The following is a 1,042,253-nucleotide window of genomic DNA, read 5'->3' as shown; positions in this document are numbered from 1 at the left end:
CGTTTCCGTGTGCAGCTCTGGCTCTGGCTCTGGCTCTGGCCAGAGCAGCAATGTCACGCTGGCCACGTGACCCGGAAGTGTCTCCGGACAGCGCTGGCCCCTGGCCTCTTAAGTGAGATGGACGCACAACCCCAGAGTCTGTCAAGACTGGCCCGTACGGGCAGGGGTACCTTTACCTTTACCTTTATGCACCCATTACCATACTATGTGACAGTGACAAAAGGAGGATTTTAGCTCTCAAGATCTACTGGTGTGTTTATTTTTTAAACATATTGTTATGAGTTTGTCTGAAGCCTGGACCCCCTTTCTAATTCCTGCATGACAAAAACTGAATTTAGCATGTTAAAATCCGGAGATTGCCTAGGTAAGGTAAAGGTAAAGGACCCCTGGACGGTTAAGTCCAGTCAAAGGCGACTATGGGGTGCAGCGCTCATCTTGCTTTCAGGCCAAGGGAGCCAACGTTTGTCCACAGACAGCTATCCGGGTCATGTGGCCAGCAGGATAAAACCGCTTCTGGTGCACAGAGGAGCGTGACAAGTGCCAGAGCACACGAAAACACTGTTAACCTTCCCACTGCACTGGTACCTATTTATCTACTTGTACTGGTGTGCTTTCGAACTGCTAGGTTGGCAGCAGCTGGGACAGAGCAATGGGAGCTCACCCCGTTGTGGGAACAGCCAACCTTCTGAGTGGCAAGCCCTAGAAGCTCAGTGGTTTAGACTTGGCATGTCCAACTTCAAATAAGCTGCAAACTACTACCCAGTATAAAAAACTGGCAGTGATCTACCCATAGTCATTGGGGGCAGAGCTTTTGCCACTTCTTTAAGTGTTTCATCTTGAAGCGCCACCTGAATAAAATATGGCCTGCTATGCTCCAGAGTTAGTATAATAATGATAATAATAATAATAATAGTTATACAACAAATTATAAAACTACAGTAAAACATGAGCGTCAGCTTCTTAGCTTTAGAGTAAGAAAACGAACCATATAAGCATTGCCATTCCTCAGCCGAGTTATATCCAAGGCATTGCAATGAGCGGTACAGCATAGCTAAAAGGGTATTTGGGAAGAGAGTAAAGCCAATGAACTGTCTGAGCAGAAAGCACAAAGTCTATCAGGAACCTGTCCTGGAGAAAGTGTAGGATTGGGTTGCCAGCATCGAGTTCTGTCCAGAACTGCCTCACAAACTTGCCGCTGTCTCTGGTGCAAGGCAGGGAGAAGCTGCCCTTGCATTTATGTAACTGTGTGTTAACTGGCTTTAAAGGGCTTTTACAAATACTTGTGGTATGGTGGCCTTTTTTTACATCCCACATTATAAAAAAAGTGTGCTCTTCTGGTGGCACTGAGGAGGCCATGATTGTTAAATTTGGTGGGAACCATGTGCCAACAGTTGGGCAGAGCGTTACGCTTTATGCTGTATGTTTTTCTTCTTCTTCCAAAGATGTACTCCTTGCTGTCTGCCTCTTGTCACGTTGCTCTGCCTGGCTGGGACAAAAAGAGCAACCCAAGAGCTTTGGAACAAGCTGTGACCCAACGACCAGTACAAGGTATGGTAGGAAATACTTAACTAGGGTTATGATGCTGGTTATCTTATAGGCCAGGGATGGGGAGCCTGGTGTCCAGCAGGATGTATGTATGATTTGCGGGGGGGCGGGGTCTTGGGCTACAGGGTGGGCAATTTCAAAAGTCAATATAAGGGCTTGTGCCCCATTGTTTGGGGTTCTCCCTCCTGCATGTGGTGAGTGGGGACCCTGTTGCAACAGTTCCTTTAATAAAGATCAGGCTTACTAGTTGCTTTGCTTCTCAATGTACAGTGGTACCTTAGTTTACGAACTTAATCCATTCCTGAAGTCTGTTCTTAAACCAAAGCATTCTTAAACCAAGGCGTGCTTTCCCATAGCGGCAGGGGACTAAATTTACAAATGGAACACACTCAACAGGAATCAAAACATGTTCTGCTTCCAAGGCAAAGTTCACAAACCATAACACCTACTTCCAGGTTTGCAGCGCTCTTAATCCAAGTTGTTCATAAACTAAGCTGTTCTTAAACAAAGGTACCACTGTGTTCTGGTTGGCCTCTGTTTTCTCCTACTGATAGAGAACCCACTTAAGGACTCTATACGGGATCCGGAATACTGTACCCCATAAGGGAAAGGGAGCAGCTGTAGTATGCAAAGAAGAGCTGGTGGCAGCAGCGGAGCTAAACGCTCGGGTACCCGGAGTGGCACACGTGTACCTGGGGGGGGTCAATCCCCCCAGGGGGTGGTTGGCACGGCAGCAATCTGCCCGGGGGAGATTTTGTCAACCGCCCCCCCCCCCGGGATGACACCTGGGGTGGTTCGCCCGCCCCAGCCCCCATTCCTACGCCCCTGGCTGGTGGGGCTAATACTCGATCCCCTCAGGCTGCATCACACATTGATTGGGAATAACCCATTTTCCTTTATATTGTCACAAGCCACCGAATCTCTGAGTGGTGTGAGAGTCCAGGGGTTCCAGGCACCTTCGCAAGGTCTAAGTTTCCTTTTGGAAGAGTACCCCATCCGTATGCTCCACTATCCCTGCTGCATATCCTTTGATGACAAAATAAAGGACTCCCATTCACAGTAGTACATGCACACACACAGTGATTTCTATACATTTCTCTCCATTAGACAACCTATGCTGGGTTCCCAGTGCCATAATAAAGCAAGGAAACCCCACTTTCTGGAATATATAAATTCACCAAAAATTAGCCAGAAAAATGGGGGGGGGGTTTGTTTCCAAAAGGTGGTGATCCAGGGATGGAGGAGAGGGGACCTGACTCATGGCAGAAGGAGCAGGGAGGCCATAATCCTCAAGATGTACCATCACATACTCAGGATTAGGGTTGTCATATTTTGAAAACAATGTCTGCGTGAAAATCAGCTAAATGTCCGGGGAAATCCGGCAATTGTTGTCAGCAGTGTTGGTTTTCCTGATTTCCCTAAAAATAGCTCAAAAATGTCCAATTTATTTGGAAGTTTGCAAAACAAAACAAAACAACTCAATTTTTCTGTCTAGATTTTCACTTTTTGAAATATGGCAGCCCTACTCAGGATACCCCTCCCAATTTCCCAAACAGGTGCTAGCAGCTATGACAAAGGGACCAGACTAGGTGTTATCAGAAGGAAATGAGACCAAGGAAGAAGAAATAAAGATGCTGAGGGAGGCCTTCCTGACAAAAGGATATGTAGATATTTTCATTAACTTGTGAGAAGTGAGTACTTGAACCATGCATGATTGACAGGGACATGTCTAGATCTCAGATTTCTTCCTGACACCATACCTTTTCTGTGAGATACCTATGATGTTTTGATGATGCATGTTTTATTGGAAATATGTTGTTGTTTAGCCGTTTAGTCGTGTCCGACTCTTCGTGACTCCATGGACCAGAGCATGCCAGGAAATATAGGGAAATAAAGGACTTTAAAAAATGATGTAACCACAATTCTAGGCTTCTTGCTGTTTCATAGAATCATTGAATCATAGAGTTGGAAGAGACCACAAGGGCCATTGAGTCCAACCCCCTGCCAAGCAGGAAACACCATCAGAGCACTCCTGACATATGGTTGTCAAGCCTCTGCTTAAAGACCTCCAAAGAAGGAGACTCCACCACACTCTTTGGCAGCAAATTCCACTGTCAAACAGCTCTTACTGTCAGGAAGTTCTTCCTAATGTTTAGGTGGAATCTTCTTTCTTGTAGTTTGGAACCATTGCTCCGTTTCGTCTTTGTTGTAGTCAGAAGTCTAGTTCTAAGAATAAAGTGATCAGGCCTGCTGGCTGCTGTTTTTGCTTCCGTCTCTTGGCTGAAGTCTTTTGCTTGTGACCTCCGATCTGGACCCGGATTCCCTCTAACAGAAATGAGGCACAGCAGAGACTGTGCTGTCTTTAGGATATATGGTTTATTTACACACACATATAAGACTACAATGGAGTTTACAGCATTGACACCCCACAATATTCTTGCTTTTCCCATAATCGCAGCATAGGGTTCAAACAGAAATCAAACATGCTCCAAAACGTGGCTGTGACCCTCTCTCCAGCTTGATGATTTTTACAGACTGCAACATTTCTGAAAAAAACCCAAGCCTAAACTCTCTGAAACTCCTTCCTTTTGTCTTCTAACTAACTCTGTGCTGAAGGAGGGGCCTCTCTCTCTGGCATACCTAATGGCTCATCATTTTCCCTTTGTTCTCCTTAATGGCCTATCCTAGGCAATCTCCAGGGATGCAGGTAGGTAGCACTGTGGTCTAAAATTTTCAGGCATGTCCAACCAGTCCATCACGATTGACCAGTAGATTGTGGGATTGATCTTGGTCGATCATGGGATTAATTTTTTTAAAAAAATAATATTTATTACCTTTTCCAACAATTTAAACACTACAAAAAATAAAAACAATACAATACAAAAAAACCACTACATTACACTAACAAAACACTAAAATTCAACTAACAAAACAAACACAGTTTAAAACACATCAAATAATTTCAATATCTTATCTTTCATTCACTTATTTCCGCAACCTCCTCACACCTCCCTTTTTGTATTCCACTTCTATTAATTTTTCCAGCAATTCCTTTCCATCTTCCTCTATTTTTAATCCTATAATTATCTTAACACATTCTAACCTTATTTTCCCTTTAATACTCTATTAATCTATTTATCCTTAATTTCTTATAACATTTCTACTAAAGCCATATAACTTCATTCCAACATTTTCCTAACATTCATTAATTTTACAGTATTTCCGTAAATAGTCTTTAAACTTTTTCCAGTCTTCTTCCACCGACTCTTCTCCCTGGTCTCGGATTCTGCCAGTCATTTCCGCCAATTCCATGTAGTCCATCAACTTCATCTGCCATTCTTCCCGAGTGGGTAAATCTTGTGTCTTCCAATATTTTGCAATGAGTATTCTTGCTGCTGTTGTTGCATACATAAAAAATGTTCTATCCTTCTTTGGCACCAATTGGCCGACCATGCCCAGGAGAAAGGCCTCTGGTTTCTTCAGGAAGGTATATTTGAATACCTTTTTCATTTAATTATAAATCATCTCCCAGAATCATCTCTCCTGACAGTAAGAGCTGTTCGACAGTGGAATTTGCTGCCAAGGAGTGTGGTGGAGTCTCCTTCTTTGGAGGTCTTTAAGCAGAGGCTTGACAACCATATGTCAGGAGTGCTCTGATGGTGTTTCCTGCTTGGCAGGGGGTTGGACTCGATGGCCCTTGTGGTCTCTTCCAACTCTATGATTCTATGAATGTCTTAATCCTTGGGCATGTCCACCAAAGGTGAAAGAATGTACCTTCAATCTCATTACATTTCCAACATTTTTTTTCGGGCAAATGGTAAATTTTTGCAAGCTTGACTGGTGTCATGTACCACTGTAGCACCCTGCTTGTGGTTAACGCTTAGCTGGAATGAAATATTCAACGCAGCAATAGAGAAATTAAAATAGTAATTTATTTGCCAGACAAATAAATATGAGGCACAGTGGTATATGGTTACCAAGCTCTGGCCTGGCCTCTTGCCATTCTGGCCAGCACTTATATTTCCTTAATCCAGCCCCCTTGCTCCTCCTGTGGCTGCCTCTGTCCAATCAGCCTGGTTAAAATTCCTATTGGCTGTTTGCTAGAACCAATCACAAAAGATACACCCATTTCCTCTTGCCTTTTATGGAAATCAAAAAGCTATATATTCTTCTATCTATAAATGACAAATAAGTAGTAATATATCTTACATGTGTCTCAACAAGGAATCTTAATTACCAGCTCACCTCTTGCCCTCCTTGCCCTATTGCCTTCCAAAACAGATAATTAATCTTGAATTTTTATCTTATGCATATGTCAAGGATTGAGTTCACATCAACATTGAGAGATCTCCTTCATTTGAAGGTTTCTAAACAAAAGGCCTGACAACCATATATCAGGAGTGCTCGATTGGCGTCTTCTGTCTGGCAAGGGGGGCTGGTGGCTGACTTAATTTCAGGATAGTTACAACTCTTACAACTATATGAAATAAGAATCTAGCATTTCTTAAATCCTTTGCATAATTATATTTAAACTAATATATTTAATACATAAACAACCTTTTAAAAGGAAAAGAAATCTTAAAAGGATCTTAGTTTAAGAAAGAAACAGCTTTAGAAAAGATTTCCCAAAAATGTTCTCTTTCTGCCAGCTAGATGCTTTTTCACTGCTCTTGACCTTTTTAACCTTAGGAAGAAGATATGGCTCATTTTACTATTTATCCACCCTTAATTTGTAGGGTCAGTGTAACCTTGGCTGTCAGCCTGTAATTCCCTTTTTACGACTTTGAGAGTTGTTTTCTGCTATAAATCAGGGGGGCCCTTGTCTAGGAGTAAAAACATCTTGCCAAGGTTTTTAGGCAGCTGGTCTTCTGCCTGGCATGAAACAGAACATTTTTAAGCTCATTCTTAAAATACAAGCCCTGATTAAACATATAAGCTTTAATAAAAATGCAAGCTTATGATTAGATGCCTCACCACCTGTAAATCATTTTCAGTTTTCTCTTAGTTTTCTCTAAGTTTTCTCTTAGGGCATTACATGCCGTAAATTTCATACCTGTGGTCCATAACTGTTCCCAGTCAGCCATCATTATGTTATGTCCAACATCTTGTGCCCATTTAATCATAACTGATTTCACCATTTCATCCTGAGTGTTCCATCTCAGCAACAAGTTATACATTCTTGACAAATGCTTAGTTTTTGGATCAAACAATTCTGTTTCCAATTTTGATTTTTCCACCTGGAAGCCAACTTTTTTGTCCGAATTATATGCCTCCATTATTTGGTAATAATGAAGCCAATCTCACACTTTATTTTTCTATTTTTCAAAGCTCTGCAATTTTATTCTATCTCCATCCTGTTCCAAAATTTCCCAATATTTCGGCCATTTGGCCTCCATATTGAGTTTTTTCTGTGCCTTCGCTTCCATTGGTGACAACCATCTTGGGGTTTTCTTTTCTAACAAATCCTTATATCTTATCCAAACATTAAACAATGCTTTTCTAACAATGTGATTTTTAAACGCTTTATGTGCTTTTACCTTAAAGGTAAAGGTAAAGGTACCCCTGCCCGTACGGGCCAGTCTTGACAGACTCTGGGGTTGGTGCGCCCATCTCACTCAAGAGGCCGGGGGCCAGCGCTGTCCGGAGACACTTCCGGGTCACGTGGCCAGCGTGACAAAGCTGCATCTGGTGAGCCAGCGCAGCACACGGAAACGCCGTTTACCTTCCCGCCAGTAAGCGGTCCCTATTTATCTACTTGCACCCGGGGGTGCTTTCAAACTGCTAGGTTGGCAGGCGCTGGGACCGAAAGACGGGAGCGCACCCCGCCGCGGGGATTCGAACCGCCGACCTTCCGATCGGCAAGCCCTAGGCGCTGAGGCTTTTACCCACAGCGCCACCCGCGTCCCTCGCTTTTACCTTATCATACCACAAATATGCATGCCAACCAAATACATTATTAAAACCTTCTAAATCCAACACGTCAGTGTTTTCAAGAAGCAGCCATTCTCTCAGCCAGCAAAAAGCAGCTGATTCATAATATAGTTTAAGGTCTGGCAGGGCAAATCCACCTCTTTCTTTAGCATCAGTCGATCATGGGATTAAATTAAAACTGCAAGTGGAAACAGGATAGATCTGCTTGGCTCTTGTTTTGTTTAAACTTGCAGTGGTGGTGTCCAAACTTTTTTCTTGCAGTGGTGGTGTCCAAACTTTTTTCAAAGAGGGCCTTTTTTAGGATTGAAGCTTTTTTTAGGGTTGAACTTTGAACTTGTTAGGATTTTACCCCAGGAAATAATTTATGATTAAGGACTCTATTGCTTGTTTTAATTTGCCAGTCTAAATAGAGAGAATGTATCGCAATATGATCCGATGTGCATAAAAATAAGTTGGAAAGCTTTTATCAAGTAAGTAACAAGTGTCAAAACCTGATGAGACCCCCCCCTGCAACGCATAAGCACCCCAAGGATCTCCGTCGCTAAACAACCTGGATGTCCCCTCTGCTCTTTTCATGCCTCTGCGTCTCTCGCGCTTCTCGCTCGCGCAGGCGCTCTTCCTTTCCTCCCTCCCCGCCAGGGGCCCGGGTTACATCCGGGAACCCTGGGAAGTGGGCGGGGCATCCCTGACCGCTCTCCGCCGCCGAGCAGCCGAGGCGTCGCGGGCGTTGGAGCCGCAGGGAGGAGCCGGAGCTGCCGGGCCGGCCAGGGCCCGCCTTTCCCGACCCCCGACATGGCGGTGAGCCCCTGCCGCTCCTTCTCGGGGGCCGCGGCCAGCGGCCGAGGGGGGGCCGAGCTGGGCGGCGGGAGGCGCCGTCGTCTTCGCCAGCCAAGATGGCGCCCGCCTCCCGCTCGCCGCGGGGCCGGGGGGGGGGGAGCCGCCGAGCCGCCTCCGCGGAGCCCCTCCGCCTTCGGGCCCTGGAAACGTCCCCGAGTTCGGCATCTCCGTTTCCACGTCACTTGGGGTTTTGGTTTTATGGCGCGAGGGAGGGGCGGTTATTGGTTTGCGAGTCTTTTCCCTCATTATTATGTATTTTCCGTTTTTAGCTTGCATTTCTATGTTGTGAACCGCCCCGAGATCTGTGGTAAAGGGTAGTATACAAATTTAATTAGTAATGATATATTCGCACATGTTTCTGAGAGGTTTCCTCTCCTCTCCCCACTCCTGTTGACTGTTTTAGATCGCAAGGTAGTGGCACCGTCTCTTGCCCTCCCTAAAAAAAGTCTGTCTGAGTGGTACAATATTTGATATTAGGCCCTTTTATCAGCGTGGCTGTTATTTGATGGCTCGGTTCCATGTGTTTTTGCACAGAAAGGCCCGCTATGTTCAGTTGGTCTTCTTTCCAGGTAAATGCATGAAGGTTCTCACGGTTCATGCTCACCTATATATAATGTTTTTATTAAACACTTTGTAAATAAGGAAAGCAGGGGAGAGCTAGTTAAATTAACAATGATAAGTTAAATATAGAGTCTGAGGAAAGGGATTATTTTGAGGGTGATGATATATGGGGCTTTGGGGAGAGCCCTAACGTGAGTTGGGGTGGGAGAAGGAAATGTGCCATTATGTGGTAACTTGAAAAATTGTGCAACTTAAACCTCAGCAGAACTGACAGAATTGTTGTTGTTATTGGATCCCTAACAACTTGATCCTTTTATGCTTAATAACATTACTGAGTTCAATGGCACTCACTCCAGCTTTGTAAGGAAGCCCCACAGAAGTTAGTAGTCTGGGGGTTGGGCAGGACTTGACTTGGTGGGGACGGTGGAGAAGTTGCCCCCCCCCCCCGCTGCTGATCTCTCTTGGACCTGGAGTGAGATTCTTGTTTCTTGTGTTTCCTGCAAAGGAGGGGCAGAGTGCTCTCACTCACTGACCTGCGTGGAATTTCATGTGCTTGCCAGTATGTGGCTTTGTGTCATCTATGTCTATCAGGCTAGTGCTTAAGCACAGGGATGGCATCATACACAGCAAGGGTTCTTAACCTGAGGTCCATAGATGCACTTCAAGGGTCCTGTGAACCAGGCACACCAATATGATTTGTTCCCAATTTAATAAGATAAATTGTATGCAAAACTTTGTGCATGTTTATGGGTAGGGTGTCCATAGCTTTCATTAGAATCTCCAAAAAGGATTGTAACCACATACAGTGGTACCTCGGGTTAAGTACTTAATTTGTTCTGGAGGTCCATTCTTAACCTGAAACTGTTCTTAACCTGAAGCACCGCTTTAGCTAATGGGGCCTCCTGCTGCCGCCGCGCCGCCGGAGCACAATTTCCGTTCTCATCCTGAAGCAAAGTTCTTAACCCAAGGTAATATTTCTGGGTTAGCGGAGTCTGTAACCTGAAGTGTATGTAACCTGAAGCGTATGTAACCTGAAGCGTATGTAACCTGAGGTACCACTGTATATAGGATTACGTCGCAGCATGTCCCATCAGAACATACACTGGGACTTGCTTCTGAGTAAGCATTTATAGGGTCCAGCTTCCTGGAACCAACTTCCAACAGTGCACTCTTCCAACGGGCACACTAACCACTGCACCACAGTGGCTCTCACTGGGGTGAACCTTTTTTCTTTCAGTTTGCAAAGTCATAGCTTCTGTGATAGGTGGAGCTGCCGGTAAGGGACATTGTCTCACTCTGTCCATTCATGCCCACGTAATGTGATTATTTTAAAAATTCTAATGTTTTTATTTCTGTAGAGGAAAGCATTCCCCTGTAAATGGTACAGGAGCACTCATGCAAACATTTAAAAAAGTAGGGGGATGCTCCACCATTTCAATATCATTGGTTTCTTTGAAGGTTTGCCCCCACCTCAAATTACCATTGCAGTTATAGTGTGTTACACATTCCCAAACTTAAATCCCACTGTGCTCTCTATACAACCTGTTTTGCTATGGCTGGTTGCAACCCTCTAAATACCACTAATTTCAAAAAGAACGAAATAAATTCTCTACAATTATAAAAATAGAAGGTGGTGCTGCATTGGGGGGGGTGGCAACTAGCTTTTTTTTCTATCCCAGTTTCTAACACTGCTGCCCTTCATCTGTAGATCTCAGGGCAGTTCACAGCATAAAAATACAAAGTATTATATATTGGATTTAAATGTGCTTAAAATAAGACTCTATTTGGAAAGTGCATGTTGTAGGTAAGTTGCTGTAATGCATTAAAATATGCCTCAAACTGTGCTGCATTGACTTCTATTGTTGGGAGTAAAGACCACAGTTGCTGTGCCTGGTGGCGATAAACAGATGGAAAATTTAATAGGCCAAGGACTGATGTGCCATTCTCTTTGAAAATTTACTAATCAAAACATCTAAAATCACCTGAGGTACAGAAAAGAAGCAATTCAAAGAAGGAACTATGGGTTGCTTTATCAGTATATGTTGACATAGATGTCACTGAGGAGGAACATCATTTTTGGATTGGCTACAGAAAATCCATCTCATTCTTCTGCAGTAGAAAACATTGTAGTGCTTGAATTTGGGTATTTTAACACCCTATCTAGTGGCTGTGGACTTGATTTCCTACTAGTGGAATATATAGCTTTGACAATTCAACATTAACTAGTTTCTGGATGTTTGTGATGATTAAAAAATAGTGGTCTAGAATGCTTCAGGCAGTTAAGTTACTTTGCGATAGAGTGGTGGTGAACTATGTAATAATAACAATATTTCATTTCATCATAGGCTAGTGATACAGAGCAAGAGGCAATAGCCCCAGAGAAATCATCTCCTGATAGAGAAAAGAAAAAAGATGCATCTAATTCTCCTAGAACTTCAAAACATCATTATTCAAGGTCACGTTCACGATCAAGAGAGAGAAAACGGAAGTCAGGTATGGAAGCCTCTAGCTGTTAAGAGTTTTCCCTATAAAAACTTGCTGGTGCATAAACTTGTGATTTAGTGGTAGTGTGTAGTTAGGCTGCTAACCTAAGCATGTTTACTTAGAGGTAAAATTGAATTCAGTTCAAATTATTGCAACTTCCAAGTAAACAATAACGTTTTAGATTTATGTGCATGTCCTTTTGAGTTCTATGTTTCAACCTCTTAAAAATGTGAAATTTCTCAACACTTTAAGCTTCAGCATCATGTTAAGGGTTGAGAGTTGGAGTAGGTGAGGAGCAGAAAGGTAACATAGATGTGAAAATGCTATTTCAAATAATAATTATATTATAATATTATAATAATTTATTATTTATACTCTGCCCATCTGGCTGAGTTTCCCCAGACACTCTGGGTGGATCCCAATCAAGTGTTAAAAACAATACAGCATTAAATATTAAAAACTTCCCTAAACAGGGCTGCCTTCAGATGTCTTTTAAAAACAGGATAGCTGCTTATTTCCTTGACATCCGATGGGAGGCCGTTCCACAGGATGGTCGCCACTACTGAGAAGGCCCTCTGTCTGGTTCCCTGTAACCTCACTTCTTGCATTGAGGGAACCGCCAGAAGGCCCTCGGTGCTGGATCTCACTGTTCGGGCTGAACGATGGGGGTGGAGATGCTCCTTCAGGTATACTGAGGCCGAGGCTGTTTAGGGCTTTAAAGGTCAGCACCAACACTTTGAGTTGTGCTCAAAAACATACTGGGAGCCAATGCAGATCTCTCAGGACCGATGTTATGTGGTCCTGGCGGCCACTCCCAGTCACCAGTGTAGCTGCTGCATTCTGGATTAATTGCAGTTTCCAAGTCACCTTCAAAGGTAGCCCCACGTAGAGTGCATTGCAGTAGTAAGTGGGAGATAACTAGAGCATGCACCACTCTGGCGAAATAGAAATGTAAACCATTGAAATATTTTAAGTACTAGGTATGACTGGGAATGGCATGTCTGTAAAGAATGAAAATCCTTTTCCAAGCACCTTTACTTGACAATAAATAATGTTTTATTCCTTAGATAATGACGGGAAAAAGTACAGAAGTCGGAGCAGAAGCAAAGAGGTAATTAATACTTTGTAGTGCTTAGGTAATTGTACAAGATGTATTTAAAAGTACATCATAGCATGTGTAAATCTTAGTATATAAATGTCTTAATGGTAAGTACAAAAAATGCTAATTCAGAAAAATGTGCTTGGAGAGAGAAGCATGACTGAAGCCATCATTATGTCAAAAAGGTAACAGTTGACAAAAGTTCACTGACAGATTAACTGTGGAAACAGCCACAATAAACATTTCTTTGGAGAAATAGGATTGGTATATTTGATTCTCACAGAGCTTCCATTGACCAGAGTTCTCCTCAAGAATTTGCAAAGGTGTTCTCCCTGCCCCCAATCTTATCCACTTAGTTCTTAAATATCCACTTAATATTTTAAGTTTTCCTATGGTGCCAGTGCATTTGGCAGGGTTTGTAAAAGTAAATCAAAGGCAAGGGCACTGAGATGAGGCAGTGGTAGTGATAACATTGTTAGGTAAGCCAGTTGCCTCCAGTGGTGAAGTAATATCAGTGGAGGAGCCCTAGCAGTAGCCAGAAGGTTAGCCAACTTCTGATGGGGTAGTGTTAGGCTAGAGAGAGATGGGGCCAGTTCTAATGTGGGGCCAGGGACCTTTTTCTCTTTACCCAATGGAAGCTCTGTTTTAAAAAGAAATTAGAGTATTTGTGAAATTGATTATATTGTTTAGATCACATGATAACATTTCTATAATAAATCATACTCAGCGTGCTAATGCGCGAAGAGACTGAACTGAAGACGCTCCAGACTCAGATAGCAAAATTATAAGCCTACTTCATGATAAGGTAACTATTAGTCATTCAAACTCATATTTCCCTTTAAAAAGCAACTTAAATCGGTTATGGGATATTATGGTGGTTTTAAATACAAAGTGTATATTTAGAAGACTGCTCCATTATGTTAAAGTAAGAAAATCTTTCACTAAACGTAAAAAATTATGTGTAGAAGGAGGATTACATGTTAAAAGTTTGTTTTAAAAGGCTGGTTTCTTTATGTACAAGTTCTTTATGTACAACCTGTACACATTAGCTTTTAAATTCAATGGGGAGTAACTGGCGGTGATATTTGAAACTGCTGTGGATGTCTTAAAATCTGTAACATTTCAATAGCTGTTGAATTAATGCACTGACTTTTATGGTTCTAGTGAGACAATTGAAAGGAAGAAGGGCAGAAGGGTATGGGCATTGCACCTGTGTGGAGGCATGCCCACCGCAGGAAGCTCACAGATTGCCTCTACCTTGTGGAGGGTTCATTCCATGTTTGCGGGCTGGCTTGCCCATTTCCTGTATATAATAAGTGGACTCTTTGCACTATTTGTTTTACAACAAAATTCTAATGATCTTTCTTCAGTGGTTGTACAAGTGACTGAAAAAGTAGCCCAAATGGATCTAATTGATGTTACGAACTACTTGAAACAAAAACTCACCACCTACTATGTCTAAGATGAACAAGTAGTAAAATCTCTATAGCGTAGGAAGGTGATATTTCTTTGCGTAGCCAACTCTCTTTGGCAGTTGTTGATGGGCAGTATTGTCTTTCATGTGCAGTATTGTCTTTCAGTGGGGTTAGTTGCACCTGGAAGAAACAAAGTAGTAATTGAAGCACCTAGGATTTACCTTTACTTCTACCTTTGGGTGTGAGTTTGGGGATTTAAAAAATAATAAAGACTCATATGGTCTTTAGAGTAGAAATCTATCCATATACAATTAACTTACAAAGAAAGAAAGTTACTGAGATAATAAGAAATTTGGGTAAACTGGCCTTATATGGTAAGAGATTTCTTCAAAGAAAATAGCACACAGACTGCTGCAGATTCAAAACATGACAGTTGGTCTTATTGGACCTCTATAGTGTAAGACTTTAGTGTGGAGATACTTATTTATAATACTTAGAAAGTTGGCCAGTGCATGTACTTCCAAGCTTTCTTATTTGCTGATGAGCTTGTACGTAAAACGTTTAGACAGTTCTCCTGTGTATGCTTATCCCATCCAGCTTTTGAGCATAGGGGTGGAAAAACATGGTCACTATGCATGAGGTAATCAAACACTAGAGAGGCTGCTGTTCTATCTAATGCTGTGAAACTGGTAATGGTGTGAGTTGCTTTAACAACACGGTACAAAAATGTTTGAAAAGTGTGGGATGGGAAATGGGAGGAGGAATGATAGCGAGCATCTGCAACATTGTGTAGCTGATGGTGTTAAAAGCCATCACAGTTGTCTGGGCCACACTCCTAAGGTTACTAATGTTGCATCACAACATATCATTCTTTATCTGCTGATGCCCATACTAACTCTCTTTGTTGCACTATTTTCCTGAAAGAACCAACTTCTTCTTAAAACAGGCAAGAAGACATGGGTCCAAAGAGAAGTCCTCGAAGAAGCACAAATTTGAAGACCATAACGACAAAGAACACTCTTCTGATAAAGGAAGAGAGAGCTTGGGCACTTCAGAAAATGGTGAGGAACGGCATAAGCGCAAGGAGAGGAAATCCTCAAGGGGACGAAGTCATTCAAGATCTAGGTCTCGTGAAAGGTATACTTAACAATTTCTACTTTGGAAATGCTTCAGTGTTCTTTATGCTCTTGTTCTGTTAGACGTGCCCAGCTACACCTTTATCCTTTGTTGCAGCATACCTGGTGCAACATCACAGATGTGCCAGATCGGTAGATAGATAGATAATACTTTATTCGGCTATAAGCCCACAAGGTAAAACAAATCAATAGATAAAATAGCATTTTACAATCTAAAATATCAACTAAAATATTTCAACGCATAATCACTTTCACATTATTTACAATCTCTAGATGTACCGTGTTATGGCCTTGAAGATCAAGATGGTGCATAGAGTTTACTGGATTTTTAATAGTCATGCAGCATTCCATGAAGTCTTTTATATGAAAGAACTGAAATCAGGAATCTAGCAACCTGTAATGTTCTATAAGAGTCAATGTCCTGGAGTAGATAAGCTAGATGTAATTCAGGTGGTTTAGCAGCAATTTCCAGAATGATTGAACTCAGGATCCTTGATCGGGGAGCAATGTATAAGGGGCAATTAAACAAGATATGATAGAGGGATTCTATTGATTTGTTGTCACATGCCAGATCGGTTTTTTGTATGGGTTGGTGTTACTGTTTGTAACTTTTTTGATTTTGAGGATCAAGTGGCCAGTGTTTCAGCTGTTTTTCCTCCCCATATGTAGGATTTGTTTACTGTAACCCTTTTGCCAAACCTTTAGGTTATGCCACAAATTTGTTTTCCAGAATGAAAATACTTAGTAGTGTTCAGGCCACTGACTTCATTTGAAGTGAAGTTACACTATTTGTAGATGAGCCCAAAACTGACAGCTTTTTGTGACCTCTCAGTAGAAGATAATGAGCAGGTTTCCTTTGCATCTTGTTGCTATTAAATGTGAATAATAAAGCTAGAAAATGTTACCAGAAGTTTGGAATGTGTTTGCAGGCGTCACCGTAGTAGAAGCCGTGATAGAAAAAAGTCACGATCTCGAAGCCGAGATAAAAAGCGACGTGTAAGATCACGTTCTAGATCAAGATCTAGACACAGGCATCGGAGCAGGAGCAGAAGCAGAACTAGGAGCAGGAGCAGGTATGTTAAGTTCTTTCTTTTTTCCTTGAGATAAAAATTATAGGGTCGGTGCTAGCAGTTGGAAGTTGGACTCTGAAGAGCAGGTAGATACAGTTAATTTATGGTCAAACAGTCAAATAATTACATGATAAAATACCTTTACCTGCAGAGAAAGAAAGAAGAGACCTGAAAAGCCCAGAAGATTCAGTAGAAGTCACAGCCGAACTCCAAGTCCACCTCCTTTTAGGGGACGAAACACAGCAATGGATGCACAGGAAGCATTAGCTAGAAGGTACTATGATTTTTTTGGCCTTAAGTTTATAGAAGCCAAGAACTTACTCTGTACCTTTTACTGACTTAGAGTAGAAGCACAGCATGCAAGCTTTGAGGGGGGGACCATTGTCATTCTCTACACACCCCTGCACCAAATTTTAACATTAAAACGAGAGCTATTTTAGGCACTGATACCTGGATGAAGTCAAAAGCATAGTGTACTCACAACATTTTTGCTTGATGTATTTGCACTTTTATCAATACACAACTGAAAAGTACCTTTGCTATAGTGAAAGCTAGAAACATACAAGACAGAACTACTCCGTTATGTTCTTTGAGTTGGAGGGTTCTATGAATGCCCTTCAGGAATAACATAACAATTGTTAGTATAAAAAACAAAGGGAAAAGAGATCAATGTGGGGGAAAATAATAACTTTTGATCAATTGATTTATTTTGCATATTTCCTAGATTGGAAAGAGCAAAAAAACTGCAAGAACAGAGAGAGAAAGAACTGGTTGAAAAACAGAAGCAACAAGAAATGGCTGCTGGTAATTCTGTTTTTATGAACTGCTAGAACATAATGAAGAGTAGTGGAAATATTTATAGCTTCATATTGGAAAGCTATAAAAAGAAGAAACCTCATTTGTTTTATAATAAAGCAACAGAAACTTCTCTATTCAAACTTTTCTCTTTTTTTGACAGTCCCTAAAAATAGTTGCATCACCAGACAAATGCTTAGTTAGAGAAGTAGCAAAAGTTGTCTAAGGTCTTTCAATTGGCTAACTTGTACTTAATGCCCATTAAGATGAAACTTTTACTTAGTCCATGTTTCTGAGATTAAAAAAAATTCTGGAAGCTTCTTCTTGTATAACATGTTAATGTTCATTTTAGCGGCTGCTGCCACTGGCACTTCTGTCATCAATGTTGCAGCTCTTCTGGCCTCTGGAACACAAGTCACTCCTCAGATAGCTATGGCAGCTCAAATGGCAGCCCTGCAAGCAAAGGCCCTGGCAGAGACAGGAATAGCTGTTCCAAGCTATTATAATCCAGCAGCAGTAAATCCCATGAAGTTTGCTGAACAGGAGAAGAAGCGGAAAATGCTGTGGCAAGGCAAAAAAGAAGGGGTATTTTTCTTTGTCTAATTATTCCACTTTGTGCCTTGGGAATTGTTGACAACAAGGACATAACTTGTGATATTCCTGCATTGCAGGAAGTTGGACTAAATGACCCACGGGGTCCCTTCCAGTTCTGTGATTCTGTGATACAATGGGCACAAGCCACATGTCAACAAGAGGGGCCTCTTAGTAGCACACAGAACATTTAGCCATCTAATAGTCATACTTGGCAGTGTAACCATTGTTTTATTTTTTTAAAGTCTGGTATGTTCAGAATTCTAACGAGCATCTGCCATCGTAATCTCAAGTGTCTTAAGGTCTACAGAGCCAGTAGGTGGTCTAGTTGACATGTTGAATAGCTGTCAAAAAAGACTTTCTATGAGAAGTTCAGAAGGGGCACTTGTCCTAAGGGTGCTGGGATTAAAAATATTTGCTTAATCTTCACTAAACCAGCAGTCCTGCAACATTCTTACTTACATTATTGAAAGTTTTAGGCTTGCAGCCAGATTTTTTGTTTCTAGTTCCAGTTCCAAAGGAAACGTGTTAAAACAAGAGTGTGTGAGAAATACTTTAGGACCTCTTGCTTATTAGTATATTTAAACAGTTTCCCCCATTGTATCATCAGATCTATAAATCAAAATGAGTTGCAAATTTACCTATGTGTTATATATGTATGTAATAAATCACTTTGTGTTTGTATAGGATAAATCACAATCTGCAGAAATCTGGGAGAAACTGAACTTTGGAAACAAGGACCAAAATGTCAAATTTAGAAAATTAATGGGTATTAAGGTATGTGAAATGTAGAAAAACTCATAACTGAAATTGCTTTCAAGTAAGAGCTCAGGTTAAACGACTCTCTCGAAGCGGTTCAAATCAGCATATACAGCAAGACGCCATTCACCGCAGATTCTGGCCCAGAACTAGGTGGTCAGTTTAATACATTGCCAGTTCAGTAGGCCTCCAGTATAATCAGGGGAGGTATATGAGCCCACAAAACCTAACTTCAAAATAGAAATTTAATTAAGTAATAATTAAGAGTGAGCCAGCAATAAATCACACAGATTATGTGCTATTAAATGTAATACACTTATATGAACACAAGTGGAGTTAACTCTTTATTAGAAGAAACAGTAACTGCTCAGGAGTACCAAACCCATTGAGCACAGGAACTCTTCTTCGGAAGGTCTTCCACATGAGACATTTGTGGGGACTGAATGTCCTCACCTTCCCATAGCTGGTTAAGTCTCTTCCTCTCCCAGATCTTTCCCAAGCAATCTGAGATGGTGGCGGTGTGCTGGCCTTCATTCCGCCCACTTCATGTCTCTCCTGGTGCTGGGAGACCGGGGGGGGGGGGCGGCTTGTTGCAGCAGGAGGGGGAGATCCCCCCCAATACTTTTTCAACAGTGACTCAGATGAGTCTGCTGCTTCTGATTCTGCACTTCTCTCTGCCACAGATTCCCTTCTCACTAAGCCCTGTTGCCTCTTCAGCTTCTGACACCTCCTCCCAGTCTTCTCCCTCTGACCATCATCGCACCACCACTAAACTGGGGGTTTAGTTTGGGGGTTCCCCAGCTGGTGCCTCCCCCTATTCCTCTGCATCCAGCCAGTCCATGACAAGTACTAGATAAGCTGTAATATTCCAAGGAAAAGTAAAAATGTGTTGGGTTGACCCAAGGGAGATTACATCCTTAAACGTTAAATTCTTGGCAAATTCTTTTGCAAAATGTTTCTATAAACCTACACCAAAATGAATTAATGACGGTTGCGTGTGCTATATATCCTTGAAACTAATAACATATTTCCCCAGGCATTTGCACTCTGCATTTACTTGCTCTGGAAATTCCAGCTGCAGAAAAGATGCTTTAATGAATGAATTGCCAGAATAATAGATGACTAGTTTAGAGGACATATCTGTTAACATATTTTAATAAAAATCATAATATATTATTTCAATTCTAGAGTGAAGAGGAAGCTGGTGGTAGTAGTTCGGTGGATGAAGAAAGTTACAAGACTTTGAAACAGCAGGAAGAAGTATTCAGAAATCTAGATGCACAATATGAAATGGCAAGGTCACAGACACACACCCAAAGAGGGATGGGATTGGGATTCACATCTTCGATGCGAGGAATGGATGCTGTTTGAAAGAACGTGATCTTAAAGCCTGGGACTTTGTCAAAGATTATTGTTCAGATATTGGGTCCTTGTTCACCAAAGGCTAGCATTCTAGCTTGCATGGGGTGTTGCATTGACTTTAATTTATTGACATTACAATTTTTGTAAATATCAGATCAGTGATAACTGGTGTTCCATGTTGTAATCAGGTTATACTCACTTCCATTATACTTGACAGAGCTGTAGGAGGACATTTTTAGTTCTGTATTTCAAAACAGAACAGGTGAGGATAAACTCATACATGGATATTTTGTGTCCACTGTCTTGTGTACTTTTGTACTTTAACCTTGTACAGTTATTTTCAACTCTTGAAACATAAAACACATTGTGTAGGTGTTACTCTAGCAGACTGGGCCAGTGGGTGCATAATGCAGTGCAAAAACCTGGTTAATAAAAATGTTTTTTTCTCAAATAGTACTGTTTTTAAGTTCAGTGGATGAATTGCTCAGAGCTTAATTTTATACAATTCATTATAACTTTATCTCTAGAAAGAAGCTTACTTCAACATAACTAGAGCAGAGCAAAATTGAGTTTTCATGAGTTCCTGCATTATGCTACTGCAAGCCCTTGCTCAGGAGATACTCTCCTCTAGGCAGAGTTCTCACTGGACTCACTCTAGTCTTATTCCAACCTGCCCAAACAAGTGGAAGTAAACCATACCATATCTAACAAGATGAATGTTACCATGTCCCGTGCCTGCTTATTCTAGCAGTAGGTTTTGATAAAAGCTTTTGGCAACGTAAAACTATCACCACCAGCTCAACATTTGCAATGTGACCTGTATGAAAAACATGTTTTTCATAATATGCTGTGTGGGGGCTTTATATCTTCTAGTTAGGCTGTGCAATGTAATAAAAAAAGTTGCATAGCAACAGAGTATGTTGCACTGCAACTTTTGAACTGTAACTTTTGTTGCATGTTAAGATTCTAATGCCCATGTAATGTGGCATGTCTCCTCAGTTTTAGTGAGTAAAATATTTATTATTAAATAAGATTAGGATAGCTGTTGAAGAAGAGAACTGAAACTACCACTAGAAGTGTTGTAAAATCAGTAGGTAATCTCTTTGCAGAATCGCTTGTCAATAATTCTTGTTCAGTTATTGAGCCCTTGTTCCCCAAAGCTAGCATTCTAGTTTGCATGGGTGGTCTGGAACAGTAGCAGAATTTTGATACTGTCTGCCCCAGATTGACTTCTCATGCTCCTTTTCTCAAGTGGTACTCTTGCGATAGTTCCAAGGGCTTCATATGCTATAGAGTTACAAAAGTAAGTTTGATTAAAATTGAAATTGAAGCCCACAGACTTCTGTGGAATTTATTCAAAGGGAAATAACTGAAAGAGGTAGGGAGTGCTTGGTGATGGATTGCGTCAATGGACTACTGTATGCTTTTCTGTACCCAGAAATATAGATGTATTGATTAATTTGAATGGAAAGTGGCTTACAAACATAATTGTAACATACATAATAGAACACAAGTACAGCGTAAGTCATATCATGAACAAATCACCTGTAAAACTATTAACCAAACAGCAACTAAAAAATAAGCTAAACACGTTTTAAGTGGCAGTGGCTTGCCAGGGTTTCAGCCAGGGTATCTTTTCTACCTCGTATCAGAACATGCCTAGTGATTGAACCTGGATGGTCTGTTGCTGCCCTATGTTTTAATGAGGAGAGAGACCTGACAATAGTGGGAGAAAAGGAGGGTCAGTTGCTTGGTTCCTGCTTGTGGTGTAACCAGGTTCTTTGTGCTTTTTGCCATTCCTGAAAGTGGTGATGCGTTTCAGGTTTGTGGAAGAAAACTTCCAGGAACTGGAAAAATGAGATTGTAGCTACTCTGTTAGTGAAGACATCTGCTAGTACGTTGGAGAGCATGGATAAAAGGGGGACTCGTTTTCCTCCTAGCTGTGCAAGTTAGTAATTCCTACCCAAGCTACGCAAGAAACCTCTGCAAGAGAAAGCACACAGGAAGAGGCCGAGCAAAAAGAGCTGCGCCTCCCCCCCCCCCATTGCGAGTCAATCGCCGCCAGCCTGCGCTGCCGGAAGCTTGAGAATCGGGCGGAAGTGCTTGGCCAATCCCAGCATGCATCGCTGCGCCCAGCCGCTCTCCCAGTGCGAAGTTCGGGCTTCGGGTACCGTCCGGCCTCGCTGCATTGTGGGAGTTGTAGTCGCCTGCCCGAAGAGCTCTGGCGACTGAAGGCCTTGCGCGCAACTGCGGCCCTTTCCGAGGTGAGGCCGGGGCCTCTCGCCGCCTTTCCTCTCCGCCCGGCGGCAACTTCTTCCGCAGCGCCTGGCCGTGCGGCCGGCGGGCCACGCGCGGCCGGCGCCTTCCCTCCCCGACCTAAGATGGCGGCCGAGGTGGACTTCGGGGACCAGGAGCTCTTCCAGCAGCTGGACGCCGGCGAGGCGGCGCCCATCCCGGCCGCGCAGCCGCCCCACGCCCGCTTCGAGGAGGCCGGGGCGGAGACGGAGGAGCTCCGCCAGCGGCTGAGGGAGTGCCAGGAGACCGTCAGGGAGCTGCAGGCCGAGAATATCCTGGCGGGGGAAGCAGGCCGGCCTGGGGGCGCCCAGAGGCGGCAGCCCTTCGAGGCCTTGGGCCTTGCCGAGGGGCCCCTCCGCCTCCCGGCCGTTACGGGGCCGAGCGGAGCCTCCTTCAGAGGGGCGGGGGGGGGGCGCCGGCGCCCGCTGTGCTCTTGGCATCTTGTTACCTATCTTCGCAAAGGGGTCCCAGCCCTTGTAACCCCCCTCCCACCCCATTTGTAATCTCGAACTTGCCGTGGGTTCAGTTCCGTGGGCTTCGGCTGTAGTTGCAGAAAGTGTCAGGGACTTCTACTAGCCTCTTGCAGCAGCGACACAGTCCGGCCCCCTGGAGCACGAGAGCTTATTCCGCAAGTCTCTGTTTTCAGGGTTGGCCCGGCCCAAGACGTTTTGCTGCCTGAGCAAAAAGATACTTAAGTAAATGCTAAGGTACTTTGCATTAGCAAATGTTTGGCTGCCCTGTGTTGGGAGTTGTAGCCCAACAACATCTGGGCACCAGGCAGGCAAAAGTTGCTCTAAAGAGTGATCTAATTTAGTACATTTGTTTTACTTTTATTTCATAAGCTGCTTTGGCTGTGTGCAGTAAAGCTAACCAACTGAATATATTCTATAAGCAGTGCTAAGAAGGTTGAAGCTGCCAGCCTTACCTAATAATGTATTTGTAGTTTGCCTCCATTCACTGGTACTGGAGAAATTATTTCTGGCACCGAAAAAAGTTTCCACCCCACATCACTGTGCTTCAGGGAGAGCAGGAACAATGAAACTCTCACCCTGTCCTGCTCCTGTTGGAGTGTATAAGACACAAGACTGGCAAAGTTATGTTGACACTTTGGACAGAAACTCCCACAAGCATTTCTTCTCCTTTATGGCAGTAAAAATGCAATAATAAATTGAATTTATTCAATTTGCTGCCCCCTCGAGTTGACCAGAATTCCACTCTGCTGATCCTGTCTGTCTTGTGTTTGCTGCAACATACTGCTATGCACTTGAAAAGTTGTCTCTTGGAACTTTGCTGTGATTTTTTTAAATTTAATTTTATACTACTTCATCCCATACCACCCCACCTATTTTATCTTCACAACAACTTGTGGGATAAGATAGACTGCAAGAGAGAGTGGCCGCCCAAGATCACACAGGGGCCTTCATGGCTGAGTGTGACTTTGAATCTGGGTCCTCCCAGTCCTAGGCCTGTACTCTGAGCACTATGTCGTGCAGTCTGCCTCACTGACTTTTTAAATTCCTTCTATTCAAAGTGGTGTATGGTTCTCCCCTGTCCCCTTTTCTCCTTGGCTGCAATCCTGTGAAGTACATGAGGTGCTGAATTATCCAGGTTCACCTAGCAAACATTGTAGCTGAGCATGGATTTGAACACCCAGCACTCTTATATTACACTGGCTTGTCATCGTCCCTCTGCAAATTATTTTGTGGTCACACACACACAGAGGACACATGACAAAGCTGGGGTGGGGAGAACAGCACCTGTTGAATATATCACTTGTCCAGCTTTTTAAAGGGTACCAGATTTCAAAGAAGAAGGCACTGTTCATAAGCATGAATTGTACCAGGGAGGAGTACAGTTCTTTTAGCAGAACTGTGGCATAAATGTCAGCAGCCCTAGAAGGATGTGGCCTGAAGCGTTTGACAAGGTATTCATTCAATTCTGCCATCTTCAGGCTTCCCTTGTGATGTCTTCCTTCCTTCATGTACATTGAGTACCATGAGTGGGTTTCAGCAACTCTGTGATTCACAAGTGGGGAGGCTAATGTACTTTCCTTTAACTTTCATACCTACTTTTTATATGTCAAATAAACTTACATCTGGAGCTCTGGTTCTAATTATTATTGACTGAGAGTCCAGAACAGGGGCAGTCATAAATTATTCCAGAGTCATTATTCTGAAATAGTAGCATGACTTGAAATTCCTTAACAAATATTTAACATCATGAACTCAGAAGAAAATTGAATATGCTGACTCGACCAAGGTATGTGTAAATTGCTTCATCATCTGTGATGTTTAGTACATTGTTTAAAAGTAGATAGGCTCCAAAGAGGCACTTTAGATATGTGTAAGGATTTGGGCATGCCCTGTGTGATTCCAACCCACCCACACAATGCCAAAGCATAAATTGCTTGTGGAACCCCTTTCAAGTCCCAAACTGGCTTGCCATGTTTTAGATGTATGATGTAATTCATACTTTATGTTAGTACTTTTAAAAATGTTAGGTAGTTTTTAAAACATGGTTTGACCTGCTCCATTTATGGGGTGGGGCACAAAGCCTCCTTGAGCACGTTAAGCTAGCAGCATGGTTTTATGGATTCTGGGTGTTTACTTCAGATGTAGCAGAAAATACCTGTCATTTCTTTGTATTGAGTGGTCACGAGGGAAGAGTGCTTACACTTCTTCACTAATATTAAGCTGTAGAATCTAATAATAATAATAATAATAATAATAATAATAATAATAATAATAATAATAATATATTATTTGTACCCCGCCCATCTGGCTGGGTTTCCCCAGCCACTCTGGGCGGCTTCCATAGAAACCAAAAATACGCTAAAATATCACACATTAAAAACTTCCCTGAACAGGGGTGCCTTAAGATGTCTTCTGAATGTCAGGTAGTTGTTTATCGCTTTGACATCTGATGGGAGGGTGTTCCACAGGGCGGGCGCCACTACCGAGAAGGCCCTCTGCCTGGTTCCCTGTAGCTTTGCTTCTCGCAATAAGGGAACCGCCAGAAGGCCCTCGGCGCTGGACCTCAGCGTCTGGGCAGAACGATGGGAGTGGAGACGCTCCTTCGGGTATGCATGTAATCAAAAGAAAATAATTTTGGCTTAGTATGCACTATTCTTAACAAACTGTGGTAAGGAGAAAAGTTTATTACTAAGAATGGGGGTGGGGGAGAGAAATAAATAAATATACATATTAAGGTAAAGGACTCCTGGATGGTTAAGTCCAGTCAAAGGCGACTATGGGGCTGAAGCGCTCATCTCACTTTCAGGCCAAGGGAGCCAGCGTTTGTCCACAGACAGCTTTCCGGGTCATGTGGCCAGCAGGACTAAACCACCTCTGGCGCACAGAGGACCATGACAAGTGCCAGAGCACATGAAAACACTGTTTACCTTCCCACTGCAGTGGTACCTATTTATCTGCTCACGCTGGCGTGCTTTCGAACTGCTAGGTTGGCAGCAGCTGGGACAGAGCAACAGGAGCTCACTCTGTCGTGGGGATTCGAACAGCCAAGCTTCCAATTGGCAAGCCCAAAAGGTTCAGTGGTTTAGACCACAGTGTGACCTGTGTCCCTACATATATTAAAGTATCTTAATGTGGTCAGAATACTTCCAAACTATGTCAAAGGGGCATGTGGGCCTGTCTGAACTGCTACTACCTAATGTAATGGTAGCTTTATGCTTTCTTTTTTTAGTGGACTTACCATTGACGACTCTAAACTTGATGGGCCTTTGTTACAAATTTTATTTATGAACAATACTGTTTCAAAGTAAGTATATATATATTATATTGGTTAAGTTCAGAATACTTGTACCGTGGGTGCCTTCTAGAGTATTGAGCTTTGAGTGGTGGGTCAGAACCCACTAGTCTACTGTCCCCCAATATAAGGTGTGTCATGTCTGTAACTGTGTACCCCAATTTTTAGGGGGGGTTGTGTGTATGTGTGTGTTCAAATGAGAACTGGAAACATTGGGTGGTTGGGTAAATAAGTCATATGTGGGTTTTTAAAAAAAGTTAAATTAAAGTTCCCACATAGTAGGTTGTAGTCCCTAGTCTAAAAAACGTTGAACGCTATTGCCCTACAGATATTTAAAGAAAACGTATGCAACATGAAAGGAATTTTGAATTTTTGCAGTGCTACCAAAACACTGGATAGGACAAATGCCTGTACCTTTCCCCTCAAAGTTTGATCTACAAGCTCTTCCTTCTGCAGAATTGCAGAACAAAATCCTCAGCTTGAACAGTGTGTAAGAGCAGTCTGTGAGAGAGGTGCTTTATAACAAAAAAAGACAGCATATCTATTTTGAAAATTCTTGTATAGGCAATATCATCAAGAAATAGAAGATTTTATATCTTGTTTAGTTCAAAAATATGAGGAGCAACAAAGTGCTGAATCTGACAAGACCTACTTCAATGTTAAGCCGCAGGTATTTATATATTAATGAAATGATCTAAACCTTTTCTTTTATTGGTATCCATTGTTACTATTGTAGTAGACTAGCCCTAACAGCCTATGTTATTGATGAAAAGTGTACCATGTTTCCTTAAAAGCATAAGAAGAGAAGCACATAAGCTACATTTTCCAGAAATAACATGTTTCTATTCATATGACTGGTCTGTCAAAAATGTCCTGCTGCAATGTGCTAACTGGTCATGTTCTTCAGTAGCACAGTGTATGATGCCACTGCTCCATGTGAAGACAGGCAATACTGAGTCAAACCATTGGTCCACCTAGCCCAGTATTGTCTATTAGGACTAACAGTAGCTTCCCAAGGCCTCAGATAGGGGACTTTCCCAGCCCTGCTACCTGAAGTCCTTTTCGCTTGAGATGCCACTACATCCAAAGCAGCCACGGAGCTATGTCCATCCAGTGTGCACTCAGAGCACCTGTGCACACATGGCCTTCCCTGTTCACTTTGTGGAAGAGGGCATCGCTGTGCTTATAGGAGGTTAAGCTAAAGACTTCAGAGAAAGCAAAGAGAGTAGATTTTTAGCTGAAATTTGAAGGGATGGTGGGGAGGGGGGGAGAGTTTCTTGATGGAAGAAAGTTAGGATATAAATGCAAGAATTTTTTAAAGAATCATGTAGGCTGGGGAACTTGTTGCCTTCCAGATATTGCTCAACTCTGGAGTTGCCCATCATTCCTGACAATAGGCCATGCTTGCTGGGACAGATGGCATTGGAATCCCAACAGCCTCTAGAGGGCACCAGGTTCCCTATTCCTGATACAAGTGTTCTGGAAGTGAGTTCAGGCATAATGAGTTATATAGGAAAACACTCATAATTATATACTTTGTTGTTTGATAAATATAATCTTAGTTTCGCAAAATGTGATTTGTCTTTCTATTAGCCTTCTAGTTTTATGTTGGAAGAAGACCATAAAGTGACAATCTCAAATACATCAAAAAAAATCAAGGAGGCCTTTAGTGTAAGTTACGCCTTTGCTTTGTGGTGTATGTGCTTGAATCCTACATTTTAGATTTCCGAACCATAGCATTAGAAAAGGGTTGACAAGATGCTTAAAGAGCCATGTAATTCTCACTGTATTTAATTATTGTTAAGTTGTTGTAACTCATATTAATTGGCTGGGCTTTTTTTAGTTATGGGTGTGTAAGATGTAAGATCTTGTTTGTAAAACCTTAAAACAGGAGAACCTTTATTGTAATGTACTTAATTATATCAAAATATATATTTGTGAAATATTTAAGTACATTTTAAAAAAGGAATGTTGTCTTTCAATCTAATAAAATGCTGACACTTTTTGACTCTTTCTACAGGTTGTAGGAAGTGTTCTCTATTTTACCAATTTTTGTCTTGATAAACTGGGGCAGCCTATATTAAATGAAAACCCTCAGCTGACAGATGGATGGGAAATACCCAAGTATCCTATTTAGTTTAATGTCCTCCTCTTTTCCTGCTAACAATGCAACTTAATCCAATCAGTACTAAACCAGATTCAATCTACATATTTTGAGTCTATTAACTACGTAATTGTGATGTCATACGTTACAGGGCATGCCCTTTTTGGTGAAACATTATTTCTGGTGATTGGATTTCCTGCTCTGCTTAAAGATGCTATTGGACTTCCATGCTATATTTCTCAACAGTGGAGTCAGGCATCTGACACGCTACACTGATCAGGCTAAACCCTACTATTAAAAGATAGCATGCTTTCAACAATGGTGGAGCCATCCTTTCAAGCGGAATCTTGCCTTCATGGTATTGATTATGAGTCTCATCTTACCTTTCTTAAGCAAAAAACAAACAAAATTAAACTTTGTAATAACAATTTATACCAAAACACTTCTGGGTCATAGCCATCATGCATACACAGACACGTAAACCTCAGTTGTTCTGTTTTCTACAATGGCAATTCCTTATTGAACTCTTAAGATACCAGCAAGTTTTCACGCAGATTCTTTCTCTAGATGGACAGGAGATACAAGTAAAGCCTAAAAGGTTTGTATTTCTCTAAATCTATGAAAATTTCTAGTTAAAAAACTGAAATGTGCTGTGGTTGATAAGTAATGGATATGACTTAGAATGAGAGCAAAGTGCAGATTAAATTGCTGACATAAAGAGCACCCTTCATGATGTAACAGCTTGCCACTTTTAAAGCATTTTGTGATATTAAGTGTGAAGTGCAGCCTCTTATGACCAAAAGTATAGGGGAAGAGGGAGCTGGAATGTTCTGGGTGCTTTGAAGACCTTATTCAGGCACATCCAAAATAACTATAGCAGTCTTTGCCAACCTGGTGCCCTCCAGACGTTTTGGGCTACAGCTGTCATCAACCTCAGCCAGCACAGCCATGCTGGAGGACACCAGGTTAGCAAGAGCTACTCAGACCTTGCTGTCCATCTTCCTGCTCATAACTCTCGTAAAACTCCATTCCCCCCCTTTAATTTGATAGAAACACAGATAAAATCTGCTAGGAGACAGGCTTATTAACTTTCATTAAGAATTAACTAGATGAGTCCTCAAGTAGGGCATTAGAATAATAGATTGAGCCAACATTTCATGAACAATTAAAAATAAAATTTTACTCCTCGGCTTTATAATTGGAGAGGGCCATGTGCCTTGACATATCTTAAGATAGACTTTTAAGTAGTTCATGCAGTGACCCATTCAGTTTCCTCTCACACTTCCTGATTCTCACAAACCATGGTTTCCCTTCAAACCTGAATTGGAAGCCACACTTTAAAATGGGCTTCCGTGGTTCAGGCACACCGTTTCCACCTGCTTTGGGTGTCATGGCAAATTGCGCTCTGGTCTGTGGGAGGGGTTGCAAGAGAAAGAAGGAGCACAAAACCACAAAGTCCATAGCAAGAAGTCCAACTATTATGTCTTGGATCAGAGCACTTTTTTCTTTTTCTTTCCAGCATCCAAATTTCCACTACATACTACTTTATTTATTTGTCAGGCTGTTGTAGCATAGTCACAAAATGTTTAAAATGTTAAGATGACATTGCTGTTAGTATACTTCCTCCTGCATTCTTCTGTGCTGTCACAACTGGGTTTGGTATATTAGGCATATGGGTGACATTTTAAAAAGGCTGTTGGAAATATGTAATGGACCCACATATTTGTTAAGTCAGTATTAAATATTAGTGTTATAAACTGTTTACTTTTATAAAGCAGGCCAAAATCTCACTGCTTCAATTGTGGCTCTGAAGACCACCAAATGAAAGATTGTCCACAGGTAAAATATTCCTTCTGATGTTCTGTCCTCAGAGCACATTGATAATCAGATATAGATTAATTTGAAAGGATTCAGTTGGGTTTTGATAAAGCTGTATAATCCATTTGAATATTGTTGATATGTTTTATATCTTAAGACACATATTTTGCTACGTATGTCCCTATTAAAATATTCTAGGGTCTTTTAAAAAACAAGTTTAAACAATTGTATTCAGCAACATATATCCTCTGTAAGGCCAAAACTTTTAAGTATCAAATAGTCCAACTCTGTATAGTACTAGGCAGACTGTTATTCCACAGGTGAATCAAGGGAATTTGTATGTGTAACTTGGTAGCTGGTATTGTCCTGATTTCCCCCCCTCTAACTACATTTTAGCCACGAAATGCTGCCCGTATAAGTGAAAAAAGGAAGCAGTTTATGGATGCTTGTGGGGAAGCAGGAAACCAAAACTTCCAACAGCGGTACCATGCAGAAGAAGTTGAAGAAAGGTTTGGAAGGTTCAAACCAGGAATAATTAGGTATTTTCTCTCTCTCAGTGAATATAAACCATCCTTTCCCAACCTGGTGCTCTTTGAAAGCTTTGGACTACAACTCATATCAGCACGGACCAGCATGCCTGTGCTGGCTGGTGCTGATGGAACTTGTACAGTGGTGCCCCGCAAGATGAATGCCTCACAAGACGGAAAACCCACTAGACGAAAGGGTTTTCCGTTTTGGAGGTGCTTCGCAAAACGAATTTCCTATGGGCTTGCTTCGCAAAACGAAAATGTCTTGCGAGTTCCTGCGGGGTTTTTTCCCTCCCCCCCCCTTTTTCTAAGCCGCTTACCCGATAAGCCGCTAAAAGCCGCTAAACCGCTAATAGCGCTAATCCGCTAAGCCGTCAATGGGCTTGCTTCGCAAGACGAAAAAAACGCTAGACGAAGAGACTCGCGGAACGGATTAATTTCATCTTGCGAGGCACCACTGTAGTCCAAAATATCTGGAAGGCACGAAGTTGGAGAAAGCTGAAAACATGGGGGCAGGGACTGGATGGCTCAGAACTCCTGCCCTCAGGTACCTGATTTTTACTAAATCTAACCAAATATTGAAAAGACCTTTAAAAAAATTTTCTCACTCTCATTTCAATATTTGCTACTAGCACCAAGATCTGCACCTGCAGTGGCTCCACCCAGGTCTGCACCTAAGACTTCAAGGCCCACTGCAGCGGCCTCATGATCACACCCAAGACAAGCCAAGTGCAATTTTTTATGCTGAAAGAAAAAGCAAGGTGTGGACTACAAGTAAGGCGAGCTGCCTGCCCCACCTAAAACAGTTGAAGTTGCAGCAGGAAAAGACTTAGACACAATACTCATAGAAGAATTTGCAGCACAGCATATTTCACTTAAAACCATGATTATGGAGACATGTAAGGAGCTGATAACCCCTTTGGAAAGAATGGTAGATGCAATAATGGAGAAATTTGCTGGCACCACCGAAACCATCTCAGCAGCAATTGATCTGGTACACTTAGATGAAAAAAATTGAAGCGGCTCCTCGGAGAAAATAAGGATACAAAATCTAAGCTGGAGGAGGTGGAAAACAGAGCCCGAAAGCTTACTTTACATGTGAGAGTCATTAAAGAGGGGGCAGAAGGAGACAGTATTATGGACTTCATATTTCAGTGATTCAAAAGTGTGATACCCACCTAAGAGCTACTCAGTGCTTTTTTTCTGGGGGGAACGCAGGGGTACACATACCCCTAAACATTTTGTGAATTTAAGTTTGGCCTCATTGAGCGGCAGTATTTCAATATGAGTAGGAAAATGAGAGTACCCCTAAACTTTTTTTTTTTTAAAGAAAAAAGCACTGGAGTACCTTTGGGGACAAGAGAGAGCTCACAGAGCACTATCAGTCTGTGAGGCACTGTTAAGTGCTTTCACCAATTCAAAAAGGACAAGATTTGGATAGCTTTTAACAAATGTGAAAGGAAGAATATGAAAATCACCCAGTTACAGTGCTTCACAATTTATCTCTGGAAACAGAGAATAAAATAGAATTGTGTCCAGTAATGTTCAAGTTGCAAGAAGCAGGAATATGATATTACTGGGCTTTTCATTTCCATCTGGTAGTCACTACAGGAAATTCAACATTCTCAGCAGCAAATCTCAGAGAACAAATCTACCGGCAGCACTAGTTCCTGAGATAGCTGAATATCTAGAACAACAAGATAGCAAAGATCCAGAAAAAGAACCCAGATAGAAGGTGTACATCGTATCTCAAATAGTGCGAAATAGAAGAATGGGCCAAAGGAGGAGCGGCAGTGTTCACCCGTCAGAAAGATCTCTCCACTGTCAAACAACCAGAAAAAGAACCAAGAAAATAAAACTGCTTCAAGGATTGCAAAGTGTTAAAAAAGAGTACTTGCTGTAATTTCGGAACCCTTAGCAATAAAGCTTCATCAAGACCTGGGACCTGGCATGGGAGGAACATGGGGAAACCCAGCCAGATAGGCGGGGTATAAATAATAAATTATTATTTTTATACATTATTATAACAATTAATGGAAAAGAACATACTCATGAAATTCATGAAAATCAGTCACTTATACGTAACAACAAATATATTCAAGCTGGACACAACTCTGCAGCTTTCTTATATAATTCCGGCGTGACCTTAAGTTTTCCATCAGGATACAAATCTCTCTTGTTTGTTTTCTTAAAATGTAGCAGACAACTTCCCCAAATAGGGTTGTTCAGCCCCTTCATATTTCTAACAGGATTTCATTTGTCCTATTGCAGTGAGGAACTTCAGGATGCACTTGGTGTCACTGATAAGACTCTTCCTCCTTTCATCTATCGAATGCGGCAACTAGGCTATCCCCCAGGTTGGCTCAAGGAGGCAGAAATGGAAAAATCTGGACTAACACTCTATGATGGAAATGGTAAGTTTAGTGGTGAGAACGGCCCTCAATACCTTACTGCAAATGTGTTTTATTTTTTCGTAATAAGAGGATACCTGTCCATTATTTGGCTTTTGACTTTGAAAAGTGTTCCACCTTTCTGGTTTCTGACTGTAAAGAAAATAGTTAAAATATTGTTGTTTATTGTTACAGCCTGTTATATGAGATGTTTGCCTATTGATTCTTTCCAATAATAATTGAAATTCTGTAATACCATTAGATTATCTGGACCCAATTCAATTCAAGGCATTGAAACTACCTTGGCCAGCCTGGTTTCTTGGGACAGGAACTGGGTAGTGCAACCTTGCTGATTCTTTTTGACTTCAATACTATTGACCACAGCATCCTTCTCAAACAACTTGTGGGTTGGAAATTGGGGGCACTGTTGTACAGTGATTCCATTCCTACCTTCAAGGCCGATTTTAGACAGCAGCAATGGGGGACTATTACTCAGCACACTGAGCTCACTAGTGGGGTTCCCGGGGGGGGGGCGGTCAGTCTCTTCTCCCCTGTGCTTTTTAACATCCATACCAGTCACTGGTAGATGTCACCAGGCCGTTTGGAGTGAAATGTCAAGTGTGCTGATGACACCCATCTCAATTTCCATGTTCCATCTGAATCAGGAGTGCCAGTTCAGGTGTTTGAGCACTGCCTGGAGGTAATGAAGGGCTGGGTGTGAACCAATAAATTGAAGCTGAATCCAGACATGAAAGTAATCTCTGTTGTCAATTCTAAAGTTCAGCAATAGGGAGATGCATGTACTCCCTTGGAAGAACCAGGTGTGTAGCTTGGTGGGTACTACGTTATCCTTCTATGTCATTTGAGACCCAGTGTTATGTTGTTCCTTGATAGGGATAACTTATCACAGTGATCTATGGTCACATCCCAGTCCAAGATCATTCGGAAGCTGCAGCTAGTGCAGAATACACTAGTGAAGCTGCTGGTGGATGTATATACATTCTGGCTGGCTTTGAAAGATCTGCACTGGTTATCAGCCCACTGTGGAGCCCAATTTAAGCTGTTGGAACGACACATAAGATTTTCAACAGTTGGTGAATACACACCTTTTTACCCAGTGCTTTGGTTGAGTAGATGTCTGTCCTCTTGTTCTGTGCTGTTCTAATATTGGGTGTTTTTCTCATTTTATTTTCTGATTTTAATGTACATTGTATTTATTTGAAACCTGATACTGTACTTATTTGAAACCTGAAACACCCCTCCCCCTGGGATTGTTTGGGGTGGATTGTAAGTCCAAATACGATAATAAACAGTTATTATATGTGTGATAAGACGAGTGTGTGGCTTAGGGCACCCCCCCCCATGTTTTCAGAAAAAGTTCCATTGTTACTAAAATTCATTGGAACAATCTATGGATGCATTGATTGAGATTCCTGCATTGTGGGGACTTCGACTTAATTGCTAGATTTGTAGTCAATGAAGTCCTACTCAGAGTAGACCTGTTGGAATGAGTGTGCCTAAGTCATGTTCATTAATTTTAATAGGTCTTTTCTGAGTAGGACTAGCATTGACTACAACCTTAAATAAGTACCGTAACCATTCGGAGTGGACATATTAAAACCTGGATGGCTTATCTTGGGGTTCTGGTGGAGTGGTGCTAAATTTTTCAGTTCTGAATATGTGGTGCATAAAAAATGACTGGTTATTTCTTTTGTGATTAATTATACAATGTTGTTTTGCTTCTTATCACAGAATCTGTGCATTCCAGCACCCTGTTGTCAAAGTGGTTAGAAGCAACAAGCGCTCACCATTATATGTGCCAAGTCCTCTTTTGTCAATAGTATCAGTAACTATTTGTGGTGTTTTGTTACAGCATCTCCTGGTGGTGAAACAGAAGCAGAAGAATATTACCAACAGAATTGGCGTGTCACTTATGATGTCTCTAAGTTGATAAACTATCCAGGTTTTAATATGTCCACTCCGAATGGAGTAACAGATGTAAGTGACTAGTTTTACACTTTCATCACCTCCTTCCTCCAAAGAGTGACATACGAATTTCTTTTACACGTTATCTGTATCTGACAGTCCTTTCAAAATTTATTTGGAGGGACTCCCTGCTTCCACATGAACTGCCCTGGCCTGTATCTGAAGAAGTGTGCATGCACACAAAAGCTCATACCAAGAACAAACTTAGTTGGTCTATAAGGTGCTGCTGGAAGGAATTTTTTTAAATTTTGTTTTGACTACGGCAGACCAACACAGCTAACTGCCCTGGCCTTGAGATGGTCCTCAAAGGCCCTCTCCTCTGGCCCACCATTAATGCAGATCTGGTTGGTGGGTACCATGGACCGGGCCTTGTTGACAGTGGTTCCTCAACTCTGGAACTCCCTTCCTGAGGAGGGGTTTCTTTCATGCAGACCTTTCATGTGCGTTTTAGTCTGTTCTACTTTTTAACACTAGCTTGGTATTTCAGCTCCCAATGTTTTTATATTCTAAGCTGTATTGTCTTGTTTTTAATTTGTATTGATATATTATGTTCTCACCTGTTGTAAATTCTGTGTTTGGAATACACATTTATTAAATATTTTTCTTGCAGTTCATTCTTTGCTTTCTTCCTCTTTTTGCTAAACACATATATGCAAGCAAGTTTTCTAGTCCTGCACATTGATCAGCATCTTCTTTTACTGTATTTATATTCCTGCAGGAATGGAGGATGTTTGGTTCCGTACCCCTTCAGCCCAGTCAGCAGAAGGATATCTTTGCCCACTATCTTTCTACCTATCTTTCGGTGACTATATTTAAATGTGCTTGTGAAAGTTGTGTGTATTGATGTTTCCAGTTAACAATCATATTTCTAGTTCTGCATAGAATTTTCTATCTTATGATAGTAAAAAGCATACATAGGTAAGAGGAACATGTATAGGTGTACATTTCTGTAGATTGTTGCCATGTTTGATACTTGTCTTCTGGTGTCTTTGTGTCATATTTTGCTCATTAGTTTCAATTAGTTACTTTTCCATTAGCCTGTCTCTAGGAACCCTTTCAGGGTTGAAGAGTGCAATAGGAGTTATTGAAATCTGTTAACATAAATCACATAAGAGCTAGGGTCCCTGATGGGAACATATTTTCAAGATATGGCAGTTGGTTGCTTTGAACTCTTTCAAACCATTTTAACCACCTATGATAATGTGAATAAAGAGTGTGCAGTTCAATAATCAGAAATATTAGTGGGCAGATTTAAATTTAGGGTTGTATCCAGTGTAGTGGAATCCAGTGTAGCATAAGTTAGAGGAATACTTGTTCTGCTGATGTAATGTTTTGCACCAGCAGAATGTTGTGCAAGAGAGTGCTCAGCAGGTTGCTGATAATGTGCTGCACAATAGATTCCTTGGTTATGCAACATTAAAACTTGCCCATCTGCTAGTGCAAGAGCTTTATGCTAGCAGACAGAGAATGCTGGAGGCAGTTCTTAGTATTTATTTTGCAAAATAGCAATACATACATACATTTTAAAACAAACCTAAATCCAAGCAGTGTACAGTATATAAATTTCCAAGTGCTTTCCAGTTCTTTTGGTACCTTTAGAATCATTGGCCAGACTTCTGGAAGTCAGAAGCAGTAAGGAAAAGGGATGGAAATTGCCTTTGTTTAAATGCTTAAAAAAATAAACATTGAAAGCTCAGAGAAAGTGACCCTGTGAGGCCTTCTTCTCCATGGCTGTGGCCGCAGAGCACATGAGCACCTTCCATGAATGTGTCTTCATAATCATGTTGAATACTCTTAATCTCTCTTGTTCCTTTGTGATGCTTCTTTAGTCAAGCCCAAAGTCCAGCAATAAAAGATCTTCATCTCACCAGAACGCTCATCATCCAAAAAGACAGAAAGGAAACAGTGCTGAAGTATCGTCAGCTGACATGGAGATGGATTCTGGTAAGCCTTTCAATACTAATAAACCTGTGCAATAAATATAGTTCATAAAATAGCTTTAAAACTTCCTTCTTCCCATCCCTATTAAAAATTATGATCCACCACACCTGTATACCAGCTTCCATTGAAAACAAGATAGGGATAGGGATGCTTACTAACAGTTGCTCTTTTTCTGATTTCAGACTTTGAAGCTCCACACAGTTCTCCTGGTTATGATAGCTTCCAGTTCCAACCTCCACTGCCTCCAGGGTCACCACTGAACGCCACTCCTCCCCCATTGCCACGTGGGACCCCTCCGTGTACTCCCCCCAACATTACCCCTCCCCGGCTTCCTCCATGTATTCCCCTACCAGTTACCCGTGATACTCCACCTTTGACTCCTTCCAGTGATTCTGCTCCACTGAGAGCAGAGGGCTCTGCTATGGATGAAGACACTTTGACTCTGGAAGAGCTTGAGGAGCAGCAGCGCCTCATTTGGGCAGCCCTGGAGCAAGCAGATAGTGCAAACAGTGACTCTGACATACCTGGAGAGAATCCTTTAACAGGAAACTCTGTAGCCTCATCACCGTCTCGAATTGAGTCAGACATTTTCCCAGAAGAAATAACATGCAAGAAGCTGGATGTATTGGAACTTGGGACTTCAGACAACAGTGAACAGCTACTCAAAGCAGAAGAGTCTGAAAAGAAACAGATTTCAGGTGATGAACTGATTGATTTGACAGACAATGAAGAACCGAATCCCATGGATTCTGAAGGCAGTGTTGAGAACTGCCCCTCAACCTCAGTGTCCAGGGTAAGCCACAGTGACTCTCCTGTGGTCATCAGTGCTGAGGTGTCCAAAAATGCCAGCCCTGTCCCTGACATGAGCAAATTCGCTGCTGGGATAACACCTTTTGAATTTGACAATATGGCTGAATCTACTGGGATTTACCTCCGAATAAGAAGTGTGCTAAAGAACTCTCCTAGGAACCAGCAGAAAAGCAAGAAGGCTTCCTCCTAGGTGCCCTATTACTACTGCAGCACGGTTGCACCCAAAAGAAATCGACTGGCCAATTAACTTTGGATACTACTCTGTACTTACTTTATAAATAATGACCAAGTAAGAACAGACACATTGAAAGCTCCTGCTTTGTTTTCCTCCTATAATTATGTTACTTGTTTTAAAAAGTGCAGTGTACAGAGCTTCCATTTTGACTTCAGAGTCTGTTGTTGCCTAAAACCAATGTTTCTGCTAATACAAGAAAGTGCTACCAAGTGAGTTAACTTTTCTGAAAATGTTTCCTGAATATGAGTTAATCTTTCTGACCCTGTTTGACTTGTGAAGTTAGAGCAGCGGCAACTGGAGGATTTTGTCTGTGCTTTCTGCATCACTGTAAACCAGTTTATTCTCAGTAGTTTTTGAAAGGTTCTCAACCTTTTACATGGTTTCCCCTTCATTTAAAATAGAAAAATTGTAGCAATGAAATGGGAATAATCAGGGGTTGTTTCACAATTATCCCTGCCCTTTTTGAAGAGTTTTATAAGTAATTTATGTGGGTCAGATTTTTTTAGTACTACCTTCTTTCTTCTTTCTTTTTAGTAATGTCCCATATTTGAACTTGCTGTACATACATATTGATGCTTCGGTACAGAGGTTTAATAAAAAAAAATTTAATAACTTTTTTGTATGTAAACGTTTAGATAGACTAGAAAAACCTACCGCTGGAAAACTGAATATGAAAATCCTGTTGTGGTTGAATCTTATACTCCCCTTTTCTGCCTTTAAATAAATAAATAAATAAATAAATATTAAAGCAGAAGTGGGGAACCTTAGGCCTGGGGGGGCGTCAGTTGTGCCTTCCCAGGCCTCGGCCCTTGGGACTCTACTCAAGCCACGCAGCCCTCCCCGTTCCACATTTCTCACCAGCCCTGCTGCACTCCCTCCTCAAGTGCTTTTGCATGTTCTTGAATGGTAAAAATCAGCCTCTTGCTTGCCTGGATGCACAGCTGTGTGGTGTAGCCTACTGTACAAATGTAAAAATCACACTGTTTCTCACCTCCTTTGGCCCTGCCCGCCACAAGCAGCCCCCAGGTGGTTGCTCATGAGGAAATGAGGCCCTCAGCTGGAAAAAGCTGAATGCCCTTCTCTAAAGTTGCATGCCTACATATGCCAAAAAATTAATGAATAATTAGATGCTTGTACATTTGCATGCTCCCTTTCTTTTGCCATGAAAATGAAGGTGTGGCATTGCATGGATAGTCTCTCAGGAACACACTGCAGGTTTGTGTGCAGCTGTCCCTTCAGTGCCCTTTTCCCTCCTTGCACAAAGGCTCCAATGCAGGCACCTTGGTTATTTGGAAGACTGGTGTCCTCCTGGCCCTTGGAGGAACCTGCCCTATGGTTCAAAATGTAGCTGAGCTAGCTGTTTTCAAATATGGACATGCTGTGCCATGTCAAATTAGTTTTTTACTTCACTTGCTTAAAGGGTTCTCCAATGATGTGTATGGTCATTCTCAATGGTATGTGTGAGGCCTCCACCACAATCATGGATTAGGCAAGACGGGCCTAGAATCCGTGGAAGTGCTGTATTCTTCCTACTCTTTCCCCTCCCTTTGCCTGCCTCGCTGAGTAGAGATTCCTTCTTCAGCTAACATGGTTTTCCTTCATCTATTTTCTTACTCTTTATTTCAGCCTTTATAGGAAATTGTTCTCCATTCCTTTTGCCCTAAGCCCTCTCATCCCTCTGAGAGGGCAAATACAGTCATGGGAAAAAGAAAGTACACCACCTTTGAATTCTGAGGTTTTACATAGGACATAATAACCACCATCTGTTCCTTAGTAGGTCTTCTACTTTCCCACTAACATCTCCTTGCTGGAAATCCACTGATGGCTACAAAGGCTGCTCTATCTCCTTTCTCCAGGCACTATAAAATTCACATATGCCTCAGCTGAGGCAGCATTTGAAGGAAGGCTTCCAAGAGAAGGGCCCAATAGATACATTTTACATTTCTATTGCATCTTCTCCTGCAAGGAGCTCAAGGTGGTATACATGGTTCCCCGCTCATTTAATCCCCACAACAACCCCGTGGGGTAAATTAGGCTGAGAGGCAGAGACTGGCCCGTGTGTGCTTCATGGCTGAGTGCAGCTATGACTCCTGGTCTCTCGGATCCTTGTCTGACACAGAGCACTATCCTCTAACGATCCACGTACCATGAATGCTCCTCCTTGGATGAGAGTAGGACGACTCCAGGCCCGTCCTGGGCGTGTCTTGGGTTTGTGCCATACCTTCCAGTGTTTTTTTTCCAGGGTGGCAGGTAGCTCCTTCCATTTGCCTCAGTGTCTTGCATTTGGCACTTCTGTTTCTTCGGCATTCATCAGGGGCTCTGAACAGGGAATTGAAGATGTACTGATTAAGTATTATTAATAAGAAAGTACATAGTTTTTAATTGTATCCATGTTTAATTGTTTTTCAGATATTGTTTTTCTTTTGTATGTTTTTAGTTGTTCTTGTTTCTATCTGTAAGTTGCTTTCATTCCTGTCAGGGGAAAATGGCAGCGGGGTATAAATAAATATATTCTTAATATCATGCATTCTAGGTTACATGACCGACCTATCACTGAAAATAAAATAAAAAGCAAACTCTGAGAAGTGCTTGCATCTGAAGGGTTAATTGGCTACATTACAGGAGATTTTAAATGGGTGGAGCAGTTCTAACTTTGTTTGAACTTGCCCATGCTATCACTGGTTTGTGTGAACTGTGGCCTACTTTTGATTGGCAGCCGCTTTCTTTGGTCTCCAGTGCAAGCCTTTCCCATAGAATGCTCTAAACTGGAGATGCCAGGGATTAAATTGAGGAATTGGGGGCGTTCACTCTTTGATGGAGTTGCTCAGCTAGCAAACACAATGCTAGGAAAGAGGCCTGAGAACCATGTAGCATATGTGTGTTCGTGTTTTCCTGCAGATCTTTTGAACTATGTTTCTCATCATCCCTTGAGAAAGTTTTCTGCATGCAAGACATAGGCTCCACCATTGAGTTACTACCATTCTGTGCCAATCTTCATCTCATGTCTGAACCTGCAAAGTGCAGGAATTAAAATGTTGGCCTACTTTGTAGCATAGCAGTTGCTGCAAAGGTTATTTGAAAATATATACAAAATTATTTGAGTGCTTGAGTAATTAGCATCCCTATAGTTTCATTATTGCTCCAAGGCAACTTAAATTTAGATATTAGGGAAATTAATTTCTATCTGTTGTCATGTATGTGTATGTTTATTTTTAACATTCTGTCCAGAACTCTTAAATAGTATATTACCAAAGCTAGACTTTGTTACTCTTTCTGTGCACATACATAATAGTACTGTTATTTTTTCTGGTTTCATTCCTCCTGTCTTTTCTTGCTTTTTAAAATATTTGTTCAGTTTCACATCTTTTACAGTTCTCTATTACATAATGAACCCTTGTCTATTGCAGTGAGAGACCTTCATGGCTGACTTTATTAACAAGTGTGTATTTTCTCCCTTAGGCTGAGGGTGTGTTCTATGGCAATCTAGGCCAGGTAATTAAAGTGAGTGAGTAATAATGCTTGATCTAAGTAAAAGTGATGTGAGCCTTGAAGCTTTCCCACACAACTTTTCTAATGCCATTCATACCTGGCTGATAGCTCTCCTACCACATAAACTTGATGGTGATTTATGCAGACCTGTTGGACTACTTTAAATGATTTGAGCTGTAAATGGCAAAGGTTCCAACCCAGCTAAAGTGGTGACTTAAGTCCCTTTGAAAGAAAGGGGGCTTAAGTTACGGTCCATCCACACTTTTGCCATGTGCTTTCTACTATTTTGTATTGGATCTATTATCACAGGTCTGAGAACTGTGGTTTTTTCCTCCACCGCTGAATTGCATCTTAAGAAATCCCTGAAAAACAGCAGAAAAATAAAAATCAAGGAACACTACTATTAAAAGAGGCAGCATAACACATGATGGGAATGGGAGGGCACCAGGTTGCCAAAGGCTGGGCTTTGTGTTTTTTCAGCTTGGAAAAAAAGATGTCTACAATGGGGATTAACGGGTTTATAAATTTATGTGTGGTGTGGAGAAAGCCAATAGACATTCCTCTATCCCAAAGAACTAGAACTTGGGGTCACCCAGGGTAATGAATGGTTTGGAACAGACAAAAGAAAATAGTTACTCAAACTACAAAATTAATGGATTGAGTTGCCCCATGGAGTGGTAATGGCCATTAACTAAGGTGGCTGGATGTGGAGAAAGAAACAACTATATAGAACCTCTTGAAGGGCCAGGCTTTGGACTCTCAGGCACTGGTTAGCCACAGCAGACATGGCCTTTTCCTTTCCTGCCCTTGATGCCTTCTGATTAGCATTTCTTGGGGAAGCAGGATGCAGTACTGTTGTTGTTTAGTCGTGTCCGACTCTTTGTGACCCCATGGACCGGAGCACGCCAGGCAGTACTAGATGAACCTTTATTTAGTCTGATCCAGCTGGGCTCCTTTTATGTGTTCTTGAAACTTCCATTTTCAGTAGGCTTGCTCCCAAATCAAAGGGTGTGCAGGATTGTAACGCGAATAGCTTGCAACAGGTGTGCGTGTTGCTGATCTATATTTTATTCTTCTTCTAAGTCCATTGCATGTGTTTATTCACCCTTTCAAAGCCTCCAAGTTTCCCTTTCAGCTTCTTCAGGGATGAAGGCATTCTGTCTCGTTGCCAGGAGCATAAGAATGAAGCCTGTGCTGTGCATTGTGGAACAAAGAGCTTTGCTGTCCTGGCCTGTCAATGTGGCAGCACTTGCCAGTACCATATTGACTCCAGGAGTGAAAAGAACATCTGCTGAGGGTTGCATAATATCATTCACTCCCACTTTTGCTGAAGCGCTTACACAGTGCAGATGTAACCAATATTTAACAACACACATTAGAAAGCGCTCGCCGCATCTTTTAGAAGAAGGAATTGCCATGTTGTTCGATCAATTGCATTGCCAACTTACTGCTTCTTTGCCGTGCACAAGGTCATAATGTGCTTTTGAATGCAATCAGTGTTCTGGCTCCCTTTTTACCAAAAGGTAATGGTGTGTGCGTGCGTACACGCGCGCGCACACATCGAGAGCAAATGCTTTGAAGCAAAACTGCTCAAATTTATTTTGGAAATGCTTATCCTGTTTTCCTCTTAGAGGCACAAAGACCCATACAATAAATAATGCAGTTCCTGGTGTACTTTGAAACTCCTCTCATCTTTCTGCTGTTGCTCTGATCCAGTGTTTATTTTCCCCATGGCTCTGCTGCCAGCTTACCGTATTTTTCGCTCTATAACACGCACCTTACCATAACACGCACATAGTTTTTAGAGGAGGAAAATAAGGAAAAAAATTCTGAATGAAACAGTGGATGTATCATTTTTGTGCTTCATGCTGTGGCCACAGACATGTGATTTGACGGTGAGTTTGGGGTAACCCAATGCAAAAATCCTGAGAATCCATGTGGACCTGTGCTTTGTAACCACGTTTTTGCACCATTGTGGCCCCAGGCAACAGTGGGTGCGTGATTTTTTTGGTGCAGGCTGTAGCCATAGACATGCTATGTGATCTGATGGTGAATTTGGGGTGACCCTGAGGCAGAATGCAGGAAAGCAACAGCCTCCTCTACAGCTGTCCCTCCTCCGTGACGCGGGATCTGATTTTTGCCTGATTTTTGCCTCTGCACTCGGACCAGTCTGCTCCAGGGACCACACATTCACTCAATAACACGCACAGACATTTCCCCTTACTTTTTAGGAGAAAAAATGTGAGTGTTATAGAAAGAAAAATACGGTAATTTGTTTTAGTTTGAGCACCTCTGGAGATTCAGAGTCCAGCTTTGCAAGCATCATCTGGCTCGTGAGGGGTTGTTTTCCTGCAAATGACTAACAGAATATGTGTTAACTACTAAAAACATTTATGGGTCCATAACTTTTGTGGACTTCTTTGGAAGGTTGCCCTGAACCAAGTAATTTCCTTAACTTCATGCTATTGTTCTTCCATATTTAGTAATGTCAGACAATTAAATGTGTTACATTTTTCTTACTCCTCTGTACACACTAAATAAGAATATTTAATTGTTGCACAGCTATCTATAGAGAAGTGGCTACTTACTGCTTTGTCATGAAGATGGTGACTACCTGGAAAGATGAAGAAACAAATACATTTTGTCTCAAGAAAAAAATATCTACAATTGTTGCTGATACAAAAGGTAAAATGGATAAACACAGAGAGTATGCTGGTGCCCCTCTGAAACCGTTTAAAATGGACCAGCAATAATGATATTATTCTGTGGAGTTGAACATTTTGAGAGTGTTACAAGAGGAAAAAAAATGAAGATTTAAGCAGCATCCATATATGTACTTGCTTGAATATTAGTCTCCCATAATTATTTTGTCCAAAAAGTACATAATCACCCCCCAAAAAACAGACAGGAATAAACCTATCCTGATCCCCCTTTTGTTTGTGTGTTGAAGAATTGCACTCTGTAAACTCTTGTTGCTTATGCTAGTTATACAATATCTGTAGGCAAAAAGAGGAACAAAAGGTGGCAGAAGGTAGTTGCATTGCTATGGGGCTTGCGGGGTGGGGGGCGGGGGCAATTCTCAGTCTTCAGATTCTGCTTGGCCAATTGCAGGGGGAAAGAGCAGGGGGTGGTGATGTATATATCTGCGCAAAGAGCGCAAGACACAGGAATTTCATGGCCATGTGGCCACTGAGGATAAAGAGACTGCTCCCATTTTATCTGTAGCTGTGGGTTTTCCATTGTTGTAAGTGACAAAGAGCTGCCTCCCTCTGAAACTGTTTATTGCATATCTTCTGCTTTTTCACCATCACTACTATAAATAAAAAGCATACTGTATTGATCCTACTCATTGTCACTGATGTAGATGAATAAAAGTAAAGCATCCCATTAAGGTGTTTTTCTTAATCAGCCCAGAACCATACTTAGAAGGAAAAGGGTTAATTTAAAAAACCCTTACTCATGGTGTCTTCATGTGGCATGAATTTCCACGCTAACTTGAATTCTAGTGCTATAGTTCAATATGGCACACCGTAGCTCATGTCCCTAAAGACCAGTTAAATAATCAATTTTGCCATTTTCTTTGACAATGTTGCAAATGTTTTCCAATAGCACTTGGTGTGTTTTAAGGTGGGAATTCTGGCTGATGAATCCTCCTGCCAATTTCTCCCTGAAGAACAAAGTCATTGCTTTTATTTAAAAAACCAACACCTACTATTCTCCACGTAAGTCAGTGGATTTTTGCAAAGAAATGTGCCCACCCTGCTATCTTCTGCTGTCTGCTACTTTGCTCTGCTACTTTGCTTCAGCTGAAATAAGCCCTATAGAATTCAGTAGGACTGACTGCAGGGTAAGTATGTGTCAGATTCCACTTGTTAGCCAGCCTGTCTGCGATGAAAATATTCCATTCAAATCAATAGGATGTACATATGGCTTGCTGATTCGTTGTGAGAAAAGCAGGAACGGATGCTTTACAAAAAGAGGTTGTAGGGGAAACAGAAGCCTCACTGAAATAGGATGTGGCTAGGGTTGGTTGGTTGTTTCTCTATGAAGGAAAGTGAAAATGTAGGAATTTTTAAAGGGGAAGAGAGAAAGGGTGGGGAAGAAGCTATATTGATATAGCTAATTAATTTATATTTAGGATTGGGTGGGCCTATGAGGAAACAAAGTGGAAAAAAGAAGGGGATTTTAAAAAAAGCGAAGCATAAGTAGCGAAAGGGGCGCTACTCTGAGGAAGCAGGGAAGCGAGGGAAGGCCGGCCGGCCTCTGGCTCCGCGGGAGAGGGGCTGCTGCTGCTGCCTCGTCTGCGGAGCCCAGAGGGGCAGGTCTGGGGGAGACTCCTGTCGGAAGCCCGGGAGACTTGCTGCCAGGTGGTGTGGACAATCCTGGACTAGATCGGACTTGGCCTTCACCTGGATCAGGCCGATGGCCCGTCCCGCCCAGCATCCTGCTCCCCCAGCGGCCAACCAGACCTCTCTTCCCGCAGCATCCCTGGCTCCCTCGCCGTGAGGCACCAGAGGGAAAGGGCCCCGGCGAGCTCCCCGGGGGGGGGGGTCGGGATCCGCGGCGGCCCGAGGGGGGGGCGGGCTGGGCGAGAGAGGGAGCTCCGAGGCAGAAGCGGGGGCTGCCAAGAGCCCGAGGCCCCGGGGCGCTGGCGGGGAGAAGGGGCGTGGCAAGGCGGGCCTGGCGGCGGCGGAGCAGAAGGGGCCAAGAGCCGCGCAGAGCGGCGCGCGCAGCACGTGAGGAGGCGGAGGCGGCATCGGCGGCGGGGCTGGCCTGGCTCCGCGTCTCCGCCCGCCCGCCCGCCCGCCTTGCGGAGCCCCGGCAGGAAGGCGGAAGAGCCAGGAGGCGCCGCTGCCCGGAGGGAGCCGAGGGCGCTGCCGGCGCGTCTGGCGGGGTGAGGCCGGGGGGGGGGTCCGGGCTCGCCTCTCTCTCTCTCTCCTCCCTCTCCGATACGCGGGCGCGGGGGGGTCCCCTGCTTTGTCTGGGCTTCGAGGAAGGGGCCCCCCCGCCGCCGCCCCCCGTCTGCTCCCTGCCTGCTTCGCCCGCAGAGGGACCTGCCGTCTGGTAGCTGTGCCCCCCCCCCCCCGCAGCAGCCTCGCCGCTCGCCTTCTTTCTTTCTTGGTTCTTGGGGCGGGGGGGGGATCTGGCTGCTCTCCGCTCCTCTTGAAGGTGTGCTGGGTTGGAGCAGGAGGGCGCTCTCCCTTTCTGGAAAAGGGCTCCTCTCCGTCCAGGTGGGCGAGACTCTTTGTCAGGAGTGGCGGGGGGGGGGACTTGGGGGATCCTCGCCCCCCTTCTGTGGTAGCAGCCTGTCTCGCTTTTGCCAGGCGTCGCTGGAAGGGATAACCTGCTCCTTTTGCAGCCCCGGGGGTTGACTGCTTTGTTGGGGTAAAATATGATATTTGAGGCGCGGGGAGGGGGCCGACTCTGCTTTCCAGCTTGGACTCTTATTTGTCCTGGGAGGGTCGGGATGAGGAGCTTTCTTTGCCCTCCCAGGTAGCAGCAGAAGCCGATCTCAGCCAATTAAAGGGTTAATTGGTAGGTCTGGAAGGCTCCTTTGCAAGCTTGGGGGAGTGGGTGGTGTTTTGTATTTAGAGCCCCTGATGTTTTAATACTCAGGTTAAATTTTTCGTTCGTAAATGGGGGGTCTATTTATGTTTTTCAGTTGGCATGGCGGCTTGCGTCTATGGCTGTTGAGCTAATAGGATTGTAAAAGGAGTGTGGCAGAGGTTGAGCATAGGTCGGGCTCTGCATCTGCTTCTCCAGACTGGATTGGAAAAGCCCTGCCTTGCCCCTTGGCCAGCCTTGTTCTCCATGCAGACTTTAGGAATGTGTGTCTGGAGGGGTGTGGGCTTCAAAGCTGCCAAGTTCTCCCTCTCAGCCTGCCATAATGAGGGTGGGAGAAGCAGGTCCAGCCCAAAGCATTTTGGGACCTGCGGTGGACCCCAAAATGGAGCCTCCCTCCCTGCCAAGGAAGAAGGGGCGAGGGAAGAGCTACATCAGAAGCAAGGGGTGGGAGATCAACATCGAGATCTGCTGCCCTGTGGATCCTACCACCTAAGGCAGTTGCCTCGCCTGGCCTCATGGTTGGGCTGGCTCTGAAGCATTCCTGAGCTCTGCCTGTCAGTCTGCTAATGGAGTCACACAGACTGTGCTCAGTCATCTGATCTGCTCTTGCCTCGGGTGACAGCAGCAGGTTTCTCTGGTACCCAGGCAGCGATCTGGCCGGAGAGAGGGAGACGACTGAGGTAGACCAGCATTGGGAGGTGGAGGCCATCTGCTTTGTGCTGGAGACCCTGTAAGGTTTCCAGATTACTGCTGTTAGCAAGGAAGGCGCTTCCTCCTTGATCCCCTTCCTTCCAACACAAAAGCTCTTGTAAACCGAGAGGCAGGCAGTTTCATTTGAACTGGGTGGAGAGATGCAGCAATCAACTGGTGAGCAGTCTGCTGCATGACATCACTGGTTGGGTGGAAGTGTCATTGGCCAAACGAGCAGAGTAAGTACAGAACTTCCTGCCACGAGTGTTGAGATTATAGATTTCCTTATAGAGCAGCTAGAAATGTATGCTTTTACAATTGGAAATACCTTGATTGCAAGGAACAGCATGTTTAGAATGCTATATTACCCTTAAGTTGTTTCTCAGAGACAATGTTTATTACCAGCGACTGATTTTTCAGTTTTCAGATTCATTTTAAGCGATTAATCACCTTTGCTTGGTGTGTGAGAGAGATGTGTGTAAAGTGAAATTAGCCCATGACCAGGACTTGGTTGCATGGACAGCTGGCTAGAATAGTTATCCTTGCCAAGCATTTGGTGGTTTAAGAATCTTTCCGTTGCTGATATGCATCTAGAGCTTAAATATCCCGTGATTAAAAAAATTAAGAGTGGCATGCTTCTCCCTCACTCTTGTGCATGGTGCAAATAAGTTTCTTCATGCCTCTGTATATGTAGCTTTTGTGAAAGGGGAAAATATCAAACAACTCTGATTAAGTTCAAGTACGTCTTGTAACTTCTGCTCTTTGAGGTTTTGTGTTTTAGCATCTTTGTGACTTTTAAAACTACAATATGACTGTGAATCCACATTTTAGTAATAAATGTAGGAGAACTAAATTCTGTAGTAAATAAAAGCAGGTAAAACATACTGTATTCTGCCATCATGTTAATTTAGCCTTGTAAAAAATGATCTAGCAAATTATAATCCTGTGTGTGAATGTGAGAGAAGTCGAAACAAAATTAAAAAATTCTTTGTTTCGACTACGGCAGACCAACACGGCTACCTACCTGTGTGAAAGAGTGTGCATGAGAGCATGCACATGTCTAGTACAATGAAAGGGTTGTGTTTTGTTTCTGTTCAAGTTTGAAATGGAATTGTAGGTTACGTAAATGGGAGCATATTAAATGTCCCTTTCATATTGCCCATAATCCTATAGTATCTTAATCTTTAAAATCTGTAAATACTTAACTGCTGTCATACCTCTGACTATGTGAATGTACCAGAAATGTGCAGTGACCCAGAGTTGGAAAGTAAGTAAGGGAACTTAATTTCCTTTAGGATAGTATTGTTTTCCTACTGTTGGAAGGGTTTCCTCTATTTGTACAGTGGAACCTTGGGTTACGTACTGTCCTCCTTACAAACGCTTTGGGTAATAAGCTCTGCTAACCCGGAAGTAGCTGCTCCTCGTTGCAAACTTTGCCCCAGGATGAGAACAGAAATTGCGCACTGGCAGCAGCGGGAGGCCCCGTTTCCGCTTAAGAACAGACCTCTGGAACGAATTAAGTTCGTAACCGGAGGTACCACTGTACTTCTTAAAGTAACAGTAAAATGGCAGCTCATGCAGCCTGTCAAAATTGTTCTTAGTGTCCCAGGCAGCATCAGATGTGTAATAGCTTTTCATTTTAAAAACAAACAAGGGCCAGATTTTTGTTCTACTGAGGGTTGCTGGATCTATTATTGAAAATTAAAGTGTGGAAATAAGGGGATAAGCATGATATCCATGGGGCTGTGATGCTGTAAAGGGTCAGTCCTAACCAGGCTTATGATCCAGGCCTGCTTCGGTATGCCTGTATCTGGGGCCAAGAGATACCATACTCATAACCGGCTCTTCTAATTTTATGTTTTTATACTTGAGTCCAGTTGAATAAAGGAAGGATGCATAGTTGACTTAGTACAGTATTTCTAAACTGCCCAACTAGAATAACTGGAAGAGAAACACATCTAAATAAAATAATTGCACACTGTTTTCAAAGTAGGGTTAATGTAACCAAAGGCATTCAAAGCTTTGTATTTTACATATAATTTAACTAGTAATTTTAGGTAAGGGAAGCTGATTAGGGTTCTATCTAGTCAGTCTGTTTCTCCCTCTTCCTCCTCCCAGTTTGCTCCTCCATGCCATGGAATAACTAGCATTGTTTAATCATTGAGCTGGTGAAATCATGAGTGTAGAGTTTTCTTAATAAGCTGAATCCCTGATGACTGTATGTGTCATGTTTTCATGAAGGGCAAATGGGCATTGACACATAGACCCACCTCTGAGTACCAGTTAATTTTCACCCCACCCTGCTAATGAAGGTCTTGTAACTCCTGATGATCCCATTATGCTACATGAAAGGGGGATGGAATTCAAATTTAAATCCCCTTTATTGTACAAACAAGTAAAGTATGATCAATAAATACTAAGGTATGATTCCAAGTTCATCAGGACAAGGGAAGGCAGACTTTGAAACATACAAGGCTTGCTTTTTACTAGAAAACTGTGTTCAGCAATACATTTTTAATTTATCAAAATGAATGTATAAAAGATCAGGATCTCTTAATAGTTGAGGAGAGACTACAGTACATTTTCTTACCTAAGTCAGAAGGGGGTGGCTTGCTGGACCATACCAAGGCCCACTCAGTCCTACCTCCTTTGCAAGAATCCCAGTAACCAGCTGCTGTTAGGTAGTCCACTAACAAACTGTGGGCTACCTTCTGACCTCTCTGCATTAAGAGTTCTTGTAGATTTCTAACATCCTAAAGGCCATGAATAAGATGCCAAGAAATACAAGATGCCTTACAAATATCTCCTATCATTCTTCGTCTTAACTTTAAATAGTCTATATCTGGCCTATCATATCTCCTCTCAGTCAGGGGGTTGGACTCGATGGCCCTTGTGGTCTCTTCCAACTCTATGATTCTATGATTCTCTTTTCCAGGCTAAACATACCCAATTGCCTTGTAGCGCTTGGTTTCCAGACCATTGAGTGATGAACGTCAATGAAACTTGCTTGTGAGTAAACCTGTGTAGACATGGGTTAGCTGCTCTGGAGTCTTTCCACATCTGCAAGTGGACCCTAAAAAGCTAGATACTAAAAGTGTGTCGGGGTTAAACTATAGGTATATTTTGGGACTTCATTTGTGTCTAATTTACTTGAGTCTTCTTTGGGGGTTTCATTGGAAGCAGTGATCTAACACAATTAGAGGGCTTGGCACACAAGCCAAAAAATGTCAAAATGGCCAGGCTTCCCTTCCCTAAACTGAAGTGTTCACCAGCCAAAGAGTTTGTCTCCTCTTATGCTATTCCTTTCATCCTGCTTGGTGGTGGCTGAGGAAAAAGCATCGCCTTGGTTCCCTGTCAATAAACTTGTCTTGTCCTTTATTTTGCTCTCCTTTCCTTGTATATCTTGAAAGGATGAACAACGTTCAGTTCAGTTTAGTTGTTAAAATGAGGGTGCAAGTTCTCTAGTGCCTGGGAATTGGCAGAGGGAGGTGTGTGACTCATGAAAGCCACCTTTGTTTATACCCTTGGCGTTCCTGTGGGGAGTATTTCCTAAGTTGTTGGGTTAACATGTTTCCAGCTGCCTCAGCTGGAAAAGGGCTTTTGGGTATTTAAATGAAGTGTTTGCTTGCAGCACATGGGCGATGATCTCAGCTTCTCTGAGGCATTTTTTTGGCTAGTGGGGGAGTTAACTGTGAACAGCACTCTTAGCTTGCCTGATAGTGGTGTCTCTGGAGCATGGCAGCCAGCCCTGTTTCTGGCACTAGCTCCACACAGGTTTCTGCTCAAGGGGCTGGGATGCAGAGCAGGAGAATATTGGAAAGGCAGTAGAACACAGATCTTCTTCATCCCACCCACCCCCTTCTCGTTCTTCACCCTTATTAGCTGTTTCAAGTTCTAATTAAATTGGTTGCTTGCTCTGCATCTTGAGTGGTTCCTGACGTCTTCCAAACCCTTCAAAATTGTGCTGGAATATTAAATTAGAAACAGACATTATATATGCAAAGGAAGCCTGAAGAATTAGAAATTTTCTTTTAATCTTTAAGGGACTAATTCTTCCCTGTTGTTCATAACCTGAGAAATCTGGATCTAATGTGAGGGGGTAGGTACTGTTTTTGCACTTTGCAGAGTGTTTTCTCAGGGAGGAAATGGGAAAGGAATTTAAAAATTCACCCTAACTAATGGAGCTCTTTAGCTATTTTTATTAATAGAATATGTTCTTAAAATCACCTAGGAGAAGGCTTTGGATTCATCCGGAAATCAGTATGTTAGGGTTAATTTGATGCAGGGTGCCTGAGGGCTTGGTTCATCCTTCTTGACCCTGCTCTCTGGGAGCTGCAGGTCAGTGGTCAGTGTGGCCACATCCAACTCTTTTTCTCACATGCACACACACACACACACACACACCTCCTGAGGTAATGCGTGCGGATCAGATCAGGTGGCGAGGTTATGGAAACATATATAATTTTATTTGAATGTAACCTTTCCGCAGTTCAAACCATAGTCAAGGAGGCTTACAGCAAGAAGAAAATAAATAACTACCACATAATGAAAGTAGTCAGACAATAAATAAAACATTAAAAAATACCCAACCAAACTGAACAATTTCCACATAAATCAAAAGAAGGTCTAAAATAAAGATACAAAAAAGCAACAGCAACAACGCCCCCCCCCCCCAACAAAACCCCAGCCCAAGAGTCTGTTCAGCAGCCTCAGCTTTTGTAGCTGGAGTCAGTCCCAGGCCAGGCAGAAAAAGACCTGCAAGGCAGGGAACAAGCAGGTTTTCCAGGACTCACAGCCAGGATGCCATGTCCTCCCTCCTGGCTCATCAAATGATTGATTTTATGACTGATAGGGATACGCATTCAGGGTTGGGAATTCATATCCTCAGCACTGTGTCTACTTTTATCTTTTTGCCATGCCACCAAAATGAGAGGGTAGGAGCTTGTTGTTGTTTAGTCGTGTCCAACTCTTCGTGACCCCATGGACCATCTTGTCCTCTGTCGTCCCCTTCTCCTTGTGCCCTCCATCTTTCCCAACATCAGGGTCTTTTCCAGGGAGTCTCCTCTTCCCATGAGGTGGCCAAAGTCTTGGAGCCTCAGCTTCACGATCTGTCCTTCCAGTGAGCACTCAGGGCTGATTTCCTTAAGAATGGATACGTTTGATCTTCTTGCAGTCCATGGGACTCTCAAGAGTCTCCTCCAGCACCAGAATTCAAAAGCATCCATTCTTCGGCGATCAGCCTTCTTTATGGTCCAGCTCTTACTTCCATACATCACTACTGGGAGAACCATGGCTTTAACTATACGGACAACAAGGACCTGCAGACAAAAACCATGCAGGGGTGGCCCAGCCTGTTTCGCCTCCGGAGGCTGAAGCCCCCCACGCCTCCCTTAACTGGGTTGTGTGACAGCATCCACAAAGCAGCAACAGATTCTGGCAAATTGAACTGGTGTTAGCAGGTCACACTTTACTTAGACTTTTAAAAACATCTGCTGTTTTATCTCCCCTGTTAATTAAAGGTGGGAATTTTCTCAAGTTGCTGTTTTGAAATAGCACAAAGATTACTTTACAGGCCCATCATCAACCATCTACAGCAGTTCAAAATGTTTTTTTTAAAAAAAAAAATCACAAAGTGGAGGCCTGCAGAAGTCAGGCAGCCTTCCAATGTGTCACAGCTTACAGCTCCTGCATATACTGTAGATGTTTTTGGAGGCTCACACCAGGGCTGGGCAACACTCATAACTCAATGAGATTTAAAATCTTTTCTCATTGATTTTATCCATGTCCATGAGCTTCCAAACCCATCACTCTTTAGAGAAAAAGAATATATGTCATTAGCTTCCCAGTCCTGAGAATCAGAGAAAACACACACGTTGTTGCCTTCATTGCTGCAGAATTGAAGATGGAAAGACGGGACCAAAAAGCAAACCTTAGTATTTGGTGATGATACAAGGAAGACTATTTCTTAACTGACTTACAGGCTGACTGGTACCTTTGCACATGTTTATTCAGCAACATACCAGCAAGTTTGGAAAACTCAGCAGTGGCCAGAGGATTGGAGAAGATCAGTCTACATCCCAATCCCGAAGAAAGGCAGTGCCAAAGAATGCTCCAACTACCGCACAATTGCACTCATTTCACACGCTAGCAAGGTTATGCTTAAAATTCTGCAAGGCAGGATTAAGCAGTATGTGGACCGAGAACTCCCAGAAGTGCAAGCTGGATTTAGAAGAGACCAAACCAGAGACCAAATTGCAAACATTCGCTGGATTATGGAGAAAGCTAGAGAGTTCCAGAAAGACATCTACTTCTGCTTCATTGACTATGCAAAAGCCTTTGACTGTGTCGACCACAGCAAACTATGGCAAGTTCTTAAAGAAATGGGAGTGCCTGATCACCTCATCTGTCTCCTGAGAAATCTCTATGTGGGACAAGAAGCTACAGTTAGAACTGGATATGGAACAACTGATTGGTTCAAAATTGGGAAAGGAGTACGGCAAGGCTGTATATTGTCTCCCTGCTTATTTAACTTATATGCAGAATTCATCATGCAAAAGGCTGGGCTGGATGAATCCCTAGCCGGAATTAAGATTGCCGGAAGAAATATCAACAACCTCACATATGCAGATGACACAACCTTGATGGCAGAAAGTGAGGAGGAATTAAAGAACCTTTTATTGAGGGTGAAAGAGGAGAGCGCAAAATATGGTTTGAAGCTCAACATCAAAAAAACGAAGATCACGGCCACTGGGCCCATCTCCTCCAGGCAAATAGAAGGGGAAGAAATGGAGGCAGTAAGAGATTTTACCTTCTTGGGCTACATGATCACTGCAGATGGTGACAGCAGTCATGAAATTAAAAGATGCCTGCTCCTTGGGAGAAAGGCGATGGCAAACCTAGACAGCATATTAAAAAGCAGAGACATCACCTTGCCAACAAAGGTCTGTATAGTTAAAGCCATGGTTTTCCTAGTAGTAATGTATGGAAGTGAGAGCTGGACCATAAAGAAGGCTGATCGCCGAAGAATGGATGCTTTTGAATTCTGGTGCTGGAGGAGACTCTTGAGAGTCCCATGGACTGTAAGAAGATCAAACGTATCCATTCTTAAGGAAATCAGCCCTGAGTGCTCACTGGAAGGACAGATCGTGAAGCTGAGGCTACAAGACTTTGGCCACCTCATGGGAAGAGAAGACTCCCTGGAAAAGACCCTGATGTTGGGAAAGATGGAGGGCACAAGGAGAAGGGGACGACAGAGGACAAGATGGTTGGATGGTGTTCTTGAAGCTACCAGCATGAGTTTGATCAAACTGCGGGAGGCAGTGGAGGACAGAAGTGCCTGGTGTGCTCTGGTCCAGGGGGTCACGAAGAGTCGGACACGACTAAACGACTATAAACAACAACAACAAATCTATTCAGATGTGCACATGGTTGTGCCTGCGGGTGTTTTTCATGTCCACTTGTTTTTTAAAGTGCTCAGGGATACAACAATGTCTTTAGAGAGATGTCCCCCCCTCCACATGTATGTTTGTTAATATCAACTTCAAAAGTTGTTGATGAATAAAGTTCAAACTACCCAGATACTTGGGAAGTCTTTGTGTTTATGTGCATGGGCAAAGAGAGAGCCATCCTGACTGGGCTGTGAGAGATCACTGGGTGGTTTTGAGCCTAAATTACCTCACAGGGTTATTGTGAGGATAAAATAAGAGCCACAAACACTGTCTTCAGCAGTAAATAAATATAATAATTATAGAGACTTCATATTGTTGTTAAAGCAAGCACAATAGGCAGATTGTGCCGGATTTCTCCCGGATTTTGCCGGGAGGAGGAACTGTTTTCATATTCTTGTTGGAATGAATTAAATGCTGCTATGATTAAGCAAGGGACTAAAATATAAATATATTAAAAAGTCAAACAATAATAATCTGATTCAATAAAAAAAGTCACAATAACTTTAAAATAAATCACTTATATCAAATAAAGCAATATTCAGTAATCCCTGTATCGGGAAGTTTTTAATGTTTGATGTTTTACAACGTTTTATATATGCTGTAAGCTGCCTAGAGTGGCTGGGAAAACCCAGCCAGATGGACAGGATATAAATAATAAAAGTATTATTATCCATTAGAATTTAATAGTAAACAGTAAATTAAATATCAGCAAATAATAATCAAACAGTTTACGATTATCAATTACAAAAAAATTACTAAACTATAATCAATAAAAATAATGGCAAGTCACAGATGACAACCTTGAGTTAGATTAAGAACTTTGAGAACTTAAAAAAGAAAAGTCACTTTATCCAGGGCCAGTCTACATATATATTAGCCTATTTTGACCTCTTTTTCTTAATGGTGACATGGACCATTCATAATTTAGGGATATTCTTGACAGCTGTGAGCAGGGCAGTGGGGTGGGGTAAGTGAAGACAAGCTACAACAATTAACTATAACGTTCACTGCTCCTGCTCAGGTGGCACAGAAAAAGCATTTTGGTTCCTAAAATTCATTCTGATTGTGCAGATAAAATATAACTGATAAAATTATACAGAATGGGGTATTAGTGTGTGAAAATAGTCAAGCTCCAATGATACCCCCGGCATGCACCTCTAGGTGGTGGGGATGTCTTCACTTGGTTGCAAGTGGCCAATAATGCACCTGGCACCTGCCTAATTCAAACACTGGTGCAGTAACAGTATCAGCATCCCTCTCTGCAGCCTCTCTTGCTCTGCAGCATACATCCCAGCTAAACCCTTCATCCCTGCTTCCCGGTTACATCACTCCCAACTCTTAACTTCATAACTTCTAAGATCTCCTTTTCTAACACGTGGAGAGGCCTCACATTTGCATTTTCACACCCATTTCCTTTGATCTTGTGTAGTGGGAACACACACTGAACTCCCTCTGCTCTGAACTCCCTTGTTGTTTATTTCCCCCATATGGTCATCTCACAAAGAAGTCTGTCTGACTTCATTAACACTTGCTGATTGGGTTAGGATTATAATGTCCAATATACAACCCAGGACCCAGGAAGTGTGCCTGCTTAACTTGCTTTTACATGTGCTGTTACAGAGGATGATGAGTGGTTCCATCACACCTTATTACCCCTGATACCACACTTGGGTCTAGCTATTCTACATACCGCTCCTAATTAAATCCTAACATTAATCAGACACAAGAATTTAGCACCCACGGATATGTTCTATTGAGGAATAGTTAATGGGAAAGTTTTGCAAACAAGTAAGTTTTGAGCATGCTGTGTTCTGCATATTCTTGCACTGTGTGTCTGTATATGTTGCCAAGATCAAGTTTTATTTGTCTCTGGTTTGCACATACCTAACCAAGAATGCCATATTGTGGACCCATGCACATTGTATCTGGGAGAGGTGTGGGAAGAAGTATTAATAGAAGACAAGCACAACCTGAGTTGGATAAAAGTAGGCCACAGCTTTCTTAGGGTAGGCATTGGGCAGGAATCCAAGTTATCTACCAGCCTACCTGCTGGTTGATGAGCTTTTTCAACAGCCAGGGTTGACGGTTGCTGAGGTCTGCCACAGCAAGGATATGATGAACCTCCCCTGGCTGCTGGGGGGGGGGCACGGCCTATCCGACTCTGGGCTTCAGGACAGAAAATGCCACCCACCAAGAGGGTATCCTGTATATTGGGAAGGGCAGTAGCTCAGTGGCAGAGCAGAAGGGCCCAACTTCAGTCCCTGGCGAGGCTGATTGGCTCCCTTCAGTTGCCAGCCTGGCTGCAAGGCATGCAAAGCCCTTCACACCAGCCATAAGTTCCCCTTGCAGCTGTTTGGGGCTACAGTGGCTGCTCCTGGGTGCAAAGCAATTGTGTGCCACTGGGCTCTCCATGTATGTTAGCATTGTAATAGTAGTCCTAGATGGGTAGCTGAAAGGCAGGCAGGAGGTTGATAACCTCAAAGTTAATTTTTCAAAATTAATTTAACACCAGTATCAAAAATTAAGTTAAAACAACAACAGATCAGGAGAATAGTTCCTACATGGGGTAAAAGTGCATTTTATTATTTTTTCATAATTTTTCAAGTGCTGTTAAAAATAATATTCTACTTTAACTTTCTGATTCTTTTTTCATATCATGTATAAAAAAGAAAAAAAAGTATTTGTTCAATGCTCAGTTTTTGGTTTTCCAGATACTTGTATTACGATGTGTGTTTTAAAATGTGCCCAAATAGGAATGCACATTTCGACGAAAAAATTGTTCCTCTCATGGAAGGCAGTGGTGTCCATGTGCATTCCAGTAAGCATCTCCTGATCCATCCGGTGATATGAGAACAAATCTGTTTAATTTAATTGGGGTTGTAAATGTAAGATGTAGGCTGCCATCAAATGAGAGTGTTTCCTACTCAGGCCCCTCAATGATAAATGGAACTTGAGCAAAAACCAAACATTTGAATGAATGAGCCATTTTTTTCAATGGGGCTTGCATAGGAGAAATGCTTGGTGGATTGTTCCCATACTTCACCTCTCTGGTTCAGTAGTCTGCCATGCTTTTGAATGTCTTAATGCAGGCATTCTTAGACGTACCATGAAAAAGTTTTAATGTTTTTCTATGACTTAGAATATATCTTTTGACAGTACATTTTAAAGAGTTTGCCTCTTTGAGATTTCTCTTTGAGATTTCTCTCTTTGAGTTTGCACAGGGATTTAACACATAGCAATTTGAATATAGGGACGCGGGTGGTGCTGTGGGTTAAACCACAGAGCCTAGGGCTTGCCGATCAGAAGGTCAGTAGTTTGAATCCCCGCAATGGGGTGAGCTCCCGTTGCTCAGTCCCAGCTCCTGCCAACCTAGCAGTTCGAAAGCACGTCAAAGTGCATGTAGATAAATAGGTACCGCTCTGGCGGGAAGGTAAACGGCGTTTCCATGCGCTGCTCTGGTTCACCAAAAGTGGCTTAGTCATGCTGGCCACATGACCCGGAAGCTGTACACTAGCTCCCTCGGCCAATAAAGTGAGATGAGCGCCGCAGCCCCAGAGTCGGTCACGACTGGATCTAATGGTCAGGGGTCCCTTTACCTGTACCTATTTGAATATATATGTACTGTATCTTTGTTTGTCCCAAAAAATAGTTCTTGTACAAGCAGGCCTAGGGTGACCTATGGTGGCATAAAACTGTTTCAGTATTAAGACCTCCCCCCCCCCATCTTTAGCAGACAGAAGATTGTACAGTAAGCGGAATATTTAAGACTGTGGATTTGTCTGCTCAGAGTTCCCATTTGGAGGCAACATGCTGGGTGGATTCAGTGTATGACTATTTTCTTTGTTGTCCTGGCTCCACATACATTTTTACCTTATATGTAAATCCTCGAGTTACTCTGTGGTTTATATATAATGAACTACAGTTCTAGCAAGAATCTGGAGGTTCCTGCTTTGGAATAATAGCAGAAGACACATAATAAATGGAAACCCTAACTTACTAACAAGCATGTTAATTAGCTGTGGTATTATTACTGGCTGTTGCTATATCAGCTGTTAAAAATTTGAGTTTTAAAAATGGAGAAGTCTGATCTTTTCTCCTGACTTCATTTTTTTTGTCGTGTGCTGGTGCTCAAAAGTCTGCTCTTCACTTTTTTCCTGCTTCTGTTGCTGCTGCTGCTGCAATGGGGGGAAAACAATCCAGAGTCTGGCTTGTTGTTTCATGGAATTTGGACTCATGGTGTCCCGTCCCCCCCCCCCCCCGTCCAGATAGACCTTGGCTTTCATTTGTGGTTTGTTTGGAGAGTAACAAACCACAAGCCCAGATTCCACATAACAACAAATATAACATGGAGTTTGGGGCACCAGCATGCTGCTTGCTCACATTATACCATTATTTTAACTGTAGTATAATGTAATGCATAAACGCAAGTTGTTGTGTCCAAATCTGCATGCCATAACACATAACAGTGTGTTGTGAGCTGTTGGCTAACGCAGTGTGCAAATTGTACTGCCTTAGACCAGTGATCTCCTAAACTATCTACCGCCATGGAATTCTTTCCACATCAGTTTGCTTGTGTACATCTGTTGCAGCATTTCTGCAAACAGCAGGGGATTTCAAGACATGTTCTGTCTGAGCTGTGTTCGTCTTAGAACTTGCTCAGGATCCTGTTTGCAGCTATTTGCTGCAGGGGGGCTCCTTAGTTGTGATCAAGCTATTTTTAAGAGGAGCTTTTAACCATGACTTGTTTCTACACTGAGAAACCCCTGGGAAGCTTCTGAGGAGCTCTTGGATCCGCTCGCTTAGAGGGATAAAATTTGTAGCTTGTATGAAAGATTCATGTTATAAAACCATCCAAATGCCATTTATTTGTGTTGCACTAAGAAAATTAATTTTGTAAAGATCTTTGAGGATTTATTACAAAAATGTTTATCAAATTTGTTTTTTTAAAAATAAACATTTTAATTTCAGTTACGGTACATCTTTTTAAATTTCTGAGATGCATAAAAACTTTTATGTTAGTTACTGAACTAGTAAATAATAACTTTATATTGTGAATTTTCCTGCTGTCACGCTGGTTATGTTAGGATTAAAAAAAATGTTTTAGTGTAAAGGGAAAAGGTTTTGAAAAGCACTCAGTTTTTCTTTGATAAACTTAGGAAACTGCACTCCACTCCTCCAGTGAGGAGCAAAGAGGAACAGAAAAGGGCAAGCACTGCTTGCAAATAAAGGAAGTGAGCTGATGTTAATTCGTTTTTAAGTAACAGAAGAGTTGACAGCATCAAATGGGGGAAACTATTCAGAACCTAAGGGCAGATGCTGAAATATCAAGTCACCTTTAATATTGGGGAAAGAACACCTAAACTGTCTCTAAAGGGCAAGATCTGACAAAAGTACAGTGAGGGTGGCAGCTCAGGTGTGTAGATAGCTGAGTATAGATGGCTTACAGGTGAAACTCGGAAAATTAGAATATTGTGGAAAAGTTCATTTATTTCAGAAATTCAACTTTAAAGGTGAAACTAATATATGAGATAGACTTATGACATGCAAAGTGAGATATGTCAAGCCTTTATTTGTTATAATTGTGATGATTATGGCGTACAGCTGATGAAAACCCCAAATTAACAATCTCAGAAAATTAGATTAAATGAAATCAGCAAAACAAGGACTGCAAATAGAGCAATATTGGACCTCTGAGAAGTAGAAGCTACTGAGTAGATATATACTCAGTACTTGGTTTGGGCTCTTTTTGCATCAATTACTGCCTCAATGCAGTGTGGCATGGATGCTATCAGCCTGTGGCACTGCTGAGGTGTTATGGAAGACCAGGAAGCTTCAATAGCAGCCTTCAGCACTTCTGCATTGCTCGGTCTCATGTCTCTCATCTTTCTCTTGGCAATGCCCCATAGATTCTCTATGGGGTTCAGGTCAGGCGAGTTGTTGGCCAATCAAGCGCAGTAATCCCATGGGCATTGAACCAGGTTTTGGTACTTTTGGCAGTGTGGGCAGGTGCCAAAGGCCTGCTGGAAAATGAAGTCAGCATCCCCATAAAGCTCGTCTGCGGAAGGAAGCATGAAGTGCTCCAAAATCTCCTGGTAGATGGCTGCGTTGACCCTGGACTTAATGAAGCACAGTGGACCAACACCAGCTGATGACTTGGCTCCCCAAATCAACACAGACTGTGGAAACTTCCTCCAGACTCTGGGTCCTTGGTTTCCAAATGAGATGCAAAAGCTGCTCTCATCAGAAAAGAGATTTGGGGAGCCTTGTCATCAGCTGGTGTTGGTCCACTGTGCTAAAGCTTCTGTCAGTCATTCAGTTGTCATTGTCTACAGGTGCGTACCTCCTTGGGCTCACTGACCCCTCCCTGTTCCCTCCTCTCACCCTCCCCACTCCACCCATCGGAACGTCTTCATCCTTCCTCTTTCTACCTCTTTATGCCACTCCTGTGGATTCTGAGGCCAACTGGCCACCACTTTTGGAGGCCTCCTCCTCTCCATGCGGCTCCTCTTTCTGCCCTTGCCAACTCCTCATTCTAATTGGTGGTGGCAGTGGATCCCTAGGTTGGCTGAGGAGGAAGAAGGTAGCCAATAGAGGCACTGACCAGCCTGTGGATCTGGATCCCAGGGACAGGGCCCTGAGGCTGGCAGGGGAAAGAGCCAGCAGACTGCTGCAGCCACCACTTTTCACGCTGTAGTTCACACTCACGTGAACTACTGTGTGACGACAGGCAAGAGCAAATATATTGACATCATTATGGCAGAAGTTATAGTAGAAGTGCAGTAGGTTTGTTGTTTTGACTTGTTTCCCTCTGTCAGGAAAAAATATTTTCCTGTCTTATAACCATACACAACAATATTGTATAACCGTTTATTTATTTTAAACATTTATATCCTGCTTTTTAGTCAACAAGCCCCAGACTAGCTTTCATTAATACTGCCTTTCTGTCAAGCACTCAAGACATAACACACTTTAAAAATACTTATGTAGAACAACAGAGTCCTCTCAGGCCAGCTGATGATCTTCAGGAGCTGATGACACAAACTCACCTGGGCTTCCTATCTTCTGCCTTCCCTTAGGGCACGCAGGTTTCAAGTTGCCCCTGGGAAGGTAGGGGAGGGACTCCTGCTCTGGAGGCTAGGACCCAAACCAATGGATTCAAGTTACAAGAAAGGAGATTCTAACGGAATCCCTTGGGACGATCTCCTTTGGGATGTTGTGGACTCTCCATCCTTGGAGGTTTTTAAGCAGAGGTTGGATGGCCACCTTTGAGATTTCTGCATTGCAGGGGCGTCAGGCTGGATGACCCTGGAGTCTCTTCCAACTCTACAAGTCTATGATTCTATGAATATATAAGTATTATATTGGGAATTATAGCCCCTGTTCTTCTAAAGAAAGCAGTAACAAGGCTGGCATCGAGGAGCTTTTCCTTCTTTTCCCTGGAATGGCAGAAGCTGGAGAAACATTCCCCCTCTCGTCTCTACTGAGCCTGACCAGCAGTGGCATTCCAAGGCATGTTCTTGCAGACATTCCTGAATGCTTGGCTATGAGGTCAGAGACAATGAAGTCATAATACAAAAGGCAGGAGTGAGGAGAGAGCCCACCCCCTCATGGACTTAACTGTGCACTCTGGTGCTGCTAATTAAAGAGCACAAGCTGAGGGAATTCAGGCTGCAGCACTTGAAGCTTTCCTAAGCCACTCAAGGATTTGATCCCCTGGAAGCTGTCTTAGATATTAGTGTTGTGAATAACAGAAATAAAGCAACCATATCTCAGTTTGGGTAGGTAACTTATAGAATGACCAGAACTTCAGGCTTTAAATAGACTTTTTGTTATTTCATATCTCTGCATATGGTTCAACTGTTACTTCCACAAAACATCGCCTTGTGGCAGAAATCCTTAAAGGTTGCAACTTTTTAGCTGAATATGACCTGCTGCAATAATTCCACTTCTGCTCTTTTGACACCCCGGACTCTCTACTGCTTTCTGTATCAGAGAAGTTCCATCTGTCTTATATTTTCCTGTGCATGTAATATGTTGCTGGGCTTAAAATTTAATTTCCCAATAGTTTGCTTCCACTTAGCGTTGCTTTTGACTGCCAACCTTACTGTATTAAGACTGACAAAAATTAGATGCTCACATATTAATGTACAAGCCCACCAAGCAGTTAAGATCTGGGGACGGCCTGTTTCATGTGCCTCTTCTGCCTGGCATAAGAAGGGGTGGGGAAGCAGAATATGACCTGCCTGCTTTTTGAAAATAGTGTGAGAACCTCAATGGGGAGTGGACCCCTTTTCCCTAAAAACAGCACCTGGTGGGCATTTGATACCTCGGACTTGACAGACTTGTGGGGAGAGGACTCTGAGGCTGCTCCCTCAATTTAGGAAGCTGCATTATTTTCTAAGCGAAGTCAAAGCTGGCTTGTATGGCTGTAGTTTTTATAGGTGTTCCTGTCTTCTTTCAGACATGTTAGGTGACCTAACATGCATTTGTGAAAGTGTATTTCACATTTTTTCCACCTTTTTAATCCCTCTTTTTCGTATTAAATCAGTTTTACTCTTAATGCATTGTTTAAATGAGCTTCATGCAATTCTTTTTCCTAATTGCCTAGGAGATGTTGAGCTATCCTACAGTTTATGGAGTTGATGACTCCTTTGAGAAGACAATACACGGAGTTGGTTTAGCTCCTGGACTAGTTATCATTCAATACTAGCATTTGAATGAAGAAAGAGTGGGTGAAGGGAAAATTGGTGAGTGGGAAAATCCCTAGTATTCTGCTGGCATGGAAGGAAATCTGTTCCAAGGCTAAGGAGATGAGACATTCCAAAAAACAAACCATCCACTTCTTATCATCACAAAGAAATCAGCTGAATCTGAACAGCAGCATTACTTCCTCTGACCCCAGGTATCATGTTCAACATAAGTGTTCAAGGTACAAAGTTCAAAGTTTAGTTTTATTGCGGCAAAAGCCAGCGACACAGGTACCTGAATCAAGGTACCTGAATCAAACTGTTTTCAGTGATCCATTTGGTGCATTATGTTCTTGTGGGTTTGACAAGCAAAACTGAGATGCATAATTCTATAATTCTGTGAAGTTGAAAAAGCTAATGAAAGTGACTTCAGCTCGTAGCCATCTGCACCCTTATCTGGACAGGAATAGCCCAACTCAGGCTTCCTCAACCTCAGCCATCCAGATGTTTTGTGACTACAATTCCCATCATCCCTGACCCCTGGTCCTGCTAGCTAGGGATCATGGGAGTTGTAGGCCAAAAACATCTGGAGGGCCGAGGTTGAGGAAGCCTGGCCTAACTGCTGTTATCTTATGCTCTGGTGATCTCTAGGTTAGATTACTGCAATATGTTATATGTAGGGCTGCCTCTCAAGATGGTTTGGAAACTTCAGCTAATGCAGAATTCAGTGGCCAGGTTGCTCACTGGCACAAGATGGCTAGAGCATCTTACATTGATCCTGGCCTGACTGCATTGGCTACCAATTGGTTTCTGGGCCCAATTCAAAGTGCTGGTTTTGACCTATAAAGCCTTAAATGGCTCAGGACCACAATACCTCTCTCCATATGAACCTACCCAGACTCTGAGATCACCCTATGAAGCCCTTCTTTGTGTGCTCCCACATGAAAGGTCTGGAGGGTGGCAGCATGAGAACAGGCCGCCTCTGCAGTGGCTCCCAGGGAATGCTCTCCCCATGCAGGTTCAGGCAGCGCCTTCATTATATACCTTCAGGCACCAGGTGAAAACGTTCTTCAACAGCCTGGCCTTTGGCTGATTGACATCCAATGCCCTTTTAAATGTGTTGTGGAAGGGGGAATTACTGGGTTGTCTTTGTTCTTACTTTTGTTATCTATTTTGTGTTTTTTATATTATACTTTTATGTTGTGAACCATCCTGAGACCTATGGGTGTAGGTTGGTATACAGATAAAGAACAACAACAGCCTAACCCCTACACCAGCAGGTAGCCTGCTGAAAGATTTTGTTGGCGTTTTGCTTGCTGTGCTGATCTATATGTTCAGCAAGATCTCTTGGCAAAGCTCGCCTTAGACTGCATCATTCCGGACTGCCAGGATGGGGTGGCATTTCTAAATGTTGCCTTATGTTTAAACAAAAAAGCTTATTGCATGTAAGAAAACTAGCAGCTTAGTGAAAGTGAGATGGTGAGGGAGAGAAGGGAAACATATGAAAAGAAAACAGAAAAGCAAATAGGCAGTTTGGCTAAATGATGCAAAAGCAAAGCTTTTGGCAAAATGGCTTTGATTCTCTTGCTTGTTTTGGATGGTATAGTAAGGTAATTTTTGCAGGCAGTGTGTTGTAGTGGTTAGAATATTGGACTAGGTAGGGGTCAGCAAACATTTTCAGCAGGGGGCCGGTCCACTGTCCCTCAGACCTTGTGGGGGGCCAGACTATATTCTTTTTTTTGGGGGGGGGAATGAATTCCTCTGCCCCACAAATAGCCCAGAGATGCATTTTAAATAAAAGGACACATTCTACTCATGTAAAAACACGCTGATTCCCGGACTGTCCGTGGGCTGGATTGAGAAGGCGATTGGGTCGGATCCGGCCCCCAGGCCTTAGTTTGCCTACCCATGGACTAGGACATGAGAGGCTCAAGTTTGAATCTTGGGCCAGTTATTGTCTCTTCCAGACTAACCTACCCCACTGGGCAGTTGTGAGGACAGGAAGGAGGGGAACCACGTACACCTCCTTGGGCTCATGGAAGTGAAAGGTGGGATATAAATGTATTAATCAGTCCCTGGTCTTGGAGCTTATGTTAACCTTTGCTCCTTTTAATATTAAATAATACTGAGGATGTGAGCTAATGTGTAAAAGGGCTGCAAGGAAGGGTAACGAGAAATGGGACAGTGCATAGAGATTTATGTCTAGGGTTGGACGGTATTTGGATCCTCTTCAGACCTTTGATTCTGTTACGCTTAAACAAGGATAACTGGGTTTGTTCAACATGTCCCTGAACTTTGGATTTCTCAAAGCTGCAAGGAAAGTGTATGGAGACAACTGCTTTTTGTTTGTATCTGGTGCTGGCTGCTGATTGTCAGATGGCCCAGAGAGACCTTTGGCCTGACTCCATAGGATTGCTGCTGTGCTCTTAGAATTAATGAGATAGCGAGGGGCATTTATCCTGAACACTGACATTCAATTAAAATAATGCTGTAGAATGCGGGTTACCATGCAGAACATCTAAAGTTTGGACCCTCTAAAGGGAATTTGAGGGGAAAACCTGAGATTCTGAATATAAGGTTTCATTTTAGCCCTGTAATTTCCTTGATAGCCATATAAGCATCAATGGAAATCAATTAAGTTCCTCCCCTTTCCTTGTGACTGGGCTATGGTTTATTCTCTTGTTGATTTCCCTAGCAGATGAACTGTTAATGCTCTGCATGCCAGTTATTCTCCTCGCCCCATAAGCACTTCTTGTGGTCAATCTGCTGGAATTATCATTTGAAGGGTTTCAGGGGGTGTTTTAGCTCAAGGGATTTACACTGCTGGCATTAGACTAAATGAATTTTAAGGGCCTGTGAAATACCAGGGAACAGAAGTGCTTCCACATGGAGAATCTGTTCTTGGGGACCATCTATAAAGTCTCTTATGCTTTTAAAGGCCTTTTTCATGCATTTTCCCTTGTCACTCTATGCACTATATTAACAAGTGGCCGATCTCACAACTCACCCCTTGACTGCCTTCTTGCAGCAGGGCAAGCCAGGGCTGCAGGATTGTTGGAGCTTAATGGGCAATGTGCTGCTTGAGTGCGCCTGCTGTGCTCCTCCCCTGGTGTGAGTGGGAGAAATGGACCAGAGAGCTGCCATTAAAACTAGGCTACCTACCTGTGATGGCCAGATCCAGCACCCTGGTTTGTAGCTCCCTAGCAAGCCAGCATTCATAAACCAAGAACAAACTATGGTCAGAGGCAGGGGCAGCACAGTCCATTTTGCCACTGTAGGTGAAATAGGAAGTTGCCCCTCTCTCTCCCCCCACCGCCCCACCAAAACTGGGGTCCTGGCTGCTGCTACTTTTCCTCACTTCATGTTGTGGTGGAGTAGGAGGCACTGGCGCCACCGTAAACATCTCCTGCCCCCCTGCTCATCACCAGGTCATCCATGCACACCCAAGTCCTGACTTTAATATTATTTTGTATAGGGCTTTCTCAGTATATGTGTCACTTCACAGAATAACATAAGCAAAAGAAGATGGGTCCCTGCCTGTCCTTCAAACTCTGCTAACATATTTATTTTTGGTATATAAATTCCATTATAATTTATCTCAGGATGATTTTACAGCATACTTAAAGCAAAAACATACAGTAAACCTGTTAAAAGTACCAATAACAATCAATGCAACACACAAGGCAAGTAGCAAAGTTAAAAACTTCATTTCCAATGTTTCAAAATACAAAATGCCTTGGGGAATAAAGAGGTTGGGCACCAGCAAGCCTCCTCAGGGTGAGGAGCCCACAGCCCCCTCCTTTGCCGCCCCCTGCATTGCACCAAGTCAGGATAGCTAGCCTGCCTTGCTAGCAGCCAAACCACGGGTGGCTAAAGCTGTCTGGTTTTTTAGTTTTTAATGTGCTGTCTCCTGATCTCTTACCTTCTGAATTTCTTATTTTAACGCCTATTGTAAGCTGCCTCAGGCATTTTAATGGAAAGGCAGGAACTAAACGTTTTAAATAAAATAAATGATAAGAGAGGTAGCACTTTACAGTTAGCTTTTGGCGGTGGGCATATTGCTATGGAGGACAGCAAAGAGGAACAGGGTCATCTTAAGAGAAAAGGGCAGCTGAAGGCCACAGAGTTGACGGAGGGAGGGTCATGCAGACAGATATAATGGGAAATAAGGGTGCAGAGAGAGGAGGGGGAAAGTCCCAGGACGGTTTGGGAGGCTTTGATCCAGATTTTGTGCTAAACAGCAGCAAGTCCCTGAACATTGCACAAAATGGTAAAAGAAGCTGCCTGTTTTTGTTTCCCAATAAATATTCAAACAAAAGTTTGAAACCCATCTGGGGGCAAGAGGAGTGGAAGACGTGTGCAGAGTTTACTTCTGTTCCTACAGAGGAGCATTCTGTCCTCTTACAATACATTTCCATGCCAGGCCAGAGTATTGCTAGCAGTCCTAGAGGATGACCTAAAAATGCTGCAAGCACAGAGACTCGTGCTGCTGCCAGGACACTCTGTGTACACTGTAGACCAGGATCTGCATTCCATAACCTGTATGTCAAGTTCTGAGAAAACAGTTGAGCAACCAAGTTGCTTTTTCGAAACCATTTCAAAACTTCTCTGCCTCCTCTAAGTGCTCCTTGTAGGTGATTTAATTGTTCTCACCTCCACCACCTGTAACCACTAGCACACAAATGATGCCTCTCTCAAGGACCTTTTGGCGTGAGTTGTGTGTTGACAAACAGCCAAAGATACATTTAGATCACCAGTGCATTGTAAGTTTTTAAAAGAAACAATCCGCTGCCTTCTTGTTGCAGTTAAAGGAAGCCAGTCCTCAACACGTAGTGAGGAATGCTTGATTAAAATTGATTTGGGAAAAATAATATTGCCACTTGTTTCCTCCTGTAAAGCCTTAGTGGGCCTCTAAATCAAAGCTATTCACTTTTCCTAGAAACTGGGAAGGAGGAGGAGCCTCCTTTATAACTCTGGCTGCAGTGCTGGGGGGCTGCATGGGGGCCTGTAGAATGTCTTGTGATCTTCAGCCAGGAGTTCCCGTAGAGAAGAGGTGGGTGTCTCTTCATTAGCTGCCAAGGGATAATGCTATGCTGAGCAACGCATCATGAGTTTTGTTGTTGCTTTTGTTCAGCTCTTTAAAAGCTTTGATTCTTCTACAGGCCACATGTGCCACCTCCCTCCCCTCCCCTCCCCTCCCCACCCCACCCCACCCCACCCCACCCTCCACTCATTTACTCCCCTTTGCTTGCTGGTGCCTTTTGCTCTGCAACATCACAGCACTTTATAAATACATAGAATTGTCTGAACGTCTCAAATAGCTGAATATTTTCTATGATAATGTTAGTAATATCATAAAGGGCTCTGTTCTCTCCCCGCTCCCGAAGCAACCTTTAGATGAAATGTGGAAATTAAGTTTCAAAAAAATCAACTTGTTTTTAATATGAAATAGCTTCCAATGTGGCAATAGCCAATCTTGCCCTGCAAATGTTCCTTTATTCTTGCTGAGGCTTGTGGGCTTTGTGCCCAGAAGTTTCTTTACAAGTCCTTTAAGAGCAAAAAGTACATTTTACCTTTAATTTTTTGTTTCTCTAATATATACACAGGTTTAACTTGGAGGCAAACGGCGTAGAAACCCATATTGCATCCATGTTTGGGAAAAGATAGTTACTGCAGACAAGAGGGGATCAAACGCTGACAAGAAGATGAGTATGTTAAAACCGAGTGGGCTTAAGGCCCCCACCAAAATCAGCAAGCCTGGAGGCACATTACTGAAAACAGCTGCATCAGCTGCTCCTGGTAAGGAAGATGAGCCATGTGGCTTTTCCTTTTTTAACATTTTCTGATAAAAATGTAATGGTGCACATTTCTGATGCATGCTTATTTTTAATAGCTGCTATGTAGTGGGATGAATTTCTAAAGATGTTTTGCAAAAACAGGAGTCAGTTGGATGTTTGGGTGGGTGTGGGTGGGTGTGTGTGTGTGTGTGCGCGCGCGCGCGCTCTCCCAGCTCCCCTCCAAACCTTTGGGACATGATATCTCATTTCACAGGGAGGTGGGGGGTTGACCTCCAGCCAACACTGCATTATACTGACCTGACTATATAACCTGGTCCTTATTGGTCTGATGGGACTAGAAACTCTGATTAGGTGATGTGACTGAAGTGTGGATACAAAAGCAGACATACATAGCTTCAGAATAAATATGTCTGACTCTCTCTGCTGTGTTTGGTTCTAGCCCTGTCAGAAAAGACAGCAGCCTGTGAGAAGACGCCAACTGCACCCACTTCAGAAGCACAGGAGGAGTTTGTGGATGACTTCAGAATCGGGGAGCGTGTTTGGGTCAATGGGAATAAGCCTGGTTTTATCCAATTCCTGGGAGAAACACAATTTGCTCCTGGACAGTGGGCAGGGATTGTTTTGGACGAACCCATTGGCAAGAACGATGGCTCTGTGGCTGGAGTTCGCTATTTCCAGTGCGAGCCTCTAAGGGGAATTTTTACAAGACCCTCTAAGCTAACACGGAAAGTAGTGACTGAGGATGAAGCCAATGGTACGCAGGCCTCTTCTGCTTCCCGGGCAACTTCGCCAACCTCTGTGTCAGCTGCTAGCCTCGTGTCTTCACCTTCTGCAGCAGCGCACCTGCCCCCCACAGGTATCCCCCACAAGACATCACCTCCTACTGCTAAGGAACTCCCCACTTCTCAAATTACCAATCTTTCCAAAACGGCAAGCGAATCCATATCAAACCTTTCTGAAGCTGGCTCTCTGAAGAAAGGAGAAAGAGAACTCAAAATGGGGGACAGAGTTTTGGTAAGTTTGTTTTCTTTCCACTAACCAACAAACTGTGCCTCCACAGTTGAAAGCTTTCCTCTGTAGGCCATCAAGAGCTGAGGCAGGTGGCTGTTGCGGGGAGAGACTTCTGGGTGGCAGAGGCTGCAGGTGAATTGCTGTGTTCCCTACCCAGAGTGGATTGCCAGGGGCCAGCTCTGTTGTTTAGGACTCACGTGAAGATCTTTTAATTTATGAAAGATTTTTCTCATATATAAATGAAACAGCCATCTGTGGCCTTTTAGAAGTGGGTGGGATAAGTAGGCAGCCTCCACAAAGGACAGGCAATTAAGCAACATCTCTTTGTCAGGAGAGACTGCATGATCCAGGCTTACCAAATGCAGATATGGCAGGACCACCTGCCTGTCCAGCAGAGGCTGGTTGGAAGGAAGTAGGATCATGCAGCAGGCAGCCTCTGAGTTGGGCAAAATCTTTGGGTTGTATCTGTTGTGTCTCCTGCTCAGAGTAGATCAGTTGAAATTAATGGAGATGACTAACAGGTCCATTAACATCAGTGAAACTGCTTTGCGTAGGTCCAAGCACTGGATACAACCCTTTGGGCTCACAGGAACCTTTTGATAGTTGAAACAACTTAATTGCAGCAGCACAGTTTGAGAATTGCAATCTCGTGCCTCCCCAGCATTTCACATCTTGTAGCTAAGAAGTCGAGTTCATGTGATTCTGTGGCTAAATTGCAGGGATTTAATCAAACCATAGAAGTCCCTAGAATTAAACCAAAGGTAGAAGGACCATAAGTCTATGGCGTGTAACCCGCTAGTTCAGAAACTTGTCAGAGCAAAGTCTTCTCCTGGGTCTTAAAAGTTTTCCCCGCTCTCATTCAGTATCCTGTGACCCAGACATTCTCCAGCTGCGTTTGCTGTTCATGCTTGTGGGCAGTTAAGGCCAATTGGTGTTGGCAGTTGCTGGGGAAGACCAGTCCAGGACCTGCTGCTGCAAGTCTGAATGACGTTCTTCCTCAAGGCAACATAAATGCTGTTGGGCTTGCCCAGTTCAAGGAAAAAGCTCATTTACCTTGCGCACACTGACAGCAGGAACATTCCATGAACTCTGTCTACAGTACTTCTTGTTACTTTCTTAGACAAGTTAAGTGACTCTGTTTGCCTGCTTGTCACAGCTCTGCAGACCTGGCAGTTTCTCCCCAAAAGGCACAACTTAATCTGAGACCTGTTAGATACAAGTAGATGCCTTGACTGGGCTGTCAATGGGAAGAGCAATCTGGAAAGCCTTTCAGGGCCTGTCATTTGGGAATCATTTTGGTTATCATTCTCATCATGGCCTTGGCCTGTCAAAAGCAGTAAGGATCCATCCTGTCTAGAATTACAGCTTTTGTTTATATAGGCTCTTGCGATGGCACCATATTTTAGAATGGAAATAAGTGGGTTTGAAATGAGAATTTTAATGTCTGAATTTTAACACATGTATAACCTGAGCAAGAAAAAATCCAGTTTAATCATTGAAAGTGTTCCTATACATATCTGCTCAGAAGTAAGCCCCATAAAGGTCAATAGGATTATCTGCTACCAGGTAAAAGTGTGTAGGATTGCAGCCTTAAGTCCAGTTTCCCACTGATACTACTACATAGATATCTTAACCAGTGGTGTAAATCTGATCATTTTAATTTGCAGTTAAATTGCTACATTATTTAGAATAGAATACTTTGTTTAATTTTTTGAGATAACATGATTTCTTTATTAGTTTTCAGTAAGAAAATAGTTTTCAGTGCTTTGATAGGTAAGTTTGCAGGTTAGCTTTATTATTTGAGCTCCTTCCCCACCAGAGCAACTGTTTCATCTCCTATTTGTAATCTTTAACTTGTAGTAGCTGTACTCTCTCTCTCTCGGTGATCCTGCGTGGTCGAGGAAGATGGTCTTCCATGAACACAATCTTAGTGGTGTGTCCGTAAATGACTGTGGAGGACGGTTCTGGATCCACACATCCTTTCATAGTGTGGACATAGTTTACGGGTGGGAGTTGATCATGAAGACGATTTGTCAAATGTGCCTTCCTCTTTGCTTGTTTCTCCCTTTTGTCCTGAATTTGTGCTTCTTCAAAATCTACCACACCTTTTGTACAGGCTATTCTCCATGAGACTTTTTTTTTTTTTAATGGGTTTTGGAAGACGCCTGTGCGCTAATTTGTTTTATGTGTGGAGATCAGTGCACACTGATCCATGCACAGTCTTTGCAGAAAGGCTCTTTTCCAATAGCATGAGTATCACAACGATTGGTATTCTCTTACTGCTGCAGCCTTCATGCACCTTCACAGCCGTCATAACATACCGCTAGTTATCTTTCACCTGTTTTGCCATTGAGGGCTTTTGGGATACTTTTGGGGGACTGCCTGTTGCCCACACCTCGCTCCCCTGTTATAATGAACACAGAGCAAACAGCCCAATGAGATGGTTCTCATTTTCAGTTTCCATTAAGGAGGATATTTGATGACAGATGTGAGCCTAAGCATTTGTGGCTTTCCTTCAGAGTTGGTTCTTGTCAAAGGAAGAGGGATGCTTCTGACCCAATTTGGTGAATGTACTTAAGTTCTCTTAACGTGTGCTTCTATAGTCAAAATATAGCTTACCTGAGAGGACCTTGTACAGTAAAAGGGTTCTGAGAATATTGTTGCTTCAGGGTGTATGGAGTTCCAGCCAAGTGATACTCTTCTAGAAGATAAGGAGCATAGAAAAGTCAGTGATATGTCTGCTTTTGCATTCAGCAACCAGATGAGGCGTTTGTCCTTCTTAGAAGCGAATGGGCACCCATATTTGATTAAAGCATGTCCAAATGGAAACAATCTAAAACATTTGCCTTTCCTGCCATTGTATCACAAGCACTTCAGAGCTTTTGAAAGGAATAACTCTTAATACTGTGTGTTTTTCAACATCTTGTTCATATGAAGTTTCTGTAGTTTGCAGAAAGAAATGGAACTGGTTTTATTTATGTCTGGCGGTGGGGCATCCAAGAAGGGCAATGCACGGCTCAGAAGATGGTGTGATGGTCCAGAGCAGAAGTTTCCACTTAGGGATGAAAGAGGGATAAGGAAAGTGTGCAGCTATGCACAGGCATTTGGTTCCCAAATATATTTTTGGGTAGACCAACTAAAATTTCTTAATATTTTGAAAGGAATGTCTAGCCCTTGTGGTTGCATCTGTAGGTTAAGAGTAAAGGCAATAACGGAGCAAGTCAAAGGATCACAACTGGAATTAAGAGCCTAAGAAGAACTCTACTGGATCAAGACAAAGGCATCCTGTGGCCAACCAAGTGCATTGGCTACCTCACTGCTATCCCCAAATTCTAGACTAAGGAACTGTTTTTCACTTAAAATGTTATTTCAGTCTCTTATATCACTGTATGAAGACTGAACTGAACACATTAAATCTGCAACCAGGCCATAGTGCATGCATACTTCACATAAGGTCTTGTTGCAGAAGCTGGCAGGGCAACAGGGAAATGAACAGTTAAATCATTTTGTGGCTTGTTGGATTTGGATACAGTTCTGTGGTCTCTAAACAAGATTGCTCCTGATGTAGGATTTACAGTTGGGTCTTGTATCGCTTTGACATAGCTTGATAAAATCTCCCATTGCTACAGATGAGTTCTAAAGCATAAACTTGTGCTGCCAGATGTTCACAAAATGTTGCAAAGCAGATTTCCTTGCTTGGGTGGGGCTTAAAAGGAGGCAGCTTTTGGTTTTATTGTGAATTGTTCAGCTCATCTCTCATTTTATTGATCTTCCTCAGAGTATGGATAGATAAGGCAAAGTCCACATTAAATTTCACAGTTGTTGTGCACAGCAAAAAAGGTGGTTTATGTACAGATTAAAATATAATGGAGCTTTGGCGATAGTAACTAAACAGCAGTAACATTTGTACTATAGTATCACATCAAACATATAATTTTTAGATCAGTAATACAGAAAAAAATAGCTGTTACAGGATAATTTTGGTAATGTTGAGATTGATGAGTGACATCTTCTCTTGTTACATTGATTGTTTGTTTGATTGATTGATTGATTGTTAAATTTGTATAATGCCCTTCACCTGCAGAACTCAGGACAGATCACAACATAAAAATACAGTACAAGATAAACACTCTGGAGGCTTAAACCACTGTGTGTGAGAGTCCCCCCATCCATGCTCTAGTGCTCTAGTATTTACACATTCATTCGTCATTCTCTGCTCAGTCCATTTTGTGCTTTAGATAAAGTTGGTTCTTGTCTGTCAAATGCATCATGGCCCAATAAACCCATCTGTAAATCTAGCATTTTCTTGGTTTAGGTGTTTTGCCTGTGCCCTGTTTTTGTGCATGGGACTATTCCAGAAGCCTAGGATATAGGCTTCAAATTTCTGAACTCCCTGGATGCCTGGGATATAGGGCCAGCCCAAGACATTTTGGCATCTCAAGCAAACCACAAAATGTTGTCTCCTTCCCTGCCGGGGAAGATTGGGTGAGTGAAGATCTACATTGGAATCTGCTGACCCTGTGGATCCAGTCACCTGAGATGGTTGCCTCACCTTGCCTCATGAGGCCCTGCTAGGATAGTTTTTCTCTCTCAGCCTTGTTCACTCTGAGCCAGCGTTTGAAATTTGGCAGGTGCCAGGCACATTTGGCACCTGACTGTCATCCACTTGCAACCAAGATGGCACCTGACGTCTCCACCATCAGAAGGTGCATCCCTGGGCATCCTTGGATCTGGACTGTTTTCATTGCCTTCTTGCATTCTGCATACCACACAGTCAGTTTTGTGTTCTGCAGGTGAAGAATTTTAAAGACACTTGTTTACATTGCTAGGCTTGTTCATGCCATCTGTTCTCCTCAGGAAGCATTTTATGTGCTTGTAGAAATGAGAGATCGAGTCCACATCTCCTTTGAGTCCACATTGTGGAAAATATATGCTACTTTTGAATGAGACAAATGAAGTTTAATCATGGTGTTATCCATGCTTGTGATTAAAAACACGACTGAGTACCAAACTAAACTCTTCCTCTCATCACCCCAGTCTGCAAAATAGTCCCAGTGATTTGCCAGATCAGCTGCTTTGGCTCATTACTATTTTATATCACCCTTTCTGAATTATATGGGGTTGTCATGCTCTGCTAAAAAAAGATTTGGCAGTTCTTCTTATGCTCTTCAATTTTTTAGCACACTCCCTCCATTTGAGTGAAGGACACTAGTGCAGCTATTTTAATCATGTTGCAACATTGCCCTTGTTTTTGCTAAATTTGTCAAGTGGACTTTCTAGAAAAGGGGAATAATACCAATAACAATACCAGTAACAATAATAATACTTTAATTGTTTATACCCCACCCATCTGGCTGCGTTTCCCTGCCACTCTGGGCAGCTTATGACACATATAAAAACATAGCAAAACATCAAACATTTAAACTTCCCAATACAGGGCTGACTATGTGGTCTGGAACTAAGTTTTCCCATTCAGCAAAACTAAAGCATAGTAGCATGTCAACCAACTATACTATTTTCGAGCTAAGTACAAGCAATAGATTATGTTTCGTATTTTTTTCTGCAAAAACTGTTGAAATTTAATTGACATATTGCTCCAGGGCATGCTGCGGTCTGAATGCAGGCTCCTGTGGTTTGGGCTCTGGCCTATTCTTCTAGGGAACAGGCAGCAATGTTGGGCTGAAGTGTAGACAGGACTCTTGAATTTTCACGAGATTATCAGATCCTCTTTCCCCCTCCCTGGCTGGTTTGTCTTCAGGTTTGTCATAAATTCCTGTTCCATACATTGACCACTTCTGCCTTATTATTTCTTAAGGTTTAGAGCATAAATTATACCACCCGTATCAAGGGTGAGAAAGCCATAACAATAACAACAACAACAAGAACAACAAGAACAGCTTATTAAATAAATAAATTTGAGGATTCATCTGAGGAACACATGGCAGTTTATAACATAAAAACACAAAAATACATAACATAGCAGCAAACAAAAACAATACTCCCCCCCCCCCCGGCTTAAAAGGCCATAGATTGTTTAATTATCCAAAGGCCTGGGAGAAGTTGTAACCTGAATCAAATTGTGCACACAAAGGTGCTGTGAACACAAAGTGCTCCTGACACCTTAATTTAACGTGCACTTTAAAAACAAAACTTAATTTATATTCTTGTGTATAAATTTATTAGAAGCTCTTAGTATTAGGAAAGTTTGTGTTGGTGGGTTGGCCTTCAAATTTCCTGTCAAGGTTAAAAGGGCCGTTTCTGGTCTATTGTGCTTGTTGACAGTTGTAACAGGTAGCTTCCTCTGCCAAAAAAGAAATGAAATGTCCAAAATAACTAAGCTGAATGAAATATATTTCTTTGAGGAACTAGTTACTATTTTGAATTTGACATGTGCTGAGAATGGCAGTTCCTGACAATTTGTTGTGGATGCATCTGCAGTGGTTCAGTCTTGTCTCAGTTGTGCAAATGTACAATGGAAGCTTCCAAATATACAAGTGGGCATTTTGCTTCCATCCCTGCTACAGTTTTGTTTCTATGGCACAACAGCTTCTGGAGGCCAAACAATGGTTTACGAAACTTGAATGTAAGCCATGCTTTGCAAACCCACTTCAAACCATGGTTTCTAATTCTGGTTGCTGGTTGATTGAAAACCTGGTTTGCCAGTTTGGTCGTCTTGCCAAACCAAGATGCATAATCTGTTGTCAAAGTCTCTGAGGAGTTGTGTGAGGAACAAAGTAACCAATTTGGAAGAATTGTTGGGTGTGCATTGGAGAATGCATGGTAGTAGGTTAAAAATTAGCTAAATATGAAAATGCAATGAAAATGATTAGAGTATGCAAAGTAAATCTTGTGCTTCCAATTTAGTTTTGGTACTTATTTTTTAAAAGGAAATTTCTTTTGTTAAAAAATCCTTCTTTCTCCTTGCAATCAGGTTGGTGGAACAAAAGCTGGCGTAGTCCGTTTCCTGGGGGAGACTGACTTTGCCAAGGGAGAATGGTGTGGCGTTGAATTAGATGAACCCCTAGGGAAGAACGATGGTGCAGTAGCTGGAACAAGGTTAGTTCAAAATCCAGGAAGCCCTGGGAGGGCATATCACTGTCTCTGTGCTTTCACACAAGGGCTCTGCACCTGTGCTGAGCCAACTTCTGTCTGTTCCAGCACCCTAGCCAGGGAGCTTGCACTCACTCCACGTCCTACTCAAGAGAAATCTCTTTTTAATCTCAACTGCACATGCATCAAGGAGTGGAATGAGCAGCTACCCACATGGTACTGCTCCAGCTGCAGCTTAGGGAACTTGCTTTCTGTGAGTCACCTTCAAACTCCTATTTTGATAGTGAGCCTTTCCTTTTTCCTTAGTTTTCTTGTTAGTAGAACCCCCCTCTTTTTCCACCTTTCCCGTTTCACATCTTATCTATCTTGTGTCCCACATTCCCCCCATGGCGCAGCAAGTAACTTTTTCCATAGATGCGAGGCAGGGGGAGTGTCAAGGGAACATCACCATGGGTGAAAGCTGCCATTTCAGACCATTTGATGGCTTCCCATGTGACAAAAATATATGGTACCCCTTTGGAATAAGCATGCATAAGATGTAGCAGCACATTAAATGGATACCAAAGTAAACAGGAACTGATATTTGGCCCAGTTCCTAAAGGAGGTAATACTAGAAACTGTGGGGTTAACAGAATTTTCACAAGGTTTCCCAACTCCTTCCACTGTACAACCATTCCACCTGCCTCCTGCACAGGAGCCATCTGCCCCAGGTGGAATCATGGGCACTTACTCCTTACCCATTTTCCCCACTCCCCTTTTCTGGTACAAATGGCTTCTTCAGATTTTCTGCATTTCTGTGGCCACACACCATCCCCAAAACTTGCCTCCTGCATGCAGGTCGCTCAGAAGGGTCTCTTAAAATAGAAGTGTATGAGAGGTTATGAAAAGTGAAGGAAGGAGAGTGCAAACTGTTCACTAATCATTTCTGGAAATGCTGAATAGTGAGCATCAAGGTGATGCTAATTTTCAAGCTCTCCCCCTAAGTCGTGCAACGCAGAGTCAATCTTAGGTAGACAAGGAGGACCTATTACAACAACAGGTAGGTAGCCGTGTTGGTCTGCCATAGTCAAAACAAAAAAAAATCCTTCCAGTAGCACCTTAAAGACCAACTAAGTTAGTTCTTGGTATGAGCTTTCGTGTGCATGCACACTTCTTCAGATACTATTACAACAACAACACTTTATTACGATCGTAGACCAGCATAAGGAGGGGTACAATCATTTAAAACCTTTTTTAAAAAACAACAACCTAAAATGAGTTAAAACAGAATATATATATAAAATCTGCTGAATTAAAAAAATAGTCTCTCCAAGCCATAACAGAGCAATTGCATTTCTTCATATACTGCTGTCGTCCTATTGACTGTATGGCAATTTAACATGTAAGCATCTCACTGAATTGCTTCTGACCCAAGGTATTTATGACTAGTGCTGACATGTGTGTGTCTTTGCGAATGTTTGCATGCACAACATATTTTTACATACTTGAATAGAACTATACATTAGCAATTATGTTTGTCTGTGGAGTATGGCTTTCATTAATGGTGTTCTCCCCTCCCCCACAGGTACTTCCAGTGCCAGCCCAAATATGGTTTGTTTGCTCCTGTCCATAAAGTTACCAAGATTGGCTTCCCATCAACTACACCGGCAAAAGCCAAGGCAGCAGTCAGGAAAGCCATCCCAATGCCCTCCAGCTTGAAACGCAGCCCAAGTGCCTCTTCCGTCAGCTCACTGAGTTCTGTGGCCTCATCAGTAAGCAGCAAGCCAAGCCGTACAGGACTAGTAAGCTTACTTTCTGACTGCATGCTTTACAGAGATTGGCATTGCATGTGGCCTGTGCTCGGCTTCTTGGGAAAGACACGGCCCATTTTCCATGGTCCATTTTCTTCTGTTTTGTCTTCGCTTAAAGCATGCATGAAAAGAATCTTAGCTAGCCCTGGAGAATAGAAAAGTTAGATTATTTTTAAGCTCATAGACTTAAGGTTTAACTCAAACTAACAGTTGCTACTTAAAATAAGAAAGAGGCATATGCTTTAATTATGAAACAAATGGGTTTCTGAATAACCTGCCTGGGATCTACACCATAACTTCCCCTGGAATGCATTTTGTGGTAAAACAGGGCGGAAAGCTGGAGCCAGTAGGGCTTACTTCCAAGTAACAGACCTAGGCTTCAGTCTTAAATGCACTTATTAGCCAGTTAAGTCCTTTTGGACAACTGGACTCAGATGCAAAATGGGGCTGCACTGTTAAAATGGTACCATAGCTTCATTCATTCCTTTTTTCAGTTCTGGCTCTCCTTAGTTTAAAGAGAAATTATTGGTGTGTGTGTGTATATATATATATATATATATGTGTGTGTGTGTGTGTGTGTGTGTGTGTGTGTCTGTGTGTGTCTGTGTGTGTGTGAATGGTGTGTCTTTTTCTTTTTTGTATTTCTACACACTTATTTTCAACACTGTTTTGAAAACAGTTTTTTCCTCCTCTTTGTTACAGTAATCATGGTTATATGTAACTTCCCAGTTGCTGAGTATTCAAGTCAGAAGTATTTTTGTGGGCTGAAGCCTCTTTCTTTAGTTTCTAAACCATGTTATAAGATCTGGACACAAGAAAAGTGTAGAGTTTGTATTTTCTTAAAATCTTATATGCTGTAGATAAAATGCTTAACCTTAATATCTAACTTTTAATATTCTAACCTTTGGTCACCTGCAGCAAATGGAAATTTGCAGCTCTGCCAATTAGTTTATACTGATGGATTAAAATTAAGCCAAACATCACAGAAAGTTTTGTTTTTGTTTCATATTACCATTCAAATGACCATTTTTAATAACTTGGTAACAATGATCTATTGCAGTTTGTTATTCCATGCACTATTCCATGCCACCTATTAGAACAGATGGCATTGACAACATATGGTTTTTAAAAAACCATTAGAACCAATATATTTTTGTTAATAAGATGGGTAGAATTGTTAATAGAACTAGCATTTAGCCATTCGGCAAAGTGAATGTGACAAACAATGTGAGTTTTTAATAAAAGGGTAAGTGCTGCCTAATCATAAATAATTCCTTGCTTCTCTGATTCACTATCTGCTGGGATTTGTGGTGATGGAATCCCTCTTTGCAGTGTCTTCTGAGCAAGGGGCAACTGTTAACTAATCACAGAGCCTACTGAGTCAATTTGAGCAGGTTAATTCCAATTTCCACCAGGATCTTAAAAATGGCACTCCCAAAAATTCTATTCATTAGTCCACTTAAGATTCCTTCCAATTTTGGTAGGGTAGATGCTTCAATAAAGACAGCAAGAACTGGTGATGCATATTTTCTACCCAGAATTGGGACCCAAGAATATTTTTTTCCACAAGGCATTGGCAAACTGCTTTTTGCTGCATGTGATCCTAGGTTGACTTGAATAAGTGAGAGAATTCTTTGGCTTAACAGGAGGACGCTCTTTATATTTAGCCAGCAGCCAGGCCAAAGAATGCTTAGCAGCTTAACAAGCTAATCTGCTCTTGAGGCTCGCATCTTAGGTTGAGGCCAGCCCTTTGTTTCTCTTTGAACCCTCTGCTTCCTATCTTCCCCTTGCTGCATTAAGAGTCTAGCTGCACAGGTATGTTTGCTTCCTTTCTTGAGCTACTAAAATGAAAAACTGAACAGGAAAGTAAATACTAGCTTTCTCAGGCAAAAATTTCCCTATAAGGTATACCTCACTGAAGCTGGTGAGCTGGCGGCCAGGTATCTTCTTCCCCCCACTGTCTGGTTCCACGGAGTAGGCACACCCTGTCCCAGATCTGCTACTGGTGTGAATGACCCTTGAAGGGCCAGCATGGAGCTATAGCAGTTTTGTAGAGCTGGTTCCACTGGGTGCCAACGGCATGCCTGGCCGCCTTGTGTGGCTGTTATGACATCACTAGCAGAAGACTGGTGCCAATGTCACATCTCTCCACTCCGTCAGCCTCCATCCCAAGGCCACCACAGCACATTCATACTATGTTATGTTTACACAGAACAGGAATCTGGGACAGTTACTAAGGGCCATTTCCCACATTACGTGCCAAGGAAACACTGCATGCAGGTAGCCATCAGTCACAGCCCGTCCTGCCCCTCTGAAGAGTTTGGCAGTATGATATATATATTTTTCCATACTTTGTTTTCAGCCCCACCCACCCCCAAAACTATATGCTATACCTGTTAACACTTCATGCATCTGGTAAAGTGGACTTTGCTTCACAGAAGCTTTTGATATAATAAAATTGTTGATGTTCAGGGTGTAGCAAAACTTGTCATTTCTTCTGCAACAGACTAAGACTCTTCTGAGAAATGGCGTACCCCTAAAAAAGTAGTCACAAGAGAGCTTCAGCTCTCAATTTTCTCTGTGTTCTAGATATACTTGTTTGATGCAGCAACGTCCCAGTGGTCAGAAGCCATCTATTCAAACTCAAGCTTGATTGTTTCTCTTTCCAACATGCCACACCCACCACGTCCACACAGCATTGATGTTGATGTTGATGATGATGATGATGATAATTTATTTGAACCCTGTCCATTTGATTGGGTTGACCCAGGCACTCTGGACGGCTTCCAACATATATAAAAACATAATAAAACATTGAACCTTAAAAAGCTTCCCTATACATGGCTGCCTTCTGGTGTTTCCTAAAAGTTACATAATTACTCATCTCCTTAACATCTGATGGAAGGGCGTTCCACAGGGTCGATGCCACTACCAAGAAGGCCCTCTGTGATGGAAATCATGTGCTGATTGGACAAAGAGAGGCAGTGATGTTGGCCCCACGGCCGCTGCTCCAATGCAGACTTCTTTGCTGCTCTTGCTGTTGGTAATCTATCAAACAAAGCACATACCAAAAGCCAGGGAAGCATCCTGTATAGGCATGCACTTAGGACTGCTAATTAAGCTGTCCACTTCTTTGGACTAAAGTGGTACCCATTGCAGAATGTGCTATCTACCCTCTCACTTCAGACCAAATCAGTCCGTTTGTACTGTGGTGGTCTTGAATGACAAACATACACATGGTTTGGATCTTGTGAACTGTTTATAATCTAAGGGTGGTTCTCCTATCCCTCACTTCACCTCCCCATTGCCTGTTTTTGCCCCATGATGGAAGATCTGCCTGTAAACGTATGCATACTCATGCTGCTTAGAGAGGCTGGTGCCCCTCCTTGCGTTGCTTGCCAGTCCCACCTGCCCCCACCTCACTTACCTTTACTCACTCAAGCCCCATATCCTCACAGCTCCTCTGTCTCTCTCCATTCCTGTTTTATACAAACCTCTGCTATTGTTTAAAACTGACATTCTAAAACATGCCTTTTCTTTTGCTCCCCTCCTCTTCCACATTTAAGATTGTGGTGAAGCACTACAAATCCTCCAATTGTGGCTGCATGATGACAGTCTTACATTTTTATGTATATAAGAAGAAATGATAGATTGACTCTGTATGCTGAGTTAGTGTGCTTTTAATGCTTTTAAAGGTGGTAGCTAGGCTCTTAAAGATGCATGTCTTATCCTTGAAGTTGACAGAAACATCTTCACGATATGCAAGGAAGATTTCAGGCACCACTGCTCTGCAGGAAGCACTGAAAGAGAAACAGCAGCATATTGAGCAGCTCCTGGCTGAGAGGGACCTGGAGAGAGCAGAGGTTGCTAAGGCCACCAGCCATGTTGGGGAAGTAGAGCAGCAGTTGGCATTGGCCCGAGATGGCCATGATCAGGTAGGCCCTTTACCCATTGAAATGTGGATTGTTCTGTTTCCTAGTGCAAGAGGATGGATAAGTAAAAAGACTCTGCCAAAAACTGAGAGAGAAGTTTTGCTTGGGTCTGTTAAAGAGACTCCTTCATTAACATGGAAAAAAATGACCCGAACCATCCAACCCCAAACACTTTCTGCACTGGCCAGGATAAACACATTAATTCTGCATTAGCTCAATTTTGATAAGGCATGTTGTTACTTTCTTGATGCAAGCAAATTCAAGGCGTTAAACCACATATACTGATTTTAAGTAATCAATCAATCAAAACTTTATTAGCAAAGCCAACAGGCCACAGCTAGACAAGAATTAAAAATAAAAATAAAAATAAGAATAAAAAGGAGAAAAGAACAAGCAAAAGGGGGTCCGTCAGATGAACAAGTCTGTCACTCAGATGGTGGCCCTCAATTTCACAGCTCTCTCGATGTACCTCGCGACCTTCTCTGTTATCTGACTATCCGTATCAGATAAGAGAAAATACAGTGTAATGTCTGGTGAACGGCCGGGGTTGGAGAGAATAAGTGGAGTAATAATCTCATTCCTTAGGTCTTTGTAAATAGGGCAGGATAGAAGGACATGGGACACTGTTTCCGTGTTACCATCTCCACATGGGCAGAGTCGTTTTTCAAATGGAGTCTTTTGGTAACGACCTTCGAGTACGGCAGAAGGAAGAGCATCCCATCTAGCCAATGTAAAGGCACGTCTGTATTTTGGGATGGTTAATTTAGACAAATATGAAGCTGGGGAGTCAAAATGAGAAGGGGGAAAGTAGGTATACCATGGGCACAGTTTCTTTAAGATGGTCAGGTTGTTTTGCCGTTCAATGTCTTTCAGGCGCTGGCCAATTAGACTCTTTGCTTTAATGAGGCCCATTGCTAGTAGGGACTGTGAATGCAAACCGCATGTAAGGAGTTTTTGATGCACAGTTTTGAACCACTTGCTTTTGTGAGAGTCTTGCATTACTAGAGGCAGTAGACCAGGTGGGTTTAGATTAAGACGAAGCCAGTAGTTGAATGTTCTTTGCCAAGTCTGAGTTTCTACAGATGGAAGGCAGGCCTCGAGTCGTAATGCTGCGTTTGGAACACAGGGGGGGACGCCGAATATCTGCCTTAGAAATTTAGACTGAACAGTTTCAAGACTGGAGCAGTGGTTCCCCGTCCAGATTTGTGCCCCATACAGTAACTGCGCCAAAGGTTTTGCTTGAAAAACTTCAAGGGCTGCTGGGATGTATCTGCCCCCCTTTGTGTAAAAGAAGCGGGACAGCATCTTAATACTTTGAGCTGCTTTTTCTTTGGCACATTTTTGATGGACATCCCAGGACCCGGTCGACTGGAACACGATACCCAGATATTTGAAGGCTTTAACCTGTTCAATTGTCTGGTTATCCATCCTCCAGCTGTACTGTCTGTGTTTCCTTGCAAAAACCATAATTTTGGTTTTCTGATAGTTTATTGCCAGTTGCTCTCTCCTACAGTATGCTGAAAATTCACCTATGAGCCTATTTAAGCCTATTCTTGTTCGAGATAGGAGTATCGCATCATCAGCATACAAAAGTACTGATATTGATTTGTCAGCCAGTTTGGGGGCGTGATTTTAAGTAAATGGGTGGCTTGTCTAATATGCATCTTTGTTCATCAGCGAATACTGGAAATGGAGGCTAAGATGGACCAGTTGAGGGCTTTGGTTGAAGCCGCTGACAGAGAAAAGGTGGAACTGCTTAACCAACTGGAGGAAGAAAGAAGGTATGCTAAATTTGTAATTTGAACATATGCAGAAAGATGTATTTTGACATTTTAGAACAAATTATAATTCTTGGTACTCATTGTGTGGCATTGAGTAAATCATCCTTGTAAGTACTTGATGGTGGTGCTGATGGAGAACAAAAAGATTGTGGTGCTGGTGAGGAAGAAGAGAAGAAACGAGGCTGGCTAGGTTCCTTTTCCATCTTTGCTGTTGATTTAGTGTGTAACCTCCAGAAATTTCCCCTCTCTGTATCTGTACTACAGGCTCAAATCAGTTTTATTCCACTTTTAGCTGTAAAGGCTTTCCTCAAATCATCTTGGGAATTGCAGTTAGGTTAGGATGATTATTTCTTTAGAAATCTCTTGTCTGTCTTCCTTGGGAGGAGGGAATATGTTGTCTAATTTCTGTTCCTCATTTCTGTAAAAACTGGGAATATTAGCATAGCTAACTTTGCAGGGTTGTAGAGATGAACCAGATAAAGGTGGGAGGTAATTTTGCATCTGAAAACAGTTTTGTAAATGTACTAATACTCTTCAGAAAGTTTTTGAGCAGACTTACTGCTTTATATTTATATTGTACAGCAGTAAGGCATAAACTATTGCAAGTCATGGAAATTCCAGTTCAGTGACTGCTTTAACTTTGTCCCTGGTTGGCCTTGAGCAAGTTGCCAAGCAACCTAATAGTACCAGTGTACTTGGCTGGTACACATTCACTGAACTGGCATTTTGCAGCTCAAGAAATACTCAGGGCTTCGGACGTCTAGTATTTCCTCCACTTCCACGTACCCTTGTAACTTGTAACTTGTAACTGAGCAGCCTCAGAAGCAGAAAAACTATGGAGTCATCAGAAACTGCTGATAAGTGCAGATTTGAAATTGAGTCTCTCTGCATCCCACTGACAAACTAGCTGAGATTCCTGGACTATATGACCCTTGGGTCCCTTCCAACTCTATGATTCTATGAAACCTCTAGAATTCTGCTCCTGCTATGGGTCTTGTTCACACCTTGTGTTTACTGTAGAATTTTGAGTAACTTCAGAGAAATGTCATGCAATGCTCACACACGATGTAGTAAATAGGATTTTCATCACATGCAAGGGCTTTCCTGTGGGAAGCTGTGGGAGGTATTTTGGTGCCCAGCGCAAGAAGTTCATATGGCTAATTAATATAGAGAACAATCTACTGTGAACTCCTGTGAAAGACAGTTTGAAATGAATGAGTTGATTGTTAGTGTTTTTGCATGGCCTTTGCTTGTTTCCATGATGGTTCCACAAGAAAACTTCCCGGTGGGTTAACATAACAGTCTAGGGGGCCATCCATTCTAGCATTCTGCTCTCACACTGGCCATACAGTTGCCTTTGGGAAGCCCACAAGGAGGACATAAGAACAATAGCACCCCCCCACACTTCTGATTCCCAGCAGTTGGTATTCAGAGGCGTAATGCATCCAAAAGTGGAGACAGAACACACCCATTCCAGTAGGTTGTCAGTTCTCCATGTGACTAATCTCTGCTCATAAAGGTAAAGGTAAAGGGACCCCTGACCATTAAGTCCAGTCGTGGCTGACTCTGGGGTTGCGGCACTCATCTTGCTTTATTGGTCGAGGGAGCCAGCGTACAGCTTCCGGGTCATGTGGCCAGCAGGACTAAGCCGCTTCTGGCGAACCAGAGCAGCGCACAAAAACACCGTTTACCTTCCCGCCAGAGTGGTACCTATTGATCTACTTGCACTTTGACGTGCTTTCGAACTGCTAGGTTGGCGGGAGCAGGGACTGAGCAACGGGAGCTCACCCCGTCGCGGGGATTCAAATCGCCGACCTTCTGATCGGCAAGTCCTAGGCTCTGTGGTTTAACCCACAGCACCACCCGCGTCCCAATCTCTGCTCATAATGGCACCCAAAATGCGGTCTCCGCCAGTCGTCAGCAGCAGCTTACCTCTTTTCACCCACTTCACCCTTTGTTGAGGCTGCAGCAATGAAGAGCGGTGTTCTCATCGGAACTGCTCCTTTCCTCTGGAAATGTGTTGGCTATGAATTTCACTGTGGTTAAGGTAAAGAAGATATATTTTCCCTGTGAACTCCCACATGCTTCCAGGGATTGCCAAAGACATAGATAAACATTTCTCTATATTTAAATGGCTTTGAGTTGTATAAATTTCCAGAGGTGTAACAACAAAGATGTGCTGTGTATAGACCAGCTGTGTAATACAATCCACTTGTTTGCCTCAATGGCCTGTTTTGGAGGATGTAACATATACCAAGGGAAGAATTATATCTAGAACAGTTGAAAGAACTGACACACCTTTTAAAAATAGCATGGTCTCAGGCACGTCCTTTGAGCAGTTAGGTGGACACCTGGCATCCAAGTGGTCAAGAGGAGGTCCTAGATGTTCTCCTTCAGCAACAACCTGTGTTTGAAGAGGGCATTGACTGTTCATATAATCATCTAGTCCAACCCCCTAAAATGCAGGAATCTCAACTAAAGCACCCATGACAGATGGCCAGCCAGCCTCTGCTTAAAAACCTCCAAAGACGGAGAGCCTGCACCCTCCTGAGGGAGACTGTTCCATTGTCAATCAACTCTTACCGTCAGAAGGTTTTCCCACATGTTTAGTTGCAATCTCCTTTCTTGTAACTTGAAGCCATGGGTTCGAGTCCTACCTCCCAAACAGGAGAAAACAAGCTTGCTCCATCTTACATGTGACAGCCCTTAAGATATTTGAAGATAGCTATCATATCTCCTCCTAGTCTCCTCTTTTCCAGGCCAAACATACCCAGCTCCTTCAAACATTCCTCATAAGGCTTGGTGTTATGAGACAGTGGAAGAGGATTGGCCCTCTGATGTCACCTGACATCAGATGTCCCCCTGAGGCTGCAGAAGTAATGGATGCTGTCTGCTGTCTGCATGCCCCAGCTGGAATTGCCTTTGTTTTCCATAGTGGGAGCAGGGATCCGTTGCCTCCTTCTAATTTTATAGTACTGCTAGTCTGTACCTTTCCATGGCCAGGAGACTGTCACTTGGTAATGACAATGCAGAAGTGACTTTCTCGGTGGTGGCACCTACTCTTTGGATTGTGCCCCTCCCCCTCGGTAGCTCTAATTCTTAGACTTCTTTCTTTTGTGTAGTGCTCAGTTTTAATCTATGCTATATAGTTTTATTCTTCTTTTACTTAGTTTCTTTTGATAGTTTTTTTTAAATTCGATAGTTGTATACTTTATGTTGACCACCTAGAGCTATTTTATTACATGGTATATAAATTTGAATAAGTAAAATAAAGTAGCTGTGATGCTTTATTCCCTCCCCCTCAAAAAAGTGAGCAGATCTTTTTCCTTCTCTTCTTCTTTGCAGGAAGGTTGAAGACCTCCAGTTCCGCGTGGAAGAGGAATCCATCACAAAAGGCGATTTAGAGGTAAAAGGCCTCCAGCTCTGCAAAGCTGATCACAAAGGGTTAGGATTATTCTAGCTACTACTATTGCAGATTATAAACAGATGAAAATTACAGGATTTTATGCTCTGTGGTTGACAGTCCAGAAATACACAAGACAAATAGAGATACTGTCATATTCATTACTGGAATATATTCTAAAGTTGTGTAGCTTGTAGGAGTACTGATGGGTTTTTTCCCCTAATTCTTCATCCTGCATCTGAACAAGTAACTTAGTTTCATCCATATGTTTTTAGTTCCATCATTTATATATTTTGCAGGCACCACTCCAAAATATTTATTACACTTGCAAACTAAAAATCCAATGCTAAAGTTTTTAAAAGTTGCAGTGTATAGCTATATCCTTACTGAAATGAATGCTGAAGTTGGTATATTTTGGTATGTACATTAAGGCGCCAGTAAATAGCCCAGTCCATCATTTATAGCAGATATCACTCTGCACTTCTAGACAATGGCTTTAGTTTCTTAGACTATGTTCTATTCAAGTACTGGATAAAATGTGGATGCTGAGCATCTTCTTGCTTCATTGCCAATACATGCATTTTACCAAAATCTGTAGGCACGTTGATTTGCATGTTGGGCTTAAGCAGAAAACCTCCGTGCTTACATTGCTGTTTTGGCTCTTAATTTATAACGTTGGCTATCTTGAAGCTTCTTTAACATGTTCTTGCTTAGTCTGAAAAAACCAGAATGTTTAGTCGCTGCCTTTCCCCCTGTAATATGTGCAATGCAAAATTCAAAACTGACTTGCAGAGCCACAAGTAGTTTCAATCTGGAAATGCTAACCTTGTATTGAGATGTCCATTTCAAATCTTCTTTAGTACAACTTTTACATTAGTCTTTCATACACTTTATCTAGAATTCATGGAACACTCATTTACTCTTTTCAGCCTATAGTCTTGTGTCCTTTTTGTGTTATCAGTATATACAAAAACCCCCAATAATTTTATTATTTATTTCAATAACTTCTACCCATCCTTACTTTTTGTGGACTTAGGTTAATAAACGGTGGAAATGTATTAACTCTCTCCCATTGAAAAGTGGCTGTTCCCTCCCCATCATCACCACAGTGAGAAGTTTTAAGTACAGTGTTATATGAAGTTGACCTTGGAAAAATCTTAGAAATCAGTTTTGCTGGAAAACACTTCGGCTACATGCCCACTTTCTATTCTGGACATAGCATACAATTCCTGTTTATGTATAAGTTCTAAGAAAAGATCACACTGTGAACCTAGCCCCCCCCCCCTCTTGTGCATGTGTACACATTTGCACGCAGGCACACACACCCCTACAACAGCCTTTGGCAACCTGTGGAACTTCCGTATCCAACAGTTTCCATGGGTGGGTGTGCTTGTGGACAGTCCCTCAATTTCAGGTAATTCTTGTATTATGGGGTCACTGGGAGAAGAGGAAAATCATTTCAAAGAGAAAGAGGTGCAATTCTATAAATCCATCCCAGTTTGAAGAGTCTGAATGTACCAACTTTTTTCACTGTATTTAAACTGTAGTGTTAAGCATTCCCATGAATTCTCTTTGTTTTAATTTTGCTGATAGCAAAAGAGGCAGATTTCTGAAGATCCTGAGAATGTAAGAGGACATCTGAATGTGTGGACATATTCCCCCCAACCCATTTTAACACAGACAGTTTACCAGTAAAACTTCTTTTTGATGATGATGTATTTAAACCACTAATGAAATAATCTGCTGTTGGGGCCTAAGCTTCCCTGTTTGTGTGCATGTAGTTGTGAGAACCACGGCAGCATTCTAAATGTAGGATCTTGTGTAATTCTTGTTAAAAAATAATGCTATATTCATAGATTTGGTTTGTGTTTTATACCCAGTCCTCAAGCTTCACACAATGCCCTTAATTCTAAAGCCTTGTGATCTTTTTTTTGTAGGCAGTTAATCCTGGGTTCTGTTTAAAACCAGCAGAACGCTCAGCCTCTACCAAAATTCTGTTGGCCAGCCTAGGAGCTCTGACATATGTTCAGTGGAAGGCAGTTCAGGAGATGAGACTCCCATGTTCCATGAGAAGAGAGAAAGGCAAAAAGGAGAAGATAAAAAAATTTAACCTTCATTTAGCATATCTCCCACCTGTTCAGTTTTAAATGTTTTAGAGAAATAGTTTCACTTCATTACATGGAAGATTCTCTTCCCTCCTTGACTTGTTTTGCTTGTTGCAAAAGGAAAAAAGTTAGTGGCTTTTCTAAGATCCCCAGGGACGCAACCAAAACAAAACAAAACAGAAATATGAAGCTTGTTTTCAGCTGTGCGTTCTTCCATGTTCCATTTGCACAGAGCTAAGTGTAGAAGTGTGCATGCACACGAAAGCTCATACCAAGAACTAACTTAGTTGGTCTTTAAGGTGCTACTGGAAGGAATTTTTTTATTTTGTTTTGACTATGGCAGACCAACACGGCTACCTATCTGTAACTGGTCTCTTCTGTTCTTCAAAATCAGGCCATAGTGTGTTCACATAAATCTGCATGCAATCTGTCCCTTTCCCCCTTTTCTTTTTTTTGGATACTTTGTGCTTTCCTCATGCTCTGACATGCTGGTTGCCTCCTTTCACTTTTAATGTATGGTAGCAGGCATCTTGCCGCATAGGCGTCTTTGTTTTTCAGGGAAGCTTGCTGAAGTGCTAGCTGTTGGCTTTTTATCTGAGCGTTTGCTAAAAGTTTGATGCCACATCTTATAGGGTTCTCAGCCTCCCAGGACAGGTGATTTGGAATGATCACCACCCCATTTATTCCAGTTTGTACCTGTAGAAAGGTGCTAGAGCAGAAATATTTTTCCTAGTTGTCTGATGCTCCTTTGCATTTACAACACCATAATTGTATACATTTAGGGTATGAAGGTTTTCATGGTATTGAAAGGAAAAACTGCCTTGTTGACTTACAATGTCTGAAGGCCAAACTGCTATGAGAAGCACAAGGCAACAGCTAGTAAAAAGCTTGTCAACTCTACGCAGAAAGAAGAAAGAGTCCTGGAGTCCACTTTGCATGATGAAACCTTATTCCAAAATAAATTAGTTACGTTTTTAAGGTGCTAAAGGACACTGATTTTTCCCCCTGCAACCGACCAATGCAACTGCCCCTCTGGGAGTTTTTATGCAGAAATAAAGTTATAGATTTTATACTGAGGGCCCAAAATAGTGGGTGAGATATTTTTTGTAACTGCAGAGATGCAGGCCTCACACTTCAAAACTAGAGTATATTTTTAAAAATTATTTTCTTCCATACTCCCAATTTTGTGTATGTCCATATTACTTGCACCAAGTAAGATACAAGGGCAGCTGCTTTTCTTCTAGAGATTTCATCCCTGCCTCTTTCTGATTTGTATCAGATCTCAAGAAATGGGAGCCATTGATGTAAAACTGAAAACAACACTCAAAAAATTAGCTGTCTTGAGAAACATCCCTTGGCGGAAAGCATAATTCAGCATAATCTCACATTTTCGTGAGTAAAATAAAAACATTGTACAGCTATCATTTGCCTACAGGCAATTTTAAAACAGAATTTAGAAGAGAATGCCATACATGGGACCAAATAAACCCCACCCCACCCCACCCAAAACCCCAGTAGAACAAGATAATTTCTTCTTAACAGTTCTTGGTAACTAATTTTTGGATTTTTACCATGGAAGAATTTGATTTTCCCAGGGTGCTTTTGTGCCTGTCTGCAGGGTTGCCTTACAAGCTCAGCAGTATGCGTATGAAGAAGGAGAACAGGGACTGATCCAGTGACTCGTTTAGATCCCGTTTTTCTTGCTCCTTTCTTTATCTGGGAAACTGAAGAGTCAGACACTGCAGTGATTTACATCTAGTCCAGGGATGGTCCTATCGAGAGGACCATCTTTTTCAAGGGGACACTGTTGAAGGAGGTTACCTGAAGGGCTGTGTTTGCCCATACGAACTTGCCTGAGTCCTTAAGCAGCTTCAGAGGCACTCTTTGGGTCCCCTCCGTGGGCCATACCATTGGCACATACTAAGCACAGGGCATTATCAGCAGTGGCACCGCAGTTATGGAATTCTCTTTGGAGAGCTCAAGTCAGCCACTTTATTTCCTTTCCTGCCTTTAGATCAGGGTTGAGTAATCTGTGGCCCTCCATATGTTGTTGGAGTCCAAGCCCCACCAACAGTGGGAGTTATAGCTCAGCACCCTCTGGAGAATCATGGGTCAGCCACCCCTACTTTAAGTGAGCTGTTAAGAAGTATTTATTTTAGTAGGCATTTAGAATTTTAAAAAACTTGCCTTAATTGCTCTGTTTCTACCTCCTCTTTAGTGTTACTGGTTGTAATATTGTTTAAATTAATTGATTTTAATGATATGTGGCTTCTTCATTAGTTATACACAGCTGTAGAAAAGTGCTATTTAAATGGCAGGTAATAAAAAGAAATACGTCTCATCCAATTTTTTGGGTATACTTGGAATGGGTTGAGACTGACTGATCTTTTCCAGTTGGTATACTAGAGATTGTGGCTGCTGGTTATCATGGCTGTTATTGTCCCATCACTGCAAATGTATCTTGTACTGAGCTATGGCTGCTCTCTGGTGAAATTTTTCAGAGATCCTCCGCCAACACCATGTTTTACTCACTTTCTAACTTCCGTTGGTTGAAATATTCTGTGCTGCAAGTGGTAAAAAGTTAGCCATACCTCATTGTTAGCCATTCCTCATTTGTTTTTTACACATAAAAAACAAGTTCTCTATTAATTAATTGAGCTCTTCAAATCAATTTATTTGAAACATTTATACCTTGCGCTTCTGGTGTAAAAATACCACTCAGGGCAGCTTATAAAATAAAATACTGCTGTTTCATAAAATAATTACAAAAAAGGGACAGTGTCAGTTGTTGAAAAACCAAAGAAACATTGTCTGCCTCATCAACAAAAAAGCCTGTTTAAGAAAAATGGCATTTGGTAAGTGGTGAAGAACAGGAGGGGACCGACTGCCCATTACAGGACCTGCTGTTCCATAATCTGGGTGCAGCCACTGGGAATGGCCCCCTTTTGTCTCACCCAACTGTGCCTTCAACAGCACGACACCCCCTTAGCCCCCCTCGGGACCTGTCCCCCAATCCCTACATCATTAGCTGCATGTTCAGGACTGGCCTTAGGTGCTCACAGCGAAGGCACCTTAACAAGCAGCTTCTCTTGGATCTGGCTAAGCCTGCCAGGCCTTCAGGGAGGGCAAGATCCAACCAGACCTTCCAGATTCACACCCAGTAATTAATTCTGGAGGTGACTCATGCTAGTCATGAGGTAAATAACTACTAAATACTTTTGTCATCTATATATAATGCAGGGCTTCCTTGGAGAGCTCTCTTATGTGCCTGTACTAAAAGCAGATATTGCTTACAAGTATTCTGAGTTAAATGTCAGCAACTGAAGGCTTCAGGGCTTCTTAGGATGCTGTCCAGCCATTCATTTGTCCACCTTGCAGCAAAAGAGGTGAGCAGAAAATGGCTTCTATAGGCAAAAATAACTTCTCAATGTTCAACAAGGAGTTTGGTACTTGTTTCGACCAGCAACTAGGTTTTCCTTGCAGTCCACTTCAAGGATGGTTATTGATGCCCTAGTACATCACCCCTCGCTGGTGCTGGTTCCAGGTTTGGAGGGGCCCTTGGACAAGGTGCCGTGTAGTGCTCCCCTCCCCAAATGAGCCTGCCTCCTCCTGCTCATGGCTGCTGCCACTGTGCACTCCCATGTGCCTCTCTGGGCCCAGAAGGAAAGGAGAAGGCATGTGGGGGTTCCAAGGCCTTCCTGGAGGGAACCTGGGACTTATAGTGTCAGTGTGAATGTTTTGATCTTCCACAGATGGCAGCACCTGTTTATGGTCAGGATTCATAGGCATGTCACATGATACCTGTTCAAGGCAATTGTGTCTCTTCACATCACAAAATCCCCAAATCCTCCTGCATCACTTTTTGGTTTGAAGCAATTTCCAGCTCTCTGCCTTGGGGAAGGGGGCCCTACCTTTTACCACTTCTGATCAATTTTGTAGCAGTTCTTTTTGGTGGGCATCCTGTGGTAATTCACTAATAAGATGCCCCGAGAAACCCTAGATCAATCTTTGGAAGGAATCCAAGTTACCTTTAGTCACCCCCCCCCAACACTTAGATAAATCTGGAACTTAATGCCAATTCATACAATTTCTGCGGTTTGGGTGACAAGTGAATCTCTAATCTTCTACTCTTCTCTTAATAGTAGAAACTATTAAGTACAGCAAGACCTTGAGCAGAAAAGCTTGTAAGTCTCTAGGGATGCATTCAGACTTGTCCATAAGCAGAAAGTGAGTGGATATTTTGCCTGCTACCACAAGCCTTTATTTATTTTTTAAAGCCAGTCAACATTTCACAGTGAGCACCAGCAGTCTTGCAGTGGTGAAGGAGGGCTTCAGAGAGTTGTAGGGCTTCAGAGAGTTGAAGGGCCATCAAGTCCCCTGCTTGATGTAGGAAATCCAGAGTGAAAGCATCCCCAACAGATGGCTGCCTAGCCTTGTCTTGAAGAGGTCCAGCGAGGGAGAACCCCACATAGTTCATTAGTTCCATTGCCCAACTACTCCTGCTGTTTAGAAGTCAAGCCAAAATCTCTTCTCCAATAATTTAGTGGATCTAGTCCTGCCCTCTGGAACAGCACAGAACAAGTCTTTGCCCCCAGGTATTTGAATCGCATCTTACAAAGCATTAACTATTCTAATTTGTGCTGATAATTGTCACACTGATAAATAACTTTGGCTGCATGACTTTACCTTGCCATTTCTTCTTCTTTTTCTTTTTCTTCTTCTTCATGCTCCTTTGTCTCTCTGTGTGCACATCTTTTCTCTCAACATATCAGCCATTTGTCGTCACACACTTTCAAGTCGGTCTTTCTCACCTGCAACATCACCTTGTTTGTTTTTTCTTTTTTGGTTTTGTTACCCACGTGCCTCTTTTGCTGCTCATCACTGGTAGAAGACAACTGGTGGCACATCCTGCATGTAGCTCCTCTTTCCTCTTGTGCTGGCATGTGATGGTGGCACTGTTGTGTTCTCTTCCTTTCCCTTTTTACTAACAGACGCAGACCAAACTGGAGCATGCGCGCATTAAGGAGCTTGAACAGAGCCTGCTCTTTGAAAAGACCAAAGCTGAGAAACTCCAGAGGGAGTTAGAAGACACTAGGGTAATGAACTTCACTGTTTTAAATGAACAAGACCTGATTTTGGTTTTGGGTTTTTTCGTGATGGGGAAGGTTCCTGAGGCTGAAGCTGAATGGGCATAAGATATCTGGGGAGAATACCGGATATGTCACCCTGTCTTCTACTGCCATTACACTCTTAAGAGTACAGTGGTGTTGGGTACAATTAAACATACAATTAATTTCTTAAAATGGCTTTCTTACTGTAACAAAATCCAGGTAAGATACTTTCAAATGAAAGAGTAGAGAATAACACATCCAAAAGCACATCCACAGTGAGTGAAGACCTTGCAATTCTACACAGTTGTTCCTCAGCCGATGATAAAATAGTTTGTTGTGAAGACTAATTTTGATGTTTTGGTTCAGTTTAGTGGTGATTCTTCCTGCAGTGATTGATGTTGTAAGGAAAGGGCTTTAAAAGTTCTTGGATAGCTCAGTGCCGCTTTGGTTACTTGTGGGGCTTGTACGGAAACGTGACCTTTTGTGAAGAACCTGAGGGGATGGAGTTGTATCGTTATGCATTTCTACACACGCTGCCATTTGTCTTGGTTAGAAGCAGCAGCCCCACTCCTTAAGCTGTTTCCAGTAAGAGCTCAGTAAAGTTAGATGAGGCAAACTTTCCCCCTACACCCTTGGTGCTTCATCTGAATCTGGATCACTTCAGACAGAGTTTGAAAATATTTGTAGCTGTGCCCTGAACTTCTGTTTTGTACTTTTTAGCAGACATAACACAACTTTTATTTGAATATTTTGCTTTGAAATGGAATAGTTTGTGGCTAGAACCTGAAGCATTCCTTTAACTTTGAGCCTCTGTCAGTTAGACATCTCACTTCTGGAGGTCAAAACCTGATTCTTAACTTCAGGCATGTCAACTTGCTGCGTCCTGCTCCAAAACCTACTTGCAGCTTATCAAATCATCTTTCTTTTGCATCTGAATAAGACTCTTAACCAAATGGATCATTTTCATCCCAGTCGGAAATGTGCTAGTGTCCAAATATTAGCACATGACGCTTGTTCAGAGTCTCATGGGGAGAGCGGGGGCGGGGGGGAGGAAAGACTTGGCAAAGTTTAGAGTGAGCTTGGGTTTGGATGGAGGTAGCTTAGTTTATAGGACTGGGAAGGGAAACTCTTGTCTGTCTACCACAGCCAGGATTTTATGAAAAGCTTGATTTCATTTATTCTAGATGCTTTACATCCTTCTTCACCATCCAGGATGATTTGGACTAGAACACTTAATCAGTCCTATGCAGCACGTACAGTCATACCTCATGTTGCTTCCGCTTCAGGTTACGTCTTTTCAAGTTGCATCCCATGGCAACCCAGAAGTACCGGAACGGTTACTTCCTGGTTTTGCCGCTCGCGCATGTGCAGAAGCGCTAAATCATGCCACTCATGTGCGCAGACATGGCACTTCTAGATGCGAACGCTTTGAGTTGTGGACATGCCTCTGGGACGGATTACGTCCGCAACTCAAGGTTCCACTGTATGCGTTTTTAGTATAATCCTAAAAATGTAAAGGAAATGTTAGTCTAAGGCCCCTTTTAGTACGGTTGAAAGGGCCATGACCCCATTCTGCCTCCAGCTCCAGCCAGAGCTAGATCTGCCTTGTCAAGTAAAATGTGCTGCCATTCTAAGCTTTTGACTTAACCCGTTTTGTATTATCACTAACTTCAGTCAGATAACCTACAGATCAGTTGGAGCTAAAGTGTAATTTTGAATATACCTGAGAACTATGTGCTTTTGGAGGCAAAGACTTTTTAAAAAGAACAACTAAATGATGGTCATGAAGCTGTTATAGGCACATGTTCAGTAGCTTTTAATTTATCATTCCTTGACTTCAATTTGCAATATCACCAAAGGTGGAAATTTAAAATAGATTGCCAAGATTTAGTTAACCTTCCAGAAACCCTCCTTGGAAGTGCTAGAAAAGCCAAGTTACTGTCCTGAGGAAGTGACCAGCAAACCTCTCCACTCTTAAATGAAATCCACTGTTTTAACCATTTCTGCCCTCTTTTTGTTTTTTTTAATGCTTCTGATGCTAGGTGGCCACTGTATCAGAAAAATCTAGGATAATGGAACTGGAAAGAGATCTAGTACTGCGTCAGAAAGAAGTAACTGAGTTACGAGCAAGATTAGAGTCCAGTAAGCCAGTCAGCAACGTGGACACTTCTCTCTCACTGCTGCAAGAAATCAGCACACTGCAAGAGAAGATGGCACTGCTAAGCAAGGAGCATCAGGATGAGGTGAAGTCACTGAAAGAGAAGGTTGGAATCAGTGAAGAGTCATGCCATAAGGAAATAAAAACCTTGTTGGCATCCAATGAAAAGATGTTGAAAGAGAACGAGTCCCTGAAAATGAAGCTGGATGCTGCCCACAAGGAGAATTCAGATGTGATTGAGTTATGGAAATCCAAGCTGGAGTCTGCCATTGCTTCACATCATCAAGCAATGGAAGAGCTGAAGACCTCTTTCAGCAAAGGAGTTGGGGCTCAGACAGCTGAATTTGCAGAGCTCAAGACCCAGATTGAGAAGATGAGAGTGGAGCATCAGCGCGAAACATCCAACCTGAAACTAAAGCAAGAAAACGAGAGGCTGCATCTCCTGAAGGAGGTTGAAACTCTGAAAGAGAAGCTGCTGGAAGTCACAGAGGACAAGGAGAGAAGCTTGGAGGCCTTGAACACCAAATTAGAAAGTGCTGAAGACCAGCATTTGGTGGAAATGGAAGACACTCTGAACAAGTTACAGGAGGCCGAGATAAAGGTAAAGACGCTAGAGGGGCTCCAGGCCAAGTGCACAGAACAAGCCAAGGAGATTGATAATCTTAAAGCAAAGATCAAAGGCACTGAAACAAAGCTCTTGGAACTAGATGCTCTTCAGATGGCAAGTTCTGAAGGTAAACTGGAGCTGGAGAAGCTTAGCAAGGAGCTTGAGGCAGCTGAAAAAAAGATACAGAGTTTAGAGAATGACAGGAATAATGAAAGTAGCCAGGTTTGTACCAACATCCATCCATCCATTTATTTTTTTCATTTTTAAAAAACTTTTATTTATGCTGTTTTGTGGTAGTCTGTTCTTAGAGAAAGGGTGTTATGAAATATTATTTAGTGATGAGTTTTTAAAAATCCAGACATAAAACATATCTATCAGTGGGCAGACAGAACAAAGTCCTTCATGCAGTGCATAAACTATGTCGTTGCTGCCACAGGACGGCTGTCAGGGCCACCGCTTATATGGCTTTAGATGGAGATGAGGCGATGTCTTGAAGGATAAATGTCAATGGCTACTAGTCATGATGGCTAGATGCTGCTTGCTGGTTCAGAGGTCGTGTGCCTTTGAATTCCAGTTGCTGGGAACCAACAGCAGGAAAATGCATTTATGCCGATGTTTTGCTTATGGGCCTGCTGTGGGCTTGTGATTGGCCACTATGGAAAAATAGGATGGTGGGCTAGATGTGTTTTTATTTTGAGTACTATTTTGGTATATGTATTAACTATTCAGGCAGCAATGAGCACACTTCCTGTTTGTATTGCAACCTACCAGAGTTTTAATCCAGTCTAGAAATCTGCTTGTTGCAACTCCAGAGTTCAGAGTCTGCCTGAACTGCTTATTGGCTCCTGGGAATTCTGCCCAGGGTGAGATGCAGAGGAAGTGTTGGGCTCCGATGCTCCCTCCATCCTCTGCCTTGACCGAGAAGCCATTTTGGCATATAAGCAGTATATATAATAATATTATAGCAACAACAGAAATACTTTATCTCCCTATGAGAGAGGTGGAAGATCTTTAAGAGAGAGAGGTTGTTTTTCTTGAATTAGGAAAAAAATAGGTTTTGATTTTCCTAGTTATTTATTGTTCTTAGTTATGCAGGGCTCCTAGTGGTGTTTTGTGCAGCTACTGAGCATGTAGACCCCTGCTTAGCTTTAGCAGTGCTCTAGCACCAGGTGCTCTCCGGATTTACAAGTTCCAACTAGAGCAAATAGCTAGCAGGTTTCCTTCTTGCACAATTAAACACTGTGCTTGTAATCACAAAACCCCCTCACATGATAACTTAGATACTAGCTTTTACATATTTCCTTTCAGGCATCAATTGTTTTTTAAAGTCCTGTGGAATTGCAGATTTCCTGCAAGTTGAACAGTTAAACCTTTATCATTAGAAGGCTGTTCATGACCTATGCAACTGACCATAATTTCAATCATGGGAATGAATGTATGTCCAATGTCACAAATGCTTATTGTTTCACAGTGTGATCAAAGCAAATACTTGCACAATCTTAAGATCAGAAGTAGGCCCCATTAATTTCAGTGGACTAGCCATTTAGTATTTAGTATTGCCTAAAACTAAGACAATTTTAAAAATTCAGTAATCATGATTATATTCCTAATGCAAAAATAAAAATATACATGATACTTCTGAACACAATTCTAATTTAGTTTACATACCATTTTCTGTTTAGTTTATATTCATGCATTTTGTTTATTTTTACCTCCTTTTTATTATTATTTAATACTTCAACAAAATCCTTTGTTTTGTCCTTTTGTAACTCTTTTATTTTCACACAACATAATAATCCTTGCTAGGCTGTTAGTCTGGTCAAAGAACTACAAGCGAAAGAGCAAAAGATTCTTGATCTTGAAAATCACTTGGGTGAAGTAAATCAGCTTAAAGATTCTTTGGGAAAGGAGCTTGAAGATTTGGTAAGTAGCTGGTGGAAATTTCACCTGCACCCCCTGAGCTATGCTTTGCGGCTTTTATAATTGGGATTTATTGGAAATTTCAGATCTAGTAATTTTTACATCCACCTGTGTCTTTGGCAAAATTGGACAGGAAACTATTAGCTCTCTTGTTGATTAAAACTCTGTGGCTTGAAATGTTGCCTTGTAGTAAATCCTAAAAACATAATGAAGTGCCTTTCTGCACCATCTATTGGATTCCACTGGTATGTTTGTGTCTGGGCAAGAGCCATGTCTTTTGTTTCCCACTCGTTGCTCATGGTCCACACGTTGCTGGTCTGCCTTTCTCAGGGTCACTGCAATTTTTGGAGTATTAAAAGCTCAATATTTTATTAACCTAGGAAGCTGCATTGTATAGAGTAGGACCACTGCTCTTTCTATGCTGTCTGCAGCACAATTAGTTGCATGCAAAACATGGGTCCCAGTGCTGGGCTGCAGCCCCTGTGAGCATCTGACAGAAAGCAAAGACATATCCATTAGTGGCTGACACTCCACACAGACGCTTATATCTGAAAATAGAAGCAACGATGTACTCACTCCTCGTGCCTCCCAGTCTATTGTGCACTTATTGATAGGTGTGATGTTGGACTAAGTGGCAGTTGCCACAGACCAAGAAAAGTGTTATAACAACACATGGTCCATAATGTTTTTTTTCTTTATAACAGCACACCATTCAATAGGGTACAGGCATCTGTCTGTGCAATAGCCCACATGTTACAGATTTGGGAAAACCCAAAGCTGTTGGTTTTAACACAAAATAAGGAGGAGTTCTGCTTCCCAGATGCTCTCTCAGACTCAAAATACACCAAGTCAGAGTTTTCTCCATTGGTCTGTAGCAAAGGTCATTATGTTGTCCACAGTTTTCAGGTGACTTCATGTCTTTTTCACATGCCCTGTAAAGAAGAGTGAGGTGCTGTGAAGATCCTGTGTTGTTGGCTTAAAGGTGTATTGAACCAATTACAGAATATCTTTTAAAAAATCAATGTAGTGCATTACCATATTAAGCCAAATGGTTAAATGTGATTTTTTTTCTACCTCCCAGAAAGAAAAATTTACTGAGGCTGGTGATGAGGCAGAAAGTATACAAAAATCTATGCAAGGTATGATTCCTAAGAATGCAATTAAATCTTTTTAAATGAGTGTGGCAGACAGACAGAATTGCTTCCTTTTATCATACATGCCTTATTCTAAATGTAATGTGACATTGTTTAAAAATCTAACCAATGCTAACATTTTATTCCCATAGAAACTGTTGAAAAACTAAACCAAAAAGAACAACAATTTGCACACATGTCATCTGAACTGGATCAGCTGAGATCTAACTTGGCAGGTAAGAGAAGGTGACTAGGTTGAAATATTGGGTTTTTTAATAGTACATTTTCATGTGATGTTCCAACCATTACATGTGGCACATTTTATTTTATTCATAAATTCTGGACAAACAACAGGAATGTTACAGGTTTATTTTTGGTAATTTTATCCTACCTTTAATGCAACCTGAAAGACAATTCTAAAAACAGCATCAAGAAATCCACCACAGGGCATGTGGCATCTGGCCTCTTGAAAATGAAGCCTAGATCTTGAAGTTTAGCCTCCTTGCTGCTTGGACATTTGCCGCCCCCCTAGATCCGGACAACGTTGCTGGAAGGTCAGATCTGGGCTGGACTTGCTGGTACCCCTCCCTTTCCTAGTGGTCGGCTCCCATCCACCCTCTGAGACGGGGCTTTGCAAACTATCTTTCATGCTAGTAGGAGAAGCCCCTCTCTGATTCTGTCCTGCCTCCTTTCTTTTGCAGGATTTCTCCAGAGTTGCTTAACTCCAGATAGACTTTTGCTTTTGTGCTATTCATCCTGTTGGTCAAAGCTTTTGTTGTCGTTTACATTCAATTCCAAGTTTGAAACTCCACATGTAACTTTCCATTTGAAGTCAGCTGCATTCTTGGAGATTAGATAGACAGATAGATCCTTACTTTACATTAAAGTTTATGCTTTCCATCTCTTATGTCTTCAGGGCATGTGGTTTGTTTTTGAATATACTGTTTATGTACTTGGTTGATCACTTTTCTTCCTTCTTCAGCCATGGAGAAGAAAATGAAAGAAAGAGAAGAGAGAGAGCGCCAACTGATCGAGGCTAAAGCCAAACTCCAAAACGATATAGCTGAAATAATGAAATCCTCAGGAGACAGTTCTTCACAGCTTACAAAGTTGAATGATGATCTCCGGCAAAAAGAGAAGTAATTTACCTTTCCTGGCACTTTCTGCTATCCTTGACTTGGTTGCCAGGAGCTGTCCATTTTCTCTGATTTCGTTTTGAGGAGGATGAGTTCATCTTACCAAACTCTCTTTAGTTGTGCATCTGGCTCTTGGGTTATAATACTTCTAAACTGTTCCTCATGTGTGGTGCTGTTGATTTCAACCCAAGGAATGTGGGCAACATTAACCAAGGAATTTTGTTTTGTTTTGTTGCATGTATTTTGGCTAGTAAGCAAAGCAAACCTTAGAGCAAGGTGGGTGGGGATCTCAGTGGCAGATCACCTGCGGAAGTCAGTTCTTGGCATCTCAGGTTCAGAAAGCTTCCTCAAGTTGAAGGTCCTTCCCAGCCCTGCCTGGAGATCCTGGAAGCAGAACAGTCTGCATGCATGTCATTAGAGCTGGGTGATATTTCAGTTCATCGTCTGAAACTGGAATGAAATTCAGATTGCGATACTGGTTTCAGACATTTTGAGCTAGCAATATATCACGGCTTCCTAGCCACTGCCAGCACAGTGCATTTAACTCCCAGCTGGCTGCCTGCCTCTACTGTGCTGGCAGCGGCCGGTGAGCCGCAATTTATTGCCAGTTCAAAGTGGCTGCTCACCTGCCTGTGTGTTTGCCTTTGCCTGAGCAAGTGGGCTGCCTCTTTCCTTTCGGTTGGTTGCTCTTCCTGCAGCCAGGCAGGAGGGAAGAGGCTGCCAAATGTGCAGGCAGGCGGATGGAGCGCCTTCTCAGGCTCCCCTTGGCTGAGGCCAGGCTGCAGAGGGAGGGAGCAGGAGCTCCTTCGCCTGAGCAAGCAGGCAGCCTCCTTCCTTCCCTCCTGCTCGCTCCTCCCTCCACAGCCCAGCCGCTTTTTCAGCCCTTCTCAGTGTTATTTCAGACATCATGATATATCACGATGGTTAGCTGGTGATATGTCACAATGTTGAAGACCAGATATTGCCCAGCCCAACATGTCATGTACTCTAGCACTGGGCTACATTCCCTCCCAAAGATGGAGTTAGAAGGATATTCAGCAGCACAGGTGGGGAAAGACCTTTGGATCAAGACCTGTAGAGCGGTATTGGGTTAAATGGACAAACGGTCTGCTTCAACAGAAGAAATATTTATCGCTCAGCAAAATAGGTGTCCCTTGTGCGGACATGCTGGTTGCCAAGGAATCTAGGGTATGGCCAGGAATGATTTCTGCATGCCAAAGGGGTAAGCAGGAAAGTCTTGTTTGTTCGTTTTTTAAATCCCCACCCTCCCAATCTGAAAGCAGTCCAGAACTGCGAACTGTGTGTGCATTGGGGACAGAGAGCTGTGTGCAGGTACCACCTCGTCACCCAGCCAGGGCTGAAAATTAAACTGAAGAGAACCAAATGGCTTGTGCTTAGCCTTAGCTGAAACAATGAAATTTGCTGCCATAAGCAGTGGCGGGAGACACCAACTTAGATGGCTTTAAAAGGGGCTTGATTAGACAGATTCATGGGTGATAAGGCTATCCATGGCTATTAATCTTGATGGAGGACCAGAGGTGGAAGCCTCTGGATACCAATTTTATGTATTTATTTATTTCATAAAATTTATACCACTTGACTGTAGGAAAAAAACCTCAAATCGGTTTACAAAAAATAACCACTAAAGTTTTTACAACCATAATTGTGTCAAAAAAGGGTTTTCTTGTGTGTGTTTCTTTGTGGCTGATTAGCTGCTCTCCCTGTGCAAAGGTCAGAGGGGGCAGGGTTTCTGTTGAGGCAGGTGATTAGCTGTGGGAGGAGCTTATCAGAGCTTGCAGGGCAGCGGCACGCGCAGTTTGATCAATCTTTTAGATTTAGGGGAGCTAGTCTCAAACGTTTGTTGGGGGAGACCTAGGGTTTTTTGGGGGGGAGTTATTTGTCCTGTCTGCACGCTTCTTATGATGGAGGACCACTGTAGCCACCCCCAACGACACGTTCTCAAGATGGAGGGTGAGGGAACAGCTGCAGTCGCCTGCGGTTCCTGCGCAATGTTTGCCATCTTGCCAAAGGTTGCAGGCAGCTTTACCTGCAGCAATTGCATGTTGATTGCCCTCTTAGAAGACAAAGTCCAGCAACTGGAGGAACGTGTAGCTACGCTCCAAAGAATTAGAGAGCTGGAGCTCTTCTTGGAAGCAACAGAGCACACCGTCTCCACCAAGGAGGAGACAGGGGACTCCCCTGAGAAGGAGGCTAGTTCACCAACACAGGAGCCAGATATATGGAGAAACGTGACTCAAAGAAGTAGGAGGCCCAGGGTTCGCTCTGATTGTTTAGAAATACACAATCGCTTTGAGGTCCTCTCCCCTAGCATGGAAGACGAAGAGCAGACTCCATTTGAGGATCTCTTCCTCATTACAGTCGATCAGGTATATGAAGACAAGCAGCAAAGTCAGTCCTCAGGGAATGTGCAGGCGACCTTGGAACGGACAGCTCACGGAAGAACCCCGACCAAACCTAAGAGGAGGCGTGTAGTGGTGATAGGGGATTCCCTACTGAGGGGAACAGAAGCAGTGATCTGTGGGCCTGACAAGATGTCTCGGGAAGTGTGCTGTCTCCCCGGGGCTAAGATCCAAGATGTAACTGAACGACTGCAAGGAATCATAAAACCCACTGACAAATACCCCTTCCTCTTGGTTCATGTGGGAACCAATGACACTGCAAGCAATAGCCTCCAGAAGATCAAAAGAGACTATGAGGCTCTGGGCAGGAAATTGAAGCAATTAAATGCACAAATTGTCATCTCATCTGTCCTCCCAGTTGAATGACGTGGCCCAGGGAGAGAGGGAAAAATAGTGGAAGTGAACAGCTGGCTTTGCAAATGGTGTAAACAGGAACGGTTTGGATTCTTAGATCACGGACTGCAGTTTCTTGAAGATGGACTTCTGGCAAGCGATGGGCTGCACCTCACAACGGTTGGGAGGAATGTTTTTGCCAAAAATCTCAGAAACCTCATCAGGAGGGCTTTAAACTGACTAATGTGGGGGAGGGAGACAGTGCTCCTGAAGGTAGGAGTCTATCAATTGATGAAGATGATCATCCAAATGTCATAGACCAAATGGAGCAAACAGCACGCAGACCTAGTGGTGGGAGGAAAAAATCCTTAAATAAGAGACATGGGGGAATGATTAATGGACTTCAATGTCTGTACACTAATGCACAAAGCATGGGAAATAAACAAGATGAGCTTGAGCTCTTGGTACAGCAAACTAAATATGACATAATAGGCATCACTGAAACCTGGTGGGATAAGTCCCACAACTGGAATGTAATAATGGAGGGATACAATCTATTTCAGAGAAACAAACCAGACAAGAAAGGAGGAGGAGTGGCGTTATATGTCAGGGATATGTATACCTGTGAAGAGATCCAAGGTTTAGAACGTCAAAGCCAAAGTGAGAGCATTTGGGTCAAAATTAAGGGAGAGAAGAATAACAGTGACCTCATTGTGGGAGTTTACTATAGATCCCCAAGCCAAACGGAGGACATAGATGATGCCTTCCTGGAACAGATGGCCAAACATGCAAAAGGAAGGGAGATAGTAGTAATGGGGGACTTCAGTTACCCGGATATTTGCTGGATGTCAAATGTCAGCCAAGAGCATAAGGTCAAACAGATTCCTCACTGGCCTTGCAGACAACTTCGTTGTCCAGAAAGTGGGAGAAGCAACAAGAGGAACAGCCATTTTAGATCTGGTCCTAACCAATGTTGATGACCTGGTTGGTGGGGTAGAAGTGGAAGGATAATTAGGTGCAAGTGATCATGCTCTTCTGAAGTTTACTATACAGCGGAAAGGAGCAGCCAAGCATTGTTGTTGTTGTTGTTTAGTCGTTTAGTCGTGTCCGACTCTTCATGACCCCATGGACCAGAGAACGCCAGGCACTCCTGTCCTCCACTGCCCCCCGCAGCTTGGTCAGACTCATGCTGGTAACCTTGAAAACACTATCCAACCATCTCGTCCTCTGTCGCCCCCTTCTCCTTGTGCCCTCCATCTTTCCCAACATCAGGGTCTTCTCCAGGGAGTCTTCTCTTCTCATGAGGTGGCCAAAGTACTGGAGCCTCAGCTTCACAATCTGTCCTTCCAGTGAGCACTCAGGGCTGATTTCCTTCAGAATGGAGAGGTTTGATCTTCTTGCAGTCCATGGGACTCTCAAGAGTCTCCTCCAGCACCAGAATTCAAAAGCATCAATTCTTCGGCGATCAGCCTTCTTTATGGTCCAGCTCTCACTTCCATACATCACTACTGGGAAAACCATAGCTTTAACTATACGGACCTTTGTTGGCAAGGTGATGTCTCTACTTCTCAAGATGCTGTCTAGGCCTGTCATTGCCCTTCTCCCAAGAAGCAGGCGTCTTTTAATTTCGTGGCTGCTGTCACCATCTGCAGTGATCATGGAGCCCAAGAAAGTAAAATCTCTCACTGCCTCCATTTCTTCCCCTTCTATTTGCCAGGAGGTGATGGGACCAGTAGCCATGATCTTCGTTTTTTTGATGTTGAGCTTCAGACCATATTTTGCACTCTCCTCTTTCACCCTCAATAAAAGGTTCTTTAATTCCTCCTCACTTTCTGCCATCAAGGTTGTGTCATCTGCATATCTGAGGTTGTTGATATTTCTTCCGGCAATCTTCATTCCGGCTAGGGATTCATCCAGCCCAGCCTTTCGCATGATGAATTCTGCATATAAGTTAAATAAGCAGGGAGACAAAATGCAGCCTTGTTGTACTCCTTTCCCAATTTTGAACCAGTCAGTTGTTCCATATCCAGTTCTAACTGTAGCTTCTTGTCCCACATAGAGATTTCTCAGGAGACAGATGAGGTGATCAGGCACTCCCATTTCTTTAAGAACTTGCCATAGTTTGCCATGGTCGACACAGTCAAAGGCTTTTGCATAGTCAATGAAGCAGAAGTAAATGTCTTTCTGGAACTCTCTAGCTTTCTCCATAATCCAGCGCATGTTTGCAATTTGGTCTCTGGTTCCTCTGCCTCTTCTAAATCCAGCTTGCACTTCTGGGAGTTCTCGGTCCACATACTGCTTGAGCCTTCCTTGTAGAATTTTAAGCATAACCTTGCTAGCGTGAGAAATTAGTGCAATTGTGCGATAGTTGGAGCATTCTTTGGCACTGCCCTTCTTTGGTATTGGGATGTAGACTGATCTTCTCCAATCTTCTGGCCACTGCTGAGTTTTCCAAACTTGCTGGCATATTGAGTGTAGCACCTTAACAGCATCATCTTTTAAAATTTTAAATAGTTCAGCTGGAATACCATCACTTCCACTGGCCTTGTTATTTGCAGTGCTTTCTAAGGCCCATTTGACTTCACTCTCCAGGATGTCTGGCTCAAGGTCAGCAACCACACTACCTGGGGTATATGAGACATCCGTTTCTTTCTGGTATAATTCCTCTGTGTATTCTTGCCACCTCTTCTTGATGTCTTCTGCTTCTGTTAGGTCCTTTCCACTTTTGTCCTTTATTATGGAAATCTTTGTACGAAATGTTCCTTTCATATCTCCAATTTTCTTGAACAGATCTCTGGTTCTTCCCATTCTATTGCTTTCCTCTATTTCTTTGCATTGCTTGTTTAAGAAGGTCTTCTTGTCTCTCCTTGCTATTCTTTGGAAATCTGCATTCAATTTCCTGTATGTTTCACGATCTCCCTTGCATTTTGCTTGCCTTCTCTCCCCCGCTATTTGTAAGGCCTCATTGGACAGCCACTTTGCTTTCTTGCATTTCCTTTTCATTGGGATGGTTTTCGTTGCTGCCTCCTGTATAATGTTACGAGCCTCCATCCATAGTTCTTCAGGCACTCTGTCCACCAAATCTAATTCCTTAAACCTGTTCCTCACTTCCACTGTGTATTCATAAGGGATTTGACTTAGATTGTATCTTACCGGCCCAGTGGTTTTTCCTACTTTCTTCAGTTTAAGCTGGAATTTTTCTATAAGAAGCTGATGATCTGAGCCACAGTCAGCTCCAGGTCTTGTTTTTGCTGACTGTATAGAGCTTCTCCATCTTTGGCTGCAGAGAATATAATCAATCTGATTTCGATGCTGCCCATCTGGTGATGTCCATGTGTAGAGTCGTCTCTTGTGTTGTTGGAAAAGCGTGTTTGTGATGACCAGCTTGTTCTCTTGACAGAACTCTATTAGCCTTTGCCCTGCTTCGTTTTGATCTCCAAGGCCAAACTTGCCAGTTGTTCCTTTTATCTCTTGACTCCCTACTTTAGCATTCCAATCCCCTATAATGAGAAGAACATCCTTCTTTGGTGTCACTTCTATAAGGTGTTGTAAGTCTTCATAGAATTGGTCAATTTCAGTTTCTTCAGCACCAGTAGTTGGTGCATAAACTTGGATTACTGTGATGTTAAAAGGTCTGCCTTGGATTCGTATCGAGATCATTCTATCATTTTTGAGATTGCATCCCAGTACAGCTTTTGCCACTCTTTTGTTGACTATGAGGGCCACTCCATTTGTTTTACGGGTTTCTTGCCCACAGTAGTAGATATGATGGTCATCCGAACTGAATTCACCCATTCCCATCCATTTTAGTTCACTGATGCCCAGGATGTCAATATTTATTCTTGCCATCTCATTTTTGACCACCTCCAACTTACCCATGTTCATGGTTCTTACATTCCAGGTTCCTATGCAATATTTTTCTTTACAGCATTGGACTTTCCTTTCGCTTCCAGGCATATCCGCAACTGAGCGTCCTTTCAGCTTTGGCCCAGCCGCTTCATCAGCTCTGGATCTACTTGTACTTGCCCTCCGCTCTTCCCCAGTAGCATGTTGGACGCCTTCCGACCTGAGGGGCTCATCTTCCAGCGTCATAACTTTTATATGCCTGTTGTCTTTGTCCATGGAGTTTTCTTGGCAGGGATACTGGAGTGGCTTGCCGGTTCCTCCTCCAGGTGGATCACGTTTGGTCAAAACTCTCCACTATGACCTGTTCATCTTGGGTGCCCTGCTCGGCATAGTTCATAGCTTCTCTGAGTTCTTCAAGCCCCTTTGCCACGGCAAGGCAGTGATCCATGAAGGCGCTTTCTTTTATACATTTTGGCTGATTTGGCCGGAGTCAGGTACCATCGGTAAAACATTTTAATCAGATTTTCTTTAAGAAATTCTTCCAGAAATTCACATGTGGTGAATTTTATGTCTACCTTCCAAAATCTTTCCCACGCCTCCATTTGGATATTATAACTGAAGTCCTGGGCCCATCGAACCATAACTGATTTTACCTCCTCCTCCTTGACTTCCCACCCAATCAAGGATGCGTTTATACATTTTGGATAAAAGTTTTTCTTTCGATTGAATTAAATCTTTCTCTAATCTTGATAGCTCTGTTGCAAAACCTTTTTGTTTGTCTTTTCTAAATATTTCATTATGTTGAAAATATTGGAGCCAGTTAGTTGTGTTCAGATTTCAAATTTCTTTAGGCTTAATTTATTATCTTTTTCTTCCCGAAAGGTTTTATTTCGTTTTTTTCCTCTGGCCCCATATTTTTAATTAACAAATTTGTGTTTTTTTACAGTTAATTTGAAAACCAGCCACCTGTCCAAATTCTTTTGTTTGATTTTTATTTATCTCAGTCACTTTTGGTAAACTTTCTTTGGGGTTTTCCGTAGTAATGATAAGGTTGGCTTGTCTAAATAAGAATGGCTGAAGAACAACAGTAGGATGGGACTGACTTCCTGCTCGTGGGCTTCCCAGAGACATCTGGTCAGCAGCTGTGAGGACAAGATACTGGACTGAATGGGGCCCTTGGTCTGATATAGCAGCCAGGCTCTTTTATTTTGTTTGCTTCTGTTTAGCTTGAGGCTTGAAGCTTCCTTGAATTCTTTGTAAACCTGTATCTAGTTTACATCTGTAAATTACGGCAAGGGAATGCAGAGGGAGGTAGAAAATGGAAGCATATGCTCCTCTTTGCCCTACTGCTCCTCTGCAAAACATTTTCACATGTACACTTGTATGATCAGTGGGTAGTGATACCTGCACTGTCTGCTGCCATTCGACCTGAAATTCAAAAGTGTGTAAGCAAAATTCAAATTGTTGTTGTCCTTTGCACCCTAAAAAAGCAACATGGTCACAGTATAAAAACAACAACGATGCAGGGCTTTTTTGTGGCAGGAGCTTGGGGGAACTCAGTTCCGGCACCTCTCAGGTTGGTGTCATTTTTTAAAGGAAGATAATGCTTTTGTGCTATGAAGCACAGGCTTCCAAGAGTTGCAGTGCTGACTCTCTCTTTTTGGTTATGATTCATTTTAGGCAGCTAGAGGAGCTTCAGCTTCAGCTCACCAAGGCAAGTGAGAGAGCTTCTCAGCTGCAGGAAAATTTGGAGCAGGCGACACGTAAAGCTGAAGAGGAGCAACAGGAAGCGCACAAGAAGCATCAGGCTGAACTGCAAAAGATGCAGGACAAATTAAGCAACCTGGTAAGAGCAGCTGCATGGGCATTTCTCCAGAGCGGCCAGGGCTTCAGGGGCCAGGAAGCAACTATAGGCCAGCACAAGCATTCTTGCTCTCTACTGATGGCTCAAGTAAATAGTGATGCTGGGAATAAATGCATCACTGATCCTGCTAACTCAATTTCTCTCTCTTTAAAACATTCAAACCTAATTAGCCGTTCTGTAGCTTGAGATATTTATGTTGCAAAACATTGCTGCTTTATCGCTGATGCTGACTCTTCATCTCTTTGAAACCATTACACCAGTGTTACTTACTTCAAGCTCTCTGTCGTGCGTGCGCGCACACGCACACACACACACACACACACACACACACAACCTATTTTACACCTAATAAACCACAAGGCTTCAAAGACCCTGCTTACGCTAGATTTAGCACAGCTATTCTTTCAACTCTAATTCAAGAAAAATGTGCTCTTACATGATGAGAAAGCAATTGCAGAACACCATGGCTAGCTGTATAGGAAGGGAGCAGGACACTGTGCTGAACTGTATTGGCTCTCTATATTCACAGGAGAAGAAAATTTTGACTGGCCAAAATCAGTATAAAGATCTGCAGACAACGCACAAAAAAACACATTCAGAGATGGCCGCCAAGCATGATGCAGCCATCAAGGAGCTTAAGCAACAACTTCAGGAAACGCAACAGCTATTGACAACAGCACAAAAGGTGAACAGTGACTTAGAAAAACAGACCAAGGAGCTGAAAAAGGAAGCAGAGCATGCAAAGGTGTGTATTTCTCTGAATCAGGTAGCCAAAGTTTGGACTTTTTTGGTGGCTCAATTACACTGTCCCAAACTCTCTGCATTTGCTTGATGCCTCTTTTAAGTCAATATATGTCCATAGCTGACTGGCCCATCGAGCTGACATGGGAAAGGCATCAATTTTTGAGCCACTCACCCATGAGGGAGCTGTATGACTGGTACCTTGTCAGACTGAACTTTGGCTTCCCAAGCCTAATGGAACAAGCAGGGGCATTGCAAGGGGGGTGCAGGGGGTGCGGTCTGCCCCGGGTATCAAGCCGGGGCAGGGTGTGACAAAATCTCCCCCGGCGGATCCGCACCAGGTTGCACCTCATGGCCGCACCAAACGAATCATGCCTCCTGGCCAGGCCTCAACACCAGATCATGCCCCCCGGCCTGGTTGCTGCGCCGAACCGTGCCTCTCGGCCTGGCCACAGCCCCAAATTGCGCTTCCAGGCTGGGTTGCAACACCAGATCATGCTCCCCAGCCGGGCATGATCGCCCTGCCCCCTGGGTCGGGCGTTGTGGGATGGCTGGAGGAGGCAGGCAAGCAAACAACGGGGGGGGGGGATGGGCGCCATGTGCCCCATCCCGTCCGTTCCTATGGGTAGTTTGCCCCCCCCCCCATGGGCAGTTCGCCCCACCCTCACCCCGCACCAGGTGCCCGAGAGGCTTCCTCCGTCACTGGGAACAGGAACTCCTGTACAGTTTGCAGAGAGGCTTTGATGTTGACGCTTCCAAAATGAAGCCTGACACTGCCTTATGGGTTACTAAATCGCATAAAGGTCAATGCTAATTAGCTAATTTATATCTCAAGAGGTGACCAACACTTGAGCATTAGGGTTTTTGTATTTGTTCATCAGGCCAGTGTAATTCTCAGGTGTTGGCTACAGATTTTATGTCCTTTCTTTCCAAAGAATTAGATGCAAGAAAGGAAGTTAAGACCTGCAATCATGGGGAAAATTTATAAAATAAAAATAAAAATGATCAGATAGAAAGAGAAGCTGCTTGGAGGATGCAATATGCCCAGTATTATTACTTTTAAAATTTTCAAGAAGGACAAAGTCTTCCCAAGAATAAATTTAAGTGCAATTAGGCCCAGTTCAATGACATGGGAAGTAAATGTATTCTAGATCCTCTGTAATTTCTCATTCCCTTATTCTGTAGGTAACTGACTTTACTTTTTTTAAAAATTCTTTTCATTGGATGCTTAAAAATCCCTTATCCCATTTGAAGTGGCAAAACAAGCTTTAGAGGTGGTGGGTTTTACTGGCATTTCTTACTGCTTGATACCCTGCAAAAAGCTGTCCGTGTTCCACATTGTCCTTAGTGTGACTTGAATAGCCTAAATTTTATTTTTTGCATTTCCTTGACATTGTTCCTTGCGTTCATCTCCTATTCATTGCCTATGTGCTTTGAGCTTTACGTTTTATTACACTGGTAGCTGCATATGTATATGTTGACACACAGGCCAAAGGGCTATGAGCTGAGGTCCAATACTATATGGTTATTTGCATTTAATTACTACAATAAGGTACATATAAAATGCTCTCCACATAGGGGAGAAAAGCTTGAAATACAGCTGTAAATTGCCATGTTCTAAAGGATGGATTTGCATTGTCACCAAAGCTGATATAAATTAAACTTTGAGACTACTGAGCTTTCCCCCTTGATTTGACATTTCATTAATACCACCATTGTAGGACTTTAACACCTCAGAAAAAATCATTTTAAATTGGAGCTGAGTGAATGACAGCCAGCTCACAAACTGGTGAAAATGCCTTTTAAAGATGGGACACTTTTAACATTAGCTATCATAACAGAATCATAGAGTTGGAAGGGACCTGCAATGCAGGAATCTTTTGCTCAAACCCATGACCCTGAGATTAAGAGTCTCATGCTCTACCAACTGAGCTATCTGCTTCTCCTTATGGAGCAGTTCAGGGAAGTTTCCCCTGTCAGAATGCCATCAGTCAGTGGTTGTGCCCTCGCTCATTCACCAGCTCAGCCTTGTTTCTTTGGGTTTCATGTTCATTGACAACTTGTCCAGGCACAACATGCACAGTTCTTTCCTCTCAAAATTGGAAGGGGGGTTATATTTCAGCTGCAAAGAGTAGGCCAAAGATTGTGCCATCGCTACTGCTCATGTTGAAATATAAATCTCGTTTTGACATTGCAGCAGATGTTGAAACTGAGCAAAGGATCTAATCTTGCTGCCTTTAAATAAGTTAGACTTTTACCTGCCTTGGCAAACACATGATTACAGCTTTTGTCTAGCTAGAATCCCCTTCTATATTCCAGCTGCTGCATTGCCTTAAGCACTCATTTGATAGTTGGGCTGTGTGATCATTTGTGAGCTCAAAAGTTTATTAAAGACCATGCAACTTGTGAGCTTAAGACATTTCAATATAATGGCATTTGTTTAGCATTCAAAAGGATTTGGAAGTATTCAGCAGGGCTGTGTGTGTGTGTCATTATATACTTTTGTTTTTAAAAAACAACAGTAACGCTATTTGTCTTTAATCCACACTTTGCACTAGTCTGCTTGACTTCATTTTTTGTTTTTTGTTTCCCTATTCCCCATCCTTTGTTTCTTTAGTCCTTAACCTCTGTGTTAGCAGCAGCCAGAAAAGAGATTGAACTAATGTCAGAGGAGATGAGGGCTTTGATATCAGAGAAAGAAACCTTGGCACAGGAGGGGAATGCTTTAAAATTAGAAAAAGGTTCCTTGTTATCAAAACTTGTAGAGTTGGAGTCCAAGATTGGGTTATTAAAACAAGATCAGGAAAAGCTTTGGACAGTGAATGAAGAACTTAACCTGGAGAACAAAAAAATCATAAAGGAGAAACAAGAAGCTGAGAATAAAACGCAGCAGGAAAAAACTAAAAATGATGAATTAATTTCTGAGAAAGGAAAGTTGCTCTTAGAAATAGAGGCAGCCCAAGATGATCTTCTTAAAATCACTAGAGAGAATGATGCTCTACGCACCTCAAAGGTGGCTCTCCTCCGCCAGGTGGATGAGCTCCGGACCCATAGAGATGCCTTGGCACAGGAATGTCAGAAGCACGTCTGCCAAAGGGAAGAGCTCCAGGATTGTCAGAGAAAGCTTTCTGAGGAAAATGCTGCTCTTCTCAAAGATAAGGATGACGTCATTCAGAAGCTGAAGAGTTCTTATGAAGACATGGCCAGGGATCAAAAGGAGCTGCTTGAAGAAGTCACTTCCCTGGCTGCTGAGAGGGACTTGCTTTTGGGGAAACACTTGGATCTCGAAAACCAGAATGTGGCTTTGAAAAGAGAAAGGGATAATCTATTGCAGACTAGCCAGGATCTACAGTCGGATAAGGAGGCTCTCCTGAAAAGCCAGGAAGAGCTGCATAAAAGCTTAGAGCAGGCTCTAGATGAAAAGCAGAAGCTTGATGTGAAAAGTGAAGGCCTGCGCACTGATCTAGAAGCAGCAAATAAGGAGCTGAAAAAGGTTACCAAAGACAAGGTTCAACTGCAGGCTGCTCATGCCAGCCTTTCAAAGCTCCTAGAGGAGTTCAAGGCCAGTAGGGAGTCAACAGACTCTGAATGTATTCAGTTGCTGCAAGAGAAGGAAGCCTTGTTTTCTGCTGAGAGGAGACTTTCGAGTGAAAGAGAAGAGCTTTTGAATGAAAACAAGGCCCTTTCTGAAAAGCTGTCTAATGTCTCTGAAAATGCCACTCTTACCGAGAGGATGCTGAATGAAAAGCTAAGCCAGATGAGCGCAGAGAAGGAGTTGGCTTCTCAGAAGTCCTCAAAGCTCAAGAAGCAGAATGAGAACCTTCTGAAGGAAAAGGCCATTCTGGAAGCAAAATGTGCTGAGCTTCTGGCAGAGAAGCAGTCTGTGACCAAAGCCCTATGCGACTTGAAGAGGAAGCATGAATTGGACATCTCTGCAAAGAGGATGCTCACTCAAGAGAAGGCCAGACTCCAGGGCAGTGTTGAAACTCTGAAGCAAGAGCTTGACCAAAAAGCAGAAGAAAACCAAGAGCTTGCCAGCTACAAGTGTGAGCTGTCCAAAATCCTGAAAGAGACCCAGAGTGCCAAAACAGTGTTAGAAAATGAGTATTCTGCTTTGCTTCATGCCAAGCAACTGTTAGCAGCTTCATTTAAAAGTAGTTCTTCTGAGAAAGAGCTACTGAGCCAAGAGAAGGTTCGGTTGCAGGAGGAATGTCAAAAGTTGAATAAAGAGTTCAAAACAGTCCATGATAATCTGATAATAGAACGGGACAGTAGGAAGCTGGAAAAAGAGTCCTTTGTGGTAGAGAACACACAGCTTCATAACAGTGTCAGCCAGTTAGAGAGTGAGAAGGAACAGCTAACATCCAAAAACAAGGAGCTGTTGGCTGAGAGGGATAAGCTGAAACAAGAGAAGTTAAAATCTGAATCTAAGCTGGAGGAAATTATGAAGGAAAAGGAGATCCTTAGGGTCGAAACAGATCAACTCGCATCCAATATTGAGAAGTTGAAGGGTGAATTTGTGGCATTGACGAAGTCCAAAGCTGAGCTCCAGGAACTGCACAGCTGCGTCTCCAAGATCCTAGAAGATCTTCGTTCCAGCCATGAAACATCTGAACTGGAACGTGTTAAACTTCTTCAGGAGAATGAGATTCTGCTTTCCGAGCAGAAACATCTGATCACAATAAAAGAAGAAATCTTGAAAGAGAAAGAAAAGTTCTCTGAAGACTACTATAAGCTTCATGAGGAGGTAACACTTCTAGCACAGGTCAACAGTGAGCTGTCAGCCAGCCTCTTGGCATCTCAGAATAAAAACCTGGTGCTCCAGAAAGAAAAGGATGAGCTTATCTTGAAACTGAAAGAATTCGAGAATCTTCAGGCACATGCGGTAATGCAAAGATTTGAGGTATCAAGACACTTGATAAATCAGTCGAGTATAGTTACTAACACCCAACACTAACTTCAGTTGTTTCGGTGTCTGCACTTAATTTTGCACGATCCAGCACCTTGGCTCAGTCTGAACACCCTCCTTAATTATCTTGCTCACAGAGAATTTACCTCTTTGTGAATATCAAAAAAAACCTCTCACCTGCTGTAAGAATCAGGCAGGGGAGGAGAAAATATCACACCCAACTTTCAAGGGCCTCACAGCTATTGAATGTTGCAAGGCAATTTTTCAGTTGTGAATAAAAAGGCAGGTTTCCAGATCTGCGGGAGCTTAAAATTGCACACACATGTATTGGCACATGTAACCTTCTTAAATGTACACTCAAATTGTTATCAAAAAATTAGTTGTTAAAACTTCCTCCAAAGCCTTCTTACTCTTAATTGGATAAAAGGCAGCAGAACACTCACTGTCCAAGCAGAATTGCTTCTGTGACAAAGGATTTGGCAATGTCTGTTATCTTTTTATTCACAGTAGGCTTTGCATTCTCTACTAACTGAGCACAAAATGGAATTTTGAGACCTTCCTCTCTGGGCTTCATAAACCATAAAGTTTTTATTCCAAGGACTATTTCAGATCATCTTTCTTGGGTCTGAAGCTTTTGCTTTGCTCCCCAAAATACATCACAGTACTAAAAGCATATATTTGCCCCATCTCTTAACTTCAGTGTTTTCTACCAAATTCAGATGCAGGGCTGCTGTCCTGCTATCTCAGTACTATGAAAGTGCAAAGAGGACAAATGACAAATCTGTTGGTAGTGAATATTGCTGGAACTACTTTTTTTTTTTTTACAAAATTTAAAAGGATGGCATAATTAGGGCTACCAGTCTCACCTGAAGACTGACACTAGCATGGGACTGTAATTTGTGCATGGAATAAGATGACTGATAGATTTAATTCAATATATTTTGCAAAGTTCTGGAATGCAAACACAGGTAGAAATGGAGTGCTTGTGATTACAACTAGCAAGCGGCTTGCAGTCAGTTTATGTGGCCTCTACATGCGGCTAAAGAGAAATTCCATTGGCTTGAGGAACAATCTGTGGAGTAGGCAATCTATAAATTTGTATCCAGAGTCTGGCATGGTTTTGCACAGGATTTGATGTGGCTTTTTATCTCGTAGACTGCACAAACAGCAGAAGATGCTTTGCAGATAGTTGAGCAGGTGACCAAAGAGAAGGAAGTCCTTCATAAAGAGAAGATGGAAACTTTGACATCCCTGGAGGATTCCAGGCAGGCTAATCAGAAGCTGCAGAAGGAGGTAAGCAAACCCAAATCCTGGCTGTTTGATAAAATGTGTGTCACTCAAAGCTGGAGAGCCTGGTTCTTAAATCTCTCCTGCAGATAGCTGGGTATCCAAGGGCAGGTCAGTGAAATGTTTCTGAATAGTGCATCCAGTCACCATGAGATGGAAGGGGCCGTAGCTCAGTGACAGAATGGGTGCTTTGTTTGCGGGAGGCCCCAGGCCCAGTGTCTGGCATTTCCATTTTAGAAAAGGGGTCATATAGCAGATGATAAGGAAGAAGCCACTGCCATTCAGAGCAGATGTTACTGGGTGGACTGCCCCCGGGCACAAGGCAGCTTCTTCGTTATCAAATGACAAATGGCCAGAGCCTAAATCCTAGTAACCTTTGGTAGAGGGAATGCCACTCCCTTTTCCCTTTTCTTGCCCCAGTGTGCTGAACATTATAGAGAATGTGTATCTTCTGGTGGTATCTGTAAATAATTTTACCTAGGAACAAATGAAGTTGGTTTATGTAGTGTCAGAGGTCTCCATTCTGTTTACTCTGAGTGGTGACAATTCTCCAAGATCTCAGGCAGTTTCCCATCCATGTCTGGTTCTGGACCCTTATCTTGGGAGCATGATGTAGGAAACCCATAAAAAGGAAAGCAGTGCACAGCCTCCAATTATTTTATTTACAATCTGATTTCCTTCAGTATTGTCTATTGGCCACAAACAACACTTAAACTTGAAAGCCTCCCTATTACTCAGTTCACTTTCTGGACTGTGGAGGGTGTGTCAGCTGCCCTGACGCCCCACAGACAGTGGCGTTGCTCCTGGACGGAAGGAAGTCCTGGAGCTGTGTTTCCCCAGCCTGGTGTTCCCTGTTCCCTCCAGCAGCAGCCATCAATGCTACTGGAGATCATAGAGCACTCAGGACCTTGAAGTCAGCTAATGCCAATGGTTGATTGCTAGATAGCTGAAAATTAAAATTAAAATCCAGCAGCTCTGTAATTCTTACAGAGCATCTGGAGATTATCTGTTACATAATAAAACACAATGCTGAGTGCATGTGAACAGACTGGGCTTACCAGCTGCTAGCAAGCTCTTACAGGGAAAACGAAACCGCCATAAATAAAGGCTTGAGGTCAGTTTGGACCAGAAACATCAGATTCATTGAAAGGATGGTAGTCTCAGCACCACCAGCTCAGTGCTTCTCTCTTTGATTCCCTCTGTTTAAGGTACTGTAGCAGCTCAGGGTAGAGGGCTTTCTTTTGTCTGGGCACACTCCATCCGTCATCTGCTGCTAAATGTGTAGGGATGTCAAATTAGGGTTGTCTGCCTTTCATCGTTGCTGCCAATTAATGTTTGATTAATATCTCTCCTTTGATGGGGCTCTTAATTCACAGAAGTTTTATGGTAAAACTTCTTTGCAAGATGGTTTATCTAATCATAAGCTAGCTGGTTTGCTAGTTTGGTGGAACTTGTAGCTTATTAAGCTTAATACATTTTACTTTTGGAAGGTGCCAGAAAGGATTTTACTGCCAATACTGTACTGAACCTGTTTTAAAGCAGACTCTGAGGTGTGTCACAACTTTAAAAAATGGAAAAGTAATTGAAATACCAATGCACTTTGGGGTGTACAACCCTCTTGTTTTCTGACAAGTGTAGCTATATTAAAATGATTCCAAGCAGGCATTACTTACCTTAGATTCAGAAAGGTTCTCTCTGCAAGTCAGATTAAAACTATAATTCTAAGGCAGTAATGCTTATGTGAGTTTTATCCTGCTCCCCTAGCAATGTGTTGGGACTTTGATTAATATATTTCCCCATTTGCCTTTATAGTCCTCTCCTTTGAATCATATTTAAAGCATTCAGCAACCCTAGATTTTGTTCTCCCTTACTTTTGATGGCCTGAAACCTGAAGCAGCCCTGTTCTGTACTGTTTAGTATTTACTGTTGGTTGTGCCTTAGGCAGTATACTGTTGTATGGCCAGATTGGGCAAGGTATTGAACAAGGCATTGGAAACGCATGACACAGTCTCCTGAATCTTTCAGGTTTTTAAAAAAGAAGCCACAGGGTTCCTAATTGGCTGAAGATTGTTACACTGTGGGACGCAGAATGCAGGGTTAACCTCTTTTCTTATACTAGTTCCCTAAACTAACACACACGCACACCCTAGACTGCTATTTTCACCATTTTGAAAAACAAGTTACTTTCTGTAATGTGGTAAATAACAACTTGCAGTTTTGTTTTTTTTAATAATAAAAAATGCCCGCCTATTGCTACAGTCTCAGTCCAATTCATGTAATCCTCCAGCTGCTTTTAAAAGAAAGCAAAATAGATGAGAGCCCCCTCCTCTGGTACAGAGCAAGCCAGTGTTCTGTAGAGACCTGGTGGTCGAGGGATGACCAGCAGATTGTCATTTAGGGACAACATGAAAACAGCCCCCTCCCCCGCAAGGCCCTCCCTCAGGTAATTCATGGCATGGAAAGAATAATGGCCTTGAAATGCCTCTTTAAAGATTAATGCTTACCAGTCTTTCCTGGATTCTCCCTTTTTAATTTGTTTTGTACACAGATCAGTTTTATTTGTGCAACAATGTTGTGTTGTGTACTTTACCTTGTTTTTATCTAAAGAAAATGATACTGTTTTTTGTATTTTTATTTTTCTGTAAACTACTTAGCAATTTTTACTATATTAAGCAGTATTAAAAATGGATAAATAAATGAAATGAAATGTCTCAGCCCCCTTGGTCCTTTCAGTCCCCCAGAATAGGAAGCCAAGTCTCCTTCTTGTTTTCTTTTCTCCTCCAAGTTGGATGCCCTTAAAGGAAGTGCCGTAAAGAGCAAGGAAGAGCTGAGCAAGTCTCAGGAGCTCCTCAAAACCGAGAGCAAGAAAATGGAAGAGATGAGAAAAGAACTGTAAGTGTTTAACTCTCTTACTCTTTATGTGAGACTCCGTTTATTATTCGTGAAAACAAAAGGTTTGTTCATGGTGTATGAGGGATGTTTTCAGTTGTTTAAAAAATAGTGGAGAAATTGTGTAGCGAGAACCATTCTTCCTTCTGAAACTTATGAGGATAACAAAGAATGACTAATATCTTTATTTAAAGGCACAAACTTTTTTGTTTTTAACGAGGGTCCACTTCATCAGATGCATGGTAACAGTTCCTGCGTCAGGAGACAGCAGTCCACAAAAACCAGTGTTGAGTCTTTAAAGTGCCACAAGACTCTTTTAAAAAAAGATACAGTGGTACGTACGCTTCAGGTTACATTCGCTTCAGGTTACAGACTCCGCTAACCCAGAAATAATACCTTGGGTTAAGAACTTCGCTTCAGGATGAGAACAGAAATTGTGCTCCGGCGGCAGCAGGAGGCCCCATTAGCTAAAGTGCTGCTTCAGGTTAAGAACAGTTTCAGGTTAAGAACAGACCTCTGGAATGAATTAAGTACTTAACCTGAGGTACCACTGTAGTGGTAAAAATTATGCAGTTATGGGTCAATGAAAGTTACTGGGCGATACCGATTGTTAATACAAATCATGTTATGTCGACTGCTGTGTTTGTGTTTACTGATTTGAAAGTATGCGTAGTTTGGCCACCTGGGGGCATGAGCACTTTCCAGATAGGGGCTTTTCCTCTCTCCCCACATTGTGCACACACAAAGCTGATCTCTTTCTTTTTTTCATTGCTCTGCTTGTTACTAATCATGATAACAGCATTACTGGTATTGCCTTAGACTTAGAGGAACAACCCCAAGCATAGATACCAGAGAATGTGGAATGCTTAATGCTAAGTGATAAGGGATTTTGTTTGCAAAAAAAGCCTTTATTTTTAATTTCCAGCAGGGTGGTGATGATTTGTTTCATTTTGTGTGGGATTTCCCGCCCCCCCCCCCCATATTTTGCATGAGCAGAAACAAACATGTTGGTTTTTCACGACTAGCTGTGGGAGAGATGCAGGTTCAGCCAAGTTTTGCAGTCTCTGTGGCAGAGAGGGAGGCAGGCTCTGTCACGCAAAGCACTCTATGCTTCAAATTCAACTCACAGTGGTCCCTCGTTTCTCTTTAAAACCAAGCCAACCCCATATTTGCATATTTGAGAAGCTATTTGATGGTGGGGAGCTCTTGATTTCCAAACCAATTTATTTGCTCTCAGGAGACATCAAGAGGAGATAATTATTTCCAGGGTTGTGTGCCAGGAATGAATGCTGCTCTGGGTTTCAGAACAGAACAAGTGTGACTGAATCAGTCAGGGTTCAAAACTGTATAGAAAAATGTTATTTAGATTTTATTGCAAGATGCTGAAGGTGGGAGATTACTATCAAGTTGGTTGATGCCTGTCCTAGAGTTATCCTTTATCTATGTGGTCAGATTTTTGGTAGAAATGGAAAGAAACCCAGGCCACAGAATTCTCAGGAATGTACTTAGAGTGTGCTCCAGATTCTTCTTTTGCAGCAACCATCGATAGAACTTTCCCATGCTGAATGACATATTTCAGACCCATGGATTGGAGGTTCTTCACTACCCTGTTAAAGCATCTCTAGCTGCTCTACACGGAACTCTTTTGACGTGTTAATACGTGCAAGAAATATGCCTTTGCATGTTTCACACAGCTACAAGTGCCAAGGAACTGAAACTGGCCTTGGCTCCCCACCCAGTGGTAAACATGCTTGCTACCACATAACGTTTGGAGTGGCTCTCCAGGGTTTTTTTGGGGGGGAGGGGACACCTGTATCTGAATGCTGGTCTAGCCAAGCCAGTCTTGGCCATACTGGGCTGGATGCACAACTGGTCTGGCTCAATAGAAGGCATGGGTTTCTCAAAATCAAGTCATACCAGACGAACTTCATTCCTTTTTTTGATAGAGTTACAAACTTGTTGGATCAGGGAAATGCTGTGGATGTAGTGTATCTTGATTTCAGTAAGGCCTTTGACAAAGTCCCTCATGATATTCTTGCAGAGAAGTTGGCAAAATGAAGGAAGTAGCTGTTAGGTAGAATTGTAGTGGGTTGATTGACAGAACCCAAAGCATGCTCACTAATGGTTCCTCATCATTCTGGAAAAAAGGGACAGGTGGGGTACTGCAGAGTTCTATCCTGGGCCCGTTGTTGTTCCATGACTTAGATGAAGAAATTGAGAGGGTGTTCATCAACTTTTGAGAGGGTGTTCATCAAATTTGCAGATGACACCAAACTATGAGGTACAGCTAATGCTACAGAAGACAGAATCAGGATTCAAGATGACCTTAAAAGGTTGGAGAACTGGACCCAAACTAACAGAATGTATTTCAATAGAGACAAATGTATTCCTGCACTTGGGCAGGAATAACCACAAATATAAGATGGGGTACACCTAGCTTACTAGCAGTACATGTGAAAAGGATCTAGGGGTCTTAGTAGACCACAAGCTTCACACATGTCAACAGTGTGATGCCACAGCAAAAGGGCTTAACAGAAGTCTCGTGTCCTGATCAAGAGAAGTAATCGTCCCATTTTATCAGACCGCACCTGGAGTCCTGTGTCTAGTTCTGGGCACCACAGTTTAAGAAGGATATTGAGAAACTGGAACATGGAGGGCAACCAAGATGGTGAAAGGTCTGAAAACCAAGCCTTAGGAGGAGCAGTTGAAGAGGCTGGAAAAGAGGAGACTGAGAGGAGATCTGATGGACATCTTCAAATATCTAAAGGACTGTTACATGGAAGATGGAGGAAACTTGTTTTCTCCTGCTCTGGAGGGTAGGACCAAACCAATGGATTCAAGTTGCAAGAAAGAAGATTCTGGCTCAACAGTTGGAAGAGCTATTTGACAATAAGAGTTGTTTGACAGTGGAATGGATTCTTCCACCTTCTGAGGATTTTTAATCAGAGGTTGGATGCTCATCTTTCATGGATGCTTTGGTTGAAATTCGTGCATTGCAGAGGATTGGACTAGATGACCCTTAGGGTCCCTTCCAACTCTACAATTCTATTATTCTTTCTCCAAAAATGTCTATTAGTGGGCCTCATTCTTACTCTCCAGCAATCCAAGCATCACTCAAGACCACTTATAGAACAAGTGCATGGTTGCTTTTTGAGGTGACAAACCAAAACAGCTAGAAAACTCTTAGATGTTGGAACTCCTAATGCAGATGATCTCAGGGCTCTTCAGTGTTGCTGACGCTGATCGTTCACCATAAAACATTTTAAATTTGAGCTGGGTGGCTGAGTCTTTTGGTTATGACCCCTCTGTGGATGGAAATTAACCCAGGAGCACACTAGATGGTGTGCTGCTTGCACTGTACTGATTCTTGATGCTTCCTGCACTGCTTCTCTCTAGTTCAGTGGTTCCCAATTAGCTAATTACTGAGGACTCCCTATTTATCAAAAGCCAAGCCACAGACCCCCTGCTTTAGAAAATTTTGGTAACTATGGTAGTTACCTCTGCAAAGCAATTTTTTGAACAAAATATGAGGTGGCCCCTAATAAGCAAAGGATTTTAGGTACATAGTAAAAAACAAACAAACAAACAAAACCCAGGGCTGAGTGATACCTGGTTTTCAACATCGGAATATATCAGCAACTAAACATCACAATATTCCAATATATCACAATGTCTGAAATCAGGCGTGGGGATGAGGGAGGGAGCAGCCATAGAGATCGGATGGGAGGGGAGAGGAGAGGAAGCGGAGGCACCTTCATCACGTGGTTTGAGTCGGAGGGCATAGGGATGGAGCCTTCATTGGCGGGGCAGCCAGTGAAGTTGCATATCCTCTGTGGCTGCTGCTGCTTTCCTGCTGACTGAGAAAAGCTGCTCTACCTCAGTGCTAGGGGAAGGGAGTGCCACTGTGCCTTGACGTGAGGGCCATCAGCTGTCCTGTTCTCCGTCAGCATAAGGGGAAGATAGTGCCTCGCAATCGGTTGCCCTGGTCTCCCTCAGCATGAGGGAAGGCAGCTCAGATCAGCAGCGTTATCGGCTGAGATAATCATGTGATGTCGGCAGTGCCTTGAAATTGGCTGCCCTGCATACATATTGCTGTGTCATTTTGCCGAGTCAAAATCGTTAACGCGGTGTGATTTCAAAACCAATTTTGGCCGATATATTGAAAAATTGCACAGCGCTAAAACAAACCATAAAAATCATGATATTACCATGCAAAAATGACAAAAATGTAGTTCAGGGGGATGCAAGAGATGGAGCTGTGGACCCCCTGGGTGCGTTCCGTGGACCTCCAGAGGGCCCTGGACCCCTAATTGGGAACCAAAGCTCTAGTTGTTTGCCACTAGGGGATGATTAGCAAGCAAGCAGTGTAGTAGTGCAAGCCATAAATGTCCTCATATACAGGCAGAAGGCAATTTGTGGGCTTTTGCTTCTTACCCTCCAAGGTACCTGGTTGATCTTGTAACACAACTGACTTATTTTATTTTATTTTCATCTCCCTCTTTCTTCTGGGTGGCTGTGGAATGTTTGCCATTCACAAGCAGCAGAGAAGCAAAAAGCTGGGAGAGGAGGGAGAGAGTTAGGAGTGGGGAGTAGAAAGCACTGAAAACCCACCAAAATTAGCCCTAAAACAACTCTTGACAATAACATAGCTGCCACTTTGTGAGTATTTTTCACTCTCCAGGTCGCACCAGACGATAAGACGCACCTAGTTTTGGGGGGAGGAAACAAGAAAAAAATAATTCTCTAGCTGTTCTGGCTTCTGGGATAGCTGCTGAAGCCTCTCCTGGGCAGCGGGATGAAGGCTCCCCCTGCCCGGAAGAGGCTGCCCACGGGTAAGCTGCCCTCTGTACCTTCCCCCATCTCCCACAAGAACCGCACGCTCTTTAAAGGGAGTGCGGTTCTTGGGGGCTTTTCTGGGAGGTGGGGGAAGGGACAGAGTCGTGTGTTCTGTCCCTTCCCTCCTACTTCCCACAAGAGGAAGGCAAAGCCTTCGTCCCGCTGCCCTATGGAGGCTTCACGGGGGCTATCCAAAAGCCAGAATAGCTAGAGGGAGCGCTGTAGCTTTGCGCGAAGCCTCCGCAGGGCACGGGGAGCCTTCATCCCCGTGCCCTGCGGAGGCTTCGCGGGCTGTCCCAGAAGCCAGAACAGCGAGACGGAGCACTGCGCAGCGCTGCCTCTCTCTGTTCTGGCTTCTAGCTTAGCCGTGCAGCCTGCATTCGCTCCATAAGACACATACACATTTTCCCTTACTTTTTAGGAGGGAAAATGTGCGTCTTATAGAGCGAAAAATACGGTAAACCGTATTGCATATTTCACCCTGCACCTATTGCAAGATTGTTGAGCGGGGTTTTAATTAGAAACAAATTGCTGCAACATCTGGGGGCTGGTTGTGTGTGTGTTGTTGTTGGGGGGGATTGTGGCAGTCTGCTGCCTGAACTCTTCTTCAGTTTCTCTCAGCTCACACCATTCATGAGAGAAGAATCTTAACATGGTTATACTTGACCCAGCCCACTTACAGCTATGATAAATGTGTGTATTTGCTTTTTTAAAAAATGTTTCAAATGGCATGGAAAGTAATTCATTTAAAAAGAAGTGATTTCACACCTAGCATCCACTGCCTTCCTTTCGAAGATCGATGCTGGACAGAGGAGGGCATTTGGGATGTGGGTTGTCACCTTATTAAATATCTCATCAAGCATGAGATTTTCTCTCCCTTCCTTTTTTTTTTTTGCAAGCTGCAAAGCTGATTTCTCTCCCACTGTTCCCCTCCCTTGCCCTTCTTGTTCCTATGGTAACCATGCGCTCTCTGTCTTCACAGAGAAGTACTAAAGCTGGTAGAGGCTGAGAAGTCCCAGCAGCTTGCCGTCTTGCAAGAAGAGAACATTAAACTTGCCGAGGAGCTTGGCAAAGGGGAAGTCACCAGTCACCAGAAGGTATGTCCTTTCACGTTGACTTTCCAGAGGTGGAGTTTGCTGTAAGCGAGTTTTTAAGAGCTAGCCATGCTCTTCCATTCGTGTGTGTGTGAGAGAGAGAGAGACAGAGAGATATTTCGGCACATGCTGATGATTGAGGGAAATTGTCTTTCAGGGTATAAATGCCAGGAAAGCAGCAGCAACAAGGCAACGAGAACTTAAAATGAATTCAGTGTTTATTGTGGTGTGATCTTTTGTGGGCGGCTGAAGCTAGCAAAAGTCCACCCTGACAGGAAAGCCAGTCTATCTCCAAGGTGCTACGTTTGTGGCTCTTCCATTGGGTTTTAAAGTATTTGAGCATAATATCTTCAAAGATATCCAAGAAAGGGGGGAAATTGCATAATGCCCAACAAATCCCTTGCAGGAGAGAGGAGGTTTGATGGAAAGAAGTGTTGATTGTTAACAGGGGTCTACATCTATTGGCTTTAGAGATTGGTCAGCCTTCCTGTCAGTGGCTTTCCTTACATTAATATCTCTATAATGGGATTTTCGTCACAGTGACCTTCTGAAGCTGCTTGCTGAACCCCCGCTCCCAAACCAACAACACACCCCAGCACTAATTTGTAAAAGGGATGTTTGAGCAAGTGAGCAAAACTGTTTTTAAGTATTGAAAGCTGTGCTTGATTATTTTGAATTGGAATGTGTGCAAATGAGATTCATTGTGCTTGCTATGAGATTTGCTTGGGATAGATGTGTGGTCATTTAGTAGCTATATAAAATCTACTTCATACCATTTATTAACATATACATATAGTATGGGCCTTTCACTCACAATCTCTGTTGAAATGAATGGGAGTTGGCCAGGATCACACACTTGGTGCTGACTCAAGGGATCTGTGTTCTGCTTCAGCCTTTGCACATCACACACAAGCAACTTTCAGCTAACTTCTAAGTCAGGGATCTAAGAAAAACTCTGCAATGGCCCCAACACCTTAGAGAGCATATTATGTTCACACAATCTGTCATCATCTTTTCATCCTTCTCCTCATTGGGTAGTAAGTGTATTCATTGCAGAGGTAACAAGACGATCCAAAACCTGTAGTCAGAACCAAGTATCTGGGTACATCTACTTAATATCTTTCTAATTTTGCCGCCATGCATCATGTTTTGAAGTAATTTGCAATCATATTTTGATTTGGGTTAGGATTTTTGTGCGAGAGGAATGAGTAGGAGACAAGCATGGATTCTTCTACAAGCTTTAATTTGCAAATATGAGGACTAGGAACTTGGTTATTCAAAAGAGAAGCAAATGTCCTCAGCAACCTAGGGATATGCAGAATGCCCAAGCTTTGTCATTAGTATCGCTTTGGGCTTGAAAACTATATCAGCAGTAGTTGGGAAGCTGAGAAGAAACTGGGACACTGAGGAGGCAGAGAGCCCGGGCATTACATTTCAGCCTCTTACAGCAATTCTTGTCCTTTTGTCTCTTGGGAAAACCTGCAGGGGTCCCTGGACTAATTAATGTGAACTAAAATAGTATGTAGACCTTATTGCAACCACAGGCTCCGATGCTGGACGTGTACCAACAAAGCACTCTGGGTATGGCTTGCAGACATACATTTTTTAAAAAATTGAATTTTAAATTTGATTTGTAAGCAACTTTAAATTATTGGATAAAGAGGGGGCACTAATAATGGGTATCTGCCCAAGGCATGGTAGTCATGGAGCTAAATACGTGATAAAGCCTAGTGTAGCTAATTAGCCCAGATCAGCCACTTCTGCAAGGCATCCCAATGCTCCCTTTCAATACAGGAGCACCCCCAGCCCAGCAGAAGCGAGTAGCTTACCAGAAGCCGGAGATTATACGAATGGAAGCTTGGTGGAGCAAAAATAGAGCAAGTTCTAAAATTTCAATACCTAGGAGTTATTTTTCAATACAATTTGGGGTGGAAAGCTCAAATTCAACACCTACTTAACAAGGCCAAAACTCTGTCATATGCGCTCCTCCGATTCTTTTTTTCGGATGGAGCTTTGCACGTTCCCTCGGCCCTAAAGGTGTTCAAGGCAAAAGTGGTTGCCGTGCTTGCTTATGCTGCCCCGCTTTGGGCTGTGATGACAGATCTTGCTCCTCTCGAGACACTGCAAAATCAATTTCTACGTCGGCTCCTAATGCTCCCTCTGTGCGTAAGCAACGCAGCCTTGCGACTAGAATTGAAGATCGCATCCTTAGAAACTTGCCTGTGGAAGCAAGTCTTCAATTATTGGTTATCATTGTGGCATAGACTACCAAACCATTACCTTGTCCAATGCTTATGGCGAGATGAATTATCTAGCCCTTGGACTAGTAGAATTCATGCCAAACTCCTGAGTTATGGAATCTCTCCTTCAGATTCCCTAAAACTAGACCAAATTACTGCTCAAAGACTGATCCGCCAAAGACTGGATGACATCGATCTACAGCGAAATTATATGCTGGGGGGAGGTGTTTGTTCGCCTCAGAACATTGGTATCACATTAACCTACTGCGTTCCATCATACCTCTCCTCCCTTTCGACTGTTGCCCAAAGACTGGCCTTCACCAAAGCGAGGTTCAACGTTTTTCCCTCCAACGTCCTGAGACATAGATTCTCAAAGGGCCAAGCCCCCGCCATGTGCGAATGTGATAAGGAGACACCGGAGTCGCTCCAGCACATTATGTTCACTTGCCCCCTGTTTAATGTGCCACGGGCAAATTTGTTGGGATCAATCATACAGAAACTAGAGGGCACCCCATCAAAATTCCACCTTGCCCAAATCTTGCAGGATAAGGATACTCATATGACCCTGAAAGTGGCAAGGTTCCTGGTCGCTGTCCTTACCCAAAAGCGACGCCAAGGGGCACTACAAGCTAACTAAGGCGTAGTATGCCATTCTATTCTATAGTATTTTATTGTTATAGTGGTGCTTTAGTGGCTGTTTTCCCCACGTGCACAAGTTGTTATTTATGTCTCGTTTTTACCTGTATGGGCCTATGGCCGTAAATAAAATTACTTACTTGCTTACCAAGTTGGTGGGTAAGGATTGCTGAAGTGGAGGCAGCCTAAATCTACCTCTCTAACTTCTTAAAATTCAAAATCACACCAGGAAGCACAATTTGCCAGTCCCTTCTCCTGCACAGGTCCTCTTGCAATAAAAAGAAGTTGCTCACCTATCTGCATTTCCGTTGCCCCCATTACATAAGGCTTCGGGAGGGGTTTCCAGGTGGAAATTGGTTAAGAGAAAGAGCTTAACCCAAAGTTAAATCTGGTCCAAGGATTTTCTGCCTCTTCTTCACCTTCCCTTGCTGCATATGACAGTTGTTGGCAGAGAAGTCCTAGAGTAAAGAAATCTGGTAACTGGAATTGGAGTGTTAGCTTAGGAAGAATATCCACCTACCAAGTTAGGGTGCCAAGGAATGTGAATTGGCTAGCCCTAAAACGTAAGTGAAACATGTTCATTTGCTAAGGTTTTTTCAACAGTGTTGTGAGCAACCCTGGATGTTCCTTGGAACCTTATCAAAAAGATCAGTAATGGCAGCCAAGTCCATTGGTTTATCATTACCACTATAACTCAGCAAGATGTTCTAGGGCGCACTGTTAGCTCACACAGAGCAGTGATGAAACCTGACCAGCACCCATGTAAACTGAGTGTGTGTACGGTTGTCAGGCCCCTTGGGCCTGAAGTCTCCAGGTACACCCACCGCCCCCAGCTGGCAGGCTGCCCTACCCAGGCTGCCTAAGCAGGTAGGAAGGAGTGATCCCCTTACTTCAGCTGGACCTGGGAATACAGTGGTACCTCGGGTTACATACGCTTCAGGTTACAGACTCTGCTAACCCAGAAGTAGTACCTCGGGTTAAGAACTTTGCTTCAGGATGAGAACAGAAATCATGCTCTGGCGGCAGCAGGAGGCCCCATTAGCTAAAGTGGTGCTTCAGGTTAAGAACAGTTTCAGGTTAAGAACGGACCTCCGGAATGAATTAAGTACTTAACCCAAGGTACCACTGTACCCCCTTTCACTAAGATTTCTGACTTAAATTCCAATGAGTGACCTATTTGCTCATTTGTTGGACCTTGTGTTTTTTGTTTGAAAATAACAACGACTGTGCCTAATGAGATCAATGAGGCCTGATCCATGACATCTCCAGGAGCCGCCCCCAGGTCTCAGGTTTGGCCCTGAAATCTCAGGAAGTGGGAGGCTCCTGCCCTGGCAGCCATGCGTGTGTGCCCTAAAAGAACTCTCTGGTTCTATGGCAGAGAAGCCAGTGTGGAAAAGGTCCCTGAAGACCTCTGCTTTAGAATGTACATCAGAGAAGGGCTTGCATAAAATTCAGATGGCCAGCCTTTTATTTGTCCAGAGGAAGTTAGAAAGCAGTAAATGAAAACTGTCCAGAATGAGCTTATTTTTCGGAGTGAGATTTAATGTCTTTAAAACTAGCAAGATGAGTCTTCCACTTACCTTGCAGGTATTTTTGATTGGTACTGCTATGATAACAATATAAATTCTGGCCAGTATCTGTTAGTGAATCTGTATATGCCTGAGGCATTTTGCAGATTTAACTGGTATTGTTTCATCAGAGTTTTATATTTACATCTGAAGTTTGTGTATTTGAGTAGAGGAAATATGGGTGTTCTCTTCATGGCTGCTTAAGTAATTAGCTGCTTTGTAATTAATTAAAGGATATTCAATCATATATTAGACCCTTACCTTGGGAAAATTTTCTGACTTGTAGTATTTCAGATCTTTGTGTGGCAGCCCTTAATTTAAAATTAGGAAGTTTTATTACTTTAAAAAATTAATCCTCCATTCTACGTATTTTTTGCTGAAAGAATTTCCCATAATCCATTTGGTCCTGCTGGGGGTAGCATATGCAATTTTTTTCGGTTGATGGGGGCAGGGAGAAGGGCTACTGCCAGAAATTCTGAGCAAGAAGCAAAGGTCTTTTCTTGGATATATTAAAAATAAATTATAAAATAAGTATGTCATATTCAGAGCTTTTGTGGTGGTTATTTATATCACATAATATGTAGAGATGTGGTGTTCCTAAGTAGTAAGTACATGTAGTCTGGCTGCACCATTTGGGTGGGAGAGAGGGAGTTGATACTTTCTCATCAAACACTGTGTACAGCAGACCTGTTCCTCTGTGAAGACTGACCCAGGTCTAGGGCATTATGAGGATTTTCAGACTGTGCTGAGATTAAACTGGCAGATGATTATTATTATTATAGTTAGTAATTCATTAATATTCTTCCGTGCATCAGAGGCAATGTACAGTAGAAAGAGGAAAACAAATACATGTTTTTTAAAATCAAAAGAATACAAAATAGACACCCATGGCAGAGAACCGTTCATCTAGCTGGGAAAACCCATTGGAACAATTGTCTTCAGAAGGTGCTGTCCAGAGGAGACCTCTGAGGGCTCTCCGTGACAAGCTATTGCCAAAGATGCCCCTTGAAGTCAATTGGGGTGGGGGCATGGCATTGGTGGGTAGAGCAACAAATGTGAATTTTACCTTTTTGCAGTAGGTTACATCTCTGCAGCTTGCAGGAAGGAGATTTCATGGGCTGCCCTTGTTTACCTCCGATTTAAGCCCTTGTATCCTCCATCCTTCAGAACAAAGGCACTTTCCCTTCCAAATTCTTCTCCTTCCACCTCTGGAGTTTCAGTTTTCTTGCCTCTACAGCAAGCCTTGAAATTGAGAGCAGTAGCATGTGCAGCCTGCCTGTGCGGGGGAGGCAGATGAGCTGTCCTCTGAAGCTGTCACTGAAAATAGCTATATTAGACTTCAAGCACATTCTTGGCACAATATGATGTCTGTTCTAGGCCAAACCTCCCATGGTTTGCACTTTCCTTCTCTCTCTTGTGGTCTAAGAGAGAGAGAGAGGGGGGGGGAGAGAGAGAGAGCACATCAACCTCTCTTGGGAACTGAGGGCCAAAGCTCAGAGCTGAGAGACATGGAGGGGAATGGCTATAGCTATGGAGATCTGGGGGCCAGGGGGGGATGTATGTGTGATCTGGCTGGCTGCTGTTGTGGGATTAAAAGGGGCAGAGGAGGACTCTCCTGTCAGGATTCAACAAATCCCTCTGGTCAAAGAGAGCATGTGAAGAGGGGAAAAAGAGTTGGGGAAGAGGCAGTGTTGCCTCATGCACCTGCTGAAAATAACAAATTTCTGTGAAAATGGCTTAAGTTGCAGAGGATCCCCCCTTTTTTCACCTCTGGAGAGAAGACAATCTGCAAATTAGGGAAAGTTGCAGGATGTTTGAATTAGAATATAGCACTGTTTGATTCTTAAATGGTAAATGAGACTGATTTTCTCTTTCAGCTGGACGAAGAGAGATCTGTCCTTAATAACCAGTTGCTAGAGATGAAAAAGAGGTAAGCTTTCTCACGGGGGGGGGGGTGTTTGGGTGTGTGCACCTACAGACAATTGGGAAAAATAGGACTAAATAAACCCACAGTGAAGCTGTTTGATTCCATCTACCCTTCTTCAGTTGAAATAACCCAGGACTGCACACTTCAGCTGTTAACAATGCATGTGGAATACTAAATACATGCAAAAAGTTTCATCCTTCTCATCACTAAAATTTGTGTGAAAAGGCTTGACCTTAAGAAGCATTTAACATTGCTTAATCTAGCATGTACCATACTCTGTTAGATGTTCCCTTCTATTCTCTGCATTTCAGCACCTAGATAATTGTGCCATTTTTAGCACTAGAGTATTGAATCGCTTGTAACAGATCTGGAAACTGCGCAAAGCCTCCCCGTGGATCAGCTTCAAAAGTCTTCATTAAGTGGTTTTGTCAAAATATTGCTAAACTCTACACCCACTTCAGGCAAATAACTCTTAACAGTTTGACTTTAAACCTCCCCACCCCAATGGCACATTAGTCCATTGTCTCTTTAGATAGACAGAGGCCAACAACTTATAAAGCTAGAAGTGAAACATCATTTCAACATTGACATTTTAACACCTTCAGGGGATAACTAATTTAGAAAAAAAGCATCCTAGCAAACATAAATATTCTGGATAGAAAATATACTGGATAGAAACATGAATGAGTTTTATTTCTGAAGTATGCTTACAGGGTGCCTTGTAGTTCATGTAACTTTGTAGTGATTGAGACAGTTAAATTAACCAGGGACTTTCCAAACAGTTCATTTTCAAGGCTCAGGAATTAGCAGTAGGTTTTCTGCCTAACCTCTCAGGTTTTGTGATGCAAAAACAAGAGATCTTTGGTCAGTTGATATAGAGAGACCTCATGGAGTGAGCAGTCTTGCCCATCACCCTTTCACCCACAATAATTCTTCTTCTCCTGCCCCCAAAATTGTCTTTGTGAAAGTAGGTATTAGAACAGCCTTTTCCAAGCTGGTGCCCTCTGGATATTTTGGACTACAACTTCCATCTGCCCCAGCCAGCGCAGCCAAGGGTCAGCAACAGGGAGCAGAGCAGCCCTCAGGGTACCGGGAGGGTGAGAGGTGAGGTGGCAGCGAGGTTGTTACCATTGGAGCCCCTGGGGCGCTCCCCCCCCCCTGGCTTTGCTCCTTTCCCTCTCTCCCTGGGTAAGCCAAAGTGACGCACGTGGTGGGAGGTCAGCTAAGTGCCACTGATTCCTATTGGTTGTAGTTCAAAACCTCTGGAGGGCACGAGGTTGATGAAGGTGGAGTTAGAGAATTTTGGGACTCTCTAGCTAAAAGGGGGCTCAGTGTTGCTTCAGCTCATTAGATCCATTGTGGATTTGCTAACTGTCTGACTTGTCTCTGAGCCTGCGCTATTTTCTCAATACTCATTTCACTCCTCTCTCTTCCCTTTCCTACCCTTGCTTCCTTTGCTATATCTGTGTGTCTTTAATGGTAAGACTAAAGAAAGTCTATCCACGTTACAATAAATAACTTTTTTTTCCTTGCCAATAAAAATTGTTGTACATATTTTTCGGCTGCCTTTTTGTTTCCTTAGTGTCTTGCTTTTTTGTTTCGTTTTTTGTTTCGTAAAATACTCAGCAGTATTAAATCTTTTTTTTTTTTACAACAATAACAGAATCCACTTCAGTGCAAATTTAGTTCTTCCTTTACTGTATTTTGCATTTCTCTTCCATGTTTCTAACATGTGGTTCTTGTTATCTTGCATTTTTAAAGCTTGCCCAGTATCACATTAAGGTACTTGCTTCATTATTTGAATTTCTTGGTTTCTTTTGTGGCAAGCGAAGAATCTGGGTGTGGTTCTAGCTGGGGGTTATTGGAGTCACCCATGTGATCTATTTAGTAGCTGCTTCTGGGCACAAACCACTAAGAATGTCTCCTGCACAAATCTACTTCACTCGGTGGAGCAAATCCCATTCATTTCAGTGGAACTTGCTCAGGAGATGCTTCTGGTGGGGTGAGCCCCTTGCAACCTTAAATGTCACTAAAAAAAATTGGTACAAAACATGGGAATTACTGTACAAAATGGTCATGAGCCCTGCCCTAATAAACCAATTGGAAACTGTTGTTAAATGGGTCTTTTGAGCCATGAAATTATACTTTTCAAGTTGATAATAACTGTGCTCCCATCCTACAAGAAAACGGATGAGGTTTCTCAGCATGACTGAGCTTTCAAATTGCTGGGTGTGGGGGTGTGGGTGTATACATACATACACATACACACAACTAAATAGAAATATACCGTATTTTTTGCTCTATAAGACTCACTTTTTCCCTCCTAAAAAGTAAGGGGAAATGTTTGTGCGTCTTATGGAGCGAATGCAGGCTGCACAGCTATCCCAGAAGCCAGAACAGCAAGAGGGATTGCTGCTTTCATTGCGCAGCAATCCCTCTTGCTGTTCTGGCTTCTGAAATTCAGAATATTTTTTTTCTTGTTTTCCTCTTCCAAAAACTAGCTGCGTCTTGTGGTCTGGTGCGTCTTATAGAGCGAAAAATACGGTATATAGTTTGTCATTCAAAGCACATCTTCCAATTTAACCATAGAATGGCCACATTTTTTAACCCAAGGATAAATATTGGCAGAGGTTTTTCAAGCATTTTGGTGCCAAGGCAGAATTTCCAAAAGACTATTTTCCCTTATGTTAGTAAAAACATAATAAAATGATTATTTGCTGTACCTTACCTTACTGCGGCCAGGTATGGACTGTCTCATTTTGCCTGATGCTAAGATGGGACGCAGGTGGCGTTGTGGGTTAAACCACAGAGCCTAGGACTTGCCAATCAGAAGGTCGGTGGTTCGAATCCCCGCAACAGGGTGAGCTCCCGTTGCTCAGTCCCTGCTCCTGCCCACCTAGCAGTTTGAAAGCACGTCAAAGTGCAAGTACATCAATAGGTACCACTCTGGTGGGAAGGTAAACAGCGTTTCCATGCGCTGCTCTGGTTTGCCAGAAGCGGCTTAGTCATGGTGGCCACATGACCCGGAAGCTGTATGCCGGCTCCCTTGGCCAGTAAAGTGAGATGAGCGCCGCAGCCCCAGAGTCGGTCACGACTGGACCTAATGGTCAGGGGTCCCTTTACCTTTACCTTTAAGAGCCCAATGGTTCTGGGCCTCTGTTATGTATCATGGGGGTTCTGTGCTGGCAGATCCAGTTGAAGTGTTTGGAGGTGTATGCAAGAGGCATTTTTCAAAGTCAAGGTGGAAGGGAACAAATGTGAGAGGTGTCTGAGAAGAAAGGGCATTTGAAATGTGTATATATTAGGCCTGTCACCTGATTTGAAATAGTTTACCTAATTAATTATATGGGTTCTAGTTAATTGCTTAAATTTTCATATGTGTAAAAAAATGCTCTGATGCAGAAAGCATGCTTTTTAGATGATGTGTGCATGCATTGTAGCTGTACATCATCTTAGAAAAAGCATATATTTGCCCTTGTCTCTCACATTAGAGAGAGACCCTCAGTTAGGATGGTACTTGCCACTTCCATAAGTAGTTGTATTATAAATAATAATATAAATTTGTGTGTGTGCGTGTGTGCACCTTTTTAGTCTGTCCACAGTTTTTAACTGACTAAGCACTGCAGCCCAAGTAATTACTGGCCATGTGCTTTCCCACTTGCAGAAGGGCTTGTGAAATGTGGAAGTGTGGAATGTCACTAGCCAGAAGAACAGTTTGCATGATAAGCTGTGAACACCTCCAAAATTAGGTGCATTTCTCACACACACACCGAAACACAATGTTTTCTGTCTAGTGCAAAGGCTGGCATCTTAATAATCCTGGCTCTTCTTTTCTGCTTTTCAATCAAGTTCCTAGTCCCCATGGTTGTCAGGAGAAGCTTATACTCTTCTCTGTGTCCTCCTGCCATTTCCTTTCTTCTCAAATTGTGTAAGCCAGTGCAAAAATGATGCAAAACTAGCCCAATATTGTGAATACAACTTGCTTTTTGTGTGTGCAGAGTTTACCTATATGGACACACTTTTACTTACACTCAAGCACATACCCTGAATGCACACAGTTCAGCGTTATACCCAGTGATGCACAGACGGCCCCAGTAATTATGCAAGGCATGCTGCTGTTAGTTTTAGCAGACCAGTGGTCAATGCTTGACATATAGGAGCTGTCACTCATGTGCTCAACAAGCATTCTGCAGAATCAAAGGCAGACTTAAATGCCATGGAGCTTTTCTGGAACAAAAGACAGCCTTTCTGATATTTAGAAGAGACACTCTGGGCAGCTGTTCGGGGCTGTGGCTTGATTCTGTTCAATTCCTTCTCTGTCTTAAAAAACAACAACCCTGACCCAGCTGTGGTGTGTGCCTTCATGTCTGTACATCCCAGATTCTCCAGTTGCTGCTTCCATGACTAAGACTAAACATCTGCATAACTTCAGATAGAATTCTGTGATGTATTATCACTGTTGTTTGTTTGTTTGTTTTTGCCATATTTCTTGGGCTCCTGCAAGGACTGTGCTGTATTTCACCCGCTGGTTATCGTGGTTCTCACTAACTGTAGATACCATGGACACTTAACAACCTTTGGTTTAGGGCTATTGATTATCCCTTTCTTCAGTTTGCATTTTGCTCCATCTGGATGTGCATGAGATACTCTCTTGCTCTCTCTTTCTCTGGCTACCTCTGCTCGATTTTAGTTTCCTCCAATAGCAATTGTTGGCTGTCTTTAAAAACAAGAACAAAAAACAGGCCTACTCTCCCAGTAAAGGGATTGAACCAATTTGTAGTGTCTCCCATTCAGGCCCTATTTAAATAAGTAGGAATTGCACAGTAGCATCCCATTATTTTGAGTGCGCCTTTTAGAGGCCTTGTTTTCTGTGACTGCGTTCAGAAAAGTAACAGGGCCCTGCCTCAAGGGTTGATATTGTTGGTCATCTGCTGAGGGCCCAGTATGAACCCATTGACACGAGCCCCTTGGCTCTTCACCATGGCAGCCTTCTTGGCAGTTCACCTGCCTCTTCCTCTGGCCCCTCAGCCGTGGGGATGAGAGGCGGCAGGAGCAGAGGCCGCTGCCTGTCAGCCGATTAGGCCTCTTTCGGGCAGGCAAGCAGGTGGCCGAAAGGAAGCGGGAGGAAGAGCAGCAGCCAGCAGCAGCCCAAGCCATTTTGCTGCCTGAGGCAAAGGGCAAGGTGGTGCATTCCCCATTCTGTGCACAAAACCTGACTAGACTGGTAGTTGGCTCTTACTTCAGCATTCATGGTGGAACCGCAGAGCAGCAAGCTAGCTTAGGGGCCGCTGGGCAGACCACATGGCACACATTTAAAGCCACCCCCCCCCAAGCAAATGCCTCACTCTGCCTCCTGGAAGGGCCAGTCCTGGCAGCAGCAGTTGCTCGCTGTGGTGGTGAGAAGGTCAATGAAGGAGCCCTGCGGAGTCAGCTTGAATTGTCGGGGAAAAGACAGAAGGGGCCCTTAATGAACTGCACAAAGTGTCTCTTCCTCTCTTCTTAGCCAAGTCATGGTCCTGGCCTGTGGCCTTCTGAAGACAGTAGTCAAGGGGGCTGTCAGAATTGCTACGAAGGGCAGGGCCCACTGTGATTCACGCGTTGAGTCAGTGATGCAGAAATATTGGAAGGCCAAGGCATTTAAATTCTTGTGTTTCAAGTGACTTAACAAATCTGAAGGCAACTTTGTTTTCTCCACCAGTTCCCTGTTTAGTGGCAGCTCCCTTAGTAAACTTAGGCTACGTCAAGTGCTTGTGCCTGGATTTTCAGACTGCCTTCTTCATCTTTAAAAGTTTCTTATCAAAACTAGTGGATGTCAAATGCTTAAGAAGAAAGTCTTTAAAGCCTCAGCTGCCAAGCCTTTCCTGAATGCTGAGAGAGGTATACATTACCACCACCACTACCACCATCCAAATGCTACAAAACCAATTTTAAGATGTAGGCAAATGTAAATAGCTTCCAGCCGCACAGCTGGGCAAGAGTGTTCTGAAGGCCCCTCCGCCAACTCCTTGGTGGGTTTTTCCCATAGCCATCTATCATGCTATTTGCTTAGGAAGCCACTTGTTGCAATGCAAGCAAAAAATAGAGGTGTTTAGTGTTTTTATATGTTGAATAATAATAGTTTACAACCCTTTGAACTGTACATTTGTGTTTTAGTTTGTTACAGACCAACCAACCCTCTGTTAATACGCTCCCAGTTACTCTGGGTCAAAAAGTTCATTCTCTGGAAATTTGGATGTTAACAGAAATTAGTGAGGACCAACTGATAAGTCCAGCTTCACCCCTGCTTTGCATGACAGCTGTGTAACTGAGCTTTGCATGCACTTTTCGTTGCTTGTTAATAATGGTTCCAAGAAGTAACAAAAGTCTGAAATTAGGCTCACTCTATGCAACCTTCCCCCTCCTTTTCAGTTTTCTATCTCCCAATCCTATTAACATTTTTCTTTAAATTCAAATGGATACAATGATATGCAGATTCTGGCATGAATCTATATAGGTAAAACTTTTCACTTTATTTCTACTGCTGTAAAATCCCAAATAATTTTGCCAAGTATTAAATCTCAGTAAGCAAAGCTAGAACTGAAACTTCTGATAAGAACCTTTTCAACTTCTATAATAGTTTTAAAAAATCCACCTCTTCCCCCCGCCCAACTTGGCCTTTTAAGCAATACTAATGGAGCAAGTCTTCACCTAACTCATGAAACCGTTTGACTCTCTCTTTTAGAGAATCTGACTTAAAAAAAGAAATTGATGAAGAAAGAACATCCTTGCAGAAATCCATCAGTATTACTAGTGCCTTGATCACAGAGAAAGACGAAGAACTGGAAAAGCTCAGAAATGAGGTACTATTTTTAGAAGCACCGTCTGCTGACTTTTAGCTGGTTTGCAAAATATACCCTTCAGTTCGGGTGATGAGGTGGGCTGGTATGGGATAAGACATATAAAAATACAATATAAAAAACCTTTCAAATACAGTGGTACCTTGGTTTATGAACTTAATCCATTCTGGAAGTCTGTTCTTAAACCAAAGTGTTCTTAAACCAAGGCGTGCTTTCCCATAGAAATTAATACAAAATGGTTTAATCCGTTCCAGACTTTTAAAAACAACCCCTAAATCAGCAATTTAACATTAATTTTACTATCTAACAAGACCATTTATCCATATAATGAAAACAATAATCAATGTACTGTACTATGAAATAAATAAAACAATATTGTAGATGATAAAAATGAAAATTAAAAAAAATTCTTGTCTGCACTGATGAGAGTCATTGTTTGGTTGGAGGGCTTTTATCCATTTCCGCAGTCACTCAATCAATCAATCAGTAGCTGAACTGGGTTCCACACAGTTCCCACCCACCCCCCACGCTGCCTTGGGAAATGCTCCCTAGAGCGTGCGTCTCCCACAGCAGCTGGGGGCGGGGAGTTGCACGCCTGCCAACCAGCTGGCTGGCGGGCACGCAGCTTGCCTCCATCATGGCTGCGGGAAACGCTCTCCTTCCGCAGCAGCAAAGTCCATTGCCCACGTACATGCACCGGGTTCTGCCCAACTTTGGGAGGAGGGCTGGCATGCGCTCATACATCATGCGGCGAGAGGAGGCCCAGTGGGGTCCGTCACAGCTGGGGAGGGGCAGCCATAGGAGGGCCCGTCACAGGTATGAGTAGGCCTGGCAGGGCTCAGCGCAGCCACTTCCCTACCCAAGAAGTGTGCAGAAACACCCAGTCAGGCAATTCTAAATTTTCTTGTGCAAATCTGAGGGATCAGAAGAAAAGAATATTCATAAAAGTCTAAGCTCCTGAAACACCTGAAGGAGCGTTATACCTGAAAGATGGTCTCCACCCCCATCGTTCAGCCTGAGATCCAGGGCCTTCTCGATAGTGGCGCCTGCCCTGTGGAACGCCCTCCCACCAGATGTCAAGGAAATAAGCATCTATCCTATTTTTAAAAGACATCTGTTTAGGGAAGTTTTTAATATTTAATGCTGTATTGTTTTTAACACTCGACTGGCAGCCGCCCAGAGTGGCTGAGGAAACTCAGCCAGACGGGCGGGGTATAAATAATAAATTATTATTAATAATAAAAACAACAACAACACCCTTACAAACATGCTGAAAAAGAAATGAAAGCGATTGTAAATTCTCAGCACACACTTTTCAATACTTCTGGTGTATAATTTTTTTATGTAGTTTCCTTGTGCAATGTTCAAATTTTGCTCAAATCTGAGGGATCAGAAGTATGTATATATTCCTTAGTTCAGGAGCATTCCGTAAATATTTACGCACACAGCCAGAAAAAAAAAGGAGCGCAGAGGTATTTGTGGGCATGGAAAGGGAAGTAGCAGAAAGTGATTATGGATCCTGAAAGGTTCCCCACCAAAGAATGGGGCCCTCGGGCTGAAAAGGATTCCCTCCCCTGAGCCACCACATCCTCTCTTTGTTTACCTTTTGCAGGTGACCGTGCTCCGTGGAGAGAATGCCACTGCCAGGAATTTGCATTCTGTAGTTCAGTCTCTGGAGTCTGATAAGTTGAAACTTGAACTAAAAGTAAAGAATCTGGAGCAGAAGCTCAGAGAGAGCCAGAAACAGCCACGTGGCTCCTCAGGTAAAACCAGCTCTGGTCTGCTTGCTGTATCTTCACTGTGCAGCTCACTGAAAGTGAGTTGGCTGCAGGGTATATGGCACCTCGGATCCCATCGGATGACAGAGTTAAGTCCCTTCATGTGGTGGTAAAAACCTGCATCCCTTAAGTGACTTATTAGTTCAGTTAGGGGTGAGATGCCACATTACGTAGGTGGTTGGTGTTACCGCTTGATAACCTTTGGGATGTGAAAGGGCCATCACTGGATTCCAGCAGCAACAGAATCCTAAATAACTGTCTTATATTCTGTAGTACTCAAATATGTTTCTGTGTCTTTGGAAACAAAGTAGGAGAAGCCCTTTGGGGTTGTAGCTCTTCAGAGGCCCTTTGAACCTAATATTGCACTCAACAGTGAGAATGTTACCACATGGTAGTAGTTTAACAACTTGAGTGGATGTGTAATTTATAGACCTGAATTCCCTTCCCTCCCAGATGTCCACTCTGCAACCATGACCATCTCCTGTTCTAACTGGAGAGCGAACACAGATTACCATTCTCCCAAGGGTTGCCACAGTGAGCATGTAAACATGGAATAAACTGCTCAGAATGTATGGTTGTCACATGTACATTTGCACCTATTGGCATAATGATACTGCTGGTCAGTTCCCTGCCTTAGAAAAGTAGGGCTACTTCAGTTGTTCATGCATGGATTTTCAAACAATAGATTTGAAGGCATCTGGTTTCAGATTTATAACTTGCAGGCTTTAAAACTCTGGAACCTGAAATAATGGTGCCCATATTCATTTATCAAAGCACCCTCAGAAATAAGCAAGGCATTCAATAGTCAGAGACTTTGATTATCAGTTTAATGCTGATATTGCCATACTGTTAAGTAGCATGAGACTCCATGCACCTAGTAAATTCATTTAACAGAGAGATGGGATAATATGGTTTCAGATAATTGGGGAGGAGTGTTTTTTCCTCATATTGCCATCCAATGCATCACTCCTGTTGCATGTCTGTGTTTAAGTCCTTTCACCACCACACCACCCACCATGTAATATGCTCTGCAGTACTAACTTGTAGACCAACTTGGGTTTGCATCAAGAGTATCACTTGCAGCCAGAACTGTTTTCTGGTTCAACCATGTTCCTTTTGCAAAATCACTCCAACTTTGCTGCATTTGCTCCTTTGTTAAAAGGAATATGGGATTTGTGTGTGGTTTAAATTGGTGCTTTTACTTTTCCTTGAACAATCAAGTTCACTTATAACAAAAATTGTATTTTATTTATTGTTAACTCACTCTAGTAAGCTAATCACTTTGAGATCTGATTATGATTTCAAAATACTTTGAAAAATAAGTCGCAGAATGCAGCATTTTATAGCTGAGGAATCAAATAAAAACATATGGAGCACCAGGTTTAAAAAAGATCTAAAATAAAACCTTGTAAAGTCTTTACATGGTTCAATAAAGATGGCAGAGTATTCCCTGGTCACCCCAGACATCACTTCCGAAGGCAAGAGGTTTGGAGTAGGGTTTTCAAACATTGTCCTAATATATGGGCAGGTTCTTGCAGAACCAAGTATCCTAGTCCCTTCATGCCATTTTGAGCTTTAAAGGTAAGAATGAGGAGCTTGAAATGTGCTCAGAACCAGACCAGTAACCCACGCTACAGTTTCAAAGCAGGCATGAAGATTTTGTGTAGCCTCTAGGGGCAGTCTTAGGTACAGCTCACTACATTACTCCAATCTGGAAGTTTTAATCAGAGTATAGATATGAGGCCAGATTTCCTTTTCTTTCTCTCCCTCTCTCATATCTCTCCATTTTTCTCCCCACCCCCCTGGTTCTCTCCTAAATTCTAGTTGTATCAGCACATAAGTAATGATTATTTGCTGGAAATATTTTCATAAGTGTTTTTTTCTTCTACTTTTCTAAGATGACTCAGCCAGTGATGCCCTCCAGGATGAAAATAACCAAGAAAGCCAGGTATTTCTTATACCCTCTTGGCCCCATGCAGAAATAGACAGTTGCAAAGCAGCATTTCACGGGTTGGTTACGCGTACGATTAACATGGGATGACTTCTACCTCATTTGTTTCTCATGGGGGGGAAGAAAAATGATGTCTTACTTTGCGTAAAGAAAAGCAACCTGTGAAAGAGCGATCGGCAGGGCAGCATCCCAGAGATGGGGGTGCCTGTCTGGCTGAGTGAAGGATGAGCCACTGGTGGGGGTGAATAAGGTATGGCTGGATGTGGGAGCTGCTCAGGTGTACTTAATTTCTGGTAGTGGAACCACGTCTCTTCCCTTCCGACCCTTCTCTGGGCCCAGTGACTTAATCTATGTCTCAGGAATAAGAGCTGGGCCTAACATCAGCAGTGAGATTTGTCGTTTCTCAGATCAGAAAGTATTTGAGTAGAATTATTGCATTATCAGACATTATAAATTGCCTCCAAAACCTAATAATAATAATAATAATAATAATAATTATTTATACATACATACATACATACATACATACATACATACATACATACCCTGCCCATCTGGCTGGGCGGCTTCCAACAAAATGTTAAAATACAGTAATGCATCAAACATTAAAAGCTTCCCTGAACAGGGCTGCCTTCAGATGCCTTCTAAATGTCAGGTAGTTGTTGTTCTCTTTGACATCTGGTGGGAGGGCGTTCCACAGGGCGAGTGCCACTTCCGAGAGGGCCCTCTGCCTGGTTCCCTGTAACTTGGCTTCTCGCAGTGAGGGAACCACCAGAAGGCCCTCGGCGCTGGACCTCAGTGTCCGGGTAGAACATATCCATATCAGTTTCTAATCCTGCCCCATAATATGCAAAATCACTGCACCCTGATTCCTTTTATGATGGATCCTTTCCACCCATACTGGAATGAGGAGGGGCCGCAGCTCAGCAACAGACCACTTTTGTGGCATGGAGAAGGTCCTGGGTCCAGCTCCCTGCACCCATCATTGGCTTAGGCTCTGCAGAGCTGCTGCAAATCAGAGCAGACTGACTACCAAGCATCTGTCTTAGGTAAAAGGCAGTGAGTAGGCCTGGGTGATATATTGACATATTGCCCAGGACCAGTATGAGGGCCAGACCGCGATGGTGACTTCACTCAGTGGTATATGGCTGGTGAAACTGCCGCTGCTCCTGAGCCCCTCCAGCACCCAGCACAGCAAAGGAGAAACAAGCAGTAACCGGGTGCTGGAGGCAGTGCGACTCAGGAGCCACGGCGGTTTCACCAGCCATATACCACTGAGTGAAACCGACATCATGGTTGGTCCCTCATACCAGCACAGAGGGAGAATCAAGCTGCATCAGTGAGGCTCCAAGACAGCTTGTTCCTCCCTATGCGTCATTAAACTGCTTGGCTGAGGAGAGCCAGCTGTCCTCTCCTCATTGGCTCTCCTCAGCCAAGAAGTTTTATGGAGCCCCGGACCCACCACCAGCTTGCACGATACATTGGTGGGGTAGGGGCGCTCCTTAACTGCTCCCACTCCCCAGCTGCTAGTGCGCAAACGGGAGAAGGACTGGGGCTCCCTCAGCTGGGTGGGGGGCAAGCAAGCGGCCTCTTTCTCCAAGGAGAAGGAGGTTGCTGGCCTGCCCCTTTCCCATTGCCAGCAAAGGCAAAGGAGCCCTGCTGGCAGAGCCTGTCCGGGCTCCCTCCATCTTGGGGCGTGGTCTGGCTCACTCGGCTGTCAGGCGGGAGCCTGCCCACAAGCTGAGCAGCGGACTTAGGCCAGCTGCATTGGCCCCGACCTGCAAGGCTCTGGGGTGAAAGAGCCTCAGCTCCTGTGGTGAGAGCTGTGGCAGTTTACCCAGCACCTCAAGGGATGGGGCCAATGCAGCTTTTTTTCAGCATTGTGGTACTGTATATCGCCAAACCACAATGTTTGACTGGTGATGCACCGCAACGTTAAAAACCTAATATCACCCAGCCTAGTGATGAGTTTCATTAGGAACTGATAGCTACCAGCTCAGCAGATTTTACAGGCTTCTTTTTTTGGATACAGCAAGAGTGACTGTATCCCACTGTCTCCCTCACACACACACCCACAAAGGCCGACATGCACACACAGACTCAGGGCTCACACACACCCTCCAACATTTCTCTGATGAAAATAGGGACATCCCATTCCATATAATCTTACTATTTATACCCCATACATCTTACTGGGTTGCCCCAGCCACTCTGGGCACCTGCCCATATATATAAAAACATAATAAAACATTAAACATTAAAAAAAACCCTTCCTTATACAGGATTGCCTTCAGCTTGGGGGGTCACATATCTCCCTGCCCTCCAACATTTCTCCAATGAAAATAGGGACATCCCAAGGAAAAGTGGGACATTCCGGGATCAAATCAGAAACCGGAGCAGCTTCTCTAAGTCAGGGACATCCCTGGAAAATAGGAACACTTTGAGGGTCTGACACACCACACAAGAAGAATAAACCGATACACAATGGTCTCCTGCTGACTCAGGGACAAAGAGCACACTCGTCCCCATCGGTGTGGAAAGTTAATTGAACCTTTAGAGAAGCCCAGCTCTGCAGAGCAGAGAGAGAGCAGCTGCGCTGGGAAGAGAGACCCTCCTGAAATCCCTGGAAAGCCCATTTTCCAGGCTGCAGCTTCATCACCCAAACTGGGGTAAAAGGTTGGAAGGGCAAGCTTAGATATTGCATCTGCTGGGACTTCTTCAGTGTAATACACTTCACATAGGCTTAATTATAACTATAGTATAATTAACATACTAATGCTTGCTTGCTTTCTCTTCCCCCCCCACCTTCCCTTGCTTTCATCTGCCTCTGGGAACGTTTTTCTCCAATCAGCATATGGTTTGTTTCCACTTTCTCTCCTTTTTTAAATAGCTTTGTCAGTTTCAAGCTTTTTGCTGTGGGCAGTTCTCACTGTCTTATCCCTTGTGCAGCTGCCCCATAGTTCTCCTCTGCTTTGCCTTCTGTAAGAGGAATAGTCCTCTCTTTAGTGCAAAGAGACAGACGGGTGCTAGCTATTCAAGCTTAGGGGCACAGGCCCATGGCACAAGGTTGCAGAAAAATGGCATACACTAATTGATATGGATAGATGCATATTTAGGGCCACTTTCAGGGTGGGGGGTAAACCCCAGCTCTTACTTCCAGAGCTTACCCTGAGCTATGGGGTGCCCACAGGATTTTCTAGACCCAGTGCAGGTGGCTGCAGTCGCACTTTGCAGTGCACCCAGTGGTCCTGCAGGGCAGCGTAAACTGTATATAAAACAACCCAGAGAGACAGGACCCATGCAGAAGACCCAGGGTTTTGTTCTCCTGGACCACCCCTTGATTGTACCCAAGTAAAGGAGGAAACCTGCACTGTTCTGGGAACTTTTACATGAATAAATTGACCCCTGTCCTAGAAGGATACCCTGGGTGTTGTGAGCCAGCCTTTGGGATACTGAACCACCAGGGTTAACTATTAAGGAAATCTGCCAGAGGACAGTACTTGGGGGTGTCATATATTCAAAGAGATATCATGGGGGGGGGGAGACCCATCGGAATAAACAAGGGGCAGTTTTTTAAAAAATATTGGGAATTCTCCGACACAAAAAGGTTGCAGCTTTGGGGGCTTTTAATTTAAGCAAATGGATTTTTTGGCCCCAAAACAAAAATTAGTCATTTTTTTAAAAAAATATAAATTACCTTCTTAAAGCCAAGCTTTGACTGCTTTTAGTGCTCCCCTGCTGTGATGCCAAAAGCCTTGTTCTGCCCCACAAAGACCAGGTACACACACACACACACACACACACACACACACTTTTCTGTTTTTTCCTGGGTGCTCCCACAGGTCTTCTGATGCGAAACACTTTTCTTTTTGCCCCCAAAGTATCCCAGTAATTAAAAAAAAATCATTTACATTTTTCTTTTCTATTTTGCTGAGTGCTCCCATAGTTTCTTTGATGCCAAAAGTTTTTTTTGTGGCTCGCCAGTCATACAAAAATTAAAATTGGCCACATCCACTTTTACACTTCAGCTCTCAGGATTGTTGGTCAATGCTGCTTATGGCCCAAAAAAGTTTAGCTACCCCTGGTTTAAAGACAAGGTGACTAACAGAAGATGTGACAGAGGTCTGTAAGTTTATGTATGTTGTGGAAAGAGTGAATAAATAGTGTGTGGGGAAAGGGATCCTCCATGCTCCATAAGATTTGAATATGGGGTAATCCAGTAAAATGAATTGGCAGTAGATTCGGTACAGACAAAAGAAATTACATCATACACTGCAGAATTTATGGAATTCACTAAATCAAGACACAGTGGTTGTCAGTGACTTGGGTGACTAGAGAGATTTGTGAAGAGCAGAAGCAGCTCCTTGTCATGGTGGCTCCATGGAGCCTCTGTGTCCCGGGCTGCTGCCTTCATCCCCTGCTGATGTCCTTCTCAGAGGCATCTGGTTCTCTAAGCATATGGAGTGTATACTGGAAGGTTTGATCAAGTCCCTCTCCAAAGACTCCCGAGTGAGCTTAGCTATCACAGGATAAGTTGACAGGTCTCCTTAGAAAAGACCCAGAAGCAGACAACCAGGGGGCTGGAAAATGTTCCAGGGGGCTGGAAAAATTCCCCTTTATGAAAGGTTTTTCGTTTGGTTTAGAAACAAGGGAGGGAGCACAATAGGGGAGTATAAAATTATGCATAGTGTTGAGAAAATGGAAACAGAATCTGTCATGATACTAGAAACAGGTCATCAGAGCAAAACATGTTTATCTAAGAGAATTGCTATCCTGTGCATTACGGTTTTCCAGCTCTGATAATTCACTCCTCTACATACCATGAGGTTTATTAATATTTGTTTAATGCTTAAAAGTGTTATATGTTTAAAAATAAAAGTTACAAGCATTCTATCTATGTATAAATTAAGTCAGCACAATTTCTTTCTGTGCCCAATTTCTGCCCTATTCATTGCTTACATCACATGCTGTAATTTTTAAAACCTTCAACTTAAATATTCTGAGTTTATAATCCTGTCTCTTCTTTCTTCCACCATGTACCCTTCAGATTGACTTTCTAAATTCAGTGATCGTGGATCTTCAAAGGAAAAACGAAGAACTGAAATTGAAAGTGGAAATGATGTCTGAGGCAGCACTCAACGGCAATGAGGAAGAAGCTATTAATTATGACAGGTTGGTTATATCAGCTGGAAATCTTGGTAGCATTTTAGAATTGAGGCTGTTGAACTGGCCTCATCAAATGCCAGCCAGAAATTCCTGAAGTATTACTGTGGTTTTCAAACTGTATACTTGCAAGTAACCCTATTGAAGAACCTTGGCACTGCAGAGGATCCTGGGCCATCTGCAGAGTGCACACTCCGTTCATGGGGCTCACAGAGTGAGCATTTTAGACCTCCCCATGGCCACTAGGTCAACTGAGAGATGACCTCAGACACCCCCAGGGCCTCCCTGCAACTGTGCATCACACAGTTATGGTGGGCAGGCTGTCTTTGGGGAGTTACTTCACCAGTATTGACCTTCTAATTGACAAACACTTGGTAAGCTTCTGAGGAACCTCTGAGTGCCCAGAAAGGATTTTTAAATGCTATGGCTATGTCACTACTAATTCACATCATGCACCTTTATTTACTGTTCATCTTTACTAAGCTGAGTGTCATGATTAAGCCACTGTTTTCATGGTGCCAGTGTGGATAGAGCTTTGACTTCCTCCCGCCCAGTGAATTTGATTCCCACATACAGATGGCAGGAAGTGAGTTAACAGCTACCCCATCTGAGACTCGCTGAAACTTTGACCCACAATTGTCAAGGATATAGACATTTAAGATTTTAACCCTGTTTCTCTTTAGTGAATGACTCCTAGACTAGTCAAGGACATGGGACAATCCTCTTTTAAATTAGTCTAAAACCTTGGTGTGAATTTCAGACTGTTTGTATCCCTATTACCCCCCCCCCCCTGCAAATACATTGAGATATGAGAAATCTCTGCAGTTCACAACAAGCAGTAATGTATTTCTGTGTAGGTTTCCAAGGTAAAGTGTGGAAAGCTTCTGCAAAAGGCAGATGATCTTGCCTGCTGGCCCAAACCCTCCCAAATCAGTTCAAAAGCAGGAAGTGTTTTGATCTAAGGCAGCCCTGTTTAGGGAAGTTTTTAATATTTAATGCGGTATTGTTTTTAACACTCAATTGGGAGCTGCCCAGAGTGGCTGGGGAAACTCAGCCAGATGGGCGGGGTATAAATAAATTATTATTATTATTATTATTATTATTATTATTATTATTATTATTATTATTATTATTATTATTATTATTTCCTATAGATTTCCTGTCTCTTTAGAATCACTGTTCTCCGTAAAAACAAAATGAAATTCTAGTCTTACATATCAAATTTTGATCTTGGCAGTGAGGAAGAAAACCAAATCAAGAAGAAGCCTCGCCTTTTCTGTGACATTTGTGACTGTTTTGATCTCCATGACACTGAAGATTGTCCAACTCAAGCACAGGCGTTAGACGAACCTCCACATTCGACTTACCATGGCAGCCGAAAGGAAGAGCGCCCCTATTGCGAAATCTGCGAAGTGTTTGGGCACTGGGCTACAAATTGCAATGACGACGAGACCTTCTGATGCAGGAGAGGACCAGGGAAAAGAAACTTTGCTCTGTGCATTAGTCGGACCATGTCCACCCCCAGCCATTGAGGGGCTGATGGTGCCGGAAAGAAAAGGACAGCCACCCTTGCCCTCCCCCACCTCTTCACAACCAACAGACATAGAGATATTTTGGTCTTCCATAGCAAAATAACTTTATACCGCCCTAGGTTAAATGAAAATAGAAATAAATAATTTACTAGGCAGATTGCTGCCATTTTCTTTTCCAACTTCTGGGTTTGCATTATCTTTAAAGAGGAACTTCCCATATGTCATGTTGTTTAGCTGTTAGGGGGAAACAGCAACACTCTAGTTATGTTTTAGCTTATTTAAAGACCTTAAAATTATGCTGTTAATTTTCATATTTGCACTATGCTCTTAAAGCTGCAGTTGTACGTTTTTAGATTTTGTAAAGTTTTCAACACTGGAATGAGTTAAGAGATGAGCTCTTCTTTATTATTTTCAACTGCTCAGTTATCTCTTGTTCAAAGAATATGTGAGCTCTGGTGCACTACCTAGAGATCAGTAGTGCCTTTATTTCAGCAAGATTTCTTAATGGTGTGAAATTTTGTTTAGAAAAATATCATGAAGCAGGTAAGCCAACAAGCTACTGTGCAGAAACTTTTTATAACAAAGCCTCTAAGCTGCGCACATGGACGGACCTCCCTTTCCACGTTCTTTCAGCTTCTGTAGAGTTGTACATAATAAGTACATATATAAATATATTTAAGAAAAAGGTTTATATTTTGAAAAATTATTGTTGTCTTTAGTGCTTCTTTTCATCTGAACTCCTCAGAGGACCTTTGTGCACAGCACAGTCACTTGATTTAATAACTTTAGATAGCCTCAATCTTGGGAGATTTTTTCTGACTGAGTTTATTTTGTGTGTGTTTGCAAAAAAAGAAAAAAAATCAGCAAATTTGTATCCTGTAAAAGGTTTTTATTAAAGCCCATTCACAAATCAAGACTTTTTAACTGAACAAATAATTTATTTATTTCCCCCTTGGTCTGAATTTAGTTCCAGATGAATGTAAAACAGAAAATTCAATATTTAAGAATTATGAATTTTCTAAGAAGCAAAAAAAAAAAAAAAACTTATATGAAATGAAGAAAATGTAAAACCAACAGGCTTGTGCTGTTATGGGTGAAATCGTGCCATGCATTGAAGTGGATGTAAAATTTCTGATGGAGTTAATGCTGTGGGCCACTGAACCCAAGTCAAGGTGACACCGCTTAAGCTGGTTTAGGTCTCTCTTCTTTTGAATGTCTCAAAAACAAATGTAAAAAAGAGAAGCTATATGTTCCCTGCTCTCTGTACATTAGAGGAATTTAACTCTTGTATAACTTTGTGTGTGTGTATGTGTGTGTGTGTGTGTGTGTGTGTGTGTGTGTGTGTATATATATATATATATATATATATATATATATGCGCACCTCTGATGTATTTTTCCTCCAGATTACAGACAGTATTTGGCATATGAGTACAATTTAATGTAATTGTTGGAAATTTGGAGTAATGAATGTATAAAAGGGTTAGGGAAAAAAGCAGGGAAATCAGTATTAAACTAAACGGAGTGTACTGTAGCTTTAATAAAACGGTTATTCTCTTGTCACCTGTGTTGTTTTTCTTTTTCTTTGAGATTACAAAACCCAGAATGCCAAACTGCTTACAAGCCATTTGGGCATATAAGTGGGTAAGTAAACAAATAAAAATTCTGCAATGCACAGGTTGAACTGGGACCATGCCCAAGAAAGTGTTAAGTCGGCTCTGTGACAGGTTCTGCTCTTTTTGTTTGTCGTCATCACTTAATGCTAAACATGTTTTTTATCATCTTATTAGGGTGCAATGGTTTTTCATCAGGTTTGCTAAGGGAAATTTGGGTGTGAGAAGCAAGTGTTCTTACTTGTGTCTCAGGCAGGTGTAGGTAGCCAGGTGCCTTCTAGATGTTGTTGGACTCCCAACTCCCAGCAAAATCTGGATAGTCCCAGGTCAGTTATCCCTGCTCTAAGACAAACCTTTGAGAGTTTTAAACTGCAGTCCTATACACACTTACCTGGAAGTGAGCCCCATTAATGCAGTAGCACTTCCTTCTGAGTAGACATGCATCAGATTGCACTGATAAGAGGTGGGAAGAGAGAGGTGGGAAGCTAGCCGCTTAAGGTTCCAGTAGGAGCAAGAAATACCATGATGTGAACCCTTTATAAGACATCTGAACCTAGAATCGGGAAAATGTTTTCCTGCTCCAATACCTGATGACTTCCCAAAAGTAGGCCTATATCATCCCCTCCCCTACAATGCACATGTTGACACCATTTATGACTCAGGCATTCTATCCAATGTTCCCAGCCCTTATTTTATGGATATACCAAACCAGTGTATCTTCTTGGCACTGCCTTAGACAATTTATCATACTTCTGTATCTGTTTAATAGCAGGTAACTGCACTCACTCTCCCTACTACTACTGCTGTCTTCATCTATGACTTTTCAGTACATGCCACATGGAAAAAAATGTGTTGCATGCATGGCAATTTTCTTATCCTTCCAAAGAAAAACAGATTTTTTCAGAGAAGCAACATTAAGAAAGTAAGGTTGAAACCTAGTTGCTCAGATGCCCCAATCCAATGAAACTAGCAGCAGATCTTTTTAAAAAGAATAAGGTTATTTCTAAACTTTGTGTGCGAACATATACACTTTATAATATATATAGTTTATATATTATAACTGCACTTTATAATATATATAGTTATCTTATTGAGTTGATTTTATATGTGTATATTTTTTCATTAGAAAAATAACCACTCCAGTGCAGTTGAAGCATCTGACAGCTGGGGAAAAGTTTTTTTAATTTCCCTAGATACCCCCAAAATACATTATTAAAACCTGAATTCTCGTATTAAAACCACAACTTGCAATGGTACACATCTTCTTTATTAAGTGATCCACAAGTTAGTTTAAACCTCTGAAACTGGTCTTTGGTTTTCTGGAGAATTTGTAAACAAAATGAAGCTCTACCCCTCTCAGGCAAAGGTATATTTGTGCTTCGTTCCTCTGCCAGTCTTACTTTGTCAGTCAGCTTTTCCATGAGGGCCATACACCACATTCTTCACCCAGCATTCAAGTTCACACCTTTTAAGTCCTTCCAGAATGTGGCTATAACTCTGTGTGCTGCCACTAAAAGAAATCCAGTTAGTGGTTTATCCACCTAGTCCTGGTTCTCATTTAGACACATATTCAGTAACACAAGCTCTGGAGACTTTGTGACATGCTGAAGGGAGAGGTTTCTAATACTTTTGCTTCCCCAGTGCCTTCTGCATCTGCCACCAGCACTACAAGCTGTAAGAGACAACATCTGTGCAAATTCTCTTGGGTTTTAAAAAATAAAACTGGCTTATAGTTTATATAGCAGAGTTAAAAACTTGGAAGCTGGATCTAACCAATCCTTCCTCCACCACCTATGTCTCATTCACACATCACTATCATTGCTTAAAAGAGTAAATAAAAGACACGTCCCATTGGGAAGCAGAAAAAAAATGGTTCTTTACTTACATTTTCTTAATATTTACAAATATGGCTTTGAATTCTATGCCTTACATGGGGAGCTAGTTTCTCAAGCCTGCCTTGTGTGTGTGAAAGAGAGACCAGAGTGTGTTGTTGTTTAGTTGTTTAGTCATGTCCAACTCTTCGTGATCACATGGACCAGAGCACACCAGGCATTCCTCTCTTCCACTGCCTCCCCTCAGTTTCGTCAAATTCATGTTTGCAGTTTCGAGAACATTGTCCAACCATCTCGTCCTCTGTCATCCCCTTCTCCTTGTGCCCTCAATCTTTCTCAACATCAGCATCTTTTCCAGGGAGTCTCCTCTTTTCATGAGGTGGCCAAAGTATTGGAGCCTCAGCTTCAGGATCTGTCCTTCCAGTGAGATCACAGAGTGTATTCCCCCCATCTGTTAGTCTCAGCTCACCCTCTGCTGACGGGAGGTGTGCAAGGTTGCTTGGACCTGACAAGTTCTGCCCACAAAGAGACTCCTGGCCTCTGGGGCCTAACATCTGGCTGCTTCCACAGCCAGTTCCATACCAGGAGTTTCAACTGCAGATGGGCAGGGGGGTGGTCCTGGGTGGCAACACACCTACCTGTGCAAGTGTACACAGGCACATAGATTGTAGCTTTATTTCTGCACCACTTTTGCACAGTGAACATGTCCATCATCCCAACAGCATTAGAACAGCAGAGCATGGTAGGGCAATAATGCGCAATAAAACAATACATCAATCTCTCAGTTTCCAAATATATTAATCCTTTCAACAAAAACCACAATAGTCTTGTGGCCCATTCTCTTGCTGCCAACCTTCAGGGGTTGCGGTCCTGAGTCAAATTTAAGGCTTTATAGGTCAAAAACAGCACTTTGAATTGGGCTAGGAAGCTAACTGGCAGCTGGAACAGTCGGGCCAGGATGGGTGTTGAGATGCTCAAACCGTCTTGCCTCAGTGAGCCATGTGGGCTGTTGAATTCTGCACCAGCTGAAGCTTCTGAACTGCCTTCAGAGGCAGCCCAGAAAGAGATCCACCTTGAGACCTGTGGTCAGATGTGGTTCTTCAACCCTGCCTACCTCTCTGGGCTGACAAGGAAGGCTTTGGTGCATCTCACTGGCACCTTCGGTTGAACCACTGGCATCTCTCAGACGATGTAATTGTCTGAGCTGAAGATCGCCGTGATGTGCTCCTTACCAGAGCTATGACGAGTGCTGACGACTGATGGACAGATCACCGGTTATTATGCTCCACGATGGCTATCCTCAACGCAGGCTTCAAGGAAGGAAACCAAGGCGCAAAAGGAACATTCAAATGAACAAAATGAACACTCAAGCCCTTCAAGATCCTATTAAGCGGGATTGCTTCCAAACGACTCTTAAGGACCATCTGCTTTCGGAATTCCCTGATAACATTGAGGAACACTGGACCAAGCTACAAACATCCATTATTGCAGCCGGTGAACCAACTATTGGATACCAAACCAAGAAACACCAGGACTGGTTTGATGAGAATGACAGTGAGATCGAACACATTATTGACAAGAAAAGGAAGGCCTTTCAGATCTGGCAAAGAGATAGAAACTGCGCTACTAAGAAAAAAACCTATGCCAACGCTAAGGCTGAGGTTCAAAGAAGAACCAGAGAACTAAAGAACACCTGGAGGATAAAAAAAGCTCAAGAGATCCAGCACTTAGCTGACACTCATGATGCACAGAGTTTCCTTAAAGCCACAAAGACATCTATGGGCCAATAAATCATGGCATATGCCCCCTACGCTCCACAGATGTGTGCTCTGATACACCGATCAAGAACAAGTTCTGCGAGGAACTAGACCAGGATGTCTTGAGCTTGCAAACACCTTCTCGGTAGTAGCGCCCACCCTGTGGAACGCCCTCCCAGCAGATGTCAAAGAAATAACTCTCTGACTTTTAGAAGACATCTGAAGGCAGCCCTGTTTAGGGAAGTTTTTAATGTTTGAAGTTTTATTCTGTTTTTAGTGTTCTGCTGGGAGCTGCCCAGAGTGGCTGGGGAAACCTAACCAGATTGGGGGGGGGGGGTATAAATAATAAAATTATTCTTATTGTTACTATTACTATTCCTGCTGAAAGAGTTCATCACAGCTGGCATAACTGCAGAGGCCCCTTGGTATTGGGACCTGAACAAGAACGGACAAAGGCTACCTGAACTGTGCTCATACCACAGCCTCTATGTCACGAACATGGTATGCTCTACCAAGGCAAAACACTCAGTGTCCTGGAGACATCTTTGATCTCAGGTCCCTGGCACCAGCTGGACTGGATTGTCACCAGGCAATTGCACTGAACTGTGTTAATGCCACACGGAGCTACCACAACACTGACTGTGACATGGTCACACCCTGAAGGCGAGCAAAGAGGATTTCTAGCCAATCTAAGGTTCTGCACTTTGGCAGGAAGAAGCAGCTGCACCAATAAAAGATGAGGGACACTGGTTTGCTGGTAGGGAAAAGGATCTAGGGATCTTAGTGGACCACAGGCTTAATATGAATCAACCTGAGAGTGATGCAGCAGCAAAAAATGCTAATGCTATTTCAGGCTGCAACAACAAAAGTGTCCAGATCAATGGAAGACAATAACACAATGAAATTCAAAACAGTAACAATTTATTGTGCATTTATTCAAAATCCATTAAAAAATATTTATTTTTATTCCATTCTCTTCCAGTTCTTTTTCTTCTTGACATGTGGAGTTACACAGGGAATAGATCATATAACCTAAGGAATGGAAAAACCCAAAATTCTGTGAGATCTTTTGAGGCAAGATAATGTTAACAGCTTTCAGATCTTTCTCTGTCCCCTGCCCTGTCCTGTCTTTTGTCAAAACAAAGGTGTCAACCCTGTGCCCAGAGCCCCCCCCCCCTTGGCCTCCCTGAGGTGGTCCAAAGGAAAGAGGAGCAAGGCGCAAGGCATAAGGCACCAGCTGGGCTGCAGGAGTTGCCAGAAGGAGGCCTACAAAATGTCACCCAACCATCCTAGCGACTCCACTCTGCATCTGTGTAGGGTTTACTCTGGAGCCTATTCTTCTCCTGAAGCCATCCCATGAGGCAGTGGAGGTTTAGAATCAGAGTTCTCCTCGATGGGCTCCCTTCCAGGGGGATGAGCCCGATCGGCCCCTGGCTTCCCTCTACGGCACGTGCACAAACAGCTTTCTCTGGATCTTGTCCGCTCCATCTGCTGGAGCCTGTCTTCTGACACAGGGGAAAGTCCCTCACTCACCGAGGGTTTGAGACCCATTGGCTTCCCTCCCCTGGTTCCCCGGCCTCTTCTCCCTCTGACTGCTGCTCCTTGTGCCCCCTCCACTACCTCCACTCCCTGGGCTCTGAGACGTCTTCCCTTCCTGCTTCTCCAGCTGCTTCCTCCCACCATTCCTCTGTGCCCAACCAGTCCATGACATCGTTCCACCCCTTAGCCTCTGTCCCCACAAGGCAGCTTCCCCCTACCTGATCTGGTCCCACAGCCACTGCTTCCCTTCTGCTGCCATAAAAAGATGGAGAAGGAGGTCTTGCCGGCATCGTTCTGTCACCTGCAAGAGAAAAAAGGTAAGCAGGTCACCAGGAGTGCCTGCTTCTCTCACAGATGAAACAGGGCATCTCTAACTACAGATGGGCTTCTGAGAAAGTCTTACCTGCTGAGTGCATTTGGATGCTGGCCTCTCTCGGGTGTCCAGTGGAGCCCGAGGTCCGCAGTACCTATAAATCTTCAATGATGATGTCATCTGGATGGAAGAGAATGAGAATGAGAACAGAATGAAAATGAAAATGAAAATGAAAATGAAAATGAAAATGAAAATGAAAATGAAAATGAAAATGAGATTTTCCCACAGGCCTTTAGTCAAAGGTTGCTGTCTCCAAAGTGTGGGGCTTACCTTCTTCCGGCTTCAGGCAGAAGCAAGCCAGGTCCGGCCAAACTACTGTCATCTGCAGAGGAAAGAAAAATCGGGGTCAGATGGGAGCAAGAGAGCACAGAAACAGCACCAAATCAGGAAGGATGGGTCTCCCTCTGTCTTGGGCCCAATCCCTTGTTCCAGAGGACCTCCCTGGGCCCTGCAGCCTCCTGGGCAGAGGTGGAAGGGCAGCAGCAGGAAAGGGGGCAGGAAAAGCCTCTGGCCTCATCCTGGCCCCCAGGGACACACCCCGCATCATCTGCGCTAAAGATCACTTGGGGATGTGATCTTTGGGGGGGGGGGTTGAAATTAACCAAAGAAATGAATAGAAGAAGGCAAGGTACTTACTCTGAGGTTGGGGTATTTCCGGGCAACGGCCAGCAGCAAGGAAATGCTGCTGGCCGCTAGTTCTTGAGCCTCCCCACTTTCCCCAGGGCATATCCTTGGAGGTCCTGCAGGAGGAAAGAGCATCTCAGAGTCAGGGGCCAGTCTGGGCCAAAGCAGCCCCCACTGCCCCCACCACGGAGTCCCTGGCACTTCTGGACCATGAGGGTTTGCCAGCTTTGGTCTTGGACCAAATTGGGGGCCAAACAGGCTCTGTGCCCCAGAAATGGGGCAGTCCATTGGGTAAGAGATGGGGGGGACAACCCTAAAACCACCCCTGATGCCATTGGGACACTTACGCTGAGAAGGTGGAGGAGGGTGCCAGGGTTGGGGGCTTCCATAAGGAGACTCCCCAGCAGGAGCCGGAAGTGCCTCTTCAGTTCCTGCGGGAAAAGAGAGAAGGGAGTGTGAATGCTGGGTTGGATTCTGCAAGTGTGTGAAGAAAGAGAGAAGAGAGTGTGAATGCTGGGTTGGATTCTGCAAGTGTGTGACAAAGAAGAAGAAAGAGCCTGTGAAGGGAAGTCAAAACCAAGGACATACTTCTCTCTCCTCCTCCTCAGCCCCATTCAGCACGGCCTCCAACGTCCTGTGCAGGATCGCACTGATCATATCGCAGCTGAATTTGGGCCTCATGGTGCTGCAGAGATGAAAGGGAGGGGGTTAGAGTCTCCCTTGCCCCTTCTTCCTCCCGCCTGCTCTTTCCCCCTGGAGTTCTGCCCCCCACCCACAACCCCATCCACGCCAAAGACACCACTCCAAGGCAAGGGCCAGGGTCAGGGGGCGATCTCTGAAGTGCCCCAAGGGCCCCAAGATGTCCCGGAAGAGAACAGAGGAGGAAAATCAGCTCTGACCCCAAACACCAGGCTTGGCTTTGCAGGGGAATGGCAACCCCATGCCCTAAGCCAGCAGGGTCTTCCTCTACGCAGATGCACAACCCTTTCCACCCACACCCCCCATCACTCACCAGAATGGCTTGGGCCGTCTCCTGCTTGGAGCACTTCAGGGATTGCAGCCCCCTGAGCTCAGCTGCCTGGCAGCTCTTGATGGCCCCCAGGAGGTAGAGCTGTTCATCCTCCAGCAGCTGAAATGCAAAAGTCAGGCTGTCAGTTCCTCATGAAGGGAGGGCTTCTCCGCATCTGAGAGTGCAGAGTGGGGGGCAAAGGGGGGGGGCAGGTCTGAGGGATCCAGTCCCTGCTCTTGTTTTCTCCAATACTCACCCCCTGGGGCTGGGATGCGGAACCGCATCAAACAGAAGGACATGGGAACAGGTGAGTCCTCTTTTGCATCCTTGGACTAGTTGCCCCCCATGCCCATCCCTGCCCTCCTCTGTCCAAAAAGGAGGGCCACTTGCTCACCTGGCGCCACAGGCTGCTCTGGGTCTTGCTGGGGGGCCACCAGACTTGGCATCAGACGTGGCAGCGTCTGAACAGGCGCCTTAAGCACCTGATCCTAGAAGAGATGAGCGGAAAGAGCAACTCAGACGCCGGCCGCTCCAATTCTTGGGGGGTGTTTGTGTGTGAGGAGGGGCATCTGGAGAAAACAGTGAACCACTGCCGAATTTGCAGAACAGAAATACATATGTGGAGCCTAATCAATCCTTGTCTGCCCATCACGACCAATTCCTTCCATCTCTCTGCAGTTCAGTGACCTGAAGGGGCATCATCAGAGTCTGAAAGAGGCAGCCCAGAGCATGAAGGGCTGGCAGCGAGAGAAAGGAGGTCCCAAGCGCTACGGCATGCCAGGACCCAGAGGGCCCGGTCCCCTCATTCATGCAGTCAAGCAGTGTATAAATTCCATGAAGCAAATGAAAGAAATAGGGAGAGGGGAGAGCTTTGGGTCATTCTTAACATTGTTACCGGAAGTTTTGGAAAGGGTGGCAGGGGGTTTCCCCCTCCAGCAGGCACCATACCCCCCTCCGTACCCCAAATCAACATCTTCACTTCTGCAATTTCCCCACAAAACACATCCTGACACAGTCCTTTCTTTTTTCTATTCCAAAGGCTCCCATAAATAAGGGTAGAACATTTGCCCTAATGAAGGCTGAGCCTTTCGCTCAACCAATCTGCTCAGACTATCCAAAGAACTGTCCAATAGCAACCAGTGAGTGCCACGAAACAGTGCCCTCCAGCACAAAGCACTGAGGGCCCAAGGAGAAGGGGACGACAGGGGACCAGATGGCGGGACAGTGTTCTCAATGCTACCAACATGAGTTTGACCAAACTGCGGGAGGCAGTGGAAGACAGGAGTGCCTGGCGTGCTCGGGTCCAGGGCGTCACGAAGAGTCGGACACCACTAAACCACTAAACAACAACAACAACAGAACAAAGCACACAGGCACTGCAGCTGCTGACCAGCTGTGGCCTCTGCTCTACAAGTAGGAATTCCCACTGGGAAAAGGGGAAAGTCAGAACCAGCCATGAAAACCATTCTTGGTCCATTGAAACTAGTCTTTTAGGTTTCAGTCAAGGTCTTGAACTACCAACCCAGCTGTACGCTTGTGAACGCCATCTCTAACTCCTTGAAAGATTCCAGCAATGGTGTCTCTGAAAAATGTGACACACCACTTGGGAAGGCAGGTGAACTAATACCAGTGTCCTGGAAGAAGCAAAGATCACCAGTGTTGAAGCAGTGATTCTTCAACACCAACTTCGTTGGATTGGTCATGTGGTTCGGATGCCTGACTATTGTCTTCCAAAGCAACGACTCGATTCCAAACTTAAAAATGGATGGTGTAATGCTGGTGGCCTACAAAAGAGGTTTAAAGACTGTCTCAAGGAAAATCTTTAAAAATGGAGTATAAACGCCGACAATTGGGAAACACTGGCCTGCAAGCGCTCCAGTTGGAGAACAGCCTTGACCAAAGGTGTCATGGGCTTTGAAGACACTCGAACTCAGGACGCAAGGGAGAAACGTGCTAATAATAATACCCCGCCCTCCCCAGCCAAGGCCGGGCTCAGAGCGGCTTACAAGCAATAATAAAAACAAGATGAATGAATACAACTTAAAAACAAGATTAAAATACAACATTAAAATATTGAAACATTAAAATATTAAATTGTAGCCTCATCGCAAGAGGAGAAGGAAGGGAAAAAAGAAAGAGAGGGAGGGAGGGAATCAAATTGGCTCCAAGCCAAAGGCCAGGCGGAACAACTCTGTCTTACAGGCCCTGCGGAAAGAAATCAGATCCTGCAGGGCCCTGGTCTCATGAGGCAGAGCGTTCCACCAGCCGGAGCCAGAGTTGAAAAGGCCCTGGCTCTGCTTGAAGCCAATCTAACTTCCTTAGGGCCCGGGACCACTAGGGTGTTGCTATTTATGGACCTTGAGGCTCTCCGTGGGGCAGACCGGGAGAGGCGGTCCCGTAGGTACGAGGGTCCGAGGCCGTGAAGGGCTTTAAAGGTCAAAAGCAGCACCTTAAATCTGACCCTGTACTCCACCGGGAGCCAGTGCAGCTGGAAAAGCACTGGGTGAATATGCTCCCATGGCAGAGACCCCGTGAGGAGCCTCGCTGCAGCATTCTGTACCTGCTGGAGTTTCTGGGACAGCTTCAAGGGCAGCCCCGTGTAGAGCGAATTACAGTAGTCAAGCCTGGAGATGACCGTCGCATGGATCACTATGGCCAAGTTGGGGCGGGAAAGGTAAGGGACCAACTGCTTGATGCGGCGAGGGGGGGGGGGGGGGATGTCGCCTAAGAGGAAGGCACGCTTGGCAAACCCTCACCGGGATCAACTCCTGCCCGGAAAGCTCTGTCCCCTGCACTGTGGAGGGACGTGGGGATCCCGAACTGGCCTCCGCAGTCACGTACTGTGTTAAAAGCGTGTTTATGGAAGACGATCTTCCTCGGCTACGAGGGCTCGTCAAAGAAGAAGAGGCGGCGGCGGCCCGGCCCCTTGGTCCCTCCCCGTCGGTCTGGGGCTCCACCTGCCGCCGGCGCTGGGCTGGGCTGGCTGGGCTGGGCTGGCGGCGGCGGCGGCGGGCGGAGCGAGAGGGCGGCCGGCGGGCGAGGAGCGGCCATGGCGGCGCACCTGAACTCGGGCCGGGTCAACCTGATGGCGCTGCGGGAGGCCGGCCGCAAGGAGCTGCGCGAGTTCCTCGACAAGTGCGCCGGATCCAAGGTCGGCCGGGATCGCAGGGAGGGCCTTTCCCGCCTCGCTCTTCCCCTTCCTCCCCCCCCCCCCCGCCGCCCGGCCTGCTCCTCCTCCGCCTCCTCCTCCGCCTCCTCCTCCTCGGGAGTCCGCTGCCAGGCGCCGGGCCTCGGCCTGCTTGGGGCCCCATTCGCGAAGCCCCTCGGCGAAGGAGGGAGGACAAACGAAGCGCACGCCGGGCGAGCGGCGCGCCTGCAAACCGGCAGCACCACGAAGCCCACGGAGAAGAAACCTCGCAAGCTGAGGAGAGGAGGCGCCGGGCTTCGGCGGGGGCGGCCGGGCCGGCCTGAGATGGCCCCCCCCCCTCGGAGGCCTCTCCCGGGCTGGGCTTTGGGCCGGTGCTGCTGCCTCCACGTCCTTTCTGCAGTGAGGCTGCTGCGGCCCCTTGGCTTGTGCATCCCGCCTTGGGCCTCGCCGCCCCCCCCGGCCCAGGCCTTTCAGCTGTCTCCACCTTCCCGATAAGCTAGATCAAAAAACAAAAGGCTTATCAATTAAAAAGAAATATTCCGAGCACACACAGTTTTTCATTTTAAATTCACTTAAATTGTCACTAAAATGGGCTTTATTTCTGTTGCCCTAATGCTGAAAACATTTATGAAAAAATTTAAAATGCCGTTTTAAAGCCCCCCCCCCGTAAAACCACTACATCTGGGGTCTAAAAATACCACTGTACGTAAATTCTAATGAGCCTAGTTAGCTTTATTTCTTAAAAAACATGCACAGAATTTGGCTGTAAAATGGTGCATACCTACAGACATGCACTAGCCTTCTCACAGGGCCTTAATACCTCAATGAAGCTTACTCTGCTAAGGTTATAGATTCAGGTAGCTTGCCATGTTGGTCTGACGCAGTAGAAATATATAAAAATAATAATAAAATTGTCCAATAGCACCTTAGAGACCAACTAAGTTTGTTCTTGGTATGAGCTTTCATGTGCTTGCACACTTCTTCAGATACACTGAAACAGAAGTCACCAGACCCTTATATATAGTGAGAGGGTGGGGAGGGGGGTTGCTCAGAAGGCGGGTGGGAGATGGGTCATTGCCTGATAGGTAAACCTGTTGACGACTGTTAATGACTGTAATTGGTCTTACAGGAAAAAGCAAAAAATAGCTTTATACAGTGGTACCTCTGGTTACAGACGCTTCAGGTTACAGACTCCGCTAACCCAGAAATAGTACCTTGGGTTAAGAACTTTGATTCAGGATGAGAACAGAAATCGTTCTCCGGCGGTGCAGCAGCAGCAGGAGGCCCCATTAGCTAAAGTGGTGCTTCAGGTTAAGAACAGTTTCAGGTTAAGAACGGACCTCCGGAACGAATTAAGTACTTAACCCAAGGTACCACTGTAATGTGCTTTGTGTAGCTATTTTAGTATTATTATTATTAAAAAATTATTGCACCCTGTACCTGTAGATCTCAGGGTACTTCAAAACATAAAACTACAATATAAAGAACACAAAATACATATTAAAAATAAGAACAAAGACAACCCAATAATTCCTCTTCCACAACACACTTAAAAGGGCATTTTAACTAACAGGATGTCAGTTAGTCAAAGGCCTGGTTAAAGACGAACATTTTTGCCTGGTGCTTAAAGGTGTATCATGAAGGCACTAGCTGAACCTCCCTGGGAAGAGCATGATCTTTCAGATGTACTATCAGAATCTACTGCTTAATGTTTTCATACATGCCCACGCAGTGATGGGGTTTGCACATAACACTAAGCCAAACCATGACTTGGCACAACCAAACCTGCAGGTTTCCAGGGAGAAGATGGCAGCTACTTTGCTCTTCCATCCTCTGGTCTTACAGTTGCTTCAGTGCTGTGAGCTAAGCCATGATTTGGCTAAGCCATGATTTGGCTTAGCGCTGTGTCTGAACCTGAGCCTATAGTTTATTTTGACAAACCATAAGCTGTAGCGAAGGTTTGTTCTCGGGCAATGGTAAAAAAGCAAACAAAACCCCAATCACCTGAAAATTGCTGTCTGTCTTAAATGATTTTTCTGTCTGTTTAGCAATTCGAATGCACTGGGCTAGATATTGACATGAGCCAACAGTGTGACGCAGCAGCTAAAAAAGCCAATGCAATTCTGGGCTGCATCAATAGGAGTAGAGCATCTAGATCAAGGGAAGTAATAGTGCCACTGTATTCTGCTCTGGTCAGACCTCACCTGGAGTACTGTGTCCAGCTCTGGGCACCACAGTTCAAGAAGGACACTGACAAACTGGAACGTGTCCAGAGGAGGGCAACCAAAATGGTCAAAGGCCTGGAAACGATGCCTTATGAAGAACGGCTAAGGGAGCTGGGCATCTTTAGCCTGGAGAAGAGGAGGTTAAGGGGTGATATGATAGCCATGTTCAAATATATAAAAGGGTGTCACATAGAGGAGGGAGAAAGGTTGTTTTCTGCTGCTCCAGAGAAGCGGACACGGAGCAATGGTTCCAAACTACAAGAAAGAAGATTCCACCTAAACATTAGGAAGAACTTCCTGACAGTAAGAGCTGTTTGACAGTGGAATTTGCTGCCAAGGAGTGTGGTGGAGTCTCCTTCTTTGGAGGTCTTTAAGCAGAGGCTTGACAACCATATGTCAGGAGTGCTCTGATGGTGTTTCCTGCTTGGCAGGGGGTTGGACTTGATGGCCCTTGTGGTCTCTTCCAATTCTATGATTCTATTCTATGATCCTATGATACTATATATGGAATTCAAAATTGTATTACCTTTTGTTTCTTATTGCATTACACTGTATTAAAAATACAATTAAGATCAATGTGAATACTGATGTGAAAAACATAATTAAAGATCAAAATGGATATTTAAATGTGATGGGTGTCATGGACCTCCTGAATGAACTGTGGATCACAGTTTGGCAGCTCCTGTTCTGTAGCTTACCTTCAAGGGGGAAATGAAGCAGGAGCCTAGGTTCAGAAGTGTAGATGAAGGGCAGTCTAGAAATACAAATAATGAAGTTTCTCTGCATAGAATTGTCAGAGACTTTCCCTCTACCCCACTCACTTCTGTACATTGGATGTAGCTTGAAATGTCAGCTGATTCTCTGCTTTCCTCTTCATAGGCCATTGTGTGGGATGAGTATCTTACAGGTCCATTTGGGCTGATTGCACAATATTCACTTCTAAAGGTAGGATTGGGCAAGATTTTTAAAAAATATTAAGTCTGATTTTTGCCATAAGTAGAGTGTTTTCCTATTGAGAGTTTTATCCAGTAGGTGTGAAGAAAATGTTTTTGGTGTCCTAGGTGGGTAGTTATTCCACCTAAACACCAAGTTTAAAAAACACAAGGATAGATGCTCCCAGTAGTGAGTTGACCATAAATCCATTCTTTTCTCATATATATAAACTTCTAAAGACTAAAATAAGATTGCACATTATTATTACTTTTGTCTCCTTCCAGGAACATGAGGTGGAGAAAATGTTCACTCTCAAACCAGGCCGCCTCCCACCTGCAGATGTCAAGAATATTATTTTCTTTGTCAGACCAAGGCTAGAACTCATGGACATAATTGCTGAAAATGTGCTCAGGTAGAGTAGCTCTCCAGACCTACCTTTTTGCTTTCTGCAGTCTGAGTAGAAACTTCATGGTTACCTTACTTGTTTTCCTTGACTGAAAAGTTACACCTGAACTCAGGTGACATCACTTATGAACTTGGTTCAGAATATTGAAGGCCAACTTCTCACTTTAACTGGTAGTTTCTGTATTTCTTAAGGTATCTCCTTGTATCCTTTCTAGTGAAGACAGGGTCCGTTGTCCACAGAGGGATTTCCACATCCTGTTTGTGCCACGCCGCAGCTTGCTGTGTGAGCAGCGACTGAAGGATCAAGGAGTTCTGGGCTCCTTCATTCACAGAGAGGAGTACAGCCTGGACCTCATTCCATTTGATGGAGACCTATTATCCATGGAGTCTGAAAGCGCCTTCAAAGTCAGTATTGGGTTTCTTTGCAGAGGGTAGCACAGTGTGGGGTATATTTCTAAACTGGCTGCTGATAGCCCCCAGTTGGCACCCCAACGCTCAGTCATAGGAGTCATTGGTTGGCAGTGGCTTTGGCTTCCTATTGACTTGAGGTCTAGACAGGAACCAGATCCTCTGCATACCCCACCACCTCAGTGCTATAAGGAAAGCAGCTGTTCTCTGTGTTGTACGACAAGGTCATGAGCTTCAACTGCAAGGAAACAGATCTGGGTTTCCTATTAAGAGGCTCACTTCCTCCTTCCCACGCATTAAGCACTGTTTCAGAGGCCCTTCTCTTGAGTTTTGGTAACCAGGAAGAGAGCTGCCTTCTGAGGGTTGATTATTGGTTGATCTTCCTAGAGCCATAGGTGAAAATTTCACCTAGGCCTTCAGCTGATTTTAGTGCTGCTCTGTTAAGGTGTGTTAAGTGTTTTTTTTGTCATACTGTTTTTTTATATAAACTGATTTGAAAAAATTAATTTAAAAGTGGGGTATGTATATTTTAATATGACAAATACTATGGAAACATTGACAATTAATTAGCTGGTGGCTGCCTTCTGCTTGGAGGTTTTTAAAAGGAAGCTGGCCAATATATATAGTACAGTATATAGTAATCAATTACAGCAAAGTCTGAACTCACATGCGTGTCCACCACTCCCATGTATTCATACACACACTGTCAAAGAAGATTGGGATCTTTTGCTAGCATCATAATGTGTGTCTGTTTATGAACATTTGTTTGCCTCCATTCCTGCCTAAATAAAACTGACACCTGATACTTTTTGTTTGGGGCTGGTGATCCTAAAGACCTGTTAACTGCCAGATGGGCAAGCCAGTAATTCTTAGAGGCAAACAAATGGCTTTACAGTAAGATTATTGAGAGACATTGACAAAGAAAGCTTGCTTTATTATATGAAATGAAATTGAGAGAATATATAAATGCTGTTTCAGACAGTAAAATTACAATTTAAGCAGGCAGCAACTACTTAGCTTACGCACCTTGTCCCTACCTAGTCTCAGCCTACAGAAGTGAGTGTGACAATTTTGGCAGCAGGACGCACACTGCCAGTAAGTTAAGAAAGGGAGGGGAGAAAGAGTATCCCTATCCTTAACTGTCCTTAATATGTGTGTGTTCATTTCTTGTGATCACTGAATGAAGGTCTTCTGTGGAGCTAGGAGAGCAAGCAGAATAAATTCCGTTTGACACACACACCTATTAGCACAAGGAAGCACTTTGTCATCTGTGCCAGTTTTCTGATCCTGTTTATTTAAAGTACAGTGTTTATAGGATGCCTTTTTATTTTCAGCTTATTGCTGTAAGCTGAGGATACCACCTGCATCCTAAGTTTCTTACCATGCTTTCTTTGTCTTTTTTTAAAATATAGGAGTGTTACTTAGAAAATGACCAGACCAGCCTCTATCACGCAGCAAAGGGGCTCATGACACTCCAGGCACTTTATGGAACAATCCCACAGATCTTTGGGAAAGGGGAATGCGCAAGGGTAAATATGATCTAGAACGCCTCCCTTGTCTGCCATTTCACTGTGTGAATGCCTCTTTGTATGGACAACAATCGCTTTGGAATTGCTCTAGTTTTTCCTTTCTTTTCTTAACCCTGCTTATATATAAAGAGGCATGTGGTCTAATGTCTAATGAATCCACACACTCTGTGTTATAGTGAATGGGTGTGTGGGTGTATGAGGTGTATATGAGAGACATGAAGAAGATGAGGCTGCAGATTTTGGTTATTCTGCCCCTGTCCTTGGAGGTTGAGGAGCAGCAGTCAGTCTGTCACTCTTGCACAAAGGGGATGACAGAACACCAATCTAGAGCTTGACTCACCACCGCAGGAAGTGAGAGGTGCATATTCAAAGATGTCTGCAATGTTTGATGTGTTACTTGCTGCTTGTAGCCTGAGTCATAATCTTCCAAACGCTTCTTTCTTCAGCACGTGGCAAATATGATGATCAGGATGAAGCGGGAGTTTTCTGGGAGCCAGAATCCAATCTTCCCAGTCTTTGATACCCTCTTGCTGCTTGACCGCAACATAGACTTGATGTCACCTCTGGCCACACAGCTGACTTATGAGGGGCTTATTGATGAGATATACGGAATTCAGAACAGTAAGTTAGCAGCTGTGACCAGGATGTAACAAAATTTCTGAGTAATTGGTTCTCAGATGGAAAAAGACCCTGTCTTAGACCAGTACATACATCTTTATTTTCTCTTCTCATTGTAGTGGACAGTTTCTTCTTACCGGTCACATCCTTTCCTTAGTCAGGGAGTAGGTAAGCAGTTCTGTTCAGAGAAGGGACAACAATCCCCAGTAACAGGTTTTTTCTCAGCTTCCTCACGATACGCCAATTGGTCTTTCGTTGTCATTGTCCCCTTTCTTTTCCCCCAGCCAAGGAAGGCTACTTCTCTTCCTTGTAGGTCTTCTGCTTTTCTTTCTTTCTTTCTTTCTTTCTTTCTTGCTTGCTTGCTTGCTTGCTTTCTTTCTCAGAGGATTTTTCAGGGTCTCCCCCTCTCGTGCCCTTAAGCAGCATTTTAGAGACACTGGGGATGAGAGAATGACCCCAGTTCTCCTCATCTTGTCTATTGCAGAACCTGTGGCTCTCTAGCTGTTGTTGGACTGCCCCAACCAGGATGGTCCAAAAGCACCTGGAGGGCCACAGGGCCCCCACCCCACCAAGTTTTCTAACAGCAGTTTAGTAACTCTCATTTATTTTACCTGACTTAATGGGAAAGTATTTTGCTCTTTTGTCCAGTGGTATTATCTGGTATGGAAAGTGTTCCACAAGTGGCAGCAGAGGAGAAGAGGGGAAATAAGATGCTTCTCCTGGATCAGTTTCAGTTGGGAAAAATGAAAACTGGCGCCCCTCAAGAGCCAGCTTGGCACTTGCCAAGTGACAGCTCAGTTTCCTTATTTCCCAGTGTTTATTCCTCTGTGTGTTGGAAAGCGAAGTCAGCTCTGTTTTCTTTGGCTTGTATTTTGGCAGCTTACGTGAAACTCCCTCCAGAAAAGTTTGCCCCCAAGAAGCAGGGGGAGGGTGGCAAGGATCTCCCCACAGAGCCCAAGAAGCTGCAGCTGAATTCTGCTGAGGAGCTTTATGCAGAGATCCGGGACAAGAATTTCAATGCTGTGGGCTCTGTGCTGAGCAAGAGAGCCAAAATAATCTCAGCCGCATTTGAGGTAATCGACCTGTGTTATCTTATCCCCACAGATGAGTCCAGATTCAACTGGCTTGTCCATTCAGCCTCAGAAGTCTTCCATATACACCTTGCAGTTGCAGGATGCTGGTCAAATCAGTAGTCAGATCTGCACTTTTGCTTCAGCACCAGTCTTGATCAAGGCTGTGTGTTCTGTAAAAACAATGAAAATTTGTGCCTGTGCAATCCAAACCCCGCACCAAGAAGAAGAACCTGAATCAGCAACATATATGTGTTATGCATATAAGTATATAGATCTACACAATCTATACTTCCACATTTTGTACCCTTCTAGTTTTACTGCTTATGAAGAGAGACAATAAGTTATGGAAGACACTGAAGCCCTCCCCATTAGCTTCTGAGAATTCAGAAAGCACACTTTTGAACATGTCATTGCAGTCATAAGACATGGAAACTTGCTTGTATATTAATGAAAGCTGAGATTCTTAGGGAACTGAATCCTACCCCAATTCCATACTACCAAGGCATGCGTGTGGACTTTCCTATGCATGTTGGAATTAGATGTATCTTCTTGATGTCACGTATCTCATGGGATGGTGTAGCCATATAATAATTTGGGCAAGCGGCTTTGTCCTTGCAGTCACAAATGTGTGTCCTTCCATGTTGTGCAGTTTCAGGAAATTCCATCATGCCTGGCCTAGTATGATAGTACATAAAAGCATAGATGACTTGAGTTCTGAGCTGTGTAATCTGGTCACATTTTCTGCATTTCTTTCTGCTCCTTTAGAAGGCCAGACCAGCTGCACTTGCCTATTGAAAGAGGAACCATTTAAAATTGAGTGCTATAATTGGCACTTTTATGTTGGAAGAACAAGAGAGAGTGCAAGGTTGTCAGATATAATAGGTGATAATGAAACAGCAGCTTGTGGGTAGCAAAAGGCTTATTAATGGCATACTTCATTATTATCTTCCTGCCTGGGCTTGCCATTCATATAGTTTACACTTCAACCAAATTCCACTTTTCAATAAATGTGTTTGGATGTGTAGTTCTTTCTTGTTGGTCTGATAGAAACTGGAAGTGGAATACATACATCTGGATTGTCCTTATTAATAGGTCATTAGACACCTCTGGCAATCTAGTCCTTAGAGTTAAGCTCTGTGCTTTTCATCGTTACTGAGATAACAAGATTTATGTCTCTTCAGGAAACATCCTTATGGACTCAGATAATTTCTCACTTCATTATGTTGGACCAATTTCTTTATTTGGATCATTTATAACCTGCTTTTCAATCAGGGTTCTCAAAATCAAAGAGCAAAATTTAGAAACAAAATAAACGTAAAATCAATAAAATGCAAACATCCAAACAAAGGGACAATTTGTAACCATGAGAGTGCATGGTGGTCATTAAAGAAGGCACGTGTGTTCTAGTAGTTTGGCAAGGGCGCATCTTGGACTTAAATAGAGGTTTTCTTTCCACTCTGTCATGAGCTCGGTGTGAATTACAATGTCTCCTGCTGGTTTCATATTTGAAGTTCATAATATCCAACCTGGTCGCACTCACCCCAGGCAGCTCCTGATTCAGCACAGTTTCCACTGCCCCACAGGCTCTTTTGGTGTTAGAAAAGGAAGAATGTTTTTATGATGTGTAAAAAGATGCCAGTTAGTTAGAAATGGTTAGATAGGAAATTGCTCATGCTGCCAGAGCTTGCCATTCATTTAGCAGTTTTACACTGCAAAACTGATTATGCAACAAAGAAAGATTATTGGATGGGGAACTGGATATTCTCTCATCAGAAGCGTAACTATTTTTTTCCTTAACTGAAAATAGTGAACATTGTAAAGGAGACACATAAGATTTCCATGTTCTCTTGGGGATTGACTCTAAACTGTTATCTGCTGGGTCTGTTTTCCTAGGAAAGACACCATGCTAAAACTGTTGGAGAGATCAAACAGTTTGTCTCACAGCTGCCACACATGCAAGCAGCAAGAAGCTCTTTAGCTAACCACACTTCTATTGCGGAACTCATCAAAGATATCACTAGTGAGTTTTTACTTATTTATTTATTTATTCACTCACTCACTCACTCACTCACTGCCTTTCCCCCAGATGGGACTCAAGGTGGCTTACAGAATATTCCAGCTATAGCTGGATAAGCTGCCAGTGGCCAGATATCAGCACTGTTCTTGACTGAAAACTATTTTCAAATGCAGCATGTTCATTTACTGTTTTTTATTATTTATTTAAGCATCAGAAGACTTCTTTGATAACTTAACAGTGGAACAAGAGTTTATGTCAGGAATAGACACTGACAAGGTAGGTGAAAATGCTCTTAAAATAGTTCCCCCCCCCATTGTTATCTAGTATCTCTTGGAATAATGGTGGGTGTTGTTTTTGCTAAATGGAACCTGTTTCTGTTCCACTGAATCTTCTGGAAGCTAAACTTCCTTGGTCCAACATCCTCAACACCAGCTGCAGGTGCAGTCCTTCTGCCCCAGATTGCAACCACTCTTATTGATGAAGAAAAACTGCTCACCAAAAATTGCATCCTGTTTTGTGGCTGGTTTCACTTTGATGCAAATTGTTCTTGACATTGTGATGGAGGAGGTTCCATGCCCACTTTTACATCCCTACGAATAAGAGCTAAACATTTTGTTTCGCTACCATTTCAAAAGTTGGTGTAGTTTTGTTGGTTTGATTTTTCTGTTTAGGTCAACAACTACATTGAAGACTGTATTGCCCAAAAGCATCCCCTGATCAAGATTTTAAGACTCGTTTGTCTGCAGTCAGTGTGCAACAGCGGACTGAAACAGAAGGTCCTGGATCATTATAAGAGAGAGATTCTCCAGGTTAGCCAAATCAAATATAGATCACTCTTGGGAGAACCTTATGCATGATTGTTTAGTGGGGAAACTCAAGTCATCGGGCCAGCTGCTGGTTAACTCATCTCAGTAATTAAAACCTAATGTCAAGGTTGATGTACAGTGGTGCCCCGCAAGACGAACACCTCGCAAGACGGAAAACCCGCTAGACGAAAGGGTTTTCCGTTTTGGAGGCGCTTCGCAAAACGAATTTCCCTATGGGCTTGCTTCGCAAGACAAAATGTCTTGCGAGTTCCTGCGGGTTTTCCCCCCTTCCCCCCCCTTTTCCTAAGCCGCTAAACCGCTTATCAGCTGATCCGCTAAAAGCCGCTAAAAGCGCTAATCCGCTAAGCTGTCAATGGGCTTGCTTCGCAAGACGAAAAAACCGCTATACGAAGAGCCTGACGGAACGGATTAATTTCGTCTTGCGAGGCACCACTGTATTTATATTCTATTGATAGGGTATATTTTGTATTTGCATAGCATTTCTTTAAAGGATAATAATTAAAAAGAGAAACAAACATGGTTAATAGTTTATTGAGATTTTGCAGTCTGCTAGTTCATGCTGCCCTTTTCCTCCCCTGGAGCAAGTGAGAGCAACAAGCCAGGCAACCTTGACTTATCAATATATGAACCATGGTTGTGGTTTTTTCCTTTTGTATAAACCATGATTGCAAAAGCAGGAACAGTGGCTTCATGTTCGTTGTTTATTCAGGAGAAACAAACCACAATTCCAGGTTCAGACATAATGATAACTTAAGGTTTCATGGCTCACACCGAGGAAGGAGCAAAGCAAGAACTTTTTGGGACTGTGTACACTGCCTAATCCTGACATTGCCATTGACCCATGACTTACTGTTACATGCAGATGAGGGCATTGCATTTTTAAATTGAATGTTACCTCTGCAGGATTGGGTGGCACAGAAGAAAAACTTAAAAATATCAAGAAATGTTGTTTTTGCCCAATCTATAGCTATCTATCTTGGTTCAATCTAGACTTGCTCAGCTCCTGTTTTTACTTTTCACTGTGTTCTTAGCTTTAAATCAAATGGTTTATTGATTGAAATCTTGGGCTACAGCACTATGTAGACTTACCTTGGAGGAATTCCCTTTGATCACATTGACTCCTACAACATACAGTCGTACCTTGGATCCCGAATGCCCTGGAACTCGGATGTTTTGACTCCCGAATGCCGCAAATCCAGAAGTGATTGTTCCAGTTTGCGAACATTCTTTTGGAACCTGAACATCCGACAGGCTTCTGCAGCCAATCAGAAGCCACAATTTGGTTTTCGAATGTTTTGGAAGTCAAACAGACTTCTGGAATGGATTCTGACTTCCATAGTACTGTACAACTGTACACATGATTATACTGTCAATGAACCCAAGACTGGTAATGCTAAATCAGTCCATGGTTTTGAACAACCTCACTTTGCTTTCTTGCAGATAGACCGTGCATCTCTTAAGCAGGTCAAATGACAATCCATACATATTATATAAAATACAATATGGTATAGTATCATTGACGCTCCCCCCAATGGTTTTCAGTACCATCCCCTTCCTCTATTCTCTACTTGCCTCAGTTCCTTTTCTGTGTTTTATTAAATAGTAAGATAGACCTATAACTTGTAACTGCTGCCACCCTCATGACTTCCACCCCCCCCCCAGCATCACACTGAACATAGTGGAATGACAAGTACTTTCAACTGTACAACTGGGATAGCGCTGTAATACTTTTCCCTTTTAGTGTGTGATGTCTTAGTCCTCGCAACTTGTTATTGTTTATACTCTTTCTTTTCTTCTTTTTAATATCTAATTCATTTGTAACTGAAAATCCATAAAATATAAATTAAAAAAGAAAATTACAATACCTTCCTCTTCTTTGGCGAGCCCTCGTACACGGTCTTAAAAGTAAGTCCGTAGGTGACTGTGGAGACCAATTCTGGCTCCACACGTCCTTCCATGTGGGGACATAGGTTTCTGGGCAAGAGTTGATCACGGTGAGGGTTCCTTCCTCTTAGCACATTTCTCCCTTTTGTCCTGAGTTTGAGTGTCTTCAAAGCCCATGACATCTTTGGTAAAGTCTGTTATCCAACTAGAGTGCTTTCAGGCCAGTGTTTCCAGTTGTCAGTGTTTATACGGCATTTTTAAAGATTTGCCTTGAGAGAGTCTTTAAACTTATTTTGTTGACCACCAGCATTACGCTTTCCATTTTTAAGTTTGAAATAGAGCGGTTGCTTTGGAAAACAATAATCAGGCATCCGAACAACTTTACCAGTCCACCAATACAACCAATACTAAGCAGCACACATAGGAGCCAACGACTAGAGGCTATGAGGGCTCCCCCCCCCAAAAAAAAAAATTTGAAGAGGTGGGCCCTCCAGAGTTGATGGGCACTGCTATTCACATGGTGTGTGTGCACTGTGTCATGTGATTATGTGGGACAGGACTTACCTGGGCCCCCACAATATTTTATTCAAGTTGGTACCCCTGACAACACATGTTCTTTTTACAGACTTATGGCTATGAACATATACTGACTTTAAATAATCTAGAAAAGGCTGGACTCTTGAAGACCCAGTTAACCAGTAGAAACAACTACCCAACAATTCGGAAAACTCTGCGTCTGTGGATGGATGATGTCAATGAACAGGTAAGTGCTTCATCACACAGTTACGGCATTGCTAAAAAATTTATGAAATGCACTGTGGTGAGAAGCTGCTCTTCATTGATCCCACTTCCTTCCATCCTTCCTGCAGAATCCCAACGACATCTCTTATGTATACAGTGGCTATGCTCCTCTAAGTGTGCGCCTGGCACAATTGCTTGCCCGTCCAGGGTGGCGAAGCATAGAAGAAGTGTTAAAGATGCTTCCAGGACCACACTTTGAAGAGAGGCAGCAATTGCCAACAGGGCTTCAAAAAAAACGTAGGTATCTTTGGACACACAATTTGTGTTGTAATAGTGTGCTTAAAGGCTTGCTAATGACAGCTGCAGCTTCACCCGCAGTACAGTGGCTTCTTGTTAACACTGGGGCTCCAGTGCAAACAAAGGCTTCCTTGTTCCTAGAGGGTGCAAGTTTGTATGGACTTTTTAAAAAAATGGCCATGCAATTTCAACCACTCTTCTTGCATGTTGCAGCTCATATGGAGCCCTGGATCAGATGCATGGGTTCAGCCTCCCACAACTCCCACGGATTTCAGTGCAGTGTAGGCATTCCCAATGGGTTGGGCCTTGTATCTGAGTGATAGATGTTGCATATTTAGTCGCTGTTGCTTCATTCTGCCTAGGTTAGCTTCCCTCTTCCAAACTGCAGCATAGAAACCTTCTTGTCAAATAAACAATCTAAAACCAAGCTTGGGGAAGTGAGGGCTGGGTAGGTGTTGTGTGGCATAAAAAATAAACTCAAAGTCAGTTTTCCCCTCTCTACCTTGTAAACAATCCAGGTCAGCATGGAGAAAACAGAGTCACTCTGGTATTTTTCCTGGGTGGAGTGACGTATGCTGAAATTGCAGCTCTCCGCTTTCTGTCTCAAATGGAAGATGGGGGCACAGAATATGTCATTGCAACAACTAAACTCATCAATGGAACAAGCTGGGTCAAATCTCTAATGGAGAAGTTGGAGCCTCCGCCCTTTTAGAACGAGAATCTGCACAACGATCAAGAGACACCATAACTTGATAGGTGTAATGATAAGAAGCAGAGAAGAGGTATCCTGGCAGTGCGAATGGAAGCTGGCCTTGCTGCTGGATACAGGCCAGAAAGCGTGGTGTTCTTGCAGACTCTGTCCATAACTTTGCAAGAGGCTGATGCCTCTCTGAAAGAGGGAACGATAAAAGAAATGAAATGCCTTGAAGATGGTTCCTTACGTTGCTTTCTGAAAAATAAGCTTGGGAGGAAACTTAAATAATGTGGCCTGTGCTTTGACTGGGCCCTGCAGTGCATCCACTATCCTTATTCCCAGGTTATCTATCTATCTGTTTATTGCAGTTTCTAAGCATCTCTTTGGGAATTAACATATTCCACAATTCCATACATCTCTCAGGAAGATTTCCCTGATACTTCACTTCACCCCCTCCATCCTTTGTACTGTCACTTTATTTTTTGAGTTCTGCCTCTTAATGCCATTCTTAAACTTTCTCGGCAAGCGATGTTGTATAACGTTTGTAGACCTGTACATGGCTATGTCTCCTCTTAGGCCACCATTCTGCAAGTCCTATTGAAAGCATGTTCTAAAACCCTGAATATGTAAGTTTACAAATGGCTTCAGTTCTTTGGTCCCGACCATTTATATGATGCTGTTGGTAGCACCTCCATTCTCTCAACCCATGCTTTTCTTTCCACACATCCCGAGACATACAGCAACAGAATCTGATCCCCCCCTCTCCTGCAATTCTCTGCAGAAACGAGGGAGTTCTCAGTTTTTCTTGTGTGCTGTAAATGTATCTAGATCTCTGTCAGCTTTTCCTTAAAAACTTACTTAAAAGCTTTACATTAAGTATGTTTGTAACCTGTACAGTGAATGTAATGGGTGGGGATTGCAAAAAGATCCAGGATCATTTTGGTGTGCCTCCAGTTTTTACTGATTCTCTCTGAAGACAGCAGTGGTCAGATTAATGCTGATACCTTTTTGAGGGTGTTGGAGTTCTGCATGTGTAAATTCAAGGAGACAAATGTTGATTATAAAGATGCAGTTCCAACGGTTTTCCATTGTGTGTATATGTTGTATTAGACATACAAATAAGTATTAAATTGTCTTTATTATTCATCGAAATAAGTTCTCAAGACAAAGTCATCTCGGATATTTAAATTTCAGGGCATGCTGTTGCAGAGTGTTGTGGTCAGACTTGTTTAATCTTGGTAAAGAAACACAGAGAGATGGTGGAACATGTAGGAACTTTTACACGTCTTGGGTTGTGGAGGGACAATGATGGATCATGACTTTTGTCTCTGACAATTAGGGGATAGTGGAGAAATTTGATTCAGTTTGTATTTAAATGCAAATCAACGTAATTCACACCTACTGAAACATAACCAACCTTTGAAATTTGCACTTCTTCAGCCCAAGTAATGTGTACAAAAAAAAATGTACTGGTGGAAAATGTGTATCAAATGCATATATTAGTGAAAATAACATACAAAAACTGCATTAAATTAGGGGACACTGCTTTGCAAAAATGTGTATATTACTCAAAATTGCATACAAAAAAATTATATTAAGAAGAATTTGCACTAAATGCTGACGAAATGTCATAAACACTTTTTAAAAATCCTCAAACTGATTGTGAAATGTAGAAAACTGAAGATGGGAAAAATGAGAACTGAGAAAAGCCACAATGGATGGATTTGCCTTTCTCCTGATAGTTCACCTGAACATCCAGGTGCTTTTCTCAGTCATTGCTCCTGGAGACTTGCTTGCTCTTAACTTTTAAGTTGTGTTGCATGTCATGTTCTAGCACATTCTCTTGGGTATTCCAGAGGGAGAAGCATTCTCACAAAGCAAATCCAGTGTTGTAGCACTGTTCCATCAACTCAATTTTTGTATGAGCTTAAAAGTTCCCTAAAAGTTATTTTTTTTGTGCCCTGAAACTAAATTAATTTGGTTTCTTTTGCCTTCCGTGGAGTCAGGATTTCCCAATAAAGAATGGGCAACTATAAAGATAAACAAGAAAAGTAACTACTAGAATTTATAATTCAAGCAAAACATGCAAGTGCCAGATTCGCAAGGAAAATAGTTCTTTCTGCAATTGTTAATGTGTACTAATTGTTCTGTATCAGAAGCACAAGTAAATGAATCTCCTTCAGAATAAGTACGTAATACTTTCACATTAAGCTTCAGTTATTGCTGTAAAGGCAATTGTGTCCTCATTGCTTTCTTCAAATTTCCAGGGTCAGTTTATAGATTTGTACATGAGGAAGAGCTTGCATGTTTCTGGGGAAAAGCTGGCATTTTTCACCATATCACTGGGGGAGTAATTGCATCCTAAATGGCTTCCTGAGTAGCTTGATTTTGATCTGTTTGTGGAGAAGGCCTTGCTTATCCCAAGGATAATAATTCGATAATGAGGGTGCCTGATTAAATTTAGAGTCCATTTGCTAAGCTATAATGCATCTCAGTGAAACATGTCACTTTAAATAGAGATGCTTTCATCTGAAATAACCAGGAGGAGGCAGGCAGCATTAAGGGTAAAAAATAAACTTTATTTTTAAAGTGTAGGTGAGTGTGGTACTTGTCTGATAAAGGGTGTGTACAGACACAATTTGAGCAGTAAGCCTGCTGAGAAAGCACTTGCCATGTGGTGTTTAGAGGAAAGATATCTTGGACTGAGCTCAGGAAACCAGACTTGTGTTTACAGCAGAAGTCGCCTTTAAATGTTGCTGTAATGTTCTGGAGAAGCTGTGACAATTTTTCTTCTGTGCAAAATGGACTTCTAAGTGTGATGTGTATATAGAAGATTCTGGGTCTGACACTTATAATAATTTATTATTTATACCCCACCCATCTTTCTGGGTTTCCCCAGCCACTCTGGGCAGCTCCCAACCAAATAATAATAATAATAATAAATTTTATTTATATCCCGCCCTCCCCAGCCGAAGCCGGGCTCAGGGCGGCTAACAACACTAAAACAGTACAACATTATAAAACATTATAAAAATTAATTAAAATCAAAATTGATGGCAACCATAAACTAAAGTTTTGTAAAGATTGCCAAAGGAGGGAGTCAGGCTGCGCCCTGACCAAAGGCCAGGTGGAACAGCTCTGTCTTGCAGGCCCTGCGGAAAGATGTCAAGTCCTGCAGGGCCCTTGTCTCTTGTGACAGAGCGTTCCACCAGGTTGGAGCCGCAGCCGAAAAAGCCCTGGCTCTAGTTGAGGCCAGCCTAACCTCTCTGTGGCCTGGGACCTTCAAGGTGTTTTTATTTGAAGATCGTAAGTTCCTCTGTGGGGCATACCAGGAGAGGCGGTCCCGTAGGTACGAGGGCCCTAGGCCCTATAGGGCTTTGAAGGTTAAAACCAGCACCTTAAACCTGATCCTGTACTCCACCGGGAGCCAGTGCAGCTGGTATAGCACCAGATGAATGTGATCTCTAAGCGAAGACCCCGTAAGGAGTCTCGCTGCGGCATTCTGCACCCGCTGGAGTTTCTGGGTCAGTCTCAAGGGCAGCCCCACGTAGAGCGAGTTACAATAATCCAGTCTGGAGGTGACCGTCGCGTGGATCACAGTGGCTAGGTCAGGGCGAGAGAGGTAAGGAGCCAACTGCTTAGCTTGGCGGAGATGAACGGTGCTGGCACTAATTGCACCCCCGCAAGAGATGGGAGTTGCCCCCTCAGTCCCATGTCATCCCGTCCCAGCCAGAGGACCTCTGTCTTCGAAGGATTTAACTTCAACCGGCTCCCACGTAACCATCCAGCCACAGCCTCCAAGCATCTGATCAGTGTGTCTGGGGCCGAGTCCGGGTGGCCGTCCATCAACAGATAGAGTTGGGTGTCATCAGCATACTGATGGCAGCCCAGCCCAAAACTCCGGACAAGCTGGGCGAGGGGGCGCATAAAGATGTTAAAAAGCATCGGGGAGAGTATTGCACCCTGGGGCACACCACACACCAAGGAGTGGCGGGATGACAATTCCCCCCCAAGCGCCACCCTCTGTCCCCGACCAGAGAGAAACGAGTGCAGCCATTGAAGGACTGTGCCCCGGATCCCCACGTCGGCAAGGCGGTGGTCCAGGAGTTCGTGATCGACCATGTCGAAGGCTGCTGACAGGTCTAGAAGAATCAGCAGCCCCGACTCGCCTCGATCCAGCTGCCTGCGGAGATCATCTGTTAGGGCGACCAGAGCCGTCTCGGTCCCATGACCAGCGCGGAAGCCGGACTGGAATGGATCCAGAGCCGATGTTTCATCCAGAAACCTACCAAGCTGTTCAGCAACCGCTCTCTCAATCACCTTACCCAGGAATGGAAGATTCGAAACCGGGCGGTAATTGGATAGATCTAAGGGATCTAATGATGTTTTCTTTAAGAGCGGGCGCACCACTGCCTCCTTCAGTTCCCCTGGGAATGTCCCGGTGCCAAGGGACAGATTGATGATATCCCCCAGGGGGGCCCGCACCTCGTCTGGACACGCTCTAATCAGCCAGGACGGGCACAGGTCGAGAGGACAAGTGGTGGGCTTTCCAGCTCGGAGGAGTCTGTCCACATCGGCTGGGGATATCCAGTCAAAGTGGTCCAATACTGAACCCGAGGACAGTCGAGGGGCCTCCAGTTCCTTTATTGTATCCAAATTGGCAGGGAGGTCATGGCGGAGCAACAAGACCTTCTCCGCAAAAAAGCTCGCAAATGCCTCACAGCTGTGTGTCAAATTGTTATTTAAATTTGGCTGTCCTTCGAGGGACGTTAAAGACCGAATTATACTAAATAATTGCGCCGGGCGAGAGCTAGCGGATGCAATGGAGGCCGAGAAGTAGGACTTCTTAGCGGCCTTCACTGCCATCTCGTAGGTTTTCATAAAAACCCTAAAAGATGTTCTTGAAGCTCCGTCACGGGCACCCCGCCATACTCGCTCTAGCCGTCTGAGGTCCCGCTTCATTTTCCGGAGCTCCTCGGTAAACCAGGGAGCCCGGTTTCTGTGGGGTCGCAGAGGGCGCTTAGGTGCGATCTCATTGATGGCTGCCAGGAGCTGGGTATTCCAGGCCTCAACAAGCTCAGTCAATGAGTCGCCGGGGGAGAAAGGTCCCGCAAGGCTTGACGGAATTTATCAGGGTCCATCAGCCTCTGCGGGCGAGCCCAAATTGGCTCGCCACCCAAGCAGGGTGGGGGTGGAACGTCAATTAAAAACACAATACAGCATTAAACATTAAAAACTTCACTAAACAGGGCTGCCTTCCGATGTCTTTTAAAAGTAAGATAGTTGCTTATCGCCTTGATGGGAGGCCGTTCTACAGGGCAGGTGTCCTACCGAGAAGGCCCTCTGCCTGGTTCCCTGTGACCTCACTTCTCACAGTGAGGGAACTGCCAGAAGGCCTTTGGCGCTGAACCTCAGTGTCTGGGCAGAATGATGGGGGTGGAGATGCTCCTTCAGGTATACAGGACCGAGGCTGTTTAGGGTTTTAAAGGTCAGCACCAACACTTCGAATTGTGCTCGGAAACGTACTGGGAGCCAATGCAGATCTTTCAGGACCAGTGTTACATGGTCTTGGTGGACATTCCCAGTCACCAGTCTAGCTGCCGCATTCTGGATTAATTGCAGTTTCCGGGTCACCTTCAAAGGTAGCCCCACGTAGAGTGCATTGCAGTAGTCCAAGCGGGAGATAACCAGAGCATGCACCACTCTGGCAAGACAGTCTGCGGGCAGGTAGGGTCTCAGTCTGCGTACCAGATGGAGCTGGTAGACAGCTGCCCTGGACACAGAATTGACCTGCGCCTCCATGGACAGCTGTAAGTCCAAAATGACTCTCAGGCTGTGCACCTGGTCCTTCAGGGGCACAGTTACCCCATTCAGGACCAGGGAGTCCTCCACTCCTGCCCGCCCCCTGTCCCCCCAAAACAGTACTTCTGTCTTGTCCGGATTCAACCCCAATCTGTTAGCCACCATCCATCCTCCAACTGCCTCCAGACACTCACACAGGACATTCATTGCCGTCACTGGATCTGATTTAAAAGAGAGCTGGATATCATCCGCATACTGATGAACACCCAGCCCAAACCCCCTGATGATTTCTCTAGGTGGCTTCATACAGATGTTAAAAAACATGGGGCAAGAGGATGGAGCCCTGAGACACCCCACAAGTGAGATCCCAGGGGTCTGAACATTCATCCCCCCACCACAACTTTCTGGACACTGCCCAGGAGGAAGGAGCAGAACCACTGTATAACAGTGCCTCCAGCTCCCAGCCCCTCTAGACATTCCAGAAGGATGTTATGGTCAATGGTATCAAAGGCCTCTGAGAGATCCAGCAGAACTTGGAAACAGCTTTCACTTTTGTCCCTAGCCCGCCAGAGATCATCAACCAGCGCAGGCAAGGCAGTTTCAGTCCCATGATGAGGCCTGAATCCCGATTAGAAGGGATCCAAATGGTCCACATCCTCCAGGCATGCTGGGAGTTGTTCAGCAACCACCCGCTCAATCCCTTAACTTCTACAACAGATGCTGCATTAAGGGGAGAATTAGCCTCCTGTTTTTAGCACACAAAAATTGTAGGTTGAGAAACCAACCTCAGGCTAACAAGTAGATAGATACATTCCTTTACTAAACAGAACTTAAGCAAGTACAGTATTGCATTCTCTTTCCCAATCTGTTTAGAAAAGATGTCAATTTTCAGGGATAAACCCCAAGAAAATAAGTTATTCAAATTAATTGATTTCAAGTAACAATTTACTACATGTATGCCTTTACTATAACTGATGGTTTTATTGTTTGCAATTTATGTGTAGTCGATCCAAGGCACGTGTATTTTAAAAAAATCTTAATGTGTTATTGGTTTATGGCAGGAAACATAAAGCTGTTGGTTTAAAACCACATAATTTATAATATAGTTTTATGGTGGGAGGCATGGCTGTTCTGAGATGGGAGGTCTGTGTGCCCTGTCTCACTGCTGTCATGAGATAAGATGCCGTTTATTCTCGATTCAGTAATGCAAATTGAGCTATATTAGGACTCTTAATAAAAGAATCAGCCATGGGCCCTGTGCCAGTCTCTCTGGACTCAACCAAGAAATGAGATGTTTGTGATGGGAATTGTCATCCAAAACATAATGGAGATGCCTTTGCTCTGATGCAATAGGGTGCTGGGTGGTCCAGTCATCTTGAGAAAATCAAAATGGTAGCAACGTCACAATCACACCATCATCCCAAGTGGAAAGAACCAGGCAGCTGAGTGGGCTAAATTACAGCAACTTTACCATCACGGGTCACCCACTCGTTTTTCTTAAACAAGGGGATTTGTGCCTTTGGTGTTAATCTTCAACACAGAGGATCAGGGGTGCCAACTTGAATAAAATATTGTGGCGGCCCAGGTAAGCCCCACACAATGCGGTGTACACACACTATTTGAATGGCAATGCCCATCAACTGGGGGGGGGCATGGCCCCCTCAAATATTTTATTGGGGAGGGCAAAGCCCCCTAGGCTCCTAGGAGTTGGCTTCTATGCACAGGACCATTAAAAAGATTGTAACAGGAAATGTGCAGGAAATCATAAGCTTCCTGAAACATTGGAGCTGAGGTGGAGGTATGAGGCACCCTGATAGTTATCTTTCCTTCTCCTTACACCTGAGCCCATGGCCAATAGTTGTCAATACGTATTAGAGGACTTTTTAGTTTGGATTATGCATACTTGTTTTCCTTCTACAGGGTTGGTGAACCTGTGACCCTTCAGTTGCTGTTGAACTATGACTCCCATAATCCTTGACTGCTGGCCATGCTGGCTAAGACTTAGGGGACACTGAGCCCAACAACATGTGGAGGGCCACAACTTCCCAGCCCTTGCCCTTCTGGTTTCTGTGCCTGTCTGAAGCAGCTGCAGTATATAACTGAAATCATTCACACAACTGTTACTGAAAATTGTGGACGGGGAGAACCAGAAACAAAAGCACAATTGTAAGTGGTGGGGGGCGGGAATGACAGTTTATGAAATACAGTACAATGCAATTTTCAAGACACCCAGGCTGCGTGCATTAAACTTTCACTTAAAAAACCCACTAGGGATATTTTTGTGTGACAATGAAGATGAACAAAGGAGTTCTGTATATCCTGCGGTCCTGTCCCTGACCACACCTAGTCCATTCCTACTTAAGCTGCCTTGTAAATACAGCGTCATTATGCCTGCCTCTCCAGATTAACAGACTCGGAAGAAGATCCAGCTACATCACAAGCCAGACGCTAAAGGGAGAGACCAGAAACAAAGGTGCAGAGCAACTTTAAGTAAATGCCGTCATTTGCCCAGGGTAAGAAACTTCTTCTAAATTAGTTTATATCATGTAAAATATTTTAAACTTGTGGTCTGATAACTATATTGTTTTCTTCATATATATAATAAAACCTTGCATGAGATCAGCAGACATATATTGATATTAAGAATAATTAAACAGATAATTAACAGATTATTAAACACAGTTTTACAAATTTATCTGATCATTGCTTTTAATAATTATTGCAGGTGCTTGGCATTATGGAAACTCAGTTCACTTCCAACAGCTTTCATATTGTGTGAGAAAAATAATCTTCCTGGATTAGCTTCCTGGCTTTATTTTTCTGTTGTTGAGACAAACGTGTATTTCTTTAGTCTATGACCCTCTCAATGTGTGTGTGCCTCTTAAAAAAAAACCCCTTCCATATACAAACACCCTGAGAAAGAATAGGATTTTTTTATCTTTATACTGAATTGGCTCATCAAATCTTAATAATGGCAAAAATGTGCAGTATGGAATAGGGCAGCCAAGCATATAAGCTCCAAAGCCCTGGGAACTGAAAGGGTGCAGCGCCCTTACTTCCCCAAAGTTTAAGGACCACTGCAGATGGCTATGTTGCAGTAGTGCTGTATATCAATTTTACCACAATGGATTTCCCACTTTAATGCTGGTTATTTGGGGCAGATAAAAAGATGCAAGCTAAACAATATGTACTCAACCCTAAATCAAAGCAAAAGTTTTCTGCCAGTCTGTCCATTAGATGCAATTATAACATTAAATATTAAAGGAGGCTCCCTCCCTTTGGAGGAACAGACTGCTTTTTATTGGTGCATTTAGGTGGTATTAATGCATTATCAGCTATATATTGAGAGGTTTTGTTCTCCAACTGCACACAATCCATTTGTGGGGGCTAATTTCCTCATGTTTGGCTGACCCCTTTGTGTAGTAATCATTTGTGTAGATGACATATTACTTGGTCTCAAACTCCTAATTTAGATTTTGCAGAACCACTTTCAAATCTGCCCAGAGTACTGCGACCATCAGCGGCCTGAGCACAGATATCTAGCCATTAACCAACTTAGAGTGTGGTCAAGCCCCGTTGAATTCAGCAAAACTTACTTATGAGTTAACGTGTATGTGATTGCTCTATTATATATATCGGCTTAGGTCACTGTTGTATATCACAAGATCAGTTTCTGCTTTACAATACAACTTTAATCCTACTTTTGTTTTGTCTCTGTCTCCCTTGCAGATCAGACTATTCCCATGCATTTATTTCCACCACATTGCAAAGCCAGAATCATGCAGGAATCGTTTGCTGTCCATTTCCTGAAGGTGCTGAAGGAACTCCTAGCTTTTGTGCTGTTCAGTTACACAGTGCTGTTAGGGGCGCTGCTGTTGGCTGGCTGGACCACTTATTTCCTGGTGCTTAAGTGACAGCTCATGTTTTCCACCAGCGGCTTACAGATGGAGCCCAGATGCACTGTCTATCCAACACCCAATCAATAAACACAATTCTATTTCTATTCTAGAGACTCGACAAGTTTATTTTGTTACCTGCTTAATTATGTACCTTTTAGATATATAAAATGCACGGCAAATTATTTTAATTATTTTTTGGTTGATTGATTGAGGTTATTTATATTCTGCTTTTCCACAATGAATTGTACCCAAAGCAGTTTCACAGCAAACAGTAAAAAACACTGAAATGAAGAGCGTTGGAAATATACAAATATATAAAATACAGAACATGTGAGTAAATTCTATCAAAATAACAAAAACAAAAAACAATTTCACAAACATTACCAAAAAAATAATAATCTCCAAACAATATAGGCTTAAGTACATAAATACATACCTGTTGCCTTTCTCCATGGAGTTTTCTTGGCAGGGATAATGGAGTGGCTTGAAGGTTCCTGCTCCAGGTGGATCACGTTTGGTCAAAACTCTCCACTATGACCTGTTCATCTTGGGTAGCCCTGCACGACATAGCTCATAGTTTCTCTGAGTTATTCAAGCCCCTTCGCCATGGCAAGGCAGTGATCCATGAAGGAGGAGGAGGAGGAGGAGGAGAAGGGGACAACAGAGGACGAGGTGGCTGGACAGTGTTCTTGAAGCTATCAACATGAGTTTGACCAAACTGCAAGAGGCAGTGGAAGACAGGAGGGCCTGGCGTGCTCTGGTCCAGGGGGTCACGAAGAGGCGGACACGACTAAACAACAACACCACATAAATACATAGCAAAACAAGTTAACCAACAATAAAGGTTCTGGTCTTGCTGCACTCAAAGGAGCCTGGCTTAATTAAATACAATTCAAATGGCATACTGCTGGCTTTCAGGCTACAGCTGCCTCCCATTTCCTTACTCCAGAGGAGGCTGACTGCAGCAAAAGGCAAATATCAGGGAGGGCAATGATGGTAAGTCTCTTCTCCAACCTTCTGGAGGTATAGACTGCTGGTGCAGATCTTATTGTGCTTTTTGCATATTGTTTCAGGAGTCGGTATTTCAGTTAGAAGATCAATTACAAATTTATCCTCTGAAATTCATCTTCTTTCTCTTGTCTCTCCATGGGAGTACTACTATAAAAACAGAAGCTAGTTGATCAGGCTGTAACTAGGTTCAGATGTTGACTTTTTAAATTATGATTTGTTACCTCACTTGGAGCACACTCCTGGTTTTCTGCTTTTAGTTTCTCTCTCTGATACAAAATCTCTGGCACAATGCTGTTTGGAGAAGGATTAAACCCCAGTGCAATTGTTCTCTTTAAAAATAAAAGCAACCAAGTTACCTGTGGGTCTTGTATAATTTATGTTGTTCAGATTGGGATTGTTTGCAATAAATCCTCAACAACTGCAGAGCAGAACATAAGATAAAAGCGTATCACTACACCTTGTAACAGCAAAACAAAAACAAACACAAATAATAGGAGGACTTAAAAAACAGAATGTTCTGAAGGTATCTACATGGGATACCTGAAGTAATCAATGCAAATTGATATTAAAAATATTTTTAGGAAAAAGTGACAACATTTAACCTTTCTGTTACCTATTTAATAGTTTCTCAACTGCTACATTGTTTATCGTGGTAAAAGGTCTGCTAAGATTGTTACCTTAAACCCTGAAAGAAATTATATTTTGGGACACAATCTATGAGGAAATGAAAAAAATTACGAAAAATTACATTTCACAAAAAACCCGGAATCATTCCTTCTTGGGATTCTAACTGACAATATTCCAAAAGAAAGATTAAAATTATTTTTCTATGCAGTGACGGCAGCTAGGATATTAATGGCCAAGTACTGGAAGGGTAACCATATACCAACTAGAGAAGAATGGCTACAAAAGCTGAGCCAGTACTTGGACCTCGCTAAGTTGACTGAAGCCTTAAGGAGCAGGTCAAATAAAATAGCCCAGAAGGAAGGGGAATCCCTAAATACCTACCTATCAAGTCAAGGTTCAACAACCAAGATTTGGTTGTGTTTAGAATAAACCCGTAAGTGGGGAAATGTCTCCTTATACCAAGATGAGGAATTTATTGAAATATAGAGATAATGTTTTAGTTATAGGAAATGAACCACTGTGAGGTCGATGGAAGTCAAAAAACCAAAAGTATAATAAAAAGAGATCTCCCCCAGAAGGGTCATTATCTCAGTAGAGAAATGAAATTCTGGGATGCCTATTATAGTTACGTTGTACAGTATTATGCTTATGTTCTTACTTTTTGCGTTTGCTCTGTTTTCTTTTTTTTTTTATTCAATTGAAATGTTTGTATACTTTGTTTCGTTTGTATCTGCATAATAATTCAATAAAAATTTAAATTGAAAAAGAAGTAGTATTTTAAACATCTAATTAAATATTGTATAAATCTGATCACCATGAAACTAACACTTAAAGTTAGCTATTCTACTATAGGTTTTAATTTGCTTAATGTTCATCAAGCCTTTCAGTTTATATTTAGGGAAATGTTCATTACGATTGTAATGGTGTATAATGTATATGTGTTTACAAGTTAATGTTTCTGATGATCAGAAGGGCTGAGATCTGGTCTAGATGCCATTTTATGAAATGTTACGTTTATTAAAGTGTAATACTGTACCTGCAAGCAATGCTGGAAACTGCAGCTGGGCAGTGTGCTGTTATATTCAGGCTTCCCACAGGCAGGATCTGGTTGGTCACTGTGAGAACAGGATGCTGGACTAGATGGGCCCCCTTGGCCGGATCCAGCAGGCTCTTCTGATCTTCTGAAAGCATCACACAGGCATGTGCAGATGGGACCTTTATGGGACTGTAGGTCCATGACTTAGGCCCACTCTGTCTGAGAGACTGTATTCCCCCATACAATCCTGCCTTCTCTGGGCGCACTGGGTGGGGACACAGGAGAGGGCCTTCTCAGTGGCTGCCCCCAGCCAGAATGTGGAACTCCCTCCCTGGGCAAGCTGAACTGCCTTCCTCCTCCTTGACCGGCACTTGGGAGAGTTTTATTGTTTCAATCGGCTTTTGGTAACCAACTGTTTTTGAAGGAAAGGGCTGGGGCTGTGATGCTTTGGTTGCAATGATCTGTATGTGTGTGTGTTCTATTAATGTTTAACTGTTTTTCATTATTGCTTCCTCCCTATGTTTTCATCTGTTTGATCTGTAGATGTGTTTCCTCTTGTGAGGGTTTTTGCTTGTTGCTTTTATTTGGGGCGGATTTGTCATGCTGCTCTTCGGCTTCTGGCGATTTTTCATATTATTTTTTTCATTTGTCTGTGCTTTTTCTGTTTTAATATGTCAGCTACTCTGGAAGTCTGAGACCTAAATATAGAGAATAAACTTCAGGCAAACTCTATTAACAAATCCGGGTCTCTTATCAGCCGCCTCTCTCGGGCAGCGCCAAAGGAAAGGCGCGCTTTTCCCCTCAGGGCGCAGCCAGGGCGGGGCGGGGCGGGCGGCTCGCCACGCGCACGCGCCAGGGGGGTCTCTCCCGCCAAAAGGATCACGTGCTAACACGCAAGCGGCCCTCTCGCCCCCCCCCCGCTGCTGACCCCGACGCATGCGTAAAAGCTCGTCCAAGGGCTTCGGCTTGAAACCTCCTAGAGCCAGAAAAATAACATAGTCACAAGGGCTCAACTTCCGGTAAAGAAACAGCCGCTGGGTCATTTCAACAGATGGACTCTGCAGGACCAGACGAAAGGACGCTCCGTTCCCACAGCCGTCGACGCCAATTCCATCTCGCTCAGGATTTCCAGCAAGTGGGACTCGGAGGCGCGTCGTCGCCCGTGGCGGCGGGCGGGGAACAAGCTTGCGATGTCCATAGAGGAGCGCCACTCTACCCTTTCGCATCTCTGTAGCGCGCACGTTCTCCTTCCTGCTCTGCGAAGACATAAACAGACTCAGAACCGTTCCAGAGCGGAAGTGACGATAGAAGGCGGCGGCTTCCTAATAATGAGGATTTTTGTCGTCGTTCTAGCTGTATAAATCCCTCATAGACCCAGCCGGGATCAGTCTCTGAGGAAGGCAACGGCGCGAAACGTGAAGACCGGGACTCCCGCAGAAGAAAAGGGGCGCGGAAGGCTACGTCCCTCCTTACGAAATATCTCTATGGCATTAGCCGTGGCGCTGGTGATGACGTATTTCTGCTGCGCCTTGACTGAACCAAGATGGCGACGGCCTTGAGTAGCCGGTGGCTGCGGAGCTGCTACGCTTTCTTCAGGTATCTGGGAAGGAACCAGCTTCCTCCACTTCGCTCTGCCGCCCCCGCAGCTTTGTCTCCCCCCAGCCGCGCCTTTTGCTTCAGTTCACTTCCATAGCAACGTCTGCCTGGGATGAATTCGCTCCCGGAGGTGCTGCCGACTCCTATAGGAGCGGCCCCTGCAGTGAATTAGTAAATCCTCGGTAGATAATTGAAGCGAAATTTGATCTGGATACCCAACTAAGTACAACAGAACCCAGTTTGTATTCACTGTACAAATCTCTCTTTTAAGTGTTGCTGTTGTGATTTTTAACTGCTCGTTCTGGACGTAGTTTGCCTGTATTGTTTTATTTGGATTATTTTGCTTGTATTGCACCGTGAGCAAATAAAGAAATCAATATTTGCATCTTCAAAGGTACAAGGTATCTTTGAAAATGTTTTATAGTCTAAATCCTGGAGGAGGTAGACTGTTTTGCAGTGACAGATGTACAGTTGAATTGAATTTTATTATTATGGTCACAGACCAGTTCCAGCTCACTAACAATATCAGGAAAATCATAAAACACAACAGGAATACATTGATGTGTACAGTTAAGGAGTTCCTGCTCAGTTTCCTAACAGCCTGGCTCTTGAAATGAGAGGACTGTAAGCAGGATTTGGCTGGCAGTGGACTCCAAATATGGTGGATCTTTGCTCATTCGTCCTCCAGAATTCATATTGCTTATAGCACTTGTACCTAAGATGGATATGTTTTTCCCCCTAGGCACAGTTTTCCCATCTTGGCAAATGGTAAAGCTCGTTGCATGTCAGGATTGAGGGGACCATGGAGCAAAGTGGTAGCACTGGGGTTTGGAGTAACCTTGTCTGCAATTCCTATTACACAGGTAATCCTCTGGGAAATATTTATCGGTTACAATGCCAGGACCGAAGGTTCAACTTAATTTTTAAATTCTTTGGTAGTCTCTCTTTTTTAAAACAAATCATTTCCCTTCCATTTGGGGTTTAATTTTTCTTCTATTTACCCCTCCAGCCTTTCTGTCCTTGTTACTCTTTTATCTGGAACTTGCTGCCTCCTGACATCTGTGTCTCTACTTGTTTGCAGCTGTTTAAACAGTACGTGAAAATGTGGCTATTTGTCAGGGATGGGCAGGAGCCAGAGGAACGGGACGGGGGTGATATGTGAGCCGAGGGAGGCAGAGACTGGTGGTGCAAGAGGAAAGTCAGGAAGAGGAGACAGGGCAATGAGAGACAGAAGAGCTGCAGGAGGCCTCGGATATTGGAGAGACTGAGGTGCTTCTAGAGACAGTCATGGTTTTGGAAACCCCACTTTGTTGTCTCCACGCTCAAGGAGAGGCGTGTAGTGCCTGGAACAGCTAGAGCTGCTGTTGAGGAGGATCCATGCACTTCAAGTTTAAGACAGGAGGGGATGGGGCCACACTGTAGCTCCAACTGTCCAAGACAGAGCACAGGACTGCTAGTCGTAGACAGCATGAGTATTCTTGTGATGTAACCAAGTGCTTTGCTAATAAAGAACTAAAAATTCAGTTGCTCATCCTTGTTGGTCTGGTTCAACACTGTGCTCTGCCTCCACAGTTGGAGGCATAAATGCTTCTGAATACCAGTTGCTGGAAACTACAAAAGGGGAGGGCTCTTGTGCTTGAATCCTGTTTGCTGGTTTCCCACCTGCATCTTGTGAGCCACTGTGAGAACAAGATGGCCCATTGGCCTGAACCAGCAGGCTTTTCTTAGGTTCTTATTATAAGCATACAGCACCTAGCTGCTAAGGTATCATTACTGCTTTATTTTTTTCTCATATAATTAACGGAGAAATCACAACATTTGGCTTTTCCCAATGCATTTTCTAGTTATTTTATTTGGTTATGGAAAGGTTTTAGTTTTACCAGAAGGTAAAGAACTAACAGTTCATCTATTGACAGCTGCACAGATCGCCATTAGTTATACCTGGGGAAAACCCAATGCTCTGACTTCAGATGAGTGGAGAGCTAAGGTGTGAGATATTGGACATATGAGAAATCTGACAAACTCAGAACAAAAGAAGAAAAGCCTTGGCAGTCTGTTCAGTGAAAAGTAGAGACTTTTTAATTATGTAAATATGGGATAATGTCAAGCCACATACTTTATTAGGAATTGCCTGAGGATAAGTAAACATTGTACTAGGTTTCAATAATTAGTTAACAGGTTTTACTCACAGTAGACCTACTGAAATTAATGGACATGTCTAACTTAGGTCCATTAATTTAAATGGGTTTTATCTGAGCGAACACTGGTTTTACCATTCCAGTTGTTTTAGGTCATTTTTTTCTTATAAGTAACAGATAGTATTATCATTTTGGTATCATTTTATATATTTTACACATTCGTATATATATTTATACTTTTGATTGGTGTACTCACTGTTACGCTAATAAAATATTTTTTAAAGTTAATGACTTCTGGCTTTTTTCTTTTTTGCCAGCAGCCATGTCAGGTTTCCAGATTCTGAAGAGCTATTATTTTGAAAAGCAAGCTGGCAAACGCATAATATTTGTCTTTCAGAAACATGATCCAAGCTCACTTAGCAATGAAGCGTTAATCCGAAGAGCTGTGTCTTTAGTAACCGATAGCACTGGTACCCTTCTCTCTCAAACAACATATGCGTTAATTGAAGCTCTAACAGAGTATACAACGGTAAGATGCTCTGTCTCTGAACTTCTGAATTCTGTAGCATAACACAAACTTTTAGTTAACTGGGTGCTACTGAGTATGGGTTGTTTCCTGTTGCAGGCAGTTTACACGTTGGTGTCACTGTACCAGAAATACACACACCTCCTTGGGAAAATGAATTCCAATGAGGAGGATGCAGTTTGGCAGGTGATCATCGGTGCTCGAGTAGAGGTAAGGAACCAGCAAGAAACCTGGGCTCAATGCATCTTTTTCAGGAACCAGTATTCCAGCATTGATATTCTGGATATGGACCCCAAAGGCCTGATTTCAAATTCCTTACTCCATTCTCACTTGAAACACAGCTTTTTTTTTTTTTAAAGGAGGCTTAACAGTGATCGGATATACAGCTGTAAGTTCAAATGAGAGTGGTTGTAAATGAATTGTGCCAAATCAGAAGTTTGCTTTTATTTAACCTAACCTGCTTATAAAATGTTTATTTTTGGTGGAATAAGCAAGTTCAGATGCTGTTTCTCATTGTAGCTTTTGTCTTTAGATGACTGCGAAGCAACAGGAGTACCTCAAGTTAGAATCCAGGTGGATGACTGCATTGCGCCTTTCAGAGATGGCAGCAGAAGCAGCGTATCAGTCTGGTATTATTCATTGAAGCATATCCCCATCACTGAATAGCTCCCCACTGTTGTCCTTTCCAAGGCATTTGCATCTTAGGACAAGTTGTATTCACTTGAATTGTCTCTCAAACACTTTGGTCCAGAAGAGTGTACGTGTAGGGGTGTTCCCACACCTGATTTTGGAGTTTGGTTTGTACCATAGAAGCCCCCCCCCTTCCAAAAGCATATTGGAGATGTTAAAAGAAAATAGCACAACATGCATATATGTGTTTCATCAAATGCAGACCATGTTTGGAGAGATCTTTTTAAACCAGCCTCAGGATTTGTTGTCCTGTGATGTGGTGAAAGAAAATAATGGAAGGAATTCTGCAATACGGGTGCAAGGAAAGTCTGCATCTGCAACCATGTATGCCTGCACGTTGCTGTCATATGACAGCCATGTCTTAATGTGAATGACATGTGCCCATCCATGAACACCCTTGAATCTGTGCCTGGACCCAAGTCCAATCAGTGTTGTGGTGTAAAACTGCTGATTTTAACCTTACTTTTTCAGGAGCTGATCAAGCATCCGTTTCAACACATAACCACATTCAGCTGGTGAAAACCCAAGTGCAAGAGGTGCGGCAGCTGTCGCAGAAAGCAGAGACTAAGCTGGCAGAAGTTCAAACTGAGGAGCTCATGAAACTGACAGAAGAGCCACCGTTGTTGCCAGCCGGTCGACAAGCCAGTGTGGAGGAAACCGATGAAGAAGCCTACCTGCGTGAAGACTGAAGTGTTGCTAGCCCTGAGGATTTTGCCCCCAACTTTGATGGGGGAAGGAGGCACTAAGTTGAAATACCAACCTTGTTAGCTGCAGGTTTTGGACATTGGAAGTTGTGTTTCTGATTTGTGGGAAAGTGTTTCTATTTAAATCAACTATGCAAATGTGAAGGTAGCCAGCTGAGGGGTCCTTTCTTGGCTGTGGAGATCTATTGTTAGAATGGCTAATGAAGATGATTCCTCAAACTCAAACAGGTCCTCAAACTCTCAAAAGCCTGGAGCTAATTGTACCTTCAATTTCAAAAGGGTTGGGTTTTTTCTTTGAAACTATTTACTTGGGTTGTAAAGGAAATGAAGTCATGCCAACTATTATTGCACCTGAAATTTCACAAGTTGCCAGAAAGTCAGTTTAAAAGATAAATGTCACTTGTGTGTGTATATGCTCCCCCCTAATTATGTGAACTTTAGCAACCTCTTTTTAAAAATAAAAGTTAGCGGGACTTCTTTTAACTGTAGCTAAAGGCAGTTTCTTAATAGTGGACTGTGCAGACAATCGTCCCAGTATGGCACAGGTGATCTACATGTTAGCACACAGTAGCTGAAGTCACACAAGGGTGTCTCATTACATAACCACAACCAACAACAGCAATAATTTAATCACTCAATTCAGATAGCTGCACCCAGCAGTGGGAATAATCTGTTGTCCTAACATTATGGAGTAAAAAATTCAAAAGGTGATGGGGAGAATAGGTTGTGCAGCATCTATCACACTACTAAAAGGCACCTTTCAAGACAAGTGATTAAAATTTTCAGTGCAATCTTGCACATTCAATATGACTTACTCATAAGTGCATTTAATCTAACTCCAACAAAACTGTGTTTCAAATCAAATATACCTCTTAGAGCTTATAAGATATAGAGGTGAGTTTTATCTTGCTCAAACACAAAGTGAAGAGAACCCTTTGGAATGCTATGTGAGCCAGGTAATGCCAAAAGTGAAGAAAGAAAGGCGGGCTAGGCTTTTTTGTAAAGGCAAATCACTTCCTGTGGTCAGATGGAACTGTTGCACACAAACATTCACTTCTCATTGCTGCACGCATCATGGCTCAAGAAACACACCACAAGTGTCCTTTCATCTCCTTTTTCATACCACCATAATTGAATGCCCCTTGCTATCAATTACAGCCCTGCATGAACACACTAATTGTAAAAATAATAACACATTTATGCCTCCCCAAGAAAGACACCATTCTCATAGATTGCAAACTAAATTTAATGTTCTATTCTCCACCCACCAGCTACCAACTTTAGGGAACCATAAATCAGATTGCATCAGAAAAGAAAGTAGTCACAGTTCTTTTTTAAAATACAGGACCCCTGGCCATTAGCTCCAGTCATGACCGACTCTGGGGTTGCGGCGCTCATCTCGCTTTATTGGCCGAGGGAGCCGGCGTTCAGCTTCCGGGTCACAGGAAAGGTATGCTAAAAGGAACAGCCGAGATGTGGGCCTTGTCAGCAATGATTTGGATTTCTGCTGTTTGACAATGCATGATGCTTTTTTGGAGACGACAAGGCAGTCCATCAAAAGAAAAACTGCAGCATGGAAGGCCCAGAGATTTTCAGGAGAGGAGAATGCAAAAGATGTAGCTTGAGAAAATGTAAGAAGGGGAGAATCCAACTTAGCTGATGACATTGCATAATAATAATTTTTAAAAATCAATACAGAAATTTGAACAACAACAATAATATGAAAAGATGGGTCTATGTGTGCTTGTAATGCACAACACCCTTACAACTAAGCCCAGGAAAGTTACCTGCCCATTAACATCTTTACTAGCCTGTTCACTTACCCTGTTTATGTAAATTTATGGAGCTGACAAGACTAAAAAATGGGTGATGGGGAGAAGAGAAAAAACACGGTTTTCCAATTTATTAACATCTTCCCCCTCCCCCCACTAGCTGGTCACCTGGAGACACTTCACACATGCAAGTGATCAGCTGCATTGCCCATTTTCTGTTCCCTGTCTCCCTGCAATCTTTAATTTTAAATGCTGCATAGACATTTCTTCTATCCATTTTTCTCTGTTGTCGCATGGGAGTTCAACCCCTATTCTTCCAAATAATTCAGCATTGGTGTGAAAGGGAAGGAAACGAAGCAAGCCAGGATTATTTGCAGTTCCACCCCCAACACAGAGTACTTTTCCTGCCCAAATTCCAGTGAGAAAAATGACTACTGAAACATGAAAACCATGAAGACATGTTATGGCTCTTGGTTAGGCATGAATATATTGTGCAACATGTATTTTGTTACAGCACAGTGACTTACCCCTTAGGTTAATACAGAGGTTACCGTAAAAGACGATTCGGGGTTTCTATCTTCAGAGTCCAGCTACCCAGGCCTAGTGAAGCACTCTGCACCTGCCTTCCTCCAGATGCTTAACTACAGCCCCATCTTCCTTGACCCCTGTCTACTGCTAATGAAGTGCAAACATCTGGAGGGGCCTCAAATTGGGAAGAGAAGCACCTGAGTTTGGAGAACAGCTCAAAATACCCCTGGACTTTACGCCAAGGCCAGGGTGGCTTGCTACAGTAGGAGACTCCAGTGGTCTAGCGACACTACACATTTTAACAACTTTAGCTGTTGTGGGTCCTCTCTCCCTGAGAATTATGGGATTTGTACTTTTACAAGCTCATCCCTCGTCTGGAAGCCATGAAAATAATTAAACATGTTTTAAACTGATCTAAACCTGTGTAGAGGAGACATGTCTTGATGCCAGATTAGAAGAAGACACACCCTGGGGTTAGTCTGATGGGGAATGTTATTAATTGTGCTTTTTCTGTTAAAGAAAACATCCTGCCTTTCACCATCATGTAACCCAGGGTATCCACTGGTGCTCTCTGCTTATAAGAAGAGTCTGCTGGACCAGGGCAATGGTCAGCATCCTGCTCTTCTGGGAAGCCCATGAGCAGAACTGGGTACCATAGCAGTCTCCTCATCTGTAAGTACCAGCAACTGGTGCTGAGAGGGACGTTTCCTCTGACAATAGTGGAAGAACATAGTCACTATGGCTGGTAGTCTTTGATAGCCTTATCAGGCACTGAACAGACTGAACCTGCGTAGCTCCATTTTGTGTGCCCTCAGACCACATCCTGCAACCAACATTCCACCAGAATATTTGAGACTTCACATATTCGCTAGTGAGACATTTACAAAGACTGCCAAAAGTATTACACTGGTTGCTTTACCTTTGACCGTAGTGCTTCAAGACAGAAAATACGATTTTTTAATGTTTTCTCTCAAGTTGAAGTTTTTTCTCTTTATGGACCAATGCACTCCTGATGAGTGGGACGCAGGTGGCGCTGTGGGTTAAAGCCTCAGCGCCTAGGGCTTGCCGATCGAAAGGTCCGCGGTTCGAATCCCTGCGGCGGGGTGCGCTCCCGCTGCTCGGTCCCAGCGCCTGCCAACCTAGCAGTTCGAAAGCACCTCCGGGTGCAAGTAGATAAATAGGGACCGCTTACCAGCGGGAAGGTAAACGGCGTTTCCGTGTGCGGCTCTGGCTCGCCAGAGCAGCGATGTCACGCTGGCCACGTGACCCGGAAGTGTCTCCGGACAGCGCTGGCCCCTGGCCTCTTAAGTGAGATGGGCGCACAACCCCAGAGTCTGTCAAGACTGGCCCGTACGGGCAGGGGTACCTTTACCTTTACCTTTTACTCCTGATGAGTACTTCCAGTCAAGGTGAAGCTGGTGCAGCAGGTAACCAAAGAAACAGAAACAAGAGACGACTTTATTTTAGGATGCAGGGAGAGCCTGGCCACAGCCATTTACTCCAGTACCAGGGAGAAGATGCTACCAGGAAAAGCATGAAAGCAAACCCTCCCCCCCCCCCCACTCCTCCTCCGCAGCAGCTGCCTCTGGGCATGGCAGGTTGCTAACTTTTGAGGACATCTGTAAATAATTTCGGGGGTGGGGGTGGGAAATCAGTGCAATAAAATTATTCTACAATAAACTATCTTAAAAAAAAAGGGGAAAGATATCTGTTTATATCAATTTAAGCCAGCTCCTATCAAAGTCTCAGTCTGGTAGTTTTACTGCACTAGACACATCCTAATCTATCCTATAGTTTCTGAGTTACTGACGTGGCACATCGGAGGTTGTCGTCTTTCAGCAACGTCCACATGACCCACAGCTCCGTTGGGTTCAGTTTGTGTATAATCATCAGTTCTTTGTACAGGCAGGGATCAAAGGGATTAAAGGGCCTCTGGATTCCAAAGGTCTTAAAGCCAGGGTGGTGCATTGGGATGATCCCCATTTTGGCCAAGCACATCCCAACAAAGACATCGTCTATTGGGAACAACTCAGTGTCCTCAACCGTCACCTGCAGCTGCTGCACCATCAGCCGTGACATGACATAGCCGCCGCCGCCAGCATAGTGTGGATAGAAGGATGCCGGATACATTGACTCTGGGATGAAATACTTGGTGTTGGTGTTCCTGATTGGCCGGGCTTTGCTGATGACATCCCCAGCAAAAAGGTATTTGTCAGGGTCCAGATGCTCAAGGAACTCTACAATGTTGTACGTGTTCACAAAGACATCATCATCGCCCTTCAACACAAAGCAGGCATGGGGGCAGTCCTCTGCCACCCACCGAAGGAAATGCAGCTCCTTCAGTGTCAGGTTGAAGAAGTTATCAACAAAATCCCACTGGAGGATATCGTCAAACTCCAGGTTTTCATAGGCCAAAAGCTGGTGGAGGGAGTGAGCCTGAACTTTGATCTCTGAGCGGCCAAGCAAGAACAGGAGCCTCACCAATTTCCCACCAATAATGGCCTCCTTCCCCCAGGTGCTCCTGATGGCTGCGCGGCGGTCTATGTTCACAGGGGTGGACTTGATTGCTAGCAGGAGGAAGGTCTCTGCAGCACATCTGGAGGGCTTCAGCAATGTCGAGAAATTCCGGCAGTGTTTATAGGTTAAGAAAACACGGTGAACCTCAGGGAGGGAGGGAAAGGAATTCGCGACCATCATGTCTGGCAAGCATTTGCTTGATTTCACCAACTTGGGAACGCTCACGTTTGGCCTGCGCAGTTCTCTGTTTGCCAAAGACGCAACCAGCTTGGCATCTCTCCTTAAGTAGACCAAGCATGCAAGTAATAGAGCTGGTAAGATGTACACCGAGAATCTTCTCATCCTGGTCTGCATCTCAGCTAATGTCGGAGAACTGAACCCCTACATGACAAAGATGGAGGACAACTGCGAGGTTACTTTTCCATGTGCTCTGTATTAAGTTAAGCAAGTGAGCACATAATCTGTTCTGTCTGAAATATTATGAGCACAGGTGGGATTCCTACTACCTTGATAAAATCACACAACCCCACACCCAATTACTTGGGCTGTCAATCCGATTAAATAAATCTTAGCAAATAGTATGAGTTTCAGCAAATTAATTGAACAAATATGAATCTGAGCAAAAATAATGCTAAAGCAACAACACAGTTCCTTGCTGAAGAGAGGGAAGCAGTAGTTGCCAAATTCATTTATGGGTACTTCATATTGTTAGGATTATACGTATGTCAAATCTGCTACAGATTAATCACAGAACACTATGTAATCAAAGGTTTTTTTTAATTGGTTAGATTAATCAATTAAATATTGCAGACCTGCTTATTACCTCAACACCCTTGTAAGTTGTCTTCTTAAAGCCCTTGCTATTGTTTTTACCAGGACATAATTTCTCAGTGTTTCTACACTAAGCGGGGCATTCATTTTGGGTGAGCCAACATGACTAGCTCCATGCAGGCATCAGATTCCAAGAACTGCCACTTTCATTGCAACCCACCAGACACCTAAGAAGCAAATGAGTAGTTCTCATGACTGTAAAAAGACACAACTGAAGACATAGAGGCAGTTGGCTCAAAACAAGGACTCTTAGTAGGATGGAGCGGAATCCAATTCACAAACGGTGTTTCGTGCAAGTGAGGTTATACCTATGATTTCACCATAGTGTAATACACACCTTCCCTGGCTCACATGGAGCTGTGCCTTGCAAGTAAAATCAGTGGGAAGACTTACTTGCAGAAGAGCTCCATCTGTGTACTGCAAAAGACATGAAGCTCTGGATCAGAATCCCTCTCTCAGAGGCACACGCAAGCTCCTAGTTCTGCTCCTATAATCTGCACTCACTTACCCCCTCCCTCAGTCACCACTCACCACAACTATGTTCTTTTCTCCTTAGCTGACATTTCTCTAACTATTTCTGCCCCAAGAGCATCGGAATAAAGGCAAGTGGCTGCCCAGCTACCTAAACATTTGCTGATGCAAACTGACACGGATGCCTCCAAGTTGCCAGCTGGTTGAAGAAACTGATGGAAAAGAAAAATGATGAAAATAAGCAAGAGGCAGTTACAGATCTTCAGGTTTTGAGTTTTCTGGGTGCAGAGCAGAAGAGCTCCTTCCCCCAGCTGGCATGGTGCAAGTTCAACCACACAGATCAGCTGCTGTGGACCACACAAGAGTCTCATTGTGAAACCAGGTGGTCCACGGAGCTGCTCCCAACAGCCAAAGGAAGTCTCAATTAGCATCATTTACAAGCAGTTGACTATTAGCAACAAAGAGCAGGGATTGCCTGAGTACCACCTAAAGGGGCATTGGTCGGCTGATCTAGCACCTGGGCAGGAAACCAGGGTGTTGTGTGGTGGCCTACTCTGGTTAGAAAAGAGGCAAGCCTGACTTCAAAACCTTGCGGCTGAATGTGGTTCCTAGTTGCTTATTAAGCTTTAATACAGAACTGAAGTGTGCACACTTCTGCCCCATGAGATGCCCTACCATCACGTCCACCCAAAAGTTCATTTTTGTGCAAGTAACTACAAAGTGTGATGCCTCATCGCCAATCCTGGCTGACATACTTCTAAATAAAGGTCTGGCGCTCCTTCCCTGGAGACTGTGCTGTACTACATGTCCTGCTGTCCTGAAGCCTTGTCTCTTTTAGACTGCCCAGTGCAGCAATCCATAAGGAAGTGTCATTGGCCCAGTCCGGTGGAACTCTCTGCCACTGGAGAGTCAGCAGGCACCTCCTGTGCCAACTTTTAAACACCTGCTGAAAACTTTTCTGCCAGGCCTATACAGATAATTAACAGCATGACTCCAAGCATGGGCTACTCGTGTCTGTTTTTAATTTCCTTTTGTTTTTAACTTGTTTTAAATTTTTCATGATGTATTTTTATAAGAAATAAATAAAATGATAAATCAGTGTTACCTTTTTGCAAGCTGTCAGCCAAGCCTAAATTTCCCCAGCTGCTTCCAGGTGAGCAGGCTCAGGGCAGAAAAACAAAACCCTCGAAAAAACCTGCGAGAAAAGTCTCTGCGCGTCCCGGGTGGGCCGCTGCAATCCTCCGAGAGCGCGGAGAGCCGAGGGGAGCCGAAGGTGGTGGCCGGCCGGCAGGCAGGCAGGCAGGCAGAAATCCGCCAGGTCCAGGTCGGCAAAGGCTCTCCGCTTGTCCCGCTGGCCCCGCGCCCCCGGCCGGCTGCCTGGCCCTTCCTCCCAGGGGCGGGAAGGCGCGGCGCCGCGCGCGGATCGGGGCTCCGGCCGCCCTCGCCCTCGCCGCCGCCTCCGGGGAGCCGCCTTCCCCCGGCCAGGGCGGAGTCCCGCCGGACTGGAACCAGCGCTGCGCGGGGCAGAATTGAATTTTGTTTTTCTCCATCCCTAGGCTATGTACCCATTAGGCCTTGAAAGAATATTCAAAGTACATTCTTTCCCTGAAAGAATTCTGGGCAGTAAAGTTTACCCCAAGCCGAGCTACAATTTCCAGTGACTCTTAACAAACTACCAAATTAATGTACTATTCCATATTTGCTAATTAATAAGGATCACAGTGCTTTGTAAATGGCAGCCATTCTGCACGAATGAAAGAATTTATGAGGAATACACGAACATTGAAGAATGCTGGAGAAGGAATTGGGGGCCCAAGGCTTTGGAGGAAGTTTTAGTCATGGGCAGGTTTGTGGAGGTGCAGGTGAGATGACACCAGCACCACGGATGCCCCAGGCAGGAATACCATCTGCATGGACCGGGGGGTACTCAGCACCTCTCTCTTTTTAGAGTATTTTATTGATTTTATAATAAAATGGCATTGATCAACTTCCAACAAAACCTGCAGTCTTACATGCATAAATTAGAAAATATAGAAGGGACACTGTCAAAACTGAATCTAACCCTCTTTTTCTGAGCAGTAGGACCGCCCACAACTGCCATCACATTGCAAAGGTATCTCACCTTTGAAATGAAACGACAGCAACCCCACGGACTTATGGTGTCTTTATTTGCAATATTAGGGTTTTTCCAGACTGGCAATTTTTGTGGAGGTGCTGTGCAGCAAAAATAATGCACGAGTGCTGGATTTAAGCAGGAGAGTGTGCAAATTATTCCATTTTATTAGTTGTTCTGTGATACTGCTGCACTGTTACTGGGGTCTGGAGAGGCAACAACATCAGGACAAAAAAAAAAGCAACCCCAGAATATGTATGCTCTGAAAAGATACAGAATTTCAGGAGGAAGTTATGGGACACACACTGATTGGAAATGAAGCCATATGCCTGCCCCAAAACGTTTGCATGTGCCAGCGTGACTGAAAGCAGAATCATGTATAACCACCCTGACAAATCATGCACAATAAAGAGCACCTTGCTCAGCTGGCTATGGTGTGGTGCTGATAGTGTCAAGGTTGCAGATCTGATCCCTGTAAGGGACAGCAGCCCAGTTTATTGTGCCCCCTCACTTTTGCCCCCCTTCTCAAGGCTCTGTGAGGAAACCTCTTTTCCTTCTGCAAGGAGAATGCAATGCCTGCTTCCGGGGGCCTCTGGATGTGTGGTGGGCACGGAATGGAGAATCGCCTCCATGGAGGACAGAGAAGGGAGCTTTGAGTGTGTGGAGAAACTGGCCTCCTGTATGGGGCAACATTTACGTTTCTTGCTCCACCCACTTTTGACTGGCCCCACCCACCACCAGCACATGGCCCTCAGAAGGCTGTCCAGGAGGGAATGTGGCCCCCAGGATACAAAAAAACAAAAACAAAACCCTGCCTGGACGAGGAGAAGCAGCAGTGTGGAGAAGCTGAAGAGGAGGGAAGAAGGGAAGAGATTGTAGAGCAGAAAGGAGAGTGGAGGCTCTAAGACTCTGAAAAGTCCTATGACAGAAGCTGTTATTAAACTGGCGACAGTTAACTGACATTATTCATTGAGTAATCAAACCCCCAGTTGCCAGGGAACTAGCAGGAGTTTCAAGTTGGGTCAAGTGTTGTCTAATTTTGTTCCTGAAGTGGCTCACAGCGTTTAACTCTTACAAGGTAAATAAATATTGTTTTATTAGACTCCTGAGTGATTGGAGGGGTAGATTTCAATTTTATCTCTTCAGGGATTCCCCTACACACCTGTCCATTGTAGCTCTGAATCCCCAAGTGTCCAGTTCTCCCCTCAAAATAATGTCTATTTCCCACAGGGTCTCCTACCACTTACAACCAACCCATAGCAATATATCCAACATGGCAGGTTGTAGGTCAGCCCCCTTGGCCCCTAATTTCGAGTGCCTGATTTTGACTGACAATGAAAATATTTCCCCTGCATTTTCAACTGTTTATTTTAACCTTTGCTTGGACAGTTAGTTATTCTGTTCCTGCGGCCAGTTCTGTGCCAACAAAATACTCAAGACGCCAACTTTTGTTCGGTTTTTGTTTCAAGGTTCTTGTTATGTAGTGAAGTTTCACCCTGGGCCAGCAGGGGGATACTGTATATAGTTTTCACTCAGGTCTGTAGATAGTTTTCACTCAGGTCCACGTCAGTTATTTTAGGCGGGAACTCTGGGCTCTTGTTGCTACAATGTTGACAGCCGGCTGCCTATAAAAGCAGGCCGGCTGAGCTGTTTGCAGTCAGTTCTATTCCAGCTTACAAAATAAAGAGCTACTTGGAGAATCGCTGTGTCGTCTGCTATGTCAACCCACAACTTAACACTGGCGACGAAGGTGGGATCGATGGACATCAGAGCACAGCCAGATGCGGCCAGCCTCTGAACTGAGCTGAATCACTGAGCTGAATCACAGAGCGAAATCACTGAGCGAAATCACTGGACAGAACCAATTCAGAGCTGACTGTTCTGGCTAAGAGCACTGTGTTCCATCCATCGCCCTTCACGCTGGCATCGGAATCATGGCTTCACTTGTGCCTCTACCGCCGTTTGCGCCAGCCTCTGAATCATGGGACTCCTACCTCGCTCGGTTCGACTGCTACCTCCAAGCCAACGAGCTGACAGCAGTATCAAAGGATCGGAAGCGGGGCCTATTCCTCAGCCTCTGTGGGCCTGAGGTGTTTAAGACGGCCCGAGCATTGGTTGCGCCTGAAGCAGTCCAGGCAACACCATGGGACACGATCCAAGAGAAGCTCCGCAACCACTACGCATCAAAGCCGTCCAAGATTGCTGCCCGCCATGCGTTGTACCAAAGGAACCAGGCAGAGGGGGAGTCAATCAACAACTACACCACCGCCCTGCGACAGGCTGCAATGCACTGTGAGTTCCGAGACTTAGACGATGCCCTGATGGATCGAATCGTCTGCGGGGTCCGGGACATCCATCTGCAATGGCGTCTCCTCACCAAGCCAGACCTCACGCTACAGAAAGCCATTGAGGAGGCTGTGGCCTCAGAAGCTGCTGAACGCTCCGCCCAGGAGATCCGCAAGTCCAGCAGCCCGCGTCTTGCTAGGGAGCCAGTTCCGGTGCATCATGAAGAGGCCAGCAGTGATGAGGCATCCTCCAGTGAAGACGATGACGTGCACCAGACAAAGCGGGAGCGCAGGAAGTTCCAACAGAAGTCCAAGGGCCAACCGGAATGTGCCGGCTGCGGAGGCAACCATTCCCGTGCCAAGTGTCGATTCAGAGACGCCATCTGTAGGAAGTGTTCCAGAAGGGGCCACATCGCTAAGGTCTGCCGATCGGCTCCGTCTGACACCCCCCCTTCATCGACTCGCAAGTCCAAGTCTTCACTCCAGTCTGCCAAGGAAAGTTGTTTCGCTCTCACCAACTGCCGCTGCCCGTCTGGAACCACGATTGGCCAAACCGACTTGCCTACGCGACGCAAGCTGAACGTCACGGTGCTCATTGAAGGAGCTCCATGTGACATGGAGATCGACACCGGGTCTGCCCTGTCCATCGTGTCATGGAGCACCATCAAAAGACTGGTACCCAGAGTGTCCAAAAGGCAACTCGACTCTCACCGCGTACACCTGAGAGACTACCAGGGAAACGACATTCCCGTGGTAGGCGTTGGCCGGTTCCGGATCGCCTTCAAGGATTTTTCGGGCCTGCTCCGGTTGGTGGTGGTCGAAGGTCAGCGGCCAAGCCTCCTAGGGCTAGACTGGTTTGATGCCCTCGGCCTGGAAGTCACCGGCATCAACTGTATCTCTAACGCAGAGACTGAGGGTCTGGTCAAAGACTTTGCCGAGGTTTTTGACGGCACCTTGGGGCAATATACAGGTACGCCCATCTCCTTTAGCCTTGATCCACAAGTCGCCCCCATCAAGCTAAAGCCACGCCGGGTTCCCTTTGCTCTCAAGGCTAAGGTGGACGAACAACTGGACAAACTGATCGCCCAAGGAGTTTTGGAGCCGGTTGACCACGCCAAGTGGGAAACCCCCATCGTCACGCCTGTCAAGCCCGATGGGTCGGTGAGAATCTGCGCTGACTACAAGTGCACGATCAACAAGGCACTTCAGCAGCACGCTTATCCGGTTCCTGTTGTCCAACACCTGCTGCATTCCCTGGGTGAGGGTAAGGTCTTCGCTAAGCTGGACCTTGCCCAAGCCTATCAACAACTGCCAGTCGATGATGCCACTGCTGAAGCCCAGACGATCGTCACCCACCGGGGGGCATTCCGTTGCCGCCGGTTGCAGTTCGGGGTGAGTGTGGCTCCTGGCATCTTCCAAAGCCTTATGGAGCGTCTCCTGCAAGGGCTTCCGGGCGTGGTACCATATTTTGATGACGTCTTGGTGTCTGCAGACTCACACCAGCAGCTGTTCGAGCGCCTCCGTGCCGTGCTGACCAGGTTCCAAGAGGCCGGGCTCAAGGTAAAGAGGGAGAAGTGCCAGATTGCCGTTCCACAGGTAGAGTTCCTGGGCTATCTTATCGATGCCTCCGGCCTTCACCCGACCACATCCAAGATCCACGCTATCCAGCAGGCCCCCACCCCAAAGAACAAGACGGAGTTGCAGGCGTTCCTGGGGCTGCTGAACTTTTATAACATGTTCCTGCCCCACAAAGCCACAGTGGCTGAGCCTCTTCACCGACTCCTTAGCACTAAGACGCCTTGGGCCTGGGGTCATTGGGAGACGGCGGCCTTCAACGCGGTCAAGGCTCTCCTTTCATCAGACAGTGTGCTGGTACAGTACAGTGAATCCAGGCCGCTGGTCCTTGCCTGCGACGCCTCACCTTTTGGCATCGGTGCTGTCCTTAGTCACCGTTTTCCAGACGGAAGAGAAGCACCGCTCGCCTACTTTTCCAGGACGCTATCTCCGACGGAACGGAATTACAGCCAGCTCGACAAGGAGGCACTGGCACTTGTGGCTGGAGTGAAGAGGTTCCATGAATACCTCTATGGCAGGACTTTTGACCTCATCACTGATCACAAGCCACTCCTGGGCCTCCTCGCCGGTGATCGTCCAACTCCACCGGTCCTCTCGCCACGCATGCTGCGATGGACTGTTTTCCTGGCTGCCTACCACTACCGGCTCATCCATCGCCCGGGGAAATCGATGGGCCATGCCGACGCCCTCAGCCGTTGCCCTCTTCCAGCATTTGTGGAAGACCCGGCTCCAGCTTCATCGCTCCTTCTGATTGAGGATCTTCCGGCAGCGCCTGTATCGGCTGCCACTGTGGCCTCCGTGTCTGCCCAGGATCGCACCATCAGCCGGGTGCTCAACTGGGTGTGGAGGGGGTGGCCACAAGGGCCTTTTGCATCGGAGTTCCAGCCCTTCGCAACCAGACAACATGAACTCTCAGCTCATCGCGGCTGTCTGCTGTGGGGAGACCGTGTCATGATTCCCCAGGGACTCCGTCAGCGCGTCCTGGAGGCTCTGCACATTGGCCACCCGGGAATTGTCAAAATGAAGGCGTTGGCTCGGTGTTACGTCTGGTGGCCTAATATGGACGATGCCATCACTGCCTGGATGTCCACCTGTCAAGCGTGCCAAGAGTCGAGGCCTGCACCACTGGCAGCTAAGGGACACATCTGGGAGACGCCAAAGACACCCTAGTCGAGGGTGCACATCGATCTGGCTGGCCCCTTTCACGGCCGGACCTTTATGGTAGTGGTGGATGCCTATTCCAAATGGCTGGAGGTCGCCCTGATGCCCTCCACCACTACCGAAGCTGTCATCCGGGTGCTGCGAGGCCTGTTTGCAACGCATGGGTGTCCTGATGTCCTTGTCTCTGACAACGGACCGCAGTTCACGTCAGGCATGTTTGAGCGGTATCTTTTGGGACTGAGCATCCGCCATGCCCTAACGGCACCCTTCCATCCATCCAGCAACGGGCAAGCGGAAAGAATGGTGCACTCGGCAAAAGAGGCACTGGCGCGCCTGGACCGGGGAGACTGGCATGAGCGGGTCGCCGAATACTTGTTCGTGCAACACATCACCCCTCATGCGGCCACAGGGAGGAGTCCTGCTGAACTGCTTATGGGCCGCCGCCTCAGGTCACCGCTCGACCGGCTACACCCGGACTTTGCCGTGGCTGAACCCCCAGGCTGTGCCAACGCGCCACGGTCATTTGTCCCAGGAAACCAGGTCTTTGCCCAGAACTATGTGGGGGACATTCCTTGGGTGCCAGCCACAGTAGTGGGAGTCACTGGACCTCGCTCGTACCAGGTGGCACTCGAAGACGGACGCTTGTGGCGACGGCACATAGACCAGCTTAGGCACAGGGTTGGGGACTTGGACACTACCGAGGTGCCCCCAACTGCGCTTGTGGCTCCAGAAGAGACACGTACAGATGGCGAGGCCCCACCTACACCTCCCTCGCAAACTGCCAGCGTGGAGCCGAACCAATCTGCTTCAGAGGGTCTGCCAGACTTACCACAGACTCAGACCACTCCACTTGCGGAGGCTCCACCCACAGCAGCGGATCCAGGGAAGTTGGTTCCAACGCCACCTAGGGTCGCACCACAGCCTCAGCAAGAACTGTGTGGCCCTCTGGACTTGCTACCAGTCCCCGGCGGTCTGGCAGAGTTCCCAAGCGCCCAACTTATTTAAAGGACTATGTTGTTGGACATGTATCACTGTTGGTCTAAGTATGGGAAATGTAACCGATATGCTTTTGTGCCTAATTGAACCATTACGCGTAGTGCTGTATATAAGGAAACCATTACGATTGTAACTAATGCCTTATCTCGGTGGGGAGGGGTGTTATGTAGTGAAGTTTCACCCTGGGCCAGCAGGGGGATACTGTATATAGTTTTCACTCAGGTCTGTAGATAGTTTTCACTCAGGTCCACGTCAGTTATTTTAGGCGGGAACTCTGGGCTCTTGTTGCTACAATGTTGACAGCCGGCTGCCTATAAAAGCAGGCCGGCTGAGCTGTTTGCAGTCAGTTCTATTCCAGCTTACAAAATAAAGAGCTACTTGGAGAATCGCTGTGTCGTCTGCTATGTCAACCCACAACTTAACAGTTCTGTCGCCAATCTTTCCTGATATATTGGCTTCAAAAGCAGGGTGGTGTGGGGATGGTTTTTAGCAGCCATTTAGAATTACGGCTACCATCTTGAACTCTGATGAGATGGGAATGTCCTGTAAGTCAGCCTTTGCCAACGCAATGCCCTTCAGATGTATTGGGGGTGATGCCACTGGGTTGGCAAAGGCTGGAGCAACCAAGTTCCTGGGACCAATACACAATAGGTATAAGTAAAATCCCAGTATATATGTATGTACATAGTTCTTTTTAAAAGTGGGGCTGCCATAGAACCTATGCCAGCAAACGCTTTTGGATTTACTGACCTCTGCTCCTTACAAAATAACACTAATATGATCAATTCACTCCACAATAAAGATGAGAATTTATTCTGCAGTTTTATTAAGTTCAAATTCCTTAAAGCATCACTGAGATCACTCAACGTGATTTTAAAAAGGGGGGAGGGATCCAAGACAGAATTTGTTCACCAATCATTCCAAATAACGCAGGAGTTTTTGAAGCACCAAACCTTTCTTTCTTGCCGAGTTCACACAACTACATCTTCCATTATGAAAAACACAATGGACCATAAATAAATCTGTTTAGTTGTTTTCCATACACAAGTAACAATTTGTTTTATTAGGGGGGAAATCCCTTTACAAAGCACCAAGAAACAGTTCCTTCCACCTCCCCCCTCACGCGCCCAAAAGATCACACGGTAGGGTTATTTTAAAGAAAGGAAGTTACTCATATTGGCCACCAAACACAAAGGTCTTGGGAGTTTCTGGGACACAGGATAGGCAGCCGGCAGCCTGTATACTCAATCCAGCCCACAAAAGGGCTTCTCTTCTGGCCCTGGTGTTAAGCCTTAATCTCATGGACTCTCCACACCTATTTTTCTCTTCTCCCATTTTCTCCCACGAAAGCCAAGGTCACAACCATTTAAAGCTCATGGCTTCTCTCCAGCTCAAGTAATCCCAGGAGCATTCACATACTCCCCCTGCAAAGCTACAGTTCCCAGAATTCTTTGGGGGAAGCCATGTGATTTAAACAGATGGTGTGGTTGTGACCTGATTTTAAGATAAAGGGCTCTCAAGCTTCCTTTCCAAGTCCACCAGCAGCTAATGGAAGAGAGGTTCTGCCAGCACTCTCCTGCTTACACACCCAATTTCCTGGGCCCTACTTGTAAACCAACACAGGCAAATGGGGGCTAAGTATCCAAAGTCTGTATGGGATATGTTCTGCCAAAGCTACCATTGCTGTTGCCAGTGTGGAAGAAAAGGTTCAAGAGCCAATGTGATGCCCTCCAGATGTTGCAAGGACCACAGCGCTCATCACCCTTGACCACTGGGCTACGCAGGCTGGGCTGAGGGGAGCTGGCATCCGTCAGCATCCAAGAGCGCCACACTGACCTTCACTGGTGACAATGTCCTCCTTTAGCCCACACACAGTTAAAAATGGGGATTTAAAAGATTAGTGACTTTGCCGTTTACTTCCACGCTCAGGATCCGCAATGGGTTGTGCATGAAAATCACATTGACCTGCTTTCTTCAGATCTGTATAAAATTTTAAACCAGGAAAACTGTTTCAGGAAGCTAAGTGCATAGTCATGCTTCTAATTCCAGCATCTCCCCTTTCTCCAAAAGAGACTGTTTGAGGGCTGGGAAGATGAGGCATTAAATCCTGGTGCCAACCCAAAGTCCTGGGGAACTGATGGAACTATCTGCTAGTCACTGCTAGCCGGTTCCACTGGTTCAAGATGTGTCTAAATGAGAACTGCAACCTTTCATATTTTAGCAGGAAAGTCAAGTATTATTTCAAACAGTGGCAGCAAATCTGTGCTCTGTTCCAAAACAGACTTTGCCAAACTGGTGCCCTCCAGGTGTTTTTCTGGCTGGTTCTGATGGAAGCAGTAGTCCAAAAGTAGTCTTAAAAGTTAATCTTAAAAAGAGGTATTTCTAAAAAATAAAAGTTTTAAACACAGACCCAGAAGTCAATCTCTTTATTTAAAAAAGAATAAGTAAAAATAAAGTGAATCCAGCTGTTGTGAACACTTCCTTGCATCTGGGAAACCTTCCCACATGCAATTGTCAGTGACAGATCAATCCCCTGTCTCCTGCTGAGGATTGGGGGATGTGGTCTAAGGAAAACACCCCCAGTTCTTCAGAATGCTGCTATCTAAGCCTACTGGGCACTATCACCACTGAGAATGCACTCTTTCTATCACACTCAACATACCCATTGCCTAAAAAACCTCAAGTGAAGAGCAGTGGCAAGCATGAGAAACATGCCCACAGTCTTCTAATCTTCCCACTGAAATGCCACCAGTAGTTTCCTAGAATCTTGAGCAGTTTTAAACCATAACCAGGAATGAGAACATGCAGCCCTCCAGATGCTGCTGAACTACAATTCCTATATTCCTATAATCCCTGACCATTAGCCATGCTGGTTGAGGCTGATGGGAGTTGGAGTCCAACAGCATCTCGGGGGAAACAGGTGCCCCACCTCCAACCATAATCAAATGGTATATATGCCTACCACCCTATTGCCTCGATTTTAAAAGATAAAATTCAAACCAGAAGACACATTTTTTTAGTGTAGATCATTTAAAAAGTCTCTGTACCCAGCTGCATCTAAAAAGAGGCAAGCTAGATCTTCTAGGCTGGAAGGAAAGCAACGCCGATACACCAAAATTTGCAGGGCTGCCCTTCCAGAAGCCTTTTCATGAAGCACTTGGCAAATCAAAACAGTGTTTCTCCTTTTTCAAAAGAAACACCATTGCTTAAATAGTTTCTTTTGCATACAGCGTCCATATACATATTATATACACAGTACAAAACCATACACGCACACACACGCACACAAACACAGAGATGGGGAAAAGGCAGGTTCCTTCAGAAGTTCTGGAGCTCAGGAATGTCTCGGTAAAGGTCCAGGGTCTCTGGATTGGAGAAGATGCCCCGCTGAGCCACTTCCTTCCCGGCGATAACGTGTTTGACAGCAACTTCAACTTTCTTCCCATTTATTGTGTACTGTGAAATTAAGCAGATAAGGACATAAGAATTGCCTGCTGCCTTAGGCCAATGGCCCTCCTAGTCCAGTGGCCAACCAGATGCCTGGGGGAAACCAGAACATGACCACAAGAGCCCTCCTTCCTTCTGCAATTTCCAGAAACATCTGAAGGATTGCTGCCTCCAGCTGCGGAGGGAGAATTTGGCCATCATGCCTAGCAGACACTGCTAGGCAAAAGGTGATGCTGTGCTCATGACTCCAAGACACCAAATCACAAGTTAATATATGTAACTGAGTTACTGCAATGGTATCATTTTAATTATACTGTATTATGGTTTCAAGTGTTTCGTAATACCTATAGCATTGCCTGTGTATGCAAAAGGCCTGACTGGCTAACCAGCAATAAATGTGCTTGCTTGGGATGCAGACTGTTAAAAGTTCGGCATCCCACATCCAGTTCTCTCCCAGTCACCATCCATATGCCTCTGGAAAGTCCACACTCTTCCTACACACTGGCTCACGAAGAAACAGTAAGCTCTCTGCTCCCAAAAAGGAGGTCAGTGGCAGGTAAATACTTCTTTGCAGTTCCAGGAGTTATATTTGACAAAAAAAGTGTAGGTCAAAGTAGAGAGGCAGGAAACAAAACAAACAAACAAAAAGAATGGGAGGAAAGCAAGAACGCAGCTCTGAGTGCTTTCCATTTTACTTCAAAATGTGATTAGAATTCAGTTATACATACCTTCAGAGTGTTGGCTACTTAATGATCTAAACTAGGACTCATAGGTAACCAGCTGTCATATAAACACCCCAAAGCCTCCTTTTACTTTTTCGTTTCAGTTTATGGAGCCATTTGAAGCTGATCTTCCATAGCTTTTTTTGCAGAGGGATGGGAGGATACAACCAGAGATGAGGACCAGACCCACCCCACACACTGGGCCATATGCTGCTGCTTTTCAGGGAGGCAGGCTGGGGCAAAGTGTGGCTTAAAGAAAAACATGCTGGTACCAAAAAGCTGAAGACAATGGCTTCTATAATGTGGGTGAGTGATTCTGCCACACTCATCAGCTCACCCCAGGCTGGCAAGACACTATAACAACCCCATTAAAGTACCTACTGGCTAGACCAACGTGGTGCCCTGCAGAAGTTGCTGGATCACCAAGATCATCTTGAGGAGTGCTGTTAGTTGCCCTCCATGTTAAAGAGGCCCGACTGGCCTCAACTGGAAGTGGGGCATTTGGTGCTGCTGGCCTCATGCTATGGAACACGGTTCATGCAGAGATGTGGCATGAACTTCCAGGCCTCTATTGGAGACTTTTTCATACTGATTAATTAGCCAGCCACTTTAATTATTATTTATATTGCTTTTAAATGGTGTTTCGTTTGTTGTACACCAAGATCTTTAATATGGCGGCAGTATAATAAATGCTTCTATAAACGAACAAACTTACTCCATGGGCCAGTGGGAAGGCAGGATGCAAGTTGCAGTCCAACAACTTCCCAAATGCATTTATATATATATATATATATATATTCAGTCATTACCCTAGGGCTCCATACACACTATACCATTAAAACACCATTAAAGAATTCTGGACCCCGTAATTAGTTAAGGATCAGTGAGAATTTTAACTCTCTGCCGAGAATTCTTTGAGGGGGGGAAAGTGCTTTGAATCTGGTTTAAAAGGTGTCGTGTGTACACAGCTTGAAATTCGGGGCCATCCAATGAAGCTGAATGTTGGGAGACTTAGGACAGGCAACAGTAGGACTTTGTCATACAGTGCATAATTGAAACAATGGAATTTGCTTCCACGGGAGGCAGTGATAGCTTGGACAAAGTCATGGAGAACAAGGCTATCACTGGAAGGGTCGTAGCTCAGGGGCACAACGTCCACCTTGCATGCAGAAGGTCCCAGGTTCAATTCTCGGCATCTCCAGGTAGAGCTGGGAGAGACCCCTGCCTGAAACCCTGGAGAGGAGCTGCCAGTCTGTGCAGAGAATACTGAGCTTGATGGACTAGTGATCTGACAGTTTCCTACGTTCCTGCTCATGAAAGTCAGAAGTAGATCAAAACTTCCTTCACGGGCCTTACTTGTCTCTGTGAGCCTTCAGTTGTGAAAAAATTAGGTCACAAGCTTTGCAAGATATTTTGAGGTGTTTTTTTTTTTTTAAGCGAGACTTCTTGCAAAATAAATAAAAAACCTATCATTTTAGAGAACAGAACTGTCCAAAATGCTTTTTTGCGGGGAGCAGCTTTTTGGCACACCAGAAAGGCAATCTTCTCATTTTATACTTATCAACAACACCCAAGAGTTCTCAGTATATCAACAGGACGCACGTATATTTATAAACCAAACAGAGGTGTTTATTAGGGGACTTTTTTGCTGTTTAAAAAAAGGAGGAAAAAGAGGAAAAGGCTTATTCAGGAAGAAAAGCACACACAAGTTGCTAAGCAACACAGACAAACTATAAAACTCCACTCCACTTTTTTAATTAAAAAATAAGAGACTAAAATTTCCAGGCATGTGTGGGCTTTGAAGAGAGATGACAAGTGCTCCTTAATGACTATTCCAATGTAACAATGAAAAAAAAATATATAGCTGCAGCAAGTAGTAAGAAAAAAGGATTGTGCTGACATACCGGAATGCCTTCAGTTTCCAGAATGAGGCTGGGAACATGCCGGGCAGAGAGTGCGATGCGGATCGCTTCCCTGATGCGTTTCACCAAATCTGGGCTGAACTCCTGGTTGGTGGCCATCTTTAGGAAAAGGATCACCCTTTCTTCGCCGTCTTTGTTGTACTGAGGGACGCAGAGGCTGTCCGAAACCTCCTCAAAAGCTTCCACTGAAGAGGCAAAGGAAATGTGGCAGGGAATAGTAAATATGTGCCCATTATAAAGCCAGGCCATGGTGGCTTGCAGGGGCAGCTGACACTTTAACCAGGTAGGTGGCACCAGAGCCAATGGCAGGCACAGCCAACTTGGTCTAGTTTTGTCCCCATTTTCCTTCGTACAGAGGGAATGAATGGTCTCAGCACTCTTAACTAACTGCAGTTCCCAGGATTCTTGGGGGAAGCCCTGAGTGTTCAAAGCAGGATAGTACCTCTTTAAATGTATAAGGCAGATGAGGCTTTTATATTCTTAATTGGTGTGGAGTAGTAGTTAGAGAGTCTGGTTAGGCCTGAAGAGATCCCACTCGGCAAGATTGGCCACTCACTCTCTCTCAGCCTAAGTTACCTCACAAGTTTGTTAAGAGGAGAAAATATTGGTGGGGCAAGGGGAGAAAGGAAATCATGTATGAGCTCCTTGGAGGAAAAAGTTGATTATTTTATGAAACAAGACTAAAATAAGATGTATTCACAGTAAGAAATAATTCCGGTCACTTAAGCTGCGGTTCCCAGCTTAGACCCCAACTACTTATGTAAACCACGCAATGAACTTGACTGGCTGGGCAGAATACAAATATGATTAATTTGCTGGTCATAGGTGCAGTATGAAATCCAGTGGTAGAATAGAGGGCATTTATTTATTTATTTATTTATTTATCCATCCATCCATCCATCCATCCATCCATCCATCCATCCAGATTTATATACTGCTTAATATTTTTAAAAAGTGATTTACATAAAATGCTGCCTTTATTAATAATAGCAATAGAGGCAGACTTTAAAAACAGAATTGAATTCATAAAGTAAATTATAACACAACTGAATGCCAAGCCATACAAGCAGGAATTGGAAGTAGGAGCTTCTTTGATGCTTATCCTGCTTCCTCTTGAAGAATCTCATAATACCTCAGATGAGATTCCCACTGGGCAGCTGAATAGAGGAGGAATGGGGCACTCTGGGCATTGCTGGAATCCATATCCCATCAGCATAGCCCTGGGATCATTTTATAAAGAAGGGCAGGGTGTAAACTTCACAATAAATCATGAAGCGCCTCTCATTTACCCAAAACAAGAGTTTTCCTCAAGCAGTTTTGCAAATTATCCTGTGCAGCCCAGTGGCTTTCAAACCCAAGTTCCAGGAGACCTTGGAAATGTATCTCAGGTATCTTCATGAGATAATCTACAATGGCATCTCCAGATAAAAGGCTTAAGTAGCAAATGATGAGAAAGAATGGCTGTCTGAGATATGAAAGAGCCTTCCCCAACCTGATGCTCTCTAGATGTTTTGGACTGCAATCCCTCATCACCCCTGATCTGACTGGGGATGATGAAAGCCCAAAAACATTTGTAGGGCAGTATTTCCCAACCATTGCCTTCAATACTTGATGCCAGTCAGAGCAGACAATACAGAGATGGACAAATTCTGATGATGATTAATTATATTTGTTGGTTGCTTTTTTTTACAAAGCGACCCAAAGTATCTTACATTAAAACCAATTAAGGACATCCAATAGAAATCTAAAAATGTAGCTATACAGGTAAAAGGCAGGACTTGCAGATCCCACCCTGCTAAAAGAGGGCACAATGCCACCCTTCAAATTACGTCTTTGCTTGCCTCCTATGGGTGGGCATTCCAAAAGCAAGCAGACATCACTGAAAATGCCACTCAAATAGTCTGAGCCGGTATAAAGCAGCTTCCTCTCAGGGGAAGTCTCAATGGCTGCACTCACACATCATACTAAACCATTGTTTGCACACTTTGACCATGGTTTGTGCAACCAAGCATGAGTGGTTTCTTAGGTGAGCAGACAGGCCAAGCTTGTTTCTCCAAAGCTTGGTTTGATTTCTAGCTACTATTACTTTGTGCCTGGGGTGGGGTGCCCAAAAAAAACCATTATTAAGCAAAACTGTTAAGTTTGGCCATAAAGTCAAACCATAGTTCAAACAAGCCAAGGTTTGTAAACCAACAAGAAACCTTGGCTTCACATTGTGATTTGTTGGCAAAATACAAGCCATAGTTAGTCTATGGGCTGGGTTTGCAAATTCCAAATGAACAACAACATAGCTTTGTGTGTGAAACAAGCCACAGTGCAGGGCATGTGAAGAAATGGCAACTCTTAGAGACTAAGAGACTTATAGAGTGCATGCAGGGTCCAGTACTCTACGCCTTACAGATGAGGCCAATCGTGACTTGGCTTGTTTGGGCCTCTTCAGATCCTTACAGCACCCACACACTGCTCTCTACCTTGTTGAATGAAGTCAAGATAGAAAAATGAGAAATCAAGTTAGCCAATACTGTAATTAATGGGAGGAAGAAGAGTGGATAAATATTAAATTGCATACCTATGTTATAGATCTCAGAACTCCCAAACCTCACACCACTTGGATTCAGTGTGCCATCACTGGGGGGAGGAAACAAGTACAAATCATAGAGGAAAAGCATAATCATTATTAAAGCATCATTAAAGCATCATCACAGTCTGATGAAAAGAGACAAAAAAAGGGAATTTATCATGGTTCTTAATAAAACAACTGTGTCAAATAGGCAACAAAAAATGATCCTTGGGCTTGGATTCCAAGAGGCCGCTGTTTGTTAGATATCCATACCCATTAGAACGTTTTATACAGACATAAACAACAAACAGGCCCACAAGAACTGTAAAGGTCTAAATAGGTTTAATGACTGTGGGTCCTACCCAAAGAATTCTGGGGACTGTAGTACAGCAGGAGCAAGAGATGCAGCTCCCTGGCACAGCATCTGCCCTGTACTCAGAAGATCCCAGGGTCCATCCCAGGCATCTTCAAGAGGGTGAAGAAGCCCTCTTCCCCAAACCATGGGAAGCCACTGCCAGTACACAATACTGAGTGTGATGGACCAGTAGCCTGATTCACTATAAGGCAGCTGCCTACACTCCTACACCCAAGGGCCTTTTATAGACAGGATGAGAAACCTGCGGCCCTCCCAGATGCCGTTGCACTGCGAGGGCCACAGCAGACTATCGGCTACCCTGGCTGGGGCTGATGAGAGTTGGGAGCCTGCCTTAGATGCCAAAGCAACGTGCTTGGCATTGGTTTGGGTATCATGCAACTTGACGTGGGGGAGAAGGAGGCATTTGCTGTTTTGCCTCGGGCAACAGTATGCCATGGGCCAGCCCTGCATCAAAGGAAAGGTTGTGCCACCTGACGAAGACCACGGGATGCTGAAACAGAGGAGAGGGGGAGAAAAGAGTGGGGGGAGTCTCTGAAATTTCCTGGCCCACCCAGCCTCAGAAACGCCAGCCAGTCAGCAGAGCCAGACTGACAATGTGTCCCTATATTCCCAGCCAACAAGTGCGCAGCAGCCCCTCTGCTCACTGCCACGAAGCATCCCTCACATATGGTCACGCCAAAGTGATGGGCATACCTGCGGCCAAGCATGACGATGCCTCCTGTCTTGGGGTTGATCTTGCAATAGTCACCGTGAGCCCAGACACCTGTCCAGGAAAACCCACATGGGGGGCAACCAGGTCAATTATCAACAATCCAGGCCTGGATGGCACACAAATCTGTTTTCACATTCACAAGAACAGTGGAAATTGATGGAACAGATTAAAAAACTAAATAATACAATGTTTTGGGTATAGGGTATAGGTATAAATTCAATTAATTTTTTTTTTACAAGAACACAGAAAACTAGAAGGTTTGTAGGGGGATTCAAGTGACCCTCCTTTTAACTTATTTTTTTTACTGAATAACCCAGTGGTTCTCAAACCTTTTCCTCTGGACCACACTTTCAGAATAAATATTTGCTTGTGCCACACTGAATTTTTTATTGATAAGAAATACATTGGAACACAAAAAGAAGCAAACCCTAGCAGTGCTTGCTTTATAACATAGAACACAACTACTTTATAATATGATCATGGGACATCCAGAAAGTAAAAACAATGCAACTGCATAAGAACACAAGTCATTCCCAAAATATACTGTATTTTTCCAGGTATAAGATGAGGTTTTTTGCTTTAAAAAATTAGTAAGAAATTGGGGGTCGTCTTGTACATGGAACATGGGCACCTGGGGGAATTTTTAAAATATTTAAGCATATGTCCAGGATTTTGGCTTGGGCGGGCTGAGGCGGTCCCTCCTGCTGCCGCCCCCCCTCTCCCTCCCCCCCCCCGGGCTGCATGCTGGCGACTGGCTCGCCTCCTGAAGACCCCACTGGCTCAACCACCGGATCGAGAGCAGCTGCCGCCACCGCCGCTGAGAGCTGCCTCATCTGCCTCTCCTTGTCCTTCCTTCCTCTTCCCCCTCTTCCCCTCTCAGACTCCCACCCTGCCCCCACCCTGCTCACCACCTTCCTCAGCTGAGTTTGCTGGGCGGCATCGCCCAGCGCAGAGCGGCCGCTGCCTTCGCCCGGCTCTTCCTTGGCGTCCTGCGTGGGAGCCTGCTTCCCTGCAGCAGCAGCAGCTGCCACCATGGGGAAGCGTGAGGTCCCCCCCCCCCCAGTCGCTGCCTTTGCTTCTGAACCATGGGGCACTGCATGCTTCTCATGCTGGAAACTTTGAGGGCAATCGCCCCCAATAAGATCAACAACTTGCTGTCGCCAACCAAGATTTTCACTTCTATTTTAGGGTTTCATTTTCTTAATTTTGGGTTCAAAAAAAATAGGAGTCGTCTTATACATGGAAAAATACGGTAATTATAAACAAGCCTCTTACATATGAACCTTAAGTCTGTATGAGAGGTGAGAGCCTGCTTTTGCTGGGTAATCTCCTTAATTTTAGGTCTAATTTAAGACAGACAAGCTCTTATCTCCTCGTCAACACAAATAAGCCTTTGTCTTTTCTGATCTTTTGCATCTGTCAGAGTTCCTGCCACACCCTTAGAGAACCATTGGAATAACCTTTCAGGAACCGTTGGCCCTCCATATGTTCATGAAATCAGAGTTGGAGAAGATGGCAGACTTGGGGGAGCAATCTCAAGTGCTCTTCCAGGCCACCCACCAATGAACAGGACCCAGGGACATGGTATCGCACCAGGAGCCCCAAACTGAATGGCTGAAGGGCTAGAAAGTCCACCCCACCTCCTGGAACAAACAAGGGGACAGACAAAGGGGTAGGAGAACCGCTGAGCCCGGGGGAGAGCGCCATATGCCAGCTTCCAAGTGGGGCCTAGGGAAAGTAGGGTGGGAGCCAAGAAGGGGCAGAGAGGCCCCCACCTCCCATATCCCACTCCAATCCCAGACCACTCCCCACCAAGGATCCAAAGTCACCAGCTCCAAATATTCTACAGAAATGAATTTTTTCTTTTTGAATTTTTAACCTCATCTTCCATTTTTCACTTGACTTTGATTCTTGACTTTTGTATACTTTCTTCTCCCTTAATCTTTTATATTTTTACACACACACACACTTTTTTCTTTTAATTCTAAACTTCTTCTTCTTCTTCATGTCATCCTACCCCTAACCTCCCCTTTTCTTCTTTCCCTTCCTTTTTAATGGACAAATAATAATAATTTTTAGCATTATTATTATTTAACTCCTGAAAATCATAGTTGGAAGGGACCCGAGGCCTTCTAGTCCACCCCCCGCAAAGCAGGAATCACAGCTAAAAATGGCGCACCCCCCCTTCGTCCACCAGTGACTGCCCCCCCTCCAGCCCTGGGAGCCTTTCCCAGACCTTGACTTTGAGAACAGCAGAAACAGCTGGGAAGAGAGGAGTTCAGGGATAGTTTTTAAAAATAAAATTTTGAGTTGTGTATCCTTGTTTCTCAACTTGACCATTTGTGGAATTTTATGCATTGTAATTAAATGTTATTTTATTGATTATAGATTAGTAATTCTTTATGGTAATTGATAAGTGTAAACTGTTAAATTATTGTTTGCTGATGTACTATTGGATTCTAATGGATTATTGAATATTACTTTATTTGATATAAGTTGTTTACTTTAAAGTTTTTGTGACTTTTTATATAGGATCTGATTCTTACTATTAACGTTTTTTGTTTTATTATTATTATTGTGTGTGCTGGAGGCTTCCCAGAGTGGTGAGGGTAACCCAGCTAGATGGGTGGGGTATAAATAAAAAAGTGTTATTATTCCTCTTCTTAAAAACCATTTCGAAAATCCGACTTCAATTTAAATTCAAGCCAGTGTTAAAAGCCAGGATAAAAATGCAGCAATCCCTGCTCAAAAACAGGTGAGATATTGCAGCAGGAAAACTAAGGACCTCAATAATAAGCTAGAAGATGAGCTCTGGAGCTTCTGGTGAATGATGGCAACTACACACAGGATGCGTACAGCTAGGAGTGGAAAGGGAAAAAGCTTTGGGTCACTGGAATGCAGGCAGTGAAGGAGCCTGAAGAATTTTTGCAGTGAAGGAGCAGAGAAAAGGGGAAAGCAGGGGGTTGGACTCGATGGCCTCGAGGGCTTGGCAGGGGGTTGGACTCGATGGCCCTTGTGGTCTCTTCCAACTCTATGATTCTATGATTCTATGAAAGCCATTTTAAAATGGTGCTTTCTGCCACTTCCTTTTTGAGGAGCCCTAGGAGCTGCTGGCAAGAACGTCCTGCAGTGGAAGGGGTTGTCCAGCCCACTTGGCTGACCCTTTCAAAGAGTTTGACTTCCTGCCAGCGGAGAGGTGGGCAGTGACACCCCATGTAGGATCCCCTTCTTCCCTATAGGAGAACCTGCAGATATTTAAATACCTGTGTGTTTTTTAAAAAACCCTAAGAGTCTTGCACATTTGCTTAACAGACTAACACAGACAAGCTCTAAAACAGGGGAGGGGACTTGTCACCCTCCAGATGTTGCTTGACTTCTGCTCTCATCATCCCTGACCATCGTCCTTGCTGCCTGAGACCAGTGGGAGATGCACTCCATCAGCATATTCTAGAACGTAGCAACAACAGAACCCCAGAAGACCATTTTTGCAGCACTCTGCTGTTTGTGGGCACAGGACTGCAGCCTCAGTTATCAAATCAACAATGAAGACCCATTTTTAAAAAGAAATCAAACCTGTTTGTGATCCCTGATGGTTTCTGAAGTTGTGAGAAAGGAGCACCCCAGAAAGATGAAGAGGTCTGCCCGTGCACTTGCAGAGAGCAAAGTGAGGGGGTGGGATGGTGGGCAAACAAACAGGAACCCCACAACACTCATACTTTTGGGCTTACAATTTCACAAGCAAATATTGGTACCCACAGCAGTTCTCAAATGCCATGCTCAAATATTAGTTCTGCAGGCTTTGTAAGTGCAGGACCAACAATGTGCCCCCACAACACACACAAAAAGCACCACCTCAATGCATACCTGGGAATCTTGAGAAATAAGCCTTTCTGTACTTGTTTCCATTCTCGTCGTTCCAAAAGTGCGTTGGCTGGCAGGGCATGGGCTTGGTGCAGACCAGCTCTCCGCTTTCCCCCAAAACTGGCTTGCCTGTTTTAAGGATCAAGAACAAAGGTGGCTCGTTTCCCTCTCTCCAGCCCTTGGAATGCACAGCTCAAGTATTTTATCAGGCAATTGATCAGTTCTTCCCTGTTACAGCTTCTTTGGAGGTGGGATAAGACCTGGTCTGTCATCACTTAGCCCAGCCCTCCCCAACCTGGCACCCTATGGATGTTGCCAGACTAACTTTCAACATCCCTGAGACCGCAGGCCATACTGCTGTAGCTCAACAACTTCTGGACATCAGAAGGTTGAAGAAGCGGCGTAGCATGAGTTGTCAGCACCCGGGGCAAGGCAAGTAATTTGCGCCCCTAACCCCTAACCTGCCGCTGCTGCCAGCTTCTTCTTGCTGCTGCCTGGGCTGGTTGGGTGTGGTGCTCTCCCGCGCTCTCTCTCTGCTCCGCACCGCAACGCACGCCTGGCACCCTCCCCCTCCACAGTGGGCGGCGACCTGGCAGCTCGGATCGGATTCACACAGCCAGCACTGCAGTGAGAGAGAGTGAGTGAGCCAGGTAGGGGCAGAGAGCTGCGAGTGCGAGCGCGCCCCCCCAAATGTTGCGCCCGGTGCGGCTGGCCCCCCCTGCACCCCCCACGCTACGCCACTGGGTTGAAGAAGACTTAGCCTAGCCACTGTGGCTCCATCTGCACTTTACTTAGAAAGCAGGGTCATACAACTTCAAAACAGTCACGGCATCCCCCAAAGAATCCTGGGAAGTGTCTTTTTTTAAGGGTGCAGGGAATTCCTACACCCCTATTCCCCTCACAGAGCTACGACTCCCAACGTTTCCTGGGAAGGAGGCTTGTTAAGCCACTTTGGGAACTGTAGCTCTGGGAGAGGGATAGAAGTCTTCTAACACTGTTCAGGAGCACCCTTAACAAAATAGTTTCCAGGAGCCTTTGGGGGGAAACCACAACTGATTAAAGTGGAATCATACTGCTCCAAACATGTAGTGCAGACGGGGCCTTGGATCCAACAAAGGCAAAATGGGAGAACTAATTTCTCTCTACATTTCCCACAATGAACCCCAAGCTGCTTTGGAAGTCGAACATTTTGGAAGTCAAACGGACTTCCGGAACAGATTCTGTTCGACTTCCAAGGTACGACTGTATCGTCATCCCAGGACACATTCCAGCCAGGCAAAAACACCCAGAAAGGGAAGAGAAGGACAAGTGAGGTGGGCAGCCTTGGGAGAGTCCCGAGGGCCAGAGAGGGCCACACACAGGCTCCATCCCTGCTATAAGGCTCTCCATAAATTCTGGTGATACCTTTTCTTTTTTTAAGCCCACATTAAACTACGTGGGGGTCTGCAAAGAACCTTCCCCAGCCCAACCCCTTACAACCGACAGCAGGGATGAGAAAAGGGCCCCCATTTGCCCTGAGATCCTGAAGTTGTCTGTGCTGTCAGAAGCCCTTCTTCTCCAACCACAGTTCTGACTTGGAAAACGTGATAGCAAGAGCTTGGCTGGGGGAAATACCGTCATCGTTCCAGGCTTCCACTGCCATTCCCAGATTCCGTGCCTGGATCTCGCCTTTATAAACCGGAATGGACACATTCTGACCCATAAAGCAGGAAACTATATCTGTGCCTCCTGAAACGAGAGGGGGGCAGAACGGACTTTCATAAGCCCATCTCTCAAAAGGGTTGAAACCTCTTTAAATACATCCATTCCAATGTTGCTGAACTGCAACTCTCCCTCATGCTTAAAACACCTTAGTGGTACAATTACTCTGAAATGATGGTTCGATTATTATCTATTTTTTTAAGAATAATTTTTTATTAACCGACCAATCACATCAAATCAAACCAAATTACATAAATTCCAAATTACACAGCCGAATTTAAAATTTTTGTTTGGGGTACCCATATTTCAAGTTCCGAAGGGGATCCAATCAACTTCTTGCTTCTTACTGCTGTTTTAATGTCCACAAATCTAATCATACGATGTTCACAGTACTATCCAGTCCTTTCTTGTTTTTCCACATCTCTTGTTGTTATTTTCATATATTTTTCCTTTCTCTTTGTGACCTCTGATAGTCTCCACAAGCTGGTTAAAACAGTTTGTAATCCTGCGTGGATATTTTTTTTTATTTATCCAGTAGCCATATCCAGACGTTTTCCATATAACATCACTTCCATACATCAAAACAGTCTTAGCGTCATTAATCTTCACCAATCTGCCTCCTTTCTCAAACCTCTGAGGAGATTCACCAGGAATGCAGTCTGAAAACAAGTCCATTCCTCCTCCCGGCTATAAATCCTTTGGCAAGATGGCAACTCTGAATTAATTGCTGCGCCATTCCAAAAGCTCTTATTGCTTCTCGATCTCCATAAAGCATACTTTTGGTTAAAGTTTATCTCCACACAGACCTTAATCATCCTGCTTGGGTCAGTTAAACCGACGGTTCTAATGAGGAGGGGTTCTTGGTAAATCACATAGAAGGAAAGTAAAAAAGGTGTCCCCCCCATTCAGTCCTGTTGCCGACATACCCAGGCTTTGGTGTATCTTCATCGTAAAATATTCCTGTTGCTCCAACCCGTCGTCTTCTTTTGCAGAGGTCCCTTAAATAAGCAGACTTCACTCCCCTTCTTCACTTGAAATATGTGCATTTGCTTCTTTTGTAATTAATTATTCCAAACTGCTGCAGCTAGTGCGCGATCAGAGACAGCGTCCAGGAGAGCCGAGGTCCACACGGGGGCATTCTGCCTAGTGCCCTCACCCCCTTCTTTCAAATTTGGGGGTGATTTATGGGCACAGCAGGCAAGGGCAGTGTTCCCCATTTCCTTGGGGCAACAAGGGAGGCTGCCTACTCCCATAACAGCCTCTTAATTACCCCGTGTGGGTTGGAGAGATGGTATTGTCGGCCATCTTCCAATGTGCCCCTAGTGGACCCCCGATGGTTCTATTATTATCAATCTGCATACGCTTGGAATTGACCCCACTCCCAGGTCATTGAGACTGTGAAAGTGTGCTAGGCCTGCAGCCCAGAGGTTGACAGATCAGAACTGTCCTCTGCTGGGCTGGTAACTTTTGATGGACTAAAACTCAGTGGCAGAGAACCTGGTTTCCAGAGTTTAAAAGAAATAAGCAGATCAGAGAGTAGATGATGGGTTAAGACTCCACTCTACTCAACAGCCAGCAGCCAGTCAAGGGAAGATAATGAGCAAGATGGATCAATAGTCTAACACTGGTTTAAGGATACAGATGCAGACTGTATTTGCAATGGATATGAAACTCTGTTTTATAGACAAAACTGTCTGTCATTGTTTCTACATAGGGAGTTGTTTCCTTAATTGTTTCTATTGGTGTTCTCACTGTGAAATCTCTCTGAAGTGCTTTAGTGGGAAGTGATCCGTAAGTGGAACCAAGTAAATAAGGAAGCTTCTGTTTCTCACATCCACTAGCATAGGCTGGCTTCAGTAGAGAGCACTAGCAGAGAGTACCAGCATCACCACTCCACGGGCTGCACCCCCAGCCCACCACGACAACTGGCCCTGCAGCCCAGATGAGGTGAGCATTCAATTTGAATAAATACAGTGAAGGTGAAGGTGAAGGACCCCTGACAGCTAAGTCCAGTCGCAGATGACTCTGGGGTTGCGGTGCTCATCTTGCTTTACAGGCCGAGGAAGTCCGCAGACAGTTTTTCCAGGTCATGAGGCCAGCATGACTAAGCCGCTTCTGGCACAACGGAACACCAAAACCAGAGCAGCGCACGGAAACACCATTTACCTTCCTGCTGGAACAGTACCTATCTATCTACTTGCACTTTTTGGCATGTTTTTGAACTGCTAGGGAGCTCACCCCGTCATGGGGATTTGAACTGCTGATCTTCTGGTTGGCAAGCCCAAGAGACTCAGTGGTTTAGACCACAGCGCCACCCGCATCCCTGAGTAAATACAGTACCTTCTATCATATGTGGTGGTCTTATAAGAGAGGCTTTCTGGGAAATGATTTACAATGAATTGAAGAAAATGTTGAATGTAACAATAAAAACCAGAAACTTTTCTTATAGGGATAGTAGACACTGAGATACCAAAAGACCCCCCAAAAATTGTTTATGCATGCTACAACTGCAGCTAGAATGGTTTTTGCCCAGAGATGGAAAGAAGATGTAGTACCAACCAAGGAAGAGTGGCTAATTAAATTAATGGATTATGCCAAAATGGAGTATAAATAGTAAAACTTTAAAATAACCACAAAGGTGGGGGGGAGGGAAGTCAAATACATGTGTATTAGAAATGTATGCGATTTGTGTTTTTGTAATTCATTTGTCTGTAAATTTTTGAAAAACTGAATAAATGTAAATGCTCTTTACCCCTCAAACCTTCTTCCAAATGTTGCTGCTGCTATTGTTATAACAACTAGGAATTGGGAATCCTTGTCAATCAACACACAGATCCACCAGCAATCCCCATCCGACTTCTGCCCACCTCTGGGCCACACAAGACAATGTAAGAGATGCAAAATAGTACCCAAAATGGTGACTGCTTAGCAACCACTGCATCCTCCTCCCTCTAACTTTCTAACCCACTAAACATTCAAGGGCTCAAGTTCAGAAAACCCCTACCTGATATGGATCCCAGCAGAACGCTGCTCTTTATGTGCTTGTAGACGTACTCGTAACTTTGAGGCTTGAGGGGTGAGCCAGTTGACAGGATGGTGTGGAGCGTTTGGAGGTTATGAGTTTCACCTTGGAACAACATTACCAGGCAGAGTTACACTGTTATTTCCTGGCCAATTATCAACCCCGCCCCCGCCCCTGAGTTTCCTGTTAACTTCTAGAACATGGGCCACCAACACAGGCAGCTGCACTACAACTCCCATCAAGCCTTACCATGGCCACACTGGCTGGGGCTGCTGGGAGTTGGAGTCCAGTAACATCTGGGAGCGCTGCAGGTTCCCCACCCCTGATGCAGCAGTACTGAGCTAAATGGACCTACTTCCTGCCTTGGTGTAAGGTTGCTTCCTGTGTTTCCACAATCCATGGGCAAAGTAACAACTCCCAGTACGTTTCCAAGCACAATTCAAAGTGTTGGTGCTGACCTTTAAAGCCCTAAATGGCCTCGGTCCTGTATACCTGAAGGAGCGTCTCCACCCCCATCGTTCATCCCGGACACTGAGGTCCAGCGCCAAGGGCCTTCTGGAGGTTCCCTCATTGCGAGATGTGAGGTTACAGGGAACCAGGCAGAGGGCCTTCTTGGTAGTGGCGCCCGCCCTGTGGAACACCCTCCCTTCAGATGTGAAGAAAATAAGCAGCTAACTTATCTTTAAAAGACAACTGAAGGCAGCCCTGTTTAGGGAAGTTTTTAATATTTAATGCTGTATTGTTTTAACACTTGATTGGAAGCCGCCCAGAGTGGCTGGGGAAACTCAGCCAGATGGGCGGGGTATAAATAATAAATTGTTATTGTTATTATATTGGGGAACAATATTGCCTTTGTGGAACTAATTAGAAATGGGAGGGAAGCAAAGTGGTTCAGTTCCAGAGGCAAACAGAATTCAAAGAGTATCTTGGTGCTTACATGGTTTAAGGTTCTTCTCTTCCAGCACCGCCAGCCATTTGGCACCTGTCCCAAGGATGGTGATACTGCAAGTAAAAAAGGAACAATTGTCACTCACTATGGTCATTTTGCTATTTCTTATTTTACAATAATGGAATCCCTTCTCTGGAGATGCACCTGGTGCCAGGCGAGGCTGTTCTTATTTACCCAAGCATTTGGCTCTAAACCCGAGTTCATCTTTTAGCTGGGTGGAGTAGGATGGGTCCTTTTTATGTTATTGCAATATAAGCACTATTAACTATTCTTTTGCAAACATTTTGATGTATTTTAATTAGGGTTTTTTAATCATTGTAAGTCATTTTGTAGTAAGCAGCAAATAAGCATTTCCCAGGTCAATAAATAATAGTTCCTGTACGCCTGAACTGGCAAACTATGGTTACTGGAATCAGAACCACCTGGGTTTTAAAAGCTCTGGCTTTAAGCTCTTCATTCCAATCCTGGCATCCATAGTTTGCTAGTTCAGGACTTAAGAAGCTATGATTCAATAACTCAGAAAGCACTGAACTGCGGTGGGCCAAGAAACTATGCCAAAATTTGTACTTTGTCAAAGTATCCATAAAATAGATGAGACGAGTAAAATGCAACCTAAAAAGAGAGCGCTGAAGAGGGTCAAACTGCAGTAGTTTAAACTGCAAAGCTACCAGGTTTCACAATCTGAGAGTCTTATTTTGTTTTGCTTTTTAAATCCTTGCTTCTAGCTTTTATTTACTGTGTTCCAGACACAGTATTTTTAGCTATTTATAACAGTGAATAGATGTATCATTATCTCTCGGAAGTTCATATGAAGTTTTGCAAACACCATTCACCATAAGCAATCAATGTTTGACCTGACCTTGACCAGTAATTTTAATAACAGCAGCAGGTGAAATAAAAACCACCATTGCAGTGAGGCTCTGCTGCCTCTACCATCTGCCTGAGGGAAGTCATTCTCTTCTTAGGAAGTGTGCTGGCTATGTCCCAGTCCCTCCTGGTCCCTACACTTCTCACATTAGAGCGCTCTGCCACCACCAGACAAAAGAATCATTATTCACCAAGCTGCCCATCATCAAACAGTCTCAAAGAGTTCTCTGGGGTGTTAGGAGAGTGCAGTGCTAGAGCTCTAGGCATGGAAGCTCCACCAGTTCCAAGCTCAATCGGGAAATCACTTCTCAATGACTACTGTAAACCACCACTACCCAAAAGCTACATTTTATTTACCTTTTGCTGAAGATGCATTCATATTGAAGAACACAGACATGAGTGGGTTTCCTTTTGTTTGCACACTGGAACCATTTACTAAACCAAAAAGTTATGTAAAGGAATGTGTGCAGAAGAAGCAGTGTGACTTTGAAGTAATGTCACAGCATTGTTTTTTCACAGGTTCTTATCAAGTGGAGCAAAAGCGGAATGAAGGCACGAGAATGTTCCCATGCAACCATTAAAAAGGCTTTGTCAAGTTCTCTTGGAGCCACCTGGAGATCAAGACTAACACTCCTGAAGTATCTCGCTTTCTGCGTACTTCAGCAGTTTATGGCACTGTTTCCCAACCAGGGGCTCCAGGATATTCCAAGGGGGCCATAGGTGAAAATCACGTGAATGGGGGGGGCATAGCATGAGGCATGGGGGGCACAGAGGGAAGTGAGAAGAAAATCAATTTTTAAAATAAAGAAAATCCTGATTGGCTGGCTATCCTCTTGGCCAATTACAAAAGGGTAAGGGGACGGCCCACCAGGGACTAGAGCTCCTTTTTCCCATGTGTGTTTCCTTGGAGCAGTCCTGGTTTGTTTCTGGGGGAAGAGGGCGATTGCTGAGACTCACATTTTGACTGATAGAGTCCATCATCCAGAACCCCCAGGTCAGGTAAGTGGGGTGGTGGGGTGGCAATGGGTAGGGTTGGGTGAGGCAGAGCTGCTTGTTGTTGCTGCCAGTGCTGGGCCCGGTGGCAGCCTGGGCCTGACTCTGCAAGGTGCAGGATGCAAGCCACCCCAGCGCCTAGCCAAGTGAGGTCATCTGGCGCTGCTGACTTGCATCTAGTAAACAATTAAGTCTCTACTCAGTGGGCCTTACTCCCAAATAAGAGTGTGTGAGGCTATAATGTTTTATCTAGGCAGCCAGGGCTCCTCCGGGTGACAAGATCTTTTTGCACCAGGTCAGTGAGGAACGCTTGCTTTTTAAAATTCTCCCTATGCTCTGTACAGAACTCCCTATGCTCCTTTGGACTGTATCTGTAGGTTTTCCCCTCTGTGTCAAATAACTGGGGTCAAATAAGTGTTGTTCTAAACTGCACACATCCATGTGCTGCCAGGTGAGATGCTCCCAGTCAGGCAGGCTAACCCCCAAATCATTGCCAACAAAGGGGTAAAACAAGGTTACTTCTTAGTCCTGTATTTATTCAACCTTTTCTTAAACGACCTTGCACCCTGTTTACATGGGGTGGATGGCCATTGCCCAAAGCTCAGCTCCATCCACGTTCATCGTCTCTCACACAAGGGCTGGCCTGAAGCGACTGCTGTGCCGCTGCCAGGAATATGGTACAGCCAACAGACTGGAACTGAACTTTGCAAAACCTAAAGTGCTTGTTTTCTCATGATCTTGGAAGCCTCATAGGTGGGAGATCAGTGGAAACCCGTTGGAACAGGTTAAAAACTTTAAATACCTAGGCATCTACTTCCAATATAACGCTTCCTGAAATTACCATTGTAAGCTCTTATTATCGCTTCCCCATGTTTCTGCTGCATCAAACATTCTGATTGACCTCTGGAGCTTGTAAACAGCTTAGAAACCGAAGCATCTTTTTTAAACAAACAAACAAACAAACAAACAAACAAACAAACAAACACAAGTAGTTGTTTCAGGATAACTTACGGGTGTTTTTTTGTCTAAAGCAGAACCCATCTCTACCTACCCTAGTCGGTCAACCAAATCCCAGAGGACATTGGGGGATGGAACGAGCGGCGATCCATCATACAGAACCACAGATGCACCAACAGCGAGAGCAGAAACCAGCCAGTTCCACATCATCCAACCAGTCTAGGGAGTGTGGGGAAATGCACGTTAGCTTTATCCTAGATAGTCATCTCCCTCACCTATTTCCAGACCTGTGAACCTAATCTCGCACTTCTTCTCAAGGACGCAGGTGTGGAAAATGTATGTGCCGTCATGAGACCCTGCCTACAGGTAATATTCCAAGTGCCACGCAAAGCAGGGTGCACTCCAGACTGGCCGTGCCACGCTCTGACATTTCATCAATTAAGTCTTTCCCCCAATAACCCAGTCCGTGGGGAGGGCCGTGGTTCAGAGTGTCTGCTTTTCATGCAGAGGGTCCCCCAGTTCAATTCCAGGTTTCCCCAGGTGGGGTTGGGAATGTGCTTCCTGAAAAGCTTCATTAACTAGAAACACCAAAACGTGGGATCCCCTCCAAAGCTGTGCCAAAGATTTGCAGTCGTTTTGCAGCGAAAAACCCTGCATTTTGCAGCAGCACCCAAACTGAGTAACTGATCCATCAAACTAGGGTTTATAGTTAACACCCCAAAATCCAGCACTGTTAGTCTGGAGTGAATCAGACAATGTTGGGTTTGGGGCTGATACCTATGCCCCCTGGTTTGAGTATCAATTACTTGGGTTTAGGGGGCACTGCAAAACGCAGGGGTTTCAGTGCAAAATGCAAGGTTTTTGCTGCAAAACAACTGCAAAACTTTGGCACTAGTTTAAAGTTATTTGGAAAATGTTGGAGTGTTAACAACAAACCCTGGTCTGATATACCAGATTTGGAGGGCGCTGCAAAACGTGCTGTTCTCACTGCAGAACGACTGCCAAACTTTGGTACAACTTTAGAGGGGATCCCAAATTTTGGGGTTCATAGGTAATGAAGCTCTCCTGAAACCCTGGAGAGCCGTTGCCAGTCAGTGTGGACAATCCTGAGCTTTCTGGCAGCTTCCAATTTTGCAAGGGATGTAGCTCAGGGGTAGAGCAGCTGCTCTGCGTACAGAAGGACCTGGGTTCAAACCCTGGCATCTCCAAGAAGGACTGGGAAAGATTCCTCAACTCTGAGGAGCTGCTGCTAGTCAGTGTGGGCTGCACTGAGCTTGGTGGGCCAATCTCTAACTCAGTATAAAGCAGCTTCCTCTTTAACCAAAAAGTGCCTCAATTCATCGGGCAACAGCTCACATGCTGCAGGAGGCAAACACCATTTCTCACAAGAGGGAATGTCCCCCAAATGCCTGCCACAATCCACATGGGGGGCTCAGAAAACAAATGTGCTTTTTTGCTTGTCTGAGCTGCCCTTCGCTCATATGCAAAGGTTAATGGATCAAATCGGTCAAAACTCAGACAAAATAAGACTGTTGCTTGATTTTAAAAGTGAACTTTTGGGATTGAAAGGTTAGCCATGTCATGCAAAAGCAATTTTATCTGGAGCATGAAGGATCAAAAGGCCAGGTGAACGTTCCCCACATTTGCACTCCCCTGCCAAATAAATTACCTAAAATAAGCCAATTTATGCACAATTGCATCATTATTGCTTATCTGGGTCACAGAAGTCATTCTTTTCTTTAAGAAAAGAATAAACATGGCAAACCCCATGCAGGCTGTGTTGAAAGTCTTAGCAAAAATACAATTAACAGCACTTACTGTTGTGTAGTACATGATGTTGTCACTGCTGGACATGTTACCATGGAGGAGGTGCTCTTTCAAATGCTGAATTAACGTCCCCTGGTTTAAAAGAAAAAAGACGGACATACAAAGCAAGGTGTAATGGTTAGACTGGGTGAACTATGAACCAGCCACTATCTCTCAGCCTAACCCCCACCTTGCAGGGCTGGCTTTATCCAAAGGATGCCTCAGGTGCAGCTACAGAGCTTGTGCAACTCAAACTCAAGCTGGAGACCTGTGAGTAGGATCCAGCCAAGCCATCTCAGAGTAAGTCCAGCAACTGCTATGGGTCTACTCTGGGTATGGCTTAGTTCAATATTGCCACTGAGCATGAGACTCTTAATCACAGGGTTGTGGGTTCGAGCCCCACATTGGGCAAGAGATTCCTGCATTGGAGGGGGTTGGACCACTGATGTAGGAAGGGGTGTGTGGTGGGTGTGGGCCGCCCCGAGTGTCATCACTGAGGAGGGCGACAAAATGACAAAAAAATGTGTTTTTAAAATAAATAAAAATTTGGGGCTCACAACACCTTTTTTTTTTTTTAAAAAAAATAACATTTAAAACTAGTTTAATAACTTCATCTGACAATTAACATAATCCGTATTGAAACTTTTTAGTTCAGTCAACAAACGCAACGAAATGGGGCTGTGAGTGGTTTGACCTGGTGGCAGAGAGAAGGAGGGTGGGCGGCCATGCTGCTGCCTACGCTCCTTGGCATTGGCGCTTCGTGCCCAGATGCAGTAGCTCCACCGCCGGGTCATGTCTGAGCAACAGCTTCCCCGCCCGTCTCCTTCCCTGAACTGTGGCGCGTGGGAGGGCATCTTCTGCCCCCTCCTCCCTCGGGGGCGCACCCCATGCACCCATCCCAGGCAGCGCGAGCATGTGCTCCACCACTGGGCTGAACTAGATGACCCTCGTGGTCCCTTCCAACTCTACAATTCTGTGACTCTATTATATCCAAGTTCTGCTTCCTACCTATCCTCTTTACAACCTCGCTTCTGATGGAAGTATTGGGAGAGGGTTTTAAGCAAATCCAAATATGCACTGGTAAAAATAGGGTCTACAATGATTGCCGGGGGGTGCGGTGTGAGGACCTTTTTCAAACAAAGAATGTAAACTGTGCAAACCACAGGGATGGGGAGAACGAAGTAGCAAACAAGGAATGTCCAGAGTCTAAAGTGGTGCAGCCCGTACTGCCACCGCAGGCCTCTTACTCCTCAGTTCTCCCAGGTGTGCAGATGCAGCCCAAGTCCACCAAGCAAAATCCACCAAGCAAATTCAGTCTGATGGAAGGTGGGGGAAATGCCTCTCCTGTCACTTGTTAACCGACAACCTACTGTGCAGAGCCTCCACAAGCCCAAACAGCAACATGACCTACCCCTGCGGAGTGAACCATGCATTTTGGAGCTCCTGTTGTGCCAGATGAATACATGATGAAAAGAGGATGGCTGAAAGGAAGCTGTTCGAACTCCAGCTGCGGGGCTTGATCTCCCTTCCCCGCTGCAAGAAAGTCTTCTAGAAAGACGCTGAACAAAGAAGACATGGAGGCGAGGGAGAGAGAATCAATATCACTATCAAACCTCTGTGACATTTATTTTGTATTTATTAATTTATTATTACTTTTCTCAAAGCGGCACCCGTGCTTCTCCTCCTTCCCCCCTGGATCATCACAACCACCTGTGAGGTAGGCCAGGCAGTGGCTGGCAAAGTCACCCAGGGCCTTCCATGGCTGAGAAGAGACCTGAATGCTGGTCTCCCAGGGCCTAACCTGACACACTAGCCCAGGAGGGGGGAACCTGCCTCAACCTGAGGGCCTCATTACCTTCTGAGCAATTTTCTGGGGCCCATGGTGTATTTTTAATCATTCTGTATGTTAACAATACTTTGCAGCTGGTTTTCATGTTTTGTAAGCCACTCAGAAGTCATCTGGATCTTGGCATTAAGCTATTAATAATAATAATAATAATAATAATAATAATAATAATAATATGCCAACAGCTACTCTGGGTGGCTTCCAACACATTAAACATCAAACACTAACAACAACAACAACAACAGTTTATTATTTATATACAGTGGTGCCCCGCAAGACGAACGCCTCGCAAGACGGAAAACCCGCTAGACGAAAGGGTTTTCCGTTTTGGAGGCGCTTTGCAAAACAAATTTCCCTATGGGCTTGCTTCGCAAGATGAAAATGTCTTGTGAGTTCCTACGGGTTTTTTCCCCTTTTTTTCCCCTTTTCCTAAGCCGCTTAACAGCTGATCGCTAAAAGCCGCTAAACCGCTAATAGCGCTAATCTGCTAAGCTGTCAATGGACTTGCTTCGCAAGACGAAAAAACCGCTATACGAAGAGCCTCACGGAACGGATTAATTTCGTCTTGCGAGGCACCACTGTAACTCACATTATATAACACACACACTCTTTCTCTCAATTTCTTGGCAAATTAAGTGCCACAACCCCAGTAACGAAAGAAGCCAAAATAGCCTTTTGCTGCTCCAAAAAGCACTTCTAACTAGTCCATTGTTTTCTACTCTCTCTCCAAAATTTGAGCAAACCCTCAAGAGCCTGTCCCTTCCGCAGCTCTTGCTGGCTGGCTTCTGAGTGGGCACACAAAATGACCCCCCTTGCAAATATCTGAGAAGCCCACCAGTCAGATTCACAAACCAGAAGACTAAATTCTGCAGCCTCCAATTAAATATAAAGTAAAATATATTCTGGATTCAATGACAACAATTGCTTTTTAAAAAAAGATTGATAAATAGATGTACATTTCTCCAGTCCACTTTATACCTGTGCGAAATTTTGGAAATGTCTACAGATTCTCTTGAGGAAACGTATGGGATCACCACAACTTTTTTTAGATCTGGGAGTCCTGAAAGAAAGCAAAAGTTCAATGGTTAAATGGAGAGAAATGACAGCTGTTTCCACTTTTAAAGTGTCTTCCTGTAACCATAGTTTGCTCGACAGTGACCCAGACCACATGTTAAATATTACTGGAGTAGCAATGAATTTAGTTTCTCCTTTTCCACCTCTCATGTCCTCTTCAGTGGAGAGTCCCTTATTTGTTGAACCACAGTTTTCCCTGGTTTCAGAACTGGGAAACCGATTTCCACACTCCCTACCAGCCATGATTGCCAGCTTGACCCTAGTTTGCTGTTTCTCGACTCCTGGTGTCACAGGTTAACTCAGGTTTAACAAACCAGAAAATGTCTGCTGAAGCCAGACATGCAAGAGGAGCAAAGGAAGAAAAGTGGGGAGCACCTGGGATCATTAAGAACATAATAAAAGCCCTGGTGGGTCAGACCAAAGGCTGAACAAAATGCCTATGGGAAGCCAAGATACAGGATGCAAGTGCAATAACTCTCCTCCACTGCTACCTTGCAGCAACTGAAGATAGTCGTGCCTGATCCCTTTCTAAAGCAATTTAAGTTGGTGGCCATCACCACATCTTGTGGAAATGATTCCACAATTTAGGATCGCTCCTTCCCAATAGAGGAAATGGTTATTTAGATTATACAGGAGGCTTGTTGCTGCCAAGGGCACAAGCAGGCACTGTTCTGCATGGCAATCTGTTTTTGTGAAGCCCACATTCACTCCTTTGTGCTCCCCATGCTGGCTGGGCATTTGGCTTCCCTTGTCACAGCCTGCCATGCACAGCTACCCATATGACCAGTCTCCCAAGCTCTGACCCACCAGTGGGCCAAAGGACAAACCTGTCTTAGGTCTGCAGTCCAGGGCTTTGCACAGCACCAGGTGCTGAAGTCCGTCAACTCAGGCAAGGCATAAGAAACCAACCAGGCAGGGCTGGCTCAAGACGTTTTGCTGCCTGAGGCAAAGGACAAGATAGCACCCTCCCACAAGTCACATGCAGAAACCAACTGGATTGGCAGTTGAACCTTACCCCAATACTGGTGGCAGAAATACTGGTGCCTGAGGGCAGCCAGGTTGTGTAGGGAGAGCACAGAGCAGGCCCCAGGGCACTCACAGCTCTGTCCCCTTCCTGTCCTTCAGCATCTGCTGCCTGAAGCAGCTGGCTCACTCTGCCTCATCATAGGGCCGGCCCTGCAACTAGGACTTTAGCAGTGGTACCTATGCAGCCACTTTCAGGCACCAGAGGGCTGGGCAGTGTTGTATACCTCAGGCGCAAAGCTATTAATCTCCATTAATGAAGGGATGGAAGAGAGAAGCAATGCCCCATATTCAACAATTCCCACAAGTGTGCAAGGCAGCCAGTACCCTTTACGACGTTCTGAAGCTTTTCCAAGTGATTGTGTTTTTTCCCGTTGTAAATGACAGCTTCAACAGAAAAGATCAACTTGGGCTGAATTTGGGAAAATCTGTCCAGCACACCCTGAAGGAGACAGACAGACATTAATACAGCCATTAACAGGAATAAGTGAGAACACTGGTTTCCCCCAGATTACAAAACGCTGGGACTCTTTAAACATTATCCTTGTCGCAAAAGAACTATTAGCCCTTTCAAATATAACATTAAAGCAGGAATAACTAACATGGCGCCCTCCACTTGTGGACTACAGATCCCATTCTCCTCCCCTGGTTTACAATGATGTGCATGAGCAACAGCTGATTTTCTCCCTCCTCTGCTGCTGTACAAGGAGAAAATAAGAAGCCTTTGCTTCTGCTTTTAAAATGACAAGAGTTCCTTGCTACATCCAAATGTGGATAAACCCTGGTTTGTTCAAAAGGAGCAAACTGTGGTTTATGGTAGCTTGTTTGGGCAGGCTGTTTAACCCAAGAGTAGCAAACAGGAGCCCTCCAAAGGCTGCCGGACTCCCAACTCCCTTTAGCCTCCACCAGCCTGGTCGGTGGTGATGGGAGCTAGAGCCCTGTCTCCTCCCCCCTGGTTAAAAAGATCCAGGGCGGCTTCTATGCCAGGGGTGCACAACCTGCGGCCCTCCGGAAGTTTCCCATGAGCCCCAAGCAGCATAGCCATTGATCAGGATGAAGGGAGGTGTAGTGCAACAACACCTGGAGAGCTACAGGTTGTGCTCCCCTGTTCTGGCACTGAAAAAGTTCTATGGAGAAAGCTGAACTCACAGCCTCAGGCAGGGTGGGAAGAGGATGATTTTGTGCTTTGCTAAATACTGGTGCCGTGAAAAAGTGCCGCTCTTCTCGTTGAGCTAAAATAAAAATAAAATTGTGCAGCAGGAGGGGACAACAAAGCACTGCAGAATGGGGGGGGGGAGATGGGTTAAATTAGTCACCATAAATTCTCTCATTTAGCATATTTTTTGTCCCATAGGACGCTCCGTCCCATAGGACACACCTAGTTTTTTTGGGGGGAAATAAAGGGAATTTTTTCCCCTTTATTTCCCCCCCAAAACCAGGTCGGGGAAACCGAACCAGGTCGAGGAACAGCGGGATGGCAGCGCTGCGCCTCCCTGCTGTCCCCCGAGCTTGTGGGGCTGGCCGATGTCTGCCCGGCGCGCGGGGCGCTCTGCTTCAGGGTGCCCCGCGCGCTGGGCGGCAGGCTGCTATCCGCACCGTGGGGAGCTCTGCAGGGAACTCCTGCAGGGCTCCCCACGCTGCGGATGTCTGCCCGGCGCGAGGGGCACTCTGCTTTAGGGCGTTTCTCGCGCCGGGCGGCAGGCTGCTATCCGCAGCATGGGGAGCCCTGCGGGGAACTCCAGCAGAGCTCCAACACGCTGCGGATGTCTGCCCTGCGGGGGGGCGCTCTGCTTCAGGGTGCCCCGCGCACCGGGCGGCAAGCTGTTATCCGCAGCGTGGGGAGCCCTGCTGGGAACTCCTGCAGGGCTCCCCACGCTGCGGATGTCTGTCCGGCGCGAGGGGCGCTCTGCTTCAGGCTGCTATCCGCAGCCTGGACGGCCCTGTGGGAACTCCCGCAGGGCTGCCTAGGCTGCGGATGTCTTCCTGAAGCCTGGAGTGCGCACCGACCCCTCTCGCTCTCCAAGCTTCAGCGAAAGCCTGCATTCGCCCCATAGGACACACCCAGATTTCCCCTTCATTTTTGGAGGGGAAAAAGTGCGTCCTATAGGGCGAAAAATACGGTAAGTTACAGTTTCTTGAACAGCCATGCCTTCGGTTGATGAAAATGGGGTTATGCTGCCCTCCAGTGGCCAACTTCAAAAAGTAAAGAGTGTTTATATTATTTAATATAAATAACTTAGTCATACCTCTTCTTGCAAACGCTTCATGTTGCGTTTTTTTGGGTTAAGAACGCGGCAAAGCCGGAAGTGTTTACTTCCAGATTTCACTGCACAGTTCGCACATGCACAGAAGCAAAAGCGCTCTATCGCGCTTCGCACATGTGCGGACTTTTCGGGGTACAAATGGTACCCCGGAACGGATCATGTCCAAAACCAGAGGTACCACTGTAATACAAAAAATTCTGGCTGTAATTAACATTACATTTCCCACCCAAAGTGTTCAGCGCAGCACATGTTATCCCATTTCTATCTCTCAGGGCTTTTGTGTGGTAGATTAAATGCAAAGGAAATGAGAGATTCAGGACCTCCCACCTGACAGTGATTGAAAGCCAGGCCTCCTCAAACCAAATTCATCACTTTTTTAAAAAAGTGCTTTTTATTGAATTTTGTGACAACACATAAACACTCAAAACATAAACAAAAACAAAGGAAAAACTAAAAAGAGAACACACACAAAAATAAGTTACAAACATATAACCATAAATCCTAAAGATCTTACAAACGGACTCATATTATCTCCTTTTCTGTTCCCAATCCTTATTCTGTTCTTACAGACTTCCTTCCTCCTCAATGCCATTCTGATTTTCCTTTTTTGGTAAACTGCTTCTTTCTCACTTCATCATTACTATCTTTCTCCATATAATATACTTGTAACTCTTATTTTATTTTGCAAAAATTACTCAAAGCAAGTCCAGGTTTTTATTTGAGGACACAGTTTTTAAAGATACTCTTTATACATTCCCCACTCTTTTTGGGATTTTAACTTGGACTGTCCCCTAATTGTGTCTGTCATTTTCGCCAGTTCGAGATAACTGAATAATTTATCCTGCCACTCTTTTTTAGTTGGTATTATATCACTTTTCCAATTTTTGGCAATTAATATTTTTGCTGCCATGGCTGTGTATAAGAATATTTTCTTATTTCATTTAAGATATCTGATTCTAGTATGTTCAATAAAAAGGCTTCTGGTCTTTTGCAGGACCCCTCCACCTGATTACACCTCCAACACATTTTAGAGCTTGCTTTGTACATTTTGGATATCTTACTAGGTGTTATACAGCATCTGAAAAACATCTTTAAAATATTTTCTTTTAAAGATTTTCTTTTAAAGCACTGAATTTCCAACCTTTGTTCCATAACCTTTCCCATGCCAATAATTGAGTAATTTCCCCAAAATCCATTGCCCACTTGATCATTACCTCTTTTATTTGTTCATCTTTGACCTCCCCTTCCAAGAGGAATCCATACATTTTAGAAATTACTTTCCTCTTATTCTGTATTAATTCTTTTATCTATCATTGACTCTTCTTTTGCAAAACCTCTTTTTTATCTAATTTGAATATTTCATTTAGTTGATGGTATTGAATCCATCCTGTCATAATATTTCAGCTCCTCATAATCTTTCAGTTTCAATTTGTTACCTTTTTCTTCTAACAGGTCTTTATACATAGCCCAGGTTGTTTCCATATTTTTCCTCTTGACTGCTACGGCCTTCAAAGGCGATAGCCACCAAAGGGATTTAGGTTTTACTAAATCTTTGTATCTTTCCCACACTTTAAAGGTTTCCTTATAATATGGATAAGGAAGCCTCTATTGACTTTCACCTTTTGATAACCCAACTATGCATGCCACCCATAACAATTGTCAAAACCTTCTAAATCCAATAGGCCAGCATTTTCCAATGTTATCCATTCCTTTAACCAATTTAGACAGGCTGAATCATAATACGTGGTACCTCAGGTTAAGAACATAATTCGTTCTGGAGGTCCATTATTAACCTGAAACTGTTCTTAACATGAAGCACCACTTTAGCTAATGGGGCCTCCTGCTGCTGCGCGATTTCTGTTCTCATCCTGAAGCAAAGTTCTTAACCCGAGGTACTATTTCTGGGTTAGCGGAGTCTGTAACCTGAAGCATATGTAACCTGAGGTACCACTGCACAATTTCAAATCAGGTAATGCCATTCCCCCTCTGTTTTTACTATCTATTAGTAGTTTCTGTTTAATTCTCCGTTTTTTATATTGCCAAATAAATCTTGATAGGTTTTTTGCCAGCTTTTAAAGCATCCCAATCACCAGTATCATTTTAAATAAGAACATCATCTTGCGAAGTACATTCATCTTTAACTGCTGAGATTCTACCGTGCAATGATAATTTCAACCTGTCCCAAATTTCCAACTACTTTTTAATTTATTTCCAAATTTTTGAATAATTGTCATTGAAAAAATTACTGTTTTTGTTAGCCAGATTCCCAGATATTTAACCTTATTTTCTATCGTTAATCCTGAATTTATTTGTAATTCTTTTTTTCCCTTGTAAATACATGTTTTTGGCTAATATATTGTTTTATTTTTATTTATTTTAAATCCTGTCACTTTCCCAAATTCAACATTTTTTCTAATATTTTTTGTATACTTTCTTCTGGATTTTCTGCAATTATTATCAAATCATCCGCAAAGGCCTTTATTTTAAAATAAAATAAAACAACAAATTCATCACTTTTGAACCAATGTAGCAGAGTGCCGGTTGGGAACAGAAGATGACGATGATCACCCTCTGTTATTCACTGTATGTGCTGGTCGCTTTATGCAGAAATAAAAGTCTCAAAGTGACCTAACCTCATGTTAAAATACAAGCAAGCAAAATTAACTAAGAGGCAAATTAAAAATAAAAGACCTGCCCTCAGCACTCTTATGGGTGAGCAGTACAGCAGAGGCTGATTTAACCACCAAAAGTTTGGCAAAATAAAAATGTCTCAGACTGGCACCTAAAAGCTGGTCACGACAGCACCAGGTGCCTTTCCTCGGGAGCAGCATCCCGGAAGGGGCGACGGTTCCTCGGAACAAGAGCTGCAAGGAGTTACTTACGTTGATGCCAAAGTCCGGCGACGTTGCGCTCCAGATGGCGCCAATGCTCGCTGCGGCCAACATTGCTTCTACCGCATGGATGCCGTTGGGCAAGTAGCCTAGGAGAGGTTTAGGAATTGCAGTGGTTACAACACTGGAGGAAGCCTGCGCCCAGGTGGCATGACGGCAAGCGAGCCCCCATTCCAAGAAGCCCATCGTGCTAGAACACTTCTTGTCATTTCTCCAACTTGGGTGAATCAGATTCCCCCACGTGCAGCCGGTGGGCAGGAGGGAGCCAAGGTGGCGTGTGAAACCCAGAGCTCTAGCAAGGGATCTTGGCCAATGTTTGTCAAGCAAGAGGCAGGTTGGCCCAAGAGGCGCAGATCCCAAGCTTTTCCTCTCCTCCTCCCCTCCTTCCACAGCCTATCACTGCACCTCAAACAGCATAGCATGCAAAAAAGGCCACAGATGAAAGGCAGATCATCTGCTTTACATGCAGAAGGTTCCAGGTTCAATCCCTGGTATCTCCAAGAAGGGCTGGGAATGTCCTTCCATCCAAAACCCTGGAGAGCGGCTGCCAGTCAGTGTGGACAGTTTTGAGGGAATTTAGCAAAGGATGCTTGTTTTCCAGTCATTCGTTTCTGAGCTGCACCATTAAGTTTCATTTTATTGTTGTAATTTCAGTCGCTTTAATATTGCGTGTATAAATAGCTGCAAAATATACTACCTGGCCAAGTTCAAGGTGTTGCTATGGATATATAAAGCCCTTAATGACTTAGGAGGGATGCAGGTGGCGCTGTGGGTTAAACCACAGAGCCTAGGACTTGCCGATCAGGTCGGCGGTTTGAATCCCCGTGACGGGGTGAGCGCCCGTTGCTCGGTCCCTGCTCCTGCCAACCTAGCAGTTCGAAAGCACATCAAAGAACAAGTAGATAAATAGGTATCACTCTGGCGGGAAGGTAAATGCCGTTTCCATGCGCTGCTCTGGTTTGCCAGAAGCGGCTTAGTCATGCTGGCCACATGACCCGGAAGCTGTACGCCGGCTCCCTCGGCCAATAAAGCAAGATGAGCACCGCAACCCCCGTTGGCCACGACTGGACCTAATGGTCAGGGGTCCCTTTACCTTTACCTAATAACTTAGGGCCAGTTTACTCCCAGGATCACCTCTTATGTGCCTGTTCTACCACCTCCATCTGAGGAACTTTCACTTTTGCCAAGGCGACAGGTTGCTTATCTCGCTTTTTGCAAGGAGTCATTTCTTTAACGCGGCAGACCCTGAGCTCTGGAACTCCCTGCCTATTGAAATTAGGCAGGAATCATCCCTGTACTGTTATAGATGCCTGTTGAAAATTTCTGTTTCAGAGGGTCTATCCAGACCCATGATTTGGTTACATGTGGTTTTAAAGTTGTTATGGTTTACTCTGTTTAATTGTTCTTAAATGGTCTTGGGTACCTATAACTGTTTTAAATATGTTTATTTTACTTTATTTTTAATGGTACTGTATTGCTCACAGATGCATTTACTGCCCCAGAGTCCTTTGGGAAGAGGGCAGGATACAAATTTAATAAATAACATAGTATTTAGTTATTTTCCATTTATATCCCACCTTTTTCTCTAAGGAGCTTAAGGCAGTGTACATGGTTCTCCCCCCCCCCCACAACAACCCTGTGAGGTAGGTTAGGCGAGAGGTGGTGATAATAAACCAACAAATGTATTGGTTGTAGAAGGAAGTGGGGGTTGTGGGCAAATTTGTGCAGTTTTGTAAGTCAGCTCATAATTCCATTTTTGGGTTAGTTGAATTAGGTAGAAAGTAGAAAGCTGTCTTACACCAAGTAATTCAACACCCTGAGTGAGGACAAAATTGGGGGGGGGGTGCCAATATTTCTTATTTTCACAGTAATTCCTTTTGGTACAGTTGCTTTTTAAGGGAACATTCGAGCCAGTATCTTTATAAATGTTAATGTTGTTATGCCCTGTGCAGGGGAACAGCCCACACTGCCTTAACCAAGTCAGACCAGGGCTCCATCCAGTTCCATATTCACTACACTAACTGGAAGCAGCTATCCAGGGCTTCAGGCAGGGGAGAGTCTTGCAGCCTTACCTGGAGACAGGCTTGGGGCCTTCTGCCTCTGACCTGTGGGCCCCACCCCACAGCAGGAGATGAATTAGGTCACACCCCTATCTACATCCTAGATGTGTTGACATCACACCTATGCCTAAATTACACCTTTTTTTCTCCCAACTAATCCCCAGGGCAGATTGGGGGAATTACAGGGGCCAGAGGAGTTTGCAGGACCCTCCTCAAAAAAGCCTCATCTGGAAGAGAAGCAGGCTAGCAGGGGAGAAAATGGGAAAGTACCATTTCCTGCACTTCCAGTTTAAAGTTCAATCTCCAAACCAGTTGCACAGTGAATTCATTTGCAGGACTTCCTTTTGTGAGATTGCTGGCATTGGCAAAATTGCTGCCTAGAGCAGGAACAGGCTGCATTCAGTGAGGGTATGTGTTGTGCTTAAGGGGTAAATATGCAACAAAACATGTTCTTTCAGGCCCCAAGGAACATTTAAACACTTCTATAATCTGGGGAATTACGGTAGCCTCATTGGGGAGGAAGTGGAGCTAGCAGGCACGAGAATCCCCTTTCCAGCGCCTGCTTCTTAGTGTGTCTTGTCAGGCCCACAACTGCACAGCTTCACCAATACAGGTTGGAAGTGGCCTCAAGAGTTTGGGAAATGGTCACACGGCTGAATGGGCGAGGTCTTTGAAACGGTGCTCCCTGAACGCTTGATGCAGATGTTGCAGAAGGGGTAGGTTTGACACTACACAGCCACCAGCGTCCCATATACCATGTGGAGAGGACGCATACAAAGCAAATCCTGAATGATGATTGTCAACATCTGCGTAAGGTGTTAATAATAACTCATGCTCTTTTCATGCTCAAATTGTACTCTAAAAGGATTTTGGGAGGGGCTTGGATCTTATTCCAATTGCATGGAGCCCGGACAGCCCCGTGGTTTTCCACGGATCTGAGGGCAATGAAACAATCGTTGAGACGGCTAGAGCGCCGGTGGCGGCTAACTCACTCCGAATCTGACCGGACACAGGTTAGAGCTCAACATCGAGCCTACCAAGTGGCGATAGCGACGGCGAAGAAGAATTTCTTCACCGCCTCTATTGCATCTGCAGAAAACAGCAGCAGGAGACTTTTTCAGGTGGTTCACAATTTAGCGGAACTACCTACAACATTGGGGCCCAGTACGGGCCACATGTTCTCCTGCAATGATTTTGCAAAGATTTTTGCAGATAAAATCGCTCAGATTCGGGAAGAAGTAGACTCCACCGTGGGAGCAGTGCCGGGGCGGGAGACTGCTAGAGTCCTGTCTAGTCAAGTTCCGTGGGATCAATTCCAATCTGTTACCTCCGAGGATGTGGACAGGCTGCTTGGACGAGTGAAACCAACCACCTGTCTCCTGGATCCTTGCCCATCCTGGCTTATAAAAGCTAGCCGGGAAGGACTGGGCGATGGGCTTCATGGGGTGGTGAATGCTTCCCTCCGTGAGGGAGCCTTCCCAGACACGCTGAAAGAGGCGGTTATTAAACCGCTACTTAAAAAACCATCTTTAGATGCAGCCACGATGGCCAACTATCGCCCTTCTGGCGGTTCCCTCATTGCGAGAAGCAAAGCTACAGGGAACCAGGCAGAGGGCCTTCTCGGTAGTGGCGCCCTCCCACGAGATGTCAAAGCGATAAACAACTACCTGACATTCAGGAGGTTACTTGCATTTAAGTTATGAATTTCTGTATGGAGATTTCTGTGTGTTAAGCTAATTGGCAAGATTGCTGGAGGTCCAGTACTTTGCATTCCAGCTCTAGGGCCCCCTCCCCATGAAAGGCACTAGGCAAAATAATGTAACCCCACCCCAGTTGTGAATCTGAATGATTAATAAACTTGACCTGGGTGTGCAGACTGAAAGGGTCCCAAGTCATTCAGCCCACCTCCCATCCCAAATCAGGACCAAGTTTAGAGCTTGGTCAGAGGACAACAAAAGTGGACCCTGAGAGCACTTATGCCTGCCAAAATACTTCAAGATTAGAGGGATAAACACCCACCATCCATTTCTCAATGGTGCTTGGATATTTATTTGGACACATGGTCTCTGTATGATTCAATTCAATTCAGTTGGATTGGATCAAGGGTCAGCAAACTTTTTCAGCAGGGGGCCGGTCCACTGTCCCTCAGACCTTGTGAGGGGCCAAACTATATTTTTTTGGGGGGGGGATGAACAAATTCCTATGCCCCACAAGTAACCCAGAGATGCATTTTAAATAAAAGGACACATTCTACTCATGTAAAAGCACCCTGATTCCCGGACCATCCGCAGGCCGGATTGAGAAGGCGATTGGGCCACATCCAGCCCCCGGGCCTTAGTTTGCGTACCCATGGATTGGATTGACAGGTCATTGTTGATGTGACCCAAAACAGTTTCTTTTTTCTTTCTGTAATATTTGGAATTAAAAATAATGTGTCTTAAGAAGGAGGAGGAGAAAAGTTGCAAAACCTTTTCTGCGCAATCAGAGAGCACTGTGCAACTGCGCTCCTTTTCACCCACCTGCATTGCTCAAGAAGTGTTGTGAGGGAGGCAGGTAACAGCAGAAATGCTTGCAGCACTGGGGCATCAAAAGCCACGTTGCCTCACACGACAGAGGACATTTAAGCTGGCTTTTGCAACAGGCATGCCAGCACCCCAGGTAGAACAAGGGACAAGATGGTGACGCAACCTCCGCCTTCCCTGGTGTTCATATGCTGCTTGGAGTCAGGTCCCAGGTTCTGGTATTAGTTTACAAAACCCTTTGTAACTTGGGTCCAGGATACCTTAGGGACCGCCTGATGCCATCTATCCCTACCCGATCACCTAGTCTTCACGGGAGCCACTGTCAGTGGTCCCCCATGGCTCAGATGCAAGGCTCAAATCCACTGGAACCATGCATTCAATGCTGCGTGTCCAGTTTTAATGAGCTGTATTTTAATGAGCTGAACTGAGTGGGTCATTATGAGTCATGAGGGTGTGGAGAATGCGTGTATGAACTTAACAACACTTAGTTTAATTTTTGGCTGCTATTTTGTTAATATTTTTTAATGGATTATAAACACTGCCTTGATTTGTTAATCAGATAATATGATTTGCTTTAATTCTGCTGTTTCACTTATTTTTTAGTCATTGCTTTGTTAACAGAGTAATTGTTTCATGGATGATTTGTTAATTATTCTATATTATTTATGCTGTATTTGTGATGTTTATTACATGTTCTAGCTTGTTATTATTTTTTATTGTTTGTAAGCCACTTTTGGATTCATTTGAATGAAAATAAATGTAATAAATCAAAATCAAATCAAATCAATTTTTTGGAACTCTCTTCCAGATGACCTCAGGCAGCTTCCCCTCCCTGTTGAAATTCCAGCACCTACTGAAGATTTTTTTAAAAATCCAGCAGACATTCTAACTGAAATCTGATTTTATAGTTTTAACAGATTTTTGCCCTTTTCTGCATTGCATCTTCTGTATACTGCTTGGAGATGGTTGTAATTAAGAGGCATATTAATTTCTTAGATAACCCAAACAAACATCTGGAGGACACCAGGTAGGCAGAGACACATCTGTAAGAGGCTACTGTGATGCTTTGAGCTCTGCCAAAGGGCTGTTTTGGGGTTTCTTCTGCAAACTTAGGTATTCATCCAACTTTGTGGATGGTGCTGTTTTGGCTACATAAGGTTTAGCACACAGAGGCTGTTATTTGTATATTATACAGCAAAGAAAGGGGATATGTGGTCCTCCACATGTTGCTGCACTACAACTCCCATAATCCGCAATCCACTAGGCATGCTGACTGGGGCAAATGGGATTGGGGAGTCCAATTGCATCTAGTGGGCCACAGGTTCCTCATCCCTGCTGTACAGGATAATAAACAAATGCAACTGTAATTGTTTTAGTTTCAGCGCTTCAAAAAGGGAGGGAGTGGGGCAGGGGAGAAAGGTGCCTATTCTGAGAATTGCATAAGATGCAAGTCAAGAGTCAGAAAGACTTTTAGTTGATCTTTGTAACCCAGTGAACAGTCCTGTTTCATGCTGACCAATTTTGGAAGTGCAGACAGATTTGTATGGTCCCTGGCCTTGTCAAGAGGGGTCAGGTTCTGATGCAAAGAAAAGAGCGTGATTTGTCAAAGCATCCCTATCTTCCTCTATTGCAGGGATGGGGAACTGGTGGTCCTGCAGATATTGCTGGACCACAACTCCCATCAGCCCCCAAGCACTGCCCACACCGGCTGGGGCTGATGGGAGTTGGAGTGCGTTAAACATCTAGAGAGCTGCAGATGCTGCATCACTGCTCCATGCTGGTTTCACTCTTTTCCCCTCTGGAGCTGGAAGTCTGGGAAGCCTCCAAGAGCCAGGGCTCCAAGATTTCACTTTATCCCAAGATAAACACAAGGCATAAAAGGTTCCTTCATATGCATGTATGCACAAAATCAGGGGGGGCTGTGGCTTAGCATCCCAAGTACCCAGTCTCTGTTTACCTAGAGGATGGGCATTTGAAAAGGGAGGCTGACTCACCGACAACTCTGTCTCCTGTTTGCACACCCATCTTCCTCATGGCTGCTGCGAAGAGAGCGACCTGCTGCCTCAGCTCTTCAAAAGTCACCTTGACAATCTCCTCCTTGCCTTCCTCTGTGGAAGGAGAAGGGGAAAGTTTGAAGGACGCAAGCCCCATCATTAGCAAGTTCACATTGGGATGCAAAGAACACCAGACAGGTGGACGGGCGGGTGGGCGGCCATTGCAAGGAAAGTTTTCTTTTGCAAGACTTGGGCAGTGTCCAGTGGGCAGCTGCAAAAGACTGCCAGGGAGGTGCAGCGGTTAGAGCGCTGGTCTAGAAACAGAAGAGGGTAGTCACTGATTGTCTCACCACCCACGGATTTGTCTACTCCCCCTTTTAAAGAAGTCTAATTTAGTGGCCATGACATCACCTTGCGGAAATGATTTCCCTCGTTTGGGATTGCTCCTTCTCACTTGAACAAACTGAAAATATTATCTAGTTTACCTAAGAAACTGCCTTGTGCCCAGAAAGGCCATTGGTCTATCTAGGTCAGTATTGTCTACACCAACTGGCAGCAGCTCTCCTGGGCTTCAGTCCCTCCCGGCCCCACCTGGAAATGCCAGACCACACTGGTGGGGCAGGAGAGGATGGCACGGGTGGCAGGAAGATTCAAGGACAATAAAAGAAACATTTAAGCATTTCAGTGTAGGGTAGTCAGGAATTTTTTTTTTCAGCTGGAGCTCACCGGAGCTGAACTCCAGAACCTCTCAGGTGGGCGCCATTGTCATTCTAAGAGAACAAGGGAGAAGTTCATGGTGAGCTCTGGCACCCCTTTTTCTAGAAAAATAGCACTGAGTGTAGAATAGCACAGTATCAAAATAACTATACAGTTTAGTACAGTATACTACAGTACAGCAGTGGCTTTCAGTCAGTGTGCTGTGGCCCCCTGGGGTGCCTTGAATGATAGTCAGGGGTGCTGTGGGCAACGCTGGCCTCTGTCCCTCTTTCCTCCCCTCTCTCCTCTGATGCTCTCTCGCATCTCTGCCTCCCCAAGGCTTGCACAGCTGCTTGTTGCAGCAGCCCTGGCTACAAGCTCCCCAGGCGAATGGGCCTGTGGGGCTGGCCAGGGGGTGCTGATTGCCAGGAGCTGAGGCAGCCTTGGAGTAAGCAAGCAAGCGGACGAGGGAGCCCAGCCAGCCATTCTGCCAGCCCTTGCTGTTGGGAATGGACAGACTAGTGGGAAGCCGGCCAGGCAGGCAGGCGCTGCACTGGTCCTTCTTGTGCTTTCTGTCTGCAAGGCCTGCCTGGGAGCCTCTCCACCTTGCAAGCCCGGCTGCGCCCGCTGCTGCCTCCCAAGGTAAGGTGCTGGCCTCGTGTTCACTTTTGGCCAGTCTCTGTTGGGCCACTACGGCTGGGGCATCCTCTTCCCAGGCCCCTGTGGGGCAGTGTGAGGAGGCCTCTCTTTGGGGGAGGGGGGCAGCTCAGAGACCAGGGGTGGCAGCAGCGGCTACCTGGAGGACTCCCAAGGAGAGGAGAGGAGGCTGAGGGAACCCTCCACAAGGGAGGGTGTTTGAAAAAGGGTAAGAGGCTGCCAGCTCTGCCGGCAAAGGGTGACCTAACTCGGCTCCTGGGCTTGAATGATGGTCAGGGGTGCTGATCCCACGGCGTGCCGCAGAAAGGATGTAGTTGGCCAAGGGAGCCATGGACTCAAAAAGGTTGAAAACCTCTGCAGTACAGTATAGTATCAAAGTATTTTTTTTTTATTTGCAGAATCAAAAAGATACATTGGCCAGGTCTTCTCTGGTTTTGGCAGCCATTATGCCAGCCAGAGCGCAGTAAGGAAGGAGTTGGGAGAGCGGTGACCTTGCATGGGCCCTTGGACCCCAGCTGCCTTCAGCTCAGAGGGCAGGAATGGTGGGAGAAGCACCAGGCTGGGAAAGGCTGCGAGGGGCTGAGGTGAAAGCGCCTCAGCTCCCATGGTGAGGGCTGCAGCAGTTTCACCCGGCACCTCACCGGCTGGGGCCAATGCAGCTTTTTTCCAACAGTGCGGTTTATTGCCATGATGTTGAAAACCCAACACTGCCCAGCCCTACTCTGGGCAGCTTCCAACACATATAAAAACATAACAAAAGAGCAAACACTAAAACTTCCCTATACAAGGCTTCCTTCAGGTGTCTTCTAAAAGTTGCATAGTTATTTATCTCCTTGACAATGTGGGTGGAGATGCTCCTTCTGCTACAAAGGGCCAAGGCCATTTAGGGCTTTAAAGGTCAGCAGCAACACTCTGAATAGTGCTTGGAAACCTTCTGAGATAGCCCATTCCACTGCCAAACAGATGAAATACAGCTCCCACCCTCCCTGACCACTGGCCACGCTGACCAGGGCGGGCAGAAACCCCTGGAGGGTCAGAGCTTCCACACGCTCGGCCCCAAAGCTCAGCACAAGCAGCTATTCTAACCACAAGGAGGGGAGCACCAGAAGCGCTACAAAAACCTTGCTTGTGCAGCATTTCAAAGGAAGTGGTGGAAGCTGCTGCAGAGGTCTCCAGCTTTCCCAAAAAAGGGTCTCAAAACACTTGGCAAGGACCGTCACTGGTCCTTCTGGGTGCCAGACTGCTTAAGCCTGCTCTGACATTCAACCTGGAGCTATAAAAACCCCACGCCAGCTTAGCCCTTAAATCTCCTTAAGCAGAATAAAGAACCAGGAGGTGGAGGAGGAGGGAAACGATGGAGCCTCGCGATACACCCCTGCATCTTGCACACTTCGAGGAGGCATCAAAGAGAGCCTGTGGGGAAATCCTGTTACCTGCTCATGATGCAAATCCAGCTCCTTTAGCAAAGCTCTCAGCTTCCCCTGCCTCTACACACCACACTTAAAGCACATGGCTACCTGTCACAACCCCACCCAGTAATCCTGGGAACTGTAGCTTGTTACAGGTGGTGTGAGGGGTCAACCACAGTTCCCAGGATCCTTTGGGGGGAAGCCGCATGCTTTAAGTGTGTGATGCAGAGGTGACCCAAGTCCCACAAGGCTGCGTGACTCCACCTACCACCCCAGGATGCACAGTCTCCTGCTCCCACTGGGCTCCTGAGCCAGCAGGGAGACTTGCCAGGGTGACAACCAAAGTAGCATCCAGGACCAGCCCAAGTTCAGAGTCCAAAACTAAAGGTCAGGCAAGAGGCAGAACAGTCCACAGTCAGGGTCCAAGCTAGCGACCAAAACAGAGGATTGGGCCTTTCTCCAGATGGGGCGGGTTTCCACCTTCCCTCTGGCTTGGGACCCATTTGGCCTTGATGTCAGAAGCCAAACACATCCTGGATGGGGTGGTCCCTCATGGGCCTCATCAGAGGATGCCAGATCCTCACCCCCAGGCGGCACTTCTCCTAGCCTGCTTGGTCTTTCTCTCAGGAGAACCCCCCTAGCTGAGACATGACATATGGCCTGACTGCCACCAATTGCCCCTGAGAAGTAGGATCGTTGAGTTGGAAGGCTCCTCAAAGGCCATCTAGACCAAGCCCCCGTGCAGATAGGCCACCGTCCCACAGCAACCTTGGTAAGTGGTCATCTGCTGGGCTGCAACCCTTAAATGATTCGGAACTGGTGTGCCTAGGCAGGTTTCATGGGATTATTTGCAAGTCTGCATTAAGATGAAGACTCATCCAGAAAACCTGTCACCATCCGTGATGGGTTAATGGCAGCCTTCGCCAACCTGATGTGCCCTCCATTGGGCAGCTGGAACTGGTGGGAGCCACAGTTCAGCAGCACCTGAAGGGCACCAGGCCGAGAAACACAGAGTTACAGGAAGGAAAAAGGAAGCAGTGCCCCCAAGAAACTGTGGGAACTAGGAGTTCTGCAAACAGGCTGGTTACTTAAGACAACCAGTCTCCAGCAGGTGGGAGAAAAAGCCCCGAGGGGAGAGCAGGTTAGGCAAAGGGCTGCCTGACAAACTAGTTTGGGACAATTGCAATCTCTCTACAAAGCCTGCAGGGCAGGAAAGAGTCTCTATGGCAGTAGGCAGAAGCGTTTGGCAACAAGGGGAAGCCCAGAGCAAGTCTGCCCAACAGACACACTGCCAGGCTAATCAATATACTCTGCCCCCCCCCCAAATTGGCCTGATTATTTTACCACTCCATGAAATGGGCTGCAAGTCAAGCAGATAAAAAGAGAGAGAAAAGGGAGTACAAATTCAACTAAGAAGAGTCTTCCAGAGGCAAAAATTACAGTGGTACCTCGGGTTAAGAACTTAATTCGTTCTGGAGGTCCATTCGTAACCTGAAACTGTTCTTAACTGAAGCACCACTTTAGCTAATGGGGCCTCCTGCTGCGCTGCGCCACCACCGCACAATTTCTGTTCTCATCCTGAAGCAAAGTTCTTAACCCGAGGTACTATTTCTGGGTTAGCAGAGTCTGTAACCTGAAGCATCTGTAACCTGAAGCGCCTGTAACCCGAGGTACCACTGTATAGAAAGAAGTGTTTTGCAATGAAGAGAAATATTGGTAGAAGCACAAGGTTGACGGCTGCAAGTGATACTTCTCTGGCTGACTGTTGCTAATGTTTAGTTTACTGTTCTTTAATAGTATGAATGTGCGTGTTATTATAAATAAAGCACAATAAAACGACAGGGGCAGAAAATAGAGAGAGAGAGAGAAGAATCACAGGTGTCACAAGAGCAAAGATTCACAATGACTACTTACGTGCAGCATAGAGCGCAATTTTATCGTTTTCTTTGTGCTTTAAGAGGTTTTCTGCATAGTTCAACCTGCTGCCTTTAAACCACTCTGGAACATCTGCAATGCCCTTGGAAGGGTCAATCACCTGGTGGAAAAAAGGCCGGACATCCTTAGGAAAGAAGAGCTTCATGGTCCTATCTGCTCCTGGGGTGGAGAAGAGTTCCCACACTCCAAAATCCAGGCTGGCTTGTTTCCCCATGACCAGAATCCCACGTGAGAGACCACCGTGCCCAAGGCCCACGCTGCTTCAGGCATCTTCACTGCTACACAGCCGCTCTCAGTCTGTGGCCTCCCTGACAGTGGGGCTCCTGGAAGCCCCAGCCAGCAAAGCCAACAGGACAAAGCTTTAGTTGCCTAGTTAGCAAGTTTTCTTACCTGCCCTTCACACGAGGTCCCAGGCCAGCTTAAACAAAAACTACCATTTTAAGACAGATTATTAAAAGAATACTGCTTCTATTTTAAAACACACAAAGCCTTTCCAAAACTGAACAGAGCGATATAAATTCCGCAAGGGATGATGGGAGCTTCACTCTGACAGCATCTGGAGGTTGGCAGGTTGGGAGAAGGGCTGGTCTAGGGTTGCCTCATCCCCTTAAAAAGTCTTGTTCCAAAGTTGCCCCTTTTTTATCTCGCATTCAGTCATTTGGCCCCAACCATGGAAATGGTTGCTTGCCCTGCAGTGGGGGGATAGCAAGCAACCATTACAAAAGCCCCACTTTTGCCCTGATTCCGCCTTCAGGGCTGTGAACTGGACACTAACATACTCACTATACAGTTAAAAGCAGTATCGTGCCGTGTTAAACTGTCATGGCTTCCCGCCACCGACCAGGCAAAAATCCTGTACAGTGGTGCCCCGCAAGACGAACACCTCGCAAGACGGAAAACTCGCTAGACGAAAGAGTTTTCCGTTTTGGAGGTGCTTCGCAAAACGAATTTCCTATGGGCTTGCTTCGCAAGACGAAAATGTCTTGCGAGTTCCTGCGGGTTTTTTCCCCTTTCCCCCCCTTTTTCTAAGCCGCTAAGCCGCTTATCAGCTGATCCGCTAAGCCGCTAAAAGCTGCTAAACCGCTAATAGCGCTAATCCACTAAGCCGTCAATGGGCTTGCTTCGCAAGACGAAAAAACCGCTAGACAAAGAGAATCGCGGAACGGATTCTTTTCGTCTTGCGAGGCACCACTGTAGTTTGTTCAGGGTGCTGAGTGCTGTTAGAGGACCCCCACCCTATTCCCCTGACAGAGTTCCATGAGAAGAGGGCAAGGCTGTAGTTAAGGGGGGGGGGCTAGCCATGTTCTCAGCCCTGGGTGAAGCCTCTAGAGGGGCACCAGTGAGGCTCCCAGCTTGCGGGGGGGGGGGGGGTCCTCTGACCATGCCCCTCCTTGTGGCTGCTGAGCAGCAGAGGGACGCTCATTTGCAAGGGGAAGCAGGAAAACCTTCCTCTTTCCCCCTGTCTGTTTCTGGAACTGTGTGTGAAAGAGGAATCCTAGAGAAGGTTGCTCTCCAAGCAAAGTTGAAAAGGGAAAGTTTTGTTGCTTTCTTTCTTCTTCTTTTGCTTCCCTCAACATCTCAGAGATCAATTAAAAATGGTGAAGAGATCAGAACAACACCTCCTGCCCCTTTTGGGAACAGAAGCACTTTGCTTTTTTTATAAATATTTATTTTGGTTTTATATAATAAAACAGATATTACAATCGAACACAACAACAACAAAAAACAATAAAAAACAGCATAAAAAACACAGTACAAAAACATATAACAGAAAAAATAAAATAGAACAAAAATTAAAGAAAAATTAGTTTTTTGATTCTTATCTTTATACCCCTCTTTCCTGACTTCCTCACATCTCCCTTTCCTGCATTCCCCTTTACTCAATCAAATTTAGCAGCTCCTTACCCTTTTTTTCAAATCTTAGTCAATATTATACCTTCCAACCTGTTATGTCTTCTATTTTCCCTTTCTTTTTAAATACATTCTTACATATTCTTTATAACTTAATCCCTTATATCCTTTGTTTAGTTTCGACATAATTTTACTCTGGTCTTACCCTTTTTTTCTTGAAACATTTTTACATATTTCTTTTTACTATGTCACTGATGCCATATTTTCTTTATATCCAACATCATTTTAACATTCAAACATTTTACAATGTTTTTGGAGATATTCTTTGAACTTCTTCCAATCCTCTTCCACCGACTCTTCTCCCAGGTCTCGGATTCTGCCAGTCATTTCTGCCAGTTCCATATAGTCTATCACTTGCATCTGCCATTCTTCCAGAGTGGGCAAATCTTGTGTCTTCCAATACTTTGCGATGAGTATTCTTGCTGCGGTTGTTACATACATAAAGAGTGTTCTATCTTTCTTTTGCACCAATTGGCCGACAATGCCCAGAAGGAAGGCCTCTGGTTTCTTAGGAAAGGTATATTTAAATACCTTTTTTAGTTCATTATAGATCATTTCCCAGAAAGCCTTAACCTTTGGGCATGTCCACCAAAGGTGAAAGAATGTTCCCTCAGTTTCTTTACATTTCCAGCACCTGTTATCAGGCAGGTGATAAATTTTTGCAAGCTTGACTGGGGTCATGTACCACCTATAGATCATTTTCATAATATTTTCTCTTAAGGCATTACATGCCGTAAACTTCATATCGGTGGTCCACAACTTTTCCCAGTCAGCAAACATAATATTATGACCAATGTCCTGTGCCCATTTAATCATAGCCGATTTAACTGTTTCATCCTGAGTATTCCATTTTAACAGCAAGTTGTACATTCTCGAAAGTATCTTAGTTTTAGGTTCTAACAATTCTGTTTCTAATTTCGATTTTTCCATCTGGAAGCCTATTTTTTTATCCAAATTAAAAGCCTCTCTAATTTGATAATAATGTAACCAATCTCGCACTTTATCTTTTAATTTCTCAAAACTCTGCAATTTCAATGTGTCTCGATCTTGTTCTAGTATCTCCCAATATTTCGGCCAATTGGCCTCCATATTGAGTTTTTTCAAAGCCTTAGCCTCCACAGAAGCACTTTGGAGTATTGCTTGCTTGTGTCTTCTCTCTCTCTCTCTCTCGTGTGTGTGTGTGTGTGTGTGTGTGTTTGGATCTAGAGGACAACATACATGTTTACACCATGTGAATACATAAAGAGGGCACTGCTGCATACAATCAGCTACAAAAACTGAGTCCTCTTTATACTGAAAATAAAATACCTGTAATGAAAGAAATATGATGCTGAAATATGAAGCACTTTGTATTTATCCCTTCTTGTAATTTGGAAGGAAAATGTAGCCAATCCACGTCAAATTCTTTAATTGCAATGGCTCAGCAGCCAGCATTTTTTAAAGAAAACTTGTTAAGTATTTATTCATTTTATTCCTTAGACTCACAGGCATGGCCAAACTTGGCCCTCCAGATGTTTTGGGACTACAATTCCCATCATCCCTGATCACTGGTCCTGTTAAGATAAGGATGATGGGAGCTGTAGTCCCAAAACATCTGGAGGGCCAAGTTTGGCCATGCCTGCCTTAGAGTCTTAAACTGCATGCCTTTACTACTCAGAAGTAAGTCCCACTGAATTCAATGGAGTTTACTCCCAGGTAACTGTGTAAAGATTCTGCAATCTTATACTGCAATCTTAAGCATTTTTACTTAGAAGTAAGTCCCACTGAGTTCAATAGGACTCTCTAGCATGTGCCTGATAATTATCACAGTTTCTATTATTATTATTATTATTATTATTATTATTATTATTATTATTATTACATACAGTCATAATACTTCTTAGAATTCATCAAAAGATCTATTATTCTCTGAGAAGATCTACTTAAGGTTGAATGATATATACACAGACAATTTTACTATCTCTTCTCCAGCCTATTTCAAACTATTTTTTATGCCCTTTATGAACAAACGTGTTGAGTTGTGTGTGTGTGTGTGTGTACACACACAAACACACGTGGGAGTGTAAGACAAACTGGGTCTTTGCCCAGGTGACAGAAAGCCTAGTTTCGGCCCTGGAAGACTGTTAAACCATCACTCTGGGAACTGTAGCTCTGGGAAGGGAATAGGGCCTCCTAACATCACTCAATACCCTTAAACTACAGCTCCCAGGATTCTCTCAGGTTATACATCTGTGCTTTAAATGTATAGTGCAGAGGGGGCCCCAGCCTCCAACTGAAAGGCCTTCACTTCAGTTTTCTTTCTCCTGCATAAGCCCAGAAAAGAGAAAAGGGTTCCCCACCTCTCCCCAATATTCTTGTTTCTCACTTTGACGTGGTGGACCGGATTGACAACTGGCATCTCTCCACATGCAATGCACCACCTAATCTTGCTGCCAGCGCAAGCCAGGACTGGGCTGGTGCTTGAGACAGAAGGATGAACGTGACTCCATTCTTAGTCAGGCAAAAATCTCTCACATCACTTGCTACAGGGCATCGCTTTAACTCGAATTGCTCATTGGCCCACCTGCAAAACCAGTTCCACAGACAGGACTTTCTCACCTACATGTCCTCCCTCATTTTGGGAACTCAAACCCTCTCCCCAAAAGGACTCACCCCATATGTCCTGTTTCTTTCTTTTGTTAAACATTTCTTTTGGTTTTTAAATACAAATACAATAACCGTTAAACACTTAACCAGAAGTACATCTAAGGGTGCTTGTTTTAACCAATGTCTTTACACATACACATTCAACATTCAAACATATTACTTAATGTAACCGCTCCACTGAGAAAAATATCCCATTTCTTAAATGTGGTTTGAAGATCCACTTGCATCAAATTGCTTGTAGCAGATCTGATGCTGTTTTAAAATTAAAGGTCACACTGATTTTTTAGTATTAGTGGTTACTTTACTGCTGCTTTTAAATTGTGTTCTTGAACTGTTTAATTAGATTCTATAGATTGTTTGGCTTGGCTCAAAGATATTAAATTTTCAAAACTGTATCATGAACGTAATATAAAATATGAAAAAAGAAAGCAAATTGTACAAAACAGAAAACCAAGGTTCACATCCATACCTCATAAAACAAAGAACGTTATCAAGAGACTACACAATGAATTAGATGCCATAGCAAAAAAACAACCTGATACAGAGAGAATACAAAAAAAATATATATATAAATACCAAATAAAGCCATATTTCATCAGTACTTGCCATCCCTGTGCTTGGCCTGTCATGTAAGTAACATATGGTTGCCAAATGGAGGCAAAATCCAGAAGTTTAGCTGTACCCAAGATACATGCAATTTATGAGTCAATTTCTCAGAAATGAGAATAAACTTTACATTATTGAACAAAATGTTTACAGAAAAGCCTGATTACTTCTTCTAGACCTGTGATATGGTCAAACAAGCTAATAGAAAAAAATTAAGAGGTTTATATTTTAAATCCATATTCGATCCATCAAAAACTGATAAAAGACATAGTTTTTTAACTACTGTTTTTAAGCCTATGGTATATTATTGAAATGTGTATTTTGATGCAAAGCACCTGGAGGGTGGTTGCTCTGAAAGGCAGCCATGAAATGTTTTATATACGTAAAACACTGCACGAAAAACTTGTTCTCTGCCACTGATCCATGAATGCCCCACTGTCCTGTCACTGCTGGTCTCTTTAACCTCAGGGGCAGGTGGGGGAAACCTTCGGCCCCACAGGTGCTGCTGAACTACAACTCCCACCAGCAGTTTTCCCCTTGTGCTTTGCTTTGCAGGCACAGCTCCAAGCCTTTGCCCCACCTGGTCTTTAGCACTAAATCAGAACACTCCGTGGAAAAGCCTATTGCCCTTTGCTCCAATTCAGCGCTAAACTGCAGGTTTCCCCAGTGGAAAGCGGTGGGGCAAATGGGGGTATGAAAGAATTCTTAGTCACTTAGCAAAATACTTGTTCCACTGGTGAAATGTTTTGCACTTGTGGAACACTGTTGTACAAGCAGGTTGTGGTTAACTTTGTCACACAATGTGTTTCTACTGTTGTGCAACTGTTGCACTGGATTTCTCTGTCGTGCAGCATTCAGACTCACACTTGCACTAGCAGAGAATGCTGGATGCAGTGCAAAATCTTTGAAATTAAAAACTGTGCTTTAATCATTACTCCTGTGTGTGTGTGTGTGTGTGTGTGTGCGCGCACGTGTATGTCTGTTTGGTGTATTTTAGCTGTGCTTTAGCTACAATTTTATTATGTGCACTGCTTCTAAGAGCCTTTAGACTGAGAGGCTTGAAAATCTTTCCAAATAATAATAAATAAAGCAAGAGGATCAGATCCCTAATGGCTTACCTCATCATAAAGGCGGGAGAAGACAATTCCACTAAACTTCCAAAATTCTGCCCAGAAATCTGCATAGTGATTCACCGACCAATGGTACAATTCATTGTAGTTGGCTGTAGGGTAAATAGAGACATCTTTATTTCAATGATAATCTATAACACAATGTGCAAGTGATCTGCAGCCTAAGATTTGGCTGCCTAAGGTTAATTGTTTCAGATTTTGCCATTTTGTTGTTATTGGGCTGTTTCCAATTTTATTCTGTTTCATTTCGATAGGACACAAAAATAATGTGTGTGTGCCCTATCTTCTTATAAACCGCTTTGGCTATCCTACAGAAAAGTAGGATATAAATATGAATCTTACTTCTTATTAGGACGTATGAGGAGTTAGGGGAGGAGTAGTACTATCTGGTGGGGGGCATACCATGTTCCTTCTGGGGTAGTCTGTCCACCCTGGTTTAGTTCATTTAGTTCAGTATTGTCTCTACACTGAACAAACCTCTGGTCCCCACCCTGCACTCAGCTCTCACCTGTGGCTCCTAGAAGCTTGCAACAGTGGCCACACCCTGGGAAATGGCTTTGACTGGCCAGCTAATCCAGGTGTGAGTAGCTGATGGGTCTCAAACCCTCAGTGACTTAGGGACTTCCCCTGCATAAGAAGACAGGCTCTGGAGGATTGAGTGGACAAGACCAAGAGTGGGTTGAATGGTCAAGAAGGCGGTTTCTGCACGTGCTGTAGAGGGAAATACAGGGCAGATGGGGCTCATCAACCACCTAGAAGAAAGAAAGCTCTGATCCCAAACCTCTGCTGCCTTACGGGGTATCTTTGGGTGAAGAAAAGGCTCAGGAACAAACCCTACACAAATCCCAAGTGCTCATACTGCTTTAAATGTATGCGGTTAGTGAGAAGGTCCTTTCCCTGCCCAACTCAGGGCCAATCGATATAACACATTATGATAGCCCCCAATAACTGGACAATTAGTCAAGGAGAGAACTCCTAGCCCAAGCCACAGACTGAGATGCTAATTGTCTTTGGGCAAGGAGTCACATAGGAAGTTACCTTATGCTACGTAAGAACACTGGTTCATCTAGGTCCATGGTGTCTCTACAGTAACTCTCCAGAGTTTCAGATAGGAGCTTTTAGCCAGCCCTAGCTGGAGATGCCAGGCCACCACAAGACTTCACCATTTCACGATTCCAATCTTGGCTGAACTGGGAAAGCCACCTGCTTCTTTCTCTCTTCTTTTAATAAGTCATTAGCTCCCATATTTGCTTGCTGATAAATGGTTAATATTGCCTCCTCCCGTCAAGATACCTGAGGATCTTATGGAAATCAAGCAGGACCGGGTGTCCTTAGCCATTATAAAAGGTGGAGGTCAAACAAACAACCCTTTTGCTGTTTTCCTAGAGAGCAAAAAGCTAGAGAAGGTGGACTGCAGGCAGGTGGGGGCAGGACAATTAATCTTTGGCTCTGATGGTCTGGGAGATATGCCCCAGGTCCGCCAAAGAGCCAACCTCCACATTTGCGGGCCTTCAACCTGCTAAATACGAAGCACAAACAGAAGGTGCTAATTTACTCAGTGAAATGAAGAGGAAAGATGCTACAGAGATGAAAAAGCAACAGGGTTTCGAGAAGTGGAGCTCAAAATGAGCTCATCACCCAGAGGCCACCAGGCTGTCCTCACACTGCCTGAAAATGACATGACAGTTTTAACTTAGTTGTAAGGCCACGGTTTAATGGAGAAGCAGAGAGAAACAACAGCCCTCCACTTTGGATGGCAGGTTTTGGGTGCCACAGACATTGCATTGGCTCTTGAAGACACACCAATTTAGACAAGCATTCTCCTGACCCAAACTTCTTGTTTTAATTGCTGCTTTTACTGTTGAACTGTTTTAATGGTAGTGTGCTATTGCATCTTTAATTGTGGGTGTTTATTTTAATGTTCTGGTGGAACTGCTTTATTGAGTATTCTAATTATGTGTGCTTATCTTTCTCGTAATTGGTTTTAAAACCAGTAAACCTCTAAAAAGCCACTTTGGCAAGTAAGCAGTATATGATATACAGTGGTACCTCGGGATGCAAACATGATCCATTCCGGAGCCCCGTTCGCATCCAGAAGCAAACGTAACTAGAGACAGCACATCCGTGCACGCGTGCGTCGCTTTTACCACTTCTACGTATGCTTATGGCGTCATTTTGAGCATCTGTGCATGCGCGAGCGGCGAAACCTGGAAGTAACGCGCTCCGTTACTTCCGGGTTGCCATGGAGTGCAACTTGAACGCGCTCAACACGAAGCATATTCAACCCGAGGTATGACAGTAACACAAATGCCATAATGTGGCATATGGACAGATCTGGACCAGGGCAGAATCCATTGCAAAGCCCATTGGAAGAAGAGCAAGTTCTTGTCCGATTCCGCTCACTTTAAAAGGGCTTGCACAGAAGAGCTTCCCACTAGATTGTGAAGGGAAGGGCTGTAGCCCAGGGAGAGAGCATCTGCTTTGCATGCAGAAGGCTTCAGATTCAATCCCCAGCATCTTGAGGTAGGGCTAGCAATATCCTCTGCTTGAAACCCTGGAAAGCCCTGCTGGTCAGTGTAGGGCCACTGTGAGTTGGCAGCCGTCCGTCTGGAGAGACAATGAAGTGCACCTCCAGGGATGAAGTCAAACTGCTGCAGTAGCAGCACCCAGGTGACCTATCCGGGGCAGAAGCCTGGGCAGTGTGCATGGAGGTCCTGGGCTGACCGGAGGACAAGCCCCCCCCCCCCCGGGCCTGGCTGATGCGGTCCAAAGGAAAGCAGAGCAATACATTGGACACCAGCTTGGCTGCAGGAGCTGCTGGAAGGAGGAACACAAGATGCCATCCAACCACCTTAGGGACTCCTCTCCAGATTTGTGTAGCGTTTACTCACTAGTCTATACTACTCCCGAAGATATCCCGCAAGACAGTAGAGGTTTGGGATCAGAGCTTTCCTTCTCCTAGGTGAGCTAAGCTTCCCAGGTTGACAAGCCCCATCTGCCCCGCATTTCCCTCTACAGCACGTGCAGAAACCGCCTTCTTGACCATAAAACCCACTTGTTAAATATTTATTTTATGTATATCCCACCTTTCCTTCAAAGGTCTCAAGGTGGTGTACACACCTCTCCTCCTTTCCATTTTATCCTCACAACCTACCTGTGAGGTAGGTTAGGCCATGGGGCAGAACTGGCCCAAATCACCCAGTGAGTGGGGATTTGAATCCAAGTCTGCCAGATCCCAGTCCAACACTATGGGTGGGTGGGGGTGCTGCCCTGCCATGACAAGATCAGCCACCTTCCCCCACGAAAGCTAACGGAGCAAAGGTGCACCCACTGAAGCTTAAGAGACTTAGACCTTCCCTCCACCATGATGACAAAATCATTGTTGAATCTTTGGCAACTGTACTCTGTCCTTCAATACTGCGCCCCCCACTTTAATATCATGTTTATATTTGTTCGTTGCTTTTCTCACAGAGCGACCCAAAGCTGCAGCCAAGGCTGAGGAAGATGATAGTTTAGCCAGCAGCTCCCGTTAGGACAGCTAAACCACAGCTTAGGTCTCTATACGGGGGATGTTGTTGGCTTGTTTTGTTCTGGTTTTTATTATGTACTTTGTGGTCTTATTCTGTATTTTATATGCCATGAACAACCCTGAGATTTTCAAGTGAAATACAAATTTAATAAATAAAATTAAAATTAAATATCACTGTTATCAGATACTTAAAATATTGGCCCATGTATTACGAGTCCCTTCAGTACAGGCAAGGCCATTGGTGACTAGAGTTAAGTTGCCCATCACCAGAAAAACAGAACAGAACTGTTTGCCCAAGAAAACTCTCTTTTCAGTTACCTGGTAACACGGTTGTCACATCTACATTTATCACTGTAGAATCATAGAATCATAGAGTTGGAAGAGACCACAAGGGCCATCGAGTCCAACCCCCTGCCAAGCAGGAAACACCATCAGAGCACTCCTGACATATGGTTGTCAAGCCTCTGCTTAAAGACCTCCAAAGAAGGAGACTCCACCACACTCCTTGGCAGCAAATTCCACTGTCGAACAGCTCTTACTGTCAGGAAGTTCTTCCTAATGTTTAGGTGGAATCTTCTTTCTTGTAGTTGGGATCCATTGCTCCGTGTCCGCTTCTCTGGAGCAGCAGAAAACAACCTTTCTCCCTCCTCTATGTGACATCCTTTTATATATTTGAACATGGCTATCATATCACCCCTTAGCCTCCTCTTCTCCAGGCTAAACATGCCCAGCTCCCTTAGCCGTTCCTCATAAGGCATCGTTTCCAGGCCTTTGACCATTTTGGTTGCCCTCCTCTGGACACGTTCCAGTTTCTCAGTGTCCTTCTTGAACTGTGGTGCCCAGAACTGTGGTGCCCTATGAATCTTACTTTTTTTAAAAAAAATAAACAAATATCTGGGGGAAATTGTTCCAAAGAAAATTGGAGAGGGGGACTGAATACCTGAATAAATAAATATTTTCAGCTGCCCAGCTTCCCTGTACTACACCCTTTATTGGAGCCACCAAATGCAGACAGGTACAGGGTTCACATTTGTGACTGAACAAGACAGGAGAACCGCTGCAACTCAAGGGCTTGGGATGGCTTTTCAACAATGACAGGTTCTCAGAATCTGTTGCCAGGCCTCAATCAGGCCTACATGAGTGCAAGGGGATGGCTGCTCCGCAGAAATGGGAAAATACTCTGTACATGCTCAGAGCATTATAAGCCCTATTTTTAGTACTTCACAACGGTTTCTTTAAAAGGGGCATGGGTCTGAGCTAGGAACAGAGATGCTAAGTTAGCACATTAAAGTGAAATTGTCAAGGCCAAATGCAGAAACGTCTCTGAAGGGAAGAGCACCCATAACCAAGTGGTCCCCCAGGCCAGCCTTGAGATGCGCCCCAGATGCTTTTGGGCTGCGCCCCCCCTCAGCCCCAGCCAGCCTGATGGGAGTTCTAGTCCAAGACATCGGGCGGGCACCAGGTTGGCGGGCACTGCTCTGCCCAGCAGCTCACGGAAACCCCAAGCGAGGCGTCGAGGCAGCAGTCCGCCCCCCCCCCGAAGCCCAGCCACCCAGAGATAGACTTCCTGGCAACGCGGAGGCTCCATTTCGCCCAGGGGCCAAGTGGCCGGGGCGAGACCCGGCGCCCGACGAAGGGGCGACGCTTCATCTGCGGGACGCGTCCTTCTGTCCCTCCGGCGGCAGCCCCAAGAGCCAAGCCTCGCAGCCTCCCCGGCGGCTCTGCATCGCCCCTGATGCCCAAGCCCCGAGCTTGCGCCCAAGCGCCAAGGCACCATCCCTGCAGCCCCAGCAGAGACTCACCCAGGGGAATCCCGTAGGCAGCAGCTACCGCCGCCCGGAACTGGTCCATATTGGTGTTGCGCTTGGAGTCCGGCTCCCACATCACCTGCGATTCCATGATCTCCGGCGCCCCAGACATGGCGAGGTCGCGCTTAGCTCAGGCAAGGGCTGCTGCTGCGGCTGCTGCGGCTGCTGCTGCTGCTGCAACGCACCGGCTTGAAAGCCTGCTGCTTCCTCGCTGGGCGAGTGACTGGGGGGCTCCGCCTCCTGCAAGCAGCTTTTCAGGGACAGCTCACCTCCCATTTCCCCGGTAAGCTTCCGCCAGGGCTGATGATGGAGGAGGAGGAGAAGGAAAGAGTGCAGGCACGGAACTAGGTCTATTTTTCAATGCAAAAAAGGGCGGGGTATGGAAAGCGGTGCATTCGCAGCAGCAGTAGCTGCCAAAGGGATTAGCGTAAATCTATCTATATGTATGTACCTTTATAAAACCGGATCTATGACTGTAAGTATATAAATTGTGCAATGCAATGTGTATTTACACGCATATGCCTGTGCATCTCATGTACCTCTCTGAATGTGTGATGTATGCATATACACACACATCTACAGAAAAAGAGGTGCAAAAGATTTTAGCTTACATCTACCTCAACTTCTCTGTTGTTGATCAGAGACAGCTACAGCCAAAGTGACAGTAAATACAAGCAAACCCCACCCCCCACCCCAGTTGGGGAAGTTGGAATTAAAAGCAAGGGAGCTTTATTTAGGGCAGGCATAGGCAAACTCGGCCCTCCAGATGTTTTGGGACCACAATTCCCATCATCCCTGACCACTGGTCCTGTTAGCTAGGGATCGTGGGAGTTGTAGTCCCAAAAACGTCTGGAGGGCTGAGTTTGCCTATGCCTGATTTAGGGCATTTCTTCTGCACTCAATGCTTACATTGGCTTTGGACCAGTTTAACTGATCACGGTTCTGCCCCCAAAAGAATTATAGGGATTGTAGTTTTGAAGGGATGTTTAAAGGGCTCAGATGGAGGCAGCCACCTTGCTGAAGTGAAACACCTGGATGGGAGACCACCCTTGAAAGATGGAGCAGAAACAGAATTTCTAAAAATCCTATGGAAATATGCTATGTGGGATCAGTGGCAGCCTGGGTGGTGAGGCAGAGCCAGACTCCTGCTGCTTACCTGGGCGGGGTGTGGTGGGCCAGGCAGGAGGGTGTATTCAATGCTAGTAGACTAAGCTTACCTGATTTTTTTCAATGAATCCGGGGACACTTTGAATAAATACTACATGTTCAGGACGTTGATGCTGCAGCGATGGCACTTTTACCCCTCTGGAAATGACTCCTAAGTGCAGCTTTAGAGATCTCTGAGTGTCCCCTTTCCCTTGTAAATGCATCTCCCAGTTTCCTCCTCAGATCCAAGAGTGACTTCAGGAGTGACTCAGCTGTCCTGCAGGTGCGCCCTCAGGCTCCAGGCTGGGGTGCAGCCAGTGCAAAGGTGAAGCAATATTAAGAAATAGTGTGTCTCTGCAGCTGCCAAATCTCCTGAAACCCAAATCCTTGACCACAGGGAGGTGAGATTATGAGCACAAGGATAAGCACACTGAGAGAGGCAGCAGAGCCTGGTGGCCCCAGTAATTTAATAGATATTGAGCCTCTTCCTTTTCCTGATCTATTGTACTTTCACTTGGCCCTACAGGACAAAGTGAAGTGTGCTGAGAAATGGGGCGATTCAAACTTGAAAATGGGGAGAGAATCATAGACTCATGTAATTGTGGAGCTGGAAGGGACCCCAATGGTCATCTAGTCCAACCCCCTGCAACGCAGGAATCTCTACTACAGTGGTACCTCAGGTTAAGTACTTAATACGTTCCAGAGGTCCATAAACCTGAAACTGTTCTTAACCTGAAGCACCACTTTAGCCTATGGGGCCTCCTGCGGCCGCCGCGCCGCCGGAGCACGATTTCTGTTCTCATCCTGAAGCAAAGTTCTTAACCTGAAGCACTATTTCGGGGTTAGCGGAGTCTGTAACCTGAAGTGTATGTAACCTGAAGCATATGTAACCCGGGGTACCACTGTAAAGCATTCACGACAGATGGCCATCAGCCATGGATGCAAAACTCATGAATGGGGTCTGTGACAAAATAGCTTATGCCAACTTTTGGCTCCTTTCTATAAGATTTAACTCCTTCCCCTGAAGAACCTGAGGAAGATGCTAAAGCCCTGAGATTTTATGTTAAAACCAAGACCTGGAGACCCAGCCTCTGAGCATTCACAGAGTATCATTCCTACACCACAAATATGTACCTTTTCATACACATCTAAGTGGTTTGAGTGGGGAGGGTAATGAATGTAAAGGCAGGGAATGAGGTTTCCAGGATGATTTGACAACTCTCTCCCATGCTCCTCCTATTTTTCTGTAGAATACCGGTAATAGTCAGACTGCTCTTCCTCTCTAGGCAGCAATGCTCTATGGTAGTGGCACCTAGACTATAGATGAAATTTTAGTCAATAATTACAAGAGATATGGAGTGAAACTGCAGGTAAGAACTCTGGAAGCTTTTCATGTGACCTAGCTGGATTTTAATGTGTAGTTTCTCCTACCATGATTGGCAGCCATCCTTCATGTCACCCCCCGCATGTGATGCCTTAGTACACAGATGTGCAGCATGGCAGAAAACACATGCATAAGAGCAAAGCGGTTGTCTCAAATACCCCCCTTGCTCCAATTCTGACATTTGGCCAAGAGGATATATTTCTTGTTGGCCCAATAAAGTTCTGACTAGGTAACAACCTCATCTAAGAATGTGGCCAATATATTTACCTGCTGTTTGACAGATCAGGCTTTTTCTTGCACATGTCATGATCAAAGTGATCATCTGGTTAATTTTGTTATTAAATTTGCTTTATCTTGTTATTTTATGGCTTGTGTGTTTGAATCACTGCTGACTGTGATCCTTTTAGCACAGTTCTCTTAACAAACAGCTCAGTCATTTGGTGGGAGGGCAGATTAATCCCCTGTTTCAGCACACCACAGTCAGATTAAGCAGCCATTGGCTGACGCTTGACTGGTTCCACATCAGCCCAGCGCCAGGAGCATGCAACATCTAGGGAGCAAGGCAGAAGCTGACACAAGACCTGGCCAATTGCCTGAGATGTTGAAGAAACTCACCCCGGGAAGACCAATGAGCTGGAAAGCTGAAAGGAGGTGTGACCAATCAGAGAGGCAAGCTTGATGATCGGGCAGAGGATGGTAAGCGCATGTATTTTCATTCCCACATAGGCGGATGTGAAAAGGCAAGGCTGAGCACTCAGGGAGGTGTTTGCAATCACTTTGGCAGCAGTCACTGATTGCTGCAAAACACACACAACCCACTGAAGACAGAGGGAAGCAATAGACTTTTATTTCAACACAAGTCACACAGGTGGATGGATGTGAAAGGAGTACAGTGGTACCTCGGGTTAAGAACTTATTTCATTCTGGAGGTCCGTTCTAAACCTGAAATGGTTCTTAACCTGAGGTACCACTTTAGCTAATGGGGCCTCCCGCTGCCGCTGCGCCTCTGCCACATGATTTTTGTTCTCATCCTGAAGCAAAGTTCTTAACCCGAGGTACTATTTCTGGGTTAGCGGAGTCTGTAACCTGAAGCGTCTGTAACCTGAAGCGTCTGTAACCCGAGGTACCACTGTATTTGGGGCCAACAGGGTATTAGCAAACACTGTTCAGTGGCTACTGATTGCAAGTACAGCCAGCTGAAGTCAAATAAAGAGAAACTTTATCATAAAGCAGGATGACCAAGGTTGTGCCTGGCAAAGGAACAGAGACAGTATGACATAATGGTTGAAGCTTTAGACTAAGGTCAGAGAAACACAAGTTCTAATTCTCATTCTGCCACAAGCAAATATTGTATGGTGGCCTTGGAACTGTCAGTATATTTCATTCTAGCCTAACTCACGGGGGCGGGGGGAGGGGTTGGTTGGTGAGAATAAGATGGGAGGTCAGGGTAGAGAACCATGCACACTGCCCTCAGTTTCTTGGGGGGAAAGTCCTAAATAATAAGAACCTTGGTAGTTTACTGCCCAAGCCTATACATGTCTACTCAGAACTAAGTTCCATTAAATGTGGCTTACTCTCAGGGCAGTGTATATACGATTGCAGTCTTAGGCTTTATTCATTCCATTCATTAGTGCCTTCAGGTTCAAGCTCTCACATCACAACTTACAGAGAGAAATAAAAACACTAGAATATCAGACAGAAAATGATATGTTGAATGGATACAGGCAAATAGAAAAAACGGAATGATATCACCTAGGCTCCCTTAAGGTAAAGCAATAGCCAAACATTTTTAAGGTTCTTTTAGAATCCCAATCCAAAGCGAGCGGACTTCTACAGGCAATTATTTTATTAAATATGAAACGGAACAGAATTTTGTTTTGTTTTTAGATCCTATCTTTCCTCCAGTGAACTCAATACAGTACACATGGTTCACCCCCAACCTCATCTGGTGACTGGATCAGGGTCACCCAATGAGCTTCATATGGGATTTGAACTTGCGTCTCTTTGGCACTAATCAAAACATGTTAAGCCTTCCAAGGAACCCTTTCCACATATGTTTGACTGCAGAGGAACAACTCTGCATCTGTCTGTTTCTTTTTACAAATTGCTGCCCATAAAATACTGTATATTGAAGCCATTACTTTCTGTACACCCAAGCAGGGTTTTACTACATATAGCCTGGTGCAGACTTTGTAGAATTGCAGAAAGGTTGGCTGCAGCACATCTCAAAGTGGACATCTCCTGAATGGTAAAAACATAGCTGCTGCTACTACTACTGTTGACAATTTCCTACCTTTCAATTGCTGGAGTACTATTAAAATGCAGGAAATTGTCAGTAATCTAGTTTATATTTTTTATCATCATGAGAGGGCATATTTTGATATATAATATTTTAGTATATAATATTTTAAAATATACAATGCCACCTGCATCTGCTTTGGAATAGTTTTAAAGATGCTTTTATTATTTTATTGCTTGGTCTTGGACCTTTTTTGAATTGACAGACAATATGGACTGGATTGACATTTGGAGAACGAAGAACCCCTTGGGAAAAGAAGGAACATTCTTCTCTGAAGCCCAGCTGACTTGGACAAGAATCGACCAAATATGGATAACTAGAGGTCTGGCACCTAAGTTCGGAAAGGTGGAAATCTGCCCAAAAACCTGCTCCGACCATAACGCACTGAAAATGGACATGATACTATTACCAACCGGCTCCTTTAGATGGAAGATGAATGACAATTTGTTCAGAGATCAGGAGACTATTAAGAAGGCCCAGAAAGCATTGAAGGATTACTTTCAGATAAATATGAACACTATGGTGGAAAAAAGAATTATTTGGGACGCAAGTAAAGCTGTGATGAGGGGGTTCTTGATACAACAGAATGCTGTAAGGAAGAGGATACAAAACGACAGAAAAGATAAGATTTTGGAGAAAATAAAAGAACTAGAGAAGAAGTTAAGATTAAACCCGAAGTCACAGCCGATCTTGAGAGAAATCAAACTCCATCAAGCACAATATTCTAAACTGATAAACCAGGAAATAGAGTGGAATATTAAATTAATGAAACAAAAAACTTTTGAATCGGCAAATAAATGTGGGAAACTGCTAGCTTGGCAGTTGAAGAAGAGACAAAAATTAAATACAGTTACAAATTTGGAAGTTGAAGGAAGAAACATTCAGAACCCCAAGGAGATTAGAAAGTGTTTCCAGAAATATTTCAAAAAATTATATACTCAAGGGCCGCAGGATGAGGTTGAGATTAAACAATTTTTGGAGAAAAATGGACTTAAAAAATTGTCACAAGAAAATAGATCACTCCTGAACAGTAAAATAACACGCCAAGAGATTGAAAATGCCATTCAGAACATGAAATTGGGCAAATCTCCAGGACCAGATGGGCTGACCTCCAAGTACTACAAGACATTAAAAGACTATTTGATACAACCACTGATGGAGGTCAGCAATGAAATTATGGAGGGGAAGAAGGCGCCGGAATCGTGGAAAGAAGCCTTTATCACATTGATACCAAAATCAGAAGCTGAAAAGACACAACTTAAGAACTATCGTCCCATCTCCCTTTTAAATGTGGATTACAAAATATTTGCAGATGTTTTGGCAAGTAGATTCAAAAAAGTATTAAATGAAGTAATTCATAAAGACCAGGCAGGCTTTCTCCCAGGTAGACACTTGTTTGCTAACACAAGGAATATCATTGACATTTTGGAACTTTTGCAAACAGATATAAATACAAAAGCAGTGTTAATTTTTATAGATGCGGAGAAGGCCTTTGACAATATTTCTTGGAAATTTATGAAGGGAAATTTAAAAGAAATGGGAGTGGGACGGGGTTTTGAGAATGGGATTGATGCAATATATTCAGAACGAAAAGCTAAATTGATAGTTAACAATGTGGTTACAGAAGAGTTTAAAATTGACAAGGCTGCCCCATTTCCCCTTTGCTATTTATTTCGGTTCTGGAGGTGCTCTTGAATATGATCAGAGGGGACCGGTTGGTGGAAGGAATACAGGTCGGAGCGAAACAATATAAACTTAAAGCTTTTGCAGATGACCTAGTTTTGACCCTGCAGGAGCCAGAATCTAGTACGAAAAGAGTGTTACAATTGATTCAAGACTTTGGTCGGGTGGCGGGATTTAAATTAAACAAACAGAAAACGAAGGTGTTGGGAAAAAATCTGACAGATATAGAGTCGGAACGGTTTCAGAGAGAAACAGAATTAACTGTGGTTAAAAAAGTAAAGTACCTAGGGGTAAATATAACAGCAAAGAATCTGAGTCTATTTAAGGATAATTATGAAAAATGTTGGTCTGAAATTAAGAGAGACTTGGATAGTTGGACAAAATTGAAGCTTTCCTTGTTAGGCCGAATTGCTGCTGTTAAGATGAATGTATTGCCAAGGATGTTGTTTTTGTTTCAAACATTGCAGATTGTGGACAAGACGGAGTGCTTCCGGAAGTGGCAGAGAGATATATCTAAATTTGTTTGGCAGGGCAAAAAGCCCAGAATTAAGTTTAAGATACTAACTGACGCGAAAGAAAGAGGGGGCTTTGCCCTGCCAGACTTAAAGCTGTACTATGAAGCCGCAGCTTTCTGCTGGCTAAAAGATTGGCTACTTCTCGAAGACACTGACGTATTGGACCTGGAAGGTTTTAACAACGCTTTTGGTTGGCATGCATATTTATGGTACGATAAGGTTAAGATCAATAAGGTCTTTAAGAACCATATTGTCAGGAAAGCAGTATTTAATGTCTGGACAAAATACAGACATTAAAGACTTATTGGAAAACAAAACTCCGAGGTGGCTTTCACCTCTGGAAGCTAAGGCCCGAAAAAGACCCAATATGGAGGCCAAATGGCCAAAATATTGGGAAATATTAGAAAAAGATGGAGACAATTGGAAATTGCAGAGTTTGGAGAAAATGAAGGATAAAGTGCGAGACTGGTTACATTACGCTCAGATTAAAGAAGTCTTTAAAAATGATAAAAAGGTAGGGTTCCAGGTGGAGAAATCGAAGTTGGAAACAGAATTGTTAGAACCAAAGACTAAGGTATTATCAAGAATGTATAACTTGCTGTTAAAATGGAATACACAAGACGAAATGGTTAAATCGGTTATGATAAAGTGGGCTCAGGACATTGGGTATAATATTATGTTTGAGGACTGGGAAAGGTTGTGGACCACTGGGCTGAACTTCACTGCATGTAATGCTCTGAAGGAAAATGTAATGAAAATGATATATAGATGGTACATGACCCCAGTTAAACTTGCCAAAATATACCATTTGTCTGATAATAAATGTTGGAAATGTAAAGAACATGAAGGTACATTCTTTCACCTCTGGTGGACTTGCCCTAAAGTGAAGGCCTTCTGGGAAATGATATATAATGAGTTGAAAAAGGTATTTAAGTATACCTTCACCAAGAAACCAGAGGCCTTCCTTCTGGGTATTGTCGGCCAGAAGGTGTTAAAGAAGGACCGAACATTTTTTATGTATGCAACAACGGCAGCAAGGATACTCATCGCTAAGAGCTGGAAAACTCAAGATCTACCCACACTGGAAGAGTGGCAGATGCAGCTGATGGACTATATGCAACTGGCCGAGATGACTGGTAGAATCCGAGACCTGGGAGAGGAGAGGGTTGAGGAGGACTGGAGGAAATTCAAGATTTATTTACAAAAATGTTGTAATTTGGTTGAATGTTAAGAAGGATGCTAGATCATAAATAACTGCCCACCACTGAATTAGATCTGATTTTGACGATAAGTGAGATTAAGGAAAATATAAATTTTTTTGGAGAATTGTTAGATTTTATTTAAATGAGCGGAGATAAGATTGTAAACAAGTGGGTAATTTGCTTGGAAAAATTTTTTTTTTTGTAACGATGTAAGTGGGAGCGGGAGACGTGAGGGAGTCCAAAGAAGTGATGAAATTATGTTATAATATAAGTAATGTTGTTTATTATTTATGCATTTGTGTTCAAAAAACTTTAATAAATATGTATTAAAAATATATATATATTATTTTATTGCTTGTTGTGGCTACCTTGGGCTCCTTTGGAAGGCCAGGATATAAACTGAATAAATAATAATTCTGTCTCTCACATGTATCTGTTGCACTTGAAGTGCGAAGTATTAAATCCTTCCCTGACCAAAGCAGCAGGACATTAACAGATGATCAAGCATAGCTTTTAACCTCCTGAAGGTAGCTTTGTCAGTGTACGTGCAGCCAAGAGCATGTGTGCATGGTTACGCATTACTATTCTACCCCACATTGGGCGATGCTGATAGGGGATAGAATGGTAAAACAGTTGCCTGTGATCAGGACCCTAAACAGAGGTGGCACATCTCATGCAGCAGATTTTTGACATTTGCTGCTACAATAGCAAACCCTCTGCCCACATCAAGGTGCATAGTAGCCAAAGTCAGCCAAATAATTTTGGCAACTGAGATAGAAAATTTCAGAAGTCCCTCTCTGGACACAGTGGCGTTGCGTGGGGGGGGGCCCGTCCGCACCGGGCGCAACATCTGCGGGGGGAGGGCGCGCTCGCCGCCTCCGGAGTCGCCGAAGAGCCTCGGGCGCAGGCTGTAGCAGAGCCCCATGTCTCGCGGAACTGACGAGCTGTGCGCGCGTCCGGGCTGAAGGCGTCCGGCAGGCAGCGATTCTCAGCGCTCGTCGCGGTCCCCGCGCGTCAGGGCCGCGGAGGGCGCGCCAGGCAGCCCCTCCTCACAGCCCCCCCACCACCGCCGCCGCCGCTGCTGGGCCATGTTGCATTTTCCTCGCCTCTCTGCCCTCTTCCTCCTCCGGGCAAGCGGCAACTCGCCTCAGATCACCTGACACGGACCCGCCGCCGCCGCCGTGGCTACCTTACCGTAAATACCCCAGCCCAGGCAGCAGCAAGAAGAAGCTGGCAGCGGTGGCAGGTTAGGGGTTAGGGGCGCAAATTACTTGCCTTGCCCCAGGTTAGGGGGTGCAAATTACTTGCCTTGCCCCGGGTTAGGGGGTGCAAATTACTTGCCTTGCCCCAGGTGCTGACAACCCACACTACGCCGCTGTCTGGACAGTAGCACCACAAAAACAATACATTAAATCAACAACCATCTGCTGCCTGAAGCTTCACTTTGCCTGATTTGAGGAGGTGTTTGAAATATTCCAGTTTGAAAATATCAATACTGTAGCAGAAAACCTGCTCCTGCACATCTACTTCTGAGCAGAGGTGCATAGTATTATACTTTTAAATTCCAATCCTATACTCACCTAGGAATAAATAGCACTGAAGCCTTTTCACTTACCTACCACCAGCTATTTTGGTAATTTTATTGATATCTTATATTCTGTTATGTTCCACACACTTATTGGTTTCTTTATGGACTTGTTTTGTTTGATATGATCAATGTTATTACAGGAAAACTCAATAAAACATTTAAATTTAAAAAGCTATAACTGAAGTAGTTAATTCTGACCTTTGAGTAGATATGTTTAGAATTGCACTGTTAAGATGAAATCCTGCATGTACTTACCTAAGAGTAAGCCCTGATTAAATCAGTAAGGCTGACTTTTGAGTCATGTAAGATTGCATGGATTGGCTGCAGTCCTATACTCTTTTATCTGGGAATGTGTGTCAATTAAGACAGTGGGGCTTACTTTTGAGTAGACATGCAAAGAATTGCACTGAAATGCTGTACCCATTTGCTTGGGAATAAACCCTGAATCAGCACGTTTTATTTCTGATAACATCTACTGTATCCACTTATCTGAAAATAAGTGCCATTATTCTGAGATAGGTATAAGTATAGGTTTTGTATTTAGGAAGGGCTGGAACAGGCATCCAACCTTTGGCCCTCCAGATGTTTTGGACTACAGTTCCCATCATCCCTGACCACTGGTCCTGTTAGCTAGGGATCATGGGAGTTGTAGGCCAAAACATCTGGAAGGCTGAAGGTTGGAGATGCCTGGGCTGGAAGCTCAGTGATGGAGTATCTGCTTTGCCTGCAGAAGGTCCCAGGTTCTGTCCTCCTGGCATCTCCAGGTAGGACTGGGAATGTCCCCTGAGGTTGGGTGGCCACCTGTCATTGGGAGGGAGTTGGGTTAGATGACCCTGAGGGTCCCTTCCAACTCTACAACTCTACGATCCTAAACACTGGAGAGCTTCTGCCTTTCAGTGCTGACAATACTCAGCTAGGTGGACCAAGAATCAGACTCTGTATGAGGCAGCTTCCTATGTTCCCAGGACTGCAGCATATCAATAAGATCCTGTGCTCATTTACCTGAGAATATTTGGGTTACTTCTGAATAGGCGTGCACAGGACTGCATGTTAGGCTGAAATTCTAAGGCCCACTGAAGTAAAATGCAGGGCCAGTGCTATCACTAGGCCTACTAGGCAGCAGCTTACAGCTCAAGACCTCAGCTTTATACAGAATAGTTTATATTGTGTCTTATAAATAACTTGCAAATTTCAGCACTTGACCTGAAGGAATTAGTAACAAAATTAGTAAAGGAAAAGGCACGCACAGTGAGATTTCCATGAACCTGAAATCAAAACTTTTAAGAGACTTAAATTTTAACATCACAATTCACAAAATTATTCAAAATGACTTGTGCGCCAAAAACATTTTATTTTGTATTTGAAGATAATCAAAGGTTGTTGTGTTACATATTATTGAAATTTAAAATAAACTTAGCAGTTTTAACCTTTGCACTTTTATTTTTTTTTCTACAAGGCATCCGTTTTTGCAAACTGGAGTTTTTATTATTATTATTATTATTATTATTATTATTATTATTATTATTATTATTATTTTGGTGGGGTGCAAGTAGGTAGCCTTGCCTAGGGTGCAAAGTAGCCTGGCACCACCAACACGGCCCACAATTCCCTTTTTAGTAGTTAGGTTGAATTTCTACACAGTTCCCAGGGAGTAAGCCCCACAGAAGATAGATTTGGACTCCTAGAAGGGTAGAGTTGGAAGCGCACCCAAAGGGCATCTAGTCCAACCCCCTGCAATGCAAGCGGGGGAAACCCTGGCTGGTGGCCAGCCCCACTTCGGCCGGTTATAAATGACACATTCAAACAACAACAACCAGGGGCTTTGGTGTGAAATGAACCGTAAAAAAAGAGAGTTGTGAAGTAACACAAGGCCGGTGGGGGTATCAAGGGCAAGGCCGGCTGGACTCCGGGTCCGCTCCTCTCTGAGGAAGGAAGCCGCCATGAGGGGGCGCTGCCCCGCCGAGAAGGAAGGCGGCCGGGCCGGGCCGCGAGGCGGGGCGAGGCGGGGGGAGCGCGGCTCTGAACGGCCTCGGCCGCCCTCACGCTCGCCTCGCCGGCGCTCGCCGCTACGAGTAGGCCGCGGCTGGTGGCCGGCGGCGGCGGCGGCGCGCGCGAGAAGATGGCGGCGCGAGGCGGGCGGCGGGCGCGGCTGCTGCTGCTCCTTTTCTGGCTCTGGCTCCTCTTGCTGGTGGCGCCCGGGGCCTGGTCGGCGCGGGGCCGCGGGGCCGACAAGCAGAACAGCCTGCGGAGGGCCGCCAGCGGCGTCTACCAGGGCGTGAGCGGCCTCTTCGGCGAGGAGAACGTGCGCGCCCTGCAGAAGGTGAGGCGCCGGGGAGGCCTGGCCCGGCCTGGCGAGGGGCAGCCCCGTCGCTCCCGGGGGGACGCGGATCCCGGTTTAATTTCAGTGGATAAAAAGGGGGCAGGTGCCCCGCGACGGGGGGCGCGGGGGGTGAGAGGGGCAGGCAGGGACCCGGAGAGGCAACACCCGTGTCCTCTGGGCTTCTGTCTCATGGCAAGATAATAATACTGCTGCAAAGATGACACTTGCCGAAGAATGAGGTGGAGGGAATGTCTGAATGGGTTGGGGAAATTTGGTCCATAGCAACCACCATTAAGCGGACTCCTTTGCAAAAGAATACACAGGAAAACAGCCTGACGAACAGCATAGAAAGAATACGCGTAAACCGGGCTGGGCGGAGAAGCAGCTGTTCGTGCGTGTTCGCGCGCGCCAGGAATTCAGGGGCGAATGCTCCTTTCAGCCTTTCTGTCACAGTATTTGTTTATGATCTTCGTATTTGGTTCGTTTTTGTAGGCTAATAAAATGCAGTTTTTTAAAAAAATGGTAGCAGTAGTGATGGGTAGGGGTGAGCGGTAGGGGTGATTATTGGAGTTGGCGCTTGTCCTTGGCAGAATATAGTAAAAATAGGACTGAGGAATAGGAGTAAGGAATAAGAATGCCTTTATGATACCATCACTGATAAAAAAATTGACTAATAGCAATGGGAATAAGGAATAATGAAAGAAGAAAGGACCAGGAATGTTTTTCGACCTTGTTTTCACAAAATAATAATTGGAGTAGGCAATAGGAATGGAGTTATGGCCCTGTGGTTTTGCCAAATGAGTTGAACTGAAATAGTAATGGCGAGACTTAAATATTCATAAGAATAGGGCTGGGGGGGGGGGTCCTGAAGGGGTGTAAGCGTGATTAACAGCCCAGCCCTATCTCCTATACCTGTATACCTAGAAGAAAGCCCTGTTGAGTTCAATGGGACTTGCTCCCAGGTGAAGGGGGGACAGCACTGCAGCCTATGTATGTAAATAAGTATGTAGCAAAAATCATATTTTCTGTTGGACTTTGACATGACAGCACAAATATTTGAAATTAATAATGAATGTCTTTATTATATGATTTATTAACTGCTTAACCCATTTTTTAGTTGTGTGTCCGTAAGGGGAATTTTAAGTATTTTCATTTTTATAAGTTTTGTTGCTGTCCAAAACATGTTTTGTGGGCAGCTTAGAAGAATATAAGACATAATCCTATTTTTTTATGAGACCTCTGGCTGTGACAAACACTCAGAACTGAAATAAATAGCAGTAGTAATAGTTTTATGACCTTGTGGTTTTGACAAATAAGTTAACCTGAACCAATTATGATAATGATTTTAGTAAGTGCATTTATAACAACAGTAGGGGGAAGGGGGCAAAAGATAAAAGAGGAATTGATACTGCAATTCTATACAGAGGTACCTTGGTTTTTGAATGTTTCGGAAGTCGAATGTTTCGGTTTTTGAACATTGAAAACCCAGAAGTAAATTATTCAGTTTTCGATCAAGCCTTGGAAGTCAAACATGCAACAAGGGTGAGTGTAAGATCTGGAGACCTAGCTGTTGCCTATTGAGTCTTGGTTTTCAAACGTTTTGGAACTCAAACGGCCTTCCGGAACAGATTACGTTTGAAAACCGAGGTACCACTGCAATCCTCAGAAGTAAGCCCTAAATAGCTGTGCATAGGATTGCAGCCTGATAAATGATAAATAATATTTTCTTAGTGACCTCTAGCTTTTTACCTAAACGGATCTGAAATGATTTCAGCATGGTGCCTTCAATAGATTAATTGAGCTGAAATATTTGTTGTGAAGTGCATAAGACAACTAGATGTTCTACACAATTTACTGTACTAAATAAATAAAATCCAATGGTTTTATCTGAATGACTGCAGTCCAGTCTAATAAACAAATCAATATACTGTAATGATCTCTTATAAAAGGTGGGGAGGAGATGCTATGTGTTTCTACATTGAAAGTGGTCAGGACTCAAGAGCTGGTAAATGGTGGACCTTACAAGCCAACTTCTGCTGGGTCACCAGCTGGTTGCAGGTTTTGTTTGTTTTTTTGCAGAAGATTGTAAATTAGGCAAATTTCAATCTGATTGAGCAGAATATATTTTAAAATCCATTCAATTGGTGCAACTTTTCTTCACCTCTTTATATCAAGCTACACCTGTCAAAAATTCCCTCTTGCACACAAATAACCTTCCACTGGTTTGACCTGTGTCTTGGTTGGCTGTCAAAATTCCTTTTCCTATCCAACTCTTGTGGTGCAGGGGCACTGTCCTTCCTTGCAATTCATGGGAGCGTGTTAGTGGGACATCTCTCTGGGCTGCAGAGACCAAAGAACACATTGCTCACATATTCATATTGCAGGAGCCCAGTGTTCTTTTTTTCCCTCTGCTGGAAGAGCTCCTTGGGGTTTGAGTAGTGGAAAGCAGATAAATAACGGTGCAGAAGTGGCCATTTTCCCTGGCTTTGAAACCTGGGGAGGAGGATTCAAAATGGGAAAACTGAGGAAGATTTTGGTATCCTCCCCTCCTCATCCATTTCCCTCCTCCCAGCAGCTTCTCTAGGAGAAAATATATCCCTTAGACTACGGTTATGGGTGGTTGCAGGGCCGTCTTTAGCATATGTGCCGCCGGGGTGCAGAGATCCGCCCAGCACCCCCAAATTTAATTTAGCCCCCAAATTAACTTTTGTTATGCTTATGTCAGACACCACACTTACGCCTTATGTCTTGTTTACAAAAGAAGGGAGGAAAAAGAAACAAACTTTTTTATTTGCTCATTTATTTGCAATACACTTATACTCAAGTATACAGTACCACCACACTTAGATTTATAAGTATTGTTTTGGCATCTACTTAGGAGAAACATCAGTCGTGTCAAAGGTGCTGCTGACCCCACTGCCGCATAGTAGCACAGCTGCGGCAGCTCAATACAATACTGTAATGGGATAAGGGGTTGCTTGTGCGTAAGCGCTAAAACGCTCCCAGTTTTGTAGTTAGTTTTAAACTCTCCCTAACCGGACAGCCATAAGTGCGTGGCTGCCTTAATCACTGGCAGAATCCGTCAGTGGGCGTTTCCTGAATTTCTTCCAACATAAAAGTTCTTTGACAGAAAGTCTCCTCCTTGATTCCCTGCGCGACAGCTTTCTGCGCAGAGTGGGCGTTCCAAGGGGAGGTCCTGAGCTCTCACCACTGGTCTCGCTTGAAGCGTCTCTGAGCCTCACCTCCGACGCTGTCTCCTCCTTCCCTCCTTCTTCAGCGGAAACTCTCCCTCTCCCCCTGCTGGTTCCCTCCTCAGCATCCGAGGGTCTCCCAGCATCCGAGAGCCTCTCCACCACCCTGAGCTCCGATGGCAGTTCCCTGACATCCACCTCCCCTCCAGGACCCCCCTCACCCCCTGTCCTCCCCCTTTCTTTGGGTGGTGAGGCTGGGAACCCCCGGAAAGAATCTTCCCCATCTTCTGATGACTCGAAAACTGCTCTCCACCTACTACTATCCCGTCTTCCTGAAAAATCTTCCCAATCTGATTCCCCCTCTTCAGATTCTTCTTCCTCTTCCTGCCCAGAGTCCGGAAATCCCTCAAACTCCTCTTCATCATCGGTGGTGCCAAATTGCTCCTTCCAGAACCTAGCTAAGGGTTTGGGCCTCCTTGGGAACCTATGGTGAAACTCTCCCTAGAGAAACTCATCCTTGATGGTTTCCGCTGGTACCCATGCATTTTCTGACTCCGGTTCCCCTTCCCACGCCACTAGGTACTCCACCTGTTTACCCTTCCACCTTGAATCGAGTATTTCTGCTACATGACTGCTGCGCTCCCTCTCTTCTACTTGTAGTGCCGCGAGAACCTCTCCCTCTCATCCCTGAAATTCCCACCCTTCCCTGTATGGTGATAGTAATGATCTATGAAATACAGGATGTAGTTTCATGTTGTCCGGCAGGTTGAGCCTAAAGGCCACCGGATTCACCTGTTGTGTAACCTCGAAGGGTCCCAGCCGTCTCGGTCTCAATTTCTTGCAACCTCCCTTGAACGGTAACCCTTGTGTTGACAACCACACCCGGTCCCCAACCCTTATGGTCTCTCCTTCCCTCCTGCTCTTATCTGCCTGCCTTTTGTACACTTCCTTAGCCCTCTCTAAATTCAACTTAATCTGTTGGTGTATTGCTTCCATTTCTTCTACGAAATGTTCCGCCGCCGGTACACTCCATCTTTCCTCCCCTCCCCCTGGAAAGGCCCTAGGGTGACAACCATAATTGGCCATAAATGGACTCATGCCCGTGGACACATGCTCGGCGTAATTGTAGGCAAATTCGGCCAGGGCTAATTTTTCTACCCAGTCACTCTCCCTCTCATTGACATAGCACCTCAAGTATTGTTGCAAAATACTGTTTGCCCTTTCCGCTTGCCCGTTGGTTTCTGGGTGTCTGGCCGTCGAGAAATTGACCTCCACGTGCAGTAGGCTCATGAGCTTCCTCCAGAACCTGGACGTGAATTGTTTTCCTCTGTCAGAGACCACCCTCAAGGGGGCGCCATGCAACCTAAAAATGTGTTCTACAAACAGCCTGGCAGTTTCCTCCGCCGTCACCGCATGTGAGCAAGCTATAAAATGGCACATCTTAGTTAACAAGTCGACTACTACCATGACCGCCGTTTCCCCCCTAGATTTGGGCAAATCTGTCATAAAATCTATGGACACGGCCTCCCATGGCCTTTCTGGTGTGGGTAATGGTTCCAGCAACCCCGCTGGTGTTGCCCTCTCTCCTTTGGCTCGCTGGCAGCGGTCGCACCCTCTGACATATTCCCGTACATCTTCCCTCACCTTTGGCCACCAGAACTGCCTGGTGACTAGCAACATGGTTTTGTGTTGACCAAAATATCCCGCCGTGGGGCTGTCGTGTAATTGTTTGAGTACTCCTCAATTGCCCCTCTGGTATATACAACGCCCCCCTGTAGTACAGCGCCCCATTTTTTTCCTCAACCCCCCCCCCCGGGTTTTCCCCTGCTCCCCTGAGCTCTCTGAGCTTGTTTTGGGCGTACTCGTCGCCCTCGGTCCCCTCTACCAGTTCTCGTTGCCCAACCGATACTGCTCCACACACCCAGTGGTCCTTGGGTATCACATGTCTTTCTTCCGGCGCTCCCTCTCCCTCCATATATTCTGGCTTCCGGGAGAGAGTGTCCGCCCTTACGTTTTCTTCCCCCGGTACGTAGCGAATTTCAAAATGGAACTTGGAAAACTCCTGTGCCCATCGCACTTGTCTCTGGTTGAGTACCCTTGCCGTCCTCCAGTATTTTTTTTTTTTATATTAATTTTTTTATTAATTTTCCAATTTTAAGACAAAATAACATACAAACATCAACAAATAAAGACATACAAACAAGTATAATTTCATATCCTCATTTCCATAAGCCATCTTTCTCGGACTTCCCCATACCTCACCCTTTTTGCATCCTTATTTTATAGTTTTTCAGCAACCCTTTACTCCAATTAAATTAAAACTTAATTTCTTTCTCAGTTTCATATTAATTCATCAAACAGTTTCAGCTGTAATTCTGCATCTTCCTTTCCCTTGACATTTTAGCACTCATCAATTTTAAAACAGTTCTTTAGATAAACTTTAAATTTCTTCCAATCTTCCTCCACTGTCTCTTTCTCTTGGTCACGGATTCTGCCAGTCATTTCTGCCAATCCCATAAAGTCGATCACTTTCGTCTGCCATTCTTCCAGTGTGGGTAATTCTTGTGTCTTCCAATACTTTGCTAGAAGAATCCTTGCTGCTGTAGTGGCGTACATAAAAAAAGTCTTATCCTTCCTTGACACCAATTGGCCGACCATGCCCAAGAGAAATGCCTCTGGTTTCTTGTAAAAGGTACATTTAAGTACCTTCTTAATTTCATTATAGATCATTTCCCAAAAGGCTTTAATCTTTGGGCAGGTCCACCAGAGGTGAAAGAAGGTACCTTCAGTCTCATTACATTTCCAGCATTTATTATTGGGCAGATGGTAAATCTTCGCAAGCTTGACTGGGGTCATGTACCACCTATAAATCATTTTCATAATATTTTCTCTTAAGGCATTACATGCCGTAAATTTAATACCGGTGGTCCATAACTGTTCCCAATCAGCAAACATAATGTCATGACCAATGTCCTGTGCCCATTTAATCATGGCTGATTTAACTGTCTCATCTATTGTATTCCACTTCAGCAACAAATTGTACATTCTTGATAAATTCTTAGTATTGGGTTCTAGCAATTCTGTTTCTAGTTTCGATTTCTCCACCTGGAAACCCATTTTCCTGTCTTGTTTAAAAGTCTCCAATATTTGATAATAATGGAGCCAATCTCGTACCTTGGACTTTAATTTCTCAAAACTCTGTAGTTTAAATTTGCCACTTTCTTGCTCTAAAATTTCAAAATATTTTGGCCATTTAGATTCCATATTAAGTTTCTTCACCTCCTTAGCCTCCATTGGTGATAACCACCTAGGAGTTTTATTTTCCAACAAATCCTTATATCGAATCCATACATTGTATAATGCTTTCCTTACAATATGGTTTTTAAAACCTTTGTGAACTTTAACCTTATCATACCATATATATGCATGCCAACCAAATCTATTGTCAAATCCTTCTAAATCCAGAATGTCTGTATTCTCAAGAAGTAGCCAATCTTTCAACCAGCAGATAGCTGCCGATTCATAATACAGTCTTAGGTCCGGCAGGGCAAACCCCCCTCTTTCTTTTGTATCAGTTAATATCTTAAATTTTATTCTGGGCTTTTTGCCCTGACAGACAAATTTAGATATATCTTTCTGCCACTTCTTGAAGCAGTCTAGTTTATCCACAATTTGTAATGTCTGAAACAAAAATAACATTCTAGGCAATACATTCATTTTGATCACAGCAATTCGCCCTAACAAGGAAAGCTTCAAGTTCGACCATATTTCTAGATCTTTCTTTACCTCTGTCCAACATTTGTCATAGTTGTCTTTGAATAGGTTCACATTTTTAGATTCATATTAATCCCCAAATATTTAACTTTCTTTGCCACCATTAACCCAGTTTCACTTTGAAACCTCTCTCTTTCAACATTTGTTAGATTTTTTTCCAAGACTTTAGGTTTTTGTTTATTCAGCTTAAATCCTGCCACCTGACCAAAAACTTGAATTAGTTCTAAAACTCTTTTTGTACTAGTGTCTGGCTCTTGTAAAGTCAATACTAAATCATCTGCAAATGCCTTCAGTTTATATTGTTTGGCTCCGACCTGAATTCCTTTTACCAGCTGGTCCCCCCTAATCATATTCAACAGAACCTCCAGGACTGATATAAAAAGTAATGGGGATATTGGGCACCCCTGCCGTGTCCTTTTTTCTATAAGAAGTTCATCAGTAACCACATTATTTACAATTAACTTTGCCTTTTGTTCAGAATATATTGCACCTATACCATTTTCAAACCTTTGGCCTACCCCCATCCCATGGAGATTCTTCTTCATAAAATTCCAAAAAATATTATCAAAAGCTTTCTCCGCGTCCACAAATATTAAAACTGCCTTTGTATTAATATTTACTGTCAGCAATTCCATAATGTCAATTATATTCCTTACATTATCTGATAAGTGTCTTCCTGGGAGATAGCCTGCCTGGTCCTTATGAATCTCCTCCACCAACACCCTCTTCAATCTTTTTGCTAAAATGTCAGCAAATATTTTGTAATCCACATTAAGTAATGATATAGGGTGGTAGTTCTTGATCTGATTTTTTTCAATTTCAGTCTTTGGTATAAGTGTAATAACAGCTTCTTTCCACGATTCAGGTGCCTTTTCCCCCTCTAATATTTCGTTACAAACCTCCTTCAACGGTTGTATTAACCATTCCTTCAAAGCTTTATAATATCTGGAGGTTAGTCCATCTGGTCCTGGAGATTTACCTAATTGCATATTTTGAATGGCATCCTCTATTTCTTGGTCTGTTATTTTCTCGTTCAAAACCAGCATACTTTGTTGCGAAATTTTTTGTAATCCATATTTCTTAAGGAAATATTCTATATCCCCTTCATTTTCCGGCCCTTGTGCATATAGTCTTCTGAAATAACTCTGAAAACAATTGCTGATCTCATTTGGTTTAAAAACGTTCTTTCCATCCACCTCCAAACTTGTGACTGTATTCAATTTTTGTCTCTTCTTCAATTGCCATGCTAGAAGTTTCCCACATTTATCTGCTGATTCAAATGTCCTTTGTCTCATTTGCTTAATTTTCCATTCAATCTCTTGATTCATCAATTCCATATACTGCATCTGATAAAACTTAATTTCTCTCAAAATCTCATGAGACTTTGGTTTAGATCTCAATTTCTTTTCTCCTTCTTTTATTTTTTCCAAGATCTTATCTTTCTTCTTGTTTTGTATCTTTCTCTTTAAGGAATTCTGTTGTATTAGGAAACCTCGCATCACGGCCTTACTTGCGTCCCAAATCACTCTTTTTTCAACGTCTGTCCTCAGGTTTATCTCAAAATAGTCCTTCAAAGTTTTTTGGGCCTTTTTGTAAATCTCATCGTCTCTAAATAGGGTGTCATTCATTCTCCATCTAAAGGAACCAGCTGTTGTTAATTTCATTTCCATCTTTACTGCGTTATGGTCGGAGCATGTCTTTGGGCAGATTTCCACTTTTTTTATCTTTGGAGCCATTCCACTTGTAATCCATATTTGGTCAATTCTTGTCCATGTCATTTGTGCCTCTGAGAAAAACGTTCCCTCTCTCTCAAGAGGGTTTCTTGTTCTCCAAATATCAATCAAATCCATATTTTCAGTCATTTCGAAAAAAGTCTTAGGTAATCTCCCATCCTTAGAGACCACCTGTCTTTGTGCTTTGTCCATATTAGTAGAAACCACGCCATTCATATCTCCTAACAAAATTACATTATAATCCAAGTAATCCATTAATGTCTCATGCAATTTCTTAAAGAATTCTGCCTTCCCTTCATTTGGTGCATAAATGCCAATTGTCAAAAAATTTTCTCCTTGGATTTGTATCTCAGTTGCCAAAAATCTTCCTTGTTCATCTTTGAAAATCAATTTAGGGGCCAATTTCTCCTTTGCATAGATCACCACTCCTCTTTTCTTAACTTTATCCGAAGAAATAAATTCCTGCCCTAATCTTTTATTTATAAGCAATTTTCTATGTGTCCTTATCACATGGGTCTCTTGTAAACAAATCAAATCCAATTGTTCTCTTTTCAAGATGTGAAAGACCTCACGCCTTTTTCTGGGAAGGTTCAGTCCATTACAGTTCCAACTTATAAATCGCGGAGACATTGTTATTTAATCAGTTACCTCCGGCTGCTCCTTGCAGCTGTTCTTCTTCCGTTGGTGATTTAAGTCCGAATGTCAGGTTTCCAAGATCTGTTTCAGAGGTCAGTTCTAGTACTCCTTTCTGAAGGTCCTCCTCATTTCTATCCAGGAATTGTTCTTTATCTTGTACTGTTCTTATTTTAACTTTCTTTCCTTTGAAATTAAAGGACAAGCCTTGTGGAAATTCCCACCTAAAAGGTATGTTGTTCTTTTTCAGCAGGTAGACCAGGTTCTTATAATGAGTTCTTGCCTCCAGAATGTATTTTGGAATGTCCTTGTAAATTTGCACAAAATCGTCTTTGATCTCAAGAGTTCTCTGATAATGCAGATTTAATATTTTATCTCTTTCCTCTTTAGATCTCAAAGTTATCAGACAATCCCTTGGAATCTTCCTGTTTTGCCTTCTGCCCAATCTGAAGGCAGCTGTTATCTTAAATTCTTCTTCCTCTAAGTTTACCTGCCAAAATTCTGAAAATTCTTTTGTGAGAAAGTCCACTAGGTTGTCCCCTTCACTTTCAGGGACCAGTCTTAATCTTAAATTCCTCTCCTTCCTCTGCATCTCCCACAAAGACAAGGCCGCCTCATGTTCGTCCAACTTCTTACAGACAGGTGCTAATTTTTCCTGTGTAATATCTGCAGTGGATTTAGCTTCTTCAGCAATTTTTCGAATTGTAGCGTTTTCTTCAATCAATCTGTTTATAGTTTCTGTGTTGGATGTAATGCTTTTGGTGTTTAAGTCTAATTTTGTTGTGAGTTCTGTCAGCTGTTTGGTATTTTCCGTACTCTGCTTTGTCAAGTTTTCTAGGGATTCATTTATTTTAAGTAGTGCTTGTGTCACTGAATCCATGAATATATTTATCCCTTTTTCCTGCCCAGCTGCGCCTGTTGGCAATATGCCTGATATTGAGCCCCTTTTCTTTTGTGCAGCTTTAGCCTTAGATCTTGTTGCTATCTCTTCTGCTGAGCCGCTCATGTCCCAAGGTCGTTCCCACAGGAGCAGCTTTTGAGTGGAAAAGTCCAGTGACTTGTTTTTTAGAGTCTATGTTACAACTGTTACCTTTCAACCCTCTAGAGGGAGCAATTCAATATATCCAATAAGCAAAAGAAACAAAGAAACCAAAAGCCCCCAGAGAGAGAAAGTTTTTAACAACAATCTTCCAATCTTCTAATTGCAACAGACTGTCAATTTGTTGTTTCAATGAAATCCCAAAGTTGTAACAAATAAAGTCTCCGCTTTGCAGCAGATCTTATCTGACAGTCCCCTGTCAAAGTGCTTCGCCCAGGCAGTCTGTTCCCAGAGTCAGAGACAGCAGAAAATTTTCCCCTTATATTTTCTTTCATGCAGGTTAAACCGAATTCCCTTTTCTTCCCCCTTGCTCCTGCTTGCTGGGTGGGAAGTTCAAATTCAATGTCAAAGTTAAGCAGTTCAAACAGTTCAAAGTTGCTTTTCCTTCAATTGCAGCTTTCTAATTCCGTTGCTTTAAATGTCATGCAATCCGGGGGAGGCAGACTTCCTTTATTTGCCGTCCCCGATTTCGGCCAAATTTCAAGCAATTTTTTATAATCCCAGTAAGTTTTCCAATCCTACTTACGGGTGTTCAATTTCAGTCCAAATTTCAGGAAGGAATCGGCGCTCTCCGCCTATGGCGACGTGGCTTCACTCCACGGGCTGGGTAGCGACTCTCAGCACCGCACGCACCCCCGATGCCACTCCGGAGCCTTTAAAAAGGCTCCTTTACAGTAAGGGGGGGCGCAAATGGTGCCCACCGAGTCTCCTTGTTCACAGGCTTCCGCGCCTGTGATTTTAGGGGTCCCCGCTTTGCCGTAGTGGTCAGACCCGATCTCGTGAAGTAATCCTCCTCCGGAGATCGAAGGGAGGACCGCCATTAAGCGCTGGCGCCGACCGGAAGTCCCCCGTCCTCCAGTATTCCAGGTTCTTATGGTCTGTGCACACCTGTATCTTGTGTTGTGCCCCTATTAGTAGATGTCTCCAGCGTCGAAATGCTTCATAAATGGCCAGCAGCTCCCTGTCGTACACTGTGTAGTTCTGTTCCGACTTGTTCAACTTCCGGGAGAAGAAGGCACACGGTCTCCAGTCGGACGGATCTCTTCCCGGCTGTAGCAGTACTGCCCCTACTGCTCGGTCTGATGCATTGGTCTCCACCCTCATTGGTTTCTGCAGATCCACATGCAAGAGCTGTTCTTCCGAAGCGAACGCCTTCTTTAGTCGGTCAAACGATTGCTGCGCCTCTTCCGTCCATACGAACTTCTTGCTACTGAGGCAATCGGTGATGGGTGCAGTTAAGTGGGCAAAGTTTTTGATGAATTTCCAAACCCCAGGAATCTCTGCACGTCCTTCCTGGTCTTAGGTGTCTTCCATTCCAGTACCGCTTGTACCTTGCCCGGATCCATGGATAATCCTTTGTCGGACAACCGGTACCCCAGGAATTCCACCTCTCTTGTATGGAACTGGCACTTCTCCAGTTTGACCCATAGCTGGTTCGCCTGTAACCTGCTTAGCACTTCCCGGACGTCTCTGACATGCTGCTCCTCGTCCTCTGAGTAGATCAACACGTCATCTAAGAAGGCTACACAGTTCTTGTACAACAAGGGTCCTAGAACGTGATGCATGAAAGATTGGAAACATGCTGAACTCCCTTGTAATCCAAAAGGCATAACGAGGTACTCGAAGGCCCCCAGGGGGGTAAACATGGTGGTCTTCCATTCATCCCCCTCCCTCATTCTGATCAGGTTGTAAGCCCCCCTTAGGTCCAGCTTGGTAAAAATCTTTCCCTTCCTAACCCTGGTCAAAATGTTGTCAACCCTGGGCATGGGGAAGGCTACTGGTTCTGACACCGAATTGACGGCCCCAAAGTCCAATACGAGCCTGGGCTTATTAGTGTCTTTTTTGTCTACAAAAAACACTGGAATGCCCCCCACCGCTCTCGACTCGCTTATGAAGCCTCTCTTTAGGTTCTTGTCTATAAATTCCCTTAACTCCTGCATCTCCCTGTCCAACATGGCGTACAGTTTGCCCACTGGCAGCTGAGCTCCCGGGAGTAGGTTGATTTGACAGTCAAAGGGCCTATGAGGGGGTAGTCTATCTGCTTCCTTCTCACTGAAGACGTCACGCAGGTCGGCGTATTGCGGTGGTATCTCTCCTTTTTCCCCCACCGCCAGCCCTGCCAAACTGGCCATTGCCATCCCCGGGTTCCCCCCCCCCATGGCAGTGTTCCAAGCAGTGAGCTGACCCGAAAGAGACCGCCCGCTGGTGCCATCCCACTAACGGATCATGTAGCGCCAGCCAGCTCATTCCCAATATGACGGGTGGTCCCGCCAGGGTGGCTACGTGAAAGGCAATGACTTCCGCGTGCCTGGCCACCCTCATTCTCATGGGGACCGTCTGTTGGGTTACTTCTCCCCCCAGAAGTTCCCTCCCATCAATCGTGGTGACTTGCAAAGGACTACTTAGGGGCAGAGTCTGTATCTGATGCTCTGACGCGAATTCCTTACTCATGAAATTGCAAGAGCTGCCTGAGTCTAACAGAGCTTTTATCGTGAGTGGATGTCCGTTGGGTAGCTCTAGCACCACCCCTACGGCGATGGCTGCTCAGGGGGGTTCAGGCTTGGGCACGTTCACTGGTCCTTGGCCTGGCTGCTGTGCCCTGTCGGCAGCCAGGCGTTGGCTTTTACCTGCTCCTTAACCCCCTCCTCCTCACTCCCAACAGCCCCCACCATTCCTTGCCATGCCTTTCTTTGAGGGCAGACCCTGGCAAAACGTCCTGGCTGTTGGCAGAGGAAACACTTTTTAGCGGCTTTCCCCTCCTTCTTCCACCCTTCGTTTGAATTTGAAGCCCCGCGCGCGCGCGCCTCCAATTTCCATTGGCTCCACTGGCTGGGAAGACTGTTCTGGCATCTCAGGAATGCGGAAATCATTCCAACACTCTCCTCTGCCTTCCCGCTTCTCTAGAGCCCTCGCTTCCTGTCGTGCGCCAATCGCAAGTGCTGCCTTGGTCAGCTGATCCATCGACTGCGGGCGGGGCGTGCGGGAAAGTTCATCTTTCACTGCAGGGGCTAGGCCTTCTTCGAATAACATCTGGATCGGGTCCGAAGTCAGATCCCACCCCAGTCTGTGTATGATCATGGCAAATCGGGCCCAGTACTCTCGGACTGATTGATTCCCCTGTTTGCACGCCATCAACTGCCTGCGTACAATGCCCTCCTCAATCTGGCTGGAAAACATCAAGTCCATAGCTAAAAAAAATTTCCTCAAGTCTTTCAAGGCGTCATTATCCGATGCCATCAGGGGTCTAACCCATTCTCTAGCCCCCCCTTCCAGGTGTCCGATCACAAAGGCTACTCTCGCCCCCTCGTCGGCAAAGTCATCATACTGCAGGTTCAGTGCATACTGCATCTCTGTCTTAAAGGCTTGGTAGTCCTTTGGATCACCCCCGAATTTATGCACCAGTCCCGGTACCTTCCTTGCAATGGGGGTGGGTTTCCCCTGTGCATCCTGAGCTCGCCTTTCATCGAGTCGCGCTGCTAGCAGAGCCAGCTGGTGTTCCAAATCTCTGTTTCTCTCCTCCAGAGTTGGTCCTCCTCTGGCTCCCTCCGCTCCTCCGACTCCCGTTGGGTTACTCATGATGCCCTTCCTTTGCACAAACAACGTCAAAGACTGATGGATTGCTGTAATGGGATAAGGGGTTGCTTGTGCGTAAGCGCTGAAACACTCCCAGTTTTGTAGTTAGTTTTAAACTCTCCCTAACCGGACAGCCATAAGTGCGTGGCTGCCTTAATCACTGGCAGAATCCGTCAGTGGGCGTTTCCTGAATTTCTTCCAACATAAAAGTTCTTTGACAGAAAGTCTCCTCCTTGATTCCCTGCGCGACAGCTTTCTGCGCAGAGTGGGCGTTCCAAGGGGAGGTCCTGAGCTCTCACCACTGGTCTCGCTTGAAGCGTCTCTGAGCCTCACCTCCGACGCTGTCTCCTCCTACCCTCCTTCTTCAGCGGAAACTCTCCCTCTCCCCCTGCTGGTTCCCTCCTCAGCATCCGAGGGTCTCCCAGCATCCGAGAGCCTCTCCACCACCCTGAGCTCCGATGGCAGTTCCCTGACAGTAACACAATATTTTGATGTAAGAGTTAATTTCGTGTGCACGGCCCCATTGTGAATGACAAGCGCCACTGCTGGCGTAGCGCGTCTTTGGTAAATGAGCGCACAAAGTCAAAAGTCCTTTAGTGAAACGGTAGTTATACATTTTGGTAATATCTAGGTACAGTATATATGTATTTTGTTTTTCTAGCTTGATCAAAATTATTTACTATTGTGTAACAGGTAGATAGTTAAGCGCTTAGGCGGCTTCAGTGGCGGGTGCCTGCTAGAATTCAGCGTCTGGGTGCCCCACACCCCTTGCACCCTGGGTGGTTGCATCCATGACTTAGTCTTAGAGATTGAATTGTGAAAGGCAGACAGTAAAGCTTTCTATCAATTCTCTGTAAGAATGGAGAATGTAGATGCAGCTTTTCTCAGCAATGGTTGCTGAAATTCCTTCCTGGGCTGCTACTTTAAGGAACCAATGGAAATCTCTTTAACTGGAATGTGTTTTTTTTAAGTGAAATTGCACATAAAGGTTTCTCCTCCTTCAATTCCTTTTCCATTTTTGTCATGCCTTTTAGGTTGTAAGCCTAAAAGGGGGGACTTTATTATCACTGACAATTTTTGTAAATCATTCTGGGGGACACCCCCCTTTTATTTGCTGAAGGGCAGGATATACTAAGTCCCTTAAATAAATACATAGGTGGAGGCATTGAACCTCCAAGCCTGCTGCACCTATAAGAAATGGAAGGATTCCTTTGAGCTTGAACCTGGAGGACAGGAATTGAAGTGTTTCGGACACTATGGAAAAAGGGAACCCCAACTAATGACTGTGCCTCAATCTAGAAGACTCGTTTCTGTCTTTGACATATACCCACACTATTTGTATTTTTGCTCCTTGGCAGTACTTGCCTGACATCCTGCCAAAGCAGCACAGAAATTGATGCTTTTCCTTTCGTGACCTCCCTTTCTGCGTGATAGTGCTGTTTGACTGCAAAGCTTAGCATTGAAGCCAAGATGCTGTCACCATCTCTTTCTCTTGTCCACGGAAACCACAGCAGAAAGGTCATGTTTCCAAAAATGATACCTCTCTATGGGGAAGAGAAATTAGATAGGCGGTGGGTAGTGTATATAGGAAATATTATGAAATAAGGGATACTTTTTATCCTTTAAATGAAATTGTGCTTATTGTTACGTGAGGGAACACACTGGTTCATTTTCCTTCAGTGCCTTTAGAAAAATGGAAAATGTGCCGCCTCCCCTTCCTATTCATCATAAGCTGATACCTGAGAGTCTCTTCAAAGTGCGGGTCTTGAAAACCAACTCACAGAATCATAGTTACAGGTAGGTAGCCGTGTTGGTCTGCCGTAGTCGAAACAAAATAAAAAAATTCCTTCCAGTAGCACCTTAGAGACCAACTAAGTTTGTTATTGGTATGAGCTCTCGTGTGCATGCACACTTCTTCAGATACCTGATATCTGATTGTCAGGGAACTGCCATCGGAGCCAAGGGTGGTGGTAAGGCTCCCCAATGACGCTGGAGAGGGAACCAGCAAGGAGAGAGGGAGAGCTTCCGCTGGGGAAGGAAATAGACGTGACACCAGGGAGGAAGGGGAGGCTGAGGGAGCTTCGGAGGGAAGGCTCTGGGACTGTTCCAGCGAGACCAGCGGGGAGAGCACAGGACCTCCCCTTGGGACGCCCACTCTGCGCAGAAAGCTTCCGCGCAGGGAAGCTAGGCGGCGACTTGGCGTCAAAGAACTTTTATGTTGGAGGAAATTCAGGAAACGCCCACTGACGGATTCTGCCAGTGACTGAGACAGTCACGGAGTACTGACTGTCCAGCCAGGGGAAGGTTTTAACCAAACTACTCAGCTTGGAGCAGTTTGCGCCTTACGCACAAGCAACCCCAAACCCCATTACACTGATGCTTGAAAGTTAAACCCAGAAAGCAAGATTTTGTTGGAGTTGTCCTACTTCTTGCTGCTTCTGAAGAATTGCATATCAGACCCACATTGATTTATTTCTCTGCCAAGGAATTCCTGTGTATTAATCCCATGTAAGGCATTCTGCCAGTTCTTGTGGGGTACTATCCAGGCATCTCTTCTTGGGCAACTGAGTGTATACACAGAATGTTCTAACACTTCCCTGTGATTGTGCATTGCAGGGGAACATCAGAAATTGTTGGGCAGGGGGAGCTTGTTAGCCATAGCTGATAATTTCACCAACGAGCCCCAGGATTTAAAAAGCACTGCTCTGTAGCTTGCAGTTTCTGGCATGTTCTATCTGAAGTCATGTACTTTTATTATTAAGTAGTTATTGTGCAACATAGTTATATTCTGCCAGTGGCATGGTGGATAGATGTAGGGATTATGCAGCCCCTATCCACAGGACTTTGCAGTCTTCATAGACAGCAAATTGAGGTGTAATATGGAGAGCTCAGATGGGGACGCAGGTGGCGCTGTGGGTTAAAGCCTCAGTGCCTAGGACTTGCCGATCGAAAGGTCGGCGGTTCGAATCCCTGCGGCGGGGTGCGCTCCCGCTGCTCGGTCCCAGCGCCTGCCAACCTAGCAGTTCGAAAGCACCTCCGGGTGCAAGTAGATAAATAGGGACCGCTTACCAGCGGGAAGGTAAACGGCGTTTCCGTGTGCGGCTCTGGCTCGCCAGAGCAGCGATGTCACGCTGGCCACGTGACCCGGAAGTGTCTCCGGACAGCGCTGGCCCCTGGCCTCTTAAGTGAGATGGGCGCACAACCCCAGAGTCTGTCAAGACTGGCCCGTACGGGCAGGGGTACCTTTACCTTTACCTATGGAGAGCTCAGAGATTTAAAAAATGGGTTGTGTGGTAAGGATGGAGAAAGCTGAAAATGAAGAAAGCAGTAAGAGAGAGACATCGTTGGAGGAGGAGGAGATGCTGCAATCCTGGGAACATAGGAAGCTGCCTCATAGCGAGTCAGATTCTTTGTCCATCTGGTGGAGCAGAACAGACTTGGGATACATACAGTTTATAAAATGAACATTAAAGGGTGGGATCTGTGATAGATCTTTGCATGTGGAAAGTCTGAGATTTGGTCTCTGGGTAGGGCTGGAAACGGCCTATGTTTGAAGGCTGCTGCTGATCTGTACACAATTCTCAGCTGCATGGAGATGCACAAGTGGGAAGGAGGAGCAAACAGTAGTGGAAATTACAGTTCGTTGGTTGCCATCCGTCTTTCTTTGGAGACGATGGAGGAGTGCACTTTTAAGGGTGAGGTCAAACTGCTAGAAGGCTACAGCATCTGCTGTGGCTTTAGAGACACGTTTTGTTGCAGTTGGGGCAGATGGAGGCATCTGGTTGTGCTGCTGCAGATGCACGACTTGACTGTCTCCAAGCACTGTGGTCTGCGAGGGATTCCCACATGGTGGGGTTGATGATGCCAGCCTTCATGTCATGTTTGCAGACATCTTTATATCACAGAGTAGAATATGGCAAATGAGCTAGGGCAGAAGAGGGCAATGGAAATTGGGTTATGAGGGAGGAGCTAAAGGCCTCCCCTAGGTTAAAAAATGTTTTTCCAGATCTGGGAAAAAACTAGTTTGGACACCTTTTCCTTGTTGCATAGTTGTTTGTTTTTATTTGCTGAGTGGGTTTTTTTTTTTTTTTAAAAAAAATAGTAACTCCCAGCTGCACCTGAATTGGTACCAGCTCATCTTGGGTATGTGGACCAGTCCATAATCCAGACATGGGAAGAATCCTAAGCATTGGAGAGTAGCATTCTTCTGGCATAATTGGTTCATCTAACAGTAACATAGGAGTGATAGATATTGAATACTTGGTTAATTTTCACAAGGCTTTCTTCTAGCTCATTTACCAGGGTCATTTTAGAGCAGTAGCTAGTGTGCACAGAAGGGTTCTTTTTTAAAAAAACAACCACACTCTAGGAGAGTGGTTTAAGTGAAGCATAGTGTAGCCCTTCCAAGAGAAATCTTGCAGAATTGTGATGGAAGAAGAAAAATCAGAGGCAAGATTTTGTGGCATGCCGGAAGCTTACCAGCCATTGTTAGTTGTTCATTCATTTAATCTCCACCATAGGTCACAAGATACTGGAGACCTTGATGACACATATTTAATTCAGAAGAATGATGGGAGTCCATTGGGTTGGGTTGGTAATGAATAAAGCATGTTTATAATTTTATTTCACTTTCCCCCACTAATATACTTCACAGTTTTGTGCTGTTTGCCTGAAATTGCTGTCATTTGCAAAATAAAATAGTGACATGTGCATATCATTAACCTTCCTTAAAAATCTTAACAGTTGCACATTGGAATGGCAGGTATTTCTGTGAATGCGAGAATCCCAAGAGTGCATATTTCTCAAATTACCTGTAATGAATTGGTTGAAAGTTGTTGTTTCTTTTGGAATTGTTTCAGTTGTAGACTAGAAAAAGCAAATATTTAAAGCCTAATCTTAGCTTTGCTTCAGTCCATTGTAATCTACAGATTTCAGCATGCCTAAGTCATGTATAGCATCAAGCTGTTAATGTGCAAAATGTATATGTCATGTATAGCATCAAGCTGTTAATGTGCACACGAAAGCTCATACCAAGAACTAACTTAGTTGGTCTTTAAGGTGCTACTGGAAGGAATTTTTTTATTTTTTTATTTTGTTTTGACTATGGCAGACCAACACGGCTACCTATCTGTAACTGAAAATATGGATCAGTTATTGTCTCCCAACCCTGTGAAGTATCTCCCTTCTGGGTTCCTGTCTCAGTGGCACATGCTAGCTTGCATCAGGTCCTAGGTTCTGTCTAGAGCATCTCCATTTAAAAAAGATCTCAGGTAGCAGAACCAGCTAAGATTTACTTGCCCAAGATTTGGGAGAGCAGCTGCCAGTCAGGGAACACTACTTTTGGACTAGTTTGATCAACAGTTTGACTCTGTGTAAAACAGCTTCTGGGTTCAGCCCCAGAACTTATTTTCAGAACTTGGGTCCAAACCTAGAATAAGTGTGCCTCTGATCAAGTGCAGAGAACACTTCTCCTACCACTTTCAAATACTGTGCTTGCCTTTGCATCTGTACATTTGATTTAAGGTTAAGAACTGTATGTAAGAGCTGGGGTGATAAATTCTTCAAGTATTGTAAGTGGAATAAAACTTCTAAGGTTTGTCTCTGCTCTGTTTTTCCAGTTTTTCTCCAAACTGACCGAGCGATTTGTATATGGTGTGGATGTTCTAGTAGATACATTTTGGAGAATATGGACTGATCTTCTGGATGTCCTTGGGATTGATGGTACGTGTGAAATGCAGAGTTGGTTTTTCCTTCATCAGTGCTTCTGTTTAATAAACTCATAGGTTCTGGAACAACTCTAAGGTAGGTTTTCTAAATATGAAGTAGTTTTGAAGCAAAATGGTATGTACAGTTCCTTAATTCGATGGAAGAAACATACGGTAAATAGTTTGATTCTCAACAGTGGTAAGTATGGGCACCAACATGTTAAAGTTGACCTGCTGGGGTGGGGGAAGGTAGGGATCTGGTCTGCCAGGTGGAAAGGTTCCCTTCCTCTGCTGTAAGGTGATTGTTGTTCTCACTCAGGCATTAACCAGGATGGTTGAGGGTCAAAAGAGCCGAGGGTCAACCTTCACATCTCCTTAGATCCTGTCCACACCATCATCATGCTGCGCTTGATGAAAAGCATCCATAAGATATCTTGTTTGCCACCTTGATCTTCTTTGGGGGGGAAGGCTGGGATAATAAATAAATAGAGATGGATTATTGCTTAAGATGCAGGATTGAATACATTCTCTGAAAAGTTAGCATAACTCAATCGGACATTAGGCAACATCCTTTTTCCCTCTGAAAGGGGCAAAGGAAAGAAAACTGCCTTGTGGTTTATTTGCTTCTTGTAATTGCTCAAGGGAAAAGAGGAAGAAGCCCTTTAAAAACCCTTTCCCCCTTACTTGATGAAGTAAATTGATGTAGTCCCTACAGAATAATTGTTGTGATAAAAGTCATTAAGATATATTTATGTTATATATAATCCCTTCTCCTAAGACAATGCATTTTGTAGGTGCAGTATGTCAAATTGCTTACATGGAGCTATGGGGGATTTTAATAATAATGCACTGGTGTTTAATAATAATGCACTGGTGGGGAAAACTTGAATAATAATGCACTGGTGTTGGGGTGGGGGAAACTTATAGAAAGTTCATCCGCTTCTGTCTCGGTTATTATACATTCTTCTGGGTGGACCTGGGTTGGGACATTTTACATGCTTCAGTTAGCTGGGCAGCCAGTCTTTCTGTTTAGGTAGCTTTAGTCCTAGTTTATCTGCATTTGTTGGGAAGTAGAAAGTGAGCAAAGGCTTTTACTTGTGCAATAAAACCATCCTTTGAGGCTGCCTGAAGGGTTTTGTATCATAATTTGAGCCCCAAGGTCCCCAGTTCTTTTATTGTAATGCCTGGATTATTCCAGTTATTGTCTAAATATCATTTTCTAACTATGTACACTTCTGATAATTCTTTCTCACTTTGCCGTACTGTGCAAAAAGCCACCTTGTTCCCCTGTTAATTATTGCAAGATCCAGGCAGTCGTTGCCATCCCTGGCTTAGTGTATGGTCTTGCATTTTTGAGAGCCTGGTGCTCTAGCTATTAGCTTCCAGCTTCCAATCATCATAAGTTATTTCTGGATGCTGTAACATCGTTGTCACTCCTCACACATTAATTCGTTTGAAGGGGGAAAGAGTGTTAAAAGGAGCCCTGTTCTCAACATCAAGCATAGGCTGCTCCCATGGGCTCATGGTTTCAGCTGAAGTGGGCAGCCTTCATGTGTTGGGGAGGCTTTTCACTTCAGACCTTTCCCCAGTGCATGGACAGCATGGAGGCAAGGCTGGCAGGAACAAGGGAAAAGGGTGTGCAAATTTAGCTTTAAAGTTCCTTCACGCATGAAGAGAGAATGCCTGAACAGGGCTCACTGGAAACGCTCTTCTGGGTTTGTTGGCCTCTTCTCTGCTACATTCTTTATTTCCTATGCATTCATGACTCTGAGCCCTTCATCCTGGTCTGCTGAGAGATCTGCTCCTGCTATATCCCTCCTAACTTTACTCTGTTCTTCTACACAGCTAACTTTCATTTACCACTTCTCATACTTTGGGTAGGAGGGGAAGGACTTCACCCTAGTCTTCCTCAGAGCATCTCCCTCCCTCAGTCAGCCAACTCTCTTCCAAGGATGGGACAGTTGGTTCTGCCAATATTTGAAGAGGTAGAACCACTGAGACCCCATACCCAGCTCATCAACACTTCCCACACACTCCTCCCTGGTCAATGCTGGGGCTGCTGGAATTGGGACATTGCATGGCCCAGATGCCATGCAATGAGAAGCAGTACTGCTGCAGCTTGTGGAAGCAGCTGCCCCAAACCATAGCATGAACCTCTGTCATCCTGTTCCTTGGACAGTTACAGTTGCTCCATTCAGTTGTAGCTACATTCATAGTTCACAGCTGAACCAGGGACCACACAGCATTCTCCAAGCTCTCTCAAGTTTTATGTGTGAAGTTTTAGTAGAGCAGCAGTAGTAGTAGTAATTTTCGTCAGAAAAAATATAAAGTGGTTTGCAAAGAAAAATATGTAAATTAATAAACATTAAATGGAAAACATCAAAATCTATAAATAGTGCAAACTATAAAATGTCAAATTCCATAAGAGAATTTCCACTCACTTAATATACTTTTAAGAACTCAGCTAGATTGGTAAAGAAAAAGTGTTTTATATGTGATATAACGCTGTGACACCAGATGGCGCTGTGGAGTCCAGTCTTTCCCTACCAGATTTCCCTGTATGAGTTTACAACAGGTTTAACTGAACTGCTTCTTTGACATGTCTAGATCTAGCCTAGCACTCACTATCCCCATCTACTAACACACCTGTACATCAATCAATCTGAAGACAGCTACCTACACTCCTTAACAGTTATAGATCCAATTATCCCCTGAATACATATACAAAGACTGCCTAACGCTAGAACTACACAACCTGTACATATCGGTACAAAATATAAATCACAGTCCTTATCTGGTATAGGTGTTAGAAACAAAATACAGATGTTGTGGGGTGGGTGGGGATCACATAGTTAAAATATGTAGCTGGGATAGAAGCCTTAGCAGTTCAGTCATGTGCCTATCCATTCAGAAGCAAGTCCCATTAAGTTCACTGGAGCTTTCTCTCAAGTAAATGTACACAGCAGCATAAATAAGCTTTCTTATAAGAATGTTATTTTATCTGACTTCCTCCTTCAGGAACTATGGGCCAGTAGTTACAACTACCCGTGTAACAACAACAACTCCCCGTCAATGATAGTGTACAAGTAAGCGACTTGAATAGGACTTTATGGGAGGGATTCAGTTGAGCTATGGCAGTCATTCCATCGGAACAAGCTGTTCAGCTTGCTGGGTGGAACAATTTCCCCTCCTCCCCACACACTGTTCTGGGGGTTCCCCCGACCCCCACCTCAAGCTAAGTGCAGGCAGGGGGAAAGTCCATTTGTGTTGGCTTCCACTAGTGGGACCCATTACTTTAATCCCATCCTGTGTAAATGCAAATAATATTACACAAGAAATTCTCTTGGGGGGTGCAGAGTGCTGCTTGTAACTAACGCCAGCTGTAAATGCATCTCCTTAAGAGATTGATTATGCCATCCCATGACAGGGTTGGAGGAAGGGCATTTTATGTTTGCCCTGTCGAAAATTAGGAAATTTAGTTTCCTGGATTGCTTCAGTGGAAGGAGAGTACCACCAGGGAAGTGGGAATAGGTTGTACCTCAGTCGTAGAGAACATTCTTTGCATGCTGAAGGTCCCAGATTCAATCCCTGGTATTTCCAGGCAGAGATGGGAAATACTTCTCAGGCATTGTAGGCAGTAGTGATCTAGATCAGGCATCCCCAACCTGTGGCCCTCCAGATGTTTTGGCCTACAACTCCCATGATCCCTTACCACTGATCTTGTTAGCTAGGGATCATGGGAGTTGTAGTCCACAACATTTGGAGGGCTGAAGGTTGGGGATACCTGATCTAGATGAACCAATAGTCTGACTTGATGTAAGGTCCCTTAAGATCCATCTCTTCTCCCTCTCTGATCTCCATTCCAAGAGGTCTTGCCCAGAATACCTCTTTGCTCCCCTTCAAATCCTTCCTCAAACCTATTTTTCTTGTGAACTCTTTGGTTTTAATCCTATAGTCCTTTCCCTTCACTGCAAAAAACAAAACAAAAACCCAGCATTTTCTTATCTTTATCCTTGCTTTTCTCCCTCCTCCACTCACTCATTCTGTGTCCCTCAGTATCAAAAATTAGAGGGAAAGCTCCTTGCGGCAGAAATCTGTCTTTTTATTTTCCTCTTTTAAAAATTTGTTTCCTGCAAGGTTTTGGTGTATATAAATAATAATTTCTTTTGTATCGTTGGTAAGCATTACAGGAGGTGAGGCAGTGTATTATTCCCCTTCCGCCATCTTTAGAAACTACTGTATATGTTCAACTCTTTCATTCTTCTGCTGAAATAGTTTTCTGCTTTTAAAGCAGCATTTAGGAGTTTTCTCCTTATGCTTTTAATTATGGTATTATTCATAGCTGTATCTACAAAGGTAGTGATTATATCAAATAAAGCTTTCTCTGTTTGAATTTTCAGGTTCCAACTTGACCCATTATTTCAGCCCTGGGTCCCTCGCCAACAACCCCACCCGTGCTCTTTTGCTGATTGGCGCCATCTTGCTTGCTTATTGGTTTGTCTCTCTCCTCCTTGGGTTCTTCTTCTATCTCTTACATGTGCTGTGTGGCCGCTTCTTCTGGATCGTGAGGGTCGCCCTCTTTGCACTTTCTTGTGTGTACATCCTTCAGAAATATGAAGGTGAGCCAGAACATGCTGTCCTTCCGCTGTGCTTTGTAGTTGCTGTCTATTTCATGACCGGACCTGTTGGCTTCTATTGGAGGAGGAACAGCCACAGCACCCTTGAGGAGAAGATTGACCATCTTGACAGCCAGATCCGACTCCTGAACATACGTCTTTCTAGGGTGATCGAAAACATGGATCGAGGAGGTGACCAATGAAACATGGTTTATCTCACTTTCAACACCAGCTCTCTAGGAAATCACCAAGCACTGTCTCTAGTTCATGAAAAGTTAGCAAAGCAACAAGCCAACATGGATAAAACAATGTGCAACATTAAGCCGTTAAATGTTAACATTAGTTTATCTAGACAATATACTGAAAGAAAAAAATGCACTTGTAAGATAAGATTCTTTAGCTGTATATTCAGAGATTTTCCTCCATGAGTAGAATTTTATCCGCTTACTTTTTTCCAAGCATTTAGAACATATTTTGTAAAAGGTTTTTATAAAGGCATATTGAGTAGTCTATTTAAAATTAATTAAAAATTAAAATGAAGTTTATGCAGATTTGACATTTTGAAGAGAGAAAGCTTAAAGAATTCTATCAAATGCTTTCGTTATGAAAAATGTGGGGGTCAGCTTCTCATTTTTATAATTTAATCCCCCCCTCCCCCCGCTCTCACCAATGACTTACTTTCATTACCTCAAGTTGCCTTTTTATATGATTGCAGTGGAAGTAATTTCTTCTGATTAGAACACAAGATCACACACCATGGGTCTTAGTGGCAAGGCAGGGCATCTGTGGGACACAAAGTGCTCTTTAAAGAAGAACTTGTGGGTTTTTCTGTGTTTTTCCCTTAGCTGGCCAAATTGAAGCAGGGATTGGGAACCTGTGGTCTTCCAGACTTTGGTGGGCCATTGACCATGATAGCTGAGTCTGGTAGACATTAGAGTCCAGTAACATCAGCAGGGCCACAGGTTCCCTATCCCTGCTGTAAGAGTTTCTCCCATGGACTTCAGCAGAGAGCAGTTCACGCAGAAGGCTGCATTCTTCTCCTTTGTAGTGAATGCAGTGAATCCACTCATGCAGGATCTCCATTAGCAATGTGCAAAGGTGCACACCTCCAGAACCTCTTGCAAAAGCCCTCTTGCCACAAATACAATGGGAATTAAAAGCATTCCTAATACTCCTACCCAGTGGTTTTTTTGAGGTGGTATGTGCTGGTACAGCATACCACGATCTCTGTTTCCCAGCCACCATCTTGCCACTGCTGCCGCTAGCCCACCCCCACCCCCGCTTGTTTGCTTGCTCACTCGCTCCCCGCACTTGCCTGGCTTTGGGAAGGAGGGAGCAGGACACCAGGATCCTGACAGAGCCTTGTGACTTCTGCCTCATTCCCAAGCTGGGCAAGCGCTTCCTGGGCTTGGGGAATGAGACACGAGGTTCTGTCAGCATCCTCGTGCCCTACTATCTTCTTCCAAAAGCCAGGCGGACGGGATTTAAAAAGGAAACTGGAGGGCCTTTGGACCCTGTCAGAGCCTCCTGCCTCTGTCCCAAAGCCAGGCAAGTGCTTCCTGGGCTTGGGGGAATGAGGCGCAAGGTTCTGCCAGGATCCTGGAGCCCTGCTGCTTCCTTCCCTTAGCCCACTTGACTTTCCTTCCTCCAGCTATTTCTAGGCAGTGAGTACCAGCACCTTATTTTCTAGGGGGAAAGCACTGCTCCTCCTAATCCCCACCTATTTTAATGCCACTTAAGCTGGAAATAACTAACAACAAAAAACAGCTTTAGTTAAATAAAAGTGACTGGAAATGAAGGCATTGTGCACAGTGGTGGCAGTGCAGAGTTGGCCTTTGCGATAAAATATTTTCCAAGCAGAAGGAATGTTAAACAGAAATTATGCACCACTGACTTTAAAAGGGGTGGGGGGTGGGGTTGGGGGATCACGTCAGGACCCTCTACATCAGGCTTCCTCAAACTCGGCCCTCCAGATGTTACTGGCCTACAACTCCCATGATCCCTAGCTAGCAGGACCAGTAGTGGTCAAGGATGATGGGAATTGTAGCCTCAAAGCATCTGGAGGGCCGAGTTTGAGGAAGCCTGCTCTACATGGTTTCTTTATTTGTTGGGGGAGCAGTGTATAAAATGATATTGCAAAGACATTGGCTGCTGAAATCTTTCTCAGGACCATTAAGTGGCAATAAATTAAATTAAATAATAACACTTTCAGGAAGATCTGGTGCTTTTTTTCACTTGAAATCTGCTTCTATACAGTGGGTCTCTGATGAGGATGCTTGCATTCAGACTGCTAAGATCATAACCAAGGGATCAGCAATAGTTTGTCCAAATAATGATATGGGGTTTGTGCTGTGAAACATGCCTATGAAATAGTGATACGGCAGTCAAGTGCTCTACAAAAAAAGTGACCTTCTGTTGCCTCAGAACCAAGTTCTATCCACTGACCCTTAGCATTTGTTTGTAAAAACAGTGTTTTTAAATAGCATGCTAGACAAAAAGCAGGAAAGCTTGGAAAGTGCTTTGCCAAACCCTGCCTACATGTGTCCATTCATAGAATGCATATAGAACTGAGTAGGATTTGGCTAAGCTACCCTATTGCTTTAGCTGGATAATACCAGAGTTGCTAAAAGTTTTGTATGTAAACAAACTATACATGATATATAGATATTTAAAAATCTTGCTGTTTATGTTGACACAATTATTGGCATTTCAGATTTTAAAAACCACAAAGAGCCACCAGATATAATTTTTTTTAAAAAGATTTTGCAGCTTATGCCTGTAAGTCAACTATCAATATTTGTGTCTTCCCTCCCCATCCCTTGCTGATTATTTGCTCTGGAGTAAGTGTCACAATGGAACTTGATTCTGAATAAGTATACAGAGGACTGCAGCCAGTCTCTGCAATCAAATGCTCATAACTACTGTTGGAAAAATATACCCTTGGTATAAAAACTGGATTTCTTTTTAGCTGAGAAAACCTCTATAAAACCCCTATTACCCCTATTGCTTAAAATTAGTTCACCATGGCTATAGTAAATGCAAGAAGAATGTATATATTTTTATACACAAAAACATTTCACTGTATAAGGTTATTGTTGAGAGAAATACTGATGTACATAGTTTGCACACTATGCTTGGACAGTATAAGTAAAACTGGGTGTGTGTTTTCCTAGCTTACCCCCTTCTCCATTTATGTATGGTCTGTTTTTAAAATTAGAGAGGAGCACAAACTATTGTCCAGTGTACTTGAAAAATGTTCTGACCATTATTACAAAATGCAGCTATTACACTTTTGAAGGTAAATGTGATGTTATAGTAACAGTTTTCTCAAGTTCTATAGGATACAAGCATTGTTCTTCCTGTAATTGGCTCCTTTGTTCTGTTTCTTCGTAATCTCATCCCATGGGATGAGTCAGACTTCTCTGCTTTGTGCTGCTGCTATATCTAGAGGCACTTAAGAGAAGAGAAAGCACCTATATCCTCATTTAACCAATGTATACACTGAGAGACAAGAATGTTCAAGGGGCAAGCAGCAGGGCAAGGCAGTCAGTCATTGGCAGGAATAAAATCATAGGCTTAAATACACATAATCACTTTTCAATTATCACTAACACTCCTTTGGTATTGCTGCCTACTGTGATTCCTTCAGCATGGATTTGGGTTAGAATTGCTGGGCTGCCTTGCTTATTCCTCTACAAGCTGTCTTCTTGCATTCACATCAAGAAGTTCCTCACAAAGGAGCCTATTAGGGTCAAAATTAAAAATAGCCAAAACCATATAAAGTCATAATGAGTAAGTGTAGGGAGAACATTCCAGATGTCTTACTAGGAGGCTTGTGTATGTCCCCTCTTTCCTCACCCTTGTTGCACTTCTCTGGTGTGTTAATATTCTTTTCCCTTCCATGGCTGTTAAACTACATCTGTGCTAACCATGTGGTTCTAAGGCATTCCTGGTTAGGGCCAAGAGAGACAAAGCACAGCGCCAGGGATGGGGAACTTGTTGCTTGCCAGATGTTGCTGGAGCACAACTCCCATCATCTCTGTCCACTGGCCATTCTGGTTGAAGCTGATGAGAGCTGGAGAACAACGGAATCTAGAGGGCCACATGTGCTACATCATGGCTAAAGCAAACTGCAGAAGGAAGAGGGCAATTCACACCCTAGAGCAAATGATGAGTGAAGGCGACACTGTGGACTTCTTGCCTATGGTTAGAAGTTTGGCCCAGTGAGACACAACAAGATGAATGTGAACGTGTGTTGAGCTATTTGCACTCCCAGTGTGGAAGAAACTATTGTGCATGTTTCCACCTTTGATTTCAGCTTGATAAATGAACTACGGTAACTTAATTCCTTGGAAGCTACTACTTGAGAACCTCATGCTTTACTCTACCAGTGGTTCACAAATGTAGTGGAAACATCAATCTGTGTATCAGCTGTGGTGATAAATAGAACAGAGTTGCTGTTTCCTGAATGTACTGCTTTTTAAGAAGTGATATTGGATGTTTAAGTACTGTGTACCGAAACTACTGTAGCTTAGTGGCACATTCTGCCCTCCCAAGATGTAATCTGCTTAATGTGGACAGTTCCTCTGCTTCTGCTGTAGCTTTGTTTTGATGAAGGTAAATATTTGTTTCCTTGTGACTCATGGACCATCCCAATATTCTGTATTTGGCAGCTAGTGATCTATCTTGACCTATCTATCTATTTTCCACTCTTTTGGAGAACATGAAGTTATACTGTGTTCTGCATGTGAATTTAAACTTGGATGATTCCATTGAGCTCTGATGACAATTGCCATGTTAGAAATATTTTTCTGTTGTAAAGCAAGGGGAGAAATGTTGATTGTGACACTGTTTATCAGCACTGAATATAGTGACCTTGTATCCTGTTTGGACTTCTGATCTTAAGTATTAGGTAGTTTTAAAAAGTCTATATACCAAAATTGTGTGTTCTGGTTTTTTGTTTTTTTTTTTAAATGGTCTGAAGAAAATGTGTGTATTATTTTAATTATGATCTTTAGGGAAACACTAGGTTTCGCTCACAATAATGTTGAGTAGCCATAATGATCTCAAGCTTTTTTTTTTTTTTTTTGCTTTTTTTTTAAGAAACTGCTATTCATGTCCTTATTTATTAACTGACCACCAGCTCAGTGTACTACTATTTAGTGGACTATTTGTAGACTGATTTCACAACTGAATTATGGTGTTGTGACCAATTAAACTTTAAATGTTTACTGTAACTTTGCAATGCAGTGGTTGGTCTTGGAAGATTTTATTCCCATGATTTTGGGGATGCATTGAAGAGAACCCTGGGGCACTTTGGAAGCTTATCATGGATTCATCAGTAAAGGTGGGCATAATTATGTGACAGGTGACCAATGCCCATCATTGACCTTCCTTCACGGTGTCTAGTTGCAGGGGAGTCTGGTGCATTCTAGTGTGCTCTTTCTTGATGGCAAGGAAAGGAGTTGAGCACAACAGGTCTAGTGCCTGCTTTGCATTAATATGCAACATAGAACATGTTCCAGAATCCTTTGCCACACATGGGCTTTGTGGAGAAGCTCCCCTGAAGCTTTTAAGACACAACACAAAGGTTATTGTGTTTCTCCCATCCTTGGTATAAAAACAACAAGCCACACACTAGATTAGTAGCATCCTAGAACTTGAATTTTTGAGAGACAGATTCTGTTCCTTGTGGAGGTCAGATCATGTCTATCTGGCCCAGCCCTCATTGGCCATACAGTTTCCCTCAAAACTCACAAGCTAAATGGGATGGCAGTAGCTACCACCAATCTGTTTTTCCAGTGTTAGTCCTTCTCAGAATATGGGCATGACTGAGCTCCTGTTGCTCGGTCCCTGCTCCTGCCAACCTAGCAGTTCGAAAGCATGTCAAAGTGCAAGTAGATAGATACCGCTCTGGCAGGAAGGTAAATGGCGTTTCCGTGCGCTGCTCTGATTTGCCAGAGGCTTAGTCCTGCTGGCCACATGACCCGGAAGCTGTACGCCGGCTCCCTCGGCCAGTAAAGCCAGATGAGCGCCACAACCCCAGAGTCGGCCGCGACTGGACCTAACGGTCAGGGGTCCCTTTACCTTTAACTTAGATTCATTAATTTCAGTGGGTCTACTTAGCTGGATGCTATATGTAATATACAGTTTCTGGTAATCCAAGATACAGAACCTTTGAACCTGGCCACTTCCTTTTAACCAATCTCTGCAATGACAACTTATCATTCTCTCTTCCCCCCCATTTATGAATTTCATAAATATGGAACTATTTGAAAGAAATGCTTCCTTTGTGCAAGGAAAGTGGTTTGCTCTCCTGCACTACCTTATAACCACCTTATGCCATAATCACCCACCCAAATCTTTGTCTGTATTAGGTAACTATTCAGTTTCTCTCTTTTATAGGTTCTCCAAACCATAATTTTGGAGGCTGTAGGAATGGTTATGTCTGCATCCTTGTTAACACCAGATCACTCAGAAAGCTAAAGTTGCAGGAGGCTTGGGGTGTCTGCACCTTGAGTTTTATGCTGCTTCCCCATCAAGGAGTAACCATTATTGCAGCAGAATAGGATTTGCCAGGTAATTACCTACCATCTAACCTTCCCCACTCCCAAAGCAACCTTTTGACAGATGGGTAGGGTGTTGGCAAAGTGCAAAGGCATTTGTTCCTCCTTAGGAACCAGGACCGTGGCATCAACATGGCAACTAAAATTTAAACAAAAATAGAACTTGCCTCTTCATCCAGGACTTTTGGAGATGTAGACATCATAAAGGCAGTACCTTATCTATTAATTTTTGCAATATTGGCAATATTGGCCCTTCCTCACAAAGGAGCCCAGAGCGGGAAAAGGTGATAAAAACACCAAAAACATATTAAAAACCATTCCAACACAGGTGGAGACTGAGAAAGCTCTCCACTTAAAAGGCTTGCTGGAAGTGGAAGGTCTTTAGTAGGTGCCAAAAATACAAGAGACTTCACTTGTCTAAAATTCAAGGGGAGGGAATTCCAAAAATCAGGCGCCACAGCACTAAACACCTGACTCCTACATTGTGTGGAACAGACCTGATGAGACGGTATCTGCAGAGTGTGGTGATCAATTGGATCTACAGTATAAGGGTAGGATGATACTTTCCTGACCCACCCAGAAATTGCTTTATGATGAAGGGCAGCATATTGTATACAAATAAGTAAATAAAATAATAATCTTTAAATGAGTGCTTATTCCTAGTGTGCTCTGGATTGCAGCCGCGGCATTCCCACTAGAGATGCAAATCACAGTGGTTAACAGCTAACTCACAGTACAAAACCCCTTCACCTCAGAAGGCCCTTTCAGACTCTTGTTATTTTCTAGTGGCTTTCAATCACATGCTGACACATTCAGGTTGCACAATTACAATTTTATTTAGAGTTCTTGCAGGACAAACCTGCATCTCCACAAGGTTGAGCTTTTTCCAGTAAGGAAAGTGACACAATAATAACTTGCTGGACACAACCTCACTGTCAAGCCTTCCTATGAACAAATCAGGGCAAATGCTCAAAATAAATAATAGGCATAGGTGTGCACAGCACATTTCATTAGTGGGGTGGGGATGACAAAACAAGCGGGGAGGTAAAAAAGGCAAAAAACTAACACAACAACCACGAGAATTAATCAAGAAGCCAAAACGAGATTTTTTTCCTGCATAAGAAAAGACTTGTGTCAAGCTAAGCAGAGGGCCAAGGGCAGAATGAGTCCTCCTTGCTTGTGAACTATAAAACACAGCCCCTAACCACCACAGATAAAGTGGTGAGCAGAGTTTGGAGGGAGACAGAGCCATGAGACAGATGCAGGCAGCATAAAAAGGCTGGGGTGAATGTACAGTTTTGACCCCTTACGACCACCACTATCCATCCCCCCCAACCACGACTTCTAGAGACATACACGGGAAAAAGCAGATTTATTCCAGATCCATTCCAGCTTTTTTATTCTGCCCGTGTCTTTCTCTGGCTGTTTGCCTTGATCCCTGGTTTTTCTAAACATTAGGATGTGCCTGGGCACTCCTGCGCATGCCTGTGATAGCAGGTTGTCTGGAAGTACTCAGATTATCTTTTGTAGTACTTTATTGATCATTGAGGCTCACAATCCTAAAAGTGTGTACAAGACAAACCAGTCACAATGATTATGAAGAGTCAAAAGTAAAGGGGAAAGATTGCTTGTCTACATGTATAGAAGAACTGAGTGTATACCTTTGCTAGTGCAATCCTACCATGTCTACTCAGAAGTAAATCCTATTGAATTAAATGAGGCTTATTCCAAATTGAAGGGGGCTAGGATTGCAGTTATTGATTGAACACAGTGGGGCTTAGGCTGCAACCTTAACTTACCTGGGAGTCACTCTCATTGAATTCAACAGGGCATGCTTCTAGCAGACAGGGTTTATAGGACTGCTCTGTTACTACTGAGCAAAGATATGAACTCATTGTCAAAATATATTTGCTGAATTCTGTCCTACATATACACAAGCCAAAAAAAAAAAAAGTATTTACATTTGACTGTTCCTAATAATTGTGATATTTCTTGATGTTTGCTTGTTTAGAGATTTCCCTATTCTACTACAGAAATACTGTATGGTTAAACTAAAGTAGTTCTCAAAGGGTGGGGCAAGAGGGGGTGGCAAATTTCAGAGTAGCACTTCAGAGTAGCATTGTGTATACCTATAGATATATATAGATATATGATTTGCAGGAAATGGTGGTGATGATTTATACCCTGCCCACTTGGCTGGGTTTCCCCAGCCTCTCTGGGCAGCTTCCAACATTTTGAAAAACATAATCAAACATTAAACCTTAAAAAGCTTTCCTGTACAGGGCTACTGTCTAAAGGTTATATAGCTGCTTATTTCTTTGACATCTGGTGGGAGGGTGTTCCACAGGGCGGGCGCCACTACCGAGAAGGCCCTCTGTAGCTTTGCTTCTTGCAGTAAGGGAACCGCCAGAAGCCCCTCGGTGCTGGACCTCAGCGTCCGGGCAGAACAATGGAAATGGAGACGCTCCTTCAGGTATACTGGGCCGAGGCCGTTTAGGGCTTTAAAGGTGAGCACCAACACTGTGAATTGTACTCGGAAACGTACTGGGAGCCAATGCAGATCTCTCAGGACCGGTGTTATATGGTCTCGGCGGCTGCTCCCAGTCACCAGTCTAGCTTCCATATTCTGGATCAATTGCAGTTTCCGAGTCACCTTCAAAGGTAGCCCCACGTAGAGCCCATTGCAGTAGTCCAAGCGGGAGATAACCAGAGCATGCACCACTCTGGCGTCTGCGGGCAGGAAGGATATATAACATTTCCAAATGAAGGCAAGAGCATCAAGCGATACTGAGGACAATCCTCGTTGTGTTTTCCAACGCAGCTTCATCAATCGCAAAATTCGGGGTGGCGCGAGCACCTTTTTCTTCTGCAAGTGCGGCCCCGAGAAAGAGCTTGAGCAGGACTCATCCAGCCGGCTTCACAGCAAGCAGCTCCCCCGCGAGCACCGGGGAGGGAGCCACGGGCACCTCCGGCTCGGCCTCTCTTTCTTTCTGGCCCCAAACGCGGCGCCCCGCGGCCCCGGGCGCTCCATTGGCCGCCCCAGCGCCGCCCCGCCCACGCGAGCTGGGGCCCGTTCTCGCGAGACCGGCGGCCCCGTCCCTCGCCGGAGGCGGAAGCGGCGCGCTGGCCGGGCGTTTGGCGGTGCACGTGGCGGGCCAGCTGCGCGGCCCCGAGTCGCCCCGATGGGTAAAGCGCGCCCAAGGCGCAACTGGAAGGCCCGCCGCCCGGAGAGCCGCGGCCCGCGGGGCCCCCCGGAGCCCGTGCAGCTGGAGCTGGGCGGTGAGTCGGCGCCCCCGGGCTCTCCTTCCCGCCCCCGCCCCCGCCCCCGGGAGGCTCGCCTGGCGCCTTCCTCCCATGGGCTTAGGTGCCAGGCAAAAGCGCCCCTCTTCTCCCAGGCCTTTCGCTGCCTCAATAATTCTGGCCCCCCCCTCGGGTCCCCAACTCCCGCCATCCCAGACCACGAGTCCGGCTAGCTGGGGGGGGGCATGGCTGTTGTTGTTTTTTGCTGGTACTGTGGTGTAGATGTTTGTGCCTTTGTATTGTAAACCACCCTGTGATCCTCAGGTGCTTAGAAATGTAATAAATTATTACTAATAATACAGTGGTACCTCTGGTTACATACTTAATTCGTTCTGGAGGTCGTTACTGGTCTTACTTCAGACACTCCTGGAGTGTCTTTGCCTGGCTGGACTGCGTCCTTGAATTCTGATAATGCGTCTTGCTTGTCTGGTTGGGAGGATACAAAGGGCTGTGTGTGCAGAAAGTAGCCGACTGTGCAAAGGCTAAATTTGCATTCATTGCTACGCCCACCTTTAAAACTACAAGAGGGGAGAGTGGTGTTGTGCTCAGGTCCTGCTTGCATGCTTCCTGCAGTAATCTGGCTGGTCACTGTGAGAAAATACTGGACTAGATGGACCACTGACCTGATCCAGGAGGCTGTCCTGATGTTCTTATGTCACTAAGCTGAACAGGGCACACACTGGAGCAAACGTGCACAAGATTGTGCTGAAAATACTTCAAGCTGGTATGGGGAACATGTGTCCCACCAGATGCTGCAGTCCCAGCAACATCTGAAAGGCCACAGGTCCCCCACTCCCCGTTTCAATATTGTGGTGACCAAAACAAGCCCTTCTTTCTGTTGTTCCAGATGAAGCCATTTCAAAAGGGGTGGATGAGAGTAACGCCCTGGTCCTCCCATCACAGAAAACCAAGGATAAAAAAGTAACTTCTGAAAAGGCCCCAGAAAAGAAGCCGCTGACCAAGAAGCAGAAGAAAATCCTGCAGAAGGTTTTGGAACAGAAAGCAAAGAAGGAAAAGGTATGTTTTGGAGTGTGGAGGCCAAGAGAACACCAAGGAGACATGTGGCCCGTGGCATCCTCTGGGAGGGCTGGGAGTATCCGCTGTCTGAAACCCAGGAGAGCGCCTGCCAGTCAGTGTAAACAATATTGAGATAGATGGACCAGCGGTTTTAGGATCATACAACATAAAAGAAAAATAGGATAAGGCAGGAAAAGGAAATCAAGCAAACACTGGTATTGGTTCTTAAAGATGCAATTTTTAAGATAATACCCTTCTGGGAGAGGAGGAACCCAGTGGAGCTGGCATCTCAATCGAGCCCCTCTGCCGGTCTCTCCCTCTGCTCCCCTTTTTGCAGGGTGAGGGAAGTTCTGTGGCATCACAGCATATACAAAGCACTCTTCATTTTGCTTCCCACTGTATTTGAACTGTTAGGAAAATCTTACACACCACCCAGTATTAGCGAGGCCTGTATTTACACCATACATTTGAAGCATATGATACCGCTTGGCTTTCCCCAAAGAATCTGGGGAGCTGTAGTTTTTTAAGAGTGCTGAGAGTTGTTAGAAGACCTTCTTCCCATCTCAGAGCAACAATTCCTAGAGTGCCCTGGGAAGAGGAGTTAACTCTCCTCTTCCATTTTTGAGAACTGTAGCTCTATGCAGGGGGGTCTCCTAGCAACTCTCAGCGCCCTTAACAAACTACAGCTCCCACAATTCTCTGGAGGAAGCCATCACTGTTTAAAGTGCTCTCCTAGTGTGAACGCCTCCTAGGGCAGACTTGCTTCATACAACTCTTTCTAATCCTAGCGGGCAGAGTTGCTGAGAAAGCTGAGTGAAGTCCAGGCTTCTGAGGCCGAGATGAAGATGTTTTATACCACGTCCAAAATAGGGACAGGGGATCGGATGTACCAGCCTAAACGGTAAGTTCTGGGTACGTCCAGATTCTTGCTCTTGTTGCAGTGTGGGCGTACTCTTCCCTTCTTTGGCCTGTTTGTGATTCGCAGCAGGTGTGGGGTGTTCTCCCCATGTAGCTTCCCTTGAGATCTCCAGCTTTCAGAGTGCATCTTCTTAGCTGGTGTCTCTGGTTCTATAAAGCAGGATGGGCAGCCTGTAGCCCAGGGGCTGAATGCAGTCCCTGCCTCGTTCCATATGGCCCTCCAAATGCTGCAGAGAGCTGGAGGGGTGGGGAACAGAGAGAGAAAGTGAGGGATGGGTAGGGTGGAGAAAGATGGGGACACACACAGAGAGAGACGGGAACAGAAAGAGACGGGTGAAGTGAGAAAGAGTATGTGTATGAGAGGGAGATGGCACAGAGGGTGTGAATAAGAGACGGGGAACTAGAGAAAGAGTGAGAGAAACAGACAGGGTGGCAAAGAAAGTGAGTGAGGGAGTGGCAGAGAGAGAGAGAGAGAGCGCACACTGTGCAATGCTGCAGACTCCACCCACTTCTTCCTCCAATTTCCTCCACATTTGGCTTTGGCTTGTGGCCCCTGACAGAAAAATAGTTCCTTATCCCTGCTGTGTTGCATCTCAGGATCTTAGATGTGCTTTGGGGTGGACTTGTCTCGTGTGTCAATGTGACATGGGTGTTTCAGGGCAATCCAAGAAGTGAGTGCCATTCATCCAGAAAAAATTAAAAGCGTTGGTGGTGCAAACAGAAAAAGATGCAGACCTGAACTGGAGGCAGAGTCTGAAGAGGAGTCTGAGATTTCGTCAGAGGAAGAGGAGGAGGAAAAGGAGCCAGAAGAGCAGGCAGAAAAGGCAGCCCCAGAGGTTCCTAGCACTATCCTGCTGCCTGTGGAGCCAAAGAAAGCCATTGCATCTCCACCCAGCACACCGAAGCAACATTTTCATGCTCCCAAGCCATCATTGGGGCCTACTGTGTTCATCCCAGTGGACAGATCCCCCGAGATTCAGGTCAGTTTTGAATGCGAACAAGCCAAAAATGCACCCTGTTGCATCACAAGCAGCAGCAACAGTGGGTCACCCATACGAGATTCATGACACTTTTCTCTGCAGAAGTGCATGCAGATTGCATGCACAAAATGCCTTTTAGTATTTGTGTTAACAATAAACGGGATGTTTTGAGATGTGGAATCTTTTGATTTAATTGTTCTTGGGCACATGATATTTGTGACCTTGGAGCTGGACAGATGCTGAACATTTGGACCTAAAGAGCTCATATTTATTTATTTAGTTCAGGTGCCCTCCAAAGTGTTGATGGACTCCAGCTCCCATCAGCCGCAGTCAGCATGGATAGTTAGCTGGAAAGATGGGAAATTGTAGTCAACATGATCTGGAAGGCCCCTCAGTGGCTACTGCCTGTATTGGTGCATATATATCCTGTCATTCATCCACATCATGAAGCTCAGGGTTGTGGGCACTGGGTTGCCAAACTGTCTCCCATCCAGGCACTAACCAGACTAGGCCCTGCTTAGCTTTATCAAGGTGTGTACATCACTGCATACGGATGGGAGGTGAAATTCTCCTCATTACATGGTCAGATAATGCTGAAGACCAGCTTGCCAAGTGGTTATGCCCACCCTCTCAGAATGGCATGCCCATCTTTGGCCTCTTAAATTTCTTGTCACAGAGAGGAGAATTTCCCCCTTCACACTTGAACCCCTGGCAGAGATATAGAGAAACAGGAAAGCAGTTTTTTTTTTTTTTTTTTTTTTTTTAAAAAGCCTCTCTGAAGGATGGAACAGGCAGCTGTTTCACCAAGTGGTTGTGATTATTGTTTATTTCATTTAATATATGTCTCCCACTTTTCACCACGGAAGCTTACCACTTGTTTATCCTTTGGTAACACTCTGCCAAGTAATGAGGTGAATTTTACCTCAGATTTATGCACTTGCCTAATGTCAGAAATCTGACATTACCCACGGTAGTGTTTAAAATTCTTGGGCATGGCAAAAAAACTAGATTACTGGTTTCCTTAGAGGATTAAATTCCCATTGCAGTAAGATACTGCTTGTATGTTGATTCGTAGGGCTGCAACCCTAAACACACTAACTGATAATTAAGCTCCACAGAACACAGTGGGACATACATCTGTGTAAACATGCAGAGGACTGCACCCTAAGCTTACACCACTGGAAGTTACTTTAAATTAATTGTTTGATGCCATTTTAATTCATTTTAGATCAGTAATTTGACCCTTTGCCTATGTAAAGATGTAACTTTGCTTTGAAAGGAAGCCAGGCTGAAGCTCCCAATCCTTGCCGAAGAACAAGTCATAATGGAAGCCATCAATGAGAACTCTATTGTTATCATATGTGGAGAAACTGGCAGTGGGAAGACCACACAAGTCCCTCAATTTCTCTACGAAGCAGGATATGCCAGGTATTACACCTTTTAAAAAAACACCACTTATTTTATGCCAAGAGGAAAAAATATCATTGTTCCTAGATTTTGGTGCTTTGACAAGTTGCCTTCTCCTTCGCCATGGAGTTCCCTCCAAAAACAATAATTGTACCCTGACAGTGATTGGCTGAGCTGGTGTGATGGCGCAGAATCTTCAGGTGTTCAGGGGGAGCTAGTAAACCCGTTTGTAGCCCAGCTTCTGTGCTGGAAAAGAAAGTTGTCTGTTAGGTTGGGATTATAATCTTGCACACAGGAAGATTGCAAACTAGAAGGAGGTCCCAGGATGCAGGATATCTGAGCAGCAAGGAGGCCAGAGCAAGGGTGATAAGTAGGCCGTGCCATGGGAAAGAGGAAAGGGAGAGAAGGGCGTGCAGAGAGTGAGGCTGAAGGAAACTTGTGAAGAAGAGGAGCAAGTGAAGGGACCAAGCAGAGAAGGGGCTCTGAAGGTTTATAGCACTTAAAGACAGGAGAGGCTGTATGCTTTGGAAGGGAAACAGGAATACTAGGAGATTCCAGAAATGGCTGCTTCTGCATGCAGAAGGTTGCAGGTACAATCCCTGGCACCTCCTGGTAGGTCTTAGAGAGAACCCAGCCTGAAATCCTTTAGAGCTGCTGCCAGTCATTATAGACATCACTGAGTTCAGTGGACCTTTCTTAAACATAAGGCCGCTTCTTATGTTTTCTTTGCTCAGGAAGCAGACTGGTTTAACCTGTTGCCCTGGGACTGCACACACTGATCTCAGCTCCCAGGAACAGCATCATGGCAAGGGCGAGTGGCTCAGCCAGCGAAGCAGATGCCACAACACTTGCTCTTGTCTTCTCTCCCCATTCCTTTTCTCTTTTGTCTTGTGCCTCTTGGATGTTGAGTCTGGACAGGGACTGTCTTACCTTTAAATATATGTATATCACTATGAAGATTTCAGTTGCTTTTATAAATGGCCTGGAGCAAAATAAGCCTGGAAAGCAGGGAGCAGAGGAAATAATATCTGGTGGGTCATAGAATGGGAGAAGCCAAAGAGAAAAGAAGCCTGGGGCTGTGCACTGTAAGCAGAAAGGAATTGCACAGGCAAAGGGTGGCAGAGGGGCATGGTCCAAGAAAGCAGAGCATCGCTGTGCCTAGATCAACCTGGCCCAACCAAGTGCCCACCAGATGATGGTGGATGACAACACCCATCATCCCTGACCGTTAGCCGCACTGACTAGAGCTGATGGGGGTTGTAGTCCAGCAGCATCAGGCTGGGCAAAGGCTGGTATTGGAGAGTGGAACTCATCAGTAGTGGCTTCTACTTTTGGCATTGTGACCTACCAACATTTTTGTGCATTAGTGAGAGTCAGTGTGTCACAGCTGTGAGGGTAAATCTCAAACATTAATTTGCACTAGTCAGCCAGCAGTTGTTGCTGTTTTGTTTCGATCCCAGCCTTCCTCCAAGAATCTCAAGGTGGCAATTACATGCCTCTTCACCTCACTGTTTTGTCCTTGCAACAACCTTGTGAGGTAGGTTAGGCTAAGAGACATTGATGGCTGAAGATCACCCTGTGAACTTCATGGCCAAGTGGGGATTTGAACCCTGGTCTCCCAGTTCCTAGCCTGACACTAACCACTGCACCTTCTTTGGGTTCAGGCTGTTAGTAAGATAAAATATAGTTCTTCCCTTGGATTCTTCTCAGTTCTGTGGAAGGAACTGAAGGAACAGGGGTTGTGTTGCAACATGATCTTCTCTCCCCCCCCCCATTCCTTTTTTCTTTCCTTGCTGACAGTAATAATCTTTCGTTCACTGCTCTTGTAGGCCTGGTGGCATCATCGGAATCACAGAACCACGGCGTGTGGCGGCAATTTCTATGTCCCAGCGTGTTGCAAAGGAGATGAACTTATCACATAGGTAAGCATACTTGCACAGACTCCAGAAAGTGTGCTTTAGATCAGCCTTCTCTCCAAGTGTTTTGGCCTGCCAACTCCCCTTGGCCCCAGCCAAGGTCTGTGCCTTCAGCCAAGTGATGGTTGGGGGAAGCCTCTGCTTCAGATGACATCAGAAAAGGTGTTGAGAAACCGGGAACAAATGTTGGCCAGCCCACTGTTGGGACGTGTTCAGAACTCAGGAAAGTGAGCTGTCACAAGGTGGAGCTGCTCATTCACTGCATCCCACTTCTGATTATTCCCCTGCTCCTTGACCAAGTAATAAAGTCATCCGATATCCTGACATCAATCACTCTGCATGTTCCCCCTTCTCCACTGCATGTCATTGGCTGGTAAAGTTGGGACATTGTGAACAACATGGGGCAAGTCTCAGTATACCTACCAGAGTACAGAGATGCTGTCCTGTGTGATATTTGTTGCCACCAGCGGGTGTTTTTACTGGGATGGTTTTTCTCAGGGCAGACCCCAGCCATTTAGGAGTCGGGGTCTGAGCATGCATAATAGGTGCTTTCCTTCCTGGCTGGAGTTCATACTCTGGCTCAGTGATCATCACCTGAGCCACCTCTAACTCCTCTCCTGCCACATGGGACCCATGCTCACATACAGTACTTGCTTTGATTTATACATAATAGCGCTGATAGGGCACATTATTAGCTGTAAAATGGCAATCCACAGAAAAGTATACCATATTTTTCTGTGTATAATGCTAGGTTTTTCCCCTAAAAAATAATGTCAAAAATTTAGGGACATCTTATACACGGATACATCTCCCCCCATTTTCTTAAATCAGAGTCCCCCAGAATAGGGGGTGTCTTATACATGAGGGCGTCTTATAGACGGAAAAATACGGTATATAGTGTTTTCTTAGCATAGCTAGTAAATGAAAACTGGTGATTTGTATACTTGTTCTTAACCAAAAGGCTGAGGAGCTATTGAAACCCAGTGAGTTTTTAAAAACAGACTCATAATGGCAACCGCTGTGCAGTTGAGCTTCCCACCTCAGTAGACACTTGTGTATTCTAGTGCCCAGCATACTTCCATTCTAGAAGTCTAGAAAGCCTTAGAAAGTGAATGGCTGTCCCTGCTTCATAGAGGACTCCCATGAAGGTGGGACACACAACAGGCCAGAAATATATTTCATACTGGAAAATGCTCCTGCCTTTCTCCTACCACTTTGCAGCGCCCAGGGAGACTGATAAAACGAATGTCTCGCCAGAAGAATTGAGTTCCAACCCAGGCAGTGCTCCGTTGGTTTGGTCAGCTTTAGCTGGGGTCTGATGAAGCAGCAACAGCCTTGCTGCAACCCACCTGGGATGGCCTTGTGCCCCATCTGTGGGCCCCAACCCACTGGCTGAAGGCCTGTGGTCCAACTCAAAATGCTTGGCTACACAGTGGGATGTGTTGTGGGGCGGGATGTTGTGTCCATGGGGCAGGCAGCTGTAGCTATAAGGAGGTGTGAGTTAGAAGGGAGTTGTAGCCAGGTCCCGGCGGTGTAACAATTCTCTTCGATGTTGAAAAGGCAAGTGCCATGGGTCTAAAATATTTTAGTGGGTCATACTTCCAAACACTGGAAAAGAGGACAGAGAGGAGTTATGATAGCCATCTTCAAATATCTTAAGGGCTGCCACATGGAAGAGGCAGCAAGCTTGTTTTCTGCTGCTCTGGAGGGTAGGACTCAATTCAATGGACTCAAGTTGCAAGAAAGAATCCGACTAAACATCGGGAAGAACTTCCTGACAGTAACAGCTGTTCAGTGGACCAGACTCCATCAGAAGTGGAGTCTACGTACTTCACTGGAGGTTTTTAAGCAGAGGTTGGATGGTCATCTGCCATGGATGCTTTTGCTGAGATTCCTGCCTTGCAGGGGGTGGACTAGATGACCCTTGGGGTCCCTGCCAACTCTACAATTCTATGACTGTGTGTGGCTCTAGAGCAGGGGTCAGCCACCTTTTTCAGCCGTGGGCTGGTCCACCATCCCTCAGACCTTGTGGGGGACAACTATATTTTGGAAAAAAATATGAACAAATTCTTATGCCCCACAAATAACCAAGAGATGCATTTTAAATAAAAGGACACATTCTACTCATGTAAAAACACGCTGATTCCGTGGGCCGGATTGAGAATGCGATTGGGCCGCATCTGGCCCACGGGCCTTAGGTTGCCCACCCCTGTTCTAGAGTGCTGGTTTGTTTGATGTTGGGTTGACCCCAGAGTTCCTTTCATCCTCTGTCCTCAGGGTGATTTCATACCAAATCCGTTATGAAGGAAACGTGACAGATGACACCAAAATCAAATTCATGACAGATGGTGTGTTGTTGAAGGAAATCCAGAAGGTATGGTGTGGTTCTTCCTTTCAGAAACAAAATGCAGCTGTGCCTATGCAATGCTACTTCTTAACACATTGACATACTTTAGACGCAGCCAGTTCCCAACCTGCTGCCCTCCAGACTTTCATTACTCTGGCCATCTGCCATGCTTGCTGAGGCTGATGGGAGTTGGAGTCCAAAAGATGTGGAAGGCACCAGGTTGGGTTTAGGGTGGCTAAGAGATAGCTCAGGGTGGAGCTGAACTGGTTGGGTTGTCATTGACTGAGTCACTAGGCAACAGGTCCCCCCCCCCCCCCCCCCGCAAAAAAACAACCCAAATTCAGATTCAGGAATGAGAGAAGGGTTTTGCACTTCCTTGTGAGGTCCTCAGAACCATGTTCAGTTTGAAGAAGTGGCTTAGGGGCATAGATGTTTTTGATTGCCACTCCCAACAGCCCAGCCTGCTTAGACCCACATGCAGGTTTTGAGCCACAAATTCCCCCTTAAAGATCAAATCAGTTGATAAGTCTGGTTGAATTTTGATGTGTGGTTGTGGTATTCCTCATACACCCACCCACCCTTTTGGTCTTCCCAGGATTTCTTGTTGTCCAAGTACCGGGTCATTATTCTCGATGAAGCTCATGAAAGAAGCATCTATACGGATATCCTGATTGGTCTTTTATCACGCATTGTGCCACTCAGAGCCAAGGTAAGGAGGGAAAGGGGGGTTACGTATCAATAGCATTCTAACATTTGATTATTTTGGTTTTTACAAATACAGTCATACCTCGGTTTACAGACGCTTCAGGTTGCGTGTTCTCAGGTTGCACACTGTGCCAAACCCAGAAGTACCGGAATGGGTTACTTCTGGGTTTCGGCACTTGCACATGCGCTGAAGAGCCAAATTGTGACCCACATGTGCGCAGATGCAGCGCTGCGGGTTGCAAATGTGCCTCCCACACGGATCACATTCACAACCCAAGGGTCCACTGTAATCATATGTGCTTGATCTTACATTCACGCACTGAAAATACTAGGACTCCAGTGCTCCTTAAACTGATGTTTCACAGCTGATGTTTCACAGTTTCCATTTGATTCTTACTATTTTAATACTTCTGTGCAAACTTTGCATGAAAAGAAGGCACATTGATGCTGAAAGTAAGAGAATGAATAAATAGCAGCACTTTAAATTTGGTCCAGGAACAGATAAGGTAGGGTTGCCAAAGTTGTTGAGCTTTTTGGGGGGAAATCTCAAAAATAGGTTTTGAGCATAATATGCTCATAGGCCTAGTTAATTTGTCATTCAGCTGCTACAATACTGTGGGCAGTTTCTGAACAGTCTTCAAAGATCTTACATCAAGTTCCTCCAGATTTGGCTACATCTTATCTCCACCAAGCAAAACTCCTGCCTTCTTGCCTGTGTTTTTGTTCTTACACATTGACAGAAAGGACATCCGCTGAATCTGATCATCATGTCTGCCACACTGCGTGTGGAAGATTTCACCACCAACAAGAAACTGTTTGCCAGTCCTCCTCCTGTTATACAGGTAACAGTGTGACATTCAACTGGTGATAGTGGTTGGATTTGGTGTCACGTTTTGTTCCAACACCAGAGGCCCCAGGGAAAGTGGCAAGCCTGGAGAGGGGAGCAGGGCTGGTCAAAGGATTCTGGACTGCATCCCCCAGACTCCATCCCCTGGACAGAGCTGCTGAGCCCTAAAAGGCCTGAGCACGGGCACTCCTCCTCCTCCTCCCATAGCCTCCCTCCTGGCATGTATCAGGGCTGGTGAGGGGAGGGACCTGGTTCTTCAAGGAAGTGTCCGTGTCTGGCCTGTGGCCCTGGCAGTCTGGGAGGTTCCTGTCTATACTTGTGGGTATAGGGCAGTATAATTTTTTTAGCAATAATTCCCTCAGGCACGACGGTCTCCAGCTCAGGAGTGGAGATTGCAGCTTTCTCAGAAGCGCAGCTCCTGGACTTCTCCTGAGAGTGGGCAAGCAGCAGGGTGGGATGCACAAGCTTAAAGAAAAACACTTTTGAGAACCATTTTAAAAGAGCTCCCATCATATTTCTGTTTTGAGAAGGCTTTAATCTCTGCTCATTTAAGAGCAGAGATTAAATCCTGCTGCCTTGGCTTCATGATCCTGTTCCCTGCTGGAGGCATAGAGCCAATGCAGGATTAAACCACATCTTCTTGCCCGTTAGCTGGCATCACGGGTGGGTGGGTGTGGTTTGGAGGAAATGGCCTCACAGGCCAAATTGGAGCCCCTGGCAGGCCAAAAGGGACCTGTGAGCCAGAGGTTCCCCAGGTCTAAATAGACATGCTTTGTCGTTCTGGGCAACTGCTCTTTCTTTACCTGTATTGTTTTCTCTGTAGGTGGATGCAAGGCAATTTCCTGTGGCAGTTCATTTTAACAAAAGGACCCCACTGGATGATTATAATGGAGAATGTTTCCGGAAAGTCTGTAAAATTCACCGAATGTTGCCATCAGGTAAGCTGACTGGCACAGACCTTTGTCTGTAACAAAAACCATAAAATTAGCTTTCAAATAAGGAACTGGAGTGATTCTCTTTTATGTCCTGGAGCAGGTTCAGAAAAGGGCAGAATGATCAGGGGGCTGAAAACAACACTCCCGGGAGGGAACTTGGCCACATTTGGGGCTTTTTAATTTAGATAAATAGTGAGCCGGAGGCGTATGATTACATACTTAAAGGTTAAGAGGTGGGTGCAGGAAAGAACACTTTATGGTTTCAGTACGCTGAAATTCTTTCTGAATTGCAAGAATATTTTAGTTGTCCCAACAAATTAGAGACTTGCCTGAACTGGAGAAAATCTCCTGAGGAGAGGGATTGGCAATTCAACCACTCTGTGAAGGGCATAGAGGGCCTCCTAACAACCCACAGCACCCATAAGAAACTATAGTTCCCAGAATGCTATGGGGGAAAGCCATGACTGTTTAAAGCGGGATGACACTGCTTTAAATGTATAGTACAGATGTTGCCCTGATGTGACAAAATTCTGTGACTTAAAACATTATTCAATGTCTTCTTCATAAAAACTGTCACAATTTATTTTTTTTATTTCAAAGCATAGACACTGGTGCTTCTTGCCACATTTCCCGCTTCCACAATGCCTGTGGCCTAATTTTAAGATATTTTATCTTCTTGCAGGGGGCATCCTGGTGTTCCTCACTGGCCAGGCTGAAGTACATTCACTGTGTAGGAGGCTGAGGAAATCGTTCCCTTTCCGCAAAAATGCACCCCAAGGTAACGGATGCCCTCAGAGAAACGCATTGGTATTTCTGTATTAAAATCCCAAATAATTGGCATGGTACCAACTCAATAAATGCAGTCTTGCAACTCTTCCAAAAAGCATATTTGTTAAAAGCATTCTCCAAGCCTTTGCACGTGGCCTGCCTCAAGTCCTTGAGGGACAGAATTTGTGTGAGAAGTTACTTCTCTGACAGCCACTGCTTTTCCTTGTCCAGTGGCAGGGAAAACAGCAATCCCAGAGTTGAATGATTTTGCGCCCTGGGTGCGAAGCATGCATTTGAGCAAGAGTCAAGTATAGCACCCTGGCAGGCCAGACCAATACTGGCTGTTAACCTGGCAGTGCCAAAACCTGGCCTGGAAGCTTGCATATCCTCCAGGTCAGGGAGAACCAATGGGTTGCGGAGATGGGTGAAGCCACCCTGGAAGTCTGGGAGGACGCCTTCAGTCAGGGAACTTTTCGCGCTGCAATTCTCCATGGCTCACCACCAAGGGCAGCAAAGCACAGATCTAGACATTTATGCCAGTTTCACACAGCAAACTTGTTTGGAACTGGCTGCACTTCCCCTTTACATTGCTCTATTAAAAATAAAACTGCCAATATCAAAATGCTGGTGACCACAGTTCGAGTCTCTGTACTGTTCTGGCCAGCTCAACTCAAAGAGGGTATTCTAGAGCTGGAAAAGGTTCAGAAAAAGGCATCCTGAATGATCAAGGGGTTGGAGCGACTCCCCCATGAAGAAAAGCTGCAGGGTTTGGTACTTTTTAGCTTAGAAGAAAAATGAGTGAGAGGCGACTTGTTAAAAGTTCATAAAATTCAGCATGGCATGGAAAAGTGGATAAAGAATATGTTTTTCTCTTAACTCTAGAACTTGCAAACATCCAATGAATTTTCTTGAAAATTCCGAATATATATAATTTTTAAGTACTTCAGAAATTACTGTGATGGAAGGCAGCCTAGCTTGACCCCTCACAATATCACTGGGGAGAGATGTAATTTTGTATTTGGTTTGTGACTTGGTTTTTTTGCTTGTGTTATTGAGGGACCTATACTTTGACAGGTGCTGTCACTGTACTGTTTTCAGCACCAGCTTGAAACCTATTTGTTTAGGCAAACCTAAAGGTGTTTTAATCATTTTTACTGTCAATTTTAGTTATCGTTAAATGTTTTTAATTATTTAAACTCTTTTCACTGATAATAAATATAGTAAACTGCTTAGAGGCTTTACTACAATCCAAAAGGTGTGAGCCTTTTTCTTAAGTAAAAATATTGATGTAGATGCTGCTTCCTTTCTTCTTCCCAGGAGGTGGTGAAGACAAGGAGGATTCGGTTGAAGAAATACGAAGATTTAAGAAATCCAAACGGAAAAAGAATGTGGTATGCTTTGATTGAGGGCTCCCAAGTGGAACCCTTGCATTTGGCACCAAATTTAAAAGGCACTGAGGAGCAGTTCAAGGCTCCTTTGCAGCCATCTCTTTCGCTGCCCCACACCTGGTGTGTGTGTGTGCGTGCGCATGTGTGTGCGCATGTGCACACGCACACTGGGAAAACTATTACAAGCCAAAATAGGGACAGATTCCTCACCACTTCCCTGCATCACAATAGGGACCCCCAGATTAACAGCCTTTTGACCCAGACGCATGAAAATGCTCCTTATTTCCAATACATTTGCCTCCTCCCCAGTCCCAGACACTTATTGGGGTCCCAAGTTCTCAGGGCTGGGTCAGATGCAGGTCAGCACTCAAGAAGAAGGTGCAAGCAGAAAAGTTAGCTCTTCATTGAAGAAAGCAACATACAAGGCAACAGTGCCAACGCACAGGACTGGCCCCTGTGAAACAGATGCCAGGACAGAAGCTCTTCACCTTCTACTTACCTCTAGTCTTCCCCCCAGCTCCTGGGATGCTGGTGCAGCATCTGTCCCTCCTCTGCTTCATCAGCAGAGTCTTCACTGCTTTCCACACCTCTTGCTGTTGCCTTTTCAGCATCCAACCATTCCTCCCCTCCTTCCCCCTCTGATCTGTCCTCAGTGTCCCACCACCACCCTGGCTCTGAACCTTCCTCCTCAGGCTTCCCTCGGGTTCCCTGGCTGCTGCCTCTCACCACTCCTCTTCATCCAGCCAGTCTCTGACAGAAATCCACCTCCCATCCCACTTGGACCCTCTGAGGGTCTTCCAGCTCTAACTCTCCAAGCTCCTCACATTCCTCCTCAGGATCCGACCATCCCCTCCATGACACCTCCATGGGCCTCATGTCAACCACAGGGGACCAGGTCTGTTTTGCAATAGTGTTTCAGAAACCACTGCCTCTCTGTGCCTGTATGTGCTCTGAATTTCAGCCTTCGAAAGCCATGATCCCTTTGTGCATTTCTCCTGATCCTTTCAGGTGCTGCCCAAAATAGATCTGGATAACTATTCTGTTATGCCAGTAGATGAAGGAGATGAAGACAGAGATGCAGGAGCTGAAGAAGATGCTGACGCTGCTTGCTCAGATCTCGACCTGGAATATGGAGATGATGGGTTGGAAGAAGGTTTGCCTCTTAATAATAATAATAATAATAATTTTTTATTTATACCCCGCCCTCCCCAGCCAAGGCCGGGCTCAGAGCGGCTTACAAGCAATAATAAAAACAAGATGAATGATTACAACTTAAAAACAAAAATAAAATACAACATTAAAATAATGGAACATTAAAATGTAGCCTCATCGCAGGAGGAGAAGGAAAAGAAAAAAAAAGAGAGGGAGGGAGGGAATCAAATTGGCTCCAAGCCAAAGGCCAGGCAGAACAACTCTGTCTTACAGGCCCTGCGGAAAGAAATCAGATCCTGCAGGGCCCCGGTCTCATGAGGCAGAGCGTTCCACCAGGCCGGAGCCAGAGTTGAAAAGGCCCTGGCTCTGGTTGAAGCCAATCTAACTTCCTTAGGGCCAGAGACCACTAGGGTGTTGTTATTTATGGACCTTGAGGCTCTCCGTGGGGCATACCAGGAGAGGCGGTCCTGTAGGTACGAGGGTCCTAGGCCGTGAAGGGCTTTAAAGGTCAAAAGCAGCACCTTAAATCTGACCCTGTACTCCACCGGGAGCCAGTGCAGCTTCAAAAGCACTGGGTGAATATGCTCCCATGGCAGAGACCCCGTGAGGAGCCTCGCTGCAGCATTCTGTACCCGCTGGAGTTTCTGGGACAGCTTCAAGGGCAGCCCCGCGTAGAGCGAATTACAGTAGTCAAGCCTGGAGATGACCGTCGCATGGATCACTATGGCCAAGTTGGGGCGGGAAAGGTAAGGGACCAACTGCTTGATGCGGCGAAGGTGGAAAAATGTCGCCTTAGCTGTTGCTGTAACCTGCGCCTCCATGGAAAGGGAGGCGTCAAGGATTACACCCAAACTCTTAACGGAAGGCAATGGCACTAATTGGGCCCCCGCAAGAGAAGGCAGTTGGTCCCTCATCCCCATGCCATCCCGACCCAGCCATAGGACCTCTGTCTTCGAAGGATTTAGTTTCAATCAGCTCCCACGAAACCATCCAGCCACAGCTTCCAAGCATCTGGTCAGTGTGTTCGGGGTCGAGTTGGTGTGGCCATCCATCAGCAGATAGAGCTGAGTGTCATCAGCATATTGGCATCTTGGAAAATATGCTAAGGCAGTGTTGGTTCAGTTTCTGCAGGGCCCGTGGGCAAGACTTCCTCAGTGAGCCTTCCTCGCTCCTGTCATCATCTGCTGCTGCCCCACTCCTCCTCATGCATTTCCCCACCCTGCCACTAGCTTGCCAGGCAGAAAGTCAGTGAGCAAGCGGGCACTGGCATTTTCTGCTCCTCCTCCTCCCCGACGCAGTTGCTCAGGTCAGAGGAAGAGGCTGGTGAGGAAGCGAGTGGGTTGCAGTGATGAAGAACAGGTGCAGGCTTAGGGGGGTCCCTTGCCAGAGACGTCCCTCGCTGGCAAGATGCCCAAATATACCAACCCCTGAGGCTGGCTTGTGTTTATACATCTTCGGACCAGACTTTATCATTGAGCGGTCATGGCATATAGAATCATAGAATGAGAGTTGGAAGGGACTGGGAGGGTCATCTAGTTCCAACCACCTGCAGTGCAGGAATCTTTCGCCCAACATGGGGCTCAGTTAAGAGTCTCATGCTCGGCCGATGTGCCCTAATTTATCCTGCTCTGTTCTGTTTGTTGCATTTTCTTTCTCACTCCAAATAAATCACACCATTTTTGCAAAGTTTCCCCAGGGTTCCCTGTGAAGAGGAACTGACAGTTAATCCACTCTGGGAATTGTAGTTCTGTGAAAGGAATAGGGGCCTCCTAACAGCTCTCAACACTTTGCAAACTACAGTTCCCAGGATTCTTTGAGGAAGCAAGGACTGTTCCAAGCGTTATGATACTGCTTTAAATGTAGAGTGCTGGTGGGGCTGTTGATTCAAATGGTGAAGTCAGTTGGACAGCCAGCAGACTGTTGCTTATTACTATTGTGTGTGTTTTTTAATTTTGTGTACAGGTGAGAACCCAGATTCCTCCCTCCCCCTTTATGTTCTTCCACTTTACTCCTTGCTGGCACCAGAAAAGCAAGCCAAGGTAATGATTCATTTCCCTGGCTCCTCAGAAAATGTACCCATGAGCTCATTCTCCCAGTATGGATCCTTTATAAAACATCCGTAAACCCATACACAAGAAAATGGTTTGGGCAGGTTTGCAGAAGCCCAAAAAACACCTGAGAACCAACCCAGTGAGGATCAAGCATGCTCAGTGGGCACAGAATGCTGAGTAGTAGGAATTGGCAGAAAGCTGGCAGAGAGGGGAATAAAATAGAATACCCTGGAAGGAGGGCTTGGCTGGGCAGAGCCCTGAGCACTGGATGCTGCATCACTTTGTTGTATGCCTCACTTGCAGAATTTATAAGTTGTGGGCATCAGTTTCCATATTCCTGGGTGATTTTTCTAGGATCTCCCCCCCCCCTTTTATTTCTGTACTCCAGGTTTTTAGGCCCCATCCTCCTGGGACCAGGCTCTGTGTTGTAGCAACCAACGTGGCTGAAACATCCCTGACCATCCCGGGCATCAAGTACGTGGTCGACTGTGGGAAGGTCAAGAAACGCTTCTACGACAAAGTCACTGGAGTCTCATCTTTCAGAGTCACCTGGACGTCTCAGGCATCTGCCAACCAGCGGGCCGGCCGAGCTGGGCGCACAGAGCCTGGCCACTGTTACAGGTCAGCTGACTTCCCTTCTCTGTAGGAACACAAGAAGCTGCCTTCTGCTGAGTCAAACCGCTGGGCCCTCAAGATCAATATTGTCTGCACTGACTGGCAGTGGCAATTCTGATCATTGACTGTAACGACAAATATTTGATTTGACTGGCAGTGGCTTTCCAAGGTTTCAGCCAGGGGCTGTTTTGCTAAATGCAAGTTCTTTTGGATTCAGTGGCAGTAGCACAAGTGGAGAGAAGTTCCTCACTTTTATTAAGTAGCAGACTTGGATGCAGAATAAAAAGCAGCAAAACAGTCTTTAAGCAGAATAATATAGCATATGCAAGTTAAAATACTTCCCCATTCAGCTATCAGGGAATGATAAGGGGGAGACTCCAGCAGCACAGTACACAGCACCCAACAAGATCAAAGCTTGAAGATCAGACCCCACCAGGGAGATTTATACCCCTTAGATCAGGCACAGGCAAACTCGGCCCTCCAGTGGTTTTGGGACTACAACTCCCATCATCCCTGACCACTGATTCTGTTAGCTAGGGATGATGGGAGTTGTAGTCCCAAAACAACTGGAGGGCCGAGTTTGCCTGTGCCTGCCTTAGATCCAGAGTTGCCAAGTGCTGGCTGGCCTAATATCTAAATTCCTTCCACCTGTTAAGCTAGGCAAATATACAGGGCCAGGGTTGTTAGTTGATCCTGCAGCTGCACCATTGCTGATAGGCACTCAAGCTTCAGCTACAAGTGGATCTTTCCACATCCCAGAAGCACAAGCAGCAAATCAAGAGCATAAAGCAAACCAAAAACCCTTGACAATAAGCATGGGGGAATAATTGTACGAACCAATTAACCTGTCTCCTCAGAATACAAAATTCGTCAGCATTCGGTTTCCTCTACAGAAGCCCTTCTCAGCCCTGTCTAGAGATCCCAAGGATCGAACCTGGGACCTTCTGCCCTCAAAGCAGATGCTCTGCCACTGGGCTATGGCCCTTTCCCAAAGTAAAAGGGCTGCAATTTCAGTGGGTAATGCAGAAGATCCCAGGTCCAGTCCCCGGTGGCATTGCCAGGTAGGGCTGCAAATGACCCCTTACCAGAAACCCCAGAGAGCCTCTGCCAGTCCGTGTGGACAGTCATGAGCTGGGGGGACCCATTGGTCTGCCTCAGTAGAAGGTCGTTTTTTATCTCCCTGTGTAAAAGAGCCCCCAACTGTTTACATTCTAGCAGGACATTATTTTTAAAAATTGCATCTTTAAGAACCAATACCAATGTTTGCTTGATTTCCTTTTCCTGCCTTATCCTATTTTTCTTTTATGTTGTGTGATCCTAAAACCGCTGGTCCATCTATCTCAATATTGTTTACACTGACTGGCAGGCGCTCTCCTGGGTTTCAGACAGCTAGAATGCAGCACCCCTGCACAATCCAGGAGGCTCACATCTCTAGCTGGTCTCAACAGTTGGGAGCAAAAGCTGTGTAGTAGTATATTTCTGAAGCCTTCTAGGCAGCTGCTAATCCCCCTGCCCCCGGCTTCCTCTCTTCTTTTGTTCTAGGCTTTACTCTTCGGCTGTCTTCAGTGACTTTGAGAAGTTCACTTCTCCTGAGATTACCAGGCGACCTGTTGAAGATTTAATCCTGCAAATGAAAGCGCTAAACATTGAAAAGGTGGGAGTCAGTTTAGGGCAGCCTTCCTTCTGCAACTTGGATTATGTCATTCCCGTCATAAGTTGGCCATGCTGCCTGGGCTTGATGGGAGTTGTAGTTCAAAACCGGAGGGCGCCGCATGGTGGGGAAGGGCTTTGAACTAGATGGGACACCAACATAGGAAGCTGCCTTATACTGAATCAGGCCACTGGTTGCTCCATCTATCTATCCCAGGGTTGTCAACACTGACTAGCAGCTTTTCTCTTGGCTTTCAGGCATGGTTCTCTCCCAGCCCTGCCTGGAGATGCCATTGGGGGCTCAACTTGGGATCTCCTGCATGCAAGGCAGATGCTCTGCCACGGAGCTACAGCCCTTCCCCACCAATCACCCGGCTCCTTTTTGAAAAATAGATTGCAGGTGTGGGGAGCGTTAACCCTTTGGTCCCACTATGGGAGCTTTCCCACCAGGCAAATTGCAGGTGCAAGGATCAAGTCAAAGGGTTAAATTAGCCTATCGTCACCAGTGGTCAGGGAGGAAGTAGACCCCCCACAGGTTTATGTTCGATTGTGACTCTATGTGGGCCATCATTCTGAAACCTAGAAACTGCCTCGGAGACAAAGCCTATTTAATGATTTTGTGTGTATATAATATTTAATTTTCTTTTTGTTAGAAAAAAAGAAAGCTAACTTTCGAAAGATTGCTATTCTAATTAGCACAAGAAAAAGGTTTAAATCTGGACTCCCTCGGGAGGTGGTGGCCTCTCCTGAGATCCTTGGAGGTTTTTAAGCAGAGGTTGGGTGGCCATCTGTCTTGGATGGCCCTGCATTTCAGGGGGTTGGACTAGTTAACCCTGGGGCTTCCTTCCAACTCTATGATTCTGTAATCCCACAATTCTGTGATTCTGCTGAAACCCCCAGGTAATATTGGCCCACCCTCTAAAATAAGTTGGTCAGCAGCCTGCCCCCCCCCCCCCCGCTATTTGGTGAATTCCAGCACTGCTGAAGTTGGAAGGTGGCTTGCAGACAGATGGGGATGGGCAATTGTTTATTAATAGCAGCAAATCCCCCCTCCCCTTTTGAATTATGCTGCTGGGAAGAAGAAATCTGTAGTGAGGTTAAGGTAGGAGTTTGTTGGGGTGGGGGTAGAACCAGGAGTGGATTTTTGTGTCGCAGGAGCTTATGCTACGTTCTGGTACTAAAACCAAATTTCTGCACTGGCCATGCATGCACACTGAGGCACCCCATTTCTTAACCAGTGTTCTGCACCTGGGTCTGGTCAGTGGATCTCTGGGTTCTAGTGGTGGTGATGATGTGAGTAGACCCCACAAGCCTGAAGTTATTCCATGCCCATCTTACTCAGTTCTTGGGCATCTCACCTGTTCATGCCGGGTGTGTCGTCATCTTTGTGTTTGCAGGTGGTCAATTTTCCCTTTCCTACACCCCCGCCGCTGGAAGCGCTAGTTGCTGCTGAGGAGCTGTTGATAGCCCTTGGAGCCTTGCAGGAACCCTCCAAATCTGGAAGGTAGACTTTTTACTGATTGTTGCTGTCTTTGTTGCTTTTTTGAAAAACCAAGTTGAACTATGCCGGTTGGTGGATTGTGCTTTCTCTCTTTTCTCCCATTGTGCAGAGCCATCCCTCCCATTGGATAGAGTGGGGTGGCCATCTTGCACCGTTCTTTTGAGCTACCATGAAAGAGCAGAAAAATTATGTTTTTGTTTTACAACTGCATAAATCATACCATTGCCTGTGGCCATCAAATCAGTGAACAACATGATAAACGAAATAAATAGCACACCAAAAATACAAATTCTAAAAGCAACATTTGGAGGGCACTAAGTCAAGAGAGGCCTGGTCTAGGAATTCACTCCTGTTCCCTTCTTCCAGGCTGAAAAAGTTGCAAGAAGCAAAGCTGACCTGCCCCATCAGCCCCCTGGGGGCCACAATGGCAGCCTTTCCTGTGGCTCCCCGTTACGCAAAGATGCTTGCCTTGAGCAAACAGCAGGACTGCCTCCCATATGTCATCACCTTAGTGTCAGCCCTGACGGTTCGGGAACTCTTTGAAGAGTTTAACAGGTGAGCGTTCCCCCAACAGAAGTGCTGGGCGTTGGCTCCATGTCTGTGTCTGCTGCTTGCTGCCCTTGACTCCTTTGGGAAGAATGGTGGGGTGGAAGGAAACAAACAAACAAACAAACAAACTTGCCACTCTCTGAACTGGTGGCCCAAAGGAATGGTCCCCTTTGGTCTGGTCCCGTTGGTGGTAGTTCATTGGCGGTAAAGAATTGCACCTCTGAAAGTTGTTGCAATTCCTCTCACTGTGCTGCTGAGGACACACAGCCCTTGGTCACCCTGTGATGAATAATGGTAGCCTCCAGCTGAGCACATGAGTTGTACATAAGTTGCTTCTGTTTTTTTAGCACAAGTCACAAATTTAATAAAACAAGTATATGTGGTAGAGATTCAGCAGTGTCCTGCACTGCAATCCTATGCATGTCTACTCATAAATTTGGAAAGATGTATCAGTCTATTTCTGTTCAGTGTCAGTTCTGCATGCACCCAAGCATAGTTCTGTCCTTTTTTTGCAGCTTTTAAAAAGCATGCAGGAAAAACTTGCATTTAAATTGTACACAGGTTCCTTAAAGTGCACACTTTGTATGCATTCTTTCCGTAAATTAATGCATTTTGTGGGCTTTGTCATTGCACTTCCCCCTAAAATATGTATTTCCGATAAAATACTGATTTTCGAATGCATTTTTTTGAACCCTAAACTAATTTTTTTGCATTGCAAAATTTGGAGAAATACTGATCTGATTGATAGCTGTGCTCCAATCCACTTATAAGTCTGGGGCAATTGAATTGGTGAGTTTGTGTCTACCAGATTTGCCCTCCATCCTTATTTGAAACCAGGCGCTTATTCCCAGGAAAGAATGTATAGGATTGCAACCTTAGAAAGTATGTGCACAGCCAGCACCCATGTAAGTTCATATACACCCTGCCCAGAGGCTTGGGATCTTCTGCTTGAGTTATGCCACGCTCTTGTTATGGATGTGTGTTAACCCTTGACCTTATGCCCACAGGAAGCTCTCTCACAAAGAAATGAAGAAAGCTTGGTTTATTATATAAAACAGGAGTAGCAGAAAATATATAAAAATGCTGCTTTAGGCAGCAGAGTTACAGCCTGAACAGGTAGCAAAAGACATACATACCTTAAAGAATAAAAGATTCCAGGACTGGATACCTTTTTATTAGTATTTAAACAACTATTATAGCAAGATGAAAACACAAGCAGGATTTGAAATATGAGCATCAGCATTAATTATTAAGATAAATTCAGTAGATTAAAATGGATGTATTGAATAGTATATGTGAAATATGCAGCATCTAAGGGTAAATATTGCAACCATGGAAGGGAGGGTGGGAAGTTCACAGATAAAGTAATATATGGTCCTTTTTGTTTTGTTTGGGATTTTTTGTGTGAAAAATCAATAAATAAGATTTACCCAAAATAAGAATAATAAAGAGTAAAAGATTCCCAAACTATTCTAAGAAGCCTACAGATGCACGGGCAGGACAGTTTTGTTCTAAACCCACACTAGAAGGGGGGGGGGTTACCTGTCCTTAAGGCGAAGCAGACAGGTGCTGAGTCCTGGGAGCGCTGGGCAAGTTCTGTCCTGTTGGAGGCATGCGAGCTAACAAACTTTGAATCGTGTTGCCAGGCATGCCAGTGGAAAGGGCAGGGGGCTGTGGACTGAGGGATTCCTACAATTTCCATAATGCCTTTCAGACTACGTAGTAAGAAATGGTTAAAACTGGCCATTGTGTTTGTTTAACCAAAGGCTGAAAGACAGAGGGCCATTTTCTGAACCTGGGCATCCCTGCTACCTGCCCTCCAATCACACAACCATTGAGGACCATTGAGGAGTATCCTGTACTTGGAAATAAATTTGTATGTGTTAACCTTTAAGTCAGATGTGTGAACTCAGGATATTCCTGAATGCTTTTCAGCAAGTGGCTGGAATCAGGCTTGATTCATGGTTACTGGAGTTCATCAGAGAGTGTCTCCTGTCATATGAGAGTCCTGTCAATCTTATATTTATGCCACAATCTACTGAGATAAACCATATCCTAAGTTCAGGTTCACACAGACCACCTCGCAATGGGAAGTGAGTTCTTTGCTGAGGGATCCTGGCTCATGCTGGGTTGTGCCTTCCCTTTGCTGCAGGCCTGCCACTGGCGAGGAAGAGCAGGAGACGCTCAAGGGGAAAAGGGCGCGCGTGGTGCAGATGCAGCGGATCTGGGCTGGACAAGGGCCCTCTCAGAAACTGGGAGACCTCATGGTCATGCTAGGTACGCTCTTCTGCTCTCCCTTTATCTTTCCGTATTTTTTAATTGTGCGTTGGTTTTGGCCGAATTCCTCACACGATGCTGCCCTTCTATTCCAGGAGCTGTGGGCGCCTGTGAGTATGCTGGGTGCACGCCTAGGTTCTGTGAGGCAAACGGCCTGCGCTACAAAGCCATGGTGGAAATCAGGCGCTTGCGTGGGCAGCTGACAACTGCAGGTAAATACCCCGGGAGCCAGCTGTTGTTTTCTGCCTCTATGGAATAAGCCACATTTGTCCTTTGTCGGGGGGACGCCAAAGAATCAGCTCTGTTCTTCCTTCCTTCCTTCCTTTTTTCTTTTCTTAACATTTAGTAATTTTATTATGCTGTTTTACAATCAAAAACACGCATGAAAACACAGGATTTTGGGATGTCCCGTTCTTGAAAGGCCTTCCACTTATGCAGTGGAACTTCCCTTCTCCATGTCTGCTTCCTGTTTCCCCGCGTCTGCTATGGTGGGCTGGGGAAAAGCCCAGAAGAGATTCAGTGGGCACTCTGGTGTAACAGAGGCAGGGAAGGTCCATTGCGCAAATAGGAAGAGTTTGTGGGGTAGAACCTTTTTTTTCTTTCTCCCTAATATAACACTCTATATATCTTAAGCATGATAAGTACAGTTGTACCTTGGATCCCGTACGCCTTGTGACTCAAACGTTTTGGCTCCTGAACGCCGCAAACACAGAAGTGAGTGTTCCGGTTTGCAAACATTTTTTGGAAGTCAAACGTCTTCCGCGGCTTCCAGTTGAGTGCAGACAGCTGTTGGGGCCTAATGTCCAGAAAAATACTTCTTGAAATGTTGCTTTCCTTTCACTCATTTTCCTTGCATTCCTTGTTTGCGATGTTCAAACTGAGCCAAAGTGTTTTGTGACACCTTAAAAAGACTCACTAATTGATTGTGACACTTATTTACTCCACATGTGCCCATCCAATTGGCAGAATAGTCACTACTGCAGGTGCCACATAATAACTTTCCCGCATTTGTAATAATTTGCTCGTGTGGCAGCCCCTTCACTTTGCAACTCCCTGCCTATTGAGACCAGGCAGGTGCCTTCATTGTATTCTTTTCAGCACCTGCTTAAAACATTCTTGTTTAGACAAGCCTTCCCAGATGCTTAGAAAGTTGAGGTAATTTTAATCTGTTTTAGTATTTATACTTTAGGATGTTTTAAAGTATGGTTGTGTTTTTATTTTTCTTTTACTGTTTTATCTCTTGTAAATCTCTTTGAATGTTTTTTAAATAATTAAGCGGTGTATACATTTTATGAAGTAAATATATTTTCCCCATGGGATATCTCCTCCCCTGAGAGCCTCCCCCAAATTTGAAAACAGGCCTTGCTTCAGTGCTGGGTTGCTGCATAAGCTGTTGTGAACTAATGTTGCTTTTCCTTCAGTTGTCCTTTGCTTTTGCCCATTTGTTATTTTTCTGAGTTTTGTACAGAGGCTGCCCCTCAGTCACAACCTAGGCCATGTTAACTTAGCCTGGCCTCCTGATTTTTGACCTCTTTCTTCCCTTTGCTGCAAGTGAATTCAGTCTGCTCGGACACCGGCTTCTTTGTCGATCCCAAAATGAAGCCCCCATCAGAAGCACAGGTGCTTTTCCTGAGGCAGATAGTCTTGGCCGGCCTGGGAGACCACGTTGCCCGGAAGATCCAAGCTGAGGAGCTCCTAGATGAGAAGTGGAAAAATGGTTACAAAGTACGTGCAGCTCAGTTTATTCCCTTTGGATCATTTATGGCAAGAATTGGGAACCCTTTTTGGTCTGAGGGCCACAGGCCAGTGGTGGCCAGTGGTCAGTTCTTCTCCTGACCAAGCACCTCAGACTGTGTCTCTGTCTTGGTGGCTTTCCTCTGATGTGAAGTTCTTTTTATTATTGGTCTGCTTTTACTATTGTCTTCAACCATATCTTAGTAATTTTGGGTGGACTGCCTTTTTCATTAATCACCGGTCTCCTGGTAATTTATTTGTGAGGAGTGTTTTGTAACTGTATTTCTTTTAAAATGACTTGAAAGAGTTTAATCTCAAAGGTGCCCTGTAAGTATTTTACATATGTTACTTATGTAATTTAAGGATTTCAGAGTGCTGCCGGGGGGGGGGGGTTGAGGTGGCAGGTGTTAGCAAACGCTATCCCCCCTGCCGTTCTGTTGGGTTGGACTAGATGACCCCTGGGTTCCTCCCAGCTGTACAGTTCTGTGATTGCTGAGCTCCACACTTGTCAGAGGGTAGAGCACTTTGTGCCCCTTAAGGCACCCCATAACTGTTCGAGTCAACAGCTAATCCAGTCAGCTTTGCATGTTGAATTAGCAAGGGATTGTGTGCGCACTCTGCCTGACCAGATCTACTTTTGTGGCTTTTTTTGCTAAAGCCCAAAGGTCTGCCCCTTTAGAACCAAGTACAAAATAGTGCTTGATTTGACAAGAGGCGAGGGCCAAACAGCGACTCGTGCAAAGATGCAACCAGAGAAGCTGTGCTGTTGCATTGGCCACAGTCGCTTGATCTGCCAGTTTCCGGGCAGAAGAACAAAACGTCTTTTGTTCCATTAATGGACCTTGTGCCTTCCTACTTTTGGAACCTTCCTGGTCTCTAAAATATTGAGTTTGTTTTTATTTGTTTTGCTTTCTTCCTTCTCCACACACTGCCGTCTCTTGCTGCACCTCGCCAACCCAGACTCCTCTTCTGGACGATCCAGTCTTCATCCACCCCAATTCCGTCCTCTTCAAGCAGCTCCCTGAGTTTGTGGTGTATCAGGAGATTGTCGAAACCACAAAAATGTACATGAAAGGTGAAATCAACTCCTTTCCCCTTTCTCTCCTCTTGAGAATAATCCTAAAGAATCAACCCAAAGGCTCCTTTATCCCAGCACCCTCTTTGCCTCAGTGTCCAGCCGGATGCCTCTGCCAGAAAGCTCCCTGCTGTTAACTGCCTGGCAACTTGTTCTGGAGACAGACTGCCTCTGAAACGGAGATTTTATTTACCTATCATGGCTCAATAGTTATTGATAGGTTCCTCCTCCTCCTCCTGGAGTTGCTCTAATGCAGCTGTGGGAAGCCTCCAGATGTCACTAAACTACAGTTCCCATCATCCCTGGCCATTGGCCATGCTTCCTGGTGCCTATGGGAGTTGTAGTTCAAGCAACATCTGAAGGGCCAAAGGATTCCCATCACCTTACTTGTGTGTCACATAGCATGCCTACAGAAATGAGCAGTTTAGGGTGGGATGTTAGAGCTTTGCAGTGGCTTAAATGCACTGACAATTATTTTTCCTTTTAAAGTTGAGATTGTATGAAGTACAACTTAGTGGCTTTTATGCAGTGTCCCTACAGACTCTTAGAGGAGCCTTAGAAGTTTTATCATAGGCTCTTCAATAAGAGAGATCAGTGGGAGCAGACAAGTGGCACACAAGAATGGACACTTGCGCTTGCCAGTAGTCCCAGCACATAGCTGTGAGAGAGTGCTCACAGGCCTGGACTCAGCACTTTATAGCTTTAGGCAACTGCCAGGGACCTTAATGGGGCCTACTGCGTTTTATTATTGTGTTTCTCTAACAGCAAGGTTTTAAACTGTATTTTAAATTGTGGTAACCTACCCTGGGACCTTAGGATATTACCTTAGGGCAGGTAATAAATGGGATAGGGGCTAAGCAATAATAATGTGGGGAGCCCTACACCAGGCGGCTGGCTCTGAGATACTGCCATTTTAAATTTCCCACAATGCCCTGGGGTGTTTGGCATTTCTCCAGGGCATTGTGGGAAACGTTAACAGCAGCTTCCTGGACCACCTACCATTGTTGCCAGGTAAACCTGCAGCACTTAAAAAGGCAGTTCAGTAAAAGCCACTCACAGCTCCCCAGAACTGTCTTTAACTGGTCACTTTTGCTCTCCTTAAGGTGTCTCAGCCATTGAACCAGAATGGATCCCGCTCCTTTTGCCTCCATACTGCCACTTCGAAAAACCTCTGGAAAGCCCTCCTCCTTTTTACTGCCCTGAAACGGGTAGGGTTCGATGCCACAGACCAAGTGTCTTCTGTAAGTTTCTCAAGAACAGCTTGGCTTTGATGGGAAGTGATTTGTTACTAAATCCACATTAGGAGAATACTGTCATCATGGCAACCGCAATATCACAAGCTTTTGCATTCTCCAGGAGTCTTTGGGGTAGCAGCCAGTGTTAATCCTACTCAGAGGAAAATAATAATAACCTACTGAAAATAATGGACATGGCATAACTTAGGTTTGGTATTTCAGTGTATCTACTCTTGAGTAAAACAATCCTTTCTCAGGGTAGGTCAGGGATAGCCAATGTGCTGCTCCAGCTCCCATCGGCCGCATGCAGCATTGACAGGGGTTAGGGATGATGGGGGTTGGAGTCCCAACAGCATCTGGAGGGCACCAGGTCAAAAAAGGCAAGTCTAGGAAATGGCTCACATTCCCATCAGGGTTTCTTAATATGAAAGCCCCAGAGTATACATCATGTCACAGTCTTCAGGCATAAGGGGGTGGGGAGCAGGGATAGGATAGCAGACATTCAGGGGGGACTTGTGTAAGGATCGGGTTGGGAACAAGAAGCAAAATCATACCTGAGCCCCCATCTGTGAAAACACAGAACTGGCTGGCACTCACCAGGTTTATTGCTGTTGCACAAAAAGCACCTGTGCTACAAAGGTTTTGCTAACAATATACACTTGAAATAGAAGTTCTGCTATGAGGATTCCCACTTAGGTATTTCTAGCTGCCATTCATGTCCTTCAACCCTCGCCCATGTGTAGGAGGGGATGAGTGCCAGGGCTGGCCCACCCGGGAGGCAGCAGCCTCAAACAGCAAGCTCCACAGGGGCAGCAGGTCCAGCCTCCAAGGAAGGCATCTCCCACTGCTGCAGCCGCCACAGGGCCAGCAAGAGCTGCAGTGTGCTGCTTGGGGGCCGGAGCTGCCTCTGCCTCAGCAGCCCCACCCCCTGCTTCCTCTAGAACAGCCTCTCAGCAAATAGCAGGCGCTGCTGGTCTCCCCCCTTTCTCCTCACCTGCCTAGCATGATTCAAAGCAGGGTCCTTCCCTGCAGTGCTCTTTGATTCCCACTTCAGCCATCAGGTAGGGTTGGTTTGATTGCTCCCTTGTAAATCTTCACTCTGCCCTTGTTTCCTGGCAGTGGTGCAAGGGGGGCATTTTGTGGTTTTCCTTAGGTGCCAAATGTCTTAGGCTGGCCCTGCACACAGACAAGAGCCAGCTTGCAATCTGGAGACTTCACCCCCCCCTTCCCTCCTGCCTACTCAGCCTTCTGCTGAGAGAAGCAAAATGAAGAGGATGAGTGTGGATTAGTGCCTTAACAAAGTTTGGTAACCTCTCTGCAGATCGGGTAGGCTGGCAGCTTCCTGCTGTAGAAGTGGATTACCCAGAAGGCCTTGAGTGCTACAAATATTTCACCAAGTTCTTATTGGAAGGGAAGGTAAGAACATTTTTCTCGACCTACCGTATTTTTCGCACCATAGGACGCACCTTGTTTTAGAGGGGGGAGAACAAGAAAAAAAAATCTCCCCCTCTCTGCCCAGCACCCCTTCAGCGAAGCGGCAGGAGGTGCTGCGCAGAGAGGGGGAGAATTTTCCCCCTCTTGTTTTCCCGCTCTAAAAGGTGCCGTTTAAGGTGCGTTCAGGTGGCTACCTTGGAAGCCTGGAGAGCGAGAGGGGTCGGTGCGCAACGACCCCTCTCACTCTCCAGGCTTCAGGTTCCTTTCGATCTGCTCTTTGGGGCTGAGGGGGAAGCCCACCACCAGCCCCAAAGAGCAGGTCAGGGAGCAGCGGAAAGGCGCAGCGGAGAGGCTGCTGCCGTAGTTGCACGTCACTTCTCCAGCTGGGAGAGAGTAAGTGGGGCTTCTTTAGCCCCACGCGGCTCTCCCGGCTAGAGAGGTGGCGCGCGGCTAAAGAGGCTCCTGCCATAGCCAGGAGAGGGTCACGGGGGGGGGGGGGGGGGCGCTGCTTTAGCCCCGGGTGCGCTCTCCCAGCTGGAGAGGTGACACGCGGCTATAGAGGCTCCTGCCATAGCCGCGCGTCACCTCTCCAGCCAGGAGAGGGTCGCGGGGTGCTTCTATAGCCCCGCGCGCGCTCTCCCGGCTGGAGAGGTGACACGCGACTATAGAGGCTCCTGCCATAGCCGCGCGTCTCCTCTCCAGCCGGGAGAGGGTCGCAGGGCTATGGCGTCTTCGCTCCATAGGACGCACACACATTTCCCCTTCATTTTTGAAGGGGAAAAAGTGCGTCCTATAGAGCGAAAAATACGGTAATTCCTTGTGTTTATATATATATATATGTATGTATATTACAGTATTTTCATTGCTGTTAGGATTCTTAATGTATAGATTTTGTTAGTTAAACATTTCACCTTTAGCTGAAATGTATTCAGACTGAGACTTGGCATAAAATAAGAAAACTTATGTTTATTAAAGGAAGTGCATTACTGATAGGAAGCAATTATATAGTCCTAGCTAGGTTTCTCCAACTAGGTTGGAGGCCATGCTTTCCTCTTTGCTCTCAGAAGATAGATCCCACCTCCCAGAGTGAGAGGAAGAGCAAGTGCAGGAACTTGTAAACAGGATGCAACCTAAGACTATCAGTATAAACATCAAAGAGATAATGAGAAGTCAGCATAGTGATGAAGGTATAGGGGTAGTTTGGGGAGCTGGAGATCAGATCGCTGCCTCTGTCTGTCTTAGCCCACACAATCCCCTCTGGGTGCTGAGTTGCACCTAAATGTCCAACGAGGATTTTGCAAGGCATCCTGCGAATTATATTGAAAGGTGGGCTGTGAGTACCTGAAATGAAACAATGAATTCTAATGCCATTTTCAACAAGCAAATTAATCAGAGCCTCAGTGTTTTACAGCTCATTGCCTTAAGGTTCCTTGAAACACATGGTGGCTCTAAAATTGAATATAAAGCTTGTTCCTTCTTTTAGGTTGTTAAAAAACTGGCTGCTTACAGCTGCTGCTTGTTGTCCAGTCCAGTGACAATGCTGAAAACGTGGTCCAAGTAAGTTGTTGTTTTCTGTACTGCTTTATATTTTTCAGGAAAAAACCACCTCATTAAAGCATTCAATAAAACAATCCAGAATAAAGCATTATTGAAGAAAGTCAAATAAAAAGTATACATTCAAAGCAACATAATTAACACAGGACTTGGTTTGCCGCAAGGGGAAAAGGAAGCCGGTGTTTCTACCACAGCGAACCAGCTGCTGTTTTTGGGTGTCAGAAAAGGTTATTTAACTGCAGCCCATGTTTTGTTAGCCCAAAAATCAAAAGCGAGCAAGGTCCCAGCGAAAGAGGATTGGCAACTTAGGTTGACGGAATATGCAGAACTTGCAGACTTAACACATAGAATAAGAGAGCAAGAAGAACACATATGTAAAAAAGAGTGGAAAACATTTATTGAACATATGGAAAATAGCTATAGTATTGTTTGCTTTGCTGGGCCCTTTAGGCCACCCCCTCAACCCCCCCCCCCCCGTGCAGGAACACGCTGGCTTAGCAGCCCCAGCAGGACTGATTGCTGCTCTTTGCAGTGCAACCGGGTGGAGAGTGCGAAGGCGACACAGCATCTCCTTCCCTGCCCCCTCCCAACCAGACAGGATTTTAAAAACCCTAGTTAAACATTTCCCACCCCAGTCGATTTGGGGCTGGATCTGCGTAAGGAATTCCTGAAGTCAGCTCAGATGGGGGGGGGGGAGTGAGGGGTGTACACAGCCATAGAAACTAACAAATTGCATTACCTGTTTATAGAACTCAGTATTTTTTGGTTTCTTAGAATAACTGAACAATGCTGGGTACTTTCATATAGTCTTCAATGCATTTCTTTGTCAGTTCACTATGCATTTGGACACCTCTTAAGATAATGCAATCTAATTTTGCATTATAGTTCCCAAGGTCAAGGTGCAGATTATCATCTGTTTGGCTACAGTTAGACATTATTTTGAATCAAGATAGCAGACTTGACCTTTCAGAACTTCACTGATTTAAACCACACTATTTTGGGGGGGAAGGCAGGTTGCTCCTGGAGAAACACGGCCCATGAGGCTGAAGGTAATAAATAAAAATCCAGGTTTCTTCTGGGACCATATTTTATCTGAGCAGGGGGAGAGTTTTACTGAGAACTGAGCCATTTGAGTTCCTTCAGAATTTTGAGCGTACATTTAATCTATGTGCTGATTTTTGCCTGTCTCCTTTGGGAATCCCTGCAGGCTGCAACCCAGGACAGAGTCACTGCTGCAAGCTCTTGTCTCTGAAAATGTGGATAACAGGGATGCTTTACTTGCTGCCTGGAAGAAGAACCCAAAATGTAAGCTTTTCAGATGTACGAGGAGCACGCTTCATTATTCTTGTGGATCTATTTTAACTTTATTTTTGAGCCACATCAACCTTCTACCCAAACTGTGTGTGAGTGAGAGTTCTCCCTTGGAAGTATGTTGCAACATCCTGGGCCTCTAGCCCCAGGAATGTAGACCTGTGGTCCTGCAGATGTGCTGGAACTACGTCCGCCCTCATGCCTGACCATTGGCCCATGGCGGCTAGGGCTTCTGGGAGTTGTAGGCCAACAGCAACTGGTTCCCCCTTTGCTGCTTGCAAACAAACAATCCAAAACTATTTCCTCCCAAATATTTCTGTGTCCAGTGTTAGAATTTCTAAAGCAACTTTTAAGAACGGCTCATGGAGGTAGGTCACCCACTGTACTCTGCTATGGTGTTTGGAGTCCGGGTGACGTCGCAGTAGCAATCAGTTACTTGTGGTTTTGAAGATGAGCACAGGAATTTGTTACCTGTCTGCCTGGAGCAGGCCTTCATAGTTTATATGCGATAGTAGGGATCATTGCTAGATATGCCACCATACTAGACAGTGGGGGCAGAGACTTGCTGTTTGGCCCTGGCATGACCTAACTGTGACTATCCAGCCAGCCAGCAGCATTGTTATGTCTGCCACACACCAGTTGGATTTTGCAGAGTACAGTACAATTTGCTCTGTGGCTTCAGGGTTTTTTTGATGGTTTATTTATAATATTTGTTAGCCCCCACTCCTTCCATCAGAACATTCCAAATTGGATTATAGAAGTGTGAAAAACAGAATAATCTGCACAACAACACTCAGACACCTATGAAGCATCATCTGTTAGTTGCTTCAGATGTCATGTGAAGACTTACCTCTTTTTGCCCAGACTTCCCTTGACCCATAAGATTGCACTCTGTTTCTGAAATTCTGTTTTTTAAGTGTTCACTCTTGATGGTTCCCCCCTGCCCTTCTCTTTTTAAAGATTTGTTGTCAGAATATTGCCAGTGGATCCCAGAAGTTACACACCAACAGGTATCTAAAATCTGGCCACCCTTGCCACCATGATCTTTCATGCAAGCTCCTACCATCCACCCTGTCCTGGAACCAGCGATGGCTGCGAAAACACAAGGAAAATCGATGTCTGTATTTGAATGGAAAGAGAGAGTTCATGCTCAAGGAGCAGGAAGCAGGATCAGTTTCCTCCTAAGGAGCACCCCACCCATGATCCATGCAGGCCCACTGCATTTTGGACTCCCACATGCAAAGGATTGGGGGTTGGATTGACTGTGAAGCTGTCATGGGTGGGTGTGTTTGTAACAGGAATTACCAACTTATGTTGGCTCATGGGCACTTTTTGGAGGCAGTGCTACCCCCTCCAGTCACTTCTCTCCACACCACCTGCTTAGCTCTTGTCAGGTTGCCTTTCCCTGTCTTTCCCTGTCCCTTCAGGAAGCTAGTGGTCGGGGATGGTGGGAATCAGATATCCAGATGTTTCTGGACTTGTAACTCCCATCATCCTTGGCTGCTGGTCATCCTGGCTGGGGTGGATGGGAGCTGAGCATCCAGCAGCTTTATACCATAAACCACCTTGTGATCTTTGGATGAAGGATGGTATAGAAATTTAATATATAGCAACAACAACCACCATCCTGGGTAGCTCATTTGGTTAGAGGGTTGGTGGTGCTGATAATGCCAAGGCATATTCCTTCATTGCAAGGGGTTGGACTAGATGATCCTTAGGGTCCTTTCCAACTTCACAATTCTATGATTCCATGACCCATTTCTGGAAAACTGCTGAGCCACCATTACTGTGCCTCATTTCTGTTGAACCCACCGTCATGGGAGCTTCGTGTATATACATATATATATATATATATATATATATTGACCTGTGTTTGTAAAAAAATAACAATTGTGTAATAGTGATATCAATGAATTTTTCTGGAGAGAAAGTCTGGCCTCATTATTGGTTTTTCTACTCCATTGTGTTTTGCCATCTCTGGACTCTGTCTCCTCTCTCTGTTTCCTGATGCTCAGGGCATCTTCCTTCTCCAACCTGGTGCCCTCCAGGTGTGGATACAGCTCCCATCAGCCCCTGCCAGCACAGGGGTTAGAGGAGTAATAATCCAAAACATATGGAGGGCACCAGGTTGGAGGGCAAGGCTAGTTCAGGCTGTGAGTGCTCATATAGCCAAAACGGCACCACCCCCATCCAAGAAAATAAGTTACGGGTAAGTGTGGGCAGGAGAGAACCCTGTGTGAAGGGTTGAGGGGCAATCCTCAGACCATCCAAGTGAGGATTAAGCGTTCTTAGCTACAGAAAGCTAAGTGACTGAAGGATTGGAACGGAAAAGCAGGTGGGGGGGGGTGGAATGAAATGTCTGAAATACTGAGCAGGGCTTCAGCTCCATGTTACAACATTTTCTTGTAGGTTTCCCTATTTGCTCCTCTTGTTTCTGATTCTCAAGTCTGCAAGTGCTGTTCCTTACGTAGGCCAGAACAGCACACAAGAGGTAGCTGGAGAAGAGGAGGCGGTTCCCCTTCCCCAAAAAACAATGTTCTTAATTACCACAAAATGCTGAGAAGTGAAAGTGGGGAAAATAGAGAAACAGCTGAGAGAGAGACATGGGCGTATTGTGGAGGAGGCTGTGGCTGGCTGGGACACTGAACGCCAGCTGTTCACACAGTTAAACAAAAATGCAGGAGTACAAGTGCTATCTCACTAAGAGGCAGTTCCTTTCAAATAAAAGGTGCAAAGTTGGGGCAGCAGCGAGGGGGGAGAAGTACTTGCCTGGCTTTTATACATGCAGGTCCTGCTATCTTAACTCAATGTATTCTCGGGAAATTGTTTGTTAGGCAAATATTCATGAAATGAGTCAATGATTTCCATCAGTTCCTATGGGGAAATTTCTAATGTGTTCCTGACACTGGAGTTTTGACCCCCCAAATGATGAAATTAGGGGAACCCTCTGAAACTTTTCAGAAGGCAAACAAGAAAGTAAAAAATGCTCTTATTTGTCTAATCTCCCACCATAACTTAGTGAAAGGACTGTCATGGACCAGCAAAACACAGGAAAGTAAGGCTTATTTAAGGCTGCTTCTTTCTTTACTATGCATAGGTCTGCCTGTTCAGCTGGTCTGGGCACTTCCATCCTCGGCTTTGGATAAGTGAATTTTCATGTAACAAGCATTTGGCTGGCGGGACCAGCATGTAAAGATGATTCCATGCGTGCCTCCCTGGGGAGAGCATTCACAAAGGGGAGAGAGGAGGACGCTGAAAAGGCCTATCACGATGCCTTCCCCCAAAGCCTGGACACAAGGAGGACTTGAGTCCAGGGGCCTTCTGCGTGAAAAGCAGATCCTCTGCTTCTGGAGTACAACCTCTAGCAGGATGTCTCATGGTGCTTCTGCTGTTACACTTGTTTTAGACATGCTGAGAGCCACTGGAACCACATTGTGGTGAAAACTATTTTATAAATAAAACACCAGAGTCAGGAGAAAAAGAAGCTGGCAAATATGTGGAAACGGGCTTTCCAGATGCTGCAGGAGTACAGATCCCACCATCCCTGACCGTATGCCATCTTGGCTGGGGCATCTCCCGAGTTTAAAAAAATCCCAATCCCTGGATTCAGGGAGTGCTCACAGCAAAGACAAGTCTCTTACTCATGCTTGGGGTTTTGTGAGCTTTTATGGTGCAACTGTTTGAAGCCATTATTTCCTGTCTCCTCTTAAGTTTTCTGCTAAATATTATGGGCAACCCCAGCAAGAGAAACTAGGTAGTTACAGTATAGGTAAAGGACCCCTAGACAGTTAATTCCAGTCAAAGGCAACTATGGAGTATGGCGTTCATCTTGCTTTCAGGCCAAGGGAGCCGGCGTTTGTCTGCAGACAGCTTTCCAGGTCATGTGACCAGCAGGACTAAACTAGTTCAGGAAACCGTGGTGGAAACCAGAGCGCACGGAAACACCACTTACCTTCCCATCACAGCAGTAACTATCTACTTGTCCTGGTGTGCTTTCGAACTCCTAGGTTGGCAGGAGCTGGGACAGAGCAATGGGCACTCGCCCTGTTGAGCTGATTCAAACCACCAACCTTGTGGTTGACAGGCTGTGGTCTAAACCGCTGAGCCACCCATGTGTCCTCTCTGTGCACCATACCTTTAAAGCACATAACTTCTCCAAAGAATCCTGGGAACTGTAGTTTCTTATGGGTGATAATAGCTCTATGAGGTTTAAACTACAGTTCCCATGATTCTTCTTCTTAATTGATCAATTAATTGACCTGCACTTCACTCTGAGGTTCTAGGGCAGGTTAGAACATGAAAACATTTACTTTAAATGTATGGTGTATGTACAGTGCATATTCCACTATGCAGGGGAAATATGGTCTTGAAAGCATTGAACAAAATACATATCAATATATCAATAGTTTTTTTAAAAAAAATTAAGATTGAGACCAATAGTGTGGAGTTGTATCTGCCCAAGTAGACCTTTGTGATTTGGGTAGAAGAATTTGACCACTTTTCTGCAGCATACAAACAATGAAGCAATACTATGCAAAGGTTCATTTTTCTTTTACTGTGCTCTTTAATAGTTGAGTATGCTAATGTTTAATTTATCTGACAGCCCCCCATCCCTGAATCCTTTGGCACACCATCAACCTTGAAATGAAAATGTATGGTTCTCTACAGGGTTGGACAATCTCCAACTGGGCTCCTGCTCCCAATAATTAAGAAATGATTAAATCAAATGGAACTCGGGTTAGCTTTGCTCTTTAGGGGGTGCCACAAGGTTCTGCCTTGCTAGGCTCTGGTCAACCACCTCATTGTGGCAGCACCCTGGGGAACGATGCAGGTGGCAGGCATGCTGTCAGGAGCTGGGCAGATGAGGAGGAGTGGAGACCACCTCCCCAGCCTGACCCTTTGATGGAGGAGGAAGAGGAAGATAGTATACATTTACAAAGGGGTTTGCGGGAGGTCACAGCTCAGAGGCAGATGAGGGGAAATTTGGGAAATGATGGGAGAGGCGGAGCAGCAGTTGGCTGACACATTGTCACTAGAAAGCATTCCAGACCCTTCATCTCCCAGAACCGGGCAAAAGTAGGAGAGCAAAGAGCTCAGAGGCAGAGGGCACAGAGGAGACGATGACCAAGGAGGAAGTGGGAGAGAAGGGGGTGGAGAGCCACTCGGGACAGTGCCATTATCCAAGAGGCTCTCTCTGTAAGGTCTGAAATAAAAAAGAACTGTAAGAAACTTCCTTGTCTTTATACTTTTCCGGCAACCAGCCAGGAGCCGCTGTCAGCATCCTGACACATGCTAGGATGTGCTCTGTGGCTTCCATGGATAAAACGTACACAAGCTGTAGAGAAATGTGTGGCAAAGCTAATAAAAATAAAAATACTTTTGATGCTGATTGGTTTATGTTTCTTTTTTTTATGACATCTTAAGGCAGCCCTGTTCAGGGAAGTTTTTAACGTGTGATATTTTACTGTATTTTTGGTTTTTATGTAAGCCGCCCAGAGTGGCTGGGGAGGCCCAGCCAGATGGGCGGGGTATAAATAATAAATTATTATTATTATTATTATTATTATTATTATTATTATTATTATTATTATTATTATTATTATTACTTGTCACCCAGAGCCCTTGTAAGTCGTGCATCTTGGCTTCATTATTTAAGTCTGCATGCTGCTGTTACTTCCTGCCTTAACACACTGTGGCTGTATTTTGTGCTACCTAGTGACCAACACCCATTATTTGCCAATAATAATAAAAGAATAAGAAAAGATTTAAATCTTTATAATGATGTGGCTGTTCTTAAGACCCTTTTGAGTTGCCTCAGACTGCATTTTAATTTCCCTGGTTTAGGGGATGGCATATTTGCAGCATTGCCAAAAGAAAAAACAAAATAACATGAGAGATAGTACTGACAGAAATTGAATCCACTGCGTGCAAAGAAAGGCAAAAGACCTATTCTATTTCATAACTTAAATGTAACAAATGGAAGGGAAAGAAAAGTGGAGATGCCGGGGATTGAACCCGGGGCCTCATACATGCAAAGCATGCGCTCTACCACTGAGCTACATCCCCGCGACTGGCGAAGGGGCCTCAGGAAGGTTTTACAATGTAAATTGGACTATTCCACCGGTCTGTTTCCCTCTTCCAAAAGGTTCCTCTTTATCTTTTCTTTTTTCGTTCCCTTTTTTCATTTCTGGCATTTCAATCTGAATTAGAGGCCCGGACGCTTCATGCTACGTCCTTCTCTAACCTCGAAGGAGCAAGGTGGAATCTAAAGCTGCAGAAGTCATGCACAGAAGCTCCAGTGCTGACGCAGCAACGGTTCCCTCCTCCTCCTCCTCCTCCTCCTTTTAATGCCATCGATGCCAATGCTTTTCGAAGGGCTTCCTGTCTTTGCAGGGTTTGCTGTTTCATGTTACTTACAACCAACCAACCAACTGCATATGGACCGTATGCAGCTATATGCCACGTCGGGCTGCACTTCGGGGTACCTTTCTCTGCTTTGCAAAGCTGCCAAAAGAAAGGAAAAGACTTGGAAATATTCTTGCTTGTTTTATCAGCGATTTGTGAAAGCCTTTGTTCCGGTTGTTCCTCGTTAGTATAGTGGTAAGTATCCCCGCCTGTCACGCGGGAGACCGGGGTTCGATTCCCCGACGGGGAGGCTGCAGATTATTTTCCTCCCCTGCAACATGTTAAGGATTATGGTGTTTCTCATCTTTCTCCTCCTCTCTAACCAAAAAGGCAGGCTGGCCATAAGTACCGGTAATATTACAGTATTATTATTATTATTGAGTCGTGCTTTTCTTCTAATTTTCCGTAGGAAGCATTGACTTGCAAAATAGATTATAAATGCAGAAAAATTGAAAAAAAGGATTGCTTAATTTGCAAAAAAGATAAAAGTAGTAGATTATGGGGGCATGAAATCATAGTGTGTTGGGTTTGTTTTATTTTGTGTGTTCATTTTGTACTTAATCCTGGGGAATTTATCTGCAATTTCTTTCCAGAGTTATTGTTACTTATTTACCCCTGGCAAGACACCGATTTTAAATAATCTATAATTATTTGAGCTAGGGAAGGTGCTCATGCATCAGAACTTTTTCCTCTTGTACCGCAGCTCTGGATCTTGGTGCCAGCCCTCAGCCCTCAAATATATACTAACTGGAGCTATAAGGAAGATAATTGCTGCTAATTAACAGCTTTTAATTATTGTGCAAGTAATAAAAAAGCTTTCCTGCCCTGTGTGTTAATTTGCTTAGCATAACATCACTCATTTCCTCCTGTTGTGAAAGTTCTGTGCTGCTTCTGGGATGAATATGATGGTGGTTAATTAAACTTATTATTTCCCATCTATTCTCCGAGAAGCTCAAGGTGGTGTGTACATGGAACAATCCTGTGATGTGAGGGAGCGTGGCAGCTCCAGTGTCACACGGTGAGCTTCATGGCCGAGTGTGGAAGATTCCCACCTGGCTCTGGGCCTAAGACCCCAGGGGCGCCTCCTCACCTGGCATAGCGGGAATCGTCAGAGGTTGAATTCTTCGACACTTTGGACAAAGTGGAAATTGTAGCACTGTGGACCCTCTTTTGCCTTGAGACCCTGGCAAATGCCCAGCATTACCATCCTCTGGTGCCAGGCCTGTGGACAGTCACTGCCATAGAGTCACAGAATTGTAGAGTTGGAAGGGACCCCAAGGGTCATCTAGTCCAGCCCCCTGCAAGGCAGGAATCTCAGCTAAGAATCCAGGACAGCTGGTCATCCAACCTCTGCTTCAAAACCTCCAAGGAAGGAAAGTCCACCACCTCTCAAGGGCGTCCGTTCTACCGTCAAACAGCTCTTTCCTGAGGTTTAGTTGGAATCTCCTTTCCTGTAATTTGAAGCCATTGGTTCAAATCCTACCCCCCCAGAGCAGGAGGAAACAAGCTGGCTCCTTCCTCCATGGGACAGCCCTTAAGATATATGAATATTTTCCAGGCTAAACATACCCAGCTCCTTCAACTGTTCCTCAATAAGGCTTGGTTTCCAGACCCTTGATCATCTTGCTTGCCCTCCTCCTCTGCACATGTTCCAGCTTGTCCACATCCTTCTTAAATTGTGGTGCCCAGAATTGGACACAGGATTCCAGGTATACTTCTGTTGAATCAGCCTAGAATAGCATTCACTTTTTTCCCTGCTGTTTCACACTGTTGACTCGTGTTAAGCTTGTGGTCCACCAAGACCCCAAGATCCTTTTCTGCTATTAAGCCAGGTGTCCCCCATCTTATATTTGTGAATCTGGTTCTTCCTGCCTAAGTGCAGAACTTTATATTTGTCCCTATTAAGATTCATTTTGTTAGTTCAGGCCCAGGTCTCCAACCTGAATCCTGATTCTGTCTTCTGTGGCATTAGCTGCCCCTCCCAGGTGGTGTCATCTGCAAATTTAATGAGTATCCCCTTTATTCCTTCATCCAAGTAATTGATAAAGACATTGAACAACAATGGGTTCAGGACAAAACCGTACAGCACCCCACTGATCACTTTTTCCTAGGATGATTATGATTATTTATTGAAATTATATGTCACCCAATACCCAGCAGTCTCAGGGCAGTTCACAGAATAAAATCACAATGTAAAACCACAAGATACGCAATCAAAACAACAACAACCTAATAAACCCCCCACAACCCAATAACCCTCCCATTAATTAGTACTCTTTGGATTCTGTCTGTTAACCAGCTACAAATCCACCTAACATTTATCTCATTCAATCCACATTTTTACCAGCTTCTTCACAAGAATATGATGGGGGCCATTGTCAAAAGCCATAATGAAATCGAGATACACTACGTCCCCAGCATTCCCTTGTTCTCCTTTTGCATACATTTAACCTTTAATTTGTCACAGACTCAGATTTCATTTTCATTTGACCCCAGTGTTTACATTTTTTCTCCCTCTACACACATGCCCATCTATCTATCTATCTCTCTTGTTGGTGTCCGTCTGGGAGACAATGGAGGAGTGCGCCTTTGGGGGTGAAGTCAAACTGTTGGGAGGTTACAGTGCCTGCTATGACTGTGGGACAGAGGTGTTCATCCTTTCGGACCAACTCCATCCTTTCTGCGGCTCCCCTGTGGCGCTCAGGAGCCCAGTTATGCACCCTTGCTTGCAGAGCTGGCAGCCTCTCACCCTTTTTCTAACACCCTCCCTTGTGGAGGGTTCCCTCAGCCTCCTCCTCCCCTCCCCTCTCCCCTCTCTTTGGGAGTTCTCTGCTCAGCCGCAGCTGCCTCAGCTGCCCCCAAGAGAGGAGCATCCTCACCCTGCCCCACAGGGGCCTGGGAAGCACCCCCTGGCCAGCCCCAGAGGCCCATTCGCCTGGGGAGCTTGTAGCCAGGGCTGCTGCAGCAAGCAGCTGTGCAAGCCTTGGGGAGGCAGAGATGCCAGGGAGGAAAGGAAAGAGGGACAGAGGCCAGCGTTGCCCACAGCACCCCTGGCTATCATTCAAGGCACCCCAGGGGGCCACAGCACACTGACTGAAAGCCACTGCTGCAGGGACTGATGCGGGAGAGAAGAGTTTTGTTGCAGCTGGGGCAGATGGAGGCATCCAGTTGTGCTGCTGCAGGCGTATCATGGCGTTTCTTCTGCACTGCAGAGAGTTGGACTAGATGAGCCTTGTGGTCCCTTCCAATTCTACAGTTCTGTGATTCTGTGATTCTATTATTCTCCCAGCGATCATTCCTCCTACGGTTACTGCTGTGAGCTGTCTCTCTCCAGGCACTGCACTCATCTGAAAAGGATTCCCACACAGCAGGGTTGATGTTGCCGGACTTCATGTCACATTTGCAGACATTTTTGTGTCCTTCTACTAGAACAAGTGCAACATGGTGCAACATGATGGCTCATGCTTGAATTCCTTCCCTATAAAAGAGCAGTGTGTCTAGACCTCTATCTATATGCATATCTACCAGCTGAAAATAATATTTTTTGCATCCGATCAAGCGGACTCTAGTCCAGTTCACAAAAGCTTAAGATCCATGATAAATTTGCTAGTCTAGGTTGCGCAGTAAGCCTCTTAGAGACATACAGTATCCAGCTAGCAGTTTTATAGCACAATCCTCTGCCAGAGCTCAAAGGGACAAAGGCTGCAGTCTGATACTCACCTGGGATTATGTGCCATTGAATTCAATGAGACCAGACCCTCCCAAGTGTCCCTATTTTCCAGGGACGTCCCGGTTTCTGATTTGATCCCAGAATGTCCCACTTTCCCTTCGATGTCCCTGTTTTCATTGGAGAAATGTTGGAGGGGAGGGGAGACTTTACTCTGAGTAAACACGCAGGGAGCAGTGTGTTATTAAGGGAATCCACACACACACCCCCCTTTTGCTGCCCAGGGCAAGGGAAGGAATGACTCCTCCTGCCATTCAGGTACAAAAAGCGGACCCAACTGGCAGCTGAACCTTACTCCCCTACCGGCCCCTGCAGCTGAGCTGAGACTTGCTTAGTTGGTGCGGCATATGCTGCACAGAGATGTGAGCAATAGGCTTAGACTTTCATTTTACAGCAAAATGTATACAAAGTTATATCCCTCCCCCCCGTGGAGAGGTTAAAAAGTGGGCCAATTAATACTAACAACAAAATAAACTTTAGGCAAACACATCATAGTGAAGTAGTACCAGCCGGGTAAAAGCAACATTTATCTGCCGAAATAGCTCAGTTGGGAGAGCGTTAGACTGAAGATCTAAAGGTCCCTGGTTCGATCCCGGGTTTCGGCAGACCTTGCTTTTTTTTAAAATACCTCCTTGCCTCCCCAGCTGGCATTTTCCTGCGGTCAGAAATGTCTTGTGCAGCGCAGTGCCTGCCCTTGCAAAAAAAGAAAGGAGGAGCTGGATGTTACAACTGCATGTTTTTCACATTGCATCTCAGGTTGGCCGGAGCGGGAGCATTAAATGCCCCCTCTCGCCGCCTTGCAATGCTTAAATTAACTAAGGACGTTTTCCTGGGACGGCGGGGTGAACAGCCTTAACAAAGAAACTGGTGAGATTTCGATTTTGCAGAGGCTTCGTGAACCCAGCAAATGACTGTTTCATCCTTTCGTCTGCTAGGAACTAACTGTACCTTTTGTTTGCGTGAATGAATGAATGAATGAATGAATGCAACTAAAATGCAGGTTTTGCATTCGCAGCTCCCAAGTCGCTCCTCGTGTTTGCAACCCCCTCTGCTTGCCCTCGCTGCCAGGCAGGGGCGCGCAGATCCACCCGACTGCAGTCTCAAGTGACGTTTTTCTGATCCCTGCGCCAAGCTCTTCCTCGTTAGTATAGTGGTGAGTATCCCCGCCTGTCACGCGGGAGACCGGGGTTCAATTCCCCGACGGGGAGGTTCTACTTTTCCCCCTGCCCAACACTCTTCACATTTTAAAAATTAAATTGGGGGGGGGAGAGGTGTTCAATATTCGGTGAAATGCAGCCCTTCGCCCTTTTTACAGTTAAAATATGCTGTTTGCTGGAGTGCGTGCTTTCTTCCTTTGCCTCCATTGCTCAGTCATGAAATGCTACCATTTGCGCGCGCGGACACGCGCCAGGTGCAAAGGTGTGCGAGCACATCTCTAGCTTTCTTGCATTGTTTCCCACACCATGAGCGCTGTTTCGTGGCCCTTCTTGAAAAGGGCTTTTGTGCAGCTAATGTGCTGCATGTTCTGCACTGCGCGGCAGATGCGCTGCAATGCGTTGCTTCTCTTTAGCGTTGCACAGCTTGGGCGCACACAGTGAGCGCTTAAACTTTTAATTCGGTTATGTACATTTTATTTCCTCCGCCGCTTTCTCCCCCGCCCCTTCATTTTTCGACATAATCTTCTTCACCACTACCAAATCCTAGGCGCTTTTGCGATTATATCATAAATTACAGCTCGTGATATTAAATTATTTTGCTATCCCATTTCGTAGGAAATGACATTGCCGCCCAGGGGATGTAGCTCAGTGGTAGAGCGCATGCTTTGCATGTATGAGGCCCCGGGTTCAATCCCCGGCATCTCCACTTTTTCTTCTTTAAACTTTCCAGAAAATGCTGCTGATTTCCTGCATTCGCAAATTTATCTAGAGGAAACAAGTTTGGCAACACTTGTTTTGATAACTGGACACTACTGAAGCATATTTACAGTGGTGGGTTTGTGAGGCTTCTTGCTCTTCCATAAATGTTTTGTGTTGATTTTTTTAAAATGTCAGGTTCAGACTGCAAACTTCTGAAATGCAAAAAAGATGTATTTCTTGCACGCACACCCACCCACCATATATTTAAAGCATGCCTGCCATTTCTGATCTTCTTGTCAGTAACCCCTTAGGAACTTCAAACAAACAAACAAACAAACAAACAAACAAACCACACCTCCTTGTGTGGTTGGGGAAAGCCAGGAGGTTGGGAGATGATCACTTACAATCTGGGGTGCAAATCTAACTTGATAAGAAGGTTGGCATTTGGGACAATCACAGAAGGCTCCCAATGCCTGTTTAAGTGCTTAAGAAAAACATGCAATTTTGCAAACTGGATATTATCAGCTTTATTGCCGGCGTATGGTAGAGCATTTGATTTACACCTGAATAAACAAGCTTTGGGGCAGAAAAAAAAGGAAGTTGGCATCCATCTGCCTTCAGAAACAATGATCTCCAGGGGTGAAGTCAAACCACTGGGCAGGCCCCACCAATTACATGACCAAAGCAACCCATTATGTAAAGCTGTGACTCCTCTCTCAGTGCCATAATTCAGCACTATGCACGCAGGCCAAACATGAAATGACAGGCAAGTCATTCAGAAGCTTCTATAGTCTATTTCGGGGGGGAGGGGACTTCTGTCCTTGCAGATGTTGCTGGACTCCAACTCTCATCTGCCCCAGTCAGCGTGGACAGTTGAATAGTGTGTTTCTAGAGATATGTAAAATGCTTTAATTAAAAGCTATGTTCAAAAAGTCAAATTTATAAGTATTTATATGATTTTCTATTAAACTAACACACATAACAGGTTAGAATGCTGAGACTCAAAGATAATAACAACTAGGTAGCCTGGGTAAATAAATAGGTAGGCCAAGACCCCTCCTGACCCTCCTTAAAATGAGTTCTGTTGGTTTTGATGGCTGGTGGCTGCTATATTCTGGACACATAGCATATGCTTTGTGGAGGACCCAGAGATAAATAGTTTGGGCACTGGGACAGTCACCCACACCATAAATTTAAAGAACATTTATATACAAAAGAGAGCAACCAAGATGATAAAGCATCTGAAAACCAAGCCTTATGACGAATGGTTATAACTTAGGTATTCTTAGCCTGTGGAAGAGAAGCCCAAGAGGTGATATGATAGCCATCAGAAGGACTGTCCCGTGGAAGATGGAGCAAGTTTGCATGGATTGTGAACCAATGGATTCAAATAACAATAAAGGAGATTCTGACTAAACATGAGGAAGAACTTCCTGACATAAGAGCCATTCAACTGTGGAGTGGAGTACCTGGGAAGGTAGTGGACTCTCCTTCTTTAGACGTTTTTGGACAGAGGTTGGATGGCCATCTGTCAGGGATTCTTGAGCTGGGATTCCTGCATTGTGGGGGGTTGGACAAGAAGTTTCTATGATTTATCCCAAACAGTCATGGCTTCCCCCAAAGAATCTTGGGATACTGTAGTTTACCCCTCACAGAGCTATAATTTCTAGCATCATTTAAACTACAGTTTGTTGTAAATAAAAATATGCCCTTTTTCCCTTATGGGGTATCCAAGAGGCCAACCAGAGAATATTGAGAAGCAAAGCAGCTAGTAAGCTTGATCTTTATTGATCTGTTGCAACAGGGTGCTCCCCTCTCACGCAGGAAAGGAGGAGGACCCAGAAAAATGGTGTGCCAGGCCTTATAAAGACTTTTGAAATTGCCATCCTGTAGATCAAGACCACCCCCAGAAACATCATACATACATCACAGAAGGGGCGTAACCTAAGACCACCCCTCAGATACATCCCACCTACATCACAGAAAATTTAATATTGTTTTTCTCCTGATGTTGTTTATCTCCTGTCTAGCAGGTTACTTGATTGGATTGCCTGAGGAGCCTGGCCAGTCTTTTGTAATGATAAATACTTAGTTCCTGGCCAGGTCACAGGCTCACACCCTATTCAAACAGACATATCCTTAAGACAGGATTTGTGAGGAAAGAGACAATGGGGAGCCTTTTCCAGTTTGACCTTGCAGAGAAAACATTTGGTACTTATATCCTGTGGAGCTTACCTTGTTCCTCGAGGTACCTTCTTTCTGCACGGCCGTTGCTCTTTCTCTCCGTCACTTGTCGCGTGTCCACTCAGAAACGGGTGGCCAGTCCCTCCCACGAAGTTGGCAGGATGTGCGCTGGAACTGTTGACCCAGGATCCCGAGCTGTTCGCCTTGCAGTGACGCCCTGGACCTTTTTGTCCCTCGATCTCGGGGAACGTGCTTATTCCCGGCCAACGCACCAGAAATATGTAGCCTTTTTAATCCATGGGTAGGAATAATTGTTGCACCCGAGCAGAGACAAAAGGAGTCAAACAACACCAAGGGGTTAATCCAGAGAAAGAGCGTTTTATTCTGCCATCCGGGGGGGGGGGGGGCAGAAGGCACCTGTGTGATTCAGTTCACAAAAGACAGGCCGCGCCGAAAACATTTTACAAGCAGGTTTTATCCTTTTTTCAAACCCCTTTTTCCTCTCCCCCTTCACAGATTCTTACATAGAAATGTTGCTTTTCGTTCTCTGGCTCTGTTCCCGGAAGTATGTTGCAAATCAATGTACCAGGACAAGGTTATCTGGAATCTGGGAAGCGAAAGCTTTTACTGTTCTCAGCTATGGGTTTGTTACAGCGTTTTCGTTACAGAGGACTGCTTAGCTCGTGCTTTTTGTCTTAGAGGAAAATGCAGTTTTTAAAATGCATACGCCGAGGTCTGGCTGGGGGGGGGGGGAATTCACAAACAGGTTTTTTTAGGGCTTTCTGGGGTAACCCTAACTGTACCCCTTCAGTTCCAGGTTGGCCTTCCTGTGCTGATCTATGTATGTGCTTGGTTGGTACACTTATGAACATTGCCATATATCTAAGACCATAAAATTCCTATTACAAGTTCTCCTCATTATTTGGCAAAATGTGCTTTAAATGTATGGCGTGGATATGACTGTAGCTAGTGAAGGAGACAAAAGTCTTGGTGTTAGCATTTGGGGAAACTGGTGCTGCATGCTCAGACCTAGACCCAAACCTGTATTTGTAAATGAGCAAATGTCAAAAACATGGTGAGAGTCTTATGCCACCTTAAAGACTAAACTGTTTGTATGTTTACTATAACAAGCCAACATGGCTAGAATTTGTCAACAGGAAAACAGTTTCAAAACCAGACGTGTCTGAAGCTCAGTTAGTCTCAGAAGTATTTTGGGTTTTTTATTGCAACTTTGGAAGGTTGCATCTGCTTTTGTTAATACAGCCCTGGCCTCCAGTTCACAGAGGCTCCAAAGGGAACCTCCATGAGCTACAAAGAGAACAATACAACCAGCCATGTGAACTTTTCTTTGGCCAGCCCTCAATCCAATCAAACAGCTGTTGCTGGGGCTGCTGCTGATCCTGTTTTTCAGCTTATTGGTGGCTTAGTCAGCTGTTCAGGCAGCTACTTCCTTTCAGGCATAAACAAAAAGGAGGCAAGAGGAAATGGCTTCTGCATGAATAAGAGGAGGAGTAGATTCTGGATCCTGTTGTAAATAAAAATATGCCCTTTTCCTTTATGGGATATCCAAGAGCCCATATAGAGTCCTTACATAGGTTCCCTATTGGTAGGAGAAAATAACAGAGGCCAACCAGAGAATATTGAGAAGCAAAGCAGCTAGTAAGCTTGATCTTTATCGATCTGTTGCAACAGGGTGCTCCCCTCACATGCAGGAAAGGAGGAGGACCCACAAAAATGCTGTGCAAGGGCTTATAAAGACTTTTGAAATTGCCCTCCTGTAGATCAAGACCACCCCCCAGAAACATCATACATACATCACGTGAGGGGTGTAACCTAAGACCACCCCTCGGATACATCACAGAAAAGGTGGCCTTAAAACAGAAATTTCAATATTGTTTTTCTCTTGTCCTTGTTTATTTCTTGTCTGGCAGGTTACTTGATTGGATTGCCTGAGGAGCCTGGCCAGTCTTTTGTAATGATAAGGCTCACACACTTATTCAAACACAGACATACCCTTAAGACAGGATTTGTGAAGGAAGAGACAATGGGGAGGCTTTTCCATTTTGACCTTGCAGAGAAAACATTTGGTCAGTTTAGGAATCAAAATGGTTCCAGGTTGGTCTTCCTGTGCTGATCTATGTATGTGTGGTTATGAACATTACCATATATCTAAGACCTCAAAATTCCTATCACAATCCAGACTCAGTTCTTCATGTCTGAGTCTTACACGTGTGCAGCAACATGAAATGGTTTAAATCGGAGCCCCACATTTTCAGGAGATAGAAGATCCTTCTAGGATCAGAACAGAGGCCCATCTAGTCCAGAATCCTGTTTTCATAGCAACCAACGCCAACCCAAGCACAGAAGCAGGGGATGAACACAACAGCGTTCCCTGTTTGTGACTTGCAACAAATTATATTGAAAGGCGCACTGCCTCCAATAGCGGAAGCAGTCCATAGGTGTTGTGGCTGGAAGCTTTCAATAGCCTTACAGGTAAAGGTAAAGGGACCCCTGACCATTAGGTCAAGTCGTGACCGACTCTGGGGTTGCGGCACTCATCTCACTTTTTTGGCCGAGGGAGCCGGCATACAGCTTCCGGAACATGTGGCCAGAAGGACTAAGCCGCTTCTGGTGAACCAGAGCAGTGCACGGAAACGCCGTTTACCTTCCTGCCGGAGCGGTACATATTTATCTGCTTGTACTTTGACATGCTTTCGAACTGCTAGCTTGGCAGGAGCTAGGACAGAGCAACGGGAGCTCACCCCGTCGTGGGGATTCAAACCGCTGACCTTCTGATTGGCAAGTCCAAGGCTCTGTGGTTTAGACCACAGTGCCACCCGCGTCAATAGTCCTCCATTAATACGTCTAATCCTCTGGCAAAGTCATCCAAGTTGGTGGCAATCGCTGCATCTTATGGAGTCAAATTCTGTAGTTTGAACTGTGCACTGCGTTTCTGTCCTTAATCTTCCTCCAACATTCAGCTTCCATCGGCTGGCCCTGAGAGTGGGAGAGAAACTTATCTCTGTCACTCAAATTACAAACAGGAAAATTAGCTTTTGAATGCCTGTTCCCGCAACTAGAAATGTAGGGTGCCAGGGACATAAAATCATAAGGAAGAACCCTGCGGCTTAAACCAAGTGCCAATCTAGTTTAGCACACTGTTTCCACAGTGGTCCAAGTCACCTATGGGAAGCCCACAATCAGGAGAAGAGCATAATGATATTTTGCTGTTTGTCATCCCGAGGGAGAAAGAGTACTGGACTCAGCACAACTCAGTAGACAGCTGTGCTGGTTTTTTGTTGGCATGGAGTTTTTACAGAAGGGAAGAATTCAAAAACATGATCTCAACCCACATGATCTCTGAAAAAAAACATGATCTCTGAAAAAAGGATCAGCAGTAGTCCCAGCAACAGCTGTTTGATTGGATTGAGGGCTGGCCAAAGAAAAGTTCACATGGCTGGTTGTATTGTTCTCTTTGTAGCCTAACACTCATTGCATGAAAGGAAAAAGGAACTGGGAAGGAGGAGGAAAAGCAAAGCACTGGAGCAAGTGACAGATGGATGAGGGCCTTCACTTGGCTTATGGTGGAGGCCAGATTTGTCTCAACCCTTGCTATATGGTTTTCCTGGGGGGAGAGGAGGTGCAGCAGAATAGGATATTCGTGTGAACCTATATTCACAACTGTGACTGGAGAAAGGAATGAATTTTGAACTTTGCCTTGGAGGGGGGGGGGGGCGGAGAGAGAGAGAGAGAGAGAGAGAGAGAGAGAGAGAGAGAGAGAGAGAGAGAGAGATATGTCCCCCTCAACTACTCCCTCCTTCCTCTCTCGCTTTTCCTTGAGGGACGATGGAGATGGTGGAGAGGCCCGTCTTTTTCCTGTGTCTTTTTTCCTCCACAAACCTCCCAGGAAGGTTAAGCTGCTGAGGCCATGGTCCTAGTGGGGGCATGGCTGAGGGATGAATTATTTGGCCCAACCTTGCCCCTCCAAAAGTGATCAGACTCTTGTGCTACTGACATTCAGGCGTAAGTTTATGTATATAGTTTTAATTTTATCAGTGTTTAATTGTGAATTTTTTTTAATGAACTGATTTTTCTGTTTTTGGCAGTTTTTTTTAATCTGTAAATTCCCTTGAGTCCCGTCAGGGGAAAAGGCAGGGTATAAATAAATATGTAATAACAAGAACAATATTATTATATACAGTATTTATTGCAAACCATTCCAGGCTTGCGAAAAATAACCCACTCCGGGTTTTTGCCTCAGCTTCTTCCTCACACATTGTTTTCTTTGCCCTTCCCCCAACCGCCAATTACAACTTAGCGCAGCTGAGGCGGTTTTATCCTTCCGCGTTGCCAGTTAAAAACCCCCCGACAAAGGCGGGGTCAAAGCTCCTGACGTCACCTCTGTTGCTTTTCCCCTTCTCAGCATACGGTTTGGCAGAGCGCACGCGCGGGGCGGAAAAATAGTCCTTACGTCGGCTGGCTGGTGGGGTTTTTTCTTTTGGCGGAGTGATCTTATTGTTCAGCGAAAAACCTATATAAAAGGAGGTCGCGGGCAGCTGCGCAGCTAGAACAAATCGCCTCTCCTCGCCTGGAATTTGCTGTCTGCTTGGACCGGCTCGAGCTCTGCGGTGAGATATTTTTCGTTAGGAAATAGGGCTCATTTCTCTCCTTTTTCCTCTGCCGCTTGGCTTCTTCGTTAAAGCTGCCTTCAGGCTAGGAGGAAGGGCTGTTTTCTGAAGGGTGCTTGGGCTCGTGAGGGATACTTGGGAAGCGGCTGAGGGGCGAAAGCGGAGGGAGGAGGGCGTGGTTTGGCGGGGCGGGAAGTTGGTACTTGAGGGGTCATCCGCCTTTAAGCGAGGGGGCACAATGTGGTCCTCAAGAGTTGCTGTCATTTCGACGTGTACGCATGCCAGTTCGGGTACGAAGTGGCCAAAAAGGCCTAAAGGCGCCGCGGTCCAAAATGGCCGCCGCGAGGAAGAGACGAAAAACAACACGGCGAAGGCCGTTAACGCGCCTGCGCTTGTGACGCAGCCAGGCACTGTGACGTCACGTAGCCAGGCGTCGGCTAGGGGTGCGCGCGCATCCTTGCTCTCTTTCTGCCTTGTTGGTCTGAAGGGGGCGGAGCTCGTTGCCATTGGCAAGCGGAGTTGGTATTGTTTGGTCAGTGGGTTGATTGCTGGCTTCTTGTTTTAAGTCTGGGCATCTTAAATAAAGTGAGACTTTTTCCAAATCTGAATTGTGCTGCTTCTCCCCCCCCCCCCACCTGCAGAAAAAATGCAGATCTTTGTGAAGACCTTGACGGGCAAGACCATCACCTTGGAGGTGGAGCCAAGTGACACCATTGAGAACGTCAAGGCCAAGATTCAGGACAAAGAAGGTATTCCCCCTGACCAGCAGAGGCTGATCTTTGCTGGCAAGCAGCTGGAAGATGGCCGCACCCTGTCTGACTACAACATCCAGAAGGAGTCCACCCTCCACCTTGTGCTGCGCCTGAGGGGAGGCATGCAGATCTTTGTGAAGACCTTGACGGGCAAGACCATCACCTTGGAGGTGGAGCCAAGTGACACCATTGAGAATGTCAAGGCCAAGATTCAGGACAAAGAAGGTATTCCCCCTGACCAGCAGAGGCTGATCTTTGCTGGCAAGCAGCTGGAAGATGGCCGCACCCTGTCTGACTACAACATCCAGAAGGAGTCCACCCTCCACCTTGTGCTGCGCCTGAGGGGAGGCATGCAGATCTTTGTGAAGACCTTGACGGGCAAGACCATCACCTTGGAGGTGGAGCCAAGTGACACCATTGAGAATGTCAAGGCCAAGATTCAGGACAAAGAAGGTATTCCCCCTGACCAGCAGAGGCTGATCTTTGCTGGCAAGCAGCTGGAAGATGGCCGCACCCTGTCTGACTACAACATCCAGAAGGAGTCCACCCTCCACCTTGTGCTGCGCCTGAGGGGAGGCATGCAGATCTTTGTGAAGACCTTGACGGGCAAGACCATCACCTTGGAGGTGGAGCCAAGTGACACCATTGAGAATGTCAAGGCCAAGATTCAGGACAAAGAAGGTATTCCCCCTGACCAGCAGAGGCTGATCTTTGCTGGCAAGCAGCTGGAAGATGGCCGCACCCTGTCTGACTACAACATCCAGAAGGAGTCCACCCTCCACCTTGTGCTGCGCCTGAGGGGAGGCATGCAGATCTTTGTGAAGACCTTGACGGGCAAGACCATCACCTTGGAGGTGGAGCCAAGTGACACCATTGAGAATGTCAAGGCCAAGATTCAGGACAAAGAAGGTATTCCCCCTGACCAGCAGAGGCTGATCTTTGCTGGCAAGCAGCTGGAAGATGGCCGCACCCTGTCTGACTACAACATCCAGAAGGAGTCCACTCTCCACCTTGTGCTGCGCCTGAGGGGAGGCATGCAGATCTTTGTGAAGACCTTGACGGGCAAGACCATCACCTTGGAGGTGGAGCCAAGTGACACCATTGAGAATGTCAAGGCCAAGATTCAGGACAAAGAAGGTATTCCCCCTGACCAGCAGAGGCTGATCTTTGCTGGCAAGCAGCTGGAAGACGGCCGCACCCTGTCTGACTACAACATCCAGAAGGAGTCCACCTTGCACCTGGTTCTACGTTTAAGGGGTGGCATTTAAACTTGCTACTTACAACCACCCAAGTAAACCTCACTGCACTTTGTTTCATTAAAGCTGTTGCATTCCCAAATGTACTTGTTTCATCATTTTAGGTGGCTGGTGATTTAGCATCAGTATGTTTCGGGGGGTGTTTGTGCTGAATATTCCATTGAACAATATCTGGCAAATACTTGGCAGGGGGCATAATTGTTTGAGTATCATGTCGACAAACTTTAACTTACATAATTGCCTTAAGCCAGAAGCTAAGGCAGCCTCAGCAAATGAGATTGCATTGCTGAAGTCATACATGCAAGCATTAAGAGTTCACTAATGACTGAAAGGCGAGAGGAGCACTGCTTATGTGGAGTGGTTTTATTTCAGCCAAACTGGAGAACTGTTGACCGGTAAATTGAATTTGAGATTCAGTGCTATTGAAGCAGGCAGTGGTTCTTGGCACTTAACAGCTATCGGCTCCTATGGTGGGATTGCAAATAGCTGGTGTAAACTGGGAAACAATTGGAGTCAGTCTCTTGTTAAATTACAGTTGTGGTTAGTTCAACTCTAACCCTGCCTCAATGGAAGTAAATTGGAAGCTGGCCTTTGGGGAAATGCCCCAAACTTGTATTTCAGTCTATTTAATAAACAGCAGTGACACAATAGGTTTTTCCTCCACTTAGCTGAACGGTTCAGCTCAAGTACCTTAAATTGCAATCTTGAGGCACTAGCTCATAGTGGAGTATCTTTTATTCCAGTTGGTAGGTTCTCATGCCCTTGTTCGTCACCTGTGCACTACATATGTCTCTAATCCATTTAGCTAACTTCTATGAGCTTAATAGTGCAGTAAAGTAAGCTAATCCAGGAAAGCTGGTTCATATGCCTGTCTGGGAACTCTATAAAATGGCTCCAAGGAGGTACAGAAACTGTGAAAGCTGAATATGGTGCCTTATGATCCAAAGCAAGACAATTTGGGCTTGGAAATAATACCAGGTGAAATGTTAGAAGCTCTCAAGTTGACAAGTTTTTATTGGTTTGGAGTCTCTAAGTCACTTGGGTAGCAGGGGGGAAACTTTCCAAAGCAAGTTTGCTTACCACTTAAAGTTATTTTTAAATAACACTATTTTCAAATACTTTTTCTTTGATATCTGGATATACTTGTTATAATTGACACTCTGCAGCTTCCTGACTGAGCATATAGGAGTGTCAGGATGCAGTAGAGGTCTTGCTGCCAGAACTCGTGACAAATCGTAAGTTACCTATGGTCATTGTAGAGTTTTCCTGCAGTTGTCCCACCCAGGAGCTCTTGCTACAGTCAGAATTGTGGAGTTGGAAGGGATCCCAGGATCATTCTAGTCCAATGCAGGAATCTCAACTAACTAGATCATAAATGACAAATGGCCATCCAATCTAAGTTCTTACTGAAATTTGGTCAGAATCTCCTGCACCACAGACATCAACATTTGATACCTCATGAGCAGTCCAAATTTTGTTCCTGGCCTGAAATACTGAATAGGTAAAGGTACCCCTGCCCGTACGGGCCAGTCTTGACAGACTCTGGGGTTGTGCGCCCATCTCACTTAAGAGGCCAGGGGCCAGCGCTGTCCGGAGACACTTCCGGGTCACGTGGCCAGCGTGACATCGCTGCTCTGGCAAGCCAGAGCCGCACACGGAAACGCCGTTTACCTTCCCGCTGGTAAGCGGTTCCTATTTATCTACTTGCACCCGGAGGTGCTTTCGAACTGCTAGGTTGGCAGGCGCTCGGACCGAGCAGCGGGAGCACACCCCGCCGCAAGGATTCGAACCGCCGACCTTTCGATCGGCAAGTCCTAGGCACTGAGGCTTTAACCCACAGCGCCACCTTGCGTCCCTGAAATACTGAATACAGCAATGAAAATAATTTGCCTTGCATTTGGCTCTGTGTGTTTAGGTGCTAACATCTCACAGGCCAATTCTTTCCTGTGCTGGAAAATAGCTCTTTGGTAATATGGGCTGTTGAGCTCTAATACGGTTTGACAGTAATCTGCAGGTAAAACCTTTTAACAAGTGTTGTGTTAAGCATGCATTCAATGGTGTAAAGGTAAAGGGGACCCCTGACCATTAGGTCCAGTCGTGGCCGACGGGGGTTGCGGTGCTCATCTTGCTTTATTGGCCGAGGGAGCCAGCGTACAGCTTCCGGGTCATGTGGCCAGCATGACTAAGCCGCTTCTGGCAAACCAGAGCAGCGCACAGAAACAGTTTACCTTCCCATTGGAGTGGTACCTATTTATCTACTTGCACTTTGACGTGCTTTCAAACTGCTAGGTTGGCAGGAGTGGGGACAGAGCAACATGAGCTCACCCTGTCGCGGGGATTCGAACCGCCGACCTGATCGGCAACCCCTAGGCTCTGTGGTTTAACCCACAGCGCCACCTGCGTCCCTCTATTCAAAGTGGCTTACAACAACAAAATCAGAAAAAAATACTTTAAAAGGGGATCATGGTTGGTTCAATGTCTCCCAGGGAGCTTTATGTGGAGGGAGGAATATGTGGAGGGAGGAATAGAACCCTGGTATCTCTGGTCCTATTCCAAGCACAACACTAATCAGTGGAGGAGTTAATGCACCAGTCGCACAATATTTGAGACTTGCTAAAGATGGCAACAGCTTGCAGAAAGTGCCAAAAGAGTGAGGTAATGGGTATGTGAGGATCCTTGACTGTCTGGCCTGTGTTCTTGATTCCTCTGGCTTGCAACACAAGGTCACTTGTCAGAGGCCACCTAAAGTTTAGCAGCTTAAAGTTACTAAGGTAAAGGTAAAGGTACCCCTGCCCGTACGGGCCAGTCTTGACAGACTCTGGGGTTGTGCGCCCATCTCACTTAAGAGGCCAGGGGCCAGCGCTGTCCGGAGACACTTCCGGGTCACGTGGCCAGCGTGACATCGCTGCTCTGGCAAGCCAGAGCCGCACACGGAAACGCCGTTTACCTTCCCGCTGGTAAGCGGTCCCTATTTATCTACTTGCACCCGGAGGTGCTTTCGAACTGCTAGGTTGGCAGGCGCTGGGACCGAGCAGCGGGAGCGCACCCCGCCGCAGGGATTCGAACCGCCGACCTTTCGATCGGCAAGTCCTAGGCGCTGAGGCTTTAACCCACAGCGCCACCTGCGTTACTGCTAAGCCCTTTTTTACTGCAAATCTCCCATGAATCTACCAATGGATAATACGGCTGTGATAAGGCTCTTTCAAGCTTTATATGTCAATCCTAGTATCATGTCAGCTTGAAACCTTTAGACATTGTAGCCAGTCAAGTGAATGAAATCTTAACCAGTAATGGTGGTAGCTGAGTTAATTTGTGGTATCAAAAGGACCAGTGAAATAATGTGTTGCTTAACAGGCTCAAGGGTAAACTGCATTTAAGAGATAAAAGTGATAATAGCCCCTGGAACATCATAAAAGGTAACCAAGATGTTACAAGATTTGCAAGCTACGTTAAGATGACCCAGAAAGTTCAGCTGATGTAAAGGAAGCCAATTCCCTCTTGATTATATTGAGTTCTACAAACACTGTGTTACAGTTGCTCAATTCAAGGTGCTGGTTTTAACACTAAAGCAGGCATAGGCAAACTCTGCTCCAAATGTTTTGGGGCTACAACTCCCATCACCTCTGACCATTGGCCTTGTTAGCTAGGGATGATGGGAATTGTAGTCCCAAAACATCTGGAGGGCCGAGTTTGCCTATGTCTGCTCTAAAGCCTTTTGTGGCCTGTGACTAGGATCGAGAGCTAAAGTTCTCCAAATTTAGAAACACTTCATTTGATTCCATTTATAAATACCTTTAAAGTGATTTAAAATATACCGGTACTAAAAAAAAGTAATAACATTTTCAAATGTAATAAGGATAACATTTGGATAGCCAATTAAAAGTCTTGTTGAAATTTTATTAAATATGTATACTGCCCTTCATATATCACAACATAAAAATACAAAATGAGAATACAAAATACATAATAAATAAAAACAAATCAATCCCCCTCCCACAAAGACATTTGAAAGGCCACAGAATTTTAAATCAGCCAAAGGCTTGGTTTCAGATAAATGTTTTCACTTGATACTGAAGATATGTAACTAAGGTGCCAAGCAAGCCTTCCCAGGGAGTTCATTCCACAAACAGATCTACTGCAGGAAGGGCCCGTTCTTGCATTGCCACCTTCCAGACCTTTTGTGGAGGAGGCACATGAATGAGGGCCGCACAGCATGATCACAGGGTCTAGGTTGGCTTGTATGGGGATAGGTGGTCCTTGAGGTATTGTCCTGAGCTTTTAAGACTTTATAGTTCAAAATCCGCACTTTGGATTGGGCCTGGAAACTAATTGGCAGCTGGTGAAGTCAGGCCAGGATTGGCGTTATGTGCTCAAAACGTTTTGCCCCCATGAGCAACTGTCCGCTGAATTCTGCACCAGCTGAAGTTTCTGAACTGTCTTCACAGGCAGCTCTGCTTAAAATGTGTTGCGGTAATCTAACCTAGAGGTTACCAGAGCATAGACAACAGAAGTTAGGCTATCCCTGATGGAAGGCACTCTGTGCCACTGACGCTGCCTGAGCCTCAAGCGACAAAGGATCCAGAATAATTTGTAAGCTGCGTACCCACTCCTTCAGAGGGAGTGTAACCACATCAAGAACAGGCAACCTCCCATCCATGCAGTCTAGGGGATTGAGCTTCAGTTTTTTGGGTCTCATCCAATCCAGGCAAGACAACAGTCCAGCATATTCACTGTGTGTCTTGCTGACGAGGTACTCTAAAACTCTGGATAACCCCACTCAGTGGTTTGGTGCTAAGCGACATACGGGATGAAATCCAATCCTGAGGAACCCCACATGGAAGGCTTCACAGGGCTGAAGAGCACTCACCAAGCATCACTCTCTGGAAATGACCAAGTAGGCCCACAATGCAGTGCCATCCATCTTTGGCAGCTGCTTGATTAGGAGACCATGGTCAACAGTACTGAAAGCAGCTGAGAGGTTGAGGAGAATTAACGGGAGCCCATTTTCGCTGTCTTTCTCAACAGAGGTGATCATACAAGGTGATCAAAGCAGTTTCTGCGCCAAAACACCAATTGAAATGAATCTAGAAATTCAGTTTCCTCCAAGAGTGCTCTAGAACCTTACCCAAGAAGGGGAGACTGGCCATTAGCTACTGTACTTAGATTTTCTGAATCCAGGAAGGGTTTGGCACTAACAAGATAACAGAGGCAATACTTGCTAGATGTGTAATAGGACAGAGTTCCAAAGGGCAGGTTGCTTGCGCCCCAGTGGCCCAGTATGGAAGATGGTATTGACAGGAGGCCGTCTTCCGCAGAATGCAGCAATTGATGGGGTATGTCTGTTTCTGTGTATAGATGTATGCACACTTAGCACAGATACTTCCTCTCTTGTCTATAGTAAACAGTTTTATGCATTCCATATACAGTCTTCCAATTTTTTCAGGGTGGGGGGAACCATAGCTCTCATACCCACTTTTTCCACACCTCTTTGTCTTAGCTTCTCAAGGCTCAGCTACTCTCCCCCTGCAATGGCAATGGGCAGTTTTTGGCTCTAAAAGCAAGCATTCAGGAAGTTGCAGTACCCTGCTCTATTGCAGGCTTGAGGGCTGATCTCTAAACCAGGTGTGAGGAATCTTTGGCCTTTCAGATGGTCCTGAACTACAACTCCCATCATCTCTGGCCACTGGCCATGCTTTGCTGAGGCTGATGAGTTGTAGTTTAGTAACACCCCGAGGGCCAAAGGTTCCCCCACACCTGTGCTAAGGGCCTGCAATCAGGAGCAGCTGTGTGCCCTGTGCCCTGCCCTCAGAGTCCACAGTAACATTGAAGGAACTTGCTCTGTTCTAGATTAACATAATAATAATAATAATAATAATAAGAAGAAGAAGAAGAAGAAGTTGTCTTGTTAGCTGCTTGTTACCTAGAAGCCTACAAGCAGCTTCTGGCATATTAAAAAACATAAATGTAGTAATGGGCTCCTCCAAAAAAACACAAAACAGCCACCTCATAAAGGCAGCAGTAAGTTTTGGCAGCCGACAAACTGGATAAATACCTGACCCTCCAAGCGTCCCTTTTCACCAGGGACAGTCCCAGATTTAAAAAAGCCACCCCAGTTTCTGATTTGATCCTGGAATGTCCAACGTTTCCCTATTTTCCTTGTAGAAATGTTGGGAGGGTATGCTACCCTAGTCTACCCAAAACCAGGAGAGGGGTGGGGAGGTTGGCTTTTATATCCAAGGAGGATCCTTCACCTTAAAGAGCTTGCTTGGAAGCGAGCAGGCAGCTACAGAACTCCGGTTCCCTGCTCTGTTTCCCACCAATTTGTCCACGTGTTTACACGGCATGTCACACGACCCACCGCAGGTTTAGTGGGTTCGCCTGGGGCGGCCAGCCTGCCAGCCTGAAGAAGCGCGCTCCTCCTGTGCTGCTTTACTCGGAAGGAAGCGCCGCTGCGTCCCAGGGCACTTACTCGCCGGAAAGTGCAGCGAGTAAGTGCGTCCCCCCGCCCGCCCGGCCGCGAGATCCCTTCCCAGCGCCGCGTCGGCGCCTCCCCCGCCCGGCTGCGAAGGGCGGCCCTTGCCGGCCTTTCTGGGCGCGACGGGGCGGTCCCGCGGGGAGGGCCCGGCCTCAATCCGGGACCGTAAATGGGGGCCAGCGCGGCGGCCGCGAAGTCTTCTCGGGTCGCCCGGAGGCACTTTCTCGCCGGCTCCTTCGGCGCTCGCCATGGCGCGCTGCTGCTCGGCCTTCCGCGCGGCCGTGGGGCTGGCCATCGCCGGCCTGCTCTGCCTGGGCTTCGGGGTCTTCCTGGTGGTCTCGCTGCCGGCCATCCTGGAGGAGCAGGTGGTCAAGGTAGGGGCGCGGGGCGGGGGGGGGCGAGGCGGGCACGGCGCGCTCCCGCGGGGCGCCGGGCTGGCCCAGCCGGGGGCGCGCGGCGCGCTCCCTGCCGCGTTGGTCCCTTCGAGGCGGGGGGTCTCCTTGGAGGTGCTTTTTAAAAATGCGCCCCGACATCTTACTTGCCTCTCGGGGAGACAACCTCCCCCTAGTCCTAAAATCATTCACATCAAACTAACAATTTCCCCTTTCCAGAAGTCTGGAAAGTCTGGATTTGCCAGCTGTTGCGAATCAGTGCTTGGTGGGTCCAGCATCCTCCAGGGATGGTCCAGCGCCTCTCCTCTCCTTCAGGGGGGAGCAGTAGCACAGCAGGAAGATCATAGCAAAAGTTTTCCCTGCTTTGAAGTTGACCCAGCTACTCTCCTGCTGCTACGATCATATGGTCCAATTCAGTATAAGGCAGCTTTTATGGTGTTTTTGCTCCTTCTGCCTTCAAAATAGAGTTCCCAGTTGGCCGGGGTTGGGGCTGCAGAGGGAAGAGAGCCTGATCAGCATGCACCTGAGGTAGCTTGTTTACCTGTCCTGGGAAGGATGCTGTTGATTGTCCCCATCTTATACATCCTGTGCATTTGAATGGAAATTGGGACAGCATAGTTAATTATCCTAAATGCACGTTAGTGACTATGCATGTGTGTTAAGGCTGATTGCAACACCGAATCTTAAAATGTTTATTTAAAATGCTCCTAATGACTGCCTCCTCCCCACAAAGGCAAAATAGAGTATGTTTGGTGTTTGTGTCTGTGGGGGAGATTTATGTTGGGATCACAGCTCAGGAGGTGTGGTGAACTCTATAAGCAGACCATGCATATCTCTTTCTGTCAGGAGCGAGCCAGCAATAAATCACAGAGTAAGTGAAGTTAACTCTTTATTAGAAGAAACAAGGTCTGCTGAGGAATGCCAGCAAATCTGATAGGTCTTGCCCCATGAGGCAGTTGTGGAGACTGAAGGTCCCTGCCTTCCCACAGCTACCTAAATCATCTCCTTTCCTGGGTCCTTCCCAAGCAATCCCTCTTCATACTTCTTCTGGTTCTGAGAGACAAATGGGAGGAGGGGAGCTGGTCACAGCAGGAGGGGGAGACCCCCTTGCTTCTTCACCATCCTATCTCATCTCTGCCTCTTGGCCACACTCCTCTCCTGCTTCAGCTGGACTTCTCTCTGCCACAGACTCCCTCTGCTCACTAACCCATGTTGCCTCTTCAGCTTCTAACACCTCCTACTCCCAGTCTGCTCTCTCTCCCTCTGACCACTTATTGTCATCCCACCACCATTTTTTGGCTCTGAGCCTTCTTCTCTTGGACATTCCCCAGCTGGTGCTTCCCACCATTCCTCTGCATCCAGCCAGTCCATGACACTTAATCTGAGAGAACTGTTTTAAATTGATTGCCCTCAATAGGGGAAATTTCCCCCAGATCCATCACAGGAGGGAAGGAATTGAGCTCATTTCCTCATGTGCTCCAGGCCCAGTGCAAACTGATTCCCCTTGGCACCTAGTAGTATTATCTTTTTAAGCATGTAGTTATTCAACTGCACATTTTGCATAACCTCTAGTTCAGCTGTATTTGCAATATAGCCTTTGAAGTGATCTGCTTATGAAACCTTCCTCTTAAACCCCTTTCTCCAAGATCTAAGAAATTCTGGTGCTTATTTCTGTTTGGGATGTGTGATGAGGGCAGGATTTGGCTCAACATTGCCTTCACAGACTGATGGTTATTCTCCAAGGTTTCAGGCAGGAGTTTTCTTCCCTTGCCTGGAGATGCCAGGGAGATGCTCTACCACTGAGCTGTGATGTCCTTGGTAATGAGGCTGGCTTGTGGGGTCCACCTGCTATGGGCTATCCACTCAACTCGTCCAAATAGAATAGACAGTTCCTTTTCACTCTGGATATCTGGCACATACCTCATGTAATTGTTCCTTTAACTGTGGGGGAAAGGCACACCCTGTAGCATTGTGGGTCTGTGTGATTTCTGCTCTGCAACAAGTAGAGGGGAATGTGGAAAGGGTTCCTTACCTAGAGCACAGTTCAGCCCAGATGAAAAAGAGACTATGTGTGCATGTGTGTGTCTCTTTATTCCTTTACCAGAAATTGGGTTGAAGCAAAATGCTGGAGGAAGATTTATAATGAGCATCTCATCTGGTGCAGAATGTTGCAAACTAATTGGGTTGTATGCCAGTTGAATGTGTGCTCGTATATTTGCTTTTTAAAGGCCCCTGCACAAAGCATATACTTGCTGACTATGATACAATTGTTGTCCTGTGTATGAATGACTAATAGTGAGTTTGAATGTCCTGTTTGCTAGATAATTATAATATTTTTGCTACTTGTATTGTGCTGTTGATTAGAGTATCCAGACTGCCAAAAATGCCTATCATAAGGTGCTTTGCAGGGCTGTTGTAATTTATTCCTGTTTGATAGATTGAAAGGTGGGAGTTTGTGTGTGCGCGCATTTGCGATTTGAGGCCAAGGCAGAGAGAGGCAAAGCACAGTGCACCAGCCCTCAAATCCCCATGGGGTCCTCAGCTGGTAAGCAGCAAATGCTGTGATTTCAAGTGTGCTGTGAGGGGGGGCGGGCTAGCATGGGTATCTGATGCAGGTCAGAGGGCAAGCTTCCTCCTTTGTGAGCATCCTCTCACTAAGCTTCTGTTCACGCCTCCCTCATGTTAATATCTGCTCAAAGGAAATCTATCCACTCTGCAAAAGCATTCATGACCCCTCACTGGCTAATTCAGGAAGAAGCAGGAAGCAGTAACTCTTAGGAAAAACATGATTATCCAAAACTTTCAGAATCTTGACTTTCTGCTGCAGAATTGGGGTCCTCATTTGCAGAAATAGTGCTGAAGATAGATTTGAAAAAATGAGGTCATGCTTCTGTTCTTTCTACTGCTGCCTCCATTTTCTGGGAACAGGAATTGTTCTGTCTCTGGGCGTTTTTCAGTTGTTGGTCCAACAAATTTGCACAGCAGAACTATAAGAATTAAATTGCTGTGTCAGGTCACCGAGGCAGAAAACCCACATACAAGGCACTCCAGGACACTGTTTAGTCTTGTCTGGTGTCAGCTGACAATTCTTCCTCCTACTCTTGAGAATTACAAGAGGTTTAAGGGCAGATGGGGACCAGTTGTTGACCTGAACGATACCCTCCGAAGATGTTATATAGCTGCAATGCGCAATGACTGTGTGCAACAAAAGAGAAGAAGAGCATTGGGGAAGTTTCCATAAAGACACTTGTGTTGTGCAGTGTTGTTTGGGAAGGGGAGAAATCGTGAAAAAACTTTCTGAGGTAGATTGAACACTCCCCTGTCCTCTTGAAACTTTTATTTTTATATATGTGTGAAGAGTCAATGTCAAAGTTTGTTTTACCACAGACTCGTCGTCACTATATATTTGAAGCATCATCACACCACACTAAACAGTCATGGCTTCCTCCAAAAATCCTGGGACCTGCAGTTTTTAAAGGGGGCTGTGCGTGTTAGGAGACTCTATTCCACCACAGAGCTACAATTCCCAGAGTTCCCTGGGAAAAGGGATTGAGTGTTAAGCCAATCTGGAGATTGCAGCTCTGGAAGGGAATGGGGAGCAGGGCTGAAACTGGGCTTCCTGCCACCTAGACCCAGTTTGGCACTCCCCCCCCCCCATGCATGTTTGTGTACATACACATGCATGCATACAAGCACCCCCCCTTGAAAGATTTATTCGTAAAGGACATAAAAGTAGGCACAATATCATTTGAATACAAAGGAATCTATGAACAATGGGGAAATGAGTATCTCTTCCACTAAAAACAAATTGTTTGTCAAAAGTAGAACTTCTGTGTGCAGCAATTGTCTATTTGGTCAGGTTTTGAATTGGATTATTTGGTCACACAATCATTAAAAGACTGCATTTCCATAAGATCAGCCAAGGCCCTCTGGTGTTTCCTTTTTAATTTTTTTTCCTCTTTGAGGAAAAAAACCAACCCTCTTGGTTCTGTGCAAGGAGTTTTGACATGTAAATTTACTCCCGAGTAAGCTTCAACAAGATTCCTTTCAGTTTTATTTTTGTTTTATTACTCATTTTAGGAAATGATAGTTTTGTAGTGATTTTAGGTTCCATGTGAGGTGAAGAAATGCTTTTTGCAAGTCTAAGGTAATATAATAATAATTTATTATTTGTACCCCGCCCACCTGGTTGGGTTTCCCCAGCCACTCTGGGCAGCTTCCAACAAAGACAAAAAATACACTAAAATGTCACACATTAAAAACTTCCCTAAACAGGGCTGCCTTCAGATGTCTTCTGAATGTCAGGTAGTTGTTTATCGCTTTGACATCTGCTGGAAGGGCGTTCCACAGGGCGGGCGCCACTACCGAGAAGGCCCTCTGCCTGGTTCCCTGTAACTTGGCCTCTCGCAGTGAGGGAACCGCCAGAAGGCCCTCAGAGCTGGATCTCAATGTCTGAGCTGAACGATGGGGGTGGAGACGCTCCTTCAGGTATACTGGACCAAGACCGTTTAGGGCTTTAAAGGTCAATACCAACACTTTGAATTGTGCTCAGAAACGTACTGGGAGCCAATGTAGAAAGGTAGAAAGTGCCTATCTATTACATTCCTAATGCAGCCGGGCTGACCAGAGCTTGCCAGGGAACTGCCTCTGGCAGGGAAAATGCTCACCCCCCCCTTACTTTCCTGTGTGCAGATCATGTATAGTCTGTAAAATCCCTCAACCTTCGCTATTTAAGCGCATTCAAAGTTCTGAAGGTATCATAGAATCATAGAATTGTAGAGTTGGGAGGGACCCCAAGGGTCATCTAGTCCAACTGATTCTCTTCCTCAGCTTCCTGTCCCTCCCTCTGTCCCTCAGAATTTCTTTCTCACACCGTAGCAGAAACCCACAGGGGGCTTCACTGGATCAGAAACCGTGGCTAGACACCCCCCCCAGCTACCGCTCTGATAGGGAGTTTCCTAAAACTCACCACCCATAACAAACTGTAGTTCTCAAGATTCTTTGGAGGAAGCCTTGACTGTTGAAAGTGGTACGAGTGCTGCTTTAAATGTTTAGTGCAGGTAGGATCCGGCATTTATTTGTCCTCAAGACCCCTTCAATTAATGTAGGATTCACCTGAGATCAGGCTACTCCCTGCACCACCCTCAAAAATGTTAAATTAGCATGGCAAAGCTATGTCAAACAGGTTCCTCTTTGGGCCCAAAGAAAATCTGGGAAGATGGCTTGAATATAGCAGTAGCGAAGTCTGTCTGAATGAGTGGATAAAAAACTGATTTAAATCTGTGTCACCAGGTATTTGTGAAATGTCAATGAAAATATTGCACCGCTGATACAGAACTTAGGCACAGCTGGTAGATATTATACCTGCTTGTAACCTTTTTTCCTGTTAAAGGCACATACTTCCACCTTCGATGGGAGTGACCTTGTATTTCTTTTTGGTAAAGTTGTTGTTGTTATTTCTTTTTATAGTAAGAATAATATATTTCTTGTACCCTTCCCATCTGACTGGGTTGCCCCAGCCACTCTGGGCGGCTTCCAATAAAGTATACACAGAGATAAAAATCTTTGGAATATTGGAGAAAGTTACTCCCATGTACAACTATTACAAGAGAAAGAGAAGCTGCAAACATTCAAGCTATATAGTGTAACTTTATTTCATATGCCATTTACGCATTAGCTACGTAGAACAGAGATTGCATTACATTATTTTTTTTGTCTTCACTATAAATGCAATTTGTCCTTTTACTTATTTTCTCTTCCTCTTTGTGCCAAAGTGCCAGTATAGTGATTTATTCTAGATCTTATACCCATCTTATTTTGGGGAGATATTTAAAGGTTGTGTTTCTTTTTCTTTTGTATATATATATTTTTTGAAAACTCCACACAACCACACACAGTCACACATGAGATGCAGCAGCAAAAAAAAGTTAATGCTATTCTAGGCTGCATCAGCAGAAGTCTAGTGTCCAGATCAAGGGAAGCAACAGTAGCACTCTGTTCCGCCTTGGTGATGCCACACCTGGAAGGAATATTGTGTACAATTCTGGGCACCACAATTTAAGAAGGCTATTCATAAGCTGGAATGTGTGCAGAGGAGGGCAAGCGAGATGATCAAGGGTCTGGAAACCAAGCCTTGAACGGTTGAAGAAGCTGGGTGTGTTTAGGCTGGAAAAGAGGAGACTAAGAGGAGACATGATAGCCATCTTCAAATATTTTAAGGGTTGCTAGTTGGAAGATGGAGCCAGCTTGTTTTCTCCTGCTCTGGAGGGAAGGACTTGAACCAAAGGCTTCAACTTACAAGAAAGAAGATTCCAACTAAACATCAGGAAGAATTTTCTGACAGTAAGAGCTGTTCGGGAGGAGGTTGTGGACTCTCCTTCAAGGGAGGTTTTAAAGCAGAGGTTGGATGGCCATCTGTCATGGATGCTTTCGCTGAGATTCCCGCATTGCAGGCGGTTGGACTAGACGACCCTTGGGGTCCTTTGCAATGCTACAATTCTATAAAGCAGAGCTGTATTAAATTGTTGGTACCAGTTTCAGCTGCTGTGAATGGAGCCACTCATCTTATCTAGTATACACTTGAGCTTTGCCTTGGAATGTCACAAGCTGTTCTTGTGTTTTATGGACCCCTGACTCCGCCACAAGCAGGCGTGATCTCTGGAGAGCGGGGGGGCGGGGGGCGGCCTTGATGGACTGCAGCTCTCATCACTGGCTGTGTTAGCTTAGGGCTGATGTGAGCTGGAACACAACAATCTCTGCAGGGCCACAATTCCTTGGCATATGAGTACGTGTACATATTGCAGCAGGCAATACGACCCTATGCATCTTTACTGAGAAGAAGTCCCACTGAATTTTTGAGTGGAATGTAATACTCCCAGGTAAATGTACATAAGTTATAAGACTGCAACTTTATGATGACATTTCTTACTTCTATTTCCAAAAAGAGCTTATGCTATAATGATTTTCTACATTGTTTGGTACAGAATAATAAATGTATCCAGCTCCTATAGAGAGAGGAGAGACCATACACTTGCACTGAGTGGTTCACAAAGTTAGACAATTTACTGTTTTAAATATGGCCACAATAGTTTCCCAAGAAAAGAGGTTTGGCGGCTGTAATTAAAGGAAACTCCAACTCCAGGGCCTAAGCCAGGCATGAGGAAGCTGTGGCCCTTCAGAGGTGCCTGGGTGCCAGCTCCCACCAGCCACCACCAGCGTGGCCAAGAGGTTGGCCTGAACCATAATCTGCAAGGGGGACTTCAGTTGAACAGTCCTTCAGCCTTTGGAAAACCACATGAGGCAATGGTGTTTGTGGAAGGAATAAGCTGTAGGTTTAATATAACTATAGTCCAATTATTGGCAACCCTATCCTTTACCTCTGCTTTTCAGGAAATAAACAGGAACTGCCTTAGTCAAGCCCTAAATAAATACAGTAGGGGGGGGGACTTTTAGGAAAAAGTATTTTGCAGCTGCCTAAGGGACATCTGAAAAATGGAGGTACAATGATAGGGAAAGCTGCAAGACTCAGGCAGGTGGTGGCATTAGACCCTGGGTCAAGCTGTGGTCAGAAGTCTCGTGTTAAGGCAGGAGGCTTGGGCTTGAGCAGCTGACATTGTCTTACATAAGCCTCAGATCAGCAGAAACACTTCCTGCTCTAATGCACAAATAGGAACCTCATTGCAAAATATTCCTAAAAGTAAGGGAAGGGGGGGTTGGCTTCCCCCTCCCTCCGCCCTTTCCTGCCTTCTCTTATCTGGATCTTATCTGCTGAGGCTGTAGAATGAGCAAAGGGATTAAGCCTAAATGAATTTGGTCAAAGTTGAGAAAAACATTCCTGTGAAGAAGGGAATTTGGGGACACAGAAATATAGAATTGTAGCGTTGGAAGGCACTGCTGAGCTCTCCCAGTGACCACATGACTATGGCTGATCAAATATTTTCAGTTGTGGTCTATTTAAGCACAACCAAATATTCTAGGAATCCAAGAATGGCCTTGTGCGGGTGGTGCTTGCCTGTGTCCTGGCAGGAAACCCTCTCTCTTGTTCTGCCTGCCAGAGTCTCTCTCCACTTAGCAGTAGACATTCCTTGCCTTGCATTCAAGCCACTTTTGCATCTACACTTGGGAAATAATAACACATCCTCCATTTAGATAGGGGACCTGTGGCTTTTCGGACACAGTTGGACTACAGCTCCCATGATCAGTGTTAGAAACTCAAATATATAAGCTAGGCACCAAAGGGCTCCTTAAACCAAGGCTACAGTCACCAAAACGGAAAGTCTTATTTTTCAAATGATGGACTGTCTCTGATTGATTCTCAGTTAAACATGTGGCTAGTTCAGATGACAACCTTAAGCCAGGTTGAGAACTTTGAAAACTTAGAGAAGGAAAGTCACTTGATCCAGGGACAGCCACATATATATTGGCCTATTCTGACCTCTTTTTCTTCATGGTGACCTCTTCTACAGGATGGGGTATTGGTGTGTGCAAACAGTCCCGATCCAATGATCCCCAGATGGTGGAAATGTCAGGTGCCATCCTGGGGCCCAGGCATCTTCACTTGCTCACAAGTGGTCAAAAGCAAGGTGCAAAATGCACCTGGCACCTAGCTAATTTTGAACGCTTGCCCATGATGCCTCACCATTGGGCATGCTGGCTGGGGCTAATGGCAGCTGGAGTCCAACAATATTTGGAGGACCCCAAGAACATAGGAAGCTGCCTTACTCCCAGTCAGACCATGAGTCCCTCTAGCTTATCATTGTCCACTGGTCTTACTGGCAACAGCAACTCTGCCGGGGTTCCAACTGGGCCTTTCTCTGCTCTGCCTCGGGACTGAGCCTGGCACCTTCTGCATGTGTCTAACCCTGTATTAAAACACCATATGCATCACAACTATGAGAGGCAAGAAACCAAAGAGCAACAGTAGCACAATGCCTTTTAAAAGGACCAACTACATGGTGACAGGAGTGTCTTAGGGGAGGGGTAGTACCTCTGGTGGGGGACATGCCATGCTCCTTCTGGGGTAGTTTGTCCACCTTTGGTCCCCACTCTGCACTCAGCTCTCACCTGTGGCTCCTAGAAGCTGTCAGCGTGCAGCAGTAGCCACACCCCAAGAAACAGCTTTCAATGGCTGGCTAAACCAGGGGAAGATAGCTGGTGGGTCTCAAACCCTCACTGAGTTAGGGACAACCCACTGCATGTAAAGACAGGCCCCGGCGGATGGAGTGGGTCCAATGATCAAGAAGGTGGTTTCTGCACATACTGTAGAGGGAAGTGAAGGGCAGATGGGGCTCATCAACCTGGGAAGGTAAACCATCTAGCAGAAGAAAAACTCTGATCCTAAACCTCCACTACTTTGCAGCTATGCTCATTTGTGAGAAAGGCTTTGGGAGTAAATCCTGAGGAAAAATCTGTACCCGCTGCCTTGTGAGACATCTTCAGTAGCAAAAAAAGACCAAGGAGTAAACTGTTTACAAATCCAGAGAGGAGTTCCTAAAACGGTTGGATATTACTGCAGAAATAAATAGAATGTCTCGTAAAAATCATGTTGTATCTTGTAAACATTTGTTTTAACAATACAGCACCGTTCCAAATAAAATCCAAACGGGATTGGAGTTTATCACCGTGGTCAAGAGTGTGCACCTCTTCGGCTATGTTGGTTCAGCCCCCCCCTTTTTTTTTGCTATTAGTCTAATGCGCAGCAGTCTTATAAAAGGTGCTTGGTTAGGTTACCTAACCGTGAAGTGGCAGCTTATACAATTACTTTTCCTGAGGACCAAATTGTTTTTGTAATCCTTGGTTTCTGAAGCTTTGTTAATACTTTCCCAACATCACACTTGTATAATACATTTGTTCCCTCTAATAAAATCTTTCGCAAGTTTAAATGATATCGTGATGGAAGACACACACTACCTTTGTGATTAAAATGTCCAAGGCAACATCACGCTCTGCATCCATCGGGATGACTCAGATTAAAACCTATTGAAGATAGAACCAATTTAAGAGAGTGGCTTTCCTGGGGCTGCCTAATGAGTTCATAGCAGACAAATTTCAAGTTGGGGAATTCATAATTTGTAGCTCAGTCCCTTTGGTCTCTATGTTATACCAATTCTTACTACTGCATTCTCTCTGGCTCCCTGCCCACTCCGTCGCTGGGCCCAATTCTTAAACTGCTTTGATTCCTGCTGTGGTTTTTGATTGATCAATTATCCGAGTATCTTCTGAGCCAGTGTGGTGTAGTGGTTAAGAGCGGTGGACTCGTAATCTGGGGAACCGGGTTTGTGTCTCTGCTCCTCCACAAGCAGCTGCTGGGTGACCTTGGGCCAGTCACACTTCTCTGAAGTCTCTCAGCCCCACTCACCTCACAGAGTGTTTCTTGTGGGGGAGGAAGGGAAAAGGAGATTGTTAGCCGCTTTGAGACTCCTTCGGGTAGTGATAAAGCGGGATATCAAATCCAAACTCCTACTCCTCCTCTTCTTCTTCTTCTCCTTCTCCTTCTTCTGATAACCAAATTACTGACTCTAAAGGGAACCAGCTGCCTCTCCAAGCTCTCTCTGAGCTGTCACACTCTCAAGAAACCTCATTTTCACAGCACTACAAACAATTTCTGTTCTAACTGGAGCATATATAATGAGTTCTCAAAGTTCTTCTCGCATCTCAAAAGATCAGGCTTCTGCCTCAAGTGGTTCTTGCAACTTGTGTTACATCCTAGAAAACACCCTTTAAAGCAGAACTTTGTTTGAAGCTGAGGATTTAATCTGGTGTGGAGAAAACCCGCAGTAGCATCTCAGGACTCGTAACATGTCCATTTTCAATAGGCTGTTTGTTCAATCCCCTGCACTGGCTAGTTATGAACCCTGACAGAACATCATGTGCTATTATGGCACATATGCCAGAAAACGTCTTGTGATTGGCACCGTTGGGAGTCAGAAGTGTTCTGTGGAGGTGGTTGTAGCTGGGGGTGGGGGGAGGATGTCCATTGGTGAGAGGAGTAGGGGATGTCCTAACAACTCTCTGCACCCTTCACAGATGACCGTTCCCAGTTCCCATGGCTGTTTTTAAAAGGGGGTACATTACTGCCTTAAATGCATACTGCAGAGCAGGCCTTACTTGCAGAGAAATAAGTAGAATGATATGGGCAATATTTTATCCCACTTGCTTAGAAGTAAACTTTTTCTCCCAGTGAAAAAGTTTTCTAGCCATTTAGTACAAAAGCACTAGGATAACTGATGTGAATTAGACCCTTATTTTTTCAAAAAACAAAAAACGTATAAATAAAATTATATATGGATATTGTTAGTGATTCAGTAACTTAGGGTTTCTGTATTCCCCTTGTAGCTCTGTTTCTTCTTTGCTGGGGGGAGTTGCACGCAGGTTCTTTGTTTGGACTTCCCAGAGGCACCTGGGGGGCAACTGGATGTTTTGGCCCGAGCCAAAAGGGCTTGTCTTATGTCCTTAGGCATTTATTCTCTCTTCTAGCATGGTTCCTTGCTCCCTCACCATGACATTTCTTGCAGCAGCCCACTTACGACCACCCTGTAAGGCCTGACCCAGGCAGGCGGATGGTGCCAAAATGGCTCTCCAGCAAAGGATCCTGTATTTGCAGAGTTCTTCAAACATTGATTTAAATATACTCTAACTAAACTGATAAGCGAGCAATGTAATTTTGCATTCTGGTTCAGGGATAGGGAACATGTTGCTGGACATTGGTCAGGCCGTCCAACATCTGGATGGCCACTGGTTCCTCACAGCTGGTTCCAAGCAGCCTCGCCTGAGTTGGACACAGGGCCTAAACACCAGCTCCCGGGGGTGGAGGGTGGGGGACTGGCCCTTCAGGGTTCAGAGACAAAGTTACTCATTAATTACAGAATTTCGAGTTGTGGCTTGCCTCATCTCAAGGGTACAAAACTTGGGCAGTGCATTCCTCTTATTTTTGAGATTAGATCAGATGCTAGCTCAAAAATTCCCAGAATATGTGCCAAAGAATGTAAATATGACGCAACACATGCTCTGCTGATGTGTTCCAGGAGAAATAAACAACTGTATTCTCTTTTACTTCCCTTTTGTCCTTCTTTGTTTTAATATCCCCTCCTTTCTTTATTACTCAATTGCCCTCCTTTTACAGAAACTGGCATATCTGCCTAATTCTCTGCTACCTTTTGGTTAAACAATATATTGGCTATGTGGCGCATAAGATACACACACTTAGGGCTTTTTTCCCAGCTATATGATTTTTTGTTTCTTTTTATTACTACTTTTTATCTTTACTAAATGTTGTTTTTCATGTTTGTATTTTTTTTGGTAATTGTAAGGTTTTAAAATTTGGTTTTAATGTTGTCTTTTAAATGGTTGCAACCCACCTTAGGGAGAAGGGGGAGTAATAAACAACAACAACCTCTGATGGAGCACATGTTTGTCATTACAGAATGTGCGCCTTGATCCCAGTGGCATGGCATTCAACTTGTGGAAAGACCTCCCGGTGCCATTTTTCTTTTCAATCTATTTATTTGAGGTGCTGAATCCAAAGGAAGTTCTTCAAGGAGGAAAGCCGGTGGTGACCCAACGTGGCCCTTACGTATACAGGTTTGGGCTCATTTCTGTCTGCTTCATCCCATGTGACAATCTTAATTTTTTTCTTGTCAATTATCCTGTATGTTGGGCATGAGGAACCTTTGGCCCACCACATCTGGCTGAACTACAACTCTCATCATCCCTGGGCATTAGCCATCTTTGCTGGGTTGATGGGAGCTGTGATTCAGCAGCATCTGGAGGAGCAAAAGTTTACCACACCTGATTTTTATCTAACTGGTGGTGAAGAAGCTTTTTTTAGCCTGCAGACCACATTCCCTGATGAGCAACGAAACCTGCATACATGGTTAAGGTGACACCCCCAGAAACTAAAGAATGCAAAGCAGTCTGGTCAAGAAAACTCTGGTCCATTGTTTAAGCCAGCCTGAATGTCTGCTTTTAGGGTCTTGTCTACTGGAATATGAGAAATTAAGAGGCTTTAGTTCAGCTGAGATTGTGTGCCAGAGTGAAGAAGATACAAGACTTGTTGGCAGCTCTGAGTAACCTTCATGAAACTCCTTTCACTCTGCTAAAGCTTGAGACTAGGTCCCTCCCCAAAAACAACTAAGAAAAAAATAAAGTTCATTTGATAGGAGCCTGCCCCTGACATAATTTACCATAACAGAATTGTTTAAGTGAGAAAAAGGGTGTGTGTGTGAGAGAGAGATAAGGGCAGACGAGAAAACAGGTCTATTTGGAGGTGCCAGATCAAAAAGCAGCTGCACCTCAGTCTTGGCCTGAACTTACTGCCTGTTTGGGCCATTCTGGATCCTGAGTTCACCTTTCTGACCTTTGCCCCTTAGGCCACAGAAGCCAATTCCTTGGGTTGCTGCTGGGACTGGTAGTTATAATCCAGTTTTCTTATTAATCTTTAGCTTCAGCTACTGTAAGGCTGGGAATTTAGTAAACTTGTAAATAGTTTGGACTGGCGGAAGATTTAGGAACATGATGTTCAGGTTTTACTGATTTTCATGCTTTATTTGTAGCTGTTTAACAATTAAAAATGATTAGTCTGTCTAATTCCCCCCCACCCCGTTTATATATTAATTCAAACATTCCCTTTATTCTTATATTTCACTTATTGCCAAGCTTGCATATGCTAATCATCTGTGAGATTTGTTTTAAAATAAATATTTCCAATTTATTTTGTTTGTGGTGTGACCCCTGTCCCATTCTGACTGCCAGCACCAGCCCTACCCAAAGATGCTTCTGCTTTTGAAGGAGATACTGTGCCACTGATCTGCTGCGCTTCCCTAATGCATGTTCCCCAGTACACCTCCTTGCTCACCCCAAAATCCAGACCATTTATAATCAACTCAGGCCTTTTGGCTCTTGTGGGTAGAATATGTGTCCTAGACCTAGAGTGTTCCTAGTGCCCCCACCAGCTGCCCTTTAATGGTTGGTAGCAGTGGCCCGGCTGTCTCCTTGGGACATGTTGCTTCCCATTGGGGAGGGATCATTGAAGGTCCGTAGCTCAGTGGCAGAGCACCTGCCTGGCGTGCATAAGGATCCAGGTTCAATCCCTGCCCTCTCCCAGTAGGGTGGGAGAGGCTTTTGTCTGAAACCCTGGAGAGCCGCTGCCTGTTCATGGGGACAGTGCTGAGCAAGAAAGACCAGTGGGCTTTCCGTATAAGGAAGCTTTCAAAGTTCCTATAATTTGGAGTTCCTTTGATGAACTTCCAAGCCGAGAACAGAGTTTAGAAGCCATCGAAACAGGTCAGTGGAGGGAGTGATGGAAGACCTTGAAAGCTTATCCAAATCTTGTGCAAAGCACTCAGCAAGGTCTGTTGCCATCTCATGCACAATTCCCCCCCACTGGGCTTAGCTGCCAGCATAATGCCAAGCTTGTCCTCTGCGTACGTTGTGCCTATAGTGGCTCCCTGGTGCACTTGCGGGTGCTGAATGTATGCATTGTGGCTCTGTGCAAAGGGAATGAAGCAAAAGCCTCTTAGCACAAATGTCTTTGTTTCTCCTTTGCCCAAGATTAGAGTCCAAGCGAATGGGGTCTCTTATCCCTTCTCCTGCTCAGGCCCCAAGATTGGATTTAAATGGCGCATAGCAAGCAGGGTTTTCTGCTGAGCTGCCTAATCCACCATCCTTGTGTTACCCGTCTGGGATTGCCAGCTTCCCTTGCTCTCGGAGGCTCCAGTTCCTTTTAAGAACTACTGGGCAGCTCTTGGCAGGCTTGGTCAGCTGCATGGTGTGAGGTCAGGAGCCCCACCAGTTGAATTGCTCTTTACTGTTCAAAGCCTCTGTCAAGCAAGGAGCTGGCAGTCCCCCAATGCTGACAGGTGGAGCCCCTGCAAGCATCTCATTGGCCTTTCAATGCAGTGAGTATGCATGTGCATGCAAAAGGTTGCACACGACTGGCACGCTTTTCTGTTAAAACTAACAGGTGGCTCTCATGTGCGAGAGCGTTGAAAGCTTCTGAGGATCTGTTGTAGTCCGAACGGAACACTTCTTCAGAAGTCTTGCACCATCATCCTCTGTGAAGTTGGTGGTTGAAATATATAATTGGCTTTTCCTTTTAGTTCTCCGCCCTTGGCCTGTGGATTATGCTGGGCCACTTATTAAAGGTTACATGATTGCTCCTTATTTGTTTCAGGATCAATGACTCCTTTTGTTCAAGGTATTGATCTGTCCCTCTGTTGAAATAGAAAGTGTTGGGAGGCCAGTGAGAGAAATCTGCACCCATAGCTATGTCTGCAGCACACCTAGGATTGCTTTAGAAGTGTCAGGGTGAGAAAAGGTAGGATTAATGGATGCCAACATCCGAGGGAGGTTATGAAAAAAGCCTTGCAACTTACAAAGCAGATAAATAGTGCTTTTAGCGCTTCATAACATTAAAAATGGTGCTAAAGAACCAGTGTAGTGAACTGTAGTGCTGGGGAAAGACCTAGGAGGCTAGGGTTCGAATCCCCACTCAGCCAGTCACTGTGTCTCAGTCCAGTTTCCCTCACGGGGGTTGTGAGGATAAAATAGGAAGGGTGGGGGAAGAACCACCTTGGAGGAGAGGTGAGAACAATGATGATAATCGCTGAAGTTTGTTATAATGGTGCTATCCAGCCTTCTTGTCTCAAAACACTGTAACTCCTAAGCCAGGGAGATCAGAACATGACACTCTTAATCTCAAGATTCCGGGTTCGAGCCCCGCATTGGACAAAGGATTCCTGCATTCCGGGAGGGTAGACTAGATGACCCTCATGGTCCTTTCCAGTTCTACAGTTCTATGACTTTTATGGAGTTTCTCACTGGTTTTTTTCTGCTTTGGGCCAGATTTTCCCAACCTGGTCTGCCCTCCAGAGATTTTGGGCTACAGTTCCCCTAATCCCTGACTGGTGGGCAAATGAGGACACTTTGTTATGTGTATAACTCTTAAAAAAACTTTCAATAAAATCTTAATAATGAAAAAAAATGTTTTGGAGTAAGAAACACACTCAGTTTTTAGATGCAAATAAGTATTGTATAGTCGTACCTCGGAAGTCAAACGGAATCTGTTCTGGAAGTCCAATCAACTTCCAAAACGTTTGGAAACCAAGGCACAGCTTTTGATTGCCAGGAAGCCACTGCAGCCAATTGGAAGCTGCGTAAGCCGTGTCAGATGTTTGAATTCCAAAGAACGCTTGTAAACCGGTTTGCGGCGTTTGGGAGCCAAAGTGTTTGACTCTCGTGGCGTTTGGGATCCAACGTACGACTGTATCTGGAAGCGTCATTCCCTCCCATGTGAGTAAAAGCAAGAGCGCCTCTTAAGACTCGGCTTACAGTTTTTAGGAGTACTTTTTATTGAAAAACCATGTTGTTGTTTTTTAAAAAAATCTGTTGCCCAATTGGAAGACACTTTAAAAAAATGATTTAAAGGGGTTTTTATTCAATTGACATAAATAGTGATTCAGTTTTTTAATGAACATAGGAAGCTGCTGCTGCTGCTGCTGCTGTTGTTATCATTAATTGTTTGCTAATAGAAGATCTCAAAGTGGTTTGCAATACTCATACCCTCTCCACACAAGCATAATAGATACATAAACACAAATACATGAACGTTATCATTGTACCTAAACGTCAGGGCTGGCCCACAGCATTTTGTTGCCTGAGGCAAACCAGAAAATGCCCCCTCCCTAAAAGCATCATTCCTACAAAAAGCAAACAGGATTTCATGACTTCATCCCATTCTTAGCTACCGTATTTTTCCCTCTATAACACGCAGATTTTTTCTCCTAAAAAGTAAGGGGAAATGTCTGTGCGTGTTATAGAGCGAATGTGTGGTCCCTGGAGCCGTTTGTCCCAAGTGCATGGCAAAAATCATATTGCGCCGTCACGGAGGAGAGGAGGCTGCTGCTTTCCTGCATTCTGCCTCAGGGTCTTACTGCCCACCCTGTTCTGTTTCGGTTGCTGTTTGCTCAGACGGAACAAAGAGCAGTGAAATCCCCTCCCCTCCAGGCAACCCCTCCCCTCCAGGCAAGTAGAGAGGAAAGCAGAGCGTCCGCTCCGGTGCTGCTGCTGCTGCTGCTGCGTCTGGGGACTCGGCAGGCAGCGGAAAACATGCAGATATGAGAGAGAGAGAGGGCTGGCTTGAGTGGGTGGGTGGACTTTTGCCTTCCTTCCCCCCCCCCCTTTAAACCCCTCTCCTGCATTCTTAGCCAGCTGCTTCTCCGCACACCCCTCTCGTGCTCCTTGTCCTTTCTATATTTTTCCTTCCCTCCCCACTTAAAACGTGGTTACAAAGCACGGATCCACATGGATCCTCAGGATCTTTGCATTGGGTCAGCCCAAATTCACCATTAGAGCACGTAGCATGTCCATGGCTACAGCCTGCCCCCCAAAAATCACACACCCACTGTTGCCTGGGGCTGCAATGGTACAAAAACGTGGTTACAAAGCATGGATCCACAGGGATTCTCAGGATTTTTGCATTGGGTCACCCCAAATTCACCATCAGATCACATGTCTGTGGCCACAGCATGAAGCACAAAAATGATACATCCACTGTTTCATTCAGAATGTTTTTTCCCTTGTTTTCCTCCTCTAAAAACGATGTGCGTGTTATGGTCAGGTGCGTGTTATAGAGCGAAAAATACGGTATATCACAAGCCCTTCAGAATTCAGGAAAACAATATGGATGAAGTCTATCCCAGTCAGCCATAACTTGGGCAGTACTGTATAGCTATGCTACAAAGTCTACGTAAGTGTGACATCACCACATGCACTCTCCCTGCAGTCACCCCCAAGCCGCTGGGAGGGGAGACCCACGCTCAGCCATCAACCCAGGCGTAGCACCAGTAGCCTCTGCCAAGCCTCCATTCGGCCCCCCTGCTCCCACGGGCAGTGGCAGCCACTGCTGCTGTCGGTCAAAGTGAGGCACACACCACTACCATCTTCGGCCGCTTGGAAACACTTGACAAGTGTACCCACAAACCCCCAAGTGTACCAAAGAACATGGTTTGTGCAAGCGTCTGGAGGGGAGAGGTGCATGCCCTTCCTTCCTTCCTTGCAGAGTGGGCCCTAGACCGTTCCTCAGGGGCAGATCTGCTGGGCAGGTAATGAAGCTCCCAGAGGAGCCCCAGAAGCGACTTCAGTCCGCATTGCTTTTACATTTTGGGTCAAGTGGACCCAGTTTTTGTTGCATGACTCAAACAGATTACTTTTTTGTTGCATATATTTCAACAATCCCAAAGTTTGAGAGTCAGTAGCACAGGCATTGTAAAGATGAAGTGTTGTGGTAAGTAGACTGTTTTGCTGAAGAGCTCTTAAATTCTTTATGCATATTGTCTCTAGAAAATGACATTGCAAGAAAGCTTTCATATGACAAAACTATGGAGTGTCTGCAACGTCTACAGCCTATTATGGAGGAAAGCCTTCCATGGTGGAAGCAATGCAGGTACTGATTTAGCCTGAGTCTTTCTGCCTCTCTCTTCTACAGGGAGCACAGAGAGAAAACCAACATAACTTTCCATGACAATGATACCATCTCCTTCTTAGAGTATCGGAGTTTCTACTTCCGGCCAGAGCTGTCAGTTGGGTTAGAATCTGACTACGTTGTCATACCAAATATCTTGGTGTCGGTAAGTGGACTCACAGTTGCTGTGATTATTATTTCTAGTTTCTAATTGTTTTTGTTTACCTGGGTTTAAACATATGCTATGCAGTGGGAGGAAAGGGAAAGGGTACAATGTGGTTATAGGTTTTCAATTCCCTGAATACTGGCTTTCCATCTTTGTCTTTTAAAAAAAGAAATAAAAAGAAATACCCAAACATCTAGTGCTTATGGTTGAGAAGAGGTGCGTGAAAGTATGCAGGCCATTCAGAGCAGCGTGTTGAATTGATTCATTGCTTACTAAGGGCTGAAGGAATTTTGATAATCCTACACTGGAAAAAGTCAGAAATGCCACCAGCTACATGCAGGGAAATCAAGGGATAGTCATGGATTGCATACTTAAAATTGATTTCCCCCCTTTCCCCATTCCCTGCCCTCAACCTTTCCTCCCCCTGAATTAATACCAGAGGCACACTCCAGTCTTACATCCCATAAAATTTACTTGTAGGTTGTTGAAGAGTAAGAATTATCTGCTCTAAAGGTAATATCTCTGAATGAGTCACTATTCCGGGTTTCCTGATTGAAATGAGATGAGCCAAGAACACTGACTCATACAGAGATGTGACAAATTGCCTCTTCTGAGGTCGGTTTCCCAGTTAATTTTATTTACTTTATTTTAAATTACTTACTATTCTATACATTCTAAGTATAACATATAAAACAACAAAGCAATACAAACACATCATTTTAGATCCACCAGTAAATTCAGAGACATTTTAACCTCTGCCTTAAACAAAGTTAACATCCTCTCTTACATATTTTTACCACATACCCAAATGATTTAATATCTATTTTAATTTTTATATTTCCTGGATTGGTGACTATAAGTTTCTGTTCATTTTATATCTATATCGACTGTTCTCATATATACATACAAATTGCAAAAGTCTGCAATCCTAGCTTCCCATACCTGGAAGTAAGCCCTGTTGAATTCAGTAAGACGTGCTTCTGAAGTAGAGATGGTTAACATTGTGCTGTTTCCACGGCATGTTTAGCTGTTGTTGTGGTGTGTGTTTAAATATGAGACATATATAGAAGGTGATTCGTGTATTAGAGAGTTTGCCTGGGGATCTGTTCCCAGTACTAGCCAGCAATATGTATCTGTGCCAGACAACATGAGCTCTTCTTAGGAGCATCAATGCATGATAACCTCTTCTTTCCATCTTTCACAACCAGGCTGCAGCGGTGATGTTGCAGGACATGCCGGCGGGCGCTCAGATGCTTGTCAGCGCCACCTTTGCTGCCTTCGGACAGGGTGCTTTTGTGAACCGGACGGTGGGAGAAATCTTGTGGGGTTATGATGAGCCGCTCATCGACTTCCTGAACAGCATCAAGCCTGGCTTACTTCCCTTCAAAGGGAAATTTGGCTTGTTTGCTGAAGTAAGTAAAATCCTTGGGAGGGAGCTTGGGTCTCTGAAGTTAGTGGTGGAGGGGTGCGGTGGAAGTCATGAAGGGCAAGGCAGAAATGAGAAGCGGATAGGTGCAACAATTCTGTAGCAGATGCCAAGAGAGAGGTGTGGGAAGCTGCTCCAGATCAAACTATCTGCCTGCCCTGCCCAGCCTCAAAGAGAGCTCTCCCCAGTCACCTCCCAACTAATCCTTCCAAGCAGAGGTGTCAGGAATTTAAGGCAAAATATAATTGGGCACAGTTTCACGCCCGTAGCAAAACAAAGTAGCTTAAGAGGAAGACTCCTTCCATGTTCCAGCACTTGTAGGGCTTGCCAGTAACATGTAACTGAAGAACTCCTTTCTGAAGCAGTCCAGGGCAGTGTGTGCAAAAGTAAGGCCAGTTTTGCAAGACATCTCCAGATAAGGAATTTCTGGAAGGCAGGGTTTGCTCCTAGCTTAGGGTTACCAGAAGCTCCTGGTTCCCAGGGACAGTCCATGGATTTTCAAATCTGTCCCTGGGAAACATGGCGGCAGCAGCCTCAGCAGCCCGGAGCCAGCCTGGTAGCGCAGTTGGCTCTGGCTGGCTTCAGGAGCTGCTCGCTGCCATGTCACAACACATCATATGGGGACTTCCGGCAAGGAAAAATGGCTGGCGCCATGGCAGCAAGCAGCTCCTGAAGCCAGCCAGAGCCAACTGCGCTACCAGGTTGGCTCCAGGCTGCTGACTGCTGCTGCCGCCGCCGCCGCCAAAGGGGAACTGGGGACGTCCGGCAGTACAGATCTCCTGCCCCCTTCCCCCTTTGTTTTGAATGATCGGGGGAGGCTCGGGAGTCACGGCTGGCTGGCCGTTGCCCAGTTTTTAAAAAACTCTGGGCATTTATGTTTCACAGGGTGTGAAAGAAGGGCTTTGCAGCACCTTTATACAATATGCATGTGTGCTTGGGCCCAGGGTCTTTTACCTCACCATCCCCACTACTGACTCCCTGTTGCCACTCAGCTTCAAAAAAAAAAAAAAAAAAAAGGGGGGGGGAGTGTCCCCGGATTCATTGAAAAAAATCTGCTAACCATATCCTAGCTACTACACCTTCTGTTGGCTGCTATGGCGTGTATCAGTGGCAACAATGCGGTGACTGGTTCAATGTTTCCATCTAGGGTGCCTCGTACAGAATCAGACTTTTGGTGCATCCAGCTTAGCAGTGTTTCTTCCAGTTTCCTCAAAGTGGTGCCTGCCAGATGTTGGATAGCAGTTACCGTCCACCCCAGGCAGCATGGCCAACCTTGGGAAATGAGGTCCAAATGTCTAGAAGGCACCAGATTGGGGAAGGCTGCTCTGTTCACAGAGGCATCATCCAAACTGGGAGCTAGTATGGCAGAGCAGCTAGAGTGTCGCGCTCGCACCTTGGAGACTGAAGCTCAAATCCCTGCTCAGCCATGAAGCTCACTGGGTGACCTTGGGTCATTTGCCATATCTCAGCCTAACCTGGGTTACAGGATTGTTGTGAGGGCAAAATGGAGAGGAAATGTGGAGTGTAAATGTAATGATAATGATAATGATACTGTCAAGGCCTAAGGTCAAGATCTCGCCCAGCCCAGCAACCTGAAATCGTTTTTGCTGGTGGTGTCAGGGATTTGTAACATTATTCAAGGCTCTGAGGTGCAGCATATACTCTACCTCTGAGCTATGGCCAACCTTCCTTGCAAACCCTTCTTAAGAGGGCAAGGTGGATGTCAAAGTGGCCTTCCTTCCTGTTCTCTGCTCCCTGATTTCCCTAACCCCAACCCTTCTGAAAAGCACGTGAGCAAGGCATGTTAATAATATATCTTCTCTTCCACTGCAGTTCAATAATTCAAATACAGGGCTGTTCACGGTGTACACAGGCATGAAGAACATCAGCAGAGTCCATATGATAGATTCTTGGAATGGGCTGAAAGAGGTAACTGCAAACTGCTCTCTTCGTGGAAACTCTTCTTCCATTGTCTCTCTTTAAAGGCAGACAGAATCAACCCATTCAGATCCTCCTATGCAGTCAAGATGTTTTGGCTCTGCCTTTGTCTTCCCAGTGCTGTTTGCTGCCCCATCAACTCAGAACAGAGTCTTCTTTTAATATGGAAGACTTGGCACAGCATAGGATTTGCCATTGATTCCCTCATTTTTTTCCTTTTGTAATCTCACCTGCTCCCATCAGATAGGCTGAACCATGTGCATCACATGTTGGGAATAAAAAACTTCCATGGAGACAGCTCAGATTCAGCCACAAGAAAAAGTTGAATTCTTCAGTTGCTGTAATCCAAGTGTGAGGAGCCTTTTTCACCCCGAGGGCCACATTCCTCTCTGGGAAGCCTTCCAGGGACCACATGGCAATGACGGGCCGGGGCAGAAACGGAAGCTGCAATTTAAGCACATTCTTAACTTGTGGACATCCAGCTTTACGTGCATGACCATTAATTAATTAAAATATAGTGGAAAGGTGGTGGAGTTCCAGGAGAAATGACTTTGGCAATCCCACCTGCCATTGAACCCAATGTGTTTTGACTATACAGTGGTACCACAGATTACATACGCTTCAGGTTACATATGCTTCAGGTTACAGACTCCGCTAACCCAGAGTGCTTCAGGTTAAGAACTTTGCTTCAGGATGAGAACAAAAATTGCGCGGTGGCGGCACGGCAGCAGCGGGAGGCCCCATTAGCTAAAGTGGTGCTTCAGGTTAAGAACAGTTTCAGGTTAAGAACGGACCTCCAGAACGAATTAAGTACGTAACCGGAGGTACCACTGTACATGATTTTGGCTTTAGGCGCAATCCTCGGAACATAAGCCCTGTATAAGTTGTGGGCTTACTTTATGGTCAATTATACCTTTGCACAGTAGGCTAGTTTCTGCACAATATACTCACACACCCCTCTCTATCCTCCGTCCGGACTAAAAAGAGTCATTAATCAGAGTTCAAAGATGCATCCTAGCCAATCTAATGTACTTGTGGTGTGAAGTGGAGCCAGTGAGGCTTGGGGAAAGTGGAGGAGTTGCAGGGGCCAAATGGAGAAGTCTGGAGGGCTGCGTTTGGCCCTTGGGCTGGAGGTTCCCCACCCTGGTATAAACTATACAAGTGAAGAGGGTCTGCATTTTTTAATATAAAAAAATAACAGTGCTTTGTGCAACACAATCCTCTGGAAATTTTCTCAGACACAAGTCCTATTTGTGTGTTCAGTGAGCCATGTGGCCAGGTAAGTGTCTCTCTTTTAAAGGCAGACAGAATCAATCCATTCAGATCCTCCTATGCAGTCAAGATGTTTTGGCCCATGTCAAATAATAGATTTAAGTCCTTTGCACAATCTGAAAGGGGTGCCTTCCACATTGATAAGACTGCGGGTCCTTAAATGGATGTATTCAGCTCAGATAACTTGAGATCGTATCTAGAGTGGCTGCTTTAGTTTTACACAAGCTAAGAAAAAAAATTCTGCACTCTTTTTTTTACAGCTTTTGTATGGTACTTTTAATCAGAGACCTTTTGCTTCCTAGTGATTCAGACCTCGGAAGAGTTTCCTGGTACAGTTTGTGATTGGCAAGGAAAGTTTCGAGTCAAGTTGTGTAACTGAATTAAAGGAAAGGTTGTGTGGCAGAAAGGTCTGGGGAATTCCTCAGGATAAGGCATGGGGAAGACAAGGCCATGGTTTGTAATGAAAGCCAGGCTTAACCTGTTTGGCAGGGAGGGTTTCTTGCTAGACTCAGCCCAGCTTCTGGTTATTCTTAGGGATCCATTTTCCCTCTAGGTGTCCTACTGGAACTCTGATCAATGCAACATGATCAATGGGACATCTGGACAGATCTGGCCTCCATTTATGACCCCTTCCTCACCTGTGGAATTGTACAGCCCTGATGCCTGCAGGTAAGCTGAGAAGAAATCCCTGCTTGTCCAGCAGGGACAGTGCATACGCCTCCAGGTATTGCTGGACTCCACATCAGCTCCAGCCAGCAAAGCCAGGCCTTGGAGATTATGGGAGCTGTTGTCCACAAATACCTGGAAAGCCACAGGATCCCCCCCCCCCAGTTCTAAACTGGAAGGATAGGAATCTATCCTGAGCTCAGTAGATAGACTTGCCAAGAGGACAGGCCATGACTCAGTGGGAGAGCACCTGCTATGCATGCAGAAGGCCCCAGATTCAATCCCTGGCATCTCTTTGTAGGCCTGGAAAAGACCCAGCCTGGAGAGCCACTCCCAGTCAGTGCAGGCACATTGCAGTGTTTCTCAGATGTCAGAGACCAAAGCTTGCTTATTTTTTGCGGGGGCCTGACACTCCCTTGCACCCACCTCTAGTCTGCTTGAGTTTCATCCTCCATCTCTGTATTATATCTTATAATCTCTCTCACACACCCCACTTTCCCCCTTTTAGAGGAAGCAGTGCAGAGGCTGACTTGAGGCTTCTGGTGCAGGATCCCTGCCTCTGGCTTGTTTAGAATATATATCCTGATCAGGACTGGCTCGAGACATTTTGCTGCTGTAGTTAAAATGCCCTGCTGCTGCCCAGCTGCTGCTGCCCAGCTGCTGCTGTCCCCAGCCCCCAGCATGCCCTCTCTGCCACAAGCCTTGTCATCGCAACTGTACCCTCACCTGCAGCCACACCTGTGCTGCTACCATGACGCAGCAGCAGTGGCAAGGGCAACAGCACTGTGTTGGCAGCATGGTGGGGATTGGATTCACCATCTGAGGCAAATGGCTTCACCTTGCCTCACCCACTGGCTGCTCCAATCTTGATGTACCCTTACTGCTCTGGGCACTGGGTGAACATAATTGCAGAACTTGACGCTCTCCAAAAAGGCAGAAAGTGATTAAAAACTTGCCTTGAATCATCCGCAAATGGGCTTTAGGCCTGTCAGCAGCTGCCCATGGGAAAAGTTGGCTAAGTCAGAGTCTCTGCTGGGAAGCAGAGGTGTGGAAACATCTCCTGGCTGAAATATGAGGTTGGCGTGTTCTTTCAGGGTTTTGCTTTTTTGGGAGGAAATCCTTTGATGAGGCTGTGGTCTCACACAGAAGAAGGTAGAGTCCCTGCTCCTACCTGGCAGCGTTCCTCTTGCAGCTGCACTCAGAAAAGGCTGCTCCCGTGTGAACGGTTGAATCAGGTGCGGTCCGTTGAGGATGTTGAAACTGGATTCTTGGTATTCCCAGTGGCCTATTAGGGGCTGCTCTGTATGGGACGGGCCAACATCCTAGAAGCTAGGTTGGCTGTCTCTACAAAAATAAATGACTCAGCGTTCTAGCTTGTTTACAGGCACAGTTCAAAGTACTGTTTTTGTAGTTTTTTGCTCTCTTTATTTTTGAACATAAAGCACTTTATTCATTTCATTTATTGCATTTATTTATATATTTATTAGGGACGCGGGTGGCGTTGTGGGTAAAACCTCAGTGTCTAGGACTTGCCGATCGCATGGTCGGCGGTTCGAATCCCCGTGGCGGGGTGAGCTCCCGTCTTTCGGTCCCAGCGCCTGCCAACCTAGCAGTTCGAAAGCACCCCCGGGTGCAAGTAGATAAATAGGGACTGCTTACCAGCGGGAAGGTAAACGGCGTTCCGTGTGCTGTGCTGGCTCGCCAGATGCAGCTCGTCACGCTGGCCATGTGACCCGGAAGTGTCTGCAGACAGCGCTGGCTCCCGGCCTATAGAGTGAGATGAGCGCACAACCCTAGAGTCTGGCAAGACTGGCCCGTACGGGCAGGGGTACCTTTACCTTTACCTTTATATATTTATTATATGATTATTTATTCTTTTCCCATTTATCTGATTCTTTAGAGTTTACATCACTAATACCAAAACATCTAACATGAAGTAAGAGGGGAGAAATGGTGTGTGTGTGTGTGTGTGTGTGTGTGTCAGACAAAACTAGAATTTGTTAGTTCTGCCTGCATTGGCTTTGGCTCCACTTCCTATGAGCTTCTCTGACCTCCGCCTTATCAGTCCTACCAGTCCAAATGGGCACCAGACACCATGACTCACTTCTGTTCAAAAGTGGCAGATAGATAGTACTAGAAAGTTTAGAAGGTGTACAAAGGGACCTGTTTCAGCAGATGCTGTAGTGGGCCTCAACATGTTCAACTTTCATCTCTGAAGTATGTCTTCTGGTGCTTGGATGCCCCTCATCTCTTGAAACCCCTGTTTTCAGGTCCATTAAATTAAACTACAGTAGATCCGGAGACTTCAAGGGAATACCAACGCTGCGTTACGTGGCTCCAAAGAACTTGTTTGACAATGGTACAGACTATCCTCCCAACGAAGGCTTCTGTCCGTGCCGCCAGTCTGGAATCCAGAATGTCAGCAGCTGTCAATTAAGTACGTCTAAAAAGTATTTTGGTCCCCGCCCCCAGCAGTCATCCATGTTGTCCAATTTGTTGGGTTGGGGGGCTAGAAGTGTTTAGACATCTCTTTCATTGTTCTGTTGCTGTTTGTTTTGCAGGAAAATCTGGTACTATAACCCAACCTTTGCTAGCCTGGTTCCCACCAGGTGTTTGGGAGATTCCAACTCACACCAGCCCTTTCTAGTATGGCCAGCAGTCAGGGATGATGGGAGTTGTAGTCCAGCAACAGCTAGAGGGTGCTAGGTTGGGAGACAGCTGCCATAGCCTCTCACATGAATGTGGAAAGCCTGCCTGATGTGGAACTGGAAGCATTGCCAATCTAGCTCAGAGTTCGTTTTCCCCTTTCATCTCGGCCAGACTCCTTTTCTAGCCCTCCTGCCCTAGATTTCTTAAGTGGAGTTGCCAGGGTTTGAACCCCTAACATTTGTATATAATTTATTTCCCAAGATTCGGTTGCAATAAAATCCCCAGAGCAGTTTACAAAAGCCAAGTGAGTGCAACAGCAGCTTCCTGTAAGATGAAAACTTGGATCGTTCCTCTGCCTTACAAAATGCTCAATATCACAAACTGTTATGGGAGAGAACAATGGCAATGCTGTTCTCTGTGGGGATTGTGTAATACGTAAAATGCTGTTGGGCAGACTTCATTGTGTGGACATGTTCTCTCAGTGTCGTATAATTGTTAGCACCTCTTGGGGACAGACATACAGGCTCAGAGGCTGACTTTGGGCTACTCACTCTCTCAGCCTAACTCCCCTCCATGGGGCTGTTAAAATGAAATGCAGTGGAAGAAGCCATATTTGCCACCATGAATGCCTTGGAGGAAGGGCAGGATATAAGAAGAGCCTGCTGGGCCAGGCCAATGTCACATCTAATCCAGCATTCTGTTCTCAGAGTGGCCAGTAACAGAATCATGGAGTTGGAAGAGACCCCAGGGGTCATCTAGTCCAACCCCCTGCAATGCAAGAATCTCAGCTAAAGCATCCATGACCAGTGGCTATCCAACCTCTGCTTAAAAACTTTCAAGAAAGGAGAGTCCACAACCCCCTGAGGGAATCCGTTCCACTATGAAACAGCTCCTACTGTCAGAAAGTTCTTTGTGATGTTTATTTGTAACTTGAATCCAGTGATTTGAATCCTACCCTCTGAAGCAAAAACAAAAACAAAAACAAAAACAAAAAAACAGGCTTGCTGCATCTTCCATCTGACAGTCATTCAGATATTTGAAGATGGCTATCATATCTCCTCTCAGTCTCCTCCTTACCAGGCTAAACATACCCAATTCCCTCAACTGTTACTCTTGAGACCATTTATCATCTTGATTTCCCTCCTTTGCACACATTCCAGCTTGTCAATATCCTCTTTGAATTGTGGTGCCCAGAATTGGACAAATGACTCCAAGTGTAGTCTGACCAAGGCAGAATAAAGTGGTACTATGTCTTCCCTTGATCTGGACACTAGACTTCTGTTGATGCAGCCTAGAACAGCATGAGCTATCAGATGCCTATAGAAATAATCTCCCCACTTGAGCCTCCCACCAGCCACTGGCCCACAGAGGCATTCGGCCTCCAACAGTTGAGTTAGTCATCATAGCCAGCTAGCTAGTCCTCCTTTTAAGCCATCAAACTTGGTGCAGTCTCATGAGAAAAGGCAGTGGCTGAGTGCCAGAACATCTGCTTTCCATGCAGATGGCCCCACATTCAGTCCACAGTGCCTTGAGGCAGAGCTAGGAATGTCCCCTGCCTGAAACCCTGGAGAACCTCTGCCAGTCAGTGGTAGACTGTTCTGAACTAGATGGATGACCTCGGGTCCGACCCCATGTATGTCAGAATGAGGTTTCCAGGGGCCAAGAGTGTCTTCTGTTGGCACTTTTGCCTTAGCTAACAGAAGGAAAATACATTTCTCATTTGCACAATTCATACTGGTAGCCTAATCTGGATGGTGGGTTTTTTGTGTTTGTGTGTTCATGGATCTTTGGTTAACTTGTGTTAATCAGTGGCTTTCCATTCACAGCCTCTCTCTTGGAAATATCACCCATTATTTACCCTAATCTGTAATGTTCTTCAGAATTAGGATAAGTATTTTCAAGCTGCCGTTAAGAAGTGGCCCAGTCCAGCTGTCTTAGGTGCCAAGTTGGTTAAAGAGTATGTAATACAGAGACCCCCTGTAGTGTGTGGGATTCTGAAATTTGTGGCTTTACAGTTTCAGGACTGATGTATAGGTGTGCAAAGAATGTGTTTTTTCAGCTGTTGAGTCTTGGTCCTCACTCATGCTTTAGGTGAATCGTTTCCTTTTAAGCAAATGTCTGCTTGCATTTTTTATTTGCTTATACATTTATTTTCCTTAAAAATGGGGGCAGGGGAGGGGGCTGCTCCAGGAATTGGTAATGAAGTTGCTGTCCACAGCCAGCTTTTGCTTCATCCCTGGAAAACCAGCCCCAGCTCAGCCCCAGGGAGGAAAAGCTGCAATCTATATTGAATGCAAAGGCTATATTGAATGCTGTGGGTTAAACCACAGAGCCTAGGGCTTGCTGATCAGAAGGTTGGCGGTTCGAATCCCCACGATGGGGTGAGCTCCCGTTGCTCGGTCCCTGCTCCTGCCCTAGCAGTTTGAAAGCACGTCAACATGCAAGTAGATAAATAGGTACTGCTTTGGCGGGAAGGTAAATGGTGTTTCCGTGCGCTGCTCTGGTTCGCCAGAAGCGGCTTAGACCTGCTGGCCACATGACCCGGAAGCTGTACGCTGGCTCCCTCGGCCAATAAAGCAAGATGAGTGCTGCAACCCCAGAGTCGGTCACGACTGGACCTGATGGTCAGGGGTCCCTTTACCTTTATATTGAATGCAGTGAAGGCTGTTGCCTCTGGGAAGCCTACAGGCAGAACGCAGGGGCACCAGATGGCCCTGCTGTGAAAACAGTTTGCTGGACTGGAATTTACCTTTGGTGTGAACCCACAGGGCTGCTCCTACATTTTATGTTGTCTTCCTGAAGGCCCCCACTGCTCTAAAAACATAGTCTCTCTGTATTTGCTCTCCAAATATGATTTTTGGCACTTTTTTGCTGTGGTCAAGGCTTGCATTCGGCACAGAAGATGCTATTCACAGTAATGTCTGATGTTTGTTTGTCTGCAAAATCATATATTTTTTCCCACCCACTTGCGTGTCACACAATCTCCGTCCTGCAGCTTTGCATGCAGAAGATCAATTGTTGTGATTGTTTTTTTAAGTGACGTTTCTAATCTTCATGATCATAAAGGGTGTGAAATACTGTTCATCGTGTCAAGTTCCTGGCTGAAATATTCCAAAGGCTAAAAATAAAAAAAAAATCACAGGATCAGGGATGAGTACAGGTAGCGAGATGATTCTATGCCTCAAACAGCTTTGTTTTCATCTGCTTGTCTTTGCTTCTTCTTCTTTAGATGCACCAGTATTCATGTCCCACCCACACTTCCTGAATGCTGACCCAGAACTGTTAGAGACAGTGGATGGCTTGCATCCCAACGAAGAGAAGCACGGGCTTTTTGTGGATCTGCACTCAGTGAGTGAACCATTCATCCACTAACTCTGGTGCTTTCTTGCTTGTTTAGTGGGCGTCACTGTGGTGATGGAACCGGGGGGGGGGGGGCTTTTTAGGTTAGAGAACAGGCAAGTCAGAGAAGGCGTGATAGAGGTGTATAAAATGGTGTACGATGTGGAGAAGGTGGACAGAGGGAAGTTATTCTCCCTCTCTCATTTTACTAGAACTAGATTGGGCTTGTGAAATGACACTTGCAAACCCTGCTGTATTTAATGTTATCAGGCTCTTAGATGTAAGCCTTCTGGTTGCCTCTTGATTACAGTAATATTTTATCAGCACAATGAGGACCCTTATCTGTGACCCACAAATATGGCCTGTTGAATGGAAGAGTAGATTGCATCACTTTAGATTATGGGGAGGTGAGGAGGGATACCATGCTTTTAATGCACCATCCTGTTAAACATAATGGAATTAGCAGCGTAGAAAATTAGCAGCGTTGGTGGGGGTGAGGAATTCTAGCCTGACTTGCTTCCTTCTGTTCTAGTTTTCTACATGCAAGGAGGGAGCGCGGTGTTCACATTTTCAAATGTCCCCATATGCAGTGATACAGTCCATTTACCATCACATTGTGCTACATGGGTGGACCAGGGTTATTTTTATGATGATTATTGCTACCACTACTACCCACCCTTCACCAGCAGGCAGGTTACAACAATTACAAATAGAAAAGTTAAAACAAATATTCTATTCCAATAGTCATGAACGTAACTTCTGTATTTTCTGTTCTTTTGAAATTGAACTGGGAAGTTACTCTTGGTACAAACCCAACAGCCTTCCCCTGATCTGTAGAAGGCAGTTTTACAATCTCGCCTGCTTGCACCTATATCTAATCTGCTCTCCATGTCTATCATCTGTTTGTGGCATATGGCTTGCCATGGATTCCATAGTACAAGGATATTCTTTATTATTGCACTGATTAAGGTCGCTTTAAAATCATAAATCAATTAGTGCAGTGATTTGTCTCAAAGGGTGGGGGCCGTCTCCGTCTCCTTGTGGGAGTGTGGGCAGGACACCTGAAGGTGAGGCATGTGGAGATACGGGGTGGCGGAAGAAAGATCTGTGGCAGACAGAGCAAGAATTGCTTTCTTCCTCTTGGCAGAGGTTTGAACATTGCAGTCATCCAACCTGTAGCTTTCTTGGCATGTCCAGTTAAAACAAGTATGGGGAACCTTTGGTCCTTCAGATGTTGCTCAACTACAACTCCCATCACCCCTAGACATCGGCCATGCTTCCTAGGGCTGATGGGAGTTGTAGTTTAGCAAGACTTTGACAGCCAAAGGTTCCCTACTCTTGAGTTAAAGGGACATCAGGTAGTGTCAGGGACTGGCTGGACCCTGATGAGTGGAGGCTGGATAAGGAGGAGAAAGGGGGTTGGAGACTGACTTGGAAGAAGGGACCAGTGATCTGGAGGAGCTTATAACAGCCAGGAGAAGAGAATCATAGAATCATAGAGTTGGAAGAGACCACAAGGGCCATCGAGTCCAACCCCCTGCCAAGCAGGAAACACCATCAGAGCACTCCTGACATATGGTTGTCAAGCCTCTGCTTAAAGACCTCCAAAGAAGGAGACTCCACCACACTCCTAGGCAGCAAATTCCACTGTCGAACAGCTCTTACTGTCAGGAAGTTCTTCCTAATGTTTAGGTGGAATCTTCTTTCTTGTAGTTTGGAACCATTGCTCCGTGTCCGCAGAAAACAACCTTTCTCCCTCCTCTATGTGACATCCTTTAATATATTTGAACATGGCTATCATATCACCCCTTAACCTCCTCTTCTCCAGGCTAAACATGCCCAGCTCCCTTAGCCGTTCCTCATAAGGCATCGTTTCCAGGCCTTTGACCATTTTGGTTGCCCTCCTCTGGACACGTTCCAGTTTGTCAGTGTCCTTCTTGAACTGTGGTGCCCAGAACTGGACACAGTACTCCAGGTGAGGTCTGACCAGAGCAGAATACAGTGGCACTATTACTTCCCTTGATCTAGATGCTCTACTCCTATTGATGCAGCCCAGAATTGCATTGGCTTTTTTAGCTGCCGCGTCACACTGTTGGCTCATGTCAAGTTTGTGGTCAACCAAGACTCCTAGATCCTTTTCACATGTACTGCTCTCAATCCAGGTGTCACCCATCTTGTATTTGTGCCTCTCATTTTTTTTGCCCAAGTGCAATACTTTACATTTCTCCCTGTTAAAATTCATCTTGTTTGTTTTGGCCCAGTTCTCTAATCTGTCAAGGTCGTTTTGAAGTGTGATCCTGTCCTCTGGGGTGTTAGCCACCCCTCCCAGTTTGGTGTCATCTGCAAATTTGATCAGGATGCCCTTGAGTCCATCATCCAAGTCATTGATAATGATGTTGAAGACCGGGCCCAAGACAGAACCCTGTGGCACCCCACTAGTCACTCTTCTCCAGGATGAAGAGGAACCATTGATGAGCACCCTTTGGGTTCGGTCAGTCAGCCAGTTACAAATCCACTGAGTGGTAGCATAGTCAAGACCACATTTTACCAGCTTCTTTACAAGAATATCATGGGGCACCTTGTCAAATGCCTTGCTGAAATCAAGGTAGGCTACATCCACTGCATTCACTTCATCTACCAGGCTTGTAATTCTGTCAAAAAATGAGATCAGGTTAGTCTGACATGACTTATTTTTCAGAAATCCATGCTGACTATTGGTGATCACAGTATTCCTTTACTAGGTGCTCACAGACTGTTTGCTTAATGATCTGCTCCAGAATCTTCCCTGGTATTGATGTCAGACTGACTGGGCGGTAATTATTTGGGTCCTCTCTTTTCCCCTTTTGAAAATAGGGACAACATTTGCCCTCCTCCAGTCTGCCGGGACTTCGCCTGTTCTCCAGGAATTCTCAAAGATGACTGCCAGTGGTTCTGAGATCACATCTGCCAGTTCTTTTAATACTCTTGGATGCAGTTCATCTGGCCCTGGAGACTTGAATACATCTAAACTAGCCAAGTATTCTTGTACTATCTCCTTAGTTATTCTGGGCTGTGTTTCCTCTGCTGAATCATTTGCTCCAAATTCTTCAGGTCGGGCATTGTTTTCTTTATCAGAGAAGACTGAGGCAAAGAAGGCATTGAGGAGTTCAGCCCTTTCTGTGTCCCCTGTTTGCATTTCACCATCTTCTCCTCTGAGTGACCCCACTGTTTCTTTGTTCTTCCTTTTGCTACGAACATACCCATAAAAGCCTTTTTTGTTGCTTTTAACCTCTCTAGCAAGCCTGAGTTCATTCTGTGCTTTAGCTGTTTTGACTTTGTGTCTACACGTGCTGGCTATTTGTTTGAATTCCTCTTTGGTGGTTTCCCCCCTTTTCCATTTTTTGTACACATCCTTTTTTAATCTTAACTCAGTTAAAAGTTCTTTAGATAGCCACCCTGGCTTCTTTAGGCACCTTCCATGTTTCCGTCTCATTGGTATTGCCTGAAGTTGTGCTTTTACTATGTCCCTCTTAACAAACTCCCAGCCATCATGAACTCCCTTTCCTTTTAGTATTACTGTCCATGGGATCTCACCCATCACTTCCCTAAGTTTTATGAAGTCGGCTTTCTTAAAGTCAAGAAATTGAGTCCTAGTATGCTTGGCTGCTCCTTTCCGCTGTATAGTAAACTTCAGAAACTTCCACTTCTACCCCACTAACCAGGTCATCAACACTGGTTAGGACCAGATCTAAAATGGCTGTTCCTCTTGTTGCTTCTCCCACTTTCTGGACAATGAAGTTGTCTGCAAGGCCAGTGAGGAATCTGTTTGACCTTATGCTCTTGGCTGAGTTTGACATCCAACAAATATCCGGGTAATTGAAGTCCCCCATTACTACTATATCCCTTCCTTTTGCATGCTTGGTCATCTGTTCCAGGAAGGCATCATCTATGTCTTCCGTTTGGCTTGGGGATCTATAGTAAACTCCCACAATGAGGTCCCTGTTATTCTTCTCTCCCTTAATTTTGACCCAAATGCTCTCACTTTGGCTTTGAGGTTCTAAATCTTGGATCTCTTCACAGGTATACACATCCTTGACATATAACGCCACTCCTCCTCCTTTCTTGTCTGGTCTGTTTCTCTGAAATAGATTGTATCCCTCCATTATTACATTCCAATTGTGGGACTTATCCCACCAGGTTTCAGTGATGCCTGTTATGTCATATTTAGTTTGCTGTACCAAGAGCTCAAGCTCATCTTGTTTATTTCCCATGCTTTGCGCATTAGTGTACAGACATTGAAGTCTATTAATCATTCCCCCGTGTCTCTTATTTAAGGATTTTTTCCTCCCACCACTAGGTCTGCGTGCTGTTTGCTCCATTTGGTCTATGACATTTGGATGATCATCTTCATCAATTGATAGACTCCTACCTTCAGGAGCACTGTCTCCCTCCCCCACATTAGTCAGTTTAAAGCTCTCCTGATGAGGTTTCTGAGATTTTTGGCAAAAACATTCCTCCCAACCATTGTGAAGTGCAGCCCATCGCTTGCCAGAAGTCCATCTTCAAGAAACTGCAGTCCGTGATCTAAGAATCCAAACCATTCCTGTTCACACCATTTGCGAAGCCAGCTGTTCACTTCCACTATTTTTCCCTCTCTCCCTGGGCCACGTCGTTCAACTGGGAGGACAGATGAGATGACAATTTGTGCATTTAAGTGCTTCAATTTCCTGCCCAGAGCCTCGTAGTCCCTTTTGATCTTCTGGAGGCTATTGCTTGCAGTGTCATTGGTTCCCACATGAACCAAGAGGAAGGGGTATTTGTCAGTGGGTTTTATGATTCCTTGCAGTCGTTCAGTTACATCTTGGATCTTAGCCCCGGGGAGACAGCACACTTCTCGAGACATCTTGTCAGGCCCACAGATCACTGCTTCTGTTCCCCTCAGTAGGGAATCCCCTATCACCACTACACGCCTCCTCTTAGGTTTGGTCGGGGTTCTTCCGTGAGCTGTCCGTTCCAAGGTCGCCTGCACATTGGACAGGAGACGCCTCATTGGAATAGCTGAGAGACGAAGGATTGAGGGACGTACCTTGTCCTAACGTGTAAGTGTACTTTTGAGAATAAAGAGTTAATTATTTCCTCTGGACCTTCCTTGGCTGACAGCACTATGGCAGGTAGTCCATCAGACTCAGGATTGCCTATGATGGGCAGGAGCTTTCAAAGGCACATGGATGGAGCACCTACGGCTTCCAGATGTTGTTGTACTCCACCTCTCCTCAGCCTCAGCCAACAATGCCAGAGGCCAGGGATGAGGGGAGTTGTAGTTCAGCAGCATCTGGAGAGTGGCAGGTTCCTGACACCTGGTATACATGGTGCATGCAAAATGTGTATTTTGTTGTTGGACTCCATCTCCCATCAGTCCAAGGCATTATGGCCAAGCAGCAGGGATGATGGGAGTTGCAGCTGGAGTGTTGCTACGCCTGGAGGAACACAGCCTCGCCTTCCTGGGACTAATGGTGTAACTCAGCTTTGTTAATGTTACTTGGCAACCAAGGTGATAGCAATTTTAATTTCACCCAGTGTAGCAATAAGATGGTTAGGAGAGAACTGGAACAGTAAATGTGTAGATGAGAGATTACAGTTAAAAACAAACCAATAGAAAACCTCCTAAACATCTTCCTAAGTGGGGAAAGAGTTGCAACACAAAATCTGTTATGTGCAACACAATTTTAAAAACAGAGAGAGAGAGAGAGAGAGAGAGAGAGAGAGAGAGAGACGACAATAGTTTTATTTAGTTTTATGAAACTAGCTTAAGTTATTTATTTAAATCATTTTTATGTTTTATTTTTATAAGTAACAGAACAATGGCAACACAAACACAGCTACATGTTGTACACAAAATAATTACATCAGCCATCTCTCACTTCAAAAGAAACTAAAATGGCCTGAACACACAAATTCAAACAGAAGCAAAAAAACAAAAACAAACCAGCTTTCCTTTTGCCCAGCAGGTCACACGAGGCCAAAGAGTCTCTCCCAAAGGATCTGAGGATTAGGAGGTCTGGGCTCCTTTGGATTGCTTCACATTTCCAAAAAAACAACCACCCCAACCTCTTAAGAAGTATATAATCTAGCTCAAAATATCAATTAGAACATCACCTTAGTTGGTTAGAACATGTTGTTGATAATTCCAATGTTGCAGGTTCAATCCCGTCTGGGACAGCTGCATTGCAGGGGGTTGGACTAGATGACCCTCAGGGTCCCTTCTACCTCTACAATTCTGTGATACAATAAAGACCCACATTTAAAGCAACATAATTAATAGAAGAACAAAAGAGTATTTTAAACATAAAAAAGAAAAAGAGATTACCAGTTTTTAAAAATACAATATAAAAATTCCACATGAAAAGAAAGTAACACAAAGAAATGACAATGTTACTGGTGGTTACAGTGTTGAACCCATGACCTGCAGGACCAGGGTTCAAATCCCCACTCAGCCCTGAAGATCGCTGGATGGCCCTGGGCCTCTCAATATCACTCAGCCTAGCCTACCTCACAGGGTTGTTGAGGACAAAATGGGGAGGGTAAGAATTGTGTTTGCCCCCGAGCTCTCTAGAGGCAAGGTGGAGTATAAACATCGCAATAAATAAATGAAAGTGCAATATATCCCTACTCATAATTTGATATTGCATTAGACCATCTCAGGTGTGTTGGATCTTGAGAAGAATGGTGCTTTTATTCAGCAAACATTGTCTCCAATTTTACATACTAGATTTTTACTTTCCTTCTTTTACTCTAAGACCCATCTGCACTAGACATTTTAATGTAGTCTCATACTGCTTTAAACAATCATGGTTGTCCCCGCAACGCAGAATCCTGGAAACTGTAGTTTATAGAGGGTACTGAGAGCTGTTAGGAGGCCCCTATTCCCCGCACAGAGCAACAATTCTCAGAGTAATTGAACAATCAATCCCTCTTCCTAGTAAACTCGTTTGGGAGAAGCCATGGCTGTTTAAAGTGGAATGATACTGCTTTAAATGTATAGTTTTGTCATAACTGCATATTCAGAGAGCTATAGCAGGTCTCTGGTGGAACTATATTAAGCCTAATCTTTGAGCTTTTACACTGGACTAATATAATAATATAATAATATAGGTTAAAGGAAAGATTATTTTTAACATGCTTCTGATAAGTTGTTTGATTTTTTAAAAAAACTAAATTATTTATTACACTTTGCATCCCAAGGCACTTGTGATAGCATTTTTGTCTCGTAACAATTATTACCTCATAGTTGCAGAAAAGCCAATGGTAAGGGCTATTTCCTGGGCCTTCTGCACTCCAAGCATGTTCTCTAAAATGGCAGGTTTGTGTTCTTTGTCAGGTTAGAAAGACCAGGGGTGGTGACAGTCGAGTAAGTTGTATTTTTATGTGTATTTCAAACAAATACATAATTTTGTATGTCCCTTTATATTATTTTGTTCTACCCCAAAGGGATTTCCCTAAAGGGATACAATTGTAAAAAATAGCTAACTTAGAACAGGATATACAACAGCATAAAAGCAGCCAGGGCCAGCCCTGTCATTAGACAGAGGGAAGCAGTTGCCTCAAGCAGCTGGTTTTCGAATTCCAGAGGGGCAGTAAATTATGTATATGGACTGCTGTATTCTACTGCCAAGGGCAGGCACTTCACAGGATTGTCTGCTTCAGATCCCAAAATAATTAGGCAGGCCTGCAGAGGGACATCCCTTTTGCTGTTCCACCTCAGGCAGCATGATATATTGGGCCCTAAATGAGGGTATTTCAAGCCAGAGCTGGACAAGTTGACAGCTCTTTATTTGAAAGAATATCGAAACCTGGACAAGGAAAAACATTTCCACCCGGCGCATCACAGAGATTTAATAATGGCCACAGACTTGGACAACTTTAGAAGGGGGTTGGACAAACTCCTGGAAGATAAGGCTCCTGGAACTCCTAGAAGATAAGGGGATTCCAGCTACAGTGACGGTTCACTGGTGTCTGTGGTGGTATCCTTCTGGATACCAGTTGAGTCAGATGTGGAAGGCAGTTAATAAGCAACAAAGAAAAGTAGTAGTTGCTGGGGAGCGCAAGTGAGGAGAGTGCTGTTGCACTCTTGGCCTGCTTTGGGGCTTCACTCAGTTGGGAGAGCATGAGACTCTTCAGGGTCGTGGGTTTGAGCCCCACGTTGGGCAAAAGATTCCTGCCTTGCAGGGGGTTGGACTAGATGACCCTCATGGTCCCTCCAAACTCTACAGTTTCTATGATTCTATGAATTGTCGGTGCCTGGCATCTGGTTGGCTGCTGTGAGAATGAAATGCTGGAAGGGGAGCAGGGGACTTTGGTCTGATTCAGCCTGACCCATAGTGTTCTTTGATTATCTTGTGTCAAGATAACAAAAAAAACCCTCTGGTGAATGACCTGTGTTTTCTTTGCCCCTTACAAACTGTGACAATTTGCTATGCAGCAGGCAAAAACCAAATGGCACCAGCCAATCAGCCAAATGGACAAAATTCCTACTGGGCCACTGCCTCCAAAGCAGATGATCCCATGACAGGCAATTGCAAGGTCAAGCGAACAACCCTGAACATAGGGAGGGAGGGTGGGTGATCCGATGTGCGCAGTGAAAAGAGGAAGCTCAGTGCTGCGCGCAGGGTATTTAAAAGCTATGGCTGTCAATCTCAAAATGGCAACATATAAATCTCCCCAGCAACAGATAGAACCCAATTGTAATGGTGGCTAACATTCTTTTCCCGCCCAGCAACAGTGGGGTGTCTTGTTAGCCCCCACCGCAACATGTGCTCTCCATGAAGGAGAACACGCTTTATCAAACTGCCATTATAAAAATTGATTGTGAAACCACACCTGGAACACTGTTTACCATTCTGGTTGCCCCACCTCAAAAGGAAAATGGCCCAAGGCATGTTGGCCAGGGTATGCTAAGTGTGCTGCAATATAAAAGCCCTGATGGAGTCAGAGGGGTTGCCTTTGGGAGAGGCTTCTTGTCATATATGAGTCACTGATCACTCTTCTCTTTAAGAAGGCAGATCTGCAAAGCAGCTCAGGTAGAAATGCCAGCACTAGCTTCCTCCTGACAGCAGGTAATTCTTATACCTGGACAGAAGTGGGAGTGTGAAGAGTTATGGGAGTCCATCAAGGATCAACGAGTAGATGTCTAGATGGTTTTTGCAGTAGGCTGGCAAAGGTTTCAGACTTGCTCTTAGCTCTAACAGACCCACCAAGTGGTCTGTCCCTATTTCCCAGGGATAGTCCCGGATTTACAGAAGCCTTCCTGGTTTCTGATTTGATCCTGGAATGGTTTTTGCTTAGGACATCTATTTTCATCGGAGAAATGTAGGAGGGTATGCATAGCTCACCTTATACTAATTTCTTCTCTCTCTTCCTCATTGTTCCATACCTGTAGGATAGGAATATTAATAGGTTGTCTTTGATGAGTTCTTTATGACAGTTTTTGTATTTACATCCTTAATCTGTACTTAATCAGAATTAGCTTTGGGCTTTGTTATGCAGGTCATTTCAGTGGCCTGGTTAGGACACTGAACTGAGCCATGGTTTGTTTTATACCATGGCTTAATTGTGAATGTGCCTCCACCACCCCCATGGGTAGCACAAACAAGCGTTTGTGTAGCTTATGTGCGGTTTGTTGTGCAAACCTGAGTAGTATGAAACAACACATGAACACTAAGCCTGAAAAAAGCCGAGCTTAGGTCTTAGCTCATCAGTTGTAGCCTTTCTGAAACAAACCATGATTTGGGGTTACATGACAAACCAGGTTATATACGTGGTACCTGAGAAGGGTTGGAAGATGGAGAGGGGAAGAAGCATGTTCACAGTGGAGTCATGGTTTGGCTTAGCATGTCACATGAACAAGGCTGCTGTGTGACTCCTGGGGTCCATCTGGCAACTGACTCTACCCCTTCTGCCATCTTTCTGGCTTGTCCTCCAGGCTGCCATTTTGCACCTGGCGAGTTGGTGGCCCTTGGGGTTCTAGCTGAGAAAAACACCACGCAAATCCCAGAAGCCTTTGGGAAATTTGCTCACCCATGGAGGTAATGAGGTGCATCCAACGTGAGTTTCTTTGGAGTAGACCCATTGCAATTAACAAACTGGTTAGTCATGGTCCTTAGTTTCAGTGGGGCTCCTCAGAGTGGGACTAACATTTTGCACAACCCACTGGCTTCATTGCAAACCCTCTAGCTTTTGCAAGCCACAGTCATGGTGATGGGCCACAGGTGAGCGTCATTGTAACATCAGGAGCACATGCTGGATTTTCTTATCTTTATGAGTGCTGGAATCTAAGGCATATATAAAAAAGGTAAAGGTACCCCTGAACATTAGGTCCAGTTGCGGACAACTCTGAGGTTGCACGCTCATCTCGCTCCATAGTCCGAGGGATTCGAACTGCCGACCTTCTGATTGGCAAGCCCTAGGCTCTGTGGTTTAGACCACAGCACAACCCGCGTCCCTAAGGCGTATGTACTCTCTGTCATATTGAAATAAAAGGGATTGTGCTTCTCCCTGCCACACACCCTGGTTGTGTCAACCATAAAACCAAGCACCACAGCAATAAATACTTTATTGAAGTAACTGTAATTAAGGAGATAAGATATTCAGTGGCTGGTGCTAGGAGGTATATTGCTTCAACAAGATAACTACTAGGCATAAAATGATTTTTTTTTGGGGGGGGGGTTTGAATTGTGTCTTGACTACTCTGGGTCAATGAACCTGGCCAGTCCTGCGGCAGAGGTTTTCCTCTGGCTGTCCCCACTGTCAGGGGTGACACGTCTGGCAGCCAGGGAGGGGCGTTTTCAGTATTGGCTCCTCATTTCTGGCCCATGCTTCCCAAACACGCGAGGGATATACCTGGAGTCACTGTGATGTGACTGCTCCTAACTCCCATCAGCAAGCATGACCAATGGACAGGTACAATGTGAGGAATAGTTCACAGCATCTGGAAGGCACCACATTGGCAGTGGAGGCTGGTCTATCAGGGCAAATGGGGCACTGCCCCACAAACTGGCCCCCACCTGCCTGCCACCCAGTGCAGAGGGAGGCACTGCCTATTAGCTTCCTCCTGCTTAGTCCAAGTGTTGCGCTTGTACTCAGCAGGGAGGAAGATTAGGACAAAAGTAGAATAGCAGGCTTTGCCTATCATTAGCTTTGGCGCCACCTAATGTTGGGCTCCCTGCCTCTCACCCTACCGGTCCCCATGGGCACCGGCTACCACTGCACATTTACTGCCTGTGGGGTAGAGGAATGTGACCAAAGATGTCAAGGTCAAATTCCTTCTCAGCTATGAAGTTCAGTGAGTGATGTTGGACCAGTCAGTATCTCTCTGCCTGACTGACTTCATAGATTTTCTTGTTTTGACAAGTGCTAGAATCTAGGGTATATGTGCTTTCTGCCATGCTGAAATAAAAAGTGTTGTGTTTCTCCCCCACTTCACTCCATGCCAGTTGTGCCAGCCATAAAACCAAGAGCCCTGGAAATAAAGACTTTATCAAACTTTTGATGGTTGCTTTTTATTTTGCTATACTGTGACTTCTTTTAAAAAGTGACTTAGTGTTTTGCTGCTGCTATCTCATTTCATTGCTTTTTTTTTAAGGCTTTCATTTGGTTTTGTGTGCTGCTGCTGCTGCTGCTGCTGCTGTGAATTGATTTTTAGGCTGTCAATCCTGGAAGAGCAGTGTAAAAGTACTTAAATGGGGGGAAAGTTTTTAAAAGATAAAATCCATCTCTTTCCTCCTAATGCAGTTGACTGGCATTCCTATGAATTGCTCCATCAAGTTGCAGCTGAATCTTTTCATGAAGAGAGTCCCCGGCATCTGGTAGGTAGCAGAGTTCTCCAGGTGCCACGAGCCTGCTTGTTCTCAACCCTGTGACCCTCTGCTCTCTCCATCTTGGCTGTTCTTCTCACCCAGATCCACCCCTTCCTCAGCCAGCTTTGGCCAGATCAGGTTGCTGGGGGTTTATATACTGTACACCTTAGCGCAAGGATGGATAACATTTATCAGCCTGAGGGCCACATTCCAATCTGTGCAGCCTTCCAGGGCCACATGTCAGTGTTGAGCAGAGGCAGAAATGGACAGAGCAGCGAATGTAAATTTTATCTGTGTACACTAGGCTAGTTTTTACACACCCATGCACACGCACACCCACCCCTGTATCCTCCATCCAGACAAGCAAAAGGCATTATCAGAATTCAGGGACCATATTCCAGCCATGCAAAAACAGTTGAGGTGAAAAGCGGAGCAGTTACCGTGGGTGTTTCTGGAGTGAGAGGGCGGCCTGGGAAAACTTCTCAAGCCATGCAGGGCCATATCTGGCTCCCTGGTCTGAGCTTCCCCACCAATGAGCTTTACAAAAAACCAAAGGTTTTGATGAGCGCATGCATGCATGCATGCGCACACCTCCCCTCTCTACTCATGCAAGCAAGAGGCATTAATCACCGTTCAAGGCCATACTCCATCCAGGTAACAGAATTCAAGGAGGGATGAATTCCTGGAGGAGCATTTTCCTTAAAACTATAAGATCAACTATAGCTTGCCTATACAGCAAAGGGATGTGGCTAGGGAAAGCTCCAAGGACCCAATACAGAGGCTTGGAGGGAAGCACTTGGCCCCTGGACCTGAGACCTCCCACCTCTGCCTTCGCATGTAACATTCAGCTGGGCCCTAAATCCAGAAAGGAATGTTGAACCAGCCGTCACACCATCAAAAGTTCTTGCAATTCTCATTGTTGTCCCCTAATCTTTCAGGCAAACAGGCTCAATCAAGACAGTCGTGTTACCTCTCATTTGGTTCTCAGAGGTGAGTTGTGAGAAGCTTGCAGTGGGCTGAATCAGGCCAAACACTGTTGCTTCCTCTTTTATTTTTTATTTTTTTAAAGTGGGGGTGTTTAAACGTTTGTTGGTCTTGCGTAAGCCAATTTTGTAATGGCTTATTCAACACTTGACTTCAAGTTTTAAATCTTTTCGCCATGAATCACGCCTCTGTCCAGAATAATCTCTTCTAGAAAAAGCTCCTCCACCCCACCCCTTTGTCAGAATGCAACTATTTTTGCCACTTTTGTTACTGTCTGGATTAGGCTCTGCAAAATGAACCAAAAGAGGCAGATGTGCATGTAACATTGTCTCCCCTGCCAATCTGGGGCCACCCTTGGAAATGCTGCCTAGACCCTGGAGCCCAGCACTACAGCGTGTGACAGGGGGACCTTTTCCAGTCCCCAGGCCTCCTTTCCTCTTGTGCCACCTTCCAGGGGCTGCCTGTGGTGGTGACCAGGGCCAGAGCCCTGTGTGCATCCTCTGAAGAGGGTGGCAACACAAGAAGAGGCTTTTTCAATGATGACCCCCCCTTTAATTAATGCTCTCCACAAGAAAGCAGGCCTGGCCCCATCCATGTCAGCTTTTAAGCATCCTAGAGTAGCATTAGCTTTTTTTGCTGCTGTATCACATGGTTGACTTATGTTAAACTTACAATCTAACTCCCTAGATACTTTTCACATCTGCTGCTGGCAATTCAGGTGTCCCCTGTGTTATATTAGGGGAGGGGTAGTACCTCTGGTGGGAGACACATTCTGCGCCTTCTGGGGTAGCTTGTCTACCTTTGGTCGCCACCTTGCACTCAGCTTATCACCTGTGGCTCCTCTAGAAGTTGTCAGCCAGTGACAGCAGTCCCATTCCGGGAATGGCTTTGCCAGGCCAACTAGACCAGGTGAGGGTAGACAATGGGTCTCACACCCTCAGTGAGTAAGGGACTTTGCCTGCCTGCGAAAAGAGGCTCCAGCAGATTGAGCAGACAGGACCAATAGTGGAGCCAAAGATCAAGAAGGCGGTTTCTGCTGTAGAGGGAAGTGAGGGGCAGATGGGGCTCTTCAACCCCATCTAGGAGAAGAAAAACTGATGCTAAACCTCCTCTGCCTTGCGGGATATCTTTGGGAGAAGAAAAGGCTAAGGAGTAAACCCTACAAAATCTTGGGTGGAGTCCCTCACAGGGTTGGATAATGCCTTCTATGCCTCCTTCCGGCAACTCCTGCAGCCAAGCTGGTGCCAAACGTTTTGCTCTACTTTCCTTTGGACCACATCAGTGAGGCTGGGGGGGGGGGGGATCTTGTTGTCCGGGCAACCCAGGAACTCCATACACAGGCTTGCGCTTCACCGCCAGAGGCACACTCCATTGTCTCGCAGGACAGACGGATGCCAGCAAAAGTAGTTATTCTCAACTTAAATGAGAAAATGTCCCTATTGAAATTCATTTTGTTAGTTTTGGCTCAGTTTTCCAATCTGATATAGTAAAGATTAATCATCAAAAGCTATTTTGTGAGTTGGAGAAAGAACTGGAATTCTGGGATTCCTAATCTATCTCTTGGTGTGGGAAAATACCCTAATCTAGATTCCTAATCTATCTCTTGGTGTGGGAAAATACCCTACCCCAAATTGAAATTATACTACTAAGCATTCCATTAGTTGTCCCATCTGAAATACTGTCAGAATACTACTACTACTACTACCACTACCACCACTACTACTACTAATTTATACCCCGCCCATCTTGCTGGGTTTCCCCAGCCACTCTGGGCGGCTTCCAACAAAATATTAAAATACAGTGGTCTGTTAAATGTTAAAAGCTTCCCTAAACAGGGCTGCCTTCAGATGCTTTCTAAAAGTCTGGTAGTTGTTCTTCTTTTTGAGCGGGCGTTCCACAGGGCTGGTGCCACTACCAAGAAGGCCCTCTTCCTGGTTCCCTGTAACTTGGCTTCTCGCAGTGAGGGAACCGCCAGAAGGCCCTCAGCGCTGGACCTCAGTGTCTGGGCTGGATGATGGGGGTGGAGACGCTCCTTTAGGTCTACTGGACCGAGGCCATTTAGGGCTTTAAAGGTCAGCACCAAGACTTTTAATTGTGCTTGGAAACGTACTGGGAGCCAATGTAGATCTTTCAAGACCGGTGTTATGTGGTCTCGGCGGCTGCTCCCGGTCACCAGTCTAGCTGCCGCATTCTGGATTAATTGCAGTTTCCAGGTCACCTTCAAAGGCAGCCCCACATAGAGCGCATTGCAGTAGTCCAAGCGAGAGATAACTAGAGCATTCACCACTCTGGTGAGACAGTCTGCGGACAGATGGGGTCTCAGCCTGAGACAGAGATGCTACAGTATTTTATATGGAATGAAAAAAATCACCTAGGGTAGCGGCCAAAGCTCTGTATTTTTTTAAAAAGCCAAGCAGTGGTGATATGACAGTACCTAGCAGAAAGGGTACACAACAAAATTGACTAAGTTAAAAGAATGTTTTAAAGAAGATCCACTGTTGGAGGTGGAAGAATTGATAAAAAAGAGATATGCTTAAAAATATGCTGTGTTTTAAAGTAAAGAATTGGGAATCTAAATTTGAAATTCTTCTCTCAGTATTAGCTACTATAAGAACCTCTTCCAATATTTTCAAATTAGAGGTGCGACCTCTCTGATATGGGGAAGTCAGGAAAGAGGGAAATTGGAAATTCTATTTATCTCTCATTTGGATAAAAGCATAATTCTGTAAACTTCTGCAAGATTCTGTAAACTTTAGTTGAACTTGGATCAGAACCAGGATACATATGTTAGAAAATGGGTGTGAGATTTGGATCAAAGAATAACCAGGCAACAATGGAACTTTATTTGGGACAATTTCCATTCTAATATAATTCCAGCAAACCTAAAGGAGAACTATTTTAAAACCCTCTGCCAATGGTATGTAATGCCTTTTAAATTGAATTTAATATACAAATTAGGATTGGATAAATGTTGGGATATGTGGATCAAATAAAGCATATACATATATATCTTTTGGAATTCTTCTCAAATAGAAGTATTCTAGAAATTTGTTCAGGCGAATATCTCTGATATGTTAGGAAATCATATACGCTAGGAACCTAAAATATTTCTGCTTGGTTATCTAAAAGATGCCATTCTGGAAAATGATCAAGAACTAGTGCTCAACCTTATAACTGCTGTTGTTTATAATATCTAAAAACTGGGGGCAGAGGGAGTATATATCTTACTGTATATGAATAGACTGAAAAAAATTGGTCCATAGTAACTGTGATTAAGCTAACATTACAAAATAATACATATAAACCAGCCAAACAAGTTCATGGGGAAATGAGTATTATTTGTAATGTTTTGGAGCCGTAAGTCCAACCTTATGCTGCTTACAGCCTGATGTATCAGTATTTTTTATGCTCTTTATCTTTGGTTTATTAGGTTTATTCATAACCTTATTTATTTTAAAATATGGACACCCATTTCTTCATTTTGCGCAGAGCGGAGAGATCGATGGTGATGTACTCACAATGTACCGTACCTTTATGGTGACTATCCCTGCGGTGCTGAACTATGCTCAGTATATCCTGGTCGCCCTGGGAGGTTTACTGCTTGTGACCGCAACTCTTCTTGGGCTCAGGAGCAAGGTAGGAATAAAACGACATCATTATTATCAATTGAATTATGTAAATTATTATTTCACTTTTCCATGTAAATATGCACTAAGCTGTTTATGACAAAAATCCAAATTGGTGCATAATTACAACATCAATAAAATAATAAATCAAATCAAAACTGAACCCCTGAAATCTTTGCTCCTTAAATCCCATGATTGACTTGCTTTCAAACTGGAAAATTCATATTTGTTTCAGAATGCAGGTTTTGGCTTTCCTTTTTATCCTCTCACCTTTTATAAAGGAAGGCCAAAACTCAGAGCCAGGCTGTACCATCTGCAACAACTCTATGGCGTGACTCTTGATGGATTTGCACCACCAACTGAGGGGGCAATCTAAGGGAATGGCATGCTTTCATTCCCATTTCCAATATGGGAAGTAGAATGGCAAGAAGAAGAAAAAGTCATATTTACATCCCCCCCCCAAAAAAAAGACTAGTTTTCTACAAGTTGGGAGGTTTCTTGTATTTAACATGGTGTGCATTCAAAGATGCTATTTCTGCACCAGCTGCTGAAGGTGGTACATTCCTTGAACAGCTGTCTGATGTGATTCTGTCACTCTTGAAGTTCAGCTGTATGTAGGAAGCTTTGCTTTTAAAAATGAAATAGGTCACCTGGCAAAGAAACAGAAAGTACCGGTAGTTGTTGTAGAAGGCTTAGAGGGAGATGTTTGAAAAGAACTTTATTCTCTTTGCAACCAGGAAGCATAGACCCCGGATACTCCTGATTCCACCCAAATACATACCTTGTGACTAAACGATATAATGACACTAGACAGGCAGTAATGAGATCTCAACTTTTTAGAGGCTGGAGAAGGGAGGTATAGAACCACACATTTCAGCCCAGAATTCTGCAGTTGAAATCTGCAGTATTTTTAAAAACATTAAATTAAATTAAAGGAGATGCCTGAAGTCTTTGTCCTATCAGTTTTTAATCCCTATCTGCATTGAAGTGAAAACAAAATAAAAAGATTCCTTCCAGTAGCACCTTAAAGACCAACTAGGTTAGTACTTGGTATGAGCTTTCGTGTGCATGCACACTTCTTCAGATACACTGAAACAGAAGTCACCAGACCCTTCTATATAGTGAGAAGGTGGGGAGGGGTATTACTCAGAAGGGTGGTGGGATTGGGTGATTGGCAGATAGCTGTGATGAGCCTGTTGACGACTCTTAACGACTGCAATAGGTCTTACAGGAAAAAGCAAGGGGTGATAAGGTGAAAAATGGCTTTGTCATGTATAATGAGATAAGAATCCAATGTCTTTGTTCAGACCAGGTCTCTCCATGGTTTTAATTTTGGTAATAAGTTGCAATTCAGCAGCTTCTCTTTCCAGTCTATTTCTGAAATTCCTTTGTAATAGAACAGCTACTTTGAGATCTTGTATAGAATGTCCTGGGAGATTGAAGTGTTCTCCTACTGGTTTCTCTGTCTTGTGGTTCCTGATGTCGGATTTATGTCCGTTTATTCTTTGGCGTAATTCTTCACCTTCTTTGGCGTATTCTTCACCTTCTCACCCCTTGCTTTTTCCTGTAAGACCTATTGCAGTCGTTAAGAGTCGTCAACAGGCTCCTCACAGCTATCTGCCAATCACCCAATCCCACCACCCTTCTGAGTAATACCCCTCCTCACCTTCCCACTATATAGAAGGGTCTGGTGACTTCTGTTTCAGTGTATCTGAAGAAGTGTGCATGCACACGAAAGCTCATACCAAGTACTAACCTAGTTGGTCTTTAAGGTGCTACTGGAAGGAATCTTTTTATTTTGTTTTGACTATGGCAGACCAACACGGCTACCTATCTGTAACTGCATTGAAGTGATTTGTCAAAAGGCTTGTGCATGCCATGACTTGAAAAGGCATTTCCAAGGATCTTTTGACAAGACACTTTGACTTCCTGGATTTCGCACATCATGCGCATTCACACTTTTTTAAAGTGCGCGGGAGGGAGCAAAGTTTGAGTGGCTTTGTTTAGAATGTGACTTGGAATTTTGTGCTGTACCAAAATAGTTACCAAATCAGTAGGGTGATGTAGCAATGAGTTTTCCCACAGGTGCCTTCTTCACTGGCAATGTTTTAAGCAGGGGCATAGAACCCAATGTTTATAACTCCCATCACCCCTGGTTATTGGCAATGCTTGCTGGGGCTGAAGGGGTTGGACTAGATGACCCTCAGGACCCCAACTTTACAATTCTATTATTCTGTGACTTGTGGAGGGTCACTGGCCCCCCACCCCTGATTTAAAGGTACTCTGTAAATCTCCTGGTCACCATCTGCCAAGGTTGGTGGTGCTACATTGTTAGCGTTGAAAGACGGATGACCAGTGATGTGAGTTCTTGCTGTCAAAGGGATATAGGTGTGCGCTAGATGTTCCATCTGATGCATGGGACGAAGTGGACTCTGGGCAAGCATCAGTTTGTTTGGAAGGTGCTCCAGTGATTTTGGCTGTGAGTTTTGAAGATAATACAAACAAGTATGTTAACGGGCTATTGGAGTAGGACAGCTTTCTCCACCCTGGTGCCCTCCAGATGCCCCTTCCCTGACCACTGGCCAGGCTGGCTGGGGCTGATGGTAGTTGCCATCCAAAACATTCCCACATTGGGGAAGACAGACCAAGAGAGGGGCTACTAAATTAGCTGCTTGCGATGGCGGATTGAGTAATTTTACAACAAATGTGATTCCTATTAGTAAGCAAGTATATTTTCTCGCCCTGTGCTACTAGAAATTATTTTCCTGTTTTTGAAAACAGGAAAAACCTGTCCCTTCAAAAGCTTGCAAATGTTCACAGCCATGTGAGAAAAACAGTTACCAGTTGAGTTGAGTTCAACATTGCTAGGATTTCCTTTTGGAATCCTTTTCATGTGTGGCATTAAAAATAATTGCAATCTATATTTGAGGTGACCAGGGGGTCGGGGAACTAGTAGCAGCAGCAGCAGCAGCAGCAACAACAACAACGTATTTATACCCCGCCCTCCCCGGCCAGAGCTGGGCTCAGGGCAGCTAACACCAGTAAAATTACAGTAAAAACATAATGGGGGGGCAATTTAAAATACAGGTTAAAGTGTGATTTAAAATGCATCCTCATTTTAAAAGTAGCCCATAGTTAGAAAGGAAGTTGTTCTTGCCCATCCCCCATTCTTTGAAGCTGCCTGAAGGAGCCTCTCCTGTCTGCTCTGTGCTGCTTTGTATAATTGACTTAAGTCTGTTCAGTTGCAAATCCCTTTGTTGCAAAATGTTGCAGGAGGCAAGCTTAAGCAACCTGTTCTGACATGGACTCTTAAAACCATTTAAATTGATAGCATTGTATCTACTATTCATTAGGTTTGCTTTGAAGTTGGTCATGCTCCTCGGAAGTTGAAAAGTGTGTTAGAATCACAGAATCGAAAGGGACTCTGAGGGCCATCTAGTCCACGCCCTGCAACGCTCAAACCCACGACCCCGAGATTAAGAGCCTCATGCTCTACCGACTGAAATAAACTTCAGAACTGTATTAATTTAATCTTACCCAGTTTTCGCCAATTTAGGGAATCTAGGCACTACTCTAGGATTGAACGTTAGGAAGTAATAAAATAATACATCTTATTGTAATTGCCCCTGCTAAAAAAATTGTGGGTTTTGCTGTCACCTGGTTATCTTGATCTGCTGGAAAAAAAGACACAGTAGCAAAGGTTGAGCCATCTGGTATGGATAGCAGTAGAGGGGTAATAACCTCACTCCTCAAATCTTTATAAAGAGTGCAAGCCAGAAGCACATGAGCTACTGACTCAATACGGCCATCTCCGCAGGGACATAAGGGTTTTCCTAGTGGAATTTTAAAAAATCGACCCTCAAGTACAGCTGATGACTTTGGGTGTTCCCATCCATTCTCCCTCCATGGGTTCTGGTGAGGTCTGGCATGGCCTGTAGGATCAAATTTGGCAGACTCTGCCACCACCTGACCAGTGCTGGAAGCCTGGCTTGCTGCAATAGGGAAGGACTACTCGGAGGAAAGGTGCACAGCTCAGTGATCCAGGTTCAGTCTCCGGTTGAAAGAATCTTGGGTGCTGTAGTCTTTCCCCTTTGTTGCCTCCAAGGCTTGGCAGCCTCTGAAGTCAGAACGCAGAATAGATGGGTAGATAAGTTCCTTGTTTAAGATCAAGAAGTGGTGGCGAGGATTTCAGCTCAGGATCAGAGTTGGGATTTTGATGTGTCTGTGTTTTTCTTGTTTTTCTTAAGCAGCAGGTCCCCAGGTTGGCTGCCCAAATACTTTCAGGCAGGAATGGGGGGAAAAGTCAAAAACAGAATGAAAAAGGCTGAACTTTGTAGGGGGGGGAATGAAGAGTTATTGAAACAAGCAGGGTGCTCAATTCCTGGGTCAGAGAGAGACTATACTGAGACCAGTCAGAAGCACATAACTCACTCATTCCTTGTGGTTTTATTGTTTGTTTGGAATGCCTCTGGTCATGTGCAGTGTGCCTTTGAGTTAATACACCGGATCGGGATCCTGGCTGTTTTGAAGGGAGAAGGGTTTCCAGGCAGCGGGGGGGGGGGGCAATTATTTCTCTCCACCTGCCCCCAACCCCCACTTCTCTTTTCACGAATAAAACACTTAATTTGGTTCCAAATAACTACTTGGTGGGTGTACAAACTCTGAGTAGGTTCATGCAGGCATAGATCACTTTTTTTAAAAAAATAATATTTATTAAAATTTTCAAGGATTACAAAAAGCAAAAGTAAAAACAATAACACCAGGCAAAAACAAAACAACACATCACAACAAGAGAAAAGAAAAAAGACAACTAATCTTCCCAGCTTATTTTTCATTCGCTTATTTCCTTGACCTCCTCACACCTCCCTTTTTTGTATTCTAATTCAATTATCTATTTCAGCAAATCCTTTCCATCTTTTCTTATTTTTGTTCTGTAATTAATCTCAATATAATATAACTTTACTTTCCCTCCTTTCACCAATTTTTTCTTTTTTTTCTTCTTCTTCCCTTAACCTTATTTTAACATTAAAACTAAAATGCTTGTGTGTGTTTGATTCCTTATAACATTTCTGCTAAATCCATAAAATATCAATCCATCATTTTTCTATCACTCATTAATTTTGTGATATTTCTATATATAAACTTTAAATTTTCCAATCTTCTTCCATCAACTCCTCTCCCTGGTTTCGGATTCTGCCGGTCCTTTCCGTCAATTCCATTCCATCAACCTGGGGATCTTATGTCCGAGGCTCTTAACTCTTTTCCATGTCCCTTCCGCAGATCTTCTTCATATCCTTTAATGCTTGGGTGCAAGTCTCGAGAGAGCTCCATCCTAACATTACTTTTATTCCTTCTGGACAGTTCAACCAAATTTCCATAGTTGAAGCTAGGGTTTGTACAGTGTTTCAGAACATATTTCAAGATTCCTCCAGATCCAAAGCCCCCCAAAACTTCAATCTCCTTCAAATCCAAGTCCATATCCCAAAAGTCAATTAATCCCTGGATAATGAGATCTTTCCAACTTTTCTTCTTCAGTCCAAGCCGGGATCCAATCCTCAGAATCTGGCTTTTTCTAAATTCAATCATAGAAGGCCTCGATTTATAGTCCTCAATTTGCTTCTGTAGAACTAAGGATCCCGCTTGTGTTATTTTAGGTTCAAAAACAACAACTTTCTCTTTTTCCTCCACCATTTGTTCTGCCAGGGTAGGTTCTTGTGCCAGGTCCTGAATTATTTCTGTGTTAGTACTCGTCCCATATTAGTCACTTTCTGTTCCAAATTATCCATTTTAAAAGTCATATCATCCATCTTTCCATGAATCTCTTCCAGCAAATAGTTCGTCTTGCATAATGCAGTCAAAATACAGTGGTGCCTCGCAAGACGACATTAATCCGTTCCGTGAGGCTCTTCGTATAGCGGTTTTTTCGTCTTGCGAAGCAAGCCCATTGACAGCTTAGCGGATTAGCGCTATTAGCGGTTTAGCGGCTTTTAGCGATCAGCTGATAAGCGGCTTAGGGCTTAGGAAAAGGGGGAAAAAAGGGGGGGAAACCCACAGGAACTCGCAAGACATTTTCGTCTTGCGAAGCAAGCCCATAGGGAAATTCGTTTTGCGAAGCGCCTCCAAAACGGAAAACCCTTTCGTCTAGCGGGTTTTCCGTCTTGCGAGGCGTTCGTCCTGCGGGGCACCACTGTAGCTTCTCCTATCCACATTTTGAATGGTCCAAGGTCAATCTCTGGTTCTCAGAATCCTTATCTTGCAGCTGGAGACCTCCCAGTTACACTCCTGTGACAATTTCAAAGGCTCCCTCTAGAGGGAAACAGTCTCCACTTGTATCAGTTCTTTCAAGCACAGCTCAGGCAATAATCATAGTTTCAATTTTCAGTTACTTTTTCTCCATTTTAAATGCAGAAGAGGACAATGGAAACAGTATCTTGCTCTTATTTTAGTTAGCTGTCAAATCCGTTCTGTCAGTAAGCTTTCCCAAGCGTCATCTGGCAGCCGTTCCCAGGTTCAGAGCTGAGGTAATTTGATCTTCCCCTCACTCCTGCAGGCTTACCAGGTTCAAAATTTCCCCCCTCTTCACCTGCTTCCAAGGGGTTTTTTGTACTTTTAACCGATGGAAATTTAATCCTTTATCAAAAGCTTTCAAAGACTTTAGCTTGTAACATCTTTGCTTCAGTCTATTTACAAAAGCGGAAGGCGGACTTCCTGTTTATGACCTTCCCACTTTGGCGCCGAATTAAGATACTTTAAAATCCAATTTTCCGTTCTACTCACGGGTAGTTGTTTAAAATCCAATTGTCCACAGGAAAAAGTCAGCGCTCTCCAGCAACAGCAATGCGGCTTCACTCCGTGAAAGAAGCGGTCGATTCAAGGCACCGCGCCGCTCACCCCACGTCGCTCCGGATCCCCTAAACAGGGTTTCCCCGCGAGTAGGGGAGGCGCAAAAGGTGCCAGCCGAATGCCAGGTTCACAGGTTTCTTCCACCTGTGATTTCAGTGCGTCTCCGCCTTCGCCGTGGCGGTCAGACCCTGTTTTTCACGGAGTAAGTTCCTCCCGATCGGAGGAGCTCCGCCATTGACGGAGGCGCCAACCCGGCATAGATCACTTGATTACTGTGTCTTCGACAAAAGGCAGCTGAATGTGTAAACTGACAGTTTTTGAAAAGTGGTGTGGTAATCATACGTATGATTGGCTTGGGGTCAGAAATGGCCAATTTCAGCAATTCCCAAATCACATGCTCTCATGAAGACACTGGGATTTCCCCCATATTTATCACCAGCCCTCACTCTTCTGACAAATTCCTTATCCAAAATACCATATTTTGTGTTTTTTATATTCTAATTTTATGTTGTGAACCACCCTGAGATCCACGGGTATAGGGTATACAAGTGCATCCTCCAGATGTTGTTGACCCCATTGCCCATCAACCCCAGCAAGCACAGCTCCCCTTTCCCCTCCCTGAAAATTTGGGGAAATGCTGGCCCATTAGATTCACGTCATCCTTGATGTGAAGAGATGAGTGATGAGTAGACATAGAGGTTTGGACCAAACTATAGTTCTTTACAGGGTTGGGAATCTGTGGCTTGTCAGCAGTTGCAGGACCACAGCTCACATCTCATCTGGCCATTGGCCATGTTGGCCGGGGGCTGACGGGACTTCTTAAGTTCAACAATATTTAGTTGACATTTATCTTGCACCTTTCTTCCAACATGTGATCAAAGGCAGCATAAATGCAATTTCCAGGTGGCACCCATCCCAGGCACTGACCAGATCCAAACCTACCATATTTTTCGCTCTATTGGACGCACCGAACCACAGGACGCACCTAGTTTTAAGAGGGGAAAATCAAGGGGGAAAAAATATTTTCCCAGAGCTTCTCGGGGCTGCGGGGGAGTCCTGGGTTCCCCCCCCCCCAGCCCCAAAGAGCAAAGAAGCCAAGACAGCGAGCGGGATCCATAGCCGCGCAACCTCTCCAGCCAGGAGCTAAACCTCTCCAGCGCAGCTAAAGAAGAAGACAAGGCAGCAAGCGCAATCCATCCCGCTCGCTGCCTTGGCTTCCTCTTTAGCCTTGCGCAGCATCTTTAGCCTTGCGCAACGGGATGGATCGTGCCCGCTGTCCACCGGGTCTGGACTAGATGACTCCTGCGGTTCCCTTCCAACCCTGCAATTCTATGACCTCGGAAGGTGTTGGGGGTCTCCACCACTGAAGGCTTTTAAGCAGCGGTTGGGGGACCATCTGCCTGGCGTTCTTTAGCTGTGATTCCTACATTGTGAGGGGGCTGGGCTAGATGACCCTCGGGTGCCCCCCCTAACTCTATACAGTCCTACAGTTCTGCGGCAGGAGATCCACAGCCACTTCACACAATGGCCACTCCCAATTTTCATCGGAGAGACACTGGCTTCAGTGTCTAGGTAGGTACCCCCCTACCTGCCACACTTTCCCCACCCCACTTAAGCTGAGGGAATTCCTGCCCAGAGAATCTCCCAGGTGAGGCAAGGGTTAAGATCTACCTCTGGTGGATCGCGCTCGCTGCCCTGGCTTCCTCTTTAGCCTTGCGCAGCCTCCCACCGGCTGGAGAGGTTGCGCAAGGCTTTTCTAGAGGAGGGAGAAGGGACTGACTGGCCGCGTCAGTCCCTTCTCCCTCCTGGGGAAAAGCCTGCAAGAGCCGCGCGAAGCTTGTGTGGGGCTCTTGGGGGCTTTTCCTGCCTGCCTCCCCCCTGCATTCGCTCCATAGGACGCACAGACTTTCCCCCTTAGTTTTTAAGACGGAGAAAATGCGTCCTATGATGCGAAAAGTACGGTACTTAGCTTCAGCAAGTTGGTGGCCTCATGTACCAAGACCCATCGTCCAGGACCCATCTTCTGCCCATATGATGTTGCTGTTGTTCACAAATCAGCCAGTTTCCTTCCTCCTTCCAGGAGTAATAACAGTTACTGGTTGCTGATCAAGAAAGTTATCAAATGTTCTGCTGTCCTGACTACACTCTAAATTTAGAGTTTTTTTGTCTTCCTCCCCGTGCATGCACACGGAAGCTCATACCAAGAACTAACTCATTTGGTCTTTAAGGTGCTACTGGAAGGAATTTTTTTACATTTTAAAAAGTTATACATTAGCTATTTTGTGAATAATGTGTCCAGTTTGGTCCTGTGCAATACTGATTCAATGGACAAAATCCCCCTATGAAGGCATAGTGCTGGTAGTTTGCTCACTAAGGGCTGTTAAGTAGCCTTGCAGCTCCAACTTGCAGCTCCAACTAGAGTGCATTCCTTGATTTCCTTAGCTGATTGTTTTAATATTCATTAAACTTTTAAGCATGATTTTTTTTTTATCAGCTGGAGTTCTTCTGAGATGCTGCCACTGTTGGGCATTAAAGTATAAGAAGGTTGAATCCTGATTCTTTAAAGCCCACTTTGTTTTAAACAATAAGAATTCCTTCCAACTCAATTGCACAGCTATCTGTGATTCGTAGCCTGGATTATCAAGTAAAAAATATGACTATAGTAATTAAATGAAGCTCTAATCTCACTCAAGCCAGTTGAGAATGGTGTTCGCGTGAAATCTTCATTCTCTCAACAGACATTGAAAGATGGGCCCACTGAGATGCGGACCCAGTCTGCCACAAAATTTTCTAATCCTGGATCCAGCCCTGGCTATAAGTATCAGGGCCCACAGGTAAGAGCCCCCTAGATGGGAAGCCTTATCCTGAAAAAGCCGGGCATGCAAACAGAGAACTCTCTCTCTCTCGCTGCTTCTTGCCCCATTGGGAAATCTGAGCAAAGTGAATGTGGCAGAGGGACAAGTAGAGCCAAACACTTTGCCTGGACCCCAAGACGTGCAAATGCCTGAGCCAGCCATGATGCATGGCCAAGTTCTGTCTGCCTTCCTCTCTCTCTTGCCGCTTGGCTGGCCATCTATAATAGTGGCCTACCTTGTAAGCTGGTTGTGTGGATAGACAGATTGAAAAGCCCCCTGTGAGCTAAAATAACATACAGGGTGTGGGTGTGTGTGTGTATAACTCATAGGGGAAGCTTGCAGACTTATAACTCTTGCCTTAAATTTCCAAAGGGAGAAGATTTGAGTTTTTAAAGCATTGCTTTAAAAAAACAAGAGAGAGAGAGATGTGAACAAACCATTTTTGAATCTGGCTTGAGAACCAACTTTAAAAAAAAAAAATCCTAAGTAACACTTGACATCTCTTAATAAATCTAAGATGGAAATCATCTTGTATCTAGAAAACCAAACATTTTCTACCAAACATTGAATAAATTAGACTCCATAAATTAGTTCCAGTGATTACTTTGATCTTATTCTTCAGATGAAATTATTATTTTTTAAAAAACAAGATCACCCCTCACTTAAATGATAATCTTCTCCTTTCTTCAGATAAATAACCAAACAGACCTAGTAGTAGAGCATAAAACACTGTTTAAACCAGACTGATTGTTTTCTAGGGAAAGCTCTTTTTATTTTGGAGTAGTAATAAGGGGTCAGGACCTAAAGGGACCGACCCCATCTCCAAAGAAAAAAACATCAACTCAGCAGCTCGGAAGGAAGCGAAACTATAGGTGGATACATGAAAATAAAAGGTAATGTCAACTATTGTAAAACCAAAGTATCTTCATTCTGTTTAAAACCTTCTTGGTTTCAAACGGCTGCTTCAGTGGTTGGGTGCTTTTAAAATGACGTAGGTGCAACGGTGGGCATCTTGAGTTCCACCCAGGTAATCCCTCTTGCTCACAACAGCCTCCTGGGATCCCCTTCCTCCAGCACCCCATACCCTGCTATTGCCCACCTCATTTTTCTTGAAAATAATAATGATGATGATAAAGCTGGATCCAAGTTTATGAAGGCCTGCTTGGGATTTTGGGAAGTAACTCTTTGCTATAATTCCAATGTAAGAAATACATTCCGGATCAGAAATCCTAGTCCACATTGTTTTTGAAGGTGTCTTTTGAAACTATCTACGCACAGCTCCCGAAGTTTGGGAGCTTTCTGCCTCCCAACATGGGGTTTTTGTTTTAGTTACCAACAGCCTTGCTAAGATTTGTTCTCCAGGAATTTGCCTCAATGTTGTTGTTTTTTAATGCCATCTAAACAAGGTCCATTATCTTACAACGGTGAATCTTATCAGGTATGTATTGTGCTAAGAAGTTGCCTACTCTTGGTTTGTCTGGAATTACCGCCTTTTGGCTTTACTTAAATTCTAGCGTTATTGGAAAGATGAAATATAAGGCAGCGAAACAGATAAAGCTGTTGGTTTATTCTGACCAGCTGCTGTAGGTGTGAAGGTAATGTGAGCTTTAGATATTTGTGCAGTTTGCATATTCTTACACAGATGGAAATTAGCCTGATGGAGGGATGTATCAATTCTGCCTCATCAGTATCTTGTTCAAAGGTGCCCTTGTGTGGTAAAGGTTGGTAATGTGAGGGGAAACTTCAGTCACCTCAGTGTGGTAAAAGATTGAGGCTGTGTTTGGATGTAACACTGGACTATGGTGAAGTGACTGGGGCTCAGGCTTGGCTACTCTTCCCCTTTCTCCTTTTCCAGCATGGCTAGGTGGAAAGTGGAAGCTTTCACGTCTGTGTTTAGCTGCAGCTTAGCATTATGTCCAAACCTGGGCAAGCCGAGGCTAGTCAGCTATGGCTTACTTCAGCCTTTATCACCCTGGTGCCCTACAGAATTTTTGGATGACAACTCCTATCATCTCATACTACTGGCTATGCTGACTAGGCATGATTGGAATTATAGTTCAGAACATCTGAAACAAGCAAATTTCAAAACTGTAGTCTTCGAAGCTGGCATGTTGTTTTGTTTTTAAAAAACAGAATTAAAATTAATCACAGTGTCTGGACACAACACTAAACTATGGTTCGTTTAAAATGGAAGTGACAGCTCATAGCCACACTGAAGAGGAACAGAAAGGGCACACGCCTGAGGCTCTTGCACACGAACACTTAGTTAGCTGTGCTGTTAGTGTTGCATGCAAAGCAGGCCAGATTCCTGCTGTGTGGAGGTGTGTTCTGGTAAAATGTTCACTTTCTGCAATGGATGTGGTACAGTGGTACCTCGGTTCTCAAATGAAATCTGTTCTAGAAGCCCATTCGGCTTCCGAAATGTTCAAAAACCAAGGTGCAGCTTCCCATTGGTTGTAATAGCTTCTTGCACTCAGCAGAAGCCGCGCCGCACGTTCGGGTTCCGAAAAACGTTTGAAAACAGAAGCATTTACTTCTGGGTTTTTGGCATTCAGAAGCTGAAATGTACGATAACGGAGGCGCTTGGGAACCGAGGTTCCACTGTAAGCTGACTCTCCACACCAGGATTTATAAGAAGGATCAGCCCAATTGAAGCATATGCGAACTCTCCTTTCTGACAGTCCAGGTTCTAACTAGACTTTTCTTGCTTCTTTCAGAGAGATGCTCGAGCAAAGACTCCACAGATGCCAAATCTACCAAACCGCCAAATTCAGGATTCAGAAACTACCCCTCTTCTGCAAAAGGACTCAAACACAGTTCACTCCAGCATTTTTCCTGATACTTGATACCTCTGTTCCTCTTTGCCAAGGATCCTTAATGAGCTATTAGCAGTATATGTGGCCTGGGTGTGGGTGGGCCCAGCAGAACAAACTCAGGTGTATTTGCACTGACTCTGGAAGAGTGATAGGTGCACATGGTTCTCCTCTTCTTACACTACAGTAGCTTTCCAGAAAGCTGACCCTTTTGAAAAAGTAAAGGTGGTTATCTCCATGCCCTGAGATTTTAGTGCCTTCACTCCCACAGAACCACCTTCCCATTACAACCTACCAAAAGTTTCATGTAAGAATTAAAATTGGGTGGGTTTGGAGAGCAGGGTGGAATTTGCATCTGTGGAAGCTACATAGGCAAGATGTCAGAGTCTCCTCCTGATTTTATCCTGAGCACAATGCCTTGCACTCCACAAGCAATTAAATGCTGTTGTCATTTTTGTATGTTTAAACCCAGCTGGAAACATGATGCATCCTTCCTTGCTCAAACGACACTTGGTTTTCAATGCACAGCATTACAGAAGAAACACTCGGTTCTTCTCCACATCAGGGTTGCTGAGGGTTGTAACAACACGGTGCTAATTTTGGGGTGACAGAAGGGAAAGTGCCTTTATCTTAAGATTATTCTGGGTACCAGAGCAGCACAGTATCCTTGACTTAGCTGACCACCACCAAAGTGTTTCCAGTTTCAGACTTCTAAGACTTTCCACCTTATCACAGCTTTGCTACTGGAAAGGACCTGTTTTTAACAACTGTTGCCAAACACCATTTCATCCTATTTTCCATGCCATAGTATACAGAGAATATTCCAGATGTGTGTCTTTTTTCAAGAGAAAAATTAAAGTACTCTGAGTCTTTCATTAAGGTGGTTTCTTAGTGTGTCAATGCAGGGTTGTGAAGAGGGGAAGAGGGAGAGAAGCATTTTAGTGTTGGCCTGTCAAAACAGTCTTAGCGTGTGTGGTGGGGGTAAGATTTCATAAATGATGAGAAATTTTTATTTGTTTGATTATTTATAGAAATGCTTATAAATCACAGTTTTGGGATGTGGAAGTGCTATACAATTATTATATATACAATACAAAACCTCATAAAAACTGAAATCGCATATCAAGCAGCCAACTTATTACAGGAATCTTTTTTCTTATTAGTCTTCATAAGCCCTGACAGTATAGAAAAGTTTTCAGCAAATATTTAAACATTAATACAGAAAGTGCCTGCTGAATCTCCATTGGTGAAAATGTTGGGGCAAAGTGGGGGACTACTATGCTTGGCCGTCCAGTGGTGTTTGACTCCAGTTCCCATCGTGCCTGACTGCTGGCTACATTGGCCAGGACTGATGGGAGCTAGAGTCCAAGAAACGCCTGGAGGGGACCCCCACAAATTCCCCATTCCTGTGGAAGAGGATTGGGAGCATTAGGAGGAGCACTTTAGCACTTGGCCACTGGGCGGAGATATTGCTACATGGTAGTAAACAAATGTTCCGTGAGGGAGCTTTAGCTACATCAGCCAGATCCCCTCCCTCCTAGTTTTAATGTTTAATCTGGGTTAAGGGAGAGTGCTGCCCTTGATAAACCTGGGCACAGTGAAAAAAGCATCATGCTGGATTTCCCCTGTGTGGTTTGAATAGCATCCAGCCTCTCTCTCTCTCTCTCTCTCTCTCTCTCTCTCTCTCTCTCTCTCTCTGTGTGTGTGTGTTTTGCAGTGGAAGTCCAGTCACTTTCACCTGCTGTGGTCAACCAGCTGCTTTGAAGTCAACCTGTCTGTGAATCATTAGCCACTTAGAACATTGCAAATAATCAATTGCATATATTCTGCAAATAATTACTTGCATGCTATAGTCTGCCTTTTCCTCCAAAGACCTCAAAGTTGCATGCATGGTTCTCCTCTGCCCACAGTTTTTTCCCTCACAGCAAATCCTGTGATGTAGATTAGGCCGTGATGGGCCCAGAGTCCTGGGGGGAGCTTCCCAGGCAGACTCTGCTTTGAGCCTGGTCACCTCTAATCCTAGTCCGCATTCCCACCATACCTTTAAAGCACTGTGAAACAGCTGTGGCCTCCCCCAAGGGATTCTGGGAGCTGTAGCTTGTTAAAGGTGATGAACATTGTTATGAGACCCCCTATTCCCTTCATAGATCTACAGTTACCAAAGTTCGTGAGAAGAAGGCTTGGCTGTTAAACTACTCTGGAATTGTAGCTCTTTGAGGGGAATAGGGATCTCCTACAATGTTTACCAAACTATAGCTCCCAGAATTCTTTGGGGGAAGTCATGCCCAGGCGGATGTGGCCCTAGCCTAACACTCCCAACTAGTGTATCACACTGGGAAGGTTTGAGTCTTCCAGCAGCTATACTCTTCGTACACAATTGCATAGTGTTAGCACCAACCATGAACTAGAAGTACAGAGTGTATTGTTGTTTATCTTTGTTTATCCCTACTTGAAGGCAATGGCTGTCAGGCTGCCATGCAGAAACCTGAAGATCCTGTCTTTTTTGTTCCAGAAAGCTGCACAATATTACAATATTTTTCCACTCCTTTCAACGAACCCAAGGTGTGACATACAAATTGGTTCTCACCCTCCCCAGCAACCCCAATTTAGCTCCAAAATAACCCTGGAGTAGTTTTTATTTTATTTATTGAGGGTTAAAGGTTAAAGGTAAAGGGTAAAGGGACCCCTGACCATTAGGTCCAGTTGTGGCAGACTCTGGGGTTGCAGCGCTCATCTCGCTTTATTGGCCGAGGGAGCTGGCATACAGCTTCCGGGTCATGTGGCCAGCAGGACTAAGCCGCTTCTGGCGAACTAGAGCAGCACACGGAAACGCCGTTTACCTTCCCACCAAAGCGGTACCTATTTATCTACTTGCACTTTGAATTGCTTTCAAACTGCTTAGGTTGGCAGGAGCAGGGACTGAGCAATGGGAGCTCACCCCGTTGCGGGGATTTGAACCGCCCACCTTCTGATCAGCAAGCCCTAGGCTCTGTGGTTTAACCCACAGTGCCACCCGTGTCCCTGAACTTGTACCAACTGAGTTCTACTAGGTCTAGACCCATTGACGTTAACTGGCCCAAGTTAGTTATCCCGACTTGAAAGCCTTCCCCTCATTCACTTGCCAGGGCAGGCAGGGTCCAGTACTTACACTGGCTGCACTTATGCTGGCTACCCCAGCAGATGATGTCATTGCTCCTGGTCTGGAAAAACTCCTGGAGCTGCACTTCTCTGCATTCCTCCTCCCATGCTCTCTCTGGCCCGAGGGACACAGCCATTCCTTTCTCCTGGGGTCCTGCCAATGGACCATGGCCAGTGTACTGCTTGAATCATGACTATTCATGAAACTCCAGTTATTAATAGGATGTAAACACTTCTTTGCTTTGTTTCTTCTTGTCATATGGACAAAAGAAAGTTGTCCTCTGATCTCTCTGCCCCCAATCTCAAAAGCTTTGGCATGAAAGCTAATAGCTCAAACCAGCCTGGCACAGCTGCTTGCAGCTGGCATCTCAATGCCACCTGCATGCGCTTGGCCTTCAAGTCAAGCATTAAGCAACCCTGGAAAAGTGCAGCTGACCGAAGGTGCTGGTGCAGGCCTGTAAATCATTGGAGCAGGCCACAGGTTTGTCGAAAGACTGCCAGCAGCCTCAAAGGGTCTCCACTGCCCTTTTTATACTTTTGCCTCCACTCGCCTGGTGCTTTCCGACTGGGGGAACAGATGAGGGGTGTGCAACAAGCTCAGTATGAAATTGCATGCATTTAAGTGCAAAAGAAAGGCTCAGTTCTTCTGTCAGTTCTGGTCTGGAAACAATTTGGACCTACTGGATTATTTCACACACACATCTGGAGTGGCTTTTCCTAAACTTCTGTTGTACTCCATCTTCCATCAGCCCCAGCCAACATGGCCAATAGGCAGGGATGATAAAAATTGTAGTCCAGAGATAGCTAGAGGACACCAGATTGCCGATGACTCTTTTGTGTTTTTTTTTGTGTGTGCACACATACACACACATGTAATATATAATATATAATAATGGATCAACATAGCTGCTGGCAGTTTTGGACACTCCTTGTGCTTGTGGAGGAGTTGTGGCTGTTGCGATGAGCTCTTGCATGTCAACATTCACCCCTGCACCACCGCCACTGAGCCATCATTTTGTAATGAGCTTTGTTCCCTGTGCCACTGTTTTGGATCTGACTCCCACTGGCAAAACTCAAGTTTCTCTGATCTACTACCCCCCTGCATTTTTTTACTAGAACCCTGACGTCTGTCATCCAGTTTTTGAGAAAAAGGAATTCTTCCCTGCCAACCCCCATACCCCAGCTCTCTGAAACAGAGATATTTCTAATTCCACTATTTCCTTCTGCTCCTCCTCCAGTTCCTCCTGGTTACATAATTCTCATTATAATTTTGAGATAATGAAAGTGGTGCAAAACAGTGTCTTGGGATAATGGTCTCCTGCTACTACCCAAATGTCAAGGCGAAGTCAATGCAGTAATCAAGGCCGCTTGTTAAAAGGCAAAAGGCAAAGAGGTGCTTGTTTCCCTAGCCAAAGGCATTAATCCCCCAGCTGATTTCCCCCAGTGCTGGCTGATTGATCGATTTACTGCAGTGTCATTTTGATCAGAAGGAATGCCAGAGTACAATGCAAATTTAGAAACGCAAAGCAACTTCAATCCCAAATACACACACACACACACACACACACACACACACACACACAAATGCAACATATCTCTTCACATTAATATAGAATGAAAATGCACAGAGTGACCCAGTGGCTCTTTAATTGCAGTGGGACACTCATAAAGACCCAGGCAAACAGGTAAGTCTTTGCCTGGTGCCAAAGTGGCACAAACGGTGCCAGTTGCACTCCCAGGGTGAAGTCGCATCCACAGTCTGCAGCAGAGGGGACAGTCGCTTGCCTCTTATACCTCAGCGTTTGTACAGGATGAACGCAGATGAGGCTACCTCCTTCCCAAGCCATCAGTGGCCACTAGGCATGATGCCTGTGTTGAACCCCCAATGTCAGAAGCAGTAAGCCTCTGTATACCAGTTGTTGGGAATCGCAAGCGAGGAGAGTGGTCTTGCATTCTGGTCCTGCCTGTGAGTAGACTGCTGGATCAGGCCAGTAGCCCATCTAGTCCAGCCTCCTGTTCTCCCAGTGGCCAACCAGACACCTGTGGGAAGCCGGCAAGCAGAACATGAGCCCAAGAGCAGCCTTCTCCCCTCCCACGGTTTCCAGCAACTGGACCTCCAAGGGGCCACTGTGAGAAGAGGGTGATGGGCTAGGTGGCCATTGGCCTGAACCAGCATGATTGTTTTTGTGCTCCTATGTTGAGACTGGCTACTGGCTCCCTTTGCCCCTCCATAGTAGGAATCCCACCCAGCCCAATGCAGCACACAAGCTGTGTATTGGGGGTGAGACCCTCTCCCTCTCAGTTCTGGCAGACTTGCCCAGACCTCAGCAGGCTGCCCTAGATGGCTGGTTTGCTGATTTGGCTTGGCAGGCCACTGGTTATAAAGTGAACCCATTTAAAATGCATCCAAAATACCATAGCAAGGGGTTAATGGACTAAGTGGCATTTCTGCAGCATTTGAAATGGCAGGCATGCAGTTCATTTAACTGCTTCTTGGTGGCAACACCCAATTCTCGGCTAGCCTTTCCTTTATGGGGCTGAGTTGGACTTTTGATTAATTGCTTTCTGCAACATCCAGCAACAAAGTGCAAAGAGGCTCTTGCTATAAGCTCAAAAGTTAGACAACTACCTCAGAAGAATGATAAAGCACAACAAAACTATTATCTTATATATATTTGCATAGGAGGAACCAGTAGACTCTCCACAATAGGCTGTAATGTAAGGATCACAAACACATACACAGAATTAAAAAAGGATGAGTTAGCTTTTTGAGGAGGGGGAGTGCTTTAATTGCTAGACTACTGTTGTTGTTGTTGTTTTTTTAAAAAAAACTGAATTTGCCAAACTGGGAAATAAAACCTAAGTTTGCAAAATTGCAAGTCATTTCTCATTTTTGCACAACTGCAAGTAACTTTCTCCCAGCCACATGAAGGTTGCTATAGAAGCCAATTTTCTGCTTAGCCTTGGTTTCAAAGATTCTTAATGTTTGTTTTCCTACTCTGTGAAAAAGCCTTTCAATTGTTAAAATATTTTGTATATTGTTATTAATACTTACACAGGGGTTACATTCTAGGGATCGTGCCTAAAGCCAAAATCACATGTCGTCAAAGCACTTTTGGTTCAATGGCATGTGGGATTGTCGAAGTCTTTTCTCATGGATGTCTGCCCCCTTTCCACCCTATTTTTATTTATTTTATTTATTTTGCCAAGTGTGTAAAGTGTGCAAGTTAAATACGCGCAAGTTACAGACTTACTGTAATCTGGTGATGTCAAAGCGGTTTACAATAGATAAAGTTACCTGTTAATTCATTAGATGTCTAACTTACACCTTCCTCCAAAGGAGCCCAGGCAAGTGGTATGCAAAGGCCTGCTTATGCAGGATTCACTGCTACTTGGCCCAAGAAACTTTCTACAATATAGGGCTTCATCTACTATATAGACCAAATCCTGATGCAGCTTGGCTCTCCCTCCCCAATAAAAGCTGGCTACTTTTAAAAAAGCAAAACAGCTACACCAGAGCGGACTACTTGAGAAAATCTTGTGCCATTTGGCCAAGTGAAGAATGACAGTGGTGAGGAGCAGCAGCCTCTCCTGCCTTTGATCCTTTGCTCCTCTGGAGCCAACAGAAAAGGACAGTGAACTGGTTTGCCTGCAGAAGGTCCCAGGTTCGATCTCTGCCATCTCCAGGTGGAGCTAGGAGCGTCGCCTGCCGGAAACCCTGCAGAGATGCAGTCAGTGTAGAGACAGTACTCAGCTGGATGGACCAGTGGTCAGACACAGTGTAAGGCAGGTTCCACTGAAGCCGCCTCATCCAGGAGTCTAGCCTGGAGCTGACATTACCTGTGTGTTCTCTCAGAGTGGGCGATGTGCTGCAAATCCATGGGTGCCAGTCACAAAATGGCTGCTGTGGCTGTAAAAATGTGTATGCATTTGCATTATGTTGTTTATGTTGCTATGTTGTGGGTGCCCAATCCTGGCAATTCAGTGAAATGGGGGCATGTTCAATGTGGGAGAGGCAGAGCCTGCACAAGCAGGAGTTGAGCAGGAAGAGCACAGAGGATTTTGCATAGAATCATAGAATTGCAAAGTTGGAAGGGACCACATGGGTCATCTAGTCCAACCCCCTGCAATGCGGGATTTATTTGCCCAAGGTGGCACTCGAACCTCTGACCCTGAGATTAAAAGTCTCATGCTCTGTCAACTGAGCTATCCCAGCTGCTTTTGAGGGGTTAGTTCCTGAAACCTTTCACAGAGGTACCGTGGTCACATTGGCAATCGCTGGGCACACCTTTCATGCTGGCTAATTGCCCACTTCTTAACTGGGTGCTCTGGGTATTTTGTAGCCCTTGGAACAGGGTGCCTGACCCCCATGAAGAGGCTAAGATGACCCTGTGCCCTCCCCTCCCCTCTGCTGTATCTTAAGATTCTGCAGGGTTTGTTTCATTGCTACTTAAAAATGCTGCATTGATTTTCAAGACATTAAAAACAAGGCTCTTCCACCATTCCCAACAGACCACAGATTTAGCAGGCAAAAGGGGATTTGTGTCACTTGCTGTGCTGGTCTGTCGCAACAGGTGGTGGCTGTATCTGATGGATGCCCCCCAACCTACCGCATGCATATTTCAACATGAAACGTGCTAACCACTGGACGAACCCAAAACAACCTGGTTGTTGTCATCGTGCTCCCCAAGCAGCACAAGTAAAGCACAATGTTAAATTATTTTCCAGAGGTGTTCACAGGTGCTTCATAGGTTCATGAGTAGCTATCTTCTTTTCATAGGTTCATGAATAGGTTCTTCTTTTCTTTTTAAAAACCATTTCCAACACTTGTGATGAAAAAGGAAAATATGCAAGAGTTTTTCAAGGTTGCACCACACTCAAGTGGGAACTGCTCTAAGTCGAAGCCTCCAGCCTTCTCTCCTCACAAGCCATAAAGCTGCACTGGAACCTCTGCTTCCATCCAAATGTCAGCTTCCTTTCAGGATTCGCTCTGACTGCCAATCTACAACAAGTTCAGTGTGTGTATGCCAGTCGATAAGGCCCTATGCAGCTCAGGACCAGGTTACTTGAGAGACTGCCTTATACCCAGTAGATTGCTGTGGTCTGCAGAAAAATCTCTCCTGCAAAAGCTTCCAGAGGCTCACTCCTCAGTAACTCGGAGCAGGACTTTTAGCGTGGCTGCTGCCCCTGTTCTGTGGAACAGCATTCCTGTCAAGATATGACACACATGCACTATCTGCACTTTCTGTAAACAGTTGAAGACATTTTTGAGTGTCTACTTCTTAGAGCTTTAGTCTTGTTTTAACTGTATTTGTTGTTTTAATATTTTTAATTATCTGTAAATCAGTTTGAGACAGTTATTTAAAAGGCAATTAATAAAGCATAAAATGTAGAGTTGGAAGGGACCCCAGGGGTCATCTAGTCCAAGGCTTGGCAAGTTTAATGGCCATGGGCTGGATCACTCCCATGGAGATCGTCCGTGGGCCGGGCCGGCGCAGCACAACGCCGATTTTCAGTGCAGCTGATTGAGTCCCCGCGCCGCACTGCACCAGTTTAGCGCAGTGCACAGGGGACTCGCTGAGTAGGTGGCTTGGTTCAGGGGCAGCTCGTGGGCCGGTAAAACGGTCTTCATGGGCCGCATCCGGTCCATGGGCTGCATGTTACCAACCCCTGATCTAGTCCAACCCCCCTGCAATGCGGGAATCTCAACTAAAGCATCCATGACAGATGGCCAGCCAGCCTCTGCTTAAAAACCTCTCATGGGAGTCCGTTGTTGAACAGCTCTTACTGTCAGAAAGATTTCCTGATGTTTAGTCAGAATCTCCTTCCTTGCAACTTGAATTGGTCCTCTGGTACAGGAGAAAACCAGCTTGCTCCATCTTCCATGGGACAGCCCTTGAGATATTTGAAGAGGAAAGAAGTGATCATGATAATAATAATATCCTTTGCACTCCAATTTTGTTCTCGTCACTTTCCTACGTGGAAGCAATTTCTATCGGCATCTTTACGATATCAGTGATCTTAGGACTATTTTTTGGGTGGGTTTCAACTACAAACCAGAAAATTCAGATTGTGCAATTAAAATCAATTTGGAGCTCATTTGTAACAACCCCACCTAAAAAAACCCCAAATTTTTGGTGATGATGAAGAAATGCACTGGAGAGTGTGGGATAACACTTGGTGCGATGTCGTCTAACCTCCCTGCATGCTTACTAAATAACCATTGTTGTCAAACCTCCTTCAAATTTTAAGTGAACAAATGAGGATGAATGATTGGTGCTCAATAAACCGTCTGGAAACAGCCTTAGTGATGGTTATGTAATATTGCTTACTAATGAGCATGGCAAGCCCCCAGGCAAGCCCCCAGACATGATGGACTTATAAAGCAACATCAGTTGGATCAAGAGCTCATCCCCCCAAACTGCTTCTTGTTCTCTGGTTCCAAAAAGTCAGATTACTATCCTCTTCACTAACTCTTAATACTTAAAGATCTCAGGAATGGGTTAATACGCACAAATGACATCAAATATGCATTTTGCTTACATGTATAAGCAGAAATTTAGATTTGAAATGTCACAGAAGTCAAATCCTATCCACGTCTCCCTAAATAAATGAATCAACTAATTTGTACTTCAACACAGATCACACCAAATCAGTTCCTCTTCAATATACTTGCCCCACCCAATTAACTTCCCAACAAATTCTGCTCCAAATCAGTTCAGCTCCCCTTCAGTTACCCCATTCATTAACCTCAGATCATCTTTAGAGAAAGTTATCTTAAATCATTGCCCCAAATGAAGATCCTACCAGTAATTCAATTCCCACCCCCAATTTATGTATCCACTCAGGGCACTCAGGGAAAAAGTGGGGAGTCTGTGTCCCATGGCCCATATCTAGCAGCACCCCTTATCAAAACCAGCAGTGCTCACCATTTAACTACTATGGTCACTTTCACACCATACATTTAAAGTACTATGATACCACTTTAAAGAGTCATGGCTTCCTCCAAAGAATTCTGGGACCTGTTGTTTAATAGTTGTTTGGAGACACCCCATTCCCCTCACAGCGCTACAATTTGCAGAGTGGTTTAACAAGCAGAGTTCAGAGCAGTGCTGCTGGATCAGGCCAAAGCACATTCTGGTCTCACAGTAGCCAACCATGAGGAAGACGTGAGCTCTCTCTGACTCGTAGGTCCAGCAACTGGTAGCCTCTGACCAGGGGCGGACTTTGGTCATCATTCATAATACAGCACCCTGTAAAAACCCAACATTTGGTGCTCCCAAATAGAACTTATCAGTTATGGATCTTCTCAGTTTTGTGCCCTCTCAGCTTGGGGCAACTGCCTACAATGCCCTAAAATCCAGCCTTCATAAATAGGGGCCATTGGTAGCCCTTCACTGCTGTTTTTCTCATTCAGAACCTCCCTCCTCCTCCTCCACCACCAGCTTCTGTAGAGCCTCTGGTTTCTCCAGAACTCAGCTGGCAAACTGCTGAAATAGGCAAAGAAATCAGGAAATGTAAAGAAGTAGAAGGCACTTTTTATCATCTGTGGTGGACATGCAAAGTGGCTAACGACTTTGGGGGGGTGATTTATAATGAGATTAAAAAATGTTTAAGGTGACTTTTTTTTTAAAAAAAGAAAAAACCCTCTTAGGGATAACTGGGTCAGAGTTTCAAGAAGACAGAAATAACCTATTCTTGTATGCCACAACAGCAGGAAGAGTACTTTATGCATAAAAATGGCAGAACCAGGAGATACCTACTGTATAAGAATGGCAGTTAAAACTGATGGAATATGCCAAATTGGCAAATTTAACTAGAGATCAAGGAGAGGCAGATTTTAAGGAGGAGTGGAAACCTTTTGTTGAATATTTAAAGAATTATTGTAAACATGTAAAAACGCAGGTAGGATTTGAATAAAGAACAGCAGTTGAATATTTATTGGATTACAGTATGGAAAAGATAAAGTATAGAATGTCTATAATATGCAGCACACTTAGAAATGACAGGGAAACCATGGAGGGGTGGTCAAATGTGACATGAATGTGTATTTGGAAAAAATATATTAATTTGTAAGCTTTTGAAACTCATAAATAAAAGTATTTTTAAAAAGGAATCAAAGAAAATACCTTTCTTCAAAGGTATTTAGAAGAAGATAAATATGTTTTGGTTTGTTGGGACTCCTTGTCCACGACAGATGGCTCTCTTGCATTTCCCATCTGGATAGACTAGATCTTTGCCATTTGCAATTTTGGAAAGAGCCCCCCACTTGAAGCAGAGTGATTCAGAAGGATTTATCTCTTGACAGAGAGGCCCCCTGTCATTGCAAGATGGCCCTGCAATGCGTTGTGGGTTTAATTTCTTAAATGCTGGCGCATGCATGGCATTTCCCTTTGAGCCATCAAGTAGTGAAGGGCAACCTCTCTGTAGGAACCTCTCATTTCCCTTTGTCAAGCAGCATTCCCTTCCCCGCCCCCGACACGCACTTGGGAAATGCCTTTTGATGGATGACTGGCAGGCTTTATGGGCTCACCATCTCCTGGTTTAATGTGGTGAAGCAGGAGACTTGGCTTTCCTGTTAATTAGCTGTCTGCTAGATTACTGGGGAAGACTGACCTGCTCTGAACCTTAGTTGGAAAAGTTTAGAGGCAACCCTGTTCTGTTCTGGAGCAGAGATGGCTAATATCTAATCAACGCTGTTATGAGCAGTGGTAAATTTTGTTCATTTTACACCCTGCTTAGGCTGAACAGTGTTACCCCCTCCTCTCTTCTTTAGACCAGGGACAGCAGAAGCCCAAGAGGCAATGTCAGTTCTTGGCAAGATCTCACCAAAATTTTACGAGATCTTTTGCGCTGCGCAAGATCTTGCCAGGAGCTGGTGTTGATGCCATTGCTTTGTGGGTGCCAACACACAACCCAGCTAAGGAGGCTTTGGCGAAGTAGTGGCAGCTAGGCAGGGTAGCACCTTCCTGTTTCACTTCAGGTGGCAAAACAAGATGTGCCACCCCTCCTTCAGACGGCTGCCAAATTATTTCCTGGCCCAATTCAAGGGGCTCTGGCTAATGTTTAAAGCCCTAAGTCACTTAGGCCCCAAATATCTGAAAGGCCGCCTGCAGGATCAGCAGTGAGTGGCAGGGAGCTTGGTAGATCCACTGCCCGCAGAAGTCCAGAAAATGGCAGCTCGAGTGAGGGCCCCTCCTAAGCTGTGGAAATCCACAAAGATAGTGCTTTTGCTGTATGCTGAAGACGCGCCCCTTCATCCTGGGCCTTCAACAGTTAAGCTGTTTTGTTCTGTGGAATTTACCTCTTTTGCTGAAACTATATACCATTCTGTTTTGGTTATAATAGTTTCCTGTGTTTTACTAGCTTTCGTAACTATACTAGATTGTTGTAACCTGCCATGGGACTTAAAAATAAACAAATAAGCAAGCAAGCAAGCTCTCTATGATAAATATCAGCCTCATGCAGAGGCTGAATTTGGATAAAATTTGAAGTGTGTGTGTGTGTGTATTCTTGTTCCAAAAACACTGAGGTTCTTTGTTTTTTGCAAGTGGTTTCAAGGCTTGCTTCAAAACCAGATTCAGATCTGTTACACTGTCTCAACTCTCACTCAAGAACCGCTGGAATTCGTATTTAGAACAAATTTGGGTTTCATACATACATTCCCATGCAGAGTTCAAGGATCAAGGAGATAAAAGTTCAAATCCCACACCATTCGTACAGTTCACTGGATGACGATCTCTCAGCCTGATCTCACAGAGTTGTTGTGAAGATAAAATGGGGAGCAGGGAAGAGCACCTCCACCTCCATGAGTTCTGTGAATGAAGGGTGGGGTACATATGCAATGAATCCTATTTACCTGTAGCGGGCTCAGTTCTGTGAGGGCAAATCCTTCTGTAGCCAAAGCACCACCATTTGCACCTTAGGAGGAGATGTCAGCAGGCTTTGGGAGACCTAAAATGCATCTAAAATGATCAAGGGGTTGGAGTAACCCTGCTATGAGCAAAGAATGCAACATTTGGGAATTTTTAATTTAGCAAAATGGCTAAGGAAGTGGGAACATGATAGAGGTGTTTACAATTATGCACGATGCGGAGAAGATGGATAAAGCCTTTCTCCCTCTCTTACAACAGAACTGCAGGCCGTCCAGTTTGGAAGTTTCAGGACAGCACTTCTTCACATAGGACATCGTTCAACTAGGGAATTCACTGCCACAAGGTGGCTTTAAAAGAGGAGTAGAGAAATTCATGGAGAATGGTTACAAGCCGCGATGGCTGTGTTCCTCCTCCCTGTCTCTGTGTACCCGTTGCCGGGAATCGCAAGTGAGGAGAGTAGTCTTCCACACAGCTCTTCATTGTGGCCTTTCCACAGGCATCTACTTGGCCACAGTCAGAACAAGAAGCATTCAGACTCGCATCTTTCACTGCCTCACTCTTGTGGGAGATGACTGATTTGGATGAGAGTGTGGGACATTCCAGGGGGGACCGCTAGGGGCGCATTGGAAGATGGCCGACAATAACATCTCTCTGACCCACATGAGGTAATTAAGAGGCTGATATGGGAGTATGCAGCCTCCCTTGTTGCCCAAGGGAATGGGGAACACTGCCTTGCCTGCTGTGGCCATAAATCACCCCCGGATGCGAAAGAAGGGGGTGAGGGCACTAGGCACAAAGCCCTTGGGTGGGTCCGGCTCTCCTGGACGCTGTCTCTGATTGCGCACTGGCTGCATCAGCTCGAAATAAACAATTAGAAAAGAAGCAAATGCACATACTTCGAGTGAAGATCGGGAGTAAAGACTGCTAATTAAAGGGATCTCTGGAATGTGGAGCGACGGGTTGGATTCAGATCATTAAGCAATCTGACGGCTGGAGCAGATCATTAAGCAAACAGTTTGTGAGCACCTAGAAAGGAATACTGTGATCACCAATAGTCAGCATGGATTGCTGAAAAATAAGTCGTGTCAGACTAACCTGATCTTGTTTTTTGACAGAATTACAAGCCTGGTAGATGAAGGGAACGCAGTGGATGTAGCCTACCTTGATTTCAGCAAGGCATTTGACAAGGTGCCCCATGATATTCTTGTAAAGAAGCTGGTAAAATGCGGTCTTGACTATGCTACCACTCAGTGGATTTGTAACTGGCTGACTGACCGAACCCAAAGGGTGCTCATCAATGGTTCCTCTTCATCCTGGAGAAGAGTGACTAGTGGGGTGCCACAGGGTTCTGTCTTGGGCCCGGTCTTATTCAACATCTTTATCAACGACTTGGATGATAGACTCAAGGGCATCCTGATCAAATTTGCAGATGACACCAAACTGGGAGGGGTGGCTAACACCCCAGAGGACAGTATCACACTTCAAAATGACCTTGACAGATTAGAGAACTGGGCCAAAACAAACAAGATGAATTTTAATAGGGAGAAATGTAAAGCATAGCACTTGGGCAAAAAAAATGAGAGGCACAAATACAAGATGGGTGACACCTGGCTTGAGAGCAGTACATGTGAAAAGGATCTAGGAGTCTTGGTTGACCACAAACTTGACATGAGCCAACAGTGTGACGCGGCAGCTAAAAAAGCCAATGCAATTCTGGGCTGCATCAATAGGAGTATTGCATCTAGATCAAGGGAAGTAATAGTGCCACTGTATTCTGCTCTGGTCAGACCTCACCTGGAGTACTGTGTCCCGGTCTGGGCACCACAGTTCAAGAAGGACACTGACAAACTGGAACGTGTCCAGAGGAGGGCAACCAAAATGGTCAAAGGCCTGGAAACGATGCCTTATGAGGAACGGCTAAGGGAGCTGGGCCTGTTTAGCCTGGAGAAGAGGAGGTTAAGGGGTGATATGATAGCCATGTTCCAATCTATAAAAGGATGTCACATAGAGGAGGGAGAAAGGTTGTTTTCTGCTGCTCCAGAGAAGCGGACATGGAGCAATGGCTCCAAACTACAAGAAAGAAGATTCCACCTAAACATTAGGAAGAACTTCCTGACAGTAAGAGCTGTTCGACAGTGGAATTTGCTGCCAAGGAGTGTGGTAGAGTCTCCTTCTTTGGAGGTCTTTAAGCAGAGGCTTGACAACCATATGTCAGGAGTGCTCTGATGGTGTTTCCTGCTTGGCAGGGGGTTGGACTCGATGGCCCTTGTGGTCTCTTCCAACTCTATGATTCTATGATTCTATGATTCTATGATTCTATGGATTCAACAATAAATCAAGAAGAATCATCATCAAAGGATTGGTATGTCGGAGCGAGACTGAAAAGGGGGGGGACTTTTCTTTTTTTTGTCTTATGTGAGTACCCGATATTTTTTTAAAAAAATAATTTTTATTCATTTTTCAAACACATAATAGAAACAAAACACAAAACAAAAACATACAAAACATTTAAACAAGTATAACTTCATAATTGTATTTTCATACACCTTCTTTCCTTCGACTTCCCCATACCTCCCCATCCCTGCATCCTTGTTTTATGGTTCTTTAGCAACCCTTTGGTCAATTTATCTTGATTCCCTTTCATTAAATTTCCTTTACTTTTTTAGTTACAGCTGTAATTCTCTGTTTCTTACCCCTTGACATCTTAGCATTCCTCAATTTTACAACAGTTTTTAAGGTATATTTTAAATTTCTTCCAGTCCTCTTCCACTGTCTCCTTCCCCTGGTCACGGATTCTGCCCGTCATTTCAGCCAGTCCCATAAAGTCCATCACCTTTGTTTGCCATTCTTTCAGAGTAGGTAGTTCTTGCATCTTCCAATACTTTGCCAGTAGAATTCTTGCTGCTGTGGTAGCATACATAAAGAAAATCCTATCCTTCTTTAACACCAATTGGCCAACCATGCCCAAGAGAAAAGCCTCTGGTTTCTTAGGAAAAGTCCACTTAAGGACTTTCTTAATTTCATTATAGATCATTTCCCAAAAAGCTTTAATCTTCGGGCAGGTCCACCAAAGGTGATAAAAAGTACCTTCAGTCTCATTACATTTCCAACATTTATTATTGGGCAGATGATAGATTTTTGCAAGCTTGACTGGGGTCATGGACCACCTGTAGATCATTTTCATTATGTTTTCTTTTAAAGCATTACATGCAGTAAATTTAATACCGGTGGTCCATAACTGTTCCCAGTCAGCAAACATAATATCATGACCAATATCTTGTGCCCATTTAATCATAGCTGATTTCACCATCTCATCCTGTGTGTTCCATTTCAACAGCAAATTATACATTCTTGATAAGTTCTTAGTATTGGGTTCTAACAATTCTGTTTCTAGTTTTGACCTCTCTTTCTGAAATCCTATTTTCCTGTCCTGTTTGAATGTCTCATTTATCTGATGATAGTGCAACCAATCTCGAACTTTGGGCTTTAATTTCTCGTAACTCTGAAGTTTAACCCTTTCACCATCATATTCTAAAATTTCCCAATATTTTGGCCATTTAGAGTCCATATTAAGCTTTTTCACTTCCTTAGCTTCCATTGGTGACACCCACCTGGGAGTTTTACTTTCCAACAAATCTTTATATCGAATCCAGACATTATACAATGCTTTCCTTACAATATGGTTTTTAAAGCCTTTATACACCTTTGCCTTATCATACCATAAGTATGCATGCCAACCAAAGCTATTATCATACCCTTCCAGATCCAAAATGTCTGTGTTCTCAAGAAGTAGCCAGTGTTTCAACCAGCAAAAAGCTGCCGATTCATAATAAAGTCTTAAGTCCGGCAGGGCAAACCCCCCTCTATCTTTTGCATCAGTTAAGATCTTAAATTTTATTCTGGGCTTTTTGCCCTGCCAGACAAATTTTGATATATCTTTCTGCCACTTCTTGAAACAATCCATCTTGTCCAAAATCTGCAACGTCTGAAATAAAAATAGCATTCTAGGCAATACATTCATCTTAATAGTAGCGATCCGGCCTAACAAGGAAAGTTTCAACCTTGACCATATTTCTAGATCTTTCTTTACTTCTAACCAACATTTTTCATAATTATCCTTAAATAAATTCACATTCTTAAATGTTAAGTTTATCCCCAGGTATTTCACTTTTTTCATTATTTCCAAACCTGTTTCATTCTGAAATCTCTCTCTTTCCTCCATTGTTAAATTTTTTTCCAACACTTTCGTTTTTTGTTTGTTCAGTTTAAATCCTGCTACTCGACCAAATATTTCAATTAATTCTAATACTCTTTTAGTACTAGTGTCTGGCTGTTGCAGGGTCAATACTAGGTCATCTGCGAATGCTCTTAGTTTGTAGTGTCTAACTCCGACCTGAACTCCTTTAACCAACTGGTCCTTTCTAATCATGTTTAACAAAACCTCCAGGACTGATATAAAAAGCAAAGGGGATATTGGGCATCCCTGCCATGTACCTTTTTCTATAAATATTTCTTCTGTCACCACATTGTTTACAATTAACTTAGCCTTTTGTTTAGAATATATTGCACCTATACCGTTTTCAAAACCTTGGCCTACCCCCATCCCTTTGAGATTCTTCTTCATAAAGCTCCAACAAATATTGTCAAAGGCTTTCTCCGCATCCACGAAAATCAGAACAGCCTTCCTGTTAATGTCAACTTCTAACAACTCCAAAATGTCTATAATGTTCCTCACGTTGTCTGACATATGTCTCCCTGGGAGAAAGCCCGTTTGGTCCTTATGAATCTCCCCTATCAACACTCTCTTCAGTCTTTTTGCCAAAATGTCTGCAAAAATTTTATAATCCACATTAAGTAAAGATATAGGGCGGTAGTTTCTAACCTGGTTCTTTTCAGTCTCTGTTTTCGGTATAAGTGAGATGAAAGCCTCTTTCCACGATTCAGGTGCCTTTTTCCCCTCCATAATTTCATTACAAACTTCCTTCAATGGTTGTATTAGCCATTCCTTCAACACTTTATAATATCTAGCCGTCAAACCATCTGGTCCTGGTGATTTTCCCAATTGCATATTCTGAATGGCACCCTCTATTTCTTGTTCTGTTATTTTCTCATTCAGGATCATTTTACTTTGTTCTGAGATTTTTGGTAGACCATATTTTTTTAATAAATTCTTCTATTTCTTGTTCGTTAACTGGCCCTTGTGCATACAATTTCTTAAAAAAACTTTGAAAACAATTACTTATCTCATTAGGTTTATAGATAATTTTTCCATCCATTTCTAGGCTTGTCACAGTATTCAATTTCTGTCTCTTTTTCAATTGCCATGACAGAAGTTTCCCACATTTATCTGCTGATTCAAAAGTCTTTTGTCTCATTTGCTTTATTTTCCATTCTATTTCTTGATTCATAAGTTCCATGTATTGCATCTGATATAACTTTATTTCTCTCAAAATCTCATGAGACTTTGGTTTAGACCTCAATTTCTTTTCTCCTTCTTTCATTTTTTCTAAGATTTTTTCTTTCCTCTCATTTTGCTTCTTCCTCTTTATGGAGTTCTGTTGGATTAAGAAACCTCGCATCACGGCTTTACTAGCGTCCCAAATTGTTCTTTTCTCCACTTCTGTTCTCAAATTTATCTCAAAGTAATCTTTCAATGTTTTTAGGGCCTTCTTATAGATCTCTTCATCTCTAAATAGGGTGTCGTTCATTCTCCATCTAAAGGATCCAGTTGTTGTTAATTTCATCTCCATCTTTACAGCGTTATGGTCGGAGCAGGTTTTTGGGCAGATTTCTACTTTTTTTGTTCTTGGCGCCAGGCTACTAGTAACCCAAATCTGGTCGATTCTAGTCCATGTCTTTTTTGCTTCAGAGAAAAAAGTTCCCTCTCTCTCAAGAGGGTTCCTTGTTCTCCAGATGTCAATCAAGTCTATAGTTTCAGTCATTTCAAAAAAAGTCTTTGGTAGTCTCCCTTCCTTTGAAATCACCTGTCTCTGTGCTTTATCCATGTTTGTGGAGACGACTCCGTTCATATCTCCCATCATTACGATTTTATAGTCTAAGAAGTCCATTAAAGTCTCATGCAACTTCTTAAAGAATTCGGCCTTCCCTTCATTTGGCGCATAAACTCCAACTATCAAAAATTTTTCTCCTTGGATTTGTATTTCAATTGCCAGGTACCTTCCTTGTTCATCTTTAAATATCATTTTTGGAACCAATTTTTCCTTTGCATAAATCACCACGCCTCTTTTCTTCACTTTGTCTGATGAGATAAATTCCTGTCCAAGTCTCTTGTTTATCAGCAGTTTCCTGTGTATCATGGCAATGTGGGTTTCTTGCAAACATATTAGGTCTAATTGTTCTCTCTTCAAGATGTGAAAAACTTGACGTCTTTTCCGGGGAAGGTTCAAACCGTTACAATTCCAACTAAGAAGTTGCAGAGACATTTTGTTCTTAAGTACCTGTTCCACCGACTGCTCCAAGCTTTTGTTCTTCCTCCGATGGTGGTGGTAAAAGTCCGAATGTCAGTTGGTTCTTTCTCCTCTACAGTTCCTTTCTGCAGGTCTTCCACGTATCTCTCCAGAAACTGTTCTTTGTCTTGAATTGTTCTTATTTTAATCTTCCTTCCTTTAAAATTGAAGGACAGTCCTTGTGGGAACTCCCATCTAAAAGGTATGGTGTTTTTCTTCAGCAGGTCAACCAAATTTTTATAGAGGGTTCTCACCTCCAAGATATATTTAGGGATGTCTTTGAAAATCTGTATTTGACAGTTCTGAATCACCAGTGCCTTTTGATAATGCAGGTTCAATATTTTATCTCTTTCTTCCTTTGATCTCAATGTAATTAGACAATCCCTTGGTTTCTTACCCTGCCTCCTGCCCAGCCGAAAGGCTGTTGTTATCTCAAATTCATCTTCTTCCCCCCATTCCTCTTGCCAGAAAGCCGCAAAGTTCTCTGTAAGGAATTCCACAAGGCTGTCCCCCTCACTTTCAGGAACCAGTCTTAATTTCAAGTTTTTCTCCTTCCTCTGGAGTTCCAGTAAAGACAAGGTTGCATCATGTTCATTCACTTTTTTTATAATCGGCCCAAACTTTTCCCTTGTCTCCTCTGCGGTATTTTTTGCACTTTCAGCGATCTTTCGTGTTTCAGAACTCTCTTGAATTAATCTATTAATAGAATCTGTGTTAGATGTTACACTTGCTGTATTCACATCTAATCTTGCTGTCAACTCTGTCAATTTTTTGGAATTTTCTGTAGACAACTTTGTCAGTGCTTCCAAAGATTGATTTATTTTAAGCAGTGCCTGTGTCATAGGATCCATAGAGGCTGTTGCTGCTTTTTCCTGTGCAGCTGGTATTGTGCCTGATATTGAGCCCCTTTTCTTCTGTGTTTGCTTTGCTTTAAGTCTAGTTACTATCTCTTCTGTTGGGCCACTCATATCCTCAAGGTCGTTCTCACAGAAAGAACTTGCAAGTGGAAAATCCCACTGTTTCTTTTTTTGATGTAACAGTTTCTCTTAAAACCCTCTAGAGGGAGCATTCAATTGTATCCGAATGGAAAGGAGAAACAAAGGAACAAGGAAGCATAAGGCGGTAAACAACAAGTTCCAAAGTCCACACTGTAAATCCTCAGTTTTTCAATGTAACCAAAAATTCAGCAGGCTACTCCCATTAAATTCCAGTAACTTTGTTTCAGACAAACCCCCACTTTGTATCCAGTTTAGTCTGACAGTTCACTTTCCCGGTGCCTTGCTTAGGCAGCCCGACCTGGGGGATTTGGCAGTGAAAGATCTTATTTTCTCCGTTTATTTTCACACGGGTTATCAATGTCCAACTCTCTTCCCCCCCTTCTCCTGCCTATCGGGGGGAAGTCTAAGTCTGATATCAGGTTTGACAGCTTAAAAAGAGGTATTTTCCTTTCAAATGCAGCTTGCTTTTTTCGTTGCTTTGTTTATCATGCAGCTCGGGGGAGGCAGACTTCCTTAGTTTATGCCTTTCCCATTTTCAGCCAAATTTCAAAATTTTAGTGTCCCGTCAATCTCTCAATCTTACTCACGGGTGTTGTAGTCAATTTTCAGTTTCAGGAAGGAATCGGCGCTCTCCGTTCATGGCGACGCGGCTTCACTCCGTGGGCTGGGTGATGACTCTCAGCACCGCGCTTGCCCCGATGCCGCTCCGAAGCCTTTAAAAAGGCTCCTTCACAGTACCGGGGGGCGCAAAAGGTGCCCACCGAATCTCCTTTGTTCACAGGCTCCGCGCCTGTGATTTTAGGGGTCCCCCGCTCGCCGTAGCGGGTCAGACCCGAACTCGCGGAGCAGTCCTGCCTCGAAACTCGAGGCAAAGACCGCCATTAAACGCTGGCGCCGACCGGAAGTGTGAGTACCCGATAACCCTTCCCACTAAGAAAGAATTGTCGCGATTACTGATCACAAGCAGGAGGAGTAAGAACTGTGTGGAAATTAATTACTAATTAAATATATGGCGTGAGGGAACATCGAGAAAGGAGAAGAAAGTTCTCTGTGACGCAGTCATAAAAAGAGATTGTTATGGCAGGCCTGCCCGCAGGAGGGGGAGGAGGACTATGGCTCGTTACTACATCGGAATGTGAGACCGGCCTGGCAGGGCCCCCTGAGAAAATTTATGAGAGCGGCAGGCCTGTGGAAACCAGGACAGACTGTGGGAAACGTTTTGTACGGAGGTGTTGAAATGATGTCTGTCTATTTTGATATGGCTCTTGGATGAGTGTAAAATCCACACAGGTTATAACAACGTTTGTTTTCGACCCGCTTGTGGAGACTATCAGAGATCATAAAGAAAACAAGAAGATGAGGAAAACAACAAAGAGAAGATGGAATAGAACTGTGAATACCATTTGGACAGAACTGTGTTTATTAAAGCAGCAGCAAGAGAGATGTTTGGATCCCGTTCGGAGCTCGAAGTATGGGTACCCCCAACAAAAAATTTAAAATTTGGCTGTGTACTTTGGAATTAATGTGATTTGGATTAATGTGATTTGATTGGCCTGTTAATAAAAATAATTTTTTTTAAAAAAAAAAGAGAGAGTGTGGGACATTCCAGGATCCCATCAGAAGCCATGTGGCTTCTATAATTCTGGGGTATCCTGAGAAAAACAGGATGGTTGCCAGGTATGTAGATGGGCCTTTGGCCTAATCCAGCAGGGCTCTTGCGTTTTAAGTTGCAAGGTTTGCAGAAGTCTCCTCCACCCCACAAAAGAGAAATTGCCATCTCAGGAAAAGATTACTTATGAATTTTGGGGTGTTAGCTTTCTACCATAAGCAGCTCCATATCCAGGTCGGCCGTGGATTGCAGCAGGCTGTTTTGCCGATGCTTTTCTGCTCATCTAGGCCCACTGTTATTGAAATCCCTCCCTTATTAGCCGACACAATATTTTACAGTGGGTTTATGCTATAGGTTCTGAGGTCATTAGAAGTACAAGCTGAAATAACACGCTCCCTTTTATCTTCCTGAGCATGAAAAATGGATCAATAACTCATTGATTTAAATTACAATGTTTCCCTCGCAGGATGCCCGGGAACACTAATGTCTATAGTCCTGCATCATGCAGTGGAGAGCGGAAATCTGTATCCTCTATAAAAATAGGGACCTGTCAGCTGCTTCAGTGAAAATTAATTTTAACGGGGGTTTGGGTTTTTGACACTCCTGATTCAGGGCACACGTCCAAGAGGCTTTTCTCAGACCCTCCCAGTGATCCTATTTTCCAGGGGCAGTTCTAGATTTACAGAAGCTGCCCCCATTTCTGATTTGATCCTGGATTGTCCAACTTTTTTTTAAAGGACATCCCTATTTTCATCAGAAAAATATTGGAGGGTATGGAGAGACGCAACCCCCGAGCCCAGGATATAAGTAACACTACAACCTATAGAAGGCATCTGAATGGAGTCTTGTATAGGGATTTTAAAAAAATGTTTACTGTTTTAGTATGTTTTTTTATATGTTGGAAGCTGCCCAGAGTGGCTGAGGCAACCCTGTCAGATGGGAGAGGTATAAATCATCATCATCATCATCATCATTATTAAATAGGACATCCCTATTTTCATCAGAGAAATGTTGGAGGGTATGTGTTCTTTTGTCCCACTGACTTCCCTGGGGAAACCTGCTGTTTACTGCTGAATTGGAATAAACATTCTGTAAAAATATCCCCAACTGACGCATGTTCCAGTTCAGCAGTAACCAGCGGGCTTTCCTAGGGAAAGCTGTGGGACAAAAGAAAACTCTTGAATCTGTGCCTATAAATCAAAGGAAAAACAGAAGTGAGGATGAGCCCAATATGTGGGAAATGAGGCCGCAGGGAGGTGAGGCTGGCCTCGACCAGAGCCAGGGCTTTTTCGGCCGTGTCCCCAATCTGGTGGAACACTCTGTCCCAAGAGACCAGGGCCCTGCGGGACTTGACATCTTTCCGCAGGGCCTGCAGGACAGAGATGTTCCTCCAGGACTTTGGCCAGAGCACAGCCTGACCCCGTCCCTTTGGTGATCCTTGTAGAACTCTGGCCCAGTGGTTGCCATTAATTTGATTCTGAATTGATTTTAGAATGTATTTTAATTAATTGACTGTGTGACTTTATGTACACTGTGCTATTTTTACTTGTTGTTAGCTGCTCTGAGCCAGGCTTTGGCTGGGGAGGGTGGGATATAAATAAAAATATTATTATTATTATTATTATTATTATGGCAATGGGTATAAACAGGTGGGAAAGTCTAATGGGGGAAATTTAGGATTCAAACTTGACTTGGGAAGTGAGAGCATATCTACATCACAGACTTAAGTAAGTCTCTTCCCAGGGAACCATTGTCTCATTGGAGGGTGAGGATCCATAACATCTGTAGTCCATAATGACATTCACTGCATCAAAATCCTCACTGAGGTACGCTTCCCAGATAACCTTATTTTTATAACTTTACAATCCTGTGCACACAGTGTCTATTCATGGTGGCCCACCATGTTCACTCAAGAGTAAATGTGTTATGGATTGCAACCTCCTATATTCATTTTTTTGAAACCATTGTTTTCTGCTGTAACAGTTGGAATATAATTAATTAACTGCATTTCATTTTTTTTCCTGAATTTTTTCCTGGCATTTGAGGGGAGTGGGGGACATGAGCAATCTACCTGAGTGAAGAGTGTGCCATTCATTTCGACGGAGCTCATGAAAGGGGGCCTCCTGGAGAACTGCATTGTTCTCTTTTATCAAAGGTTTGAAGGGAATGCATTTAGTTTAGATTTCTTTTCATGCAAATACTGGCTTTTAGAGTGTATTGCTATATATATTGGCTCCTTCCTACCCACCAGGTTGTATGGAACCTACAAGGCAGGACAGCCACTCAAATATACAAGTGCTTTTGACATTCTTAAATGACAATCAGGTCGTAAAGACATTATTGCAAAGCTATTTATATAGCTTCATAAATTTTTGCAATGCTTTGTCATGCCTGGGTACCAAAACACAGGGCCAGGTCCATTCAATTGTTCAGCTGTAGAACATGCAGACCTGCTGAGGACCATCTGGCTGGTTTGCCTAATCCACCAGCCTCTCTTGTTTACCTCTCATTCCTTCACTGGAGAACGAAGGCTGTTCTCCTAGCACAGCTTGTGATGGGCTTTTAAAAAACATTTATGTGCACAGCATGATGTAAACCACTCCCAGTGCTGCATAGAGCAGCCATTTCCCTACCTATGGCAGGATCCACAGATGAGAAACAGCACGGCATAGTTGTCAGGGCGGGGCAGGAGAAATTTCTCTCATGACCAGCCTTCTGGGGTTTGCACGCCAGTGGTAGCAGGGGTACCAACTATAGGAGGAGGAAGGGGCTTCAGCCCCCTCAAAATTGGTGGGCAAGAGGCTGAGCCCCACCCCAGCATCAAGGGGAAACATCCGTCGCCGGGTGCCATCCCGCACCCCAGCCTCTGCCCAGCAGCCCAGGAGCTGGACAGGGCCTGGGACGGACAAAGGCGTCACGTGGCCGAACTCCCTCAATGTGGGGGGAAATTGGTGCCCTTGAGTGGTAGGGATGGCCAGGGGAAAAAGTGAGCAGAGCAACAGGTGTGACCTTATGACTGTACAGTAGGCTATATTCCAGCTACACCAAGGGTGGCAAAACCTTTTCAGCCATATTGCCTTCTGGGCAACTTGGAGAGTGTGGAATAACCATTGCTTGGTGCAACATTGCAGGCAATCCTTTGCAGTGCCTGGAGACAGATAATCAGGTCATGCGTCCACAGCAGTGACCAGAGAAGGAATGGGAGAACTGCAGAGAGAAGAAATGCCCTGGTTCATCTGCCCCAGCTGCAACAAAACATGTCTCTCCCATGTTGGTCTCTCCAGTTACTGCAGGCACAAGCAACAGTTTGACTTCACCCCCAAAGGCACATTCCTCCATTGTCTCCCAAGGCAGATGGATGCCAACCAGGTGCAACTTTGTAGAACCTCCTCACAAACAAAGCTCAATAAATAGTTGCTGTTACCTAATCTCCCTGCAAACTTTGTGCACACAAATCAGGATGGCAGTTCAATAAATGTCTGGAAGAATCCTCATCTCTTAACCACTATACTAAGCCAGCTCCTACCCCAGTACCATCTTAATATCTGTGTGGGAACATGTTGCCATGTGAGTACTTCAGCACTGGACCTGTTATGATTCCTTTAATTGCAGAAGTTAGTTCATTTGTAATGCTCTGCACTCCTTTGCAGCGCTGCCTGCGGCAACAATGGCATTTACCACTCTGACAAAACCAGCCTCGTGAAGTCTGATGTATTCATCACTTAGTACCCCAGTCACTGCTCCCTGACTTCCTTGTCTGCATTACTGAAATTGTGAGGCTTCGGAGAATGCTTTGGTTATGATCCGTGGCCTGACCAGCATCCCTAAAGCTTTTCAAGGTTGCACTTCCTAATGCAAGGCCAGAGCTCTTTGCTATTCTGACAGGGTGCTAGGACCTCTTCCCCTGTCAGAAGCCTCATACTTGTGGTCTTTAAAAAATAGAATAGGTCTTCTATTTAATGCCCCCCAACATCCCACTGATTGAAATGTGGATGCTTGTTTTTTGGTTTAGCGCTCTGGCTGAAGCAGAGCACCGGACCAAAAACTGGACATTCCAGGATCCAATCAGAAACTGGGGTGGCTTCTGTAATTCTGGGGTGCCCCACTTAAACTGGGACAATTGAGTTGCATGCTGTTTTCAGTATTAATGCAATGCACAGGAGAACATGAGTAGGGCACTTCTCAGTACATTCCCTTCTCAGCAACATTTTGAGGGCCACATGTCAGTGCTGGTCAGGACCAGAGGGAAAAGTGGGAGTAGCAATTAATGTGAATTTTATCTTTGTACAGCAGGCTAGTTTCTGCACACATATTCTTATACTCTTCTCCATTCCACATCCAGACAAGCCAGAGGCGTTCTCAGAGCTCAAGGACTCACTTCAGACAAGTATAAGCATTTGGGCTGTGAAGCATGGCCAATGAGAGGGTATGGCCTGCAGAACCACATCCAGTCCCTGGCCCTCTCCCCATTGTGAGAGAGCTGGGTGGAAGCCACAAAGTAAGTGACAGAATTAAGCACCTGAAGTCAAGAAACAGTAGCTTGTGCATATAGCAGAATCAGATTATAAACTTTCACTTTCCATACTTTTTGAAACAGTGTTTATAACAAAAAACACCTCTCTTACACCCTTTATCTGGCCTGCAAAAAGAACTCAGTAGTCCCAGTAGAATATTCAGAACAAGCCTTGCCTTACAGCTATTCAAAGCCACAAAATTCAAAATGCAATTGTATCCTGAAAATTGCATGCATGAAATTGCAAATTCCATGGACACTTTTTGTATATTTGCAAAGACAATTCTCTCTCTGCAGATAGTTATTTCCCCCTCTCCTTTGACCTTCTTGCAGTGGATCTTATGCTGCAACTGCACACATTGCGCAACAGCATAGTCATTTTCCCCCTTAGCTGTTCTCGACTGAACAGCTGGTGGGTGGGAGAGGACCCCAAGAGCCAGGTGAAACAGGCTGTGAGCCAAAAGTACTGCCGAGTCCCTGGATAACATCACCTTTAGCTGCGGGTGCAGGGGAGAGAGCTAACTCCCTTTTTGCCAATATGGCTCTCACAATTCAGATATCTATCCAACTATTTCCTAATAGTCACTTTAGGCCAATCAGCCAATCTTCCTAGCAAAGGGGACTTCGACAGGACAGCCAAAGCAGTCTCCAGGAAACAGGAGTGGAAGTTGGCAATGTTTGCTTATTTGTCCTATGTCCAGAACAGAAATCAATCCAGTGAATATGATCAGTGTTCACTGTTGTTGTTGCTTTCAGTATACAAACCACTCATCATTTATTGTTTCCCCTGCCTACAATTTGTTTTATGTTTCCTTTGCACAGGAACAAATGATGTGGGAGAACATCATGAAAACATGATTTGCATAAATTACATAATCACACAATTTTGCCAGAGATGACAAACATAGGTTTTGGCGGAAGATGAACTGCAGAAGAACAGAAGCAATGCTGCAGAGCAGAATGGAAAAGAATTTCATCATACATCCCTACTCATAACATTATGAAGCAGTGATCATCACACCTCACCTTCAATTCATGGCTTCTCAAGAGAGTCTGTGCTCACATGTTTGGCTGTGAGAAATCAAGTTTTGAATCATTTACTGCTGTGCATGAGTCTGTGAATGAGTCCTCAGCAACCCTGGAGCTTGCTGATAGCACAAGGTGCATTGTGGTTCATAGCAGCTTCTGAAAGGAGATGTGTCAGAGATTTCTTTCAAGCTTCCTTTGCACTTTCTCAAGAAACACCTCTCTAGTCTTTTAAATCTTTAATCTCTGCTGTCACTGACAGGAATTTTATCTTAACTCCAGTCCTTTAAAGAAGATGTAATCACTTGTAAGATTAACAGTGGAACATTTTATTCTGCTGTTCTCATAACTCTCTGCTCCACCAAACTTTTGCCTGGTTCTACAAAGCAGTTGCCATGAAACACATCATTCAAAGGATGTGATATACAGAGCAAAGGAATAAAAAGGGGGAATCATGTTCTAAAAAAGCAAAGAGAGACAATAATCTTCCTAGCTGGCAAGCTGTACAAATAAGTTCTAAACAAAAAGTGCTTGTGTTCATTAAAAGAGTACAGCTGCATACTAACCATAGTTACCTGGGAGTAAGGCCCGTTGAACTGTCCCATTCTATTTGTCCCCCCCCCCCAATTCTTTGTCACACAGGACCCTGGTCTCTTGGTCCCACCATTTCTCTAAGCCAGGCTGTCAGTTGTATTAAAATGTACTCAGATAACCTGCTTGGGAGATGTGACCTGACTGAGTGACTCTGGCTCTTATTCATCAGGAAGAGCTGGAGGACACAGCCTCCAACAAACAGGGGAGAAAACCTTTAAAGACTGAGCTGTCTTTGTGGCTTTGATTCCTATCTTACCACCAGGGACTGAGGCCAAGTCTTCCATACCACCAGGAATCTTGGTAATTCTCAGTTTTGGCTTACTAGTAAACAGACTTACCACATTTGGGTCTTGTCATTTGGGCAGCCCAAGGCCTCCATACACTCTGCCCAGGCTTGTGCCCCAGAGAGGTCACTATGGTGCTCAGTGCCAGATTACCAAATAGGCAGAGTAGGCACTAGGCTATGGGCCCCACGGCTTTTTAAGGTCCCTGCAACAACAGATCAAAATAATACTGATTTGATCTTGAAAGAAAATTACAAAAACGTATTAGGAGATAATTTGCGAAAGGGGCCCCTAGATTTCGACTACCCAGGGGCCTCCACAGGGTTTAATCTGGCATTGATGGTGCTGCTAACACAACAGTTTGATTTCACCCCTTGAAGCACACTCCATTGTCTTGCGAGACAGACGGATGCCGACACCAATGCAAATAATTGCTCACTGTATGATCCTATTTCTGTACATTATCGTGCAGTCCTGGGTACCCACCACTTCAATCCAGAAAATTCTTACAGCTGCAGGAGACCTGATACATTGCGTGCATGCTGGATTCCTCATGCACAAAAGGTCATCTGTTTCTTTTAATGATAGGGCCTGATCCGCTCGCACACTACTCTCTGCATCAGCAAGCTGTTTCCATTGTGAAGGGATAGAACAACTTGGGCACCCAAGAGGAACATCATGGATGCACATAGATTTTGGGATAAGGTGGGGTTGCCATATTTCAAAAAGAGAAAATCCAGACACAATTTTTTTTTGTGGGGGGCAACGTTTTGGAGGGTTGGTTTTTGTTTTTGTTTTGTTTTGTTTTTCAATTATTGGCAAAAACAACACTGCTTACATGTGAAGGAGTGAAGACCAGAAGTCCCCACCTTGGTAATACTAGAGAGCCAGACTGAGGCCATTTTATAAGGAGCAAGCTAAAAAGGCTAAAAGCTATCTCTCTTCTGTTTGCAAAAGCATTCTTTGCAAATGCAGCAAGTGTGATCAGAACACTTTATGTCAAAAATTCATTAAATTAGTAGAGAATAATAAGATGGGGGTTGTGAGAGGGGTAAAGGTCACTTTATCATGTGTTAATAATGATACTCAGGTCTTTTTTCAGCCAGAACTCTCCAGACCTTGGTTCCAGGACCTCTCAGGTGGGTACCATTGCCATTCTAAGAGAACAAGGGAGGCATTCATGGTGAGTTCCGGCCCCTCTTTCTCTAGAAAAATAGCTGTAATGATACTTACTACCTACAACAGTATTTCAGAACACTTTAGTCAGTGACTTGGCCACACAATTTCCTTTTCCCTCCACCCCCTTTCTTAATCCCTGGCTTAGTTCTTTATGGTTCTTAAGCAGACGCAAGCCTTGTATACCCATCAGCGTCATTTTTTCACTCATATACTATCTCAGCTTCAGCATAATTTAATCAAAGATTTGCTTTTCTCTTCTCCCCCTCAGAGAGATACTTTTCCTGAAATTAGAAAGTTTCTAAGCACTGACCTATTTGCATACAGTTTTAGGAAACGCAAGATCTGAATACTCTGTGGAATTAACTATTTCTGTGAGCCTTGCTGTTCCATTGTGTAAAGCCTCCGTAAACTTGTATTGTATCTTGACAATGGACTTTGATGGGCAAATTAGGATGCTTTGTCCAAAGACACCTTGAAACACTCACTAAGTGGCACCCGTTTGCAGGACTGGCTTAAACTGGTTTGTCCTCTCTGATTCCAGGGCGTGTGGGCTAGAAAACACGCTTGTGTACTTCTGTTTGCAAGAGAACTCTGATTCCAATCTAGGAAGAGAGAGATTTCAGGGCTCCCCCCCCCCAAAAAAAATTTGTTTTTGTTTCTTGAAGGCTCACCACTCCCTCTAACAGCAAACTCAGGTGGTTGACTGCCAGCAGGATTGGAGTCAAAGTTCTGCCAGTGAGAAGCAGAAGGGAGGTACTGCATGCTCAGCTGAATCAGTGGGAGGGCCGTAGGCAGAAGGTTCCAGGTTCCAGGTTCCACCCCTGGCCTCTCCATGGGGGACCCTGCCTGAAGTCCTGGGGAGCTCCTGCCAGGCAGTGTAGACAACAATGACTCCAGACAGGACAGCTTCCTCCCTTGAAGTTTGCAAAAGAAGAACAAATATAAATAAAATAAAATAAAATAAAATAAAATAAAATAAAATAAAATAAGGGGACAGCCCCTCAAAACACACACAAAACAGCCAGATGAGGACTGAGCATAGGATTTAGAGTACCAGTATGAGCACAAACCAGGATCTGGTGGAGCAGAATGCCCAGCTGGAGCCTTACAGCTTATATGGCATCCTCAGGAAAGCCATGCTGGGCTGGAATAGGAACACCCATTTTACAGTGTTCCTATTCCATTCTGTTGTTTGTTCCACTTCTCTATCATAAAATGTATTGGGGACATTTTAAATTGTGAATGCAGTAAGCAACTTATTGGGGGGGGGGGTTACTTTCCAGGGATCGTACCTAAAGCCAAAACACCTATAGTCAAAACATATTGGGTTCAATGGTGGGTGGGATTGCCAAAGTATTTTTTCGTGGATGCTTGCCCCCTGTCTGCCCCCTTTTTATTTTTGCCAAGCTCTGAAAGCTGAATGTGCACAAGTTAAATGCACGTAAATTGCAAGCTTATTGGACCCAAATGTAGTCAAGAGAGTATGACTTGGATTGGCCAATGGGCTGCCTTCCAGTTCTTACGATTCTGCCTACATGATTTGGCTAGCAAGTGTACACCTCCTTTCCTCCTTGTTGCTCTGGGAAGTGAATCTGTTGGGTTGGCAAGTCAAGATGGCCTGCAACTACTGCTCACCAAATCTCTTTGGCCACGCTTTGGCCTTCTGTGCACTGGCGGAGGAAGGGGGGCGATCCGCCATGGGTGCCACAAGGCTACACAGTGAGAGGGGCCCTGCTGCACTGCTCTTCCTTTCCCTCCCCTCTCTCCCTCGCCTTCCCTCTCCATCTTTGGAGCAATGGCAGCGGTGGTGGGAGGGTGTGGGCCTGTGCCACCACCCCCTGAACCCACTCAGGCTCAGGCAGCGCCCTAACAGCCTCCGCCCGGAGGTAGAAGCAGGGGTTGGGAAGAGGTGAGAGCGAGCCTCCCCACTGGCGCTTTTGAGCTGCACAGAGCTGCTTCTCTCTTGGCTGCAACGCACTCCATAGCATGCAAGCACTTCCACTCCTGTATTCATGAGTTTTGTCAGGGACTGGGCAGAGGAGGAGGAATGGTGGAGACCACCTCCCCATCCCGACCCTTCCAGGAAGGAGGAAGAGGAAGGCAGTACAGATTTACAACAGGGGTTTGCAGGAGGTCACAGCTCAGAGGCAAATGAGGGGGAAAGTTGGGAAATAATGGGAGAGGAGGAGGAAGAGGAGGAACAGGCAGAACCAGAGCAGCAGCTGGCTGACACAGTGTCATTAGAGAGCATTCCAGACCCTCCTTCTCCAGAACCCGGCGAGCCTTAAAAGTAGGGGAGCAAAGAGCTCAAAGACAGAGGGCACATAGCAGGACCCGTAGAGGAGACGATGACGAATGAGGAAGTGGGAGAGACAGGGGTGGGGGTGGAGAGTCACTCAGGACAACGCCATCTCTCTAAAGATTGAAATAAAAAAAGGGCAGTAAGAAACTTTTTCTTGTCTTTATACTTTTCTGGGCAAGCAGCCGGGAGCCACTGACAGCATCCTGACAGGTTTCTTTTCCTGATGTGCTGTGTTTTTGAAGTATCTCAAGGCTCTTTGTTATGCTGAGAACAGATTAACAGGGTGACTCTTTCTCTCTCTGTGCTGTCTTCCACCTTTCCACCTCCCTGCTTAACTCCTGCCTCACTTTAAATCCTTTTTCACCCTGGAAAAATACCTTTGGGGGGCAGTTCTGATGGGCTCCAGCATCACTGCAATTCAGGGATTTTTTAAACATGGATTTTTGTGACGCACTTACCTAGATTTGGGAAGGTTTAAGATGGCAGCCCTCATCTGACCACACCACCCATAGGTGCCATGGTTGAGAGGACCTCAGCCCTCCCCCCCAAAATTGGGATGGGGCTAAGCACCCCCAACCTTGAGGGGCCAGGCCTTGCTGGGCTTTCCCACACCTGTAATAAGACCCATTGGGCTTTCCCATGCCTGCAGCAGCCCGCCCAAGGGGGGTTGTCGCAGGGGTGGGGTGCCTATGACACGACCTAAATCCACCATACTTGAGCAGTATTATAGCTATCCACAGAAGCAGCATGCAGGTATGAGAGGTTACATTCTCCCTTATTGCTCCTTCTTTGCATTATTTTTGAGAAACAAATAAAATGATGAGGCAATAAGTAAAGAGACGAAGAGCTGGAGTCTGAGGTGACAGGAACTGAGTTCCTTCCCACCCCTTGGAAAGTGGGATGGGGGCATAGCTGTCAGCTTTTCCCTTTTTTTAAGGGAAACCCTATTCGGAATAAGGGAATTTCCCTTAAAAAAGGGAAAAGTTGACAGCTATGGATGGGGGGGAGAGAAAGGAAGGATAGTTGAAGCAAAGGGGAGGACCGTGGCAAGTTGGCAGGACTCCCAGATGAGGAACAGGGGAGGGGCAGCAAATTCAGTGACCGCCCCAGGTGGCAAAAGCCCTAGCTATGCCACTGCTTCTGTGAATTAGCAACAGGTGCTGGTTGTCTAGGCCCTCTATGTTCAACGAAACGGAGCGATAAATCTGTCTAGATTAATGTCAGAAGCTGTAATTCAGTGGAAGCTATTTAAATTCACAAAAGGATGTTGCTCCAATTATAAGCGGCTGACGCGGATTATTAATAATTTCTCTTTAGTCATGGCTATCAGGGTTTCTTACAGACATTTTTTGGTAAGCGCTTCTATATTGGTTTGCTTTCCTGATAATAATAATTTGGGTCTGACTTTCCAACTGGATAATACAGGAAGAAATATACCCCCCACCCCACTTACCAAAAAAGTAAAACAAGAAACAATTCTCAACTATGAATCAATAAACGTAAAAGCTTATAGGACTTTGCTGGAGGGGTTTGTAAACCTTGAGTAGTTTAAATTCATGTCCTCTTTCATCAGGGGGGGTGGGGGGACACACCTGTGGTAATATATGTTTTTCCCTTCCTGCCTCCTCCACCCGCCTCTTCCATCCTCTCCATCGCCCTTGGACTCTTTCCATAATAACATTGTGATTTGTGGCAAAGGTAGTTGATTTCTTGCAGCATTGCCTCAGACTTAAAAGTTAATGAAAGCTTAAATCAAAAGCCTGAACATTAATGGCTGTTGCTCAGAAATGAGGCCAATGTGTAGCACTTTGAGAAATATCTTTTATAAGAATAGGAGCTGGTGCTTGATGTGAACTTGACACTTCTTTTGGAGTTAAATTGCTTCAAGGCAAGGGTGCTGAGCTCAAGACCCCGGGGGTCTTACCAGGCTGTTTTTGTGGTTCCTACCACACACTTGGGAGGCCTGTTCAGTCAACATTGAATAGGAGCGCTTCTGTAAAGCGACTGGAGCGTTTCAGTGTAAGGGAAGAAATACTGTGAGGGGCAAGTGTGAAAAGCACAGCCATGTCTCCCTGGTTCACATGCGAAGTAAGGAGTGTGGCGTCCATTGCACATGCACACTGTCAGACCCTCCAAGTCTCTCTATTTTCGAGAGACATCCCTCGATTTACAGAAGCCGTCCCAGTTTCTGATTTGATCCTGGAATGTCCTGCTTTTCCTTGGGCCATCCTGATTTTTATCAGAGAAATGTTGGAGGGTATGGTAGGATGTCCCTATTTTCATTGCAGAAATGTTAGAGGGTATGGAGTTATGAGAACCCCGAACCAAGGATATAAGTAACTATACAACCTTTAGAAGACACCTGAAGTTTTCCCCATGTATAGGGAAGTTTTTAAAAATTTAATATTTTATTATGCTTTTATATATGCTGGAAGCCAGACTGCTGGGTGGGGTATAAATAATAAAATTACAATTACAACTACAACTACAACTACAACTACAACTACAACTACAACTACAACTACAACTACAAGAAAGAAGATTCCACCTAAACATCAGGAAGAACTTCCTGACAGTAAGAGCTGTTTGACAGTGGAATTTGCTGCCAAGGAGTGTGGTAGAGTCTCCTTCTTTGGAGGTCTTTAAGCAGAGGCTTGACAACCATATGTCAGAAGTGCTCTGGTGGTGTTTCCTGCTTGGCAGGGGGTTGGACTTGATGGCCCTTGTGGTCTCTTCCAACTCTATGATTCTATGATTCTATGAATAGGAAATCCCTATTTTCATTATAGAAATCTTAAAAAGGGGGGGGGGACAGAAGATGAGAGGACTTATGCACATCTGAGCATTATTTAGCTGTTAACCCACTTTCCCCTGCTGTTTGAAATAGACCTGAGTTGTCCCCCCACATATAGTTTTGAATTTGTGTATGAGGAGCAATTTGATCTTTCCCTGTTTATGTCACTAGGCCTCCCCTTTTGTACTTGACCTCACCTTCTAACTGGCTGATTCTAGAATGCTGATACATTACTAACAGGGCATGTGCACAGATAGTTGTACCCCAGCCAGGAAGTGTGCAAAAAGCACACAGGATGTCTGTCAGGGGCTGGCTAGACAAGGAAGAGTGGTGGCAGGAGGCACCTGTGGTGGCCGGCACTTAAGGCTGCACTTAAGGGTCAATTTCAAAACATCCCACTGGAAAAACGGTTATGTCCCTGTGGAGATGGCAGTATTGAGTCAGTGGCTCATGTGCTTCTGGCTTGCACTCTTTATAAGGATTTGAGGAGTGAGGTTATTACCCCTCTATTTATTATTGTCCATGCCAGGCAGCTCAACCATTGCTACTGTGTCCTTTCTTTTAGCAGCTCAAGATGATCAGGTGACAGCAAAAAGCTGCAAGGTTTTTAACGAGGCAATTAGAATAAGATCTATTATTTGGTATCTGAAGAAGTGTGCATGCACACAAAAGCTCATACCAATAACAAACTTAGTTGGTCTCTAAGGTGCTACTGGAAGGATTTTTTAAAATTTTGTATCTGTTACTTGATTATTGACATAAACCTCCAAAATGTATTTTGTATAGTTAAATTTTTACCTCTATCTTCAGTACATTTTATTTTATTGCTTTAGCTAGTGGCTGATGCAAATAAATATTCTTCTGATTCTGAATTCTGCTTATCTGATGGATGTGCCGTGTGCTGACTGACTCCTTGATTACTGAGCAATAAAGCTAATTACTGCAAGTACTGTGCCTGGTTACAGCATCAGACAAAAGACAAAAGGAGGGGCTTTTCTGGCAACCTGACACAGTCAGGCAATTGTAAATTTTTAGTGCACCCAGTTTTCTGGTTTTGTGGGACTGAGGGAATAAAATAACGTATGTGCATACACGTGCATGTCTGCATGACCAGGCTCCTTCGTTCAGGAATGCACCGGGAATCGCAGCAAGCATGGCTGGAAAGGAAAATAAAGCCCTGAGGACGTCGGGGTCACACAAACAGCCTGTGGCCCTGAGTGTCCACAAGCCCCACATTGGCGACCTCTGCCTGAAGCACAGGAAGAGGGTCCCACTCCCTTTACACATACGCCACTTACTATATGAAATGTATATGTGAATGGGGCTCACACACTTCAAAACATTCCCTGGGGCTTCTCTCCCTGGGACTTCTTGCCTGGCCCCCAGTCTGAACTCAGCTATGAAAAGGATGGGGAGCCAGCCAGCCTGGCCTCTAGCCAAGGATGCTGGCAGTTATTAGCAGTGTGGTACAGCAGCAAAAAAGGCTAATGTTATTCTAGGCTGCATCAACAGAAGTCTAGTGTCCAGATCAATTATTATTTTATCATTATTTATTGAATTTATATACCGCCCTATACCCGCAGGTCTCAGGGTTAGGCAGGGCAGGGTATAAAAAATATTCATCATCATCATCATTATTATATTAGTTTATTATTCAGAGGTCAGATGCATGTGCTAGTCCATACTGCTTCAACAATATTTCATTCTGTTCCTACCATTTTATGTAACTGTATTTTATATAAATTATAAAAATTATTAATAAAACATGTTCTATTTACAAACAAAAGATTTAAACAGCTACCTCCTGTAGTGTTTTTGCCTGGCTAGATCTGACTGGTAATGCTTCCTGCTTGCCTGGGCGGATGACAGAGGGGTATGCAACCAGCCTAATGTACACGTGGCAAACCTGGCTGGGTCTTCTGTTGTTGTTGTTTACCATTCCTGCTCCTGGGCTCTTCATACTAGACCTGATTGTGCTCACTTCTGTGCCTTGAAGAGCTTCATCTGCTGATTCCTACTAAAGGCACAGTTGCAGATCCCATTTTCACACCTCTTGTGGGGAATGGGAAGCAGGGTTGCAATGAAAAGGGAGCTGCTGATGACCTTCTCTCCGCTGCCAAAGCTTAGTCTTACTGTCAAGGCGAATTCAAAAGAACTGCAGCCCTATGAAGATGGATGTCAGGGATATACAGACAGCGGAACTGGCATTGCCATGGTAGCAGACTCTGTCTGTTGGGTAACTTCCTCCCAACCAAACTTCTGAGTAGTTCAGCTCCTGAAGATGCTCCAAATTCACATAAGGCCATTGGCGTTCATGGCACCAGTAATTGCCCCAAGTGCCCCCCCCCCGAGTTTCACTGCAATTGTTACAGGAAGGATTTCTGCTGACTCTTCTTTTATTTTCTTCCTTTCCTTCTTTGTGTCTGGGTGTACATGCACCAATGTCACTTCTCTTTTGAGATTGGGGGTGGGGGAGACCAGACAGACATCCTTATCTGGTAATTAATTTCTGAGCCATTGTGCTTCCATGGCAGGTTTCTGATTTATTGCTCAAGGAACAGTTTGGGGTTCAAAGGGCACATCCGCTGTGTTTAATGCTCCATGATCTTTTACTCCATGGAGGAAGTAGCAGAGAATAAGGGCATTATTACCACCAGACTGGGCTCTTGGTATTAACATGATAATGCCTATATGAATTAGGTGTGCAGATCGCAGCAGCACATCTGTTTCTTTGCATCCTCCTAAAAAGTTGAACTCTTTTTTTTTTTTTTTGCAGTTGTAGTGGTAAAGCTTTTGGTTGGATTGTAGGCTAGAAGGGCTTTTTTATCTTGCCTTCATTTGACAACTTTGGAAAGGTTGCCTCCTAGTGAGCGTTTGCCAATATGCACAAATATTTAAATACAATCAGCAAACTGGTTGAGAGTCAGATTTTCCATCTGCTGACAAGGTTTAAATTGGGTAGACAGCTCAATGGAAAAATGGAAATTAATAAAGCAGCACTGTAAACATGCTACTTCACAATGACATGCTACAAGCAATAGACAGATCTCTGCCCTGATCTGCTTACAGTTTAAGTACTGTTGCATGCCACCCCAATTTGAGGGGATATTCATCAAATCTGCAGGTGACAGGATTGGCATTCAATATGACCTTAACAGGTTGGAGAATTGGGTCCAAACTAACAAAAAAGATTTCAATAGGGACAAATGTCAGATTCTACACTTATGCAAGAAGAACCAGTCACACAGATATAAGATGGGGGGGGGGCACTTGGTTTGCCAGTAGTACATGTGAAAAAGTCCTAGGGGGCTTAATAGACCACAAGCTTCACATGAGTCAGTAGTGTGATTCAGCAGCAAAGAAAAGCAATTGTTGTTGTCAGCTGCATCAACAGAAGTATAACATCCTGATCAAGGGAAGTAATAGTGCCACTGTCTTCTCCCCATTTAGAGTACTGTGTCCAGTTCTGGGCACAACAATTTATGAAGAATACTGACAAGCTGGAAGGTATGCAGAGGAGGGTTACCAAAATGATCAAGCGGAGATTGGGTGGCCATCTGTCATGGATGCTTTAGTTGTGATTCCTGCATTTTAGGGGGTTGGGCCTGAGGATCCCTTCCAACTCTACAACTCTATGATTCCATGGTATGTATGCAACTACTTTCTCTAAACTTGTTTTTTTGCTATGACCTATGCAGGTGTCAACTTCACAATCCTGTTTCATCAATTTTGGGCCAGTGTGCAACTGCAATGCCACACAAAGAAGTGACAGGGTACATTAAGAGAAGAGACTGATGGCCTCCAAAGGTCACATCAGCTTTGAGGACAGTGGAGTAGTACAGTCTGATGAGTAGTACTTAGCAGTAATGACATTTTGCACTTAATGAATTAGTTTGTAAATTGGAAGAAAGCAGTTAACCATTAAGCAAGGAGGGTGATGGCTGGGAATGGGAACAGGTCACTTCATCACTGAAAATCCTTCAGAGTTGTGCAAAATATTGCACAAAGCAGGCTTGAATAGAAGCTAAAAACACAAGCCTTTATGCACTATAAAGGTTTTCAAGGCTGGGTTCTCTTCCTTCCTATAGAGTCATAGAATTGGAAGGGCTTTGAGGGTCATCTGGACCAACCCCTGCAATGCAGGAATCTCAGTGAAGGCACCCATGAGAGATGGCCATCCAAACTCTGCTTAAGAACATCCAAGTAAGGAGAGTCTACCACCTCCCAAGGGAGATCATTCCACTGTCCAACAGCTCTTACTGCCAGAAAGTTTTTCTTGATGTTTAGCTGGAATCTCCTTTTTTGTAACTTGAAGCCATTTGCGTTCTACCCTCCAGAGCAGGAGGAAAGAGCAAGTTCCCTCTTCCATGTAACAGCCTCTTCGTGTGCCTATCTGACAAAACATGAATTGTTGGTGTGACTGCAATAATGTCCCACACAGAGAATGTTTTCTGTGTTTGCTTGGTGGATCAGTGGAATATTGCCTGACATCCCTGAGCACTGAGCTTGAACCACCAAGAAGAAAAGTCTAGGAAGAACTTTGGTCAGTGCAGGGTGTCAGTTGATCAGGAGCAACCAACCACTAATGCTTGTCAGAGGCAGCCAGCATGGCATATTGCAGATTGAGGGACTCCAACTCTCAGTGTCCCATGCTGGCTGGTGACCAGTGGCTGATGGGTGCCGTTGCTCATCAACATCTGGTGGGCACCATATTGGCTACTCCTGCCCTGTGAACCTGCAAACATACTGTCAGGGACTCAGCGGGAGCGCAGGGAGGAGAGGAGATGGAAAGCGAGGGGGAGCAATCCGAGGGCAGCGTAGGAGAATATGACAGCAGCCCGATAGATTCCATGAGCCTCTCCAGCGAATCGGAAGATTCACAGAAGGGGGCGCCGATGGGCAGGGCAAGGGGCGACCCAAGGGGGACACCCCAGAAGCAAGGGGCCAGCGGGGACTCCCAGAGCAGCAGTTGGAAATCAGGAACAGCTTCCCCACCAGAGCGTAGTGGGGGGGAGGAGTCCCAGGTGTCAGAGCCCACATATGCACCACCAGCGAGAGAAGAGGAGTCAGGGTTGACCACGCCTCCATCGGAGAGCGAGTTAACGGTTAAGAGGAAAGTTGCAGGCTGGGCGCGCGCGCCAAGTTCAAAGGTACAGGCGAGCGGCACAGAAGGTAGCCCGGATAGGGAACCAGGTCCTAAAGCCCGCCGGAAGGAGGGGCAAGAATCGTCAGGGTCAGCGTCAGAGGAGTCCAGGAAGGATGAGACCCTAGCGGGCAGGAGGGCCCAGAGGAGAAAGGAACTTAGGAAGAGGTGGAGCAAAGCGAGAGTCTTAAACTGGTGTGGAGGGGGAGGAGACTCAGACAGGACTTCGCCGGTCTAAGGTCAGGACGTAGAGCTGCACGCTGCGGCTTTAAAATGGAGACTGAATCTCAATAAAGACTTTTGTACATAACTACAGCCTAGCGTTGGTCCTCTGTGAGCTGGGACCTGGAGGCAGCTCTGACACATACCTAGCAAAGTTACTTTGGCTGGTTAGAGACCATCAGACTCTATACCCTCCAAGATATACACATCTGCATCTGTCACCTTGAGCCAATTACAACCTCTCAGCTGAACCTACCTCACAATACCTTCTACAGATAAGTGGAATGAAATTAAATTTGTAGCTGTAAGCTGCCTTGAGTCTGAGGGAAAAGTAGGATGATATAATAATGATAATGATAATAATAGTAATAGTAATAGTAATAGTAATAGAAACTGTGAATATGTTCAGGAACATACCAGAGAGTAAATCCTATTGAACTCAGTGGGACTTAGTAAAATGCTTAGGACTGCAGTGTAAGGCTGCCCAGCATGGTGTAGCGGTTAAGAGCGGTAGTCTCGTAATCTGGGGAATCGGGTTCGCGTCTCCGCTCCTCCACATGCAGCTGCTGGGTGACCTTGGGCCAGTCACACTTCTCTGAAGTCTCTCAGCCCCACTCACCTCACAGAGTCTTTGTTGTGGGGGAGGAAGGGAAAGGAGAATGTTAGCCGCTTGGAGACTCCTTAAAGGGAGTGAAAGGCGGGATATCAAATCCAAACTCCTCCTCCTCCTCCTCTTCCTCCTCCTCCTCCTGTTACCTGGGAGTAAGCTCCATTGAATACAGTGAGACTTACTTCTGAGTAGGCAGTGAAAGGCTCCATCTACAATAAAGGAATCAATATTCCACAAGTTTTCTAAGAAATGGCTTGCTGCTGAAGCATTACAATGAAATAATTTAAAGTGGATTGGTGACATTTTCCTTCAAAATGATGGGAAGGACTTTGTATGTCAGCTTCACCATTTCTTTCAATTGGTGCAGGTATTTTATTTTCCGTAGAAATAGGACTCTCTTTTTGCACATATAGACATCCACCTACCCACTTTTAATTGTTCTCCAAGACATGCAGGAAAAAGGAAAACCGGGACATTCCAGAATTAAATCAGAAACTGGGATGTCTTTTGTAATTCCGGGATTGTCCCTAAAAAATAGGGACACTTGGAGGGTATGAGCTCTTACCTGTCCCCTGCAAGCTTCTGCTTCCTAGGACAGTCACTTTTCTCTGCTCTGGCCTTGCCTTGATGGAGACAACATCTTGAACTCCTTGAAATAAGGTGCTCTTTAGAAGCATTATTCATAATGCCTCACCCCATCAGACATCTAGTCTTGAACTATAAAGCTGAGGCAGCTCAACGCTAATGTAATTAAGTGCCAAGTGTTACTCCAGACTGAGAGCTTCCTTAAAAGCTTCTCGGATGATAAATATCCTAAATGTACTGCAGAAATGTGTCTGTAATGTGTCTTAGTGAGTTCCAGAAAGTTGACCCAACCTCTCCTCCTGCTCTGGCTCCAGGGCAGCTCAGTTGCTGGTAACATTCTATGGCCGTATCATGTAACACATTGCCTGTGTGTCTCTCTCTGTGTTTTAAAACCTACCTTAGTTGCTCAAGTTCTAAACCTCTCTTCAAATGGAGGCTAAATGGGACCCCAACCCCAGAGCCAAACATACTGATGTGAAATATAATTTTTTTAAAAATTAATTCACAGGAACAAGTGTTTATGATCTGTAGTATTGTCCTACTACAGAAGATAGGATAGCAGATGTCCTAACAAGACCTTTACCAGGGGAGCATCACCATAAGCTATTAAGCAAAATAAGCCCAGTTGGATAATTTAATGGTTAATTTAATTTAATTTAATTTAATTTAATTTAATGCTTGTGGAGACGTGCATATCCTCCAAGATTTATCTGATGAAAATACGGATGTCCTATTCTAATAATAATAATAATAATTTTACCCCACCCATCTTACTGGGTTGCCCCAGCCCCTCTGGGAACAAGGAACTTTTCAGCGGTGACACCACAGCTGTGAAATTATCTCTCCGGAAAGGTCCAGCAAACTCATTTTTAGATACCCGCTTCCTTGAAGTGTTTTTTGCTGGGTTTAATGCTTGAGTTTTTATGAAAAGCACGGTATAAAAAAAGTAATACAAATGGGTGGGATGGTCAGCCTGGAAGGAAGGCTGTTCTAGCCCCCCCCCCCCGCCAGGGGTGGGTGTCACTCTGGTCACTTTGACACCAGCCATTGTGGAGGCCACCAAAACTGCAGCCCACCATGTCCTTTCCAGTGGCCCCCTCTGAAGACAGGCCTCCTCCTCCTCCTCCTGTAAATTTGTAAAATGAACAAAGAAAAGGAGGACCCCCCTTTTCTCCCCCCCCCCTCAGAATTGCCTTTCCTGCCTGTCGGCACCACTGGAGGGTGCAGAGAAAAACCAATGAACAACTCTTTGAGATGGAGAAGGTCAGGGGAAGGTCGCTGCAAGAAATCCCCACAAAACAAGGCTGACTCAACTTGAAACTCATCCAGAGTGCTGGAGTTGTGCTGTCTCCCTCAGCTGTGCTTCCCCTGCCCTCCCCACAAAAAAGGGGAAACTCTCAAGAGGGGACAATTTCTCTCTTGTGTTTCCCTTCTTTTGCCACATCTGAGAAATGCACTGGAAGAAAAGACGACTAAAATATAGATGCAGAGCTGAGCCAGCAGCAGCTGTGCTCAAGAAATATGGTGTAATCATCTCCATTCCTAGCCTGCCAAGAGCTTTGGCAAGCAGCACATTGTTGGATGCGCTCTTTTTCTCTTTGAGTAATTGCGTCCCATGTGTGCCCTTCCATGGAGTGCGTGTGAAAGAGAGTGTGTTGGGCATGTGTGTTTCTGCAATGGGGAGCTCTGTAGGAGTTGGTGCCAGCCTAGGCTTGCTCTGTTGCAAAGAGTTGGCCGGGAAGTGAGGGCCGGTTTCCCTGCCGCTGCCACGCCCCAACCGCTGCACCTCCCCAAATGGCAGGAAGTTTCTCTCCTTTTTAAGGATCAATTTCCTTCTGAGGAGCAATAAACAGTGACACGACAGAATATTTCCCCATACAATAAGGAGTGAGATGGGGTGCACACTCTCCCCCCTCCTATTTATATTAACACTGGAAGTATTAAATGAGGTTATAAGAAAAGAAGAGGAAATAAAAGGCATAACATTAGGAAGAAATTCATATAAAATTAGGGCATTCGCAGACGATATGATAGTGATGGTGGAGAAGCCAACAGATAGTATAAATAAGCTGTTAGAGATAACTGAAAAGTTTGGAAAAGTGGCGGAATTTAGGTTAAATAAAGAAAAAACGAAAATAATGGTTAAAAATATGGATGAACAATGGAAAAAGAATCTAGAAAAAAAGCAGATTACAAATTGTAAAAAGAGCAGATAAAGAGATTACAGGTGTAAAAACTGGGAAAAGTGAATTCAAGTTAAAAGCGTATGCAGATGACCTAGTGATAACAGTGGAAGTGAGGCATCTAATCATAGCCTGCATTTTTATTAAGGCTTGATCAGGGCCTGTATTTTAAAATGAGCTTAAAGATTTTCAAATGTTCATGCCAGGCAGAAGACCAGCTGCCTAAGAACCTTGGCAAGATGTTTATTCTCCTGGACAAGGGGGCCCCCTGATTTATAGCAGAAAACAATTCTCAAAGTCGTAAAAAGGGAATTACAGGCTGACAGCCAAGGTTACACTGACCCTACATATTACAGAAGATAAAAAAAGAGATAAACATAATTAAGAGTGGGTAAATAGTAAAATAAAACCATGTGCCTCCCATTAAACTTGAGCCATATTTTCCTAAGGTTGAAAGGTCAAGAGCAGTGAAAAAGGCAACTGGCTTGGCTGGAGAAGAGGTTTTCTTTCTATCTTATTTTGAGGCTGGAAACTGTTCCTTCCTTTTTTACTTTGAAAAGGTTTATTCTTCTAAAAAGCTATCTATGTTATGTATTAAATATATTGGCTTAAATGTAATTATGCAAAGGAATTAGAAGCTAAGAAATGTTAAATCCTTATGCTAGATTCTTATTTCATATAGTTGGAAGAGATCACAGGGGCCATCAGCCACCAGCCCAGCCCCCCTGCCAAGCAGGAAACATCATTAGAGCACACATATGGTTGTCAGGCCTTTGTTTAAAAGACCTCCAAGAGAAGGAGATCTTTCAATGATGATGTGAACTCAAGATCCTTGACATCTGTTTAAGATAAAAATTTAAGATTAAACCATTTGTTTTGGAGGGCAATAGGGCGAGGTGAGCTGGTAATTAAGGTTCCTTGTTGAGACACATGTAAGATATATTACTACTTATTTGTCATTTATAGATAGAAGAATATATAGCTTTTTGTTTCCCATAAAAGGGCAAGAGGAAATGGGTGTATCTTTTGTGATTGGTTCTAGCAAACAGCCAATAGGAATTTCAACCAGGCTGATTGGACAGAGGCAGCCACAGGAGGAGCAAGGGGGCTGGATTAAGGAAATATAAGTGCTGGCCATAACGGCAGGAGGCCAGGCCAGAGCTTGGTAACCATATACCACTGTGCCTCTCATTTATTTGTCTGACAAATAAATTATTATTTTAATTTCTCTATTGCTGCGTTGAATATTTCATTCCAGCTAAGCGTTAACCACAAGCAGGGTGCTACAGAAGAACCTAAAACTTCACTCCCTAAAGTAATAGAAAAAATTCAGAAATTTGGGGAAGTGGCAGGATTTAAGTTAAATAGGAATAAAACTAAATTATTAGTTAAAAACATGAAGGAAGAAGAAAGAACCGAGTTAGAACAAAACATTGAGACTGAAGTCCATAAAAAGGTTAAATATTTAGGGATTTGGTTAACATCAAGAAATATAAACCTATTTAAAAATAACTATGAAAAATTTGGCTTGAGGTAAAAAGAAATTTAGAAATATGGAGTAGAATGAATCTCTCATTGTTAGGAAAAATATCGGCGATTAAAATGCTATTAAAATGCCAAAAATGCTATTTCTTTTTCAATCAATACCAGTCATCCTGAAAGATGAATGTTTTAAAAAAATGGCAGAAAGAGATTTCAAAATTTATCGGGGGGGGGGGGGGGCAAAAGGCCAAGGAAAAAACATAAAAGACAGATGTAAAAGACAGGGGTGGGTTTGCCCTCCTAGACCTTAAATTGTATTATGAATCTGCTTGTTTGGTATGGATCAGGGACTGGATGAGATTGGATTAGCAAGAGGCATTAGAACTAGAAGGACATGACAACAGATTCAGCTGGCACGCATACTTATGGTATGGGAAAGGGAAGGTTCATAGAAGTTTTTACAACCGTATAATCAGGAAATCACTAATGAGAGTATGGGAGAGATACGAAGACTTATTGGAACCAAAGACCCTGTGGTGGCTTTCACCACATGAAGCATTACTGCTCAAACCACTTGGAAAGAAAGGAAAATGGCTCACATATGTTGATTTATTAAAGGACCATGATGGAAAATGGAAATTAAGAGATTACGATGAGATCAAAGACCACTTTCAGAGTTGGTTGCATTATCGACAATTATATGAAACACATAAAGAAGACAGCAAGAAAGGATTCAGTTACACAAGATCTTGGTTTCAAACGGAAGTGATCGAAGGGAAAGTGAAATTACTGAAGGCTGCATACAGCATATTATTAGAATGGGAGACAAAAGATTAAGAGGTAAAATCAGTTATGATTAAATGGGCACAAAATGTAGGTCACAACATTATGATGGAAGAGTGGGAAAAATTATGGAAAACTGATTTAAAATTTACAGATTGTTCCCTATTGAAGGAGAATTACATGAAGATGGTGTACAGATGGTACACGACACCAGTGCAGTTAGGGAAAATGTACAAAACTATTTCAAATATATGTTGGAAGTGTAAGGAAAAGGAGGGGACATTTTATCATATGTGGAGGGATTGTAATGTAATTTAAAAATTTTGGGAAATGATATACAACAAATTGAAGAAAATGTTCCATTTAACATTTGTTTAAAAACCTGAAGTATTTTTGTTAGGGCTTGTAGGGAAAGATCTGCCAAAAAAGCTGAAAAACATCTTCATGTATGCGACAACGGCCGCGAGAGTCCTAATAGCACAAGGATGGAAGACGGAAGAAACCCCAACTAAAGAATCATGGCAAGGAAAATTGATGGACTATGCAGAACTGGCCAAATTGACATATAAGCTACGGGACAAGGATAACTGTGACTTTAAAGATGAATGGGAACCCTTTACAAAGTATTTGAAGACGCAACAAAGTGAACTGGACTCCTTGGCTGGCTTTGAATAAACATTCACAAACTTTTTTATTGATGATAATCAGCTAAATAGTTTGAGGATCTATACAAATGTGTAACATGCAGAAAACAGCATTCACAGAGAAATCAAAGACTGGAACTGAGGGAAGCTGGGGGGGGGGGTTGTGGGGGGGGGGGAGCGAGGAAAAATGGGGGGGGGACAAGGATGATATGTTAACAGACACCAAGGAAAGTGGGGGCTTTGGACTCCCAGACTTGAGACTTTACTATCAGGCAACGGGTCTTGGATGGATCAAAGACTGGGTCACGTTAAATAAAACAGAGATTCTTGACTTGGAAGGATGGAACAACCGCTATGGAGACTTTCTGAATCATATAGTCAGGAAGTCCCTATACAAAGTATGGACAAATTACCGATGGCTCTTAGAACCAAAGATAAAGATACCCTGCTGGGTGCCTCCCTTGGAGGTAGTAGCGGTAAAAAGAACAAATATGGAAAAGGGTTGGCCAACATACCAACAGTTATTAATAAAAGAGCACAGTAATGTAAAATTAAAACCTTATGTAGAGATCAAGAATTATTGTAACAGTTGGTTACAATATCATCAGGTAGTGCATCTTTTTAATAAAGATAAAAAAATAGGATTTGAACAGAAAACATCAAAATTTCAAAGTGAACTTTTGCAACCAAACAAGAAAATTATATCGAGAATGTACAACTTACTCATAGAATGGGAGCTGAAAGATGAGCTAATAAAAGAAACAATGATTAAATGGTCACAAGATCTGGGCCAGACAATCTACTTAAACAGATGGGAAATGTTATGGAAAACTGATATAGACTTTACAGCTTGGTATTTGATAAAAGAAAATATAATGAAGATGTTCTATCACTGGTATCTCACCCCAGTAAAATTATCAAAGATTTATTAAAAAAAACACTCAAACCTCTGCTGGAGATGTAAAACAGAGGTGGGGACACTGTGTCATATGTGGTGGGGGTGCAAGGTGGTCAAACAGTTTTGGACTATGGTACATGGAGAGCTCAAAAAGATATTTAAGAGCTCAATTCTTAAAAACCAGAAGCATATTTGCTGGGATTAATATCCAGTGACATCCCTAAGGACAAAATTCCTGTATGCAACAGCAGCAGCTAGAATTGTAGTGGCAAAAAAATGGAAATCAGAAAAAATGCCTGAATTACTAGAATGGCGAGCTAAAATTTGTGAATTTGTGGAGATGGCAAAACTAATGGCATCAATTAGAGGCTGCTCTAATCAAAAAACTTACAAAGAATGGGAATGCATACAGGAATATATGATAAGATTTGGTTTCAGAGCTTAAATTTAATATGCAGTAGCCTGAAGTACGCAAGGATACAAGAGAATATTATAATACAAACAGAAAAACAAATTTAATAGCTGTCAACACAACAAGAAAAAACAGTGTGAAGAGAAGATCGCACATGGGTGAAGGGAAGTAATGGGTAAAGGGGGAGGGAGGTATAAGGCAGTACAGTGGTACCTCTGGTTGTGAAAGGGGTCCGTTCTGGAGGCCAGTTTGCAACATGAAAGGAATGCAACCCGCGTCTGTGCACGTGCAGGTCATGATTCGCCGCTTCTGCGCATGTGCGTGACGTCATTTTGTGCGTCTGCGCATGCGTGAGTAGCGAAACCTGGAAGTAACCCTTTCTGGTACTTCCGGGTCGCTGCGGGACACAACATGAAAACATGTAACCTGAAGCAAACGTAGCAAGAGGTATGGACTGTAATTGGAAAACTGTAGAGGACAAATACGTGTTTTAGGAGGTTAAGAACAAGGAAGTAAAAGAAGAAGATTTAAGTTAAAGAATAGTAAAATAAGGAAATTTGAGAAGAATTTAGTACAAATGAAAACATGAGAGTCACGTTATTGCTTCTGTCTTGGTTTATTTTGGTTGTAAAGTCCTCTGTTGTTAAGATTGTGCATAAAATCAATAAAATTATAAAACACCACCACCACCACAGAACGGCTGCCTGAACTGCATGCAGACACCTTGGCTGAATCGTGGCTTCTGGGCAAATGAAGATGACTCATGAGCTGGCATCTCTGCAGCACTGAGCTTTGTACGGCACCCAGGTACTCTGTAAGGAAGGTAAAAACTTTTCTTAAGAGGAGGTGAGGGCCTGGCACGAGGGGTGGGCAAATCTGTCCATTTTGGTTTCTCCCTATTTCTCCTTTTTCTAATCTTACAATCACTCTCCACATTTCCACATCAATTTGTGAATTCTTTTTCCCAGGAGAAAATTTGTCAGCATTTTAGTGAGAATTTCTATTCCACTTGCAGCTAGTATACCGCTAAGGGACACGAACTGAGAGATATGTTGAATTCCTCCCAAAGCTCCTCAAGAAATGGGTTATATGTTTTTAAATTAAATGAAAATCAAGACTTTGGCAACCGGTCAACACTTCTGAAATCCGAACTTGCTGCCCCTGAAAAGGAAGAGCTTTTTGACTTAGAAACTCACACTTGAGCACATTGGCAATGCCCTGCACCCCCCACTCTTTCCAGTGCTCTTGAAGCGGGCATTTTAATTTCTGTGTTTAATTCCTTCTTCCTTTTCAGATAAGTTGAGTGTTCTAGGGAAAATATTTATCCACATGCTCTGAAGAAACAGATTTATGATCCCGTTTCAATGTATTCTTATTGTTAGTTTGGGATTCTTAATCTGTTGCTGATCTGCTGGCTTCCCCTTTCACCTCCTTCTTGATGAATCATTTCAGAGGAGCATTTGGTGTGCAAATGATTCATAACAGTGCTAAATAAAACTACAAAAATGTCATGCAGGTGGCAGGAAAACACCAGAATTTGGAAATGCACTGCACTCACAAGAGAACGTGGCAGGATGAGTCAGTGGAAACAGCTCTGCAGCGGTAAATCTTTGGCCCTTCCTTGACTTCTCAAAGACAAAACTGAGGCCCTGAATGTACAAATGGCTGTAAACTGGTGGTTTCATCTAATTCGGTGGTGGGGAACTTGTGGCTTTGCAGATGTTGTTGAACTCAAAACTCCCATCACCCCCAGGCAGCCTAGCCAGAGATCAGGGATGATGGAAAATGTAGTCCAAAAATACCTGGAGGGACCATAAATTAGGCACCCAATCTACGCCATATCTGCACTAAAAAATTAAAGCAGTGCCATACCACTTTAAAAAGCACACCCTACAACATTTCTCTGATGAAAATCGGGACGTCCTATTTCATTGTTAATATCCCACCCATGTGACTGGGTTGCCCCAGCCACTCTAGGCAGCTTCCAACGTATATAAAAACATAATAAAACATTAAACATAAACAACTTCCTTATACAGGGCTTCCTTCAGATGGTTTGGGAGTCAGATAACACCATATCCTCCAACATTTCTCTGATGAAAATAGGGATGTCCTCAGGGAAAATGGGACATTCCGGGATTAAGTCAGAAACTGGGATGGCTTCTGTAAATCCAGGAAAGTGGCAGGAAAATAGGGATACTTCAAGGGTCTGAACAATCAAGACTTCTCCCAAAGAATCCTGGGAAGTGTTAAGGGTGCTGAAAGTTGTTAGGACCCCCCCCCCCCCATTCCTCTCACTGAGCTACAATTTCCAGAGTGGTTTAACAATCAATCCCTCTTGCCAAGGAACTCTGGGAGTTGTAGCTCAGTGAGAGGAACAGGGATCATCAATCAATGCTCCTTACTGCTCCAATAGAGAACTAGCCATAATATAAAATCCTAAAGATAAGAAGGTATAGTATTTCAGGGAATCGGTACTCAGAGAAATTGGATTAATCAGTCTTGCCCTTCCCACAATTGCTGTTGCTGACATATATACAAGGGGTGACCAGAAAGTAGAGTGAATCACCCCTGTAATGGGAACTGCCAGATTCGTGGAGACACTTGGGAGGCTTTCGTCTGTATCTCAGCTAACATATGCACATGTGTCTTGGCATTTGTTGACAGGCCTACGTTCATGCGGTAGTGTTTAGTAGCTGTTAATAGTGCAGTGTGTTGCGATTGAAAATGGAGCAGAGTCAATATGAAATTCTATTTCAGATTGGGTAAATCGGCATCGGAAACCCACAAAATGCTCACAATTGTGTACAGAGATGAAGCTGTAACTCAAAAGACAGTGTATAAGCATTGTATAAGCAGTGTATTAAGCATTTCCGTGAAGGGAGGCAAACCATCGAAGATGACCTTCGGTCTGGCAGACCATCGATGAGCAGAACGTTGGCAAATGTCGACAGAGTTCATGAGTTATTGATGTGGGATTGGCGTTTGTTCGTCTGAATGGTGGCGGAAGAATTGCATATTCTGCATGAAATTGTTACTGAGGTTACCAAGTTGTCCCATCCTCCATATTCTCCCGATCTGGCCCCACCGGATTTCTTTCTTTTCCCAAAACTGAAATCTGCACTGAAAGGGCACAGATTCCCAACATTTCACAATCCAAGCTGCTGTGACAAGGGAACCGAAAACAGTACAAAAAGAGGACTTCTCCAGAAGTTTCCAACAGTTCTACAAACATTGTCAATGGTGCATTGTATCAGAGAGGGCCTACTTTGAAGACCTGTAAGGTATGTATGTTCAAATATTTCTCGATGACCGATTTCTGTGACCATTCACCAAACTTTCCGATCACACCTTGTATATCAGCAAGATGCTGATATCATAAACTGAGAAGCAGCAAAGCCACTTGTTTCCTCCACCCCTCAGGATTGTCACCCAGAGAATGTTCTTTATTTTACAAAAAAAAAACACACACACACAAAACACATTAATATTAAAAAGCTACACTTATCTTGCATTCCCCTCATACAGAGTATTTTGCTTATGTCTAAAAGCTACAACTAACAACTACTGCAACTAACATTCAGAATACACTCAAGGGAGTTTTGCAGCAGGGGCAATTATTGCCAGGTACTGAAAGAGGTTTAGTGTTACTATGTTGGAATCTTGGCATCAAAAAGTTTGGCAAGTAGCACTTCTGGAAAAACTTCCGGAAGCAGTGTGTGGTGAATCAGAAGGAGCGCTGGTTGGGGAGCTCCATTGCTATGGGTGGCAGTTGCACAAAAAGTTGGATTTGGTTCTAAAATTCTTTTCAACTGACTTCATGGAGCTATTGAGCCATCTGGCTGAGTGTGTCTCCAATTCACAGCCCCTGTGAGCCCATATGGGAAAGCAATCTCTCTCCTGGCTGCACAATGTGTACTGCAATTTGTACACACCAGCTAAAAAAGAAAGCCTGTGCAGCAACATTCACCACCTTTGTGAGAGAAGAATGTGGAATTCTGATGTGAATAATTTGTTAGCAAAATCACTTAAATAATGCAGATGGAGTCCAGAGGAATCCTAGTAGCACTTTACTGAGGAAAACTGAACAAAACAGTGAGAGAACAAAGGAATGACGGCTTTGTATTTCTTATTTTAGGCCTGGAACAGGGCAGGAAGACATTCAAACGTATAAAGGAAAAGTTCCTCAGAACAACCTAGCCAATCAGAGCATGTGCCACCTCAGTTGAGATCATGCCACTCTGGCTGGTTGCTAAGCAGCACTTCCACCCACGCCCCTCTTGGTTAGTTGGCTTACTGATAACATAATTCACCCTTAAGTTACACATAGAATGAGTTCTGCTGTTACATTCAGACATAATTTCCCAAGGAATATGGCACAAGGGAACTGCATTTTTTCTTTCTCCACCCTCCATCTTCAAATGTCACCTAATAATGCTGAACTTGATAAATCCAGAGCAAGCACCAAGACTTGAGGAGGAGGAACAGGGAGGGTGCTTTGCTGGGACCATTCTCCACCTCTACTCCATGCAGCTACAATAAAGCCAGATTTGCACATGCTTAGGGTTGAAGAGCAAACAAGAGGACCCTATGAGGACTCTCGTTTTAAATACCCCTACTACAGGTTTATGTAGGCTATACAAGCTGCAATAAATTGATGAGGGAGGCAGGAGAAGGGAAGAGGAAAGCAAGTCTTCAACCACCAGTTATGTCTATGTCCCATCCAGAAAGTATAGCCAGAGTTTTCAAAAGCAGTTTTCAATCAATGCACCATTCAAAGCAAATAAATGCAGTTTGTCCCACAAGTAGAAGACTAGCACACTGTAGAGCAGAGTTGTACTGGGATTCTTTTAATGGTGGGTCAGACTCCTTGCAGCTAGAAGAGTAGCACAGCAGGCAAAGATCTGGGTTAGAACCTCTGCCCTTGCTGAGTTACGGTATGTTTCTGTATAGAGAGCTCTCTCTCTCTGTTAACATGAAGAAGCATTCAAAACTGGACTCCCCACATCTGCAGTATGACCTTAGTAGGAAGCTGCATAGTATCATAGGATAGGAATCTTTTACGTAATGTGGGGCTTGAACCCACAACCCTGAGATAAAGAGTCTCATGCTCTGCTATCCCAGCCTCCCTGGGATGTTGGGTCTAGGGGTGGGAAGAGGTGGATTTGTTGCAGTGCCTATTTGAGGAAAGTGTACATATAAATGCCTATTGCTATGTGCCACCCCAGTCTCCAGGCAGTGAGAGACTTGGAGGGTTTCAGTGCTTACCTAGAGTTCAGTTTCCTTGGGATGAAGGTCAGTGGAGACTGTGGTGTTTTTTGGATATATGATTTTTTTACACATATATACAACCTGAGCGAAGACAGAAGTGCCTGGCATGCTCTGGTCCATGGGGTCACGAAGAGTCGGACACGACTAAACGACTAAACAACAACACAACCTGAGCATGGGATGGAGGGGCTCACAGCATTAACACCCCAGCAGATAGATGTTGCTTCTCCATTAGGTTTCCAGGGAATGCCCAAAGTCCAGCACAGAGCAAACGTATCTTAGTGACTCCTGCTTTCAGCTCATTCACACAATTCTCGCTAATATTCTCTTGCATGTGAGCTAGGTGAGACAGATGAGGGAAAGGCCCAGCCATTTATTCCATGGCACAGAGCAACTTCTTTATAATAAATCATGGCACTTAACTAGCCAACCAAAGCCACGACCCTGACAAAGGAACTGGTTTGACCAATTTCCCCAAGCTTATCCAGTCTACCTTCACAGACAGAGGATCACAGAGTTTGGAAGGGGACCAAGGGCTTCATTCAGATCGACATCACTCCACAACTCATAAAAGTATATTACTGAAAACAGCATGGGGGGGGGATTCATTATATTACAGTAAAGTTGCATTAAAAGGTAAAGGTAAAGGACCCCTGACAGTTAAGTCCAGTCGCAAACGACTCTGGGGTTGCAGCGCTCATCTCGCTTTACTGGCCGAGGGAGCTGGCTTACAGCTTCCGGGTCATGTGGCCAGCATGACAGATTTTCATGAGGATTTTTTAAAATGCAGAATGCATTAAATGCAGGTTTGCAGAAATGTGGTGAGCTAAAGTTAAGATTGGAAATATTAGAAAAGAGAGAGAAACAGAAGTGGTGGTTCTATGAGCCGACAGACACCATTGCTTAGCGTGCAACTTTTAAAAAAATGTGGCTGGTTTTGTGTTTGCTTTGAAATACACAGAAACCACACATGACTTATTAAACACATAACTCATGCAGCCTATAGGAAACCAATGGCTCTTCCCTCTGGGACTGCAAACCGTGAAGTATAGACTTTTGAAAAGAAATATTCCTTTGCTACAGGGTGGGTGTGTATGTTCTTGTGTTTAGAGGAAATGGTGAGTTTTTAAATTCTTTCATCATGACAGAATTTCCTCAGAGGAGAATAGGGCAAAAGAATAGTAATAATACTTCTTGTTCCATGGACAGGGTTGCAAGTCTTGACCTGAAATAAGCTCCACTGGCTAGCATTTTCAGAAGAGAACATGAGGCAAGCCTGCCGGATCAAGCCAGTGACCCATCTAATGCAACATTCTGTTCCCCCAGTTCCCCCAGCCTGGGGGAAGCCTGCAAGAGCTCCCTCCCCTCCTGGTATCCAGTTATTCCAAGGCATAACCCCTCTGGCAGTGAGGGGAGAGCACAGCCATCGCAGCTAGCAGCCTAGGAATCCATGGATTTGTCTAGTGGTCTTTTAAAGCCACTCCTGTTGTTCATCATCACTGCCTTCTGTGGAAGCGAGTTCCATGGTTCAACTGTGTGTGAAGAAGTACTTCCTTTTCTCTGTCTTGAATTTTCTGGCATTCAGCTTAATTGAACGTCCACAAGTTCTAGTGTAGGGAGGGAGGGAGAAGAACTGTCTTTCAAGATACCTGATGAAGCTTGTATCATTATTATTATATTATATTATATTATATTATATTATATTATATTATATTAGGTAAAGGGACCCCTGACAGTTAAGTCCAGTCGCAAATGACTCTGGGGGTTGTGGCCCTCATCTCGCTTTATAGGCCGAGGGAGCCAGCGTTTGTTTGCTCCACAAACAGTTTTTCCGGGTCATGTGGCCAGCATGACTAAGCCGCTTCTGGTGCAACAGAACACCGACACCAGAGCAGCACAGGGAAATGCCGTTTACCTTCCCGCCGGAGCGGTACCTATTAATCTACTTGCACTTTTCGGTGTGCTTTCGAATTGCTAGGTTGGCAGGAGCTGGGACTGAGCAATGGGAGCTCACCCTGTCGCGGGGATTCGAACCACCGACCTTTTGATCAGCAAGCCTCAGGCTCAGTGGTTTAGACCACAGTGCCACCCACGACCCATTATATTATATTATATCAATTATATTATGATATTATTATGATATGATATGATATGATATGATTATATTAATTATATTTTGTTATATTAATGTTGGAAGCCAAAGTGGCTGGGGCAACCCAGTTGGATGGGTGGGATATAAGTTGTTGTTGTTGTTGTTGCTGGTTGTCTTCTCTTGCCCAGTCTGGCCCATTCTTTTGAAATGGTAAATACCTCAGCTCTCAAATCCATTGTACCAGACCTCATATGAGAAGTTCATCCATCAACAGTGTTTGAGGGAACCTGGAAGTGAAAAGAACTATTGGGAAATTATTTTCCCCAAGATCCTTCTACTGCAGAGAAAATATTTGGGGTCGTTTAAGTGAGTCAATATGGCTTCCAGATTGCTCTCCTGTACTATTTCAGACATGTGGTTTATGTACGTATATATGTGTGTTTACCTTGTGCACAACATTGATGGCAGAAAGTGAGGAGGAATTAAAGAACCTCTTAATGAGGGTGAAAGAGGAGAGCGCAAAATATGGTCTGAAGCTCAACATCAAAAAAACGAAGATCATGGCCACTGGTCCCATCACCTCCTGGCAAATAGAAGGGGAAGAAATGGAGGCAGTGAGAGATTTTACTTTCTTGGGCTCCATGATCACTGCAGATGGTGACAGCGGTCATGAAATTAAAAGACGCCTGCTCCTTGGGAGAAAGGCGATGGCAAACCTAGACAGCATCTTAAAAAGTAGAGACATCACCTTGCTGCAAAAGGTCTCTATAGTTAAAGCTATGGTTTTCCCAGTAGTGATGTATGGAAGTGAGAGCTGGACCATAAAGAAGGCTGGAAGGACAGATCGTGAAGCTGAGGCTCCAATACATTGGCCACCTCATGAGAAGAGAAGACTCCCTGGAAAAGACCCTGATGTTGGGAAAGATGGAGGGCACAAGGAGAAGGGGATGACAGAGGACGAGATGGTTGGACAGTGTTCTCGAAGTGGTTAACATGAGTTTGACCAAACTGTGGGAGGCAGTGGAAGACAGGAGTGCCTGGTGTACTCTGGTCCAGGGGGTCACGAAGAGTCGGACACGACTAAACGACTAAACAACAAAACCTTGTGCACTTATGAACACAGCCTAAAGAGCTGCTGGAAACGCACCAAAGAGGTGCCAGAACACACCTAAGTTCCAGTGAGTTTCAGCTGAAAAAAAGCCCTGTCTGTATGGAATTTTGCAGGTTAGGGCAGATCCCTGTTGGCACCTGGTGATTTGTTGGCAGGGCTTATTGCAACCTGGTAGGTGATGGGCAGTCTGGCAACATCTGACACAAGTCTCCTAGCTTTGCTAGTCACACCAGTAACTGGTTGCGTGATCTGAGCCCCAGAAGGTTGCAACCTGTAACTCACAGCTTGCCAACTCAAGCTTGTCTCCTTCTCCCTTCCTATGCCAGAATGAGGTGGAGACTATCAAGACCAAATTATTCTTGTCCAAACTTGAAGTCCAGGCCAGCTATGGATATGCAGATGGAGACAGAAGAGTGCTCTGTGTGAGTTATGTGGAAGGGGGGGGGGGGTGCGAGAAATGACATTCCCCCTGGTTGTTAGTGGGGTTGCCCAGTGGGGTAAGAGTTGGAATGGTGAGCTTAGAGGCACAAATAGTATTGTTGTGTTGGGGTTAGGGGCATGCACAGTGCTTTTCTTCTAGAAAAAACAGTGCTGGTACTGCGTACCCTTGCGTATTCCCAGGGGGGAAAAGGTGGCAACTTGGAAATGCAGGAGTGACTGAGATGAATTGGGTGGCTTCCCCTTGCTTCACTCCTGAGACACAACCCAAAATGGTCTGTGTCTCCCTCCTTCTCTTCCTCGAAGGAATAATCTATTTGAAAAGATTTCATTAAGCACAAATTGGGGGTGGGGTGGGGGAAACGGTGCCAGAAATAACCCTTTTTTAACAGCAGCTGGCTTTAAAAAAAATATTTTTCTCCATCGAGTCAAGCCTTTGACTAGCTGCCAAGAAGGCCTCTCTCTCTCTTAGACACACACACATGAATACACAACACCTCCCCCCCTGCAACTCCACTTCTCACTCATGTGAACGGCATCAGGCCAAAATAGACAAGTAGGCGACTGACAGTGTGTGTGTGTGTGTGTTGTGGGAAGGTTTCAGCTGGTTTGCTTGCGGTTTCTGATTCTCTAGAACAGAAATGGGCTTCTTGTCCTCAGCTCCTGTACTAGTCTCATAAACATGTCAGGCTGGAAGAATGAGCGGTCCTGTTATGAGAAAAGATTATGCTAAAGCGATTCCCCCAGACCCATTCAGGAAACATGAAAATAAATGGCTCTCTGTGGAATTGGGTAAGTTCCCCCCTTCCCTTTCCTCATAATCAGCCAACTATTCAGAGACAACATAAAATGCAGGACTTGCAACACAGAGACGGAAAAAGAGGGCGCATCTGGCCTTAAAGAAACCCAAATCTTGCTATCCGAGTAGAGGCTTGTTCTGGCCCCCTAGATGTCTGTTCTCACGCCTGACCCAGAGGCCTCAGAGAATGCACAGCATGCTCCAGAGACCAGAGACCTTGGTGAGCAGAGAGGGTCCCTGTGGAGGGTGGGCTGACTAAAAAATCAATCCTCCATGTGAAAAGGATCTAGGAGTCTTGGTTGACCACAAACTTGACATGAGCCAACAGTGTGACGCGGCAGCTAAAAAAGCCAATGCAATTCTGGGCTGCATCAATAGGAGTATAGCATCTAGATCAAGGGAAGTAATAGTGCCACTGTATTCTGCTCTGGTCAGACCTCACCTGGAGTACTGTGTCCAGTTCTGGGCACCACAGTTCAAGAAGGACACTGACAAACTGGAATGTGTCCAGAGGAGGGCAACCAAAATGGTCAAAGGCCTGGAAATGATGCCTTATGAGGAATGGCTAAGGGAGCTGGGCATGTTTAGCCTGGAGAAGAGGAGGTTAAGGGGTGATATGATAGCCATGTTCAAATATATAAAAGGATGTCACATAGAGGAGGGAGAAAGGTTGTTTTCTGCTGCTCCAGAGAAGCGGACACGGAGCAATGGATCCAAACTACAAGAAAGAAGATTCCACCTAAACATTAGGAAGAACTTCCTGACAGTAAGAGCTGTTCGACAGTGGAATTTGCTGCCAAGGAGTGTGGTGGAGTCTCCTTCTTTGGAGGTCTTTAAGCAGAGGCTTGGCAACCATATGTCAGGAGTGCTCTGATGGTGTTTCCTGCTTGGCAGGGGGTTGGACTCGATGGCCCTTGTGGTCTCTTCCAACTCTATGATTCTATGATTCTATGTAAGATTGGGAATATCCCCTACTCACCCAGTTGAGGATATTACACCACTCTTCAGCAAAGTAAGCGGCTCATGTATATGTCAAACAAAATTTTAGTAATAAAGAAAACTGTAACATACTGTCTGAGAGAAACTAAAAGAACATCATGAGACAAGAATGACAGCCAGTCTCTCTAACTGAACTTACCTAACTAAACACCCAAAAGGAAGGGCCAATTTGGGGGCACAACACAAAAGCCCTGCCCACCAGATGCCAGGCATTCTACTCATCACATTACTGTTTTTGTTTTCTTACACAGATCCCCTTGAGAGCTCTGGGAGCAAAAGGTTGGGCCCAGGCCAAGAAGCTGAGATGGGTGGGGAACCTCCGGCCCTTGAGCCAAATCTGGCCCTCTACTTATCCTTCTTAACTCTCTCCAGACCACACCCTTCCCTGGCTCTGCTTTGTACCCCTGAGTGTTTTTGTCTGGATGGAATGTGCCCAGACAACCAAGCGCAGGTGTGTAGAAACTGGCCTACTGTACAGTGGCAGAGCGTTGCTAGCTGGACAGGTGGGCATGCACCAGGGTGTGCATAGGGCACCATGGGGGGGGGATGCGGGCGCACCGCTGGAGTGATCCCCACCCACTGGAGCTAAGTGGAGCCACACTGTGCCACCTGCCTGGCTGCGCAGTGGGTGGCCCAGCCAGGCAACACAACCGATGCTGCCCTGCTTTGAGGGACTGGCAGAAGAGGCGCAGGGCTGGCTGGGTGCGTGCCTATTGTATCCTTCTCAAGCTGCCCTCCAGCTACAGGGCATCATGAAAAGGCTGCAACAGCGCACAGCATCCTGTCAGCCCTGCACCACTTTTGTAGGTTATCTTTGCTTTCTCTTTTTAAAAAATTGTTTGAATTACTGTGAACAAGTCACTGGCCATGTCTGCACCCTATGTTTAGAGCCCCATCATCCTGTTGCATGCCACCCGAATCTCTGAGTGGTGCAAGAATCCAGGGGTTCCAGGAGCTTACCCAGGGTTCATGTTTCCTCCAGAATGAGTGGTGTCTTTATTTAAACATATGCACAACCTGAGACTAAAATGGAGGGGTTCATAGCACTGACACTCCAAGATGGTCCTTGCTTCTCCCCTAGCCACAGCCTTGGATTCAAGCAGAAATCAGGCATGGCTCTGACCCTCTGCCTTCCCAGCCTGCTGCCTTGCTTCCAGCTTCTAGTTCACATCACTCAGCTCTGCAGTTTGTCTTTCTAACTATTAGCAAACTGAGGGAGGGACCCCACACATTTGTTCTCTGGTGCTGAGCCACTTTCTTTGTTATTTTAATGGCCCATTGCCTCACCAGGTAGCTAGCCTAGCTATTCCAGGAATTTGAATCCTTGCTTAGATTTTAACACAGAGCTTTCAAAACTGTGTGTTGCAACACATTAGTGTGTCAGCTGCAGTGTATAGGTGTGTCGTGCAAATGCTCCCCACGTTCTTCCTCGGGCTGGAAAGGGGTTTAGATTTTAATCTCTGGTTTGCAAGTAAAACTGAATTACTGTGTCGTGAAATGAAGCATGTCTAAAAAGTGTGTCACCAACATGAAAAGTTTGGAAGGTTCTGTTTTAACACTTGCTGGATTCAGGAATTAGAAGGGTCTTGGCATACAGGCTACGCCCCCCCCCCAACTCATAACAATACTATATCAATTCCCAGGATTCTTGGGGGGGGGGGGTTGAAGGGGAGAGAGAGAAGCCATGACAGTTAAGTGAGATGAAACTGATATAACTTTTAGAAGTTTTTGTATTTTAGTATTTTTTGTCTGACATGGCTGTGTGCACCTGGCTCAGGGAAGGCCTGCAAAGTAGCCATAATACTCAGTAGAGACCTGAATTTCAAAGCCACAACAGTCCTAAAACACAAAAGAGGCGGATTCATTTTCGTTAAAGGGACACTAGATGGCAAAACTAAACTGACAATCGGCTTCCATATATGCCCCAAACTCAAAACAACTAGAGTTCATTCAGAAAACACTAAACAAGTTCCTCTCCTTCTCCGAAGGGGAAGCAATCCTGGGAGGTGACCTCAACCTGAATATGAGAGGCATCTCCCTGAAAGACTCCCACCCTCCAACCCTATGGGCAACCTTCCTCTGAAGGAAACCCCCAAAAACAGGGGTCTCTATGACATTTGGGTGAAGAAAACCTGGGAGACACCAGCCAAACATTCCAGTCTGGGCGCCTGTAATAATTCACTTTTGTTAACATTGTTGGGTGACTTCCTCGAGTCCCCCTGGCTGAGTTTCCATATATGTCATTGTAGCAGTTTTCCAAAACTATTTTCACATAAGATTTACTTAGTCGATTAACATCTTTGTAGTATTCTACAACATCACTTATTTAAATCCTAGGCCAATCTGATGCTCGCAAGTAATTCTATTTAAGTTATGTTAACATGTTTAGCTAATTAGTCTTTAAATTTCTTCCATTCTTCTTGGTACTCCTTCTCCTTCTGGTCGCGGACCCTTCCAGTCAGGTCAGCTAGCTCCCAAAACAACGCTTCTATGTTACTGAATCTGATTGAACACAGCAAGGCAACTAAACTCCCACTGACAATTATGTCCCTAAACATCCCCAAAGCTTTTGATTGCTTAGAGTGGAAATACCTATTAGCAGTACTAACCAACATAAAATTTGGTCCCAACTTCTTACAAACCCTCAAACAAATATACTCCCGAGCCTCAGCAAAATGCATGACTAACAGTACGGACTCTAATACCATAGCAATCCAGAGGCACAAAACAAGGATGCCCACTGTCTCCCTTCCTATTCATCCTGGCTCTGGAACCTCTAGCAATCCGGATCTGAGCAGCCACAGATATCAAGGGAGTGGAAATAAAAGGCAGAACCTATAAATTAGGGCTCTTTGCAGATGACCTAATGGTCACAACACCAGACCCCATAAACAGAGCAACCTCCCTAATCAGAGAACTCAAGACGTTTGCAATGGTGTCAGGCCTACAGGTAAATTTTGCAAAATCTGAGGCTATGTTCTTCAACACCCCCCCCCATACCCAAAAAGAATTTGCCAACATCACCAAGATAAAACTTTGCCGCACCAAGTTCAGATACCTAGGGGTACAAATAACCAGAAACCTCAACAAATTATACCTCTACAATTACAACCCCTTGTGGCGACAAATCAACAAAGACCTGAGGAGATGGAACAACACCAAGTTCATGCTCTCAGACAAAATAGTCATGATAAAATTAACCTACTGTCAGGGACTCAGCGGGAGCGCAGGGAGGAGAGGAGATGGAAAGCGAGGGGGAGCAATCCGAGGGCAGCGTAGGAGAATATGACAGCAGCTCGATAGATTCCATGAGCCTCTCCAGCGAATCGGAAGATTCACAGAAGGGGGCGCCGATGGGCAGGACAAGGGGCGACCCAAGGGGGACACCCCAGAAGCAAGGGGCCAGCGGGGACTCCCAGAGCAGCAGTTGCAAATCAGGACCAGCTTCCCCACCAGAGCGTAGTGGGGGGGAGGAGTTCCAGGTGTCAGAGCCCACACATGCACCACCAGCGAGAGAAGATGAGTCAGGGTGGACCACGCCTCCATCAGAGAGCGAGTTAACGGTTAAGAGGAAAGTTGCAGGCTGGGCGCGCGCGCCAAGTTCAAAGGTACAGGCGAGCGGCACAGAAGGTAGCCCGGATAGGGAACCAGGTCCTAAAGCCCGCCGGAAGGAGGGGCAAGAATCGTCAGGGTCAGCGTCAGAGGAGTCCAGGAAGGATGAGACCCTAGCGGGCAGGAGGGCCCAGAGGAGAAAGGAATTTAGAAAGAGGTGGAGCAAAGCGAGAGTCTTAAACTGGTGTGGAGGGGGAGGAGACTCAGACAGGACTTCGCCGGTCTAAGGTCGGGACGTAGAGCTGCACGCTGCGGCTTTAAAATGGAGACTGAATCTCAATAAAGACTTTTGTACATAACTACAGCCTAGCGTTGGTCCTCTGTGAGCTGGGACCTGGAGGCAGCTCTGACAGTAAGTCCTGTCTCACATTTCAAAGAACCTCGCAACGTGAGAGGACGCAGCGAGGGGCGAAGATTGGTGCTTCGCGAGCTCACAAAAGCAGCACAAGATGACTACAGAAGAACGACTGGCAGCTTTGCAAGAAGCAGTGGTACAACTTAACGCAGAAATACGAGCGGCAAGGAGGAGAGAAGAGGAATCAGATGCTGTCTGCAAGGATCTGCAAAACAGGTTGGAAATGTTGACTAAACAGGGGCCACCGGCAGCCAAATCCGAAGGGATCGGGCTCGGGAAGAGAGGGGGGAGCCTGGTGTCGCATTTCGATGGGAGTCTGCAGCAATATCCTAACTTCAGAGCAGACGTAGTTTTTGCGCTAAAGTTGCTGGAGAAGGACTTTAGAGATGAGCAGGAGAAAGTAGGCTTCATACTAACGCATCTCCATGGAGAAGCTAAAGCGTGGTTGCGCAATCTGTGGAGAGATAATGATCCAGCCCTCCAAAACGCAAAAGCCTTCATTAAGGCGATGGACGCTTGTTTTTTATCAGAGATAGATGTGGATGTCGCTAGAAGAGAGATTCACGGTCTGAAACAAGGCAGAGCCACTGTAAGGCAATATCATTCCCGCTTTTTTGCATTGGTCAACGCGCTGGGATGGGAAAAGGACTCAGCGTCCGTCAGGGACCTGTTCTGGGAGGGGCTCAACGGGGCTGTGAAAGACGAAATCGCAAGGGGGGAGAGGCCACGGAGCACTCAAGAAGTGGTCCAGAAGGCGCTGACGATTGGGGTGCGGCTGGAAGAACGTCCCTGGAGCAAAGATGAAGGGCGTTGGGGACGCACGCCAGCAAGGGCACCTCCTTTCTTTCCCAGAGACTCAGCGCGCGCTCAATCCACGCCTCCACTGGGAGGGGGAGAGGAGCCGATGGAGATAGGTGGTGCCAAGGCTCAGTCAGCGACCAGAGCCCTCACACCAGGAGCAGCCAAGGTGAAGCCTCCTAGAGGGAACAGGAAGTGTTACATCTGCGAAAGTGCTCAGCACATGGCAAAAGAGTGCCCCCAGAGGCTCCGCAAGCACAATGCAGCCTCAGCAAAAGTAACAGAAGCAGCTCAGCAGAGGGAACCGCAGCAGGGAAACGACGAAGTCTGGCTGGAAGCAGAGCCGCTGGGGCCCAGCCAGACGAATCAGTGAAGCAGTCCCCAGGAATCTTACAGCCCACAGACCCCCTCCCACCCAAACCAGTGGTGCAGCTCACCGCAACACTCCAGCTTCCCAATGGGCTCACCATGGAAGTCCCTATTACCATTGACTCTGGTAGCAATGCAGACTTTATAGGAGTGGATTTCATCAAGCAACATAGCATAGCGCTCCTGCCTGCCACGATGCCCCTGAAAGTAGTGACAGTCGATGGAAGAGAATTGCTGGGGGGACAGGTGGTACAGCAAACGCCGCCAATGGTGATGCGCATTGGAAATCACCGCGAAGTCATCAGCTTCAATGTCACCCAACTGTCAGACACACCCATAGTGTTGGGCATGAGCTGGTTGGACAGGCACAGCCCGGCATTGGCATGGTACCAGCGTAAATTGACCTTCTGCTCCTCCTACTGCGCAGAACATTGCATCATGACTAACCAGGAGGACGAGGGGCAAGAGGATGACCCACAGCTACAACTGGGCATGCTGCAAGCGGTACCCGACAAGTACAAGGCGTTTTTGGAGGTCTTCTGCGAGAAGGAAGCGGACAAGCTGCCTCCCCACAGACCCTACGACTGCAAGATTGACCTCCTGCCGGGGGCAACGCTGCCGACCGGAAAACTGTACTCCATGTCTGAAGACGAACTGCAAGAGCTCAGGGAGTTCATAGATCACAATTTGAAGAGGGGATTCATCCGAGAATCCAAAGCAGTGGGGGGCAGTCCTGTGTTCTTTGTGAAGAAAAAAGACACGCCCCAAAAGAGGCTAGTAGTTGATTTCAGAATCTTAAACTCGAAAACCAAGCCCACGGCTTTCCCGATGCCCAAGATCGACGACTTGCTCGTGACGGTGAGGAAGGGACGCATCTTCACCAAGTTGGATCTACGAGGGGCGTACAATCTTATACGCATGCGGGAGGGCGACGAGTGGAAGACGGCCATGTTCACGCCCTTGGGCACCTATGAGTATAGGGTTATGCCCTTCGGTTTACAAAATGGCTCCCACTGCTTCCAAGCCTTCATGCATCACGTGTTAGCGGGGCTCCTCTACAAGAAGTGCGTCTGCTTCCTGGACGACATTCTGATCTTCTCGGAATCGCAGGAGGCTCACGAGAGAGATGTCAAGGAAGTCCTGCAAAGACTATGGGAGCACAGGCTTTACGCCAAACTGGAGAAATGCCAGTTCGACATGACGGAGGTGGATTTCCTGGGCTACAAGCTGTCCGACAAGGGAATCGCCATGGACAGCGCCAAGGTACGATCAGTACTGGACTGGAAAAGCCCGCGCAATCGGAAGGAGGTCCAGAGGTTTGTCGGCTTTGCTAACTTTTATCGCAAGTTCATCAAGGGTTTCGCTATGCAGACGGCGGCCATCACGGACACCCTCAGTTCCAAGAAGAAGAAGTTCATCTGGACGGAGCAGGCGGAGCAGTCTTTTCAGAAACTCAAGCGTCTTTTCGCTTCCGAGGAACAACTGCTGCATGTGAACCCCAGCAGACCCATGAGGGTGGAGACGGATGCCTCCGACAGAGCCGTGGGGGCAGTCCTGTTGCAGCAAGACCCGCAAGGGGATTGGAGGCCGTGTGCTTTCTACTCCAGGAAACTCAGCAAGTCGGAGCAGAACTACACCATCTGGGACAGAGAGTTGCTGGCCATTCATGCAGCCTTCAAGGCGTGGCGGCACTTCCTCATCGGAGCCAAACACACGGTGCAAGTTCGCACGGACCATAAGAACCTGGAGTACTGGCGCACGGCGCGGTTCCTGAACCAGAGACACATCCGCTGGGCGGAGTTCTTTGCGGATTTCGACTTCAGGATAGAATATATCCCCGGAGACAACAACATCATGGCTGATGCGCTATCCAGGAAGCCGCAGTATCTGGAGGAAGCAGCACCGGTAGCGGCCAAACACATTTTCGCACCCAAGGCGTGGGCATGTGCTTCAGCCACCGTAGACCTGGAAGCAATACGGCGCGAGCTGCAAACAGATTCCTTCGCACGATCCAAGATGGAGGAGGTGCGCAGCGGCACAGCGAAGGACGACGAGTTCCAGATACGCGACGGACTGCTCCTCCGCAAGGGGGCCATCTACGTGCCGGGAGATGAACTCCGCGCGACAGTACTGCAACAGCTACACGACGCACCCAGCGCCGGACATTTCGGCAAGGACAAGACGGTGGAATTAGTAGCCAGAGACTTTTGGTGGCCCAAGATGCGGGGAGAAGTCGCGGATTACGTCACGAGGTGCGACACCTGCCAAAGGGCCAAACCAGTACACAGACCGCCGGCGGGACTGTTAGAACCGCTACAGACCCCGTCCGAAGCGTGGGAGAGGGTGGCCTTGGACTTTGCCACTGACCTGCCCAGCTCGAGGGGCAAAACAGCAGTACTCGTGGTAGTCGACATGTTCACCAAGATGGCGCACTTCATTCCTTGCGCGAAGGTGGCCACAGCGGAACAGACAGCCAAGCTGTTCATAGACCACGTGTTCAAGGTGCACGGCCTGCCACGGTCTATCCTGTCCGACAGGGGGCGCCAGTTCATCTCGAGTTTCTGGCGGAAGCTGATGGGAATCCTGAACGTCAAGGTCAACCTAGCGTCGGCAAGACACCCGCAGACCAACGGACAAGCGGAGAGGGTCAACGCCGTCATGCAGCAGTACCTGAGATGTTACGCCAACCAGCAGCCCTCGACCTGGGTGGACTATCTGCCCCTGGCCGAGTTTGCCTACAACAACACACAACACGTGTCCACGGGGGTGACACCGTTTTTTGCCAACCACGGGCGACATCCCAGGACCTTCCCGGGCTTAGAGAAAGAGGGGGAGGGGGAGCCACAGGGAGCAGAGGCATTGGCAGAGGAGTTACAGGAGGTCCATGAACAGCTCCGTAGACAGTTAGACCTAGCAAAACACGTATACAAGATGCAAGCAGACAAACACAGAAGAGTGGGGGAGGACATACGGGTAGGGGACTGGGTCTGGTTAGCGGCCCAGGCAGTGCCGGCCAGATCCTTAGCTAAGAAGAAGCTAGGACACAAGCAGTTGGGCCCTTACCTAGTCGAGGCACAGATCAACCCAGTGGCTTTCCGTTTGACACTACCGGAGGGTTCCAGAATGCACCCGGTCTTTCATAGATCGGTGCTAACGCCCTACAAGGCACCTCACAGGTTTCAGGAGCCAGGGACAGCTCCCAGTCCGCTTAGAGACGCACCCATGACAGGGGGGTCGCCGAGGGCGGGGCCACTCAACGAGGTGACAGAGATTTTGGACTCGAGATGGGGGGAAGAGGGCGTCGAATATCTCATCGCAAGGGAAGGTGCCCCGGCCAGCGCCAACAGCTGGGTGCCGTACTACGCGGTGGAGGAGCACTACCTCAAAGACGAGTTCCACGCACTCTTCCCACACAGGCCCATGCCGGAGGATTATTTTGATGAATATCTTTTCACCCCCACACTCTCAGCCAGTACGTTTCAGGGGTTCTCCTCGGCTGAGGAGACGGTTCCAGAGACTACCTCGCCGGAGGGGTCGGTCTCAGACTTGGGTGCGGAGCGCTCTTATTGGTGGGACACTCAACCCGAGGAGGAGTGGCGCAGGAGACTGCTCAGAGGGCCCTGGCACGCAGACTACCCAGAGGAAATGGGGGAACAAGGGGGCATGGACGGGTTGGGGGAGGATCCTGGTTTCGAGCACGCCGGCAACGAGATGGAAGCGGAGGAGAGCGACGTCGATGTACCCGTCACGGACTGGCAGCATGCCAGGGGGGAAGACCGGTATCCGGCAGGCACCCCCATAGCATTGGAGCACCCGGAACCCACGCCAGAAGAGGGGGAGGGGGAAGGGGGGGCTTCGAGGGGGGGATGGATGTCAGGGACTCAGCGGGAGCGCAGGGAGGAGAGGAGATGGAAAGCGAGGGGGAGCAATCCGAGGGCAGCGTAGGAGAATATGACAGCAGCTCGATAGATTCCATGAGCCTCTCCAGCGAATCGGAAGATTCACAGAAGGGGGCGCCGATGGGCAGGACAAGGGGCGACCCAAGGGGGACACCCCAGAAGCAAGGGGCCAGCGGGGACTCCCAGAGCAGCAGTTGCAAATCAGGACCAGCTTCCCCACCAGAGCGTAGTGGGGGGGAGGAGTCCCAGGTGTCAGAGCCCACATATGCACCACCAGCGAGAGAAGATGAGTCAGGGTTGACCACGCCTCCATCGGAGAGCGAGTTAACGGTCAAGAGGAAAGTTGCAGGCTGGGTGCGCGCGCCAAGTTCAAATGTACAGGCGAGCGGCACAGAAGGTAGCCTGGATAGGGGACCAGGTCCTAAAGCCCGCCGGAAGGAGGGGCAAGAATCATCAGGGTCAGCGTCAGAGGAGTCCAGGAAGGATGAAACCCTAGCGGGCAGGAGGGCCCAGAGGAGAAAGGAACTTAGGAAGAGCAAGGCGAGAGTCTTAAACTGGTGTGGAAGGGGAGGAGACTCAGACGGGACTTCGCCGGTCTAAGGTCGAGACGTAGAGCTGCACGCTGCGGCTTTAAAATGGAAACTGAACCTCAATAAAGACTTTTGTACATAACTACAGCCTAGCGTTGGTCCTCTGTGAGCTGGGACCTGGAGGCAGCTCTGACAGTTGTGATCCAGCAATATCTTCCAGGGCCACAGATCTCCCTCTCTTGCTTGGCTATAGGTCTGGGGTGTTGGAAGTTCTGGGAAGCAGCACACATTTGTGTTAAGGTTGATGATGGGGTTTGCATGAGGAGGAGAAAGGGAAGGCACTGAGAGGTGAAGAGCCACAGCCATCTCACTTTAGCAGCCATTGCTGCCTCAATGTCCTGCCACCTCCCTCAGCTGGGAAGTGTGAGCAAGGGCAGAAGAGCCTCCACCTTTAACAGCAGAGTGACTGTGAAGAAAGAAAAAACAAAATTATTTTAATAACTTTATAAGTGATGTGACCTTGTTGCACAAATCGGTCTTTTCACCTGGTTTTTTAGGTGTTCTAATTTTGCTGTTATTTTTATTGCAAATAATTTGGTAATGATTTGTTGTAATTGTTGAGAGTGAATTTTTGTTTAATTATGTGTTGATATTTTGCGAGTTAATTTTATTGTGCACCATTATATTCCAATGGATCGTTGAGTATGATTTTATTTGATATAAGCTGTTTATTTTAAGTCGTATTTATTATTATGACTTATTAGTGGTGCCATGGGTGAGCACACCTGGCTGTTAACCAGAAGGTTGGTGGCTCAAGTCCACCCAGGGACAGCTGTGGGCAGGATTCCTGCATTGCAGGGGTTTGGACTAGATGACCTTTCCAAGTCTAGAATTCTATGATTCTGTTATTTCCATTGGATCAGATTGTTATAAGATATAATAATAATAATAATAATAATAATAATAATAATAATAATAATTTATACCCCACCCATCTGGCTGAGTTTCCCCAGCCACTTTGGGCAGCTCCCAATCAAGTGTTAAAAACAATACAGCATTAAATATTAAAAGCTTCCCTAATCAGGGCTGCCTTCAGATGTCTTTTAAAGATAGGATAGCTGCTTATTTCCTTCACATCTGAAGGGAGGGTGTTCCACAGGGTGGGCGCCACTACCGAGAAGGCCCTCTGCCTGGTTCCCTGTAACCTTACTTCTCGCAATGAGGGAACCGCCAGAAGGCCCTCGGCACTGGACCTCAGTGTCTGGGCTGAACGATGGGGGTGGAGACACTCCTTCAGGTATACAGGACCAAGGCCATTTAGGGCTTTAAAGGTCAGCACCAACACTGTGAATTGTACTCGGAAACGTACTGGGAGCCAATGCAGATCTCTCAGGACCGGTGTTATATGGTCTCGGCGGCTGCTCCCAGTCACCAGTCTAGCTTCCATATTCTGCATTAATTGCAGTTTCCGGATCACCTTCAAAGGTAGCCCCACGTAGAGTGCATTGCAGTAGTCCAAGCGGGAGATAACCAGAGCATGCACCACTCTGGCGAGACAGTCCGTGGGCAGATAGGGTCTCAGCCTGCGTACCAGATGAGCTGGTAGATAGCCACCCTGGACACAAGAATTAACCTGCGCCTCCATGGACAGCTGTGAGTCCAAAATGACTCCCAGGCTGCGCACCTGATCCTTCAGGGGCACAGTTACACCATTCAGGACTAGGGAATCCCCCACACCTGCCTGCCCCCTGTCCCCCAAAAACAGTACTTCTGTCTTGTCAGGATTCAACCTCAATCTGTTAGCCACCATCCATCCTCCAACCGCCTCCAGACACTCACACAGGAACTTCACTGCCTTCGCTGGTTCTGATTTAATATAGAGGTAAAGCTGGGTATTATTTGCATACTGATGAACACCCAGTCCAAACCCCCGATGATCTCTCCCAGCGGCTTCATATGTGACTTTGTATATTTTGTTGTTCCTTCAGCTTGTAAACCACCTTTTGTATATAATAAGACAGCATGCAAATTAAAAGTGAAATGAAACCTCCAACCTTTCTAGACTGACTTCCTAAGCTGTGTAGCTAAAGCGGGCCTCTGGAATTGGCCCATTCTGGGGTGGCATCACGGTTATAAGGATACCAGGAAGGTGTTGATTCCCAGCAGTGTGTGAGGCTTTCTTCTCTTCCCCTTGCAAGTTCAACACAATTTCCCCAGCTGTATTTTTTTATTGTTATGCAAGGCGGTACTAATGTTCTAACTAGATTTCACACCTTGGCTGGTAAAGTGGCCACTTAGATGTGGGGGTTGCATGCTTAACCCTACGCCCCACACAAGTGGGCTCAGTTTTGAAATCATCTTCATGCTGTTGTCCAGGGGTCAGCAAGCTTTTTCAGCAGGGGGCCGGTCCACTGTCCCTCAGACCTTGTGGGGGGCCAGACTATATTTTTTCTGCTCATTCCTGGACCATCTGCAGGCCGGATTTAGAAGGCGATTGGGCCGGCCCCCAGGCCTTAGTTTGCCTACCCATGCTGTTGTCTGACAAAATAGCTGTTTGACAGTGGAAAAGATGCCCACAAGTGGTGGTGGACTCTCCTTCTTAGGTGGTTTTTAAGCAGAGGTTGAATGGCCATTTGTAGTGTATGATGTAGTTGAGATTCCTTCATTGCGGGGGGTTAGGCTAGATGACGCTTAAGGTGCCTTCCAACTCTACAGTTTTATGATTCTATGAATGTCCAGGGTACCTCAGTGGTGCCTGGTGTCCATAGGGATGGATAGGGCAGAAGGCAAGGAGACTGTGGTGCCAGAGCCAAGTGACAGATGATGTGCTATTTATTTTATAGGCTTCCAGACTACTTTTATTTTGCTGCCTGCTGACAAATTGCACAATTAAAGGTTGTGCAGCCACCCCACCCCACCCCACCCAGACTTCTTGCAGGTATGAAAGTAATGGCGGCAAAATGTCCCAGAAAGGGAATGAATCCTTGACATGACGTCTGACAACCTCCATGCAAACAATTCTGAACAAACACTCAAGAAACTGGGTGTCACACAACCTCAGTGCTCAATAAACAGACTGTCTGGAAGTGACTGCATTGGCGCAGTGCCATTAACGTATCAGGAGTGAGGAAACTTCCACAGCTTGAGGGCTGCTTCTTCTCATCAGCAACCTTCTGGGGCTGCCTGCCGCTGGTGGGTGGGCCAGAGACAAAAGTGGATTGTGCAAGAGATTTGACTTGCCTTTCTGCTATACAACAGGCCACATTCCACCTATGCAAGTCACAAACTTTTCTACACAAGCACATATGCACCTTATCTCTCCAACCTCCAATAAAGCAAAGAAGAAGTATTGTCATAGTTCAAGGACACATTCCCAGGGGCAGACCAAGGGTGCAGGGCCAGGGGTGGGGCACAAAATCACAGCTCTCCACTCTGACTAGGAACCCACCTGACCATGTGTGTGCTCCCTGAGCTGCTCCTCCGCTGCTCAGGACAGCCAGGTGAGGCATGCAGGCTCCTCTGGATGCCTTGGCAGAGGAATCCAGTTGCTTATGTAGACCATCACTGCAGCCCTGCATGGCCCTCCCCCCCCTAAAAAAAAGTCAGTTGGAGGTGCTATTAGAAGTGTGATTCCAGTGGGGCTTGGAGGGAAGAAAGAGGGAAAGAGAGGGGCCAAAGGTAAGTGTAGATAAACCCAAAGCACATCAAGAAGCTACAGGATACCTATGGATGGTGACTAACATCATATGTGCTCAGCTTCCAACATCAATGGTGGGAGTGTGTTGGAGCTGGTGTAAGTGGTATTTATTTTATTTATTAAATTTCTATACCACCCTTTATCAAAGGCTGGTTTACAATATAAAAACCACAATATATCTTAAATAGTAACAAACAAAACCACCAGTCCCATCACAGTATTTATTTATTAAATTTCTATCATGTGCAATGTGCACACACCTAAGTCAAGCTTCCCCCTTTCTCACTCGATAGCTACGCCATCAAGAGATGACTTAGAAGTACAAATGTGGATCAGGGGGCGCATGGCACTTTTTCAAAGAAGTGAATTCATACCTGCAGCTGCAAACTGGCCTGGCTTCCTTGGAGGTCTTTAAGCAGAGGCTTGACAACCATATGTCAGGAGTGCTCTGATGGTGTTTCCTGCTTGGCAGGGGGTTGGACTCGATGGCCCTTGTGGTCTCTTCCAACTCTAGGATTCTATGATTCTATGATTCCTGAGAGAAGGGGGCGAAGGGGGTTAACAGAGTGCCTTTGTTCATTGGGACACAGCTGGCAGGTGACTGGTAACATTTGGTTGGAGTCTAGCGACTGCTCATCCAGGAGTGGGCTCTTCTTCTCTGTGTGTGTGTCAAGGTGGCAGAAGAAAGGACTCAATCTGCTGCAGCACTCAGATAAAAGAAGCCTTGATACCATTATGCCAAACATTTGCCACCAGACTTGCAAAGTTGGGCAAATAATTGCCAACAGGGATAGCCTCATTCCAGTTCTTGAAGGATTGCTAGCATTCTTGCACCGGGAAGAGCAAATGTTAGGTGGAGGTAGGGGGGAATGTTTAGAGGGCTGGTGGGGGGATGCAAGAGCCAGGCGGTGTACACAATACCTGCTGTCTTTCATCCCATTCCCTTCTCTAGGCAAAACTGTTGTGTAGGTTTCTAAAGTGCTACAGTCTCAGGACTGTAAAGATCAGGCCTATTTATTTACATTACAGTGGCACGCAAATTTTTTTGGGTTTGCACTGGATTACACTTTCAGAATGAAAATTTGCTGACGCCACACCAATTTTTTTATTGATAAGAAATAAAAACCTCCAAGGAAGGAGAGTCCACAACCTCCTCAGGGAGTATGTTCCACTGTCAAACAGCTCTTACTGCTCAAAAGTTCTTCGGGTTGGAAATCACCTTTCTTGCAACTTGAATCCATTGGTGAGGGTCCTACACTCTAGAGCAAGAGAAAACAAGTTTGCTTCATCTTCTATCTTCAATCTGACAGCCATTTAGGTATTCGAAGAAGGCAATCATATCTCCTCTCAGTCTCCTCTTCACAGGCTAAGCCAGTGGCATAGCGGCAGGAGGGGGGCACAAGGTGTGGTTACCCTGGGTGCAAAATTGTTAAGGTAAAGGGCCATTAGGTCCAGTCATGGCCGACTTTGAGGTTGCGGCGCTCATCTCGCTTTATTGGCCGAGGGAGCTGGATCCCGGACTCAAAACGAGGTACCACTGTATATGCAGCAGAGAAGGGGCAGTGATGTTTTCACACAATGCTCATTTCCTGTTGGTTTTCCTGCACCTGCACCTGCACCCCTCCCCACTTCTATTCATGAAGCTCTCATGTGAGCATATACTCTCATCTGACCATACGCAACGGCTGTCTCAAATATACACACCTCAGCTTAAATGGGAAGTGAACGTGGCTTATGTTTTCAAATCAGGTGGAAGCTGGTTGAGAGGGAATGCATCCAACAACAAGTGTAATGGTTCTAGGGGTTGCTCGTGCGTAAGCCAGTGCCAACACCTGGCTGGGTTGCCTGAGTGAACCTTTTCTGTCCAGACAGCCACTCACCCGTGGCTGTCTCAATCGCTGGCAGAATCTGTCAGTGGGCGTTTCTTAAACTTCTTCCAGCAAAGAAGCTCTTTGACGCCTAGTCTCCTCCTACTTTCCCTGCGCGGAAGCCTTCTGCGCAAGGAGGGCGTAGGCAGCGGAGGACCTTTACTCTCCCCGCTGGTCCCCGGCAGGGAGTCATGGGACCGCCTCACCGCTTCCCCCATTCTCCACTGGTGCTACGCTGATTCTCTTCCCCAGAAGATGGGCTGCCTCTCCCCATCCTGGGACGCTCTCTGGAATCCCTCTGGAGCTTGCTCTCTCCCTCCGCCACTGATGGCAGTTCCCTGACAACAAGGTTTCTCAAGAAGGGCAGGGCAGCAGCTGAAGAAGGAGCAAAAAGGGTTTTCTCGTGTGTGTGTTTCTTTGTGGCTGATTAGCTGCTCTCCCTGTGCAAAGGTCAGAGGGGGCAGGGTTTCTGTTGAGGCAGGTGATTAGCTGTGGGAGGAGCTTATCAGAGCTTGCAGGGCAGCGGCGCGCGCCTAGCGGCGCACACAGTTTGATCCATCTTTTAGATTTAGGGGAGCTAGTCTCAAACGTTTGTTAGGGGAGACCTAGGGTTTTTTGGGGGGGGAGTTATTTGTCCTGTCTTCATGCTTCTTATGATGGAGGACCGCTATAGCCACCCCCAACGACACATTCTCAAGATGGAGGGTGAGGGAACAGCTGCAGTCGCCTGCGGTTCCTGCGCAATGTTTGCCATCTTGCCAAAGATTGCAGGCAGCTTTACCTGCAGCAATTGCATGTTGATTGCCCTCTTAGAAGACAAAGTCCAGCAACTGGAGGAACGTGTAGCTATGCTCCAAAGAATTAGAGAGCTGGAGCTCTTCTTGGAAGCAACAGAGCACACCGTCTCCACCAAGGAGGAGACAGGAGACTCCCCTGAGAAGGAGGCTAGTTCACCAACACAGGAGCCAGATATATGGAGAAATGTGACTCAAAGAAGTAGGAGGCCCAGGGTTCGCTCTGATTGTTTAGAAATACACAATCGCTTTGAGGTCCTCTCCCCTAGCATGGAAGACAAAGAGCAGACTCCATTTGAGGATCTCTCCCTCATTACAGTCGATCAGGTATATGAAGACAAGCAGCAAAGTCAGTCCTCAGGGAATGTGCAGGCGACCTTGGAACGGACAGCTCACGGAAGAACCCCAACCAAACCTAAGAGGAGGCGTGTAGTGGTGATAGGGGATTCCCTAATGAGGGGAACAGAAGCAGTGATCTGTGGGCCTGACAAGATGTCTCGGGAAGTGTGCTGTCTCCCTGAGGCTAAGATCCAAGATGTAACTGAACGACTGCAAGGAATCATAAAACCCACTGACAAATACCCCTTCCTCTTGGTTCATGTGGGAACCAATGACACTGCAAGCAATAGCCTCCAGAAGATCAAAAGAGACTATGAGGCTCTGGGCAGGAAACTGAAGCAATTAAATGCACAAATTGTCATCTCATCTGTCCTCCCAGTTGAACGACGTGGCCCAGGGAGAGAGGGAAAAATAGTGGAAGTAAACAGCTGGCTTCGCACATGGTGTAAACAGGAACGGTTTGGATTCTTAGATAGAAGATAGACTTCTGGCAAGCGATGGGCTGCACCTCACAATGTTTGGGAGGAATGTTTTTGCCAAAAATCTCAGAAACCTCATCAGGAGGTCTTTAAACTGACTAATGTGGGGGAGGGAGACAGTGCTCCTGAAGGTAGGAGTCTATCAATTGATGAAGATGATCATCCAAATGTCATAGACCAAATGGAGCAAACAGCACGCAGACCTAGTGGTGGGAGGAAAAAATCCTTAAATAAGAGTCACAGGGGAATGATTAATGGACTTCAATGTCTGTACACTAATGCGCAAAGCATGGGAAATAAACAAGATGAGCTTGAGCTCTTGGTACAGCAAACTAAATATGACATAATAGGCATCACTGAAACCTGGTGGGATAAGTCCCACGACTGAAATGTAATAATGGAGGGATACAATCTATTTCAGAGAAACAGACCAGACAAGAAAGGAGGAGGAGTGGCGTTATATGTCAAGGATGTGTATACCTGTGAAGAGATCCAAGATTTAGAACCTCAAAGCCAAAGTGAGAGCATTTGGGTCAAAATTAAGGGAGAGAAGAATAACAGTGACCTCATTGTGGGAGTTTACTATAGATCCCCAAGCCAAACGGAGGACATAGATGATGCCTTCCTGAAACAGATGGCCAAGCATGCAAAAGGAAGAGAGATAGTAGTAATGGGGGACTTCAATTACCCGGATATTTGTTGGATGTCAAACTCAGCCAAGAGCATAAGGTCAAACAAATTCCTCACTGGCCTTGCAGACAACTTCATTAGGATCATTAGGCGCGAGTGATCATGCTCTTCTGAAGTTTACTATACAGCGGAAAGGAGCAGCCAAGCATACTAGGACTCAATTTCTTGACTTTAAGAAAGCCGACTTCATAAAACTTAGGGAAGTGCTGGGTGAGATCCCATGGACAGTAATACTAAAAGGAAAGGGAGTTCATGATGGCTGGGAGTTTGTTAAGAGGGACATAGTAAAAGCACAACTTCAGGCAATACCAATGAGACGGAAACATGGAAGGTGCCTAAAGAAGCCAGGGTGGCTATCTAAAGAACTTAACTGAGTTAAGATTAAAAAAGGATGTGTACAAAAAATGGAAAAGGGGGGAAACCACCAAAGAGGAATTCAAACAAATAGCCAGCACGTGTAGACACAAAGTCAGAAAAGCTAAAGCACAGAATTAACTCAGGCTTGCTAGAGAGGTTAAAAGCAACAAAAAAGGCTTTTATGGGTATGTTCGTAGCAAAAGGAAGAACAAAGAAACAGTGGGGTCACTCAGAGGAGAAGCTGGTGAAATGCAAACAGGGGACACAGAAAGGGCTGAACTCCTCAATGCCTTCTTTGCCTCAGTCTTCTCCGATAAAGAAAACAATGCCCGACCTGAAGAATTTGGAGCAAATGATTCAGCAGAGGAAACACAGCCCAGAATAACTAAGGAGATAGTATAAGAATACTTGGCTAGTTTAGATGTATTCAAGTCTCCAGGGCAGATGAACTGCATCCAAGAGTATTAAAAGAACTGGCAGATGTGATCTCAGAACCACTGGCAGTCATCTTTGAGAATTCCTGGAGAACAGGCGAAGTCCCGGCAGACTGGAGGAGGGCAAATGTTGTCCCTATTTTCAAAAAGGGTATAAGAGAGGACCGTCCAGACATCAATACCAGGGAAGATTCTGGAGCAGATCATTAAGCAAACAGTCTGTGAGCACCTAGAAAGGAATGCTGTGATCACCAATAGTCAGCATGGATTTCTGAAAAATAAGTCATGTCAGACTAACCTGATCTCATTTTTTGACAGAATTACAAGCCTGGTAGATGAAGGGAACGCAGTGGATGTAGCCTACCTTGATTTCAGCAAGGCATTTGACAAGGTGCCCCATGATATTCTTGTAAAGAAGCTGGTAAAATGCGGTCTTGACTATGCTACCACTCAGTGGATTTGTAACTGGCTGACTGACCGAACCCAAAGGGTGCTCATCAGTGGTTCCTCTTCATCCTGGAGAAGAGTGACTAGTGGGGTGCCACAGGGTTCTGTCTTGGGCCGGGTCTTATTCAACATCTTTATCAACGACTTGGATGATGGACTCAAGGGCATCCTGATCAAATTTGCAGATGACACCAAACTGGGAGGGGTGGCTAACACCCCAGAGGACAAGATCACACTTCAAAGTGACCTTGACAGATTAGAGAACTGGGCCAAAACAAACAAGATGAATTTTAACAGGGAGAAATGTAAAGTATTGCACTTGGGCAAAAAAATGAGAGGCACAAATACAAGATGGGTGACACCTGGCTTGAGAGCAGTACATGTGAAAAGGATCTAGGAGTCTTGGTTGACCACAAACTTGACATGAGCCAACAGTGTGACGCGGCAGCTAAAAAAGCCAATGCAATTCTGGGCTGCATCAATAGGAGTATAGCATCTAGATCAAGGGAAGTAATAGTGCCACTGTATTCTGCTCTGGTCAGACCTCACCTGGAGTACTGTGTCCAGTTCTGGGCACCACAGTTCAAGAAGGACACTGACAAACTGGAACGTGTCCAGAGGAGGGCAACCAAAATGGTCAAAGGCATGGAAACGATGCCTTATGAGGAACGGCTAAGGGAGCTGGGCATGTTTAGCCTGGAGAAGAGGAGGTTAAGGGGTGATATGATAGCCATGTTCAAATATATAAAAGGATGTCACATAGAGGAGGGAGAAAGGTTGTTTTCTGCTGCTCCAGAGAAGCGGACACGGAGCAATGGTTCCAAACTACAAGAAAGAAGATTCCACCTAAACATTAGGAAGAACTTCCTGACAGTAAGAGCTGTTTGACAGTGGAATTTGCTGCCAAGGAGTGTGGTGGAGTCTCCTTCTTTGGAGGTCTTTAAGCAGAGGCTTGACAACCATATGTCAGGAGTGCTCTGATGGTGTTTCCTGCTTGGCAGGGGGTTGGACTCGATGGCCCTTGTGGTCTCTTCCAACTCTATGATTCTATGATTCTAAGAACCTATAGATGCACACCCTCCAAATGTCCCTATTTTCCAGGGACAGTCCTGGATTTACAGAAGTCGTCCTGGTTTCTGATTTGATCCTGGAATGTCCCGCTTTCCCTTAGGACATCCCTATGTTCGTCGGAGAAATGTTGGAGGATATGGTGTTATACAACCCCTGAGACAAGGAGATACAACCTTTAGAAGACATCTGAAGGCAGCCCTGTAGAGGGGTTAAAAGGTAAAGGTAAAGGTACCCCTGCCCGTACGGGCCAGTCTTGACAGACTCTGGGGTTGTGCGCCCATCTCACTTAAGAGGCCAGGGGCCAGCGCTGTCCGGAGACACTTCCGGGTCACGTGGCCAGCGTGACATCGCTGCTCTGGCGAGCCAGAGCCGCACACGGAAACGCCGTTTACCTTCCCGCTGGTAAGCGGTCCCTATTTATCTACTTGCACCCGGAGGTGCTTTCGAACTGCTAGGTTGGCAGGCGCTGGGACCGAGCAGCGGGAGCGCACCCCGCCGCAGGGATTCGAACCGCCGACCTTTCGATCGGCAAGTCCTAGGCACTGAGGCTTTAACCCACAGCGCCACCTGCGTCCCTGTAGAGGGGTTATTTAATGTTTAATATTGGAATATATATATGTTGACTATATATTAATATATATTGAAAGCTGCCCAACAGCAACAATGGGGTGCGACCTCAGAAACCAGGGTTCAAATCTCCACTCTGTTCTGAAACTCACTGGGGGGGGGGGCTTGGGCCAGTCTAACCGTCTTCTCAGGGTTGATGCGAGGATAAAATGGAGGAAGGAGAGAATTATGTCACCTGGAGCTTCTCATAGGAAAGATGTCATATTATAAATGCAATAATAAAGAAAATCCCTTCTCAGCCATTAAGCGCTCTGTGGTCACCATCTCTCATCCTGACCTACCTGTCTGTTGTAATGATCTAAGAGGGAGGGAGAACCATGTATGTTGCCCTGCATAGGAGCCAATTCCTAGGGCCCTTTGCCCCCCAAAAAAATGTTTGAGGGGGCCACCCCCCAAGTCGATGAGCATTGCCATTCAAATGGGGTGTGGGCACTTCCCTGTGTTAACTAAATTGATGGGAGATCTGCACAGCTTTTCCTGAAGAGGCAGACTGACTTTGTCACTGGAGCTTGTTTTTGGTTTGTTTTTTCAAATAATTTTCTGCCTGAAGTTAATGTTTTCCGAGCCATTGCAAAGCCTGGGATTTCTGTTTATTCTCTCTCATCCCCTTCCCCTCTGTGTTAGGTTCTTTTGAGTAGTGGGAAAATATCTAACTCATTCTGGCGAATGATAAATGGTCCTTTCCGTATTCTAATTACACTGTGCCTCAGTCACAGCGGAGTCTAGTAAATCTTCTCCGATTATACACACTGCCTACTGTGCTTTTTTGAAAGGGGAGAAAAGGAAGAAGTTCTTCATTAGTCTGTTTTCTTTCTCTCCACACACCCACACACTACCCCACTCTTCAAGGACCATTCATATCAGTGGCAGCATTCCAGAGCTAGATATTGCTGCCTAGGGTTCTGAAAAAGTCACACTGATTTGAAATACTGAAGTGGTTATACCAATAGGGTTACCAATTGAGACAGCAGGTTCAGCCTTCCCTCTTCGTTGATGTGTTTCTTTCCTGATATATTTTCCTTCTCCCATTGTGTTGTGCCCCCCCCCCCCATTTCCTATCCATTGTGGGCATTTTTGTGCAGATCAGACTGTCTGCATGCTTAACAGCCTGGCAGAATGAGTGGTACAAACAGGGGAGCATAAAATTAGGCACAGCCTTCCGAAGGCTGGCGGCGGGAGGAGGTCTCTCCGCCCCACCGGCAGCCTTCGGAGGAGGTCCGAGGACAGTGGGGAAGACGCGCTGCGCTTCCCCGCTGTCCCGGAGATTTCCCTATGGGCTTTCGTCTTGCGAAGGAAGCCCATAGGGAAATTCGTTTTGCGAAGCGCCTCCAAAACGGAAAACCCTTTTGTCTAGCGGGTTTTCCGTCTTGTGAGGCGTTCGTCTTGCAGGGCACCACTGTAATGGGGAAAACTCTCAGATCTGTGCTTTTTAGGGACTGCACAAACAGAAGTGTGAACCATCTCTAAGGTGATAAGGAGATCAGGAGAAGGTGAGAAAGGCAAGAGGTTTTGTGGAAGAGCCCTTGGCAATGCAGGGCTCGTCCACAATCATCTTTTGCCTTGCATTTCCTAAGCACAGGTCTGCACTTTAAAACTCCATGTCCAAGTCCTTTTTTTTTTTGCCCTGGTGCTTTCTCCAGGAAAACCTACTCTTTGATGCTGAATCAGAACAAATGGTAGGTCAGGCAGATGGCCATTTACTCTGATTCGGCAGTAAAGGGTGGGTTTTTCAGGGAAAGTGTGGGGCCAAAAACCTTTTTAGGGCACAAAATAAAGCTGGGATGAGCCTGCAGTCATGAGATCCCAATTGCAGGAGAGTGTAAGTTCACAGAACACAGTAAACTAAACTGTGGCTTACCAGGACCCTGCAAATTCTGCAGGCTCCCAGAAAAGAGCTTGCAGCCATTTTGCTCCTCTCTGCTCCCTGCCAAGGCTTGTTACTGGTTATAGCTTGCGGTTACTGAGAAGAGAGTTTAACTATAAGCCTGGGTTCCGATGACACACTAAGCCAACTGTTGTCTTAGATTAGTCTGAAGCAGGAATAAAAAGAACCAGAGAGAAGCAAAGCATCTCTGAGCTCCTCTTTGGGAGATCACACATTTGTGTGAACCCGTTGAGTCATTGTTTTGGCTTACCATGCTAGGTGAAACAGGCAGCTGTGGAGATTCATCAGGATCCCTCCCATTCTGCTGTTAAAATGCATTTTGAAAGCTCAACTACTGAAACAAACTTTTAATTTCCAATGGTCAGCTGCTCTTGAAAGTATTTTTGCCAAATTATTCTGTTGTATAGTTTTTAAGGTTGTTCATTGGGTATTATATTGTCACTGCCTTTGTTAGACATAAAACAATTCATAGAAAATATGGGCATAAATTAAACACTAGTAATTGATGTTACTTTTCATCTCCATCTATCACTTAACTACCTGAGATCTTTTAAGTGGATCAAGGAGTTTGTTTTCACTGTACCTACTTGACTTCAGAGCGCGCCTAGGGGAATCCTTAACTGTGGCCAAATATACACCACCTTATTTGTTATGTAATAAGAGACACTGCCCTGGAAAAGGGCTCTGCCTATGTTACACTACTTTAGCACAGTTAGGGCATCTGCTTTGGACGTGCCCTCATGACCACCAACTTCCCTTTAGCAAGTTTGGGTGGGGATGGAATTGACTAGTGGTTAGGTTATTAGTTTTATATATAGCTTCGTACTACAAAATGCCCCAAAGTGATTTACAACTGAAGTACAAATACAATAATTAAAACTACATAAGCATGCTAACAACATATTCAAATTATTGTATCATAAAAGCATTCCTTCCCATCATAACCAACCCATGCAATTGAAGATGAACACCAAAAGAAGACAAGCATCCAATCATGTGGCTGTCCAAATGCCCCCCCCCAAGAAAAACATATTTGTGTAATGTTAGGTGGGCCTCCCTGGGGAGAGCATTCCTTAGAACAAAAAAGGCTCTCGTGTGTCGTCAAAACCCCGCTCCCAAATTCCTTGACTCACTTTTGCACTTAAAAATGAAGTTTCTGTACTTTCAAAGATAAGGTACATTTTCTTTCCTGCTTTGTTTAATTGGAGAGTAAGGAAGTGCTTCAATAAAACATTAGAAAATCCTGACTTTCTGGTGGCACCATAGAATCATAGAATCGTAGAGTTAGAAGGGACCCTGAGGATCATCTAGTCCATGGATAGGCAACCTAAGGCCCGGGAGCCAGATCCGGCCCAATCGCCTTATAAATCCGGCCCACAGACAGTCCGAGAATCAGGGTGTTTTTACATGAGTAGAATGTGTCCTTTTATTTAAAATGCATCTCTGGGTTATTTGTGGGGCATAGGAATTCGTTCATCCCCCCCCCAAAAAAAATAGTCTGCCCCCCCCCGAAAGGTCTGAGGGACAGTGGACTGGCCCCCTGCTGAAAAAGCTTGCTGACCCCTGATCTAGTCCAGGCCCCTGCAAGGCAGGACTATGCATACAGGGATAGGGGGATGGAACCTGCAACCTTAGCATTATCAGCCCAGCGCCAGCCAGCTGAGCTATCCAGGCTAGATACAGTCTTGCCTTGTTTACCTCAGGCAAGTAATGATTTAAAAGGATTCAAACCAGTTTGTGCCAAAGCTGTGAGCACAACGAAGAGGTGTGAACTCAAATTCACAGCTGCACATTTGTGAAATGCAAACACTGCGTTCCTTCCAATGAGCCTTCTGATCCTCGAATCCAAGACTGCCGCCACCACATAGAACATTTCTTCATCATTGAGCTACAAATAGTCCTGTGCCTGCGGCAGGGCATTTCACGGGAGAAAGTGACTGCTGAGGCACACCATACTTTTCATACACAACACACGTTCCCAGTCCTGCCTGGAGATGCCAAAGATTGATCTTGGGAACCTTCTGCAGGCAAAGCAGATTCTCTACCGCTGAGCTACAGCTCTCTGGATTAAACCAAAGGCTGCCTACAACTTGCATCCACGTGCCAACGGAGATGGCCGAGCTAAACTTGGAGGTGTTCTTGGCTCATCACTTTGAAACTAACCAGACACACTGCCCCAAACCTCACACTCAGTGCTGCATATTGTACTACAGTAATTTGTAGTAACACAACGGATTCTCTGGCAAGATTCTGGTGTTAGATCGTGTCCTCCCTAAAAGAGGGCACGTGTTGCAGTGAGACCTGGAGACCAACCTCCTGTGTTGTGGGTGGGTGAGATCGGACAGCCCAACAGCCGATTGGTAGGTCCCTCATTGTTGGGTTCAATCTGGCCAATGGGGCACAGTCCAAATGGATCGAGGGACCTATATATACCCATGCACGTGACCCAGAGCTTTCTCTTTCGGCTCATGCATTTGGAACACCCGCCCACCTCTCCCTATTTTTTAGGGCATTTTGCAATTGACCTTGCTGTGCCATCATGTGTCGTCTGTCATTGGGACAGGGGCACAGCAGGAATTTTCCCCACTTGGCTGTTGCCATTTGGGTTTCACCTGCCGCGTAGCAAATCATCACAACTTGTAAGGTTGTGGATAGGCACTGGTTCAGGTGATAGGGATGGGAGAACAGTCTCGCCATCCCTATGTGAATGGTATTCTGCTAAGGGAATCCAGGGACTCAACTGGTTTGGTCAACCCCTGAGAGGGGGTTGTGCCCGTGCCTGAGTCCAGGGGGGCATCTGGGTGGTGAACATCGTCTGTTCCCGGCTTTTCGCCTACCCAGGTATTCACCCTTGGCTGACCTATGCTGGTGCCCTGGGTCAGTGCTGCCTGCAAGGGTGCAGGGAGCTAGTCGAACCAGAGCCTATGCAACCGCTCACCTTCTGTAATCAATAAAGTTGTGGCCTAAATTCTGCCAAAAACCAAACTGTAATTTGAGTTAAGTGTGTCTTTAGGGGGGAGGTCTCTGGGTCTGAACATGCAACTTCTTTGCAATTATCTCCTTCACATTTAGCAAGAGTAGCTAAGACTATTTACACACCTGAGCAGCTGCTTGGGTTATTTGAGGGGTCAGGCCAGGTGCCCCTTCTTATCAGGCGTTTGGGCTGGATCTAGACACATCAAAGAAGCGTTTCAGGAAAACGCATTCTAAACTTTGTCTGAGAAATCCTGTTGGCAAAAACAGAACTCCAGAGCACCATCTGGTGTCACAGGGTTATAATGCATATCCAACACATGGAAAACACTTTTTCCTTCCCAATGTATCTGAGTCCTTGGAAAGAAAGAAATACCCTTCCTTGGAGGCACATTTTCTGACAGAAGTGGGCTGCAAATGTATTGCTCCATCCTAGAATCCATGTTTTATCTTTGTTATTTATTGAGCTGGGAAGCACAACACAAAAGGCAGCTTGTCTGATAAAAAGGCTCTTTGTGTGTGTATGTGTGGGGGAGTTATTAATGAGTCAGACTTCTAAAGCCCTTGTCTTAACTCAGACAGAGAAAGATAAGGTCCTTCTTGTGTCAGAAGTTGGGCCTGTGGCACAGTCAGTACAAAGCCTCCTTTTGTCTCTCCTCTGCTACATCGCCTGTGCCTTCATTTGGGGCATGGCAGGTCAGCACGGCCCCCTCAGACAGAGATGTCTGTCGGGAAGAGGGTTTGACACCCCCCTGCCATACATAAATGCACAAAAAATACCTTCTGTCTCATTTCACAGGTGGAAGAGAGGAGTTATTTTGGGAGAAAGCAGACAAACGGATGGGGGATAATTCTATCAACAACTATAAACTGAGAGCTAAATGGAAGACCACCTTCCAGAGCCAGTAACCAGGGTCACTTTCAGATGACCTGTTTATTGAGGATTCATCCTAAGTGATTTCCACGTAGTTTGCAGGGAGGTTAGACAATGTTGGCTATGTACTGATAATTTGTTCTAATTTGATTCCTTATTGCAAACAACCTGCAGTTTTTTGTGGGAGAGGTAAAGCAGGTTTGTTGTACACGACCCTCTGGTCAGCTGTAAGAATTTTAAGGTCTCAAATATATAATAAATATTCATAAATGCACACATATCTAAATATCTAAACCATGTGTCTGAAATAGTATAGGAGAGCAATCCTGAAGCCATTTTGACTCTCCCAATGACCTCAAATATTCCTCTGCATTAAGGGAGGCAAATGGTGAAATCCTTCCCATTGTCCTTTTTGCTTACAAATCCTGTCTTAAGGGCATATTTGTGTATGAATAGGGTGAGCCTGTGAGCTTGACTCAGGAACTAAAATATTAACTATCACAAAAGAATGCCCAGGCAATGCAATCAGCGACTATTATCAAGTATCCGGGCAGACAGGATTTCTACTGTAGACCCGCCTCCTATGATGTATGTGTGATGATTTTGGGGTGGTCTTTGGCTAAGGGGGTTGGGCAATGTCAAAAGTCTTTAAAGCTTCCTGCACACTTTTGTTCACGGTCTCTCCCTCCTTGGGAGGAGGGGAGGAAACGCTGTTGCAACAGAAAAATAAATGTTTGCCTTGCTTTCCACTGGATTCTGCCACCATCCATTCTTCTTTGACTTATCATGGACTTAGGGGACTCAGAGTCCCATGGGGAGTTGCGCAGCAAATCAAAACCCCCAATTTTTATTTCACTGTAATTCTGCAAATTGAATTTGGTAGTATACGACTGAATCCTACCCCCCAAATAGGAGCAATCTGAAAGCACCCCTGGTGTGGTGCACAACCAGAGTGAAGGGGCATTACGTGTGTGGCATGCTTGTGAGGTTTCCAAAGACATCTGGTTGGCTACTATTGAAAAAGGATTCTGGATGAAATGGATCTTTGGCCTGACCCAAGACGGCAATTAGGAACATAGGAAGCTGTGCCCTGCTGAGTTAGGACACTGCTCTGCTTCGCTCAGTCCTGTTTATGCTGACCTGCAGCTGCTCTTTCCAGGATTTCCAGGCAGAGTCTTCCTATGCCTTACCTGGAGACGCCAGGGATTGAACCTGAAACTTTTGCACGCTATACATCTGTTGCGTGGCGAGTTCCCGCCTCCCACCAAGGATAAATAAAGACACGAATTAGGCCACAACTTTATTGAATTCAGGAATGAGAGGCATTGGCTTAGGCATTGGTCCTATCGACTATCCGGCTCCAGCCCATTTGCTGGAGACACGGGAAGGGTTAACACCATAGAGGGGGAGTCTCCTGCTGAGGCACGTCAACTAGGAGCTCCCCCCAGTCACCGCTCGGGGGGGGGGGCGGGGGGCGTGCCTTTGGCCCACACCTCCATAGGCCTAACCGCCAATGCTGAGGAGTTGTGACGAGTTGCTACAAGGTAGGCGAAAAATCAAATGGCTGTAAATTGCCAATTGGGAAAAATTCCTACCGTGCCCCTTGCGGTGACAGACCGAAGTCCATAGCAAAGTCAGAAACCTACCTAAAGGGAGGGAGGGTGGGAAAACGTGGGGGCTAGCTGGCAAGAGAGGGCGAGCCCCGGCCGTGCCGGCCCTAAATAGGGCAGGCCCCGCCCCCCCAGCCACCCGATTGGCTGGCTGGGGGGAACGACGCAGCTGGGATTCCCCTGCTCTTGCGGGGGCTGCAATAATAATAATAATAATAATAATAATAATAATAATAATAATTTATTATTTGTACCCCGCCCATCTGGCTGGGTTTCCCCAGCCACTCTGGGCGGCTTCCATAGAAACCAAAAATACACTAAAATATCACACATTAAAAACTTCCCTGAACAGGGCTGCCTTAAGATGTCTTCTGAATGTCAGGTAGTTATTTATCGCTTTGACATCTGATGGGAGGGCGGGCGCCACTACCGAGAAGGCCCTCTGCCTGGTTCCCTGTGGCTGCAAACCAGCCCCCGCTCACGTGGGGTGGGCGTGAAGCCCACAACCCCACCTCCTGCTCAGGTTCGGAAGTGGCTCTCTCCCAAGGATGTGTGGCCCTTTCTATCACATGTAATGTGCACTCTTTTTCCTATTGACTCTGGTTACAGATTTCGCCCCCTGCCCAATGAGCAAATGAAGATCCTCTATTCAGTGCCATATCTATGGGGTGCTAGCTGAGGTTTTTTGCCCCAGGGGAAGTCTCCAGAGGGGAGCCACTGAGGCTCTCAGCCTGTGTGTGTGTGTACACCCAAGAGCACATGGAGGGGTGCCAATGTGGGTCTCTGACCAGGGTGAAATAAAGCCTAGTTTTGCCCCTACCTTATTCTGTGTTAGACCATTGGTCCATCCAGCTCTGTGTTGTCTCAGTGCTGTCCCCAGGATTTCAGGATTTCAGAAAGGGGGTCTTTACCTAGTGATGCTATGGGGATATTATTCCCCAACCCCCTCCCCTATTTATATATATTTCTTATTTGGCTGCATGCTTCTCACTCAGCCTACATCTCCGATTTCTGCTAACTCCAGCTAAAATCTTCCTATCACTTCCTCCCCCCACACAGACAGAGCTGACCTTTCCCTTTCCCTGGGAGCTACAGGACTGTCACCTCCTCCAAGCTCTGAGGAGGATCTCATTTGAAAGCACAGTTCCCCAAGACTCCATTTCCTGGCCATTAGCTGCCACTGAGGAAACATTAGCAGCCTATTCTGCACTTTTAACTGGCAATCAGCCTAACAAAGGAATGGTCAGGCAGTAGCCATAACATCATTCTTATGGTCATACAGAAACAAAACGAGTGCAGTTCTTCCAGGCTCCTGTTTAGCTCAATAGCTGAAGATATTTCTTTAATGGGTACTGACAATTACAAAAGGTTTGCTTAAAATGAGCATTGATAGCCATTGGGAAGTAGTGGCTACAAAACACATCTGGGTAGGTACTGAAAGAAATAATTTTACTATATTCAAGCTCCCATGGAGATGGAAATCTGAGTTTTTGCAGCTAGTGCTCAAGAAGGAGCCAAGCTTTGGGAGAAGAAAAGACTCAGAAGTAAACCCTACGCAAATCTGGAGTAGAGTCCCTAAGACAGTTGGGTCACATGGTGCCTCATATGCATCCTTCTGGCAACTCCTGCAGCCAATCTGGTGCCAAATGTATTGCTCTCCAACCAGCGAGGCTGAGAGGGGGGTCTTGTTGTCTGGGCAGCTCAGGAAGATCACTTCAGTGCTGCTAATGCAGCAGTTTGACTTCACCACCAGAGGTGCACTCCACTGCCTCTTGAGATAGACAGGTGCCACCTTCACCCTTCTTCTTTCTCCAACTCTTTTCATTCAGTTATATATATGCTCAGAACCAGTGATGTAGTGGCAGATTCTGAAGGGGGAGGCCCACAGCACTGTAGCTAAGCATCTGCCTTGCATGCAGAAGGGTCCCAGCACCTCCACATAGCACTGAGAAGGACTCCTGCCAGAAACCCTGGAGAGCTGCTGCCAGTCAGTGTAGAGAATACTGAACTAGATGAATTTTAACAGGGAGAAATGTAAAGTATTGCACTTGGGCAAAAAAAATGAGAGGCACAAATACAAGATGGGTGACACCTGGCTTGAGAGCAGTACATGTGAAAAGGATCTAGGAGTCTTGGTTGACCACAAACTTGACATGAGCCAACAGTGTGACGCGGCAGCTAAAAAAGCCAATGCAATTCTGGGCTGCATCAATAGGAGTATAGCATCGAGATCAAGGGAAGTAACAGTGCCACTGTATTCTGCTCTGGTCAGACCTCACCTGGAGTACTGTGTCCAGTTCTGGGCACCACAGTTCAAGAAGGACACTGACAAACTGGAACGTGTCCAGAGGAGGGCAACCAAAATGGTCAAAGGCCTGGAAACGATGCCTTATGAGGAACGGCTAAGGGAGCTGGGCATGTTTAGCCTGGAGAAGAGGAGGTTAAGGGGTGATATGATAGCCATGTTCAAATATATAAAAGGATGTCACATAGAGGAGGGAGAAAGGTTGTTTTCTGCTGCTCCAGAGAAGCGGACACGGAGCAATGGATCCAAACTACAAGAAAGAAGATTCCACCTAAACATTAGGAAGAACTTCCTGACAGTAAGAGCTGTTTGACAGTGGAATTTGCTGCCAAGGAGTGTGGTGGAGTCTCCTTCTTTGGAGGTCTTTAAGCAGAGGCTTGACAACCATATGTCAGGAGTGCTCTGATGGTGTTTCCTGCTTGGCAGGGGTTTGGACTCGATGGCCCTTGTGGTCTCTTCCAACTCTATGATTCTATGATTCTATGATTCTATGACCCAATGGTCCAACCTGGTATAAGGCAGCTGGCTATGTTCCTCACAGCCCTTACACTGTGCAGCCCATCACTCCTCTTGTACCCATACTCCGGTGCTACCACCCTTCGCAAAAGCTTGCATTTCTCATCCCAATCTTCTTCACAGGACATTGTAAAGATAAAATGAAGGGAGGGGGCAGAGATGTATTGCCCAGCCTGAGCCCATGGAACTAGGGGGTAGGGGTGGAAGGAATCTGAATAAGTAAAACAAATCCTGCGTGGATTTTTGTGCACACTTCTGGCCTTGAATTCATTTGTGTGCCGAGCACCGTCCGCAATGGCAGCATTTTATGTGCTCAAGTTGGTTTCAGCACAATGGGAGTTGACTTTTCTTTATGTCCATGGCATTTTTCCAGCCCAATAAAACCTTTGCAGCACCTCTTCTCTCTCCCCCCCCAATTTTTTTTAATTGATTTTCACAAAATTAAAAACACACAAACAAACAAACAAACAAACAAACAAACACAAATCATAACTTTATTAAAACTAATCTTCTTAACATTGTTAAGTGACTTCCTCGTATCCCTCTAGTTGAATTTCAATGCATATCATTTTAACGGTTTTCCAAAGCACCTCTTCTCTTTTATTGTGTGTTCTATTCCTCCTCTCTTTAAAATAAACAAGGACAGCAGAAAATCCAGCACACACAACACACCGCCCCTCCCCAAACCCAACCCTTCCATGCTCAGGAATGCCATCATCTTCCAAGGATTTCAAAATGAACTGTCGGCAGATTATTATTACTGTACTTATAAAATTTGTATACAGAAATACATCACCATGGAAGGTTTGGAGTATGGCTAATGGTTTGCAGGAGAATGTGGGAACAGAGAAGTGCTCTTTATGCTACCCTAGGAGCTCTTGGGGCTCTTGGGTCCAATATTTGTCTGCTTATTTGTTTAAATTATTTGCCGCTTTTCTACAACAAGCTGTGCCCAAAGCAGCTTACAGCAAACATTCAAATAATCGAAATACAGAACATGCCAGTGAAGTCAAAGGAACAAAAATCAATAACTTAGCAAACACAGAACAAACTGAATATTACATACCCACTCACACACCCAATCTAGGTTTAAGTACATAAACACAAAGCAAATCTGAAAGTTAACCAGCCATAAAGTTTCTGGTTCTGGTCCTCCTGCACTCCAAGGCCAGGTAGATGATATACAGCTGCCTCCACATCTCTCCTCCAGAAGAGGCTGACAGCTGCAAAAGGCAAATGTCAGGGAGAACAATGGTGGTCAGTCTCTTCCTCAGCCTGATTGCCAGTGAAAGTCTTATTGTACTGGTGGCTGTGCACTGCCACAGAGCTCAACGGGGAGTGCTCATGTGTGGACAAATGTGCACAAAAGTGCCCAAGGAAGAATTGAATCTGTGTGACCCACATGCATATTACGTGTGTATTAAATCAGTACATTATGTATGTACACAATGCAAGAACCGGGATCAACAGTGTTTCTAAGCCATGCCTTCTGGCATGGAAGAGGGGGTTGCATTAAGGCATGTTAGAAGGATATTGGAATGAAGTTCTGTGGTTTTAGCAGAAATGATATAAAGGATTAAGTAAAAATGGATTGGTAATTAGTGAAAGAGGAGAATGCAAAAATATAGTATATCAAGGTAAAAAAATTTTTTTTTAGGATGGAAAGGATTTGCTGAAATATCTAATCGAACTAGAATACAAAAAAGGGAGGTGTGAGGAGGTCAAGGAAATAAGCAAAGGAAAGAAAGTTATGTAAAGGTTGCATTTGTGTGTTTTTTCTTTTTCTTTTTTCTTTTTTTTCCTTTTTCTTGGATTGTTTGTCTTTTTTGTAATCTTCAAAATTGGAATAAATATTATTTTTTTAAAAAAAAAGGAAGAGGGGGTTGCAAATGCTCTGAAGGTTTAAAAATATGAAGAGAGAGAATGGCCTGTTTCCTTCCACCTCAAACAAGCATGTGATTGGTATATCAATTGTCCCCCAGTGGCCTGTATGGCCAGTGTGGTGTAGTGGTTAAGAGCGGTGGACTCGTAATCTGGTGAACCGGGTTCGTGTCTCCGCTCCTCCAGTCAGCTGCTGGGTGACCTTGGGCCAGTCACACTTCTCAGAAGTCTCTCAGCCCCACTCACCTCACAGAGTGTTTGTTATGGGGGAGGAAGGGAAAGGAAAATGTTAGCCACTTTGAGACTCCTTAAAGGGGGTGAAAGGCGGGATATCAAATCCAAACTCTTCTTCTCTTCTTTGTGTTGCCACCATAACTCCAAGTGCTGTGAGCTTCCAGGGGTTCCAGAGTCCAGTTTCCTTGGAATGAGGGACAGCGGAGACTGTGGTGTCTTTATGGTATATGGTTTATTTACAAATGTATGCACAACCTGAGCCTACAATGGGAGGGGCTCACCCCAGAAGGTCTTGCTTTTCCCACAGTCACAGCCTCGGATTAAATCAGAAATTAAGCATGGCTCTGCCTCTCTGGCTTCTGCCTGCTTCTAGCCCAGCTCTCAAATGCAGCTCTGGCTTTTGTGTTCCTCACTACCAGCCAGTTGAGGGAGGGGGCCCACCCATTTGCCCTCTGGCACAGAGCAACCTCCTTTCTTATACTAAGGACCATACTTAGGGTGACCACCTCACCTAGAAGCTTGCCTGGCTAGTTCAACAACAGAATACTCCATCAGATTTTAACCCTTGCTGGATGCAGGACCCCAGGGCATCATGCAGGCTAACCTCCTCCAAACTCACAACTCTTTGGTTTGCAACCCAAACAGGAGTACAGTACATCCAGGCATCTCCAGTGTCTGACAGTCTCACTCTTGACTCACCTTGCCTCTGAGTTCTGTCCAAAGCTTGCAATGACAGTGCAGTAAAAGACAAGAAGCAAAAGCCTACAAGGGAGAAGCCAGAGAGGATTTTCTTCCTCCCCTCATCTGAGTCACCAGAAGGAATTACAAACATGCCTGGCACTTATTTTATCTGGACGTGTGACCTTCTTCCAAATATTATTTCTCCCAAGGTTTCCTGGCCCCCTGAGAGCATTTTGCTTTCCACCCTTGTGATTTTAAAAATTACCACTGCTGACCCAAATGTCATCTTTCAACAGAACATTAGCCATGTCCTCGACACTCCCTCCATTCTTCTGTGAGTGTGGAGTGGAGGAGATACTGTTTCTGGCCCTGCCAAAGTTGGGAAGGGAACATGCTGCTTTGATGCGCCTAGCTGCATTTTACAGTGACGTAGCAGCCACAGCAAAGACCAGAGCTGCAACCTTCAGTCAACGAATCAGGTTAAAAACTTTTATTTAAAGCACATTTGAAGCTCGCTGCTTCCCCAAAGGTTCCTGGGAGCTGTAGCCAAAGGTGCTTGAAATTGTAGCTCTGTGAGGGGTAAACTGCAGTTCTCAGTTTTGAGGGAAGCCATGCAGCATGTATGGTGCGGATGCAAAGGTGTCCCCTTGTTAATTGGTCAGCTGTTTGCTTTCACAAAGTTAATAACTGTAATATTTTTTTTTCTTATATGGGCCTTGGGGAACACCTCTTCTAATTGGCGCGCCTGCTACCCCACGTGTGTGCAACATCTATAATCATGTAGAGCAGTGCATCTCAAAATGGTGGTCCACAGACTGGTGCTGGTCTGTGAGCCATTGGCTGTTGGTCCGCAGAAGCTCCACCACTGCCCAGGTTGAGTGGGATGCTTCTGGGACCAAATATGGTGCAGGTCCCTGGCACATTGCACGAGCAAGCAATTGCGCGTCACCACATCAGAGAGTCTGAGAAGCCCTAGTACAAAACATGTTTTTATTCTGCAACTGTGTCATGAGGAATGCATGTATGGCCAGGAAGGACTGCTGTCTGAAACCCTGGAGAGCCATTGCTGCCAGCCTGTGTAGACAACACTGAGTCAGGTGAACCAAAAGCCTAATTCAGTAGAAGGAAGCTTCCTACGTTGAATGAGTAAACTGACTACAAGTGACGCAAGTGACCATCTCACCCTGCACCCTGTGGCCCCAGGGGATCCCAGGGCAGGGCAGGCCTCCATCTCTGGGGGCAGAGAGGAGGAGGGGCATCCTCAGAAAGAGACCGCTGACCTTGTAAGCCCCCTTTCCACTGCCATGGATATCCCTGCAGTTCAGCTGTAGCCTTTCCCAGGTGGTGTACACACTCCAAAGCCCATTCAAAACAGAACTGTTAGAACCCAGCTTTAAGATACTTTCAAGAATGTATAACTTGCTGTTAAAATGGAATACATAGGATGAAACGGTCAAATCAGCCATGATAAAATGGGCACAGGACATAGGGTATAACATCATGTTTGCTGACTGGGAAAAGTTATGGACCACAGGTTTGAGATTTACGGCATGTAATGCCTTGAAAGAAAACATTATGAAAATGATATACAGGTGGTACATGACTCCAGTCAAGCTTGCAAAGATATACCATGTGTCTGATAATAAATGTTGGAAGTGTAAAGAAGCTGAAGGAACATTCTTTCACCTCTGGTGGACTTGCCCTAGAGTGAAGGTTTTCTGGGAAATGATTTATAATGAACTGAAAAAGGTATTTAAGTATACCTTCCTTAAGAAACCAGAGGCCTTTCTCTTGGGCATTGTTGGTCAGAGTGTGCAAAAGAAGGATCGAACCTTTTTTATGTATGCTACAACAGCAGCAAGAATACTCATCGCTAAAAGCTGGAAAACTCAAGAATTACCCACACTGGAAGAATGGCAGATGCAACTGATAGACTATATGGAACTGGCGGAGATGACTGGCAGAATCCGAGACCTGGGAGAAGAACTGGTGGAGGAAGACTGGAAGAAATTCAAGGACTATCTACAAAAATATTGCAAATTGTATGAATGTTAAGAAAGATGTAAGATTAGCAAAAACATGAGGTGGGTGTCACCAATGGAAGCTAGGGAAGTAAAAAAGCTTAATATGGATTCTAAATGGCCAAAATATTATGAGATTTTAGAATATGATGGCGAAAGGGTGAAACTTCAGAGTTATGAGAAATTAAAGCTTAAGGTTCGAGACTGGTTGCACTACCATCAGATAAATGAGACGTTTAAACAGGACAGGAAAATAGGATTTCAGAAAGAGAAGTCAAAATTAGAAACAGAATTGTTGGAACCCAATACTAAGAACTTATCAAAAATGTATAACTTGCTGTTAAAATGGAATACACAGGATGAAATGGTGAAATCAGCTATGATTAAATGGGCACAAGATATCGGTCATGATATTATGTTTGCTGACTGGGAACAGTTATGGACCACCGGTATTAAATTTACTGCATGCAATGCCTTAAAAGAAAATATTATGAAAATGATCTACCGGTGGTACATGACCCCAGTCAAGCTTGCAAAAATATATCATTTGCCTAGTAATAAGTGTTGGAAATGTAATGAGACTGAAGGCACTTTCTACCACCTTTGGTGGACCTGCCCAAAGGTTAAAGCTTTCTGGGAAATGATCTATAATGAAATTAAGAAGGTCCTTAAGTGGACTTTTCCTAAGAAACCAGAGGCTTTCCTTTTGGGCATGGTGGGCCAAGTGGTGTCAAGGAAGGATAGGATTTTCTTTATGTATGCCACTACAGCAGCAAGGATTCTACTGGCAAAGTATTGGAAGACGCAAGAACTACCTACTCTGGAAGAATGGCAAACAAAGGTGATTGACTTTATGGGACTGGCTGAGATGACGGGCAGAATCCGGGACCAGGGGAAAGAGACAATGGAAGAGGACTGGAAGAAATTCAAAATATATCTTAAAAATAATTGTAAAATTGAGGAGTGTTAAGATGTCAGGGGGTAAGAAGTAAAGAATTGCAGCAGTAAACAAAAAAACTTAAGAAATTTTTATGAAAGGGAATTAAGACAATGGACCTAAGGGTTGCTAAAGAATTATTAAACAAGGATGCAGGGATGGGGAGGTATGGGGAAGTCAAAGAAAGAAGGGTATGAACTGATGAGCTTGAAGTTGTATTGTTTTATACTGTTCTTTATTATTTGTGTGGAAAATTAATAAAAATTATTATAAAAAAAAAAAAAAGATTAGCAAAAACATGGCTCCAACAAACTAGTTATAAAGAATATAAATTTAAATTTAATTGGAAGATGAAAAGATAAATTTTGGATAAGTAATATTTTATGATTAAGCTTCAATAAGAGTATGTTAAATCCCAAAATTTGAGATATTAAATATTGGAAAATTATATTATATGAATTAAACTAAGTTAATAATTTGCTGGTAAAATTTATGAGTTTAGAAAGCAGGAACAAGGGTTGTGAGGAAGTCCAAAGATGAATATGAAATGTGGATATTGGAAAAGATTGTGTTACTATCTATGTATTTTATTGTTAAACTAAAATTTAATAAATATTACAAAAAAAAAAAAAAACAAAGCCCATTCAAAACGCATTTCCCCACACAGATAATTCCAGGGTTTATTAAGGGTTGCTGGGAATTATAATTCTGTAGGGGGTAAACTATAGGACACAGAATCCCTCAAAGGAAATGATGTGTGCTTCTAATGTGTTTTAAAGGTACAGTTATAAGAATTCTAAGGTTGAATTCCATGATCTCAAATATAAAATAACTGTTCATAAATGTACAAAGCAAACACATACATAAGTATATAAACCACGTGTGAGAAATAGTATAGTAGAACAATCCTGAAGCCATTTTGACTCACCCAAATTGACCTCAAATATTTCTCTGCAAGGAGGAAGGAAATAGGAAAAGCTTTCCAATTGTCTTTTGACTGTAGGGGCTTACACCTCCCTTTTCAAATACCGTCTGGCAAGTATCTGTTAGGCTGAGCACACTATCAATATACGGTAAGTAAGAGATTCAGGAACTAAGTATTTACCATCTCCAAGGAATAGCCAGGCTACCCAGAAAAGGCAATCAAGTAAGGCCTTATCAGGTATCCTGGCAGAGAGGAGAGAAGCAACACTCTCAAATTTCTGCTGGAAACCACCTCCTGTGATGTATGTTTTGGGGTGGTGGTCTTGGGCTACAGGTGGGCAATTTCAAAAGTCTATATAGGGGCTTGCACACCATTGTTCGGGGTTCTCCTCCCTCCTGTGTGTGGTGAGTGGGGACCCTGTTGCAGCAGTTTATTTCCTTTAATAAAGATCAGGCTTACTAGCCACTTTACTTCTCAATATTCTTTGGTTGGCTTCTGTTATTTTCTCCTACCGACAGGGAACCCACTTACGGACTCTATACGGGCTTTGGAATACCCCATAAGGGAAAGGTAACAGGAGAAAAGAAATGCACAAATGTGCTTAGCATCCTGCTTTTCCTGCATTCTACTTGAACTAGGCGAATGTTCCAATTTTATTTCTGGAATATAAGCATACACTGTTTGTGGCACTTTCACTAATAGTCACACTGAATCTCACTTTGCAGCTGGTGGTTTTGTTTTTTGTTTGACTGGATGGTGGTGATGAGGATTGAAAAGCTTCTTTCTTCTCCCAGGTCGGTAGCAGCTGAGGCCTAAGGCACACCAGAAAAGCTGAGAAAAGTTGTTTGCATTGATGGTGCTGGCACAATGACTCTCTCGTCAGCAGCCAGCTAGGAGACATAGCACTCAGAGCAGGGATTTAGATATGCATGTTCAGCTATTTTGGGGCAGGGCTGCATGTTTCAGTTCACAAACTGGAAAATTTGGAGTTTACACAGGGCCTGCTAAGCTCCATCTTGTTGACTGGAATCTGGAATCTGATTTACGTCTACAATAGGCACCGAGGGCCTGGTGTTCAGGAGACCACTAAATCTGAAGCTGGCTGGCAGGAGCCCACTGAACACAACCTCACAATACCAGGGACCATTGAACCACAGCTGGGACCCTCACAGACACCTTCTCTGTGGCCTAAGAGTTCTGTTTCCAGAGGGGACATTCTATCATATGTGGTGGGATTGTGATGTAATTTTAAAAATTTGAGAAATGATATATAATGAATTGAAGAAAATGTTCCACTTAATATTTGTTTAAAAACCTGAAGCATTCTTGTTAGGGATAGTAGGGAAAGACTTGTCAAAAAAGCTGAAAAGCATCTTCATGTATGCGACAACGGCCGCGAGAGTCCTAATAGCACAAGGATGGAAGACTGAAGAAACCCCAACTAAAGAATCATGGCAAGAAAAATTAATGGACTATGTAGAGCTGGCAAAATTGACACAAGCTATGGGACAAGGATAACTGTGACTTTAAAGATGAATGGGAACCCTTTACAAAGTATCTGAAGAAGCAACAAAGTGAATTGGACTCCTTGGCAGGTTTTGAATAAACATTCACAAACTTTTTATTGACAATAACTAGTTAAACAATTTAAGGATCTATACAACTTTGTAACATGCAGAGAACAGCATTGTGTGGGAGGGTGGGGGAAGGGAGGAAAATGAGGGAAAAAATAAGGATGACATGTTTTTTGGATAATATGTTTTGTTTAAATATTTAATAAAAACTTTTTTTTAAAGAGTTGTTTCCACACATCTTACATGAAGAGTCCAATGAGGCAGGGAGGAGCCTGGAGTCCAGCAGTGGTGCTGATCTTGAGGCCAGACGGCTGGCCTTAGGAGGGACTCCAGCTCTCATGAAGGGAGACACTGGATTCACTTTGCATTTAAAGGTGAATTTACCTACTTCATGCTTTCCGAAACAACTACAGTACTGGAAATCCCATTTGGAGATTTTACCAGGAATTTCCCCATGCAATTTATATAAGTATATAGCATATTTATATAGCATATTTATATTTATATAGCATATTTACATCCATAAGGCCTGGAAAAATCCACACCACTTTGGAGTAATAGTACCGCTCTATTCTGCCTTGGTCAGACCACACCTGGAGTCCTTTGTCCAGTTTGGGGCAGCACAATTTAAGAAGAATATTGAGCAGTGGGAATGTGTGCAGAGGAGGGCGACCAAGATGATCAAGGGTCTGGAAACCAAGCCTTACAAGGAGCGCTTGAAGGAACTGGGTATGTTTAGCCTGAGAAAGTGGAGACTGAGAGGAGATATGAGAGTCATCTTCAAATATCGAAAGGGCTGTCACATGGAAGATTGAGAAAGCTTGTTTTCTCCTGCTGCAGTGGGTAGGATCCAAACCATTGCATTAAAGTTACAAGAAAGGAGATTCTGATTAAACTTTTTGATGGTAAGAGCCCTTCAACGGTGGAATGGACTCCCTTGGAAGTTGCTGGCCTCTCCTTAGTTGGTGATTTTTAAGCAGAGGTTGAATAGCCATCAGTCATGGATGCTTTAATTGAGATTCCTGCATTGCCGGGGGTTGGTCTAGATAATCCTTGGGGTCTCTTTCAACTCTATAAACTCTATAAATACAAGCGGAAAGTGTGCACAAAGATGCAGATATTATAGGAAATGACATACAAAAATGCATTACATATGAGGAAACTGCTTTGCAAATATGTACATTTTAGGGAAAACTGCATAGAGAAATATGTATATTGGAATAAATGTACACATATAGATTAGTGTATTCAAATAAATTGCAAATTAGTGTCCTTTTTGGTGTCACATATTTTGTGATCTGCAGGTGGTAACTCTGTAAGAGGAGTTATTCAAAGTTATTCATATTTGCAAATGTGTATGTGTCTACACACACACACACGTTGCAGAATCCAGCTTTTCCAGCAGGGAATTTGGCGGTACACTTCGATGCCCATGCGTGGCTCTTAGCTGCACCATGGGAGTAAAGGCATGCTTGGAAGACTGGCAAAAGCAACTTGAGGGTGAAGCCATGCTTAGAGCAACCCTGCAAAGCATTTCTATTTGTGCTCTTGCTCTCCAGGTTGTCAGGGGGAGCTGGAGCAACACAAGCGCAAGAGCCAATCCTCTTTTGTTAGTGGATATGATGAACAGAACCTAGAAATTTTATTTTAAAGAGGAACTAGTTCTCATTCAAGGACATGTCCAAAAAAGGGACTAATTCCACTTCACAGTCATCCTTTTACAAATGAACTTTTTTGGTTTGTGTTTAGTTCACAGTTCAAGTTTATCCAAATGATCCTTGGGATTTTTTTCCTTTTCCTTTTCAGAATGCTATAAGCTGCTGTGCTGAAGTGTAAAATATACTTAAGAAGATCAAGAAAAACATGAAAACACACACAGTGGCATGGGAATAGTTTATTTCCCCAAACAATTACGGTGTTCGGGTGTAAATGCACAAAGAGTATAAAGCATACATAGGAGAATGAACTTGAAGATGAACTAGAAATCATCCAAATTTCTTCCCCAAAACAAATTTAATTCACGTTCAGTTCACCCAGCAGTTACAGAAACTAATTGCAGGGGTAGTTCAGAGATTTCTGAAGTAGTTCAGTGAACTTCGAAAAATTGAACTAGTACATTTGAAGCACTAACCATGAAGTGAATGGTCTCCCTCCCCTCAAAGGAGCTGTGTGGGGAATTTTGCTTCATGGTAATTGATCATGACAATGAAAGGGCACCACACTTAGAACACAGGGCATCTTCCAGTGGGAGATTTGCTCAGCCGTGTCAGTACTTCCAAAGGACATTTAGCTGAAACCAGGCTGTCTAAAAGCCTGCAAGGGGAGAATCAAAAACACTCATGATGGTCTGAAGGTTAAAAACGGAGCTCTTCACAGAGAGACACACCAAAAAGCTATTACAGGGCAGAAGATCAAGTTCTCTTTTCTGTTAGAATAATTTGATCATAAATAAAGGAAGGCATGTTCCGTCTTCCCCTTTCCTTGCTGTGAGAGGGTGTGTGGAGTTGGAGATTTTAAACATGCACATTATGCCAGGGCTGACTAGGTGTTAATTTATCCTACAGGGATCTAGTAGGGATAGTTGCTAACTGAGGCATTTGGTGTATTAGAGGAGGGGTAGTACCTCTGGTGTGGGACATGCCATGTTCCTTCTGGGATAGCTTTCCACCTTTGGTCCCCACCCTGCACTCAGCTCTCACCTGTGGCTCCTAGAAGCTGTCAGTGTGTGAAAGTGGCCACACTCCAGGATCAGCTTCGGCTGGACAAACAAACCAGGTGAGGGTAGCCAGTGGGTCTCAAACCCTCAGTCAGTTAGGGACGTTCTCTGCATGCAAAGACAGGCTCCGGTAGAGTGAGAAGATGAGACAGGTACTGAGTCAAGAAGGCATGTTGTAGAGGGGAAAATCTGTACCTCTTGCCTTGCAGGACATCTTCAGGAAGAGAAAAGGCTAAGGAGCAAACCCTACACGAATCCAGAGTGAAGTCCCTAAGATGGTTGGATGGTGCCTTGTACGCCTCCTTCCAGCAACTCCTATAGCCAAGCTGGTGCCATACATACTGCTTTCCTTTCCTTTGGACCCCCTCAGTGAGGCCGAGAGGGGAGTCTTGTCATCTGGGCAGCTCAGGGCCTCCAGACACGCTGCCCAGGCATGTGCCCTGGGGAGGTCACTTCAGTGCTGCTAACACAGAGGTTTGACTTCAACTGTTTCGGACCCACATTCCGTTGCTTTTTGTTGAGAAAGATGGACTGTGGCCAACTAAAAGTCTGCTGACAGCTTGCTCTTTATCCGAAAGACAAACTGCTGAGACCATTCTAGACTCAGAAGTTTTATAGGGTCATGTGGGATTCCATCAGCACCTCATCTTACCTTATCCCTGCTGGACTGATAGCTGCACCTGCAGCTCCATGGAAAGTTTGGGTACCTGGACTTTGTTTTCTTCATCCCTCCCCATTCCTTTCCCTGTCTTTACTGTCATATCTTTTTGGTTGACCTGAGAGACTTGCGCCAATGTGCATTTGTCAGCCACACAGCTGAACAGCAGCTACTTCACTATGTCAGAAGTTGTGTTTCTTGCCATTGTGCTTGCATATGTGAGCCTGAAAAATGGGTAGTGGTGAGCAATGCTCAGTGGAACCTCAGGCTCCAGACAGGAGCCAGGAGCGGGGGGAGCGGTCTGCACTGAGCGGGGGCTGGTCCATAGGGCAGCATGTTAGGAAGTCATTCTGCAAAAAAACAGAAAAAGGTGCTTGTAGCTCAGTGCAGAAGTTTTCTTTAAAGGTTAGGAGTGACACTCTAGGCTGATTGGTTACAGCTGGGGATGAAAATAAAAAGGAAGAAGTTGCAGGTTGGACTTCCCTGCAGGAAGAAAGAGTACCCACACACTGTGAGTTCATACTGTGGTGGGAAAGTGTCCGTAAATAGTTTTGTATATAGTCACAACTAAAATGCTTGTGAACCAGCCAAGAAATAAAGTAACTCCTGACTGCGTATTTTGCACAAGTCTCTTGTCGTCTGCCACCAGGAAGAAACTCTGCTACAAGCTGTTTAGATCTGTTTCATAGAGGCAGTGGCGTAGCGTGGGTTGTCAGCACCCGGGGCAAGGCAAGTAATTTGCAGCCCCTAACCCGTGGATTTGCGCCCTCTAACCCTTGGATTTGTGCCCCCTAACCCTAACCCCCAGATGTTGCGCCCGGTGCGGCCAGCCCCCCTGCACCCCCCACGCTACGCCACTGCATAGAGGAGCCACCACACCAGCAGCAAGCGCAGCGGAAGTGTGTGAGCAGCAACCTCCACTACAGCACAGGGGGTCTGCGGTTTTTTAGGCTTGCTGCCGTGCATCAGGGGTTTTGTTTACGGGTGGCGGGGGAGATTGCAGGAGGCTGTGCGGTTCCTCGGCTGCAGGGGGATGGAGCCACTTCCCGTCCCTGAAATCGGTGGCTGCTCTAAAAAAAGACCCTGGACAATACAGTGGTACCTTGGGTTACATACGCTTCAGGTTACAGACTCTGCTAACCCAGAAATAGTGCTTCAGGTTAAGAACTTTGCTTCAGGATGAGAACAGAAGTCGTGCTCCGGCAAAGCGGCAGCAGCAGGAGGCCCCATTAGCTAAAGTGGTGCTTCAGGTTAAGAACAGTTTCAGGTTAAGAACGGACCTCCAGAATGAATTAAGTACTTAAGTACTCTGGTTTCTCTTCAGATCGTATAAATCTTTCGCCTTTTAAGTACTTAACCCAAGGTACCACTGTACTTATTTTTGATTCAGATTTGTCATGGCCAATGGCTCAACAACTTTGGTCCGCCCTTGGGGTCAGTGGGGTTTGCTACACTGCTGTGTGCAGATGTTCCAATGGTCAAGAGGCGAGGCTCTGGATAGTTTGCTCTTCCCCCCACATAATTATGCAAATACTTGCAAATATGTATCATGCATGATGTATTGAAGCCTGAGAACACAAACTTTGTTACAGCATGTTTGTGTGTTTCGTGCATAATTGCTATTTCCCTCATAATCCTGCTATAAGGCAACTCCTGGTAAGGTAAACGTAAAGGGACCCCTGACCATTAGGTCCAGTTGTGGCCGACTCTGGGGTTGCGGTACACATCTCGCTTTACTGGCCAAGGGAGCCAGAGTACAGCTCCCAGGTCATGTGGCCAGCATGACTAAGCCGCTTCTGGCGAACCACAGCAGCGCACAGAAACGCCGTTTACCTTCCCACCGGAGCGGTACCTATTTATCTACTTGCACTTTGACGTGCTTTCGAACTGCTAGGTTGGCAGGAGCAGGGACCGAGCAACGGGACCTCACCCCATCGCAGGGATTCGAACCGCCAACCTTATGATCAGCAAGCCCTGTGGGTTAAACCACAGAGCCACCCGCAAGTAGCCTTGACTTTGTCCAGTTAAGTTTTTGTAAACAGTGCAAGCTTACAGAAAGGGCTGATCTTTGGAGCTCAGTCTTCAGTTTTTTAATTGAAATGGGATCTAATTCCCCATCCCACCCATTTTGTTGTATTTGGCCCAGAAAAGTAGGCTAAGTCAGGAGGATGCTGGAGAGCGTTTCAGTTGCTCTGCCAATCGCATTCCATTCATCAATGTAAGCCTTTCCAATTTCTGGAAAATTAATTTAGCATAGAATCTGGATGCTTATTGGCAGGGTTAGGGGAGGAAAACCATGACTGTTAAGTTTGGGAGTTTGGATGTCAGCCTAGCCTGCGAGGGCGGGGGCAGTGTTGAGTTATTAATTTGTCCCGCTCCCCCTGGCCCAAATATTTTTTCTCTTCAGCTCACCAATGTGGAATGTTGAGTAATGCATTTACTATGAAGAGTGTACATGTCCACATCATGCTTGCAAAGCTCACAGGCTAAGAGTAGAGCCCTGCTTCACGCATTTCATTTTTAGTGTGCACCCAACATTTCCATGCACATCTAAAAATGGAAAATGTGAACATTTGCTTGCAGACATGAGTATCATACAGGCATGTTCACTATCAGTGTTGTGGCTCCCTGATAGTGTACACTCAAGCATCGGTTTGGTGCTGTTTTTGTGTAGGAAATGGCCATGAGACTTCTTACCTTATGCCATGTGGTCTAAAGATGGAACCACGTGTTGCAAAGAACAGAAGAGTCCTGTGTTAAGTCAATCTCACTCACAAGGATAATGATCAGTTCAACTTGGTGGGCAGCTCTTTCCCTAAAGTACCAGATTTGCACATCATAATCACATCTTGCCATCTATCTAAAGCACATTTAAAGCACACACAACCAAAGACTCCTGTGAACTGTAGTTTGCTAAGAGTGGTTGCTCTGTGAGGAGTAAACTACGGTTCCCATGATTATTATTGGGGGGGCATACACTTCAAATGTATGTTGTTCATGCAGTCACAGAGCAAGATGCAAAACAGAAGTGACTGAAAACACCTAATGTGGAGAGTTGTTGGGTTGTGCATGTCTGTTTCTGATTGAACATAATGTATAAACAGGAGAATAGTCTGCTGACTTAGCCCAATGACCATCTTCTTCTCACAGTGGCCAACCTATTGCCTGTGGGACCTGAGCGCAAGAACACTTGTGCTTTTCAGCAGCTATTCAGTAGCACACTGCCTCTGACTGTCCAATGCATTGAAGCTGTAGTGCTTATGGTAATGGATGTATATGTCTTCCCCAGGCCCCATTTTCCTGGCCTAAATTCCCCTTCCATCTCCAGACCTTCTATTAGATTCCCAAAGCTGGAAAAATGCAAATATCTGTATCATGTCTGTCGGTGTCAGGGACTCAGCGGGAGCGCAGGGAGGAGAGGAGATGGAAAGCGAGGGGGAGCAATCCGAGGGCAGCGTAGGAGAATATGACAGCAGCCCGATAGATTCCATGAGCCTCTCCAGCGAATCGGAAGATTCACAGAAGGGGGCGCCGATGGGCAGGGCAAGGGGCGACCCAAGGGGGACACCCCAGAAGCAAGGGGCCAGCGGGGACTCCCAGAGCAGCAGTTGGAAATCAGGACCAGCTTCCCCACCAGAGCGTAGTGGGGGGGAGGAGTCCCAGGTGTCAGAGCCCACATATGCACCACCAGCGAGAGAAGATGAGTCAGGGTGGACCACGGCTCCATCGGAGAGCGAGTTAACGGTTAAGAGGAAAGTTGCAGGCTGGGCGCGCGCGCCAAGTTCAAAGGTACAGGCGAGCGGCACAGAAGGTAGCCCGGATAGGGAACCAGGTCCTAAAGCCCGCCGGAAGGAGGGGCAAGAATCGTCAGGGTCAGCGTCAGAGGAGTCGAGGAAGGATGAGACCCTAGCGGGCAGGAGGGCCCAGAGGAGAAAGGAATTTAGGAAGAGGTGGAGCAAAGCGAGAGTCTTAAACTGGTGTGGAGGGGGAGGGGACTCAGACAGGACTTCGCCGGTCTAAGCTCGGGACGTAGAGCTGCACGCTGCGGCTTTGAAATGGAGACTGAATCTCAATAAAGACTTTTGTACATAACTACAGCCTAGCGTTGGTCCTCTGTGAGCTGGGACCTGGAGGCAGCTCTGACAGTAAGTCCTGTCCCAGATTTCAAAGAACCTCGCAACGTGAGAGGACGCAGCGAGGGGCGAAGATTGGTGCTTCGCGAGCTCACAAAAGCAGCACAAGATGACTACAGAAGAACGACTGGCAGCTTTGCAAGAAGCCGTGGTACAACTTAACGCAGAAATACGAGCGGCAAGGAGGAGAGAAGAGGAATCAGATGCTGTCTGCAAGGATCTGCAAAACAGGTTGGAAATGTTGACTAAACAGGGGCCACCGGCAGCCAAATCAGAAGGGATCGGGCTCGGGAAGAGAGGGGGGAGCCTGGTGTCGCATTTCGATGGGAGTCTGCAGCAATATCCTAACTTCAGAGCAGACGTAGTTTTTGCGCTAAAGTTGCTGGAGAAGGACTTTAGAGATGAGCAGGAGAAAGTAGGCTTCATACTAACGCATCTCCATGGAGAAGCTAAAGCGTGGTTGCGCAATCTGTGGAGAGATAATGATCCAGCCCTCCAAAACGCAAAAGCCTTCATTAAGGCGATGGACGATTGTTTTTTATCGGAGATAGATGTCGATGTCGCTAGAAAAGAGATTCACGGTCTGAAACAAGGCAGAGCCACTGTAAGGCAATATCATTCCCGCTTTTTTGCATTGGTCAACGCGCTGGGATGGGAAAAAGACTCAGCGTCCGTCAGGGACCTGTTCTGGGAGGGGCTGAACGGGGCTGTGAAAGACGAAATCGCAAGGGGGGAGAGGCCACGGAGCACTCAAGAAGTGGTCCAGAAGGCGTTGACGATTGGTGTGCGGCTGGAAGAACGTCCCTGGAGCAAAGATGAAGGGCGTTGGGGACGCACGCCAGCAAGGGCACCTCCTTTCTTCCCCAGAGACTCAGCGCGCGCTCAATCCACGCCTCCACTGGGAGGGGGAGAGGAGCCGATGGAGATAGGTGGTGCCAAGGCTCAGTCAGCGACCAGAGCCCTCACACCAGGAGCAGCCAAGGTGAAGCCTCCTAGAGGGAACAGGAAGTGTTACATCTGCGAAAGTGCTCAGCATATGGCAAAAGAGTGCCCCCAGAGGCTCCACAAGCACAATGCAGCCTCAGCAAAAGTAACAGAAGCAGCTCAGCAGAGGGAACCGCAGCAGGGAAACGACGAAGTCTGGCTGGAAGCAGAGCCGCTGGGGCCCAGCCAGACGAATCAGTGAAGCAGTCCCCAGGAATCTTACAGCCCACAGACCCCTCCCGCCCAAACCAGTGGTGCAGCTCACCGCAACACTCCAGCTTCCCAATGGGCTCACCATGGAAGTGCCTATTACCATTGACTCTGGTAGCAATGCAGACTTTATGGGGGTGGATTTCATCAAGCAACATAGCATAGCGCTCCTGCCTGCCACGATGCCCCTGAAAGTAGTGACAGTCGATGGAAGAGAATTGCTGGGGGGACAGGTGGTACAGCAAACGCCGCCAATGGTGATGCGCATTGGAAATCACCGCGAAGTCATCAGCTTCAACGTCACCCAACTGTCAGACACGCCCATAGTGTTGGGCATGAGCTGGTTGGACAGGCACAGCCCGGCATTGGCATGGTACCAGCGTAAATTGACCTTCTGCTCCTCCTACTGCGCAGAACATTGCATCATGACTAACCAGGAGGACGAGGGGCAAGAGGATGACCCACAGCTACAACTGGGCATGCTGCAAGCTGTACCCGACAAGTACAAGGCGTTTTTGGAGGTCTTCTGCGAGAAGGAAGCGGACAAGCTGCCTCCCCACAGACCCTACGACTGCAAGATTGACCTCCTGCCGGGGGCAACGCTGCCGACCGGAAAACTGTACTCCATGTCTGAAGACGAACTGCAAGAGCTCAGGGAGTTCATAGATCACAATTTGAAGCGGGGATTCATCCGAGAATCCAAAGCAGTGGGGGGCAGTCCTGTTTTCTTTGTGAAGAAAAAAGACACGCCCCAGAAGAGGCTTGTAGTTGATTTCAGAATTTTAAATTCGAAAACCAAGCCCACGGCTTTCCCGATGCCCAAGATCGACGACTTGCTCGCGACGGTGAGAAAGGGACGCATCTTCACCAAGCTGGATCTACGAGGGGCGTACAATCTTATACGCATGCGGGAGGGCGACGAGTGGAAGACGGCCATGTTCACGCCCTTGGGCACCTATGAGTATAGGGTTATGCCTTTCGGTTTACAAAATGGCTCCCACTGCTTCCAAGCCTTCATGCATCACGTGTTAGCGGGGCTCCTATACAAGAAGTGCGTCTGCTTCCTGGACGACATTCTGATCTTCTCGGAATCGCAGGAGGCTCACGAGAGAGATGTCAAGGAAGTCCTGCAAAGACTACGGGAGCACAGGCTTTACGCCAAGCTGGAGAAATGCCAGTTCGACATGACGGAGGTGGATTTCCTGGGCTACAAGCTGTCCGACAAGGGAATCGCCATGGACAGCGCCAAGGTACGATCAGTACTGGACTGGAAGAGCCCGCGCAATCGGAAGGAGGTCCAGAGGTTTGTCGGCTTTGCTAACTTTTATCGCAAGTTCATCAAGGGTTTCGCTATGCAGACGGCGGCCATCACGGACACCCTCAGCTCCAAGAAGAAGAAGTTCATCTGGACGGACCAGGCGGAGCAGTCCTTTCAGAAACTCAAGCGTCTTTTCGCTTCCGAGGAACAACTGCTGCATGTGAACCCCAGCAAGCCCATGAGGGTGGAGACGGATGCCTCCGACAGAGCCGTGGGGGCAGTCCTGTTGCAGCGAGACCCGCAAGGGGATTGGAGGCCGTGTGCTTTCTACTCCAGGAAGCTCAGCAAGTCGGAGCAGAACTACACCATCTGGGACAGAGAGTTGCTGGCCATTCATGCAGCATTCAAGGCGTGGCGGCACTTCCTCATCGGAGCCAAACACACGGTGCAAGTTCGCACGGACCATAAGAACCTGGAGTACTGGCGCACGGCGCGGTTCCTGAACCAGAGACACATCCGCTGGGCGGAGTTCTTTGCGGATTTCGACTTCAGGATAGAATATATCCCCGGAGACAACAACGTCATGGCTGAAGCGCTATCCAGGAAGCCGCAGTATCTGGAGGAAGCAGCACCGGTAGCGGCCAAACACATTTTCGCTCCCAAGGCGTGGGCATGCGCTTCTGCCACAATAGACCTGGAAGCGATACGGCGCGAGCTGCGAACAGATTCCTTCGCGCGCTCCAAGATGGAGGAGGTGCGCAGCGGCACGGCAAAGGACGACGAGTTCCAGATACGCGACGGACTGCTCCTCCGCAAGGGGGCCATCTACGTACCGGGAGATGAACTCCGCGCGACAGTACTGCAACAGCTACACGACGCACCCAGCGCCGGACATTTCGGCAGGGAAAAGACGGTGGAATTAGTAGCCAGAGACTTTTGGTGGCCCAAGATGCGGGGAGAAGTCGCGGAATACGTCACGAGGTGCGACACCTGCCAAAGGGCCAAGCCAGTACACAGACCGCCGGCGGGACTGTTAGAACCGCTACAGACCCCGTCCGAACCGTGGGAGAGGGTAGCCTTGGACTTTGTCACTGACCTGCCCAGCTCGAGGGGCAAAACAGCAGTACTTGTGGTAGTCGACATGTTCACCAAGATGGCGCACTTCATTCCTTGCGCGAAGGTGGCCACAGCGGAACAGACAGCCAAGCTGTTCATAGACCACGTGTTCAAGGTACACGGCCTGCCACGGTCTATCCTGTCTGACAGGGGGCGCCAGTTCATCTCGAGTTTCTGGCGGAAGCTGATGGGGATCCTGAACGTCAAGGTCAACCTAGCGTCGGCAAGACACCCGCAGACCAACGGACAAGCGGAGAGGGTCAACGCCGTCATGCAGCAGTACCTGAGATGTTACGCCAACCAGCAGCCCTCGACCTGGGTGGACTATCTGCCCCTGGCCGAGTTTGCCTACAACAACACACAACACGTGTCCACGGGGGTGACACCGTTTTTTGCCAACCACGGGCGACATCCCAGGACCTTCCCGGGCTTAGAGAAAGAGGGGGAGGGGGAGCCACAGGGAGCAGAGGCATTGGCAGAGGAGTTACAGGAGGTCCATGAACAGCTCCGTAGACAGTTAGACCTAGCAAAACACGTATACAAGATGCAAGCAGACAAACACAGAAGAGTGGGGGAGGACATACGGGTAGGGGACTGGGTCTGGTTAGCGGCCCAGGCAGTGCCGGCCAGGTCCTTAGCTAAGAAGAAGCTAGGACACAAGCAGTTGGGCCCTTACCTAGTCGAGGCACAGATCAACCCAGTGGCTTTCCGTTTGACACTACCGGAGGGTTCCAGAATGCACCCGGTCTTTCATAGATCGGTGCTAACGCCCTACAAGGCACCTCACAGGTTTCAGGAGCCAGGAACAGCTCCCAGTCCGCTTAGAGATGCACCCATGACAGGGGGGTCGCCGAGGGCGGGGCCACTCAACGAGGTGACGGAGATTTTGGACTCGAGATGGGGGGAAGAGGGAGTCGAATATCTCATCGCAAGGGAAGGTGCCCCGGCCAGCGCCAACAGCTGGGTGCCGTACTATGCGGTGGAGGAGCACTACCTCAAAGACGAGTTCCACGCACTCTTCCCACACAGGCCCATGCCGGAGGATTATTTTGACGAATATCTTTTCACCCCCACACTCTCAGCCAGTACGTTTCAGGGGTTCTCCTCGGTTGAGGAGACGGTTCCAGAGACTACCTCGCCGGAGGGGTCGGTCTCAGACTTGGGTGCGGAGCGCTCTTATTGGTGGGACACTCAACCCGAGGAGGAGTGGCGCAGGAGACTGCTCAGAGGGCCCTGGCACGCAGACTACCCAGAGGAAATGGGGGAACAAGGGGGCATGGACGGGTTGGGGGAGGATCCTGGTTTCGAGCACGCCGGCAACGAGATGGAAGCGGAGGAGAGCGACGTCGATGTACCCGTCACGGACTGGCAGCATGCCAGGGGGGAAGACCGGTATCCGGCATGCACCCCCACAGCATTGGAGCACCCGGAACCCACGCCAGAGGAGGGGGAGGGGGGAGGGGGGGCTTCGAGGGGGGGATGGATGTCAGGGACTCAGCGGGAGCGCAGGGAGGAGAGGAGATGGAAAGCGAGGGGGAGCAATCCGAGGGCAGCGTAGGAGAATATGACAGCAGCCCGATAGATTCCATGAGCCTCTCCAGCGAATCGGAAGATTCACAGAAGGGGGCGCCGATGGGCAGGGCAAGGGGCGACCCAAGGGGGACACCCCAGAAGCAAGGGGCCAGCGGGGACTCCCAGAGCACCAGTTGCAAATCAGGTCCAGCTTCCCCACCAGAGCGTAGTGGGGGGGAGGAGTCCCAGGTGTCAGAGCCCACATATGCACCACCAGCGAGAGAAGATGAGTCAGGGTGGACCACGCCTCCATCGGAGAGCGAGTTAACGGTTAAGAGGAAAGTTGCAGGCTGGGCGCGCGCGCCAAGTTCAAAGGTACAGGCGAGCGGCACAGAAGGTAGCCCGGATAGGGAACCAGGTCCTAAAGCCCGCCGGAAGGAGGGGCAAGAATCGTCAGGGTCAGCGTCAGAGGAGTCGAGGAAGGATGAGACCCTAGCGGGCAGGAGGGCCCAGAGGAGAAAGGAATTTAGGAAGAGGTGGAGCAAAGCGAGAGTCTTAAACTGGTGTGGAGGGGGAGGAGACTCAGACAGGACTTCGCCGGTCTAAGCTCGGGACGTAGAGCTGCACGCTGCGGCTTTGAAATGGAGACTGAATCTCAATAAAGACTTTTGTACATAACTACAGCCTAGCGTTGGTCCTCTGTGAGCTGGGACCTGGAGGCAGCTCTGACAGTCGGTTTTCCAAGGGCAGGCTGAACAACCATGTTAGAGATGTGTTTGAATAGTAGCATGGAAGGGCTTGGGAACTTGGGGTATGCATATGGGTTCTGGTGCAGGGCTGAAAATACTGACCTGGCTGTTTTACGTTGTTGTTTTTTAAAATTTTTTGGCAGTTAAGAATTTTTTTTTTTTAAAGGCTCTTAGTCTTATTTATTTTTTATTTTTTTAAAAATATTTTATTTAGGATTTTCTTGTTTTACAGAAGTGTAATGCCTCGTATTTTTTTCCCCCATGTAACATTTTTACAAATCCGTTTCATTTGTTGAGGCATTGGAGGGAGAAAAAAAAAAAGGAAAAAGAAGGGGTGGAGGAAGGGAAGATGGATGGGGGGTGGGGTCAGGTGGTGGTGTTTCTATTATGCTTAATGTATGTAGAGTTTGGTGTCAGCGTTGTTTGTGTTGTTCACTTGTGTTCCTTTGGTGGTGAGAGAGTTTGGGGTTGGCCTAGGGTGTGATTATTTGTTTGTGATTGGCTGTGGTGATCTTTGTTTTCTTGTGTGAGTGGGGTGGGTGGGTGTTTTGGATCAGGTTAGCCATATTGATTTGTATGCTGTTGGTGGATTATTGTCATTGTCTTGTTGGGCTGTGTATGTGATAAAGGGGAGCCATATCGGGGTGAAGGTGTCTTCTTCTGTTTGTCCCCGTGTCAGTTTCAGTTTATTAGTTAATTTTTCCAGTAGGGCTGTTTCCCATACTATTTGGTACCATTGGTCCATGCTTACTCCTGACAGGTCTCTCCAGTGTCTGTTATGGTGTTTCTGGCTGCTGAAAGTAGGTGGGTTATGAGTTCTGTTTTATGTTTCTTTTATACAGTGCTATTAGCTAGTTTCAGAATTCTGTAAACCCTTGAGGAGTTTATAATCTAAATGTTGACAATCAAGGAGCCACCGAGGCGAAGATCTGAATGGGACAGACAAAGGTAGCAAACAAATGAAGAGAGTGACACGGATGCACATATATGAAAAATTGTGCATGTTTATTTGGAAGTGAGTTCAGCTGCTTAGTGAGGCTCATTCCAGGTGACAGCGCAGAGGATTACAAACAGAACATTATCATGAGGCTGATATATACTTTGATGCACCCCTCCCTATGCACTTTTGATCATTCCTAACACAGAAAAGAAGACATTCAGCATGCAAATGAGCAGTGCTTTTTTCTGGGAGGACGCAGGGGTACGCATACCCCTAAACATTTTGTGAATCTAAGTTTGGCCTCATTGAGGGGCAGTATTTCAGTATGTGTAGGAGAATGAGAGTACCCCTAAACATTTTTTTTAGAAAAAAAGCACTGCAAATTAGTATTGTGACCAAAACAGTCCACTTACTCTGGCATGACAAACTAAATTGCCTCATGCCTGGAAATGCCCATGGGATTTATTTTGGTTGAGGATGAAGATTAAGGTCAAGTTTTGGGAAAGGTGGGTTTTCAGAAGGAAGGATTTGAGCTGAAAATTCTTCTGGCAGCCATCTTGGATGTGTGTGGTGTTGTTTTTTCAGGCTGGAAGGGCAGATGGAGAAAGTGCTCAAGCAGGGGGTAGGACAGAACTACCCCACCCCACCCACCATTGCCCCCTCCCCCTCTTTTCTTCCTAACCTAACACAGTATGTAGCACTAAGGTCTCACAACAAATGAAACTGATCTGTAGAAAACACAACTTGAAAAAAGAGACAATGCACACACACATGTTAAACATATTTTTTATTAAAGATTTATTGGTTTACAAAAGTATGTGCCCTGCCTCTTTTTTCAAGTTACATTTTCTACAGATCGGTTTCATTTGTTGAGACATTAGTGTTACATTAGGAAGAAAAGGGGGGAAGTGGAGGAGGAGGGAATGGTGGGTGGGGTCGGGTTGCAATGCTTCTATTCTACTTAGTGTGTGTGTGTGGGGGGGTTGTGTCAGCATCACTTGTGCAGGTTCTCTTTACTATTCGCTTGTAACAATGCACATATTTTTGTAAACTAAAATCTTTAATAATTTTTTTTTTTAAGTAGGGGGTGGGAGAAAGAAAGCAGTTCTAGGGGGATTTGTCATCCCACTCATTGATGGAATGCAGAAAAGGTGGGGTCTTGCTGGGAGGGGGAACCTTAGTCAAGCAGCTGTTTAGTTCAGAAAAACATGCAGGCGAAGCAAATGAGGCCTCATTTTAGAAAACCTTGAAGTGGCCCTGAAGTGACTGCTGAGCCACAGTGCTCACTTTGGTTCTGATAGAGAGATTGAAGGTGCCTGTGGAATGACAATAATGCCAGACTCCAAGTTTTGTAACATCTGTCAACTCAGCAGTGCCTGATGGAGGAAAGAGAAAACCCACGTGGAGTCCTGCCTTAGAAGATGAGGAGGCAGTGGTTTAAAAGGCAGGACTCCATATACACACCGTCAGTGAAAATGGTTAGTTGCTAAATAAGTGACCTGCAAGCCGTGTGTGTGTGTGCTCGTCCCACAATTCCAGAAGAATGCATGCAAAAGTGCTGAGTTGGAGGCATAGCTTACAAGCTGCCAAGACTCTGAGCATTCATTAAACACACAAAATTCAAAATAAATGCTAAAGGATAAAGTTATGCAGAACAAAGTAATATTGGGGTATGGCCTGTGATGGGCTTCCATTCCACTAGAGCACGCGACTAATAAACACAAATGAGGTATTTTTTTGCCTTGTATTGTATAACTAATCTGGCTTTTAAAAAACTATTTAGCATAATTTAGTCTCCTTAAAAAGAGAGAGAGAGAGAGAAAGGCAAGCAAAAGACAGGGAGCTGCCTCCAGCCAGTGGATATTGTGTTAAGGTGTCTCTCTGCCTTCTAAGGTTTCAGAAGGTATCACCCACACTCAATCTCAAGCATATCTTTGTTGTTGTCATCAGGACTATAGATTACCTTTTAATTTGTTCCTACATGAAAGATGATGTTCCCAGGAAAGTGGAATCTATGCCAAGGATTACGTTCTGTGGGTTTTCTGCAGGTAATGTAGGTAACTTCTGAGGATATCAGGTTTGGGGTGTGTGGACGCCTGTCATTATCAATAGTTGAAACAAATAGTTCAAACAGTTCCTATGGCACAAATAAATACAGGCTTATTAGACAGGGATAAATCATGCATGCAAATCTGGCATGAAAATTGTTAAATGAGCTATATATACACAATTAAAAAGAATGTAATCAGAAGTTGGAGAGACTGCCAAAGACGCTCTTCACCAGGGACACTGATGATGTGGGGCTGGTCCTGATTTTCTGCATTCTATGGGATTGGGGCCAACACACATAGCCCTGGCATTGGAGGAGGCTCTTTTGTTTGGGATGGTGCACATCTGGGCCATTCAGCAAGCCTGTACCTTTAAAGCAGTGCCATGCCACTCTAAAGGGTTAAGGGCGCTGGGAGTTCTGAAGAGACCCCATTCCCCTCACAGAGCTACAGTTGCCAAAGTCATTTAACAATCAACTCTCTTCCCAGGGAACTATGGGAATTGTAGCTTACTGACAGGTTTAGGGTCCCCTAACAACTTTCAGTTATCAAGAAACTACACTTCCCAGGGTTCTTTCAGGAAAACAATGACTGTCTAAAGTGGTAGCATAGTTCTTTAAACTTACAATGCAGCTGGGCCTGCTCTCTGAATCACAGCCCCAGGTCCCATCAGAAATAGCAACTGTCAGGGTGCAGAGTGCACTGTATTACGTCAGCTGTGAAAAGCATTTTAAAAAATACAATACAAGGCAAGCAGAATGAAGTGTTATTTTGATCAAAAGCTGCCTCCCACTGTGAGAAGCTCTGAAGTTAATTGAAACAAGGCGATGCAAATAGTGTATTTTGACATTTCTTAAGCAGTATCTTCAAAATTGCAGATTCTTCCCTAACCCCGATTCTAATCCCACCCTGTTTGCTTCTATTTTTTGAGAGGTAGGCCTGTATGCATGGAAAGCAGCCATTATTTTTGTAATTTCCTATAATTAGTAGATCTAGCAGTTACTCCCCATCACTCAGCCTCACTGAGGTCCAGCTCCGAGGGCCTTCTGCCTGTTCCCTCAATGCGAGAAGTGAGGTTACAGGGAACCAGGCAGAAGGCTTTCTCTGTAATCATGCCCACCCTGTGGAACACCCTCCCATCAGATGTCAAGGAAATAAAAAACGATCTGACTTTTAGAAGACATCTGAAGGCAGCCCTGTTTAGGGAAGTTTTTAATGTTTGATGTTTTATTGTGTTTTTAATATTCTGTTGGGAGCCGCCCAGAGTGACTGGGGAAACCCAGCCAGATGGGTGGGGTATAAATAATAAATGTGTGTCAGACTCATGAGAACTAGTGTTCAAATCCCCACTCAGCTCTGAAGCTTACTGGGTGACTGAACACCTTCTTCTTCCACCAAGCCTTTTAAGGTAAGACCTTTCCAGTCTGCATCTGTATTAGAATTGCTTTTCAAACATTTCTAATATATTTTTATTGTTTTAGCACTTGTTTCCCACCCTGGGCTCCTTCGGGAGGAACTGCAGGATAAAAATTTAATAATAAATAAACACAACGTAAGCTTCCATGGGCCAGAGACTACTTTTCACAAAGTGAGGCCAAAAGCTTAAAATAGTGCAAGGACAGCAGGAGCGTGTCACCGCACAGTGGGGTTGCTTCAGAAATGAGAGGCTGCGAACTTTTTACCGTATTTTTCGCTCTATAACACGCACCTGACCATAACACGCACATCGTTTTTAGAGGAGGAAAACAAGGGAAAAAAAATTCTGAATGAAACAGTGGATGTATCATTTTTGTGCTTCATGCTGTGGCCACAGACATGTGATCTGATGGTGAATTTGGGGTGACCCAATGCAAAGATCCTGAGGATCCATGTGGATCCATGTTTTGTAACCACGTTTTTGCACCATTGCAGCCCCAGGCAACAGTGGGTGCGTGATTTTTTTTGGGGGGGGGCAGGCTGTAGCCATGGACATGCTATGTGATCTGATGGTGAATTTGGGGTGACCCAATGCAAAGATCCTGAGGATCCATGTGGATCCATGCTTTGTAACCACATTTTAAGTGGGGAGGGAAGGAAAAACACAGAACGGACAAGGAGCACGAGAGGGGTGTGCAGAGAAGCAGCTGGCTAAGAATGCAGGAGAGGGGTATAACGGGAGGGAGGAAAGGAAGGCAAATGTTTTCCCTCACCTACCCACCCAAGCCAGCCAGCTCTCTCTCTCTCTCTCTCTCTCTCTCTCTCTCTCTCTCTCTCCCTCCTGCATGTTTTCAGCTTTCCCCTCTGCTTGCCTGGAGGGGAGGGGCTTTCCCTGCTCTTTGTTCCGTTTGAGCAAACACAGCAAGGAAACAGAGGTGGGTGGGCAGTAAGACCCTGAGGCAGAATGCAGGAAAGCAGCCGCTTCCTCTTTTCAGGTTTCCCTTCTCCGAGACGCGCAATTTGATTTTTGCCTGCTTTTTTTTGCCTCCACTCACGCCATTTGGCTCCAGGGACCACACATTCGCTCAATAACACGCACAGACATTTCCCCTTCCTTTTTAGGAGAAAAAATCTGCGTGTTATAGAAGGAAAAATACGGGTAAGTCCATCCCCATTGACAGGGATTTGTAATTTGGAGTGCTCCAAATGTTATTTTGGGGTGAAGAGGTGACGAGATATGAGATCCTTTTCAAATTTCTTGATTCACCTGTGGGACCTGCATCAAAATGTTGAAGTGTGGATATGGAGCACTCTTGTCCAGCTAGTCAGCCATGCCCCTTTCCAGGACACTCCATCTGTTTTGTCTTTCTTTCCACACACACCCTAGGAGTTGGCTGCTGTTCCTCCAGACAAGTCATGAGCAAGAGGAGGGTGTGGGTATTGTTGTATCTCATATATGTTAGCATCTTCATGGTCTGAACATACAGTATCTTTAAAATGTCCTTGTTCGCATTATAACCACCGTCTCTGGCTCCATCTAAAAAAACAACACTGTCAGCCAAGGATGCTACTTTCCCCTTGCTTTATCTGATTTGTAGCTGCAGTGTGGGTTATGATAACATATATTAATGTTTGCTTTCCCTGACATCTCCAAGAACATTTTTTCCATGGAAAAAACCTGCTTTCTCACCAGCACACTTTAACCAACACTACCCATTCAAATAGCTACCCCAGTCTTCCACAAGCTGGTGCCCTCCAGATGTTTTGGACTACAGATCAAGAAACACACACACTGGCATGGGAATAGTTTATTGTGCCCAACAATTATTATCTTTAAGTGTAAATGCCCAAAGAGTATAAAGCATACGTAAGAGAATGAACTTGAAGTTCCATGCTGACTGGGACTCATGAGTGCTGCAGTCCAAAATATCTGGAGGGTACCAGCTTGGGTACCCTCCATCACTCCCACCTACCAAGTTCAAACCAACACTTTTCAGAGAATGCCTTAATTGGGCTGCTAGAGTCAAGGGTTTAAAAAGCTGTTAACATAATTATGAGACCATAATGAATTTCAGATGAAAGAGAATATACCGTAACCTTTAAATATAATAGATGGTTTTGGTTGGTTTTCTTTTCTTTCCCTCCAGAAGTTGCCAATAATTTTCCTTTGCCACATAATGTAATTAACTGGAAAGGGTACTGCTAGTATTATAGCATTCTGATGAGGTTGGGTCATCGGGAGCCATTAAGCAAACGTTCCAATGCTTGCTATTATCTTCTTCCCAGTTCATTTAAAGGTGCTGGAGAATGCTTTTAAGGCTCTCAGGACATAAGGCCCAGCATGCCTGAGACCACTTAAATCCACATGTTTCACCATGCCCATTTATGTTGACAGGGATCAAGGGCAGGTGCCCCCCTAAATCAAGTAAATAAACATACTTAACTAAAAGTAATAATAATAATAATATTTGAAATTGAAATGCTCGCTGAGCTCACTTGGATGATATTGTGGTGCAATCTAGCAATCCAGCCGGCAACCCAATTGAATTATAGACTTTGACTCCAAAGCTATACTATGGTACACCATGTGGAAGAAGAAAATCAGCTAAGAGCAGTTAAAAGAGCTGAACATAGCAGACCTAGTAAAAGAGGCAGAAATATTTTACCCTATGAGAAGGCTCTGCTCATCTCTTTTGCTCAGCCATGCAGCTCTTGTGCCATAGAGCAGTCATTTGAGAGAAGTAAAGACCTGGCTAAGGTCAACGATGGCAGGGGAGCATCTCAACGGACCATGTTACTGAGTGTGCACAGAAAAACTGCATTGGAAGAAAAGCAGGAATTTAAGAAGGAAGTGCTGAAAAGGTTTTCAGCAAATCCAATAAAACTTGTTTTAGTTTACATTCTTTAAAATGAGATTAAAAATGCGTGTTCTTTGTAATTTTGCTAAATATACTCATTAACCGCATTAAAGGTACTCCCTGATGTTAACTTTTTATTTAACTTCCTAGTTTTCAAATGACTGAACATTTTGACAGATTTTTCTGAGCCCTGGGGGTCAAAAGAAAGTAATTTAAAACAACTGTTGTTGAGACATTTATTCCAAATCTGCTGGACAGAACCAGACAGAGGATGATGGCAAGTGGGTGTCCTCCCCCCTCAAAAAATAAATAAAGCTGCATCTTCAGTTCTGCAAATGAGCACAGACCCTGATTGAGGGCCAAGACCCCTGGAATCCTGCACATGGCTTGGCAGGGATTGGGGTAGCCTGTAACAATACCAGCAGCTTGAATTTAGCCTGGTAGCAAATTGGCAGCCAGTGCAAATCCCACAAGCAAGGTGCTATATGCACTGGCGGAGGAAGAGGAGTGGGGGGGGAGCGCACCACCTCTGGCAGTGTGATCCCGGTGGGGTGCCAGCGCCACGCCCCTGGGATATGCACCAGCCCCACCCTGCTCTCCGCCCCCCAGAGCATGAAGCTCCGCCACTGGCTATATGCTGGCGCTAGCTTGGCCCCACCAGCAGCCAAGCTACCACAACCTGCACCAAAATCACCTGAAGAAAAACCCCCAAAGGCAATCCCACATAGAATGCATTGCAGTAATCCAATTGTGAGGTTACATGCATGGACAACTGTGGTAAAGCTATCTCAATCCAAGAACCATTGTAGCTCTCTTACCAGTTTAAGACACTGGAGTTATTGATCTCATTGTGGGGTGACGCTTTTTAGACAGATATATGTATTGCTTTACATTTTTCAAAATGTGGCAATCCAACCCAGCTGGGCTGCTTCTGCCGAGTGGGGCTCTGGATTTCTGCCCTATAGCCCTGCCCTGCCTTGGTTTCCCAGTACAGTGGTACCTTGGGTTAAGAACTTATTTCATTCTGGAGGTCCGTTCTTAACCTGAAACTGTTCTTAACCTGAAGCACCACTTTAGCTAATGGGGCCTCCTCCTGCTGCTGCTGCTGCTGCTGCTGCGCCACCGCTGCACAATTTCTGTTCTCATCCTGAAGCAAAGTTCTTAACCCGAGGTACTAATTCAGAGTCTGTAACCTGAAGCATATGTATCCCAAGGTACCACTGTACAAAGCGGAGTATCTCAGGCAAAGGTGGGGCTTTTCTGTCACCTACTGCCAAATCCTTCTTTAACTGAGAAGTCAAGGATTGACCCTGGGACCTGCAAAGTATGTGCCCTACCTCTAGGGACAGGAGAATAAATTTGATTCATTTGTATTTAAAAACAACCTATCGTACTTTTCCGTCTATAAGACACCCCCATGTATAAGATGCCCCCTATTTGGGGGGGGGGCTCAAATTTAAGAAAATGAGAAGATTTTGGGGCGGATGGGAATGCCAAACCAAATATCACTCACTCAACTGGCAAACGCTAACAAATTCAAGCAACACAAGCCGAATTGCTGAAGCGGCAGCCAATCCAAAGTAGCCCTTGAAGCATCTGCTTATTTGACAAAGCAGCAGCCAATCCAAAGCAGCCCTTGCAGCAGACACCATTCACCCAATTGCTAGATCCTGCTCCCGGATGCAACCAATCGCCCATCCCCCCTCTGCACTACCCGTGTATAAGATGGACCTCCCCCCCTATTTTTTACTTTATTTTGGAGTAAAAAAACACTCATCTAATACACGGAAAAGTATAGTACCTAATTTGCACTTTCCAAACCAATGCACGGACTGAAACAAAGTCATCCTTAGAAATTCAAATTTCTCTGCATTTTGGAAATCAGTTCTCCAGCCAAATGCATATACTAGTGTAAAGTGTGCATATACCTGTTAGATCACCTTGCCCCATAAATGCCCAGTGGGTTGCTTCAATCTGCAGAACTGGCACTGTTCTAAGTGCCACATAATATTTGTTCCACATTTTAAAGAAATCAATTTTTAGTATGGCAGCACTCACATTTTGGAATTCCCTGTCTATTGACATCAGACAGGCGCCTTCACTGTACTCTTTGGCCACCTGCTTAAAACATTTTTGTTTCAACAAGCCTGCACAAATAGAATGTTTACATGTGTTTTAATCTGTTTTGAGCTCATTTCTAATTTTAATTATTATTTGAACATTTTAAACAGCTGCTTTTAAGTGTTTTTACTCATAATATTATTGTTTTACTCTTTATGTAAACCACTTTTGAGGGTTTTTTTAAAAACAATCAAGCAGTATATAAATTCTATAAAATAAATAAATGATTTGTTGTTGTCGCTTAGTCGTCTAGTCGTGTCCGCCTCTTCATGACCCCCTGGACCAGAGCACGCCAGGCACTCCTGTCGTAGCTTCGAGAACACTGTCCAACCATCTCATCCTCTGTCGCCCCCTTCTCCTTGTGCCCTCCATCTTTCCCAACATCAGGGTCTTTTCCAGGGAGTCTTCTCTTCTTATGAGGTGGCCAAAGTCTTGGAGCCTCAGCTTCACGATCTGTCCTTCCAGTGAGCACTCAGGGCTGATTTCCTTAAGAATGGATAGGTTTGATCTTCTTGCAGTCCATGGGACTCTCAAGAGACTCCTCCAGCACCATAATTCAAAAGCATCCATTCTTCGGCGATCAGCCTTCTTTATGGTTCAGCTCTCACTTCCATGCATCACTACTGGGAAAACCATAGCTTTAACTTATACGGACCTTTGTCAGCAAGGTGATGTCTCTGCTTTTGAAGATGCTGTTTAGGTTTGTGTGAAAATATATATGCAAATATACAATACAAAAATTCATTGTATTAGGGGAAATTGCTGTGCCAAAATATGCATAGTAGGCAAAATATTGTACAAGTGTGTATATTAGGAGAGATTCTCACTAAAATGCCATTGAATTTTTCTGAGGACTCCTTAAAGAAAAAGTTTGCAAAGTGATGTGGAAATGTGAAGAACCAAACTCATTTTGGGAAAAATGAGAAATTGAAAGGGACAGATTTGCACACCCTCCTAACTGTTGAGCTACAGCCGCTCACAGAGCAACAAATTAGTCATGTGTGCCACCTGGCAATCACCCATAAGGGCAGATTCCTATCAGGAGATGCCAGCTGCCACCCACCCCACAAAGTATACAAATACTAATTGCCACACACTGCCCGAGTACAACTGGTGTTTTTTCCAGACCTGTGGCTTTATCAATCCACATTTCTGCTACTGTGGCCTGGACAGCTTGAACCACATCCCTCGTCTTTCATGCCAATGCCTCCCCCACCCGCCTGCTTTGCCTCTCCACTTAATGTTATTGCCAGTGACTAAGCCAAACAGAGATGACTGCCTCATGCCTTATTGCTTTTCATGCATGCTGGGTTCATTCGGTGATAAAGTCAAAGAAAGGGAGAGCGCTGCATATTCCCAGAACAAAAGGTCATCTGTTTCCTGTCAGGGAATTCAGCTCTGGTTTCATCTCTTTTTAAATGAAGAACAGTAATGCTTTTTTTTATCCGCCCTGTGGGGAAGGAAGAAGGAAAGTGGGGAGAGGGAACTACTAAATAAAACTTTTTGTGCCATGCCTCCTAAGATGGTAGGCAGCGAGGCAGTAACAAGTCCTGTGATGCACACACACCCCTGAAAACTTTGGGGTTCCCTTGAGCATGCTGATACCTTTCTCCAGGGCAGCCCAAGACATTTGGAGAACCACAACAGGACACCTGCCCCACCAGCGACAAAGAGGGGAGGGAAGATTTACATCAGGAACAAGCCAGAGGGGGGGAATCAGGGCTGAAGTGGGAATCAAAGGTCGTCATGTTGGGACAGTGGCCCCCGCTGAGTGGGTGCAGAGCCTGGGAGACCCCAGAGGGCACAGGGCAGCCCCCGCCATTTCCTCCATGGAGTGGGAGGAGACCAGCAGAGCCTCCTGTTTGCTGAGAGGCCACGGTGGAGGCAGCATGGGAAGGAGAGCATAGCAATGGCTGCTGCCCTTTCTTCTTTTAGCCTCATCTGAGTTTGCTGCTAGGAGTGATAATAATTATTAGTTAGGGTTGTTACTGTCATATACATCGGGCATGTAAATTTGCTGGGTGATGTAGATCACTCAGTTAAACAGAAACGGATCCTCTACTGTTTTTGTTAACTTGTGCAATTTTATTTTTACCAAAGCTTTTGTGTGAGCTGGTCTCATAAATAATTGTTGCAGCGCACAGGCTGCACTAAGGACCCTCCAAGTTGCTGTTCAATTGCGGGTGGATTCTGCAACATGTTCTTCACACAATAACTGTGCATTTGTGGTAGATTTATTCTGCTTTATTAGTTGCTCTGTGATACTTTCCTGATGCTACCACATTACTGCTATTGGGAGGGACTATGGCGCAATGAAAGTGGGACAGAAAAACTGTAACAGGATTTCATCAAGAAGTTGCAGGGTCTTTACTGATTGGAAATGAAGCCTTGTGGTTGCCCCAAAACTTTAGCAGGTGCAAACAGTGTGTATTGAAAGCAACATCATGTATGACCACCCTGATAGTACAAAGGTTTGGAAGCTGTCTTCTAGTCCCACGTTTGCTAAACGATAACTAAACCACAGGAATATGTAGTTATGGCAAAACTGATTATGTTAGATTCAAAGAAGCAAGACAAAATCACAACAGATTTCTTTGATAGATTAATAGAATCATAGAAATGTAGAGTTGGAAGGGACCCAAGAGGGTCCTCTAGTCTAACCCCAACTAGAAACCATTTATTGTATTTTGGCACAATAAGGCAATTCTTCAAGTGATGTGACTCATGTGTTGAATACTTTGCAAATGACCTCTGTTAATAATTACTATAAATTATAGCTCTTTGGTCATTTGCTTGACGTGTGGATGATAAAGGTGCAGAAGATAAGCAAACCCCAGCAGGCCGTGGGCAGGTTTCCTGCCTTATCTGAGGGGATTGGGCCACCTCAGGGACTGACATAAACAAAAGCCAGCTGAAGGAACTGGAAATTCTGAAGAAGAGCAAAAATGGATTCTGGAGATTGCCACAAGCAGGATTGCAAAACAGAGGAGGAAGAAGCTGGCCCACAGATCAAATTCTGAGGTAAATTTTGAGATCAACAGCCTGGTTTTCCAATACCTGAAGGCTAGAGCTGACCTCGTACAGGCACTGAGTACCAGGTTTACGTCGGCTTCAAAATTTACCTCAGAAAGTGATGTGTGGGCTATAAATCCACAGGGCTGTGACTCCTTCATACCGTTTTGCCTGTTTTAGGCCTGAAGGGAAAAGAAACATATTAATGGGCTGCTGCTGGACTTTCCTAATCCTTGGAGGAGGCAGGCACTGATTAACCTTTTTTATTTTTAACTTTGACTTTCGAATCTCATTCGGCACTGAGGTAAATGTGAAAATGACACACTTCGCTGCAGAGTAATTAGAACATGTTTGCGCACACGCAGACCTTCTGGCGGAGGAGGGCAGCCAGGCATCCTTTCCCCGCTTTTCCCCCTTTTGTATTATCATGATAATGAATGTTCTGACTGGAAGCTTGCAATTATGCTTCCTCCTTCCTTCCCTCTTCCCTTTTCCTCACCAAAGAAAGTCTAATTAATAATGAACAGAGCCCAGGGCTGCTGCCATATTTGTCCTGTGAATCTTTCCGCTTGGGGGGGGGGAGGCTTTTTCTGATGGTAGAGGCAGGGTCGAAGAGTAGTGATTAAAATCTTATTTTATGAAATTATAAAATGGTGACAAGACAAGCAAAGCTGTGCAGGTTTCCTCCTCTAATCACTAAACCTCTTTTTAAATGGATCTTGCAGCAACATCTTTATAAATGTGCTGATGGATCATTATGTAACCCAGAAGATCTATGCAAAAGTGTTTGCATACTTTTATAGAGATGGGGACAGTATAAGATTGTTAAGTACATATTGCTGGCTTTAAAACACAGCAAGGTATTTTTTATTTTTTGGGGGCTGCATCTCAAATTGCATTTGCTTGTTGCTGTACAGAACAATACGGCTGGATGTCTTTCCAAGTCACCTGCAGTCTGTCCACATCAGTGGGTGGAAAAGGGTCATGAATACCTGCATACTGTTTATGTTTTCAAATGGGATGGAAGCTGGTATGGAGGGGAAAGCATCAAAACACAAGATTTATCAAGAAACTACAGAATAGATGTTAATTATGGCTAATGCTGTGTGTCCACATGGCTTCATTAACCAGTGGTGAAAGTGCACTGCATGCAGAATAAATGGGAGTGGAGTGTTCATGCGTGTGTGTGCGTGTGTATAAATATGGTAACATACAGATCATTGCAATACAGTAAAAGCATTTCAGAACCAGCCTGTTCCTTTAAAAGCGGTCAGTTCCCCAAAGCCTGTTTGGGGAGTCTTCACCTGCCAACTGAAAGACGAGGGAGCTAGTCTAGCTTGTCTAGGGAGGGAGTCCCAAAGTCTGGGAACAGCCACCGAAAAGGTGCCCCCCCCCACGTCCCCACCAAGCATGGCTGTGAGGGGGGCGGGACTGAAAGAAGCGCCTTCCACAATATTTCATAGCCTGGGCAGGTTCATATGAGATAGCCTGGACCTAAGTCTGCAGTGCTGTATGTATGTATGTATGTATGTATGTATGTATGTGTGTATGTATGTGTGTATGTGTGTATGTATTTAATAAAGTTTATATACCACTTGATTGTAGAAAAAACTCAATGATTTACAAAACAGATAAAACAATAAAATTATCACTAAAAATTTACAACCATAATTTAAAACATACATACAAGTTAAAAGCACAATAGAATAGACTACAACCAATGAAAACTCACGAAAACTTTCTAAATATTTGAGAAGGCTTGTCTAGATAAGAATGTCTTTAGCAGCTGCTGTAAAGAATACATAAAGGCACTTGCCTGATATCAATAGGCAGGGAGTTCCAAAGTGTTGGTGATACCACATTAAGTGACCAAGTTCTTACAAATGTGGTGTGGGTATCACATGGCACCGGCAAAAGTGCCAGTTGTGCTGATTGAATCAGTTGAGTGGGCACATATGAAATAAGGTGATCTCAAAGGTAAACTGGTCCCAAGCTGTTAAGGGCTTTATATACTAACAGTAACACCCTGAACGTGGCTGTATAGCAGATCAGCAACAGGTGCAGACCTCTGGACACAGGTGTTACATGCTGACAAGGCCTCACTCCTGTCAGCAATTGTGCTGCAGCATTCTAACTGCACTAACTGCAGCTTCCAGATCAAGCATGCAGGGAGCCCCACACAGAGTGCATTGCAGTAATCCAGTCTTGAAGTGACCAGGGCAGGAACCACTGTGGTCAGGCTCTTCCAGTCCAGGAATGGCCCTAACTGTCAAAGTAGTCACAGTTGGTAAAAGGCACTTCTAGCAAAGTGAGGCTACCTGAGCCTCCAGTGACAGAGTGGGATATCCAAACAATGAACCTGCTCCTTCAGGGGGAGCACAACCCCATCCAAGATAGGCAATGGGTCAACTTCTTGGACATGGGAGCTACTCACCCACAGTGCCTCTGTCTTGCCAGGTTTAAGCTCAGCTTGTTCTCTCTCCCTCATCCAGCTCACCACTGCATCTAGGCCCAGGGACTCCACAGCCTCTGCTGATTCAGATGTTATGGGGAAGTAGAGCTGAGTGTCATCAGCATACTGATGTCACCTCACCTGAATCTCCTAATGACTGCTCCTAGCAGCTTCATGTAGATATTAAATAGCACTGGAGATCAGATTGTCCCTTGCAGTACCCCAGAATGTAGCTTCCAAGGGGCTGAAAAACACCCTCCCAGTTATACTCTCTGGTCTTGGTCCTGAAGGTAAGACTGGAACCACTGTATACGATGCCCCCAATTTCCATTCCCCACAGCCAGTTCAGGAGGATACCATGGCCGATGGTATCAAAAACCAGTGAGAGATCAAGAAGCAGGGGCAAGGTTGCATCCCAGCACTTTATAGATCATAAACAGCATTTTGAATTGTGCCCAGAAATAGACTGGTAGCCAGCGGAGCTGTTGTAACAAGGGAGTTACAGTATATGCTCCCAATAACCAGCCCTGGTCAAGAATCTGGCCGCAGCTCTTTGAGCCAGTTGAAGTTAAATTTGTATACTGTCTGTTGAATAGTGGGTAGACATGACAGACGACACAGCGATTTCTCCAAGCAGCTCTTTATTTTGTAAGCTGGAATAGAAACTGAACAGCAAACAGCTCAGCCGGCCTGCTTTTATAGGCAGCTGGCTGTCAAACACTGTAGCAAGAACAACCCAGGGTTTCCCGCCTAAAATAACTGACGTGGACCTGAGTGAAAACTACATACACAATACTCCTGGTGGCCTGAGTGAGAACTTCAATACATAACACCCCTCCCCACCGAGATAAGGCGTTAGTTACAATCGTAATGGTTTCCTTATATACAGCACTACACGTAATGGTTCAATTAGGCACAAAGCATATCGGTTACATTTCACATTACTTCCATTAGACCAACAGTGTTACATGTCCAACAACATAGTCCTTTAAATACGGTCTACTGGCCTTGTGGATTTCCTGGGCGGAGAGTTCAACAGCTTCTGAGGCCACGGCCTCCTCAGTGGCTTTCTGTAGCGTGAGGTCTGGCATGGTGAGGAGATGCCGTTGCAGACGGATGTCCCGGACCCCACAGATGATTTGATCCATCAGGGCATCATCTAAGTCTCGGAACTTGCAGTGCATTGCAGCCTGTCAGAGGGTGGTGGTGTAGTTGTTGATTGACTCCCCCTCTGCCTGGTTCCAGTGGTAGAACGCATGGCGGGCAGCAATCTTGGACGGCTTTGGTGCGTAGTGGTTGCGGAGCTTCTCTTGAATCGTGTCTCAAGGTGCTGCCTGGACTGCTAGAGGCGCAACCAATGCTCGGGCCGTCGCGAACACTTCGGGGCCACAAAGGCTGAGGAGAGGCCCCGCTTCTGCTCTACAGACCCTCTTGTCAGCTCATTTGCTTGGAGGTAGCAGTCAAACCGAGCGAGGTAGGAGTCCCAGGATTCAGAGGCTGGGGCAAACGGCGGTAGAGGCACGAGTGAAGCCATGGTTCCGATGCCGACGTGGAGGCGATGGATGGTACACTGTGCTCTAGCCAGAACGGTCAGCTCTGAATTGGTTCTGCTCCGTGATTTCGCTCAGTGTTTCAGCTCCGTGATTCAGCTTATCTCAGAGGGTGGCCGCGTCTGGCTGTGCTCTGATGTCCATCAATCCCATCCTCGTCGCCAGTGTTGAATAGTGGGTAGACATGACAGACGACACAGCGATTTCTCCAAGCAGCTCTTTATTTTGTAAGCTGGAATAGAAACTGAACAGCAAACAGCTCAGCCGGCCTGCTTTTATAGGCAGCTGGCTGTCAAACATTGTAGCAAGAACAACCCAGGGTTTCCCGCCTAAAATAACTGACGTGGACCTGAGTGAAAACTACATACACAATACTCCTGGTGGCCTGAGTGAGAACTTCAATACATAACACTGTCCTTCATCCATAGATCTCAGGATCTCAGTTTCATAACATAAAATTAGAATATATGGTAAAAACACAAAATATATAAGAACAATAAGAACAAAAACAAACTAATAATTTCCCCTCCCACAACACATTTGAAATCAAACAATTTAAAATGTCAGTCAGTCAAAGGCTTGGTTGAAGAGGAATGTTTTCACCTGGTGCCTAAAGGTGTATTCCTGCCAACCTAGCAGTTCGAAAGCATGTCAAAGTGCAAGTGGATAAATAGGTACCACTCTGGCGGGAAGGTAAACGGCGTTTCCGTGCGCTGCTCTGGTTTGCCAAAAGCAGCTTAGTTATTTATGCTGGCCACATGACCCAGAAGCTGTATGCCGGCTCCCTCGGCCAAGAAAGCGAGATGAGCGCCGCAATCCCAGAGTTGTCTGAGACTGCACCTAATGGTCAGGGGTCCCTTTACCCTTACCTTTAAAGCTGTATAATGAAGATACCAGCCAAACATCCCTGGGGAGCAGTGGCGTAGCGTGGGGGGTGCAGGGGGGCCCGGCCGCACCGGGCGCAACATCTGGAGGTTAGGGTTAGGGGGCGCAAATCCACGGGTTAGGGGGCGCAAATTACTTGCCTTGCCCCGGGTGCTGACAACCCACGCTACGCCACTGCTGGGGAGTGCATTCAACAAACAGAGCCATTGCAGAAAAGGCCCATTCTCGTGTTGCCACTCTCCAGACGTCTCATGGAGGAGGCACATGAAGAAGGGCCTCAGAGGATGATCTCAGTGACCAAGCAGGTTCATACGGAGAGAGGCGGTCCTTGAGATATTGCGATCCTGAGCTTTTCAGAGGCAGCCCCACTTAGAGCATGTTACATTAATCCAAATGGGATGTATCTAAGGTGTGTGCTACTGTGGCCAAATCAGACACCTCAAGGAACAGGCACAGCTAGCACACTTGCTAAGTGTGTTCACAGCCAGAGTTTGCTTCTTCCTTTACATCAGAGATCTGGAACCTGCAGTCCTCCAGGTATTGCTGGACTCCAGGTCCCATCAGCCCCAGGCACCATGCTCAGTGGGTTAAGGATGCTGGAAGTTGTAGCCCAACAACACTTGAAGGGCCAGACGTTATCCATCCCTGCAGTAGATCACTGGTCTTTAACTGGTGGGTTGAGACCTACTGCCAGGTGGCAGCCTAACCTAAAGTGGGTTACAACAGCATCGCCTCCATGCCATTATATTTATAACAATTAAGGCTGCAATCCTAAATTTGGGCCTGGGAGGGGAGCAAATCCTAATACTAGCTGGAAACAAGATCGGAGAAACACTCTGTATTCTTCTGTCCATTTCCTGATTAAAAAAAAAAAGAATTTATTTTTAAATGTTTGCCTTCCATGCTCTGCCATTGAACAATGGTCCTTCCCTGAAAAAATAGTAGCCTTCCTAAAACCACCTGGTGAGGTTGTGGAATGTGGCAGTCTTGTCTGCTGGTCCTGCATCCCTTCTGCTGTGACTGCACTGTGGCTCCAGCGAATGAGTTAGGAAGAGAATAGACACCCCCTGTCTGGATTTGCGAAAAGCCCCAGACTGCTCTTGACACATCCATTTATTCCCTTGTAGTTTTTAATTAGAAGTTAATGAAGCACCAAGACTCTTATCCTTCTCCCAAATGCTCTAGCCTTTCTCCAGGCAGTTTGCCTGCTCCCTTGGTTGTTTTGGTATCTTTTTGTTGTTGTTGCTATTTTTCCTACAATAACATTTCACCATAAATGTACCGGTACTCAGTGTTCTAAATACAGCCATGCCATAGATTTATATAAAGTTATTGTCCTTTCCCCAGTGTCTTCTTTAATAATCCATAACACAGTTTGCCTTTTTCACTGCTGCCAGATCAACATTATAACTGAGTAACTGTCCGCCTTGACCCCAATATTTCTTTCTTTGACAATCCAGATCCCATCACTTGTTCATCTACACCCACAGCAACCGATTGCAGAATCTGCCCCACACTCTAGGTTTGCATTTACAATCTCAGTCCTCTTTCTTGTTTTGTTTCTTGAATTTATTTTCATCCTTCCCAAATCATATTCATTATAACTAAAAATGTGTTTACGCACAATTGTAGATTCGCTGGAGGAGATGCCACAAAAGGCAGATTCATCTATTTTTCTCCCCTTTCATTCAATCGGATGTGCCAAGTAATAGCTCTAAATGCATTTGACTTGCCATAAATAATGTCACTAAGAGGAGCAAATTTCTGTTCCATGTTCTTCCCCTCCCTTCTGCTCCCCTGTTTGTCAGCCCTTATCTGTGCTTCCTTCTTTTTGGTACAATAAGGAAATCAGAGCCTTGTCAGTTGAAAGTTTATATGCCCTATTTATAGCGCTCCAGTGTCTCTGAGCTTTTATGTTCTTGCATGAGGAGCTCTTGTGCAAGCCAGAATCCTAGTGTGAGTCAGAGAGGAATACGCGTCTCCATAATAGCTGCTTTGTATTCCCCCTCCCGCTTCAGAGGCAAAGCATGCTCTCCCCTTTGATAGACCAGACTGATGCAGATCAAATGGTTTGTACGGCATTGGCACCAATCCGTCAGAGCAAGAGAAGGCTGCCCTCGAGTGCCAATCTATCCAGCAATCACTTCTCCTCCTCCCTCCCTCCCTCCCTCCGCAGTAGTTCACGACCACTTCCGCCCTCCATGATAAAAACGGCTGAGTCATTAGCTGCTCTAGGCCTCAGGTCATAACCATGCCACAGAGTCCAGCGGGCACATTCGTGTTAACACTTTTTTATATTATTATCTTTTGCACAAATGCTAATCCTTTTCTAGACCCATGCAATTACTGCTAGAACAAGGGCCATTTTATTTGTTACTCTCCCTGTGCACAGGCAGCTTTAAATAATCTCTCAAGGTGGCAGTTATTGTGTGGGGAAAAGCGCTCATGATGCCATAGGAAACCCCACTGTGAGCTCTGCATTTGCAGAGGGTATTATTATGTGTCCCCCTGCAAGCCCCCAACAGCAGCCCCATACATTGAATACAAACTGCTTTTGAAGCTTGGGGGCTTTCCTAAGTTGTTTTGGATGTTGCACGTGGTCCCACTGTTAGGACCTGCTGCATAAGCAACCCTTTACATTCACTCCAAAGAAGCAGTTCCGATTGTAGTCTAAACTTGAGAAAGTTGGGGGGGGGGTTATACAGAGACAGCTGCTAAGAAGGAAACTGCAAATTGCAGATGGCACGTGGGGTGGCCTGTATCTCATACAGCCCACCTTTGAATAACATGGTCTCTCAACCTCCTGCGCGCCTTTTAAGGCTTTTTGTATTGCATCATTGTTCCAAGATCCCCTCTTCTTCCAAACTCTGTCCCGGTTGCTTCTAACAGCTGCAGCATCAATATTCCATCTGTGGAATTTATGACTCTTCTTCCCCCAGTTTCTAAAGTACACAAAAAGCCTTTTCAATGCACAAGCTTATATATACAAATCCCCTCTCATAAAATGGGATTTCATTCATGACGTTAGTGGGTGTGGATTTGGAAAGCATTTTTCTCGCCTTTCGAAAAACTGGATTTTCCCCAGCGAAAGGGGCAGGAAACAATATGAGAAGAGAATTAATGTGCAAGCCAGGAGCAAGGCAAATAACTTGAGATATGAAGGCCTGGAAAGAAATGGGAGTGAAAATAGTTACCGGTACTTCCTCAACCACCTGTCCTTAACACCCCTTTTTTGAAGGGGGGCGGGTTTAACGTGTGTTTTTTTTATTTAATTTAATTTTATAATGTATATAAAATAGAGAGAACAATTATAATAACAGACAAAAATTAAAATATAAAAACAGTATCAGATTATCAAGTATAGTTCCAGATTTGCCAGGCTTGTGATGATGCCTGTTTTGAAAATGATGGTTCTGCTGTAAATGTCATAAAAGAATGTCAAATAACGTAAAATGTGTCTGGAGGTTCTAGTCCTTGATGAATTCTCAAATTATGCATAATTTTTTTTCCAAACAGCCATATTCCAGAGTGGGTGGTATCAAACATCCAGTGCAGGATTTGGGCTGCTTCCCATGGTGTAGCAATTACTGTTCGTTCTGCCAGGATCATATATAAGTCCATCTTTTTTACCATACTGGTATCATCAAAAATATCCCCTAACATTAATGTTGGACAACAAACAATAGTTTCTTTAGTAATATTTATTATTTCTGGTCCTTCACTTCTCTAAGGGAGCCTGCTGCACTATTTCTAACTATGAGACCATCTATAACTTGGGCTTACAAATGAATCCACATGGCTTTATAGACAGGAGAGGGAGGTGTGGCCATTTCTTCGGGGTCATAGATTGAACAAAGTCGGACTTCCGGGTTAGCGCGATCCGATTAATGGCGGATTCCCTCCGAGCTCCGGAGGGAATCGGCTCCATTGCAGACGGGTCTTACCGCGACGGCGACGCGGGGACCCTTAGAAACCGCAGGCACGGAAGCCTGCGGACCTGGTGACTCGGCGGGCACCTAAAGCGCCCCCCCGACCCACGAAGAGCCTTTTTAAAGGCTGCGGAGAGGGTACGGGGAGTGGCGTGGTGCTGTGAGTAGACCGCTACTGCAGTGGAGCGAAGCCGCGAGCCATGGCCGGAGACCGCTGACTTTCTTCCCTGAAATTTGGACTTTAACTAATCCGTGAGTAGATTGGAATTTGGACTCTAAAAACTTTATCCTTGAATTCGGCACGATCGGGGGATGTGCTAAAGGGAAGTCCGCACCCCCCCTGCCTACAGAAAATTTAAAGCAAAGATCGGAGAACTAAGGTGGAGAGTTCTTTCTTTGGTGTTTTGTAAAAGATAATATCTGCATGAATTTGACAGAAAGAAGATTTGCGCTGGAGAGTAAGAGTGGATTTTTAGAAGTTTTTGTTTGAACCTCCCCAGACCCGGGGGTGTCCTTTATGTGAGCTGGAGAAAAAGGAACGAGGAGTTTGACAGCTGTCAAAGGAGCTGTCAAACGGGCAGCGAAAGTTAAAAACTTTATTACTTAATACTTTTTGGACTTAATTTGTTACATTTGAACTAAAGTGGTTGGAAACAAAGTAGGGAAATAACAAAGTAAAGGACTATTGGAAAAGACTATTAAGTAACTAGAATCCCCCTAGGGGAAACATTGAAGTATTACAATGGCGGCAGATGGAAAATTACAGGCAGAGCTAGAAAGAATGTTTTTTCTTGTGGGAAAACTGCAGGAGCAGACCACGGTCATGAGTAAACAACTCATAACCTTGAACTCTAAAATAAATGACTCTGCTGTAGGCACAATGGACTTGACTGGGGAAAAATCTGCAGCTGAATCAGAAGAGATAGCTTTGGAACAGGGGGAGAGTGAGCAAGGGCCAGTACAGATGGAGACTACCAACCACAAGCCTACATTGTTAGAATACAAAGAAGAAGAAGACCCTTGGACTACAAATCTGCGAAAGATGCGAAAGAGGAGGGAGGAAGCCCCTGGATCATCTGGAATATCTGAATTTAAAAGAAATAAGAAATATGACTGGGGCTTCCTATTTGAGTATGGATTGGTTGATTTTCTGCAGCAGCTGATGTTAAGTACTTTGGATGGAAGAAATTCTGATGAGACCGAGCTGGTACTTCCTCGAAACCTGAGGACCAATGAGGAGGGTTACCAACAAGATCGGCAAAGAGGGACTGACAAGGACTTAAAGGCCTCAGATGTGAGGAATCCAGGCTAAAAACTGTTGTTGTGGATGTGGAGACATTTGGAAGGGACAGAAACCGGGGCTGGGGGGGGGGAGGAGAACTTGCTTTTAAATCTTTATGACTTTTGTGTTTGACTATTATGACCTATTTTTAAGATTAAAGGGAAATTCGTGGAAGGAACTCGAGTCGACCTTAGAAAAGGCTTTAATATCTATAAGAAAATTGGATAAGTAAAATCTGGCCAAGTAAATGGTTTTTTTTTTTTTAAAAAAAATACATATATACAATAATAATATGCAAAGGATGAGAGATATGAATTTGCTGAGTTAATTTAATTGAACTAGGATGTATGAAGGGGGGGTGGGGGGAGGTCAAGAACTGGGGTTAGGAAAGTAAGGTTATGAAACTTTATACGTGTTGTCTTTGTCTATGTGTGTGTATGTTTGTCTTGATAAAATGTGAAAATTTAATAAAAAATTTTATTAAAAAAAAAATAGATTGAACAAAGTCTCCAAGGGTCTGATGGGCATCAGCTGCTGTAAATGCAGAAGCTATGGGGGACTTCCGGGTTAGCGCCATCGGCAATGGCGGCGTTCCTCTGACTGAGAGGAACCCGCTGCGTGGAATTCGGGTCGTGCAGCCGCGGCAAAGGCAGAGGCACTTTAAAAATCCCAGGCGGATGAAGCCTGGGAACGTGGGATTCGGCTGACACCAGAAGCGCCCCCCCTACCCACAGGGAAACCCCTTTTCGGGGGTTCCGAAGGGACGTGGGGTGAGCGGTGCGGTGTTTTGAATTGACCGCTATTTTTACGGAGTGAAGCCGCATAGCTGTTGCCAGAGAGCGCTGACTTTTTCTTATGGACAATTGGATTTCAAACAATAACCCGTGAGTAAACGGAAATTGGATTTTTAAAGTATTTAAAGTTTTTTTTTTTAATTGGTACCGATCGGGGAAGGTCTAAACAGGAAGTCCGCCTCCCCTTTCTGTAAATAAACTGAAGCAAAGAACCTGTTAACTAAGGTTGTGGAGAATTTTATGTAAAGGACTTAAATTCCATGGATTGAAACTACCATCAATATTCTTTGTGGAAGCAGGGGACCCTGCAGAAGAAGGTTAAAATTTGGGAATTGAAGTGCCACTTCCCCGAGTGGTCTGTGAGAGCCCGCTGACGGTGAATAGACAAATTTGACAGCTGTCAAGTTTGCTGTCAAGATACAAAAGAAGGACTTTGTTTCTATCGCCCGTTTTTGTTACAACTTTACGTTCAAAAGGAAGGAAGAAACTGTTTCAATTTAACATATGGGACCTTTGGGTCCATGCTGGAAGGAGTGAAAAGAAACTTGAATCCCTCTAGAGGGAGCTTTGGGATATTGTTGCAAGGAAGCAGCTGGGAAATTGTTTTTGAAGATAAGGCCCTGAGAAACTGGTCTTTGACCTTGGACTGTTTAAGGATGGCAGTCGGGAAGGAAATTGAGTGCGAGCTGAACAGGACATTCTATCTCTTGGGAAAGCTGCATGACCAGATAAATGCTATGGCTATGAACGTAGCAATATTGGGAACAAAAATGGGTATTGGTAAAGAAGCTGACAAGAACTCGGCACAGGAACCTCTTCCAACTGAACAAATTGAAGAATCTGAAAAGGAGAATCTTGTCGTGACTAAAGTGATGAAAGGGGGAGCCGTAACCCTACAGAGGCAAATGGTGGACTACAACTTGAGGCCTTACATGATGGCAACTAGGAGAAACAAATTTTTGGAGATGGAAGCCTGGCTCGGTCTAGAAAGTGAAAGATGGAGAGATCACCCTATGTGGAGATCAAATGACCTTTGGGATATAAATCTGAGCCAGGTGGAGGTCGGAGTTTCGGGGGCCTTTGGATTTGAAAAGAGTGTGAAACAAGATTTGGAATACTCTATAGGCCTTATCTTTAACTATGGAAGTTTGGCAGGAAGGAATATGATTACTGTTGGGTTGGAGCTTCCCCAAGATCTGGTTTTCAACACCAAAGACTATCAAAAAGACTGGCAGAGGGGACACGAAAGAGACTTAAGAGCCTCGGACTTGAGATCTCCGGGTTGAGGGTTTTCTGAGATTGATGGAACTATTGCTAGGGGCCAAAACCGGGGAGGGGATCTGGTGGAAAAAAATTGAATTTAAGGTGTATATAATATAATTTGTCTTGTTTTTCTTTTAAAGAGAGATCGGGAAATCGTGGAATTGAATATTTCTTTGACCCTAGGGGAAATGTTTTAAGAATAAGTATAGATATATAAGTATTAATGGAAATAAGATTGAATGAAGTAAAAGTGGATGGTTATTTGGTGAAAGTAAGAATGGAAAATTACAGTATATTAAGATAAGATATAAGGATAAAGTTAAGATGAAGGATTTGTTGAAATATTTATATGAATTAGAATACAAAGAGGGGAATTATAGTATGTCAAGATAAATTAGCAGGATAAAAACCAAGTTGGAAGGATTTGCTGGAATATCTAATTGAATTAGAATACAAAAATGGGAGGTGTGAGGAAGTCAAGGAAATAAGCGAATGTAAGTAAGTGAGTTAAAGGTTTGATTTGTTTTTTTACTTCTTTTTCTTTTTCTGTTTTTTGATGTATTGTTTTTTCTCTTTTTTTTTCTTTGATGGTTTTTTTTATTCTCTTTTGTAAGCTTTAAAATCTTAATAAAAATTTATTTATAAATAAATAAATGCAGAAGCTATAACTAAACTGGACAGTGTTCTCAAAGCTACTAACATGAGTTTGACCAAACCGCAGGAGGCAGTGGAAGACAGGCATGCTCTGGTCCAGGGGGTCAAGAAGAGTCAGACACGACTAAACGACTAAACAACAACAATAGCTGAACCGACCTGCTTTGACAGCCTGGCATTATCACTTCAGGTTGCATGGAGCTGCTGGGCTTGGTAAGTTTGAAGGCAGGTGACAGTGTCCGCCTGGACAAATGGAATGGAATAAATGTGGAGGTATCAATGGTGTCTGGGTACGCTGCTAGCTCTAGGATTTTGAGGGCTCCTTAGCTTGAGATATAGGACGTGCAAGTTCTTTCAAGTGGCTGCTGCTGGTCTTGGGTGCTCCCTGTGTTGGAACAGTGGCCTCTTTGCCAACCTTGAGGCCCTGAGTGCCCCAGATAACTCAAAATGGACTTGGACTTTCCTGCCCTACTCAGATCATTATGGCTTCCTCCCAGGCTGTCTGTACACAAGCAACCTGGGGCAGTGAGGCATCAGGACTGCATAAGCACACAAACACTCTTGATATGCCTCAGTGAAAACAAACAGTAGCTGAAGTGGCTGTTTAATGTGTAGTAGCTTGCATCCTAGAGATGCCTTGAGTGTCAGGCTTTGTGATGCTTAAGGACTTGGGATCCCTCTTCCAAATCTTGCCAATTTCCAATAAATATGATAAGATGACAGGACTGTGTTTGGAGATTTCCCAACACCACAACTTGCAGCTTATGAGTATAATAAACTATGCACTGCTGAGATGTGACCATATTTCTTGTTTGCAGTTATTAAGAAATTAACACATCTCGTATTTTTGTGCATGCTGGCAGCCTTGTGAACACATCTGAAAATTTATTAAATTTTACCAGCCCACCTGCCCACTGCCTACACATACCTTATGCTAGCCATTTGTACTTAAAAGGGGGAAGACACAGAACCAAATTGTGACTCCATACACACTATGCTTTTAAAACACATTTGAAGCACATTATTGCCCTTAAAGGATTATGAAAAGGTGGTATACCGCTTATAGGGTTACGATTCTCAGCGACCCTTTACAAACTATAGTGCCCAGAATTATTTGAGGAGGGAAATTGTGCTATAAATGTCCTTTGAAGGCGTTCACAGCCTACATTTATGCCTGAGTTCCTGAAATTACCGTATTTCTTAACCCACCATAGAAAACCAGGTAAACTGCCCCTGCTGGGCCTGGATTTCCAGATTGGATTAAATCTGGAAAGGCCAAGGAATTTTGAGGTGTGTGAAGGAAATCCCATACTTCTCCTCCTCTCTGCTTCAAATGTATCTTTTAATTTGAAGCCTGGACAAAAATGTAAGACAGACTTGTAAATGGATTACCAGCCATGCTTTATTAGCTCTCCTTAATTCACCTCACAGGGCTCAGAGAAAAGTTATTAGCAGATATATGGCCAGTAATAAGCTAATTATAAATCTGACAGATGGGAGGTTTTGAAGAGAGGGTAGTTTTGTATGTGAGATAGAACTGTAATTGTGCATTAAAGATTATGAATTAATATTGATTTAATAAAGCTGCAGCAATTTATTTATGTGTCAGGAGATGGTTATTTATTCTTTGGACTGGGCTCATCCAATAAGCGAAATGTCTTCTGTGACTCCAGACCTTTTAGCTCTGTGGGTTTCCTCTAAATACCACTTTGTACTTTAGGCCATTCCACACATTACATGTTTGTTTTAAATGATAACCTGAGATGGATTAATTGTGTCCCTAAATGAGCAGATGTATCATACAGGTGCACTCTTAAACAAGCTGGGACTGACTGGCAATTCTTGCTTTGGCCATAACCTTGATGGCAAACTCTGAGTAATATCCAATGCGGCAATTATGTTTGCTCCAGCAACGTAAGTTCTTTACGTGACAAACATATGAGCATCCAGTTCAGAGATAATGGTCAAAGTGTAATTTGGCCACTCCCAAGTGTAATTCTGTACTCCCAAGTCTTTTCACACTCCAGATTTTAGTGGCGGAGCTGTCCGCGGGCCGGATTTAGAAGGCGATTGGGCCGAATCCAGCCCCTGGGCCTTAGTTTGCCTACCCATGGGAAAGATCAGCAGTTTGAAGAATGAAGGATACAACACCATGTATGGTTGGGACAATATTATTGGGGGGGATTACCACATGCAGGAAAGAACAATGATTACAGACTGAGTACCTCACTTGAAACTTTATAAGTTACTTAATATATTAACACAAATTGAAACCATAAGATTATAGCTGTTGTATAAAGGATTACTATCTTGAAGGGAATGTAATTGAAATTATTAACATTTGGGAATGCAGTGGGGGGAAAACACCCCAAAGAGGAACCCATCAAAACTATTCTTCTTCTTATTTTCTTCTTTTTTGGTGATCACTTGTAGCTGAGTAATAATAATAATAATAATAATAATAATAATAAAATTTTATTTATATCCCACCCTCCCCAGCCGAAGCCGGGCTCAGGGCGGCTAACAACAATAAAACAGTACAAAAGTACAGCACAAACAACTCTCTAAAATCATTCATTATAAAATTAATTAAATTCAAGCCACTGGTCACCATTGGGCCAGAGCTCTGCAAAGATTGTCTTCCGTGAACACGGTTTTAACAGTAGGTCTGTAAGTGACTGAGGAGGCCAATTCTGGATCCACATGTCCTTCTACAGTGGTGACATAGGTTACCAGGCGGGAGTTGGTCATGGTGAGAGTTTGCCAAACATGCTTTCCTCTTAGCACGTTTCTCCCTTTTGTCTTGAGCTCCAGTGTCTTCAAAGTCCATAATAAATAACAAGATGAAAGATGAAAAAATCTTTTTAAATAATTCCAGTGGCACGTTAAAGATCAACTAAATATAAGCTTTCAAGATATGAGCTTTCGTTTGTGATGCACACTTCGTCAGGTACTCTGAAGCAGAGGTCAAAGTCCATGACACCTTTGGTAAAGGCTGTTGTCCAATTGGAGCACTCGCAGGCCCATGTTTCCCAGTTGTCATTATTTATACTACATTTTTAAATATTTACCTTGAGAGAGTCTTTAAACCTCTTTTGTTGACCACTGCCATTACGCTTTCCATTTTTAAGTTCGGAATAGAGTAGTTGCTTTGGAAGACGATAATCAGGAATCTGCACAACATGACCAGTCCAACGAAGTTGATTTTGAAGAATCACTGCTTCAACACTGGTGATCTTTGCTTCTTCCAGTACACTGGCATCTTTTGAGCTTTTTTTATCCACCAGGTATTCTTTTGTTCTCTGGTTCTTCTTTGAACCTCAGCCTTAGCATTGGCATAGGTTGTTTTTTTAGTGGCGCAGTTTTTATCTCTTTTCCAGATCGGAAAGCCTTCCGTTTCTTGTCAATAATGTGTTCAGTCTCACCGTCATTCTTATCAAACCAGTCCTGGTGTTTCTTGGTTTGGTACCCAATAGTTTGTTCACTGGCTGCAATAATGGATGTTTGTAGCTTGGTCCAGTGTTCCTCAATGTTATCAGGGAATTCCGAAAGCAGATGATCCTTAAGAGTCGTTTGTAAGCAATCCCACTTAATAGGATCTTGAAGGGCTTGAGTGTTCATTTTGTGCTTTGGTTTCCTTCCTTGAAGCCTAAATTATATAATAGTATAATTCGGTATATAAATAATTGGTTTTAATAATTGTATTAATTGGAGAAAATTGGTGTTGTTATAATGAGGTTGTTATGGAACAATATTTAAAAATCAATAAAAATGTGCTAAAATGTATGGTGCGGATGTGATGTTTGATTCCTGTTTGAAATCCTGTTCAGCACCAACAATATTGAGCGAGGTGGGCCATTGATCTGACTAGCTATGGTGCTGATAACACCAGGGTTGCAGGTTTGACCCCGTATGGCGCAGCTGCATATTTCTGCATTGCAGGGGGTTGGACTAAGATGATCCTCAGGATCCCTTCCAACTCCACAATTCTGTGATTCTGTATGAGGCAGCCTCCAATGCTCTCTCCTTGGTGTCATGTGGGCGTGCAGCAGCCAGGCCATGTGATCAATAGGACTCTGCAGGAGTAGGGCCTACCTAAGTTTGTTCTGGAGAGGCAAGGCGCGGATACACAGGTGAGGCTGATTGGTAACTCACAGCACCTGGTGGCAAGAGCCAGGAAGGGATATAAGATCAGCATTTTCCCTTCAGCTCTTTGCCACAGCAACATGTTCCTTGCCTCGCTGCGTTTGACTCCTTGCTTCTTGATCCTCGGACCCCTGACTCCTTGACTCCTTGCTTCTTGAGCCTCGGACCCCTGACTCCTTGCTTCCTGACCCTCAGAACCTTGGCTTCTTGGCTCCCAGCTCTCTGACCCTCAGACTCTTGGCTTTCTGACTCCTGGCTTCTGGACTCCCATTCCTGCTCCCACCCTGCCATCTTGCCCCCGGTCCCAACACCCCCAGCCGGGTCTTCGATCGCCTGTGAACCGGACCGTGACAGTTTACTGTGGCCAACCTACGTCCGGGCCAGGGTGCAAGATGGACGGAGCCCGGCCTATTGATCTTGTCACAGTGCTGCAGAACCTCCACACGCAGGTAGCTATGCTCCAGGGGGAGGTTCAAGCGCTTTGAGTGGCCCCTGCTGGAGCCCTGGCCCAATCTGCTCCCCCCGTCCCATCGCCAGAGAGGTTCAGGGGGGGAGCGTGGGGCCCTTTGAGGCTTTGTATGCCAGTGTTGGCTGATGTTTGCCACCTGTGCAGCAGACTTTCCCACCCCACGGAGCCAGGTGTGCTTTATGATCAGCCTCCTTGTGGGCCTGGCACTTTCTTGGGTCACTCTAAACCTTGAGGCCGATCACCCTCTGCTGGGGACTTTGGACAACTTCATTGCCGCCCTAGAGGGCATGTTCGGGGAGCCAGTGGCGTAGCGTGGGGGGGTACAGGTGGGGCCGGCCGCACCGGACGCAACATCTGGGGGTTAGGGTTAGGGGGCGCGAATCCATGGGTTAGGGGGCGCAAATCCATGGGTTAGGGGGCACAAATTACTTGCCTTGCCCCGGGTGCTGACAACCCACGCTACGCCACTGCGGGGAGCCGAATCACGCCCAGGCGGCTGAGATGGCCCTGCAGAACCTCCAGCAGGGGGCTCGCCCAGTTACCGAGTACGCCTCAGAGTTCAGTCGGTGAGCTGCGGACACCCTGTGGAATGAAGCTGCCGGTCGGTTCTACTTCCATCAGGGACTTCATCCCCGCATTAAGGATGAACTGGTGCAGGTGCCCCCCCCCAGCCCTGATGGACTTTATCACGTGTGTTAACATTGACACGCGTCTGTCCGAGATTCCAGGATCAAATCAGAAACCGGGACAGCTTTTCTAAATCAGGGACATCCCTGCAAAATAAAAATAATAATAACAATTTATTATTTCTACCCCGCCCATCTGGGCCCTGAACCTCAGTGTCTGGGTTGAACGATGGGGGTGGAGACACTTCCTCAAGTATACTGGAAAATAGGGACACTTGGAGGGTCTGGTATTGGGCCAGCCCTGAGGAACACTAGGTTCAATCCCAGGCAACACTAGTTAAAAAGATCAGATAATCAGTGATGTGAGAGACAGTTGTCTGACACCCTTCAGAGTCAATGCCAATGAGTATAAACAATACTGGTCTCAACCAGGAATGGACTAAACTATCTATTCCAGCTCTTTTAGTTTCTAATTGTTGCAAACTTAATTTCAGTTCTCTACATTTATGCAGCAATCAGTGATTTAAAAAAACATGGAAATTATTAAGTATCTCTCCTAATACACATTTTAGGTGTGGTTTAAACTAGTAAACACATTCTTGTAAGTAATTTATCCTACAATAATGCATTTTATATATATTTTCACTGACATGTACATTTTCATACACATATTCTTCTAATACATACATTTGTGTTCACAGTATGTTATTTGGAGAACTGCATTGCAAAAATGGGAGACCAGCAAATTTCAAAGGCTAGATATGTTTTTGTTTGTGTATTGGTTTGACAAGTGCAAGTTTCTCATTAAAATGCAAACAAAGCTGAATTACTCCTCCATCCCTAACTTAGGTGAACAAATTATTTTAAGGCAGCTTCCTATGTTCCATTCCAAACCACAGTTTCCAGTGCTGTTTGGGAAGTAAACTATGGTTAGTGCACATTCAGAAGTGTGTGTGTGTGTGTGTGTGTGTGTGTGTAGAAAGGGAAGGAGGGAGAGAAATGGGGAGGACGAGGTGTGTGAACACCAAGCCTCTTGACAAATGGCCTGACCAAGTACTTTAGTATGCCAAAGTATGAAACAAAGCTGCATCTCATTAGAAGTGTGAACATTTGCCCTACTTTACAGAGGACAGACCCCTGTTTGAAAGTGTCCTCTATTTGATGGGCTGTTTAGTCTGAGCATGGTTGAAAGAAGAGAGCAGCAGAGGACATGAAGCTGTCATGGACTGGCTGGATGCAAAGGAGTGGTGGGAGGCATCAATGGGGAACCCCCAAGGGGACCTCCAGGGGACCGAGCCTCAGAGCCAGGAGATTGGTGGCGGGAGGAGGCTACATGGTCAGGAGGAGAAGACTGGGAGGAGGAGGTGTCGGAAGTTGAAAGAGCAACAGGGTTTAATGAGCAGGATAAGGAAGTAGCAGAGAGCAGTCCAGAATCAGGAGCAGAAGCAGAGAGGGGTCAAGAGTGGAGGCAGGTTGCTGAATAATCCAGAGAGTCTCCCCCTTCTGCGGTGACCAGCCCCCCCTTCAATGAAGAGAAATCAAGAGGGCAGAGCAACAAGACAAGACGCTGGGGAAGGAACCAGGGGAGGAGCCTTAGAGAGCGGTGGGAAGCCAGAGACCCTCAGTCCTGGCAACTGCTTCCTTGGGGCAAGATCTACTGAGAAGGGTTGCTGTGACTCCCAGGGGCTGAGATCCCTTTGCCCTCCCCTAAAGTATTTGAGGGGGCTGCCCGCCCCAGAGTTGATGGGCATTGCCATTCAAATGGTGTGCATGCACCTCATCATGTGATCGCCCCCCCCTTATTTTATTAAAGTTGGCACCCTTGCTGTGACCACTAGGACTGAGCTGTTTGGGTTTATTTGAATAAAGAGTTAACTTCAATGACATCGACTGATTTATGGTTTTATTGCTGACCTATGCCTCACTCCACCTTTGGACAAAAGTGGCCATTAGCAGTTATTTATTTATTTTTAATTTAGCAGGATTTATGTATTGCTTTAATCATCAAAACTTCTAAGCGATTAGCACCTGGATGGCAGACTGAGCAGACACACAAATCACTTGGTCTTTCCCACTATGGTGAGACATAATTGTGTTTCTATTTAAGTTATGTTATAGTAATGATTTCTAAATGTGTGCCCCTCTCTCTATGAATCAACATATGCACATTTTATGCAGATCTATGCCCTCTTCTTTGGTGATGCCTTTCTCCTTCTGGAGCAATGTGAAAACGGTCACCTTCATAACTAAGCACACAGACAGCTGGCCATGGGGGTTTGTGACATGTGGGGGTCCTTTGCGAACAAATCAATGTTGAAAGGTTTCCCGTAAGGCAGAAAGCATAGAAACCCCAGGACTGATTGATTTTAATGGCCTGATAGTTGTAATTAAAAGGATTGTTCCTTCATTTTCAAATCCTGCTGGAAGATAATGGCCATCTCTGTGTCTTTATTCATTTTATTTTTAGTTTTGATGTGTCTCTTAATTTTTGAGATTTTGATCTGGCAACAGTGACCTGGACAGCTGTCTTTAGAATGAGGGAAGAACTGAGACTGACATCTTGGTGATCAATAGTAGGTGGTTGTTTGGATATGAAATGTGAAGGAGCAGCTCAGAGTTTACACACACCTCTCAAAATACTTGGCTTAGCCCAGCGCGTTTGGCAGTATCACATTAATCATTAGTGCTTCAAGGCATATTTGGTCTTTTGCTCCTTGTTTTGTTTTTAATTAGTTTGTGTCCAATTATGCACTCTGTAAAACAGGTACTTATTTATAAGCAAAGAGAGGAATGACATGTGCCCACAAATGCAAATAATAGTAATTTGCCCAACTGTTGGCTTAACATTACCTGGGAAAGTTGCCTGATGTCATTCCTAAGGAATCTGGCTTTTTTAAAACTAAGTTTCCACTCCTTTTGAGCAGATCTGGCACCCAAGAGAATGTTAGAATACCATTCCCTTGCTTAGTACAGTGTGGTAATGGGGGAGACATGATCCTACAAACCACCCTTCTGCTTCACTGCTTCCTCTCACTGCCACTGCACTGCCTGGCTTAATTCAAAGTGCTAGTTTTGATTTATAAAGCCTTATGCAGATCAGGACCCTAATACCTCAAGGACCGCCTCTCAATACATGAACTTGTGTTTGTCCTCAGAGACCCTTCTCTGTGTGTGGAAGGTGGCAACACGAGAATGGGCCATTTCAGGGTTGACTCCCCATTATTGGAATATTCTCCGCAGGTACAAGGCTAAAATATTTCTGTTTATCCTGACATTTGACCATTAATGTGGAGGATAGTGATATTTTATTTTTCTTTTATCCTTTTTTGTTTGTTTTTATTGCTCATCTTGTACTAGTGTGGGTTCCTTTCTATGAATATGATTGAAATAGCATTTTTGGGCATTGTGTTTTATGATAGTTTTATATGTGGTTTTAGTGTCTTTTATGCTGTAAATCACTTTAGGACATTTGTGTGAGTGTGAAAAGTATTGATGTTTGGGAATTCTAACAAAAATGGAAATAGGAGCAAAAATTGTTGATATTTGCTTGTTCATTCTTGAGATCTTCTGTCTCTGAGCTCCTGCCCTTTCTTCCACAGTGACACGTAGAGGCCCATAGCTTCCGCACCCGCATCCTAGAACATTTGAAGATGGATGGTAAGAAAAATCTCACTAGCATTGAAAACATGCTGTGGGCTTCCCTTTAAATATTTTTCCTGCTGCCCAGTACAGCGAGACCACCAACTGAATTTATCCACTATGTGCGTGACATGTGGAGCATTGTAGCAAATTAAAATTTTGGCTCCTGTTGTGGGATGCTTCATCTGGAGCATTGTGGGGAAATTAATGTGAGGGGCCCACAGCACTGATCAAAAGATTGTCACTACCACGGGATCCCAACCGGGGGGGGGGGCACACTGCAACCCCCAGCCTTTCCCAACCAACTGCCCTCCATATGTTTTGCCCTCTGCCAGCCCCAGCCAGCATGGCAAAGGGTCAGGGATGATAAGTGTAGTCCAAAACATCTGAAGGGCTCCAAGTTAGCATGGCTGAGGTACCCTATCGGCATGGACAGAACACCTAGCAATTTCGTAATTTGTGACTTGGCTCTTGGTCCTTGCTAAATAGACAGCGCTCCAATGATGCAAACTGCATATCATGCAAAGTCAGCATGGGAATGCAAACTCAGCGCCGGCAAACACCAGCAAGGATAACCTTGGCTGGTGCCAACCAAAGTGAAAGGCATCGGCATGTGAGTGCGGCTGGAGAGACAGAGAGCCCACACAAAGCCTCTTCGCAGATGTGGGAGGAAAGGGGGGAGCAGGCATCTAAGGAATGTGCAGAGTGCTTTCTGGCTCGCTCCTCTGATCAGAGGCCTCTGGAGAAATATGCAGCTGCCCTCTGACCCGCACAGCCTCCGCTCTGCAGGAAAGGGCAGCTGCAGACCAGGTGTGTCAAAGAACATCTTGGCTCCGGAAATGAGGATTTCGTTTTTATTTTGTGAACATTTGCTGCACTATCTGTTCTCTAAGCAGTGCCTCTGTAGGGAGATGTAATTGGTAGCCATCTAAGAAGTGCAGGATCATGGTTTATAAAATTTATGAGCAGGGTGCGGTGGGGAGAGAGACATTTTCCCTCCCTCCCTCTTTCATAATGCGGGAACACCAGGTCACCCAGTGAAACTGACTGGCAGTATGTTCAGTCCAGACAAGAGAACCACAGAGGCAGAATGGGCCTGGCAGGTCATCTAGTCCAACCCCTTGCTGGATGCAGGGTTTCACTGCAGGATTTTGCTACATGCCCAGCTTCCCCTTAAACCCCTTGTCAATAGGCAAACAGCTTGGAAATAAGTTCAGAGCTCCTCCTGTTTACAGAGCATCATTCTGATTTACTTGCACGAAGCTCACCTGGATTCTAACTGGATGAGTTGGTTTGCTTCCACCCACCACCTTTCAACGTAATATCTGAAAAATCATTTGATGTGAGGAAGAGCTTTCTGCCACTACATAACATGTTTTGTGAAAATATATTCTTTGTTCCATCATACTGCTAAAGTCAGATACCATTAGGACTATAAAAGATGCTGAAAATCATGCAATTATTTGTGCACACAAAAATGGGACAATGAGTTGGCACAGTCACAGTTGTAGTGCACAAGGCTGAAATGTACAGCTTGGGATAAGTTTCTGCAATCTTGGTTGAATTTGATATGGCCCTTAATATGCCTGAAATACTGTCATTTGAACTTTGTGAGGCAGAAAGGAAAGATCTTCATATAGATAAAAACAGCTGTGTCCTAGGTCTCAGTTCAGTGAGATCCAACAGATCTCGCCAATGAGCTGCAGAAACTGAGCCCCAGAACACATCCCAGAATGCTTTGCAACACCTAGGATTCATAGAATCAAAGTATTGTAGAGCTGGAAGGAACCCTGAGGGTCATCTAGTCCAACCCCTGCAATGCAGGAATCCCAACTAAAGGATGAATGATAGGTGGCCATCCTGTCATGGCTTGCATTTTTAGGTACACCTTTGCTTTAAAGTGTAGAAATACTTTCTATTCTATTGATTCAAGAAGGTTCTGGAACTTTCTCTCAAGGTCATGCAGGAGCCTGGCTTTCTCTTTCTCTTCTCTTCTTGGTTCTGTCTTTTGTTCCTGTGTGGTGATCTGTACGTAGTATGTTTAAGTGCGAAGGTTTTGCTGGAACTGGATTTGTAAGGACTATGCCAATCCTGAACTATTTAAAATTTTAAAAGATGATGCTGTTAAGGTGCTACACTCAATATGCCAGCAAGTTTGGAAAACTCAGCAGTGGCCAGAAGATTGGAGAAGATCAGTCTACATCCCAATCCCAAAGAAGGGCAGTGCCAAAGAATGCTCCAACTACCGCACAATTGCACTCATTTCACACGCTAGCAAGGTTATGCTTAAAATTCTACAAGGAAGGCTCAAGCAGTATGTGGACCGAGAACTCCCAGAAGTGCAAGCTGGATTTAGAAGAGGCAGAGGAACCAGAGACCAAATTGCAAACATGCGCTGGATTATGGAGAAAGCTAGAGAGTTCCAGAAAGACATTTACTTCTGCTTCATTGACTATGCAAAAGCCTTTGACTGTGTCGACCATGGCAAACTATGGCAAGTTCTTAAAGAAATGGGAGTGCCTGATCACCTCATCTGTCTCCTGAGAAATCTCTATGTGGGACAAGAAGCTACAGTTAGAACTGGATATGGAACAACTGATTGGTTCAAAATTGGGAAAGGAGTGTGACAAGGCTGCATTTTGTCTCCCTGCTTATTTAACTTATATGCAGAATTCATCATGCGAAAGGCTGGGCTGGATGAATCCCTAGCCGGAATTAAGATTGCCGGAAGAAATATCAACAACCTCAGATATACACATGACACAACCTTGATGGCAGAAAGTGAGGAGGAATTAAAGAACCTTTTATTGAGGGTGAAAGAGGAGAGTGCAAAATATGGTCTGAAGCTCAACATCAAAAAAACGAAGATCATGGCTACTGGTCCCATCACCTCCTGGCAAACAGAAGGGGAAGAAATGGAGGCAGTGAGAGATTTTACTTTCTTGGGCTCCATGATCACTGCAGATGGTGACAGCAGCCACGAAATTAAGACGCCTGCTTCTTGGGAGAAGGCAATGACAGGCCTAGACAGCATCTTGAGAAGTAGAGACATCACCTTGCCAACAAAGGTCCGTATAGTTAAAGCTATGGTTTTCCCAGTAGTGATGTATGGAAGTGAGAGCTGGACCATAAAGAAGGCTGATCGCCGAAGAATTGATGCTTTTGAATTATGGTGCTGGAGGAGACTCTTGAGAGTCCCATGGACTGCAAGAAGATCAAACCTCTCCATTCTGAAGGAAATCAGCCCTGAGTGCTCACTGGAAGGACAGATAGTGAAGCTGAGGCTCCAGTACTTTGGCCACCTCATGAGAAGAGAAGACTCCCTAGAGAAGACCCTGATGTTGGGAAAGATGGAGGGCATAAGGAGAAGGGGGCGACAGAGGACGAGATGGTTGGATAGTGTTTTCGAGGTTACCAGCATGAGTCTGACCAAGCTGCGGGGGGCAGTGGAGGACAGGAGTGCCTGGCGTTCTCTGGTCCATGGGGTCACGAAGATTCGGACACGGCTAAACGACTAAACAACAACAACATGCCAATCCTGTAGAGCTGGATTTGTGAACTGTTATGCTCTTTTACCTTCAGTAAATAATACTGGATGAAGTAGATTTTCTCTGAAACTTTTTTGGAACCCTGCACTGTGTTTACTCTGCTAAACTATGGGTTGAGGTTTGCTCTGGATCATTATGGAGCAAAACCATGACACATCCAACCTCTGCTTGAAAACCTCCAATGATTCCATGGAAGACATGCAAGACTTCTTCAGCAGATGATTCAGGGCAGATATTTTTGAAGCTAGAGAGGTTGAAAACTTTTAGTCATAACCGAATATATGCTCTGCAGCACCTAAGAGCCTTTTAGTATGACTCAGCATTAAGACACCTGCCTGGATGCAAACTGTCCCTCAAATAAGTGGGATTTTTTGGGGGAACTTTGTTCACAGCACTGCTGTTAATAGAAATGTCGAAGTGTTCCTCAAGAGCTATGCCTGGTACAGATGGAGGCATTCATCAGAGCTAGGGCTTGGATGTATTCTGTGCTGTAAAATATTTCCGCATCAACTTCAGCCAAACTTCTCCAACGTGAAAGTCCAAGTTCTGTGGCCAGTGTCATTCCTGCAAATTTCACTTTTGCATAATGTATTCTGCATTGTCTACATTGTAAACTTGACAGTGCTGCATAATGTATTCTGCTCTTGCTAGCTATGGATAGGGGTTGGCATCTTTCAGCAGGTGCTAAGCACGGGTGATTCCTGGTTTTCGAGGCGTGTGTGTTCCTTGTGCACGATTCCCTCAGCGGGGCCTCTGCCCTGCACTTCCTCCTTGCTAGTGTTGCTACGGACTTGCCTTTTCCTCTGGCCTAATCCATACTGCAATCCATGCCACCTCCTGGAAAGATGGTGGGGAGGATTGACAAGGTTTATGGAGGCTACAGCTCTTTCTGCTTGGTCTCTCAGGGAGAGGAAGTGGCCAGGCACAACAAGCAAGCAGAAGCTGGGCCAGGAGGCTGCAGGCGTTGGCAGCGACCCCTCTAGGAGGCAGCGACCCCTCCTCTTGGCTGGAGACCAACCAAGCCCACCTTTAACTCCAGCTCAGCTACTAAGGCCCCACCTTCTCAGAAGGGTCCACCACTAACTCCAGACTGCCATTGCTGTTCCTCATTGCCCTTGTTTGTTCAGCTGCCCACCTACTAGCTGAGGGTGTGGATGCTGATGAAGAAAGCTGTGTGTGCATGTGTGCGCGCGTGCCTTTACCCTTGGGGGAAAGGAACATTAAGTAATTTTGAGTGCACGCATCCTGGAATTCACAATCCCTGGCAGATTGTCAGGGACTGGGCAGAGGAGGAATGGTGCAGACCACCTCCCCAGCCTGACCCTTCCAGAGAAGTAGAAGATAGTTCAGAATTACAACAGGGGTTTGAGGGAGGTCACATCTCAAAGGAAGATGAGAGGAAAAGTTGGGAAATAATGGGAGAGGAGGAGGAGGCAGAGCCAGAGCAGGTGGCTGACACATTGTCACTAGAAAGCATTCCAGATCCACCATCTCCCAGAACCCAGCGAGCCTTAAAAGTAGGAGAGCAAAGAGCTCGGAGACAGATGGCCCTAAGCGGCAGCCGTAAGGAAGGTGGTGCTGTTGACAAATGAGGAAGTGGGAGAGAAGGATAGGGGAGATTTACTCGGGACAATGCCATTATTCCAAGAGGCTGCATTCCCAAGCCCCTCTCTGTAAATATTGAATAAGAAGCAGATGGTAAGGACTTTTCCTGGTCTTCTCTGTTCCTGGCAACCTGCCGTGGGGGTTGGTTCCTCTGCCGCCTGACACATGTAGACTCTTATTCCTAACCCCAAACAAGCCTGAAGGTATATAGTGATGTGTGCACATGGAAAGGCACTCTCCACATGCTCAGAGGTGATATGTTCCCATCACTTCTCCTGCTGGACCACCTCTGGCATAAAAAAGCAGGTTCTGTGTGGCTCTGTCCTGTGCCTCAGAAAGTCAGTGTGACGATAGTGTGAGTAAGGCAAAGCTGTGCAACCTGTGGCCAGTGTCCCATGGTAGAAGTGGGGAGAGGGCTGTTGTGCTCAGAGTGTGTGCCTGGGCTTCCCAGAGGCATTTGCTGGCCACCATGAGAAGAGGATGCTGGCTTGGATGGCTTGTTGGCCAGGCCCAGCACAGCTCTCCTTAAGGCTCCATCGTCCCTGACCACTGCTTTGCCCATGTCTGGCTGGACGAGCAGTCGGTTCAATTTCCATAGAAAGCTTCCTGGGTGAACAATGAGCTAGTCATGATCTCTGAGCCCAACCAGGGCTCTTGTAAGAATAAAATGAAGACAGGGTCGATGGTACCTCACCGCAGCTCTTTGGAAGAGAAGGTGGGAGATGAACATAATGGTAATCTTCCTTCCTTTCGTTTCCTACCCATGCTTTATCATAAGGTCCCAGAGTGGTTTACAACAATAAAAAAACAATTATGGTATGAACCTAATAAGAATAAGAATACTAATACTGCCTGAAAACAACTCACTTCAGTAATGACATTTAAACCCTCACATCCGCAGCTTTGCTCCGTTTTCAGGGGGCGTGGAGAAAAATGAGTGAAGAGGAAAATGCACTTAGCGCATGTTCAGAGGAAATATGTACCTTTCTTCTAATTCATGTAGGGCAGCACTTGGCAGTCAAGCCAGTTCTAGGCCCGAGTCCTGGCTGAAAAGAAAAACAAGGCACTCACTCACTTCGCCCCGGGCTACTTTTTTATTTTTGCAGAGTGACAAAGTTCGCAGGGTTTTGTATGCTGGGTGGCTTTGCATCCTCCACGCCTCCTGGTTCCTTCACGACTGCTTAGCAATCAAATCGAAGCAAAGAGTGACACTTTGCGTGCATTCCACACACCAACAGACATGCACACATGCACACCAAGTCGCAGTGCTCCTGAAGTGGCACCTGCCCCTTTAAGAGAGGAGCCGGGGTGACGGCGGAGCGAGACTGTTGCTGTTGCAAGCAAAAGCGGAGCTGTGTTTTTTTGGCGTGAGCTGCCTGCTGCTGCTGCGGCGGCGGAGCGCAGCTATCAATCTTTCCGGCTCCCCACCCCTCCCCGGATCTCAGAAAGAATGAGGAGCTCAAACTTGGTGCTTTGCAAAGGCTCCAGCAAGGGAATCTGGAGGAGTTGCTCCTGCCGCCGCCGCCGCCGCCGCTGCTGCTGTTCCTCTTCCTGCTGCTTGTAGGTTCAGACATCTTAGAAAAAGAGGAGAGATTTCCGGGCACTCGGAGCAAGAGACACCCGGACTCGCTCGCTCCGCTTTTGGATTTACAAAACACGCCAGGCAGATGGGCAAGCAGGAGAACCAGAGGCGCCTTTTGCTCTTCCTCCCGGGATTGATTTAAGGAATATATTTTAATCGCTGTTTATCGGATTTGCTTTCTTCCTCGCTGTTTTTAAAAATATTATCTTCAATATTTTTTGTATTGCAACCTCGGAGGACCCCCCCCCCCCCTTCAAGCTTTCTACTTCGCTGATCTTTCTGAAACTGGAGCGAGAGAGGAATTTGAAAACAACACACACACACACACACACAAAAGGGATTAACAGTTAAAAAGCAGCGATGGAGGGAAAAGCAGCTGGTTTTGCAAGAAGGTAAGGCGGAGAAAGATTGAAGGGACGCCTCCTGGTCCCCTTCCCCAAATATCGCCCCCACCCCGCCCCACCCCGCTAAGAGGGCAGAAAAATGTGTCTAGATCAACGCCGATTCTCTCCCCGCCCCCAGTCTCGGTCGTTTCCTCACAGATGTCGGGAGTCTTGCCTATTATTATTATTTAAAAATATATATTTGGATGTGCAACGGAGATGACGATATCAAAGCAATGCATTTTTGAAAATCGGGCGGGGGGGGGGGAGATACTGCACGAGTTCCTGCGTGTAGGAGGAGTAACGGGGGGGGGGGGGAGAAGGCGAAGCAAATCACAGAATTCAAAACACAACAAAACACCCCCTTGTTCCGTCGCGGTCTCCTCCGCCTCAATTTCTCCTTTCCTTGTGGATCTGGTAGAAAATTCCCTGGAAGTGCTGTGTGCGCGGGGGGGGGGGGGGACGGGACCCTGGGAATTCCCTTCAGGTTGGACGGCGCCCCCTCCCCCGCCCGCCCGCCGAGTAATTTTAATTTATGTCTAATTTTGCGCGTGTCTTGGACGTGGTGAGATAGTTTTCCAGCCCCCGAACTCGGGGAGAGTCTTCTAGCGCCTTGATCCTGCCCTCTTCGACTTAAGTTCTGATAGATTCCAGCAAAGTTTACTTGCGAGCAAGGCTCCAGCCCGGCGCAGTTCTCGCTTGGCTGAAATCCGTGGGACTTGGCTCTTTGCTTAGGAGTCGACGGCGCACTCGGAAGAAAGAGTTTACACCCAGGTAAGCCTGGGTAGGATCGCAGCTTGGCAGTGACTCCGAAGCTGCGCTAGTTTACCTCGGTGCAAGCCTCCCTTGGCTGTGTGTGGGCGGCGGGCGAGGGGCAGATTGACCCAAGTCGGAATCCAGCCGGCTTTGGAGCCAAAGGCCAGGATTTTGATCCCTTAACTTGCGACTAAAAGTTGCATCCAAGGCTTTGGAGCTTGTTTCCAAGAGAGGCAGCGATCTTGCGCACGCTTACTTGAGAGTAAGACCGGTTGATCTTGGTATGGCTTACTGTTGCGTAAACATGGAGATACTGTAATGGGGTTGTGGGCCTGCAAGGAGAAAGAGAGAGAATGTACCAGAAATGCATTTAACTGAACTTGTGCTTGTTTTTCAATCTGGCTAGGCCATCCTGAGGGAGGAAAGTGACAAATGGTGTCCTTTGCGCTCCTGAGCTCAGGGAAAGAAAGTGGTTCCCCATCTGGAATTGTAAACACATACTAGAATTTCAGAATCCGGAGCAAATAGGTGCCAATTTGTGTGTGCTTTTGGTTATTCAAGAGTAGAAAATGCAGGCAGTTATGTGGCTGAAATCACAGTCCTTTGTGATCAAAACACGCCTGAGACTTCTCTCCTTTTTCCTCAACAACATTTGCAAAGGAAACTCTTCAAGTGGGGCTGGGGACTGACACAGCCTTCTACTCTTATCCCTTTCTTTCCTCCTCTGGTCACCCAAATGGTGGTTCCTTTTTGCTGGCCTTTTGTCTCTTCATGCTCTCCAGTTTCCTTGATGAGGGTTTGGTGGCAAGGAGCCACTGGGCTGCTTATTTTTCCAACCCATGGCCACATGGCAAACTTGTGACAGCAAAGCCAGAGATTTGGATTCCTGGAGTGAATGAGGAAGGGCTCTCCAAGGTTTCAGCTGGCATTTGGGCAACCTTGGTCCTTTGGAGGAGGCCCTGTCCTATCTCTCTTGCAGTCAGAAAGCTTCTCTGAGTAAACTCATCTTCCTTCATTAGTTTGTGTGTGCACCCTGTGGGAAAACAATGCGTTTGTGGTGAAACACAGCTTTGGTTCCTGTTTTGATAAGGCATTGAACATGCTTCTGTGTTGACTTCGGTGGTTGATATATAAATATTGGTTGGGAAAGTGAAGTTGGATTTCTGAGCATCTGTGTTTGAAGGAAGAAATTCAGAATGCTCTTGTGTTGATTTTTTGCTTTTGAGGTTTCTTCTTTCCCACTGTTCCTAACTCTGCTGCCTTTTTAAATTTTTCTTCTTGCTTCTTGGCCTGCACAAAGTACAGTTGGCAGGAGACTCAGTCCAAGACTCCCATCTTGGAGGCAGCTGCCCCATATCCCTAGCTGAACCTGCTGCTTGGAGGGTACTTCTTCAGGCTTGACACCCAGTGTGCCTTTTTTTATTTCCTGCATATGTGAAACAAACAACAAATGCACCTTCATCTTTAACTGGGTTGGCAAGCTTTTCCTCTCCCACGTTCCTGAATAGTCTAGATACGGTGTCTTGTCCCAGGGTTAATGAAGGCTTCATACAGTATTTTGTCTGCAACATTCTCTTCTAGAGGATATTTGTACAGTCATTTATGAAAGCTGCAGGCAGCCTTGAGTTGTGTGGGGCAGGAGTTGTGCTGTTTCCCAAGGAGCTTTATAGGCTCTTACCTTAGCCACACAACTCTTTATTGGGATTGGTTTCTGCCTTTTCTTTTCCCTGCATGTAAACACCTTAGCAAGTTTTGTCAGGGTGGAAAAACATACTTGCAGTCTCCTCCTTGGCCCCATCTGCACTATACATTTTAAACAATATCATATCACTTTAAACAGCATCCAAAATTTTTGGGGAACTGTAGTTTGTTAGGGGTGCTGAGCGTGGTAAGGAATCCCTATCCAAAGTTACAATTCGCAGAGTTGTTTATTAATCAACCCCTCTGATCAGGGAATTTTGGGAATTGTAGCTCTGTGAGGGGTTTAGAGGAGGGCTAGGCAGAAGGTAAGGATTTCTAGGTGATTTGTAGAGTATCTGCAAGAGCCTCTGATTCCCAACTGAGCAGCAGCAACAGCATCAAATCATCCCCAACATATCAACAATTAGGCTGTAGAAAAAGAATGCTTGGGGGGGGGGGAAACCAGGATTGGATTTTTGTTTGGGAAAATACATGCTAGCTTGGTTCTGGTACTGATTACTAACTCCTTGACTGAGTGCTCCGTTTCTTAATTTTTAGTGTAACTGCTTTGATCTACTACTTTCAGTGTTCAAAACTAGCCAGGCACCAGGCGCATTTTGCAACTGACGAGGGTCCATTTGCAACCACATGAGGTTCTCTGGACGCCAGGTTGGCAACTGGGGAAAGCAAAATGTCACTTAGAGAAGCATCTGAAATATTTTCCTTGAAGCTTGAATTAATTTTATTCTGAATTGTTTTATTTGATGTTTTAATGTGTTGTAAACTGCTTTGAGATTTGTTGTTTAAAATATAAAGCGGTATAGAAATGGAAATAATAAATAAATAAATAAATCTCATTGGGGTATGGAATGGTGCCTAGGCGTTCCCTTGCGGTGACTGCGGCCTAGGCTTAAGGTGCCATTTGGTGGTTAGATTAGATAGTTTCTAACACTGACTACTTTACACCTGACTACAACTGGTGGAAATCGGGGTTCTAGTAAAAAAGAAAGAAAGAAGTACAGTCGTACCTTGGAAGTCGAATAGAATCCGTTCTGGAAGTCCGTTTGACTTCCAAAACATTCAGAAACCAAAGCACAGCTTCCGATTGGCTGCAGGAAGCCCTGTCGGACGTTTGGCTTCCAAAAGAACATTTGCAAACCGGAACACTCACTTTGCAGTGTTCGGGAGCCAAAACATTCGAAAACGAAGCCGTTCGAAAACCCAGGTATGACTGTAGATCCTTGGAAGGTGGTGGATTCTCCTTCCTTGGAGGTTTTAGAAAGAGGCTGGATGGCCATCTGCCAGGCATTCTTTAGCTGTGGTTCCCACATTGTAGGGGGTTGGACTAGATGGCCCTGGGATCCCTTCCAACCCTACAGTTCTGTGATTCTGTGATTGTATTTTGTAACTCTGAGGTCTGGACCAATTGTCTTCCCAATATAAGCTGACTTCTTTTGCTGAGGAACTGTGCTGTTTGCTGTGGAAAATTGTGGAAAATTCTGGAGAATGTTTGGGACAGAATGCTCACTTCATGTGGAGCACTGGTGAGGTCTGTTTGGACTTTGCATTGTCCTGTGCGCTTCCTGTTCACACATTTTGGGAGCAGCCCAACCAGATGGTGTGGGCGAATTGTCATCCACAGAAAAACCCTTCCACCATTAACTGTTCCTCTTCACCCCAGGTTCCTTGGAAACCTAGTTTGAAACCACAGCTCACTTGTGATGCGCTCCTGGCTCAAAGGGAAACTGTTGCCCTCACAGCGGTATAAAGTACAGTCAGGGCACAGGTTGTTTCAGGACACCATGCAAATGACTGAACTTTTTCTACAAGTTCAGGTAATTAACCTTGGTGAGGTGCGTTACCTGCTGCAAAGGCACTGTTTGGTCTGTCCTTCCTTGAGTGGTGCCTCTTGGAGCCAGATGTGAAATTCTGTAGAAGCCTGCTTGATGCTGGTGACTTTTGTGTTCTGTTATTTTGCGAAAATAAAATAAACACATGTCATGTTTTGCAATTCCTAATCTGCTTTTATGGGTTTGAACTCTACTCTGACTCCTGCTCTTGTTTTGGCATGGAGCTTGCTAACAGGTTGCCAAAGTGCTGGGAAGAGACTGTGTCTATATATATTTATTAATTATATGGCTTCAGTATGTAAAAGCAGGAAGTTGGTGTCTGGACTTTGAAATTTATTGCTGATTCAGGTGTAATTTATGAATCCACCACTGCATCTAAGCAAATGTATGTATGTATGTGCAACTTATATATATGGTTTCCAGGCAATACAGTCATACCTCATGTTACGTTTGTTTCATGATATGTTTTATCAGGTTGCGTCCTGCGGCGACCCAGAAGTACCCAAAAGGGTTACTTCCAGGTTTTGCCGCTCGCGCATGTGCAGACGTGCAAAATGATGTCATGCACACGGGTTGCATTCTTTTCAGGTTGCGAACGGGCCTCCGGAATGGATCCCGTTCGCAACCAGAGGTACCACTGTATGCTCTTACAGTCCATATATACTTTCTTTATTCAAAAAAAGTAAGTTTGAACATAGGAACAAACATGCAATAAGTTTCAGTTCCCCAACAACCTCAACTACATCCAGTTGTGTTAGTAATAATCAGCACATATATTATAGCTGAGCTTTTTGTCTAGGATCTTATGAATAGATGTTACAGCAGGTTGAGTTAAGTGGGAAGCAGGTTGGGAATAGAGGCAGATAGTACTGGATCCAAGGTGGTGTTGGTCCTCATTCCCTAAGGTCTTACACTCCCTTTCCTCCCCTCCAGAATTGCTCATGGACTTTTTGGTTCCCTTTCCCCTGGCTGTTCCAAAATTCAAACTTTTTCTCTTTTTGTGTCGTCATGGGATGCATTGTTCTGTTGGTCCCCACACTTCTTGGAGGTGTGGCTTCAGATTTCTTCAGGAATTTATTTTTAGTTAACTACTAGCCCAGTGAGCTTTTAGCAACCCTTGAGGAAATGCCTATTGTTCACCATAAAGTAACATGCTGCATGGTCTCTTTCTCTTGGCATGGCCCCTTAACAATACAGTCCTGAAATAACTGTCAGTAAATGCTGGGGGCTGAGGTACAGAGGAAAGGGGTGTGTGTGTGGCGGTTTTAATGCAGGGGAGACGGGAAGCAGGTTGTGGCGAACACCCGGGCTATGAACCTGCCAAGCAGCAGAGTGAATGATAATTCTTTAACTTAGAGGGGAGGGCTATGCCCCTTAAGAGCTCCTGAGCAAACATTGACTAATGTGAAGGGAGAACAGCACTGCCAATTTGAACAGGACTTTAGAGAACTTCCAATTTGCTTTATGGCTGTGAAAATGAAGGCTATTAGAAAATAAAGTTGGAAGTAAAGATTTGCGCTGTCACATGCTCTCCCCCCCCCTGATGCTGAACATGCTTATGCTTAGTTTAATATTTCTGTACAAGTGTGAATAATTGGATGGTGAACACTTCCCCTCCCCCCTCCAATTTTGGCTTGTCTGTAAATTCCTTGCACCTGTCAGCTTCTGTTTGAACCGAGACTTCTAGAGGTCTCTTCCTTCCATCTGCCAAGTATTCCTCTCTTGTCTGAGCCCTCCTATTGTTTTCACTCAGCTGGAAGGGCATGGAAGGTTCTTTATTTTGCTTACGGTGGCCATCAGGTTAGTGATAGGCTCTTTCAAGTAGCATCTTTTAATAATGTAAGAAGAGCCATGCTGGATCAGGCCTAAGGCCTGTCTAGTCCAGCATTCTCTTCTTACAGTGGCCAAGCAGATGCCCGTGGGAGGTCCACAAACAGGACCCAAGTACAACAGCGCACTCCCCATTGGGGACCCCGAGGCAGTTGGTCTTCAGAAGCATGCTGCCTCTGTTACTGGAATGTTTTGAAATGGGACCAAAGCACAGTCCTGTATTTCAAGGAGCCTTGGAGCAAAAATGTCTTCCTGGTGGATGTGAGAGGTGCCTCGTGATGGACAGCCAGCTTTGTTATTCTCCAAGGATGATGTCAGTGATGATAGCTCCCTTGTGCAGATGATGGTCTAGTTTGGAGGCAGGAAATGCAGTTTACCACACAGTATGTATGACTCCTTCAGAGATGGTAGTAGTAATCGGTGCTTTTTTCTGGGGGTAAAGGGTACGCATGCCAGCACCCTTTTTCTAGAAGAAAAGCACTAGTGGTAATACATACAGTTTATTTCTTACTTTAGAAAATGCAAACAAAGAAACTGAATGGTACATGGCAAAATACAACGACATGCATAACAGCATATTTGAATATTTTTAATGTGTGATTTTAAAATTTGCTTTATTGTTTAAATTTAGTAAAAGGAGTCTTATGACATCTTTAAGGACTTAACAGATCTATTATGGCCTAACCTTTAATGGATGAACTTGTTCCATAACAGATTTGCTCCTATTTTTAAGGTGCCAGAAGACTCTTCATTGCCTTTGCTACAACAGAGCAATGCACCTATCCCTCTATAAATCTTTCAAAGCATCCTGGAAATTCAGTTGTAGGATAGTTTAATCACTAATTTAAAAATCCTGCCCATCAGACTTGCACAAGGCTTCTCTCCCCTCTTGATCAGGTTTGTCCTCCCTCCCATTTTGTTGTTGTTGTTTTCATTAACCATGGTTAGCAGGTATCTTTACCAAGTTCAATGCTGCTAGCCATGGTAGACTTTAAAGCAGGCGCTGAAGCAGGTTTTACACTTTAGAACAGGAGGAGAGGGATGGAGAGGCGTGTGGACCCTAGAAGGATCCTGGTAGTCTCCTAACCATGGTTAGGAGGTTGGACAGTATTGCATCCGCACATTAGCTTCCCTTTCTAAGGTACAGACCTGCACACACAGAGGTTTCTTTGCCGGCATCTGATTTTCTTTCTTCCCGAGTCAATGACTCACCGAGTGTCCTTGGTTCATCTCTCTGTGAGGGGAAAAGGAATAATTTTGTGCAGAAACTATAAACACTTAACAGTTTGTTTCTCTGGAACGCCTCTGCGTAGCCTGAAGTGTGTCTTAGCAATTACTCTCAGCAGTGAAGCAGTTGCTTTTGAGCAACCAAAAAATGTGTGTGTGTGTGTTTTTGTTTAAGGGGGGAAAACCCCTTTCAACTTCCTCTGACTTGTGGAAGGAGGGATTTTGGCACTATGTTCTAGCGTGTAATGGGTATAAATTATTCATGGTATACAGATAACATTTTATTTGTGGGACTGGGGAGGAAATGAGATCAGCACATGAACAAAATCTGGTGCGCTTTGTGCCTGCTGTGAATACTTCTTAATTTTTGTTCCTCCTTGGTCAGGCTATTCTTGATGCAAGCAGTCTCATAGTCAACGTTTTCATGTTTCTTATTTTTATTATTTTCCGTTTTTTAATAGACCAGCCAACCTCACAACTCCAATTAGAGACAATTGGGATAATTATATGCAAACTAAGACAATATATGAAAGCTTGTGCTATCAAACGGATAGATGTGTGTTTTGTCTTAAACTCTCTTGCTTTTAATTGATTCATTAATGGGCTAAAATAGATACTGCAGTATCTGTCTCGACGGAGGTGTTATCTGGAGGCTGTTTAATTGAGGTAATAAGCTGTGTTCTGCACACCGTAATGCAACCCAGCCACTTAAATGTTTGAAATATAATTTTTAATCCTGAGCTGGAATTGAGACAGCTGCTAATTAGAGCTGGTGTGGGTGCTGCATACTGGCAAATGTGTCTTGGCCATGAACTTACTTAGTGGCCTTAAGTAAGCCCCCCTCTCTCTTTCTCAGCCTTTTTGTCTGTCATTTGGGGATAATAATTCTGACCTGCCTTGGAATGTACCATGGTTGTCAGAAAATGCACCTTATGTTCCTTAAACCAGAAGTGACCCGTGGGCAGTCTTGGCCCACCAGGGACTCCAGTTTGGCCCATAAGGCTATTTCCCCCAAACTGCACCAGCTCGCCCATCACCTTATGGGCAGGAGAACAGGCTTTAACCCTGCATTAGCTTTGTGCTCTGCTCTTAGCAGGGAGCAGAACCACACAGATCAGGAAATAGGATTTGGTCCCCATGCATCAGCTGATGGGTGTGGATTAAACTCTTTCCCCTTAAACAGGGGATGGTAGTGACTGATTTTCAGGTGGGTGACCCCACCCACCTGACGAATTTGGCCTGTGAGGCAGATCCTGATAAAGAGTTGGCCCATGGAGCCAAAATGATCTCCTACCCCTCACTTAAATGCTTTGAGAGCAGTATATCTGTGCTCCTTATCAGCATTATTCCTGAGCTTAGTGCAAAATATCACAGTGCATCTTCCCACAAGAGCAGGTGGCTGTGTGAAGGACACCATCCCTTATGCACCACCAGCCTTGACTTCTTAGGAGTTTCCTATGTCTTGATCCAAGGTGCTGTTTCTCTCTCTCCTGACCTATCTCGATAAAAGCCACTTTTCAACATTCTGTCACATGCAGGTGTGACCAGTGAAGCCCAGGATGTGGCTGGTCAAATCAAGGGGCAGACTGCACAAGGGAGCTGGTGTGATGGTGGTGGTTGGGTCGAGATTGACAGTGGCAGAATATAGCTCCCATGATTCATTGATTCCAAGTGTGCTTCTTTGCTTCTTTCTTTCTGGATGATTGTCGGTCGCTTCTTTTGGGGAAGAGTAAAAGTGTGTTTTGGAACAGGGCTGTGGTGAGAGCAGAGCCTGCCCTTTTCCCAGCAGTGGACGGCCCAGCTCTTGTAGGCTGGGGCTCCCTCCTCCCCATGCCAAGTCCTCCATTTGTTCAGCCCACATCCATCAAAATGACTATGTGCAGTTTGCTAGTTACTGATAGTTCCTTTAAACTGCCTGGAACCAATGGATACATTTAAAAATATGCAAATACACTGGCTGCTAAGCAGATTTCTCTCAGGGAAAGTGGTGGGATCAAATGTAAAAATAAAAACATCCGTAGGCGTTTGACAACAGTAGCTATTAGCACAAACACCATTTCATATTTAGCACATCTTGTTCAAAATAATCATTTCTATAATCAATCAATCAATCAATCAATCAATCGGCTCTTTACTGGAAACTGTGCTCATTTGTATTCCAGAGTATCTGCATATTTTGGTTTACATGGGTGGGAGTATCACCTTCCCAGAATTTATTTTCCCTCCGCTCTGAAAGCCAAACATCTTCTGTGGTTAGGCAGAGTTTGCTTTTGATATCTAAGTGGATTTCTTTCTTTCTTTTTTAAACCAAAGCACCATAAAACCTTCACTGTAGAGTCTCTGTTCAGGGCAAGGTCTTAATGCGTCAGAGAACTCCGTTTTAATTGCCTGTTTTCTCCAAGCTCTGATCTTCTGGAATGTTTGCCTCCCAGCTACTCTTCCTTGAACTTTTCAAAAAGAAAATAGATGGTTAGTTCAGATGGATTAGTGGTGTTAGCCTTGGGAGGGCAAGTACATCATAACTCTTGAGAAATCCTTGCTCCCCCTCCCCCCGAACATATGGCTTGTGAGAAGTATGTTTTGTGTGGTGTCTTTGTTTTAGTGAGAACATGATGGTGTTGGGGAACTTGTGGCTTTTCAAATGTTGCTGGACTACAGCTGCTGTCATCCTTGACCACTGGATTGCTGACTGGGGATGATGGTAGTTGGCAGCCCCATAACATTAGTTGGGTTAATCTAATGCATTGTATGCGGAGCTGCCATTAAAGGTGACCTTGATCCTGAAAGAGCTGTGTTGACTACCGATAGAATATGGGGAAGAATTCAAGGTGTTGGAGATGACTTAAAGGTAAAGGTAAAGGGAAGCTACAGTTAGAACTGGATATGAAGAAGAAGAAGAGTTTGGATTTGATATCCCGCCTTTCACTCCCCTTCAGGAGTCCCAAAGCGGCTAACAATCTCCTTTCCCTTCCTCCCCCACCAAAAACACTCTGTGAGGTGAGTGGGGCTGAGAGACTTCAAAGAAGTGTGACTGGCCCAAGGTCACCCAGCAGCTGACTGGAGGAGCGGAGACGCGAACCCGGTTCCCCAGATTATGAGACTACCGCTCTTAACCACTACACCACACTGGCACTCACTGGAACAACTGACTGGTTCAAAATTGGGAAAGGAGTGTATATTGTCTCCCTGCTTATTTAACTTATATGCAGAATTCATCATGCGAAAGGCTGGGCTGGATGAATCCCAAGCCGGAATTAAGATCGCCGGAAGAAATATTAACAACCTCAGATATACAGATGACACAACCTTGATGGCAGAAAGTGAGGAGGAATTAAAGAACCTTTTAATGACGGTGAAAGAGGAGAGCGCAAAATATGGTCTGAAGCTCAACATCAAAAAAACGAAGATCATGGCCACTGGTCCCATCACCTCCTGGCAAATAGAAGGGGAAGAAATGGAGGCAGTGAGAGATTTTACTTTCTTGGGCTCCATGATCACTGCAGATGGTGACAGCAGTCATGAAATTAAAAGACGCCTGCTTCTTGGGAGAAAGGCGATGGCAAACCTAGACAGCATCTTAAAAAGGAGAGACATCATCTTGCCAACAAAGGTCTGTATAGTTAAAGCCATGGTTTTCCCAGTAGTGATGTATGGAAGTGAGAGCTGGACCATAAAGAAGGCTGACCACCGAAGAATTGATGCTTTTGAATTCTGGTGCTGGTTGCGGAGCTCATCTCGCTTTATTGGCCAAGGGAGCCGGCGTACAGCTTCCTATTTATCTACTTGCACTTTGACGTGCTTTCGAACTGCTAGGTTGGCAGGAGCAGGGACCGAGCAACGGGAGCTCACCCCGTCACGGGGATTCGAACCGCCAACCTTCTGATTGGCAAGTCCTAGGCTCAAACAACATTGAGCCTAAATACACGAAAGCTCATACCAATAATAAACTTAGTTGGTCTCTAAGGTGCTACTGGAAGGAATTTTTAAATTTTGTTTTGAGTATCTCCCACTTTAGCTTAATACACAGTAAGGTTGTTAATCAGGGCAGGCTTCGTCCCTACACTGAATGCTAAAGTCTAGTTGAATGGATTAGCAACAGTTTCAGGACCAACACTAATACTTCTTATTTCTTTGCACAATGCATAATTCACAGCCATGTTTGTTCATTTAGTTCAGGGATGGGGAACCTGTGACCCACTAGAAGTTGGACTGCAACTCCCACCATCCCATCCCATTGGCCATCCTGTCTAGGGTGTCCAGCTCAATCTGAAGGGCTTCTGGTCCCCCACCTCTGAGCTAGTACATTTATGTCCCGCCAGTCCGGACCAGCTTAGCTTCAGCAAGGCAGCTGCATCATCTGCCCTGAGACCAGGTCCTCGGCTGGGCAGTGTGGTGGTAAGCATTAAGCACAGGGTTCGAAATTAGCAGGGCACCAGGTGCATTTTCTGCCCCAAGATTCTCCATTTGCGAGCACCTCCAAAAGTCTGGGTGCCATTTTTTGCGCCTGGCTGACACTCAAGGATTATTGAAATGTATGTGCTTTGAAGCCTCAAAGTATATGTTAAGGAGTTTCGCAATAAAGAGTAGAGTGTTTTGAAAACTGAATTATGATACCAATATTTTTATTATAAACACCAAATTAAACATGTATTAACAGCTTCTGTTTAAAATTTGTCACTTATGTGATTGCATATTAATTTATGCTTATCACAATAATAAATAAAGTGTTGCCGACCCCACCACCCGGCAACTGGACATTCTGTTTTGGCGCCCACAACCCAGGTCCCAGAAGCCATTTGGCTCCTAGCCTTTCTATCCCAGCTTCTAACACTGAATTAGAGCGGGGGTGTCTTTTTAAAAGGATCACACAAATTCACATAGTCTGGGGTTATCAACACTTAACATGCTGCTCTAAATACCCAAACAAATAACTCTGAATGGCCATCACCTTTGTACCTCACTTGTGATCACCCAGAGGCTTCTGGAGGACTCTGCTGGACACATGCTAGACTAGATGATTGGGCTCCTTGGGAGCTTTTCAAGGGTTTCCTCAGTGAGGAGATGGCAGTGTTCGAAATATTTCCCAGAAATGCATTTCGCCTACTTGTACCAATCTTTTCTTGGGATGCAGAGCCATGGAAGAGGAATTAGAACACAAGACGGTGCTACGCTGGCTTGAGGTGGTTGCCTGACTCTTCATGGTAGGCCTGGCCTTGTTCAGTGTGTTGAAAGTGGCATCCTCAGTTCATGGGGAGGCCCCAAATTGGTTATGTTGATGTGCCTTGGATTGTGTGTGCCTTAAAATGCTCCCAGAACCCTTACAAGATGCAGGGGTTCCATGGCATGTAAATAATTCATCAGCAGAAAGTTTTCCCCTGAAGCGAGGATGTTTGAAACGCTTTGCATCATAGAGCTCCAAAATACTGTTGTTACATGGCAAATCCCTCTTTTAGACTTTCCCCTCTTACCATAAGAATTCTTTGTTTTTTCTCCACAAAACTCTCATTTCCCAAGAAGCTGCATCAACATAGATTTACCTCCAGGTCGCTGCTTGCTTTCCCCTCTTGTGTGCTGAACTTAGCCGATTTTTAGTGTTTTTGATTCAGCAATGCATTAGCCTGCTCCTTCAGAGGAAAATTGGGCAAACTTGCTAAATTCACATTTCCTTCGTGGTCCCCTGGGTGCTTTCTTTTTCATTCAGCATATTAAAAAGAGAAAAGAGAACCCACAACAAAACAAGCAAATTGGTAGGAGATGCCTTAAGGGGAATGGCAAGTGCAGGAAGTGGAGCACAAAGGAGCAGGTTGCAGGGGTGCCTCCAACTCCAGTGCAAAAAATATATAATATAATATAATATAATATAATATAATATAATATAATATAATATAATATAATATAATATAATATATACAACAAAATGATGGGATTTGGCTGCTGCTTCATAAAATGCTTCATGGCAATAAAACACTAAGCATAAAACTCACGGAGTAGTTTTCAAAAACTTGGGAAATACAGTGGATGTACAATGCAGAGGCTGCTTTGAATTAAAAATACAGTGGTACCTCAGTTTAAGAACAGTCCTGTTTACAAATTATTCGGTATAAGAACTGCGCAAAAACGGAAGTACTGTTCTGGTTAGCGAACTTTACCTCTGTCTATGAACGGAAGTTGAACGGTGGAAGGGCACCGGCGGCGGGAGGCCTCATTAGGGAAAGTGCGCCTCAGTTTCCAAAGAACGGCTTTGGTTTAAGAACGGACTTCTGGAACGGATTAAGTTCCTGAACTAAGGTACCACTGTAATATTTCTTAGCAATGTGTGGATATAATACTGCCCCATTTCCTTTTTCTTTCTTTCTTTTTTTAAAAATAATATTTATTAACATTTTAAAAACTGCAAAAGAAAGACAAAGAATTAAACAAACCAAACAATACAGTACAAAAACAAAAACACCACACAACACCAACCCCCAAACATTAAATTAACAAAACTAAACAAACACAATTTAAAAAACATCTTATCAGTTCAGTATCTTAACTTTCATTTACTTGTTTCATCGACCTCCTCACACCTCCCTTTTTGTATTCCACTTTAATTAACTGTTTCAGCAATTCCTTTCCATCTTCCTCTGTTTTCTGTCCTGTAATTTATCTTAACATATTCTAACCTTATTTTTCCCTTTAATATATAATTGTCTTAACATATTTTAACTATTTTCCCTTTAATACTCTAATAATCTATTTGTACTTAATTCCTTGTAACATTTCTACTAAAGCCATATAACTCTTTTCCAACATTTTTCTAAGACTCATTAATTTTACAATATTTTTATAAATAGTTTTTAAACTTTTTCCAATCTTCTTCCACCGACTCTTCTCCCTGGTCCCGGATTCTGCCAGTCATATCCGCCAATTCCCTATAGTCCATCAACCTGGTGATCTTCTGTCCGATGCTCTTAACTCTTTTCCAAGTCCCTTCTGCGAGTCTTCTTCATATTTATACATGAACTTTACTTTGTCTTCCACTGATCTTATTTTCATTTTCCTTCCTTTGAGGCTAAAGAGTAGATCTCGGGGAAACTCCCACCTAAAGATGATTTTATTCCTTCTCGACAGGGCAACCAAATCTCCGTAGTTGAATCTAAGATCCGAAAGGTATTTCAGGTCATCTTTCAAAATTTCCACTCTTGACTGTTGTTCTTCTAAGTTCCTCTGGTAGTTCCAACAGTCTCTTATTTGTTCTTCTCTTTTTTCCCTCCTCTTCCAAGTCCGAGAGCCCTCACAGTTTTAATCTCTTCTTGACCCAAGTCCCGGTCCCAAAAGTCATCAAATTCCTGTGTAAGGAAATCTATCAAACTTTCCTTCTCCAGTTCAGGTAGGGCTCTGATCCTCGAAATCTGATTTTCTTTAAATTCAATCATAGCAACTTATGGTCATCAAATTGCATCTGTAAGGCTGGGACTCTCTCTCTCTCCAATTGTGTTACTTTAGGTTCAACGGCAATAACTTTCTCCCTAGCCTTCTCCGCAGTTTGCCATGTCAAAGTAGATTCCTGTGTCAGTTTCTGAATAGTTTCTATATTGGTGTTCACTTTTTGGCCCAAATTGTCAATTTTGGTAGTTACCACATCCACCTTTTTGTGAAGCTGTTCCAGTGAGTCACTTATCTTACATAATACAACCACCAAGGCCTCTTCTGTCAACATTCTTAACCGATTCAAGGTCCCCAGAATCTCACAGGTTTTATCTTGCAGCTGGAAATTCCCCCAGCTCAACTCTTGTGACAGTTTCAAAAGCTTCCTCTAGAGGGAAACAGTTTCTATTTGTAGTAGTCCTTTTAAACTCAGTTCAAACAATAAAGTTAGTTTCAATTTTCTGTTACTTTTACTCCTTTTTAAATGCAAACGTAGACCACGGAAACAATGTATTCCTCTTATTTAACTAACTGTCAGTGAACATTCTAATCACGGTCAGTCCTGTTGGCAGCCCGTTTCCAGGATCAGAGAGGTGGTATATTAACTCTGTTCACTCTCCCCTGCAGGTATACTCAATCCAAAACTTTCCCCCCTCTTCTCCTGCCACCAAGGGGGGTTTAATATTTTTTACTGATAGAAATTTAGTCCTTTACGATAGGCTTTCCGAGACTTCAGCTTGCATCCTCATTGCTTCAATCTATTTAGAAAAGGGGAAGGTGGACTTCCTGTTTTAGACCTCCCCGTTTCGGCACCAAATTAACACGTTTAAAAATCCAATTCTCCGCTCTACTCACAGGTAGTTACTTTAAGATCAAATTGTCCACAGGAAAAAGTCAGTGCTCTCTGGCAACAGCTATGCGGCTTCGCTCCGTGGAAGAAGCAGTCAATTCGAAGCACCGCGCCGCTCACCCCACGTCGCTCCGGATCCCCGAAACTGGGTTTCCCCGCGAGTAGGGGAGGCGCAAAAGGTGCCAGCCAAATCCCACGTTCACAGGCTTCACCCGCCTGTGATTTCTAGTGGGTCTCCGCCTTCGCCGTGGCGGCCAGACCAGGATTCCTACGAAGCAAATTCCTCCCGATCAGAGGAATTCCGCCATTACCGGAGGCGCTAACCCGGAAGTCCAATACTGCCCCATTTCCTAGCTATGGTTAGGTGATCAGGAGCATTGCATAGGCTCAGGTGCTCCTCTTCTCTTCCTTGAATGGATGTTCTCACTTTTAGCTACAAATAACTGTGGTTAGAGTTACATGCAGTGAACTTCAACCATGGTTAGCACAATCCACTGCTTTCAGCTCTCCTTCTAATTGTGTTCCAAACTGCGATTTGGTGCTCACGTAACTATGCTATTGAAACTGAAAGTAGGTGGGGGAGAATGTTTTTGGGATGAGAGTGGTGGGGAGGGGTTGTCAAGCCTGTAGTGAAACTTCCATAACTTCTCAGTCCCACATGAATATTGCTCAATATTTAACAGGCCCTAATCCACTTCATTTCTATGTTTGCCAAAGCCAAACAAACTAGTAAACCTTTTGAACTGGTCAGATTATGCAGAAGCCTGCTGAAGGTCTGGTTCTTGTTGCCTGCTTGAAAACACAGATGTAAAAATCTTCTCCATCTTGTGTTGCCTCTCTTTAGATTGAGGTAGTAATCGCTGCTTTGTAAGCTTTAGCTCTATGGGAGCAGGAATAACCTGGCTGCACTCATCAGTGCTCTGGGAACCTGAAGCTTAGATTACTGCAATGTTCTTTACATGGGGCTGCCTTTAAAGATGCTTTGGAACGTGCATCTGGTGAAGAGTGAGGCCATCTAAAGTTTGACAGGCTTGAGATGAGCTGATCATATAAGTCACATCTTAACAGAGCTGTGCTGGCTGCCAATATGTTTCTAGGTCCAATTCACAGTGCTGTTTTTTATTTATAAAGTCCTTTGTGGGCCAGGACTCCAATATCTTTTGGAGCACCTCTTCTGATAAGAATCTACCCAGACTCTTTGGTCTTCACCTGATGCCCTCCCTCCGGTTCCACCTCGGAGAGAGTGGCAGCAAGGGGAGGGCCTTTTCGGTTGTGGCTCCTTCTCTGTCAGATACTCTCCCCAATGAGTTTCTCCTGGAGCCACTATTAACATTATTACAGTGTTTGATTAAAACTTATATATTCTCCCAGACAGTTGATGGATTATTACAGGTTGGTTGGTGGTCTGTTGTGCAGAATGTTCTCTGCTGAATATTTTTTTTCCTGCTGGGTTTCAGGGTTTGTAAGTCACTTTTGAGAGTTTTTGTAGTAAAGCAACAAAGAAGTCAAATTAATAATAATAACATTTCCCCCTTATCTCTGCCCCATTATGAGAATGGCAATGCAAGCCTCCTATACAACATTTTGATGTAACTACTGGAAGAATATCTGTGAAATGGTTATGAACTCAAGAAAAGGGTGACCTGGAACAAAATGATGTCGTGTAGAGCAATCCCTTCTCCAGGATACTCCATTTCATTTCCATTCCCACTCAATTCTTTTCTCCCCTGAAACAGCCACTATTTTTTGGTCAGTTGAGCATGCTTTGGCCTCATTTGGCATTCATTTGGCCCAGCATTTTTCCTGGGTGTTCACGTCCTAAATATCGGAAATGGATAGAATAATAATTATAAGATGATCTTGTACCATATAATTGCTATACCTGCTGTTTTGTTTTGTCTTATTCTTAAAAATTTCATACTTTGATATTTAAATTTTGGGTGGCCATTTTTTATTTTTATTGGCTATTTAGCACGAAAGAAATATTAGAGAATATATAAGTAAAACCTGGGGAGTCCCCATATTGAAAGAAGGGTCTCCATACATCTGCAAAAGATTTTTGTATGATGTTTTCCATCTGATGTGCCACTTTGCTTATAGAAGTTATGTCAGACACTTCTATTAATTGGACTGTTTGCAGTAAAACCTTCCTGGTTTGGGGCAATATTACTTTAGCTGCTGTTGTTATAACAGAGGCATGCAATTTATGATAGATGAACTGGGGTTACTACTGATATATCTGAGCTAAGCGGTTAGAGGTGGCTTGCTTGTTAAACCCACAAATCTGTTGGCAGTCTTGACAGCTTTTAAGAAAATAATTAATGAGCAGCATCTCCTACCCAACTTCTTCAAGGCTACACAGAGTTTATTTTTGCTCTCTTTGAGTAGCAGTTTTGTGGGTTTGGATGTTATGCCATTCTCTTCGGCTTGTGGAGACGTGCCTGTGAGTAGATCTGTCCAGGCTGGTTCAGAAAATTTGGTGGCACATGAAGTTCTCCAAACAAAAAGTCCTGAGCTGCTGGTCTTGGCTTCTTGGTTGTTGACCTAAGCTGTTGTTTTCTGGTATTGTTCATTCACTGTCCTGTAAATGAGAGTGTGTTTTGTGCCAACTAAGGATTTCCATAAGCTACTAAAATAGACTATTTGTTATCGCTTGGAAGGGGGTGGATCAAGTCTCACTTGGAGTGCAGTAGCTTGTTTGTTTGAGCTGTGGCCTTCATTAGCTAATCTTTCCAATGTTATAAAATGACCAGATTGAACTGGGGATGCTAATTAACCGAGTACTCTTGAGGCCCCTCAAAAGTGGAGAAAATAGAGGTGCTGATCCATGAAGAAAATCCATTAGTTTTTAAGGTATCCATAGACTTGCTTTTTTGCTGTAATAAATGAACACTGCTAGCCCTGGATTTGAATGGGACCTCCTATGTGCTGAGGACTCAGAACTGCCTTCTGGCACAGAAATAATAACACACAGCTGTCATGATTAATGGCCCTCAGTAGCCTTATCCTCTGTAACGGGTGTGGAACCTCTGGTCTTGGGACTACATGTGGCCCTCCAAGCTTTCTACCTGGCCCTCCAGACTGATCTCAGTCAGACCTCTTACTGGCTCTGTTCTGCATCCTTCTTGAGTGCTTTTTGCCTGGCTGCAATATGTGCTTGAACTATGATATGGTCTTGCTGGCCTGAATATAAAGGTGTGTAGGGATGTGTGGAAACCTTTGGCTTTTGTGGGCCTGGAAAGTGTCCTACTGCGCAAAGGTTGCTCCACCCACATTTGTTTCTGCATGCGGCCCCTGGAAGGAGGCCTAGGAGGGGATGTGGCCCCCGTGTTGAAAAGGTTGCCCCAAACCTGCACTGTTAGAAGTAGACTCAAATAAAATACTGATATTTTAGAACACAGTGATAGGTGCAGAGGCAAGAGGAGTCTTGATGGAGGTGATTTCTTTCAATAGTCTGCCCCATCAGCTCTCAGTGCCAGCAGAAGACTTCTTTGTGAAGAGGTGTTAGTTTTCTGGAGGTTTAGAGTGCGTTGTTATATTTGGGTGGGTGTGTTTTAATTACATTGTGTTTTAATTTTTTTATGTATCCTGCTCTCAGATATCTGCTTTAGTGAAGAGTGGGTAACAAATGTTTTAAATAAAGATGAAGTAAAGTTGGGGCACAAATGAATTAATTACGCCTGAAAGGCTCTGACTGAGGGAGTGGGCCACTGGGAGCCATTTTGCCATTGCTGTGAAGACGAGACGAGTGTGCGCCTTAGAGAGGGGAGGCTTTTAGTTTCAAGGGTTAGTATGTTTGTGTCTCTGGTAGCAACACGCTTGGGGGACGGGATTGTACTTCACAGAATCAGGGTAGGAAGGCTGCGGCTGCTTTTCTGTTCATGAAATAGTTAGGTTAAGGCAATACCTTTTTGGTAATGACCGTTTTGTTTTTTTGCTCATGGCAGCCATTTTCTGCTAGCAGCCATGACACTTATATCAGGGTATGGGCACAAACACCTTATATAGTTAAAAAATACCAAAATAGCACTGTGATTAGGTTTATTGAATTTATACAACAAACTGTCCTGGACCCATTTACAACAAAAATAAAATTAATAATAAAAAGCGTACTGAAAACAGAGTTAAAACAGAGTTAAAGCCATTTGCTAGTACTGCCAAAATGCCAGAGAAAGCAAAAACATATTTGCTTGGCATGAAAATGATGACAGAGTTGGTGCCAAGATGGCATCCCTAAGGGGAGTGCTCTGTATAGACAGGGAGCTACTGCAGAAAAGGCCCTGCTCTCTCTTCACCATCTTCCAGACCATACCTGGAGGTAGTGTGACAAGGACGTTCATGTCTGCCTCTCCCCATATGAACTGACTGGGACCCTGCAATCATCTTCTTTGTGTATCCCTTCCATGAGAAGTCCAGAGGGTGGCAAGGCAACATGAGAACGGGCCTTTTCTGTGGTTTGTGGAATGCTGTCCCCAAGGAGGATTGCCTTCCACCTTCACTGAATATCTTGAGATGCCAGGTGAAAATGCCCTTCTATACAGGGCTTCCAAAACTGGGTCTCCAGCTGTTTTTGGACAGTTCCCAACATCCCTGACTGCTGGTCTTACTAGCTAGGGATGGTGGGAGTTGTAGTCCAACAACAGCTGGAGACCAAAGTTTGGGAAACCCTGCTCTGTAACCAAACCTTTGGCTAATTAAACAATCTATGGTCTTTTAAATGTGTTTGTGGGAGGGGGCTATTGGTTTTTTGTTGTTCTTACTGTGATACGTATTTTGTGTTTTCATTTTGTATTTCTGTGCTGTAAACTGCTCTGTAATCTTGGATGAAGGGTGATATATAAATTTAATAAATAAAAACATTTTCACTGCTCTATTTTCATCCTGTGTGGAGGCAAGGAGTCTTTCCATCTGCAGCCAATATGCTGCAGTGAGTTTGCTCCGCTTATTTGTCCAAGTGAGTAAAAATGGAATTTTAATTGCAAAGGCTTGCAAGCAGCCTCCAGGGTTGCCAGCCACATTATTCTTGAAGGAAACCAGAACAGTGTCCTGCGATGCAGAAATTCTTGATTTTGTGCTAGGAAGTCCTTTGGATAGAGCATTCTGTGTTGGTGCCAATCTGTCCCAGGAAGCTTTATATAAAGCACTGCTGATAGGAAGGCTGAGTTGGGAGCCGTTCAGGAGACGGTTTCTGTTGATTCCAGTGCGTTTTGCAGTGACTGAGACCTCTTATCCCTTGATGGTGAGCCTACTCCATAACTGCTAGGTTTGCGCCTCAGGTAATGAGGAAGTGGTGGAGAGCAGTTGGAAGCCCCTGGTGCGCCCAGTATATGCTTGTGCAAGCAGGAGGGAGTTTAGAGATTCCAGCACTGTAATCTGGGTTTTACTGAAGAGACTGTTACTGATAGCCCTGGGATTTGGCATCTATATAAATACACAAGCCCATGTTCTGCTTAAGCTGAGTGGTTCATTTCAGTTCATTTGCCTTGGAAAGGGACAGGCAACACCCTGCCTGCGAACATTATTTTTCCTGGTGTTGGGTAATCTTTAAACTGTGTATCTTTCTCTCATATGGAGGCAAAACCTTCCAAGCTGGTGAAAGGAATGTGAGCATCAGAATGGCCTTCCTAGACCCACTGTCCAGTCTGTCCATTCCAGGGGTACAGATCCAGCAGTGCTCCAGATGTTTCTGGACAACAACTCTTGCCAGCTGCCCATGCTTGCTGGGGTTGATGGCTGATGGGAGATGGAGTTAGTGATGGCCATGGTTAATAGCTGTCAAAAGCTCTTTGCTGTGAATTTGTCTTGTTGCTTGGGAAAGCCATCAAAGCTGGTGAATCTTGGCCTGTGTTGTAGTCATGAATTCTGTAAGTTAATAATGGATTGCATGGAGATTTACTTACTTTTATCAGTTATGAATGGACTTCAAATGACCTCCTTGGGGTGTTCTGCAGTCAGGAGAAGGAAGGAGAAAAACACCTCCCCATGTCGTTCATAATCCTCTAATTTATTTATTTGTGTTTGCTAGTTGTCTCATAACAGTTTTACTCCTGGGGGAATATTGTAATCTTGCAATGGTGGCCTGGTGGCCCTGCAGGTGTTATTGGACCAGTGGCTTTCAGTCTGTTCATGGGAGCCCTGACGTTTCCCTGAAACATTTTGGAGACACCTGGCCTCAGTCTGCTGAAAGACCACTACTGATCCTTTCCTATGATAGCAGGTTGTTGTATTCTGGGATGCCTTTGTACTATGAATGTTGCTTTTACATTTTTATTTTCTGATGTGTTAACCAATGTTATAAGTTTTGTACATTGTCCATGTCCGCCCCCCCCCCCCGGTAAGCTGCTTTGAGACAGAGATTCTCTCAAGGTACCAAACTTGTAAATTGTTATTTATCATTAGTGATGTGTGAGAGCGAGATAAAAAGTTTACAACTATATTGTGCTTGGGTCTTGAGAGGATTTGTGAGCTTTAAAGGTGGGATGAAGACAACAACAACAATAGCAACCTATATTCTATCCATTTGGAATGTGGATAAATTATACATTTTTAAAAAATTGTACTAACATAACCATTGTACAGCAAGACTATGTGACTCTCCCATCCCCATTCAGCTGCATATTCAAAAGCAAAAATTAAAATGTTGGCATATTTCTATGGAGCTGATAGTTAAAATTTGGATTAAAAAAAAATGCACCTTCCTTCTAACCCTGCCTACCCAAGTGTCTACTTAATTGAATTAAACAAGAGGGGTTGTCTGTGGATGGGTAAGAAAGGTGCGCTGCTTGAAAGCAGTTGCAGAGAACAGAATAGCTTGCTTCTTGTGTGTGTGGCAGGGCTGGCTTCTAATTGAGGTTGAACAGTTAGAAATCCCTTTTGCTGGCATGATAATAAAACCCTGGAGACACAGAAGCCTCTCCAACTGCTAATGCTCTTTACTTTGACTTGGATCTATTGGGTCAGGAAAACTGAAGCAAATCCATCTACCTAGCAGTTCGAAAGCACATCAAAGTGCAAGTAGATAAATAGGTACCACTCTGGCAGGAAGGTAAACGGCATTTCCGTGCGCTGCTCTGGTTTTGCCAGAAGCAGCTTAGTCATGCTGGCCACATGACCCGGAAAAACTGTCTGCGGACAAACGTCGGCTCCCTCGGCCAGTAAAGCAAGATGAGCAAGAGAGTCGTCCGCGACTGGATTTAACTGTCAGGGGTCCCTTTACCTTTACCTTTTAGGACATCGTTATGATGTGCAGGGAAGGAGGGTTTATATATACAGGGAAATAATCTAAATATTTGAAGCCTCTGGACTTCCTGATAGTTTGTACTATTCAAAGGAGCAATATATTTGCTATTCAAAACTTTTCATTCTAATTTTAGTTACGGTTCCTCTTCTTAAGTAGTAGCAGAAGTACAGTAGTAGTTGCTATTTTGTAATAGATCAGCCTTCCCCAACCTGGTGCCCTGGATGTTTTGAACTACCGTGCCTATGCTGATTGGGACTGATGGGAGTTGGAATCCAACATCTAAGGCACTAGGTTGAGGAAGGCCGATAATGAACAAATCTTTAATGAACTACTGATAGAGAGAAATGTTGTTTTGAATTGGAGAGAGGTAAGGAATCTCTTAAGTACACTTGAGGAAATGGTAATGCACAGTTTTCATTCTTTCTCCTAGTGGGACTAGGATTTTCTTCAGAATGCCTCAAACTCTATGAAACTCACAGCTCTTCTCTGAAATGGTCATACCTTGAGAGAACCTCCAGGCTTAGTCACCTGGAAGATATTTTCAGCTCACCACAAGTAAGTGGTTGGCCATAGCTCAATGTTGGATCACTTCTGCTTTTGCATGCAGACGATCCCAGGTCCAATCCTAGGCACCCACCATTTTTAAAATAAAAAAGTGGATGATGGGAAAAGCGTGAAACTGCAAATAGCCACTGCCAGTTAGAGTAGAGAAAGGTGCCACAACCCTGGGATCATGCCCAGGGTGATGGACTCAGAGGATGATGTGGCTCTGGCTCTGTCTTTCGGGGAAGAACTGCTAGGACCATATTCAAGACCTTCCTGACTGGAGGATGCAGCCTTGCTGCCTCCCTCTGATTCAGAAGATGAGTCTCTCATGGTACCTATGTCCTTGCAACCCCATAGGAGCCAAACACTGAAAATTAAGGTGAGGGTTCTTTAACAGTCAACTAGCTGCTTTGGGAAGGCACCACATGTATAGAACTTCATTTGGAGCTAGGCATTTGCAGAGACCAAAGCTAATAAAATGACTTGAAATGTCCAAGGTGCTGAAGGGCTGGGGAACCTTGTACTCCAGCCTTAAACTCTTGATGGGACATCATTGGGCTTCCCTTGTGCTTTTAGACCAAGACACAGTGAAATTAGCCTGTTTTAATCAGTAATTCACATTCTTTCTGTCCACGAAAACCCTCTGTTTTCCTTGAGTGTGGTGGTGCTAACTCACTTTGGCTCCTGGGATATATATGTGGGAGTGTTTGCATGATTAAGAACAGCTTTAATGATCTTGTGTGTGGAGGGGGAGAAGGTTATTTGGACAGTGCTTTGTGATCTCTTCATTTCAGCTCCCAGTATCCTATCTCGTGCTTCTCATTTCTCAGGGCTATAAATAAAAGTGTGTCCGCCTGTGGTTACTTTTTTTAACAGGAGGCAACCCTGTAAGCTCTCTCCTGCAGGTCTGTTCAAGCTAGGATGTGAGGGGAATTCCTAAGAGGATTATTGTAGCTTACTCAATATAGGTCTTGAACTGGAGCTGTAGCTGAAAGACATGGAAATGAGAGTTACGTAACCTGGGGTGGAGGTGGGGAAATACATCCTTGCTGACTTTGGGGGGGAAACCCCAGTCAAGTGGCTGACCTGGCATCTGCACATTTTTTGATGGTGTTGCCTAAAAGCTTATGGCCCCCACAAATGTGAAATAATTTCCAATATGAGTTTCATTCATTTGCAGAAGCAACTGCATCCCTGGATTTGACTAGCAGTGACTGCTCTTCTTTTGTCTGTTCCACATATAACTTCTGCAGAACATTCAGCCTGTGGTCTGATCCTGTGGTCCATTTTACTGTCAACTGTATGTGTCTCTTTGACTCAGTGTTTCTGCTTTTGATGTTGTAAATCCCTGCTGAAGGGTGCTGTGTGCGCTAGTGGATAATATTACTGCACCAGCAGCAGCCACGGTGTAGCAAGTGTATTGACGCTGTGTTCTAGATTACTGTCAGAGAAGGGGTATGTTGAGGACAGCATTTGAGATTGCTGTCTTTGGATTTAATCTCTCCTCTGGTGGGTGCGCAGAAGGGGGACTATGGTTCTGGATGCAGAAAGGCAGATCCACAAGAAGGAGCAAAGCTGGTGATCTTGTAGTTACCGTACTTTCGTTGGTCACATATTGGCGCATCAACCCTGAATCCTAATTTCTCCTAGTTGCAAGTGAGGTCCTGACACTTCATTGGTACATAGCAGGACTTCCTATGTGGGGAGGATCCCAACATAGCACCTGTGGGTGCCACAGCATCTTCCTTCCCCAACCCCTTGATCCTCCCATTAATTAATTAATTTTTAAAACATAGGTTTTAAAAAGTCTCCGGTTGGTTAGTTGGGATGATAGCTCACTTTGGGGGCACGGGTTGCTTTTTTACTCTTTGTTTTGGGGGCATATATGAGTAATCACGTGGTTGTTTTGGGGAGGAGGGTTTGGAGTGTTGCCGGCTTTTCTCCCATCAGTGGCTGTTCTGTGGTGCATGCAACAGTTTCTTAGTCTTCCAGGCCAAAAAAAGTTTGAGGGGCCCCTTCCCACATACAGATTCCTCTGGCTAGCTGTTGTGTCTCCTGCTTCAGTTTTGCCTCAAAATCAGTTCTTTTCATTCTGAATCTGAATGAGAGATTTTCTTTCCTCTTGGCCTCTCTGCAGCCCAGCCTGTGGTGTGCCATCATCTCTCCACTAGGTCTGAGGCTCCCGACACCTGCCTCCTCTGTGACACACAGAATGGATTTTTATTTTACAAGTCCTTGCTGTCACAGATTGTGACAATCACAAGGCAGTCTGGGTGGCTTAGTGCCGTGTTCCTCGGAGAGAGTGCCAGAGGATTGGGGCGGGTGGTTGTGGGATAAAAAGCTCTGCAGGCTGTCTGTGCTTGGCAGGCTGACAGCACTTATTAGAGGTAACCTTCAGGAAATGCCACACGCAGGTCTTGGCTGGTGCTCATGCAGCATTTTACACCACTCTTAAGGGTTGCAGCCTCCCAACAGGAGCTCTTCTCTCCTGCTTTTCTTCTCTTTTCACTTCTATCATTGTCTTTCCTCCTGGATAGCTGGCTCTGGGATCCCTTTATAGCCATAAAGAATTTGGCTTCTGCTCTCTCTCTGCAACAGTCTCTCCCTTTGCACCTTTGGTTTCAAAGAAACCTTTTGTGCATTGCACAGGAACGAGCTGTTTCCTAAGAAGGGCCTGGCTGCTTAGGCCTTGCAATGGAGGGAATTGAGAGCACCCACTTTTCATGTACTTCGGGGGGGGGGGGAGCAGAATTGGTGGTCCTCGCCTGATCAGTATGGGTCCATGCTGTGGGTAGCAAAGGATACTGATGGCTGATTTACTTTATCTATTCCTGCCCTAATGGCACACATACTCTTTCCTGAGCCTTTTAAAATGTTCTAAAATTGATATATACATTGCTTAATGCCAAAATGGACTCCTAAGTGTTTTACAAAGCATGAAAACTCATTGCACAGACATTAAAATATAAACAGTCATAATTAAAAACACACAGTAAAGCAACCAGTAACTAAAATTTACAACAAAACAATTCAACTAAAACAACACTGCAATTACAACAGGAGTCTTTGGTCAAGAGCTCAAGGGGTGCCTGAGAGAGAGAGAGATCCTTCCCTTCCATTGCAAAAATACAATTCAAGGCAGCTTCCGACATTTAAATTACAATGCCGTAGAAATGACAGCATATTTTGTCACAAAACAAATAATATTTATTTAAAAATTAAACCAAAACCAGTATAAACAATAAGACAACAATGTATAAATCTTCCTCCCTCCCTCCCTCCCTCCCTCCCTCCCTCCCTCCCTCCCTCTGCTATGCCCCATGACTTGAGTCCAGAATATTTAAGGGGGGAAAGCAAATCTTCCTGTACATTTAAGGTCTTTGGAAGTTTCCCCATTCAGCCACAACACTCTCCTGACGACTTAACAGTCACAATTAATATCAGGCAGTTGCTCCCTCCCCTTTGAAGCTTCCTGTGTAGAGAAGCTCTTCTCTCTCCTAGACCCCCCCAAAGGTCAAGCTGAGATCTCATCAGCCTGTAAGGCAGAGGTGAGGATTTGTCTTTTATTTTTTACTTAGCCCTTTTTTGTGGGCAACCTGCCAGGAACTGCCTACCAGTGGTGGGCGGGACCAGAAGCAAAAAGTGAGTGGAGCAACAGGTGTGCCTCCAACCTTTGCACAATAGGCAACCCTCTAGCCAGGCTTTCTTTTGCGCATGCATGCGTACACCCACCCACCAAACCACCCACCCACCCAGATAAATGAGGTATTACCACAGTTCAGGGACAGATTCCAGCTAGGCCAAAGCATTTGGAGAGGGTGCAGGGATGCACAGGGAGGTGTCCTAGGCAGAGTTTCATGGGTCAGGTAGATGCCCGGGCAGCAACATTCATTCCACCATGTGGAGATTCCCCACACTGGCTTTTTTGGGAACTGCATAAATTTTATTTATTTATTTTAGTACCCCTACCCAAAACTGTTTTAAACTTGACTTGTTGTGTTTACTTGCCTTTCAAGATGCAAGAAGGCAAGCTGCCAGAATTACACACTGGATTCCAAGCCCCTTTGGTTAAGTTTCAAATCCAAACTTGGCCCTCAACAGCCTGCTAACATTTAGCAGGGTCCCCTTTTCCTCTCCAATAAAGAGGAAGGGAGGAAGCTGGCAAAGCGACGCAGTGCTTTTGTGCCCTCTGCAGAACTGCAGAACGTGTCCTGTCACACAAAGCCTCTTTGGTTATAGAGTGCTGGGAAAATCCACAGAGCAGCATTTCGGAAAGCGTACTCGATTATAGTAATATTTATTTCATGAGAGGAACTGTGAGTGAGCGACGAGGAGGGAGGTGGTGGAGAGAGCAGAAGGAGGCAGGGCCTGCCGGAAAGTCTTGATTTACATTTGGGTCCAAAATAGAACATAAAATAAACCCCGCTGTTCCCTCTTTTGTGGATTTAATGTCCCCGGCGCTCAGAATGGTCTCCTGAGTGCCCAGCTGTCAGTTTCAAAAGCTTGCAAGGGGTGGTGGGGTGGAGGAAGGGGGTGGGGAAAGAGGAGAAGAAGAAAAAGAGGTTGGGGGGAATGACTTGTGGTCTCCATGGCAACATACCAGACGACAAATGGATCAATGCTGCTGCTGTTCGCCATCTGAAACTCAAGCAGGCCTGGCTAAATCCTGGGCCTGTCTCTTGCTGGCAGGCCTTGCTGAGGGGGCCATTAAGGCGAGGGCACCTCGGGGCGAAAGTGTTCATGCCTCACTGAACTCCTCCGATGACGGGCGCTTGGCATCTTCTGTAATGGGGGTTACTTAGAAGAACCTTTCTGGAGTTTCACCCACCCCTTTCGGCAACTCATGGCTTTGCGTAGCTCCAGGACTCTCCTGTCGACTGCCTTGAGGCCAGGTCAGAAGTGGTCATGGCAGCATGGTATTAGTGACCCACCGCCGTTGGGGTTCTCAGCTGTGTTCAGGGGACCCAGGGATTCCTCAGAAGCCAAGGCGAGCAATGGCAGGCAATGTCCTCTGCAGCACCAGTGTTGCAGATGTGGGGTCACAGAGAGAGCACTGGGCTTCACGGGGGATAGCGGTAAGGCCTGGCTGGCAGTTGTGTGTGTTTTATTCACTTGTTGCAATGGCTTCCCTGTACTTTCTTTAGGGAGCTCAGGACTGTGTACCTGGTTTTGCTCCCTGCTCTGGTTTTATCCTAATAGTGACCTCGGGTTACAGACGCTTCAGGTTACAGACTCTGCTAACCCAGAAATAGTACCTCGGGTTAAGAACTTTGCTTCAGGATGAGAACAGAAATCACACAGCAGCAGTGGAAGGCCCCATTATGTGATACCTCAGGTTAAGAACAGTTTCAGGTTAAGAACAGACCTCCAGAACGAATTAAGTACGTAACCAGAGGTACCAGTGTAGTATGGTAGGCTGAGAGATGATGACTGGCCCATCATCCATTGAGCATTGTGGCAACTCCCATCAGCCCTAGATGGAATGTCTTGTGGTCTGGGGCGATGGGCAGCAGGTTTCCCCGTCCCTGGTTTTGTAAGTGCATTTTCTCCTCCATCTGTCAGCAGTCTCTGAGGTTGCTCTAGTGCGAGGACCCCATGGACTGTCATCAGTGTGTCTACCTGAACAGTGCTGGCATGCCTGCCTTCGGTTTAGATATGGATATAGTCATGTATTCATATAATTTTTGTCACTCTTAATGTTTCAGTGCTCTGACTATGCTTCTGCACTCCCTTTTGTTTTAGGTGAAAACAGGGGAAGATACAAATAACAGCTCTCCGAAGGGTTGTTATTATCCTTTCAGAATTTAATAATGTGACACCAGTTTTTTAAACTGGAAAGCTTGTTCTTCCCTTTAGGAATAGATCAATAGCAGGCTTTGTATCTGTGATCTGGAGGTAATTGCTAGTGTCAGGCAATGTCTAGTGTTGTTTTCTACATGGCCTTGGGTTGCTTTGTGGGACGTTTAGGATCATAGACAGTGCGTGAGATATTCCGTAGGGAAAAAAATGAAGTCTGAAGGCTTGGTGTAGGAAGGAGGAGACTTGCCTCTTCATCATGTTTTTGGAGAGAGGAAGAATGCAGTCTTTCAGAGACTTATGTCATAGCTGAAGCACATAATTTCCAGAAACAGCTTGCTTCAGGGAAATGGAAACTTGTAGGTTGGCTGCTGTTCCTAGGGCTACAGAACCCTCCGTTTTTCTTATAAATTAATTGCAGATGGTGAACAGTTCTGAGGCTGCACGTTCAGGGTTGACAAGAGAGCCTGCTCTCAAAGTCTGAATCTGAGTGATAGGATTGGCCAATCTGCCTGAATCTTGACAGTAATTTCCCATGCTACTGGTTGTGCAATTTTAAGGCGAAACCAGAAGTGCAGGAAATGGAACCCACAAAAAAGAGGCACTAAGTTGTGGGTGGGGATTTGTGCAAAAATTCTAAAGAAATTTCTTTATGAACATGGGAAGCTGCCTTTATATCAAGTAGACACTGGTACATGTAGTAAGTATTGTCAGTTAACTGGCAGTGGGGCTCTTAAGACAATATTTTCCCAGTCCTTCCTGGAAATGCTGGGGATTGAAACAGACCATTTGCTTGCAAAGCATATATTGAACCCCTGAGCTGTTTACCCCAGTGCTGGTGTGGCGTGAGTGGTCTTCAAGGAGGCAGGTTATGTTCTGTATGAGAGAGAGAGAGAGAGAGAGAGAGAGAGAGAGAGAGAGAGAGAACGTGTTGTGATGAAGGTGATAGGCATGTGGCTTGGGTGTACACATATAAGCATCAGAGCAAAGGTGTGTTCTGTGACCACGGCTACTTTGGCCATGACCACTGTGGACACACGGCCCTTGGGAGGGTTGGTCAGCCTTGGCTCTGGGGCCAAAGAGTGAGCTGCTCTTAGTATGTAGGATGCACAGAATCTTGCCTGAAAAAGATGGTTAGTGTTATTCTTTCTTAGAAATATCTCAGATGTTTGCCCAAGTGAAACTTCCCAATTTGACCCGAAGCTTCCAGTTTAGGCAAAATTTTATGGAAGCTATGTATGCAAGTGTTCTTCAGCCTTGGTCCCCCAGAAGTTTTTGGAATACAATTCCCACCATCCCTGACCATTTTCTCAGCTGGCTGGATAGACAGTCATACCTCGGGTTGCAGATGCTTCAGGTTGTGTGTTTTTGGGTTGCGCACCGTGCCGAAACCGGAAGTACCGGAATGGGTTACTTCTGGGTTCAGCGCTCTCACATGTGCAGAAACACTAAATCATGCTTTGCGTATGCACAGAAGCGCCAAATCACGACCTGTGCGTGCGCAGACGCGGCTCTGTGGTTTGCGAACGCTGCAAGTTGCGAACGTGCCTCCCGCACGGATCACGTTCGCAACCTGAGCGTTTACTGTAATGGGAATTACAGTCCAGCAACCCAAGGTGGAAGTAAGCAGCCAGCCTCTGCTTAGAAGGAACACCCCCCCCCCCCCGTTTAGGATTAGTGCAAGCTCTGGTCTGCCACTATTGCAACAGTTGCTATCCGTGTTAAGACAATCTCTGGTTAAAGCTCCCTTGGTTGCCTTCATTTTGGCAAACGTGTTCATTGTTCACTTCTTCCCCCCCCCTTCTCTCGCTTGCAACTTAATAATAAGCAGAGAGCCACGAGAGGATGAAATGAGCCTATTTTTTCCAGCTGTTCTGCGCTGTGGCTTTCTTCCTCCCCACTCTCCTGGATGTGCATTTTGCTTCTCCTGGGAGCCCTGAGGGTTAGTGAGAATTTAGAGAGCTGAAGAGTGCACACAGGATTTGAAGAGCACACTGCTGATGTAGTTGTTCTGGAAGTGTTGTTTCTGGTGGTGCAGAGGAACCTGGGGGACCCCCTTGTCTCCTCTCAAATTCAGTGCAACGATGGAACATTCATTGTCTTGGCATGGTGATGTTCCCTGTATGGCTTTGTGTGTACACAAATAATTGGAGTCTTGGAAGGTGGCCTTTTATAAGGGCAAGATAAGAACCTAAAGGTTAAGTCAAGAGGGAGGTCTTCAGCGGATAAACTTAAAGGTGAATATTTGCTTTTTGCTGCTTTTCCTTCCCAGAGCTAATAATAATGGGAGTAGGAGAGAGCAGCAACACCAAGCTGTGTTGCATGCAGTTCCTGAAGTTCAACATAGCCTTGCAAATAAATTTCTGGCTCACAAACTTCACAAACATTCACAAGCACTCCTCTGTCCTCATGTGGGTCATTTATGCTTGTGGCACCAGAGCAGGCAGCTGTGTAGTTGTTCTCAACTTCTGTCTTAACAATGGACCTTTTGGGATTGGCTTCAGTGGGTGTGATGGCATATCCAGCTGATGGATTGTCCCAGAAGCAGGAGAGTTGTCATGTGGGGTGGGGGTGGTAGCTAGAAGCTGCCAAGGAAGTGGAGAAATTGAGATACCTTAATTGGCTAAGGCAAGGAGTGGAGAGGTTCAGCCTTCGTTGATTGAGCCTCTTGGCTTCTGCAGCTGTCCTCCTCTCCAGGTGAGTTTGATAAAAAGTATTCAAATTCTAACAATGCTATCGCTTGTGGATCAAATTGAGTCAAAGGATTCTTATCACATAACATCTATTAATTGACCTACCAATGCAATGATGAATGTGTTATCAACAACCACGATTGTGTGTGTGAGTTAGAATGGCATCTGTAAATAAGTACCACAATCTTTCCCCCTCCCCTGCATCTCATTTTGTTCTGGTCTCAGTGTTTACAAGTCTCCCCAGTCCCCAACTGTGTGTGTGACTTGCAACTCAGGATAACACTTAAGACAGTCCCGACCAAAGAAGTTTGGCAAACCAAGTTAATGGACTACGCTGAAATGGCTAAATTAACTGGAAAGCTCAAAAATGAAGAGGACAAGAAATTTTAAAAAGAATGGGAAATGTTTATTATGTACAGTCATACCTTGCGATGAGTACATTTCAGGTTAAGCCAGGGGGGGCCGGCCGCACCGGGCGCAACATCTGGGGATTAGGGTTAGGGAGCGCAAATCCACGGGTTAGGGGGCGCAAATTACTTGCCTTGCCCCGGGTGCTGACAACCCACGCTACACCACTGGGTTAAGCATTTTTGGGTTGCACTCTGCGGCGACCAGGAAGTAAATGGAGCACGTTACTTCTGGGTTTCACCACTCGCACATGCGCAGACGCTCAAAATGACGTCATGCGCGGAAGCGGCAAAACACAGCCCACAGACGCGCAGTCGTGTGTTACGTTTGCTTCCGGATGCGAACAGGGCTCTGGAACGGATCCCATTCTCATCCAGAGGTACCACTGTGCTTACAAACATATTATAAACAGGTTAAAACATTGACAGGGTTTTAAGAGCACTTGTAATTTTAGAAATAATGTAAGAAATTTGAGGTAGAAAAATAATTTGGAGTAGAAATGATAAGCGGTTGAAAAAGAAAATTAAGGAACTAGGGGAGGGGGGAGGGGAAGTCACGGGATTCGGAGAATCCCATTTCATGGATTTGATACTGTTTTATCTACAGTTTTCTTTGTTTGTTGTTGTTTGTTTTTACTTTTGTTATTTTTGTTTAAAAAACTAATAAAATATTTTTAATTTTTTTCCATTTTTTTCCATTTTATAACACAACTAAACAACACAAACAGAAAAACAAACAATACAAACAGATTCTTGTCTTATCCTTATTTTTTCTAAACATTGTTAGATGAGCTTCCCCAAGTCCCCCTATCTGATTTTCATTTTACCTCATCTTTAGCAGTTTACATATATCATAATTTTAACCATTTTTAAAAATCACGCTTACTTTTACCATAAAAATCTCCATCTTTTATCACTTACAAATAATACTATTTTAAAATACACTATCTTCTACTTCTAACCCTACAGCCTATATCCACTTCCAAAGCTATTCTAAGATTTAAATATTAACATATTTTTTTTCAAATATTCTTTAAACTTCTTCCAATCTTCTTCCACCCTCTCTTCTCTCTGGTCTTGGATTCTCCCAGTCAGTTTGGCAAGTTCCATATAGTCTTATCATCTTCATCTGCCATTCTTCGATAGTTGGTAAATCTTGTTTCTTCCAATTCTTCGCTAGTAATATTCTCGCAGCTTGTTGTGGCATACAGAAAAAAAGTAACACCCTTTTTGGGGATTTCACCCCCCCCCCCCACTATACCAGGTAAAAAGGCTTCTGGTTTCTTAATGAATGTGTTTTTCAACACTATTTCAGTTCCTTATAAATCCTTTCCCAGAAGTGTTTTACCTTGGGGCATGTCCACCACATGTGGTAAAAGGTTCCTTCTTTTTCCTTACATTTCCAGCATTTATTATCATGAATATGATATATTTTTGCTAACTTCACTGTTGTCAAGTACCATCTATCCATCATTTTCATCAGATTTTCTCTTAATACATCACATGCTGTAAATTTAATTCCTTTTTTCCACAATTTCTCCCAATCCAACATGAAGACTTTTGTTTTTGCTTCAACAAACCACCATAGCTAGCCCACTAGAAATTATTTGTCCATTTGTTCAAAAGTTAAATTTAATGAATCTATATCTTGCCTTTTAGAAAAGCATTTCTCACAGGGTGGCTGACTAAAACAAATTAATGATTGATAAAGTAACATAATTAAAACCAAAACATTCAACCTCAATATCATGCAATACATTTCAGGCAATGGCAAATATTAATGCTGCACAACCATTTGCACCATAAAATCACAGAGTAATAGCACAGTAACAGCAGTCCAATACAGTTATGAAAAGTCACCACTAACTAAGTTTTTATTGCCTGCTTTAAAAAGTGTCAGAGCACCTGCATGGCATACAGAATGTCTCAGGTTCAGTGATCTTCAGGTAGGACTGAGAATGTCGCCTGTCTGAAACCCTGGAAAGCCAATTCCAGTCGATGGAGTCAGTACTGAGCCATGTGGATCCGTGGTCTGACTTAAGAAAAGCAGATTACCATGTTTCCTAAATATCTGCAGGGCACAATTCAACCAAGTTTGACTCAGAGTAGACCCATTTGGTTCATTAATTTCAGTGGGTCTACTGTTGAGTAGTACTAGCATTAGGTACAACCCAGTTAATATAAGTTTTTTTTTTGCCTTCTGACTTAAATGATGAGCTAATAGATGACACAGCAGTGGGGACATTTTTGCCAGTGGCATCCGTAGGTCATGCCCTGCTGGGCTTTGTCTAGGCAGTTCACGGCTGCTGGCAGGTAAGCAAGCCCACAGCTAAAAAGTGGCCTCTGGAAAAGTGGCAGGGTGGAGAGCGAGGGGGCCTTGATTCCAGAGAGCGATTTCTGAGCTCAAACAGAGCAGCCTGAGTGAGATTGCAGCTGTTGACTCAGCTGCCAAAGGGAAATCTGGTGGGGTGGGGAGTTGGGGGAAACAGAGGAAAAAACAATCTTGAATTCTGTCAGGGGTAGCAGGAGGCCTGGCTTGAGGGAGATTATTGATTACTGGCTGATCTTGATTTTTCTTTCTGCCTTTTGATGTTTAAGGACGCAGAACATGGTGTGGCAGTGGAGGTGGGGAGGGCCCTTTGAACAAATGTGGTTCATAGACTGAGGTGGGAGACATCTGGATTGGACCACTTCATAGTGCAGAGGGGTGTGTTATTAACAATTGACAACCTACCTGAGAAACAAATAAACAGTAACAAAAAATCAATAATATATCCAGTTAAAGGCAGGGCATGTAAAACCTAAACATATTAAATAATAGCACCCAGTCATGACAACCATATGACAACCATGAAAAAAGCATATTTCTCTAGACAGCATGTATATCTGAAACTTGTTCATAGAATCATAAGAGTTGCAAGGGACCCTGAGAGTCATCTAGTCCAGCCCCCCTGCAGTGCAGGAATCTCAACTAAAGTATCCATGACCATCACCATCTCCTGAGGGAGTTAGTTCCACTGTCGTTCAGCTCTTACTGTCAGAAAGTTCTTCCTGATGTTTAGTCGGAATCTCCTTTCTTGTAACTTGAAGTGGGTCCTACCCTCCAGAGCAGGAGAAAACAAGCTTGCTCCATCTTCCATGTGACAGCCCTTGAGATATTTGAAGATGGCTATTATATCTTCTCTCAGTTACAACAGTGACCCCCTGGACCAGAGCACGCCAGGCCCTCCTGTCTTCCACTGCCTCCCGCAGTTTGGTCAAACTCATGCTGGTAGCTTTGAGAACACTGTCCCACCATCTCGTCCTCTGTCGTCCCCTTCTCCTTGGGCCCTCCATCTTTCCCAACATCAGGGTCTTTTCCAGGGAACCCTCTCTTCTCATGAGGTGGCCAAAGTCTTGGAGCCTCAGCTTCAGGATCTGTCCTTCCAGTGAGCACTCAGGCTAAACATACCAGCTCCCTATTAGGGCTGGGAATATATTGATATATCATCCAAAACCAGTTTCAAGACCATATCATGAAATTGGTTTCATATTTTTGACCTGGCAATATATTGCAAAACGTGTGTGAGTGTGCGTGTGGATGTGCAAAAATCACAGTATGGGGAAAACTCTGAAGCCAGCCAATGCCTCCATCCTTATTTCAGACCTTGTGATACATGATTACAGTGGTACCTTGGTTTACAAACTTAATCCATTCCAGAAGTCCGTTCTTAAACCGAAACCATTCTTAAAATGAGGCGCGCTTTCCCTAATGAGGCCTCCTGCCACTGGTGCCCTTCCACCGTTTGGATTCTGGTTCTTAGACCGAGGTAAAGTTTGCAAATTGGGACACTACTTCCGGTTTTGCAGAGTTCTTTTACGAAATAGTTCATAAACAGGGCTGTTCTTAAACCGAGGTACCACAGTTTATTGCAATGTTTAGCTGGTGATATATCGCAAAGATGAAAGCTTGATATCACCCAGCCCTATTTCTCATAAGGCTTGGTTTCTAGACCCTTGGTGATCTTGGATGCCCTCTTCTGCACATGTTCCAGCTTGTCAATGTGCTTCTTAATTGTGGCACCCAGAACTGGACACAATATTCCAGGTATGGTCTGACCAAGACAGACTAGAGCAGCACTTTTACTTCCCTTGACCTGGATACTATATTTCCGTTGATGCACCAAACCTCTGTTGTGTGTCATTATGTTACATATTTTTGTGTTTTTATATTGTAAACCGCCCTGTGATCTTTGGATGAGGGGTGGTGTATGAAATTAACTAACTAACCATCTATCTAACTAAATTATATAAAATAAAATCCCACCACACAATGTAGAAATGATCAGGATCATGCTGTCCCTTGGAGCCCTGTAACTTATGTGTTACATTTTATGCAAGGACTAAATGCCAATGATTTCTATACCCTTCGTCCGCCCTGCACACTTTGGGAAACGTTGCTTTAAAGCAGGGGTCAGCAAACTTTTTCAGCAGGGGGCCGGTCCACTGTTCCTCAGACCTTGGGGGGGGGCTGGACCATATTTTGGAAAGAAAGAAAAAAACGAATTCCTATGCCCCACAAATAACCCAGAGATGCATTTTAAATAAAAGGACACATTCCACTGATTCCCGGACCGTCCAAGGGCCATATTTAGAAGGCTATGGGGCTTGATCCGGCCCCCAGGCCTTAGTTTGCCTATCCATGCTTTAAAGTATGAATGAATACTAGCCATGATGACTGTGTTCTACTTCTGCTAACGGAGGCAATATTATACGTAATTATTTATATACTGCTTAATGCCAAGATGGCTTCTAAGGAGATGGCAAAGCATAAAAGAGGAGATAAAACATAAAACAAATTGTACAACATTGTCAAAATGAACAATAATTAAAGATAGACCATAGTTAAAGCACACAATAAAACAATCTTATTAAAATATCAATGTCCATTATTAAAATACGTAGTAAAACCAACCCCATTAAAACAGGAGATCATGGGAATGCTTGTGTCTCTGTGTGTGTCTTCAAAAGTTTTCCCCTCACCTCCTTTGGATTCTTTCAATGATGATGATGATGATGATGATGATAATAATAATAATGAAGAACTGTGAGGGGGGAGATTCCATCAGGCAAGGCCTCTTTCCACCTGCCTTGCCCCACCCTCCAGTCTGTGCTTCTTATTTTGTATTGTATTATGTTGTGCACTGTGGTTTGCTGTTGTTTTATTGATTGGAGTTTAGAAATTACTTATTGTAATTGTTGAGTGGATTTCTGTTTAATTTTGAAATGCTGATATTTAATATTATTCTATATTATTTTAATGAATGTTGAATGTTATTTTATTTGCATATTGCATATTGTATTATACATATTGTCTTATTTATATGATGTTAGCCGCTCTGAGCCTGGCTTTGGCTGGGGAGAGCGGGATACAAATAAAATTTATTATTATTATTATTATTATTATTATTATTATTATTATTATTAAATAACAACAACAACAACAACACCAATAATAATAATAATTTCTTTTGAGCACCTGCATGCTTGGAGAGTTCTTCGCCAAGCACAAGCACAGGAGATTCAAATCAGGATTGGTATGAAGATAGCTATTAATAAAACGATAACAACAACAACTTAATGGATATTGTGCTTTAGAATGGTCAAAGATCTTAAATTATCTTTGCATTACTACCACCAGCTAGCGCTCTCTCTCTCTCTCTCTCTCTCTCTCTCTCTCCCTCCCTCCCTCCCTCCCTCCCTCCCTCCCTCCCTCCCTCCCTCCTCCTCCTTTCCTGAGATTTGCCCAAGGTTTACCAAAGCCCATGGGGTTATTGCTGCTAGAAGGAGGTTTTACAAATCTTTCAGGACAAATAAACCATGGCATTGTGCTGCTTGTGAATGAATTTATTAATCCAAACTATCTTATACCGACTAACAAGCAGCAGAAACTAAATGGAAGAATGCTGAGGCATGTTTTCCTTCCCCATCTCCCAGATACATTTTTCACTCAGATGCTTCCGGGATTTAGTGCTGACATTCCAGATCTTGACAAGCAGTTTTCTTTTTTGGGGTCTGTGTGGGTGGGTGTATGTGTGTGTGTGTGTTTATACTTGTTAAAGCTTCTCCGTCTGCAGATGTGCATTAAAATGCCAAACAGTTTATTGGTAGCTCTTCAGACATTTAGTGTTCTTCATGCATTCTCTTTGCTATATTTATATGTCAAATCAAGGTGGGATGGGAATCCTATAGCCCCCCAGATGTTGGAGTGAATCTGTAGATCTGCTGAAGATTGGAGCCTTTGTAGTTAAAGTTTTACTGAAGAGAAATGCATGAACGACCCGGACCCTGCAATCATCCTCTGAGACATCTTTGTTTGCCTCTTTCATGAGGGGCCTGGAGGGAGGTAACATGAGAAGGGGCCTTTGTGGCTCCTTATACAGCTTTAGGCACCAGGCAAAAAATGTTCCTCTTCAACCAGGCCTTTGGCTGATTAACATACAATATCCTTTTAAATGTGTTTGTTGGAGAGTAATAATAATAATAATAATAATAATAATAATAATAATAATAATAATATATTTATACCCCGCCCATCTGGCTGGGTTTCCCCAGCCACTTGGGTGGCTCCCAACAGAACAACAACAACAATAGTGATAAAACATCAAACATTAAAAACTTTCTGAAAGTCAGATAGTTGTTTATTGCCTTGACATCTGATGGGAGGGCGTTCCACAGGGCGGGTGCTACTACCAAGAAGGCCCTCTGCCTGGTTCCCTATAGCTTCACTTCTCGCAGTGAAGGAAGGGCATTATCAGTTTGTTTCACCCCCCCCCCCTTTTTAAAGCATTTCTTATTGATTTTTTTTGACATAAAATACAATAAGAATCAAACTAGTCTACAGAACAAGAATATTTTTTAAAAAAGCAAAAGACAAAAGAGAAAGAAGAAGAAGAAAATTCTAAAAGGCCATTTACTATATTTATATAATATATATCCTGTCATTTATTTACATACAGCGAGGATATATATTTTGCTCTTCCTCTCCTTCGACCTCAGTTTTGCCCTTGCAGGACTCATCAGGGAGCAAAACTAGAGTTGGCTTTCTGTGCCTACCATTGGTTCTTGTTTCTGTCTGTCACTTCCTCTGCCAGTCCCAATGAACAGCAGCCACACGTGGTGGCCAGAATGGCTGGGGATGATGGGAATTGTAGTTTCACAACATCTGGAGGGCCCCATCCTTGCTCCGGGAGTAAACGGCCGAGGTGTGCAATGTGGCAGAATTGGGCTGGCTGGGCTGCCAGTCCCCTCTCCTTGCTGCACAGGCAGGCGGCACCTCCAAATATTTCCCTACTGGCTATCATGGTATTTAGTTACAAATATCTTGGCTCATCTGTCAAGTGATGTAATTCGTGCCTCTTCCAAGCTGTACTGTTGATAAGCAAATTAAATTGCTCCCTCCCTCCATTTATCCAGCAGCTGCCTGTTTTTCTCTTTTTAATTTTTATTTCCCTCCTGAGGGAAGCCAATTTTTTATTTTCAAATGAGACTCAAGAGGCGGAGATGAAGTTCTCTGGAGTCCTTGACATCTTTATGGATGGCAGGTTGTTCTTTTTCTCCTCTGCCGATGTAATTGTTGTTTTGGGCTTTGTCTAACGTTACAGTGGTACAGCGTGTTGCTCTCTATTTTTAGCCTGTTCTGTATAGGTAATTAAGTTGTCCTCTAGCGTTGTCCCTCTGTGCTGGCGGTGCTGATGACTCAATATTGTGCAAACCCTTCAACGCAGGGCCTCTCTTCTATTGATGCTAGGTTTTATTTCTGTGAAATGTGGCAAAAATTATGGTGGGGGGCGTGTGCATGTGCACACATTTATTTAACTTACGGTATTTGTTTCCAAAATGTTTCTAGACTACTTTTCACCCCCAAATGAGGAGATTTCAAAGTGGGCTATGTTAAAAATGAAAATTTTAAATGCAACTCCTTACTGCCAAAACTTCCTGTGGCTGTTATAGGGGTTGTTTGTTTTGCTTTTTATGGGATAAAGCATCTACATTAAAGTTTTAAAATATATTGTAAGCCAGTTTGTAGACCTTTGGATAACAAGAGACTATCAAATCTGGTAATAATCATAACAATTTCACCCCACTTATGGGTTAGTGTGTGTTTCCTCTCCTGGTGTGTTTGATGCACGCTCCCCTTTGTGGTTTTTTTTGTGATTTTTGTTTAGTTTAGTTTTTTGTTTTGTATTTTTGGTTTAAATGATTTGTATTGTTTAAAATTGTGATGTTTTATGTGAACTGCTCTGAGAACTTTGGGTGAAAGGCGGCAGTAAGTAAAAAACAAATGAATAAACAAATCCAACTTGACGGCCTGGTTTCCATGTCACAGTAAGCCCAAACTATGACTTTGCAATACTGTGCAAATATGCAGGCTTTGCTGCCCCCAGAGAGTTAGTGAGAAGGAGAGAGCTTAAGGATGAGTCACTGTTCTCGGGACTCCTCAGCCAAACCTTGGCTTCATCCAGTGCAGTGAGGGTGTGAGACAAACCACAGAGGAGCAAAGTGGTTGCAGGCTCCTCTCGGTGGGCGCCTGTGCATGTATGTGCATGGTTCTGGTAAGCCGTAGTTTGTTTAAGGCAGCATGTTAACCAGGCCAGTCATTCAGATTTTTTAAAAATGGACTGAGAGCAGCAGCAGCAACAACAATCAACAGAGTGTGGAAACTATTGGCTGGAAAGGTCAGAAGGGATGGGGTTGGATGTGGAGCCTGTGGAACTGTATGGTCTGTGCCCTTTGGGGTTTTTTGCAGTCAGAGAAGGCTTTGCTTCTCATAGAGGTCAATCTGGGCATGGAAGGTTTGAAGCAGGCCTCCCTCAGTTGGTCGTATCTGATTGGCGCTGATCTTAACTTGCTGTTATGTAATATATGCTGCACATGGTGGACAGCTGGGCGCGTCTTATGATTTATAGTGGGCTTGTCAGTCAGTGCACACTGGTGTAACAGTCTGTGGTGGCTGAAAATCTAGATGTCACTGGCACTGGGAACACTCCTTGCCCTTGTTGGTGGCTGTTCAAAATGGCAAACGCCACAGGGAAATCTTGGGAGTGTGTGGATTTTAAGTAATTTTATATCACCATATCATAAGATTTCAGGGCGGTATACGATGTTAAAACAGAAAGCACAACCACATTACAGTGACTAGTTAATAAAAAATACAAATTAAGCTGCTGCAAAGGCCTGTTGGCATAAGAAGGTCTTCAGGCGATGCAGCGGTTACTTCTGTGGGCCAAATTGTCCCTCCTTTCCTAATATGCATGTGCCTAATATCTTCATGAGGTGAGGGGGGAAAGTGTGTTATGGCAATAGTTCTGCCCCCTTCCCACACCACCATGCCTCCACAAACATATTGCCCCTGAGGTAATGAAGTCCTTGGTGTATAAGACATGCAGTTCCTCTCCTACTCCTTTCTTAACTTCTTTTTGCAGATCATACGTGATTCGAAAAAAACCTCCCCCTCACTTACTATGCAAGTAAACCCCAAACCATGTTGATAGTTTTTCTTTCTCTGTGTGAGTGCATTTTTTTTATTTGTAATGCTAATGAAAAGACCTAATATTCATATTCTCTCTCTCTCTCTCTCTCTCTCTCTCTCTCTAATTTATAAAAATTTGCAGGATTTAATTCCTCTGTGCATTGCAGTACTTCTTGCTGTTCAATTATGAATGGGCGGATTATTAAACATGAAAAGCAGCTGCTGTTTAGCATGGTTGCATAGAGGTAGTAAACATGACAGATAATGAGGCAGCTTCTAATTTAATAATGTGAGTGCATGGAGGGCTTTCTCATTCAGAAGGGGTTATAGTCACGCCATCCCCCTTTTTTGCTTTAGCTTATTATTATCAAAAATGTTTGGCTCATTTTTATATACCGTATTTTTTGCTCCACAAGACGCACTTTTTCCCACCTAAAAAGTAAGGGGAAATGTCTGTGCGTCTTATGGAGCAAATGCGTGGTCCCTGGAGCCGAATTGCCCAGGGGCGAAAAGCAGAGCATTCTCTTTTTTTTAGAAAGAGGGAAGTGGGTGTTGAAACAAAGCGGCTAAGCAGCTGATCGGCAAGAGATCGGAGGGAGATAAGGCACGCTAGCGATAAAGGAGGCTGCCTGGAAGCGGGGAGGTAGACAGTGAACTTGCAAGGAGAGGATACAGGAATACTAAAACAAGCAATGAGAAGAGAAATTAGAAGAAAAGGAGGAGCAAAAAACTGCTCCAGCTAAGGAAAAGACACTAAGGCAAACAAGAGGGAAGGGGGTGTTGCAAGGAAGCAGCTGATCGGCAGGCGATCGGGAGGGAGATAAGGGACGCTAGAGATAAAGGAGGCTGCCTGGGAGGGGGGAGGTAAAAGCCCATAGATCCTCAGGATTTTTGCATTGGGTCACCCCAGATTTACCATCAGATCACATGGCATGTCCATGGCTACAGCCTGCACCAAAAAAAAAAAAAAAAAAAAAAATCACGCACCCACTGTTGTGTGGGGCCACAATGGCGCAAAACACAGATCCACATGGATTCTCAGGATTTTTGCGTTGGGCTACCCCAAACTCACCGTCAAATCACATATCATGTCTGTGGCCACAGCATGTACCACAAAAATCATACATCCACTGTTTCGTTCAGAATATTTTTTTTCTTGTTTTCCTCCTCTAAAAACTAGTTGTGTCTTATGGTCAGGTGCATCCTATGGAGCGAAAAATACGGTGAATATATTATTTTAGCAAGGTTGTTTCCTAGTGCTATTCCTGTCTTGTTTAAAATAAAGGCTGTCAACCAATTAAATCCTTTTAATAATACATTAATCATTTACAGTGGTACCTCGGGTTACATACGCTTCAGGTTACATACGCTTCAGGTTACAGACTCTGCTAACCCAGAAGTAGTACCTCGGGTTAAGAACTTTGCTTCAGGATGAGAACATAAATTGTACAGCAGCGGGAGGCCCCATTAGCTGAAGTGGTGCTTCAGGTTAAGAACAGTTTCAGGTTAAGAACGGACCTCCGAAACAAATTAAGTACTTAACCCGAGGTACCACTGTAATTCATTTAATCAGTTCTGTACACTACCAGAACCTCAATATCTGTGCTTCTTTGAGATATTTTGACGATGGTGAGATATTGAAGATGAGAAGTAACTCATCTTTCAGTGCTCAATGAATTGTTATTTCAGCTATTTCAGTTAATGAAGCCCCAGGTGGCCAGCAACTTACACCCCAGAACAAATGCAGTAAAACTAAACAATATGAAAACTGACCAAATATAAAAGCTACAATAATTTATAAAATGACAATTCAGTAAGGGGAAATTAACAGTTCAGTAAACATAATATACAGTTCATACAAATTGGTTGATTTTGCACATCACATTAAGCCACATTTTGTTCCGCATACAGCACAGAGTCCCATGAACAAGCAGATAAGCTGTGACTTGTTTCTACAAAGCTTGACTTGCACATTTTGCAGCTGCTCTTCACTTGTGCCTCTGCAGTGTGTTGAGCATCTTGAGGTGGGATGACTAAACAGACCAGCTTTAAGCAAGGCTGTTCAGATCGCATGTAACATGAAGCCCTTGTTAAAATAAGCCATGGTCCTTAAGCCAAAAGCAACTGACTGCTGGTAAACAAACGATGGTTCCTGGCTGGGTATGTACTTTCATGCATGCTGCACTTTCGTTAAGTGAACCATGGCTTAGGATAGAATTTGCCAGGGTGGCACCCGTGGGCACCTGCGCATCTTCAGAAACTGTTCCTGCTTCCCACAGAGCCCCCTCCATCCCCCCAACCCCATTGGGCTTGTAGCCAGTGGAATAGATTGTGGTCTGTACTTGGTTGTGGTGTGTGTGGTGCTCATAACAGCCTCTCATGTTTGCAAATGAGCCCACAGGCCCAGAAAGGTTGGTAACCCCGGCTTGAGGCTCATAAGAGCACTAGCCAATTAAATAAAAACAGCCCTACAACACAACCATTGCAATAAATAAGGACCCAGCAATAATTAAACCAGACTATCAGAAGGTCCTCTTGAGCAGGCTGATGCAAGATGCCATGCTCCCAAACTTCCTCATTATCTAGCCTGCCTTCCTCCCCCCTGGCTTTCTCCAACCTGTTGCCCTGCAGATGCCCTGAGCTCATCAAAGAGGCAGGGCAAACAAGTTATGAATTAAGTGTGTCTGGAAAATTGTACAAGAAAGACGTAACAGTAATAGAAACTGCTCCCCTCCAATAAATAAACCTGGAATTCAGAAAGGGAGAGGGGGGCTGTTTTATAATCTCAGACTGTTGTGGGGAGGCGGGCTTGTTACGTGTCTGTGTTATCGTGTCCCAAATGGGGATATGTTTTCTGGAATGTAATCTACTTGCTTAATTTCAAGATGATAAAATGTGTAGCTTAACTAACTTTTTAATCTGCTCTACACATAGTCTATTTTCTTGTTTTCCAGTTGTGGCATAGGCTGTATTGATATTTAGTTGCTGGATATCATGTCTGCATAGTGTTTACAGGAAACTTGTAAGCACATGAAAGAGCTCAATGGGGTGTGGAACAAGAGATGGGAGGGAGGGAGTGTGAGATGTTGGAGGAGAATTCAGTGTTAGATATTGGACAAGATTTGTATGCACAAAAGCCCTAAAGGCAAGAAACAGTTTGTTTCCCCCTCTCTGAATTTGCATGAGAATCTGCATTTATATATACACCTCTACATATAAATTAGCCTGTTTTATTTGTTTATTTCCAGTATTTATATACCACTTTTCATCAGAAAGATGAAAAACAAAAACAAAACCATTTCTAAACAGCTTAATATTTCAGGTGCACACTATGTGCAGAATAAGAGCAGTCACCCAGAGGGTGATGCTTGGCGAGTGCTCCTTGGCCCAGCGGAGTCTTCGGTGTGGGCTTCCTCAGGGTTCAGTTCCATCCCCATTGCTGTTTAACATCTGCGTAGCGATGATCTTGGCGCACTTTCATATCGGGAGCTAAGGTGTCACACCCAAGCAGTCCTGAGCGACCTTTGCACACACAACACTCTTTGTGTTTAAGAGGATTTGTTGAACTACAATTATGGGCAGAGAATGGAAACTTAGGACAGTGTTGTCTTCTTGGTTGCTGGTTATTAAATTCGAATTTTAATGTGCCGCTGATCTCTTTCAAGGTGTACGATGCTTGCCTGACAGTTAATGTCTTGCAGAACTTCAGTACTCCCAGTAGTTTCTCCCATTGATGAATGGTGAATTGGCAGCTTTTTGCCTTCTTTAGGCAAGTGAAAATAAAAATTTGAAGTAATTGAACTGGAGTGGTGTTGCTAGATGGTGGGTTGGCAGGGGGCTGACTTAAATTTTGGGGGAAAGTTTCCCCTTTGGCAAAGCAGAAATTAATTTCTCTTCTCAAGCAGGTTTAACCACATAGTGCACTATTGATCTTGTTTTCGTTTCCATTCCCTGAGGCTTCTGTAGTAACCTATGCCCTACATTCCTGCCAGACCAGAGCAGGCAGAGGCTGCTCTTGTGCTTCAAAAAATGCATGCCAAATTGATGCAATTGTAAACTCTTCACTGGAGATAAAAATTATGCAACACTGGCACTGCTGTTTCCTAACATGAGCCAGCATGATGCAGAAAATAAGGCTGTGTGCACACATTAATGTCTTGAAATGCAGTGAAGTATTTTTGCTTCATTTCAATTCGAATTTGCACATTGTTACACACATCACTTGTCTTTGATGTGTTTCCATGTCTCCTCCTTTCTGTCCCCTGCTGAGAGGGGATGGAATGCATTAGCCTGATGCAAATATATTGCTTGCTTTACCTGCCCCTCCACACCCCCCAAATGTCTACTCATAAAGCTTTTCCTCCCTCAAACCTCACCCCCTAGAAATAATTATTTGTGTGGCTGTCATCACACTTCTGAGTAAGTGAAAGCATATGATACCAGCCTCAACACTGGAGCCCCATGCATGAAGAACTAAGTCTAATTAAATAGGGCTTACTCCCAAATAAGCAGAGATAGGCTTACCGCTTAAGGGGGCAGTCCTAACCCCATTTACCTGGGAGTGAGCTCAACGGAATTCTGTAGGACTCAAGTCTGAGTAGAAATGGATAGAATTGCTCTGTTAGTCTTCTAAGGTGCCAGGAAACCAAACTGTTGTCTGTACTACAAGGCAGTCCGAGAATGCTATTGAACTGGGATCTCTGTTTTTAATGTACCTGCTGATTTGCAAGACATCTTTGGGAAAGAAAGACTAAGGAGTAAACCCTACACAGATCTGGAGTGGGGTCCCTAAGATGATTGGATGGCACCTTCTGGCCACTCCTGCAGCCAAGCTGGTGCTTAACGTATTGCTCTGCTTTCCTTTGGACCACATCAACGAGAGGTCTTGACATCTGCGCAGGCCAGGACCTCCACATACACTGCCTAGGCTTGTGCCATGTAGAGGCCACTTCAGTGCTGCAAACACAGCAGAAACAAGACGAGAGGCAGCAGTTACGAGTTCCCAGTCTCTGCAAGCCACAGCAGGTGCTGTGATTCTCCAGCGGTATAACTTCATCTCCAGAGGCACACTCCATTGTCTCTCGAGACAGATGGATGCCAACAACAACTGTTTTTAATGGGAAAGCATGTTTTACAAACAGCTACACACACGAGAGAGACAGAGGTGATGAGAATATTGGAGCCCCCAAATAAAATCAAATGTGGAGGGGGATTCAAGGGACTGGCTCCAAGCAGGGGCCATCAGTCTTTTGAGGTGCTAGCAAGGATTCTAGAAAGGCAAATGATGCTCCTCAGCGATACTCCCCCACTGACATCAGACATGTAGGACAGCCCCTGTCATAGCCATGTTAAATGTACACATGTGGGCTTCACAATGAATTGAATATGACAACCATTCTCAAATTGACGTGTAGCTGGTATGGAAAAACATGAGAGCATAAAAGAGCCTTCTGGATCAGACCAATGACCCTTCTAGTCCAGCATCGTGTCCCCACAAACTGCATGAAAACACTTTTTTTTGTGATTCAAGGACCCACCACCCACTTGAGGATAAGAAAGACACATGGACGCAGTATATTAGGTTAATGGGCTAAAAAAGGCCACAACTTTATTGATTACAGCATGTGAGAGGTATTGGCTTAGGCATTGAATTAAACGACAGAGCTTGACTCCATCCCCTCAGGAAGGGGTGAGTCTACCAAGGGTTAACCACCAGTAGGAGGAGCCTGTTGATGCAAATACAACTGTAAGCTCCCCCTGATGTCACTGGGGGCCGTGCCATGGCCCTAGCCACTAGCAGGGCATCGGACAGGATCCATGACCGCCGGATTCCTTTAATGGAATACCCATAAAGTGGAGGGGTAGGTGATGGCCACACCCTGCCCTCCAATACACCAACAACATATTCCAATGCCTAACCGCTAATACCAAAAGTTGTGATGATTTGCTACCAGGTAGGCGAAAAACCAAGTGGCTGGTGCCAATTTGCCAGTTGGATAAAAATTCCTACCAGGCCCCTTGGACAACCAAGGCGACCAACCACAGGTCCATAGCAAGGTCAAGAACCAAGCAATGAACTAAAGGGAAAGGTGGGTGGGTGATCCGTTGAAACCCGGCAGCGCAGTGAGGTGTAAGCTCTGCCGTGGCCGCATTTGAGCGGCTGAACCCTGCCCCCAAGCCTCCCCTTGATTGGTTGGCTGCTCGGGGGCGTGGCAGCAGGGACAGCCAAGCAGGGGCCAGAACGCCCCCTGCAAAACGTGGGAAACGGCTCCTGCTCACAACTCCTCCCCTCTGGAAGGAGGAGAGGCTTTACAAGAATCTAAAGGGTATCTCTAAAGCGCTGCTGACGTCGCATGCATGCAGATGCCAAACCCACTGGTGGGAGCATAATGGACCTGGAGCAAATGGTAATTTGTACACAGCCTAGGATGTCTGGTTAGCAGTTTGATTTCCTTCCAGCTCCTTATTTTAGACAACCCATGATCAGTCCCCCTAAATTAGGTATTTGTAGCCAGTGTCTTGCAGTATTGCCCATTTCTTAGTCAAGGCCTGGTTCACATGTAATGCTGAGCATTGCTTAGCACAAACAAGCAGGCAGGTGCACAGAACTTTGCTCCCTGTTAGTCCTAGAGCTGCAAACCATGAGTGGTAAGCCAAGGACAACATTTAGTTGTGGCGAAGTTTTGTTCTTGGCTTATCACTCATGGTTTGTTAGGTTTGGGGAAACAAACCATGAACTCTTATCACTAAGTCAAATCACTTGGTCCCTCAGTTCTGTCAGGATCTGGCATGGTTTGGCAGTCCCAGACAGAAGAAGGGGAGGACAAAGGAGAAGAAATAGAAGGTGTGGGGGCTTGAAGGCTGGTACCCAGAGGTGATGGAGGGAGGTGCTTTTGCTCTCCCCACCATCCCTCCTGTGTTGTGCAGAGAGGCATTGGGGAGTGGGAAGGACTTTGACCAGCCAGTGTGAGGGGATTAGCCTGAATAAAGAGCTTTTCCTTACTTTCAGGGAAGAGCCCTGTGTTTTGTGACATCAGCAAGACCAGAGGAGGACTGAAGCAGTTGCAGTTTTTGCTCTGTGCCCCTGCTTGTTCATGCTTAGCCATTCTTTTGGTGCAGTATTATTTACAAACCCGGCTTTTAAGTATTTTATTTTTTTAGCTTGTTAACAATCCTGGCTTCTACTTGCTTGCCATCATAGCAGACCACCAGAGTGATGTAAAAGTGCTTTTTTTGCATGTTGATGCATACATTTTCCACTGAGGTCATCCGTCATGTTTTAAAAGGGGATGTCCTCTTCATCCTGGAGAAGAGTGACTAGTGGGGTGCCACAGGGTTCTGTCTTGGGCCCGGTCTTATTCAACATCTTTATCAACGACTTGGATGATGGACTCAAGGGCATCCTGATCAAATTTGCAGATGACACCAAACTGGGAGGGGTGGCTAACACCCCAGAGGACAGGACCACACTTCAAAACGACCTTGACAGATTAGAGAACTGGGCCAAAACAAACAAGATGAATTTTAATAGGGAGAAATGTAAAGTATTGCACTTGGGCAAAAAAAATGAGAGGCACAAATACAAGATGGGTGACACCTGGCTTGAGAGCAGTACATGTGAAAAGGATCTAGGAGTCTTGGTTGACCACAAACTTGACATGAGCCAACAGTGTGACGCGGCAGCTAAAAAAGCCAATGCAATTCTGGGCTGCATCAATAGGAGCATTGCATCTAGATCAAGGGAAGTAATAGTGCCACTGTATTCTGCTCTGGTCAGACCTCACCTGGAGTACTGTGTCCAGTTCTGGGCACCACAGTTCAAGAAGGACACGGACAAACTGGAACGTGTCCAGAGGAGGGCAACCAAAATGGTCAAAGGCCTGGAAACGATGCCTTATGAAGAACGGCTAAGGGAGCTGGGCATGTTTAGCCTGGAGAAGAGGAGGTTAAGGGGTGATATGATAGCCATGTTCAAATATATAAAAGGATGTCACATAGAGGAGGGAGAAAGGTTGTTTTCTGCTGCTCCAGAGAAGCGGACACGGAGCAATGGATCCAAACTACAAGAAAGAAGATTCCACCTAAACATTAGGAAGAACTTCCTGACAGTAAGAGCTGTTTGACAGTGGAATTTGCTGCCAAGGAGTGTGGTGGAGTCTCCTTCTTTGGAGGTCTTTAAGCAGAGGCTTGACAACCATATGTCAGGAGTGCTCTGATGGTGTTTCCTGCTTGGCAGGGGGTTGGACTCGATGGCCCTTGTGGTCTCTTCCAACTCTATGATTCTATGATTCTAAAAAGAGGAGGGGGGTGGTGTACTTTCATTTTTAAAAAGCAACAAATGTTGAAGAGTAAGAACACCTTTTCTCTGAACTTATTTGGGCTGTCTGTTGACTGCAAAGTTTCACCAACTTGATTGATTAGCTTAAATCTTTTTTAAAAAACAAACAAACCTATTTTTGATAGATTTGAAAGATGCACTTGATTCTTTGGGTGTGCGTATTCTTTACCTTGCTCATTTTTCTTAGTATTGCTGCTAATTTTATTGTCTTTTTGGGTGTCAAATCTCTGAGGTTTTTGTCTACAGTCAAGCAATATATAAATTTTATGAAATAAGTAATTTTTAAAAAAATACAATTTTTAAACATCAGTTGAGAACGCACCAAGCAACAGAATGAAAACTGTATTCTGCTGGTTTGCAGTGTTTGCCTTATGCCTGGTTGCTTGGAGCGACACTTTACCCTCCATTGGTGACTAGGTGAGAAACTGTTGATATACTTGCATAAATTATCTGATCAACATGGAGTTGTTCAGAATTGGCACTGCTTTGGCAAGCTTGCAGCTGCAATGCTGTGACAGAAGAAAAGGAGCGTTTATGTGGTTCTCCTCTTCTTCTCACTGCCCCCTTCTTCATTCCAGTTGTCATATTGCATTTGTGAAGGAAGCTCTGATCAGAAACAGAGCTTTACTGCATCCCAGTGCCTCTGGCTCTGGGGCAGGTGGCAGCCCCCCAAAATAGGGACTGCTGTGTTTACAAGGATGCAAATCCGTCTAGACGGGACTGTCTGCAAACTCTCTCTCTCCTGCCGGTTTCAAGCCCTCCCTGGGTTCTGCTTGTTACGGTTGGAAGATCTGTTTAAAAACAGAGTAACCTGACGGTGAAAATGTCCAGCTGTTAGGGAGAAGAGAGTGAAGGGGGCAGCTTTGGAAGTGCAGCCCAGTGGCAAATTTCCCTGCCATGCTTACTGATTTGAAAGTGATTTGAGCTGATGTTTAAGGCTGTTTTCTGCACCTCCCCATCCCTGTGGCCTCAGTGTGCGTCTCTTCCAAGAGCCTTCTCCATCCTGGTGTCCTCCATATGTTGTTGGATCACAATTCCCATCACTTCTTAGACCTTTGGTCTATGGGAGTTTTGGCCAAACAACAACTGGAGAACACCAGGTTGAGGAAAGCTGCCTCAGAGTGCGTAGGCCTCAAGAGTACCTTTCAGTTGGCCCCAAGCATAGGGTGGCCTTGGAGGTCCAGTCTTTGGCTTCCTTGGTAGCCAAGCTGAGAATTGTGGTTGCTCGTAACCTGTTGGCTTTTGTCACCGGGGCGAACAAAGGCTAACTGACACCTGGGGCGGGGCAAACTGCACATGCGTTGCGCCGCTACGTACAACACATGCATGGCGTCACTACGTAGGGCACACATGCGGCATCGCTACATATAGCGCATGTGTGCGACACCGTGCATGCGTTATACGTAGTGGTTTGCTGCCGGCGCTGCCCAAGCACCATATGGAAGGTGGCAGGATCCTCTGCTTGCAGCGGAGGGATCCCACTGCCGTCCGTACGGCGCTTGAGCAGCACCGGTGGCAAACCACTACGTACAGCGCATGTGCGATGTCACTATGTACAGCGCATGTGTGTGACACTGCACATACATTGTATGTAGCGGTTTGCCGCCTGCGCCGCTCACATGCCGGACGAATGGTGCCAAGCAGGTGAGCTGCAGCCCCTCCCCGTTGCCTGCGCACGATGAGCAGAGAGGCTCACATATTTTCTCCAGCCGTAATAGGCAGCTAATGTTTGTGGTTGGCACCAGCTGTACTTCTCCCAGTGTCCTCTGGCATGCAGAGAATACTCGGCTGGGTGTGGTGGAAGGAACCTCAAATCTGACATTGTGTTGCATTCTGAAGGCATACTGATGTGACTGTTTCTGAGCTCTTCTGAAGCCTAAGTTTGAAGTTGAGGATAAGTCCAAACTCAGGAGCAAAATTGGTGAGAGTTCATTCTCCATACTCTGCCATACCTTGCAAAGTGCTTCGGATAATATTTTTGCGTTAAATTCTAGGTATGGAACAAACATGTTTGTTTGTATTTCCTGCACAGAAATGGCACAAAGAAGTGAGACAAATAGTTTTATTAAGATATGCAACACATTTTCTTTTTTAAGGGGAGAAGCTAGAGAAGCCAATTTAAATTCCCTCACATTTAGCTAGGTTTTTCTCTTTTTGTTCCCTAAATTCTAAATGGGAAAAGAGGAGCATAGGTTTGCTTGCTTGCTTGCTTTTATGTAATAAAAAATCAAAGCTGGAATAAATTCTAGCAACCTCATTTGTGGGGACAAACTGCTGGCCTTCACAACACAAATTGCTAAGTGATTTCTATGGGGATGTGCTGTGGCTACAGAGGATCCTGGTACATAGTTAGATCATTGTTCCATGTAACCCAGTATAGTCTACACTGACCGGCAGAAGCTTTCCAGAGTTTCAGGCAGAGGTCTCTCGAGATGCCAGGGATTGAACCTGCAACCCTTCTGCGTGCAAAACAGGATCCCCATTTTGGAGCTGTGGCCCTTTCCTAAACCAGCATCTCTTCCTATGTTTCGACTGCACACTGACTTAATGGAATCGCACCAGGAATTGAGTCAGGTCTCTGGTCTGTTTAGCCAAGTATTATCTACTCTGAATGGCAGCAGCTCTTCGGGGCCTTTGGCTGAGATCTTTCCTGTCACCTGGCACCTGATACTTTCAGCTGGAGATGGCAGGAGTTAAGTCTGGGATCTTCCGCATGCAAAGCATGTTCTCTTCTCTTGCGTTGCAGCCATCCCCCTGGACTAGCACTGCTGCTAATAGTCTATAAATATTTGACTGGCAAATACCAAGGAGTCGGAATTGTGTATAGCAGTAGAAGGATGAAGAGCCAGAAGTAATAGGATGGAATTACTGAAAGGAATTTCTTAACTGGCTTATCCTGGTTATTTATAGCACATTTGCTGCTGTGGTGTGCCTGGGTGCTGTGTATTTATCATGAATATGGGGCAAATATCCCCTGTTGTAAGAAGCAGAGGGAGGGGAGCTGTTTGTATAATTCGTTTTTGAGGATTCATGTTTCCAGTCAATCTAGGACCGGGGTGAGAAACCTGCGGCCCTCCAGATGTTGCTGGACTAAAACTCCCATCATCCCTGAAGCTTGAACATGCTGGTTGGGGCTGATGTGAGCTTGGGAGTTCAGCAACCTCTGGGTCCCCATCCCTAATTGAGGGAATGTTCACACTTGAAATACAAATTGGCTTGGGAGCAGTTTTAATGGCCACAGCCTCCTCCTGAAAATATTGGGATTGACTGACTTATTTTTAAAAGCTTGTTGCAACACACAAACATGACTCATGGATTTTGGGGTGGAAGTCATGAAGCATTTTTAAATTTTGCATTGTGGATGGACTTCCCCACCCCCACTATGAGGACTGAACTGCATTTGCAGAATGTAGTGTTTTTGTCAGAACTGCATCTGCGTTGTTGTAACTAAGCAAACGCTGAGAAAAGCTAAATGAGGCCTGTTGACTGGTGGAAGTGAGAGCCTTTTAGCCTGGGACTGGTGTGGAAGTCATGTTTTTGTTTTCTGGCTTTATGGGTCCTGCAGATGTAAGAAAGTGACCTCGTATATTCACACTCCTATCTGATGGCAAATGGTACCATCAACATTCTTTCCTGACTTACTGACCTCTGAACTGGGGGGAGGAACATTCTGAGCGGCCATTTTGAGTGTGCATGGCCACCTTAAAGTTAGATCATATAGAAAATGCACAATACAGTGGTGCCCCGCAAGACGAATGCCTCACAAGACGAAAAACCCGCTAGACGAAAGGCTTTTCCGTTTTGGAGGTGCTTCGCAAGACGAATTTCCCTATGGGCTTGCTTCACAAGACGAAAATGTCTTGCGAGTTTTTCCGACTTCCCCCCCTTCCCCCCCTTTTCTAAGCCGCTAAGCCGCTTATCTGCTAAGCCGCTAAAAGCCGCTAAGCCGCTAATAGCGCTAAGCCGCTAAGCCGCTAATGGGCTTGCTTTGCAAGACGAAAAAACCGCTAGAGGAAGAGACTTGTGTAACGGATTCTTTTCATCTTGCGAGGCACTACTGTATCACCTTCCCAAGTCATATTTTTGGATCTCATAATAAAGGAATAGCTGCAATATAATTATACCAACCGCTGGTCTGTTTGGTTTGATATCTCTATTGGCATTCTATTTGTTTTGTGTAATATAGAATATTCTTTGAAGCTTGGATGAGCAAAATCTATATGTGTGTTCTAATGCTACTTCTTGTTTTAATTTTGAAACATATGCACCAGTATTTCCAGGGAAGATAAAAAGTGACGTGTAATGGAACATAAACCTCGAGCTCTGCAATTCTATAGTGAAATATGCTAAGTGCTTTTAATGACATAATTGTCAGGCAAGGACAGGCAGGTACCTTGAGACTGTCTGGGAACCAGAAGCCTGGAGACAGCAGGAAGAGGATGAAAATGGCCTCTTCCAGCTGTGAGTTGCTCAGACAGAAAGAAGTAAGCAGAGATGTCAGCCTTCCTAATTCTTGGGTAGCGTTGGATTAGTCCGCCTGTATCACCTAACTTTGTAGACCCAGGAGCATCATGGAATGGAAATCCAATCTGAAATGGCTTGCAGTTAGCAGCCCCAGTGCAGGTGAGAGCCAGTGCCTGAGCTTCGGCAATGTTTGTGAATAGTTCCCCATTTAAGTTGGACCACCAATATAGCTCCTACATCCATTTTTAAAGGGAGTGACACAGAATCCATTGCTGTGCAATATCTGAAGCAAGGCCTTTGGACCATGTGCTTTTAGGAGTATGTGCAAATTACGTGGAGGTCAGCAGAGCACAGGAAAGAACCGTGCATATGATATGTCAACTGCTTTTCCCACCACAGTGCCAAGAATAGTCTATTGCCCTATGAAAGAAACAGAGAGAGAGAGAGAGAGAGAGAGAGAGAGAGAGAGAGAAAAGAGTCTTTGGCAGAGCAGAGAGTGCTTTTCAGGCTGGATAGCTTAGTTGGTAGAGCATCAGACTTTTAAACCCAGGGTTGTGGGTTTGAACCCCACATTGGACGAAAGATTTCTGCATTGCAGGGGATTGGACTAGCTGACCCTCATGGACCCTTCCAACACTACAATTTAATGATTCAATATTCCTTTACTGCAAGAAAGTTGGGCCTTGTCTTTGACATCAATTTCACCAGTGGAGAGAATGCAGAATAAAGAAAATAATCAAATCTAGCATGCAAAGGGCCACTTTATCTAAATTACATAATTCGGTATTTGAACAATTGGTATTAATAATTGTATTATAAATTGGTATTGTTATGATGAGGCTATTATTGGATTGTAATTGAAAACTAATAAATATTATTTTTAAAAAATTGCTTACTTGGACCAAACTTTCTATATTAGATTGCTGTAACATGAGGCAGTTCCTTGTGCTTGGTTCAGAAGCTGCATATAGATTTAAGGGTGGTACATCTAGCCTAGGCTTCCTCAGCCTCGGCCCTTCAGATGTTTTGAGACTACAATTCCCATCATCCCTGATCACTGGTCCTGCTAGCTAGGGATCATGGGAGTTGTAGGCCAAAAACATCTGGAGGAAGCTTGATCTAGCCACACAAACATTGCACTGCTGCTTAGGGATCTGCACTGGCTGCCTGTTTGCTACTCACCCAAGCACAATGTTTTATTTATTGACATATAAAGCACAACTTGGGACCTGGATACCTTCACTATTACAAGCCGAATCAACCTTTACGATAATAAACCTCTGGGAAATGGGCCTTTTCAGATGTAGCACTGGCCCCCTCGAACGCTGACCCAAGAAGAGATCTGTCTGTGGGATGCTTCAGATGTCTCCTAAAAACACATGTTTTGGATGCTTGGTGGTGTTACCCTGTCCAGTTGCTGACTTGCTATCATAAGTGATGAAGTTTTTACAATTTATTTATGGCACAATAATTTTCATCTATATTATTTTATTGTGTTTACTGTATTTTGAATTCATAATATATTTAAGCTGCTTTGGGATTTTGGCCGAAAAGGTTAAGTGGTTTTAAGTTTGCCAAATAAGAAAGAGGAATGTGTGCCTGCTAATGTGGCTGATCAGCTGAAACTGCAGATAAATGGCGACCACTGCTTGAGAGGGCTGATTGTGTTCATTCTGTGCTGGATGGAGAGGATACTGTGGCACAGTCATGGGGAAGGTGTGAGAGTAAATCCTATGATGGGGGGGGGGAGGTGGGACAGGATGGTAGAATGTTAATGTTGTTCCCCCCTGTCCTTTCCTCCAAGGCTCTCTTCTTCCCACCTCCACAGTTCTATCATCACAGCACCCCTGTGAGGTAGGTCAGACTAAGAGATGGTCAGTGACCCTTTGAGCTTCACAGCGGTGTCTTACTTGTGCAACATTCTGTGCACTGCTGCACGCTGTCTGTATGTGTTTACCTGCAAGTGTGGTGGTCAGAGAAATTGCCCCTTTGAATACTTTCACTTCCTTTTACACTCAAGTTTATTGCTGTTGTGATTGCAGATTCAGAAGTACTGTACATAGGTCTGGCATAAGCTTTAAAAAGAAAAGGTGGAAAAGGATGGGCCAGATTTCAAAGGACCAGGTTAGGCACAGCCCTTACTTTCTTTCCGAATGATTTGTGGAAGCCAAATAAATATGTGGCAGTAGGGTTTTGTTTTTGTTTTTTTGAAAAAGGTTGCATAATGATTAAATAGGCTGCAGAGTGCACCTTGTTACAGCGTTGTCCAGGTACAGAATTGTTCTTGTCGTTGTTCTCCTCCTTGTTCTCCCCCTCCTCCCAGGCCTGCGTGTAAGGAGACTAAGAATTGGCAAGTTGCATCCTGAAAGCATTGTTGCCTGTTTTTGTATTCATTGTCTGTCAATGCTTTTGTCCTGGATTGTCTTTTGGAAGGCTCTTGGGGGATGACTGAAATACAGCTGGCTTTCTTTAGAGCACAGCAAAGGCAAACAGTGAAAAACTGCCTTTCCTGGAGCCAGGAAGCTGGAGTTATTGTAAGGCACATAGCAGCCTGTTCTTTTTAATAAGGTAAAAAGGAAGAAATATAGGGTGGTGGGTGGGTGGGTGATGCTTGTTCTTTGGGAGCAAGGGGGAAAATGTACAAGAAGAGAAAAAAGGTACTCAAGGTGAACAGAAAGGCTTCAGTAGGCCTCTTTTTAAACACATAAAAAGCACTGCTATTTCAGTAACAGTTTAAAAAACAACAAACAAAAAGGGATCTGCTGAAACACAACCCTGATTGTCAGTGAAATAAGTGGAAGATCTGTGTCTTGGTAGCAGAACAGTTGCTTTGAACCAGGGACCTTCTGCGTGCCATCCCTGGCATCTCCAGGTAGAACAGAGCGTGTCCTCTGCCTGAAACTCTGGAGGGCTACTGCCAGTCAGTGTAGGCAGTACTGAGTTGGATGGACCAGGGGTCTGACTTGGTAGGATGTACCTTCCTATGTTGCCCTAACTCCTGAGAAGAGTGGGAAGAAAGAAAACAGGTCCCAGAGCTTCCCTAATGAATTGTCTGAAAGGCTTGGTGAAGGCCTGATGCTTTGCAGGGTTAGGTGCTCCAAAGCGCTTGATTCCATGAGTTTAGGTGCCCCTGACTCTGCATAGCACCAGGCTGTTAGAATCCTTCTCAGACATTTCAATACTGGGGAGGCCTAGGCCCGTCCTCCTGAAATCTGAGGTGCATCAAGGAAACCTAATGGGGGCTCCTAATTTGTAAGGGTGACCTTCCTTCTCTAGGTCTGCTGCCTCCCACCATGGTTGGCCATTATTGCTGGTCTCCCTGCTGCCTTGTGGCCATTGTTGTTGTGCCTTCTGTTGGCCTTCTAGCCCTGACTACACAGGTTTCATAAAGGTTGCCACATCTTAAGAAGCCCAAACAGACAGCAGTGACTGGTAGTTTTGACTGAGGGAGCACTGAAGTGTCTAATAAATTAACAGACTCGCTCAAGGGGCTGTCAAGGTGTAGCATTATTCCAGGAGCCAGCCTCCTTGATCATAAGGTTAAGAAAAGTTGATGGATAAATTAATACAGCTGACAGGTACAACTTTGGGCTCGGCCACACTTCTGCTTGTGCCATGCTTCGAAAGCATGGGTCCGAGTTGTTTCTCCCTTGCCTCGCTCCTTTTGAAGGGAAAACACACTCTTTAGCGGTAGATCAGAACAAATGGCAGGGTAGGGAAAACCTGAATTGCCATTTGCTCCTACTGAATGCTAAAGTGGTTTTGGGGGGCTGGGAGCAGTGGGACAAGAAGTGTGAATAGGCCCTCCGTGGTCAAATCTAAGCTGCATTAAATTTCGGAGGCCCCTCTTGTGCTCCCTTTGAGCCCTTGTTGTCACATGTCTAAGCCACAAGAATATATCAACTAGAGCAACTTCTGACAGAGGCATTTTGTTGCCAGTGGCAATTCCGCTTCATTTTATCATTCTGAATTTCTTTTCTGTTACCACTTCAGGATTTTGTTTTTCTTTTTAAAAAATACAACTAGGCTTTATTTTTGGCCACTGTGCACAGAATATAAACTTCTTAGTTCTATTTTTAGTCCTTTTTAGTAAGGCTAAATTGGGTGCACTGATGCCTCACAGACCAGATATTGAAGTGAAATGGCTTTGACGTCTCCAGCCAATTTTCCATCTCCGTGAAACGTGTTTATCCATCTTTGTCATAGCTTTTATCTTATAAGGGCTTGTTGTCATGTTTCCAGTGAAGGATGAAATGCGTTGAAAACCACGGTGTGGTCCTTTTTCTTTTGGTATTTGGGTATCGGAAGTATGCGGTTCAGTGACGATGTTCTTTTCAGCTTAGGAGTCAATGTGGAGCGGTGAATACAGTGAGCATCCTAAATGCACGTGTTCAGGTTCAACAGCTGAGGCTATGAACAGGTGACAGAGCAGTGCCTGAGTGTGAGCTGACCTGAAAACCATGTGCAACACTTGAATCTGCTACTTCAGGCCATGCCAGGCTCCACGTAGTATAGTGTTGTCAACTGTGAATAAAAATGTAAAAGTTCTGGAAATTTTGACCCAATGGGGGCAGGAAGGACAGATATTTTTGGGTGTGTGGGTGTGTGTGTGTGAGAGAGAGAGAGAGAGAGAGAGAGAGAGAGAGAGAGAGAGAGAATATACATTTTTAACACCCTTTACAGATTGAAAGTCACTTTGTTATTTTAGGAACATGAAATGTATTACGTATAATGTGGTTTGCCATTAAATGAAGCATTCAGTGTGTTCCTTCAGGTTTCTGGGTTATCGTTTATTTATTTTATTTATTAAATTTGTATACCATGCTTCATCCAAAGATCTTGGGGGTTCACAGCATCAAAATACAAAATAAGAACAAGAACAAAACACAGCTATAACAGCACCCCAAAACACATTTAAAAAGACATAGAATTATTTTTTATTTATTAAATTTTCTCAGGACTCTGTGCCACTCACCCCTCCACAGACCGTATCCTTTCGCACTCCTGCCCTTTGCTTTCTGTGTTTTCCCCGCTGACTGGAATGTGTATTTGGACTGTGTTGATGCCGGTTGCTTACCTGAATGGGGTATATGTATGTATGTGTTTGTGTAAATATCTGACTCTGACATTGCTATGTGCCCCCTGCAAAGTTTGGATTGAGGAAATGTAGCTCTCGGACTGAAAAGGTTCCCCGTGGCCGTTCTACATGTAGGGAGAATCCTTCCAATATGAACCTCTCTTCTCCGGGCTCCCCATCAAGAGTGCCTGTCCATCTAGCACAGTCTTGCTTACTCGATGATTGGCAGCCGCTCTGCAGGGTTTCAGGTGGGGTTCTTTCTCAGACTATGAAAAGCAGATGCTCGGCCGGGCTTAACCCTATTAACATCTCTAAGCCTCAGTCCCTCCCAGTAAAATGTGAGTAATAGTAACCTATTTTACTGGGCTCTTATGAAGAGGAACACAATAAAGATGGCAAAGCTTCTGTAAATTGAAAAGTTGTGTGACGAGTGCAAACTGTGAACCAGGAAATTGCCTTGATCCCACTCATTGATCAGGATTGGCATTGCTGCATATTCCCCATATCTTACTAAGGTTAGATAGAGATAAATGGAATAAATGTTTACCTCTTCCTCCGTTTCACTCTGCTTGCCCTGTTGCCTCTTCACCTGCAAATTCTTGATTGCAAGCTGTTTGGGACAGGGACCGTACATTTTCAATCAAGCATTTTGCACGGTGCTGGTATTATATAAATATGCATGTATTATTTATGCTAGCAAATAATAGAATCTTTGCATGCCAGAAAGATGCTTGCATTCCTGCGTACGTGTATGCATGCCACTCGCCCAAAGTACTAAATACAATTTCTGTGCTTTTGTAAGTTTGACTTCTGACTACTTGTCTCATTTGTACAGGCCAGAGATTTGCATGAGCAGCAAGTGCACCGTTAGATGTGTTGAGCGCAGGACTCAGGTCTCTGATACTAGGCGGCCCTGAATGTGTTAAAGTTACACTGTGGAACCTAGAGAGTTTCTGCTGCATCAGAGATCTGCAAGCTTGCAGTTTACATATATTATGTTGCTTGCTTGCACAGACAGCTCTTGTGTGTGAAGAGATCTCAACCCAAGGTAATGTTTGAGCCTTCAATTACCAAGTGCCACATGGTGATTGATTTTGATAATTGCCCCTCTCATCCTTAGCTTGTGACAAGTTGGTATTTTGCAGTGGGGAAGCTTGATTAAACCATCCTACCTCAGCTAATTGTTAGGAATGCCATTCTTGCTCATTCTCTTCTAAAATCCTTTTTATCAAGCCATTTGGGAACACACATGACTGAACAGTGTAATTTGCTGTCGGAACTCCTTGAGTTAATTGCTGGGATTTCCTCCCAGTCTCCCTGCAGCTCCCCCCCCCCCCCATCCCCTTAAACTAATGCTTTAAAAAATGGCTCACCTTCAGTTGGGGGCATAAATAAGGAATGTGTGAAGGGAAAGCATTTCGGTCATTAGAGGCCTAATGATCAAACTAGTAATGTAATCGCTGTTTACAACCCTTGATCTCACATTGCCTGCTTGCACCAAACATGTGTGAATGGACTCCATTTAAATATATACCTTTTACTTTAACAATTTTTAAAAGTTGTAAAATAACTTTCACAATACTTGCTCATGTAAAGCAGATTCTTATGAAAATAATCAGCTTTTGTTAAAACAGTTTTTAATGTTAAATTTTAGAGGATTGTACCCCAGCTTGGGATCTGCTGGGGAAGGGCAGTCAAGGAATATAATACAGGCGCCCCCCCCCCCACTTATACATAATTGACTCGTGCGTGACCATGTATATGTGCAGGGCTGGGAAATAATTGAATAAATAAGTTCAAACCTGAAAAGAGCTGAGGGAGAGAGCTGGCGAGTCCCCGTGGATGTCAGTGAGGGTGGAGGAAGCCCTGAAGAGAGCAGAGCCACAGCGGGGCTTTGTCAGCGGCTGCTGCTGCTGCTGCTGCTACTTTCTCATGCGTCCTCCAGCCTCTTGCAAGCCCCAGAGTTTTAATTCTAGTAGTGGATATATTTTGGTATATTCTTTTTGGTGTGGTTTGAAGAGAAAGCAGCTGAAAGAATGTTTAAAGGGGGTTTAGAGGATGCTCACCACTTAAGCAATTTTCACTTAGGTGCTCAGGGGCCTGGAACATACTGTATTTTTTGCTCTATAAGATGCACCAGACCACAAGACGCACCTAGTTTTTGGAGGAGGAAAACAAGAAAAAAAATATTCTGAATCTCAGAAGCCAGAACAGCAAGAGGGATCGCTGTGCAGTGAAAGCAGCAATCCCTCTTGCTGTTCTGGCTTCTGGGATAGCTGCGCAGCCTGCATTCGCTCCATAAGACGCACACACATTTCCCCTTACTTTTTAGGAGGGAAAAAGTGAGTCTTATAGAGCAAAAAATACAGTAACTCCCCCACAAGTGTGGGGACACCTTCAATAGTAATGAAGCAGCAGCAGACTTTTCATAGCCCATGCCTCCACCAAACTTTCTAGGTTTGTTCTACCCCTACACATTGATTGATTGATTGATTGATTGATTGATTGTATTTCCTCCCTGTTTTTAAGACAGCAGTTCTTCTCAAAGTGGCTCACATCAATTTAAAAATAGAGGGAGGTGACTTGCCACCAAACTTTCAAAATAAGACTACAAGGCACTGGGGGAAAGGGGAGTGGAAATAAAAGATTAGAAGAGGAAGACCACTATTTCAAGGCCTTTATATCCCATTCAGGCCAGGTTCAACTTCGTTTGCTGGTCTTCTTGCCTGAATACAATTGCTTGCGCTTATTCCCTTTCTTTAATTCTCTGTGGCCCACCTGGTGCCCCCCAGGTGGCCAAAGACTGCTCTATGTCATTGCTTTTTGTGTACAATTTAAGGGGTTGGATGTATGCATGCAAACTGGGTATAATTGCCCTTTGCAAATTTCCAGATTCTTTGATTATAAATGGCTTTGAACTCTTCAGTGCCTTTCAAGTTTGTGCCTCTGTCTCTTCAAAGCAGGAGCAAAAAAGAAGCTGGAAAAATGTGTGGGTCATCTGTAGGTATTAGATACATGGCTTTGTGGACAAAGAGTTATATTTTAAAATGTAAGTGTATCTAAATCTTGGTTTACGAGTGAGTATAACAGTGACTTCCTGCAGCTATTGTAGAGGAGGTGCCTCCCCTCCGTTTTAGTTTTAGAACAATGGCAAGTGGAGTTGTTCCAGGAGTATTGGTAATTATAGTATTATAGGAGGACTTCCGGGTTAGCGCGATCGGTTAATGGCGGATTCCCTCCGAGCTCCGGAGGGAATCGGCTCTGCTGAAGACGGGTCTTACCGCGCCGGCGACGCGGGGACCCTTAGAAACCGCAGGCGCGGAAGCCTGCGGACTTGGTGACTCGGTGGGCACCTTTAAGCGCCCTCCCCGACCCACGAAGAGCCTTTTTAAAGGCTACGGAGAGGGTACGGAGAGTGGCGTGGTGCTGGGAGTAGACCGCTACTTCAGTGGAGTGAAGCTGCGAGCCATGGCCGGAGAGCGCTGACTTTTTTCCCAAAATTTGGACTGGAAAACAAACAACCCGTGAGTAAAATGGAATTTGGACTTAAAAAAAATTTTTTTTACCTTGGAATTTGGCACGACCGGGGGATGCGCTAAAGGGAAGTCCGCACCCCCCCTACCTACAAATGATTTAAAGCAAGAACCGGAGAACTAAGGTGGAAAGATTATTGTTTTTGTGGTGTTAGACAAAGATATTTCCATGAATTTGACAGAAGAAGTTTTTGTGCTGGAGAGGGAGGACTCTTGGAAGTGTTCGGGTAAACCCCCCCCCCCCGAACCCGGGAGCGTCCTGAGCGGGTGCCGGAGGAAAAAGAATAAGGAGTTTGATAGCTGTCAAAGGAGCTGTCAAACGGGCGGTTAAAGTTAAGAACTTTGCTACTTAATAACTCTCTGAACTAAAGGTGTTACATTTGAATAGAGGTGGTTGGAAACAAAGTAGTAATAAACAACAAAGTGACGGATTGTTGGAAAAGGACTATTAAGCAATTGGAACCCCCCTAGGGGGAACTAGAGACATTACAATGGCTGCAGAGGGAAAATTACTGGCAGAGATAGAAAAAATGTTTTTTCTCGTGGGAATTTTGCAAGAGCAGAGCACGGCTATGAACAAAGAACTTTTGACCTTGAATTCTAAAACAAACAACTCTGCTGAATGCATAAAGGATTTAACTGATAAAGAATCTGCGGCTGAACCAGAAATGACATCTTTGGAACCGATGGAGAGGAAAGAAGGAGCGGAGAAAGTACAGGCGGAAAATACCAACCAGAAATTTATATTGTCAGAAAAGAAAGAAGAAGATCTTCGGATTATAAATCTGCGAAAGATGAGAAAGATGAAGAAGGAAGTCCCTGGAGTACTTGGAACACTGGAATTTAAAAGAATAAAGAAACATGATTGGGACTTCCTTTTTGAGTATGGGAGAGCAGCTGACCTTTTGCAGCAACTGCTTCTAAACATTTCGGATGGAAGAAAATTTGTTGTGACTGTGACAGAACTCCTTCGAGACCTGAGGACCAACAAAAAGGATTACCAACAAAATCGGCAGAGAGAGACTAACAGAGAGTTGAGGGCCTCGGATGTGAGGAGTCCGGGCTAGGAACTGTTTTTGTGGACATTTGCTTGGGAAGGGACGGAGACCGGGGTAGGGAGGGAGGGGAGAATTGAATTTCAAAATTTTATGATTTTTGTATTTGGCTATTGTGATCTATAATTAGTATAAGAATGGGAGAAATTCATGGAAGGGAAGTTAGGTCGACCTTAGAAAAAGGATTTAATGTTTATAAGAGAATTGGATAAGTTAAATGTGGACAACTAAAAAGAGCTAAGTTTTAAAAATAATAACAATATGTTTAAGATGATAGACAAGAACTTGCTGAACTAATTATTGGAATTGGGATGTATGAAGAGGGGGTGGGGGGAAGTCCGGGAAAGAGGGTAAAGAAAGTAAGGGTATGAAAATGTATATGTGTTGTTTTTGTCTTTTTATGTGTGTATGTCTTTATAAAATGTAAAAACCCAATAAAAATTTTTATATATATATAAAAAAATTATAGTATTATAGACACCATAGGTACACGGTGTTTTGGTTACCCTTTTTAAACATTTGGTCAGGAATTGCACCTCTTCCAGTGTCCTGCTTCAGATGTGTCCATACCGGCTTCCTCTTCAAAGGTGTGACCTGGGAACAAATGGGGAGAGAGACCAGTTGGAGATTGAATTCTGAGTTTCGGTGCTGGAAAATATTAAGCCCTGCTCATCCATGAAGTTCACTGGGTGACTGGTCTGGGAACTCACTCCTTAGGCCTAAACTATTTTCGTGAGGCTACTGTGAGGATAAAATGGAGTTGGGGAAACCATGTACAGCATCTTGAGTCGGGGTGGTGCGCCTTGTTTCATCACTTGGTGAAACAGAAACCTGCTGCCTCACTGGGCCGTGCTTCAGTTACCTGCATTGCAGCGGCCCCCACAAAGCGCCAGCAGCTGTGGCATCTGTGGCTTCCAGCAAAATCTTGCCTCTGCTGGCAGCGCAGGTGATGAGGCAGGCGGTGGAGGTGAGGGGGCCACCACCTCTTGTGTTCTGCTGCTCAAGGCAAATGCTAGTGAGCTTCTTTGACAAAGGGTGGGAGTAAAATACAGTGAATATTTGTGAAAATCCTGAAATATCAACAAATAAAACTTTTGTTAAAAGGATTTCTGGCGAAGCTCTCATTAGCATGCCATCAGTGTGTTTGTGTGCTTGTGTGTGTGTGTGTGTCCATTGGGTCACCAGTCACTGTCATGCCAAGGCCTTTCTCCATGTTTGCTCCCCACCCCACAGATACGCAGCAGGTGCTGCTGGGCTGCAGTCTTTTCACAAGTAGCCCCCACCTCTAAAAGGGTCTCCTAAGAGAGGCTTGCCTGGCACTTGCAAAGCTTGCTTTGTTCTCCCAGGTCTTTTAACTCTCAGTTGATGGCCGTTTTCAGTCCTTGCACCAAGTATGTACCTCTAGATGCCAAAGTAGACTTCTAAGTATAAAAACCAGCTACACATATGTTAAAATATAAAGTTCCATTTTCTTGGATTCTAATGCTGGTTTTAGATAGTTTTAGCCACTGTGGGATTTTGTTTTGGTAATTTTATTTGGTTGTGGGTTTCTGGGCTTGTGGTTGGGGCTGGGCTTACTGCTTTTGTGATTTTGTTTTTTTGTGTCTCAATTATTAACTGTATTTTTATTATTTTCTGTAAACCCAACTTGGTGGGATGGGTGGTCCACAAATACAATAAAAGAAATATAGATATGAATGAAAATGAAGTTCCCTGCACACATGGAAAGCACATTTTAAATGGATTTCCACACACACAAGAAGCTCGCATAGCTTTTGCTCTTGCCAGTTGCCTGGGCATAAACCAGGCTCTAAGTGTTGGGAGTACATTTTAGGTGTGCTATAAATATTAAAGGATGTGTTCTTCTGTGTTCTTCTGCTCCTTTCCCCCTCTCTTTCTCTCTTCCTCATCAAAAGCATTGATCCATGCCAGAGCAGGGTTTTCACAGGGAGGGTTTAAAACTGTCCCTTGGGGCTTTTGCTTTGTTTGTTTTGAAAGCCACCAGCTGGTTTTCCTTCTTTAGCACAAGCTCAGTCTTAGCCCATGAACACTTTTAAAATCTGCATGTATTTACCCGGTGTTGGAAAGGATCCTTGCACTGTGCTCTAGTGCTTATGTATTTGATGAGGCTATAAAACAGGGTTTTTGTGGTGTGTGGAATTCCTGTATGCTTTCAGCATTGAACACCAGCTTCTAATGGCTGGAAAAGGCTCTCCCCTGCAACACCCCCCAAATGCGAGAGCAGCGTGGAAATGTGGCAAGGGGATCCCATGGGCCCCTTACATGCTAATAGCTTATTATATAAGCGGTTCTCTCTGCATTTTACAGTATGAAAAAGAGCTCTGATATGGGCAGAGTAAATTGCATTGCCATAGGGGGAAATGACATATTGCAGAGGAGGTGGTAGGCTCATTGCCACTTTCATATGGAAATTAGGAGGTGTGATTTTGAAGATTGTGGTGCTGATTCACACAATATTATTTATTTATTTACAAACACTACCCTTGCACTTAAGGAGCTCAGGGTTAGTGTACATGGTCCGCCCCTATCAGTCTTATCCTCCCAAGAAATGAGTTGGATTAGCCTGAGGCTAGTAACTGAGGAAGGCCATTCAGTGAGCTTACTAGATGGAGGGGAATTCGAACTTGGTTCTTCCTGATCTCTCTAACACATTCTTTGCCATCCTTGTGACCTCCAGATTTACAGAAGAGCAATTACCGTATTTTTCCGCGTATTGGATGAGGTTTTTTGACACAAAAATCATGTAAAAAACCTGGGCTCGTCCAATATATGGATAGGGGCATGGTGTGTGTGTGTGGGGGGGGAGATGCCGCTGCACGCAGGGAGCGATCTGGGGGTGCTGGCTGGCGGCGCACAGCTTCTCCCAATGCCGCTGCACATGAGAAGCGCACCCAGTGGCATGGGGGAAGGTGCCAACCTTCCCTTGAAGGAGCGCTGCTTCCCTTGATGCTTTCCCTATCTAGGGACTGTTTCCTATCAGCAGCGTGGGGGGAGGGGGAGAGGCTCAACAACTTTGGGCCATCTCCCCTCATTTTCTTAAAATTGAGTCCCCCAACTGAGTCTTATACATGGGGCCGTCTAATAGACGGAAAAGTATGGTATACCCGATTGCACAAGTTCTGTCGTCATTTTTTAAAAAATGTTTCCAACTCCTTATGTTGCACACAAAAAGAAAAGAGTACCCTTTGACAACCTGGTACCTTGCAAGATATTTTTAACTAAATTCCTTGACAATGATAGGAGTTGTAATACACACCTGGAGGTTGCCAGGTTCGTGGAAGCTGCTCTGGTCACTACCCTTCTTGCAGAATTTACACGAAACCTCCATCTTGTTTCTGCAGAAGTGATTTGCAGATTTGCTGTATGTGAAACACTTTCCCAGTCCAGTTCATGATTCTTACTAATATGGCTTTTGGTGGCCAGTTTGCATGTGCTCAGTCTAACCTACCCTGCAGAGATGTTATGAGGTAAAATGAGAAGCCCATATAAACCCTGCTGAGCTCTTGGAGATGACACAGGATACAAATAAAGTAGGCAAATGACAATGTAGATTTTTTTTTGGGTAATCTGCTTGTAGAAGCATCTTTCCAGAGAGGCTTGCCCTGCACCATCTTTTTAAGGCACCAGGCAAAATCTTTCATTTTTTACTCAGGCTTCTGGCCCTTAATTTGAAGGGCTTAATGTTTAGTGGGACAGGATCTGTACATCCTGTCTTTTGTTTTTAAGTTTTTGTTCTAGTTGGTTTTAGTGTTTATTTTGTAAGTTGCTCTGAGTCTAAATAAATAAATTAATAAATAAATTAAGGAAGGAAGGAAGGAAAGAATGAATGAATGAATGAGCCATTCCAGCCCACCCTTGTTTTTTGGTTGAACCGCAGCAGCTATTTTGGACTGCATGAAGGGAGTACAGTGGTACCTCAGGTTAAGAACCTGATTCGTTCTGGAGGTCCGTTCTTAACCTGAAACTGTTCTTAACCTGAGGTACCACTTTAGCTAATGGGGCCTCCTGCTGCTGCCGCTGTTCTCATCCTGAAGTAAAGTTCTTAACCTGAAGCACTATTTCTGGGTTAGCAGAGTCTGTAACCTGAAGCGTATGTAACCCAAGGTACCACTGTAAAAGAGTTGGCAAATCTGTTAAAAAAAGAAGAAGTCGGGGTAGGAGGGGGGACCTGAAACAAAATGTTGCAATGTGGAATGTTGCTGTTCATCAAGCTTGCCAGTCAGCCATGCCCTTTCCCAGGATACTCCATCCCATCCCCCAAGGTTTCCATTCTCAGCAGCTAACTAGGGTTTTTTTATACTTCTGCAAATCTTGGGGCTCCCCTAGGTCTGTTGTCTGTTGTGCAAGGATGGTGCCATTTTGGAGAATGAGGTTATTATTTGTATATAGGATGAGAATTTGCTTGCTCAACAGTATCTTAGAGCAGGGCTTTCCGTATGGTTGCCCCTGTTCTGTGGAATGGCATCCCTCTTGAGATACCACAGGTGCACAACATCTGCACTTTCTAGAAACAGCTGGAGACATCATCTCTCCCCCCCCAAAGCTTTCTCAGCTAGATGTATAAATATCTGCCAAATATTCTTAAAATTGTTTTTAAACTTAGCTTCTGTTAATTTCTGTACTATTTTTGGTGCCTGTTTTTTATTTGTCTTTATTTTGTACATCACCTTGGGATGTGTGTGGAAGGCAATTATAATTAATTATGGGACCCACCTCCAAGAAAAACCTCCAAAAATAATATGCAGCAACCCACTGGAAAACATGGCCAAAACGTAAAGCAAATTATGTATGATCTAGTTGAGATTCCTGCATTATGGGGGGTGGACTGAATGAGCCTGGGAGTCCATTGCAGCTCTACAATTCTAAGATTCTATGAAATTTAGGGGTGTGGAAATAAAAGGTTTTTTGTTTCCTGTGCTACTCAAGAGTCAAGACACTGAAATTAGTTGACCTGGTTAAGTCAGTTTCATTAATTTTGGTAGGTCTTCTATCTGAGCAGGCTTTTGCTGGTTACAACCCATAACCCACCCACCCCTTTCAAACAGGTAGGCCTGCAAAACTGGAGAAAGAGAAGCTTGATACTAGAAATCGGTTAAGCTGCAGTGAAGGAAATGGTTTTTTTAAAGTGGGGTGGGGAGACAAGGCTTTGGGGCTGGCTTAACTATTGTTTTTGGAGCCCTCCCTCCCTGCACCTCCATCGGGCCCAGTAGTGGTGTGTCAATTCACCCACAGGCTCTTTGGACGGCAGCCAGGGTTACCATAGCTACAAAGAGTTATTACTCACTGCCAGAACTGAAATGGGAGGGGGGCGGAACTACTCATATTTTTGGCTGCAAACCCCCCCCCCCAAACCAAGAGATAGAGGGCTTTATTTTTGGTAGGCCTGCCTTGGTTGGGGTACTGAGAGAAAGCCGCGGGATTTAATGCATTGTTACTGATTGGGTTTCCAAGGATACAGTATTTTGATCCATGCAAGAAACATGCAACTGGTATTCCTAGAATTGTAGAGTTGGAAGGGACCCCATGGGTCATCTAGTCCAACCTCCTGCATGGCAAGAATCTCAACTAAAGCACAGTGTTAGAAATGCAGATATAAAAACTAGGTGCCAAATGGCTCCTTAAACCAAGGTTGCAGTCACCTAAACAGAATGTCTAGTTGCCATTTTTGGGCAAGACAGGTCTAGTCTTATTTTTCAAATGATGGACTGACTTTGATTGATTCTCAGTTATATATCCGGCTAGTTCAGATGACAACCTTGAGCCAGGTCAAGAGCTTTGAGAACGTAAAGAAGAAAAGTCACTTGATCCAAGGACAATGTACATACCGTATTTTTTGCCCTATAGGACGCAGCGGCCCATAGGACGCACTTTTTTGGGGGGGGGGCTTCATTTTTAGCCTCGGGGCTGGGAGTCCGGGAGCGAAGGCGAGGTTGCGCAACCTCGCCATTGCTCCCGGAGCTTGCTTGCGGGGCTGGGAGCTGGGGGCGGGGGAAGCCCGAGCTTCCCCCAACCCCAGCCCCCAGAACAGGTTGTTGCCCGCAAGTCTTGCGCGCCGGGGGAACTCCCGCCGGGCGCGCAAGGCTTGCGGACATCTGCCCGAAGCACGGGGAGTCCTCCGGAGGATGCCCCGTGCTTCGGGCTGCAGGCTGCCGCCCGCAAGCCTTGCGCCCGCGGGAACTACCGCCGGGCTCGCAAGGCTTGCGGAGAGCTTCCTGAAGCCTGGAGAGTGAGAGGGTTTGGTGCGCACCGATGCCTATCCCTCTCCAGGCTTCAGCGCAAGCCTGCATTCGCCCCATAGGACGCACACACATTTCCCCTTCATTTTTGAAGGGGGGAAAGTGCGTCCTATAGGGCGAAAAATACGGTATATATTGGCCTATTCCGACCTCTTTTTCTTGATGGTGAATGCTCCTGCTCAGGCTGCCTAGAAAAAAACAATTTGGTTCCAGAAATTCATTCTTATTGTGCAGATAAAATATAACAGATAGATTAGAGGTAAGAACATCACTTTGGCTCTCACTGCTGGAAGCTAAAGTGGTAAAGAAAAAGAATATGATAAAAGGGTGGACATCTTATAGAAATTTATTAAAACAAGAGGAATTATCTGGGAAATTAACAACATGGTTACAATATCATCATTTGAATGAAGTATTTAAGAAAGATAGGATGTGAGGGTTTGGGGAGCTGGAGAGAGACCTGTTGGAATGTAATGTAAAAGTGTTGTCTAAATTGTATAAAATATTACTGGAATGGGAGACAAAGGATGAGCAAGTAAAATCCTCAGTGATACACTGGGCAATAGATATCTATCATAATACAGATATGAAAGTTTGGGAATGATTGTGGAATGTGGATATAAAATTTAGCATTTTATGGTTTAAGAGAAAATTATTTAAAAATGATATAGTGTTGGTATCTATCACCGAGTAAACTGTCAAAAATTTATAAATCTAAATCAAACAAGTGTTTGAAATGTAAAGAGAAAGAATGTTTTTTTTATCTTATGTGGTGATCTTCTTGTAAGGTTAAAACTTTCTGGGAAATGATATACAATGAATTTAAAAGGATGTTCAAAATAACTTTTGTAAAAAAACCCAGAAGCTTTTCTTTTGGGAATTATAGGGACAGAAATTTATTTATGTATGCTACTACAACAGCAAGAATGCTACTTGCCCAAAAGTGGAAAGAAGCAGAAGTCCCAGCAAAGGAAGAATGGATACAAAAATCTATGGAAATATGCAGAAATGGTGAAACTTACTGGAAGAATAAGAAATCAAAATAACAAACTTTTTTGTTAAAGAATGGAAATGGTTTTTTGAATAAATTGCAAACAGATAAAAACATTAGCAGGATTATTGTAATAACCTGCAGTTTCATAAGAATATATATTTAAAGTAGTTACAGATAGGTAGCCGTGTTGGTCTGCCATAGTCAAAAAAATAAAAAATAAACAAATAAACAAATAAACAAATAAAAATATTTCTGAAGAAGTGTGCATGCACACGAAAGCTCATACCAAGAACTAACTTAGTTGGTCTTTAAGGTGCTACTGGAAGGAATTTTTTTATTTTATTTAAAGTAGATAATTAAATGAGCAAATTAAATGAATTTGGATATGTAGAAGATATTAAAAAATAAAATTAAGGAACTGCAGAAAGTGTGGAAGGGAAGTCAAACTTTGAAATGTTAAATTGATTGTAAAACTAATGAAATGTATAAAATTGAAAAGTATAAATAACCCCCCCCCCAGGTTTTAGTGTGTGAAAGCAGTCCAGATCCAGTGATCCCCAGGCATGTATCTCCAGATGGTGGAGATGTCAGGTTCTATACTGGTGCCTAGGCATCTTCACTTGGTCGCAAAATGTGCCTGGCACCTGGCTAATTTCGAACACTGCAAGCAGCCATGACAGGTGGCCACCTAACCTCTGCTTAAAAACCTCCAAGGAAGGAGAGTCCACCAGCTTCAAAAGGCACACTGTCTCAGAATGTTCAAATTCACTTAGCTATAGGATTCCCATGTGTCCTAAGAGCATTTAAGCCCCATCTGCACTGTACATTTAAAGCACTATCATGCCACTTTAAACAGCGACAGATTCCCTCAAAGTATCCTGGGAAGTGTAGTTCATTATGGGTGCTCAGAGTTGTTAGGCAGGCACCCAATTCCTCTGGGAATTATAGTTCTGTGCGGGGAATTGCAGTTATCTAATTAAAGTTTAAAACAGTTCTTGAAAAACAAATAAGACAATTACAAAATTTAAAAACCCAACTCATGACATTTCTAACAGAACACCGTTTGAAACAAACAGATTAAGGTCTGTTTAGGAAACTAAAAGCAAAAGAAAAAAAACAATGTGAATCAGAAAAAAGACGCCTGGGTGCGGGGTGTGTGTGTCAGCCTTAAGAGGTGCTTTTAACAAGTGTGTTTTACTCCTATAAGCACTTGAATTGTGTGTAACTGGTCTGCTCTTTGCTGAATTTGCGTCTTAGATGATAGTCCATGTTAATTTGTCGCCTTGAGCTAATGGGGAATCACAGGGAGACAAACTTGGGCTGGCTTGTTTTGTTTGTGGTGCCACCATAGATGGAGTCTGTTCCCTGATCACCACTGAGTCGCATTGAGCCCCAAGAAGTGTGAGGGGGGGCTGGGTATGCAGGCCTTTATCTGACTTCCGTTTCACCTGCCTGCTTTTCTTTGCCTTTCTGAAGGAGCAGATGCACTGGTGAACCAGATCTCCTAATTCCAGAGAGGCAGGCACATTGTTCCCCGAGGCCCTTTCTCTAGAAATAAAAGGACTCTCCTCAGCTCCACTGTTTCTCTTTTGGAGTACAACTGCTTTCCCTTCTCCAATTTCCCGCAGGCCCATCATACTGCTAAAATTGAAATATCAAGATGTCTGAAACAGCGGGAAGTCCTATCAATGTGTTGACAACCTGGAGGAGCAATTTTTTTCCAATTAGCTTTTATTTAAAGTAAAATAGGCCTGTCAGTTTAGCCTACAGAATGCATGTTAAATAATGTAGGAAGACCCTGCTTCTGATGGAGGAAATATTTTCCCCACCCACCTTGGATTAGGACTCAGTGGCAGTTCAGAAATGAATCTGTAATTAATAGGGAGGCCATAACATGGGGCATAAATCTTGAGCCATTAACAAAGCTGAGGACGGGAGTCGGGGGAGGCTGGCCAGCTTTGTGTGGCCTGCTTATTTCATTTTGTTCTTATGAGATTCCCTGCGTCTTCCTGATACATGTTAAGTGTGCAACGGACAGCATTTTGTAGGAACTTAAGAAAAGCCCTCTTCCGCTTGTGACTCAGAGGCATACTTCTTCTGGCAGTGAAGGTACAGAATAGCTGCTGTGGTTAGTAGCCTTCACCAGTTTGTCTAATCCTCTTTTAAGTCCATTGAAACTCATCGCCACCACTACATTCTGCAGAGCTTTAACTATATGCTTTGTTAAGAAGTGTATTTTCGTTTGTCAACTTTCAACTTCATTCTATGTCCCCAAGTTTTAGTTTTATGAAAGATGGAGAAAAGCTTTTCACTGTCCACTTGGGTGGGGCACAACAACAACAACAACAGCAACAACAACAACAACCTCCACTAGATGATACCACCAACATGTCTCCTCTTACTTGCCTTTACTCTAAACTAGCCACCCCCCTTGTAACCTTTCCTCATAGGGGAATTGCTGCAGCTTCTTGATCTCTAGCGGTTCAGTTATATACACCTGAGAGCCCACTCTTGCATTAGCAAGTCAGCTGAGCCTGGTGGCTCAGTCCAGCTAGTCTCTGGCTCCTTCCCTGTTTCTGACCTTGATTCAAAATGTATCCATTCTTTCAGATAAGTTCCCCCCTGTTCTGTTACGTTTATTGGCCTCTCATTGATCGTATGGTGCTTTTGTTTGGTTTTCGTTAGTCACCTTGGGAATACTAGTGTACTGACGATGTGGGATAAGAACCTAAAGAATAAAAATAAATCATATTTGGTAGAATCTTACCAACCACCAGTCATTGGTGAGTCCAACAGAAGTTCAGCGGAGGCAAGGTAAGGTTACCCTGGACAGCTTAGGCTGCAGACTCCATGAGAGCAGAGCTCAGATGCTGACTTAGCAGCAGCCAGCCCTAGACTGAGCCATAAATTGGGGCCCCAGATACCTCGCTAGCTAAGAGAAGCCTCTTGATTCAAAAGGGCCAGCCTGCTTGACTCTAGATGGATTGCTCCAGAGGAGGGTTTCCCCAAATGGTTGATATTGACCCCCCTCCGGTTGATGGGACAGTGCAGGGGGTGAAATAAGACCTGATGGGGTCAAAAAGGGCCTGAGGTAGAAAAGTCCATGAGGTATTGTGTGAAAAATCTAATTAGAACATATGAGCTACAGAAATAAAAGGCATGGACATGCGCAGAGTGTACTTCCCTTGCTAGGAGGAATCTCTGAAAATCATAAAATATTAATTTTTTACTTTTTCATGATTTCTGGGCATCAGTGATTAATAAATATTGATTATATTGCTTGACTTTATTTCAGTTACCGGTATATGCCTAACAATCTGGACCAGGCTCAATGATAATTTTATAATTTCATCAAGGGGCCAAAGAAAGTTGGGGAACCTTACAGTAGAGCTTCTGAGCTGGAGTCCTCTGAGGTATGGGGGGGGGGGGGACTGTGCTGCCCTTGGGCTAGAGGGGGGACTGGCTGCATGGATGCTTCATGCAGAAGTGCTTCCAGGCGGCTAAGTGCTTCTTACAGACAGCCCAACTGCCTAGAATTGAACCTGGGGCCTTTTGCAAGCAAATTATGCAAGCAAACTGGAAACTCTCCGCGGTCATTTGGGTATGGTTCTTAATCACACCATACTCAACCAGACATATCTGCTGAGCTCAGATTCTTTGTATGCTTGTATACTGTATACTGCTCTTTTCTTGGAGTTGTTTTTTTATTTTTAAAAAATAGTGTTTTCACTTTATCTGCATATAGTTTTTTTTTTTAAATAATATTTATTAAAGATTTTCAAATATAACAGAAAAAGAAAAACATCCAAATTTAAAACCTAATTTTCATTGGCATCTTTCCAGGACTTCCCCTCCCCTCCCCCTCTTGTATTCCAATTATTTCAAATAGATTCAACAAATTCTTACCCCAAATTTTAAAATTATTATCATTGGCCCAATTTTAAAAAAATATTTTCCCATCCCCTAAAATCGACCTGTTCCCTTCCACGAGTTCCCGTCTTTAATATGCAGTACAGATTAAGATAAACAGAAAGATAAAAAAAAGAATAAAATGTAATTTAACACCCTTTGGATTCCAAATTTCCCTCCCCCCTTTCCCGGTTGCGTTCCCAATGTCCATCAATGTCTACTGTCATCCTGGAGCTCCCACATCTAAACCACAGTCCTTCACCAGTCCGCTTTGCCGTCTTTTTATTAGTCTTTGCCATCTTTTGGTCATCTTTGGTTTCACATGTCCAATCTTGGAAGGAGTCTATCTTCCAACTTTGTCCAGTTCTTGTTATTCTTATTGTTCTTGTTGTTCTCTCTCCTCCTCTTTCCCCCCCCCTGCTCTCCTGCCCAATTGTTCTAATTCCAAAAAGCTTCTAATTCCTCTGCAGAGGCTTTGTTATTCAGGAACAAAACATTACGTCAAGTCCCTTCCATTCTTCAATAGATAAATCTATTGTCTCCTTTAGTGTGTAGACCTCTGTAGACAAAATAGTGTTCCATTTCTGCAGTTTCCCAGGCGATAAAAAGTCCTATTCAAATTCGATGCCAACAATACTTGTAGTGTCCCACAGCTCCTCTAGAGGGATTATAGTAACTCAGTTTCCTTCTCGATCACACCCAACAGTCAAAGTAACTTATTATTCCTTGTTTTAAACAATTTATATCCAATTTGTAACAAATGTGACCAGCAAAGTCCTCGTAACAAAGTTCTCTTTTTGTTCTTCCGCTTTGACAGCTCCTTTGACAGCTGTCAAAACCTCTATTTCTCCTCTCCCGGCGCTCTTTCAGATCGCTCCCGGGGTTTCCGGGGGGGGGGTTGCATTTTAATTCACATTCCACTTTTCTCCTCCAGCCCAGTCTTATAATTTTCCATCGCGAAGTTAATAACTTTATCAAAAAAAGGTTACACTCGATCTTAGTTGTCAAATCCTTTGCTTTAGCTCCTCTACAACAGGGGGGAGGCTGACTTCCTTTTTGCACCTCCCCCGCTCGCTCCGAATTTAAATAGAATTTCCCCCCTTTTTTAATCCAAGTTCCAATTACTCACGGGTTATTCTTTTAAAGACCAAATTTTCAATGGAAGAAGTCAGCGCTCTCCGTCGAATGGCATGCGGCTTCGCTCGGCAGGGGAAGCGGAGGACTCACAGCACCCCCCCCCCGTCACCCGCTCCGCAGCCTTTAAAAAGGCTCCTTCGCGGGTCGGGGGGGGGCGTAAACGGTGCCCGCCGAGTCACCATGCCCATGGGTTTCAGCGCCCATGGTTTTTGAGGGTCCCCGCGTCGCCGGCGCGGTAGAACCCAGCCCCTGCCGAGCAGACTCCCTCCGGAGCTCGGAGGGAGTCCGCCATTCGGCGATGGCGCCAACCCGGAAGTCTATCTGCATATAGTTTTTGAAAGCTACCATGTAAACTAGTGGAACAAAGGGTAAACATTTTGAAATACAAAACATTGGGTTTTAGTTTGATGCATTTGCCAAAACAAGGTTGGCTGCTGCTGCTGCAGGGAAAATGTGATTACACGTAATTGTGTTTGCAATTATTTACAAATGCAGTTACTGGGGAAAATGCAATTATGTGAGGTTTATGCCACAATAAATCTGTTAAGTATTTAAGGTGCAACAAGATTTCATTGTTTAGCTTTCCCCTGTTTTATTTCTCTGAGCCATTTGTATTTTCCAGATACTTTTATTGTATGATCATTATTAATGTCATTTCTCACCTACGTCTCCTTCCTTCGGAGCTGCTGTGGGTAATATGCTATTTTGTTCCCTGCCTTTTGCTTCAGAGTCATCTCCATGTGTGATTTGTAATAATACTGTTGAAGCAGCAGCCAAGAGGCTTCTTAAATAACCCAGAGTGACGTGAAAATGACATCTATCTATAAATCAGTCTGAACCGCAAACATCTGAGGAAGATTTGCACTTAATCCAATTTACTTCCATCTTGTGCTTTACTTAAAATGACACAAATGTCAAAATGGGACTTTAACTCTCCTTGTTGGAGCATCTCCTGGTGAGAAAGGAAACATACGGCAGATTCCTATGCACTGCTGGCTGTCAGATATTCATGCTTGGGATTTAAGCAGCCTTGCAAATACGTTTGCAAAAGTTACTATTCATGCAGACTATTTGTCGGGGTGGTGAACTGATTGTCTGTGGACTGAAACCAGCCCCCAAGCGGTTTCTTTGGCCACACTGACTATGGCAGAATCAGAATCTGCAGCAGGTAACATCATGGTACTTGGCTGGATGGAGAGGTTTAAATCTTTCTGTCTATCCTTCTGCTATATTGGCTGTTCTTATAGATTGGCGTATTGTAGGGAAGTTGAAAGGGGACAACTCTACCTTGCACTAGGAACTTTGATTGCATGGCGTCTGATGTTACTCCAACCCTTTGTTGGATTCAGATTATTACTTACTTCAAATATTTATAGTGAACTCTTCACTCAAAGGCCCCAAGGTGAGGAACACCCAAAATGGTAATAGAGAACTGAAAATAAAACAAAGCATACTTCAAATCATTATTACTGGTATATTCTACATGGCATCAGGGACAGAATAAAAGCATGCACAGCCCACATTGGTTTGAATGCATCCCATTCCCATCCATACAGAAGTCAGGTGTTTCTACAGGAGGGGGCGGGTGCCATGGGCTGCCGGGCTCCCTCCAGAGGGCGGGCCCAGTTCTGCCTGGAAACAGTGTGGGGTGCGATGCAGGTGGCACAGGGTCTGCAGGGCACCCCAGCTGCTGCCTGCCTCCTGGCCGTGGCTGCCCTCCAGCAGGCCCAGCACTTCTGAAAAAAGCAGGGTGGCTTACGCTGCCAGGAGGGCACCTGGAAGGGACACCCAGGAGGGGCATGGCTGGTGTGCGCTGGCCTGCAGATTTCCCTCCTGAGTCCCGGGCGCCCTCCCAGGGGTGCACCCCTTGATGTTTTTTCCGACAGCGCTGGGCTGGTGCACACCAGCTGCTTCCCTTTTGGGAGGGATGCATTTGCTCAAGTGGCGTACCCCCCCCCCCCACTTGGATACCCTGCCCCATGGAGGGGGTCACGTGCGTCACCCCACCCTGGTCTCAGGCAGCAGTGGGGGTTGCTACACTGGTGTGTTTCTGGATGTGATGAGCACTACAACACTGTCGGGCTGAAGCTTGGATTGGCAGGCTCAGACAGAGGAAAAGGAAGAAACAGAGGGAGGCTGAATTGTGGGAATCTGGGTTAGAGGATGCAAGATCTCCTTTCCACCCTGACCAGCTGATTTGGAGTGGGGAGCAAGGGTGCCTCACCCTCCTGCGTAGTGGAGAGCCTGAGGCTGGCTTTCTTCATCAGTGGATGGGAGAGGTTAAATGGAAAAGTGAAGCCTTGTCACCTAGAACCCTTGTCAGTTCAAGGATGCATTTCAGCCAGACTAAAACACTCAAGCACTTTCAGTGATGGGCGTGGCCTGGACAACAAGAAAGGAGGTGTCACCTGGAAGAATCCTAAACTGACCAGATAGAGGGCTACATTTAGCCCTTGGGCTGCATAAACATGATTGGGTGAGCCACCTTCCCCCTCCCTAGTTGCATCTCAAATAGAATTAAGACCACAGATTGTGATTTGCTGCTGCTGGAAATCTCCATAATGTGCTTGCTAAAGACTGTTTCCCCTCCCACTTGACCTATAATGTGTCTGGAATGCAAACGATTTCTAGTAAGCCCATCAATTTGTGCAGGGGCCAATCCCTCTTAGCTTAAATATTTCGTCACCTAACCTCAAATTTTGTACCCCTGCCTTCTGCAATCTCTCCCCCCCCACACACCACCCCCCCCCCCGTCAGCTCTGCCATTGCTCTTAGGTGCTGTTTTTGCTGCCTTGGTTGCAGAGTAGCTGCTGATGCAGCCGGAGGGGAAATGAATAGCTGAGTCAGTTTGGGAGGGGAAAAGAAGGCTCATGACACAAAAGGGAAGACCTATCTGCTGCTTCTGCTTTCTGCAACCTGATGGCTCCTAAAGTCTCCAGTTCTGATGCTCTAGGCAGGGCCACAGTTGCTCACAACCAGCAGTGTTTGGGATTGAGGGTGCAAATTTATTTATTTGGTGGAGGGCAATGCTTGGTGGCTAAGAAAAAGGAGTGACAGTGGTAGTGAGGAACACAGACTGTGGGAGGCAGGGTTTTTGTTCATTATGTCCAGTTTGTTGGCCTGGTTCCAGCCTTTCCCAAACTGGTACCTTCCAGATGTTGCGGGACCCCAGCTCCCACCACCCTTGGCCACTGGACCTGCCATGTGGCATACTTCCAGAGCAGTTTGGATTCCATGTCTTTTAGATGGACCATGGACCCAGACACTAGCTAATTGTACCAGCATGTCCTCTTGAGTACTACTCCTTCTTGGGACTGATGGGTGAAGTGATCCTTCACCAGACCTGAATCAAAGTAAGGTAGAGTGCTCTGTGAAGAAGAGCATGCTTCTTTCATGTCCATGATTTTACAGGGCCCACCCATTTCCTCTGATTGCACATTGTTTTCTCTGATTTTACCACTGTACTTTTATAGTGTAAGAGTGAGTAAGAAACTCACTTTAAATTTTTTTTTACTGACTATGTCTGTCTTGCATGCTCTCCTCCCCTTTTCCTCCAACCTAAAAAAGCAATTTCAAGGTATATGGAAGATAGAAAGTTGGCAACAAAATGACTTTGGGCAATAAATACATACACAAATATTTTTAAAGTCAGTGTATCATGTTTTGGATCTTAATGTCCTGTTTGCTGCTTGGTTGACCTTTCCTTTTGGCTTTTGTTTCTAAATGAGAAGTGACTTTAACCTAAAACATACTTCGTAAGTCATCTATATGACCCTGTGTTTTGCATGTTATTTTTAAATGGAAGCAGGCTGAGCATCTCCCACCCCACTCCACTCCACCTCCCTCTTTTGACTCTCAAGCCTCCCAGATACAATAACAGCTCTCAGAATCAAGATATCTCTCCCCCCCCTCTCTCCTCTTTTATTTTGCTTGCATCCTCCTCAGTAATTGAGGGCTGCTGTGAGTCATGTTGGGAAAGTGTCTTTCTCTCTCTCTGAAGATGAGGACTCCTCTAATAATAGGAACTAATAAAGATGCTTCACTTGGACAAGGGCTGACAGTTAAGCGGTGAAGGCATTGAAAAGGGGGAAAGCAGACCTTGCCCAGAGCCATGCACTTTTTTGTGGCAGGCAGACAGACTTGGGGGCGGAGTGTGGGGTGGTGGGGTGGCAGGAAGGCCTTTGTCTTAGTCATGCATGGGTTTGTGTCCCCGAAAGAGAAGCAGGCAATGTTAGAAACTGAGATAGCAAAGCTAGGAGCTAAATGGCAATTTACACCTAGGTTATGGGTGCAACAGCAGAATGTCTAGGCACACTTTTTATGACAAGAATACAAAGCTGGAAATGAATGAACTGCAGCTATAATATTATGTTCATTTTTCACATGGTGTGGTCTTTCCCCTGCCCACCCCCCTAATATTCTTAAGAGGGTCTCCTCTCCAGTCTTCACAGAGTAGCTGGAAGTGGGGATGCCGAAAAAGGTCCTCCTTTCCTTCCACTGCAGTTTTAATCTGAAATCTTAGGCGCAGTACTGCTCCCAGAGCTCAGAAACTACTTGCGCTAATGAAATTCCCTGTCGCAAAATGCGCCTAGAACAATGGGAGTTTTGAACACTGGAAGCAGGAAGTAGAAATGATTGGAAAACGTGTGTTGCGGGTGTATATTGGCCCAGTTTGCATGTTACAATAAACCATAGTTGCAGGTGAATGCAGAGATTGCTCCTGTTTTATTCCTTCCCTACTGTGTTTGACTTGAAATGGGTTTTGTTAGCTGCCTTGAGGCATTTGTGCAAAGGTGGGATAGAGATGGGTAAACAAGTAAAGGGGTTGTGGTGGTCATGTTGGTTTGCATATTTTATTGTAAGCATTCCTCTCCTGCCTTTCCGTTGCAAAAAGAAAGCAATGCACACTTTCTGTAGTAGATAACACCAAAGACTTACCATATTTTTCGCTCTATAACACGCACCTGACCATAACACGCACATAGTTTTTAGAGGAGGAAAACAAGAAAAAAAAAATATTCTAAACGAAACAGTGGATTTATGATTTTTGTGATTCATGCTGTGGCCACAGACATGTGATCTGACGGTGAGTTTGGGGTAGCCCAATGCAAAAATCCTGAGGATCCATGTGGATCCATGCTTTGTAACCATGTTTTTGCGCCATTGCGGCCCCATGAAACAGTGGGTGCGTGTGTTTTTTGGTGCAGGCTGTAGCCATGGACATGCTATGTGATCTGATGGTGAATTTGGGGTGACCCAGTGCAAAAATCCTGAGAATCCATGTGGATCCGTGCTTTGTAACCACGTTTTAAGTGGGGAGGGAAGGAAAAGCACTCAAGGGACAAGGAGCACGCGTAGGGTGTGTGGAGAAGGATGCTGCTAATAATGCAGGAGAGGGGTATAAGGGGAGAAGAAACACATGTGGGGGGTGTGGAGAAGGATGCTGCTAATAATGCAGGAGAGGGGTATAAGGGAAGAAGGCTCCTCTCCTCTCCCGCTTTGCTCCTTTAAAACAAGCAGGCTCTGCTTCTCTCCCTCCTCCCTGGCTCAGCTCGCTGAAAAGCTTTGCTGCTATTTAGCGAGCTGAGTGGGGAGGAGAGAGTTCAGAGAGCACGGATGATTTAAAGCAGCCAACCAGACAGGAGCCGCTTACACCTGTGTAAGCGGCTCCTCTCCCGCTTTGCTGTTTCAAAGCGAGCCACGGAGGAGGGAAGGAAGGGGGACCATGGATCCTCTGCTCACGGCTGCAGCAGATCCCCCCCGCCATCCGTAGGCATTCGCTCCATAACACGCACAGACATTTCCCCTTACTTTCTAGGAGAAAAAAGTGAGTGTTATGCAGAGGAAAAATACGGTAACTTTTAGCGCTTTTGTGATGATTATTGTGAAAATTTTTGTTGTCCAAGGACCAGCAGCAAGAGTCATAGAGAAACATATTGAAACCAGTATTTTTATAGAATGTTAGAATCGTACGGTTGGAAGGACCCATGAGGGTCATCTAGTCCAACCTCCTGCAGTGCAGGAATCTTAACTAGATCATACATGATGAGTGGTCATCCAGCCTCTGCTTAAAAACCTCCGAGGTAGGAGAGTCCCCCACCTCTCATGAGAGTCTGTTTCACTATCGAACAGCTCTTACTGTCAAAAAGTTTTTCTGGGTGTTTAGTTAGAATCTCCTTTCTTGTAACGCGAACCCATTGGTTGGGGTCCTACCTCCAGAGCAGGAGAAAACAAGTTTGCTCCATCTTCCAAGAAAGCGTTGGATTAAAAAAAATGTAAAGAAAACTTTGCCATATTGTATTCCTGGGCGATACTCAAAAAAGCAAGCAAACAGTCACTTACCTGTTCATCTGCAGCATTTAGGATTTGCCTCTTGGTCAATGTTTCTCAAACTTGGGTCTTCAGCTGTTGTTGGACTACAACTCCCATCAGCCCTAGCTAGCAGGACCAGTTGTCAGGGATAATTTTTAAAACTGCTCTAGGCAATTAGCTAGGGAAGCTTCAGAAAAATTGTGTTCACCACCTGCCTCCTCCCCTTGATTCTCAGTGTAGGATGCTGAGCATGACGGGCTATGGCGGTGGGCTATTTCAGAAAGTTTTTGGGCTCCTAAATTTTATGGAAGTGCTTGCAAGAATGCCCTGGACCCATTATGGACATTAGCATTTGCTTTCCCAAACCATACCAGTAGGTGCAAAACAAAATGGAAAAGGGGTGGTGATTTTGGGAGGAAGAACATCCTGAATTTAAAACGTGTGGGGGCTTTTTCTTTGGTTTGGTTGATGTTCTTCGAAATGGAGGAACACAACAAAAGCTGTGTAGCGATGCAGCAGAGTTCAAAGCAATCAAGGCACGTATTTTGCAGCTTTTATTCAGGATGTTCAATCATTAAAAATATTGTTTTGTGATCCAAGCAATTATGTTCAACAAAGGAATTTCTAGCAGGCGGCTTCCGTGACATTCCAAAGACATCAGAGATAGTTTCTGCCAGAAATACAATTTCTGTGTGTTAGGAAGGTGATGTGGGGGGAAGCATCACATTTCAGTGAGAGAATACCCCCCCACAGGTGCTTAAAATTGAAGGGAAATTAGAAAAGCATCGTTTATCCTAATATGCAAGCACAAGGGACCTGCAAATGGAGGATTATTACGAGCTGTTGGTGAAATGAAGGTGGCTATTGTGTTGTTGTTTAAATATATGTGAAGAATGCAGATCAGTTGGTAAGCATGGATATTTATCTTCCCTGTATGGTAAACTCATCATGTGCTTACAGTTTATTTTCTCTCCTGTGTTTCTCATATGTGGACACTGGTTTACACTGCAGTTATGTTTGTGTGCTTTGTTTTTTAAGCTGGCCTTGACCTCCATCTAAAGAAAGCTCCGTTCAGCCATACCAGTTGTGTTCCAGGGAAATAGTTGTGATGACAAACATCCTTCCCTAATTCCAGCTTGTCTGCCATTGCTTACTTTCTCATGCAGTGTGATTTTATGAAGGATTAAGGGGCCTTCTTTTGCTGGTCCTTCCCCCTCCCTTTCTCTGTTTGCATGGTGCTTTTTGAGAAAAAGAAATAGTTGGACCTGTACTTCTAAATTTGTTTGGAGTCTAGGTAACTCTGGAGGCAGAACCTTTCTACCGTTGGGCAGAATGAGGCAGCTGTCTCAAGTGGCGGGGGCAGGGGGCTGTAGCCAATACTAGTCCTACTCAAAGTAGACACATTAAATTTCTGGGCCTCAGTTAGCCATGTCCATTAATTTCAGTGGGGTCTACTCTGAGTAGGGCTAATATTGGCTACGTCCCAGGATGGCAGCCTGCCACGCTTCCCCTCGAGTCCCAACCTGCCCTGCTGTGTACCACCTAAGCTAGCCTGCTGCCCTCTGGTCAGTGAAGGATGCCTGTTGAGGTTCTGAATATGGAATTTGGACTTGTGAGGAATCTTGTAATTCTTGAGCAATCAAAGGTATAGAAAACCAGGCTGCTTCGTTTATATCTGTCCTGGCCAGTGCAGAAGCTTCTTACTGCCTGCCCGTTGCAGGTGCCCTTCTTGTTCTGCACCACCGTGGTAACTTTCTGCTCTGAAGCTTGAAAGCAAAGCATCCTCTGTATCTCACAGTCCCAGCCTCCACTTTAAGGCCAAGAGTATCAGTAATGCCAAGTTAAGGGCAGGTTTCTCCCTTGCCACCACAAATCACCATCCCCTCATCCCCAACATGCAGGTGAGTTTTTCCCAGGCTTTACACTTCAGTAGATTCATGTCTCTGGGATAGAAACTTACTCTAGACAGTTTGGTAATGCAGTTCTGCCTCCAGGATTGGGTTCATATGGGCAAGACTTTGCCTGGTTAATAGTAGTAGTAGTAGTAGTAGTAGTAGTAGTGATAATAAAATAATAATAATAATAATAATAATAATAATAAGAAGAAGAAGAAGAAGAAGAAGAAGAAACACTTTCCACATACATATCTCTAGGTAATTTGCAAAATGCATTGAAAACACCTTAAAATAGTTAAAAGACAACACAGAAAGAACACCAGATTAATTTAAAAGCAATGTGAAGTGGACACTTGTGGCAGAAACCTGTTCATCCCTCTAGGAAGGCTTGTTGAATCAAAAAAACCTTGGTTGTTTCTGGAAAGAGCAAATAGTGGGTGCCTGTCCTTTCTGGGCAGGAATGGTGGGCAGTGTCCACACTAAGAGCTGTGCTCTAAATTATTGTCAAGAGGGCTTCTGATACCTTTGCAACTTGAAAGAAAATCTCTTGCACAGACTACAGTGACTTATATGGTATATGAGGGATGTTGCGGTCTCTCAGGGAACCTGGTCCTGAGGTGTATAGGGCCTTTTTTGTTAGTACCAACACTTGAGTATGGCCCAGTGGCGGATTGGCAGCTAGTGCAAATCCCACCGGCAAGGTGTCCTGTGTTGGGTCTCCACAAGCTACTTAGCCACCACATTCTGCACTGTCTGCACCCCAAGACCAGCGTCAGGAGCAGCCCCACATAGGGCGTGTTGCAGTAATCCAGCCTTGAGGTAGCCAATGTGTGTAGCCTCTGTTGATTTGGCAGTTGTTTTATCCCTCAACCGACATGCATGTAAGCAGGCATGGAACTGCAGCCCCTCTGGTGCCCGTTTTTGTGGTCAAGAGGGGATGCTTTATCAGCGCAGACTGATTTTGTAGGCTGAGGAGGGGTTGGGTGGGGGAAGAGACATTCTTCTTCCTCTTTCTCAATGCTTCTGTATGTGCACACATTCCACTTTCAGTTGAAATCGATGTCTGTTTGGCTTGTTTTTCTCAGCTTCAACAGAGATCAGGAGAAAGTAAAAAGGAAGCAGCCTTGTTTGTGGTGGGGAGGTCTGCCCCTTGGTTCTGCTGCAAGGTTTGCAAAAAGGAAAGCAAAAAAAAATAAAATTGTGCTCTTGAACTAGGCTGTTTGCTTGAAAAGTGGGCTGAAGTTGTGTGCTTCCGATAAGATGGGCAGCAGCTGAGTGGTAGCAGCTTTCCCATCTGCCCTGCAGGCAGCGGTGGGCAATTTATGCTTTGTATAATTAAGAGTTAATGCCAGGAACCAAGCTTAATGCCTCTTTAAACAGCTGGCAGTCAAGGGCGCGCATGGAGACATTCGTTACTTTTAATAGAAAACCTGACAAAGCGAAGCGCGCGACCATCTCCAAGTAAAATAGGTTGTAAGTGTCCATAAAAAGCCAGCAGGTTGTAAAACTCTATTTGTGCATATATCAGGGTGGTCTCCACTTGGGTGCAGGGAAGCAAAAGCAGAGTTTGGACATTTCACATTCCTGCATCTTTATCTGTTCAGTAACAATGGACTGCAAGAGGGCAACCAAAATCAGGGACTGGGAAGGCATCCCCTATGTGGAAGGGATAAAAGAATTAGCTATTTTCTCTTAACTTTTTAAAATAAAAAAGAGAGAGATGACTGACAGTGCAATCCTGCGGTGTCTGGGTTTGAAAGAGGATCATACAAATTTCTGGTGGAGGATCAGTCTGCCATTGGCTTCTAATCAAGATGGCGGCTGAACTTCCTGTTGGCTGGGGGGGGGCAGTAGCTGGGGAGAAAGAGCTTGCTGCCTTCCAGCCTTTCTTCAGGGCAGGTTTATCTGGCAAGAGTGTTCTACAAGTAAAGAATTCATTGCCCCTTGGTTTAACATTGTAGTAAAGTTAAATAATGTATATCTGGGTAAGATAACAGAGGTTGGCAAGCGGTGGAGTGACTATCGAGTGATAAGAAGAGCTAGAAGTTGAGGGTGTCTCCTATTCAGTTCTTTTTGGAGTAGATCTGTTGAAGTGGAGGGAACTAAGGGTTCATGTTCATAATGGGTCCGCTCTGATAGAACGTAGCTGGATGCAGCCTTTTCTTTGGCTTGAATTCTTCTCAGGTTTGCTTGGGTCAGTTGAAACTAGGAAACTATACCCTTTAGATCAGTGTTTGTGTTGTTTGGCCACAGCTTTTTAGCATTTCAGGCAGGAGTCTTTCTGAACTCTGCCTGTGGATTCTGGGAAATGAAACCTGGACCTTATGCATGCAAAACATACACACGGCCACAAAGCTGTGGCCTCTTCCCAAAGTGGTTTTGACTGTGCTCTAACACACGCTTTCTCTCTCTCTCTCTTCTCCTCTTGTTTACCTTGCAGTCGCAGCATGAGTCGTCCAACACGTGCGTAATGAGGAGGAAATCTAGGATTCTTTAGTGCTTCGCATCACAGATTCTGGGGATCTCTCTCTATATATATCTACACAAGAAAAAGTGAGACCCCTCTGGACTTCTTCCACAATGTCTGGATCTACCCAACCTGTGGCGCAGACGTGGCGAGGGAGTGAACCCCGTTATCCTCCTCATGCCATGTCCTACCCGGTAGCCATAAGTCAACAGCATGTGGTGAGTGTGTGGCGCTCTGTCTTCTCCTCTGTTTAATCAACAAGCTGCATTGTATGGTGGTGAGGGGTTTGGAGCCCGGGTGTGTCTGACAGTGCTGGCCCCAGCTTACAGAGGGCTCTTAGGAGGTTGCCTTTATGCCGAGTCAAACCATTGCTCCATGTAACTCAGTAACTCATGTAACTGACTGGCAGCCACTCTACCGTATATCGGACAGGAATCTTTCCCAGCTCTACCATGATAACTGGCTTCTAGCTCAGCCTTCTTTTCCTTTCTTTCATCACCTGGTGAATCATGGGGCTGTTCCTTGCATGCAAACTTATCACTTCCTGCCAGTCTTGACCTTGACGGCCACATCTCATGGCTTTCTGAGCCTGTGTGTGCTTTCCTAGGCCAGAGGAAAAGATGCTGGGAGGAACTGGGTGGTGGTGGTGGGTGGCTGGAAGGCATGGCTTGAGGGTCTGCTGAGGTGCCAGTCCTTAGGAAACTCCTATACCAAGGTTAGGGAACTTCTTTCATTCCAAGGGCCACCTTCCCTTCTGGGCAGCTTTCTGGGGGCCGCATGTCAGTAGGGGGTGGGGCCAGAGGCAAAAGTGGTCGGATGAAGGAATGTTGATTTTTTTTACCTAGTTTCTGCACACAAGGGAGGAAAAGGTGGCCATTCTCACCACTCTTGAGCCAAGTGTCATAGGCCCTGTGGCACCAGGGGGGGAATTGCAGGATCAGAGGATGAGGACCCCGAGGTTGGGGGTGGGAAAAGTTCAGGTCACTGGAGGCCATTCTTGTTGCTGGTGTTATAAACAGTGGGGAGTCAGAAACTTTTCCCAATCTACTGTTGGTTGTTTGTTTGTTTGTTTATTATTTATGACCCTCCACACTGTTGGGTTAGACTGTGGGGAGAGGTGGGGCATGGACTCTAGGTTTGTGGATTTTAGTGAAGGACCCCCTACCCCCCCTCCAAGCACTGTTCACATTTCTTCTTTGTAGTGGCAGTAACCTTGGAAATCAGCATGCCCCATAAGCAGGAGCTGTGTCTTGATTTAGCAGCTACCTGAAAGAGATTAACACCCCCCCCCCCAGCAACCAGCAGCTTTGCAGATTGATGACAAGGACAAGGTCATTGGAACAATGAAGATGCCGTTGTCTCTCAAGCCTGTTGTTGCATCCATGCAGATAAGAGCCAAATGAGTAATTCAACCTGGTTTACACTGCTGACCCTTATCTGAAACAACATATTTGATTACAAAGGAGTGCCAGATCCCTTATTTTGTCTTGAATCTGCAACTCTTGTTTGAAAGAAGCTGGGTCAGGCGGCTCTGAGTTAGGGCGACCTGCTTGATCAATAGCCTCTTTTTTATCTTCTTAGAGAAATTTAAATGCAGAGAATTCTCTGTTTTTTGGTAGGGTTCCTGTAGCTATTAACTGCGTAAGACAGGGCTAAGGAACCCTTTCCAGACCAAGAACACATTTTGGGGGCCATATGCTGGTGATGGCCAGAAGAAAAAGAGGGTGCAGCAACAGATGCACAATTTACGTTTATACTGTAGCCCAGTTTCTCTAATGACGTGAAACAGCCAGTGGCCCAGCTATCTAGTCCAATATTCTCTTCTCATCGAGGCCAACCAGGTGCCTGCGGAAAACCAGCAAGCAGGACATGAGCAAGCACAAGAACATTCTCCCCATTTGTGGTTTCCTGGTATTCATAAACATTGCTGCCTCCAACAGAGCGCGGGCCGTCATGGTTAGTAGCCATTGATAGCTCTCTCTCCATGAGTTTGTCTAATTCTCTTCTAAAGCCTTCGAAGTTGGTGGCCATCATTGCCTCTTGGGAGTGAATTCCAGTGTTTGTTGCATGAAGAAGTATTGTATTTCTCAATCCCTAATCCAGGCAGGCAAGAGTTCGAGGACACATTTCAGCCAGGCGAAAACAATCAGGCAAAAACATTGCTGGTGGCAATCATTTTTGGAATGCTGGTGAGATGTAGCCTGTTGTAGCTGCTTGATAACAAGCGCTGAGCAATATTTAATAATAATATTATTATTAACAGATCAGTAAACGGACATGGATAGTTATCCTTGCAAGTTGTGGCTCTTTCCTGGAACTTGCTTTCCGCAAAGGCCGAACAAAACCCTTGAATGTTTTTGGAAGCAATGTGGGAGTTTTAGTTGGACCATGGTGATGGTCTGGGTTCGGGCTCTGGAGTGCAGCCAGCCAGCCAAGCTGGCAAGCAGGGTCAAAGATTCTAGAAGCTCAGCTTGCTCAGAGTAGCGAATTGCAGGGACTGAGAAACTGGGCCAGAGTCAGACGATTTATAGTTACAGGTGGGACTCCATTGGCTGATTAGGGTCACTTGATCCCCACTAGTACTGCCATTTGGACAAAGAGCTGGCAAGCCACCATGGCAGTGCAGAGGTGTTGTGTTCCTACCACTAGATTTTCTAGTTCCTTAGGAACATAGTTTGTTGCCTTCTGCCATGTCAGACCATTGCTCCATCTTGCTCAGCTTTTGCTTGTAGTGACTGGCTCTCTCATCCAGTGGTCTCTCCCAGCCCTACTCAGAGATGCCAAGGTTTGAACCTGGGACCTTCTGCGTGTAAAAGAGGCCCTCTTGGGACTGAGCTTCCCCTTGCTGCCTTAATAGGGAACGTCTGTTTGCCAAGGATGGAGCATTTCTCCTAAGTGGACCTAAATATGTCTCCACTGTTTTAATGTCTATTTCCTTGTGATGATACTATAGTCTTTGGCTCTTTGTAGCATACAGGTACGCACTGGTGTGCTGCAGCTCCATTTACTCTGTGCTGCTATAAATGATTCACAGAGAGCAATGTTGGCTTTGTACCTATTAGTTTGTGACGGATCCTATTGCTCGGCTGCTGCAGTACTGAACTTTTCCATTGCAAATGGCTTTCCCACTGATTAGGAAGAAGCAGGGAAATTGAACAGCTGCAGATGGTCTTATTTGGCAAACACATTTACTGCTGCACTTTCAGTGCTTCCCTCAGGGGACTAGAATTCAGTGGTCTGGGGCATCCTTTTGCATGCTGAAGGTCTTATAGTTAAATCCCTGGCCTCTCCAGTTGAAGAGAAGTCAAGAACCAGGTAACAGGTAATGGGAAAGACATCCCGCCCCCGCCCCCCGCATGCTGCCACAATTTGCAAATTACAAATTAAGGAAGGTGGATTTATTTATTATTTATTACTTGTTTATTGATAAGTATCAGGCATTGGAGACCTGCTGATGGTCTTAATCTCCAAAATTGTGCAACCATGGAATATACATATATAATGCCTTTGATTGGGTGGACAGTATTAGGATCAAAATATTTGAAAGTTCCAACAACTCTTGGAACAATTAAGTCAGTTAGAAAGATATGGAATATATTGGCTAATAAAAATAAATTTGATCCATTTTCACATGCTAAAACTTACTCTCTGGGGAAATCCTACTTCAATAATTGGAAAAAAGATGGTAATATGGGAAAACTGAATGGAAAACTAACAGGTGTATTGACCTAGGACCAACTGATAGATGAGGAAAACAAATTTTATACATACAGTGCTCTAGGGCAGAGCTTTCCAGACTTTTCATGTTGGTGACACTCCTTGTAGACATGCATCACAGGGTGGATTTGATTTAAATTTTACAAACTCCGCTAACCCGGAAGAGTTACCTTGGGTTGAGAACTTTGCCCCAGGATGAGAATAGAAATCGTGTGCTAGCGGCGTGGTGGCAGCTGGAGGCCCCTTTAACGAAAGTGCGCCCCAGGTTAAGAACAGTTTCGAGTTAAGAACGGACCTCCAGAGCGAATTAAGTTCGTAACCCGAGGTACCACTGTATATTTTTAAATCTGGAGAAGCTGGGGTTTGAACCAGGGCCCTCCTGTGTGCACAGCATGGGAGGCCACCATTTAGCTATGTTCTCCTGCATCCTAACACACAGGTGTTAGGATCTCTAGGTTGACACACAGGCTTTTATGCTGGACAATGAGGTGAACATGATAACACTCCTGAGAGCTAGAAAAATACTAAAATAGGTACTGTCCCACTTTTCTTTCCTGTTCTTCCCCATTCTCTTTTTTCCAGAAAAGGCAATTTAATTATTGTATTCAAATGAGTCCAGCCCACCTGAGGTTGTTTAGGGCAGAAGGATTTCCCAGAAATCTCTCTTGGGATGTGGCAAAGAATGGAAGAGAACACCTTCTTTTTTTAAAATGCTGAAAATACCAATTTTAAAAACTGAGTAAAAATGATTCTAGATTCAGGTAGGTAGCCATGTTGGTCTGACACAGTCGAAATGATATCTGAAGAAGTGTGCATGCACACAAAAGCTTATACCCAGAACAATCTTAGTTGGTCTCTAAGGTGCTACTGGACAATTTTTTAATTTTTTAATTTATTTTGACTGAGTAATATGAATTAAAAAAAAATGAAAAACAGGGACAAGCCTTGGTGATTTTGTGTAGTTGTCTGCCTCTGGCTTGCTCCCAGAAATGTCTTCCACACCGGGAAAATAAAAATTGGCCTGACCCTCATTAGTGATGGATGTAAGGTTTGATTTAGGGACGCGGGTGGCACTGTGGGTTAAACCACAGAGCCTAGGACTTGCTGATCAGAAGGTCAGCGGTTTGAATCCCCGTGACGGGGTGAGCTCCCGTTGCTTGGTCCCTGCTCCTGCCAACCTAGCAGTTTGAAAGCACGTCAAAGTGCAAGTAGATAAATAGGTACCGCTCCGGCGGGAAGGTAAACGGTGTTTCCGTGCACTGCTCTGGTTCTCCAGAAGCGGCAAAGTCATGCTAGCCACATGACCCGGAAGCTGTATGCCGGCTCCCTCGGCCAATAAAGCAAGATGAGCACCGCAACCCCAGAGTCAGTCACGACTGGACCTAATGGTCAGGGGCCCCTTTACCTAAGGTTTGATTTAGAAGGATTCCAGATGTTGCACATTTTTAGTGTAGCTGTGTGGATTCCTATTTTAATAATTCTTGTTTCTTTTATGATACACTGATTCCTTTGCCAAGCTGGAGCCCTCCAGATGTTTTGGGCTAAATAAGTAATAATAACTCCCATCAGAATTTTCTTTAGATCAAAATGTGTCTTACAGACATGTTTACACTACTGTGCATTTTGTGTAGCCTATTACGACAGAGTTCCAGGTGCTAATCTGTTGAATTATAATATGTGTGGAGATTACCGTGCATATGTCAAAGATGTGGTTGTCATGGAAGGAGAAGAGCAGTGTGTGCAATGAGCTGTGGAAGCATAGTGCACATGTTTTGTTTATACGGTACTCCAGATGTCTTTGGAGCCTCTATTGACCATCCTTGACCTGCACATGAAAGTTCAATGGTCAGTCATTGGTCAGTTCTTCTCTCCACCCTGTAATCCTGCACATTCCTCTATCAGTCACATGCAATGAGCTTTACAACCACCCACACCCAGGTTTTTTCTGTGAATGTAAGAAGAGGCCTGCGGGGGCAGGTCAGAGGTCCCCCAGTCCAGCAACCAGCTTCCTAAAGTGGGTTGGCTGCCGCAGGGAACACAGGAAGCTGCCTTATACTGAATCAGAACGTTGGCTCAGTTTTGTCTACACTGACTGGCAGCAGCTCTCCATATTCCTAGCCTTACATGGAGATGCCAGGGATAGAGACTGGGACCTCCTGCTTGCAGTGCAGAAGCTCTCCCACTGAGCTACACCTCTTCGCAGCTATGGAAGTCTACAAGCTGGCTGTACAGGAAGGAGAGCCCTCCAGTTGCCCCCCAGCAACTGATTTTCAGATACAGTCGTACCTTGGAAGTTGAACAGAATCCATTCTGGAAGTCTGTTCAACTTTCAAAACGTTTGAAAACCAAGGTGCGGCTTCCAATTGGCTGCAGGGAGCTCCTGCAGCCAATCGGAAGACATGGAAGTTCCGTTCCATTTGCAAACCGAAACACTCACTTCTGGGTTTGCAGCATTCAGAAGTCAAAATGTTTGACTCGCAAGGCGTTTGGGATCCAAGGTACAACTGTGCATAATGCTTTTGTGCATGGAGTTTCCATTATGTTTCCTGGCAGCTGATAGACCTATCTTCCATACATTTGTCTAATCTCTCTCTAAACTAATGAGCACCACCACATATTTTGGCAGTAGCCTCAAACCTCTGGAAAAAAACCACTGTGTGGCCAGTTCTTGCGCAAATGGGCCCGTCTGTTTGAAATACAGTGCTGCTATCTTAGAGGTCTCCATGCATTAGTGCTGAAGCCATTGTCCTCCGTTGATAAATTTCAAGATGTCAAACCCTTGGGAATACTTGAGTCCCTTCACAAGCTCCCTTAAATGTATTGTGCTGACCTGTGGCTGTAGCTCATGAAATGCTGCGCTTAGACCAGGGACACCCAAGTTAAATTCCCTGCCTGGTTGTGAAGGTTACTGAACGGTCCTGGACCTCACAGTGATATCATGAGATTGAAATGAGGGAGTTTCCTACATTTGTTTAAGCATTCACTGTCAGCCTTTTAGGACCACGTTAGATGCATAGGCATTTCAGACTGGTATATGTAACAATGAGAAATCAGCTCTGATCACATGAGCCAGCTTTACTTTTTGGGAAAGGCAGCACTGAAAAACAAGTCTTTAAGACAGCCTACTCAAACTAGGCGCCTTCCAATTGTTTTGAACTACAACTCCCATCAGCCCTAGCTAGCCTAGCCATGCTGGTGAGGCTGGTGCGAGTTGAAGTCCAAACTCCTGGAGAGTGCTAGTTTGGCAAAGACTGCTTGAAAGAATGTAATGTAAGGGCCAAGCTCCTTTCAGAAGGGACTTCCCCAACCATACAGCTCTTGCATGTTTTGGAGGAAAGGCTGGATGCACATGTGGCTTGTCGTGATGACTGTAGGAGCGAATTCACAAAAACTGGGAATACAACAGTTAAGGGGAAGCTTGGTGTGATCACCACCTGTCTATAATAATGCATGGCCTGGAGAAAGTGGTGGAGGAAAGCTCTTTCTCTCTTTCTCTCATAGCCCTAAAACTTGGGGACATCCAAGGAAGCTGAATGTTGGAAGACTCAGGACAGACAAAAGGAAGTACTGCTTCACACAACTCATAGTTAAACTAGGGGAGTTGTTCCCACAAAATGGCTGCCAACCTGCATGGCTTTCAAAGAGGATTAGACAAATTCTCGGAGGATCATGTTGTTGATGGTTATGAGCCACACTGTTCTTCCTTCGCTGTCAATGGCAATATGCCTCTGGATTACAGATGCTGGGAATCACCAGTGGAGAAGGTGCTGTTGTGCTCAGGTCCTCTTTGTAGGCTTCCCACCGAGGCATCTGGTTGGCCTCTGTCAGAACAGAAAGCTGGACTAGATGGGCCATTGGCCTGATCCAGCAGCCTCTCTGTCTGTTCTGATGAGACAGAAGGACCCAGTTTGACTCCCACAAAGGACTGGCTGCTGTTGCACAGAACAAGCCTGAAGCTTAAGGGTTCACAATGGGGACCTGCCTGTGTGCTGTGACCCGGACCAGCCTTTTCCAGCCTGTTTTGTTCCAGATATTTTGGACTACAACTCTTTGGTCTCAGCCAGCTTTACCAGTATTTAGGAAAGCCTGAAACGTGGAGGGCAACAGGTTGGCTGGTCTGAATAGTCCATTTAACATCATGGAAGTGAAGCAGGCAGGAGGTCTGCCTGAGGTGTGGATGCGAGACTCCTAGGCTGCCCCCGAACTCCTTGAAAGGAAGGCAGGAAACAAGTGTAATGCTGCAACTAATAACTATGTGGGGCACAAAGGAAGTTCTGGCAGACAAGTTTACATCTGTGTTGTTGCAGTTGCTGTTGTTTTATTTTAAAGATGACAGTTGCTTTTTGGGAAGTTGGTCTTCTTGCCAGAACTCAGAGAGTTGGGACTTTCCTTAATTTCTTCTTCTTTTTAGTGCTGCTTTACCTTTGTTGATTTTTTTTAAACCAAAAAACTATGAGTCTTGATCTTGCTCAGTCTCCTGCCTTTGCTGTCCATGCAGGAGACCCAGGCAGGAATCCATGTGGCTTCCTGCAACAGTAGACTTATCTCTCCCTGAAGAAAATAGTGCTTGAAGGGTATTACTCCCCCCCCCCTTTATTTTGCGCAGGTTTTCAATGGGTAGGGGTAAGCAGAAATGGTTGGGAGAGGGAAGTGAGTCAGTTGAGATTTTAATGTTAGCCACAAAGTCAGGGAAAAGTTGAGTTATGCATGTTTGCTGTGGAGGTTTGGTGTGGGTGCTACTTATTGGTTGGCACCCGTATCACTAAGAGACCTGTGCTAAATACCATACTTTTCCATCTATAAGGCGTACCCATGTATAAGACCCCCTCCCCTATTTATGGGACTCAGATTTAAGAAAATGAGGGGAGATGGCCCAAAGTTGTTGAGCTTCTCCCCCCAATGCAGCTGCAGTCAGGAAACACTCCCTAGATCATTTCCCATGGGCAGCGGCATCAGGGGAAGTTGCGCTCCCACCAACCAGCTGGCTGGCAGGCGTGCTGCTCCCCCCCCCCCCCCATGCCACTACCCGTGTATGGGACGACCCCAGTTTTTTGACAGGGTGTTTCAGTCAATAAGGTAGTTTTGCCCTTTATTCATTTTTTAATTTATTAACGTGAATAAAAAGGGACCTGTTGTCACTTACAGCTCCCAGTTCTTGTCATTTTTATTATTAATATTTCTTGGTCATTTTACTCACAGAAATGATTCAAAGTGATTTACAACCACAGACACTAAAGCCATGGAAAGGTATCCTCAGTCACCTACAGCCCATCCTAGACAACGATGCTTCTCTTTTACAGGAACCTGTGTTTGCTTTCATACAGTCTTGCTCCCCACCCCCAACCTAAAACAGTTATTTAACTAGCAGGTCACATTAGCAGATCCAGATGCCAACTTTGTTCCCCATGTTATGGCAACGCTTTTATGGGACCTAATAATGTCATCTACATCATCAGAGGTTCATTTACCTCCTCATTTTCTGAAAGTGCTGACAGTGACCTTCTGTATTCTACATAGGAGAAACAGTCCAGTCTCAGCATAAGACAATAATTGGATGCAAAATTGGTATCAGAAATGGCAATATTGAAAAACAAGTTGGGGAACATTTCAGCTTCTCAGGCCCTCAGCAACTGACCTGACAGTGGCCAAAGTAGCAGAGAAGAGCCTCAATGAGAGACTTGAAAACTGCTGAATGATAATTAATCAAGAGGTTCAAATGCTATCCCTTGCGGATTGAATCAGCACAAGGGATTTTCATTACATTACATATGCTAATAGCTTACCAGTACTGGTTGTGTTATTAGCATGGTGTATTCATGAATGGTCGCTGTTAAAAATGTAATTATCACCATTTGTGCTTTTCTCTGTCCCTTTTTCTTCTGACCTTACTGTTTACAATCCCTCTCCCGGCAGCATGTGTTTTATTTATTTATTTAGAAAAAATACAAACTGCTTAATTTTTATTTATATATAAATAAATAATTTTAATTATCTTTATACAGATCTATATGATTTACACTTAAATACTTAGCCTTCCTTTCAGTCTTTAATCCAGACACATCTTGTAATGTACCGGTATTTTTACTCTCATCATTCATATTTTTAACCAAGAGTTTGGTTTTATCTTTATTAATCTTAAGACCTGCTACCTTGCCAATTTTGTTTATCTCTTGTAATACTTTCAGGATTGACTCAGTTGGTTCTTCTACAGATATCTCCATGTCGTCTTTCTCCTCCTTTTGCCTGGACTCAGCATGGCCCTCTGCTCTGCTACAAACAATATTTTATTGTGGTGGTGTTAGGGATAAGCAACAAGGAAAAGGCAAGCCAGGCTAGCACACTGGTGGTTCGGTTCCAGCTGGGAGCTTCCCATGAAGACAGAAATGTCAGGAAATATCAAAGCTGAGCTTTTGGGGCTATCAAGTAATAATATATATTTTACAGTTACTTGGTGGAAAGAAAGCAAGAGTGAGAGAAAAGGGCGGGGGAGACAAAAGAAAAGTATTTTAAAGATTTCTCCTTCTTGGGATGCCAGGAAAATTAGTTATTTTAATCCCAGCCTCCCATTCATAGAATGCTTCCCTGCTCCAAATGCCAAAAGTGGATGAGAGATGGTGGCTTCTCCCAGCTGCACTTGCTCATTGCTCTTGGAAATGCTGTAGCTCCGCCACTGCTTTGCATGCAGAAGGTCTGGATAGGATTGGGAGAGACCACTGCTTGATACCCTGAGCTCCGTGGAGTCAGGATAAGGCAGCCTCCTAAGTTCCCACGAAGAGGTGTGGCAAGGGAAGCTTGGGGTCTTGTATAAGCAACCTGAAGAATTGTTTTTGGGTGGCATGATTTGTTTAGATGTGGGCAGAGAAGCAGAGTGCATTTTGAAAGCTTCCCACAAGATCATTCAGTGTGTCTGAGAACAGGGCTCTCCCCTGGTGTTGGGCCCTCGAGATGTTGCTGGACGCCCATCGTCCTGGACACATTGGCCATGCTGGCTGAGGCAGATGGTCTTCCTAGTCTAAACAGAGGGGTCAAAGTTGAGGGAGGCTATTCTAAGCGGCAACCACAAACCACAGTTTGTGTTTGTAGGGCCAAAGGGTCTTTGTTCTTGCCTTAATTCAAAACATGGTGCTTGTGTGTATTAAGTACGTGTCCGGATGACATGATTTGCTTGCAGAAAGTTTACCTGGAGATTAGACTGTGTCCAGTCTTTATTGAGCTTTTATTTAGATTTTTTTTGTGGAGAGGTTTATACTACTATGAGCATTCATCCTGATTCACTTGCAAAGTGCTTGCACATCTTTTCTGCTAACTGTCTGTTCATCCCACAACTTGCAGTGCATTTCCCTGTCACTTTTCTAACCATTTTTTTTAAAGTGGGTTTATCATGCTAGGGCAATGGAATTCCTCCTGCAAAGTACAGGGGGTGGCCTAAGATACTGACCAGGGATACAGGTCTTCCCTCCCCGCCCCCTCCTGAAATTGGCCTTAGGGAGTTGAGAGAACAGCATGCAGGGAGAGGAGAGGGGGTTAAGCTGAAACATTTGAGCAGCTGGAACATTGGTAATGGCGCAGCATAGAATTCCACCCCAGGACTGTGAACTTAGAAAACTACGGAATGGTTTCTGTTTGGTGCCTTTTGGGTGCAGGCTGCTATGAAGTGGAGCAGTTCTGAATGTCTGGTGTGCAAGTGCGCACAGCTCATTTTCAGAGCAGGAGCTCAGCGTGACCAAGAAAAGGAAGACTTTTGCTGTCCATGCAAAAAGATTATGCATCTGATAACCTAGACCCAGGCTGTGGTTTGTGGCTAATAACGCTTGTCTTTTGTCTGCTCTTTCCATCTGCATGATAGATGTTCCGTTTTCACTTCTTACAAAATGTGAAATGTTTAATGCACACCCCAGAGGGCTTTATCTGTACCATTGTTATTGCCTCATACTTTATATTTTTATTTCTTTTTCACAGCACCTTGGGGGGGGGGCTTGCAAAAAAAAAGAAAGAATCAGAGTTGGAAGGGACCCAAGGGTCTCCAGTCCAGCCCCCCAGCAATGCAGGAATCTCAACTAAAGCATCCATGACAGGTGGCCATCTAACCATCTGCCTAATTCTGGTTCTGTAAACACCAGAATTGTATGAACCCTGCTCTGAGACCTTGGCTTGCATTCAGCTAAGTAAAAATCAGGGACACGGGTGGTGCTGTGGGTTAAACCACAGAGCCAAGGACTTGCCGATCAGAAGGTTGGCGGTTTGAATCCCTGCGACGGGGTGAGCTCGTTGCTCGGTCCCTGCTCCTGCCCACCTAGCAGTTCGAAAGCACATTAAGCGCAAGTAGATAAATAGGTACCGCTCTGGCTGAAAGGTAAACGGCGTTTCCGTGCGCTGCTCTGTTTCGCCAGAAGCAGCTTAGTCATGCTGGTCACATGACCCGGAAGCTGTACATGACCGGTCCACCAGTAAAGCGAGATGAGCGCCACAACCCCAGAGTCGGCCACGACTGGACCTAATGGTCAGGGGTCCCTTTACCTTTAAGTAATAAATAAGAGTAGTTCCACTGAAATAAAAGTTTTCTAAGTTCACAGTCCTGGGTGGAATTCTTGGTGGTAGAGCATCTGCTTTGCATGCAGGAAGTCCAGTGTTCAGTCCCCAGCATCTCCAGGTAGGACTGGGAGAGAGTCCAGTCAAGTTCTGGAGGGCACTAAGTTGGCAAAGGCTGATTTAAAAGGATGTGGTAGAGGGTAGTCCAGGGGTCCTTTACCTTTCAGACCTATAAACAGGTTTGTGTATGATGAATCTTGGTTCCACAATACACTTGGCTGTATGTGTGAGGAGGGGGTGGGGGGTGGGTGTAAAAGATTTTTAAGAAGAGCTACCCCCAAATCCCCAACATCAGGATCCCCCCCCCTTTCAGGTTCTTTTAAGGGATTTTAAAGAGAGATTTTGAAATCCCCTTTTGGCCCTGCTAAAATACTGACTTACCTTCCTCGTGGATTTTTGCACGGTGACTCCGTTATGGCTGCCAGGTCTTCCATTTTTTAATGAAACTGCTCTTGGTATCATGTGGCTTTGGCCTAGGTTCTAAATCATTTGCTCTTTGTTCTTTGCAGAGCATCTCCCCTCCCTTTCCTGTGGGCAGGCACCATATCTGCTAATAAGGATCAGCTGAGGTATCAAGGTGTTTAATAGGTGTGGCAGAGAGCTTTTCAGTTAATTAAACTGCAGGAGCCCTCTCCTTTTTGGAGGGGTCTAGGAATGAGATGGATGTGCCTTTTAATGAAATAGCACTTCCATCCTGCCTTCTCTGAAACAAATATTCCCCTTCTGAGAGTGTTTGAAGAGACATCCTTGAGATAATGGCAAATGGCTCAGGTCAGAGCTTTTTCAAATGATCTTCCTTCAGGAAACTCTTTGATGCATCGCCCATGGAACCCTTTTGAGTTGTGAAGCAGAGCCAGTTGTTGGCCCTGGACTGGAATCTGGGAGACCAGGATTGAATCCCCCCTCAACTAGGAAGCTCGCTTGAGTGCCCTTGGATTGGTCCCAATCTCTACCTCACAGGGTTGTTGTGAGGGTGTATTATAAGAATTTAAGGTCTCAAATATATAAATTAAATGTACAAGGCAAACACGTACATAAATACATAAACCACATGTCTGAAACAGTACACGAAGACAGTGCTGAAACCATTTTGACTCTCCCAAACTGACCAAATGTTTCTCTGCAAGGAGGGAGGAAATGAAAAAACCTCCCCATTGTCTCTGTGCTCACAAATCCTGCCTTAAGGGCACATTGAAGGTGTGAATAGGGTGAGCCTGTGACCTGGATTCAGGAATGAAGAGTTTATCATTACAAAAGAATAGCCAGCCTGGCCGAGTGATCCAATCAGTGACCATTGACAGGTTTTCTGCCAGACAGGTTTTTGCTGCAAACCACCTCTTTCTGTGATGTATTTATGATGTATGGGGGGGGGGGTCCTGGGCTACACCCCTTCTGTGATGTATGTATGATGTTTCTGGGGGTGGTCTGGAATTTGAGGGTGGGCAGTTTGAAAAGTCTACATAAGGGCAGGCAAACCTTTATATATATGTTCATAACTATATATAAACAACATGTCTGAAACCCCATAGAAAAGGTCCTGAACAAATTGACCTCAAATATTTCTCTGCAAGGTCAAAGTGGGAAACCTCCCCATTGTCTCTTTCCTCACAAATCCTGTCTTAAGGGCACATTCAAGATATGAACAGGGTGTGACCTAGATTCAGGAATTAAGTAGTTATAATAACAAAAGAGTGGCCAAAACCCAGATAATGCAATCAGGTAACTTGCCACACATAAGATAAACGACGCATTCAGATTTCTGTTGTAGACTGCCTCTTTTGTGATGTAGGTATGATGTTTCTGGGGGTGGTCTTGGACTCCAGGGCGGGCAATTTAAAATGTCTTTATAAGGGCGGGCACACCTTTGTTCTGGGTCACCCTCCTTTTCTGCGTGTGAGGGGAGACCCTGTTGCAACAGTTAATAAAGATCAGCCTTACTATCTGCTTTGCTTCTCAATATTCTCTAGTTGGTTTCTGTTATTTTCTCCTACCTATAGAGAACCTACAAAAGGACTCTATATGGGCTCTTGGGTACCCCATAAGGGAACAGGAGCAGTTTTTTTCTTACATCATAAGATTATCTCGCCCCACCAATCTTCCTTTTATTGGTTAAAGAAGGGTGAAAGCAAACATGTTTCTGGTTTTTAGAGGCTGCAGAGGTAAGTTTGAAAAGTTCATGTGTGATACCTGTCAAAAATGAGTGGTGGCATAATAAAAATAGATTTTTTGTGGTTTCCAGAGGGGCTTTGGTTTGCTTCAAAGCTTCTTGCTCACCCCTGCCCCCCCCCACGACTGGCAAAACAATGATGCAAAATACCCCAAACAGAATAAATCATAGAAATTATAGAAATTGTTAGATGTAAGCTTGCATAGTGTATGCGGGTCACAAAATGCATATTCCCTTGCTACAGAATCTTTTGAGGGTGTGCTTTTAGTGTGGAGGGCACACAGTCCTATTGTGGGGAAGATTGAGAGTGTGTGATAGGCAGCTGGAACCTATGTGAAAGCCTCTGCAAATCCTGTCTCTTTTCTCCCCCCTCCCTTTTTGCTCAGGATGTGGGACTCTTGGAGTATCAGCACCATTCCAGGGACTACCCATCTCACCTTCCCCCTGGGTCTGTCTTGCAGCCGCAGCGGAGGAGGCCGTCCTTACTCTCGGAGTTCCAGCCAGGGAATGAAAGGTAAGGGGAATGCAAGGAGCGCTTGCGTGTGTAGTGCTATGCACAGAGTGCTTTGTGCACCAATATAAGTGGGTCTGTAGGGAAAGGTTGCAAAAATCTTGAAATACAAATTTCAAGATTTGTATCTTGAAATACAAATTTCTGCATTAATCCAAGGGTTAATGCAGAAGTGGCACGAAATGGACCCAAAAATGAACAAAATGAACAAACCCAAAATGGACAGAAAAATAAACTGATCTGTTCATCCAGTACCTTGAAGGATAAACAGAACATGGGAACCAGCTCAGAAACCAGCATTTCCTCCTTTTGGAGGTTTCTGGAGAATTGTATGAGTGTTGGCAAGGGATGCTTTCAAGTATGGGATCTACCTGGTGAGATCATTTGATTGTGGCCTTTCCCAGCTTTGTGGTCTATGATAGCCAGAAAAATATCCACAATATTTCTTGGAAGTGGTTGCCAAAGAGAAGCTGTGGAGTTCCTTCCTTTTTCCATCAGTGGAAGTTTTTAAATATAGACCTGCATAAACATATGTCAAGAGCGGCTCAAGCCTGATTAATCCTTCTTTGGTGCAGCAGTTGTGGACTTAGGTGACCTCCTGAGGCCCTTTCCCACACCCCCACGCTCCCCCTCTTTGTGTTCCTTGGATTTATTGGTGGCTGGAGGCTGCAGTGCTGGTGAGGGCTAGCCACAGCAAATTCCTTGGGCTTTCTCTGGCACCAGAAGCGGTTCCCTCATTTCCCCCTCGCCCTTCCTTCGCCAGAGGAGTGGGGAGGAGCAGCCGTCCATGCAGCTGAGCCCCCCCCCCCCCCGCAGATTCAAGCTAGATGCATCTGTAAGAGCTTTGGCTGGGTTCCCAGGTTCCGATTGCTTAGCTTCCAGCTGAGGCAGCTGGCTCTTGTGGGCTGGCAGGGGGTGGGGAGGAGCGGCAAGCACAAGGGAGGCCTGTGAATTTGGAGGAGAGGATTCAAGCAAACAGCAAGCACAGACTGCTGCTGTGTCTCTGAGGGGAGGAGGAAAAACGGTTGAGGGCAGGAGGCCAAGCCTGGCATGGACCAGGGCTATCTGTGTCAGGCTACCCCTTGGCGTTAGGTAGAAGAGGGGTGGGAGACCTCAGGCCTAGGGTCTGAATATGGCCCCCCTGGACCCTCTGTCAGACCCTCAGCCATGCATTTGAACCCTCCTTGTGTGTTTCACCTGGCTAACGCCAGTTGCGTGCCTGGGTGGAGGATAGAGAGGGGTGCCAGTAGGAACAAGCCTGCTGTAGAAAGGTAAAATATATCGGCTCCTCTGCTTGTCTTTGGCCCGGGCACCACTGTCATGTGGCCCTCAGAAGGCTGCTGAGAAAGGAATGTGGCCCACCAGCTGAAAAAGGTTCCCCACCCATGAAGTAGAACAAGCTTGCCCAGCCTGCTGCCCCCAGATGTTTTTTGGTGAATACAACTCCCATCAGCTGTGACCGTTGCCCATGCTGGCTGGCGCTGATCGACGTTGCAGTCCTACAATGTTTGATGGGAGCAGTAGGTTGAGGTGGGAGAACATTCGGAGAGGAATGGATGGTGGGGGGGGGGGGGATTATTACCGACTCACTGCCCATCTGCTGTCTGACGCCCTGAGTGTTAGTTTTTCCTTCCCTTTGTGTGGCATCTTAGTTGAGTGCTTGACCAGAGTACTGTGGAAGGTGCCACCACAATAACCTCCCTCCAGAAATGGCTGTTAACCGGAAATCTGCTGGAGCCCCGTTTTTCTTTTATTTTCATCCACCCCCCGCTTCCTCGCCTGCCTGTCAGTTCTCGTAAGACACTCCTGTTTTTCAAAGCAGCTTACTCCTCATCACCAGCACAACAGCGCATTTCCTTCTCATTCCTTCAGCTTCTCCTTTTGGCTGAAATGCTTCTGCTTCTGGAAAGGCAAGAGAGCAACTGAGGGAGGGAGGGAGGGAGGGAGGGAGGGAGGGAGGGAGAGGAGCTTTTTGATTGATAGCTGGTGGGCTGCTCAGTAGCTCCAGAATGAACCCCATGTGCCACATGAACAGCGGCTGGGGCCGTGGCAGGGGTGAGCAAACTCAGGCCTGGGGGCCAAAAGTTAGCCTTCAAGAATCTTTATCTGGCCCTCAAGGCTCCCCCCCCCCCAAGCCACACTCCCTCTTTCCAGGTTACTCCTCTTGCTGGGCTTCCTTCGCATCCTCCATGAGTACTTGGCTTGGCTGGAATGGAGGCTAGAGAGAGTGTTTGTGTGTAGCAGCCAGCCTCCTGCACAAAGGTTTCTTGTTGCTCCTCCTCCACTGGCATGTTGCCCCTGGAAGTTTTTCCAGAAGAGAATGTGGCTCCTGGGCTGAGAAAGGTTCCCCGGCCCAGGCTTCAGTAGAGCCGGCCCACCCATGAGGCAAGGTGAGGCAACCGCCTGAGGCAGCAAGATCCTCAAGGCAGCAGATCTGGATGTCAGTCTTTCTTTCCTCCTTGTTCCTGGTGTGGAACTTCCCTCACTCCTTCCCCTCACCTTGGGCTGCGCTGTCTGTTTTTTGACAGCAAAGGCCACTATTTGTGCTCCAAGACCTCTCCCAACATTTCTCCTGAGCACTACAAAATCACTCCCGGCAAGTTTGTCATGCTCTGCAGTAAGTGAAGCTTTCACAGCGATCTACATAACAATGTGTTTCGCAGTTATGATCCCTTGAGGTTCTGAAGCTCACAATGCCCTCTAAATACCACCCGTTGCATGTTCCAAAGGCTTTGTGAAGACAAAAAAGGGGGTGAAATCAATTATCCAAGTTCTGTTTGGCAATAGGCAGGTATGGCGAACCCTCCAGCCTCTCCAAGCCTTTTTCTTCAGCCCTCTGGCCCCTCCTTAGGACTGCTGAGCCAGAACCCTCACTGACCCTGCTTTGCCCCTTCATTGCCTGGATGGATGATAGAGATGGGCATGAGCCGAAACTAGCCCAATGTCCCAAGTTAAAAGTTGCATGCTTGGCTCAGCCGACTTCTGCCTCTGGCCTTGCCCACCATCGGCAGGTTGCTTAGAAGAAAACTCTGCCCTTGGGTTCCCTGCCCCGTGGTCGAAGGAGACTCAAATCGGAGAGGCTCTCCCAGTCTGTCTGCTGGTGGGCCACTTCACACTGCAGAGTAGTGGAAGAATGTTGTCCCCACAGGCCCAACATGACGTCACATGTGCATGCCTAGCGGATATTCGGCTGCTTCTTCCTGAGCTCAGAGCCAAGTCATTGCCCATGTAACGGCCAGCTTTGGGGCTTGTTCTGAGTTATTTTTATATTCCAGAATCTGTGTTGTCTGTCTTGCTGCCTGCCTCCTCCCTCCCTGTTTGTCAGGTTCCACATCTGCTTGCATGTTCTTTGGCCTTCAGATCAGGCTCCTTCTAGGAGGAAGGGCAGTTGCTCAGTGGTAGAGGAGATACAGATCCCAGGTCAGCCTTCAACATCTCCAGGTGGATTTAGAAAAGATTCCCTTCTGGAAACCTTAGAGAATTATTGTCAGCCAGTGTTGACAATACAGAACTAGATGGAATAACAATCTGATATAAGTCAGCTTTCTATTTTTTTCTTTAATTTTTTAATTGATAATATTTTAATTAAACAAAATTTAGTAGAAATAAAAAGTAAATACAGAAGAAAATGAAATTAAAGGTATATTATATACTATACATGCAAACAACTTGAATTCCATATATGCTTGTTTAGTATACAGGCATTGTCAGGGAACTGCCATCGGAACAGGGGAGGGAGGCAGGCGTTGGGATACAGAGAGCCTCCAAAACTCCTGAGGAGCAGTTCCTCTTCCAGTGAGGGGAAAAGCCACACCTCCAGTGGAAAAGAGAGGGAAGGGCTTGAGGATGCTGCAGAGAGCCCCAGTGCCTCACCTAGCCAGGCTGGCCAGGAGGGACACACGCCACTTCCGTTGCCCAGCTTGCGCAGAGAGGTAAAACACAAGGCTTGGGGTGTCGAAGTTCTTATGCTGGGGGAGAAGCCGGAAGGGGCCACTCCCGGATTCTGTAAGTGACTAAGACGGACATGCGCTTTGGAGATCTGCACTGTAAATAGTTTTCACAATAAAAACCTGTAAAAGACAGGTTTGGAGTCCTGCCTGGTTACTTGCGAGCAACCACCAGCAGCATCTGACAGGTATATAATGTTATCATCCAAATACATATATGGTTATTTATAACCTATTATATTTTTTATAAAAGCTTTCCAAATATTGCTATCTTTTTCCGTAGAAAGGCTACATCTGTAAGCAAGTTGTTCATACATTGCGAGTGCTGTCATGTGTTCAATCCATTGACTAAAGGGGGCCATAGATTTATCTTTACTGTGCCTCAATACCAGCCTTTTTGCCATAGTAAGGCAGCTTTCTGTGACTCTAGTTTCTAAGGATCACATCCTGCAAGCACATCACTGTTTTTTTTAGGGGAGTGGGTGGGTGTTGGCTGCTTCCACTTTTGCTCCAATCCTGCTCTGAAGGGATTTTATTATTCAGATCCTCAGGCTGAAAAGTGATTCTGCCTCCATGCCTTCTGTGTGTCCCTAAAGCTGTTAACCAGGGGCCAGACTGCCTGCACCCAGCACCAATGCTTTCCAAATCTGGTAGTAGTCTCTCGCCTGCAATTAAATTGGTACAGTCCTTGAAGATCTATGCCATATTTTGCTTGTGGAGCCGTGCAAGTTGTCCCTGAGGCACTTTTATCTGGAGTTGTGAGGCATTTAACCTTGCAACACCTAGACAGTGCTTTACCACTAAGCTATGCCTTGCCACACCTCTTCTATTGTTTGTGGGCCATTTTCTGGAAGGTTTCCCCTGCAGCGTGTGTGCCGTGGGCCCCGCCAGCTGGGACAAATGAGCTTTGAAAAGTTATTTTAAGATCTCATTTTCGTACACGTTGTACCACAAATACTTGCAGAGGAATGTGCTGGCAATGTTGCTTCTTTTCTTTGTCTGATCACCTCCCCAAGGCATATTTCTAACATCCTAGGCTGTCCCTGAACTGTTCAGAAATGGTGTAGTGTTGCCCAGGAATATTTGAAGTGTGCCCTCGAAACATCAAGATTTGCAGGCCCAATGCAGGGTGCTCACGCTGGTGTCGAGGCCCCAAATGTCTGAAAAGCTGCTTCCATGGCCCCACAGAGACCCTCTTGAGTGCTAAGATCAGTGGAGGGTTTTTTCTTGGTAATACTGCCACCTTCAGAAGTGTCAGGAATGGCTGTCTGGGACAGGGCTTTCTCTGTGGCAACCCCCAAGTTGTGGAGCTCCTTCCCCAGAGAGGTGCATCAAGCACCTTTGGGGCATAGTTTTTGCCGTATTCTGAAGATGCAGATCTTTACCCCAGCCTTTGACAGTTAAGGTATTTCTGTTTTTGCTTAATTTGTACCTTGCTGCTTTTGTTTGAAATGGTTTTGCATTGTACAGTGGCGCCCCGCAAGACGAATGCCTCGCTAGACGAAAAACGCGCAAGACGAAAGGGTTTTTCATTTCTTGAGTTGCTTCGCAAGACGAATTTCCCTATGGGCTTGCTTCGCAAGACGAAAACGTTTTGCGGGTTTGCTTCCTTTTTCTTAAAGCCGTTAATACCCGGGGAATCCGCGTTCCGCAAGACGAAAAAATCACAAGACGAAGCAACTCGCGGAACAAATTAATTTCGTCTTGCGAGGCACCACTGTATTTTTACAATTGTATACAAACGGTTTTACAATTGGAAGCATGATTGCATTGCAGTGGCCTCTTCTGGGACCTCACAGTGGAGGGTGGGTAAGAAAGCATATAAGTAAATATATTAATGTAGCAAAAGGACTAGAATTGCATATATTTTCCCTTAAAAGTTGGAGTAGATCACAGCAGAATGGTCTTCAGTGTTCAGGTGTAAGCCTTATGCTACAAAAGGGTAGTGCCCCCTTTTAAGAAAGGGAGTGAGTGCCCAGGGAACATCACCATCGGAAGGTGGGCTGGAGAAAGCATGGTGTGCCTTGCGGAGTCAAAACAAGTTGATGCTGGTCCTCCAGCTCAAAATGTGAGTGTGGGTTTTGGCATGTTTTCCATTTTAGATGGAGAACCTGTGGCCCTCTAGACTTGCTGGACTGTAGCTTCTACCATCCCTGATGCATTGGGACATGCTGGCCAGCCGGACTGATGATGGGTTGGCATTCTAAAACACCTGTTGTACACTTTGAGCCACACCTGCAGTCCTCCAGCCTGTCTCTGCCTGCTCATTTTGCTTCAGGTGGAGTTTTTTTGTAGTTCACCGCGCTGTAGAAACAATATGTAAATCTGGTGGCCCTCTGAATGTTGATGGATTCCAACTCCTGTGATCCCTGACTATTGACCTCGCAGGCTGGGGTTTATATGGGGGTCGGAGTCTTAACAGCATCTGGAGGGACATCCCTGGCTTTTTATGCTTTTCTTTCACTGCCGTGTAGAAAACCAGCAGGAAACACTTCACATATATTTATCTCAGCTGGCAGCCCTTCTGCAAGTATCATTATCTGTATGTTTGCAGTATTATTACCCCCATATGGCAGATGGAGGGCCTCTGGTAGAAAGCGGGAGGCTTGCTGAAGGCCACCGAAGGAGATTGGAAGCAAGTGGGCTCGGAGACTTTGGAGCTGGAACACGGAAAGTTCAGGTTGCAGGCCGGAGACTATTTTTCCATAGGCCTCCCAACCCACTGCAGGCCCAAAGGGGTATGGAACCCTTTTAATAGGCAAGCAACATTTGTTTTATAAAGACTGCTTTTCATGCTAAAAACACAAAGAAACAAAACCATGCCTCCCAATGCAGTTTATGAACTTTATATCCACCAGTGCACAATACAACATAATAGCAAAACATTGAGTTCATTCAAGCAATATTCACATTTGGTACTAACAATACAGTAACAGTAAGCTAGCATAACATTAATAATCAGGATAGCACCTACAGCCCAACTCCTAAATTTGGCCACAAAGGCTAAATGATAGGTCTTTGAGGCTTGTTTAAATATTTGGAGGATGGGGCTTGCCTGGGCTCACTCAAAATAAATCTTTGCAGTTACGTGGCCACCACTGAGAAGACCATGTTCCCTGTTCCTCTCAGAACAAAATCTCTTGATTGGCCAGATCTGATATAAATACTTTCTCTCTTACCCGGCCAACAGGCAAATTGCCAGAAAAGCAAGGACAAGACTCACCCGTTGCCTTTTTTAGTGGGGGGATATATCTTTCAGTCAGTGGTAGTGCACACACTGGTGTGGCAGAAGAGGATGGCCAGTGTGGTGGGAAGATTCAAGGACAATCAAGGAAACACATGAACATTTCAGTGTAGTATAATATATTAAAAAAAAAAATTATTTGTAGAATATGGATAGATATATTTTCAAAATGTGAGCAAAAGCATCAAGTGATACTGAGGACAACCCTAGTTGTGTTTTCCAATGTATTTCTTTTCAATGAAATATTTCGTGTGGCCCAGAGAACAAAGTTTGAGAACCACTGTCTTAGGTGAATAGATCACTCTCCCCCCTCACTCAACACTGTTCAACCAGTGTAGCACATTCTCACCACCACCATTACTTCCCCAGGCACTGAATGGTTTTGGTGCCAACAGAACAGTATTCCCTGCTTTCAGCATTTCATAGAACCATAGAATTTTAGAGTTGGAAGGGACCTTGGGGATCATCTAGTCCAGCCCCTGAAATTCAGGCTCCATCTTCTGACTCCGGGAACTGACCTCAGTTGGAGGACCCCACACTCCCCCTCTCCCGCACCCTGGTTTGGGAAACCCACCTGGCCTAGATTCAGGCTTAACCACCCTCAGCCCTAGCCTAGCCTTGTTCAGTGGTGCGGCACAACAGTCTTGGACTGTGGACTGCATGGTCCTGCAGGAATGTTTTTTCAGCCAGACAGCTGCATGCCCTTCTGGACAACCTTCCAGCAGCAGGTGGAGCCAGGGGCCACATATGTAAATTTTATATTTATACACTTGGCTAGTTTCCTTATATGCTCATGCACCCCTCTCTGTCCTCCGCTGAGATGAGCTTGAGACAGCTCAGTTGGTAGAGCATAATACTTTTAATCTCAGGGTTGTGGGTTCGAGCCCCACCTTGGGCAAAATATTCCTGCATTACAGGGGGTTGAAATAGATGGCCTGTGTGGTCCCTCCCAACTCTGCAATTCTAAGCAAGAGGCATTATCACAGCTCAGGAGCCCAAAAGCAAACAGGGAAGGTGTGCATCTGGGGAAGAGGTGTCACCTGGGGAGAGTCCCAAGGACCAGCTACAGGGAGCCTGAGTGTCCCCACACATGTCTTATGGGGAGGTCTTATTTAGGTGGCATTTCCACCTTTTGAGGGATGCGGGTGGCGCTGTGGGTTAAACCACAGAGCCTAGGTCTTGCCAGTCAGAAGGTCGGCGGTTGGAATCCCCGCGATGGGGTGAGGTCCCGTTGCTCGGTCCCTACTCCTGCCCACCTAGCAGTTTGAAAGCACGTCAAAGTGCAAGTAGATAAATAGGTACTGCTCCGGCGGGAAGGTAAACGGTGTTTCCGTGCTCTGCTCTGGTTCGCCAGAAGCGGCTTAGTCCTGCTGGCCACATGACCAGCTGTAGGCTGGCTCCCTCGGCCAGTAAAGTGAGATGAGCGCCGCTACCCCAGAGTCAGCCGCGACTGGACCTAATGGTCAGGGTCATTTTACCTTTACCACCTTTTGAAGGAAGTGACGTAAGCCAGTCCTGATTTGTTTGGAGGGGGCACATCCTGATCATTCACCTGAGTGGGCCCCCGAAATTCTGCCCTAAAGCAGAACGTTGCAGTTATTCCAGTTCATGCGTTCTTTGCCCCACTCATTCCACCACCTTTCACTCTACCTGAATACCCAGGGTGGGTAGGTGGGTACAGTTGTATCTGCATAGTCACTTCACAAAAATTCAATATATGGATAGAGAGTTCATTATGTGTAGTGCTTTTCTGAGGGGAGTGGGGAAGATTAATCATTAGACTTCCGTCTTGAGGAAAGAAATGGAAGCTGTAACAAATGGCTGTACATGTAAATTTGCCCTGTGCATTTTTGCCTCCACCCATAGTAGTAAAGGCAAGGCAGTTTGTTTTCAAAGGAGGTTTGGGTAGGTTTGTGAGTCATTCTTCCTTGGAGCTGGTTGTTGTTAAGGGTTCCTCACCCGCTTTTAATTCTGTTTTCTTTATCTTTTTTCTTTTCCCCTTCCTGGCAATTAAGGTTTTGAAGCATTTGTCCCATGGTAACGAGAAGCATGGTCCTTTTGTCAAAAACGATACATTCTGTGCACGTTAATAAGCCTACGTTTGCTTGCAGCCCTCCGAAGCAGACGTGCGGAGTGTGTTGAGAGGGGAAAGCTTAATTGCGATTCTTATTGAAAGCAATTAATCCTCTTGATTGAGGGGTTGGGAAGATGGTGGTGGGTTGGGGCTGGGGAGACGAGCTGGTAGCACTTGCAATGCTAATGCCAGATGGGATGCCACAATGGGTTTACCAGACTTAAGATGCAGCCAAATAGGTTTGTGAAGGGGTTTCTCCTCTTCATCTCCTGTGGTCACCTTTTGGTCATAGAATCATAGAATTGGAAGGGACCCTGAGGATCATCTAGTTTTAGTCCAATACCCTCAATGTGGGAATGAATATGCAGCTGTCCCATATTGGGATTGAACCTGCAACCTTGGTGTTATCAGCACCATGCATCCTGATGCTGTTGGACTCCCAGCAGCCCCAGCAACATAACAAGGGCAACAGCTAAGTATGGCTAGTATGATTATTTCTCACAAGCCACAAGGCATCCTCAAGTGGTTTACAATCACCCAGCAGTATCTGGAGGGCCGCAGGTTCCCAGTTTTTCCCCTACAACGACTCTTGAGGGCAACTGGATGCTTGAGGGTGGTTTGGGGGGTGGGGTTCAGCTCCAGGGAGACTAGGACATTGGTTATGAGACTCCCTTGCACCCACTGGGTGGGAGAGGATCAGCTGATATTTTCTGGCACCAGTGAAAGCTTCCCGACCACAGTGACTTTTTTCCATGGCCCACAACTATGCAAGAGCAGGGCCTGGCAGGGGGTGACACCTGATCCAGATCGTGATTACAAAAGGGAATCCAGGTGGGACTTCTTTCCCTGGGAAAGCTCTGCAGTGGCCAAGGGAGGCTGAGACTTCAAGCTGAGGAAAATGGTATGCTGTGCAGACTTGGGAGGAATGGATTCAAGTTGCCTTCTGCCCTAGGGATATATGTCAGGCCTACCTCAAGGAGCTGTTTTGAAGATGCTTTCTAGGAATACAAGAGAGGGCTTAGCAAATGGGAAAGATTCAGCATAGTGACGAGTAGTGTGTCAGGCACTCAGGTTGAAAGACTGTCAAGCTTTTAACGACGTGTGTGAACGAGAATCAAACAATGAAACCAAGAAGGGGCGGTGAGGGAAGTCAAATAAAATTATGGTTTTAAAATCTGTTGATGATGCTTTTGTTGTTACTTTTGGAAAATTTAATAAAATGTTCTCAAGAAAGAAAGAAAGAAAGACTGTCAAGCACCTGAGGCAACAACAGAAAGCCCAGAGGCAAAATGGCAGATATTCAGCCTTGTTGGGTGGTGCAAGAGAGATTATAGTGTGGTGTGTGAGGGTGTTTCTTCTTCGCGGGTTTGCTTACTGAGGAAGAGCAGCAGATCTAGGAGTCTTTATAGTGAGACAGTATACAATCAATGAATCTATTAATAGCAGGCAGTGCCATAGGATCGGCTGTGTGCCCTCGTGTGATCCTTAGGACTGAGAGGATTCTGGGAGGGTGTGAGGACGTCTCAGCCTGAACTGCTCACAGTTCCCTTTTCCGGCTAGTGGGAAAGCTTCAGGAAACTGTCCTTCACCAAGGCTCCTAGCCAGGACCCAGCACTACCTGTCACAGCACTCATAATTCCTGTGCCCCTTTCTTTTGCTTTCTCTGGACTGCAGGTGTTACTCTGCATCCCAGGACTAAGGCTGCCTTGTGGCCCTGTAACGGATCCTTTCTTTTTGCCTCCCCATCAGGTCGCAGGAGTTGCACGCCCGAGCTGAGTCACATTCCTACCTCTCTGACCTGAGCAAACAGTCGGAAATTGAGTTCATTGAGACGAAACGGCCCCGGCTGGAGCTGCTGCAAGAGCCTTTGCTGAGACATTCACCTCTGCTCAGTCAGCAGGGAGGGACGGAGGATCTCTCCAAGGTAAGCCAAGGAGCCAGGCACACGCAGTACAGTACATGTTGGTTTTGCGATGAGGAAAAGGAGGAGGAGGCTGGGGAAAATACAATGGGCAACTTGAAAACTGTCTGTGTGGTCTGCAATATTCTAGCTGTTTGCAATATGCAGCCAGCAAATGGATTTTTAGAACTCTCACCTCTGCTAGTCTGAGAGGCTGGTTCAGAGGAACTAAAATGCTGGCGTTGTCTTCACCTTACATGGGCCCACTGGCTGAACGCTTTGCAGCATAAGGGCCTGACAGGCACCCCAGAATGCACCGAACACCTTGCAGACCCCACAAAGTTCTGCTTTGCCAAACGGAAGGATTTGCAACCTTAATGGATTTGTCTGCAATATTGTCTGCAGGGAAAGCCCAGGTTTTTGGAAGCTGGATGAACAGGAGGGCTGCTGGTGTAAGTGAACTGAAGGACAAAGGGTGGCAGAAAGACGAGAGAGCAGAGTAGTGGGTTGGGAAGCAGGAATCTGGGGAATGGAAAGCAGTGGTGTGGTGCAGTGGATAGAGGTTCCTTTCCTTCTGTCAGCTGAGACATTCACTCACTGATCAGCTATTGCCTCTCAGTGTGAATCCACCTTACAGAGTTTTTGTGAAGATTTTGTTTCTGTTTTGCTTTTATTAGTATTTTGTATTCTAATTTTGTATTTTTCTGTAGTGAAGTGCCTCAGGATCTGCAGATTTAAATAATAATAGCAACAATAACAAGAACAACATGGGCTAGCCTTATGCACACTGCCCTGAGCTCTTTTCAGAATAAGTGGGATACAAGTCGGTTGAGTTGAGAGAAAAAATAGGTGGAGGGAAAGGATGACTGAGGGAAAGGAGGATGGGGAAGAAGCTGGGAAGGTGTGTGTAGAAGCACAGAAGGCAAGGAGCTCCCAGGGCTATAAAAGAAGTGGGGAGGGTTTCTTAAGGGGCAGGGTATTGCATGTGGATTTGAATAAACAATTTGGCTGCAGGCAGTGATAGCCCTGCACCAGCATATTGGACTATAGGCTGTTCTGTGTCCCTTTCAGACTGAGTGTTGGATGCTCAGTTGCTGAGGCCTTGAATTTGGCCGCAGTTTTGGCTTTGGAAAAGCATGCTCTGAACTACAAATGCTTGGCACAAACCTCAATTGCCAATTTTGTTTTTCTATGGCGGTCTGGGTGGGCTATAATCGTTCTCCGAGTGAGTTGTAATGTATTTATGTGCCCCTGTGGGGTGGACTTTCGGCCTTGTATGATCTACTTGGTCTTTTACTAGGACCTAGAGGTACACCAGCTAGAGCCAGATGCAAAGTAGTGGGGTGTGTGGGTGTGCATGCCTGCGTAGTTAAGAAAGAAGGTGCTTCTGATCAGTACCAGAAATGAGACCTTAATCTTCTATCCCAGCTCCACTCCTGGTTTTTCTCTAAGGCTTTCTTAACTTAAAGGTAAAGGTAAAGGTACCCCTGCCCGTACGGGCCAGTCTTGACAGACTCTGGGGTTGTGCGCCCATCTCACTTAAGAGGCCAGGGGCCAGCGCTGTCCGGAGACACTTCCGGGTCACGTGGCCAGCGTGACATCGCTGCTCTGGCGAGCCAGAGTCGCACACGGAAACGCCGTTTACCTTCCCGCTGGTAAGCGGTCCCTATTTATCTACTTGCACCCGGAGGTGCTTTCGAGCTGCTAGGTTGGCAGGCGCTGGGACCGAGCAGCGGGAGCGCACCCCGCCGCAGGGATTCGAACCGCCGACCTTTCGATCGGCAAGCCCTAGGCGCTGAGGCTTTAACCCACAGCGCCACCTGCGTCCCTTTCTTAACTTAAAGCAGTCTAATTTAGATTTAGACCACAGATTTTGCTGAGAACAAGTTATGCATCATCTTCAACCTTTTTGGGCCTATGGGCAAATTTGCAAACTGGAGAAGCTTGTTGTGGGTACCATACTGTCAGAGCTGCCCAAGGTCCCAGCTCACAAAGGACCAACGCCAGTTCTTACTATATACAAAAGTCTTTATTAAGGTTCAGTTTCCATTTCAAAGCCGCGGCGGTCAGCTCTACGTCTCAATCCTAGACCGCTGAAGCTCCATCTGAATCTCCTCCCCCTCGACACCAGTTCAAGACCCTAGCCTTGCTCCACCTCCTCCTCTGCTCCTTTCTCCTCTGGGTCCTTCTGCCCTCTGGGGTGTCGCCCTTTCTGGACTCTTCTGATGCTGATTCCCCGGATTCTTCCCCCTGCTTCCGGCGTGCTTTAGGACCTGGCTCCCAATCCGACCTCCCTGCTGTCCCGCGCTCCTGTACATTTGAACTAGGCGCGCGCGCCCAGCCGGCAACCTTCCTCCTGACCGTTACACTGCTCCTGTCACTGCTTCCCCCTTCGGGGGGGTTGGCTGAGTCTGACTTCCCCTCCGTTCCCTCACTCAGCGATAGGGGCGTGGTCAGCCCTGCCTCATCTTCTCTCCCCACTGGAGGGGAAGCCGGCCCTGACACATGGGACTCTCCCCCCCCCCCCCGCTACGCCCTGGTGGAGAAGCTGGTCCCGATCTCCAGCCGCTGCTTTGGGAGTCGCCGCTGGCCCCTTGCTTCTGGTGCGTCCCTCCTGGGACCCCCCTTGCCCTAGCCATCGGTGCCCCCTTCTGGGAGTCTTCCGAATCGCTGGAGAAGCTCATGGAATCTCTCGGCCCACTGTCATACTCCCCTACGCTGCCCTCGGATTGTTCCCCTTCGCTCTCCGCTTCCTCTCTCCCCTGTGCCTCTGCTCCTGAACCCCTGACACATACACACATCACAACCCCCCCCCATTGCATTATGTTCTGTTGGCTGCAGCAGCCAACAGCCTAATTTCAGCAAGGGTATTTTGTGAGAACTACAGAAGGCCTAGTTGGTGACTCCTGCTCTGTAGATTAAGCTGCTTTGTCTTCTGGCTTGGTGCAAAGCTTGGGCATTCTCACCCCCTGGGCAATATCCCAGTTCAAGAACAGATTCCAGCCAGGCAAAATCATTTGAGTGGATGGTGGAGCAGAGCGAGTGAGAGATCGTGGCCTGAGGAAATAAGCATAGTCTGGGGAGTGGACGTGACTGGGGGGAACATAGGAGCATAGGAAGCTGCCTTATACAGAGTCAAACCATTGCGGGTGGCGAAAATGACAACACAAAAAATCTTGTTTGGGAGGGCAGCTGGGAAGGACATAGAAAACTTGTTTACTGGCAGAATTTAGCCCACAGAATTCTTCATAGTCATTCCAGAGGTGTAAGGGAATACCTTAAGCCCCATCTGCACTATACATTTGAAGCCTTATTATGCCACTTTAATTAGCCATGGCTTCTCCCAAAGGATCCTGACAAGTGTGGTTTGTTAAGGGTGATGAGAGTCACTAGGAGACCCCCTATTCTCTTCACAGAGCTACAAATGGTTTAATGACCAGTCCCGCTTCCCAAGGAACTCTGGGAATTCTAGCCCTGTAAGGGGAATAGCGGGCTACTGACAGCTCTCAGCACTCTTAGCAAACTACTACATTTCCCAGGAGTCTTTGGGTGGGTAAAAGCCATGACCATTTAAAATGGCATGTTGCTGCTTTAAACTATAGTGTGGATAGGGTCTTACTGAGCAGTATATCTGCTTTGCCTGGCCGGTGTGTGGAGCTGTGCGCTTGCCCTTTGCTAATGAGGGATTTTTGCAAAATCAGGCAGCTGAGAAATGGCTTTCCCCCCCTTCCTTCTCCTTCTCCTATGGGAATCTGGGTCTCTTGTATGTTGCAGGGATTAAGCAGGCATGGGCTCTGTCCTCCCACACTGTCCACCCTCACACTCAGTGGGTCTGGGTCATGCAGTTCTTAATGGAACTGGCTGAATCCTGCGTTAGACTTTAGCAGGCCTCCCAATTGGCAAGGGCCCAACATCTAAATGAGTGATCTAGCTCTGGTGCTGCTGGTGGTGAGGGGGGTTGTAGCTCTTTGAACAGAGACAGTAAATGTGTGTGCTAACGCCACAGCTGCCAGCTCCTTAACCATCACCACCTGTTGGCATCTGTCTGTCTTGTGAGACAATGGAGTATGCCTCTGTGGGTGAAGTCAAGCCATGTTGTTCTTGCTGCTCCAGCAGCACCAAGAAACCTTTCTGGGACCTGGTGTGTATGGAGGTCCTGGGCTGCCTAGACGTCTTGGCCTCACTGACATGGTCCAGAGGAAAGCAGAGGAAGATGTTTGTTTGACACCAGCTTGGCTGCAGGAGTTGTCAGAAGGAGGCATACAAGGCGTCATCCAGCTGTCTTACGGACTCCACTCTGGATTCATTCCTTAGCCTTTCCTTCTCCCAAATATGTCCCATCACTACCAGGTTGGGAAGAAATGGAGGAGTTTGCAGAGGCAACAACACATTTTCCATCATTTTTAAAAAAGAAACTCTGAAGGAAAAAGTCACCACTGTGAGAGACGGAGAGAAAGAAACCTGTGAGATAGCCACTGTTGTTGAGTGGAGTACATACAGAGATCTTAAAGGGGGGGGGGCAGGGATCCAAAAATGAAAAACAAGAAGAAGAAATTAAAGAGTATGTAACAGACTTGCTAAACTATTATCAACTTAATGCTCTGTTTAAGGCAGACAAAAATATGGTTTTGCAGACAATCACAATTTGAAAAGGAGTTATTAGGATTGAAGGTAAAAACTTTTTAAAAATTATAATTTATTATTAGAGTGGGAAACGAAGGAAGAGTTTCTTAAGTCATCCATGATCAGCTGAGCTAGGGATGTGGGACATAATATTGACCTAAGCTTATGGAAACAATTTTGGAAAAACAACTTGAAGTTTACTGCCTGTTACACTTTAAAAGAAAACTATCTTAAGATGATTCATAGGTGGTATTTAACTCCCAACAAATTGGCAAAGATGTTCAAAGCAGAGAGTGATAAATGTTGGAAATGTAGAGAGAGTGTAGGAACATTCTACCATGTGTGGTGGTCTTGTAGGGTTATTAAAGATTACTGCAAACTGGGGAAAAATGTTTAAAAGCTCTTTTCCTAAAAACCCAGAAGCTTATCTTCTGGGTATAATAACGACAGAAGACACAAGTAAGTCTTATTGATGTATGCAACCACAGCCGCACGAATTTTACTTGCACAAAAGTGGAGAACAGACATGATTCCAACAAAAGAAGAGTGGCATCATAAACTGCTGGAATATACGGAACTAGTGGGTAGGACTAATAGAAACAGAGATGAAAAAGAACTTAAAGAGGATTGTGTGTTATATATGAAAAATTATTATACTAAGACAATCAACCTAGCAGGGTGATTATAATTCAGCAGCGCAAGTTATAACATTAGATAAAGAGAAGTAGAGAGGAAAATTTAGAAGAAGAGGAAGACGTGGATAGGTTGGGAATAGGGAGGAAACCATGGAAGGCGTGGATGGGAAGTATATGAAAATAATTTTTTTTCCTTACTCTTTTTTGAATGCAACAGTTGTTGTACTAATGTGGATGTACTAATGAAGTACTGGACGCACTGGACAATAGGACGCACCTTGTTTTAGAGGGGGGAGAACAAGAAAAAAAATTCTCCCCCTCTCTGCCCAGCACCCCTTCAGCGAAGCGGCAGGAGGCACTGCGCAGAGAGGGGGAGAATTTCCCCCCTCTTGTTTTTCCGCTCTAAAGCAAGGTGCCATTTAAGGTGCATTCAGGCAGCTACCTTGGAAGCCTGGAGAGCGAGAGGGGTCGGTGTGCACCGACCCCTCTCGCTCTCCAGGCTTCAGGTTCCTTTCGACCTGCTCTTTGGGGCTGGTGGGGGGAAGCCCACCGCCAGCCCCAAAGAGCAGGTCAGGGAGCAGCGGAAAGGTGCAGCGGAGAGGCTCCTTCCATAGCCGCGCATCACCTCTCCAGCCGGGAGAGGGTCGCAGGGCTATGGCGTCTTCGCTCCATAGGACGCACACACATTTCCCCTTCATTTTTGAAGGGAAAAAAGTGCATCCTATAGAGCGAAAAATACGGTACATCCACATTAACAGCAAATGAACAAATAAAAAGAGATAGCCACAGGCTTGTGGGTGAAAGAAACAGTGTGATATCATAGGATTAAAGGGAGCCAACTTAAGTCTGTGATTTATTTCTCCTCCTCTCAGACACAATATTGTTATTTTCATTCTGAATGCTTACATTTGGGGGGAAAGCAGTGAAAATACCAAGTGGACATTCCCTTGAAAACAGTAGCTTTGTGCACTGGGGCAGGTGGAGAGCTGTTCCCCATTCTCCTCAGCAAAGAGATCATGGTTGCTTCCTGAGGAGAAGGCTGTGAAGCAGGAGGGGCTGGCCTTTGGCGGTGCTGCCGGACTGCATGGTTCCTGCCAGTCGGACCGGGATGCAGTTAGCCCAGCACGGAGGCAAAGCAACGCATGCTTCAGAGACGTTACCTCGTCTCTGTAACTTCACAGATTCCACTTCTTGCTTCAACAACAAAACAAAACAACCAAGGTGGCTAAAATGAAGTAGTGCAGACCTGAACAGTGTGGTCTTGTAGTGTGAGTGAGGAGATTAAAAAGTGGCCTGTGCTTAGCTGTACTATCCCTTCAGGGAGCAGGTCCCAAGCATTTTATTTTCAGTGGAGAACTGTTTGTTTTATTTTGCTGTTTTTCCCACTGGTGGTCCTCTGTTTCTGTTTTGTTATACAGTGTTAGGGAAGCTCAGGCCCAGGCCTCCCCCTGGCCCTTGGGATGTTTCCGCAGGCCACACAACATCTGTTAACTTATGGAACTCATTGCCGCAAGATGCAATAGTTCACACTGACCTAGATTAGGAGGCTTTACCATCTAATTTGTATGGCTATCAGTGGATATTAGTCACGATGGCTAAATGGAACCCACATTCCCAAAGGCAGTATATCTGTCAATAGGGAGCAACAGTGACCAAAGGATGTTGCCTTCCAGCCCTGCTGTTTGGCTTCTTGAAGCATCTGTTAGTCCAGAATGCTGGGCAAGACAGGCTTTTAAGCTGATCCAGCAGGGCTCTTGTTAATGCCGTACCTTCCCCCTATAATTCTGATATTGATTTACAAGTTATGCTATGCATTGATTTTACAATTGAAAGTGATTCATACAACATACTGATCTTCAATTTTCAAGTGTGCTGTTGTTTGTGAGAAGAGGTTAGGGACATTATAGCGGGGGCCACAAAGGAAAAAGGCAGAAAGGACCCAGATCCATAAAATATATTTTGAGTTTGAAAAGGTTGAAGGCTTCTGATCTTATGAGTCTGAGAGGCTGGGCTTTCTTGTTCTGTTTCCCATCGGCTGTCAACTGCGTATTTTATTGAGAGATGCCAAAGACGAGCGGAATCCTGGGAATTTATTCACCTGGTGCTGTGCTGTGTGTCTGCCCGCTACTTGGGTGCAGCTTTTAGAAGTGATCTTCTGCCGCTTTCTGCTCCTTGCTTTTTTGATTGACGCTTATAGCCACTGTTTAAATTACCTTTCAAGCTGTAACTGTGGCAGGAGACCCCCCTTCCTCGTTAAGGCTGGCTGCTTCTTCTTAGCAAGCCCAGCTCATCATTTACATAATTAGACCTTTCCGTTCTGTTCCATCAGTATTACAAGGTGACACCTCACCCTGTCTGCTCTGGGTGAAAGTGAATCCCTTAACTTCATGGATTCCACCTCTGTAATTGGAAGAAATGTTGTCTCTCCCTTTCTCTCCCTCTTCCCCTCTTCTCCTTCTGATGAGAAGCTTTGCTGAATTACACCAACAGGATGATGGCTTCAGCATCTCATTCAGCTGAAAAATAAGTGCATCCTTAAGACATGATAATAAGGCGGCTGAAATGCCAGAAGGCAAGGAGATACAAAATTATACTCTACCTTAAGTTGCCAACCCGGAAGCTTTGTACAGTTTTTGCACAAGCATTGGAGAAGCCAGGGTTGAGGAAGGTGTTCTGAGCTTGAGGGCCCTGTTCCCTTCTGGGGCCCACATGCCTGTGCTGGGTGGGGTCAGAGGCAAAGTGTGTAGAGCAATGAGTTTCCATTTCCCCCTTGTGCAGTAGGCTTGTGAGTACGAAAGAGATCTTAATTCAGGCCAGCACAGCGAGCTCACTCGGGAGACTCCCAGTTACAGATAGGTAGCCGTGTTGGTCTGCCATAGTCAAAACAAAATAAAAAGATTCCTTCCAGTAGCACCTTAAAGACCAACTAAGTTAGTTCTTGGTATGAGCTTTCGTGTGCATGCACACTTCTTCAGACTCCCGTCTGAGTGGATTCCAACCTCCTCTCCAGGTGGGATGGTGGAGAGAGTGACAGTTCACTCTCTTTTGATACTTTGAGTCAAAAGAGGAGAACTGCCATCTTCCATTACTGGATACCAGCCTTCACCCCCCCCCAACTCTGCTTCATCTCCTTCCTCCTCCTCCATGTTGAGCTGCCAAGCCATGCCAGGTCCTGATGAAGCTAAGGGGGCCCATGGGGGCTCTTTCTTATGTGCTCTTAAACTGGCGGCAGCACCTGCTGCTGGAGATGCCAGAGATTTATTTGGGGGGGGGGGCTTTGCATACCAGGCATGTGTACTACCAATGAGCCTATGCGATATAAACACTTGCAATAATTTGGGTCGGTGCTATTTGGGGGGCTCAAGTCCCTTGTAAGATAGAGAGCCCTTATTTATGTAAAGAGTGCACCACTGTTTTCTTATTTGCTCTTCCTCCTTTCAGTCCCCACCCTAGCGCTGGCTGTGGAGGGGATGTAACCCCCCCCCCCAGCACTGGTTCCCTTGAAGCCGAGTTCATAATGTAATTGGGTCCTTGACGGGCCCAGCTGTGGAAGGATGGGGGCACCCTTGGGAGGCCAATCTCGTTTGCGGAACTGATTGAATAAAAGCGACCTCCATTCACGAAGCTGTCAATCCAGGTCTGTTCCCCAGCATTAGCACCCCCCAATGGTGCTGATTAATGGTCTGGCAAATCTCTTTCTCTCCCTCTGCTCCTCCCAGATGGTCACCTGGGAGCTAGCATTCAAAGGGCTGGAGCAAGGAGTTTCAGCTCCCCCCTCCCCCAAAAGCCCCATCTGAAATCTGAGCATTCCCAAAGAGCGACATTTCCATTACAAAAGCTGTTGGCTGAAGTGTGTCTCAAGTGGAAATTCACTTTCCTCCCTTCCCCCTGCCTTCTCTCTAAATGTGAGCTTTAGAAATCTCATTTCCTTTCTCTGATAAGAGTGCTGAAAAGGGCACTGGGGTGTCCCCCCACCCAATTTCTTCTCATAAATGAGATTAAAGGAAATGCACTAGGCTCAGAATAGCTTTTCCCTTGCTTCTCCCCCCCCCCCAGCTCTCTAGAACAGCTTTCCCTAACCTGGTGCCCTCTGGGTGTTGTTGAACTGCCATCACCCCTCGCCATTAAACCATGGCGACTGGCAAAGTTGGAGTCCCAAACTTGTCTGCATCCTGGGCTGGGCGACTCAGCTGCCCTCCCTTCCTCCAAGGACCCCAGTGGCCTCTGTGGCTTCGCAGGTGGAGGCTGAAGAGCAGCATCAGAGGCCCCCCTCATGAGGCAAGGGGGGGGGTGACTGCCCTAGGTGGCAGAATCCACAACAGCAGCAGATCTGGCCTCCAGGGAATGCTTGTCCGCTGCCCCTGGTGCACCTGCTGCCCCTCTAGCACCCCCCACAATACCACCCCCACGGCTGCCTCTGGGAGGTGCTGCTGGCCTCCTCCCACCCTCCCAGTGCAAATCTGTATTAGCCCTTCGTTCAGATGTATAGCTCCACTCATCCCTTCTTCCTTGGAAGGAGTGCGCATGTGCCATTTTGTGGTTCGCCTCAGGTGCCAACATGTTTTGGGCTGCCCCTGAACAGGGAAGACTAAGGGTGAGGGCAAAAAAATGCCCCATTGCTTCTTTTCCTGATGCCATTTCCAAATACTGGACTTGAATGTGGTTTTTATTATGAGAACCTTTTGCAAGCTGCTTTGAGAACCTCTCAGGATATAAAGTGGGATATATCTGTTTTATTTTTTTTACTAGAAACTCAGATCAGCTGTGACCATTTCTGGATCAGGAAAGCTTGGCTCAGTAATTCATGCCCTGGTTACTTCAGGACTGGATTACTGCAGCGTGGGGGTCCCCTTGCGCTTGATTCAGAAGCTGCAGTGAGTGCAGAAAATGCTGCAGCACAAGTGCTGACAGGAGGGAGACCCTATCAGCATAGAACACCTGTGCTCAGAGACCTGCACTGGTTACTGTTTTGCTCCTGGGCTAAGTTCAAGGTGTTACTGTTACCATATAAAGCCCTCAACAACTTGGGGTCATATTACCTGTGAGATCGCCTTACCCCATGCCTAGCCTCTCATCTGCTTCAGTCTGCAGAACTGGCACTGCCGCAGGTGCCATACGATACTCGTTGCACGTTTGAAAAACTTCAATCTTTTAGTGTGGCAGCACCCACACTTCGGAACTCCCTGCTTATTGACATCAGGCAGGTGCCTTCATTCCTAAAAACATTTTTTGTTTAGACAAACCTACCTAGATATGTATAATGTTGGCATGTGTTTTAATCTGCTTTTTACTTACCCTTGATTTTAATTATTTTGTTAATATTTTATAGCTGTTTTTAAGAGTTTTCACTGGTATTATTGTTCTATTCTTTTTGTAAACTGCTTTGAATGCTTTTTTAAAACAACCAAGTGATGTATAAATGTTATGAAATAAATAGATTAAAATATCTACCAACCTGAGCCGTGTACAAAAGGCCGTGTACAAAAATAGACAGCAGGGTGCCTCTGAGTGAATTCTCAGCCTAGGGATTTGCATTCAGAACTGAGGGTGTTGTATTCCACTCACTTCTACTCAGAGTAGACTCAATAAAATCAATGGGCATAAGTTTTAGTCATGTTCATTATTTCAATGGCCCTACTTTAAGTAAGCTTAGCATTGAAGACAACCCTGAAGTCACACTTCTTTCACACCAACGCCCACTCCTTGTTATCCCAAGTTTTCTTTATTTCAGCAACTTTATTTAATGAGGAAAATGTGTCTTTTTCTGCGGATTGCCATTTGCTCCAATCCAGTGGTGAAATGTGGGTTTTCCTGGGGAAAGCAGTGGGGCAAAACAAAACAAAAAACAATAAAACTTGCTGAGACACAGCTTTAAAACGTGGACCTGTGCCTGTGCCACAAAAGGAAGTGTGGATGAGCCCCTAGAAAGATTGTGGGTGGCAGGTGCCCTATTAAAATAGGCATATCTTCTCTCACCTGTGCAAAACTTTGGAAAAATAAAGAGCGTATCATGTTCTTTGTTGAATTATTATTAAAGTGTAGGTTTGGTTGATTAATATATTTCAAACCTGCCTGCCTGACTAATTCTTTAAGGAGACTGCTGCCCACTTAGTTATACTTATCCAGATTAATTTTGTTTTAAAGCTGGCCATGAGAGCCAATGGAGCCTGTTACTGAACGGATTGCTTCTCAAACAGGCTGTGTCCAGTCTGTCACTATTTTGTGGAAGGATACAAGCACATACAGGAAAAGTAGGCTTGTGCAATTAAAGTGGATTAATTGCTCTGTTGCCGTGGTGAAACCAATCTCATGGTTGCTTTTTTAAAAAGTAAACTTTTTGTGGTTAGAAAGGTGTTGGTGAAGTGCACTGTAAAGTGTGGGCTGAATGATTTAATAGTGGGAAGGCATATAACCACTGTGGAAGCAAATGGAATGAATGTTCATTGCTATATAACCTCCCCACAAACAACTCAGAACAAACACTCAGTAAAGTCAGGACATAGACTAACCTCTGGGTAATCTTTGCATGCAACTCAGGATAAATGCGCAAGAAATAAGTTGTCTGGGGAAGCCCCCATATGAAGTCACTTTCCTAAAATTCCATAACGAATTTCGCCTTTCTCTTTTGGGAGGTGGCCTCCCCTGCCTCCCCTTTGGTTGATTTAACACCCTTTGGATGTTGTTGGACTCCAGATTGCAACAACTCCAGCCAGAATGTCTAGCAGTCATGGATGATAGGTGTTGGAGTCTAGTGACATTAGGCAGTTGGGGAAAGCTGCATTAATGCCAGAGGAGGTTGCACTGAGAGTGCCACAACCATTTGAGGTGTGAGTGGTGCTGACTAGGAGAAGTAGTGCATTTGGAATGCCATGCACAAGGATTAATGCATGGCCACCTCTATTCTTCCATTTAGGAAACTGGCTGAAATGGAAATTTCACTCCCAGGTGAAGGAGATATTGTTGTGTGTCTTTTGTTTTCAGTCGCTTTTGCTGTTGTTTTTGAATATTTCTTTTGGAAAAATGGCATACTCATTTTGTGTGCTGTTTTGAATTTGTTGTAAGACACTGGAATGAAAATCTAATGAAGAAAGAAGCATATTACAATGCAAGGGGTTTGCGTGAACACAAGAAGCAGCCTTATCCCGCATATGACCATTGGCCCATTAGGATCTAGCTCAGCATTGTGTACACCAGCTGTCTCTGCCTTGGTGCGCTCCAGATGTTCTTAATTCCAGCTCCTATGATCCCTGATCATTGCACATGCTGGCTGTGGTTGATGGATGTTGGAATCCAACAACATAGGGTGAGTGGCAGTTTGGGATAGGGTTCCAGCCCTACCTGGAGATGCTGAGGATTGAACTTGGGACCTCCTGCAAAAGGCCTTCTGGATGGGCTGCTAAGCCTGATGGATGATGCTCCTGCTCCTGCTTTGATTTGGGGTGTGTGTGTGTGTGTGTGTGTGTCTGTGTTAATGGCAGTTGTTTCTTCCTTGGAGCACCCAGTCTCATCCTTTGCATCCAGTTTCATCTTCCTCTCTGCTCCCCTCTTCTTCTCTCCTCCTGTTATGCAGTCGGTTTTGCAGCAGCAGCAGCTCTCTCCCCTACACTGTGTAAAGCTCAGACATCAAGTGTGGTTTGGCACTAGCGACTTGTGTGCCATCTCCACATGAGAGTATGTGAGACTTGGCATCCAGCTTCCCCTTCCTCTAGTTTCAGAGAAAGATGCCAACTGCAGAGATTCGAGGAGAGGATGCAGAACCTGAACTGTGTGAATCCCTCCAGCTCTGTATGGATGCTAAAAATAATTGGCCTGATCTTGTCCTTGGGCTGTCCCTGCGGCACATACTTGTGGAGGCGGGTTGGGGGGGGCAGTTAAAAGCCTTATTGTGGGACTCAAGGATCTTGGACAGGAAGTGCTTGCTGGTGGTAAGAGCCAAGAGTGGAATGGACACACTCGGAAGTTGGTGGACTCTCCTTTCTTGGAGGGTTTTAAGCAGAGGCTGGCTGGCCATCTGTCATGGCTGCTTTAGCTGAGATTCCGGCATTGCAGGGGGTTGGACTAGATGACCCTCTGGTCCCTTCCAGCTTTAAGATTCTGTGTTTCTATGATTCTACCTTCCAACTCCAATTCTATTATTCTATGAAACACAAGCTTAGGAAACTCCCAGTGTAGCATTTGGAAAATGGGACAAGAGATCCTGGGAAAGCAGGAATGGCACAGGAGCTCCCTATTGGGGTGAGTGAGGCCATTTTTTAAAGGCTGAGGCTAATGGGAACTTTATTCTTAATGCAAATACCAGCTGCAGGGGGGCAGTTTTAATCAGGGCCGCAACAGGGGAGGAAAGCGTTAAGTCCAAAGCTTTATTTAGCATTACAACTGGTTTGGCCCTAACCTGTGAACACAGCTCTTGTGGAACTCTACCATTTCATTCTGCTCCCACCCCTGCTCTAGCTGGTCACAATTTGATTAGATGCCACTTGGGTCGATGCAGTACAGCTGTTCTTACATTATTACGACTTGACCACAAGGCCAACCATCAGCAGTTGGTATTCTGGTTGGCAGTGGTTTAACTTCTGCCTTTCCCAGTGCTTTGTTTTGACAATTTATATGCTGCTTAATGACAATTGCCTTTAAGCGGTGTAGAGAAACTCAGTACAATGAAACTAAAAATGAGTTAAAACTATAAAATCAGAATTCATTTAAGATGCCTGTTAGAACTATAATAGCAAAAAAGATTCAGTGAGTCCTGGAAGTTCAGCAAGTAGGGTGCCTGCCTGACCTCAAGTTCGACAAAATTGGGCCCACAATAGTCAACACACAGCTCCTGGTGGATCTGTTCTGTGCATCCAAGCCATGGGGACCACTAACAGTGGCTGCCCCAAAGATCTCAGTCATCAGGCAGCCCTAAAGGTATCCTGGACCCAAGTTGTTACGGGCATTGTCAATTAACAGAAGAACCTGGCCTGGTAGTGTCTGAGCAACCAATGTAAGCTTTAGAGCACCAGAGTTATGTAATAGCAGTAGATTTTGTTGGACCACAACTCGCATCACTCTTGTCGTTTGGCTGTGCTTGCTGACAGGTGGCTGTCCTCTGGGACTGATGAGAGACGGAGCCTGGCAGCAAACTGAGAGCCACAGCTTAGCCACCCAGCTTTTCATACTCTCGGGCAGGAGCCTCCTCTTTCCTTGCTGCCCAAAAGTCTCGCAGCTGGAAATGCCAAGGATTGCATTTTCCTGGGGGTGTGGGTGGGGTGGGAAAGCAGTGGCTTCATTCCTCACAACGATGTTTTGGCAGAAATTATTCCCTTTCCCCGCAATTTGATGTTTATTCCTGGTTAACAGTAAGTGTACCTTGGAGTTTTAGGATTACTGGTATAATTACACAATATGTGCAGAGATGGGGAGGGGGTGGAGGGGAGACAGATTTTCATAAAACTGCCCTGAGCTGCGAGCAGCTGTTGCGGAGAACAATTAATGGGAAAAAGTGAAAAGGGAGATGTTGTCAGGAGAGGGAGCTAGGTTTTTTGCAGCTTTTTTTCTGAAATGCCCGATTCTTCCAAGAGGGGGAAGAGCCACAGCTGGAGCAGCCACTGTGCATACAGAAGGTCAGTGGTAGGTAGGGCTGGGAGAGAGCCCCCTCACTGTAACCCTGGAGAGCTGCTGCCAGTCAGGGTAGACAGTGCTGAGCGAGATGGACCAAAGGTCTTAATCAATACAAGGCAGCTTCCAACTCACAATGCTTTGTCAGGATGTTGGGGAAGGAAGGGGCACCTACCAATGGTGGGCAGGATCAGAAGCAAAAATGTGAGATCATAGAAACATAGAAGAGCTGAAATGGTCCACGATCATCTAGTCCAACCCTTCAATTCAGGAATCATTCACTCAAGCCGGGGCTTGAACCCACAACCCTGGGATTAAGAGTCCTGTGCTCTACTGACTGAGCTCTTGGTATCCTCCAAATGTTTTGGACCCAACCAGCATGGCCAGGGAATTCTACTCTAAAATAATAGTCTTCAGCTTTTTTCAGACCTGGGGCCCATGTATAACCCAGACATGTATTTGGGGAACAGTTTCTTCTTCATATTTTTAGCCTTATATTTGTATGGTGGTAGTCCTGCAGTTGTGACCCTTTTTAGACCAGGCTGTGACCTGGCAGGTGGGTTCCAACCTACTGGTTGAAGACCAGTGGTCTAAATCAGATGTGGGGAACCTTTGTATTACCAGATGATGTTGAAATACAACTCCCATCAGCCCCAGTATGCGTGGCCAATAATAATAATAATAATAGTAGTAGTAGTAGTAATAATAATAATAATAATAATAATAATAATAATAATAATAATATTTTATTATTTGTACCCCGCCCATTTGGCTGGGTTTCCCCAGCCACTCTGGGCGGCTTCCATAGAAACCAAAAATACACTAAAATATCACACATTAAAAACTTCCCTGAACAGGGCTGCCTTAAGATGTCTTCTGAATGTCAGGTAGTTGTTTATCGCCTTGACATCTGATGGGAGGGCGTTCCACAGGGCAGGCGCCACTACCGAGAAGCCCCTCTGCCTGTTTCCCTGTAGCTTTGCTTCTCGCAATGAGGGAATCGCCAGAAGGCCCTCGGTGCTGGACCTCAGTGTCCGGGCAGAACGATGGGGGTGGAGACGCTCCTTCAGGTAGGGATGATAGTTTAGCAACAACTGGAGGGCTAAAGGTTCCCCACATCTGAAACGTGGAGGGCCCTAGGTTGGTGAAGGTTGGCTTAGGAAGTGAAAAGAAGGAAGCCTTGGTGCAGGTGAGCGAACTAGCATGCATCTCTGTGGTCTTGCATCTTCTGGAGACTTAATATTTTGTGTGGCTCCAATGCTTGTCACCATCAACACAATCTGCTTTGAGTGGAGAGTTGTCATCAGTGGTTTTGGGCAGTTTTGATTGTTGGGCAGTAAATCTGTTCATACTTAAGGGAGTTGCCCTTTTGTTTTCAATCTTATCAGCTCTTCTCATGCTTCTAAACTGAGTATAAAATGAAGGTCTTGCCCACTGAAAGAGCTAAATAACAAGTTGACGAGGCTGAATGCAGGAGACGGTGTTTGTGGATGGTTGCAGGCCTGTAGAGGTGATGGAATAACTCACCTGCCATAGTTCAGTGGTAGAGCACCTGCGTTGCATACTGAGGATCCCCAGTTCAACCCCAGGCATCCGGGTAAGACTGGAAAAAAACTCTAGAGTTGCTGCCAGGCAGTGTAGCTAGTGTGGAGCCAGATGGTCTGACTCTGTATAAGGCAGATTCCTATGTTCCTCTGCTGGTCATCTCAAGACAAGGAAAAGAGTCTGGCATCTGCCCAAATAGAGTGAATCACCAGTAAAAAAAGGGGAGGGAACTGGTGATTTTTATTGGGTAGGTGAAGGTATATAGTTAACTATATTTTCTCTCATTACAGACCCACATATGTAGGTTAGCAGGGAAAAGGATCAGCTTACCGCTTGCATTTGAAAAGCACAGGGCTGAGCAGAGTTTAAATCTCATACATTTTAATCAAATGCATAGGAATTAGCCATTAGACTGGACTCCCCCTTTATGACCCCGTTTTTCAGGGAAACAGGTTACAGACTGAAAAGGCCTGTGCCTGATGCTGGAACAAGTGGACAGATGTCTGTTTCCATGGTTGGTTGAAGAGAGAGAAGGTGGAAGGAACAAGAAATACTTCTTTGCTTCTTCCTCCCAGGAGAGGAGGGGAAATGACATCACACAGAACCTTCTCTATCAATTACATTTCTATGGTCTGAATCTCCTTATCAGCAATTCAGCTCTGTGGTCTTATCCCCTTCACATGCTAACTGGCAAGAATATGCATTGTTAGATTTGACTGAATGTCTCCCATAGGGGCCTCGCAGTTGCCAGGAGTGTAGGGAACACCAGTTGGTACTACCAAACAACGGTCGCTTTGTCGTCCCCGCTCCCCTGGTTGGGGAGGCTGCCTGTGATTAAGGTAGCAAACTTGGATGTTGGCCTCTTTGTGAGGGGCAGCTGCTAAAGTGACAGCCATGCGCCTCCTCAGTGGTTTAAGGTTACACACCCAGCCATCTGTCCTCTGTGAGGAAAGGAAGAGAAGGGGGAAGGACTTATGAAAGCAGTTAGTGCCTACTTTGAAACAAACACACGTGAAATGTTGAATGTCTGGGAGGGGTACACTACACCTGCATTCATACAACCAAAGCACATGCTTGGTGTGTTCAGACATCCAAACCTGGAATTCCTGAGAACTTTCTTTGAGGATTCCTCAGCAAGATCTTTAATGGCAGTACAAGAATGTTTTTTAATCTGCCTTTTCCCCCCTTTCAACTTTGCAGGATCGGGGCCTAACAGGAAAACTGGAGCCGGTTTCACCAGCCAGCCCTGTCCATCCTGACTCTGAACTGGATCTGTTGCCATCCAGGCTGTCTAAGGAGGAGCTGATCCAGAACATGGACCGTGTTGACCGTGAAATCACCATGGTTGAGCAGCAGATTTCCAAGTTGAAGAAAAAACAGGTAATTCCTCCCCCAAACAATTGCTGTCACTGAAATAGCTTCCCTGAACCTCATCTTTGCTAATCAGGTTACAGCTGGCATTTCAGCGTGTTTCAGAGTGTAACCAACCACAGAAATGAGCTGGTTTTAAGACATTTGAGCCAAAGTCGGCCACGTGAGTTCACAGCTCTGCCCTGCAAAGGCATGCTACTAGTATAGTACAGTGGGTGGTGTGTAATGTTTTAGGCAGCGGCAACCACAATACCAGCTGCATTTCCCTTCCTAAACTCCATTGCATGTGTCATATTCAGGGCAAACATTTCCCCATTCCCTCCCCAACTGTCATGGGTCCCTTGGCTCTGTCAGGATCAGGCATGGTTTGGCAGCCCCAGACACAGGAGGAGGAAGAAGGAGCTGATGGGGGGCTCAGTGAGGGCCTCTCCTTGTGAGGAAGCAGATCTGCTGGCTCTGTCCCTCCTGTGGAGCACACAGCCTCATTATGGAAGGGTAGGCCTGGAAGGAGCCTCTGACAGGAAGCGTCACAGCTGGAGGCATAAGGGACAGTCTTGTCACCAAGAACCCAGTGCCACCTTCTTAGGTGGGATTGTATGTGTGAGAATTCTGTGAGTGAGCCTGCCCTGTTGGGATGTCATCGTAGCTTCTGTTCAGTTGTGAACCTCTTGCCTTGCTCATGTACCTTGGGATCATGACTTTGGCCCTTGTGCTTGCTGCTGAGCCTGTGCCACCAGTAGCCTGAATAAAGATCTCCACCTTCTTTGCAAGTAAGAGTCACTGTTGCAGTGTTTTGGGACGGGAGCCTGACACTGCACCTTCCGAGGAAGGTTAATTTGATATGGGGATCATTGCCCTCACTCTGAATTAGCCTCGTTTGTCACCAGTGATTTTGACACAATGCCAGTTCTAACTGGGTGGTTTGACAGCGAAGCATCACATTTGGAATATGTTCCCTTATTGACTGGAATTGCACTGTGAGGAACAACAAAAGAACGGCAGCGAAGCAGTTGCCTAGAGGGGTAAATCGCTGTGGGCAAGCAGATGCAAATAGAGGGAGGGAGCTTTGGAGATTCTTGCCCCCCAAGTGCTTAGCCGAGAACTTTGATTAGACATGGCCCTAATTTTCAGGAGATTGATTCTCCATATGTGTATGCTGAGAGGGTTAGTTTTTAGATAGCAAAGAACTTGTCATAAGCATAAAGGCAGGCTGTCTTCTCTGTGCATGTGGAAGAATCCTCCCCACCCCCAAGCAAAACAAGTTTAATTAATCCCAGACACCTGCTTTCTGTTGCTGTCTGTCACAGCGCTATTGAAAGGGCTTAGGGGCTGAAGAGAGGAAAAGATTTCAGAAGCAGCTGCACAACCAGGCCCTATAGAGTGACTGCAACATCTGGAACTACCATCTTGGGAGGGTGGGTGGAGGGAAGACAGCAGTGGGAAGGCAAAGAGAGGTATGGCGTTTCCCTTGTTTTATTCTGTTGCCAAGTTTAAAGATCCAAGTAGATAAAACATTTGGATTTGCAAACATTTGGAGGCATTTTCCTCCATTTTCATTGAAAGGAGTCTTCGGGGGGGGGGGAGTGCTTCAATATTAATAGTGACCTGTGCAAATGTGTCTGATGGATGCATTTTGTATCAGTTCCAGGAGCAGAGCACACCCACCCACCCCATATCACAACCTTACTGCTCTTTACAACACCCCACAAACATATTGCATAAGGACGGCACAGTCAAATGCACTGGGCTGTTTCTGATTAGTCACAACACCAACAGATGCTTCCTGCACAGGGGTGTGTGTTTCCAGGAACATTTTGATTATTGCTGGTTCTTGAGATGCTAAATGTAGGGAGAAAGGCAGGGAGCAAGCCATGCATGTGAGGTGGAGCTCCTTCTGTAGCAGCATCAGGAACATGTTGTATACATGGGCCTTGCATTTCAGTGCATTTTCTCCCTCCCTCTCATTGGGAGGCCTCCAGGAAATAATGAGTCATATTTTTAGGCCATGCAAGCAAAGCCAACATCCTTGAGACTTCCAAAAATGGAAACAAAAAGTGGAAAATGGAAGACGAAACAAAACTGCCACAGCTTGCAATGTGGAGAGTCTGTCTGCAGCCCAGACATTTTCAACTTGAATGTTGCAGAAGGTCTTGTCTGTTGACCATTGTCTCCCCACCCCCTTCTGTTAATGGAAAGCCACAACTTAGTTGGTTAGCCCACATCCTACAGCAGCTGTCCTCAGCCTGGCGCCCTTCAGATGTGACTGGACTACAAATTCCATCATCACTGACCATTGGGCTGATGGGCATAGTAGTTCAACAAACATCTGGAAGGCACAGACTGGAGAAGGTGGCTTCTTCTATGACAGATCTTTTCCTAACATTGCCCACACTAGAGCTGTGCATTCCATAAAGCTGTGTCAGGGGTTTGGCTGAAGCCATGTTTTTAATTTGGAAGCTGTTCAAAGTGGTCTTCCAAGTGAGGGCTGCCATGTACTGTATGATAAAGTAGTGATCCATGTGGGTGAGTGAAATAGCAGAGGTTGCAGAACAAACTGTACCACAGTGTAACCTGCTTTATTAAGAATCTAAGAACATAAGAAGAACCTGCTGAATCAGGCCAGTGGCCTGTCTAGTCCAGCTTCCTGTCCTCACAATGGACACCCAGATGACTGTGGGAAACCCTTAGGCAGGAGCTGAGCACAAAGGCACTCTCCCATCTTGAGGTTTCCAGAAGTGTTGCTGCCTCTGACCACAGAGGCAGAGCATAGCCATTGTGGCTAGTAGCCACCGATAAACTTGCCTTCCATGAATTTGACCAGTCCTTTTAAAAGCCATTCAAGTTGGTGGTAATCATTGCCTCCTGTAGGATCAAGTTCCACAGTTTAAAATGTGTGCTGGTTCCTTAAATATTTGGGAACTTAACAGGTGTTATCCTTTAATATTGTGTCTTCAGCAAGTCGCCCGGTTCCTTTAGCCTCCCTCCCCACATGGGCTTTCCTTCTGCACCTTTTACCATATTTATAAGCTCCCATTGGTTCTTCTTGAGTTCTAACCACTCATCTTGAATGTTGGTACCTAAAACCAAATTTGTGAAGGAATTCACAAGACTTGAAATGGAAGCCTGTTGGCCAAAGGCTGGGGACTAGTCTAAGGGATTGTCTGGTTTCAGACCTTGCAGCCCTTTTCAGATGCAGAAGGCATAAGTGGTTTGCAGCACCAACCCTCAGATTAGCGAGCAGAATGAAGTCTCTTGATTGGCCTGGTCTAGTGAAAAATAAATAAATACAGAGAGCAGGATCTTTCGGCTCTTGCACTACTTTCTGACTTCTGTCCAATCTAGCACCTCAAGATACTATCTTCTGGGACACACAGGGTTTTATCCAACAAAGTCATCCCATCCATGCAAGAATTTCTGCTTGTGCAACAGAACTCCCCCCACTCTCTCCGCCCCATCTGCGGATGCCCCATCCAATCGGTACTGGGCATTCTGTTGCACACGTGGAAGTCCTTGTGTGAATGGAATGACCTCATTGCCCCAAACCCTCAAGGTCCCAGGTTGGTGGGAACAACACGGTACTTCAGTGGTGGGGAACCTCCAGATGTGCCTGGTGATTGGCCATGCTGGCTGGGCTGATGCGGATTTGCCCAAAGGCTCTCCAACACAGCCATGCTCCCAGCAGCCTTTTTTGAGTGTTGAGTGGAGAAGAGCTATAACTTCCCAAGTGCGTGACCAACATCTGTGATATTTTTGTCTGCAACTAAAATGAGAAATTGCTTCAAAGTTCCTCTTAGAAACTGACTGGCTGGACATTTGCAGCATTGATGGAGAGTCAGGGTCATGCTGTCACCCCCTCCTGAGTAGCCGCAGCAGGGGGTTTCTCTCTTGCAGGGAAGGAGAGATGGCACGCAATTGTTGGCTGGGGAGTGGGAAGAGCAACTGGGAAACTGCCAAGACTCATTCTGATTATAAAGGTCACAAGCTTGGCTTCTCTTCCCCACCCCCAAACATTTTAGACCTTTATAATAAAATATATTGTATGTCCACATTGACCCGCATTATTTTTATTTTCTGTTGTCTTTTACATTATCTGCAAATCCCAATAGAGGCTGCTCGCTTGGCCAGGCATTATTGTTTTTAGAGGGTGCTGAGGAGACATTTCTGTTGCTGGCTGCCTGCTTCTTGGGGACAGCTAGCGAGGCACATGCTTTTCTGGGATAAAACGTGGCTGCTGATATTTTATTTTGGCTGCAACACAGGAGTCCTCCTTGGTAATCAGGAGCACATATTCTGCAAAAAAGCAGTAACATACCTATGGGGGATCCTTTCAGATTAAGCTCCTGGGCTCAACTGTGTCTCAGGGCCTGATTTGGCCTCCTGACCGTCTCCAGCTCTTGGGAATTGGCTAGTTCCTTCCAAGGCTGGATTTGGGTGCCATGGGAAATGATGCATCTGGTGGGAGTCAGGCGCGGTGTGATGATGTTGTTCTCCAGGGTTCCCTATTCCCATCAGCTGCCGCCAATGAGTGAACTAAAGAAACTTGGAGCTCTGCAATGCCACACATCTGGCTTTCCTAGACCAAGGATGGGGAACCTTTGGCCCTCCAGATATTGCTGGACTACAACTCCCATTATTCTCGACCGGTATGGGGCATTATGTGTTAGTACCAACACTTTTAATTTGGCCTTGTAGCAGATTGGCAGCCATTGCAAATTCTGCAAGCAAAGTGTTACATGCTATCAGTAGTCCCGCCCCCCCCGCAAGTAGCCAAGCCGCCATGTTCTGCAGCTGCTGCTGCTTCTGGACCAACCCCAGGGGTAGCCCTACTGGCTGGGATTGATGGAAGGCCAAAGGTTTCCCACCCCCATCCTAGGCAATAGTAGGGAGGTTGGCAGAGAGATGTGGGACAGCCTCTTTCAAGAGCAGCTGCATGTCTTCCATAATGCTTAGTTCATCCAACAATGCCTTTTGTTGGGCATGCTCTACAGTGCTGGAGCTTGGCTCAGTAGACCCTGATGCAGCCAGAGTTTCCAAGGTGTCAGAAAGAGGTAAGTAGACAGGCAGACCATTGCTTGTGTCTGATCCCCTTGTCCTTTCTCTCCTTCCAACCCCAAAGAGTAATGCCCAGGTATCATTGCAGCTCGACTGTGCGCAGCCCTTGGAAAGGTCCTTTGGCCTTCAACTCTTTCCCCCTCCTTTTAGCATCCATGCTCAGGCAAAAAAACCAAGCAGGCTTGGGAGGGCTGTCTCTGTGTGCTTGGTGTAACTATTGTTCCAGCTATTAATAGCACCAGTCTGGCTTCATTCTCACATAACACTGAGCCATAGTTTGTCCAGTCATTGGGGTTTTGTTTTTTTAAAAAACAAACAAACAAACAAACAAACAAGTAAGCAAACAAACAAACAAACAAACAAACAAACAAACAAGGTGTTGTCTCATAGGCAAACAAACAAGCTATGGTTTGTTTCTCCAAATTTGGTTTACCAGCTTCTGTTGCCTCCTATTTCTGTAGCTTGGTGAGCAACTGGGGTGGGGTGGCCAAATGATCCATGGTAAAGTAAGGTTGTTGGGGTTAGGCCTCACATCAAACCTTAGCTCAAAGCAACCCTGGTTCATAAGCCAACAAGAAACTCTGGCTTCATTTCATGATTTGTTGTTGGAAAACAAACCATGGTTAGTCACAGAATCATAGAATTGTAGAGCTGGAAAGGACCAAGAGGATCGTCTAGTTGAACCCCTGCAGTGCAGGAATCTTCTGCCCAATGTGGGGCTCAAACCTACAGCCCTGAGATTAAGAGTCTCGTGCTCTTACCAACTGAGCTATCCCAGTCAGCTGTGCTGCATTCACACATTCAAGCACATCATAGTTAAACTAAACAAACCATGGTTTAGTGTAATGTGTGAACCAGGCTATTGTACTGAGGAGGACAGCTGGACCAGAACCCCTTCTATCACAATTGGAATGATGTGAGGGCTGAGTGAACTGAACTTTCTTAATAATCTTCGACTGATGAATTGGCTGTTAAATTGGCTGTTATTGTGGGGTGGGGGGAAATGACTTAATCTGTTCTTTCTCAAAAATTAACCTGCCAGTGAATCCTAGCCAGAATTTCGAATTGACACTCTATACATTGGAACAGACAGGTTCACAATAGCTTAGGAAAGGCTATATCTACACTTGACGAAAATCATACGGGCTAGAAACTTGTCTTTTTTTTTTTTTTTAAAGCCATAATTAAAGGTGAGAGTTGCTTCAAAACCAACTGTTTTGCATGTGACTCACCCCAACCAGAATTAGTATGTGTCACATTTGTGTAAATCATTGTATCTGTGGGTGCTAGGGAATTTAAACCAATTGTGCAAGTAGTGATGAAGACCAGGGTGGGGAACCCCTTGCTCTCCAGATGTGGGGCTCAATTTCCTATCATCGCTGGCCATGGAGGCTGGGTCTGTTGGGAGCTGGAGAGACTACAGCAGGTTCCCCAGCCTTAATGGCAGACTCTGTGAGCACAGCAAGGCCACATGCAAGTGCTCACACTTTTCTCTCTTCCCTTTTCAAAATCCCACAGCAGCAGCTGGAGGAGGAAGCAGCAAAGCCACTGGAGCCAGAGAAGCCCATCTCCCCTCCGCCTATTGAGTCCAAGCATCGCAGCCTGGTCCAGATAATCTATGATGAGAATCGGGTAAGTACTGAGGTGCTTGATGCTTTGGGGGAAATTCTCTGCTCAGGCAACCAAGAGCTGGCCCCTTTAATGGGTCACGGTTATCCAAATTGTGCCCTTCTGTAAGATTTCTCTTTATCTTGCATAATTCGTTCTGCAGCGTTTACTGTTTTGCACAGTTTGTTCCTCACTTGGCTATCTCTGGGAGTGGGGCACAGACCTGGATGGCTTATCTGCCCCTCACCACAGGAAACCGCAGTCCTTTATTTCACTGGCTTCTTGAGATGCAGGCACCGCTGCCAACCCATCTAGTGTGTCTGGCACCTCTCTTCTCCCCTCTCCCCCTTGGGCTCTCCAACTTGCTAAAAGCAGGTCTCTCTTAATGCTAGCTTTGCAGGGCATTGCGGAGCAGCAGCAGCAACAGCACCAGCACTTCCCCTGGAGACTGGCTGCTTTTTCACCCGCCCACAAAGACTGCGGTGTTTTCTCTCTCAGATGCAAGTGAGCCTTTGAGCAACCGCCTGCGAGCTTCCTTTTTTGAGAGCTGACCTCATCGTTTCTCTCTGTCTTTTCCTCGTCAGCGCTCTCTTTCTCGCTGGAGAGGGAGAGTTCATGTAAGGACACCCACTGCAGCGTGTTCCCTTTCACGGCTTGTGCTGCATCAAGAAAAGGCAAAGCCTCTCTCTTGAAAGGATCAATTAAGGCGCAGCATCCTGGTTTTCTGGATCCTTTAAAGTCCCCCCCCCCTTTCCCCAGATCCTCTGGTGGAGAGGTAGCCGGGAGAGGGTGACACTTTCCAGGCCTTACTGCCTGCTGGCTTTTAAAAAATGCTTTTTTAAAAAAGAAAAGGAAAAAAAGAAAAAACCCAGTGTGATGCAGCAATGTCTGTTGGCTCTTGGGACTGTGTCTGTAAAAATCAATAAGATTAAATTTTAATTCCTTCTCCGTCTCAGCACTTGTATCTCTGAAAGGGCATAGCTGCCTGTCTAATAAACACAATATTATGCTAAAAAATGAGAGTTGAAGTACTTTCTCCCCCACCCCAAGTAGTGAGTTCCTCCCCACCTCTAAAGAAGAATGGCTGTACTGTAAGTGTTGAATTCATTTTATTGGTAAATCTTATGAACACCCCCCTGCAATTGTATAAGTAAATTCATGGAGGTTCCGTCTGTGGGTGGCTATTAGCTACCAGTGGTTAATGATTATTTATTTCATTTATGCATTGGTTCCTGTGAGGTACCCTGAAGCAATTTACAATATAAAAACACATATAAAGCAGTTACATGTATAAAAACAGTTAAAACAATTGCAGATTGTGTGTGTTGGTGTGTGTAGGTGTAGCTTCTGGGTTTGAAGGTTGTGCCAAAGACTTCATGGACAAAGTGTGTTTTCAGGAGACATTGGACATAAGAGTTTTTATCATTTATCATTTATCATTTATCATTTGTTTTTATCATTTATGAATCAATTAAATTCGGTTGCCAGCTGTTTATACATAATCATACGAGTTTTTAAATCATATGAGTTTTTAAATGCAACAACCCAACCTGATGTCCTAGACACATCTGCTGAAGAGTAAGCCCCAGTAGAGTGGGGCCTTACTCCCTTGGGAAGTGGGACTGCAATTGCAACCCAAATTTCTGTGAGTTTACAAGTAAAAAAAATGGCATCGTTCTAAATATTTTAAAACCACCTTACTTTTGTTTTTAGATGATGCATATGTTGGTGGACAGGATGTTTTAATGTAGGGTTTTTTAAATGTTGGTTTTAATGTATGTGTTTTTTGCTTAAAATATTGTAAGTTGCTTTGAGTTGCTGTGGGAAACAAAGCAACTAATTCATCATCATCATCATCATCATCATCATCATCATCACCACCACCAGGGAACTTTCTTAGTTGATCCAAAGGTTTTGAGTTTTTGTTTTTTGGTTTTTGTTCCAGTTCATTAGCCAAATAAACTAGTGGAAATACCCAGATAGAGTAATGCAGGAGTGTAAAATATGTTTCTAATTGCTGGTAAAAAAAAGTCCTTGGGGTAGAATTGGAGAAGGAAAGCAGTTTTGTTTTCCCGTCAGGTTTATGATATTTCATTGCCAGAACATAGAGACCTCACTCTCAGAAACCCACTGAAAGGAAATGTTCTTCTTTTGCACTCTGCAGAGGAAATGTTAGCAGCAGTCTCCAGAGCCATCCCCAGCAACCCATTTCCTCCTTACTGAGTCATCTGCATCTCGCTCTGTTAGAAACACCCACCTCCCATAAGAAGAGAACCCTGCTGGATCTGACCAAGGGCCATCTGGGAGAGTAGAAGCTGCCTTGTACAGAGTCGGACCATTTGGCCACCTAGCTCAGTGCTCTCTCTGCACTGAACGGCAACAGCACTCTAAGGATTCAGGCAGAGGTTTCTCCTAGTCCTATGACCATGGGGCCATACCAACATTTTGCCAGCCCAATATGTGTGGCAGGTCACATTCTGAACTTGTTTTCTTGGCTGGGCAGAAAGAGGGTGATTTAAAAGTGGGGGACATTGACACCAGTGGCTTCTCATGGCCAGATCACTTCCTGTTGAAGTTTGGGCTTTCAGCACCTTTTCGCCTCTTTCAGAGGAAGGGGACCTATTAGTATGGTCAACCCCGAAGGCTGATGGAGGAGTTTCCAGCTGATATGGGTGGCACTCCTGTCGAAGCCCTAGCCAACTTCCCAAGTGTCCAAATGGCTTGGGCCATTGACACGATCACCTCTTTCCTGCTTTGTGGATCTCTCTTGGCTCCAGAGCTTAGGGTGAGGAAACAAGCTAGGAAACTGCTTGGACACAAGTGGAGGAAGATCCGGCTGAATGTAACCAAACACTGGTGAGGGCTCATCATTGAGCCTTCCTAGTGGCAGTGAAGGCAGCAAAGAAGGCATACTTTGCTACCTCCACTGCATCCGAATTGTGCCATCCGGCAGAGCTTTTCTGAGTAGTGAAGGGCCTTTCATAGTCTGGCCTGAAAGAGGTGGCAGAACCAATGGTCGCTCGCTGTGACTTCTTGCAAAGCATTTGGAGGATAAAATTGCTTGCATCCACCATGATCTTGACTCCACTTTTGTAGCAGATGAATATTGAAAGGTGCCCAAGCACTTTCCAGTTCTGTTGTGTTGGATGAGTTGGCAAGGCTTGAGGATGCAGACAAGGTGCTTGAATCAGTCAGGGCGACCACTTGTGCTCTGGACCCTTGCCCCCTTAGCTGATAAAAACTAGCAGGGAGGGGACAGCTGACCGGGCCAGGGAGGTGATCAATGCCTCAGCGGTCCCTGACTGCTTGATGGAGGCAGTGGTAAAACCACTCCTCAAGAAACCCTCCCTGGATTTGAAAAATCTTAAGTAACTAACAGCCAGTTGCCATTCTCCCTTCCTGGGCAAGGTTCTTGAGTGGATGGTTGCAGGGAAATTTCTGAACCCAGAAAGTGCCTGGACACAGAGCTTTGAATTGTGTACTGCACCAGGAAAGAGCAGAGGAAAGATGAGTGTGGATCACCCTTACAGTCAGCTTGTGGGATTTTTCTTTTTGCATGGAGGGAGCATTTTCTGTGTTGCTTTCTGTTCTCTCCATTTAGACAAAACTTCCATTTTTTGAAAGGAAGCCTTTGTTCCTCTAAGGTATAGGGTAAAGGGACCCCTGACCATTAGGTTCAGTCCTGACCGACAATGGGGTTGCAGCGCTCATCTCGCTTTATTGGCCGAGGGAGCCAGCATACAGCTTCCGGGTCATATAGCAATAGCTTCTTTGACTCTGCTTGTCAACTGTGCAGGGCATCCTCTTAACTCTCAAGGTAACTTTCCTGATTTGTGGTGTGCTCTCCAAGTGAGTTTCCAATAATGTGTTTTTAAACAACTCCCAAGCATTCTGGAGTAATTTGACCCTCTTGCCCATGGGTAGGCAAACTGAGGCCCAGGGGCCAGATCTGGCCCAATCACCTTCTGAATCCAACCCACGGATGGTCCGGGAATCAGCCTGTTTTTACAGGAGTAGACAGTGTCCTTTTATTTAAAATGCATCTCTGGGTTATTTGTGGGGCATAGGAATTTGTTCATATTTCCCCCCAAAAAATATAGTCCGGCCCCCCACAAGGTCTGAGGAACAGTGGACCGGCCCCCTGCTGAAAAAGTTTGCTGACCCCTGCTCTTGCCTTTGCCTTTCAACTTCCTTTTTACCAATCCCTTCATTTGGGGAGAGTTTCCTCTTTTGAAGGCAAAGGTGGCCATGCTGCATATTCTTGGCATTTGGTCATTTACATGTATATTTAGTTCAAAATTTGATGTCTTGCATCTGGTCCTGGGCGCCACCAAAGATGCGTTCCAGGGTTGCCGCCCTTCTTTTTTGTGACTGAATATGGATAATTGAAGTCACCCCTAAATACAAGTATTGCATTCTTTCCCAGCCTTGAGTCTTTGCCAGCCGTTACTGAGAATTGAACTGGGGAGCGCATGCACGCCCAGCCTGTGCTCCTCCACTGAGCTCTATGGCACGTCCCCAGTTGGAGGAATAGGAGGGAGGCCGGTTTTCCCAGCAAGGCTCGCTCTCTGTGTTTCCTGCCTCCATCCGTGCAAGAAAGCCGGATCCTGAATGGAAATGCTTATGCCTTGTTCCGAGGCGCGGTGGAGCTGAGCAATGCTATAAATAAAATCCAGAGCATGGTTCAGCAGCCGTCTCTCTGGAATGGTGACTGGAATTATTCCAGGAAAAACACCTCCCTCTTTCTCTCAAAATAATTCCAGTTTCCTCATCTCTTCCCACTCAACTCGCAAAAGCCTAAGCCCCCTCTGACAACCGCTGAAGCACATGAGTGACTCACAGGGCAATCCTAAACATGCTTTTTCAGGAGTAAGGCCTGATCGTTCAGTGAAGCTTGCTCCCCTCGCAAGTATGTCTAGATTGTAGCCTCAAGGAACTAGATCGCTTGCAGTGCCTCGTAGGCAAGTTATGTCATTTCCCAAGATGTTCTTGGATTTTATCTGTAGGTACACTCTGTCTCTCCTCTCCCTTTTAGTTACTGAAATATTTTTACCTTGCCTTTTGACCCAGCAGGCCTGCAGGGGAATTTATAATCTGGTGAAGGGAAGGGGGAAGTTAAAGCACCACAGCGAAACAGCGCAGTTCATTAAAGCAGCCCAGAGAAAGCCAACACTTCATAGGCCAAAGCTGGAGAGCCGCACTAGTCATCTGGGATGCAGTGGAACAGCTGCCTTGGGTGCAGAAGGTCCCAGTTTCAGTCCCTGGCATCTCCAGGTGGTGTAATAATAATTGCTACTATTCTTAGTTGGTTGCTTTTTTCCAGAAAGGTTAACTCAAAGCAGCTTACAAAAACAAGAATTAAACATCCTAAAATGCACATCAATAGATCCAGGAAATCCAACTCAACACACCCTACTGAAAAATAAGCAGAAAATTGAGGTCTGATAAAAATTAAAAAAGAAAAAAAGAAAGAGAATTGAGGTCTAAAGGACCTGGGTGCATAACCTACCCCCCCCCCCCGTGCCTAATAATTAACAATAATAATTTTCTTATTTATTCCTGCCCACTTGGCTGGCTTGCCCCTGCCTAGAAACAGAGGGTGATGGCTCCAGGAATACGTCCCGGGGAAGATCAGTCTTCAAATGGGAAAGCACTGAGAAAGCAGTGCAGCGCAGCTAGAGGGCACCAGGTTGGGAAGTGCTGGTATAGACCGTGCTAAGCTAGATGGGCCAGTGGTCCAGCTTAGTCCAAGGCAGCTTCCTGTGTTCTGACAGGAGCCAGCCAGATGCCTTTGGAAGCCCGCAAGTTGAGCATGAAGGCAACGGACCTCCCCTTTTGTTGGCCCCCACTGTTTGAAATTAATAGCAGATATCTCAGATGGGAGTCCTATTTTTTTCACTGTACAGTGGAGAAATCATAGTGGAGCTCATAGGACTGAACAAGGAAGGTTGCGACTTGCACGCTGGAAGTGCAACGGTGTGTTTCAGGGTACACCCACACCATACATTCAAAGCACATCCAGCACACATATAAAGGACATGGCTTCCTTCAAGGAATCTTGGGAGCTGTAGTTTGTTAAGGGTGCTAAGAAATGCAGCCCTCTTGGGGGAAACTGCATTTCCCACAAGCCTTGTGGGGAAGCCACATGCTTCAAATGTGCTTTGGATGTATGGCATGGGTCTGCCCTGTTTGTGGGGTTGAAAACTGGATATATTGGGTGGGAAAATACCAGGTCCTGATAAACCCTTAGCAGATTAGAGGCAGCGTACAGAGGGGTTTCCCACAGTTACTCCCCGCAGGAATCCTGCATGGGAAGGTTGAATCAATTTGGCCCAGGCCGTTCAAGCACTGAGCTCCCCGGTTAAGTGAGGGTTTGAGACTAGATTTGACACTCACTACATCATTGCCATGGTAAAAGAATAAAAGGCAACAGAATACGTTGCGTGCTGTCCTGATTTCCAGGAACTCTGTGTTCCAGAAAGCTCCTCCTGGGAGTAATCTGACTAGCTCCTTAAACAATCAAATGTTTTAAGAACACCTTTTAGAGCACATTCCTACTGGGGTGTAGGGAAGCAGAAGCCCCTTGGGACAGTGAAAGAGCTACGAGCATTGAGATTGCAGCTCATTAGATCATTCATCTCGGTGTGTCATTTTTCCAGGCTGCCTCACTGGCCACATGTGAGGTTACTTTAGCCAGATAGGCGGGGTATAAATAATAAAAAAATATTATTATTATTATTATTATTATTATTATTATTATTATTATTATTATCTTACTTTTTTGGTTCTGAAATGCTTTTTCAGGAAGGCTCTCTGAAGGTTTTAAGCACAGTGAGTTGGCAACTTCAGTACACCAAACTTTGATGCCCATATCTTTTAAGTGGCCCAGTGTGATATTGTACTGATCCGTAGGAATGCAATAAGCTGCCTTATGCTGAGCCCGGCCATTAGTCGACTTGGCTCAGCATGTTGTCCACATTGGCTGGCAGCAGCTCCCCACCATGTCAGTCTGGGGGTCTTTCCCAGCCCCACCTGGAGATGCTGGGGGCTAAACTTGGGGCAGGTGCTCTACCCTTGAGCTATGGCCCTGGGCTAGAGGCAGAAGCGTCCAGCTATTTGGCCTTCTGCAGGATGGAGCAGTCAATGTCACCATCAAATTTATGCCGCTCTGGTATCTATTACTCAGTGACAGTAATGCCAGTGACCCTGCAAGGTGTCTGAATGTGCAGTGATATTTCTGTCAGTGTTTGGTTGTAGTAATGAAACTGTAGCGCCAGTAAGGAAGGGACAGAACAGTGTGATTCATTTATTCTGCTAGGATACGCAGGTTTGGGAGAGTCTGGCTGTGGGATGAATTGTATGGACAGATCAACACTACTTCCTGCCTTGCTGAATTTAACAGGAAGTCTCCATTGCTATGCATTGTGTCCTGCAAGAAGGTCTCCATGCCTGGGAGAGTTGGGCAGGGGAATTTTCTGAAGAATGTCCCTTTTGCTTTTCTGTTAGCAGGAATTTGCCTGCTACTTATTCTATGGACTAAAGATATTTTACTCTGATGCCAAAGAGACTGCACAGTGGAAATCAGAGCACTGGAGGGAAGCTGTATATTTACATTCCAACTGTAGTGTTTATGTACAGATTGAATGGTAGAGGAAATATTTGGACTAGCATTTCCAGAAATGAAAAAAATGTATCACCGTCTCAGGGCCTGGTTTGAGGGCACATGACGCATTCACTTTGCTGAACCTAAGCAGCTCTGGGTCTGTTCAGTGCCCGAATTATAGACCACCTAGGAACCCAGTATTTGCCACTTTGAATTTTATAATTGAAGAAAGGGAGGGTTTTAATGCAATAAATGAACAAGTAATTCATTAATGTTGTAGTATAGGTGACAATGCAGTTTGTCCTGTGGATGTTCTAGGAAGAGAGGCCATTTTCAGATATTAAAGGAAGACAATTGATCATCTGTAAACACACATACGCACACACACACACGGTCACCCTTGAGTGTGACCAAGAAACAAGCCAGGCTAAAATATGCAGATGAAGAAATAGGGCCATGTAAATAGAAGCTCTTTTTTGATAATGTCAAGTATCCCCCAGTGACTGAGATCAGTGGGGTTTAACTTCCACTTAGTGGTTCAACAGTGACAGATCCCCACCATATGTCCTGTGAACTGTAGTTTCCCACTCACAGAGCTCTGATTCGCAATAGCGCCCCCAACAGGCTACAGTTCCCAAAATTCTTTGGGGGAAATCACATGCTTTAAATGTGCATTAGATGTGCTCTAGAGGCATGGTGCAGATCTGCCCTGTGTCTCTAGGTGCACTTTGCACATCCTACTTTAAATTTGGTAGGCCTCCTAGGAGACAGCCCCACTCATGGACATGCCCTGTAAAGGTACTCCTTAAATTTGTCTTGCTGATTCAAGTATGTCCCTGATTCAAGCATGCTTACCCAGAGCCCTACTCCACACTTAGTTTATACTTTATGAGTATTTGGAAAACTAGGATTGAGTTTCTGATAAAAGAACCTTTCTGCACTTGCAGCAGGACTGTTGTGTGACTCAGTATGGCCTAGCTGACTTGCTGCTCTGCCATAAACATCTTTGTTCTTACCTACCCAGCAGCTCTGAGGGTGGGATCTGTACAGCTGGTGGCTCTTTGCTCTTCACAGTACTGCCTGCATACACCAAGTGCACTCAGAAACATGCCTTTATCCATGGTGAGACGGTGCTTGGAATACTGTGTACAGCTCTCGTTGCTGCACTTCCCAAAGAATATTGCAGAGCTGAGGAGAGGTCCAGAAAGGAGCAGCCAAAATGATCCAGGGGGTAGAGTGATTCCACTGTGAGGAAAGGCTTTTTAGTTTAGAAAAAAAGGCAAGTAAGCGGGGGTAAGATAGATGTGTATAAAATAATGCATGTCATACACAACATGGGTAGACTGACATTTTCCCCTCTCTGTCATAATACTAGAACTCATGGACATCTAGTGAGGCTGGATTTGGGAGATTGAGGACACATAGAAGGAAGGACTTCTTCAATTCGCCCCCACAGGAGGCAGAGATGGCCACCAAGGTGGATTAGGGCTTATCTACACATACCTTTTGACCTACTCTTTCCAGGCAGAGATCTGTGTTTTAATGCTCAGTGTCTGAACATTTTTGGTTTCCCCCAGGATTTTCCTGCAAAAACTCGTGCTTTACAGCTGAATCGGAGCAAATGTCAACTCTTGATGTTTGTTCCGATTGACCTTTAAAGAAGTGCTTGTACACAGAGTTTTAAATTGAGGTCTGTGCATGGAAAGAACGGAGGAAAGGTAAGTAGATAAGCCCTTAGATTAATTCATTGAGGATACAGCTATCTCTGGCTACTAGTCATGAAACCTGCCATATCAGGGGCACTATGCCTTTGAATACCAGTCAGTGAGAACTATAGCGAGTGGCTTTGTGCCCATGTCTTACTTGCTGGTTTCTCAGAGGCGTCTTTGGTCTGATCTAGCACAGCTTTCGTGTGTGCTTCTGTCCAGCGTCTATGGAGCTTTCTCCCTGTGAGAGGTTTGACGGAGCTCTAAACAGGGAGTGCACTTTAAAAATAGCAGAATATATTTTGGTTTGTAGACACATTTAATTTAGCAATTGCTTCCAAGGAGGATTTCAAGAGAACACATAGCAGTAATAAAATTGACACTCAAAATAATATCAGGTTGACATTGTGGCATGTAAAACAATAACACAAAACTCCCTCCTCAACACGGTGCGAATATGTTCCATATGACCTGCTGTTCGCAGTGTGTCACTGTATTCTGAATCGCCCTCTCTCTGGAAAGGAAACCTCAATGTGATGTAAGCAGGGCATAAATCTTACATGAATGTGCGCCCAGAAACAGTTGAAAGTGACTCACACTTGTCTCATTGAAATTAGTCATAGTAAACAGAAAGTCTGGCATGGCTGATTGTCTGCTCGCAGATGAGATCCTGCCCTGCAAATCAATTTCATCTGACCTATTACCTAATTTTAATGAAGATGCACCAAAGATGTGCAAAGGCTGTTACAGATAAATACCACGGAAGAAGTTTGAAAAAAATTAATGACACTGTCAGCCAGGATACTTTATTGCCAGTGTTGGATTCAAAAGTGACTAGCAAGTATTTGTTCCTAAGCTTACTGGTGTTGTAAGAAATGTAGAAAAAAATGAAGCTGAGTCTGTGCTTGTTTGGTGGAGTTGTGATAAAGTTAGAACTCATGGGGAGAGAATAATTAAAGGTAATGGAAGGATGATTGGTTATTCCACACCTACAAATCCATTACAAGTTCTCTTGGACTGTTTGAAGGCAGATGCATGGCCAAAGTATTTTATTTTATAGTAGAAAAATCTGTGAAGAGCAGCAAAAACATTATTAGCTGCTAAATGGCAAACTTTGGAAGTAATGAACAGGAGTGGGTTAGCAAAACATGGTATGTTGAGGAAATGTCTAAACTCACAGAAATAAGATTTACTTAAAAGTATTATTATTATACTAGTACAGTGGTACCTCTGGTTAAGAACTTAATTTGTTCTGGGGGTGCGTTCTTAACCTGAAATTGTTCTTAACCTGAGGTACCACTTTAGCTAATGGGGCCTTCTGCTGCCGTCGCTACACGATTTCTGTTCTCATCCTGAAGCAAAGTTCTTAACCCGAGGTACTATTTCTGGGGTAGCGGAGTCTGTAACCTGAAGTGTGTATAACCCAAGGTACCATTGTATGTCAGATTAGGAGTACAGGGACAAAGGCAGGAACAGTTTTAAGATTTGCCACCCCCCTTCACTGGTTAAATGAAGCAAAAACCTGATTTTAGAGTTATTTGTGTGTTTTTACTGTTGAAATAGTAAGGGGAAAATGTGATATAAAACTGATATATCTTATCTATGGAATGAATGCAGGGGAGTTGTATCGTAAATAGTAAATTTTGGTATGCATTACACACTTGCTTGTGAGGTGTGTGTGAATGGTTTTGTCCACAGTTTCATTTGTCAGGATAAAGAGCATGGTTTTCAGAAGCTGAGAGAGATGGAAACATCCAATCCAGCATTTTTGTTTTGTGTGTGTGTTTCTGCATATGCACACGGGACACCTGAGCGGTGCCTGGGTGCAAGCCCTCCATAACCCTGAAGCCTCCCTTGCTGGTTCTCCTGCCTTTTGCAACCAACTGTGAAGAGTCTTGTCAGGTCACAAAATACACTCCAGGCCTCTGGGCTGCTCTCTGGGGAGCAGAGATGTGCACAAGGAAAAGAGCTTCCTTTCCCTCCTGGAATTAGATCAGTTTAAAACCCTATCACTCAGATGTGGTTTGACTAGGCTTGCGCTCACACTTCCCTTTTCTGGCAATGACTCACCCCCTCAGCCACTCGGTGGCTCCTTTGAAAGTCAGCCTGAAGTTGCAGACTCGGAAACCGGGTCTTTTGTGGGTGGTAATTCAAGAGCTGACCACTGGATGGCGTCACCGGCTGTGTAACGTGTCCAAGAGACACTTTCGTTGTGCAGAGGGGTTCAGCAAAGACTCTGAAATAAGCTTTGCAGTCACAGAATAAGAGAGAAGGGCTCTTTTGTGAATCAGCAACTGGTTAAAGGATCAGGAAGGTCAGAGTAGGAATAAATGGATAGTTCTCCCAGTGGCAGAGGTGTATTAAGTATACTCTTTTCCAAGGATCAGTGTTGGACCCTGTCCTCTTAACTTGCTCATAAATGATCTATCGTTAAAAATGTTTGTTTGAAATGCCTCCCTGTTTCTTTGTTGTAAGCCACTTCAAACATGAGTGTGTGTGTGTGTAAAAGTGGCATACAGATAAAATGAATGAATGAGCGAATGAATGTTAGGGGTAAGCCAAGCTTGCTGATGATTCCAAATTGTTCAGGGTAGTTAGAATAGAAAAAGATACAGGGAGCTCCAAAAGGCTGTCCCTAAAATGGAGGAACGGGCAACAAAATGGCAGATGCAGTTCAGCGTAAACAAGTGCAAAGTGATGCATGATGGGGCAAAAAGTACAGTGGTGCCCCGCAAGACGAATGCCTCGCAAGACGGAAAACCCGCTAGACGAAAGGGTTTTCCGTTTTGGAGGTGCTTCGCAAAACAAATTTCCTATGGGCTTGCTTTGCAAGACGAAAATGTCTTGAGAGTTCCTGCGGGTTTTTTCCCCTCCCCCCCCTTTTTCTAAGCCGCTAAAAGCCGCTAATAGCGCTAATCCGCTAAGCCATCAATGGGCTTGCTTCGCAAGACGGAAAAACCGCTAGACGAAGAGCCTCACGGAACGGATTAATTTCGTCTTGCGAGGCACCACTGTACTGCATGTCGCATGTACTTTCCTAGGGTTTGAACCTGGTGGTGAGTGACAATAAGAACAACAGTTTGGGGTTGACAAAGGGGTGTGTGGCAGCCATGAAAAAAGGTGAATTCTGCGCTAGGGATCATTAGGAAAAGGGTTCAGCCACAACATTACATACAATTTGGGTCATCTTGCCTCGAGCAGAATACTGCAGTACTGGAAAGGATTCAGAAAAGGGCAACCAAATGATCAAGGGGCTGAAGCAGCTGTCCTGCAACAAATGGCTGCAAGGTTTGAGGCTTTTCAGTTTAGAGAAAAGGTAAGAGGTGCATAAGATGAAGAAGGGTGTGGAGAAAGTGAACAGGTACCAGAACCGGGGGCCATCCAACAAACCTGAATATTGGAAGATTTAGGACAGACAACAGAAAGTGCATTACCATGCACTGCATTTCGCTCCCTCAGGATACAGTGCTGGCCAGCAACCTGGAGGCTTTAAAAGAGGATCAGAACAGTTCATGGAGGATAATGGTCACTAGCCCAGTGGCTGTGCTCCCCCTATCCTGGCAGACGAAAGATGCATCTGAATATCAGTTGCTGAGAGTCAGAAGTAGGAATCCCAAGTATCCACTAGGACCCCACATATTATTGCAGTCAGGTCATAAGCATCTGACTGGCCACCGTGAGAACAGGACGCTGGACTCGCTGGGTCTTCGGTCTGATCCATCAGGGCTCTCCTTATGTTCTTAGGGCTGATTCCCCATAGCTTAAACTTAGCTCCCTAGTGCTCAGCTCTGGCACCTGTTTTCAGTGCAAGGGCTCAGTTTCGAAACCTATAGGTGAGAGTGCCCCTCAGCAAGCATAATTTGTTTATTTGCTTACTTACAAAAATATTTATATACCACTATTCATAAACATGTCATAGCAGTTTGAAACATACAATGAAGGTAAAGGTAAAGGTACCCCTGCCCGTACGGGCCAGTCTTGACAGACTCTGGGGTTGTGCGCCCATCTCACTCAAGAGGCCAGGGGCCAGCGCTGTCCGGAGACACTTCCGGGTCACGTGGCCAGCGTGACATCGCTGCTCTGGCGAGCCAGAGCCGCACACGGAAACGCCGTTTACCTTCCCGCTGGTAAGCGGTCCCTATTTATCTACTTGCACCCGGAGGTGCTTTCGAACTGCTAGGTTGGCAGGCGCTGGGACCGAGCAGCGGGAGCGCACCCCGCCGCAGGGATTCGAACCGCCGACCTTTCGATCGGCAAGCCCTAGGCGCTGAGGCTTTAACCCACAGCGCCACCTGCGTCCCTGGGGATACAATGAAACCATATAGCAATAACAAATAAAATTGCTATAATGCTGCTGAACAACTAGAGTCCCCACATCTCCAGGGTCAAGGGGCAATGGCATTTCTATAGTGGGTGTTTCCAGACAGACTAGAGACCCAGCACCTCTTTTTCAAGGAAGAGTCTGAGAACTTTGCCCTCTCAACCATCCTGCTGCATTCTGCCCTTGCCACCTGCAGAGTTAAACTTCCCCACTTGAACCATCTTTTGAGGTCACTTGTGCTAGCACCCAAGAAATGTGTGTTGCCAGCTGTGTATGCCCAGATGCTTGGCAGATCAGGAAGCCCAACTTTATCCTTTGTGGTCAGTATTCTCCTCAAGTGGTTAGGCATGAGAGGATGATGATAATGAAAACAGAATATTTAGTATTTTAGCCTATTGATAGCAAGTAGTCAAGATGGTTGTATGGCAGAGGCAAGCAGATCTATTTTGTTGTTGCTAGAACCGTGGAATCAGTGTTCGAAATTAGCCAGGCACTAGGCTCATTTTGCACCTGGCTATTGGCCACTTGCGACCAAGTGAAGATGTCCAGGTGCCAGGATGGCACCGGACATCTCCACCATCTGGAGGTGCATTCCTGGGGATCATTACATCTTAACTGTTTCCACACATTAATACCACATCCTGTAGAATTCTATCCATTCTATTTAATCTGCACAATTAGAATGAATTTCTGGAACCAAATTGCCCTTTCTGTGCAGCCTGAGCAGGAGCAGTCACCATCAAGAAAAAGAGGTTAGAATAGGCCAATATATGTGGACTGTCCCTGGATCAAGTGACTTTTCTTCTTTAAGTTCTCAAAGTTCTTAACCTAGCTCAAGGTTGTTATCTGAACTCGCCAGATGTTTAACTGATAGTCCATCATTTGAAAAATTAGACTTACCACAAAATGGCAACTAGACATTCTGTTTTGGTGACTATAACCTTGATTTAATGAGCTGTTTGGCACCTAGTTTATATATCTGAGTTTCTAACACCGCTTGGAATCCACCAACTTGAGCCAGGTCCAAGAGAGTGGCTCAGAATCTAGCAAGATACTCTTAGGCTAGATAGGTGCCATACATTTAAAGCACAATGTTGCCCTCAAAGAATCCTGAGAACTGCAGTTTTTTTAAGGGCATTGGGAATTGTAGCTCTATGAGAGGGGTAAACTACAGTTCTCAGGATTCTTACAGTTTTCTGTGTGCTTTAAATGTATGGTGTGCATGTGACCTTAGAATTAAGGAGCATTGTGCCTCTGAGCATTCTTGCTTCCACTACCAGTACGTGAAAAATCCGCCTACTGAGCTTTTTGCCTTTCTAAATTTAGAAAGGAGGAGGAAAGCTGCTTTGCTGCTGTTGCTAAACAGTTGGGAGCCAGAATCTTTGCTGGTCAACTGCCTATCAGCCCAGATCTATCAGTAGATCTTCATCTACTCTCTGACCATCCTTGCATATGAATCTCTGATGCTACCTACTTCTCTTGGATCTTTCTCACATTGCTCTCGTCTCCTGCCTGTTTTTATTGGTTACTGCAGGGTTATTCTGCCACGACCCCCCCCTCAATGTTATTGGGCTACAGCTCCCATCCTTCCCTCACCATTGGCCATGCTGGCCGGGGCTAATGGAAGTTGGGGGTCTTAGCAACATCTAAGGGCAACATGTTCCCTGTTGTTGGATTATTACAAGTCACTGAAATTATGGCAATACAGTTAAGTAAGTAAAATGAAAGAACAATTTGGTTGAATGCTTTGGGAAGGCAGGATGCTGGACTAGATGGAACTTTTTGTTCTGATCCATTAGGCCTCTTCCTACAATATTTTATTTATATCACGGCTTAGAGTGCACATGCATTATCTCAAAAGTTCCTACAACAGCCTTGTAAGGTAGTCCAGAAATGTTACTCCCATACTGCAGATAGTCAGGGTTTGTTTAAGGCCATCTAATGACTTTTATGATACAGGTGGGATTTGAACAGGGACTTCTTGGTTCAGAGCTGTCAGAGCTGCCTCTAGGTCCCAGCTCACAGAGGACCAACGCTAGGCTGTAGTTATGTACAAAAGTCTTTATTGAGGTTCAGTTTCCATTTTAAAGCCGCAGCGCGCAGCTCTACGTCTCAACCCTAGACCGGCGAAGTCCCGTCTGAGTCTCCTCCCCTTCCACACCAGTTTAAGACTCTCGCTTTGCTCCACCTCTTCCTAAGTTCCTTTCTCCTCTGGGCCCTCCTGCCCGCTAGGGTTACATCCTTTCTGGACTCCTCTGACGCTGACCCTGATGATTCTTCCCCCTCCTTCCGGCGGGCTTTAGGACCTGGTTCCCTATCCGGGCTACCTTCTGTGCCGCTCGCCTGTACATTTGAACTTGGCGCGCGCGCCCAGCCTGCAACTTTCCTCTTGACCGTTCCCTCGTTCTCCGATGGAGGCGTGGCCACCCCTGACTCATCTTCTCTCGCTGGTGGTGAATATGTGGGCTCTGATACCTGGGACTCCTCCCCCCCACTACGCTCTGGTGGGGAAGCTGGTCCTGATTTCCAACTGCTGCTCTGGGAGTCCCCGCTGGCCCCTTGTTTCTGGGGTGTCCCCCTTGGGTCCCCCCTTGCCCTGCCCATCGGCGCCCCCTTCTGTGTATCTTCCGATTCGCTGGAGAGGCTCACGGAATCTATCGGGCTGCTGTCATCCTCTCCTACGCTGCCCTCGGATTGCTCCCCCTCGCTCTCCATCTCCTCTCCTCCCTGCGCTCCCGCTGAGTCCCTGACAAGAGCTCATTCTCTTGACTGATTTGTCAGACTCTTGCTTGCAAGGTGGTTATTTTCTACACCCCGCAAAGGGCCAGAAACTTTCAGGTCTTAATTTCCCCCCCATAAGATCTCTCCATCCATCTTTGTGATGATTAATCCAGAGTAACTTCTTTTTCTACTTTCTTCATTGTTCTTTATATATTTTTTTTCTTGTATTGTAAATCTCTGAGGAGGATTGTTGGTTCAGAACTATGGTTTGTCCTCATGAGACCCTACTGCCCATTCTCCTTTACATCTCCTTCTAATGTGCGGCAACTAACAGCTTACTGTTTCATCCAGATATAGCAAACTGTGGTCTGCTCAAAACTTAAATTTTCTATATTTGACAGCCTATAGTTTGCCGCAAATTAAGAAGTAGACATCCCCCCACTCCACATGGGCAAGAGAGGAGTGTTTGAGTCCAGTACATTATCCAGTTGATTTGCATATGACAAAACAATGGTTTATGTCTGAATGCCACAGAAAGCCATAATTTGCATGGTGAAAATTAGCTTCAGAGATACGCTGGCTTGTGTGTGCCCTTTTCCTCCTCTAGTGCGATTGTGATGAGGTCTTATAAAACTCTTCTTACAGCCCACAAACTGTTTAATCTAAACTATGGTTTGTTTGAAACAAGCCAACTTCAAACCATGGGTTATGAAGCTTGCTTGTTTAAACAAACCATTAACCACAGCTTAAGAGTTTGAGCCCTACATTAAATGGTTCCTAATTGAAATCAGAAGTGAAAACTTCCAAATGTTCCATGTCTATGCTGGAGGAGGAATAGGAAACAGGAAATGTGCAGGTTCTTGTCACACTAAACTGCAGTATGGTTGAAACACAAACGTCTTTTTATTAATTGCACAGTGCCTAGTTTTTAATTTGGATGCTAGCTAATTGGGAGATATTTATAATGAGATTATTACAAACTACATTCCCATGGTTGCATACTCAAAACTACCAATGCTGATAAGAACTCTCTGTTAACAAGCATGGTCAAGGAATAATATCCACTCCTTTTGGTGCCATGCACTGGGAAGCTGAAAGGCTGTTAGGCGAGAGCAAGTTTTCCTCAAATGATCTTGATGATACATTCTCAGAGAGGGGTGAACCAACTTCCTTTGCTCAGGGTGTTGCTCCCGTAAGGTGCCTTAAGCCCCATGCTCCATTTGTTGAAGGATTTGTCTCCAGCCCCGTCTGTTCCTGGACCTGCCCTCTTCGCTTTCGTTCCTCATTGGCTTTTAGGTAGCAGGTTTACCAGGCTGTTAGTAAGAATCATCAGGGAAAGCAGCCTGTGTGTGAGTGGAAAGGTCATATTTTATTTAATCGCTTTGGTGCCGTGAGCCGTGACTCTTCCAAGCCCTGTTCTGACATGTCCCCTCAAGAGCATGTGTGCTCGTTTTGTGTATATTTCTGTGAGCACGAGGTAATCTAGCTTGGGGAGGAAAAGAGCAGGAAGATAAAGAGGAGAGGGAGGAGTGCTGGTGGGTGGGTCAGGGCAGATGACCCAAGGATGGTGGTGCTACTCTGACCACATCATTTTGACAAGGCCAGTTCCTGGAAAAGGGGGCATGGCAAAGCAGACCTTCCCCTCTCTCCCACAATGTCTCCACTCTTGGATAGCCACTGAAGTGATTGCACAGTACCCAGACAATTTGAAAGTGAAAGAGAATTTGTTTGTCGCAGCGAGAGAGAAAAAGGCTTTTTGATGTGTGAGTGTCTTGTGCTAGGTTGCCACTAAGGCACCACAAGCGGAGTATATCCTTTCCCCCGTCCCGTGGTTCATTTTTGCAGCTGAGACCTTGAAGCATACGTGAGAGTTTTCTCCTGTGTGTGCCTCTTGTTTGGGTTTTTCAGCTTGGCAGCCGTTCAAACCCTTCCCAGTCTGTGACATTGCAGTGTGTGTGGGAGGGTGTTCTCTCTCTCTCTCTCTCTCTCTCTCTCTCTCTCTCTCTCTGCGCTTTTAACCTTTCTCCTCTTGCCTTGGGGAAGGGTGGGGAGGGAAATGAGGCTAAATCTGTAGGCCCTTTGCCTTTGAGGGAAAATTTGAGGGAGCGGGGAAGCAAGTGAAACCTGCAAGTGTGGGACTCCAGTTGTTAAGTCATTTAGCATTCTCCTATTTTCCTTTTCACTATTGCAGAAAAAAGCGGAAGCAGCGCACAGAATTCTGGAAGGGCTGGGACCTCAGGTGGAGTTGGTAAGTCTGTCTGTGATTTTAACAAATATACATACAGTGTTTTTCTCTCTCCCTACAGCCGCCCCCACCTACCCTGCATGCTTCCTCCCCCCTGCCCTTACTTGCCATCCTTGGAGTTTTGGAGGGTAGCCAAATGGTTGAGAAGGAGGTAGACTGACTCCAGCATCTGCATGACGGCGAGATCTGCAAGGAAGCCTCCCTCTGATTTGAGAATGGCCTGATTCTGGTGCAGGAAGCTTAGCAGACAGGGCCAGTGGGCTGAGAACACCTGCCTGGTGACAACAGAATGTAGAGGAAGCTGCCGTACATTGGCCCATTCACTCCAGTATGGTCTGCACTGGCATGACTTATTTTTGAGAAACCCATGTTGGGTTTTAGTAATCACAGTGCTCACAGACCGACTGTTGAACTATCTGTTCTAGTACCTTCCCTGGTATCAATGTTAAGCTTACCAGTTAGTATTTACCTGGGTCTTCCTTTTCCTTTCCCCCCTTTTTGAAGATGGGGACAACATTTGCTTGCTTCCAGTGTGTAGGGACCTCAACTGTTATCCAAGAACAGCAAACTCCTTTAGTACCCTTGGATTCAGCTCTTCAAACCCTAGAGATTCAAATTCATCTAAAGTAGCTAGGTGTTCCCTTACTACCTCTTTGCCTATCTTAGGCTGCAGCTCCCTCCTTACATCATATATTCTGTTATCACCAGGTTGGAGATTGCTTTCCTTTTAGGTGAAGACAGAAGCAAAGTAGGTGTTGAGTAGTTCCACCTTTTCTCTGTCCCCTAATAGCATTTCTCTGTCTTCCCCACACAGGGGATCTACCATTTGCTTGTTTTTCCTCTTATTTCGGATGTAGCCAAAGAAACTTTCATTCATAAAGCTCATTATGAGCTTTAGCCAGCCTGACTTTCCCCTTGCAACAGTTGGCTACTCGTGTGTACTCCTCCTTTATGACTTCCCCGTTCTTCCATTTCTTATACATGCCCTTCTTAACTCTCAGCTCATCTGTAAGCTCCTTATGCATCCGCACCAGTTTCCTTAGATGCCTCCCACTTTTCTTACTTTTGGAATTGTCTGTATTTGAGCCTTCAGTATTTCTCCTTTTAGAAACTCCCATCCTTCTTAGACTCCCTTCTCATTGAGCGTTTCTGATGACAGGATCACACTCAGTAGTTCCTTCAGCTTTTAGAAATCGACCTTTTTAAAATCCAGAGTGTGTAGCCAACGCTCAGTTTTCCCTTCCCTCTGTATCCCTATTGGTGAGGACCAGGTCCAAGATAGGTGATCCCCTTGTTGGTTCTTCCACCTTCTGGGAAATGAAATTGTCAGTGAGGCAATGGAGGAATTTGTCAGACCTTAACACTCTTGGCAGAGTTTGAGTCCCAACAGATATGATTACTATTTCTCTCTTTTTTAATGTTTGGTAATCTGCTCCAGTAAGGCACCATCCAAGCCTTCAGTCTGGCGTGGCGGTCTATAGCAGACACCCACAGGAAGGTCACTGTTGTTTCTCTCTCCTCAATTTTTACCCATACACTCTCAGTCTGCTTTTCATGCTCCATGTCATGGATTTCTTCACAAGTGTACACATCCTTTATATATAATGCTGCTCCTCCTCCCTTCCTGTTCGGTCTATTCCTTTTGAACAGGTTATACCCCTCAATTCCTACATGAAATTTGTTAAATTTAGCCTGCCCAGTGGCTGCAGGAAGCAGCTGGATGTAAATTGCACAGTGAATTGTGGGCAGGGCTCCTTTTGGTCTTTGGCTGCTGCCTTTCATGTCCGGTCGTGACACTCTGGTTGCTGTCTGTGGTTACTAGGCAGCTGTGATGATGCCTTTGGGCTGCAGTACGTAAGCGACTTGTACTGTGGCTTATCACCCTGCCTATGAATGAAAGCCACCTGGAGTGCGCCTTCATAAATGGTATGAGGGTGATGGTGGATGTCACTGTGGTCTTTCAGAGTTTTTTAAACATAAAAAATAGGCTGGTCTCTTTGGAGCAATTAAATCATTTCAAGTAAAAAATCTTTCCCAACCCCCTTCCCCGCTGTGGGCCTCCCATCCTTTCAAAATTAAACGCTATTGATGTCTTCTGTTGATTTGCTGGTGGGCCTCCTCTCCCTGACTGCATTCACATCCCGGCGGGATGTTGTCAATTGCACCTCTTGGAGGTGGTTCCCTGACTACTGTCAGCTCCCTTAACGAACTACAGTTCCCAGGATTCTTGGGTGGGGGGTGGAGCCTTGACTTTTAAAATGGTAGAAGGGTGCTTTCACTCTATAGTGTAGATGTGCTCCATTTTACAGTAGTCCATACAATGACAGCTATGTTAACATAGAGTGCTATTAGTTTCTGTTGGTTGGGTCTGTACATAAAGTCAAATACCCCACAAGGATCACATCCCTAGTACTTACCTCTGTGGCTTTGTAGATTTGGCAGTTCAAGTGTGGAACATTGGTACTGGCAGTGTAGAACTTGCCCACTGGCAAATCTCAGTTTGTTTGTTTTTTTAAAGATGACTGTTTTAGTACTTAAGATTGTGGAGGGGAGAGTCTCAGCAGAATTTTCAGTGATTAGTGGGTGGGACCAGTGCTCATTATAACTCTTTGCCTCTCCTCTGTGATTGACAGAAGGTTAATTTGGATTCAAGTCACATCATATTTATAATTTCATTGTGTGTTGAACTAATTCATTTTCTTGGTGCAGAATTTGCATTTCACTGAAACAGATTTCCTTTTTAATTGTCTAAGCCCTTCTTGTGGCTACTCCGGCACATGAGAGTGTGTTTGTTCAGATTTTGGGAATAACGTGCTATATACTCAGTGGCATAGTGCTACCTGTGCCCACGGCAAGAGCTTGGGTGCCCCCCCCCAAAAAAAAACAGGGATGGAGGTAAACTGGGAGATGAATCCTCCACCTGGCTCCATCAAGAGGAGACTTATGACCTATGAAGCTGCCATGCATCAATCCTGCATTCCCCAACCCTGTGCTGTCCGCGTGTTACTGGACTATAAATCCTACCAGCTGCACCTAGCATGGCCCAGTGGCCAAGGAGGATGTGCCTCCTTACAGATTAAAAAAAACACACAAACATGTTCAGACAGAAAGTCCTTCTCTCTGACTTCCTAGTTTTCTGTTTCGTTTTTTAAATGCATGGGGGTTATTCAAACCGTAACCCATCTACCTGTGTGGTGTAGCAGTACATCCCAGGAGAAGCTGTGCCATTTGGTCTGCCTGGCTTCCACTCGACTCATTTTCAAACTTTCACTCTGAAACTTTGCTTGAGGAAATCCCCTGTGCAAGTCGCTTTCTCTAGCTTGTGCTGGCCTCAACTTGCACAGCAGACAGGGAGAACTTGTCGTGCTGACCCCGAAAAAATTGGGACATTCTGCAGCTTCCCAACTCATGACTAGTGTTCAACTCCGAAGGCCCTGGTTGCATTACTCATCTGGAAGCAGCCCAAGTATGGCCATAATTTTGATGAATGATTCATAAGCCAAGTGTTAGTCATGTCTGAGGAGGTAGCTGCTTAAGGTGGCCTTGAGGGCACTTTGTTCCTTCTCCTTAAGTGAGAAGGCCCAGAGAAGTCACTGAGCGACAGGATGTTTCCCCAGAAGGGCTTCAGTCACATTCACACATTGGGTTGGTCTGGGCTTTGTTGTTTTGAAGACGCAAGAATCACACGGCTGCTCCACCTCCCCCAGGGCTGTCTTATTTTGACTTGCAGTGACACTCCAGCAGCAGTTCTGGCGGGTGTTTTAATAGTCAATATGTTTTGAAGTGGCAGTGCCAGAGATTGAACATGTAGTCTTTAGACATGCAAAATATCTTTCTGGGAGAAGGCAAGGAGGAGACAGCTCTCTCTCTCTCTCTCTCTCTCTCTCTCTCTCTCTCTCTCTTTTAAAAACCAACAGAAACAGAGCTTTACTGTACAGGTTGGTGTTCTCCACAGTCTCTGAATTCTGTTGTAGTACATGAAAGGAACTCAGCATTGAGTTGTCTGTGTTGAAAATACCACAAGTCTGTTGGTTTTGCTGCAACAAACTAACATAGCTGCCCACCTGGAAATTAGGGAAATAGACCCTGGGTATGTGTGTGTGCATATTTTTAAAGTTACTGGACTGTATTTATTGACCTTACCTTTTTTTGTGGTTTTCCAATGATGTTTTCTTTATAGCTTTGTTGTTTTCTGTCTGAAAAATTAAACGGATAGAGAGGAGAGAAGCGGGGAGAGTCTTGCAAGAGTGGGTGGGTGTCAACAAACCCTTCTGCAGTATTGAAACAAAGCAATTAGATAAATTTCCCAAACATCGTCAGGATATGTGGGGGGAGGGAATAGATCCACTATCAAGATTGGATTCAAGGCTCACCCTGAGCAGCTGTTATATCTTGTTCCAGGTGAAAGTGAGTTTTAATTCTTGAATTGCTGCACCATTTGCTTTCTCTAGGGACCCAAATCACAATCCCTTCTTTATGAAATTTGTTGTTGTTTAAAAAGTTGTACACTTTGCCCATTCAGCCGCATTCTCTGGGTGGTTCACAGTTTAAGATCATTAAATATAAATGCAGCAGTTAACATCTGTATCCAGCTAAGTTCTAATTAGAGTAGACCCACTGAAATTAATGGGCCTGCATTAATTAAATTTGTTAACAAATTAATTAAATGGGTGTACTCTGAGTAGGGCTAGCAATGGATCCAACCCTGTGTATGGCCAAATGTGGTTTCAGGCTAGGCTAGGCTTTCTGATACATCTTTGTCCTGATGCTTAGGTGTTTATTGGTCAAAAGAACATACATAAAGTATATCCCAGCTCAATGAGGTCTTTGGTCCATCATTATAGTTGTTGCTATTATTGTTTATTATTATTTATACTTGTTGGTTGCTTGTTACCCAAAGGTGTCTAAGAGACTTTCAACACATTTAAAAACACTACTATAAATTCACTATGCCATATAACAAACCTCCGAATACCATGGAAGAGCCAGGGCTCAGTTGCGGAGCATCCACATTGCATGTTGAAGGTCCCAGGTTCATTCTCTGGAATCTCCAGGTGGGGTTGGGAAGGTCCCCTCGCTGCCCAGGCTCCCATCCTAAATTCCACAGCAGAGGCTCTCATGAGAGAGTAGAGATGTGAAGGCCCTGGAAAGAATTCAATCTCCACTGCCCCAAAATCTCCCTCTGCACCCCTCCCCCCAAAAGAAGGAAGATTTGGGGGGGATGCATTGGGGATGGGTGGGATTATGAAATATTTTCTTTTGGAATGGTGAGCAAAATGTTAAGGCAAGGTGTCCAAATGATTTCTAGAACTATGCAGCAGGGAGACCTTTATGTAAGACTGTGCACAGTATCAGATAATTACAGATGATTACTGAGAGTACAACTCTCAAATGCAAGCGCAAAATGCAATTTCTGCAATTTCTGCCATTGTCACAAGGGGAGGAAAGTTTCTTCTAGAAAAACCAGGGGTGGGGGTGGGAAGCTTGACAATTTCTGTAAATTTTACATCTCTACGTGGAGAGTAAGAAAGCTTTTCTCAAGACTTGCAATGGTGCAGGGCAGGCTATAGGTACAGAACGCCAAAGTGAGTTTGAGAACTGCATCAAGGATTTGAGACCATAGAGAGCTGCAAATGTGTCTCGGCAAATAGCCGCTCCCCTTCTGCCAGCTATTAAAGGCAAGATGTGGCCTGCTCACTCGCAAGACTCTTTCCTCCTATGGCACTGGAGCACTTGGAGGCACACACTCCTCCAAATGGGATCATGGGTCTGCTCCCAGTGGTGGAGGCGACTGAGTCTTTGTCAGCAGGACAGAGGTCATCCCCCATGACTCTCACTCCTCCCCCTCCCCCTCTCGGCTGGTTGACATCTTTGGTCATTGCTAGGGAATCTCACAGCTCCCTGGCTGGTGGCAGAATAGGGAGCCAGCAGGACGCTCTCCCCTTCCGTGCCCTTTAAAGGTGTAGAAGCAGGGCACCCATCCTCCCTCCCAGGCCCCAACCCCAGCCCTAAGGCAGCTGGGATTGTGGGGTCACATCACCCTCAAACCCTGAGGAGCTGCTGCCAGTCGATGGATCAATGACCCAATCTAGTATAAGGCAGATTCCTATGTTCCTAAGCATGCTCTGCTCGGACTGAGTCCTGCTGCTTCCTTCTGGGGGAAACTGCTCTTTAGCACTCAGTTGGAGCAAATGACAATTCAGGTTTCTCATGAATTGCCATTTGTTCCATTCAGTTGCTGAAGAGCAGGTTTTGCCTTGGAAAGGAGCAGGGCAAGGGGAAAGCCCCTCAGACCTGTGCCTAGAACGCGTGGGTCAAGCAGAAAACCACTTTGACCTGTGCTTTCTATGCACAGAAGTGGGGATGAGCCCTATGTGGCAGAAGCTGTCCAGCATCTCAGCTGCATCTTTGTCAACTCTGCTTCCTGAGAGTCTTTTCAAACTGGAAATGCTGAGCACTGATTGTGTGGAACCTTCTGCATGCAAAGCTTGTTCTTTACCACTGAGCTGTGGAGGTTGCTCTGTCCTTTGCAGCCACACTCCCCACATCCCCGGCCAATCCCCTGAGTTCCCATGTGTGCAACGTGAACATTTTCTTCCACAATAAAGTGAGTAATAGCCTGCCCCTTCCCAGCTTGCTACTCTTTGCTGTGTTGCACATGGGGCTTCAGAGGAGTTACGTTGCAAATTGCTTGTTTCTGAACAAGCTTGCTTTTGAACAGTGTATTCTTAGTTCTGCAGTGACTCAGGCAGGCAGCACCTTGGGGAAGAAAGTAGAAGCGAATGGAGAGGAGAAGCATCTCAGGTGATGGTGGAAGGCTGTGGGCGGGCGGTGGAGCAAGTGGGCCTTTGGCACTGACGTTTGGAGTTGTAGGGACTTAGCGTGCCTTCAGCTCCCTGGGAGCCAAAGCTCATAAGTGGTACAGGGTGCCTTGCTGTCAGCGCTCCATAATTATGATACGCTAGCCCACGCTGTGATTTACACTTCAAATTTCCTTTTCCTTTTCAGCCACTCTACAACCAACCCTCAGACACAAGGCAATACCATGAGAACATTAAAATGTAAGTACATGGCAATAAAGTCCTCTTCCATCTCTTTCTCTCTACTCCCTCCCCGCCTTCCTTTCAAATGTCTGTGCATTAGTGAGATTAAGGCAGGGGGAGAAAGAGATTCTTTGCCCTTCCTGCCTCAAATCTCTTCCTCCGCAGCCGAGACAGAAAAGCAGGAGGGGACATCTCTCCTGTTTGCCCTCGTGCTGCGTTTCCTGCTTTTGAGGCTTGAAGCAGCAAAATGTCCTAAGTGGTTTGTCATTTGGAGCCAGCGGAGAGATGGAGCAGGGGTGGCTAGAGTGTTGTGGGTAATTGCTGTGGAAGGTGAGGGTGGGATGAGGGAGGGAATCCGCTGTTGGAAAACAGGAAGGGGTGTGATGAGAAGGGAATTGGGGGACGTTTGTGTGCCTGTGTTTGGATGGGAGATTTGAAACGACTTGAAGAATCATGGCATTTTTCACCATCCCTGAGCAGTTCAGCAAACAGGATTCTGCACTTGCACAGAGCTCGTTTGGGATGTCTGTAGAGGATCCTGCACTAGCCATGGGAGCAAGGTGGCTTTTGTCAGCACAGCCAGAGGATTGGGACGAGGGGAGTGAGGCCAGGTCCCTTGGTGCTCAGGTCGGAAATTCCAGCCTGACCCAGAAGTTATCCTGAAGTGAAGCCTTGCAACTTAAGTCTAGTTTCCTGTCCTTCCCCCAAAGAGACCACAACCACAGTGTGTCATCTTACAGCAGCGCTTACAGCAGATCAGGTGTGGGTTTTGAGTTGGTGTAGATCATCAGGCTTCCTCAACCTGGCCACGTCTGGATGTTGTGGACTAGAACTCCCATCATGCCTGATCTCTGGCCATGCTGGCTGGGGCTGATGAGAGTTGTTGTCCAACTGAGTGCCATGCTTTGGAAGACTGAGCCAAACTGTAGCGAAGGGTGTGTGTAAAAGAGAGAGACAGACAGACAGACAGAGAGGAGGGGAGGGAGCTGGGAGCACTGTGCTTTATCTCTGTTGTTCTGGTTCCATCATTACATTAATATGTTGGCTTTCCTGATACATATTTGGCGTTTGAAGCAAAGGAAAGGGTGGCACCTTCCATGCACAGAAGCTGACAGAACTGGCAAGTGACAGGAGAATATGCTCAGTTGTACTGAGAGCAGCAGGCTAACATAGGGGCCACATGGCAGGCTGTGTGCGAGATGCATCTCTCTCTTCCTGCCACTGCCCGCCCCCCCCCCCCCCCCGCTTCTGCTGCTTGAGTCAGCTGCCTCGCTTTCCTTAACAGTTGTGCTGGCCCTGCCTTGCCTATAATGCTCCCTGGACCTGTTCATTATTGTGGGGACTTTTAATGTTCTCCCTGGTGTTTTGTTATTAGCTTTGGGTTGGGATGGCTGACGGAGCCCCAATATGTGTTTTTGTTGGGCAGGATGCTGACATTCACACAGCAGTGGGCAGAAGGAGGTTGGGCTTCCATGATGGGAGAAGGACAACTGTGAAGGCCTTTCTTCTGCCTCCTCTGGGGCGGCCTAGTAGGCTTGTTGCCAACCTCCTGCGTTTGTGGGTGCTGCAGGTTAATGTTACGCCACCAATAATAAGATAATAAAATCCAGGAATTGATCCAGAATAAGCAAAACTATTTCTGCCATGCATCACCAGCTGGAGGAGGTGGGAGAGGTCTCCTGTTGTGGACCTACAGATTTCAAACCTTGCTGCAGCCAAGACTGGAGAGGTGGGCTGAAGGAACAAACCAGCCCCCACCCAAGTTCTCTAGTTCCCAGGCCTTGAGTGCTTCCCCTTCAGGCGGTGTGTATGTGAGACAGTATTGGAGTTCTTTTGGTGCGCCAGATGCCATGCTGCCCAGGAGGCTCCCCTGCCAGAGCTGGCCAGGGTGGTCTTTGGTGTGGCATTGCATTTCCTATATTTATATTCTTCATGTCTTCCATCATAGATCCCAAGGTGGCATATATACCAGGTACTGACCAGATCCACACCCACTTAGCTTTAGCAGGGTGGTGGCTCCTTATGCCTTCATGCCAGGGGTAGGCAACCTAAGGTCTGTGGGCTGGATCCGGCCCAATCGCCTTCTCAATCTAGCCCACGGACGGTCTGGGAATCAGTGTGTTTTTACATGAGTAGAATGTGTCCTTTTATTTAAAATGCACCTCTGGGTTATTTGTGGGGCATGGGAATTCATTCATCCCCCCCCCCAAAAAAAATATATAATCCGGCCCACCACATGGTCTGAGGGAGGGTGGACCGGCTCATGGCTGAAAAAGGTTGCTGACCCCTGCTTCATGCCATATGCTGGGACCCTGAGATACTGGTGCTGAGGCAGTGTGCATGCCCTTTCCCACCACCAACCCCAGACCCTGATAGGTGCAGCTCAGGATTTAAAGGCCATTTGTCACAGTCCTTGCGTGTTTCCTAGTGGCTCACCTCATTGGATAGCTTAAATACGGTTCTTGTCAGCTGTGGGTGGCTGCCCTGGCATTCAGGAACGCACTGAGGGGAACATGAAGGTAATGTATATCCTCTGTGGTCCCCTCTGGAGGAGTGTCCCTTGCCTGCTCAGCCACAGTGCAGCTAGAGGAGGGAGTGTAATGCTATCGCCCTAAGAACAGCCACAGCAGACTTGTATTGCTGCCCGGAGGCTGTCAGCCCAAGCCAGTGAGTGAGGAGATAAAATCGGAATGGACTGCTGGGTTGGCGTTTGTGGCCCTGTGCAGCTGAGACTTGGCACAGCAAACCTGGAGGGGAACAAACACCAGAAGCTGCCTTATATTGAGGCAGCCCACAGGTCTGCCTGGCTCAGTATTTCCATACACTGGTTGGCAGCAGCTTTCCAACGCAGGGCCAGACGTACCTGGAGAAGTTAGGGCTTTCTGCATGGAAAGCAGATACTCTGCCACTGAGCCCAAGGCTGTAGTTGGACTGAGAAACAGCATTGAAGACTGCGAGAAGCCCTTGCCAGCCCCCTAACCTCCTCTTGCCTCTTATCTTTGGCTTCTGCGGTCGCAGTGCCGCACAACTAACAAGGACTAGGAACTTGTCTCTCTGTGTGTTTAACTAAAATGAAAGAAACCATAGGGTTGTATCCAAATACGTTTTACTCAGTGAAGTTAGCCATCTCCACCAGTTTTAATGGGCATACTCTTGTGTATGGCTAATGTTACCCTCGGAAGGTAGCCCACCCCTGATTTAAGTCATGTAATCAGTTCTGAGGCTGCCCAGGGAGCCTTTGAACCCAGAAACCCCTTGTCCTCCTATCTGTTCCCTTTCCTTCTATCTCTTCTCCCCTCCTTCCACTGCTACCAAGGTATGTCATTGTTGCATTTTTGTGGGCCTGGAGATGTGATGATGAGTCTCCATTCTGGCATGTCATTCTTAACAATTGGCCCCATAAGGCTGCCCTCGCTTCCTGTGCACAGTGTGCCCTTTTGATCCACGTAACCAATGCCTGGATGTTTAATGTTTCTGCCTTTTAACAGTGCACAGTTAAAATTAATTTCATGCCCCAGTTCATTCCTGCATCTGCAATTTCAGGAGCTTCTAAATCATTGCATTCAGCTCCCTGGGAGACCAAGATGCAGTGTGGCTTAAAGAGCTTCACTGTGACTTTGTACATTAGCTGTGGTGGTGACACAAGAAGCTGCCTTAATGTAAAATCTGGCCTCTAGTGAGTCCAGCCCAGCTTTGGCACTATTTTGACTTTCAGTGGCTCTCCCAGACCTTAGGCAGAGAGAGGCCTTTCCCTTCCTTGTAGCAGAAATTGGGTTCAGGGGAATGCCTGCCTAAACAGGTATGTCTTTGGGAGCTGGCGGAATGCCAACTCTGATGGAGCCTCATCAGTATTGGCATCCTACCAGCTCCTGAAGACTCATCTGTTTAGGCAGGTGGTCCCCTGAGCTGATTTTATTGATCTAGCTGTTCTTTCCAAACTGTTGGGCTTTTTGATTGATAGTTTTATTGTATATTTTAATTAAGGATGTTTTGATTCCCCGGTGCACGGCTTTGGTTAATTTTAATTATATCTTGATTTTAGAGTTGTAAACTGCTTTGAAGTCATTTTTTGTCTTGTAGCTGGGGCAGTGTATAAATTAATAAACAAATAACATGGGATCCTTTAGCACAAGGATGGGAAACCCATGGCCCTCCACACACGGTCAGATTCCAGCTCATGTCATCCTGGCTGAGGCTGATGGAAGTTAATGTCCAGCATATGAAGAGCCGCCTGGCTTTGTATTGTCCCCACTGAGTGGCAGCTCTTCTCCTGGGCTTCAGGGAGGAGTCTCTCCCAGCCCCACCTGGAGATGCCAGTAGGGACTGAGCCTGGGACCTTCGGCTTCCAAGGCAGGTGCTGCAATCCCACTGCTACCAACCCCTCCTTGGGCTACAGCTTCAAATGCCTTTAGCCTGGAGTGACCCTAATGAATCTGCACCGGTAAGAGCTGGGCTATAAAAGGATTGCATTCCTACTGTTTTCAATTATTAAAATCTTGCTTTTGGAGGCTCTCTCCTTCTTTGACCTTTTTGCCTTCTCTTCTCTGTAATATGCTCTGTTTCATGCTGAAGGTATGCAGCAAGTTGCCAAGGTGGCCACCTACTTGCATAGTCTTCTTGGGTGCTTGATTCACTTTCCCCTTTTAAACACAGCTGGCAATCTCCTCAATTAAAAATTCTCCCCACGTCCCTTTTCTGCTCCCTAGCATTCAGAGTTTCCCATTCCGTTATTGTGAGCTTGCAAGAAAGTGTTTCGATGAATTGTTTAAAATGCTTGAGAAGCATGTTGCTGGCCTTGGTGGTTTCCTTCTCCCTCAACCCCTGACTCCCAAATACTATGTACCATTCCCTCTCCCCTGCCCCACCTCAACCCAAGTGGATGAAGTACCAAGAACTGTGGCAAGCAAAGTACGAGTAGGAATATAGAAAGCTGTTTTACAACAGGTCCTTCTACCTGTCCCTCTAGCTGAAGGGTAGTCAACCCGGTGCTTTACAGATTTTGCTGAACTACATCTCCCATCATCCCTGGCATAGGGACATAGGAAGCTGTCTCATATAGAGTCCGATTCTTGGTCCACCTAGCTCAGTGTTGTCTACACTGATTGGCAGTAGCTCTCCAGGGATTGAGAGGGGAGGCATTCCAACTCTAGCTGGAGATGCCAGGGATTGAACCTGGCACCTTCAGCTCGAAAAGCAGGTTCTCTTCCACAGAGCCACACCCTTTCCGCATATTCTATGAGTCCAACACAAAGGGCTGGACCATTGGCCAGGCTGGCTGGGGCTGGTGGGAATTGGGAGCCCAGTAGTATCTGGGGAGAACCAGTTTGGCTTTGTGATCCTTCTTTAAACCAGAGATGCCAGGGGTTGAACCGGAGACCTTTTGCATGCAATATGCAAACTCCTGCCACTGAGTTGCAGAGCACCTCTGACACACATGTTGGTGACTTGTGGAAGGTGGTTGTTAGTTCACCACACCTCAGCCACTGTGATGTCTCAGCAGAGTCTTCAGAGATTTCCTGCTCCAGCACAACAGCTTCTTCCAGAGTCCCGGTTAGGGAAAAACTCCTCTGCCACACAGCTAAAAGTAACGAAGTGTTTCTGGTCTCCAGACACAAGACAAAGCTGAACACTGCTATCTACTAAATACAGATCTTCTGGTCTCTGTAGTAAAGATACATAGGTACAGAGAAATCCGCTAACACTGTCACCATGCTAGCTAACGCTGCTCTGTAAAACTCACAGCCTCTTCCCCGGACTCTCACAGATTCAGAGTCAGACCCTGACAGCAAACAGGGCAGCATCAGGATTTGCATCAGGGCCCCCATGCATACAAGAACATAATGAAGGCAATGCCCTAGAGACCATTATACCTCTCTCTGCATTCTTGAACCAAAGGGAAGGTGAATGACTTAGCAAGTCGTACACTCAAACTCTGCTCTGTTGCTGTGGTAACCCAGTGCAACTCAGAAGGTCCAGCAGCTTGGGGGATGTGCTAGCTCAAGACATGGACCAAGCACCCATGGATCACATTACACCACCAACACACATATAAATCTTTGAACTGAGAATTAAGCTTCTTCTCTAAAATGCAGACCAAACGAAATTACCCTCTGTTCCTGTTTACTGGGGTTGCCTCATTCCATCCAAACCCGCCAGCAGAAATCTCTTCCTAGACTGGAAGGGCAAGTGGGTTGCTCCTCTTCAGCTCCCGGGCATCTCCTTCTGTTTTATTTCTGCCATCTGAACCGCCGGCCCTACCTGGTCCCCTTCTTTCCATTCCCCTTTGCCAAGCTCTCTGCTGATGTTGATCCTGGCTTTTGGATGAGTCAAAAGGCTTCCTGTGTAATGTAATACCTGCGATAAAAGTTTGTGACCACCTAACAGACATGCTTTTGTCTCTCTCTTGGCTCCAGCTTCGTCTCAGGAAAGCTGGCCTCTCTTATATCTCCGCTGCCTTTATCTCTCTCCTTTCCCCCGCCAGCCACTCCCTGGCTTTGGGGTTTTTAATCTACGTGCAGCATACGTTTACACAATATACTGAAGCTGTTAACCCCCCTGGAGGCTGGCCAGAGATATTCAGGTGGCTGTGGGCCAGGGAATACAAAACACCAAACTTCTTTCACAGACTCCCTTTCCAAAGAGCTTGGAACTGTGCCCGATGAGAGCGTTAAGGTGGAATTGTTCTCTCTGCCCAGTGGCTTTTAAGCAGAGGGAATAAACTTTGCTTATGCTGGCTATTGACCCTACAGACGTTTCACATAGATTGACATCGCTGCTCTGGCGAGCCAGAGCCGCACACGGAAACGCCGTTTACCTTCCCGCTGGTAAGCGGTCCCTATTTATCTACTTGCACCCGGAGGTGCTTTCGAACTGCTAGGTTGGCAGGTGCTGGGACCGAGCAACGGGAGCGCACCCCGCCGCAGGGATTCGAACCGCCGACCTTTCGATCGGCAAGTCCTAGGCGCTGAGGCTTTTACCCACAGCGCCACCTGCGTCCCTTATCTCTGATGTAAGGCACTCCAAAGTTGGAACCAGGAGCTAACCCAGAATTGTGCTTGCCCAGGACCCTCTTTTGAGGCTGTGAAGGGAATCTGGGTGTGCAGCATCAGCCTCTGTCGTGGGCAAGCAGCATGTCCAGCCCAAGTACAAGTCAGAAGAGCCTGGTCATGCTGCGTTGGCCAAAGCTAGTCCCCTTGCCCCACTGCTAATAAACCTAATTTCCCTTGTTTTGCTCTCAGCCTCCAGTTCCTTCCTCTTCATATATTGCCTTTTGAATTTTAGATTGTAAGTGTCTTGATGCAGAGACCTCCCCTGTTACATTTTTGGAAATGGTACTAAATGAACTTCTAAATTTTTTTTAAAATGAAAGTCAGCACCGAACCCTGCAGCTATCTTTTCATGCAGACAGCTTCCCACGGCAAAAGGGACAGCTGACATTTAAAAAAGCAAAAAAAAAATAACCCTGCTACTTTTTATATGTAAGTACCCCTCAAGGTCTGGGGGATTTTTTTACAATTTATTTTTAATAAAGAAGAGCCCGTTAGAGCCAAAAATGTAACCTCTGCATTGCTTACGAAGGTGAGCTTCTGTGTGCTTAGCTTGGCCCCACCCTCTAGGACTCCCCAGCGCTTCTGCCATCTCTGATTTTCCTTCCCTTTTAATCAATGTAAACAGTTAGAAGATCGTTGCTGGGGAGGTGGTGGCGTGTTGCAGTTCTGACCTTTCTAAAGTGCTGTTTGCAGTCGCTGAGCGCCTCTCCCACTGGTGTGTGTCAGTTCTTTACCTTCTGCCGGCTGTGCTGCAGAAATTCTGCAGCCTCGCTTGCTTGCTCTGCCTCCAGGGACCGCGACATGTGCTTCCTCCGAGACATGGCCCGAATTAACCTTCTCGCAAACGGTTTCTAAGTAACGGCAGTGGCACGTAGCGAGGACTGGCTGCGAAGCGCACCAGGGCTCACAGGAGCCTTTTGAAGCGGAGTGGGATCCGCAGAGTGCCCCCTCCCTCGCACAAGGCGTGGTGGGGTGCAGAAGGTAAGGAAACCAAGACAGCCCAGCCCCTTTGTAAATGCTTTGCAGCTTTTGAAACTCTTTGCAAATGCACAGAGCCAGCTCAGCCTCACTCACTCCTCCATATTAACCTCCTTGGGGGTCCAGCAAAACTGAATAACTGAGGCAGGTATTGTAAAGCCCTTTTGATGTGCTTGGAGTCTCTGTGTTACGGCTTGCTAGTCTCCTTCATTGCTCTCGGATTGGGCCAGCAGTTCCCAAGGCTTCTCCCCCACCCTGTTTGCTTTTGAAAAAGATTGTTATTGACTATTTCAGCTGTCTTGCCCAGAAGGGAGAAGGTGAGGCTGCTGGGATGGTCTTCCACTCCCTCTCCCGCTGTCTTTCTCTCTCTGCCCCCCTCCCCACTTTTGGAGCCGCTCCCTTGTACATGTAAAGAGCACCAGAAGCCCTTCTCCTTACCTTCAGGGATTTGATTTCTGGTCTGGTACCTTTAGCACACGTGGGAAGGCCCTTCACAGATGACCGTCCTTAATGAGGGCAGAAGAGGAGGAGCTCACCTTTGCTGCTTAATTGGGTTGTTGCTTTGTGGTTTTTGCACAATTCCAACGGGGTTTTCTTATTCATCTTATGCATTACTACATTTATATCCCACCTTTTTGCCAAGGAGCTCAAGGGGTGTTCCTGACTCTCTTCTCCTTCATTTTATACTCACCACAAGCGTGTGAGGTGGGTCTGGCCGAGAAACAGTGACTGGACCAAAGTCACTCAGTGAGTGTCACAGCTGAGTGGGGATTTGAACCCTCGCATTCAAGGGCTGAGTCTGACACTCTAACCACTAGGCCACACAACAAGGTGGGAATAGGATCTGCTGAGCAATTAACTTTCATAAAAATATGCAACCACAATGGTATAGGGTAAACTGGGTTGGCTCTCCATGAACACCTATTATTAGGATAAACACACCTTAAACAAATAAGTTGTCATTTAATTTGATGTTTATTAGTTGCCTCATAATGAATTCTTATTTATTGCATTTTGTACTCCACTTTTTCAAAGTAGTTTCCCAACCATTTTGTACTCAAAACAACCCTGTGAGATATGTTTGGTTGAGAGATGACGACTGGAAAAAGTCACTTGATGAGCTTTCTGGCTGCGTTGAGGCTCCCCACTCCTGGTTAGCTAAATTTGGCAGGTGGGAGGGGTCACCCATCTGTCAGTCACCTGACATTGAGTATGCTGTGCTTTGAAGCCCCATTTGTTGGGACTTCAAAGCGCAGGGTGGGAAAATTGGAGATTTAAAGGAGCAGTGCAGGGCTATTTGAAAGATTTTGGGAAGCTGCTTTGTGGTGTTCCATTAAACTCACGATTCTCATAAGTTTAAAGGAGCAGTGAGAAGCTGCTTCAAAGAGCAATGCTGGGAGAGGGAAGTGGGAGTGTGCCTTGCTCCTGCAGAGCAACAATGGGGAAATTAAGCTCCTGATGGTTCCTTTGAGGTGCTGCTCTTATCTTCCCCATATATGGCAGCAAGTGTAGAATGGGTGAGCATGACTTCCACCAAAATGACCTCGCAAGCGAAATGGGGAGGCCCCAGCAGGCCTCCTGAGATCCTCCAGCCTTGGGCTGCACCATTTTGGTTCTACACTTAGTATATACGTAGCACTTTCTCAAAGGGCTTTATAAAGATAACATCTGTTATTCTTATGAGAGCCCTGCAGAATAGGGTGTTGTTATTATTCTCATGTGTTTGGGGGGGGTGTAGCTGAAATTTAATGGTTTTTCTAACTCACTGAGTAAGTTGCTATCTGGGCTGAGACTCGAACCTGGGACATTCAGTTTATCTCCCCAAGCCACTGCATGATACCAAGAACTAAGCCTGGGGTCCAGAGGCTGGATGCCCAGACCTAAAGATCTGCCATTTATTTCATGTTTGTTGTTCCTACTGGTTTTGTTTTATTTTTATTTAATAAATTTGTATACCGCACGTCACAGCATAGCAATACAATATAAAAACACAAATAAAATACATAATAAAAACAAGAAGAAAAACAAATCATTAACACCCCCCTCCCACAAGCACATTTAAAAGGCTATAGTTGTTGACCAGCCAAAGGCCTGGTTGAAGAGAAGTGTTTTCACCCAGCGCCTAAAGATATGTAATGAAGGTGCCAGTTGAGCCTCCTTGGGGAGAGCATTCCATAAGTGGGCATGCCATCGCAGAAAAGGCCCGTCCTCATGTTGTCACCCTCTGGACCTCATGTTGTCACCCTCTGGACCTCTTGTGGAGGAGGCACACGTAGAAGAGTATCAGATGTTGATCTCAGGTCCCGGTCAGTTCATATAGGAAGAGGTGGTCCTTGAGTTAGTGCGGTCCTGAGCCATTTAAGACTTTATAGGCCAAAATCAACACTTTGAGTTGGGCCCAGAAACTAACGGGCAGCCAGTGCAGTCACACCAGCATCGGTGTAATACGCTCAAACCGTCTTACCACAGTGAGGCACACCTGGCTACCAAATTCTACACCAGCTGAAGTTTCCAAACCATCTTCAGAGGTGTTACTGTTGTTGTTACTAGCAATTCATTTTTTATTTTGGCCTTCCTACTGAAGGAACCCAGGGCAACAAGCACGAAGTTTATAGGGACGGGCTTGTGGGCATTGCCGTACTGCTGTTGTTTAGCATTCAGTGACTCACAGTTGTTGCCCCCCCCCCCGAAAAGCTTGATTGTTGCTCCCACCATGAGAGCTAGAAACATGCATGTAAAATAAATCAAGCTGAAGCATTGTGGTACTTAATTAAATTGCAGAGGCAGATGCTGTTCCAAACAGCAGCGGAGGGGTGATGTTCTGTTGTTGTTTTTAAGCATACCAGATCAAAACGGAACAGACTGCTTTGTAATGGAATTGTTTAATGGTGGACCTGCTTCTTCTCTTGCCCTTCTTGCTGGCTGTAATTGGGTTAACCACAGAGGGCTCTCCTTCTGCTGTTGCTTTTGCTTATAGGGGTAGAGGGTTTTTGATTCAGAGGGTCAGCTCTTGTTTTCCAGTTGAAAGGAGGAAGCTGCTACCCTGCCGAGCAATACCTTGAAAATTGAGTCCTATTTTTACATCAAAGCCTTTGCAGCAAAACTGGAGAAAATGGGGCTCAATTTGGCCATTGTTTGGGAACCTGGTGTTAGCTTGTCACCTCATGTAGCTGGTTAAAAAAAGGCCACTTCCACAAAGTATGTATGTACCTGTCCTGGCTAATCGTTTCTGAGTCTACTAGGGCACAAAGGGAGGCTTGGGGCGGGCTCAGCTTTGGTGAGAGTCACACAGCTGTGGCAACAGATAGCAAACATAGGAAAGATAGATTTTGATTGGATGGTCTCTGGCCCGCAACTGAAAAGTCATATGCCCCAGGTTGGCCTGATGATTTTCAGAGCTCAGTCAATTAAGCAAAGTCACAGGGAATCTAAAGGGCTATTGCAGCACGTAACTTCGCTCGCTTGCACGGTCATCTGCCTCGAGCCACACTTATTATTGGGTTGCACCAGCTGATTCCTGGGTGGCATTGAAGGCAAATGGGTTGCCCTGCCTTCAGCCCAAAGAGATTTAGATTTATGTGAGGAGTGACCAGGCAAAATTTTGGTCACATGCAAATATCTGCGGCTTGTCTTCACTTTAAATATATGCTTGTTTTATACCACTTCAGCTGTCTTAGCTTCCCCTAAAGATTTCTGGTAATGGTAGGTTGCTGAGAGTGTTGTTAGAGAATCCTAATTTTGCTCTCTTGAAAATGCTACTATTCCCACGATTCTATGAATGACAGTTTATCTAAATTATTACATAAAAGTAATATATAGCAGTTGTTTGTTATACTGTATAAAAATTATATTCATCAATTTAAAATGTGAAGATATTTTGTGTTTTATAGGTTGTATGCACTATATTTTATGTGTGTGTATAATATATTAATAATTATTGTAATAATGCAAGTTTGTGGTGTAGAGGTACACAGAAGTTCCTTCAAAACAATAGTGTAGATGTACACTTCTATTGTAGCTGCTCAATGAAGTTACTGCAAAAAGAACTTCATTCAAATAGCCTTTTGTACTCTGTTGGGTTCAGTTATCCATCAACATGTTGTGAACTGCCCTGAGATGAAGGGTGGTATACAAATTTAATAAATAATAAAAATAATATCACTGAAGTTGTGCTGGGAAATTTTCTTCAGGTTGTCTGTAATTCCAAAGGACTTGTGTTTTTTCCCACCTTCGTGTGAACCGTCTGTATAAGCAGTTTGCATGTGACAGGTACATGTAGGTGCTCAGTTAAACTTCTGCAGCTGTTTAAAACGTGGACCAGAGAAAATGCTGCTGGAACCTTCTCTGCATGGTTTGGAAGCATGTATGTGCCTCTTGAGGACCATTCCATGGAGAAAACTCATTGTGAGCAATTACCTTGCAGACTGATGCTAGAACTGTGTGTGTGTGCGAGAGAGAGAGAGAGAGATGGAGAGGGAGAAGGAGAAGGAGAAGGAGAAGGAGAGAGAGGCACTTTAACAAAATCTTACCTTTTCTTCTCCTTCGCAGAAACCAGGCAATGCGGAAGAAGTTGATCTTATACTTCAAGAGGAGAAATCATGCTCGCAAGCAGTGGGTAAGTGATGCCCCATTGGCTTCTGTGGGACTCCTTTGAAAAACAAACATATCCAGGATGGAGTTACATAGTCTATTGGCAACTCATGTATGCAGATCCTGGAGGATGCTGCTTCACCCCCACTGTGGCACTGAGATGTGTTGATCTGCAGGGGAGAAGAGTGCTTAGGAAAGAAAAGTTGATCCCTGGGGAAGGAAGTCTGATGCAGAGCAGGTCAGAGGAAATAGATGGAGAGGGCAAGGGGAAATGGACAGGTAGAGAAAGCAGGTGGAGGGGAGTTTTGCTTTTTTGAAATAACCAGACTGTATTTAAGTTAAGCATTTAAGGAAGGGGCATAGCTAAAACTGGAAGGAGTTGGTGCTATAAATGAGCACTGCTAGCGGGAGAATAAAGTGGGGCCATTAGGTTAACAGTCCATGACACACACACCCCATTTTCTGTTTACACTGCTAGTTTGTGGGGAGGCACCCTCCTTGACGAGCTACCCGGAACCTTGTTCGTGTTCTGGATTCAGCGCTCCCTTGAGGAACCGAAGGGAATCCAGGCCGTGCAATAACAGCCTGTGTGATTGGCAGGCAACATGATGTTTTTGGATTGGTCATCCCTGGGTTAAATTGCAGGGGGGTTGCCTGGTCAGCTGAGTAGGACCTTTTGCCGCCTGTGCTTAAGGCCCCAGCGGCCACCTGTTTTGAGTTCCTTCGGCTTTCGGTTTCTCCGAACCCTTCAAGCCATCGGTGGCTCCTGGCCACAAGAGGTATGCTCTGCCTCCACTGTTGCACTGTGCCTCTGAATGCCAGTTCCTGGGAATCACAAGAGGAGAAAGCACTGTTGTACGGAGGTTCTCCTTGCAGGCTTCCTATAGGCATCTGGTTGGCCATTGTAAGAACTGGATGCTGGGCCGGATGAGCTTTTAACCTGATGCAGTAGGACTCTTCTTGTGTTCTTAAGCCTAGATCTGGGTACAGCTTCTGAAGAATCTGGCCAGGTCCTTGCAGACTTTTACTCATAGATCCTAGCAGTACTGACTGAATCATGCCAGTATCTTAAATGTTTTGACAAGATGCATAACTGGGGTCTGTTCAACTTTCTGCTGCTACTTCTAAAGCTCTTTGGAAGTTATTTTGAAATCATCATTCTAAAGGGATTACAGTTCAGAGCTTAACTAGTTAGCAGAGGAGATGCTGTTTGGCTGGAACACTCGTTTTGTCAGATGGATGCTTGGTGTTTCAAGGTACTGAGCTAAACAGAAGCTAAAGTGACTGAATCCTCAGCCGGATTAATTGGGAGCTCGAACTTGAATCTCTTTATATTTGTCTTCCTGGCTGAGCATAAGCACAGTTGAAGCAGAGCAGCACTTTGTTCTTGGCTGGATCTAGACCTGTTTCAAGAAGCCACTAAGCTGTTGCTAAAATGAAAGGGTTGACTTTGTTTTGCAAAGAAACTACCCCTCTTTCAAATACAGACACTTTATCACTAGGGCTATAAAGCAGAGAAATGACCAAGTGCTGCTTGTTTCATTTTGGGCTGGCCAAACTTTCCTACCTGGGGATTTGGGGCTATAGTGACTAATCCTGTCCTGTGCTGCTCTGTGAGTTGCTGTCAATCTGGTCTTTGTTTCTTTATGGCAGGCAGAGACCCTCCCAGGTGTTACTGGACTCCCAGTTCCCATCAGCTCCTGCTAACGTGCGCAGTGGTCAGAGATGATGGGAGTTTTGAGACCATTTTGACCTCCGTGTGGTTACACAGGCAGCGTACAAGTTGTGCCTTTGGCAAGGTGTTCTCTGGCGAACTTCACAATGGAGTTTGCCCTGTGGGTCAGATTTTCCATAATATCCCCATGAGTGGACCCATACCTCTTCCCATTCTGCCACCCACAGATGTTTATCCACACCTTGCATAATAGGAACTCTGGCCAAAGGAATATAAGAAGTTAAGGGGAGCCTGCTAGATCAGGCCAGTGGCCCATCTAGCCTTGTATCCTGTTCCACACAGTGAACCAGATGCCTGTGGGAAGCCCGCAAGCAAGAGCTGAGTGCAGCAGTGCTCTCCTGTAGTTTCCAGCAATTGGCATTCAAAGCATATTGCTGTTGGCCATGAAAAAGGAGCAGGAAAAGATGAGAGTGACAAGAAGCACCTAAGGAGAAAATGCCAATCTGCGTGCCCAGGCCATTGAGTGCTTGCCAGGTGGAAAGCTGTTTTATTTATTTGGCACAGACAGTAGAAATTGTGAAGGGAACAGTGGTCTCTCAGGAATGTAAGGCTTGAGCCACTCAAGGTTAAAAAGCAGCACCTCTATGGAAGCTGTGAGGGGAAGAATGGTCTCTCAGGAACATTGGCCTCAAACCATCCATGGATAAAGGTGAGGGGAATCAACCTGGAAACTTCCAGGCAGTCCTTAAGGATGGGCCTGTGCAGTGAAGACTGCAGTACAGAGGCTCAAGCGTGACAGGAAATGGCTGTGGCCTTCTCGTCAGATGGATTTCGCATGCTTTTCTTCACCATTCGAGAGCTTCGGCCATGCTTTTGTGGTACACAATAGACCAGAGTAATTCCAGGAGGCCTAAGAGGATTACTGCAGGGACTCTCTGAACATTCTTGGTTGCTCCTTCCCCCCCTTCAGTCTTTTTGGGGCAGCAGTGGGGGGGCATGGAAGCCTGCCAGTTCATGCGGTTTTTAATGTGTGCCTTCCTCTTGGGTTCTGGACAATTGGCTCAGCCCCCCCGCCCAATGCCTCTTGCCAACTGAGTCATACTCCTGTTCACGTTTGAGTGTGTGTAAAGGGGGGGGTAAAAGTTCCTCTCTCATTCTATCTACTTAAGGAACTGTATTGGACAGCATTTTTGCAGATCTGTTGTCAAGAAACGACAAGAATTTCTATGTACTTCATTATTTATATGTTGTTCCTGTTTTGTTTTGGTTTGCGGGTGGCGCTGTGGGTTAAACCACAGAGCCTAGGACTTGCCGATCAGAAGGTCAGCGGTTCGAATCCCCGCGACGGGGTGAGCTCCCATTGCTCGGTCCCTGCTCCTGCCCACCTAGCAGTTCGAAAGCACGTCAAAGTGCAAGTAGATAAATAGGTACCGCTCCAGCGGGAAGGTAAACGGCGTTTCCGTGTGCTGCTCTGGTTCACCAGAAGCGGCTTAGTCGTGCTGGCCACATGACCCGGAAGCTGTACGTCAGCTCCCGCGGCCAATAAAGTGAGATGAGTGCCGCAACCCCAGAGTCGGTCACGACTGGACCTAACGGTCAGGGGTCCCTTTACCTTTACCTTTTACCTGTTTTGTTTAATTGTGTGTGTGTTTTCTTAAAACCGCAATGCTTTTCAAAACTACCAGGAACTTTTGCCACACTCATTTGTCTGCTGTGGAGACCCTTGGTGTCTTTTCCAGGACCCCACAGAGCGGTTTGGGAAATGTCCCAGGGTGAACACCCAGTTGTCACAATTATCTCGTTACAACTCAGGAACCTAGTTGCAACCTTTTCTCATAGGGAATTTGCTTCAAGCCCTTGATTATTTTCTGTCCCTTTTCCAGCCATACCATTTTTTAGTTTGACCACCATGATTTCTACTCTTCAGTGGAGGGCCTCCTGCGGATCAGGAAGTCCTCCTTATCAGGAAGTCTGTTCCTCACAAAATAGGAACCAGATCCTTAATGCTGCGGCACCTGCTTGTTGGCATCTAAGCATTAGACACCTCTGTTGTCTTTTCAGCACCTCCTGAAGACCTTTGGCTTCTGAAAAACCTCTTTCCTAGTTTCCATATGTACTGGAATTACTTTTGTATGTTTTAATCGTTTTGTCATTTGTGTATTTGCTGCCCCATGCTCTTTTGGGAGGAAGGGCAGCGTATAATTTATTATTATAATTGATCTTCTCCTTAAGGACCCCCTTGATAAGCTCTCAGGGATTTCCCGAAAGTCTGGGCTCAAAACCCATTTATATCCTCATTCATGCTTTTGTGGCAGCAGCTTTTAATCAGTTGGTTCAATTGAATAAAATCTCAAGCTCAAAGAGCAGGATTTGGGGCTCCCCCATCCTATCTGCCTAATGTACCTTCACCTGCCTAATGTACAATCATCTTTGTCTCAGGTGATTACCACCCTCGCCACATCCTGTTCCTCAGTGACTAGATGTTCCTAGACTGCACATTTCGTTAGCAACTTCCCCTCCTTCCAGAAGCATTTATCACCAGAACTTAAATGATAAAGATTTGTTTCATATACTGAGCACATGAGGAGATTGTTGTATGGCTTATCTTCCCTGCCATGTTCTTCAGTTTTGTGACTTTGCACTGAGAATCATTGTTAATTTTCCTCTGAGACCTTGCTGCTGAGGTGTGAGAAGGTATTTGAAATGGACTTCCAAGGGACCATTTTTGATCTCTCTCTCTCTCTCTCTCTCTCTCTCTCTCTCTCTCTCTCCCTCTCCCTCTCCCTCTCCCTCTCCCTCTCCCTCTCTCTCCCCACAAAACCCACCGTTTCAGGAACAGAAATTTTGCCAGCGCTATGACCAGCTTATGGAAGCCTGGGAAAAGAAAGTGGAGCGCATAGAAAACAATCCCCGGCGCCGAGCAAAGGAAAGTAAAGTACGTGAATATTATGAGAAGCAGTTTCCAGAGATCAGGAAACAGAGGGAACTCCAGGAGCGCATGCAGAGGTTAGTGGAGATGTGTTCAAGTGTGTGTTGGCCGGAGCGCATTAAGACTCCTTTGGCACTGAAGATGGCATGTCAGTTTCTGGTGGAGAGGAATGTCTTGTGGTAAAAAGGGGCTTTTCCTCTAGCTCCTTGTGTGGAAAATGCTGGCCTCCAGGCAGCAGCCTCGCTAAAATGGTTTGGGGAAGAAGTCCATGAGCAGAAATTTGCATAGAATTACAATATGCTATTAAGCACATAGATGTGAATTCAGAATGGAAATGTCAAAGAAGTCAAGCCAACTAATTTGTAGTCCAAATCACATGAGATAATTTTTTCAGCTAATTTGCAACATGTCCCGGATGAACCCAAATCTGATTTTTTTCCAGTTTGTTTAGTCCCAGTTACTTTCCTTTTAAAACAACAACAAATAAATTGTTTCGCCCCCAATAAATTTTATTAAAGTTTGAAAAGGGATACACAAAAGTTAGTATCAAATACACAATAAATTTCTGAGTCGACTCTGCACCAAACCATTTGAGCTCCCCTTCAGTTTCCACCACCACCTTGCCCCAATCCTCTCTAGATAAAATAAATATATTAATTTCCTCTAATTAAAACCAGAGGGGGAAATATTATTGTATGGACATAAGAATTGCACTGCTGGATCAGGCCAAAGGCCCAGATGGTTAAGCATCCTGTTCTCGCTAGAGCCAGCCAGATGCCTCTGGGAAGCCCACAGTGCATGAGACCTCAGCGCAGGAGCCCTCTCAGCTCCCATTGGTCCAGCCACTAGTACTCAGAGGCATGCTCTCTCTGTTGGAGGTCATGTACACCCATCATAACTTGGGGCTCTTGATAGGTGTATTTCTGTGAATTTGCCTGATCTCCTATCTGAAGCTGCCTAAGTTAGTGGGCATCTCTGCATCTTGTGGCAGTGAATTCTGTTGCCAAGGGTGATGTAGTCCTCAAGCACCTTGGCTGGGAAAGGTCTGAACCAGTTCCTGAAAGCTCAGGAATTTGGCTATCACTGGTTTAGCACAGAGACTATACAATGGTCTCAGTCCTCCAAACCCACACAGATGAGCCAATGTAGTCCAGACTGGCTTTCCAAGCACACCGCCTCCTTCACCCACTCAGTGGCTCCAGTTGCAATAGCTGGATCTGGAGACATACTGTGGCATGTGCAAGACTTGTGGCCACAGCACAGGTGTCAGCTTGTGGCAGTGATTGTGCCATCACCTCTATATTGAAAAAGTCTCCGAAGCCAGTCCTCAATGCTTGTTTTATCTGCATGGCAGCTCTCTGATTCTTTGACTGAGCTATCAGTAAAGTTTGCTCTTCTCTTGTTGTGCCCCGTGCCATGTGCGCGCGCGCGCACACACACACACAAGTTCCACCTTTCCCAGCTTTGACCTCTCCACTCTTTGCGTGGCACTTGTTTCATCGCACGCAAGCAGCCACAGTAATTGTTAAGAAGATACATTGCCAAGTGCAAAATGGAGCATAAATCTTTCAGCGCTTTCTTTGCCGTTTCCCAGCAGGGTAGGACAGAGGGGCAGTGGCCTCTCCATGTCTGCGGCACGCAGCGAACACGAGGTGTCAGAAATTATTGATGGGCTCTCGGAACAAGAGGTGAGGCTGGGTCACCGTTTTCTTCTTCCTTTTGCGTTCTCTCCTTCTCTTCTCTTTCCTTTCCTCTGGGGAAACCAGTGCAGCCACAACAGACCTTGGCGTTGGAACTTACTGTTGACGCTGCTGCCAAATTGCATTAGCTTCAACCCAAGCTGTGTTTAGCAAACACTGTCTTGTGTTGGGGAATGTGATGCCTTGATGGATTTGACAGGACCCTAAACGGGGACTTAGGGAGACACTCTCTCTCTCTCTCTCTCTCTCTCTCTCTCTCTCTCCCTCCCTCCCTCCCTCCCTCCCTCCCTCCCTCCCTCCCTCCTGGGTCTGTTAGCTTCTGTGGTGTCTGCCAGTTGATGCTACCTATCACTGCTGATGAGATTCAGTGACGCCATTCTAAAAGGGGGCTCCTGAATTGTTTCTTTGTCAGGTGCCCCTTCCTCTGAGATTCTGATGCTCCCTTGAACTCTGCTGGGCATCAGCAAGATAAAAATGTCAGAGTGTTAGTAGGTTGTGCCTTCCCTAGTTATTGTCATCAGAACATAAAAAGGCACTAGCAGATTGGAGCAAAGATCTATCTAGCCCCAGTATCCTGAACACATAGAGGGTTCCAGAGAACCGTCATAACTGATATCCATTGACAGTCCTGTCTTCCCTAAGTGTGCCTAATGTGATAAATCCTATATATTGTATGTGCATTCTTAGGGAGAATTGTTTCATGCTGAAACAGCTGAGGCTCTACAGCAGCCTTCTCCAGCGTGGTGCCCTCTAGATGCTGTTGGACTACAATGCTCACCAGCCAGCACAGTCACTTACGATAGGAGTTGGAACCCATCAACATTGGGAGGGCATTAGGCTGGCCACCCCAGCTCTAGAGCAACAAACAATTGCCGGCCTAGGCACACAGTCCATCCTCTAGCCCAGGGGTTCCCAATTAGGCGTCTGCAACAAGCACCCTATCCCTTTCCTCCCCCCCAACTATTTTTTTGTCATTTTTGCATGGGAATATTACAAATTTTGTGGTCTGTTTTTCGTATACCAAAAACCCTTTGCCTATTAGGGGCTACCCCACTTTTTGTTCAAAAATTGCTTTGCAGAGGTAACTACCATAAAGTTATCAAAATGTTCAGAAGTAGGGGTCCTTAGCCTGCCTTTTGAAAAATAGGGGGTCCTCAGCAATGAGTTAATTGGGAACCACTGCTCTAGCCCCTCCCCATCTGGCCACTATAGCCCTCAGTTTCCCAGACACCATCCCTAGTTAGAGAGTCAGTAGTGTAGTGTTTAGAATATTGAATATGTCCAAAGAGACCCAGGTCCCAAGGCCAGGTGACCTAAAAGCTGAAGATGACTGCTCTAGAGTGACAGTCCAGACAGCATCTTTCAGTTAATGCTGAAGCTTTTCCTTTTTGGAGAGAGAAGATGCAGTGGGTCTCTCTTGGTCGCAGCAGCAGCAGCTTTCCTCAACACTGACTGTAGAGCATCACTTCCTGGCTTCTCCCTGATAACTTCCTTTCTTTCGTGCAGCACCTACACCAGTCTTCACCAACCTAGTGCCTACCAGGTGCTTTGTAATCCTGTGCTGATTGAGGCTGATGAGAGTTGTAGTCCGAAGCACCTGGAGGGCACCAAGTTGGTGAAGGTTGGTCTTTTATGTCTTCATTCTTGGGTCAGTTTTCCTTTGGTGCTCCCAGTGAGACCTGTTTTCCTCTGCTTTCCCTGCCCAGAATCTGGAGAAACAGATGCGCCAGCTTGCTGTCATCCCTCCCATGCTGTATGATGCTGAGCAGCAACGCATCAAGTTCATTAACATGAATGGCCTCATGGACGACCCCATGAAGGTGTACAAAGATCGGCAGGTGATGAACATGTGGAGCGAGCAGGAGAAAGAAACCTTCCGAGAAAAGTGAGTTGTGCTGAGGAGGAGCCCATTCGTAGTCACATCTATTCATCTATTCTTTCTCTGGGCGGGGAGGAAGCCCGTTTCACACCCTTTGGTGGATGAGTCAGGCGGCAAACCGAGAAGGCGGCTGGGGCTGGGGTGTGTGGGGAGGAGGACTACTTGCCCCCCTTGCAGTGTGCATAGGAATTCGTGGTTTTTTGTTTTTGTTTTTAAATATAGTCCAGCCCTCCACAAGTTCTGAGGGACAGTGGACTGGCCCCCTGCAGAAAAAGTTTGCTGACTGACCCCTGACTTCCGCAGAGAAGGTGCTTTGCTGGGCAAACCCTGAACTTCTGCAGGTAGTGGAGCTACCGAAAGGGCCCCCTCTTCTGAAAGGATGAGCAGAAGGCACGGTGCAAAAACCCTGTAATCAATAAAACAGTCCAATGGCCGTAGTTGTTTCCCACCATAAAACCCCTTACAAAAGGTCTAAACAGTTCTCAAGAGTTCCAGTCATTTTTGGGGACAAATATTGCACTGAATGCTAATGTTTTCCATATTTTTATATTACAAAATTTTATTACAAACTTTAAGTAGCCCATCTGCCCCTAACAAATTTGTTGATGCTTCTTTTCCCTCTTCCAAGACACCACTGCTAACAGGCTGGAATGCTCCAGATACAAAAAGAGGTGTCTGCGTTTGTGTGCGTGCGTGTGCATGTGTGGTTGTGCAGACTTGGGCCCTGCTCACTGCTGACACATGGTCCTCAGAGGATTGACCGACAGCAAATGTGGCTCTTGAACCCAACAAATTAGCCACCCCTGATATGAACTTACATGAAAACTATAGTATCAGGATAAAATGAATACATTGATTTTACATCAGTTATATGTCTTAATTGCCAAATACAGTAAACTAGTATACATCACTTAATATCATAATTTCAGTCCAGCTATATTTAGTACTATACCTGTTTATAGTCCGATGTGGAAAAGACAATTTCTTAGTCACCAAAGTTATTCCATCTTCATCTAGAATGGCTGAGATCCTGCCACACACCAGCATGGCCAAGACGCTGAAACTAGGCCAGGACTATGTAGATTAGAACAGGGCTTATTTCTCATTGTCTGGAGTCACCAGGTGCCTCAGCAGCAGCTTTACTCAGACTGTCAAGTGCCAAGGCCCAGAGGAACTGGCTGTCAGCCCATCAGGTGGAAACTGGGACCAGAGCAGGCAAAGCCAGGTTCCAAGGAAGGCAGATTAGTAGATGAGGTCCAGAAGGAGGCCATAGTCTACGCTGGGCAGAAGATCAAGTTCTGAAGCACAGAAGGGTGGGTTCAAGACCAGCGCATGTGAAGACGGTGCTCTGAGGGAGCAATTAGGAGATAAGATACTGTGGGGCAGCATGAGCATTGGAAGTTGCCTGGCACTGGAGCGCAGTATTGTCTACACTGACTCTCAGTGGCTCCCCGGAGTTTCGGGCAGGGAACATTCCCAACCTTACCTGGAGATTCTGGGAATGAACCTGGGACGCTCTGCATGCAATACAGATGCTCTTCCACTGAATGGTGGTCCCTACCCTTTACCATACCAATGTGTTAAGTCACAAGACTATCCCTGTGACTGGATCAGACCAGAGGGCCGTCTAGTCCAGCATCCTCTTCTCACAGTGGCCAAGCAGAGACCTCTGGGAAGCCCTGTAAGCAGGGCCTGATTGTGCTTGAAATGAGGCGTTAGCTCTGAGGCCTGGGCTATATGGGGCTCTTGTGCACTGGGATTGGTCTTTGGGATCAGTTGACTAAGCCTGTGGCCTAGATGGCACCCTTGAAGCCCAGAAGCTACTATGCCAGGCTTATAGGCCCACGAGGTACTGTCTGGAATCCTGGTGGCCAGACGTCCTGGTTCAGGACTTGCTGCACACTTTCCCAGAGCCTAACACCAGTGTTAGGGAGTACATCACCAATCCCTTGAGGAAGGGTGGGATAAAAATGAAAATCATAAAATAAAACAAATACCATCAGGAGTGGGCAACGGATCCAGACATTATCTTCTCCACCCCTTCAGGCCAAGCTTGACAGGTGGGTGGGGCTACCGCCTGCCTGTCAATCACTTGATGTGTGTATCAGTGACCCGTTTCTGCCCTTGAGGTTTCAGATCAAACCACATGAGCAAGGCTAAAAGAGCTTTGCAAGCACTGACTCAGCTGATTGGCAGTGCCTGCAAACTCCATTCTGGCACAGCTGTGCCCTTACCTGCCGCGCACCAACAACACGCCAGCACATCAGCCCACACATCATCATCATCAACAACAACAACAACCATTTTTTTACTATACAGGCAGAGACCTGATAAACCTATATATGACACCTGGTGTTAGTCAGGTGAATGAGGCTTGGCTGCAGAGGCTTTCCGGGTCAAATGGGAAGGTGGGGGGGGTCTGATTAGAGCCACTGGCCAACAGTTCACCACTGCTGAGCAAGGGCTTATGATCAGCACATGGGCCAGCAGGAAACAGAAACGTTTTTGCTTTGTTTCTTTGAACAAAATCAATCAGGATTTTCAAGTGAAACACCCTTTATAATTGCCTCTTAATTCCACCCCCTGCCCCTCTTGTTTCCGTTTTCTAGGTTCATGCAGCATCCAAAGAATTTTGGCCTCATCGCTTCCTTTTTGGACCGGAAAGTAAGTCTTCCTCCCCCATTTCCTATGTTTCCTTTTTAAGCAAAGTTTTTTCTTGCCCAAATTGTTCAATCTAGATTGCATCTTGGCTGTGAGTCCTGGAAGATCTGCTTTTTTCACCTGATGTGGGAGGGTGGGGCCCAGACTGACTCCAGCTACAAAAGCTGAGGCTGCTGAGCAGACTATTGGGCCTGGGGTATTGCTTTGGGGGGAGGTAGTTCTCACTGTTGTGGTTGTGGTTGTTGTTGTTGTTGTTGGTGGTGGTGGTGGTGGTGGTGGTGGTGGTGTGTGTGTGTGTGTGTGTGTGTGTGTGTGTTATATCTTTCTTTATGAGATTTGTGTGAAGATTTGGGGGTTTGGTTGTATATTTTTGGTTGCTTTATTTAATGTTTACAACTACATTTATTATGTTGTATTTACATATTTTTTCATGTAATCTGCCTCAAGCATGAACTATGGAAACACAGCATATAAATAAAATTAAGTGTGTATGTATGTACAACACAGACCAGTTTTGCATTCACTTCAGAGGATCCAAAAGCATGATCTAGCTTTGAGGTGGACCTCCCCAGAATAGCAACTTAGCATGACAGCATTTTGAATCAAGCAGGGAGGGGCACAATCCTGTCACACAGGAAAGAGGCAAAGAAAGGCAAAGGGCTGGTAAAGCTGCTTGAGGCTGGAAAGATCTCTCCGTTTCTTATTTTTCCAGTATTAAATTCAGTTTGGAGTATTTATGATTTATTTATTTTTTAAGCCTACATAAAATTCAAATGTGGCTTTATACTTGTTTATCCTATTACAGTGGTACCTCGGGTTACATACGCTTCAGGTTACATACGCTTCAGGTTACAGACTCTGCTAACCCAGAAATATTACCTCAGGTTAAGAACTTTGCTTCAGGATGAGAACAGAGATCGTGCTCCGGCGGCGCGGCGGCAGCAGCAGGAGGCCCCATTAGCTAAAGTGGTGCTTCAGGTTAAGAACAGTTTCAGGTTAAGAACGGACCTCTGGAACGAATTAAGTACTTAACCCGAGGTACCACTGTATATGCATTTTTGTATGAAAACATTATAGCAAAGCAATTTTCCTAATATAATGCACATTATTTTCACTAATCTGTGTGTTTTTGGGTGCACATACCCCTCTTTTCGCACGCTTTTTTGGGAGGTGGGGGTTACAACTGCATTGCCAAATATGGAGAAGTGTGAGTTTTGATGGCTGGCTGAATTTCAGAAGAGCAACTTACATAGACTTGCATTAAGATCCTAACCAAACAAATTGTGCTCCCATCCCTATGTGCCCCATGGTGGTTTCAAGGGAGAGGCAGTGGTTCTCGATTCCAAAACTGAGATTTGTCCACTCTTGTTCAAAGCCTCCTATGGCTTGTGCTTTTGTCAACTGCAGTCATGAGCTGAAGTGGGAGAGGGGTGCTGCACCAGTGGAGGAACTACAAGACATGCACTGTGCAGTCATATCCTATGCAGTGACTTGGCCTTATCCAAAGCCCCTCCCCCCCCCAATAACTTCATGTGGCTGCATTTTAAGAAGCCTTGCTTTGGGCAGCTCCGGGTCTTGAGCTAATCTGCTAGCAAGCTGGATGGGGAAACCTTTTTGCTCTTGAAATATAACTTGTCAAGTCTCCAAACACCGCTGAGGAGCTGATTTCCTGCCCTTTCCTCAGCACGCTGGGATTGGAATGCAGTTGACAGCTCCCGAAAGCAGGAAACTGAATGCATCAGCCTGAAAGTGAAGTGTGTTCCGCCTTGCAAGCTTAATGGGTGGAAATAATGGCTGCTGACAGTTGTGTGGCAGGTTATATGTAGTGTTCCACTGAAGCTAAAGGATGATAGACTTCTCCTACTCCTCCCCCTCCTTTCCCCCTTTTGCTTTTAGTTGCTCCAGTCATTTGGGGTCAGTCCTTCCATCTTTTCCTGTGCAGTCTTCCATAATGCTGGAAATAAAACTCTGCCAGAATGCAGAGATGCAATTCACTTAAGGGCATGTATCAGTTCTCTAACACTTTATATTGTGATTTCTCAATGCAGAGTTTCTTCCTCCCCTTTAATTCTCTACCTTTGGCTCCACTTGAGGCCCCAACTGGGAGGGGGCAGGAGAGAGAGAGAGTAGGGAAAGATTCTCAATAAAGGAAGCTGGCTAACCAGATGTCTTTTGCCTCTGCACATATCAGCTCAGACAGACAGACAGACAGACAGAGGAAGTTGCAACAGAAAGTAGCTGTTGCTCAGAGGAGGATGGGTGGTGTTGTGTGGGATGGCCCTCACTCTGTATTGGTTACAGAGGGTAGTGGGTGTCACAGAGGTTTCACAGGCCATAGGATAGGATGGCTGGGACTTCCCTGACACTCATCTATCTTGCAGGTAGTCAAAGCAGACTGTGAAGCAAAGCAAAGCAAAGCAAAGGGGTTTTGTAATTGCCGAAAAAGCTCTATTATAGAATCAAATAATTGTAGAGTTGGAAGGTATCCTGAGGGTCATCTCGTCCAACCCCTACAATGCAGGAATCTCAACACGCTGTTAGCTCAGAACTGGAAATTAGAACCTTGACCCTTGCAAGAGGAGTTGCTGGAGAATGTTTGGCCCGTAGTTGAAACAAGGATGTTAGCATTTACAATCAAGGAGTTGAGATGGGGACTTGTTGGCATTTGCTGCATAATGGAACAGTGTCACAATACTATAATGCCAATTGAAATGTGAGGTCATACTTTTCTCAGCATGGTGATATTATATCTTTGTTTATCTGTGCGTTATTGGAAATGAGAGTAAAATGAGAAAGGGTTTGAAAGCACAGATCTGGTGCTAGTATAATCAGTTGTCGGGAACATTCCCGGTTCAGATCTCAACCTCTTCCATGAACTCCCTCTTCCATGAACTCATGGGATAGCCTTCAGAAAGCTGCTTATCTCCATCTCAGCCCTCCAACTTCACCGTGGAAACAATGATACTGACCTACCCTGCTAGGTTGTTGTGTAAGGGATTAATGAGATAACATATGCTAAGTGCAAACAACAGATTACAAAATCAGTTAACGAAAAACAATAAAAGCATTTTTACAATGGGTCACACTTCTGGGAAAGCCTTCTTAAACAATAATATCTTCCACAAATGCCAAAACGTCAGAATGATTACCTAATTTTATCTGGTAACTGATTTCAGAGGGTTGCAGATTCAACACTTATTTTATCTTATTTTATTTTATGATGCCCCACTTTGTTGATTGTGAAGTGGTTTGTAAATGTACAAATGAAGAATAAATATTTTGTTCTGTGGTCTAACTTGCTGCTGCTGCTGCTTATGCATTTTATTGCTCAATGTGCACACAACTAGTCCTCCAGTTATCCACCTTAACTCTTCTCCCCATCCTGTGTTACTGTAGACGGTGGCTGACTGCGTCCTCTACTATTACCTGACCAAGAAGAATGAGAACTATAAGAACCTCGTGAGAAGGAACTACCGGAGGCGTGGAAAGAACCAGGTGAGAAAGGCAGAGGTGGTCCTGTGGAGCATATGTGATGGAGGTTTTGTTAATTTGTCGTGCATTGACCATGTGGAAGTGAGCATGGGAAGGGGTCTTGCACTGAGTCACACTCTTGGTCCATCTAGCTCAGTACTGACCACACTGACTGACAGTGGCTCCTCAGCTTTTCAGACAAGGGAATATTCCTAGTCTTTCTTGGAGATGCCAGAGACTGAATCTGGAACCTTCTGCTTGCAGACCCCATGGCTTTGCTCTGAATAATAATAATTGTCACTAAGAATTGCAGATGTGGCTGAATCCGACCGGATCAAGCCAGAGGCCTACCTAGTCCAGTATCCTGTTCTTACAGTGGCCAAGCATATGCCTTTGGGTATCTCAGAAGCAGAATCTCAGCACAACAGCACTCTCCCCACCTGGGATTGCCAGCAACTGATACTTTGAGGCATATTTATTATTACTATTATTTATTAAATTTCCTCCCAACAATGGAGGTAGAATTTAGCTAGTATGAATGGGACTGTTTGTTGCTTACAATTCCATAATTGTCTTTGTGGGGCAGAAATCTGTACAGGGCACAGGCTGAGTAAATAAAAACAAATTAGTATTATTACTAAGTTTGAGTCACCTTATGCTGAAGTCCCTGAAGACTTAACAGTAAAATTAATACATCTAGTATATGCTGCATGGAATATACAATAAATAGAGCAAAGCAACTGTGAAAGACAAACAGTGAAATCTCCACCTCAAGTGCAAACATGATTTCCATCAAATTGAACAATCCAAATGTGACTGACACATGAAGCCTGGGTTATTAAAAGGCCTGGGAGAAATGTTAGGTCTGACACCAAAAAGATGTGGAAGTGGGCACCAGGTGGGCACACTCTCTTGGGGAGAGCATTTCACAAGTGGTGAGCCACCACCCAAAAGGCCCTCTCCTGCTGCAGCCTCCACCCCCCGATCTTCAGCGGGCATGGGCCCTTGCAGGCAGGCCTCTTGAGATGATCTTAGGGCCTTCTATGGGGAAATGAATGTTCCTTCAAGTACTGGGGTCCCCAGCCTTGTAAGGCTTTATGTATATTGTGCTGTGTGCAATAAACTGCGTGAGGCTTTCTAGGTTAAAGCCAGCAACTTGAATTGGGCCTGCAACTGTATTGAAAACCGGTGCGCATGTGAACCCTTCATACCATAAAATGAGTAAGTGGGTAGGAGGCAGGGAGGTGAGGGCCCACTAGCACAGTGATAGAGCACCTGCTTGGCGCATGGAAGCTTCAGGGTTGGTCACTGGCATCTCCACTTAAGGAGGTCTCTGTTAGTAGGGCGGGGTAAGACCACTTCCTGTGGCCTTGGAGAGCCTCTGCCTTTAGGAGTAGGCAATATCTGCCTTGGAAAAGGAGGAGTTTGGATTTGATATCCCGCCTTTTACTCCTTTAAGGAGTCTCAAAGCGGCTAACATTCTCCCCCCCCCCCACAACAAACACTCTGTGAGGTGAGTGGGGCTGAGAGACTTCAAAGAAGTGTGACTGGCCCAAGGTCATCCAGCAGCTGCATGTGGAAGAGCGGAGACGCGAACCCGGTTCCCCAGATTACGAGACTACCGCTCTTAACCACTACACCGCACTGGCTCTCCATAGTTCAGTTGGCAGGGCACCTTCTGTGCATGACCAGGGTCCCAGGTTCAGCTCTTTAGCAGATCCACCTGAAGCATCTTCTGTTATGTGAAGCACCATCCGTTAGTTGCTTTGGACATCTTCTGAAACAGCCCTGATGTTTTTCGCCCAAGCTTTTCGTTTGTTGTAAGTTATGAACCTTTTAATCTTTGAATTCCTGTTTCTATAATCCTGTTTTGTGCTTTTAATGATACTGTTTTATTGCTTTTATGTTATTTTTTGCATGCTGCGTAAAGGTAAAGGGTAAAGGGACCCCTGACCATTAGGTCCAGTCATGGCCGACTCTGGGGTTGTGGCGCTCATCTCGCTTTATTGGCCGAGGGAGCCAGCGTACAGCTTCCGGGTCATGTGGCCAGTATGACTAAGCCGCTTCTGGCGAACCAGAGCAGTGCACGGAAACGCCATTTACCTTCCTGCCGGAGCAGTACCTATTTATCTACTTGCACTTTGAGGTGTTTTCGAACTGCTAGGTTGGCAGAAGCAGGGACTGAGCAATGGGAGCTTACCCCATCGCGGGGATTCGAACTGGCGACCTTCTCATCGGCAAGTCCTAGGCTCAGTGGTTTAACCTGCTGCTTAGCAGTTTGTAAATATTAAGCAGTTCCAAAATTCTTTCAAATAAACAAACCCCCTCAAACTAGTTTAAGTCAGAGTAGAGTGTTAGCCATGCTGTGGTAAACTCTACTTGAGATGTTTGGGTGTGTGTTTGCAGGAGAAAGTGATCTTTCAGGTAACCTGGTCCCAAGTGATGGAGGATTTAAAAATAAAAATCTACCTTTAAATTTGGTTTGGAAACAGACTGGGAACCAGTGTCACTGACAAAGCACTGGTGTGATGTGGCTAAAATGCCCAGTCATAGTTAAAAATCTTGCAGTTTCTGCGCCATTTTTTCAAGAAGCTCAATGCAGGTTATCTGAAGCAGGTGACCACTAGCAAAAGGGCTTTCTTGGTGGCAGCATCCTGGCGATGGCGTAGCCTCCCTAGATAGGTCTGCTTGGCACCTTTGTCGTCTTTCTGCAAATAGGCAAAGACTTTTTTCTTCACCCACACTTTAGGACATTTTATGTGTTAAAACAAAAGATCCGGGCTGACATTGCTTGAGCTGTGCATTATTTTATAACCTGAGCTATTAAGTGCTTATGTTTTTCCTTAGAAGCAGCTGAGCAGTTCAACTATGCTTTGACTCAGCTCTCATGTATTTCAGTGGGGCACATGGAGGAAAACTTTCTGGAAGATCCTGCCACATGTCTGTTGGGCTGTGTGTACACGCGTATGCGGTGTGGTGTGGGGCTGTGCGGTTTTGATTTTCCACCTCAATATGCTGGACTTTTTTGGGCTGGCTCTGGACTAAGAAGGTTGTTAGCTTGCTTTTAAGAATAGCTTCCCCAAAACAGATTTGGTTGGAAAGCAATACCATGTAAGGGAGCAGAGAGACTGAACTTCATGTCACAGCATCACAATGGAGAACGTGGGGAGGCGGGGGTGGGGAGGGGAAGGAAGACAGAGGGGGAATGTTTGCAAAACATTATTAAAAACTGGTGGCAAAGCAGCATTGTATGAGCCTAGGAAGAGCCCTGCTGAATCGGGTCCAATGGCTTAACTAATCCAGCACCCTGCTCTCACAGTGGCCAGTCAGGTGTCTCTTGGAACCCCGCAAGAAGAACATTTATTTATTTATTCCATAAAATTTATATACTGCTTGATTTTAAAAGATCTCAAGTGGTTGCTGGTGTTCACCAATAACTAGTGTTCAAAGGCATTCTGCCTTTGACTTTGGAGCAAGCTTATCGCCACACGATTAGTAGTCTTATCCCCATTTAAAGAACACACACACAGCCTTATTGCAGTCCATGGACCCAAAATAGTACAACAGTAGTAAATATCAACAGCTATTAAGCTGTAAAATCGGCCTTGCTAGCCAATAGAGGAGCTTTAGCCTGTAGATACCGATTTCTGATTTTTGCTGCCTCTGAGAGGATTTTGCTACAGATAATGTAATAGTATCAAACTTACCCTCAAGGAGAACCTTGACATTCCAGGTTGTTCTTTTAGTATTCGATTGATTAGATGCTGTCTCAACTACAATGCAATAAAATGTGTTCCATACATTTAATATCCTGGTTACATGGGCACAGCCTAGCTTGGTATGGACACCAGCCAATCTTCCCCTCAGCATTTCAGAAGGGAAAACATTTAATCTGGCTTTAGAAAACAGATGGTAGTAATTAGATACAGTCAAATTCTTAAGGTAGGGAGATAACAGAAAACCCTGTAGGTATTGGATTCCTGACACAGATGGGCCACAGGTCACATGTGAGCAAGATCACAAATCACTAAAGGCAGTATCCCATAACCTTGTGCTTCACAGTTTTGAGGGCAGTGTCATGCCCAGGTGGGTAAGAAAAGATGATGAAAGACCTATTGAAGAGGCCTTATGTGCCATTGGTTTTTGACCAGGAGCTGATGCACTTCTCATTTATACTCTGGTTTCTCCTCAGATCGTATAAATCTTTCACCATTTAAAGCTATCCAAGTTGTTGACTATTTGTACATTTGTGGTAGTGAATTCAGTGTGCTGTGGAAAGAAGTACTTACTCTTATGTCCCAAGTCTAGTTGGCTGGGCCTTACCACTCACCAGCACCTGGTTTTGAATCTGTCACTGTTGTATCAGCCGGTCATCCTAAAGTAACATTTAGATGCTTTCAGGGATGTGGGATGGAAGGTTTTTTAACGTGGAAATTTTTCCATTGCTTAATATTTCCATGGAAAAAAATCCATTTCCTAAGTTCATTAGTGACAGTGAATGGATGCCATTTGCAAACACAACATCATTGTTGTTGCTGTTGTTGTTTAGTCGTGTCCGCCTCTTTGTGACCCCATGGACCAGAGCACGCCAGGCACTTCTGTCTTCCACTGCCTCCCACAGTTTGGTCAAACTCATGCTGGGAGCTTTGAGAACACTGTCCCACCATCTCGTCCTCTGTCGTCCCCTTCTCCTTGTGCCCTCCATCTTTCCCAACATCAGGGTCTTTTCCAGGGAGTATTTTTGTTTACTAAATAAAGAAAAAAAAATTTTTAACTGGAATTTCCCCCATGCAAACTGAAATTTTCCCCAATTCAAGTTCCTCTGTGCAAATAAAGATAAAGGTAAAGGTACCCCTGCCCATACGGGCCAGTCGTGTCCGACTCTAGGGTTGTGCGCCCATCTTACTTAAGAGGCCGGGGGCCAGCGCTGTCCGGAGACACTTCCGGGTCACGTGGCCAGAGTGACGAAGCTGCTCTGGCGAGCCAGCACCAGCACAGCACACGGAAACGCCGTTTACCTCCCCCTTTAAAGCGGTACCTATTTAACTACTTGCACTTAGGGGTGCTTTTGAACTGCTAGGTGGGCAGGAGCTGGGACCGAAAGACGGGAGCTCACCCCGCCGCGGGGATTCGAACTGCCAACCATGCGATCAGCAAGTCCTAGGCACCCACAGCGCCACCCGCGTCCCTTCTGTGCAAATAGCTTAGTTCAATTCTCACAGTAGCCAGCCAGACGCTTGTGGGAAACCTGCAAGAAAGTCATTGGGGAGTAGTGGGGGGCAGGGGGCAACAGCTTTCTCTCCAGCTTTCTTGCCCAATTTGTGTAGGGAAATTTTCCAGTTAATAATTTTCTGGAAAACCCACATTACTGTTTGAGTTGCAGAATGGAAAAGATGACCCAGAGGTACAATTAACTTTCGCTGCTATAAATAAGAGGTTTCCCTCAGACCCTGGGAATCTGCTGAAAACAGCATTCCCTCCACAGATATCTATTGGGGCATGAGCCCGTGGTGGGAGGGGCCAGATGTAAAGGAGGTGGGGCCAGAGGTAAAAACAGACACACCCTATTGCTGTCACTTCTTCTGCCACCCCTTTACCTCCCGCCCACCTTGTCACACTCATGAAATCATGAATTAGAACTCTGGCTTGCCCATCCCTAGTTTAGATGGACCTGCCTATGGTATGACCTGCTGTGCTGGTCTCGGGGGGGGGGGTTACCGAGAGGCGTGGTCAGAGTCCGGTCCTGGGCCGAGGGTCTGGAGACTGTCCAGCAAGGGTCCAGAGCAGGAAGCCGGGCGTGGACGGGAACTCTGGAAGAACAGTTCTGGGTGCTGGCAGAAACAGCTTTCCAACGACTGGGCTGACTGGCCTTTATCTCCTCTGAGGCCAGGGGCGGTCCCGGCCCACAGGTGACCCGCCTCTCCTGGCCTTAAGGCGAGCACTCCTCCTGGGAGAACTTAGTTCCCTCCGCCCCTCTGCCCTGAGCCCCTGCAGCTCAGGAGAGGCTGGAGGGTTACTGGACCCAGGGACAGCTTCCCCTTCCCCTGACAGGGCTGGGAGAGGAGCACCTGCAGGCAATGGGCCCTCAATCACCTCCAGAGCCAGAGTGGATACATCTGGGGCCTGCTCCTGAGGAGCAGGTGCAGGCTCTTCAGATTCAAGCCCCTGCCCCAGTTCAGCCGGCCCTGGAAGCGGGGACTCCTGTGCAGGCTGGGACTCCTCAGGTTCAGATTCTGAATCAGATTCCCAGGCCATCACACCTGGGAATATTGTAGTTGAGGCTGCTACACAGGATGGCATATTCTTCAGGCTATTGGGTCTTCTTCAGAGGAAATAGTGCAGCAACAAATGCTGTGCTGGATAGGCGGCACCAGACCTTTAGATTTAGGCAGGCCAGGTGTCAGTACTTGGATTTTTTTTTATCATATGCCTCTTCTTGCAGAATATGTGAGCAGCACAGCAGTTAGCTGTGCCCCCCTGAGCAATGGAAGTACTTGATGCTGCTCATTTATTTATTTGTAACATCTGTACCTAACGGTTCAGCCACCGACTCTCACACAACGGTTTATAGGCAGTTGATTAAAACAAGACGGTCCCTGGCTTATAACCTAAAAGACAAAACACAAGAAGAAAGGGGGATGGAGAGAGAAGAAGGGGGAGAAAAAGCAACCTCAGGCACCAGTTCTTAAAAGTTAAAAGAACAGTTCTTAAAATGACCAGCTGGATTGGAAACAGTTCAAGGACAGGAGGAGCCTAGCGATGGAGCTGGTTTTCCTGCGATGAAACAGTCCTTCTTCTTACCTCTCCCACTCTTGCAGCTGGAATGGATGCTGGCAATTGAGGCAGAAGGCCCGGTAAAGCTGACCTGCTGTGTTCCTCTGAACACCTCCCTATCTAACATGGCTTCCTGCTGCCTCTTGTATATAATATCCTTTTTTTTAAAAAAAAAAGTAGGGCCCCAGATGACTCTGTGTATGCTAAAAGTCGCATTGTCTTCTGCATGCAATGATTAGTAAGGTCCACCAGGAGCACACTCAAGGTGATGATGATGATGATAATTGTCAGGGAATTGCCATCAACTCAGAGGCGAGAGGTTGAAGGGCAGTTGGGTTACAGGGAGCCTCCAAAGATCGTGAGAAGCAGCACTTCCTCTGCAGAGGAGGGAAGCCACGCCTCCAGTGGGGAAGGGGTGCAGGGCTCAGAGGATGCAAGGGAGAGCCACAGCACCGAGCATGAACAAAGCGGGGTGGAGGTAGGTCCCCCTTTGCCCACGTCCTCTCTGCGTAGTAGGTTTAGGCGCAGAGAGGGGAGGCATAGGATGGGGGAAAGTTTAAGTACCGCCCACTCCCAGATTCTGCTAGCGACTGAGCAGACATGGAAAAGAGTCGATCTACATTGTGAATGTTATTATTTATACCCCCCATCTGGCTGGGTTTCCCCAGCCACTCTGGGCGGCTTCCAACAAAACATTAAAATATAATAATTCATCAGCTATTAAAAGCTTCCCTAAACAGGGCTGCCTTCAGATGTCTTCTAAAAGTCAAATAGTTGTTTATTTCCTTGACACATGATGGGAGGGTGTTCCACAGGGTGGGCATGACTACTGAGAAGGCCCTCTTCTTGCAGAGAGGGAACCGCCAGAAGGCCCTCAGAGGTGGACCTCAGTGTCCGGGCTGAATGACGGGGGTGGAGACGCTTCTTCAGGTATACAGGACCGAGGCTGTTTAGGGCTTTAAAGGTCAGCACCAACACTTTGGATTGTGCTCAGAAACATACTGGGAGCTAATGAAGGTCTTTCAGGACTGGTGTTAATGTGATCTTGGCGGCCACTCCCAGTCACCAGTCTAGCTGCCACATTCTGGATTAGTTGTAGTTTCTGGGTCACCTTCAAAGGTAGCCCCATGTAGAGCACATTGCAGTAGTCCAAGCGGGAGAAAACTAGAGCATGCACTACTTGGGCGAGACAGTCTGCGGACAGATTGTTCTGTCTGTGTGTGAAGCACTGGTCTCTTTTCACACATTTTAGCTTACTTGCATATTTAATGAGGAAAGAAAAAATATGGAAAAATATAGGAGGAAGAAGGAAAAACTAATAATAATAATAATAATAATAATAATAATAATAATAATAATAATACCAGCAGTAGAATAATAGCAGACTTCCATCAATTTACATTGCAGATACTGTGGCTTTCAGTACACAAATCTTAAACATATAAGTTAATATGAGCCCTGCACATATCTATATAGATATCTGCACAAAATTGCTGCCTCTGTGAAATACGTTCAAATGTAGTCAAATCACGTGCAAAGTCCTTGTGAGCAGGGTGCACTGAGAGCTGTGCTTCTTTGCACAAAAGCTCAATTAAGCTAAAGAATTAAGTGGCAGTGGCCACTGGTTTTAGATGGATTTAAAGGGAGAAATGTTAAAATGAAGGCAAAATAGATCCAGCTACTGTAATGAGCCACGATAGCTTAGTGGTACTCTGAAGACCAAAATGCCCCTGAATATCAGTGGCAGTAGGCGGTGGGGGGCAGGAACAGATGGCAGAATACCTGGAGAGGGCTGCACTGCTGCAGGGTTCTGTCAACGTCTTTATAAACAACTTGGATAAAGGAATTGAGAGGATGCTCACCAAATTTGCAGATGACACCAAGCGGCGAGGGCTAGCTAATGCTGCAGAAGGTAGAAGACCTTAACACATTGGAGAGCTGGGCCCAAAGTAACAAAATGAATTTCAATAGGGAGAAATGTCAGGTTCTTCACTTAGACAGGAAGAACCAGCTACACAAATATAAGATGGGGGCACCTGGCTTGCTAGTAGTACACGTGAAAAGGATCTAGGAATCTTCGTAGACCACAAGCTTAACTTGAGTCAGTAATGTGATGCAGCAGCAAAAAATGCAAATGCTATTCTAGACTGCATCAACAGGAAGTATAGCCCTCTATCAAGGAAAGTAGTAGTACCACTCTATTCTACCTTGGTCAGACACCAGCTGGTGTACTGTGTCCAGTTCTGGGCACCACAATTTAAGAAGGATACTGACAAGCTGGAACATGTGCAGAGGCAGAGGGCAACCAAGATGATCAAGAGTCTGGAAACCAAGACTTGTGAGGAGTGCTTGAAGAAGCTGGGTATGTTTGGCCTGGAAAAGAGAAGACAGTCACCTTCAAATATCTAAAGGGCTGTCACACGGAAGATGGAGCAAGCTTGTTTTCTCTTGCTCTGGAGGGTAGGACCTGAGCTAGTGGCTTCAAGTTACATGAAAGGAGATTGCGATTCAACATCAGGAAGAGCTTTCTGGCGGCAACAACTGTGGAACAGATTCTCTCAGAAGGTGGTTGACTCTCCTTCCTTGGAGGTTTTTAAGCAGGAGGTGGATGGCCATTTGTCATGATGCTTTAATTGAGGTTCCTTCATTGCGGGGGCTGGACTGGATGACCCTCAGAGTCCCTTCCAACTCTGCAATTCTGTGACAATGCTGGCCAAGGATCCCTCTAGGAATACCTGCCCTGGTTGTTGTCCAGGGACATGGCGAAGTGGGCAAATGGCCTAGTGGCTGTTTCTGTCATCAAAGAGGCAATTATGGGAAGCAAAAAACCCAAATAAACAACCCCTATTAGACCCTTTTTTTGTGACTGGAGCAGATCTGTGGTGTGTTTTGGTGGAAGGTTATTTTGTCCCAGGAACAAAGCATGTACATATGTTTGATTTTGATCAAAAGCCAGAGCTCCAGAAGTTTAAAAAAGCAAGAGTTGGTTCCTGAGTCACACAGACAAACCAACATCCAAGGGTTTGTTTGTTTGTTTTTTCATTTGTGTGTTACTGGGTATCTGTCTTGAAGAATTACCGTGGCTGCCTGTGTCCTGTCCTGGCAGGGCAACAGAGACTAGGACCTTGGCACCCTCTGAGAGCCTAAGAATCGGAGAGGGGAGGGAGGAATTAGGAGGCAGGCATGCTGCAGGGTTGAGTTTGCCATCCTCGGATATTAATCACTCACAGGCTGTAGCCAACACTGCAAGCTCCCGGTGACGAGGGCTGTGGTTTTATAGCTCATGACTCATCGGCTCGACTGAGAGCGACCGTGTTATTCCAGTAGATTGCAAAATCATAACAGGAATGCCGTGGCTGGTTTACGGCTCAACTATGCAAATCGCCAGGAAGCCATTTGAGTCGGAGAGCGTAAGGCACGCCGAGCTGGGATGGCCGAGCTGTGAAAAGGCACCGGGGGCAGCAGGAGGAGGTGATGGGGGGCTCTCTGGGACAGCAGGGCTGGAGGCTGAGCACTTCTGCAGGGAGACAGGGGGTTCTCCGGGGGAAGGCAGGGACGTCCGGTGCTCTGGACAGACTTGGCCTAGACCTTGCTGTGAGGGAGCTTTTGGCAGGAGATTTCCACAAAGGCTCGAGGAAAGTCCTCTTTGCCTCAAGAGCCAAATGGGGACGTGCTTCTTCCCTCCGCCTTGGCTGATTCAGGGTGCCAGGCTTTTAAAAAGGGGTCCTTGCCTGTTGTTGGGGAGGGGAGGGGTGTCTTTTGAGGGTCTTGTGTGTGGAAACTTCTCCCAAAAAGACAAAGTCTTCTCTTTCCCCTCCCCAATTGTTCAGCTGCTTCCCGCCAAAACCTCGCAGCCGTGGAAGTTGGTTGGAACAGGGTGATGAAGAAGAGAGAGGCTGTTGGGGTTTGGGAACTGTGTTCCTCGTACGCTTGGGCCGTGTGGGAAGGAGGGTGCCAGGAACAGGTCCCGAGGAGGGAGAGGGAGAGAGAAGCATCCGTTCAGAGATTCAGTCTGGCATGGCCAAGGCAGAAAATGTTGCAACCGCCTGTGCTCTGTTTATATGAGCCAGCGTGCTATTCTGAAGATAAGCTATCTGCTGGGTGGTGTTTCCCTGGTGATATGTGTGTGTGCTTGCAATTGCGTAGATGTGGGAACTAACTCGCTTGGCTTTCCCCCCCTACTTTTGTGGGGTGGGGAGAATGCTGGCAGCCTGGGCCGCTCAGGATGCAACTGGAAATTAGGACAAAGGTGAGCAGCTGTTTATAATTAATATGCGGAGGCAGGGAACGGTGCCATCAGCCTCAAGGCCCCAGGGGCTGATCACTAACAGCTGACGAGGACTGGTGCCTTTGAGCAGTGGCCTGGAAGGAGCACATTTATTTTCATAACACCACAGTATTATTTTGGAGTGCGCGGAGGGCAGGGCGGGGCTTGGAACTGCACCTGTTGAAGCTGATGGGTTTTATTTTTGTTTTGAAGGGCGCTAAGGCTACTTATGTACAGGCACAAATAGGTCCTAACTTAGGTGGGTGTTGCTGTCCCCAGTCCCAAGAGAACCCCAGGAACTGTAGTTTTTCTCAGAGCGTCCGACCTGCCGACTCTGTCGGTAATTTGGAGAACTGTAGTCAGCAGGGGGTCTCGCTTGCAGTGGCAGGCAGAACAAGATTGTTTGGGGGGAAATTTTACACGTTTTTACACATTGGGTCTCAAGACAATGTACAAGAAAATTTAAAATGCAAACTCAGAAACACTAGAAATGCATCACAAGTAAGATGCAGCCAATGATTGATTCATGTTTGCAGCAGAAATGTGCCAGAAGTTGCTTTAGGACAGGGATAGGGAAGCTGTGACCATCCCAGATGTGGTTGGACTCCAAATCCCATGAGTATCAGCCAGCTAGCTCAGTGGTGAGAGATGATGGGAGTTGTAGTATATCAACTTCTGGAGGGCACCAGGTCACACCCATACACCCGATTTCACAATGTATATAGAACAGGCAGAACAATTATAACAGCTGAAAAACAAAACTATAAACTAGGCACGTAGAATGCATACAGTGGCACTTGGGTTTAAATAACAAAGCCCAAGTTAGGGCTATCAACAGTATTGGATTAGCAAGTATAGCTCCAGATTTGCCAGGGGTGATGAGGGTTTTCTTGAAAGTGATGGTTCCGCTGTATTATTATAAATATTCTGTTGGGAGCCACCCAGGGTGGCTGGGGAAACCCAGCCAGATGGGTGGGGTATGTATAAACAAACATTATTATTATTATTATTATCATCATCATCTGGAGGTGCCTGTCCTTGTTGGTCTCAAATTAGGCATAATATCCTCCATTATAGCTGTATTTCAGAGTGAGTGGTACCAGGCGTCCAGGGTAAGATTTAAGTTTTCCATTGAAATTGCATGGTTGAAATTACTATTCATGCTGCCAATATAAAATATTCCGTAAAAAACAATAGTTTCTTTAATAATAGTCATCATTTCTGGCAAAATTAAGTTCCAAAAATCTTGCACCAGCTTACATTCCCACAATAAATGATAATATGTACCAAGTTTATTGCAACCCCTCCAACTATTAGGTGACATAGAGGAAAACATTTTTAGCATTTGCAGAGAAGTGTGATGTCATCTGTGTAGTAATTTTAAGGAGTTTTCCCTAAGAAAAATGGAAACAGATTTTAAGGTTGAGTTTCTTTTTAACTCAGTCAGATGGGCAGGGTACAAATAATAAAATTATTATTAGTGTGTAGGACATATCTGCACAGGAATACACTTTTAGCTGCGCCCCAATAACAGGCCATTTCTTAAACAACCATTTGTATAGAGGCTCCATGCTGTTGGGATATTCAAACAACCGGGTATTCAGAGGGCCCTAATAATAATAGTAATAATTATTTATTTATACTCCGCCCATCTGGCTGGGTTTCCGCCACTCCGGGCGGCATCCAACAAAATATTAAAAATACATTGAAACACCAGTCATTAAAAACTTCCCTAAACAGGGCTGCCTTCAGACGTCTTCTAAAAGTCAAATAGTTGTTTATTTCCTTGACATCTGATGGGAGGGCATTTCACAGGGTGGGCACCACTACTGAGAAGGCCCCCTGCCTGGTTCCCTGTAACTTGGCTTCTCGCAATGAGGGAACCGCCAGAAGGCCCTCGGAGATGGATCTCAGTGTCCGGGCTGAATGATGGGGGTGGAGACGCTCCTTCAGGTATATTGGGCCGAAGCCATTTAAGGCTTTAAAGGTCAGCACCAACTCTTTGAATTGTGCTCGGAAATGTACGGGGAGGCAATGTGGGTCTTTCAAGACCGGTGTTATATGGTCTCTGCTCCCGTTCCCAGTCACCAGTCTAGCTGCCACATTCTGGATTAGTTCTAGCTTCTGGTTCACTTTCAAAGGTAGCCCCACGTAGAGCGCATTGCAGTAGTCTAAGCAGGAGATAACCAGAGCATGCACCACTCTGAAAAGACAGTCTGTGGGCAGGTAGGGTCTCAGCCTGTGTACCAGATGGAGCTAACAGACAGCTGTCCTGGACACAGAATTGATCTGCGCCTCCATGGACAGTGGAACTTGTGCATTCACCTTTGAATACATACATACCCATATTTAACTGCCCTGAGACCTCTGGATATAGAGCAGTATATAAATTCAATAATAATTATAGTAATAGGCACACCCACCCCACCCTCAAACTCAGGTGTCTGCTTGAGTATGCCTTACAGGAAAGTAATGAGCACAGATGTGAATAGCAGGCACAATTGGGGGGCGACCATTCCTCCTCCATTCTCTTGCTCTCACGAAGGGCATCTGCCTAGTGACTTTGGAGAAACAGAGTGTTGGACCAGTCAGGGGTAGCTGACATGGTGCCTTCTTGATGTTAATGGACTCCAGTTCCCATCATCCCCAGTCAGCGTGGCCAGTGGTCAGGGATGATTGTAGTCTGGAGGGCACCATGCTGGCTAACCCTGAACTAGAAGGGTCTTTGGGGTAATCCAGCAAGTGTCCATTTATTTATATAACCCTTTTATTTTGCAAGGAAGTTTTGCAACCTTCACAGCGTTACAGTGGAACTGTCACTGTCATTCCCATTTTAGAAATGGGAAATGGAGGTTAGGAAAGAGTGTTCTTCTTGTGGCACTTCTGGGATTCAACTGCCTCCCAGGTCCAAGCCCAGTTAACATTTTACCTCACTGCACTGGGACATTGTGTGCCCTGATAACCTGCTAACATCCGTTTGCAGCACAATCACATGGATCAACAATAACAGAAAACCCCATGTGTCACCTTTTGTGGTTGTGTGGATTGCCGTTTCTTGCCTGTAACTGAGCACTGAATTGACATCTTTGTTTTGAACACAACCTTAAAGACAAACTCTGGCATCTAGAGTTCCATTACAGAGGCTTTCCTGGAGGCTGAGTCCAGAGCTGTTTTAAAACCGGACCATCATTCTGGTTTATAGCCAGGGAATTGTGATGGCTCCCTCTGGACCACATTTGATGCAGCCAGCTAGCTGTATTTGGAGTACAGCCTCCCAGTTGCAGTATCTTTGGGGCATGGGAAGATGTTTTGACTGAACATTTGTCTGTATGTTGCTTGCTGCAGGAAGAGGCAGTCCTGTCACCTGGCTAAGCAGCTTCCAGGATTGCCCATTACCTAAGAATTGAGCTACTTTGTTTGTTTGTTTGTTTGTTTGTTTGTTTGTGAAAATAAGCCAAAGATAAAGAGCAGAAGGAAATGGTGTTACTGGTGGTTGAAAGCAGCATAAGGTTGAACATTTTCACTGAACTTGTTCCAAAACATTACCCCAAAATGCCCATTTCTCCATAAAGCTGTTAGGCTGGTTTATATGTATTCTTTCGTAGTAAGTTAGTTTCTATGGACCAATTTTTCTCAATTCACTGAGATATAGTATGACAAATTGCCCCCACCCCCATTTTTAGCTGCAACAATCTTAGCAGCTAGTTCTTGATCATTTTCCAGAATAACATCTTTTAGATAACCAAGCTGAAATATTTTAGGTTCCATGGGTATGTAATATCCTAATATATCAGAGATATTAGCCTGAATAGATTTCCAGAATGTTTCTCTTTGAGAACAATCCTAGAAGATTTGCATGTAAACTGCTTTATTTAATCCATATCTCCAACATTTCTCTGATCCTAATTTATATATTAAATTCAATTCAAGGTGCTAGATATCACTGATAGAGGGTTTAAAAATAGTTCTCCTTCAGGTCTGCTAGAATTATATTGGAATGGAAGTTGTTCCAAATCCATTTCCATTGTTTCTGGTTATTCCTTGATCCAAATCTCACACCCATTTTCTCATATATGTATTTTGGTTCTGGTCCAAGTTTAACCAAAGGTCATTGAATTCTGCAAGCAGAACTACATTTTCTGCAACAAGCTGTGAGAATTTGGGCAGTACCTCTGCCAGTGTGTTCGATTATGTATAATGTTCTAATGCCCTTCCAGGTTGGAAATCTCAGAGCAAATTAATATAATGTTTGCGGGACAGAGGGCTGGTGGCGATGAAGCTCCCTGGTGTGATTACTACATAAAGGGGTGTTTGGTGTGCATATGCGGGTGGGGAGTGGCTTAAGAAAAATGTAAAACTAGTACAGAGTTCTGTCATCTGTGTAATGTGGAGATAGGCCCTAGTGGCTGGACCTGGTGGGAGCTCTAGTCCAAAACATCTGGAGGGCACTTGGCAAAGGCCGAAGGACTTAATCAAGCCAACTGTGGCAGAGTGCTCTTGATAACTGTTCGGTTGCCAGCAGGTGGGGAGCCCTTTTCTGAATTTTCCAGTTCTTTATCTGAGATGATAGCTGGCTCCAAGGTTCTCCCGCTGCTGATCCACCTCCTTCAGTCGTTCAAAGGGAGAGGAGTTAAAGAGTTCAGGAAAACATTAAGCAGAAGTCTGCACTGCTTCCTTATCTAGGCAGAGGATGCTGGTGTTGCTAGTGAGACATAGGTCACAGGGACTGTTAAGGCCTGAAGTGTTCTTTTTTGGGGGTGAGGTGAGGGGGGGTCCTCTTAGGCAGATGAGCTGATGGTCCTTGCATTCTTGTTCCACCAGCTCTGCAATCCCAGTAGACTATTCTCTGGGATTTCAGGGCACCATCTGGGTTGTGGTAACAGCCTAACTGGACACCCAGTCAGCTGACCGAAAGGGCCAATCCCTGTCCACCAGGCCTTATAAATCCCTGGCCTCCCTGCTTGCTCTTCCAGTCTGGACGCTGCCTAAGAATTTGACCCTTGCCTGTATTTGACTGTGGACCTGGTTCTTCTTCTGATGCTTGAGTGCTGTCTTGGAACCTGTCCCTTAGCCTGTTTCCAGCATTGAAATCCCCGCTCAGCCATGAAGCTCACTGCATGGCTTTGGGTCAGTCTCTGCCTCTCAGCCTAACCTACTTTTACAGGCTCACTGTGAGGATAAAATGGAGGAAATGTGGCATAGAAATATAATGAATAAAATGGAGGAAGAACCTCCGATCAGCATTACCTGTACATCATCTGCTTTAACAGAAGCATCATCTTCCCGCTATTGTGCATGTCGTGGTCGTACCCTTTCACCCTCTTCTCAGAACCTGACCTTCTGAACCTGATGCTGACTAAGGCCATGAGGGGCTGCCATGACCAAGCCTATAGATGCAGCCCTCTCCTGACATACTTGTAGACAGTGTAAGGACCAGCAGAGCATAGTGGTTAAAGTTTTGGACTAGGCCTGGAGAGATCACAGTTGAAGGCTTGTATTCAGCTAACATTTCCTCAGAGTAGACCCATTGAAATTACAGGGCCTAAGTTAATCATGGTTGTTCATTTTAATGAGTCTGCTCTTGAGTGGAAGTTAGTTGAATACAGCCCAAAGTCCCCACTTAGCCATGAAGGTTGCTGAATGATCTTGGGCCAGGTGTTTCCTGTCAGCCTAACCTGCCTGATATGGTTGTTGTAGGAGGTGGGAGAACCAGGTATGCTGTCTTGAGCTTCATGGAGGACAAAAGTGCAGTAAATAAACTGAACTCAAAGGGGATTGTGCTCCTTTGCAACCCAGATGCATACCTTTATAAAGTTCCCAGTTTTGATCTCATTTCTGTGAGCTCCAAGCTACTTTTTTGTTTTTGCTCTGAACTGTTTTCCCCCCATTCATCTTCTTTGGGCTGCCTGGACGTGAACAGGAGGTTTCTCCAAAGAACTTGTCCTTTAGTGCAGTGGTCACCAGACCTTTTTCCACATGGAACACTTGAAATTACTGAAGGTCTTTGGGGACAATAATGTTTCTGCCTGTTGCAGGAATTGCAAAGAGGCTGTTTGATTTTTAATTGTATTTTTTTTTACTTTTTATTGTATTTGATTGTATTACATTTTGCATTCCATATAACTGAAATGGTAGTACAATAAAATACAGTACAATAAAATACAGTTGTGTGTGCTGTGGACAACCTGAATAAAGCTCATGGACTACAGTTTGGGTGTTGTCTTTGTTGTCTGTAATGAGAAAGTTCCTATACCCATTTGGGAGTGAAGCTGACAATGTTATAGGTGGAAGTTGCTTGGGTTTCCTTCCTCTCCCTCCATCTAAGCCCACGAGATCAATTTACCTTATTACTTTCGAAACGTTGTGGATGCAACAATATATGTCGCGTTGTCATACTTCTGCAGCCATAAAAGATCTTTCATAGTAACGGCACTGGCAACGCCACAGTCTGCTGCTGCGGTAGATGCCCTTTGCAGTCAAAGGGTTTGAGGAGGTGCTTGATCTTCTAGCATTCTTAAAAGATGTGACTCTTTGAGGCCCAAAGAGTCCCCTTAGTCACCAAAGAAGCATTTTGCAAAAGCAGCGATTGAGGCGGCAGGAATGCGTGTGTGATCGTGCATGTGTGTTTCTACTAGAGTTGTGCTTCCTTTTCTTTCTTTCCCTTTTTCAATAAAGGGATTTTTTTGTGTAGAGTAAAGTAAACTGGTATGACAGCCACATCCTCCAGCTTTCTTGTCACCTTCCAGTGATTCACTTCCAGCTGCTCCTCCTACGCATGTCTGATTCAGCTTTTGATTTCTCTCTTTTGACAACTTTAAAGGTAAAGCAGCTGCTAAAGTCTCTTCTTGAGCTGGAGGGGAAGCAGGATGTTCTTTGTAGAACCTTCCCATTCTGTTTAATAGAGCCTGCTGTGGCCTTCCCCGCAGGGTCAGCCAGGAGGTTGCTGAAATCCTAGTTAAGGTTCCTGGGCCTTCTGATCATGCTGTGAGTTCTGTAGAGGGCGGCCTTTGCTAACTGGCATCCTGAAGGTGCTGTTGGACTCCCAACAGATGCCATGCTCCAGGAGTTGCCCTCAGAGGCTAGAGTTTCAGTCCCAGGAGGTAAGGCATAGCATTTACCCAAGAAAGTAGGGTTCAAGCTGCAGCATAGTCTCAACAAGCCAAATCCAAGCGCAGGGAACCAGTCTAAATCCAAAACATCCAGAGGCTAGGTCAGGCTACAGTCTAAGGCAACTTTTCTTAACCTTGGGTTCCCAGATGTTTTTGAACTTCAATTCCCATCATCCCTGGCCACTGGCATCCAACTGGCATCCAACAGCATCTGAGGACTCATAGTTGAAAAGGGCTAGTCTAAGGTCAATAGCACAGACTGCTCAGGCAAGGGTTAAAACAGCAATGCAGGGGAATCTGGAACCCGACACCAGAGACCTGTATTGTTTCCAACAGCTGCAGAGCTCAAGAGGGAGACCTCCTATAGTGTGGCCTCTTAGACCACACACTAACTGCATCTGCTTTTAGTAAATAAGTACCAGGGATTGTGTGCTCACAAGTAGATCCTTTTAATTAGAAGCCACGTGACAACTCTGTGTCCATGGATGCAGGCTATGTCATCTCTTTTCAACCTGGACCTGGACCTTTTGGTGCCAGGGTTCTCAAGCACAGAGGATTGGTTCCATGGCCTCCTAACAACTCCAGGGCTTCTTCAACAGGCCTCCTACCAGTGGGCCCCTCAAGGATATACTAAATGTTGGTTCCAGGAGACCATGCCTTCTCCCCAAGGTCCACGACCTGTGGAGTGTCTAGTGTGTCCTCAAAGAACTTAGCATTTGGCACCTGCTCAGGGCTAGGCACAACTGCAGACCCAACCAGCACAGGCAATGGAACCTAGATATGGGTGTGTTTTGCCAGCTGTGCTTTTCTCTTCTGGTGGTCAAAGTAGATTTGTGCAGGGTGCGTGTGCAAGTTCCAGCTTTTGCAGACACTCTCCTCTTGGGTGGCCACTCCCATTAAATCCATCAGCACCTAGAAAGTGCATCAAGGATGAGAAGATTAGACTTATGTTGCTTTTGGCAGCAGGAGAGATCTGCTCCTTCCTTTCTCAGCACCTTGTGCACTCCACTCCTTTCTCCCTAACCTTCTTATTTGTGACGCCTTTCATCTTGGGGGAAGGGCTGTGGCTCACAGTTGGGTATCTCTTCTGCATGCAGAAGGTCCCAGGTTCAATCTTTGGCATCTCCAGGTAGGGCTTAGGGAAACCCCATCTGAAATCTTGGTCTACACTGGCAGCACTTCTTCCAGCACTGAGATAGGTGGACCAATAGTCTTGACTCAGTATAAAGGAGCTTCCTAAGTTTCTGTGTCCCAGTTTATATCTAGCGTTGCCTTCTTGACCATCAGTTTGGTTGGTTCATTTCTTGCTTAAAAACAAGTTTCTGTCCCTTGTGTCAGCAGGGGAAAGTATGGGGAAATCTCCACACCCTCCTCCCTCTCCATTCTTGCCTTCCTCTTAACATTGCTGCAGCACATCTAAATGGCAAATCTTGAAAAAAAAAATAGACTATGTAGATGAAACACTTCCAGGAGTAACTTGCATGTTGTATAAATTGTTGTTGCGGAATGCTTATGGGAAGAGTATTGTGGAATGCGACATGGCCATATCTGTTCTCCCCATTGTGAGTGAAAGAATCCAGCTCCTTTCGTAGAAAGTTGGCTCTTACATGGAAAGCTGGCATACCCGAAATGCAGTGCCAGATATTCCTCCCCAGCCCTTGCATTAAATACTTTCCACTGCTGCTTCCTGGCCACACAGATGGTTTAACAATAGTGTGTGTGTGCAAGCATATTGTTTGGGACGGCTTGGCACTTCATTTATGTTTCCCAGAGTAAAAGATATATGTGTTGGCACATTAGACCTGGATTTCTTCCTTGTTTAGGACATAGGTTTATGGGAACAATTGCCACAAAGAAGTGCGTGGGGGGATGCTTTAATTGTGTTTCCTACATTGCAGGGGGTTGTGCTAGATGACCCTTTGGGTCCCTTCCAATTCTACAATTCAGTGAGTCTAAGAAGAGACATTAAGGTGGAGGGGACAGCCGATGGAAATACTCAGGGCGGCAAGCTGAGTTGGGGAGGGCAGAGGGTGCACGAGGGGGAAGAGAAGCAGGAAAGCCCCATTGCGCAAATGAAAATCATTGCACTGATGGGACGTGTTTGTTGGAGGCCGCCCAATGTTTGTGTCATCTTTATAGATGGAACTGCTCTCTGTATGGAAATGTTTTTAATTGTTTTCACACTTTTCCTGGGTTATTGTTGTAGCTGTTTTATTTGTTTTATAATTGTTTATTTTACTGTTGTAACCCACCGTGGGATGCTATGGTTTGGAGTGGGCAAGAAATCTAAATAAATAAAAGATTCTACTCTGGCTTTATTGTTTTATTTATAAGCCACCCTGAAAATATTTTTTTTTTTATTGGCGGAAGGCATATAAATAACTTAAAAACATAAAATAAAACGATTGCCTTATAATTGCATTCAGTCACAAAAAAATCTGTAACAATATGAAGCATGGGGGGGGAGAGTTATTTTTCTCCTTTCCTTTTAGCTCTCTTGCCTTGGTGTGTCTCTGGCATCCCTTGAGTGTCACCCAGGTGCTCATTGGTTTTGGCTTCCCTTTTCTCCATTTCTCAGCAGCAGCAGCAGCAGCAGCAGCAGCAGCAGCAGCAGCAGCAACAGATGCCCCGTAGCAGCCAAGACGAGAAAGATGAAAAAGAAAAGGAGAAAGACACAGAGAAGGAGGAAGAGAAGCCAGAAGCAGAAAACGACAAAGAGGAACTGACAAAGTAAGTCTGACCACTTCTCTTCCCTTCCAGCAACCCAAGAGCCAGCACGACAGCACCTGCTTACCAGCTCCCTCTTCCTGCCTCCAAGGTGCAAGGCAGAAGCGCTCCCTTCTCCAGACATTGGCTGGCAGAATCAAGGCTCAAGGCCTAGTCCCAGATGGCACACAATATAGTGAAAATAGAAAATGAAAGCATTAGGGGAAAGGTGAAGCACAGTTTTCCTAAACAAAATACTAATCTTGTTTCACATATTCCCTGACCTACATATGAAGCTTTCTTGTAATCTGTCAGAGAATTGGTTTGTCTGGAGTGTACCAATATTGTGTACCCTGATTGGCAGCAGTTCTCCAGGTCCCGGTACTGGCTACTCTGAGACTACTTTATTCCATTTTCCTGATGTTTCCTCACCTGATAATTCCCACCTTTTATGTGATCTTTCACACATCATAAAAGCCACTTCTGGAAATCTAGCAGAATCTGATGGAGGTTTAGTGCTAATTTCTGTTTTAATTGCTTAACCCTGTTAGCCCAGAAAATTGCTGGAGTTTCACGCTGTGATTTTCCTGTGGTTTTTGTGGGTCATGCCTATGTTGAAATTTGGAGTGGTATTCTGGCATCCAGTTCTTTTCTGTTGTTTCCATGGGGGGATCATGAGGGAACAGAAGCAAGCATACTCATAAATAGTGGTGGCATGTCCAATGACGGATGCTATTATGCTGCACCACACCCAGTGCTGTAAATGATATTTGGCGTGTCGTGGCAGCATACTGACCGGAAAGCCACAGATCCATAACTAAACAGGTAATGCAGTGTAAAATGAATGTTGGGAACAGGGACAGAAGCACTAGCATTGTAACCAGGAAGACTACTACAGCAAACCCCACATCCAAATGCACACGGACTGGCAGCAACTCTCCAAGTCCTGGAATCGCTATCCAATATCTTTTTCTGATTGAAATTGCTAGGCACTCACTGCAGAGACACTAAACAAAGGAAGCATATCCCAACACAACACACACAGTGATAAGGAGCAGATTGGGATGGTGGGGGGATAGATGACCTGCTATAACATTGACATGATAAAGACAATTTCTAACACAAATGTAACAGTGGAGAACCAATAGAAATAGGAATTCATGCAATTTAGTGAAGTGTTCCATATTTTTTTAGACAGTACACCGCTTAGTTACATTTGAAATAGAAAGCGATGTATAAACGTAAAAGGTGTGTGCAGACACACAGCTGCACAGTGTTGAATGGCTGCCAGTGAGTTTCAAGGAAACTCTCAGGGGAAGCTTTTTTATGCTGTTAACAAAAAGTGCTTGAGACGTATTGTCAGCTGCAGCACACTTGAGCTGTTGTGGGCTTCCCAGAGGCATGTGTTGGCTGCAGTATGAAACAAGGTAATGGTCTGGCCCTCCAGATTATTTAGACTACAACTCACATCAGCCTTGACTATTGGCTGCTCTGCAACATCTGGAGGGCCAAAGGTCCCCTACCTCAGGTCCAGAGGGACCTTTTGTGGTGATCCAGCAGGATTGTTTTTGTGTCCTCCCCAGTGTCACTTGCACAAAACTTTACAGGGTGCATCTATGCCACTTCCTTTTGCCCTTGTGTACTGTTGCATCTTGGAGTGTTGCTGCAACAGTGCTACTTGGGTGTCTGTCCCACTACATTGCAGGAACATGCTGGTGCAGGGACTGTTGAGCTTGATCCTGCTACTTGTGCAGCAGAGCATTGCCATAGAGACTTGGCATGTCCTCCGGTTAACAGGGAAGTGAAATGAGCACCACTTGACTTCTGTGGATGATTTGGCATATGTTTGCTTACTTTCTTAAATGGGGCTTAATCCTTGGCTTGAAGGAGCATCTGGCTTTGTGGCATCCGGGCTTCGTGATGCGTTTCTCAGCTGATCCCTTTTGGGAAGATAAACGAGGAGACGGAGCCAAGATGATTTGGCTGCCCTGGTCTTCAACCTGTCTCTGTTAGGTCCCTCAACAGCTGTGGCTGAGAAACTGCAGCCCTCTGCAAGGCAGAGAGAACAAAGTGGGGAAAGTGCCTCTCTTGCAAGAGGGAGAGGCAAGGGAAATCAGTACCACAGGTTGATGGTGATAGTTTTCTTCTGTTCCCCCCACTCTGGCTCGCACAGGGAGAAGAACGAGGATACGTCTGGCGAGGACAATGACGAGAAAGAAGCCGTTGCTTCTAAAGGGCGCAAAACCGCCAACAGCCAGGGCCGGCGCAAGGGCCGCATCACCCGCTCCATGGCCAGCGAAGCCAACAGTGAGGAAGTGGTTGCTCCCCAGCAGAATGCAGAACTGGGTATGGAGCAGCTACCTCTGTGGCATGGGGGGAGGAGGTGGCATCTGGATAGGCAAAGCGAAGCCGATAGGCAGGAGACCAGTAGCAGGGGGGGCGGGGAGAGAGACTCATATAGTTAGTTACTATTGATTATATTATTGGCTTGCTTGTTTTTGTTTGTTTGTCCAGTCATTCATTCAATTTATATATACCACCCTTCCTCCAGAAGCATACACAGTATAGCACATGCACACCAGTATAAGGAAGGATGCCAGCGGGGACTGAAACTTTGCCAGCTCTGTCTGTCTGTCTTGTCTTTTTGATTTATATAGTCCCTTCTATCATAAGATATTGGGGCCGTTCACAGAATAAAATACAGGATGAAAACATGAAAACAAATAAAATAAAACAGCAAAACAATAACCCCCCCCTTCCCACAAACACATTTAAAAGGCGTAGAATATTAATCATCCAAAGACCTGGTTGAAGACGAACGTTTTTGCCTGGTGCCTGAAAATATATAATGAAGGCACCAGGTGAATCTCCCCCAGAAGAGCATTCCACAAACGGAGCCACTGCAGAAAAGGCCCATTCTCGTGTTGCCACCCTCCAGACTTCATGATGAGGAGGCACATGGAGAAGGGCCTCAGAATATGATCTCAGGATCCAGGACAGTTTATATGGGGAATATCTTCAGGTATTTCTAGCAGTAGGTGCACAAAATAGACTGTAGCCCCTGGGAAAAGGTATCTGTTGTGCTCTGGGATGATCATTAATGTTTGCCTGAGGGATGGGAAACCTCTGGCCTGATGGACTGATTTGCCCCCAAAGACTGTTGTCTCCAGTCCCTGCCCACCTGCCCCAGGAGAAGAGCCAGTGGAGATACCAGTGCACAATCGGGAGCCTTACATATTGAAGCACTCCCAATTGTTTGTTGCAAGGGAGGCTTGCCGTCACCATCAGTCAGCTAACAGGTGCTGGCTTAAATAAATTGAAGCTGTGACCTTCTGGATGCCAAACACATACTCTACCACTGAGCTATATCCCCTCACTTCATGTTCTGCTTGCAAGGGCCCACAGGCATTTGTGGCTGGCTGTTCTTAGGAGCAGAATGTGGTCATGGATCCTAACACAAGGAAAATCTGGTGGTGTTACTGCCATGCCCACTTCTGTTTTTTCTCTTCTTGTTTGGAATTATCTCCAGAGTTGTACTGAGAATGAGCATCTGCAACTGCTTGTCCACCTTTATTTTGTCTTTAGTAATTGCATGGGTGTTTTGGGGAGCAGGGGTTAATTTATTGTCACAACTTGGGGTTACTCACTAGAACAAGAAATGAGATGCTTTGGGGTTAGGATCATCTTATAATGCAGTTTTCTTCTTCTGCTCACTTGCATCTTGGTATGCAAACTTTAGAAGAGCTTCTCCTCTCAACCACTTGAGGGCCTTGGAATACTGAGAAATCTCATCCAGGGAAAAGGGCGTGTGTGTATGCCTGGGCTGGATTATATACCAACCAAGGTTGTAGCTGTAATTGAGTTTAACTGGTAGATTAATCAACCCAAACACTAGTTGATTAAGCAATTGGAAAGGCAGTTTTAGAGGTGCATAAAATTTATGGATGCTGTAGAGAAAGTAGACCTAGTACAGTGGCACCTCAGGTTAAGTACTTAATTCGTTCCGGAGGTCCATTCTTAACCTGAAACAACTGTTCTTAACCTGAAGCACCACTTTAGCTAATGGGGCCTCCCTCTGCTGCTGCGCTGCTGGAGCACGATTTCTGTTCTCATCCTGAAGCAAAGTTCTTAACCCGAGGTACTATTTCTGGGTTAGCGGAGTCTGTAACCTGAAGCGTATGTAACCCGAGGTACCACTGTACAGTGAAGGTTCTCATTTTGAGGTTTTGGTCATTTGTGTTGAACTGACCAGTTGATCCTGATCAAAGGCAGTTGGAAAGGGCTTTATAGGTCTAAACCTGCACTTCTTTGAATTGCTCTTGGAAATGAATAGGCCGCTAGTGCAGTTGGCGCAAAAGGAGAAGACCATTCTCTCTCATTCTCACACTCACACACATCCTTTAACAGACAGCTGCTGGGAGGGTTTAGTCCTCCCTAGTGGAACATGCCACTGAGAATGGTCACAGGCAAGGCTTTCCTCCTGCACCTGCGTCAAGGTCAGTTGTCCCGAAGGACAGATGATGCCAGCAGAAAATGCAGCTAAAGGAAAACATGACCTGTGGAGCTCCCTCTCCTTAGCAACATCAGCCTTAGAGCTATTCTGCAAGGTTCGAGAAAAACCTCTAGCAGGAGGAGGCAGCCATGTTCTGAGGGGGTAGAGTGGATAGTTTCTTCGTATTGCAGAGCTGGGGTACCATTTTCAAATACTCCTCCACAGAAAAATAAAAATAAATGAAAGAAATAAGCAGGGATAGTGGGGGAAAGGCTGAGTGCTATTTAAAAACCATTTCACAGTTCCATAGCCTCTAGGCATGACCTACCCTTTGGCGATCACTCGTAGCCAAGTGAGATGGTCTTCCATGAACATGGTCAATGGTGTGTCCGTAAGTGACTGTGGAGGCCAATTCTGGATCCACACATCCTTCCACAGTGGAGACATTGGTTTCCAGGCAGGAGTTGATCATGGTGAGGGTTTGCCAAACGTGCTTTCCTCTTAGCACGTTTCTCCCTTTCTTCCCGAGTTCATGCTTCTTCAAAGTCCATGACACCTTTGGTAGAGGCTATTCTCCAATTGGAGCACTCACAGGCCGGTGTTTCTCAATCATCTGTGCTTATACCTCATTTCTAAAGATTTGCCTTGAGAGCATCTTTAAACCTCTTTTACTGTCCACTAGTATTTCGCTTTCCATTCTTAAGCTGCGAATACAGTAGCTGCTTTGGAAGACAATAATCAGGCATCCGAACCACATGACCAGTCCAACGAAGTTGATGTTGAAGAATCATTGCTTCAACACTGGTGATCTTTGCTTTTTCCAATACACTGGTATTTGTTCGCCTGTCTTCCCAAGTGATGTGTAACTGTTTGTAATGTGACCTACATGGGGATGCTCTCAAGTATTACATCAGGGTGTGGGGGACCTCAGGTCCATTGGTCTTTTTGGTCCTACCAGGCCTCCCCTCCACAGTCTATTTTGACTAAGCAATGGCCTGCCAGTTACCTGAAGCTGATGTCAGGTTGGGGCAAGTAAAAAAGGGGCTGGACTGGAGCACAAGGAGCTTCTGAGGTGCCACTGATTACATTTTTATGACTTCATAAAAGTTTCTGAAAGCACGGGTAGAAAAAGAAAAGAGCAAGACATGAGCTGGAAAGACCTTGAATTAAACTTTGTCTCAGCGACAAACAACTTTAGGCAAGCATCCATGGCTGTAATCTAATCATCCTGCCCCAATGAGCCTGCTTTGCAGGGGTTTTGTAATGATTTCTGAGCTAGATTTCTGAGTAGAAGAGCATCTCCTGGCAATGCCAGTTCCTTGGATAACTTTCATCCTTTCACCCTCTTCCCAACGTGCTTATCGCATATGAGCTTGCCTCATTATGGGGAATCAGTTTTGCAAAGGGTGAAACTACCTCTGTTGACATGCAAGGGGAGCCAGCTACAACCCCATCCCTCCAGCTGTGAAGGCCAGCCCCTCCTCTGCCTCCCAAGCCCTTGACTCTGAACAAGACATGGGCCTTGGGAATTGTAGTTTTCCTCTTGCCTGTCTCTTGTTAGCTTTCTATATTTTTGTTTAAGTCTTTCTAGGACTGTTGCAACTTTTCTTTCTCCAGAGGCTTTTAAATGAGCCTCTAAGGCTATTTTTCCTTCCCATAAAGGAGGCTGTCCAAACATCTTTCACTGTGATCAAAATAACATTTTCTCTTAGTTTAGAGCAGGGGTCAGCATGGTTTATCTTGCCTGGGCTGGATTGGTCCTGGGGAGATTCCTCTGTGGGCCGGATCGTGTGCGTGAGCGCTGAGCGCGCACCCACGATGTGCGGCGTCTTTGTAGACACGATGTTTAGCGACTGTGCATGCGCAGACATGATGTTCGGCACCGTGGAAGCGAGTCCCTGAGCCGGTTTAGCGCAGGGTACGCAGGGAACTCAGTTGGGGGGTGGCTCGGGGGCCAGTCAAATGATCTCCCTGGGCCGCTTCCAGCCCCTGGACCTTAGGTTTCTGACCCCTGGTTTAGAGAGTAACAACCTTGAAATGGGAACTTGTTTTCTTACTGGTGTGTGTGTGTGTGTGTGTGTGTTTCTGAACGAGTCACAGAGGTTTGCTATTGTAGGCCTTCCTCCTTGGTTTCAGATTGCCCCAAAATTGACATGTTTTACAAGCAGAGGATGGAAGATTTGAAGCAAACAGCTCTCACACACGCACAGTTAACTCACACACAAAATCTCAAAGCTGCCCTTGTCCACTGTGTTTCAGTATGGAAAGCTGAGATAGGAAATAGAAATCATGAAATAAAAATTTAAAGTCTGAAAATTAGCAGTCCTCCTGCACCTTCTGGTTCAGCCCCCAGCCGATACCTCTGCTTTGACTGCAGTTCCACAGAGGGCAAACCCACAGAATGTTGGGCCATTGCAAGGATAGCAACTGCACCCAGGAGTGGCTGGTGCTCCTTGAGACTTGTAGGAGAGAAGACAGAGATCATTAGTGGGTGGAGCCAATGCCCTCTGTACTTCTAATGTAAATGCTGTCCCAGAACAGCTTAAAAACAAATAGCAAAACCATTTGTAAGAAAGACAATTATAATAAAAATAAAATTATTATAATAAATTATAAGTAAGTAATAAAAATGATTTTTCAGACTATTTAAAAATATTATAGTATGATGAAATCTCTGGATTTGAGCTATGAGCAACAGAAGTCATTAATTATAATATTGTGGTTATGATTTGATAGATAGAAGATAGGGTGCAGCAGAAGGGGAGAAAAAACTCCATGGAAGAGGAGTGGGAAGTCGACAAAAATAAGAGAAAAGATGAAATTGTGTTATGACTGCATATGGTAAAAATGTTGAAACTTAATAAAATATAATTGGGGGAAAACCTAATAAAACTGAAGATGGGCTCCAGAGGTAAAAACAATGTTAAGAACAAGAGATCAGCCACTCAAATTCATTGATTCCAGGAGGACAAATGCCCACCAAAATCAAAACTTAAAAGTAGGAGTGAGAGGGCCACATGGACTTTCCAAGGTAGGACCTTCATTAACCCAGGTGTGGCTCCTGAGAATGCCAACTCCTGTATCCCTTCCAGTTACTGCCATTGGTATTCAAAGATGTCAAAAAGAGCTGGCAGTGGAAATGCTGTGTTCTCTTTTGGCCTCAGAATCTAAAAATAAAGGAATGGCACTGACTATAACCAGCCCCCCCCCCCATTCCTTCCACAAAGCTTGGCTACGTCTGAACAGCCTGATTTTCATTGCTTTGGGCCTGGTTTTGAGAAAACCGAGTTTGGGTGGGAAGTGTGATTTGTCACACTTCCATGTTCCATTCTAGTACTATATCTGTAAATACCATGTCTGTTTCTGTTTCCCAGTATTTTACCAACTTCGATGCCTTGGCATCCCTCCAGCTTAGGCTGGAAGCACACACTCAGCAGCTGACCCAAGGTTGTGCGGGGAGCCTAACCTGCCCCTCGCCTGCCACCTTACCCTTGTAACCCCCTCCCCACAGCTGCAGTGCTGGGAAAGCTATTGGTTCAAGAATTCCACAGAACTGGAAGTGAGAAGTAGGCGAACTGAGTCAGGTCATTGAGCTGTCTTGCTTAATATTATCTACGCTGACTGGCAACGGCTCTAGATTGTCTCTGGCAGTGGTTTTCCCCAGCTCTGCTGCTTGCTACCTGAGACCTGGGACCTCCTGGATGCAAAATGGGTGTTCTGCCCCTGAGCTATGGGGCAGGAAGAGAAATTGAGTTATGCTCTATTCCCCCACCATTTGCTACAACCAGCTCTGGTTTGTTTTTCAGCCTCTCTGGAGATGAATGAAAGTTCTCGTTGGACAGAGGAGGAGATGGAAACGGCTAAAAAAGGTGACACTGTTGTTTTGTTTTCTGTTTAAATGTCTCTTCTCTCCTGAATAAATTTGCTTGTCATTAGATCTATTCAGTGCTTGCATAGTTGGTGCAATATGGAATATTGTGGAATTGAAGATGCTTTTTGTGAACAATTTGAAACATGCCCCTTGAGTCTGAGCAGCTTCTGTGCAGTAGCCCTGCTGTGTCCTGTTGGGCTGACACTGCAACCAGAGGTGAGCAGCGCCAGGTGTATTCACTTGGGTTGCAAGAGGCAGGTCTGAGCCTCCTCAAGGATTTTATACGATCGATCCCTCTCTTCTTTTTCTTCTTTGCTGAGATTCTTGTCCTTTGTTTTGTGGTGAATATATGGAAAGTGTGCAGGCAAGGAGCCTGTTGACTTGCTTAGTTAAGGGAAGACTGCTCTCACCTTCCAGTTCTGGTTACCTGTTCTAGCCAGTGAGTGAAAAGGCATTGGAAATGCTGGAGACATGCAAAAATTTAACAACAACAAAAACAATTTATTTATACCATGCCCCAGTGGTTTCCCCAGCCACTCTGGGCGGCTTCCAACAAAATATTAAAAATACAAAAAAACATGTTGATGGTGCTGTGTACACAATAATCTGACCTCCAGATTGGATTATTGTAATGCATTCATTATTTGTGAGGCTGCCCTTGAAAATGATTCAGAGCATTTCAACTAGTACACAGTTAAGCTACCAGAATTCTGGCTGGTTCACCTAGATATGAGGTTCCCAAATTGTGGTTCACAAGCTTCGTTCAGGTGGTTTGTGGTTTGCCCACATTAAATATCCAGATTGCATATGAAGAACAGTGCTGGATAAGGCCAAAGACTTCCTGTTTTCACCGTGGCCATCCAGGCACCTCTGGGAAGCTCACAGGCAGGACCTGAGTCTGTTGCAGTCTCACTTGCAGTTTCCAGAAACTCCTATACAGAGCCATACTTCCTCTGACAGTAGGGGTAGAACATTGCCATTGTGCCTAGTAGCGATTGATACTCTACTCCTCCATGAATTTGTCTCATTCTCTTTTAAAGCCACCCACCAAATCCCTGCAAAACTTTGTGCATTAATTTATTTGCGGAATTTCTTACCCATTCATCATTAATGCTGTATACAATCAGTAAAAGCCACAGTATATAACAAAATGCTGGAAAGGTCTGATATGCATTAATAATAACGCAGCACCAAAATCAATAAACAATCAATACATAGCCAGCAAAATCCAAGAAACAGGACCAACAGAACACTTTTCAAGCAAAGACCAGGGTGCAAAGAAATAAGTCTTCCATTAGCACCAAAAGCTCCTAAAGTGTAGGCAACAGTTGTAACTGAGAGTTCAGGGAGTTCCACAGTTGGGGCACTTATATTGGCAATGTCTTCTCTTGTATCAGCCCACAGCAGATTCTCAGCAAATGTGGCAGCAACATGAGGGCACCTCCACTCCATCTTAACATTCAGGCAGGTACATCTGGGGCAGCTGCTCCACCAAGTTTCTAGGTGTTAAATTGTATAGAGCTTAATCTGTCATTACAAGCACATTTGTAACACAGATTAATCAGTACAAAATGAGTCACTGTCAGCAGGATTTCAGCTTGCTTGATACATAATTTTGTTTCCAGTTCAGAGTGCACAAGGTCTATTGTGGGGCAGTTGTGCAGTGGATTGTATCCCATGGATGCACATCAGATGTGCTTCATGGGGTGCAGGTATAGGCTGCTTTGCGGAGCCCCACGTTGGCAATGTGGGTTGCTGTCAAGAAGCAAGCGAGGCAGAACAGGATCAGCAGCACTTGGGATAGTGCATCTCTTGGCAAGAGGGAGGCTTAAGTGAAGGAAGGAGGGATTACGTATTGCTGCAGGAGACAAAAGAAGGAAGCACCCTGTAATTAACATTAAGCAAGGAAATGCAAGTCTGGCAAGAGGAAAGTTCTTGCCTAATGACACTTTTATCGTGAAATAAACCGTTGAACCAACAGGCTGTCAAAACATACAGCAGCTATTATAATTATGGGGTACGGTAATGTTGTTGGAGGTGTAGTACCCCTCCTTTAAAAAAAAAAAAGCCTGATCCTAGCTCATTCAGCTAGGAGCGGAATAAATAACTGGAGCAAAATCAGGGTTTGATTCACTATGGTTAGGAATCCCTTTCCTCAAGGAGTGCCTTTCCCCATGTATCTACACACACTCAGGGCACAGGTTGGCTCCTGTGGCTCCCTCAGAGTCTAAAATAGTGGTTGCACAGAGCAGAGCTTTTTTTGCGGTGGTGTAAGTCACTTGGGGGGCACTCTTGTCAGGCTGTGGCCAAGCTCTGAGGTGGTCTACTGAGAGGGGTCCAGTTCTGCAACAGGCAGCCTAGAAGGGTGCAAGAAAGACAATGTGGTCAAGAAGAAGATGGGGATTTAGGGTCTCAAGCAGGGAAGTGAGGAGCAAATGGGCCAGAGGCAGAAGAAGTGATAGAATATGGGCTGGTGGTTCAGATCAAGGATGCTGGCCACAGTCTCTGTAGCTATTCCATGAGACAAGTTGCTTAGACTGAGGAGCCATGCGTGGCACTTATATAAAGCCAGCCAGACTCTCACCAGTTTCTCAGGCCACCTGGCCTGATTTGATGACCTTCAGTAGCGTGCTTGGCTGTGATAAAGGCATTGCTGCAGCATGGGAAGCATCAGGTTTATAATTCCTTCAGCTCTTGAGCTACCTTGGTTTTTCAGGAAATAAGGTGCCTGGATCTCCACTGCCTTAATCCCTAGTTTGAGCCCCGAAGCACCTTACAGATCCTGACACTTTACTCTCTGCACCATCTTTGCATGCCAGTAAAGGAGTGCCTATTTTCAGCAGCACCCAAAAGGTGACCCCCAGCTTTCTGTTTCTGTGCTGATGCTTCCAGCCCCACTTACTCAGCTGCGCCAGCCACCATTATTAATGTTCCACAATGAAATGCTGCAGAGGATAAGTGGAAACAGGGCTATATCAAGTGCTTTATTGCACTGCATTTTTGATAAATTAAAGATGGTGGCTGTGCAGGGTCAATTGGAGCCAAGTTGTTGCTTGGTTCCAGTAGGAAGAGCACCAGCAATTTGGCGGCAGTGGGGTGTGTGTTGCTTACTGAGGATGTTGAAGCAATGAGGGTTGGCATCAGCCCCAGTGAGCTCCCAGCAGCTACTGGAGTATGCCCAGGACAGTGCCAATGCTGTGCCAGATTGATTTGCTTTCCATCTTTGGTGTCCATCTATGCTTGCCCATTTTTCTGCATGCAAACCTATCTGTTTCCTGGCTCAGCGTGTGCCTTTCGTTCAGCATCCAGCCCTGAAAGTTAGGCACTTTAGGAAATTTGGGAAATTACGGGATTCTCTTCTCTGACAGGCTTCCCTCTCTTTTCAGTGGTACAGTGTCTGGAAAGGGGTTTGTTGTTACAGGTTTAAACAGTGATTGTACTGTGATTACATTACATTGGCTGAAATGCATGGCTTGGGGTGACTGTGCAGTGGTTTCCTAACCTTCAAACCTCTAGTCACCGAGCTGGGCAAAACTCTACTACAAATGTGGAGGATCCTCCTTTTCCTCAGTAAAGGTAAAGGGACCCCTCTGACCGTTCGGTCCAGTCGCGGACGACTCTGGGGTTGCGGCATTCATCTTGCTTTACTGGCCGAGGGAGCCGGTGTACAGCTTCCGGGTCATGTGGCTAGCCTGATTAAGCCGCTTCTGGCGAACCAGAGCAGCGCACGGAAACACCGTTTACCTTCTTGCCAGAGCGGTACCTATTTATCTACTTGCACTTTGACGTGCTTTCGAACTGTTAGGTTGGCAGGAGCAGGGACTGAGCAACGGGAGATCACCCCATCGTGGGCATGCAAACCACTGACCTTCTGATCGGCAAGCCCTAGGCTCAGTGATTTAGACCACAGCGCCACCCGCGTCCCATCTTTCCCCCAGTACATGCCATTAAACCCTTTCTCATCTGTTTTGAATGATTTATTCAGCCAGATATTCAGCCAGACTGTCCCTGAAGGCTACAGGTGGGAAACAAGAATATAAAAAATATAAATAATGCATAACAAATGTCCAGTTTAAAATTTGCTTTAAAAAGATAAAAACATACCAATAAAGCCACCCTCATAGTGGATTATGCCTGGCTGTTAAAAGCAAAACCATGTTTTAAAAAATAAAGTCTTAAACAGAACCAGTAGTTTTCAGTTTTTCCAGATCCACCCTTTTATTCATTATATTATTCATTAAATTTCTATACTGCCCTTCATCTGAGGATCACAGGGTGGTTTGCAGTATAAAACACAAAATATATACCATAGTAATAAACAAAAATAACAACTTGCGCACAGTTCAAATTGTTTAATTTAAACAATTAGATTTAAAAGGATGTAGGTTGTTGATCAGCCAAAGGCCTGGGAGAAGAGGAATGTTTTTGCCTGGTCCCTAAAGATATGTAACAAAGGCACCAGGTGAGTTGGCTCTCTCTGGGGCGAGCATTCCTCGAGTGGGGAGCTGCTGCCCACCCTCCAGACCTCTCATTGAGAGGGACATGAAGAAGGGCCTCAGAAGATGATTGCAGGGTCTGAGTTGGTTCATATGGGGACAGGTGGTCCTTGCCCAAAAAGGGGGAGATTGGCTACTGGCTGGTAATTACTTAGATTTTCTGATTCCAGTGAGGGTTTCTTGAGGAGTGGCTTTACCACTGCCTCTTGCAAGGAGCATTAATCACCTTCCTGGCCCAGCCAGCTGTCCCTTCCCTGCTAGTTTTATCAGCCAAGAGGTGGAAGGGTTCACATTGCAAGTGGTCGCCCTGACTGATCCAAGCACCCTGTCCACATCCTCAAACCTTACTAGCTAAAACTCATCTAATGTAACAGGACATGACAGTGCTCTGGGCAGTTCTCAATATGCATCTGCTGTAACAGGTCCATGGTCCTGGCGGATGCAAGAGATTTTATCCTCAAAATGCTTTGCAAACAACTCACAGGGAGCTACTGTCGGCTCTGCCACCTCTTTCGGGCCAGACTGTAAGAGGCCCCTCACTACTTGGAAAAGCTCTGCCGGATGGCGCAATGGGGATGCAATGGAGATAGCAAAGTATGCCTTTTTTGCTACTTTCCCAGCCACTGGGTGAGCTCGATAATGCACACTCACCAGTGTTTGGTTGCAATTGTCTTAGTTTTTCTTTCACTTGCATTCAAGCTGTCTCCCAGCTTCTTTCTTTGCCCTAAGCTGCACAAATGGGCTCCACAAAGTGGAAGAGGGAGCTCACGGGCGATCATGTCAACAGCTCAAGCCATCCTGATGTTCCACAAGAGCACCAGTCATATCAGTCGGGAAATTCCTCAGAGCTATCTAGAAACCCATTGGACCCATCAGCCTCCAAGGGCAGACCATCCTGCCTCTCCTCTAACACCCCACACACACTGCCTGTCCCCTGTGGGCATTCCAAAGTTCTGCAGCTTGACACCCTTCTGGGTGCAAGGAGGAACAAAAGGGCACCTGGGCTGAGCAAATGTATGCTTTTGACTTGTTAGACCAACCGAAACCAAAGCAAAAGCAAGCAGCCTCTGTGCATTGCAGCACACCCAGAGTGGTGCTTGCACACTTTTGGATCCTTGTGTCTTTGTGGCACTCTTGCCAATACAATTGGGCACCAGACTGGCAATGCTAAGTGCAGGTCTCCATATGGGATAAGTTGGCTGCCTGCTTCCAGCTCTCCAAGCTGGCATTCTCCTCTCCCTCCCGGAGTTTTCACACATTCTTGTTTGGAAGGCAGTTCTGCAGCATCCTGAGTAATGCGTTGGAGGTGTGGGGGCAGGCACTGAGCATAGCTCTTAGCGTCTCTCCTGTCGCGCTGCTCTCCCTCCTGCACACTTGGCCGTCTGTCATGAGGAGCTTTGCAGAGTTGAGTTGTTCTGTTGCTGTTGTTGTTGTAAGCAGAGAGATTGTTTTTAATTACTGCAAATTTTATTTAATTTTTATCTCACCCTACATTTTTAATTCTGCTGCGGTGTCATCGTTATTGTTGTCATGCAGAGGTCACGAGCTGAGCTGTGTGTATGTGTTCTTCATTTCAGGCTTTGTTCTCACAGAGTAAAACGGTGGAATCTTTGGCTGGACTGTTCCACTTCTGGGGTGGGTGGGTGTTTGGAGGGAGTGATTCAGGAATAAGCAGAGGGTTAGAGGAAACAGCTTGCAGCACATTGGCATGTGATATTTGGTGACATACTGTGCTATTCCCTTAGGTATACAGTAGGGGACCATAGTCAACAAGTTGCTGTTTGTTTCTTCAGCTCCCAGGGGTTGGCAGATTGCATGGCCCTCCTTTCTCTTTGACCAGGAGCAGCTGGCACTGATTTGATCCAGCTGGATTGGCAAGAACTCTTGAGATGTTGGCCAGTGTGGTGGAACCTGCTGGCAGGCTGACCCAACTCTCCTTTTGAACCCATAGCTCCATATTGAACAGCTGGCTCCCAGAGCTTATCACTATGGCACATCCTGCTACATGAGCCATAATGCCCGCTCTGCCCTGTGCATGACCCCTCCTGTGAGGAAGTGGTTCAAAACCCTCCCACCTCCTGGAGCCCAGGAGGCACATCTCCTTAGGCATAGCCATCTCCTCTCCCTTTGAGATTCAAAGCTTTCTCAACTGCTCTGTAACATCCAGGATCCCCATCAATAAGGCTTTGTTCTCTGCCTGGGGTTGGAAAGGAGGCCAGATCTAGATTCCTTGGTGCAAAATGTTACTCGCCTTTTGTCTTTACGGAAGGTAATGACTGGACTTTCTGCCCTTCCCTGGTCAGGACACCCATCATGTCCAGAACCCGGGGAATCAACTGATCCTGAGCCGTATTCACTGCTCATATAACATATTTGCCGGGGGGGGGGGTGTGCGTGTGCACAAAACATGAAAACATGTGGCACAAATGGAGACAGAACTCGGAATCTCTGCTTACAACAATCTAATTTTCTAGCTCTTTGATTACGAAATTGTGTTTCTGTGTCCACCCCCACCCCCCCCATGTGCAAGGGTGAGGGAGGGTCTGCAGGGGAACCCTGCTTGGTTTTATCCCTCCCCGTGACTAACAAAAGCACAAAGCATTGTGAAATTGGGGGCAGGGAGGGAGTCCATAACATTCACATGGAGTGATTTATATTAGTTGCAAAATTAGGGTTTTGTGATGTAAAATTTCAGCTACTTCAGTGCAAATCCCCTCCTTGCGATTTTATTTTAAATCTGTATAGAATAGTTTGTTAGTACAGTCTCTTCACAGCTCTAGGTGATGTTTTCTGTCTTCAGGCACTTTCAGATGGCATTTAGAGCTTCTTGGAAACAAAAGAGACTCTCTTGATGCCTGTGGTTTTTTAATACTTGCTAATGCTTTGTTGTTTCTTTTCCTGCTTGCCGTTTTATTATTGTAATAGTGTTTTAAAATCTGTTTTGTTGTCTGCAATGATTTTTTAGCTGCCCTTGGGGTCCTCTAGACAGCAAGTCGGGAGACAAATGTTTTAAATTAATACATGACACATCCCTTTACTTTGAATTATTATTATTATTATTATTATTATTATTATTATTATTATTTTAAAGAAATTTTCTTTCCATTGCAGTTCACAATCTTAGGAATAAGTTACACTGAGTCCAATAACACATACTCTCAAGTATGTGGGCAGAGGATTGCAGCCACCCTGTCTTACAAATAAAGTATTCTGAGTAGTGTCCGACTAAGTTACAGTCAAGGGAGAGTCAATTGAAATTAATGGACTTAAATGAGCCCTCTTCATTAATTTTGATGTGTTTACTCTGAGTAGTACGAAATCAAGAAAACTTACAATATTTAAAACATACAAATGTTTGCTATATTAATTTTTTTATATTAATTATGCCACACCACATGCCTCTTTCTTGGCTACACGAAGGGCAAAGATAAAAGGTTTTCTCTGGTGGCAGCAGGAATAAAGGAGGCATTTAGTGGAATATCTAGCAAAAAAACTGTCTCCTAGCTATACATCCTGGGTGAGGTGGGAAGGTGGTGCAGGAGAGTGGGGGCGGTGCCAGAGCTTCTCAAAGCAAAGGGGGCAGTTGGGGCGGCATGAGAGTGTGCAAAAGTATTCACTAGTAGGTTGGGCTAGATGACCCTCTTGGTCCCTTCCAGCTCTACAGTTCTATGATTCTGTGCTCTTGCTTACCCTCCTTTGCACACATTCCACCTGGTCAATATCCACCTTAAACTGTGGTGCCCAGAACTGGACACCAGATCCAGACCAAGGGCTCATCCACACTTCGATTGCCCCTTGCCTAAAAACCTTGGGTCCAGTGGGGGGCGGGGAGCAGAAGTGGGAATGGCCCTTAAGTTATTTCTGCTGCAGCCTCATTGATTGTGTGAAAAGTTAGTGGCTTCAAGTCCTTTTGATTCAGATGGGAGCTGCTTGCAGCTAACTTCCAGGGGTGCAGCCAGGATTGCCTTGGGAGAGAGCAGGACACCCGCCTGCCATCATCCTCTGTCAGGCTCTGGCTAGCAGATTCAGAATGAAATGTCTCAACAACAATTGCTTTAAATTACTTTCTTTTGGCTCCAAGTGTTCAGAAAAATCTGTCAAAGTCTTCAGTCATTTGAAAAATATGAAGTTAGTAAACTTTATGAATCTTATTTTCTATCTTTCTCTTTTAACCTCCTTTTTGTTCTTTTTAAAATTTCTTTTTCCTTCTCTATTTCTCTCCCCCACTACTTTCTGTGTTTTTATTGTATCTAGATAAAAATATTGGTTTGGTTGAAAAAAGGGAAATAATATTAAGTTTTGTATTTTTAAACCTTAATAAAAAATATTTTTTAAAAAATGTAAACTAGGAAGTTAAATAAAAGTTAACAATAAGGGGTACCTTTCATGCAGTTAATGATTAGATTTTGCAAAATTACAAAGAACATGCCTTTTTTATCTTATTTTTTTTAATCTAAACTAAAACAAGTTTTATTACATTTGCTGAAAACCTTTTCAGCACTTCCTTCTTAAATTCCTCCTGTCTGCCAGCACAGTTTTTTTGTGCACCCTCACCAAGTGTAGTCCACTGAGATGCTCCTCTGCCATCTTTGACCTTAGCCAGGTCTTTACTCTTGTCAAGGTACTGAATGACTGCTCCAGGGTACAAGTGCTGCATGGCTGAGCAAGAGAGATGAGCAGAGCCTTTTTGTGGCAGGGTAAAATATTTCCAGGGACGCGGGTGGCGCTGTGGGTTAAATCACAGAGCCTAGGACTTGCCGATCAGAAGGTCGGTGGTTCAATTCCCCGCGACGGGGTGAGCTCCCATTGCTCGGTCCCTGCTCCTGCCAACCTAGCAGTTCGAAAGCACCTCAAAGTGCAAGTAGATAAATAGGTACTGCTCCGGCGGGAAGGTAAACGGTGTTTCCGTGCGCTGTTCTGGTTCGCCAGAAGCGGCTTAGTCATGCTGGCCACATGACCTGGAAGCTGTCTGCGGACAAACGCCGGCTCCCTTGGCCAATAAAGCGAAATGAGCTCCACAACCCCAGAGTTGGTCACGACTGGACCTAATGGTCAGGGGTCCCTTTACCCTAAAATATTTCCACCTCTTTTACTAGATCTGCTCTTTTAACTGGTTTTTTGAGCATTTCAATTTCAAATATTCAGATTATTTCCACTTTTAGTTTTTTTTTAAAAAAATTATTTACTTGATTTAGGGAGGCAGCTCTCCCTCCCCCCCCCCCCCGGCTATGCTCATGCTAACTTACCTTCCTGTGCATGTCTACTCAAAAGTAAATACCACTCAGATCAATGGGTTTCACTTTCCAGTAACTGTTTATAGCAGTTTCCCCCACAAGCCACTTGAAAACTGCTGATGGTCTTGGTGGACCATTTAATGATTTTTTCTGCCTGTTGCAGCAATTGTAATGCCCTGTGCTAGATGATGAAGGATTCTTAATTGTGTTTTTACTGCTTCTTTTATTTTTTGCATTGTAATTTGTTGTGCTACAGTTTGCATTCCACAGAATTCAAATTGTAAGATAATGTAAGGAAGTGACAAAGGAAGTGATAAAAATACGTATGAGTATTCAGTGTGGACACACTGCAGTCAGACCAACTGAATAAAGCTTATGGTCCACAGTTTGGGAACCTCTGGTATGTTGGATTGTAGCATTAGCCTGCGTCCAGCTGGGTGACATTCGTTTGAACATGTGCAATATACCACATGGGGAAATGGGTGAAGATAAAAATTTAAAATCTGGTGAGGATTAAATTCCATTCATACTAACTTAATAAAATGTTGTGTGGACTTTGAAATTGAAATGCTTTTTCATAATATAAATGGTCACCAGTCTCTAAGCTTTAATTTACATTCTGATGACGTTCTGTCGCTTCTGAAGTTGCAAACATGAAAAAGTTTAGCTCCCCTCAAACCTTGTTACTTCATTCTGCTTTTCTTGGTAATACACCAATATGAATCCAGTTTTCCAGCCCTTGGTGCTTTTCTGAGAGCCAGTCCAAGAACATAGAGAACTATGAAATTTTGGGAGGAGCTCATGATTTGATATAGGTTCACCATGTTGGGGAAGGGTGGGGAAAATATTTGTCCCCGGGGGCTGGATCTTTATCTCCCCACATGTCTGCGAGCCGACTTTGACAAGTGGGAAGCGCCACCCACCTGTCAATCATCCAATGTCATCATGAACTGCCCACCTGGCAAAGTTGTCTTGTGGGGTGAGGTGGAGGAGATAGCATCCAGGAAACAGCACCAAGCTGGTTTGAACTCTCCGCTCACCTGCTGATGAGAGGAGACTTCAGTCCTGTTCTCTGCAGGGATCTGAACAGTATTGCACACTCCCCAGGGGAAGTGGCGAGCCAACACAGTATTGAACCCTGCTCATCAGCTGATGTCACTTGTCCATAGGAGTGCTGTCGGGTGGATGTGGTTTGGGGGAAATGCCTCATGGGCCAAGACTGGCCCACTAGCTAGAGGTTCCACACCCCTGATCTTGGGGAAGGGCCATAGTTCAGGGTAGATCACATGGTTTTCCTACAAAAGATTCTTGGTTCAATCCCCGACCTTCCCAGTAGTGTTGAGGAAACACCCTTACATCTAAAACCCTTCAGCCGCTGCCACTTAGTGCCAGGGTCTGACTCAGGAATGTAGTTGCTTCATGCTGTCTGTCTGCCTGTGAAGTCTTGAAAGCCTTTGGAGAACAATATCTTCAAAGCTTGGGGGTAGGTGAAAAGTGGATGACCTCAACAAGCATATCTAATGCTTTGGGAGCCTGGCTTCATCTCCCTCCCCAGATCCTTGACTCTCTCCTTGACCTCCAGTAGCAGAACAAATGTATGCAATATAAGTGTATATATCCAAATGCATTTAATTTGTATAATTTATACCAGCTGCCAAAGTCTGCTCTTTTTCCTAGGATGGATATTCCTTGGCTCTGTCGCTTTTAAAAAGTTTGACAGCAAAACATTTACACAGGCCAGCTGGTTCTGTGCTTCCTTTTTAAGTTTGGTAATGTCCCAAGAACCTCAGTCGTCCCTGTGTAACACTTGAGGTTGTGAATCATATTATATTATATGATTCACAGGATTGGAAGAGATCTCAAGGGTTTTCTAGTCCAAGCCCTTGCAATGCAGGAATCTCAATTGAAGCATTCTCAACTCCAGGTGTGGTTAGACCAAGGCAGAATAGGGTGGTACTATTACTTCCTTTGATCAGGACACTGTACTTCTGTTGATGCAGCCTAGAAAGCATTCACTTTTTTTGCTGCTGCATCACGCCGTTGCTGCCGCCTTCTTCTTCTTCTTCTTCTTCTTCTTCTTCTTCCTCCTCCTCCTCCTCCTCCTCCTCCTCCTCCTCCTCCTCCTCCCCCCCCCCCCACCTGGCTGTGTTTCCTCAGCCACTCTGGGCGGCTTACAACACATTAAAATGGTAAAACATTAGACATTAAAAAGTTCCTGATACAGGGTTGCTTCAGATGTTTTCTAAAAGTCAGATACAGTGGTGCCTCGGGTTAAAAACTTAATTCATTCTGGAGGTCCGTTCTTAACCTGGAACTGTTCTTAACCTGAGGTACCACTTTAGCTAATGGGGCCTCCGACTGTGCTGCCGCTGCGTGATTTCTGTTCTCATCCTGAAGCAAAGTTCTTAACCTGAGGTACTATTTCTGGGTTAGCGGAGTCTGTAAGCTGAAGCATCTGTAACCCGAGGTACCACTGTAGTTGTTTATTTCTTGACACATGATGGGAGGGTGTTCCACAGGGTGGGCATGACTACTGAGAAGGCCCTCTTCCTGGTTCCTGGTAACCTCACTTCTAGCAGTGAGGGAACCGCCAGAAGGCCCTCAGAGCTGGACCTCAGTGTCCGGGCTGAACGGCAGGGGTGGAGACGCTCCTTCAGGGCTGAGGCCGTTTAGGGCTTTAAAGGTCAGCACCAACACTTTGAATTTTGCTTCGAAACGTACTAGGAACCAATGTAGATCTTTCAGGACTGGTGAAATATGGTCTCTGCAGCCACCCCCAGTCACCAGTTAAGTGACTCATTTTAAGTGTGTGGTCTACTGAGACTCCTACTGGCAAGCCAGGTGCCCCCCCCCAATCTTATATTGGTGCATCTGGTTCTACCTGCCCTAATGTAGAACTTGACATTTGTCCCTGTTTAAATCCTTTTTGTTAGTTTTGGCCGAGTTCTCCATCTGTGAAGGTGGCATTAGTTACCTCTCCCAGCTTGGTGTCATCTGCACATTTGGTGAGCACCCCCTCAGTTCCTTTATCCACGTTGTTTATAAAGATGTTGAACAACAAGGGGCCCAGGACAGAACCCTGCAGCACCTCACTGGTCCATTTTTTCCAGGATGATGAGGAACCATTAGTGAGCAGTCTTTGGGTTCAGTCAGTCAACAAATGCACCTTATAAACATAGTTTGCTGCTCTGGATATTAGGGCTCTTTGGGGATGAAATAGTGATGTCTCTGATTTCTTTTCATTTTCTAACCTTGATCTGTAAATCCATCTGAGCTCCCTTCCTGATGCCCTCTTGTGGAAAAGCCACTCACTCTCTGCCTTGTTCTTAAGAGGCGAGATTTCACTTGAAGCCAAGAGTATCTTTACTGAAGAAATGCACACATTTGCGAAAAGCCTGTGACTCTTTGCTTAGCTGGAGGGAGACAGAATCGTATGTTTCCACATAGGAAGTAGGAGGTTCACTGGTGCACTCACAAGCTCTGACATGTGTACGTGTGCTGGCAGTATTCAAAGCACTTTGCACACATTATCGCAGCAACCCTGCAAGGTAGGTCATTGTGCCCATATTATGTATGGGAAATCAATACCTTAACAGCTTCAGCCCCCTAAGGCAACCTATTGAGTCCATGGCAGAGGCAGGATTAGAGATGACAACAATTCAAAACTTTCACTCTAGCTACTACACTGCACCATGACTCACATGCAGCAAATGCATGATACGTGAAGCCCCTCGGTTTGCACTTGCCCTGTGAATAACTCAGCCAGTAGAGCTGGCAAAAGATTTCTGCATTTCTGGGGGTTGGACTAGATGACCCTCATGGTCCCTTCCAACTCTATGATTCTATGTGGAGAGATCCAGCTCACATCCTCCCTCCCACCTAAAAGCATGGTGCCCACCTCCATGTCGTTGGGTGTGCTGGTCACTTATTGGTGTGGAGAGCCTTGACCTCTTTTAACAGTTACCATTGCATGCTGCTCCAGAGCCCTTGCTTTGCCTGCAAAGAGGGCAGATGTGCTCTGGACAAAGTCCACCTCGGGGGCAGAACAGGGGAGCAACAGGCGGGGCAAGCTCAGCTGTCGGGTTTTTTGCCTGTCTTTGCCAAGAAAAACCCCTTTGATTCACATCAGAGCAAAGGAAGCTATTAAGAAAAGCTTTGTTTTCCTGGATCACTTCCCCCTGCTGTTGACATTCAGGGGAGAGAGAGAGGAGAAGGGTTGCCAAGTTGGCCGCACCCTTGTCGTCTTGGGCCAGCGCCACGCTGCTTATGAGCGCCCTGTCTAGAGGTCACATTCAGACGAAGAAGAAAACTTCTGGGTCACCTGGGGGCAGGATCAGTGGGGAGGGAGGGGGAGGTGGTGGGGAGGGAGCAGATTAGGCACAGCTCATTTGGTTCCAGCCTTGGAACAGGCACCCAGCTCTCCTCCTCCTCCTCCTCCTCCTCCTCCTCCTCCTCCTCCTCTTCCTGCTCCTCTGCCATTCCCTCAGCTGACTTGATGAGCGAGTGAAGCCTGCTGGAGGTCACCCGTCTGCGTTTTTGGCAGCACCCTGAGCATCTCCTGAAATTTGCCTCTCACAGCCTCCCCCCCCCCCCCCAGCTGCTGAGCAAGGCAGAGGAGGATTGTAAGGCGGGAGGGGGGGGGAGAGGGGAAGCCTAACCAATCCGAAAGAACTTTCCAATCCACCTTAACAGATTGTAGTTCCAGGCAGTTGGAAACCTCCGAGGAGCTAAGCAGGTGGGAGTCTTGACAGAGAGAAAGAGAGAGAGCGCTAGAGTGCTGTGGTGTTTTTTCCTATCGGGTTCCCCCCTCTTTCCCCCCACCAGCCAACGTGGAAGGAAGCAGCAGCCCCAAAGCAGAGAAAGACCCGGCATGGGTGCCCCGCAACTTCGCACAAAGGAACCCAAGGAGTTGTTGACCTCTCCCCTGGCTTCGGATTGTGCTTCCCCCTGCTCTTAAAAAGTGCTGGAGAGGAGCGCAGCATGGCTTTCCCAGTTTGCTTTTTCGGCTACTGGAATGGAGTAGAAAAAAGCCAAGAAAGCAGGAAGGCGGCCAGAGAAGAGGGCTTTTAATGCACTGTTTGCTCTCTGTTGGTTTTTTGTTTTGATTTGTTTTGCTCTTTCCTCTCTATCACGACTGACTCCTCCGGAGAGCTCCCCTCCTTCGCCTGCCGCATGTTTTCAGTGGATTTGCCAGCAGGCGAAGCTGGGAGAAGAGAATGTAAGTCTTGGGTCATTAAACAGACTCGGGGTGGCAGTGGAAAATTGGAGTGTGTGGCATGGGGGACTGTGTGTGTGTGTGTGTGTGTGTGTGTGTGTGTGTGATAAATACCCTGTAAAGCTGTGTGATATCTCTTCGAGCCAATTTGGACTTGAAGGTCTGTCTTCGGGTTTCTTTTTTCCGCTGGAAGCAGCAGGAAAAAGTGCTGGTGTTTTTTTGTGCATCACAACCTGAAGTCAGTGCCCTGTTCCTGTGGTAGTGATTTATAGGTTGAATGTCACAGCGTGCGTTTATATGGGAAGATTTGTGCTGCGGGGGGGGGGGGGTTGCAGTGGGGAGGGATTTAGATGACAGGGTGATCAGCATGGGCCTGTTTGTGCCATGTAACTCTGGGTGTTCCCTAGCAAGAATGAGGGTGGCTGCTGACATCTCCCCTCCCCAGGCGAGTGCGTGTGTGGATAATTATAGTTTTGGGAAGCAGGTGTTGGTGTTTTGGTTTTCGTTACTGTAAAGATAAGGGCAGCTGTACCTGCCAGTTCGCTCCTGCAGGGAAGACTCAGGTGTGTATGCTGGAAACAAGACCGCCCCATCCGAATGAGAGGGAAATGGGACACCTGTACAGCCAGGAGTATCAGAGGCGGGAACACCGCCAAAGACTTGGGAGGGCTGTTCCTGCTGGGCAGGCACCGTGAACTGTAGAGTGCTGTGGCTTGTGAGGGAGCACCCTGCAAGAGCCAGGTTGTGGGGTGCTGTATGCATGCATCCAGAAGGGACTTCCATTGCTTTCTCAATATTTGTTATATTTTAATCTCATGTCATCACGCAAGCGTAGGGCGGCATACGTGGCTGGTTGGGTATGCTTCCCCCCACCCCATCCGTTATTAAACACCTTTAGGTGCCAGGCAAAAACACTCCTCTTCAACATGTTGTTTTATATGTGATTGTGGGAGGGGGTTATTGTTTTGTTTTCTTTTGTCCTGTTTTTATTATGTACTTTTTGGTTTTATTCTGTATTTTTATGCTGTGAACCGCCCTGAAATCATCGAATGAAGGGCCACATACATACAAACTTAATATATAATAATGATATTGTTGTCACCACAACCTTTGGAGTAGACTAAGGTTGCCTAGTGTTTGGGTGGGAATTTGAACCTGATTTCCCACCAGGTTTACGTCCAGCACTTTGGGAGCTAGTCTGGCATAGTTGGTTTACTGGGAGACTAGGACTGGGTTCAAATTTCTGATGAGTCATGAATCTTGCTGGGTGGGCGGCATTGGTTCAATCACTCTCTCCCAGACTAACCTACCTTACAGGGTGATTGTGAGGATATAATTGGGGTGGAGGGAATCTACATGTTGCATTGAGTGGATTTGGGGGGGGGGGAGGCAGGATATAACTGTAAGAAAGAGATAGTAATCATGACACTGAGCTCCTGGATGGATGATTTGTGTTCTCAAAAAGCAAGCGCTTGCTTTTAAACATGTGACCTGCTATTAATGTGCAGAGCATTTTGCAGTTTCTGATACAACTTCACAACAGTCCTCTACAGCAGTCCATTAAAATATTTCCATTGTCACAGAAGAGGAGCTGATTCTGGGAGGGCTGCACAGATGGTGTATTTTGGGGTGGTGGTTTGGCTGAGGTTAGGTTTAAGCCCAGATCATTTAACTGACTCTGGTGCTCTTTCTTTTGAGACATAAAAGGTAATTTGGGACTTTGTGTGTTTTTCCACACAAGTTTTTTGCAAGGTGCTGGATGCAAAATTCAGTATGCCAAGAAACTCAATTTATGTTCTTTTTAGGAAAAAACAAACTGACCAATGTTCTAGTCCTTGTGGCTATGATGGGTGAGCTGGGGAAAGTGAAATAAGTTTTCAGCTGTAAGAAGCACTAAGAGAAGGCCCTGCTTGGACATTTTTTCCTCCACACAATGCCAATCACATGGTGAAAGAAGTGGGGGATCTGAGGTGGCACAGTGGGTCAGTGCATCTGACTGATAACCAGGGATGGCTGTGGGCAGGATTCCTGCCTTGCAGGGGGTTGGACTAGATGACCCTCAGGAGCCCCTTCCAACTCTTAGATTCTGTGTTCCTGGATGACTTTAGGGACCTGCACATTTTAGAATCATTTAAAATCCACAATGAACTTATTCAAGCTGATTAGGACTCTGTTCTGCCTAAGACCACTGTCCAGCCCTCAGGATGAGATGACCCCAATGGCAGCAGAGGGGGAAGGGAGGAGGACATTGACATATGTCTGAATAGGGACAAGGGGGCCAGGGGATGTCCTCCAGGTGTTGCTGGGCTGCAACTCTCATCCTCCCTGAGGATAGTTTGGCCATGGCGGCTAAGGCTGGTGAGAGTTGGCTATCACTGGGCTAGAGATTGCTTTGCCCCTTGCTCTTTTCTCTACCTAAATTATTCAAGAAAAACAAACACCTTCATTTTACATAATTCATGTAGGTTGCAGAATTCAGACTTTAAAAAAAAAATGCAGGCATTTGTTTGTTTGTTTTTACATCCTACTTGCCTGCCTTTGGTCCCAGCTTCCAACCTGCTGTCTTTAAATAAGGGTGGGCAGGCTATTTGAGATGAGGGAGCTTCTTATGAAAAGAAAATGAGGTTGTGCTTCCTGAAAGGGCTATATGTTTTGGCCTAAGATGGGATGTGCCTTTGAAAGGACTCAGAGTGTTTAGAAGGTGATGTTGCTTCTCCTCCTTGAAGTTTTGGCCATGGATTTAAACACACAGTAGAATGAGGAGAGGAGGAAGTGGCAGAATGGACAGTAGTATTTCAGAACAATGGTAGAGGATACCATTTTTAAATGCTCTCTTGCATTAAAAACAAGGAGAAAACTAGCACCAAGAGTGAACTTGGCTTTCAAAATGGCACCTCCCACCTGCAGCCTGGAGGCAGTGTCACGACTGGACTCAACTATCCCATTCTCCGCGGAGCATGTGTAGATCAGGCCTTGGCATGTCTTTGACGCAAGAAGTTCTTTGAACTGAGATTGTGGGTCTTTCCCCTGACTCCTAGATCTTTATTAGATCTAGTCCACCCTTCATCCCTGAAAGTATTTTTGTGTGGTCCCTGTTTATCCTTCCCAGTTTTGGTGAAGGTGTGTTATGGAGTTTTACTCCAAAGGAAAAGCAAAAGTTGCAAGAGGGAGAGAGAAAGAGACTCCCAACCTCAAATGCTGCCTGTCTCTTTAGACTTTTATATGCAATATCCTAGCATGTATATATTAAATCAATCCCAACCGTGACATATAAAATAGTATAAGCAGTCCACATGTCCAAATAGGTATCTAAACAAGACTGATTACCGGTATGTCATGACAGAGAGAAGGCTTAAAAGGCTCTTTCCATGGCTGGTTCCCCCCCCCAAAAAAATTCTCCATTTAATTATTTATTTCCCTGCAGCCCACTTAAAGTTGAGATTGCATAGGTGAAATCATCGTATGCTGTGAGTTTCCTGTATTGCCTTACTATCCTATCTTTCCTACTCAGGTGCTCAGGGCAGCATGTCCTCCAGGAAAATCTGTCCTCCAGAAACCAATTCAGGCTTGCTAAGCTTCCACAATATGCTTGCAGCATCTGCCATCAAGACCTTAAAGATAGGTTCTCTTACCAGACCACCCCTTTGGGGTGTAAAGACTACCGCTGTGCACTGCCGCTGGACTGCGGTCACGTTCCCAAGCAAGGTGCCCTTAGGATTGCCTGCTGTTGTCACCCCAAGAGAGAAATAGCAGGGCTGGAAGCCTAGTTTGCCACACAGCTAACTCTGCTGGGAACTAGCCAATGAGCAGAAAAGCAGATCCTGTGAGCCCTTATATTGGCAAGAAAGACTTGCCTTGTAAGGTTGGAAGAACAAACACTCACCACCACTCAGGGACCTGAAGATCTTACTGCCCTTTCTGCCCTGGAACACTCCCCGTGCCCTCATGCATCCTTCCCAGAGTCCAGTAAGTGATGCGGAGGGCGAGGCCTGCCCGGACAGGTAGGGATGGTTGCCTGAGGGTGGGTGGGTGGGTGGCGGTCTCAGGGGTCCCTGGCTTTTTACAATTTTGCATGTATGCATAGATCCCCAGAGCTGAACCGTCTGTAAGCTGTGTGTTACCTGCACTGTCTTGTGTTAATAGAATGTGAGTCTAGAATCTGCCTCACAGCGGAAACTCCGTCTTACGTTCCTGCAGTCATGTGAATACGGAGGACGGGGCGAGGGGGGCGGATGCTCTTATGCCACCCCAAAGGAAAAGGAGCCTGCTTGACCTGTTGGACATCCCTGGTCTGTAACATCTAGGGCCGCTGTGTTGAGGAAAGCTGGTCCAATTCCAACTGGCAATGGGTTTCTAAAATCTCAGACAGATACTTCCCCCCAAAGTGTAATTCAATAGTCTTTCAACCAGCATCTACTTTGTGGCGCCCCCCTTCTTGGAGAGGTTCTACCTTTACTGTCGCCCCCCCCCGCCCCCTTTTGGTGGACAGGTGAAGTTAGAAGGGTTTATTTCTTTCCATTTAGAAGGCATTCTCTGCTGGGCAAGTATTTTATTTTCAGCTACATTTTATATTTTATCTTGGGCTTCCTGTTCGACTTTTTATATACCAGTTTTTCTGCTTCTCTTGCTTGGTTAGTGTAAATGATTTTTATCATGCTGCATTTCTTTGTTGCAGACACGTTTTTAATTTTCTACATTTAATTTGCAATGTAAGTCACTTAGAACTCTGCTGGTGTTTTGTCCGTCGTTGTATCCCTCCCCCAGCAGTATCTAATAAATCTCTGAGTGGGTTCTCCCTTCTTGGCAGCTTAAACATTACCTTTATATACAGAAAGAAGATTCTTCCTCAAATGCCAAGCCCTTGACTTGACTGTGTAGCTGATGAGTGTCTGCCAAAGTACATTGGTGTTCCAGGGGCTTTTCATCAATCCGATTGGAGTTCCTCTGTGGAAGGATGTCCCAGTGCATTTCCTGACAGTTGAGAGCTTGCTGGAAAGGATACCTCTGGTGTCCGCAAGGGTTTTGTGGTCTCTTTGCGATTGTAAACTGCCCTGTGATCTTCGGAGAGAGGTTGGCACATAAATTTAATAAATAATAATATTGCTGGAAAAGGACTCCAATATTGTTATTTTTTCCTGATATGGCCCCTGGGAGGGGCTGTGTTAGTTGTAAGTTACCTATATAACATGCTGGTTGTTGTTGCTATTCTTGCTGCTGCTGTTTTTCAACAGAGCTTTGTGGTCAATATGACCTGTCATCTGTCAGCCATCGTGAAATTTTAGTTCTTTTATTGAATTTATTTCAGTAGCTGAGCACATGCCTTGCCTGCAGGAATTCCCAGGTTCATCTCCTGGCACCTCTGTCTAAACTGCCTCCATCTTATCTGGATTGAGGTTCAGTTTATTGGCTCTTCTCTGGTCCATTACTGAGGCAAGTCCAGCACTTCCACTGCCCCACCTGCAGATGTAAAGGAGAAGTAGAGCTCCGTGTCATCAGCATATTGCTGGCAACATGCTCCAAAACACTGGATAACCCGACTAAGCAGTTTCATATTAGCATGTTTTGGGATTGGTTGACTTGTTTTCCATCTTTTGTGTTGTTCTTTTTATCACTCTCTCCTAAGGTGAACCATCCAGGGGGGAAAGGGTAATGTGAGTCTTGAAGGGACATTGAAATACACAAACCAATAAAGGGCTAACAAAATTTGGGAACCTTTGGTTTTGGAGCATTTGTTTTAAGGCAGGATTTTCAGCAAGCTGGCAATTTTAAAATAGTGTTTTCTCTTGGGTTGCATTTTCATGCGGAGTGTATAAAGCATGTGTGGACCCGTTCCTTCCCATAACCACCTCCTCATGCAGCTCCTGTGGCTCTGGCCCCTCAGGGGGCTGAAGGAGGCGAGGTTCACAGGCTCTGTGTCTTCTCAGCCAACCCAAAACTTCTTCTCAGACCTGAACGGTGAGGAAACCAGGAGCCTCAGGAAAGAGTGGGCTACACCTGGGAATGACTGGGCATGTCATACTGTCCCATTAGTCCCAGCTATTTAGCCAAGGGTTGAGAATGGTAGGAGTTGGAGTTCAAAGAATCTGCAGGGCAGCAGGCTGGGAAAAAGCTGCATTACAATGTAATATATGGAAATAATTTTGAGGGGAAGTAATTGTATTTATTTATTATTTATAAAAAATAAAATGCAAATTTATTAACAACGTCTGTATAAAGTTAAATAAAACCTCTATGGGAGGGAATATAGTGTTTCCTAAAGATTGGCCCTGTCTGCGGTCCATGGCAGTTGGGTCTGGCTTGCTGTCTTCAGAGGCTTGCCTTCCTTGAACAGCTTTTTGTGCCTTGAGGTTTGAGTGCAAGGTCTTCCGGAGTGTTTGAGCTCCTCTCCTCCCTGATCGCTGACACCCAAGCAGCACATCACTCACCTGGGTGTGGAGCTGGATTCAAAGCATGAGATACTCTTCTTCAAGCACTTTTTTGCTGTAGGTATTGCCCACATGTTTTGAAACCTATCTTTGCAGCCATGAGTGCTAGAAACATGCCTATTTGCGCTTCTTCTTTTTAAATGAATACTGAGATTCAAAGTAGACATGTTGTGATGGAAGAGTGGTGTACAGAGAGCACTGACTCAAAATATCTCTTTTGATGGTCTTCTTTCCCATGCTGTTGCAAGGGGCAGTAGAGACAATAGCAAGTTTTGCTGGGAACTGGAGGCACTGCTAGACAGTGGTTCCGATCCTCCTGGATGGTGTTGGGGGATGAGTGTTCAGACCCCTGGGCTCTCACTTGTGGGGTCCCTCAGGGCTCCATCCTCTCCCCCATGCTTTTTATCATCTGTATGAAGCCACTGAGAGAGATCATCAGGGGGTTTGAGCTGGGTGTTCATCAGTATGTGGATGATACCCAGCTTTACCTCTATTTTAAATCAGAACCAGTGAAGGCGGTGAAGGTTCTGTTTGAGTGACTGGAGGCAATTGGAGGATGGATGGTGGCTAACAGATTGAGGTTGAATCCTGACAAGACAGAAGTACTGTTTTGGGGAAACAGGGGGGTGGTCAGGTGCGGAGGGCTCCTTGGTCCTGAATGGCATATCTGTGCCCCTGAAGTACCAGGAGCGCAGCCTGGGAGTCATTTTGGACGCACAGCTGTCCATGGAGGCACAGGTCAATTCTGTGTCCAGGGCAGATGTTTTATTGTGTTTTTAATATTCTTTTGGGAGCTGCCCAGAGTGGCTGAGAAAACCCAGCCTGATGGGCGGGGTATAAATTATTATTATTATTATTATTATTATTATTATTATTATTATTATTATTATTATCCACTGTGACTTGCTGATCACAGGAGATTATCTCCTCTTCGTTCAACAACAATCCCTCACAGGAACATAGGAAGCTGTCTTATACTAAGTCAGATTAAGGATCCACCTTGATCTCCACTGACTGGTAGTGGCTTTCCAATGTTTCATACAGGGGTTTCAGCCCAGACCTACTTGAAGATGCCAGGGATTGAACCTGGGGACTTCCACATGCAAACCAGATGTTCTACCACTAAACTGCAGCCCTTGTTCTAAATGCTCCCCTCCCTCCCTCCCTCCCTCCCTTCCTCTTGGCTTTAATTCTAGTTTCAACCCTTCTGACCGTATGTATGTCTCACTGATCTGCAGGTCTCCTTGAACATGGACGTAACTGGTCAGCCATTTCCAGGATGGTGGGATCCAAGAGTGTCTCCCAGTGTAAAAATTTCTACTTCAACTACAAGAAGAGACAGAACCTGGATGAGATCCTGCAGCAGCACAAACTGAAAATGGTAAATGCAGTGACCTCTCAGATAACATTTTGGTGAACTTTTGCACATCTTCCAAGATGAGTCTGCAGCGTCTGGTTTGGATTTCTTTACCTCCTGCAGAATTTACCTGGATATAGAGCCGTTTCACACTGTCCATAGTAACAAAACTCAGGTTTGCCACTGAGAGTGCAGTCAACAGCATATCTGTTCACAATCCTGGTTCTCTGTTGAGTCTGCATTCACAACAGTTTCCTTTTCTTTTCTGAGATGACATTATTTTGTCTCATTAACCCTTTTACATGTTTAGGTGTATTCTCAAAAAATCTTAAGCTCACATCTTTTAGAATACTAAATATATATACCATGTGTGGAGCGGCCACTGTCAGGATGTTTCTAGGCTACAACGGAGGAGTAAATATTTAGCACTTAGCGATGAGTTATTGTTGAAGTTCATATCCACACCATACATTTAGAGTTTGCGGTTTCCCCCAAAAGAATTCTGGGAATTGTAGTTTGTTAAGGGTGTTGCAAATTGTAGCTCTGTGTAGGGTAAATTGCATTTCCAGGATTCTTTGGGGGATGCCGTGACTTTTAAAGTGTCATAAATGTGCTTTAAATGTGGGTGTGGGCACACAAAGGTAGTTGAGTTGATGTTCTTGAACTGAGTGAAAATACTTCCAGAAACAAGGGTTCACGTGTGCACTGAAATGTGGTGGGATTTTTCACAGTGCTTCATTTTTCTATGGAAAATTTATCGTCTCATAAGTAAATGTGAGAATGAGTGCCAACTGCAAATACAATATTTAGGCAAGCTTGGCAGCTTTAAAGTTTTTAGTTCTGTTTACTAAATAGAAGTAAAATAAGCACGCTAAACACTCCCTAGGGCAGGGATAACCAATAGGGTGCTCTCTGGTTGATGCTGGACCACAGCTTTCCCCATCCCTGACCACTTCCCATGTTGGCTTGGGATGATGGGAGTTGTGGTCCGAAGCATCTGGAAGGCACCCCATTGGCTACCTCAGCTCTAGGGCATCAGGGGGAATTATGATGCAAACTGAAAAAGTCCCAGCTCACATTATCCTCATTTGCTTATGAAGAAAGTTTGCTTATGAACTTTTTAAAAAAACAATAATTCTTGAACGTTCACATTACTCTTTGTGGTATATGAGAGAAGGAAAGAGAAATGTGCTTTGTTGCTGTTCAGAGCACTTTAATTTGACCCTTCCATGAAGTGAAGGGCCAGTGATTCCTGGTGAAGGGCCAGTGAGGTGGTGATGACTCCGTTATTTTTATCTGCTTTGGGTCATGTTGACATGTATGTCTTGGGACAAGTTGCTTTTCAGATGGTGCTAGTTTGAATTACGTTGTTGTTGTTGTTGAATTACATTGTTGTTGTTGTTGCTGCTGCTGCTCCCCGCCCCCTGCCCCCCCTTTTTTTTAGAAATCCCACAAACTTCTCCTTCTCCATCTTTTCTTGCTGGCGTTGCTACGTGATAGACAGAAAGTAAGCAGGTGAAGCTTTTAATGGCATGGAGATAATTGGAAAGGAAAAGAGCCTCCTGTTTACTTTCTCTGTCGAGAGCTGCTGCTATTAAAGGCACCAGAGGAGAAAGCAAAGGCAGAAGCTTGCCTGCCTCCCCTGGACCTATTTGTTTATTTTACTAGATTCAGATGCTGCTTAATTGAAGAAAAGAAATCCACACACCTCTGAGTGGTTCACACAGAATTATATAAAATATTTATCAGAAAATGTTGATAAAATCAACAGACTTAAGAAACAAGTAGATGGAATAGAATTACCAAAATACTGATAAAATCAAGTTTCTAAAAGTTTAAAAATAGGCATGCTAAAATTGCATGTCTGGGTAAGCTTGCCTAAAGAAAATTTTTAACAGGTATCATAACGCAATATAAGAAAGGCGCCTGCTAATATTGACAATTGACATGGGGATCAAAGAAGAATTGAAGGGAGCAAGACAGTTGAGAAGCAAGTTGGAGGGAGAGAAAAGGCAGTTATAATTGTCATCGTTTGCTCCTTGATTGCCTTGCTCTCTTCAATCCTCCTTTGATCCCCTTGGCAATTGTCAGTATTAGGCAGGTGATCCGCCTTTCCTATGAAGACTTGCCTAACTTTCTCACTAATAGCCTTCAGTTGACAGGTTAAAACACAGCTGCGTCAGAGGGCATTTGTGACAAATTCATGTATCTGTCCCTTATGGCCTGTCTGGTGATTTCTGCGGGGTTTTTTTGCAGCAACTGTTTTCTTATTATGTTGTTAAACAAACTTTTGGATCCTGAAAGATGGTTGCTCATTTTATAATAACAGCCCTCTCAGCAAGACTAGAACAAGACAAACGGTGGGAACATGGCAAGGGGCCTGTTTTATAGTAGGGGCCTGATGGTGAAACTCCCTCCCCAGGTGTGCTAAGTGAGCCCCTTCATTGCCCAGCATCCAGCAAGGCATTTCTGTGCCTCTCAGCATTTGATGGTTTTTATTGTTTAGACAACTTTTTTTAAAAGTGGGGAACTCTTTTTTTGAGGTTTTATTCCTCCGTTCTTAATTTTATCTTGTTGGACATTATTTTTATGTTTGTTTTGAAGGAGTTATGACCAAAGTCATATTTTTTAAATCACAGAAGAAAGAGAGAGAGAATGGTATAAGTAAATGACCTGGAAAGCAAATACCACACTGCAGGTTTTTGCATCCCCTGCAAAGCAGCAGGAAGGTGAGGAAGTTTTCTACATGGCAATGTCACCTCACATGTTTTGCAGAGGAGGTGTGTTTTTCCAGCTTGAGATAAAGTACCAGGGGTATCCCAGCTGTCCTGAGATGGGAGAATTATTAATTCCCCCCCCACACACACACACCTGCTTAAAAGTATTGTGTTTGAGGCTGTAGATGCTTTGGCGGAGGGCGCACATTTAAGCCCAGTGTGGCAAGAACCTGCTAATGCTCTGCAAGCACTTTGGAGACATGGAGACACGGCAGGCTGCCCTGGAACTGCCGAGTGCTGCAATTATTGTTATTTCATTTTAAAAGCACTGTGGGGGTTCTGGGCCTCGGTGCTAATAGAGCTCCCCCGCCTGACCCAAGGGGCGCTTCGGAAATGCCGCTGAGCATGCTTACTAGCTAGGGAGCGTAAAAGCCTTTTAGTCCCGCCAGGATCTTTAGGGCAGCTCAGGAGGAGTCGGGACAGGAGGGGATTTTGGATGTAAGTTAGCAAAGCTGCCTTCCAGCATTTCACTAGGGCCAGTTTTAAAGAAGTGGGGCAGGAAGCCATCTGTAGAGAGAACAACAGCAACAAAAATGAAATGCAAAGGTTACCTTCTGCTCCTATTCGCACTAGAGGAACATTTTTAGAGGCCTGAAGCCAAAGCATTGGCTAGTAGTTGTTTCAAATCAGTCTGAGAGATGTTGCCTAGCCTGTGCTCCCTAGACAAGCACATCTCTTTATCCATTTTCTTTCTGTGTTCTCTTATTTTGAAGTCTTCCTATGGCCTCCCTTTCCATATGAAAATCCCTGCCAGATCAGACCAAAGTCCAGCATCCTGTTTCCTACAGTGGCCGACCAGATGCCTCTGGGAATCCCACAAGCCAGTGCATGAGTGCATTTGTTGTTCCCTAGCAACTGTTCTTCGCAGGACCCTGGATGATTACAGTCATTCTGACTAGTAACCAATGATAGTCTTGTTCTTTCTCCCCTCCTTTTCAATGAATGGGTCTAATCCTGCTTTTGAAGCTACCTAAGCTTTTAGCCATCACCACTACTTACACCTGCAAATTCCTTAAGTTGACAGTGCACTGGGTGAGGTGGTACCCTGAGTCTTTCGCCAGTCAGCTTCTAATCTGATGCGACAGGGATAAACGTTTGCCATAGTTTCTCTGGACAGTTCGCTCACGCTCCTTTCCCAGGACCAGCCTCGTTTTCTCCTAGGTTTCTATTGCTTCTACTCTTTCCGAAGCCCTTGCACCTTCTCCCCCCCCCCACACACACACCTTAGTGGTTCAGCCAGTGTAGGGATGTCTAGGGGCTTACTTAGCAGTTGGCCAGCTTGCACCCCACCAAAGGCGCAGGCCTGGGGAATGGCACAGAAATTGTGCCTTTCTTGTCACCTTGGTGGGGTAATCCTGACACGGGCGTGGGCCATTGCACCAAACTGCAGAGCCCCCTCCTTAGTCGGCTGGCAGTGCTGCATGTTAGTTTGCTCAGTGGGGCTCTCTATGAGGACACCACTGCTTGGCTCTCTGTCCTAGCGCAACCACTACTCCCCACCCTCCACTCCCTCTGCTTGCCCCCAAAATGGCTGTCAGCTGATGTACTGACTGAGAAGCATCAGGCGAGGCTCTTTGTGGTCGCTTTCCCCTGGTTTCCCCCCACCTTGACCAATTTCCAGTGCATGTGCCGCTGCATATTTACCCCAGAGAGAGCAAGGGCCATTGACTTAAGGGGGCTTACTTCTGAGTAAAGTGTGCACTGAGGCAGAACCTCCGAGGTAGGGCCTTTCTGCTGGCACCTTGTTGGAAATAACGAAAAGGCAAGTGAGGTATTGTCAGAAGCTCCTGTTGTTGTCTTGCCAGATTTAGTCTTGTGCACCCAGTAAGCCTTATTGAACATGGTGGGATTTACTTTGGAGTAGATATCTATAGGCTTGTGCTGTTAAATAGCCAGTTTGAATCATTTGTGATTGTTAAATTACGCTATTTTTCCCCTGGAGATTGGGGTGTGTGTGTGTGCAAGGGAGCCTAGCTACACCTCTGGGGATGTCAGAGTATTTCAGTGGAAATGGAAACAATTGCTAGTGTTCAGACTATGTGCAGAACAGAAATCAACCCAGCAAATGTGATAGATATTTTGGTCAGCAAATGACATGTAATCTTTGCTGTCTCTCCCCCCCCCCCAATTTGACCAATGTGGGGCTTGAACCCACGCCCCCAAGTCTCATGCTCTACCTGCTGAACTATGTATGCTATGTGAGTTTGCCACAGCAGACAGCAAGACAAATAACATAGGTCTTAGCAGAAGGTAAACTGCAGCATAACAGAAACAGCACTGCATGATGGGGGGGGGGGGATACCTTCTCACATTGCTAGATCAGTGGAATCCTTGCCTTTCTGTGACATTATGAGTAGCTCAGCCAGTCACTGCCAAAGGTTTCATTTATGCTGTGAACTGCCCTGAGATCTATAGAGAAAGGGCCGTATACAGATTTAATAAATATAAATAAATAAAATTCACCACACCCACAAAATCCTCAAGTATGTTACAATATCAATAGCGCTCTTCTGTCTTTTTTTTTTTAATACAGTGGTACCTCAGGTTACATACGCTTCAGGTTACAAACTCTGCTAACCCAGAAATAGTGCTTCAGGTTAAGAACTTTGCTTCAGGATGAGAACAGAAATCGTGCTCCAGCGGCACGGCAGCAGCAGGAGGCCCCATTAGCTAAAGTGGTGCTTCAGGTTAAGAACAGTTTCAGGTTAAATACGGACCTCCGGAATGAATTAAGTACTTAACCTGAGGTACTATTGTACGTCACTTGAGAAAACCTCTCCGACTGCTGTTTTGTGACAGACTTAGTTTGGGACATGTCAGCATACTTTTCTCTCCTGTTTGCATTTCAGAAATCTTACATGCACAATTCTTCTTCTTCTAGCTCCAATTATTTCCCCCAGCTTCCGTTCCTCGGATGTAGCATCTCAACTCCTTCATGCTAATTGTTAGGCATCTCCATCTCTCTCTAGTTTATGTCATTAGCCTGGATTGATAATCTTCTTTGGGTGAACAATTTGAAGCAGTGGCAGTCTTGGGTGTTGTTGTTTTTTTGCATAAGGACAATGAGCACTCAGCTGTTCCTGGTTGCTGCTCTTTTTTCGTTGTTTTTTTAAAAATGCTATTGTTTGTTGGCAGCAACAGATGTTATACAGCTGAATACAAAGCGGAGAGACAAAATCTGCAGTTAATCTAGCAGACTGTTTTCCTAAACATATTTGCTGTTTTGTGTGCATGAGCGTTCACACTCAGATGGAGGGGCCACCTTCTGGGCAGCAGGAGGAGCCCAACAGCAGAATTAAGGCTAATTTCTTGCTGCTTGTAGTCTGATCAGCTCCAGTGAAGCTGTCCAATGAACCAATGAAGGAAATGGGAGAAGGCTATAAGGGCCTACATTGTTCTAAGTCACACCTTTGGTTCGCCTGGCTCAGTGCACCACTATCTCAGATACAGTGGTCAGGGCCAAACCTACCATTAGGCAGAGTGAGGCAACCTCCTTAGGCGGCAAATCTGGGCAGGCACCTATCCCCTAGCTCAGTGGTTCCCCAACTGGTGGTCGCACCATTCATATAACAAAAACTACCATAGAGATATCAACATTTTCAAAAGCAGGGGTCCGCCATGCTTAGTTAATTGGGAACCACTGTCCTAGCTGTTTTCCCTGGCTATTCACTCTGTTGGAAGATGGAGCTGTGTGTGCCATGGGGCCTATCCTGTGCCCCCTCAGTGAGCCTCCTGCTGGCATGTTGAGCTAGGATTCAGCTGCCAGTCCAGTTGGCTTCTCTGTACATGCAGTTGTGTCCTTCACCTCAGGCAGAGAAATGTCTTGAGCCAACCCCAAGAAGGGTTTCTTATACTGATTTATGCTTCTAGTTTTTGGTAATCCACCGCTTGTTGCTGACAGGCCCTGTTCTTCCCTCCTGTATCGGATGACTTCATAGGAACACCGAAACATAGGAAGCTGCCTTGCAGAGTCAGGCCATTGGTCCATCCAGCTCAGTGCTGTGTACACTGACTGGTAGCAGCTCTCCAGGGTTTCCCAGGCCTGCCCAGAGATGCAGGAGACTGACCTTAGGACCTTCTGCATGCAGAGCAGATGCTCTACCACTGAGCCACAACTCTCCTTCTGGTTTCAAACCACAGCAGCCTAGAGTTGACCAAAAAGCCCCCACAAGTGTGGGCCCTGATGAACCCACCTTTACAAATGCCTACTTTTTCTTTATGTGGTTTATTTTGTCGGAATACAAATAAGTAATAGCATATTTTAATAGCATATTTTAAACAACACCGTGAAGCTAGTCTACAAGCCAACAGCTGGCAGATGTTGACCAAGTTCAGGTCCTTAGGTTTTGTGAGAGGCTCCTGTTCGGAATTTCCCAGTGGAAACTAAGCAGAGTTGCAGCCAAGTGGGTGTCCTTAGGCAAGGAATCCTGCTTACTTCCAACTGAGGCAGTAAACTTGCATCTCAGTCTAAGTCAGGACTGCTTGTGGAAAGTCACAGATGGGGAAGAAGGATGCTATCCAGATGTTTTTGGACTACAGCTCGCATCATGCTGGCTGGGACTGATGGAAGTTGGAGTCTAGCAACATCTGGAGGGCACTAAGTTTCCCACTTCTGGAATAAACTCTCCATACAAAATTATGTCCCACATAGAAAGCTAGCATGTCAGGAAGAAGGCTTGCCTGGAATCCATCTCTCTGAGGTGCTAGTTTTCCAGGCTCACCTTAATTAATTAGGAGGCGTTTTTATTTCTTCAGTGTTTCTCATGCTTTGCCCCCCCAAGGATCTCAGGGCAGCTTTTATGGTTTTCTCCCTCCGCGCTCCCCCCCCAGTGGTGGGCAGAGCTAGGGGCAAAAAGTGGACAAAATAAATGTGTATGTTACCTTTGTTTTAATGGGCTGGTTTGTCCACAACCTGACACACTGCACTCTGCCCAGGCAAGCAAGAAGCATTATAATAGTTCAAGAACATATTCCAGCCAGGCAAAAACATTCAAGGAGGGCAAAGTGCGTGGCCTGGGGAAAGGTGTGTGACTGAAAAGAGTCCCGACGGCCAGGGTGTCAAGAGTAGAAATACCAGGTTCAAATCTATCTAATACTGCTCTATGTAAATTTGGGTGTATCCTCCCATTTTATTTTTAACTTGTATCTAAATCCACACCTGTCCACAGAGTTCACTGGGTGACCTTTAGACTGAAAGATAGAGACCCGGCCAAAACACCTTAATGGTTAATCTGTTATTTATTTGTTTGCTTAAAATACTTGCTGTACCCTAGTCTCCAGCTGGATAAGCTCCCAGAGCAATTCACAAACCCGTAAAAAAAGAAAAGAAAAAACAAGTCTGATTGCTGGGTCCCTGTTATCTGAAATGACACTAGACAAAACAAAAACGGGGTGAGATGGTTGCTGAAGGATTCTGAGTGAGAGTCGGGGAAGGGAAGATCTCCCAGGGTGGGAGACTGGAAGAAGAAACGGAAGCTCCCAGGTGAGACCTGAGAGGGCCCCCCCCCCTTTCTGTTTGAGACAGGGGTTAAGATCTTCCTTGGAAAGAGGACTCTGCTTTTTCTTTTCTCTTTTCTATGTTTTTGATTTTATGTAGGTTAGTTTCTTTTATTGTACTATGAAAAAGCCTTAGTAAAATATTACGGAAAAAGAAAACAAGCAAACCCAGGCCCCCAACTCTTCATGTTATGAAGGTTCTTGCAAGGAGCAACTGGCCTCTCACAGTTTATAGGGGAGGACTAGGCCTTGGTGGCATCTCAGAAACAGTGGCGACCCAACTCTTTCTGGAATGGATGGCTTTGCCTTCTGAGGCATCTATGTTGACTTTGGCAGCCTTGGCCTTCAGGGGCCTTCCTGGAATCCCCCGGCTTGTGGTCACAGGTTGTCCCACGGGGCTCAGCTGGTACCTTCCCCTCTAGTGCAGATTTTACTGCTGCTTTTTGCAGCAGGGCGGGTGGAATTGGTGACTTCTGGGCCCAGCCAGCTACTGAGAGCAGCAGGGAGTAGAGAGGGCAGTTCTTCGCCATGACTCCTGTTCTCTATTTAAACCATCCCTTTTTTACTTTATTTCTGTTTGTTTGTTTGTTTGTTTGTTTGTTTGTTTGTTTGTTTGAATGATGTTTTAATTGTTATAACATTCCATTAAAAACTGAAAATAAATGAACCATAGTTGCTAGCTCAGTCTACTTCACATGGATATTGTGAGAATAAAATGGGTGTGTCTGTGTTGCGTTATGCTATCTTGAGCTCCTTGGAGCAAAGGTGGGGTATAGATGCAGCCAGGGGTCGCCACTGTGGTGCCCATGGACACAGTGGTGCCCTTGAGGTCGTTTCCCAGTGTGCGCAAAGCCTCTGAGGCCCCTTTAATCCTGAGAGGGGTGACCTTTTCCTCCCTTGAAAAGTACATAGAAAGAGGAAGCAGGAAGAGTTGGGGGTCTTCCCCACTTCCTCTTTCAGCTGCAGGTGCTTTTGAAGGCTCAGATTAATTCTACCGCATCCTGTTTTTGTCCAGATTCCTTGGAAAAGTGAAGCCTGTGTGTGCACACTTTCTCTTTCTGTGTATCTGAGGAGGTGGGGTGCTGATCCCAATGAGAGGAGCATAGAGAAAATGTTTCCAGAGGCCCAGATAATAATGGTGGTTAAAAACAACAGCAACAACAACTGTTAGATTTCCTGCCTTCTGTCCACTTCACCACATTGGGAAGCAGGTGCTCCTTTGGGTGTGCTGGGCCAGCCCTCTTGATGTTTGGGGACGTTGCTTTTTCCACCACGAAAAGCAAAAGACTCCTACTGCAGAAAAATAAAGAGCTGGAGGAGGCTTCTTTTCCAGGTGGGAGGGAGGGAGGGAGGGAGACGCGGCCTGCCTTGTGACAAAGGGACTGTGTCTCCTGTTCCCGGCAAACGCCTTTGATCAGGAGCCAGGAGGAGCATGTGGCTCCCCAGCCCCCACCTCCGAGAGCTTCCTGTTTCTCTCTCCCCACATGGGCAGCTTGTATGTTTCCACAGCTTCCCCCCACATGCTCGGAACGAAGTTTAGTTCAGAGCTTTTGAGGGCCTGTCCTTTGGTTAAAGAAAATAAACCTGCCTGGAGAGTGAGGGCTGACTCTCCCTGTTAAAACGGAGCGCAGGACGGCTTCACAGTCCCCCACACAGAGAAAGGTTTGTCTCCCTCCAGCTGGGTTGTTCCGGGTGGTGCATGGAGCGCTCACTCCAGCCGGTTGCTTTTGCGAAACAAGTGGAGCATGCGCTGTTGCGCTCAAGTTCTGCTTGCGAGCTTCCCATGGGCCCCTGGCTGGCTACTATGAGAACAGAGTGCTGGGCTACAGGAGCCCTTGGCCTGATCCAGCACAGCGGTTCTTGTGTTCTTATCTTAACCTTGCTGTACAATATGCATTGGGATTTATCGCCCATGTTGTTTCTGTCAGGTGGACATCCTAGCTTCAGTGAACCTTTCAGCTGAGGAACAACTCTGCATTGCAGTCAATCCTGATTTTTTTTTTGGGGGGTGAGGGGTGGCTGTTCAAGGGGTGGGCAGAATTTAGACTGGGTTGCAGTGGCAGACCTCTGAAGGATTTCCAGTAGACCCTCCAGAGCTTGTAACCAGCACTGGATGCGACTACCCACGGAATCTCTTTTATTTGGGGTTTTAAAATATGCCTTTACATTGCTGCTTTATTGGTTTTAATGTTGTATTTTTGTATTAATACTGATTACTTGTTTTCATATTGTGCATTGCTTAAGGCAGTGTTTCTCAACCCTGGGTGTCCAGCTGTTGTTAGATGCTTTCCAGACAACAAGGTTTCCACTTCAGTAAGAACTAGATCTGGGCAGTGGAACTGCCCCATTAAGGTCCCACCTGTGTGCCTTCTTCTTTCAGAGGGTGACTCTGCCCGTCATTGGCTCTGGCACTACCTCTGCTGGTCTCCCGGCCCTACCGATTCCAATGGGCACTAGCTGCCACTGGGCCTCAGATAACATGGCAGCCACACTGGGTGATTTGGTTCACCTGAGCTCTGACTTCCTGGAGCTGAGCACTTCACGGGAAGGTTGCAAATGTTGGTAGCAGCAAACAGGCTGCCCTCTGGGAAACATGTCTGTTGGTATTGATCTTTCAGTATGAGGAACACACACACACACACACACACACACACACACAGGCTTCTGAGGAACTCCCAGGCTTCTCCAGAATACAGTTTGAAAGTCACTCTCAAATACCGTTTCCCTAAAATAGAGTAAAACTGTTGAACGCAGACTAGATGGAATTAGAGAACGTGCTGCAATTTATTTTGTATTATGACTTAACACATATAAATGTTTTAAGTAGATAAATAACTTGGTTCATTTTCTTCCTCTTCTGTCCCAAAAACTAATGGTAAGTTAAATGTATTAATTTAAAATAACGTGCACAACCTCACCCCTGCAAAATAAATAAATCTGAATTTAAATAACTCCATCCTTTCTCCATCCAAATGCCAGGCAGTTGACCGAAATTGAGGGGTCAGAATGCTGCTTCTGAAATCTGTTTGGGCTCAGTCTCTGCTGAACCTCCAGAGAATGGAGGAATTAGTTGCTGAGGCTGCGTGCACACTCACGTTTACTCTGCTTTTCAAGTGCTCACACCATTGGTTTGGGAAGTGGTGTACACACAACGTTGGCCACAATCTTTATTGATCCTGTGTTTTGATGCATTTTCAAAATCTGAATTGAGAAAAAGATTGACCTAGCTGTGTGTAAAGTCAACAATGTTCGCACAGCGCAGGGCTGCCCACTCTCTTTCTGCCCTGGAAGCTGGAACTTGGTGTGCAGAAGGTAATGTTAACATAGTTGTTCTAAGTATTTTAAATGAGGAGGAGGAGCAATGAGGACAGTTCAGATACCCTGCTTAACTGTGTAGCCACCCTGGCTGGACCTTAGCCAAGCCCTTCTCTCTGATTTCACCCTTCCTGCCTGTAATTTGACAATATTACTAATACTAGCGTACCTTGCAGGACTGTTGTAAAGTTTCCCAAGGCAATAGAGGCAAAGTGCTTTGAGCACCAGCATAACAATGTGTTCTGTAACTACCAAGAAAGGAAACAAGGCAAAGACAAACCAGATTATCATTAAAGCACTGAAATGAAGGCCTCTTTGTTTTCTGTTTTGACATTTCAAGTCCACTTGCATTGGCTGTGGGTTCCTTCTCCGGATCTCATGATTAAATTCTTATCACAGTGGCCACCTCAGTGCTTTCCAGCAAGTTGAGGGCAGGAGAAGCACTCTGTTGTCAGTGGGGAAGCATCTGCTCTGCATGCAGGAGTTTCCAAGTTCAATCCCCTGCAGGACTGAGAGAAAATCCTGCCTAAAGTGCTAGAGGGCTGCTGCCAGCCAGTGCAGGCAATGCAGTGCTAAGTGGATGATTGGTCTGACTTGGTATAATGCAGGTTCCTGTGTCCCTAGGTTCCCCCACAGTTTTGAGCCTAGAATTCTGCCTGTGCCGCATTGATGCTCCTGCACTTGATGCTTGGATTACGCGGTGATCAGGCGATGGGTTTCTTTTTCTTCTAGCCCCTTCTCCAAACTGCACCACGGCAAAAGCCATTCAGGGAGAACATCTGTCAGTGGAGAGCCATGCGTATTCAAAGGCTGGTTTTGAAGCAGCCTCCCCCGGCCTAATCTCTTGCTCCGTCAGTTCGCATGAGTCACACACAACACGAGTAAGAGGCAGCAAGGCCAAGACCACTTTGCCATAGTAACGAGATCGTAGCTGTGCTCGCATTAGCATCATCTAGTGCCCCAGCGACAGGCTGCTTCAACCGCTGATAATGAGTACTTATGGAAATTGTGTCTGGCAGCAGTTCAAGCCCAGGCGAGGCTTTCCTTGGAAAAGGAAGCGGCACTTTTTGACTTGCCAAGGGCTTCGCTGTTTGGTTTGTTTTTGTTTCTCTGCGCCTGTGAGATGCAAGTGCTGTTATGCCCATCTCACAGGTGGTGAATTGAGGCAGAATGAACTAGACAAAGTAAAATAAATCAGAGAAGGAACTCAAAAACTGACATGGGGTGGGGAGGCGGTTTTCTTTTTTCTTTTCTTTTTTGTCTCCCCCAAAAAACTCTGGATTCTATCCAGCTAAGTTTTACTCAGAACAGACCCACTGAAGTTAATGGACCTAAATTAGTCATATTCATTAATTCTGGTGATTCTGAGTAGGGCTAACCCTGGATATATGCAATTCTCTGCAGTTTCTCATAACGCTTACCATTTGCATGCCACATATTCTTCCATCAAAGGCAGGTGGAAAACAATTGAAGAAGTATGATTCAGACAGTGGTTGCAATCACATGTAACTAAACTGCAGCTTAGTGTAGCTTTGCCCAGCCTAGTGCTCTCCAGATGTTTTGTACTACAACTCACAGCATCCCTAACCATTGGCCATGCTGGCTGGGGCTGATGGGAGTGTAAAACATTCAGAGGGCACCCGCCTGAGGGAGACTGATTTAGTGCTGTGTGGACAAGCCTCCACAACTCGGAGCAAATCATCCGGGTTGTGTCCTCCCTGTTCTTCCTCCTATATAGCCAAGTGAAGGAATTCTGACACATTCACTTTCACTTCCAAATAATTTCGGCTTCGTGTTACGTGTGAACAGAGGGCTGTGGTTTACAACAAACAATGGTTAAGTTGCTAAACAAGTTAACTCCAAACCATGGGCTATGAAGTTGAGCTGGTATCCCTGCTCACCCTTCCAAAGCAACTGAAGTTGGGGTGGAAAAGCAAGACCCCCCATCCTCCAATCCAAGTTCCCACAAATCATCCCCTCCTCTGTTTCTTCCTCCTACGGCAGAGCTTGCCAACTCAACCCCAATCCCTGCAGCACTGTGGGGCTTATGGCAGCTTAGCCCCATAGCATGTATTTATATTAGCTTTATATCCTTCCTCTAGGAAGTTTGAGGCGATATACATGGTATTCTCTCTCTCTCTCTCACACACACACACACACTTTAGCCTCACAACAACCCTGTGAGTTCCATTAGTCTGAGATACACGAAGCAGCCATGTGGGGTGCTGGGACCCATGTGCTGTACACCTTGCCACCCTCAAAAATCTGCCTCTTTTGTAGCTGGGATCGTTTTAATTTAGGGAATTGTTTCTGCATATCAGTACGTGAACACAGAGCTAAGAAGGGAAATAGTTTATTTTGGGCCAGCAACAACTTGCTTCTAAGAAGACTTCCCAGGTGACTGGCAAGTTTTTGTAAAGTGGACCTGTGACTTCACACACAAACACACACCATTCCCCTGTGCACTTGCATTGTAGTGACAGGAGCTAGTAGCTTTTTGGAACATTTGTGGGCTGGTAGCTTTTCATGGGCTTTTGCAAGAATGGATGCATGAATTCAGAAGAAAATGGCATGTTCTTTATATTGCTGCTGGTTAGCAATTGCACACAACCCAGATACTGTTTAGTCTACACTGTCTCTGGTGTGGAAGGTCTTCCTATCTCTTTTCTTGGAAAACTTGGATTTCACTAACGTATTTGATAAGGGCTAGGCCAGAAAGAAGCGGGTGTTTATTGTTGTGCCTGCAAGGTGGGAAGTGAAGAACTGTTTGTTCTACCTGAAAGCGGGGGGGGGGGGGGGGCAAAGGAGAACTCAACAGCTCTCTGAGCTCAGGTGGCCAAGTCAGTGTTTCCATCGGAACCGTTACATGACGTCATTCATTGTATGCACACACAAGGATAGCATTCATTATTGTGTGCCTGGCGACTGTGGGAGGAGGCAGCGGGCAGGTCTCTGCTAGTTTTAGTTATTCAGGTGTTAATGATGGGAAACAGCATCAGATATGAAACACCATTTCTACAGCCCAGGTGAAGCCGTCTTTTGAAAGGCGTCACCCTTGCTGATCTTTCTCACCAGGTGTTTCATAAAGACCTGAAAATGGTGACTATGAGTATTCATCATTCATCCAGCACTTTTACTGTACAGAATGCTTTGTTTGATGCCTTTGCCTCATTCACCCTTGCAATAGGACTCCTTTGATGGGTCATTATTATACCCATTTTACAGATGAGTGGGGCAGCTGAAATATAGCAACTTTCCCAATGCTTTGGCTGAGCTAGTTTTAACCTTTTTAACAACAACAACAACAACAACAACAACAACAACAACAACAACAACATTTTGTTTATTTAAAAAGTAAACAAAAAGAACCAAAGCCCTCAAGCCTAACTAAAGGACATAAGAATCATGCCAAGATAGACAAGAAGTCAATCTAGTCCATCATCTTTGTTTATTATAGCTGGTCAGTAAGATGCCTCCAGGAAGCCCATAAGTGCAAATATCTAAGCACAGCTCAGATGGGGCATCACTGAGAGGACCCTTTGCCCCAGAGCTGTGCTTAGCCTGTACTTAGCTCCCCGATTGTGGAAAGAGGCTCGCCTGGTGCCATCATTACATCTCTTTAGATGCCAGGCAAAAATTATTCTTTACCCAGGACTCTTGTTAGTATTACAATTATTTTACTATTAGGCTGTCTGTCTGTCAGTATGCCTTTTACTATCTTTTTATTATGTTTCTATCATTGATGTTTTGTAATGTGTTTCTAATATTGTACACTGTCCTGAGATCTTTGGATAAGGGTGGTATATAAACAACAGCAGCAGCAGCAGCAGCAGCAGCAGAAACCAGGCTTTGAGTGTTGTAGCTGCAGCTCCCTGGAACCAATTATCAGCTGAAATCAGACCAGTGGCTAGTGTGATGATGTTTAAGCATCTCCTGATACATTTTTGTTTAGGAAGACTTTCCCTGAGGTGTAACTCAGCCATTTATAGAAGATCAATTTTATATTTGGCAAATTTGTATCATCTGCCAGGTTTGGGGTAGCATTAAACTAGCTGAAGATGACCCATAGTAAGTGCAAGGAAGAGCAGAGTAACTTAGTTGTTAAGGCCAGAATTCTTCAACTTTGGGTCCTATAGCTGCCCATCATCTCCAGCTTAACCAGTGGTCAGGAATGGTGGACGTTGTCATCTGGGACCCAAAGTTGAAGAAGACTGGCTTAGACCAATGACCAAGCAGACTCCCTGCCCCAGTTCTGCTGTGACCATTGGCATAATTTCATGCAGATGGCGATTCACGAGGAGGCCAGGGAGCTTCCTTGTACAAGTCAGATCATTGGCCCATGTAGCTCAATATTGTCAACACCTGACTAACAGCAGTGCTCCATGGTATCCGGTATTATTCTCTCACAAGCTTACCTGGAGGTGCTGGGGATTGAGAAAGAAGGTGGTCTCACCTCCTTTTGGCACCAGAGGTATGTGACTCCTGATGGATTTATTCCCAAAGGAAAATGGCCCTCAAAAGATAATGGTTGCTTCCCTCTGCTCAGCTGATAGGGCTTTGTACTCGGCATCAGACTTTGATGCATCGATTCAGGTGTGGGGAACCTTTGGCCCTCCAGATGTTGCTGGACTAAAACTCCCATCATCACTGGCCATGCTTGCTGGGGCTGTTGGGAATTGTAGTCCAGCAATATCTGGAGGACCAAAGGTTCCCCCACACCAGCATTGATACTTAGCTATTGCATTCAGTTGTGTAGTGGCCACTAAGCATTTAAAACACAGCTTCTCCCTTTGAAACACCTGAGGCCCAGGGCTGGACCCTTTCCTGATCACCACTCCTTCTGTGTTTTAAAGGGGAAAGACATGGCCTTTTAGCCACACAGGTAATTAATGTTTGACATGGAATGTGTCTCTTTTGTACTCTTGTGAAAGCCTTCTGCATTGTCCCTAATATTGCCTTAGACCTCAAAATACATTTTGTCAAAATGGTTATTAAACAAGAGGAAACTGCTTTTATCTTGGTATTGGCTGTTATCAAGATTAGTTGCAGCAATTTTCCTGTTCTTGCAATTCAGTATTATCACGAAGGTGATGTTTCCATTTCTGTTTGAAGGGGGAACGTCTCAATTAAGTGTTTGGCAATGTGTGTAGAGGTGCACCACTTTTTAAGAGCTTTTACTTGGTTGCTTTTAACAACCCACACAACAAGCTTTTCCCAGCATACAAAGATGCGGTGTAGAGAAGCATCTCCTTATAGAGAGTGAAATCTTTCCAAAAAAAAGAAGATGGCGATAACCTTAAGGACATAAGAAGGTCCTGCTGGATCAGGCCAGTGGCCCATCTAGTCCAGCATCCTGTTCTCACAGTGGCCAACCAGATGCCTGTGAGAAACCAGCAAGCAGGATCCCAGCACAAGATCATTCTCACCTCCTGTGATTTCCAGCAACTGGTCTTCAGAAGCATTGCCTCCAGCTGTGGAGGCAGAGCGCAGCCATCGTGGCTCGTGGCCATTGATAGCCCTCTTCTCCTCCATGAATTGGTCTCATCTTCTAAAGCCTTCCGAGTTGGTGACCATCATTGCCTCCTGGGGGAGCAGGTTCCATAGTTTGACTGTGTGCTACATGAAGAAGGACTTTGCTTTATCTGTCCTAAATCTTCAACAACTCGGTTTGGCAAAGCACCTGCAGCGTTAGCTATATCAGGAGGATGAGACCCAGACAATGATTCATAAAAAGAATTTACATCAGCCTATCTGACACATCAAGCTGACATAGTTAATCATTGGCTTGTCTCCTGGATCTTTATGTTGCCTTTCACCCCCAAGTCAGTTTCCAGCTGTTTTACAATAAAGCTAGCCAAAACAACAATAAAACAGTTCAAATAAAACAAAAAGTAAGAGCAAAAGGGTAGAAATTGTCAATAAAAGTGCAGCAGCAACAAAACATTATCTGGTTCAGAGGTAGCCTGCTTCTGAACTGCCAGTCTCTGGGGAACAGCAAAGGGAGAAGGCTGTGTGTGGGCTTGTCTCCTTTGTACACACCAGACATTGAAAGCATATGGCTTCCCCCAAAGAATCCTGGGGGCTGTAGTTTTTTGAAGGGTGCTAGGAATTGTCATTGCGTGAGAGGTAGACTCACGTTTGCAGTATTCTTTCAGGGGGAGCTGTGTGCTGTAAAGGTGCTTTAAATATGTGGGTCGTGTGCTTCCATGGACACATCCTGCCAGCCGCTGTGGGAGGCAGGAAGCTGGATCCTGAATCTTCGGCTTGATCCCACTTCTTGTGCTTTTGTGGTTGCAAAATATCTTAACCTTGTTTATGGGATGCCATGAGAGACAAACATCCAGCCCACAGAAATGCACCAGTGGATAAAGCTGCTTGTGAGGCCAGTCCAGCTTCCCAATATGATGGGATCTGAAGCAGGCCTGTGCATCTCACCTTCAGTTCTGGAGAGGGTCAGCTGAGAGCAGGTGCATCCTAAGAGCTTGAGGACCATTTCTTACTCCCTTGTATTGGGGGGTCGTACCACTCTCTCTCTCTGGCAGCTCTGAGAGACATACCCAGCCTACAATATCAAGCTAACACTGAACAATATCACGCTAACGTAGAGCAGTGCTACCAAGAATGCAGGCATCCTACAATAAACTAGGCTTTTAAAGCAAATTTGCTTTCAAAAAAGAAAAAATCAGTTCTGCTTCCGACAGCTGGTCATTGAAGCCCTATTGGCTGGTGGTTAGAAATCTCACTCAGGCTTCTCAGATTAGCTACTTGGCCATTCATTTTCATGGCTGATGAGAGCTGGAAACTTTGGCATGGATGTTTTTTATGGAAACTGAAATACCCTCAGGGTGTTTAATTCTGGCTCTATAGCAGATCCCACCTTTGCATAGCCTTTTAATGAAACCATAGAATACTCTCAGCCCTGATCATCAGCAGTGTTAATATTTGATGGCCTGTAAACTTTAAGAATGCCAGACTCCCATCTAGTCAAGCATCTTGTTCTCACAGTGGCCAACCAGATGCTGCTAGGAAGCTCAGAAGCAGGACTGGAGTACAGCAGTCCTCTCTCCATGTGTGATTCCCAGCACCTGGGGTGCAGAAGTACTGCCTCCAACACTGGGGGGTTGGAGTGCTACCGCTTGTTAGAACAGTGAACATTTCCTTAAATAAAGAGCTATAGGGTGGCTTCTGGAAACCTATCCAAAAAGCTTGCCCTGAAACAGGTTGCAGAAGGCTCATGTGATCCTCATTCTCCATCTGTAAATTTCACAGGACTGTGAAGCATAGGAAGCTGGCTTACCCTAGTTCAAACTATTTGCCCCTCTGGTCCAGGGTTACCTACTTCGACTGGCAATGACTGCCCAGGGTCACGGACAGAGAGGCCTTGCTTAGCATTCTCTACTTCATCCTCTTCTTGCTGCTGCTGCTGCTGCTGCTGCTGTTAATATTGACCTGGAGCTGCTAGGAGTTGAACCTCAGGCCTTCTGTAGCATGGAATGGATGTGTAGATTTTAAGATGGTCTGTGTACTGGGGTAAAATGCATACAAATGACTAAACAGTAATGATATAAAGGGGACCTCATGTGAGTTACGTAATAGAGGATGTGTGTATCCTCCAGGATGCCATCATGGGAACATAGGGAGCTGCCTTATCCTGAGCCAAACCATTGGTCCATCTGGCTCAGTATCGCCTGTTGTGATTGGCAGAAGCTCTCCAGGGTTTCAGGAAGGAGGTTTGCCCAGCCCCACTTGGAGACACCAGAGGTTTGCCCTTGAAGCCCTTCTGCCTTTGAGACAGATGCTCTACTGCTAAGCTGTGGTCCTTCCTATAGCTGGTCCTTGAACCTGCAAGAGGGCAGTCCTCACCACAACTTAAAGGAGCCTCACAGTGGTCAGAAATTGGTTTTAGAGGAAGCATCCCCCAAACCCAGTTCTCTCCATTCTTCACAGGCAAACTCCCATCCTGGCTTAGCTCCAGGCTTCTGCTTGCACACCATGCTTTGTTGTCAGTATTCCCTGTCAGTATAAATCCAGGTACCTGGGCAGCCCTAAGCCCCCGCTAGTTTCAGGAGTGGTCATTCCAACCCCCCCCCAAAAAAAATAACATGTTTCTACCCTGGAATGGTAGGTGCTCCCTCCTTTCATTTACGTTGTGAACCGCCCTGAGACCTACGATTGAAGGGCAGTATACAGATTTAATAAAAAGTTTAAAAATAATAATACCCTCTCATTCCCCCCTCCCCCTCAACTTCTAGTGCATCTGCACTGAGAATGCCAACTTTACTGATATTGGGAATAACGGCAGGAAGATGATTTCTCAAGATTTGCTTCTGTCACCCTGTCTTTTCCAGGAGAAAGAAAGGAATGCTAGGAGAAAAAAGAAAAAAGCCCCCACCGTCCAAAACGAGGAAACGGCCTTCCCTCCAGCAGCCGAAGACGAGGAGATGGGGCAAGATGGGTCAGGCACCAGTGGCAACGAGGAGGAGATGGCTGAGGATGCAGAAGGTAAAGTACTTGCCCCTAGCTGTCTGAGGTAGACAGCTAGGTAGACGGGCAACTCTGTCTCACTCTTGCTGTCCTGCCAAGGGGAATGGCATGAGAGGCTTTCTCCGTAACCTGGGAAATGTCACTGCTTCCGTATGTCTGCAAGAGCAGTTGCCCAGCAGAGAAGGGAGGAAGCTGGCGCCCTGGGGGATGTGTGAGGGTGAAACTTTCACACAGTGTCAGAGATGTGGGGAAGCTGACATTTGACTGCCCTCACTCATGCAGGCAGAGAGCCAGGCTCCTTCACAAAGATGCTGTTTCTTGTTTGCAGAGCCTGACCGGATGTTTGTTTATTTTAGGAAATGGGGCATCAACCAAGAAACCCATACATCTAAATATGCATGTGCTGTTCACAGCTAGGGCAGTTCCCCCTCTCAGCTTCACACCCAAAGCGGTGTCCTCTCTTAGTTCAGATTGTTGGCTTGTCTTCTGTTCATTGCAATTTATCTATCTATTTAGCAGTCTCTTCTGATGGAGGGGGTTGTCCCCCCCTTCCTGGCCCCTGAATGTTTGAGGCCCAGACTAAACATTACACTATACACAGGTCTGCCCCCCTAGCAACAGCAGCTGCATGTCTAGCTCCTTGATTCTCCCTCCATAACATCTGTTAGCACTTTCTTGTGTTGTAAAGCTGCAACACAGCATGTCCCACACACACCAGCAGCATCCAGTGAGCAGTGTGTGGCATGAGAAAGAGGGAGAAAACACAGAGGCACAGCACTGCGATATCTCAACACATATAAGGTGTTCAAGAGCTGGGGAATAGGGAAGTTGTGAGGCTGATTTGGCAGTTGTGCAACATCTGATCTTGGCCCCTCATAGCCACTGGACGATCAGTAAGTACAGTGGAGTGTGCTGTGGTATCTCCCCATTCCGCTGAAGCAATGTCATTGTCCAGTTGGCACCAGAAAGAAATAGGGAGGGAGCAGGGAGAGGATGAAATGAAAATGCTCAGCCATAGTGATTTCTCACTCGGGAGCAGAGCCAGCAAGCTTAGGAGAAGTGTGTGTAACTTATAATAGTCACCCCATTTAACTTCTGTAGGAGTGATTTAATAGCTTTAACATCACACACACAAAACCTCATTGGCACTGGAGTGAAGGGCTAATGGCATGCACAACTGGAAATCTTTTCAAATCAGTGTTGTAAGTGACTCATTGCAAAACAGTTTCCAGGTAAATCTTCTGTGTCAGGGCAGCAGGCATGACTGGGAGATAGCAGTGAGAAAAAGTGTGCATCATCCAGATTCAAATTGTAAGAGTAGGCTCAGATTTTGAGGACATCTTTCATATGCTCCTCACACACCCCAAAAGGCGGATCGCTCTGACAGAGTTGGGAGCTTTGCAACCTCAGTTCTATATAACTTGAAGGCAAGGCACAGGGATAACTGTCTTATCTAGAATGGGATATGAAACTGAACAGACCTTTGAGCCAAGGTGGCTAAAATGTCACAGGAGCAGAAATGTCAGGTCAGCCTTCTGCCTCAGCAGTTTGTCATTTGACATTTGGGAGGCATTTCAGTGTAGTGAATACCAAGGGTGTGTGCGTGTGTGTGCATGTGTGCGTTCAGAAAGGCCTAGAGGTGGTTTCATCACACCAGGACTTTTCCAGCCTCGCTCAAACACACTGCTGGCTTTCTTTCCCATGATTGGTTTGCATTGTTCTTCCTGATCAACTGCCTCTTCCATGGGATTTCCAACATCTTCTCAGTCACCCCACCCTGGCGCTTCACTGCCTTGGGAAGCAAAAAAAAAAAAGAAAGAAAGAAAGAAAGAAAAAGTTTTATAGTTTGAACCCCCAAACCTACAATCCTTTCTGAACTGAGAATAGAAGCAGGCTCATATATTCCCTGCAGCTGCATTTTGGCTAAATCCATCCCAGCCTAAATACTGCAAATTCCTTCCTCATTGTCTGCTTTTGGAGCAGAGCGAGGGACTGGTTTTTTCACAGTTGCATGGCAAGTAAATAAACTCCAGTGATGCTTGGAATTTGGTTGGAGAGGCTAAAAAATGTGAAATGCTTTGAGATATCCCCAGGCTGTGCAGATACTATTCCACTTTGTAGGAATCCAGCATAGCCCCCCAAAAGCACTTCCATTCCTTTCACAAGATATGTGGGGACTTTCTTTCTGCATATAACCATTTTTGAATGTATTTTAATCTACACCCACCCCACCTAGTACACTTTGAGACAAAATCCCTAAACCCCATGAGTGCTTCACTCTATATTCAGATCCCTTAGCACCTGGAAATGTCTGAATGTTGCAGATTGTGATGAGGTCATCTCTCCTCCCCGCCACCCCGGTCCAGAATTCTGGCTTCATGCCTCACTTTCTCCTTTAGTTATGGCAACATTTGCTGAAATCTCAATTTTAAAGCACACACTCAAATTCACTCTGCCATCCTTACAATTCCCTTCTTGGATACGATCCCAGAGTTAGGGTGGAGCATGTAACACAGCCCCCTCCACCCCACCAGAGGTCAGAAACTTCTTGTGTGAGCCAAAAAGGATATATAAAGATATACACTATAAGCTTTTCTTCCGCTGTGCCAGAAATTCCAGATTCTACACTTGAAACAAACAAGAGAAATTTAATAAAGTATATCGAAATCTCTTTGTGGCATGTCCGTGCAGTGGGGGAAAGGAATATGGGGACACAGCAGTGGGTCTTGTGTGACTAGGGTAGTGGTGCAATGACCAACTGCAGCCATCTACGTAGATTTCTATGGGGGAACCAGCACCTTCCCATCCAGGGAGGGTGCTGATTCTGTCGTTAAGACCCAAGCGGTTTGTCCCTGTGCAAGTGGCTGGGTCATTGAAATGTTAACTTGTCCATGCAAAACCCATTCACGTAGAAGCGGTTCCCAAGCCAGTGGGGAGCCCTCTGTTTCAGATTGTGGCCCATGGCCACTGTTACTCACATGAAGTTGCATGACACACACCAGAGGATCTTCTCCATGCTACTGCGACTGTTTTAATTTTGGAGGGGGGACCCACAACCAAGCCACTACCAAGAAGACGAGTTTAACAGGCCTGCACATGCAAGCAGTTTCATGTCTACATTGGCTGGTAGCTGCTCTCCAGAGCTTCTGAGAGACACCCTGCAAAATTTAGTTTTTGTTGCTTTTGCCTCTGGTCCCACCCACCACCGACGTGCCCCTGCCCCCAAAGTTTGCCCCCAAAGGAAAGTGGATGTCAGGCTGAAAAAGGCTCCCACCCCCTTCTGTGAGGTGTGATCCAGGCACACACACTTCTTTCTCTAACAGTATCTCTCCGTTGTTTGTGCTCTGCATGTTGTACACAGGTTTTACCAGCTCACTCTGGCCAACAACAGCAGTGGGGGGGGGGGGGATTTTTTGCCAACTCTGCAGCAATGTAATATGCCCCCCCCCCCACAAAGTGACTCCACCTCTCGCTCTTCTCTTATTAATAGTTAGCTGCATTTCCATTTGGGGGGAATGCAAGATTTCCAGGCAGTTCTTCACATTTTAATTATAAACCTGGTCCTTAGGATTTGGAAGGTGTTTGTCAGATTCTTTTTTATTTAATTTCTTACTGACCTTGACATGTTTTTCCCTTCTCTTTGACTAGACTGGGGGGGGGGGGGAGAATATTGGAAGGCTCCCTAGATTTCTTCACAGATGGTCTGATGGGAGACGGGTTTTTTGGCAGCCAGCACAAACACTGCCTCACTGAGGTTCAGAGGAGGCTGAATTATTTTTATAAATTTTTTTACATCTGGAGATCTTGCGCTCTAGGCAAAACATACTAAGATCCATCAGAACAGAATGGAATTTTTTTGGAGAGAATGAGAAAGTTATGGAAGAGATTTTCTCTCCCCCCCCCCATTTCACAAACACAAAGATGGCTAAAATATGCAGATGTCCACCTACCTAGCTTCAAATTCATATACTCTAGTTTTCTAAGTCTGTGACTTTGACAGTAACCTCCCCCTCCTACACCAGATTCTTCCTCAGTTTTAAACTATTCAGTGGGTATTGGAAGGTATCTTATGAACCTTAAGGAATCTTCATAAGACAAATGCTGAAGTAAATCCAAGGGGCACCTATAAACACTATAAACACTTAGCACCTATAAACACTGTGGTCAGTGGCTTAATTCAGAAATAACAATTCTGGTTCAGCAACCTACCTCCACACCTCTCTCCCTGTGTGTTGAAATCAATACTTCTGGGTTTCTTAAACTTTTATCTCCCATGTGTTTGAACAACAAGCATTGTGACTTGAGAGATCCCTAAAAACAGGATATCCAACTGTGATTTAATATTCTGGTTATTAGTGATCATTCAAACCATACTTTCCCAGTTTGGGAAGTATTAAATTAAGGGATGTGATAATGGGGAAGGGGGACTTGTGGGCACGCATCTTGTTCCCTATTCAACAAATCACGACTGCTTGGACCACAATTGTTTTGTCTGGATGAAAATTTTGTTTAGGCAGAGATGGCCCATTTCAGTATGCTCAAGAGATGTCTTCTTCTCTAGTCAGTGTTCCAGGGCTCTGAGGCATATCTTGTCATACAAACCAACCGCTTCCTGGGTAGTCAGGCTCTGTAATGACAGAGGCTACACTTTGCAGTAAGGACTGCTCAGTTATGAGCCATAAGCACTCAGACATGTGAGGGTCATCCCATGCAGAAACCAGATGGAGATGTAACATTCAAGTGTGGAACTCTTTATTACTCTCTCACTCACATAGGGTTGCACCGGATGGCATTCAGAGTTTAAATGCTCAGCAGAATCTCTGTTGGAGAAGCATCTGTTTCCCTGGATATAATCACACTAAGACTAAGGACTCATCCACACTTCCTTTTGTGCCACGTTTCAAGGCACAGGTCTGGGATTTCTAGCTCTGTGTCCAAGCAGGGTTTTTTTTTTACTTCCACTGCTTTCCCTGGGAAAACCCACATATTACCGCTAAATCAGAGCAAACTGCAATTGGGTTTTCTGCAGATTAGCTCCAGTTCAATGGTTAAACATGGGTTTTCCAAGGGAAAGTGAGAGAAGGGGGCAACAACCGCTCAGACTTGGCATAGCTCAGTCAGTAGAGCATGAGACTCTTAATTTTAGGGTCATGGGTTCAAGCCCCACATTGGACAAAAGAGTCCTACATTGCAGGGAGTTACAATTGACGACCCTCCTTATCCCTCCCAACTCTACAATTCTACGATTCAGACCTGGAAATCCTGTGGCGGTACCTAGAAAGCATGGCACAAAAGGAAATAGGGATGAGCCCTGAATTTGCAAAAAGCGAAAGCTATGCCTACTACAGGAAATACATGTTTGATAGGAAAGATCTAGTTCTATCTAAGGTGGAAGCCGTGCATCTCTTTCACCTCAGCAGGAGAAAGCTCCAGGTATGTCTCATGAAGGAGGAGGTGGGGCCAGGTCAGACATATCCAGAATACTCAAGTCGGAAGCAGTGTCCGGGTGGAAATCAGCAAAATGGCTGGGAAAATCCAGACATACGGCAACCCATGTCGGCAGGGTCGTTTTTGCCAATTTCCATAAAAATAGCTCAAAAACGTCATTTTTTTGCGATTTTGCCATAAAAGCTCAACAACTTTGCCCCCAAAAATGTCCAGATTCAGATTTTTAATTTTTGAAATACGGCAACCCTCCCCTAAGAGCACCCATCTTAACACCAAAGGAAGGTCAGCATAAGGAGGACAGTCTAGGAGGCTTGGCAGTTCCTCCTGTCTACCATTTCTCATGTAGGTACATCAGCTTACAGCGTAAGTGGAGCTGTACCCTGACATTTCCAGCAGTATTCAACTAAATTTTACTCAGAGTACACCCACTGAAAGTAATAGGCCTCAGTTAGTCATTTTTGTTCATTTCAATGGGTCTACCTTGAGTAGGACTAGCATTGTATTCAACCTATACCTATAAAAATAAAAACCCTTCCCCTCACTAGTGAAAGTGATGGTCCAAACTTTTACCACACCTTCGGTAGCCAGTGGGTAAATTATATTCCCTTGGGGTATGGATCCAGCCAGTAGATGGTCAATTGGCCATCCCTTGGATAAAGCATTGCAGAGTTCTGCCCCACTCAGTGGTTTCCTGTAGGTGAAGTAGAGAGAGATTCTAGACCATATTAGTGATTTTGAGTACAGAACTTGAAGTGAGGGGTAGTTTAAGTTTCCTATTGATTATCAGTGATTATATGAGAGCAACCTTCTGTTTGAGACATTGATTGATTAGGTCCTTTTTAAGCAAACTGCTTGGACAGTTTCTTGTGTTATCACAGCTGTAGCCCTGGATATATTTTTAAGTCTGCAGACAGTCTAGCACAAGCAATACATTTTTATAAATCATTCTAGATGAGTCGTATTCACATGTGTAGCATGGGGAAGGTGTATATTGTGTAAAAATATGTGCTGTGTTTAAGTGTGGCATACAGGTGGGGTGTGGGGGGGAGAGGTGTGTGTGTGTGTGTGCCTGCTTCAAAAGAAGGTGTCAAGACAATATCCTTGAATGTATCTGTAGTGAAAAACCCAAATTCCATCTTTATAATATTGCCTATAATAATAAAAAATAATAGGTGCATAGAAAAGAAGATTTGCACTCTGTGTGTATGTCATGCACCCAATACAGTTTAGGGAAATCATCTATCAAATTTCTAGCTTTGCACCATGTCCTGTTCAGACTGTTAAAAAATAAATAAATCAGCTTAGGGATGTGGGGTGGGGGCTCATAGCTTTATGTGTTACTATTTGGGCACAGCAAATGCTACCACGCCAAGTAAATAGAAAATAATGTGGCTACTAAGATAGATGGCTGAGGCAGTGGTTGCTGGGAACCAGAGGCGGGGAGGAGAGGGCTGTTGCACTTGTGGGCTTCCCATAGGCATTTGGTTGGTGATTGTGAGAACCAGATGCTGGACTAGATGGGCCATTGGCCTGGCCCAGCTGGGTTGATCTTGTGTTCTTAATGTGTTTTTCTACTTCCAGTTGCAGTGAATAATAGCTCAGACACAGAGAGCCTCCCTTCTCCAAGACCAGAAGCCAAAGAGAGCACAGAGAATGGACCCAAACCAGCCCCAGACACCAGAAGCAATGCTGGAGAAGAACCGGCTGTTAAGATGGAGGAAACCGCTAGCTCCCCAGAAGCAAATCCTGCCACCATCCAAGCAGTGGAGGAGGAGGAGGCCCCTGAACCAACTTGCACTGAAGAGAAGCCACAAGAGGAGCAAACAGTTGATGTGGTGAAAACGGAAGAGGCCGAGGAAAAGCCCAAGAGCCCAGAACCCAGCAGGGGTGAAATAAAAATGGAGAAGGGAGAGGTCTACCAGGAGAGGGACAGTGACCAGATCACAGAAAACAGCAGCAGCAGTGGCAGCACCAGCACCAGTGTCGTGACAGGGGCTGAGGGAGCACCCAAAGCAGAAAAGAAGGAGAACCACAAAGCTGGGAAGGGTGCAAATCCTGACAGCGACTCCAGTGCCACGTGCAGCGCCGATGAGATGGACGAGCAGGATGCTGGAGACAAAAGCAAGTGAGTGAGGAGCAAATGGAGTGGAAAACTTGGAAGAGTTAAGAGGCCTCCAGACACTCCATATTTTGGGAAAGGTTTGCAAAATTAAAGTGGATTATTAAAGTGCTTTGTTGCCCTGGCACAACAAATCCACATTAAAAAAGAAACTTACTGTTTTGCAGTTAGGAAAGTGACAGGGATTGCATTGCAAAGTGTGGGGTGAGCAAATGAGTAAAAGGAAGCAAATCAGGATGAATACTCATTGTTATGTAACCTCCCCGCAAACAAATCAGCACAAATTCTCAGTAAAGACCTGATATAATCCAACCTTTATTCACGCATGCAAGGATGAATGCTGAATGGATAGGTCATATGGAGGAACCCTTATAGAAGTAATCTTAATACCTAAACCCAGCTGCCAAGTTACCTAAGCGTTTTTAAAAAAGGTTTAATGTCAGTGTCTGGAGATTTGAAATCATGTTTTTCCTGAATGGAGTGAGGGCCTCTGTAGAACTGTGTCTGGTTTTCAGTTGGGTGGGGTTGACTTTTGTGTACCAATCACAGGCAATTAAAGGATTGTAAGGGACACCGACTTTCCAACGCATGTTAACCCATCACTAATGCCATCAGGGACCAGAGAAGGGAAGTTGTTTCTTGTGTTGTAATTTATGGAGCTTTGTAGGATTTTGCTTCCATCTGCCAAAAGTTCTTTTGATCAGAAACTTCACATTCTGGGTGTTTAAATGCCTCATACTTGATTTTATATGGTTTAGGTTTTCTTATCAATTGGGGAGTGGGGCAAGGGGAGGAATTGGAAAGGAAATGAGGGTCGGGGGAGGGTGGAGGGGAGGGATTGCTTTTACACAGTCCTGAGGACTCAAGTCCCAGCCATCCAACAGTGAGAGACAGTATCTGGATCTAGGAGTGAGAGCCGTGTTTGTTGCCAAAGAAATATGACTTCCGGTACGCTAACAGAACAGTCTGCAGATTTCTCTTAAGGGCCTGTGGGTGGGCACCACTCCTGTCACCAGCAGCTTAAAAGTCGCTGACTTATTGCACTGCTATCCTCAGTGGGGTTTTGCACTTGCTTAATGATTTGTGGCGCCTTGGCTCTTCGAGCCTCGCATTGCCAGTGACAGTAATTGAAAGGGCAACTTTATGGCCCTGGTGCTTATACTGTTCAGGATCGATGCCCATTGTCAGGGGTTAAAGAAGGTCATGTGATGCAATATGGTCACATCTCATGCCAGTGGCCTGTTCTTGATTAGGACAAGTGTCTGCTTTCGCTGGGTGACAGGTGATTTGTGGTTTAGTGCATAGCCTCGGTCAATTTCATTAAATGCCTCTTGGATCCATACTCCCATACAGCCATTCATCAAGTGAGGGTTGGGCACTTGCAGGAACAAACAAGAGCCTTTGGTTCATTGGGGGCACAAATTGTTCCTTAGGGTGGAAGCAGGCCAGATGTGCGCTCGTGCGCACCCCCCCCCCCAAACAGTAATGAAGTAGCCGTATTTAAACATGAGTGAAGGTTAATGGCTCTGATTCTTAGGCATCTGCTTAAAGTTCTGGTTCCCAAACACACAGGGAATCTTGGCTTTCATCTAAATGAGACAGTAAGCTTGCAGACAATGATTTATAGATTTGCTGCTGAGACAGATACTTTGAAAATGAATTAAATAAGTCAAATATGCTATAGCTACCTTAGAGTTATGGGAGGCTGTCATTCTCTCTTTGCCCAGTTATAGGTGCTCACAGTGTGTTCAGTCTGCATTTGGCGTCCAGCGAATGGCTTATGCAGGAGAGCCCCTCCCCTTTAGTCAGGCTACCCATAGTTTCTGGAGGAGGTCCAATGTAGTGTATTGGTTATTCCAGAAAAGTTTTTTTAAATCACGCTGATTCTTCCATCCCCAGCCATTGTGATTGCATCACTCCCAGGGCACTTCAGACCTAATGTCTTGCCCTCACCCTGGCTATAGGATTCTGTGCTTGCATCTGAGCCCTTCCAGCGGTCACCCCATAGTCAGTCCAGCAGGCCCATCTTCCAGCTGGAGATTAAAAAGCCCTGCTCTTTTGTTTATTTCTTAACTTAGAAGCTTTCTTGCCCACCCTCTACCCATAAGACCCTTGGGGGGGGGTGTTTACAACAGTAAAATATTTAATTATAAAAAGAAATACAATTACATAAAACAAAACAGAATAAATGTAAAAGTAAGTTCAAAACGTTCCATATATCAAAAATTAAAATTAAAAATTGGCATACAAAACAATACAAACTTTAAAAAACCATACATAAACAGCTTTAAAATAGATGTAGACTCGGATCAAATATCTCTGTTTAAAAGACTTATTGGAAGAGGACAGTCTTCAGTAGGCACCAAAAAAGACAACAGAGATGACTAATACCTTAATGGGAAAGGATGAAAATGTAGGTGCCACTGCACTGAAGCCTGATTCTTGTATTGTGTGGAACTGTCCTGGCTCCCTCCCAGCACAGAGAGACAGAAGCTCTTCCTTGTAAGTAAGTAGGATATATTTATTCAGGCAAGTAACAGGACAGGCTCGGCAGCAAACACAGTACTCAGGAATCACAATTCAGGAGTTCTGTAGCAGAGCAAGGAGCTGAGAACTGGAAGGGAGCAATGAAGATGTCCCAACAAGTTTTCCTGCCCCTCCCAGCACCTTTCATGGACAAGATGTCGTGTATTCACTCAGGAGACCTCCTCGCCCTATGGGAATATCAGAATTGCAGGTGTGCACTCTGTTGGAAGGGGATGGGTCTGCTCCCATCTGTGGAGGTGGCACCTGGTCCTAGGCGACAAGGCTGCACTCTCCCTGTTTAGGCTCCTGTGTAGTCTCAGCCGCCTCCTGTTCAGCCTCTCCACTTCTCAGCTGTCCAAAGTGCTCCCCAGCCTCCACTGTGGCTCCCTGTTCCTCAGGAAGGGCAGAGAGGAGAGCTGGCACCCCTGCTCCCCCTTCCAAAATGACCAAAATCTGATTGGAGACGGGAATCCAACCCAGATTCTCCCCATTCAGCCTCTCCCCCCGTTTCTTCCTCCTCCTCCTGCATCAGGCTGCCAACCCATGCCTGATCCTGACAGTGCTGCAGGACTAATGATGGCAATGGATGATAGAATCACAGCATTGTAGAGCTGGAAGGGACCACAAGGGTCATCTAGCCCAACCCCCTGCAATGCAAGAAGCTTTTGCCCAACGGGCTCAAACGCACGACTATGAGATTAAGAGTCTCCTGCTCTACTGACTGAGCTATTCCAGGCTCCTCATACGATGATATCTCTGAACAAGGCTCCGTTAGCCCTTTCCCCCTGAAAGTGTCTGGCTGGATGAAGGCCAGCCAAATGCATTTGAGGAGTCCATGGGCAAGAAATGCAGCCAGCTGCGTTCCTCCCTTGTTTCTCCTCTGCACCTGGTGGTCTCTGCTGCCTCTGCACATGGGATGTACGGTACTCTATGACCAGTAGAGGGGGCATTTAAACAGGGGCTGGGTGGCCATGCTGTGCCAAAGGTTGGGCTGGGTGGCTTGCAAGATCCATTCCAAACTTCTTGATACTTGGCCAAGCCTACCTGACATCATATACCATAAGGGGTATGGGGCAGATGAAAATAAGGCCCATGGCTGAAACTGGGTTTTGCAGGTACCACCAACCAGCCAATTGGTGGCACCTGTAAGCCCCTGTGTGCCTTTTGCAAGGACTGCCAGGATCTCTAGAGCAAGCACCCACAATCAGCTACATGGTTTTACTTCCGACCGCAGGTGCAAAGGAGCATGGGTCACCTGCCATCATTGTGTCAGGTGGTTGCTACTGGCTGCCTGTCAAAGTTGGCCTGGGGGTGTTGGTGTTGGAGGAGGAAGTAAGGCTCCTGCCCTATCCTGATGCTCGCCTGGGTGGCAGGATGGGCCCAGGCGCCACCATCCACTGTGCCTCTCAGCAATTTAGGAGAAGGGCCTGCAGCCAGGTAAAAAGGCCAGCACAGGCAGTGAATTGCCAGCCTGCACATTTCAGCAGCAGAAAGCTACGTTGTGGGTAAGCCCTGAGGAGAGCAGTGAGATGAAGCACAGTTCATAGAAGTGGTGCTCAGGGAGTACTTCGCTGGCTGCCCTCCATCACTCTGCCGCTCTTGCCAGCTACTGCCAAGCCAAAGCAAAGGTAATAACAGCTTTTAGCTCTTTCCGTTGTGTTTTTTTAAAAAACCTAGTCCCCCAAGATAATTATCTTTACATATATATTTTATAAAGACTTCTAGCAGTGCTAGGAATAAAAGTTCAGCTGTAGGTCATGCTAAATATAAATGAATGCAGAAGGCCAGCCTGTAGAGACATAAGTTAACTGTTGTCAGTTCATTGCTAAGAGAGAGGTAAGGCTGTTAATGTCAGGTGACCAGAGAATGTTCTAAGGTGCCAAGCAGAAACCTTATCCTATTTGCTTAGTAGTTTAAAAGCTTCCTGGGACAACATTTGACGGTTGAACCTGTTGCCCTTCCAACCTGTTACCTAACAGACTAGGACTCTGACTACCCTGCCCCATAAATGTCCAGGCACTATTCCCTGGCACTAATACGCCACTGTTATGCTCCAAGGGCTGCCCTCAGGAGCCAGGATCTCACCCTAAGGAGGTAAAACACATTTATCCAAGCGCTTACCCAAGCAGGGTTCAAGGTGCAGCATAGTCTCAAAAAAGCCAGGGTCAAACACAGAGGGTCCCAAACATGATCCAAAAGTAAGGTTGGGAAACAATCCGCCGTCAGTATCAAAAGAAGTGCAAGCAGCGAGGAGGGCAGGAATGGAATCAGGAACAAGGAGCCACAGACCTCTCCTGTTTCCAGCTCAACAGGGAGACCTTACATCCTCTGGCCTCCTAGACCATGCCTGAACCCCAACTGCTGGTTGTAAAGAAGTTCCAGGGATTGCAGGCCCCTTGGTCGTGAGCCATGCCACAGATCGGGATCCATAGATCCATTCTACGTCCTTGCTCTTCAGTCTGGGCCTGGTCTCCTGGCATCTGCTTTCTAAATAATAACAAATAGAATAAACCAAACTGAGGAAGCAAGACTGAGAACTGGGTGTTCTGAAAGAAACCCTGAGGAACCTTTTGTCAAGCGTTTGTTGCCCTTGTGGCAGCAGCTGAAAAGTTCTGATATGCTCCTCAGTGATTTTTTAAAATTTGGTGTTTTTTTAAAGCTCAATTTCTGGTCAGTTATCCCAAAGTAAAGGGAACAAAATGCACAGACGAGCACGCCCCTTTTTGCAAAAGCCAGTGAGTTTTGCTATTTAAGATGTCTTAGTTTAATGCACTGGGCTGCTTTTTCTTACCCAAGTGTCGCAAGATGGAGTAGCGAGTAAGAGCCAGTGATGTTAAACTGTTAACAGTTTTTAGCCAGGAGCAAACATAATTATTAAGCAAAGCTCCCAGAGGTAGGTAGCCTGAATCTCTTGAAATATAGGTGAAAGCCAGTAAGTGCAGATGTTTCCAAGTGCCTGCTTCAAGTTGTAAGACTCACACTGGGGTGAGCAAATGTGTAAACAAATCCAGGACTGGAGCAAGTAAAGTAGCAACGTTATGTGGGCAAAGAACTGTCCGTGACCTGGAACTGAACAGAGGTTCATAGAGGTTCAGGCCTTGCTGAATTGAAAGGGCTTCAGAATTTCAAAAGCCAGGTGAAAGCACGGGGCACGCTTTCAGATAGCTCTGTAGCAGAGGCCACGACACCGAAACTTCCCTCTGTTCCCCACATCAGGGATTCCAGCTAGGTCAAAATTCAGGGCTCCCCCCCCCCCGGCTCTCTCAATGTGCTCTCAGATTACCCCTCTGCAACTGCCAGTGGGTTTTAAAGCCAGGCTCTTCGCCTCCTGGTTTATTTTAGCTGGTTATTTCACTGCCTAAATTTCAAGGCCACTCCAAGCTCAGGCTGACAAACAAGCACAAAGGGAACAAACCCCCATATGATCTGTCCTGGGATCTCTCTTCCTCCTCTTCCACGTCTCTTGATCAGTCTGGGAGATGTCCACTTGCCCCTGCCAGAAATTACTGTGGTCTTTGGCCCTAGGTAGACCCGAGATGCCGGCTGACACGGTGCCACCTGGGATGCTGCTTCCCAGGGAGCTATCTCTGTTGTGAGAATGAGCCTTTCCACTTCTTTTGCGTTCTTAATGAAGAATAACTCATTTTGCTTGGCTGAGCTGGATAATCAGCTCACCCAATGTGGCAGCCACGCCAACTGGAGACAAATCTGCATGTGTCTCTTTTGCAGGATCAGATTCTCTCTCCTAGTGCCTCTGATACCCACAGGCCACGCAGAGTCTGCCCATGGCACAGTCTAGTCTTCCACCACCCACCTGTTTCACAGAAGTGTGGACTACTGATGCCAGTGTATTGTTCGTAAGAACTGGAAGTGCCTTCACATAGCAAACTTTGAGGGACTTGATGGAACCTCATCCACAGCTCTTCAGCCTGTGCACCACCTGCAAGGTGTATGGCAGGGATGGGAAGTCTGTGCCCTGCCCCTGCAGATTAGCTACAACCAGCAGGGACCAGTGGTCAAAGATGATGGAGGTGTATTCAGCAACACCTGAAGAACGCCCGGGTACTCTATCCCTGGTGTATTGGACTACACAGTAACTGCTTAGTTTGTGGCCATGGGATTTTGCCGTGTCGCATAATCCTAGAGGGGGTGCATTTGGGATTTTCTGATCCTCCAGTCTGTTGCCAACACAGAACACTGTCTGCTGTAGAACTCTTGAAATATCCAGTTTTCTGTACTCCTGCAGGTGCAGAAGACCTGCATGGTCTGTGATTAGTGCAAAACTTGGGTTCTAAAGGTTGTAAGGCAGGCTTCCTTATGGAAGTGGGAGTACGTCTTGTAATTTTGCCAGGAGCATATGTTAAATTGCAGTCGCCTCATGCGTAATCCTAATTGTTGCACCAGAGACTCCCATGCATTTTCCTGTTCAGGCCGTTTCTGTGGTGGATGCCCCATCTGAAGCAGCCTTTGAATTGTGTCCTCTTGTATCTGCTTTTTCTGCTCTGTTACCTTTGGCTTACCTCTTTTTCACCAATTGTCTTCATTCAGGTTCTATTGGCTAGTATCCATGAGGTAGTTTTGCCTGTTACGAACATTCTACCACAGAGCATGGGTAGGCAGCCTAAGGCCCGGGGGCCAGATCTGGCCCAATCGCCTTCTAAATCCGGCCTGCGGACGGTCCAGGAATCAGCGTGTTTTTACATGAGTAGAATGTGTGCTTTTATTCAAAATGCATTTCTGGGTAATTTGTGGGGCATAGGAATTTGTTTATTCCCCCCCCCCCCAAAAAAAAATAGTCCGGCCCCCCACAAGGTCTGAGGGACAGTGGACCAGCCCCCTGCTGAAAAAGTTTGCTGACCCTTGCTCTGGAGTGACCACAAAAAAGAAACTAGGCCATGCAGATCTAGAGGAAGCTTGATTCTTAGTGGCTAGGCCCCAGCCTCTTATTGCAGTCTCACCCCTCTTTTATTGCTCCCATGTAAGTGAATGCTGCCATTCACTCCTGGGGCAGGGGCGGGGCGTGGCAGCCACTGAGGGGGATTTCCCACCACACAAACACAAAGAGATCCACATGAGATGAAGGACCCTACCTGTTGTCATGCCAGGCATTTTGCTAGTATCTCAGAATTTTGTTATGAGGTAGATAGTGCAAAGGGTTTCCAACTGCATATCTGTGAGGCTTGCCTCTGGCACCACAGTGGAGCAAGTTGTTGAGCTTATTTGGCTGCTGATCATATAAAAGAACTCATCTGGTCTCTCCCCCCCCCCCCCACACACAACATGTGCGCGCACACACACATACACAGCTACACACTCCCCATCATAAAACACCTTCTTGACTTTCAGACTCTCTGTGTCCTTGAACTCTGTGCTCTTCCGCTCTAGTTAATCCAGATGTGGTCATTCCTCCCCTTCTCCCTGTTTCCTCTCCCACCTCCTCTCTCCCTGACCAGATTCTTATCTCTCTCTTGCAGAGCATGTCACTAACTGAGAACAGAATTCAAACTTGCTGATTAACAATTGGCTCCCTTCTGCCTCAACTCTCCTTTAGGCTTGCAGCACGATAGGCAAACTTGGCCTAGTCCTGATTTTTTGTTGGAAAGCTGTTTGCCTTAGCTTGTGCTCCGGTTCTGATAGATCACTGTATTTGGGAAGGAATTTTTCCTCTGCAGGTGGCTTCTGAGCAGGGAAGGTCATCTGCTGCAATTCTGTTCCGATTGGAGGACACATACTGCTACCACATCCCTGAAAGGTGGCTATTTTGGTCAAATCCACACCGTACAGTAAAAGAATATGACTTCCCCAAAAGAATCTTGGGAACTGTAGTTTGGGAGTTGCAGCTCTGCACAGGTAAGCTACAGATCCTAGGAGTCTCTGGAAGAAGCCAAATGCTTACATGTATGGTGTGGATGTGACCCCAGCCTCTGCTTTAAAGCCTGCTGCTTTTGGAGACAAGTCCGCCCCACGGTTGTACAACTTCATACTGTCAGGAGATTCTTCTTCATGTTTAGTCTAAACTCTTTTTCTTAGAATTTGAACCTGCACCTCCATGGACAGCTGTGAGTCCAAAATGACTCCCAGTCTGCGCACCTGGTCCTTCAGGGGCACAGTTGCCCCATTCAGGACCAGGGAGTCCTCCACACCTGCCTGCCCCCTGTCCCCCCAAAACAGTACTTTTGTCTTGTCAGGATTCTCCCTCAATCTGTTAGCCGCCATCCATCCTCCAACCGCCTCCAGGCACTCACACAGGACATTCACCGCCTTCACTGGTTCTAATTTAAAAGAGAGGTAGAGCTGCGTGTTATCTGCATACTGATAAACACCAAGCCCAAACCCCCTGATGATCTCTCCTAGCGGCTTCATATGGATCAGGGGTCAGCAAACTTTTTCAGCAGGGGGCCGGTCCACTGTCCCTCAGACCTTGTGGGGGCCTGGACTATATATATATATATTTTGGGGGGGGAGAACGAATTCCTATGCCGCACAAATAACCCAGAAGTGCATTTTAAATAAAAGCACACATTCTACTCATGTAAAAACATGCTGATTCCCGGGCCATCCAAGGGTTGGATTTAGAAGGTGATTGGGCCAGAACCGGCCCCCAGGCCTTAGTTTGCCTACCCATGATATAGATAGAAAGCATAGGGGACAGGACGGAACCCTGAGGCACCCCATAAGTTAGAGCCCAGGGTTCTGAACACTCATCCCCCAACACCACTTTCTGGACATGGACCAGGAGGAAGGAGTGGAACCACTGTATAACATACTGTACAGTACTGTACATATTTGAAGATGGCTTTGATATACGTGTGCCCCTTTATCATCAGTCCTCAGGACTAAACATTCCCAATGCCTTCAGGCTTTCCTCAGAGGACTTGGTCTCCAGGTTGCCTGATGGCTGCTCAGAAACTGATGACAGAGGCTCTTACCTGATAGGAAGGAAGAGCTCTTGAGGCAGCACTGGAGGTACAGACTCAGCAGCACAGACTCACAGTAGCCTTTACACACAGACGAGGTGATGGGAAAGGTGAGACCAATCAGGCTGGAGGCAACAGGCCAGCCTTACAGAGTCCTAGATCAGGGCAAGGAGTTTAGAACTGCGTGGAACCAATTCCCACAAGTCAAGCTTTGAAAGGTGGGGGAAGGCAAGCTTGCTTGCAAGACCCTTGAGCCTTGCGAGACTGCTGAGCATGCAGCCGCTCACTGTGTCAGGGGTGGTGGTCTGTTGCTGGCAACAAGAGTACCACCCTCCCCTTCGGACCTTGGTTCTTCCAGTCCTCATGGTTGATTGACACCCTCCCTGGATTCCATTGCTGTGCTCCTCTTCCTTGGGATGGAAGAGGCGAGGTGGGAGTCCTGCTTACCCATACAGAGCAGTTATATCCTGGAAAAGGGTATCAGCCTCTTTCTTTACTCAGAGTGAGGTATGGGCAGGTGATAGAATCATAGAATTGTAGAGTTGGAAGCAACCACGAGGGTCCTCTAGTCCAACCCACAGGAATGCAAGAATCCTGTCCACAGTCATCCCTGGGTGAGCTCAAACCACCAGCCTTCTGGTTAACAGTTAGACACACTGACTCATTGTGCCACCTGCTCTGAAGAACCAGATAGTAGCTGGGTAGGTGAGTGATGGCAAGGCAAGGAAGTGGCCCTTTGTGCTGCCACATTGTACTGCTGCCTCATGTTTAGCTTGTGGTCTACTGACACGTCTACTGCTGTTCTTCCTACCTAAATGCAAAAATTTACACTTAATCTCTGCTGGCATTCATTTTGTTCATTTTGGCCAAGTTCTCTGTTCTGTCAGTATCATCTTGGATCCTGTTTCTGTTGGCTTAAGATATCAGCAACTCAGCAACTCCTCTGCTCCTCTAGTCAGTCATTTCTAGAGCTGTTTTGCAGCATCAGGCCCAGGACAGAACCCTGGGGTACCACATGTTCAGGTTGACAAGAAGCTGCTGGTAAGTACATTTTAGGTGCAGTCCATCAGCCAGCTGCAAAACCACGGAACTGTACCATTATCTAGCTCGCATTTTACCAGCTTCCCAACAGAAATATCACAGGGTGCACATGGACACCTGGAAGGGGTTGGCAGATGGAGGTGGAGCAGGTGCCTGATGGTTGCAGAAGGCTGCTCTTGGGATTGGGATTGGTCTAGATCGGGGTAGCCCAGTGTAATGCCTCCAGGTGTCTTTGGACTCTGGCTCCCTTAATCCTCAGCCATCATAACCAATGGTCAGGTTATGAGACGAATTGTTATACAAAATCATGTACAGAGATACAGATTATCCATCTCTGATCCCTGAACTGATTGCTTGCTTTGAAAACAGACTGTGGGGTGCATTTGTAGGGTCACAGTTTCCCTATCCCTGGCATAGGATTCCTGACATAACAGTAGCCGTTCTTAACTGCAGTGCTTTGTGTTTCCATGCAGGCTGATCTCTTCCCGGCCCAGCCTCCTCAACGCAACTAATGACACCCGGCTCAGCTCCTCGCCTCAGAAGCCGCTGGACTTGAAACAGCTGAAGCAAAGAGCTGCTGCCATTCCGCCCATTGTGAGTAGTGGCTCCCAAACCAGCTCCAACACCTTCCTCAAAACAATTTGTCTTTTTGCTCCCGCTGTGTTTAAACCCGGGGCTTTGGGAAGGGGGTGACCCCTGCAAGACTGTGCTTGGTAAGAATAATTTGCATGGACCATTCAGCTCCCCCAAGTGACAGTGAGTTAGCCCCAGGGCTGAAGGGCACCTGCCATTTGTTGTGCTTTTAGTCAGGCAATCAGCAGGTTTTATCACACGGTTCAGAGCTGGGGAACCTCAGACCGAGGAGCTGGGTCTGGGTCTGACCCTCCAAGTCTCTCCGTTCTGGCTCCTGAATGCTTATTTTTTAATGTAAGACATTTATATATAGCTTAATCATTCCTATTTCTAAGTGGCATACATAAAATCAAACCACAGAAAATAGGACAATAAAAAATAAATATTTTTCATAGAACCAAATACTACCTCAAAATGTTTGCCGGAACAAGAAAATCCTAGTCATGCACCTGAAGTTCAGCAAAAAGGATGCCCATCTCATCTCCGTTAGGCTCATTCCATAGGCTGCAGCCCGCTACAGTTAATGCACAGCTCCTAGCAGTTACGAGACGTGCATCTGAGCCACGGGGGACCACTAGCAGAGACTACCCCAGAGATAGCAGGGATCAGGTTGGGATATAAGGGATCAGGAGGTCCTTGATATCCTGGACCCAAGTTGTTTACAAGGGCATTGGAAATTAATATAAGACTCGAACTTACAGTAACTCAGTAGCATATGGCAGCCAATGCAAGCTTTTAAAGAGTGATGTTCTGTGCTGGTGGTAGTCTGCCCCTACCAGCAGTGCAGTTGCAGCATTTTGCACCAGCTGAATCAGGTGCACACAGATGCAGAAATCAAGTCTTGCAGGGTGCCAATCTTTCCCTGCCCCAGCCCTTCACTTAACTATGCCAATGCCTCTTGTTTGATGAGATGGGGAGAGACAAGTGTAGTTCTAAACCTCTGACATTTGCATGGCTGGAATGTCGCCCGTTGTAGAAAGGTAAGAGTCATAGTCATTGCCCTGGCCACTTTTGCCTCTGGCCCTGCTCACCCCAGCATGTGGCTCCCAGAGGGAAATGCAGCCCTTGGTTTAAAAATTATTCCCATGCTGTTCCAGTTTCTCTTTCCTGTTCCCCAGAAAGAGGGAAAAGTCAGGGGCTCAGTGAGGATGAACTGGCTTTTGAAAACCTCTCTGCAGAGGAGCTGAAGTGTGGCATTCATTCATGCCCCATGGAGTGTGCATGCATGTGTATGTTTGTACACACCAGCTGCAAATGGCAGGATTCATCCACTTTTTCTCTTCTTCCCTTCCCTGCAGATTTCAGAAGGTTTACAGGAGGGAGTTCTGCAGAGCGGAAGCCTGAAGTCTCAGGTGCCTCATCACGCTTTGGCCCTTTACCAGCAGCAAATCACCATGGTCCACGAATCTGCCCACGAGGACTCTGCACAGAGTAAGCAGCTGCAGCTGCAGCCAGCTGAAAAGGACCCCCCGCTGAGCAGCAGCCCCAGGGCCCAGAGCAGGAGCCCAGCTGTGGTTGATAAAGAAGGTGCGTGGGAGTTTGGGGTCCGGGGAGGCAATGGTCGCAGAAGTGCAGGTGAGGGTGGAGATTAGCCCCCCATGCCAACCTCATGGGCTCTTTGGAAGCGTTCTCTGCCTCCCTTTTTCTGTCTCTCTCTCCACAGAGTCAGGCAGGCATGGCTAATTAGAGGGAACATCGTGTTTCGCTCTGCCTGGTCAAATGCCAAGAGGCAGGAGATCCCTCTTACTAATGTCCCCGGCCGTTGCGTTTGGAAGCAGGGCAAGGAGACCTGGAACAGGGCCAGGGCTGTGGGGCGAGCTACTCCCCACTGCCTTCAGAAGGCTTTTAGTGTTCAGCTGGAGACATTATTTCTTGGAGAATCAATGCTAATGCCCTGACTGGAAGGGCAAGGCTTCCTGTAAAAGATTCTCTGCTGCATTCAGGGTGGAAATGGCTGGGGCACCTAATGGGCAGTTTGTAGCTTTCTTCCCCTTCTCTGTGCCTCCCTGGTATTGATTGGCAAAACACTTGAGGAGGCACTGCAGTTGGTCACCTCATAATGCATGTCTAAGAATCCTTCCGCTGCTGTGTGGCTCCCTTCTGTGCTAAGAGAGAGTGGCGCTTACTGGGCCTCTGCCTTTTTGCATACGGACATTGCCTTATACTGAGTCAGACCATTGCTGCCTCTAGATCAGTATTGCCTACACTGACCGGCAGCAGCTCTCCAAGATCTCAGGGAGGGTTCTCTCCCAATTCTGCTTGGAGATGCCAGGGATTGAACCTTCTGCATTCGAAGTGGATGTTCTACCCCTGAGCTATGGTATATTATCTTTAGGGACGCAAACATGTTTTTTTTTGGGGGGGGGGATGTGAGTAGCAGAGGAAGTCCTTGTCAGTAGGCACTCCATCCTGCCATGTGAAGTGTTTACTTATGAGAAGATTCGCCAGCAGGGAGGTCTCCAGCTTGCACATGAAGCTGCCATAGACTGAGTTGGACCACTTGCCAGTCTGCCACTTTCCAAGGCTGATTTATTTAAAGAATTTTTTATCCAGTTCTGCAGTAAGAAAAATAAAACCAAAAGCCATAGCGCAGCTTACAAATTGCTGCAAACAAGACAGCTCCTGCCCTCAGGATTGCATTCTACATGAAGACATGACACAAGAGGAAAAGGCATTGGGAGGGAGGAGGGAACGAGAAAAGTTGGGTACAGTGTCTTAGTCACAAGGTGGAAAGAGACAGAAGAGCCAAAAACTGCTGGTCTCTGAGCCGCAGCAGTGGAGTTGGCCCAGCCCCCCTCGGCTGAGAAATCTCAAGCAAAAGTCTTTGCATGCCCTTTAAAGTGGGGATGCTGAGGTTTGCAGCTGAGTCCTCCTCCATGCAGGGCAGGTGCTCTTCTTGCTGAACCTGCTCTGCAGGGAGATGGGCCGCATTCCTTGGGGTGTCTAACTGGGAAGGAGTGTAGCTCCCTGGCAGAGCTTCTGCTTTGCATGCAGAAGGTCCCAGGTTCAATTACCAACATCTCCAGGTAGGGCAGGGAGAGAACCCACCTGAAGCCCTGGAGAAGTCAGTGTAAACAATGCTGAGCCAGCTGGACTAACGGTCAGGCTGGGTATTGGTTAGCCATGTTTCCTAGGTCTGTCGGGACATAATATCTGGGGAATTGAGACCCATTTTAAATGAAGAACTTTCAACACAAGAAAACTCAGGAAAGGAGCACTAACAGGCGACTCCACCCAAGATGTCGTGCAAACTGCACTTACTTACCTGGTACAAACGCATTCTACTAGCCAGGACTTTCTCACCCTGCTCATGTCCTTGACCCTTACCTGGTGCTGTTCCTTGCATTTGACCTCAACCAGTATGTCATTAGTTCTTTTATCCCTCCAGTAGAATTGGAGAGTTGGAAGCGACTCTGATTGTCATCTAGACCAATCCCCTGGAATGCAGGAATCTCAACTGATTCCAGATAATGCAGGGACAGACAGATGCGATGAGACACAAAAGCAAGACAAATGCCATATACTAAATCAGCAAGTGCAGTCCTGTTTAGTTTTACATGGTCTCTCCCCCCACCAATTTTCTTGTTCTCATTCCCTTCTTAAAGAATTTAGAATACCGTATTTTTCGCTCTATAACACGCACCTGACCATAACACGCACACCGTTTTTAGAGGAAAACAAGGGGGGGGGGATTCTGAATGAAACAGTGGATGTATCATTTTTGTGCTTCATGCTGTGGCCACAAACATGTGATCTGATGGTGAATTTGGGCTGACCCAATGCAAAAATCCTGAGGATCCATGTGGATCCATGCTTTGTAACCACATTTTAAGTGGGGAGGGAAGGAAAAACACAGAAGGGACAAGGAGCATGAGAGGGGTGTGCAGAGAAGCAGCTGGCTAAGAATGCAGGAGAGGGGTTTAACGGGAAGGAGGAAAGGAAGGCAAAAGTTCTCCCCACCCACCCAAGCCAGCCCCCCCCTCTCTCTCCCACCTGCATGTTTTCTGGCTGCCTGCGAGGAGCAGGGAGAGGAATTAGAAGGAAGGACGCTCTGCTTTCCCCTCTGCTTGCCTGGAGGGGAGGGGCTTTCCCTGCTCTTTGTTCCGTTTGAGCAAACACAGCAAGGAAACAGAGGTGGGTGGGCAGTAAGACCCTGAGGCAGAATGCAGGAAAGCAGCCGCTTCCTCTTTTCTGGCTTCCCTTCTCTGTTTCGCGGGATTTGATTTTTGCCTGATTAGTTGCCCCTGCACTCCTCCAGGGACCACACATTCACTCAATAACACACAGAGACATTTCCCCTTCCTTTTTAGGAGAAAAAATCTGTGTGTTATAGAGAGAAAAATACGGTACCCTTTTTCTGGCAGGGAGGGAATTGCATACAGGGAATGAAGTTCCTTAGACCAGAGCCGTAAGGTAATGAGATGTGTCATTCTACGCAGGAGGGCCCGTGCTGTCTTGGCAAAGGGGCTGTACTTTCAGGCAATGGGAGTTCATTGTTTCAGTTCTCCCAGGTTGGATGGGAGGATTTCACCCCCCAAAAAGTCAAATATGGTGGCGGGAGGAGGGATCTCCTCCACTCCCGCCCGTGAAGAACAGAGCCAGCTAAACTGCTTTTTTTTACTGCTCTGGAGGCCCAAACATCCAGAGCGGCTTTGTTGGCCAGGCTTTTAAGAGAGCACCGTCACGACCTGAGTGAGGGGTTCCCTGTCCTGCAGGTCTTTTGGCTGAACCATTGTCAGCTAGGAGCTGCTCTAGCCAAAGCATTTGCACACACACTGCCGCTGCCGCTGCCGCCTCCTCCTCCTCTGGCATGAAGGCCTTTTTCTGGTTTGGCGGACGGGAGCGCTGCCCATTTGGCTCTCATTTCTCCCTCAGATGGTTCCCGTTTTTTTTCTCTCCCTGCGTTTTGCTTTTTGTTTTTGTATGGAGAAGCCAAGCAGAGGAGGCGAGAGCAAGGGGTTGGAGGGGAGGGAAGAGGAAGAGTGTGCGAATGTGGGGTTGTTGCCTTTTTCTTTCCTTTTCTCTTGGCAGCTTTGGAGCTAGCAATATGTTTCCTATTGATTTAGCCACCCTTTTTAGCTTGGCCTTTTGAGGGCCCGTTGAAAGCCAAGAGCATGCATTTGGATGACGGATAGTATAAACGATGTCTCTCTTGCTCCAATTTCCAGGGCCTTGATAAACGGTAATAGTAACTCTCTTTCTGGGGATAAGAGCTGTTCTATCAAAAAGACCCTGAGTTATAGCCCCCCTTTAATATAGGTTGCGGCATGGCAGGAGGAGGTCAAAATAAAGCATTCGTACTTTAGACTTCAAAGCGTTTCCACCCTCAGCTGGGGGTGGAATAGCTTTCCAGATATACGCAGCACACGTCTTTCCTTTGAGGCTGAAGATCCCTTGCAAATAACGTATGTTGGATATTGCAGCCAGTGGACTTATACCAGGATCCAGCAATTTTCTGGGCCTCTGTTGTCTCCCATTAGGAATTTCCCCTGCCATTTCCCCTGTTGCGCCAGACACTCAGTGATAGAAATAAAAGCACATGTTGTCCCAGCTCCCGCACAGGCTTCCCGACTTCCGCTGCTTTGGGAGAAACAGCAACAGCACTTTATGCCGAGCGATCTAAAGCTCAGTAGCTGAGCTCGTGCTTAGGGGCAAAAAGGAGGCTGCCCTACCTTGAGTCAGCCCAGCCTGCCATCTTGCTCAGCATTGTCCATACCAGCCTTTCTCAGCCTTGGATCCACAGCTGTTGTTGGACTACAACTCCCACCATCCCTTGTGAGAAGGGCCAGCTGTCAGGGATGATGGGAATTGTAGTCCAACAACAGCTGGGGACCCAAGGTTGGAAAGGCAGGTCTACCCTGGCAGAAGATCTCCCGGGTTTCAGGAAGGGGATATTCCCAGCCTGACCTGCAGATGCTCTGCCACTGAGCTACAACCCTTCTCACGGAAGAGGTTCCAGGTTCAGCTCCCAACATCTCCATCTGAAAGAATCTTGGGCTGCAAGGCTGGGAAGGAGAGGTCTCTGCCTTTGTCAACCTGCTGCCCTCCAGATGTTGTCTGACTCCAACTCCCATCATCCCTGGGGGCACCCTATTGGGAAAGGCTGCCCTGGAGAGCCACTTCCAATATGTTCTGGGCTAAGTGGATCAGTGGTCTGACGTAGACTCCTCCAGACAACCCGTTCATTAAACCTTCATCCTAATTTGCTTGCACAAAGCTTACACAGAATTTAGGCGCCATCCAGTCTTCATTGAGCTTTTCTTATTATTTATTTACGAAGTTGTCATAAAACAAAAGAGTGGTCCACCCCATTCGGCATGCAGGATGTTTAAAGTGGATTTGTTGCACTGGGGCAACAGAATGCTTTTTAATTGGTTTTAATTGCAAACCTATAGGGACGCGGGTGGCGCTGTGGGTAAAAGCCTCAGCGCCTAGGGCTTGCTGATCGAAAGGTCGGCGGTTCGAATCCCCGCGGCGGGGTGCGCTCCCGCTGCTCGGTCCCAGCGCCTGCCAACCTAGCAGTTCGAAAGCACCCCCGGGTGCAAGTAGATAAATAGGGACCACTTACTGGTGGGAAGGTAAACGGCGTTTCCGTGTGCTGTGCTGGCTCGCCAGATGCAGCTTTGTCACGCTGGCCACGTGACCCGGAAGTGTCTCCGGACAGCGCTGGCCCCCGGCCTCTTGAGTGAGATGGGCGCACAACCCCAGAGTCTGTCAAGACTGGCCCGTACGGGCAGGGGTACCTTTACCTTTACCTAATTGCAAACCTAAAGTCCCAATATGTCGGTGTGATTGAATCCCTCCCACAAAGTATTGACAGTCTGGAGACACCCATAGTGCACTGCATTGTTTCTCAAACTTGGGTCCACAGCTGTTGTTGGACTACAACTCCCATCACCCCTGACCCCGGGTCCTGCTAGCTAGGGATGAAACATCCGATCAGTGGTTGTGGGGCCCCTGCTGCCTCTGCACATGGCACTCCCCCCCCCCTCACTCTCACTTGCCTGACAATCTCAGGATTCACCCCACTGCATGTGGAGCTCTTCGTGGACTATAAAGTGCTGCAGAAATGCCAAGAGTTGTCTCCAAATAAGTTCTATTCAGAGCAGACCTAGTATAATTAATGGACCCAAGTTATTCATGTTCATTCATTTCAATGGGTTTACTGAGTAGGAACAACATGGGCTGCAACCCTAAATATTTTGCTTGGATTACAGAAGGTGGAGACAAACACAGGTTTGCTAAATTAAAAAGAAAACTATTCAAAACAAGTGTTAAATAAATGCCAACTGTTTCTTTGAAGAACAGCGGTGGCCCCGCACTCACCCTATTCATGGGGCCATAGCCAAGCTTTCGTACAAATCTTTTCTTGGCGTATTGCTTCCCCATTTTGTCAAGGTGCCTCCGCCTTGCTAGCTGTGGGGCAGCCGCCTTCCCTTTGTTGCAAAGGCCCTCCAAAGGGCTGCAATTCCTGCACCCGGGTTCCATGCATAGCCTTGGCTGTCCCTGTGGGAGAGACAAAGAGAGTGCAGTGAGGGGAGAGTTGAAGTCTGGGAGGAGCACAGAGAATTACCAAGGAAAATATGCACAAGCCGTTGAAGAGCCAGAGGCCTCTGTGCTGCTGTCTGCCTCCAAGCCTCACCCTTTGATGCTGACGTGTCTCCCATCTGCTTCATGCCATCCTTTGAAGGTGCAGATAAAAACCATGTTTCACATCTTAAATCATGAAAGCCAGAAAGTGGGGGGTGGTGACATGGATGCAATTTAATCTCCTGGTTCTCAAAAGTATGAGGTAGGCTTTCCAGGGAGAAGCGTGAGGAGTTATTCCTATATAACACACAGGCATTTCAGGACAGTAAACCCCATTGCTTTGCATCTTCCCTCCCAGCAGAGCACATAGCCCCCTCAAGGGTGCAGCATCCAACATGGTGAGGCTTGGCTGGGAGAATTTTCCATGCCCATTCCTTCCATTGTCTGTCCAGATGTTGGGGTCACATCAAAGCATTGGGGTGTGTGTGTGTGTGTGTGTGTGTGTGTTTCACATAGACCTCCCTCTTGTCTCTTTCCAGGGTCGAAGCCCTGGCACTGTGAGGGCCCACGCAGAGGCCCTAGGCTCATCTCTGCCCCCCTCAAAAAAGTCCTTGGTTGAACAGGTCATTTTCAGTCCCTCAGTATCCATCTCACCTCTGGCGTAACTCCAAACAGTCCCCATCTGCATTACTAGCAGTTTGAGCAAGTAAAAGCAGACTTTAGAGTCACACAAGTCCCTTCATACGAGTTTTCACAGGGACAGTGGATGCTGCTCCTTTTTTATTGGGCTTTTGCTTTTCTCGAGGGACCTGCCTCCGTAGGCATAAAGTGCTGTGAAGGTCTTGGCAATCCTCATCCCTCCATTGGTCTCAGATATTAGTTGTGCTTGGAAGGACCTTAAGGGCATTTGTTTGTTGGCTTGTGGGCCTCTCAGTAAAGTTGTTTTTACATAACTAAAGGCAAACAGATAATTTGTTCATTCATTCCTTTCGGGGGACGGCCATAGCTCAGTAGTAAAGGACCTGTTTTGCATGCAGAAGGTCCCAGTTTCAATCCCTGGCATCTCCAGGTAGGTCTGGGAGGGACCCTGGCCTGAAACTCTCTAGGCCAGGCAGGCTGGGGTGGGCCAAATGCAGCTCCTTGGGCTTCTCTCTGGCCTGCATCCTCTCCCCAAGCCGTTCCCCTTCTCCCCAGGCCATGCCTCACACTGCTCTGCTCTTCACCCTCCTTGCAATCTTCTTGCCTGGCTGGAGTGTGTTCTTCTGTGGCAATGCCTTTTGCTTGCCTGGAGAGAGGATGGAGAGGCTCCGTGGCTGGAATGTAGCCTACTGCACAAAGGGAAAAGTCACGTCTGTTGCTCTGCCCATGTCTGCCATTGGCATATGCCCCCCACCCCTGCAATGACAAGGGAATGTGACCATCGAGTCGAAAAAGGTCCCCACAAACCCCAGTGTAGGCAAGAGTGAGCTAGATGGCACAATGTTCTGACTTGGTAAAAAGCAACTTCGTTTATTTAACTCAACGGTTTATAGTCCCTGCTTAAGTGCAAACACCCATCAGGGTGGGCTAGCAGTAACAGCAGAGACAAATAAATCCAGAATAAAACAAATAAAGGCAACATATTTAAAAGCAGAGTAGCAGATAGAATCAGCTTTCGGTAACGTTTAACCAGGCTTATTCTTAAACAGTTGTGTACTGTGTATGTAGGAGGAGTACATTCCTGACAGGAGAACCATCTTCAGCCCAGCCATGCTGTCTTGAGGTCCTTGCCAATGTGGTGGGCAGAGGCCTGATGAAGCAGCCCTTGCAGAGGGAACAGGAAGCTGCTGACTCCAGATGTTGTTGGACTCGCAGCTCCTAGCGCCCCTGACTTGGCCATGCTGGCTGGAGGGCGCTGGAGCCCAAGAGCTGGGTCCCATGTTCTCTGCCTCCCCCCCCCCCTTACACAGTGCTTGGAAGGAACAGGTTCAGTTTAATGAAGTTCACGGAATTAGTTCAAAAACATCCAAGCTGCACCCGAGAGTAGTTTCCATAATCGCCAGGCAAACTGAATGTGAATTAAGTTTGGTTTGGGGTAGAACTTTGAACAGTTTCTCATTTGTCTTCATTCTCTTAAATGTGCTTTTTGGTCTTCAGCGTCTTTGGGCCTTTAAGGCTAAGAATCGTAATTGTTGGAGAAAATAAATTAAACTTCCACTCTCTGTGTGTGTGCTTTGATGTACTCTTAGACTTCTTAAGTACATTGTACTTCAGCACAGTAGCTTTTAACATTCTGAATGCTGGGGGGGGGGGGAGAATAATTTGCATGAACTTGAACTGAACTCTGAACTGAACAAGTTAGTTTTGCAACTAGTTCGGGTTTGTTTGTCTTTTTGTAAACTGCTTTGAGAGCCCCTTTGGCTTAAATAGGGACAAGGTATAAATTACTCAAATAAATAAATAAAGTTTCTGATGAGGGTACACCAGAGATTGGTTGCCACCAGAAGATAAGACCCTGCTCCTACCTGCTCTTCCTCCGCAAGGTGTCCTTCGGATTGTAGCATACGAGAGTTGCTTATTGTTGTTATTCTCCCCACCCCCACTGAGCTTTTCGTAACTCAAAACTCTTCAGATCATCCCACAAAGGTTTTACAAGATTAGTTAGATTGAGAGAGAATAATTAGCCGCAGTTCATATGTACTTGTGTGAAACTTGATTTCTTTGAATTGTTATTGATAGCTGCATATATGCTTAGGTCCCACTGCAAAGCACTGTGTTTCAAGCAATGCAGCATAGCAATACGAACGGCTCTCTCTTTGCTGCTACATATACAGTGGCCCATCTGCGCCTGGAAATTGTTGCTTGATTTTGCAGCGATCACTTGACCAATGTGTGTGTGTGTGTGTGTGTGTGTGTAAGAGCCTGATTGTCCGCACAAGGTCACTCAATGAGCATCATGGCTGAATGGGGATTTGCATATGGATGTCCTGTAGCCAAACCCAGTGTTTTGTCTACTTGGGGTTCCTTTCTGACTGATGATTTGCTGTCCCTTTGTTTTCTCTCGCAGAGAAACCAGTGCATTTCACCTCCCTCCCGGAGGGGCCAAAGCTGGTTGGAGAGCCCTCCATCACAACCTGCTGGCCTCCAGTGCTTCCCTACCAAGGTTCAAGGGATCTGATCCGAACCTCTCCACACACTGAGCCTCACGTGTTTCAGTATAATCCTCCAGGTGAGAGAGGTTCAATCAGGTTTGCGTTGCGTTGTTGTTAAATTTGTATACTATCATGTACTGGCTGGATGCAGAGGAATGGTGGGAGGCAGCAGCTAGAGAACCCCCAAGGAAGGAAGGCTCAGAGCCTGGGGATTAGTGGGCAGTGAGTGGTCACAGGTAGAAGAGGGAGAAGACTGTGGCAGGGGGGCGGGAGAGAGGTGTTGGAAGCTTAGGGAGCTGGGAGGGTCTGTGTCAGAGAGCAGCCAAGAATCAGAGGCAGAAGCTGAAACAGGACAGTGGGATGAGGGAGTCAGGCTGGTGAGGATGCACATGTTTCTTCCCCTGCTGCTGCAACAGAGAGGCATGAAGCAGGAGGAGCAAAGGCAGACATGCAGGCCCAGTCTCAGATTGCTTGGGAAAACCCTGGAGATGAGGAAACTTAGGCAGCTGTGGGAAGGCAGGGACCTTCAGTCTCCACAAGTGCTTCATAGGGGCAAGACCTACCAGAGAAGAATTGCTGTGCTCATTAGGCCTGACAGCTCTGAGCGCATCCTGATTTCTTCTAACAGAGAGTTAACTTCACTTACTCTGAGTGATTTATTGTTGGCTCGTTCCTGACATGTACTGCCCTTCATCCATAGATCTCAGGGCAGTTCACAGCATAAAAACACAAGATAAAGAAAGACATAATAAAAACAAGAATAAAAACCAATAACCTCCTCCCACAGAACATTTAAAAGGGTATTGGGTTATTGCTGTGATCCAAGCATCACAGGACACTTTATAAAAACACAAACATTTATAACATAACAACAAACAAAATAATAACACCCCCCACACACATGCAGTTTAAAAGTCATAGATTATTTAGTTAGCCAAAGGCCTGGGAGAAGAGGAATGTTTTTTGCCTGACACCAAGCGAGCCTCGCTGGGGAGAGCATTCCACAAGCGGTGAGACACCACAGAAAAGGCTTGTTCTCGTGTTGTCATCCTCTGGTCCTCTTGCAGAGGAGGCACACAAAGAAGAGCCTCAGATGTTGATTGCAGGGTCCAGGTTGGTTCATATGGGGAGAGGGGTCCTTGAGTCCTTGCACTTTGAAGTGGGCTTGCTTTGCTGGTGTGAACAACCTGATGCAGGTAGCAGTTGCCACCATGAGCCCCCTTGGAAAGCAGTTTTCATAATCTGTTGCTTATGAGCTTTCCATGAGAGACATTCTGTCCCACCATTCTTGGAAACTCAGTGCTCGTAGGCACGAGGCCCCATGGCGGCAGCACTAGGAACTTGGGAAGCTGCCTTGTACCAAGTCAGACCATTAATCTGTCTAGTACAGTATTGTCTACAATGACTCTCACTGCAGTTGCCCCTTAAGGGGATCAAACCTGCAACCTTGGTGTTATCAGCACCACACTCTAACCAGCTGAGCTAGTCTTATCACACATACAGACACACACCCCCACACACACACAACTGGAAGCTTGAGACAACAAGTGAAGCAGTCTTTCTTTAAAAATAAAATTCGAAATTATAAATGCCTCTTGCTTTTTTCCTTGCTTTTTTATTTATTTATTTTTGTATGCAGGTCACTCAATCTCCTTAAACATGCATGAAGGTTCTCGGACGGGCTTCCAGAGATTGTCCGCCATCTCCAACCCTCCCCCTCTCATCTCTACCAAGCATCCTTCTGTTCTTGAAAGGCCCCTTGGCTCTATTTCCCAGGTAAAGGCTCAGGTGTCAGGGCATGTGGAAGACATTCCTTTTGCTAGGCAGGTCCTTTCATGGCAGCTCTGATCTTTATAGATTCTCCCAGACAAGGAGTATCAGCAGGGGAGGGGTAGAGACTAAGTGTCATCTGTGTATGTACAGCACCTTGCAGAACTTCATAGGCAAAAAGTAGACAGGTCCCTGCCCCCAAGCAGCTTCCAGTCTGAAACAGACAGTGAAGAAAGCAACAGGGATGCGAAAGAGGGAGAGACCAAGGGAGGCTAGCACGAATCTGGACAGACATTGTTGCCATGTATTTACATCCTTGGTTGCATTTAGGAATATGGATTAAAAGTAGAATCATAGAATCATAGAGTTGGAAGAGACCACAAGGGCCATCAAGTCCAACCCCCTGCCAAGCAGGAAACACCATCAGAGCACTCCTGACGTATGGTTGTCAAGCCTCCACATTGTGCTTCCCAGACCAACAGTTGTCCATGAGGTTCCTTTAGGAGATCTGCAGTGTGTCTGTCAATTTGTGACTGAAAACAAGAAGCAGCGCATTCATTGCATTAAACATTCTCATTGATCTTTAACTGTGTGTTTTCTACTTCTTTTATTGTTTAGATTGCATTTTACTGTACTGCAATTTGAATCCTGCAGAATGCAATAACATTTCCCACTTTTCCCAGGCAGAGGTCTGTGCTTTTAATGCTCCATGTCCAAGAGTTTTTATTCTGTTTTGGGTTTTTTGCACCAAGGGTTCCCCACAAAAATCCATTCTTTAAAGCTGAATCGGAACAAACATCAATTTGGGTTTTCCATGGTTGTTTCCTCCAAATGAGCTTTAAAGAGCAAGTTTTAATGGGAAGAACTCCAGAGCAAAAAAAGGCTCATTGACCTGTAGCTTTGTATTGTGGACTGTGCCTGCAAAGAGTGGAGGAAAGGTAAGTGTGAATAAGCCCTAAATGGTCCACCAAAGCCCATAATCAGTTTTCAGGTGACTGTGGGAAAATGCTTGTGCAAACAGTAGTATAAACTAAAGGCTGCCTGGACTGTTTCATGTGGTTGGCTTTATCCAGCTTTATCCTTGCCCTCAATCCTTGTCCCATCAGTCCTCCATTGCCTCTATGCAGAACCTAGCACCCTCTTTCCATGAATGAAATATCAAACTGCAGCAGTAATGACTTATTTCACAAGGTGTGACAGCAGAGCTACTTTGGTACTTGCACCTGTCGCTCTTGTTCCCCTGTAACAACACCCTTTGATGTGCCTTTCAGGGGGTGCCTATCCAGCTCCACACTCCATTCAGCTCCGAGCATGCAAAAGTCCCCATTGGCTCCATCGGCATGGGCCTTCCTCTGACTGTGGACCCCAAGAAGCTGGGTAAGACGCCATAACATTCCCCATTCTGTTGGACTGCAGATGTCGGCACCAGAGCCACAGCTGGCAGCTGGAAGAGAGACTTGACAGTTAATGAATATTGAGAAATTACAGCAGGAAGCAGCCTAACAGCTGCCCCCACCCCCAGTCCACTCCTGTTCTGGCACTGTAACATGGCTGCATGATATGTTAATGTTTTCTAGTGCCTTTCCCTGGAGTGAAGCAGGAGCAGCTCTCTCCGCGGAGCCAGGCTGGCCAACCAGAAAGCTTAGTCGTGCAGACGTCGCAGGAGAACTCCCTCCTTCGGGGTGAGGCAGTGGCACTGTGCCGCCTGAGGTTCTTATTCCCTGGGCGGGGGGTCACTTGCAGCGTCCCTCTCTGAAGCTGCCATGTACAGTCTTGAGAGTTGCATCCCAGCATTTTTGATGGCGTTGCACAGGATTCTTGGAAACATAGGAGGCCGCCTTATGCTGAATCAGAACATCATCATCATCATCATCATCATCATCATCATTATTGCTATTATTTGTATACCAGCTTTCATCCAAAGATCCCAGAGTGGTTCACAACATAAAAATACAGAATAAAACCAGCAGCTCTCCAGGATTTCAGGCCAGAGCCTTGCCCTGCCTGCCTGGAGATGCTTTGGGTGAACTGGGGACCCTTCGGCATGCAAAGCAGATAGATACTTCCCCGCTGAGCTGAAGTCCTTCCCAATGTTTCTTCAGTGTCCCTGAAAACCTTGCTGCTCCAAGGAGCTGTTTGCATGGCTTATACGGCCGGGTGAACGCTGATTTTGTCTGGCATACTGGACCAAGAGTGGCCTTGCCTGCGTGCATCAGAGGGGTTCAAACAGGGAAACGTCCATAGCTAAGTTGTTTCTTCCTAAATGTCACCTCTGACCTCCTAAGTGTCCAGAAGCGCCCTAGAAACTGGCAAATGTTAAAAGCAGGGGTGGGGCCGGGGGCTCTCAGGCTTGGGGGCCAGTTGCAGCTCCCCAGGCCTCTGTCCTCTCCAGGCCCCCCCCCCGACTGATTCTGCTTCATTCCCCTGAGTGTATTCACCTGTCTAGAATGGGCCCTTGAAGTCTTGGCTGCCTGAACGGGAGAGCAGAGAAGGGTGTGTAGAAACCAGAAATTTACACCCATTGCCCTGCCCCTTTTTACTTCTGGCCACGCCCACTGCTGGCATGTGGCCCTCAGGAGGTTGCCCGGGTGCTGATGCGGTCCTTAGAAAAAACTGAAAAAAGTTTGCCCACCCCTGTCTAAAAGCACCACCCTATCCGCCAGTGCCTTCATTTGCAGTGCCTGGGCTTCCTCCAGGCTGGAGGCATTTTTGACATGGTTGTATCCTGCAGGAACATCCCTGGGCTCGTTGTCGGGAGGCAGCATCACGAAAGGCACGCCAAGCCCACGGCCGCCATCGGAGTCTCCCATCACGTATCGAGGATCCATCACACACGTAGGTCTCTTCTCTGCTTCCAGGGGTCAGTGAAAATTGGGTTGGAACTTCCTCAGGAGGCAAGCTTCCCTGAGAAAGCGCTTGTCCACCTTCCCCTGCCATGTGGGAGACCTGTCTACTTGAGTGCATTTCTCAATTTGTGCAGAGAGGCTGTGGAGCCCAAGGGGCCTAGGTCAAGGCTGGACAACACGTGGGAGTTTGCTGACAGATGGAAAGCCGTAGAATTCTAGAGTTGGAAGTGAGCCTGAGGGTCATCTAGTCCAACGCAGTGTGAAAAGGCTTGAGAAGCCTGATAGAAGAAAGTGCATCATCCTTGCTGAAGGGCACAGGGCAGGGAGGTGGATGTGTCAAGAGGAGCATCCCACAATCGTTCTAACTGCAACATTAAACTTGGTGCACTCTTGCCTCATAAGCTTAGGAGTGATGCTTTCTTGGCTGGAAATTCTGCTTCTCTCGTGCCGTCGGAGGGTAAATGCATCCATTTGTGGCCAAAACCAGATGCTTGGATTAGGCATAGGATGAAGTTCCATTCTTTGGAGCGTCTTCATGAAAAGGAATGTTAGCAGGTTGTGTCCTAAGTAGGACAAACTACAGTCCTGTTATAAACTGCCCCTTGAACTTCTTTTGTTGGGTGGCATGTAAATGACTAAAATAAATAAATCTCTCCCACCTTTCTCCATATGAAACACCCAAGGCAGTTTACAAGTTGATAAAATAATTTATTTCAGTTTTTATTGCATAATTTTTACTAGCAATATTGATATTCTAGGAATTGTTATTCCTTGGAAGTGCATGTGTAAATGTATTTTTTCCCCGTGTTGCAATTATAAACCTCACAGTGGACCTGGGTCTTGTTTTTATTATTCCTTATAAAGTTTCATTTATGTTCTGGAGAGGTACAACTTGAGCAGCACAAATGATAACCAGTTACTTGTACCAGGCTCTGCCTTCCCTCTCTGATTTATTGAAATACTAACATTCTGAATTGGCACAGAAAGAGAACAATGCGTGTAACAGGCCCCCACCTACTCCCGGGTCCGCCCCTGCCTTGTTAGCCTGAGAAGTAGACCAGGCTCTGTGAGGAAATGCGAAAGGAACAAGGCGGGCAAGGAGCCATTCTTTTACGGCTCTCTGGCTTTGGTCTGCCGCTAATGTGGGTAAAGGCTTGGCGGCTCCTAAAACCCCTCTCCCCAAATCAGTGTATCATTTAGTAGTCAAGGGAAACAGAGTGGGCTGCCAGATGGGTTGGGTCTTCTTCCAGGCGTTGTCCCTCGGGGACACACACACACACACACACACACACACACACCAGCGAGTTCCGACTCCCATCCGTCATCTCCAGCAGCAGAATCCCTGCCAAGTGGGTGATCACTTTGGGCTGCTGAGTTATTGCTTTATCTGGAAACCGAGCAGAGAGAATCCGTTTCCCTTAGAGATTTTTCGCTGGCTGGTGTTCAGATCTATAAAGCTGCTTTATAAACATTCTGGATTCCTCTGCCCTCACTTTGGGCTCCTTATCTGGGAAGGATAAATAAGAGCTCAGCTGCCGCTAGAAGGCCTGTCACTGGGAGATCCAGAACTGCACTCGCTCCGCCTCCTCCAACCAGGTGCCCCTCGGCTCTTCTGATGTGCTTGCTAGCAGGGGTGAAGCTGCTGCCCAAAACAAGCGGGTTGCAGAAGACGGCAGAGGCAAATAATAATGGCTGAGGTTGGCTTCCTTTTAGTCTAATGCTGGTTTTAAAAAATACTGAAAACTGCGCATCAGCTCAAAACTATAGCAGTTGAAGTTGCTTTAACCCCTTAATCATTCACACCTAAAAGGTAAAGGACCCCTGACCGTTAGGTCCAGTTGCAGACAACTCTGGAGTTGCGGCGCTCATCTTCTCGCTTTACTGGCCAGGGGAGCCGCATTTGTCCGCAGGCAGTTTTTCCAGGTCATGTGACCAGCATGACTAAGCCGCTTGTGGCGAAGCAGAGCAGCGCACGGAAATGCCATTTACCTTCCCGCCGGAGCAGTACCTATTTATCTACTTGCACTTTGACGTGCTTTTGAACTGCTAGGTCGGCAGGAGCAGGGGCCGAGGGGATTAGAATTGCCGACCTTCTGATCAGCAAGCCCTAGGCTCTGTGGTTTAGACCACAGCGCCACCCGCATTAATCATTCACACCTACTGGTTCTTAAATTGCCAATGTCACACCCCAACCATTAAGATTTGCATTCAGGTTTAAATCCTATTGATCCTATCTTACTTCCTCAAACTCAATGGGCTGACTAAGGATGGAGGATTTCTGTCCCATGTAGAACAACTCTGCCTTTGCAGGATGGATCTGGGGCTCAGAACTGATCCATTAATGGGTGCTTAGACGTCACTTGCAAGGTGCTGACTTTCACAATGCTGGTTTGGCTAAGCGACTCAGCTGGCTCCCTGCCTTGAGGCAGTCTTCAACAGTTCTGCTCAGCTTGGGATGCCAGTCCTCTCTCTGTCTCTTTCTGTCATTCTCTCCCTCTCTTGGTAGCCCCCCCCCCTCCATTATCTTTCTCCCTGCTACTTCAGCTGCTGGAAGGGGGGGAGTAGCAAATTATTGTATGTCTCAAGTTGGAGTTGAAGGTGGTTGCTAATCTTTTCTACAGCACTTAATGCTTTGCTACAGCACCTTAATGCAATAGAATTCCTTCACTGAACATTTTCTGTGCTTATTTTGCAGGCACATGTATATTTTGTTGGGTGAAATGAAGCCCCCATTGTGCTTCCAACTTCCCGATACATATACATCACATGTCCATGTAATGAAAGGCTTTGTGTTAGGCACTTAATACACATGGTGATTTATGTACATTTGCGCACTGTTTCCTACACAGAAGGACTTTAGATTGGCAGTGCCCTCTTGCGCACAGTGTTGTGTGTGTGCACACCCACCCACCCACCCACACACCCAACATCCTCCAGGGCTAATCCTGGTTTCTTGTTGCTTGGCTGCGACAGCCAATACTACCCATTCATAAGCCGCACATGCAGAATGCAGATGCTTAAAGGTGAGTTGTGTTCTCCACAGCCACCTGCCACCCCTCTCTTTTCAAATCCCCTCTGAGCACATCTGCTGTAAAGGGGAGGTTCAGCTGAAGGTGTAGAAAGCTGCCACCAAATGTTTTCAGTCAAGCTGGGCTAACAGGCAAGGTACTGAAAACAGCGCTGTTGTGCCTCTTTCGTAGGAACAGCGCACTCCATTTACATTGAACAGGGAAGCTCTCAGAGCAACCTTCAGTGATGTGTTAAGATATTCTTGATTGCTTCTTTCTGGTTCTGTGTCTTGAGTCCTGGCTGGGCATTGTTCATCTTTCCAGTCTCCATTCCTTTAGCCTTACCCCCTGGAGCCATCAGTTCCTTGTAAAGACAAACATGTTCTCCAAGCAATCATCCCGGTAGCTCAGCAATCCGCTCACCTGATATGTCTTCCTGAATCAAGGAGGGGTAGGATTAAAATACACGGCCTAGCTGCTGCCCCCCCCCCAAACAAATGCCACTTATACATAAGATTGCATTCTGGTACTCTTCACTTACCTAGATTTGATGCCCGAAGAGGGCAAGGTGTGATCTCAAATCTGTGCCTGGGATTGTGAATAAGGAAGCAAGGGGTGTCTTTGTGGAATGTCCTTCCTTCTGCAACAGCCACAAGTATCTTTAGACAACTTGAGCCATAAGATTCAACCCTGTTTTTACATGATTGAGTCTTATGATTTCTGCTTTATTCACTTCTATATGGTTTTATGAGTTTTTATATTGCTGTGCTAAAAAAAAAAAAAAAAAAAGTTTTTATATTGCTGTGCTGAGGGACGCAGGTGGCGCTGTGGGTTAAAGCCTCAGCGCCTAGGACTTGCCGATCGAAAGGTCGGCGGTTCGAATCCCCGCGGCGGGGTGCGCTCCTGCTGCTCGGTCCCAGCGCCTGCCAACCTAGCAGTTCGAAAGCACCTCCGGGTGCAAGTAGATAAATAGGGACCGCTTACCAGCGGGAAGGTAAACGGCGTTCCGTGTGCGGCTCTGGCTCGCCAGAGCAGCGATGTCACGCTGGCCACGTGACCCGGAAGTGTCTCCGGACAGCGCTGGCCCCTGGCCTCTTAAGTGAGATGGGCGCACAACCCCAGAGTCTGTCAAGACTGGCCCATACGGGCAGGGGTACCTTTACCTTATATTGCTGTGCTACTGGTTTTAGGTTGTGGTTCTGTTTTAATTATATACTGTTTGTATTTTAGACTATGCACTCATTAGAGATATTAAGCGATATAGAAATGCTTTTAAATAAACAAACAAATATTTTTCTAGAATCCATCGGTAGATCATGAGACTTAATCTCATGGGTCTGAGCCCCACACTGGGGGAAAGATTCCTGCACTGCAGGGGGCTGGACTAGATCAGTGTTCCTTAACCTTTTTCCAACCGTGACCCCTTTTTGACCTTGTTTCCTTCCTGTGGCCCCCTGTCCTACCGGTAGAAATGTTTTGTTTGTAAATAGAACATGTTTTATTTATAATTTTTATAATGTATGCAAAATACAATTACATCAAAATTGATTTCTCAATCAATGCGACCCTTGTGCTTGGTGACAAGAAAAAAGGCTTCTTTATATCCGGTTATATTGCTGTGAGGGATACCCACAGATCACCTCCTTTCACAGTAATACTTGCACAAAGAAACAGCCCCCCCCCAGTAACCCTGCTGCCCCCACGCACCTTGCCCGTGACAAAGGAGATGCAGGCAGCATGGAGTGCGAAAATGGGAGGGAGAAGGAAGAGGAAGGAACGTTGCTGCAAAGTGTGCATGGTGCTCCACCCACTGGAAAGCACGGTCACTTTCTCTTCACTCTACTCTGTTTTCTCTTTTCTTCACTTCTCTGTTTTCTGTTTTCTGTTTTCTTTTCTCAGTTACTTCTGTGTTTTCTTCACTTCTCACTTCCCACTGTGGCCCCCTAGTCTCGTGCCGTTGCCCCCCCCATTTGTGTGTTTTTCACCTATGCCCCCCTTGGGCCAGCTCTACAATTCTATGGTTCTGTGTGGTCCTTTTATTCCTTTCCCCAAATCAATAATTGCTAGGGAAGGTGGGCCTCAAGAGAACTTCCTCTAAGCACAACTCCTCTACTCCTGTGCAAATTGTGGATGGTGGTGGGTAGGACCAGAACTCAGTGCACACCCCGTGGCCCAGATTTTACTCTCAGCAACTCAGACAAGAGGCTCTCAGGCACCCAGACTGGGAAGGTGGCTGCAGCTGATGAGATTTGTAGTCCAAAGTATCTGGATGGCACCAGCTTGAGAACGACTGGAGGAGCTAGGCCAATGACCTGACTTAGCACACAGCAGATTCCTCTTTTAAGAGGCATTTGCTTCCACACATTCAAAGGTGTGTCCCAACTATGACTAATGGAAGCTGATTTTTGAAATGCACAAAGGCGTAAATCCCCACTGGTCCCTTTCTACAATACAGAGGTTCAGGGTCAGTGCAGGGAGAAGGAAGAAATCAAAGAAACCTGGAGAGGTGTGGGTGTGCGTGGGTGTTGGCATCCATTTCAGCTTCACATACAGAAAATCTGCTGTACCAGGTCTCAGGCTCGCACTATCTTCTTGAATGGTGGTGCCTGTCATTTCCATCTTCCTCTCACCTCATCTCTTCCCAGCAACCTAAGATGAAACACCCCCCCACCCCCCACTGTCCTGGACAAAACTCAGGCCACAGTTATTGTGCCCATCAATAATTAAGCTGTACATATCTGTTGGTTGTGACAGCAAGTGGCATTGCAGGATGGAGTTTGCTTGTCTTTCTCCCCTTTGTCCAGCTTGTCTGTTGGAACAGTGTGTTCATCTGTGTGTGTGTGTGTGTGTGTGTGTGTGCGCGCGCGTGCACATGCATGCGTGCGTGCGCTCACATTCCCACTCTGCTTCTGCCTTAATTGCTTATGACACTGTTAAATATGGATCTTGGTCTCTTTCCAAGGGTACCCCAGCCGAAGTGCTGTACAAAGGAACCATTACCAGGATAATCGGAGAAGACAGCCCCAGCAGAGCGGAGAAAGTGAGAGAGGACGCCTTGCCCAAGGGACACGTCATTTACGAGGGGAAGAAGGGACATGTCCTGACCTACGATGGTGAGTCAAAATTCCTCTCTGGCACCACTTGTGAGAGAAGGCTTTGCATGACGGAGCCAGTAGCATCCCTTGAAAATGAGGCAGGATATGTTATATAGGAGTGGCAAAGGGGTTAGTAATATTAGCCCAGCTCAGACATAACACTAAGGTGTGCTTGAGTTTCTTGCTCAAACCCTCCCTTCTCCCTCAACTAGTGCTATAAGAGGAGATTGGAAGTTTCTGCTTCCAGTTAAAATTATAACTTTGGTTTGTCAGTATATCTGGCAAAGACAAACTCTGGCGTTTTCTAAAGTATTGTTTATTCAAACAAGCCAAGATCAACCCATGGTTTCCAGTCCCAACTTATTTCAATACACCATGGTTTAGAGACTAACCACATTTCACAGTCCAGACATATCAACAGACTGTATTTCACTTAAACCAGGGAGAGATTATTTCTAATCTGCTCATAAGGCTCCTGCTGTGGTTTAGTGTTATGTCTGAATCAGAACAGTGTGATTTTTTGGAGAACCTATTGACATACCCATTATAGAGAAGCCCCTTCCAAGCACAGGAAAGAAACCTTTGGGGCCTAGTGTGCCTACATGGCTTTGTTTTCAGAAAGCTTAGCAGTCATTTGAGCGTGTGCATTTCCTGCCTCTTTCCTCTTTGACTGAACTTTGAAGCAGACCACAAAGGAGCCCAGCAGGTCAGAAGCAGCAGAGGGAATTAATCAAACCTCACCTAGCAGGCTGCAGTACGGGGGCAGATGGGCCACGGGAACCTCTCCTGCCCACTTGTTTCTCATGCTTCCATTAAGCTGCAAAAGGTAGAGAGAACGGTCCTGTGGTGACCAGGCATAGCAGGATTGCCTGCTTCCCTATAATTCTGCTGACAGGCCTTGTAAGGTCATGCCTAATGGAAGTCATTTACAAGAGCCAGAGGCAAGTATAGTTCTGGTCAGAGTGAAGCCAGGGCAGTCAACCAACATTTGGCAGGTTAGGCTGAGAGAGTGGGCTGCTTCTTGATTTGCCCCAGTTGGCAGACTACTCGATGAATGGGATAAACCTTGCAGGCCATATTTTGGGCCCAACAGTGCGAGTGCTAGGGCTGCAGAATATGCAGATTGGCAATGGTGTGTGATGTCAAATGCCTTGCCTGACCTGGAAGCATGGCAAGATGCAGCTGTGATTTGATGAATATCTGTTTTAATGGACTGCATCGCTTTTTGTGCTGAGCACAGTTGAGAGGTAAGAGCCAGATCCTAATCTGTGTCGCCCCATATGCCCTTCTGCATCTCTCTCACAAATCAGCAGCTGCACCATGCCTATAGGTTACACATCACTCCGAATGGATGGCTTCCTTTCCCAGTAACATTTTTCCCATCTGCCTCCACTTGTCTTTGCTCCAGAGCTAAAGCCAGGCCATGTGAACAGCACTGCCATGTTGGCTGCCAAAGGAGAAGGGTCGGCTTTTAGACCTTTGTTGTGGGCCTGTATCCTCACCTGGAGAAGAGGATTGTCAAGGGTCCTAATAATATAATAATAATAATAATAATTTATTATTTATACCCCGCCCATCTGGCTGGGTTTCCCCAGCCACTCTGGACGGCTTCCAACAGAGACAGTCTGCAGACAGGTAGGGTCTCAGCCTGCGTACCAGATGGAGCTGATAAACAGCTGCCCTGGACACAGAATTGACCTGCGCCTCCATGGACAGCCGTGAGTCCAAAATGGCTCCCAGGCTGTGCAGCTGGGCCTTAGCTTTTCTGCTGTGGACTTCATGCATGTGGGTTGTGAGTGTCGATCTGGCCACTGTCACCCCAGCTGTACTTTGGGATTCCTAGCAAAGTCTGTGCAGCATTTCCTGCAAGGTGGCACCATTGTTTGTGTGTGTACTTAAAGCTACTAATCCAGGGGTGGAGACCCTGTTACCCAGGGTTCCTTTGGGGCAAAAGGGCAGGATACAGGCTAAATAAATAATAAAATAAATAATAGCAGCTGCTCTTTCCAGGAACAGTCTGCTATTTAAAGCTCTGTGTCTGAGCATTTTTCTTCTTTTTCTTCTTTTGCTCCAGAGCTTTCCCTGCAAAAACCAACTCTTTAAAACTGAATCGGAGCAAACAGTTATCCACAGAGAACCTGAATTGACATTTGCTCTGATTCAGCTTTGAGCGGGATTTCGTGGAGAAAGCTCAGGCAAAAAACCAAAACCCAACCCACAACCACTGGAGCGTGAAAGTGAAGACCTCTGCCTGGAAAGAGCAGGGCAAAGTAATTGTGGATAAGCATTTAAAGTATACATCACCCTCTTTTCAGGGAAATTATTGGCATCATGTATAAGGCATCTTTTATTCCTCTTCCTTTCTTGCCTTTTAACTTTTCCCCAACCAGATAGCAAGTGTTGAACAAAAGACTTGGCCAAGAGTTACCCAAAAATCTCTTGGCAGAGTCAACATGGATAAAAACAGTTTAGGTATCTTTCCTGGTGGGTGGTTTTTGCTGAAACAAGGGTGAGTAACACCAGCCTGTTGGGCCACATGGACACTGGCTCTTCAGAGGAAGAAAATCTCAGTTGGATTTTTAAAAAGAAAGACATTGAAATCTGAAAGTCCTCTTTGGAATTTTAGCAAAGTCTGTAAGGACGGAAGTGTCGAATCGAGAAAGGGAGAAGCTTAAAAATAAATAAATCTGTGATTGAGTTCTGGTGGAGAGGAAGGGGGGAGCACTGTCAACACATTGATGCCACAGAGATACTTGCCAAGAAAAGAGCTCTAATGAGGCAAAAGCTTGCAGTGTCTGTAAGCTGAATTGCAGAAGATTGGTTATTCTTATTGCTAATAGCTCTTCTGTGGGGAAGGGAAATGTTTACAGAATCCTTTTCTTTCTCTTTTTGCCCCCCTTTCCCATAAACATGCTCGGGAGCAGAGGGAGAAAAGAGGAGCACAGATGTTTGTTGATGACAGGATGTAGGAATGCACATACACACCCCGCGTGTTTCAAAACTCAGCTCCTTTAAACTCTGACTGCATGACTTGAGCCTGTTAAAAGCAGGAAGAATTGGCAACTTGGGCAGAAATTTCATTTTTATGACCCCAAATAGCTTACTTCCACACACCCATATCTTGTTTGGTTGCTGGGTGAGAGGGGAAGCAAAGGGTGGTATTCAGGACCAGCCCAACTCAGAGTAGCCTTCACTCTGATGGACCAGTGGCCTGACTCAGGGGCACCTTCCTTCATTTCAGTGTTCCTATGATGTAATGGTCTGCACTCTTGTTATGCCACACATGCGAACACATGGCCCCTTTCAGTAGCTATTGCAGAAAAGATCTATACAGCTTTTTCAACTTGGGAGGAGTTTTTAGAGTAGTTTTCAAGGTTTGCTTGGGGTTACCACTGCTGGGTCTCTGCCAGTTGTCTCTCGTAAGATGGATAAAGACTGTAGTACCATCTGTGCAGCAAATCTGAACTTCTATAAATAAGAATGGTTATCTGAATTGGTCTCACGGAAGGGAAGCAAAGAGTTCGGAACTTGTACAGAGATAAGATTCCCTTGCATGAGGTTTGGATATCAGGCGCAGCAGATGTCTTGCTATCATTCTGGTCTCTGGCTGCACAGCATGTTCCCGGCACTGGCCTCTCTCTTTGTAGTCCCCCCCCCTTTGTTCTGCTATTTTTCCTCCTCAAATTTCGTCCTTCAGCTTTTTAAGCTTGGAGCGTTGTAGCCCATCTGTTGGTTCAAATTTGGGGGCGGAGGGGGAGAAATGCAGGTTCCCCCTTTGCGTTCAGGTTGATATGGAGTGATTCTGAGTTGTCTTTTCTCCACAGATTGATGAGCAGTATGCGGGGGTTGGGGAGATCTTAAAGGAGTCCATAAAGAAAATAAGGGAGGGCCACTATATTCACAAAGGGCTACTTCTAGAGAAGAAAGCAAAGGCGAAGGCAAATTCTGCCAGGCCTGGATTTGACTTGCAGTATTCTGCTGGCTAGAGACAGGCACTAGGGAAGTTTGGGGGTGAATCTCAGCACAAGGCCACCAAATTTGGAATTGCAAGTTGGGAGGGAAAACATGACTTGGTTCCCGGGAATTGACTCCAAATTGGAATGTTTACAAAAGCTGCTGAGTTATGTTGGACTGCGGCCTCGGAGACTCCCCTCGGCCAAGGTCCTGCCTTAAGCATGAGCCGCAGTCTTGCAATCTTCCGCCTGGATGTTCATGCATCTCTTATTTTGCTTTCTTTTACCACTCCCCCTTCAGGTGGTGCTGTTGCACAGTGTCCCAAAGAGAACAGCAGAAACTCTGGAGCCCCACACGAGGCCATGGGCATCAAACGGACCTATGACATGATGGAAGGGAGAGGATCACGGGGTTTATCTGGGCGTGAGCTTCCATCTGCTAGCATCGAAGGTGGGCTTTCACAAACAATGTTGCATACAGTCAAGTCAAATTTGTATTGCTTGTCATCAGTTGCCCTTGCCGTGTTTTGGAAGGGGTGTAATGACAGGGCCCACAGGTTGCGTGGAGAAGGTCCCAAGTTCAGCCACTTACATCTCCAATTAAAATGATCACTGGGTAGCAGGTGACTGGGAAAACCCTCTCTGAGACCCTGGAGTGCTGTTGACGGTCACAGTGGACAGTAGGGGTTAGATGGACCAGTGGCCGGTCTCCATTTAAGGCAGCTTTTGTCCATTCATATGTACTCTCTCCAATGTATCAGGTTTCCAATAAAGGTGGCTGATGCCGCCTTCTCTGATGGCAGCATACGGACCACTCCATCCAAACATTCAGCGTTATGCATCTGTGTCCTTTAATCTGGTGCTGCTTTCTGTCTCTCAGAACTTATTTCATTCCTCTTGTTTCCTTTCATCTAAAATCAACCATTCAGAACGAAAGGGGAAGGGTTGGAGGAGAATGTTAATTTGGACATCCTACACAATAAGCCTCCATGCACATCAAACATGGGAATGTTTTATTGACCTTCAAGAGAAATCTGCTATCCATAAGATCTGAATATAACATCCCTGTTGATCCTGGGTTACCTATTTCCTTATTTCAGCTTGCGAAAAGACTGAAGAATCTCAATCAATTTTTAACTCTTATTTTGTAAGCTGGAATTTGCAGTCCCAAGATTTGTGTTTATTTATTAGTAAGCATTCTTGCCCACCCTTCACCATTGGGTTCCATGGCAGAATAGAGAAATAGAAAATAAAAACAAATAAAAGAATTGCAGTGATATAACGGCGTTTCCGTGTGCTGTGGTGGCTCGCCAGATGCAGCTTTGTCACGCTGGCCACGTGACCCGGAAGTGTCTCCGGACAGCGCTGGTCCCCGGCCTCTTAAGTGAAATGGGCGCACAACCCTAGAGTCTGTCAAGACTGGCCCGTACGGGCAGGAGTACCTTTACCTTTTTAATACATCAAAACCTTGAATGCATGCAAGGAAATGCATGTTAATAATGTGATTACATGGGCAATGTGTCTTTCCCAGTCCTAGTTAGGCCACTGGTGGAAGGACACCAGGTGACCTGCCCTTCTTCTTGTTGGCATCCATCTGTCTCGAGACAATGGAGTGTGCCTCCAGGGGTCAAACTGCTGCGCTAGCAGCCCCGAAGTGACCTCCTTGGTGCACAAGCCTGGGCAGTGTGTCTGGAGGTTCTGGGCTGCCCACATGACAAGCCTTGTTGATGTGGTCCAAAGGAAAGCAGAGCAAGAAGTTGGGCGCCAGCTTGGCTGCAGGAGTTGCTGGAAGGAGGTGTACAAGATGCCATCCAACCATCTTAGGGACTCCCCTCCGGATTTGTGTAGGATTAGCCTTTTCCTCTCCTGAAGATAGCCCACAAGGCAGCAAAGGTTTAGGATCAGAGTTTTCCTTCTCCTGGATGGGCTCCCTTCCCAGGTGGACAAGTCCCATCTCCCCCTCACTTCCCTCTGTAGCACATGCAGAAACTGCCTTCTTGACCACTGGACCCACTTTTGGCCCTGCGCTTATGGCTAAGTTATTTACACGTGTTCCCTTGCACCTTGAGAACGAGGCTTCTGTGCTGCTGGGGACCTTTGTGAAGGGGACCCCCACATTTCTTCATAATTAGAAGCAAGGTGCCTGTGTGCAGGTCTTCATAATTTGCTTGTGGTGCTTTCATGTGCTTAATAATGAGTGGGTTGGGTGGGGGCAGGAGACAGAAAGTAATAAAGGAACAAGCTGCAACTCCACGTTTGCCAGCCAGGTGCTTTCTAGATTCTTTGGAATGTGACATTCATCTGCCCCTGCCAGCAGGACCAAGAGGGCACCAGTTTGGAGACAGCTGGGCTAGTTTCCAAATTACAGTTCAATTAAAATGAAAAGGAAACACAGTGGAAACGAGGTGTAAAGGGAAGACCCTTCGTTCCAGTTATGCTGTCTGGCTTTTTGGTTATAGAAACTCTAGAAGTTCTCAGAGGGAACAGAGGAGCATAAAAAGCGCACATTTTGAAATGTCTTAATATGTTTCTTCTTTTGTGGGGGGCAACTCTAGGTCTAATGGGACGAGCCATCCCACCCGACCGCCACAGTCCCCTCAATTTGAAAGAACCGCATCACATCCGGGGCTCTATCACGCAAGGTAACGTGTAGCAAAGGGAGCGTGGAAATCTAACCTGGGTGCAGAACTTGTCAGCCTGTCATGCTGATAATCTCTTTTCTAATCCTAATTCAGTAGTTGTTTACTTTTCTGGCAACTGTTTTGGGTCCGGCAGTAGGTTGTCTGTCAGCCAAATCCAGCCTTCTGCCTATGACAGCTGAATCATCTCTTCAGGAGGATGAGGGACTTGTTGGGAGTTTGTGGGAAGTTCTGGGAGGAAAGGGATTCAGGAGAGACAAAGGGGGAGTTCAGCTGGTATGAGTTGCACTCACCCTGCATGTTTCCCGAATCCCCTTCCTCCCATAATAAAGCAGTCTGCCAATATGGGGCTTTCAGGCTCAGGAGGCTATAAATACAATGTCAACTAGTGAGAGTAAGGGGAAGAGGACTTTGTTCTCGGTCCCAGTCATGTGAAGACACTTTAAAGGGCTGTGCATAAATTTGGCATTGGGGTGGAGTCAATCTCATGACAGCCTCACCACAGTCTGACCTGCAGAGTGAATCAAGTCAATTCTGTGAGCTAGAAAAGTCTATGTAATGATGTAGGTCTTTGGGCTATGTTATCAAATTAGGCCTGGAAATTTTCATGGCATGTTTAGTGTTCCATTTTGTTTGTTGCCCACAGGGCTGCGCTTTGGCCTCTGGTCTTCAAGTATGGTCCTTTTGCAAATGAATTAGTTGAGTTGAAAATTGTGTGATGTGCTTCATCTGGAGGATAAAAGAGAGAATTGCAGAAGTTACTTTTCTGTAGGAAGTCCACTGATGGATTCTGTCTTTTGTTATGTTCCCCCAGGAATACCTCGATCTTACGTGGAAGCCTCCGAGGACTACCTCAGAAGAGAAGCTAAGCAGCTCAAGAGGGAAAGCACACCTCCGAGGGACTTATCCGAGGCCTACAAGGTCAGGCCTCATGAGAGCTTTACCCCGTTGAAAATGAAAGCAGTTCATGAAGGCCTTGTTGCCACTGTGAAGGAAGCAGGAAGGTCAATCCATGAGATTCCCAGGGAGGAGCTGAGGCGCACGCCTGACATCTCTCTGATGACGAGGCCTGTGAAGGAGGGCTCTATTACCCAGGTATCCACACGGTCCGCAACAGAGAGGCACTGGGGCAGGGAGGATGCTAAGACACAAGTGTCCTTCTCTGCTCAGTTGCTTAGGAGCTCCTGCTATTTGTAACTAGAGGCAGAGATTGGAATTGTCCACTTCCTGATGTTCTGGTCCTGCAAACGAGCCCAGGAGGCAAGGCAGCAAACCAGGCTGGTTGTCTCAGCACTATGGAGAACTCCTAGTGAGGGTTGGTGGTGAACTAAGGCCTTCTGGGCCTCTGCCTCTGTCCCATCTCTCCTATGCTGCACACTCCTTCTGCACACTAGAATCTTGCTTAGGGGTCAAGCTGTAATTTTTTGTTTGGACTGCAAATATTTCCATCCTAGGACTTTTGGGTGGATATAAATACTTTAAATAATAAATACATTAACACTCTGACCTGAGGTTGGGCACTTATCCTGCACTCTTATGACCTTCAGCCTATAGCATTGGACTGACAAGGTGGTGTGGGAGGCACTAGTTTGCTCAGGCCTAGTGGGAAGTGCCCTTGGGGGTCCAGTTTCAGGGGCCCTGGTGCTGTGGGATCTGCAGTCAGTAGCACTATAGCTTCTGACTTGGGGTTCTAGTCAGTGGTGAACTCCGGAGTCTTGACATCTGCTTTGAAATAACCACCATTCGTCATTGCTTGGTCATGCTGTATTGTTTTTAACACTTGATTGGAAGCTGCCCAGAGTGGCTGGGGAAACTCAGCCAGATGGGCAGGGTATAAATAATTTATTATTATTATTATTATTATTATTATTATTATTATTATTATTATTTCCAAACAGAGGGTGCTAGTTAGTTAAAACAAGCCAGGATAGGAAGCCACTGATTTATCTCAGCACTGCACCTAAAATTGGGTCATGGAGTTGTTCCAAGGCTACAAAGTAAGAGCATGGCCATAGAGTGATTTGAACCCAGGTCTTGCTCTTTAGTTCTCCTAGTTGAGCCTCTGCTACAAGTTTCAAGCAAAATACCCAAGCAGATCCAGATTCATTTAATGATGAGTCAGCTTTTGGCTCATGTCTCCTGCGTGGGCTGATAAAATATTTGGATGGTTTCCATAGCAGCTATGCCGGGCCTCAGTGAGGGCTGTTTACAAATCTGCTTTGTTCCCATGGAGAGATGAGGTGGGTATGTCGATATTCCTTGAGAGTGACTAACCACTTTACCTCATGCCATATTTTTGGGATGTGTGAATTAAGCATCCTGCCTCAAATGGTACCACCTGTTGTTATACAGAGCTGATTGTTTCCCCTTGGGAGAGGTGTCTCATTTAATGACCCAGAAGACCCTTTGCTCCCAGGCCAGCAGATCTATGGTTTTGCCTAGCAGTCCCTCTCGCCACTCCCTGCCAATCACACATTATGTCCTGCCCTAGAGGAAGAATGAAATATATGTCCTTCTCTTCTTAACACTAAGGTTTCTGCTTACTTTATTGGTAGCTAATGGTGAACAAACCTATTGGTTGGTATAAATCATTCAGGTGGTAAGTGACCACCAGTTGTGAGGTAGAGTGGTGATTTCAGTGTTCCTAGTCATGGATTCCTCACTGGACATCTTTCCTTCAAAGCCAGTTTGACCATTGCTTCTGATCTTTCCTTGCAATGTGGAGCTGTAGGAGAAACGTTGAATGTGTTTTTAGGTCCATTCTCAATTCATATGACATGATCATGGGGCCCAATGTGCTTGGTCTTTCATCTGCATAAGTGGATGCTCAATACAGATATCACACCAAACCATGGTTTGTGCTCACCATAGTTTAGAACCCAAGACATGGTTTGAGCTTCCAAATGTACGGGAAAACCAGGACATTCCAGTTGCTGTGATAACAGTGTGTTAATTTATGCATCTTGGTTTGTCATTTCAAACATCAAGTCAAAGCAGAGTTTGTTTATTGCAGGTATTCAGTGCTTTTTTTCTGGGGGGACGCAGTGGTACGCATACCCCTAAACATTTTGTGAATCTTAAGTTTGGCCTCATTCAGGGGCAGTATTTCAATATAAGTAGGAAAATGAGAGTACCCTGTCAGGGAACTGCCATCAGAGACTGGAGGGAAGGCTCCAGAGCGATGCCGGAGAGGGTCCCAGCAGGGAGAGAGGCAGCCCAGCTGCTGGGGAAGGAAATCACTACATACCCCTAAACATTTTTTACTAAAAAAGCACTGCAGGTATTTATACCTTTAGCCAGAAAGGCTCATAGACTCACTAACAAAAGCCAGTAGTGGGATAGTCCTGGCCCTCAATAAGCCTTTTTAAGCCTTTCAGTCTTAAAAAACAAACAAGCAAAAACCTTAGGAGAAGGGAATAGAGGGTTGAACTTCCTTAACCATTGTTCGGTGTGACATGTTCTTGTGGTTTGGTTTCTGTAGTCAATGGTTTGGTGCAATGAACTTACTGTATAGAACTACCTTTCTCAACCTTGGGTCCCCAGATGTTCTTGAACTACAGTTTCTATCATCCCTGATCACTGGCCATGCTGGCTAGAATTGATGGGAGTTGTAGTCCCAAAAACATCTAGGGACCCAAGGTTGAGAAAAGCTGGGCTGGAAGATGTACCAGAATCCTCTGCAACGTGACAGGTAATAGGGGTTCCATAGCAATGGCGTTAGTGCGGGAAAGTATTCCCAGAAAGTGGAAAATTTGAAAACAGATGGGAAAGAGCATCCAAAGGAAGCTGATGCTATTTATTTATTTAAATAATTTTTTTTATGCTCTTTAGCCAAAATGGGCTCCCAGATTGCTAAAAAAAAGATAACCCCTGCCCTCAAGCTTACAACATGACACAAAAAGAAAATGCATTATTGAAGGAGTAGGAGATAAACAAACTTTGGTACAAGTTCTTCTGATGACCAATTGGGGTGGAAAAGTTCACAGAGAGGAGGCACCAGAAGCTTCTGGTCTCTGCACTGTCGCCAGGGCAGCTGACCCGACATCCGTTCTCTGACCTCCATTGCCAAGGCCTGGTGGAATGGTGGCTGCCAGGGGACAGCAGTTGGTGGAGAGGGAAGCCTGACTTCTCAGCAGAGCAAATGGCAGCCCTGCATCCCATCCCATCCCATCCCTCCTCTGCTATAACCCGGTGGCCTCAATTTTCATACAGACTTGGCATACTGCAAATGGGAATTAACTGACAAAATAAACGAATCAGTGTGTCTCCCCCCCCTTCATCTGTCGAAACGAAGCCTAGAATGCCAGCGGCAGCCTCAGAAAGCCATTTGTGACCTTCCGTGCTGCTGTCCTTTTCCTGCCAGCTTGCTGACCTTTCTCTCTTGTCTCCCACCTTGTCCCCCCAGGGAACCCCGCTGAAATATGACAGCAACGCTTCGGCAAGTGCCAAAAAGCATGATGTCCGTTCCATTATTGGAAGCCCGGGGAGGACTTTTCATCCCCTGCATTCCCTGGATGTCATGCAGGACCCAAGGACTCTGGAAAGAGCTTACGGGGAGAGTTTAAAAAGTGCTTACGAGGAGAGTTTGAAAAGCAGGCCCAGCCCAGTGACAAACTCTGGCGGCTCCATCACCAGAGGAGCCCCTGTGATCGTGCCTGAAGCAGGGAAACCTCGCCACAGCCCTCTTGCCTATGAGGACCACCAGGCAGCCCATGGGACGGCTTTCAGCAGTCACTTGCACCGAGGGTCCCCAGTCTCCACGAGGGAGCCAAGCGCCAGGCAGCATGAAGGTCAGTGGTCCTCTTTCGCTGGATTAGGGGGATTAGGGGGCTTCTTCAGGTTGTACTTTTCAGGCAGGTTGTGAGGCACCGGGACCAGGGACATGTCTAGGGATGAGCTTATGGGGCACAGGCCCCAGACATTCTTTTAAGAGCCCTGAATGTTTCTTGGTTAATATTGAATTCAAGGAGAATTGAACCAGAGGTAATTAGGTTTACAGGGTAGGATATTTGGGGAAATAAATTAACTAATTATGGCTTAGGGGGTAACAAATAGGGGTAATTGAAGGAAATTCAATTTATCTGGAGCAGGGTTGTTTGGGACATTAATTGGGGTAAATGAATGAAAAAGGAACTGGTTTTGGTTGATCTGTGGTGCAGTGCAGATTAATTGAATAGCTTATCTGGGGTGATTTGAATGAGGAATTAGTTAGCATACAGCCTTCTGTGGCATTTAGGTCCAGGCATTAAAGCCCAAGTTTGCATATATACATATTTAATTAGCACATGCAAATCAGCAGTAGATCTGTCCATACCACCATGATAACTTTCAAGAGGAAAGTTGCCCCTTTTGCTGCTGCTTTTTAGCCCTGTTTGGCCAGCGGGTGGTCACTGCAGATTCCACCTGCTTTTGAGGAAGCTGTCAGTCATATTAGAAGAGCCTGCTTCTACTCCCAGAGTTGCATGATCCACTTCTGCAGAAACAGGGAGACTTCATTATGTCAGCCTATTTTTTTCTTCCAGACTTGACCAATGCATTTTAAAAAGATGAGCACGGTTATTCTCCCTATGAATACAGTCTTTATGCCTTTTAGTTTGTGACATCCCCCTTGCCTTAAGAGAATCAACATATTTGTTAAATGAAGTATCTTGTTCATTTCTAAGAACAGAAGATTCTCTTGGCTGGCCTTTATGTAATGTACACATATGGCCAGCCCTCTGCAAGCAAGATTCCAGGGCAGATTGTAGCCAAGAGGTTTGGAGGATTCCCAGTTTTAAACTTGTTTTAAATTCCGGGCCAGGGGTGTAATTTAGCAAGAATGTAGAATTTGGGGGTGACTTTGAAAGCAAATATGAAGTCTTTCTCTGGAAATAATTACTATTTCTAAAGATGTATTGATGTGCTGCTTATGCTAGGAATGAGGAACCATTTATCCTCCTGATGTTGTTGGACTCACAACAGTCCCAACCAGCCTGGCCAGTGGTCAGGGGTGCTGAGGGCTGCAGTCCAGCAACTTCAGGAGGGCCACGGGTTCCCCATCGCTGGCTTATGCAAAGCAGATTAGTGGCATGGATATTTAAACGCCATACCTCAAAAAGCCTTCATCATTATTTCACACCGCATAAATGGCATGTGGGTACAAAACAAAGGCAGTATTCAGGTGTAGGTTAATCATATTCTGATGCTAAATGAGTTTGCCGGGTACAGGAAATATTGCCGGGTACTCAGAAATATTTGTGTTGCTGGAACTTCAGGTGTACTGGGTGGGTTTTCTAAAAATCATACACACAAGATGGAATTTATCAGGTGTGCCCCCGCCCTATTTAAAATGCATTGGTGTTTTCCACCAACAGCATCCAACTTTTTTCAATGAGTCTAGAGCAGGAAACAATACCAGTCTGTGCAGCCGCCCACCATGCCTTGGGGTTGTCTTGGTTCTTTCACACTAAGGGCTTATCCACACTTTCCTTTTGCCCTGCTCTTTCCAGGCACAGGTATGGGCTTAAAAGCTCACAACTGAGCATTGTTGTTGTTTGTCCCAGAGTTTTCCCCACAAAAACCCACTCTTTAGCACTCAGTCAGAGCAAACATCAGAACATCAGTCCAGGTTTACCACAGATTGCTATTTGCTCCAGTTCAACTTTAAAGAACAGGTTTTTGCAGGGAACACTGGAGCAAAAAAAAAAATGATGTTTGGACACGGAGCTTTAAAGCACGGGTCATGCCTGGAAAGCATGGAGGAAAGGCAAGTGTGGATAAGCCCTAAGTTGTGGTGCAGGAAATACTGTGGAAACTAGTGCTGAGTCTGTGCCAGGCCGCTGGACAATCCTGCTTCAGACCAGCCACTCTGTGGTGTCCTGTTCATCTTGTTCATGATGCTACTAAAGCAACTTTGCCCTGACGGATGACTCTTGTTGGGAAAGGGAGAGGAAGGGAGGGGTACAACCTTCTTGTTTCTTCTCAGTCTCTTGACAGCTTTTGACACCATCAACCATGGCATCCATCTGGAGCAACTCAGAGAGTTGGGGACACCACATTGCAGTGGTTCCACTCCCACCTCCATGATTATTTAGACAGAGTAGCAGTGGGAGATTTCTACTTGACCCTATGGGAACTATTCACTTGGGTCCCTCAAGTATTAATCTTGCCATACAAGGCCACTATGAGATGTCATGAGGTGATTTGGAACAAGGCATCATCAATATACAGATAACACCCAACTCTTTCTCTGTTACACCTGAATCCGGTGTGGTTGGTCCGTTACCAGGAGGCGAGTTAATAAATTGAAGCTGAACCTAGACAAGATGGCGGTACTGTGGATTTGGAATTTAGCCTGCCCTTGATGGAGTTGCTTTCCATCTGAAAGAGCAGGCAAGAGTAGTTTTGGGGTGCAGTTCAATCTAACTTTGCCAGTTGAAGCCAAATTGACTTCAGTGCCTAGGTGTGCCTAATCCCAGCAGCAGCCAGTTTGCTAGCTGTGACCATTGGCTTGGGAAGGCCTGGCCACGGTTCTGGTAACCTTCAGCTTGGATTACATCAGTGCACTCCATGTGGGGCTGCCCTTGAAGTAGAACTGGAAGCTGCAACTAGTGCAGAATGCTGCAACCAGAGTGCCGATGGACACGTCTGGGTCGAATCCATGTAATGGTAGTGGTTACCAATTTGATTCCAAGCCCATAGATGCCTATGTTGCACTACATAACTTGTCAAAACAAAATAAAAAAATTCCTTCCAGTAGCACCTTAAAGACCAACTAAGTTAGTTCTAGGTATGAGCTTTCGTGTGCATGCACGTGTGCATACCTAGAACTAACTTAGTTGGTCTTTAAGGTGCTACTGGAAGGAATTTTTTTATTTTGTTTTGACTATGGCAGACCAACACGGCTACCTATCTATAACTATACATAACTTGTGACACAATATCTCAAAGTAGTGGCTCCTTCCATATGAACTGTCTCTGAGTTACGATCAGTGATCCCGCTGCCGGGAGAAATCTAGGTAGAGGGGTGTCAGCATGTGAGCAAGCCTTCTCTCTGAGGTGCATTGAGCACAGATACGCAAAAGAAGCAGCTATTTCCCCAGGTCTTCAGGAGGGATTGACATTTGGAACCACTTGGATAATTTCATCACCTGCTCTTATATCCTTCAGGCGTGCCTGTTCTATTATTGTAATATTTTATAGTGTTGGTTGATCATTTGATGACCTTGTGATTTGTTTGTGCTGTGAGGCCGTAGAGTGAAGGGTAGTCTATAAATAAGTCAAATGAACAATAAATAAAGCAAGCATTGGTGTACAACCTATTCTGGGCCTGTTGCAGCTGTGGCCACGATAAACAATGTGTTTGTATGACTGCAGAACCCAAACTGTTCTCATCGGGCAGGTCCAGGTCACACTACAGGCTTTGTTTTAAACTGGTTCAGATAAGAGCAGGTTTGGGAAATGGGCACAGTTCCTTTCAGTCTCAAATAAGCTCTTTTTGCTTTGTTCAGTCCAAAACAGGAGGGACTGGCAAGGGAAGTATTTAAAAGTTGAAGTGCCATAGCCAAATGAGAAGGAAAATGTAAAGAGCCTGTCATCTTTCCAGCTGCAAGTTGCAAAAATGCTTCCAGCACCCCAGGACAGGAGGAGGAGGAGGAGGCTGTCAGCCTCATCTGGCCTTCGATTTCACCTTGCATGTTTTTAATTCTTTCCATGGTTGCTGGGTCGGTCTCTCTCTCTCTCTCTCTCTCTCTCTCTCTCTCTCTCTCACACACACACACACACACACACACACTCTTTCATTTTTACATTAACCTATTGTCTGCTGACAGAATATACAGTGGTGCCTCGCAAGACGAAAAGAATCCGTTCCGCGAGTCTCTTCGTCTAGCGGTTTTTTCGTCTTGCAAAGCAAGCCCATTAGCGGATTAGCGGATTAGCGCTATTAGCGGCTTTTAGCGGATAAGCGGTTTAGCGGCTTAGAAAAAGGGGGGGAGGGTTGAAAAGTCGGAAAAACTCGCAAGACATTTTTGTCTTGCGAAGCAAGCCCATAGGGAAATTTGTTTTGCGAAGCACCTCCAAAACGGAAAACCCTTTCGTCTAGCGGGTTTTTCGTCTTGCGAGGCATTCGTCTTGCGGGGCACCACTGTATAAGGCAAGGGTACATTCAGTGTACGCTTTCCTTAGATGCTTACAGAATCATTCCCCATGCTCCTTTTAAACCTACTAGATCTTCTAGCTCCATACTTTCTGCCAAAAGAACAAAAGCCAAATCCCAGCCCTCACTGATCTGTGCCACGTCCCTCCTTGGCTTCTCTGTGTCTCCTTTCCCCATGGCCAATGTAAATGGTTTGCACGTCACCAGTTCAGTCCCTGGTAACTCCAGTTCAAATGAGCAGATCAGAGTCTGCCCAAAACCCTGGTGAGCTGCTGCTGATCAAAGAGTAGACAAGACTGAGCTAGGCGTTCAATTAGTTTGATCTTGTTAGAAGGCAGTTTTTCTATGGATCTGTGTTGCCCGTCATCTCCATTGAAACACAACAAGACTCCTGTTAAGGAAGGACTTGCAAACCAGTCGGTCCCTTTAAGGTGATCCAGTAGGGTTGTGGGAAAGAAACACAAGGGCACAGCAGCTCCTTGAAATGGCACAGGCGGCTGTTCCACACTTGATAGCCAACCTGGGTTTGTGACTCACTCAGGTGTTTACTTGGGAGGGAGCCACAGCCAATCCTGGTTCTCTAGTGACTGTCCTGGTACAATGCATGCCTGGCACATTAAATTACACCTGGGGGAAAGGATGTGAATTGACCCTTTGAATCAGGGTATCGGGTGAATAATATATAGCATTCTCAAAAGAAATCTGATAGCCTGGTCAAGTTCCAAGCAATGCCCTAGTGTGTATGAACTGCATTGATGACGAGAACAGATTTGTTTCAGGTGGTGAGCTCAATGAAGTTGTCTACACGGTGTGAAGCAGCTAAGGCAAAATCCATGTTGGGGCCAGTAGCAAAACTCCAGTTATTATAATGCCTTTCTGCAAACCTGTAGGCAAGACCACACTTGGAATACTGTGTACGGTTCAGGTTGCTGCAACTTGGAAATTTATTTTGTACAGCTGGAAAAGGTGCAGGAAAGGGTAACCAAAATTATAATAGTACAGGAGCAACTGAGGAAAGGTGACAGTGTTTGGAGATTTTTAGTTTAGAAAAACTGAGTAAAGGAGGGGGTGTTAAAATTCTGCATAGTGTGCAGAAAATGGATTTCTCTTGTAATACTAGAGTTCAGGGTCATCCAGTGCAGCTGAAAGTTGGGAGAGGTGGATAAGACCATCAGTGGCTAGAAGTCATGGTGGTTATGTACTGCCTCCAGAATCCGAGGTGCTGTTCTTCTGAGATGAGGAGTGGCAGAAGGCTTGTGGGCTTCCCAGAGGTCATCTGGTTGGCCACTGTGAGCACTGAACGCTGGACTTGATGGGTCTTCAGACTCATCCAGCAAGGTTCTTGTTATGTGTAGTTTAGTTGTATTTAGTTATCAAACTGCCACAATGCCAAGGTTTAACAGAATGAATGAAAGGTTAACATCAACAGAAGCTATCAGGTTAAGAAATAGAAAGGGGTGACTTTGGATTTTTTGTTTGTGGGAACTCTAACTGAATTGGGAGTGCCATGGATTTAAATAAAGGAATGTTAAATCCTGCTGTACAGAGGCAGGAACTAGTGTTCCATCTGGAGAAAAGTTAAAAAATAAAGAATAAGGATGGTGTTGCTGTTTTCTTTTATCCAAAGAACAAAATGGTAGTATTTACAATGGGTTTCAAGTGCGATGATAACATACCTGTCGGTAGCAGGGGGAAAGGGCTTGTTTCTCTCTTTCTATTTATTATTAAATGCAATGAAACTGTGTTCATGCCTTCTGTCTTGAATTTTTAAAAACATCTTTATTGAAAGTTTTAAAAGTACATAATTATATGTGCACTAAACACGATGAGACGTAAATAAGAGAAAACGAAAAAGAAAAATAGAACCCGCGTAGAAGGGGAAATAAAGGGGGGAGGGGGGACCCAAACTGTATATTTTACAAGGTTATCATTGTACTTCACCAGATCTTAACCTATTACAGTATTTGTAAGAATGGATTCCAAATATCATTGAATTTGTCCATGGCAAGTCTGCGTTTATATGCAAGTTGTTCATATGTTGCAAGTTTGTATAAGTCTTCAATCCAATCATAGAAGGGAGCCGCATTTTTATTTTTCCAGTTCATCAGTACCAGTCTTTTTGCTGTGGCACGGAGAGTCCACTCATATTGTCCTTTTGTAAGGTTCCAGGTGCTGGGTATATAATTCAAGAAGATATTTTGCTCTGTAAATGTAAGGTTGTTCCGTACAGTTCTGTTGATGGTTTCAGTTACCGTCTGCCAAAAAATCTTTCAATATAGGACAATGAAAAAACATGTTTTAGAGAAGCATTATCTCTATTGCATCTCAAACAGTTAGATACCTTAAATAGCCCTTTTTAAACATAATGGGGTCCAGTATATTCTAAATATTTTTTGTTGTTGTATAAGGTCGAAATTGAGATCTCTAATTCTTTATTCCTTTTTTATATATATATGATTTTTTATTAATTTCCAAATAAAGAATACATAACACATCACATTTCAACTTTAACAAATTTTTCACTTTTGGACTTCCTTCAGCCTCTCTGATAATCGTTCAAGTTTGATTTTTAATTACACATTTCTTAAATTCACTATTGCCTTTCAATATACCCTTTGAAACCTTTTTTTCTTTTTTGCAATATTTCTTTGACTTTTACAGAGCTTCTTTAAATGCCACTAACGTTATTTCTCTATCACTTATGCCTTCCCAATAGTCCACCAACTTTCCCCAGTCCTCGATAAACTTTTGGTCTCGTAGATATCTAATCTTTCCTGTCAATTTGTCCAGTTCTGCATAGTCCATGAGCTTCATTCTCCACTCCTCTAATGTTGGTACTTGTTCTTGTTTCCAATTCTGGGCCAGTAATATTCTTGCCGCTGTTACTGCATATTGAAAAAGTTTACAATCCTTTCTATTTATTTCATTTCCTATAATTCCTAAAAGAAAAGCCTCTGGTTTCTTTGCAAATGTATATTTCAACATTTTCTTCAGTTCATTATAAATCAATTCCCAGAAGCTCTTCACTTTTTTACATTCCCACCACATATGATAGAAAGTACCATCCTTTTCTTTACATTTCCAACATCTCTTACATGTTTTATACATTTTTGCAAGTTTTACCGGTGTAATGTACCATCTATACATCATTTTCATAATATTTTCTTTTAGCGCTGTGCATGCAGTAAATTTCATATATTCATTCCATAATTTAATCCAATCATCCATTTGTATGTTATATCCAAAATCCCTGGCCCATTTTATCATAACCGATTTAACTTCCTCATCTTTTGTATGCCATTCCAGCAAAATTTTATACATTTTAGATAATATTTTGTATTCGTTGTTTATTATTTCTGTTTGAAATTTTGACTCTTTCTCTGCATAACCATATTCTTTAAAGTCCTTCTTAAACATTTCATTCATTTGTAAATAATGCAACCAATCATATACATGCTCTTTTACCTCTTCATAAGGTTTCATTTTCCATCTCCCCCCTTCCTTAACAATTAACTCTCCATATGTAATCCATTTTTTCCTCATATTAATTTTTTTAACACTCATAACCTCTAATGGAGGCAACCAGTGTGGGGTTTTTGGCTCGAGTAGGTTTTTATACCTATCCCAAACTTTCAGCGATCTTCGGAAAATGTGGTTCTCAAAGCCTACATGACCTTTCTTCTTTCCAGACCATAAATATGCGTGCCACCCAAATCTATTATCAAATCCTTCTAAATCTAGCAACTCCGTATTATCTAATTTTATCCATTCCTTTAACCAGCAGAGACATGATGCTTCATAATATAATTTCAGGTCTGGCAGGGCGAAGCCACCTCTTTCTTTCGCATCTGTTAATAACTTAAATTGAATTCTTGGCTTCTTACCCTGCCAGATATACCTTGAAATTGTTCTTTGCCATTCCTTAAAAATAGCCGTCCCTCTGATTACTGGAATTGTTTGAAACAAAAATAATAATTTTGGCAGAATGCTCATCTTTATCGTTGAAATCCTTCCCCACATTGATAATTTCATTCGTCCCCACACCTCCAGATCTTTCTTAATTCCATTCCACACTGGTATGTAATTATTCTGATATAAGTCAATACTCTTAGGGGTCAGCCAGATGCCAAGATATTTCACCTTCTTCACTACTTCTATTCCTATTTGCTGTTGCATTATTTCTATCGTTTCTTGATCCATATTCTTAGCAATTATTTTGGTCTTTCTCTTATTCAACTTAAAACCTGCCACTTGACCAAATCTCTCCACCTCTACTAGAATATTTTTGGTGCTCTCTAAAGGTTCTTCCACCGTTAAAACCAGATCATCGGCAAAGGCTTTAACCTTATACTCATTCCGGCCTAGTTCTACCCCTTTTATTTCCTTATTTTCTCTTATAGAGTTTAGAAAGACTTCTAGGACCATGATGAATAACAATGGCGAAAGTGGACACCCTTGTCGTGTACCTTTGGTTATCCCTATTTCTTCCGTAATCACATTGTTTACAATTAACTTAGCTCTTTGTTCAGTATATATTGCCTTTATTCCATTAAGGAATTCCTTCCCCACCTCCATAAATTCCAGATTTTTTAACATAAAATCCCATGATATATTATCAAAGGCCTTTTCAGCATCCACAAATATTAACATTGCTTGTTTCTCATTCCTGGCAGTCAGATATTCCAAAATATTAATTATATTCCTTACATTATCCTTCATCTGTCTGCCAGGTAGGAAACCCGCTTGATCTTTATGAATAACTTCTTGTAATATTGTTTTAATTCTCCTTGCTAAAATACTTGCAAAAATTTTATAGTCTGCATTTAACAATGAAATAGGCCTATAATTTTTGACTTGTGTCAAATCAGAGTCTTGTTTTGGAATAAAGGTGATGAACGCTTCCTTCCATGTTTCAGGGATTTCTTTCTCCTTGAGAATATTGTCCATAACTTCTTTCAAAGGTACTGACATGATGTATTTCATTTCTTTGTAGTAACGTGCTGTAAATCCATCTGGCCCCGGAGCCTTCCCTCTTTTGAGTTCTTTTATAACTTCTTTTATTTCACTAATTTCTATTGGGGCATTCAGCCTTTCTTTTTTTTCTGTCGGGATCCTCTGCACCTTTTTTTCTTTCAAATATCTTAGATCTCTAATTCTTTATTTCAATCCTCCTTCAGTACCTGTATATCAATTTGGTTTGCTAATAACAAAGATTTATATATGTTTTTTGTGGCGTAAGAATTAATCAGCTGCTTCAATATATCTGGGGTCTCTGAGGCTGTAAAAGCTGCTGGTCCGTAGATGGTGGTTAGCAAGTGTTTTATCTGGAGATATTGCCATTGAGCATTTGTAGGTAATCTGTATTTGTCTCTTAAGATGGAGTATATATAATATTCATCCTCTTCATTTATCAGCTGGTCTAACATATATATATATATATATATATATATATCACAATTTTATACATTTTAACATAACCATTTCAAACATTAAAATGCAAGGTACATTTGAACCTTCGGACCTCCTTCCCTCCCTCCATGGGTTCCATGTTTAAGATTAAGTTTGCTGCATCTTTTATCATTATCCATCTATTAAACATCCATAATTATCGTAAAAAAATCCACATTACAAATACTTTATCTTCCTGGTTTCGCATCTTCCTCGTCAGTTTCGCCATCTCCACATATTTCATCAGTTTCATCTGCCATTCTTCTTTTGTTGGTACTTCACCTTCCTTCCATTTCTGGGCTAGTAGCATTCTCGCTGCTGTTGTTGCATAAGTCTTCTGTCTTCACTTGGTAACTCTTCACCTATTATACCTAGTAAAAAGGCTTCTGGTTTTTTAACAAATGTATTTTTAAACATTTTATTTAGTTCATTGTATATCATTTCCCAGAAAGCCTTTACCAACGTACATGTCCATTAATACATATACCCAAATTCATCCACCTCTTCCATACGATCATTTCTTTCCCAATTTTTAAAGACGTGTTTCCCCACAAAGTCATTTTGTCGTGGGAGAAAAGGTCAAATTTATAATTTGGGGACATATGGAGCCATGTCGTTCGAACTGATGTTACTGTTTCAGTAGCATCTAAAGTATTAATGTATTTAGACCCGAGTGCTGCCCATCTATCTAGGCAAAGGTAAAGGGACCCCTGACCATTAGGTCCAGTCGTGGCCGACTCTGGGGTTGTGGTGCTCATCTCGCTTTATTGGTACAGCTTCTGGGTCATGTGGCCAGCATGACTAAGCCGCTTCTGGTGAACCAGAGCAGCGCACGGAAATGCCGTTTCTCTAGAAGTGCTACATCTCTCTAGAGGTGCTACATATTCCAAAGCAGCCCATTTTGGACAGTTGTTTTCAGTTGTGGGTCTCCAGAATAGTGTACCTGACAGTAAATATCCTTGTTGATACAATTCTAAGTCTGGGATCCCAATTCCTCCATCTTTTATCAGTATTTGCATTTTTTGCATAGATATTCTTGGAACAGAAGAGCCCCAAAGGCATTTTCTAATAAAAGATTTAATTTTGTGAAAGTATTTGTTCGTCGTGTGAATTGGAATTTCTCTTAAGACATAAAGCAGTCTAGGTATTATGTTCATTTTAATAGCATTGACTTCCCCCCCCACAGAGTCAGGTTCAATGACTCTCATCTGTCGATGTCTATTGATACCTCATGATATATTTTGTTGATGTTTAATTATGCTCATTTAGATAAGTTGTGGTATTAATATGCCTAGATATTTAATGTTGTCTTTGCAAATATGAAATTGGCATTGTTTAAACGGTTGAATCAAAAAGTTATTTCCTATTAACATCAACTCCGATTTGGACTAGTTTATAGTATATCCAGAAATACTGCCAAAAAAATCTAGATTTTGCATTAATATTGAAATAGTACTGTGAGGTTTTGTAATAAACAGAAGAATATCATCTGTAAACATTACCAATTTGTATTCAAATGAGTTACGAATTACACCAAAGATTTCCTTATGCTGTCTAATAGTACATGCCAGGGACTCCAAACAGATATTAAAAAGCAAAGGCAAAGTGGGCAGCCTTGCCTAGTACCTCCAGATAACGTGAAAGGTGCAGAAATTATGCCATTTGTCTTAACTCTAGATGTAGGGGAGCAATATAATAGGTTTATCCATTTTATAAAGTCTAATGGAAAACCAAAATTTTGTAGTACTTTTTCCACACATAGATTGTGGCTCTTATCAAAAGCTTTTTCCATATCTAGAGATAGTATACAGTAGCTAAATCTTCACTGTTCCTGTTTAAATTTATCAAAACCACTACCAGCCTGATGTTATCTGCAGCTTGTCTCCTCTTTATAAACCCTGTTTGGTCATTTTTAATAAGTTGGTATTACTCTTTGCAATCTATTTGCCAATATTGCTGTTACTATTTTCGTATTAATGTTTATCAAAGAAATTGGGCGATAGTTGGCACATTGCATCAGATCCTTGCCAGGCTTTGGAATAACAGTAATGTAAGCATGGTTGAATAATGTTGAGCTGATTCCTTCTCTAAATATCTCATCATGTAACTGATATAATCTAGGTGACAGGAGATCAGTATATGTTTTATACCATTCCACTTGAAAGCTGTCTAGCCCTGGTGCATTACCATTTGCCATATTTGAGATTGTTTCCCCAATCTCAACTTCTGATATTGGAGACATCAATAGTTGTTTTTGTGTGTTTTCTCGTCTTGGTAGTTTTATTTTTATGAAGAAAAAAATATTCCATAACATCTTCCAGTACCTCTTCGGCTTGTCTCTTTTTTATATATAATTTCATTTTTCATTTTCAACTTTTACAAACATTTTAGCCAAAAAACCCAACAGTCAAATCTAACAGGTAAAGGGAAGTACTTGTCTCAGAACGGCTTGAGATCTCGAGGGCGTTTCCACAGAGGCTCTTGTAACAAACCATTTTACTTTGACAGGGAGCATCGCTGCTGGAAAGCCTGTATCCCAGGACAGAAAGATCACCCCGACGCCAAGAGAAATGGCCAGCTCCAAGTCGCCTCATGCTACCCTTGCAGACCACCACCCCCCTATCTCTCCATATGAGCACCTGCTCCGAGGAGTGAGCGGTGTGGACTTGTACAGGGGACACATTCCATTGGCCTTTGACCCAGCAGCTATTCCCAGAGGAATCCCCCTGGAAGCAGGTAAACGTGTCTTAGGTTCAGAAAATGGCAGCAGTGAAACAATCACCATGACTGGAATATGCTGAGTTATCTAGGCCAGGATTACACAGCTTAGTCTCTCTGTACAGATTCGACTGGGTTAGTTCTTAAGAATCTGGATGCATAGAGAGCCAGTGTGGTGTAGCGGTTAAGAGCGGTAGTCTCGTAATCTGGGGAACCGGGTTCGCGTCTGCGCTCCTCCACATGCAGCTGCTGGGTGACCTTGGGCCAGTCACGCTTCTTTGAAGTCTCTCAGCCCCACTCACCTCACAGAGTGTTTGTTGTGGGGGAGGAAGGGAAAGGAGAATGTTAGCCGCTTGGAGACTCCTTAAAGGGAGTGAAAGGCGGGATATCAAATCCAAACTCTTCTCCTTCATTGTTCAGTTTAGAATAATTTAACAGACAATGGAAAAGGACAGAGAACATTGGGAGATATTTGAGGCCATTCTAGCAACATGCAGAGTAAAGAAGAATATCTCTGGTTTCAGACACCCTGGGATAGTTGCAGCAAGAACGGGGGTGGGGGGGGAGGTTCAGGTAAAGAGGAGAAGAGTTTGGACATGGTTGGTAGTGGTGAACTTACAGTGAGAAGCCAAAAATAGAGAGTTGAAGAAGAGATCTAGTAGAGCAGAGATGGCTCCAATTGCCCTCTCAAGTGCTCTTGTTTTGAGACAAACTCTGCTGAAGAAAACACACAGCATGTGAAAAAGCTAATATTGTCCCTTTTCTCTGTTCTGTCCAGCAGCCGCTTATTACTTGCCAAGGCACCTCGCTCCTAGCCCTACGTACCCCCATCTCTACCCACCATACCTAATCCGCGGCTACCCAGATACGGCTGCCATGGAGAACAGGCAGACCATCATCAACGACTACATCACCTCCCAGCAGATGCACCACAATGCTGCGGCTGCCACTGCAATGGCCCAGAGGGCAGACCTGCTGCGTGGCCTGTCTCCGCGAGAGCCCTCGCTAGCCCTCAATTATGCAGCAGGTCCGAAAATAGGTTTGGGGTTGTGTGGCAAATTCTGGCAGGTGTCTGTGTTCGTCTGTTGCAACAAAAGCAAGAGATCCTTGAAGCATTTTCAGAGAACCATGTTTGTTTATAGCATAAGTTTTCATGGGCCAGACTTGGTCCGTTGCTGGACAAAGCCTGCAAAAGTATCTCCCACAATTCACTGGTTAGATTCAAGGTGTCATAGGGCTCTCTGTGTTGTTGAGACTAGGAGGACTTTGTGAACATGGAGCAAGTTTCAGGCATAAGGGCCTGATTTGGCAACACTAACTGGTGAAGGCATCAATCAGCTGCAACACTTTTTATGTTTCACATGATGCATGCAGATCATGGGGATCCAATGGTGCTTCTTAATTGCACCAGTAATTCTGGTGATGAAGCTTTTGCATTACCTAGAACTCTTCAGCAACCCTTTCCTCAGGCCTGTAGTTTTCCCTGTTCCGCATTGCCAAGTTGCATTAAGTGTAACTGACAAGAGAGAGGTTCTTCACTGTGTTTAGTCTGCCCACTTCTTTGCCTGCCGTTCTGAACAAGCTGCAGGCAGTTTGGGCAGCTGGCCTTGCCCTTCAGGTGATGTGATACCATGTGACACGGACAGAACTTGCTGCTTTCAGAAGATGGATCTCCCTAAAAAGTGCAGGAGGCATGGGGCAGACAGGAAAGTCGGAAAGTGGTACCCACTGTCCAGATTAAGGCATCCTTTCGTAGCTGACACAGCACAGGCTACAGTGTCTTACAATGCCACAAGAGGTTATTGCTTTTTTGACACTGCACTTCTAGTACCAAGGCATATTGCTTCTCCTAACTGTCTCTCCCCCCTCCATTCTCTTAGCAGGAATAATTGACCTGTCTCAAGTGCCACATTTGCCTGTGCTTGTGCCCCCCACCCCGGGCACTTCTGCCGCCTCCATTGACCGGATCACATACATCCACAGTGCCCCCCAGGCTTTCACCAGCCGACACAGCAGCTCTCCACTCTCCCCAGGTAGGCTGATTCTTGGTATGTTGCTGAAATCCATTAGGTGCTTCTTTAAGAGCCTAAGTTAACATGTGCATAAGGGACATGGAGAGGAGGAAAATAAGAAACAACAACACAAAGCAAAATTAAGGGGCTAAAATTGCAGTACTTTAAAATGGGTATGTCATTTTATACCTGGGTGTCCTCGGATGTTTCAGGCTGCAGTTTACTTTGGCTGCTGACAGGGGGCCTGCAGAATAGCTGCTTTAATATTCAGGTCAAAACATCTGCTTTCTGAGCATGTTCAGACTGTGTGTTTAATGATTCATAGGAGGCCACACACACCTGACCAAGCAGACAGGACCTTCAGTTTCTGAAAGGGAGCAAGAACGAGACCGGGAACGGGAGCGTGAGAAGGAGCGCAAGAAGTCGGTCTTAGCAGCCACAACCACTGTGGAGCATGCCCCCATCTGGAGACCAGGTTGGATCGCTTTCCTTTAGTGACCTCTGGGGGGGGCAGCGGGTGGAGGTGCCTGGCAGGGACTTGGTTAAGTCCTTTCTTGTTCAACTGTTATTTGTTTTGGATTTTCCACATCTAGAGTTTTCACAGTGTTTCTTTGTGTTTTGTGGCAGGCACAGACCAAAGCAGCAGTCGGCCGTCAGCACACTCTCACAATCACAAGCACTCCCCTGTCTCGCCCCGCACCCAGGAGAACATCCAGCAGCGCCCCAGCGTGTTGCATAACACAAACATGAAGATGATCCCTTCGGAGAACCTTGCCCCCTCAGTTCTGCGGTATGTCAGAGATGCGCTAACGGCCTTATTGGTTCCTGACGTGCCATGTTTTTATTATATATTTTATTTTATCTATTAAATTTCTATACTGCCCTTCATCCAAGGATCACAGGTTGATTTACATTTCACATTGCCGATTGGGGCCTTGCAGGGAGGAAATTGCATTGGGTGCAGATCATGTTGCAAAGAGGACATTTTAGTGTCACGGCTAAGGTGGCACGTGGGGGATGTGACAGAGGTTTGTAGCATACATATACCTGAAACATTCAAAGCCCACCCTTCAGCCTAAAAGGGTCCCCAGGGGGGCATACAAGAACCATTTAAAATGCAAATCCTACATGAAAGCAAGAATAAATACTGTAGAAGAGAACAGGGAAACTACAGAAACAGAGTCCAAATGAAACTTCAGAACAGCAGGAAAAATAACACTCAAAGCCTGGCAAAGAAAATAAAAATAAAGCTTCCACATTCACCTAAAAGCCAGCAGAGAGGAGGTTATGAAGGCCTCTCAAGGGGTGAGCATTCCATAATCAATATGCCACCATTTAAAAAAATGATTTGTGTGGGGAACATGGAAGACTTTTCTCCCTCTCCCCTCAAACTAGAACAGGGCTGGGGAGCCGATGGCCCTCCAGGTGTTGTTGTGACTATAACTCCCCACCATCGTGGCTTTGCTGCCCACAGCTGATAGGACTTGGAGGTTGACAACATCTGGAGGTCTTCAAGGTTCAAGAGTCAGGGACAAGTGGTCCAAGAGGAACAAAAGGGAATTACTTATTTGCATAAAGTTATATCCCAATGTCAGTGTTGCTCACTGAAACTAATGGGCCTGATATATTCATGTCAATTAATGTCAAAGTGTCTATTCTGAGTAGGACTAGTACTAGATACAGCCCATAGTACATCATTAGTTTTTGGACCTTGCTGTTCGAAGAGGTTCTGATTGCTGGTTGGTTAGATGGCTTTCCAAAAGAGTGGATAAATACATGGAGGACATGAGGCTCTGGCAGGGCCCTAGAGCCTTCCCATCTCCTTCTCAGAGCTGCGCAAGTGCTAACTTGGCTTTGGGAAGGAGGTGGGAGGACTCTAGGACCTTACCAGAGCCCTCAGGTCTCCTTCCCGAAGCCTAGTTAGCGCTTGCCCAGTTGTGCCGGGGAACCCACAGTTGTGCCCTAAATCCACCGAAAAAGCTTCCCACAGGTCTCTTACTTTGCCTTCTGCTCTTCAGATCCACCTCCTCCTCTGCCACCACCACATCACCAGTTCGCTCCTCAGGATACTCCTCGGTATCATCACTGCGCAGCTCCATAGGTGGGTTGGACAGCTATACCTCTATGATGGATCCTGCCCACATGCAGAAGGAGGCCTCCAGAGCGCAGGATGTCAAAGCGGAGCGGCCTCAGGCAGACAGCAACCTGTTCTCCTCCAAGCTGCCTGCTGGGGGCGCCCTGGAACAGTCGCCTTCACCCGTTAAAGCCATGGAGCCCCGGCCTTTGTCCTCCTCTGGGCCAGGTCCAACCCACCTGTATAGCAGAGGACAGGGGAAAAGCCACCCTCAGCACCACCCGCCCCTGGAGCAGTCGCTGCACGCAGTTTCGGCCAGTGAGCAGCCCAGTAGAGAAAAGAGTAAAACCTTTTCAGTACAGGAACAGGAGCTCCGAGCACTCGGTAAGACCACCATGACAGCGGCCAGCTTCATAGATGTGATTATCATGCGTCAAATTTCTTGCGATAAGGGGAAGCGAGAGAGAAGCTCGCTAAGTAACGACGCCAATAGCGATGGTAAGAAATTGGAGGGGGAGCGGGGCGGTTCTTCCAAGTTTGTGGCCTTAAAACACACACAAATACCTTTTTTTCCCCGAAGACCCTTCTCACCCATCAATTTTTTAAATTTGATTTTTGCATTTGTGGTGACTGCCTGTTTTATTTCATGTGGTGCCTCATATGAAGACTCTTACTCCTGTATTTGTTTTCTCTTCCTGCCCATCTACGTGCCTTCTTGGGTTTGGTTTTGTTTGTTGTTGCTGCTGCTGTTATGCATATCATTCAGTTCCTGGAACATGGCTGTGATTGTGACGGGCAAAAGGAGGTGGCTGAAGGAAAACATGAATGAGAGTGTCATGGGCAACAGTACTGTATGCTGCATGGATACTTTGGGATGGAGTTTTGTTTTCAGGGGCTTTAGTTTATTCTCTCCTCCAAATTCCAAAGATTTACATTTTTCGAATAAATTGCATGATCTGCTGTGTTTGTATGATATATATGGATCATAGCATGTATATTTTGTGTTTGGCATTGGGCAGTAGCGGGGCAGGAATGAGGAGCCTGTGTGCCTCCCGGTGTCGTGGGACTGCAGCTGTTACCATTGGTCATGCTGGCTGGGGCAACATCCTGGAGGGGGCCACAGGTTCCCCATCCCTGTCATAGGTTATTGCCTGCATAATTCAGCTGGGCACCAGGGGCTGTGACAACCATCCTGCTCCCTGCCTCTGAAAGGCCAAACAGGTAGCCCACCTAGGAGAAGGAAAAGGGTTCCTAAACCTCCTCTGAGAGAAGAAAAGGCTAAGGAGTTAACCTTACACAAATCTGGAGTGGAATCCCTAAGGATGACGCTTTGTGTGCCTTTTCCCGGCAACACCTGCAGCCAAGCTGGTGCCAAATGTATAGCTCTGCTTTCCTTTGGACCTCATCAGTGAGGCTTAGAGTGGGGTTGTCATCTGGGCAGCTCAGGTCCTCCATGCATACTGCCCACGCATGCTTGTGCCCCAGGGAGGACACTTTGGGGCTGCTAACACAGCAGTTTGACTTCAGCTCTGAAGGCACACTCTGTTGTCTCTCGAGACAGACAGATGCCAACACACAAGACATGCATCTAGGACTTTCTTTAATGGCAGTTACAATCTCCAAAGTTTCCAAGCTCTGAAGCACATTCACATCAGACTACACCCTAGCTCTGTATATCTCTGCCAATGAAATGACCTTTTCTGAAAGTTCAGAAAGCTAAGCCGCTGCATGGTACTATGGAGGTTCCTTCTGAATTGAGCCTAGAAGTGATTTGGCAAGCTTTTGAGCTGAAAGTACCACTGGGGTAATAGGATCATACCAGCTCATGCCAGGCATCACTCTGGCTGCTGTGTTATGAACCAGCTGAAGCTCCCAGGCACTTCTCAATTGCAGCTCCAAGTAAAAACTTCTGTAATAATCCGGCTTGGGTGTAGCTAGGGCATGAATGGCAGCAGCCAGGTCCAGTTTATTTATATGTGGGCACAGCTTGGCACCCAACTAAATCTGATGGAAAGCCAAAGCTGTAAGTAGGAAGATCTAGGGAGTAAAGCCCTTTGAGATGTAAGGATGCAGATGCTTCCACAGGTGACAGAAAATTCACTTGACTAGCAGGGGGTTGGATTGGGTGACCCCCAGGCTCCCTGCTTCCAACTAGATTCTGTGAGATTTGATTATTATCTCTCTTTAATTTGCATTTTGCTTTGAGAGCAGCCACATGTTATACCTACAGTTTCTCTACTTAGTTTGGCTTCCTGGTGTGTCAGCCTCTGGCTTTCTGTTCAGGAAAGAAGCACTAAGAAGCCGGTGCATTTGCCCCCTGTGCCCCTTTCCTCACCTTCCTTCCCCATGAGGAAGTGCCACCAGGTTTAGAACACAGAGACAAATTGCTTTGAACCACCAGGTGCCAAGCAGGGATGGAAACCAGTTGTAGGTTTTTATGGCTGTCAGGAAAGTCTTTTAAGGGTTTCTTTTGTCCATCCCTCTGTTAAATACAGCGTGAATCTTTTGCAACTGCTGCATTAGTGCTTAGAAGGAAAGAGTGTTGTTGCCATTTTAAAAGACCCTTTGCTCTCTTTCATGCCTTCCAGGTTTCCATGGAAGCTACAGCCCTGATGGCATAGAAGCAATAAGTCCCGTGAGCTCACCCAGCAGGCTCCATGAGAAAGGGGCAAAACCATCCCAGGAGGCTGAGAAAGGGCGTGGGGCGGAGCATGACCCGCGGCTGAAGCAGCCAGGTGAGGGGACTTCCTGGAAAGGGCCACCATACACCTAGTGAACATTGGTTGCATCACCTCTTTGCCCAAAAGCACAACCAATAGCAGGAACAAGCCAACCTGACATTCTCCAGGTGCTCTGGACTACAATTCTCAGCACTCCTGACCAGCGGACATGTTGGCTGATGAGATTTAGAGTCCACACCATTTGAAGGGCACCATGTTGACTATCTCTGCTAGTCAGCTTGTGGCATTGATTTTACTAGTGCTTGCAATCTTCAGATCAAATTGTCACCTCTAAAATGTTTGACATGTCATCACTGGCTCTTGTCGTTCCGTTTTTGCCTGTCTGCCTTTGCTCGCTTTATACGTAAGGGATTATTTCTCTTGACTTAAAGGAAAGGTGAGAGCACTGGAAATGGATGGACTATGTGAATTTTAAATGAAGCAGCAAGCATCTGACCAAGATGAATTTCAGGTGTCTTAACTCCTCCTGGGCTGCTCTGCCCATCTTTCTCTTTCCTCATAGGTTCTCTTAAGCCTTCTGCAGCAGAAATCTCACAAATACAGCAGCTCCACCAGCTCCCTGAAGATCGGCAGTCTCCGAGCCAGCCATTCCAAGGGTCGCAGAGCGCCAAAGGCCACCAGCGGGTCGTCACGTTGGCTCAGCATATCAATGTAATTAGCATTAGTCACTTAGCTTCCCAGCCGATGTTGCACAGGCTTGGATGGGGCTAAAGCCGTGCTTGTTTGGAAAGAGTCCATAGCACACAAAGCCTTGCAGTCCCAGGCTAGGTTTAAGCAGAGCTCCTGTAAGCACAGTCATTTTCTATTGGAAGGAATGATCCATACAGCCCCTTCCAAGACTCATCCATGGAGCAGACTTTGTCTCTGCTTTTAAGCTCAGAATAAATGACTTGGAGGTTGCGGCATGGCTGACTCGTCCAGATAAAACATTTTCATTCAAAGTATTAACTGCCCTGCAGTTGTAGAGCATTATGTAGGACCAGCTAACAACATAAAATAACTGACTCGACTGGCAAAAATGTGAATTTATTTACTTATTATTTCATAAAATTTATACACCACTTGATTGTGAAAAACGTCAAAGCAGTTTACAAAATGATAAAACAGTAAAATCGAGAAAAAATTACAACCCTGCTTTAAAACATACAAAAGTTATAATACTAAAACAGGTTGAAGTTACCTCAACTTTCTAAGCACCTGGGTAGACTCGGCTAAACAATGAAGGTTAGAATCAGAGAGCCGGAAGGGACTTGAGGCTCCTCCAGCCCAACTCCCTCAAGGCAGGACCCTCAGCTAAAGCATCCGTGGCCATCAGCTTTCTTAAAAATCTCCGAGGAAGGAGAGTTCGCCACCTCCCGAGGGAGATGGTACCACTGTCACACAGCTCTTACTGACAGAAAGCTTTTCCTGATGTTTAGCGGGCTCTGAAACGAAGGTGCCTCTTGATGTCCTTTTAGGCAGGGAGTTCCAAAGTGTGGGTGCTGCCAGTGTCTTTGCTTGTGAATTGAAAATGTCCTCCTGTGTGTTTTGGTGAGCCCTGGAGCTCCCTGGAAGTTGCTCAGGGGTTCCTTGGTGAGCAGCTCTGGAATGGCAGGCAAGTTTCCTTGACAGCCAGCCTTGCCCACCATTGCAGCTGATCTTTGCCTGCCACGCACAGCTGCAAGCAGGGAGCTAGCTCTGTTCTGCTGTGCCCTCTCGGTCCACACAGGGCACTGCCAAGGCCCACGTGGGCACAAGAGCATTCAACCTTAGAACCAGGGGTAGGAATCTCTTTCATTCCCTTCTGGGCAGCCTCCCGTGAGGCATCCCAGCCAGAAAAATGGGATTTGAGGGGTGTGGCCTAGGTGTGTGCAATCTGGGGAAAGTCCCGAGGGCCAGATAGAGGGTTGGAGGGCCACATATGGCCCCTAGGCCTCAAGTTGATAAACCCTACCCTGGAGCACACTCCAAAGTCCAGACATTGTTCCACAGTGGGCACACAGGCTTTCATTGAGGAAAGTGCAAGTTTGGAAAGGACTGCCTGAGAGTGATCCATTCTTCCCCAGATAAGAGATCTGGTTTTCCCTACTACATTTTTGGTGAGGAATCTCTTCTGGCTCTGCAACCCTGCAGCCCTCTGAGTTCCTGCCCCTAGAAAAGAGAGGGGGGAAATGCATAGATCCCCTTCCGGCACCTGCATGGGCCAGATTGCAGCCCACCACCCACACAATTGGGGCTCACACAGCGCCTTGGAGCGGGAGCACTCGCATGCCCCCTGCATGTTCAGCCTCTCTCATAGCAGGCTGCTTGGAGCACACAAGGAATGATCTGAAGACAAAAGCAGAGCTGTGTTCTCTTCTTGCAGGAGGTTATCACCCAAGACTATACGCGCCATCATCCCCAGCAGCTGAACTCCCACATCCAGACCCCTATGTACCCCTTCCCAGGGTCTGTGCTGGATCTTCGGCGAACTCCTAGTGAGGCTTACATGCAGCAGCAACAGCAGCAGCAGCAGCAAATGGAGCACATCCCTGCTTCAAGAATCTCCCCCGAAAGTGAAGAAAGCAAGAGGTGAGCCCACTTCATCCCTGTCTCTTTGCCATTGCCTGTTGCTTGCATTTCTCTCTCGCCCCATTCTGATACTACTGGTGTGTTCCAGCCAAAGTTACAGAGTTGAAGGCACAGGGTTCCACTGAAGCAAATGGGGTTTAAGATCAGGGAGATTGTGTCCAAAGCTCAGGCAGATATAGAATCCAAACCCAAAGGAGTACAGGTATCGTCAGTGAAACTGGGGACCTTGGGAGAGGCAATATCCATGAGCTGCCACACATCTCCTCACCTCCTCCTCCCCCAGGAGCAAAGGAAGCTGGGTGCAATTCCTGTCTGCGGGATTCTAGCTCTGCAAATCACAGTCAAGCAAGGCCGGCCCCCTCCCAATCTGTGAATGATAGAGAAGGGACTTTATTGGGATCCTTCGAGCTGAATCATCCTCCTTGCCTTCCATACACCCCCCAAGGCAAGTTTCATAGGAGCACAGGAAGCTGCTAATGCGGAGTCTGTGGAACCTAACTTGACCAGCAGTGGCTCTCCGAGATTTCAGGCAGTCCTCTGGAGGTGTCGGGGATTGGACCTGGAAGGCCTGTGTGCAAAGCTGCAGCCCTTCCTCTTGTACCGAATCTCAACAGTGAGGGGGTTCCACAGATGTGGAGCAACAACTGAGAATGCCATCTGCACGCCTTCCTCTTACAAACTCTGTGCACAGATGCCACGGACTGGAGAATGCCCTCTGAGTGTTGCTCCAGTGAGAGGCACCAGCCAGCAATTTAGGGAGCACCTCATTCAAAAGGCCCAGCAGTTGCAGGACTTGGAGCTACAGTTTATATTCTGATGCAATAGAAGCTCTTGTCTGTTTTAGACTAGCAGTAATTGGAACTGGCGTTATTCTTTCTTTCCCCCTTCTCTCCCCAGAAATCATTTTGCAAGCTTTGATTGAGAGCACCAATTGCCACAATCACACTCATACTGTATAGTAGTGTCCAGTTTCAACGTAAGGGAATCGCAATAGGATATGGAGACGAAAGCCCAGACTGTTTCAAACCTTGCAGGAGTGGGGTGGTGTTGTTTTCCCCAGCCTTCCCCATAGCGATTGTCCATTTCTTCCAGTGCAATTCTGTCACTTTTCTGCCCACTCTAAAAATTGGGGTTTTCTGCCCCACCCCTTCACCTACACCAGCTCTTCTGTGTCAGAAGGAAAAGAGAGGCGTGTGGTTCACACATACTGCTGCTTCCTTCCTCAGGTCTCCTGAGCAGATCAGAACACCTGCTCTGAACAACTGCATAGAGCCCGTCTCTCCACCAGATGGGGTGGGAGAAGCCGATCACGTGCGAAATGCCACATATCCCATCCTGTATCGAGAAGGGGAACAGCTGGAGCAGAGGTAATGGAGGCAGCAGCTGGGCTGTCCAGCGGGAGTTTTCGGAGGATGATCCCGCCTCCCCACTCCACCCATTTTGTATTCCCCGCTGGGCAGCCAGTGATTTTTGCCGTTCTCTTCCAAACAACACTAGTTCTGTGGTTGGGCAATCAGGATTTTCAATTGTGCATTGAATGCTGGACATCCCAGCTTGGTTAAAACCATCTTCTAAAGCCACGTAGCTCTTTCAGAAACCAATCATTCAATGCATCCAGCATTGATTAGGGAAAACAGATGGGATCTCTTTAGATCAGTGGCATACTTAGGCATGGTTGTGGGAAGCATAGGAAACTACCTTACACGGAGTAAGACCATTGGGTCCATCTAGCTCAGTATTGTCTACCCTGACTGGCAGCAGCTGTCCGGGGTTTCAGCCCAGGAGTCTTTCCCAGCCCTACCTGGGGATGCTGGGGATTGAGCTGAGGGCCTTCTCCCTGCAAAGCGGGTGCTCTTCCACTGAGCTCTGTCCCTGCTAACGGGGCAGCATGTTTGCTCACCTAGTCCAGCTGTGTGCATTGCGTACCGTGCATGCGGAACAGTGTATAAGTGAGCTAGGTAGGTGTGCACGTGTGTTTGTGTTAGGGCTCATCCACACCTCCGCTTGTCCCATGTCTAGAAAGCTTGGGGGGCAGCAGTTTTCTGCTTGACCCACGGTTTCTAGGCCTAGGTCTGAGTGGATTTCCCTTTTCCCCTCTCATTAAAAACACATTCTTAAGCTTAAAATCGGAGCAAACCCGAATTGCCATTTTCCATAGGAGGAAAGCAGCAGGCTGGAGAACATGTGGAGCAGCCTTTGGAGGGTACTCATTACCCTTCCAGGAACAATCAGTCAAACTCCCTTATTGGCGTAGTAAGAGTACGTCATATACATGGATCAGAACACAGCACAGGTGACAAAACATAGTTGGAGGTACTTTAGGATAAAACTGTTCAGACGTTGTGAGATGCAAAAGTGGCTCCTAGGACCTTTGGTGATGTAATTTCATGATGTCACTCAAAAATCTTGCCACATTCTCCACAACATCATTCCTACAATTATTCAACAGATAGATCACCCCCTTCCAGGAACATGTATTACTTTTAGCATGAAATTGCTAGTGGATTAGGAGGTTGGGCCACTTGTTATTTTAGAGAGAAATCCTGGGATACATTTTGTGATCAGGGCTCTCTAGGCCGAAAATGATGGTATCAGGATTCCAACAAAATCAGTTTGATGGGCTTTCAATTGTGCAGGATGGGCTCCAAATCTCCAGGAAACAACGTGCAACCACCAGCCTTCTTCAGCAAACTGACAGAGAGCAATTCTGCTATGGTGAAGTCCAAGAAGCAAGAGATAATCAAGAAACTGAGCACGAACAGCAGGAGCGAGGCAGAGTACAGTAAGGACTTCTCTGGGCTGGGATTTTATTCCTGTTATCTGTGGGGACAGGGCAGGAGCAATGAAGTGATGGTTACAGTTGGGGCTGCAATGTTCAGTCAGTTAATCAAACTTAATCAGCTAAACTATTCTGATTGACCCAAAGAGTTTCCCTGATGAACTGGTCATCTTATTTTTATTATTTTTATGCATGTACATGTAAAAGTTGAATATTGCAAATGTCATTTTTAGAAGGGATATTTGAGTATGAGAGTGAACAGGGAATGCCATGGCACATGCATCAAAATATTAAAAGGTAATTACTTCATTACAAATGCAGGTTTATTCAAATATAATCAAATAAATTAATTGACAAACAACATCTCTTGCCCACCCTTCACTACAAGGTCCCAAAGTAGATTGCAACAATATAAAAATAAAATCAGGTAAAACAGTTAACAGATCGGAAGAAAAGGGTGGCCTTAATTAAAGGTAAAGGACCCCTGGATGGTTAAACCCAGTCAAAGGTGACTGTGAAGTGCGGTGCTCATCTCGCTTTCCGGCCAAGGGAGCACTGGCATGCTTTCAAACTGCTAGGTTGGCAGAAGCTGGAACAAAGCCATGGGAGCTCACCCTGTCACACAGATTCGAACCGCCAACCTTCTGATCAGCAAGCCCAAGAGGTTTGGTGGTTTAGACCACAGTGCCACCTGCTCCCTTATGAACTCAGGGCTCATCCATACTGTTGTTTAATGTGGATAGTAAGCTTCTTATACACCCATTAATTCCCTGTTGTTAATATAACCCACCCTCCCAATCACTGCCTTCCCACACTTTCCCTTCCCCCAGTTCAGATTTTCCCATGGCCTCTTTGTTTCGGAGAATCCCTGGCATGAGAAAATCCAAACTGAGGGAGAGGAAAGTGTGAGAAGGCAGTGATTGGGAGAACGGCACCATGGAGTCACTGGAAGCTTAGTATCCACATTAAGTGGCAGTATAGAGGAGCCCTGGTTTCATTTGCTCAGAATGTCATAAACTAATGAGTGCTGTCAGTCCTGCCTGAATCTGGCTCAACCGCACCTTAGACAGTTACAACTTCCCTCAAAGCATCCTGGGAACTGTAGTTTGTTAAGGCTGCTGAGAGTTGTTAGGCAACCCCTATTGCCCTCACAGGACCCCACAGGGATTGATTCACTCTGGAAAATGCAACTCTGTGAGGGGGACAAGGGTTTCCTAACATCTCTCGGCACCCTGGGCAAACTACAGTTCTCGGGATTCATTGGGAGGAGTCTTGACTGTTGAAAGTCATGTGATCCTGCTTCCAATGTATAGTGCAGGTGGGGCCTCTGACTCAGCCAGGTGGCTGCTTTCAAACCTCTAAAGAGCTCAGCCCTTCCTGGAGTCCCTGTGACAGTGGACAATTTGTATTAGAAATGCTTCCCACCTGCTCATTAACTACAAATTGATCTGTATTTTAATGTATCCTAAAATGCTAAGTAGTCACTTTCAATTTTATTCGAGCCACTCTTAGAACAATTGTGTTGGACAAAAGAGTTAAGCGATGTTCCTCTTAATATCTCCAGTATCCCAACTGCATCATCATGGCTTCTTCAAGGAGTGGCAGCGAGTTCTGCAGCCTCTCGCTTGTGTTTCCCCCCATAGAGGTGGGAAATGAAGAAAAATGGGTAGTGCCTTGTATTAGGCAAGGTGTTCTGTACGTTCAAGGACAACAAACCCAATTCCATCTTTGCTCTCCAAGATAAAAAGTATTGGGCTTTTATGCAACTCCTCCTGTTGGAATGATTGGGAGTTTACAGGAGTTTGAGTCTATAATTAGCCGACCTGGGAATGTGACTTGTGCTTGAGGTTCTCTCTTTCTCCCCTCCTCCAGATGTCGGGCAGCCTGGAACAGAGATCTTCAACATGCCGGCCATTACTGGAACAGGTACAGCTGTGCTTCCTCTCCATCCGGCGTCTGACACTCCCATTCCACACAGGACTCTGCAGATGACAAATGTCTTCAGATAATTTAAGCATTGCAAATGTAGCCATGCAGTCTCATTGGGCAAAGTGTCAGACTCCTGATAACGCAGCCATGTTCCTGAACAGCTGTACAAGACAGCAGAAGAGAGTCATGTGGAAGTAGTGGTGGAGGGAGCGTCATTTGCCATTTTGTATGAGACTGGTTGTCAAAGAACTCCCATTAAGGCACCTGTGTGGAAATGAGGAAGTCAACCCAGGAAGGCAGAGTGGGGAGCAAATCATAGGCTGGATTTAATTTAATGTTTTATGTTTCTACAAAGAACATTCTTCCTCTTCCATATCACTCAGTCTCTCTTAAAAGTTTTGTTTTATTTATTTTGGCTCCTCTTGCCCTGGGAATGGTTAGCAAGCCACTGACCCACAATGCCGCCTCTGGTCTTTGTGCATTGCCGCACCTTAACTGCATGGCTTCTAATGACTCACAATCGCAATACCAACACACACACACACACACTTGTTTATTCAGCCTGTCTCCCATATAGAAGTCCTTTTGTCCTCACAGCCTCCACAATCAGAAAGTGGAATCAAGCTGGAAGGATGAAGATTGGGTGGCAGAGTTTGGATTTTGGGAAATCCAAGCAGCACAGTAGAAGGAATGGGTTGTATCCAGTATATGCCCTCCCGACACTTAGACCCACTGAAACTCATGAACGTGACATATAACTTAGTTGGATACAGCCCAATGATTCCAATGTATACTAAGGATGGAAAAGATGACAATAATCCACTTCCAGATTATATATCAGCAGTTTCTTCTGTGAGGCGTAGAAGTTGGGCATCACCTGCCTCCTTCCTTCTGTTTGGCATCCTCCTTTTTCTAGTGACAAAGTTTGTTTTTTGGTTAGAAAGGATAAATTTAGAGGAATAATAATAATTTTATTATTTATACCCCACCAATCAGACTAGCACACGTAAAACATAATAACATGCCAAACATTATAATTAAGATATGTTTGTGTGTGTGTGTGTGTGTGTGTGTGTGTGAGAGAGAGAGAGAGAGAGAGAGAGAGAGAGAGAGAGAGAGAGAATGAATGAATGAATGAAAGCACTGATTTTAAAAAAGGATGTTGGCAAGGGGGATCCTTTGAGGAAAGGGAATTGACAAAAATCTGACTTGAAATATCTATATCTATAGATAGATGATAGATAGATAGATAGATAGATAGATAGATAGATAGATAGAGATAGATATTATTTATACCCCACCCATCTGGCTGAGTTTCCCCAGCCATTCCTTATATTCAAATTTCTATCCCTTTCATTTGGATCAAGATTATTTTTTGAAGGAAGACTGTCATATTGATGCCCACCCCACCCGAAGGAGATTAGCTTTCCTGGTTGTCCATGCCAACCTGCCCAAGTAGGAAGGTGAACTTGCCTGCACATCTGGAGTGGAGGTCTGTGTAATATGGTTGTCTGCGGACATCCAGCATCTCACTGACACTCAACTGCAAAAAAGTGTTTTTGGTGACATCTGGAAGTTACAACATCCCGCCCCTTTCAGCAAGGCTTATTTCCAAGCAAGTATGCTCAGGAACGCAGCCTGAAATGTTCTTAGCTCGCATGCTCTCCCTGGGAGAACCTTTTGCAGGTCTGTAGCGATTTGCTCTCAGAGCATTTTCTCCCATATAAACATCACTTGTGCTGTGAGAGAATGTGGTTAACACTGCTCTTTCTGCTGCTCAGGTCTGTGTTTAAGTGCGTCCAGAAGCAGTGATGTCACACAACTGAAATTCCTCCACTTCGAGCAAACAGAGCCTGTCGTGTCATGGCCTCAGTTAAATGCCCTGTTCCCTGGTGATTTGCATGAGCCCACATGTTAATGTTTCTTCAGCTCATGCTGCTGGGCAGGCACCAGGGGACGCATTCCTTCCTCCTTGGGACTGCTCTGTGTCTGAAGGGATTGGATTCAATCTGTTGAAACTATGACTAATTTAGGTCCATTAATTTCAGTGGGTCCAATCTAAGTAGAATTTAGTTGGAAGACAACCCAAGGTTTTCCCACTGGATGTGAAACTGTACACACAGCCCTCAGTCCTTTAGTCTCTCTCTGTGTGTGTGTATGTGTGTGTGTGGCATTCCAGAAACAAAAATCTGTGAGTAGTTTCTGCTTCCTTTTTGGTGTCCCTGCAATCTCCTTGGGGGCAGGCGAGGAGCTGGCTGTGCCAGGGGGTTTGGGGGAACCAAGAAGACAGCCGGACAGAGTTTGTTGCTTTGCAAGAATGTGCTGACTGTTTGTTTCTTCCCTTCTCCCTTGTCACCTTTCCTCCTCCTCCTCTTCCCACCCAACCCAATTTCTTATTTGGTTTCCCGTTTCCCCCAACCCAATTTCTCCCCCTCCCTCCTTTCTCCTTCCCCCTCCTTCCACACCTCCCAGGGTTAATCAGTTGTAGGAGCCAGTCGGTCCAAGAAAACTCCAGTACCAACATGGGGTTGGAGGCAATTATTAGGAAGGCCCTAATGGGTAAATATGACGAGCAGTGGGACGAGCGCTCTCCTCTCAGTGCCAATGCTTTTAACCCTCTGAATGCCAGTGCAAGCTTGCCCGCTGCTATGCCTGTAACCACTGCTGACGGACGGATTGACGACATGCACTCCTCCTTGCCAGGTCTGCAGCCCTCCCCCCTTTGTTGCCCTTTTCGCTGTGTTATTAAACCCTCTCTTTGTGCTGTTAACCCCTCTCTCTTTGTATTTTCAGTGGTTTTCGTGTCTCACCCCCACCCCAGATCCTTTCTCTTTAAGCTTTTGGGCATTTACTTTCTGTTCCCATTTTTAATTACACCGATTAATCTCAGTTCCTGGCTTGACAAGAAGCACTTTAATTTGTTAGGCTGGAAGTGCCATTTTGCTTCCTCTGAAACACTGACCATTGGTGCTGTCCTTTCTCTCTCTTTTTGATGGGGAGGGGTGCAATTGTCAGAAAGGCTGGGGGGGTTGGAGATGCTGGGGTCATGGAGGAAAAGCAGGAAATCCCCCAAATCCTCTTCCAGGCTTGCTGGGAAGGGCCAGGATAAGTGAAGGGCGGGTGCAAAGGAAGGGTGTGAACAAAATACATTTGTATGGCTAAGGGAGAACTAGGTGTTTATGTTCAGGTGTTTTCTTAACATCATGCTGTCAATATACACATTTACAAATGCAGACTTGCGAAAAGTGTGTCCATGGTTTGTCTGTTTGCTCCTGCCTTTTGTTTGTTATGTCCCACCCTCAGAAAAACAGAGAAGGAAAGGTTTCCTCTTCCCACCACCCACGTTGCCTCACCTAGTACAGCAACAGAGATCTCGCAGCACAGCAAGTCAGACTATGGCTTACTGGGACCGCACAACATGTGGGTGCCAAGGGAGCAGCTGGCAGCCACTTTGCTCCTTCCCAATCCTTTTTACTGCCATGCTGAGCTAAGCCACAGTTCAGTTCAGCATATCGTCTGAGCCAGGGGCCTGTGGTTAAACACTCTCCTCACTAACCAGAAGCTGAAACCATGAACAAACCTTGGCTCCAACTCATGGTTAGTGAGGAGAGTGCTTAATCACAAGCTCCAGTTCAGGCAGACAGCCAAGTCAAACCTTGACACAATGCAAGAGTAAGAAGGACTATCAAGCAGCAAAGCTGTTGCAAACTCCTCTCTGGGAGCCCACACATCTTTGCAATTGTGGCAAGCCATAGTTTGCCTTGCTGTGCTGAACAAACCATTTGTGCATGTGAAAGCAGCCTTTTCCGGATGTATTATATGCCAGACCAGGAGCTGCACATCCAAGTTGCAAGTGCTGCCTGTTTGCACCATGTTGGCTTTCCACAGAATGTGCATTTGGTAGCACATGCCCGTGCAAGGTGCCTGTTTGGGTGTGCACCAGAGGATGTGTCCCATTAAAAGCAGCATAGTGCAGATAACTCACACTTGCGCTAAGGTGTGCATTAGATCTTGGAGATCTTGTCCTAGTTGTTCCCTGTCCCCAAAAGGGAACCAAGGCTAAGTGCCCACAGCCTTAAAGAGGGATCTCTTTCCATGAATCCCTGACATCTATCTATTAGATGCCAAAAGGAAGGGACACACCCTATGATGTGCTGGGGGAGGAGGGAGGAGTTTTCATTTTGCCTGATGGGAACCTGAATCTAGTAGCGGTTTGCCCCCATCGGCCACATACTGAATTCGCGGCCAGTTTTTGAGTGGGAAGGATTTAATACCTGTGTCTCCCAGCTTTCTAAATCTGCCCTGCTATCTGCTCAGCATTGTTTTCCTCTTCCTGTCATTAAAGAGCCCCTTTTAGGGCATCAAGCCCTCCCTAGTCATGTGAGAACACCTGGCCACCATTTGGTTGTTTGAATGGTTCTTCTTTTGTCAGGAGGAGGGAAGCCAAAGATTGCTGCCAGAGCCAACAGCCGCAAGGCCAAGTCGCCAGGACCAGGCCTGTCCTCCTCTGAGAGGCCACCATCTGTGTCATCTGTTCATTCAGAGGGAGACTGTAACAGAAGGACACCTCTCACCAACCGCGTCTGGGAGGACAGGCCGTCATCTGCAGGTAACAAGGGAAGGAGTCTCTTTGTGCCACGTTGGCTGCATCTAGTGGCTGGAAACAGTCAGGAAGCACTGTGGTTGGTGTTAGCAAGTACAAAGATGTGAGGAAATGAATTTCAGGGGGCCAGGGTCTGCAATACAAGGGAATTCCTCTGATGGATTCGTACAAGAAACCCTAATTGTCTTAGCCAGAACTTTCTTAGCTGCTTTGCCTTGACCATCAAACCAACCAAGCTTTGTTGATTATTTGTAGTTAGTGATTGCAGAAGTTATCAAATAGGGTCTGAGTTCTGTTACAATTTGCTAGAAGTCATCAGCAGGATTTGAAGACCTGGTCATAAAAAATTGACACAAACTCGTCAGACAGTTGCTATAGAGTGTATCTCGGATAGCGCTGCTCAATCTGTGAGACGATTTCAGTCTTTACACGCCCCGTATTTATCCACTCAAACTTGCAGATTCAGTTGTAGGTATGCGTTCTATTAGAGGACACAGGGACGCTGATATTGAAAAGTGATCGCTTTCTGATTGTTCTAACACTTCAAAAGTGTCCACAGAAATGAATAATGAAGGTGACAGGTCACCCTGCTGTGGTTTAGCCAGCCCATCAGTCACCTGCCATGCAATGCAAACAGGCTTAGCCAGCCCATGCTGCAGCAGTTTTCCTCCTCAAACCAGCCTTCAGTTCAGCTTACTCTAGTCATGGTACCTCATCTTGCGAGAGCTTTCTCGTTGACCCAGTTTAGATGCTGCTGGCACTTGGGAATCTCTGGTTAAACTGCCCAGCACCTGCTTCCCAGTTATATGGCGGAAAAAGCTAGTCATAGCTATGTTCTCCAATATACACCTCATGGTTGCAGCACTGGGGACCAATTCTTATAGCAATATGTTGCATGCATGACACAACTCACATACTGCCTGCTCTCCTCTCCTCTCCATTCACATGCAGTGCAGGCTAAGGTCTAGCATCTCCAGGATGGGAATGCAACCTGGTCACCTCTGCTCCCAGCAAGAAAATCCAACACTCTTCTAAAGAGCCTGTACTGAGGTTCTCCCTCCCCCCTGCCTCCCTCCCTTTCTCAGTGGGTCATATTGGGGGGGGGGTTAATGGTTTGATTATTTACTCTGCTTTTAAAAATATGTTGTAATCCTCTTTGTGGGAGTTTTAACCCTTAGAAGCAAGCCAGAAATCTATTAAATTAATAAAGTGCCTTCTAGAGACGTGAGAGTAATAAATGCTAGGATCAGTGCCACATTTTTGGGAAAGTGTGCAAGAAAGAAAAGAGGGAGGCTGCTTCCTTGGGAACAAAGAATTTGAGACCTTCTGGGCCAGTGGTTGGCCAACTCTTTGACCTTGCCTTGTCCTCCTGTCTCAACGCAGGTTCAACGCCATTTCCATACAACCCGCTGACAATGAGGCTTCCCACAGGTCTGGTGGCAGCTGCCCCACCACCGCCTGCCTCCGTTCCGCAGGGCAACTCCAACAGCCAGCACCACGGCTGGGAGGAGGAGCCCAAGCCGCTGCTCGTCTCACAGTACGAGACCCTCTCGGACAGTGAATGAGGAGGGAGAAGAGGAAGCGAGACGGAGAAAAAGCCCAGCAACAAATGGACAGATATTGATAGGTTGGCTGTTGAGTCAGCCCAAGGGCCTGGGGATTGTGGCTGGCTGTCGCAGAGTGCGGCTGTCCTAGGCCAGGTGCAGGAGCAGCACTGTTCCAGTCAGCTGATATTATTTGTCACATCTGGAAGGGAGTTGGGAAAAAAATCTCTTCAGTTTTAAAGCCTTAAAAAAAACAAACCAAGAAAATGGAACCCATCCCAATCCTCTCTCCCAATTTGGTGCTGATACCTTGAGCCATTGCAGCAAGAAATTAAACCAAGCTAATGGGGGGGCAGCCGTGGGGAGCCCTGAAAGCTCCCCCAAGGGACTGTAACCAGTCGTTGAATCTCGGTTACTAACACTCAGGGGATTCCAATTCTGTCCTTCAGCCCAGATGAGAGAGGGGGAACGGGGGGCCCATGGGGAGAAGGTGGCGTGTGCTGCTTGCGTGTTCCCACCTCTGTGACCCATCTTTCCTCTGCACACTGTAGTGGCCTGTTAATCCAGTACTTGAAAATAGGATTCATTCAGCCGCCCCTTCCTTCAACCTGCCTCTTTTTTTACCTTCACGAGGGGTTTCACCCATGGAGTCGCATGTTGGTCGTGTAGGGAGACAAATCAGAGCAGCCCTCTGGAAGAAAGTGTTGGTTTCTTCTGTTTCTCACAGTTAAATAAGTTTGTTTCTCTGCCCCCATAGAGATATATGGAGGGGAGCTTCACCTGAACTTTCAACAAATACAGATTCAGGCAGCAATGCTCTGGATGCAGGAGCCAGAGGACAAGCCAAAAACAGGAAAAGAAAAGGAATGATTCCTTTGGAGAAAGGAATGCTGGGTTTGCATTGTAATTGAAACAAATTCCTCTATATTGGCATTAGCTGCAGATAGAGGGGGGGAGTGGGGGAAGCAGCTGTTTTGAATATGTTGTTTCTTCAAAACAACGCTGTGTATATGGTCTACAGGGTATATTTTTGATACCTTTGGCAAATGATGTGTTTGCGCAAGGAAGGACGTTAAAAACAGTGTTATATGCTGCTTTTCGGTCTCTGCTCCTGTACAAAGAGGATTTCTATGTTGCATGCCAGCTTTTGATGGGTTTGTCCATTGTATGGAACTGTCAAGAGGTAACAATGTTCCAACAAAATGGTTCTGTAATTCAGTAGAATGTATTAACTTAGTTTTTTTAAAAAAGAAAAAGAAAATGAAGAAGTATATATATATTATATTATATATATATAAATATATAGTCACAACTGTAGGGCCCTTATTTGCATAGTTAACACTCCAGCATGGAGATAACATGAACACTTTTCAAGTGAGATTTGTCTCTTTTGGGAGCAGTGAGAGAGGCCAAGACACTCACAGGAAGTTTACATGTTTTTGGTGTATTGCCCACAATGTTCTGCTTTTCCATTTGTGGGTGTTTGCTTCTCCCCCCCAATCATAACACTTTAGACTTCCTTTTTTGTCCTATATATATTCTCCTCCTTTTTCACACATCATTTTCATTCTGTCCCCTCGAGGGAGCAGATCTGGGGAACAGCTTCTCTGCAGGAACAGACAAGAGTCGTGTTTTCATAAGCTGAGTATTTTGACACAGCATCCAGGGAACATCAACATCACAGCACCAGAGTTTTTGTACTGTGTGAGTTTCTTTCTACAGTGAGATTTGCTATTTTGTTTTCCTTCTCACCCATCTTTCTCCCACACACCTCCCAGTTTTGATGATGAAACTGTTGCTTGTTGTTTGCTAAACTAGTTAAGACACAAAAATGTGGAGGTTCCGTGCAAGAACATCTACTGAGAGAATCCATCTCATTATCCTGTAAGCCTCTGCTCCTAAAACACTTGTCCGCAGCAGAGCTACAGTTCTTGCAGAATGACACTGCCCTGCCTCCATTTCCATGCCCTGCAGGGCTTTGCTGGTTGCTAAAGGTTTGCAAAACCAAAAATCCCCAGCACAGGTGTTTGGCACAGATCTACCACCATTCAAACTGCTCTGAAGAAAAGAGCCAGGACATTGGCCAGGTTAAAAGGCAGGGCAGAGGAGGAATTCTAGAGCCATGTATGGTCTACCTTTCCAAGTGCTGCTTCCTCTTAGCTCAGCTCAAGTTGCATGTGGATTGCAGGAGATTAAAACAGCACAGCCACCCTTCCAAAAGACCGCTTTGCGAACATGTACCCAAACTGGACTCTGAAATCCAGGGTCAGGAGAACCCAACAGGCCACACCAGAAAGGGAGTAGAAGGTGCCTTGAGCTTGCACCCGGGGCCTTCTCTTAATGCCCAGTCCTTCCTTCTAGAGGCCCACCTGAGGATACTTTTCTCACTGGGCAAGAAATACAGTCATGTGCATTCCCCCCCCCCGACACTATTCTGTATATTGTACTTAATCTGTCTGCATAGACAGTGAAACAATTTGCTCATCAGCTTATGGGAAATGTCATAACCCAGAACCGAGCCACAGTTGTGTTAGTGACAAAACAACCACCAAACCAGTACTTCGTGCCTGCATGCTGTTTTGTGTCACTTCATCTAATTTGCATTGTTTTATCATTTCACATACACCACCTTTGAGTGTTCTTAGCAGAAAAGTGGTTAAAGAGTTTTATACTGAAATATACTTAGCCGCATGTGCCTAAGACCATTCTTGCAAGAATGCCAGCGATACGTGCTGCTTCAGTCCTAGCAAGACCTGAAGTTTTACCACTTTGGGGGTCGTCAATGAATGCCGCTTAAAATCCTGGCTCTGTCACAAGAGCTACAGTTCACAGTAGTGAAACCTTTAAATCTTTCCCAGTGACAGAAGGCCCACTCACTCCACTCTGACAGGGAAAGGGACGCCCCCACAAGCATGACTGGATGCTGATTGTGCAACATTGGGCCCAATAGCTTGCGGAGAGGTGAGACTTGGCTGGGATTACACCCAGTGTCAGCAATAGCCTGTTGGCACAGATGGAGTTTCTGCCAGTGACTGTTCTGCAGTGTAATTGACTGTCAATCTTAACATGAAAGCATCTCTCCTGCCATCAGTTCATTTAGGTCAAGTCAGTAACTCACTCTTACACAATCATCCTAATTTGCAATCAAGTAATAACTGGAAAATAGTGCATGTTTTGCCCAACAAACCCAGTGATAGATGAAGCAGCATTTATTGTATTTATTGGACACTGGCAGTGTTAAGTTTACCTGCACAGCTTCCCTCTCCTTCATCCCTGTCGCTTCCAGCCACTGCTTTTCTTATCTTGGGGGTGGCCTCATACAGAGTTTTTACCTATGCAAAGATAATCTCTGTGGAGTCCATGTGCAGGGAGAAAGTTTAGTTTACCACAAGCACAAAAATCAGAAAGCCAGTCCGTGTGTGACGACTGCTTGGCTTGTGCTTGTGTTGCTTCTTACATCATGGGATACATGCTTCTCCCTACACTCAGATTATCTCCATGTAGGAAAAACATTGTGCAGGGTAGGTCTAAGGTTCTTTGTGCTTTAACCAGTATTTACCCTGATCTTTTTAAAAATATCCATATTTATATCACTGGTCCAAATGCCCTTGGCTGTGTTTTTTTTAAAGTGACATACACAGACCACATTTTTGTAGACTTGCTGCCCACAAAAATTTTGTCTTACTCATCACAGAACCATTTGCACAGATCAGATAGGATTTGCTCACAGCTGACGAGGTGGCAAGAGATTTTATTGTGGTTAGACCATATTGAATTTGTGCCGCTTCACGTAGCCTTTCCTTGACCGACACGTTCACAGTTTTGGAACACCATCTCTTGCCACTGCTTGCAAGTTGAGGTCATGTGTACATTCCACTAAGGGATTTAGGAATAGCCCCTCCTCCCTTCCAAAAGGTTATTCCCGCATTACCAGACATTGTACATTCTCTGTACATGTGTGTGTGTATATATTTATATATATATATACTCTTGGGTTCTGTGTATACATATTATTCCATTTGCGTGTGCATGTATAAGAAATACATACACACATATTTTCTTTGTGCCTGAATCAGTGGCCTGGCACATATCCATGTGTGTACTTGCACGCACAAGCCAGATCTCGGTAAAACCTAACTCACTACAGTTCAACCAAATGCTGATGAGCCTCGTCCCCATTGACTGTTAGCTCTACGTAAGGTGAGCACCGAGCACTGTGTGTTAGCTTCAAAGGAAAGCCATCCTTCATACACAACTGTCTGCATAATTTGTGTCGGTTTTAGTGACATATAGATCTCTATTGTGCTACCTGGCTATGATTTTTTTTTTTATTAATTGTGCAATCAAGAAAAAAGGAAGTTATGTTAAACTATTAAAGTTTGAAGTGTTACCAACTTTGTAATTTGTACAAACACATAAAAACAAAAAACAAAAAAAGAGATTAAAAGGACAATTTTATTGTTTGAAATGTACAAGGGGGAGGGTGGGAAAAGAAATCTATCTTTTGTACAACCAAATTGTGCATAGTTGTTTCAAAGCAAGTTGTATGATAGAATGGACTGTATATAGAAACTGCTAAGTTGTAAATATTTATGCAGCTTGCTCTAAAAGGTTGGGGGTTTTTTTCTTCTACTGAAAGTGAAGTTTTTGTTGACTGTTGTTATTTTGGTTTTTCGCTCTACATGCCCACTAAGCAAGCACTGTGGGTTTGCAGTGTCAGAGCACTGCCTTACTGTTTAAATAAAAAAAGAGAGGGGAGAAGCTTATTGCCAGCAAAATGGAGCTCTCATGATTCTTGTGTGTGATGTTAAAAATGGCTGTTTCATATGACAGGATGGGGCAAGGCATGCAGGAGCCCTTATCACTGAAGCCAACCGGGAGACTTGTGGAGCAGAGCAACTGTCTAAAGGAGGAAACAGGCACCTGCTACTCTAATGCTTTTATACTATTTCATTTGGAAGACTTGCATGTTTTCCATGGGTGCCACTCATGATAGCTGTGCCGTTTGTCCGTAACCTTTGGCATACCAGTTGCTGGGAGCCACAGGAGGGCCTTATGCTTATATTAAAATCTGGAAGCTGTGACCCTAAAGCAGGACTAGGGAACCTGTGATCCCCTGCAGATGTTGGTGAATTTCAACTTGCATCGTCATCCCTAATCATTGGCTATGTGAACTGAAGTTCAGCTCAGAGATTGCCCAGCCCAGAGCCTGGAAATGCAGCATGGAGCAGCTTTAAAACACATTTTGCATAGCACTTCCTCAAGTGTTGTTTCGCATGTTCACAATTTGAAAGCTGCTAGCATAGCTTCCTGGATTGACTTTGTGCCTCAAATTAAGCTGTCCTTTCTTTCATACCCCCAGGGAGAATCCAGAAATGTAGGCAGCTCTGTTTATCCATTCTGTATAATTATATGGAAAGTGTATTAGTCTATACACACTGAGAGAGAGAGAATCTTGCAAATAACACGTTTCCTGAATCTGCTAGTGTAAAGTAAGGAAAGGAAAGCAGCACTCACCTTGCAGTTATTTCCCTCATTCCCCAACATCCTCTCTGCTTATTTGGAATTTGGAAGCCTCTTTTTCACTTCCAGAGTAAAGAAGGTCCATCAATTATCATGGCATTCTGGCAGGCGAGGTCATCACTTCTGACACCTGAACAAAGTCTCACAGCTGTACTGCCCACCGTGCCACTCCACCATAGAGAACTCTGTGGTCCCACATTACCTCCTCATATATATGCCAATCTGTAAAATAGCCTAGTGGTGTTTTGTCTTCCAAGTAGCATCAGGACAGTTGTAAAATCACATGCATCACTTTACAATTCAGAGGACTGAAGTTTGTTACATTGAATGTTGCTGCACCATTGGTGGCAAGTGAGAAGTTTGTCCTCCTTAAGGATGTGTGTCTGTTCCAGGTCTGGCCAGCTAGATGGCAGCATTTCTTAAGGCCAGCACTTTCATTTATTTGGAAGGAGTGAAGGTTGGGTGCTCAGCTGCTGGCGGTGGGTGTACATTTTATTGCTGGCAGCAGAAGGGAGCAGGAACCAAAACCAGGCCTTCTTTCTCCTCCCTTAGCAGTTTGCGTTGGCTTTATTGAGCATCATTCCCTAGAGAAGCCAACACACAGGCCTTTTTTCTTTGCTTTAGAACAAGTTGAGAATTGTAGAGGCAGAAAACCAGTCTGGACAAAGGCAGGCTTTTCTGACCTAGCCAGCAATTTTTGGTGCAGAAGAAGTCCCATAAATGGCCCTTTTCTAAGGTGGATAGAAGATCTTCCTACTCCCCTTCCCCCACCCCCAAAACAGTGCTTTAGTGCTAAGAAAAGGGAATGCTGAAAACTTCACTAATCACAATGAAGAAATTATAACCTGTGTGGCCGAACGTGATCCTGTTCCCCCAGAGAACAGATGGAGGGCTGATCCCTAAGAAACTTGGATCGCAAATCAGCAAGCCCAACCATGTGGGGAGAGAGGGGGGCATGGAAGAAAGGGGTGTCCACCAGCCTAGCTTGCCCTGCAACTGCTGAAATTACACAACGCTGCTCTGAGACTAGTCCTAGCAGCCAAGCAACCTTTCCCAGCTTAGCCACTTAAATTGCAGTTGACTGCACAGCCCATGCCACACATTCCATTTTGGAACAGGTGTATTTTGCAACATAACAGTGAGACAACAATAGTAATGGTGGATCTTTGCTGGACCATCCATACATTCTGCTTGTTACTCGTCGCCCTGGCATGTTATTCAAAGGCTGCCGTCAGGAGGGGCATGCTTGCAACAAAAGCAAGACACACACACACCTGAATCAGGGTTTCAGCAGGACACTATGGGACGTGGTTATTGGAAACAAAGCAGTATGTCTGCATGAAACTGCACAAACAATATTGAAAGCAGGACTGTGTACGTGACTACCCCAGTAAGACTATGAGCACAAAAGTCATGAATGCACAATGAAAACGACGTCTCGAGGGGCCTTTTGTTTGTTTGTTAAGAGGTATGTATGACTGATCCCCCAAAATAAAAGCTCATTTCCCCATTGCATCGCCCACCACCACCACTGCCCCCTCCAACGGTGCAATATATATATATATATATATATATATATATATATATGCAATTCATTCCAAGGAATACTAAGTGCTGCTCTTCAGACAGAACAGATTTTCAAACACTTTCCCAAAACAAGACAAATTGGGAAATGAAAAGGATGAGAAGCAGCGAGGACAGCGATGACCTGTATGCTGCTGCCAGCGCCTCAGCGAGACAACATGCCAGAGGAAGTAGGGGTGCATGTTTGTGTAACTTATAAATGGAGCTTTTAAATGAGACCCCACCCCCATGTTTTTTTCATCTGGCTGAGGCAGGGAAGGTGGAATAAGCAAGCAAAGCCCTGCCTTGTTAAAGGCACCACAGACAGGCCTGGGGTTTACTTTGGACTTGCACTGAGCTGCAAAATAGCTATTTAAATGACTCCTTTCTTCTTCCTTCATTCCTTCCATGCCAGCCTAACTCCACTGCAATTCTTCAGCTCCTTCTGCAAGCACCTTCCATTTGCAGATTTGTTCTGGTAATGGCTGATAATCTCCCAGACTGTGAAGTAGATTAATTGTTCCCAAACCCTTCCTAATAAATAGGTTCAATCCAGTTCCTGTTTAAAGGTGGACCTACATGGCACTTCCCCCCAAAATACAAGAAAGAAGAAATCTCTCAAAATTTGCACTTGTCCAACTTTTGCAGCACAGTTCTCCTGCCAAGCAATGTGCACAAAAATGTGAATGCCAGGAGAAAGTGTGCATTAAAAGATTACTGAAAATAACATACAAAAAAATCATTCAGGGCGGGGGTGGGGAATTGCTTGGAAAAGATGTACCTTTGACAAAACTGCATACAAAAATGTGTATATTGGAAAAAGTGCATGCTAAAATCCTGAGGAAGGCTTTTAAAAAATCACAAACTGATGTGGATACGTGAAGAACTGAACTTAATAGTGGAAAAAATGAGAAACTGGGAGAAAAATTGACACATTTGCCCATCCCTGCTCTGAAGTGCTAAATAAAGTGCAATTTTACTTTGAGATCACCATCACCATTCTTGGCTATGATAATGATGTTGGAGTCTCATTTTGCAATTTCAAGCAGAGGTTGCCCCCACTCCCCGCCTGCCGCTGTGTCTTAAAATCTGAACTCAAGGGGCGGTGGTGGTGGTCAGGTTGCAGGATTCCGCTTGCTGAAGTGCCCAGGGCACCCAGAACAGCTTACGTATTCTGGGGAAGTCTGCACTGGGCAGAAGGCACAGAAAAGGAGCAAAGGGTCAAGGAAAGGAAGGCAGGGGTTTGCAAAAAGCCATGGACAAGGGAAGCAGAAGAAATAGCCTCCAATGTGAGCAGAAATGCAACGCAGCAGCGTGACTACAAATGCACCGACTTAACTTTGTGAAGAGGATCAAGAATCCTCACCTTTCCTCTGCAACACACTTGCAACCACAGAGCCTGAGTTGGGGCGCAAAGCAAGGAAGGCTCAAATGCGTCAGAGAATGTCTATCCGGCAGATGTGTACTGGGGTGCTGGCCTCACAGTAGCCCCCTCCAGCTGGACGGGACGTTTAGTCTAAGCGGAGAGTGGAGGGAGGGAGGTGTGGGTGTCAGCAGCGCACAGAAACCAAGTATGCACACCTACACACACATAGTACACAAAAATGCACAGAAACATTTCCCACGACTAAAAAGTGTCAGTGGCCTAAATGTCCAGTGTTTCCCCCTGCCCCTCTCAGAAACTCTTTTGGGAAGCAAGGGGACCGGGCTGCAAGAGCGGCTAGGCCGCGGCCAAGTTGTCAGGGTGTGGAAGGGCTCTGCTTTAATTCCCCAACTTCTCTGAGCTGATCCGTCCTGTCAGCGCTGAAATACTCCATTCCCTAAATGTCATATTTTGAGGAGGTGAGGGCGGCGGCGGGGGGGGGGGTTCTTTTCAAAATGTGAGCTTGCCATTTCCTGCAGCTCGATAAAAAGGGAAGGGGATCAAACAATCCCTCATTTTTACTGGCAGTGCTAACAAATGGCAGGAAGCACTTGACCACAGAATATGTGTGACTGGAGGCTCCTTCCCTCCCTTCTTTTCCATGCACAGTAGACTGTTTTTATTGGATGTTTTCAAGGGGAATCTTAAAGCCTCTCAGCTCTCCCAAAATCTCCATGCTGCGTTCTTTCGTGGCTGTGTCTTGGCTTTGCGAAAGGTGACGGGAAATGGTGGCACCTTTGAAAAGCCCTATGACTAGATTCTCTGGTGCAGGAAAAAATCTCTTCAAGGCACTTTCACATTGACAGTAACTTGCTCTTGTCTAGGCAACTGTTCACCTTTTCAGGGACTGACACATTCGCCTCAGGAAATGTGTTTCTGAGCTCATGGTGGCTCAGAAGCAACACACAGTATTGGGAAATAACAAAAAAAACCACCCTAATATATAAAACATATAAAATATTATTAGAGTGGGAGACTAAAGATGAATTAGTTACAACTGCAATGTTACTCTGGGCAATAGTTATTGGACACAACATTGAAACAGCAGCTAAGGAATAGAACAATGAATTTTGCGACTTGTTATTTGATAAACGGAAATATACAAAAGGTGGTTTACAGGTGGTAGTTAATGCCAGCAAACACGTTGAAATGTATAAAAGAGGGTCTAAATTCTGTTGGAAGTGCTCAGAGGTGGAAGGCTCTCTTATGCATATGTGGTGGTGGGGCAAACATGCCAAAGAATTTTGGGAGATGGTACGTGAGGAATTAAAAAAGATACCAAAGAAGGCATATAATTTATTCCTCTATGCAGCAGCTGCAGCTTGAAAAGCAAATGCCAGGAATTGGGAAGAAAGAGGTATTCCAACAAAAGAGCAATGGCTGTATAAACTGATGCTTGCAGAACTAGAAAATATGACAGCCAAAATAAGGGGCGAGTGGGAATATTTTGAAAAATACCTAAAATGATATGACACCAAAACTGTTCTACAAGTAGGGGTAGTACTTTGAGCAACAGTTAACAACAACAAAGAAATTGATGGGAGGAAAATGGGGTAGAAAAACTAACGGATATGCAGCAAAACAAGGGATACTTAGAATGCCATGGCGTGATGAGTTGGGAAATCTCTATAGAAACAATGTATGATGAAAAATGTATGATGTGCAAAGATAAACTGGAAAAATAAATCACAGCCCTGAGTCAGGATAAAGGAGAAATCTGATTCCACTCACATTTAAAGGCAAACCTACCTAATCCACACTTTCTGAAACCATGTGTGATCCTTCAAAATTCTCATTCCCTTGAATTTTGCAGTGCAGTTCTCCAGCTAAGTAATGTTTACAAAATCACATATACTAGGTTAATGTGTGCACAAAACTGAATATATTCATGTAAACAGCATAAAAAATTAACTATATTAAGGAAAATTGCTTTGCGAAAAATGTGCATGTTTAACAAAATCAAATACAAAAATGTATATATTAAAATATATCTGCACTGAAATGCTGATAAATTGTCATAAGGACTTATTTTTTATTTTAATTGCAAACTGCTGCAGAAATGTGGAGAAATGAACTTAAGACTAGAAGAATGAGAGAAACCAAAACTGACAGATTTGCCCCATTCCTCAGCCATGAGCAGCTGAGGCTCCGTTCATCAGATTATATAAAAGCAGCTCTTGGTATTCTAAATAAATTAGATAAAACTATATAAAAACCAATTCTTGCATGAGGCAGAAACAGAATGCAGAATGGGACTGATGCAGAAAAGTCAACAGGTTCAGCCTTGTTGGCTCGTGGTGTGATTCTTCCTTAGGTGAAAACCTGGAGAACCTGGAGTCAGGCTGTAGTTTGGGGAAAGTGGTAGAAGGTCCCTAGTTGAATAAGGCTGGGAAGGAGCCTTGCCAGTGCAGACAATGCTGAACTGGAAAAACCCGTGGTCCGCCTTGGCAAAAGGGGGTGTGGGCATTCTCTGGCAAAGACTTTGCAGTAGGCGGGTAGGGCATTTATGGCAATAAACAAGCCCTCTCTGCACATTTGTGCTTGGATTGGTCTGGGCCTAATTTGCACCTTCTATTTTCTAGGCAGGCCTTTCTTAACCTTGTGTCCCACCATGATGGGAGTTGTAGTCCAACACCTGGGGACACAAGATTGAGAAAGGCCAGTCAAGACTGCCTAGCGTCAACTATTTTATTACAGGTGGTGACCATTTCATGTGGGTTTTAACACATCAAAAAAACGTATAAGGAATGAGTAGGAGGGAGGAAGTCAGCAGTGGCAAGAGGGGGCTGGAATAGTCAATATCACACAAGGTAAGAGGGTATAACAACAAGGATGTAAAGAAGGATGGCGGCTAACAGATTGGGGTTGAATCCTGTTGTGACGTGGGGTTTGTGATTTCAGCTCTCTTGACATAATATGCTGGAGACAGTTCTCTAGTAACACTTCTTTATTAAAGCAACAAGACTGAGACCTGAGGAGGGGAGAGCTACATTTATAGGGACAGGGAACTAGCTAGAAGGGATACATTTTGGAGGGAACAATATCAGGCAATCACAGTCCTGCCTTTTGGAGGAAACCAATAAGACAGAGGATCCAAATACAGCAGCTTAAATGAACCAATAGTAGCTGTACCCTCTGGAACCAAAAGGCAGTTACTTTACCCTAATGCAATTACAGACAATAATAATACAGATATAAAATCCTTTGACTCAATACACAACAAATCCTGACAAGACAGAAGTACTGTTTTGAGAGACAGGGGGCAAACAGGTGTGGAGGACTCCCTGGTCCTGAATGGGGTCACTGTGCCCCTGAAGGACCAGGTGCGCAGCCTGGGAGTCATTTTGGACTCACAGCTGTCCATGGAGGCGCAGGTTACTTCTGTGTCCAGGGCGACTGTCTACCAGCTCCATCTGGTACGCAGGCTGAGACCCTATCTGCCTGCGGACTGCCTTGCCAGAGTGGTGCATGCTCTGGTTATCTCCCGCTTGGACTACTGCAATGCACTCTACGTGGGGCTACCTTTGAAGGTGACCCGGAAACTACAATTAATCCAGAATGCGGCAGCTAGACTGGTGACTGGGAGCGGCCGCAGTGGCATAGGAAGGGGTGTGTGGGCTGACCTGGGTGTCATTACTGAGGGGGGGGGGTGACAAAATGGCAGCTCCTGTGCTGCTTCCTGGCGGGGGGGCGGGGAGCTGCACTGCTTTGCCGACGGCCTTCCCCCTTCGTTTTGACAGCTCAGGGGAGGCTTGGGAGTTGTGGGCAGGCTGTGCGTCGTTGCCCCACACTCCTGGGTGTACCCCCTTCTCCCTTCATTTGGACAGCTCGGGGGAGGCTTGGAAGGCTCCTCCCCCCAAAGCAGCCCGGGAGCGCAGGACAATGGCACACCGCTCACCCACGACTCCCAAGCCTCCCCCGAACTGTCAAAACATCAGGAAGAGCTTTCTGGCAGGCAGAGCTGTTCGACAGCGGAAAGAACTCTCCTCTCCTTGGAGATCTTAAACAGAGGCTGGATGGCCATCAGTCAGGGATGGTCTACTTGAGATTCCTGCATTGCCCCAGGGAGTTGGCTAGATGACCCTCAGGGGTCCCTTCCAACTCTACAACTCTCGCTTGTGCAGATTTTTAGCTACAAGTTGGATGCAAGGAGTGAATAGGGCTGCAGCCCATCTTATGCACCTTCAGCTCGGGAATAGGTCCCACTGAGCATGATGAGACTTGCAGGCGGATAGATTGCTGCTGTGCAGTCCTGCTTTTTAAATAAATGTTTTCCTTTTCAGATAATACAGAGCATGGTGGAATCACAATAAATAAAACCTCCCCTTCCGTAGTTTCAAGCACTACTTCAGGTTCTACATAATATCTGTACTGCATTGTTTAGTGTGGCAGCAGCACCTGCACTTTGGATCTCCCAGCCTATTGCAATGAAGCACGTGCCTTTGCACCTGCTAAAAGCATTCTTGTTTAGGCAAGCATACCTAGATGCTTAGGAAGTTGAAGTAATTTTAATCGGTTTTAATATTTTAGCTTTTGTATGTTTTAAAGCAGGGTGTTAATTTTTCTTGATTTTACTGCTGTGGTGTTTTTTAGTTTTAGTTTTTGCTTTGGTAAACCACTTTGCAGGTTGTTTTTTAAATTAAATTGTATTAAATAAGTAAACAATAAATATAAATAAAATAACAAAAGCCAAACACAACCCATCCTGTAGAATTAAATATCTGTCCACAGTCGCCTACTTGTTATCAGAGGCCCAGAATCCACATTCCTTTGAAAGAGAATATGAAATAAAGTCAAACCATTTTTGCAGGCAAAAATAAATTAAAAATTCAATGTGGGGTGGTGAGAAGAAATTTTCTGCACCGGGTACCACCTGACCTTGCTATGCCACTGAGTGGCCGACATGACAATATAACACTGGTCTTAAAAGACCTACATTGGCTTCCAGTACATTTCTGAGCACAATTCAAAGTGTTGGTGCTGACGTTTAAAGCCCTAAACAGCCCTGTATACCTGAAGGAGCATTTCCACCCCATTGAGGTCCAGCTCCAAAGGGCTATTGGTGGTTCCCTCCCTGCAAGTGAGGTTACAGAGAACCAGGCAGAGCGCCTTCTTGGTGGTGGCGCCTGCCCTGTAGAACACCCTCCCATCAGATGTCAAGGAAATAAACAACTATCTCACTTTCAGAAGACATCTGAAGGCAGCCCTGTTTAGGGAAGTTTTTCATGTCTGAAATTTTATTGTATTTTTAATATTTTGTTGGAAGCCACCCAGAGTGGCTGGGGAAACCCAGCCAGATGGGCGGGGTATAAATAATAAATTATTATAATATTATTATTATAATCACATCCCCGAATGAGGTACATATTAGGGGAATGTAAGACCCTACTCTAGCCATCATTCAAAATTTGTTCACCCAAACTGGATACAAAAATGTGTTTATTATGGGAATTTCACACTAAAAAGCTTAAGAATTTTCATGAGGATTTTTTGAAAGAAAATTTGCAGATTGCTAGAGAAATGTGGATCTTAAATGTGAATTGAAGCTTGGAAAAGTCAAAACTGAGAAAGCCGAAATTGTCAGAACCTTCCATCCCAAGTCCAGCTTGTGGGTTCATAGCCCAACTCTATATTATGCTGGAGAAACTGAAAGATGCCTCTTGAACTCAATGGACATCAGCTCAGAATGGTGCTGTGACTACTAGGCTTTCCTTCGACTGGCCTCTGGGGAACTTTGCAGTCTCCAGAAGCAGGGGAAGATTGAGGGCTGTAGGAATGATGCACCTCCACTGGGCACTGAGCTGAGAGGGCACCATCTCAAAGACCAGGAAGTGAGGTGCTGGGCTTTGGGAAGGAGGTGGGGGCTCAGACAGAGCCCAGAGTCCTCCCACTTCCTTCCCAAAGCTTAGTTAGTGCTTTCCAAGCTAGGAAAAGGCTCTAGGACCCTGCCAGAGCCCCTGCTCCTCCTTCCCAAAGCCAGATGCCTCCTTTCCCGCCTTTGGAAAGGCAGCACAAGGGCTGGAGGGCATCAAATTTTGGTTTTGCACAGAGCATCAAGTCTGCCACTGCCAGGTCCGATCTAGATAGTAAGATTATTCCAAACAATTCTGGCTGTAACCCCCACTGCCACTTCTCATCTGCCTTTTAGGGGGGGCAGGGAAGTCTGGAAGTAGGAAGGAGAAAGACTGAGCCATTCCATAACCTACTCACTCATTCCCCCCCCCTCTATCGTTCTGGACAGAGGAAAATTGGTTGGTCTCCAGGAAGTTCCCAGAAGAGTTTCCCTATGTTGTTGTGGGCAATGTGGATGGTAGGTATCCCAAGGAGTGCCTGGAAAATAGTTTCCAGTTTGACAGAATGGGCAGCCAGTCTTTTCCCTCCAGGAAAGCAAAGAGGTGGTGTTGGTGGTGGTGTTGTTGCTGCTGTTATACTGGATTCTACTGGACAGTCACATCCTTGGCCCAAAAGATGAGCAGGTAGCGTCTCTTACATTCCTCACAACAGGAAGCGTTCCCTGCTCCCCTGACAATTGCAATCCAAAACAAATCATTCATCAGTTCCTGGAGCCTTGCCACGAAATTAAATGCGATCTCTGATAATGATGCAGCAGGCTAAAGAGTTGATTTTGGCAGTGCATTAAAGGTTTTCAAGGTTGGCAGGAATTGTGGAGGAAAAGTTAGAGCAGCTGTGGGATGCTGTTCATTGTTATATTAGTGATCTGAAGACTTTGGGGCGCTCAAAATCCCAGCCAGAAGGTGAGAATCTATTGTCTCCCCCAGAATAGCAGTGTAGGTGGCAAATAGTAGGGTAGCTTTCCTTCTGCTCCCATTTTTTGTGTACAAATTTATGTTAACCTTTATTTATCTCTCACTTTTCTTGCCTCTAATAATTACTGAAATTAATATTTAAGGGGTCCAGCCAGCAGAACCATAATAAATCACTTGCCACAGCCTGGGAGTTGGAAGGGTTGAGTTTCAAGCAGCCCAGAACTGATGTCAAATTTAATAAAAGAGAAGAGATGGCAGGAGGAGCAAAGAGGTTTGCTTACCATACATGTAGAGCCAAAGATTGATGGGTGCTCTGAAGCAGCGGGGGGCAGACTCCAGAGGGTGTTTGACTCCAGTTCCCATCATCCTGAGCACTGGTCACTGGTCATGCTGCCTGGGGTTGATGGGAACTGGGAGCTCAGCAACAGCCACAGATTCTGTTCCTGTACTAAAGGGCATCACAAAGCCAGTCTAGCCGAAATCCATAATCGCCTCCCTTACTTACCAAAGCTGCCCTTTATTGCTAGTTATATCAGCAACAAAGTTAATGCATTCATGACGTGGCAACTTGACTGCTTCAATCAGCACAACTGGCACCAATATGGGCGCCATATAACACTGGCTCTGCATTTGTAGGAACTCGATCATTTACTGTGGCAGCACCTGCACTTTGAAACTCTCTGCCTGTTGAGATCAAGCAGGTGCCTTCACCTTTTTGGGACCTGTCCAAAGCATCCCTGTATGGACAAGCCTGTCCAGGTGCTAAGAAAGTCAAGGCATTCTAAATCTCAGCATTTTAACTTTTGGGGTTTTTTAAGTGGGCTTGTAATTTTTTCCTTGATTTTGTTGTTTTATCTTTTTTTAAACCGCTTTGAGGTTTTTTAAAGATCCAGCGATGTATAAGCTTATGAAATAATAATAAATAAATAAATTGCATTTATCTAACAGTTCTCTGTTAGCAGTAGCACTGGCAAATCTGTGTGCCAGGGTTTCTGGGGTATGGGCCCAAGAACCTTGCAGTCTGAGATGCGGTTTCAGAATAGTGGGCTGCTAAGAACTGCATAGTCTCAGATCTCTCTTCCAGTGCCAATAATGCACAAGTCTGTCTCTTATAATTGGCAGGCAGCATGGAGCCGCTGGGTTGGCTAGACCTGGTATTAAAAGAAGCCATGAACTTCAATAAGCATAGAAAGCAACCAGATCAGACTATATAGATGGACATATATCCCAGTAATATCTACTCTGGCAGGTAGTGGCTCTTCAGGGTCATAGAATCATAGAATTGCAGAGTTGGAAGGGACCCTGAGGATCATCTAGTCCAACCCCCTGTAATGCAGGAATATGCAGCTGTCCCTTATGGGGATCAAACCTGCAACCTTTGTGTTATCAGCACCATGCTCTAACCCACTGAGGTATGCTGAGACACAAGCAGAGGGTGTATTTTCTACCCCCTGCTGCCTGAGCCTTTGATTTGGAGACAGAGGTGGAGTTGGGGGCCATGATCAGTTCACCCGCACTGGCCGCCGAACTGAGAGGACACCGCAGGAGGGGTTTCCAAATGTTAGCATTGCCCAGGGCTGCCTTGAAATTCTAAAGCCCAAAGTTTGCCACTGCTGGAGATGCTGGGAACGTCTGTGTGCACTGCAGGTACTCTGCCAATGAGCTTGGTGGTCGCCCCAGGCCTCCTGCTTCCTTCCTCCAGCCTCTCTCCTTGCTAGCCTTGGAAATGGAGTCCAGTCCAACAGCACGGAGATGGTCTGCTAGGGGCCCAAAGAGAAGGAGGCGGTGCTATGCTGCTCCTGCCAGGAGGGTTGAGTGAGGAGTTGCTATTTGCCTGCCAAACCACGAGAGCAGATTGAGCCCCAAGATCACTTGCAGGGGCCTTGCTTTTGCTTTTTCCTGTTTGGCAAACAAGGTGCCCACAGACAAGGCTCCTCAAGACAAGCCAGCATGGAACTAAAAATCCCACTTAAACTTCATACCAAACACAGCATGACTTCTCTTCCGCTCTTTTCCTGGTTCCTTTGCTTTTCTACTACTCCACATAATCCACATCTTTTAATCATCCAAACTGTTATCTGTTAAATATTTTTATCTATTTCAACTCTGCTGGATTTACTCAAGACCTGCTAAGCTGTTTGTTTGTCTATACTGGTTCTTGAAACATTGTCCATTCCTCCTTATAGTCCTTATCTTTGTTTTCCCTTATCCTGTTCGTCAGACCAGCCAGTTCAGCATATTCAAGCATTTTACACTCCCATTCTTCCTTAGGAGGTACTAGACGTCTTCTCCACCTTTGTGCCAAAAAGGTTCTGCCTGGGATGGTGGCGTAGAGTACAGTAAACTCTTTTGTTTACAAAAAACCCCAAAGCCAAGCCAGCCTGAATCCCAAAACTATATGATAAAGCTATGAGCTCAGTTCTGGAACTGAAAACCAGTTAGTGGGCTCAAGAAGTGCTCAAAGCCTCTTTCTTCATTAATTTTGCCACCACCATTAATTTTGCCACCACTCAAAACCAGTTTTGCCTCTCACTTGGGTTGATTGCTTCTAGTAATCCACCCAAATGAACTAGATCCGACCATCCTGCCCAGTCTGGTCTTACCCCCCCCCCCCCCCCAGTGCTGAGAGACAACCTGGACTTCTTGTATACAGAACGTATCCAAGGCTTAAGTTGCAAAATATATATGCACTGCCATCAGTTGTGAATGGCCAGGTTTTCAGATTGTCAGGTTCCCCTGCAGGAGACACAACAGCAGGGACCCAACCTTCATGCCGCTCCATTCAGCAGAACTAAACTGCGTGTATTTCTACAGAGAGGACCTAGAGTGGGACCTGGTTGTAAGGGGGACAGATCCGCTTGGCACAGAAGGAAACTGGAGACGTCCTTTTCCAGGCAGTGCCCTGAAAATGTGCTGCCACCCTGGGAGGCCAACTTTCACCATGAAGCAGCAAAGAATATGGAACAGGTGTGGATACTTATGCGAAAGGGAGAAATCCCTGGGGAGTTGGACCTGTGTTACCCAGTAGTGTAGTCAGTCCCTTGACCGGCTTTCTGTACAAAGTCAGCCCCTGGAAGCCAGGCCCCCACTTTGAATTTCACCTTTTGGGAACAATCAAAACGCCTTCATGATGTAAATGTGTAATTTGATGAAGCCTTTTGTCTTAGTAATAACACTAAACGCCATCTGGAGACTTTTGGTCCCCTCTTTGAAGCTTGAAAGGAAGCCTGAAACATTTAAGCGTACTTTTATCAGGAGGGGGGCGAGAGGGAGGAAAGCTTAACAGCTGCCCGAGAAAATTGATCTTTGGCCTGAATTATTTTGTGTTCCTCCACAACCGCAGGAAGGATTCAAGCACATATAAGAATTTTAGGTTTGCACAATTCATAGGTTCTGCTTTCCTAGCACCAGAAATTCACTGTGTTTTTACATGAGTAGAAAGTGTGCTTTTATTCAAAATGCATCTCTGGGTTATTTGTGGGGCATAGGAATTTGTTCATTTTTTTCTTCAAAATACAGTCCGGCCCCCCACAAGGTCTGAGGGACAGTGGACCGGCCCCCAGCTGAAAAAGATTCCTGACCCCTGCTCTAGAGCATGTAGGGACTTACTTTTTGAAAATGTAAGCTAAGAGTGCAGCCCCCCTGCTGGTCTCAGCTCCCCACAAATGCAACCCCTTCTACCCCCTTGGCCAGACACATGGGAGTAGCCAGGATTTTTATTAGGGTGGGCAGTCCTTTTGTTGTGGGGGCAGAACCCCAGTTAGCTATGTATTTATATTGATTTTTATCAATTTAGGGGGAGCAGCTGCCCTTCGCTGCCCCCCCCCACCTACACCCATGGCCAGACATCTCCCTCTCAAATTCAGATAATTAATGCAGAACTGCTTTCAATGGATGTATTGGATATTGGCCCGGATTAGCCCAGTGGCTTGATTTCTCCCCCCCCCCCACAAAACCAGATTTCAGAACCCACACTTTTAAAAACAAGCAAGCTGGTGTTTCAGTATACTAGGCATCCGAAAGGTCAACACTTGAAAACAGTAAACAAAATATGTCCACCAGAATCCATACTGCAAATATTTGAGCTTTGGTATCTGAGACAGCAGGTGTCCATGGGCATAAAAACAAGCTGCAGATCAATGCAGAATGTCTTCTGCCCCTATTTTTAGTCCACTAGTTGCCCAACCTGGAGCATAGTAAGAACTGTTAACTGAGCTAACCTTTCGGTAGCTCAGAAACTCCACCCCCACCACCACTGATAAAAGGCTACTTTGAAATATAGTTGACAATCAAATGTGTTGGATTCATTCCTGCAGTGGAAGCCACACTAACCTGTCTCTTTCCAGCACATCAGTAAGGAGCAAAACAAAGATGTGTGTACTGTGAAATGCAAGAGTCTATGTTGCATGCTCACTCCTTTAGAGACATGCTTTTGATGTAGGAGTTTCATGGCATTTCAAAACAAAGTAGTCTTTTCCACCTGCCCCCCTCCAGGTGTTGTGGAATACAACTCCTCTGACGACCCCCTGTTGGCATAGCAGACTGCATTAACATTTTAAACGTGTTTTCTTTGTTTTAGTGGATATATTTTAGTGGAGTCACTTGGAGATATTCTCTTTTTTGTGAAAGGAAATAAATGGAATCATAAATGATCCAAAACCCCTGCAGTGGACCAGGTTTGGGGAGGCCACTTTAGAAATTCACTTCATTTGAGCAGCAATATGCATTTTCTGCTATATGTATACACAATGAAGAGCCATATCCAGTTCCTCACTACCTGGAATAGTTTCTATGATGCACACACCTGAAAGCATGTGCTGGTCACACGCACATCCTAGGTTGGATCCAGTCACACTTAGTCCCATATAAACCAATGACGGTTAAGTTAGGGCCAGACTAAAGTGCCATTGGTTTGCAAAACACTTGCCTTCCAGACTGGCTATAATGCAGGAGTGAAGAGTAGGGAGAGAGTCTGTTTTTTTTCAGCACAGGAAGTGAGCCATAGCAGGCTGGGAGAGAATGGTTTGAAGCAGCGCAGAATGTATGTAGGAATGTCAGGGAATCCTGATGAAAATGAAACCAGGCAAAATTGCCAATGCTCACTTATTTGGCCCATGTCCAGAAGATACGGTAAATCAATCCAGCAAATACAAATCTGTTGTTGCCTTCAGTCCACAAGCGCTATGTAAATGTTTACAGTTTCCCTGCCCATTTGCATTGGGGAAAATGAATTTGAGTTGAAATGAATGGGACAGCATAATGTAATGACAATCTAATTTACATAAATATGTAATTATTACTTAATTTTGCCAGAGTGGAGACAAATAGCATAGTTTTTGGCAGAAGACAAACGGCAGCAGAATAGAAGCAGTGTTGCATATGGCAGTTACAGGGCAGGGCAGGAAATGAAATGATGGCCCTTAGGTGTGTGAGAGGACAGGTTTTGCTCCCACCACTCCATTTAGTGATAAAGGTAGACCTTACCACCACTGGTTTATTGTCATACTTATGTACATGTGCATAGAAAACATGGACACCCATCTGATTTGGACATAAGCCATGAACAGAATAATGGGAGGGATCCCCAAAGGCAGGCATCCCCCAACTCGGCCCTCCAGAAGTTTTTTCAGACTACAACTCCCATCATCCCTAGCTGACAGGACGAGTGGTATGGGTTGATGGGAATTGTAGTCCCAAAACATCCGGAGGGCCGAGTTGGGGGATGCCTGCCCAAATGGTCCTCTGCTCCAACTCCCTGTAATGCAGGACCACAGCTAAAGAATCCCGGGCTGCTGGCCGCCCAGCCTCCTCTTGAAAACCTCCAACGAAGGAGAGAGTCCACCACCTTCTGAGGTAGCCCGTTCCACCATCAAACAGCTCAGAAAGTTCTTCCGAATGTTTAGTCAGAATCTCCTTTCCTTGTACTGCAGCTTGAAATAACTTAAGTACAGCTAGTTAAGTCCAGACGCAACCCAATGTTTTCAGGTGTAAGACTTCAAAAGAATTAAGGCGGCATCTTGACAGGCCTCTGCCACCACCTGCCCGCCTTGACGTTTTACTCTGTATTCTGAAAGAGAACAAGAGACCCCTGCTATGGGGCACTATTGTTCCAAAGGAATGAAAGCTCAAGAGAAGAGCTTTGCTCTGGTTTGTCGCCCCAAACACTAAAGATTCTCCCACATTCAACCAAGCCTCTTCATGAGAAACATATCAAATTCTGCACCGAGCACTGATCTGTAACCTCGAGGTTGAGACCACCAAGTCAGTCTGCATTTGATCTCACTCAGATTTAAAATGCGGGCCACTGCCTCTTTCCTTACTTGTCTCCCCGCTCTCCCAAAGAGGTTTCAGTATCCAGGGTATATATTCTGTCTGCATAAAGCCTGGTCACATGTTTAGTGCAAGGCAGTAATTCAATTACTGTGCGGGGCTGTGTTTCACTTTTCAAGGTTAAAATCCAGGAACCTGCACAAAACCTAAGAGGAACAGCTATAGGGATATTTAATCTGGCAACATGTGATGTCATTTATGAAGTTTAAAGAAAATTGTTTCTGATCTTACAGCAAAAGGGATGGTGGTATCAGAGTGGGAGAGTATAAATTCCAAATTAAAAATACAGTTACACCTGGACATAACCTCATATTTAGTTGTGACATAATCACATAGACAGGAGCAACACATGTGCTATGCATACTGTAAAGATAAGTATAGCCCAGCTCTGGCCATGGCTTTGAACAGAAGTGGAAGCTAAACTGATACGGTGCACAACATTTCATGAAAGCCCCATATCAGAGCACTCTTCTTTACAGGATAAATTTTTGCCTTATCTCTCTCTCGTTCACTGACAGGGTATCAAAACTGTTTGGGCACTTCCATAAATAGATAGAAAGCTGAAATCTGGTCATCTGTGCATGCTTTGAAATTATGATGTTATCACCAGAGCCTAACATATGGTCATGCTAGATAAAACCACAAAGTTTCTCTGGAAATCACTATGAGGGCAACATGTGACCAGGTGGTAAGGATCAAGACTGTGGGGAAGGGCCGTAGCTCAGTGGCAAAGCATCTGCCTTGAATGCAAAAGGTCCCGAGGTTAATCCCCAGTGGCATCTCCAGGCAGAGGTGGGAAGGACTTCTTCCTGAAACTCTGCGAGAGCCACTGCCAGCACATACCCTCCAACCACCCCTGTTTTAACAGGAGATCCCTGAAATTACAGAAGCCACCCTGGCTTCTTATGTGATCCTGGGATGTATTGGGATGAGCCAGTGCTTGCAGCCAGCACTGGTGCTTGCCATGGTGCCATGCTCTCGCGCAAGTCAGCTGCAGTGGTCCAGAGCATGGCACCAAAAGACACACTTCCTTTGGTGCCGCTCTCTTGTGAGCCAGCCGATTCTTGCGGCACCAAAAGAAGCACAACTTCTGGTGCCCTGACTTTCATCAGGGCAATGTTGGATAGTATGTAGTCAGTGTAGACAGTACTGAGTCAGATAGACCAATGGTCTAACTTGCCATGAGGTAAATCCCTTTGTTTTATGTTCCTTTCACAGCAGCAGAGCTAAGGTGACTCTTATGCCCAGTCAGAAAACAAAATTTGCTGTATGACATAAACAACCCCTTGACTTACAAGGCCAAAAGCTGATCCCAACCTGAAACTGTGTACAACCTGCCTATTTGAGCATCAGTGCAAATTTCACAAACCCCATGAGGATGGCAGTAAGGGTCAGAAAATAACCACTGACTGAATTCAAGCTGGAAATGCTGCCAAGCAAAACAATCTCTTTAGACACTCACTGTGGAAACAGGATCCTGAGCAGACCTGGGATAGAGTAGGGTTAGCACATTTTGAAGAACAAAAAAGAGGACGCTATGACGACTCTCATTTTAAATACCCCTACTATATGTAGGCTATAGAAGCTGTAATAAATTGCTGAGGGAGGCAGGAGAAGAGAATAGGAAACACACTAAAAGAACAACCCCAAAGCAACCCCTAAAACACAACCAACATTGATCTCTCCTGAAAACATCCTATTTTACTATCAAGGTACAACAATGACTCCAAAGACATGAACCCGTGTTAGATGCTAACACATGTACAGTGCATTTCTGCAGCCAAGCTACACCTGCATTTGATACTACATACTCATAAATGGGACGCGGGTGGCGCTGTGGGTAAAACCTCAGTGCCTAAGGCTTGCTGATCGTATGGTCGGTGGTTCGAATCCCCGCGGCGGGGTGAGCTCCCGTCGTTCGGTCCCAGCTCCTGCCCACCTAGCAGTTTGAAAGCACCCCTAAGTGCAAGTAGATAAATAGGTACCGCTTTATAGCGGGAAGGTAAACGGTGTTTCCGTGTGCTGCGCTGGTGCCGGCTCGCCAGAGCAGCTTCGTCATGCTGGCCACATGACCTGGAAGTGTCTCCGGACAGCGTGGCCCCCGGCCTCTTAAGTGAGATGGGCGCACAACCCTAGAGTCAGACACGACTGGCCCGTACGGGCAGGGGTACCTTTACCTTTACCTTACTGATAAATACTCATAAATATTTAGAAGAGGCAGAGGAACCAAAGACCAAACTGCAAACATGTGCTGGATTATGGAGAAAGCTAGAGAGTTCCAGAAAGACATCTACTTCTGCTTCATTGACTATGCAAAAGCCTTTGACTGTGTCGACCACAGCAAACTATGGCAAGTTCTTAAAGAAATGGGAGTGCCTGATCACCTCATCTGTCTCCTGAGAAATCTCTATGTGGGACAAGAAGCAACAGTTAGAACTGGATATGGAACAACTGATTGGTTCAAAATTGGGAAAGGGGTACGGCAAGGCTGCATTTTGTCTCCCTGCTTATTTAACTTATATGCAGAATTCATCATGCGAAAGGCTGGGCTGGATGAATCCCAAGCCGGAATTAAGATCGCCGGAAGAAATATCAACAACCTCAGATATGCAGATGACACAACCTTGATGGCAGAAAGTGAGGAGGAATTAAAGAACCTTTTATTGAGGGTGAAAGAGGAGAGCGCAAAATATGGTCTGAAGCTCAACATCAAAAAAACGAAGATCATGGCCACTGGTCCCATCACCTCCTGGCAAATAGAAGTGGAAGAAGTGGAGGCAGTGAGATATTTTACTTTCTTGGGCTCCATAATCACTGCAGATGGTGACAGCAGTCATGAAATTAAAAGACGCCTGCTCCTTGGGAGAAAGGCAATGGCAAACCTAGACAGCATCTTAAAAAGCAGAGACATCACCTTGCCAACAAAGGTCCGTATAGTTAAAGCCATGGTTTCCCCAGTAGTGATGTATGGAAGTGAGAGCTGGACCATAAAGAAGGCTGATCGCCGAAGAATTGATGCTTTTGAATTATGGTGCTGGAGGAGACTCTTGAGAGTCCCATGGACTGCAAGAAGATCATAGAATCATAGAATCATAGAGTTGGAAGAGACCACAAGGGCCATCGAGTCCAACCCCCTGCCAAGCAGGAAACACCATCAGAGCACTCCTGACATATGGTTGTCAAGCCTCTGCTTAAAGACCTCCAAAGAAGGAGACTCCACCATACTCCTTGGCAGCAAATTCCACTGTCGAACAGCTCTTACTGTCAGGAAGTTCTTCCTAATGTTTAGGTGGAATCTTCTTTCTTGTAGTTTGGATCCATTGCTCCATGTCCGCTTCTCTGGAGCAGCAGAAAACAACCTTTCTCCCTCCTCTATATGACATCCTTTTATATATTTGAACATGGCTATCATATCACCCCTTAACCTCCTCTTCTCCAGGCTAAACATGCCCAGCTCCCTTAGCCGTTCCTCATAAGACATCATTTCCAGGCCTTTGACCATTTTGATGCCCTCCTCTGGGCACGTTCCAGTTTGTCAGTGTCCTTCTTGAACTGTGGTGCCCAGAACTGGACACAGTACTCCAGGTGAGGTCTGACCAGAACAGAATACAGTGGCACTATTACTTCCCTTGCTCTAAATGCTATACTCCTATTGATGCAGCCCAGAATTGCATTGGCTTTTTTAGCTGCCGCGTCACACTGTTGGCTCGTGTCAAGTTTGTGGTCAACCAAGACTCCTAGATCCTTTTCACATGTACTGCTCTCAAGCCAGGTGTCACCCATCTTGTATTTGTGCCTCTCATTTTTTTTGCCCAAGTGCAATACTTTACATTTCTCCCTGTTAAAATTCATCTTGTTTGTTTTGGCCCAGTTCTCTAATCTGTCAAGGTCGTTTTGAAGTGTGATCCTGTCCTCTGGGGTGTTAGCCAACCCTCCCAGTTTGGTGTCATCTGCAAATTTGATCAGGATGCCCTTGAGTCCATCATCCAAATTGTTGATAAAGATGTTGAATAAGACCGGGCCCAAGACAGAACCCTGTGGCACCCCACTAGTCACTCTTCTCCAGGATGAAGAGGAACCATTGATGAGCACCCTTTGGGTTCGGTCAGTCAGCCAGTTACAAATCCACTGAGTGGTAGCATAGTCAAGTCCGCATTTTACCAGCTTCTTTACAAGAATATCATGGGGCACCTTGCCAAATGTCTTGCTGAAATCAAGGTAGGCTACATCCACTGTGTTCCCTTGAGAGATCAAACCTCTCTATTCTGAAGGAAATCAGCCCTGAGTGCTCACTGGAAGGACAGATCCTGAAGCTGAGGCTCCAAGACTTTGGCCACCTCATGAGAAGAGAAGACTCCTTGGAAAAGACCCTGATGTTGGGAAAGATGGAGAGCCCAAGGAGAAGGGGACGACAGAGGACGAGATGGTGGGACAGTGTTCTCGAAGCTACCAGCATGAGTTTGACCAAACTGTGGGAGGCAGTGGAAGACAGGAGTGCCTGCTGTGCTCTGGTCCATGGGGTCACAAAGAGTCGGACACGACTAAACGACTAAACAACAACAAAGGTATCTGTCAGGGGTTCAGGAGCAGAGGCACAGGGGAGAGAGGAAGCGGAGAGCGAAGGGGAACAATCCGAGGGCAGCGTAGGGGAGTATGACAGTGGGCCGAGAGATTCCATGAGCTTCTCCAGCGATTCGGAAGATTCCCAGAAGGGGGCACCGATGGCCAGGGCAAGGGGGGTCCCGGGAGGGACGCACCAGAGGCAAGGGGCCAGCGGCGACTCCCAAAGCAGCAGCTGGAGATCGGGACCAGCTTCTCCACCAGGGCGTAGCGGGGGGGGGGAAGAGTCCCATGTGTCAGGGCCGGCTTCACCTCCAGTGGGGAGGGAAGATGAGGCAGGGCTGACCACGCCCCTATCGCTGAGTGAGGGAACGGAGGGGAAGTCAGACTCAGCCAACCCCCCCCCCAAAGGGGGAAGCAGTGACAGGAGCAGTGTAACGGTCAGGAGGAAGGTTGCTGGCTGGGCGCGCGCGCCAAGTTCAAATGTACAGGCGCGCGGGACAGCAGGGAGCTCGGATTGGGAGCCAGGTCCTAAAGCACGCCGGAAGCAGGGGGAAGAATCCGGGGAATCAGCATCAGAAGAGTCCAGAAAGGGCGACACCCCAGCGGGCAGAAGGACCCAGAGGAGAAAGGAGCAGAGGAGGAGGTGGAGCAAGGCTAGGGTCTTGAACTGGTGTCGAGGGGGAGGAGAATCAGATGGAGCTTCAGCGGTCTAGGGTTGGGACGTAGAGCTGCACGCCGCGGCTTTGAAATGGAAACTGAACCTTAATAAAGACTTTTGTATATAGTAAGAACTGGCGTTGGTCCTTTGTGAGCTGGGACCTTGGGCAGCTCTGACAGTATCAAATCCCAAAGAGGAACCACCAAGGAGAAGGTGGGGGAGAGACCCAGGCGGAGGTGAAGCCCTGGCAAGGGAGGTAGGAAGGGGAGGAGAGAGGGAATGAGGCAGAAAAAGGGGGTGAGAGAAAAGAGGGATTGGGAAGAGCTGACCTCTCCAGCACAGCCCTCCCTGAGCTCCAGGAGAGGCCAGGCGGTGGGGCGGGATGCTGAGGGGAGGGACCTCGTCTTCATCCAATTAATTTGAAGAGAGGGCTGATGGACACTGCCGCCACCCAACCGGGCCTGCCAAGCCCCTTGAAAAGCAGGTCCCAAAGCGAATCAGGTTGGCAGGCGGGAGACACCAGATCCCATGGAGATGGAGAGCGGGACATAGGTAGATAAGGGAGGCCCTCGAGCCAATGAGCGCCACAGTACTGCTGAATGACAGGAGGTGTGCCCAATAGAGGTATACCTAAGGTGGGATCAAGGGTAGCAAACAAACCCCAGGAAAATTTGGCATATTTAACAAATCCCCCCAGACTGGCATTTTACCCTTGAAAAGGAGGACATGTCCGGGGGAAAGAGGACCTATGGCAACCCTAGGATAGAACTAAATTGTGTCACTTTGTCAGCAAGATTAAAAACAAAATAGCACCCAGAAGCCCAGTGTGGGGATTATTAGGGAGGCAGGAGAGGGTATATTATTTAATGATATCCTTCCTAACTTGTGCTAGCAAGTTCCATATTCTAGCAGAGTCCCCCTTTTTAAATTATGCCGCGATCAGCTTGTTGCTGACTCATCTGAGTCTTACTATTAAAGATTCCTTCCTGGTAAAAACCCTTCTAATCCCTCTTAAAAAGAATCTGATTAACGTTACTATAAAAGTAGTTTACTCACAGATTCATTCAGGTTTACAGACATATCCCTGAAGGCAGGCTTAGGTTACATAACAACTAGAACTATTCCATAAAGAAGTGAGTCCCAAGTGACTGCGACTAAGCAGTCACTTCTCCAAACACAAAGCAACATCCAAAATGGAGAAGACACACTGATCCAAACATGGAGGCCGTGGGCTCCTCCATGATAATACGACAGACCGCGTCCTCTTCAAGTCTTTCCCAGCTCAGGAGGAAACAGGAAGTCTTCTCCCGAGTGAGACAAAACATCCCCTAACATGTCCACTGTAGGAATGTTGTACAGAGGTACCTCGGGTTACAGACGCTTCAGGTTACAGACTCTGCTACCCCAGAAATAGTACCTCGGGTTAAGAACTTTGCTTCAGGATGAGAACAGAAATTGTGCTCCGGTGGCGCGGCGGCAGCAGGAGGTGCTTCAGCTAAAGTGGTGCTTCAGGTTAAGAACAGTTTCAGGTTAAGAACGGACCTCCAGAACAAATTAAGTTCTTAACCCGAGGTACCACTGCACTTGATTGCTATAAGTTTCACATCCCACACCCAGTTCCATTAAGGGCCCCTCCATACTTTTAAAAAACAAAACAAAACAACAAGCTTGCTCTTGAGGTCTTTGTTCAAGGCAAGTGTTTTCTAGTAAATCAGAGCCTCCGAGGCCTTATCAACTTTGCTGGATGTTGTGCCCGAGTTTATGTACAGCATAAAATATGTTCTCTTTTTGCCAGGAACATAAACTCTTCCTCATCATCTATTCCTAACCATGCCATTTCAGCAAAGCTTGGAGTAAAATATTCTAATATTCTTTTTGCTGAATATTTGCACAAACCCAGTCCTGAAACTGGGAAACAACAACACTGGGTGAGAACTTGCTCTGAACTTTGACTATGAATCTGCTAGAGGCAAATTCTTGTTAACTTTGCTGCATTTTCCTAACCAGTGTCCCTGAAACAAGAAAGGGGGGGGGGGGGAAATGCTCTCAGGCCTCCTGCAAGGTACCAGGGGTTTATATTTCCTGTAACCCAATGCCCCTGGATTCAAATACAAGAAATTGGTCAGATGCCTGTTTATTAAGTGGGGTGTAGTGAGGGGGGAAATGGGCAGATTTCAGCATTATGTCTCTGGCTAACTCACTGCTCTGTTGTATTATTATTTCTGTGGTTGGCTTATTATTTATTTTAAAAATGATAAATGGGGGTATTTGTCAGCCTTGCTGCTTTCTGAATAATTGGATTGTTTCACTGTTCAAAAATCCCCAGAGGAGAATAATGTTTCTGAAATCCTCAATGTAAATGCAGTTTGCTGATTTCAGGGACAAGCCCAGTAGATTTTCAAACTTCTGGTTTTCTTTTAACAGCCCACCCCCTTTGGAAACACCCCTCTGTTTTAAAAGCAGTTTGGACATGTGGCAGCATGGGGGTGGGGGGTGGGGTTGCTCTTTGAGAAAGAAGTTCAAAAGTGTGCTGAAGCAAGAGGTACGCTGCGTGGTGGGCTAAGAGATCACACAGTGTTCTCATAAACCCTGTTGTTTTCAGTGAGTGCAAATAGGCCATGGGGAAGTGAGATTAAATCCACTGGTCATACACCCAAATATCCATTTGACCACTGGCAACCAGAGCTGGCCCACCCATGAGGCAGTGTGAGGCAACCACCTCAGGTGGCAGGATCCATAGGGACAGCAGATCCAGCCTCCAAGGAATGCACCACTGCTGCTGCTGTTGTAGTGGTGGCGGTGGCAGCATACTCCTTGGAGGCTGGACCTGCCTCCCTCTTGGCCGCCTCTACAGCAACCTCTTGGCAAATAGGAGGCACTGCTGGTTTCTTCCCATCCCTTGGGAGGAAATGGGATACGGTACCTGGTATCTGGTATACTTCAGGCATCTGAAGAAGTGTGTATGCACACAAAAGCTTATACCAAGAACAAACTTAGTTGCTCTCTAAGGTGTTACTGGATAATTTTTTAATTTTTTTATATATTTTATTTGTGCATGTACAATTTACCTTATTTTTCGTCCCATAGGACGCTCCGTCCCATAGGACGCACCTACTTTTTTTGGGGGGGGAAATAAAGGAAATTTTTTCCCCTTTATTTCCCTCCCAAAACCAGGTCGGGAAACAGTGGGATGGCGGCGCTGCGCCTCCCCGCTGTCCCCTGAGCTTGTGGGGCTGGTCAATGTCTGTCCGGCACGCGGGGCGCTCTGCTTCAGGGCGTCACGTGCGCGGGGCGGCAGGCTGCTATCCACGCTGCGGATGTCTGCCCGGCGCGAGGGGCACTCTGCTTCAGGGCGTTCCTCGCGCCGGGCGGCAGGCTGCTATCCGCAGCGTGGGGAGCCCTGCGGGGAACTCCTGCAGGGCTCCCCACGCTGCGGATGTCTGTCCGGCGCGCGGGGCGCTCTGCTTCAGGGCGCCCCGCCTGCCGGGCGGCAGGCTGCGGACACCTGCACGAAGCACGGGGCGTCCTCCAAAGGGCGCCCCGTGCTCCGCGCTGCCGGCTGCCGCCCGCAAGCCCTGCGCGCAGGGGGGAGTTCCCCCAGGCGCGCAAGGCTTGCGGACACCTGCGCGAAGCACGGGGTGTCCTCCGGAGGGCGCCTCGTGCTCCGTGCTGCCGGCTGCCACCCGCAAGCCTTGCGCGCTGGGGGGAGTTCCCCCGGGCACGCAAGGCTTGCGGATAGCTTCCTGGAGCCTGGAGAGCGAGAGGTGTCGGTGCGCACCAACGCCTCTCGCTGTCCAGGCTTCAGCGAAAGCCTGCATTCGCCCCATAGGATGCACACACATTTCCCTTTCATTTTTGGAGGGGGAAAAGTGCGTCCTATAGGGCGAAAAATACGGTAAATAATGATTACTGTAATTTAAACATACGTAAATACAGTAATCTCATTTTAGCAGGGAAGGCTGTGACCATGTGACTTCAAGCCCTCTTCTGCTCTCTCTTCTTAATGGTTCTTTCTCTTTAAACCAGATTTGGACCAAACATGGGATTGGCCCTGAAAACAGAGGACTATCCTTTGTAAAGTTGGATTAATAGCCACCCTACCCATCTTGCCAGAGGATTGTTGATACTGATAAGGGTTATTAGGGTGGGGAGTCTCTGCATCAAAGTTGCAGGCTGCTCTCCCAAGAGAGACCCACCTGGCTCAATCTCTCTAAGAGCTTCTTGCAACATGGCCAAAACCTCATTCTGCGGACAAACTTTTGGGCAGAGAGTGGTCCACAGGTTGGTCAGCATTGTTGGTTTTGAAGAGTTCTCAACTGTTGTGCTATTTTTGAATACTGGTTGTTTATCCATACAGTGGATGCTCGGGTTGCGTACGTGATCCGTGCGGGAAGCACGTTTGCAACCCGCAGCGTTTGCAACCCGCAGCACCGTGTGTGCGCACGCACGGGTTGCGATTTGGCGCTTCTGCACATGCACATGCACAAATCTAGCGCTTCTGCACATGCGCAAGCACTGAAACCTGGAATTAACCAGTTCTGGTACTTCCAAGTTTGGCACAGTGCACAACCCAAAATCGTACAACCCAAAGCATCTGTAACCCGAGGTATGACTGTATCGATTTTGTATTTTCCTTTATTGTTTTACCTAGAGCTATTTTTCTAGAAAACAGGTACAGGTACAGGAACCATGAACACCTCCCTCATTCTCTTAGAATGGCAACAGAGAGGTTCTGGAACATTGTTGTTAGCACTTGAAAATCAAAACTAAGACAAAGAGAGTATTAACCTTTTAAATTAAATGCAGTGCTTTGAACACTGTTGTTTAAATTACGGCTATCTAAGTGATCTGTTATTGTGTCTGTGTATGTTATGATGTGGGTGGCACTGTGGTCTGATCCACTGAGCCTAGGGCTTGCCGATTGGAAGGTCAGTGGTTCGAATCCCCATGACGGGGTGAGCTCCCGTTCCTGCCAACCTAGCAGTTCAAAAGCACGTCAAAGTGCAAGTAGATAAATAGGTACTGCTCCGGCGGGAAGGTAAACAGCGTTTCCATGCGCTGCTCCGGTTTCGCCAGAAGCGGCTTAGTCATGCTGGCCACATGACCCGGAAAAACTGTCTGCAGACAAAGGTTGGCTCCCTTGGCCAGTAAAGCGAGATGAATGCCGCAACCCCAGAGTCGTCCGCGACTGGACTTAACTGTCAGGGGTCCCTTTACCTTGTGTTATGATAGCACTATCTTATTCTTTTCCATTACAGAAATGAACATAACCCCCCATAGGAAACATTTCCCCTCTTCCAAAGCACAAAATCTTGCAGGAAAACATTATTCCAAAGTTTCAAATGTCAGTCTGGTGGATACCACTATGTTTTCTTGATTCTGTGGTGAAGGGCTACCATATTTCTTTAAAAATTGTCCTCATTTCCCTTTCCAGCTACAGCTTGAACTTCCTTGGTCAGTTTCTCTGAAAGTACTATGGTCCAAATTTTTTGTTTCCATTGTGATATTCGCATATGTTCTAAAGATTTTCATTTGGGGCAACAAGTTGTTGAGCTGCTACTAAAACTGGCATTTTTATTTTTAAAAACTGTTAACAATACTAAAGTTGAGGTATGAATAACATTTTGTTTTGTGATCAACCTTATTTAATCTATAATATTCTTCCAAAATGGTTGTAATTTGTCACATGTCCACCACGTATGTACAGCGATTCCAATCTCTTTACACCTCTCCAGCAAAGAGGAGAAATAGCTTTGCTGATATGACTACACCTCAAAGGTGTTTAATGCCACTTGTGTAGGAGCTTAAGAGTGTTTTATGCACATAGATACTGATGTTAAGGGCTTCTTGTCCCACAAGTTCTGCCAATCTGCCTCTTCAATCACCATCTTGAGATCTGAGTCCCAAGTATGTTTTGTCAAATTTGTTTGGCCTAATTGCCTGTCAATGATTATTTTAATAATATATTCTTAGATTTTGCATTAGGGGATGTGATTAAATTTTCAAATGGTGTTAAAGGTCTAGAAGCATGTTCAGTAACTGTTGGATTTGTTAGAAGTGTGTATGCGGGAGGCAGTGGAAGACAGGAGTGCCTGGCGTGCTCTGGTCCAGGGGGTCACGAAGCGACTAAACAACAACAACATGTTGGTATATACGGTATTTAAACAATTCCTGGTGTTTTGTCTTGCTTTGAGTAATACTTATTCCCCTGTCAAGGTATGTCGTCTGTGTAAAAGTTAATCTAAATAAATCTGCCTTTTTCCATTGCTCACACGAAGTATCTCTTTCTTCTGTGTAAAAAAGTAGGTGAAACAGACAGTATCACTGGTGATGTTAGTGGTGTCAGTTTGTTTATCTGTGTTGGTCCCCCCCCCCCCGCCGCCCTCATATACATTTGTGGTGTATTAAAAAAGGGAGTCCCAGAATTTTCAGTGCCAGTGAAAGATCATATTCCATATGTAGCCATGACTAGGTACATAAGTTTTTATATATTTTGCATGGTATCTCTGCTGGTAGATGTCTAGGGTGCTTCCATTTGTGTATTATATTAATAACTATTTTCTCCCATCTCTCACAAAGTTTTAATGGGAATACAAATTGGAACTGTTTGAAATAAAAAGATAATTTTTGATAACAGCATAATTTTCACAGATGAAATTCTGCCTATTCAGGACAAAATCTACTAAGTAGTCTTAAACAAATATTGGACATAACTACATAACCCAAATAGAATTTCAAAAAACAGGAGAAAATTCTTCAAGTTACCAGTCAGAATAGCCTGAGATGTTTTCTCAAAAAAAGCCAGGAGGGAAGAGATTATGGAGGAAAACAGAGATCTCTCCCACTGCCCTGCCAGCTGCTGGATAAAAAGTGGAACATGCAACCCAGGGGGCAAATAAGAGTCAAATGCCAACTACAGCACAACTGCAAATTATATATCCATTTTCCTACCCAACCATGCATCCATTTTCTGTGCAATGATGCTGACCTGTGCTCCAGTATTTTAAGTTGTGAATAGTTAAGGCTCATCCTCCTCCTCCTACAAATTTTTATTGTGCACCTTTAAATAATCTGTGTGCTTTCAGAGGATAGGGTGGGGACTCTTAAGAGATACCAGCATGTTGACTTCTTGAATAACAACTTCACTGATGCCTTCAGTGCTACTGTATGCTGAAATAAGACAGAACAGAGGACAGTTTTAAATATTTGTTGTAGTAGTTATATATGGTGATTTCCTACCTGATATTCTAGTCCAGGCTGAGACCTTGAGGAAGGCCATGAAAGTCAGTATTACTCTAGTGTATTTCTACATTAACTTTTTTTTTCCCAGAAGCCTCATTTCAGAGGTGGCTCTATCAAGTGCAACAAGTGTGTTCTCTCTCTCTCTCTCTCTCTCTCTCTCTCTCTCTCTCTGTGTGTGTGTGTGTGTGTGTGTGTGTGCATGGAGAAATAGTATGAATAAAATGACTGTGAAAAGAACTAGAAAATCATGAGCAGAAAATAATTAACCATTTCATTTAGAAAAGGCTTGGGTAAATAAAAAGGTCTCAAGCATGCATTTGGGACAGTAGGTTGTTGGAACAAGCTTGATCTCACATTAAATGGGCCACAGCACTGAAGTCACAAGGCAGAGAGAAGAGTCTTTGTGGCTGGGTACGGGCGTAGGGGGCAGGCAATACCCATACCCCTCTCTTGGTGAAGGTCAGCCATCAGTGGCCAAGGCCAATTCAGTCCCAAACCCACTCTGGAATCCAGTCTGGTGAGGGTCAAAGTACTCTGTTTCATTCAACTGCAGCTGAAATGCAAGTGCCCTCTCAAGAGAGCATTCGTGATCCTGTGGAAGTTGTTGCGCACCACTGGATCCAGGGCAGGCTTTTTCAGAAGTGATCACATCAACACTCCCTTCAAAGTGGCAGGCACCACCCTTGTGTGCAATGATGCATTAGCTGCCCCCTAGACCCACCCGTCGAAAATCGGCACCACCAGTTAGTTTCAATCAGCCAAGAGGTGCAAAGAGTTGAGAGGACAGGTGTCAGGGCAGTGCTACAAGCACCTTGTTCACGTCACCAGGTTGGTGAAACTGATCCCACAACACTCGCATGGCGCATTGGACACCTAGAGAGATTCTGCATCAATATCAGTTTGGGAGGTGAGCAACTTTATCCTCAAAGTGTCTTACAAAGAATTCACAACTACTAGATAGCACAATTCGCTACCTATTTATTTGCAAAAATCTTAGATATTGTTAGTCTCTGTTTTAAGGCAGTATCTATTGAGCTCAAGTCTACTGATTGTGATAAAGATGAATGGAAACGTGCTATGCTTGCCAGTATTTAGTTGGCAGCATGTGTGTTTCAACAGAAGTCTGATGAACAAAATGGTAAAGCTTTTCCTTTAATTTCACCTCCATGCTAGGGAAAACAGTATGTTTTATATTTCTGACTTTCGGGTCACTGCTATCAAAAATAGATTCTATATTTTAATGCATCTTATTGCATTAGTTACGAGTTACCAGTCTGTGCAGCCACAGCAGGCACTATGATTCTCCAGCAGTTTGACTACACCTCTGGAGGTGCACTCCATTGTCTCTTGAGACAGATGGACACCAACAAGGCATTTTGGTGCACCTTGTATTGTGAACTGTCCTCAGCTGAAAGGTGGTACAGATAAATTTGATATATAAATTTTTAAAAAGATAAAGAAGTTAGGCCAACGGAGGGGAAATAGCTGAAACCTATGGGGAAAGATCTGCTAACTGTATCCTCAAATTCTTTAGAACTCAAGGGGGTTTTTTTGGTCCCCACGGCCCTAAAATTATATAAGGCCAAAACATTGGCACAGCTCTTTTATGGGCTCTTCTTATAACCGTCTTCTTTCACTCCCCTTGAGAGAATCCAATCTAAATTTCTCAGAGCCCTTTTACAAGTCCCCAGATGCGTTTCAAATGCATAGATTAGAAATGGGGATGAGGAGAGTCAAGGCTCATATTTGCTTAACATCAGTCTATAACTGGTTGACACTGAAATTGCTCCAAGGTATAGCTCCACTGATTCTTTGTGATTGGTTCGTCTGGCTGGCAGATAGCGGTCCTGAACTCTCTGCAGAAATTGGGCCTTGCTCTTCAAGCCATCCTAAATTTGGGATTGGATCAAGCAAGATCCGTGGTCAGGCAAATAATTATGGAGATAGAGAGACAACAGGACTGCCTGAGGTCCCGATTACATAATTGCAGAACGCTAGAGATATGTTGCTGTCCCGGAAGCAGACCTCCATTTCCTCGAATCCAGAAATGCAAGAAGAGCCTTTACTCTCGACCCCCATCTGGTGGGGCTTGCTGACCTTCCGGACTATAGCTGTCAACGTTTCCCTTTTTTAAAAGGGAAATTCCCTTATTCCGAATAGGATTCCTCACAAGAAAAGGGAAAAGTTGACAGCTATGTTCTGGCCAAGCCTAAACTAAATTTTCTCTTCTTAGGCAAAAATCACAAGATGACCCGGATAGTCGCCAGATTCTGCGCATAGATTTGTAGGTGTAGAACACCCCCTGGAACAAGTAGATTGCTAGGGAAACTGCCGTAGCCGGGCGTCCCAGGGGCAATCTGCATGTTAGTTTCACCTTAGGTCTTTTTGCATTCATGTGACTGTTTTAATTTTAATCTATAGTATATTGTTTTAAATGGCTACAGTCATACCTCAGCTTACAGACGCTTCAGCTTGCATTTTTGGGGGTTATGGACCCGTTGAAATCCAGAAGTACTGGAACGGGTTACTTCCGGGTTTCGGCGGCCGTGCATGCAAAGAAGCGCTAAATCGTGCTTTGTGCATGCGCAGAAGCTCCGAATTGCAAGCCGCGTGTGCGCAGATGTGGCACTGCGGGTTGCGAACGTGCCTCCCGCATGGATCTCGTTTGCAACCCGAGCGTCCACTGTATTTCATTCTTGTGAAAGCAGTCTCAGTTGTGCTTCTTGAACTGGTCTTTGACCAGTTACAGATAGGTAGCCATGTTGGTCTGCCATAGTCAAAACAAAATAAAAAAATTCCTTCTACTGGAAGGATTTTTTTTATTTTGTTTGGTCTTTGACCATAAAAATAATAATATATTACTACTACTACTACCATAATAATAAATAATAAATAAATTACTACTACTACTAGCTGAAACCTAATGCAAGATATTGTCTACAGGTTTATGCTCATAAATCACAACACACACAAAAACATTCCATCATTTTATTATGATATATAGGGTTTTTAGCAATATTAAACATTCTTAAATTATTTTCTATTAGTCGAATAGAAAGACATTATTGACTAAAGGATGTGGGGAAATACCATATTTATATAGATATAAAAATAAAAAGGCACTGCAAAACACCTTATCACAAAATATAAAACAGCAGAAATACTTTTGTAAGCACTTAGAAAGAGCAGAGCTACAAAAATAATTACGTATCTATGTCAACAAAGCCATTAGCTACCTTCTAACTTCCCCTCTGACCATCAAATCAGCATCCACTGCCTTCTTTAAGCTCTGGAATTTTACTTTCAGTTTTCCACAGATGTAGTGGCTTTTGTGAATGGGAAAGGGGGAAAGTGTCCCAAACTATTAGATAATTTAGATGTAATGCCAAATTATGATTTGCACAGCCAGAGCATGGTTTTGTCACGACTTAGGAACAGACAACTCACAATCTAGGTACCAAAACACAATTTGAAGCAAGCCATGGCTGTCACGTTCCTCTGAAAGCCATCGCTTGGGAACATCAGTCCACCCTACGAGGCTGTTGTTTAAGATAGCATCTGGGGATTTGGAGGGTAGGTGTGGAAAGAAGGGAACCACACCAACCACTATTTGCCTGTACATCTGGAAGTAAGGGTTTGGAGTCTATGCTTAGTGCAAACCATGGTTTAAAAACATGGATTAAAAACAAATCCATTAATTTACTCAATGCTTAATATTAAACATGACGCCAAGGCTTGCATGTGGCATTCCACTTGGGCAATGTCTTGTTTCAACTGAGAACACCACATTGATTTTTTAAAAACCACCCAATCTAACTCGGTGGAGAAATTCCCATTCATTTAAACAGGAATAAATCCTACTCTTTCCCCCTATGGAACTGCAGCATGAAAACATATAGTTACTCAGGGTGGACAAGCCACTTGCAATTTTAAAAAATACCACCCGAGGGAAAGAATTATTGGATTTGAGAATACAGGATGCCTGCACCTGCTTTTCTGAAGAGAAACAGCTGCCTGAAAGAGGCATGTAACCGGCCCCTCACCTAAGTGGCCTGCTAGCACAGCCATAAAGGGTGTGGCAATGTGCAAATGTGTTTGGGGAATTGTGTCCTTTTGTGAAACGTCTTAAATGCTACAGTGTTTGGGGCCTTTTATTTGTGTATATTTGTGTGTGCTGTAATTTAAACCACCTGGAGAAGGGTGTGGGGCTTGAGCATGCCTGGAAAAAGGCTGTTCTGCCTCATGAGAGTAAACAAAACCGAGAATGTCGAGGACTTTCTGAGGCTATCTGTTGCTAGACCTGAGCTTCATGTGCTATCAGACTCATGAACTTGAAAAACTTGCTCTCTTCAGCTTGCCCGTGTGTTAATTAGGGTGATAAAAAGTCAACCACAGCCAAACCAATGGATTATTTAAAGTGGCCTGAACTCTGGTCATATTCACGCCCTACCTTTAAAGCTCTCCTACACTGCTTGAAGTGACAGGTCTTCTCGCAAAGTGTTATGGCACTCTTAACAAGCTAAAGTTCCTTGGATTATTTGAGGGGAAACCATTACCGTTGAAGAGAGATCATTTAAATGTCTGTTGTGGGTGTCATTCTACAACTAGGGCTAGTAACTTCTTGATTTCTTAAACAATGAAAGCCGGGATTCTCGGGAAATTCACCTTTACATTGAATACCCACATGCTGTGCTTTTAATGTGCTTGCATGGAACCATGCACTTTTAGTCTTCATTTAACACCAATAAATTATCTTTCCGTCACTGTCTTGTGTGTGCAAATTTGGTTGTGTCTAAAGACCAAATGCTACACAATGTCTTCTTCATTGGTTTGGCAATTCTCATACATGTTAGTCAAAGCCCATTCTTATGTTTTCGCTTGTGTGCAAAAGTTTTGCTTTTCTCACATGCTTTAGTGCAAGGCGTGAGCACACATTTGGATCTAACTGCTTACATGATGATAGCTTGGTGGGAAGAGTAACACTATGCATGCACAAGTTCTCAAATTCAATCCCAAGTTTCCCAGTTAGAAGGCTGTGGAGGAATCTTTCAGCCCAAGACAAAAGCACATCACTGCTACCCATCTCAGACAGTACCAGGCTAAACAAACCAATGGTCTGATTGAGGCCACTCCACACCATAAATGTAAAGCACTCTTATGCCCCTTTAAGAATCATGGCTGCCCCAAAGATTCCTGGGAACTGTAGTTTGTTAAGAGTACAGAGTCGTTAGACCTTTAAGAAAGTGCAGTTCCCATGATTTGGGCAGGGGGCAGGAGCCCTGACTCTCACTGTGCAGTTGTGACATAGGAGAGCTTCATCTATTAATTGCCACCATACACACACCATTTTTTTGTGGAATGCAGCCAGTTTGGGTAAAGGTTTCTATTTTCCATTTGTGTATAGAGTTGTGAAATATAAAAGTTTTAGAATTAAAGCATTTCAATACAATATTAAAGAAAGGTTTGGGCACTACGGAAGTAAGGCACTCAAGATTTTAGAAGCTGTGCTTAATTTACTCAGACTGAATAGCTGGCAATCTCAGGGTGGGGGGATAAATACATAAAGTTCTGTCACTTAAAAAAATAGCATCCCCTTTTTTAATGGGGCAAATAGTTCCCTTAAATGTACAAAATGTGCTCTGAATGCAAAATTAATAATATCCCTACACAACATAGCATAGATAAAGCAATTCTAAAGTCCTACCTCAAGCATTCAGGTCTTCAGTTGTATAAAAAGCTTCATCTTATATTTGCAATTCTTCGGAATCTGGCAACATATAAACTTTCTATCCATTATACTCGGGATATCATGGGTCTTGCCTGGCTAAAGTCAATAGTAATTCTGCTTTAGTGGAACGGCATGTGCAGATGTTAAGTTATGGATGGGGGCTGGATGGGTGGAGAGTTCAGACTACAGTGTCCTTCGTGATTAGAAGAATTATTATTCCTCTGTTTTCTCCACATTTCTGATGTAGGATAAATTTACAAAAGTGAGTTTTGAAGTCTTGTCACCGCTTGGCAGGATGAGCAGACAACCATTTACCCCCTTGATGAGCTTCTGCGCCCAGTTGGGAAACTAGCCGTGCGGAAGAGCTCCTTCCTTCACTTTGCAATGATACAGCAGTTCTGGAACTGTTTAGCAACATGCACCACTTGGCGTGGACAAGCCCTCAAACTTTCTGCCACAATTTCCCACGGTGCTTCTGGGAAGCCCACAAGCAAGATGCAAGTCAAACAGCACCTGCGATTCCCCACCCACAAGTACCCCAAGGCATGCTGATAAATAGTCAGCTGCATTCAGCATCTGTAGTAAATAACCTTTTGGCTAACTGTTTACCTGTAACAGTTCTCTGTTCTCAAAGGTGGGATGCATGCATACATGATGTACCCTTAACATACATCTTTAATCTGAATCCAAGAATTTAAAGGCTGCCATTTTCCCATAAAGAGCTTCCCCCACCCTCCACAACATACACTTTTTAAAGGTTGATTATGCCACACAACATGGCTTATAAATTAAAAAAAGTTCAAACGACATTTGCCATCACTCACCATGGTAACATTTTGAGGCAACAGCTGTTGCAATAAACAAAATTAAGGCCTGGGTCTCACTTGCATTTTAGTCTTGAAGTCAGGAAAAACAAGCATTGCAGAAAGAACAGTAAGATATTTGTGATGAGACAGTAAGAATCCATTCATGTATAGGAGCTATATGATACCCACCCACCATTTATTTTCATGAACTTTTCTGCCTTCAATAAGACCGGCATCATATATTCTGAACACTTTAAAAAAATCTGCATAATAGTTGCAAGGTACATGTGCAGTTGACTTAAATGAACTCTTTCCTCCATTCCAAAGAACAAATATGTCTAAGCAGCATAATGGATATGTAATAATTGTTGCACATTAAGATGCACAATTTGTGTAACCATGCATCTTTCCCCATTCGAAAGGACAGCTCGTAAAAGCAGTATGTATAATGACCATCAAGACAATTGTGCATTGTATGCACAACTGTCATTAACTTAACAACTGCTTCCCCAACTAAGCCAATACTTTCAAGTCCCTTCCCTTCATTCTGTTGTCCATACAGTCACTTCCTGTTTCATCCATTTACTTCAGTTTTACTAGGTTTGTGAATCTGCAAATCCGAACAAATGTCATTTCCCCTCCTCATACCCCTAAAGAGCTAAGCTTCCCTTCCGGGAAATCTTGGCCTGAGTTTTACAGTCCTTTATTCCAGAAAGTAAAAAAAGGCCTTTGGTCTCAAACACCATCTTTTAAAAAGCTATTATCTTCCAGATCTTTAGCAAAAAGTAAAAAAAATGCAGCCTCCTGAAGGAATGAGTCCACATGTTAACTCTTTCCCCACACATTCAGCTATACGTCCAGCTATTTTCCATATGTTATATCCACACAAGGAGGCAGGTGCCCAAGGAATCTTCTCGTTGGCTTCCTTTATAAAGACAGCTGGTTGCCAAGGAACTGTAAATGCCTGGTTTCCACGAAGGGCCCCTGCACAGCAGGGATTTGGCAACTCCTGCTCATTGGCAAAAATGATGCCCTTTGCCTTTCCACCTCTATCTATTGTGCTGGGACTTCTACTTAAGATCCCAGGACAAAATTAATGTTTGATATGACTAAGTACTGCCTGCCATGATCTACCTGATGTCTTTGCAAAGCCGAGTCTTTGCCAAACTGGAGATGATCTTCTGTGACACAATCACTTTCTCTAAGGATATATTTGGCCACATCCTACATGCTACAGAGGGCCCACACACTACCCTATAGTAAGCTTTCTAAATGGCGATCAAGTAACGGAAGGCCCTCACTACTGAAAATGCATTCAAGTGCTAATTAAAGAGGTTTGATCCGAGGCTGAGGGGAACCAAAACCAGCTTCTAGCTGCTTCAGCTCATGAGAATATCTCCCTCAGCTGCTTCTAGGAGCAGGGAAGCTACCTGGCATATCCAAGCCTGTGTGTGAAAAATGAATGATCCTGGAGCCATTTAATGGATGCCTTCAGCCAAAGGCCATTAAGTCTTAAAAGGCTTCTCCTCTGGCGTAGGCCTAAGCCTTACGTTGATGTTGTAGTCAAGAGTTCTTCAGTAAACAAAACACTGCATTAAACATTTTCTGTGTAGACAATGCAGGGGCTGTTCTCTTCACAAAGCTCCAGCTGCACACTTGAGGCAAACCATCTTTTGGCAGAACCAAGGCTATAGTTGAGTGTGGTCCGGTATATGTTCTTGGCATGTTTGGGGAAGATGATTGTTGTACTCTGGAACCTCAGGGGTTTCTGGCGCGGCTCAAAGATGAGTTGGGACTTGTAGTTTCGCCATGTGCAGTTGGGGGCAGCAATGACGGTCTCGCTGTAAGTGGTGACCGTGGGCATTGGGCAGTAGAAAACATCATCCCTGTAATGCCTCTCAGAGCCATATTTTACCTCAGAGTTGCACCTGAAATTTAAAGGGGGGGGGCAACAAGAAGTCACGCACAAGAACTTCAGTGGAGCCCCAACAAGATCAAACCAAAGACCTGCTCAAGTCCCACATCCTGTTCCCCACCTCCTCTGCTGAACCCTTTGCTCTCCAACAAGACGCAACCATATCTGACCCTGAGTTGCAAGTTTTGGGGGGCCTGTAGACACATTTGGAATACTGAGAAAGTGCCATAGGTCCCACTCATAAAATGGCTGCCATAGGGGCATGACATAAAAGTAGAAAAAGAGGCAGGATCACCCCACAACCCCCAAAATTGTGTCTAGCAGGAAACGGACTTCCTAGCAACTCTTGCAGCACTTGTTTTTGCCTTCCCCGTTCAAGTCTTGTGAGAGTCACATGAGAGTTGGCACTTTCCCCTTTCTGGATAAAGGATGTTTAGGGTTGCAAACTCACCAGGGTTTCACTGGAGCTGAGTCTCGCCGGCTGGGGCCTGATCCTGCCCTTTTTACTGCTTGTGTGAAGCAGAGATGGCTCACTAGAGCATAGCCAGGCATAGCCAGGATATATTGGGGGGGGGGGGCTTTATGTTGAGGGAGCAGAACCAAGTTATCTGTGACACAACTGGTCAGTTAGTTAAGTATTTTTATTAATTTACTTGATGGGGCAGCTGCCCCTTGCACCCCTTGGCTACACCCACGTCTACCGTCGCACACATGTGTATAACAGCGATCCTCAGGTTGCAAAAACCTCGGCATCCAGCCGGACCTCCGGAACAGATCCCATTCGCAACCGGAGGTACCACTGTATGTGATTAGGCAAATGTGGTTGCAGCCTGACCAGCCCAGCAGAATTAGGGATTTGTTGGCAGTGGGGTGGTGCAGGTCCTACAGGGAGGGAGACCAGGAGTGGTGCCAACTTGAAAAAAATATTGGGGGGGGGGAGGTAAGCCCCGCCCCACATAACTGATCACATGACGCAGCACACACACATCATTTGAATCGCAACACCCATCAACTTTGGAAGAACCAGTTGTATGTCCCCCTTCCTGAGCTACTGCCAATCTGCGTCTGCTCAAGTGTTGTTGTTGTTGTTTGGGGAAACTCAGAACCTCTCTCTCATATGGACACCGTACCCGATACAGAGCCATGGAGGACCAAGAAATGCCCCGACTCTGCCCTATATTCGGGGGTGGGGGGAGCTGAGGTGGCAGCTCAGGGCAGGGACTTGCATTTTCATCCCCTGCTGCCAAAAAATGATGGTATCTCCTCCGCTTCTGACTTTATTCCAGTTCCATGTTTGAGCCACTTCCATGTCTGAAGGGCAGTCAACAGGGAAACTAATGAGAGATGGAACCAAAATGTTCTGGAACAGAACAATTGCTCATGAGTGAAAACTGGGGGAGTAACTCAGAGGTTGCCTGGGGCGCAAATACCCTTATGCCAGCCCTGCTCATAAGCAAACACCAGAATAGATTCATCAAGTCTGCTTTTGCAACGAACAGGTAAGGAAACCTTGAAGGCTGGAATCCACATTTTCTTCAGGTCTTCTCCACTTACACATCTTTTGTCAAATTTGTCTGATTTGTGTCTTGGAGGGGTGGGGGAGTTAACTGGAAAAACCTACATCTCCCTGCAAATCTGGCGTTTCAATATCTAGCTCGTCTCTCTGTGTCTCTAGTAAATGTCCTAAAATATTAGCCAAAGCTGGAACAGACTTCACAAACAGATATCTAGATAGATTCCTGTTAGTTTTTGCATTCTTTCACTGCACACCCAACTTGAAGAAGCAGCTTTTATAGTCTGTGAAAAGCATCTCTGTCTTCAAAGAAGCAGGAGGGACACGCAAAGCATCCCGTTGCCAGGTTGCCGTAGGGGTTTTACATGGTTGGATGCTTCCAGATCTTGGAGGCGCAACCAGCAGCAGCTGAGGAATTTGCAGCTCTGTGTATAAAAAGATTAAACGCTGGGTGTGGCGCACGGCATTTGCCAACGCCCTGGAGGAGGCTTGGCCCACCAAACGGCACACGTAACACAATCTGCTTAATGAGTTTTGCACAGCTAAGCTCAGAGGCCAGCAAGTTGCTTGGTGCAGACAGCAGGAGCCCTCGATGGCAATTGGAAAAACATCCTTGTCAGTGGCACCTTGAAATTTCAAAGGCTACTCTTTAAAAGTTGGGTGCATGGGTGGCATTGACACTGGGCAGAAAGCTGCAGCAGCATTTCGGCACACCAGCAACCACCAGAACATCAGTGGCTAGCACCAAAGGAAGGTTGAGAAGAACCCCAAATGAGAAACGTCACTCGTTGCATCAAAACCACATTGGCTTCCCTTAAAATTTTTGGAAATTTGGCCCACTTAAAAAACACTCTTGAACTTAACCTTACATTTTTGCCTTTAAAAGCAAAATTCAGCAGCAATGTCAAGGACTCTCACTGCCATTCACTGATGGACAAGAGTCTGATGTCACCACTACTGTCATGCCCACATATGGTTGGGCTGTTGGGCTTTGCTAGGACTGGAGACCCTCAGAGAAGAATCTGACCACAGAGCACTGGAGGAGACTCCAAAAACATGGAAGTAGGAGGTGGGCAACTCTACTCCTCAGCACACAACTTAAACCCTGGCAGTATAAGACAGAAAGACTAGAAGGTGGTAATCTCTGCCTATCGGAAGAATTCCAGAAGGGTGAGAGGTCAGAGCAGTTCTTTGCCATCATTAGAGCAATGGCTAAATTGTTCACTACCACCCAAAGGGAGAAAGCATGGTCTTGGGATCTCTGGGTTAGCAGTGTTCTTGATTGGCACAGCTTTGGCCCTAAATGCTGTGAAAATGCCCAAGCCGAGCAAACACCTGGGACGATTATGAAAGGTTTCACCACAAGTGCGTACTTCAACAAATACTGAAGTATGTCCTCACTTCAGAAATGGCTGGTAGGGCAGAAGAGGCAGGAAGGCCAACGATAAGCTTTTTTGAAAACTGCAAATCACTTTTGAGACAAATTGTTTGTAGTGGAAAACAAATATTATAAATAAAAGAAGTCAGTAGGTGGAGTCGGAGCCAATATCAAACAGAGCCAAACTAATTATTGTTTTGTCCTCCTCTTCTTCCATACTGAGTTCCACAAGGGCAAAACTGAGACTGAAGAGGAGGAAGCTGAGAGGCAGCTCCTTCCCAAAGACTGGGCGCAAGTAAGAAGGCAGGGAGCTGGGAGCTGGCTGAGGACAGACGGAACTTGATGGGGCAGTGCCCCATTTGCCCTTAACGGACCAGCACTCACTGCCCAGCCTCCAAGCAAGAGTGTTTTAGTTCATGGATCTAGCCAGCCAGCCAGTCTCCTCCAGGACACTGTAAGCTACAAAGGACACGAGAAAGGCACAACACATCTGGTTTTCTTTTCCAGCAGAGATTGGGACTGATGGTACTTGCCTAAGGTCACGTAATGAGTTGTGTTCATGGACCAGGGCTGTCCTTGGTGCACAGCTCAGTCTCGTAAACATGCTTTTCTATACAATCTTGAAGCAGCCCTTTTGTCACTGTGCTAGCTATTGCTTTTATTTATTTGTTAAATTTATTACCCCTTCCCCATGGCAGGTTACAGCAGCATAAGATATCATACCAATCCTACTTCTTTGTTCCACCAGCTTGAGAGCACAGGCCCATCTTCTACACAGAGGCAGAAGCCCTCCCAATGATTTGGGACCGCAACACCCACCATCCCCAACCACTGGCCATGCTGGCTGGGGCTGATGGGAACTGGAGTCCAACAACTTGTCAGCCTGGATAGCGCAACAACGCATAAGTCAGCTTTGTAATGCAGGCCACTACCTAACCCTGCTCAGCAAAAGGAGATTCAGAAAATGAGACAGCCTACAAATTACAGAGGTGTGAGGGACAAGGGATTTGGGGGCCGCCCCCCTGACCTTTTGTGACCCCCCCCCCTTAGCTAGTGTTTTGGAAATCTAAAGAGGGGGAAATTTAGCCAAAACTGGGAGGAGCTGGAACATCTGGATTTCATTAAGGACCCATTCATTTCACCCACAATAATTGAGCACTGAAAAAGGAATGGGCAGCAAAATGAAAGCTGTGACGGGTGCAAGCTGCCATGGCAAGCAAGGGAAAATTCAACAGAAATCTTCCCCACCCATTGTGAGTTGAGCTAAGACAAGGAGAGACAACCTGGTGCCTCCAGGTGTTGCTGGACTGCAGCTGCCACCAGGTCCCAGCCAGCAGGCCAGGGGTCAGGGGGATGTGAGCTGTGGCTCAACAACATCTGGAGGGTGTCACATGGGCTGTCTCTGAGCTAAGACCACCAATTCACTGAGTTCAGGCCGCTCAACAGCTGGCAGTGATTTTCTGCCTCAGAACTGAGATGAATTCAATGTGAGATCTAAGCGGTGACCCCTCCATCTCCCCACCCCTCACCCCACTCACACTCTCCTATTATTCTACAGCATTCACTCTTTTTAATTTCAGCTATTCCTTCTTCCCCTCACCCCACCCACAGCTCTGGCTAAAACACCCAGCAACCCATTCATAAACACCACTAATCTTTTGCAGGAGAAAGCAGGAACACAAAAGGAAGCCCATACGTTACCTAATTTCCTGTGCCGGTTCGGGGTTGACCTCTATGCTTTCACCAAAAAACACAGGGTGCATCCGAGGCCTTATTTCTGATGTGGAGGCATTCAGAAGAAGATAAGGGATCTACAGGGCAGGGGGAGGGGAGGAAGAGCAAAATGGAAACACATGAGGAATCTGGAGCCTGCTGAGATGTTTACAGTTGAATCCATGCTTAGTTTTAAGCATAGGTAAGAAAAGCTATTGCTGTGGACCTGTTTAATTCTCACAAGCACCCTAGTCCCTATGAACACCCGCAATTTTCACATATGGTACAGGCCAGCTCAGACCCATGCCAGTTGCAGAAAACTATGTGTGTAATGGGAAAACATTTCACACTGTAACAGTGCCCTGCTTGTGGGCTTCTCACATGCATGTAATTGTGAGGACACGATGCTAGTCTGAGCCAGTAGGGCTCTTACATTCCTAACAGAACACAGATGTGTACAAGGGTATGCTTTAAGTTAGCTTTCCACCTCAAAATCAGTGCAGAACAACATCAGGAAACAGAGGTCCAGATCAAGAAGGCTTAAATATGCATACAGCGTTCCAGGATGCAGAATGCAGAAGTATATCTAGATTCAATGTTTGGGAAGCACCGCAAGGCTAAACTCTGCTCCTAAACAGATGTATATGAAAGCAAGTGTTAATTCACACTTTTTTCTTATTGTGAAGGTTACATGAGCTGTCTTTTTAAACCACGTCTATCTGAACTTGTGGATGCTCCAATCTGTGTCAACTGGAGGTGTGCCATTACATAATCAGCTCTACGTACACTCTTTGGGCTTGGGAGGGGGGATTATTGGTTTGTTCTTGTTTTTATTATGCATTTTGTGTTTTTATCTTGTAGTTTTATGCTGTGTACCACCCTGAGATCTATGGATGAAGGGCGGTAAACAAATTTAATAAATAACAATATTAATAATTCTTATTATCCGCACCTCTGTTTGCTGCACTGTTTGTCCCCAGAAAAACCTGATCTTTAGTGCTGAATTGGAACAAACAGCAACTGCATTTTCTGCAAAACTCCAGTTTGTTCCAATTTACTGCAAAAGAGTGGGGTTTCCAGGAGTAAACAGTGGGGCAAAGGCTAAACCGCTTGGGCCCATGCCTAGAAAGCAAGGGGCAAGTGGGAAACCGTTCAGACCAATGCTTTCTAAGCAAGGGACAAGCGGAAGTGTGGACGAGCCCCTTGTCAGTTCCAAAGGGTTTTCATTGTCACCTGCCTAGGCTGCTCCAATGTTGGAACACCCACAAAATACACTTCTTTTCTGGGGGTTCATTCAGACTTCCTTTGGTGCTGCACTTTCTTTTTCATCCCAGCCTCCCCCACCCCCAGAAAAACCTGCACTTTACTGCAAAAGGCAATATTCCATGCATTGCCATTTGCTTTGATCCAGTGGTGAAAATGGGTTTCCCCAGGGAAAGTGCCAGGACCAAAAAGAAACCTCACGCAGACATGGAGCTTCAAAGTGTGGACCTGTGCCTGGAGAGCAGGGTGCAAAAGGAAGTCTGGATGAGCCCTGAGTGCATTCAGACAACCAGCCTTTCTTTTCTTTTGAGGAAGACCAGTTGTGGAAATCCAAAGGAGCGAGGCTTATGAAGGGAACATGTGCACACATGGCTCCACTCTCAACACAGCTTAAGGGAAGGCTCACAGCTGAGGAGCAAAACACAAAATGTTGCAGGTTCTACCTCTGGCATCTCCAGGTAGCACTCTCTGAAAACCTGGAGAATTGATGCTAGTCAGTGTAGACAGTACTGAACCAAGGGGACCAGTGGTCCGACTTGGTACAAGGCAGCTTCCTAAGTTCTGATTTAGTTGCAGAAAAAGAGATTTTTGACACTCATCCATACTTTGGCTGCATGCTCTCTATTCTCATGGGGGCCACTAGACATTAGTCATTGAACTTCCATGTTCAGACAGAGCACACTTTTGAATGCCATTGCTAGGGAGGGTCATGCCCTTTGTACAGTGTTTGTATGTACCCAGAAGTACCCAGCTGGCCACAGCTGGAAGCAGAATGGACTAGGAGAGAGAAGGTATGGTGTAGTGATTGGAGTGGCAGAGCAGAACCAGGGGAACCCAGGTTCAAACCCTTGCTCAACCATGACGCTCACTTGTGCCCATCACTTTCGGCCTAACCTACTTCACAGGGTTGCTGTTGTGAGGATAAAATGGACAGGAAGTGGCATATAAAAAAAGCTGGTCTGCAGCTAGCATAGAACAGTAACGATAATTTACCATACTTATTAATTGCTTTCCTCACAGAAGTGACCCAAAGTGACTTGCAGAAAATAGTGGCAGTCTGAGTGGGCAGTCTGTACGCAAGGCTCCCTGGATCAGAGGAATTCCGTGCAACATATTCCCAGGCAAGTATTTGAAGACTGGGTTTTAAATCATATGTTCTAGCTGCAGCTTTCAATCCTGCTGCCCAGTTCTTATTATATAGGATGGATTGCTCCCAAAAAGTTAAATTCACCAGCCACTAGTCCACATAAAGGTATTCCTCAATATTCAGCAATTAATGATGCCACAAGAGCATTGGCAAGTGCTTCTGCACAAAGGGTCTGCACTGGCTGCATCTATATTACCAGGCCCAATTCAAGATGTTGGTTTTGGCTGATAAAGCACCAAATGTCCAGGTATTTGATACATTTTCCTTTATAGACTGAGATGGGCCATGAACCCAGCAAGCTAGGGACAGGGCCTACTCTGTACTGGTGCCCCAGCTGTAGAACTCACAACCCCTTTTATTAGATTTTTTTAAAAAAATACCCTGCCTTCTTCCCTGATGGGACTCAAGGCAGCATACAGATTAAAAACAAGAACTAGAGGCACAAAGAGATATGCTGACTAAACTTTAGACACATGGCTAGAACATACCTGATCTCTCAAGCTTTTTGAAATACAGTATTTAATTTATTTCCGTTTCAGCTGGTGCTTAAGACTTTAGTTTATCCGATCAGCTGCTGTTTACCTGTAATTGCTGTAAACTGGATTTTAGTTTATAGTACTGTACAATATGACTAATCTTTATATATTATGTTGGAAAACACCTTGTGGTAACTGCATAATGAAGGGCAATATATACATTTCCTTAATATTATACTAAAAATAGCCAAAGGTGACTTTTTGATCTGGTCACACAGGGCTCTTGTGCTATTACGATCTATCTTTAGTCACTTGTTACCTAAAAAGGTCTCCAAGTGATTTATATTTAAAAACAGTAACATAAATATGCTACACCATAAAAAACCCTAAATCATATAAACATTAAACATTTTCATATAACATACAAAAAATAGTCGTCCCCCACAGAACAGCCTAAGTTATACTTCATTATGTCCCAGTTCTAGTGAATTCCATCCCCACAGTGACTGTAAAAACATCTGAGGGTTAGGAAATTACTGGTTGTCTGAATCCAGCTTCTGTCTTTGTCTCTCCCCCCCCCCCCCAACACACACTCTTGGGTGAAGGCCTGGTTTGATGTGCCATCCCTCCTTGGCTTTTCCCCCTGCCTCTGCCTGCCCCCCACACACCCTGCCCCTTTCCATCTGCTTGCCTGCCCAGCTAGAGCTCTCGGAGAGCCAAGGTTTTTTGTTCTGGCTTTTTGTTTTTAAAGGACCTGCAAGGAGGCAAAACCAAGCTTAACCGCAAGCTTCCCTCCTGCTGAGCTCAGCAAACAAGCCCATCCCTGTTTCACAGATGTTTCTGGGTTTTTGCTACATCAATGAAAACCGTATGGGGAGGGCCCAGGAGAGCGGGTTTTCTGACATGGCTGAAATTAAAGAACTGCCTTTTTGCCATCTTCATTTTGATCAGATACTCCTGCGCCCCTGAGGCTTTTAACGAGAGCATGATGAAGGTAACATGTCGGGCGCAAAAATGCCACATGGGAGATTGTAAATAGAGCTTCTGAGGATCCACTGCAAAGGAGAGAGGGACAACAAACATCTCTACATCCCATCCAGGGTGGAGGGAGCATCAACAGCAACAAGGGACAGGGCCTTCTCAGTGGCTGCACCAGTAACTATGGAACACCTGGCCCACTGAAGTGTGGATGGCTCCCTCTGTGGCAGTTTTTCACAGTTCAGCAAGGGCATTTTTATTATGGCAGACTTTTGCTTGCTGAGTATATGCTGCTTTATGCAAACACTATGTTTACACACCACTTTTTCCAGTAGTGACAACATAAAGGTCTCTGGGGTTGACCATCTCCACCCACAGACAGGGAAGTCCGCAGTGTGCCCATTGGGACTGGGAAGACAGAAGGGAGGGAGACCACTAGTAGGTGGAGCTAGAACCAACGGCAGGCAGAGCTAGAACCAATGATGGTCAGAGCCCACACACTGGTGTGGCTGCACGCTGAAGGCAGACTGAGATCAGTGGGGCAATGCTCCATTTGCCCTAGTGCAGCAGCCTCCAATGCCAGGGACCATAAAACTGGCCCTTTACTCAATGGCATTGTGATTGTGTGTGTGTAGCCCCTTAATTAACACATTTCCCCTTAAATAACACATTTTTGTATGTTATTTTCACTAATATAAGTATTTTTATGGACATGTCTCTCCCATTATATGCATTTTTATTCACATTACCTGCCTGGAGAACTGCAAAGAGAATTGAAAGAAGTGTGAACTTTGAAGAATTGTTGTGTTTTGGTCCCCATATAGTTTTGAAATGTGCAAATTAGGTAGGTTTGCCTTTACATGTGAACACAATTCAAATTTCACCCCCTGCCCTAGTCGGAGGACAGGCTCAGGGCTGAATACCACCCTCCAGGCTTCCTTGCCCAGCCCTCAGGGATGGGTGATCTCAAATCAGGGGCCTTGGTATATTTTTATTTACTTTTTGTATTGCGTTTTTATCATGCCCCTTCCACTCAGAAGCTGAAGGTAACAGTGTGGCTCTTACCTCCTATGTTATGCTCACAAGAATCCTTATTAAGCTGAGAGAGTGACTTACTCAGGGTGTCTGCCCAGCGTGCAGTTGGTGTGAAAAGGGCATATCCCAGGTTAGAGTTCATTGTGAAAGAGATTGAAAATAAAGCACCCGATATGATGATGATGATGATGATGATGATGATGATGATGATGCACAAATTGGGAGTTCTAGTCTCCACACCTCAAAAATCATGGAACTGTAAAAAGTTCAGGAAGGTGCAACCAAAACGATTAAAGGGTTGGAGAAATTCCTCTATGAGGAAAGGTTATGACATTTGGGGTTTTTTAGTTGGTTCCAACCCTGACTGTTTATTATATTTTTGTTCTTTCCCCAAAAAAGCTCAGGAAAGCACCCGTATGCTGTCTAATCTTCACAACAGCCCTATAAGGTAGGGTAGGTTAAGAGACAGTGGCCGGCTGGCCCAAGGTCACTCAGTCAAGTTTCTTGGCAGTGTGGGAATTTCAATCCAGGCTTTTGCGGTCCTAGCCCAATGTATTAACCACCACACTGCACTAGCTCTCCGCACATCACTCTCTAAGCCTGCCTTGCCCAACCTGGTGCCCTCTGGGTGCTTTGGACGACAGCTTGCCATGGCTGTGCTGGCTGGAGCTTATGGGAATTGAAGTTCAAAACATCTGGATAAGTAGTCGGTGGTGGAATTGCATCTCCCAGGTCAGAAAGCCTGAAGTTAACAAAAGGCACTAAAACGGCTTCATCCTATAAAACTGTGTTTTGTTTTGCTGTTATTATTATTATTACTAATTAGTTACTTATTTTGCTTTTGCATCACTTTCCACAAACAGGTCCCAAAGCACCTCCCAGCAGCATACCAGAAAGCTCACTCGTAAAAGTTGAATCACAAAAAAGAAAAAGAAAGAACTTTCTTCTCCAGGCAACAGGGTGAGGGTTAAGGCAGGCAGAGAGTGGTGTGACAGGACCCCACTTGCCCAAACGGACAAACCTTCTAAAGGCTGCAGTGACATTCTCAATTCACCAGGTACGTTTTGCCCCTGGCTATCAGCTGCTTGCAACCAAGTGAAGATGCCTAAATGCCAGGATGGCACCTGACGTCTCCACCATCTGGAGGTGCCTGCCTGGGGATCCTTGGATCTGGACTCTTTTCACACACTAATACCACATCCTGCACAATTCTATCCATTATATTTTATCGACAAAATCAGAATGAAAAGTTGTCCTGGAAAATACAACTTTTGAGCTGTCTGGCCCCAAAGTGGCAACTACTGTAGATATTCCATTTTGGTGACTGTACCCCTGGTTTAAGGAGCCATTTGTCACCTAGCTTATATACCTGAGCTTCTAAGACTGGCTGTAGCATCTCCCAGGCAGTGAAGGACCTATCCAGGCCGACCATTGGCTCTCTTCAACAGGAAGGGCTCCACAGATTTCCTGATTGGTCAGGGGCTGTACGTGGGTAACCAGAGTCACTCCTGGCTTGCTCTCTGGTTTGACCTTCCCATGCTGACCCATGAATCCTAGCACCTGGCTCCCGCTTGGTGCAGCTACCTGTGGCTGACTTGTGGCAGCTCCACTGAACTGATGGACCAAGGAACCTGCAACATTCATGACTGAGGTGTTTTTTAAATGCTCATGATTCTATTTTCCTCCTTCAACACATTCCTATCAGCCCCTTTGGGCTTCTGCCAGGAGCTTTCGTTTAGGGTGGGTGAGGAAATGCAGATTCAGCCCATTTTAAAGCAGTTTGTTCTGCCCTGCAATTATCAAGAACAGCTGGTATACATATACAGTGTTGTGGAAAACAGCCTCTCTGGTGTGCCTCTTGCATCGTATCCAAAAGGGAACTACAACCTTGCTTAGTGCTGGCCCGCCTTCAACCCTGCTTACAAGCATCAGTAAGGAGTGGGGTGCTTGTAACGGAGCATTTCATTAATTTATTTAATTAGGTGGGGTTAACTGGCAGAGTTCAGAATTTGAAGGACATCAAAATGACCATCCCTTCTAAGAATGAGCCATAGTTTTAATTCACATGTTAATAAATGGTGCCAAGATGTCTCCAAAGAGCTCTATGCAGATAGATCATCTGCTTTGCATGCAGAAGGTCCCGGGTTCAAAATCCCCGGCATCACCAGAGAGGGCTGGGAAGGTATCTTGCCTGAAACCCTGGAGAGCTGCTGCCAATCTGTGTAGGCAACACTGAGCTTGATGGGCCAATGGTCTGAATAAAGCAGCTTCTGATGTTCCTATACTGACGTTTGGATAATACAGTGGTACCTCGGGTTACGGACGCTTCAGGTTACATACACTTCAGGTTACAGACTCTGCTAACCCAGAAATAGTACCTCGGGTTAAGAACTTTGCTTCTGGATGAGAACAGCACAGCAGCAGCAGCAGGAGGCCCCGTTAGCTAAAGTGGTGCTTCAGGTTAAGTACAGTTTCAGGTTAAAAACAGACCTTTGGAACGAATTAAGTACGTAACCAGAGGTACTACTGTATACAAGTGTAATCCATTAATCAACTAATAATTAGGGCTGTAACATTTCATTTTAACAAGAAGAAATGTTTTTTTTATTTCCTTTATTTTTAAAAACTAATTTCCAGTTATTGTGGAAAGGCAGTAGAGTTGCAAGCACTCTCCTGGGCCATCTTGCCTAAAATGCCTCAGAGGAAGGTATGGGTTGGCCATGAGCCAGGTGGGCAGTTGGTGTCAGCTGTCGGTTGGTTGGGCCGGATGGCAAGGCAAGTGAGCAGGGGCTGGCGGGGACAAATTTGCCATTGATTCAGCTTGCCTAATGGAAGGGTCAGCCTATTGTTTTCTTTTTACAAAATTTATAAATCAATATCTCAGAAGACAGAATCAGGATTCAAGATGACCTTAACAGATTGGAGAACTGGGCCCAAACTAACAAAATGAATTTTAGTGGGGACAAATGTAAGGTTCTGCAGGAATAAGCAGATTCATAAATATATGATGGAAGACACCTGGCTTGACATCTGTACATATGAAAAGGATATAGGAACCTTAGCAGACCACAAGCTTAACAGGAGTCAACAGTGTCTGATGCATCAGCACAAAAAGTACAGTCATACATCGTGTTACATTTGCTGCGCGTTGCGGCTTTTCAGGTTACAAATGCGGCAAACTGTTCGCCCCGCACGCATGTGCAGAAGCGATTGCGTGCTTTGCACACATGCAGTAGCTGCACTCTACTTACGGATTGTTCGGGGTGCAAATGGCACCCCGAAATGGATTGCATTCATAAGTAGAGGTACCACTGTATGATGTCCCAATTAAGGGAAGTCATAGTACCGCTCTACACTGACTTGGTCAGACCTGGAGTCCTGTGTCCAGTTCTGGGCACCACAGTTTAAGATGGATATTGACCAGGTGGAATGTGTGCAAAGGAGGGCAAGCAAGATCACAGAATCATAGAACTGTAGAGCTGGAAGGGACCAAGAGGGTCATCTAGTCCACCCCCTGCTATGCAGGAATCTCAACTAAAGCATCCATGACAAATGGCCATCTGGATTTGCACACAGCCTGTTGATTAAGTGTTCTGATTAGAAGCCCCAATTAGTTATGTATTTCTGCTGGGAGAGGGGAAAGGAGCAGGACAGGTAGAAAAAAGAAAGAAATACTGAAAGCATAGGAGAAACCGAACAAGTTATTTGACCCTCTCAGCACAGCAAAGGAGAGGGAGGAAGCTGTAAAACGAAAAAATGCAGCACAGCAAATTTTATTCACTAAGCAGACATCACCTGTTCTTGCTAAAAACAACCAACAACTGAGTTATGAACTGACAAAACTTGTGGGATGAAATACACTTGCAAGAATGCAGAAGAACATTGTGGTTTTTCCTTTCTTTATGAGCTGAATGGCAATTTCTAGGCTATCCAACCCATACAGCAAACACACAGAGCATCCTCGTGGCCTAATGCACCTCAGAAAAATGTTTGCCCAAGAACATGACAGCAAACCTGATGATGGAAATGCCACAGAAAAACAAGGTAAAAAGTACCCCCCCCCCAAATAAATGTAGACCCTCTCCTTGTGTGTGTATAGAGACCCTCTGAATACAGAGTTCAAGGGTCTGCAGCGTAATTTCTCTCCTTCCTCCCTGCAGTTCACACAACATGAATTGGAAGTTAGGAATAAGTTCATGCTTGTAAACAGCCACTTGCCTGGTTACCTGCCACAAGCAAATGTCCACCACAGGCAACTACATATGCGAAGCCCTAGAAACATTGGCTTCTGGTTTCTTTTACACCAGAGTTTCTCAAATTTTCCCTCTGTGGACTACTTAATAATTGCACAGACCACTTAATATACTTTTTCTGTAAGTTGTCAGGGGAAAAGGCTGGATGATGATGATGATGATGATGATGATGAATGTGTGTTGTAATAACTGTGGGCTTGCCTTTCTACTCTGATGGACGTGCTGTTCTTTATGAACAAAGTGTTCCACAACCTTCCAGCAAATAATCTGAATAGAAGTTGGAGGTCGCCATTTGAGAAACTCTGTTTTAGACTAGGGCAGCTTGACTTGGATGATTCTTACTTGTTTAGACTTATTTGCAAGACTTCACAAACGCCTGCAATGTTTGCCCATCCTAATCTGATGATTAACAAGTCTTCCTAAGGTTTCCCTTTACTCTCCCCCTCAACTTTTCTTTACAATATGCCTCCTGCTCATTCTCCTGCTGGTTTAGAAAGGCTGATAGAATCCCAAAATATCCCAGTCTTCTTTCTTTGGCAGTTAAGAAATGAGACAAAGTGGTTGCAGTGGGAAAAGAGCAGTGCAGCTGGCAATCAGCTGCAGAAGGAAATAACAGCTTTTCTTCTCCCTTGAATGCTAAGACTGGTAGCTTACCTTTTAATCATGCTCTGGATTTTAACCAGCTGATCTTAAAGGAAAAAGGGCATAGCACCCAGCCTAGACTCTAAAGGATGTCCTGGTGGTGGATTGTATGTTTTCAGAATTGGAGTCAGGCTAGTTTAGATGGGTTAAGAGAGAGAGAGAGAGAGAGAGAGAGAGAGAGAGAGAGAGAGAGATTTCTAAAGGAAAACTGCCACCGTCATTTTCAATAACCACAAACAGGCAAAGTCCCGAAATTCCAGCAACACAAGTGGTCTCCTGCTCCAGAGCTGTGCGTACTTCTGGCCAAAGAAAGTATCCAAAGCCAATGCCAAGGAATCCAAAATCCATGCCAAGGAAACACAAATACGCCACTCAGAATAAATTATGGAAAGCCAAGCAAATTTTCGTAAAGTTACTTATAATGCATAGTATATTTTCGCTGGGGATTTGCAGAATTTGACTCGTTTTTGGCAAGGCTGGAGGGAGGCACAACAGGAGAATAAGGGCAGAAGATGCACAGCTGTGCCAGGCACAGAAACTCCACCCTGACCCGCTGGAAACCTGCCCAGAACCCTTCTAATTCCTGGCCACTTCAACCGTCTTCCTATTTTCATGCTTTTCTCTGCAACCGTGAGGGCCAGAAACTTTTTTTAAAAAATGAAGCCAAGATTCCAGCACTTCCCCAAGTTTCTTAAAATCAAAGAACATAGAAGAGATGCTGGAAGGCTGGAAGGTCCAGACCCCTGGTGAATCTGCAATGCATGATGCAGTTACAGCATCATATCATGAGATGCTAGGCAGCTCCAATCACTGCTCCAATACCTCCAGCGAATGAGAGCGCACCACCTTCCAGGGTCCTCTGTCCTGCTGCCAGACAGTTCTTGCACATCAGGATGTTCTAATGTTTAGCCAAAATCTGCATTGGTGTCATTTCTGCCCACCACTCCTAGTAACTACTGTCCTCTTCAACAACAGAGAGCAAGGCCACATCCACACCATACATTTAAAGCACTCTCATTCCACTTTAAACAGCCACAGTTTGCCCCCAAAGCATCCTGGGAACTATATATTGCTATAGGTGCTAAGAGTTGTTAGGAGAGCCTCCCCCCACACAGCCACAATTTCTAGAGTACCTTGGGAAGACAGATTGATTTCTAAACCACTCTGGGAACTGTAGTGCTATGTAGGGAATAGGGGTCTCCTTAGCAACTCTTGGCACCCTTCACAAGCTACAGTGCCCTGGATGCTTTGAGAGAAGCCATGACTGCTACCATGAGTTGCTACTTTTAATAGTAGTATAACAGTGCTTTAAATGCAAGATGTGGCCCAAGTCTGTGCCATCTTCTAAGACATAAGGAAAGCCTGTTGGATCAGCCAATGGCCTTTCTAGTCCAAGCACCCTGTTCTCACAATGGCTGAACAGATGCCAGTGGGACTCGTGCCAGCTGGACCCAAGTGCAACAGCGCTCTGCCCACCCACGATTCCTAGAAACTGGTCTTCTGCACTTGGACAGTGTATACAGTCTTACAGAATCAGGAAAGACACAGGGAGTCACTGCTTCAATCTTGCCACCATAATACAACTTCCTGTACTAATTAGTACCACACGTGCATAGTAATTTCAACGGTCCTGCATTATACAAATGGCCAACTCACCACATCGTTTCAAACTAACCTAGTGGACCAATTCCCTGTGGCCAAATACAGTGGTACCTTGGGTTAAGAACTTGATTCGTTCTGGAGGTCCATTCTTAAGCTGAAACTGTTCTTAACCTGAGGTACCACTTTAGCTAATGGGGCCTCCCACTGCTGCACAATTTCTGTTCTCATCCTGAAGCAAAGTTCTTAACCCGAGGTACTATTCGTGGGTTAGCGGAGTCTGTAACCTGAAGCGTCTGTAACCCGAGGTACCACTGCAGCATAAAATAATTTTCTTCTGACCACTGAAGAAGATAAATTGGTTTGAAATGCATCTGGTCTCTGAAAAAAAAAATGTTGTCATCTTTTGGTCATAGATGGATTTTGATCAGACTTTGACCTGAATAGGCAAATCAGTTTGTCATTGTATCATATTTGCAATTTTACCTGTTTTGACTACAAATTTATATTTTTACATTGGATTAAAGTTGTACTTCATTTTCCTATAGTATGAAGTGGAAGCATTTAGAAGCATTTCAAATTTTTCACTCTTATGCAACTTAAGTCTTTCACCATAACTTTCGGAAACATTTAAATTCTTCTCTATTCCCCAGGATTCTTCACAACGCAACTTTTATTCTTGGTAGTTGCTCTGAGGCAATTGTCCATATAAACATTGAAAGCACAAGTAAAATGCTGTACAACTACAGCCTTTTAGATGGGCCCTGGAGGCTCATGGTGCCTTCATGTCTATTTAATGTACATTAATATACATTATATAAGCAAGGCATGGTTTCCTCACACAATGGAGACTTGTATCATGCAAGCAAGAAATTGCTTCACTACTATGAGCTGCTTTAGAAGTAAAAAGATCCAAGAGCATCATATCAGACTCTAGAAGTGTCTGATATGTCATATAGCAGTGTAGTGTCAGAGAGAGGCAAGGTTATGCCATTTAGGCTGAAAAACTCAATGCGTCACTTGGAGATCCTGTTCAATTCTGGGCAGGAGTCTCACCCACATTAAATATCTCACAGTCCCTGGGCTCTTAAATGTGGATCAAAATAATTGCAAACTGCAAGGCTATGTCTCCATGGTAAAGGGCACACATTGCATGCAGTTAGTGCCATATTCCATCCCTGGCATCTCTGGACAAGGCTGGGAGGAAGCCCTGTCTGAAACCCCGAAGAGACGCTACCAGCCAGCAGAGACCATACTGAGCTAAATGAGCCAGTGGTGTGACTCAAAGCAGCTTCTTCTATTCATGGGGGAAAGCCTGCTGGAGGAAGCTATGGCATTCCACTGCTGCCCACTGTGGAGGCAGGCTACCTCTGAAGGTTGCCTCCTCCTGAGTAAGCTTGCTCAGGCGTTGAGTTATTATCAGACGCCCTGGACCTGGTTTCCCCAACTAAATAGGTGAGAGCCTTTTTGGTGGTGGTGCCCTGCCTGAAATGCCCTCCCCAATGAGGCTTTCTGGGTGCCTGTGTTAAGATCCTTTTACCACCTGCGGAGGACCTTTTTTTTAAGAGCCAGGTCTTTTCTCCTTGAGAAATTATTCTTCTTGTGCCATTATGCTTCTTGTGCTGGATTTAAGCAGAAAATTGAGTGGCTTTTATTTAATGTTTTCTTTTTTTTAACGCATGCTGTCTGAACTCTGCAGGACAACAGGCAGCCTCCTCCCTGCAGAGTGTCCTGATAAGCCAGATATGAAACAGCTGGGGACAGGACACAGCTGTTGGCCTGGAGACTCCAGAACTCCTTCTAACTCAGGAGGAAAGATGGGCTGGAGTCCTGCCTGAGCAGCAGGCAAGCTGGGAGAAACTGCTTGGAGGAGGCTGCAGTGGCTAGCAGGCAATGCTTGCCCATACCCTCGCTGGGAAGCTGGCTGGAGGAACCAGCAGGGCCTAATGGGGACGGGGGGGGGGGCAGTTGAGGTGCAGGCAGTGCCCAGTTACCCCATGGGCATAGTATGGCACCACCAGCAAAGAGGGGGCACTCCCCATCTTCTTTTCTCTCTTGTTTGTAAGCAGAGTTGCCAAAAGAATTTCAGAATACTGCCCCAAACTTTTCAATCAGGATCACCAGAGTGACAGAACTATAATCATTCTTCCCATTTCTCTTTAATGGGTCTTAAAATGAAGACTAGGAGCCCTTCTTCTCTGCATTTAGAGAGATACAAAGAGAAACACAACTTCCTACAAACAAAAAATAAATAAAAATCCAAATGCAATGTATATAAATGAATATAAAGAGAGCTCTTGACCCTTATGGCGGATTAAAGTGGCTATCTTTCATTTTGCAAGTTCTGTGCCATGAAGGTAGCCGAATTAAGGCTACAATCCTAAACATAATGATTAGAGCATAAATCTCACTGATTTCAGGAGGAAATCATGCTTAAGATTGCAAAAAAAAGAGAGATACACTCACTGTTAGGCAACAGTGACCACAGAACCTACAGACCACCACCAGGCAAACCAAGTCACCTAATCTGCACCCTCTCGTCCTAGTTTTAAACAGCTAGTGCCACTTTGCAGACAGAGCAGAAGATAGGATATGTTCTGCAGTGGACCTTAGAATTCTGGCTTTCCCTCCTTGGAGAGATCCTTCTGGTTCCTCCTCTTTCTGGTATTTAGATGGGTACCAAAGCCCCAGGTGCTTCTGCAGGTGTTTGAGTTTTATGTGTTGTTGAATTGGGACTTTTTAACCGATTTATTTCTGATGATTCTAAATCTGTTGTGATAGTCTTCCTCCTGTTTAACGGTGATATTGGAAGAGTGTCTGTTTTATGATGTGGTTTTTAAATCAGACTGTTGGCCACCCTGAATACAACACTCCTTTTACTAGTGAACTCAGCTGGTGAGTGCCAACAGAGCTGCAGCAAAAATGGTGCTATTGAGAAACAGGAGGGAGGAATCTGCATGCCCAAGAGAAACTCATGGTCTGCAAAAGCAGAAATAATATTTTACAGGGCAGCAACCTAAGCAGGTGAACTTACCCAACCCTCCACAAAAAAAGGCAATCCGATGAGAATGGAGTAAGCTCAGTGAACACAGGACTCTGTGCTAATTTGGTGAAGATGGGGGAAGGAAAATGAAAAGGGGCTAAGAATGCAATGGAGCATTTTGGAAGAGGGCGTGACTGGCTCGCTGGCACACTGAACAGGGTTCCTCTGTGCTTCTACAACTTGTTGCAGATCCCATTTGCAAATGACAGAAAAGCAGGGTATACAAATTACCTGGGGAAAAAATCAAACGGCTGAGACCTGCCGTGCGCAAATGAGAGGCAGCAACTGCTGCAAGAGATCCTGGGCTCCATTTTCGCATGGGCTTACGCCAGAAGAATCTGTTTCAAAACCCAAACAGTGGCGCCCCTGCCATGCCTATTTGCTGTCACCTGGTGTTGGGTGAGGAGAGACTTGTGGCAGCAGCAGCAGCCAAGAATGCCAGAGCGTACGCTGGCACCCGCAGCTGAATTTCCAGGCTCTCCAGAAGCAGGCACAGAAAATTGCTTCAGATTTTCTGCCCCGCAAGGCTTTTTCTTGCTTGGGCATGGATTCTGAGTCAGCACCCAAGGCTCACTGGCCTGTGAGTCAAAGGCTGTTGCTTAGATTATAGCATCGCACACAAGCCATTCACAAATGGCTTACAATTAATGGTGGGTTGTTTTTTTAGGGGAGGTGAAGTTTAACTAGCCAGTGTTGTGTAGTAGTTAAGTGTTACTCTAGGGCCTGGGTCTGATCTGCAGCCAGTCACTGCCTCTTGGCCTAAACTGCCTCACAGGGTTGCTATGAGGATAAACTGGAGAACTGGGAGAAGAACCATGGATTGTATTCAGCTAAGTGCTACCCTCCATTAATCTGAATCTGTCTACTCTGAGTAGGACTCATGCTGAACACAACCAACATCAACTCCTTGGAGGGAAGATGTGGTATAAATGTGATGCTCTACTACTATATATTTTGGAAATCTGCTCATTTGCTGTGCATTTGGACACTAAAGGTATGGTAACCAAATTTTGCATGATGGTCCCTGAGGACCAAGGAGCAGGTTTTGGTTTATGCTTCGGTAACATCAGGCGCCATTTTGAACCAAGATGGAGGACGGAACCTTTCCAAACTCCACTGGTTTTTTGGTTCCTCAGAATTCCAGAGCAAAGCTGGGTACAAAGCTGCTAGTAAATAAATAAAATAGAGAACAAATTTGTTTAAATAAAGAACTACCTTGCATGAGAGATAAGAAGCTGCAAAAAAAGAAAATCATACAAACAAGTCAGGGACTGGTTTGAAAACTTGCTTATAAAGCTGCTTAGGCCCTGGACTCTGTGCTATCCGGGAGCCACACATTAAGTTTCCTAGCCTTCCCAAAGAAACAATGAGCGAGAAATCAGCAGATAAGACGTGACCAACAGCCACTGACATTTTTGTGTGTGTGGAAAGTGACATGGCATAAATAAGATGACCCCAGATTCTAGTTTTATGAGAAAGGGATAAAAACGCCTCTCCATCTGCTTTCCCCAGGACTCTTTATGTTCTTAGCCTCTCAAAGCCTTCAGATGACACCGCTTCCAGCTTTTTACCTCCATGACAATGAGGCCTAGCATCCTACTTTTTAAAAAGCTACTTGTTGATGCCACTAAAAATTCCAGCCAATCTTTTTTTAAAAAGAGGGGGGGAAAGCTGTAACGGTGCTCTAGATTCATTTCCAGCACCACCCTGATTCAGGATCATCATAGCCCGCTGGCAGTCAGCAGCACAGCACCTGCCCCTCTCTGGGATATTCGAGGCCCCACTATAAATGTTCATCTCCATTTGAAAATACCAGCATGTTTCTAGATCTTTCTAGAAGAAAAGCATGGAGGCTGAATTCTACCGAATCACTTACCAGGAAGTAATCCTGCCCCTCCAATACAGAGTTCTGGGCAATTAATGCAAAACAAGGGGAATAACTCACCTTTGGAAATCTGGTATAGTGACTTCTCTGGTTTATGAGATTGCACCACAAGCCCATCTCCACAACTAAGGGCCAGAAACCTGAAAACTTCTTATAAAATATAGATGCTCATGATCTCAGGAAGCAAATTTCCACATCCAGCAACACACTATGCAGATTTTATGAGTTCCGTTAGAATCATGCATAGGTAGGGCTTATCTGGCGGATTCAACCAAGAACACAAAACAGGCGTCTAATCCAGGGTTTCCCAAACTTGGGTCTCTAGCTGCTTTTGGACTACAATTCCCATCATCCCTAGTCTTGGTAGCTGAGCATGATGGAAGTTGTAATACAAAAACAGCTGGAGACCCAAGTTTGGGAAATACTGCTCTGGTCCTACATGCACTTACCTGGGAGTAAGTCCCACCAAATGCAATGAGACTTACTTCCGAGTCACCATGCACTGTAGGTGTGCAACATCCCTTGCTCTGGAGGGAAAATACATTCCTGTTCCTAAAGCTGCCAAACTTATGCAAAATTAAATCAAATCTCTTCAGTTCATAGAAACCAGCAGCCTCACATTTCTCGGTGCCTTGGCAACGAGGAAATTTCACCACACCTGCAACTCAGCTCTGAAACTAATGAACTGCTCCTCTAATTTATTCCTTAGTGGTTCAACCAGCAAAACACTCCCTAAGATATTATCGGCTTCCAGAGTGATTCATTCTAGAAAACAAACTTCAACAGATCATTATTCTTTGCTAGAGCAAAATAATCTACGTTTCCTTAAAAAGCTGGCATCTCCGTTCATGCCACTTTGAGTAAATATGCAACACACACCAGTTCATATCCACTTGCCTGATCAGCTGTGGCGAGTATAAATCAAGTCTAGATGACAATGCAAAGGAAAACATTTTTTCTTCTGTTGGCCCGCTGGCAAACTATAACTAGAATACATATTGGTAGGGTATCCAGAAAAGCTAATTTACGGCGAGAAACTTTTGTGGACTGATGAAGGAACTCAGGTTACCTGTCTGACTTAGAGGCCCCTCTGTTAATGTGTTAAGGCAGCAGGCTGTGGAATCGCACAAGTCTCTTGGTCAGGTTTTTGGGGCTACAAAAGGACATCACTGCCCAAGCTTGAGATGTAGCATGCAGTGGGAAAGGCCATCGGTCAGCGACAGGACACGTGCTCTGCATGCAGAACACCCCAGGTCCAATCCCTGGTATCTCCAGGGAGGGCTGGGGGGAAATCCCTGGCCTAGAGAGCCTCTGCCAGTCAGTGTAAAGAACGCTGAACTAGGTAGGCCAAGGGTCTGACTCTGCATAAAGCAAGTTCTTATGCACACAGGCTGGAATTATTTCCAAAGAGGCCGCTCTCCGAAACACAGCAGCGCAATCACAGTAACGCGCACTCAGACACCCAAGTGGCGAATGAATTCTTACCACATTCCCCTCCTTGCCATCTTTCCTGTGCCCATGTCCCTGGGTATCCGTGGAAGAGCTGCTGCCTCCAGGTCTATTTTCAACGATGCCCGGAGACAGAGAGTAGAAAGGTGGACTAGGGCTGGGGGGCAGCCCCGAATCCGGGCTATCCAGCAAACCTTCTCGGTTCTTCTCTTTCAAGCTGTCTTCCATTCCTTGCAACTGCAGGTGACCCACCATGACTGGGGTGGGGAAGTGAGGGCTGTGGCTGCCAAGCAGGGGGGAACCCACCACCTCCTCCTGCAGGGAGGCAAACGCACGTGGTACATGCACAGGGAGTGCCAGCCGGATCCCTGTGCGCCTGTTGCCTTGGGTGACTCAGGGCTGGTTCCTGTGGCTGCAGGTGCCCCCTGTTGGAAGGAGAGAAAGTGGAACTGAACAGACCATTCCTCATCAACACAAAAAACAAAAGTGGAGAAGAGAGGGCAGATCTCCAAGTACACCTGGGGAATAGCTTTTTTTGCCTGAGACCCAGGTGAGAAACTACCAGTTGGGCTAGCCCAGGTGTGGGGAACCTTTGGCCCTCCAGATATTGCTGAACTACAACTCTCATCATCCTTGGCCATTGGCCATGCCTGCCGGGACTGATGGAGGAGTTGTTGCTGGCATCCGTCTATCTCCAGAGACAATGGAGTGTGCCTCCGGGGGTGAAGTCAAACCACTGCATTAGCAGCCCCAAAGTGACCTCCCTGGGGCACAAGCCTGGGCAGTGTGCGTGGAGGTCCTGGGCTGGCCAGATGACAAGAGACCACTCATGTGGTCCAAAGGAAAGCAGAGCAAGATGTTTGGCACCAACTTGGCTGAAGGAATTGCCGGAATGAGGCATACAAGGTGCCATCCAACCATAGGGACTCCACTCCACATTTGTGTAGAGTTTACTCCTTAGCCTTTTCTTCTTCTGAAGATATTCTGCAAGGCAGCAGAGGTTTAGGATCAGTGTGTTCCTCCTCCTAGACGGGCTCCCTTCCAGGTGGAAGAGCCCCATCTGCCTCTCACTTCCCTCTATAGCACTGCAGAAACCACTTTCTTGGCCACTGGACCCACTACTGGTCTGATCCGCTCAATCAAGACTATATAAAGCATTTTTAAAATTAAAAAGTGTTTCCTTTAAATGGCAGGTGCACACACAAAAAACAACCAAGTGGAAACCTATGCATGTTTTTGAGTAAACATACATCTTTGTATCTGAAGAAGTGTGCATGCACACGAAAGCTCATACCTAGAACTAACTTAGTTGGTCTTTAAGGTGCTACTGGAAGGAATTTTTTTATTTTGTTTTATCTTTGGGAGAAGCAGAGAGATTGAGGCTTTACGCTCTGAGTTTAGGATTACAGCTATGGGAGGAAGCCCCATCAAACTCAATGAGATTTACTTCCAAGCACTGCATTGTGCTTTGGGCTACAGTCCTATGCAAAGTTACTTGGCAGAGAGCCCCATTAAGTCAAATGGGATGTACTTCTGAGTAAACATGTAAGGAACTGTGCTGTAAATCTAACCTGTGTTGAATTAAGACAGGAGAGGCCAGATTCAAATCCCACTAAGCTATTCAGGTTACCAGGTGCCTTTGGGCCATTCACTATCTCTCAGCCCAACTGACCCACCTGCCTCACAGAAGCGTAGAGCTGGAAAGAACCAAAAGGGTCACCCAACCCAAACCCCTGCAATCCCATGTGGCTAAAGTGGATGGGGAAGAGTCATGTACACCATTCTATATTCCTTGGAGTAATGGTTATATATAAAACAAAGTAAGAATCCCCCAAATGACTTGCAGAGAGCAGAAGAGAGTCAAGGCCTGGCTGGCCAGCATCCTGTTTTCCACAGGGACCAATCAGATGCTTCCAGGAAGCCCATGGCCAGCGCAGGAGGGAAACAGCTCTCCCATTCTGGGTCCCAGCAAGCAGCTTTCAGGGGCGGGGGGGGGGGGGCCTCTGACAGCCTTCGCCTCCTCCACACACCTTTCTAATCTCCTTCTAAAGCCATATGAAGCTGGCTGCTCTCACCTCATCGTGCAGCAGCACGTTCCACAGATTATTACATATTTCCTACAGATGGTCCTCCCGACTCTCTTGCCCTTCAGCTTCAGTGGGTCTGGCATTAGGAGAGGTGGAGAAACACTTCTCTCAACCGCCTTTTCCAAAGGCCCGCCTTTTAAAAGTGGCTTGCTGTACAGCACTGGGTGAGAGTGGTGCTGTCGCTTAAGAAGCAGAAGCCCAAATCCCTCTTGGGGGCCTCGGAATAGTTCCACAGGGCTTTGGATCCAAAAGACTATATTCCAGTGCTCTGGGTCAAATAGAAGAAGAAGAAGAATCTAAGAAGAAGAAATCTAAGAAGCTGGTTCAGGCCAACAGCCCACCTAGTCCAGCATCCTGTTCTCACAGTGGGGATCCAGTTGCCTGTGGGAAACCCACAAGTGGGGATCCAGCTTCCTGTGGTTCCCTGAAAGTGGTATGTGGAAGAATCGCTGCCTCCCACTGTGGAGCAGAGCAGAGCCATCATGGCTAGTAGCTATCAACAGCCCTCTCCTGTAGGAATCTGTCTAGTCCTCTGTCAAAGACAGAGACAGTCTTGAGTGGATATATGCTGAACTCTTCTTCATCTGCTCTCAGACCCCCAGTCTTTCCAGTTATCCCTCTGATCCCATGCCTGCTTTTCCAGAAGCAAACTCTTCTCCTTAAGATTTCAGTCTTAGAATAAGGCCTTTTGTGGACAAGGGCTCCTCAAGGGTTTGCCTGCACCTGAGCTTACTTAGGAATGTCCTTTAAAGGAAAAAGAAACAAACAAGGTCGCATTCATGAGCTTCTCCAATGTAGCAAAAACTAAGCAGTTCAGCAAATCAAAGTCTGGACAAATTAAACATCTGAACACTTGAGTCGTCTATGCAGTAAAATCAAGATAGAAGACTGCAGGAATCGGGGAAGTTGGTGCAGAGTTCTCAAGAGGGGGCCAAGCACATTTATGGAGGGGTGGGGGGAGTTGGCTAATTGAACTCTCCCCTCACACTTTACTAACCTCCCTTCATGAACCTGGTAAGATCACGGACTACCCCCTTCCAAAAATGTCTTTCCCCCCAACCTCTGTCCCCTCCTGGGGCACAACATTTCCCAACACGGGGCAGATTTCGGTGACGAATGCCCTCTTCGGACACAAAGAACCCCCCCCCCCCAGCGCCCCGTCCCGAGAGATGCCCAGCCCAGCCACCCCTGGCCAAGCTGCCCCGGGGCGCCCGGGCTTCCAACACCAGTCCGCCCCAGAAGCTGCGCTCGGCGGAGCAGGAAGGGGCAGCGGGCGCGACACAGGCAGCCGAGGGGCTCCTCGCCCCACTCGGCTGGCCCCCCGCGCGGCGGCGGCGCCCCGGAGGCCCCGGGAAGAGAGAGGCGGCGCCGCGCCGGGGTTGAGTTTCCAGCAGGGAGCAGGAGCGCGCGCCCAGCGCCGGGCTCTCTCCTCCGGTGCCCGTTTCCTCCAGGCGCCAGCCAGCAAACAAAGAGCTCGGCGCCCGTCCCTCCTGCGCGCGGGGCCTCGCCAAGCAGCCGCTCCAGGCGGGTCTCGGCCCGAGGGGAAGGAGGCCGACCCGGGAGGAGGAGGAGGAGGAGGGGGAGGAAGAGATCCAGGCCAGCGCCCCCCCCCCCGCCCCAAACCCGGCCATTTACCTTGAAGCGGGCGAGCGAGTCCCCGACGAGGCGCCGCGACTCTCCTCCGCCGACGCCGGGCCCGCCTGGCTCCGCGAGGACTCAGCGCGCCGAGAGACTTAGTCAACTGACACGGCGGCGGCGGCGGCGGCGGGAGCTGCTGCTGCTGCTGCTGCTGCCGCTGCTGCCGCCTGGCTTGGCTCCATCTCCGGCCCCCAGGGAGAGCCTTGCCCGGCCCCCAGCAGACCCCTCCCACTCGCAAGCTCCCGGCAAGCCGCCGCCGCCGCCGCGCGGGCAGGGGCAGAGGGGGCTCCCCCCAAAAGAACACCCCTCCTCCAGGCTCCTCTCCCCAAACTGGCTTCTTCTCCTGAATAAATTGGGAGCAGGAGGCAATATGTTGAGAAATTAAATACTGTGCTATCGTTGATCCTGCTGCCTGGGACTGCTAGAAGTTTCTTGACAGGAGCAAGCGCACAGTAAATCACACCAAGCAAATTGGAGTTAACTGTTAGCAAAAACAGGATCTGCACAGGAGTGTCAAGCCTAATGAGCACAGCTACTCATCTCTGGTCTGTCTTGGCCTCATAAAGCATTTACTGAAAGTGAAGGCCATCACTTTGCCTCCTCTCTAGGGTTTTCTGCAAGCCATTTGAGGCTGCGCCTGCGCCCTTTTCATGTCTCTTCTGGTTCTGGGAGACAAGTCGGGAGGGGAGCTGGTCACAGTGGGAGGGGGAGACCTCCTGGCTTCTTCAGCAGCCTGCCTCTTCTCTGCCTCTTGGCCTCCCTACTCTCCAGCCTCCGCTTCTGACTCTCTCTGGACTGCCCTCTGCCACAGACTCTCCCATCTCACGATACTCTGTTGCCTCTTCAGCTTCCAACACCTCCTCCTCCCAGTCTGTTATCTCATCTCCCTCTAACCACTCATTTTTGTCCCACCACCAATCCCCAGGCTATAAGTCTTCTTTTCTTGGGGGTTCCCCAGCTGGTTCCTCCCACCATTCCCCTGCGTCCAACCATTCCATGGCATTTATTATTATTTCTAACCCCCTCTTTCCTTCAAGGAGCTCAAGGTGCCATATACATGGCTCCTTCCTGCTCCATATTATCTTCACAACAACCCTGTGAGGTAGGCTTGGCTGAGACTGGGCAACTGGCCCTAGGTCACCCAGTGAGCTTCCTTGCGAGGGGGCAACTTGAACCCTGGTCTCCCAGGGTTCTGATACTATATCCATCACACCACACCCAATTCCTTACCTCTTGTTTAAAATTTGGAGAAGAGAAGAGATGCTGTGTTGACATCATGAAGAGCATCCATAGGGTTCCTAGACTCCAGTATTGGTATTAGCAGATGAGCGATACACATGCTGCCGTGAATGTCTAAATGTGGATTAACGGAGACAGGGATGAACTGTTATTGTTATGCTTATGTCAGGGGACTCTTTTGAGAATCTGATGAAACCTATGCCCCACTACATAAACACATGCACAATATATTTGTATATAATTTACTTTATTATATTGGAAACATCTCTCTGTGTGTGCCAGGTTCACAGCTCCCCTGAAGCCCATACATGAACCCACTAGGGGGGATTCTTAGACCCCAGGCTAAGAACCCCTGGCCCATGTGCCTTGTGCATTTAGGTTGTATAAAACTGAATAAAGGAGAAATGATTGGGGTTATTATTAAACAATGATTTTGGTAGTTTATAATGGATTGGTGCACAAATATGATTATGATGTAATTTATATGGCTGTAGATGGACAGATTGCAGTGTTTATTTCTTTATTTCTTTGTTGCATTTATATCCCGCATTTTCCTCTCAGGAGCTCAAGGTGGTGGGCACGGGTCTCCCCCCTCCTCATTTAATCCCCACAACAATCCTGCGAAGTGGGTTAGGGCAGAGAGGCAATGCCTGGCCCAAGGTCTCCCAGTGAGCTTCATGGCCAGGTCCTGCTCCGACACCCTCACCACTACCAGTGATGTTGCAACAGGGGGGGCGTGGGGTGGGACGCCCCGGGTTCCATGTCTGCGGGGATGACAAGAAGTCACCCTGAGGGAGCTTGCAGCAACACAGCAGCCATGGCGCCGCCGCGAGCAAAGGATTCCGGATGCTGGCAGCAAACCTCTAAATACAGTGCATGTGTGGCGTGGCACGCATGCGCTGTATGTAGCGATGCCGCACATGCGCTGTATAGCGGTTGCTACCGGTGCTGCTCCAGCGCCGTACAGACGGTGCCAGGATCCTCCATTCGTGGCTGTAGCGGCGCTGGAGGGATCCCAGCACTGTCCGTACGGCGCTGGAGTAGCGCCGGTGGCAAACCACTATACAGCGCATGTGCGACATTGCTACGTACAGCACATGTGTTGTACGTAGCAAAACCACACATGCGCCCTACATAGTGACGCCCACCCCGGGTGTCACAACGCCTTTCTTCACCCCTGACCACTCCACCACACTGGCCCACCAACCTCAGTCTTCAGTCAGCCCTCACCTGCCTGCCTTCCACCTTGGAAGCTGTCCTGGGGGGGGGGGGCTGTCTCTCGTTGGCTTTGGCGCCCTCTACTGTTGGTCTACTGTTGGAGGGATGCAGGTGGCGCTGTGGGTTAAAGCTTCAGCGCCTAGGACTTGCCGATCGAAAGGTCGGCGGTTCGAATCCCTGCGGCGGGGTGCGCTCCCGCTGCTCGGTCCCAGCGCCTGCCAACCTAGCAGTTCGAAAGCACCTCCGGGTGCAAGTAGATAAATAGGGACCGCTTACCAGCGGGAAGGTAAACGGCGTTTCCGTGTGCGGCTCTGGCTCGCCAGAGCAGCGATGTCACGCTGGCCACGTGACCCAGAAGTGTCTCCGGACAGCGCTGGCCCCTGGCCTCTTGAGTGAGATGGGCGCACAACCCCAGAGTCTGCCAAGACTGGCCCGTACGGGCAGGGGTACCTTTACCTTTACCTTTACTGTTGGTCTGCCTGCCTTCTGCTCAACAGGCACCAACCAGCCACCACTGACAGATATAAACTTGCCTCAAAATTCCTACTGGTTTTGCACCCAAGACTGCAGTGCTGGAATAACGTGGGGGGGGCCTTAATGAACCCCAGATGCCCCACTCCTGTCTCCTTCCAGTTTGGGCTACATCAGTCCCCCCCCCCCCATGAGAGGGAAATGGAGGCAGGGGATAAAGGTGCGTTTAGTCAAAGGCCTATTTAGTTAAAGAAGAGTTAGAGGTGAATATTTTAAACAAATAGACTTGCAACTGCAAGCCACCCAAAGCATTTGGGGTATGGCTGTTTGAATAAATAAATGATCGCTGAATGGGGGCAAATGACTCAGTGGGTCAGGTGTGACGAGCCCCTGCTGATCCTGGTCCAAGTTCTTTAACTGCCTTTCCCAGTTTCACCTACCCCCCCCCCCAAGGAACTTCAGTGGCCGTTTCCTCTGCTGTTTAAAAGGGGCCAAATTGCCAGTAAAAGTTGCTCGATGACATTTATTGAAGTTCAGGTCAAAGCACAGACCGTGGTGCCCTCATCCCGCCCTCAGCTGAAACGAAGTGCCTTGTGCAAATTAACTCGGGTGATTTGTATGCAGTGAATGTTGCCGAAAGGTTTGGCAGCTTTATAAATGTGAAGGAGCCAGCAGGCAGCCCACACAATTACCCCAGTGAATTATTACGAATGACCCCATCCGCTGTGATTTTAAGTCCGCTACTGTAGACGGATTTGGGCTTGCATGCAGAATGCAACGATGGAGCAGCAAAAGTTCCCAAAGAGTTGCAATTAGGAGCAGAGAAGGTCAGATCCTGCCATGTATTGGGGGCTCTGTGATTCCTACAGGACCTATGTAAGACATTTTGCTGCCTGAGGCAAAGGACGAGGAAACGCCCCTTCATCCTGTTTCACAAGCACACAAGTCAGAGAAGCAGGCAGCTGAATCTTACTTCAAAACTGGTGGCATCCTTTACTACACCTGAGAGCAGAAGGCTAGTTTTAGGGCATGCAGGGCAGACACTGCTCTATCTTCCAACTACCACCCACTGTCCCCTAGACACACCCTTTTAATCATTTTTAATGTATTTGTTCAGTGTTGTTGAGCACACATTGAGCAGCGGGTTAGACCTGATGACTTCCAAAATCTGCTTCAACCCTAAAATGCTATAATTCCAATCTGAGCAATTTAACAGTGCAGTTTGAGGTGCAGCTTGTAACAGTATTTCTACTTGGGTGGGTGGGTGGAAAAGTCTTGTCATATGCCCACCCCCTCCCAGAAATTTTAAAAGTCCAAACCATTGTTAGCATTTCCTCATTGAGAAGTCACCTCAACCCTTGGCCACTTGACGTTCTCTGCACCTTTTCCAGCTCTCCAGCACCCGTTTTGAGATGGGGGCAACCAACACTGCACAGAGTGTCAGTGGCACCTGCAACAAAATATTGCACTTACTCCATTCCAATCTGCCTCCCAGTTTTCTCCAACCCAGTAGTCACCATTCTGTGCCCACGAACATGCTCAGTCCTCTGTGGGCGCCAGGCTGCTGCCAGCAACTCCCACGGCTGGTTGCTGAGGAACATACAAAGACAAGGAATGTTCTTACCGTCTGCTTTTTATTCAGTCTTTACAGAGAGAGGCTTTAGAACACAGCCTCTTAGATTAGCATTGTCTGGAGTGAATCTCCACCCTCTCATGCGTCATCCCTATGGGTGCTGACAAGCGCCCTAGTCTTTGAGTTCTTTGCTCTCCTACTTTCAAGGCTCGCCGGGTTCTGGGAGAGGAGGGTTCTGGAATGCTTTCTAAAGACACTGTGTCCATCAGCTGTCGCCCCCTGGTGCTTCCTCTTTCTCTTCTTCCTCTCCCATTATTTCCCAACTTTCCCCCTCATCTGCCTCTGAGCTGTGACCTCCCACAAACCACTGTTGTAACTTTCTTCCTCCTCCCTGGAAGGGTCAAGCTAGGGAGGCGGTCTTCACCATTCCTCCTCTGCCCAGTCCCTGGCAGTGGGGGCTTTTACCACCCTCACTGGTTTTAGCGTGGGTGGGTGTGCGCGCGCATACACACATGCATGCTTCCTCTTGGTATGTGGGTTGGTGGGATTTGATTAAAGTTGAACCTACCAGATTCACATTTGCAAAACACAGCTATCCTTCAAAATCTGCATGTCTCCAAATTTTGCAGTGCTGTTTTCCAGCAAAATAATGTGTACAGAAAGGCATGTACCATAGTAAAGTGTGCATAAAAATGCACATATTTGTGAAAAGATCATACAAAAATGCCATATGATGGGGATATTGCAGGGATTCGAACCGCCGACCTTTCAATCGGCAAGTCCTAGGCGCTGAGGCTTTAACCCACAGCGCCACCTGCGTCCCGACGGAAGCCGCAGTAGCTGCAATTAAAGCTGTGTGTGAAATGCTTGACAAATGGCCACCCAGAGAATTCCCCAGCTTTCATCAAGCTACATCTCTACGAGCTTTGCCAGCAGAGCAAGAATTTCAGAAGAAATCTGAAGTTTCTCTCCACGGTTTTCTGGCAGGGGTGGAAGTTTGGCGGTGGGGGTTGGAGGTGGTGGGAAAGAGAGACAAAGAATAAATTTGACAAATGGCCCTTCTTCGGAGAGCTTTGGAGACTTCTGTTTCTGCCAGTTCTAGCGATTCATTCAAGCAGCCGGTAGTATTACTTAGCAATCCAGGATCAACAAACGGCGTGTTTTCATATTCACAGCTGGGCCTGTATCATTACTGCGACAACTTAACACCCACACAGAAAATGGCTGCCACACGATGGCCACCACTGAGAACTGGTGGTGAGTGATGAAGAGCAAACCCTGCTTGTTTTTATAGAAAGGGGCAACGAGTTTGCTATTTTTAATTTAGATGAATTCTTTCCATTGTCTTGTTAAGAGGGGGGAGTTTAAAAAATAAACCCCTTTTGGGTGGGCACTGAGAGTCAGCAAGAGGAATTAGAAATCCAGAAATGGGAAAATTTTTATCTTAAAATCCCACATTTGTTCTCTACATGGATTTGAACCCTACCTCTGAGAATGATGGAGCTGAGCAGCTGCAACGTCCATACGAATTTCTGCTGTTGGGCTTGAAATATGGATATTGAACTCTGAGCACTCAAGAAAGATGTAGATGAATTTGGGGAAAGCTAGCAGAGGGACAAAAAAAAGCCCTTCTTCCCAAAGCATGAATAATAGAATCATAGAGCTGGAAGAGACCACCAAGCATCATCTAGTCCAGCCCCCTGCAGTGCAGGAATCTCAACTGAAACTTCCATGACAAATGGCCAGCCAACCTCTGCTTAAAGACCTCCAAGGAAGGAGAGTCCACAACCTCTCAAGGGAGACCATTCCACTGTGAAACAGCTTAGTGTCAAAAAGTTCTTCCTGATGTTTAGTCTTTTCGTGTAACTTGATGCCATTGGTCCAGGTTCTACCCTCTAGATCAAGAGAAGACAAGCTTGATCCATCTGCCATCTGACAGCCCTTGAGATATTTGAAAATGGCTTTCGTATCTCCTCTCATTCTCCTCTTTTCCATGTCAAACATATCCAGCTCCTTCAACTGCTCCTCATAAGTCTTGGTTTCCAGACTGCAAGTATTTTTAAAAATAAATTCTATGCAATCTTACACACATTTCACTTACCAAGCAAAATTTCATTATATTAATTTAACCAAAATCTCTTTTGAATTCCCAAGTAATATTACAACTTTTTAGCACCCCTCATTTTTGCAATCTGAAAGTTTGAAAATCCATCGCTGCCATGGCACCCAAGTTGTGCAATTCTTTTCCCACTGTTACCTCCTTTGCTGATGTTTTTCTAATGTCAAGTGGAGCCATATTTGTTCTCCTGCAATGTGGGTTTTGCAGTAAGTTTTGCATTGGAAAATTAGTGTGATTTGCATAGGGTAATTTCTGCCAGGCTATTTGTGGTTTGATTTGGGTCAGACGATTTTCTGATGCCGTAGAGCAGTGGTTTCCAAGGTTTTTTTCCTGCTGGAACACTTGAAAATTGCTGAGGGTCTTGGTGGACCACTTGGTGACTTTTCTGCCTGTTGCTTAGCAATTCCAATGCACTGTGCTAGATGCTGAAGTATGTTTGTGTGCATTCAAATTTTAATTCCATACAATAAAATAAGCAATAAAAAGAAAGAATGAATGAATAAAAATAGAGCCACTGTTGCACTGTAATTTAGCAAGTTTATTTTATTTGGATTTCAGTAAACAAAGCACAAAACTTTGAAACTGCCTAGCTTGCCCAATATTTGTTTGCAGTGGAATAATTTCTGCCCAACGCTGGAGCTCTTGGCTTTTGGGGACAAATAAGCTCATCAACCAATCTGTCTACCGTAGGAATTCTGTTTTGCTGAAACTTGCTGAAATTTTGTTACGAATAGTAGTGATTTTATGGTTTAAATTTGATGTTTTGATATGCTGTATTTTATTGGTATATTTGCTGGTATATTTCTGCACTGACTTGGAAAACTTTGTATTGGAAGTCCGTTTAAAAATCAATATGATAGTAATATGATAGTAATACTAATAATGGAGATAATAATTTGAAAATCTTAATTATGAAGGCTTTAATTATGAGCAAAATATGGAGAACTGGATTTAGGATTGGAAGAATGTAACTCTGAATCTTCACATCAGCTTGCAAAAAAATATTGAGCCTTCACAGATATTTATTAGCACTTTAGTGTGAATTTCACATATTTTTGCAAATCAGTTTTGCTAATGCATTTTTGTATGTCTTTTCCACAAATATATGCATTTTTTAAAAAATATAATATTTATTGAGGTTTTAAACACATAAACACAAACCCACATACAAACTTACACAAACAAACAAACAAGTATAATTTCAATCCTTTCTTTCTTAAACCTTATTTCCCCGACCTCCTCACACCTCCCCCTTCTGTATTATAACTTCATTTTTGTCCATTCAGCAAATACTTATTTAAAATCTTGTATCTATTTAATCTGGAAAGAAAAACCACTTTTGAATTAATTTTAAACCTTATTCCTAAAGTCGACCCAAATCTCCCTTCCGCGATTTTCCCACCTTCCATATAGGTTACACAGAATAAACATATGTATAAGATCTGAACAAATTATATTTAAACACCCTTTGGATTCCCAAGTCCCCCCCCCCTCCCTTTCCCGGTTGTGGTCTCTAAAACCAATGTCAGTACAGCTATTCTAGCCTGTGTCCCAAACGCCTGAGGCATTTAGCTCTCTCTTAGTCTCTCTCTGCCGGTCTTCTTGACAGTCCTTTATTTTCAGCACCAACTCTCGAGGAAGCCTTATCACCATAGTATTCTTTTTTCTTGCCAGCAGGCCTCTGTATTTGGAAGTGGAGCTCAAATTCTGTTTCTTAAATCTTTTAGATCTATATGGCCCTAAAGCTCCAATTTCCATCTTCGATAAATTTATCCTGCCAGGCCTCTGGTCAGCCTTGATCTTCTGCAACCTTGTGGCTTCTCCTTCAATTTCCAACAAGTCCTCATGTGGCTCTTGGGATTTTTCAAAGTTCGTTTCCCCAGCTGTAGCAGCCTCTGTTTCACCTTCCAAAACTTCTGGTTCGGAAACAAAAACTTGTATCAATTCAGTTCCTGTTCCCATAAGATTGTTGACAGTATTGTTCAATGCTGTTGTCGTTGTTGCTAAGATACCGCTTTGATCATGAAGCTTTCCCAGGAGATAAAAAGTCCTATTCAGTTCTTCCAGTATTTTCCCACTGAGAGCCATTTCTTACAGTATCCCAAAAGTCCCCTCTAGGGGGACCCTGTTTACTTAGTATCTTTCCACTTACTTCCAAAAGTCCAAATGTAGCTTATTTTCCTTTACTCCTGATAAATTGTATACAATTTTTAAAAAAATCTAGCCAGCAGAGTCACCAAAAACAACGTTTCCTTTTATTCCCAACTTTGACAGCTAGTTTGACAGCTGTCAAAGTCTGTATCTTTTCAACAGGCTCTCTCACAGATAACTCTTGTTCCCAGGGGGGGGGTTGTACTTTAATTTAAGTTAGCTCTTATCCTCCAGCAAATTCAATTGTACAGTCCAATCGCGAAAATATTAATTTTTCTTCCAAAGAAAAGAAAAGATGGTTCTCTCGACTTTAGTTCTCCGATCTTTGCTTTAAAATATCTACAAGATGGGGGGGGCAGACTTCCTTTTTATCCCTCCCCCGTTCGTGCCGAATTTAAAAATTTTTTTCTTTTAAAGTCCGGTTTCCGTATTACTTACGAGTTGTTGCTTTTAGTCCGAATTTTTAAAGGAAAAAGTCAGCGCTCTCCGTCCATTGCATGCGGCTTCACTCAGCAGGGGAAGCAGAAGACTCTCAGCACCGCGCCGCCCCCCGTCCCCCGTTCCGCAGCCTTTAAAAAGGCTCCTTTGCGGGTCGGGGGGAGCGTTAATGGTGCCCGCCGAGTCACCACGTCCACAGGCATTCGCACCTGTGGTTTTTAAGGGTCCCCGCGTCACCGGCACGGTAGAACCTGATCCCTACTGAGCCGATTCCCTCCGGAGCTCGGAGGGAATCCGCCATTAGACGTTGGCGCTAACCCGGAAGTCACAAATATATGCATTTTAATGCATATTCTACTACAGCGGTTCCCATCCTATGGGCTGTGGATCCTTGGCGGGGTCTGCAGAATTGTCCCAAAGCTAAATCCCAGCTACTGTCAGGGTGGAACGGATCATTAGGAAGTGTGTGCAAAAGAACTAAGTAAGAGTTGGGGCAGAGATTGCCATGGAGCCTTTGCCATTATGCAGCCCACTCTGTCCCCCCACCCACCACTGCTGCAGGAGGGTGAAGAGGATGGAGGAGAGGGCGGCAGTGGCCAGCAGAACTCTCATGAGGCTCCACAGACAACCCTTCAGCTGTGCATTCCTCTGTGAGATCCATGGAGAGCATCCTTGATGCTTCCAGAGGGAGCCAAGGAAGGAGTGTGGAGTGATGAATCATATGTCTTGGACATATATGTCCTACTCTTTTTTGAGTTTATTTGTTGTTGTGATGAATTTTAAACTGTTGCGTTTAAACCTGTTACTGAGTTTTTTGTCATTATGTATTTTCTCAATTAACAGAGCCTATACTTAGAACAATTAGCATGTGAGTATCTGCCTTTTTTTTTTTTTAGGTTAAAAAGGGGTTCATGTACTCATAAAAGTTGGGAGCCACTGCTGTAGTATATGTATTTTTGTAAGCATTAGTTGACGTACATGGCTGCAGAACTGTATTGCAAAATTCAGGGAGGTGCAAATTTTGAATGGCGGCTGTGTTTTAGTTCATGTATTGTTTTGGAAGGTACAAATTTGGTACATTCACTTTTAAATGCAAACTGAACTGAACCCCCCCCCCAGCGAGAAAAGTATACACATTTAGAAGGTCTCAGGGAGACTGCCCAAAACCATCAGCTCAGACCAACTAAAAGTATATATTTGCTTCAAGCTGCAGCTGTGCAAACTTCTGTTTTCCTGGGATCTTCCAGGCTTTACACTGAGAGGCTGCAAAGACAGTGCCCTCTTTGTGAGCCTGAGACTCCACCAATCTCTCACAAGTCCTATTCAACATTTCAAAAGCAAACTGGTCAAAAATAGCCCTTCTGACAAGAATTTCAGCTGCAGCGCTCTAGAATGGAGCATTCAAGGTGGGGAGGAACCTAATTTGAGGTCACCCAGCCCTGGTCCTGTCAATTAGTGTAAATGTGTTTGCAGTGTTGGGGGGGGGGGAGAATGGTTGTTACAAGTTGGAGGGAGTGGGAGAGAAACAACTCTGACAATGCAGCTTTCTGCAGGTTGAGCAGGTCTGTCAAAAAAGCTGATTTTTGGCAGGAACCTTCAGCCTCATAGATATGCTCTGACACCACCTGAGTCTGGATTAATAATTATGCTATGTTGTAGGGCAGGTCCCCAAGCAAATTGGGGCCCTGCCTGTTGTTCAGTTCCTCCCCCCCCCCATCCTGTAGCTGTGTCAGGAAACACAAAAGCCTTGTTTGTGTGGTTTGGGCCTGAGAAAGAATACAGTGGCACTATTACTTCCCTTGATCTAGATGCTATACTCCTATTGATGCAGCCCAGAATTGCATTGGCTTTTTTAGCTGCCGCGTCACACTGTTGGCTCATGTCAAGTTTGTGGTCAACCAAGACTCCTAGATCCTTTTCACATGTACTGCTCTCAAGCCAGGTGTCACCCATCTTGTATTTGTGCCTCTCATTTTTTTTGCCCAAGTGCAATACTTTACATTTCTCCCTGTTAAAATTCATCTTGTTTGTTTTGGCCCAGTTCTCTAATCTGTCAAGGTCGTTTTGAAGTGTGATCCTGTCCTCTGGGGTGTTAGCCACCCCTCCCAGTTTGGTGTCATCTGCAAATTTGATCAGGATGCTCTTGAGTCCATCATCCAAGTCGTTGATCAAGATGTTGAATAAGACCGGGCCCAAGACAGAACCCTGTGGCACCCCACTAGTCACTCTTCTCCAGGATGAAGAGGAACCATTGATGAGCACCCTTTGGGTTCGGTCAGACAGCCAGTTACAAATCCACTGAGTGGTAGCATAGTCAAGTCCGCATTTTACCAGCTTCTTTACAAGAATATCATGGGGCACCTTGTCAAATGCCTTGCTGAAATCAAGGTAGGCTACATCCACTGCGTTCCCTTCATCTACCAGGCTTGTAATTCTGTCAAAAAACGAGATCAGGTTAGCCTGACATGACTTATTTTTCAGAAATCCATGCTGACTATTGGTGATCACAGTATTCCTTTCTAGGTGCTCACAGACTGTTTGCTTAATGATCTGCTCCAGAATCTTCCCTGGTATTGATGTCAGACTGACTGGGCGGTAATTATTTGGGTCCTCTCTTTTCCCCTTTTTGAAAATAGGGACAACATTTGCCCTCCTCCAGTCTGCCGGGACTTTGCCTGTTCTCCAGGAATTCTCAAAGATGACTGCCAGTGGTTCTGAGATCACATCTGCCAGTTCTTTTAATACTCTTGGATGCAGTTCATCTGGCGCTGGAGACTTGAATACATCTAGACTAGCCAAGTATTCTTGTACTATCTCCTTAGTTATTCTGGGCTGTGTTTCCTCTGCTGAATCATTTGCTCCAAATTCTTCAGGTCGGGCATTGTTTTCTTTATTGGAGAAGACTGAGGCAAAGAAGGCATTGAGGAGTTCAGCCCTTTCTGTGTCCCCTGTTTGCATTTCACCATCTTCTCCTCTGAGTGACCCCACTGTTTCTTTGTTCTTCCTTTTGCTATGAACATACCCATAAAAGCCTTTTTTGTTGCTTTTAACCTCTCTAGCAAGCCTGAGTTCATTCTGTGCTTTAGCTTTTCTGACTTTGTGTCTACACGTGCTGGCTATTTGTTTGAATTCTTCTTTGGTGGTTCCCCCCCTTTTCCATTTTTTGTACACATCCTTTTTTAATCTCAACTCAGTTAAAAGTTCTTTAGATACCCACCCTGGCTTCTTTAGGCACCTTCCATGTTTCCGTCTCATTGGTATTGCCTGAAGTTGTGCTTTTACTATCTCCCTCTTAACAAACTCCCAGCCATCATGAACTCCCTTTCCTTTTAGTATTACTGTCCATGGGATCTCACCCAGCACTTCCCTAAGTTTTATGAAGTCGGCTTTCTTAAAGTCAAGAAATTGAGTCCTAGTATGCTTGGCTGCTCCTTTCCGCTGTATAGTAAACTTCAGAAGAGCATGATCACTCGCGCCTAATGATCCTTCCACTTCTACCCCACTAACCAGGTCATCAACATTGGTTAGGACCAGATCTAAAATGGCTGTTCCTCTTGTTGTTTCTCCCACGTTCTGGACAATGAAGTTGTCTGCAAGGCCAGTGAGGAATCTGTTTGACCTTATGCTCTTGGCTGAGTTTGACATCCAACAAATATCCGGGTAATTGAAGTCCCCCATTACTACTATCTCCCTTCCTTTTGCATGCCTGGCCATCTGTTCCAGGAAGGCATCATCTGTGTCCTCTGTTTGGTTTGGGGATCTATAGTAAACTCCCACAATGAGGTCCCTGTTATTCTTCTCTCCCTTAATTTTGACCCAAATGCTCTCACTTTGGCTTTGAGGTTCTAAATCTTGGATCTCTTCACAGGTATACACATCCCTGACATATAACGCCACTCCTCCTTTCTTGTCTGGTCTGTTTCTCTGAAATAGATTGTATCCCTCCATTATTACATTCCAATCGTGGGACTTATCCCACCAGGTTTCAGTGATGCCTATTATGTCATATTTAGTTTGCTGTACCAAGAGCTCAAGCTCATCTTGTTTATTTCCCATGCTTTGTGCATTAGTGTACAGACATTGAAGTCCATTAATCATTCCCCCGTGTCTCTTATTTAAGGATTTTTTCCTCCCACCACTAGGTCTGCGTCCTGTTTGCTCCATTTGGTCTATGACATTTGGATGATCATGTTCATCAATTGATAGACTCTTACCTTCAGGAGCACTGTCTCCCTCCCCCACATTAGTCAGTTTAAAGCCCTCCTGATGAGGTTTCTGAGATTTTTGGCAAAAACATTCCTCCCAACCATTGTGAGGTGCAGCCCATCGCTTGCCAGAAGTCCATCTTCAAGAAATTGCAGTCCGTGATCTAAGAATCCAAACCGTTCCTTGTGCTCCTAATAAGTAATTGATTCAATAATATATAAGGAGTATTGGCAGCACTTTGAAATATTGCCACAGGAAATAAATTAGAGGAGTCTCTACATCCCGAAAATGCTTTGCGCTCTCTCTCTCTCCCTCCAATGGCTTCTTTGCCGCCCTGTTTACACTGCCTGATTCATCATCACACACACTGCCTGAGCTTCCGACTTCTGTTTTTCTAGCCTACTTAAGTTTTGTGACAAAAACAGGGAAAATATCGCAGTGGGAAGGAAACTCCTCTGCTCCAGCTGCTCGAAGAAAAACAAGTGAAAGAAGAAACATACCAGAAAACTACTTTGACACGTTCCAGTATCTTGCACATTATGCTAGAGATACAGTGAATAATCTAAAAGAGTTTTTCTCCAAGTTAGCCAAGAATTCACACAGGCCTGTAAATTGCCCCCCGCCTGGTCACCTATGGTGAGAATTACCAATAATAGTAGTAACAATAATTTTATTTATATCTTGTCTTTTTTTCCTGACAGGAATTCAAGGCAGCTCATAGACAGGGTGTAGCTATCTCCTCCAGTACCTGGTGTGGCGGGGGCAGAGCAACCTGCCCACGAGGCCGCCGTGATCCTCATATGGGGGGCATTGCCGCCGGCGCTACGATCCCCACACAGGGGCTGCCGCTGCCATGATCTTCACGCGGGGGACACTGCTGCTGCTGCAGTCCTTGCACAGTGCCGGGGAGCACCCACCACCCACCGGGGGTGCAACCGCCCACTGCCAGGGGGGTGCAAGCGCCAACCACCAGGATTTGCATGATCAGCGGGCAGATTTTCTCAGGGACAATTGCGCTGATCATGAAAATATGCCAGCTGGGGGTGCGAGCACCACAGCACCAATCCGCCCAGGAGGATTTTGTCAACCCCCCCCCCCCTTAGGCATGATACCCAGGGCGCACCACCCCCGCTGCCCCTTGTGACGCCCCTGCCCATAGATAAAATAAAAACAGCTAAAAATGGCGGGGGGGGGGGATCTCAGAGCCCAGGCATCAGGTTTGTATGAGGAAATGTGGTCTTTCAATAGCTTGGACCTAAGCTGTATAGGCTTTTATGGGTCATACCCAGCACTTTGGAAAGAGAAGAAAAATAAAAACGACTTCTGATTTTTCATCTGTCAGTTACTTAAAATAAAGTATTCAAAATATTCACACTGGAACAACACCCAACCTGATCTACTTTCTGTTAGGCAAGGTTTTCCCAATCTTCCATCCCAAATAGATTAATTCATTTTCCTTTTTACAGAAAAAGTCCAAAAGGGATTCTCTGATTATTATTTAAGAAATATTAGCAATAGTTTTTCTCTATCAAACATATCTACTTTGTTTATTGATCAGCATGATAACACGCAGCACAGGAAATTGAAAGTAACTGCAAAAACAGGGCAAAGGGAGAATTCTTAACTCCAACCCATAACAATGGAAGACAATATTTAATTCTCTAATTACCAGTTACTCCATCCTGGGAACTCTTTACTGCTCACTTCCACAGCTGTGGAAGATGCTCCATCTTGCAGTCCAGTGTAGGTCTGTACAGAAGCAGAGGCTCATGGCTGAAGTCCTGACAAGGGTCAGGCAGGGCCTGCACACGGCCTCTCGCCCTGGGGAGCAGCAAAAACCAGGGGAGGGGGAACTGACACCCTCAGCCCAGAGACTCCAAGCTGCAGCAGCCACTTATTCAAAAGCCTTCGCTTACTTCTGTCTGCTGGCGAATAAGTCACGTTGCACTTGGCGGGTGTTATGTACTGAATTTCTCACCCTGGGCCAGCAGGGGGATACTGTAGATAGTTATGCAAATAAGGGATCGAAAGTGACATTCAGTGATTGGATAGTTTTAGAAAATTGTTACAGTTACGTTGTACTGGAGCTCTATATAAGCAGGCTGACTGAACCCTTCAGTTCAGTTCTGTTCCAGCTTACAAATAAAGAGCTGCTTTGGAGAAATTGCTGCGTCGTCTGCTATGTCTACCCACTATCTAACAGTGGGGTTCACTTCCAAGTTAAAGTGTTTAGGGCTGAGTTGTAAAGCTGTCCATTTTGGTTTCTTCCCATTCCCCCCCCGCCCACCTTAAATTCAGTCCACCACATTTCCGCTTCACTTTGCAGGGTTGCTGTTGCTTTTTAAGTCCCCACACAGAAAGACATCTGCCTTCCAGTGCACATTTCTCCTAGCATACATTTTCCTGCATGTAGTCTTGCAGAACACACATGGCGTTGTTTTGTTTTTGTTTTTTGCAAGCAGATTTCCTTAATATGATACATTTCTGTGACACGTTTCCCTAATATGATGCTTGTTTTGGCTGGAAAACTGCATTGCAACATTTGGAGGAGCTGCATTTGGCACTTGTTTCGTGAAGTGCAAGTTAGGCAGGTTTGCAATAAAATGCGAGCCAAACTGAATTCCTCTGCCATCCCTGTGAAGGAAAGGCTGCATATTGGCTCCCAGTTAGGCTACTTTTAAAACCTGTATGCAGGCTCCTAGCCAAAATCTCCTATGAGGAAGCTGGCTTATTAAAGAGGCAAGAAATAAAAAGCATTTTTCACACTATTAAAGAGAACATCAGCAGTAATAAAAACAAGCACTGTGCATTTCTTTTTGACTCTGTGCTGTTAAAATTATTTTGCTCACCTCCAGCTTCCCACAGGGAGAGTTTTCCTTGAACAGCAAAAGGCCCAACATCCTTGCCTTGACTCCTGTATTCTCCCCTCTGCCATTAAGCCAGTCTTTACTAGTTATTTCCATGAAACGTGTTGCAAAACACACCTTCATGTGGTGTATGTGAGCATATATATATTCAGCAGTGGTTACCAAGTCTTCCAAAATTCTTGGAGCTGAAAAGCTTTCCAATTTGCCCTTTACACACCCACAGCCTAGTCCCTGGAGGGTAGTTTGTGTGTGTGTGTGTGTGTGTGTGTGTGTGAGAGAGAGAGAGAGAGAGAGAGAGAGATAATCCCCCCCCATTTTCTTCCTTTTTAATAAAAGCAAGTTCACAAGAATAAATTGATGTTGTTTTTCCCCTTTGAAGAACTGCTGATTGCTCCCTAAGGAGATCTTTTTTCATGATTGACACAATTGGTATCTCTTTGCTTTCTCTGTTGTTGCTCCATGAAGCCCTTTCTGGGAGGCTGCCACATGGCCTCCTCATGTTCCACTGTTCCAGAACCTTCCGTGTGGGGTCAAGTGCACATGCCGGAATATTCCACACACAGCCTGCTGTATCTGGTTCAACCAAGGTGTGGTCATACAATTCTGTAACAACGTGGGTTGCTCTTGCTTCCCAGTTGCTCTTGCTTCCCAGGAGGAAAGGGGAGGTGATTGGGACGTTGATGTGGCACAAATGTGCTGGCCGACGCACCAGGTTAGTTCCACCAGTCTGTTTGCACCATGTGCCATGAGTCCCATGGAGGCATTGTGGAGGGAGTGGTCAGACAATGAGGAGGAGTGGGAGGAGATCGGGGAGTTGGAGTAAGTAGCCTGACCCAAGGGAAGGCCCTAGTGCAGTGTTTCTCGAACTTGGGCCCTGCCAGGGAGGGCCTTAGCAGCTTGGAAATAGAGACCAGGGTCTTGAGAAGGGTTGTCAGAAGAGCAGCCTGTCTCAGTGTCATTGGATACTCTATCCAGATACTATCCTCAGCAATGAGGAGCCATCCCTCTCAGAGGAGATGCTTAAGGATAGATAATTTCCACTTCCATTTCCAAGGATGTGAAGGTGAGTGTGTCAGTGCTAGCCGCCCCTGAGAACTCTGCCCACTCGCCGGAGTGCCCTCTTCCTTCTCCAGCACCAAGACTCAGGAAAACAACTGCCCTGTGCCCACCCTGCTCTTCAGAAGGGGAGTCTGGGTGGCTTACACCTAGCCATGTATTGTAGAGCTGTGTTGTGTCTCACAAACTTGTAACCAGTAGCCCAACCTATGTTGGGATGCTGTACTGAATTTTAGAATAAAGCCTTTAATCATGTGAGGCGTGTTTTAATAGGTAGGAGAGGATATAGTAATTGCAGTTTATCCCTCCAGGCTCCCACATGTGTGGGTTGAACATACACAGAGCAGAATTTAAAGTCCCATCCTTAGCAGAAAAATGGAAAACATATAGGAATAAGCTGTGAAGACTTCTTTTAATTAAGTCCAGCTGCAAAGAAAGGTGCTTTCCCTTTTAATTACCCCATTTAACAAAGAATCAGACAAGAGACTGAGAAGTAAGTTTAAAATATGGTTTACTTACTCATAGGCTTGCATTCATTTTCAACAGCAGGAAAGTAAATGCAGGCAAAGTATACTTTCAATAGAAACAGCCTCAGGCATGAGTCTGAGACTGGAACAGTTGGACATACAATTGCTTCCATCGCTGGTCAAAGAAAAAGAGAAAGGAAACAGGAAATACTTCTTGATTCCTCCCACTCAAGAGAGGAGGGGAAATGACATAGCACAGAGCCCTCACTACCAATTACATTTCTATCATCTGGGTCTCTGTCTATCAGAAATACAGCTTTGTTGTCTTAACCCCTTCTCATGCTAACTTGCAAGAATATGCACTGTTAGATTTGGCTGCTAACTTTCCACAAATTAGAACACCCATCCTGAGAGCCCAAGTTCTAAGTTGCCCAATAGAAGAGCCCTCTTTTCTTCTCTGTTAGCTATCATAACAAATGTGCCAGTTGTACTAATGAGGTTGTGTGTATCAAAGTCTGTGGTCACATCGGCCTTTCCTTTTATAGAACAGGGAGGGGAGTGGGGAAGAGAAGTGACCCACCACTCACAATTTGCTGGGCCTGGGTGAGGGTGAAAGAGTAAAATGTAGGGAGGTATTTGCCTAGAGCAGTGATGTACTGGTCATCCTACTGTCTAGACTTCTTTTGCAAGAGTGAATTCTACCATTACCCACAGCCTCGATTTATTTTTCAACACTAGATAAATTCTGTGGTGTTATATCTATATCTATATCTATATCTATATCTATTTGAACATGCTACATGTAATTGCCCTACAATCTGCAAGAGCATGCAAAGATGGTTTTATGTTATCTGCCTGTCATTATCTAAGCAGAGCCTTTTATATGGCAATGACTCATAGTATAATTACCATTACACAGTGCAATTTATTGCAGTCCCAGCTTTCGCAGAGCTGCTCCAAGCTGGCATCAGTTTTCCCTTTCAACAGGAAGGGATCTTATGCTCTGGCTTGCCACTTCTCTTTATTATATGCAGAGTTGTGTCAAAACCTACAAATCCTACCCTTTGTGCCTGAAAAACTGACCTTTTCCGAAGCAGCACTTTCTTTGGAAAAGACCTCCCCAGGAAGGAAAGATGGGAGGGCATTTTTTCCTTTTGCAATATTAACATCCCGTATGTATGTTTGTACTGCCTGTCAATCATGGTTCTATGGTGGTTTCTGAAAAAGAATAAAAACATCACAAATGTAAATACAGTAGATGAACACAGATGATTTCATCTATCATCTGTCTAATTTCTGATATATTGTTTGGCTTGCTTCCTATTGTTATTAGAATTCTAAGGTCTCAAATGAAAAATAAATGTTTATAAATGTACAAGGTAAAAGCATACATTAGTATATAAACCACATGTCTGAAATAGTACAGGAGAACAATCCTGAAGCCATTTTGACTCTCCCGAATTGACCTCAAATATTTCTCTGCAAGGAGGAAGGAAATGGGAAAAGCTTTCCAATTCTCTTTTGACTGTGTAGGGGCTTACACCTCCCTTTTCAAATACAGTCTGGCAAGTATCTGTTAGGCTGAACACACTTATCAATATGCAGAAGAGATTCAGGAACTAAGTATTTACCATCTCAAAGGAATGGCCAGGCTACCCAGAAAAGGCAATCAGATAAGGCCTTATCAGGTATATCCTGGCAGACAGGAGAGAAGCAACACTCTCAAATTTCTGCTGGAGACCGCCTCCTGTGATGTATGTTTTGGGGTGGTGGTCTTGGGCTGTTGTTGTTGTTGTTTAGTCATTTAGTCGTGTCCGCCTCTTCGTGACCCCCTGGACCAGAGCATGCCAGGCACTCCTGTCTTCCACTGCCTCCCGCAGTTTGGTCAAACTCATGCTGGTCTACATGTGGGCAATTTCAAAGGTCTATATAGGGGCTTGCGCACCATTGTTCCAGGTTCTCTACCCTCCTGTGAGTGGTGAGTGGGGACCCTGTTGCAACAGTTTATTTCCTTTAATAAAGATCAGGCCTACTATCCACGTTGCTTCTCAATATACTCTGGGTGGCCTATGTTATTTTCTCCTACCGATAGGGAACCCACTTATGGACTCTATACAGGCTTTGGAATATCCCATAAGGGAAAGGGAGCAGTTTTTCTTATAACACTACACTATAATGTTGTATCTTTTTGCTTTAAATTTTTGTTAAGCCATTTCAGCCTGCAGACTCCCCAGAATGCACCAGAGTAAAAAAATGGCTACCTTTTCTTTCCACCATTATTTCTGACACTGTATTTGATTATTTTATTTTTTTTAAGGAATACAGTATGTTCTTAGTTTCTGTAAACCCCTTGCACTGCATTGACCTGATATGCAGCTTTAACACTGTAGTATTTGTTAACGACATGAATAAAGAGATGTGGACTGGGCTGGGGGGGGGGCGAGTTGTTTTGGAAACTTCTGAGAATATTCGTGGTTGAAATCAGCACCATTTCACCTTCTTTTTCCTCTCCCTCCACCTTTCTCCAAAACCTACTTCTTTATCCAAACCCTTTTTTCTGTTGCTCACAAAAAAAAGGGAAGGAAAGTTCTCTTTTGCCAAAGGATAACAAAAGTGGATTGTTCTCTGGCGAATGGAGGGGGCCGGGTGCCACGTTTCAGGCATTCTCCTCCCAACCACAAATAAATAATTTACGGTTCTGTTGTTTCAGCTTTCTTTGGGTTTCTGTGTCGTTCACCTCCTGGAGCCTCCCATTAGCAACTGTAAGAAACAGAGGTGTGTAGAGAGAGGCTGCTGTTACTTTGAACTGTTGAGGGGAGTTTGGCATCTCAGCATCTGATTGCAGTTCCCAGCTAAGTGCCTGTGGAGACCATGGCACCCTCAGCCCTCCCTTCCAGGTTTTTAAATTGAGGATTTCACTTTTGGGGGAGTTGTTTAAGGCTGTGAAATGGGAATTTTGACAGGGTGTGTGTGTGTGTGTGTATATATATATATATATATATATATATATATATATATATTTGCAAGCGTTACGCAGGAGTAGTACAACTGTGCCAGGAACCTCCCAACTCAACCAGAGCTCCACTGGATCCTAACCCCGCTCATCCTGCTCAGTCTTGTTAGATCCACCTGGGGTCCCCAGATGTTGTTGGACTACAATTCCTGTCATCCCTGACTGCAGCCCCTGCTCACTAGGGATGATGGGAGTTGTAGTCTAACAACACCTGGGGATCCAAGGTTGAGAAAGGCTGGGTTGGAATGTCAGACAAGGACCCCACAGACCTTGGTTCAAATCTCCACTGAAGCCCACTGAGTGATCTTGGGCCAGTCACTGTCTCTCAGCCTAACCTGCCACACAAGCTTATTGTGAGGATAAAACAGAAAGGGGAGAGCCTTGAGCAATGTTTAAAATCACATTGAATGATATTAAAAACTGGTTCCACTGTTGTGCCCCAAATCTATTGGCAGTGAAATTGGAGAGGCAATGTCAAGATTTTCTGGTGGGTGACTGAATTTCTCTGAGGAGAAGTTTTTTTCAGGGGTTATTATTAATTTTTAAAAGCCAGAAAAAGAATTTCTGATAAATTTTGCCTCTTTCTTAATTCCGTCCTCAGAAAGAGAAAATGGGAAATGTCTGCACTTAAGAGGGTGCTTGCTATTGGCTGTTCGGCTTTTGCTTGTATTTAGTGCTTTTTTAAAATGCCTAGTTAATTGGGGGACTTTTTTAGCTGATCAAAAAAAATTGCTATTGTTTGAGCCTAACTGAATTGGGCCTTAAAACTAAAACACACGGGGGGGGGGGCTCTTTCCTTACAAATTATGTCAAAAAATGCTAACTGCCTTTGTTCTTCCCTTCATTTTCATGTGGTTTAAGTGTGTGTTGCTGTTTTTTGCTTCTTTCCAAAACAGTGGAAATTCCACACAGAGGAGCAGGACTCCTCATTTAAATATATTTTCTCCCCCTCTCCCCCACCTCCCCATTTCCCCTCCTTGGCTTGCTTAGTCTCATAAACTTGCTCCTACTCAAACAGAGCCTTTGGTATGTGAAGTCGAACAGCAAATGTTATTACGGTACCCATTTCTCCACCAGCACCTTCCAAATGTTGACCTTCTGCCTTGCCCTACTAGGAGACCTCTTTTTGGAGCTGGATGCTCCTGGTTTCCAAACCACCACCACCCCTGATTTCCTACGAAGGGTTGAGCCAAATGGGTGTTCCCAAAGTCACATCTCTTGCACAACATCCAGCTCAAGAAGAGGGTGGAGCCACCAGACCCATAGTTAATAATTCCACCCTCCACTTGAAATGTGGAGGGCAGAGCTCAAGTCTGAGTCCAGCCAGAGGCAGGAAGAAGAAGAAGAAGAAGAAGAGTTTGGATTTGATATCCCGCCTTTCACTCCCCTTCAGGAGTCTCAAAGCGGCTAACATTCTCCTTTCCCTTTCTCCCCCACAACAAACACTCTGTGAGGTGAGTGGGGCTGAGAGACTTCAAAGAAGTGTGACTGGCCCAAGGTCACCCAGCAGCTGCATGTGGAGGAGCGGGGAAGCGAACCCGGTTCACCAGATTACGAGACTGCCGCTCTTAACCACTACACCACACTGGCTCTGAAGCGCCCAGAAGACACCAGTAGAAAAGTCAGTTCAGAGAGTTGTTTGGTTTTCTTGCAGCAAACCTGAGCCATTAGTCCTGTGGCCTTCCTGGTATCATTGGACACCAACTCCCATCAGCCCTGGGTAGCGTGGCTACTGGTCAGGGATGATGGGAGCTGCAATCCAGCAAGATCTGGAGGGCCAAAGGCTCCGCAGCCCTGACTTGCACAATGCCAAAAAGGAGGACAAAAGAACATACAGATTTGCATAAATGTTGCACATGTTAATTTATATACAGATGTGTGGGTTTATGGAGTGTTAGTTAAGGGGTAGTACCAGTGCCAGATTTACGTATAAGCTAAACAAGCTATAGCTTAGGGCCCCATTCTCTTGGGGGGCCCCCAAAATTTTAAAGTTCAACAATTACTTTGATAAAATACATATTTTGTTATATGCAAATAACTTTCAATAACTATTTGGTCCATAAATTACAATATAGCATATATTCAACACAAAAAACATCAACAATGTGTTGTTGACAAAGAACAGCTGGACATATAAAGGGCCCCATTACCTTTAGTAGCTTAGGGCCTCATCAAACCTAAATCTGGCCCTGGGTGGTACCTCTGGTGGGGGACATATTGTGCTTCTTCTGGGGTAGTTTGTCTAGCTTTGGTCCCCACCCTGCACTGATCTCTCAGCTGTGGCTCCTGGAAGCTGTCATCATATGACAGTGGCCACACCTCAGGACTGCCTTTGTCTGCTGGCTAAACCAGGTGAGGGGAGCTGATGGGTCTCAAACCCTCAGTGAGTTGGGGACTGGGAATGAAAAGTTGGGGAAGCACTATTGCCCTCAGGTTCTGCTTGTGGGCTTTGCATAGGAATCTGGTTGACCACTGTGACAACAGGATGTTGGATCTGATCCAGCAGGGCTCTTCTTATAAGTGCCACCCCACCAGTATACCTTTGTCTTCACTGGTGGAGCAGCATGTATACTGCTTTATAAGGTTCCACAACCAGTGGTGCTGAGACCCTAAAGCTGCTTTTTTTTTCATTTATTCACAAACAACCCAAAAATACGTTCAGTCTGGTAGCCAACAGAGCACCTTCCACATGTTTGAGGCTCCAACTCCCATCAGCTCCAGCCAGCATGGTCAATGATCAAGGACGATGGGAGTTTTAGTCTGCAACATATGGAGAGCATATGTTGTTGACCCCATTAATTATTAAATTATTAAAATGTGTACATTACTGAACAGAAAAAGATCCTAGGTTTTGCACACATATAACCATAATTATATCTGCACCCTATTCTGTACCTTTCCCGTGGATCTCTGTATGGATTCCAAGTGGTTTTCCACCTAAGGAGTTCTGAAGAGCAACCATTATAGCAAAATTGCAGCACACACTTAAGCCCGCAATTCACCTTATGCCAAGTCAGACCATTCTGCCTGCACAGGCAGGGCTCTCCAGAGTTTTAGAGTCTGGCCTTTACGCAACATTTCCCAGCCCAACCTGGAGATTGCAGAGATTGAACCTAGGACCTCCAATCGTTTACCCCAGAGCTACTGACCCTTATCTTCCCCTTTAAAACCAGTGTTTCCTGAAGAGCCCTCGACTTCAGCTGGGTCGCGCCCAGTGTTTGTTCCCCTCTTCCCTTCCAGTCTTGCTTTCATAACTACCCTCCTATTTTTCACATCCCTTTTCTCTCCTGGTCCCTCTTTCTACTTATTTCATTTCTTCCTAATTCTAGAATAATAGAATTTTTGTAGCTTTCTCTAATTGCTTGCATCCTTTCCAACCCTCCTCAGCTGCAGCACAGAGAAAAATAAAATAGTTGAAGAGTTTGCAAGAGCTGTGTGTGTGTGGAGAAAGAAAGGAAGCAAGAGAGTACAGAATTAAGCTTCTTAAGGCTGATGACTTTGTCCTGTTTCTCTACACCAGCCATGGCCAACCTAGTGCCCTCCAGATGTTGTTAGAAGACATCTGGCTAGCACCAAAGGGAGTCGTGGTCCAACAACATCTGGAGGGCACCAGGTTGGCAAAGCTACTCTACACAAGGGAGGGCTTGATGGCAGAGCAGAAGGTCCTAGGTCCAATCACTGGTACCTTCAGTTAGGAGGACCAGATGATGAGGAAGACCCACCTTTGCTTTGCTTAAGACCCTGGAAGTTGCCGCCTGCCAGAGTAAAAATGCTACATACATTCTAGCTGACCCTAGAATTATAAACCACTTCTGACACAACGGAATACTATGACATCAGGTGATCGACAGGTGGTAGGCCCTGCCCACCTGTCTAAATGACTCATGGGGGGTGGGGGACTGAAGCATTTCCACCTGCTGGAAAGAGTTCCCTACCCATGAAGTAGGTCAGGGGTGGGAAACCTGTAGCCCTCCAGAGGTCGATGGAGAACTAAAATTCCTTTCAACCCTGGCTATTGGGCATGTTGATCCAGGCTGACAGGATTGAGGCTCCAATAGGTTGATGCCCTCAATGACAGACTCTTCCTATATCATCCTGCCTTATCACAATCTTGTTAATCATAGCTAAGTAGTAGCAGATGTAGGAGGTCCCTAGCTCTTTTTCTAATATTGCTAGTTAGAAAGGATATTTATTTACTTATTTATTTATTTCCTTTATATCTCACCTTTCCCCACAAGGAGCTGAAGGTGGTGTATATAGGTCTCCTGCTCCCTGTTTTATCTTCACAACAATTATGTGAGGCAGGTTAGACTGAGGAGGAATGACTGGCCCAAGGTCACCACCAAGGTCATGGCTGAGTGGGGATTTGAACCCTGGGGTCTCCCAGGTCCTAGTCTGACATGCTAACCACTACACCACACCAACTCATGGTAGGTAGACTAGGTAGCAATCAGGAAGGGGGGACCTGTGATCATCCAGGTGTAGCTGACCACCACCTCCAGTTACCCTGGTGGGTGGTAAGTGTGCACATAAGAAGGGCTCTGCTGGATCAGGTTAACGGCCTGCTGAACCCAGCATTACGTGGTAAACCAGATGCCTGTGGTAAACTGGAAAGCACAAGAGCCCTCTTCCTGCCTGGTATTCAGAATCATGACTGCCTCTTGACCATGAAGACAGAGCACAGCCATTAGGGCTTGTGCACACTGACAGTCCTATCTTCCAGGAATCTGCACCTGCAGGCCTTGCCCATCCACATCTTCCTTCCTCCCTTTCCCGTTTCCCTTCCCCTTGTCCCCCACCCCATGCCTCCCTTTCATAGTTTCGTTGCACTCTGCTCTCACCACCCCAATCCTCCTGGCCAATATATTTCCCCCAAGTCTGTGAAGGCCAGATGGTTTTGACTAGAATAAAGGCATGCACATTTTGGCACAAAATCCACCTCCTTCATCTGGTGCATTAAGTCCTAATGAGATCTCCTCCCTTCTACACACACACGGGGGGGGGGGGGAGACCCCTATCCAAGTTCCTGTTAGGTTACGAACCCGCATCTAAAAGAAACTTCTCAAACAACGTGTGCTCTTTATTTTCTTAAAATAACTTTTCTAGCCCACTGGCGAGGAGAGGAAGGAGAGGCAGCACTATTTACTACAGGCTTACAGATTTGGGGGTTCTTCCCCCCTCCAACCAGGAAATTCTTTCCAGCTGTCCTTTTTTAATTATTTGAACAAGTTTGCACAGTACAGTAACATAGAAAGCCAGGGAAAAGGCAGCCATTTACCGGTAATGAACATGCAAGGCTACTGTGAAATAAATAATTGGTTTAATGGCCAGGCACCTATGGATATAACTGGGCTCCATTCAAGAGCAAATTAAACCAGTGTGTGCACTCAAGTCCCCAAGAATGCCATGGCTGCTGCAGTGAAAGCAAATCTGGATTATACCATCACACATACAGAGTTAATAATAGGGCTGCAATCTTTCTAATTGCATCCAGGGAGGCAAACAGACAGACAGACAGACAGACAGACAAACAAACAAACAGAGTGTATGCCAGAGGTGGAGAAGAGAACCTTAGGCCCTGCAAGCTTCACTTTCCTGTAATCGCAATCCCCCCAGGCCACAGCCTCTCATCTGCCATGCTTTGCCCACCCTCCTTGAGTGTTTTTGCCTGCCTGGAATGTGTCATTGAACTTGGGTAATGCTTCTTGCTTGCCTGGATAAATGACAGAAAAGGAAGGGTGCACAAACTAGCCTGCTGTACAAAGGTAAGATTTACATTTGTTGTCCCACTCTCTTTTGCCTCTGGCCCTACCCAGCACTGGCAGGCGGCCCTCAAGAGGTTGCCTAGAAGGGAATGTGGCCCTCAAGCTGAAAAAAGGCTCCCATGGTGTATCTCCAACATGACATCCTTCTGAGTGAATGAATTCATCTGGGGATAAACTGGCAACAGGGAGTTGGCATTGCTGGACACAGCAAGTGTGCCCTCCAGCACCTTTGAAAATTCCTGCTTCTGTTCCTCCTCCTCCTTGAGTAAGGATAAAGAGGAGCAAAATTCATCATTTAAGGGGAAATCGTACTGTATACAAAAATGTCCATGTGAGAAAAAAAACTGCATTAAGATTCTGGTGAATTTTCACAAGGACTTAAAAAAATAAATAAATCAGTAACTGATGTGAAAATGTGAACTCAGTAACTCAAGACTGGAAAAAATGAGAAGCTGAGAGAAGATAGAAGTTGACCGATTTGTACTTCCCACAATGGTCTGCTGCCCAGTTGCCACCTGTTGAGGGGCAATCGCAAAGCCCCTGCCGGCCTCTCTTCTTGGGGTTCCTTATCTTTCAAATGAACTTGAACCAGACAGCCCTTCAAATAGAGAACCATACTCTGTGGTGCAGGACACATGGCCGTCCTGGAAAAACATTTTGGAAAGAATCCAATATTTTGGAAACAACCCAAAACTACCATCATGTTGAAGATTAAAAGCATAGAAGAGGTCAGATTATCACACGATTAACCTCAGAATGAACACATATGTTCATTTTTTAAAATTCCTGTTTGCTTAGCCACAGATTTCCTTCTTAAACCAGATTTTGCAAACAGACCCTATGCATTTGGACATAATGTATGTGGCCAGATACTATACTGGGGTGGGGGGAGGCCTTATGCTTTGGAGACCTGAGGGCAGAGCTCAGCCTAACTGTGAAATGTTGAGGAAGGGCAGCCTCAAATCCTGGGGGCACCAGGTGGAATGGAAAAGGAGCACAGCTGATCACATTGCCCTGACACGCTAGATTTCTTATGGGGGGAGGGAGGGCTTTTAGGAGGGAATGCTCAAACATGCAGTTTCCTACCTGCACTCTTAAAATACATTAGCAGTTGATCCCATTAGCTGTGCAAAGTGCCTAGTTGTACAGCGTTCTTTATTCCATGATATCAAGGCCATTGGAGCCAGACATAGGATCTTGCATTTTTGTTGGGGAGCCCCATGCCCTACTCCAGAGGAGACAGTCCTCTGTCTGAGGGGCCGTTAGAGGGCAGTTCTCTGTGTTCAGGCCTCCAGGGCGTATATAGTCCAAGTCTCACTATTTGCCCCTGCCCAGTTAGCCACTAGACAGCCGACTGAGGAGGCCAAGGGGTCGCCCGCAGGGATCGAAACCGGGAAGGGAAAGGAAGGCGCTGCCTGGAGCCTGGCGCCTGGGCTGGGCGCGGAAACACCATTTCTAGTCGCCTTTGGGCCCGGCGGAGCCCCGCCTCCCGCAGCGCTCCAGAGGCGGCGGGAGACAACGGGATGCCGCGGGCTGCAAATGCGGAGCCGCCCCGCGCCCCGCCCGCTTCTGCCTCCCTCTTCTCAGCCCAAGCCTCCCGGACTTCCCCTTCGCCCATCTGCGGAGAGGGGCGCGCGCGGCTTGGTTTCGCAGGGCTGTTTGGAGCTACAAGCAGCTGCGCGTTGGCAGCGCCGATGGGGCTCCGGGCTCCGGCCCCCAACAGCCTCCCCAGCGGCGCGGGGTCTGGCAGGGGGGCTTCTGCAGCCCCACAGCTCTCCCCCCCCCCGCACCCCTGCCTTCCAGACCGGCCAGGCCAGCGGAGACTTCTGCGATCTCTTCCGCGGGGAGGAATTGCTCCTCCTGCGCCCAATTTCAGTTTAAATCTTAGGCACCCGCAGAAGGCACCCGCTACTACTGGAGCTTCGAACACTGGTCACTGCCTTCTCCACTGGGGCGAGATAGAAACCCCATCAGCGGAATCCTGGCCCCTTAACCAGTCACGGCTTCCCCCAAAGAATCCTGGGAGCTGTAGTTTCTTAAAAGGGCTGAGAGTGAGTAGGAGACCCCCCCCCCGCCCCCCAGTCCCGTTTCCCGAGCTGGCTCTTCCCAGGAAACAGAGGACTGAAAATACGGGGGTGGGGGTGGGGGAATGATGGAGATTGCGCTGTCTGAAACAGAGAACACTGAATACATCTGGGTGCAGCCCCATAGCAAATGATAGTGCTTGTGTTACATTTGGAGCCCCAGAGCACAGCTCAGCTCCTTTTCATCAGTCTCGGGAGTTGAAAGGCTCTTGAGTGCTGCCAGCGGTGGCCGCCTTTCAAGTCCTAATTCATAGCTGGCAGTGCCAAGCTTTCATAACTTCAAAGCGAGACACTCACCAACCCCATAAACCATTCTTAGTGCTCAGATGTCATTGTGATGCACCACTGCCCGAGGAAGCAGCACAGGGGGGTAAGAGGGAGAAGCTTCTGTTTTCTTTCATATTATTATTATTATTATTGTTGTTGTTGTTGTTGTTGTTGTTGTTGTTGTTATTAACTCACACATTTGTGCTGAGAGCCTGGGAACATTTCAGGGCAATTTGATTCTTAAGATCTCTGCATAGTTTGCAGAACAATCTATGGGGTTTCTGAGTAATTTGCTACTGTCTTGGAGCCAAGAAAGGGGCCTCTTTCAAACTGAGATGCAGGCAGACCCACGCCTGCTGCTCCCGCCACATCTTCATTTGCCCCTGGCTGGGAACAGGAGGGGGGCAAAGTGGCTCCTTGCAGGTGGTCAGTTTTGTCCTGCAGGCTCCTAGATGCAAGTCCTACTCCACCCCCCCAGTCCTTAATCACAAACAGGACACCATATTTTGCTTAGCTTCTCCCTGTTGCAGAATTAGAGTAGCTGCAGGCTTTTTTGGTAGGGATGAGAGGGGACTTCCTCCATCCAGTTCTTGTCCCTTTGCTTCACTCTGCTCCATGTCCTGCTCCTCCTGAATTCCACTTTAATTCAGGCAGGGGTCTCCAGTCTTTGGGGGGCCAGTGGGCACATCTGGCATCTTGAGAAAGTGCCATATGCAGCAGTTGCAAAATGGCTGCTGTGTGTGTGTGTGTGAGAGAGAGAGAGAGAGAGAGAGGGTGGCATAACGCAAAATGGTGACCTTCATCATTCACCACCATGTTCATTCACAGAGAGAAGCTATCTGCGCATTTCCTCTGTTCAAAACAGATGGGAGTGTGGGCATGGGGGAAAGGTCCAATCCTGGCACCCAGTGAAATGTGTGGGCACATTTAAGGCGGTGTGTTCAGCACTGGAGAGGCAGAGCCAGTGCAAATAGGAACTGAGCAAGAAGAGCAGGAAGAAATGTGCATTGTGGGTATTCAAAAGGACATTTACTGAGGCCTGACAGAGGTACTCACAGGGACACTGACGTTGTGCTAGTGACCCCTAGACTAAGTAAAGTCTAAAATTAATTTTGGAACAGGAGAATACATCCTTTGCCTCCACTTCATTTTTTTTAAAGTTCACTTGCATCTTTTGTGAGGCATGGGCTGAGGACAGGGGGCACAGCATGGGAAAATTTGGAGCACCAAATGCAAAGGCTTGCAGGGCTGCATTTGTCCCAAGAGCCAGAGGTTTCCCATCCCTCTCCTAGAAGAACCGTGATGGTTCCATGCAGAAGATTTGCATTTTAATGGCAAGACATGAGCGTTGCTGTATCAGGGCTTCTCTCGGAAAATACTAAGCTTGGGGGAAATCCAGAAAATGGCCTCTGAAGGAAATTGCTTCGTTTTGGGGTCAGCCTTCTCCTCTTTCAAGTTAATTTGCTCTCAACAGAAACCTTCCCTCCCCACCACCATCTCCAACCAATTTCCAGCTACTCTGAGAGATCAGATAGATTATATTGAAAGCTACTGTATGATGAAGGACCCATTTGGCTTTAATAAAAACAGTTTTATGGAGCTAGACTAGTTATTTCATCAGGATAAAACTCCAAAGGATGGAAGCAAAAGGCTTTAATGTTCTTCTCAGAGGGGGAAATATGCATCCCATGAACACACACACACACACACACACACACACACACACACACACACAAAACTATAGGAATAACACCACCCACAAAAATGACATCTTAAAGGGTGTGTTTATGACTTTCTATATTTGTTTCATACAAATGTCTCTGGGTTCTATTATGGCAATTTATTTTCTGATTTCATTTCATGTAAAGGCAGCATCAAATTAAATAAACAAAGACCAGATCTGTCAAGAGAGAACTGTGTAATGGAGACACATTGGCAAACTTGCAAGTCGTCCCCAAAAGCCTTCCTTCCTTCCTTCCTTCCTTCCTTCCTTCCTTCCTTCCTCAATAATGACCATAAAGACCCCACAACAAGATGGGAGAACTGTGATCAGATCTCCTGTGGCTTTTTTTTAAAAGCTAAAAGCAGCCCCAGGAGATGGGGGGATTGCGTATGCAGCCCTGAGGAAAGGGAATTGCGTCTGCAGACCCAGCCCCTCAACCGCACATGTGCCTCTCAATCTGGATCCCATTCTCTGGTTCTGTGGAAGGTTACGGAATGCCAAGAAGTAGCTCTGAGGCCCCATCTGCACTACTGTGGGAAGCTGGCAACTTACGCACATTTAACCTGTGTGCATTCAGCTTTAGGCACTTGGCAGTTTAAAAACATATATCTGAAAGGGAGTGGGTGTCCAGGAAAAAAGACTTTGGCAATCCCACCCACCATTGACATGATTTGGGCTTTAGGCATGATCCTCAGAAAGTAACCTCCATGGAAGTTGCAGGCTTACTGTACATTTAAAGACGTATCATGGCCCTTCAAACAGTCATGGCTTCCCTCAAAGAATCCTGGGAAGTGTAGTTTGTTGGGGGTGCTGAGAGCCATTCGGATACCCTTATCCCCCCACAGAGCATCAGTGCCCAGAGTGGTTTAACATTCAATTCTTCTTCCTAGGCAACTCTGGGAATTGTAGCCCTGTGATGGGAATAGGGGTGTTTGAACAACTCACAACACATATCAATGTATTTAATTGCCTTACCATACCCTTCAACATCCCTTGGATGAAAATAGGGAAATTTCTCACTCCTCACCAACTGACCCTACTTGACCTCCCAATCCACCACCCCCCCAGCATTTCCTATCAGAAGAAGGGCAAGTGCCACCACCACTGCACTAATGAAACACAGGACACAGGCTGTTCACCATCCTGAGAAAACCTGTTATTTTATTCTTTGGTAGATTTACAAAAAGAGAAACACGCCAAGAAATAAATTTTAGAAAGTGGCAAGATTAGAAGTGGATGCACAAGGCATTTTTTCTTAATCAAGACTCCTTGTGCTCCACTCCGCTCCTGCTTTCTTCCTGCCCAGGGTGGCCCTGGCTTCTGCCTGCCCCTCAGAGCCAGAGAGTCACATGGGGCCGGGCTCTGGCGGCAGGAGCCTCTCATCCTCCTCCTACTCCATCCATTCTCTAGCAGCCGCTGTGAGCTGCCCAACGGAGGAGTTTGGCAGCAGCGGCCATGGAGAGGCAGAGGGATGCTCCCTCGCAGCTACCGGCTCCTCCTCCTTCCTGAACTCAGCAGCAGCAGCAATGGCAGGGGAAATATGGACATTCTGGGATCAGATCAGAAGCCAGGATGGCTTTCATAATTCTGGGACTGTCCCTGGAAAATTGGGGTACTTGGAGGGTATGCCTTACTGGACCACAGAGAGACTGGCAACTAGGATGTGTGTTATTCTTAACTAAATTAACTAACACCCTGAGAATTATTACCTAATCTGTTTCATGAGACTATTTATCCTCTGTTCTGACCACCTTCTGCACCTTCTCCACATATGACCCACCTTTTATCACAGCAACCCCTTGTCCTGTGACCCAAAAGGGGAGGATTATATAATATTTTTCTCTCTTACATTTCAGATCCACCCCCACCCCCGAATTGGCTGCTTTCCATTACCATCTGCCATGAGAGACAGACAACTAGATCAAATTAAATATTTCTTTTAAAAACTATTTTAATAGATCAGATTAATAGGAGTCAGTGGGCAACTTTTCTTCTTCAGTTCAGCAATACTTGAGTTCAGCAATACTTCCGGGTTGGCCAAAGTAAAAAGTAAAAACCCTTCTTACCACAAAGGTTTACTGCTCAGAAAGGAATGTGCGCAAAATACATTTGGCTTTTGTATCGCCAAAAGAGAGGGTAAAAAAGGAGTCTGATTTGCATAAATGTTGCACATGCTGATTTAGATGCTTAGTTGCAAATTTGAATGATTTAAACCAAGGGTGTGGAAACTAAGGGCCACAGAGGGTAGAGTAGAACCAAAAGCGGAACTGGATGGAACACACAATGGTGGTTTTACCTTTGTGCAGTAGGCTTGTTTTTATGACCGCTCACACACCCCTCTCTGTCCTGCATCCAGGCAAGCAAGTTAGAGTTCAAGGACACATTTCCATTCAAGAAGGGTGTGGAACAGCACCAGCGGTTCAGGAGAGGGTGTGGCCTGTAAAGTGTCCCACTCATGAGGTAGACTGACTCTGCCACCTCGGGTGGTGGAATCCTGCGGGGCAGGGCCCCTGCAAGCGCCTTGCCTACTCCTGCTGCCACCAGAGAAGTGCAGAGACACGGCTGTGGCAGCAGCTTCCAGTGAGATCTCATGAGATTTTGCCAGAAGTTGCTGTCACACAACTCCAGTAAGCAAAGTTTTGAGAGGAGGGGGTGTCAGGAGGGGAGCACCTTCCCGTTGTGTCTCTGATGATGGAATGGGACAGGCTGCCCTGCCTGAAGAGGCAGAGAAAGAGGCCCCCTGGGCCCGAGACCTTCAACCAGTGAAACACAGCTTCTATTTGCATTGAGAGGGAAGCATCCTCTGCTCTTGAGGGGGTTTTTCCTTATCCCCCCCCCCCTTTTTCCTTTTTTTATTTTTATTGATACAGCAAGAAAAAAGAAAAAACACAAATACCAAATTACACACAGGAATAACCATAGACACATAATTTTCTTAACAAATAATAAAACTGATATTGGTCTTAACACTAAAGACCCAACCTCCCGTCTATTCCATATTTCGATTTCATATTACTTATTGCCAAAACACACTTTTATCATAATTAAACATTTTCTTAATATATCCAATTTCTTATACCTACCTTGCAACTATTACTGAAGTTCCTCGACTGCTGCTACAGAATTTAAACTACTATATTTATTTTTCAAATATTCTTTGAAAACCTCCCATTTTGAAACAAATTCCTGTTTTGATTTATTCTTTATTTTTTCTGATAAACCATCTAATTCGGCATATTCTGTCAGCTTTTGGATCCAATCTTGTATAGAGGGGATTTCATTACTCTTCCATTTTGCTGCGATCAGAACTCTTGCTGCCGCCATCGCATATAAAAAGATACCCTTCCTCTTTTGCGAAATATCCAAATCTGTTATTCCCAGGAGGTAGGCCTCTGGTTTTTTATTGAAAGAGATCTTTAGCATTTTTTGCAGTTCTGCATGGATACTCTCCCAGAATACCTGTATTTTCCTACATATCCACCACATATGGTAGGAAGTTTCTGAGTCTCCACATCTCCAACAACTACTTGACACATTTTTATACATTTTCGAAAGTTTCCATGGTATAGCAAAAGCAAATAACTGGCAGGCTGACTGTTTAGTCTCTTTTAACTCTATGGATTTCAGAAACAGAATTTTACAAGCTAGTAATTTCAATCGGAAACGATATTATCGTCCACAAGATTATCCCAAATCGGTTGATAAAAAAGAGAGAAGCTTACAGACCTTTGGCCGAGGCACTAAAGGCAAAGGCAGTGGACTATAGATGGGAGTACCCTGAAGGCATCTGCTTTTTCTTTAAAGGGAAATGTAGAAAGTGCTTGTCGGCATTAGATGCGGACAAGTTCTGGAGAAAGTACCGGAAAGAGCTCGGAGGGAAAAGACAATTGTTGGGAGAATCAGAGGAAATTGAGCAAACAGTTGAGAGTTAGGAGACAGATCTAAGAAGGGAATTTATTAAAAGTATATTGAGACCTTGAATGTGTAAAATTTTTTTAACCTGTTGACTTATCATAAGAAATAAAGTATGGATTATAAATTTATTACTTGGAATGTAAATGGTTTAAATGAAAAATCAAAAAGGAATAAGGTGGAACATATTCTGGTTAAGCAAAAATATGATCTAATCTGTCTGCAAGAAACCCATGTAGCGGAAAAACATAAAAGAGTATTAATAAATAAAAGATTGGGGCTTGAGTTTATTACATCAAGTAAAGAAAAAAAGAGAGGGGTGGCAATCTATGCAAAACCTCAGTTGGAGCCAAAACTGCTTTACAATGACGAAGAAGGTCGAATAGTGATTATAGAAGTCAAGATCAATACAGTGGTGCCTCGCAAGACGAAATTAATCCGTTCCGCGAGTCTCTTCGTCTTGCGGTTTTTTCGTCTTGCGAAGCACGGCTATTAGCGGCTTAGCGGCTATTAGCGGCTATTAACGGCTTAGCAACTTAGCGGCTTAGCAGCTATTAACGGCTTAGCGGCTTAGCGAAGCAAGCCCATAGGGAAATTCGTCTTGCGGAACGACTCAAAAAACGGAAAACTCTTTCGTCTTGCGCGTTTTTCGTCTTGCGAGGCATTCGTCTTGCGAGGTACCACTGTATTGAAAAAGTGATAGTTATTGGAGTTTATGCACCAAATGAAAGAAAATCTGAATTCTATCAATTCTTGGAAGAAAAAGTCATAGAATATTTTTTTGGGGGAGGGATTATATTATTAGGAGATTTTAATGGAGTAGTCAATCCAAACATGGACAGAACAATAAAGAAGAAAGAAAAGAGGCAGAACAAACTCCCAAATACATTTTTCCAATTAATAGAACTCCTGAATTTGTTTGATGCTTGGAGGTTTAAGAATCCAACAGAGAAAGAATTTACACATTATTCAGAGCCACATAAATTGGTGGGACGAATCGATGCGATCTGGACAACAAGGGATTTATTAAATAATATTACAAAAGCAGAAACCCATCCAAGGACAATTTCAGATCACAGTGCGGTCTGGGTTAACTTTAAAAGAAAAGAAGAAAAGGTTAAAAGATGACTACTTACCTTTTTTATTTTTTAAAAAGTGCTTTTTAATTGCCATAATGTGTCCTCCCTACAATCCGCTGTCATAAAAAGACTCTTGCTTTTGGCTGTGGCTGTGATGGCCCTCAAGATGCAACTTGCTCACAAAATGCACATCTTCCCAACTCCAGGGGCTTTGATTTGACTGCCACCCAGAAGCAAGAAGACTTTTGTGCCATTTTATAGGTTTTAATCACATCTGAGGTATCTGTTTTTGCTGCTGTTCTCTATAAATGCAGCTGTAATCTTCATCTGAATCCCACTAAACTTGTAGATTTTTATTCTTTGTTGGTGGTGTATTCTTGGATAGCCCCCCCCCCCAAAATACAAGGCAAAAAGAAGCCTATTAAAAAACATTGTGCACAACATCACACTGTTGTACTATATGCTTGTTATTCTGGAGTAACTGTGGCACACAATTTTTGTATTTTAGATTGCAAACCAGAGGGCAAAGACTGTTTGTTTTTAAACTGATCTGTAAGCTACTCTGAGAGCCTTTTCAAGTGAATAGAAGGGTAAAAGAACATATACTACTACTACTACTACTACTAAATAGTAACAGTAATCCCCAGTTTCTATTTTTATTTTTAATGACAATGACTTGGAAACCTAACAGTGGAATTTTGATCTTGAGTCTTCTGCACCTGCTAAGAACATTTCTGTTTAGCACAGAAATGTAAAGGTGACATATATTTCAATATGTAATTTTATTTCATAATGTATGTTTCAACTGCTGGTTTTATTTATATTTTGGAATTTTTTTAGGTTAATTTGTTTTCAATTCAGATTTTCATTGGTAATCTTAATGAATTTTACATAAACTGCTTAGAGGCTTTTCTGATTAAGTGGTAATACAAATACTGTTGAACAAGATACAAGTAGAAACAACTGCTCCCAAAGCAACAGGGCTTCTCCAAAAGGAACCGCAGCTCTGTGATGGAGCCTGTAGAAGATCCCAGATGGCCATAAGCCTGGCTAGGGAACTTGTGGCCCTCCAGATAGGGAAGCTGGAGGACTCCAGCACCCACCACCCCAAGCCAGCATAAACAGTCTGTTCCCAGTGCTGAACAGCAGTCAATGTTTAGCCAAAACCGGCTTCCTTGTCATTTCCACCCATGAGTTGCACTTCTACCCTCTGGAGCAAGAGAGGGAAAGCCTAGTTCAGCTTTTGCATGACAGCACTTCTCATATTGTGTCTTCTCTTCTCCAGGCTAAGCATACACAACTCTTAACAACTGTTATTCACAAGTAGTTACTGGCAACATCTGTGCTGGGTCTGAATTCAGTAGTCAAGACAATACATGGTGTTTGCAGTGGGGTGTCAGAGAACAGACAGATGTGCAAAAGCCTGGAACTGTGGGTGTCTTTGTGTGTGGCAGATACATCAGTGGTCTAGAAGCAGACTCACTTGGGTTCCCACAAAGGACGTGAGCTGAGTAAGAAACCAATACATACAAACCAACAGAAGCAATTTGTAAGTTGCTGCCCTGGGCTCCTTTGGGTGGGAACTATACTCAATTTAAAGATAAGTTTAACAGCAATGCATTAATAGAAGCATTTGCACAGTTTTGGTATGGGAGGCATTGCAAGCCCAAAGAAATGGAAGGCTTACTATGAACCCAGTTGTACTGCAGGGGGTTGGACTAGATGACCATTGGGTCCCTTCCAGCTCTACAGTTCTGAAATTCTATGATTCTGTTCCAGTGTGAACAGATATCTCACCGGCCATATGCTACTTCTGCTCATGTTTGAAATGAAATAAATGCAGAGCAAGCAGTGTGGGTGGGACAGGGGGGTAGAATCCTTCAGTCACCATCCTGCGAGTATGAAAAATGAAAAGAGCTTCTAATTACCACAGCCTGTCAACTCACTTTTTAATTGTACTGTTTTGCAAACGGCAATAATTTTTTTAAAAAAAATCCATCTGCTACTCTTTGTTTTGCAAGAATTGCCAGTTTGGTTGAGAGACAAACCTGGAAGCCAGAGTCCCCTGAAGTTTAAAGAAAAAAGGATTGCTTTGTACAAGAGACCTCTGAAATCTGAAATTAATTACTCAACATTACAAGCTGCTGGCAGCCAAGAGTTTGCTGGAAGGCCTATTCTTTGAAATGGAATGTGCTTTCCTCAACTGCAAACATTTTTTTTCAAAGTTCACATTCACTTTGCAGGGTCTTGAGATGGGTAAGGTTGAGCAATCCACGGCTGTCTGGAAAGGGCAAATCTGTCCATTTCAGTTTCTTTCAGCTTTTCATTTTGCAGATATTAACTTCAGTTCTCCATATTTCCACATGTTTATGATTATTATTTTTTAAGTCACCACCAAAAGATTGGGAACGTTTTAGTTGATTTCCCCCCCCCCCAATGTACACAATTTTGTAAGCAAATGTTCCTAATAAAATGAATTTTAAAATACCATTTTCAACAATATATCCACACTGATGCACACTTTATGCTAGTGCGTGCTTTTTTGTACATGTTAATTGGCTGGGGAACTCCATTGCAAAACTCAAAGAATGCCTATGTTTCAGCTTGCAGGATTGTGTTTATTTCAACTATGTTTCAAGGAACAAACCTCATTGGCTTTTGGAGGCCTCTTCCAAAGCAGCTCCTTGGTTATCAGATGCTCACCTGGTGTAATGATGGAACAGAAATTCGACTCGGTTCACATTTTAACACAGACCTACCTAATTTGCACTGTATTACAAACCTTCAAATATATGAAGGTGGCTATCGTATGGAAGTGAGAGCTGGACCATAAAGAAGGCTGATTGCTGAAGAATTGATGCTTTTGAATTCTGGTGCTGGAGGAGACTCTTGAGAGTCCCATGGACTGCAAGAAGATCAAACCTCTCCATTCTGAAGGAAATCAGCCCTGAGTGCTCACTGGAAGGACAGATCCTGAAGCTGAGGCTCCAAGACATTGGCCACCTCATGAGAAGAGAAGACTCCCTGGAAAAGACCCTGATGTTGGGAAACATGGAGGGCACAAGGAGAAGGGGACACCAGAGGACGAGATGGTGGGACAGTGTTCTCGATGCTACCAACATGAGTTTGACCAAACTGCGGGAGGCAGTGGAAGACAGGAGTGCCTGGCGTGCTCTTGTCCAGGGGGTCACGAAGAGTCCCTCCACGCTAGCTGAGACCTAGGGCCAACTGGTTGGAAGCCAAATGGTCCAAAATACCCCAAACAATCACCTATATAACTACATATAGGCTACTTTCTGTAATCCACCCCCTACTCTCCAGCTCAACTGTCTCGAATCTTCCTCTTCCCCCATCCATCACAGTTTAGGTCAGCACAACACACTTGGTTCAATAGACAATATAAGGTGAGAGACACGGGACAACCCAGACAGGTTGGCAGGGAATCATCCTATAAAGTAGACATGCAGAATGACTAGCTTATTATACTAAACATGAGGGGGTTGGGAAACCCTATTAAAAGAAGAGAAGAAGAGTTTGGATTTGATATCCTGCTTTATCATTACCCGAAGGAGTCTCAAAGTGGCTAACATTCTCCTTTCCCTTCCTCCCCCACAATAAACACTCTGTGAGGTGAGTGGGGCTGAGAGACTTCAGAGAAGTGTGACTGGCCCAAGGTCACCCAGCAGCTGCAGGTGGATGAGCGGAGATGGGAACCCGGTTTACCAGATGACGAGTCTACCACTCCTAACCACTGCACCACACTGGCTCTCAAAGAAAACACATCACCTCGTATGTAAACACCATGAAACCACACATAGCCTTCCTACAGGAAATACGTAATCCATCCAAAGGAAGCAAACTCCTAAGCGAACTCTGCCTCAATCAACAATGGGTTGCATCTGGCTCAGGAAAGGCTCATGGAGTAGCCATAATACTCAGTAGGGACCTGAATTTTTAATTTAAGAACTCACTCTGAAACTCACTTACAGATGGTCCCTAACACCACAGAAACTGGTGCTGATACACCCAGGAACCTCACCAAAATGCTGGAGTGGCTGCACATGTGGTGGGAATGTCCCAAAACCCAACTCTTCTGGACAACAGTCATACAAGAAATAAGCAAAATAACTAAACAGGCACCCCAGAACTAGCCCTACTGAGCATATTTCAAGATAACAATGCCCACTCACACTATAAAGACCTCATAACCTACCTATTCTCAGCAGCCAGAAACATCATAGCCAGACACTGGAGGGATCTGTCAATAATAAACATGGACCAATGGTATCAAGTAGAATGGGAAACAGCTTTACTAGAAAAGCTAACCAATAGACTGAAGCTGACACAGGGAGAAATAGAAGAGGACGCCTTCACTTTGGTATGGCTCCCCTTTATCACATACACAGCCCAACAAGACAACAACATGAACCCACCGACAGCATATGATTCAATATGGCTAACTTAACCCAACAACACCCCCCCCACACACAAACAAGCAAATCCCACTGCAGCCAAGAAAAGACAATCAACCACACCCTAGGCCATCCCAACCTCTCTCAACACCAAGGAAACATAACAAGCGAATAGAAAGAGTACCTACCCAAGTGACGCTGACACAAAACCCCCACACTAAGTAAAAGAACATAAGCTTTAACACCCCCCTCCAGTCCCCCATCTTTTCTTTCCAACCCTATACTGCATATAACACCAACGTCTCACAAAAATGTAACTGATCTGTAGAAAACACAACCTGAAGAAAGAGGCAACGCATGTGCTTTTGTAAGCAAGGAAAATCTTTAATAAGAATTATTATTAAAGAAAGCCTTTGCCTGCATGCACACCCCAAATGCTTGGAGATTTCCAGTAAATGTGTTAATAGCTTTCTTTTAGTTTTCTCCATTTTTTGCACAAAATTGTTGTTTGTGTTTCAAAGGGAAATGGTTGCAGTCCTCCAGTTTGCATGCAAAGGAAAGAATTTTTAAAGTAATTATAATTATTTGATTTTAAAGAAATTCTCTATATAACTTTAATTCCAGCATAGTTTGTGCTCTGAACTGTTTGTTGGGTTTTGTAGCTCTCTGAATGGCAAAAGAACCAAATGTTTATTGAGTTGATATTTTAAAAAGACATTGTCTGCTTATCAGCTGTTAGTATACGGTCTTATTTTTACTGGATCCAAGCTCAAGGGAGGGTATTTTTGGGTATGTAGTATTAAATGCAGGTGTAGCTCCAATATATATGTTAGAAAGAAGTTGTGAAAATGGAATAAACAGTCATGTGAATGCAGTCCGAATAGACCAAACTAGGTCTGATGGATAGATGGCCTGGCCTGGCTTCTTATGCTCAAAGGTGTGGTGAGGTAGCAACCCTGCAGAAGGTGGCAATAAACCTTCTTCCACGCTGGACACTTCCTGTGCAATAAAATAGCCAGCCTTTGTTTACTTGCCTTTTACAGAGGAAAACATGGGGAAACTGCTTTGCAAAAAATGTGTATATTAGGCAAAATTGCAGATACTAAAATGCTGATGAATTTCATGAGGATCTTAAATTTCATGAGGATCTTCCACAAGCAGATGTGGAAATACAGTGAACTGTGTTACTGGGAGGCAATGGCTCTTGTTAGGATTCAGAGACAATCAACACCCTAATAGTCAAAACAAAAAAATTTTTCCTTCCAGTAGCACCTTAAAGACCAACTAAGTTAGTTCTTGGTATGAGCTTTCGTGTGCATGCACACTTCTTCAGATACACTGAAACAGAAGTTTCCAGACCCTTCTATATAGTGAGAAGGTGGGGAGGGGTATTACTCAGAAGGGTGGTGGGAATGGGTGATTGGCAGATAGCTGTGATGAGCCTGTTGACGACTCTTAACGACTGCAATAGGTCTTACAGGAAAAAGCAAGGGGTGAGAAGGTGAAAAATGGCTTTGTCATGTATAATGAGATAAGAATCCAAGGTCTTTGTTCAGACCAGGACTCTCCATGGTTTTAAGTTTGGTGATAAGTTGCAATTCAGCAGCTTCTCTTTCCAGTCTATTTCTGAAATTCCTTTGTAGTAAAACAGCTACTTTGAGATCTTGTATAGAATGTCCTGGGAGATTGAAGTGTTCTCCTACTGGTTTCTCTGTCTTGTGATTCCTGATGTCTGATTTATGTCCGTTTATTCTTTGGCGTAAGGTCTGGCCTGTTTGTCCAATATAGAGAGCTGAAGGACACAATCTCCCAGGACATTCTATACAAGATCTCAAAGTAGCTGTTTTACTACAAAGGAATTTCAGAAATAGACTGGAAAGAGAAGCTGCTGAATTGCAACTTATCACCAAACTTAAAACCATGGAGAGTCCTGGTCTGAACAAAGACCTTGGATTCTTATCTCATTATACATGACAAAGCCATTTTTCACCTTCTCACCCCTTGCTTTTTCCTGTAAGACCTATTGCAGTCGTTAAGAGTCGTCAACAGGCTCATCACAGCTATCTGCCAATCACCCATTCCCACCACCCTTCTGAGTAATACCCCTCCCCACCTTCTCACTATATAGAAGGGTCTGGAAACTTCTGTTTCAGTGTATCTGAAGAAGTGTGCATGCACACGAAAGCTCATACCAAGAACTAACTTAGTTGGTCTTTAAGGTGCTACTGGAAGGAAAAATTTTTTTGTTTTGACTATGGCAGACCAACACGGCTACCTATCTGTAACACCCTAATAGGTTAAGGCTACAAATTCTTTGTTAATGCATGCAAAGAAAGCATAACACCTAAAATGACAGAGCAATGCCTACGTCCCGTCACTGAGCTGCTGGAAACTCCCCACAACAGCAACTGATGTGACTCCAGCATCACATCCCTGCCTGTCATCCCTCCCTCTTGCACTGCTTGCCATGCCTAACCATTGATCGTGCTGGCTGGGGCTGGTGGGAGTCTAACAGCATTTAGAGGGCCTCAAGTTCTCAAGGTGCACACCTTTCGTGGGCATGCCAGGATCCACAGCAACAAAGATCTTTGAGTGAATTGCTATTGTTACTGCTTTTTTATTCCTATTCCACCACTACCCCTTTCCTCTTCTCTGCCCCATCCCTTCCCAGCACTTCCACAAGTGTCGACAGGCAGTGGGCCAGGAAATAAGGGAATGGGAAAGCAGTCTGGGAAAATAATGTATTACACCATTTGCAAACATAAATGGGATTAATTAAATCCAAATTGCACTAGTGTGCCAAAAGTGGAACTCGTCTCAAAATGCACTTCAGAGAGAACTGTCCTTGACGATACTACTACTATTACTAAGTCTTATTCAAGAAGGATACCTGCGTCTAGTCGAAGTTACCAGCTCCAAGGTTTGTTCCCAGATCTAGAGGTCTTTTCTGAGGGGGTCCCAGATGTAAGGAGCTGCCTCATTAACTTGCTAATTAATGAACGTTGTTAAGATTCCAGCAATTGCCATTAAAAAGTATTTGAAGACGCAACAAAGCGAACTGGATTCCTTGGCTGTTTTTTTTTTTTTTAATGATATTTATTCAAAGTTTCCAGAATGTATAAATACAATAAAGAACAAAGAAAAAATACAACAGAAAAAAGATAAGAAAAAATAAAAAAATAAAAATACACATCCCTTATTACATCTTTTCATTAGCCTGTTTCTTGGACCTCCTCACACCTCCCTTTTTGTATTCTAACTTAATTCGTTGTTTCAACAAATTCTTCCCATATTTCTCAATTTTTATTTAAATAATTTATCTTAACAACCTATCTCATTAATTAATTCAACATATCCTTTCCATCTTTTACCATATTCTGTTATTCAATTTACCTTAATTTATTTAACCTTATCTTACCTTAAAAATCTTAAGATTCAAAGTTTAAACCATATTTATACATAACTCCTTAAATCCTTTCTACTAAAGCCAATTAGTTCCTTTCCAGCATTTCCCCTGATATTTCATTAATATTACACTAATTCCATAAATGAAAAAAAGAAAAAGAAATTTCCCCCTAATTATTATCCAACGTCCCTTCTTCCTGGTTTCGGGTTATGTCAGTCCTTTCTATACATTCCATCCAGTCCATCAATCTGGTGATCTTATATCCGAGGCCCTTAAGTCTCTTCTATTCCCCTTCTGCGGATTTTCTTGTTCTTGTTTGTAGTTGCACTCTTCCTTGTCTTTTGTTGGTTTCTTTCTTAATTTCTTCCCTTTCTCCTTGGGGAGTGGGTCTCCGAGGGATTCCAACCGGTAATAATCTCCATTTTCCTTCCTCGAGCCAGCCCATTCCCCACAGTCCCACTCCCTGTCATCATCGTTGTATTCCAAAAAGTGGTTGTCCAAAAGGTAATTGTCAACATGTTTCATAGTCCCACCAGAGTTAAGAGCTTCCTTAACTCCAAACACTTCCAGGTACACTCCAAGTTCAATCTTCCAATGCAGCAACTTTTGCTCCTGCAGGACTTTGGATCTCTCCATTTGTGTTGCTTGGGGTGCGATCACAACCTCTTCCATCTTCCTCTGCCCTTGCACTTGCCCAATCAAACCAATTTCCTGAGTTGGTCGCTGTATAATTTCTTTATCTTTGTTTCCTGTTAATTCATATTCACTGGCTACGGCAGTCATCAAGTCCAACTTCTCATTCATCAAATTCATCCTCTCGTGCAACTGCTCCAGCAAAGCATTTGTCTTGTCAAGGGCAGACACCAAAATTTCCTCCCAACACATTTCTATTCAAGGTCAAGCGGCGGGTCCCACGATCCCAATCTCGCAGCTGTAACGTCTCCAAATAAACTACAGCAACAGTCTGACAAGCTCCCTCTAGGGGACACAATTTCTGTTTGTATCCATCTTTAAAACGTATCCAACAAAAGAAAATTACTTTCAATTTTCAAATACTTTGTTTCTTTAAAATGCAGAAAGCAGCATTGAAGTTAATTTGTTTCTCTTTTTTTTTTGACTATCTGTCAAAGTGCTCCACTTTCAATCAACAGTTTCTGTCCTGACACCCCGTTCCCAGGTTTGAGACGATGGAAACTTATATTCCTTTACTCTCCTGCAGGCTTAAACAGTCAAATTCCACCACCCCCTTTTCTCCTGCTTTCCAAGGGGGGTTTATTGGTTGTAAATGCAGGAAGATTCAATCTTTAAAAACAACTTTCCAGGGTCTTAGATTGTAAGGTTTTTGCTTCAGTCTATTTACAAAAAGCGGAAGGCGGACTTCCTGTTTAAACCTTCCCGCTTCAGTGCCTAATTCAAGAATTTCTTGATCCAATTTTCCGTTTTTACTCACGGGTACTTGTTTAGAGTCCGAATGTCAACAGGAAAAAGTCAGTGCTCTCCGGCGATGGCTGTGCGGCTTCCCTACATGAAAGTAGCAGTCAATTCGCTGCACCGTGCTGCTCACCCCACTTCGCTCCGGAGCCCCAAAAAGGGGTTTCCCCGCGAGTAGGGGAGGCGCTCTTGGTGCTCTGCCGAACCCCATGTTCCCAGGCTCCTCCGCCTGGGATTTCTAGCGGGTCCCCACCTTCGCCGCGGCAGGAAGACCCAATTTCCACGGAGCCCGTTCCTCCAATCGGAGGAACTCCGCCATTCGCCGATGGCGCTAACCCGGAAGTCCCTCCTTGGCTGGTTTTGAATAAACATTCACAAACTTTTTATTGATAATAATCAGCTAAATAGTTTGAGGATCTATACAACTGTGTAACATGCAGAAAACAGCATTTTTAGAGAAATCAAATACTGGACCTGAGGGAAGTCGGGGGTGGGGTGCGTTCTGTGGGGGGAGGGAGGAAAAATGGGGGGGGGAATAAGGATGCTATGTTTCTGGATAATATGTTTTGTTTCAATTTTGAATAAAAATGTTATTAAAAAAAAAGATTCCAGCAATTATTTTTAATCAGCAAAAAAATCTTTTGGACAGGTGGGACAATATTCTGGGTTTTTGAAAAAAAAGCAGTAAAAAGCAAAGAGCCACAGCCTCAGGGAAATAGTCATTGAGTCTTCCCCGAAAATGGTGCCATCCAGCTGGATGAATGACTATTCTGGGCTGGGCCATATGACTGTCTCAACAGACACACCCTCAATTTGGTTTTTACCCATGGTGGTGAGGTAGGTGGTCTGGAAATGGGACAGATGGGTTTCTGTGACTGTTGTCATGATCAGGCCACTTTGGGCTAATGGTATCGATCCCCCCCCCCTGCAGGGATGAGGAACTGACTAAGATGGCCCAGTGACTGTAGCTGGTGGTCCTGCTGAGGCCGCTTGTCATCCTGCAAAATGGCAAAATGCAGAAGCACCCACTGCAATGGGTCTCCTGCAAGGCAGGTCTCCTGGTACACTGGGGGGTTTAATCCTATGATACAGCTACAGGACAGGTGGCAAAAAATATCACTGTAAAGCCTTCCTAACACAAGTCATGGTGCATAACTGCACCCACTGGGGGTGTACTTTGTGGCCTCTATGGTGTCCTTGAGCAGAGCTCTTTTTGGTGGTCCATGGTCAGTTGACCCCTATATTGGTAGATGGGGTCCCTGGGGGGATCCACTTTGCAAGGCCAAAACATCTGCAGGGCACCACACAGCCTGACCCTGCACTGCCACAGTGTGATGAGATGTTGGGAGCTGGCATAACTCCTATGTGGCTGCTACAGCCACATCAGAATGTAAAACTCTGCATTTCTCTCTCTCTCTCTTTTTACGATTCCACCAAAAGATTCCCGAGGAAACTTGTGGCAGAAGGTACCATTCTAATTCTCACTGATTTATGAACATTCCGTCACACCAGAGTCTGCCACGCCTGGTTCCACTGGGGGCACATCAAGAACCTGGCTGCACAGAACAAAAGAATGTTTCATCCAGCTGGAAAACACGACAACTTTGTTTGCCTTAATTTGCTGCACTGCTTTTGCAGCTGGCTTCTCACACCAGCACAGAGTTAATTATTAGCCAACCTTAAAGAAAGAGAGAGAGAGAGAGAGAGAGAGAGAGATCCGTAACTCCATAAAACTAACACTGAACAGAAAACATGCAAGCATTCCTGCTGAAACGTAGGCTATTTAAACGAACAAGCTAACCTTGCTGTTTGGGAAGGGATCATAGCACCATGGTTAGAACACCTGCTTTACCTGCAGAAGGTCCTAGTAGTTTTACCCCCATGATTCCCAGCACCCTTCACAAATGACAGTTCCCAGGATTCTTTAGGGAGAGCCATGCACCTTAAATGCATGATGTGGATATCACCTGTATCATCAGTTGCGTTTTGCTTTAGCTCATGTCTTCCCAGGGTATATAAAACACTGCTTCTGAAGTTCTGGTTGGATTTCTGCTCTGTCGCTTTTAAAGAAACCACAGCGGCACAGCCTTCCCATTTAGCCTCTCCCTGGGATGTTTTTCCACATGTGGCAAAGATACCCAAACAATTAATCTTCTGCTGCCTCAGGAAACAAATACATGACGGATAAAGACATCTAATCGCCAAGCACTCTCCTCTGTGCCTGGTGTTGTTTCTTTTTTTAAAAAAATAATCTTTTATTCCTTTGCCAGCATTAAATTCCCCCCCAAGGGTATATTCTG

At 45.2% G+C, this 1,042,253-nt stretch overlaps 15 protein-coding genes and 3 long non-coding RNA genes across 68 annotated transcripts; 11 read left to right on the top strand and 7 right to left on the bottom strand.

Moving 5' to 3' along the window:
* Positions 1-8,134: 8,134 nt before the first annotated feature.
* RSRC2 (arginine and serine rich coiled-coil 2) lies at positions 8,135-20,029 on the top strand. 2 transcript variants are annotated; one of them, XM_079957798.1, is made up of 10 exons: positions 8,135-8,274; positions 11,220-11,367; positions 12,426-12,469; positions 14,819-15,009; positions 15,938-16,081; positions 16,230-16,352; positions 16,803-16,882; positions 17,226-17,458; positions 18,152-18,241; positions 19,412-20,029. In XM_079957798.1, exons 1-10 carry the CDS (start codon positions 8,269-8,271, stop codon positions 19,592-19,594), a joined length of 1,242 nt encoding a protein of 413 aa, XP_079813924.1. In that variant the 5' UTR covers positions 8,135-8,268; the 3' UTR covers positions 19,595-20,029. The 2 variants fall into 2 exon arrangements, with proteins under 2 accessions (XP_079813924.1, XP_079813925.1); XM_079957799.1 differs by lacking the exon at positions 8,135-8,274 and adding an exon at positions 13,185-13,262 and having other exon boundaries at positions 11,273-11,367; positions 14,797-15,009.
* Positions 20,030-21,564: 1,535 nt separating this feature from the next.
* On the top strand, positions 21,565-38,068 carry ZCCHC8 (zinc finger CCHC-type containing 8). 2 transcript variants are annotated; one of them, XM_079957766.1, is made up of 14 exons: positions 21,565-22,152; positions 24,099-24,139; positions 25,583-25,657; positions 26,210-26,315; positions 27,239-27,316; positions 27,666-27,769; positions 28,282-28,347; positions 29,525-29,588; positions 29,964-30,106; positions 32,366-32,508; positions 34,358-34,482; positions 35,189-35,272; positions 36,300-36,414; positions 36,594-38,068. In XM_079957766.1, exons 1-14 carry the CDS (start codon positions 21,967-21,969, stop codon positions 37,409-37,411), a joined length of 2,148 nt encoding a protein of 715 aa, XP_079813892.1. In that variant the 5' UTR covers positions 21,565-21,966; the 3' UTR covers positions 37,412-38,068. The 2 variants fall into 2 exon arrangements, with proteins under 2 accessions (XP_079813892.1, XP_079813891.1); XM_079957765.1 differs by having other exon boundaries at positions 21,730-22,152; positions 29,528-29,588.
* Positions 35,948-43,527, bottom strand: LOC307205452. The gene is made up of 4 exons (XR_013834005.1): positions 43,212-43,527; positions 39,603-42,691; positions 36,936-37,088; positions 35,948-36,438 (listed from the first exon to the last, which is right to left on the bottom strand). It is a non-coding gene; the product is annotated as an uncharacterized lncRNA (long non-coding RNA).
* Positions 43,528-45,676: 2,149 nt separating this feature from the next.
* Positions 45,677-151,682, top strand: CLIP1 (CAP-Gly domain containing linker protein 1). Of its 13 annotated transcripts, none has more exons than XM_079957743.1 (28): positions 45,677-45,839; positions 68,942-69,134; positions 69,573-70,147; positions 77,076-77,200; positions 78,759-78,945; positions 82,722-82,919; positions 84,594-84,697; positions 88,043-88,103; positions 89,694-89,726; positions 95,197-95,301; positions 97,359-98,303; positions 99,888-100,004; positions 101,083-101,140; positions 101,287-101,370; positions 102,117-102,273; positions 110,550-110,715; positions 111,263-111,478; positions 114,092-116,377; positions 117,539-117,676; positions 120,456-120,562; positions 126,378-126,492; positions 132,811-132,863; positions 134,622-134,642; positions 139,582-139,699; positions 141,309-141,459; positions 143,373-143,422; positions 148,473-148,597; positions 149,826-151,682. In XM_079957743.1, the coding sequence occupies exons 2-28, from the start codon at positions 69,041-69,043 to the stop codon at positions 150,046-150,048; spliced, it is 6,612 nt and encodes a 2,203-aa protein (XP_079813869.1). In that variant the 5' UTR covers positions 45,677-45,839; positions 68,942-69,040; the 3' UTR covers positions 150,049-151,682. The 13 variants fall into 13 exon arrangements, with proteins under 13 accessions (XP_079813869.1, XP_079813862.1, XP_079813861.1 ...); XM_079957736.1 differs by having other exon boundaries at positions 78,759-78,975; positions 97,359-98,075; XM_079957735.1 differs by having other exon boundaries at positions 78,759-78,975.
* Positions 78,989-87,017, bottom strand: LOC307205459. The gene is made up of 3 exons (XR_013834016.1): positions 86,630-87,017; positions 81,378-82,032; positions 78,989-79,129 (listed from the first exon to the last, which is right to left on the bottom strand). It is a non-coding gene; the product is annotated as an uncharacterized lncRNA (long non-coding RNA).
* On the bottom strand, positions 146,223-148,466 carry LOC307205461. The gene is made up of 2 exons (XR_013834018.1): positions 147,216-148,466; positions 146,223-147,185 (listed from the first exon to the last, which is right to left on the bottom strand). It is a non-coding gene; the product is annotated as an uncharacterized lncRNA (long non-coding RNA).
* A 4,543-nt stretch (positions 151,683-156,225) lies between the features above and the next one.
* LOC307205246 (uncharacterized protein) lies at positions 156,226-160,819 on the bottom strand (the record flags this gene model as incomplete). Of its 6 annotated transcripts, none has more annotated exons than XR_013833950.1 (9): positions 156,226-156,353; positions 157,079-157,161; positions 157,264-157,353; positions 157,504-157,548; positions 157,870-157,973; positions 158,205-158,288; positions 158,446-158,542; positions 158,870-158,986; positions 159,261-160,818. XR_013833950.1 is itself a non-coding variant. In XM_079957440.1 (7 exons), the coding sequence occupies 5 exons, from the start codon at positions 158,536-158,538 to the stop codon at positions 156,345-156,347; spliced, it is 321 nt and encodes a 106-aa protein (XP_079813566.1). In that variant the 3' UTR covers positions 156,226-156,344. The 6 variants fall into 6 exon arrangements, 2 of the variants coding, with proteins under 2 accessions (XP_079813566.1, XP_079813565.1); XR_013833951.1 differs by lacking the exon at positions 159,261-160,818 and adding an exon at positions 159,123-159,245 and having other exon boundaries at positions 157,504-157,555; XR_013833949.1 differs by lacking the exon at positions 157,870-157,973 and having other exon boundaries at positions 157,504-157,555; positions 159,261-160,819.
* A 1,057-nt stretch (positions 160,820-161,876) lies between these two features.
* Positions 161,877-176,820, top strand: VPS33A (VPS33A core subunit of CORVET and HOPS complexes). Of its 2 annotated transcripts, none has more exons than XM_079957780.1 (13): positions 161,877-162,017; positions 165,119-165,184; positions 165,457-165,584; positions 165,793-165,982; positions 167,398-167,514; positions 167,961-168,135; positions 169,012-169,205; positions 171,099-171,225; positions 171,431-171,498; positions 171,894-172,031; positions 174,559-174,696; positions 174,803-174,971; positions 175,490-176,820. In XM_079957780.1, exons 1-13 carry the CDS (start codon positions 161,916-161,918, stop codon positions 175,681-175,683), a joined length of 1,806 nt encoding a protein of 601 aa, XP_079813906.1. In that variant the 5' UTR covers positions 161,877-161,915; the 3' UTR covers positions 175,684-176,820. The 2 variants fall into 2 exon arrangements, with proteins under 2 accessions (XP_079813906.1, XP_079813907.1); XM_079957781.1 differs by lacking the exon at positions 161,877-162,017 and adding an exon at positions 162,487-162,871.
* A 4,079-nt stretch (positions 176,821-180,899) lies between these two features.
* LOC307205391 (uncharacterized protein) lies at positions 180,900-185,473 on the top strand. 2 transcript variants are annotated; one of them, XM_079957695.1, is made up of 4 exons: positions 180,900-181,153; positions 183,388-183,633; positions 183,871-183,980; positions 185,197-185,473. In XM_079957695.1, exons 3-4 carry the CDS (start codon positions 183,962-183,964, stop codon positions 185,379-185,381), a joined length of 204 nt encoding a protein of 67 aa, XP_079813821.1. In that variant the 5' UTR covers positions 180,900-181,153; positions 183,388-183,633; positions 183,871-183,961; the 3' UTR covers positions 185,382-185,473. The 2 variants fall into 2 exon arrangements, with proteins under 2 accessions (XP_079813821.1, XP_079813822.1); XM_079957696.1 differs by lacking the exons at positions 180,900-181,153; positions 183,388-183,633 and having other exon boundaries at positions 183,676-183,980.
* Positions 185,474-189,300: 3,827 nt separating this feature from the next.
* Positions 189,301-194,177, top strand: DIABLO (diablo IAP-binding mitochondrial protein). Its single transcript, XM_079957832.1, has 6 exons — positions 189,301-189,636; positions 190,379-190,499; positions 192,172-192,303; positions 192,400-192,510; positions 192,833-192,929; positions 193,462-194,177. Exons 1-6 carry the CDS (start codon positions 189,584-189,586, stop codon positions 193,677-193,679), a joined length of 732 nt encoding a protein of 243 aa, XP_079813958.1. The 5' UTR covers positions 189,301-189,583; the 3' UTR covers positions 193,680-194,177.
* A 3,255-nt stretch (positions 194,178-197,432) lies between these two features.
* B3GNT4 (UDP-GlcNAc:betaGal beta-1,3-N-acetylglucosaminyltransferase 4) lies at positions 197,433-202,939 on the bottom strand. Of its 3 annotated transcripts, XM_079957805.1 has the most exons (3): positions 202,472-202,939; positions 199,965-200,025; positions 197,433-198,892 (listed from the first exon to the last, which is right to left on the bottom strand). In XM_079957805.1, the coding sequence occupies exon 3, from the start codon at positions 198,863-198,865 to the stop codon at positions 197,783-197,785; it is 1,083 nt and encodes a 360-aa protein (XP_079813931.1). In that variant the 5' UTR covers positions 198,866-198,892; positions 199,965-200,025; positions 202,472-202,939; the 3' UTR covers positions 197,433-197,782. The 3 variants fall into 3 exon arrangements, with proteins under 3 accessions (XP_079813931.1, XP_079813929.1, XP_079813930.1); XM_079957803.1 differs by lacking the exons at positions 199,965-200,025; positions 202,472-202,939 and adding an exon at positions 200,919-201,062; XM_079957804.1 differs by lacking the exon at positions 202,472-202,939 and having other exon boundaries at positions 199,965-200,793.
* Positions 202,940-208,746: 5,807 nt separating this feature from the next.
* Positions 208,747-624,069, bottom strand: AACS (acetoacetyl-CoA synthetase). Its single transcript, XM_079957769.1, has 19 exons — positions 624,060-624,069; positions 263,834-264,010; positions 258,491-258,594; positions 252,189-252,309; positions 247,513-247,626; positions 240,928-241,025; positions 236,109-236,223; positions 234,663-234,744; positions 233,250-233,397; positions 231,851-231,931; positions 230,127-230,251; positions 227,204-227,268; positions 226,249-226,371; positions 223,158-223,271; positions 221,547-221,672; positions 217,664-217,733; positions 216,604-216,662; positions 214,017-214,219; positions 208,747-211,399 (listed from the first exon to the last, which is right to left on the bottom strand). Exons 2-19 carry the CDS (start codon positions 263,949-263,951, stop codon positions 211,262-211,264), a joined length of 2,004 nt encoding a protein of 667 aa, XP_079813895.1. The 5' UTR covers positions 263,952-264,010; positions 624,060-624,069; the 3' UTR covers positions 208,747-211,261.
* Positions 275,761-305,385, top strand: BRI3BP (BRI3 binding protein). 2 transcript variants are annotated; one of them, XM_079957833.1, is made up of 3 exons: positions 275,761-275,976; positions 295,598-295,700; positions 300,085-305,385. In XM_079957833.1, exons 1-3 carry the CDS (start codon positions 275,776-275,778, stop codon positions 300,501-300,503), a joined length of 723 nt encoding a protein of 240 aa, XP_079813959.1. In that variant the 5' UTR covers positions 275,761-275,775; the 3' UTR covers positions 300,504-305,385. The 2 variants fall into 2 exon arrangements, with proteins under 2 accessions (XP_079813959.1, XP_079813960.1); XM_079957834.1 differs by lacking the exon at positions 275,761-275,976 and adding an exon at positions 294,137-294,569.
* Positions 310,001-343,462, top strand: DHX37 (DEAH-box helicase 37). 2 transcript variants are annotated; one of them, XM_079957753.1, is made up of 27 exons: positions 310,001-310,145; positions 311,014-311,183; positions 311,972-312,084; positions 312,760-313,081; positions 314,361-314,509; positions 316,318-316,410; positions 318,682-318,778; positions 319,347-319,460; positions 320,197-320,298; positions 321,127-321,241; positions 321,921-322,016; positions 323,324-323,397; positions 324,403-324,547; positions 326,509-326,585; positions 326,986-327,218; positions 328,755-328,866; positions 330,260-330,366; positions 330,730-330,918; positions 333,065-333,189; positions 333,285-333,401; positions 334,742-334,914; positions 335,884-335,998; positions 337,102-337,239; positions 338,555-338,649; positions 340,151-340,224; positions 341,429-341,526; positions 342,493-343,462. In XM_079957753.1, the coding sequence occupies exons 1-27, from the start codon at positions 310,049-310,051 to the stop codon at positions 342,573-342,575; spliced, it is 3,423 nt and encodes a 1,140-aa protein (XP_079813879.1). In that variant the 5' UTR covers positions 310,001-310,048; the 3' UTR covers positions 342,576-343,462. The 2 variants fall into 2 exon arrangements, with proteins under 2 accessions (XP_079813879.1, XP_079813880.1); XM_079957754.1 differs by having other exon boundaries at positions 310,034-310,145; positions 311,020-311,183.
* UBC (ubiquitin C) lies at positions 360,182-362,422 on the top strand. The gene is made up of 2 exons (XM_079956238.1): positions 360,182-360,332; positions 360,974-362,422. Exon 2 carries the CDS (start codon positions 360,979-360,981, stop codon positions 362,350-362,352), a length of 1,374 nt encoding a protein of 457 aa, XP_079812364.1. The 5' UTR covers positions 360,182-360,332; positions 360,974-360,978; the 3' UTR covers positions 362,353-362,422.
* Positions 369,011-428,947, top strand: SCARB1 (scavenger receptor class B member 1). Of its 3 annotated transcripts, XM_079957788.1 has the most exons (14): positions 369,011-369,189; positions 381,629-381,786; positions 387,689-387,830; positions 389,039-389,242; positions 391,090-391,185; positions 393,020-393,135; positions 395,403-395,569; positions 399,011-399,129; positions 410,887-410,960; positions 411,890-411,941; positions 415,425-415,571; positions 425,143-425,238; positions 426,018-426,152; positions 427,977-428,114. In XM_079957788.1, exons 1-13 carry the CDS (start codon positions 369,064-369,066, stop codon positions 426,129-426,131), a joined length of 1,611 nt encoding a protein of 536 aa, XP_079813914.1. In that variant the 5' UTR covers positions 369,011-369,063; the 3' UTR covers positions 426,132-426,152; positions 427,977-428,114. The 3 variants fall into 3 exon arrangements, with proteins under 3 accessions (XP_079813914.1, XP_079813916.1, XP_079813915.1); XM_079957790.1 differs by lacking the exon at positions 425,143-425,238; XM_079957789.1 differs by lacking the exons at positions 425,143-425,238; positions 426,018-426,152 and having other exon boundaries at positions 369,012-369,189; positions 427,977-428,947.
* NCOR2 (nuclear receptor corepressor 2) lies at positions 579,204-931,217 on the top strand. Of its 24 annotated transcripts, none has more exons than XM_079957706.1 (47): positions 579,204-579,852; positions 667,051-667,295; positions 681,937-682,064; positions 693,076-693,250; positions 710,830-711,009; positions 717,571-717,684; positions 736,203-736,259; positions 743,265-743,317; positions 755,875-755,941; positions 760,425-760,597; positions 762,115-762,208; positions 763,927-764,105; positions 766,709-766,763; positions 770,157-770,270; positions 790,966-791,111; positions 793,261-793,433; positions 799,386-799,448; positions 822,059-822,201; positions 842,114-842,267; positions 849,279-849,822; positions 860,774-860,894; positions 862,232-862,364; positions 871,510-871,671; positions 873,234-873,370; positions 874,636-874,741; positions 874,942-875,046; positions 876,096-876,199; positions 882,181-882,331; positions 886,568-886,717; positions 888,822-888,908; positions 889,720-890,000; positions 893,311-893,695; positions 905,998-906,225; positions 906,986-907,234; positions 908,088-908,240; positions 908,545-908,694; positions 908,847-909,009; positions 910,238-910,791; positions 912,882-913,028; positions 913,537-913,685; positions 915,379-915,584; positions 916,811-916,951; positions 918,221-918,366; positions 920,236-920,289; positions 922,765-922,995; positions 924,725-924,901; positions 926,279-931,217. In XM_079957706.1, the coding sequence occupies exons 2-47, from the start codon at positions 667,191-667,193 to the stop codon at positions 926,458-926,460; spliced, it is 7,569 nt and encodes a 2,522-aa protein (XP_079813832.1). In that variant the 5' UTR covers positions 579,204-579,852; positions 667,051-667,190; the 3' UTR covers positions 926,461-931,217. The 24 variants fall into 24 exon arrangements, with proteins under 24 accessions (XP_079813832.1, XP_079813848.1, XP_079813844.1 ...); XM_079957722.1 differs by having other exon boundaries at positions 862,232-862,460; positions 906,989-907,234; XM_079957718.1 differs by having other exon boundaries at positions 579,205-579,852; positions 762,118-762,208; positions 770,157-770,255; ... (1 more) ...; positions 862,232-862,460; positions 922,765-922,851.
* A 32,265-nt stretch (positions 931,218-963,482) lies between these two features.
* On the bottom strand, positions 963,483-991,748 carry RFLNA (refilin A). Its single transcript, XM_079957808.1, has 3 exons — positions 991,368-991,748; positions 973,550-973,659; positions 963,483-968,970 (listed from the first exon to the last, which is right to left on the bottom strand). The coding sequence occupies exons 1-3, from the start codon at positions 991,584-991,586 to the stop codon at positions 968,637-968,639; spliced, it is 663 nt and encodes a 220-aa protein (XP_079813934.1). The 5' UTR covers positions 991,587-991,748; the 3' UTR covers positions 963,483-968,636.
* Between the last annotated feature and the right edge of the window lie 50,505 nt (positions 991,749-1,042,253).

The sequence above is a fragment of the Podarcis cretensis genome, assembly GCF_951804945.1.
Source record: "Podarcis cretensis genome assembly, chromosome: 16".
NCBI classification, from domain to species: domain Eukaryota; kingdom Metazoa; phylum Chordata; class Lepidosauria; order Squamata; family Lacertidae; genus Podarcis; species Podarcis cretensis.
The sequence above is the reverse complement of the archived record's forward strand: the minus strand, read 5'-3'. Positions and strand labels throughout refer to the sequence as shown.

Coding starts and splice junctions, on each gene's coding strand:
- RSRC2 (XM_079957798.1), top strand. Junction 15,010..15,937: donor AGATCTAGGTCTCGTGAAAG/GTATACTTAACA, acceptor ATGTGTTTGCAG/GCGTCACCGTAGTAGAAGCC. Junction 16,883..17,225: donor GCAACAAGAAATGGCTGCTG/GTAATTCTGTTT, acceptor TGTTCATTTTAG/CGGCTGCTGCCACTGGCACT.
- ZCCHC8 (XM_079957766.1), top strand. CDS start 21,967: ATGGCGGCCGAGGTGGACTTCGGGGACCAGGAGCTCTTCCAGCAGCTG. Junction 24,140..25,582: donor AATATGCTGACTCGACCAAG/GTATGTGTAAAT, acceptor TTCTTTTTTTAG/TGGACTTACCATTGACGACT. Junction 35,273..36,299: donor ATCTTTCTACCTATCTTTCG/GTGACTATATTT, acceptor ATGCTTCTTTAG/TCAAGCCCAAAGTCCAGCAA.
- CLIP1 (XM_079957735.1), top strand. CDS start 69,041: ATGAGTATGTTAAAACCGAGTGGGCTTAAGGCCCCCACCAAAATCAGC. Junction 139,700..141,308: donor TGGAAAAGCTCAGAAATGAG/GTACTATTTTTA, acceptor TACCTTTTGCAG/GTGACCGTGCTCCGTGGAGA. Junction 148,598..149,825: donor GAAGCTATTAATTATGACAG/GTTGGTTATATC, acceptor TGATCTTGGCAG/TGAGGAAGAAAACCAAATCA.
- VPS33A (XM_079957780.1), top strand. CDS start 161,916: ATGGCGGCGCACCTGAACTCGGGCCGGGTCAACCTGATGGCGCTGCGG. Junction 171,226..171,430: donor ACTCATCAAAGATATCACTA/GTGAGTTTTTAC, acceptor TATTTATTTAAG/CATCAGAAGACTTCTTTGAT. Junction 171,499..171,893: donor CAGGAATAGACACTGACAAG/GTAGGTGAAAAT, acceptor TTTTCTGTTTAG/GTCAACAACTACATTGAAGA.
- DIABLO (XM_079957832.1), top strand. CDS start 189,584: ATGGCGACGGCCTTGAGTAGCCGGTGGCTGCGGAGCTGCTACGCTTTC. Junction 190,500..192,171: donor CTGCAATTCCTATTACACAG/GTAATCCTCTGG, acceptor TTTGTCTTTCAG/AAACATGATCCAAGCTCACT. Junction 192,930..193,461: donor AGAAGCAGCGTATCAGTCTG/GTATTATTCATT, acceptor TTACTTTTTCAG/GAGCTGATCAAGCATCCGTT.
- B3GNT4 (XM_079957805.1), bottom strand. CDS start 198,865: ATGCAGACCAGGATGAGAAGATTCTCGGTGTACATCTTACCAGCTCTA.
- AACS (XM_079957769.1), bottom strand. CDS start 263,951: ATGTCTGGGGCGCCGGAGATCATGGAATCGCAGGTGATGTGGGAGCCG. Junction 247,627..252,188: donor AATTGCGCTCTATGCTGCAC/GTAAGTAGTCAT, acceptor CTCCTTCCACAG/AGGAAGGCAAGGAGGAGATT. Junction 241,026..247,512: donor AACAGGAGACAGAGTTGTCG/GTGAGTCAGCCT, acceptor AACCTCTCCTAG/GCTACTTGCCCAACGGCATC.
- BRI3BP (XM_079957833.1), top strand. CDS start 275,776: ATGGCGGCGCGAGGCGGGCGGCGGGCGCGGCTGCTGCTGCTCCTTTTC. Junction 275,977..295,597: donor ACGTGCGCGCCCTGCAGAAG/GTGAGGCGCCGG, acceptor CTGTTTTTCCAG/TTTTTCTCCAAACTGACCGA. Junction 295,701..300,084: donor GGATGTCCTTGGGATTGATG/GTACGTGTGAAA, acceptor TTGAATTTTCAG/GTTCCAACTTGACCCATTAT.
- DHX37 (XM_079957753.1), top strand. CDS start 310,049: ATGGGTAAAGCGCGCCCAAGGCGCAACTGGAAGGCCCGCCGCCCGGAG. Junction 313,082..314,360: donor ACAGATCCCCCGAGATTCAG/GTCAGTTTTGAA, acceptor TTGCTTTGAAAG/GAAGCCAGGCTGAAGCTCCC. Junction 321,242..321,920: donor TCACCGAATGTTGCCATCAG/GTAAGCTGACTG, acceptor ATCTTCTTGCAG/GGGGCATCCTGGTGTTCCTC.
- UBC (XM_079956238.1), top strand. CDS start 360,979: ATGCAGATCTTTGTGAAGACCTTGACGGGCAAGACCATCACCTTGGAG.
- SCARB1 (XM_079957788.1), top strand. CDS start 369,064: ATGGCGCGCTGCTGCTCGGCCTTCCGCGCGGCCGTGGGGCTGGCCATC. Junction 369,190..381,628: donor TGGAGGAGCAGGTGGTCAAG/GTAGGGGCGCGG, acceptor TTGTCATTACAG/AATGTGCGCCTTGATCCCAG. Junction 387,831..389,038: donor TACCAAATATCTTGGTGTCG/GTAAGTGGACTC, acceptor TTTCACAACCAG/GCTGCAGCGGTGATGTTGCA.
- NCOR2 (XM_079957702.1), top strand. CDS start 667,191: ATGTCTGGATCTACCCAACCTGTGGCGCAGACGTGGCGAGGGAGTGAA. Junction 717,685..736,202: donor TAATCTATGATGAGAATCGG/GTAAGTACTGAG, acceptor TCACTATTGCAG/AAAAAAGCGGAAGCAGCGCA. Junction 908,241..908,544: donor CAGCTCTCCACTCTCCCCAG/GTAGGCTGATTC, acceptor AATGATTCATAG/GAGGCCACACACACCTGACC.
- RFLNA (XM_079957808.1), bottom strand. CDS start 991,586: ATGGTGGGTCACCTGCAGTTGCAAGGAATGGAAGACAGCTTGAAAGAG. Junction 973,660..991,367: donor ATGGCAAGGAGGGGAATGTG/GTAAGAATTCAT, acceptor CCTGCCCTGTAG/ATCCCTTATCTTCTTCTGAA. Junction 968,971..973,549: donor GAACCGGCACAGGAAATTAG/GTAACGTATGGG, acceptor TTTAAATTTCAG/GTGCAACTCTGAGGTAAAAT.